General features: G+C 41.7%; 1 protein-coding gene, 2 long non-coding RNA genes and 1 pseudogene across 3 annotated transcripts; 2 read left to right on the forward strand and 2 right to left on the reverse strand.

The window, feature by feature from the left end:
* Positions 1 to 8,631: 8,631 nt before the first annotated feature.
* On the forward strand, positions 8,632 to 866,223 carry TMEM132B (transmembrane protein 132B). The gene is made up of 9 exons (XM_073627958.1): positions 8,632 to 9,110; positions 186,804 to 187,689; positions 337,447 to 337,593; positions 545,201 to 545,387; positions 698,713 to 698,856; positions 816,977 to 817,182; positions 842,686 to 842,959; positions 861,762 to 861,953; positions 864,516 to 866,223. Exons 1-9 carry the CDS (start codon positions 9,044 to 9,046, stop codon positions 865,659 to 865,661), a joined length of 3,249 nt encoding a protein of 1,082 aa, XP_073484059.1. The 5' UTR covers positions 8,632 to 9,043; the 3' UTR covers positions 865,662 to 866,223.
* Positions 142,249 to 144,065, reverse strand: LOC141127656 (uncharacterized). The gene is made up of 3 exons (XR_012241578.1): positions 143,912 to 144,065; positions 143,736 to 143,827; positions 142,249 to 142,495 (listed from the first exon to the last, which is right to left on the reverse strand). It is a non-coding gene; the product is annotated as an uncharacterized lncRNA (long non-coding RNA).
* Positions 866,224 to 882,188: 15,965 nt separating the features above from the next.
* LOC141140593 (uncharacterized) lies at positions 882,189 to 982,255 on the reverse strand. The gene is made up of 3 exons (XR_012243958.1): positions 981,952 to 982,255; positions 948,227 to 948,292; positions 882,189 to 882,364 (listed from the first exon to the last, which is right to left on the reverse strand). It is a non-coding gene; the product is annotated as an uncharacterized lncRNA (long non-coding RNA).
* On the forward strand, positions 943,193 to 943,806 carry LOC141124082 (uncharacterized; annotated as a pseudogene).
* Positions 982,256 to 1,153,433: the final 171,178 nt, after the last annotated feature.

A 1,153,433-nucleotide genomic window follows, 5' to 3' on the forward strand; every position in this document is an offset into this window, starting at 1 on the left:
ATATACCACTTTGGTCGAATAAACTCATGGATGGGAATTCCACTATGTGTTTGATATCTATCTAATAAACACATATCGCTTTGCCAACATTATTATCGACATCAACACAGCTATTATCAGCGATTTGTTAAAGTGTATTATGATAAAAATAAGGGGGGTGTATGTCTGAGAGTGGTGGCCATCTAAGTCTGTAGGCAACGTTGTCTAATTTTAATGAAATTGGTGGAGGTATATTCTATTTTTGATTAGTATTAAATGAATTTTTCAATAAATATTTTAACTACTTCTTGATTAAACTGCCTGCTCCTCACTGAAGAATTGCTTTGGGGAATCCTTTTTTCCCTCCCTTCTTTTGTATGCTCTATCAATTCAGAGGAACACACCCCAGACTTCTTATGAAGATACTTTCTGTGGCGAGGGCATAATTATTAACTGCTAGAGGTTGAGCCACAGTGTCATTTTTATCTTTTTCTTCTTTTGTTGCAGAGCCACATTTTTTGCTGACACTGCAAAAAACGGCCTAAAATGTCAGTTTTCACTGCTAAACAGTGCAACTATTAATATATTAACGATAAACATATAGCTAGTGCTATTAGCAATGTGTTTTGCCCTGTACACACGGTTGGACATTGATTGGACATTCCGACAACAAAATCCTAGGATTTTTTCCGACGGATGTTGGCTCAAACTTGTCTTGCATACACACGGTCACACAAAGTTGTCGGAAAATCCGATCATTCTGAACGTGGTGACGTAAAACACGTACGTCGGGACTATAAACGGGGCAGTAGCCAATAGCTTTCGTCTCTTCATTTATTCTGAGCATGCGTGGCACTTTGTGCGTCGGATTTGTGTACACACGATCGGAAATTCCGACAACGGATTTTGTTGTCGGAAAATTTTATATCCTGCTCTGAAACTTTGTGTGTCGGAAAATCCGATGGAAAATGTGTGATGGAGCCTACACACGCTCGGAATTTCTGACAACAAGGTCCTATCACACATTTTCCATCGGAAAATCCGACCGTGTGTACAGGGCATTTAAGTTAAACAAAAGTAAAAAAAGATATTTCTCCATTTACATGAAGGTCAGGTTAATATAACCCAACCAGCACAGGGTTCCCCCATATATCAAAGTGTGCAGGATTCTCCCTTACAGTGCAAGCGAACGCTGACATAAAGGGGAATGCTGCAGATCATGATCTAAGGGGGAACTCTGATGTAAGGAGGGCTCTGGGGACCAGAGACCACCTTATATCAGAGTCCACTGCATTCCCCTTTACATCAGAGTTCCCACTTACATCAGGGTCTGCAGCATTGCCCTTTACATCAGAGTTCCCCTTTACATCATGGTCCGCAGAGTTCCCCCTTGCACTGTAAGGGGGAATCCTTTACTATCACTAAGTGTTTGTAAACCCCATTTTTTTAAAAAGAAAGTCCACACTTAAACAATGACTGTTTTTCTTTAAAATTGTCACTTTTCTTCTCCGCTGGCCTGTCCCCAAGCTGCTTGCCCCCTTCCCAGCCTGTTTGTGGGTGTCTCCTTAGCTATGGGCTGCTCAAGTAAGCCACACCCCTGCTCTCTCCTCCTCCCTTATCCTAGCAATTTGACTGATGGCAGCAGGAGCCTATCACTCCACTTCCCTCAGTATCCTCCCGTAAGTCCTGCAGATTGTCCTGGATGCAGCAGTGGTGACAAGGGGCTGCAGATAAATGTTTGGGGACAGGGGGCGTAAAAAGGTAAAAAGGGGCGTAAAAAGAGGCATTTTACCTTAAAAACAGGACTTCAGGAATAAGATTAGTCTAAGCACTTATTTTGGACCAGCTTGGCTTAAGCGAATGATCCAGATACCACCTCTGTGTTGCCGATGGTGGAGCTGGAATTCACTGTTAGAGCTTATGCTACATAGAGTAAGCAGCATCCCCTTCCAGTGGGTGCTCTAGTAGCTTTCCCTCTGTCCACCAAACATAAAACTTTGCTCGCTCCCACATCTCCACCACTCAGGAGAAGCCTTGTACTTTTTTCAGTGAATACAATGAGTTCACTGATTGGCCGAGGTGGAGAGATGGGGGAATGACATTACAACCTCCATCTGGGCCGACAGAGAAGATTTTGTATTCATTGAAAAACATACAAGGCTTCTCCTTAGTGGTGAAGGTGCAGGAGAGAGCGATACTCTATATTTAGTGCACAGAGGGTAAATTGCTCAAGCATGTACCAGAAGAGGATGACGATTTCTGTATGCAGCATAGGCTACAACAGTGAATTATGGCTTCACCATTGGCAACATGGAGGTGACATCTGGATAACTCTTTTGAGCCAAGCTGGTCCAAAGTAAGTGTTTAAAGTAATCTTATTCCTGGAGTTTTTCTTCAATGCAGAGAATGTATTAAAGCCCAAAAGCCCCCAGTGCAAGGGTTAATTGCTTGTTTATGTCTAGGGCAAGGGTCTCCAAACTTTGTAAGCAAAGGGCCAGTTTACTATCCTTCAGGCTTTAGGGGGGGGGGGGCGGATTGTGGCCATTGGGAGTAGAAAATGCCCCAACATCAGTGCTCCATCTTTGGATTTACTGGAAGAAATAGTGCCCTATTGTTGGTATCATTGGAAGAATACTGCCCCGTTGATGGTGTCAGTAGGGGGAATAATGCCTGTTCCTTGGTGTCAAGCTGGAGAAATAGTGCCCCAAGGGCCAGATAAAGGCAAGCAAAGGGCCACATCCGGCCCACGGGCCACAGTTTGGAGACCACTGGTCTATGGGATGGAAAAAGTAGTTTTACTTATCTGATATTCCCCTCCCTTGGCAGTTGGTGCTCCCCTATGCTCTGACGGTGGATTATCCCTCAGCATCCCCACATCTAATGCAGTGTTACAGTCTCTGCATTGGTCTTGATCACATCAAAGGACCTTAGACTGTTTAGGTGCAGGAGAGAAGAGGCTGTCCAACAGCATTGAGAAGCCTGTGAGAGGGGAGGATCATGTAAGTAAACCTGTTTTATCTGGTCCCCCTAGACATAAACAAGCAATTTACGTATCATTTTCCCAGAGTCTGGCTTTAAAATGGTTGTTTGGCATGAAATATGAACAAAACATATTGCTCTATAATGTGTACTTGTCTCAATTAAGAGCACTAAGTTTCATTCTTGTCTGCTGCCTGGTTCTTCTGCTATCTGTATAAGTCAGGTCTGACAGGTTTTAGATGACACCAAGAGGTAAAAAGTTGACAGGGGAGGATGCTCCAGCACACAGCCTGTGATTGGCAGCCTCAGCTCTGTTCCTGTATGCTGTGAAGGGAGTGTTTCTCTTTGCTCCAATCAGTATAAAGATTCCAACACACTATTCCCAATGCACATGTTCCTGCAGAGTGGCTCTGTAGATGGGCGCTGCAGCAACCAACGGCTGGAACTGTAGATGATCAAAGAGAAAAAATGTGACCAGCACACCTCAGATCTGCAAAACGAGTCCAAAGCTTTATTTAGTGATCAAATCTTAGTAACAGAAGCAACATTTCGGGGCCTTGCAGGACTTTGTGACATGCAGTGGCGGCTGCTGTTTTTTTAGGGGGGGGAGATGTAAACAACCACCCCCCGGTCGGCCGACGGCACCCCCTGCTCCCACTGGTCAAGTCATCCGCCGCCCCCCCCCGGGGGTCTCGCGGTCGTCCAGCACTTACCCCATCTGGGTTCTGGGTGGGCAGCGCTGCGACGGGCAGCGGGTGGGCGTCTCCTCCTCTGCATCATGGCAACTTTCGCTGTACATTTCATCCCTCCTCCTCCTAGGCGTTCAATAGGATCACCTGTCCTTTCAGTCAATCGGGTGATGGGTCTCCTGGTTGGCCAGGAGGAGGATCAGTGTGAGAATAGCAAATATTCATTCGCTATTCTCACACAACTGGGTGGGAGAGCCTACCCTATTTTTAAGCCTATTAGAGCCTCTGGCTCTAATCACGTGCTTCAAAAAAAAACACCCCCCAATGGAATCCATGCATCCGGCACCCCAAATGTAGATTAGGGGGCCGGACGCCCGTGTGCCCCTAATAGATGGAACATCACTGGTCACATGCCTGATGAAGGGGTCCTGCAAGGCTCTGAAACTTTGCTTCCATTACAAAGATGTGATTGCTGAATAAAGCTTTGGACCCGTTCTGGAAATCCGTGGTGTGCAGGTGACATTCTTTTGCTTCCCTCCAATCAGCTCTCACTGAGCTCTGCAGAGTGTAACTTAAAGTATTTGTTACCCAAACACTTCATATTCCTGATATGTTCCGGCTATACCATGTACTTGTGTGAGAAAGTCTCCTATTCTCTTTGTATTGCTTCCTTTATGTGAAATCTCTGGTGATTCTGCTAGTCCTTCTGTTTTCCTATTAAAAACTGACCACACTAAGCAGGAGAACACACCGTGGTCAGTTCTCTAGCTATGCTAGTGTACTCTCCTCCAATGATCAGACTTGTCCTGACACGCCCCCGCTGCACAGCCACTTACTGGGAAGCTCTATACAAAAATGTTTTGCCTTGTATGTTTATTTTAAACTGAATGGGTTGCTTTACAAGGTGATCATTTACAATCACTGTAAAGCAGTGTTTCTCAATTGCAGTCCTCAAGGCACACAAACAGGTCATGTTTTCAGGATTTCCCTCAGATGAAACAGCTGTGGTAAATACTAAGGCAGTGAAACTGATTAAATCACCTGTGCAAAAATATGGACAGCCTGAAAACATGACCTGTTGGTGTGCCTTGAGGAATGGGATTGAGAAACACTGCTTTAAAGGGTTTGTAAACCCTTGATTTAAAAAACAATAAAAATAACAAACATGCCTATACTTACTGTACCTGCTCTGTGCAATGGTTTTGCACAGAGCAGCCCTGATCCTCTTCTTCTGGGGTCCCCTTGCTAGCACTTCAGGCCCCTTTTCTTCATCGGGTGCCCCCACGGAAACCCGCTTTCCATGGGGGCACCCGTGCAGGCTCGCTCCCGAGTCCCGCTGCTGTGTCTATTGACCCAGACAGTGGTACTTGGCCCCGCCCCCGCTCCCATATCACAGCTTTGATTGAATCTGTTCAATGAGGAGAGTGACAGCGGCTGGGGATACTGCACTCGTGCACATCACTGGATCGGATAGGGCTCAGGTAAGAAAAAGGGGGGAGCTGCAGCACAGGTTTTTCACCTTAATGCATAGAATGCATTAAGGTGAAAAACCTTAAAGGGGTTGTAAGGTCTCTGTGTTTTTCACCTTAATGCATTCTATAGAGATATAGAAAAATACTGCACCAACCCAAGGTATAAAAGCGGCCAACACAGCAATAAGACTGATTATGAATAAATGTGAGGGTAAAAAAAGTGTAGCGCTAAAGAATGTGTCAGGTGAGAAAACCTAGCAAGACAGTAATATATACAAATTATGATGTGAAAAAAAGACCGTCTCATAATAAACCAACACAACTTGTGAGTGTCGCACAGTAACAGACCTGATGCGATGTAAGTCGCAGGAAACCACAAGCACTAATGATTGCGAATAAAAAAATGTCAAGAGATTAAAGTGACTGAACTGGAATCCCAGTGTCATGTGTAAACATTCAAAACAATAAAAATAAAAATTGGACATCAACCATATCATATGCAAGTGTTAAAATAAACAAACAAACAACAACAATGATTATGTGTAACTATTCAACCCAATCAAGCAAATGTGATAATCTAAATAGTCACACAATCCTGTGTAAACATTGTCCCATGTGTAACTAAAAAACATATGGCCACATCAATGTAATGCTAATTCCAATATTAACTGAAACTGCAAACGTAATAGTCCATGCGTTGGGCCGTGATAAATGAGGAAACAACGCTGCTGCTACAAATATTCCACAGTCTCTGAGGTATGTGCAATGAGGAATGGATCAATACACCCAGGAGTGCCTTCACCTTCCAGGAATGGGGGAGAGAAAAAGGTACTCTTACCCAAAGAAATGGACCCAACTCACCATACGGCGGCGGATTAATCAAGCGTAAAGCCGGTGATGTGAGGTCAGGTTCTCAAGATGGACCATTCAATCCCCTCCTCCAGAGACCAGTATGAGCTCCAAGAGACCAGTGGAAGTGGATATGATTCCAGACCATAGATAGTTCCGGGCACGGCACGCCAAGGTATATCCCCTCCAGATGGCAATATTTATACCAGGTTCAAAAAAGAAAAGAGAAGCCTCCACATAGTTTAAATCCGGATGATGAAATTTATTTGAATAAAAATATCCAAGCGAATGAATATAAAGTAAAAACAGTTCAATTGAACAATTCTATGCATTAAGGTGAAAAACCTTCCGTGCTGCAGCTCCCCTCGAGAGACCCCCTTTTACTTACCTGAACCCGATCTTTTCCGCGACGAGAAAGAGCACAGCAGCTCCAGTCGCCGTCTTGTGTCCTCATTGGATAGATTGATATCAGCAGGAGCCATTGGCTCCTGCTGCTGTCAATCAAATCCAGTGACACGGGGAGGGGCCAAGTCCTGCTGTCTGTGTCAATGGGAATGCACTTGCACGAGTGCCCCCTTGGAATGCGGCTCTCCGTGGGGGTACCTGAAAAGAGGAGGAGCCAGGAGCATTGTGGGGGGACCCCAGAAGAGGAGGATCAGGACTGCTCTTTGCAAAACCTTTGCGCAGAGGAGGTATTTTTTTTTTTTGTTTTTTTAAAAAGGAACCTTTAGTATCACTTTAAGACTTTACAACCACTTTAACCTCTTCCTTACTGGGCACTTAAACCCACTTCCTGCCCAGACAAATTTTCAGCTTTCAGCGCTGTCACCCTTTGAATGACATTTGCGCGGTCATACAACACTGTACCCAAATGAAATTTTTATCATTTTTTTCACACAGATAGAGCTTTCTTTTGGTGGTATTTAATTGCTGCTGGGTTTTTTTATTTTTTGCTAAATAAAACAAAAGGACCAACAATTTTGAAAAAAAACACAAAACTGTTTCATAGTTTGTTATAATTTTTGAAAACAGGTAATTTTTCTCCTTCACTGATGTGCGCTGATAAGGCTGCACCGATGGGCACTGATAGGCGGCACCGATGGGCACTGATAGGCGGCACTGATAGGTGGCACTGATAAGCAGTGATGAGGTGGAACTGATAGGTGGCACTGAGTGGTGGCACTGATGGGTGGCACTGATGGGTACTGATGGATGGCACTAAAGGGCACTGATAGGTGGCACTGATAAGCAGCACTGATAGGTGGCACTGATGATTACTGATGCGTGGCACTGATGGGCACTGGTAGGTGACACTGATAGGCAGAACTGATCTATGGCACTGATTATGAGACACTGATGGGCATTGATTGGCAGCACTGGTGGGCATTGATGGGTGGCACTGTGGGCACTGGTAGGTGGCACTGGTGAGTACTGATAGGTGGCACTGGTAGGTGGCACAATGAGCACTGGCAGCTGACATTGATCAGCACAGAAAATGCAGCTGCGGCTTTCTGTGTGAGGGACCGATGTCCCTCTGACAGAAGCCAGTGATCGGCTTTTTTTCCCCCCCAAAAAAATACAGATTACCGAGCTTCTGTTTACATCACGTGATCAGCCACCATTGGCTGACAGCTGATCATGTGCTAAGGGGCTGGGATCGACCCCTTACTCAGATCTGTGATCAGCCGAGTCTCAAAGACCTGGTGAACACAGAGCGCTCCGCACGCTACCCGCAGGGTAGCACTTGCTCGGGAGGACATCCATGGACGCCCTCCCGGCAATTAAGGTCCCTGCTGTAGCTGTCTTTCGGCTATAGCACGGGCAGCAAGTAGTTAAGCTCCATGCCCTCTGCTTTCTGAAAACTCAGACAAGCTGTGTAAATGCTGCATTTTTAATGGCTGTAGAGAAGAGATGGCTGCAGATAAACAGGTACAACGTATGTAGGATTTGTATAACCTGAGGCCAGTCATTTTACAGGATATATGTAAGGGTTGTAAAACCCCTACCAGTTAGCACTACTTTAAATCTCAATTTCTCTGTTTTCCAGCAAAGTCCAGTAGCTTATATCAGCTTGTAGATCAGGTATAGATGAGTTGAAGGGTTCCTCCATGTCACACATTTTCTGGAATCATTCAAACCTCTATAATCTTTATTTTCCTTCTAACCATTGCAGAAAGGATGCAGCCTAGTGAGTGTAATATAGAAGAGACATAAAAGCCACTTGTGGATGGGAGAGAAATGAGAGGGGAATCCAATTGTTCTTCTGTATTGCAGCATTGCACATTGCCATTTCCTCCTCCTAAGGATACAATACATTATGTTTGGCTTCAGTTTTAAATTGCTGCTCATTTCCTATAGATGGTTGTTCTCAGCTAGATGTGTGATATCAGGTATGGTGTCAGCAGAATATGAAAGGGCAGCCTTAGCAGCACCCAGGACATTTAAATGGCACATCACCCTAGGATGCTGATCAGGCAGGTGTGCCATGGATTAACTCTTCCCTCTCCTCCTTGTCTAAGTGGCACAGAGCATCAGCAAGTGTAGTGAGATTTCTCCCTCTCCTTGCCATGCTATGCCCACACCTCCCAGCCCCCATCGCCTCCCTCTAGTGGTACACAGAAGCTGCCAATCTACTCAGCTCCGCCCCCTCTCACATTCAAGGAGTTGCAGGGGAGTTCTCCCGGCCAGAGCTGTCACTGGTGGGTCGGGGAAGATGCTGCACGAGAGAGGTGAAGACTCATCCCTATCACAGTACACAAGGAGGGATCGTAGGGATCGCAGGGATCGGTACATGTGAGATCACAGCTTCTCCTCTACAGGACCAGGGGGGGATCCTCCAAACATGCCTTAAACAAACTCATCGCTCCGGCTCCATGGATCTGGATATTAACAGCTTCTAAAGTTACCCACCCGTGTGTACCTACCTACCCACCCACCTACCTACCCCCCCCCCCCCCCCGGCCATGACGGCAGCCAGCCGCTGGGATTATCAAGGCAGCCCTTCGTGATCACTGGAGGAGGAAGAGGAGGAGGAGGATATGTCATACAAGTGCTGCTGATCTCCGACTGGGAAAGATGACTTGGAGGATAGTCTCCCTCTACCCTGCCCTGCACCTCCTCTCTATAGCCCTGCTGTGCAAAGGTAAGTCAAACTTTCCTTCCTCCCATCATCATCTGCACCCTCTCCCCCCCATCCCTGGCTGCATGCTTCTTTAGCGCTGTCACATCTGGGGAAGTGACAGTTCATTTCAATGGCTCATGTGCCAACAGCCCTTTGTTTAATAAAAGTGCTGAAGGAAAGCATCACCAATTCAAAACATCCTTCAGGAAGCGCCGGAGGTTTCGCTGCCTCCCCCTTCTTTAAAGCTGCCAGAGATGCACACTTCTTTCTTTATTTCCTTCTTTTTCATATATAGCCAACATGTGCTTTCAGGAAAATAGGTTAATTGCTGCACAATACAATACGCTTGATAAGATCAGGCAGCAAGTAGACCTTCTTATGTGTGCACAATCATTTCTATAATCATCTCAGGGTAAGTTCCACAAAAAGAAAATTACACTTCCCTGGGTGCTGCCATATACTTTCTACTCAATCATGATAAGTTTTCTAGTCCAAAAAAGTATCTAGATCTATAGATAGATAGATAGATAGGTATATGTATGTCTATCTATCTATCTATCTATCTATCTATCTATCTATCTATCTATCTATCTATCTATCTATCTATCTATCTATCTATCTATCTATCTATCGATATAGATCTATATCTATATAGATATATTGATATTTATATAGATAGATAGATAGATAGATAGATAGATAGATAGATAGATAGATAGATAGATAGATAGATAGAGTGAGCTATTGCCATGCAGTCTCAAGCCAAAAAATACTGTATATATAAATTTGGGGAACTTTTGGCACTCAGTTACAAAAGATAAGCTTTCAAAACCAAAAATTATATATATATATATATATATATATATATATCTATATAGATATAGATATATCTATATAGATATATCTATATCTATATAGATATATCTATATATATAAACTTCTGGCATTCAGTCATGAAAGATTTTGCAAGGTTTTCAGGAATATATATATATATATATATATATATATATATATATATATATATATATATATATATATATATATATATTCAAGTATATATAACAAGTATATATATATATATATATATATATATAAAATATATGTATATATATATATATATATATATATATATATATATATATATATATATATATATATATATATATATATATATATATATACATATATATATAGCCCCTGAAAAAAAAAGAAAATAAAAATATCAATAAATAAATATATATATATGGGCTATTGGTGCTCAGTCTTGAAAGATACGTTTAAAAGCCCCTGAATTAAAACATATATTTAATAATTGAAATAATATAAATGTATATAATAATTATATATTTATATAAACTTTTGGCACTCGGTCATGAAAAAAATTTGCAAGGTTTTCATATATATATATATATATATATATAGTGAGCTTTTGGCTCCCTCCTGTGTACAGTGACTTATAGATCAGCAAGCAGAGCATTTTCTTTAGGGATCCAGCTGGCCTGGTCGCCTGTAATAAAGAATACTAATCCCCAATTACATCAAATCTACTAGCGCCACAAGAGGAAAGAAAAGTTGTTTTACTTGGCAAGTATTCACATGTGCTTTTCCCTTAACATTTATTATCTTTTATTAGGTTCACAGGGAATAGTTAATGGCGGTCCCCTGCCATACAAATCGGTTCCATTAAGGGCTGTTAAATGTTTGTTTGCATTATAACCCATCGGGGCCTATAACATTAACATTTTTGGTGCCCTTTGGCTGCGGAAGAATTGCATTTTAAAGGGGCAGGGGGCATATTCATAACCACAGCCATCCAATTACATGATTCCACTGTTTTTTATTTATTTTTTGGCTTGTGATAGCTGCATAATGTACCAGTCAAAGCTGCTATTCTTGGAGCTCTTGTCTATAAAGCATCTGTAGAATTTATGAGATCAGATTTACAAATGGGAGGATTTGAAGGTCAAATCTGTGTTTGTTTTGAAATTTTGCATCTTGATTTTTTTTTCGGTTCTCATCTGTTGCACAGCATACAGAATCTGGAAGTCAAATGACAGCCTGTTTAGTTTGGTCAAAGTCTGCCTTGACTGTAAATGTTTTAATTATGTAAGTAGCTTTATCCCAGGAATGCATTCAGCACCCAAGTTTCAGTTCAGAGAAGTAAAAGTTAAGGGTGACGTACTAATACACAACAAAATTTCACCAGACCTGCCGATCTGTGATTTTTGCTCCAGGGAACCAATCAGATTGAGGGAAAGTTAAACAACGTGCAAATTCCTTCCTAAATTGTCTGAATGTTTGAATTTTAAGATTAGCCGCCCATAATATTTACTTCTTCCCATATGCTTCTTTCTTTTGTGTTCTAACAAAAATCACCCAAACACAGATTTAAATGATTATCATTAACCTCTGCCTGAAGGAAACAATGGGCTATGTATTTATATGATGATTATTTTTGAATGAATCGAGGATAATAGAGATTAGACAGCCATTACATTGGGTCGTAGTAATGTGCTTATTATTCTCTGTAAAGATCGGCGCTCAGAGATTATATAAAGTAATCAGTTACAGGCTATGTTGAATGACTTGAGGAGTCTCAAGGCTAGGGATAGGACAAGATAGCAGGATTACTTAATAACAGAGAACAAAGAGCAATCCCTGTAACCCAAAGCACCCATTTGAAGACCGGCTTTGATGAGTCTGACCACCACACTACAGTGCTGAAACTCAAGTTGGGATTGGTTACTGCACATCATTATCATACCACTGTATTAGTAAAGGGAACCTGTACTGAGAGAATATGGAGGATGCCACTGTTGAGCTCTCTTTGAAAATGCATATTGCCTGGCTGTCATACTGATCTAATGGCTTCAATACCTTCTAAGGCACTAACAAGATCAGGAGACTCAGAAAGGAAGCCTGAAGACAGCCAGGCAACTAGAATTCTTAGCAGAAAGTCAGCAATTCCCTTTAAATAGACCTGTAACATGTTTGCCATGTATAGACAGCACTCTCTATTATACCAAAGATGCTTGAAGCACATAAAAGTCCACATTGTGTGCAATATAGGGGAATTCGTCTCTTTGCTTTGTGTCCAAGTTTGCTTAGTACCTTGTTTGATGTAGCGCCAAGCTTTGCCAATTCTTAAAATTCCCTGGGCACGCAACTAAATAAATATACATCCCTTTACTTATGGTCACTTTGAAGTTTTTCTTTCTTTACTATTGATATCTAGACTTTTTCACTAATGAGCAATGAATCCTGCTAGCCTAAACACCCTAATTACTGTGAATGGCAAATACATAAACAGTGATTCACATGTGACACATATAATCAGATATACATAATTCACTGACGTGCATGTAATTTGTATGTGTTATACCCTTCTGTGTGCCTGGCAGCTGGGCACAGTTGGTAGCAGTTACTGTTGTGCAGTGAATGGGCCCTTATTGCTCTGCCAACAGATTCACCATCTTGAGGCTACATTATGACAGCACAATACAGGCATTTGGCTTTGCAAATGACAAGCTCAATACAAACATGCTGTGATTCATTAGTTTGTTGGGAACTGTAATATTATAGCAGAGAAGTAGTCTGAGAGTATTTTACACACCCTGGATCACTTTGCAAACCTTCCTACATCTAAATTGCCTTCTATTACTGACACTATGTTTAAGTCAGCTCATAGATGTCTTAGGTGACTACGGTAACACATTGTGGAGTTTTCTTTGGGGTGACATCTATCCGCTCTAAAAATCCCACATCTTCACTGCATAAATCCTCGAAAGCAGATATCCAGGTTTATTCAGTACAGCTAGTAACAATGGCAGTGTGCCCTAACCCATAGAAACCAGACAAATCAATAGAAGATGAGTTCTGAATTGTTGCTACGGATTACTGTACTTTGCTTGTGGCTTTTTTGCTTTGTTAAGACAGTCTTAGCCTAGTGCAATAGCCAGTGGATACCAATCGGAAACCATCTGCTCTCTTTATATAGTTGGCAGAATAGTGGAATATGGTTTCTAATTTAGTTGCTAGAGCTTACGGCACAGCTCTGATCTTTGCACTCTTATTTAATAAGTCAGTCTGTGCTATTTTTGTAAAGCCGTTGTGTACAGTGAGCTCAGGTGTAGTTATTGTCTCCATAGCACCCTCATTTTTGTGACCTATCGAAAAAAAAGATTTACTGTAGAAATCTCTGTTTTCAGATTGGACACATAACTAGAATGCAGCAGATTCTTGTGTCTTCATTTTGGCTTGCATAGTAGCAAGTATCAGACTTAGTTTTCACCTTGACGTGCTAAGAAATTAGATCTGTGGGCGTTAAAAGTGACATCTGTACGCACCTAACACTTCTCAGTCTCTTTGCCCCCTCCCCTCCTCTCTTTCTAATCCTATCTCTTATTTCTCCATATTTCCTATCTCCCTTGTGTGTCCCTGCCGTCCCTATACATCCCTCCCCCCATTTTTTTGCGTCTGATTCTCTTTCTCCTTCATTTGTTTCCAGCTAAGTTTTTATTTTATTGTTTCACTAACATATGAGAGGAGACGGTGCACCGTTGACTTTTATTGAGGTGTCTATTCATAGGTAATGCTAGTTATAACTCTCTGGGGATCCAGTTGGAAGCTTTATTTCCTTTTGTATTTCTATTGTAGAAATGAGCCCAGTTATCAGACAGGTCTATTGTTATAAGTCTATAAAGAGGCTGCTATATCTGGATTTGCAGTGAAAGTGTCTTCAGTGTTTTATATGAACCTCAGCCCGGGCGAGATGAAATCAATTGTTGTGTTTTATTGGGGACCTCAACGCTGCCTGTACTATGGAAAATCGACCCAGTCTGTTTTTAATTGCATAGGTTTGATACATTAACCAATTAATGAATGTTTCAAATCATTCCCTGCTAGTGCTTTCTCTGCAAATACAATGACATTTCTTGTGGGTTTCCCATTTCGGTCAGCTTATTATATGTTGAGTGGAACATGAATGCCAATAATTCTCACGACAAACGCCGATTATACTATAGTATTTATTTATATGTTCATTATATAGTTAGATTTGATTCCTCTTAGGTATATAGGTTGCACAGCGGGCAGGTGAAAAGGCAGTTAGAGCATTTTATTTTAAAATTGAATAAAGAATTTTATTACTATATGGTATTTTCTCATCAAAGCTTTTGTATATAAAAGTATAGAACATAAAATAGATATCAGTAGTAAGAGCTTAGGATGGAGGTTTGCACCCAAACTGGCCTTTTGGGGTTCCCTGTTTTTCATCATTTAATGACATTTTATTGGGAACCACATATTTTAAGTTTTCAGATCAGTGTCGTAGCTGGAATTTGAGACCCCAGAACATTGGGTTTCCAAGTACTATCGAGATTACAATATTATGAAAAAAACATGATCATCTGTGATGAACACATTAGAAACGGTAGATAAAAATCTGTGCTCTATTTACATGGTTTTGATTATGGGGATGCACAGAGAAGCAATTATGCCACATCTGGGGCCCTACCTTAAACAGGTTGTACAGAGTTCCTTTAACTCATAAATTCTTGGGTAGATTCCCTGTACTGTGCTCTTCTGTCTGGAAAGAAACCCAAAAGAAGCAGAAATCGACACACCATCCATCACTCAGTGATTTCATTAGGGGCTGTGCCTGTCACAAGACAGATGATGCTATGGATTTGTGATGGGTGACTTGGCCTTGGTTATTCAGGGATTTCCTAATATAATTACAATAAATGTCATTTTAATCCTAAAAAAAGTATCATCTTTGCATCTGTCTCTGGTTTCTAGGAAAAAGGTTTATTCAGGCCTCACATCTGTGACAAGGATGTAGATTATAACAAAATTCTTTCATCTCTAATATGTCTTTGTACCAGAGGAGAACATTGATACTCATAATTAAATTGGGAAGCAAATGTAAGTTACTGAATAATTACACCAAGGAAACTCTGTATAGCATTCTGAATGCAACGCTAACGCAAAGAGCCCAGACCGGTGTGGGGCATGAGTTCAATCCAAATAGGCCAGTGCTTTTATTTTACGTGTTTTTCAAGGGATGTTTTCCTGATACTTTTTATTTTTAATAGGCAGATTAAAATGGCACTGGGATGCATTGACAAGATACTGAATCTGTCATCTATGTTCATAACTAGTGATAAATCGATTCCACATCTGCGGAGTTGATTGGGTATCAAACCGAATTTTAATTTCCATAATCAATCAAACAGCAACGGTCTATTTTTGTCATTGGAAAAGCACTAACGATCTGTCCTTCCTTTCTATTAAAACTCCATAGGAAATTGGACTTGGTTGACTAAATCTTTGTATAAACATTGCTGTGATCCCTAAGGATTCTGCTAAATCCCAAACTAAATTCAGCATCCTTACTTGGAAAGGTTAGAAAAATAACTATGTCTTCAGGTAGTAGTAACACCAGAGCTACAGAGGACTTGTTTCTATCTATCTATCTATCTATCTATCTATCTATCTATCTATCTATCTATCTATCTATCTATCTATCTATCTATCTATCTATCTATTATTAGTTTTCCCCTAAAGAGACAAGCATCAATGAATGCGTTAACCTTATCTACCTATCTATCTAGAATTGTATTAATTTTACCATTAACACACAAAGGTCAAGGGCCAAGTGCTAATGCTTGTGTTCACCTCCCAAGACACAAATACTTGATTGTCCTTATTTTCAATTCTCTTCTGCTGATGAAAGCATTCTTCATTTCGCCAAGAACTGTGCAATAATTTGCTGTTTTATCTTCTTACCCACCATAGTTTAATCCTTTCCCTTCCAGAAGTGACAAGCGTTTATGCGATTGTATCATTAACACTCTCAAGCTGGAAGATGTAATGAGAACATGACACTTTGTCACTGGACTGAAGAACAGACAGGGATTGTTAATGCTTCGGTGCATCCGGGACACGTTAAATTAATCTTAAAAGGGGTTTGAACAAGCCTGGATTTATTATGCTGGAAAAGCAACAAAAGTTGTACAGATATAAGGGGACTATCTCACCCGGCAGCTTATTCCATCTCCACCCAAGAAGAGGTCACCTTGGTGAGGTTGTGGGCAATAACAGTAGCACAACCTCGGTGGCACTATGGTTTGTGCCTGGCATGTAGCCTGGTTCTGGTGTGTATGAGTTTGGCAGTGACATCAGGCTGTTGTTTTGTTGGCGTCTTCGCTTGTTCCTTGGCTTCCGTCCTCTCTGGCAGCTGTGTTGCTGTCTCAGTTATGCGAAGGCATGGAAGGGTCAATGTGCTCCTGTCCCAGATGAGCTGTGTTTTCTTCTTCATCTCTGTCTTTTCTTTCTGTCACTTCAAAGGATGGATTTCGGATAGTATAGAATCTTTTACATGGGTCATCTTTTTACATATCCTACTGAGCCTTTGAGGGTATTTTTATGCTCAGACTATCCAAGTGGGATATGTTTACCAATGAGTAGCTGATGCGTTAACCCTTTCGTATCATGAGTTGCAATAAGTGCTTAGCTCCACACGATTGTTTAGGGTACATCGTTTTCTGGAAATGAAAGCATTAACATATTAATCTGAAGGCAACACTATTCCAATAAGCTACATTGAGAGTTTGCTGCATAGTGCCACCTACAGGATGAATTTGCTCTGGTTTGTTTAACCTCTTCATGACTGCAATTCAACTTCATAAGTTAAATGCCTCATGCTGTGAGAATGTTAATTAAAGCCTATCCATGATCAAAATTGAAAATCATATATTCCTTTTCATGTTGTATTTAAATTATTTTTAGCTTATTCTTATTAATCTGAATGAGCTTGAATTCACTTTTTTAAATTCTGTGACAAATATTCACTATGAGTTTTAAGTGAGTAGTCACTGCTGTGTCACACATTTCACAGAGCCTTCTGAACTGCATAGGTGTTGAGAGGAGGAGTTTCAGGAGGCGGAGTCAGTACAGGAATTACAGCTTGCAGGCAGCAAGGTACCATGGGATACGTAGTCCCTAGAAATTGAAAGTAAACAGCAGAGGAGACGCTGCAAAGCATGCAGGGAAATCAGGAAGTTGTGGAAAGAGATGGCCAGCAGACAGGCAGAACACACAACATGAAAGGATATTTTTTCCAGTAAGCTTATATTGGATTGTCAAAAATAAATATTGATTTGTTTTGCTATTACAATGTTATAAAATGAAGCTGTATGATGTGACTATAGATCCCCTTTAAGCTTGCAACAGAGAACTGGACAACTGTATGTGTTCTTAGTTCTCAGAATGAAAGTGGGTATAAACCCACTTTGTAATTTTCAGGCAATCTTCAGTGTTTGATAATGCTAGGTGCCAAGTGTGTGTGCTTTATTAAAAAAATGCTGTCCTAGACCTTATTTCAGAGCAGCGCTCGGCGCTCACGTGACCACCCGCCGTTCCCTCTCCTGATCTGACAACTACAGCGGGAGGGGCTGAAAATCCCCTTGCTGATGTCAGTTGGGAGGAGGGGAGGAGAGGAGGAGAGTGGCGGCGGTCATATGAGCACTAAGCAGCACTCTGAAATATTCTATAATGTATAGAATGGCATTTTTTCTTAATAAAGCACACACAATGGGGCACATAGCATTATCAAACACTGGGGATTGCCTGAAAATTACAAAGTTATTTTAGCAGCCGAAGGGGAGGGGCGGGCACTGACAGGCAGGGAGGCAGGGAGGAGGATAGGAGAGACAGTTGATGACGGAGGCACGTAAACTGACCACGGTGTCAGGGCTCAGCAGCCATGATAAACCATGGTCAGTTTACAGGGGGGAAGGCAGAACCAGGCAGGATCAGCCATTTATTTCAGGTGATACAGGGGGCCAAATTACACAGCACAAGCACTGTGCTGTTATTCATGCTTTAAAGGAACAGGATTATTTTTTTTTTTAGGGTAACAAACGCTTTAACTGATGCATATCAATGCTGTTCAACTTGATGTGAATACTTTTCAAAAAACGCTGGTCACAAAAGGGGTTAATGATGGCCTAACAGTATAGGAAAGATGCAAACGTGACTATCAAATGTGGAAGTGTATAAACTATTCTTTTAGGAATTCTTTTATAATATTCTATAAACAATGTAGAAAAAGCATAGTGTGCTTTCTTCTTAACATTTCCATTGGCTGTATTTAAATGTCATGAAGGCATGTGGACATGTGAAAAGGGTACTTTTATTAGAAACAGTCATTGATATTCTTGTTGAAGGCAACGTTAATCATAATTTGGATGCTTTGGTCATGCGCTGGCTTGTGAACTGACAGAACTGACCACTAATAAGTCCCTTTCACATGGGCATTCCAGCAGTCTGTGATTTCATAGATAAAAACAGAGTGCAATGTACACCTATGGTTGGCCAGATATAAGCATCCATCTATATCCGCACACATTCAGGTCAGTTCAGGTTTGATGGATTGAATGCAAAAAAACAATAGCCTCCAGGTTCCCTTTAAAGGATAAGTTCACCTTTTTTTTAATTAAATTCCTGCTCCCCTATGTACCAACATGGCATTCATGTACTTTTTTTTGCAAAAATATCAAAGCTTTCGATAAAATCTACAGACACTTACCTAACTGTCCTCCATCTATGTTTCCAAACATATCTATTGATTCTGCCTTACTTCCTTACAGACTTTAGTTCATGACACAGGAAGGAGTTGACCAGCTGACCTCATTAGCACACTCCCTACATTATTCACTCACCTATTCCCAGGTGCACGTTTTTTAAATGAAATGCAATCAATCAGTGATCACCCTTCTCACTAAATACACAATACACAATCATCTTTATACAAGTACATAGGAGGGAGTGGACAGAAACACTCAGCTTTCAAGCCCTGTTCATAACTCTGCATAGCGGAAACTCACATTCCCACGTGTGGTTTTTTTTTTAGCGAGGGGGGGAGGTGTTTTGGAGCATTTTCCCTCATCACACATAGGGCAGCCTATCCACCTGAATGGGCCGCCCTACACACAGCAATCGCCACAAAGAAGCTTCAGAACTTTTTTTTAGAGCAGAGCTTGGTGCGTTTTTTACTGCAATTTTTGGTGCAGCGCATTTTTGAAATGCAAGTAATGTGAACAGATGTGAATGAAGCCTCATTGTTCTTGTGTTATCGCACCAATTTCACTTTCAGGCCCCATTCACATCTAGCATAGTGAGAGCAAATGTTTTGTGGCTCGTATTTCCTGTTGCACGCATAGGGCAGCCCATTGATTTAAATGGGCTGTGCTATATGGGGTTAATAGGATATTTTGTCGTTTTGTGGGTTGCGTGTTTTTTACTGTGCGTTTTGCAGCATTTGCCACTCGTTTTTTCACATGGCAAAATATGTTTGCTTCTGTGTTTGGTGTGCCATTAACAATTAATGGTACTGAAAACGCAACTAGTAATTTTAGGTGTTTAAAGGTGGCCATACACTATACAAACTGATTGCACAATCTCCTTTAGATCTGCCATCAATTATGTAGTGAAAGGGCCTGCCTGATTGGATATAGAGTGATTGACTAGATAGGTGTTTCCTCCTATTATATAAATTTGGTAAATCTAAAGGAGATTGTACAATCAGATTGTATAGTGTATGGCCACCTTTTCTTGCATTTCAGAAATGGTACATAGGGGAGCTGGAATTTAAAAAAAAAAAGAAAAAACGTGAACAAAGGTAAACTTATCCTTTAAGATAAACTATTAGCAACTAATCTACTCTTTTCTCTGTCCAAATATTTAACCAGACACACTTATTTCCCAATAATCTTTCAGTTATGAGATTTCCAGTTAATTTAACCCATAGAAGTATACTTGTTTGAGATTAGTCCCATAAAACTCCCATAATAATTATCTAATAATCACTCAATCATCTTTCAGTAACATAAAAGAGTGATTGTGCACTAAGATGTTTCTTAAAAATCATGTATATAACCGTAGTCTTAAGCCTCGTACACATGATCAGATTTTCCAACGGGAAATGTTCAGGCTGTTGGCGGAAAATCCGACTGTGTGTACGCTCCATCGGACAATTGTTGTCGGACTTTCCGCCAACAAATGTTGGCTACCATGCCAACAAATGTGTGTTGTCGGATTTTCCGAACGTCTGTACACAAGTCCGTTGGACAAAAGTCCAAAGTATAAACACGCATGCTTGGAAGCAAGGACAAGCTGGAAGCGGTCGGTCTTGTAAACTAGTGTTGGTAATGGAGAATTAACATTCATGACGTGGAAAATTATGAAGTCTCAAATTCAGCGCACATTCTCTTCTTTAATGGGATAATAATGAAGCTGCTTTGCTGTTGATACTGATGGAGTTATTGCAAACAAATTTTCAAAGGCTTTTTTTTTTTTTAGTGATATCAAGAATAATATTATTATGCTTTTTTTTTATTTTATTTGTGCAAGTTACCACAAGACCATTATCCTGTAGTTTTTAAGATCAAAGATACAATGATGTTGCTGTTCCTTGTTAATTTTACATTGTATTTTTGTAAATGTAACTGCCTACTCCCAAACTGTCATTTGAAGTAAAACACATAGCCAAGTATTATTCTCCACAATTTTTTTATTGTGCATTAAAAAAAGAAAACAAAGCAATAACTCCAAGGCCAATAATAAAAAAACACGTTATCTCCTCCGATTCCGCAACATGGCTGGTTGACAAACGGCCGCTCAGAAACGAACTGAAAAGTGCGAAATGAAAAGCACCAAATAAAAGTGCAAAATGAAAAGCGCAAATCAACACTCACCAAACTTCTACTAACACGAAATTAGCAGAAGGAGCCCAAAGGGTGGCGCTAAAGAGCTGAAAAACAACGTAGTACGTCACTACATTCGTAATTGTTGGCCAACAATTGTGTGGCAAAGACAAGTTTGGGCCAACACCCTTCGGACAAAATTCCAAGGTTTTGTTGGCCAGCAATCCGATCGTGTGTACGAGGCTTTAGGATGACTGACCAGCGTGGTCACCCTATAAAAAACAAGAAATAACACGTTCCTTTAACCACTTAACAACCAGCCCATAGCTGAATGACGGCTACAGGGCGGTTTCTTAACTCTGGGAGGGCGTACAGTGATGTCCTCCCAGAATTCCGCCCCCCCTGGGGCGCGCACCCGAGAACATCCGTGACCCCGGTGATCCCAGTAAATGGCCGCTGATCGCGCCCGTTTACCATGTGATCGTTCCGTCAAATGACGGAGCGATCACATGTAAACAAACCGGCGTCATCTCATGACACCGGTTCCTCTCCTCCCCTCTGTGTACCGATCGGTACAGTGTGGGAGGAGAGGGGGAGAGATCGGATGACAGCAGCGCTGTGGGCTGGATGTGAAGTGCCCACAGCGCTGCTCTGTGACATCCAGCCATCCATGCTCAGCCATCCCTCAATGCTCTGCAATGCCCTGCAATACTCTGCAATACCCCACAATACTGTGCAATACTCTGCAATATCCCACAATACTGTGCAATACCCCACAATACTCTGCAATACCCCGCAATACTCTGCAATACCCCTCAATACTCTGCAATACCCCGCAATACTCTGCAATACCCCACAATACTCTGCAATACCTCGCAATACTCTGCAATACACTGCAATACTCTGCAATACCCTGCAATACTCTGCAATATCCCGCAATACTCTGTAATACCCCGCAATACTCTGCAATACTCTGCAATACCCCGCAATACTCTGCAATACCCCGCAATACTCTGCAATACACTGCAATACTCTGCAATACCCCGCAATACTCTGCAATACCCCACAATACTCTGCAATACTCTGCAATACCCCACAATACTCTGCAATACCCCGCAGTACTCTGAAATACCCCGCAATACTCTGCAATACTCTGAAATACCCCGCAATACTCTGCAATACTCTGTAATACCCCACAATACTCTGCAATACCCCGCAATACTCTGCAATACCCCGCAATACTCTGCAATACTCTGTAATACCCCGCAATACTCTGCAATACCCCTCAATACTCTGCAATACCCCGCAATACTCTGCAATACTCTGCAATACCCCACAATACTCTGCAATACCTCGCAATACTCTGCAATACACTGCAATACTCTGCAATACCCTGCAATACTCTGCAATATCCCGCAATACTCTGTAATACCCCGCAATACTCTGCAATACTCTGCAATACCCCGCAATACTCTGCAATACCCCGCAATACTCTGCAATACACTGCAATACTCTGCAATACCCCGCAATACTCTGCAATACCCCACAATACTCTGCAATACCCCGCAATACTCTGAAATACCCCGCAATACTCTGCAATACCCCGCAATACTCTGCAATACTCTGTAATACCCCACAATACTCTGCAATACCCCGCAATACTCTGCAATACCCCGCAATACTCTGCAATACCCCACAATAATCTGCAATACTCTGCAATACCCTGCAATACTCTGCAATACTCTGTAATACCCCACAATACTCTGCAATACCCAGCAATACTCTGCAATACACTGCAATACCCCGCAATACTCTGCAATACCCCACAATAATCTGCAATACTCTGCAATACCCTGCAATACCCTGCAATACTCTGCAATACCCTGCAATACCCCGCAATACTCTGCAATACCCCGCAATACCCTGCGATACTCTGCCATACTCTTCAATACCCAGCCATACTCTGCAATACCCTGCAATACCCCACAATACTCTGCAATACCCTGCAATACCCCGCAATACTCTGCAATACCCAGCCATACTCTGCAATACCCAGCCATACTCTGCCATACTCGGCGATACCCTGCAACACCCTGCCATACTCAGCCATACCCAGCCATGCTCAGCCATACTCGGCGATACCCCGCAATACCCTGCAATACCCCCCAATACTCTGCCATACCCAGCCATACTCTGCAATACTCGGTGATACCCAGCCATACTCTGCCATACCCAGTCATACTCAGCGATACCCTGCAATACCCTGCCATACCCAGCCATACTCAGCCATACCCAGCCATACCCTGCCATGCTCGACCATACTCTGCCATGCTCGGCCATACTCTGCCATGCTCAGCCATGCTCGGCTGTACTCAGCCTCTGTATGTGGCCAGGCTGTGGAAGTCTCACACATGTGGTATCGCCGTACTCAGGAGGAGTAGGAGAATCTATTTTGGGGTGTCATTTTTGGTATGTACATGTTATGTGTTAGAAATATTGTATAAATGGACAACTTTGTGTTAAAAAAAATGCGTTTTAACCACTTCCTACCCGCCGGCCGTCATACGACGTCCTTGATTTTGTGCGGGGATATCTGAATGATGCCTGCAGCTACAGGCATCATTCAGATATCAGCTTTTTCAGCCAGTGATTCCCTACACCATAAGAAAGATCATAGCGGTTGTTCCACTGCTTGATCATTCTTACGGGAGGCGAGAGGGGACATCCCCCCCTCCCGCCGCCCTCTGGTACTTCTACCGATTCACTGCTACGATCGAAGCCAGGATCTTTTTTTTTTCAGGCTTCCCAGCCTAGAGGTAAGATGTGGGGTCTTATTGACCCCATATCTCACTGTAAAGAGGACCTGCCATGCCATATTCCTATTACAAGGGATGTTTACATTCCTTGTAATAGTAATAAAAGTGATCAAAAATGTTTTTTTTGTGAAAAAAGCATCAAACTAAAATAAATAAAGTAAAATGAACAATAAAAAAAAAAAAAAAAAAAATTTAAAGCCCCGCTGTCCCCGTGTGCTCGCATGCAGAGGCGAACGCATACGTAAGTCCCGCCCGCATATCAAAACGGTGTTCAAACCACACATGTGAGGTACCGCTGCGATTGGTAGAGCGAGAGCAATAATTTTGGCCTTAGACCTCCTCTGTAACTCAAAACATGTAATCAGTAAAAATTTTTAGAGCGTCGCCTATGGGGATTTTTAAGTAGCAAAGTTTGGCGCCATTCCACAAGCATTTGCAATTTTGAAAGGTGACATGTTGGGTATCTATTTACTCGGCGTAACTTCATCTTTCACATTATGCAAAAACATTGGGCGAACTTTACTGTTTTGTTTTTTTTTAAAGCACAAAACTGTTTTTATTCCAAAAAAAAACGCGTTCGAAAAATTGCTGTGCAAATACCGTGCGAGATAAAAAGTTGTATTCTCTAGGTTCTTTGCTAAAAAAATATATATATATATATATATAATGTTTTGGGGTTCTATGTAATTTTCTAGCAAATAAATGATGATTTTTACATGTAGGAGAGAAATGTCAGAAGTGAACTGGGTGCTCCAGAACGCCTGAAGGTGCTCCCTGCATGTTGGGCCTCTGTATGTGGTCACGCTGTGTAAAAGTCTCATACATGTGGTATCGCCATACTTGGGAGTAATAGCAGAATGTGTTTTGGGGTGTAATTTGTGGTATGCATATGCTGTGTGAGAGAAATAACCTGCTAATATGACAATTTTGTGAAAAAAAAAAGAAAAAAAAATCGTGATTTTGCAAAGAATTGTGGGAAAAAAATGACGACTTAAAAAAACTCACCATGCATCTTTCTAAATACCTTGGAATGTCTTCTTTCCAAAAAGGGGTCATTTGGGGGGTATTTGTACTTTTCTGGCATGTTAGGGTCTCAAGAAATTAGATAGGCAGTCAGTACTTCAGGTGTGATCAATTTTCAGATACTGGCACCATAGCTTTTGGACTCTATAACTTTCACAAAGACCAAATAATATCCACCGATTTGGGTTATTTTTTCCAAAGATATGTAGCGGTATAAATTTTGGCCAAAATATATGAAGCAAAATTACTAATTTGCAAAATTTTATAACAGAAATGAAGAAAAATGCATTTTTTTACAGATTTCTCAGTCTTTTTTCTTTTATAGCGCAAAAAATAAAGAACCCAGCGGTGATTAAATACCACCAAAAGAAAGCTCTATTTGTGTGAAAAAAAGGACAAAAATTTCATATAGATACAGTGTTGCATGACTGAGTAATTGTCATTCCAAATGTGAGAGCACCGAAAGCTGAAAATTGGTCTGGTTATTAAGGGGGTTTAAGTGCCCAGTGGTCAAGTGGTTAAAAATGTATCTATACCTAAAACTTTTTATTTTTTTAAATTTTGGATGGAGCAGGGAAGGGTTAAGGGTTCCCATTGGGAAAGGCTTTCTTCATTTCCCGTCCCAAGGGCACAACAGGAAATGAGAGGAAATCTATCTGATGTAAGAGGAAATCCCCTCCTGGTTAATTGTCATAGGCGTCTCTACTAAAAGATTTTGCCTCACCTCCTGTTTTGATGACAGTTGTGAAACTTTCTCCTTTTTTTTTTTTTTTAATACCTTATTTACGTATTTTCAGCAAACATCAAGAGAAGATCACATGTGTCTGACATATGGTGCAAAAGCCTAGAGAGTATGCATACATTTCAAACCCCAACAAAGGCTTACCTATAGAACACAAAAAAATTAGGAAATTGTAATATAAAAACATAACAGGGACAAAGAACATCATATAGTTGTGAATTTTTAAATTTTCAGTCACTTGCTGCTTTGTCTCCAAGAAAAACAGATAGCGATAAAAACCTGTCTCTTCTTTCTTCTGTCCAAAACTAAAGAGAAAGTTTTGGGCTAGATATACATTTTAAAGTGCATCTAAACCCAAAACCAAATTATAAGCAACCCCCTACTTCATCCAAAATGATTTTATACTGTATATATTTTTAAAAAGGACATTAGATTTTAAATGAATTCTAATATTGACATGATGACATGAGTAAATAAGATTTTTATCACTGTTGTTAATCCAGACAGTTCCTTGTCTGTAGAAAAGCCATCCTCTAAGGTTTGTAAGAGCTGCAAACATGAACAGGTCTCCTGCTTGGAGCTACAGATGGTGATAGATATGTGGTAGTCTGGATTATTGCAGTACAGTTTTTATCTGATTCAACTGATGAATGGATACAGCACATAAAAGGAAAGGGATTGTCCCTTTTTCTTTAAAGGGAAAAGATCAATCTAATGATATAGTTTTTTGGACAATAACCATCTAAAATGCTTGTAAGTGTTTGTTATGCCTAACCACCCTAGCAATGTGGAAATCAGTCACCTTGCTTATTATTTTTAGGCCATCTATGTAGACCACAGCCCTCATTTACAGCTGAACGTTTTGTTGCGCAACAACACTTAACATGAATTATCATTATATTCAGTGGTGCCCATTCACACCTAAACATTGTGCTTACATTTGTAGTGCACAATAGAACATGAGCATTCATTTTGGCAAAAGTGCACATTTTTCCCCATAGACTTCCAAGGGAGCGCCTGAAAATGCACGTTTTTCCATCTCCCTCTCCAAGCAACCCAAAGCTGGCCATAGATGGATCTTTTTCTTTTTTTTTTTTTTAATCAATAAGTAAAAGGATTTCCCCATACACACAATCAGGGTGGATGGAGGAATCCTTCGCATTGCTCTATTGTATTCTGACAGTCAGACTCCTCTGCTGTCAGAATATCTTGAGCAGCCGACTGGCTGTAGGCACTGATCAAGCGAAAATTTTCCAATATTCCTGTTTGAGAGAAATGTATCCTTAGATCAACTTTTCCCCAGTGGGAACGACCATAAATGGATCAAATTTCAGCAGATCTCTGCTGAACCAAGGCCAAGTTTCTATCCATCTATGGCCAGCTTTATTTCTGTGAACAAAGTGCAGGATTCAGGAGTGTCCATGCTGGATGTGGAGACTTTTAGCCACCTAATGAGGGCCCACAAGAACCACTGCATTCCCAGTGATGCCTATTGTAAAAACCAATGTCAAGCGGCAGAGAGCCTGGGAAGAAATAGGTATAGTGGACATGGTTCTAGAGCTCCGACAATGCAAGGCCCCACAATATCGCATAGTAAAACCAGGAAGCAGATACAAGGACAGCAACTTATATTGTCACAGATGATACTGACAAAATAAAAGTACCTGAAGCTTAAAAATACATTAAAAAGTATTTAAAAAACGTGTTTTCGTATATGAAAGAGAGCTCAGAAACAGGCAAGCAATGCTTTAAAATTGTCTGAAAATGTGTGAAGAAGGGCTATGGGAGTGAGGTGGACAGGCTAAAACTTACAGCCAGGTCACAAATATCTGTTTCATTACTTGAAACAAGTGAAGTGAAAATGTGAGAACTGTTGTAAATATATGATCATAATTGTGCATTATTAAGTATAAAAGAAGGCAAAATGTTACAAGGAGTGCACCATACTAGGCCTGGCAGTTCAATGAACAGAGAGAGGCACGTGTTTATTTTCAGCTTGGCATTAAACAAGCATTTCAGAAAGGGTAATATTGACGCAAACAGTAAATTGTATATAAGGTACTGTATATTGTATATGTAGCATCAATAATATTACAGTATGGGGTTGATTTACTAAAGACAGATAGACTGTTCACTTTGAAATTAAATTTTTGCCAGAGCTTAGTGAAGGAGGTGAAGCCCTGCTTACTTTCATCATCCAATCGTACTAGCTGTTTTTTTTTCATTTCCTTGTGTGTGATTGGGTATTCTTGAAATTTCACCACATTCACTAAGCCCTGGGGAAAATTCCTTTGTAAAGTGCAGCTTCCCTTGCCTTTAGTAAAGCAGCTCCTATGGGGTTGATTTACTACAGCTGGAGAGTGCAAAATCTGGTGGAGCTCTGTGTAGAAACCAATCAGCTTCCAGGTTTTTTAGCCAAAGCTTAATTGAACGAGTTGAAGTTAGAAGCTGATTGGCTACCATGGGCAGCTGAACCAGCTCTCCAGTTTTAGTAACTAAACTCTTACCGTGTTTCCCCCGAAAATAAGCCCGGGTCTTATATTAATTTTGGCAACAAAAGACACAGTAGGGCTTATTTTCGGGGTAGGTCTTACCATGTAATGTGCTATCTTCTATCCCCCTCTCTCTCCCTGCCTGACAGGAATCCCCAGTGTAAACTGAGTTAAAATGCTTGTAAAATCCTATAATCCACTCTATTACAGTAGTATATAATGTACAATGTGTGTGTTTCTGTAGTATAATTGTGCCAAATACCTTCATTATAGCGCCGTTCTGAGTTTCTGTGACCCCCCCCAGAGCTCTCTTCCCCGCATTTATATTACAGTAGAGCTGCACAATTAATCGTCAAGAATCGCTATCTTGATTAATCGTCAAAAATCGTTATCGCGATCTTGACTAAAGTGTTTCACAATTCTTTCTATGCAAAGAATTCTCTCTGTTCCTCTGAAGCCACAGCCCTCAAAAGAAAGAAAGAGAAAAACCAGGCAGTTTGCCAAGAAACAAAACATTCTTTATCAGTTGAACTTAAGTATAATCATTGTAACAATTTGTCAATGGAATAGACTTCCTGTGTAAGTGAAAAAAGTTTACCACTTAAACACTAAACCTTTTTCTGACATTTGTTGGTTTCAGGTCAAAATATTTTTTTTTTGCTAGAAAATTACTTAGAACCCCCAAACATATATTTTTTTTAGTAGACACCCTAGAGAATAAAATGGTGGTTGTTGCAATATTTTATGTCACACTGTATTTGCGCAGCGGTCTTTCAAATGCAATTTTTTGGGAAAAAAATGAATTAAAAAAAAAAAAAAAAACAGTAAAGTTAGCCCATTTTTTTTGTATAATGTGAAAGATTTTACCTCGCGAGAATCGTGAGAGAATCGTGATCTTTTTATTCTAAGCAAAAAATTTGTGATTCTCATTTTGGCCAGAATCGTGCAGCTCTATATTACAGGAACAGAAACATTGTACATTATATACTACTGTAATAGAGTAGATTATAGGATTTTACAAGCATTTTAAACTACAGCTTATTTTCGGGGTAGGGCTTATATTGCAGCCCTCCTGGAAAATAATGCTAGGCCTTATTTTCGGGGTAGGTCTTATTTTTGGGGAAATACGGTATATATCTGAACAGAATTGCCCAAAATGAACTTTATCAGTGGCGTGATAGGGAATTAGGACCATAAAGTCCTCAAAGAAAACGCTTAACTTTACTTACATGATGCATCAGAAATGTATTTAGTCAATTTAAACAGAACGTTCAGTTCAGCTTTTAAGTAGTGAGTACAAATGTACTTTCACTGACATCAATTCAAAAGATCTCAAGAAGTTGAGTCAACAGGTGTAATTTTATAAGCACTCGGACTCCCTGGTGTATGTAGTTTGTCCAGACTTTTATATACTATATTATATATAGATTACTGTTCCTCTGAAGATAACATTTAAATTATAGGTGCTGTGCATTTCTTGGTCCTAACTTTCTTGCTTTTGTTTTTGCAACTCAGTATGAAGTCATGATCATGAACATGAGCAGTCAGAAAGTTCAAAACTAATCTTAGAAAGTATTATTTTACCAAAAGAGTAGTTGATGCTTGGAATAGACTTCCATCTGAAGTAGTGAATCAGTCAACACTAAGTGGGCTTGAGATTCATAGATCCATAGATCTAGACAAAAAAGTTAACGCCCTGCCTCCAAAAAACACCCAAAAACCTAGAAAAGAAAAAAAAAGTGGGCAGACTCAATAGACCACATTGTATTTTTCTTACTGTCACTCTTCTGTGTTTCTATATTTCTAAATGTATACAGATTATTAATTGTTTATTAAAAATATTATTTTACTGACCAATGCTTTGTGTTGGGCTACAGTAACATGAACAAGGAGTCAATGCCCTCTGTTGCTCTTCTTTTTTACTGCATTGCTAATGTTATGCTGTATTCTTCTATGCAGAGTGCTGTGAGCCATGGGAGTTATAGTTCAAAACTGCAGTCATACAATAGTGCCAGTGGAGTCTGTACACTACAGTTCCCAAGAAGCACTGAGGAGCAGGGGGAATGGCGAGATGGCTATTCTGAACAATCCAGAGACCCCTTCCTGCAGATCACCAACCACAGTGATTGCACCGCAGCATGGCCACAGAGTGTCCTCTCACCTGCTGCTTCCCACCACTGGATTCTGGAGGCATTTCAGATGGAGAAAAGCTCACAGCCGCATCGCAAGGACTAGTGTGAGGGCTTATCGTCCATCATACACACTGTTAGCATGAACTAAGTCATTGGAGGCAAGACATTAAATATATCACATCCACGCCTTATCTGCATTTATATTCCCTTGCACACTGCATCTGTGTAGTGTACGTTACACCATTACCAAGCTATACTGTATGCTGGTTGGTTAGCATACGCTTCTTAAAGGGTCCCAATGATAGCCGGCAGAAAAATAGTTTAAAGACTTGCCTTTGCCATTAAATCATCCTACAAACCGTTTTCACATGGACAATGCATACCAGTCAGGCTAGGCCTAGCATAACTGCCATTAATGCACTCTAGCAGTATAGTTCTTGTGTTTGGTAGCTTAAGTTTAATACTGCTCACTGCTGTACCTAAGGTGGCCCTGCTACTGATAAATGCTGATCTGGACACCAAACATCATGTTATGCTTAGTCCTTGCCACACATCGTTCTGTATACTAGAAGCTGTTACTACCATCATTGATTCGACTTTATGCTGGCTTTGTTAACAACTTTGTTTAGTGGCAATATACCAAGTTTGCTTTTACTAACTTGCTTAGTGTCTGCTTCATTGACAAGGAATTACTGCTGAATGCCAAGTGCTATTTTCAGTGATTTTCTATGCTATTGCACGTTTATACATTCAACCTAGTGTGTCAGAGGGGCTGAGGTTCTTGAGGAGGTCGAGGCAAGGAACAAGGGACCCATTCTATTGGCCCCTATGGGGCTAGTGCTACATTCATTTAGCTGGGCTATATGACATTGCCATACCTTTCTTTTTTTGTCCATTTCCAGTTTAGTGCATCATTGCTACAACCTTTACCTTTGAACACTAACATGGTTTAATGTACATATAATGTATACAGTTGTGATTTTATTTTATCTCTGACCTGTCACATGTGATTATATCGTCGTTGCAGGCGCCGTGTAGTTAGATTACATCAGATAGTGTGCGCCCTAAGGCTTATACATAGACAAATTCCCACACTAAAGGATTCTTCATGATCCATTCAAGTCACTCAGATCTAGAGACAAATAAGGTAGCTGTAAGGATCTGGCATTCTGAGCCTAACTAAAGACAATACTATTTAGAGCTCCCCCCAGGGAATGGCTACCTCAGATAACCCCAAGTATTTAGATAAAACATCAGTTGCTGAGATGTCTTGCTAATTGCTGTAAGTGTTAATATCTATAGAAAAATGGACCAGCTTAGTGATAATTTAAAATCAAGTACTAATATAAGTAGATGGATTAAAGAGAAATTCTAGCTTAGTGACCTAATTTGTAATTTAGCTTGTGGTGCGGGAGAAGTATTACTTTTATTTTATTGAATCATTGACAGTCAATCACAAAGCTAAACGAATAGCCTGCAGATTTCCTGGGGATGATGAGAAAGATCCTGCCAAATGAATGATTTTTAGCTTTTTAACAGCCTTTAATTTTTATAGTGGCTTAGAAAACAAAGCCATGGCATAAAATAAATGAAATATTAAGAAGGAGGAAACTAATCATAGTTATATAGTTACATAGTAGGTAAGGTTGAATAAAGACAATAGTCCATCCAGTTCAACCTGTGTAGGTGTTTGTGTGTCAGTGTCGATAATCATTTGCCATATCCCTGTATATTGTGTTCACTAGGATGCACATCCAAGAGTCTTTTAAAAATATCAATACTCCACGTTGACGCCACCAATTGTGGAAAAGAGTTCCAGGTCCTTATCATCCTGACAGTGAAAAAACCCCTGCGCAGCTTTAGGTTAAAATGTTTCTCTTCCAATCTCATTGTGTGGCCAAATGTCCTCTTACACTCCCTGAGACAGAATAGTTTCTTTCCTATGCTGGGATCACCATTAAGGTCTGAGTACATGTTATCTATCACTACCCTTTGGAGGCGTCCCTGTAACCAGTTTTCTATCCAAGAACAAACCTTATGGTGCATGCCAACATACTTCAGCTTGTAGATTACGTGTTTATGGGGAACTGTATCGAATACTTTTGCAAAATCCAGATACACATTAGTACATGGAGATGTAAGAAGCGAGTAATAAAAATCTGGTGAAAATGGTTTCAGTCTTTTGAAGGCCTGAGATTGATGCACAAGTTTACTTTCAGCATAGGACCTAGTCACAGCCAAAGTTGTACTAGACTTGAGGGAGTGCCCCAGTCCAAAACCCAGACCAACTGACCAACTTTTGGTAACACTGAAAACTGCTGTTCACCAATTAATTCAAGATTCAGATGCACAAAAGCTGCTAGAGACTCAACTGCAAAGACTTGCAGCTATCTATGCTGGCAAAGGTGATTCTACCAAGTATTGATTGCTTTAGTACTAACATTGTTGAATTACTGTATGTTTTTACCACTACAAAATGTGGAAAAATCCAAGGGGTTGTGAAAACTTATGCAAAGTATTGCAGCCCTGTTATGAGTATCTCTGTGGTAAAAAAAAATATCTCATGGTTGTATAGAGAAAAAAGACCTACAGCACTAAGTGCTAACTATATAATGCAGATTGAATAGTGCAGAATAAAAGTTTATCGATGGGATAGGTCATAGGGCACAGTCTGCAAAGGGCTGGGAGACACATTTCACTACAGAATATGCATTCTAGAAGTCATTATTAAAGTACAAGTACAGAATATAGGCAAAATCATTTTTTAAGTTTTGAGGTATGGATTGGTTGAACCTCTGTGAGGAAGAGTGCCTTGAAAAAGTATTCACACCCTTTGAAATTTTCCACATGTTGTCATGTTACAACCAAAAACTTAAATGTATTTTATTGGGATTTTATATGACAGACCAACACAAAGTGGCACATAATTGTGAAATGGAAGGAAAATGAGGAATGGTTTTAAATATTTTTTACAAATGAAAAGTGTGGCATGCATTTGTATTCGGCCCCCCTGAGTCAATACTTCGTAGAATCACCTTTTGCTGAAATTACATCCGCAAGTCTTTTTGGATATGTCTCTACCAGCTTTGCACATCTGGAGAGTGACATTTTTGCCCATTTGCAATTTTCAAGTCTTGCCACAGATTCTCAATTGGATTTAGGTCTGGACTTTGACTCTAAACCATTCCATTGTAGCTCTGGCTGTATGTTTAGGGTCGTTGTCCTGCTGGGGGGTGAACCTCCGCCCCAGTCTCAAGTCTTTTGCAGACTTTAACAGGTTTTCTTCTAAGATTGCCCTTTATTTGTCTCCACCCATCTTCCCATCAACTCTCACCAGCTTCCCTGTCCCTGTTGAAGAAAAGCATTCCCACAACATGATGCTGCCACCACCATATTTCACGGTGGGGATGGTGTGTTCAGGGTGATGTGCAGATTCTCCAACCTGAGCTGTGGATCTCTGCAGCCCCTCCAGAGTTATCATGGGCCTCTTGTCTGCTTCTCTGTTTAATGCTCTCCTTGCCTGCCTGTCAGTTTAGGTGGACGGCCATGTCTTGGTAAGTTTGCAGTTGTGCCATACTCTTTCAATTTTTGGATGATGGATTGAAACAGTGCTCCATGAAATGTTCAAATCTTGGGATATTTTTTATAACCTAACTCTGCTTTAAACCTCTCCACATCTTTATCCCTGTCCTGTGTTCCTTGGCATTCATTATGCTGTTTGTTCGCTAAGGTTCTCTAACAAACCTCTGATGGCTTCACAGAACAGCTGCATTTATACTGAGATTAAATTACATGCAGGTGGACTCTACAAATGCACGCCACACTTTTCACAATTATGTGCCACTTTGTGTTGGTCTATTGTGTTAGCTTTATAGCCAAGGAAACTGCCATCTTGGCCTCTCTTTTATCTTCAGTTGCCATAGTGCTGCACATGTGATCAGTTATGACACCAGCCTTTTAAAAGTTAGACAGTTTGGTTGACAGCTGACATAAGCACACTAAAAACTGTGACTGTTATCAATCATGGCATGCCTTGAATGTAACGGTTTTGGGAAACAGTTAAATTGATGGGTTTAGTTCCGCTTTAAATAACTGTCATCCAAACAGGTGACCCCACGGGAAGATTTCCCCACAACTACTGCTCTAGTGACAAATCTAAAGTTTCACTTTCGCTCCAGCTAAAAATAGGCACCAAAATAAAGAGAGAGGGTACACCTCCCAGGCAAAACGTAAAAAAGAAATTAAAGCCTGACAGATGTTCTAACCCTTCACCACTCCATCCAGTGCTAGAAAAAAGTGAGAGAAGCTGTTACCCATTAAATTAAAACAGGCAGTAACGGTATTCAGTGGCAATGCATTATTCACTTTAATCCCTTCATTTATAACTGTACTATAATATGAAATGATTCATTTAACCACTTCCTGCCCACCATATAGCAGAATGACCTGGCCCCCAGTAATATCACTAACCTAGTCTCAAAATACCAACCAACTCGTTCTCTTCGCTCCTCCCAAGATCTCCTGCTCTCTATCTACTTTGTTACCTCATACCATGCTCACCTCCAGGACTTCTCCAGAGCCTCTCCCATTCTCTGGAATGCTCTACCCCAATCTGTCCGACTTTCTCCTACTTTGCCCACTTTCAGACGATCCCTTAAAACCCATCTCTTCAGAGAAGCCTATCTGGCCCCCATCTAACAACTGTACATGTATTTTCTCCATCAGCACATCCCCCACAGTTATTACCTCTTGTATCTCTTTACCCTCCCTCTTAGATTATAAGCTCTAAGGAGCAGGGCCCTCTGATTCCTACTGTATTAAAGTGTATTGTATTTGTACTGTCTACTCTCAAGTTGTAAAGCGCTGCGTAAACTGTTGGCGCTTTATAAATCCTGTATTATAATAATAATAATAACAATGACGGCCTCAAAGTGGTTAATTTAACCTGACTGGGCGTCAGATGATGTCCAACAGGATAAGCTACTCACGTGTGGCGATCGTGGTGCGATGTGCTGCTCTTTAATCTTGGTACATTGTAACCAGGAAGTGCCCTTTATCGGCTTTTCCTCTATTTGTGCTGACAAGGCGCGGGTAGAGAAAAGCCGATCATCGGCTCTCCGAAAGGGGGGTCTGTGCTGATAATCAGCGCATTGATTATCAGTGCAGACCCACCAGGGATGCAAATCAGTGCCCATCAAGGATGCTAATCAATGCCCATTAGAAATGCCCATTAGTGCCCATCAGTAATGCCTGTCAGTGCCTCCTCTTCAGTGCTGCCTATCAGTGCCGCCCATCAGTGCACATCATTGCCCATCAGTGCCCATCAGTGCCGCCTATAAGTGCCCATCAGTGCCACCTATAAGTGCCCATCAGTACCACCTATCAGTGCCCATCAGTGCCACGGATGAGTACCCATCAGTGCTGCATATCAGTGCCACTTATCAGTGCTCATCAGTGCTGCATATTAGTGCCTCATCTTCAGTGCCCATCAGTGCCACCTCTTAGTGCCCGTCAGTGAGGGAGAAAACTTCGCTATTTACAAAATTTTATGACAGAAACAAAGAAAAAACATTTTTTTCAACATTTTTGGTCTTTTTTTTATTTGTTTAGCAAAAAATAAAAAACCCAGTGGTGATCATAAACCACCAAAGGAAAGCTCTATGTGTGGCAAAAAAATGATAAAAATTTGTTTGGGTACAGTGTTGCATGACCGCGCAATTGAAAGCTGAAAATTGGCCTGGGCAGGAAGGGGGTATAAGTGCCCTGTACAGGCAGTCCCCGAGTTACGAACGGGTTAGGGACTGACGGTTTGTTCTTAAGTCGGATTTGTTTGTAAGTCGGAAGCGCATGCGCAGAACGGCACAGACGTCGTTTTCCGATGTTCTGTCAAGTAGCCACGCATGCGCAGATGTCGTTTTCCGATGTTTTCCGCTTTTTTCCGATGTGCCCGCCGTGGAAAAGTGACCACACATGTGCAGAACGTCACGCTGCCTCCTGTTAGTAAGTAGGAGTCGTTCGCAAGTCAGAGGTTCGTAACTCGGGGACCTCCTGTATTGAAGTGGTTAAAGAAACGAGAATCCAGTAAGGGTTTATTTTTGCAAATATATCTACTGGTGCTCAGTAAGTGAAAGGAATGCAACCAAACACTGGTCAAGGAAGACCTCTTACCCTTTAAAGTGAAAGGGTTAAGTTCTTGTTGTAAGTAGGTTAATTCTTTTTCTCTAATGCCAGAGCAACTTTTTAAATGCACAATCAAATAACGTATCACTGAGTACCTAGTGTAAACAGCAATTTTCAAGCAATAATGTTCAGGGGTTCAGTGTTTTAAATCAAAGCCTCCAAATCACTGCTGTTTATATCGTCATGGTAACTCCCTTGGCAGATGCTTGATGGTCGGTTCTGATTGCATTTCCTTAATAACATGAATTCCACCTTCTGCCTGAAATGACATTTATGCCCAGATAGAAAATGGGATGTGTGCTGTTACAGAATGCATAATTCATCCTAAAACATACGAAAATAAAAACATTTAGCAAACAACTTGGCTTCATGTTATCCTTCCTAATATATGAAATCCAAATTTGTATATACATATTTTGTAAATAGAGACGCCGCTAAAGGATATGTATTCACGTATTGAAAATCTTTCTAAATAGTCAAAAGCAGTAGCATAGGATCAGGGGTAGCAGAGATTATGGTTCTAAAAGAGACTCCTTTGGGACCAAAGGACCCTTTCCAAATGTCTTTTCAATCTTCATCATCTTTAGCAAGTGTTTGGTAATTCCTTCATCCTGTAGAAGAGGGAAATTACTCTTTGCGATGGAGAGGGTTATATGAGCTGTGAAAGGGGTTAGATCAGGAGGGGTTATGAGGGTTGGGAGTTTTACGTGTGGAAGTTAAAACAGTGGGCATGCTGGCTGCAGGGGGTCATAGGGTTAAGGATGTTAAGTTTGGAGCACTGAGTATGGTATCGATGCTTAGGGGCCTGCGCTCATATCTTGCATTATGGCCCAGGTGTCTCAAGCAATTCCATTAGTTAAATGTAAAGTCCAGAAAAATATGGCAATTTAGCATGTAGGCTATTTTTTTCCATGGACACTAAAAGGGCTGCTTGGCCCACATTTGCCATTTTTGTCCATTGCTCCTTAACCACTGGATGAAAAAGCGTGCATTTAGCTGAACAGCATTGTGAACATTTATATAGTCGGTCATTTTCTTGCATTGTACTGAATCAAACACTGCAGCATTTGGCCCATATATCTTATCTAAATTCCTCCCCTTGGTGGTAGTGTTATGGGCAGTGGATGCACACACCTACGTGTATTCAATGGACACAGCCTACCTGTTAAGTGGCTCTGATTTTCATCCTGATATTCATCCTTTGCAACAGTAATAAGGAGAGCCGGCAAAACTGTAATCCTTGAAGTGACATTTATTGGTACATCAGAGTGACAATAAAACAGTAAATCTGATGCGTTTCGGCAATAGCCTTAGTCGTAGCTGATGATTCATCCTTTGCAACTTGCAATGGCAGTCAATATCCTTATTATGGAAATGGCCCAGGAAAAAGACCAGGCTGATGTGTTCATAAGTTTTGTGACCCATACACTGTAGTTTGGTCTACAACATAGAATCAGGTGACAGAAGTCTGCAGTCCTGTCCCACACATAAAAGTTCTAAAAAGTCCTGCAGTAGAATATATATAATTTGTATGTGAATATAAACTGAACAGGATATCTGCCTTTAGCACAGTAGAACTGTTTGAAACATAGCGCTATACTCAGACAAAAAAAAAATAATAAAAAAACAAAGAACACAAAAACTTTAAAAAAATGGGCAGACCCGATGGACCACTTGGTCTTTTTTCATCCGTCACTTTTCTATGTTTCTATGTTTCCTCAACAGGACTGGCAGGTCACTGATTTTATGTGTTGCTACTAAAGTCTACAGGGATTGAACAAAGAGCTAGGAATCATATAAATAAATAATCTGCGCTTAAAGGGTTTTTGACTCATTCCTTTTTTTTCTACCTTTTTACCATTGGAATGTATCTTTAGCCAAAACCTCATGTTTAATTTTGTGTCCCATTGGAGAGATTTCCCTCTACTCCCTAAAGTAAGATAAAGCGAGAGTAAGCTAGGAAATTATGACCTTACCCTGTCCCTTGCTTTCAAATACTAATTCTGTCATTTCCAACAATATACAGGTCACTGCACCCTTATGTTACATGTCTTAACCACAAATGCAGAGATTTTGGAGATTCATTTAGGTAAGCAGAGAGGACTTACAAGATTTTATGGAACACAACTTTGGTGTTTTAGTCACTATTTTCAGTACACAATGATTATATCAGTTCTAAGTTTAAAAATATGTTACAGAGTAATAGAAGATGAATGGATGGATGGATGGATAATTGATCTAGGTAGCAGAATAATGGAAAGTCATTACAATTAGAAATAGCTGCTGTTGCTAAGCACTTGTTATTCAGGTAAGGCAGCCTATAAAAATCACACATCAGTGAAGTTTTCTGAAGGCAACCTAGTGAGCTGACGGGTTAATGAAGTTTACAATATATACTGAAAATACCTCTGTTCTTTTTTTTTTTTTTTAACTTTGTATAATGCTTTTCTTCATTGAGCAGAATTTGTTAACGATGAAAGCTGAAGTGAGATCGAGCAGGAGAGAAAAAAATCCTCAAAATAATTTTCACATTTATTTTCCTTGACACCTCCAAAAGTGTTACTTTCTCTGAGCTTAGGAAAACATTTGCTTTCCAATACAAGGGAGAACAATTACTAGCATTGACTCTCTTTACGATTACAATTATCATAAGATTTGATGGTAATTAAGGATTTGAAGAATAAATACAGAAAAACATTATTAGTATTTTGGTTTATCACATAATATAATTGTATTATGTTTAAAAGAATGACAACCATTGTGGGACAACATTTGCTTTCTTGGTAGCCTCATGCTTTTTTCTGCCATAGTTTTTTGGTTACTGTCTTTAACATTCTTCCTTCTCTGCATCTAGCAGTTCAGTAGTTCTAATGCTGACTAAAAGGTCACATTATAAGTTATGCACAAATTGATTTATAAATCAAGAATGCAGGCCTTTATTTTATTTGCCAGAATATATGCATGACAATGTGCCTAAAGTGCAGAGAATCACATCATTCATGAACGAATGAAAAATGTAGAAATCATTGATTCTCCACATTAAGCTTATACCAACCATGTTGCAATGGGAGTTCTCCACGGTCAGGGTAAGCTGTGTTGTCAGAATGATACAGTGAAGTGGGTGGGCAATTCTTTCTCGCAGTTGTGAATTTGAGCTTCAGACGCTAGATGATGCTGTGCATATAGAAAGTATAAGATCAACATCACCATGACCTAGAAACGTCCTAGAAATGCTAGTTTGCTGGAGCTCACAAAACTCCATTTCTTAATTTCTCAAAAAAAATGCCATGAGTTAGAAGAATATAACTGTTTAAAACGGTCATATAGGCTGGTACCCACATGTCTGTAAGTCTGTGAGTATATTTAATATTGATAACAGCCTCTATGTCTTTCAGCACCAATGGGTTTTTCAAGAGCCTCAAACTGAGACTTCTCTGGACAAACTTACGCTCAGTGTAAAAATTAGGCTTTTGTTTCCTAGCTTTAATTATTGAAATTTAAAAGGAAAAATATAGTGTTTTTTTGGTCAATTGGTAGTCTGAGTTTTCATTTTCAATTTGATTCACCCATGTTTTAAATAATTTATTATTTGCATCTGCATGACAGTTTTCAAAGATTGCTGGATTTTCTAATAAGATGTTGGTAGCCTTTGTTTGACTGACTAATACGAACAGGTTTTTCTTTACTAAGTCTTATATCAGTATGTATAATTTAATTTCTCCTGCTCTTGTAGTCTGTTTCACAGCACAGGTGTAGACAGAGAGGCTTAAATCCCAGGGGAAGCAAATGGGTGTAAAATGTGTGGGTACAATAGTTGTAGAAGAAAAGTTACTATTGCATCAGTCACCTCAGATTCTTTACAGGTGTGGTGTGTGTTTGAGAATGCTCATGTGGTTTATTATATGTGAATTATCCAAGTAGGAAACCTAAGGCCAATAAAGGGGAGCATAGGTACAGTATAAAGGAAGGAATGTACACATACTGTGTTTCAAATCACTTTAGGGTAGTAATTAAAAAAACGCCATAACACTGAATACATAGGGTGATGTTGTTTTATGTTTATGGCAAAAGTAGAGTGGATCTCTAGTTAAAACACTATAGGGTTGATTTACTAAAAGAAATAGGCTGTTCTATTTGAGTGGGAATTTTCATTCTGCAAGGGAATTTTCATTAAAGGGGATGTAAACCCGAATTTTTTTTTTTTTTTTTTTTTTATGTCATTATGTAGAGTATACGATTTCCTATCATTTGAGCCCAGTCTTGCCACAAAGAGTTAATCCAGCTCTGAGCAATCCTCTTTTATTGTTCAGTGAGATAAATCTTGACAAGCAGCAAAAAACTTTGTCAAATCCTCCCCCTTGCTGTGAGTGACAGGTGATTTACATATCTTGTGCACTAGCCTAAGACATGCATTATTTTTTAATTCCCACCCCCACTCCTTTCTTCAGCAGCTCTGCAAGGATTGGCTGTTGCACACCTCAGCATGATTTGGCATGCTGAAGTCATGTGGTTACTTTCCTGTCTTTTCACTGGATGTTAGAGATCATAGCAGAAGTTCAGTGCAGGAGAAAATGCATATTGACAAGGGGAGTGTAGAGGTGGGCGGGGAGTCTACTGACATCATGACTCCACCCACCGAGCTCCAGACAACAGACCCACCCACAGAATCTGCAGTTTTTGGGTTCTCATAACAGACAGAGGGGAGACATTTGACAGGTGAAGGTACATATAGGAGGCATGTATATCCTTATAGATAACCCCTATGGCATTAGTTTAGAAAGGATGACATTGGGTTTACATCCACTTTAAGCTTAGTGAATGAGGTGAAGCTGACTTCCATTTTCCAATTATATGCAAGCAAAAATTTTTTTATTCAGTACATGGCTCCAATGCTTGCACATTTCCCCAGAATAGAACATTTTTTGTTGATCCTGCCAGAAATTCAGTGAACTTGTAGATTCTTGCTGCACTAAAATCGCTAGCAGTGTGCTGTCAACCCTGCCCATTTTGCTTCTGTAGACTACAGACTACAGAACATCGTCCTATGGAGAAGAGGTGAGTACTTGCACACTTCCAGCCCTTGAGTGAAAATTTCTGCTCTTTTATCAGTATGGTATAATGAGTGAGCATTGTTACCCTAGGACAGGCAGGGTTTGACTTACTAAAACTGGAGAGTGCAAAATCTGGTGCAGATCTGCTTAGAAACCAATCAGTTTCCAAGTTTTTAGTTATAGTTTAATTTAACAATCTGAAGTTAGAAGTTGATTGGCTACCATGTACAGCTGCTCCAGATTTTGCAATCTCCAGTTTTAGTAAATCAACCCTGAAGTGTGTTAAGCCCGAAAACAAAATAAGAAAACAAATGCAGTCAACTCTTATGAGGACTGGTAAGCTGTAATATATACAATTGTTGCTCTTCAGTTTACAGTGGGGAAAATAATTATTTGATCCACTGCACATTTTGTAAGTTTGGCCACTTACAAAGAAATTAAGATTCTATAATTTTTTATCAGGTGCATTTTAAATGATAGAGACAGAATATCAACCGAAAATCCAGAAAAAAACACATAAAACAAATGCTGTAAATTAAGTTGCAGTTCAGTGAGTAAAATAAACATTTGATCCCCAAGCAAAATATGACTTAGTACTTGGTGGAGAAACTCTTGGCAACTCAAAGTTTCAGCTCCCTCCATGAATTTTCTATAGGATTAAGGTCTGGAGACTGACTATGACCTTAATGTGCTTCTTCTTGAGCCACTCCTTTGTTGCCTTGGCGGTATGTTTTGGGTCATTGTTATACTGGAAGACCCATTAATGACCCATGTTCATTGTTCTGGCTTTGGGAAGAAGGTTCTCATCCAAGATTTTACAATACATGGCCCCGTCCACTGGGCCCTTAATGCAGCAAAGTCGTCCTGTACCTTTAGCCAAGAAACAGCCCCAAAGCATCATGTTTCCACCTCCGTGCTTGTCTGTAGGGATGGTGTTCTTAGGGTCATAGTCAGCATTTTTCTTCCTCCAAACATGGCGTGTCGAGGAAATGCCAAATAGCTTAATTTTGGTCTCATCTCACCACAGCACTTTCACCCAATCCTTCTCTGAATCATTTAGATGTTCATTGGCATGACTGTACATGTGCTATCTTGAGGAGGGGGACTCGCCATGTTTGGGGCTGTTTCTATGCTAAAGGTACAGATCGAATTTGCCGCATTGAGGGTCAATGGATGCGGCCATGTATTGTAAAATCTTGGCTAAGAACCTTCTTACCTGAGCCAGAACACTGAAGATGAGTCATGGATGGGTCTTTCAGCAGGACAATGATCCAAAACATACCGCCAAGGCAACAAAAAAAGTAGCTCAAGAAGAAGCACATTAAGGTCATGGTTTCCAGACCTTAATCCTATAGAAAATTTATAGTGGGAGCTGAAACTTCAAACTGCCAAGCCACAGCCAAGAAACCTTAAGGATTTAGAGAGGATCTGTAAAAAAGTGGACCAAAATCCCTCTTGAGATGTGTGCAAACCTGGTCACTAACTACAAGAAATGTCTTACCTCTGTGCTTGCCAACAAGGGTTTCTCTACCAAGTACTAAGCCATGTTTTGCTTGGGGATTAAATACTTATTATTGGTAATCTCTATCATTTAAAATACACCAATGATAAAAATGATAGACCCTTCATTTCTTTGTAAGTGGGCAAACTTACAAAAATTGCAGGGGATCATATAATTATTTTCCCCACTGTAGATACACTTTAACCTCCCTAGCAGTTTTCCCGAGTGTGGCTAGGGGTTAATTTTCATTACCAAAAGTGGTAACCCAGAGCTACACTTGGGACTGCATCGCAGTATTCTGGTGCAGATTACTTACCTTGTCCCCAGGATCCTGCGATGTCCTCCAGCTGTGTCCTCTGGCCGGATCCTCTGCCCGGTGTATTACTGTTTCGGGCTCCGTTCCCTGCAATGCATGAGGGCGGAGCCCGGGAGCAAATTAAAAAAAGTACAAAACACATAACAAACATATTACACTGTAATTTGTTGATGACATTACTGTGTCAAATAATTTCACATCAGTTTTATCCAGGGCCGGTACTACCACTGGCAAACTAGGCAGCGGCCTAAGGCGCACTGCTGCCTAGGGCGCCCAGCCACTGGTGTTCCTACTCTCTTCTCTCTGCAGCAAGCAACTAAGTCTCAGAATCAGCAGACAGCTGGCGCTCTGTTTGCCCATAGTGTCAGAAGTGCAGCAGCGACGAAGGACTGTGTCCCGACTCCCGAATGAATGGAAGCAAGCGAACATTCATTGATGGGTGCTGGTGAGGCTGTATTTGATGGGCGCTGGTGAGGCTGCATTTGATGGGCGCTGGTGAGGCTGCATTTAATGGGCGCTGTTAGGATTACTCTCCTCTTGTGATCAGTCGAACTCCAGATGTATTGAAAAGCAGACAATTTATTTCAGATGTGTCACACAAATGGATGATGCTTACAAGTCAAAAGATGCAGTAAGAATCATACAAAGAGATGAACAGCCCCCCTCCTAATACCTACAATAATATAGGGATAACGCTTCTATTGGCTGAGGAAACACACATAGCGTGCCTGGTAGAAAATGGTACTTTATTTGCTAATTAGTGTTTCCTGTACATTCTTGTTCTACCATATGTGGTTAAGCCTAATCATCCTACAACTTACTATGGAGTTAGTTAAAGCAAACGATACAGCAAGTTAATACAACAATGTGCTCAGAAGTCATCTTAAAAATAATCTCAAGGTTATTGTTTTTCTAATAGTCACACAATAAACATTTAAAACTTTTCTAACATTCCCTCCTCTTGTGTGACTATTTTATCTCAACACATTTCGATGATAGTCCCAGTGTTATACACTTTCGGTCTGTATGTCATTAGGTTGAGCTTCAATGTCCACAAAGGTCTCCTCAGACGTAGGAAGGGCTTGATACATCGTTCTTTAGACTGCGGTTTCAGTCAGTTTTTGTGAAAGTCCTCGAATACAGGGAATGCAGCAGCATCCGCAAGTGACCAAAACGGCCAAAGCCACAGCAATTGAGATCAAACATGATGTGATAAGTCCAGTCCACTTACTGAACCATCCTTCAAGCCAGTTTGTTAATGGATCATTAATACCTGAGTTTTCCGCTAATTCATTCGATAGAGCAGTCAGTCCTTCCAAGGCTCTGGTCACGGTCCCTCCAGGAGCTGTATTAGGGATAAAGGTGCAACACATGCTACCAAACATTTTGCATACCCCTCCTCTTTCAACTAGGACCATATCTAAGGCCATTCGGTTCTGCCATGCCATTAGAGATGTGGTGGCCAACTGTTCTGTTAGGCCCTTCACAGCGTCCCTAGTATAGTTTACAAATCGTTGTTGGTTATAGTGTACGTGTGTGTGTGTGTGTATATATATATATACATACATATAATCCAGTCAACATTTTTATCTATAGTCACCCACCAGAGAAGAGACTCAAACCCAGCCGTCACCTGATTCCTGGCCCTAAACTCATCCAGCACTCCGCGAGGAACCCCAATCTCATCTATGTAGATCCGAGAGTCAAATGACCCTATGGGGGAGGTGTCCCTTCAATACCGTTGGTGACTCTTAGTCCAGGGGTGTTCTGACAGGATCCTCAGGGGCATAGCCAGCTGGACCATAGCGCAATCCCCTCGGGCATTGGCCAGTGTCCTAGCTTACAGTTTCTTATCCCCACACATCCACCAGACATCAGCTCTCTGAATGTCATGTTCAACCCAGTCACCATTGCCCATGTTAATCCTCTCCTTACAATAGTCATCGGGTAGCGACCCAAGATCCACCCCGCTACGGTTCCCTGGGAGTGCAAAACAAGTAAGGTTGCCCGGATAAGCAGCAACCGCTGGAGGTATCTGAGGTCTCTGTACTAGGGGAAACAACAAACTCAATGTGTGACAGGTAGAATTTGTTTCAGGTTCATAGCTCTTATTATACAATCACAACATACATTTTAAACCTTCTGGATCTGTATTGTGATCTAGAGGAAAAGGAATAGTTGCTAAATGTAGTCTTGCTCTGGCACAAACTAAACAGTTTTCCTTTTTTTTTAAGTTTTAACCGTGTACCTCAACCATTCTAACCACTAATTTTTTCCCCTGGTATCCTGTCTCCAAAGCTATGGCATCTTCTACTGTTAGGTTAGTAAATCTTATAGTTTTACTCAGAACTTCTATTTTAGTTTGGCGTCACTTCCGATCTGAGCGGCGATTGTTGTTTACACAGCGCCGGCACTTGTTTTATCATGTGAGTATATCTCCTAAACTTTTTAATAAATAAAGCCTTTTTAAACAATATCACACTATGGGAATTACTCTTTCCCCTATGTGACATCTCGGTGATAAAGCCAGCAAAACGTTTCTCAGATTGCCCAGCAAAACCCAGTAGCTCACACTGTGAAGGCATAACACCCCTGGGGGGGTAATGTCATCTGGTGAGTGCAATCACATTATCAACACGGATAATATCACCTGGCACCACTGTCACTTGAAAGGATAATCAGCGCCAAATTTTGATGAAGCACTGTTTTTTTTTTTTTTAAGCACGTCACTTTATTTATTGTATGGACTTATCTACTAATAATTTAGTGTTTGCAACAATTTCATCATTTGTTTTGGTTTTGAATGTGGTCCTACTGTGGTGTAACAAAGAGACGTATATTGAATTGTGCATTCACATTTTTGTTGTTTGTTTCTTTTTTTAAAATTTATTTTTCACTTCTGCTTAAAGTTTATCTATTGGCATAATTGGATTTTTATTCACATACCAGATTTTTGATACAGCAGACATCCATATTTATCACTTTGCCTACTAGGGATTAGATCACTGCATTTCTACAGTTCCAGATATTGTAGATCATGGATTTTAGTTTGCGGACTCCAGAGGGTGTAGCACATCAGTTGGACACCCTATCTGAAGTTCAGCACCTTCAACACACACACTCTGATATCCATCAACAGGGGGTGTAACACTATCACTTGTATAGGTTATTTTTAATTCTTGCCCCCAGGGGGTGCAACACAAAAGTGGTTTACTGCATCAGAGGTTTAATACATAAAGTAGTTGCATTTGTTTAGATGTTTGGTACTTATATATATTTTTATTTGTTTTTTTTTTCAAACACATTTTGAGACCAACAGACAGAGGATGTATCACACTTCATTTTATTTGAGGCATACCTCCCCTAATATTTTACATATATATATTTTTTAATTTGAAGGGAAATAGTGCCACGTCTACACTTCCATAATCTACCTTTTCCTGTTGTCAGATTTTATTAGGTGGTAATACCTGGAGGAAAAATTTGCCTGAGGGGTCAGTTCCTGACACCCATTCTCCCATAGAGTACAACCACTGAACTTCCTTCCTCGACTCCTTTAATGTCATCAATAATTGGTTACAGTTCTTACTATGTGTGCAGGGGGAGTTGGCCGCTTTTGTAATTATGAGTCTTTCCTTTATTCCACTCTTTTTAGGCCCTGGTAGATTATACCCCCAATCTTGATGTGCTGTGGTCCACAGGGCTTGATCCCATGCTTGACATCCTGCCCCATCCCAGAGCCAGCAAATGTATTTATCTGCCCATAGAAGTCCTCTAGCCCCAGTTGTATCCCCACAATCTGCACTCTGACAGAAGTCTACCAGTATAGTGCTAGTTATTCCCTCTATAAAGGTTAGATTCAATGCTTTTCCTGTTCTTTCCCAATCCAAAGGTTCCTCTACTCTTCCATAACATCTCCCCCCTCTTATAGACGCCTCTCCTAGAGTCACCAGTAACCCAAGGATAATTACTGTCCCTTTCATCTAAACCAGCTACAGAGTTCCAGCAGATAGGGTAGGGGAGACTTCACCGGTTTGAGACAAGTCCCACCTTGTGCAGGACCTCCCTTTGTAGCCGGACTTTCTGAACCTCTTGTAGCCAACTGGCCCTATTCTACCTGTAAAACCTTTTTGCAATGGGACTGGTGAATCCAGGTAGACCTCTCTGCAATCCTTATCGCAGTAGGGGTAGTTAGGAGGACTTTGAAAGGGCCATCCCACCTTGGGGAGTACCACTGCTTTTCCTTATTACTTTTTGTTAAGACCCAATCTCCCACATGCACCTTTTCATCTTCTCGAATTAGACCTTCTAGGACAGAACAAAAATCATTAGTACGTCTTTGTCTTAACAGCCTAGACATGTATTCTGCTAGTGTGTGCTTAGACTCCTCAGTAGGTGTTTCATTTGGTTGTAAGGGTATCTTATATGGCCTTCCATGTATCATTTCAAATGGGCTTAAACCTTCTTTTGTGGGTGTGATATGCATACTGGTCACAGCTACTAGTAGGCAGTACATCCAATTTTTACCTGTTTCTTCCATAGCTTTCCTCAGTTTGCTTTTTAGAATGCCATTATGTCTTTCCACCAATCCAGCTGATTGGGAATGATAGGCACAATGGTATTTCACTTAAATTCCCATCACTTCTCTCAAATGTTGTATAGTTTTATTTACAAAATAGGGTCCATTATCACTGTCTGTGCATCTGCACTTCCTGTCTGGAATTCTCCACCCATTTGGTCAGGGTGTCTATGATTAGCAAACAATATTTTTTCCTTTCACATTCGTCCAATTCAATAAAATCCATGCAAATGTGTTGGAATGGATATTGCGGTGTGGGGAACTTCCCTTTCCATGGTCTTATGCCTCCCTAAGCATTGTATCTTGCACATATAATCCATTGAGAGGAAAAAGTTTTTTAGTAGTTAGTGAAGCCATAGGCTGTACATACCTTATTTAACATCTCAGTCACCCCCCTGTTTGACACATGTGTTACTCCATGTGTCAATACTGCTGCATATCTAAATAAGGATTTTGGCAATACCGGTTTTCAATCAGGTGACATGTAAATGTTATCTATACTTGTGCAACCTTTTGTTTTCCAATATTGTTTCTTTGTCTCTAAGGACTGTGTAGTCTACATTATTTCATACCTTAATTTAATGTTCTAAACTCTAAAATACCTCTAAAGGTTCAATTTTGTACCCATTCATATAATCACTAGACACCCACCCCATAAAAAGGAACTCGCCTCATTCTTCAGTTGTGTAGAAGGAGGAGGGGGGGGGGGATGTCATATCTGCACTTGAATTGGGGCTGGGGAAAATAGATACTCTTTATCTAACATGAATGAGCACAGGATCACAGATCAAACTACCAAAGAAAGCCTTCCTTACTTTGGAGTTGTTAAAAACAATATTCTTTCATTTATTCAAATATAAGTCCACCAAGTATGCAGACATAAAATGTTTCCTAGTGGCATTTACATTATTTGACATATATATTCAATATATATCAAAATATTTTTCTCAGACCCCGATATTTTAGCAGAATCGAATAAAACATGAATAACCTTTTATATTGTTCTCCTTATTCTCTGGTCCCAAAACATTTTTATTTTATTTAACCCAAACACATATTCTAATTCAGAACTTAGCCTTTTAATTTTACAAATGTACCTAAATATAAACAGCATTGCATCATTAACACTTTACAGTTGAAAATCTGGGAGTTCTAAAAGTAACATATCCAAGAAATATTTACTTTAAGACTATTATTTGGACTTTCTTTCCCACCGAAAATCCTAATATTTTTACAGATGCACAAATTAACCTCTGTGTGCTCAAAGGGTTAATGCTGCCCTACTAGTCATCCATCATCATCTCCCTCTCTCTTCTGCTATGTCTGTCAGGCAATCTGCATTTTCTTGTTTCTGAGAAAAAGCATCAAGTCTGTATATTCCCTTCTCTCCTCTCTCTGGACTTCAAAACTACTGCACGCTTCTCTTAGCAAAGCCCATTCAAATCCCTATTTCCTTATGGCAGTAAAATTAGCACTCGGTCACATACTGTCTCTGGACTGGACACATTTAAAGTAATCACAACATTCTCAGCCTTTTCTTTTCTCACATTCATCAAACCACTTGACAACTCCACAACATTCTGTTCACTCCACAATGTAATCCACCTCCATGTCTCCCATCTACCTCCTCAAAACCATCAACAATTTCTGCCATGTGCTTCCTTTAAAACCATGGCATGCTAAAATAATAAAGCAGCCTGGTGTTATCAGTGTACCACATCAGGAACACAGCAGCCTCATAAGCAGGCACAAAACATTCTTTTACAGAGACTATTCCCCATTGTCAACGCCAGACGGGTCTCTCATTTACCTATAAAACACTGGTATAGTGACCCTCCGCCCACGGTAACAATAGGAATACAAGAAGTGTAAAAATATCATCACTCCCCACACTATAGGGAGAATCAAAAAATAATTAACTTGCCTCTGCAGTACTGTTGTTTTTTTGTTTTTTCTTTTCAATAAGGTTACAGCATAAACAGAAAGGTTAACCATGAGAAAGGAGAAACTAAACACACAAAAGAAAGTTAGTTTTGTGATCTTCCTAGATCACTTAAGCGCTTACATCGTCGGGCAATCCACCTCCGACGATGACGTCAGGCATTCACCCTCTGACGTTCGGTATACTTCAAATCTTTTTTTTATCTGTCCTGGACAGCGGGTAACGCTATTTTTTACCTTAGACAACGCTCCCAAGTGTCTCTGTCTTCGCACACTGTATTATTAAGATATTATACAATCAATACCAGTGTCGGCAATTACAACACATTAATCAAACAGAAAGAGAAGAAAATACTCTTAGAGAGTATTAAGAATAAGTTAAATTATCTTACCTCTCAAACACCAGGAGGACTGGATCACGAAGTTCGAAACCAGACAGTGGATCTGGGTCTCAGGCCCCCGCCCCTATTTCACCACTAACGTTGAGTGGGGGGACTTTTAATTCTCAGTGAGCTTTGAGGTCCAATACTCACCAAAGTTTTTGTCGGGACCATCTGACCCGAAATGCACTTGTTGGTTCGGGCTCGGAGGACCAAAAACTCTTGCGATCAGTCAAATTCCAGATGTATTGAAAAGCAGACAATTTATTTCAGATGTGTCACACAAATGGATGATGCTTACAAGTCAAAAGATGCAGTAAGAATCATGCAAAGAGATGAACAGCCCCCCTCCTAATACCTACAATAATATAGGGATAACGCTTCTATTGGCTGAGGAAACACACATAGCGTGCCTGGTACAAAATGGTACTTTATTTGCTAATTAGTGTTTCCTGTACATTCTTGTTCTACCATATATGGTTAAGCCTAATCATCCTACAACTTACTATGGAGTTAGTTAAAGCAAACGATACAGCAAGTTAATACAACAATGTGCTCAGAAGTCATCTTAAAAATAATCTCAAGGGTATTTTTTTTCTAATAGTCACACAATAAACATTTAAAACTTTTCTAACAGCGCTTCATTAAAAAGGTGGGGTATACATGGGCAGGGAAAAGGGGGTGGAGTAAGGGGTGGAGCCAAGGGGGGGCGGCAAAATTAGGTTTCGCCTAGGGTGTCAAAAATCCTTGCACCAGCCCTGGTTTTGTCCCTAGTGCTTTGTCCAGTGTCCTGCCTGCACTTTTATATTATGTATACTGTTCTTTCTGTCTGGAAACTTGAGAACGTCCATGGCATTCAAAAAGCGTCCCTCTATGTCAAAAGTGGTTTTAGACCAGCTAGAAAACAGTGATAGTGAATTAGAATCACTTGCAGAATTGAGCGATAGTGATTTGTGGGGAAATTCGTCATCAGACACTGAAAGTGATGACAGCAACGATTTTGCGACTGAGCAAATTTCAGATTATTGAATAAAATATATTATTATTATATTATTATATTTTATAATTATAGCTATTTATTATATTATAATTTATGATTTTGTGTTTCAAACTTTATCATAACCGGGTTGTCTACTAGACTTTTGTTTGCACAGATTTAAGTGTGTTATTCCTAAGAATTACAGGCCCACAATATAAAATGCCACATTTCCATGCAAAACAATGTGCCGCTTTGAGATTCAAAAATCTGACATAATCATACTGCCAGGGAGGTTAATACTTAAATTGATTTGAATTGAATTGATTTGGGATAACAGATATCTTACAGAGTTGATTGATCTCTAAAGCTCAGAATGATGGAAAAGTGCTGGCATTACACGCCTCTCAGTTATATCAAGCTAGTACAGTTAAATCCTTCCAACAATTACAGATAGAGTTCTCTCTTACAAGAAATGTTTTTTTAGATATCTTCAACTCCTCAACACTCACAACAGAAATGTTCTGATCTTGCACTACATAAAACTGAATTGATTTTGCTCATAGCTCACTCTCAATGTAGAAGAGGCCTCATATCTAAAATATATCATATCCTGACTACTAGTTCTTATATCCAACTGGCACTAACATATAAAGAAAAATGGGTTCAAGATATCTTTCGACTTACAGACAAACAGTGGTTCAAAACACTGCACTGAATACCAATAGTGTCTATAGCTTTCACCTTGAGATTTACAGAAATATTCCTCTTGCACAGATTATATTGGACACTCGTAGGAATATATTACTATTCCTGTAGAGACTCCCTGCTGTGTCTGATATGTACTTTGGGACGAGGACACCTTATTCACATGTTTTGGAGATGCCAAAAACTGGTCGGGTGCTGCCATAATACATTTGATATTATTAATCCCAATCCTTTTGTACTGAATTCTATTTTTACTGTACTGTTTCCCTTTAATTTGTAATAAACTGTTGGCACTATATAAATATTCCAAGGAATATCTAATTGCTTTCAGGGGGATCAGGAAGTATATTTTTTCCTGCTGGAGCAAATTGGACAATGCTTCATGGTTTTTTGCCTTCCTCTGGATCAACTGTTGGTATTGGACTGTGTACAGTATATGGAGGTTTTCTATTTATTTAATTTTTTTCTATTGGTTGAACAAGATGGTCTTTTTTTCAACCTGACTAACTATGTATATATGTAATTAATAATATTTAAATAAATATTAATACTGCCAACTCCACTATTCACCTGAGCCAAAGATTGGCCTTCTTTAAAATCCTGGAGCTCCCCTCTGATAACCTTTAAATAGTGGTGTCAATGTCTAGCTAGGAAAGCTATCGTACAACACTGGCTATATCCTCCACCCCTTACTGTACATCTATGGTAGAAAAGTTGAGCTTTGTGAACATGAAAAACATGATGGATACCCATAGTGTTATCTCTCAAAAGATTCAGATCTGCCACATAACCCTAATTTTGCCCTCCCAATTTTGCCATATTCATGAATAGGCTCTTCAAAGATCCTGGTCATTATCATAGATAGACAATACTAATCTCCTATCACATGCCAAGCACTCCAACTCCTTCATATGCTCGGCACAATAAAGGTTGCACGGAATATGGTTAATCCTAATGGAAAATGCAATAATTTAATACATGTTTATCCTATATACAGTCATTTGGAAATGTATTCTTTTTGATGTTAAAATATTGTATAGTACAATGCTGTATTCAAGGCTGCATTGGAGTTTACTTCAGCTACATTTGTAACTAATGGATTGAATGCTGTTTTCTCTTATCTACTCGTACTCCAGGCAACATTGTTTTGTTTTATGTTTGCTGTTTTCTTGTCTTTATGTTGTATGAAACCCAAAAAGCCTGAAGAACTTTGCTATGCCTTGCTAAACCTCGAAGAAAAATACATTGATTTGAAATGCTTTCTTAGTGATGAGTAAAGCTTTTGTGGTTTTATTTGGTAATTTTAGCATGTTGGAGATTAGATTTTTATCTATATGTATTTTAGATCATTGATAAATGATAACCAGTTTCTGCATTTATACAGAGCCTAGACGAAGCCCGCAGCTGAAGATGGGATTGGGAATCCTAGTATAATATGCCTCATTTCAAAGCAATATTCCGGGATCATTTTTTTTATTGTGACTGTGTATCTTGAATTTCACAAACAAACAATTCTTTCATTTAGATTTTTAGGATTGCTTGGGTATGGATTGACACATTCACTTTTGTTGAAATTGTTTTAGTATTTATTTACCCCTATATTTTTTGCTACCCATATTAATAAATGCATAGTTATACTTTGTTACTTTGAGCTTGTTCATATTAGAAATATTGGACCTGCTGTTTGCTATTACTCACTCTCTGTTTTTTATATAATTAATTTGTTTATTTTTTATAGTTTGTCATTTTATAAACTGTCATTTTAGATTTTTTTTTAAAATTATAATTATGGTGGGCCTATATACGGTATATAATACCTAGGGCGTAACATCTGCTCAAATTTCTAAATAGAAGTCCAAAAGCTAAACCAGAGGGGTCTCATTTGTGCTAGGAAATGAGCAGAGTTGTGCCCATCACTTGAGGGGTATGAAAAAAGGTATGAAGTTTACATCACTTTTTCTGCAGTTTTTACCTCAGTTTTTTACATCCTCCAGCTAGAGTGCTTAAAGTAGTTGTATCCCTAAAAAAAAAAAAAAAAATTCATGTCCCTTTAAGGCATGATCTATGTCATTTTTTCCTTCCTAACATGTAATATACCTGGCTAATCCTGACAGTTGCTGTGTCCCCCTGTCTGAGCTGACTGTGGTAATCATGTCTGCTTAGCTCTGATTACCGTGGTCAGTTTATGTGCCTCCGTCACTTTGCTCTCTGCTCTGAGCCTCTCCTCTCTATGAGAGACGATCTTGTACCCTACCCATCCGACCGCTATTCCGCTGCAATTTGCAGCAAAAAAATAGTTGTATCCCCTCAGACTTAAACAATTATTAACTACAGTGTGTGGTTTTTTTTAAATGATGAGGCTAAATACCGTTTTCCATCCCGCAGCAGTGCGGTCACGTGATCCCCCCACTCCTGGCTGTCTGACGTCCGAGAGAACTATAGCATACACTTAAACCACTTGAGTCATTGAGACATATTTTCATGCAACAAACAGACTGTTTGTTCATTTACATCCATTTTTTTCTCCGATATGTTTTTTTAATGGAAGAAAAATAAGGCTTTGATCCAATCCAAAAAACAATGTTGACCGAAGCGGACGTAAATGGATGACCATCCGTTGACATCTGTCAACGGATGGATGAAAAACAGACAAACGGTCCCTCCTGTGTGTGAAAGGGGCCTTAGGAAAACAATCCATCTCTAGTAACAGTGGCGGCCGGTCCATAGAGGGCGCATGGGCACCGTCTCCCCTATCCATGCGTCCAGCCCCCTGATCTACATATCAGTGGCCCCGGACCATGGATTTCAATGTGGGGTGTGTGTTTTTTGAAGCACCTGATTAGAGCCAGAGGCTCTAATAGGCTTTAAAAAAGGGTGGCCTCGGAACGCAGAGCATTGCGCTCCGAGGCCACCCAGTTGTGTGACCATAGCGAATGAAGTTTTGCTATTTTCATAACAAAAGTTCCTCCACGCCAATCAGGAGGCAGGTCTGTGAGACCTGTTTCCCGATTGGCCAAAGCGTCAGGCGATCCTATTGGATGCCTAGCGCTTTGGCGGAAAAGGAGACACGGCGGAGGAAGCCGCTGGAGGAGCGGACACCAGAGCCACCGTGGCTGGTGCCCACATTTCAGGAGAGGAGGAGAGGACACCACAGCCCCGCGGGCAAGTGCCGGACCGCCCAGCCTGTTGGCTGTAACTTACACCGATCTTGGTGAACTTGTCACATTTGTACACTCGTCTCTAGTGATAACGCACCCTATAGTTACAGTAGATCAGGTAAGAGATGCTTTTTAATGGGCCAATATTACATACTGCACTTTGCATATTATCGTTGCACTTCCTTTCTACATAGGCCTGTTTGTTTTACCGATAGTAATAGTAACCAAACTTCATCTGTGAACTTTTCCCCTTGTGCTGTATTTACATTTATCTTTGTAGCATGATTTTTATCGTACTGACAATGTTCCTAATGAAACAATTCAATGCCAGAAAATGAATCTTTCTTTTATACTTGTAAATGCTCCCCCGAGAGTTGACTGTGCTGTATTCTATCGCAGAGCTGTGGTTTCATGTATAAAATGAACCATCAGCATTTCGAATGCTCAGAATAGTAATTCTGTCTGAATTAGCCCCACAGCACTTATGCTATAGCAGATGCTTTGAGCATCCACAACAATTAGTAATTAAAACAAAACTGGCAATGTTGATTTGATTAAAAAGTTATGTTTATTAACAGTATTTTTCCATCTGTTTTGCATAATGAGGTGTTCTGCGCTGCTCTTCCTATAGCAGCTCATACTAAATATAACACAGTTTCTTTTTTTCACGCATTATACAATGCAATGTATATCTATTTTTTTTAAAGAAGACAACCTAGGCAGGATTAAACATTCCAATAAATTTATATAGTTTCGATGTGCTTTGAATTTATATAATTATCAGGAGCGCAGCAGTACCTGAACTTAATAGTTATTTAGCAGGTGAACTCAAAATAAACAGTTTGGCTGTTCTCATGTCATCTACACCCGTATATTGCCTGATTATACATCAGTTCTGTTTCTCATTTTCACCTTTGAAATGCTGTGATTTTGTGGATAGGAAAATGACACATTGTACCAGATTTACGAAAGGAAATATGCATGGAACATTGATAACACATGAGCTAGCAAATGATATGCTCACAGACTTTACTGTGTGTTTTATGTGCACAGGCTACAGTATACAGTATATAAGCAGAATTTACTAATAAGTGTTGTAATGTTAAGGAGATGATGCTGTTGTATCTAAAATAAAAATATAATTTTCTCTTTTCTTTATTTTTTCTTTATTTTTTTGATCTCTGGTATTAACATTTTTAAATACCATGTAGAGATAATAGTGCAACAAGGGCTGAAGAAAACTAAAAAAAAAGTACATGTGCTGAAGCTCAAGTAATAGTTGGCAGTGAAGAGTCCAGAGATAACTACCCCTACATATATTGCTGTTATTCCTATGACAGCATAGCATATGCTGTTTATTAATATGCAATATAACCTGGCACATACACACTTCATTGCTTAGTGAGCTAGTCAGAATAGTTATTTTTTAGCTTTATTTAAAAAAAAAATATTGACGTGCATGTTTCATAATGTACCTTGCAGGAACAGTGGACACAGAAGCAGCTTTATTTGGATGTTCAATGTCCACAGCAAACTAGGAGTCCACTGTATGCATTGAACATCAGTATATGATCCACTAGCTAGGTTCAGAGATCACGACTGCTATTTGTGCAGACATGTGAGCCTGCAATACAAGTGTTCTGTAACAATTTGTCCCTGTTCTGGTTCACTTGCTTTCACAAAGCTGGCCTATTCTTTGTACAGCACAAGAGAAGTATAGCCAAAGCTTTTTTTGACCATTCTTCTGTTGTGGGTCTCTGGAGTGCACTTACTTTTGCTCTTCTGTGACCCACAATTAGCTGATAGTAGGCTGACATGACAGAGACGTCCCAGGCTCTGGAAGGATCCTGACAATAATGTTGGGATCCACCCAGCTGCCTGGTTGGCAGCTGGCTCCGCCTCTGGGCGCCTGGCTGAGAGCCAAAGCCAGCTTCGCCTGCTCCCTCCCCTGCCCGGTGTTCGGCGCTGGGAACTGAGCGATCAGTTGTGTTGTGATTGCTTAGTTCTCTGTCTTAGAGCCGACATAGGACATCTGCACTATCACACCAATGCTGCAACATATAGATGAGTATGTAGGTTCATTTTTTTATAATCCCAAAACTTCACCTTTAAAGTCCAACTCCAGGAAATTTGGAAATTCTTTCTTACAGTGGGGCTGTGTCTGCTCTGCAGGGGTTAACTGCTTGTATAGGTCCGGGGCGCATTGAAAACTAGATTTACTTACCTGATCCTCTGATCCACAGTGCTGCTAGGCCAGTCCCCCTCAGGTTGCTTCTTCTTTAGCCCTTGGTATTGGATGTGAGGATGCCAAGGGACAGTCTAACGCCAAAGAATTTGCGAGCTCTATCTGTCAAGAGAGTGGAGGATCAGGTAAATAAAGTGCTTTCACTCTCCCCTAAACCTAAATGAGCATTTAACCCGTACAGTGCAGGTGCAGCCCCATTGTAAGGGAAATTTTTCAAATTTCCCAGAGTTGGGCTTTAACCACTTGCTGACCAGGCCTTTTCTGGAACTTTTATTTTACAAGTTTAAATTAGTATTTTTTGCTTGAAAATTACTTAGACCCCCCAAGCATTATATATTATTTTAAGCAGAGACCCTAGAGAATAAAATGGCGATCGTTGCAATATTTTATGTCAAACGCAATTTTTTGGGAAAAAATACACTTTAATGGATTTAAAAAAAAAAAAATGTTATATAACGTGAAAGAAGATGTTACCATAGGAGACGTTTTAAACATTTTTACGGGTTATTTGTTTAGCGCTACAGAGGAGATCTAGTGCTAAAAATATTGATCTCGCTCTAACGATCGTGGCGATACCTCACATGTATGGTTTGAACACCGTTTACATATGTGGGTGCATCTTACGTATGTGTTCGCTGAGGGATGGGGCGCTTTAATTTTTTTTTTCTTATTTATTTTACTTTTTATTTTTTATTTTTACACTGTTCCTTTTTGATCACATTTATTCCTTTTACAATAAATTAAAACATCCCTTGTAATATAAATAAGTATGACAGGTCCTCTTTATCTTTATTAAGAGATCTGGGGTCAAAAAGCCCCCAGATCTCTCATTTACCTTTAAAAGAAAAAGGAAAAAATAAATAAATTGACTTAAAAAAAAAATCTTTAAGCCTGTGAACTGGAGGTGACCTTAGAGGTTGCTCTGGTCCTCCAAGGGCATAGAGCTGAGTGGGGGCCATCTTGCCCTCACTGTACTTCCTGCCTAGCCATCAGCCGGATTGGATCGCTTCTGGGTTTACTGACATCTCCAGTAAACCCAAAAACGTCCAGGAAGCGGTGGAGGGGGCATCTCTCCCACGGCCTCCAAGTGATCCCGTGGCGAATACACAGCCGGGATCACTTTTAGCAGACGCCAAATCGGCAACACAAAAAAAATTATACCAGGGTTATGGCAGCTAGATGCTGCCATAACTCTGGTATTAAACGTCAAAGTAATGATGTATATATACTGTGGGTGGTCAGTGATTTCTGAAAATGCTAGTCATCTGGTTGTTGTACTGACCCACTGGCTTCAATACTCATGTCACGAATGTCTGAGAAGTATGTAGATCAGTAAAATCAGAGATATGTCAGAAATCTATATGTACATGCATATACATAGTCAGTATTGAAGCAATAGGGTAAAGAAATGATATCTACGTAAGCAGCATTTCCAGAACAGGAGGTCAGCAATGGCAGACCCATGCTTCTCTCATTACTTTTTAACAGCGTTTTCTTACAGCAGGTTTCCTTTAATCTTCCATGCAGTATTTGGTTGTACTAAATAAAGGCAAAACATTGAGCATGGGATGTTCAGTGAAGACGTCCAAATGTATTATGCTTTTTGGTTCATAAGAAGAAAACAATCTTTGAACGATAATGCTAAACTCTAGAGTCACTGATGTATTCTGTGCAGGCGTATATTCAAAAACAGCTCTATATTGTTCTCAAAGCATTTAGATTTCCACAAATTCATGCCTTCTATATTTTACATACATCATTTTACCGCTGTGGATTAGATAGATTCAGTCATTTCAAACTCTTACCAGGAAAAAGAAGGATTGCAGTTTCAGGCTTATTGTTTTATATGTAATTCCCCAGCGTATTCTGCTTGATACTATTGTAGCTGACAAATACTCCAGGGATTTATGGATCATACTCATTTTAATTCCCTTGTGTCTCTGGATGAGAAATATTGCAATTGAAACGCGGAGGCTACTTTACTGATAAAATGTTCTATAAATAAAATATCAAAACCATGCTGGAGCAACTAAGCTGTATTTACACTGTGCAGGGTGTGCAATATGGGGGTGATGAGCAGCTTGTGCTGGAGAAACATTGTCCACAGCAACAGATCAGATTCTACATGTCACTTTTCTTAACCACTTCATACCCAGCCAGTGCACATATGCAGCCAAGCGTCGTTCTGCCACTTCTGGCATTTATGCAACATCTGTGACCACTGTGTCTGGTGGACACAGCAGATCACCGATACCTGCTGCCTGTACTAACCCTGGCCTGTTTATTGACCATGTTTCTTCTTGCTGCCTGAACAAATCCTTTGCCTGTCTGTTGACTGTGTGTTTGCCTATGCCTGAACTGACCCAACCCATCCGTAAATCCTGCTGACTTTCCTGCAAGACTCCATCTTAGCCACCCCCCTGCGAACAACTTCACTCCTGGAACCACAGGAACTCATTTGTTCTTCCTTTCTTCAGCTTCCAGTACTTTCTGGCCAGTGAACATGCCACTCCAAGGGGCAGCCACATACCAGTAGGCTAGGCTTGCTTATTGGAACTGGGACTGCTATAAGTGATGCTACACTAAGCTGCATTCCCTGATCACTCCTACGGAGGCGACCAGTATATTGGCCTTGACACAGTTGCTTCATTTGTGTGATATACAAGATACAATTAAATAAATAGATCTGCGGTATGAAAAAAAGTGACATTACAGCTGCCCAAACACCATAATTGTGCACCCAACCTGAGTATAATAAGAGTATAAAAGCTTTGTGTTGTGTGGGGCTATATTGTGTGTACTACAATACTCCTCCCTATTTTTCTTTTATGTAACAACGACTCACCCCCCGGAATTCCTTGACCCCTTATTACTGGTAAGAGGATCAGTATGTGCTTCTAGATTTATCTCCTCCCTAGCTCTGTGCCTCTGGGTCAGTTCTTTAGGACCTTTTGTCTCCACTGCATCAAACTCCTCCAGTTTATCTTGAGTAGATATCCTTTAAAGGGGTTGTAACGGTTCCTGTTTTTTCACCTTAATGCATCCTGTGCATTAAGGTGAAAAAAGATCTGGTGATTACCGGCCCCCCAGCCCCCCGTTTCACTTACCTGAGCCCTGGAAAGTCCCGCTCTTTGCCCGGGGTTCTCGGCTCTCCATTGGAGAACCCCGGGTTCATTGGCTTGTGCTGCTGTCAATCAAATCCAATGACGCGGGGGCGGGGCTGAGTCCTGCACTTGGCGGCTATGGACACCGAATGCAGGACTCGGTAGCGCGCCCGCAAGGTAACCCCCCAGGAGAGCGCTTCTCCCAGGGGGTTATCTGAGACGGGGAGGAGCTAGGAGAGCCGCCAGGGGACCCCAGAAAATGAAATTCGGGGCCACTCTGTGCAAAGCAAGCTGCACAGTGGAGGTAAGTATGACATGTTTGTTATTTTTAAAAAATAAAAATCGAACCTTTAGTGTCATTTTAACTGACCATAGTCTACTGGCCTTGTTTGCTACAGTTTGGCACTGCATGCTATTGCTAAATCTGTGATCTACTAGAGCCCCAGATCCTTTTTCATCTTCGATTCCCCCAGAGGTTCTCCCCCTAGCGAGTAACTTGTTACAGACCAAGCAGCAAATATATTTAAAGAAGGATTTTACATTTTAAATGAGTATGTGATTTTTTTCTATAGAACAACTTAGACCCTGCTTCTCCTCCTCCCCCTCCTGCAGGCATTCAGCGGCTGCAGGAGGAAAAGGAAGGGGATTGGTTCTTCTATATGCCGCCCCACTGCTCCTCCTATCCTGGTCCTGCTGTTCCCAGGCAGCTGTGTGCTCTCCTGCTCCACTGGCTGCTGGGGGGATTTGTCAGGATGGGGAGCAGGGAAGGGGTGGGTAAATATGTCTTGCACGGGCCTCTTCCTCTTCTGAATAGACAGTGATCAGTACCAGTTACTAACTCCGTCCATTCTTAACTGAAACATAGTGAACTGTGTTTACTATGCTTCAATTTTTAAATGAATGGGAAGCTCTGTACAGAGCTATTCCTGTCCATTCATTCTGTGCTTTTGAGACTGCAGAGATGGAGATTAGGTGTCCTCAATCTCCTTTCTCGGTCTCAAAGATGAAACATCAGAGGTCTTTTTAGACCCCTGATATTTCACCAAAGCCCCCCAGTGGGGCTCCTAAAATTTAGGATAAAAAACTAGTGGTGGTGGTGGAGCTACCTGAGTTGCAAAGGTTGCATTTGCAACTGGGCCCTGGCGTTCCTCCTCAGTGGAGGGCAGATGATGTGAAAGTGTCCTGCTGCAGGACTGTAATAAATTATGGTCCCACAATGGGAGTAAAGGGCCCTGGGATCAGTGGGAAGGGCCTCGTGCCTGGAGGGAAGAGGATCAGGGGGGGCCTTCCTGGTTTCTTGTACTGGGGCCCTAAAGGTTCTAAAGTAGCTACGCCTCTGCCCACAAGAGAAGTATGGCCAAAAAAGCTTTGGCAATACTTTCCTTTTAAGTGAACCTTCAAGTTTCCTGCTGACAATGGAGAACATCTATAACATACAGTATGTAAATAACTCAGTTAAATACAGTTGGGCAATCTTTATAATACACAAGAAACTACTTTTTAATACACACACTACTTTTAAACTATGCGCATCATAGATGGGAACCCATTGCTTGGTTATCACTCCAAAGATTCCTTACTCCCCTGTCCAAAAAACCTTATAACATATCAGTATTCGATGAGTAGGACTTGTAGATGGACAATGTCCCCGCAAACTTGTAGATAAATGTCTTAAAACACCTCACACAAGTCTTATATGTCTCTTGGCTGTCATTGTGCAGCTGCCATCCTTGGCAGATTAGACATGACGAGCTGCATTTTCTGAAAGTGCAGCCTGCTAAGCCTGTCTTCTATATGCTAAGCCACCCCCTGTTTACTTAGATGGTAAAAGGGAAAACAGCCTCCCACTGTGAGATACACATGCAAAAATGCCAACATTATCTGTCCTGTGTCTGTAGGAATGACATTTCATGAATCTGTTACAGGCACTATGGGCAAAATAAAAAAAAGACATATGTGATGTGGTCTGTCAGTTGCATAAAAGTAGCAGTTTGTGCTTTTTGAATTCTCCCTGTGAAATAGTTTTATTACCTACTGATCCTTACTGCCTTTAGTCCATTTTTTTCACTTTCTGTGTAGCACACCTCCTAAGGAGCCGCTAGTAGAATGAGATCCCCGCAACCTGCACAGCCAGGCACACCAAATTTTATCAGTCTCCCAGAGTCAGAAAACAGTCCAGTACTTTGTTTTTTTGTTACTTATTGGAGGGATTAGAACTTGGATGGGAATTGGGAATTGTGGGATGTCCATTTGACTTTGGAACAAACTTCAGGGACACTTCTCCTATATACAGTCTATATACAGCTCCAACTTCATTACAGGCAGATTCGCAGCCCCTATACTTGTGGAATGTTGAAGTGAATGTCTCCTCTTTAGCGGGTGCCCCCATGGAAAGCTGCTTTCCATGGGGGCACCCATGCGAGCTTGCTCCCGAGTTCTGCTGTGTCCATTGACACAGACAGCAGGACTCGGCCCTGCCCCCCCCCCCCCCCCACTCCCATGTCACATCATTTGACAGCAGCGGGTAAAAGCTGACTGTTGAAGCACTCCTGCCAATGTAAAATGGTTTATTCTAACCCTGCAACTGCCACATTTGTTGTTGGGGTACATGCATTCAGTCACAGGAGGGCCATGCAGTGTGCATTTGGGCACAATTGTCTGCTTGGGAGTCACAGGTGCAGCATACAGCCAGCTGTCAGGCCAATCGGCTAAGTTTTCCAGCATGCCTCTTCCAGTGTTGCCAACCTCCAGAAGTGAAATTTACTAACAGGATGTCAAAAATGTACTGACAACACCAATTTTTTTCTGTCAAAACTCGTGAAATTTACTGACAGAGCCACGTTTTTTACTGGCACTTCAAAAAAGTACATGCAATGACTGGTTTAATGCAAAACAGTGAAAAGATCAATATTTAAGCTACCAGAGCTTCCTGGCAGTAGTACCTCCTCATTATAGCTTCCTCATCAGTGTCCCCATAATTAGAGTTCCCTTCATCTTTGCCACCTATTATAAGTCCCTCCATCATTGCCCTCCTCCTTAGAGGTCCCCCTCATTAGAGGTCTCTCCATTATGTCCTCCTCACTTGAGATCTCTCCATCACTGTCTCCCTCATTAGAGGTCCCTCCATCAGTGTCCCCCTCCTTAGAGGTCTCTCCATCTGTGTTCCCCCTCATTACAGGTCCCTCCATCAATATGCCCCTTTTTAGAGGTCCCTCTATCAGTGTCCCCCTGATTAAAGGTCCCTCCATCATTGTCCCCATATTTAGAGGTCCCTCCATCATTGTTCCCCTCCTCATAGGTCCCTCCATCACTGACCCCCTCATTAGAGGTCCCTCCATCACTGACCCCCTCATTAGAGGTCCCTCCATCAGTGTCCCCCTCATTAGAGGTCCCTTCGTCAGTGTCCCTCACGTTAGAATCTTTTATCCCACAATTACCGAGGGCTGGAAGGGAGCTGGTCCAGCACTCAGTAGGTGGTACTCAGTGGGCAGGTCTTAGGTGGTGGGACTTGTGGGTTGGACTTAGTTGGGATGACTCAGTAAGCTTGGTATCACAGTGAGTTTTTTTTATATTCGGCACAGTTAGTGCAGTCCTGACTCAGTCTGAGCCCTCAGCTACAGATGAAGCAGGGAGAGAGGTGCACAGTCAGGTCTGGAGGAGGAAGCTACATAGTTACATAGTAGGTGAGGTTGAAAAAAGACACAAGTCCATCAAGTCCAACCTATGTGTGTGATTATATGTCAGTATTACATTGTATATCCCTGTATGTTGTGGTCTTTCAGGTGCTCATCTAATAGTTTTTTAAAACTATCGATGCTCCCCACTGATACCACCACTTGTGGAAGGGAATTCCACATCCTTTCCACTCTTACAGTAAAGAACCCTCTACGTGGTTAAGGGTTAAACCTCTTTTCTTCTAATTTTAATGAGTGGCCACGTGTCTTGTTAAACTCCCTTCTGCATAAAAGTTTTATCCCTATTGTGGGGTCACCAGTACGGTATTTGTAAATTGAAATGATATCCCCTCTCAAGCATCTCTTCTCCAGAGAGAATAAGTTCAGTGCTTGCAACCTTTCCTCATAACTAACATCCTCCAGATCGTTTATTAGCTTTGTTGCCCTTCTTTGTACTCTATCTAATTCCAGTACATCCAGTACAATTCCAGTACATCCTTCCTAAGGACCGGTGCCCAGAAATGGACAGCATACTCTAGGTGCGGCCGGACCAGAGTCTTGTAGAGCAGGAGAATTATTGTTTTATCTCTGGAGTTGATCCCCTTTTTAAAGCATGTCAATATTCTGTTTGTTTTGTTAGTTCTGTTCTCCTCCACTGAATGCTGGGGGTGGACCAAACACGTGGTTGGTTGCTAGACACCAAGTGGCCCTTGCAACAAACCACTAATGCTGGCAGTGGTGGGTGTGAGCCGGAAGGTGGGATTGCAGCAGCAGAGCCACAGGTAGAGCAACAGAAGAATAATTCAAGAATGTTAGAGATGTATAATTATGTCACGTAAGATGGATGGACCCATGTGTTCCCTGGTCCCGCCCCGGCAGCAGGGTTCTCTTAATGAGTGGGCACACCTGGGCACTGCCCAGGGGCCCCAGCTGCATGGGGGGCCCCTACACAGGAGAGGCAGGCTGGAAGCGGTGCGCTGTGCTGTGCAGAACGATACCTATTATTTCACAGCCAGCAGGGAGGGGCAGGGCCAGAGCGCCATGCTCTGACCGCGCCCCAAGCAGCTTGAAAGCTCGGGACTCCATTGCTGCGGGGTAGGAGTGGGAACTGCTGAGTCAGCAGCACTGAGAGCCCACTTGCCAGTGCTGGAGGTGGGCAGACAGCCAAAAGTTCACATACACTGTATCTCCACTGGTAAAGGGGGTACTACATGTATGGAATAATGGTACTGGGGGATATCAAGGTTGTATGGGGGAAAACAATGCTGAGGGGGGATCTGGGGTGTATAGTGGGTAGCAATGCTTGGGGTATCTTGGGTGGCTATAGTGCTAGAGGTATCAGGGATGTAGAGAGGCCACAGTGTAGGGGGTATCAGGGAAGTAGTGGGGTCACAATACAAGGGGTATCTTATAGTATATATGGTAACAGTGCTGGGGGAATATCTAGGGTGTAGAGGGGTCAGAGTGCTGGGGGGATATCTGGGGTGTAGAGGGGTCAGAGTGCTGGGGTGTAGAGGGGTCAGAGTGCTGGGGGATATCTGGGGTGTAGAGGGGTCAGAGTGCTGGCGGGATATCTGGGCTGTAGAGGGGTCAGAGTGCTAGGGGGATATCTGGGCTGTAGAGGGGTCAGAGTGCTGGGGGGATATCTGGGGTGTAGAGGGATCAGAGTGCTGAGGGGATATCTGGGGTGTAGAGGGGTCAGAGTGCTGGGGGGATATATGGAATGTAGAGGGGCCAGAGTGCTGGGGGGATATCTAAGGTGTAGAGGGATCAGAGTGCTAGGGGGATATCTGGGATGTAGAGGGGTCAGAGTGCTGGAGGGATATCTTGGGTGTAGAGGGGTCCTAGTTCTGGGGGGATATCTGGGCTGTAGAGGGGTCTGAGTGCTGGGGGGATATCTGGGCTGTAGAGGGGTCTGAGTGCTGGGGTGATATCTGGGATGTAGAGGGGTCAGAGTGCTGGGGGGATATCTGGACTGTAGAGGGGTCAGAGTGCTGGGGGGATATCTGGACTGTAGAGGGGTCAGAGTGCTGGGGGGTTATCTGGGGTGTAGAGGGGTCTGAGTGCTGGGGGGATATCTGGGCTGTAGAGGGGTCTGAGTGCTGGGGGGATATCTGGGATGTAGAGGGGTCAGAGTGCTGGGGGGATATCTGGACTGTAGAGGGGTCAGAGTGCTGGGGGGTTATATGGGGTGTAGAGGGGTCTGAGTGCTGGGGGGTTATATGGGGTGTAGAGGGGTCTGAGTGCTGGGGGGATATCTGGGATGTAGAGGGGTTAGAGTGCTGAGGGGATATCTAGGGTGCAGAGGGGTCAGAGTGCTGAGGAGACATCAATCTAGCAGATATATTATATGCACAGGACAGCTTTGTTACTTTATGTATGTAGTATTTTCCCACTGTTTCTTTGCCGTACAGAATGATTGTTCGTGTAGTGAAAAAGGGGAATCTCCGCTTGTCTCCATTGTAGGGGCCCCAGAGCATTACTTTGCCCAGGGTTCCATGATGCTATGAAGACAGCCCTGCCTGGCAGGCAGTGTTCTCACACATACTTCATGTCCATAATGGACATTCACGAACAGCTGTAAAAATCACAGGTTTTTACAAACTGTCTGTGAATTTACTGATGGTAAACACTAGTCCCTTCAACGTCAAAAAGGGATGGCCACCACAATAATCAAAATTCTGCTGGTCCATGCTCAGTTGGATGAATTTTGATCAATATATGGACAATTTAATATTTGTTAGCTGCCAGTGAGAATGTTGCTTTTATACAGTCATTTCAAATTAGAATAAAGAAAAGGAAAATCTGATTACTGGCTATTAGTAACACACTATTATTTCAGACACATTAGACAAATGTATTCCTTGGCTCATAGACTGTTTGAAGTCTCCACTGGTTTTCAAGCTAGTGGAGTTTTGGGTTTTCCTTCCTTGTACATCTCTTAATTAGTTGCCTTTATTCTGCATTCCTTCTCTTTTTGAGACAAATGTGAAGAATTTTGCAGTCTTCCCCAAATACCATTCCTCTTTTCATGCCTCCAAGACACAGTAATTAGCTTTTACAAAGCAAAACTTAGACCCATTTGCGAAGCTTGGAAAGGTCACACCAAGTGCTAACGTTTTTAAAGTTCAGCGTAGATGTAATTACCAACTCCTTCCCCAAATGTATATTTCCACTAGCCCGATTGACAGGGAAAAAAAAAAAGGCAAAATGGAATGCTATCTATTATCCAATTAGATAAATGTGTTCTAAAAGCAATGCAAATTTGGCATTGGCTATACTAATGATTACAGAAAAAAAATCATTAGCCATAATGACCTAATTAAAAAGACATCATTAATGCATCTTTTACTGATTTATACCACTTAAGCTATAAGCAGCATTATGGTTTGATTGTAATCTGTATGTTTCTTACTTAATACTAATTGACTTTGCCTGCACATCCCATCAACACAAAATTAATTTACTTCACATTTACACTCTTCTGTATGAGGCGGCTCTTGAAAAAACTCAAGCAAAATGTACTCGGTGATTTAGTTATTTCTTGAACTAGTTCAAACGTAATCATCAACATGCATTCAGAATGGAATTGTTCTGGGCACATCGCCAGCCTTGACAGGAATGGGACAAAAGTACAATGTCTCACACATTTTGTAACAAGACAGACATCGATTTAAGGCAGGACCGGCTGTAGATCTACTTGAAGGAGCCTATAGTGTTTTATACCCACAGGGTCGCAGCTAACAAGGGATCCGGTTAGAGATTGAAAAACTTAAATATGTCACTCATTAAAAAAAAAAAAAAAACTTTCAGCAATTTGACCTAAGAATAACTTTTTCTTATTTTACTTCTAAATAAACAGAAAGACAGCTATTTAAACCAGAGATACTTTTTAATTGCTCACCAAGGACTAAACTTTTTTCACATCATGTCTAATGTTGTTATTGAACAATGGGATCAGGTTAGTGTAGAAGAGTTCTAACTTTTTTTTTTCTTGTAAAAAAGGGCTTGCAGGTCACTTAAATTATTGATGCAAATGTCCACTGGGGCAAAGTACACTTTGCAGTGCCCTTGTCTGCATAAAGCATAAATATATGATTTTCATATATTATTAAGAAAATAAAAAACACACCGCCTAAGCATAGTGTAAAAAGAATAGGTTTGTATATAGAAGTCATTACCACTTCGGGCTGAAAGAGTGACCTTTAGGTCATATTCTTGAAGTCTGGCCCTGTGTGATATGTGCTGCAGCTCCTGTTAGCATTTTATTCCTCTGTGAAGCTCTCAGAGGACTAGTAAATAAGAATGACTATGAAACCCACATAGGAATATTTGATACACTGTATCTGTGTTACAGGCTCGCTATGACACTCCTCTGGAACATTCATTATACTGGAGGAACTCATGCAGGCATTTGCTACAGTATATAATGTCTCAGAGAGCCACACATCCAGGAGATGAGCTCATTTAGGCTATTCATTTGCAAGTTGGCATGTTGTGAAGACTGCAGAAAGATGAGAGGGGTGGGTGGTATAGAGTGTGACACAGTCGTGTCTACATGCGTGTCAAACGTAGTTATTTAATGAAAAGGAATACAGACTTCTCATTTACAAGGGTGTATAGAAAACTGTTTCTCCGCACACATAAGGATTAGTCTCTGGCAGGATTTGCTTGCTTATCTTGATGTCTCTCACTCAGATACTGATACTCATTCTTCTTGATCTCTCTTCAGTTTTTGACACTGTTGGCCATTCAATATACTCCAGATTCTTTCTTATTTGGGAATTTGAGCATATCTTTGCACTATGCTGACACCACACAATAAGTATCCATACACGCACTGATGGGAACAAGCCCTTACAAATAGAACAGTGTTTGGCATGCTCTTGGTTTTGATTGATGCTAAAGAGTAATTTTTTTACATTTACTGAAGGCCAGGATGTGTGCATGAGTGTGGACAATGAGCGAGTGGCTGTCCTCAAGGCAGGCATAGTTTTGAGAATATATACACAAAACGGACAAGGTGGAGAAATACCTCACCCAAAAGAGACTACCAAGGACCATGACTACCAAGGAACCTTAATAAAAATTTACAGATGTTGGTACAAAAAACTAGGCAAAAAATTCCTGACACCAGCACCTCAAAAAAGTTAAAAAAGACAACGTTATCTAATGAAAATGCAGCTGCAATATTCAGAACTGCTCACAAACACGTAATACAACCGTAGCCCATAGAGTAGTACACTGGCTTGTTTGGTGAAATAAAGATCCACAGGGTGTCTGATCCATTGTATAAGTTACTGCCCAGGTTTCAAACTCATATGAGCAAATGTGTAGGTGTGTGACTCCATGAATGTATCAATCAGGAAGAGAATCCTTAGGTAACCGTTTTGTAAACAGCAAGCGCTTAATCACAGTAAACTGGTCTGTCTTCACAGCCCGAGAGTTCCCACTGGATACATGGCTGTGGAGGCATATATTCAGTGAAGTCAAGTATATATAACACAGTCTCAGTATCACTGATAGCGGCCTATAGTGGAGCATAGGGTAAAGAAACTGTGCGTAACCATCAAGAGTTCACTATGTAGAAGTGTGGAACTAATAAAACAGATCGTGGACCGGCAGGTGCCCTCACCCAGCCTTTGGCAATATAGACTTGCAACTGTGATGACAGGAGATGTCCTGCTCATTCATCCAGGCTATGCACTGGGAGTTAGTTGAAGGTAGGGATAGTAGCTCCAGTCTTGCTCTGGAGCGATAGCCACCCGTCCGGTTTGGTCACTATAGCAGCAGCTCAGCACGCCTTTCTCAAGATGGATACAGCGGTACTCAAGGAGTCCATTGAGCATGTGCAGACGTGCAAAGTAGCATCAAGGGTGATGACAGAGCGTCACTCATGTGGTGCCATGACAGCCATAGTTTTGCGAATATGAATTTACTACATCTTTGCACACATCACAGTGGGCGCTGTCTTTTTCTGAATGTACAGTATGCTTTGCAGCTCTCTGAAAAAAGCTAGTGGGTTAATAGAGTAATTAAATAATTAGTTATAATACAGATACCAGATGTTAAGGACTTGTGCATTCAGCAATATATTCTTCAGTAATTCTAGAACAACTCTTTATTTTACAATGGCAATGTATTAAAAATAACATGGCACTGCAGGGTCCCTTCTATATCTCAAGAGCACTTTTAATTATAAATTGGATGGTGAAGCAGCCATCTTGGGCTGCTCAGTAGAATATCATACTAGGGTCAATTTAAGACAGAAGCCATTTAATCTACCAACATGTTTTGGAGTGTGGGAGGAAACCCATGCAAACACAAGAAGAGCATGCAAAATTCAGGAAATGGAAATGGAAAAATAACACCTCTACTGGTAGGATCAGCAAATATTTACTCTAGATTCACACTTCTGCATTTTGTGTGGGCCATGTTTACGCGGACACGGCAGCCCATTAAAATGAATGGACTGCGGGGCCTGCGTTTCCGCAAAACAAAGGCGCATGCCGCAGGGAAATCAAGTTTTTGTTGACCATGTGATTTCCCGCAATCGCACTGCCTACGGGGATACGATTCAGAATGTCCCCAAAACGTCTTTTCTAAGATGCTCAATTTATACAGCCTATGCTATGTACCACTATTAGCTTTTAACTAATATTATTTTTTACAATGTTTACTCAACAATAATTATTAAGGCACGGTTCACACCAGCGCAGCTTCAAAGTCATGACTTTGAAGTCGATATCCCCGCGAGACTGCATCGCAGCTTCTTTAACAGCAGTCAATGCATGTCCTGTTGAAGTCACCCCAAAGTAGTGCAGGAATCTTTTTCTAAGTCAGAGCGACTTGAGTCACACTGGTTAGAACGGTTCCATTGGCGTTAACGGGGGACTCAATATCAACACAATTTTTTTTCTTAAAAACTTTCTTCTTATAACTTTCTGCACTAAATTACTTATATAAATAATGATAATAATTTTTTAACAGAAAAAAAAAAAAAAAAAAAATAATAATAATAATAACAATAAACATTTTCTGAAGATGTTTATTAGAATGTATAAGTGGTGACTGTTTAAGAATGTGATGACTGTTTATGGAAATGTAGAACTATATGAATGTGATCAGGGACTCTCATATTTATTAAATCATTTAATATATACCTCGTATGTTTTCTTTAATAACAGTGTAAAACAGTATAAATGCATAAACCAATTAATCGTGAATGTTCACGATAAACTATATGAAGGAGACTGCTGGTGCACTCAGTGGACTTGGCAGCAGGAGAAAATTCCAATTTGGTTTTATTATTGTTAATGTTCCGGTGGGGTGCAGCCCACTTTTCTCAAGACAAGACATAATATACTATGTATGTCCATAAATACATGATCACTTGAGCTCCAGCAGACCGCTTTTCACACGGAAGGTCATACACATCAGTCACTGCTAATGTTTTGAGATTTTCTGTGTAATGTGTGAGAACATGCACACTCAAGCAATTATTTAGTGCATGTAGACACTTTGGGTGAATTAACGAAGAGTGGTGCAAGCACAACCTTACACCACTCTTCTACAGATAAAACATTGGAGTGCAAACGCCTTTGTTAATTAGGAATGATCAGTTCTCTATTCTGCTGTGTCTGTGAAAGGCAGTACATAGAATAGAAAGCTGGAGCTGCATGCTCTGATCCCTCTGCAATTACTGTTGCAGAAATGGCGCAGGAAGTTAATTCCCCGGTTCCTGTGTACATTCACTTGCTTCAACATTTTCTCTGGACTGGCTTCCTTATAGTGACAGCGGTGGACCATGCCTGCACAATGCGTGTCAACATTGCTGCTAGTAGTCTCTACAGCATAAAAATGCAGAAACATAACTGGGAGCCGTCCTTAACCACCTCAATACAGGGCACTTTCACCCCCTTCCTGCCCAAGCCATTTTTCAGCTTTCAGCGCTGTCGCACTTTGAATGACAATTGCGCGGTCATGCAACACTGCACCCTAATGAAATTTTTATTATTTTTTCCGCACAAATAGAGCTTTCTTTTGGTAGTATTTGATCACCTCTGCGGTTTTTATTTATTGCGCTATAAACAAAAGAAGAGGGACAAGTTTGAAAAAACACAATATTTTTTACTTTTGCTATAATAAATATCCAATTTTTTTTTTTTCTTAAACAAAGTTTTTCCTCAGTTTAGGCCATTATGTATATTTCTACATATTTTTGGTAAAAAAAAATCGCAATAAGCGTATATTGATTGGTTTGCGCAAAAGTTATAGCGTCTACAAAATAGGGGATAGATTTATAGCATTTTTATTTATTTATTTTTTTCTAGTAATGGCGGCGATCTGCGATTTTTATTTTGACTGCAATATTGCGGTGGACATATCGGACACTTTTGACACATTTTTGGGACCATTCACATTTATACAGCGATCCGTGCTATAAAAATGCATTGATTACTGTGTAAATGTGACTGGCAGGGAAGGGGTTAACACTAGGGGGTGATCGAGGGGTTAATGTGTGTCCTAGGGGAGTGATTCTAACTGTGGGGGGAGGGGACTGACTGGGGGAGGTGACCGATCGGTGTCCCTATGTACAAGGGACACACATCGGTCTCCTCTCCTCTCTGACAGGACGTGGATCTGTGTGTTTACACACACAGATCCACGGTCCTGCTCTGTTACCCGGCAATCACGGGTGCCCGGCGGACACCACAGCCGCCGGGCACGCGCATTGGGTCCTGAGCGACCCGGCGGCGCGCGTGCGCCCCCTAGTGGCTCGGGAGGGCAATCACGTCATATGACGTCAGCCCAGAACAACAGCTGCCTCGTCCCGCTGTCATATGACAGTGGGCGGGCAGCTAGTGGTTAAAGAGGAACTGCAGGCTGCTCACATAATTTGTAATAAAAACATCTTTCTGAACATCATTCTAAAGCTTCCCTCCAACCACTTTGCATATTATTTTATATATACTGGGATTCTGTACTTGCCAAATATGTTGCAGAAATCTCCCTCCACTGAGTCTGGCTGCATCCATTTTAACTGTGGGCAGCTAAAGCTGCTACCTGTTCACTTCCTGGATTCACACAGACAGACAGAGGCACAACTCCATCTCTGCAGCTCTCATTGGTCCTCTTATGACTCATCTCGCCTACCTTCCTGGCAAACTCTCACAAGAGTGAGAGAGAGAGAGAGCTGTGCATGATGTCATAAGCCTAGCCTTTTCACCAGACAGGAAGTGGGCTGTATAAGGTATTTACTGGCAGAAAACAAATGTTTTACTATCCAAAGTTAAAACAACAAGGGCAGAAGATTTAATAGATGGAAAGTTGAAAAAATTACGGAAGGTCCACTTTAACCGCTTCCCGATGTCAGCAGAAGGGCACGTAAAGGCAGAATCACGTACCTGTAAGTTGCCCTTTAAGAGGCGGCTTGCGGGCGCACGCGCCAGGAGCTTCGTGAGCGCGATCGCGGGTCCCGTGGACTCGATGTCAGCGGGGATACCCATGATCGTCTCACGGAGCGGAAGAAGGGGGAAATGCTAATGTAAACAAGCTTTTCCCCGTTCTGCCTAGTGACACTGTCACTGATCACGCTCCCTGTAATCGGGAGCGGTGTTCAGTGATGTGTCACACACAACCCCTCCCCCCACAGTTAGAATCACTCCCTAGGACACACTTAACCCCTACAGCGCCACCTAGTGGTTAACCCCTTCACTGCCAGTCACATTTACACAGTAATCAATGCATTTTTAATTGCACTGATCGCTGTATAAATGTGAATGGTCCCAAAATCACGCCAAAAGTGTCCGATCTGTCTGCCATAATGTCGCAGTCCTGATAAAAATCACAGATCGCTGCCATTACTAATAAAAAAAATTATTAATAAAAATGCCATAAAAGTATCCCCTATTTTGTAAACACTATAACTTTTGCGCAAACCAATCAATAAACGCTTATTGCGATTTTTTTTACCAAAAATATGTAGAATACGTCTCGGCCTAAACTGAGGAAAAAAGATGTTTTTTTATATATTTTTGGGGGATATTTATTATAGCAAAAAGTAAAAAATAATTAGTTTTTTTCAAAATTGTCGCTATTTTTTTGTTTATAGCTCAAAAAATAAAAACCACAGAGGTGATCAAATACCACCAAAAGAAAGCTCTATTTGTGGGAAAAAAAAAGGACGTAAATTTTGTTTGGGAGCCATGTCACACGACCGCGCAATTGTCAGTTAAAGCGATGCAGTGCCGAATCGCAAAAAGTGCTCTGGTCTTTGGCCAGCCAAATGGTCCGGGGCTGAAGTGGTTAACAAGGACTTTCATGGCAAAATCACCTGGTAGGAGACTAAAAAAAAAATTGAAAAAATAAAACAACTTAACTGAAATAACATTGGCATGTTAAAGATTATTTATATTTTATTAACTGAGTTTAGATTTGATACAGGATCCTCTGCAGCTTATTTTATTCACCTTAGCTTCCCTCCTTCAATGCTCTGATTGGCTGCTCTTCTCTGAGACTCCTGTATATATAACTTGATAATGGACCTCAATGAAAAACATTGTCCTTTGCTTTTCTCTCATTTTTACAGTAACTGTCTGGAAAGGGAAAGGGATGTTATATATGCAAAAGGTTTTACTTTTATATTCTTGTGGTAATTTAACTGTCCAAAGGAAGGTATAGATACATATTTTATTTTATTTTTTTTTTACCATTTTCTGAACTTATATTTCATTTTTGACACTGAATAAATTTTGATGGCTGATAGATTCAATTTTCATATTTGTGGCCAATACTTCAGGTAGATATATAGAAAAGAGCAAAAAAAAAAAAAGATTTAGTGTCATTTTTTGCCAACTGTCCAGCACTTTTACAGCAATGATGAACAGATGAATGAGTGTAAAAGCAGACATTCCTTCTGGAGTGCATTTATAAGAAATGTGTATTGGGTAGATAAAACAAGTAACAAATGATACATTGATGAATGCTTGACACACTGGCTGGCAGGCTTAACGTTTGTATCTGAAAAAGTTTAAGATACTGGCTATTGATTTGCTGATATTTTGTCAGGATCGGGCAAAAGTCATCTGTACCTGTGAACAAGACAGGCATCCTTGGGTCACCTATTTTTGTAAAGGGCTGAGGAACACATTTGAACTTTTCAGCCAGTGACTTGTTGTGCTTTGTGTCTATGCCCAGAGACTGGTAGTGCATAGCTTCCAACTGTCCCTGATTTGGAGCAATGTCCCTCAGTCCCTCTTTCCTCCTCATTTGTCCCTCATTTTGGTCTGATCTATAGAATTGTATATAAAATGCTCTATATATCTTTCAAAAAGTGTTTCCCAGTGCTAAACCTCTCATCCAATTTCTAAATTGCTGCATTTGTAAATTTCAAAAGCCAATAAAAGGAATAGTAGAGGTAAAAAAAAGCCCTTGTGGGTTTAACAAATCTTTTATTTTTTGTTAATTCTCCTTTAACCACTTCCGGACCACCCACCGTCGTTATACATCAGTACTTTGAAGAGGAATATCATTGTTATTGCAGCAGCTAGCTGCCATAACCCCGGTATCCTCTTCTTCAGTGAGCAGTCCGCTTTCAGATAAAAGTGGTCTTTGCGGCGGATTTGCAGCGAGATCACTTTTATTGGCGCCCCCCACCGCGCTCCGGTGCCCTCCGCCGCTTACCTGAGCCGTCGGCAGCGGCGGAGGCGATCAGGTCTTCACCCTTGCTGGGTATGGAGACGAGTGAGGGGAAGATGGCCCCCACCCATCTCCATATCATTGCAGGGGGGAAGGGACGTCAAAACGTCACTTCTGCCCATAGCTCTTAAAGGGCCATATTTTTTTTAGTATTTTTTTAAATGACAAATTTTTTTTTTTTTTTTATTGCATTTTAGTGTAAATATGAGATCTGAGGTCTTTTTGACCCCAGATCTCATATTTAAGAGGTCCTGTCATGCTTTTTTCTATTACAAGGGATGTTTACATTACTTGTAAAAGGAATAAAAGTGACACATTTTTAAAAAAAAATAAATAATAATTTAAAAAAATGTTTAAACGTGCCCCGTCCCGACAAGCTCACGTGTAGAAGCAAACGCATACATGACTAGCGCCCGCATATGAAAACAGTGTTCAAACCACACATGTGAGGTCTCACCGCGATCGGTAGAGCCAGAGCAATATTCTAGCCCTAGACTTCCTCTATAACTCAAAACATGCAACCTGTAGAATTTTTTAAATGTCGCTTATGTAGATTTTTAAGGGTAAAAGTTTGTCGCCGTTCAATGAGCGGGCGCAATTTTGAAGCGTGACACGTTGGGTATCAATTTACTCGGCGTAACATTACCTTTGACAATATAAAAAAAAAAATTGGGCTAACTTTACTGTTGTCTTATTTTTTAATTCAAAAAAGTGTATTTTTTCAAAAAAAAAGTGCGCTTGTAAGACTGCTGCGCAAGTACGGTGTAACAGAAAGCATTGCAATTCTCTAAGGTGTTTGAAAAAAAAGAAGTATAATGTTTTAATTTTCTAGTAAAAAACCCTGTTTTTAACTTGCAAACAGCAAATCTCAGAAAGAGGCTCGGTCCTTAAGTGGTTAATGGAGCGTGACAGAGGGCGTGTCCTATGCCTCCATACTTTTGCTAGTAGGTGTCCCTCATTCCCATCTCAAAAAGTTGGGAGGTATGGTAGTATACTTCATGCAAAAAGTAAAAGTCAGCCGCTAAATGTACTGTACAAAACAGGTACTTACCAGCACTTGGAGTATAGCACTGTTTCCACACAACCTGGTTCCTTCAGTGCCGTCTTCTGTCCCACAATGCCATTTTGGATTCAAGAGCTGACTGTGACTTCCTGATCAATCACAGTCAGTGCCCCACTGCGCATATGTGAGATCTGTGGATTGGAGGAGATTTTCTCAATGCCTTCTGGGATGTGTGACGTATTCCAGGAGGCTGTAGGTGGGGGTGGGGTGGAGTGGGGGGTGCAGACCCAGCGAATGTCATCCTCACCTAGTACCTCGTGGAAAAGGTATTTGCTACCCCAAAAAAACTTAAAACTTTCCAAATGTGGTAAAGGGAGGAGGAGGGGGAGGGCACAAAATATGCACTCTTTAAACAGAGAGGGGTCCACTTTAAATGAATTTTATAGCCATATTTTGGTACAGGAGGAAATATGCTGCCAGCTTTATATTTACTATTTTTATTTGTTATGCAACCTATTGGTCCAGAGCGGGGGTCACCAAACTGCAGCCGAGGGCCAAATGTGGCCCTTTGCTAGCCTTTATTCGGCCCTTGGGGCACTATTCCCTCCCACTGACACCAACAAGGGGGAACTATTTCTTCTACTGATACCAATGATGGGATACTATTCCTCCAACTGATAGGGGCACTACTCCTCCTACTGACCACCAACCCTGAAGCCATATATATTCTCACTGATGGTGGCCCAGGATAATTTCTGCCCCGCTGACCACCATCCAGCCCTCCTAAAGTCTGAAGGACAATAAACTGGCCCTTTTGTTTGAAAAGTTTGGAGACCCCTGGTCCAGAGCATGCATTGAAAAAGTGTTTCTTTTACTTTGTGATTGAGGAGCAAAATTTGTACAACATGTACTGCTAATTTAAGTGCACGTTTAGTTTTTGTATTGCTTCACTTCTCTTGTAATACTGGAAAACGTTAATAAAATTTCAGTAAAAGAAGAGGTGTGTCTTTACAGCAGCCCAACATAGCAACAACACATATCCAGAGATGGCAGGACATGTCAGTAAGTACACATTGTAGACGGTGGTTTTAGTGATGTACCCTCCTACAGTGCTTTGGTTACTGGTCCTTGTTTGCCTAAGGTAGAAATTGGGTTTGGTTCTCCATTGATATGTGTTGGATAGAGTTGTAGCAGGCCAGATAGAACATCTTTTCATTGTCAAAAAAAAAGGAAAGTTCCTTTTAGGGCAAGAACCAGTGTGAATAATCTGTGTATACCGAATAACACTGTGTGCAATGTAAAGGCAAATGTATCATTTGTGTTCAAAAACTCTGCAACATCAAAAAAGCAGCACTGAAAAAATTATGGTCCAAGTACTTTGGACAATGTGGAAAAGGGCTGTAATATAAAACATTACTTTAGAACCAATTCTAATAAATGCATCAGATGTTTTACATATTTAACTGCACATTTAAAACACATTAGCTTTTATTGTAACCAGGGATACCATACCTCTTTGTAAACTTAATTACTTACCTATGCCTTTACTTGCGTTTTAATAGCTGTCCTTTTAGAAATTGTAAACCTTGCTGTTTATATTGAGCTTGTCTATAGTTTTCACCGTACACTACAGAGAGAAATGCCCACACATTAGAGCAAAGAATGCACCGGGTGTCCAACTAGATGTGCACTTTGCTTTACACAATTGACTGTCTTGATGGTAGATGACAACTTAGCTCCTTGGAACCCAGCCTGGATCTGGAAACCAAAATGATGACCTGATCCTTACAGCATGAGTGGAAGCAACACTTTGTTGAAAACAATGTTCATTTTTATTTGTGAAGAGCAGAGGAGGTGTTCATCACTGTGCCTTGGCCTTATAGGCGTTCTAATTTGCATTGAGTTATAGGCATTGTACTGTTGCCTCTCTGCAAGCTACGTGAAAATCCTAAGTGAAGTCTGGTAAATTTAACATTTTTGTTTTATGACTTGAAATAGATAGGTGCTGCAGAAATGAATACATTGGTTTCCAGTGACTTCACCAAATGGGGAATAAAAGTGCCTATCTTGCAGGCAGGTAAACAGCTGCATGTGATGGGCAGTGCTTTATGTGGATTTTCACATTGAGATTAACTTCTGAGCAGGCCTCTGATCCTTGAGATGATGAGGCACTGTTATGTGCAACCCTTGGTTGATAGGCCATTCACTGACTCGCATGTCATTTGTGCTAGTGTCAGATCAATACATAGTAATTTCTGCAAGACTCTCGCAGTAGCAGAAAAACATCTCAAATAACTTAAAAATGAAACAGAGATACAATTTGCAGGTTTTTAATAGCTTTTTTTTTATGATTGCGAGAGGCTGTCCTATCGAATTGTACAACCTGACTAGAATTTTAAGTGTATGCTGATGTATTTATAGTACACTATATAAAACTATGTAACTGCAGCCAAAGTCAGCATAACAGTCTGCTTCTTATTTTTACAGTTTATCACTGAAATGCATCTTTTAAATACAATAAACTGACATGACGTGTAGCAGCAATTCACTGGAAAACAACACAACACTCCATATATCAAAATTAATAGATATTACTGGGGACATTTTAAAGAAAATATGGTTTTATATAGTTTAGTCAAAACATTCTTTAAAGAAAGCAGAGAATAATTATTATCAACATAAATAGTGTTGTACTTGGCAGTTTCTTAGCTGAGTAAGACCACCAAGACACTCCTTGGCACAAAGGTGCATGCCACAAATTAAGGTATGTGCACATGGCCATCAATTGCTATGATTTTAGTCATTCTTTTCTGTCAAGAAGAGAGGAGAAAACTGAAGAACAATGCAGGTATTATTTTATTGGTTCTAAAGAAAAAAGACAGAGGGAAAAGGAACCCACTGTAATGAGCTACAGGTCGGAGACAATACCACGACGGTGATGCCTTTCACGTCACGGATGATGCATCACGCCACGCCGGCGCATGCGCAGCACACTTTCTGAAGCTAGCAGCAGCCATTTTTTGGATAAGCCATCAGAACGGCTCTCGGTACAACTGATAGCACGATATAGCGTTCAGCAGACCTTCCAGCTAAGCTACCTGGATCCATATGCAACAGAAGAGCACTCTTGCTGAATAGCTCCACGCAGTATGTGACTCTTATGTTATTTATGCACTTCCAAGAAGACATTGGGACACCTGCCTGAGTATCTGAGACTCCTGTTCATTATGGTCGGGTGAGCGGACCAGTGGTGCAAGTGATTCTACTTTAAATCTATCCATAATATGCCTTTTCTGATGTGAGTTTAATTTTCCTGAGCTGCATAATCTCTGGGATTGAACTTTGGTCTAGTTATGCAATATATGGTGTTACCAATGACTGAATACCTGGACTATTAATTAACAGTGGCTATATGCCACTCTCTACACAGGATCTAACATCAGCATTCAACCAAAACCACTAAGCTAACTAGTGGTACACTATCCCAGGGACTCAACTTAAAGTGTACAGCCAATGTTTCATCATTACCCCTGTTTATCTCCCAGCTGGGGGCTCCCTGAGCATAAATGACAAGCTGAGCACTCTGATCAATGGTGATGATCACCGGGATCTGCGAGCCAACTCCTTGTCATCCATGCACTTTATATCTAAACGTTAGGGTGGATAATTGATGTATGCATGCACAGTTCATGACGTTGCTGTTTTTACCAAGACAATGTTGTCTTTTTTAAGCGAGTTTAGGTGGTGGTGATGGGTACCCAGTGTTTGTAAAATGTATCATTAAAAAATCTTTTTGTGCAATAAACATTACCTTTTTTAAGCAGCTTGGTCCACCTGTAGCTCTTTCCAGTGGGTTCCTTTTCCCTCTGTCTTTTTTCTTTAGATCCAGTTTTAGTTATGGAGACCGCACCATAACTGGTGAGTCTGCAAATTAAGGGTCGCTGCAAATGTAAGCACACATATAGAATGGTGTAGAGGACACTCAATAATGAGTTGATGACCTCCATTTTCTCTAATATTTTATTGGTCTATTTTCCATGTGAACAGTTCCATTTCTTCTCTTTGTATATTTATTCCTGTTAAAAGTACATATTAAAGCCAAATGACAGCTAAGATATACATTATACATGTAGCACTTGGTCCCATTCTGATCCAAGCTACAGTTGCTGAACAGCGTCATCAGAAAGCCGTTGGAGGAGGGGCATGCTATCCGACTATGCTGCTCACAAAGAGACAAATACATGATGAGGGCTGATTGACCGTACTGGTCTCTAGGAGTAGGAGATGGGCATCATCGTTCAACACAGCAGAGGGAGAGGTCAGGTAAAACACTCAGTGCTGGCAGGGCACAGCTGGCTTCTAGCAAACATAAGCTGCACTAACTGGCAGAATTGTTTGTACAGCTTCCTCCTCGCTGTCCTTGGCTGCCTGGACGTGCCTTGGGGAAAGTTATACAAACTCTTCTGGCACAGTAAGGGCTGCCTATGTGTACAAGCAGCCAGCTGATCACACAACCCTATCAACACTAACTGAGTCAGAATAGTTTGTATAACTTCTCCAAGGCAAGTCTTTGCAACTGATATTCAGAGGAAGAAAGTATACAGACTATTCTGCCACAGTCAGTGCTGGCAGGGCTGTGTGATTAGCTATCTGTTTGTATACAAAGGCTACGCCGACTGTGGTAGGAGTTCCCCAAGAAGTATCCAGGTAAAATAGAATGGCAAATGTTTACAAGAGGCAACCTTGACAGCACTGACTGCCTATACTGCCTGGCAGTATAGTTTGTATACTTTCCTCCTCAGCATTCTCTGTTGCTTGGACATGTCTTGGGGAAATTATAAATTATTCTACAACAGTCAGCACTGCCAGGGCAAGTTGCAACACTGCAAGAGACAGGGCAGTGTCTTCAGTGGTGTACTTTACCCCTAGGAACACCCACAAATTGGGCTTCAGCCTGGGGTGAGCTACAGCCAGTACAAACAGAAAATAATTGGCTTTCATTACACAATGGGACCCTGGATCAAAATGTGCTACATGCACTTGGTTCCTTGTGCGATTTTTTATTTTCATTTTGGACAGTGTCTAGAACATTAAAAAATGTTTTGGCTTTAGATATACTTTATTATTAGAGTACATCAATGTTCAGGTTATGAATGTTAATCCCTGACCTTTCTAGACCTTCTTTTAACGTAAAGCTATTAATTCGCTAAGTTCCTCAAAGATCACAATAAAGACTCTACAGTAGGTTTCCAGATGGTTCTAACAGCTTAGAAACACCTTCTGGTGGTTTACACTAGAGGTCTGGAAGCCAGCCATGCTCTCCATAGGATTTCAATAGCTGTCTTGTGAACTTTGGAAAATGTAATTGCTCCACAATGCATAAAGAAACAGAGATGCTTGCTTTAAAGTGTTTTTACTTCTTGTTCAGACTATGTAAATGCGTTAGATCTGGGCACAGGTTAATTTTAGCCACTTAAGGACCGAGCCTCTTTTTGAGATGTGTTGTTTACAAGTTAAAAACATTTTTTTTTTGCTAGAAAATTACTTAGAACTCCCAAACATTATACATTTTTTTTTCTAACACCCTAGAGAATAAAATGGCGGTTGTTGCAATACTTTCTGTCACACTATATTTGCGCAGCGGTCTTACAAGCGCACTTTTTTTTTGAAAAAATACACTTTTTTGAATTAAAAAATAAGACAACAGTAAAGTTAGCCCATATTTTTTTATATTGTAAAAGATAATGTTACGCCGAGTAAATTGATACCCAACATGTCACGCTTCAAAATTGCACCCGCTCGTGGAACGGCGACAAACTTTTACCCTTTAAAATCTCCATAGGCAACGTTTAAAAAATTCTACAGGTTGCATGTTTCAAGTTAAAGAGGAGGTCTAGGGTTAGAATTATTGCTCTTGCTCTACCGATCACTGCAATAGCTCACATGGGTGGTTTGAACACCGTTTTCATATTCACTATTCACGCTATTCATGTATGCGTTCGCTTCTGCATGCGAGCTCGGCGGGACGGGGCGCGTTCACATTTTATTTTTTATTTTTACACTGTTTTTTTTTTTTTTTTTTTTAAATTGTGTCACTTTTATTCCTATTACAAGAAATGTAAACATCCCTTGTAATAGAAAAAAAGCATGACAGGACCTCTTAAATATGAGATCTGGGGTCAAAAAGACCTCAGACCTCATATTTACACTAAAATGCAATAAAAACAATGATCATTTAACAAAATAATTGTAAAAAAATGTCCCTTTGAGATCTATGGGCGGAAGTAACGTTTTGACGTCACTTCCGCCCTGCAATGTTATGGAGATGGGTGGGGGCCATCTTCCCCTCACTCGTCTCCATACCCAGCAAGGGTGAAGATCCGATCGCCTCCGCCACTGCTGACGGCTCTGGTAAGCGGCAGAGGGCACTGGTAAGCGGCTGGAGGGGGGCCATCTCCCGCCGCCGATAAAAGTGATCTCGTGGTGAATCCACCGCAGAGACCACTCTTATCGGAAAGCTGACCGCTGGCCTAAGAAGAGGATACCAGGGTTATGGCAGCTAGTTGCTGCCATAACAACGATATTCCTCTGCAAAGTAAGGACGTATATCGGCATGCGGCAGTCCAGAAGTGATTAGAATAAAAATAAGAAACCTAACTCCTCCTGCTATTGTATATCTCCTGACATACAATAGCAATTGGATAGGAAATTCCAACCAGCCAATAGATTGATCTTCAGAAATAGCTCAGATGGTATATGTATGTGAAGATTTGTGTGTGGATGCATAACGTGAGTTTTCAATCCAACTGTTTTGGTTTGAATTTAGTGAAATTCTAAAAAACTAGACAGAATGAACCCCTAATACTAACCCTAAACTTCTGGCAAAATTTATACTGTCACATAGTTACATAGTTAGTTGAAAAAAGACACAAGTCCATCCATCTAGTTTTACCAATAAAAGGGGGGGTGTATAAATAAATAAATACAGTATCCTCCAAAAAAAATCATACAATCCTATATACACAATCCTATACCCACAGTTTATTACTGTCATGGTAATAAATACTACATTATCACAGCAATAGGTTTGGTAGTAACATTATTAGTGTGAGAATGGCATGCACCAAAGAAAATCCACTATGCAGTAGCCTTGGCACCTACAATAGACACAATGCATAGAGCCAAATTATTGGGTTTTAAAACCCTCCATAAAAATACCCTCCACCAAATCAAATAAACCAATCTATTATTTTATTGTACACTTGTGTGTCCTTAGTTTAATAACAATTTTATATATATATATATATATATATATATATATATATATATATATATATATATATATATATATATATATATATATACATATATATATATATATACAATGTATCCTTGTAAAATCAAATAGACAGAAATCTTAACTTAAGTCTTATGTGTTTTGTGTGTTATGGCATCTGTAAAGATATTACTGCAATCATATTTCTAGGGGAAAGTGAATGTAAAAAGTCCATTAGGTTAATTAGTGCATGACTAGCTTTGAGCTAAGGGACATTATCTGTAGATGACAAAACTTAGGTGTACAGCCAAAAATGGTTGGCTGACTGCCTCCTGATGGGTCCCATTGTAGTCTGATTTATTGTGTCAAAGAGCAGCATGTTTTTAGGAGGAAAAAAAAGCATCACTCAGAATATTGATCTTTAGCCATAAGGAAGGTTTCAGAACTAGTCCTTGATGAGTCTACACAGAAACAGTATAGTGTCCTTGGTAGAGCTCCAAGCCATGATCATTTACATTGAGATGTGATCCTAATGTAGAGCATGGGTGACTAAGCTGTGGTTTGTTGCTAGAAGTCAAGAACATTGTCTGCCATCTGTCAACCAGACTGATGAGCACAGACTTCTGCATGCATTTGTCATCACCTTTTATTCTTCAATGAAAGTATAGGAGTAAACAGCAATATTTATTAAAATGAGACTGTAGAGAATTTTGAGTTAGTAAACTTTATGAGTTATTATTATAATGTGTAACTAGAAAAATATATTTTTTAGATAAATGTCCAATTTAAAATGGCTTGCTGTTTCATAATTTCATTATTCTATTTAAAGCAGGGGTCTTGAACTCAAATTACCCAAGGGCCACAAGACAAGTTTTCATATCCCATGGGGGCCGCATACAAACTTTCAAACTTCAAAAACAACAGCACTGGTGTCAGCGGATGCACTATTAAACCCCAGTAATGGTGTCAGCAGACGCACTATTAACCCCCAGCACTGGTGTCAGCAGACACATTATTAACCCCCAGCACTGGTGTCAGCGGACGCACTATTGACCCCCAGCACTGGTGTCAGCAGACACACTATTAACCCCCAGCACTGGTGTCAGCGGCCACACTATTAACCCCCAGCACTGGTGTCAGCGGACGCACTATTGACCCCCAGCACTGGTGTCAGCGGACGCACTATTGACCCCCAGCACTGGTGTCAGCGGACGCACTATTGACCCCCAGCACTGGTGTCAGCGGATGCACTATTAACCCCCAACACTGGTGTCAGCAGACACACTATTAACCGCCAGCACTGGTGTCAAAGTACAAACTATTAACCCCCAGCTCTGGTGTCAACGGCTGCACTATTAACCCCCAGCACTGGTGTCAGCGGCCGTACTATTAACCCCCAGCACTGGTGTCAGCGGACGCACTATTGACCCCCAGCACTGGTGTCAGCGGATGCACTATTAACCCCCAGCACTGGTGTCAAGGGACAAACTATTAACCCCCAGCACTGGTGTCAGGGGACGCACTATTGACCCCCAGAACTGGTGTCAGCGGATGCACTTATAACCCCCAACACTGGTGTCAATGGATGCACTATTAACCCCCTGCACTGGTGTCAACGGCCACACTTTTAAGCCCCCAGCACTGGTGCCAGCGGACGCACTATTAACCCCCAGCACTGGTGCCAGTGGACGCATTATTAACCCCCAGCACTGGTATCAGCGGATGCACTATTAACCCCCAGCACTAGTGTTAGCGGACGCATTATTAACCCCCAGCACTGGTGTCAGCGGCTGCACTATTAACCCCCCAGCACTGGTTCCAGCGGATGCACTATTAACCCCCATCACTGGTGTCAGTGAACCATTATTAACCCCCAACACTGGTGTCAGCAAACCATTATTAAGCCCCAGCACTGGTGTCAGTGGACGCATTATTAACCCCCAGCACTGGTGTCAGCGGACGCACTATTAACCCCCAGCACTGGTGTCAGCGGAAGCACTATTAACCCCCAGCACTGGTGTCAGCGGACGCACTATTAACCCCCAGCACTGGTGTCAGTGGACGCACTATTAACCTCCAGCACTGGTGTCAACGGACGCACTATTAACCCCCAGCACTGGTGTCAGTGGACGCATTATTAACCCCCAGCACTGGTGTCAGTGGACGCACTATTAACCCCCAGCACTGGTGTCAGTGGACGCATTATTAACCCCCAGCACTGGTGTCAGCGGACGCATTATTAACCCCCAGCACTGGTGTCAGCGGACGCATTATTAACCCCCAGCACTGGTGTCAGGGGATGCACTATTAACCCCCAGCACTAGTGTCAGTGGACACATTATTAACCCCCAGAACTGGTGTCAGCGGCCGCACTATTAACCCCCCAGCACTGGTGCCAGCGGATGCACTATTAACCCCCAACACTGGTGTCGGTGGACCATTATAAACCCCCAGCACTGGTGTCAGTGAACGCATTATTAACCCCCAGCACTGGTGTCAGCAGACACATTATTAACCCCCAGCATTACCCCCTACACTCCACAAACAACCCCTACCTACACTCCAAAATTACCCCTCTTCACAAATTTCAACCCCAGTCACCCCACTAAGGACTTTGCTCAGTCTCAATGTGATGGCTCACTTACCTCTTCTCATGGCAGTCATCTGGTGTCCTGATCTTCTGCCTCCTGCCTCTCCTCCTGTCAGGTCCTGGCTTCAACACAGGCCTAGTGGCAGGGCATACCGAGAACGCCACAGTCTCCCGCTCTGAGGTGGCAGCAGGACCCTGGATCCGGGCCCGGGCACAGCCTCCACAGCACAGCTCTGGGCGAGCATTAGTGCCTAGGTGGGCGGGGTGATGGGCTGATCCTCCCGCCGCTCTGTTTTCTCTCTGCTCTCCTGCGCTGTAGGTGTTTCCTTTGCTGTGCGCGCTGGGCTGCAGCAGCATGTGGGGGAGAGGACACAGGAGACGGAGAGAGAAAGCTCCCAGCCACTGTGCGATGCACCCAGCGCACCCACCCAGGATCGGCCCTGCCTGCGGGCCATTTGAAGACCGGTCCATGGGCTGTAAATGGTATAGTAATAAATAACATGTTTATAAATATTTATCTTTTCGTTGGTCAGATAAATATATTTTTGGATGAATTGTATTTTCTACATAGTCAGCAGGTAAAGCTTGTGGTTCCTTTTAAAAACCCTGTCCCAGCCTCCTTGCCTTGTTGAAAAAAAATTCTATTGCTCACGGAGCTTAAAAGCTCAAGTGGAAATGTACACACACAAGTGAATGAGACAGAGTAGTAATTCATTCCCTCTCTCTCTCTCTCTTTCTACAGTGATCGCTCTAAAAATGTTCAGTTAGAGACAGCATGAAAGGAAAAAAAAATCATTTGTACTCTCTGTTTAGAAAACAGGAAATCTTGTTTCAAGGGTGCACCCTGTATTCAAGTGACACTGTCAATTTAAAAAAAAATACTAATGGCAGGACCCTGCAACAGAAGAGCTGTCTGGTAACCTGAGTCTCCTGTCTTTCATCATTTCAGCACTGCAGCCTCTGTCAGGCTTTTCTGCCTTCAACATTTCTGCATATGTCAGATGCCTGTGTCCCCTACTGCATGCCATGGTTCTGTCCTCTAACCCCTACACCACTACAGGATACAGCAGTATGTAAGATGGAACCAGTGTGTGTAGTGGGGTACACAGGAAAGCAACACTCCCAAAAGTGTTTAATGCTGAAGATTTTGCCAGAGGCTGCAGACCACTGAGATGGTGGGAATGTAGAACACAACAACTGCCGACAAAGGGACATGGAATATATGACCTTAAAAAAAAAAAACTGACCCAAAACATTATAGTTTTTATTCATTTTACAGAATTTTAAATACTCTCTTTAGTGGCTCTCTGCATATCAAGGGATGTTTTTTTTTAGATGAGCTCAATTAGGAGTAATCATGAGCCCATTAGAGTGTCGGAGGTGATCATTATCATATGCATACAATGTAGATTTTCAACTTGCGTTTTAGACTTAGATAGAAGGAACAGAAAAAACACAATTGTATAACACTGCAAAGCTGAAAACAAAGGCAGAATTATCTGTATTCACCAGTTTGGTTTGTAGTATAATCAATATATTGCATGACCAACGGCTAAACTGCATAGACAACACAGCAGCAATCAATTTTGCTTTGAACACTGTATTTTTTTTTGGTGTCTCATGGCAGATCCACATACTGTACCAACACCATTCTATTTACAGTATGTACATTTGACTATATACAGTACATTTACAATTTACTGGCAACAGCCCTGCAATTCTGCTCTTTATTCCCTGAGATCATTAAAAATACAACCTACCCCAAATTGTTAGATGGGGTCTGGTGGGTTCAATCAGTTGTTATACTGGGACTCCTGTGGTGAGAACTCCGTGCCGCAGCTCACTATCCTGTTCCTGTTTAAGTGCTCCTACTCAGCTTGTTGCATTCCTAATATAATACACAGTATAGTAAAACTTTAACATATTGGCCACAGTTGATGGCCATGCAGATGTACTAGCCACAAATCTCATTTGTGAAAGAATTTGCCTCCAGAATCCCTCTGTCATCTGCTGGATTAACTCTCTAATGTTTATCAAAATCTAAAACATCATCATAGGGTTGACTGATCATTTAATATTGACCCCCTCACAGGTAGAAAACACAATTTACTCCAGTTACACATTCAATTAAAAATATAATTGACCAGTTCAGCTTTCACACCTATATACTCCTTAAAGAACAAAGCAATTTTTACATTTCTGCTATGGGTCTGTTTATTCTGTAAACCCCACTATATGTTTATTATGTGCTCCCATTCAAACAGCATACCTATTTTTGTTATGCATTTCTCACCTCTTAGATGTTTCAGAGGTTAAGGCCTCATGGTGGATTGCAAGGATTTCTGTACAATCCCACAGTGTCTCTGTCCCTGAGCTATCCCTCATTATCATACAATGCAGGAGGCCAGCATCTAAATTTTAACCCCTTGTTGAAGAGCTGCCAGCACAGCACAGACAGGGTTAATTATGTTAAACATTACTCTACATCCCTCCAAACTTTATAAAGCAGGGCAAGCTTGGTAGGATTTTTAAGCAAGTAAAAAGGTACCTAACAATATATATATATATTTTTAAGTTATGCTGTGCTAATAGGAAAATGTAACAAATATAAAGTAGGTTTATCCCAATTTGGCTGCAAAAATAGACTTTAAAGAGGAGCTCTGGTCTGTAAATACTGTAGCTACTGACTTTTAATAAATAAACACTTACCAGTCCAGGGATCCAATGCTGTCATCACCCAGACTGATTCTTCGCCAGTCTTCGGGTCCCTGGCACCACCATCTTGCTTGTGGGAAGCCAGCTGTGACTTCCTGGTGTTTCACAGCCATTTTCCCACTGCTCATGCATGAGACACGCTGCGCTTTCTCAATGGTCCTGCAGTCTACTGGGACGTGTGACATGTGCCAGGAGGCTGTGGATGGGGGGGATCAAACTTCCGGCTTAGGCGAGCGGAGTGGATATGGGAGCCTGTCAAAAATAGGTACTCACTCCCAGAAAATATAGAAATTCACAATTATTGTAGAGGAGGGGGAGGGAAGAGGAGGAGGATAAACTGAACTTCCCTTTTCAGTTCCTATTTAAGCTAATCTCTTGATTTGCCAGTTAAAAGAGAAGTATGGTCAACAATTTTTTGGACATACTTTTCTTCTGGGTCACAAGAGTGCACTTATCTTTGCACTCTGTGACCCAGATTCTGCCGACAGTGGGCTAAAGCCCATTGTCAGCTGACAGCACAGAGTGGGTCCCAGGCTCCAGGAGGATCCTATGTTTAAGCTGCTGAGAGCCTGAGCCAGCCTATGGTGTCCTGCTACGATGAATGGAGTGGCAACCTCAGTCTGGACTCTAACCAGGTCACGCCCCCAATGAGTTTCACTCCGCCCCCCTGGAGTTAGTCACGGGAAGCGCTGGAGGAGCAGAGCACAGAGCGGTGACTGATAGTCTCTGCTCTCTGCTCAATGAGAACTGCTCAGCAGACATGTGATCATTCAGTTCTCAGTCTTAGAGTTGGTGGGGGACCAATTAGTCATTGGACCAGTGCTGGAGCCATAAGGGTGAGTATGGATGTTTTTTATTTTTTTATTTCCCACACTTCTCCTTTAATGAAAAAGAGTAGATACAAAAGTAACAATGTTTCTTTAAACCTCTATTTTGTGTTTGAACAGTTTTTTATAAACACTGTGTCAGATGGTCTGTTTTTTGACAGCACCCATTTCTATAACTGCTGTATTTACATAGCAACTCTGTCAGCTATAATTTTTACAGTCTGGAATTGGCAGTAAGCATGAGGGGAGTGGCAGCTGGGCAGAAGGACAGGTCATACTACACATGCCCTGTGTACCTCGTTTAAGCTTTTTGAACGTGTGTAGCATGCCCGGTTTCCACAACTGTTTTAATGCATTCCTACAAAGAACTTGCATAAGTACCTGAATATGAGTTGACAGCTTGTATGGCTTACAGGAAACCTGTTTGCACTAGAGGAGAACAAAGTGATGTCAGCATACACTAACAGGTCTTAGAGCACTCCAATGTACATGTTGTAATGGCACCTGTAGAATGTCTTAGCCCCAGCAGAATTGGCAGCATTGGTGCAGCAGAAAATATATTCATACTGAAAAATCCCTTTAACTCTTTTACTTTGCAGCCAGACACAAGATAAAATTAAAAGATGGTAGTGTTGGGTTTAACATTCTCACAGTGTGTCAGTGGTTTTGTCCTTCCTACATAGGTATCAGATCTAACATATCCCCTTTGTTGTATAATGAGTATAATGAGCATCTAAAGCTACCCCTCCCCATCGTTAACAAACACAATTTATTCCAATTACATATTTATTTTGCAAAATCATAAATTATTTTTTTTATCTGGACCTACCATGCAAACAGCTACATCCTATTACTATCAGACACTGCACAGCTGCTACCTGACAGACCTTGCTTTCATTGACAGCTCCCATCCCACTAATGATTAGGGTGTAATTAGCTATGATCTCATGTACTCTGGAGGTTTATTTTGTTAAAATAAGTCTTCAGCCTGCAAAGGGACAGCAAATGTCAAATGCAGCCTGAATATACTGTATTCAATACTGTAATTTTCAGATACATTTACAGTATTAATAATAATAAAATACAAAAAAAAAAAAAAATATATATATATATATATATATATATATATATATATATATATATATATATATTGTGCATTTGTCAGAAAAGTGTTTTTATTAAAACAACATACCAAATAAAACCCTTATGTGTCCAAGAAAAAATAAAAATAAAATTAAGGTATGCAATTGAGTCATTGTGAGTTACGAATAACCTGTACCTAGGCTTCAAATGACCCCTGGTCATGAAGGAGTTCAGGCTGGAGTAGTAAATACACAGGCAAATACACAATTGAGTTACAGAAGTGTAAATGGTCTTTCCTGCCAAAAATGTTGCCTATTCTTAATCCAGACAGCTAGGCTTTCACCTGAATTTTTTTGCCACAGTTAAAGTGGATGTAAATCTCTGACATGAAATATGGACAAAACATATCCATCTATAGTGCTTACTTGTTGCAATTCAGATCACTAAGTGTCATTTCTGTCTGCTGCTTTGTTCCTCTGCTATCTGTATTAATTACTTCTGCCAGGTTTTCCTGACAGCAAGAGAAAAAAGGCGAGGGGGAGGGAACTCTAGCACACAGCATGTAAATTACAGCCTCAGCTCTGTTCCTGTTTGCTTTGGGGGGGGGGGGGGGGGTAATCACTTCCCTCCAATCAGCTCTCAACTCTCTTCACTGAGTGTAACTTCAGTTCCGCCCTCTGCTTTCTGAAAGTTCAAACAAAGTTCAAACAAGCTGTGAAAATTCTGGACTTTGGCTGTAGAGAAGAGAAGACTACAGAACAACAGGTACAACTTATGTAGTAGGATTTGTTTCATCTCAGTGTATTATATGAGACTAGTCACTTCACTGGGAATATGTGAGGGTTTACAAGCACTTTAAGATGACTAATCTTGGTTAACAGCCTGACCAACAAGCAATTGGATAGTGAGGGAGCAGCAACACATGGATGAGGTCAGCCCCTCTGCTCTCTTACATCCTGTCTTCCAGCTCCCTGAGTGTCCAGTGTAGTAAAGTCTCATTGGCTTAAAGTGCTGCATCCTATTCTCTCAGTGTGAATCCTGCTATGGAGTGGGCTAATATAAAGAATTACTGATGTTCTAGTTAAAAAATGATTAGGCGCTGGCTTCACATCTGTGAATTGCAGTAATGCATGTGTTGCAACACAAATTAATTGGCTGCCTAAGTGTGAATGAGCATGCATTAATGCGGCGTGTTAGACCTCACAGGTATGATATGGGCCCTAAGGTGCCCAGATCATTAGAGACAGGATGGGAGTGTGTTTGAATATTGCTTTTGCCAAAGGTGTGGCGCTGCTGCAGTGGGGGGTAAATAATCTGGCTGAACTATGTGCTGGCTGAGCTATGGGGAGCTTAAATCATAAGATAGGTTAAACATATATTTTTTTTAATTACAGCTAAGTTACATTTTAACAGTGTATTTAACTGATTTATTTGTTTTGCCTGGAGTTCAACTTTATTTTCCAGCCAAGCAGTGTGAAAACATAATAATAAAAGAGAAATATATATATTTTTTTGCCATACTTCTCTTTTGGGTTGGAAGTGTGCACTTACTTTTGCTCTCCCGTGACCCAGAGTAAACTGATGAAGCAGAGCTGCTCCAAGCTCTGGAAGGATCCCAACCATATTGTTGGGATCCACCCAGCTACCTGATTGACAGCTGGCTCCAGCTCTCAGCACATGGCTGAGAGCCAAAGCCAGCTGTCCAGCCCAGCGCTCTAGTGAGTGCTGCAGGGGCAGAGCGGAGATTGATGACTGACAGTCACTGCTCTCGTCGCTGAAAAGATTGAGAACTGATCGATTAGTGATCATGTCACTGCTCAGTTCTTGGCCTTAGAGCAGACGAGGGACATCTGCAGCATCACAATGATGCTGCAGCATTGAGTATGTATGTTTGATTTTTTTCCAAGCCCATACTTCACCTTTAAGTAAATAAAGAATACATCTGTATTTTATTGTACAATTTTTTTACAACACTTATAAACATTATTCAGTTAATATTGAAGAGAAATGACAATTATTTTCAGATTATTCCTTAGAAGATATTATTTGTGGTTTTCTTCTTTTGACACTTTGAATATGCATGAACCACAACACTTCAATAGTTAGACATTATGGCATAATAAGTTACAGAGTTTCCAGCATAAATATACAGTTAGGTCCATATATATATTTGGACACAGGCACAATTTTAGATTTTTAAGGTATTTGCCAAAACATATTCAAGCTATTATATAATAACTATAGTCTAAAAGTGCACACTCTCAGATTTAATTTGAGGGTATGTACATCCAAATCGGATGAAGGGTTTAGGAATTACAGCCCTTAAGAATATCCATCCCCCATTTTTCAAGGGACCACAAGTAATTGGACAATTGAATCCAAAGATGTTTCATGGCCAGGTGTGGGCTACTCCTTCGTTATTTCTTCATCAATTAAGCAGATAAAGGGTCTGGAGTTGATTCTAAGTGTGGTATTTGCATTTGGAATCTATTGCTGTGAACCTACATCATGCGTTCAAAGGAGCTGTCCATGCAAGTGAAACGGGTCATTGTAAGGTTTCAAAAACTAAACAAATCCATCAGATAGCAGCAACATCAGGAGTGGACAAATCAACAGTTTGGTACATCCTGAGGAAAGAAGAATGGACTGGTGAGCTCAGCAACATAAAAAGGCCTGGACATCCCAGAAAGACAACAGTGGTGGATGATCACAGGATCCTCTCTATGGTAAAGAAAAACCCATTCACAACATCCAGACAAGTGAAGGACACTCTCCAGCAGGTGGGCGTATCAGTGTCAAAGTCTACAATGAAGAGAAGACTTCATGAGAGCAAATACAGATGGTTCACCACAAGTTGCAAATCATTCATAAGCCTGAAGAATAGAAAAGCCAGATTAGACTTTGCAACATGGTAGAGGCAGTGTGATGGCATGGGCATGCATGGCTTCCAGTGGTACTGGGTCATTGGTGTTTATTGATGATGTGACAGGAGACAGAAGCAGCCGATTAAATTCTGCAGTGTTTAGAGATATACTAAGAAAGAAAGAAATGCAGGCGCCTCTGAGTGCAGACTGTTAAAATTTTATATAGGTAAAACACATAGTAACTCACATTAGAGATAGAGATGACAAGCACATCTGTGGTGATTTTCCCAGTGAGACATCCATGGCACTGGTTCGCATAGGAAACCGTCCTGGCCGCTCTGCTGTTCAGGTATTATTGTGGCTGGGGAGAGCAGGGCTGTACAGAATAAATTTAACACTATAATTGATGAAAGGGGTGAAAAAGATGTCTGGGGTGGTGGGATCTCCCTACAAGAATGGCAGCACTAGTCAGATATAAATAGAGCACATCGAGCCTTTACTGTAATAGCGTGAGAAAGGAGCACACATACCTCCCACCACCAGGGTGCGCTAGCTCAGAAACGTGTCGTGAGCAAGCCACTGACGTCATCCCAAACTAGCGCTGTGGTCCAAGGTGCGTTCCAGCCCTTCGTTTCAGCTCTCCTCCACATAATCACCATCTTGCCGAGAGCACACAGAGTGGCCAGGACGGTTTCCTATGCTGACCAGTGCCATGGATGTCTCACTGGGAGAATCACCACAGATGTGCTTGTCATCTCTATCTCTAATGTGAGTTACTATGTGTTTTACCTATATAAAATTTTAACAATCTGCACTCAGAGGCGCCTGCATTTCTTTCTTTCTTACATATCCTGGAGATCGCTTCTACTTCCCTGCAAAGGCTGGCCATGATACAGTGGACTTTTTTGTTCCCATTCTCACATGTGCTGCATTGCAGCTGTCCTATAAAAGACAGTATAGACTTTTGAGTACGATAGGATCTGTATTAGACTTTGCGCCTACATGTATATTTTGTTTTTTAGAGATATATTGTCAGCCCAGATTCAGCCAAATGCAGCAAAGTTGATTGGGCAGGGCTTCACAGTACAGATGGACAATGATCCAAAACACACTACAAAAGCAACCCAGGAGCTTTTGAAGGGAAAGAAGTGGAATATTCTGCAATGGCAGATTCAATCACTTGTTCTCAACCCAATTGAGCATGCATTTCACTTGCTGAAGGCAAAACTAAAGGTAGAAAGACCCACAAACAAAAAACAACTGAAGACATTTGTAGTTAGAGCCTGGCAAGGCATCAGAAAGGAGGAAAGCCAGTCTTTGGTAATGTCTATGGGTTCCAGACTTCAGGCACTCATTACCAGTAAAGGATTCTCAACAAAATAATAAAAATGAACATTTTATTTATGATTGTTTTACTTTGTCCAATTACATTGAGCCCCTGAAAATGGGGGGGAGGGGGGCTGTGTATAAAAATGGTTGCAGTTCCTAAAATTTGTACTTGATATTTATGTTCAACCCCTTGAATTAAAGCTGAAAGTCTGCTCTTCAAATTCATTTGGATTGTTTTGTTTTAATTTTATTATTTTGGCATACAGAGCCAAAAGTATGAAAATTGTGCCTGTGTCCAAATATATATGGACCTAACTGTAATAAATCGTACAGGTACATCTTCTAAAACCCTAGTGGGTTCTTAAAGAGGAACTTAACCTAAAAGGGAAGTTCTACTTGTCTGCTCCCCCCCTCTTTTTTTTTATCAAATAGGCTTTTATTGACATTTTGACATTTTGTTATTTTTCTTTTTACAAAAACAAAACAAGACAAAAAACTCAAAAAAGGGAAAATGGTGCTTTGAAGAATCCGTAGTATACATTTTTGCTACCAACCTATCATGAGCAGCACACAAAAACAAAACAGTAGCTTATCAATTACGTATATTCACATTAAAGATAAGATTGCATAGATCAGTAATGGCTTGTAGTTCCACAGGGAATAAAAAAAAAAGACAGGGGGGTTGAAGAAAGCCACTAATGTGGCATAAGGTAAAAACGAAAGTATGCCAGACTATCCCTCCATGCACTTCTGCAATACCAGCTTCAATTAATACTTTTAAACCCTATTAATATGGTAAAAAGGAAAGCTGAACCATTTACAATGCAAATTACTTATATAGGATTAACACTGAAATATCCGTAATGACACAAGGGCTAGTCGAGCTAGCCCCGGGGTCTGTATGCATGAATCCCACATCTTATCAAATTTGCGGGGGGTACCTCTTTGTTGTAAAATATGTCATTCTTTGAGGAGGGCTAAATTAACCTGTGTACACCAGTCCTCAAACGTTGGGGGAAGAAGAGATAACCACTTGGAAGCACAAGATTTACATGCTAAGAATAGCAATCTGGCTATAGGAGTTCTAGTTTGAGGTATGTACTCTTCTTCATCTAAAAATACTAGCACACAGGTAAGGGGATCATTGTTCAGTTTTACTTGAAATTACTTTTTGATAGTATTAATAATGCGTCCCCAGTAGCGGACTAGCTTAGGGCAACGCCAAAACATATGTAAGAGATCCGCAGGGGAAGTACAGCATCTAGGGCAATCCGGATTCTCCCTTTGTTTCCACTGATGGAGCTTCATTGGAGTTCTATATGCCCTGTGTATCAAAAATAGTTGAGAATAGACGTTGCGAGGGCGAGAGTGAAACAAATAAGACTTCCTCTAGGACTGCTTGCCAAGTTTCTTCCTTGAGGTTCCCAAAGATCCTTTTCCCCCTCCTCTTTAAGTTTTGGCAGTTTATTTTTATTTTTTTGGGGGGGGGGGCTGGTCTTGACAGGTACCTGCTCCCACTTCCGATTGGATTGCTGTGGCGATCTGAGCAGAAGCTTGCACCACCCCACTTCCCCCCGCAGTGGGAAGCTGGCTGCGAAGCTGAAAGGAATCACAGCCGGATTTCCAAAGTAAACATGCCGGTGCCTGGACCCGAAGATGGCCAAAGACCTGGCTCGGGTGAGGACCATACTGAATCCTTGGACAGGTTAATTGAGTATTTGTAGCTGATGACTTTTAATTTTTTGTTTGTCATTAACATAACATTCTTTGAAATTAAAATTCTAGCCAAAACATTTTTGCAGTACTGGGTAGGATCTAAAAGGGTGAGAAAAGGCTGTCATGTTTTTGTTGCCATGTACAGTATCTCACAAAAGTGAGTACACCCTTCACATTTTTGTAAATATTTTATTATATCTTTTAATGTGACAACACTGAAGAAATTACACTTTGCTGCAATGTAAAGTAGTGAGTGTACAGCTTGTATAACAGTGTAAATTTGCTGTCCCCTCAAAATTACTCAACACACAGCCATTAATGTCTAAACCGCTGGCAACAAAAGTGAGTACACCCCTAAGTGAAAATGTCCAAATTGGGCCCAATTAGCCATTTTCCCTCTCCGGTGTGATGTGACTCATTAGTGTTACAAGGTCTCAGGTGTGAATGGGGAGCAGGTGTGTTAAATTTGGTGTTATCACTCTCACTCTCTCATACTGGTCACTGGAAGTTCAACGTGGCACCTCATGGCAAAGAACTCTCTGAAGATCTGAAAAAAGGAATTGTTGCTCTACATAAATATGGCCTAGGCTATAAGAAGATTGCCAAGACCCTGAAACTGAGCTGCAGCACGGTGGCCAAGACCATACAGCGGTTTAACAGGACAGGTTCAACTCAGAACAGGCCTCGCATGTGCAACTCAAAGAAGTTGAGTGCATATGCTCAGCATCATATCCAGAGGTTTTCTTTGGGAAATAGGCGTATGAGTGCTTCCAGCATTGCTGCAGAGGTTGAAGGGGTGGGGGGTCAGCCTGTCAGTGTTTAGACCATACGCTTCACACTACATCAAATTGGTCTGCATGGCTGTGGTCCCAGAAGGAAGCTTCTTCTAAAGATGATGCACAAAAAAGCCCGCAAACAGTTTGCTGAGGACAAGCAGACTAAGGATATGGATTACTGGAACCATGTCCTGTGGTCTGATGAGACCAAGATAAACTTATTTGGTTCAGATGGTGTCAAGCGTGTGTGGTGGCAACCAGGTTAGGAGTACAAAGACAAGTGTGTCTTGCCTACAGTCAACCATGGTGGCTGGAGTGTCATGGTCTGGGGCTGCATGAGTGCTGCCGACACTGGGGAGCTACAGTTCATTGAGGGACCCATGAATGCCAACATGTACTGTGACATACTGAAGCAGATCATGATCCCCTCCCTTCAGAGACTGGGACGCAGGGCAGTATTCCAACATGATAACGACCCCAAACACACCTCCAAGACGACCACTGCCTTGCTAAAGAAGCTGAGGGTAAAGGTGATGGACTGGCCAAGCATGTCTTGAGACCTAAACCCTATTGAGCATCTGTGGGGCATCCTCAAACAACAGGTGGAGGATCGCAAGGTCTATAACATCCACCAGCTCTGTGATGTCATCATGGAGAAGTGGAAGAGAAATCCAGTGGCAACCTGTGAAGCTCTGGTGAACTCCATGCCCAAGAGGCTTAAGGCAGTGCTGGAAAATAATGGTGGCCACACAAAATATTGACACTTTGGGCCCAATTAGAACATTTTCACTTAGGGGTGTACTCACATTTGTTGCCGGCGGTTTAGACATTAATGGCTGTGTGTTGAGTTATTTTGAGGGGACAGCAAATTTACACTGTTATACAAGCTGTACACTCACTACTTTACATTGTAGCAAAGTGTCATTTCTTCAGTGTTGTCACATGAAAAGATATAATAAAATATTTACAAAAATGTGAGGGGTGTACTCACTTTTGTGAGATACTGTATGTCTCCATTTAGGAGATCTCCCCTCAATTCCTTTGTGGTCACTGAGGCAAGAGGTGAGCAGAAAATCACAGAAATGGGGATGCAGAGAGCAATTAAAGCTTTTTAGTAGCCCAGGGAAGATTTTGAAACCTCTTTAGTATTTCTGGTATTTTCTGGATCCTCTTAGTTCATGTATGGTCACTGGGAAAGGAAGTAAGTGGGAAATATCCGCGATGGAGATACAGACAACACTATCCATCTCCAGTTGATTAAAAATGTAAAAAATAAAAATAAAAAAAATAGGCTACAGTTTTGCTTTATTAAACGTATAACCACGTGCATTTTGGTTTTATACATCAAATAAGATGCCAATCATCTTGCTAGTTAACTCAGCCATCACTAGATGGTGCATTGTAAGCCCGGCTCTCAAGAATAGAATGCTGAATCAAAGCAGGGAATTCCTCACTGCTGCAGAATGTAAAGAGCTCCCTTCTAGTATTCTGATATTATGCAAAGTTCTGATGTTACACAAAAGTGACTCGGTATGTGTATTGCTGTGATTTAAGCAAAAGCAAAAAGATTGTTGCCTTTTCAGCCTAATGCATTTCAGTGCTCCTCTACATCCCTGCCTGCAGCTGAGCTCTTTCTCGGTGTGGGCCTTTGCCCTCTTTTAAATGAAATCTTATTCTGGTCTTTGATAAATGCCTAGTGTATCTGCTGGTTAGATGGGATGCAGCCCGGAGCTTTCTTTTGCAAATGGTTTCAGTAATTAATCCCACGAGCCCTGTCAGTATTCTTGGCTTCTCTATTACTTACAGGCAGCAAAGTAGATAAATGGGCCTGGCTTTTATCCCATTTGTATAAATCATGCTTGTTTTTGGAGCTAACACAGTGGGATGTTACATTGTTACATTACCTTGATTGTTTTACATTTCCATAAACCTGTGACTGGCATTGATTTACTATCTTTTAAAAGCTGCTAATGAAGGTATTAATGAATATGACTATGCATGTTTATACTCTGATATAGGCATATAAGCATTTGGAAATGTCCTTTTTCTACCAAAGATTGATGGCCACATCCTTACTGTTCATGTCACACCTATTTGAACATGCCGCGTCACCTTATACCATTTTATCTTATTTAACACAATGTCACTTTGGCATATATATATTACCAGCTACATTAAAATACCATGACTGGGGGGGGGGAGGGGGGCGTGAAATGCGGCACATGAAGGACGCACTGAAGGCTCTCTCCGCTGAGAATCCTGACTTCCATCCAGTTATTTCCCTCCTCACACTCTGCCTCTACTGCTGCAGCCTTGCTCTGTGTGCCGTGATCCTCGGGCTACCGAACGGTATATTACCCGGCCCTAACAGACATGTTCCGGCGTGGTAAAGACCTGCAAGCGGGCCTGGACCATGCGGCCCAAGATGGCATCTGAGCACCCCAGTCGGCAAAGGAGGCTTCCCAGAAGCTCTTCACTAAATCCCAGTACAAGGATACCCCAGCTAAAGTGACCAGCGGCCCAGCAGGGACCAACCCTGATCCTCCAGCAGAGACTGAAACAGAACCACCATGGGCTGAGGACCCGGCGGAACTTCTCTGGGACACAGTGAGTACTCCTGTGCTCCTGAACTCAGACAGGGATCCCACTGAGCCTGATACTCAGGACCCAAAGCCCACACACAGATCTTTGCTGCGATAGAAACATTGGGGCCACCCTCAACATCTGTCCTATGTGGACTTTCTACTTATGTTTGCTCCCTGTGCCCTATGGGAAAGCTGTGAATTTTTTTTTACTTTGGTTTATTTTGTTTTTTGTTTTTTTTTACTCTGGGCTCTGTTTGCTCATTGTGGGGTTCTGCATTGCAATTTGAAGTGTGTGACTGTCCTCTAGTCCCTCTACTTGTCCACCTCTCTCACAACCGGACTATGCATGATACAGTGATGTATATCCAGACCTGATTCGGCCTTTGCATACAGCAAATGCATACACCTGTTTTCTTAATGCCTACAATGTTAGCACTTCTGTTCTTAGTGTATTTATTTGCCTGCTACCTGACACTGGTCTTCTGTGTACTTTTATAATCCTATATAGCTCTCATGTCAGTTGAATATAATCTGATTTAGTGGAACGTGAGGGGGCTGGGGGATGGAGTGAAATTACAGGCTCTCTTTTCAGCTCTCAAACTGTACTGCTCTGCGGTGGTGTGTCTGCAGGAGACGCACCTCCAACTGGCTACTCTATCTATGCTTAAGACACACAATTACCCTGTGCAGTTTCACTCCACCCATACATCCTACTCTAGAGGAGTCAGCATTTTAATATTTAACACTGTATCTTTTAGCATGGTTTACTCCCGAGTAGACGAGCAGGGCAGATTTTTTTTTTTTTTTGCTATGTAAACTAGATGTTTTGCTATGTATTGTTTCCAATGTATATGTCCCTCCACCCTTTCCCTCCAAGAGCTTGAACTGCCTAGCTCAATTTATCGGACCATATCCCAGTGTACCCATTTGGGTCATGGGAGATTTTATTAACCTTTTAGACAAAAATATGGATTAATGGTCGCCTTATAGTGGACGCCCGACAGACCCTTGTGGTCCTACCTCGTTTGCTAGGCTAATTATGGAGCTCAGATTAGGAGATGCGTGGAGGGACAGGTATCCTGCCCGGAAATATTATTGATCTCTGCCTCCGCAATCCTCTAGCTATGATGCAAAGGATTTCCCTGATAGAATATGTGCCACGTAGTATATTGGATCACTCCCTCCTTAGAGCGTTAATTTCTGTCCAACCCAGGGGAGAGGCTGTGGAGGGTGAACCCATTCTGGCTCCAATTGTTCCTATCCACTGACCCCATACTGAGGGCCTTGGGTGACTTCCTAAAACATAATAAGGGTACAGCAGCTTCGGGAGTTGTCTGGGATGCTCTTAAAGCACACCTCCGTGGTCTTCTTATTTACCAAATTTCTACTATTAAAACAGCCACTAAAGAATGTGAATCCCTGGTATTAAACGAAGCTAGGAAAGCGGAGGAACTCTATATCGCCAATCCCATGCAGGCCTCGGAGCATAGCTGGTTGGAAGCTCAAACTCTTTACCAAAAAGTTGTACTCATTGCTGGACCAAATGACAGATGTATTTAAAGATTTCTTCAAAGATATTTATTATATTTATCTAAAGTTAACCCAATGGAGGAGGAGTTGATGCAATTTCTAAATCAATGCTCCCTCCCCACTTTGTCTCCTACTGCTCGTAAAGCATTGAATGCGCCTATTAAGTTAGAAGAATTAACTGAAGCGGTGATGGCGATTGCTAATAGTAAATCACCAGGTACTGATGGTCTCCCTGTGGAAATATATAAGCTTCAGTGTAACAGCTGAGTTTAAATAGCCCGCCTGGCGCCGGGGATTGCGCATCAGCTTGTGTAGAACTACTGCTCCCAGCAAGCCTTTCCTGACAGGTGTACTGGATAGTACAAATAAAATTACTTCAATAGCGAGAAATTGAAATTGCACTTACATATCCACTATATTACCAAAGTATTGGTACGCCTGCCTTTACATGCACTTGTACTTTAATGGCATTCCAGTCTTAGACCATAAGGTTCAATATTGAGTTGGCCCACCCTTTTCAGCTATAACAGCTTCAACTCTTCTGGGAAGACTGTCCACAAGGTTTAGGAGTGTTTATATGGGAACGTTTGACCATTCTTCCAGAAGCGTATTTATGAGGTCAGGCACCGATGTTGAACGAGAAAGCCTGGCTCACAGTCTCTGTTCTAATTCATCCCAAAGGTATTCTATCGGGTTGGGGTCAGGACTCTGTGCAGGCCAGTCAAGTTCCTCCACCCCAAACTCACTCATCCATGTCTTTTTGGACCTTGCTTTGGGCACTGGTGCTCAGTCATGTTGGAACAGGAATGGGCCATCCCCAAACTGTTCCCACAAAGTTGGGAGCATGAAATTGTCCAAAATGTCTTGGTATGCTGACGCCTTAAGAGTTCCCTTCACTGGAACTAAGGGGCCAAGGCCAACCCCTGAAAAACAACCCCACACCATAATCCCCCCTCCACCAAATGATTTGGACCAGTGAAAATGTATAAAATTAATGGATTACTTATCATGTGTTTTTTTTATTTTTTTAATAAGTTTTGTGCTGTTTTTGTTGCCACATTTTAATTTACAGGGCTAGTATTAGGTAGGCGTGGAATAGCACAGACTACATACATGGTTCTACTTTTGTGTTGAATTTAGCATTTGGCTAACTTTCTCACTTTTATTATTCTTTATTCTTTTTCCAGAAATGTCTTCAAATGTCTCTCTAGTAAACCTCTGTATATCAGTGCCACTTGTACCTAAAAGAAGGTAGACCTCCTGAAAAAATAAACTGTTAATGCAAATAAGTATCAAGGCCAGTACACAAGTATGTTGATTTTAGGATAGGCAGCATTACTAATACTTATTCAATGTTTGTGTAATGAAAACAAAGAGAACCTCCTCCTAATACTTCATGTTCAGAAAGATTTCAGAAAGCAGTATAGTAATGGTAATATTATTTTGAATAACAGCCCTCTATAAAGCATAACTGGACTCCAGTGGTGCATATGAAAACTGCTCCCTGGCAACACATACACGCATTATACTGTATCAACACAAGAGAGGCATGGCCGTTTGTTTAAAATGTTCAGTTCTTATGGTTTTTAAAGTAATTCAGGGAAAAAGTTCATGTACTTCAAGGAAAGGTTATATTGACAAACACTGTACTGTGATTGAGATTCTGTCAGATTACGGTCATAAGGACATCTATTAGCTAAAGCAGCATTGTACTTGATTCTCCTGCTGGTGAGTTATTGGCAGTGGCAAATGAGGCTTGGTGATCACCAGGGCTTTTTTTTCTGAGAAAATAGGTGCATCACAACCCCCTCCCTCCAGGGGTGCGTTACGTGCAGATTTCCGGGGTGCGTTTGGTATATAGTACAAAGTTTAGAGATGCACTACATGCAGAGTTCTGGGGTGCGCTTGGTACATAGTACAGAGTTTAGGGGTTCGCTATGTACAGAGTTCCGGGGTGCAACTGGTACATAGTACAAAGTTTAGAGATGCACTACATGTGCAGAGTTCCGGGGTGTGCTTGGTACATAGTACAGAGTTTAGGGATGCACTACATGCAGAGCTTTGGGGTGTGCTATGTACAGAGTGCAGAGTTTAGGCTTTGCCCACAGTGGCTTACCTCTGCACCCCTCTTCAGCTCTGACCTCTGCATGCAACTCCCCCCTCACTTCACCCATATTCCACCCATATTCCCCCCCCCCCCTTTTAAAGGATCCACCATCTTCCACATAACTTACTTTTGTTGCTGTATTAGGCTGAAGCACTCAGCAGGCACTAGTACCTCCCCGCACACTGTAGGTGATTCCTCCTCTCACACTTGCAGGGAGATCATCTAGTGGGGGTGCCGGCATTCCGCAATGCACCCCAGGCACCTGCATCTCCCTTGTTACCATCCTGCACTCAGTGGGAGCTGCTCAGGAGATCAGATCTGTGGGAGTCCTTGGGAGACAAACCATCACTGGCAAACGCAGAAGCCGTACAGAAGCGATAGTGGTGAGCAGGGAGCAGAGGGCCTGACCCAGAGGTGGTGAAACCAAGTTCAACCAAGTTCAATCTGAAAAAAAGCCCTGGTGATCACTGTCTATGTAAGGGAATTTCTATCTAAAAAATATATTACATACTGCAAGCCACTATTACCAGTTGTTATCTCAGTTATACAAATAAAAAATAATCACTCCGGACTATCAAAAAAGAATTCCAATTACAGGTATTAGGTATCCATAGACATGAGTACCAGCTGTGTGTGCAAGTTTGTGGAGCTGTTGGCGGAGAATTCTGAGCAGTCAAGTTAAAATCCAAAAGTATTATGATAACTAGAAATTTGGTTCTCTAAGATACTCTATTGCAGAGTCGGTGGTTATACAGGCCAGGGTGCCTAATTGTGTCGTACCTTGCATTACTATGCGTTGTAATTATGAATGCAGAGCATTGCCCTATTATAATGATTCACCCTCCAGATCTACTGTACGTTCTCCTTGCAATTTTCTAACATTAGTGCCTCTAAAGATGTTTGTACAGCACTGATTGACTGGCAAGACTATAGTTTCACCTCAAGCCTCTCTAAAAACCCTACTCAAGAGCAGAAAGGAATCATTGGAAAAATAAATCCTGTGGGTTTTCTAAATTATGCAGTTTTAATTTTTGCACTTTAAATATCTTACTTCAGAAAATGTTTTGCTAATAACCTGAAGCTTTAAAAAAATGCCTTCCTTATTAATATATACTGAGTGGTTTCGCATATTTATTGAAGATTTACCAATGGTTGGTAATGACAGAATTTTATGCGGCCCAGGGCCAATCACAGAGCTGTAAATTAACTGTAAATATCATTAGAGCACCCTCCTTGCTGGGGATTAAGAGGAATGGCCTGGTTTTCAGCTCTAGTAACAGATATACACAAGTATAGGATCAGAATAAATAGAAAAAGCATCTGAATAAACAGTGGCATGGATGATGCATACAAAACTGATCAAAGAAAGAGAAAGAGACTGAAATCCAACTAGTTCAAGCTTGAGTATAGCTAAAATAAAAATCAGTACAAGGGACATACCTTAAAGTCAAAGGGATGTGTCCCCTGTGCTGATTCCCCTTCTGTTAGTAGAAATCCTCCTTTGTCCATGACCCCCCCATCCCAACCCCCACCTTGACCTCTGAACCAAGGGGCTGCCACAGGCTCTCACCTAGAGCCTGACTGTGCCCACCCTTTACACCCAGCTGCTCTTTTCATTGAGCCATGCTAAAGTTTCTCTGAATGCAAAGCGACCTATGAATGGAGGATGGGTAAATGACTGATAGGTCTGCCTGTTGGTGGCATGAAGGAAGCTGCATGCTGTCAGAAAAAGTTCTGTGTTTATCAAAAAAAATAATTAGCCAGTAACCCGGTGTGTTCCAAGTACCAAATTCTTTATTCGGCTACATAAAGAGGCAAAAAGTAGCTAATATGTTTCAGCCATGACGGCCTTCTTTAAATCTATATTCTTAGCTATATTGCCGCTTTTAATGTAGCCTAATAAAGAATTTAGAACTTGGAACGCACCGGGTTGACGGCTAATTTATTTTAAGGATTGATGCCTTGGATGCACCGGCCCTCAGCAAACCATGTGGTAACAGACCAGTCAAGTGTGGGTAAAGTTTTTAAAGTTTGTGTTTGGATGATGTGTCTGTTAACACACCCTTATGATCATTAAACAGACCAGCTTACCAGGCCATACACCAGAAGGATCACGTCTTCTCACTGGCCAGTGACACAAGTCATAGAGGGAAGCCACTGCATACTCCATGAGGCCCCGCACACTTATGGTCTAAGCCCAGTCCCTGGAAAGCTCTATTCCCTAAGATAAGGTCCCCACCACTGAGAAGGGTAGATCAAAAAGGAATCTACTCCTCTGAATGAGACAACTTCCTCTCCTCTATATTCCCTGTAATGGGAAGAGACACAACCTCAGGCTGATGCAACACCGTCCACAGTTAACCCAAACACTTCCATAACTTCTGCAGCACACACGGTTTAACTCTCTAGACATTTATCATTGTCTCAGGGGGGGCTGGCAAAATGCAAATTAGCTAGTCCAAACTAGAATAAATTCTAGTTTGGCCGGCATTTGCCTATTTTGAATTATTTTTCAAATAAATATTTTACTATGCATTATCTCACCCATTTCAGCTAGTTATTTTTCACAGGTATGCTGCCATGGAGGCACCAGGAAAACAGAAAATTGTTTCATACATACCGTAATTTTCTTTTCCTGGTGCCTATCCATGGCAGCATACAATCCCTCCCTCAGTGTGCTATATTACATAGAATGCTGAGAGTGCACTAATCCTTTTCTTTTATAATATTCACTGTTCCCGAGGGAGGAGCCAAGGCGGAGCTTGTCACAGGTATGCTGCATGGATAGGCACCAGGAAAAGGAAATTACGGTAAGTATGAAACAATTTTCTGTTGTTCTGACAGCTTTCTCAGGGTTTTGTAATTCCTGGATTGATGTTTGGAGTATGGAGGCTTCAAAAAGTAATGGGAAAGACAAAGCCTCCAAGCCAGGATCCAGGTCTTACTGGAGATTGAAAAACTGTGTGTGTGCAAGTGTGCACAGCGCTTATAATCATAGGCCTGGGCATAGCTCAGGGCTCGATCCAGGAGACCGTGAGGCTGCAAAAAAGCTGCAAAAGGTACAGTTATTGTACAAAAACAAAGAGGTGCCATGAGGTGGTCTGAGGGACCGTACCAAAGGTCTTAGTCTAAGGCCTGCAAGAGAGAGCCAGGAGGCTAATGCTTTTCATGTTTGATTTGATGGGGGAAACTTCTGTGAGGGCAACCATTTATTTTGCTGGACTTTTCTTTTGTTTTAAATAAAAGTTAGCCTTCTAGCCCTGAAACATAGATCCTGACTGGCTTGGATGCACTGGAAAATGCAATACACTTGAGCAGATACCCCAATATATCATACTTGACAGAGTAGCAGACAAATACTATTTGTAAAAAAATACTATTGTTTCTAAACCCACAAATAAAGATGTAATTTATTGCAGGTTATCAGTCCATAGATTTTGCAGCTACATTCTTTTTTTTCAGGCTTTTTTTCCAATATTTTTACTTGGTGACCATGTCAGTTACAAACTTTCTGTCCTAGGGTAACAACACTTAGGCAAGTCATACACAGTGTGACTTTCTTTCCTGCAACCATGGGTTGCAGGAAAGAATGTTGCATGATTCCTCCATCAACACAGGCAGTGCTGACAGGAGTGGGATAAGCTGTCTCCACCCGGAGAAGACAGCGATAATCGCTAGAGAATCCGATTGATCAACTTGGTTCATTAAGCCTGCCCATTAACGATTCAACCCATGTATGGCCAGGTTTAGACTGGTCATACACAGATTGAGTTTTGGCCAATTCCTGCTGAATCATCCAAAATGCGTTTTGTTGGTGACCCCGTCGACTCCACTCTGCTCAACAAGTCAAATGAAAAACCAGGCAGAAAATTCTTGGCCAAGTAACGCCTTCATCCAACCAGACGTAGCCAATGTTCAGGTATTCTGACCACCACGAGAGCTGGCTGTCAGAATACAATAGCTTTTTCTGCGGATTCATCCAACCACACTGTTTGCATGGATGGGGGAATCGGGTCATTACTCTCATTCAGTCCTTTGAGTATTGCCAGCTTTACACATTGCACTGCATCTATGGAGGGGCAGCATTGTCCCCTAGGCTGCTCCCCTAATTTGGACTAAAAACATCTCCCCCCTTTTCTTTTCCCTTCTATAACAGTGTGGAGGCATTTATAGCTCTCAGTGATAACTGGGAACAATGATAACTGACAACAGTCAGCACAGGCAGAGAGCACAGAAAGTTATAAGCACACAATATTTTTGGCAGGATCAAACATTGTTTTTTGCACTTCTAGAACAATTTTAACAAAATGTTTTCAAGTGTATTCTTAACAGACCAAAATGGAGCAAATGCGATAAGTTAATTGTTAATGGGTTTTCAAACGGTAATCTCACTCTACTTCTTATGTATCTGTCAGGCCTTTCCAGTATCCAATGACTCAGTCTTTTAATACCTTTCAGAGTAAGCAGTTCTCTGTAGAAGAGAGCTACTAATTATTTTGCTTAGTTTGTATTTATTGAAATTTCAAAAGGGGTACAGAAAAAAAAAGGGAAAGGGGAAAAAACATTCCACAATCCAATTATACTTGCATATATGAGGAGGTTCAACAAAATAAATGAAGATAAAAAATTCATGAAAATAAAACATACAATACTGCAAAATAGTCTAGAGCTCTTACGTTGGAATTCTTTTGATTAATGAAGGCGAGCTGTAACAGGAGAACTTCTAAGACAACTCAATCCCAATCAGCAGTCAAGTGTCATCAAACCCACAAGCACTCCCAGGCTCCCCGGCCCTTTTGACATGTGCCAAATTTTGCTGTTTAACATATTTAATGTTTACCCAATTGTAAAACCATTGCTATTTCTAATAAATTGAAACCCTATAATTATATCAAATCAACAAAAGCTAACAATCCTCACAATTGCAAACTTTCCTAACTATTCTGGCCCCAAAAATTCCGTTCCTATTGATCCAAGTGGTCCATATTCAGCAGGTTTGATTTATTTTTTTATAAAGAAAATGCAAACAATGCTCTGCTGTTCTGGCCATTCTGCTTTATAACAGTTATTGATCAGCTTATAACTCAAGCCCAGACAGGTTAAACTGCGTCTGAGTCTTTGTGGTATAAAAACAAAGAACAGCTAAACTCTGTAAACATCTAATACTGTTAAAGCAAATTGAGCAAAAATAAATAAAATCTGGATTGATGCATGGAAATAAAAATCAAGATGGGAGCATTCAGCGAGAGGTCTTTACCGTCTTGATGGCACACAAATAAGCAAGTGCCGCAATTTTATATGGAAAAAGAAGACATAACGTTGTTTAAATAATTCCACTGTGTCCGGAAACAAACAAGAAGACGTAAAGAAAAACTCTTTACGTCAACAAAATGTAAAATAATGGCCATCAAAACAACAATTACACGGACCAAATGACCTTAAATAAACTATCTTTTTCTGTTTTAGCTGTATTGTTTTACTGAGCTGTTTCTTTTATACAGAGTTTTATTTTTACTTGACTGAGATACAGTATTTTCACAGCTGGCAAATTGGCCATCCCATGAACAGGTTATTAAGTAAACAGATGGGAGATTAAAGAAGCTGTATTACTTTCTAGTTACCTGCACTGATTGTTTTAACTTAAAGTAACATTGAAAATAAGGTAATGTAAATAGTGCAAGGCAATATAAATACTCAATGCAGTGGCGTACCTATGGCAGGATGGTGAATGCACTTTGGCCGTGGTACAGAAAGCTGCAGGGTGCCCCAAAGGCTTGTTTACACCTGTTCTGTTATGTGAAGAGTGGATCGCTTTTCAAAGAGTGAAGCAGGCTTGGCTGCTGGCATTCAGGAGGCAATACTGCTTCCTTCTGAATGCCTGTAGTTCTTTTTTTCTCACAGCTGAATGGGTTGTCTTAAATGGAAATACCACACCACAACCCTTGCATTTCGCTCATGGTTGCAGCGCTGCCCCATTCAGCTGAATATGTCACTTTTGGCAATGGTATTGCTGATCAAATTGGACAGGAGGATAGTTTTTGCCATGATGCAAAGCATTGTGGCTGCGGCATGTGTACACCCCCATCTGTCTACCTTTGCAGCTTAAAGCAGTAGTAAACCGCACCTATTTTTTGTTTTCTTTTAAACCCTGAAAGGTAATACATACTAGCACTTTATGCAATACTTACCTTAGAATAATCCTTCCAGCTCCATGCTGTCACTGCTGACAGGCGCTTCCATCTTTACCCGCTCTTCTTTCTGAATTCACATCCTCCGGCAGTCCGGTTGGTTGCACCACGATGACGTCACTCCCACGCATGTGCGCGGGAGTCATGGAATGCTACAGGGAGCTCTGAAGGGAAGGATCGGATATACCGTTCCTACAGAGGGCATACGCCAGTTACGTCAACGGCTGCATCCAGTGTGGATATCTCCTAAACTGTGCAACTTTAGGAGATATTCACTGTACCTACAGGTAAGCCTTATTATAGTACAAGTAAAAAAGAGTTTACTTCCACTTTAAGAGAGGGTGGTTAATAAAAACATGGCTCAACTGCCTATTTTTTCCATCCCTCAAGGCACAAATGTAAACTAGGCCTAAGGCCCCTTTCACACGGGGTGGATCCACTCAATGGACTCCGCTAGCTCAGCGGGAGATAGCTCAGTTGATCCCCCCTGAGAAGGCAGATGACAGGTCCATCTGTGCTCACTTTGCAGGGAAGGACCTGTCAGAGCCCCTCTGTTCTCTATGGGAAGATGCCGACGAGAAAGATCCTTAATCTCTGTTGGGAAACAACGGTCTCAATTTCCCTCTACTGAGTCAGACCTATGTACATTATATTACCAAAAGTACTGGGACGCTTGCCTTTACACGCATATGAACTTTAATGGCATCCCAGCAGTAGCGGCTGGTGAAGTTTTAGGATGGGGGGGCGCCAGACCCCGCCCTTCCTTTTTGACCTCTCCCACTTGGCGAAAATGGGCGGAAATAGTGGGCGTGGCTTAAATGGTGTGCCTCTAAGGGGGTGTGGTTAGCGTCTGAGATGAATGAGGGATGGAGGGAGAGGGAGGCAGGCCCAGATCCTACACAACAAAAGAAATATGTGTATTTTAGAAAGTTTAACAATCAGCAGATAAAGATTCTCCAAACACCTGGTGTTAGCACTTCAATCATCCCTGCACCATGGTTGTTATGGTGTCAGGATGATTGAAGCGCATTATTTCTATTATTACATTGTAATATAAAATGAAATCATTCAGCTAACCATAATGCAGAATCAGTGGGAGCCCTGAGTGTGTCGCCTGCCACCAGGTGTTCCCAGCGGAGTCCATCCTTACATCAGGTGCAACCAACGGAGTCCGTCCTTACATCAGGTGCCCCCAGCGGAGTCCGTCCTTACATCAGGTGCCCCCAGCGAAGTCCGTCCTTACATTAGGTGCCCCCAGCGGAGTCCGTCTTTACATCAGGTGCCCCCAGCGAAATCCGTCCTTACATCAGATGCCCCCAGCAGAGTCCCTCCTCACATCAGGTGCCCCCAACAGAGTCCCTCCTTACATCAGGTGCCCCCAACGGAGTCCCTCCTTACATCAGGTGCCCCCAGCGGAGTCCCTCCTTACATCAGGTGCCCCCAGCGGAGTCCCTCCTTACATCAGGTGCCCCCAGCAGATTCCCTCCTTACATCAGTGTCCCCAGCAGAGTCCCTCCTTACATCTGTGTCCCCATCAGTGGAGTCCCTCCTTACATCAGGTGCCCCAAGCGGAGTCCCTCCTTACATCAGTGTCCCCAGCGGAGTTCCTCCTTACATCTGTGTCCCCATCAGTGGAGTCCCTCCTTACATCTGTGTCCCCAGCGGAGTCCCTCCTTACATCAGTGTCCCCAGCGGAGCCCCTCCTTACATCTGTGCCCCTATCAGCGGAGTCCCTCCTTACATCTGTGTCCCCAGCGGAGTCCCTCCTTACATCTGTGTCCCCAGCAGAGTCCCTCCTTACATCAGTGTCCCCAGCGGAGTCCCTCCTTACATCTGTGTCCCATTCAGCAGATTCCCTCCTTACATCAGTGTCCCCATCAGCGGAGTCCCTCCTTACATCTGTGTCCCCAGCAGAGCCCCTCCTTACATCTGTGTCCCCAGCGGAGCCCCTCCTTACATCAGTGTCCCCAGCGGAACCCCTCCTTACATCTGTATCCCCAGCTGAGCCAATCCTTACATCTGTGTCCCCAGCGGAGCCCCTCTTTACATCAGTGTCTCCAGCGGAGTCCCTCCTTACATCTGTGTCCCCATCAGTGGAGTCCCTCCTTACATCAGTGTCCTCATCAGCGGAGTGCCTCCTTACATCAGTTTCCCCATGAGTGAAGTCCCTCCTTACATCTGTGTCCCCAGCGGAGCCCCTCCTCACATCTGTGTCCCCAGAGGAGCCCCTCCTCACATCTGTGTCCCCAGCGGAGCCCGACCTTACATCTGTGTCTCCAGCAGAGCCCCTCAACTGTGTCCCCAGCAGAGCCCCTCCTCACATCTGTGTCCCCAGCGGAGCCCCTCCTCACATCTGTGTCCCCAGAAGAGACTCTCCTTACATCTATGTCCCCAGCGGAGTCCCTCCTACATCTGTGTCCCCAGCGGAGCTCCTCCTTATATCTGTGTCCCCAGCAGCACAGTCCTCCTTCATGTCCTGTCTGTCTCTCCCCTTCAGCTAGTTCCTGTCTTTCCCGTGTGTTTAGTGGAGAGGGGAGGGGCCTCCCCTCTCCACTGAACACAAGGGGATTAGGTAGCGGCCATCTTTTTGTAGCCCGTTGGACGCCGGAAGTGACTTTGTTCTCACACTGAGAACAAAGCACCTGGCCAGGTGATGGGCAGATGCTGCTCTGAGCAATGGATTGCGCCGCAAAGCAGCTCCAAACCCCGCCAATGAAGCGTCTGCAGCCTCGTGATTACATAGACATGGCGCTTCCTATAGTGCACTGTGTCCGGTGCCCGAACACAGTACACTTAAGGACTTTTTTTTTCTTTTTTTTTTTTTAAAGGGCCATGTTTAATCACTTCAGCCCCGGAAGAATTTACCCCCTTCCTGACCAGAGCACTTTTTGCGAATTTAACTGATGTTGTACCCAAACAAAATTGATATCCTTTTTTCCCACAAATAGCGCTTTCTTTTGGTGGTATTTGATCGCCTCTGCGGTTTTTATTTTTTTGCACTATAAACAAAAAAAGAGCGACAATTTAAAAAAAAAAGGCATTATTTTGTACTTTTTGCTATAATAAATATCCCCATTTTTTTTAAAAAAAGCTAATTTTTTCTCAGTTTAGGCCTATATGTATTCTTCTACATATTTTTGGTAAAAAAAAATCGCAATAAGTGTATATTGATTGGTTTGGGCAAAAGTTATAGCGTCTACAAAATAGGGGATAGATTTATAGCATTTTTATTATTATTATTATTTTTTACTAGTAATGGCGGCAATCTGCAATTTTTATCGTGACTGTGACATTATGGCAGACACATCGGACAATTTTGACACATTTTTGGGACCATTGGCATTAATACAGCGATCAATGCTATAAAAATGCATTGATTACTGTAAAAATGTCACTGGCAGGGAAGGGGTTAACACTAGGGGGCGATCTAGGGGTTAACTGTGTTCCCTGGGAGGTGATTCTAACTGATGGGGGAGGGGACTGACTAGAGGAAGTGACGAATCGTGGTTCCTAGCTAATAGGAACAGACATTCTGTCACTCCTGTCAGAACAGAACAGGGAAGTGTGTGTTTACACACACTCGTCCCTGTTCTGTTTCTCCTGGTCATGATCGCTCGTGGCCATGGGTCATCGCGACCGTCGGCCACGAGCATCGGCACCCCGCCGTGCAGCAGGCGCGCGCCTGCTATCCCGACCCCGCAAGCTGATGTATAGCTATGACGGCTCGCGCAGGAGAGCCAACCTGCCGCAGTACAACTGCGGTGGTTGGTCGGAAAGCGGTTAAAAAAAAAGATGTTATTTATTTTTTTTAATTTATTTTTTTGTGACGCCGGGGGGGGGGGTGTGTGCCCGGGCGCCCTCTATGGACGGGCCGCCACTGCATCTCTCTTAGTCTGTAGGGTTCAATATTGAGTTGGCCGACCCTTTGCAGCTATACCAGCTTCAACTCTTCTGGGAAGGCTGTCCACAAGGTTTAGGAGTGTGTCTATGGGAATGTTTGACCATTCTTCCAGAAGCACATTTGTGAGGTCAGGCACTGATGTTGGACGAGAAGGCCTGGCTCGCAGTCTCCGCTCTAATTCATCCCAAAGGTGTTCTATTAGGTTGAGGTCAGGACTCTATGCAGGCCAGTCAAGTGCCTCCACCCTAAACTCGCTTATCTATGTCTTTATGACCCTTGCTTTGTGCACTGTCCAAATCATTTGGTGGAGGGGGGATTATGGTGTGGGGTTGTTTTTCAGAGGTTAGGCTTGGCCCCTTAGTTCCAGTGAAGGGAAATCTTAAGGTGTCAGCATACCAAGACGTTTTGGACAATTTCATGCTCCCAGCTTTGTGGGAACAGTTTGGGGATGGCCCCTTCCTGTTCCAACATGACTGCGCTCCAGTGCACAAACAAAGTCCATAAAGACATGGATGAATGAGTTTGGGGTGGAGGAACTTGACTGGCCTACACATAGTACTGACCTCAACCCAATACAACACCTTTCAGATGAATTAGAGCGGAGACTGCGAGACAGGCCTTTGTTAAAAACAGGGGTTGCAGCCATTGTGCTATGTGCTGGGTGTCCAGTGTGTGCCTGTGCCTTTTAAGAAAGGGTGGGTTACCTCCAGCTCACCTGCCCTCCATCTATCCATTAGAAGGCATGTGCTTCCACTGTGGAAGCTCTCATAAATTTACAAGAGTTAGGACTGCAGAAATATTGGGTTGCCTTGGAGCGTATGTATTTGCAAAAAACGTGTGCTAACTAAACCCCTGTTTTTAACGCAAACTGTTAAAAACAAAGACAGGTTAATTTGGTTGGTAACAGACTGGTTGGCGAGTTCAGCTGGGAACTTTCTTTGGTTTTGTTTTGCATGCGTTGCCCTTCCATGTGCTCCTTGCTGTGAAGGCCAGTTATAGGTGGGGGCAGGGGCCATTTGTTTGCAACTCAAATTTGAACCCTAAGTACTAAGACTGGGATGCCATTAAATTCCATGTGCATGTAAAGGCAGGTGTCCCAATACTTTTGGTAATATAGTGAATCTGCGATCAGCAAAGTTCATGCTCTTTGATGATTAAAGAGCTCTGGTCCTGATTCATTTTGCCTGTTGGCTGGTTATCTCAATTGTCTAAATCATAATGTTTTTACTGCAAAGGTGGCAGATTCAATCTCTGGTAATACATTCCCCTATAAAGCCATTTTCCATCAGAATGCAATCATAAAAAAATACTTGAAGGGCAGTCTCTAAAGTCTTGTTTCTGTGTGTAATTTGGAGAGAGTGTTGTCATCCTAGAAGAGGAAGGGCCTTCACAAGGATATTCATGGCAGGATCACCAGGTTTTACTTTAAAAAATGAACCGCAAATGAAACCGCTTGCCGACTGACGCACACAGATGTACGTCGGCAGAACGCACAGGCAAGCAAATGGGCGTACCTGTACGTCCCTTTAAATTTGCCGCCTATCAGGCACGTGCCCGCCGGGAGCATGCTGTGGGTCCCGGGAACTTGATGTTCACCTGCGGCTCGTGATTGCGGTGTGGAGAGGTAGAACAGGGAGATGCCTATGTAAACAAGGCATTTCCCCATTCTGCCTAGTGACATGACAGGGATCTACTGCTCCCTGTCATCGGGAGCAGTGATCGATGTCAGTGGTAGCTCATCCCCCCTACAGTTAGAACACCTCCCTAGGACACACTTAACCCCTTGATCGCCCCCTAGTGTTTAACCTCTTCCAGTGTCATTTACACAGTAATCAGTGCATTTTTATAGCACTGATCGCTGTATAAATGACAATGGTCCCAAAATAGTGTCGAAAGTGTCTGATGTGTCCGCCATGATGTCGAAGTCACGATAAAAATTGCAGATCGCCGCCATTACTGATAAAAAAAAAATTAATAATAAAAATACCATAAATCTATCCCCTATTTTGTAGACGCTGTAACTTTTGTGCAAACCAATCAATATACGCTTATTGCGATTTTTTTTTTTTACCAAAAATATGTAGAAGAATACATATCGGCCTAAACTGAGAAAGAAATTAGTTTTTTTATATATTTTTGGGGGATATTTATTATAGCAAAAAGTAAAAAATATAGCTTTTTTTTCAAAATTGTCGCTCTTTTTTGTTTATAGTGCAAAAAATAAAAACCGCAGAGGCGATCACATACCACCAAAAGAAAGCTCTATTTGTGGGGAAAAAAGGACGTCAATTTTGTTTGGGTACAACATTGCACGACCGCGCAATTGTCAGCTAAAGCGACGCAGTCCCCGAATCGCAAAAAATGCTCTGGTCAGGAAGGGGGTAAAATCTTCCAGCGCTGAAGTGGTTAAAGAACATTGAAAGTGACTTTTGAAATGACAAGTTGAAATGACAAATGTTAAAGCTTGAGATTGTAGTGATTAGGTTTATATATAGTTTTCCTTTAAAACTATATCATTACAAATGATCAAAACGATGAAATATTACACACACACACACTTTATTATTTCCAATATAAAAATGGTTAAATTAGGTCAAATGTTCTTTAGACCTTGCACTACTGAGCCATGTTTCATGCCAATATTTGTTTAACGTTTTCTTCTAATAGAAAATGGAAAGTTAGGTTTTACTTGGGTGTGAGAAGCATAAAATAATACACCTGTTTGATATATTTCATCATAACTACAGCCAGCTATGTTTATTCTTGCTGAATACTCTGCCAGATTTGCCTCCAGTGACGGCCAATTGTTACTGAATAATGATAACGTTTAGCCTTGAATTTTCAATGCTTTTAGCATTGCTATGCATGTGAATGATGGAATGCCTCTCATTCCTTTCGGCTGGCATTCCTGAATGCAAATGTTGTGCTTAGGTGATACAAAGGGGGAACAGGACCGTGTTCCCCTGGTAATGTGTTATTCAATACAAACCACAGTAGTGAGAAATGGGTTAAGTTTACAGCATCTTGCACAAAGCACACCACATGGAAAATGTATTTTTGTCATCCAAGTCAATCAGACTTGACCTATTCAATCACCCTCTTGTTTGTCTGCATCTCACATATGTTGTCAATCAGTCATGTTTCTACAAGGAATATAGATTCGTGTGCTCTTTTTTTTTTTTTCTTTTTTTTTCCATTTTCCAGCAGTCAGCACTTGAATCTGATCAGCAATATTATTAAAGAAAAAAGTTCAAGATCAGAAACATGAAAAACATTTAAAAAGAAAATACATTGCCTGAATGTTAAAATGTGTTCACTCTGCAGAAAGGCAAACACACAAAGTGCAATTTCCACACTTCCCTTAGCTAGATTGGTCTAATTTTTGCTATTAGCAATCTTGGGCCATGATTAGGGATTAGGTTGATTGAAATTATGGAATGTGTCCATGATTATTTTAAAATTCCAGAATTTGATGAAAAGTCCTAAGGTCTACTTATACCCAGTACAACGTTTTCAGAGTGATCTGCAGTAATATGGATCTGTTCCTGTATCCAGCTTTAAGATTAAGTGTCCTGATCAGGGCCAATAAAGATGCTAAAAAAATGTATAATATAATAAATATAATATATTTATATTTACCAAGCAGGGGTATACATATCTTTTTGTTTTAGTATGTCATTTCTGATGAGGAATTTCAGATTGTGACCAACTTGAAGTCGTGAGAAAAACATATGTGACCTATGACCTTCATTTCTAAAGTGCTCTTTCACTTTGTTAACATTGTATGAATATAGAGCAGCTTTAAAGTAAATATAATAAGTAAAACAGTGTCAATAACCAACATAAATGACATGAAACCAGTTGAGGAATGTGAGAAACAGTGGGCAAAGAGGGATCACTTATTGTTTACACAAAACTGCACTTTATGTTGACCCCTCATAAAGCCATAAAGGAGCTGTTTAACATGTAATTCAAGTCGGGTTCGCATAGACTTTTCTGTTTAGTTCTTCGTAAAGTTTTTTTGTATAATTATTTTTTTATTGTTTTTTAAAAAGGTTCACAAATTTAGATGTACATAATGGAAATGGAGAAATGTTAGCAGGCCCCCCACTCACCACTGGTAATAGTTATGTTGGTCCCTCCCATCTTTCTCCATCTTTCTCCTGCAACAGGAACGAGATGGGGGATTGTAGAATGTAGGGATCCCGCCATCTTGGTTACTCTCAGGGCACTTTTACACTGAGTGGCGCTTTACCACTGTTAAGGTGGCGCGCTTTTACCCCCCAAGGGGGTTAAAAGCGTCCGCGAAGTGCCGCTGCCAAAGCGCCTGGGCAATCGGCAGCAGGCAAGGGGGCAAGCGCCTGGGCAATCTGCAGCGCTGCCCTTGATTTCAATGGGCAGGGCATTTTAGGAGTGGTGTATACACCGCTCCTAACCCCCCCCCCCCCCAAAGATGCTGCTTGCAGGACTTTTTTTAGCATCCCACAAGTGCACCGCTCTAGTGTGAAAGCACTCGGGCTTTCACACTGGAATGACAGGAGAGGCGCTTTGCAGGCGCTATTTTTAGCGCTAAAACGCCTGTAAAGTGCCTCAATGTGTAAGTGGCCTCATACTCCCAGTTAAAGGCCCTCCTCCAGGATTAAAAGGATGTCTACACCATCAGCCTTTTTAACTCTTTACTGTAACATGAACAGAGTGCACAGTTCTTCTCAATACACAAGTAGACCTCTTCCTCCTTTTACCCAATATTAGTATTAGGGTACAGTTCAAACTAATTTTTAACATGGAGATGCCGACCAGCACTTCCACTTTCCTCAGCTGTAGGTTCCCTTAGATGGGATCTCCGATATGACCTATACTGTGCCTACCCTGAAGGGCGTATTCCACACTTGGACTATAACCTACATAGTGATTTTCTGTTTTCCCATCAACCTCTCCTATATAGTTCTTCTGGCCCCAGATTATAAAGGAATAGCCCCATCCACGGTACCCACCCAGGGGCAGAGTATCCCTAAAATGGGTGCTATCCCCTGCTTACAAATTGAACGTAAATATGCATAAAATACACATCAGAGGCAACATGCAACCTTGACCAGATATATAATGTTAGCTAATATGGACAGAACACAAAATAAAAATGAAATGTAAATGTATTCAGTAATTTATAGTTTTCCTTAAAAGAAGATAGATATTATCCTTGAGAGAGCAATAGGGCGCAAGGATCACACTACATCAGGGTTACTCAAACCTAGTTCCATAGAACCCTAGGGTTCCTCCAGAGGTTGCTAGGGGTTCCTTGAGCAATGAGCAATTTCTGCCTCTCAGATAAGTTCTCATCTGTATTGGGGTCATTCTTCCCAATGACCACAAGTGTAAGGGACATTATTTCCGCTGACCATCACACTAATGTATCATGAGTTGTAGTAGTTTTTAGCAGGGGTTCTTTGAGACCAGAAAATTATTTTAACAAGTTGGGCTCCAGAGCATTTTTTTTCTTTGTCACTCACATGTAAAAATCCCAATTTTTTGGCAATAAAATTACAAAAAACCCCAGAACATTTTATATTTTCTGAAAGCAGAGACCCTGTAGAATAAAAAAGTGTTGCAAATTTTTGTTTCATGTGATATTTGTACGACTTTTTATTAAACACAAATCTTCCTGAAAAAATGAAATAAAATGAATTTTAGTGCAAAACCACACCATATAACAACCATTTCTGGTTGAAATATAAAAGACGAGGTTGCATCAAATAAATAGATACCTAACACTCCATGTTTTAAAATTCCGTGTGCCCGTGATATTGCTAAAAAATACGGTGCTCAAAAATCACCATAGGTGACGCTTTAAAGCCGTTACAGCTCATCAATTTAGAGTTAACTAGGAGCTCTTGTGCTAGAATATTGTTCTCACTTTGACGTTCGTGGCTATATGTCACATGTCTGAGCGACCGCGGTTTACATACACTTACGCACCCTGGGCTTGTGTTTGCATTGCACAGGTGTGCGGGGCAACATCGGTATTTGCTATTTTTTTAATTTGAATATATTTTATTGTCATTTTTATTTATTTTTTACTTTTTTATTTTATTATTTTATTTACTTTTACGTGATTGCTATCACAAGAGGTTAATGAACCCCTATGTGTTAGCACTGGGCAGGTGACAGGTAATGCCCTTCACACCATCTAACCAAGCACAGATTGGCTTGGTTAGATGTGTCTCCTGGCTGTACTGGCCAGGAAATGGTGCATATGAAACCGGAAGTGACACCACTTCCGTTTTTATTGTTTGCATGTGAGATTGAGGCATGGATTGGACTCGGTCTCACTGCAGTCTCTCTCCCTCTGCCGGCGGATGTGTTCCTGGGCATCGGTAAGCACGGGTCAGCCTGGGAACCGTGGGAGGAGGCTGCCAGTGTGGGGGTCCCACGCGGCTGGCTGTGTGAAATTCGTCATCAGCCATTGGCTTGTGATCAAGGGTTCACTCTTTGGACATACATAGTACAAGAGCTGAACTGGTTAAGGGTTCCTCTGAGTTGAAAAGGTTGAGAAAGGCTGCACTACATTTTCCAGGTATGGTCAAGCCAAGGTTTTATTTTGGAGTAGCTCTTTCTTCTTAATATGAGTATTATAATGTTTTTCCAATTTCAATGTAACTAAAAAATGTTTAAGAAGACATAAGGTGGAAATGTTGCACACCAAAGCCCAGCCGCTATACAGACAGGTAAAAATATCAGCTCCTCCTGACTGCAGTCTTTTGCCATATTTCACCTAACCCATGGGCAGGGGCGGACTGGCCCATCAGGCACTTAGGCACTGCCCGAGGGCCTGGGGCCCCATGAGAGGCTCCTGGGGATGAAGCCAATGCCAGAAGAAGTTCCGGCAGTGCGCTTCACTCAGTGGAGTATCCTCAACCCAGTGAGGATTCCTGTCTGCTGCGCTTGCCTCTGCTCTGTGCCTTAATTGCTCCGGCTCTGCACATCTCTCCCCCAGTCTCAATGATCTCCTTACCGATCATTTTGTCCCCGTACAAACCCTGCATAGTGAGGGAAAATAGTTGTAGAGCTGCGCCACCTCCCTTATCCACCCCTCCGGCTCTCACACTTCCTTGCTCCTGAATCCCGGTAAGGCAATCCACATGGAGGTCTTAAAGAAGGTCTCCAAGGAAAGGGGGGGCAGTGGGCACTGATATAAAGGGGACTGTAAGCTATAGGGGGCCTCTAGGGAGGGGGACTGACTGCTGATCTAATAATGGTGACCAACCATTAGATCAGCAGTCAGCAGCACCCCACTTCCATACAGACACCCCAATAGATCAGAGTTTCCTCATATAAGCTCCAGTGGTGGACTGACCATTCATGAGGTGGAGCTGGGAGAGCATTGGCAGTTGCTAGGCAACTGGCTCAGTTACTAATGACAACCCAGACTTCACTGATTCCAGCCTCCAGGGAGAACAGAACATTGGGATCACCTGTAACCCTAATGATTAGTCATGAGCAAGCTAAGCCAAGACTCAGTGATCAGCTTCATGATCAGAAAGGGGAGCAGGGTATCAAACCATCAGCTGGCAGAGCATGTTGGGCTCTTGCTGACCTAGCTCCTGCCTGGTGAGGCCCCCAATGCCCCCTGTCAGCTCTGGGGAGAGGATCAGACCAAAGCCTGGCACTGGAGAGGAGATCAGAGGATCAGTGCAGGGGTTCTGATGGGGGGCGTAGGTGTCTGGGGTTACCTAGGAGTGGGGGGTATAGTGGTTTTTGTGTTATCAAGCAGTGGGGGAGTATAGGAGGGTCTGGTGTTACCTGGGGGGGGGGGGCTATAGGAGGGCCTGGTGTTACCTAGAAGTGGGGGGTATAGGAGGGTCTTGTGTTATTTAGGAGTGGGGGTTATAGTGATTTTGGTGTTACCTAGGAATGGGGGGTAGAGGATGGTCTGGTGTTACCTAGAAGTGGGGAGTATAGGAGGGTCTTGTATTATTTAGGAGTGGGGGTTATAGTGGTTTTGGTGTTACCTAGGAGTGGGGGGTTATAGGTAGGTCTGGTGTTTCCTAGAAGTGGGGGGTATAGGATTGTCTTGTGTTATTTAGGATTGGGGGCTATAGTGGTTTTGGTGTTACCTAGGAGTGGGTGGTATAGGGGGGTCTGGTGTTTTTTAGGAGTGGGGGGGTTATAGTGATTTTGATGTTATCTAGGAGTGGGGGTATAGGGGGGTCTGGTGTTACCTAGGAGGTTTAGAGGGGCTGGTGTTATCTGGGATTTTGGGGTCTAGGGATCTGGTGTTATCTAAGAATAGGAGCTACAAGGGTTCTGGTATTTTCCAGTGGGAGGGTACAGGAAGTCTGGTGTTATCTGGAACTTTGGATACAAGAATCCAAGGCGGTCTAGTTGTATTTGTGAAGGGGTATACATGAGGGTCTGGTATCTATGAGTAGGATCTGGTGCTGTTTGGATGGGGTATTATTTGGAAGGTGAGATGTCTACACATGTATGTCAATCATTTTCTACAGGCAGTCCCCAAGTTACGAACATCTGAGTTATGAACGGAGGTGGTGTGACTTCACTGCCGGCCGCTTGAGCTCCACACTGGTGCCGGATACAGCTGAGCAACCATCTTGCAGTGGCGGACACATCCCACACTGCGGTACTGGCCACAAGAGCCCCAAACAACATGGCTGCATGCACAGAAGCACACGGAACATCCCACATCACTGCACAGGCTGGAGTTACACTTAGAAATGTACTGTTCCGACTTACAAATAAATTTGACGTAAGAACAAACCTACAGTCCCTAACTTGTTTGCAACCCGGGAACTGCCTGTATATGACATCTTGCATTGTACACCTGCATGATGATTCAGCACACCCTGTATATTTGCACACATGTCGAATAGAATAAAATTTAAATTTCTGTGCTTATCAGGCAAAAAGTGCAAGTGAATAAGTGAATGGATGAAACATAAATACGTTTGTTTTTTAGAAAGCAAAGCTGCAACTTCCTGTGAGATACGCACAAAATAAACAACTTTCTATAATAAGTTGCACTATGCTCTCATGTGAGGGAATACTAGCAATAAACTTTAATAATGCTAAATTATATACATAAAGTGACTCCGTACGTACATAAAAATTGATTGATTAATTGATTAGATCATGTTTTAAAGTCCACTGTTTTAAGGTGATTTTGCAACGTGAAATTAACACACGATACACCCAAGAGTCATGGTTAAAAGAGATAAAGACTTCCACCTCTGCACACACAGGCTTGCTTGTGGCTTAATACCCAGCCCGGGCCTTTTGAGAGATGGAACGGTGATCCCAGCGTCTTCACAGAATGTAATCTTTCAGGGGCACGTGTTGCCCATTGATCCCCAAAAAGCCACAAAAGCTTCCATAGTGTAAAATCCTAGGTTAATTTATTTAAATAAGAAAGTATTGCACTTACAGTTAAAACAATAAGAGATTGCGGTATAAATGAGCCGGCCGGCTCTTGATAGCAGACCGTCACTCCGGAACCTGCGTGAACGTGGTGACGTCAGCACATTGCTCCTCCCTATGTGTTTCGTCACACCTGACGTCGTTCTGGGGCTTTTTTCCCACAAGAAAGGAAGCATGCTTCCACTGTTCCATCTCTCAAAAGGACCCAGGCTGAGTATTACGCCACAAGCGAGTGTGATCTCCTGTAATAGGAGATCATTTGGAGTCGGTAAGCGGCAGTGTGTGCAGAGGTGGAGATCTTTATCTCTTTATACCACAACTCTTGGGTGTATCGTGTGTTAATTTCACGTTTGAAAATCACCTTAAAACAGTGGACTATTTAAAACATGATCTAGTCAATTAATCAATCAATTTTTTATTTATGTATGGAGTCACTTTATATATATAAATTTGCATTATTAAGGTTTATTGCTAGTATTCACTCACATGAGAGCATAGCGCAACTTAATATAGAAAGTTGTTTATATTTGCACACATACCTGAGTGACAGTCTGATGGTCTTTCTTTAATGTAAGAAAAAAAAAAGTTTTGTTCCATTCTCTCCTGGTATTTTTTATCCGATCTCCAGTATTTGGGTAGCTGTTAATAAGTTACAGTAAATGCGTTGAAAGAAATAGGCCCATATTTCTATCTGAAAGTTTGGGGGCCCATATTGTTATAAATATCTTAATACTATGTGAGTAATGCAGCTCTTCAACACTATAATTTCCAACCTAAATATGGCAATAGAAAGATAGCTCAGAGCAAAATGAAGTGCTTGAGGAGTGAAGCATTTAGATTCAATCAGTTTTTATTGTTGGGTACACAGAAGCAAACAGCTGGCGCACTCCCTTGTCCCTCGGCTTGCGTCTGTGATTTCCAGTGATGCCATAGGCCGCTTTCCAATGCTTTCTCATTGCCTGCTTATCGAGGGAAAGTGAGGATTTTTGGATGCAAGTGACTACAGCTTATTGCTTATAATCCTAGTGTGTATTGGACACGGACCTTTTCTGCTTGCTTTTCATGTTAATCCTACATCTCGCCAATGATTTGTTGAACTTGTTAATCAATTTATTGATGAAAATCACCCTACTTAGCCTTTGCGTCCTGTTAAGCTGAAATTAATGGTAAATTACAGCTAGTTACGTTTGCCAGAGCAAGTACATCAGCGTATGTACTGTATGCAGTGTGTGCTTCTTAATATATCTGCACCTCCATCAGAAGTTATAGATAGACAATGATGTTCTCATAATGGATTTAGTTGTAATCTAGGTGGGTGCAGCTTAACCACTTAAGGACTGAGCCTTACCGAACCGAGCATTAAAAACAGTTTTTTTTTTGCTAGAAAATTACTTAGAACCCCAAACATTATACATTTTTTTCTAACACCCTAGATAATAAAATGGCGGTCGTTGCAATACTTTCTGTCACACTGTATTTGCGCAGCGGTCTTACAAGTGCACTTTTTTTGGAAAAAATACACTTTTTTGAATTAAAAAATAAGACAACAGTAAAGTTAGCCCAATTTTTTTTTCTATTGTGAAAGATAATGTTACGCCGAGTAAATTGATACCCAACATGTCACGCTTCAAAAGTGGGGCCACTCATGGAATGGCGACAAACTTTTACCCTTAAAAATCTCCATAGGCGATGTTTAAAAAATTCTACAGGTTGCATGTTTTAAGTTACAGAAAAGGTCTTGGGCTAGAATTATAGCTCTCGCTCTACCGATCACGGCGATACCTTACATGTGTGATTTGAACACCGTTTTCATATGCAGGAGCTACTCGCGTATGCGTTCACTTCTGCACGCTAGCTCGGCGGGACGGGCTTGTTTAAAAAAAAATAAAAAATTTTCTTATTTATTTTACCTTTTATTTTTTATTTTTACACTGTTTAAAAAAAAAAAAAAAGTGTCACTTTTATTCCTATTACAAGGAATGTAAACATCCCTTGTAACAGAAAAAAAGCATGACAGGGCCTCTTAAATATGAGATCTGGGGTCAAAAAGACCTCAGATCTCATATTTACAGTTAAATGCAATAAAAAAAAAAATAGTCATTTAAAATTTTTTTTTTTAAAAATGGCCCTTTAAGAGCTGTGGGCGGAAGTGACGTTATGATGTTGTTTCCGCCTTGCATTGTTATGGGGAAAGGTAGGGGCCATCTTCTCCTCACTCATCTCCATGCCCAGCAAAGGTGAAGATCCGATCGCCTCCGCCGCTGCTGACGGCTCCGGTAAGCGGCTGTGGGAACCAGAGAGGGTGGCCCTCTCCCGCCGCCGATAAAAGTGATCTTGCGGCAAATCCGCCGCAGAGACCACTATTATCGGAAACCGGACCGCCGGCCGCACAAGAGGTTACAGGGGTTATGGAAGCTAGCTGCTGCCATAACAACGATATCCCCCTTCAAAGTAAGGATGTATAATGGCGTGCGGCGGTCCGGAAGTGGTTAATATTCTATCTATGAACCTTTGTATTATGCATAACCGGTATTGTATATGTTTATTCTTTACATGACTTAACTCCAGCTTTTCTACATTTTTGACACATTAAAAAATATATATTTTTGGGCCTCATTCACATTAGCAGTATATATTTCATATGTCTCGTATATTTGTTTTCAGCAGCATGTTGAAGAATGGTGTTTTTTGACATATTCTAAATGTTATATATTTGGTCAGTGTTGATGGGGGAATCCCTCCCGTGGAGCTATTGTCTTCTTCAGGCGGGGGGAGCCATCCCCGCCTGGAGAACACAGTGATTATTGCTAGTGGCTATAACATCCGCTAGCTAGAATCACATGTAAGATCCGACAGGCTGGTTGTACCCAAGTTGATTGATTGATCAACTTGGGTATCAACTTGGATACATTCAGCCTGCCCATACATGGTTTGAACTATCTATGGCCAGCTTTACTTCATCAGTTAGCATGCATTTATATCAAATGTTTCCAGTTAACATTAGTTTATAGCTGTAAACATGCATTTGCTACAAAATATTCTGAAATAATAGATTTTGCATGCAAGCATTTAAATGGTGATATTCATTAACATTTCTTATTTTAGTGCTCTGCAGAGTTATGTTGCGATGGTTTAAATGAGACCTCAACAGACCAGTAATAGAATAAAATTTGTAAATTGTACACATATTAGCAATGCGGTGGGATTCAGCAATCCCTGTGACTGGATGACGTGGCTGTGCAAGTGAATGGCTTTGTGTTCTTAGACACGGTGTATGATACCATGCTTTATTATACACCCTAAATATAGGTCTAACATAAAACATGGTTCAAAAGGTGAACTATGCCTATAAGCCGTGTTGTGGACTGACAACACACAGAATTTTTGTGGATTGAGTGTTGTCAGCCCTAGTGTCTTTTGCCAAACTACTCAATGACTCCCTCTCTCAGATCTCTAAAACACCAAGGCTAATCATTCTGTAGTTCAAGATAATAACTAGGAGGGCACTTTCAGATAACACAGTAAATGTGCAGAGGACACAATACGGTGCTAATTTCTGACAAGATCAGTAGCTTTTTTTTTTTTTTTTTATTAAAGAGATGTAACAATAGTATATTAAACAGATGAAAGGAGACCAAATTAGACATGTGCAAAATGAAAAAATATATTTAGTTTTATGTTGGATAAGTTCATTATGTTACTAATTTCATTTAGTTGATTTGTTTAGGAATACGTTTAATTTCGTTTTTGTTTATTCATTTTTGGAACAATTTGAATTCAGATCCATCGAAACATGATCGACCGATTTGAATTCTGTGTGAAGAATAGCTGGTTGTTAAGAAGCAGGCTGGGAAGCCGGCTTCTGTGTCCTTAACAACTGATGACTAATCAGCTGCCAGCGGGCTTCCCCACTGACAGCTGAATAAAAACAGAATTGGCAGCAAAAAAAAAAAATTCTGAAAAAGTACAGCATGGGGTCCCCGCCCTAATCCTCATCTTTTATATTTTACCAGAAATTATGTAATTTATTGTGTTCGTATGCCCTAAAATGAACTTGTATAAGTGTATTTTTTAGTTCAATTGTATGTTTCATAAACTGTTGCACTAGTATCTTCTGACATAAAAGAAAAAAAAAATATTTTGCTCTTTAGGGTGTCTGCTCTGAGAAAATATATAATATTTTGGGGGTTTATGTAATCTTCAGGCCTAAAATGATATTTTAAACACAAAAAAAATACAAAAAGAGATCTGGCAGCATTAAATTGAAACTGTCAAGAGAGAAATATGGAGACTAAGACTGCTGACTTGTTTAAGCTCCGGAACTATCACCATTATTCTTGCAGTACTAGATAGTTTATCACTGACCTCTAACTAGCTTGCAATTCGGTGATATTCATGTGCTTGTTTCAGGTCAGTGACTTACACAGTAGTGAGGAGTAAAGGCTAAGGATGACATCCATGGACCGTGCTCACTCAAAGTAAAAAATGCTAGCGCCACTATTTCTGTCCTATCAGTTTTTTTTTTTTTTTTTTAACAAAGAAGCCTGTTTACCTTCTCCAGGGACTTCAAAATAGAAATTTAATCCAGTGCAAAGAGCACTGATAGTGTTATGTGTGCAGTAAACCAGTGGAGCTTTAGCAAGTGCTACTCATATGAGGAAAGAGAGAAAATATGGTTGCCGTGGATTACTGTACTTGCCACCACATAGTAATTGTTTTCATGCGTACATATGAGGGTAGATAGGGAAGAAGTCCAGCCATGTTCCTTGTTTTCCAGATAAGTCAACAACATCTATGCTTGTAAAATGAAAACCATAAAAAGAAAAGAAAACTTGCCCCTTCCTCCCCATAATGATGGCTCAGGCACTTCCCCTCAGGTAAATGCCACTCTAGCTCTAATATGAAAATACTGCCACATACATCTTTGAGCATGAAAAAGAACACTATTAATAGAGAAATAAGTTCCTACTGATTTCTCTCTTTGGCAGATAATATGGCATTAGATTTGATGCTATGTATTTGAAGCCGTGCGTATAAAATCACTGAGTACTTGTGGGCAGATACTGTATTTTATCAAATTAACGCCATGATGTCATCAACCCATTAATGCAAATTGCAAATCATATTCGGGTTGATAATGGCATTATATTACTCAGACAGAGTGTAAAATAACATGTGTCCTTATACAAAAGGAAACATCAGCTTGTAAGAGATCTCCTGTGAAGCTCTTCCTTCTCACATCTCTTTCGGTCTGAACACCTGTCTCTCGCTTTCACAGTAATGATATGTTTGAGAAGCCAATGTCTTCTTTTTGCTACTCTATAACTACAGATCTCTCTTTATCAGTATCTGTTTATGTAATTTTGTCATTTTTCCTCTCACATCTTGAATTACTGTGTTTTTATACTAGGTTTCATACCTTTAAAACATTTATTCTACTATTCTATTGCATAAACACTTGTTAAAAACCACACATGTAGAACACGAGCTGCATTTCTGTATTTAGCATATCCATGGTTATGTTATGGAATTATTTCTGATTGGGACTCTAAAAACAGAAGTTAAAACTGCAGCTGCAGGAACAGATTCACAGGACGCAATCACTGTGTTTAAAATGTCCGTTCAGTGCCAAAATGTATTATTACATGTTATTTTATACATAGATAAGGAAGGTGTGGTGTGAGATGTTATTAAAAACCAACAAATAGAAATATATTATTAAAAGTTAGTGAATAGAACAATTGCAAAAGTAAAACCGGGAGGGGGGAGTAGAGACAGAGAAAGCTTCTAGCAGAAGATGTGTCTGTGTGTTAGGTGAAGGTTACAGAACACATTTCAACAGTGAGAACAAAATGGAGTCTCTTGTGCTTAAATGAACAATACAGTGAATACAGTGAATGTCCATGTCATTTATGTTCTATGCATATTGAATAACTATAATGACCTTTTCATTCATTCACTAATGGAATTTAGGTTTGGTTGAATGTTTTTTTCTCAGTTTTGCGTCCACTGACTTCCTTTAAAACAGTTCTTCACTCACAATGGAATGTCCAAACAGTGCTCATCCAGGTTGTGTATGGGCTTTCCTTTGAAATTAAAGTCATAGTGGAGGAACAGGGTCTAACATGGTGGATCTTGATAAAGAGGTTGTGCAGTGCTAAGAAGGCCATGCAGCAAAGATCTTGGTAGAGCAGAGCCAATCAAGATTGCTTTTCTAGAACTGCTGGGGATAGGACACAGACCATAGCCTAGTTGTGCTAACTGTACTTCTATAAAACAGAGAGTGCAAGTTTTGGACACCAAATTTATATAGTGTATTTCCTCCTAAACCAAAACAAGCTGAAATCATGAACTGGTTTTGTACTCTACTCAAGAAGCAATAGAAACAACTTTAGACAGCAACACTTTCAATCTATGTAGAGGGTAGTGTAGTGCTGTCAATAGACGGTTCGAATCTCGGCCGGTTCCTGCTGAACCATGTGTGGACAAGCTGAATGTACCAAGTTGACTGATCAATCTGGGTACAAACAGCCTGCCGGCGATTATCGCTAGCGACTGCTATAGCCACTAGCAATATTCACTGTCTTCTTCCAGCAGAGACGATTTCCCCCCCCTCACCCACCCCTCCCCTGGAGCAGACAATTGCTCGGCAGGAGGGATTCCCCTGTCAGCACTGCCTGTGGGGGAATCATGCAAAATTCTTTCCAGCAACTGATGGTTGGAGGAAAGAAATTCGTGTATGGCCTGCCTTAGAAGGGCTTAAAGTGGTTGTAAAGTCAGAAGGTTTTTTATCTTAATGCATTCTATGCATTAAGTTAAAAAAACCTTCTATGTGCAGCCCCCCCTAAAACTTACCTGAGCCCATTTCGATCCAGTGATGTTGCAGGAGAGTCTCGGCTGCCCGGGACTCTCTCTTCTGATTGGCTGAGATAGCAGCACGCTTTGGCTCCCGCTGCTGTCAATCAAAGTTAGTTAGCCAAGAAAGAGATGGAGCTGAACCATGGATCCGTGTCTGAATGGACACACAGAGCATAGGCTTGGGTGCCCCCATAGCAAGCTGCTTGCTGTGGGGGAACTCAGCAGGAAGGAGGGACCAGGAGCACCAGCTAGGGACCCGATAAGTGGAGGATCTGGACTGCTCTGTGCAAAACCATTACACAAAAAATGAGAATACTAGCAAGCTTAACTAGCAAAGTGAAGCTGAACTCCGGCTTCCACATTTTGAGCAGTTACAGTAACAGTATTTTTTCTTTTTGGGAAAACGTATTATATACAGTACATAAATAAATGTTGACCATTGAAAGCACCCTGCTACTAGTAAATGGTTTGTCTCAACTGTGTAAATGCCACTTTTGCTAGACAGCTTGATCTGTTCAAGGAAAAAGAAAATACTTACTGGAAAAAAAATGTAAAAAAGAAAACTATTGTAGCCACCATATCTAACCATCGATAAGCTGAAAAATGTAACATTTTTGTTAGTGGGTTTAATACTGCTGGCAAGTTGAGATACGTTTTGCCTCCCTATAGCTCTGAGTCCCCTGTTTTAAAATATCTTCTCAAAGATTCCTACTATTGTTCAAATTCTATGATTATAACAAAATGAACTAATGCTGCCAAGCTCCCCCAATGAACTAAAGGGAGTGCCTCCCCCAAAGCAGCCGCTGGATGTTTGGGTTATGATTCAAATGCTGACAACCTCTTAAACCCTTAACCTTAAGTCTGTAACGGAGTTATTTCATTTGGACAACAATGTCCAGCAAAGTAACAGCAACAATAATTTGGAGTAGCGTATAATAATACTGGAGAATGGTAAACAGGGTCACAGCAGATTATAAATACATAATACCCATTAACCTGAAATGTGGAGGCAAAGTTCAGCTTAATGTCTTTGGGCATGGGAAGTACGCAGAAGCCCAATAAAGGTACAATCCCTCCCTACCCCACTAACCAGTGGTCCATTAGCTAATCTGGAGCTGGCATCAGGGCCCAAAGTCGTGTGGAGGAGCGGTCATCCCTTCCCTTTGGGAATTTTTTATCCCACAATGTTGGGTAAAACACCAACCACAGATGGCACAAGGCCTATCACCAGTGCAGCAGGTCCCTAGTTCTCTCAGTGGTCCAGCATAGGCCTGTGAAAGGGCCACCCTCTCGGGTTTCTCACCTCACACCTCTTAACAGCACCTGAGAACTGGCAGATGTGTCGCCTTGGAACTGGAACAGCAGTCCTGCACACCCCAATTTTAGGTGGGCACACTGAGCTTTGTAGCCTCACAGCAGCACAGTTCAAATCACAGCAGCTTCAGCACAGTGTCCAACAAAGCCAGGAATGCCAAAGGAAGAGTTCCTCACAGGATCACTTCAGCAACAACCACAGCTCTGGTAACTCAATTCTCACACAACCAGAAGTTTAAGGGAACATTCTCTGAGCATCATTTTACACAGGCTTCTGGCAGGAAGTACTCCCAGGCAATAATGGAAGCTCTTTAGCTCTCACACCAGATAGCACACAGCGTCAGGGAAGGGCAACAATGGTCTCAATATTCATTATTCTCTTTCTCTGTGTTCTGTGGCAGAACAATAGCAGACAGGTCAGGCAGTTGGTCAACCTACAGCAGATCTGTCCACATAAGCATGGGTGCAGCCTGGAGCCTAATGCATGCAACCTTCTCTCCACCAGCAACCAGCAGGAGGTTCTCTCCTGCTTCTCTCCTGAGAGATAACCTACCACACAGCCATGCTGTGAAAACCATTCAAAGCATTCCTTTATGCCCCTTTGACAGGAACTGCAGGTTTATAGTACAGAGTACAGATACAGCCTAATAGTAAAGAACTATTTGTTCCAAACTGTATATTATTCATATTTAAAATGCATGAATGATTGCTAAATTACTAAAGCTTTGTCAGTCCAGGAAACACATGATTGCTTCAAGCACTCAATCATGTCAAGGGAAAGATTAATACAAATACTTTAACACACTATTTTCAACTGAACACAGGTTTGCTGGTCTGCTAAACCTTTAGTGAATTACTAACAGCATTTTGTACAATGGCAGACCAGTGTGTATGTATGGAAAAATAGATAAGATGTGAAGAGCTCACATTGATGTTTTAATGATACAATAATACCCACTGATGCATACTATTATCCTGCCAAGCAACTTACTGTTTTCGCTTTCATTCCTGAAATTATACCTATATACACATCATACACTTGGCTTATTAGGAATGCAAAAAAAAAAAAAACCTTAAAATGATAACACAAGCTTGGCTGGTTTCTTAAAGGTCAAGTAGTTTTTATGTAGATTGGAAATGGACATCACAAATTAATGAGTGTTTCTAATTGGTTTGTTACAACAGATTTTTTTTCCGTAATGAATTCAATTTTGGAGCAAAAAGAAGTAGTTTCACGGCTCTTTTGGCTTTTATTGATGGAGTGTGTGCAGTGATCAATGACCTGACCGCAGTGGGATCTTTTGAGCTTCTTCTATACTGTTTTAGCTCTTTTGGATTTTTTTTTAATTATCCATGTTTGTTTTACTGCATAATTTGCAATGCTAAATATCTGTGAATTTATTCCGACCCCTTTTGAAATATTTCTTTTGACCTTTCCCTGTAAAATCCCCTTGAACCTTTCCCTGTAAAAACTGCCTGATGCAACATTGTTAATTGCATGTAATCTTATATGTGTTAGCAACTGTTTAAAAAAATAATTCTGGCACGGCTAGAGATGTAACATTTCTGGAAATTTTGAAGCCATGTGAAAAAAACATTTTTTCCCTATTTTTTCGAGAATAAATTGAAATTTTGGAATAATTACAATTACATTGGGTTTAAATAATTTTACAAATTGAAAGTAATTTTATTACACTGAGAATGCAAAATACAGTGTATATAAAAGTATTATGCTTGAAATAAAAGTACAACCTGTTCAGTAATTAAGGTCACTTTTAGGATTTACCCACTTATTGACCAGACCATTTTTTGTGATACAGCACTGCGTTATTTTTAACTGACAATTGCGCGGTCATGCGATGCTGTACCCAAGTAAAATTGATGTACTTTTTTTCCCACAAATAGAGCTTTCTTTTGGTGGTATTTGATTACCTCTGCAGATTACATTTTTTGTGCTATAAACATAAAAAGACCGCCAATTTTGAATAAAAAACAATATTTTTGACTTCTTGCTATAAAACATTCCCAATAAAAATGTTTTAAAAATCTGATTTCTTCATCAATTTAGGCCAATATGTAATCTGCTACATATTTTTGATTAAAAAAATCCCAATAAGCGTATATTTACTGGTTTGCTCAAAAGTTATAGCGTGTACAAAATAGGGGATAGATTTATGACATTTTTCATATTATTATTTTTTTACTAGTAATGGCGGTGATCAGCGATTTCTAGCTGGACTGCGACATTGCGGCGGACAGATCAGGCACTTTTGACACTTTTTTGGGACCAGTGACATTATTACAGTGATCAGTGCTAAAAATATGCACAGATCACTGTATAAATGACACTGGCAGGGAAGGGGTTAATGTCAGGGATGCTCAAGGGGTTAATTGTGTTCTCTGGGTGTGTTTACTAACTGTATGGCGGATTGTCTGACTGTGACAACACAGAGATCCTCTTTCCTGCATAGCAGGAAGACAAGATCCTGTGTCATTCCCTGTCAGAACGAAGATCTGGATCAGCAGATCCCTGTTCTGTCTCTGTGGGGAACGACCGTGGGCAGCCAACGGACATTGCGTCTGCTGGACCCGCTGATTGGCTCCTCCGCTGGTCAATTGGTGCGCGTGTGCCCACACAGGCTAGCTACCTTGCCACAGTATAACTGCAGCGGGTGGTCGGCAAGTGGTTAAAATAAACTTGCTTTTTAAAATTGTATTTTTTGTTACAAATGGAATAACAAGAACTGTATATGTTAAGAACATTTCACCTATACATGAGAACAGGTAACCACCCCCTTTTCCTTGTAATAATTTAAAAGCTTCCTGTCAATATGCATTTTTAGTTACTGACAATGCTGATCCAGAAGCATATATTGCTCTATGAAGCGCTTGATCAATGTACTCCTAATTTTCAGGTGTCATTATCTATAAATGAAGGTATTATGCATTTTTGGAAGGCTGTGGTTTGTAGCACTTCCTTGCTGACAATGCTAATTCAGAAGCATATATTGCTCTATGAAGAGCTTGATCAATGTTCTCCTGATTTCAGGTGTCATTATCTATAAATAAAGGGATTGTGTATTTTTGGAAGCCGTGATTTGTAACACTTCCCTACTTGAAGATGCTGCTGGTGAGGAAACACTGTGATGATCCAGAAGCAGCAGAGTGTTTCTGGAATGAGAACTCTGGAGGGAAAATCTTCTTGCACTTTCATTATGGTCCTCATCATTTAACATCATGAAGTATTTTTAATGTCTTTATGGCACCTCTGGCATGCAAAGATGTGTTCTGTCAACCTTGTAGAATTTGGAAAAGAACATTTCTCTCATTTGAGAACTACATTGAAAAGTATAACTTGAACTGTATTTGGCTTGTCTTCATCTGATAGAATTTGCAATTTAAGACTTTATATAAAGTCTCAGAAATCTTTCAATAAGGTCTTTGTGTTGTATATCTGAATGCCATGTCATAGATATATTATGTATCATTGTAAAAGAACATATTCTACGCTTCTTTTTTTTTTTTTTTTCAGAAAAAAAAGAAAGAACACTTTGAAAAAAAAGTGAAATATACAGTTTTTTCCCCCCCATATTTAAATTTTTTTCTGGGCTTTCCCATGTCTAGGCACAGCATATAAACATATGTCATCTGGTTTAATAAGCACTTATAGAAATCTTTGCCTATACATAGTTCCCTGTTTATTTTCTTTAAAATGCAACTATATTGAAAATAGTATATTATGTTACAAAGGTGGAATTGGCTACTATTTATGACTGCATTGAAATGCATTCTTTCCTTCCTAATATCACCCCTACTTATGTTGTGATCGTTTCCGCTGATGGACTGGTCTACATATTTTTCCAGCCTCTGCCATTGAAGTTGTTTACCTATGAATTCTTGCTAACTCGTTATACCAAATATGTCACCTTACTACTATATAGAGACTGAAGGGTTAAATAATTGTTTAATATAATGATGAATAATATTTCAGGCTGTGGAGTGCCTTTTTAACAATTCAGTTTAAAGGAGTGTTATAGAACATTTTTCCAGTAAGCTGATTTATTCATTGTGAAACATAAGTGAACGTATGTATCAGACAAATATCTAGGTTGTTAGACATAGGAAACCGCTGGAGTTTTTTATAACCTCTTCTAAGTAACAGTATAATTTGCCTAGATACTAATATGTAAAGAATTCTACATATGTGTATCTCTATGATTGGTTAAATGAATAAGGAGGTATTTTCCTTATAATTAGGGATGAGCCGAACACAAAACAATTTGTGCGAACACCATTAAAGTCTATGGGACACGAACATGAAAAATCAAAAGTGTTAATCTTAAAGGCTTTTATGCACGTTATTGTCATAAAAAGTGTTTGGGGACCCGAGTACTGCCCCAGGGGACATGTATCAATGCAAAAAAAAGTTTTTAAAACTGTATTTTTTTTAGGAGCAGTGATTTTAATAATGCTTAAAGTGAAACAATAAAAATGATGGTATCGTGCCTGGGGGGGTCTGTCTGTAAAGTAACGCATCTTTCCCATGTTTATAACAGTACCGCAGCAAAATTGCATTTCTAAAGGAAAATATACAAAAAAATCATTGAAAAAAACAATGTGGGTTCCCCCCCAGTCCATTACCAGGCCCTTCAGGTCTGGTATGGATTTTAAGGGGCGCCAAAATGTAAAAAAAAAATGGTGTGGGGGTCCACCCCAAAATCAACACCAGACCCTTATCCGAGCATGCAACCTGGCAGGCCGCAGGAAAAGGGGGGGCGAGAGAGCACCCCTCCCCTCTTGAACCATACCAGGCCACATGCCCTCAACATGGGGAGGGTGCTTTGGGGTCCCCCCAAAGCACCTTGTCCCCATGTTGATGGGGACAAGGGCCTCATCCCCACAACCCTTGCTCGGTGGTTGTGGGGGTCTGTGGGCGGGGGGCTTATCAGAATCTGGAAGCCTCAGATCCTGCCCCCCTATGTGAAAGGGTATAGGGTACATTGTACCCCTACCCATTCGCCGAAAAAGTAAAAATGACAGGAGACAATTTTTTTACAATTCTTTTATCAAAGAAAAAGTGTCCCATGATGTAAATCCATCGTCAATCATGGGGCGACGGTTCTGAGAAAAAAAATGGAACAACTCCACCTCCATGGGAGGCATTCCGCTGACTGACGTCTTTTCACTTTGACAGCTGTTATATTGGGGCCACCCGGTGACGTAAACGGGTGACCTGCCCCCTCTGACGGCACATGATGTCAGAAGGGGGTGGGGTCACCCAGTTACGTCACCGGGTGGCCCCGCCCTTGGATATATAACAGCTATCACCGTGAAAAGACTGCAGCCAGCGTGACGCCTCCCATGGAGGCAGAGTTTTTTCGTTTTTTTTTTTTATTGGGACCGTCGGTGCAGTGATTGAAGATGGATGGACATTGGAGGGCACTTTTTTTTTTAAATAAAGGAATTGTCAAAAATGGTCTCCTGTTGTTTTTATTATTTTGACACTTTTTTGGTGAATGGGTAGGGGTACATACCCATTCACATGGGGGGGGGGGCTGGGATCATGGGGCCCCCTTGTTAAAGGGAGCTTCCAGATTCTGATTAGCCCCCCGCCCATAGACCCCCACAACCATCGGGCAAGAGCTGTGGGGATGAGGCCCTTGTCCCCATCAACATGGAGACAATGTGCTTTGGAGGGGGCCCCAAAGCACCCTCCCCATGTTGAGGGCATGTGGCCTGGTACGGTTCAGGAGGGGAGGGGCGCTCTCTTGTCCCCCTTTTTCCTGTGGCCTGCCAGGTTGCATGCTCAGATAAGGGCCTGGCACTGATTTTGGGGGGGCCCCCACGCCATTTTTAAAAAATTTTGGCACAGGGTTCCCCTTAACCACTTCAATACACTGTATTATATAAACTACACTGCCTGCATTGACTTAAAATAGAGTATACACTGAATATATAGGCTAAATAGAAAAAACAAAAAACACAGCGCTTTCAAACAAGACCCCTAAAAAAGCTGCAGTTCAACTGTTCAATATTCACAACAATACAAAAAAACAAAGAAAAAACTGCGCTATGCCATGAATGATAAATGCATAAAAATAAATTGATGCAAATAGGAAGAATGTGAGAAAACATCAAATATGAATATATACATTGAGATTATATAGCAAAATATATAAGAAAGAAATTCAAAGAATAATCTGAATAATATTAAGTGCATATAAATCAATTAGTGCCAAAATCAAAAATAGTGAAAAAAACATAGATTGTGATTAATATTATGTAACAGAGTCCATGGATCAGAAAATCGGAGGGTCTTCAAGGGGAATGGGAAGAGTCCCCTGATAGCTCTTCATAGGGATCAGTGTGGAAAGGTAGGAAATTGAAAACACCCCTCGCAGTGATCCTCCACCACCTAAATTACACGCTTACCAGATTGCAAGCTCAACAGGCTCATAGACAGACCAAAGACCAGGTAGGTAGTAGGCAATAAAGCATCCCTCTATACAGCGTGGCGGATAGTGGGGAAACCAGGCACATATATGACCTCAAATCCGGATATCCAGCCAGCAATAGACATCCCTCTAGCAGCGTAGCTGGACTGGTAGATGTCCTCAGCACTGGCTGCCTCTGACCACCCAGCCAGTACTGCCTACCCGGTCTTTGGTCTGTCTACGAGCCTGTTGAGCTTGCAATCTGGTAAGCATGTAATTTAGGTGGTGGAGGATCACTGCGAGGGGTGTTTTCAATTTCCTACCTTTCCACACTGATCCCTATGAAGAGCTATCAGGGGACTCTTCCCATTCCCCTTGAAGATTCTCCAATTTTCTGATCCATGGACTCTGTTACATAATATTAATCACAATCTATGGTTTTTTCACTATTTTTGATTTTGGCACTAATTGATTTATATGCACTTAATATTATTCAGAATATTCTTTGAATGTCTGTGTTATGTATTTTGCTATATAATCTCAATGTATATATTCATATTTGATGTTTTCTCACATTCTTCCTATTTGCATCAATTTATTTTTATGCATTTATCATTCATGGCATAGCGCAGTTTTTTCTTTGTTTTTTTGAATATATAGGCTACACTGAATGCAGAGTGTATATATATATATATATATATATATATATATATATATATATATATATATATATATAAAATCAAATACACTGCCACTAACTAACCTGTGTAACCTGCCTTATATAGGGTGGGACGTGGACTTTGTACCCCTGAGCCATGATTGGCCAAAGGCACCCTGCCTTTAGCCAATTATGGCTCTCTCAGCAGAGCATGCTGTGATTGGCCAAAGCATGCAGGTCAGGTGCATGCTTTGGCCGATTATCATAAGTCAATGCACTGCGATCTCACAGTGCATTATGGGGCGTTCCGCGGTGCTCGAATTTCCCGCGAACGCCCCATATGTTCGGTTCATTTTAGAACAAGGGAACACCTGATGTTTGAGTCGAACTTACATTCGACTCGAACCGCGGGCTCATTCCTACTTATAATAAAGGAAATCTGTCATCTAACGCACCTATCATAATATGCATTATATTTGTATCTGATTGGTGGGCAGAAATGTTCCAACGCACCTGTTTTTGTACTTGACATGATGGACCACACCCAATAAACAAGTCTCTGCTCTTCATTCCAGTGTCTCTGTGTGTGATTAAGCAAGACATCCAGGGCCCTGAGTCAAGGGTAAAGTTAATAGGGAGACCAATAGCAGAATTTAACCACTACAGCAACCTGTGCCTAAACTGGACGTACATAATAGGAGATTACTGTCTGATATAATTTTTCTGTTTGACTGCCTCACCTTAATATATAGCCAACTTTAATTTATGTCCAACTGGGAAACCTTGGAGTATTCTAACTATATACTAAGACAATGTTTATTGGGAGAAACTTGATAAAACAGAAACTATACTTGGAAAATATAAAAATGTTAAACCTATGGAATAAACACTCTCCTGACTGGTATACACCATATCACCAACTTGCTTACATTTAGGCAAACAAACCCTTCCTTTCTCCAACTTTAATTTATTGCCAACTGGAAAACTTTGGAGTATTCCAACAATATACTAAGACAATTTTTACTGGGAGAAACTTTAAAAAAAAAGAAACTATACTTGGAAAATATAAAAATGTTAAACCTATGGAATGAACACTCTCCTGATTGGTATACACCATGTCGCCAACTTGCTTACATTTAGGCAATCAAACCCTTCCTTTCCCCAACACCCCCAACTGTATGGGTTTGTAAAATACAACCAACGTAGATATTGTTTTCATTGCTCTTTTTCCCAATGAACAATGGCAGATAATCAGTCTGCATTGAAGATTAGTGGCCTCAGATGCAGCTTGGCATATTGCATTTGGCAGACAAGCTAGACATTTTGATGCTCTTGCCTTAGAGAATGGTTTGGAACCTTTCAGAGCTGCCTAATGGGCTAATGTGAGCTCTAGCAGAACTGTGAAGTTTAAAACCTAATAGCTTGGGATTAGTTACACCCCATGAGCTGGTCTGTCAAATTAGAAGTAGAGATAGGCAGATCAGCGCTGAGCTACAAGAAGAAAAAAGCAATTTACCAGTTTAACTCTTTTCATTGTCTGGAATTGATGTGGTCTGAAAATACTTAACAAAATCAGGCTCAAAATGAAATGCAGACACAGTATCATTATTTAAAACTTAGAAACAAGATCATTTGTATGGGTAACCATGTGGTTGTGTTTTCATGTCTGGCTTACTAATCCTTTATAAATAGGGCCCTAGAATAAAGAGTCAAGGGCCCTATTTATAAAGGATTAAAGTCAGACAGTTTCAACTGGCTTTGCTGAAATTTTACTCCTCTTCGAAGTGAACTCACTATGTGGAAAAGCTAATGTTGTGTATTAAAGTAAACACCTCGTGAAAAAAATACAGGAGGTCTATTTGCTGACCCTGTCTTCTAACAATGCTGATTTCCTGACTGTTTCACTGACAAACTAGCTGGACTACATTCCAATCAAAACAAGTATACAGATCATGAAAAGCAACAACAACAAAAAAAAAAAAAAACGCCAGAACTTCTGCATATTTGTTCCATGCCAGGGACTCAAAGTATTGAAGAAGGAGGAAATGCATGATGACCATGCAACTAACAATTTTAGAAAAATGGCAGCCTCCACTGGTATCACAATGGCAAGGGGAACAGCAAGCATGGGGATCTCTGCCATGATAATGCCAGCCTGTATGCCCTCAGCATTGTAAGGATTTGCTAAGAGGTGAGATGCAGTGGGCTTTGAAAGTTAACTGAAAGTTAATTTTATATCAATTTGCATAGAAGGTATTATACCTGACAACAGTGTGCCTATTTGGCACAGGAGACTTGAAGACTTGGAGAGTAGGGTGTAACTGTTCATCACACATATTTTAAAGTCTACTTTGAAGGAAATGTTAGCATTTAAAGTTGAACATGGGGTAGAAAAACCATATTTCCTTGGATAGCCACAAAGGATATAAATCCACTTTGTGTGCACCAAATGCCTTTGCAAACCAGTAGCAGTGACATAATCATTGTGCTGTAGCCTGCAGAAAACTAAAGGAGGGGGGCGGTTACCAGACCAGTCACCCTTCACAAGGAGGGAGAGAACAGTAGTGACTGGTCTGTATTACAGTACATAAAGCTCCTGCATAGAGGCAAAGGTTTACACTGGATTACTGCACAGACCGGGAAGAAATACAAAGCACATACCAAGATTCAAGAAGAATATACAAGCCTCTTGTATTTAGACAATATTTGCTTATATCAGAATTCAGCTTTAAATCAAGATGACATAGAATATTAATCTAATTTATGCCAGCAACAGGGCCGGTAAGTTCTTTCTTGGTTAATTGTCACTATTGTCACTAAGTCGCCAATATCCCTACAATTTTAAAATCTGCAGCTTTGCCATCCTTAAAACTCATGCGTGAGATGGTGATTGTGACTGGGTGCCTCCACCATAACAATTAATCAAAAGCTTGGCCTCACACAGATTTGGTAATTTTCTGCGGCTATGGGAACAAGAGACACTGGGCCGCTGGGACTTTAGGGTGTGCTGCTCCATATCAGAGGTATGTTTTGTGGGGGAATTGATAGTATTTGTTTCAAATGGGAGACTCAAGGGAAACGGTGGATCTAAAGTAATTGGGCCTGCCAATTAAAATAATCTAAAATGCAGTGAACAAGGGCTATAGAAAAGCTCAGTGAATTCCTGAAACATATCACAAAAGAAGCTAAATACTCCAGAGTAGTGATTAGAGAAAGTCTGACAAATATCCTTTGTTATGGCAAAATTAAATGTTAATAAAACTACAAAAAGGGTATAAAACACTTAGTAACAACATGATCCCCTATCTCATGAGTATCCCACATAGTTTGTTGGGTTGTGTTTGACTAGTGTACATTTCAATTGCAGCCCTGCAAACATTCAGGATAGACAACAGTAGACTTATCAAGGTCTGTCTTTCCTGTCTTTTTTTTCCAACATAGTAAATTCAAAAACAAAACAAAAATCCAAAAGCAAAAGATTGCTTTTGTTGCCTCTGTAATCAGGAAAGGAACTGAGTTATCTGAAAAGAATGGTACCACTCCTCTTCAGGTAGGTTTTACTAATCATGTAATGGTTACAATAAAGCAATAGGGCCATTATCATTAATGTCATCTAAACACATACTGTACATTTATTCATGAATTATCCTCTTAAAACAAAAGTTGTTCACTCATCTGTGTTGCCTTGTACATTCCAGAGAAAATATACTTTTTTTCTGAGCAGTAGATGACTTGTTGCTAGTGGTTCAGGGACAATCAGTGTGCGGCCTTATTACAGAACTGTGGTTTCTTTAGAACTATTAGGTGTAAAAAAAAAATAACAAAAGAAACTTGTTATGACTGTTCCACACATTTATCTTTTCGCAACATACTGTAATGAGTACCTTGAAATATAATAACAACAGTAATGACCAAGTAAATGTAATTCTAAAAAAACATCCTCTTGCCTTTACATTGCCCACTCCTATATGTAAAAAGTAAGACTGCTTCTTGATGGTGTATTAGTTATTTTAGACTCTGTACTTTTTTGGGTATATTTCAACATCATTGAAACTTACGAATGGTAAATGCCCCAATAAATCAGGAAAGGACTCTGCAAAAATTAACATTTCTTTATCAGAATTTTCTATGAATCGGTAAGCAGCAGTCAAACTTAAACTTAAAGGAGAAGTACAGCCAAAGATTGTTTGGCTGTACTTCTCCTGTGGATCACAGGTGTATAGTTCGTTTTGCACTTCTGTGACCCATTTTCAGCAGACAGTCGGCTGATGTCACAAAGTCAGTCCAGGCTGGAGCAAGATTGCAAAAATATGGTCAGGATCCGCCCACATGCCTGGACCGGCACCCAGCTTAGCCTCTCAGCAAGCCTCTGAGAGCCTGAGCCGGGCAGAGCAGACAGCGGTAACTGACAGTCACCAGCTCTCTGCTTATGGAGCTCTGAGAATCGAGTGATCAGCTGTGTTAGATCTCTCGGTTCTCAGCCTTACAGCCGGCAGGGGACAGATGCAGCATCAGACCGATGCTGCATCCACCTAGGTAAGTATGATTCAAAAATTGAAAAAAAAAATCCTTACTTCTCTTTTAAGGTAATTAAACCACTATTGTATCAGTAAAATTAACCCAATCCTTTTATGTATGGAAGCATAAGACTATTTACAAATTGCCAATGATTACTCTGTAAAAACCACCTTCCCATGTGTTTCTGCAAATTTCTTTTCTGCACTCCTCATTTGCACATCCACTGTCATTTCTCCTTCTCTGGCACCTTTCAGGTGTAAGAGCCTTAACTGACACTGCTGTGGTCATGTGGCTTCGCTCCTTGCATCTGTCATTGAACAGACCTCAAATCACAAATGTAAACATAAGTGAAAAAAAACCCCTTAAATGTAACCGTTATTCTTAAACTTAATCTATAGCCCTGTCTCTTCTATATCAGTGAAAAGCATTATTATAATAGAAATGGTATTAGAATGAAAATAATACAGGTAATAACGCTGGAAAAAAACACTGGCCTGGAGGCCAATGCCCCCTGCTCACCTTGCCAGATCTCATCCACAGGTATAATGTTCCTTGTATGTCCTTGATATAATAGATATATAATAGGTATAAAAGAGAGTAGTTCTTGAATTCTGCCAGGCAGATAGAAAATAGTTAAATATCTATATAAATATTCATCAGTCTCGCAGTCTGATCTGAAATGTAGGGTCACTTACATGATACGCTGTATGGTTGTCAGTGTCTGGTCTCGCTCACATCTGCCTCCAGTGTCTTTGCAGCCTGTATGATTGACAGGTCCGTCCGCCAGAGCCGATTTAAGCATTGTGTGATGTGTCCTTAGACGCTTTTTAAGCGACTGACTGCAAAGAAAGGAACGATAGTGCTGACTTCTCTAGAAATCTAAGAGATACAAAAGCCCAGAAGGATTTCATCATAACTCCATGGGGGACTCCAGGCCAGCAAGTTTCATTTCACAAATTTTAAAAGTCCATTCATTTGTTACAAGATGTCTTTTCAAACAAGCACAGTTTTTTTCTGTATCGGTACACTGCCAGGTCAGTCTTATTTATTTGGTTCTCAGGAACTTTATTTAGATGCAGATAAAGAGAAAATCTATCCATAGCTCACACATTCATTAACCTCTTCACTTATGTCCTATTTGTGTCTAGATTTATTACACATCATAAGGTTTGTTTTCCCTATATATGCAGGAATGCAGTCAACTCCACTGTATCAAATTATATTTTCTAAAATGTCTCGTCAGTCACAGGTATGCGCTCACTTGTGACCAGGCTCTGGAAGGATCTCGACAATAATGTTAAGATTCACCCAGATACCTGATCAGCAGCTGGCTCAGCATCGCTGAGAGCCTGAAACAGCCACTTCCACCCCCTCCTGAACCTGCCACTCCAGTGAGGACTGGAGAGGTGAAGCAGAGAATGGTACTGAAGACTGAGAACTGACTGATCAGCTGTCATGTGATTGCTCAAGTTCTTGGGTTTAGAGCCTTTGGGGGACAGCTGCAGCATCAGACTGATACTGCAGCAGGGAGGTGAGTATAGGTGTTTGTTTTTTATATTCCCACACTTCTCCTTTTATATAGACTGCAGGATTTGCCCTCCTGTGGTAACAAATCCAGACCGCACCATGGGCGTGTCCTGATCTGATTTGGTTATGGTTTGCAACAGGGGCATAACTACAGATCTTGGGGCCCCATGGCAAAAATGTGATGCCTCCCCCAGGCAGCATCTCTCTGTAGCACCACTGTGCTGCTACTGATTTTAATGTTCAACTAAAGGCTTCTGTATGACAGTCTAAACAAGTCCCACATCCAGTTAGCCCTGGTTTACACTAGGAAATGGTGCGGGATACCTGATCTGTGCGCGTTTCCCGCACCGTGTTCAAAGCGCACTGCTCTTGTGATCTGCAGCGGGTGTCAGTGCAATGTTAATGACACCTCAGATGCAGGTTGCAAATGTAGGTCACAAATGCAGCACGTTGGCCTGCACCAGATCGCATGATACAAAACTACAATGCGATCAGGATGCAGTACATTTCCAAAACTAGTGCACTCACTACTTTTGGCACGATTTGAGCTAATTTAAAATGAATGGGCTCAAATCGCATCACACTGAATCGTATATGAGTTGCACAGGAATGTGGTGCACAGTGTGAATGTGAAAGTGTGAACCTAGCCTTACTGTGAGATGCAGAAGTCTCATAAAATAAACAGAAAACTTCCTTTTACCTTCTCTGACTGAGTCAAATCCTCCTTCAATGGTGTCTTTTTTACACTTCCTTCCAGACACTGCAGCTTATAGTGGGAGGGTTTCAGCAACAGAGCCAGTGCTGTCAATCTGGAAAACCACCTACTTTTTGCATCAGGAAATACTGCATATTGGCAGCTAGGGCAGGCAAGGTAGACTAGTCACCCCTCCTATGGAGAGGACTGGAAATGTTTAGCCCAAGAGGGAAATACAACCAACCTGCCCTTTCACAGAAAGTTCAGCATACATGTGGGTGTTACCAATATGCAAACACAGCAGATCATGTAACAAGCCAGGATTCTGTCACTTCAAAAGTCAATATAAATAGAGGGTGAACAGTAGAAAGTGGTCTGAGTGGCTCTAGAATATCATGCACCTCATCTCGTTTAGCAAAGACTAAGAGTATAGAGGAATGGTATTATTGCAGTGCTAGTAATAAATGGTACATAGAAAGTTAGATAGTAAAAAATAAAATTTCTTTATTAATACAAAAAGAGAGAAAGCAAAAAATATTTTTTTTGCAATTTAAAATTAATATAGAGCATATACATGTATTGGGTTGCTGGTGTCCCAAGAAAGAAAGGTGGTCACAAATAGATGTTGAGTCCCAACATGTTTCGCCAGTAATGGCTTCCTCAGGGGATAATGTGGGACCACTACAAAATAATCCAGCTGGCAGTAGTGCCACCACTGGTGTGCATTTTTAATTCCATGAACACACCAACTGTTCAGCTGACCGAGCAACATTAATACTCTACATCTTTGTCAAGGTATGTCCATTTTACATATGGTATATATTTATGCTTATAAAATCTGCCTCATTTAGTACTATAAAAGAAGAAACCTATCAATCAGAATTCATCTTTCAATAAGTTGACAACAATAGTTTGAAATTTGATTGTTTTAAATGGGTGATGTGCTTAGCATATCCCTTTTGCTTCTTGGAATGACACATTAGATAAGTCAGCTTATTTAGTGGCCCTTAATGTATTATCTGTCTGTATGCATATGTGTAGTCTCTACTGTTTTTTTCTTTTAAAAAGGTAAAACTACGACTCAATTAAAAGGTCTCATGCACACAGGCATCTAAGTGCATCGCAGAGATAAAGCTTAATGTTGTGTACATTATTTTATGCACTGATGCACATTAGCTGATGCAAGGCGGCCGCAATTAATGTGTATGATGAATGGAGGTTGTCATGCAGACACTACACAGGTTAGGATTACAATGCATTTTGGCATACCAAAACTACACAGAGGTGTGGTGCTGTATGTCAGCCAAAGAAGGCTGCGCTTCTTCCCTGTTTTGTGTGTGCGCACTTCATCTTCTATTTTAGATGTGTGTTACAGCCATTCTGCAAATTAGGTTGTGTCAAGGCATTATCCAAACTCCTACTAAGTGTCTTAATGACATGCTTACCTGCCCATAGACTTGAGCACGTGTCTTTCTATCAGAACTCATTTGCTACAGGAGATCTGCAGTCATATCTAAAAATTAACAGTTTTTGGTTTGTCATTTGAGCCCCGAAATTTCATCAACAGCCAAATATGGGACTGACAACTGCAGAATGTATTGTAGATAGTCACTAAATAATAACTATTGATTAGACAGAGCGTCGTAACACGCTAGGCATGGAAACAGTCTGCAGATACTTTATCTCCAAATTTAAATCTTTTTATTGTATGTGAATCCTCATAAACAGGAATTTATCATATAGTCACCTTTCTGGGAGGAGAAAATAAACTCATAAACAAGCAAAATATAACCAAAAACAGCATATGATTCTAAAATAAGTGTTCAACTTAGTAGTGGCCAAAATTCTTCTATGGTGAGCCCCAAGTTTGGTCCTTGACATGACCAAACTACCACACATTAAATTCAGTGAATATTCAGTGTCAAAGACAACAGGTATAACAGGATATAGTCATAGACTATGGGAATGATACAAGAGATGGTCAGAAACTACTGGTGCAGGAGATGGTCAGAGACTGCAGACATGATACAAGAGATGGTTTGAAAATGCATACTTGATACAGGAGATGGTCAGAGATTGCAGAAATAGTACAGGAGATGGTCAGAGACTGCAAACATGATACAAGAGATGGTCAGAGACTGCAGTAATAATACAAGAGATGGTCAGAAACTGCAAACATGATATGGGAGATGGACAGAGACTGCAGTAATAATACAAGAGATGGTCAGAAACTGCAAACATGATACAGGAGATGGTCAGAGATTGCAGAAATAATACAGGAGATGGTCAGAGACTGCAGACATGATACAAGAGATGGTCAGAAACTGCAAACATGATACTAGAGATGGTCAGAGACTGCAGTAATAATACAAGAGATGGTCAGAAACTGCAAACATGATAAGGGGGATGGTCAGAAACTGCAGACATTATACAGGAGATCATCAGAGACTGCAAGTATATGCTGCAGAAGACTGTCAGAGACTGTGAACCTACTGCAGGAGTTATTGAAGACTGGGGAAATGCTTCAGGAGATAGTCATAGACTGGAGACATATTACATGAGACTACTAGAAATCACAGTTATAACAGGGCAATAGGGAAACAAAGATCACTGTCTGCAGGGGCCAAAGGACTGCATGTGACCCCCAGGCTGATAGTTGGGCACCTGGGATTTATCATTTTTACCTATGTTCATGTGATGAGAGGACTGCTAACACAGGTCTGCAGTAACTGCACAACTTACAGTCCATTCTAGTTAATCAAAAATTGGATATTTTAGCCACACTTTGTTGCTTAGAGAATTTTAGCAGTTGAGTAGTAATCTAAAATTACCTACAGAGTAGTTATTGCATTCAGAAATCACTGTAAGAAGCAGAAAAGATTGAGCTAGTGTACTCGCCAACAGTTAGTGAGGTCAGTCATACAAAATTCACTAATCACAAAATCAAGAGATTAGGACCTTTCAAAATGTTAATGAATCCATTGCTTTGTATCTATCCTAACAAAGCTCACAGAGAAAGCTCTCATTGTTTTGCCAAAATTGTTCCTTTTATCCTGGTTCAGGCACATAGCTAGCTATGGCATACTGATATTTTTAACCCATGTACTTAACAAAGGCATTGGGGTGCTTTCCTTTTTTTATCACAGAGTGTATTATTGCCCCCGGCATTATACCCAGTTTATCACAGCTTATGACAAAAAGGTGAATTAAAACTGGACTCTGGACAGATATAAGACACACATTAATCCAACTGGGTATTCGTGACCTTTTTCCTGTTGGTGCAACAGGCATATACGACAGCACAGCAAGTAAACCTTAAAACCAACTGTATGCATATACTGCATGCTTCAGCCACTTCCATTGATCTCTGCTGGGAGTGTACACCCAGGATAGTCACTGAGCTGTCACCGTTTATGGATTAAAGTCGGTGGTTAAATAAACATTAAATGCATTTTTAAAGTGCCACTAAATTAGTATAAACATTTGGCTTGGTTGCAAGCCTGCTTTATTACAACAGCACATGGATTGGGAGAGGGATGGGCCTGGGGGCCAATTAGCTGAGTTGCATGACAATATCTTGACAAGAAACGTGCTAATGGAGGAGAGAGAAGACAGGTGACCTCATCGGTCTACAGAGAAAGTAAATGGTTCTCTTTTATATATTAGCTTTAAAGGAGAAGTAAGACCAAAGCTCTTATGCCCCTACCTCTCATATGGATAACAGGAGTGCACTTCATTCTGCACTCCTGTGACCCATTTTCAGCTGACAGCGGTCTAAAGCCTTCTGTTAGCTGACGTAACTGAGCCGGTCCAGGCTCTGGATCGAGCCTGACTTTAATGTCGGGATACACACAGATTCCTAAGCAGCAGTTGGCTCAGTCTTTCAGAAAGCAACTGCAAGCCGGAGCCAGATGCTCCTGCCCCCTCCACAGCCCAGCACTCCAGTGAGTGCTAGAGGGCAGAGCAGAAAGCTCTCTGGTCACTGAAGACTGAGAACTGAGTGATCAGCGGTCTTTGATCGATCGGTTCTCGGTATTAATATGGGAGGGGGACAGATGCAGCATCGGACCAATGCTGCATCCACCTAGGGGAGTATGTGTTCACTTTTTTTTTTTATTTCCACACTTCACTTTTAAAGAAACTGTATGCATAGTTGTATAAGCAGCTGCAGCAACAGGTCGGTGATGGTAGGAGAGGAATGGGAAATTCCTCCATCCACCACGTTTGTGTGTAGCCCTCCAAATGAAAAAAAACTAAGTAAAAAGTTAACTAAACAAACATTATACAATTTTCTTGTTCAATTTCCTTTAGATGTACCTTCAGCTATGTAGTGCAAAGACCTGGCTGATTGCATTCAAATTGTAAGCGTTTAGGTTTGACCTCATAATATATGGTTTTGGTAAATCTAAAGGAAAATTGTACAAGTACATTGTATAATGTTTGGCCAACATAAAGTGTATGGTCAGCTTAAGTGTCCTTTAATTCACCTTCTCTAACAACCCTACACTACACTAAAAGCTCTTTGCCCCATTGTTTTAGTAGGACAGATGCAACCGGAAATCATATGTTGGTTTTTAACTTCTGTAAGCCAGAACTGTCTGCACCACTGAACAGTGAGCCCTCATATAATTATATAGGGTTATCTCCTACGTGCCTCCTTTCTCAGGAGATGGTTCTATACAAGGGTATTTTGCAGGCACTGCCAGTAAGGAAGGGAATTAGAGCCAGAGGGGATGAAAACAAAGACGTGACATGATTGTCCTACAGAGGTAAGTAAGCGACTGAGGTGGGGAAGTCTAGTATGGCAATGCTCAGGAGGGATAGGTAGGGTGGATTAGAAAGTTTTTTATTTTAAAGTATGCTTGTGCTTTAAAGATTAGGAATGATGGGGAACAGTGGCGGTTGGTGCTGAAAATTTTTGGGGGGCGCAAACAAACTGAAAGATTCTGAAAAAAACCCCATCAATTGCAGCCTCACTGTACCATCAATCACAGCCACTGTGCCCATCTTATGCAGCCACTGTGCAGCATCAAATGCAGCCACTGTGCAGCATTGAATGCAGCCACTGTGCCCATCAAATGCAGCCACTGTGCCCATCAAATGCTGCCTCACTGTGCCCCATCAAATGCAGCCTCACTGTGCCCATCAAATGCAGCCTCACTGTGCCCATCAAATGCAGCCTCACTGTACCCCATCAAATGCTCCCACTGTGCCCCATCAAATGCAGCCACTGTGCCATATCAATGCTGCCAGTGTGCCCCCCATCTGTACTTACCCTGTCTCTGTGGCGGAGGGACAGCTCCTCAATGTCTTCTCCCATCCTCTCTTCCCATCCTCTGCTATGATTGGATGCCTGATAAGCGTCCAATCACAGCGCCTGTCATTTCAGCCAATCAGGTGACAGGTAACAGATCTGAGCACCTGATTGGTGGAGAGGTGGTTTAGTGTTAGGAAAGCGAATTTTCATTCACTATTCAAACACAGCTGAGTGACCTGCGAGCGCTCAGCATGGCGCTCGAGGGTCACCATTTTTGACGCCTGATAGAGCCTATGGTTCTAATTAGGTGCTTCAAAACACCCCCCCCCCCTGCTGTAATTCAGGCGCCTGAATAGGGGTGGCAGTGGCGGCCATAGATAGATTCATGCAATGCATGAATCTTTCTATTGGTGCTAGAGGGGTGGGTGGAGAGAGGGGGCGGCGCCCGTGCGCCCTTATGGACGCACCGCACTGGGGAATATATGAAGAATACCAGATATACAGTACATGCATAGTTAGAAAAAGAGAACAAGTTAACATTTTACTTGTGATGGGCCATGTGGGCAAAGCTTAGAACATCTGTCAGGTTTTTAATGTGTCCCTTGTTAAGAAGATCTCCTTCAACTTCCTGTCTTGAAGACTGCACAATAAGTGAGCAAAACCTCACCAATGGGAGCACATATAACAATGAAACTTACTAGAGGCTTTAACCCTTCCTCTGAGTAGTAAAAAAAAAAGTTGTTGTCTGTGTCCTCATTGGAGAGTTTCTGCTCCCACAGGAATTAAAATGTCTGCAAGGGGAACACAGACACCAGTAAAGACCCAACAGAGGTTAACTACAGTAGCTAAAAACCTAAAATAAGTTTTGGCAGAAGTTAATCTTCTAATTACTTAATTAACACTAATGATCCTGCAGATTTGCCTATGCATAGTCTGTTTGTCCCATGACAAGTGAACCAGTCTATATTACAAATTAATGGAGGAGGCAGTTCTAACATACAGTGCAGCCTTGAATATTCTATGACTTCATGGACTGTTAAATCTTTATTAGGTTTTCCTTAGACTGCGATAAAAGGCATTTTATCTTTTTTAAGGTTTGCATTAACATGTCATTGAGATTTATAGAAACATTGATCTTCATTTGGCTAATCTGAATAAAGGAATAGAAATGACTGTTTTTCACAATGGCGTTTTCAACTTTATCACACCTTTTTGCTTTGGTTATTTTTTATAAACAGGTATTAAGAATGCAAAGTTTTGGGTAACAAAGGACTTGAGTAATTCTTCAGCGAAGTATAATACAGCAGGTCAATATGCTTACATAGTACAAAACATTGTACTATACCTGAATTGCAACGATGGCTCATTATTCCTCCCAGGATGTCTAGGTAATGCTGAATAGCACCACTTCTCCAGCACATTATAAATACAGTACAAGTACGGCATGCTGCTGGCAATCAGATGTAGAGATCACATTTTGAATTGAGGGAATGGAAACAGAATCTCTTGCTGATATGTCAGGCGTGGGGCTGTTCTGTAGCATTAAGAACAGATAAGTAATTGGGCAGGCTTGATGGACCGGTTGATCTTTATCTGCTGACATGCATCTGTTTCTGTGTCTAAAGAACAACCCCTGCTGCTAACAACATGTATAGCAAACCATCCTGCATTTGCAAGTTTATTCTTATAAGGTTCCACCGGTATGTCTAGTAAAACATATTGCTCTTTCTTCTATTCAGAACCGCAGACTTGAAGATAGAGTAGTCTGCATTTGTATCACATTTCACTTTATCTACAAGTCACCATGTTTGTTCGTTCTGACACTAAAAATGGAATGGATATGCCCTGTGACATTCCCACTGGGCCGCATACAAAAAAGACTTGTATGAAGGAAAAGGTCTGTCTACAGCAACCATCTGTTCCTTTGTTGTGCATTAACTGAGAATGAAATGGAGAACATAGGTGTTGTGGGCAACAAGTGCTATTCTTCCTTCAGGGGTCGTTCACATCAGCTCCATTGGGCAGCATTACCCAACGCAATCCCAACACAAAGACAAGGCAACAGGTCTTGCTTTGTATTGGGCCTGTTCCCACCAACGCTCTAAGCTTTGGTCTATGTTGCAATTAAATGTTCCATGCAGGCAAACATTTTATAACAATGCTGAGTGTTACAATTCACGGCAACACATCACAGCATGCTGCCACACAAAGACATTCAATTATAGCTAAAGCTTTTATTGCGGGCTGTGCCCCCATTAGGTAGAATCACCCTCTCTATTTTACCCTATTATTACCAAAAGTGAAAGAAGACCCCAGATTTTAGGTTGACACCAGAACACGAATAGAGGGGAAATCCTCTAAATGTGACACTAGGTTATGGTGACCCTGGTGGCGTGTTCATTCAGCGATTCTCACACTTCCTGTTTTGGTTATGGGACAGGAAGTGAAGAGAAATCTCCTAATGGGACACAGATGGTTTAAAAAAAAAAACTGACAGGGGTTATAACCCTCTCTTACTTTAGCTAAAATGAAAAATGCTTTATATTTAGTTTTACTCTAAATAAATAAATAAATAAACAAAAACGGACTGTGATGCATAAATACAAAGCAGCCTGATTTTACTCAGCTCTTATGTGGGTGAACACGTCTGTTCCATTGTGCTGATTTAACTTCCTTTCTGCTAGCTTGATGTAAAGTTCATAGTACATTTTCATGGGATTGGTGGCTTTAGAAGAAACTTTTTTAGTAGAGTTACTTTGATGAGTGGTTAAACATCTTCACAGCTAATGAGCAAGTCCAAGTATGTTTGACTTATAGATGCACAGCAGTAATGATCACATTCATTTATCAATATCCTTTTGAAAAAAAAAAGGGTATAAGAATGAATAAAAAATTGCCTGTGTCGTTAGAGTGTCATAAAAATATATGACATAAGACCTAAGTGTCCACAGGATAGAGAACTGACTCAACAAATGAATGTAAGAATGATGGTGTGATGGAATGCAGTAGATGGTATGGTGCTGTAGGCTCCTAATTCTCTGAGGTAACATCTGTTTGCCATAAGGAAACATACATTGGTGAACTATACCAATAATGACCTTATTAGTGTGCCATAAAATGGAAGACTTTTAACCTCACACCATAAGGATGCTAAAGGGTTCATGGTAAACACTGGACTGCATTACAAATTTCATGATTTGTATCTAGCTAAAGAGTTCTTGGTATGATGTATTCCACCAGAACATCTTCGCTGCAAGTCTGGTACAAATTTTTATAGGCGATTTAGACCCCTTTTTCACATTATTGCACATGTGGATACATGTTGTAATGTGCATTGCTACCCATTATTTAGATGTTTTGTGCATGCATTTTGGGAATTTGCCCATTCATTTTTAAACAGCCTTAAAAAACACTTATGATCCTAACACATGGCAATTGATTAACCAATAGATACTTGTGCTACATTGCTGTGTGATGGGAAAAACAGGTTCACGTGCATTTTTTGATACAGAAATGTGCATTTAGGGCCCACAGGAAATGGACAGGCACTGTAACATGTGTATCAGTGTGAATGCATTCTTAAAGTGTATATACCGTATATAACCAACACTTTTACTTTTGGATAGGGCATTGGTAATGTGCATTTACTGCAGTCATACATGTGAAATATTAAAATATATCTAAAACCAGCATTTTAGTTTGGGATAGAATAATTGTAATGTGCGCATATAATGCCGCGTACACACAAGCGGAATGTCCGACAGAAAAAGTCAGACGGAAGCTTTTCATCCTATATGCCTCATCGGACTTTTTTTTTAGAAAATTCTGACGGACCTAGAAATAGAACATGTTCTAAATATTTCCGACGGAACCAATTCCTATCGGGAAAACCGCTCGTCTGTATGCTGTTCAAAAATGATGCATGCTCTGAAGCAAGTACGAGACGACAGCTATTGGGTACTGGCTATTGAACTTACTTTCTCTAGTCCCGTCGTACATATTGTACGTCACCGCATTCTTGACGGTCAGACTTTGGTCGGACTTTGGTTTGACCGTGTGTAGGCAAGACTGCTTGAATGGAGTTCCATCGGAGAAACCTTCGGAGTTTATTCCGACGGCAAAACCGGTCGTGTGTACAGGGCATTAGTCTTTCATGTGAAATATTAGAGATGCACAGATACCAGTTTTTTAAGCCTGAGTATGAGTACTGATACTTTTTCTCAAGTACTCGCCGATACCGATACCTATTTTTAGTGCCATGTGACAGTTTTTTTAGGGCTTGTTTACACCATAGGTGGATGAAAGCTGATGGGCAAATCTGCACAGATTCCATTTGCAGAGACATCAGTTTCAGATCAGTTTTCATATGCGTTTTAGTGTGTTTTTACAGCCTGTTTGCAGTGCGATTTAAAAAGGAGCCTTGTGCTATTTCAGTCTGGTTCAGGTGCGATTTGTAATCTCATACACTACAATTCGCATTGGAATCGCACCTGGACCACACATGAAATCGCACTGCAAACTGGCCCTGAAGGTATCGGTTTTAGTATCAGCACCGATACCGATACCATGCAACCCTAATATAAAGACAAGATTTTCGTTTTGGATAAAGTAGAGAAAATGTAAATTCTCTGCCAGATTTTTACTGTTGCGTGTGACAATGCTGGGGAAAATGTATTTTATTGTTTTTCCGGGTGAGCACAGCCTTCGGGAGAGAAAGTGATGGGAAATCCAAAACTTTACATTTTACAGTGTTGTAAAATCTTCTTTTTAGAGAAACAGTTTCCATTGACAACTGTCTAAGAGTGGTTTTCCCCTAACTTTACAGAGATTTCTTTCTACTTCCTGTTGGGTTGCTGGAAAATAAAGCAAGGGCAAGTCTCTCCAAAGGGGCACTGACAGAAAAAAAAGCCTGGCAGCAGTTTTAACTATTTCCTGCTATATCCAAGAATTGGTTTTAGATATATGTAGGCAGGTGCAGCGTATTTTCTCTACAGCAGGTGGCGTTTACTGCCTGAGTCATTGGGGAAGCTATCCTATTGGATGCTGCAACCCCTTGTGACTCAGGCAGCCATATTGGGTCAGACAGAGCCTATTTAAGGCTCTGGCTCCCAGGTTTGGTGTGCATTTTGCAAATGGACCAGGTAGGGGCAGGTACCCCACCTGTTAGAGACAGTACTAGCGTAAGGGAAAGGTTCCTGATGAGGAAGGAAAGAGTAGGGACTCTGTTTCTCTGGACATCTTCCCGATTGGGTTCTGAACGGCCAGGCCACATTCTGCTCCTCTCAACAGATGCTGTCATTCCCGCTGGAATCTGCTTCCGTCACGTTACTGGATCTGTGAGTGTACCTGGCTGGGTGGCCTTCCCACCAAGTTTGTTGTGTTACTGCATTACTTCAATACAGGTTTTCCGTGCATCTGTTTGTGTGAGTTATTGTCTCCACACCACTCTGCGCTCCACCTACATATACTGTAATAGTGATGGGTTAGTGCTCTTGCAGGCCTACTGCAAAATATACACAATATTTTTCTGGGCATCTTTTTACTTTTCTCATTTAAAGTCCTTGACCGACTGTTTGCAAGTGTTTTCTTTGAGAAGTGCAGCAGAATATCTAATAAAGTGAGTCATGTAGATGGGTCATGTAGGTTGCTCTTTGGATTATTGAATAAGCGAGATACCCCAGTCTGTCTGGCTATCTCCTACTCTATCCACCTTTAGGTGATCTCTGAAAACCTCTTTAGAGAAACCTTTCCCATATCTAACAAATAAATTGAACCAATTGAACCATCAGATCATCCCCCATAGCTATTACTTTTTGCATCACTTGTCCCTCACTCTTAGATTGTAAGCTCTAACGAGCAGGGCCCTCTGATTGCTCTCATATTGAATTGCATTGTAACTGTACTGTCTGCCTTCATTTTGTAAAGCCCTGCACAAACTGTTGGCACTATATAAATCATGTAACATTAGTGTCATTGTATCAAACAAAATTTAATTTCCCCTGAAGCTACGGTACAGCCAAAATGTAAAATGTAGGTTTCCTGCCTTCACAAGTATTTGCAGATAGGGAAACCCCACAGATTCCTCAATATGGACCCTATATCATTTACCCTGAAAAACTTATTCTGCTTATACTTCAATAATAATAATGGAAAATAATAATTAGCTTGATTGCAGCCACAATTTCCATCAAAAGTGTATACTACATCCAGTTTATTTAAACATACTTTATTTCATTTCCCAACGGGTTCCCACAGCTGTGTGATATATTTTCCATTTTCTTGACCCATCTTCTGAGCACCTTAAATACATGTCTAACACGAACTGCTACTTTCATTTGCATGCCTGCAGCAAAGTCAAGTTCCATTCCAAAACGTTAAACACATTTCCATGCATATTCATTTTTCACATCAGGTAGATGCGGCAGACACCCTCCCAGCATACTGAGAAGTACAGATATGGTTTATTCTTATAATGAGCTTTTGTAGCGCACAAGATAATTGAATGTACTGGATTTCCAGAGGGGTGTTCGTTTGATTTCATGCAATCTCTTTTTCTTCTGTTCCTTGAGGTACATACACATGAAGTCAGCGAGAAGGCTGATCACATACACGTTTTCAGTTAGACTCTGGAGTGGAGATGGCATCTGAATAAATGGACCATTTGGTCCTCTGCCAAATTGTTTTTGGTTAGATGACACTGGAAAGCAAGTCTCTATTTGTTATTCCTATTTACAGTTTTGCTATTTGAGTGAAGAAATACTAATTTGCAAAAAGAAGAAATGACACTTTGCTACAATGTAAAGTAGTGAGTGTACAGCTTGTATAACAGTGTAAATTTGCTATATAAACTAAAATATTCCGCGCTTAGGACGGTATGTAAAAGAGAACTGCAGCCTCCCCAAAAAATGGAAAACCACCGAAGTGTAATCCAAAAAAATTTTTTGAAAAACTCTAGTGGGGAATGTGGCGCTGTTCATAAAGTGTGTGTTAATGGGGAGTGTGTAGTGATAATATTGTGAGAAAGACTATGAACGGATGTTAAACAAAACCTATCATGTGCATACCATAAATATCAAACATCACATAGTGTAAAAAGCAGAGGTGCAAATGCGTTGTAAATAATCATGTAAGAAATACGTGCACTCAAAAAAGTAAATTATACCAACATGTGAGTGTGCGTGTTGGTGACGTGAGTAAGCAGAAATGCAAAGAAAAAAACGCACAAAAATGTCTAAAAGATGCACAGATAACAACAACGGTGTAGTAAATGATAAGTATAATAGTGCACCAAAATAGTCATAAATCAAGTCCAAATTGTGTAAGTGTCCAAAAATAAGAAAAACGGTGAAAAAGTGTCTTGGCAATCCAAAAAAATCCCATAAAAAATATTCCATAAAAAATATATATATATTGTGATCGTGGTTTAAGACTCTTCTTCTGGAACCCCCACTTGTGTCCCCACTCACCGGAAGACCCAACCCCTGCAGGGGTAATGGGCAAGTGCAAATAAATCCACTGATGGAATCCGATCGGTGTCCCCTTCTACGGATCCGCGATCCCCTTCCTGTTTTGGGTTGTCTCTGCTCCTCTGTGTTTAAGAGTTGAGATGTAAGTTTTAACAGGATAATATGAGAGTTCAGGTTCTCCAGGATGTAGATCAGATCATCTTTATAATACTCATATATCCTCCTCAGTGATGGATCATCATATGCAGACAGCTGGCGGTGGAACTTTTCGTTATCCTATTTGCCTGAGCATGTTCAGATCACCATCCTGGAAAAGCTCTAGCCAGGAAACACAGAGGCTGCATCACAATATATATATATTTTTTATGGGATTTTTTTGGATTGCCAAGACACTTTTTCACCGTTTTTCTTGATTTTGGACACTTACACAATTTGGACTTGATTTATGACTATTTTGGTGCACTATTATACTTATCATTTACTACACCATTGTTGTTATCTGTGCATCTTTTAGACATTTTTGTGCGTTTTTTCTTTGCATTTCTGCTTACTCACGTCACCAACACGCACACTCACATGTTGGTATAATTTACTTTTTTGAGTGCACGTATTTCTTACATGATTATTTACAACGCATTTGCACCTCTGCTTTTTACACTATGTGATGTTTCAGTGTAAATTTGCTGTTACCTCAAAATAACTCAACACACAGCCATTAATGTCTAAACCGCTGGCAACAAAAGTGAGTACACCCCTAAGTGAAAATGTCCAAATTGGGCCCAAAGTGTCAATATATTTTGTGTGGCCACCAGTATTTTCCAGCACTGCCTTAAAGGTTAGTAAACCCAGGAGCCTGTATTTACTATATTCCACAGTACACAGAACATGGAAATGCAATTATTTTAGTAAATATAAACAGCTAAATACCTTTTCTCATCATCAGTATATAGCAGCCTTGTGATTTCTATCAGTTCCTGGTGAAGCTTATAGAAGGAGTTTTCATATTGCACTGAGCTGTCCTATGAGGCTGCAGGGCCCCTGATCCTCTGTCTGGACAGTGCTGATTGGCCCTGTGCTGATCACATGCACTCTCCCAAGAAAAAACAACCTCGCTAGCAATACAAACCAAACTGAGCACGTGCAGCCTGACTCCAAAGGCTCTGTCTTATCTGGACTTGTCCAGGGGGACGGCGCAGGGAGGTGAGAAACTGTGCATACAAGATCAAGCAGCCTTTTTACACAGTGCAAAGGATTAACCCCTCAGGTTCCACAGTGAGTATAACAAGCATGCTTTACTGCATATACAGACTGATTTTACTGTTGTGGGTTTAGTAACACTTTATCCCTCTTGGGCATGGAGTTCACCAGAGCTTCACAGGTTGCCACTGGAGTCCTCTTCCACTCCTCCATGATGACATCACAGAGCTGGTGGATGTTAGAGACCTTGCGCTCACTTTGAGGATGCCCCACAGATGCTCATTAGAGTTTAGGTCTGGAGACATGCTTGATCAGTTCATCACCTTTACCCTCAGCTTCTTTAGCAAGGCAGTGGTCGTCTTGTAGGTGTGTTTGGGGTCGTTATCATGTTGGAATACTGCCATGCGGCCCAGTCTCCAGATGGAGGGGATCATGCTCTGTTTCAGTACATGACATTCATGGGTCCCTCAATGAACTGTAGCTCCCCAGTTCCAGCAGCACTCATGCAGCCCCAGACCATGACACTCCCACCACCATGCTTGACTGTAGGCAAGACAAACTTGTTTCTGTACTCCTCACCTGGTCCTCACCTGGTCCTCACCTGGTTGCCGCCACACACGCTTGACAACATCTGAACCAAATAAGTTTGTCTTGGCCTCGTCAGACAACAGGACATGGTTCCAGTAATCTATGTCCTTAATATGCTTGCCTTCAGCAAACTGTTTGCAGGCTTTCTTGTGCATCATCTTTGGAAGAGGCTTCCTTCTGGAACGACAGTGATACAGACCAATTTGATGCAGTGTGCAGCGTATGGTCTGAGCACTGACAGGCTGACCCCCCACCCCTTCAACCTCTGCAGAAATGCTGGCAGCACTCATACATCTATTTCCCAAAGACAACCTCTGGATATGACGCCGAGCACATGCACTCAACTTCTTTGGTCGACCATGGCGAGGCCTGTTCTGAGTGGAACCTGTCCTGTTAAACCGCTGCATGGTCTTGGCCACCGTGCTGCAGCTCAGTTTCAGGGTCTTGGCAATCTTCTTATAGCCTAGTTCATCTTTATGTAGAGCAACAATTCTTTTTTTTCAGAACCTCAGTGTTCTTTGCCATGAGGTGCCATGTTGAACTTCTAGTGACCAGTATGAGAGCCCCATTCACATTCACACCTGTGACCTTGTAACACCAATGAGACACAAAACACTGAGGAGGGAAAATGGCTAATTTGGCCCAATTTGGACCTTTTCACTTAGGGGTGTACTTACTTTTTTGCCAGCGGTTTAGTCATTAATGGCTGTGGGTTGAGTTATTTTGAGGGGACAGCAAATTTAAACTGTTATACAAGCTGTACACTCCTTTACACTACTTTACATTGTAGCAAAGTACTCACTTTTGTGAGATACTGTAACTGGGTATAGTAAACGTAAAGGCCAACTGAACCCATAGTCGCAAACTATGATTTATTACTGCAATACAGCTAGGCTGCATATACAGTACTTTACTAAATGTGATCTTATTTAAATTTTTTTTTAAAACTGGTAAGTGCGGCAGCAAACATTAAAATATCTTGTGCTGCTGCACTTGAGAGAGTCAGACCATGGCTTTTTCAGAAAAAGCAGCAGTGCAGCTTTCCTGTGGTCCAACATTGCTCCCCCCGTACAGTGTTCCAATCAAGGACATTGCACTAACTGTTGATGTGCACTGTTTGAGGGTGTGGGGGTGTTGTGGGACTGCAGGAGAACCAGACCACTATCTTGTGTGCCAAGTTCAGAATAGTGTAACCCTTGCTGAAGCATTTACCAGTTAATATATTTCAAAGCAAAGAAATTAAGACTTAACACTTAGGTTGCATTCAGTAATAAATCATGGGGGTTAAATAAGGCTTTAAAAGAAAACTTATTCACAAAAATCTCATAAAAGTTTTAAGCTGAAATAAAACGTGAATACAACCTGAATACAAAAAAGATGGAAAGTATTAGTATTTGTTAAAAACTCTGTTTAACCGCTTCATCTCTCACACCTGCACCCTTCTTTCCATGGACAAAAACAACTTTTCCATTACTACTATAGGCCTGTTTATTTGTCATTAACTTTTTCATTACTTAAGATAGCAAAGTATTTAAAAAAATGACTTGCTAAGCTATTGATAGACTTGTCAGGGTTCACAATTTTGTTACACAATTGCATTACATGACTCCAAATCAACTTTCTTTGCAAAGATTCTGCAAGTCTGTTGCAAGTTCTGGTTCAGTTATGTTGTGCAATAGTCATCCCACCACAGGGGTCACTGTGGCTGAATTTTTATGCTGTAGACTTGCAGAGCTCTCGCTGTAGACTCACCACTGCAACTTTGCTCTTGCTAGAGACTTTCCACGTGAATTTGCTACAAATTGGAAAAGTGTCAACTAGAACTTGTGCTTCAAGTGCTCTGCAAGTGTACAACTTGCCAGTGAAAATGTGCAGCAAGTTTACAGACTAATGGCAGGAATACACAATAAGAAATTCGGGCAAAAAATTCAGTTCTGCGAATGATCGGCCAATTTTCTACTCAATGATGCCCAGCAAGTAATAATCGATATCGTGAACGAAAAAGACCGATTGAAAAAATAGAAAAATTGTGTTGTATTGTTTGCGAATGAACGATATTCAATTTGTTGGTGTAAATGTCGTCTGTAAAACATCTCTTGAACATTCTCACGCATGAGCGGAACTAGTAGACGACCCCACTTGTACATAAGACGTCAGCACTATGTATGAAATCGATTGCTCCTATAAAGATTTTTTTTGATTGGTTAATGTCGGCAATGACTTCGACCAACGAACGCTGTTTTGTTGGTCGGCAGTCGAACGATTGGCCGATTTTCTAACCTATTACAATTCAACACTGTGGCAAGTTTGTGGCAAGTTATCCTTGCTATCTGGGATGGTCTGAGGATGGGGGGGGGGGGGCATCTCTGTGTTACAGTATATCTCACAACCATGTCACACAAAGGGATACTTAACATCATGATTATAGAAGCAAACTTCAAGGTCTTATCTTTCTGGTATCTACTGCCATCAGGAATCACTAGGCTTTTCCCTGATGCATCTCCTCTCTGCTTTAGGAGGAGGCATACCCCACTTTTAAGTACACAATGGGACCAGAGCATGTATGTAAAATGAAAATTTACTTAATGTGAAGTAATACCTTTTTTCACTTTTAGGCTATAGTGGGGGCGTCAGGGGCTGTAGTGTGGGTGTCAGGGACTCTAGTGTGGGCATCAAGGGCTGTAGTGGGGGAGTCAGGGGCTGTAGTGTGGGCGTTAGGGGAACACTCACAAGTAAATAGGCTCATCTGATGCATGGGGTGGCCGCTCCAATCCATCCCCCGGACATTGCGCGGTGCACAGAGGACACTGGTGCTGTGGAGGCTGGATGGCATTCTGTGGCTACATGCTCAGAGCTTCATTCCTTATACTGCGGCTGCATGGCACTGGGATGTTTGTACTTGTGAGGCACTTTCCGTACACTCGCGGGCATGTCCGTACTCGCAGGTATGTAAAGTGAGTGTCCGTAAAGCGGGGTATGCCTGTACCATGTCTGGTGGACTTTTAATTCACTGGGTAACCAACAAAGATGGCTCCAAAAATGCCAAAACACTTTTAAATGATCTGACAGAGGATATCCCTAGGACATTGATGGCGAACCTTGGCACCCCAGATGTTTTGGAACTACATTTCCCATGATGCTCAACTACAATGCAGAGTGCATGAGCATCATGGGAAATGTAGTTCCAAAACATCTGGGGTGCCAAGGTTTGCCATCACTGACCTAGGAGGACCAATGGAACAATGCATATACCATATATACCATAACAGTGGGATCTCTCTAGAAGCTGGAAATCGCTGTAGTCGCCACCACTACTACAGTTATCTCCCCTTGCTTATGGGTCACTTGCTGAGTGGGTGGCCATTCAGAGAATGCTTTGCATTTTCTCCAAGACAGCAAAGCATTGTCTGATTTAATCAATCCCTATTATATCCAAAATGTAGAAAGTTATGGTTATAGGTATACTGCTAAGTGAACCTGTGCTCCATTTTAGACTTTTTAAAGTAAAAATCTTGTTAAAGAGCAGACATTCCAAGATGCCTTCAGTTACCTTTATTAACCAGGGAATTTTTTTTTTGTGCCTCTGCACATCACTGGATTGTGCACTGTAATATTAAAATGTTAAGGTTTTCAGATCACACACAAGTTCTATTTTTGTTTTAGTTGGTTTTGATTATGTTTATAAGGTGACTAATGTAATCGGGTTCTTTAATGATAATAACCAATGTCAAAATGTCCAATTAAAGAGAGATGAAGGCTTGGGCAAGATCGGCCAGCTGCACTATAGAAGCGATTTTCAGTGACAAGATTAAATATCATGAGATTAATCACAGTGCTATTAAATGTTATTAAATAAGCTGCAGACAGCACTCTGTAAATATACTGTCAGATGCTCCTCCTGATTTACACATCTATTGCAGAACCTATGCATAAATATATCTAAAGAAGGAACAGCTCCACAGCAACCATTCTCTCTTTTATCATAAGAGGATGAGAAGAGTAATCGAAAGCATTGTTAAAATAAATGTTTCATTTAAAAAAAGTAGAAATAATAAACATGTTATACTTATCTGCTCTATGTAATGGTTTGGCAAACCTCCTCTTTCTGGGGTCCTGTGCCATGACTCCTGGCTCCTCCTCCCTTCCGAGTGCCCCTATAGGAAGCCACTTGCTATGGGGGAACTCCTGCAGCTTTGTCCCATCTATTGACACACACAGAGGAGCTCGGCTCCACCCCCCCAGCTTCCTGCTACTACCTCCATGTCCAATGAGGAGAGAGAGAGAAAGAGAGATCAGTGCTGCTGCTCTTGGCACAGGTCTGGATCGAGATTGGGCTCAGGTAAGTATTTGGGGGGCTGATGGGTTTTTATTACTTTAATACTTTACTTTAATGCATTAGGGTAAAAAATGTAAGCCTTTATAACCACTTTAATAAAAGTGAAAACTGAAGTTGTTGCCCATATCAACCAATTAATCATCATCTATCTTTAATTTTTCCACACAGCTTAGAAAATTTAAATGTAAAAGCTGATTTGCTGAGCTCCAGTTTCTATTATCTCCCCCATGAAATCATAGAATATTTATGTAAAGTAAAACTCCACTTTCTTGGGAAAAAATGCATATAAAAAATAATACAGCATATATAATTGCTATATAAGCCATATTATTATTGAATATTATTAAAAATGTTCCTTCCTTTTCAGTCTGCAGCACTGTAATTTTCTGTAAAGTGCAATACAATATGGCAACCCCGAGGCCTTCTGTATACAGTTGGGGAACAGGATGGCCTCCGGAAATATTTTCTGCTTGTGTGATTGGCTTACTGATTTTCCCAGATGTCTGCACTGAGACACAAGCCAGATTTTAGGCATCCTCTGCAACAAAAAAATCTTTTTGGTGAGATACACTCAAAAAGGTTAATCACTTCAGGAAGAATGTGAACCCTGCAACTTTCCTCACTAGAACACTGCAAGTTCATCAGCTGATTAATTATGAAAAAGTCACTCCCATTCAGAATTAATATCCATGACATAAAGTGGAAAAAAATGTTTTTTTTTTCAGAGCAGAAACAGGTAAGAATCTGCAACAAATGTGTTAAAATCACTGCAGTGTACATTGATCACCCACAGGAGATTGTTTTATTTCTCAACAAAAGTGAAGTAACTCCTTAAAAAAAAAAGCTAAAGTTACACTGCACACTATACTAATCAGGTCTTACATTCACGACTCTCCTCTAGTGACCTACCTGTGGACCATAATCATGACAACAGAAGCCTGCTGGAAAAACTGTCACTGCTTTACATGGCTCCATCCTGTCTTCTTACAGCCATTAGGACAGAGCCCCCTAGCGCTACAGGAGGGAGCCCCGTTCTTCTTCCAAAGGATACACATTCATAGTTCTCTCACTCTCCTGTCACAGCCGGTAGGCTCATCCAAGCCGTCAGGCATGCACAGCACTCAAGAAAAGTATGGCGCTCCCCTATTGGAAGACATGACAGAGACATGTAAAGCTGTGTAAATGTTCCTGGCAGGCTTCTCTTATCACAAATATGGTCCAAAGGTACAGTATGTTAAAAGAGGAGTTCACCTTCATAAAAAGTCCACTATGCAGTCGTACTACACCCTATACTAATCAGAACTTACAACCATGCCTTTCCTCTGGTAATATACCTGTGGTTAACCACTTAAGGACCGGGCCTCTTTTTTAGATGTGTTGTTTACAAGTTAAAAACTGTTTTTTTTGCTAGAAAATTACTTAGAACCCCCAAACATTATACATTTTTTTTGTAACACCCTAGAGAATAAAATGGCGGTCATTGCAACACTTTCTGTCACACCCTATTTGGGGTTACAAGTGCATTTAAAAAAAAAAAGACACTTTTTTAAATTAAAAAATAAGACAACAATAAAGTTAGCCCAATTCTTTTTTATATTGTGAAAGATAATGTTAAATTGATACCCAACATGTAATGCTTCGAAATTGCGCCCGCTCATGGAATGGCGACAAACTTTTACCCTTAAAAATCTCCATAGGGGACATTTAAAAAATTCTACAAGTTGCATGTTTTGAGTTACAGAGGAGATCTAGGGTTAGAATTATTGCTCTAGCTCTACTGATCGCGGTGAGACCTCACATGTCTGGCTTGAACACCGTTTTCATATGCGGACTCTACTCACGTATGCGTTCACTTCTGCACACAAGCTTGGTGGGACGGGGCGCGTTTAAAACATTTTTTATTATTATTTATTTTACCTTTTATTTTTTATTTTTACACTGTTTAAAAAAATTGTGTCACTTTTATTCCTATTACAAGGAATATAAACATCCCTTGTAATAGAAAAAAAGCAAGACAGGACCTCTTAAATATGAGATCTGGGGTCAAAAAGACCTCAGATCTCATATTTACACTAAAATGCAATAAAAAAATAAATAAATAAAAAATAAAAAATGATCATTTAAAAAGATGAAAAAACAAATGGCCCTTTAAGAGCTTTTGGCGGAAGTGACGTTTTGACGTCGCTTCCGCCCTGCAGTGTCATGGAGACGGGTAGGGGGCATCTACCCCTCACTCGTTTTCATGCACAGCCACGGGAAGGATCCAATTGCCTCCGTCGCTGGCAATTGCTTCGGTAAGCGGCGGAGGGCACCGGATCGCGGCGGGAGGGGGAGCCCTCTCCCGCCGCCGATAAAAGTGATCTTGTGGTGAATCCGCTGCAGAGACCACTTTTATCTTGTACCGGACCGCTGGCCGAACACGGCTAGCTGCTGCCATAACAACGATATCTGTCCTCAAAGTGAGGACATACATCGGCGTGCGGCGGTCCGGAAGTGGTTAAGAAATAAGAGAAGTCTGCCAGAAAAAGTGCCACTGTTTTAAATGGCCCGTGTCTTCTCGTAGGGACAGGATAACCATCAGGATAAACACCCCCTAGGGCTACAGGAGGGGGCTCTGTGCTGTTCTTGAGGGCCACGCATATGTAGTGTACTCTTTCGCCTGTCAACTCGGATGAGCTCAGTGGCTCTGACAGGAGAGTGGGAGCAAGTGAGAGCACTGTGAATGAGGAGCCCTCAGGAAATGGACATTGTTCCCTCCTGTATCACTTGGGGCTATGTCCTAATGGCTGTAGGAGGACAAGACAGAGCCATATAAAGCAGTGGCAGTTTTTTTTCTTCTGCAGGCTTCCGTTATCATGAATATGGTCCACAGGTATGTTACAAAAGGAAAGCCAATGGTTGATCTGATTAGCATAGGGTGCTGCTACGCTTTATTGTGACTGCATAGTGTTTTTTTTTATTAAGGTGAACTAACCTTTTACTGTCCAGGGCATCAGGATTATAGCTGTATGACTAGAAATTGTATATGGATGTCAGCAATGGCAGCCTTTGTACTGTATTTCTTACATTATAGAATTAATTGGAAGGAGAGTTTCACTTTAAATGGGAATCCCACCCCATCTCTATTCCAGATTTTACTTGTGTGATCATTCAGATTCAATGAGACTCTGAAAGCCCTATGTGAATGCTTGCATTCACCAGTATTGTATGCATCAACAGCAGTGGCGGCTGGTGCTGCATTTTTTGGGGGGGTGGCAAACAAACCACCCTCCCCCTGTTCGGTCGATCAAACCCCCCGTCGCTCACCCGTCCGCCCGCCTGCCCACCAGCCCTGCACTTCCAGGTCACGGGCAGCTTCCCCCTGCATCTCCTCCTCTGTGGCTTCCCCCTGCTTCTGCTCCCGGCCAATACGGTCACTTCTCCTCTTGGCCAATCGGGTCTTAAGACCCGATTTCTAAATGGCCAGGAGGAGAAGCAGGAAGACAATAGCGATTATCAATTTGCTATTGTCACACAACTGGGTGGGATCAGGGTGCAGTGCTCTGCGCCCCAAGCCCACCCGTTTTGTAGCCAATTAGAGCCTCGGGTTCTAGTCATTTGCTTAAAAAAAAACAAAAAACCATTGAAATCCATGCATCCGGCACCCTGCATGTAGATTAGGGGCTGGGTATGTGGGCGCCCCTGTGCCCCTAATGGAGCAGCCACCACTGATCAACAGAAACTATTATTGTTACTTATAAAAGGTCTGTAGTGATGAGGGTTACTTTTCTTTCACTGCACTGAGGGATCAGAAGCATGCTCATGCTTGCAATAGAATTGCACTAAAATAAACATAAGAACTGTGAAAGATATATCAGTAAATACACGTTCTTCCTTTAGCATACACTGAAGTGTGATAAATATGGATATTTAACAAGATTTGGTTGTACGGAGATAAATCAAGGCATGTATACAGTACATTAACAGGCATACTCCATCATCACAGAAATAACTGAACGTAATTTCATATGGTATATATCGCAAAATAAATCTAGTTGTCAGCATTGGCATTACTGCTTGTGCATATGTAACACTTTATATTTATTGGCTGCATATATATAAAGTCACAAATGATAATGAATAGTTCTGCACACAGCTTGTCTGGGAGATTCACATTGACTCACACCTTTGTTACTTTAGATTGCGTAGCACTATATCACCTCCCTAGATAATTCCCAGTACTTGTGGGTATTAGATTACTTTTGTGCATAGCTTGTCAGACTTTCAAATTAATTACTGTAACAATGGCAGGACTTGCACATGATGTTAATCCAGTCACATCTTCACACTGAGCCTTAGCAAAAAGGTATTACTATACAAATTGCTACTGAATGTTAAATGTAGATTTATTCAGGCAGAGTTAATTATAATCTCTATTTAGTCTTCAGTGATACATTCTTGCCATACTTATTCTAGCGGAGAACATTAATTTTTATTCTAGCATAAAGGTGAATGTAATAATCTTGGATTAGACGATGGATTATTGTAATACGATTTGCTGCCAGAATTGCAGTTTGTGGGGATCTTACTTTTTCTAAATGGATTTTGGGCTGTATAATGTGTGAATATAGGAAGGAAAATGATGCACGGGGGGTAATTTACTATGAGAGAGTGCAGTGTACCAGAGACGTTTTTGCATATTTATAATGTTATTTGTTGTGTGATTTTTCAGTGAACCTGTCAGAGCTTCCAAATATAAAATAACTGCTTAAAGCTCATTTCCAGTCTAATTTATAAGGTAAGAATGGTTAGAACCGCCATCAAGTTTATTCATATTGCTGTCTGAGATGCCGTATTGGAGATTTACCCTCACTTCCTGTTCCCAAGACAGGTTATTAAAAGAGAAGTTCAGGATTTAGAAAAAAAAAAACAAACATTTATACTCACCTAGGTAGATGCAGCATTGATCCAATGCTGCACCTGTCCCCCTCCAGCACTGCAGTGAGAACTGAGTGATCAAACATGACTGATTGCACAGTTCTTCCCCTCTGCTCTGGAGCGCTGGGCTGTGGAGGGGGTGGGAGTGACTGGCTCAGGCTCTCAGCAGATCGTTGGGTGCCGGTCCAGGCATTTGGGGGGATCCCGACATACGGTCGGGATCTTTCCTGAGCCTGGTCCTGCTGTGTCACATCAGCCGACAGCGAGCTTTATCCCACTTTACTTAAAACAGGTCTCAGGAGTGCAGAACGAATTGCACTCCTGTGATCCATAGAAAAAGTATGTCCAAAAAAGCTTTGGCCATGCTTATCCTTTAACGCCTTCCCACTTGCCTTTGCGTTCCTTCAAAAAGTTCTGAACAGGGTGGTAAGGTCTGCGCAAGCATGAGACCACCGTTATTGTCTGTCACGGTGGTTACATGATCAGGAGTCAGTCTTCCCAGATAACAATCAGTGGGCACCAAAAGCTGCAGTGAGCGCACTCTTATCACAGAAACATTGGCCGCCCAGTGACACATTTGCCAGCGTGTGTATGTTAAAGTGCAACCTTTTGTTCAGTGGCGGAAGTATAGGGGTCGCTGAGGTCGCCATGGCGATGGGGCCCCATGCTGCAGGGGGCCCTTCACATTTATTACATCTAAAGTGAAAGCAGTGTGTGCTCTGCTCTTTGTCCCCCCTACAGTGCAGTACCCACCCGGCAGGAAGAGGTAAGGTAACACTGGCGATTTTGAAAAGGCTGTGTGTATGTGTGTTTTATATGTGTGTGTGTATGTGTGTGCATGTATGTGTGTGTGTATGCATGTATATATATATATGTATGTATATGCGTGTGTGTGTGTGTATGTGTGTGCATGTATGTATGTATATGTGTGTGCATGTACATATAGGTGTGTATGTATGTATGTGTGTGTGTGTGTTTGCATGTGCATGCAGGTGTGTATGTATGTGTGTGCTTGTGTGTATGTGCATGTATGTATGTATGTGTGTGCTTGTGTGTATGTGCATGTATGTGTGTGTGCATGTAGGTGTGTATGTATGTATGTATGTGTGTGTGCATGTAGATATGTTTGTTTAAATATGTGTGTGTGCATATATACAGTATATGTGTGTGTATTATTTGTGTGTTTATATATGTGTATGTGTGTGTGTGTGTTTACATGTATGCTTGTTAATAGTACCAGCAAAAAAAATGCTGTTCCTCTGATCGCTTTTCAGAGGCATTTGACAGCCGGTAAAGAGGTAATATGTTGCCTCCTGACCGCCTTTTTTAACCCCTTAAATGCATCATCACTATGCTGCAACTGCATGCCATGCACACAGTTGCAGGGTGGTTGCAGTGCCGTCCTATTCACCTAGGGATATACTTCAAAGGTGCCCTGACTGCAAAAAGATTGAGAAACACTGATATAGAGGAACGGATCTCTCAATTTTCCTCCTGCAGCCGCTGAATGCCTGCGGGCGGGAGAGCAGGAGAAGCGGGGAGAAATGGAGAAAGCGGTTCATGGTTTCTTGCACCGGGGCCCTGAAGGTTCTAGTTACACCACTGCTTTTGTTGCTGAGCATATGTATTATGCATGGAGCTATAGGTTAATTATCTCTCTGATGGGGTCAGGAACAACAATAAAAGCACATTTTTTGTTTTAGTAGAGTGGGGAAAAGTTAGGATAGCTGTCGTGTTTTTATTTTTCACTGTGTCTTCCTATTCCGGTGACACCCAAACGCTCTGATTGTCTTGGTGCCACCAGAGCAGAAAATCTCCCCAGGGAGGACACAAACAGCAATAAAAACTTGATTCTTTCCTAATTGAAAACGAACAATATTTTGGCTGGAGTTGTTCTTTAAGCGTGGGTGTCCCAATAACAGTGATCTCATTGATTTATGGACAGAGTTCCAGGGTGGGAAAGTGTGAAAATCAAAGTCATTAGTTGACTTGCTCTACAAATGCATAAGGGGAAACAAGACATTTCCAGGTAATCTGGAATTTTTTTATTTTATGCTTTATATATTTTTTTATACTTTTTGATATTTTTGCACTTAACAAACCCTAAAACATTTGCTATAAGATACTGTGAGTAATGGGTCAATTGTCTGGTTATTTTAGAATGTTGCTTTTTGTCACATATGTAGACCATCTTTAGCACTTTAGAAGGAGGCAGATATTGAATGATTCATCATTGTTAGCCAGCAGAGGAAACTTAATTAAAACCTTTTTGTAACATTTTATCCGAGGTCTCAGCTGCATACATATGAATATGTATGCTTCTATTCTCCCCGGCACAAGGGAGAATAGAAGCATGTTTGTTATGGCTGGCAAATGTCTATAGCCGTAAAATTTGATGGCTGCTTCTGTTACAGATTGTACTGTTCAACGATACTTGCCCTCAGCTGCCCACATAATGCCAGCTTTAGTTTACACTCAGCATTCAGTGAATCAAACAGGTTGTAAACCTGGGTTTACCACACATGGCAGGAGTTGACTTTTCATTTGCGAATAATTATATCCTCAAGAGATCCCTTTTCACTGAGCATCGCTATCCATTATACAGTGTATGATAATACCCTGCAGACAGACAGTGAAAGGTGGTTTATTATGCTGAATCATCAGAAGTAGAGGCAATGCGCTTTCATCTTCCAAACAGACCAGTAGGAGTGATGAAAATCTGAATATCTTTTTCTACACATATTTTTGCTGCTTACTTTGTTAGACTGTGTTGAAATTATTTGTAATATGACACAGTTGACTTCTGTGTCTGCCTAGATTAAAAAATAAACTAGAAAAGCTACAATTTCTGGGGAAATTGTGAAAAGTGTTCTTGCCTCTACAACTGGAGTGGGCGGAGTAACTGGGTGGAGTGGCTTGAGTAATTGTTGTGTGGTTGGAGTGGCTGGAGTAACTGAAAAGTGTTAAAAAGCTTAATATTTTAAAAAGTATAAATAGTAGTAAAAAAAGTTGAAGAAGTCCCATCATTAGCTGAAAGAGCTGAACATTTTTTTCAAAAGGGATTTTTTTTTTTTCAAAAAAATTTTTTTTTTTTAAATGATTTTTTTTTTCAAAATCGATTTTTTTTTCCAAAAATGATTTTTTTTTCAAAAATGATTTTTAATGTTTTTTTCAAAAATGATATTTTTAATTTTTATTTTTTTCAAAAAAGATTTTTTTTCAAAAACGATTTTTTATTATTTTTTTTTTCAAAAATTATTTTTTTTTTTTTTTCAAAAATTATTTTTTTTTTTTTCAAAAATTATTTTTTTTTTCAAATTTTTTTTTTTTAAATGATTTTTTTTTCATAATCGATTTTTTTCTTCAAAAATATTTTTTTTTTCAAAAAATTATTTTTTATGTTTTTTTTCAAAAAGGATTTTTTATTATTATTTTTTTTAAATTTTTTTTTTTCAAAAATTTTTTTTTTTTCAAAAATTTTTTTTTTTTCAAAAATTTTTTTTTTTTCAAAAATTTTTTTTTTCATGGGGTGGTCATAATGTTTTGGCTGATCATGGGGTGGACATAATGTTTTGGCTGATGATGGGGAGGTCATAATGTTTTGGCTGATCATGGGGTTGTCAGCTTTTGTCACCTTCCACTCTAGTTTTGAACATTTCGCCATTCATTCCTATGGGACCAATTTAGCCGCAAAAATGACGATATTTCGTGAATCATTCGGTGAAACGTTCCACAAAGTAATAGCACACCAATCGGGAACAATCCGCACGTTTTGGTATATTACTGTCTATGTAGTGTAAAAGCTGTGGGAGGAGTTAGGGTGGTAAATTTGGCTATAATAATAATAATAATATATATGTGAGATAACAGTAAGTGGTCTTGCTATGCAAGAAGACTTAATAAATAAAATAAAGTGAACCTGTGCCCCAGTAAGACTACTTCTAGGCCATATTTACTTGTGTAGCTTTAGGCACTGTGGAGAAATTAATCTTTAAAGTTAAAGCGGTATTAAACCCAAAAGCAAATATTTCTTATATTGCAGTTTACCAGTTCTTAGATTAGTTTTCTTTTTTATGCTTTCTTTCTTTTATTTTTTACCTGATGATCTGACCAATAAGTGTGTTGTTTTTCACAAGAACAAGCAGTTAGAGCAGTTAGAGAGTTGATGCAAACCATTTACCACTGACAGGGGTGCTTACAATTGTCAACTTTTATTTATTTATGTAAAACCTTTACCCCAAAAGGGGCAAAACTGTTACTGTAACTGCTTATAAAGTGTTAGCTAAAAGTGATACTAAAGTCTCGCTTTTTTTGGTTTTAAAATAACAAACATGTTATACTTACTGGCTCTGTGCAGTTGGTTTTGCACAGAACAGCCCAGATCCTCCTCTTCTCAGGTCCCTTTTTGCTGCTCCTGGCCCCTCCCTCCTCCCTCCTGCCGAGTGCCCCCACAGCAACCAGCTAGCTATGGGGGCACCTGAGCCGAGCCGCTGCTCTGTGTGTCCATTCAGATACTGAGCCACAGGTCGGCCCCACCCCTTCCCTCTCCTCATTGGCTCACTGACTGCGATTGACAGCAGCGGGAACCAATGGTGCCCCTCTGCTATCTCAGTCAATGAGGAGATGAGTCCCAGATAGCTGAGTCTCTGGTGCAACATTGCTGTATTGAGAGGCTCAGGTAAGTATTGGGGGGGCTGAGGGATGCTGCTGTATACAGAAAGTTTTTTATCTTAATGTACGGAATGTATTAGGATAAAAAACATTCTGACTTTAGAACCACTTCAAGTTTGACTTCAGTTTGTTTATCAATTCAATATCTGCTAGTACATCTGACACCCCCCCCAGACTGACAATGCCACTGTCCAAAGGTGTCTCTGTTACAGGAGGTGTGTTACTGGCCAGATCACCAGGTGAAAAAGAAAACGAATGCAACCACCACATCTAAGGATTGGTAAGCTGCAATGAATTACATTTTAGGTTTAGGGCTCCAGAACTTCTTTTTGGGTGACAGGCGTCCCGCGATTCTGTTTGCCCGATTTTGCCACGATTTGTCGCATGACAATCGCGGCAAAATTACGCCATTGGAAGTAACAGGATTGCAAGTGCGTCCTGCAATTTGCGGCAAATGGGGAATCTGCTTTACCAACACAAGCACTAAAATCACAAATTCTTTCCTCTTTTATTTTTTTGGGAGAGAATAATTTTGGCAGCCTGCCGGAATTCCAATGTAAACACACAGCTGGTGTTTCTAAGCTGTAAACAAACCAACTGAAACCTGATTTTAAAGTAATTGTTTTTATCTTTGAGGATTTTGAGCATGAATTGCTTCACAGTACATGCAGCTAGAGAGGTCAGAGATGATTTTTTTTTAAAGCTCTTTAACTACTTGGTAAGAATATATACTTAAAATGTTACTAAACCCAGGACCCTGAATTCACTATATCTGGTCTTCCACAGTACACAGAACATGGGAATGCAATTATGATAGTAAATATAAACTGCTAAAAAACCTTTTCTCATCAGCAGTATATAGCAGTCTTGTAATTTCTATGTGTCAAAGGTTAAAGCTTGTAGGAGTTTTCATTATCCTCCGACTGTCCTGTGAGGCTGCATGACCCCTGACCCTCTGTCTGGACAGTGCTGGTCACATGCACCCTCCCAAGAAAAAAAAGTGAGCATGTGCAGAGTGCCTCCTAGGGCTTTGTTCTATCAGCAGATGGATTAGGGACAGTAAAAGAAGAGGAGGATCAGAGAGGACAGGATCAAACAGCCTTTTTACACAATGTGAAGGATTAACCCCTTAGGTTCCACAGTGATTATAACAGGCATGCGTTACTGTATATACAGACTGATTTTAATGTTGTCAGTTTAGTAACACTTTAATGTATATAGTCTGAGCATGGGTGCAATTTAAGTATTCAAACACCCAGTCACATTGTACATGATAGTTCTAACATAAGCATGCAACAATTTGACTAAGATTGGATAGGCAATTATCTCAAAAGACAAAGAAAGACTTCTAAGACATTGACAGAATGTTTGGGAAAACCCTCACGTGATATTGGTTGTTCTTTCTTGGTAAAACAGGGTGAACTGGTTTCATGGCTCAGGGGTGTTGGAGGGGGGGGGGGGGTGTATATTGTGCCCAATTGAAATAAACACATCTTTATTTTGTTTCTATGTGTGATATAGATATTAGTTAGATAACTGCAGACTAAAGCGACCCTTACACACATACAATGTATATCAAAAGTCTACACACCCCTGTTAAAATGTCTGGTTTCTGTGATGTAAAAAAATGACACAAAGATAAATCATTTCAGAACTTTTTCCACCTTTAATGGGACCCATAAACTGTACAACTCAATTGAAAAACAAACTGAAATCTTTTAGGTGAAGGGAAATAAAAATAAAAAAACTAAAATAATATGGTTGCATAAGTGTGCACACCCTTAAACTAATACTTTGTTGAAGCACATTTTGATTTTTATTACATCACTCAGTCTTTTTGGTTATGAGTCTATCACCATGACACATCTTGACTTATCAATATTTGCCCACTTTTCTTTGCAAAAACACTCCAAATCTGTCAGATTGCAAGGACATCTCCTGTGCTCTTCAGATCACCCCACAGATTTTAAATCAGATTCAGGTCTGGGCTCTGGCTGGGCTATTACAAAACTTTAATCTTCTGGTGAAGCCATTCCTTTGTCAGTTTGGATGTATGCTTTGGGTCGTTGTCATGCTGAATCCTGAAGGTTTTTTGCCAATATTGACTGGTATTTGGAACTGGTCATAATTCCCTCTACCTTGACTAAGGCCCCTGATCAAGCTGAAGAAAAACAGCCCCAAAGCATAATGCTGCCACCACCATGCTTCACTGTGGGTATGGTGTTCTTTTGGTAATGTGCAGTGTTGCTTTTGTGCCAAACATATCTTTTGGTATTATGTCCAAAAAATGCAACCTTGGTTTCATCAGACCAGAACACATTTTCCCACATTTGGGAGAATTCAGATGTGTTTTTGCAAAATGTAGCTGGGCTTGGATGTTTTTCTTCATAAGAAAAGGCTTCCGTCTTGCCACTCTACCCCATAGCCCAGACATATGAAGAATATAGGAGATTGTTGTCACATGTACCACACAGCCAGTACTTGTCAGATATTCCTGCAGCTTCTTTAATGTTGCAGTAGGCCTCTTGGCAGCCTCCCTGACCAGTTTTCTTCTCGTCTTTTCATCAATTTTGGAGGGACGTCCAGTTCTTGGTAATGCCTTCACTGTGTTCCATGGTATATCTAATGCCTTGGAAATTCTTTTATACCCTTCTCCTGACTGATACCTTTTAACAATGAGATCCCTCTGATGCTTTGGAAGCTCTCTGTGGACCATGGCTTTTGCTGTAGGATGCGACTAAGAAAATGTCAGTAAAGACCTACTAGAACAGCTGAACTTTATTTGGGGTTAATCAGAGGCACTCCAAATGATGGCAGGTGTGTACTGACTCCTATTTAACATGAGTTTGAATGCGATTGCTTAATTCTGAACACAGCTACATCCCCAGTTATATGTGCACACTTATGCAACCACATTATTTTAGTTTTTTTATTTTTACTTGCCCCCGTAAAAGATTTCAGTTTGTTTTTCAATTGTGTTATACAGTTTATAGGTCACATTAAAGGTGGAAAAAGTTCTGAAATGATTTATATTTGTCTAATTTTTTTACATCACAGAAACCTGACATTTTAACAGGGGTGTGTAGACTTTTTATATCCACTGTAGATCACTGGCAGATTCCTCCTGCCTGATATTGTATTCAGACAGGTGGCACATGCGGCTGTCTGAATATCCAAACAGTGACTGCAACTGCAATTTTTAATGCTCCTTCGATCTTTCAACCAAAGTTTGTCAAGCCAGGTGGTGCTGACAGGGCCACCCACAGGTTGAATTTTGGCCAGTTTAGCAGGAATCTGCTGATATTCAAGCTGTGTAGCTATACTTGGACCGCAGTCACTAAATTCTGTAAACGTGAAGTTATGCTGAATTTGGTGTAAAGAATTCTATTTCCAGTGTACTGTTTTCACTGCCCCATAACATCAAATTTGACTGAAAGGTTGAGTTATATTCTACACTTATGTTTTTTTTATGAGTTTGTGGAAATGAGCTACACATAGGCACGTTATTATGGTTTAATGGGTCTTTATCATGCAGGATTTAGTGATGATGTGCGTTCTACATCTCATTAAAATACCTGATTGTGAACCCTGGCACAGCAGTCCAAATAACATATCATCCAAGTATATTCTTTCTAAATGAGCTAAATGTACAATCCAAACCACAAACATGAGAAATAGTTAAGGCAGGGCCATCCACTGACACTTCATAACTGCGGCTCTCAGAGTACAACCTGATTATAACATGTTGCTGTGACATTTGGATATGTGCTAGTAACAGTCATTATGAATATATAACTTGCTATAAAAAGTATAATTTATCTAGATATGGGGATTGGAGAGAAAAGACTTAATATTTGATATTTTTTTTTTGTATTTTTTATAATTCAGCGTATGGATTTTTACATATTGGGTGAGATAACTGGCCATTCTGCAAAGAACAAACTTCTGTATTTCATGTCTATATGTTGGCCATCAAGGATGAACGCACTAGGTTTTCAGGCTGACTTTCAGTGCCATGAGCAGTCTGTGATACACTAGCATTACAAAGGGCTCCTATGACTCTTCATTAATACTAGAGTTTCAACTGCATAGTAATCATGCTCTTCTATGGCACTCAGGAATGATCAGTGAGTGTCAACTTTACCATCTTAGTCAGAAATGTTACCTGAACCAGAGACGGTCTTATGTTTATCAAGGTCTCCAGGCAGTCATGAAGTCTTACCTAGTTTTCGAATTTCACTGTATCATGCAAGACAAAGCTAGGAATTCACTCCTCTGCTGAAAAAGATGGAAACAAATGCCTCAATATTTCCTATGATTGGTTGCAATTACTTGACTTTCTGTGTTATAGACTTTATTTTTTGCATTTTTAATCATGGAGTATTTTTAGCCACTTTACCCCCAGAGGATTATACTCCCTTCATGACCAGGGAATTTTTTGCTCTTCGGCACTGTGCTACAATTTGGTGCAAAAGTTATAGCATCTACAAACTACGGTTTAACTGCTTGCTGACCGCATCATGAGGATGTATGTCGGCACAGTGGCTCTCCTAGGTACGTGATCTGAAACTTCTGGGTAGGGGGCGTGTACGCGCTGCGCCAGTGTGCGGCTTCTGCTGTGATTTGTCACAACAGAAGCCGATCAGCAGGTGCCGGACAATCGTTGGGAAAACAGCTTTACCAGTGTCCATGAAATGCTGCCTTACCAGTGCCTATGAAATGCAGCCTTATCAGTGCCCATGAAATGCAGCGTTATTAGTGCTCATGAAATGCAGCCTTACCAGTTCCCATGAAATGTAGCCTTACCAGTGCCCATGAAATGCAGCCTTACTAGTTCCCATAAAATGTCCTCTTACCAGTTTCCACGAATAGCAGCCTTACCAGTTCCCATGAAATGCACAATGAACAGAGCGGTGATCTCCTGCTCTGTTATGGAGCTTGGATTCTAATATCCTGGTGACCACTGTAACAAAGTCCCACCTCCTAGAGTGGCTCCTATGATACACGTCACACTGATTCAATGTCCCAACATTGGATCAGTGTTCTGTCTATCACAGGAGTCGGTCTAGGACAGTGATGGTGAACCTTGGCACCCCAGATGTTTTGGAACTACATTTCCCATGATGCTCATACACTCTGCAGTGTAGTGGAGCATCATGAGAAATGTAGTTCCAAAACATCTGGGGTGCCAAGGTTCTCCATCACTGGTCTAGGAAGTAGGACTTTGTTACAGTGGCCGCTGTTCTGTATGACAAAACACCGCTGAAAACTCCGTGACACAGTGGGAGATTGCCGCTGTGTGTGACAGTGACATACATGAGGAGGAGGGAGGGGTGGACTCTGGCACTTAAGCTTCAGCGCCCTCCCTCTGCCTCAGCCTGCGGCACCAGAATCGGCCCTGGGTGCTGCTGCAGCCGCCCACAACTCAAATTTGCCCCAGGGCAGGCAGCATACCAGGAAGTTTCCCGGTATCCTGGTAGGCCAGTCTGGCCCAGCTTCTTGCCACTCTTCCATAAAGGCTAGATTTGTGGAGTGCATGACTAATAGTTGTCCTGTGGACAGATTCTCCCGTCTGAGTTGTGAATCTCTGCATTTTCAACAGAGTTACTATGGGCCTCTTGGCTGCTTCCCTGATTATTGCTCTCCTTGCCCGGCCTGTCAGTTTAGGTGGACGGCATTTCTTGGTAGGTTTGCAGTTATGCCATACTCTTTCCATTTTCGGGTGATGGATTGAACAGTGCTCCACGAGATGGTCAACCTTGGGATATTTTTTATAATCTAACCCTGCTTTAAACTTCTCCACAACTTTATCCCTAACCTGTCTGGTGTGTTCCTTGGCCTTCATGATACTGTTTGTTCACTAAGGTTCTCTAACAAACCTCTGAGGGCTTCACAGAACAGCTGTATTTATACTGAGATTAAATTACACACAGATAGACTCTGTTTATTAATTAGGTGACTTTGGAAGGCAATTGGTTCCTCTAGATTTTCGGGGTATCAGAGTAAAGGGGGCTGAATACAAATGCACACCACACTTTTCAGATATTTATTTGTAAAAAAATTTGAAAACCATTTATCCTTTCCCTTCCACTTCACAATTATGTGCCACTTTGAGTTGGTCTATCACAGTGATGGCGAACCTTGGCACCCCAGATGTTTTGGAACTACATTTCCCATGATGCTCATGCACTCTGCAGTGTAGTGGAGCATCATGGGAAATGTAGTTCCAAAACATCTGGGGTGCCAAGGTTCACCATCACTGGTCTAAAATCCCAATAAAATACATTTAGGTTTTTGTTTGCAACATGACATAATATGGAAAATTTCAAGGGGTATGAATACTTTTTTAAGGCACCGTGTGTGTATACATACAGTGGGGACGGAAAGTATTTAGACCCCCTTAAATTTTTCACTCTTTGTTATATTGCAGCCGTTTGCTAAAATCATTTAAGTTCATTTTTTTCCTCATTAATGTACAAACAGCACCCCATATTGACAGAAAAACACAGAATTGTTGACATTTTTGCAGATTTATTAAAAAAGAAAAACTGAAATATCACATGGTCCTAAGTATTCAGACCCTTTGCTCAGTATTTAGTAGAAGCACCCTTTTGATCTAATACAGCCATGAGTATTTTTGGGAAAGATGCAACAAGTTTTTCACACCTGGATTTTGGGATCCTCTGCCATTCCACATTGCAGATCCTCTCCAGTTCTGTCAGGTTGGATAGTAAACGTTGGTGGACAGCCATTTCTAGGTGTCTCCAGAGATGCTCAATTGGGTTTAAGTCAGGGCTCTGGCTGGGCCATTCAAGAACAGTCACAGAGTTGTTGTGAAGCCACTCCTTCGTTATTATAGCTGTGTGCTTAGGGTCATTGTCTTGTTGGAAGGTAAACTTTCAGCTCAGTCTGAGGTCCTGAGCACTTTGGAGAAGGTTTTCGTCCAGGATATCCCTGTACTTGGCCGCATTCATCTTTCCCTCGATTGCAACCAGTCGTCCTGTCCCTGCAGCTGAAAAACACCCCCACAGCATGATGTTGCCACCACCATGCTTCACTGTTGGGACTGTATTGGACAGGTGATGAGCAGTGCCTGGTTTTCTCCACACATACCGCTTAGAATTATGGCCAAAAAGTTCTATCTTGGTCTCATCAGACCAGAGAATCTTATTTCTCACCATCTTGGAGTCCTTCAGATGTTTTTTTAGAAAACTCCATGCAGGCTTCCATGTGTCTTGCACTGAGGAGAGGCTTCCGTCAGGCCACTCTGCCATAAAGCCCCAACTGGAGGAGGGCTGAAGTAATGGTTGAATTTCTACAACTTTCTCATATCTCCCGAATGCATCTCTGGAGCTCAGCCACAGTGATCTTTTGGATCTTCTTTACCTCTCTCACCAAGGCTCTTCTCCCCCGATAGCTCAGTTTGGCCGGACGGCCAGCTCTAGGAAGGGTTCTGGTCGTCCCAAACATCTTCCATTTAAGGATTATGGAGGCCACTGTGCTCTTAGGAACCTTAAGTACAGCAGAATTTATTTTTTGTAACCTTGGCCAGATCTGTGCCTTGCCACAATTCTGTCTCTGAGCTCTTCAGGCAGTTCCTTTGACCTCATGATTCTCAATTGTTCTGACATGCACTGTGAGCTGTATGGTCTTATATAGACAGGTGTGTGGCTTTCCTAATCAAGTCCAATCAGTATAATCAAACATAGCTGAACTCAAATGAAGGTGTAGAACCATCTCAAGAATGATCAGAAGAAATGGACAGCACCTGAGTTAAATATATGAGTGTCACAGCAAAGGGTCTGAATACTTAGGACCATGTGATATTTCAGTTTTTTAATAAATCTGCAAAGTGTCAACAATTCTGTGTTTTTCCGTCAATATGGGGTGCTGTGTACATTAATGAGGAAAAAAATGAACTTAACCGATTGGCATCCGCGCTATAGCTGAATGACGGCTACAGCGCGGACCTGAATTCCCGGGAGGCCGTCATATGACGGCCTCCCCTGTGCACGTGCCCTGCGCGCACCCTGCAGGGCGCGCGTGGAGCGCGCTGTGATCACCGAGTCACTGAGACTCGGGTGATCACCGATCTGTGTAAGGGGCCGGTCCCGGCCCCTTACCATGTGATCAGCTGTCAGCCAATGACAGCTGATCACATGATCAAAACAAAAGCTCTGTGATCGCTTTTTTTTTCTCCTCGCACTTACAGTGCGAGGAGAAAAAAAAGCCGATCACCGGCTCAGCAGCAAGGGACATCGGTCCCGAAGAGGAGGAGGCAATAATGCCTCATATGTGCCTCAATTGTGCCAACAGTACCCACTGACAGTGCAACCTGACATTGCCACATCACAGTGCCCACAGTGCCCACCAGTGCCACGTATCAATGCCCATAAGTGCCAACTATCAATGCCTACAAGTGCCACCTATCAATGCCCACCATTGCCACCTAACAATGCCCACCAGTGGTGCCAATCAGTGCCACCTAGCAGTGTACAAGATCAGTGCCCATTATTGCCCCCAATCAGTGCCCATCACTGCCACCCATCAGTGCCCATCACTGCCACCTATCAGTGCCCATTGGTGCCGCCTCATCAGCGTACATCAATGAAGGAGAAAAATTACCATTTAAAAAATTTTATAACAAAATATAAAAAAAAATTTTTTTTTTTTTTTTAAAATTCGGTCTTTTTAAATTTTTTTAACAAAAAATAAAAACCGCAGAGGTGATCAAATGCCACCAAAAGAAAGCTCTATTTGTGGGGAAAAAAATGATAAAAATTTCATTTGGGTACAGTGTTGCATGACCGCGCAATTGTCATTCAAAGTGTGACAGCGCTAAAAGCTGAAAATTGGTCTGGATAGGAGGGGGGTTTAAGTGCCTGGTAAGCAAGTGGTTAAATGATTTTAGCAAATGGCTGCAATATAACAAAGAGTGAAAAATTTAAGGGGGTCTGAATACTTTCCGTCCCCACTGTGTATATATATATATATATATATATATATATATATATATATATATATATATATATATATATATACTGTATATATTTACTTTTGGATGGAGTGGAGTGGGATTAGAACACCTGTCAGGTTTTTATTGCTGTCCGTGCCCCCATTAGGGAAATTCACCTTCTTCTTTTGTCCTTTTTACCATTCACATAGAAAGTGAAAGAGGATCACAAATTTTGAATTGTCCTCCCCACAATAGGAAAAGAAGGGAAATCTTCCAATGGGGACACTAGTTCTGGTGATAATTGGGGATTCCCGCACTTTGGAGGCTTTTCCTCTCCTCTCCTGATTTCCTGTTTTAGCTATGGGGCCTCCCACAATGGCAAAAAGAAAGAAAGGGGGTTATAACTTCACTAAAGAAAAAAGTTTTGCCTTTAGTTAACTTCAGTAGCCCTTGTCTAAATAAAAACATGCCCTGTGAATACAACCTAATATTCAGTAACTTTTTAAATGATTCTTTTGTCTTGACTAAAATCCTTTAATAAACAAGCTGTGATGTTTCAAAGAGAATTATCTGAAATGTTGTTTTGTGTTTCTCTGATCAAAATTGCGCAGATTTGCTTCCTTACATTAAAGCCTGAAAGTAAAAGTGTCACTGATTGTTCTTTGCTGCAAAATTAAAGTTTAATCTTTGAAATCATTGCAAGATGGAGCAAATAACAACGATTAGGCAAACACTTTGTTATTGTCGCCTCTAGTACGGCAGTCGCACAATAGCTAATAAAAGTGATTTAATCGTGCTGTACAGGCTTGTAGCGTAATATCCAATGATATTGCTTTTCTGTATCATGGATCATATAAATTATGTTCATTGGAAAGGAAAGACTACACAGCAATCGCCACACAATATAGATCACAGTGAAATTTGTCAATAAAACAGCATTTAATTTAATGTGCAAGATATATGGATGATAGCATAGGGCAAATATACTTTGCTGAGATCCATGGCATGTGAAAAGCCTTGTGACAGCCATGTCTTAGAAGCATGCTGTGTGCAGTAATCCTTCTGAGCTTGAAGGAACAGGAGCAGTTGCAGAGACCTACGTTTGTCAGCATTGCTTTACTCTTATATCTTTATAGCAACACAGCCTTTTCCTTCTGGCATGGGGTTATTTACAAAGGGCTGCGGAAAAAGCATTAATGATTTGCAAAGCAAAGTAACCCAAAGCACCCATCATATTTCATCTGGGACCTAGAAGGAACAATTAAAAATCATTGCTTATTGGTTGCTATCTATGGTTGTATTCCTTCTGATTTGTCTTTATTAGAGGAAACCTATACTAATAGAAGATATGGATTATCATTTCTGACCTTTTCTCTAAAATACCACTTACCTGGCTGTTATTATGACAGTTTGGGTTCAATACTAGGAGTCTCTGACCTGGAACAATGCACCTCATGAATGCTGACGTCACCTACTGCTTTTGTTTTCTGGGTTAGTGATTTAGAAAGTACTGAAGCCAGAGACAACTGACATTTTCAGAAGGAGGTCATCAATGGCAGCCTACATATGTCTCGACAGGATTCTTTAAATTAGCCTTATAGTGAGCAAGAAAGTTCAGACTATAAGAGTCAAAGCTCTACACACTGAAGTTTTGGGTGATACAAGCAGGTCATTTATTGCAGATTTCTTGCGTTTTCTCATAATCAGTAATTGTAATCATAATTGGTTGCTACATGAACATGATAATTTAAAGGCAGCATTTTTTATTAACCCACTCTGTACAAGGAGGGGAACATCCCACAGTACATTTTTGAATTATTATTTTTGTCCAATGCTTACTTTTCAAAGTAATAACCGCTGCCAGCTTCAGAGCGCTCTGTACCGCCTTCCTGAACCTCTAGGGAATTGCGCACACCAAGCAGGTCACAGGGTACTAGGCTCTCAAGCTGCTGGAGGAGGGAAGAAGAAGGAAGGAGAAGCAGGGGAATTTCTTGCTGCAGTGACTGTAATCTGACGGTGTAGATTAACACAGCGTAAGGACACTAAGCTGCAGCCCTATCCAGTAGCACACATACAAATGTGGCTATATGTGACCCTGCAAGGAAATTAAGCCACCCTAAAGAAAGTACTGGGGGTGAGTCCTTTTTCAAAGATAAAAAGTTAAGCAACCACAGTGGCTAAGTGGCTAGGGCTTCCGCCTGGCAGCTCTAGGGTCATCAGTTTGAATCCCAAACATGGCACTACCTGTCTGATGTTTGCATGTTCTCCCTGTGCATGCGTGGGTTTCCTCCGAGTACTCTGGTTTCCGTCCACACTTCAAAGGCTTGCTGGTAGGTTGATTGGCTCCTGTCTAAATTGGCCCTAGTATATGAATGTGAGGTAAGGACCTTAGATTGTTAGTTCCTTGAGGGCAAGGACTGATATGAATCTATAATAAATATGTAAAGTGCTGCCCTTTAAAATGAATGGGCTGCTGTGACTAATTAATCAAACACAAATGTACTATATGGTCTGTGTTTGCTGTACATGTTGAACATCCAAATAATGATGCCTTTAAGCCTCCTGACATTACAAGATGCACTAAAGAATGAACAAAAAGTGAGACCAATTCTCTAAGCAAGGAAATGTACTTTAAGATAACAGCCGTATACAGTATGTATATATATATATATATATATATATATATATATATATATATATATATATATATATATATATATATATATATATATATATATACATATATATAAACAGGTGCTCTATCCTGTTGTGTGAAAGTCAGCATATGTATAAGTATTTATTATTTAAATCTGTATTTCAAGCATCAGTATGTTGAATGGTTCTTCTGAGCTCACTGTGCTCAAAAAGTTCTGCGCATGTTCAGTACAATACCCACCCTCTCTGTATGGTTCACTGAGGCTTCTTTTATATTAGGCTTTATTTTGCCGTATCCTTTAATGATAGCTATAGCCACTTTATGCCATTTTAGTCTTACATGGTATGAATATCTACAAATGCTAACAGCACTTACTTAGGTAAATAGAGAAAGCCACAAGGAATGTCATGGCTTAGCTGGCACATATTTCCATACAGGAGTGTACATTCTACATAAAGCCACCCTTCTTAATATATTATAATATATGTATGTATATATAATATATAATATATTATTCGCCATAGTCTGTATCCCCCACTCTTTTTTAGTACACTTAGAACTGAAGACTAGAAGACTAGGGCAGGCTGTTGCATTTTTATGCTAGTAATTACAGTAGGTTTTAGGTATCAGGAAACAATCACAACCTTTTTTTCATACACGAGGAAGTGTTACTGATAGTCAGCATAATGAGTGTGGCCATGTGCTTCCCCTGGCTGCCCTACCATCCTGGGTCATTATAGCCTATGTTGGCTGGGCAGAGGTGGGCCCTGATCATAAGCTCATGGACCTCACAGTTATTGCCACCACTGCTCTCCCCGATTCTACCCCTCTGTTTATATATATACATTTTTACTGTTCATATAACTTATAGAGTAATATTGTTTATAGTCTTTGCAAAACATCTCCTTTTGACTATGGAATTTAGTCCTATATGCGACACCTTCAGCACGGTTGTATATCCTGTAAGCATTTTTGTGTGGTTGATTAAGGTACTTGAACAGTATTTATGTCTATCTATAAAAAGGATAAACATAGAGCTGGGTAGTTGTTTAAAGAAAATTGTTCTGTATTTGAGACTTCCATGGTTTTCAGCTTTTATAATAGGTGTTGATTGTAACCTTTTTTTTACTTGGTTGGATAATATGTAATTACTTGAAGTTATCTGTAGCATTTTATGTACTTTTTTCTCACTAAAGTGAAAATTGTCCAAGCACTTGCCTTAGAAACTGTTTGAAAGGAAGGCATTCCTGTAAAAAAAAAACCTCTTTGCTTTCCATGATCAAAACATTGATTTTTTTTATATCTTACTTTCTCTCTTGCAGTAATAGAGAGCCGGGCAACGATGGATAGTATACAGAGGTTTTCATCAGTCCCTGTCTATCTACCTGTGAACTATCACGTATGTAGTTCTGAAGTCTCCTTTTTTCTTAAAGAAGCCAATCAAGACCTTATGAAAAACTCAAGTCTGCAGTCCCGGACAGAACCCCTTTTCATATATAAAGCCAAGAAGCCACCAGCCATAAATGCCACCTATGGACCCTATTCAGCAGAGCAAACTGTGCCAAAAAATTTGATGATTACCTCAAGTACTTTCAGTTTCTCCAACAAATTCACATTTAATTGGCAATTAAAAGCCCACATCATTGAGAGTTCAATATACTCTGACAAACCCAAAGTGCAGGCATTATTTTATATCACAGGAAGAGACTGGGAGGACTATAATCCAGCAGAGATTTTACCATGCGTTCGAATGGTCGCCACCTTAGAAAATCGGGAAATTTCATCAAGCTGTAGATTGAAAGGTAATCTGGGATTGTGTGTTGCGGAACTGGAGCTGCTGCCCAGCTGGTTAAGTACGTCTCCTCCTACAGAGGACCATATTTACCCCCCTCCACCACAAGGAATCCCAGTGGAACTGCATCATATTGTCTATACGACTGGAGAAGATGAGGAATGTTATACAGAGGAGACTAAATGGTCAAACAGGATTCAGTTCAATAAAGATACTGCCCACAAAGCCTCCAGTGCACTGGAAAGGTTTGGCAGTGTAATTGTTTATCCCACCCGGCACACTTTGAGGATGTCTCTGCTCAGACTGGATAGCAATATTCAGATTCGATACCCACCTGGCCCAGTAAAAGTAGGAGATGTTGTCACTTTCTTTGTGTCGATAGTTGGAGGATCAATGACACATCAGTTCATGTTAAGGTATGCTTCCATATCATGTTATGTAGTGTTTATAATGGAATATATTTTGAATTTGCCAATGCTAAACTTATTAACATATGCATACCGTACTGGTGACCCCACAATAGGAATAAAACTTTTTTGCAGAAGAGAGTTTAACAAGACTCATGGCCACTCATTAAAATTAGAAGAAAAGAGGTTTAACCTTAAACTACGTAGAGGGTTATTTACTGTAAGAGTGGCAAGGATGTGGAATTCCCTTCCACAGGCGGTGGTCTCAGCGGGGAGCATCGATAGTTTCAAGAAACTATTAGATAAGCACCTGAATGACCACAGCATACAGGGATATACAATGTAATGCCCTGTACACACAGTCGGATTTTCCGACGGAAAATGCGTGATAGGACCTTGTTGTCGGAAATTCTGACCGTGTGTTGGCTCCATCACACATTTTCCATCGGAATTTCCGACACACAAAGTTTAAGAGCTTGCTATAAAATTTTCCGACAACAAAATCCGTTGTCGGAAATTCCGATCGTGTGTACACAAATCCGACGGACAAAGTGCCACGCATGCTCAGAATAAATAAAGAGATGAAAGCTATTGGCTACTGCCCCATTTATAGTCCCGACGTACGTGTTTTACGTCACCGCGTTTAGAACGATCGGATTTTCCGACAACTTTGTGTGACTGTGTGTATGCAAGACAAGTTTGAGCCAACATCCGTCGGAAAAAATCCTAGGATTTTGTTGTCGGAATGTCCGATCAATGTCTGACCGTGTGTACAGGGCATAATACTGACATATAATCACACACATAGGTCGGACTTGATGGACTTGATGTCTTTTTTCAACCTCCTCTACTATGTAACATCTAACTATGCATATAAAGGTAAATGATTTTCAGAGGAAAAAATGTATTTACACATGGTGCCACATTGAAATAGAAATACATGGTGCATTTTTAGATTTTGGGTATCTGCTGGCTTTGATCTCTAACACACTTCCAGCTTAACCCTAAGTACTCTTAAAACCGTCCTAATGCCTATGCTAAGTCACCTGTGTAAGAAAGATGTATGTACTTACCTTTTTTACGGCTTTTCCGATTCGGACACGTTTTTTGACACCCCTGTGCAAACCAGTGTGGCTTCAGGAGAAAGGAGAGAATGCTAACAACTGATGGGCCATTGAAATCAATGGGTGACATCACCACTCCAGTCATTACTAGCCATTGCTAGTGTGCTCTCTCCTCTTCCCTGCAACAGCCGTTGGCTGGCATAGGGGATCACCTGACTGGACCAGAGAGAAAATAGGTAAGTGTATACATCTTTCTTACACAGGTTTGTAAGCATAACTGTTAAGAGGAGGGTGGGACAGTTTTAAGACTGGTTAGTGCTAAGCCGGAATTCAACTTTAAGTAAAAATTCCGCAAGCCATAGTTTTAATTGTGCAGACTTAAAAGAGAAGTATGGGTTTGGGGTTTTTTCCTCCATCATACTTACCTAGGTGGATGCAGCATCGGTCTGATGCAGCAACTGTACCCCGGCGCCTCTGCACTGAGAACCGAGCCATCAAACATTGCCGATGGCTTGGTTCTCACAGCTCCCCAAGCCGAGAGCTGCTGACTGTCAATCTGCAGCTCTCTGCTCCTCCATGCTCACTGGAGCGCTGAGCTGTGGAGGGACAGGGAGCGGCTGTCTCAGGCTCTCAGCGGCTCACTGAGAGGTTGAGACGGGTGTCAGTCCAGGCACCTGGCGATCCAGACTTTATTGTCACAATGACGCGGTGCCTGAACTGATATCCGTGATGTCAGCAGAGAGCAGACTTCAGGAGTGCACAACGAATTGCACTCCTGTGACCCATAATTGCCTTGGTTTGTGCCAGGTTTGCTTTAATTCTGGTACATTTAAAGCAACAGTACAGTATCCCCTTTGTGCACACAATAATTGGAACACTATTCTGATAAAAAAAAGCAGGATTTAGGGCCTGCATTCCTGTATACATATCACAATTCCAAGTGTTTATTCTGATACATATATAAACAAAAAGTGTAGCGCTATGATGTGTCAATCGGCAACACTAGAATGTGTTGAGTAACAAACAGTGTAAATCAAAACGTTGGGTCATGCTAGACCTCATATAAAGGACAATGAACCAGTGAGAAATCCACTATTCAAAGGAAACCACTATTATCATGTCCTCTGTGATAAGACAATGTGGATTGAATGTGCATCACACAACTTAAACCCAAACCCTCAGAACACAACTCCAGCATATAGGGGTAGGGATAAGTAACAAGTCTCTGAGGTGAGGACAGTTCGTTTAATCAAACGGAGACATCTTGGAGTATAAACATATGGCTCATAATATCATTTATTCTTATTATTGATGGACTCTTCCAATGATCAGCCAGGTATGAAAATAATATAAAATGCCCTTACCGGACGCGGTGGACTCACAGGCCGTACGGCGGTGAGTCATACGAGCTTAAACCGTAAGACACGGTAGGGTTATAGCTGTTCCTGGTCCACAATCGGAGGATCCTGAGAAGAACTCCAGTCACAAACAGTCTCCCAATTCGTCCTCCAACACTCACTTGGATCTCAGACAGTTTGAAGCAGGGGGGAATAGGAGAAAGAAGGCTCCACATAGTGTAAATTCCAATTTATCAGGGGATTTATTGTATAAAAAATTCCAATGAAAACTTCCAGATAAAAACAAAATTCATAAAAACATAAAAAGTTGTATTTAGCGCAGTAGACAGATGGTTTAAGGTAGCGTCCTACACCCGACGCGTTTCGTCTGAAAAGACATCAACTGGGGTACAGCTAACCTCTCATCTGCTGCGCTATTTATTTAAAAGTGCTCAAATTTGCATTGGGGACACCTGTGCGGCATGACTTCCGGGTTTGTATCATGTGAGGATGTTCCTAGTCAGCTGACTATCTCACCGGCCTATCATAAGGTGAATTCCAGATCCAAACCAAGCCTCGGCTTGGATCTCATGTCCAACCTATCGTGACTGGACGGTAGAAACATGTGATTACCACGTCTGAGCGTCACATCATGGCGACGCAGAGCGTAATCTATTCTTCCTGGTTAGCTGAATGTATGCGTCATCGCGTATCTACGCGATGACGTCATGCGTCTAGCATACCCTCTCATTTTTCAGAGTAGTGTAAACAACAAGGAACGCCGCTCCTCGCGCATGCGCAACAGCGCGAAAGCTGAGGGTCCTTCCCACTTGGGAGTATCCAGGCATGATGTTGTAAACAAGCACCAATCGGAAACACTCTCCTCGCTCCGTTAGCCACTCATATTATTCCCTGCATTTACCAGGATCACCGGACATGAATCCGACGGATTGTTTAACGTCCAGAGAGAATAGAATCATTGGGGCTTAAGGAAAGCGTAGGTGCACAGATTAATAAATCATTGAGGGGAACTTTAAATGTAGAACTATAATAGTCACGACACACATGTTCCTCCATGTTTACAAACATTACTCACAGGCAAAGCAATGTACTCATCTTAAAACACTGCATATTGTAATAAAAACATATATAAACTGTATGTATACAAATATATCAAAAAAGTACATAAAGTGAAAATCAACCTTATGTAATAGCCATAAAACAAAAACCATCTAGCAGAAACATATGTCTAAGAGAAAGGACATACATACTTCTTTGATAGCACCCTAAATAGATCTCAAATACTTCATGATTTGATATAAACAAAGAGGAAAGGGAAAAAAAGAAGGGACGAAAAAATATACGTAACAGTAACAAATCTAGTGGACATTACCAAAAGGGCCTGCCATTATGTATAATTTTGAAATCAATGTATTAGGGGTAGTAAAATCCACTTTCCAGGTTATTGATCGGTTTATTCCACATTGGAGAGGAGAATCTAGCATAAGGGGAGTCTCTAGACTCGAAACTTGGTGGATACACCAAATTAAATGCTATGTACCCCATGGTTTAAACATTGAGTGGGACATTAATGCGTTTATTAACCAGTCCTGAGACTCCTGTAAATGCCCCTCTCCTCATCTTTTTAATGTATAATTTCCATACATATACATTTTTTTTGGTTGACTGCAATGACTCCAATTTCTATTGGATTTTACTACCCCTAATACATTGATTTCAAAATTATACATAATGGCAGGCCCTTTTGGTAATGTCCACTAGATTTGTTACTGTTATGTGTATTTTTTCGTCCCTTCTTTTTTTCCCTTTCCTCTTTGTTTATATCAAATTATGAAGTATTTGAGATCTATTTAGGGTGCTATCAAAGAAGTATGTATGTCCTTTCTCTTAGACATATGTTTCTGCTAGATGGTTTTTGTTTTATGGCTATTACATGAGGTTGATTTTCACTTTATGTACTTTTTTGATATATTTGTATACATACAGTTTATATATGTTTTTATTACAATATGCAGTGTTTTAAGATGATTACATTGCTTTGCCTGTGAGTAATGTTTGTAAACATGGAGGAACATGTGTGTCGTGACTATTATAGTTCTACATTTAAAGTTCCCCTCAATGATTTATTAATCTGTGCACCTACGCTTTCCTTAAGCCCCAATGATTCTATTCTCTCTGGACGTTAAACAATCCGTCGGATTCATGTCCGGTGATCCTGGTAAATGCAGGGAATAATATGAGTGGCTAACAGAGCGAGGAGAGTGTTTCCGATTGGTGCTTGTTTACAACATCATGCCTGGATACTCCCAAGTGGGAAGGACCCTCAGCTTTCACGCTGTTGCGCATGCGCGAGGAGCGGCGTTCCTTGTTGTTTACACTACTCTGAAAAATGAGAGGGTATGCTAGACACATGACGTCATCGCGTAGATACGCGATGACGCATACATTCAGTTAACCAGGAAGAATAGATTACGCTCTGCGTCACCATGATGTGACGCTCAGACGTGGTAATCACGTTTCTACCGTCCAGTCACGATAGGTTGGACATGAGATCCAAGCCGAGGCTTGGTTTGGATCTGGAATTCACCTTATGATAGGCCGGTGAGATAGTCAGCTGACTAGGAACATCCTCACATGATACAAACCCGGAAGTCACGCCGCACAGGTGTCCCCAATGCAAATTTGAGCACTTTTAAATAAATAGCGCAGCAGATGAGAGGTTAGCTGTACCCCAGTTGATGTCTTTTCAGACGAAACGCGTCGGGTGTAGGACGCTACCTTAAACCATCTGTCTACTGCGCTAAATACAACTTTTTACGTTTTTATGAATTTTGTTTTTATCTGGAAGTTTTCGTTGGAATTTTTTATACAATAAATCCCCTGATAAATTGGAATTTACACTATGTGGAGCCTTCTTTCTCCTATTCCCCCTGCTTCAAACTGTCTGAGATCCAAGTGAGTGTTGGAGGACGAATTGGGAGACTGTTTGTGACTGGAGTTCTTCTCAGGATCCTCCGATTGCGGACCAGGAACAGCTATAACCCTACCGTGTCTTACGGTTTAAGCTCGTATGACTCACCGCCGTACGGCCTGTGAGTCCACCGCGTCTGGTAAGGGCATTTTATATTATTTTCATACCTGGCTGATCATTGGAAGAGTCCATCAATAATAAGAATAAATGATATTATGAGCCATATGTTTATACTCCAAGATGTCTCCGTTTGATTAAACGAACTGTCCTCACCTCAGAGACTTGTTACTTATCCCTACCCCTATATGCTGGAGTTGTGTTCTGAGGGTTTGGGTTTAAGTTGTGTGATGCACATTCAATCCACATTGTCTTATCACAGAGGACATGATAATAGTGGTTTCCTTTGAATAGTGGATTTCTCACTGGTTCATTGTCCTTTATATGAGGTCTAGCATGACCCAACGTTTTGATTTACACTGTTTGTTACTCAACACATTCTAGTGTTGCCGATTGACACATCATAGCGCTACACTTTTTGTTTATATATTCATTGTCACAATTAGTCTAATTGGTGGTGTTGGCTGCTTATTGTTTCATCATTTTTATTTTTATTTTTTATTTGTTTGATTGGCGCAGCATTTTTCCTTTTTATTTTTACTTTTTGCTATATTCTGATACATAGAAACAATAAAGATCACATATTATGACGTGCATGGCATGACACTAACTCTTTATTCAATACACACTATATATAGCAATATATAGAACATATTAAAACAACTCCTTTACTGAGACCGTGTAATGCCAAAATAAATATTAACATGTACTCTCCAAATTTAGCAGTTTATTATAAAAACACAAATGTTCAAATGAAATATTCCCAGAAGTAATTTAACAACAGCTTTTAGTAAATTTATAAAGCTAATTAGCAGTGATGGGAGTAAGTCACACATGTGCAAGTCACAAGCACGTCTCAAGTCTTAACCTTCAAGTCACAAGGAAGTCCCAAGTTACTGTGGCGAAAAGCAAGCAAGTCAAGTCGAGTCCCTGCTAGAAGTCAAGCAAGTCAAGTCAAGTCATTTATTTTGGTCAAGTCACAAATTAAGTCAAAATGCTGATCTACCCTGAAGCTGGGACTTGGGGGGGGAGCTTTCTTTTGTGTGTGTGGGTGGGGGGGGCGGCTTTTGCCTAGGCCAAGACACAGCACTGGTGGTGCCAAGTCATTGCAAGTCATTGCAAGTCAAATAGCCCAAGTCAAAGTCAAGTCGCAAGTCATTAGTGACAAGTCAAAGTCAAGTCGAGTCATTTATTTAATTTTGTCAAGCAAGTCGCAAGTCCTCAAACAGGTGACTCGAGTCTGACTCAAGTCAAGTCATGTGACTCGAGTCCCCCACCTCTGCTAATTAGCATGCATGTCTGAAAAAACAATAACCAGCTGAGGTATTACACCCTAGAATCAAGCAATGCGTATCTGTTACAACGCCCAAAGTATACGCTTGGCATCCCCAGGGCACAGGTAACGAGGCAACAATCTACACAATGCATAGTCAGTTCCCCCACATTTTTCTTGGCTAACAGCACAGCCAGTTTCCCCAGTATTTTCTCATTCTGTCTCTTCTGTGAATTAACAGAAATTCATGGAAGTGGATGAAGCGCAGACCAATCAAAGGAAGGTACAAAGGATGTGCAGACTCAAAATTACTGTTGAAATCTGACTATCTACTCAAGCCTTTTATATATAGCCCCAAAATCTGAGATTATTCTGCCAATGAGAAATACACATTACTCAATCTTATTTTTCTCAACATAAACATTTTTTGACTTCCAAATAAGTTAAAATAATAAAAAAACGGTATAAGACGTGTCTAAACACTATATTCTCATGTATTTAATAAATGGAATTAAAGTGGAACTATACTGCATCTGAGCACCTGAAATTAAAATCTCTATTTAATTCATTTATAATATTTTTAGCAAACTCCCCCATCTATCCATGTCTTCATGGTTTATTTTGCTGAGAAATCACCCTCCTAGCATTTCCTGGCTGTGGCCATCTTAAGTAAGGGCAAATGATTCATGTAGCATTTACTTCCTGGAATCCATCTGCCCTCAGCTTAGTTATGCAGGCAGGAGGGTGCGCTTAGCTGAGAAAACCCCTCCTCCCCTCCTGAGGATTGGGATGTTTGAAAACATTTGCTTAGTCCTGGAAACCAGGAAGTAACTGAAGAAATGTAAAAAATAAAGTTTAAAAAAAGCAAATATGATATACTTCCCTATCTATTTACTAAAGCTAGCAGCATAAGGATTCAAAAGAGTCAATGTTGATTGAGAAAGTGAAGTTCCACTTTAAGTTCATAAATCACACACAGCTCTTTGAACATCATATGTACATGGGCCACTATACATTGTATTATGTAAAGCAGAGACCACTACACTTGATTTGATTATGTAAATACCGTATTTATCGGCGTATAACATGCACCCCAAGTTTAGGAGGGAATTATAAGGTAAAAAATGTTTTAAGGAAAAAAACTTACATTTAAATGCCCATCAATGCAGCCTTGCACAGCATCCATCTGCATGCTTGTCCAGTGTCATTTGCAGCCTTGCAGTCATTTGCAGCCTTGCAGTCAGCTGCCTTGGTGTCATTTGCAGCCTTGCAGCTTTTTTAGTGCTGATCTGCAGCTTTCTTTGTCCATTTGCAGCCTTGCTCAGGCTGCAGTTAAACTGCAGTGACTTTTCATTGTCACTGCAGTTTGAAAATGGCTCCCCTGCGATCCCCTGCGATCCTGAGCTTCAAAATCGCCGACCGCGATTTGAAAATGGCGCTGCCGGCGCCGAAATACACAGAGCCGGTCCTCGGCTCTTCTCGGCGGCTCTCGTTCACTTTCGGCTCCACTCGTAGTCCCGCCCGGGATGGGCGTGACTGTGAGCGGAGCTATCCGAACCTAGCCGAGTACACTCGGCTAGGTTCGGGCGGCGCTCGAGTGAAGCCGAAAGTGGCCGAGAAGAACCGAGGACCGGCTCTGTATTTCGGCGCCGGCGGCGCCATTTTCAAATCGCGGCCGGCGGTTCTGAAGCTCAGGATCGCAGGGGATCAGCGTATAACACGCACCCGCGATTTTCCCCTGATTTTAAGGGGAAAAAAGTGCGTGTTATACGCCGATAAATACGGTAAGTGCTAGGAATCTATATTTTTCACTTTGTTTCCACAGCTGCCGTATTTAGCACACGACTATTCTGCTATTTTGAACAGCGTGACTTGGTTTACTTTGTTTCCACAGCTGTCAGTAATAGCACATGGGTGCTCTTCTGGGTTTAACCGCATGACTTCGCCACTTCACTTATTCATCGTGCGACCAAAACAAACTTTTCCACATTGTTGCCTTTGTATATCTGAAGTGTCTAAAGTATATTGTTAGCCTATGCCACGTTGACCCAACAAAGTTCAATATCCTCTCACTGTATCCTTCTATGTAATAAATACTACTCAGACAGGAGAGCTGTAAAATCACAATTTATGATCCAGCTGTTTCATGCAGACAAATCGTGGCGATACCTCACGTGTGGTTTGAACACCGTTTTCATATGCGGCGCTACTCACGTATGCGTTCGCTTCTGCACGTGAGGTCGTCGGGATGGGGCGCGTTTAAAAAAAGAAAAAACATTTTTCTTATTTATTTTACCATTTATTTTTTATTTTTACACTATTTTTTTTATTTTTTTTATAATCAATTTTTCTTTATTAAGACAAATTCCAACATACAACATAGAAAAACACATTGCACAATATATCTATATAAATCTTTTCATTAAAATACACCACACTAACCCCACGCAGAGAAAACACACTGGATCCTTGATCATGTCATCTTCAAAAGAGAGAAAAAAAATGGAAAAAGCCCACCCACTTGCCTACCCATAACCAAAACTCAATTTGTGCAATTCAATTCAAAGTATAATTAAAAAGGGGGCTTTCCATCGCCCTATTACGTGCGTAATATATATTATATATATATATATATATATATATATATATATATATATATATATATATATATATATATATATATACAGTGGGGACGGAAAGTATTCAGACCCCCTTAAATTTTTCACTCTTTGTTATATTGCAGCCATTTGCTAAAATCATTTAAGTTCATTTTTTTCTCATTTATGTACACACAGCACTCCATATTGACAGAAAAACACAGAATTGTTGACATTTTTGCAGATTTATTAAAAAAGAAAAACTGAAATATCACATGATCCTAAGTATTTAGACCCTTTGCTGGGACACTCATATATTTAACTCAGGTGCTGTCCATTTCTTCTAATCATCCTTGAGATGGTTCTACACCTTCATTTGAGTCCAGCTGTGTTTGATTATACTGATTGGACTTGATTAGGAAGCCACACACCTGTCTATATAAGACCTTACAGCTCACAGTGCATGTCAGAGCAAATGAGAATCATGAGGTCAAAGAAACTGCCTGAAGAGCTCAGAGACAGAATTGTGGCAAGGCACAGATCTGGCCAAGGTTACAAAAAAAATTCTGCTGCACTTAAGGTTCCTAAGAGCATAGTGGCCTCCATCATCCTTAAATGGAAGACATTTGGGATGACCAGAACCCTTCTAGAGCTGGCCGTCCGGCCAAACTGAGCTATCGGGGGAGAAGAGCCTTGGTGAGAGAGGTAAAGAAGAACCCAAAGATCACTGTCGCTGAGCTCCAGAGATACAGTTGGGAGATGGGAGAAAGTTGTAGAAAGTCAACCATCACTGCAGCCCTACACCAGTCGGGGGTTTATGGCAGAGTGGCCCGACGTAAGCCTCTCCTCAGTGCAAGACACATGAAAGACATGAAAGATGAAGTTTGCTAAAAAACACCTGAAGGACTCCAAGATGCTGAGAAATAAGATTATCTGGTTTGATGAGACTAAGATAGAACTTTTTGGCCTTAATTCTAAGCGGTTTGTGTGGAGAAAACCAGGCACGGCTCATCACCTGTCCAATACAGTCCCAACAGTGAAGCATGTTGGTGGCAGCATCATGCTGTAGGGGTGTTTTTCAGCTGCAGGGACAGGAGGACTGGTTACAAACGAGGGAAAGATGAATGCGGCCAAGTACATGGATATCCTGGACAAAAACCTCAGACTGGGCGGAAGGTTTACCTTCCAACAAGACAATGACCCTAAGCACACAGCTAAAATAATGAAGGAGTGGCTTCACAACAACTCCGTGACTGTTCTTGAATGGCCCAGCCAGAGCCCTGACTTAAACCCAATTGAGCATCTCTGGAGAGACCTAAAAATGGCTGTCTACCAACGTTTACCATCCAACCTGACAGAACTGGAGAGGATCTGCAAGGAGGAATGGCAGAGGATCCCCAAATCCAGGTGTGAACAACTTGTTGCATCTTTCCCAAACAGACTCATGGCTGTATTAGATCAAAAGGGTGTTTCTACTAAATACTGAGCAAAGGGCCTGAATACTTAGGACCATGTGATATTTCAGTTTTTCTTTTTTAATAAATCTGCAAAAATGTCAATAATTCTGTGTTTTTCTGTCAATATGGGGTGCTGTGTGTACATTAATGAGGAAAAAAAAAAATTAACTTAAATGATTTTAGCAAATGGCTGCAATATAACAAAGAGTGAAAAATTTAAGGGGGTCTGAATACTTTCCGTCCCCACTGTATATATATATATATATATATATATATATATATATATATATATATATATACATATATAATGAATACAAAATTAAAATAAATAAATAAATCACTATTTATTCTATATACTCTTACTCTACTATTTCATTTTTATACCTCTTCTCATCTCAGTCTACCCTTCTTTATGTGATTCCATTACGTGTTGCCCATCCCATGCCTAATTTACTATTATAACTTCCTTTAATGACATCAATCATCTCTCCACTCTGCATTTAGCAAATGGGGAGTAACGCTTCTCTTATAAAACCTACAGATGATGGCATCCTATGAAAAAGAAAATTTAATGGAGAGAATTCTATAGGTCTAAGTGTCATCTTCTTAATCCAAGGGGCTATCTCCTCACAGAAAACTAATCTTTGGGCAATGCCACCATAAATGCAGAAATTAACCCCTTTGGTTACATCCCCTCCAGCAGTTAACAGCCGCCGATGGATATATCTGAGCCAATCTAACTGGTGTACGATACCATCTTGTCAGGAACTTGTAAGACATCTCCTGTATATGGGAACTTATTGAAGTATGGTGTGTCGCTCCCATCACCCTTTTAATTTGCTCTGATGTAAAATTATAGCCCAGTCTCTTTCCCATTCTCGAATGAGTTGTCATATTTTGGGCACTGAGAACCAGCCTATACATTCGAGACAACATATAACCTGGCTCTGATAAGTTAACACACCATAATCTGGTGCTTCGGCCTTATATCTAATTTTAAAATAAATTTTGAGAAATCAGTGTTGATGCTGAGCCATATGCCTTTGAGGATGAAGACCACCTTGCAATAATCTTTTCCTTTTGTTTGGAGCCTTGATTCTATATTCTATTTAGGGATCTACATCTCTTAAGATATAAAGCGCCTATATGATTTAAACTCTGGACCCTTGATGGTATCCATAATACAAGACTTACATAGAAGGTTTAAATACATATTCCCTGGAAAATTCATCTCCATGAACTGAACATGGGACACACATAATAAATTACGTAAAACTCATTGCTAAACAAACAGGTTACTAAAATAATAATAAATGTGGCATTGGAATTAAGCAAAACCAGGGACACATGCTAAAAAAAACGCAATCTGGACACCCTAACTTAAACAAGATAAGACTAAATAATCATGAATGATAAACAAACCCCCTGGTTAACGGCGGGTAAATGATATGAAAGTGGATAAAAATAGCTAAAAATTACTAAAAATAACATGAAAATAACAAAAAAAGCAGAATATTGGTGGGACATCAAGCCTTATTAATAAATGCGTTGATGTCCCACTCTGCATTCAAACCATATGGAAAGTAAGATTTGAGTTCATATATCCAATACGTTTCGAGTTTGGATACACTCTGTTTAACTGAACCTCCCCGCCAATAGAGATAAACCGATCTATTGCTTAAAATTGAGTGCTAGTTGGGTCCACACTGTGTTTCTTTTTTCCCAACCTTATGTGGGAAATATGTTCCCCAACTCTAGTTGAGAAATTACGTGTGGTCCTCCCCACATAGTGTTTACCACATGGGCAGGTAATTAGATAGACAACGTGAGTTGTGGCAAATGTAATAAACGGTTTAATGGAATAGGATCTATGTGTGACATTTGATGTGAAAGAAATTGATTTCTTTCTCCCAAGTGTGTTGTGGAGACAGACATTATATTTTTTACATGGGAACATTTTCAAGATAACTTCCAAGTTAACTTCCATTTCCAAGATAACGATGGCACCACCCTTATCTGCAGGATATCTACGTCCAGCAGATAAGGGTGTTACCATCGTTATCTTGGACAAATGAGATGTTAAACATCTTAAGCAATTGTGAAACCATATAGTCCATCAAACTGTGATCCCACTAATCGTTTCAAAAAAGATTTGGGTATTATTGCCAAGCGAGGCCTCTCTGACTCTATACTAAATAAAAAAGAGTATGCTTTTTTAGTTCTGTTAGCTCCCCATATACCTACCATTTCTTATCTCCCAAAGATATATAAGCACGCCACTAAATCCCCTGGACGTCCCATCGTCAGTGAGATAGATTCAGTCACTTCAAGAATAGGCTGCAAGCTTTGGAGTTAGTTCATCTGAAGTACGATCTTCCATCATCTACCCTTGAGGTCTACCTTCCACCTACTGCTTCACTCACAGATCACTACATTGAGGCCGAGTCCTCACTATGCCTGTTTGACCCATGTGCTATAAGGTACACGTCGTGTCCACCCCATCTGGTAAGCGTGTGCCAACCTTACTTTTTTGACTGCACTTCATGATCAAGCACTTCTTCAAGATTTATCACCTTAGATTTCACACTTGTGTTGATGTTTACTTACACCATGATGGTATATTGAATCAAGATGGACTGATGTACTATGTCAAATTTTTCATATACCAATTGTCTTAGTGGTTTATTTAATTTTTTTCATTTTCACTCGTTTTTGAGCGCTATACTATTATTTTTATATCTATTGTATCACTTTGTGTCCAGTGGAGTGTTGGTCGCTCACCCATTTTTCTGTGCGCAATTTTTTCTTCTGTTTATCTATTAATTTATTCTGGCCATTGAAATAAATACTAAACGTGCCTAGCACCTAGGCATGTTTAGATGCGTTTACACACATTATGGCATGTTCAATATTTTCTTCAGCCAAAACGCTCATCTCCGGAATGCGCAAGTAATGCTTTTTTTTCTGCTACTAAACACTCCTGCCTCTAAACGCATGTAAATGCCTATTGTGCATGGTCACTTGGCTAACATAGAGGGGCGTTTAGAGGCAGAAAAAAGTCAAACTCCCTTAAAGTGGTTGTATACCCCTTTAGCACATTTTTACCTACAGGAAAGCCTATAATTGGGCTTACCTGTAGGTAAAATGAATATCTCCTAAACCTGTACAGTTTAGGAGATATGCACCTTGCATGCAGCCGCTGACGTCAGTGGCGCAAGCACAGTGAAGGTCTGGTAAAGGTCCAGCGTATCATGCCGGAACTTGCAGGAACGGATGGCTCCCATGCACATGCACGGAAGTGACATCATCGCGGCTCTGGCCATTCACAGCGCCGGAGCCGCGAACCCGGAAGAATCACCAAGGCAAAATGTCAGCTCCCTTGGCGGTGACCGGGAGACAGTGTTTCCCGGTCTAAGGTAAGTATTTCATAATGAGCTAGTATGCGGTGCATACTAGCTCATTATGCCTTTGCCTTATAGTTTTTTTTTTCTTCTGGGTATACAACCGTTGGTATTTTTTGACCCAGACCCAGTGTGCATGAGACGCAACAGAAACAAAATGCATAGGCAAAGGTGAATTGGTGGACCACAGTGTTGGACTAACCATCAGTGGGTTAAATGAATATACATTTTCCAATCAGAGAAAGCCTTGTATTCATTCATAAAAAACACTTGATTTGATTTTGTTCCAGGATGGAGATGGCAAGTTCCTGTACCATTGCTGGAACACAGTGCTGTATGCTAGCTCAGCCATATACAGTTTATACAGCGGGCGCATGTGTTAATGAAGGAAGTACCGTATTTATTGGTGTATAACACGCACTTTCCCCCCTGAAAAACACGTGCAAATAATGTGTGCATGTTATACACCAATACATTCATTGGGCTGCTTGGGAGAGGAAGGGGGGACGAGCGCTGCCTCCTGGACCGGATCCTATGATAGACGTCACGTGTCCTGGCATTGGACCAGTGTTCTGTCTATCATAGGAGCTGGTCCAGGAGGCAGGACTTTGTATTACAGAGGCCGCCGAGTAAATCGGAGATCCTCACTGTGTGTAATCTGACGTCTCTAAGCTCCATGCAATGGTGAGGATGCAGATGGGCACTGATCAGGCTGCAATGGAGAGGCTGCAGATAGGCACAGATCAGGCTGCATTGATGGGCAATAGTGAGGATGCAGATGGACACTGATCAGGTTGCATTGATGGGCAATGGTGAGGCTGCAGATGGGCACTGGTGAGGCTGCAAAGGTGAGGCTGCAGATGGGCACTGATCATGCTGCAATAGTGAGGATGCAGATGGACACTGATCAGGTTGCATTGATGGGCACCGTTCAGGCTGCATTGATGGGCACTGGTGAGGCTGCAGATGGTCACTGATGTGCACTAACCCTTATTTTGCTTCAAAGTTCTTCATTTAATTTTAATTTTTATTTTTCCTGAAACTTCCCTCTTAAAATTAAGGTGCGTGTTATATGCCCCTAAATACGGTAGTTCATTTTGGGCCAGCTTGGTCCAAACAAACTTAATTTAAAGTCATAGTAAGTTAGGCTTTAAAGCAGAACTAAAGAGTTTTTTTATTGCTTGCAGGTAGGCTTTGTTTTGCAAAAGTCTCTGTATGTCTCTGCTGTCATAAAAGCATCCGTCTTACCTGCTAGCTATCTTCTCTGCATATGTACATATTATGGCAGGAACCCATCTACCACAATGCATACTTTAGTCCAGCTTTAAGGGCTTGATTGTTAAAATAGAACTATGTTCACACTATAAAATATGTGATATTGGCTGTCTATACCAGAAAAATTGGGCCCTTTGTTTTTCACCCTAGAAATACCCCTTGGCACATTATTAATAATGAAAAGCCATGACTACCTCCATCCATACAATTTTGATTTATCTGGGGGAGCTTAAGGAGAGGTAAAAGCCCTGCTCAGTCCCTTCCACCCCGTGGGCACTGCCTACCAGGATGCTGGAGAAATCCTGGCTGCTTCCTAGATGCATTTACTATTAAAAAAGGAGGAAAATTAAAGGGGTTGTAAAGTCTCATGGTTTTTCACCTTAATGCATTTTATGCATTAAGGTGAAAAACCTTCTTTGCTTCAGCTGCCCCTCAGACCCCCCCTTTTTCTTACCTGAACCCGATCGTTCCAGCAATGAGCACAAGCCCAGCGGCTCCAGCTGCTGTCTTGGGTCCTCATTGGATAGTTTGATAGCAGCAGGAGCCATTGACTCCAGCTGCTGTCAATCAAATCCAGTGACATGGGGGGCAGGGCCGAGTCCTGCTGTCTGTGTCAATGGACGCAGCAGAGGGGACTCGTAAGCGCGCCTGCACGGGTGCCCCCATGGAAAGTGGCTCTCCATGGAGGCACTCAATGAAGAGGAGGAGCCAGGTGCGCCACTTGGGCACCCCAGAAAAGGAGGATTGGGGCTGCTCTGTGCAAAACCCTTGCACAGTGAAGGTAAGTATAACATGTTTGTTATTTAAAAAAAAACAAAAAACTAACCTTTACAATGACTTTAAATAAATTTTAAAACATTTACCATGCCAACTTGCCTAAAATATAATTAAGAACAAAATCTTCTTTTACATTTAGATAGAACGATAAGGAGTAAGAACCCCTGTCAGTTTTTTGCTGCTGTCTGTTACCTTGTTAGGGAGATCCACTCTCTCTAAATGTCCTGATCACCAGAGTACTGAAAATAAAAGTAAAGATAAATACATGATTTGGGGAAATCTTCTAATGGGGATGCTTATTCCCATTAAAACTGTCTAATGCCCCGTACACACGATAGGATTTTCCGGCAGAAAATGTTCTATAGGAGCTTGTTGTCGGAAATTCCGACCGTGTGTAGGCTCCATCGGACATTTTCCATCGGAATTTCCGTCACACAAAATTTGAGAGCTGGTTCTCAAACTTTCCAACAACAAAATCCGTTGTTCTAAATCCCGATCGTGTGTACACAATTCCGACGCACAAAGTTCCACACATGCTGGGAATCAAGCAGAAGAGCCGCACTGGCTATTGAACTTCATTTTTTTCGGCTCATTGTACGTGTTGTACGTCACCGCGTTCTTGACGTCTGAAATTTCCGACAAGATTTGTGTGACCGTGTGTATGCAAGACAAGTTTGAGCCAACATCCATTGGAAAAAAAAACGGATTTTGTTGACGGAAAATCCTATTGTGTGTACAGGGCATAAGAGTGAATATCTCTTACTCCTATATCTCTCACTTCCTGTTGAATCTACATGACAAGAAGTGAAGGGAAAATGACAGAGGGCAAAAAAAACATAAGGGCTGGATTAAATGTATGTGAATGCATGGAGGGCCACATTCACCTGCTAATAAATGAAGATAATAATAATCCTAACAGTAATAATTACAGTACAGGTTTACCCCACTTTAAGGTGCTTCACTAATGCAAAGCCAGTTCACCCTCAGGGAGCGTGCAGGTTCACTCCCTTGAGGCTCTGGCATCGCTGCAAGGTCCCCCCCCCTTCCCTGCAGCGATTAATTTGTTCAACTTATACTCACCCTCTCCATTGCTCTCATTCAGCCCCGCACCTCTCAAGCCCTTTACATTGTACAGCCCCTGTACCTCTGGACCCCTTTACATTACACAGCCCCCCCTGCATATTACACAGCTCCCCTTGCATATTACACAGCCCCCTCTGCACATCACACAGCCCCCCCCCCCTTGCATATTACACATTCCCCCCCCCACACACCCCCTGCATATTAAACAGCCCCCACTCCCCCCCGCAGGTATGCCCTTTCCTACCTTGCCCCATGCAGAGAGAGAGACAGAGCAGAGCGGAGCATGGAGCAGGAAGCTGAATGAGATTACAGGAGAGACACACACCATCGCTGATGAGACAACGGGAGCTTCCGGAGTTAATTTTTCATATTAACAAGCTGGTGATTGGTCAGTAGGATCACCTAGGCCATCGTAGAGCAACAATTCTTTTTTTCAGATCCTCAGAGAGTTCTTTGCCATGAGGTGCCATGTTGAACTTCGAGTGACCAGTATGAGAGAGTGAGAGCGATAACACCAAATTTAACACACCTGCTCCCCATTCACACCTGAGACCTTGTAACACTAACGAGTCACATCACTGCGGGGAGGGAAAATGACTAATTGAGCCCAATTTGGACATTTTCACTTAGGGGTGTACTCACTTTTGTTGCCAGCGGTTTAGACATTAATGGCTGTGTGCTGAGTTATTTTGAGGGGACAGCAAATTTATACTGTTATACAAGCTGTACACTCACTACTTTACATTGTAGTAAAGTGTCATTTCTTCAGTGTTGTCACATGAAAAGATATAATAAAATATCTACAAAAATGTGAGGGAGATACTGTGTGTATATATATATATAAATTATTAATACCTTTTTGTATTCTTCTTTTATAAGTGATTGCATAGGGGCTTGGACAGGTATACACTAATCTGGCTGTACAGGGAGGGCTTTGCTCCTAGCATAGTACATGGTACAATAGGATCATATCAGGGATATGAAATGTTGGGGTAACATATTGTTTAAGTGTTCAGGCAGGGGAGAGATAGGGGTTAGGGGTTGTTTAATGTATGAAATCCACTGTTACACTGTCCTGCTACACCATACATACTGGGTTATAGCTGTATGAACGTTGTGCAAAAAACTAGCAGCCCCAGGTGCCCTAGTGCTGAAAACAAACATATTGGCCATTGGCTGTTTTTCACCCTTGACTGCTGCAACCGGGTTCAAACATTTTGCAATATTGAATTTTGTAGTTTGATTATTATACTGGTGAGATATCCTCGAGGACTGGCTTGAGAACTGTAAGGTAATAAACAACAATTTTGTCATAGTCGGAAAGTGGAGGTAAATACTAATCGAAAAAGAAGAAGCATTTTCATTATAAACAGAAGTGCTTATCATCACCCAGCTGAGCAGTCTCCTGCTTTCCTCTTTTCTTTAAACCTTAATTGAAGCGGTTGTGTTTCAGCAGCCTGAAGTTTTGTGACATCTCTTCAGGTTATTTAACCACTTCAAAGTCAAATGTAATGTGAGCAAACTGTTAAAATGCAGCCTGGTTAAGCCAGAATCTGTGAGTCTTATATATATGTATTTTTTTTTCTACTTGGTCACAGTCTTGCTGACAGTAATGGGATTGGATTAGCCAGTTTTAATTAGTTTCATTTTCAAAAGACTCACTCAAATTTTTCTCTTCCTAAATTTTTTCGATGTGGCAGATCTAGCCAATTATCTTCAAACACGTTTTCCTTCCATTAATGTGTTTTGTTTCATTTCAAATGTCACAAGGACAGCTGCAAGGAGAAATAGACAATGCTGGGTGGTAAGGATGCTATACCCTTATTGGCTCACTGTTCTTTCCTGTTTTTTCATCAGAATAGTTGTAACTTACACAGCCTTTCAGTACCTATTTAACTACCATGAATTAAAATCGAATTTGTTGTGTGTTACCTTACTTTATACACCACCATTGCTCTGTGTACTATTGTTAAATTCCAGTGGTGTACCATGAATGCTTTCAATATAAGAGCTATGCAAAGCAAACCTGTGCTTTACCCATTCAGGGAGGGTTAGGAGCTGCTCTTTACCATACATGCAGTTACATTGCATTATGAGCTAGTGATTTTTACATTGGGTAAGGGGCCCAGTGGACCTTGCATTGCTCTTCAAGGCACACTTTACTGCCTAAATTATTAATATAATGCAGGCACTCATACATGCAGCACAGTACCTGCCAAACTTATGTTTGAGTTTGTGCGAAAAACATTTTAATAAGCAAGATCTTTTTATTAACCATGGCCGCCCATGAGAGTTTACAGCCAAGCCTTCTGTACAGTGCCTGGACCCTATCAGTTTTAGAAGGGGGACCCAGGCAGCGGACACACAGAGGGAATCAGATGGTAGACATGGAGGGTGATTGGTGCAGCTGGGGGACAATTACTGGAACCAATCCTCCTGTGTGGCTCTCCCTGCAGCAGCTGAAAGCCAGCTTCTCCTACTCTCCCTCTCGCCATCTTTCAACTGCTGCAGGGCTAGCCACACATGGGGATCGGTTCCAGTAAATGCACCCCATGCCATACAGGGTTCCCTTCCCTCTGCTGTCTGGGCCCCCCCCCCGCCCCCCGCAGTGCTGCTGGCTCCCCTTCTCTCACCCCCACTGGCACACTGCTGCCGGCACAGTGGGGTTGATTTCAAGATAGAGATGGGGGGCTCCTTCCTTTTCTGAATGAACACAATGACTCATTTATAATACTATGCTTTATTTTATGAATCCTTCGGAGTGTGCAGTGTGTAAGGACAGGCAACAACTGTCAGACTTTAAAGTGTAACTCCACTTTTGTTGAGAAAAAAACATTCCCCTCTGGTTGATGTACATTGCAAGGATTATAACAACCTTTGTTGCAGATTCGTACCTTTTGTTATTCTGAAGAAATCCCTCTGTTCCTCTTTGCCCATGTAGGGAAATGAATCTAATGGGAGTGGTTTCCTAATTATCAACCATATGTGCACCTGCAGGGCTCTAATGAGGAAAGCTGCTGGGAACTCCATCGCTTCAGACGTGTTCCTATTGGGAGTATCTTACTAAAAATGAAATTTTTCTTGCAGGGGATAGCTGAAATCTGACTTGTATCTTAGTGCAGACTTCTGGGAAAATTGGTGAGCCAAACACATGGTCAGTTTGCGTGATTCCGTCATCCGCAGCCTGCTATCTGCAGCTCTCCCGTGTGTCTCCTCTGTGCTCCTTTCTCCTCCTCCCCCTTCCCCTCCCTGCTCGTACCAGCATTCACCACCCCACCCCCCCGCTCCTGCTGCTCTCATACCTTCTAATAAATTGTCTTATCCCCTCTGTACAATTATAACGTGTCCCTGTGTAATGTAAGAAATCTGCACCTATATAAACAAGGCTCCAGGCGCTCAGCTGATTGTCAGCGCTCTTTCTCCTCTCTCGATCTCCTGACGTCAGTGGGAAAGCTAGGCCCTGCCCACTGCGGCTGTGAGCCGGAGAGAGAAGAGAGTAGAGGAATCAGCTGAGCACCCGAAGCAAAGCTTATATAGGTACAGATCGGCAGATATTTTACATTACACAGGCACAGGGGCACATGTTATAATGGTACAGAGGGGATAAGACAATTTATTAGAAGTGGGTTAACAACCACTTTAAGTGTAACACTGAGATGGCATGATGGACTTTGCTCCATCATGCTCCCCCTCCCCCTACAGTGATGTCATGTGCCCACCTACCACTTTTAGTGTGCCAACCAAAGTTGATTGCAGACTCTAATGGAAAATGCTGCCAAACACATACTCGTCAGAAATCAATAAATTGATTGTGTGGGTAAGTTAATTTTATTGATCTGAATTTAGTTGACAATTCTTGTTTGATTTGGTGAATGTGGTAACTAATATGCTAATATGATTGGTATGATCTTATCAGTGTGAACAAACTGATTTGATAGGTTTGCCTTCATGACATCATCAGGAAGACAAACCTTTGTAAAGATAATTCAATCCTAAATACACTGGTGACATTATTCTTTAGCACAGTGTTTCTAAACTCCAGTCCTCAAGGCGCCCCAACAGGTCATGTTTTCAGGCTCTCCATTATATTACTTATGTGATTTGATCAGTTTCACTCCCTTAGTAATTACCACAGCTGTTTCATCTGGGGGAAATCGTGAAAACATGACCTTGAGGACTGGAGTTGAGAAACACTGCTTTAGCATAACTCGTATCTTTTGCTTGATGGGATGTCTTTTAGCAGAAAGTATGTAGGCCTAAGACAAATAAACCAAAACTGTTTTACTACTACTTCTCCTTTATACTGTCTTTTAAAAGTAATAAATACAAAAATATAGAGGTTAAATGAAGGGTTTAGTGCTGTATAACACTTTTGGTAATACATTTTTGTAAAGGTCTGTACATTAGATAAAAAAGAGGAACAACTGAGGAGTTAAGAGGGACCAAGGGAGTTGATTCCAAAACAGGGACAGTCCCTACTAATGAGGCACAGTTGGGAGCTACGCTATAATTAAACATTTACAAAATAGGAGCAAACTGTATGAATTTTAATTAAATGCATTTTTCTTCTCTCCATGCAGGTTTTTTGGGCCTGTAAATGTTTACATTTACATCCAGTGTGACTTCTTAGTGACTTTACCTGGTCACCCCCTCGATACTAAATATCTTTGAGTATATCCCAAAGTAATTTATAGTCACTCTGAACAAGACTGCTGTTAAATAAATTCTTAGTATAAACTGTGCGTTTTAGTCAAATACATAAAAAATCCAACATCTGCTCTATGATGATATCTGTTTTTCTGTGAGTGGTTACAGACCAAATCTCTTTGCAGTCTGTGGCTTTAGGCATCCCTGGAGTATGGCTGCCAACTGCCAATACCTGCCTTCTGACAGGTGTACTTCCTCAGGGAACAGTTCAGTAGAATACTTTGTACATTTCAATCCATACATTTATTATGTTTGTATGAAATCTTAGTCCCACTTTCTCATGGAATTCTACTCCTTGCTGTGTGTCCAGGTTAATGATGCCTGCTTATCTGCACTGAGTTTCCTCCCGAGGTATATTTAAAATGAACTTATCAGTAATTTTTAAAGTCTGCATGAATACATTGCTGATATATCTGAAATGCACAACAGTATAATAAAAAATGACCATACCTTTCACAGTTGAAAAGCAGTATTATTAATCTTGCATACATTGGCCCATGATTAGCGAAAAGCTAAAGGTATGTCTCCAAAACTCCCCTCTCTCTAGGCTCATGTTCCTGTCATCCTCAACCTCAGAACCAACATCTGAATCCAGTAATGGCTGGGCATCATCAAGGAGCAAGTGGCTGATGCTGTGGTCAAATAACTCAGCTGACTCCTCCATGGCTGATGTTGAGGCTATGGCAGGAATAGATGTGGACAAGGAGGCAGGTTTATCCACTCTGGCAACTACAGGAGACAGCACCCTTTTCTCTGCTTGCATGACAGAGGATGGGGGGGATAAGGAAGGTTTAGTAACCCAGTCCACCACCTCCTCTGCATGCTGTGGCTGGATAGCACAGGCAAACTCACTAAACAGAGGAAATGATGCCCTGCCTGAGGGACTGATCACCACGTCCACCTTTGCCTGTGGACACATTTGTTGCTGGCCCCCTTACAGTGGCAAGGGAACATCTGCCTCTCCTTTTTGTCCTCCCAAACATTATTGGGAGGGAGGGGGCAGTGCTTATAAGCCAAAGTAAAGAAGAAGTTGAAATCTGTACATAGATGCACTTTAATCAATGTAAAGTGGTGTTTGGTGCACTTTAATTTGAGTACTCACACTACACAGACACACTCCACAGATACACTATAATATACTGAAGTATAATGCCCCAAATGTACAGTGACACACAGAACTATATAGAATTAAACTTGCAGTAACGCACACAGAAGTAAATGGCTTTAAACGTGCAGTAACGCACACAGAAGTAAATGGCATTAAACTTGCAGTAATGCACATAACTATATAGCGTTAAATTGGCAGTAACGCACACAGAACTACATGGCGTTAAATTGACAGTAACGCACACAGAACTATAAGGCATTAAACTGGCAGTAACGCACACAGACGTAAATGGCGTTAAACTGGCAGTAACGCAATCAAATAGACGGTGTTCAACCGTCACTGCACTGACACTATCTGAACTGTCCCTACTCTAGCTATCTCACTACACTACACTGAAACTATCTGAGCTGTCCCTACTCTACACTAATGTATGTATGAATGACACGGTCTCACTACACTACAATGAAACTCTCTGAGCTTTCCCTACTCTAGCTGCACACTATGCAAAGCTGAATGATGGTCCTCCTCACTACACTCACACTATCCCTAGACTGACACTAAACATTATTCTGACACTGACAATTGAAGCAAAATAGCTCAGTATAGCACACTAACTAACTGATAGCACTGAACAGAGCCCTGTCCTATCTCTCTCTAAGCTGAAATCTCACTGCCTTTGAAAGAATACTTTTATACTGTGGGGCGGGAATGAGCCATGATTGATTAAATGAGCCATGATTGGTTGGTTCTGGGGGCGAAAAAACGGTCGAATGACCTGTTTGTTCGGCTACTCGCCGAATGTCCAAACAACAAAAGTTTGGCCCAAACTTATGCTCGGGCCGAACCGTTCGCCCATCCCTACTATAGTACAGAGGCTAAAAGAACCAGACACAGTTCCAAACCCACTGACAATGTAGACATAGTCTAGGGGAAGTCTTTTTTGGATTTATTGCAGAAAACTTGAACAGGAGAGGGGTGAGGGTGCAGGATACTCTAAAACGTGGAGCTACGCGCTGATGCCACTTCCGGTTTCGGAGTTAGCGACCATCTTTGTAAGTGCATCTTGATCATGATCTTTTGTTTGCTACTATTTGGATGTTCTTATTAATTTTAATTGAGAATTTTATTAAACTACTACACCAGGGGTAGGCAATCTTGGCACTCCAGCTTTGGTGAAACTACAAACCCCCCATCCTAGCACAGCCCCCACCAAATAAGTCTTCCAAGCAAAAATCCTTCCCTCCCACTCAAATCCCCTATCCTAGCACAAATCATCCCCCCTTCTAGCATTAACCCCTAATTCCCCCTCCTAGCACAAATCCTCTCCCCCTATACCCCCGGGCACAAATCCCCCCCAACTCCCTCAGTCCAAATACTCCAAGCCCAGCCTAGCACAAACCTTCTCCCCACAAATCCCCCCTCTTAGCACAAATCCCCCTCGCTCCCCCCCTCCTAACACATACCCCCCCATTTCTCCTATGAGCACAAATCCCCCCCCTCCGCCCCCTTACCCTTCCCAGCACAAATACACCTTCATTCCTTCTTCTTAATCTCAAACACAAAGGATTGTTGCCCCCCCCACCATTGTGTTCCCGGTACCATTCCACCACCCCATAACTTACAGCTGGGAACTACGGGAGTAGTGACAGCGGTAGAAGGTGCAGGCTGTGCTGTGCTCTCACCCCTCCTGTTAGAGCAGCACTCCTCCAATACAGCAGATGACACATTATCACTCTTAGACTGGGCTGTACATGCTTTGATTATCCGCCCCCTACCCATATTTCCTACTATACTGTGTCATCTGCTGTGTGGAGGAGCGCTGTTGAGACAGAAGGAGGGAGATCACAGCACAGCCTGTACCTCTTCCTATCTCTCTCCTCTCTGCCACTTCTCCTATCCAGACTTCAATGTTCACTTTAGTTCACTGCGTCAGGCTGCCTTCCCCCCTCTTGTCACATCCCTGAGTGCAGGGATGGGGAGGAATTCAGCAGGCCAGGCACAAAGTCCACGGAGAAAGGGTGGCCTGGGGGCACAACTGAAATCTGGCGGGGCACAGCCCACTGCAGCTCCCCTAGATCTGGCCATGTTGCTGCTATTTCATTACAGGGAGCAAGGGCCCATGGAAGGAACCACAGAGCACAACTGAGGGAAAGATGTTTGCCACAAGTGTGCAAGATGCTGAAGATCTTTCAACAAGCTAAGAACCGCAATGAAGCAGGCAGCAGGTCAAGTACACTCTTATATTGTGAGTGAAAGGCCCTCACAATGTCTATGGCAGGTGGGAAAAACTGGGCACACGTGTAGAAATCTGACTGCCAGATGGCTACAAAAATACATATAAATCATATTTTCAAAATAATTATAAGTCTAACATTCCTGAGCCTTACCTTGATAATAAAAAAGTAACTAGATTAAACCTGTCCCACTGAATGCGATATCAGTATTGTAGTAGTGAAAGGATGAAAACAGTTTTCATGAAGTTTGTTTGTGTGCTAAATGTCCATTTTTGCAGTGTTGAATAACAACTGGAGTAAATCAGCGTATGCCATTAAGTTCAAAAGGAAACATACCCCTAAGTTATATCTTTGAAGACTTTATTTTAGACCTCCTGCAATGCTGGTCCCACGATTTATCGCTCAATGCCATACTAGCCCCTTGGGATTTCCAGAAATGATCATGCTGGTGTTTGATTTTTTCTGGTTATAGTTTTGCTGTGCATCCAATTAAGTTTATTTATTTCAGCATCCATTTCTCATATGATGTATCATAACTCATTTTCAATTTAAAAAGGACGTTGAGGATTAGAGGAAAGGTTTAAAAATACCCTGGGGGTGTATTTTCAGTTTTTCAGTTTTGTTCATTTAAAACAAGTATGAATTTGCCTAGATGGTCAGGGATACTTGCTAATAAAATGTTATGCCTGTCCAAGCCATTAGGCAGTAGAGATAGGCTTGTGGGTAATGTTGCATTGGGATCAAATCCAATTGGGATTTATTCACACGGTATTTTCATTTCACTTAACTTCAATAATACAAGCTATTGGGTATAGGGAGATTGTGACATTTATGTGCCCCTTGTCCAATCACACATCTTTTAATGCGTTCCAACCCCAAATGTCAGTTTCAGTGGTGGAAGTTCAGCTCTTACATCACTTTCAGGAGGTGCATGCATCTAACAGCTTTCAGGAACAAAGCAGAAGCGATGAGTGGGGAGCACATCATTAGACATATGTTATTGGTACTATAGGTGTGCGCAGCCTACTGCATTAGGGTGTGCACCCCAAAGCTCAAACACACATGCCTTTCTCTGGACAGTGAATGAATGGGAAGTGCTCTGTGCTGAACGGCTTCCTGTTCATTCACAAACTAACGCATAGTACTTAGTAAGAAAAACACTTTACTATGCTTTAGCTATGAATGAACACAATCAGTGAGTGTGTTTACTATGTTCATGTTAGAAAAAGAAGGGACCGGTAAATTACATACTGACTGGCCCCTTCCCCTTCTCTCCAGCCTGAAACATCCTCGCAGCAGCCGGGGGGAGAGGAAGGAAGCCAGTAGCAGTGGGGAAGCCCAGGGGGAAGCCCAGGCAGTAAGGGATATTGACATCGCCTAGAGTGATTAGGGTGTGCCCAGGCACACCTGGCACACCCCCTGCGCATGCCTATGATTGGAACCCAGCTATTACCCCAATATTGTTTTTGCCCAGAGTTCAGCTTTAGTGCCGGTTCATACCAGCGCGATGCGGGAACCAGCACAATTCCAGTGATAGTTCCCGCATCGCATAGAACTCACAGGCAGTTCACACTGCCCTATGTGAACCTCTGTGGGTGTCAATAGAAAGGTAATGACACCCCCCCAGATAGGTTTGCATATCGCAGTGTGAACTGTGAATTCGGACAGGAATTGGATAGCATGGGTGTTCAATGCAATCTTTTTCTGGTGTGGACAAGAAAAAGGGTACTGCTTGATCTTGGTCCGCATGCAATGAGAATTCAGCCATACAATCTATACAGCAGTGCAGTGCGAATCACATGTAATGTCTGACATCGCACAAGTTTGATCTGGCACTGAAACCTGATTCCTACATAAAAGTTTACCCTGTCTTTACCATTACAGAATAAGATCAGTTCAATGACTAACTACTACTTGCTACTTGGTTTACTATCTTCTACTGTTCACATTTAGGTAAATCTGTATGTATTAGTTCCCCCCGTGTTGTGCCGCTGCACTGCTACTGGCTTCCTTTCTCTCCACCCGGCTGCTGCAAGGATGTTTCAGGATGGAGAGCAGGGGAAGGGGCCAGTCAGTATGTAATTTACCAGTCCCTTCTTTTTCTAACATGAACATAGTGAACACACTCACTCACTGTGTTCATTCATAGCTAAAGCATAGAAAAGTGTTTTACTTACTAAGTACCATGCGTTAGTCTGTTCACTTATCAGAAACTGGAAGCTCCCTTTAACAAGGGGGCCCCTAGATCCCGCCCCCCCTATGTGAATGGGTATTGGGTACATTGTACCCTTACCCGTTCACCAAAAAAAAGTGTCAAAAAGTAAAAAAACACAAAAGACAGTTTTTGACAATTCCTTCATTAAAAAAGAAAAAAAAAAGTGTCCCGCGATGTCCAAAGCAGAGCTTTTTTTTATGTATATATTTTCAGGTCTGTCAGCACCGTGATTGAAGATGGGTGGACATTGCGGGACACTTTTTTTTCTGTTTTAATTAAGGAATTGTCAAAAACTGTCTTTTGTGGTTTTTACTTTTTGACACTTTTTCTGGTGAATGGGTAGGGCTACAATGTACTCCATACCCATGGGGTCAGCGGGATCTGTAGGCCCCCTTGTTAAAGGGGGCTTCCAGATTCTGATAAGCCCCCCACCCGCAGACCCCCACAACCAGTGGGCAAGGGTTGTGAGGATGAGGCCCTTGTCTCCATTAACATGGGGACAAGGTGCTTTGGGGGGGACCCCAAAGCACCTTCCCCATGTTGAGGGCAAGTGGCCTGGTATGGTTCAGGAAGGGGGGGCACTCGCTCGTCCCCCTATCCTGACCTGCCAGGTTGCTTGCTTAAATAAGGGTCTGGTATGGATTTGGGGGGGGGGGCACATCATTTTTTTTTTAATTTTTGGCGCAGGGTTCCCCTTAAAATCCATACCAGACTTGAAGGGCCCAGTATGGATTTTGGGGGGACCCCCAAGCCATTTTTTTATTTTGGCACAGGGTTTTCCTTAAAATCCATACCAGACCTGAAGGCTGCTCAAATTTCCTGTGAACGCCCCACTTATGTTCAACTCGAACAGTGGGCTCATTCCAAGTCACATGGGCTGCTCAGATGTGATAGGTAGGAAATGTTCAACTTAGAAACGCACTGAAAACTGAGCATGTGCAGAGTTGCCGACACCTAGCCTAGCTGCATTGGGGGACATGAACAGAAGGGGGAGATAGAGAGCAGCAGGATACATTTATTGATAGTTTTTATGATGTGGGTTTTAATGACACTTTAATTAGAAAGCTATATCAGACTACACTAATGATGAACCAGAAAAGGCAGGACTTTATATGGTGTGTCTTAGAAATTGAGGCATGCCTGCAGGCTTTAGGAGAAGTAGTAAAAGACTTTATTATAGCAGCACTGCTACTCAGTGGTCTCCCAGATCACAACGAGGCACTTGTTACAGCACATGATGCTCAACCAGATGATGATCTTACACTAGAATGTGTTAAAGGCAAGCCTGTGAATGAAAATAGGCAATGAACAGAAAGTGCAAACAGTGAAAATGCTCCTATGGCAGAGTCTGCACCAAAGACCACAAAAATAGTAATGTACTGTGTAAAATGTTAATGTTTTTAAAATCTAGAATGAATCAGCAAAGAGATAAGTTAAAAAAATACAGAAGCTGTTGGGGAAGAAATAGAAGATTCTTCAGATATTAAATGTACCTTTCACTTCAAAGAAGGCGCCTCATCATTTTTCACACGGTGCAATGATAAAAATGTATTCACTCAGCATTATCAAAGCGAGACAGGAAAAAATACAGCTAGTGGAAAGTATATGGTCTCAGAGGGAATGAGGGAAAGCTATCTACACTGCCCTCTATCTCAGTCACTAGAAACATACTATATGTTCCTACTCTTGAAAGAAAGCTCTTTGCAGTGAAGTACAGTGCCTTGAAAAAGTATTCATACCCCTTGAAATTTTCTACATTTTTCATGTTACAACTGAAAATGTAAAAGTATTTTATTGGGATTTTATGTGATAGACCAACACAAAGTGGTACATAATTGTGAAGCAGAAGGAAAATGATAAATGGTTTTCAAATTTTTTTACAAATAAATATCTGAAAGGTGTGGTGTGCATTTGTATTCAGACCCCTTTACTCTGATATCCCTAACTAAAATCAAGTGGAACCAACTGCCTTCAGATGTCACCTTATTAGTAAATAGAGTACAGCTGTGTGTAGTTTAATCTCAGTATAAATGCAGCTGTTCTGTGAAGCCCTCAGAGGTTTGTTAGAGAACCTTAGTGAACAAACAGCATCATGGAGGCCAAGAAAACACCAGACAGGTCAGGGATAACATTGTGGAGAAGTTTAAAGCAGGGCTAGGTTATAAAAAAATATCCCAAGATTTTAACATCTCACTGAGCACTGTTCAATCCTTCATCCAAAAATGGAAAGAGTATGGCACAACTGCAAACCTACCAAGACATGGCCATCCACCTAAACTGACAGGTCGGGCAAGAGAATCAGAGAAGCAGCCAAGAGGCCCATGGTAACTCTGGAGGAGCTGCAGAGATCCACAGCTCAGGTGGGAGAATCTGTCCACACGACAACTATTAGTCATGCACTCCACAAATTTGGCCTTTATGGAAGAGTGGCGAGAAAGCCATTGTTGAAAGAAAGCCATAAGAAGTCCCATTTGCAGTTTGTGAGAAGCCATGTGGGTGGAACAGCAAACATGTGGAAGAAGGTGCTCTGGTCAGATGAGACCAAAATTGAACTTTTTGGCCTAAAAGACAAAAACACTATGTGTGGTGGAAAACTAACACTGCACACCACCTTGAACACACCATCCCCACTGCGAAACATGGTGGTGGCAGCATCATATGGTGGGGATGCTTTGATTCAGCAGGGAAGCTGGTCAGAGTTGATGGGAAGATGGATGGAGCCAAATACAGTGCAATTTTAGATGAAAACCTGTTAGAGTCTGCAAAAGACTCTACTTGGACTGGGGCAGAGTTTCACCTTCCTGCAGGACAACGGCCCTAAACATACAGCCAGAGCTACAGTGGAATGGTTTAGATCAAAGCATATTCAGGTGTTAGAATAGCCCAGTCAATGTCCAGACCTAAATCCAATTGAGAGTCTCTGGCAAGACTTAAAAATTGCTGTTCACAGATGCTCTCCATCCAATCTGACAGAGCTTGAGCTATTTTGCAATGAAGAATGGGCAAAATGTCACTCTCTAGATATGCAAAGCTGGTAGAGACATCCCCAAAAAGACTTGCAGCTGTAATTGCAGTGAAAGGTGGTTCTACAAAATATTGACTCAGAGGGGCTGAATACAAATGCGCGCCATACTTTTCAGATATTTCTCTGTAAAAAATCTTGAAAACCATTTATAATTTTCCTTCCATTTTACAATTATTGAGTCTGTCTATCGTATACAATCCCAAACAAATACATTTACGTTTTTGGTTGTAACATGACAAAATGTGAAAAATTTCAAGGGGTATGAAAACCTTTTCAAGTCACTGTAGCTCACCAAGCAAGGCTATGTAGTGACATTTGGAGGTAACAGCTGTATTATCACAAAAGGAAGTCACATGCTAACTAAAAGAAAAATTACAGTTGAACTGTCTCAGCTGAAATGCTATGAAGTAGTTAATACTGTCAATAAGGAAAACGTTGGAAATGTTTTCACAGATGACATTCCCAAAACATAAAAAAAAAACTAGCTGATGAATCGGCATGCCTTTGGCATTAAAAATGATCTTTGCAGTCAAATAATAAAATGTTCCAGCTGAATAAAGTGAAAAATGACCAGGAAATAGTTTCTCAAAACTGGTACCGGAGAGCCCAACAGCTCCTGCAGTTAATTCATTTATCTCTATGTGATCCTATGAAGCTTAGACTCCAGGAAAGAAAATGTATTTTCTCACATTCATTGATGACTATTCAAGGTCTACTGTGCTCTACCTGTTACACTGCAAAGATAAAGCAACAGATAAACTTGAACAATATCTTGCCCAAGTAAACAATATATTTGAAAAAATTACTCTGTATGAACAGAGTACACAAGTAGTAAAACACAAATTATTCTGAGGAAGCATGGGTTTATGTTCCAGACTGCCCTACAGTACAATCCAGAACACAATGGTGTCAAATAGAAATGAGCTTCTGGTTGGGTTCCAATACAGAATCAGACCAAACTTTCAACCCATTCTGCAGGAGCCAAACATCACATATACAGTAGTAGCAGGTTTTTCTCTCGCTACTATACAGTATATGTCAGCTCTCTTCTCCTGCTGACAGGGTTGTTAAGGGGACACCCAGATACCCCAAGCCCTATGTGAATGAGTAAGAAGAAATGTAAATAGCAACTCAAACATGGTATTGTGAGTCCTTTAGTAAAAAAAAAAAGTGACACCGTCCAGTGATGAAGATCCATGTTAACTACAATGAACGATGCCCATCAACCTGCCAAAAGAAAAACCAACAGCTGACACATCTGATTCCGACAACTGCTCATCCACAAATGACAGCTTTGGATGACCATGCCTTGCCCCTGGTGGATGACAGCTGAATATAAACAAAACAGTGAGGTCTTCTCTGTGATAGCATTAGCTAAAAATGGACAAGACCATATTAGGTCAATGATGTCAGGGAATTTTTTTTGATGGGGGGGGGGGGTTATCTGGGTACCTCCTTATTGTTAAAGGGGTTCCAGATTCCAATAAGTCTCCTACCTGCAGAACCCCACAACCATCCAGGCCAAAGTTGTGGGAAAAGTCCCTTGTCCTCATCAGCATAGTATCCCCTATATTGGGGGTATGTTTATGGCTCAGGAGGGGGAGGGTGTACACTGCCCCCCCTTTCCTTTTCTGGCCAGGTAGGCTGCTCTGCTTAAGGTCTGCTATGGAATTTGGTGGGAACCCCACACAGATATTTTTTTTGCTGCCAATTTAAATTTTTTTCTTTGCAAATGTCAGTTTTGCTCTAGTAGGTTGTGTACATCTTATGAATACAAAACTTCACAGCCAGGTTAAGCGCATCCCCCAGGCACATTATTTAAAGGAATTTTGCATGTTTAATTTTTCAGTTTAGACATTAATAAAATCCTGCGATTAAAAAGAAGAAAACACTCATAAGAGGAAAGACAAAAAATAGCTGCACACCCCAAATAAAATTGTCAAAAGAGAGGATTGTCCCCCATGAGGGTTTTTTTAGCAGCCAACAATAATTGAAAAATATACTAAAAAAGTAACGTAGGAAATAATTTTTATTTTAACAAAGTATCAAAGATGTTGCTCTGGACATAAATAGTTAAAACATGATCTGTAGTACAAAAATAATGAATAATAAAAACAACGCCAATGGCATAACAGTATACAATGATGATACACAGTGATATTACACCATAAAAAACAGTAGTACATGAGTCTTGTATGTGAGATCCTGATGCATTTTGACCCCAGCCAGTCTTCTTCAGAGGATATATATAAACTGTAAAGGTGTTGACATATATTAAGATTCTTAATTAGGAGGTGGGAAGAAAAAAACATTAAACAAGTATTTTTATATATATTTACTGATCACATTGTATTAAGCCATGTTTGGTAGCCTCTGTATAGAAAAAACTCCCCTTTGCTTGATCCCAGTGTCTCCCAACGGTTGGCACAGTCAGCAAGGGAGTCAGTCGCCTATGCGTGCCTTACGAGGAGTCACACACCAGGTAATCCCCAAAGTTCAGGGGGGGCAACAGAGGGGGAGGGTATGAGCGGCACCTGTAGTAAAGTATTGAATGTAATGAGTGGACAACTCAGGAAAATGATTGAGGAGTTTCCATATGTGTGTATGCATTGTTGTATTTATGCATATGTACTATATAGTTTGATATCAAATGTTGCATCTGGATGGTCTATGTGATAGAACCAGAAAGGAAAGAAAAAAGAAGAGAGAAAACCAAGTGAGGAAAATGATAGTGAGGAAGGGGAGGGGGGAGAAAAAAAAAGGGAAGGGGGGAGGAAGGAGGAGGGGCCGAAGATGTGATGGTGAAGGAAAAGGGGGGAAAGGGACAGAAAGGGAAAGGAAAACATAGACCAAATCCAGTTACAAAAACTTGAATGAAAGGATGTGACAAAATGTGAAAAGGGTATGTGTGGATGATCTTTCTGAAACAGACCATTTGGGACATATGCAAATTACCTCGAACTAAACTTAATCCACATAATCTAACCTTTGAAGAAAACTTAGCCCTCGCCTTAGCCTTAGCATTAGCAAAAACACTACAATTGTAATCAAACCCTCTGACAAGGGTGGCAATGTGGTCATCATGAACAATGAAGATTACACTATGATGTGCTTTAATATCTTACAAAATAAAGAATGGTACAAACAAATTTCTATTCTTAATACTAATCAGTACAACTCCACGTTTTACAACATGGTAGATCGCGCCTTCCATACTGGCGCCATCACCAAGGATCTCCTGGTGTGTGACTCCTCATAAGGCACGCATACAGTAGGCAACTGACTCCCTTGCTGACTGTGCCAACCGTTGGGACACGCTGGGATCAAGCAAAGGGGAGTTTTTCCCATACAGAGGCTACCCAACATGGCTTAATACAATGTGACCGGTAAATATATATAAAAATACTTGTTTAATGTTTTTTCTTCCCACCTCCTAATTAAGAATCTTAATATATGTCAACACCTTTACAGTTTATATATATCCTCTGAAGAAGACCCACTGGGGTCGAAACGCGTCAGATTCTCACATACAAGACTCATGTACTACTGTTTTTTATGGTGTAATATCACCGTGTATCATCATTGTATACTGTTATGCCATTGGCGTTGTTTTTATTATTCATTATTTTTGTACTACAGCTCATGTTTTGACGATTTATGTCCAGAGCAACATCTTTGATACTTTGTTAAAATAAAAATTATTTCCTACGTTACTTTTTTAGTATATTTTTCAATTATTGTTGGCTGCTAAAAAAACCCTCAATGGGGGCAATCCTCTCTTTTAATAAAATCCTGCTTTCTGCTAAAATGATTTTTTTTCTTTGGTACATGTTCCCCAGGACAGTGCCCAACCTCTCTTGTGTTTTGTGTGACAATACTATTACTACAGTATAGTCACACAATACTATTATTACATATTATATACTACAATATACTATTGTATAATATTAGCCTAGAAAATGGACAGAGCTGATCTTTAACATTTTGCTTCCATTGGTTTCAATAGGGTTTGAATTTAGCATCCAAACTTCTGTAATGTATGCTGAACCTGCCTCGAATCAAACCCAAGTACATTAGGATCACCCTATATACACGGGGCGCAGGTCAGCCGGTTCAAAAGAAACTGGCCGACATTCAGCTTGTGTGTATGGCAGCCGGTCCGACTGGTATTGAAAGCTCATGACTGAAAAAGGTCCTCCGACCGGCTCCCAATCAGCATTCTCAGCCAATGGCTCGTGGAGTAGTTCTTATAGGCTAGCATCAATACTGTGTTTGGGTATTCAATCTAATGATGATATTTCCACAGACTGGTTATAGTAAGCCTTGCAGCTATTAGTATATGAGCTATAATTGGTCTATACAGTAAGGGGTATATATCAAGATTTGTTCCTAAGAATGCTATAGCAGGAGTAAGCTCAATTAGGTTACCCATAAGAGTGGCTATGAAGGAGAATATAACTTTACAGAAGCTGTGTAGGTTTTAGCAGCTCCATAATATATGATAAAGGTTACCTACTTGTTTGTTGCACCTCCAACATATTGGGGATGTGGATGGAGACATTTTTGATAATTTGTACGGAGTCAGGTACCATCTATTTAATATTTTTTGTGTGTTATCCCAATGTTTGGAGGGGGGCGTGGCCTGACCTGGCATGAAGATGGCTGCTTAATCCTGTAGCTCCTGCTATCCATCGACCTGCTACCTGCTTACCGGAGGTTTAGACACCCTGCACACGGCAAAGCACATGGGGACGGCATCTCGGAACACCTCGACCTCCCGGTCCCGATCACCCAGGGAACAACTGGGCAACACAGGTCACAATATCCCTGAAATGTTCCGAGCGGGCCGAGGCAACATGGCGCCTTCCCGCCACAGAAACTCTGAGGCCGCAGCTCCCTCACATCTGGGAACATCATCATCCCCTCCTCTCCCGCCCAGCCAGACGAATGGCACAGTAATGGAAGACCATCCCCTACCTCAGCTTAACATCCAGGACCTACGGATGATAGCCACGGACATCAAGGACGCTCTCGCGGCGGCCATTTCTGAACTACGCATTGAGTTCAGAACCCTCTCTGACAGAGTTCAGGCGGCAGAACAAATGGCGGACCGCCAAGACCTACAGATACGGAAAACTACCAGACATGTCGACACCCACACGCTTCAAATGAGGGAAATGCAAAGACATCTTAAAGATCTCGACAACCGAGGCAGACGCCATAACCTGAAGGTCAGAGGATTGCCTGAGATAATAGAGGGAGCCCATGTTGCACAATCGGTAACTGCCCTGTTCAACGGCCTTCTCCATAGACCACTGCAGATGCCTATTGAGCTTGAAAGGATTCACCGCGCATTACGACCAAAAGGCAAAGACACAGACCCACCGAGGGATGTCATCTGCTGCTTGACGGACTTCAGGCTGAAGGAAGAGATACTCAGGCAGGCCAGAGGAGTCCCAAAAATAGTTCATGAAGGGAAACACATCCAAATATACCAGGACCTGTCAGGCATCACCCTGCAACATCGCAGGGATCTGAAACCCCTGCTGGACACACTCCGCGCAAAAAGCATCACTTACAAATGGAAATTCCCTTTCTGTTTAGCCGCCACCTCGCAGGGCCGCACGGCCTACCTAAAAGTACCGGAGGATCTCCCCTTCTTCTGTGATACCCTTAACATCCCGAGGGTGGAGGTCCCCAATTGGTACGCGGACTTCCGCCGTTCTGCAGTGCGCAGAGATCACCCGCCTGAAGAACCCATGGAGGCTTCAAACACAAGACAGCGGAGAAGGCGATCCTCGTCTATCACGCTTAACGGCGCTCGCCGCTCCAACCACAACGACCCCAGCCCTCACTCTCCCAGCTCCAGGAGGGCCAGAAGGGATCGCTGACAACCTCCAACGGTATCTACTACCTGCGGACCATTGCACCCTTTCAATTGCCTAATTCGGCCCCCACACCTTCGGGCGTAGGTATCAGTTTTCTCTTTTGGAGTTTTTATTTTTTGATTTTTTTATCGTTTGCTACTTTTCCGGTTTATAAGACCGTGCGGTGCAGAATTCACAATACCGGGCATATGTAGAAGAAGCTTTTTGACGGCTACCACACCCCTGACTATGGCGTCTGCCTTGGGCCCTTGAACACTACAATCCCCAAGATGCACAGCAACGGCGACACGGTTTGACGCAACGGGTCTCGGATGACACACAGCCAACCCTCGGACCTCCCCCTTCAGAGTCACCGAAGCTGCGCCAACTGCGGAAGTAAACTGCAGGCCCATCCACCAGTGCCACAGATTTCCGCACCCTGCCGCTTCCAACACACCGTCTTGATGCACCGGGAACTACGGCACCTCTGAGATGACCCACTGTATGCCTCTGCTGCCCAACACCGCTGCCTCCGCACCCGGACACTCACCCACGTTACTGGAATTTTCCTAGACACAACGATTCTTGCTGAGACGGGCACCGTCCGGATTCCCCCTTACGACGCGACTCCTGATCTCTCTTCTAAGGCCTTTGATCCTAAGTTACTGTACTATACCATTCTGGGATCGGAGACCCGCACACGAGCCAAGCAACAGGATCATCCATCGGCATAGAGGACGGACTACCGAGGTCAAGGAGACCTGGAACTTTAGTGGCAACGGAACAAGCACTCCTCAGACCCATCCACGCAAGACACTGGTGACTCCGTACACATCCGCAGCGCCATACACATCCTTGCGATATACTGTATTGGACTGTTCTCCATGCCCCGGTGAGTCATCAACACTGCCTGCAGCCGCACTTCATAGCTTACAGATGCAGACTCGGGGGAAAGATCTCGAAAGAACTCTAATGAATAGCGATCTTGCTTCACTTAACTTTAACCTTACAATGGTTCTTATTCCGCAGGTACTTAGTTTAGATGTGTTGTTATTTACCTAGCAGAGCCTCACCGTACGGTTGTACGGCTCTCATGGCTTTGTCATGGGGCGGTACAACCTGTCATGCATACCAACTGTGCATTGGACAGGGACAGGTAGAGGGACCTCCCTCTCACTCAGAGTGTCGCACGAAGTTCAAAATTGCTTCGCTGTCTGGACCCACGGCTGTGACCTCACGGGGTTGCAGCGGTGACTTCGGATGACCCAGCATGGTCCTGTGTAGGCCTGGCCTGATACCTACACCTCGGGTCACGCACACACAGGCAGGTTTTATATTATTTTATATTATATTGTTCTGTTACCAAGTTACATACCAGTTACACCCTAGAGATTCTAACCTTTTGCTAGTGACCAGTTTCGGGGTCACTGCCCACCCCTAATCATCTTAAACAACATAGACCTCCATGCCGACAGCCTCTACCACCACTCCCCAATCTCCACACACCCCGCTTCATAGTCACAGGATAGTAGGTGACTGACACATTTCCACCCTCTCACACCTCAACCTTTCTTGTGACAGGTCTTGCCCAACCCCCACACAGCGGCGGTGAAGTACACCAGACTGGACTCCACGGGCTGGAAGCTCTCACTGCGCTGTACACTACCGATTTTTATTCTATACCGAGACAGCTGGACTGATCAGTCCCACAGCTGCCTCATCGGTTAATTTTTTTTTTTTTTTTGCGCCATCTACACCACACTCCTGCACTCCAACAAAAACCACTGAGGCGCACCTCCCCTGTGCCCGAACCCCTGGTACATCACCCCACCCCGACCCCGACGGAGGTCATGGATCACACTAAGTCACCCATTGCCCAGAACCCAACATTCTTAGCACTTAATCTACGCTCCTTGAATATACGCGGCCTAAACACTCCCGAAAAACGCTCCCTTCTACTCGCTTCCCTGCACAAATCTAAAACCCACATTGCGCTCATCCAAGAAACTCACTTTAGAACAGACGCGATCCCCAAACTACAGAACAAAAACTTCCCAAAAGTATACCATGCCACCAACAAAGAAGCTAAATCGAAAGGGGTAAGCATCCTTATTTCGAAACACTGCCCTCTCGTCGTGACGGATGTACAACAGGACCCTCTGGGTAGATTTCTTTTCATTAAGGGTACTCTACACAATACCACATTTACCATTGCAAACCTATACGCTCCAAATACACAACAGGTCTCATTTTTTCGCACCACACTACAATTGCTCTTGACTTTCACCACGGGCACATTAATAGTCGGTGGAGACTTTAACGTCCCTCTCAATCCCTCCCTCGATACCTCCAATGGTACCTCATCCTCTACCTTTAGGGCCCTACGTGCGATCAAAACACAATTCCGCCACCTACTCCTACACGACACATGGCGTACGCTCCATCCAAATGGTAAAGACTTCACCTTCTTCTCCCCAATGCACTCCAAGTACTCAAGAATAGACTACTTTTTTCTCTCCCAAAATGACCTGACTTTACTTCAAAACTCCACGATTGAACCGATGATTCTCTCGGACCACAACCCCATTACTATGACCCTACATGTTCCCACTGTGAGATCACGTTCTCGCATCTGGCGTCTAGACAACTCCCTCCTCACTGACGCAGAAGTCGCACATACCGTTTCCCATCACCTCAACACTTACTTTGCAGAAAACGGACAGGGCGAATCCCCCCCCGAAGTAGTCTGGGCCGCACATAAATGCGTCATAAGAGGAACTTTTCTGTCCCAAGCCGCGATCAGAAACAGACTACAAAGAGCAGAATTGGAGGGACTGACTGACCGCATCTCCGAACTGGAACGGAAACATAAAGCTTCTCTAGCCTCTGACACCCTGGCGGAACTGACACAACTAAGAAACGAACTCTTAGAGGTTTTGCACAAAAACGTTAAGCGTAAATATATGCTCACACAAAAATGTTTCTATGAGTTTGGTAATAAGTCAGGGAAACTGTTGGCCAGAGCGCTACAGGCTAAAAAAGTGGCTCACACTATACACTCAATCATTGACCCTTCAGGCAAAACACTAGCCGCGTCAGAGGACATAGCGAAACAATTTGTTCGCTATTTTACAGACCTGTACAACCTCCGCACCCCCCAGACGACGCAAGACCCAGAGGTCAGGAAAGCAGCAATACATGCCTTTCTCGCTAGATACTCACCTCCACCTCTCACAACTGACGAGGCCGCATCTCTAGACGCCCCTTTGACGAAGGAAGAGATATTATTAGCATTACAGCACATGAAACCGGGCAAAAGCCCTGGTCCTGACGGACTGACGGTCGGCTACTACAAGACCTTCCCTGAAATACTTACGCCGCACTTAGTCGAGGCATTTAACAGTTTCTCGTCCACCAACACGGCTTCCAAAGATATTTTAGAGGCCCACATTACCCTCATTCCAAAAACAGGGAAAGATGACAAGATAATTTCTAACTACTGTCCTATTTCCCTACTAAACGTAGACGTCAAATTATACGCCAAAGCCATAGCCAACCGTTTACTGCCCTTGATTCCCAATCTAATTTCCACAGACCAGGTAGGTTTTGTTCCCGAACGAGAGGCAAGGGACAACACAACCAAAGCTTTAAATGTACACCACTGGCTAACCTCCACTCCCACTCGGGGCTTCTTTCTGTCCCTGGACGCGGAGAAGGCCTTCGACAGGGTGGCTTGGGACTTCATGGAAGCTACCCTACGCTTTATAGGTCTTCCCCCACAGATGATCAAATTGATTATAGCCCTCTACTCTTCCCCCTGTGCCAGGGTAAGGGTGAATGGCGGCCTGTCGGAGGCCTTCTCCGTGTCCAACGGTACTAGACAAGGTTGCCCCTTGTCCCCCCTGATTTTTATATAAACAATGGAACCCCTACTTCGCAGACTTAAAGAGAATCCAGACATTAAAGGCATTGACATCAATCAGAAACAGTAGAAAGTTGCGGCGTACGCAGACGACGTTCTCCTCTTCCTTTCCGAACCCATCACCACCATCCCGAATTTGCTTAAAGACTTTGCACTCTTCAAATCTCTATCAAATTTACAAATTAACTTTTCCAAATCCAAAGCCCTCAACATATCACTGCCCAATGACACCGTAGCACAGTGCAAACAAAACTTTCCCTTTTCCTGGGAAGCTCAAGCAATAACCTACCTTGGCATTAAAATCCCCACCAAACTAACAGACTTATTTAGGCTAAACTTCCTTCCAATCCTCCAAACCATCCAGACCGACCTACAGAAGTGGCAAGTGGGACCGTTCTCTTGGTTCGGAAGGATTGCTATTCTAAAAATGAATATACTACCCAGGTTACTACATCTGCTCCAATCCATTCCCATACTTCTTCCACCCTCCTTCTTCTCTTCCTACACAAAGATATGCAGGAAATGTATCTGGTTCGCCAAACAGCCCAGACTGAACTGGCACAGACTGACGTCCCCTAAACTACGGGGAGGCTTACAGGTACCGGACTTACAGACCTACTACCGGGTGTGCCATTTAGCCCGAATTGTGGACTGGCACTTACACGACAAAAACAAGGAGTGGGTACATATTGAAAACGCATTCACCTCGATTCCGCTACGACTTTTGCCCTGGATAAACCCAAAACGAGTGCCGAAAACAATCACGGCAAACCCCATAATTAACTCCACTCTACTGAATTTCAGAGCGGCGTGCAAAGTGCTCCAGATACGACCTACACCAGGCCCAATGACCCCTGTGGAAGACAATCCGGATTTTACGCCGGGTGTGTCTTTACGCCAACCACAGAATGACCTTCATAGACCCCGTCTCAGAGTGCAACAACTGTTCCATCAAGGGAACCTTATGTCACACCAAGCCATGTCTGACAACTTCCCAGATCTACACATTCCTTTCTACAAATACCTCCAGATCCGTCACTTCCTTCATAGTTTCCATCACGAAACAGACATACGTAGGGATCCCACTCCTTTCGAACTCCTATGCATCAGTCCTGAACCTCAAAGACACCTCATCTCAACCATTCATGCTCTCTTCTACCCACCTAACGACATCAAGGAAGACAATTTAATCAGACAATGGGAAACTGATTTGAATCTTTCCCTTACCCCTGATGATTGGAAAAACATACACAACCACATTCACAAAGGCTCAATCAATGTAGCGACACAAGAATGCAGATACAAAATATTTACAAAATGGTACAGGACCCCCGACAAAATCAATAAATTTATGCCGACCATATCTCCTAAACGTTTTGAAGGCAGCTTCTCGTTCCTCTCTCCAGTCATGTGATAACAAGTGATAGGGGAGACTCCCCCCTATCACTTGTTATCACATGACTGGAGAGAGGAACGAGAAGCTGCCTTCAAAACGGAAAGTTAAAACGCTCTACACTACTGGAGTTTCTTTCTTTTCCCTTGGATATCTGGGAGTGATTTTTTCCTGATTGGGTTGCTGTCTGGAGGCTTATGGAGACCGTTTGCTGACACACATTTACCATCTTGGAAGAGATCCATTCGCTGTGAAGACAACACCACGAGTTGATGCTATTATGCCTCTGATCAGGGGCTGTCTGGTAAGCCTTTAATCTATACAAGGTGACGGGTGTACATCACGGTGACAGTCACAAATTTATTTCCACAACAAAGTCACTTCAATCTTCAATTTTTTATGGACACTTTTGTTTCTGTATTTTGAACTTTACTAAGATATGTGGATATGGTGGTATTAACCACACACGTATCCCTACGGTGAAGCACCTTTTTTTTTATATATTGTCATATATTTGTGCATGATTTATTTTCAATGTTTATGGTTCACATATAAGAATTATTTATTTATTCATTAGCACCATTTTTTGGGTTTTGCATATATCCAGCGCTGCACTTTTTTCTGTATTTATCTAGTAGTGCCCTTTATCAAGGTTATAGTGCTTAGCTGCAGGATATTCCTTCACAGGTTGTTTTATTCACTTAGAAAATTGTTTACACACCTAGCGCGAATTTTTTCTTTTATAAACATAATGATTTTTAACAGTCAGCATCCCATTGAATTCAGTGGGGTTCAGTTGGCAACCAAACTTTACTAATTTTTGCCTAACTCTGCTTAAACCAAGCCCAGGTGTTTGATCCATCACAAGTTATGGTATACTTTTTGATGCCCTTGTGTTTTCTTAGAATAAACAAGAATGGCTCTGTGTCCAACACCATCTGAGTAGTAAGAGTCATATCTGCAGCAGCTATCCAACATTCAGCTATTGTTTTCTCTGGATTATCCAAAAGCCGAGATTGTCTGTCTCTCCCTGCTTTTTCCTTACCTTGTCCAAAATCAATACCCCAAAGCTCTGCTGCTTTTTGTGTTATCTAATTTCCTCAGCCAGCTCATTGGATCATACATAACATCATAAATATGATCACACCAGCAAAGTCTACCTTGAGATATCTCTTTTTCTGTAAATGAGAGGAAAAAAATATCTACAATGTGCCAAGCCCTTTAGCTACTTCATCTACGCAATGGTGATGTCACTGTGGTTGCTTGTGGTGTTTTAGCTGCAATGTAGGGCGATGTATATATGGGGGCAACTCCGAAAACTGATACACATTGGGGGTTAATTACTAAAGGAAAATACGCTTTGCACTACAAGTGCACTTGGAAGTGCAGTCGCTGTAGATCTGAGGGGGGACGTGCAAGAAAAATAAGAAACAGCATTTTAGCTTGCACATGATTGCATGATAAAATCAGCAGAGCTTCCCCTCATGTCAGATCTAACCCTCAGATTTACAGTGACTGCACTTCCAAGTGTACTTGTAGCGCAAAGTGGATTTTCCTTTCGGAAATAACCCCCATTATGACCTTGTTTTTTGTTGGAAGGTGAAATACTGGAACAGTTCATTTTAGGGTTTACTGATGCAGCTCTTAATGTAATGTATTTACTGCAGACATTTGTACACTAGAGAGGAGAACAGGCTTTGTTTACTCATATATATATATAGATATATATATATATCTATATATATCTATATATATATGGATATATATATATCTATCTATATCTTTACATATGGATATATATATATATCTATATATATCTAGTTTTCCTGTGTAGATTTAGAGATTAAAAATTACTACATTGTGCTTTCACATGTCCTTGTTCATTATTCAAGCATTTTCAGATTGTCAGAGTTTTCCTATTGTCCACTTTTCGACTATGTGACATGCTGTTAGCTCACAGACCTAGCTGACTTGTAACCATAGTGTTCATTTGTATGGAAAAAGATGAAATAGAACATGCATCTGTTCTTTGTATTTCAGGACCAGGGACAGCAGATGTAACCTTGCTTCCTATGCAGCTGTAGCTGTAGCCTAACACAAAAGACATTCCATTTAAATATTTGTATGCTAAATGCTTAATGATGGCATCACTAATGAATGGTACCTGAGTGCACCACTCTCCATTACAATTAAAAAGAAAAGTACAGTGACAGGGGATTATATTAGAGGTCACCTTGAAATTCTGTACCTGAAGTAAAGGCTTCTGTGTACTGTGGTGAACAACCAGTGAACAAAAGCTATAGTACATGATATAACTTTTATATCTTTAATTTATTTCAGGTATATCAGATTGCATTGAAATAAACCATCAAATATACTTACTTTTTTGGAGTGTTTTTTTCCCCCAAGTTTTCTGCCAGCGGAATATTAACTTTCATACATTAGAGTTTGTGGAGTTGATTAACTAAAGGCAAATAGGATTTTCACTTTGAAAAGTAAGTTGTCTTTTCCAAGGGAATTCTCCCCAGAGTTTAGTGGACGTTCAAAATATACCCAATCAAGTGCAAGAAAAATAAAGAACACCATGTTTGCTTGCATATGATTGGATGATGGAAAGCATCAGAGCAATGTTTTAGTAAAGGTTTAACCACTTTCGAACCAACATGCTGTATATATATATATATATATATATATATATATATATATATATATATATATATATATATATATATATATACTGTACATCTTCAGAAGTGGTGGTGATATGATAATAAAGTCAGCCAGGGATTCCCTTTCAAGTAAAAGTGATATGAGTGGCTAAACAGCTGCTAGATCACTTTTACAGGTGGTGGGAGAGTCAGCCTCCTCCTTTCCCGGGCTCTCTGTCCCACTGCAGAGCCCAAGACCAATGCGACACATTGTACATGTATGTGAGAAATGTCAGAATTGGCCTGATTTTGAAGTGGCTCTCCACATGTCATACTTCACTGGATACTTTTCCTGCTAGCCTTTCCAATGGAAATAACACAGTGGGAAAGTTGGTCATACACGTTACAATCTCATTATACAATCCCCTTTACATTAAACAACTATGTAGTACAAGAGCCTGCTTGATTGGGAAGAACTTGAATGGTGTTTAGGTAGTCTTCTGCATTTCATAGTTGTATACAAAATTATGTAGAGGTTGATTAATATGTTTGTAATGTGTATGTTGCTAAAAGGAGGAGGCCAGATTTCAGATTATGTACGTAAAAAAAAGAAAATAGTCAATACAGTAGGGCAAAAAGTATGAGGGAAGCTCAGGTTTAACCACTTCAGCCCCGGAAGAATTTACCCCCTTCCTGACCAGAGCACTTTTTGCGATACGGCACTGCGTCGCTTTAACTGACAATTGCATGGTCGTGCGACGTTGCACCCAAACAAAATTGGCGTCCTTTTTTTCCCACAAATAGAGCTTTCTTTTGGTGGTATTTGATCACCTCTGCGGTTTTAACTTTGCACTACAAACAAAAAAATAGCGACAATTTTGAAAAAAAGCAATATTTTTTACTTCTTGCTATAATAAATATCCCCAGAAAATATATGAAAAAACGAATTTATTTCTCAGTTTAGGTCGATATGTACAGTATTTTTCTACATATTTTTGGTAAAAAAATTGCAATAAGCGTATACTGATTGGTTTGCACAAAGGCTATAGCATCTACAAAATAGGGGATAGATTTATGGCATTTTAATGAATATTTTTTTACTAGTAATGATGGTGATCGGCGATTTTTATCATGACTATGGCATTACGGCAGACACATCGGACACTTTTGACACTGTTTTGGGACCACTGTCATTTATACAGCGATCAGTGCTATAAAAATGCACTGATCACTGTATGAATGATGGGGGAAGGGGTTAAACACTAGGGGGCGATCAAGGGGTTAAGTGTGTCCTAGGGAGTGATTCTAACTGTGGGTGGGATGGGCTACCACTGACATGACGACGATCACTGCTCCCGATGACAGGGAGTAGTAGATCTCTGTCATGTCACTAGGCAGAACAGGGAAATGCCTTGTTTTCATAGTTATCTCCCCGTTCTGCCAATCCCTGACACGATCGCGGGACACCAGTGGGCATCGAGTCCACGGGATACACGAGCACGGTCATGGAGTATGTGGTGGGCGCACGCGTGCCCCGCCGGCGGCACGCTCCCACAATGCCGCGTCTTAAAGGCGACGTACCCGTATGCCCATTTGCGCAGCTGTACCATTGTGCCAACGTATTTCCACTTTTGCAGTCACATTTAAAAAAAAAACACTGTGGGGTTGATTTACTGAAAGTGACTGCAGAATCTGCTGAAGCTCTACATAGAAACCAATCAGCTTCCAGGTTTTATTGTCAAACTTTAATTGAACAAGCTTAAGTTAGAAGTTGATTGGCTACCACCCCAAGCTGCACCAGATTTCACACCCTCCAATTTTAGTAAATTAACTCCTATATGTTTGTTATGTGTGTGAACAGCATAGACATTTATAGTTCAATCTTTTTATTGAGTTTAAGAGAACAAAGACGGGTCCCCTAGAGGGAAGTAACAGGCAAGTCAGGCTCTTTGGTATAGTCAGAAACAGTTACAACAAAGCATTCTATTGGAACAGGTCAGTGAAATTGCGAGTACAAAAAGAAGTGTGTTTTAACATGTGCTTAGATGATAGAAAAACAAACAGAATCCAATAAAGTTGTATCTCACAGTCGATATTCTCGTCTGTAGACTTCTTCTTTCCTACACTGAGTGTCAACATGAATTGACCCATAATTTAAAAGTAAAATGTATTGTCGTCACCAGAAGAAGAAAGCAAGTGAGTATACAAAGAGAGTAGGAAAGAGAGAGTCCCCAGAACGCACTACACCCTCTTGAGATAACGGCACCATGGCTGCCAGTTTCTGTTGAATTTCATCTGGGTATTATGAAAGGGTACATGAGCGTTTGTCATTAATCAGTATCCGGTTCACTTTTTGCGAATGAAGTCACCAACTGGTTCCAGCATCTAATATATCAATAATAATATATCAATTTTTTCCACTATTTAGTAGTCTCAGTGTTTCGTTTTTGGAATAGGGCTATTTCAGCGGTCCTATGGACATTTACTTGGGTTACCGTGTGTAGTAGGGTGAATGTTCTAATCTAGTGTCTGGTGATTTTGAAGTATAGCCACCAAATGTGGAACATAGTTCCCACTTGACCACAACATCTAAAACAAGATGGGGAGGCTTGTAGACACATTTTAGTGACTTGGGTAGGAACCATAAATAACCTTAATAAAGTTTTTTATAATTGGATTTCTCCAAAGATGTATTAAGGGACACTTTAGCCAAGTCGTTAGCTACTGTCTGCCATTCTTCAAGCTTGAAAGTAGATCCCAAGTCTCGTTCCTGTCGCAATTGTTAAAAGATCAATAAAGGTAGCTACGTAGCTTTTCATGGGTGTAGCAGCTCTGCAGGAAAACTCAAAAGACATAAGAGAAAGCAGGCATGTAGCCATTTTCAACTTAGCCATAAAGAAAGGCATAACTTGACAATAATGAAACATTTCAGGTGGGGGGGGGGGTATTTTCAAGTTAGTATGAAAATGTTTAAGGGAGTATGGTTCATTTTCATGCAGGAGATCTCCTATTTGCAGCATCTCCTTGTTATCCAACATGGCCGAAGTCCTGGGGGAAACCCTGGGTTGTTCAGTAGAGGAGCGAAAGGTGTATGAGGTGAGTGTAACCTTCTAGCATATCTGAATCTGTCCCAAATCACAAGAGTGTGGGAAAGAGATGGGACATCAAAGACATTTATGTGTACTTATACTGTATTTACCTCAAAGACAGACGAGGGGAGAAGGGTTGTACGCATGCAGCAGCACTACACATAGTAAAAAAAAATAACCCAATATATGCCGAAACCTATGTTGGTCCATTTATGGCTCCTTAGACCATCTGGTTTACCAGCTGATATTTAAAGTTATGGTTAATCACAGGGGCATTATATTATACATGACAGGTTATGGGCTTGAAGTTTATTTCGGCCCTTATTTTTTTAAGCTTGCTAGGAGATTCAATTTAAATAAACTGCATGTCATGAGAATGAAAACATTTAAGTAAAGAGCAGAAGACCTCCTTAAAATTTTATTAATTTGTTATTGAGCTTAATCTTGTCTCCTGTAAAGTTCATGAGAAATGCTTTTCAAAGCATTCACACACAAATACACTAAACAAAATTTGACTAAAGACTAATGCACATTAAACTTTCTTAAGCTGTTTTTAATTACCTCTGAGAGAGCAACTCAAAACTTAGTTCATTTTCATCCAGCTCTACAGAAGAACTTCTTCCTGTTAAAAGTGTTCTTTTAGTTTTTTTAAGGTAACAAATACATTAAATCATAACCTAAATGATGCAGTTTGGCATATTAACCTCTTGCTGACCAGCCGCCATCAATATACTGCGCCAGGTTGGCACGGCTGCGCAAACTGCCGTAGGTGTACGTCGGCCACTTTAAGAGCTAAAGTGGGTGCGCGCACATGCGCAACGCCAGAGCTGATGCGTGTGGCCGGCAGCCACGATGTCTGCTGGCCACCCGCGATCTTTCCTCAGCCAGAATGGGGATCTGTCAATGTAAACAAACAGATCCCCGTTCTGTCAGGGAAGTAGAGAGAGATCTGCTGTTCCTAGTGATCAGGAACAGCGATCTCTCTCCTCCTCCAGTCTGTCCCCTCCCCCCACAGTTAGAAACACCTAGAAAATGTAGAAAAATGTTAGAAAATGTAACCCCTTGATCACCCCCTAGTGTTAACCCCTTCCCTGCCAGTGACATCTATACAGTAATCAGTGGCTATTTTTAGCTCTGATCGCTGTATAAATGTCACAGGTCCCAAAAAAGTATCAAAAGTGTCTGAACCGTCTGCCACAATGTCGCAGTCCTGCTAAAAATCCCTGATCACCGCCATTACTAGTAGAGAAAAAAATAATAAAAATGCCATAAATCTATCCCTGTCAGGGCTGGGCTCAGCCCTTCCTTCTCTGAGCTGGCTGCTCAGCTGTTGGCTAATTGCCAGCTCCTATATCTCCACAGTGACTCACCTGTTGATGATATCCCACTCATCAGTCCTGCTTACTTAAGCCGTCCAGTCCAGAAGATCTCGGCCTTCGCCTTGGTCACATCTCTAGAGACGCTCTCCTGTGTTCCTGTTAAAGACTTGCTTAGCTGACATTCCTTCTGGCTCCAGATCCTGCTTGCTGTTCTAATATGCTGTTCTCTGGCTACCTGACGTTTTGGCTTGTCTGACTATCTGTTCCGGTTCTGGCTATGTTTTGACTAAGTTTACTCTGTTTACCTTTTTTTATTATTATTAAACAAATGTGATTTAACTGTACTTCTGTCTCAGTCTGATTCATGGTTTCTGACAGTAGGCAAAGGCCATGAATTCAGAAGATGCAGTTATATTTTTTTACCAGATTGGATGAGCAGGATCACCGCATGGATCAGTTTGCCATGGCGTTACAAACGCTGCTGAGTCGCATGGCTCACCTGGAATCTCCCACTGTGGCTGCTCCAGTACAACCTGTGTTGCAGGTCATCCCTGCTGCTGCATCAGTCTCTGTGCAGGCACCCGCCTCGAGTATTACCTCTATAGGAGGTATGTCTGGTTTAGCTCCGCTTCCCCAGCGATTTGGAGGCGATCCAGTCCAATGCAGAGGGTTTCTCAACCAGGCTGAGATATACTTTGAGATGCTGCCCCAGATGTTTCCCAAGGATAGAAGTAAAGTATGTTTCATGATATCTTTGATTTCTGAGAGAGCCTTGGCCTGGGCAAACCCTCTATGGGAGACACAAAAACCTGTTGTTTTGAGTTACCCTGAGTTTGCAGCTTCTTTTAAAAGGGTATTTGACGTTCCTGTATGCTCCATTTCTGCTGCAAAGTGCCTCATGTCCATCAAACAGAGTATGAGAACTGTTGCCGATTACGCCATTGAATTCCGCAGCAGAGGTTGCGTGGAACAATGAGGCCCTCGTGCCTGCTTTTTCTCATGGTCTCTCGGATACCATCAAGGATGAGATAGTAGCCCGAGATATACCAACTGAGCTGAAGAAGTTAATCACGTTTGCTATCCTCATTGACTCCAGACTCCCTTTTAAGGAGCGCTTGCGAAAGACTCCTGTACATTTGTCTCCGATCTTTGCAGTTCCACCCTTGCCTCCCTCACTTCCCATGCCTCCTGGTACTGAGTTGGTCAGTGAAGATGAACCCATGCCCTTGGGTCTTCACACGTCTCTCTGCGGATGAGAGAACCCTTAGGATGAGGGAGAGATTGTGCCTTTATTGTGGCCAGGCAAGTCACTTTTTGAAGTCTTGTCCTACCCGTCCAGAGAACGCCCGAACCTTGAGGTCCTGTCACGGACAGACCTTAGGTGGCGTTGTTTCGTTCCCAGTTATCCTGAAGGATAAGCCCCTGGTTTTGGTTACCCTTTCTTGGGCTGAATCGTCCGTTGAGATACAGGCTCTAATTGACTCTTGGGCTGCAGGCCTGTTCATTGATGTTGCCTTTGTATTGAAGCACTCGATTCTGCTGCAGCTGTGTGACACTCCACTTGCCACTGAGGCTCTTGATGGAAGAGCTCTACAGCCTGCCCACGTGAATCATGGGACTGTTTCTTTGTCCATGGCCGTAGGGGCTCTTCACCATGAGATAATCCAATTCCAAGTTATTTCCTCACCTAAGTTTCCGCTGGTTATTGGTTATCCTTGGTTACAGAGGCACAACCCCTCTTTGATTGGCTCCATGCTGAGGTTCTCTCCTGGTCGCTACAATGCAGTAAGACATGCTTCCAGAAGGTAGCCAAGGTCCTGTGCACCTCTTTACTCTCCTCCCTGCCGGAGGTGTACCGCAATTTTAGCAATGTCTTTAACAAAGGTCAAGCCGGTGGTTTGCCTCCACACCGGTCGTATGATTGCGCAATTAACCTTCAACATGGTGCCATACCCCCTCGTGGCCGGGTTTACACTTTGTCGGTCTTAAAGGATAAGGCCATGGAGGAGTATGTTGCAGACGCACTTTCTCGAGGTTTCATCCGCAAATCCTCGTCTCCTCGATTATAGGGGTCTCAATCGTTTCACGATTAAGAACGCCTATCCGATTCCATTGATTACAGAGTTATTTGACCACCTCAAGGGGGCAACGGTTTTCACGAAGCTTGATTTGAGAGGGGCATATAATCTTGTGAGGATTAAGGAGGGCGACGAGTGGAAAACTGCATTTAATACCAGCATACCTGGCAATTTTCCAGGAATTTATTAATGATGTCCTCCGAGACTTGTTGCAGTTATGTGTGGTGGTTTATATCGACTATATCCTCATATTTTCCAAGTCCCTGGAGAGCCACTACACAGATATCTGTCGTGTGCTTCAGAAACCAAGAGAGAACAATCTCTATTGTAAATTGGAGAAGTGTGAATTCCATCGTGAACAGGTTAAATTCCTGGGTTATGTCATTTCCACTGCTGGTTTTTCGATGGACCCAGAGAATCTTTCGGCAGTCCTACAGTGGCCCCGACCCATGGGTTTACGTCCTCTGCAGTGTTTTCTTGGCTTTGCCAACTATTATCGGAAGTTTAGTCATAACTTTTCGTCTCTGGTCAAGCCCCTGAGTGATATGACCAGAAAGGACGGTAACCCACAGAGTTGGTCTCCAGAGTCCATTAAGGCCTTTGAGAGTCTCAAGGCTGCCTTTATTTCTACTCCTGTGTTGGCACATCCTGATCCTATGTTACCTTTTATCCTTAAGATTGATTCTAGACTTGTGCATAATGGAAAATTTCGTTTAGTTTCGGTTCGTTGTCATTTGTAAAATACATAAATTCGTTCTGTTATATTCGTTATGTTTTGTTAATACGTTTTTGGATAATTCGTTATTATTCGTAGAATGTTGATATTCATTATACTGAATCTCGGATCATGTCGAATTAATTTGTTATATGCACTATAATTTAATTTGTATTTGTTGAAATTCGATATTTATGTATGTATATATATTCATGATAATGATTCGTAGTTTGGAAAGTCGTTTGTTTATTGAATCTTTTAACACACACAATGGCAATATCTCTTCTCCTCTGCTCAAATACAATACCCTTCTCACTCAGTTCTCAGGAATGCACTTTGCCAATAATCCAACCTCCAGCACAAAATTAATCAGCTGATTAGACTGTAAGATTTACTTTGTGTTGACCTTTTGTTTCATTAGACCTTTAACGAATTACCGAATCATGTCGAATTAATTCGTTATATCCGCTATAATTTCTTTTGTTGAAATTCGTTATTTTTTTATTCGGACATTCGGATGCATCCGAAAGTCCGAAAGATGCTAAATTCGGCCGAATTTCGATTTATTACGAAACGCATTGCACAAGCCTAGTTGATTCTTCTGAGACTGGAGTTGGCGCCCTTCTGTCTCAACGTCCTACCTCTGAGAGCGCTAGGCATCCTTATGGCTACTTTTCCAAGAAATTGTCACTTGCAGATTGCAATTACGAGATTGGTGACAGAGAGCTGTTACCGACCATTTTATCCCTGAAAGAATGGAGACATCTCCTCGAAGGTACCACTGTGCCGGTTCTCATTCTTACTGACCATAAGAATCTCACATTATTGTCTGAGGCTAAACGTCTCTCTCCCAGAAGGGTGCGATGGGCTCTTTTCTTGTCTAGTTTCAGTTACATTGTCTCATTCTTACCCGGAACTAAGAATGTAAGGGCTGACACATTGTCACAACAAGTTTCCTCCACTTCCAATCGATTCTGGTTCCTGTGATTCCTCCTGATCGTATTCTGGCTACAGTTTGCACCAGTCTCACTTCTCATTTGGGTGACAAAATTCTTGCTGCTCAGGTCCATGCTCCTCCTGAGAAACCTTGTGACTGCTGCTTTGTCCCAGAGAGTCTCCGTACTGCCGTGCTCCAGACTTACCATTCTCCCAAGGCTGCTGGCCACCCTGGGAAGAATCAACCCCTTTTGGGCCATTTCCCAACAATTCTGGTGGCCTAGTCTACGTGCTTATGTAACTGCCTTCGTAGCTGCCTGTTCCATGTGTGCTCAGAGTAAGACTCCACGACACCTTCCAGTGGGCCTTCTACAACCCATACCCAATGGAGAGAGGCCCTGGACCCATCTGTCTATGGATTTCATTGTGGAGTTACTCAACTCCCAGGGCAACACAGTTATCCTTATGCCTCCCCAAAGGAGTAGGGCAATTGGACTATCTCGGTACAATAAAAAAGTGGGTGAGTTCAAGTATGTAAGCATATGTATAAAATAATACAAACTTTTTTACATTTCTCCCCCCTCCCCCCTTCCTGTCCAGTAGCCCCCCTCACCACACAAATATACAACTTTTAATTTTAATTTGAACTTCAATTTTTTATATATCTTCACTTTTTATATTTTTATACTTATTTTTTTCTGTGTTCTTTTCAATTTTCCACATTTAATTTTCCACATTTAATTAGATCCAGTTCTAAGGAACTGGCTTCCATTTTTGCTCAGGAGATCTTTCGCTTACATGGGCTACCCAAAGTGATTGTCTCGGACAGGGGTAGTCAGTTTGTGTCCTGGTTCTGGCGAGCTTTTTGTGCACAGTTGGAAATTCAGCTTGCTTTCTCCTCTGCGTATCACTCTAGTCTAATGGGGCCGCAGAACGAGCCAATCAATCCTTTGAGCAATAACTACGTTGCTATATTTCTGACCATCATAACAACTGGTCAGACCTCTTACCGTTGGCGGAGCTTGGTCAAAATAGTGCCTTGAATTCTGCTTCCCAATTGTCCCTGTTTATGGCGAACTATGGTTTCCAACCTTCCATGTCGCCTTACTCATTTGTCCTGTAGATTATTCCTGCATTAGAGGAGCATCTCCGTGGTCTTCGTTCCACTTGGGCACAAGTCCAGGAAGCTTTGCGACATGCTAATGATAGGTACAGACTCCATGCTGACCACAGACACCTGCCTGCGCCTTCCTATTAGGTTGGGGACAGGGTCTGACTGTCATCTCAGCACACTTCATGTTCCCTCTCTGAAGTTCGCACCTTGGTTTATTGGGCCTTTCCGTATTCTTCGCAGGATTAACTCAGTGGCTTATGCATTAGACCTTCCTTCTAATATGCGTATCTCAAATGCATTTCATGTCTCCTTATTAAAACCTTTGGTCTGCAACCGCTTTTCCACCTCGGTGCCTCACCCTCATCCTGTACAGGTTGAGAACCATGAGGAGTATGAAGTACAGTCCATTGTTGACTCTCGTAGGTTCCGTGGGCGCATACAGTACGTGGTGCATTGGAAAGGGTACAGTCCGGAGGAATGCTCTTGGGTCTCATCCTCGGACGTACATGCCCCTGTCCTCCTCCGTGATTTCCATAGACATTTTCCCCTCAAGCCTGGTGCTCTGAGGGGGAGGGGTCATTGAGGAGAGGGTACTGTCAGGGCAGGGCTCAGCCCTTTCTTCTCTGAGCTGGCCGCTCAGTTGTTGGCTAATTGCCAGATCCTATCTCTCTACAGTGACTCACCTGTTTATGATATTCTGCTCATCAGTCCTGCCTACTTAAGCGTCCAGTCCAGATGATCTCTGCCTTCGCCTTGGTCACATCTCTAGAGACGCTCTCCTGTGTTCCTGTTAAAGACTTGCTTGGCTGAAATTCCTTCTGGCTCCAGATCCTGCTTGCTGTTCTACTACGCTGTTCTCTGGCTCCCTGACATTTTGGCTTGTCTGACTATCTGTTCCGGTTCCTGAATTCTGATTATGTTTTGACTACGCTTACTTTGTTTACATTTTTTATTATTATTAAACAAGTGTGATTTTACTGTACTTCTGTCTCAGTCTGATTCATGGTTTCTGACAATCCCCTATTTTGTAGATGCTATAACTTTTGCGCAAACCAATCAATATACGCTTATTACCAAAGAAGAAATTCATTTTTTTACATTTTTTGGTAGATCTATTATAGCAAAAAGTAAAAAATATTGTTTTTTTTCCAGAATTGTCGCTATTTTTTTGTTTATAGCGCAGAAAATAAAAAAATGCAGAGGTAATCAAATACCACCAAAAGAAAGCTCTATTTGTGGGGAAAAAAGGACATACATTTTGTTTGGGTAAATTGTCGCACGACCATGCAATTGTCAGTTAAAGAGACGCAGTGCTGTATCGCAAAAAATGGCCTGGTCAGGAAGTGGGTAAATCCTTCTGGGGCTGAATTTGTTAAACATACAAAGAAAAGTAGTAAAGTAGATTGTGCCAATAGCATGGTCGCTTTAATGTGAAAGAGGCCCTGGGACCAAAGAACCTCTTAGTCTATAGGGGGTTCAGCGTCTGGCTGTGTATTGATTCATTTCAACAGAACTTGGACTTGGCAGTCACAGTACTTAGGATAAAAGGGATATATATAGTTCAGACTACTGTGTCAAATTGCACTAGATGTAATTAGCATGTCTTAGCTTGGCTTTTAAACTGTTACTGTTATTTTCTGTTGAATCCTACAGTAATACTTTGATTAAATACCATTTGATGTTTTTAAGGATAAATCACATGTTGATAATAGGAGACAACTGTCAAATCTATATTTGCAGTAAAATACAAGAAAAACTGTATTCCTTGGCATAGAAAAGGGTTAATGGAAATGTTATTTCACTGCTTGAAATAAGATTTTCCCCTCTAAGCTGTTTTTTAAAGCTCTTGCTATGTACAGTAATATGCCGCAGTATAAATCATTCATTCTGCAGATGCTATTCCTTATTCATATTATTATAATTAAAACCTCCAGTGCATGGCTGCATATCCATGACCTGGACCTGTGCTGTTTCTGTTTGTTCTACTTCAGCCCCCCTTGCTTGTCTATATGAAAAGTGGAAAACTTGGACATTTATTGGCTAAACTTTTTTTTGTTAGATGGGCTGATCAGTGTGTTTTAAATGAGCATAATGTTCACAAGTAACTTTTTTTACTCAGCCATGATGCACATTAAGGGGGAGATTTACTAAAGCTGGTGGACACAGAATCTGGTGCTGCTGTGCACAGTGACCAATCAGCCTCTAACTTCAGCTTGTTCAATTAGGCTTTGACAATATAATCTAAAGACTGATTGGTTACTATGCATAGCTGCACCAGATTCTGTGTGCACCAGTTTGAGTAAATCTCCCCCTAAGAGTCTGATAATATGGGCTGTTCAAAATGTGTTGTCCATTGCCATGTTCATTTTTTATTTGTTTGTATGCATCCCTAATTGTGCCCATAAAAAATAACCTATCATCCAATACAGATTACAGCTGGCTCCCTAACCTAAGATGACACCTCCTAGCCATCTTATCTCAGGTCAAGAAGTGATTGTGTATCTTCTACTGTTATTCCCAGACAGGAGGCCAACTGCCCATTCTTTAATCATGCATGCTCAGTCAATGTGTTCATGCATGCTTTTGCACCAATCAGTAATGTGAATGGCTGTTTGGTGATTGGAGCTATAGATTACCATGTGCAGGAAAAGTGGTGTTTTTGGAATAATTGGACAAAGCTGGAAACCAGGAACATTTCTAAGAAGAAAAATGTTTTAGGTAAAAACAATCTTCAAAAGAAGATCAGAGATTATTGTTAATAATGTAACTATGAAAGAAACAAATAACAAATCCCTAACCACTAATATAATTTAGCATTTGCACAGATTAAAACATGGGAATAGATAGATACATGAAGGTATGGGAACACACACACACACCATTTATAATAATGAATCTTTCTATCTTTATTGGATGTAACGGCTTCCCTGAGTTTGCATTATACTGTGGTGAGCATACAAGGTGTTCTGTGAATGTAAAAGGGAAGATCCAGTCATTTACCCTCTTCTCCTCTCCCTTTGACCCAGTGGAGGCTGGTGGTAAATTTTTTTAGGGGGGCAGCAAACAATCCACCTGCTGCCAACCCCCATGGGTCGGTCGGTCGGGTCAGGGGCACCCCCTGTTTGGTTGGTCAGTCAATAGCCCAGCACTTACCCCATCTAGGTCGCAGGCAGTGCTTCCCCTGGGCGGCGGGTGGTGGGCAGTGTCTCATCCTCCTGGTGCTTCACGACGGCTTCCCCTGCGTCTTCTCCCTCCTTGGCGGCCAATAGGATCCCTTCTCTTCTCGGCCAATTGGGTGACCGGTCTCAGGACCCACTTCCTGATTGGCCGGGAGGAGAATCAGGAAGACAATAGTAAATATTAATTCGCTATTATCACACAACTGGAACTGGGTGGGCTCCGGGCTCAGTGCTCTGCGTCCAGAGCCCACCGTTTTTTTAAGCCAATTAAAGCCTCTGGTTTGCTAAATGCAGATAGGCTGTTTACTTTGCAAGGGAATTCTCACTTTGCAAGGGAATTATCTCTTAGCTTAGTGAATGTGGGGAAAATTCACTAAAAAAAACCCCAATAACGTGCAAGGCAAAAAAAATGATTTTCTTGCATTTAATTTCATGCTAAAAGTCAACAGATTTTTACTTTATTCACTAAGCTAAGAGTAAATTTCCTTGCAAAATGCAAATTCCCTTGCAAAGGCAATATGCCTAAGGTAAACCAATTACCCACGATTAACAGCATTAGAGGTAACTTGTTCATACAGAGCACAATCATAAAATTCTTCATTTTTCAAATGATTTTTTCTTAGTCCTACAATATGGGGTATAGGATCTTCAGTTTTGGGTTATATGCAGCTACCTTCAGGTGATTAGACACTGGCAAAAAAGAGAAGGCTGCAAGGACATAAATACTCTCACTCCCATCCAGCCTCAGGTATTTGCTACTGTCCTTGGTGATGGGCCTCTTTCTACTAAGAGAAGTTTGCCTTTTTCATAAGGATGATTTTTCTCTTTGATGATTCTTCTGTCAAGCTCCCCAGCTGAACTTTAGCCACTACAGCTCTATTTAAAGCTTCTAGGTCAGTTGACTCCTCAGCAGAGGCTTGGGGAACTATACCTGGATTCTGCCATAATGAGAGAAGTGGGGCTGGCCTGTAATGTTGCTGGGATGCACTGGATTCTACTATAGGTGGTCCCCATGGCACACGTGGCAACATGTGAAATAAGCTTCAGGCTACTTTGCAGGTCCAGGGCCATGATCTGCCTAGCGCAGAGCCATGTATCTTAAAATCCCTGAGGAAATATGCCCATCATTGAGGGTGAAATCAGGATGGGGCTGAACTTTTATTTTTTCCCTGCAGTGCTTCTGCTGTGGGTACAGGGTGGAAGCCCATTAAACGTTTATTGCTAGGGTGACAAGAAAATCATAGACATTTTGAGGTGCATGGTTGCATACAACCACCCTCCAATAGTTGCAGATTAGAGATGGGAGTGCTGATTTTTAAATTTGAATCTGGCACTATTACATGCACTGGCGTGTACTTGGCACTGTGGCTTAGTTTTACACAGAACAGGGAAGGGTTAAAACCCCTAGGAGCCTTCTCTTTTTTGCCATACCCCAGTTCACTAAAGGGAGATGCATTTAACACATGGTGGAGACTAAAGATTCTGTGCCCTGTACTGTTCTCCAAGAAGTAGGTTTCATTGGTAACTCAAAAATTCAATGTTTTTGTTGTCTAGTTCAGCTTTGGCACTTCCTGATGTTTTATTTTTTTAATTGATCCAAAACACATATTTGCATTTGAAAACAGCATGAAAGGTGAGCTGAATCTGGTCATATGCAATTTTGTCCTTTCTATACAGTAAAGTACAACTATATTTTTGTAAGCCAGACGTGTGTGCCGACTGGCAGCGTTACACTGGTTATAATTTAATTGGCTACTAAGTACATCTAATCTTGTCAAGTGATTTCCCATGTTAGTCTAAAGTACCTGGTGAGTACAGCATTATCACTACTACATTATAAGAAGTGTTTGCAATTGCCAGTTTGAGGACGTGTGTAATTGATTTCAATCTCAGTCTTTGGAGACTTAGAACACATCCGATACATCATTATGTACACGCTTTAATTGCTAGGAGAGGACTTTACTGGGGGTATGGGATATTGGAAGTGACAAAAAGATGCTTTGCATATGAATGAACATATTTGTGATAGGTGGCTATGTAGATTCTTGGATGGAAAATGGAACAATATAATAGGTCACACTGCTTGGATGTATATTATTCTAACAATAAATCATTTTTGGTAATTGGCTTTTAAACGTTAAAGAAGCTGACAATGCTCAAATAAAGCAGAATTCCGGGCATGAGATGAATCCAGCTTGGACCAATGTAAGTATACATATATCATACTCGAGGTACCGCTGTTTAAGCTGACAATCACTGTGCTGACTACAATGAAAGCTGTGATTTGCACACTGACCACAGGGGTGGCTTGCTCAGCACTGCCACCATTCATAGAGAGCCTTGTATTTACAAGGTACTCTCTAATTGGATGAGGGGGGAAAAAAAAGGTGGTAACCCAACTCCATGACAAACATCTAAATTCAATAGATCACTATGCATTACTTACCTTATTTTTTGATGTTCCTGACAAACACATCTTTGTAGACCATATAATGGTGCCCTCACTGAAAGTCTTGGTTTCTTTCATGGGGTATAGTCATTTCTTGCTCTAGGGGTTTGGCCACTGTACGCCACTAGATTATCCCTTCAGGGACCGGTCCTCTCACCACCCCTGTGTACATCGTCTGAAGCTGATTGATGTAAGAGGTCCCCAATGCTGAAAGCTTTGCTGCTGCCATTAGGAAGTGTCCATGTCAAGCAGACAATAATGTGGACACCTGGAAGAAGGACCCGCTGGATGTAAATAGAAGAGGAGGAAAACTTGGTGTGGGGGAAACACATGATTGTGGCTTAAATTGTTACTAAACTCAGGACCTTGCATTCATTATATCTGGTCTCCCACAGTACATAGAGCATGGAAATGCAACTATTTTAGTAAATATAAACTACTAAGTACCTTTTCTTATCAGCAGTATATAGCAGTCTTTTGACTTCTATCTGTCTAGTTAAAGCTTTTAGGAGGAGTTTTCATTCTCCTCTGACTGTCCTATGAGGCTGCATGACCCTGACACTCTGTCTGGACAGAGCTGATTGGCCCTGTGCTGATCACATGCACCCTCACAAAGAAAAAAAAAACTCTCTAGCAATACACATCAAACTGAGCATGTGCAAAGTACCTCCAAGGCTCTGTTCTACCAGCAGATAGATTTGGGACAATAAAAGAAGGATAGGATCAGAGAAGACAGGATCAAACAGTCTTTTTACAGAATGTACATGATTAACCCCTTAGGTTCCGCAGTGAGTATAACAAGTATGCTTTACTGCATTTACAGACTGATTTTACTGTTGTGAGTTTAGTAACACTTTAAAGAGGAGTTCCCACTAAAATAAATAAATAAATAAGTCGGCTGCTACAAATACTGCATCTGCTGACTTTTAATAACCGGACACTTACTTGTCTCAGGGTCCAGCGATGCGGGGGATCGGAAGCCCCGCTCGTCTCCCCCTCCGTTTGGCGCCGGCTGTGGCTTCACAGCCGAGCACCCCCTGGACATGCGCCTGCGGCGCCGCGCGCCATGATTGGCCGCGCAGTCATATGGGACCTGTCACGTGTCCCATATGATTGACAAGAGGGAGGGGGCAGAGCTGAGCCCTTCTTGTGCCGAGGGGAAGTGATGTCACCAGTCCAGGCACTGAAGGAGGCAGACTACGAGGGACCACCTATCAACAGGCATTTAGAGTTGAGTAAAAAAAAAAAAATTTTTCCAAATCTTTTATTTTATTTATTTTTTTTAAGGCACATTTATGCATTTTTTTTTGGATGGAACACCACTTTAAGGTAAGTGAAATGGCCATTTAGACAGGAATCTTTACATTTTATTCCAGATATCAGTGAGAGTAGGGTGGGAGGGAGGGATGGGGGGTAACGTAATTATGTAATGTGGGGTTTAGTTAAAAAAAAAAACAATCTGTGAATGACGGCAGTACCAAGCAAGTGACTTCCTGTGGTCAGTGTGCAGTGAGCCAGCTGCTCGGGAGAAGACACGGAAGATCACAGCAATCACTGACGTACCACTAACTGTCAGCTTACTCAGCGTTCCCTCAGGTATGAGATGTGCTTACCTATATTGGTCCAAGTTGGATCAATGTAAGCATGCAATTAAGATCATACCTAGAGTTTAGCTTTAAGCCGAAAGAAGTTTTCGCTAAAAATGTGTAAATAGTCTATCGGCTGTCTACACGCTGTAATTAGCCTCCTGTCTGTATGACTGTTGACATAAAATCTATGATAAGGTAAGCTTCCTAGACATTGTAATATTGCAGTCAGTCTATGCAGACTGATAGACCTGTATACAGACAAAACAATATAGAAACAACAAAGAATAATGACCATGCAGGACTACTATCCTAAAACTAAAACTTCCTTTGTTCTTTTAAATCCTTGCAGTTCCTTTGCCCTTCTTTGTGACTATTTTATAATGTAAATGTGTCAGAGCTGGGCTCAGCCCTTCCTTCTCTGAGCTGGCCGCTCAGCTGTCGGCTAATTGCCAGCTCCCATCTCTCTCCACAGTCACTCAGCTGTTGTGGATATCCTGCTCGTCAGTCCTGCCTACTTAAGCCGTCCAGTCCAGAGGAGCTCTGCCTTCGCCTTGGTCAACATTACAAGAAACATCTCCTGCATTCCTGTTTAAAGACTGGCTTTCCTGACATCTCTTCTGGCTCCAGATCCTGCTTGCTGTTCCACTTCTTTGATCCCTGACTTCTGGCTTGGCTGACTATCCATTCCGGTTACTGAACTTTGTCTGTTTTGACTACGTTTGTTCTTTTTACTTTTATTATTAAACAAGTGTGATTTAACTTTACTTCTGTCTCGGTCTGATTTCATGGTTTCTGACAAAATGCACTGCCCAATTATGGTTGAAGGAAAACCAGTATCATCCAACCTCTTCCTGTGAGCCCAGGCAGTCACAGGTACACTCCCTGGTCCTTAGCGTGTTCACGCTGCCTGGACTCACTATGGAAATTCCTGGTAGATAGCTTGGATTAAACTGATTACATGCACATACAAACAAAAAGATATTCATCTCCACAAGGGAAAAGGAATGCAATTATAAGATTTTTTTGTCCAGGTAATATGTAAGATGGATCCTTCCATCCTAGAGACATGTTGGAAAGGCCTCATAGCACCTACAATGACTCCCTTCTGGGAATTATTCTGCAAATATACAGCACAATTTGTGTAGCGGATGCCCGCAATTCCCGCGACCCCGCCAAGCTGGCCGGAGCAATACAAACAGGCTTTCCAGCTTGAGTTAGGGAGAAAGCATCTGTCAGTGTCTGCGTGGGCTTTTTCACCCCCCTCTTCTCCCTGTTTCACTGACTGTTTCACTGACTGAATCTAATGTAATATGAGCTGACACACACAGAGCTGTTCATTCTGTAGCCTCTCTTGTGCCCAGGAAGAAGAAAGCCAATTAAAGGCACAGTTACAGCAGCCAATCAGGGAGACTGTACTGAACTGCAGGAAGAGCTGCAATGGATTCTGGGACATGCAGTTCCCTCACAAAATGGCCCCATAGACTGGTATACAGGGAGAAACTACAAAGCCCTGGATGCTCTGCACAAAAGGAGCAGAGGACTCCATTTTGTGTCCTGAGGGAAAAAGTCAGTTACGATGAGGCAGTGAGGGGGATCAGACCTGTAGGAGAGATGCTGTCTCTCAGATGAGCTCCCCGTGTAATTCAGGTCTTCGCCACTAGTCTGAGAGAGGGGGATTCCAGGTGCATATGGAAGCACACCTGCACCGACATTGAAGCGTTCCAGTGTGAGGTGACTAATCGGGTCAACAAGAAAGCCTACTGTTCCAGGACGTTCTTTTGGGCCTTGATCACAGGATTTGGTGAGAGGGCATTTTGCCCATCTGTAGGGAACAGAGACACTGCAGCATAGAAGGAGTATTAACAGACATCGTTGCTGGTAGTCATCTTGCTGACACTTGTAGTACCACAGGGATAAGGGATAAGGTTATCCATTTCTGGGACACTGTATACAGACATCATTGTCCTCTTACCTTGCTGAGCAACCTGCCTATTTCAGTTGATGAGCTGGCCCAGTTATGTTTTTTGGGCCCGCTGTGCAGGAGTTAAAGTGCACCAATGAAAATGGCTAGCTGAAGACACCAAATTTTATCTTTTCTTCAAAAGGACTAAAGCTACTAGTGCCATATGGATCCACACACACCTATTCAGGGATCTGCATTTGTTTTGGGTGTGTGGGACAGTTTATCTAAAAAATTAAGCCTTTACCTGTTGACTTGTATAGAGCGTTTAACCACGTGGCTCCATAACTCTGTGAGGGCATACATTGATGTCCTCCCAGAACCCTGCTCCAGCGTGATCCCTGGGGCGCACACCCGGGAATATCTGTGACCATCACTGATCCACAGATCATGGTAAATGGCCACTGACAGCGGCCATTTACCACATGATCGCTCTGTCAGATGACGGAGCGATCACTTGTAAACAAACTGGCCTCACGTCCGGTTCCTTTCTCCCCTCTCTGTACAGATCGGTACAGTGAGAGGGGAGAGATCGAGTGCTACAGCGTTGTGGGCTGGATCTAGTGCCCACAGAGCTGATATGTGCCCATTCCTGCACTCAGCCATCCATACCCAGCCATCCATGCTCAGCCATCCATGCTCAGCCATCCGTACCCAGCCATCCATGCTCAGCCATCTATGCCCAACCATCCATGCTCAGCCATCCATACCCAGCCATTCATACCCAGCCATCCATACCCAGCCATCCATACCCAGCCATCCATGCTCATCCATCCATACTCAGCAATACTTATCCATCCATCCATGCTCAGCCATCCCACCCCCCCCATCCATACTCAGAAATACCCAGCCATACTCAGCAATACCCAGCCATCCCAGCCATACTCAGCCATACTGAGTCATACCCAGCAAATACTCAGCCATACTCAGCCATACCCAGTCGTACCCAGCCGTACCCAGCCATACCCAGCAATACCCAGCAGTACTCAGCCATACCTAGCCATACCCCCAGTCATACCCAGCAATACCCAGCCATACTCGGCCATACCCAGCCATACCCAGCCGTAGTCAGCAATACCCAGCCATACTCAGCCATACCCAGTCATACCAAGCAATACCCAGCTATACTCAGCCGTACCCGGCCATCCCATCCATACTCAGCCATACTCAGCCATACCCAGCAGTACCCAGCCGTACTCAGTCATACCCGGCCATACTCAGCCATATTCATTCATGCTCAGTCATCCCATCCATACTCAGCCATCCCCATCCACAGATCATCCATCCCCATTCATGCTCATCCAAGCCACTAGAGTGCTTCACAAAAGTGTAATAGGTAGTCAAATTAGATTTGAAACTTATGCCCCTAGAACACCTGATGGTGCTCCCTGCATGTTGGGCCTCTCTATGTGGCCAGGCTGTGTAAAAGTTTACAACATGTGGTATCGCCGTACTCAGGAGGAGTAGGAGAATCTATTTTGGGGTGTAATTTTTGGTATGTACATGCTATGTGTTAGAAATATTTTATAAATGGACCACTTTGTGTAAAAAAAAATGCATTTTCATTTTCTTTACACATTTTCCAAAAACTTTTAGAAAAAAATGACATGTTCAAAAGACTCATTATGCCTCATAGATTATATGTTTGGTTGTTTTCTTTCCAAAATGGGGTTATTTTTTGGGGCGTTTCAATTGTCCTGGTGCTCCAGGGCCTTCAAAAGTGCAAGAGGTAGTCAAGAAATGATATGTGTAATTTATGTTCCTAGGACGCCTGATGGCGCTCCCTGCATGTTGGGCCTCTGTATGTGGCCACGATGTGTAAAAGTCTCACACATCTGGTATCGCCATACTCAGGAGGAGTAGTAGAATGTGTTTTGGGGTGTAATTTGTGATATGCATATGTTGTGTGTGAGAAATAACCTGCTAATATAACAATTTTGTGAAAAAAAAAAATCTTGATTTTGCAAAGAATTATGGGAAAAAATTACAACTTCAAAAAACTCACTATACCTCTTACTAACACCTTGGAATGTCTACTTTCCAAAAAGGGGTCATTTGTGGGGTATTTGTACTTTCCTGGCTTGTTAGGCTCTCAAGAAATGAGATAGGCCATCAGTATATCAGGTGAGATCAGTTTTCAGAGATTGGCATCATAGCTTGTGGACTCTCTAACTTTCGCAAAGACCAAATAGTTTAAACCAATTTGGGTTATTTTTAGCAAAGATATGTAGCAGAATAAATTTTGCCCAAAATTTATGAAAAAAAATAACTAATTTGCAAAATTTTATAATAGAAACGAAGTGAAATGCATTTTTTTTACAGAATCTTCAGTGTTTTTTTTTATAGCGCAAAAAATAAAAAACCCAGAGGTTATTAAATACCACCAAAAGAAAGCTCTATTTGTGTGAAAAAAGGTGAGAGCACCGAAAGCTGAAAATTGGTCTGGTTAGGAAGGGGGTTTAAGTGCCCAGTGGGTAAGTGGTTAAAGTTGGGCCTGTGGTGTCAGGGGACAGGAGAGAGAGGCCTGACACAAAGGGAGTCATTCCTCTGCTCTCCTCCTGCCTGGACTCATAGAGATAACCTGAGTAAAGGTAACCAATCCAATTTAAAGTGTCACATTGTGCTTTATTTGCCATTTGAGTGTACCTCTGCTTTTGGGGACATTCTCAGGTTTGGAATCCCCTGAGAGCAGCTTGAATATAGGATTGAGAGCTATATTGCTCTTAAATCTCAGTTATTGCTCTCTAGTTGATTACTTGAATATATACTGTTAATGTCTGTCGTCTTTCCACAGAAATTTTACAGTAAAGAAAATTTCTGTGTTTTATCATAATGTGTGTGTTTCTCATTGGTCACTGCACTTACACTATTGCCAGGTGTGCCAGAGGGGGCTGAGACTGTTATTAGGGTTAAGAGGCAGAGTAACAGACTGAACATATAAAAGCAGCTCCTTCAGAGGTATCGCTACATAAGCTAACAGGGAACATGGTTCCCAGCATACTCAAATTATTATGATTCCTGGTCTTTAGAAGCAAAGTAAGAGAGAGCCGTTTTCGAGTTTCTGCTTGCGTCATTATATCTAGACATTGTCATAGTACAGACCCCCCCTAACCTCTACTCCCCCCCACTAATGTATGTGTGAGATGGATTCCATATACCAAAAAGAGCAGATGCTCTCCAGGGACAATGAACACTACAGAAACTTTTATGAGCACATGGTCTTTATGGGTTCATTTTAGACATTCTAAAGAATCCACCTCATACTCAGGCTTTGTGTGCAACACTTTGCTATTTATTCCCTTTCCTCCCTCTTATTTTTGTTCCCTTTCACCCCCTTTCTGGAGACCCTTTCCCTCTACTTTACCTCTGATTCTATATCTCTTTCTTTCTCTCTTTTCCCACTTGACCCAACTAGCCACAATGTTTCCAGTTACTCCCTACCCACTCCTCCTTCTATGCCCTTTTTCCCCAGCTTGGACTTTGGCTATTGATTTCACACCCTAGTGGGAACATTTTGTTTTATGTTCACACCTATGGATGAGATGCTACCATGTAAGAAACTTGGTTCCAAACTCGCTTCTATAAAATTTAACTCTGAACTTACATGTGGCCCAATACAAAAACCCAAATAGCCTGTCAGATGTCTATATTTTAAACCTGAAATCAAAGGATGAGGACTGTACTCCTTTCAGTGTTCAATCTTGGTAATAGATGGGTGCGTGTAGTGACTGTAGTGGATGAGGCTGCGTACATCACAATAAAACAATGAGACGTCACCAGTACTCCGCTGCAAACATATGCACTCATTTATTAGTGCAATCTCACATTAGTCAAATAAGCCAGCGTTTTGGGGTCGTGTAGGGTCCCTTCCTCAAGGCAACGTAGTGACCATGTCGTCTTGAGGAAGGGACTCGCTGTGGCCCCAAAATATTGGCTTATTTGACTAATGTAACATTGCACTAGTAAATGAGTGTGTATGTTTGCAAAGGAGTGCTGATGACTTTGTATTGCTATATTTTAAACCTTTCCTTGTTAAAAAATAAAAAACCCGGATGAACATAAAAAAGCCTACAGTTTCACTTTAAGATGTGTATATATATATATATATATATATATATATATATATATATATATATATATATTTTTTTTTTTTTTTTTTTTAACTTGAGAGAGGCAGGCAGTCTTTCATACTCATGCTGACATCCATCCTCGTATATTGTTTATAGAGTGAAACACTCTTGCAAGTAATACTTGAATATTGCTAATTTTTCTTTTTTTGGACAGCATTGTTGCTTAACTGTATGGCAGGAATGGCCATGGTTCTATTCTGACCTTTACAGAAAGTTTCACATATATCCTTTATAATTACACATGAACAGGCAAGCCATTTACAGTACCCAGATGTATTAAACAAGATGCTAAATCGGTTTACATAGAATAAATTAGAAGACAGAAAATTCAGCTTTTAATAAAAAACTTCTACAAAGCAATAAAGGAAAGTAATTGATTGTGTTAAATGATTGGTTTGTTCCATTTCTTAGCTGCACTAGACCTGATTTAACAAAAGTAAAATAGCATTATTGCCAGTGGTATCCAGATTGGCTCACACTTCAGAGCTTTTCTTTTCCATCTGAGCGCTGCTCTGCAGGAAATTACCAAGACAAAATCAAATTCTTCCATTAGTATCATTTTCAACCAAATTTAATATTGTGCAATGTAGACATAAGTACTATGTCTAGTACTTGTTACTTTTCCAAATTGGGTTTCCTTGTAATTTTTTTAAGTTTATTAGTGTGTTCCATTTCTAATATTTTATACAAAATCTACTTGTAAAAAACAGATATTATTTGATATCTTTTTTTTTTTTTTAACAATTAATAGATTTAGTTTCAAGCAAAAAGAAAATAATTGCAAGTATAATTTGGTCTTAGACCATGGTGATCAATAATTAGCAGTAATTATTTTGTACTGCGAAGGAGAAAAAATAAGGCCATTTAAAGCCTCAGACGTGGCGTGTGAAATGGCAGGTGCCTGGACTGTTCATAACCAGAAATGAACTTATTGGATTTGTATTACAGACATAAAAGGCAGAACAAGCTATCCTTGAAGCTACTGCCTCTTTACAGCTTAGATCAATAACTACAGGAGCATAGCTTTCATGAATTAGACAGATGGGTACTAATTGGATTTCTTACTTGTTTAATTTATATTAGCAAGCCTTTTTTACACATATTTAGTATACACATATTTATTATTTTGTGCGCCCATTAAACTACTGGCAGAGTAAAAACACTTATTCTCTGCATGCCAATTGACAGCTATAGAAGCAAGCAGTAGTCAAGCCTGTGTGATAGTGGGAGGTGGTCCCAGTGTTTATCTGATCCTGTTTAATCCTAGTGGGAAGTTGTACTCCTGAAAACTGAAAAGTGATATGTCAGACTGGAGATAGCACACATAACAGCCTTTGGGGGAGATTTACCAAATCTGGTGCACACACAGTCTGGTGCAGCTGCGCATAGTAACTAATTAGCTTCCGGGTTTGATTGGCCAAGCTTAACTGAACAAGCTAAAGTTAGAAGCGGATTGGTTACTATGCACAGCTGCCCCATATTCTGTGTACACAAGTTTTAGTAAATCTCCCCTAGTCTGACAAGTTCCCTTGCTTTTTTTTCTCTCATAGTTTTCCTATTTAATGTTTTGACTGAAGTTTTCCTTAGTTCAGTTAGCAAATTGCTTTCTTTTCTAATATTTCTCTGCTACAGTTCTTGCATGATGAAAATGAGATTGTGAATATTTTTCATATCCTTATAACATCTGGTCAATGTAACATTGAGCAGTAAAATCTAGCAGTATTCACATTTTTTAAATTAAATACAAAACAACAATTTGTACAAGACAAAAACCATGTGAGATGTTTTTTCTAACAATATATTTTTTCCTGAGTATGGCTTAAGAATAAAAGTAAAATCATAAATACATATACTCAAGCTTGTAGCTCTACTTCAGGTTTCTTGTATTCTAAATAAGTCATCACAGCTCAACCGGACTTGAAACAATGGGTCATAGACTCCCTATGATGACTGCTTACTAAAGCTGTGTTTAACATAACCGCAGGCACCATGCAGGATAAATGTTTGACCAAGCATAAACAGCTTGTACTATTTTTACCGCCCATCAAGTATCACCTAGAATGGATTCATGAATGTCCTTTCTGGCCATCTTAAAGGCCAATGGCTGCTTGCTTCAAGTACAGATGAATTGCACTAAACTACTGTAGCATGAACCGCAGCTCAGCCGATGGAACTGTACTGTACTAAATGTGCTTGTGCCTTAAGTAATTCTTACAAAACCGGGTTTATAAGGCAGGCAGAGTACACAATGCAGTAATATATATGCAGCAATACAGAATCTTTACCTGTCTGTTCTTCTGTGAAGAATATATTCTGCATTGTAAAGTTAATTTCTTTTAGCATTGAGTAAATGTCTGTCAGCTTTTTTTGTAATATAAAGCAAGCTAGTCAGTATACAGCCTAAAGTCTAACTGGAAATCTGCAAACCAGCAAATGCATTTTGGAGCACTAACTATATTAAACAGTATATGTATATACTGTGTATATATATATATATATATATATATATATATATATATATATATATATATACACACACACAATATCTCACAAAAGTGAGTACACCCCTCACATTTTTGTAAATATTTTATTATATCTTTTCATGTGACAACACTGAAGAAATGACACTTTGCTACAATGAAAAGTAGTGAGTGTACAGCTTGTATAACAGTGTAAATTTGCTGTCCCCTCAAAAAACAACACACAGCCATTAATGTCTAAACCGCTGGCAACAAAAGTGAGTACACCCCTAAGTGAAAATGTCCAAATTGGGCCCAAAGTGTCAATATTTTGTGTGGCCACCATTATTTTCCAGCACTGCCTTAACCCTCTTGGGCATGGAGTTCACCAGAGCTTCACAGGTTGCCACTGGAGTCCTCTTCCACTCCTCCATGACGACATCATTTTGCTGATGGATGTTAGAGACCTTGCGCTCCTCCACCTTCCGTTTGAGGATGCCTTAAAGCTGCTTAATAGGGTTTAGGTCTGGAGACATGCTTGGCCAGTCCATCACCTTTACCCTCAGCTTCTTTAGCAAGGCAGTGGTTGTCTTGGAGGTGTGTTTGGGGTCGTTATCATGTTGGAATACTGCCATGCGGCCCAGTCTCTGAAGGGAAGGGATCATGCACTGCTTCAGTTTGCCACTGTACATGTTGGCATTCATGGTTCACTCAATGAACTGTAGCTCCCCAGTTCAGGCAGCACTCATGCAGCCCCAGACCATGACACTCCCACCACCATGCTTGACTGTAGGCAAGACACACTTGTCTATGTACGCCTCACCTGGTTGGCGCCACACACGCTTGACACCATCTGGTTCCAGTAATCTGGGGGGCAGCAACCTGTAGATCGCGATCTACCAGTAGATCTCGGGCAGGTGATTGGTAGACCGTGGATTGGGATAGCTAAACCTCCATCCCAGAGCATCAGAGTACAATGCAAAGGAACTACTTGTAAAGTTGGAGCTGTAGTAGGGAGAAGGAGCTGCATAAGCCTGCTTTGTAGCACCAGCTCCTGTCCCATGCGGAGTGATGCCAACTGCACTCCACCTATTATCCCAGCTAGCTGTCTCCAGAGTGGTGCCAGCAGCAGGAAAGAAGAGATGTTCAGGTCAGTGTGAAGCAATACACTGGGCATAAAAGCACCACCTGCTTTAACCCCTTGGACCCCGCAGAAGCATGCAGTTGTGGGGTGCTTGCAGAGTGGCCCCATTTACTTGAATGGGCCACAATTGGCAGGCCGTAGCACCCACCAGAAGCAACAGAGGGCTTAATTCCTGCTGCGGCATGTGTACACCTTTGACTGGCACCTCAGCAGCTAAAGGGGGTGGGGATTAGGGGTGGTAAACTACGACTCAACCACCGGGTTTTAACACCCCTCAACTTTACGTATGAATGAGCCATAATGGTGCCGCTGCCGAATTTAACTAAGGGCACATTTACAAGTGCAGCAGGCACTTCTGCTCCTGTGAAAAGCAATCTGAGTGTGTTTGACAGGTGGTGAAATGGTAAAATGTTGCCTCCTCACCACCTGATTTAAACACATGATTGACTTGCAATGCATGCGATTGCGGCACGGTTGTACAGCAATTAGAGGCTTAAATCAGGTGTGAGGAGACAACACTGAGCCTGGTGATCTTTGACGTCTACCTTAGTGTTTAGGTAGATTTCCACCTCTTTAAGGTTGCCTACCCCTGCAGTAATCCATGTCCTTAATCTGCTTGCAGGCTTTTTTGTGCATCATCTTTAGAAGAGGCTTCATTCTTGGACAACAGCCATGCATACCAATTTAATGCAGTGTGCGGGGTATGGTCTAAGCACTGACAGGCTGACCCCCCACCCCCTCAACCTCAGCAGCAATGCTGGCAGCACTCATACATCTATTTCCCAAAGACAACCTCTGGATATTATGCTTAGCACGTGCACTCAACTTCTTTGGTCGACCATGGCGAGGCCTGTTCTGACTGGAACCTGTCCTGTTAAACCGCTGTATGGTCTTGGCCACCGTTCTGCAGCTCAGTTTCAGGGTCTTGGCAATTTTCTAATAGCCTAGGCCAGTGATGGTGAACCTTGGCACCCCAGAAGTTTTGGAACTACATTTCCCATGATGCTCAACTACACTGCAGAGTGTATGAGCATCATGGGAAATGTAGTTCCAAAACATCTGGGGTGCCAAGGTTCGCCATCACTGGCCTAGGTCATCTTTATGTAGACAAATAATTCTTTTTTTCAGATCCTCAGAGAGTTTTTTGCCATGGGTTGCCATGTTGAACTTCCAGTGACCAGTATGAGAAAGTGAGAGCGATAACACCAAATTTAACACACCTGTTCCCCATTCACACCTGAGACCTTGTAACACTAACGAGTCACATGACACCGGGGAGGGTAAATGGCTAATTGGGCCCAATTTGTACATTTTCACTTAGGGGTGTACTCACTTTTGTTGCCAGCAGTTTTGAAATTAATGGCTGTGTGTTGAGTTATTTTGAGAGGGAAGCAAATTTACACTGTTATACAAGCTGTACACTCACTACTTTGTATTGTAGCAAAGTGTCATTTCTTTAGTGTTGTCACACGAAAAGATATAATAAAATATTTACAAAAATGTGAAGGGTGTACTCACTTTTGTGAGATACTGTATATATCTATATATGGAAATGGGTGCGAACTAAGTGGGTGCCTTCAAGGGATAGGGCTTATCCAATTTTGCTTGGAGACTAGCTTAAACTTAACTGTAAGTTCACTTTAATGTAAACCTGAAACTTCAGCTCACTCTGGCTTAAAGCAGTAGTAAACTTTGCTGTAACAATAAAGAAAAATGTCCCTTCCAGGGTAATGTCATATTGTGCTAGCACTGGCACCTTGTGACAGACTGACCTGTAAAATGGATCCCTCCGATGGTACGCCATTTGAATGATGATCTCACTCCCACACATGCGTGCAAGATTCAGGTTTGCAGTGCACCGTTCTGATTTGATGGCTCGCTCAAGTCTTACTATAGGCTTATCTGTAGGTACAAATGAAAAAGAGGACTTTATTACAGCTTTAACAAAAAAATTAAGAAAAAAAAATTCCCCAGGAAAAGTTAACGTGATTGTAAAGGCTTGTGTTTTTTTCTAATATAATGAACATGTTATATTTACCTGCTCTGGTGGTGTATTGGTATTGTACAGAGAAGCCTCCTCTTCTGGGGTCCCCCGCCGGCGCTCTAATCCCCTCCTCTTCTGTGTGCGCCACCAGAGCAAGCTGCTTGGTATGGGTGGCGCACATGCGGGCTTGCTACTGAGATGGGTTATGTTCGGTCATAGACACACACAGCGTGGCTCGGCCCAGCCCCTCACTCCCTCATCACAGGATTTGATTGACTGCAGCAGGAGCCTATGGCTCTCTCTGCTGCCTCTTTGTCCTGTGAACAAACAGAGAAAGCAGCGTCACTGCAGACGGGCACAGCTCTGGGTTGAGAGAGAGTTCAGGTAAGTATACAGGGGAATGAGGGGGGCATAGAACTACTCACATTTTTTTACCTTAATGCAGGGAATGCATTAAGGTAAAAATGTTCTTTACTTTAAAATAAAAAAGCATTTCTTGTTGCAATACTCACCTTGGCGCTGCCCCTGGAATCATTTTTGCCACTAGATGCAGCTTCTTTTCTGGGTTTACCACTCCCTGCAAGCTGAGGGCATCAATGACCTGCCATACTGCTTAATGAAGAAGAGGGGCAAGAAGACCTGTGATGCCACACAACTACAGGGGTGTGGGGAGCTAGAAGGGGGACAGCTGGAAAGAGGAGACTAAGTTTTTAGTAAAGCAAATTTTTAGAGTTTAGGAAGGGTGGGGGAAAGGTTTTTTTTTTTGCTTTCTGTGGACCAATTTTCCCTCACTTCCTGACCTGATGACACCATGTCTCAGGTCACAGACACCAGTTAAAGCTGACAGAGATTCCAGCAACACCTAACTGCACTAAAAAAGAATTTTTTTCTTGCTGTTATGTCACTATTGTAGATAGTTAATCTCACGTTCTGGTCTAAAAGGCATAATGACAGCAATATATTACTGACAGATTACTCAGCCCTTTCACACTGAAAAAAGGTATTGCTTTGAGTTCTACTCTAATGCCCCATACACACGGTCGGACTTTGTTCGGACATTCCGACAACAAAATCCTAGGATTTTTTCCGACGGATGTTGGCTCAAACTTGTCTTGCATACACACGGTCACACAAAGTTGTCGGAAAATCCGATTGTTCTGAACGCGGTGACGTAAAACACGTACGTCTGGACTATAAACGGGGCAGTAGCCAATAGCTTTCATTTCTTTATTTATTCTGAGCATGCATGGCACTTTGTCCGTCGGATTTGTGTACACACGATCGGAATTTCCGACAACGGATTTTGTTGTCGGAAAATTGTATATCCTGCTCTGAAACTTTGTGTGTCGGAAAATCCGATGGAAAATGTGTGATGGAGCCTACACACGGTCGGAATTTCCGACAACAAGGTCCTATCACACATTTTCCGTTGGAAAAATCCGACCGTGTGTATGGGGCATAAGCCTTAATATTGACATTTGAACCTCTGTTTAACGCCTTAAACAAAAGTGTCCTGTGCTGAGTCCTCACAGTGGCTGTGATCTCTGAAGACTGAGGCGAGCAGAGCAGAAGTTCGGTTCCCCACACTCTCTGCCCGCAAACCTCTTGGGATATGTCACATGTCCCAAGTGACTGCGGGACCATTTAGAAATGCGCATTTGCTGTGGGAAGCCGGCCGAGAAGCATCTCACAGTCAAGATGGCAACACCGGGGAACCAAAGACCGGCGAAGAATTGGCCCAGATGAAAACAGTGCTGGATCAAATAGCTCATTTGACATTAAGCAGCTAAAATAAGGTTGTGCACAGTACCAAAACAGACTCATAACCCTGGGAATATATTCAGTATGCCCATGTGGCAAGTCACATCTTGGTAAATCTGGATATAGGAAAGAGTACCTAAGAGTGACTGATAAATAAAGAAATGGCAGGGTTTTTATAACACACATATTCCTCTATTCATAGATCACTGTCAGGTGTATTCTAAGATTAGTATTCTCTCAATATTCACTCCCTACAAGCTGCTCAGCCTTGTCTGTCCCTGTTGTACCTGTGAATACATTTCCATACATTCAGTCTAGTGTCTAAAAAACAACTACCTTATATGTTTTAGACAAAAACCCTGACATGACCAGAATACGCTGATAGAAAACAGGTTTTAATCTGCTTCAGTCCAAGAGATTCCCCTATTTACTGTCAGATCTATTTTTGTCATTTCTAAGATCCTCACCTTATAACTTAACTTTTATGGCCTTTCCTACAATAACAGACTTTTAGATAAACAGATAATGCTTTAATTGGGTTGCAGGTTTGGATACTTGTACTTTTTTGACTAGGTTTTAATAAGAGAGAAAACTGAAAAATTACATAAGCATTTTCTTGTAAATATTACAGTACATCATTTTCACAGCCACAGCTCTTTACCCCAAAATGTAATTGATAAAGTCATTCTGAAATTATATAATACACAAGGGATTTTTCTAGAACATAGCTCACAGCTATGCATGACTGTTTGTACAGCCAGCGATTACCTGCGCTGATTGTGGCTTGATGCACTTCATGTCTATCCAGCCACAATCACCGCTGGTAGTGTGCATCGCAGCTGGACACACGTTGTGTGCATCCAGCCACAATCACCGCTGGTAATCTCTGGCTGTGCGAACAGTCACGAATAGCTGAGGCTGCCGACAGACTGTCATTGCACTGTATGGGCTCAGCAGCCACAGCTATAGGCACACAGCTGTTAATCCCAGACATAGGAATCAGTGGATCCTTGCCGCTGGAATTCTCAGCGTGGCTAAATGCCTGCACGAATGCGGTCTTATACTATGTGATAATATGTAATAACTTTTATGTGTGCATTTTCTTTTCTGAAAAGCCAGTATAAGTATAGCTTTGAAAAAAAGCACTTGTGGGTTTAACCAATCATTTTTTGCATATTACTTCTTCTTTGTCCATGTAATTGGGGGAGAAGGGTGACACGTGTGTGTCCTTTGCTTACATACTTTGTTCTACTTTGTCCCTCTTTCTAGTTATGAAAGTTGGGAGGTATGAATGTATAAGCCATATTAGTATTTGGTTTTATCTCCTACCGCCTCCACAGTTGTAATGTTCTGCATAGTACTTTTTGATAACTTTGGTGTTAAGGGGTTGCATAGAGGCTTCTTAATGTTAAAGGCTATGTAGTCAGGGGCTGTACATTTAATATTATGCACTAAGGCTATGTAGTCAGGTGCTGCACATTTAATAGTATGCACTAATGTAAAAAGTCTGATTTCTCTGACAGATTTATTATAAGAACATGCCATTCTGACCTACCAGAGACCAGGGACAAATAATCTTTTCTTACTATAATGATCTGGGTCCTGTTATACCACAGAAAGCTGTTATCCTCTGTCACAGCAGATTCGTAGCGCACGCTGGAAATGTTGTGACAGATGTAATTTATTTTTTCTTAACAAGTGCTTGAGGAACACGTCTTTCTCATTTCCACTTGCTATTAGGGCTTGTAAATAATTGCAAACAAAGAAGTATTTGACGGCCAAGCACGATTTACATTTCTTTCAGATAATAGGCTGTCATTTGGATACTCTTAATGCTGCCATGTATGAACAGGCGAAGGGTTAAATCCTGTTGTCTGCAGTGGAAGACTTGAATATTTTGCAGAGAACAAATTGATTCTTGGGGAATTGTTGGTGGATGCTTTTGCTTGCAGATTTTCTCATATTGATAATAAAAGGACAGGTCTCTTCACTTGTACAGTAGATACTGATTACATTACATTATTTACACCTAAATGTGTTTTCCTGATTTGAATGAAAATGTCTAGGCTTTCTATGACCACTTTGATGTTTATTGAGATAAATATGATCAGCCTTTGTCACTTGAGATTTTATATGCCTTTTGTGTTGGTCTATATTGCATATTATGTTCTGTATTTTAAAATGTATCTAAAGCCAAAACATGTTTTCTGTCTTGGATAGAGTGGGGAGGGGTTAGAACCCCTGCTCGGTTTTTAGGTTTTTACCATTGTCTATGTCCCCGATAGGGATATTTACTCTTTCTTGTGCTGTTATTGTACTCGGATAGATGAAAAATGCATAAAGTGCTGCTGTCCTATGCACTTTTAATGTGTGCTCTCCCTGTCAATGCCTGTCATTACTTTGTATTCTGCTTGTTAAAATTATTTTCTCCCTGTTCCTGTTCCTTATTTGACGGTGGCTTTGTTCCTCTGCAGAGACCCATGGAGCCCTCCTTGCATGCATGCTTCTGGCTGGGACTACAGCTATACGTCCATACACTGATTGCGCACACTTATGTAAGCAGCCCTGAAGCTTAGCAATGCAATTCCTAAAAACCCAACCTGTGAACTTTATCCAATGTAATAAGTTGCTCCGGAAGCCAGGTCTATGATTATGGGGAATAGTGATAGAGATGATGGGACATGTAGTCCCGACAAGGGTAATTAAGTGACTTGCTCAGTGTGCGCTTCCCGACTGAACATTCAGGGAAGCACTGTTGAGATATCCAGAGTCAGTGGCTGTGATAACTTTTATGTGTGTAGTGACCTTTCCCTATGCTGTTGTGTCTCCAGTAAATTTAAAAAGTGTTACTGCTTGGCTGTAACCAGCCTGAGCTGATGTTTACTATTTCTGGGTTTTGCTAGTTTTACCTAAGCTCTGGAGATTGATCACTTTTTTCTGTTTTTGGGGGAGGCTCCAGCATTTAGTTTGGGAGGATCAATCTCTGGGTTGTTAATATTTATCTGATACAGCCAATTCCTGAGCAGCTACATTGAAAAGTATAGCTTGGGGAGATGACAGATTTTTGGGAGCGGCTTTTCAGAACTTTTTCTTCTCTGGGGCTTCTGCCTGGGAGGAGGCCTATGTGTAGAATAACTGCTTGGGCTTGGCCTCAGTATGAGCTAAGGTGTGGGTATGAGAAACTAAGCTGAAGGTGGCATACATACCTGAAGGGAACTGGGATGAAAAGGGGATCTTCTTGCTGAAGTGTGTGGAAGAGTGTGGAACTTGCTCCATTTTCCTCATTTTTGGAGAGATTTGTTCTCACTTCCAGTTGTGTTTACAGGGCAGGAAGTGAATAAAAATCTCACTAATAGCACACAGATGGCACAAAAACCTGACAGGGTTTTAACCATTTCCTACTATATACAAAACTGAAAAAAATGTGTTGTCTATATGCACACTATGTGTGTATACTAAACTTATAATCTCTGCTCTAAACTTCTAAGACGTATGAAGGTATTATATAGTAGCAATGATAATAATAATATGTAAAGGCACAGAAGATTCCCATCGTCTACTAAAAGGCAGCAGTATGATTGTAGTTCCACTGTTATTTAAGCTAATGTCATATTGAAGGTCATCAGCTAATTTATAATTGCGACCCTAAAGTGCTATAACATTCAAATATATAAATTGCAGTATTAAACCCCAATTGCAGGTGTGCTAAAAATGAAATATGAATTAATGGGCTGCATTTACTAAAGCTCACTGTGCATGTGCAAAGCAAATTAGCAGGTGATAGGGAAATTGCATAGTACATATTTCCGTAGTTAAAGTTGTCTAGTGGTCTCGCAAATATCTAATAATGAATTCTAAACCTAGTATAGGGGCAATGCAAGGACAAAGTCTGCTTACTCATACCAAAGGAATGTGTGATTGTAAACTGACCAAGTCCTTTAAAATTGTGGCTTACAAAGGGAGTTGGCTTTGGGGTTTTCCGTTCTCACACACAAGTCTATATACTACAGTTATCACTTAGAACAGTTAGTTCTGTCTTCAGAGCTTGCAATCATGCATGTGCCTGTGATCACCTGTGCCATGGTGCATGCGCAGATGGGACTCCATGGCACAGCATCTTTAGTATTATTGTTATATTTTCTAATATTATCTAATATTATTCTAATATTTTCTAATATTATCTGTATCTGTCATTACTTTTAATAAATGTTATACCTATAAGTATTTGTGTGATCTCTCTCTGCACGTATCTGGGTATATGCTAATATCTATCATTAGAATCTTAATTCCACACAGCTGTGTATAACAATCCAGAATGTGTGTTTTTCATGGCCACAGCTGGCATATCTACATATCTTCAGGGCCACTGTGATGCCCTCAGCATAATGTACTATAGCTGTGGTAAATTTATTAGTAGTAAAGTCTCTCATTTTTTAGTAGCATTACATTTGATTGGAGGAATCAAGCAGGAGACAATGAAGCAGAAGACAACAAACACTTGCCTAAAAAGTTCAGACACACTTACAATTTATTATCTTCAACACTGCACCACATTTCTGAACTTCTAGTCGGGAAGCGTGCACTGATCACTCCATAGCAGTGCCCCTGATTCACCCCACTTGCAACAACATGTCCCATAATGCCAAGAACCATTGTGGCCAGTATGTATGCATGCTCCATCAGTCCTCTGTGGCTGTTTGTGCATGTTAGCACAGCCAGCCTCATAGCTTTGGCTTTGATCCTGTCTCTCTCCCATTGACGCACATGTAAGGGAGGCTTCAAAGGACCCTGGAAGGCAACAGAGCTACCTGGGGTCTTGGGGCAGCTTGTGTTTTTTTCAGGTAAAAAATGTTGATAGGCATATTTCTCAGTGCACTTTATAGGGACAGATGGCAGAAAAGCAGTATTTTATTAATGTGGAAATTATACAGCAAATAAGGACTGCACCATACACATTGAACATCTGTGTACAATTTGTTAGATAGGCAAAAGGATTGTGGTTGCCATGCAAACATACATTATGTGATCCTGTAATGCAACATAGCAATTTATGCCTGTACTTCATTTCTCTCAGGCTCAATTACTCCATATAAACTAGGAAACCATTTGGGGAAACTCTGTGTTACTACATGGAGCAGCCAGAAAGGAAATTTATTTCTTAAACAATTTTACACCAGGAAGTATACATTTACAAATATGTTTGCCAAACAATTACACATTAACACCTAGATTCAATCAAATTGTGCAGAATATATTTTCCCAAAATACTCACTATGTTTCTAAATTGTGAACAATTCTAAAACAGGTAATTCCAGCTAAGAGTTACCAAATTAAATTGAACTGCTGGGCAATTGTATTCAAATAGTGTTCAGTAGCCTGTGTCTGTCATTCTGACACTTTCATTTGTTCAGTGAGTTACAGACCAAATGTTTTGTTCAGGCTGGTCTTTTATTCTTGAGTTCCCTAGTTTAGCTTTTGGCAAGAAAATATTAGGTGGCATTCATATGTTAATGTCTATAGTAATGTAATCAGGAATTTTCTGCAAACTTTGTTGAGTTTTCCAGCACTGAAACATTATTTGGTACTGTTAGGGCCAGTTCACATCTCTCTATTTCCCTTAAGAATTTTTTTATACCATTAATAAACATTTAATGCAACCAATAAAAAATGCATAAAAAAATTGAAAATTAAAATAATAAAAAATTATTACCCAAAGCCAAAATGTTTTTTTTTTCCAAAGTGGGGAAGGATTTCTCTTTTTTTACCATGTTCCATTGGGGAGATCTAGCAGTCAAAACAGACAAAATAGTAAATGATGGGAAATCACTCCAAAAGAAAGTGGGAATCCTCTGCTAGATAGATTTAGTGGGAATAGGTGACTTCACTGGAAAATTTCCCCAGTATTTCTGTTCTAATTTTTGATTTTTAACTGCTTTCTGTACTGTTAAAATAGGCCACAAGGACAAAGAGGAGGAATCTCGCCAATGGCAAAACAACAATAGAAACATGATAGTGGATCTAACCACGTGCCACTTTATTCAAAAAGAACATAAATGAGTTTAGATTCCCTTTGTGCCAGTTTTCTGAGAACTGCTTTGTCTTCCTGTTGGAGGAAAGCCATTCCTAACACGCCCACAGTAGGGTCTTTACTGTGTCTTTTATGCAGGAAATATGATGTGGTAAAGTGTCAGTACTAAGAGGTTTCTCATACCATCCAATCACACTCAAACCTGGCTTGGAAGTTTGAATGTAACAAGTACCACAGGAATTTACATACCGCAGGCTTTAGGAAATACATGCCCAGTGACCCTATGATATGCTGTTGGGATTCCAGTACACTTCTTAAGATTATCTAGATGAACTTGTTGACCTTAATATATTAGCTTTATACAAAAACATGAAATATGAAATACTTTTAAGTATACAATGAGTTTTTGGAACTGTAGTATGAATTGTATAACTTAGTGTTAAACTATCAATACACAAAAAGATTGAGTAACCTGACCAAACTTGCATAGGTGACTTAGTCTTTCACACAATTCACATATGTCCAAAGTGAGCTGTCCTGGATATTCGGCACTTAATCTAAACGTGTTGCTTGTCATAAGTATGGCTCAAACTCATCTCACATGGTTCCATAAAACTTTCCATGTGTTCTTTAGAGAGTAACGATTTCTAAAAAAAAATTTGATAGCCTACAATGTTGTATGTGGTTCTCAGTACACTTTAGGCATGCCTTTATGCCAGAACAAATGAAATCCTGCATGCATATACGGTAGTAATGTCATCCTGGGCCGGTCAAGCAAGAAGGCCAAAGTTGCTGAATCTAGAAGACTGGGGGAAGATGTTGGCACTGATAAGTAAGGTTGCAGATGTTGCATAGCTAGAGCAGAGGTGAGTAAGCAAAATTTAGATCTGCTTTAAGTTTGGGTTGGCAAATAAAAGTATTTTGAGACTATGGATATGGAAATGGATGTGGATATGAGTGACTTGCAGGAGCTTGTGTTACATTCACCTCTTTCCCTTGTTTAAAGTGATGGCAGAAATTTAAAGACTGCTGTTGTTGCCCTTTTTCAGAAAACACTAGTTGCTTGGCTGTCTGACCTTATTTTTCAGGGCAGACTAGGAGCATTTGCAATAACAAAGGTCAGCAAGGGCAGTTTACATAGGTCTGTAATGACAGGTGTCGTTTCCTGATAGAAGTGTATTCCTGGTCAATGACTACCAAAATAAAGTACTGTTCAGATAAATTTTACCCAAATACAAAAAATACAAACCAGTGGGACATGTATTTGAGTATGTTTCATTCATTTGCCAGGAGTATATTTCATTATTATCATTCACTTCTTTAACAAATTGGGCCCTGAGGGACAGTTTATGTCTATATAGCCTAAAATCATATTTCACAAGACTGGTTGTAAGCCGATTGCTGGTGAATGCAGTTATTGTACTAAAATAAACTAAACATTTAGCTTTTGCAGATATTTCAAAGTTTTTCTATGTGTTTACACTCCCCATCTGCTCAGCAGACTCAAGCACTCCTCTCTCGGGAATCCTCCTGACGTTGTAAATTGATCTAAATGAATAATTTATATTTGTCAGGCTGACCAAACTCCTGTTGACACTGAACACAGACTACCGAAATACCTGCATATTATTACTCACTTACATTTAACTGGCAAACAAACACCCAGGAGAACTGAACATTAATGTCTTAATCTGCAGCATTGAAGAATTTGTTAGCAGGGTCAATTGGGCTGAAAATAATTAAATAAAAGGCTTAACAAGCATATCAAGTTCAGAGATGGGCATCAGTAGCTTTAATATGCAGGCAGTGAATAGGATAATGTTATCCCTGATATAATAAACTAAAGGGAAGTGCATAATACAGTGCTGGGAGGTGTGCATGCTTTCTGTATTAAACAATTGGTTCTCAATAGGTTCCTTTTTAACCATTTATTTCACTTAATTTCAGCTATCTTGTTCACTTTGTTTCTACTTATGGCTAGAAAAAGTTTTCTCATTCCAGAATGGGATAATTTGCAGAAAATGTGCACTCAATAGGCCACCTTATAAGGTACACCTTGCTTACACTGTGTTGGACCTCCTTTTGCCTTCAGAACTACCTTAAATCTTCATGGCATAGATTCAACAAGGTGTTGGAAACATTCCTCAGAGATTTTGGTCCATATTGGCCAAATAACAGTTGCTGCAGATTTGTCGGCTGCACATCCATGAAGCACATCTTCCTGTCCACCACATCCCAAAGATGCTCTATTGGATTGAGATCTGGTGACTGTGGAGGCCATTGGAGTACAGTGACCTCATTGTCATATTCAAGAAATCAGTTTGAAATGATTTGAGCTTTGTGACATTATCCTTCTGGAAATAACCCTCAGAAGATGGGTACACTGTAGTCATAAAGGGATGGACATGGTCAGCAACAATACTCAGGTAAGCCTTGGCATTTAAACAATGCTCAATTGGTACTAAGGGGCCCAAAGTGTGCCAAGAATATATCCCCCACACCATTACACCACCAGCCTGAACCGTTGCTACAAGGCAGGATGGAGCCATGCTTTCATGTTGTTTATGCCTCAGTTTCCTGTTCTTAGTTGACAGGAGTGGCACCCGGTGTGGTCTTCATCTGCTTCATGGTTCGATGTGTTGGGCTTTCAGGGATGGTATTCTACATACCTTGGTTGTAACGAGTGGTTATTTGAATTTGTCTTTAAATTATCTCGAACCAGTCTGCCCATTCTCCTCTGACATCAACAAGGCATTTTCATCCACACAACTGCCACTCACTGGATATTTTCTCTTTTTCGAACCATTCTCTGTAAACCCTAGAGATGGTTGTGTGTGAAAAACCCAGTAGATCAGCAGTTTATGGCACCAAAAACCATGTCACATTTAAAGTCACTTAAATCCCCTTTCTTTCCCACTCTAATGCTCAGTTTGAACTTCAGCAAGTCATTTCCACCACGTCTAGATGCCTAAATGCATTGAGTTGCGGCCATGTGATTGGTTGATTAGCAATTAGTGTTACCGAGCTATTGAACAGGTGTACTTAATAAAGTAGCTGGCGAGTGTACATGACAGTTCAGAATCTGCATTTGACCTGCTTTGCAGTGCATGCATTTCTTTAGATGCAGCATGTCTCATTGAAAGGCATTTGAAATGCAGGCAATGCCATGTTTTCCATTTGAACTCAGCTGTATGTGTTTAAATGGAAGACAATGCATTATTTGACTAGAAATGCTTGTCTGCAATAATCCTAAAGCAGTTCTGGACAGAAGTGTATAATAACATAATTCACGCCAGCAGCATGAGTTATACCATGGCTACTGGTGTGCTCTGTGAAGGAGCAGTGCAATGCATTGTAATGATGCATCACGCTTCCCTTTTTTTCGTAACTTTATTAAAATGTGACAAAATTCATTTTTGTGGAAACATTCATTGCAACACACTGTTAAAAAAATTAGCATTTCCTAATTTTTTTCAGCACACACCACCATAGTGCAGCGGTGTCCAATGAATTAATAAGATATAAGGCAACTTGCCTTGTCTATGCTTTTTTTTTATAAAATGAAAGATCTGTTCACAAGTTTCAGTCAGACCCACTTAGTTTGAAATTATACAGTCTTTCCTCTGATCTTTTCATTAAGGAGGCTGGCATAAGATACCTTCTTTAGGGAAAAAAATAGCAGACTGTTCTTTGTCCGATGTTAAATTGTTTTCTTCTTACCTTTTTTTTTTAGATCTTGGAGATATGTTGTCATTTTTTTTTTTAGTTTAGAAACTTGTGTTTATCCCCTATTAGTTCTGAAAGGAGACTTCAGAACCTCCTAGGCTGTCTTGTTTCTGCAAACTCAATCCTCCTGATAAAAAAAACACCAAGAGCAGTCCAGGCTCTCTTATTTTGTGCCTGGGTTTACACAAGAAAACAGGCAGAAGCAGCACAGGGAGCAATGGAGGAGTGAGCTGGGAGAGTACATGGTGTCCCATAAGTATGTGCAATTGCTTACTCAGTTATGCTTTCTTTTCCCTCTGTAGCAAGAGTCTGATGTATAATATTTTGCATGCACCCCCTGCCAATGTTTCTATTGTAAGATTGTAGTATTTTTACTGAATTTATTTTTGCGTTTTTGTGTATTCTGTATCAGTGGGCTGTATTCAGTGTAACTGTGCCTCAAGGAGCCTTTCTTTAAGCACAGTGGGGGGAAATGAACAAAGGTTCCTGTGCTATTACAATATAAAATTTCAGCCAGTAGGAAATGTATTTTGTTCTAACTCCTCTTCTGTTAATGATAATCATACTCTTGTCTATTACCCAGAAGATCAGGGGAGTGGGGATAGAACTAAGGGGCTATATGTAGATATTTTTCAGCACACGAAGGATCATCAATTTTGTCCATACGTTTTTTATTAAAGAAAGATCACATCACAAGACAGTGTAGTGCAACATTTCCTATGAGAGATCTTGAGATAATAATGAAAATGCACATCTGACTTTTATTATTTAACCACTTGCCGAACATATACTGTACATATATGGCGGCATGATCCTGCATGATCCTGCATTTCTTGCATTTCCGAGTCTGGGGCGCGCACACACGCCGCCGGCGACCTGCTTCCATTGTGATTGGACACAGCGGGAGCCAATCAGCTGGTCCAGCGGACTCAGTGTCTGCTGGGACCCGCCGATTGTTCGGGACACAAGCAGAATGGTGGTCTGCCTATGTAAGCAAGGCAGACTGCCGTTATGTCAGTGAGGAAGGTATTGATCCTGTGTTTCTGCAAAGCAGGAACATGGATCTCTGCCTTCCCATATTACAAACACCTGCCACACAGTAACCAAGCACATTTTAGGCACACATTAAAGCTTTTGATCACCCCTGGTGTTAACCCCTTCCCTGCCAGTGTCATTAGTACAATTACAGTGCATATTTTTAGCACTGATCACTGTATTAGTGTCACTGGTTCCCCAAAAAAGAGTCAAAAGTGTCACTTAGTGTACGATTTGTCCGCCGCAATGTCGGAGTCCCATTATAAGTCACTAATCGCCGCCATAAAAAATAAAAATAAATAAAAATTCCATAAATATATCCCATAGTTTGTAGACACTAAACCAATCAATATATGCTTATTGGGATTTTTTTGTTTCCAAAAATATGTATCAGAATACATATTGGCCTAAATTGATGAAGAAATTCGATTTTTTACATTTTATATTAGATGTGTTTTATAGCAGAAAGTTAAAATGATTGTTTTCAAAATTGTTGGTCTTTTTTCGCTTATAGAGCAAACAATAAAAACCAAAGAGATGATAAAATACCACCAAAAGTAAGCTCTAATTGTGGGAAAAAACTCACATAAATTTTATTTGGGTACAGTATCGCATGACCACGCAATTGTCAGTTAAAGTAATGCAGTGCCGTATCGCAACAAATGGACTGGTCATGAAGGGGGGTAAACTTTCCAGAGCTGAAGTGGTTAATGGCCATCTAATGAATGAGGCTTTCTAAAGATGTTGGTGGATAACACATATGGTGCTGTGCATACTTTCAGCTGGGTAAAGGTGTTGGATCCGTTTCCAAGGACATTCTTTGTGTGGTGAATGAAACAGTTAGGCCCCTTTCAGATGGTCGTCCTGGTCAGGTCTGCTCATCAGTTTTTCAGGCAGACCTGATTGTAAAGTCAATTCCTATGAACAGGTGGGCATAAACGGACTTGTATCTGTTTACATCCACCTACCTCTAGGTCCAATTGGGTCTGCTAAAAAAAAAAAAAAAAAACAAGAGAACTCTGTTCTCTTCCATTTATGCGGAATGGTTCGGAGGTGGCCAGGTGTAAATGGAGAGCGGAGTCCACATGCTCTGTTCCAATTAGCTGACAGATCCCCTGCTGATTGGAATGGAATCCACCTATATGAAAGGGGCCTAAATAGTGTGGACATTGCAACATTGTATATTATTTGTAGCATATATATTTGAACTTTAGTGTTGGTTGTGTATGTGAATACATTATTACATTTATTTATTCACAGCTGCTTTTCACATTATCACTTTTTATAAAAATGTTGATTTGTTGGATAGCACAGGTTTAGGGGATATATTATTTTAAGTTACAGTTCTTGAACTGGACAGACGTATCCATTTTTTTCAAAAAGGCTTTTTTAAAACAAATAAAGACTATGTTGGCTGTCGGGTACTACATTTTTATCAGAAAAGATAAAACACCAAACAAATGTATTTCAGTTGTGCATTCAGCTTTTATGCCCAGAGCTACACTTTAAATAAGGCAAAGGGCAATGTGAAATGTTATTGTCCTAAAGCAATCAGTCAGTAATCATTTTTGGTTATCCTGATAAAGGAATGTCAAATCTATTACTGCACTTTGCATATGATCATTGCTGTTTGCACTGCCTCAGTAAATAAGCCAGCAGCTGTCTTCACACGTCTTTCTAGAGAGGCACATTTTGATCATTATTTTCTTCTTTTCTTTCATTTAGTGTTTTTACTGGGAAATGCTTATACAGGTAAAACAACAAGCAATAGTTCTTCACACAAAGCTTTTCAGTATTCTTTTTCTCTTGAACAACAGGCACTATCCCACGTGCTTTTTTTTATCTTCTCAGGCAGTTTTATAGTTCTTACTTTTTCACTTTTCACATGCATACCATGAATATTGCACAAAATACAATTGTACTGGCAGAACAAAACATTAACCCATCTATAGCTAGTATAAGCCCGTGTCTTGCTCTGAATTTTGGTAGCTTTTTTCTTATAGTCTTTCTTTAGTCCATATTTTAAAATGACAATTACTTTACCTACAGCGATTCTTTGTAATTAGAAGCCAGCTAGGAATTACAATGTAAGGGGCAGCAAAAGTGCAAGGTAGCAAATTGGAAAAATATATATATATAAATCCATATTTAAAGTTTAACTTTAAATATTCAGGAATCAGTCTATTGATTTAGGCTATTTATACAATTTCCATTTGTATTAAAACGGATGAGAAGAATGAGTATATGCTTTTACATCTGGGCTCTCTGTCTTTGGTTTACTGCTGTTTGACTAATTATTGATTTTTGGGAGAATCATGGCAGTGAATCCTATTAGCAATCATCCATAAGTAATTATCTGCAGGTGTGCTGACATCTTTATATGTCTCTTATTCACTGAAACTTTTATACACACAAGCAATAATTTTTAAAGCTTTATAATGAATGATAAACAACTTTCTGTGTGCCATTGCACCTATTTACTGGATTCACGGTATTTGTAGAAACTTCAGTTTTGTGAAAAAAAGTCTCCTCTGGGTCAACTATGTATACTGCAAGGATTTTAGGAAAGGATGAGGTATACCCTCATCTAGTTCTGCTCTGCGGATATTATTGCAGACATTGAGTTGCTTAGTGGTGAAGTCTTCTTTTCATCCAAGTATAAGATCAGTCCCGGTGTTATAAAAGAATACAGTAATTGCAATATGCCCGCACAGCTCATCAGTAGTACAGTACCATTTGCAAGTATCTGATTTAAAATTGAACTGCCATACCTGTAGGTCATATACAAAAGTCTGCCTGTAATTAGACTTCAAGTTCTGTAAAGACTTCCGGGAAACTTACTGAGCCAATTACAATAGGGGGAGGGCGGATTCTGGGAAATATTCTCTACAACAAGAATACTGTTGCCATGGCTCCAAAAGAAACTTGAAATATTTTGGAAATTATAGCAATTATAACTAGCTGAGGGCCAAAATGAAAAGGACATTTTTCATAGCATGAAATTCCAAGGTGGCTTGTGCCACAATTATATGTTATGTCAGTTTTTTTGTTTAGTTGAAGTTCTCCACTGTATTACATTCATTATGTAAAATGTCATTAAGCCTAATTTTGTTTCCTCTTGTCAACCTGATACTTTTAGATATAGGAGGATATGGGTGTTGAAACACGTTTTTCCTCTTGTCAACCTAAAACTTGTAGGTATGGGAGGATGCCACCAGATGGATTGGAGCTGTATTTTTAAAATAAATAAATAATGTATCAGCATAATTATTACTGACTATAATTTGTTGGCCACATGTCAGAAAACAGCCGGATATGCAATTTACTCAGAGGCAACAGAAATAGTTGTATGCCAAAGGATCCATAAGGATCTTGCATTCTCTGGTTGTTGTCTATCTTTTTGTCTACCCAATCGCTGGCTTAGCTCTGGCTTAGTCAAGTGAATGATCTGCGTCTTCACCCTTTAGTGTCTCAATCTCAACTGTGTGTGTCTCTGCTCTGATCAAATTTGTGCTCCTCTTTCCGGTCTGAGTCTTTACCCAGTTTCACCCCACTGTCACTTGGCTCTTGTTCTGGAAGTCACCTAAGGCTTTTCATGTATGTACGTTGTTCACTGGCAATGTTAGTTCCATGACTGTCAATTTGGATCCCGGTAATTTCCTTATATTTAGGCCAGCCCCTATCCATTAAATTTCAACTTCTTTGATCCTGACATGGTGTAAACTTCTGTCCCAGCTTTTGTGGTATGGTTGCCTCCGACTCACAAAGGAAAGGAACTGACTCACAAATTCATACAGTCATACAGTCATACAGTTGTGCTCATAAGTTTACATATCCTGGCAAAATGTATGATTTCTTGGCCATTTTTCAGAGAATATGAATGATAACACAGAAACTTTTCTTTCACTCATGGTTAGTGTTTGGCTGAAGTGATTGTGTTTGCTATTGTGTTTACTCTTTTTAAATCATAATGGCAACAGAAACTACCCAGATGACCCTAATCAAAAGTTTACATACCCCAGTTCTTAATACCATGTATTGCCCCTTTTAACATCAATGACAGCTTGAAAACTTTTGTGGTATTTGTGGATGAGGCTCTTTATCTTCTCAGACGGTAAAGCTGCCCATTCCCCTTGGCAAAAAGCCTCCAGTTCCTGTAAATTCTTGGGCTGTCTTGCATGAACTGCACATTTAAGGTCTCCCCAGAGTGGCTCAATGATATTGAGGTCAGGAGACTGAGATGGCCACTCCGAAACCTTCAATTTATTCTGCTGTAGCCAATGACAGGTCGACTTGGCCTTGTGATTCGGATCATTGTTATGTTGGAATGTCTATGTACATCCCATGCGCAGCTTCCTGGCTGATAAATGCAAATGTTCCTCCAGTATTTTATGATAACATACTGCATTCATGTTGCCATCAATTTTGACCAAATTTCCTGTGCCTTTGTAGCTCACACATCCCTAAAACATCAGCGATCCACCTCTGTGTTTCACAGTAGGAATGGTGTACCTTTCATCATAGACCTCGTTTATGGTTGTGGCCAAAAAGCTACATTTTGGTCTCATCACTTCAAATGACTTTGTGCCAGAAGGTTTGAGGCTTGTTTCTGTGCTGTTTGGCGTATTGTAAGTGGGATACTTGGTGGCATTTACATAGTAATGGGTTTCTTCTGGCGACTCGACCATGCAGCCCATCTTTCTTCAAGTTGTGGCTGAAATTTTTAGTTGGTCTACCTGATCGTGGTTTGTTTCAACAGAACCCTTCATTTTCCACTTCTTGATTAGAGTTTAAACACTGCTGATTAGCATCCTCAATTCCTTGGATATCTTTTTATATTCCTTTCCTGTTTTATACAGTTCAACTACCTCTTCCCGCATATCCTTTGACAATTCTTTTGCTTTTCCTATGACTCCAGAAACATCAGTGCAGCACTGGATGAAAGATGCAAGAGTCTGTCAGGAGTCCAGAAACTCATTGACCTTTTATACACACACTAATTATAAGCAAACAGATCACAGGTATGGATGGTTACCTTTAATAGTCATTCAAACCCATTTGTGTCAACTTGTGTGCATGTTATCAGACCAAAATCACCAGGGGATGTAAACTTTTGATCAGGGTCATTTGGGTAGTTTATGTTATGATTATGATTTAAAAAGAGTAAACACAGTTGATTGATAATAAATGGCTTCAGCCAAACACTAACCATGAGTGAAAGAAATGTTTTTGTGTTATCATTCACATTTTCTGAAAAATAGCCAAGAAATCATAAATTCTGCTAGGGTATGTAAACTTATGAGCACAACTGTATATGGGCCAGTAACATATCAAAACATTGTATGTTGTATGTGCCAAAAAATCAGGTTGAATTTAAATCAATACAGTGCAACACCATAACTTAACATGTTTGCATAAAAACATACAATATGAAAAATCCAAAGTAAAAAATTCCAGTGCAGTAGAAGTGACTAAATATGGCATTGGTGACAGTTCATACCATCCTCATATGTGAATATTCACCACTGAAACCGAATACTGCATTTTAGGGCTGCAACTAACGATTATTTCCATAATCGATTAGTTGGCCGATTATGGTTTCGATTAATCGATTATTCGGTTAATAACCTTAAAAAAAAGTGTGGTGTATAATTTAGTTTAATATGTAAAGTTTAAAACAAAAAAGGAAATTTTTTCCTAAATATCTCAATGCAGTGGTAAATATAAATTACCAACTTTATGGTTAGGGAGCAAAAGCTCTAATCCACTCTGAGAATAAGACAGAGGAGATATACTGTATATACAATTAGAAGAGATATACTGTATATACTATTAGAGGATATATACTATTAAAGGGTGAATCTGGTAAATTTCATCAGGCTCAAAGATCAATTTTTTTTATTCTTTCATTCAGCGAATTTACAAAGATTTTTCGTCTGAATATTCTTGTCTGAAAATTGACCGTGTGGCCAGCATAAGGCTCAGTACACACCTATGCAGTTTGCTTTTGATCCGTTTCTGCAGTGCTTTTTGCTGTGCGTTTTGATTTTTGCACACGTGATTTTGCTGCGATTTGCGTTTTTGCATTTTTTTGGACAATTTGTTGTTGGGAAAATTTAAAAACACAAATTGCTGCAAAAAAGCATTACGTGATTTTTAGCAGCTTCTCCATTTAAGTATATTGAACCAAAAAAGCACCGGTTTGCGTTAAGAAAAAAAAAAAAGTCCCTGACCCTTTCCAAATATGCAGCGGCTGAAAAAAGCATAGATGTGAACGTGTCCCATAGGAAACCATGTAAATGAACTGTAGTGTGTTTCTGCAAAAAGCACCAAAAAACACAAAGATGTGAAGCAGGTTTAAGATGTTTAGTAACATAATGGGGTTAAAAAAAATTAAATTAGCCTTTTGGATAATCACTACTGTAAGGGGTTCATTTTTTTACTGTAGAACTGTGAAAGTTATATTTACAGTAGCGATTATTTGCTCTTTTTGTGCCATAAACGGCTCATTTTAGTTTTTTTTAACCCCATTATGTTACTGTCCGATTAATCAATTATGAAAATAGTAATCGATTAATTTCATAATCGATTAGTTGTCGATTAATCGATTAGTTGTTTCAGCCCTACTGCATTTACCAGAGTGCTATGTCAGCAAAGCATGTATACTCCAAATATTAAGTATAGAAGCAGTTGAGAAGATCTCGCATCACCGCCTCCTGATTGAACAGGATTGCCACTCACTCAGTTGTTTTCAGGTTCCAATGGGTCATAAAAGCAAAAAAGAGCCTCCACATAGTGTAAAACTGTATTTGGTATATTTAAAAAAGGTAGAAAACGTATATCACAACCATGGAAAATGAGCTTGTCCTAAAATCCAACAAAACAGCAGCATGTAGGACACAATGGCCTGGATAGAATAAGGACCTGACGCATTTCGTCTGCTAAGACATCATTCAGGGTTTCCATCTATAGGGGTCTTTGCGTATATATATAGACTTCTAAGTGATTATGCTTAATTGATTAGCAGTATCACCAACATTACATACCATTACAATGCAGTAGTATGGTGGCGCGGCATGTGTCCCATGCCTCATTCTCATCATCCCATATGCGCTTCACACCTCCTTACAATTGGAGATGTAGCGCATGCGTGAGTCAGATTATAGGTGTGCGCCAATACAAATATGGCACCTGTGTTATCAGAATAAATGTGAATGTATTACATCTCAACCTGGAGATGGTCCTTCAATGCGTGTCAAGCCTCACCATGACTAGAGTCTCTGCAGTAACCCACCGTGAGCCCAGCCATGACAGGCCCGTCTACCCACGAAATGATGCACCTCCCCATAGCTACATCTTAATGCCAAATTAAAGGGCCATACCACTGGAAGCATTGTTATTGTCCAGGGCAATAAATATAACCTGTAACTAAGGCAATGCAGTACATAAAGATATTATAATTGTATCCACATCCACAGTAAAAAAAAATGCAAATATTGGTAAATGTCCTCTACAAACAAGAAACAGTGTATGTAAACAGATATTTATAAAAAGTCACTTTCAGCCGAGAAGGGGGGCCCTGTCAGGTAGGCTATATGGGACCCCGTGTTTTCTAACAGCAGACCTGTCTATAGCTCTCCATCCTCAGCTACCCTTGTCTGTTATATGTTGCTGTTCATAATACTCTATGGGGGTTATTTACTAAAGGAAAATCCACTTTGCACTGCAAGTGCACTTGAAAGTGAATTTTCTGTAGATCCAAGGAGGACATGCAAGGAAGATAAAAAACAGCATTTTAGCTTGCACATGATTGGATGATAAAATCAGTAGAGCTTCCACTCATTTCAGATCTACCCCTTAGATTTAGAGCGACTGCATTTCCAAGTGCACTTTCAGTGCACTTTCAAGTGCACTTGCAGTGCAAAGTGGATTTACCTTTCGTAAATAACCCCCTATATATCCCAGAATTAGGAAAACATAACGCTACAATCCTGGTTAGCAGTCTGCTGCTGGTTCCATCAATATATAAGAAAATCAAGGTGATATAACTGAATAACTGAGGATTAGCATCATAGTTCACAAAGTAAGTAGAATGAAGGTTGCAAGTATTGCTGAACCCATTGTTGGCTATAATGATTTTTGCGTTTCATGGGACAATTTACCTATATATAACAATGAAAAGAAAAAATGGCTACATAGACCCTGAGTTATAAATTGTAATGGATTTCACTTTGCAGCATTTCCATTTGAGCCACTTTGAACATATTTCCTGTGTCGTTCTAATCAAAGACCACAGTGGCTACATGTCATAATGTATGAAACAACTTCCAAATGCAGTACATTAGCAAAGATATTGTATATACCACATGCTGATTAGCATATGTTCCATCATGACTTGTTCCCACCCTAGTCTTTATCTCACTTCCCTCTCTAATCGTCTACATCAGAGGTCAACTAACTGGACATATGTAGCTTGGAATTCAGAGAGCAGCAGAGGATACAAGGCAACCCCTTTGGTTATATATCCACCAACTGATATGTTTTTAATTTATCAAATTGAATATTTTGGTGGAATTCCAATTCAGACAGTGTTATACTGTATACTCATTGGCAGTCAAGGGATTGCCTCTCGAAAATAATAAACTACAAACAGCCACAAATTGCATATGTTCTTGCTGGGCTGACAAATAATTAGCAGAGCAAATACCAAGGAAACTATTTCGTGGGTTGTTTGTGGCAGAGGTCCAAAATTTTTGCTTGGAGGAGGAAAATAGTTGTCACACTTGTCAAGCTGTGAGTATGTTAGCTGTAAAACTAACAGACAGATCCTTCGGGTCTGAGGTGCCTAGTAGAGGACGGGAGCAACGCCCACACCTGCAGGTGCAGAAGAAGACATATGTCGGTGTGAATAATTATATGTTGTTAAATCAGCAAATGCCGAAGATGTAGCCACCACCTGGATGGAAATCTGAAGCAGTGTTTTTAGATACTAATTGGGATTAAATACTATCAGATCTACACTGTACATTAGATTTTTCCATCGGCATATCTTTTTATTGAATGTTGTGCAGGTTTCAGTCTATATAATATTTAGAGCATAGACGCTTCTTCCATTTCTAAATGTGCACAAAGATGTTCAAATTACTGCCCTTGATCTGATGTTCGTGGTGATACCTCACATGCATGGTGCAATTGCTGTTTACATATTACACAAGACCGACGCTTGCATTCACCTTTGCGCGCGAGCATGGGGGGACAGGGGTGCTTTTTTCTTTTTTTTTAAAATTTTAAATTTTGCTTATTTTATTTTATTTTTACACTGTTCCTTTCATTTATTTTAATGTTTTTATTGTTTTTATTGTTATCACAGGGAATGTAAATATCTCCCATGATAGCAATAGGTAGTGACAGGTACTCTTTTTAAAAAAAAATAAATTGGGGTCTATTAGACTCTAGATATCTCCTCTACCCGCAAAGCATCTGAAAACACCAAGATCGGTGTGATAAGATGCTTTCCCAATTTCCCAACAGTGCTGTTTATATCCGGCAAAACCTAAGTCATGAAATGCTTGTAGCTTCCAGTTTCTTAGACCATAGAGATGATTGGAGCCATTCTGGTCTTCAATCAGCTCTATGGTCAGATGGCGGAACCACCGGCTGCATTCTCAGGTTCCCCTGTGGGACAGGAGAGCCCAAGAAAACCATGGAAGATGGCGGGGGGAACATTCCCTCCCACTGCTTGTAAAAGCAATCCACTAGGCTGAAAAGAACGATACCAAGATGATACCTAAACCTGCAGGTATCATTCTGGTATAACCACTCAAAGTCCAGCAACATACCAGTACATTGCTGGTCCTTGTTGGGCATATATTGTAGTGTTCTTTTTTTTCATGCAGCCTGTGGGCTGAATGAAAAATGAGATTAATCAGTGGGTGAGCCCATCATTAGACTACCGCCCTGCATCCACCCACTTATAATGAGCATACATGCACCATTTTTTTTTAACTGTGGTTAAAATCACCTCCTACAGCGCTGGAGTCACTGATTTAAGTATCGTGAGAGCTAATGCTGTAAAAATAAATAAATCGGTGCTGCAGCTGAATAGTGTACCTGAAAAGCAAACAATGGTAACAATAAAATAGTAACTCAATAAAACAACAACAATCTGTGCCAAAACAAGAGTAAAAAATATATGCCAAAGCATGGGGGCAATCCACCCCTAATGTTAGGGGCAAATCGCCCCTCCACCCCTCCCCCATGCTTCAGCATATATGCTCTTTTTCTTTTACCTGCGGTGTTTAAATCACCTCCTACAGCGCTGGAGTCACTGATTTAAGTATCGTGAGAGCAAATGCTGTTGCTGTCAAGATAAATAAATAAGTGCTGCAGCTGAATGGCATACCTGAAAAGAAAATAATGGTTAACAATAAAACACAAATGGCCATCAGATTTGCCTTTTTTATGGGATTTGTGTTTATAATAACGTGGATCTTGTCTGCAGCTGTGGCTATTGCTCTGTTTACATCCTTGGAGTTATATTTGCGTGCTACTAATGTGTAGATTTTCCAGCCGTTGGGCTAAAACTTTGGGAGGAATGTTATCACCCAGCTTGTTTTTGTCCAAAGGTGTGGAGAGGACATGGTTAAGTGAAATTGGACAATATGTTTGTGGCACTAACACACGTCGTTTCTGCCACAAACATACCAAAAATTTGAAGACAGTACAATCTTGTGCTACAGGGAAGGAGTTTTTTCTGCGGGACTACACAAACTGTGGTTCCTCCAACGTAGTTTATACAATAGAGTGTACTTTGTGCTGTCTGCAGTATGTGGGCTGCACAATTAGAGCTCTCAGGACACGGGTGAGCGAACACTTTCATGGAGCTTCATAGTAATATGTCCTCCTTCACTTTTTATGGCCTGGAGAGAGTAGAAAATTCACCTGTGGAGGGGACCCCCACCGCAAGCTATTAGAGAGAGAGGTTTTGTGGATTTTTAACTTAAACACGAGAATGCCGACAGGAATGAATTTTAGATATGATGTTCATGTATTTTTACGTTAATAACCACATCTAATAGGTTGGATGAGTAATTTTATCATCTATTTTCATATGCCCTAATTTTCCCTGAATATCTGTTACTATGAATCAGTTCCTTTCCTGAAATCTTAGTTTTGACCCACAAGTAGTTTAATGGTTTTTATTTAGATTTAGATTTATTTATTTCGATTTTTAAATCACAGAATTCATGTACACAATAATCTATGATGATTATTATCATTGTTTTTTCATGTTTATTGTGTCAATGTATAAATGCATTTTAAATCTATGCAAAAAAAAAAGTTTTTTACCTTCAGAGGGTCTCTACACAATGGTGATTCTCATCTATAGCTAATTGCATTGACTAATGAATGGGGGAGGTTCTAGTCTCTTTTTGTATATATATGTGGGTAACTATGCTGTTAACAAGGCTCTTCGCCGAAACATGTTAGCAGTTTGTCAGAAACCATGAAATCAGACCGAGACAGAAGTACAGTTAAATTGCACTTGTTTAATAATAAAAGTAAATAGAAAAAACGTAGCCAAACATAGCCAGAGTTCAGGGACCGGAATGGATAGTAAGACAAGCCAAACATCAGGGAGCCGGAGATGAGCGTAGTAAAACAGCAAGCAGGATCTGGAGCCAGAAGGGATGTCAGCCAAGCAAGTCTTTTAACAGGAATGCAGGAGAGCGTCTCTGTGATGTTGACTAAGGCGAAGGCAGAGATCCTCTGGGCTGAATGGCTTAAGTAGGCAGGACTGACGAGCAGGATATCATCAACAGCTGGTGTCAGACTTCCACGTACCTGAATGATGAGCCCGATATAGCAACGGAAGGCCTCCCTTACATGTCTGGTTGGCGGCCCCTGGTAGTATGAACAGGAGGCACGGGAGCACAGAGTGGTATGAGAGCCTGGTGGATGACTTGTGGAAGTAAGGGCCCAGGATCCTGATGCAAGTGGGTTGGTGATCCTTAGACAGCTGGAACACAGGCAGCAGATGCAGAGCAGGAGCAGAGCAGGCAGGTCCGGTCACAGGCAGAGTTGGCAACAGATGGGCAGCTGCTTAAAACATGCTTAAAACGTGTTATCTGGAGTTCAGATTTATTTTGTTAGTCATGTTCATCTAAATTTGCTGGTGTGTCTTAAGCCTCGTACACATGGTACGATTGTTGGCCAACCGAGCTTCTGTTTTTTGTCAAAAGGGCGTGTGCCAGAATCTTGTCTTGCATACTAACGTTACACAATTGTCGTGCCACAAACACGAATGTAGTGACGTACTAAATACGAGGAATTTCAGCTCTTGAGCGCCACCCTTTGGGCCCCTTCTAGCAATTTTGTGTTTGGTGAGCATTGATTCCGAGCATGCGTGTTTGTACTTTCGACTTTTGTGTGATGGATTTGTGTACTGACCATACGAAAATCTGATGTCAAACAGTTGTCTGCCGAAAATTTACTAGCCTGTCATCCAATATTTTTTGGCAGAAAGTTGGACAACAGTTGTCAAAAGGAGCGTACTAACGGTAAGATTTTAGGACAACAGTTTGTCAACAGACAATCCCCTGCCAACAATCTTACCATGTGTATAGGGCTTAACACTACCATGCCCCCAGGTAGACAATGCTGCTGTCCAAACGTGTCTCCAATGCTCCTCCATGCAGAGTCAGGTCACCCTAGGACAGGAAATGTGTTGCTGGCTGGATCACCAGTTGAGAATAAATAAAAAATAAGCCTAAAAAAGAAAAGTAACGCAACCACCACATTTAAGGATTGGTAAGCTGCACTATGATCATTTTTGTTTTTGGGTTTGGGTTTGGGTTTTAAGTGTGTGTAAACCCTACATCTATTTTTAAGTATGTTTGGGTATCATGTTACTGTAAACAGTTTTCTTTTTTTGGTAATCTGTTGCAAGTTGTAACAGCACAACCTGTTTTCAGCTTGCCCTGTATTTACCATTGGACTGTCTATCTGGTAGACCTGTTTCTATCTCTCTAGGTTCTCTTCAGGTAGGTACCCTAAATTCTTATCTCTGTGACTACACAGAAAAAAAAGGGAAAAGCAATAACAAAAACAGTCAGGCTCTTCCCAATGCTACACAAAACTAAAAGAAATGTTGTCAGCAGGGGTACTTAAATTGGCACGTATTTAGCATTTGATACAGCTTCTGCTATCTATGCTATTATGCATGTCCTATCTAAGCCAGTAATTGGAAACATTTTTTTGTAGCCCTCAAACATTTTTCTCCATCAGACCTCAGTCTTGTAGAACATAAAATATCTTAATTGAAAGATGAAGAGTTAGATACTGATTACTTAGTTTTGGGTTATTAGGAAAATGAATGTTTAAGAGATTTAAACTGAAAGTCCTAGTAAAAGCTGTCCATGTAATAAAAAAAGGGGAAAAAAAAACTTACCTGTCTTGCACTCAGTTTACTCAGTTACATTAGTGAAAAAAACATCTTCCTCAGTTTCTTTAGAAACCAACAATTTCAGGAGATGTTGAGCTCCTAAGTACCTTTTTACACTCTGTGGTTCCTTAAATCTGCTTTTACATCACTACAGGACTCATTCATGACGTAGGTCGAAATAAGCCTAGTACACACAGGCCGAATGTTTTGGGTGGCATCGGCTGGTTCAATTGAAACTGGTTGACCATGAGTACAGCAGCCGGTCTGACAGAAGCTGCCTTCTGTGGAAGGGTCATGACTGATAAAGGTCTGCTGACCGGTTCTTGATCAGCATTCTCAGCGAATGGATGAAAGTGCTGACTAGAGTTTTCTAGCGGGGGAGGGGCCTCCCCCTGTCAGAACACAATAGCACAGCAGGGGAGATTGCTGTACCTTGGGGTGTACCCCAAGGTTCAGTGTTGGGACACTTACTTTTTAATATCTTTATAAATGATAAAGGATCTGGGATGACACTAATCTATGCAGTGGAAAAACATCCTTACAGGACATCTCCAACTTACAAGCCGACCTCAGTGCACTGTTTACTTGGGCAACTAAGTGCCAAATGAGGTTTAATGTTGATTAATGTAAAGTTATGCACTTGGCGGCTAAGAATATGCATGCATTATACATACTAGGGGGAGTACAACTGGGGGAGTCAATGGTGGAGAACGATCTGGGGGTTTTGGTAGATCATAAGCTTAATAGCATGCAATGCTGCGGTTTCCCAAAGCAAGGAAAATGCTTTCTTGTATTAAGAGAGGTTTGGACTCCAGAGAGAGAGAGATATCATTTTGCCCCCTGTACAAATCATTAGTAAGACCTCATCTGGAATATGCAGTTCATATGCAGTTTTGGGCACCAGTTCACAAAAAGGATATCAGGGAACTAGAGAAAGTGTAGAGAAGGGCAACAAAACTTATAAGAGGCATGAAGGAGCTCAGCTATGAGGATAGATTAGAGGAACTGAATTTATTCTCTCTTGAGAAGAGGAGATTAAGGGGGGATATGATTAACTTGTTTAAATACATAAGGGGTCCATATAGTGAACTTGGTGTTGGGTTATTCACTTTAAGGTCATCACAGAGGACAAGGGGGCACTCTTTACGTCTAGAGGAAAACAGATTTCATCTCCAAATACGTAAAAGTTTCTTTACAGTAAGAGCTGTGAAAATATAGAATAGACTCCCTCCAGAAGTGGTTCTGGCCAGCTCAGTAGATTGCTTTAAAAAAAGGACTGGATTCTTTCCTAAATGTACATAATGTAAGAGGGTACTAACAGTTTATTTTTGGGTACATTGTAGCAAGCTGAAACATCCACCAATTTTGTATATTTTTTGGGGACTCCCAAGCTTGAGTTCCCTGGTCTGTTACAACCATTTTTCTCTATTTTGAATTCATTTTAAATTACAAGAATGTACAAGAATGAAACTCCCTGGCAGCATTTTGTAAAAGATAATTATGAAAAATGAACATATGATAAGGGCCATACGAATCTGCCCAAAGCTGAAATATTAGTTTTAGGTGGCTTGATCCTTATGTACAATCAGCATATGTGTTTTTTTTTATCTGTAAAATTACAGAGCTTATCTACATTTCCCCAAGTTCCATAATTACAGTCCTTTTTATATATTTTTTTACGTTCCTGTTGTACTGTGTCATATTTTTAAACTCATGTTCATAACCTTGCCATTTTAGCGAATGACAAAAACATTTTGAAAGGGTTATTCAAACATATATGTAGAGTTGATGATAAAGGATGTAGCACTAAAAACAATAAACATGTATACCAATATACAAATAATTACTGGGTGATGAAAATCAATCTCAAATAAAACAATCAAAAATAAATGAAAGTGTAAGTGAAAAAAGTCCAATGAGTGGAATGGTCCTAAAGTATACTGGTATAAGTCCACCACCAGATGGTGATTGCTCAGGGATAGAGTACACTGGCACTAGCTGGCATGTAGAGCATCAAGGATGGTACATCTTCAACCAAAGGGAGAAGTATATATACTGATACCGGAAATGGTGGACTTGAGTGTCAGTGACAACGAGTCAGTCAAGCAAAGGTGCCAGGATCAGCAGATTCACAGATCTCCAAAGGAACCAAAGACCTCCAAACACGACTCCAAGGGGTGTACAGGTAGCCGCAGAGCTGGAACTCAGACGTAAGAAACACCAAGGCTGCAACCCAGGTGTTGAAAGCCAGGCTGGACGGCCAAAGAAGTATCATCCGGGGGGTATAGAAAGAAAAAAATGCCTCCATATGTTGTAGGTTAAAAGTGTTTTTTTTATTATACAAACCAGCATACTATCGGTAAGAATAAAAACTGTGATCACAGAGTAAAAAAACAATGTGAGAAGCAGAAAGCCAAGGCTGACGCGTTTTGTCCCAATGGACTTCAATTGGGGAATATTGGTATTAACTGGGTTATTGGTAATAACTGGGTTATTGGTCATAAGTTAACAAAATCAGCACCCAGCAGTCATGTTATGCAACACACTGTGACAGATCCAGCCAGAGCCATGATAGAGCACCTGCTGCCTGTGTGTTATCATAATGCTGATGATCTTAACCAGTTGCTGACTGCCTCATAGCAGATTTACTGCTACAGGGTGGTCCCACTGCGCAGGATCCTGTATATATATATATATATATATATATATATATATATATATATATAATCCTGCATTTCTGGGTATTGGGGCCAATCAGCAGGTCCAGAAGACTTGATGTCTGCCGGTACCCACCGATCATTCTGTACACAGGCAATACGGCAGTCTGCCTATGTAAACAAGGCAGATCACTCTGTCAGTATGGAAGACATTGATCCTGTGTTCCTGCAAAGCAGGGACAGGGACCTATGCCTTCCCTTAGTAAAAGCACCACCCCACAGTGAGAAAACACTTATTAGGCACACATTTAACCCTTTGATTACCCTAGATGTTAACCTCTTCCCAGCCAGTGTCATTAGTACAGGGGCAGTGTATATTTTTAGCACTGTTCACTGTATTAGTGTCACTGGTTCACACAAAGTGTCACTTAGTGTCCGATTTGTCTGCTGCAATATCACAGTCCCACTATAGGTCGCTGATTGACGCCATTACTAGTAAAAAAAAATATGTCCCCGAATTTCATTTTAAAAATCTGGTAACCTTATTTTAAGTAACCAGCTTATTCTAAAGTGCTTGCATTCAAATTGCTGTTTCCCTTTTTCCCTTAAAGTGGGCAGCGTTTAGAAAGTCCACTTTCAATGGCAGCGAGTCAGTTTTTTACAGTCTGTGTCCAATGCAAAAATAAAAAAAAAACATATCCATTGCAATAAATGTTTACAGATACTAGCATTTTTTCCTTAGCAGTATGCAACCTTATAAAGGCAGTATACAGTGGTGAATCCCCATATCCTAAAGTTATCCTAGTTATGATAGGGAGAGACACATCATCCCATAGCTTGTTTAATGATCATTTTTTTTTTTATCTGCTCAGAATATTATTTCCTCATACTCTGTCTATTCTTGGGGGGCTTTCTATGTATAAAATGTATAATTGTAAATAACTGTAATCTCTGTATTAGTCCCTTTAATATTACTAGATGTCTCTAGAGGGAATTGAACAATGCTGTATCATTCAAGATAAAAGTCTTCCAACATTCGCAGCAGATCTGATTGGTAAACAGTGGAGCCTCTCAAGTCACCTTGAAGAAAGTACTTTTTCAATAAAACATAGCAAAGTGTTCTTAGTACATTTTGTTTTTGAGTAAGACAGATGATCTGGCTGACTCCAGTGTTAATCTGTGTGATTCATGTTGGAAACAAGCATTTTGGGTGAAAATAGTTCAAAACAATTTTGAAGCAAGTTTGCTATTTGCAGAATATATGATCTGTCTGGATTTAGTGCCAGTTAAATTTGTACAAATATATATGGAGTAATGTACCTCCTGCTGTAATTGACAAGGATATTAACCACTTCAGCCCCAGAAGATTTTACCCCCTTTCTTGGCACTGCGTCGCTTTAACTGACAATTGCGCGGTCATGCGACCCTGTACCCAAACAAAATTTGCATCTTTTTTTGTCCCACAAATAGAGCTTTCTTTTGGTGGTATTTGATCACCTCTGCGGTTTTTATTTTTTTGCGCTATAAACAAAAAAAAAGTGCCAATTTTGAAAAAAAAACCCCAATTTTTTACTTTTTTCTATATAAATATCCCCCAGTTTTTTTAAAAAAACGATTTTTTTCATCAGTTTAGACTGATATGTATTCTTCTACATTATTTTGGTAAAAAAAAATCGCAATAAGTGTGTATTGTTTGGTTGGGAAAGATGTATGGCATATTTATAGCATTTTTATTATTTTTTTTTACTAGTAATGGCAGTGATCTGCGATTTTTAGCGGTACTGCGACATTGCGACAGACAGATCGGACACTTTTGACACATTTTTGGGACCATTGACATTTATACAGCGATCAGTGCTATAAATAGGCACTGATTACTGTATACATTTCACTGGGAAGGCGTAAACACTAGGGGGCGATCAAGGGGTTAAATGTGTGTTCCCTCAGTGTGTTCTAACTATATGGGACTGACTAGCGGAGGAGACATATTGCTGTTCTTACTTAGTTGGAACAAACGACATGTCTTCTCTCCCCTGACAGAACAGGGATTTGTGTGTTTACATACACAAATCCCCATGCTGGCTCTTGTGCACGCGATCGCACGTGGCCGGCGGCGATTGCAACCGCCGGCCACACGCATTGGGTCCCCCCGATGTGCTGCGGACACGAGCGTTTGCCCTTTGGTGGCTCTTAAATGGAACCCCGTACCCAAATGGGGTTTCACGCAGGGGTGCCATTCTGCCCCCGTAAAAAGACGTGAGCCGGTCGGGAACCGGTTAAAGTGTTACTAAACCCACAAGAGTAAAATCAGTCTGTATATGCAGTAAAGCATGCTTGTTTTACTCACGGTGAAATCTAAGGGGTTAATCCTGAGCATTGTGTATAAAGGCTGCTTGATCGTGTCTCTCTGATCCTTTTCTTCTTTCACTGTCTCCAAAAAATAACCTGATGTTTACAGAGCCAGGGGAGGGGCTGCACATGCTCAGTTTGGTGTGTATTGCTAGAGTGTTTTTTTTTTTTTTTTTGGGAGAGTGCATGTGATTAGCACAGGGCCAATCCACACTGCCCACACATGTCCAGACAGAGGATCAGGGGAGAATGAAAACTCCTCCTACAAGCTTTACTAGGAACTGATAAAAGTCACAAGGCTGCTATATGCTACTGAGGAGAAAAGGTATTTATCCATTTATATTTACTAAAATAATTGCATTTCCATGTTCTGTGTACTGTGGGAGACCAGATATAGTGAATGCAGGTTCTGGGTTTAGTAAAAATATGTGAGCCTTGGCCCATTAGGCATGTATACTGGTATCACTGAACTCATCATTTAATCTGAATATCAATACAGGCATACCCTGCTTTTAAGTACACAATGGGGTTTATTTACTAAAGCTGGAAAATGCAAAATCAGGCTCACTTCTGCATAGAAACCAATGAGCTTCTAACCCCAGCTTGTTCAATTAAGCTTTGGTTAAAAAACCTGGAAGCTCATTGGTTCCTATGCAGAAGTGAGCCTGATTTTGCACTTTCCAGCTTTAGTAAATAAACCCCATTGTGTACTTAAAAGTGGGGTATGCCTGTAATATTTAATTTTAAGGAGTATTTTATTCCTTGTAATACACCAAACCTGACACAGAGGGAATGATTTAATAAATAAGTAAATGCTATTCACTTTATAATGCAAATATTCACAGCTTAGTGAATCAAGTTAGTTCATTTGAATATCAAGTCATGTACCAGGACAATTGAAAAAAGTTTTTCTTTGCTTCCACATGATTGGATGGTTGAAGTAACACTACTTTACCTTAATTTATTAAGGAAGTAAATACTGTTCACTTCGCAAAGCAAATAATCACTTAGTTTAGTGCATCAAATTGAGCTAATTTTGAAATTCCAATCATGTGTCAGGAAAATTGAAAAAAATGTTTTTTTGCTTCCACATGATTGGATGGCTGAAGTGAACACAGCCTTTATTTTATTTACTAAGCAGTAAGAACTCTCTAGTTCTAGAACTACCATTGTCCCAATGAACAGTGATAGTATATGAGCAAATGTGTCAACATGTAAGGAACAATTGTGTCAATATATTGGCAACAGACTGGCACATTGGTAATTGTGGCAACATGTGAGCAACTTACTGTCAGCAAATGTTGGCAGTACACTGACAATCGTGACTATAGGTGCATAGTAAATGTAGGTAAAACACTGGCAATCATGATGATACGTGAGCAGCAAATTGACCTTTCTGACAATACATGGACAACAAGGGGCAGTCATGATATTTGACCAAGAATTGGAAAGTTATGGTACTACATGGGCAAAAAAAAAGAAAAAAACAGACAGCCCTGAGAATATTTGGGCAGCAAATGGGCAGTTGTTGTAATATGTAGACAACAAATAGGTAGTCATGGAAATACCTGGGCAACAAACAGACAATCATTACAGTATGTGGGCAACAAACAGGCAATAGTGATAGTATATTGGCAACAAATGGCACTCCAGGCAAAATCTGAGTAACAAATGGGCTATCATGGCAATATGTGAGCAAAATGGGCAATGGTACCTTAACACAGGCCATGTGTGGAGATAATTTTAAAAACTCACTGTAAAAGAGTGCTGGATAGCAGTTAAAACAGATGCCAGGGTTCTAATGCTTCCCCACTCATTTAAGCAAAAACATGTTTTGGCTGGACTTACAGCTTATTATTCTACTGTCCTCCTGTCTCAGAGTTTCCTGGACTGATCTGAGTTGCACTCTTTACAGAAATCCTTTTACAGAATACTTGCATGGAATGGGATAAGTGACTTCATAGGGATATGTGCATTGAGTGTCATTTGTTAATGCTGGGGTGTAGTGGATCTCCCTACTGGGATCACCTTGAACAGCCTGAAAGAGGATCAAAATCTGCAGGCATAAAATCATTTTGAGTGAACCTGTCTTCTAAGAATCAAACAACCCTGTTTTCATTATTTTTCCATTGCAAATAGATTATTATTCCTCCATTTTCTTCAGCACCGGCATTCTGTTCTCCTTGCCATTCTCAGTTCTGGATGAGTAATTAAAAGCTACTTCAATAACACTTTGTGAAATGTGTAATCTTTGTCTGACATGGAAAGGACAGTGTAAATGTGTAATTAGTAGCTACCGAGAGCTTAGTGGCAGTTATCAAGGCGTTGTATGGGCAAATAATTAGCATTTAGAAAGCAAAGAGGTGGGTGGCTGTAGTATTAACCGGCAACATTAATTTACTCTACTTAATTCTTGGCAGTGTTTTGGTTGATTAATCTTAACTTCTTCATGACTGAATCAGTCACCAAGATACTGAAGAAGAATACGTGGCCTCAAGGATTCCCGGGATTGTGCGTGTTAAGCCTGCAGGTCATTTAATTTCCGACAGTTATTTCCTCAAAGGCACATTAAGAACAGAGGACATTATGAATAGCACCGTGGGTGTTTTTTTTTCCTCCTTTCTTGGCTTCAGAAATGCGTTTCTGTTATTTGCAACCTTTGTTTGTCCCAGGCAATGTTACAGCTTTGTGTCACAAACTGGGAGAAGCCAAAAAAGTAGCGTTACATAGCAAATATCAACCCCATCATTAATTAAAATGTTTAAAGCTTAGAAGGAGCCTGGGGTGAGAGTTTTGTTAACAGAGATCCTGGCCCCTGAGCCAAAGTGCACACATATAGTCATTTACTGAAAACATGCTTAATATCATAAGCTAAAACTGCACAAATAGTTTACTGTTGTGACACATTAATACATTTACCTTTTTTAGACACACAGGGTCAGAACTGCAAGTTGCCTGTTTACTTTAGTGAGTGTTTAACATACTAAACCTTACTCATTAAATGAGCTCATGGGTTTAAAGAAGACCTGTGCTGATAGAGATGCTAGTTGCATGGCTATCAATGACTTCAGTACTTTCTGAGTCAGCATGCACAGTAGATTGTTTGAGTGAGATCAAACATCCTCATCTGCATATTTGTTCCAATTAAAATGTATTTAGAGTGGAAGTATAGTCAAATACTAACTAAGCCTAAACCTTCTCCCACCTAAATTCTAAACCTATTCTAACATAGTAGGTGAGGTTGAAAAAAGACACAAGTCCATCAAGTCCAACCTATGTGTGTGATTATATGTCAGTATTACATTGTATATCCCTGTATGTTGTGGTCGTTAAGGTGCTTATATAATAGTTTTTTTGAAACTATCGATGCTCCCCGCTGAGACCACCGCCTGTGGAAAGGAATTCCACATCCTTGTCGCTCTTACAGTAAAGAACCCTCTATGTATGTATTCTGGTTTTGGTTCCGAATATGGGAAAAACACCCTAAATGATAGGCACCACATCCCTGAACAAAATTATAAATACAGAAAAGACTAAAGGGATTTTGACGGTGCAAGCAAACTGTACATAGAGAAAAAAAGTTTTTTTCTAAAAACACAATTTATTATTTCAACCATTAAAAAGGAACATACAAATTGTACATAGTATCAGAAATTACAATTCTAAAAACATGGTGGTCGGATGGGATAGGAGTGTGTATTATGATTTAGCAGATGATACTTATTGCATACTAGCCCGACATGTTTCGCATTGTCGCTTTTTCAAGGGATATGCAAACTGGTGGTGATATCATCCGACACTCTTATTGATTCCCCATATTGACCCAACAAAAAACCTTGTCAGACCCAGCGCGCAAAAACCCAAACCGGGGCAGCAATGAGGCCAGAGATTGCAACCACAGGGAACAGAAGGATGGAGTCTGTTGATTGATCAGAGCAATACCCAGAAAGTGGAAGTAGTCATCAATATCGATTGAATTGTAGTTATAGGAAATACTTCAGTATTGCTGGTAAATGAAACAGTCACTCGCACTGCTGGAGAAAAAGTACCATCCTCCGGCGCTGACAGCGCCGGAGGATGGTACTTTTTCTCCAGCAGTGTGAGTGACTGTTTCATTTATATAGTTTAATTGTATAATTGATGACTACTTCCACTTTCTGGGTATTGCTCTGATCAATCAACAGACTCCATCCTTCTGTTCCCTGTGGTTGCAATCTCTGGCCTCATTGCTGCCCCGGTTTGGGTTTTTGCGCGCTGGGTCTGACGAGGTTTTTTGTTGGGTCAATATGGGGAATCAATAAGAGTGTTGGATGATATCGAGAAACCCCACCGGAGCAGAGATTCTTGCAGCTCTGCAGGGACAGGCCCAGAGGTGGTTCACACCACACTAGCTGAAGCCAGGAAGGGTGGTGTATGATAATGGCACAAACCTCCTGTCCGTCCGACAGGGAAAGTTGACACGTGCCATGCCTGGCACATGTCCTGAATTTGGTGGTGCAGCGTTTCCTAAATAGGTACCCAGGGTTGGAACATCTACTAAAACAGACCAGAACAGTCTGTAGCCATTTTAGGCGATCATACACAGCCAGTGCTCGGTTGACTGAAATTCAGCAGGAATTTCACCTGCCCATAAATCGCCTGATTTGTGACATGCCCACCAGGTGGAACTTGACTTTGGCAATGCGGCCCTCAACGAGTACCTGTGGGAGTATGGCACATTGACAGGCTCAGGCCAGCTCAGCTTTTTTTTCCCACGCCCACAAAGGATGCATGCATGGTACTGTCACCATTTGAGGAGGCCACAAGGATGGTGAGCCGTGACAATGCATGCACCAGTGACACAATCCCTGTTGTGTTCCTGCTGAAGCAGACTCTGCTTGGCATTATGGACTGGGCACTCAAGGCAGAGCAGCGGGATGAAGAGGAGGACTTCCTTTCCTCTCAAGGCCCACTTTATCCAGACACCATTGTTCCTATGCCACAGAACACACAAAAGGAGAGAGAGGAGGAGGAGGTGGATTCTGGCAGTTTCTGGCAGTTTCTGAGGCATTGAAGCAAAGGAAGACATACGTCAAACAATAAGATAGGGTTTTCCATCCCCAGAACCCTTGGGAGTAGTACGTGGCTGGGAGGAGGCAGTTCCGGATACTGTAATCCTCAGTGACCCAGAGGAGTCTGCTTCTCAGGCCCCGCAAATTTGTAGTGCATGGGCTCCCTCATGTTTCAAAGCCTGCGAAAGGACCCAAGAATACGTGGCATAAAGGGAAAGGATCACTATTGGTTGGCAACCCTCCTTGACCACCATTATAAGGGGAAAGTCTCAGAACTCCCCCCTTTCCCACAGAGGGTGCAGAAGATGAAATTTTTTGAGGACACCTTCCATCAAGAGCAGTTTATCAAACGCTTTTCCCGATTCTGGTAGGTTACCGTGTCATGGAAAACATAGTTTTGAAGCTTCTGTTCGTCAAGAGAGGAGCACTTGATGCGCTTGAGACAAAGTTTGCAAATAGCAACTGTGCAATCGGCTGCACATGTACTAAAAAAAAGGCCCAGACAGCTGAGCTCTGGGAAGTGGGCCGGGAGATAACAGCACCACAATGTGATTGGAATAGGGTGGATGCTCTCTACTCTTCCACGATGGATGCCTTGTTGGGGTTGTGCCTCAACTTCTCTTTCCTCCTCTGCTCTATCCGGCACCCAAGTTCGAGTCAGTGACCTCATCATCTCCTCCATCCTCATTACCACTGAAGACAACTTGGAAATACGCTGGGGCTGGGGGAACATGACTGCCAATTTGTGTACCAGTGTTCTCCCCTCTCTGTATGCTCATGTTCCTGCCTTTCTCAACCTCAGAGTCAGAACCAACATCTGAATTGAGTAATGGCTGTGCATCATCAAGGAGCAAGTGGCTGACGCTGTGTTCAAATAACTTCGCTGACTACTCCATGCCTGATGCTGGGGCTATGGCAGGAATAACTGTGGACAAGGAGGCAGGTTTTCTGGCAGCTGCAGGGGACTGCACACTAGTCTCTGCTTGGGTGACGGAGGATGAGAACGGTTTAGTAAGCCAGTCCAACACCTCCTCTACATGCTGTGGCTGGATAGCACGGGCAACATCACTAAACAGAAGAAATGATGCCCTGCCTGGAGACTGACCACGTCCACCTTTGCCTGTGGAAACATATGCTCCTGGCCCCCTTACAGTGCCATGGGAATATCTGCCTCTCCTTGCTATCCTCCCAGACATAATGGGGGGAGTAGGGGGTGTTTGTTAACAAAATGTAATAAAAGATGTGTAAATGTGTACGTGGATGCACTTTAATCAATAGAAAGTGGTGTTTGGTGCACTTTAATTTGAGTATTCACGACACAGACACACTTCACGGATACCCTATAATATACTGCAATATAATGCATCAAACATGCAGTAACGCACAGAACTATATGACGTTAAACTTGCAGTTACTCAATGAAATATACGGAGTTAAACTTACAGTAATGCACACAACTACAACTATATGGTGTTAAACTTGCAGTAACGCAATGAAATATACAGCTTTAAACTTGCAGTGACGCACAGAACTATATGGCGTTAAACTTGCAGTAATGCAATGAAATATACGGCGTTAAACTTGCAGTAACGCACACAACTATATGGCGTTAAACTTGCAGTAACGCAATTAAATATACAGCGTTAAACTTGCAGTAATGCACAGAACTATATGGCGTTAAACTGTCAGTAACACAATGAAATATATGGCATTAAACTTGCAATAATGCAATGATATATACAGCATTAAACTTGCAGTAATGCACAGAACTATATGGCGTTAAACTTGCAGTAACCCAATGAAATATTTGGCGTTAAATTTGCAGTAACGCAATGAAATATGCGGCTTTAAACTTGCAGTAACGCACAGAACTATACAGCGTTAAACTTGCAGTAACGTACAGAACTATATGGCGTTAAACTTGCAGTAGCGTAATAAAATATATGGTGTTAAACTTTCAGTAATGCACAGAACTATATGGCATTAAACCTGCAGTAACGCAATGAAATATATTACGTTAACCACTAAGCCACCGCCCACCATCATATGACGGCGGGACGAGGCTTCTGTTGTTCTTGGCGGACGTCATATGATGTGATCGCCCTCTCGAGCCACTAGGGGCGCGTGGATGCCGCCGGCGGCACGCGCGTGTGCCCGCTGCATCGCTCGGGACCCGGTGCGCTTGCCCGGCGGCCGCGATGTCCGCCGGGCACCCGCAATTGCCGGGTAACAGAGCAGGACCGTGGATCTATGTATGTAAACACAGATCCACGTCCTGTCAGAGAGGAGAGGAGACCGATGGTGTGTCCCTTGTACATAGGGACACCGATCGGTCTCCTCCCCTAGTGAGTCCCCTCCTACCACAGTTAGAATCACCTCCCTAGGTTATACATTAACCCCTCGATCGCCCCCTAGTGTTAACCCCTTCCCTGCCAGTCACATTTACACAGTAATCAATGCATTTTTATAGCACGGATCGCTGTATAAATGTGATTGGTCCCAAAAATGTGTCAAAAGTGTCCGATATGTCCGCTGCAATATCGCAGTCACAATAAAAATCGCAGATCGCCGCCATTACTAGTAAAAAATAAATAAATAAATAAAAATGCTATAAACCTGTCCCCTATTTTGTAGACGCTATAACTTTTGCGCAAACCAATCAATATACACTTATCGCGATTTTTTTTACCATCGGCCTAAACTGAGGAAAAAATTTCTTAAACAAAGAAAAAAAAAATTGGATATTTATTATAGCAAAAAGTAAAAAATATTGTGTTTTTTCAAAATTGTCCCTCTTCTTTTGTTTATAGCGCAAAAAATAAAAACCACAGAGGTGATCAAATACCACCAAAAGAAAGCTCTATTTGTGGGGAAAAAAATGATAAAAATTTCATTAGGGTGCAGTGTAACATGACCGCGCAATTGTCATTCAAAGTGCGACAGTGCTGAAAACTGAAAAATGGCTTGGGCAGGAAGGGGGTGAAAGTGCCCTGTATTGAGGTGGTTAAACTTGCAGTAATGCACAGAACTATAGGGCAGTAAACCTGCAGTAACACAATGAAATATATGGCGTTAAACTTGCAGTAACACAATTAAATACATGGCGTTAAATTTGCAGTAACGCAATAAAATATACGGCGCTAAACTTGCAGTAACGCACAGTACTATATAACGTTAAACTTCCAGTAACGCACAGAACTATATGGCATTAAACTTTCAGTAACGCAATGAAATATACAGGATTAAACTTGCAGTAATGCACAGAACTATATGGCATTAAACTTGCAGTAACACAACAATATATATTGTGTTAAATGGTCACTACACTCACACTGACTGAACTATTCCTACGTTCACACTAATGTAAGCATAAATGGTCACACTACACTCACATTGACTGAACTATCCCTACATTCACACTAATGTAAAGATGAATGGTGATCACACTACACTCACACTGAACTATCCCTAGATGTACACTAAAATGATACTCTACACTGACAATAGAATCAGAATAGAACACTATAGCACACTAACTGTCTAATAGCACTTAACAGAGCCCTGTTCTATCTCCTTGATGCCGCTATCACAATACAAATGTCCGCTATAGAAAGAATACTTTTATAGTGTGGGGCAGGTTCAAGAGCAATGAGCCATGGTTGCGGCAGCGCAGTGCATTGTGGTCATTCAGTGGGTCGAACAAATGGTTGAATGACCCTATAATTCGCTTGTTCGGAGAATTTCCGAACAGCCAATATACAGCCCGAACTCATGCTTCAGGCCGAACCGGTCGCCCGTCTTTATTAGTTAGTATTTGACTGGAATTACACTTTAAGCCATTGGAACAGCCAGGGAACCACTTTTTTTTTGGGAGGAAAGATCTGTTGATTATACTGTTGAAGCAGAATTCTAGATAAAAATGAATAGCCTATTAAAATATAAATAAAAAATAAAAAACAGCTTTTGCTACAATATTCCCCTTAAATCCAGAGATTTCTCCAGTAGTTTTTCCACCACTAGATGTCCTCAGTCTAATGTCTAGCATCTTTCATCCTACTACCATGCCATCCACCTTAGCCTGTGATTGGACATTGAAAAGAAGAAGCAGCACAGTGATGAGCTCATCTCTCTGTCAATCTGCATTCTCTTTCTATCAGCATGCTTCTTGTCAGCACATGAACCAACTGACTTGTTGTTATACTAGTTTTCCTCACAGTCCATCTCTACAGAGACTGCAAGAAGCTTTAAATAAAACATTTAATGATTTTTTATTGATCACAGAGCTGCATTAATGTGTGTCTTTTATATCTGCCTAAAGTTCAAATGGTTATAAAGCTTAAACATTTTTCACCTTAACCACTTGACCTCCTAAAGATTTACCCCTCTTCATGACCAGGCCATTTTTTGCGATACTGCACTGCGTTAACTTAACTGACAATTGCACGGATATGCAACGATGTACCCAAATCAAATTTATGTGATTTGTTCTCCACAAATAGAGCTTTCTTTTGGTAACTGATCACCACTGAGCTATAAACAAAAAAAGACTGTCCATTTTGAAAAAAAAACAAAACAATATTTTTTACTTTCTGCTATAAAACATATCCAATAAAAAAAAAAAAAAAAAAAAATCTAATTTCTTCATAAATTTAGTCCTATATGTATTCTGCTGCATATTTTCCATAAAAAACTCCCAAGAAGTGTATATTAATTGTTTTGAGCAAAAATTATAGCGTCTACAAACTATGGTATATATATATATATATATATATATATATATATATATATATATATATATATATATATAGTGGAATTTTTTTTTTTTTTTTTATACTAGTAATGGTGGCAATCAGCAACTTATAGCGGGACTGCGATATTGCGGCAGACAGACACTAACTGACACTTTTGACACTTTGTGGGAACTAGTGACACTAATACGGTGATCAGTGCTAAAGATATGCACTGTCACTGTACTAATGACACTGGCTTGGAAAGGGTTAAACATCTAGGGCATCAAAGGGTTAAATGTGTGCCTAGCCAGTGTTTTACTGTACTATGTGTGCTGCTTTTACTCAGGGAAGTGATGGATTTTATTTCCTTCTTTGCTGCGACACAAAACCCATCCCTTAGCTGCTGTCAGAATGGAGATTTGCCTTGTTTACATAGGCAGAGCTCTGTTCTGTGTCTCTGCCTGATGATCGGTGGGTGCCGGTGGACATCTAGTGCCCAGCACCCGATGATCGGCTTCTGCTGTGAGTAATCACAGTAGAAGAGGTCCGCTGGCCATGCGCCCACCCCCTAGGTGGAAGTGCAGAATCACGTAATTCTGCACAGAAGGGCCGCCCTGTAACAGTAAATTTGGTATAGGGTAGTCCTTAACTGGTTAATGCATTCCTTGCAATAAGATAAAAAATGTTTAGGCATCAGTATCGCCCTCTCACCCGATCCCCCCTTTCTACTTACCTGAGCCCTCATTTGATCCAGTGCTGTGCCATCTGCAGATCTTCACACCCCTCACTTCTGGGTCTCACTGGCTTTGCTGAGACTTTCTATGGGGGTACTCGCCAGAGAGGAGGAGGACAATTCCATTGCACAGAGCAGGTAAGTATAAACCAGTTTGTTACTTAAAAAATGCATTTACAGTCACTTTCAGTTTTAAAGAACCCGGAATAGTATATCTGGCTTGTGTGTTGTATGGCAAATACTTGTACCATTCAATAGAAAACTATAAATTAAAAAAAAAAAAAGAATCCTAGGCTGTGTACTCTTTCCTACAGCCTCTAACAAGCTCACTAGCACTGAAGCTGTAATGTACAATGAAGAGAGTGATCTATTACATGTGGGAGGCTCCAAGTGAAGATTTTGTTCTATAGAAAAGACAAAAAAGTGCAAATCTAACTGCTAGCAGTAATATACTGGTAAATATTCAATCAACACTTATTGGCAGCAGGTACGTGGTGGATATAGCTATGCAAATGCAGTCGATTCAAGACCAAAAAATAATGAAACTAGGCATCACTATTTATTTTATTAACTCCTCTCAGAGCTGGTTAGGAAGGTTTAAATAAATTGATTAAAATGAGTGTATACTGTATGTGATTATTATATATTTTGTATGACAGACTTCAGGATATTAACTACTTTTTTTATTTTAGTAAACAGCGCTTGTTTTCAGTGGCTGTTGTCACTTGAACCACTGATTAAATGCTCGACAGCAACCCAGTGCAACACAGCCCTTTTATGTTATGTTTAAAAAGGAAGGGCTGTGGTATCATCTGTGATGCCCATGGCACTTTCTTTGGGCATCTGTGTTTAAGTACTCGAGCCTAGACGTGACTGCACATATTTGTATCAGCTTTCCAAACCTTTATTCACAGGCTTTCTTGATAGTGCTTACCGTGTTACTAAACCCAGGTCTCCCACAGTACACAGAACATGGAAATGCAATTATTTTAGTGAATATTACTTGCTAAATACCTTTTCTCATCAGCAGTATATACAGTAGTAGTCTTATGACTTCTATCGGTGTCTGGTTAAAGCTTGTAGGAGGCGTTTTCATTCTCCTTGGATTGTCCTGTGAGGCTGCAGGACCCCTGACCTTCTGTCTGGACAGTGCCGATTAGCCTTGTGCTGATCACATGCACCTCCCAAGAATAAGAAACAACTCTCTAGCAATACACACCAAACTGAGCATGTGCAGTTTGCTTGCAAGGCTCTGTTCTATCAGCAGTGGTTTAGGGACAGTGGAAAAAGGGGAGAGTCAGAGAAGACAGGATCAAATCGGCTTTTTGTACACAATGCAGAGGATTAACCCCTTATGCCCCGTACACATGAGCGGTTTTTCCAACTGAATTCCGCTCAAGCTTGCCTTGCATACACACGGTTACACAAAAGTTCTCTGAACTTTCGACCGCCAAGAACGCGGTGACGTACAACACTACGACGAGCTGAGAAAATGAAGTTCAATGCTTCCGAGCATGTGCAAGAATTTTGCGTGTCAGAATTTTTACAGACGATTGCATTTTCGGATAGGAACTTTTCCCGACCGAAAAATAGAGAACCTGCTCTCAGTCTTTTGCTGGCTGGAATTCCGCCAGCAAAAGACTGATGGAGCATACACGGCCGCATTTTCTGACCAAAAGCTCTCATCGGAGTTTTACTGGTGGAATTTCTGATTGTGTGTATGTGGCATTAGGTTCCACAGTGAGTATAACAAGCATGCTTTACTGCATATACAGACTGATTTTACTGTTGTGGGTTTAGTAAGTAACACTCTAAGCATGCTCATCTTTTCCTACCTGTTGCACATTCCTGTTGGCCAGCATATCACAGGGATGGACCAATAGGAATGTGTGAGGTAGGGCTTAGTGGCAAGCTCCAATATTTTCTGGAAGTGTGGAATTGTCTAGGGGTGATGAATAAGGTGACCTATATACCTTATTCCTTGCATCCCTGACATTTGGCATGGGCTAGCACAAAGGAGACAATGCTACAATAAAAACCAACACACCGTATATTCTTTATAACAACTCATTTATTTTGGAAATTAAATTTTGGCCACGATGTTGTTCAAGGGGTAACCTTATAATGCAATGAACTTCAAATAATTATAAAGCCATCTTGGCTATAATACATCACTCAAATTTACACTGTGTCCATCCAGACAATGCTGGACGACTATTCCCCACCGACCGAAGCCAATAGGGAAACCTTTGGCTGAGGTCCCCCCAACATCGTGGCCCTTTCAATTAAAGTTTGCAGTCCCATGTTGAAAATGTCCAGACCTATGTCTGACAAGTGGACTAAATCCTTCCTAAATAACCCCGGAATGAAACCTTCCAGCTCCAAGTGGCGGAAGGACACACCTCCCAAGGACACTAAGAAATTATGTATGGTCCTATTTAACCATCTCCGAATCTTATCCAAATAAAATAGATTCCCAGAAGGGGACCAAAGGAGTCTAGGAACCATTTCGGAGAAGGCTAAATTGGTATTTGGAAACAAAAGTTTAATGTAATAAATATCCCTCTTCATTTCACAAAGGAGTTCCCATGTTCTAACTTTACCAACATCGTTTGCTCCAACATGAAGCACTAGTACTTGGGGGGAAGGCCAAATTGCGGATAATTGAAGTAAGTGGTCTTTAAGATTACGCCATCTGAGGCCCTTAACTCCAGACCATAATACCTTAAAAACATTGCTATCCAAACCTAAATTGTTCGTATATATCCTGGATGCAGCCTGATTTTCAGCCCAGAAAATGTAGGAGTGGCCTACTATCCAGATTGTGCATATAGAAGAATCTGAAAATAGAAAATCATACAATTAACAATTCAGGGCGAACATAAATTTTATATCTACTACTGACCCACCTACCAACCCGTTTTTGACCTTCAGGAGAGAAACCCAACAAATTGGCTGTGGTGGCGGCCCCGATTCTAAACGAATGCGAAGAGAATCCGAGACCCCCAAGGTTGAGGCGCTTAAGACATGCGTATAGAACCGCCGAGAATTGGTAACGAGTCAAAGGGGACAAATCCTGGTGGATAAAAAATGAACTGTTAGCGAAAGGCCTAACTGACATATAACTAGCCGTATGTGACACCGGGCAAATCAAGTTATTGGGGGATTTACCTAGATATATCCATTGACCATTGCCCAAACCAAAAGTTTTGGACCGGCAGATAAACAAACTTAAGCAATCGGATTCCAACAACACATGAGAAAATAGCAGAAAAGATGAAGATGACCTGTTTTGGGCAGTAAGTTCTCCAACTCTGAAGGCACCAAAAAAGGTAACCGAAAAGGCTGCCCTGAAAAGCAGAAGTTCAAATTCGGTAAAACAAATCTCTTCTAATATAGCTAGTAATTGGATTAATAAATTAACTGAAATTGGACGTCTGGCATCCTGGGTAGGGTGTGAATTCTTGAAACCTTTGAGGACCTGGCTGACCTGAAAAAAGGAAGATAGGGCTGGCAAACCTGCAAATTTTAGAAAAAAGGAAACACCAGCCAACACCTTGCTAATAGAGGCAGGCCTAAGACCAGACTGAATCATAAAGGACACAAAAGCTAAAGAAACATACGCATTCACTTCCAATTCATCTATACTCCTGCTAGAGCAAAAAGAACACCATTTGGACCAGGCCAGACTATATTCCAGCCATGTCTTACGTGCTACAGAGTTCCTAAGATGCGCGGAGATCAGTCCCAGATCAAGCCCCAGAGGAAATCCGGGCACGGGGTTCCACACTGATCCGCCGATGGGGCCAACTCCCGGAATCTCCGCAACTGTAAACGAGATAAGGCGTCAGCTATGTTATTATCAATCCCAGGAATATACTTGGCTTTTAACCAGATATTAAATCTCATGCAGTGCAACACCAAAAAACTTAAAAGTTTGATAACTAGCTCTGATTTGGAAGAAAGCATATTGATAGCAAATAGAACACCTTTATTATCCGTATTAACAATAATCCTACGATTAACAAAGTGTTCTTTCCAAATCACAATAGAAACTATAACCGGGAATAACTCGAGGAGGACTATATTGCGCAAAATGTCTTGCTGCAACCAACTGGAGTGCCATCTAGAGGCACACCAGTGGCCATCAAGAAAAGCGCCAAAACCAGATGAACCGGCGGCGTCTGTAACAAAGTTTAACTGAAAATCATTAGTAAAAGATTCCTGCCATACTGTGGACCCATTGAAATTGCAGAGAAAAGAATCCCAAATTTTAAGATCTTCCTTAATACTCTTAGAAATGCGGATATGAGAACCAGGGTTCTTAAAACCTCTAATAGCTAGAGCAAAACGTCTGGAAAAAATTCTAGCTATGGGAATAACCCTAGCCGCAAAAGCAAATAGACCCAAAAGGGATTGGGCCTCTTTTAATAAAACTTTGCGTTTTGACAAAAATGAGGAGATCATTATTCTCATACGGTGTAATTTATCCTCGGGCAATCTGAACTCCATTGACGATGAGTCAATAGTGATGCCCAGAAATTCTAAAGAGGATACCGGGAGTACCGTCTTCTCATGGGCAATGGGAATACCGAAGGAATTACAAATATGAAAAAATGTTTCCAGCAATACCGAACATACTGGTGAGTCTGCTGGACCTAAAAATAAAAAATCATCTAAATAATGCAGAATACCCCCAACAGGGGAACATTCAGACAGAACCCAATGCAAAAATTTTGAAAAGGACTCAAAATAAAAACATGATAACGAGAACCCCATGGGCATACATTTATCAAAATAAAATTGGTCCTGAAAATGAAAACCCAGGGAATTGAAACCTTGTGGATGCACTGGTAGCAGGCGAAAGGCAGATTTGATGTCTGCCTTAGCCAACAGCGCACCGTGCCCAAAGTGACGTAAAAGTTCTAGTGCTTCATCAAAGGAAGAGTATGACACCGGGGCAATAACCTCTGCAACCTCATCATTGAGTGAAGCATCCACAGGATATGATAAATGGTGAATAAGCCTGAAACTACCCCGCTCTCTTTTAGGAACAATGCCCAATGGGGATATGCGAAAATCTTTAAAAGGTGGGCAGGAAAAGGGGCCAGCTACTCTTCCTTCTGACACCTCTTTAAATATTTTCTCTTGTACAATTTCAGGATGACACCTAGCAGAGCGCAAATTTTTAACTAAAGTGCATCCAGACCCTGAAAAGGAGGGAACCAAGAAACCGTTCTTGAAACCATCAGATAGCAGCCGCGCCATCGTGCGGTCTGGATAGAGATCTAGCCACGGTTGCATGCTTAGCAGGCTCACTGGGGTCCTGGCCTTTTCCACCAGCATCGCGTGGAAAGGATGGGAGGGAAGCAACTGATGATTTTTTGAAACATCTATTCGCCGAATGGTTCCCATTGCAGAAGGAGCACTCATGCCTATATCTGCAGTTAGATAAGAATCTGCACTGTCCTTCATTAAAGGCAAAACAGAAACCTTTACGAAAGGCAGTTTGTGGGCTAGGCCCAGTTCTAGGTGTGAACTGCGGTTTTTGTGGAAGCATGAGATTCAACCATAAACCCACATCCTTACATCCCCATTGCAAGGAAGGGTGAACTGCTAATTTTTGCCTGAAATTCTCATCATAGGTGAACCAGGCTGAACCGCCAAAATTACAAAATGCTTCAGAAACTATATCCACGTGTTGAAAAAGGCCTGAACATTTCTCAGGGAATTGTTCACCCAACACGGATGCAAAAATGCAAAAGGCCTGCAGCCAGTTCTGAAAGGTTTTAGGTACCGCCCTGCGCCTATCCTCTTCTGTGCGCTCATCTGATTTCTTGTCAGATTTAACTAGAAAATCCTTGGAAGCTGGCAATAAAGACAACAAATCAACAAATTCACCTCCCCAAATTTTTTCTTTGACAGAAGTGGATAAGTGGAAGCCCAACGGTGATATTTCACATGGCATAGGAGCCTTAAAGGAGGACTCTGCAACCATAGAATGCGCAGAGCGTGCAGAAGGCATAACAGCTTTACGAGCCTGAACCGGCTTGCGGGCCGTACCACCTGTATTATGTTTAAAATTCTCGCCCAGGGGGTTCTCTATCACATTATGCCAAACTGTACTTATGTCATCACTTTCATACTGTTGTAAAACATTCTCAGCTTGCTGTGAAAAAGCACCATGTAACTGTGCCCCTTTAAAATCATTAATAGTATCAGCATCATACAAAGCACCAGAAAACTGTGCACCCTCAGCCTCCTCAGCAAAAGCACCAACTGTGTGTGCCCCTTTAAGCTTTTGCAACATACCAGATAACGATTTAACAAGAGCATTAAATTCAGTGACATTAACATTTGAGAATGTCTCACCAGCAGGCAGACTCCTATTTTGCTCACTTCTGGTCGCAGCAGGTGCAGACTGAGTAGCAGTACTTTCTCTCCTTGGAGGTGCATTCCTGTGAGGAACGCTGCCAGCTCCCTCCTTTCCTTTAGGTTGAGAAGAAGCCTCCGTTCTCTGTCTCTTCTTTTTTCTCCCTGGCTGCTGGCGCGGACTGCGCATGACCGCTTCTGGCTCCACCATCTTTTCTTGGGCTGTGATATTCGACGGGCCGGGCGGAGTCTCAGCACGTCCATCCTCCAGGCACTGCATAAGCCACTCCTCACCTCCGGAGCCCTCGGCTTTTTCTATGAGGCGGCGGAGCAAGCTCTCTCTTCTCTCAGGTGAGCGGCGCTTCATGCTCCTGAGTCCCGGTCCGGTTCCACAGAGTCTGCTTGTAAACGGGCGGACTGTCCCTTTTATCTCCTTCAGAAAGCGGGCTATGCAAAACCGCCAATTTCCTCCAATCAGCTGGTTGTTGCTGTGCAGCAGATGCTGCTGCTGTAACCAATAGCAAACCTGTAAGAAACATAAGGAAACCTGCATCCCCTTTGAGCTCTCCCATGTTGGTCCTGCATATTGCATGGACCTGTCATTCTCCTGCACCCTCTGATGCCCCTTGTATATGGGCAGGCCCTTTGTGTCCTCAGGCAGCGAAGAGAAGCAGCTTTGGGGGACTGATCTTAGAAAGAAGATGATAACTACAGAAGCGAAGAATAAGATAAGTATTTCACCTTATTCATCACCCTGTAGACACATTGAGGATTTAACCCTTGCATTGGTGAGTTAAGCTTTATGGGTAGAAGGGGGGCTTTGACAATGTAGTAGTTAATTTCTCAGTTTTTTTTACTTCTAGTCTTGGATCTTGTGTAATATTTTATCATGTGTCCACCACATGGTTACAAATCAGCTTCAGTATATCTTCCTAGGAATCTAGCTTTTATAGTGTTTGTAGTTTTTTGAAATACAGAAACATGGATGGCAGGAATTTTATTTATGTTATTTGATTTATGTTTATTTCAGTTTGGAAAGCTTCTACAAATCCAGTAATATTACTGGTAAAAGGAAATCTGTAGTTCTTTAGTACTTAAATGTTGCTCAGTCTTTCCCTAGACACAGATATGTCTTATACTAATAAATAACTGTAAGCAGTCAATCACTGATTGTGGATGAAGAGCTAACCTTTTGGTATGATCAAACCATTTTGATTCAATTTAATTTAATACATTTTTATGGAAATGGAATCTATAATGGATTGGGTCAATTTCTCCCCTCCCGATTAAACAAAAAGTTCTAAAGCTTTATTTACCTTCTTCACACTGCAAGATGTCCCTAGCTTCGTCCTCGGTCTAGCACCTCTAGTCCCTTTAGCCTGTCATTGATGCCACCATGTCATTATAATACAGGACACATCATTATATTTATAACTTAATATATAAGATTTTATTTGGGACACTTCTGGCTTTCATTTGGTAGCAGATTTGGATGCATATAAAATGCATAGATTTTTATTTCCTTGGTTTTTATAAAAAAAAAAAAAAATACATAAATAAATAAAATACAAAAGGCATTTTCCTGTAATTTTCCCCAGGGCAACATTTACATAATTTGCCCACCCACATATACAGTATCTACAAAATGTCCACAAGATCTGCTGATTAAAATTATATCACATTAGTGTAACTTTTATGTGATGTAGCAGAACGGTAAGGCTGTTTAAGTTTAAAGGTTAAATTACAACTGCTCACACTGAGTGTGACTGTGTGGAGTGAAATAAGGGACTTTGAAAGTGCCATAGATTATACACCAAAAAAAGATGTAAAAATAAAACACATATTCTTTATTCTGTAAAATCAGTGTAAGAGCGCTAGCCAAACTTAACCATAACATAACTAGTATTGTGTAACCAAATTCCAGCTCATAAATCAAATGCAATTCAAAGTTACAATGAATGAATTAAATATAGTCCATATAGATCCTCTGATAGCATCTCCTGGGAGGGACGAAGCGCGTCAGTTACCGTGGGTGGTGATGTCATTTCCGGCTGGTGAGACGCAAGTTGATGTACACTTCCGGTCTCCGTTTTTTTAATCATTACAGTGTGTTTTAACACAGGAGTAGATATTATTTGTTTTTTTGGAAAAATAAAATGGAATTATGCTATATTTCTTTTCTATGCCATTCATTAATACCCTTATGAATGCATGCTGAGGATAATTCGAACCATAGCCTGAGATACAACCTGGAGAACAACAAAGTCCAGACATCCATATAAGCACTAGAGACTTCTGTTATGGGAGTCCATATCATCTGGCGAGTGAGAGGGCACACAGGAGGGGAGCACGGATTGCATGGAACAAACTGTTTCATCAATTGGCACTTTAATTTTGAACAATGAGAATCTGATTTCACATTTAAAGGCACAGCCACCTTTAAGAGCAGCAACCTATTAATTTTAGTTTTTTTTCACACAATTTGAATTATTCTTTGCACATATTTATCAAATTATTTATTCTATTGCTAAGGAGTATATATTGGTGTATCAGTATGCACATTTATATACTTATTAATATATTCTTTATTCTGTTACATAGTAAAATCTAGGAGTTAAAAATCTTTACATAGAATCTAGTATATATAAGACTCGAAACATTTAACAACATAGTTGTTGTATGTCGTAGTATATAATGCACGATCAGCTATTATTTGCAAGTCATACGCATGCAGGATTAATGCGTTTCATTTTTTCAGTGCTTCGCCAGAATCCATGCCAGCGTTAAGGCTGTTTACATTTTATTTTAGCAGAATTTTGCTCCCTTTTTGATGCTATATTACGAATCAAGCAGGGTAAAAAACTGCTTGTGTAAATTGTTAACATAACAATAAAATATGATTATATTGGATTGATAAAATAACAAAGTATGACATTTCCTAACTGGTGTGCAATCGCTACAAAATTCAAATGATATTGCATTTGACACTTGCACAATAAACAAACATTATCCAGATCATTCGTATTCATTATTGCAACCTGGGAAATAATCAGTGCGAAGGGAGTCATTTTTGATTTGCTTTGTATATGTCTTATGTATTTTTATGTAATATATATATATATATATATATATATATATATATATATATATATATATACACATATATATCACATATATATTCTTTTTTTTTCCACATCTTGTCATGTCACAACCCAAAAAGTAAATGTGTTTTATTTGGATTTTATATTATAGACCAACACAAAGTGGCACATAATTGTGAAGTGGAAAGAAAATAATAAATGGTTTTTATAGTTTTTTACAAATAAATATCTGAAAAGTGTGGCGTGCATTTGTATTCAGCCCCCACCCCCCAGTCAATACTTTATAGAATTACCTTTCACTGCAATTACAGCTGCAAGTCTTTTTGGGGATGTCTCTACCAGCTTTGCACATCTAGAGAATAACATTTTTGCCCATTCTACCTTGCAAAATAGCTCACGTCTGGACTGAGCCATTCCAACACATGAATATGCTTTGATCTAAACCATTCTATTGTAGCTCTGGCTGTATGTTTAGGACCGTTGTCCTGCTGGAAGATAACCTCCACCCCAGTCTCAGGTCTTTTACAGACTCTAACAGGTTTTCTTCTAAGATTGCCCTGTATTTGGCTCCATCCATCTTCCCATCAACTCTGACCAGCTTCCCTGTCCCTGCTGAAGAAATGCATCACCACACATGATGCTGCCGCCACCATGTTTCACTGTGGGGATGGTGTGTTCAGGGTGATGTGCAGTGTTAGTTTTCCACCTCACATATTGTATATCTTTTTTTATTATACATTTTTACTTTTTTTTAAAATGTATTTTCTACATAGGACTCTCAGGGACAACATCCTGATCTTCCTTGTAGCTCTGCAACAGCAAATCACTTTTAATATTGATCTATTACTGGCTGTAATGGAGAACCAATAGACCAATTATAGTGAGGATCTACTGCTGCAGTGAGAGGCTGAACAAAATTGCTGCAGCTTTGACTCTCTACACTTAAGCCTAGGTTCACATTGCTGCTGGTTAGAATTTGTGTGAGTTCAGCTGAACTCGCGCAATTTCAACCCGGCAATGCAGTTCAACTTCGGGGGCGTTTTGACAGACATCTGTGCGGGTTAATGCACAGATGTCTATACAAATCGCCTCCCGAAGTCACCAAAAGTAGTACAGAAACTACTTCTGGGAATCGGTGCGGTGCAGAGGTAAATCTAAATCAGAGTTAAATCTCTAAAAAATGGGCCCCACAAGCTTTATGCTGTAATCTGCTAGTATACACAGCATATTAACACAACATGGTAGACTTACCTGGTGAGTGACCCCTTCCAGTGCTAACACAAATGCTTCCATCTTCTCTGGGTCTCCCCTCTGGGTACAGACTTCAGCTGCTTGATTGGCTGGGTCATGATGACATCATAGGGTGATGTGATATCATCACAACCCAGAACTGTGCCATAAATGTATGCTGAGCTGCGTGTACATTGCACAGTGTATACAAATGCTGACAGGCAGGGAGAAAGCCCCCAAAAGATTCTCTTCTTTCAGCAATTTTTTACTTTGTAGGTTTAAATCCACCTTAAATTAAACTGCTGTACATGCTCTGTAAATGTAATTAGAGATGAGAGCGTGCCAATGGCTACTTTGTTATATCTCGCGCTTCAGTATTTGAACTGCTGTCCTTATATCAAAACAGTGCCTGTTCTCCTCAGCTGTAATAGTGCCCAGCACTGGGATCACTAAACCAAGGGCCGGTTCACACCCGAATCACACAGGAATGTGGTCTGCAGTGCCATGCGATTTTCAGCTATTCATTGGAATGGGCTGAAATTGCACTGGATCACACCAAAAGTAGTGCTAGCAATACTTTTCAAAAATGAACTGCACCGGTTCGCATTGTACTACGGTACTATGCAATCCTGCACAGGCAAATACACTGCATTTGTGATCGGCTGTTGGGGCGCCGTTAGAATTATATTGACAGCCACAGCAAATTGAACACCCAGTTTGAACACGTGTTCTGGTGTGAACGAGCCCTTAAATGTTTGTGAACACAGTGATATCATATACATACTGCCCTGCATAGCCTCTTAATAAGAGAAACTTCAGCTGGTTTCCAATATAAATCCTTGGAATTGACAGATAATAAATACATTTCACAACATGATTGGGAATGAGAATTATTGCTTTTTTGTATGGGTGGCTGTATATCAGCCTTAAAGAACTAGACAGACATGAATGGAGATAGGAACAAGATTTGCATAGAACCTCAGCTGCTTATATCTTTGGATCTTCTTATGCAATTTTCGAAAGTTGTTTCATAAAAGGTTATTTTGCCTCTTTATCCTTTCTTAATCTGTCACCTTTCTTTCCTGCTGGCATTTGCAGTTTAATTCCAGTAGTTGCAGTATGCATATAAGAGCAAGTCATCAAATTCTAAGTATTCAAAGAGCGTACCGCACAAGGTGGTAACTGCAAACTGCATCTTTCGCCAAGCTGTGTTTTTTTTATAGAGTGAACTGGATAGATAAAGTTTCATATGTTAGGGAATAAAATTGCACACCATATCTCACTATCACCAACTGTAATGGGAACCAATGAAACCCAGAAGCATATTACTACAGCATTGTGCAGCCATGTGTAATCATATGCAGGTATGTGTGGCTGAGCAGCTGAAAAGTGCCTTTTTAGCTATACCCTAGAAGACACACTAGAACATCCTTTCAAGCAAGACATAGTTAAGAAACTCGACCATAACTATCCACCATCATTCTTCATTATTTTATTTTTTTATTTGTTAGGCCATATGGATATGTGACTGTCATTTAAATGCAATCAGTAGATTAAGGTGACCTCATCTCATCTAATAACATTCAGCAACAAATGTACCATACAATTATTTATTCAAAAAAAATCAGTGTGTATGCATTTTCCTTGGTTTCCCTAAAATGTTCACCTCTATTTTATTGTCTATAGCTTGAATTAAATAAAACAAGATGAGCACAAATTACTGCAGATTGGTAGGGAGCACTGCCCATCAGGCATTCTGTATAAGAGTAAAGTCTACACTATAATAGCAGAAAATGCCAAAAGATTCATGTTTGGCTGATTCGGAGATAGAGGGCATCCTTACTCTGCTTAGGGTTCATCTGCCCAGAAGGTCTACCTTCTGCAACACTATCAAGAGATGTTAACCATATTTTTTTTTTTTTTGTCTGTTTCAATATTTTTTATTGAATATTTCAGAAATAAACAAAGTACAAAGAAAAGAAGGTATTTCGATATACACAATATACATCCGTAGAAGCACATTTGCGTGGTTACTAATAACAATAGATCGAGACTTAACGACTTGACAACTGGGCACTTAAACCCCCCTCGTAACCTGACCAATTTTCAGCTTTCGGTGCTCTCACACTTTGAATGACAATTACTCAGCCATGTAATACTGTACCCAAATGAATTTTTTGTCCTTTTTTTCATACAAATAGAGCTTTCTTTTGGTGGTATTTGATCACCTCTGGGTTTATTTTTTGCACTATAAATGAAAAAAGACCGAAAATTTTGAAAAAAAAAAACCCAATTTTTTTTAGTTTCTGTGATAAAATTTTGCAAATTATTAATTTTTCTTTATATTTCTTTAATTTTGGCCACAATTTATACTGCTACAGATCTTTGGTAAAAATAACCCAAATTAGTGGATATTATTCGGTCTTTGTGAAAGTTAGAGAGTATACAAGCTGTGGTGCAAATCATAAAAAATTGATTATACCTGATGTACTGGCGGCCTATCTCATTTCTTGTGACCCTAACAAGCCAGGAAAGTACAAATACCCCCCTAATGACCAAGGAACTTAGTAAGATGCATGGTGAGGTTTTTGATGTTGTCATTTTTTTTCCACAATTCTTTGCAAAATGAAGATTTTTTTTTCCACAAAATTGTCATTGTAATAGGTTATTTCTCTCACATGGCATGTGTATACCACAAATGACGCCCCAAAATACATTCTGCTACTCCTCCTGAGTATAGCGATACCACATGTGTGGGACTTTTTCACAGCCTAGCCACATAGAGAGGCCCAACATGCAGGGGGCACCATCACGTGTTCTAGGAGCATAAATTACACTTCTAACTTGTTGACTACCTATTACACTTTTGAAGGCCCTGGAGCACCAGGACAATGACACGTGACACTGATGTGGCACTGATGAGAGATGGCACTGATACGTGGCACTGATGGTACGTGACACTGATGTGGCACTGATCACAGATGGCACTAATACGTGGCACTGATGACACGTGACACTGATGACAGATGGCACTAATATGTGGCACTGATGACATGTGGCACTGATGACAGATGGCATTAATACGTGGCACTGATGACAGATGGCACTAATACGTGACACTGATGACAGATGGCACTAATACGTGGCACTGATGACAGATGGCACTAATACGTGGCATTGATGACATGTGACACTGATGACAGATGGCACTGATACGTGGCACTGACGACACGTGACACTAATAACAGATGGCACATGACACTGACAGGTGGCACTGATACGTGGCACTGATGACACGTGACACTGATGACTGATGGCACTAATATGTGGCACTGACGGCACGTGACACTGATGTGGCACTGATGACAGATGGCACTAATGCGTGGCACTGATGACAGATGGCACTAATACGTGGCACTGATGACAGATGGCACTAATACGTGGCACTGATAACATGTGACACTGATGTGGCACTGATGACAGATGGCACTGGGGACAGATGGCACTGACAGGTGGCACTGGGGACAGATGGCACTGACAGGTGGCACTGGGGACAGATGGCACTGACAGGTACTGTGGGCACTGTATTTTCTATTCTTTTTTTTCATCACCGCTGCAGCCGTTCGCTCTTCCTCCTCACACGCTGTCTCTGTGTGAGGAGAGAGAGCCGGCAATGAGAGATGATCTCATATGTTTACATATGAGATCATCTCTCATTGGACACTCAGATCGAGTGCTAAATGGCCGCTGTGATTGGCCACTTAGCACGATCTATGACTGGCTGTGTCCAAGGGACGCGGCCAACACAGAATTTCCCCAATGCGCCCATAGGGACGCTCTCCCGGCAATTGGAGTCTGCGCTGTAGCCCTTTTTTGGCTATAGCGCGGACACCTAATGGTTAAGTATTGAAAAATCAATGAGTCAAGGAAACCTTGCTTATTGTTATTGTTTTTTGGGCCATATAGACCAACGTTTGTCAAAGAGATTGCTCTGGGAAGTAGCTTGCTATTCTATATGGGGTGTAATGCCATCTGTTTGCCATTTTGATTGTCAATTCCCAGTGTTTAACACAATGTGAAGCTTTGTGTGTTTCTCTGCAGGTGTGTTGCCATTGTTCGTCTAAGAAAGTGATGCCCATGTATGCCTCCCATTTACCCATTGCTATGGTTTTCTTAAATGTTAGTTTGTTGCGAATGATGTTGTAAAAGAAAGATATTCCTTTTGTGTCTTGTTTGGATGTTGAATAAAATTGCCATACTTTGAGCGGATGTTTTATCTTTGGGCTTGGCTGCGATTTGAGGAAATGTGTGATTCGTAAACATGTGAACATCTTGTCATTCGGCAGTTGGTATTGTGTCATAATTTGTCCCGCAGACTTATGCTGTGTCCCAATATAAAGGTCTGATTTGTTTGTGATGCCTCGGCTAACCAGGTCCCTCACTAATAGCATTGGAATTTTTGTTTCTAGGAGGTTCAATGGTAACTTGTAGTTTATTTCTTGTGTGTCAGTGTGATTTTGTTTTAGAAGGAATATCCATGCTATTAATGAGATCTGCATGGGGGGGGGGGGTATTGTGTCCCATGGTGCCCACCTGTCGCCCAGAAGCAGTAAAGTTAGGTCTTTCATTGGTGATATTGCCTTTTCTATGTCTACCCATAGTGGTGTATTGTTCTTGTGTGACCAGTATTTGATATGGTCCAATCATACTGCCCATAGGTAGTCGTATAGGTCCACTAGTCCTGCCCCTCCTGCTTTCTTGTGGGATGTGAGGTTATTGCGGGAACATCTAGCTTTTTTTCCCGTCCCATATGTATCCCCAGCTTAGATTTGATAGGACTTTGAGATAATGGTGCGGTATATGAGTCGGCAGGGTGCTGAATACATATAGAATTTGTGGCAAGAGCAGCATTTTGCTGTTATTCTACCTAGCCAGGATATTTCTTTTTTTGACATATCCTTGAGTTGGGTTTCCAGCCTGGCTGTTAGCGGGATCATATTAGCTTTAACAAGTGCGCATATTGTGTTCGTATAATTTCTAGGTAGGTAGGTGCTCCATGTATAAGGTAGTTATTTTTGTAGTATATCTCGTATGGGGGGTGGTACTCCTATGTCTAAGATCACGGATTTACTGAAGTTAACTTTATAATACGAGATATCGCCGAAGATTTTGTGGGCCTGTTTTAGGGATGTAAGCGGGTTAGTCAGGAGCAGGATGACATTGTCCGCAAATAAGTTTATGGTGTGCATGCTAGAGCCAAACTGGAAACCCATAACCAAGGGGTGTGTTCTGTTCTTGGAGTAGTCGAACATTACAGCGCCAGATGGGAGGTGAAGAGGAGACCCCCTGTTCTATAACAGACATAGTTATAGCAGCGTGATCTGACCACGTAATGTCATGTATTTTAGTGGTTTCCACTTGTTGCAAGAGCCATTTATCTGTCAGGAACATGTCAATGTGGGAATAAGAGCAATGTCTATGTGAGAAAAAGGTGTAATCCTTTTCATTGGCGTGGAAAAATCTCCATGCGTCAAACAATTCCTCATTGTGGAGTAATGCCTAAAGGGATATAGTACCTATAGGTTTACATGTGGTGGTGTCCAGTAATGGATTCGAGGTCAGGTTAAAGTCTCCGCATATCAGGAGGTTTCCGTATTTCATAGAGTTTGCTTTTTTGAGCACCTTCTTTATGAATCGGAGTTGGTGTGAATTCGGGGAATATAGCGTAACTAACATGTATGGTTTGGAGTTGATGTCGCCAGTAGCAATTATGTATCTTCTCCCTTCATCCAGGAACGTCTCTTTGGGTTGGAAGGAGAGGAAGTTTTTTATGGCTAGTAGGACACCTACCTTTTTGTGGTTGGGTGTACAGGCCATGAGTATATATACGGGTAGTCCTTGTGGGAGCAGTTCAGGATTTTATTTAGTTGGAAGTGGGTTTCCTGTACACAGAGGATGTCTGCCTTTTGTTTGCATGCTTCCTTCCACAGGGAGAATCGTTTTGCGGGTTGATTTAGACCCCGGGCATTAATTGAGAGGCAGGTAATTGTCATTGTAGAGGAGGTGCATCTTTCTGTATGGTAGTGTGGTGTAGGTACTCACTGCATCTGCAGGGATTGCTCTGGACTGCTGCGGTGCAATGTGAAGAGGGCATCTGATGCTCGTTTTCTTCCGTAAATGAGTAGAGGTTGCGTCTGATGTGGCTGTGTACATTGAATAAACAACAAAAGGAACAAAAAAAACCCATGAAGAGTCAACATGGGTAACATAAGAAATGGATCTAGTAACTGAGCCATGTGCAGATGTAGCTGCTACTGGTGCTTTGGGGGAAAGAGGAGAAATAAACTATTATCTCCTGTCCCTGGAGATATTTGTGTATAGTCGTGGGTCATCTTCATGAGCTTCCACCAGCATTTTTCTTTTGGGAGCGCTTGTGAGATACTACTTGCCATTCATTTTGTAGTGAATGTGGACCTGCTGGAGGTGAATATTGTGCGGCCTGGTCTGGGAGTATATCCCATTTCTGTAGGGCTGTGATCCCTTCCTCCAAGTTATCGATATGGTAACCCCATTGTGGGTGATAGAGAGTGTTGCTGGATATTTCCATTTATGGAGGATTTTATGATTCCGCAGTGCTTTAGTGATTGTCATCAGGTTGCGGTGTTGTTGTAGAGTGTGTCTGGAGAGGTCAGGGAGTAACCTTATATTGGCGTATTGCTGAGGGATTTTTTCTGGTTTGCGTGACGCTTGTAGTATTTGTTCTTTTATGTGGTAGTAGTGTACTCTCAACAGTACATCTCTGGGGGTTTCATCGGGAGGAAGGATGGTTTGAGGACCCTATGGATCCTGTCCACAATGAGGTCTTGTGCTGTCACTTCTGGCACTAGTGTGGAGAACAAGGTATGGGCATATTGCAGAAGTTGGTTAGGGGGAACAGACTCTGGGATGCCCCGCAATTTGAGGTGGTTCCTTCTGGATCTTTCCTCGAGGCCTGCTATTTTGTCTTTCATCCATGATATATCTTCCCCCTGTGCTGTGTGGGCCTCCACCATCATGCTGTATGAAGATGTGTATTCCTCCATCTTGCTTTCAACATGATCCACCCTGTGGCCTATGGCTTGGACCTCCCTCTGGCATATATTTATCCCCCTGACCATGTCAGCCTGCAGTGAGGACTGTAGGGACAGCAGCATTTCCTTCAGCATCGTGTCAGATATGGGTCTGTCTGCTGTGGGAAAGTCAGCTATAGGGTCACCTCCATGTGTGTCCTGGGCTGTGGTGGTATGTTGGGGCCTGCTTACCTCCTTGCCTGGATCGGCCTGCAGCCTGGTTGGGGAGTCCCTCTGCGGCTTAGACTTGGCTGGACTGTTCGTGGAGGGGCTGGATGTCCCAGAGGAGGACTCACTGTGTGGTTTGATCATGTGGGATGATGTGGATGTCATCCCGTGGCTGCCGTTGTGCGCTCTGGGTCTGTGATCAGGCCGTTCCGAGCTCCGTCACCATTTTGTTGTAGCTCACGCAGGGCTGTGGAGAAATAGCTGAACAGTTTGTGCGGCTGCTGTGGATTTTTTCTTCCCCTTGTCATCCTCGGTCTGTTCAGCTGGACAATGTCGAGGTTGTGGCAGTGTGTAGGGCCGTGGATAGTGCCGGTGGGCTCGGATGGGGGCGGATTGTCTCCGGTGGATGAGCGGAGCTCCTTTGCTAAGCATCCATCTTGGAGCTCGGTCGCCATGTCCCCTCCAACCATAAATAGTTTTAAAGTGATTGTAAAGGCTCCATATTTTTAAAGCAGAACTCCAGCCCAAATTCTTTTTCCATGTCCTTGTTGCTGATCTCCTACCTTCACCAACTTTGCCATCCATGTTCTTCTGAGCTCTGTAGTTCCTCTGCAATAGGCTGCTGAACTTGCTAAAAAAACGTTATTTAAGAGCTGTGGGCGGAAGTGACGTTTTGACGTTGCTTCTGCCCAGCAATTATATGGAGATGGGTGGGGGCCATCTTAGCCTCACTCGTCTCCATACCCAGCTAACGACAGGACGCGATCGCCTCCATCACTGCCGACGGCTCCGGTAAGCGGTGGAGGGCACCGCATCGCGGTGGGAGGGGGGGCCCTCTTCTGCCACCGATAAAAGTGATCTTGCGGTGAATCCGCCGCAGAGACCACTTTTATCTTGTAGCAGACCACCCACTGAAGACAATAATACTGGGGTTATGGCAGCTAGCTGCTGCCATAACAACGATATCCTCCTTCGAACAGCCGCCGTATAATGACGGCGGGTGGTCCATAAGTGGTTCATATGCATTTATATTAAAATGCTTTGTATTTCTAAGGCTGTAACTATCATACTTTGTGTTATGTATGGCTTGCTGGCTGCAGAATGAGGGGTGTGATTTATGTTGAAGTGGCGAGTTCACATTTACATGTACAAGCCTAGTGTACCTCCTACATTCATTCCCATCCCAAGGATTCATGGGAAATGTAGTCTGATTACAGTTATAGAGAGAGAAGGAGATATGATGCAATCACTCTTCTAATAGATCCTCCCTGCCAGAAAAGATGATGCATTTTCTGAATCACAGAGCTGACTTCCTGAAAATTCAATCAGTCATTTCTCTTAAACGGTAAGACATTTCACAAATGAAATAAATGTTTATTGTTTGGTGTGTGTGTGTGTGTGTCTGTGTGTGTGTGTGGGGGGGGGTGTACTAATGGGGGATTTTTTGAAAATCCCGGAGTTCTGCTTTAAATAACAAACATGTTATACTTACCTCCTCTGTGCAGTTGGTTTTGCACAGAGCAGCCTGGATCCTCCTCTTCTCGGGTCCCTCTTTGCTGCTCCTAGACCCTCCCTTTTTTGAGTGACCCTCAGCCAGCAGCTTGCTACAGGGGGTACCCAAGCCAAGTCAGAGCTCCGTGTATCCATTCAGACACGGAGCTCCGACCTGGCCACGCTCCCTCTCTCCCCTGATTGGCTGACTGACTTTGACAGCCATGGGAGCTATTGGTGTTGCTGCTCTGTCTCAGCCAATCAGGAGGAGTGTACTGGATGGCTGAGGGGATCGTGGACATCGTTGGAGAGAGAAGGAGCTCAGGTAGGTAATTTGGGGGGTACTGGGGGGCTGCTACACACAGAAGGTTAAGTTAAAAGAAACCTTCTGCCTTTACAACTCCTTAAGCAATGGCATTGGAAAACCAGCATCAGTGTTGTTAGGGCTCAGGAGGATTGGATTTTTTTTTTAACATTCTGTGTGCTCCATGAAGATGAATAGCGATATTTGGACATGATACTTCAGTGTGTATCTGCATTCCATGAAGAATCCTTGAAAATTTTTAATGCAGAATGATCAGATTCTTGGGTGTAGAGTGCACTTTAGTTTTTCACTAGTTTTCCTTCATTAATCATTGGACATGCTATGATACTGGGAAGGCAGCTTAAAGTAGAGTTCCAGCGTTTTTTTTTTTTTTTAAACACCCCTATGTTGTTTGCACTTAATCCTGCATCAGTCGGCATTATTAGAAAATGTTGGTTTTGTAAATGTAATTTATTTTTAAAAACTTACATTGCAGTCTTCCCCGAGTGCGCTCCCATCTTCAGTGTGGGCAGCTGAAGCCCACTGCTATCTAGTTCCGGGATATGGAGATGCTGGCTACCCAGCATGCACCTCCCAATCTTGTGCATGCACATAAACAACAAAGCGCGGTGCGATGTTACAAGCGGCGGTGGAGGCGGATTGATGACATTCATATCCCAGGAGCCAATGCGTGGATGAACATGACGTACCTCGCCGTGGCGAGGTACTGTGGACGTAAAGGAATCCAACATAAAAAAGGTATTTGTACTGCTGAGACAAAAAAAAAAAAAAAAAAAAGCAATGAAAATACAGGAAGCAAATATGAATGGAGGGGTTGATAAAAATCTCTTTCAATCAGCAATGGCTATTTTTAACTGCTTCCTGACCACTACACGACGATATACGTCGGCAGAATGGCACGGGTGGGCAAAAGGGCGTACAGCTATGTCCCCTTTAAGATGCGCCCGCCGCGTTCTCCGTGACCGCCCGGTGCCTGCGATCGTGTCATGGTAGAATGGGGAAGTGCCTTCGTAAACAAAGCATTTCTGGGTTCTGCCTTGTGACATGACAGAGATCACTGCTCCCTGTCATCGAAAGCAGTGATCGCTGTCATGTGTGTTGAAGCCCCTCCCTCCCCCACAGTTAGAATCACTCCCTAGGACACACTTAACCCCTTATCGCCCCCTAGTGTTTAACCCCTTCCCTGCCAGTGTCATTTACACAGTAATCAGTGCATTTTTATAGCACTGATCGCTGTATAAATGACAATGGTCCCAAAATAGTGTCAAAAGTGTCTGATGTGTCCGCCATAATGTTGAAGTCACGATAAAAATCGCAAATCGCCGCCATTACTAATAAAAAAAAAAAAATTAATAATAAAAATGCCATAAACCTATCCCCTATTTTGTAGGCTATAAATTTTGCACAAACCAATCAATATACGTTTATTGCGATTTTTTTTCTTACCAAAAATATGTAGAAGAATACATATCGGCCTAAACTGAGGAAAAAAATTATTTTTTTAATTTATTTTTGGGGGGATATTTTTTATAGCAAAAAGTTAAAAAATATTGCTTTTTTTTCAAAATTGATGCTCTTTTTTTGTTTATAGTGCAAAAAATATGATCAAATACCACCCAAAAAGAAAGCTCTATTTGTGGGGAAAAAAAGGACATCAATTTTGTTTGGGTACAACGTCGCAACAACCGCGCAATTGTCAGTTAAAGCGACGCAGTGCCGAATCACAAAAAGTGCTCTGGTCAGAAAGGGTGCAAATCCTTCCAGGGCTGAAGTGGTTAATCCGTATGCTGTTAATATTAGTGAATAGATAGGAAAGTTAATCATATTTACTTGTTTTAAAATTTTTTTTTACAATTATTCAGCTACTTAGGCAAATGGTGTCAAACACCCCAGGAGTCTTTAGGAGAGAGGGGAAGGGTTCTCTGCTAAGAAATTCCTGCTGCCTGCATACCTGAGCTAAGGGCAGATGGATTCCAGGAAATACATGTCTACATGAATCATCTGCCCTTACTCAAGTTGGCCAAGGCCAGAAATGCTAGGGGGTGTTTTTCAAGTGATTTTTCAACAAATTAGAGCATGGAGACATGGATGGATGGGGAAGTTTGCTTTAAATATTGAAAATAAACTAAACTATTTAAACGGGAACGCAAAAATCTAGCAAAAAAACTAGAACTCAATTTTAATGCAGCCTACATATCATTTCAAGATAATCCATCTCAGAGTACAAAATCTCATCTGGAAAAATCTAGATTGGAATACGATCTATTTCTCACTGAGTCAGTTGATAAATCCCTCAAATGCTCCAAACACAATTTCTACATGAATACAAACAAACCAGGTACATATTTGGCTCGGGCATTAAATTCAACCAACAAATCTTTCAAACCAATACGTTTGAAATTATCAAAAAATGTTTACACTTGTAATCCAGTTAAAATAGTCCATAAATTTCACTCACATCTCGCAACTTTATACAAGACAAACAATGAATTTAATCCTACAGAGGCTGAATCCTTCTTCTCAAAAATAACCTTACCTGAGTTATCTCAGAATCAAAAAAGCAGTTTGGATGAGCCTATAACTATAGATGAAGTTGCTAACGCCATAAAAGACCTAAAACTTAACAAAAGACCAGGCCCAGACGGCTACTCGGCTTTATACTATAAAACATTCTCAGAAATACTCTCTCCCATTCTCACTGAAACTTTTAACAAACTTCTAGATGGACATTCTTTTCAGCAAGAAACACTAATGGCAATTGTTTGTATGATCCCAAAACCCCTTTCTGATGATACTTCCTGTGTGAATTATCGGCCTATCTCTCTGTTAAACCTCGATATTAAATTATTAGCAAAAATAATAGCAAAACGCCTCAATAGCATTATAGGAAAATTAATACATAGAGATTAAGTAGGCTTCATGCCAAATAGACAGGCAGGCGATAATATACGCAGGGCAGTGTTATTGGCACATATTGCTAAAAAACGGAAAATTCCTTTATGTTTTCTATCTCTCGATATTAAGAGGGCATTTGACACAGTATCCTGGCAATATATGCAATATTCATTACAAAAATGGGGTTTTGGACCCCACTTTTTAACATGGATCAAAGCATTATATAATAAACCCAAAGCCTATATAAAATATGCTGGATACAAATCTGAAGCCTTTAATATCGAAAGAGGTACCCGACAGGGTTGCCCATTATCTCCCTTATTATTTGCCCTTATACTCGAACCCATGGCCCAATACATCAGAACAAACCAAACTATAACTGGCATTGAAGTAGGAGGTATTACACACAAATTATGTATATTTGCAGACGATGTATTACTTTTTCTATCATCACCACAGGTCTCTGGTCCTAACTTAATACCAGCTCTTGATGGATTTGCAGCCCTATCCGGCCTTATGATTAATCCTAAGAAATGCCTAGTGCTTAATATTTCACTCACAAACATGGAATTGATCCCGGCTAGGGCTGCACTCCCATTCACATGGGCAGAAAAATCAATCCCATATCTTGGAATTCATTTAACAGCATCTCATTCTGACTTATTCTCAACCAATTATCCTCCTGTATTAAGACAGATCACAAATCTAATAAAACAATGGTCGCAACTTCCTTTATCCTGGATAGGGAAGATTAATGCAATCAAAATGACTATTCTAACCAAATTGCTTTATCTATTCAGAGTCCTCCCTATTCCAATTCCTTCCTATTTTTTGAGAATAGTACAAAAAAGAGCAACTTCGTTTATATGGGGCTCTTCTAAACCACGTATACCTATACACACACTACATCTTCCCAAAAATAAAGGAGGCCTGGGATACCCTAATTTTACGAACTACTACAGAGCAGCACATTTGGCCAGTCTGTCCAAATACCATGCAAAACAGGAAATCCCATTATGGGTATTTATAGAGGCTTCAGAAAATGACCCTCTATTAATATCAAATTTATTATGGCTTGATCCTAAAGACCGCTTTAAAATTCATAATCCCATAACTAAACACTTTTTATCTCTCTGGGATAAACTAAAAACCAAATATCAGTTACAATCTCCACACAATCCTCTCCTTTCTTTTATCAGAAATCCGGCCTTTTATCCGGCATGGATCTACCCAAATTCTTTTAAAGCTTGGACAACATCAGGCATTCAGACACTAAATGACTTCATAGCATCTAAATCATTCCTTTCATTCCCATCGCTTAGAGAAAAATATGATCTACCAAACTCTGAGATATTTAGATATCTCCAAATCAAAAATTTCTATACACCATTCCTAAAGGGGGATACACCATTATCCCAATTATCCATTTTTGAATCAATCTGTACAAAAGATCCATTTGCTAAAGGTACAATTTCATCACTTTATAATCAATTATATGGAGTAGCAAATCTTAATAGACCCTCTTACGTTCAGAGGTGGGAGGAGGACCTGGGACGAACTTTAGAAGACACGGACTGGTCTAACATATGGCTCACATCTAAGTCATCTTCACCCAACATCTTAGCACTGGAGACAAATTATAAAGTCCTAACTCGCTGGTACCTTGTACCCGCTAGAGTGGCAAAATATTCACCTAATACCTCAGCTCTTTGTTTTCTAGGATGCCCAGAAATAGGCACATATTTACACATATGGTGGACGTGCCCAGTAATCCAAACCTTCTGGAAGGAAGTCTTCGTGATTGCATCTAAAATATTTTAAAAAATAATACAACCAGATCCATATTTAACTTTACTTAATCTAAAACCGGAATGGTTAACACTCTCTCAATTCAAACTTATGATCCAACTAATAACGGCTGCAAAACAAACAGTGGCCAAGGCATGGAAATCTCCTACATTGGTACTAGCAGAAACAATTCACAGAATGAATAATACAATGTCCCATGCTAAGATGGTAGCCATCGATCAAAATCAAATTCCAAAGTTTGAAAAACTTTGGCATCCTTGGATAAAACAACAGTTCCTGTCAAACTTCAATGACTCTGTCCTGTTGCCATGGTAACAGATTAAATGACTTACAGAGACACCCATTCTAAGGCTTCAAAGAGAACTAAAAAGAATAATAAACTGACGAGCGGGACAACCTTGTGGACCATACCTCTACCTTTCAACCCTTTTTCTTCTTTCTCTTTCCTTTTCTCCACCTTACGATTAAAGCTCATTATCAGAATTTATTTGACCTATATACACTCTACTTGTAAACAATATGTATAGTAGGTATAAATCATTTAAATACCTACAAAAGTAACTAAGGGAATGATATATATCTTTAATTTAGGTTTACGTGAACCCAATGTTTAATATTTGAAATTTCATGATATTTACCTATATAAACCCTACTGTAAAACAATGAGCTTACTTTATAGATCCTTGTAAACTTACTTTATGTATCTTTATAACATTGTATACTCAATAAACTTCTTTTGACAAGGAAAATAAACTAAACAGGATTTTTGGTTTGTGGTGCTCAGATGCAGTGTAGTTCTGCTTTAAAGAAAACCTGTCACTTTTAAAGGGTTAATGTAGTAGCTCACTGGCTTATTTGTAGATGCTTATGACCGAACTTCAGGCACATAAACGTTCATTTAAATGTATCTGTGAATATTCCTTGACTTTCCTTAAAGCATAACTAAAGGCAATACTTTAAATTTTGATAGAGTGGTTAGGTTATTTTTCTGTCTGTTTCCTATTAGGGAGAATCACTCTCTCTAATTGTGGTGATCGCTAATGTCACTGGGAATATTAGTGAGAGCAAATTCAAAATTTGAGCTGCCACCAGAACAGAAGTAGAGGGGAAATCTTCCCGTAAGGACACCTGTTCCCATGACTGTCTAAGAGGGGATATCCGTCAGATTAAAAAGATATCTTCTCACTTCCTGTTGAGTTTAGAGAACAGGATGTGAAGGGAGATCTCCCTAATGAGACACAGAAATTGACTTACTGTAACTGACCTAATGAGCTTAAACAACTGTTTTAACTGCTTCCTATTCTTTTAAAAGAACATTTAAAAATGGCTTTAGATATACTTTAGGGTCAGTTCACACCAGATGCAGTTCTGTGCGATTTTTTTCTGCACTAAAAATGCATGCACAGTGTTTTCCATATATTCCATTGGCTCTAGTTCACACCAGTGCAGTCAGTTCCGGTCAGTTTCTGGTACAGAAACTGACCAGAAACTGACTGGAACTGACTGCATTGGTGTAAACTGGCCCTAATGTTTATAGCACCCTCTAGTAGATGCTCAGCGACTGTCTATTTATATACTTTCTATGTTTTAAACTTCTTGTCACAAAGCAATGCCTAGAAACAACAAAAGCCTCAGATAAAAGACGTATTCTCTGACTTCTGAGCTTAGTGGTGCCAAGACATATATTGCACTCACAGGGAGGATTTGTAGTTTAAATTCACTGCTTTAGAATTGGTATGCAGCCCGGAAGTCAGATCATCTGAAGCCTCTCATATCAGTTTTTTCCTTGTCAGAGACAACTCTTTAAGCCCAAATCAACCAAAGCTATTTTTTATTTTGTTTAGGATAGGGCAGGATGGCATTAAATTTAACCTATTGCTAGTAAAGTTGCCACCTCATTCCTTTAAACCCGAACACATATGAATTGCACAGGTTCTGAGGCTAGTTTAATGCAGATCAGGCACCAAGTGAGTTTAATTACCACCTTAATCAGCCACAGAACCTGTGTAATTAATATGTTACATAGTAGGTGAGGTCAAAAAAAGACACAAGTCCATCAAGTCCAACCTATGGACTTGATGGACTTGATGTGTTTGAGTTTAAAGGGATAAGGTGACAACTCTAATTGCTAGGGATGTGTTTTTGGTGGCATTCCCCTTATTGCAGCCTTTGAAGGCTGTGAAGGTTAAAGAAGGGGAACATCCTCGAAATGCGTCCCTAGCAACCAGGTTACCTACCACATGGATAGTCGAGAAGGAGCTAATGGATACCAAGAAGGAAAGAGATCATGGGCGATGGTTATAAGACTGATGTGTACTGCAAGTCCTCCACCACCTCGTTTGGAGTTTATGTCGGTGACCATGTACTGCATGATCAAGTTATATTTCGATTCACTACATGTCTTACTTCTCATTCATCATTGTGAGTGCATTTCTACTTCTACAAGTTTTTATTAAAGGAAGATCTACATTATGCTGGTGCGCTTTTGTCCCTCATTTTGGGGAAGGGTTAGAATTTCTCTCTGATGGGGTCACAGACAGACAGAAGTAGAAGCTTTAAAGCAGATCTTCAGTCATTCTGTACTGCTGATTCTAAAGGATGTGTATCTCCGTCCTTGAATGTCAATGAATTAAAAAATTGCATTATCCTACCTGTAAAAACAGTAATTCCACTGAGACTGGTCCTCATCTAGGTCATTCACTTAGACAAATGACGTAGTCAGCGCTAGTCCTGCTGACCCCTGGGATGTTATTGTCACTAATCCCAGGAGTCAGCAGGCTTTTTTTTGTATTATGAAATTTCTACAGAGGGGAGGTGAGCTAGAGGAGGGCGGAGACAGGCTGAGAGGGGGGCGGAGACAGGAGGAGATGGCGGGGAAAGATGTGTGCTGGAAGAACGTCATCTTTATTGTGCAGGCATTTCCGCGCTGTTCCCTTACCGGGCAGGCGTTTCCAGCTCTTTGTGTACATGTTACCATAGCAGCGACAGCAGAAGTTCGCTGCCACTGCTATAGGAACATGTACGTGAATGGCTAGCCCACAGACATGAGATGGAATCCCCAAAATAGAGCGGCCATGGCTTCACCTGCCCAGAGTTAAAATGACAGCATACATGAAACCGGTGAGTAGGAAAACAACTACATTTTTACATGGAAATAATCAAAATTATTAGCAATACACTTCCTAATTAGGATTATCGCCCCTTTGAACGACTGAAGGCATGTTTTTATAAATGTATCTGCTTTGCCTGGAGTTCCTCTTTAAGGATCAGCTATCACTATATTCAAAATGTTTGTAGAAAAATTAGTCTACTACCTGCTACTATATCTGTAATGTTTATTTTTCTGGTTCAAACTTACTCAGCCTTGGCATGCTTAGAAGGAGAAATGACCACACAAAAACAAAGTTTTAAAATTCTCCATGGAAAGGGTTCCTTTTTTTATTTCATTTGACCATTTCATAAAAATAATATAAATTAAACAGTGGTAATAGAATTCTGGAATAAGCTTATTCACCAAGTCAGAGAGGAATGTGCAAAGTGCATAAACCCAAAGCAACCAATCATAATCAACCCTGAACCAGTACTGACTTCAGAAACCCTTAAGGTGCTGCACTTTGCACTTAATCATTGCTTTTTACATTGCTGGATTGAGTTATTGAGTTGTCCAGTGACAGGATCACTATACAAGACAAATAATTACTCATCCCTTTCAAAACATTCCTTCCTCACTGCCTGGAATGAGCCTGCAGTCGCTGTTGCTGGTGAGTAGCATTCTGTTCCACATGCAAAGGAATGACACCTCCCTAATTTAGCCAGTATACACGAAAGCAGGAGAGTACTCTCTCTGCACATTTTAGCAGTCATGTCATTGGCAAGTTGTCACCAGCATCAGAACGACAAGTGTGCCATGGGTTTTACTAGATTCTAGGTTATATTTTTACGTTGGTTTTACCTTTAACGTAATACATTGTACATATTCATTATTTTCAAATGCAAATATTTCTTTAGTGACTTCATTTCTGCACACTCACTGAAACCCACATTATAAGTATGAAGACAACAATGCTTTTGCTTGCCATTTTTGTCTTCAGTGTGAACACTGCACCGTATTCCCTTACTTCCAACCAGTGTTTGAAGATGATGCCCTTGGATGAGAAGTTGTGACAGTGTGGCTCAACATTCAGAATCAAGAGCACAGCATGTCTACCCTTGTCAGATTGTCTGTTTTTTGCCCTATTAAAGATGCTGTGATGGAGCACAGTGTCAGTGTTCCTGTGCTTTATCTTACCAGACAAGTGATAGAATGGAGATACAGTTAGAAATGTTGGGAAATGGAGCATTCTGCTCTTACCTATGTGCTTATGTGATCATGCAATGATGTGTTTGTACAAGACTCAATGATAGACAGAAAATCTCTGAATGCTGAACTGAAAAAAACATATAGATAACTTGCTAACAAAATATACACATGCATGAAACCAGTACAAACTATGGATGTGTTTTCCCTTTTTAAAATAAGGTAGAAGAAAATCATATAAGTTAGTGTTTCTATGTAAGCCAGTGTGTTCAGATAGAGGTCAAAAGAACCATCTTTTTAGGTTAACTGTATAACAAACTATTGATACCATTAGTACATGCCCCTCATTTAAAAGAAATTTCCACTGCAATTAAAAGGCTTTTAAAGATGATCATTGCTGCTGTACCTTCCTACTAAATGATTTACAAAGTTAAAAGCTGAAAACCTTGCCCTCTTTGCCTTAGGGCAAATATTCTTATATTAATTCAAACACATTTCCGGTTAATATTGAAAGATTTTTTTTTGTGCAGTTATGACTTGTGGAAGGTTTATATGTTTTAGTAGAAGTCGGATACATTGTTGTATACATTGTAGACTGTGTTTTTAGAATGTGGGTTTCTGGGTATCAATAGGAGGACTCAAAATGAACTTGTAGTCACCTTCTTGTACCTGCTATTGAACCTTATTGTTGTTATACATACTAATATACATCTGACACTTTCACTATAAGGTTCATTTTGATTTTTGAGGCTGCTATATATGCTGCCTTCGTTTGAAAAGATCACATTAAGCCTGTTAGAGGGGAAACAGATGGAAAAGGGGACATGAAGGAAAGAAGTGTGTTGCTATGTTTTATGTAGGATAAATTACAAATACACAGCTGGTAATGTGGGAGGTATGCTTGGATTCCATGATTTCAAAGAGTCTGTCCCATCTACATCCTCTGCTGTTCCTGCAATTATCCATTACAAGTTGTAAGAAAACACCGGCTCCTAACATCACAACTTCATTATACATTCAATATTGATATGTTTACATTTACCTTGAGATATACCAAACTGCCATAAAAGTTTACTACAACTGTGGAAAACCTTCAGCTCTTAAAGGTATCCATTTATATCTGCCTGTAAATTGTATTTGTTAAAGCTTTTGGCTAAGTACATGCAATATATTCAATTTATGCAGGCATGGTTTCTGCTGATTATGTCTCTTAATCTACTTCAAATTTTCTACCAGCCATTTGGTAAAAATAATATTTGCTAACTTCTTCTTTTACGGTAAATTAAAGTGGTTCTATAACCAAAACACTTTGGGAGGGTACACTCCTTTTTGTTTGTCCTGGTTACCATTGTCACCTGTACAGGAAACCTAAAATTATAAAGATGTAATCAAAAGAGAAATAGAAATGAAATCTTACAGCTAGAACACCTATTCTGGTGACAACTGTGTAAAAGGGGAAATCCAGCTATAGTGTTCTTCTGAAGCATCTCCAGGACAGAAATTGAAAGGAGATCTTCGTGAGACACAGGCAGCAAAAAAGTAACTGACAAGGGTTGTATTCCTTCCCTTCCCCACCTGAAATTGGTAGTATGAACACCCATTGATAAAAGTATTTTAAAATTGAACACTACCTCTTTGTTGGCCCAATTCCCTAAGCCACACATGTGCTATTTGCTATAGTGAGCAGTAATTTCAGCCATCAGATGGGTAGTTTCAGCTCTCATTGGCTCTCCTTACTGAAAATAACAGTTCATACAGCTTAGTGAATAAAGTTTTATGTCAGTTAAGACTATTGCAAAGGTTTTATTAATCTTTTTTTGCTGTGTGGTAGAAACATACATTATGCATCCCATTCAGTTCTTCCTTCGTGAGTGCTCAGTAGGACCTGCCTTCTGCAATCACATAATACGTCCCCAGTATTAAAATAAGATATGTAACTGGAGGTGAGAAATCGTATGGCCAGGACTTCGGGATGTTCTTTATAAACATCATTGTGTTTAAGTCAGAAGGCTAATTGAAAAAGAAATATATTTATATATATATATATTTTTATATATTTATTTATATATATGCTTCTTATGGCAAATGTAACAAAAGCAGGATTATACTTTAATACTTTAAAGCAGTATAGTAAGTTTTTTTATTGCTCATTTTTTCACTTTCAGTAACTTTTTGAAATATTCTGTAAAAAATATACATTTCAAATGTTATAGTTCCTAAAGTTATGATTGCTAATATCACCTGTGTCTGCACACCACTAACCTTGCATGCCATTGTAGTAGAGAAGTATTTGTTCTATGATGAGAACCATTACATAGGACATAAATGCAAATTGAAGACTGAGTACATCTACAAATAGAAGTGCTTGTGTGTTGGGTTTGTTTAAAAATATGTTTTCCTAGATTCGTGACAGCATCTAGAAACACTGCCTCTTCAGATTTCTGTCAGAAACAAGCAGTGCTTTTCATTTCATGGCAGCTTAATTTTTTGCATGGGAACAGGCGAAAGAATCTCTGATTCAGGAGCTGCATTCTAAGTATATTTAGTAAGGTGAATTTTTTCAGCCATTTGCCTTTCAGTCTTATAAGAGAAACAAGAAATACCTTTTAAACAAAACGTGTCAACATGGAACTAACATTTAAGCGTCCTTTGTAGGTATTGCCTTGCCATAAAACGGATACGTATGCCACCACATGAGATAAAAATATCCAACTGTGTTAAATTATAGAAAAGATATCATTTTACTATAGTGCTTTAGGACAACGCTGCTGGAGTCAAATGGTTGGACCACCGAAACAAGTAATTATCTAAAGGCAATTTTGAAGGATGCTCCCCTTCTGGTCTCTCCCCGTGAAAGCTTCACCAACGCTACACTTTATATGCTTTACCTATCCTAGGGTATAATGCCATGGGTAAAGGTTATTGCAGTAAAAAGTCTCAGCTTGGTGAGAAAGTGGCACGACTTTGTTAAGAGAAATCTTGGGTGACTGTAGAAAGATAAGAGAAGCTAAAGTCTGCTCATTTAAATGCATTATGGAAATGTGAGCTGTCAACACAAGCATGCCTATAAATATGCTAAACAGTCTCAGCGGTCTCCTGCCAAGGCATAAAGGTGGCAAGGGAAAAAGGTGGAAGTACACGGAAAACAGACAGGAACAGAGCTAGCAAAAGTAGTATAGACTGTGTCTTGCTTTTAAAAAAAAATAATTCATATTAATGGTGAAAAATAGATTCAGTATAAGAATCTAATAATCTTGTTTTTTCTAAGCTGAGCTTATTTTACGGTAGGCACTTCACCTGTAACATCTTAAACCCAGATAGGATAGATTTATCAACAGGGTATGCTGGAGCTTTTTCTACTAAACAATAATTTGAAAATCCTATGAGTCTGAACTATAGTTTTGCTCCAAAACATATAGAATATTATTTCTTATTTAATAGAAAACTAAAGTCTATTTCCAATAAATACACATTTTATGTTATTATTGTAAAGTTTACTTGAAAGTAAATTGTGTGACTTTCACATTTATATACACTGGCTTTTCCCATTGTTTTATGAGGGCATTTCACATATAAATTTGTAGTTTGGACATTATGACACATTTTTAAATAAAGACATTGTTTTGACCTTCTATAGACTAGAAATTCATGATGTTAATTAAAGGAGTTGTAAAGTCTTATGGTTTTTCATCTTATTGCATACATGCATTAAGGTGAAAAACCTTCTGTGCTGCAGCAGCCCCCCAGAGCCCCCCTTTTTCTTACCCGAACACGATCATTCCAGTGACGAGCACGAGCCCAGCAGCTCCAGATGCTGTCTCGGATCCTCATTGGATAGATTGATAGCAGTGTGAGCCATTGGCACAGTGACACAGGAGCTTGGGGGCGGGGCTGAATCCTGCTGTCTGTGTCAATGGGCGCAGCAGCGGGACTCAGGAGCCCGTTTGCATGGGTGCCATCATGGAAAGCGATTCTGTGTGGGGGCACCCAACATTAAGGAGGGGCCAGGAGCTCCGCCGGGGGACCCCAGAAAAGAAGGATCGGGGCTGCTCTGTGTAAAACCCTTTGCTCAGAGCAGGTAAGTATAACATATATAACATGTATAACAAATAAAAGAACCTTTACAATAACTTTACGATATATTAGAGGTTATACGTATTTATGATATTAATGTACATTTGAATGAGGTCACGTGATTGCTACACTATTAACCTCCCTAACGGTAATCCTGAGTGTGGCTCGGGGTGAATTTTAATTACCAAAAGCGGTAACACCGAGCCACACTCGGGATCACATTGCAGGATCCAGGCAAAGTTACTTACCTTGTCCCCAGAATCCTCCAATGTCTCCCCGCTGCGTGTGCAAGCTGTGTCCCCCACTCAATCTACCACTGTGCCGGGTTCCATTCCCTGCGTGCGTCACGACACATGGGGAGGGAGCCGGGCTCCAAATTCAAAAAGTACAAAAAAAACAAAATACGTACAGTACACTGTAATCTTACAGATTACATAACTGTATCAAATAATTTCACATCACTTTTGTTCCTAGTGGTTTGTCCAGTGCCCTGCATGCAGTTTTATATTATAAATACTGTTCTTTCTGCCTGGAAACTTGAGAGTGTCCATGGCAACCAAAAAGTGTCCCTTTACATCAAAAGCGGTTTTAGACCAGCTAGAAAACAGCGATAGTAAATACACTAAACACTTGCAGAATTGAGCGATAGTGATTTGTGGGGAAAGTCATCATCAAACACTGAAAGTAACAAAACCTTTCATTAATAAAACCTTTGCAATAGTCTTAACTGACATAAAACTTTATTCACTAAGCTGTATGAACTGTTATTTTCAGTAAGGAAAAAGCAGTATGGAAACTGTTAGTATATTTCTTGAGTGTGCCCAGCAGACTCTATGCAGTCCTGGTTGTGACTGGAAAAAGACATAGTCCATGAGATTGACTGATTAGAATTGTAGGGGTGGACCAGCTGAGTAAATGTATTTTATGGACAAGAAGATAACTAAAGTCAGGAAAAATAGTGACAGACTGAATAACTGATAAAATGTAATGTTGAAGCTGTTGGTACTTAGATGTTGTTTAAAACTGATAAAATATTACTGTGAAAACAAAACTGAATTGTTATATAGGAGACATGACAAGTCAATATTGAACATATTTTTGGTTTTAATACTTTTGAAGACCACAAATACGTTTCTTGCATGCATTGCCAAGAGGCCACGTTCCTGTTACAGAAAAAGTCAGTTTCTATTCTACAGAGTTAAAACACAGGTTTAGAGTAGCATTACAGTAATTAAATCATTAGACAGAGTAGGAGAAACAGCTTTTGTATCTTTTATTAATCTATTATATGTCTGTGTTTCTCCAAAGATGAACAGAAAGTGGGAAAAACCTTTTGACTTGATGGATTCCTTACAGGACCAGTACTGTTATTCTGAGACTCTCAAAGATATATTCCTTCCCATACACCATGAAAATATTGCACAATAATGCCAGAAAAAAAAGAACTTTTTTTCTAAAACGTAGCTCTCTTTGAACCAAGCAAAATATTCAAGCCCTCAAAAAAATCTCACTCCAGTGGAGAATTAAATATTAGCAGACTAATAACCTTGATTGCTCTTTAAGCCCAGTTGAATTATGTTGTTTTTAACCTCCAACAGTAGCATGAAATCTTCATGCCTGGGCACCTGAATCAATAATGGACCACTGCTATCTGGGTGCGAGCAAGGGGTCTCTCTGCAGACTGCTCTAGCTGGGAATCAACACAGGGCGGTGTTTTGCGATTTGTGTCTCAGTTGGGGAGCATGCCCAACCAGAAAGCAGTGGCCCTCTATGCAGTCTGTCATCTGTGTCTAATGTTGGAGGTGTTGCTGTTGTTGGAGGTGAAAACATTAAAACCTTCTAGTTATCTTTGGAATTTAATATCAAATAAAAATTGGGCTTTAAGCACAACAATACATACATGGTTGTACCCATATGATCTGCGAATGAAGAAAAGATAAACAAATGTCTTACATTTTAAATGCTTAAATGTCAGTTTTGGATATGATTTTAAGGTTTCCTGTCAGGGGTAGCATGTGTCATTCATTGTATTTTGGTTTGATTGGCACCCCTAAACGTTCTGTCGGTCTGACCCCTCTATCATTTCACACTTGGTCATGCTGCTTCCCTTGCAGGTACCAAACCTTCTCTGGACCTTGCCTCTTTTTCCATGTGCAAACCAGCAAATGGGACCACTACCATAGCCCTAGAGGACCAGACAATGTATCTTGTGAACTGGCTCCCCTATTCTGAAAGTAGAACAGAAATCACATGCCTGGTTATGATAGTATATAATGAACGCATTTCTCAAGCAGTTTAGTCCACTTACATTCTGCCTCAAAACAATGCAGAACAAAGACACGTCAACACTTATAGGATTTAAGGAATATTATGTCTTTTATTCAGCAGGTGCTGAGATGACACAAATATCTCATTAAAGAAAAACTATGAGCTCCGTGGGATACCATAGTTAGTTGTACAAGCAAATTGGATAATCTCTTTTAACTTTTTATTCTAAGCTATTCATTTTCACTGCATATAATCCTACAGATATGTATGCTTGTCAGTCTTTTTCAATTACTCTTTCAGCAGATTTCTTTTGCATGGTTACTAAGCACATCTTGTGGAGAATCAGTCATTAACAATGATCTAGAGAAGGTGTCATACCGCTGAAGTCTTTTTGCATTGTTAGGTTCTTGATGCATTGCTAGCTGTCATCAGAGATGCAACGCTAAATAATTTTCCCTATATTCTTGCTTCTGCAGGGTCAAAGCTGCTCTTGGTGCCAAAGTGATTGCTATAAGAGTGGATGACTCTGAACAGTGGAGAGTTCAAAGACAGATGGAGAATGGAGAAAAACACACAACTGTTACACTAGACTGTGTGCGGCAAACACCTTTCATACAAGGCAGGTAGGTTTTCCAAGGAAAGAAAAGCAAAAAAAGCTTACTTAGGTGCTTTGTCATATACGCATGGATGATATCTATCATCTTTTTGAATTTTTGACCAGCTTGATAAGTAGTTCACAGAAGTCTGCACATTTCATCAAGTTCATTAGGCCATTGTTTCTCAATCTTAATTATTTTAGGGTCCTATTGTTGCTTTCTTGAAAAAGTAAGGTCATCTCAAGGCTTCAACTAATTGAAGCTTGCCGAAAACTATACAAATGCTTTGCAAAAGCTTTTTGTACTCACTGTTCTTATACAAGCTGAAGCCCTTGTGAGGTCTTTTGATTTAGTCTATGAAAAACCAATAACACAAAAAGTAGCATGTTTAATTGTTTGGTGTATTGGTACAAATGGGAGCAAGGCACATATAATGAGCACAGTGTCATGTGGCATGCAATCAGAATGCTTGATTATTATTTTTTAAGTGGAAGGTTAAATCAGATTTTTTTGTTACTGGGAAAACTCTTTCTGTGCCTATTTTATTATCACCAGTCATAAATAAGCAACTTTTTTTTCAAGCCCAAAAAGGCCCTTTTCACACGGGCATTCCATTTGTCCGTTTTTCATCCGTCCATTGATGGATGAAAAACAGACAACAATGTATATGTATGGAATAACTGGTGTAAACAGATCATGATCTATTTACATCCATTTACATCCATTTCCATCAACATCCCTTTTCTGGAATGGATCAAAGCCTTATTTTTCTTCCATTAAAAAAATGGAACATACAAAAAACAAATGTAAATGGACAAATGGTCCATTTTGCATCCGTTTTTGTATTGGCAGTGGATGTAAAAAAAACTGATGTACAACTGATGTAAAACTGATAAGAACCTGATGAGAAACTGATAAGAAACTTATGAGAAACTAATGTAAACGGATCCGTTTTTTCTTTGAAAAAAACATGACTGAACTGATGAAACAAACGGAATGCTCGTGTGAAAGGACCCTTAGGCCCCTTTCACACGGGTTGTCTAATCAGGTCCGCCTTTCATTTTTTCAGGCAGCCCTAATTGGACACTGCATTGTCCTCTATGGAGCTGCGGATGTCAGCGGACGCATATCCGCTGACACCCGCCACCATCCAATCCGGTCCTGTCCGCCAAAAACAGATCGAATGGAAATGGACAGGTGGTCCGTTTTTATCCAATTCTCCCATAGAAGAGAGCTGGAAAAGATAATCAGTACTATTATATATTACTATTCTATACCTTTGGGCAAGCAAGCTATAGATTGCCAATAAAACACAGACTATAGTTTAGGTTCAACTTTTCCACTTACCCTGATTGTACACTCAAAAATCTATTTACAGACCAATATCTACATATCTATCTATCTATCTTTAACAACTGATTAGAGCTAGATCTTCAATTATCAACACCTTAGCTACTTTTATTTCTAATAATTGGGCCTTTTTTTTTATTTGTAACTTTTATCTTGGGGTTATTGGAGCTGACAGTCTATTCAAGAGCATCATTTTTTCACAGCACCTCAGTGCATCCTTTAAAAATTATAGGTAAAAACACTGTGCACCCAATACACCGAACAACCTGACCCTAAGGCTAGGTTCACACTAGCCCGCTCTGTGCATTCTGGTTGCGGGAATCGCATTGATTCCCATACCCACAACCACCCGCAGCAGTTCATTTTTCACATAGGGTCAGGCAGGTTTGAACAACTTTTTCCCCTTAATAAATTAAATCATTATTTAAAAATTGCATTTTGTATTTACTCGGGTTATCTTTTGTAATATAAAAATTTGTTTGATGATCTGAATAATTTAAGTGTGAAAAATATCTCCAATAAAAAAAAAATTCTGAAAGGGGCAAATATTTTATCAAAGCACTACATATGAATGTAACACCATTACAATAGGAGTTTTGGATGATGGATAGCATTGAAAGCTTAGGATGTACTAAAGTTTAGTCTCAGTTCAAATAAAACCAGACTTATAGATGTGTATTACTTCTAGGCCAGCCTTTTTCAACCAGGGTGCCCAGGTACCTTCAGGTGTCTTGAGGTTTCTTTAGGGGTGCCTTGGCAAAATGCCTAAAAATGTATCAAAAATTCTATAGAAGACAGTGGGTGGATTAAGCCTAACTTTTGCAAATATAGAAAATAATCAGCTAGCTAAAGGGTACCTCATCCATACATATTCCCATCTACCAAAACATTTTATGGTAGATGGGAAACTTTAAGCCTAACTTTTATGTACACAAAGCCACGGGTTTTCATTATTCATCATTATAACTTTCTAGACACTTGCGTCCAACAACCAATGGTGTCATCAATTAATAAGGAGGATGCCTGTTGCTGCCACAGTATCCTAGTTTGACCCTCCTCTGCCCATCTTCCTCAGCACTGGGGTCACATTAGCTGATTGATGGAGAGAAATTGAGAGGGAAGAGAAACATTGGAATACTAGCCAGTACCAGTGTGCAAAAGTGTACTTGCTTTGGAAGAATAAATTACCTCTAACTTTGAGTGTCCTACATGTGGATGTTGCTGCATTATATAAAGCTATTAGAATAGTTACATTTTAGAATGGGGTGCCTCGTGACAGTCCAGTCATTTTAAAGGGTGCTTTGAGATTGTCTATAATTTAAAGGGTACCTTGACTGAAAAAAATGTTTAGAAACACTGCTCTAGACTGTTTTACCACCAGGCTTTGACAACCATTTACATCACAAATCTCTTTCAGATCTTGAACTAAGTAGGGTCTAATGTTTCTGTATTACTTTTTAGCAGATCTGCCTTGAGCAAATGAGGTTGATTTACTAAAGGCAAACAGACTGTTCACTTTACAAGGGAATTTGCTTTCTGCAAGGGAACTGTCCCCAGAGCTTAGTGAATGAGGTGAAGCTATGTTGGCTTCCATCATCCATTCATGTGGAAGCAAAAATGCTTGCATGTTATTAGGTATTCTTTGAAATTGCACCACATTCACTAAACTCTGGGAAAAATTCTCTTACAAAGTGAACAGCCTATTTGCCTTCAGTAAATCAACCCCATTGCATCTTACCTGGACTGTTATCTTTTTGACAAGGAGTTACCTACCATAAATGCGTAGCACAATTATGAGATTTAAATCTGACCAATTTCGTTGTCAACTTGCAAATTTTGAAAAAACGAGGGTAGCATTATGTTCATTACAACTTCCCCATTTTTTCACACAGTTTGGGAATGGACTTCAGACTACCCATTTGTGTGTGTGTGTGTGTGTGGGGGGGTGTTATTAATTATACCAATAACATCTGCAATAGGTTAGTGTAAATCTATAGATCATTTATACATAAACAATGGTGGTGACTGGTGGGAATAAAGTCAATATGGGACTGCCCAGGTCATGAACTAGAGAAAGAAGGCTGTTTTCACCAACTGGTATGAAAGCAGTTGAAATCTTTAGGCCTAAAAAGATTTTTTAGGCCTAAATGGCTCTGGCAGTAAAAAGGTTAAAGGTATTTACCAAGCATGTAATTTAAAGGACTGGTGTTTTTTCCATGTCACCTTCAAAGTTGCAATTAAAGCCACTGTATTTTTTTTTTATTGTTTTGCTTTGATAAATGTTTTTAATGGCAGTGCCCAGCTCTCAACTTTTTTTTGACAATAGCTTGCCTATTAGGCTTGAGAATAGGCAGAATTTAATATCAAGTTTTGTATAATATTACTTATGCACCACTATGTGAAGATATTGTGAACTACAAAGGAAGACTCAAAATAAAATAAAAATAAAAAGCTGATGAACAGCTGCAACCACTGAATTAGTGATCTCACACCTACATGAATATAAAGTAAAAGAATGGTGCGCTAATTCAACCTGTGAACCATATAACTGTGCAAAAAATATTTTGATAACACACTGCTAATTACCATCAATAACTAGAATGCATACTGTGAATAAATGAAATGAGTGACATATAAAACACTCCTCTACACCATGTACTTCTATGTAGATCTGGATAATGCAATATCTTGTGCAGCGCTACATAGAAACCAATCAGCTTTCAGGTTTTTTTTTCGAAGCTTAAAGGGTTACTAAACCCTTGTGTTTTAAAAAAAAAATAACAAACATGTCATACTTACCTCCACTGTGCAGTTCGTTTTGCAGAGTGGCCCCAAACCTCCTCTTCTGGGGTCCCCCGGTGGTGCTAGTAGCTCCTCCCGGCACCAGGAAACCACATAGGAGAAGCGGTCTCCTTGGGGGTAGCTGTGGGCATGCTCCTGAGTCCAGCTTTTGCATCCATAGACACAGAAAGCTGGACTCTGCCCTGCCCCCCGGCACCCATGTCATTGGATTTGATTGACAGCAGTGGGAGCCAATGGCTGCGCTGCTATCAATCTATCCAATCAAGAGCGGAGACACCGGCCAGAGAAGGTGATCACATCTCCGGCGTGGGAACGAAAGGGCTCAGGTGAGTAAAACGGGGGGGGGGGGGGGCTGCTCAGTGACAGAAGTTTATTTCACCTTAATGCATAGGTGAAAAAACACGAGGGTTTACAACCCCTTTAATTGAACAAGGTGGAAGTTAGAAGCTGATTGGCTATCATGCACAGCTGCACCAAATTTTTCACTCCCCTTTTTAGTACATCGACCCCATAGTCCTAAAGATACAAGAGGCCCTTTGAGGGAAGCCATAATACTGATGCGACACGTGATAAAATGTGAGTTTAACACCCCTGGCTTAGATGATCTCTCATTTTAGCTATACATGAGATTCAAAGCAGAGGAAGCTATTTTCAGCAGGGATTCAAGACAAGACAGGAATACAAAAGGTAAACCTTTCAGAGCCCCACATAGGCACAATTATAGTCTCTAGATGTTCCCTACAAGATAGCAAATCTTAATTTTTTGAGGTCAGGTAAATGATCACCTTGTAAAACAAACCATTCTGTTTAACCACTAGAGATCCGCGCTCTAGCCGAATGTCGGCTACAGCGCGGACCTGCTTTGCCGGGACTACGTCTATTGACGTAGTCCCGTGCACGAGCGGCCTACGCGCCCCCTGCAGGGCGTGCGCGGCGCGCTCTGTGGTCAGCGAGTCTATGAGACTCGCCTGATCACAGATCGGAGTAAGGGGTCAATCTTGACCCCTTACCACGTGATCATCTGTCAGCCAATGACAGCTGATCATGTGATGTCAACAGAGCCTGTAATCGGCTATTTTTTCTCCTCGCGCTGACAGCATGAGGAGGAAAAAAAATCCGATCACCGGTGGCCGTGAGAGGGACATCAGTTCCGGTCACGGGGATCATCAGTGCCCACCTGTGCCCCCTGCCAGTGACACCTAGCAATAGGCAGCAGTGCTGCCTACCAGTGCCCACCAGCGCCACCCATCAGTGCCCACAGTGCCACCCATCAGTGCCCACAGTGCCACCCATCAGTGCCCACAATCAGTGCCACAACAACAGTGCTGCAAATCAGTGCCACCTATCAGTGCCCATCAATGTCACCTACCAGTGCCCATAAGTGCCCATCAGTGCCACCCATCACTGCCCATCAGTGCCCCCCCATCAGTGGTACCTATCAGTGCCCCCCATCAGTGGTACCTATCAATGCCCATCAGTGCCACCAATCCATGCCACCTATACGTGCCACCCATCCGTGGCCATCAGTGCCGCCTTATCTGTGCCCATCAGTACCGCCTTATCTGTCCCCATCAGTGCCACCTTATCTGTGCCTATCAGTGCCGCCTTAACTGTGCCTATCAGTGCCGCCTTAACTGTGCCTATCAGTGCCGCCCTAACTGTGCCTATCCGTGCCCATCAGTGCAGCCTATCAGTGCCCACCAGTGCCGCCTCATCAGCGCATATCAATGAAGGAGAAAAATTACCTGTTTGCAAAACAAACTATGAAACATGATTTTTTTTTTTTTTAATTTTCCATCTTTTTTTGTTTGTTTAGTAAAAAATAAAAACCCCAGCTGTGATTAAATACCACCAAAAGAAAGCTCTATTTGTGGGAAAAAAATGATAAAAATTTTATTTGGGTACAGCTTTGTATGACCGTGTAATTGTCATTCAAAGTGGGTCAGCGCTGAAAGTTGAAAATTGGTCTGGGCAGAAGGGGGGTTTAAGTGCCCAGTAAGAAAGTGGTTAACATTTGTATAAAGATAAAAAAACATAAATACCCTTTTTTAAACTTTTTTTATAAGTGATCACATTCACTCTGTTCCCTCTGTTCTCAGCTGCATAAGAGCTGGGGGGAGGAGAAGCAACAGCACACTGATCTTTCCAGTGAAAGGCTGTGCAGCGAGGGGTAGGGGGTGTGTGTGTCAGGACAAGTCTGATCATTGGAGGAGAGCAGGCCGAGTTCCCAACATAGCTAGAGAACTGACCATGCTGTGCTCTCCTCGGGTCAGTATTTAATAGGAAAGCAGAGGGACTGGCAGGAACACCAGGGATTTCACACAAGGGAAGCAATACAAAGAACAGCATACTATCTTATACAAGTACATGATACTGCAGGCACATATGAGGAATATGAAATGTTGGGATAACAAACACATTAAAGCGAAACTTCAGTCATTTTTTCATCTTTCCATTTATTAAATCTTCTGCCATTTTTTTTTTAACTTTGGATAGCAAAACATTTTTTTTCTGCCAGTAAATACCTTATACAGCCCACTTCCTGTTTAATGTCTGGTAAAATGCCTAGGCGTATGACATCCTGCACAGCTCTTTCTCTCTCACTCTCTCTTGTGAGAGTTTGCCAGGAAGGGAGGGGGGTGACTAATAAGAGGGCCAATGAAAGCTGCAGAGCTGGAGGTGTGCCTTTGTGTGTCTGTGTAAATCCAGGAAGTGAACAGGCAGCAGCTTCAGCTGCCCATAGTTAAAATAGCTGCAGCCATACTTAGTAGAGGGAGATTTCTGCAGCATATTTGGCAAGTATAGATTCACAGTACCTATAAAATAATATGCAAAGTGGTTGGAGGGAAGCTTCAGAATGACAAAGATGTTTTTATTACAAATGATGTGAGCAGACTGCAGTTCCTTTTTAAGTTTGCATGTCATACTTGCAACAATGTTACATTGGTTCTGGCTATTATGATTTTCACCCACTGTATAAACATATACACATGCCTCGAGTGACACTCAACTGGCTCTGATGTGTATTTGTGTGTGATTGTGATGTTACATAGTAAGGAGTAAGGAATGATGGGAAAGGTTCTATATGCCATATAAAGCACTGTAGATTATATCATGGCAATATATATGAACAGAGTTAATAGTATACGCTAATAACCCCAATCTACTGTAGATCCAGTTGCAGTAAAGATAACATGCTCCTAACTTCATTAGATTGTTTCATATTATGGGAATATATTTATTCCTAAAATGTACTCTTTAGGCCTTTATTTTCTTGTCTCAATGAGATTTCTCAGCTTTTGCAATTTGCATAATTTAATTAATCTGGAAATATTAAAAAATGTATCGCACAAAGGGAAGAGCTGAAGTGCTAATTAACTATAGTTGTGCTTTCTCAATATAATTTAACAGATATGTACAAAACTGTGAAATGTCTGCTAATGGAAGTTCTGTTGCTGGTAACGGGTTTAAAACGGTAATTTAGTAAAACATACATATGGGCAGATCGTTGATAATAAGGGGCTTTCAATCATTTTTAACTTTCATTTAAATTTTCTTTTAATCCTTAAGTTTCTTTCATGAGCAAAGAATGTGAGCAAGAGTAAATGGTATTATAGCTGAATAGTCCTGTTCATGTAACAATCTGAAGGGAAGATTAAAGGGACACTCCTATCAACACTGAAAACATTTAAACAAATAAAAGGAACACAGTCTACCAACACTAAAGCCTCGTACATACGATCGGATTTTGGGAATTGTGTGATAACAGGCTGTTGGTGGAAAATCCGACCGTTTGTACGCTACATAGGACAATTGTTGTCGGATTTTCCACCAACAAATGTAAGTAAGCAGGTTTTCAAATTTTCCGCCAACAAATGTCTGTAGTCGGATTTTCCGAGCGCGTGTACACAAGTCCGTCGGACAAAATTTCACAGTACAAACATGCATGCTTGGAAGTAAGGACGAGCCAGAAGTGGTCGGTCTTGTAAACTAGCATTATGAAATCTTGAAATGCAGCGCACATTCTCTTCTTCTTTAATGGGATAATAATGAAGCTGCTTTGCTGGTGATACTGATGGAGTTATTGCAAACAAATTTTCAAAGGCTTTTTTTTTCTAGTGATATCAAGAATAATATTATTATGCTTTTTTTTACCACAACACCATTATCCTGTAGTTTTTAAGATCAAAGATACAACTATGTTGGTGTCCCTTGTCAATTTTACATTGTATTTTTTAAAATGTAACTGCCTACTCCCAAACTGTCATTTGAAGTAAAACACATAGCCAAGTATTATTCTACACAATTTTTTTTATTGTGCATTAAAAAAAGAAAACAAATAAAATTAGACATGCTATCTGCCAATAGAACTTAACCAAAAAGTGCATTCTATGCATCCAAAAATATAGAAAATATACCAAATCAAATCATTATTCAACAAAAAAAATTATGTCAAAGCAATAACTCCAAGGCCAATAACAAATAACACGTTATCTCCTCTGATTCCGCAACATGTCTGGTTGAACGGCTGTTTAGAAACGAACTGAAAAGCGTGAAATTAAAAGTGCGAAATGAAAAGTGCGAAATGAAAAGCGCTAAATGAAAAGCGCGAATCAACACTCACCAAACTTCGTACGTCACTACATTCGTAATTGTTGGCCAACAATTGTGTGGCTGTGTGTATGCAGTACAAATTTGGGCTAATGCCCTTCGGACAAAATTCCACGGCTTTAGCCGTTGCTTGCACAATTTTTTGGCCAACAGTAGATAGGAGTGAAATGGTCGGCATATGTCAGAGCTTCTCTGCGGATTGCTGCAGTTCACAAAAAACAGTAAACAGTATTAGTAAAGCTCTTAAAAAGTTAATTCACCTTTTAAAAAAAAGAAAACTGCCTATGCAGATAAGGGGTGTCTGTAAAAAAACAAAATCAAAAGAAAACAAACTGTGCAGTTTTGACATAAATTGAATAATGCCCCTGCCATAGTAGGCCATATACATAGTAGGCCATATACATACCTCATGAACATATGCCTATGCTTAGGAGTGCATTGATTTTAATCATTTCTTCTCATTTAATAAAAAAAAGGTTTTGCACCAGAGTCTGTGCGCTCTCCTCTTTTGCTTATCTTATACATATCTCATGAAGCCTGACTGGAAAACTCCCAGGATGTTGCTAAGAGGGGCCCAGCTGTTACTGTTCACCTTCACCATCACAGGAGTGAGCTCTCAAATGCTGGGCTCAGAGCTACTGTATCAGGGGAGAGAAAGTGCATGTGGGAAAAAGGGAAAGAGCTCACCCCTGTGATGGTCGAGGCGAACAGTAACAGCTGGCCCCTCCTGGAAACATTCTTAGCCATCTCCTGGGAGTTTTACAGTCAGGTTTCATGAGGTACATAAATGGCCTAAACCTATAGCAAGGGCATTATTAGATTTGGTCAAAGCTGCATGACTTGTTTTTATCAAGTTTAGGCAGTTTTTTGGTAAAGGTGAACTATGCCGTTGGCTTTTAATAAGTAAGCCTTATTCATTTTAGGCAAATAATATCACAGGGCTGGTAAATTATTCTCCCATAACTTCCTTAAAGTTTTACTAAACCCACAACAGTAAAATCAGTGTGTATATGCAGTAAAACATGCTTGTTATACTCACTTGGAACCTAAGTGGTTAATCCTCTGCATTGTGTAAAAAGGCTGTTTGATCCTGTCTTCTCTGATCCTCCTCTTCTTCCGCAACCCCCAATCCAACTCCCGATAAGACAGAGCCTTTGGAGTTACTCAGCACATGCCCAGTTTGGTGTGTATTGCTACAGAGTTTTTTTCTTGGGAGGGTGCATTTGATCATCACATGGTCGATCAGCACGTTCCAGACAGAGGGTCAGGGATCATGCCTCATAGGACAGTCAGAGTAGAATGAAAACTTTTCCTACAGACTTTTAACCAGGCACTGATATAAGTCACAAGACTGCTATATACTCATAGCAGTTTATGTTTACTTAAATAATTGCATTTCAATGTTCTGTGTACTGTGGGAGACCAGATCTAGTGAATGCAGGTTCTGGGTTTAGTAACACTTTAACTGAAGCATAAAAATATAGATAAACATTGAATCCGGCTGGACTCTCGTCTTGTCTCTACTGGTTTGGGCTTCTGAGAATCTCTGTTCCTAGCCTGTGATTATGCAGGCCAGGTAGTCTAATGCCGCGTACACACGACCGGACTCTACAGCATACTTGGTCCGGCGGACCGGAGTCCTTCGGACAATTCGATCGTGTATGGGCTCAAGCGGACTTTTTTTCCCAAAAGTTTGACGGACCTAGAAATGAAACATGTTTCAAATCTTTTCGACGGACTCGAGTCCGGTCAAAAAGTCCGCTCGTCTGTATGCTAGTCCAACGGACAAAAACCGACGCTAGGGCAGCTATTGGCTACTGGCTATGAACTTCCTTGTTTTAGTCCGTCATACGTCATCATGTACAAATCCGTCGGACTTTGGTTGATCATGTGTAGGCAAGTCCGTTCATTCGGAAAGTCCGTCGTAAAGTCCACCGGGCAAAGTCTGCCGTAAAGTCTGCTCATGTGTACGCGGCATTAGACACACCTATCAGAGCTAAACAGAAAACTCGGGGGAAGAATATACACTCCCAATTTCGCATAAAAAAAACATGTATTCTAATTGTACTTGTGCCCTATTTATTCAGTAATAATTTACTCTCCCCTGACCATTTCACTGGCAGGGGCGGAAGGGGCGGATGCCCTTGGCGGTACAGTTTACTGCAGGGAGGGGGGGCTCAGGTGAAGTGGGCTTCTAAAAACTGGCTGGAAATTGTGTGTGTGACTGTACGCAGCAGCCGCTAGTAGCTGCATTTGCAACGATGTGCCGAGTGTGCTCCTGCACCTGGTACAAGCTAACATGCCAGCCCTTCACTTGCCTTCCCTGTCAGTGGAGATACTCAGACCCCCCCCCCCCCCCCCGACAGGCACTTCGTAGTTCCGGCTGGCCCGGCACGTCATCACTCACTGAGAGGCCGGCGATGATGGATAGTGCGATAGAGCACTTCTGCAGGAGCTGTGACCAAGAGGAGCGGAGGAGGAGGAACTAAGTACTGCATGACTGCAGTGTGTATCACACAAGTAAGCAGATGATTGCAGCTTAATTAACTCTGTAGATTTTGGGGGGGGGGGGTTGGTTGGGAGGTGGCTGAGGGGAGGTTAATTATCAATGGTATTTAATTTCTGTAATATACAGCATTAGTGTTAATTAACACTGACACTGATGCCACTAATGCAGCACAAAGGGGTTAATTAACTGCCACTGGCCACTAATGCATCAGTGACCAATGGCAATACATTAACCCCCCTCCATGCTGTAAATTACAAATTGGGTCAAACACCAGTGATAAAAAAACAAAGTTCCAATGTGATAAAAAAGGTTCTTTCTTATCATCCGCACCATCAGCTACCTTCAATCGAGTGATCCTTTAACAGTCACCTCCACCATAGATAAAGTGTTTCCTTACCAGATTGCATGGACCTCCTAACACATGTAATCGCATTGGGATCAAAACAAGCCGGCTGGCTAATCGCAGCTACCTGTCCTTCCGGGATTCAAGAAAGCGCAGTGACGTCAGGTGATGAAACGACATGCTGACATCACTGTGCTTATCAAATCCCGGAGGGACAGGTAGCTGCGATTAGTCAGCCGACATGTTTTGATCCTAATGCGATTACATGTTTTTACTGTAAGTGCAATATTTTATACCTTAAATAAAGTTTTTAAAGATTTTTACAGTATGGCTGGCAAGCCTTTTGTATTTTGGGGACCATCTGTGATATAGTTTCCTGGATGGTGGGTCCACTTGCCATAAGAGGTTCCTGGGACGGTTAAAGACCCTGGCTGGGTTTAGAGCCACAAGTGTCACTGACCTTCCCTAATAGGAGGTCCTTGCAATCTGCTAAGCACTTTGTCTATGGTGGAGGTGACTGTCACAGGATCACTCAATTGAAGCTGGCGGTTGGTGCGGATGTTACCAAAGAACTTTTTTTTTCACATTGGGACTTTGTTTTTATCACTGGTGCTTGACTCAATATTAATTAGCACAACTCTGATTATGAATTAATTATGATTTGGGGCTGTGTTATATCTCACAGTAGAGTTTGCGGCTGCTTTTGATGTTCCTGTTAATTTTAGAATAATTAGCACAATTTTTTGCTTTATTTGATGCATATTACAAATACCATTGGTAATTAACCACTTGCCGACCCATCCCAGTACATATACTGCTATGGGGTGGCAGCTACAGGCGTATGACACTGCCTGTTTTAGGGTGTCGGGTGCATGCTCCCACCCACCTACTCACCTGTGATTTGACACAGCAGGAGACTGTCAGCAGATCCCAGCCAATGATTCATGGCTGGGACATGCTGATCAGCTGTGTCAAATCACAGCCCAGAGCAGCTTGCCATCTTCACCCTGGGCACCAAATGACTTTGTCCCGGCACTGACTGTGGTGTCCAGAAAGCATGAAGCGCAGGAATGTGGCGTTATAAACATGGAAGGTTATGCAAAACCAGGGCTTTTTTCATCAGGAACTAGGAGGAACTCAGTTCCACCACCTCTGGCTCAGGTCTTCTGCTCCCTGCTCACCACTATCACTTGGTAACACAGAAGTCCAGCTTCTGCGTTTACAAGTGGTAGCTTATCTCAGGTGCCCAGGGTTCACTGCAGTCATGGGCAGGACAGGGTGCGTGGTAGGCTGTACCCTCTGTGGTCTCCATTTTTTCCCTGGTGACCAGTTGTTGATGCTCCTACTGCATGATCTCCCTTGCAAGTGACTGTAGTATAGTATAGTATGCTGGGAGGTACTACAGCCGGATAGGTGTTTCAGCTTAATATTGCAAACAAATATTGCATAACAAAAGTAAGACATATGACAGATGGTGGAGCTTTTAAGGAGGGGGGAGAAAATGAGGGCAGTGGAGAGAGGGGGTTGTATGCAGAGGGAAGAGCTACTATTTGATGCCATTTGGCAGGTATGTGTGTGTGGCAGGTATGGTTGAGTTCCTGCACCTATTCTCTGAGAAAAAAGCCCTGTAATAAATCCCTGCCAGTTACCTAAAACTGAGTCATTCTCTGAGCTGATTAAATAACTGTTGGTAGCTGGAGAAAAGTATCACAAAATTTTAAATGATAGTCCTGTAAAAAACTGTTTGTTTTTTTGTGAACAAAGAACTTTATCATGTGTGTGCTTCTGTTTGTGATCTAAACCGGAAAAAAAAGAAATTCCCTCACAATTCCTGTTTTGTAAACATGACAGAAATCAAGGAGAATCTCAAGAATGAGGTCACAGTCACAACAAGGGACCATTCACCCCAGCCCCATCCACTACAGTACTTTACATCTACATCCATTAATGTCAATTCTGTTAGGCCACCCCATTTATTTGAATGGACTGCCCAATGCACCACAATGGCTCAAAAATCATGCATTTAGTATTTTTGGCAGCAGGGAGAGAAGCCAGTGAGATTCCGTGTGAGCACAAGCAACACATACACCTGCATACACTTGTTAGGCACATTTAACCCCTTGATAGCCCTGTTACCAATCCAGTGTCATTAGTACAGTGACAGTGTACAGTATTATCACTGATCACTGTATTAGTATCATTATTGACATCAGTGTCAGTATCAGTTAGTGCTAGATTGCCCGCCACACTATCACAGTCACACTATAGTTTGCTGATCACCACTATTACTAGTATAGTGTCTGTACGGATCAGTATCTGGATCACGATCAGTACTATACTAGTGTCCCCAATAGTATATTGTCCCCAAAAACTCAGTGTTAGATGTGGAGTTTCTCTTGCAAATACATGTAGCCAGTGGCATCAGCAGGGGGGTGGGGGGGTCACCGTACCTGAAGCCCCGAGTGGGTCCCCAAAAAGCCCCGAGTCTCGAGTGGGCACCGTTTTATTTATAGCCCCGAGCGCCAAGTCGGGACCGATCTTATCCCAAGAGCCGCTGAGTCATATAGCAGGTCCCGCCTTCTGGGGCTGCAGCGCTGATGGACGTCCCACTGGTCCAATGGTGGGACCGCGGGATGCGTGATGTCCATCATAGGTGCTGCAGGCTCTAAAAGGCGGGAATTACAATGCAGCCGCCGCGTGAGATCCCCGATCGGCGCTCGGCTCTCCTCCTCTCCTCTCCTCCGGCTGCCTGCTGTGAAGATGGGCGTGCACCGCACACCACGGCTGAGCTGCTGCTGCAGGACATATGAAGTCTCCTGGTCAGGTAGGTCAATGTATGTCACTGCCGTCAGTGTATGTAGGTCAGTGTATATGAGGTAGGTAGGTCAGTGTATGTTAGGTACGTCAGTGTATGTATGTCAGGTAGGTAGGTCAGTGTATGACAGTGTATGTCAGGTAGGTAGGTCAGTGTATGTATGTCAGGTAGGTCAGTGCGTGTCAGGTAGGTAGGTCAGTGTATGTATGTCAGGTAGGTCAGTGTGAGTCAGGTAGGTAGGTCAGTGTATGTATGTCAGTGTATGTCAGGTAGGTCAGTGCGTGTTAGGTAGGTAGCTCAGTGTATGTATGTCAGGTACAGAGGCATAGATTGAAGCTTGTGGGCCCTGATGCAAAAGTTGACCTGGGCCCCTCCCCACTACCACCCACTACTTCCACTGTGCATGCAGATATACCCACCGCATGCCAAGATACTCAAAGTGTCTTAAGGGTTTGAGTTTCCACACAATATGTGTTGCAATACACTGACTGATAGCATACCATTGGAAATCCCCATTGGTACCTCTAGTCCGTTTGAAAATTAGAATTAACAATATTAATCTCATGGAAAAAATATTTCACACCTTACATAATACAAATCATTTATATGATAAAAAAATGGGGCCCCTGGTTCAATCATTCCAAAACTTCTTAAACCCTGAATAATAATACTTTGCATCAGAGATCACTGACAAATATAAGTTGTTTATGGTATGTAAGGATATTACTGTTAATGTTAGTCAACTGTAACAAAGTACATCTATCTACTACTGTATGCTTAACATAATGTTCCTTACTTGTAAATCCCAGGTAATGCATTTCTCTTGATATCACTTTTTTGTACCAATTTTTTTGTACCCAATAAAAATAGTTTGTAAACAAAAAAAGAGTTTGAGTTTCCAGAGTTCCTCCTTACATGAAAGGACAGGTACCCCTGGCAGGTCACTTGACAGAACTCCTTTCCCATCCCAGCACTATACAGCTCGAAAAAACTATTTATTTATTTCCAAAAAATTATGGTTAATCACATTTCCATTATGATTCAGCATGGGAGGGGGCAATTACTTTTTCACATAGGGCCAGGCAGGTTTGAACGTTTTTTTCCCTTAATAAATTAAATAATAATTTAAAAACTGCATCTTGGATTTACTTTGTGTAATATTAAAATTTGTTTGATGATTTGAATAATTTAAGTGTGAGAAATATGCAGAAAAAAAAATCAGGAAGGGGCAAATACTTTTTCACAGCACTGTATACATGTGTATGTATATATATATATATATATATATATATATATATATATATGAGAGAGAGGGAAAAGGTCACATTAAAGATTAAAGTTCTGAAATTTATCTTTGTCTCATTTTTTTACATCACAGAAACCTGACATTTTAACGAGTGTGTAGACTTTTTTATATCCACTGTATGTGTATATGTATATGTGTCTATGTACAGTGGGAACAGAAAGTATTCAGACCCCCTTAAATTTTTCACTCTGTTATATTGCAGCCATTTGCTAAAATCATTTAAGTTCATTTTTTTCCTCATTAATGTACACACAGCACCCCATATTGACAGAAAAACACAGAATTGTTGACATTTTTGCAGATTTATTAAAAAAGAAAAACTGAAATATCACATGGTCCTAAGTATTCAGACCCTTTGCTGTGACACTCATATATTTAACTCAGGTGCTGTCCCTTTCTTCTCATCATCCTTGAGATGGTTCTACACCTTTATTTGAGTCCAGCTGTGTTTGATTATACTGATTGGACTTGATTAGGAAAGCCACACACCTGTTTATATAAGACCATACAGCTCACAGTGCATGTCAGAGCAAATGAGAATCATGAGGTCAAAGGAACTGCCTGAAGAGCTCAGAGACAGAATTGTGGCAAGGCACAGATCTGGCCAAGGTTACAAAAAAATTCTGCTACACTTAAGGTTCCTAAGAGCACAGTGGCCTCCATAATCCTTAAATGTAAGACGTTTGGGACAACCAGAACCCTTCCTAGAGCTGGCCGTCTGGCCAAACTGAGCTATTGGGGGAGAAGAGCCTTGGTGAGAGAGGTAAAGAAGAACTCAAAGATCACTGTGGCTGAGCTCCAGAGATGCAGTTGGGAGATGGGAGAAAGTCAACCATCAATGCAGCCCTCCAGCAGTCGGGGCTTTATGGCAGAGTGGCCTGACGGAAGCCTCTCCTCAGTGCAAGACACATGAAAGCCCTCATGGAGTTTGCTAAAAAAACACCTGAAGGACTCCAAGATGGTGAGAAATAAGATTCTCTGGTCTGATGAGACCAAGATAGAACTTTTTGGCCTTAATTCTAAGTGGTATGTGTGGAGAAAACCAGGCACTGCTCATCACCTGTCCAATACAGTCCCAACAGTGAAGCATGGTGGTGGCAGCATCATGCTGTGGGGGTGTTTTTCAGCTGCAGGGACAGGACGACTGGTTGCAATTGAGGGAAAGATGAATGCAGCCCAGTACAGGGAGATCCTGGATCAAAACCTTCTCCAGAGTGCTCAGGACCTCAGACTGGGCCGAAGGTTTACCTTCCAACAAGACAATGACCCTAAGCACACAGCTAAATTAATGAAGGAGTGGCTTCACAACAACTCCGTGACTGTTCTTGAATGGCCCAGCCAGAGCCCTGACTTAAACCCAATTGAGCATCTCTGGGGAGACCTAAAAATGGCTGTCCACCAACGTTTACCATCCAACCTGACAGAACTGGAGAGGATCTGCAAGGAGGAATAGCAGAGGATCCCCAAATCCAGGTGTGATAAACTTGTTGCATCTTTCCCAAAAAGACTCATGGCTGTATTAGATCAAAAGGGTGCTTGTACTAAATACTGAGCAAAGGGTCTGAATAATTAGGACCATGTGATATTTCAGTTTTTCTTTTTTTAATAAATCTGCAAAAATGTCAACAATTCTGTGTTTTTCTGTCAATATGGGATGCTGTGTGTACATTAATAAGGAAAAAAAAGGAACCTAAATGGTTTTAGCAAATGGCTGCAATATAACAAAGAGTGAAAAATGTAAGGGGGTCTGAATACTTTCCGTCCCCACTGTATATGTATATGTGTGTGTGCGTGTGTGTGTGTATATATATATATATATATATATATATATATATATATACATATATATACACACACACAAACATACACACACACTCTTATAGCAGAGTCGGTCAGTGGGAGATCTTTCCCATCTTCCTACCGGCAAACAGAGTGATAATGCTAATGCGCACGGAGTGACTAGAGTGTGCCCAGGCATATCTGGCATACCCCCTGCGCATGCCAATGAGCGGAATGCATTTTTACCTACATTTATGAAGAAATTTGATTTTATTGAATATGTTTTATAACAGAAAGTAGCAAATATATATATATTTTTTTGGTCTTTTTACGTATATATAATAAAAAAAAAAAGACCCAGTGGTGATCAGATGCCACCAAATGAAGTGGTATTTGTGTGAAAAAAGAGATATAAATTTAATGTGGGTACGGTGTTGCATGCTAGTTAAAGTAGCACAGTGCTGATTAGCAAAAAATGCTCTGGTCATGAACGGGCTAAAACCTTCAGGAGATTAAGTGGTTAACCTCCCTGGCGGTTTTCCCGAGTGTGGCTCGGGGTTAAAATTCAGGACCATTAGCGGTAACCCCGAGCCACACTCGGGATTACATAGCAGGATCCTGGTGTGGCTTTACTTACCTTGTCACCGGGATCCTGTGATGTCCCCGCTGTGTCTGCGGGCTCCGTCCTGCTCCGAAGCCTCTCCGTGCCAGGCTCCGTTCCCTGCGAGCGGCGCGACGCACGGCAAATTAAAAAATTTGCCGTGCGGCAAATTAAAAAAATTGTAAAATCATAACACATACAGTACTGTAATCTTACAGATTACAGTACTGTATGAAATTATTTCACATCCCTTTTGTCCCCAGTGCTTTGTCCTATGCCCTGCATGCAGTTTTATGTTATATATACTGTTCTTTCTGCCTGGAAACTGAAGATTGTCCATAGCAACCAAAAAGTGTCCCTTTACATCAAAAGTGGCTTTAGACCAGCTAGAAAACAGCGATAGTAAATTAGAACACTTGCAGAATTGAGCGATAGTGAATCGTGGGGAAATTTATTTTATTATTGTTATTATTATTTTTTTTAATTATTTATTTTTATTTATTATATTATAATTTATGTTTTTGTGTTTCAAACTTTATCATACCCGGGATATCTACTAGACTCTTGTTTGGACAGATTTAAGTGTGTTATTGTTAAGAATTACAGACCTACAATATAAAACGCCAAATTTCCATGCAAAATAATTGTACCACTTTCAGCACCTAAAATCCGAAATAATCATACCGCCAGGGAGGTTAAAGCACTTTTTAGTCAATGGGGGGACTGTGTCCCTGCCGGTCAACAGGGCAGGAAATGAAGGGAGATCTCTAGAATAGAAAAAAATTTGCATATAGTTTTATCGCTATCCAATGCTTGAAGGTAAATGTAGTTGGATTTTCTGATTTTCTACAGTGCCAATGTTTCCTGGATAGCATTAGCAGATGCATTTTTTCTTTGCCTATAATTAATTTTAAAAGAAATGTAACAGAATTTGTATTAAAATATATATACAGTACATCAGCACAGACAACAAATCATAAAACTGTCCTGAATATAATGTAACAAGACAAGTTTACCATACAGCTGTATAGTTCACTCCAGGTTCACATTTTCAGATTCAGAGCAACTTTTATAATCCCTGTAGATATCCATATTCATGTGTATTCCTAACATGCACACTCAGTGCTTGTACAATCCTTGTTCACACATAAATGTCCCTGCATACACCATAGACTCCCAACTGGATAAGAGCAATACAAAAAGAAAGTGATGCAGAGAATCACAGCTGGCAATTCTAATGAAGGGTATATGTAACAATAATAACATACTGAAATTCAGCATTTACTCAGTTTGTAGACCTATTGATAAATTATTAAACTCTAGCCAGAGAGAAAAAACACCAGTAATCTCAGTTATGTATTCACTAAAACAAAAGGAAGTGTATTATTTCCTGTAACTAGTGTAAGGGCCAGTGTCAATGAATTTCTTTTCTACTTTTTTCTCCATACAAGTCCCCATACGAGTGCAAATCAACTGCACCAGCAATGAATTCTGAATGATCTCAGAAGCATCTCATACTGATATCAGATGTTTGCTGCATTTGCTCATTGAAGCTCGTAGACACAGGCCCTAAGTATGTCCATTTGTTTTGGTATTGGCCTCCAGCAGACCCCTCCATAGAAAGGACTAAGAGGTAATAAGACTCTTCTACAGTCTTCGTGTACTGGTAAAGCACATGCTGATAGCAGGAGAGAGATCGGAGTGATGAAATATGGTGCTGCTTCTCCTTCACTGTCCAAACAGCAGCAGACTGGCATATCCCAAGATCAGAAGTTGGGAAAGTGGGACAATCTAAAAAGGAGAAATAAAAATTGTGCGGAAAAAGGTAGGCATGGCTAAATTGTGCAGGATTTTGGGTGTAAACTAAGTGAAACATGGTCTAGATTAGATAATAAACCCTTTGGTCAGGAGTATGTAATGTACACCACAATGTACAGAGTGTAGTGGTCAGCAGTATGTATCATGGTGTCCCTTATGCTGCTGGTCTTTACAAGGAAGAAATAGCCAGCGTCTGTGGTCAGTGGGAGGAAAAAAAAAAGCCAGCATTGGTGGTCATTGAGAGGAGAAAATGCCTGGCATTGGTGGTAACTGGATAAAAAAAAATGTTTGATGTCAGTGGCCAACAGGAGAAAAATTGCTCTGTGGGGGGAAATAGAGGGCACTGGTGCTCAGGGGAGGGAAAGGGGGAGTCTGATACTGCATGGGGGGGAGTGGGGGCTCTGATATTCTGTAGAAGAAGAGGGGGAGTGGAACATGTCAGAAAGAAAGTCAATTTGCCCAATAATGAAGCAAAGAAGCCAATGCTGGGTTCAGGAATGATTATTCCAGCACCCAACTGGCAGTGAGACACATTCAGAATCTGTGGAATGCTGGAATTTTGTTAAAATTCCAGGACAATCCCATATAATCTGGGCCTGCTGTGAGGTATGAAGATGTGCTGCACTCTGGCATCAAGTAACTGGACAGAAGAAATACATGAAATACATAACAAGTAGTTCTATTTTTATACAATCAGACAGCTAGGTGGATCCTCAAAAAATTGTTGGGATTTTTCCAGATCCTGGAGAGGCTCTGCCACATCAGTTGTTAGTGGGCTATAGCTCACTGTTAGCTGATTCTGGATCACAGGAATTGAAAAGTAGGGGCAATCATATGACCCACAAGAGAAGTATGGCCAAAAAAGCTTTGACCATACTTCTTTTTTAGGCTGACCATACATGAATCAAATTTTGTCTGATTCCTTTTGAATCAGACAAAATTTGTTACGTGGGCCATCCTGTTGGCACCACTCGGCTTGACAAAACTGTATTATTATTATTACAGGTATTTTTTTAGTGCCGACAAATAATGCAGTGCCATTACATATTGTACATTTACATTAGTCCCTGCCCTCAAGGAGCTTACAATCTAAGGTCCCTATCTTCCCTATCTCACATTCATACATGTACATACTAGGGAAACTGGATAGGGGCCAAAGTAACCAGCATGTGTTTGAATTGTGGGAGGAAAATGGAGTAACCGGAGGAAACAGCGCAAGCACAACATGAAAACTCCTTAAAAATAATGGCTTATTAGCAGACCAATGTCTGTACTCTGTAATTTACCTGGACTTCATGAGCCACATGAGCCAATGAAGCCACACAGGTAAAATATATAGTGCACACTGTTTTGCTGATATACTACAGTTTGAACTGATTTTTTATCCCTTTGTTGCATTCATAATCATTTTCTTTGATTAAGATGGGCCTCTATAAATATCTTCTGTGAAATTTTGTAAACCTTTGTGATTGAACAACATCTATCCTTATTAGCATGCTTATGCAAGCCCTCCCAATCACAGCTCTGCATTTTACTCACATATGCTGTGCCAATAAGCACAGATTTATAATTAAGTATCTATAGGCCTAGTAATAAGACACATTGTTCTATTTATAGAGGGTATCCAATCACAGCGCATTGAATGATGGCACTTCTAGTGTGATCTTGTTCAGCATCTGGTGGGAATTTATCTTCAGCTGCTTCATAAGTGAAACATAAATATGTAGTTATTCTGAATAATTACTCAGCCACCATTATTGATTCACGGCTTGTAGCAGAGCCAGTTGGAAATTTGGTAAAGTGCCCAACAGTATAGGCCTCGTGATGTGCTTGTTTAAAAATCAGTCAAATCAAAATGCGTTGAAACAAAAGGTAACATTATACTACTGAAGGGGATAATACGTAAGTACATTCAATCAGAAAATGTTAATTAGACCAATCTCAATTAATCAATTCTTTTTTTTTTTTGGAGATGAGGGAAAGCTTTTATCTACTGTATTCAAGGGCTTTAAAATAATCCTGTGACAGAATTTGTGGTGTGCACACATGATGATGAAAAAGGAAACATGATTTTTTTGTTCCTTTTCTTTTTTTCTACATTTTTATCTAATTACATTTCTTCTTGTTTCTCCAAGCTAGCTCTTTGGGCTGTGCTAGTTCCCCTTCATATATCCGTACCTGTACTTCACTGCAATTAGTTGAAAGCACAGTCCTGGACATGTTCTCATCTTTTTAGTAAATTGTCTTTGGCATTCACCTTCTTACATACCGCTCTACAATGACCCCAAATTCATAGTTGTCATTAAATTTCATGAACAAACACAATCTAAAAACTTTCAACTCTTGTGTGCATTACCATTATATAGATTCTACTTTTCTTAACCATATTGTAAAAGTTGATCTTTTAATGTGGAAGTAAACTTCCAACATTACATTTTGCCTATTGGTAAGCCTATAATAAGCTTACCTATAGGTAGTGTAAATATTACTAAAATTGAATGTTGGAAGTTTACTAGCATACTAGTGATAGAGCTCGACCTCTGACCCCACCCTCAGAACCAGTGACTAGCGTAAACAAGAAAAACAAGTATGTTCCCACCTCTGCCTCAATGCAGCATCCACCTGGGTTCAGCCTTATCCAGGTGCAGTCCCAGTTCTTGGGCTGCTAAAGGTGCTAAAAAGGCTAGGAGCCCCTTCTGAGGGTCATTTGGGGCATGCAAGGTCTGCTAACTAGGAATGGTATCTGCCTGGCTAAAGTCTTTGTTTTGACTGGGCACAGGATGAGCAATGGTTTGTGGTAGACATTCACTTCAGCATTTGCCTTCCAGTTTCAATAACCTTCTTTCATGGGGGAGTTTGTTCACCTGCGTATACACAAGCTGGTTCTTTGAGCTTGGCTGTTTAGAGGAGGAGATTGGAGACCTTGGATGCTCCTTGGAGGTGATTTCAGTGGTCTTGAAAGCAATGAAATATTCCACAAATAACATTAGGCATGGATCTGGGACAAATGTTTGTCTTTTGCTACAGGTAAAAGACTTTTATACTACAGGTAAATGACGTATCCCACCTTCTGTGTCACACTTTCTAGGTTTCCTTCAGGCTGGTTTGATCTGGGGCTTAGCCTCATCTTTCCTAAATTTCAAGTGGCAGCGATCTCTGTAGTGAAAGACAAAATGGGCTGATGAACTACAATTCTGCATTACTGGGGTACTGCAATTTCTCAAAGCACTACTCCAAGAAAATGCTTTTTTTCTCAGTGGGTCTTAATCTTAGCAATTCTCACTAAGCAACCCTTTGCTCCAGCATGGAGTAGTGAGCATGGAAGCTCCTTTACCATTGAAAGCATATTTCACAAGGACAGTTGCAGCATCCTGGGTGGCACATTTTAGTGTATCTATTGAAACAATCTGCAGGGTGGCTACCTACATGTTACATCTCATCAATTGCCACATGGAATAAGTAAAATTATACTGCATCAACTGCTCGAGTTGATTTATTAAAACTGTAGCCAAAGAAAAATGTGGCTGCCACATGCATTATAAGCATTCTGGATTCTTTCTGAAACATAGTGCATGTGGGCCTTGGCTTTCTTGACACTGCTTATAGTAACCTGTCCTTAAGGGCAAGGCAACCATGTTTTGAACACCCACCAGTTTTTTTGCCATATCTGCTGCTGGTGACATGTTGCAGTGGCAGAATCTCCCAGGCAAAGGATCCACTTCTCCTAATGAAACCACTTCCTTGTTGGCCTGGAACTTTGCAGACTTTTTCTTGCTTGCGAGGGAGCAGCTATAGAGAGACATCTCATTGCTCCAGCTAGGAAGGGAGCACAAGGTCAGATGTTAATGATCCTGATGCTAGTTAGTTGACCTGGCTTTAAGGCATTACCTATGTTATAGTTTGAAGAAACAGCTGAACTACATTATTGTGGCCCAAGATACTCTTGTGGGATTTGCCGTACTTTCAGATTACAGCACATTAATGTGTTAATAAGTGTGGTGGAACTAGAAAATGGAAATTTTGCTGAAAAACACTTTTAGAAAGAGCCATGCAGGAACTGCTATACACAACTCTGTGTGAAAGTTAAAGGAAATCTATCATTTAAAATTATTTCCAAAGGGGCAAGAAATTGACACTGTGGAAGCCTGTTGCTGTAGAAAATTCAGATTGTGTTATCACTTGCAAGAGTCCTGGAGTAAAAGTAAAATTAAATTCATTGGTACATTAAACCAAAATGTTAATGTCAAGGTTGCAGGCAGCTAGCATAGAGAATTAAGCAAATATTGTGCCTTAAAGGACACAAATGTTGAATCCATTGCTGTTCAATATTTTATGTGCTTTATAATAAGGGGAATCAGAAGGAATGCAGGATAACAGGATGGAATATGAACATCCTAAAGCAGACACTAGGATTATTCAGTAAGGTAAAATAGATGTAGCAATTGGGACATTTATTAATATATTTTATTGTTTGCTGTAGCTGCAAAAGTGGAAGCTTGTAGTATAGTATTGCTTAATATGAGTAACTAAATTTTGAAATGCAGACCTGTTTCTACCTACATTTGCTAGTGTTCATTTGACTTGCTTAGGAAAAGTATATTGAATACATAGCGATTGATTTACTAAAGGGCAATAGGCTGTTAACTTTGCAGGGGAATTTGTAATTTGCAAGGGATTTTGCACCACAGTTTAGTGAATGTGGTGAAGATTAACTTTGCAAAGAATACCCAACCACATGCATTCAAATAAAAAACAGCATTTTTGCCTGCAATTATTAGATGATGGAAGTCATAGGTAATTCACCTCATTCACCAAGCTCTAGGGCAAATTCCCTTTCAAAGTGCAACTTCACTTGCAAGTGACAGTCTATTTGCTTTTAATAAATCGACCCTCGGCTCATGGCTATTGGTCTGACTCACAAAATGTTTGAAATAGTGGAAATGAAGCTAAACATTCCCAGCTTACAGTAGAACTTGTAAAGAATGGAGAAGGGTTAAAGTCTTGGCTACAATTTTATTGTAGTAGTATGCATTCCCTGAAGATATTGAAGATATTTATGTTTACTTTCTGTTGTGCAGCTAGACAGGAAATAGTAGTAGTCTCCCCATGCAGTAACACAGACAGCTATAAAAAAAAAAAAAAAAAAAAGCCAGACAGGTTCTAACTTTTTTATATTCTATCCACAACCTAAAACTTTGGACGGAGCTCCAATTTAATTCGCCCTTACATAGTAAAAATCAGATCTTAGATCTCAGATCTGTACAAAATACAGCAGAAAATACATATAACATGTATGTAAAATCGGGCAAGCTTCCATGGTAGGGACCAGCTGCTCTGTGATTATGCAACGCATGAAATCCTGGATGAGGAATGCAATGCTGTGCCCTCTTCTTCATAGGATGGATTCAGGGGACCTCCTAAAACATGCGTTGCATAAATTTTTCTCTCTTTGCTCTCTGCATTATTAATCTCATTTAAAGGCCAAAGCAGATTTTAGTCCGATTAGAGACTGGAAATCTGGTAATGGTTATGATCTGCAAAAAAGTGGGCATGTTTGAGAATAGTATTTAACCTTAAAGTTAACCCTGTAGAAAGGAGAGCCACATCCAAAACAAAGGAAGGGAAACTATAAAAACCAAGAGAAAGGGACTTTAGATGTACCAACTAAATGAGGAAGTGACAAAAACCAGATATATAAAAGCAAGAATTTATTTTATCACATTAAAACAAAGTGCCATCTAATTAAAACAAAACAAAACAAAATAACAAAAGTAAGAAACAGTTGATTTGTTTAGGCAGACGATAATCGATGATACAAGTATGTAAAATCAACGTGTTTCGCTGTATTAGCTTCCTCAGGATTTGCGCTTGAAGATGGCAACTGAAAAAAAAAAAAAACTTGACACCAAATAAGAAGACATTATAAACAAAAAAACGAATACATATCAGTACATACTAGTTCATCATATTAACCAAGGAAGACCAAAAAAAAGAGGGGGGATGGGGAGGAGTCAGAAGGCATTCATGGGGGGACGGTGAGAGGCACAAGGGGTCCCAACTAATCAAATATAAGAAAAACAATGGGGGTAAATAATGAATGTTAGAAGTCAATCCAATGTCTCTACCACCATTAGGTTTTCAGTCCTCTAACCAAAATGCAAAAAATGCATATATGAAAAAGAAGGAATTTGCACCCGGAGGGTGTAAAGATCTCAACCAGGGCAAAGAAGCGGTTAATTGGACAGAAATGAGACTTGTTGGAAAGTACAAAATTTGTGTTTATTAAATATCAATAAAAGGAATAATTCTTGTTAGGCACACGGTGTTACTGGGAAAATACATAAACAAGACTGTTACACTTAAAATAAAAAAAAAAAAACAACTAGTCACCCCATGATATATAGCCACAGTAAAAACGTACCCATAAAGTTCATGCTGATCTACACAGTCTAATGTCAGGTCAGGTTAAAAGCAAAAAGTGGGGCCGACAAGACTCCCTTAGAGCTCACACCAAATCAGATGATGGAGTTTAAAGGTCTCACAGGTGTGGATCTGCAAAGCAAACAGCAATGCTATGCTTCATAAAATGCTGCTTAAACACTCAGCGTGAATACTGCTATAACCCATCCACATCCACAGGTTATAAAATATGTACCAAAAAACACACACCTTACCAACCTTATTCAAGATGACACATACTTCCAATGAGAGGGGGTTCCCTATGTTTAATGCAGCAGAAAATACAAATGGCATAGTTCACACCAGTACAGTATGTTCCAGTGCAGTCAAACAAATTAGAACATAGTGCATTTTTCTGCACTGAACTGTAATGCAACGAGGCAAAACACAACTCATTTAAACACATACAAAAATGCAGCGGCCCTAAAACTTCATATAGGTGTTTCAAAACTAATTCTCAGTCTTAAAATATGCAGCTTTTATTAAAACATACTTGGTAAACCATCCATGAAGGTTCTTGTGCAATCACTTTCTTTTATCAGTGACAACTGCCTCCCAGTTGTGCTTAATTGTTTGATGTTGTTGTGTCTTGTGTACCCTTTAAATACAAGTATCTGTTCCAACATACATTATGCAGGCATGTTCCACCCTTTGTCACTATGATGAAGTTGTTCCAGCCCAATGGTGTGCAGCCAATACTGAACCAAGTGCATGCAGACAGAAAGTGGTTGAAAAGGATGGAGAAAATTAGCAAAGCTTAGTGTAGTGCATACCCCCATGGGTACTGCTCATATGCACACCATGCACCCTGCAAACCTAGATTCATGGGAAATATTTATTGCAGATGAATATGCAGAAGAGATACAAAACAACAGCAATGATTTAGCAAACAGATAAACTATAACAAGGAATATATTGCAAATAGGTGAACAGTAAAAAAATATATTTAAAACAAGCAATGAGTGTAAAGAGCAACTTCTCCTAAAACTAATGCTGCTACAATCCTAGCTAAGGAGAATAACACCACTCTTAACAGTTCAGCAGCCTTTAATATACTCTCTTCTGCTGACCAGCTTGTTGGGGCCCAACTGTTATGTCAGAGTGCTCAGGATAATGTTTCTTTAAGCACCAATGATGTTACTACCTCTGGTCCCTTTAGTCACTAATAATGTAATAGGTAACACTGTCCCTTTTTTTCAAAGTGTAATGTGGATTTGGCCTGCAGCCTCTCACCAGCTTATTGTATTAACAGCCGGTCTATATCTGCAATGTCCTTCTCCCTTGATCAGGGCACCACATACATTCGTGGCTCTCCACAATGTCCTCAGATTCATGCTGCTGTGCTTCTCTCCTTCTCAAGTGCAGAAGTGAGTAGTCTGCTGGCAGCCAACCAGGCACACAGTGGGGGGGATTTACTAAAATTGGACAGTGCAAAAGCTAGTGCAGTTCTGCATAGAACCAACCAGCTTCCAGATGTTATTGTAAACGCCTGAAGTTAGAAGCTGATTGGCTACCATGCACAGATGCACCAGATTCTGAGTGCTCCAGTTCTAGTAAATCTTCTTCAGTCATCTCAGATACAGCCTCCATACTTCCCGCAGCCAGGGAAAACAGCAGGGAACCACCTCTCCACCTTGCCCCAGTGCCTTGTGGGATTTGCAGTCTCCTCATTCTAGCTTACCAAGCTAGCTCTGTCTGTCAGATCTACACCTCTCACAATCCTTGCAGTCTTTCTGTGTGCATCCCTGATCAGTAGAGGGCAAGCTTGATTCTGATTGCACAGTTCTACAATAACAGTAGTCTCCTCCCTAATCTGTGTCTGTGTAAAAGTCTCCTTTGCAGTACAGAACTGCAGACTGGGCTACAATGGAAAGCACAAAAAAAAGGATTAAACAAAAAAAAAGTCAAAGCAGTACTTAAGTACTTACAGTATAAAAAAGAAAAAAACTGTAAATAATACACAGTGCATTAGTAAACTAAATGTCATTCTGTTAGGGTTTAAATGTATTTAAAAATTCAACTGGTAAATCAATATAGTCAAGGTTAAACAATAACATTGAAACTTGTGAATTGCTTTTATACCACACAATCTCAGCTTGAGATAGCAAATGAACATATGATAAAGAGCTGTGACTGTACTCTCTTGGATTATTCTGGAAAACTTTTAACAGCAAATAAGCAAGACAGCCAAGATATTTTGCTTACAAAGCAGTCTGTTGCTTGGACACATAACCTTTTAAGTAACTTAAGTGCTGACACCTAAATACTGTCTTATTATCAGCAGTCCTAATAGAATTATACTGTGCTCCTCACGCACTGGGATACAAGATGCCATTTATCTGGACAAGTTCTCATACAGTGTGGTAATATCAGAAGAGTAAAAGGAAAAATCAAATATGATGAAAAAATATAAAATATATGATGAAAAATAATTTTACCAGATACAAGTAAATGACAGTTAACAGGCCAACATGTGTAGTGTATTTATGCTTTATATTTAAATATCATATACATACTGTATCATTAACTGAGCATTTATAACTTTGTGCAACTATCCAGCATTTGTCTTGTATAGTTAGCCTATGAAATATGTTCACATGTCAAATATCATGGCCTACAGATCTCCTGATGTAATGTAAACATGGTCTACTGCAGGGTAGGCAATCTTTTGAGCATAAAAGAGGCAATAAAATATTGAGAGTGCCAGACAGAGCCACCATAAGACATCATCACCTCGTAACTATCTCATAACCTCCCGCCACCGATAAAAGTGATCTCGCGGCGAATCCGCCGCAGGGACCACTTTTATCTGAAAGCTGACCGCCGCACGAAAACGGGGATACTGGGGTTATGGCAGCTAGCTGCTGCCATAACAACGATATCCACTGCCAAAGTTTGGACGTACATCGGCAAGTGGTTAACAGGACAGGTTCCACTCAGAACAGGACTCCCATGATTGACCAAAGAAGTTGAGTGCACGTGCTCAGCGTCATATCCAAAGGTTGTCTTTGGGAAATAGAAGTATAAATGCATCCAGCATTGCTGCAGAGGTTGAAGGGGTTAGCCTGCCATTGCTCAGACCATACGTCACACACTGCATCAAATTGGTCTGCATGGCTGTCATCCAAGAAGGAAGCCTCTTCAAAAGATGATGCACAAGAAAGCCCGCAAACTGTTTGCTGAAGACTAAGGACATGGATTACTGGAACCATGTTCTGTGGTCTGATGAGACCAAGATAAACTTATTTGGTTCAGATGGTGTTACATAGTTACATAGTAGGTGAGGTTGAAAAAAGACACAATCCATGAAGCCCAACCTTTGTGTGTGATTATATGTCAGTATTACATTGTATATCCCTGTATGTTGTGGTCGTACACGTGCTTATCTAATAGTTTTTTGAAACTATCGATGCTCCCCGCTGAAACCACCGCCTGTGGAAGGGAATTCCTCATCCTTGCCACTCTTACAGTAAAGAACCCTCTACACAGTTTAAGGTTAAACCTCTTTTCTTCTAATTTTAATGAGTAGCACATGTCTTATTAAACTCCCTTCCGCGAAAAAGTTTTATCCCTATTGTGGGGTCACCAGTATGGTATTTGTAAATTGAAATCATATCCTCTCTCAAGCGTCTCTTCTCCAGAGAGAATAAGTTCATTGCTAGTAACCTTTCTTCATAACTAATATCCTCCAGTCCCTTAATTGCCCTTCTCTGTGCTTGCTCCATTTCAAGTACAACCTTCCAGAGGACTGGTGCCCAGAACTGGCCGGACCAGAGTATTGTAGAGTGGGAGAATTATCGCTTTATCTCTTGAGTTAATCTCCTTTTTGATGCATGCCAATATTCTGTTTGCTTTGTTAGCAGCAGCTTGGCATTGCATGCCATTGCTGAGCCTATCATCTACTAGGACCCCCAGGTCCTTTCCCATCCTTGATTCTCCAGAGGTGCTCCCCCCAGTGAGTAGATTGCATTCATATTTTTGCCACTCAATGCATTATTTTACATTTTTGAACTGTTTACCCAATCCTTCAGGTCGTTTATGAACAAATTAAATAGGATTGGTCCCAGAACAGAACCTTGGGGCACCCCACTTTCCACCCCTGACCATTCCGAGTGCTCCCCATTTATCACCACCCTCTGAACTTGCCCTTGTAGCCAATTTTCAATCCACGTTCTCACCCTATGGTCCATGCCAATGGACCTTACTTTGTACAGTAAACGTTTATGGGGAACTATGTCAAATGCATACACCACATCTACGAGCCTTCCTTTATTTAAATGGAAGCTCACCTCCTCATAGAAGGTTAATAGATTGGTTTGGCAAGAATGATTCTTCATGAATCCATGCTGATTACTGCTAATGATAATGTTTTCAATACTAAAATCTTATATATATGCCCTTATCATCCCCTCCAAGAGCTTGCATACTATTGATGTTAGGATAACTAGTCTGTAATTCCCAGGGATGTATTTTGGTCATTTTTTAAAATATTGGTGCTACATTGGCTTTTCTCCAATCAGCTGGTACTATTCCAGTCAGTAGACTGTCAGTAAAAATTAGGAACAATGGTCTGGCAATTACTTGACTGAGTTCCCCTAAGGACCCTCGGGTGCAAGCCATCTGGTCCCGGTGACTTATTAATGTTAAGTTTTCCAAGTCTATTTCTAATTTTGTCCTCTGTTAACCATGAGGGTGCTTCCTGAGATGTGTCATGAGGATAAACACTGCAGTTTTGGTTACTGGAACCCCCGATTCCCTTGTGAAGACTGAGGAGAAGAATAAATTCAATACCTTCGCCATCCTTAGTAACCAAATTCCCTTCATCATTCTTTAAGGGGCCAATATGGTCTGTCCTCCCTCTTTTACTGTTTATATACTTAAATAATTTATTGGGATTTTTTTTGCGCTCCTCCGCTATGTATCTTTCGTGTTCTATCTTAGCTGCCCTAATTGCACCCTTACATTTCTTGTTGCATTCTTTGTGAAGTCTGAATGCTGATGATGATCCCTCAGCCTTGTATTTCTTGAAGACCTTCTCCTTTGCTTTTGTATGCATTTTTAGATTGGAGTAAGCCATCCAGGACTTTTGTTTGCTCTTTTAAATGTATTTCCCAATGGGATGCACTGACTAATGCCCTTATTTAATATGCTCTTAAAGCAAACCCATCTCTCCTCTGTGTTCTTTGTTACTAAGATTTTATCCCAATTTATATCTTCTAGCAATGTTCGTAGTTTAGGGAAGTTGGCTCTTTTAAAATTCAGTGTCTTTATATTCCCCTTATGTTTCCTATTTGTGTTATTTATACTGAAGCTAATTGACCTGTGATCACTGTTTCCTAAATTGCCACTTATTTCCACATCCGTGATCAGATCTGTATTATTGGTAATCAGTAGGTCTGGTAACGCTTTGTTTCTAGTTGGTGCGTCTACCATCTGACCTATTAAATTGTCCTGCAAGACGTTTAGGAATTGGCGAGCCTTAGACGAATGTGCGGTTCTATCCACCAAGTCTGTCTGGATAATTAAAATCTCCCACCAATATGATGACACTTCCCATCCTTGCTGCTAATCCAAATTGTGATAGGAGGTCCATCTCCCCCTCCTCCCTCAGGTTAGGGGGCCTATAGTATACTCCCAGTATTATTTCCCCCTTAGTTTCATCCCTTTGGAGCTCTACCCATAAGGATTCCACCATTTCCCTGGCTCCCTTAGTGATGTCATCTCTCACATTAACTTGTACATTATTGTTGATATACAGGCATACCCCTCCCCCATTTTTACCCTCTCTATCCCTGCGATTAAGGGAATACACTTTATCGGTTCCCAGCCAATCATGAGAGCTGTTGAACCAAGTTTCTGAAATTCCCACAAAATCTAAATCCTCCTCGTACAACAGTATCTCTAGTTCCCCCATCTTGTCCACCAGGCTCCTGGCATTGGTGAACATGCCACGTAGTGTAGACCGGTCGCATACTGTCCTCTTATTGGGTGTTCCAAGATTGCAAATAGGACTTGTTACTATACTTACCTGCATGTGTGACGGCAACCAGGTGAGGAGTACAAAGACAAGTGTGTCTTGCCTACAGTCAGGCATGGTGGTGGGAGTGTCATGGTCTGGGGTTACATGAGTGCTGCTGGCACTGGGGAGCTACAGTTCATTGAGGAAACCATGAATGCCAACATGTACTGTGACCTACTGAAGCAGAGCATGATGCCCTCCCTTTGGAAACTGGGCCGCTGGGCAGTATTCCAACATGATAACGACCCCAAACACACCTCCAACACGACCACTGCCTTGCTAAAATAGCTGAGGATAAAGGTGATGGACTGGCCAAGCATGTCTCCAGACCTAAACCCTATTGAGCATCTGTGAGGCATCCTCAAACAGAAGGTGGAGGAGTGCAAGGTCTCTAACATACAGTCAGGTCCATAAATATTGGGACATCAACACAATTCTAATCTTTTTGGCTCTATACACCACCACAATGGATTTGAAATTAAACAAACAAGATATGATTTAACTGCAGACTTTCAGCTTTAATTTGAGGGTACTTACATCCAAATCAGGTGAACGGTGTAGGAATTACAACAGTTTGTATATGTGCCTCTCACTTTTTAAGGGACCAAAGGTAATGGGACAATTGGCTGCTCAGCTGTTCCATGGCCAGTTGTGTGTTATTCTCTCATTATCCCATTTGCAAGGAGCAGATAAAAGGTCCAGAGTTAATTTCAAGTGTGCTATTTGCATTTGGAATCTGTTGCTGTCAACTCTCAATATGAGATCCAAAGAGCTGTCACTATCAGTGAAGCAAGCCATTATTAGGCTGAAAAAACAAAACAAACCCATCAGAGAGATAGCAAAAACATTAGGTGTGGTCAAATCAACTGTTTGCAACATCCTTAAAAAGAAAGAACGCACCGGTGAGCACAGCAACACCAAAAGACCCGGAAGACTACGGAAAACAACTGTGGTGGATGACTGAAGAATTCTTTCCCTGGTGAGGAAAACACCCTTTACAACAGTTGGCCAGATCAAGAGCACTCTCCAGGAGGTAAGTGTATGTGTGTCAAAGTCAACAATCAAGAGAAGACTTCACCAGAGTGAATACAGAGGGTTCACCACAAAATGTAAACCATTGGTGAGCCTCAAAAACAGAAAGGGCAGATTGGAGTTTGCCAAACAACACCTAAGAAAGCCTTCACAGTTCTGGAACAACATCCTATGGACAGATGAGACCAAGATCAACTTGTACCAGAGTGATGGGAAGAGAAGAGTATGGAGAAGGAAAGGAACTGCTTGTGATCCAAAGCATACCACCTCATCAGTGAAGCATGGTGGTGGTAGTGTCATGGCGTGGGCATGTATGGCTGACAATGGAACTGGTTCTCTTGTATTTATTGATGATGTGACTGCTGACAAATGCAGCAGGATGAATTCTGAAGTGTTTCGGGCAATATTATCTGCTCAGTTTCAGCAATTTGCTTCAGAACTGCATTGGACGGCGCTTCACAGAGCAGATGGACAATGACCATGCCCAAGAGGGTTAAGACAGTGCTGGAAAATAATGGTGGCCACACAAAATATTGACACTTTGGGTCCAATTTGGACATTTTCACTTAGGGCTGTACTCACTTTTGTTGCCAGTGTTTTAGACATTAATGGCTGTAAGTTGAGTTATTTTGAAGGGACAGCAAATTTACACTGTTATACAAGCTGTACACTCACTACTTTACATTGTAGCAAAGTATCATTTCTCCAGTGTTGTCACATGAAAAGATATAATAAATATTTACAAAAATGTGAGGGGTGTACTCACTTTTGTAAGATACTGTATATTGTCACTGAGAAATGAGTGCTAGCAAAGTTAAAGGTTTTGCTCAGTGCACAGTGTATCATATGTATGCAAAAATAGTGCAACAGCATCAGGATGGATACCGCTGTAGACAGATATGAGCAGGTTGCCCTTCTGGAAGCTCATATTTGCCCTTCTGGAAGCTCACATTTGCCCTTCTGGAAACACACTCTAATAGGCTGCACACACCTATGACTGGTGTGGTGCCTTCGGAAAGTTTATTATTCCAAGTCTGTTTAATTCTACCATTGCTACTCAAAAATATAGCAGTCTAGAATTCCAATAAAGCTATCGAGTAAAAAAGAGAAAGTGACCAGTCGCATAACTAAATATTATTGGCATGCTTCCATCCCGGATCAATATATAAAAGGAAAAAAGAGGGGCAAGTGGGACTTTAAATGAAGCATGTCAATTGAAAGTATAATAATGAATACATGTGAGTAGGTAAAATGATTGGATTTAATTTATAGTCAATAGCCCCTAGGGGTAGTCCATGATTTTTATGCATACAGTACCAATAAAGTAGTAAAGATACAGACATAATCGCATGAGTTGATATATAAGCATATTTAGCAGTAACAATCATTGAAGACTCAGTGGTGCAAACAAATCAATGGACATACATATATGCAATTCATAACAGAAATACATGAATTAAAATTGCCAATCAAAATCACAAAATCGCATGACATGAGAAAAAACTCGATAAAAAATGATAAATGTCAGGAATATGATTAGGCTTGGTGGGGCATCCTTAGTTTGAGAACCCGATGCGTTTCTTGGCTTCTTGCCAGTCATCAGGGGTGGGATGCATAATTTAACTGAGAAAAACAAAGGAATATCATAAATATTGATACATGTGGAACCTCCGGCTAATAGAGAAAATGATATAAAAAATATCCAAATTGTCTACTTTGAATAGAGAAGCTACTTAACAAAATAGCCCAAAAATCAAGGAGAGTTACCAGCAATGGGGTCTGTTAGGGTGTGAGATATAACCGTCTCAACCGGGGTTGAGGCAGGGTACCGACCATCCTCCCAAAATGATTGGAGGGTGGGCCAGGAGAGACCACAGCTGACTGATTCCTGAGCCCTCAATATACTGGTCAATGGGTTGTAAATGTGAAAATCTGCGAAAAATTGAAGAAAAATGGGATGTGTCAAAGAAAGTGAATCTGGAGTTAAACATGTTGAATGGATAAAACATAATGACTGAAAGAAGTGTACTTTGTGCATCTGGGAAAGTAAATGTGTGAAAAATGAGATAAGGGGGAATGGAGATAAATTGAAGGCATAAAAATGCACGTGAGAAAAGATAGGAAAAGAAATCCATAGGGAATGTGTGAAGATAGTGGGTGTGGTGCGCTAGGTTAAATAGGTGAGAGGATGGGAATGTGTGTACCATAAACAGGAAAAAGAATATAAAAAATAAATACCCATGTGTTAAATAGTGGCTGCTTAACAGAGCGGTCCCTTCCTAGCGAAGCACAGTGAGGGAGTGAACCGCCAGTCTGTCGGTCCCAGCTGATATACTCTGGCCCTGGGCGGGTCCCTGCCAGCGTCATGCATGACGTCATTGGCAGCTGAGAGATGAGAGAGCAATCACAACTGAGAGTACCTCAGTGGATGCCTGCTCATCACAGCTGTGGGCGTCAGATGGAGAAAAAAAAAAAACAGGCTCCCACCTTGCGGCGTCAATGGACGCCGTTCGAGGGGCCAATTTATGCATGGCGCCGATGCGTTGAGATCAGGCCCCAGCCGCCTCGAAATGAATGAGAGGAGGTGGGGAGGGAGCTGAGCGCATCGCAACCCCGGACAAAGAGACTGCAAAATATCAAAACACCCCAGCCTATATGCTGGATTTGTATCAGTAAGTGGATTCCAGGGAATAATAACCCTGGAATAAATGCAAAATAGTTCTCAATAAACTCAAGGGAACACATGTAAAAATATGTTATATAGTCACGGACTGTTGAAACCGAAACTGTACTGGAAAATTTGTAACTGGGTTAGGATAAGGATACAAAAAGATATTTGAACTAAGAATCCACTTTACCGTCAGATTAGCGGCGCATTTCGGCCGCTAGCGGGGCGCTTTTACCCCCTGCTAGCGGCCGAGAAAGGGTTAAAACCGACCGCAATGCGCCGCAATAGCGGCGTTTTGCCGGCGGTATCCCAGCGCTGCCCCATTGATTTCAATGGGGAGCAGAGGTGGAGGAGCGGTAAACACATCACTCCTTCACCGCTCGAAAGAAGCTGCTGGCAGGACTTTTTTTCCCGTCCTGCCAGCGCAGCGCTCCGGTGTGAAAGCCTTCGGGCTTTCACACTGGAGACAATGCTGCAGCTGTTTGAGGGCGGATTGCAGGCGCTATTTTTAACGCTATGGCGCCTGCAAAACGCCCTCGGTGTGAAAGGGGTCTAAAAGACATGCCAAATATGTGTACAAGCAGATTTATAAGCTACACTGTGCTCAGTAATGTACTATTTCCTGATCTTGCAGACCTGTAGAGCTTTTTCTTTGACTGCTTGCACAGACACACAAAGTGGGATCATATGATCACATTTTTCATCATTTCAATCCAACGCTTTAGCCAGTTTTTTACCCAAACGCAGGCCAGTTGTTTGTAGGTTTACTCTAAAATTATTTGTTTTTAGAAGTAGACTTCATTTTATCTCTTGTACTAAATAATGTACTGGAAGCCCTTTCTTTTAAAGCCCCCACTGTGATATCCTCCTCCAGCACAGCCATATTGCAGGGCTACGCATCAAGATTTACAAGCCAAACCTTACCATATCATACTACAAGGAAATCTTTTTTTCAGGTCAAGAAAATGAATTGGAAACACTTAACCTAAAATCTTAATTGGAACCCCTGCAGTTTGGCTCGAAGACTTGGTTCCAGCCTCAGGTCTGATTGAGTAGCCAGCCTCCTAGGGTCTTTTATTTGTAGTAGCTTTGCCTTCTGCTTTATATATATATTTTTCTAGATTGTATTTATTGGACACAGGAAAGGCTGCTGGACGTGCCCTTTTCTTTTTCTGAATTCCAACAGAGAACCACTGATGTGAACTGTAATTCGCCTGTAGTTGTGAGTGATTATGTGTCTGCAGCACTCTGCAAGCAGCACTTTTTGGGAGGGTTCCCACAGCGCCAAGCTGATTAAATTCTGCCTGCTCTCAATGCCTTCGTGTGAGTTTTATGTTGTAAGGTTAGGCCTGGTCACTTTTTTTTTTCTGCGATTGCCTTTTTGGTAGCAAGCAGTGTTTGATGTGGAGAGCTTGTTTGTTTGTCTATGTTTCCTCAGGGTGGTCTTCAGTTTTTCACTGTTTAACTTAATAGTTTTTCCCATAAAAAAGTTACTTACTGTAAATGTATTTTGCAGCGTGATAATGAGAATGAATTAGATCACATTCACCTCTTTACACCATCAGCGTCAAATTATCTGCTTTCCATATTGTGCATGACCTAATTTTACTTTTTTTTGCTTTATTAGCAAGAGCACAAATAATAAAGAGCAGTTACAAAGAATTATTTAACTTTTTTTAAACTATGTTTGGCAGTTTTTTTTGTGTAATGTTGAAAAGGAAAAAAACTCTTCCTCCTAAATTGTAAGGTAAATCTTGATTTTGAGCTTTATTATTCCTGTGTTTTGTAAAACCACACATACTGTATATGGTATTGTTGGCTTTCTCTGTTATATATTGAGCTGAATATCTGGGGCTGCAATATTTATGAAACTTCTCTTTAAGAGTCAGTGTTTCCTATTCTATGGTGTGTTTGAAAGGTGAAAAATCACCTGGCACAAAAACTACACTTCTCCAAAATCTGAAAATGTTACGGAGCTTAAAATATATCTTTTGACCATAAAAATGAAAGTAATAATTCACTTCATAGGCAGCATGATCTGTACCCCCTTCTTATCAAATTCCCATAACCCTGTTCCTCCTTAAAACTCTGAAGATTAAACCTGCGCAAGTCTAGAATTGGTTCATTTCTTCGGCCATGTTAGCGTGCTGAGGCTTGGCAAGTAGTCACCAGTGGGCATCCAGTCCTGTCAATACTTAAACACATATTTGTACTTAGATTAGTTGCTGTTTTATTTATTTTTTAGATGCAGTGATCCTTTGGTTGAGGTTTATATATGATAAACTTCCCATCCAATAAATGCACAAAAGTATTTTTACCTAGCTCAATCCAGTGTACAAGCTACTGTATTAACTTGACATTTCTATGACATCCTTCAAGATGTTGACATCCTGATGAAGGTGTTTCTGTCACTGAAACTTTGATTTAATAATAAAAAAAAAATCTTGCAGGAAATGTCATGGTACATACTTATAGTGTTTTCATACTGAATTTTGTTTGTCGTGATTTTAGCAGCAGCAGTTTTATAGATTAACCCCAATGCTGCTGATAGCTGTGAACCAGCAAGCCTAGCAGGAGAGATGTGGCAAGATAAACTTCATAAGACACCTGAGTTGTCAAACCATCTGTTTTTATTACTCCCCTTTGTGTACCCTGGCGCTGTTAATTAGAATATTTCAGTAGTTAAACCCTAATCACCTGAACTGGGAAGTGGGCCAGAATTCACCAGATGACAGATTGTGGTGTGGGCAGACTACTATAGTCTGACAGAATAGGAACTGGATTGAAATGACTGAAATTTAGATTGTGGCTTTTTCTTTTTATAACTGGCATCTAATTGACATTTAATATTTACAGTCTTGCAGTGATTATATTCACTGAGCTATGGTTTTCATATTGGATTACATTATGTCAATGCTTTTGTGAATTTTAGGGATAAGCTGCATTATGAGTTTCTAAAGTTTATAAGGTTTTGGGCAGAGATGAGAGGTGATATGGCACCCAAAGCAAGATTTCTGAATGCTCTCCATCTACTAATGAAGACAGTAACATATACACCTAATTATTTGAAATCTCATCTGCATTTTTATTTTAGAAAAAGAAAAAAAAGAATAAATGTTAAAAAATGTATTCCGGGTATCTAACTTCTTTATATATCATACCTGGCTAATGCCACTGGAAGCTGGAGCCACTTGCTTCCTGGTCCCTCACTAAGCCGTTGGCTTGATGCATTCTGAACACAGGAGTTGGCCGCTCAGCACGGACACCTTTGCATTGCATTTTCTAAATGAATGAAAAGCATTCTCTGATTGGACTATGTGAAAAGTGTGACATTACCACCCTGCCAGTCCACCTCATCCGATGCAAAGGATTCTCTGAATGGATTTCATACTTAGTGGCCGACCTCCTTAGTTCAGAATGTACTGTATCAAGTCAGCTGCTCAGCGTGGGATGCGGAAGCAAGTAGAGATCACCAGAGTAATGGTGTCTGCTTCAGAGATTTTAAGCTTCCAGGGGCATCAGCCAGGTCTGCTAAATACATAGAAACATTGGTCTAGTCCTGGCTGACAGAAAAAAAACTAATAGTTTATGGCCAGCTTTAATATGGCTCTGCTAGAAGGAAGTGGATTGACTGGTTATTAGCTGTTCTGACAAGTGTAACCATAAGTTCCACATTTACTTTTCTCACATTCCTAAAAAAATCACCCACGGTCTTACTGTTGGTTAAGATAAAATATTGGCTAGTTTTAGGAATAACCTTCATATTTGCCATAATGGTAGGTATTATTGTGTCAATGCTTTTTATTTTACCATAAGTAACCTACATATTGGGGTGTTTATCCAGTTGCATTGATATAGTGCATGTATAGCCAAAAATATTTTTAGTTTGTTTTGCACAGAGAAGAGAAGGGTTGAAACCCATCCCAAATTTGTATTGCCCTGGTGACCATTATCACTGGAACACCTACTTCCTGTTTTGTCTTTGAGGCATGAAATCAAGGGAAGTTTCCAAAACGGGACACAGACAACAACAACAACAACAAAAAATAATCTAAAAAACCCACTCTTTTCAAAACTAAAAGAGAGTTCTGGCTATACATACACTTTTTGCTTAATTAGATTCACAGAAGCCAGTCTTTTTTTGCATTCCATTGAGCTCTAACATTCCCTTCTCCTTTGCACTATTCTCACTGTTCCACCTACCATAAGGCTCCCTACCCTATTATCCTTGTAGCACAGTCTCCTGACAGGTCCCAATGATTTGCCCCAGGTTCTCTTCCCAGGCACACAACCACTTGGGCAGTCTCACTATTCAGGGACTCCCAGCAGGGTAAGTCCCACCTCAGCAACACTGACACAGTCACACAGCATATAGTCACTATCATCCTACTTCCAGGCCTCTACTTATGGTGTCCCTGGATACTTTGGTACCTCTTGTCCAATATCGGCCAGACACTTCTCCCATGAATCTCCAGACCAGATAATCAGTGAAAACATAGGCCCCCAGCTTCCACTGAGCTTGGACCTCATTGATTTCAGACAATAGGCCCCCTAGATCCCACTGAGCTGCAGCTGCACTGAACTACAGCTATTCTGCCTAGAAGGACAGCAACCCTTCAGACTGGGATGTTCTCCTTCTGGCCAAGAAGTAGCTGAGCCTGCAGCCAGTGAACCTCAGAGCAGCCAAAAATAATCACACATTGCTCCAATGTTTACAGGGCAATCTATTCTACGAGGGTGCTCTACATCCTCCTTACCCCCAAGGAATTTACAGAGCAAAAGCCTAGCATAGGATGCTAGACAGGAGCATAAATTTGAAGGGTACCTTAGTGCACTATTTATTTTGGATAAAGGAGCATTGTTTATAGAGACCTAATGGTTTCCCATAAGCCGAACATTAAGCTGTTGAAACACAAACTCCACACTTCTCTTTGTTTCCTGTTATAGTGCGACTCCATTGCCTAGCAAAGTCCCATGGAGCCAACCTTGTGTGCATGTTTCCACATGGGATAAAGCTATACACCAATACATTTCCTGTGCACGCACAGGCAGCCTTGAAGCTGAAGCCTAGCAATGTAAGCCCCTCTGCTACTCCTCCATATAATGGAGTGACTGTGGGTCCGGAAGCCAGGTCTAGGAGGATGGTGCATGGCAAAAGTGATAATGGGACATGTAGTCCCAAATAGGTTGATTTTGTGACCGTACTCAGTTTTGGGGAAGTGCTGCTGAGTGAGCTGGAGTGAGTGGCTGAGATAACAGCCCTGTTCCAATGATGCACACGTAACACAGTATGTCATTAGGGGGCTTTGCTTCAAGAACTAGGAAGAGACAGCGGACCCTCTGATGAAGCTCAGCAGAACCTGCATTGTAGAGTACCCTAAGGCCTTCTGGGATGGGCAATGGGACATCACTCATAGTGTAAACAAGAATCCCAGAAGTGCTGGGAGGAAACAAGAAAAAAGGTATTAAAAGTAAAATAAACCTAAAAAATGTTCACTTGTCAGAAAGGTAAGAGTGCAATGATGGAACGTGGGTGGGGAGGGTGAAGGTCTGCTTTAATTGCTCTGTACAAACTACAGTGCCAGTTGTCAGTGGATTCATAAACTAATCATAGTTACTAGCATTTTGAAGTAAGTTCCACTGGCATTGCCACTGTTGCTTGATATTGTTCTAGAAGACCACAGAGTGCTCTGTACAGACATCCATATGTGAACTATGCTGGGATATACAGTATCTCACAAAAGTGAGTGCATGCCTCACATTTTTGTAAATATTGTGACAACACTGAAGAATTTACACTTTTCTACAATGTAATGTAGTGAATGTACAGCTTGTATAACAGTGTAAATTTGCGGCCCCTCAAAATAACTCAACACACAGCCATTAATGTCTAATGTCCAAATTGGGCCCAATTAGCCATTTTCCCTCCCCAGTATCATGTGACTTGTTAGTGTTACAATGTCTCAGGTGTGAATGGGGAGCAGGTGTGTTAAATGTGGTGTTATCACTCTCACTCTCTTATACTGGTCACTGAATGTTCAACATGGCACGTCATAGCAAAGAACTACATAGTTACATAGTTACATAGTAGGTGAGGTTGAAAAAAGACACAAGTCCATCAAGTCCAACCTATGTGTGTGATTATGTGTCAGTATTACGTTGTATATCTCTGTATGTTGCGTTCATTTAGGTGCTTATCTAATAGTTGCTTGAAACTATCGATGCTCCCCGCTGAGACCACCGCCTGTGGAAGGGAATTCCACATCCTTACCGCTCTTACAGTAAAGAACCCTCTACGTAGTTTAAGGTTAAACCTCTTTTCTTCTAATTTTAATGAGTGGCCACAAGTCTTGTTAAACTCTCTTCTGTGAAAAAGTTTTATTTGTATTGTAAGGTATTTGTATATTGAAATCATATCCCGTCTCAAGCGTCTCTTCTCCAGAGAGAATAAGTTCAGTGCTCGCATAGGCGTACGCAGGGGGTGTGCCAGGTGTGCCTGGGCACACTCTAATCACTCTGTGCGGTGCCGATTCCCCTTACTGTCCAAGCTTCCCCTTGTGTTGCGCCTCCCCACTGCAGTGCTGCTGGCTTTCCTCCTTTCCTCTCCTCTGCTGTGTGGGATGTTTCAGGACGGAGTGTGGGTGAAGACGCTAATCAATATGTCATGTACCGGCCCCTTCCTTTTCTAAATGAATACAGCGAACACACTCACTAACTGTGTTCAATCATAACTGAAGCATAGTGAACTCTCATTGGGACAAACATAAAGCTATAGTCAGAAGCATAGTGAACTGTGTTTACTATGCTTTAGTTTGTGAATAAATAGGAAGCCGCTCAGCACAGAGCACTTCCCATTCATTCACTGTTCGGTGCAGCTGAGGCTGCAGAGAAAGGCGTGTGTTTGAGCTTTGGGGTGCACACCCTAATGCAAGAGTCTGCGCACACCTATGAGTGCTCGCAACCTTTCCTCATAACTAAGATCCTCCAGACCCTTTATTAGCTTAGTTGCCCTTCTTTGTACTCGCTCCATTTCCAGTACATCCTTCCTGAGGACTGGTGCCCAGAACTGGACAGCATACTCTAGGTGCGGCCGGACCTGAGTCTTGTAGAGTGGGAGAATTATCGTTTTATCTCTGGAGTTGATCCTCTTTTTAATGCATGCCAATATTCTGTTTGCTTTGTTAGCAGCAGATTGGCATTGCATGCCATTGCTGAGCCTATCATCTACTAGGACCCCCAGGTCCTTTTCTGTCCTAGATTCACCCAGAGGTTCTCCCCCCAGTGTATAGATTGCATTCATATTTTTGCTCCCCAAATGCATTATTTTACATTTTTCTACATTGAACCTCATTTGCTATGTAGTTGCCCACCCCATTAATTTGTTCAGATCTTTTTTCAAGGTTTCCACATCCTGCAGTTATTGCCCTGCTTAGCTTAGTATCTTCTGCAAATACAGAGATTGAACTGTTTATCCCATCCTCCAGGTCATTTATGAACAAATTAAATAGGATTGGTCCCAGCACAGAACCCTGGGGAACCCCACTACCCACCCCTGACCATTCCGAGTACTCCCCATTTATCACCACCCTCTGAACTCACCCTTGTAGCCAGTTTTCAATCCATGTACTCACCCTATGGTCCATGCCAACGGACCTTATTTTGTACAGTAAACGTTTATGGGGAACTGTGTCAAATGCTTTTGCAAAATCCAGATACACCACATCTACGGGCCTAGATGGTAACTCACCTCCTTATAGAAGGTTAGTAGATTGGTTTGGCAACCTCTCTGAGGATCTGAAAAAAAGAATTGTTGCTCTACATAAAGATGACCTAGGCTATAAGAAGATTGCCAAGACCCTGAAACTGAGCTGTAGCATGGTGGCCAAGATCATACAGTGGTTTAACAGGACAGGTTCCACTCAGAACAGGTCTCTCCATGGTCGACCAAAGAAGTTGAGTGCACGTGCTTAGCATCATATCCAGAGGTTGTCTTTGGAAAATAGACGTTTGAGTGCTGCCAGCATTGCTGCAGAGGGTGAAGGGGTGGGGAGTCAGCCTGTCAGTGCTCAGACCATACGCCGCACACTGCATCAAATTGGTCTGCATGGCTATCGTCTCAGAAGGAATCCTTTTCTAAAGATGATGCACAAGAAAGCCCGCAAACAGTTTGCTGAAGACAAGCAGACTATGGACATGGATTACTGGAATCATGTCCTGTGGTCTGATGAGACCAAGATAAACTTATTTGGTTCAGATGGTGTCAAGGGTGTGTGGTGGCAACCAGGTGAGGAGTACAAAGACAAGTGTGTCTTGCCTACAGTCAAGCATAGTGGTGGGAGTGTCATGGTCTGGGGCTGCATGAGTGCTGCTGGCACTGGGGAGCTACAGTTCATTGAGGGAACCATGAATGCCAACAAGTACTGTGACATACTGAAGCAGAGTATGATCCCCTGCATTTTGGAGACTGGGCCGCAGGGCAATATTCCAACATGAAGACGACCCCAAAAACACCTCCAAGACAACCACTGCCTTGCAAAGAAGCTGAGGGTAAAGGTGATCGACTGACCAAACATGTCTCCAGACCTAAACCCTATTGAGCATCTGTGGGGCATCCTCAAACGGAAGGTTGAGAAGCGCAAGGTCTCTAACATCCACCAGCTCCGTGATGTCGTCATGGTGGACGGATGGAAGAGGATTCCAGTGGCAACCTGTGAAGCTCTGTGAACTCCATGCCCAAGAAGGTTAAGGCAGTGCTGGAAAATAATGGTGGCCACACAAAATATTGACATTTTGGACCCAATTTGCAATTTCTCACTTAGGGGTGTACTCACTTTTGTTGCCAGCTGTTTACAGCGGTTTAGACATTCATGGCTGTGTGTTGAGTTATTTTGAGGGGACAGCAAATTTACACTGTTATACAAGCTGTACACTCACTATTTTACATTGTAGCAAAGTGACATTTCTTCAGTTATACAAAAGAATACATGGAAATGGGAGTTTTAAGGTACAGAAATTAACTCCCATTTCCATATATTATTTTGTATACCTTATTATTGGGAGGTGGTGCGTTTCAATAAGAGTCCCTATCCTTGGATGAAAATTTACTGTTTTCAACATTTCTTCAGTGTTTTCACATGAAAAGATTTCATAAAATATTTACAAAAATGCATTATTGTACTCGGAGTCAATCTGTGGATAGTGTAGGAAAGGAACAAAGAGCAACAGAGAACATAGACCTGAGGTGTGCCTGGGTCACGTGGTCAGTATGCCTAAAAGGGGGCAAAAATAAGCCAGTAGGATGATTATTATGCCAGATTATTACCCACTGAAATTAGGTACAATCTACCAAATTGATAAACGCTTGTGGCATCTCAAAAGTGGCTCTGGGACATGCCCAGAGAAACAAGACGACCTCCACCTACCCAAATACCAAATAAGGGCTGGGGCCCCTGGCACAAATTCGCAGAAGCTGCTCCTATCTCTCATGAATGCCAGAGTATACCTTAGGGTCCAGACCCCGATTGGCCAAAAACAGGGCCGGCAATGAAGTATGCATTGAGCTACGGAGAGGGGAGCGCTAGGAAAAGGCAACCGAGGACCATCCCTGGGTTTATCAGATGTAGCACTGCTGAGCTAGTTTAACCCAACACCGGGTACCATGCCTTGCCAGGCTCCAAAAACCTGATGACAGTGCCGCCACCCGACTATTGCGTCTTGCGAGCATGCAGATGTAAACAGAACAGGCCGGGGTGCAAAACCCGTTGAATCGGCCAAAAGCAATACCCCTGTCCTCAGGACCCCCAAAAGGCCGGGTATAGCGCTGCCTTGAGCACCGAGCTGGTACCCAACACAAAGGAGACCATGAGAGCGTGACAGATACGACACGGAAAAATGACCCATGATGAAAAGTCTGCTGAGCACAGCAGGAAGGCTACTCTTCAGGATCCCTGAGGATGGCTTAAATAGAGTGCACCCTGTCGGGGTCTACTAACAACATGAAATGCTGAGTCCCAACCAGATACGCCCCGACAGTGCTGTGCCGATATAAGTTAAAAGAGGCAAAAAACAAAACCAAGTAGGAACTGTATGTTAACCGTCAGGACTGGGAAAATGTTTTTTTTTTTTTGACTGGAAAACATCCCAAGCAGTGTCATGAACCTTCCTGGTGTCCAAAATAAAGACTTGACGGTCAAGGCTGCTGCGTCAGCCAAACAGAAACCCAATCCATCACAAATACTGGAAACCAAAGAGAAGGCGTGATGCCAGCATCTGCGGCCGAGACCTGAGCCTACTGATACTGGCCTAGGGACTGAGAAGGTTCGGAATCCACTAAAGCCCCTGAGCCCGTAAAGGCTGCTGGAGCTGCCATGGCTGACTTACCAATAATTCTATGCTTATGCCAATCCTGGCCAGACGTAGCTAGGAAATAAAAGGTCGTGTGCATATGGACAGGGAAGAAACCGCAGTCCGCTGGGTAACCTACTCCGCACTTGCGCTCAACGAGCAAGGGAACAGTAACTTAAAAACTGGGCTTACCGTGCCGAAGCCAGGAAAGCAATCCACTGCGTAGGGATACTGCCCTCGGGTCAAGAATTGAAGCTAGCCGGGTGTGAAAAAATTAAGCCTTGGGACGGACCATGTTCTGAGAGAGGGTGAGCTACTGTGCTCCGATCCAACCAGCTGGAGAAGGAAGGAAAGAAGCGAAGACCCCAAAATCTGCTGCTTGAGACATGTCCTGCAAAAACCGGATATTTGCAACCTGAAAACGTATCCAGGTGCTGAAGTGAGTGGAAATGACACACCACTGGGACAGCAACATGAACTACGAGAGAAACGTGAGCAGACTGAGAAACCTGCCAGGAACGTAAGCTGCGTGAAGGAACAAAACACATGTACAGCGCGAGCTGACGAAAACGTGAGCAGCATGAGAACTGAGGCTGCAAGAAACCGCAAACTACATGAGAAACACTGGTAGCACGAGAACGTGAATTGATGAATACTGTGAGAAATATGAGAACGAGAATAACCTTGGGAAAACATGAGAAACCTGGGAAAACGAGAGAAACATAAAAATGTGAGTTTATCATAGAAACAACCAATTGCATGAGAAACGTAACTAGTATGAGAGACGAAAATTGCATAAGAAACGTAAATTGCATGAGAAACGTAAATTGCATGAGAAAACGTAAGTTGCATGAGAAACGTGAGTTTGTACGAAATACATGAGCAGCGTAAGAACAGATGAGGAGACTTGCTACTGAACAAGCCAATTAAAAACGATCACCTCAATCTGTTAAACCCATAGATGTGACGGGTAATCTGCAGTGGCAGAACATGAACAACCCAGCTGTTTAAAAGCAACCAGATAACATTACAGACAACCAGCCCAAGACATAACAACCCTGGTACCTGACAAGTATGATGATGTGGGTGCAGAAATGACAAGACCAAGAGTGCAAGAATGTGAACCTAATGACTACACCCCCCTAATGTATGCAGTGAGCGAGCCCGAGCAACCTGCAGCACCAGGGCAGGAAATTAAAACGAACACTCAGAGCTAAGGTACCCACAGACCGTGGTGGGTAGTAGTAAAGGTGTAATGGTGAACATGCACGTATGACGTATGGAAAACAGGCGAGAAGATTGTGGGACAACAATCAATTAAAACAAAACCTCTGCCCGTACAGATCTGTAAACGTGACAGACCCTGAATGTGAGCACTAGCTAACGGAAATGCAGCGAACGAAAGGCCGTGACATAAAAAAGCATATGACATGAAACGAGAGAAGCATGGGAAAATGAGAGAAACATGGGAAAACGAGAGAAGCATGGGAAAACAAGAGAAGCATGGGAAAATGTGGGAAGCGTAAGTAACATGGAAAACATGAGAACCAAGGGGAAACGTGAGAACCAAGGGAAAACGTGAGAACCAAGGGAAAACGTGAGAACTAGGGAAAACGTGAGAACTAGGGAAAACGTGAGAACCAAGGGAAAACGTGAGAACCAAGGGAAAAACGTGAGAACCAAGGGAAAAACGTGAGAAACATGAGAAATGTAAGAAAAACATGAATAGGCATAAGAAATGACAAATTGCATGAGAAACCGTAATTGCATGAGAAATCGTACATTTCATGAGAAACCCGTAAAATTGCATGAGAAACCCGTAAAATTGCATGAGAAAACTGTCAAATTGCATGAGAAATGTAAATTGCATGAGAAACCGTAAATTGCATGAGAAATCGTAACAAAGCATGAGAGATCGTAAAATGCATGAGAAACCGTAAAATTTATGAAAAACCGTAAATTGTATGAGAACCGTAAAATGCATGAGAACCGTAAAATACATGAGAAACCGTAAAATGCATGAGAAACCGTAAGATCGCATTAGAAACCGTAAAATGCACGGGAAACCGTAAAATGCACAATAAACCGTAAAATGCATGAGAAACCGTAAATTGCATGCGAAACTGTAACATGCATGAGCAACCGTAAATTGCATGAAAACCGTAAAATGAATAAGAAATCGTAAATTGCATGAAAACCGTAAAATGCATGCGAAACCGTAAATTGCATGAAAACCGTAAAATACATGAGAAACCATAATTTCATGAGAAATCGTAAATCGCATGCAAACCGCAAAATACATGAGAAACCATAATTTCATGAGAAACCGTAAATTGCATGAAAACCGTAAAATGAATGAGAAACCGTAAAATACATGAGAAACCGTAAATTGCATAAAACCTTAACATGCATGAGAAACCATAAATTACATGAGAAATCGTAAATAGCATGCCCCCAAAGGACCCCCACAGAATATCATGAGATGACAGACGATGAGCAAGAGTCATGACAACCCCACAGCCTGAATTAACCCCTGAACCCTGTGCTTATGCATGCGTGGCATGAGGTAACCGGGTGCTAGTAGCGTGGCCCCATGCAGGTGAAAAGGCAGCACCCGCAGGCTGCCCTGTCTGCAAACTGTAACATGGACACCCCCATCCGCATTAAAACATTAAATACCTTTGCAATACCACAGCTGATCCCCTTCCCCCACAGCGTGAGTACCAGGATGGTGGCTCCCACGTGGAGGTGGATCTGCACAGGGAGAGAAGCAGACAGGTGGCCGATCACCCCCCACGTCAGCACCGGGAGGAGCGGACAGGCGGCCCCCTTAAAAAACCGGAGCAGCACAAGGAGAGGAGCAAAGGGTGGCTGAACACCCCCATCACCACCCTTTACATACACAAAAGCTTACCCCAGAGCCGACATGCCCCCTGCAACAGGCTGCCCCCCCCTACGCCGGCACCTAAGCGGGACGGGTGGCATCCGATGTGGATCCTCCGTTGATGCCACCCGCCCACACCTACCGGAACCGCAACCACCAGGAGAGAGAAACCAATGAGAACCTTGCAGCCGACCGTGCTGCCGCCCTGCAAGCCGAAACAGGAAGTGATATGCCGTGACCTGCCCTGACCCGGAAATGATATGTCGGCTCACACGAGATCCTACGACCACAGGGAAGGAGGAAAAGGAGGGCAGGCTTTATGCAGCCTGACTCCTCCTACAATTACAGGCTGACCTGCGGTCAGCCTTACACTTGTGAGATACTGTAAATACATTTTCTCATTTTTTTTTTAACAAATAATGGCATAGAACACCCAGAAAATGTTAATTGACAAAATGAATTGCTTCTTTAGGAGGAATTAGGTGCTTAAAGTGGAGTTCCACCCAAAAGTGGAACGTCTGCTTAAGTCCGGGTTCACACTTGTACAAAAAACGCTCCTACATTAGGAGCTCATGTTGCATGACGTGGAAAATTAATGTTTGCCTATGGAAGCCATCTTAACTGGTCAGACGCAAGTCATTCTGAAAATGCTCACAACTAGCATATTAAAAATATAGTGTAGCCAAACAATTATCACAAACAGAATTAACATTTTTATAATATTTATTTGTAACAAAGGGAGCAATAATCTCCTGAACTGCTTACTAGTTTATGTGGAACAGCCAAAAAGCCTCCACAAAACAATTTTCAAAACCAAAAGTAACAATTTTTCATATTTCCTCTCCACAGTATTAAATAAAAATAAAAACCCCATTCTCATAAAAAGAATTGAAGATGGGGGAAGTGTTAAGAAGAGAGTGGGACTAAGTTTCAATGGACATTTAATCAGAATCATTTTCTGAGCTGAAATTGTCAGCTACTCTTTTTTGTCCGTCATCACAATTAGGAACTTCTAAAAACTTAAGATTTGCCGGACCGGTTCTTGTTACAGTAGCAGCACAGCACCTCCTAAAGGAAGAAATGCATACTGTTCTTGCATTGGTGGGTTCAGTTTGTTACCTAGGACTTGCTTGTCCTCACTCAGTGCACAGAAATTAGAATAATCTGATATCATACATTTTTTTTAGAAATGATTTGGAAAATATTTGAACACCCTTTCTTAAAATATTTTATTCATCATGTTAAAATAAAATACTCCACAATTTTTTTTTTTCTTTTTTCAATTTTTCCAATTTTTTGGAAAAAAACAAAAATGCCTTCAGGAAAAAAACGGAAAAAAAGTTTTTTTTCCGAATTTTTCCTTTTTATTTCTGGGCCTTCACATCTCTACTTGTGCTCTAATAATCTTGAAGGGGAACTCCATGCCAAATTTTAAATAAAAACCGGCATGGGCTCCCCCTCCAAGAGCATACCATGCCGTTCGGTTTGGTATGGATTTTAAGGGGAACCCCCACGCTGAAAAAACGGTGTGGGGTCCCCCCAAAATCTATACCAGACCCTTATCCAAGCACACAGCCCGGCAGGTCAGGAAAGGGGTGGGGATGAGCAAGCGCCCCCCCTGAACCGTACCAGACCATATGCCCTCAACATGGGGGGGTGCTTTGGAGCAGGGGGCCCCACCCCAAAGCAGCATGCCCCCCCTTCCCCAAAGCACTCACCCCCCCCATGTTGAGGACATGTGGCCTGGTACGGTTCAGGAGGGGGGCCCACCCCCTTTCCTCACCTGCCGGACTGTGTGCTCGGATAAAGGTCTGGTATGAATTTTGGGGGCGTGTGGGGTTCCCTTTGAATTCCATACCAGACCGAAGGGCCTGGTATGCTCTTAGAGGGGGAACCCATGCTGTTTTTATATTTTTACATTTTGCATGGAGTTCCCTCTAAAGATTCATACCAGACACAGTACCTGGTATTATCGCATCCCTGTTCATTGAAGTCGGATGCATGTCGGACTTCAAGTTGCAGGGAAAAGTCAGATCCAAAATGGTACTACTGTCTTGTCGTACCAGTGTGAACCCGGCCTTAAGGACTCCTGAACCCCTGACATGCCACATTTGGTATGACATTTTTTTGGGGGGGGTGAGCTGGTACCTAATTTTGACAGGTACCCGCTCCCACTTTCGCTTGGGCCACCTAGGCAACTTGAGTGGAAGTTCTCTCCCCCTCCCTCCCTGCAATCTTCTGGGACACGTTACAGGTCCCAGAAGATTGCCCAAGCATTGAGAAGGCACAGTGTGACTCGCACATGCGCATTTTGCACCCGGCTGTGAAGCCACAAGATGTCACAGCCAGGTGCCCACACTTGTAATGCTGGCGCCGGAGAGAACTGAGGAAGAGAACTGAGGGTTCAGGGGGCCACATCTCTGGATCGTGGGACAGGTGAGTGTGTGTTTATTAAAAGTCAGCAGCTACACTTTTAATAAACACAAAACTGAGTGGAACTCCGCTTTAAAGTGTTACTAAACCCACAACAGTAAAATCAGTCTGTAAATGCAGTAAAGCATGCTTGTTATACTCAATGTGGAACCTAAGGGGTTAATCCTGCGCATTGTATAAACCGGCTGTTTGATCCTGTCTTCTCTGATTCTCCCCTTCTTCCACTGTCCCCAATCCCCCTGATAAGACAGAGCCTTTGGAGTCACTCTGCAGATGCTCAGTTTGGGAGGGTGCATGTGATCAGCACATGGCCAATCAGCACTGTCCAAACAGAGGGTCAGGGGTCCTGCAGGTTCATAGGACAGTCAGAGTAGAATGAAAACTCCTCCTACAGACTTTAACCAGACACTGATAGAAGTCAGAAGACTGCTATATACGGCTGATGAGAAAAGGTATTTCACAGTTTAGATTTATAAAAATATTTGTGTTTCCATGTTCTGTGTACTGTTGAAGACCAGATTTAGTGAATGCAGGGTCCTGGGTTCAGTAACACTTTAAATTATGAATACTGAAAAGCAGAAACACTTCCAGAGACAAGCTTTCATGTCCCTAGCAGTCAGGGAAACTTGCCATCTGTGACCATCAGTGCCATCAATAAGTAGTGCACCGTTCTTGGAATACGAAACATAAGCTGCCTTATTCTAGTTATATTTATTAGAAAATTTTGCCACAGACTATTCTGTGAAAGAGTAGAGAAAGTAGAATTTGCATATTTCCCAATGACAGACAGGCCAGTGACAGCCTCAGTATGTAGGGCATTTTGTGCATCCATCAACGGATCCTGACAATAGCTAATCACAATAGCCCACAATTCCTATTCCTCTGCTTTATTAGCATACTTCCAAGACTGGATTTTCATCTGCTATCGATATCTCTCTGTCACAAACTTTATTTGTATTTTTTGCTGTAAACCTGGAGCTTTTTAAATATTCCTTTTCTATTGCACTCCATGCAAGGCTGCACCCTAAAATCATACCGTATGTCTGTCAGAAAAAAAAAATGGATAAAATAGGCTACAAAAAAAAAAAAAAAAATGAAACTAAACTGAGAGAGCATGTACTATGAATTCTTCCAAGACGTATGATGTTCATTAGCGGAAAGATTTGGAGACATCATTTAAGCAAAACTTGAAGGGGACTGTCTCTTGTCGACAAGAATCACTAATGAAGTCCCTGAAATCAAATGGAATATTTTGCCTCTGGAGACATACTAGAAATAAGTGTACTTTTCATTATCTATAATCCAGGCAAGCTTGTAATACCTACTTATTTTAAAATTACAGCTGCATTTTAGAGTGACATTAGAGGGTTCACACTGGCGATCATGTTACCATACTGTGCAAGATGTAGACTCATACACTATGCAAGACATTTCAGCTTTAAAAATGCAGAGTAGAAGAATAATATATGGACAGTGAAACACTGGCAGACAGTGTTCCCTTTGAGACATTATAACTGCATAATAGATTATCATTAAAATCAAGTTAACTCGTTCCTTCTGTATTTTAAGTGTTTAGGAGTTTCAGAATTTACTTAAATAAATAAATATATTCATAGGCTGCAGAGAAAAAAAAATGGATTTCTTTTTAGAAGAAAGGTTACTATGTTAAAAACAATGGCCATGCAAGCTACTTTTTCCCTAAACATATTTAGTTAACAAAACACATTTGATAGTAGAGCTAAGCAGGAGAATATAAGGCGAGGGTCTCAAACTGGTGCCCCTCCAGCTGTTCTGAAACTACAAGTCCCACCATGCCTCTGCTTGTGGGAGTCATGCTTGTAACTGTCAGCCTTGCAATGCCTCATGGGACTTGTAGTTTCGCAACAGCTGGAGGGCCGCCAGTTTGAGACTCCTGATATAAGGGGTTGCTGGTATGTAATTGTTAGACGCACATGGAACTGAGGAAAATCATATGTTTCTCTTATTTTTAAAGAGGACCTGAACTGTGGAAGCTGTGCACAACAGTAGGGGGGCAAAGAAAAAGTCACCAGTATTGCCTGTGGTCCATTTTTATCTAATTTTTATGATACCTTGGTCTTTATGTCAATGCAACCATCTGCATAGAGGAGCAGGGCTTTTATGTCCCTAAACACTTACCTGCCTCCTCTTGACTGCAGCACTGCTCCCCTCTCTTCCTGGTATCACAGGAGACACTGAGGGCAGCAGGGGCCATAGACTCCTTCTGTAGTCAGTTAAAACTCCTGTGCAAACTGTGTGCTATGGAGACACCATAGGCATGCGCACAGGGTGTGCCGGATGTGCCTGGGCACACCCTAATCACCCTGTACTGTCCTGATTCCCCCTGCTTCCTGGTGCCCCTGTCTCCCACTGCAGTGCTGCCAGCATACCTCCTGTCTCGCCCGCTGCTGCGGGGGATGATTCAGGATGGATAAATGAATGAACACAGTGAGTGATCAGTGAGCAAGGATGTGGCTTTGAGTTTGGCTCAGGAGCACACCCACCTTGGTGCCTCCCATTGGTGTGCGCAGCCTATTGCATCAGAACACAAACACACATGCATGAATATCAGCAGAGCAGTGGACGGTGTCAGTAGAGCAGAGATTGGAGTCAGTAGGGCAGTGGACGATGTCAGTAGTTTTTATTTTTCTTATTTGTTAAATAATTTTTTTACAATTTTATTTTTTTTATTATTTTTTACAATAATATTTTGTATTTATTTTTATTTTTTTGTTAAATTTTTAGGAGTCCCATTGAGGGACATTGGTGAAATATCAGGAGTCTAACCAGAGAGAAAGGGACTGAGGACAGAGCTTCCCCAGCTTTCTATGCAGCCTCAGCTGCGCTGGACAATGAACGAATGGGACGTGCTCTGTGCTGAGCGGCTTTCTGCTCATTCACAAATGGAAGCATAGTAGGCATAGTTTACCATGCTTCATTTATGAATGAACACAGGTGTGAATGGTACAGATTACTTACTGTGTTCATTCATCCATCCTGAATCATCTCCCGCAGCAGCGGGCAAGAGAGGAGGGAAGCTGGCAGCACTGTAGGGGGAGAAAGGGGGCCCAGGCACACCCAGCACACCCTGTGCGCACACCTATGGTGCCTCCATAGCATACTGTTTGCTAAGGGGGCACTCTGAGGAAGAAGGAGCAGACAGCACCAGTGGGGGACTACCAAAGGCGAGGTAAGGGACCGCTCTGTGCAATATTAATGCACAAAGCAGGTAACTATAACCTCTTTTTTATTTTCATTTAAAAAAAATTGCCTTTAATATCACTTTAAGCAACAGAAGTTCAAAAAGCTGTAATCCACAGAGTGGATGAAGAAAGAATATCCTTCCACTGCAGGTACTTGGGTGCAACTTTCTCTCCGGCAAGGAGAACAGTTAACAGCAGTTGCTGCATCAAAAAAATCTCACTTGAAATCTTTTGAGAATAGCAATCAGAGGTTCAGGAAGTGCACTGCTATTTTTAAGGAGGAATGTAAGACAAGAGGTAAATCTTTTAATGTACTGCTTAGGCACAATTAACATTTTAAATGCTCCCTAAAGGATAGCAAAACCTTCACTTTGAGCTGCAGTCCATATTAGGTTTGCTGGTCATACTTGTAACAGTGCTACATGTGTGGTTACAGTGTTTGCTTGGTTTTCCTTTGGCTGCTATGATTTTCCCATTGTGCAAGTGACACCCGACTGACCCTTGTTCTCATTTCTGTATGACTGTAACTGAGACAGATGTATAGATCATATGCAACGTAAACGTTGAAAATGGTCATAAAATTGTAGAACCATTAACAGTTTAAGATTGATATTGTAGAGCTGTCTGTTGTTCTCAGAAGTGGCTCTAACATTGGTATTTAAATGTACATTCATATTACAAAGTAATATAAGCATAGAGGAAGTTATCCAGCTAGTAGTTTATAAGTGCAGGATGGCTTTTTTGGAGTTTCTTTTTATAGTACAATATGCAATAAAAGTGAGCCAAATGATTTTATTGCTCTAACAAGCCTCTGGGTGCATAGTCTGTATTCACTGGTATTATATTGTCGCTTGTCAAGTAAAATGCTGAAAAAAAAAGTCACGTAGTTAAAATAATTATATTAAAGATGTTCGTAAAGTGTCTTTTTTACCTTACGGGTATATTGCACCATACACAAAAAAGCTGTATGCTCACTGAATTACAGCTGTGAAATGACAGATGCATTCACACTGTACACGACACTACTGCTTTTTGTCTCTTTTGCATCTCATAACATTTGCAATGTATGATATTTGCTGACCTTTGGATTTGTTCTGATCAGTAAGCAAACATCTTGTGTCCAGGGGCGATCATCTGTACTGAACTGCAGGTAATCACTCCATGTGCAATTACTTGTGAACACCCACGAACAGCTGCAGCTTTCAGGTCTGTCATTGCTCTGAACAGGCTGAACACCCGTTACTCTCTGCAGCCACCTGTAAACCCATCCACAGGAATATGCTGGATTCTGCCACAGTTTACATTGAAATCCTGTGTAAATAAGGTCTTACAGTGATAATAAACTTTTACTTAAGTCCAATGAAGTCTCAGGTGATAAACAGTGATGAAGCAAATGCTCCAACATAAGCTGTACCTGTTTATCTGCAACCATGTCTTCACTACAGTTATTCAAAGTACACAAATCAAAGGGTATTTCTAAGCTTTCAGGAGGCAGGGGGTAGGGATCTGATATCACACACTGCATAGCACAGAGATGGATGTAATGTGGGACCTAGAGATTTGATGCATCCCCCTCTACACACTCTCATAGGGAGACATGCACAACTGAGGCTGTCAATCACATACTGTGTGCTTTTTTTTTGTGTGTGTGTGTGTGTGTGGGGGGGGGGGGGGGGGGGCAGCAAACGCTATAATGTATTTTTGCTATAAAGGAGGAAGATAAAGAATTGCCATACTTAGGTGAATACCTAGGCTTCCATAGTTGACCTTCCCTTCTGTAAATGCTCAGTGTCCAGCTAACCTGCTGATGCATTGATCTTGGTATCTTTGGAGTCACTAACCTGTAATAATTCTGCAGATCAAGTGTTTTTACTTCACTATATGCATGCTTAATTTGGATCAGTGATACAGAGAATATTCAGGACAGAGATTTCCAAGCACCCTACATTTTTAGGACGTTAAAGAGGAGCTGCAGTATGCTCAGATAATTTGTAATAAAACATCTTTGCCATTCTGAAGCTTCCCTCCAACCACTTTGCATATTATTTTATTTATACAGCTCTGCAGCTCTCATTGGCCCTCTTATTACTCACCCCCACCTCCTTTTCTGGCAAACTCTCACAAGAGTGAGAGAGAGAGCTGTGCATGATATAATAAGGCTAGGCTAATGACCAGACAAGAAACAGGAATGGGGCTGTATTTACTGACATAAAAAAGAATATTTTACTATCCAAAGTTAAAACAACAAGGGCAGAAGATTTATTAGATGGAAAGATGAAAAAAATGACTGAAGTTACGCTTTAACATTGGCATATTTTCACTTCCTTGGTGCTATGCACTGTTAAGCCTAGAACACAAGGGCCGAATGTTGGGTGACATCGGCTGGTTCAATAGAAGCCAGCCGACATTCGGCGCGTGTGTACTGGAGTCAGCCCAACAGAAGACGGCCAGCTTCTGTGAAAGGGGCATGGCCGAAAAAGGTCTGCCGACTGGCTCCCAATCAGTGCTCTCAGCCAATGGCTGAGAGCGCTGACCTGAGTGTTCTGGCGGTCTGGCCGTCCCCTTGTCAGAACACAATAGACCAGCAGGGGAGATCGCTGTACTAACATTGCATAGTACAGTGGCTCCTCCTGAGCGTTCAGTTTTTTTCTGTTTAGCCCTGCTGGGTTGAATGAAAAAAAACTACTAGTGTGTAGTAGGCTTTACACAGATTCACCCTGTGATCCAAAAGATCAAAATTCCCTGCTCCTTTGTATTCCAAATGTCATCCTTACACTTTCTGATGAATCTTTTGATTTAAAAAAAGGTAATCTTGAAAGTCAAACCTTTTTTTTAGCTTTAAAGCGGGGTTCCACCCAAATTTTGAACATTATCTCTATGCATTCTCTTCCTTGCCTAGATGCTGACATGCTGTGTAAAAAAATTTAAATCGCCGTAATTACCTTTTTTTTTCTAATCTTAGCACTTCCTGGTTTTCCTCCCATGGGAGTAGGCGTGTTTTTAGCCTCTCCCAGACCTCCCACAGTCCCCTGGGAGCTAGTCTCAGGCTTCCCAGCATGCATTGTGCAACAGCGTCATCACAACATCTCGGTGAATGCTGGGAGCACAGCATTCACTGCATCCAGGAAATACATGCTTGTGGGCTTCAAATGCCCACAATGAAGATGGAAACTGCCTTCAGTGAATTTTATAAGTTATTCTTTACAACAAAATCGGACACAGGCGGACTTATTACACAGAACATGTGAGTAGATAATCATGAGAAGAAAAGTTTGTGAATGAACTCCAAAAAAAAAAAAAACAATAGATAGGTTGACCCCCGCTTTAACAGATACTATTGTTGATTACAAAATTAATCAAATCCGAGATTTAAAATGGTTTTGCAGCAGGTTTTTATCTTGTAGGCTGATAAAGCCATGGGTCAGAACAGAGATCTCAGGTACCTTTGGAGGATTCACTACTCTATAAACAAGCAATTTATGTAAATATTTTTCTCATAAGCTGGGGCAAGAAAACTTGGGTGGGAGCACTGGTTCTATGCTTCAGAAGTCACCAGTGACTTTTCCTTCCTTCCTTACAGCCATGTGCAATATCCTGGCCAAAATAGAGGGTGAAGTCAAAAGGTTTCCTTTTCGATCCTTGTCAATGTTGGTTCATTATCTTTGATTCTGGTTCTCATCTCATTGGATTGGACTAGATTTTTTTTTTAAAGTTTGATGTCTTTTCTGTACATCATCCCTCTGACCATTTCTGACTAAGTTTTTCCAGGCCTGATCTTGATTGTACTGTGACATCCTCACCACCGATTGCTTTGTGGCTTGTGCTTTTGTCTAACCACTTGAAAGGTCATATTTAGCCTGTCTGGGGGCGCAGGAAAAAAATGTTTTGGTGGGCATACTGTCAACATTCCTTCATTTTATTCTATCCAGCTAACTCTCCCTGGATTTTGCCCCTCCATTATATCAGAGTCCTTCTCACCAGAGCCCCCCCCCCCACACACACACACATTAGACCCCCCCCATCATATCAGAGCCTCTCTTCACATCAGCATTTCCCCCTTCACATTAAAGTCCCCCATCACATCAGTGTTTCCCATCCCCATCACTTAAGAGTCCCTCAATCCCATGTAGAATCCCCCTCTTCATATCAGATTTCACCTATTACATCAGAGTTCCTCCATTACATACCCACTTCATATTAGAGTTCCCACCGTCACATCAGAGAGGATGACTTCAGATCAAAGTTACCCAAGTACATTGGAGTCATCTACTCACAGTGGAGTCTTCTCTTACATCAGATCCCCCATCACATTAGAGTCCCCCTTCACATTAGAGTTCCTTCTTCTTTTCTTAGACACCCACATCACATCAGAGTCCTCCCATCACATCAGACTCAGCTCCTTTGACCACAGAGTCCTCAGTCTTCCCTTTACAAAGAGAGTCCAACCTTCACCAACCTTCGTCCAATATTCACCACAGCTGCAGCATAATGGCAGGGGGGAGGAGGCAGAGCAGATCTAGATGAAAGTAGGATTTCCATCCTCTTCTGAATCCTCTCCCTGGATCAACACCATACGTTTCAATGGTGTGGCCAGGCCAGCCACCATCACCAAATCAACTAATGACATAGAGAATCATGGTTCACCTTCCCCCCTCTCCACCATAGAAATGAATGATGTGGTGTAGTGATAGGGGACGGCCACTGTGTAGCCTAACTCTAACTCTGCATCTCTGAGGCTGTACGCTGCCACCTGGCCCCTCTAGTTCTTGAGACCAATGCCACTAGTCCTGGGGGGAAGCACAATTGACATCTGAGGGGGTGCAGACCACCTCAGCACCCCTTAAATCTGGCCATGACCACAAGTCAGGCAGCTGTTACCAATAGAGAAACTCTGAGTAGCACAACCTAGCAGTGTCCCAAAGCAAAACCTTTGCTTCTTAGTAGGTGTTTCTATTGAAAAGGATGCCCATTGGACTTCATACATCATTGGTGACACAGAGGGGCCAGGCTAACCCATGACACCAGTCTAATAATGACTAAAATGTGGTGCAAAGTGTAGGCAATTTTACATTGGGAACCCCATAACAACCATTAGGTAAGAATGATTTCTAATCCTCACCTTTTGGATATTGTTACTCAACTGCTCATACATTAAAATGAACATAGATAAGAAATATGTTTTCATTTTTCTTATCTGTAATTACAACCATACTTTCCATTTTTTTCTTATTTTATTATCTTCCTTTTTTTTTTTATTCCTATGACTTAATTTTTTGTATGAAAACGTGGAGCCTTTGACGTATTCTTGTATGTTTACATATATGGGGCAGTGCCAGATTAATAAAAATTGGAATCAAATAAAGTCTCTACACATTTAGTAATGTAAATCTGCAGAAATAATACTCATCAGTAGCAGTGAATGTGGCAGCGCTCATATTTACATTTTAATGCATATTTATGGGGATATTTTTATGAGAAACATAATTGAGGCATTCAGATTGGTGTGTTATGAATTTGGTGACAGGGATACGAAGTCAGCAGTGCTTTTCCAGAGAGCATATTTGTTTTTCCCTTAGCTTTACTTGTCACTGTTTCCATTTATAAGATGGGCTATTTCCATATTCTTATACACTGATGAAGATGAGCTGGTTGATTTTGCAGATGCGTGAGCTGTACAGTTATTTTTTATTGTGCATACTGAACACTGTGGGTCTTTTCATCCAATCACCTGGCAGTATACTTTATCTTCAGCACCGCTCTGATGCAAAGGCAAACTCGTGCTGTGATTGTATTTTATTTATCATACAAAGACAAAAACAAGATGGAATGTTGCAAAACTCCAAGCCTGACAACCGCAATCTGAACTAGTAATGATATTCTATGTCCTTTCTGGATTTCTAGCTGGTATTTTACTTACTGCTTTCTTTAGTACTTGCTGCTTTTTTTTCATAGGATGGTAAAATAAACACAATAAATGTATATACAATTTAAATTGTATAGGAAACTGCTTACTTTTATGAAGAATATCAGAATTTTAAGCAAATCAGTAGGTTGACAATTCAACTGGATAATTGTTGGAAGTGGCTGAAATCAGTCTTTAGTTGTATAGAATTCTCTCTAATGAATGGGGAGGAACAGGATCAAAGATGCACTGCCTTGAAGCTAACATCTTTGGCCAGGCTATGGACATTCAACCATTAGTATATTCTTAGCAGTAAATATGCTTTAAAATAAGCCCTCATTGATCTCTGTAGTTACAGCCACTGGTGGACATTTATCAATTCTGCAGCACACCATGTTAATGCTAAAAAGGAGCAATAAAACAGATTGTGAGACAGATTTATGACAATTTTGTACCTTGATCCGTATATTTCTAGCTTTCCTAATAACACTATGACAAAATAAAACCTGACCCTGCCCACTTCTTATTTTTCTGCTTGTTTTCCATCAGTCTCTTCTTACCTCCAGCAGTAATTATGTTGCAGACTTGCACAAAACTGTCTCAGGATTGAAAATGCAAGGGTCATACATGACACATTGGGGTGGATTTACTAAAGGCAAATAGACTGTGTACTTTGTAAAGTGCATTGGCACTCTGCAAAAGCAGTTGCTCCAGAGGTTAGTAAATGAGGGGAAGCTCTGTTGACTTCCATCATCCAATCATGTGCAAGCAAAAATGCTGTGTTTTTTTTTTTTTTTCCTTGCACGTGATTGGCTATTCTTTGCAAAGTGAAGCTTTACCTCATTTACTAAACTCTGGTGCATCTGTACTTGCAGACGGCAACTGCACTTTGCACAATCTATTCGCTTTTAGTAAGTCAACCCCATTGACTTTGCTAACTGACCAACAGCCTAATTTGCATCTCATTTTGTCACTAATTTATTTGATCATTTCCCTCCATGTCCAACATTACATTCCCAAATTTCAAAGCAGTGGCATAGTTCAAATTTTGTCTCAGCACTTTGCTCTATCCCCTCTTCCTTGTTCTGTTTACCTTTGAGTTTAAAAGGCAGGCAGGCTGCCAACTCGCTGCTGGCAGGGGGCAGCTGCCCTACAGAGAGACAGGTAAGGTAAAACTGCAAATTCTGCACATTTTGAGGACTAATTAATCCAAAATAGCTTCAGCTTGGTTAGGCCTTATGAGTTTTGTTGGGGGGCCTTTATGTGCGCATTTGTACAGGCATTTTTGCACACAGCTCAGTCTTTAATACATATATACCTTTTTAACAACGTATATTTAAGCCAATGGAAAGCTAGTTACTAGGCAAGAAAATGCCTGAAAAATGCACATTAGGGGTATTTTTCAGAGACTTCCATTGATGTTTACTGGGGTCAAAATGCACAACTCTGCCTGAAAAGAAACTCATGTACTTTCTGAGCAACAGGCTTCAAGCTTCACGTGACATTATGCTCAGATATGAATTAGCACTATTGATTATATTGAAAAACCTAATGTCGGGGGCTGAAGGGCTTCTGATGAAGCTCCAAATCACGCTTCAGATCGCTCTTGGGTAAACGGGGCCACAGTGGCTCTGTCAGTGAGGGCTTGTTTTAAAGTATATGTACTGTTTGTTGCCTACTGATAAGAATATGCAGCCTGGCTTCAATTTTCCTTTAGGCTGCGTTCACATTATTGCGAATTGGATCCAATTTGCAATAGCAGGAGATTTTGACTGGATGTCTATGGAGCCAGTTCACCTATCTCCACTGCGGCTTTGCTGTAAATTTGCACAGGAGCCCTGTGCGTCTTTTGGTCCATTTCAGGTCCGAATTAAGCCAAAAATTCAGGCTGAAGTCGGACCTGAAACGGTTTAAAGGTAACCACGCCGGACCACTGCTGTGAGACGCATACGAAGATAGTGTGAACCCAGCCTTAACGTGAACGTGTCATTCATTTTCATGCTTCAAATAAAGCAGCATGGCACTTGCTATTGGTATTAAACAATATCATTATTTTTAGTAACAGTACTTTTTTCTTGAGCTCATCTAGGATAAATATCACAAGGTCTCTGGCTACTGAGAGCTTTATGGGAGTTTAATGTCTTTAGAGACTACAGAAAGTCTAATGTTTTCAGTCAGAAAGCCTCTGTCTGGTAGATTTGCAGTACGTTAAGAGGGTCAGCATGTTATAGAGCTATCTAATAGAATTATGATTTTAAAGGCTTTTCTATAAAAAATGTATAGTCAATTTCTTACCTGGATTTACATACCTTGTCTCAGTCTAAGGACTCCATAATGTGTCAATGTAAGAGTTAGGGGTGAGAGGTTACCTGAAGTCTGACCACAGTCCATTTTAAACCCCTTTCACACTGGGGCCGCGGCCGCCTTAGCACTAAAGAGCTGCTCGTTTTAGCGGCGCTTTACCGCCGCTAGCGGGGAGCTTTTAACCCGAAAAAAGGGGTAAAAACTCCAATCCTACGATGCTTTCAAATCGCTTTTTAAGGCACCTTGAAAGAGCTGCCCATTCATTCCAATGGACAGAAGCATTTTGGAGCACTGTATACAACACTCCCAACATGCCCCAAAGATGCTGCTTGCAGGACTTTTTTTGCCGTCCCACAAGCATACCGCCCCAGTGTGAATGGGCACACTGGAATGAATGAAAGGGGGTTTTCAGGCGCTTAGCAGAGGCTATTTCTAGTGCTAAAGCGCCTGAAAACCGCCCAAGTGTGAAAGGGGTCTTAGTGTTTGAGACAAAGTATTTGACAGGGCAGTAACTGTCAGATTTCAGGTGGTCTCAGATGCCTACCTCTTAAAGCGGAGATCCGCCCGCTGCTGCAGCTGGTGTTTCCATCAGCTGTCGGGTGCTGCCGCCGCCATTGCAGGTAAGGGAACCCGGCAGTGTAGCCTTACGGCTTCACGCCGGGAACCCTACTGTGCATGCGCAGTCTGTCCTACTGGCCCGGCGGCAGGGGAAGGAAGAGGAAGCCTTGCGGTGACGTCAGTTGCCGCGGCTGTGGCTCCTGTCACAGACAGGTATCCTGCCCCCCCCCCCCCCCCGAAAGGTGCCAAATGTGGCACCAGAGGGGGGGAGGAGACAAATGAGTGGAAGTTCATAGGTAAGCATCCACAATTGTAATAATTTAAAGAGGATATTCAAGTATATTGGCACTGATTTTCTTCAATAGTTAGTCGCTGTGCCTATAAAAAATGGACTAAATGCCAATATTCCTTTATCAATCAGCCTAGTGTTTTGTCTTGTTTTGTTTACATCCCAGCCTCCAGTTTCATCCATTATCACTTGACAGCAATATCCTTATTTCTCATGCTATCCTGAGAATAACATTAATGCTTTCAGATCATGGACTGACAGCCGTATTCTTGTTGCTAATAATATCCATGGTTGTTAACATTTATTTCTACAAGAAAATGTATTCATGAGAAAAAGTAAACAGCATAGAATGAACTATAATTGCTAACAGCTTAAAATGGTTTCCAGGGACAATTCTGCTTATGTGTGTACACACGGGTGGACTTTTCGACCGGACTGATCCGACGGACCGAATGTGGTGGACAATCCAACCGTGTGTGGGCTCCATTGGACCTGCAGCGGACTTTTTCGGTTAAAAATCTGACGGACTTTAGATTTGGAACATGTTTCAAATTTGTCCGACGGACTCGAGTCTAATCGAAAAATCAGCTCGTCTGTATGCTAGTCTGACCGAGGATAACTCACGCTAGGGCAGCTATTGGCTACTGGCTATCAACTTCCTTATTTTAGTCCGGTCGTACGCCATCACATATGAATCCGTCGGACTTTGGTGTGATCGTGTGTACGCAAGTCCGTTCGTTCGAAAGTCCTTCGGAAGTCTGTCAAAAGTCTGTCGAAAGTCCGTTGGAAAGTCTGTCGGACCAGTCCAGTCGAAAAGTCTGCCCGTGTGTACGTGGCATAAGCGTCACTAAATGTATTTCCTCAATATTTCCCAAACCTGTCCACAAGTACCAATAAAAGTGCATTGTTTGCTTTAGGCCTATGAGTGTACATTTTAACTTGTTACTATTGTGTGCATTAGTGTGTTATCATGCGTATTTTGGTGCATTCCCATTTATTTTCCATGACATTGCAACACCTATAGAAAGCCAAAACAAACACACAACAACAAACTCTCACTTTTTAGACTGCACAGTATACATGCTGCCAAACCTTGTCATTTTGAAGGAGAATGTCAAACTCAAATATTCTTCCAGTAGCTGACAAACTATTGGACTTAGTGATTCTCTGCATCTAGTAATATTTTGGATCTCCTAAACACTGTAATTTCAGAAAATGGCTTTGAACACTGTGTTCCTACTTTTTACATCCTGGATAGTGCTGTGTGATAAGTAATATGCTGCTTGGGGACTCATTTTATACTTAAAGTAACATTTAAGTACGGAAAGAAATAAAAACCTCTCCAGGCTTTAAATTGATGGTTATTAAGTTATCTTGAGGTAAAAGGAGCTTTTTTTCCCTTGTGAGTACATTTTCAGTCGGCTGGCCAAAATATGTGGAGAGGTCACTCCCATCGCAAAACATGGCAAGAATCTTGACTGCAACTGTTGATCCAATCTTCATGACAACAAAAAAAAGTTTTGGCCTTGAATTTCATTCAAGCTTGACTTCAGTAGTCAGTACTTGTGTCTTGTGTGCTTCACACATAAAAAAGTAAATCCCATTCTGATATAGTGATGAAGCTGCTTGCATTGTTCTTCTAAGCTCTTTCCCACTGTACACTTTTTATTGACATTTAAAAGTCTTGGTTATGTGGCCATACTAGCATTGTGACTTTCGCTACACACTGAGATAATCAGAAAAAGGCATTTCTTCTGTTTAAAAGCCATTTTGAGGTTAAATCTACACACTAGACATAATTGAAAGTTAAAGTGACCTTTTCATTAAAGTGTTGCTAAACCCACAACAGTAAAATCAGGCTGTATATGCAGAAAAGCATGTTTGTTATACTCACTGTGGAACCTAAGGAGGTAATCCTCTGCATTGTGTAAAAAGACAGTTTGATCCTGTCTTCTCTGATCCTCCCCTTCTTCCACAGTCCCCAATCTATCTGCTGATGGAACAGAGCCTTGGGAGCAAGCCGCACATGCTCAGTTTGGTGTGTATTGCTAGAGAGTTTTTTTTTTCTTGGGGGGTGCATGCGATCAGCACAGGGCCAATCAGCAATGTCCAGACAGAGAGTCAGGGGTCCTGCACCCTCATAGGACAATCAGGAGAGAATGAAAACTCCTCTTACAAGCTTTAACCAGACACTGATAGAAGTCATAAGACTGCTATATACTGCTGATGAGAAAAGGTATTTAGCAGTTTATATTTACTAAAATAATTGCATTTGCACGTTCTGTGTACTGTGGGAGACCAGATATAGTGCAGGGTCCTGGGTTTAGTAACACTTTAAGATTGCAAACTTGATCTAAAGCTATCCTGTAAAAGAAGAGCATGTATACTCAACTTCCTGGTGTTCTGTATGTTGCTGATGGATTGCTAATCCCTAGCTACTGCAAGTATCCAACACTTCTGTGCGTGGTATGTCTGTTACCCCTGATCTCTGCTGGTCATAGTGACATTGGTGCTGGTGGGAAGATTCTCAGTGTGCAGAGGGGGGACAGGTATTCAACATACACAGAAGTATCAAATACCTGTACATAGGGAAGGCTAAACCTGTCACTGCTGACCCCACCTTCCAAAATTACTGGTTGCCTAGCTTCTATCCTGGAAATAAGTCTTCACTAGCATAACATTTAAAACATATGCAATTCCAAAACCATAAATTGAATGTATTGCAGGATCCAGATCTTTGGTGAGGCGGCTGCATTACTTTTCTTTTTTGAAGGCTTTTTAACCTGGTGATACTGCCAGTAAGGGTGACCATACACATTACATTGTATGATACCTGTACAATCTTTTTTTTTTAACTTACCAAAACGATGTAATATGAGGGCAACATAAACAATTCATTCAGTTTGAATTCAGTGTGCAGGTACTTATATTACATAGTCAATGGTGAATCTAAAGGAGATTGTACAATCAAGTTGTATAGTGTATGCTCAGCTTAACACTCACTCAGGTGGCAACACTCATTCCACTGTATTTATGAAGGAGCAGTGTTGTCACTGTAGAGTCCAGTGTTTCTCAACGTCAGTCCTCAAGGCTCCCCAACAGGTCATGTTTTCAGGCTTTCCATTATTTTGCACAGGTGATTTAATCAGTTTCACTGCCTTAGTAATTACAACAGCCATTTCATCTGAGGGAAATCCTGAAAACAAGACCTGTTTGGGTGCCTTGAGGACTGGAGTTGAAAAACTTCTGTAGACTTCTCTCCTGCTTTGGAGTACAAACACGTCCTCATTGACAAGGTTACTGCAGTTCTGGAAAGATCCACATATATTTTCTGTGCCTGCAGAAAATGTACAAAGCCCTAGGCCCTCGTTCACACCATAGTGCAGAGACATCAGTTTTTCTGCACGTGATCTGCAAGGGCACAAGAAAAACAACCCAATTGTTCTCTATGCGCCCTGTTCACACCACAATGTGAGGATTTTTTCTACGCAAGGATCTGCAACCTGTATGTAGTTTTCTGCACACCAAAAGAACTGACATGACATCAACATGTGTGAATATAGGACACATAACTGATGAGCATGAAAACTGATGTCAACGTGCAATTAAACTGATGTAAACTGATGTCTCTGCAAGTGAAATCTGCGCAATTTTCCCATCAGTTTTAATGTGCGTATGGTTTGAACGAGCCCTTAAAAAAATGTACACATTTTATCACATTTTTGGGAGGTAAACATAAACTAATTGCTGACTGGCAGCCAACAATGTACTGCGTACGCCGTTGTCTACTTCTGGGTTTAGGGCGCTTATATGTGCGCCCCCTGCCTGGCTTTGCGCTGTGATTGTGTACAGCAGGAACCTGCCAGCAAGTCCCGGACAATGATTTATGGCCAGGACCTGCTGATTGGCTGTGTGCAATCACAGCCCAGAGTTCTGCAGGAAGGAAACTATCTGTCAGTTTCTCATCCCTGCAAAGCAGGGATGAGAAACAGAGCAGTGGCGTATCTAGGGGTATGGCAGATATGGCAAGTGCCATGGGCGCTACCTGAAGGGGGCGCTGGTGAGTGGCTGTCAGCAAGGCACTTTCCAGGGCATACCTGCCAATAGTCAAGGTTTTGCTAGGACATTCCTGGGTTTTGGCCTTCCTGGGTAGTTTCTCAAAAAATAGTTTTTGTCCCAGGCAAGGATGGACTGGGCCAAGTTGTCTGATTCCTCCCCATCCTAAAAAAGATGAACCGCTCTGGCTTGTCATCACCCTGCACCGCCCACACAGTATGCTCGGAGGGATGTAACAGCCAGCTACTAGCTAAAAAGATGGCAGGGGCTGCACAGTGTCCTAGCCAGTCAGTGCCCGGGATACAGAAGGCACCACCCTCACAGGTGTCAGCTGACTGCTATCACATGACAAGAGAGATGGCCGCCACCTGATGCATGCTGCTGGTTCCCTCAGCCCTGATGTGTCTATCATCCGGTATACGCTCTCCGGGAGCCTCAGCACTGTGCCCAGGAGGAGGGTGGATGCTGTAGCCTGGGCTGCACTGAAGGACACCATCATGCAGAAGAAAGGGTGAGCAATACAGGCTGAATGGAGGCGGGAGGAAGATCATAGAGGTGAGGACAGGGATGGAGCTCTGCTAGATAACGTATTAGCAGGAGAAGGTGGGAGATCATTACAGAGCTGATACCAGGAGGGGCTCCCACTGTTTATGTGACACTTAAAGAGGATGGAGGAGAGCTGAATCTCTCTCTCTCTCACACTGTGTCACAGACACATAATGCCAGCTGCAGATGTCTAAGCAGCAGTTCGCCCGTCCTATATGCAGATCAGCCAGTGCTCACACTGGTTAGGAAATGATTCCCCTTGCTCTCCTCTTTATTTACACTGCACACAGGACGGATAAGCACACTGATCATGATTAGACTTCTGGAAAGCGAAAGAGTGTGACAGTGTTCATGATGATTTGCAGCTTCTTCTTTGCTTCTTCTTTTGTTTCAAAAGAGCTCTTGGTGTCAAAGTCCAGTGTGCTCTGCATGATTTGTTTGTTTTTATATGGCCTTTCAGAATTTAGGCTGGTCAGGCTTGGATCTTCACAGACTTATTAACCATTTATGGTCTTACTAACTGTGCTTGGCAAATGGATTGTTAGTAAGACAGAAACTGCAGTCTCTGATCTCTTGCATCATGTCCGCAGTCTTGGACTGTCTCCTGCACCATGTCTGCAGATTCTCTAACCATCTCTTGTATCTGTTTGATGGGATCTGCCTAGGGGGATGGTGTTTGGAGTATCTTTATCTGCTGATTATTAAACTTTCTGGAATACACATACTGTATTGCTATTGTGTCTAGGATCTGGGCCTGCTGTCCTTCCATCCTTCTTTCATCTCAGACTCTAATGACACCCCCTTTAGGTTATCTAAAAGATGTGTTTCAAATGTTTTGACAGGGGCGCAGTTTCAGTGCTTGCCATAGGCGCCATTTTCACTAGATACGCCTCTGACTGGCATTTCAATTAGTAAAAGCAGAACATTGTACACACATTACACATAATTAGGCACATATTTAACCCCTTAATTATCCTAGATGTTAATCCCTTCCCAGCCAGTGTCATTAGTATAGTGACAGCGTATAGTATTATCACTGATCACTTTATTAATGTCACTGGTGATGTCAGTGGCAGTTAGTAAGTTCCCCCCCAGTGTCAGTTAGACCCTTTTCACACTAGGGTGCTTTTCAGGTGTTTTAGCTTTAAAACTAGCACCTGTAAAGCACCTGAAAAGTGCCTCTCATGCCTCCCCAGTGTGAAAGCCCGAGTGCTTTCACACTGGGGCAGTGCACTTGCAGGACGGGCAAAAAAAGTCCTGCCAGCAGCATCTTTGGGGCGGTGCAGGAGCGGTGTATAACCTGCTCCCAAAATGCCCTGCCCATTTAAATGAATGGGCAGCGCTGCCGAAGCGCTTGCAAAGCGTTTCGGCAGCGCCGCATCACGGGCACTTTTAATCCTTTCTTTGGTCGCTAGCGAGGGTTAAAAGCGCCCCGCTAACGGTCAAAAAGCGCTGCTATAACAGCAGTAAAGCGCCGTTAAAGCTAGCGGCGCTTTACTGCTAATGCCGGCACCGCCCCAGTATGAAAGTACCCTTAATGTCAGATTGACCGCTGAAGTATCACAGTCCTGTTATAAGTCGCTGATCGCGGCCATTAGTAGTATAAAAAAAAAGCCAGCATATATACCATAGTTTGTAGGTGCTATAACTTTCACGCAAACCAATCAATAAACAATTATTGGGATTTTTTTTATCAAAAACATGTAGCAGAATACATTGTGACCAAAATGTATGAAGACATTTCATATTTTTATTGGATATGTTTTATAGCAGAAAGTAAAAAATATAGTTTAATTTTTATTTTTTCAATTTTTGGTCTCTTATCGTTTATATAGCAAAACAAACAAAAACAAACAAAAAAACCCAGAGGTGATCAAATACCACCAAAAGAAAGCTATATTTGTGTTAAAAATTATACAAATTTCATTTAGGTATAGTGTTGCATGACTGCGCAATCGGCAGGTAAAGTAGCGCAGTGCCGAATAGCAAAAAATGGCCTGTTCATGAAGGGGGTAAAAGCTTCCAGAGCTGAAGTGGCTAAAAAAGGCATGATTTATGGTCAGGACCCGCTGATTGGCTGTGTGCAATCACAGCCCAGCGCTTTTATGTTGGTAAACAACACAGAGCTCTGTAGGAAGGGAATGATCTGTCAGTTTTTCATCCCTGCAAAGCAGGGATGAGAAACTGAGAGATCAATTAGTAAAAGCAGAACATTGTATGCACATCATTTTGTCCTATGGTGGTCATGGCAGTTAAGCAAGACAAGGAATTTCAGTGGTATGTCAGCACTGCAGTCTGTAAAAGATTTAAGTAGCTTTCATGCAGCTGAACTTGCTAGTAGCTCCTTAAGTGCACCTGTCAATTAGAACTCATCAGCCAGTATCTTTCTAAAATGCTCTTATTTTCTTTCTTTAGTTGAGTCTTCTGCTTTAAACTGGCACGTATGTGTCTCCTGAGATCTACGCATACCTTGATTTGTTTTCTGTCATAATTTGTGTTCTTATTGGGACAAGCACAGAGATGAATCATGAAATATATACTGAAACACCAAGTGGGAATCGTAATGAAAGTTATATTTTTTTATAATGTAGCAAGATGTAAATGATTGTTGCATGTTATTTTGAAAGCAGCTAGGTTCAGACCTTGTTCCTGGAAAGCCTTCAGTTCTCTTGATAATAATTAGAGTATGTATATCATTGTTCAGTCCCCCAGGGATTTAATAGGCTTTACGCATCCTGCAATCAGACACCAGATGCTCTTATATATTTCATTTAGTAGACAAAAATTAGACAGTCCCAAGGGGCACATTCTTCTTTGTAATGGAACCATCAATAATTTTATGTGCTTCAATAGTGAAGAAAAGTACACTAGTTTGTAATTCTTTGCAACACTGATATTCATTCTTGCAAACACTAACAGAGTGACAGGGTCGTTTTTATCATCAGGTAAGCTCGTGAAATGCTGGATTTTGAAAAGAAGTGATGAATGTTTAATGCTGAGTTCCAGGAAAAAGCTAAATACACAGCTGAAATACACATCTGAAAACTGCCTTACCTGCTAAAGGCTTTGGAATTCTGTTCCGCCACTTTTGTGCTTCAGCCACCTCTGCCAGACTACATAGCAGGAAGGGCAACCTTACCACATCTATAGTGTACAGCTTGGTTAATGATCTACATCCAGCATACTAATTGGACAAAAAAAGGAGCCTCAGTATAGTCATGACATCAATCTGATCACTTTGCTCTTTTCTTTCAGCAAGCCCCTTATGTAAAATGTGACCATGTTCATTGCAGAGGAGTCTGATCGGCTCTCTGTTCTGCTACTGCTTCTAAAGCTTCGTACACACGATCGGATTTTCCGACAGGAATTGTGTGATGACAGGCTGTTGGTGGAAAATCCAACTGTACGCTCCTTCGGACAGTTGTCGGATTTTCCGCGGACAAATGTTGGATAGCATGTTTTAAAATTTTCCATGGACAAATGTCTTGTCGGGTTTTCCGAGCGCATGTACACAAGTCCGTCGGACAAAAGTCCAAATTACAAACAAGCATGCTCATAAGCAAGGACGAGCCAGAAGCAGTCGGTCTTGTAAACTAGCGTTCATAATGGAGAATTAACATTCGTGACGTGGCAAATTATGAAATCTGGAAATGCAGCTGATATGACTGATTTCTGATTGGGACTCTAAAACAAAGTTAATACTGCAGCTGCAGGAACAGTATCACAGGACTCAATCACTGTGTTTAAAATGTCCGTTCAGTGAAAAATGTATTATTACATGTTATTTTATACATAGATAAGAAAGGGGTGGTGTGAGATGTTATTAAAAACTAACAAATAGAAATATGTTATTAAAAGCTAACAAATAGAAATATATTATTAAAAACTAGCGATGAGAACAATTGCAAAAGTAAAACCTTGAAAAGGGAGGGGGGAGTAGAGAGCGTTTAGTAGGAGAAGTGTCTGTGTGTTAGGTGAAGGTTACAGAACACATTTCAACAGTGAGAACAAAATGGAGTCTCTTGTGCTTAAATGAACAGTACAATGAATGTCCATGTCATTTCCCCCCTTTTGTTTATTTGACACCATTCTTCTCCGCGTTACATTCAGCCGATTGCTGGTAACTCCTGTTACATTGGCGCAGAGAGACGGCGTCCTGTTCAGCTCTCTCCTAGCTTTCTCACAATAATGGGTTCATCAGGGCTGGTGGTACATTTGTTGGTACAGCGGGTAGTCACACAGAGGCATAGCCTGATGAGGAAGTAAATAACAAACATGAGAAATAGGAACATCACAATGTAAGCGCCTAGTTTCTGTAACCATGTTGCTATGCCATATAAAAAATCACCAAAACCTCCTAAACCCTGAAAGGGGTTCCATCCATCTTTAGCAATATCTCTGGCCTTATTCTGTAGTTCTCTTATCTTAGAAAGATGCCCTTTAATAATGTCCTCATTATCAGAAATGTATATACAACAGTCAGTGTGAAATACCTTACACATCCCACCTTGAGCTGCAGTGAGATAATTTAGCGTTAATCTGTGCTCTAATACTACTTTTTTAAGCTGAGCCATTTCTTCATTTAATAAACCTATATCAGTGGTAGTAAGGTTAATAATCTCATCTACAATTCTAGTGTAATTATTTAGTCTTTTCATTGCTTCAATTCCCCATCCTGTCCAGGAAGGGAACCATGACCATGCCATGTCACCTTCAGTGAACAGCTCTCTTTTGAACACTAAAGGGTATTCTAGACTTTGATCTGGTCGCACTGTATCTTTGCGAACAGCCAAAGCAGGTACTAACTTCCCAATATAACATGTACCTGTAACATTAGTAGGAAGCCAGGCGTAAGCTTTATTTCCACATATATAATATAACCCTCTACGTATGGACGGTATGCCTGCTCCTAAAAAACTGGAAGCAATAACATGGAATCTCAGGAAACCGATATTTTCACATATTGGAAACTGTGAGCAATTTGTACTATAAAGGGTTCTATTTAGTTCTGGATCTGGGATATAATAATATTGACCTTAGTTTCCTCCATAAACTGTAATTTTTGCTCGGGTGCAATCTGAATTGCCCAACCGTCTACATTTAGTGTTAAACGGGCATGTAATGTTTAAACAAATCTGTGGAGCGTTTATCTGTTTCGAAACCATCAAATTTACTGATCTGTGCTCATTAGCTGTGGAGACTATGTATGAGCCATTTATTCTGGTCCTGTTTAGATCAGTGAAATTGAGAGGCATTGCTATCATGGGTATTGTTCCTGTTTGGGGATGTAAGTGAGAACACACCCAGCAGTTACTAGCGTTGCTATGGGTTGCATAGAATTTTAACATTTGGATGAAAGGGTTATTTTTCCATGTCTCAGTTCTCACAAACAACAAAAAGAAAAGAAACATTATCATCATTTTTTCAAAGGATATCATCACTTCAGGATTTTCTTGCAGTGACTGGCGTGAATCCAGGTGGGCTTTCCTTCCAACTTGACAGCAGAACCGGTTGTCAAAAGCACCAAATGTGGTCCATCAAATTTTGGTTCTAGTGGCTTTCTGACGTGTCGCTTGACCACCACCCAGTCACCTGGTTGGATTCTGTGAATACCTGAAACAGAATCTGGGTCGGGGATAGATTTATAAACACCTTCATGTATTTTATTCAATGTTCTTTGCAAAATCTGAACATATTCTAACAGACTCGAGTGAGAAGCTTGCAACTGTTGGGGAAAATATAGCCCTGTTTTGGGTGGCCCTCCAAATAAAATCTCATAGGGGGACAGCCCATGTGGTTGTTTAGGGGTAGTTCGTACAGAATATAGGGCTAATGGCAAAGCTTCCACCCATCCTTTTCCTGTATCTGCTTTAATTTTTGCACATCTGTTTTTCAAAATTCCATTAAGTCTCTCAACTTTACCACTACTTTGTGGATGATAAGGTGTATGGAAAGCTTGCTGTATGTGAAGTGCTTGCATTACCTCTTTCATTACTTCACCAGTAAAATGGGTTCCTCTGTCACTCTCAATAGTTTCAGGAACTCCATATCTACAAACTATTTCATTCAAAATTTTCTTTGCTGTTGTTTTTGCATTTGCTTTGGCTACTGGCCAGCTCTCCGGCCAACCTGAAAACATGTCAACACACACTAAAGTAAACTCATAGGTGCCTATTCTGGGCATCTGAATGTAGTCTATTTGAATTCTTTGGAAAGGGAAATCTGGCTTTGGAGAATGCCTTTGGGGAACATGAACAGGCCTCCCTGCATTGTACAGAGCACAAGTGAGACATGAAGCACAAAACCTGGCTGCAAATGCACTAAATCCAGGTGCTATCCAATAGCAGTCAGTAAGTGCCACCATCGCGCCCTTAGCAAGATGACTGACGCCATGTGCCAGTTGTGCTAAAACTGGGTACAAACTCCTGGGTAGACACCACCTGTTGTCAGCGCTCCACAGGCCCTGCTGATTTTGGGTAGCATTACATTTGATCCATTTATCCTTCTCTTCATCAGGGGCCTGGTTCTGCTACTGAATTAGAGTTTCTACATCCCACTGCTCTTGATGAGGGGAATCTGTCCCCGCTACCTGGGCGACCCCTACAGTGGATGTGACTCCAAATGCCATAAGGGCAGCATCCTTTGCCGCTTGGTCCGCTAAAGCATTTCCTCTGGCTGTCATGTCATTTCCCCTTGCATGCCCTTTTACCTTCAAGATGGCAACTTCTGCTGGTTTCTGAAAGGCCTCAAATAGCCGCTCTATGAGTTTTGCATGTCTCACTGGCTTCCCTGCACTAGTCAGAAAGTTCCGTGCTTTCCAGATAGGCCCAAAATCGTGGGCTATTCCAAATGCATATCTGCTGTCAGTGTAGATGTTTCCCCTTTGATTCTCTAGGAGATGACATGCTTTGACTACAGCATACAACTCCGCTTCCTGTGCTGACATCTGGGGTTTCAATGCTTCCTGATGTAAAATGGTGTCTGTAGTGGTTACAGCAAACCCTGTGTGTGGCTGACCATCATCAGTGTAAAATCTGGAACCATCGACGTGTGTGTCACAATCTGATAAAGGCTCATCTTTTGCTGGTGTGACAGAGGCCCTTTCTACCTCCATAAGAGCCATACAATCATGAGAAAAACTCTCAGGTTCTACATCAGTACCATTTGTTGCATCTTCCTCATCAATTATAGGAAGAAGAGTAGCCAGATTTAAAGTAACACATCGTTTGATTGTTAAATTCGATGGAGCAAAAAGAGCAGACTGGTACTTGTCAAATCTACTGGCAGACACATGTCTAGTATTTACTTGATTCATGATTTCCTGTACTGCATGTGGCACATACAGGATCAGAGCAGAATCTAGTACAAGCTCCGTTACTTTGTCTAGCAGCAAAATGCAGGCTGCTATGGCTCGCATACAACTGGGGGAGCCTTTGATGACAGGGTCTAATGAGGCTGATACATACATCACAGCCCTCTGTTTGTCTCCATGTAGCTGGGTGAGTACACCTGCAGCAAATCCATTGACTTCATGACAGAACAACGAGAAAGTCTTAGTATAGTCAGGAAGTCCAATGGCGGGAGCTTAAGACAAAATTTTAATAAGCTCCTTCATCTGCAATTCATTGTCCCATGTGAGTTTGAAAGGGTTTCTAGTGGTAGCCTCATATAGAGGAGCCATAAGTTCTGATGCATTTGGAATCCAGTCCCTACAATATCCCACTAACCCCAGGAAGGCACGTAGTTGCCGGACATTTCTTGGCTTTTCAAAGTTTTGTAGAGTTTTAACTCGATCTGGGGTTAGGTGACGGATTCCATGTGAAATGCAGTGACCCAGGAAGATCACTTTCTCTTGGCAGTATTATAGCTTATCTTTGCTAACTTAGTTGTTACTGTTATAGAGAAACATGAGAAGGCTTACTGTTTCTCTGCTACAAATGTCCTTTGTATCAGAACAAATAAGCAAATCGTCTATGTACTGAAGCAAAACTGTGTTTGGGTGTAAGGGGGACCATTGGTCCAATACTTGCTTTAACGCAGTATTATATTCAGAGGGGCTACTCACACAGCCTTGGGGCAATCTTATCCATGCTAACTTTTGGGCATCATGGGTAAATGAAAAAAGGTGCCAGCAATCTGGGTGCAGGGGCACCGAAAAGAAAGCATTTGCAAGATCAATCACTGTAAAGCAGGTGCTGGAGGCAGGTATTCCACTTAGTAAAGTGCGGGGGTTGGGCACGATCGGGGTATCTGCCTCTATTATATTGTTAATGGCTCTCAAATCATGCACCATGCGATATGTCACCTGCCCACCCTTCTTGTCTGGCTTCTTTGCAATTGGGAACAGGGGTGTATTGACCTGGGACTTAATTGGTACAACAACCCCTGCTGCTTTCAGTTGAGTGATTTGATCCTTTATCCCCTCAGTCTGAGCAATACTCAGTGGGTACTGTTTAATCTGTGGGAGATGGGCTCCTGGTTTAATTTTTATCATGACTGGGGTGCAATCCAGCAGACCTACATCATATTTGCTGGTGGCCCATAATTCAGCGGGAATCGCTTTCAATTCTGGTGGAAATGGCGGAGTGGAGTCCTGGATTAAAAATACTCCACAGGCAGAATTTAAAACTTCTCCTGACAGACTACTGACCACTTGGACTCCTGTAGGAGTGTAGTCTATGTTTGCTAAAATTTGGTTCAAAATGTCAGCTCCCAAAAGATTGGTAGGAAATGTGTCTGAAACTAACACTTTAGTGACAATTTCTGTTTGCTGTCCTAGCCTGAGTTTAAGTGGCTTGGACTCAACCAAATCAGTAGAGGTCCCGGTTAGGCCAACACCAGAGATAACATTTGTAGATAATAATCCTGGAGGTAAGTCCTCTATATTAAAAACACTTCGGCTTGCACCAGTATCAATTAAACAGGTTAATTCTGTTTCTCCTCCAGGATAGGGGAGTTCTTGTAAAAATACTTTTATTCTGGCCTCGGGACCATTATCTCCCCTATTTAACATGATTGATACTGGCATGCCATTTTCCTATGCCTGATCCACTGCTTTTGGCAGAGAACTGGGATCAGCATGAGGGGCCTCTAAGCTCTTTCCTAGTCTACGGTCAGGAAGATGGCAAAATTTGGCTATGTGTCCCTCCCCATCACAATTGTAGCATATAATTGGTCCCTGATTGCCATGATTTCTGAAATTGCCTTTGCCTCTTCCTCTTCCTTTTCCTCTCTGCTTCCCCATGTACATTACCTTGGGTTTGCTGTCTTTTTGGTTAATCCTGTTTTCTATGGATAACAGGATAGGCAGGACGTCTCGAATAGACATATTGCCTGCCTCAGGCCTTGCTGTGAACAACTTTTCTTTCAACTGGGGTATTAAACCATCAAGAAACCTTTGTTTCACCAGTTGTGTAGATGGACTTGCAGTTTCTCCCGCCTTCTCTTCCTCTATTTTAATGCCTGCTTCCTCAGCCATATCACTTAACCGCCTCCAATAAGCCCCTGCTGCTTCCTCTTTCCCTTGCTTAGCATTCATAAATTCAGCATGTCTGGTTTGTCCATATATTTGGGGCAATTTTTCCTTCAATTTCTCACAAACCTCCCGTCCACTAACCATCTTACCTAGATTTTTGAAGTCTACACCACATTCTTTAAGTATATAGCCAGACATGTTGCTTCCCACTGCTTTAATAAGAAGCTGATGAATGTCAGTAGCAGAAGCCTCATATGCTTCCTGTGCAGCGCTAAGTTTGTTTGCAAACCCAACTGGATTCTTTCTAGGATCTCCCAATCCCTCTAATATGGCTCTCATATCTTGGGGACTAAAAGGTACATGCCATTTAATTTGAGACTTACTGTCAACAGCATCACCTTCAAAAACTAATTGGGTTCTGACAGGATAAACTGCAACAGATTTCTCTATGCCAGGGGCAGAAGGGCTGGCATCTTCCTTCCTTCTCTCTTCATCTTGCTGCCACAATTTGGAAATTATGGTTTGCTCTGGAAGTTCAGACTCTATCTCTCTTTCTCTGGCCAAAGCCTTAAGTTCAGAGAGATCTAGGTTTGCATGTGTGCCTTTTGATTTATGCCAATCATCTGTTTGTAGGATACGAGCCGAATCCCTCTTTGTAGGTTGATATGGGGCTGTTAAACCCCTGCTCTCCACTATATTGCATAGCTCATCTTTTGTGTGTTCCATGTAATCTAATTCTTTTGCTTTTGTGCGTGGACCCCTTAAAGCCAAACTGGCAGCCACATAAGGTGGGGGGTCCTCCTCTACAGAGTCTTCTGGCCAAACGTAGTAAATTTGGGCAGTACTTTTATTAAATATCTCCGTCAAGCCAGTTTGATTTGCTACTTTAGCTTCTGTCTCCCATTTGCAAGCTATTCTCCACGTTCCTTCACTGCACGGTAGTGGGCCATAATCGTGCAGAAAAGTTTGCCATAATTTTAAATCAAAAGTCCCTTCAGATTTTAAAGGTTTAGCTGTTCCCTTTGTCCATTCTACCCATTTATCTAGGGGCTCAGTATAGGCAGAACCGTACCTTCGGTTCATATATTCTCTAGCGCTCATCTTGCGCTGGGCATTTTCTGAAGGCCTCTCTCCCTTCATTCCCTTAATTAATTTAATGCCCATAATGACTGACCAGTCTTCTCTCTTTTCTACTTGTGCCTATACCCTCTTGCCTCTAAAACAAATAGTACAGCAAATCTGCAGATTTATAAGAATAGTCTCCACTTATCTACGTGGATAGAAGGGGTTTATGACAATAGACAAAACACTCATTAAGAGACCCTCCTCGTCTCTTCTCTTCTCTGTGAGTTTTATCTGACCCTACCATGCGCCTCTGACCCAGGTCGCCCACAAGGAGTCAACGCAGGGAACTGCAGAGGATTTTCCCTATCCACACACAGTCCAACCCGTGAAGGGGGACACAAACACATTCACACACACACGTTACCCAACCAGAAAGGTCCGAGAGTGGTCTGGTTTCCTTGAAAACCGACAGATAGGATACATAGGAAAAGGCAGAAATATAGCAAGCTTAAGGGCAGCTTACCTAGCCGGCATTTGAGGTCTGCGTTTCCCGATGATCCTGATCGAAGCGCAGTTCCTTCTGGAAACTCTGCCAAACTCCTGTTATAACTCGCCAAGACTGATATGACTGATTTCTGATTGGGACTCTAAAACAAAGTTAATACTGCAGCTGCAGGAACAGTATCACAGGACTCAATCACTGTGTTTAAAATGTCCGTTCAGTGAAAAATTCATTATTACATGTTATTTTATACATAGATAAGAAAGGGGTGGTGTGAGATGTTATTAAAAACTAACAAATAGAAATATGTTATTAAAAGCTAACAAATAGAAATATATTTATAAAAACTAGCGAACAGAACAATTGCAAAAGTAAAACCTTGAAAAGGGAGGGGGGAGTAGAGAGCGTTTAGTAGGAGAAGTGTCTGTGTGTTAGGTGAAGGTTACAGAACACATTTCAACAGTGAGAACAAAATGGAGTCTCTTGTGCTTAAATGAACAGTACAATGAATGTCCATGTCACAGCGCACATTCTCTTCTTCTTTAATGGGATAATAATGAAGCTACTTTGCTGGTGATACTGATGGAGTTATTGCAAACTATTTTTCAAAGGCTTTTTTTTTCTAGTGATATCAAGAATAATTTTATTATGCTTTTTTTTGGGCAAGTTACCACAACACCATTATCCTGTAGTTTTTAAGATCAAAGATACAACTATGTTGGTGTCCCTTGTCAATTTTACATTGTATTTTTTTAAATGTAACTGCCTACTCCCAAACTGTCATTTGAAGTAAAACACATAGCCAAGTATTATTCCCCACACTTTTTTTTATTGTGCATTAAAAAAAGAAAACAAATAAAATTAGACATCTGCATGTCTATCTTAACCAAAAAGCGCATTCTATGCATCCAAAAATATCGAAAATATAACAAATCAAATCATTATTATTCAAAGAAAAAATAAAATAAAAGCCTCATGCATGTGTCCTGCTTCTTAATATAGGGGGTCAACAATGGCAAGAGTTGGTGAAAGCAGAGGTCCATCATCCGGATAATAATTCCGAAAATCATCTGGATTATTCTCCTGGAGCTCCCGCAGACATAATTGGTCATGATTAATAAAGCAACCAATTTTTGGTTTAAGAACTCCTCCTCCTCCTGTTCCTGGACTGGACTTGGGTCAAAGCAATAACTCCAAAGCCAATAATAAATAACACGTTATCTCTTCCGATTCAGCAACATGTCTGGTTGACGAACGGCCGTTCAGAAACAAACTAAAAAGCATGAAATAAAAAGCGTGAACTGAAAAGTGCTAAATGAAAAGCGAGAAATGAAAAGCGCAAATCCACACTCACCAAACTTCTACTAACACAAAATTAGCAGAAGGAGCCCAAAGGATAACGTGCTAAAGAGCTGAAAAACCACATAGTACGTCACTACGTTCATGTTTGTTGGCCGACAATTCCTTGCCATTTGTATGCAAGACAAAATCCAGGCACACGCCTTCGGACAAAAGTCTGAGGTTTTGTCTGCGGAAAATCCGATCGTGTGTACGAGGCTTTACCGTCAGAGTTCAGCTAAGCGGGAATATTTCAGTAAGTTATTGAAGATTGATAAAGACAAATGCTCTCTTCATTCTAAAACAAGTGGAACATTACCAGGCCAACAAATCTCAATGATCTGATCAATGTGCACTCATGCACCAGGAGTAAGACTCCACCAAAATGCAAACTTTACCACCATCAACAAATATTAATGGCAACTCACCAGTTGGCAGGACCCCAGATAATAGAGGTCAATATAGGATTGTAAATAATATAGTAATTATCCAGAGTGATGGATGAAAAAGAACCTTCAGATGTCTCCAAAAGCAAAAAAGGAAAAAAATCCAATGATACAGATAGTACCGTACTTAAATCTCCAATTTATTAAAACATTAAAATACTGGTTAACATGAAAAGAAAAATGCCACTGCTCACTTGAACATAGACAACATGATGATGTCAATGCCCAACGCTCCACCCTATGCATTTCATCTGAAAATACATTTTCAGCATTATATTTCACTACTCATGTGAGTAGGGGGGGTTTGACAGATGACAACTACTTAATTTTATTATATATCTGGTGGATAATCTGAGGCTGGATATATTAAATACATGCTTATACTGACCTCTAATCATCTGGGATCCTACCATCTGTTTAGTGGCTATTCATATTTTGTTGGTGGTTTCTAAGTTCACATTTCCTTTCATGGCATTACAGCTACCTGGTTGTACTTCACATAAGTGCATATTAACCTCCAATCCTTTTTAGGTCTGTTGGTCTGCTATGTTGTCACTTGTTTTAAGATGAAGGGGGCACTCACACATTCCTAAACAGTAATTCTCACTTCTAGTGCTGTACTACTGTGAACATTCTAAGATAAAGGACTTCAGTCTTCTTGCTAATTACTGGCACTAATATTTATTGTATTTTATTGTATTTTATATTTTCTTTATTTAGTGCATACTTTTCACACATACGTTTCAATTATTAATAGACAGATGGATGTATTAAAATACATTGAATTATTTTAGTGGTTAAATAGGTTAATACATTTCACCTGCCTTCAGCCTTATTTCTCTGTTTGAAGAGGAACTGGAGCTCATTAAAAAGATCCTAAAAAAGTATATGATTTTGCTATAAACCTCTAAACTAACCTTAAACCGTAGACGGGCAGTATGCCGCATACCCGTTATTGAACTTATACTGTTTAGCTCCAATTTCTAAGCGGCCACCAACATCTTTCTTTCTATCCCTTTCTGCTATGACAGTGGTCTCCAAAATGTGCCCTGGGTGCCAGATGCAGCCCTTTGATTGCCTTTATCTTGTCCTTGGAGCACCATCCCTCCCACTGATACAAAGCACTATTCTTCTCACTGACATCAAAGGTGGGGCAAAATTTCTGTCAATGACACCAACAATGGGGCAATATTCCTCCCACTGGCACCAACAACAAGGCACCATTTATCCCACTGAAACCAACAACATGGCACTATTTCTCTTACTAACACCAATGTTGGGGAACTATTCCTTCCGCTAATACCAACAATGGGGCACTTTTCAAGCCCCTGATACAAGTGATGGGGCATTGTTTACTTCCATTGACACCAGCCATTTTCTACTCACACTGGTCACAATCCAGCCATCCAGCTATCTCAAAATGTGAAGGAAGGTAAACTGGCCCTCTGTTTAGAATGTTCCCTGCCCAGTGATAATGCAAGCTTTTAAATACTTTATGTAGTAGACTGAAGTTGGAATAACTGCACTCCAAAAAATCCACCTTTATTAAGTCATAAAAACAACAAAACACTGCAGCAAGACATTGTGGGGCATGAGAAAAAAGTCAAAGCATTTCATGCTATATTAGTGCTTAATCATGACTTGGGAGTCATGATTATGCGTTGATGTAGCTTTAACCATGTTGACTCTTTATCATGCACCACAGTGTCTTGCTGAGGTGTTTTGTTATTTTTATGCTTTAATAAAGGTAGATTTTTCAGAGTGCAGCCATCCAAACTTTTGACTACTTCATATACCTCAGCCTGATGAACTGAGCTGGCAGTCATGTGGAGTATTGTGTGGAAGACAGACCTATTTGGAGCAGCATTATCTGGTTGGAATCATTGGCTTTGAAATCCTTTACATGGGCAGGGTGAAAAAAGAAGCTTGGCCTCCCATGATATCTGTAAAAGCAGGCAAGAAGTAGTTCTTGCAATATAATCCCTGAGAGGTGATGGTCTACATCACAGAGCAGCACAGAGAGACCTCAGAATAATAAAAAACAATACTTATGTAAGTAACAAATTAACACAGATCATATACCTAAATTTAGCTAGGTTGCTACAGTTCTATTTTAACATAGGGATCCAGCAATTTTCTGACACGAACCACAAAAAGGCTATTTAATAGTAAGATGGACGAGTAGAAGAGTGCTTGGTAATTGCAAGGTGCTTAATAATCCTACCAGCATTTACCACCAATTTAGGTCAGTGTTCAGTTATTCCCAATAAAATTCTGCTAATTTTTGCCTAATTGAGTAACAAAAGTACGGATGCATGAAGGCTGTCTTTACTAGAGGTACATGTCAGTTTTGAATATAACATTCAGTCTCTGCTTATTAAAGGATGAAGCGTATATGATATTGAAATTGAGAAATCAGGTTTTGAAGCATTTCCTGGCCTCTGGATTGTGCTGTCACAATCTTTTACTATATTATTTTAGTAGCTTGTTCAAGAAAATGATAATAAGGTACAATAGGAGGATAATAATAAAGATGTAAATCTGATGATAAAATTATGGAACATCACAGATGACTGAATAATAATGACAATAATATATTCGATGGAATTAAATATTTGATATAGAGTAACTGGAGAGGGGAAACTTTTTGTAATTTTTTTTAATGTCTACTAAAATCTTACCATTTTTTATCTACATGCTGTATACTAAGTTATAATGTGCTTAGGGAAAAAACTTGTTAAAGGGACATTAAACTTTCCTTTTTTAAAATTAAAATAACAAGCATGTCATACTTACCTGCTCTGTGCAATGGTTTTGCACTCCAGGCCCCTCCTCTTCGGCAAGTTCCCCAATGGACAGTGGGTTCTGCAGCACAGAAGGTGAAAAGCCTTAAGGCTTTAGAACCACTTTAATGCTGCTAGTTTGTAATTTGTTCAGATTCTGTATTTCCTACCTAAGAGGTTAACTCCATTAACTAAATAACTCAGTTAGTAAAAGGTCGGAGTTTGATAACCTATGGGTCAGGATGTGGACATGTTTGGAATGGGTCCATACTTGACTTTGTGTTCAAGCACAATATCAGCAGATCATCGGTGAGGTATATCATTAATATGATTGAAAGCACAGGCTCATATGGGGAGCTAGAGTGCTTGCAATGTGGGAAGAAATCGCCCAGACAAGACTGGTGTTAGGAAAGGGGAGAAAGCGACCTACCACTGGTTGGACATGTCTGCAACTACAAAAATTGGCTTTCTGCGGCAGCAGCCAGGGAAAAGATGGATGCAGCATACCATGATACCTTTGCCTAAAACATCTATCAAAGGCATCCATGCAATAGACTCACATCCACGAATCCACGCACCTCAAAGCACCTTGTCCCCATGTTAATGGGGACAAGGGCTTCTTCCCAACAACCCTGGGCAATGGTTGTGGGGATCTGCGGCCAGGGGGCTTATCGGAACCTGGAAGCCCCCTCTTATCATTAAAAAGCTGTCATTGAGCTACTGTGAAGTGATTGCTGCTAAACACAGTCTTCCAAATTCTTCCTGAGATTCTCTCACACCTTCCTGAGATTCCCTCAGACTGAGCTTGTTCCAGGTGGCTTACTAAACAAGGAAGCAAGAATAAAGATTAGTCCTAAAGCTGGCACTTCCCAAGCAAGTCAACAGTAGCAGATCTCAGGTTAATGTCCTGAAAAAACTTTAACGTATATGTCGGGGAAAAATAAAATGTGATACATCTCTCAAATACATACACATTTCCCCACGTTTTTATGTTTTTAACCCCCCTGGTGGTATTCCCCAGTGTGGCTCGGGGTGAGATTTCAGTACCATTAGCGGTAACCCCGAGTCACACTCGGGATTGCATCGCCGGATCCTGGAAGAGGTTACTTACCTTGTCCCCGGGATCCCGCGATGTACTCCCGCTGTGTACGGCGGCCGCATCTTCCACCCAATGCCCTGTGTGCCCTGGCTTCCGTTCCCTGTGAGCGTCACGACGCAGGTGGGTGGAACTGGCGGCAAATTCAAAGTATAAAGTATAAAGCACAACACACACTGATACATTGTAATCCTATTGGATTACATTACTAAATAAAATAAAATTGACCTTAGTTTGCCCCCCCAGTGCTTTATCCAGTGCCCTTGCCTGCAGCTTTACTGTACTTTCTGTCTGGAAAATGCAGAGCGACCATGGCATCAAAAAAGCGCGCCTCTACCTCAAAAGTGGCATATGACCTGCTGGAAAACAGCGACAGCGATACAGAATCGCTTGCAGAATTGAGTGATAGCGATTTGTGGGGAAGTTCCTCATCAGGCACGGAAAGCGATTTCAGCAATGATCCTGTGACTGTGTTCAGTGATGTGCAGACCTGGTGCTCGATTGACTGCGGTATGGAGCACGCAGCGCCCCCAAGATTCCCATTTACTGGAGCACCTGGTATCAAAGTGGATGTGGAAGATGACAACCCATTGGCATACCTCTTTTTGACCGCTGAGGTTATAGAAAAAATTGTTACAGAGACAAATCGGTACCAGGAGCAACAAGCTGCTATGCATCAGAGATTTGCAAGGAGCAGAAAGTGGGAACCAGTGACCAAAGAGGACATCTGGAAGTTTCTGGGCCTCATAATTCTTCAGGGAGTGGTGGGGAAACCCCTGCAGAAGTGGTATTGGACAACCAACAAATTACTAGCCACTCCTTTTTTTGGCACGGTCATGTCAGAGTACAAATTTTCTCTGATAATGAAATATTTGCAATTTCAAAATAATGAAGAATTTGATGAGACTTCTCATCCAGCACCAAAACTGAAAAAGATTTGGGAGGTATATCAAATTATTCAGAAAAATTTCCAGTAGACCTGTGTACTAGATAGAGACATCAGCCTTCATTCTTCTAAAAAAAAAAAGAGTGACAAGCTTGTGGTTCATGTGGACTTTGTTTGGAAAGTTGCCGAACTTATATTTCTCAAGCACCAAAAACCAACGACTGTAAAAAGATCTGGACGTCGTGCTGCTGGCGTTGTGAACCCGGAAAGTCTGACTGTTCGTCACTTTATGGACCACATTCCACCAACGGAAAAGAAGTCAGCACCCACAAGGATGTATGTGGTTTGCTGCTCTAAGCGTGACGACACTGGAAGGAAAATCAGAAAAGAAACCAGGTTCTACTGTCCTGACTGTAACGTCGGACTTTGTGCTGTACCAACATGTATGGTAATTATTCTGTAGTTCAAGAGAAGATCTTGAAGGGCTAAATATACTCCTTAAAATAAGATAGGAAGTGTGTGTGTTTTTTTATAGGTTGAACTGGATGGATTAGTGTCTTTTGTCAAACTATGTGAGCACAAGACACAGGACAGCTTGAAATGACTGACACAATCAACAGGTATTTTTTATAGCATGGCCGTAATCTCACACTGCAGATATACAGTCATAATGCTGTATGCACAGGAGTGCCAAAGCCCACTCACATACCAGGAAGTTCCCTGTTATTTTTCAGTAGAAATACTAAGTAAAAAGTAAATATTCAGGGGACTGCTTAGATACAATTAACATTTTGAGATGTTCTCTATAGCATACAATCTTCACCTTTTGAGTGGAGTTCCACTTTAAGAAGCAGTGGTCTAAAACAGCCTTTTTTTTTTTTAACAAATATAATTTTTATTCAACTTCAGGAGAGGATAAAGTTCCAAAAGAACAGCATAAACATACAAATGTGGAAATAAATGAGGACGCAGCCTCTATCAATGTAATATTCTTAAAAGACAGTATAATATTATTCCAACATTTTAATTATTTGTGACGGTGATATATATAAACAAGATGTTTTATACTGTAATGATATATTATCGGGTAGGGCCTACCTCCTCCATTTCCAATTTTCAAGTAGAATGAATGAAAGGGAAAGGAGGAGGATGAATATAAATGAAGGAGAGGGAGATTGTGAGCACAGAAGAGGGCAGAGAAGCAGGAGGGGGGGTAGAGGAGGCACATGGAGGCAGCGAGCGCGTCTGTCCGAGCCGCAGGTCTCCACCCACACCCTCAGATCGTACTAACCGATTTTTCCCATCACCACTCTCTCAAAAAAAGGGGGGGGGACTATGCTAAACAGATGTACTATTTCCCAGGAGGGTCTGACCCTCGTCTGAGAATATGAACATATTCCACTTGGTCCAAGTCTTGATGAACCGTTCGTTTTGGTGTCGGGCTATGAGAATGAGATCTTACATTTTTTTTAAATCCACTTTTCTAACCTACATACCAACAGTAGGAGCTTGTGTGGACTTCCACAATAAGGGAATGCACGCTTTGGCAGCGTCAAACAGGTGACGAATCAAAGATTTTTTGTAAGCCCCACTGGGTATGTGGGAGGCATGGAGTGGGAAGAAGGCTGGATCCGCCAAAATGGGGCGTTCAGTGAACTTCTGTGTCGTATGTTAGATGGTCTTCCAGAATTGCTCCAAAATGGGGTAGGTCCAAAAGATATGGAGGAGTGTTCCCCGATCACTTTGGCATCTCCAGCAACGATCTGAGGAAGATGGGAATATGATATATAATTTTGCAGGAGTATTGTACCACCTGGTAACTAGTTTATAGGTAGTTTCCTGCATTTTTGTGCATATCGAGGATCTATATGCGAAATGTATGATATTTTGCGTTTGATGTGTCATGAAGGTACATTGCAAGTCTCGTTCCCATGCCTCGAGGCATTGTAGTCGGAGGCCATCCGATGATGTAATCAGCAATTGATATGTAGCAGACAGGGCATGGGGCATTGCACCCTCTTCCGAACAGTATGTTTCATAAGTGGTCAGGGTTTGAGCAAAATTTCTGGGAGGAGGTAATGATTTGAGAAAATATTTGAGTTGAAAAGCTCTCCAGTAATCCAAACGGAACGGACCGTCTGAGCTCACAAGCTCAGATGTGGTAGGCCACCGGCTGTCCATGAGAAAGTGGGAGGCTTGGAAATAGTTTAAGTTTTTCAGAGAGTAAAAGATGGGGTCTGTGTAACCCGGCGTGAATTCTGGTGTACCCAGTATCGGATGTAGCGGGGAGTCAAGTGATGAAAGTCGGTTGCGTGTAAAGAGAAATGCACACGTACGCGCTGTCATGCCTATCAGGGGATGATTTTTTACTTCCCTGGGCAGCACCTGATGGCACCATGGTGTTCTGTTCAGAGGTATGTCACACTGAGTCTGTTCCAGCCTGGTCCAAAGTTTAGTGGACTGGTGCCGATTCCAGTCAATGAGTCTGGTCAGGTGAGTCGCATAATAATATATGCGGAGATCTGGGACTGCCAGTCCTCTATACGTTTTGGGGAGTGTAAGCTGACGTCTTTTGAGTCTGGGCCTTTTATGGGTCCAAATGAAGTCAAAGAATAGGGCACTGGTTTGGTCAAAATAGGAGGAGGGGATTAGAATCGGTAATGCCTGTAGAAGGTACAAGAATTTGGGAAGAATACACATCTTGAGAATATAGCATCTACCAAACCATGAATATAACCCTGTAGTCCACTTGGCGAGCAGAGCACGAACAGCTATCAGTAGTGGAGGGAAATTTAATGCAAATATCTATGATATTTTAGGGGGAATATGTGTACCTAAATATTTCAGGGCCGTTTAACATTGTGCCGCCCAGTCCTATGTGTTTCAAGACGGAAGTCATAAATTGCCAATTCACCCTGTCAAAGGCCTTCTCTGCGTCCGTGCTTAGGAAAACACAGAGGATCTTATTCTGATTGACTACATGTAATAGGTTAAGAACTTTGATCGTGTTGTCCCTTGCCTCTCTAGTTGGGACAAACCCCACTTGGTCCTGGTGAATCAGGGATGGGAGAAATAGTTGGATCCTAGTGGCCAGTATTTTGGTAAAAATGTTCAGGTCTACATTGAGGAGTGAGATTGGCCTATAGCTCCCACAGGCGGTAACATCCTTCTCATCTTTGGGTATCACCACAATATGTGCTGAAAGAGTGTCACGTGGGATGTTCCCGCCAGAACCCAGTGAGTTGTAGAATTTGTGTATGTGTTCCCCAAGGTATGGTAACAATTTTGTAATATTGGGCAGTGAACCCGTCCGGGCCTGGGGCCTTTCCCAACTTAATAGTTCCCACCACCGATTTTATTTCATATGGGTTCCTCCAACAACTCACTGGCTTTAACGGGTAGTTTGGGCAAGCCTGACTTGAGCAAATATTCCTCAATTTGAATTTGCAAGGAAGCTGGCTTCTGTAGGTTGTAAAGGGATGCATAAAAATCTTTACATTCTCGTGCAATGTTTTGAGGGAGTGTAATTTTCTGGCCCGAAGGTGCCATAATATATGGATGTAGTTCGCAAGTACCTGTTCTTTCAAGGAGTTGGCCAAAAGCCTACCACATTTGTTACCTGATTCATACGACACGCGTCAGCAAACCTGTATCGCAGCTTTAGCGCGATATTACATTAGATCTTTGATTTTGGCACGCAGAAGCAGAATTTCCGCTTCCCCTGCAGGAGTTTGAGGATGTTTGTGTCTAGCTTCGGCTCTATGTAAGTCATCAAGAAGTGACGTCAACTGTGCTGAGCGTTGTTTCTTAATGCGTGCCCCGTGTTTAATTAGTACTCCGCAGATCACTGCCTTATGGGCTTCCCACACAATCCCAGGGTCACTATCAGGGGTATTGTTGCTCTTAAAGTAGCAGTCCACCTCCCTTACCACATCTTTATGGATCTCTTCATCCTGTAAGAGACTTTCATTCAGTCTCCAGGTCCGCGTTCTATAGGTGAGACTATCTGTCAGGGCATATGACAGTAGGACAGGTGCGTGATCAGACCATGTAATAGATCCAATCGAGGAGCTGCGTATGGCGTGCAAATGGGCATGAGGGATTAGGAAGTAATCAATCCTTGAATATTGCTTATGTGGAGTGGAATAAAAGGTGTAATCCTGTTCAGTCGGGGAAAGAAGTCTCCACACGTCAATCAGTTGTGCTCTATGTAGAGAACGTGCTATGCGTTTCCTAGCTGTTGGTGTAACGAGGAGTGTCCGGAGGAAATGTCCTCGGTGGGAATCAGTGGGACATTAAAATCTCCCCCGAGGATCAACTGGCCTCTAGTGAATTCCTCCAGAATGTCTAATGTCTTAGTAACAAAGTGATCTTGTTGGCTGTTGGGTGCATATATGTTCGCTAGGGTCACTTCGACACCACCAATATCTCCCCTGAGGAACAAATATCGTCCTTCCAGGTCAGTTTTCACATCTACCCATTTCCAAGGAACAGAACGGGAAATAAGTATGGACACACCCCGAGCTTTGACGGTTCCGAATGTGGAGTGGTACACCATCGGGAAGAGTTTGTTTTTCAGTATTGGTAGACTACCTCCTTTAAAGTGAGTCTCTTGTATGAATGCTAATTTAACCTTATGACAGTGGAGGTCATTTAGCAACATACGCCTTTTTTCCGGCACATTTAGGCCCTTCACGTTTAATGAAAACACCGTCACTGTCTCCATGGCCCCCAGATGTGGATGGTGGTCTAGGGAGGAGGGTAAGATGTGGGAGAAGAGAAAAGCTTGAGGTGAGGGGAAAGAGGGAAGAAAAAGAGATATTAGAGGATAGTAAAGTGGAAGAGAAGAAGAATTAGCATTAAGCTTGCACCAAGTGGATGCAAGATAAGTAATCTAAATAAGTAGCACAGTAGTGCTAGGACGCTCACTAGTATAAACTAGTAGTCGAGCGCAGGCCTAAGTGGGAACGTGGAAAGAAACAGCCAGTGGTGAGCCCACTGACCCCCCCACTCCCAACCCGCATTATAGTGATATATGGCTAAACTGGGATGATAACGGTTTGAACTCACAGGAGAAAAGGATATATTTAGTGAGGAAACGTATGAACTTCCTTCAATGGACTAATATATAAACATATAACATATATAGAACATTCAGTCCCTGAGCCCGATCATAATAACAGCAGAACTCATTGTATCCCCCTGCAAACTCCGCCCATCCACAGAATAGTAACTAGATCTCAAACCCAGCGGGAAAGGAGAGAGCCCCCGACTTTGAAGGATCCATGCATCCATTCAATTACAAATTTGTACAAGTCCCAGTAGATAACTCTCTCCCCTCCCGCTGTACACGACCCATCAAGCCTCTACGTCTCCGGGCCATCCCCCCCCACAAAATTAACCGGAGTCCCAGTACAGGAGCACATATTGCCATCTGGAATGTCATCATGTTGTGGACCTTCCCCTCCATATTCTCTTGACCAAGGCTCCTCCCCTTGAAGTACATAACCTGAGGAGCTTCAATGCAAAAGTATGCCTTAAGGACTCCTCTGTAATTAACGAATCTGCAGAGGCAGACATGGTCTTGGGGAAATTTGTACCTAAGTCCTCCCCCCAAGATTCTCAATCAATTAGAACCCTCGGGGTGCCCTGGGGGGCCAGGGAAGGAGGGGGGAAGGTCCGACATCTCATTGTAATATGCATAACAGTATTTAAGAGGAACATAAACGTAATACATTTTTACATAACTGAAGCTGTTGATTTCTCAATAAACTGAAAGCGCCTATTGCCGCAGCTCATTAAACATGTTCCCTTCTAGGGAAGCATTATTACTTGGACATGCCTGCATACTGGACCAGTTTTGGTATCAGGTAGTATAGGCTAACAAAGGCATAGGCACCTTCACCTCCCATGTGCAGATGTAGTATATGTAATCCTGGGCTTGGTAACAGTCTCCAGGGGATTCCCCAACTTGCTCCGGTTAAGCTCCATATATTCGTGTGCGGATTCACACAGCTGCGAGTGTTCACATAAGGTCCCTCCGAACAATATTCCAAAGGCTCAACAAGTTCTGGCCATCTTAACCGGGCATCTGATGGAGACAAAGTACGGCAAAGGGGGCGACTAATCCTGGTCATAGGGTAAAACAGCTTCATCTAACAGGGAGGTAAAGGTAGCACACATTCTGCCATCAGACTGGCATGATGGCACAGACAATCAGCGGCAGTCCCAGGGGCAAAGTGAACTGAACGTGTTCAGGCTATAACATGGACTGGAAAGAAACATGAAAGTCAGGACTCACGTGTTCCCTCGGCGGAGGGCGCCCGGGGTCTCCTCCTGGAACGTTGTTGACGGGGAGGTTGGTTGTTCCATTGAGTAGAGGCACCCGTATGTCCCGGTGGACAAGGAATGAGAGCAAGCCAGTTTGGGACTGAAATTGGTTCCACTCCAAGGAACGTGAAAAAGGCTGGTAACTCTGTCGGGGCGTGTAGGGTAAAAGAGGCAGTGCCATTCCAAAAGGTCACTGCCAGGGGATATCCCCAGCGATATGTGCATCCCTGTCTCCTGGCCAGATCCAGAATTGGTCTCAGCATCGCCCTCCTCTGTAGTGTGGCTCTGGATAAATCCGGTAAGATCCTGACAGCTGTGCCATAGAGGTTAGCATACCTCACATACACGTGAAAAAAACGTTAAAGTTGCGGGTGAGAGAAAGGGAGGCCCGGAGCTCACAGAAAGCACCTCTTCACTCGGCCATTGCTAAGCCACACCCCAAAAACAGCCTTTTTCAATCATGGTGCAGTGGTACCCTAGGGTGCCTTCTGGGCTCTTTAGGGGTGCCTTGGCAAAATGCCTCAAAGTTAACCAAAAATTGTCAACAAACTAGAGGGTGTATCAAGCCTGCCTTTTTTGTTACACAAAGCCACAGGGTTTTAACGTGCTGAGTCTGAGGACATCTTTGTTTGCCTCTTACTTGCCCCTCTCTCTGTCAACACTGGGGGTATGTTAGCTGATTGAGGGAGAGAAACTGGGGCAGAAGAGAAAATCTGGAATGCTAGTCTGTACCACTGTGCAAAGACACATCGCATTTTTAAGAATAAATCATCTCTAATATTGGGTGTGCTACTTGTGCAGATGCACACTGTTTTATGTAAAACTATTAGTTTTTGTTTTTTTTTTAATTTTAGAATGAGGTGCCTTGGGATTGTGCAAAATTTTAAAGGATGCCGCGACACAAAAAAAGTTGAGAAATACTGGTCTAGAAATAACTTTTCATTGTAAATGGAACTGTCCAGAGTGCTGAAAGACTCTAAAACTGAATGTTATTTCCTTTATCCTTTCATTACTTCCATTTCTGCTTTGTGTGCGCTATGATCAAGTGATGTTATGAAGTATACAGGTTATTTTGGTTTCAAACCTTTGTGATTTCCATCAAAAGTATTGATAGTGACAATATGACAGGCATTAAAGTACAAATTTCACTGCAACCTAAAAAACTTTGTTTATGTGACTTGATTTTCGAGCACAAATAAGGAATACAGTGGGCTTAATTCACAAAGCTAGCACATTGGTATAGGAATCAGTATTTTAAAAACATGACAGTTGCACTACAGTAATGCCAGTAAGGTTTGAAAAATGAGTCACATAGTTCAAAAAAAGCTTCTTATCCTTTTGTTAAAGAGTTAGCTCACCTATGCAGGTAAGGGGTATCTGTAGATAAAAACAAACCGTGCAGTTTTGACAAAAGTTGCCCTTGCTATAGGTGTAGGCCATTTACATACCTCATTAAAGCGGGATTCCGGCTTTCAAAAAAAAAATGTAAAGTCAGCAGCTACAAACACTGTAGCCGCTAACTTTAAATAAGCACACTTACCTGTCCTGGGTGCCCGCGATGTCGGCCGCCCGAGGCCGACCCCTCCCTCGGCTCTCGGGTCCCTCACCACCATCCTAACTAAGGGAAACAGGCAGTGGAGCCTTACGGCTTCACTGCTCGTTTCCTATTGCACATGCGCGAATCGCGCAGCGCTTTGTGAATGGGACGCGATGTGTTGTGGGACACACACAGTTCCCATAACACACCGCGCCTCATTCCCCAGAAGACAACGCAGGGAGGAGAAGACTGAAGATCACCGCGGCGTAGGAAGAGGCGGATTAGGAAGACTGCCTAGCAACAGCCATTTCACGTAAGTTAAATTTTTTTTTCCCCCTCCATTTTTTTAGGTATTTTTTTCTGCAATTTTTTTTTTTAAGGGTGGACCTCCACTTTAAACCTGACGGCAAAACTCACAGTGGTGGCATTATCCTGTTCTGCCTTGTTGCTAGATACAGTACATGCAGCAATGTGTTCATTAAAATTCATTTAGTGCATGTAAGTAACTAAATTTGCTTAATTTAAAACTTATATAATACTCTAGTAGCATTTAGATGGGACCAGCATTGGGCATCAGGCTGTGGAACAGATTTACTAAAACTGTAGCACTCAGAATCTGGTGCATCTGTGCATGGTAGCCAATCAGCTTCTAAATTCATCTTGTTCAATTTAGCCTTGGCAATATAACCTAGAAGCTGATTGGTTTCTGTGCAGTTTTTTCACTCTTTGCAGTGTATATGCTGACAGGAGAAGAGAGCAGAATTCAGTCTATGTAGATGTAGATGGGATTTGGGCTTGTGACAGTGACATCAGATTGGTATGATTCTGAGATCATTCAGAATTTATAGGTGCATTTGAAATGAAAAATGTAAATGTGTTGCGCTAAAACTAAAATAATATATGATGTAATTAAATTGTGCATAGTGCTCAATCAAATAGTGGATCCAAAATAAATGGCAAGAAGTGGGAAATCTTGTAATCAGGGATCAGAGATGAGGCGAATCAAACTCCCTCAACCGCAAAAGTCCACCGCCACCAAAAGGGATAAGATATGCTCTTACTAGATAGTGGAGACCTCCTGTTAGTAAGGTCAGACACGCTATGAGATATTCCCCTAATATGCAAGCTCCAGCAGGGATTGCAGAAGAGGCAGTGATGTCCCCTATTGTGCAAGCTCCAGCAGGGATCACGGAAGAGGCAGTCGTCTCTCAATATTATTCACAGCAGCAACCTAAGACTCCCAATGGATGATGTGGATAAATAAACACTATTTAGTGTAAAACCTTAAAACTATATTTTATTTCATAAAAGAAATACACTCACATTGTTGAACTGAAACATGCACATAAAAACACGATACATCCAGGCAGCTAAAAATGGCGTCCGCCTCTACTTCCTTGGAACGTGATGAGGTAGACAAGTAACTCCACCCTATGCATTTCATCACTACAGGACTTCTTCTGGGGGAACCTGTAGTGACGGAATGCGTAGGACAGAGTTACTTGTCTACGTCATTGCGTTACCCGGAAGTATTTAGTTTTAGCGCAACACATTTTAATTTTTCATTTTTGTTTTGTGATAAATATCTCACAGTTGTGGTTGCAGCTTTAGTTTTCCAGATATTAACACAAGCACAGTAATATTTTTTTTTCTCTTTGTATTTTAAATTAAGTTGACCTTCTTCTAAACTGCATTTGAACGTTAAGAGGATTTTGCCTTCCTGTAGACTTGTATGGAAATAAAAAACCTGTCCGATGCAAACAAAAGGCACAGGCCCTTTAAATTTATTTGGCTCCTTGTCAGAAGTTCAGCAGAACTAAAATGATTGATTTAATGCAGTAGTAAACTCTCCATTCTTAAAAGGTCCCCCTGTAGGTTATGCACCACATACTAGAACATTATAATAAGCATACCATTAAAATGGGGGCCTCGAGCAGCACGCTGTTGGTTCTTCTTTCTTCTCCTGGTCTTCCATCCAGGGTTTCAATCTCCGGCCGTTCGAATTGCCAGGCCATGATAACATTGTCACAGTACCTACAGATTGCCTTAGTATAAGCTTACCTGTAGGTACAAGTTATTAAGCCAACTTTACTGCTACTTTCATTGTTTTCCAAAAAAGTTACATTCAAGGCATACTGTGAATGATAATTGTCACAATTACTTGTGTTCACAACCAAAATTTCAAACCATCAAATGGCTGGTGTCATAACTTATCACATGTGCAGCACCATGGCAACTGCATATCAGACAGAGACTAAGATGGCTCTGTCCTTTGCTTTAAAGGATAGGAGGGTTCAGTTCTGTTTTAAAGCATAGTCCTGCTTTCCATTAAAGTAGAACTATAAGCAAAAGGTTTTTTTAAGTTTTTTTTTTGTATCTGTGTCCCATTTGGTAGATTTACCTTCACTTCCTGCCCCATAGCCAAAACAGGAAGTGAGAGAAAATACATGCAAATTAACCACTTCAAGTTTGGACTGTTTCACCCTCTCCCAGTCCAAACCTTTTTCAGTTTTCAGCGCTGTCACACTTTGAATAACAATAATAACACCCACAATAAAAATGTTAATATAACAATGTGATAACATCTATAAATGATTGGATTAAAACTGATAGGACAAATATAAGAAATTACATAAGTACAAAATAAATCAATGTACAATTTTTATATCTATAATGTGCATCGCCATATAAGCTAAACATTAAAGTCCATCATGCAACATATCTATTCCAAAAAAAGTCTGTATAAGTTGCAAAATGACAAAGTGCTCAGTGCTTATGCAAAATTCCACTCCAACAATGATAAGGCACTATCAATGGTGGATTGGACAAAAACACCCCTTGAATTCAAAGAGCTGCTCTCCACACAGGCATATATGGGGTAGGAATAGGGAGAAGCCACATAGCGCAACACAGTTTTAATAAGCTTTTAAAAAAAGTAAGGTACACTTACAAAGAGGCAATGAATCAGTATGTATGAAAGAAGCAAGCCAGCCACGGTGTCACCCAATGCACTGGCACGTGATGACATCATACGCAAACTCCACCCCCCACGTTTCCCCAAAAAATGGCGTCCTATGGGATTGGAGATATCACAGAGGATGTCATTTTTGGGGAAATGCATTGAGCATAGTGTTGATGGGAGAATCAAGTAATTTTATTTTCTTCCACCATGGGTGGAAAAAAATCGAATCATCTATGAGCTGGTTAACTAGAGTATAAGTGACCCTGACTCCTCCCCCCTCCTTCTCTTACAGTTTACATTAATGTTTTTTTTAACTGGTGCCATTTTTTAGTGCTGCAAAGCAGCACTCTCTCAATTCTCATCTAGGAAAGAATGATATTTTTTCCTCTTGCCCCCTCCAAGTGCACAGATATGCTGCATGGCTTCGGGTCCCAAGTGAGCCTTTCTGCACATCTGCACAGGCACAGGGTTTTCCATGTGAGTGCAAAGATAGCTATTAGGGAAAATTCCCCAAAATCCCAAAATGTTGCAGTCTTTGAGCATGCACGGGAAATCACATGCCCGTGCACAGATGTGTGAGGAGCTCTGCCAGGTATCAAAGGCCACGCAGAGCCCTTCAGTATATTTGTTTGTGCACTATAATGGCAGTGCTGGAGGGGTGCAGAGCTAGTACTTTGAGGGACTGCATTTCCACTTTAAAATGATCATTAAGAGTTTTAGGCTAGGCTGGTCTAACTCTATTTAATAACAATAGCCATTTTCTGACTGCAGACAGCACTGCCAAGTATGATTCTGGGGAATTTCACTTAATTCCTTTCAGGATAAGGGCTTGGGTTCACTGGTATCTTTTAGCTTTTCTTTCCTCTATTATATTTTTCTAAATGACCGAGCAGAAACAGGTGAAATACCACAAACAATGCAACAACTTACAATTTAAAGATAGATTACCAATAAACACTGATCTCTGGAAAAACGGAAAGAAGAAAACTTTTATCAAAAGCATAGCATAATGTATTTATATATAAAATGTTTTCCACTCTAAACCAAACCTGTTTAACCATGTATTTTAAAGTGGTACTGCAGTTATACAACCCCTGGCAAAAATTATGGAATCACCAGTCCCTGAGGATGTTCCTTCAGTTGTTTATTGTTGTAGAAAAAAAGCAGATCACAGAAATGGCCAAAAACTAAAGGCATTTCAAATAGCAACTTTCTGGCTTTAAGAAACACTAAAAGAAATCAAGAAAAATAATTGTGGTGGCCAGTAACAGTTAGATTTATAGAACAAGCACAGGGAATAAATTATGGAATCAGCCAATTCTGAGGAAAAAATTATGGAATCACCCTGTAAATTTTCATTACAAACACTAACACCTGCATCAGATTAAATCTGTTTGTTAGTATGTAGGTAAAGAGGGTAAATCATCACGCAGTGTTGCACAAGATGTTGGTTGTTCACAGTCGGCTGTGTCTAAAACATGGACCAAATACAAACAACATGGGAAGGTGGTTAAAAGCAAGCATACTGGTAGACAAACAAAATAACACTCCAACACATCACTAGTACTTTGTTGCACCACCTCTGGCTTTTATAACTGCTTGCAGTCTCTGAGGCATTGACTTAATGAGTGATAAACAGTACTCTTCATCAATCTGGCTCCAGCCTTCTCTGATTGCTGTTGGCTAATCATCTTTGCAGGTTGGAGCCTTGTCATGGACCATTTTCTTTAACTTCCACCACAAATTTTCAATTGGATTGAGATCCGGACTGTTTGCAGGCCATGACATTGACCTTATGTGTCTTTCTTTAAGGAATTTTTTCACAGTTTTTGCTCTATGGCAAGATGCATTATCATCTTGATAAATTATTTCATCGTCCCCAAACATCCTTTCAATAGATGGGATAAGAAAAGTGTCCAAAATTTCAATGTAAACCTGTGCATTTATTGAAGATTTAATGACAGCGAACTCCCCAGTGCCTTTACCTGACATGCAGCCCCATATCATAATTGACTGTGGAAATTTGCATGTTTTCTTCAGACAGTCGTCTGCATAAATCTCATTGGAATGGCACCAAACAAAAGTTCCAGCATCATCACCTTGCCCAATGCAGATTCGAGATTCATCACTGAATATGACTTTCATCCAATCATCCACAGTCCACGATTGCCTTTCCTTAGCCCATTGTAACCTTGTATTTTTGTGTTTAGGTGTTAGAGATGACTTTCTTTTAGCTTTTCTGTATGTAAATCCCATTTCCTTTAGGCGGTTTCTTACAGTTCGGTCACAGATGTTGACTCCAGTTTCCTCCCATTTGTTCCTCATTTGTTTTGTTGTACATTTTCTGTTTTCAAGGCATATTGCTTTAAGTTTTCTGTCTTGACGCTTTGATGTCTTCCTTGGTCTACCAGTATGCTTGTCTTTAACCACCTTCCCATGTTGTTTGTATTTGGTCCATGTTTTAGACACAGCCGACTGTGAACAACCAACATCTTGTGCAACACTGCGTGATGATTTACCCTCTTTACCTACATACTAACAAGCAGATTTAATCTGATGCAGGTGTTAGTGTTTGTAATGAAAATTTACAGGGTGATTCCATAATTTTTTTCTCAGAATTGAGTGATTCCATAATTTATTCCCTGTGCTTGTTCTATAAATCTAACTGTTACTGGCCACCACAATTATTTTTCTTGATTTCTTTTAGTGTTTCTTAAAGCCAGAAAGTTGCCATTTGAAATGCCTTTAGTTTTTGGCCATGTCTGTGATCTGCTTTTTTTCTACAACAATAAACAACTGAAGGAACATCCTCAGGGACTGGTGATTCCATAATTTTTGCCAGGGGTTGTACTGTATGTTTACTATAAGTTGTACATTATGTTAGTGTCTAAAATTGTGTTATCTCGCATTGTTTTTTACTGACGTTGGTAAGTGGTTAGTGTTTAGAAAATGACACAGAAGCACCCCAATTGCTGGCAATGAAAAACTACTCACAAAGCAATAAGTGAGGAATCAATGATGAGCAGGTTGCCTAATGATTGTGAATTGCCTAATAATGGCTAGCTAATTTTATTTTGAATGAAGTTGGTTGAAATCGGTACAAGTGGTCATCAACAGCTAACATCCATGAATTCTTGCAAGCGGCATCTCAGTGAAGCATATTATCACGTTTAAACTTACAGTTATACAGTGGACATTGAGTGGTTGGCAGGTAGCTAAGCTGTGTATTTACCACATAGCCAGGCTATTTATAAGTACCTGATCTAGATATTGGTTGTTTCAGTTAAATACTCACAATTTGGTTGAATTTGTATCCATTATCTTACTTACAAAAAACATAAAAAATTCTGTTTTTAAGTTAATCCTAATTGAGATGTATTTGTGCCTTGGCACATTTGTAAATAAATGACCTCGTATTATTAAATGAAGTAGCTGTCTAAAGTAATATTCTCATGAGAGAATATATGGCTTGAAAGATGCATTGGAGTTGATTTACTAAATAGGCTGTTTAATTTGCAAGGGAATTTGCACATTGCAAGATAATTCCCCTTACACCCTTCAAAGCCAATCAAAGACAATATATTTCTGATCTACTTGATTGCTTTTTTGTTACTTTGAACCAAGGCAACTGGTCATAAGTGACTGGAAGACATGGATTGAATTTTCATAAATGTGGCTGGAAACTTGAACAATTGGATGGATTGCCCTTTAACTGCTAAGTTACGGGTACTGTTGGTTTATCATTGATGCTGGGTGATAGCCTCATCTTTTTAAACACGGAGGTGTCTAAGCCATTATATATAGACTGAAAACCTATTAACTTGATGTAGCTTTTAAAAGGAAAGTCCACTGAAACTCAAATGCTATTAAGTGACAGATTAGGTGACCAAACAACATAATGCCTTTGTGATGGAGGGAGGGCATTCTCATTATGGTTCCCCTGTAAGTCAGAAAGAAAGAAACAAGCAATCTGTAGATGAGGATTGGAACAGATGATTTGTTTTAGGCCACTCAAATGTCTTATGCATGTACATAATGCTATAGACCAACCAGAATTGCATGAGCGCAGTAAATCAATACCTTATCAGGGTCATCAAGCAGAAGTATCCTTCACAATCAGACTTTTACAGGTATCGAACAGGTTGAGTGTCCCTGAGGTGCAAAAATAAGAGTACTCTTCTTGTGAATCCGGATGTGTGTATCCTTACCTGCAAATTCCTGCCTGCCATTTTGGATGTGAAACGTTTTTCATTGTAAACCCCATCTAATTTTTTTTATTAAATGTATTCTCTCTGTATTAGTTTTCCCTAAATTTAAACATACAAATGTGATATAAGCACAACTAATTCCTTTTTCATTTGCATATATATCTTCCATCTTTGATATATCAGTATAATTACAATTCCTCTCCGACACCACCGAGATAATTGATTGATAAGGTCATTAACGTGTGCCTCCCATTTTAGGCAATATTTATCCTCCTTTAGCCCAGTTGTCTTATGCCACGTACACACGAGCGGACTTTACGGCAGATATGGTCCGGAGGACCGGAGTTCGTCGGATAATTCAATCATGTGTGGGCTCCAGCGGACTTTTTTCCCCAAAAGTTCAACGGACCTAGAAATGAAACATGTTTCAAATCTTTCCGACGGACTCGAGTCCGGTCGAAAAGTCCACTTGTCTGTATGCTAGTCCGATGGGCAAAAAACGACGCAAGGGCAGCTACTGGCTACTGGCTATCAACTTCCTTGTTTTAGTCCGGTCGTACATCATCACGTACGAATCCGTCGGACTTTGGTTGAACGTGTGTAGACAAGTCCGTTCATTCGGAAAGTCCGTCGGAAAGTCCGCCAGACCTAGTCTGTCGAAAAGTCCGCCCATGTGTACGCGGAATTAGGTGATGATGTAAATATCCTGCCCACTTCTCCCCTACTGAATACTTTTAAGGTTCCCCCCATTATAGACGGCATGGGTCCCCCCCTCACCCCATTACCAGGCCCTTTGGGTCTGGTATGGATATTAAGGGGAACCCCGCACCCAAACTACAAAAGAAAAGGCGTGGGGGCCCCAGGCCCTATATACAGTACTCTGAACAGCAGTATACAGACGGTCCCCGAGTTACAAACAAGATAGGGACTGTAGGTTTGTTCTTAAGTTGAATCTGTTTGTAATTTGGAACAGGTACATTTTTAAAGTGTAGCTCCAGCCAAAAAATCTATTTTTAAGTTTTTTGGATAACATAGGGAAGGGTTATCACCCCTGTAACATTTGTTTTGCTGTCTGTGCCCCTGTTCAGAAGATTTCACCTCACTTTCTGTCCCAATGACAATTGGATTTTGAAAATTTTGGGTTATTAGGGAAACTAAGATTGGTGATAAAGCATCAGTGGAGACACCTTTTTCCCATATTAACTCTTACAGGAGAAAATTTTCCCTTCCTAGGGGTAGATTTCCTCTCACTTCCTGTTGTCTCCCTCCGTTTGTAAGTAGGAGTCGTTTGTAAGTCGGATTGAAAATAGGGGACCGCCTGTATATACTATACGGCCTGCCCTATACACTCTGCGGAAAATTGAGCCTTAGGTGTTGGTGGTACCAGAACACTGTAAGCCCTCACAGTTACTCTTGGTGGGCGCTGGAATGGGCCCTGCTGTGAAATATTATATCAAGAATTGTAATTACATGCCCCTGTTAAACAGGGGCAGAAAAATTGGGCCTTAGGCAGTAGTGGTGGTGGTGGCACAACACTGTAAAGCCTCACAGATACTCTTGTTGAGTGCAGGAATGGGCCCTGCTGTGAAATATTAGAGCAAAAATAGTAATTACATGCCCCTGTTAGACAGGGGCAGAAAAATTGGGCCTTAGGCAGTGGTGGTGCCATAACACTGTAACCCCTCACATATTCTCTTGTTAAGCGTAGGAACGGGCCCTGCTGTGAAATGTTAGAGCAAAAATTGTATCTACATGCCCCTGTTAAACAGGGGTAGAAAAATTGGGCCTTAGGCGGTGGTGGTGGTGGTGGTGGCACAACACTGTAAAGCCTCACAGATACTCTTGTTGAGCGCAGGAACGAGCCCTGCTGTTAAATATTTGATCAAAAATTGTAATTACACTCCCCTGTTAAACAGGGGCAGAAAAATTGTACCTTAAGCAGTGGTGGTGGTGCCACAACATTGCAACCTCTCACAGATACTCTTGTTGAGCGCAGGAACGAGCCCTGCTGTTAAATATTTGATCAGAAACTGTAATTACACGCCCCTGTTAAACAGGGGCAGAAAAATTGGGCCTTAGGCAGTGGTGGTGGTGCCCTGAACCAAAAATATTCTTAGAAGCTATCATCATGAAGATTGAGGAGGAATAGGATAGTCACTCAGCATACTAGGATAGTCACTCAGCATATGCAGCCTTCAAGGGATCCCACATCCATAGAAAAATCAATCAGTTACATCAGCATCAGGTACTTGGTAGCTGGTGATCCAAGACTGATTCATTTTTATGAATGTGAGCCAATCAACAGAGTCTGTTTACAGGCGCACTCTGTGATTGGTTACAAAGCCTCCAGCAGCACTGAATGTGCATTCAGAAAGAAGGCTGGATGCAGGACAGGCCAGTAGCTCAATTGCATATTGAGCAAGCTCTGGCCAGTGGTCAATCCTCAAGACCCAGTAAACCAGTGGATGTTCTTTTGGAAAGGTCTCCAAGTCTGATCTTGCCCCTAGATATTCCTGCACTATGTAATTCAGACGCTGGCGATGGTTGCTGGAACCGATCAGACCTTGGCTCTGAGGACTGAAGAATTGTCTGAAGGCATCGGTCAGCCGGCCACCTTCTCCACCGCTCTTTCTGTGACTGAACGAAGCCTCAGCAACACGTTGTCCAGCACCAGGAAACTGTAACCTCCCAGGCTCTGGAAGCGCATTGCACAAACCTTTCTGCAAGGCCTCCCGAAGATGTTTCATCCTCTGCGAAGGCTTGATAAGTTCTGCAACCTTAGCCTTGTAACATTGATCAAGAAGGGTTGCTAGCCAGTAATGATCCCTCTCCTTGATACCACGAATCCTAGGGTCCTTTCGCAGGCTTTGCAGTATCAGGGAGGCCATGCAGCATAAGTTTGCAGAGGCATTCGATCCTGAGTCCTCTGGGTCACTGAGGATCACATGATCCTCAACCACCTCTTCCCAGCCACAAACAACTCCATGGGTTTCTGGGGACTGAAAACGATCCCTTGAAGACTGCTGGTGATGCTGAGTGTTATCCTCTACCTCCATGCTGACACAATCCTCCTCCTCTGCTTCTTCCTGTGTGATCGGCGGGCCCGCAGGAATACTATCTGGATAAAGGGGGCCTTGAGAGGTAAGGAAGTCCTCCTCTTCCTCCCGCTGTTCTGCCTCAAGTGCCCTGTCCATTATTCCACGAATTCCAGGAAGATAAGAGGGACAGTATCACTGATGCATGCACTGTCACTGCTCACCATCCTTGTGGCCTCCTCAAATGGTGACAGGACAGTGCATGCATCCTTGATCAGTAGTCACTGGTGTGGCGAAAAAAAGCCAAGCTCCCCTGACCCTGTCCTGGTGCCATACTCACACAGGTACTCATTGATGGCCCTCTGCTGCATGTGCAGCTACTGCAGCATTGCCAACGTTGAGTTCCACCTGGTGGGCATGTCACAAATGAGGCTGTTCTTGGGCAGGTTGCATTCTCTTTGAATGTCAGCCAGCCCAGCACTGGCATTATATGACCGGCTGAAATTACCACAGACTTTCCTGGCCTGCCTCAGGAGATCCTGTAAGATCAGATACCTGCTCAAGAACTGCTGCACCACCAAATTCAGGACGTGAACCAAACAGGGAACATGGGTCAAGTGTCCCTGTCGAAGGGCAGAGAGGAGGTTGGTGCCATTGTCGCATACCATCATTCCTTTCTTAAGCTGGCGTGGCATCAATCACCTCTGAGCCTGCCCCTGCAGAGCTGCCAGAATCTCTGCCCCAGTGTGGCTCCTGTCCCCTAAGCAGACCAACTCAAGCACTGCATGGCATCTTTTTGCCTGAGTGCTTGCATAGCCCCTTGAACACCTATGGAGCACCGCTGGTTCAGAGGACAAATCTGCAGAGGAAGAGGCCATAGCGGAAGAAGAAGAGGAGGGGGTGGAGGAGAGAGCTATGGCAGAATCACCACTACTAGCATTTTGGAGGCGTGGTGGTGGAACAAGCTCCAACAATACTGAACCCTATCCTGCATCCTTCCCAGCTGCCAGCAGAGTTACCCAGTGCGCTGTGAAAGAAAGGTAATGTCCCTGTCCATGCCTGCTGGACCATGAGTCAGCGGTAATATGCAACTTACTGCTGACCGCCCTGTCCAACAAGGCCAAGTCATTGCCTTCCACATGCTGGTAGAGAGCCGGAATGGCCTTCCATGAAAAGAAATGGCGTTTGGGAACCTGCCACGGAGGTACCGCACATTCCACAAATTCACGAAAGGGGGCAGAGACTACCAGCTGAAAAGGCAGCAGTTGTAGTGCTAACAATTTGGCCAAGGTAGCATTCAGACGCTGAGCATGTGGATGGCTGGGACCGAATTTCTTTTTCTGGTTTAGCAACTGGGGTAGGGAGATTTGCCTGCTAAAATCGGATGTTGGTGTACCGCTAGCAGATTGGCCGCAAGTACTTGGGACACCTATTTCTATACCTTCATTCCTCTCAGTGCAGGTTTCTGAGAGGACTGGAGGTATAGTGGGGTTGGAGATCCCAGCTGATGAGGAGCAAGGAGAGGTCCGCCTTGTTCTTTGATGTGGGTCTTTTAAGTGCTTTTGCCAACGAACTGCATGGAAGGTCGTCAAAAGTCTGGACAAGCATGTGGTGCCCAAGCAGCTGCTGTTTTGGCCATGCTTGGTACACTTCAGACATATGTGGCAAACAGCAACGGTGTGATCTGCAACGGTGTGATCAAAAAAGGGCCACACCAAAAAACTTTTCAAAATATGCAGGGAGTCAGCAGCGCCCTGCACCTGCTTAGCTCTGCGGTGTGATGCAATAGGGCGGCTGCCCTTAAGCTGCTCCCTGGAGTGCATCCTGCCTCATTGGAGATGTGCCTCCTCCTCCTCCTCTCTTCTATCAGGCACCCAAGTAAAGTCAGTGACCTCATCATCCCCTCCCTCCTCATCACTGGAGCAAACTTGGCAGTATGCTGCAGCTGGGGGAACATGACTGCCAGTTTCTTGACCTTCTTGGGCACCCCCTCTCTCCAGGCTCACATTACTCTCTTCCTCAACCTGGGTACCATCATCAGAGCCTTCAAATCGCTGCGCATCCTCCTTCAGCATGTACCCGACACTGTGGTCGAATAGTTTGGGGGACTCCTCCATGTATGATGGTGGGGCTAGGGAAGGAGTGACTATTGACATGGAGCCGATGGAATAGGCCGCTTTGGCAGCTGCATTGACAGGCAAACTACTCTGAGCCTGGGTGACAGAGGATGAGGAGGATGAGGACTGCTTTGTTATCCATTCCACCAACTCTTCTGCATGTTGTGGCTCAATAACACAGCCAGCTACAGAAAAAAAGGACAAGCATGCCCCATGGCCACGTGCTGAGGATGCACCGTATCCACGACCAGCACTGTCGACTGTAGACACAGAGCCTACTTTCCCTCTTTTAGTGGCCTGTGAGCGTCTGCCTCTCCTTGGTGGCCTTCAGGACATGCTGTAAATTTTGTTTAGCAAAACCACATTACACTGTATTGTGTACTGTGTACACAATACAGAAAAGAAGTAGCAACTGCACTAGGGGTGCACGGTACTGTGTACACCAACAGAAGTGTAATAACAACTATGGGTGTACTGTATGTATTGTGTACTGTGTACACCACCAGAAAAGTAGTAGCAACTGCACTAGGGGTGCACGGTACTGTGTACACCAACAGAAGTGTAATAACAACTATGGGTGCACTGTATGTATTGTGTACTGTGTACACCACCAGAAAAGTAGTAGCAACTGCACTATGGGTGCACAGTACTGTGTACACCAACAGAAGTGTAATAACAACTATGGGTGCACTGTATGTATTCTGTACTGTCTACACCACCAGAAAAGTAGTAGCAAATGCACTATGGGTGCACGGTACTGTGTACACCAACAGAAGTGTAATAACAACTATGGGTGCACTGTATGTATTGTGTACACCACCAGAGAAGTAGTAGCAACTGCACTTGGGGTCCACGGTACTGTGTACACCAACAGAAGTGTAATAACAACTATGGGTGTACTGTATTGTGTACACCACCAGAAAAGTAGTAGCAACTGCATTATGGGTGCACGGTACTGTGTACACCGCCTGAAGTATATTAGAAAAAGTACTCCAGGAATGGCCTGCAGTGAGATATAGCTAAACTGGATGCAGTGGATATAGATATATAGATCTATATATCTATATATCTAGATATCTAGATATATAGATATATAGATCTATATATCTATGTATCTACTATCTATCTATCTATCTATCTATCTATCTATCTATCTATCTATCTATATATATATATATATATATATATATATGTATATATATATACGAGACTGTCTGTGTATAAATATATATATATATATATATTAAATACACTGCAGCTAACTGAATAACCTGCCTGCCTGCTCAGTCTAAATGACACTCTCTCTCCGTCCACGCCAACAACACACTACACAGGGCCGACGTGCAGGCAGCTTTATATAGTGTGGGGCGTGGACTTAGTCCCCCTGAGCCATGATATATATATATATTAAATACACTGCAGCTAACTGAATAACCTGCCTGCCTGAAGTATATTAGAAAAAGTACACCAGGAATGGCCTGCAGTCAGCTATAGCTAAACTTAATGTAGTGGATATATATATATATATATATATATATATAAATATATATATATATATAACTGTATAATATATATATATTAAATACACCGCAGCTAACTGAATAACCTGCCTGCCTGCTCAATCTAAATGACAATCTCTCTCTCCGTCCACGCCAACAACACACTACATGGGGCCGACGTGCAGGCAGCTTTATATAGTGTGGGGCGTGGACTTAGTCCCCCTGAGCCATGATTGGCTAAAGGCACCCTTAGCTGAGGGCGCTGGGATTGGCCAAAGCATGCAGGTCATGGTACATGCTTTGGCCAATCATCATACAGCAATGCACTGCGCTCCCGCAGTGCATTATGGGGCGTTACGCGGCACTTGAATTTGGCGCGAATGTCCCATAATGTTCGGTTTTCGACGAACGGGTGAACAGCCAATGTTCCAGTCGAACTCATGTTCGACCTGAACATAAAGCTCATCCCTATATATCACCTAGCTAGAAGTTTAAAGTTTGTTTCAGATATTTTAAGATCTATTAATGAGCTATTTGACAAATTCAATAATGTTACCTTTAATTCTTGCTTCCATATACTCAAATATGGTGGAACTTTAGGTTCTGCCTGTGTTGTCAGTATTCCATAAATTCAAGAAATACAATGCTTTAAAGCTGCTTGTGAATCAAATTGTCCCTCCAAGGGGGGTACATTTCCCCCTGCATGTAATGGTTGGAGCAGAGAGGATAAAAAAAATGACATATTTAACCATATCTCCACTCATCTAATAATATATGTCCCCATTTTTTCCATAAATCTTGCAATGTGCATACCCTAGGTCTGCTCATTATATCTTTTAATCTCAATGTGTCCCCTTTCATCCAGTGTAATAATGCCAACTCTTCTTTCCCCAGAGCAAAATAATGATTAGCCAATTAGTAGTAATAATAGTGAGTTATACAGCCAGTGAAAAATCCCCACTTGATTGTTACTTGAGTTGATCACTACTAATTATTGAATACTGCAAATGTTTGATTATTTGGATCCTCAAGTTAGTCTGTTTGTCAGCTGTCACCAGAAGTGAGAGCTGAGACCTGAGAGTGTCTTGGATTAATTCCACACTTTCCTCTGGTAACATGAAGGATCCATTTCCATCTATGACAATTATTCTGTGTCACCTAGGAACATATCACGTCTCACTAGGCTACCAGGAGGTCTACAGCATAGACAAGGCCCAAGACAAAATGTAGTTGCTGATAAAAAGAGACTTTTTCAAGCTTTTTCTTAAAATATCTACAAATTATTTTCATTTTAGAATTTAATAAAGAGAGACTGTCTTAGATGGTAATAACATGTTCCTACAGCAAGGGATGAATTACGTTAAGTGTTTTGGATGAGAATATAGCAATCTTGACATTTGTGGTCTGTATTTATTTCTTTGATGAAAACTGCAAACATCAACTTTCTATGGAACCCAATCTATTGTCTTTTTGATATGCCTCTTTATCATGCTTGACAATTAAAAGCCCCTGGCTATGTCTGTACATGAACTCTTGTTGGCTGCAGAAGGCAGTAATAATCATTTCAGGTAAAAATTTCCAGCAATCATCTTTGATACATGACTACAAGAGTACACAATAAAGGAGATTAATATCACATTTCTCAAAACCTTAATCTAAAAAAGAAGGAATGAAAAACAGAACACGTTCGACAGTATTCCACTCTTTTTTTTTTTTTTTTTTTTTACCTTCAAGTTTTGCTGCCTGGAATGTCAGAACTGTTTGTTGTTCTGGAGCTTCAAAAATGTACCTGCTTGAAATGGCCCATGTGGTCTAATTCTCTCAATAAAGATGGTTACAGCTGATACAATAAAGGATTTTAAAATGGTTTGATTTGATGTATATAAATGCACACAAAAGATAAATTGACACCTGAATTTTCAATGTATAGGAAAATAGGTGTCCCGTGTTTCCCTAGTATTTTTACCTACTGTCGGATTCTGTGGTTCATTATGCCAGGCTAAAAATTGCCTAGACTTTAGACTTTTCTAAAACTGGTTACTGTAGCTCAATAAAAAAAGAACCTCTTTCAAACTCCCCCGTATCTAGTTCAGCTTCTGAAGAATTGTGCATCACTGAGACACAAGTACCTATCACAGAAAGAATTGTTTTGTATTCCCCATTGTGTTTGAAGTTTCTTTCAACACGAGACCTAAATGTGAGTAGCTGTCATGGAGTTTTAAATGGAGAGGCATAATCTAAATGTTATTAAAATGCAATGTATTCCTTAAAGTAAAGTCAAGGCAGAAATACTAGCTCTGCTTTCTGACAGTCTCAAATGCATACTTAAAAGTTTTGATGCTCCAAGCATTTTGGAAGCTTCACAGAAAGTCAGGTGTTTAAGTGAAAAATTGCTTTCCCATGGTGTGAAAATGTTTGAGTTATAATATTTTCTAACAAGATATTGAAGAATTTTGAGTTATACAAGACACTAATGTAATCCCAATCCTTTGTTCTTTTTGTAGGAGAAGTCCTTTTGACCCTATTTCTCCAGTGAGTCACCGGAGTGCACTTCTTTCTGCACTCCTTCGACCTGAATTTACCTGACAGCATGTTAAATTTCGCTGTCGGGGTGTTCACTCCGCGGGGTTCTCGATTTTAATGTCGAGATCCACTTAGATGCTTGATCAGCCTAAGCCAACCTCTCCCATGTCCTCCACAGCCCAGTGCTACAGTGAGCACTGGAGGGGCAGAGCAGAGAGCCAGTCAGTGACAGTCAGTGGCTCTCTGCTCACTGAAGAGGGAGAACTGAGCGACCAGCAGTAATTGACCGCTCAGTTATCGGTTTTAGAGACGGCAGGGAACAGATGCAGCACTGGACCGCTGAATCCAGTATGATGAGTGTGATTGTTTTTGTTTTTTTTTTTAAATCCCACTCTTTTCTTTTAATAGTCACTTCACCCAAAGTAATTATTTCATTTAAAAATAGAGCTGAACTTAACAAATTAAGATTTGCTAAGTTATAGGGAACATATAGAAGTGTGTCCAAGCAGTACCCTGAAAAAGGCCATTGCGGCTGAAACACGTCTACCTCTGCTGTACTTTTATCTTTATGGAGATATAATAAATTTGGACTGATTTAAAGAGCATGTATGGAATTGCGGATTGTCCTTTATCCACCCTGAAAAATGTACCTTTGTCTGGAACTCCTCCTGAAAAATAGCATTGTACTTCCCGGTATGTGAATGTGCCTAGGCATGCCTGTGTGTACAGTTTAATAGCTATATATCTGCAGTGTGAATCTAAGGCACTGCTTTCTTCCGGCTGCTAGCCTTGGTAGATTTTCAGTGTTGTGTTATAATGTCACCACCATGCTACTCTCTGCTCTTCTTGCTGTAAACTCATGACATGAGGAATCAAACCCCTACCTCTCCCAAGATGGCTTCCCCCACAAAAAGATACAGTGCAAAACAAGGCATTTTCAGTTAGTAATAGGCAAGGACCAGCTACAGGCAGACCGCAGTAGGTGGCTAGTCATTTACCCTCTTTTTGGCCTATTTCCAAAGTTCATTTTATTTTAAGTAGATGTAAAAAAGTTGAATTATGCCATGTCTTTTTATGTGTCTCTGGGGCTCAGCCCCTCCTATTTGGCACAGATTTTTTAAGGAGGCTTCACATTAGCTGCTGAGTTAATCATTTATTTTACATCATAGATAATGCAGCTAGAAAAGATTAGGACTAGTGTAAATAGCTTTTCAGTGGATGTGAGAGAGGGATAAGCAAGACAGAGGCCTCAACAGATGAAAGAAGTTATTCAGTCCTTGGAATTCACTAAAAAAAAAGACATATGAGCATTGGATTGAATAAGCCTTTAAAACTACTTTATAGCATAATGGTTTTAATTCTTAGTTGTGTGTTGCAATTTTTGACTGGAGGTTATTTTGCAGTAGTTTGTTCTCCCCTGCTGTCAGCCTTCATTGTGCAGTGAGGCGACAAGCTAATGTGCTGACGTGAAGGGAGGCCATGGACAGAGCACTGTCACATTAAGTTGCATAATCGTGGGACAGGTAACTCATATATATGCTCCATAAGCAGAAAATATTTCTAGCCAATAAATGTGAAAGAACAGGGCTCAAGATCATTGTAACATATAGATACATTTATTCATGAAAGTACTTTAAAGAGACCCACTCACCAACTTGAAACAACTAAAGGTACAATCATAGAACAATCAAGTATTGAAAATGCTTATTTGAAATGTTTTTCCTTTTTGTACATATTTTATTTAATTCCAATGTGCCTTTGCACTTGCTTGAAAGTTTGCTTACCCTAGGAAGCAGGGGCGGTCTGTCCATTAAGGGGGCACGGGTGCCACCCTCCCTGTCCATCACTACCTCCCCTATCCATGCGTCCGGCCCCTTTCAGGACATCGGTGTATAAATTCCAATGGGGAGGGGCTGTTTTTTTGAAGCACCGATTACAGCCAGAGGCTCTAATAGGCTTCAATATAGGGTGGGCTCGGGTCACAGAGTGCACTCTCAACCCACCCAGGTGTGTTACAACAGCCGAGCCGTTGCACCACGCTGCCTTCCACCCACCATGATGGGGTAAGTGCCGGACCCCACCAGCAAACAGCGGGGGGTGCCGCTGGCAGAGGGGGGTTGTTTGCTTGCCCCCCCAAAAAAACCCTGCTAGGAAGTGTTTGTTCTCTAGCACATCCTCCTCCCTCCTTGCATGTCATCATCTTCTATTTGGAAGTGTCTAATTACATTCCATACTGTTCGAGTTCGCCAGCCCCTCTTTTTATGTAACTGTCAAGAGTGAAGGGGGATACTATAAGTGACAGCTCTAAGGGCCCTTTCACATTGAATGCAGTTGGCTGCATTTGGATGCATTTTGAACTGCACTTCAACTGCATAGACAGCCCAAAATCAAGTTAATCCTATGTGCATAGTTCACATCATTGCAGTGCAGTTCACCGCAGTTAAAGGGCCCATTCAAAGCAGAAACTCTTTACATGCATTTGAAGTGCATTTGAAGCACGTTCATGTGCATGTGCGCTTGATGTGCACGGAAATGTGTTTTGCATGTGTTTTGTGCTGCATTTAGCACTGTGTTTGCAGTGCATTTTTCTATATGTTTTTTGGCTTGGCTTTCTTGGCTTAAAGGGGCATGGTGCGGTGCATTTAAAGCATGTTTGTAGCGCCTTACCTGCATTTGCGGTGCAGAAAAACACAGCATGCTCTGCTTTTTTTAATTGCACTGAACTGCACTGCAATGATGTGAACTATGCACATGAGATTACTTGTTTTTTGACTGTCTATGCAATTGGAATGCAATTCAAAATGCATCCAACTGCAGCCAACTGCATCCAACTGCGGGTGGGTGTGATAGGACCCAAAAAAAAATAGAGCATGCTGCATTTTTCTGCACCACAAATGCAGGTAGTGCTCTACAAATGCGTTACAAATGCTCTTTCAATGCACTGCACTGCCAAGAAAGGCAAGCCCAAAAATTTATAGAAAATGCACTGCAAACGTGGTACTAACTGCAGCACTAAACTCAATTAAAATGTGCTTCACGCGCACTTCAAGCGCACTTTAAATACATGTAAACATGCATTCAAAAACGAGAAGTTATGTGCAGTTTCTGGTATTAATGGGCCCTTAATCTGCTGATGTAGACTCTTTCAAGAACTAGCTCTGGTCAGCTCAGTAGAGTTTTAAAAAATATAACTGGATGTTAACATTTTGAGGTAATAACCCCAGGGTGAGTTTATCCAGGAAACACCTGATTGCCTCCTGGAGAATCAGGAAGGATTTTTTTTCCTCCCTGCTGGAGCAAATTTGATAATGCTATATTGGGTATATGGAGATTTTTTATTTTTTTTCTATTGGCTGAACTAGATGGTCTTTTTTTTTTTAACTGACTAACTATGTAACATCACATCTAAAAGATGGTGATGCTCAGCAGCAGTTCCAGGTCTTTTGGATATGTTCACAATGGAGGTTTCTACAGGTGAATAACATCTGAGCTAAACTACAGCTTCAGACAACTTAAATTTACATAAATAGCACCTGCCCATCAGGAGCAGGGCGCTACATAAAGAATAACCAATCATGTGCAATGAAAACAATAAAAAAAAACAGCATTTTTGCTTGCACATGATTGGATGATGGAAATCAACAGAGCTTCAATACATTCACTAAGCTCTGGGTAAAATGAGTGCAACTGCCCTTGTAAAGTGCACAGTCTATGGGGTATTTTTACTAAAACTGGTGCATACAGAATCTGGTGCAGCTGTGCATATTATTAACCAATCAGCTTCCAAGTTTTTTTTGTCAAAGCTTAATTGAACAAGCTGTAATTAGAAGCTGATTGGTTACTATGCACAACAGTAATAGATTCTGTGTGCACCAGTTTTAGTAAATCTCCCCTTATGTGGCTTTAGTAAATCAACCCCACTGGCTTGTAGCACAGTTGCAGCATATTCTCCATAGCATTAACAAATGATTAAAAGCTTTCACTTGTTGCCAGTAATTGCTTTTTAACTAAAAAGTGTTACCTGGTTAGATTTAGTAGTGGTTTTATCAATGCAATGCGTCCTAATTAATCTGGACTTTTATGCAGCCTACCTTATGTAAAGTAGTCTATTTAGTCATTCTATACTTTTCACATTATCATAAAGCAACTAACACATGCTATGAGCTCTACTGTAATAATGTTTTCAACAAACAATGAAAAAAAAAACTTTGCCTTTTCCCCATTCTAAGTTATAGGTTCTAATACAGCAGTTCAATTTCCTTTCCTTTAGCTTGTGGCTACCTCCTTTCCTCCATGGTCAGACTCCCACTAATGTGAATTATGAGTGTGTGACAAGAAGCTGAACAAAGCATAAACAGGTTTCCTCTCACGCCTTTCCCAAGTGGCATTATGTTTTTGTGGCTATGTCCATAAACACAAACTTCTTTTCAATTTATTGGGGCTCTCAATCACTATTTTCAAAACACATATCCAGGTCAGGAATCCTATCTTCTTGTTAATGTGCAGAGACAGGAGTAAGGCTAGGCAGAATGCATCAGAGATTACATTAACTAGAATCTAGGCTCCTACCTTTCTTTTGTCACAAAGAACTATTTGCAGGCATAAGATATCGTGCAGATCAACTTTATGAGATTCTCTATATCTTGCCAGCATCTTTACATCTATTGCAGATCAGGGAGCTGGGGATACCATACATCAGAAATAGGTTTGTGTCGCTTTGTAAATGAATACCTCAGTGTTCATTGTTTATGGTGCCTACCAGGAAAGTACACTGCTGTGGGTAGACTTTGTTCAAAAACAACTTTTGTGATCAGCCTGATATAATTTATCCCATGAGGTGTTAAATAATGCAGAGGACAATCATTGCCACAGGTAAATGCCAACATATTGTAGAGATATCATTAAATAGGAGCTTTTGAAATCTAATGTTCGGCTAATATATTGTACTGCTTTCTCTGCCACTGGGGCTAAAGAAGATAAATGTGAAGCTCCTGGGCCTGAAAAGCTAAATATGGTCTGAGATTTCAGCCATGTGGTCTGTGTATATAGCATTAATGGCATGCCTGATAGGGCAATGTTATTTCATTTGAAACCCCTTTATGGCAAAATTAACTAAGCAAAGGTATCTACACAAACAGAAAAAAAGTATTCCCTGTCTCTCTTGAACATCAAGTTCTTATGATTGTTTTAATCTATGGCATAACATAATTGTTCATTCAGTGAGCCAAAGACAAACATATTTTGTAAGCACTTGTTTTCTACATTATCAGGGTGATAGTATTTCTCTCTCTCTACTCAAAGCGCTGATTTACTAAAGACAGAATGGCTGTTCACTTTGTAAGGGAAGTTGCACTTTGCAAAGGGAAATTGCTTCAGAGCTTAATGAATGTGGTGAAGTTTCACTTTTCAAAGTATACCCAATCAATAATAAACTTGTTGATTTAGTAGGCCAAAGACCAACATGCTTTTTAACCAGTAACTAAGCAAGTTGACTTATAGGAAGGAACCTATAGGAACCCACAAATTCAATGCCCAGGTAATGTAACACAGTCCTGTAGGGCTGCTGTTCATAAATAGGTAAAATCAGACACATTGTCAATGCACATACATAGCCTGAAGGCTGGTGAAATGTTGACAAGTGTATAGATTTTTTTTCCTCGCTTTGTATGTTTATTAATTTGTTATCTGTTACTACTCTTAGTCAGGCATGGACTGGCCATTGGGACTACCGGAAGTTTCCCAGTGGGCTGATGGCTCAGTGGGCCGGTTTCATCAGCCACCTAATTTGCCTGTTGTATTGGAGGTCCACGGCGATCTACTCGCCAATCGCCGACAGCTGGTGCCTGACGGGTAGATCGAGATGCATGCAGAGTAGCGCAGGAAGTGTGTGTAATAAGTTCTCTCTCCGCTGCTCCCCGGCGGCCCTCCTCTCTTCTCGTCTATCCCCATTTGCTTATGACATCATCTGGGATGGACGAGAAGAGAGGAGGGGCCGCCAGGGAGCAGCGTGACATGAGAGACAACATATTACAGATGCTTCCTGCGCTACTCTGCATGCTGGCTGGTAAACGCTGTGCCCTGATGTGCCCCAATGTGCTCCAATATGCCCTGATGTGCTCCAATGTGCCCTGATGTGCCCCAATGTGCTTTAATGTGCCCTGATGTGCCCCAATATGCCCTGATGTGCCATGTGCCCTGATGTTCCCTGATGTGCCCCAATATGCCCTGATGTGCTATGTGCCCTGATGTGCCCCAATGTGCCCTGATGTGCCCCAAAATGCCCTGATGTGCTATGTGCCCTGATGTGCCCCAATGTGCCCTGATGTGCCCCAATATGCCCTGATGTGCTATGTGCCCCAATGTGCCCTGATGTGCCTCAATATGCCCTGATGTGCTATGTGCCCTGATGTGCCCCAATGTGCCCTGATGTGCTTTAATGTGCCTCAAAATGCCCTGATGTGCCCCAATATGCCCTGATGTGCTATGTGCCCGATCTGCTATGTGCCCTGATGTGCCCCGTGCCCTGATGTGCCCCAATATGCCCTGATGTGCTATGTACATATTACAGATGCTTCCTGCGCTACTCTGCATGCTGGCTGGTAAATGCTGTGCCCTGATGTTCCCCAATATGCTCTGATGTTCCCTAATGTGCCCTGATGTGCCCCAATGTGCTCCAATATGCCCTGATGTGCTCCAATGTGCCCTGATGTGCCCCAATGTGCTTTAATGTGCCCTGATGTGCCCCAATATGCCCTGATGTGCCATGTGCCCTGATGTTCCCTGATGTGCCCAATGTGCCCTGATGTGCCCCAATATGCCCTGATGTGCTATGTGCCCTGATGTGCCACAATGTGCCCTGATGTGCCCCAAAATGCCCTGATGTGCTATGTGCCCTGATGTGCCCCAATGTGCCCTGATGTGCCCCAATGTGCCCTGATGTGCCCCAATATGCCCTGATGTGCCCCAATGTGCCCTGATGTGCCCCAATATGCCCTGATATGCTATGTGCCCTGATGTGCCCCAATGTGCCCTGATGTGCTTTAATGTGCCTCAAAATGCCCTGATGTGCCCCATTATGCCCTGATGTGCTATATGCCCGATTTGCTATGTGCCCTGATGTGCCCTGTGCCCTGATGTGCCCCATGCCCTGACGTGCCCTGATGTGCCCCGTGCCCTGATGTGCTATGTCCCCATGCCCTGATGTGCCCCATGCCCTGATGTGCCCTGATGTGCCCCATGCCCTGATGTGCTATGTGCCCCGTGTCCTGATGTGTCATGTTCCCCGATGTGCTATGTGCCCCGATGTGCCCTGATGTGCCCCATGCCCTGATGTGCTATGTGCCCTGATGTGCCCTGATGTGCCTTGTGCCCTGATGTCCTGTGCCCTGATGTCCTGTGCCCCGGTGTGCTGTGCCTGAATATCATGTGCCCTGTACCCTGATGTGCTGTGCCCTGATGTGCCTTGTACGCTAATGTGCTGGGCTCTGTACCCTGATGTGCTGTGCCCTGATGTGCACAGTACCCTGATGTGCAGTGACCTGTACCCTGATGTGCTGTGCCCTGATGTGCTGTGCCCTGTGCCCTGATGTGCCGTGCCCTGATGTGCTGTGCCCTGATGTGCCCTGCGCCCTGCTGTACGTAAGGGTCGTGAATGGCATTTCACATGAAAGCAGGTAGTGGGGTGACTATAATCAAGCAGACCTGTGTGTGGCGTGGGTAGACTTGTTTTTAGCTAGGCCTGTTTCAAGATTTCACAGTGAAATGTTGACAAGTGTATAGAATTTTTTTTCCTCTCTTTGTATGTTTATTAATTTGTTATCTGTTACTACTCTTAGTCAGGCATAGACTGGCTATTGGGACTACCGGGAGTTTCCCAGGGGGCCGATGGCTCAGTGGGCCGGTTTCAGCAGCCACCTAATTTGCCTGTTGTATTGGAGGTCCATGGCGATCTACCCGTCAATCGCCGACAGCTGGTGCCGGACGGGTAGATCGAGATGCATGCAGAGTAGCGCAGGAAGTGTGTGTAATAAGTTCTCTCTCCGCTGCTCCCCGGCGGCCCTCCTCTCTTCTCGTCTATCCCCATTTGCTTATGACATCATCTGGGATGGACGAGAAGAGAGGAGGTGCTGCCGGGGAGCAGCGTGACATGAGAGACAACATATTACAGATGCTTCCTGTGTTACTCTGCATGCTGGCTGGTAAACACTGTGCCCTGATGTTCCCCAATATGCTCTGATGTTCCCCAATATGCTCTGATGTTCCCCAATGTGCCCTGATGTGCCCCAATGTGCTCCAATATGCCCTGATGTGCCCCAATGTGCTCCAATGTGCCCTGATGTGCTCCAGTGTGCCCTGATGTGCCCCAATGTGCTTTAATGTGCCCTGATGTGCCCCAATATGCCCTGATGTGCTATGTGCCCTGATGTTCCCTGATGTGCCCCAATGTGCCCTGATGTGCCGCAATATGCCCTGATGTGCTATGTGCCCTGATGTGCCCCAAAATGCCCTGATGTGCTATGTGCCCTGATGTGCCCCAATGTGCCCTGATGTGCCCCAATATGCCCTGATGTGCTATGTGCCCTGATGTGCCCCAATGTGCCCTGATGTGCCCCAATATGCCCTGATGTGCTATGTGCCCTGATGTGCCCCAATGTGCCCTGATGTGCTTTAATGTGCCTCAAAATGCCCTGATGTGCCCCAATATGCCCTGATGTGCTATGTGCCCCAATCTGCTATGTGCTCTGATGTGCCCCGTGCCCTGATGTGCCCTGTGCCCTGATGTGCCCTGATGTGTCCCGTGCCCTGATGTGCTATGTCCCCATGCCCTGATATGCCCTGTGCCCTGATGTGCCCTGATGTGCCCCATGCCCTGATGTGCTATGTGCCCCGTGTCCTGATGTGTCATGTGCCCCGATGTGCTATGTGCCCCGATGTGCCCTGATGTGCCCCATGCCCTGATGTGCTATGTGCCCTGATGTGCCCTGATATGCCTTGTGCCCTGATGTCCTGTGCCCTGATGTCCTGTGCCCCGGTGTGCTGTGCCTGAATGTCATGTGCCCTGCTGTGCCCTGTACCCTGATGTGCTGTGCCCTGTACCCTGATGTGCTGTGCCCTGATGTGCCCTGCACGCTGATGTGCTGGGCTCTGTACCCTGATGTGCTGTACCCTGATGTGCGGTGACTTGTACCCTGATGTGCTGTGCCCTGTGCCCTGATGTGCCGTGCCCTGATGTGCTGTGCCCTGATGTGCCCTGATGTACTGTGCCCTGATGTGCTGTTCCCTGTGCCCTGATGTGCCGTGCCCTGATGTGCTGTGCCCTGATGTGCCCTGTGCCCTGATGTACCATGCCCTGATGTGCCATGCTCTGTGCCCTGATGTGCTGGGCTCTGTACCGTGCCCTGATGTGCTGTGCCCTGATGTGCTGTGCCCTGATGTGCCATGCCCTGTGCCCTGATGTTCCGGGCTCTGTGCCCTGATGTGCTGGGCTCTGTACCGTGCCCTGATGTTCTGGGCTCTGTACCGTGCCCTGATGTACACTGTACCCTGATGTGTTGTGCCCTGGGCCGGTCTGGATGAAGTAAAAGAGAGAGAAGGAAGGCGCCCTCTGAGTGCAACATGTATGATAAAAGTATTTATTACAATAGATAAAATCACTCACATTTGAGTTGCTAAAAACCAGCATATAAAGTAGTTTAATCCGCGTGCTGGTTTTTAGCAACTTATATGCTGGTCTTTATATGCTGGTTTTTAGCAACTCAAATGTGAGTGTTTTTATCTATTGTAATAAATACTTTTATCATACATGCTGCACTTAGAGGGTGCCATCTTTCTCTCTCTGTTTTACTGTACCAGAGCTCCTTCTAGCTTTTATAGACTGGCTGCCTTCCATATACTCAGCATCTTTTTATCCTTACATGGACTAATACCTGAACTTGTTGTGAAACATTAACCATTACCACCAAGTTCCCCCTCTCAGGAACCCTCAACCCACCCCTCTCCCCCCCAACCTTTTTTGGTTATGTGCACCCAGCTACATCCATTGTGTGCCATATTAACCCCTTGATCACCGGTCTGGATGAAGTCCAGGGCCACATTTTTGTCCCAGTCCAGCCCTACTCTTAGTGCTAGCTATGCAAGTACTAAGCTATATTTCCAGTAGCGTTTGTAGCATAAGTATTATCAGTGTACTGTTTAGGAAGCAAATTACCATAGGGAGATGTGTTTGATGAACATGCCTACAGCTTAATATTACAGATCAAATTTCATATGTGTTCTTCAAACCCTTATCACATACAACAAACAAATAATCAAAATGATATTTTATTTGAACACTATAACATTCACTGGGTAAAAGGAGATTATTATCACTAGTATCCTGATTTCCAAAAACATGTGTGCTGCTTAACACCATATTGAATAACGTTAGTACTCAATATGGTGCTAACTAACAGAGACATTTTTGTTTTTCTGTTTTTACAAGTAAAGACTTTTTTAGCCTTGTCGCACATATAAATAAACATATGGAAAAATTCAATATGTTCATATAAAAATAGACAGAGGTTCAACTATATTGTATTTATATTAAGATATTTATTCTGAAATATGTGCTTAAAGGGGTCAGGCCATGCAAAAAGCATTTTTTTTTGGGCTCTGTTCACACCAATGCAGGTGCATGTGCGGTTTTGTGAGATTTTGTGCGATTTCAGTTCATTTCAATGGGCTACCCTACATGCAAGAATTGCACAAAGAAGCACGTGATCCTTTTTTTTTTTTCAAATTGAGCCACATCAAAATGCATGGTACCTTGTTAGCATGCTTTTTTATGCACACAAAAGTACATGCATTAAGAAGATGTGTTGGGGTACCATTAGAAATCAATGACATGTCAGCGAGTCTGCAAAAGGGATGCATGTATTTTGTGCATTGTGGGAATGTGCACAATTTGTGAGCACTCCTGTGACACACAAATGTGAACAAAAACCCTTTAACAATTTCTTATGTGCCCTGAAACTTCTGTTGATGAGATATCTGCCCTTGATTTCCTGCATCTGTACACCACTTGTGGCTATTATGAGGTGTTCCTACACTCGCTACTGGATTTGTTTTTATTTTAGATTGTCCAAAAAGGAACAGGAAGTGATGGAACAAAATTCACTAACTGCACAGACTTGTTTCTGTGCTTGTTTGGGCTCTACTAACACTCCAAGGTCCAAACACATCCTAGAATGTTTTTTGTACAGATATTGTAAATGACTACTTCAGTATCCACACACTTTGTACTGCTTTGTTACAGTGACAAATAAAACGATTAGTGCAGAAGGTTAGATTAGTGGCTATTGTTTTTGACACCTGGGATAACTGTGTAAGAGTGGAGGAGATTGTCAGCTGTACAGTAAGTCAGTAGTTGAATCACATGTCTAGTAGAGACCTTGTAGATAAGGGGTAGGTAACCTCTGCACTCCAGCGGTGGTGAAACTACAAATCCCATCATGCCTCTGCGTCTAGGAATCATGCCTGTGGTTGTCAGGGTCTTGCAATGTCTCATGGGACTTGTAGTTTCTCCTTAGATCTCCTTACTTGTTTTAGCTATATTATAGATACTTTCACAAAGCAAAATAAAACAACAGTAACCTTTTCAGGTAAGTAATCTTTCCCTGACTATACCTCCAACACTTCATTTACATTTGAATCAATTTCATTTGATGACATCTCTTTCTTCTAATGCACACCTGTGGTTTTATCACACTCAGAGTTCATTTTATTTTGTTAAAGAATAAAGTCACAGCTTGTCACAGTAGGAATATTAGCTCTTTTAGCTTTTGTCATGTGTTCACCAATCTTTATTGAGCATTATGCTAAGTTAAATATTGTGCCATTGTTGATATTATACTTCATATGTTCCAGAACATTGCATTTTGGATGTGAAAAGCAGAGGAAGAGATAAGTATGTTGTTCATAGCAACCATTCATAGTTCAGCTGTCAGGTTTCCAGTGAAGGCTAGAGAAGAACATTAACATCTGGTTCCTACCAGCATATATAAAGGAAAATTGGTATTAGGATATATACTGGAAATTTTAAAAGAGGATACCTAAAACATAGTATGTGGAGCACTTTAGGGATTGTCATAACAGGGATCCGAGAGGGTTGATTTTTTGTATGGCTTTGATAGAGTTAAAAGACATTAGAGAGGCTCCAATGTAAAAAGAAAGATATCAAAAAATGAAACATAGTGGATATATGAATTGAGAACTTTAAATCTGTCAGGATTTAGTATTGATATAGGTTGTATCAGATGAATAGATAGGAGCAAAGATTAAGCAATGCATTTAGTGCAAGTTTTAATAGGGTTATAGAGTGTAAACAAATAGCACAGGCAAAAGAAATTTAAAAAGGAGTAGTAAAGGGTTAAAGAAAGTAGAAGGCCTATGACAAAACGCGCTGGGGGCACAAGGCATTGTGACACTGTATTGCACCATTGGACCATATGCATGCACTGAAAGAACAAGCGATGCACAGATCCAGACAAGAAATATATCTGAGTGCTGGAGAGGGTTATACACACCATTTGGAGAGGGTGTGTTGTTTATGAAAAAACCATGGAGAGTGGAAAGAGAAAACTGAAGCACTAGCTCTTATGTAATTTTAAGCACAAAAGAGCCACAATTTATGGACTTTTTGCTGTGAAGAGTGTCATTATTTTTTAACATTGTGCTTTTATCTTTTTTTGCATAAACCATTTTTTGGACTATTAAGGTTTTAATGTGGACACATTTATGCACTGCGTTACTAATATTTTTAGATTTTTAAAATATTTATTAGCATGTAGAGCACTTTATATATTTTTAAGAGGTAGAAGCTTAATTCATGTATTAGGTTAATTGGTCATTAATATGTATAGAGAGTGCTGTATAATTGTGGGATTTTTTTTGCATATATCTTTAGATATAAATACAGGAGCTGAGGGACATAGAGAAGGATCACTAATTTGAAAACATATTTTAATTAATGATAATGAGCACTAAGATGCAATCAATCTTCTCTGTTGGAGTACACACTCTCCATAGGACTGAATGGAGAGTATGCATGGCCCAAGAAGAGGATTTAGACAGGATGCCGTGCAGTAAAAAGAAGGCTGCACAGCTGAGAACTCACCTTATCGGGGACAAGTGAGTATAAGATTGGTGGGGGATAGGTGGCTAGGCTGAGAGTCTTATCAAAATAAGTAGTGAAAATGCAGTTACATTGTAATGATCCTTTCCATTTAATTTCCCTTGTAGAGCAGGCATTTTTGATACTATTATATTCATATAATATATATAGAGGAGAAATGGAAATAGCCCTCTCAGAAGTTTTCTTTTTTTTTAAAGTAAATACAGTAATGCATTAATAATTCTCAATTTACAGTAAAACAACACTTTACAAACCTTCTGCTTTAAATAGGAGTCATGTTGAATTGTGAGTGTTTAGTTTTTTAAATTATATCATGTTATAAACAAACACATTACAAAAATTATAATATTAAATGCAAGCGTGATAATATCACTAATGTATCATATATAATTCAAATCATTGTAATTTTTCTTGAACCTGTTGCCGCCCCTATAACACATATGTGTGGTGGCAAAAGGGTGGGCTTTAATGCCCACAAATAGCACATATGTTTCATTGGACAGCTGAGGTTTCTGTGCTTAACATGCTCCCAGCACAGAGACTGAGCTGTCAAAAACAGTAGCTGGGTGCCCAGCTCCCAAACATTGTAAACACTGTGACAGCCGATCATAGTGGTCACATGATCACTAATTTTTCCTGTCCACCTGGGCGTACAGACTCTATTAGACGGACATGGTCTGGGTGGGAAGGGGCTAACTTGTATAGCATTTTACAGAGTTTTACCTTTCACACAAATTTCTTTCCTAACTGCAGTGAAAAAGGGCAATGTATTTGGTGGATTTTGTACTTTAACCAATGAAGGATTTCACAAATCATGGTGACGTTAGCACAAATAATCACACCTGCCATAACTGTGTTATCAAACTTGTGATGTTATAACATTTTTCCACTGTTTTTGGAATTCTTTGCTTAAGCAGAGTATATATGGACAGTTTTTTTTTTCGTTCAACCAGCAGGTTAAAACTGACAGATCCCCGCATCCAGTAATGTGGATGCAGGAATCTCCCCCACTACGCTATTGTATTCTGACAGCTGCTTTCCTCCATCAGAATACACTGATCAGTGCTGCAACCATTGGGTGCAACCATTCCCAGACACATTTCAATATGTGTATACCGAGCTTTATTCTGGAGTAAAGAGGTTTATCAGAAGCCTAAAAAAATAAAGTAGACACGACTGAAGGCTTCTAAACTTTCTGTGCTTGGAGAAATGGGCTTGGACAGCATGGGCCATGTTCAGCTTTAAGGTTCAAACATGGATACGGCTTCTGCTTCCTTCTGCTTCTTGAATAGTTGCATTCTTCCACTTGTGTTTTGGATCTACCATGAATGGTTGACTAACTTTCACTGCAAGAAAAAAGCAAAACGTTTGTCCTGTGCATTATATCATCTGATTACAACATTCTGCTAACTAGTGCTAAAAACCTATAGGTTAAATAGTTTTTGGATTTATACCTCTATGCAGAAAATCTATTACTGGTGTCTGCTACATACAGTGCCTTGAAAAAGTATTCATACTACTTAAAATTTTCCACATTTTGTCATGTTACAACCAAAAACATAAATGTATTTTATTGGGATTTTATGTGATAGACTAATGCCCTGTACACACGGTCGGACATTGATCGGACATTCCGACAACAAAATCCATGGATTTTTTCCGACGGATGTTGGCTCAAATTTGTCTTGCATACACACGGTCACACAAAGTTGTCAGAAAATCCGATCGTTCTAAACGCAGTGACGTAAAACACATACGTCAGGCAGTAGCCAATAGCTTTCGTCTCTTAATTTATTCTGAGCATGCGTGGCACTTTGTGCATTAAATTTGGGTGACCGGAATTTCCAACAACGGATTTTGTTGTCGGAAAATTTTATAGCAAGCTCTCAAACTTTGTGTCGGAAATTCCGATGGAAAATGTGTGATGGAGCCCACACACGGTCGGATTTTCTGACAACAAGGTCCTATCACACATTTTCCTTCCGAAAATCTGACCGTGTGTACAGGGCATTACACAAAGTGGCACATAATTGTGAAGTGGAAGGAAAATTTTAAATGGTTTACAAAATCTTTTACAAATAAATATGTGAAAAGTGTGGTGCGCATTTGTATTCAGCCCCCTTTACTCTGATACCCCTAACTAAACTCTAGTCTAACCAATTGTCTTCCAAAGTCACCTAATTAGTAAATAAAGTCCACCTGTGTGTAATGTAATCTCAGTATAAATACAGCTGTTCTGTGAAGTCCTCCTTATACCAAACCTGTCAGCTATTTCCTATTATGGCTATTATGGATCAGGTCGCAATGTAGGTGCCACGAATATTGCATTTTTGCATGATTTCACACATCACATTTATGCCAGCCCATTCATTTTAATGGACTGCCCCATAAAAAAAGTGCATGGCCCTTTTTAAAAATGCATTCTGGTGTGTGCATTAGCAAAGTGTGCGGGGTGCTATTAGGAATCAATGTCACCAACATGTGTATACAAAAGGGCTGCACATCCTGGCAATGAAAAGATGTGAATTAAGCCTAAAAGTAAATACCCAGAGATATACTGTATACTATTACCTTTATTACCAGAAAACAATTCCAGAATAATACCAGAATAACATGGAGGGAGTTATTCTCCCTCCATGTTAAACTCACTTTGTGGTTAGGATCCTTACTCTTTTGCTATTATTGGCTATCAAAATATTTTCATATAATAGGGACATGACATTTATTTTCTTAGCCCTGAAATCAGATGTAGCACCATGATGTTAGACAGGGTTGATAACAAATGTAGTTTGCCAGTTAATAGTTGTCTTGGCTGATTGATAGAAGATCCACTGATTCTTCCCTAAATTCTGGAATTGCTGCACCTTTTCTCTTCTGTCACTAGGTGGCACTGTGGCTAGAGACATTAGATTGACAGGGGCTTAGCAAGGTCAGATCATGAATGGATGTGGTGCCTCAGCCAATTGGCGGGGGTTTATTTTAGTCCCTTGGCCTGCTGGGAGAGCCTATTTATTTGAGTGGAGTCAGGTGATCGAGGTTCTGTGCCACCTGGACGGCTGTCAGGGTGGACGTGTGTTATGGCGCCCCGGGTTGCTAGGCCAGAAGCCTGAGGCCTATCCCAGGGACACCTGGCTGCTAGGCTGCCAGGAGCAGGAGAAGCAGCGTAGGGTTGGGACTGCAGGATTGGAGTTCAGCCGAGTTGTGAAGGTTCAGCCAGACAGGGAACCAGTTGTGGTCAGAGGTAGAGGGGAAGCTGTTATTCACCTTGTTACTGGAAACTACTGTGAGTAAGCTGAAGCAAGTACCTGAGCAGTCTTCTTACCAGCCAGGACGGTGAAGAAGTGGGAAAGCATCAGCAAGTGCCAAGCTAGGGACCCAGCAGGATAGCGGGGTGATGCTTGAGTAGTATACAGTGGGATAGCTGTGGAAGAGCTCAGGGGATCCAGTGATGACTGGGATCTGGAGGTCTAGTGAGAGACTGGGAGCTCAGTGAGTGAAGATCTACAGTGGGATACTGTGAGATAAGTAAAGGACTGTGCTGCATTACCAAGAGTTATGTACAACTACCTTTAGTGACTGTTGCAAGATTAGTTGCCATAGGAGACAGCGGTCCTACCTATACAGAAGTGTCATCCGGCTGGGGGCCTTCCAGTATACAGCTGTCTACCTATAGAAGTCTCGGAGTCTGCCAATTATCATTGCATCTACCTAAGGGTGTCCTGACCCTAACCCTCTCTCCCACAGTTCTGTTAAGAGACAATAAATCTCTTGTTTGCATTCAAAAGTGACTGGCGCCCATCATTTCTTCTTGCATCACACCCACCATGCCTGGTAACCCACTCTACAAGGAAGGATGTCAGCTCTCCCTAATCCTTGAGGTCACCAATAGGCCTCTGGGGCCCCGGGACCTTGTAACACAAGTAAGTCAGGAATCTTATAACCAAGAGCAATTTGGGATTCATACATACTCACATGTATTACTCACTGTATTATAAAGTTAATAGCAGACGTCTTATAGAATCTGCTCTTAACCACTACCAAGGAAGATAGGTAAGTGTGGCCTATTCATTAAATCTCCAGATCCTAAATCATTCTTGCCTTAGGGGTCATATGGCTGCTTTACAAAAAAAAGCACATTTTTTTAGCTTAACCTTGCACTTCACTCTGAAGCACGTGAAGCCCCATTCATTTTCATAAATAGAGAAAAGTGCCACAAGGGAGAAAACTAAGCCACGCGATCAAAATCATGTGACCAGTGTTTCCTCATTTCATGGAGTGTTCTTTGCTGTAAGAAAACTCTGTAGGACACTACACGCTCCGCACCATGACCTGCATTTTATGAGTTATCCATAAGTTTTGGAATAACTGGTGCCCAGTTAAGAGCAGAAAGCCATAACTTCCCTGTTTTAAATAGGCCTCGTCATGTTGTGTTCACAGGAGTCTGAGGATATATTAAAAAAACCAAAGAGATCAGACCACATGACCTGGAAATGGTTTCTACTGACCCTTTGAAGTGACAAATTAGAATGTTGAAGACTAAAATTGTACGCACCTGGTTGACCTTCCTCCAATCACTGTTTGATAGTTTAGTCTGGAGTTGCCCTTAAAGAACTTTTTTCACACTAATGATACATGATTGATGACCTGTATTTGCAGAATACAGGGTTATTGAGCAGTTGGATGATACTTTTTTTTAACCAGAAACCCGTTACTGCTAATCCTTCATAATACTGAAAGATACTTATTGCATCCTAATAGAGAACCATCTCTAGAAATGTTAGTAATCTGTGATTACAAGATGTATAAGGTTGCTCTGTGGGAAGTGAATAACTGGATAAACTTTACAAACTTCCTGCCATGCCGTGAAGTGTGGTTATAGATTAGAGTCTGCTGTCATAAATAAAATTATGTGCACTACAAAAAGATTATCTTCAATAAACTATAACTCACTTCTCAGGCATAAGCTTTCTTTTTTCAGTCTCAACATCATAATCTGTTTTACCCTTAGAGTCTTCAGTACAATACTATCCCTGGCCCTTTACATGACATTATATTATTCTCTAAATGCAGATTACTGACAGTAGCTGGGATTACATTATCATAAAGTGCTTGGATTTTTGTACTCTTGTCATTTAATGCAATGCAGTTTTAATACTTAATATTTAACAACAAAACAAATATTTTATTTTTTTTCATTTCTCTACTGCATTCATTTTGGGAATCCTAGCGGAGGGGAAGGAAGGACAGTTCAAGCTCCTATATGAGCCATGATACAGCAGGAAAAGGACCAGAGCCTACTGGAGAGGGGTAGGGCTTTGAGGCATCATTGTCTGGAAAATTAATGAAATATTGGCCATCCTAAGTAGGCTCCACTTGGACATCCAGGACCTATTGTAGAGTAACTGTGCAAAGATGCTGAAATGTTGTCCGGCACTTCATTTACATGTCTACAAAAGCAGCCTGAAGATGGGGCACTTTTACATATTAACATAACACATACAGTGCCTTGCAAAAGTATTCACCCCCTTGGCATTTTTCATGTTTTGTTACCTCACAACCTGAAATTAACAACCATGGATTGTTTGAGGATTTGCATGATTTAATTTACAGAACATGCCTACAACTTTGAAGATGTTTTTTTTTTTTTTTTTTATTGTGAAGCAAACAACAAATAGAACAAAATAACAGAAAAATAACAGAAAAAGTCAATGTGCATAACTATTCACCCCCCTAAAGTCAATACTTTTTTTACTTTTTTAATATGACATTAGGCAGTTCATCACCTGCGACGCTAGATATGTCACTTACCTGCTCATGTGTCCATACAATTTCCAATTGTTGGCAGGACCACTAGAACCATGGCCAAAAGAGTGGGAGAACATATAGATAATATAAAAAATGGGTTCAAACACCACAGTGTAGCTAACCACTTCAGGTTGATGCACAATAAGGACCCCTCCTCACTCAGGTTCTGGGGCATTGATAGGGTTCCCCAGCATTGGAGAGGAACTGACATGGCCAAAAAAGTGTCGCAGATGGAAACGCAGTGGATATGTAGACTTCAATCTCTCCAGCCTTTGGGATTAAACATTGATATGATTCAAAATGTTTTTTAACTGATTATTGATTGCAATAATATATCTGTTTTTAGCGAGATTGGGTTTTTTAGATTAGAGCCCTGGTTCCTCAGGGTTTCTATCTTAATACCTATTTTTTAGTTTAATGTACTTTCAGAAGTTTTTTATTGTTATTATATAGACTGTTTTTGTGTATTGTATTAATTATTTTAAAAAACTTTTTTTGATCTGTTAGTATAGGCACGGTTGTATTGACAAATTCGGCCATATGGATTTTTACCACTAGATGGTGCTGTTCTAATTGTTTACTTCAAGCCATAATACACCCATCTGATCTTACTGAGCTCTATATTGCATCCATGCACCCAAATAATTCATTTATCACTGTTTAGGTGATGGTTGACAACAAATACATTTATGTATTAGTTTATTCATTTATCCCTTTGAAAGGTTGGCTATTTATGTGCAGTGTGGGCAGCATTTGTGCATCAACGCTCCCTAGAGGCAGATTCTGTATTACCTTTTTGTCTTCTCCTCCATTTTGAAGGAGCTCCACCAAGAGCAGCCTTTCTATTCACATAAAATCAAGCAGGAAGTGGCATGACATCACTTCCTGAAGAACCATTCACAGCGAAACATATGTCGGAGCAGAGGAGCCATCATTTCCGGGTCCATATTTGATACCCCACACCAGGCTTTGCACCTTCGGAGTGAGACGTGGAACGTACGCTACCCCCCAGGGATCAGCTGACTCACACACGCTGTTTACACCTACTGCCAGGCACTATCACATGTGAGTGCAACTGTTATCATTGCTGCTGTTCTTACTTTATTCAAAATTACTACACTATGAGACTTTCATCCGTGTCTCCTGTGGAGTCATTTTTTACATTCTAGCTCCTTCCTGAGTGGCCAGAAGAAGAGGAGGTAGGGGCCACTCTGTGTACTCTCTGTGCATAGAGCAGGTAAACATAAAACCTCTTTTTTATTTTAGGGAAAAAAAAGAGTGTTTAGTATTACTTTAAGGTGCAGTGGTGTAGAAGATATTTAAGGGACACTGATTTTGCCACAAATCTCCCAAGTGGAGGGTGCCACAGGTTACAGTATTCAGGGAACTTTGCTTTGGGCAGTTTGGCCATGAGCATTTGTGTCACGGCAAATCTCCCAAGTGGAGGGTGCCACAGGTTACAGTATTCAGGGAACTTTGCTCTGGGCAGTTTGGCCATGAGCATTTGTGTCAAGGGTAGAAAACTTTTTATCCCAGCCAAGGCCATGCAATAAATGCCTGCCTCCTCCTCTGTTATCTCAAAGAATTCTGAGGAGGAGTAAGGATTGACTTGACTGACTTACCAGTATCTTTTAGGACAAAATGGGTTCTGTTAATGTTTTTCCTTACCACTCATCTTTTGACAATTTTATCTATAAAAAATGGACTGACTTGGGTGTTTGTTTTTACTTCCCCTTTGAGGAGAAGTTTGTTAAAAGTAGGAGTCTTGGTCTGTTGTGGAGCCTCCAGTTTCTTGATTAAACAAGGCCATAATTATTTCAGTGGAAGGTACTCCTTTCTTTAAAGATCCTACAGATATCAAGGCAGAATCAGTTTTTAAAATTGCTTACACAATCCTTGCTGCACCTGATTTTAGCATCAGCGCTTACATCTCAAACATTAACAGGGTGGGCAAAACTCCTACACAAGGGTCTAGCGAAGGAGCAAGTTTCACATTTCATGTGGTTTTGGAAGAGCAGCTGATAGAGGGCTTAAAGTTCATATACAATGTGACATTAGACTCCAGGTCAATATAGAGAATTACCAAGGAGTGGTATAGGCATAAAACATGTCTAACTCTTCTAAACCCAGAAATAGGGGCAGATGCTGTTTCTACTTAACAAAAGAGACACAAGTGATCTGCTCCCATTTTACATACAATGTATAGGGTTAGGGCAGGAGAGCTGTTTTATCTGCTTCCCTCTGTGTGGCAGGCTGGCCAGCTGCGAACACACCACCCTGAACTGCTCTCCCCTGGCCTGTATTGTCTGGGCTATACACTGTCTGTTCCTCATATTTGCTGCTTCCTTCTAGACCATCAATATACAGGCAGCCAATCTGAGCAATGCTCTCTGAGTTGAGCAGCACAGTGCTGGCACAGTAACTGTGAACATTATATTTACAAGCTGCTTCATCCATCTCTCTTTGCTCACGCCCCCAATTTGGAAAATAGAAAGCAGCAGGGAATGGAACTTTTCCTGCCTATTTGCAGGTTCTACCCATGTAGTGGGTACAGACAGTTCACGTCCTGTATGTTAGGTGCGATCTGTTGGGGACCCCTTTATTAATAACGTGCATATCCTGTACCAATGTCTGTTTTGCTCTAAAAAAAGATGGCATGGATGGTTCAGAGAAACCTGAAACATGTCTATCTGCTCTGCCACTAATGCCACTTTCCTGTGCCATTATAATGGCACAGGAACCTTTGGTAAACCCCCTGTCCTGTATTTACAGGCATTTACAAATAAGACAATAAATATTAATAGTTAGGGTTATATTATATAAGCATATTTAAAGCCCAACTCTGGGCAGCAGAAAAATATGCCCTTGCATCGAGCCCCCCTCCACCATGCACTGAAAGGCTTAAAGTTGAGCTATAGGCAAAACTTTATTTTTTCATTTTGGATAGATTAAGAGAGGGTTATAACCCCTGTCAGTTTTCTTGCCATCTGTGCCCCATTGGGGAGATTTCCGTCCACTTCCTGTTCCAAAGCCAAAACAGAAAGTGAGAGGAAATCCCTGTAAATGAAGGAAATATCTTGGGGCCCCCTCAGGTTACCAGAACTAGTGTCCCCATTGGAAGATTTCTGCTATATTACTCTTCCTGGAATAATCCAAAATGTGGGAATTTCTTTTACTTTCATGTTCAATGATAATGGAAAACAGAACAAATAAAGAGAGAGGATCTCCCCAATGGGGTCACAGACAGCAATAAAAAACAATCCCACTTCACTCCAGTCCAATACTAAAAATAAAATTGCCTTTAGCTATACTAATTTATATAGCTTTACTAATTTATACTAATAAATTTTCATTTACTCTAAGGAGATAGGAATAAGCAGCGATATCTTCCCCCATTGCATGGGAAATGTCTACAGCTGACTGAAGTTCAGCTTTAAATCTCATTCAAACTAGTGCATGAAAAATAATCTTATTTATCTATGTAAAGTCTATAATTCACAGTTAACCCCTTGTCACCCAGCATACATATGTAAATGTCATGGGTAACAGGTGGTTATACCAAAATCATAGCTCCTAGTATTCTTTTTTCACAGCTGGCGATCAGCTTTCATGTAAAAGTGATCCAGGCTGCTTTACAGAGCCCTTATGTCCCCTGGTACCCCAAATCTGTCAAAGGGGAGCTTGTTCACCCCTTTATGATAACAATAAAGTTAACTGAAAAAAAAAAATGACAAAATGCAAATGTGCATATAATTCCAGCACTCCACACCACACATGTGAGGTATCACTGCGAACATCGGAGTGAAAGTAATAATTCTAGGGCCACTAATCATGATTAACTCATAAACTAATAACCTGCAAAGGCTTTAAACGCATCATCTATGTACAATTTTAGGTACCATAATTTGTTGCCATTTCACAGGTGCTCACAGTTTTAAATCTTCACATGTTTGGTACCTAATTACTCGACACAACGTCATCTTTTATGATTTACAAAAAAAAATAGGTATTATATAGGTGTTATATTGTATTTGTGTGCACTAAAACTCAATTAAGTGTAGTTTTTTTTCCTGAAAATTTGGATCCGATAAACAGCTGCACAAATACTGCATAACATAAAAAGTTGTTACAGCCACGATTTTATTCTCTAGGGCATCATTTAATGTTTGGTGGCTGTAAGTAATTTTCTACCATGTATGTGAAAAAAGTCAAAACTGGCCCAGTAGGCAAGCAGTTAACAAGGCCCATACACATTGTTGATTTACAGAAATTGTAGTGTGCCCAGAAGAAAGATAGAAGGACTCTCGCGTGGATGCAAATGTCAGTACTTCTCGGCATGTCCCAGAATAAAGCAGCACCTTCTTATAAAGCCTTTTTAGAGAATGACATCTGTCTTATGTATTTTAAGAAGCAGAAAAATGTGACAGAATGTTAAAAGAATATGCTATTTGATTCCTGATGCATTATTCCAAAGAAAAGCTTGGATGGGTTAACATGAAATGTAGAACAAAGACTGGAACTGAACAGGCATACTGTTATATCCTATAATATTTTATTTAGACCAGAAAAGTCAACCTCAAAAAAGCACTGGACCAAATTCAGTGGAAATACATTTTCCAAGAGCCACATTATGTCTACTGAGGGCTCCACCATTATTACTTTGAAAATAGAGTAGATTGCAGAACAATTTACAAAATAGTAATAATTGTAATGTGCATCAGTTTAGCCCATAAAACATTTCCTGAGGTATTCTGCTGCAGACTTGTGCAAGGAAGTGCAAAGATGAGACTACATTCAATTTTAATTGTAACCCCGGCTGAGGACCACAAAACAGGAATGAGAAGGCATCATGTAGTCCGAAAAACACCATACTGTTCCCAACAGAAATGTACTGTTACTGTCAAACATCAATCTTGGCTTGTAATCATGAGGGATAAGCAAATAGGCACTCAAGTGCCTACTGGATTTGCCAAAAAAAAACATAAGTACAGGCGTATCTTATAATAAGTGTGCATCATTCCTGGACAAGCAAAAGAGTAACCACTAGTTCAATCCTTGCCAGATCTGGAGAGGTTAAGCTGTTTTTATTTTTATAGTTCCATACTGTAGCTATAGCAACTGCAGTACTAGTTGGGAGAAGGAAAACATATTTGCATAAAAAATGTAATACACGCTGAACCCCTGACAATAATATTTTTGGCTGGTTAGGTTATCTTTAAGTCGAATTACCTACTACAAATTTGGCAGCATTTTGTGTTTTACCAGTAGTATACCCAATTCAAAAATGAAGCTCAGGTCAAAATCAACTCTAGAGTTCCACCCTTTGTCTTCTGTATGGGACAGCAATCAGGAAACCCCTTAAAAACCTAACCTAAAATCAAACATGCAGACAGATGTTGGAATTAAAGCAAAGAATAAATTCATCACCAATATAACCCAAATAGATAAACTTTAGCACAGCCTAGCCACCACGACTCAGGCTGCATAAAAACATATTCTGGAATCAATAATTTCCCAAACGGGACAATAGCATTACACTGAAAACATTTATTATAATAAACAAATCACTTTATTAACTTGTTTTGAAACAAATCTTAGTCCCCCTTTGCCTTTTTTTGACAAAGGTGACACCACCACATAACAATGGCCACGAAATAGGGGAAAGGGGGGGAGGGGAGCACCACAGCTTTGTCTTCTGAGGCGACTGAGCCTGACACGACGGAACCCCTTTTTATACCCCTATTGGGATCCAGATTCAGCCGCTTCTTTCTAAAAAGGCGCGCAGCCCGGCAGGGGGTCACGTGTATTCCCTTATCAAGCTTTGTGAGCCTCTTGAAAGACTCCCCTGAGAGCCACGAGCTCCCAGGGAGGACTTAAAACTGCCCGTTCTTGCCGCTGTTCCCATGAGGAAAAGGGGGAATTAAAACCGCCTCCCTCCTTTTCCTGTCATTCTTTATTACCAAGTACCTTGGTTCACAAAGACTTTTGCCCTGAAACAAATGGTACTTTTCATTAGAAATTTCAGGCTTTGTTTCTAGTCACAGGTAATTTAACAAATTTTAAAACATATTTTGTACAGCAAAATCTAATTTTCTGGAGAGCCTATTTATAAAACTTTGTGAATCCAACCACATTTTCCTGCCTGGATTTGCCTGGTTCTGCATTTCATTCACCTGCTTTTGGTGGCAACTCACCTGCTATTTTTTAACCAGTGAATGCAAAGCCTGTAAAAGTTGCAAACATAACTGAACGGAGGGATAAGTATGAAAATCAGTCATGACTTCACTCTTTCTAATTGGAATTCTTATTCTGAAGTTATAGGTTCTGTAAGTATTAAAACCAGAGGCATCCAAGCAACTGTTATTTTTAATCAAGGGTCAACACTAGCAGCCCACCTATATCTCTTAGTACAGGTTTTCTCCCATTTTCCTTGTGGTGATTGCAGCCATATTGATGCACTTGCACCAAAAACAATTGAGTACTGTGTATGATACTTTTCTTTATTTGCAGTAACAATAGCTTTCGGGGTTTCTCTTTTCCTCAAATGCTGTCATATTAGAGCTGCAGCAGATCTATTACATAGTGTTCATATTCAAGAAAACAAGTTAGTAGCCTTACTAAAGTAGAATCACGTGAAGAGTATTACCATCTGCTAGAGACTGTACATAGAGCCCTTTTCACTAGGACCACAGCGGTATTGAGGTAGGAGACAGTAAGTACTCCACCCCCTTCTACCCTTGTACCTACTCCCTTTATTGAAGTACAATGTTTCAAAGTAATAATCTATCTGTTACTAAATGCACAGGGGCTAGACCAGGAGTTGCCAACCATCCACCCCATACCTTCTCAAATTTAGAGTCACTGCCTCTATGCTGATATATCAGCTTTTCTAATTGTAACATTATACCCATTTGGTCGAGCCACATCTGCGGTGTAGGAGGAGCCTGAGAAATTCAGTGCAGCAATATGAGCCTGCAAGCCCGAAACAAGGCCCTTGCTGCCTGAAATTACAGCGTCAAGCACTCCCAAAACGCAATTCCTTAGGTTCCAAGGGAATGGAGATCTGAAATGCAGTATTTAATGTAGTAACAACAGTGTTCCAATATTGGTGAAGCTTTAGGCATCTCCAAAGCAAATGTATTAAGTTCCCTGTATAAATGTTACATTTAGCAGATAGGGGGTCTGGGCATAGGCCCATAGAATGCAGCTTAAGTGGGGTACAGTGAACCTTTTTTAATATGTATAACTGAAATAATCTCTGTGAGACATTCAGAGAGCATAAGTTTACAGCTTCTAGGGCTTCTTCCCATTGATCTCCCGATATTTCACCCACATCTCCCTCCCACCTCTCATAGGCTGAGCTTTGAGAACTCTCCAAATACACCCCCAAGAGCATAGCATAACAGTTGGATATAAAGCCCTTTGTAGAACGGGACTGTTGCATGAGACCAAAGATGAGGGTTGGTGATAATCATTATCAAAGATGTGTTTGAGATGCGTTATCCCATAGTCCTGCTACCTAGCAGTTTGTGATATCTTCACTAATCCGTGTATGTGTGATTGTTCCAAATAGGGCTGTAGCAGGTATAACCCATGACCTTTTGCAGGTGTTTTGCTTTCTCCTGTATCTTTTGTAGGAGCCTATATATTGGGTATTGTTTATTGGGCTTAGTAAAAAGCTGAGCCTCTAACCCTTCTGCCAGAGCATGGGCACCACTAAAATGCAACATGACAGACAAAGTGGAATTTTGGATCTCCTCCCCAGAGGCTGACGGCACCACTAAACCTCCCACCATGTGTTGGAGCTGAGATGCTAGGTAATATAACCAGGGGTGCAGCAGATCTTTAGAAAAATAACAAACTAACAATAAATATATGTTTAAAAAGGGGCAAATTATAAGAATTACTCTTCTAGATTTCTTTTTCTCACAGAATGTCTCAATAAGCTACAATTCGTGGGAATGGACAGGAAGTGTGGGAGGTAAATTCTAGAAGCATCCCCTCAAAGACATTTTTAGGCAAACATGAATAAAAGACAAAGAGTACTTGTAGGAGTTATGGATCTTTGTATAATTACTTTGCAGGTTTACCCTATCTAGTCAATTTCAGACTACTAAAGACAATGGAAATTCTTAAAGAGCTGCTATAAATAACCAACATTCAGTAGACAAAGCAATTAAATAGTGTATGTGACTTCCCTGCAGATTATTAAACCATTAACAGCTTTCTACATTATGGAATGATCAATCTTTAGCTTCAAGAATCTTCTGCTGCTTTCATTCTGCTGTCTGGAGATACCAAACTTTTGTAACAATGCTGACATTTTAAAATCTAGAGTTGGTGCTCCTATTAACCAATAAGATAACTCTGGGAAAATAGACAATAATATACAATACATTTTATTGGTTACATCTGTAAAGAGCTAGGAAATTCAAATTCAAAGGAAACAGATCTTGTTCTTTTAAGGAAATACAAAAGCCATGACTACAATAAAAAAAATGGTTTATTTATCCATAGTTTAATATAGCAAATTCCAAGTAAAACATTGTAAAAACTTGGGATGTCATTACTGTATTACAACCAAAAGGCACCACCATGTATTACCAATCACTGCCCAGCTACACATTTATATGCCAATGAAAGTAATGGCAGAAATACATACACAGGCTTGGCTTGATGCTGGTTCCCCAGTGAGACAGGGGTGGCTTGACTCAACATGTTTTCCAGCCCTTAATGCTGCTTCATTAAGAGCAACTTCGGAGGTAAAATCTACAATGAATCAAATGCTGGCATTTGCAAGCATATACAACCCATATATCCAATACATAACATAATCACTACAATGTTATAAAACTCTGCGTATATAAACCATTGTTTTAAAATTGCAATAATGACTTATGCGGTGCCTTAAAAAATCGGAAATCTCTTTTTTTTCTTTAAATTTCCTATTCTTAAAGCTCTTTTTTTTTTTTTTAGTAGTACAGAAAGCTATATCCTCTATTTTTCTTTTGCTAATGCAGGAATGTTTGTTTGCATCTCATAAAATAACACTCTTATGGGGCGTACACACGGTCGGACTTTTCGGCTACAAAAGTCCAATGGACGCCGAAGGACCAAATCCGGCGGACAATCTGATCGTGTGTGGGCTTCCCCGAACTTTCAGCGGACTTTTCCAGTCACAAATCTGACGGACTTTAGATTTGGAACTTGCTTCATATCTTTACGTCGTAACTCCGCTGGACCCAGAAATCCGCTCGTCTGTATGCTAGTCCGACGGACAAACACCCACGCTAGGGCAGCTATTGGTTACTGGCTATCAACTTCCTTATTTTAGTCCGGTGTACTTCATCATGTACAAAATCTGTCGGACTTTTGTGTGATCGTATGTAGGCAAGTCCGTTCATTAGAAAGTCTGCTGCAAGTCCGCCAAAAGTCCGTCGAAAGTTTGTCGGACGGGCTGTCAGACTTTTGTAGCCGAAAAGTCCGACCGTGTGTACGCCCCATTAGGGGACTATTTATAAAGTAGTGAGCGTGACCTGCATCAGGACGATTCATCTGCAGCAAATATTTGGTTAATGTCAGATTAACTGCTTTATAAATTTGAACCTTAATGTTGGGGATGCTGGAATTAGACTTTAAATATGTGCAGCTTTCTGAGAAAAGCTGTGAGCTGATTATACAAGCAAGAAATTATGTGTCTGGGGGAAGAACTCCCCCAGGTTGTTATTTTGCATGGAAGGGACAGTTTAATTTTTTGCCAGCACTAGAGAATCATAGTTGACCACGGATGGAAACGGAAAGCTAACAGCATGGTTTGTGTATCTGCTGCATTATGATATGATTTCTATTAGTAAATCTGTAGTGTATATATAGTTAATTGTTTAAAGTTTTGGATAGAGTATGGAAGGATTAGAACACCTATCAAGGTTTTACTGATTTTTGTGTCCCTGCTAAAAAATATATTCCTCGTCTTTTGCCTTGGTGACAATAGTCACTTATTTAAAAATTTATGAGAAATCCAAACTTTTGCAGCTGTTACCAGAAGAGGTGAGGGTACATTTTTAATGGGGACATCTCTGAGAAATTAGAATAGAAGTATGTTTTTTTTTTTTTTTTTCAGAATCATACTTGCCTAGTTGGATGCAGCATCGGTCCGACACTGCATCTGTCCCCCGCCAGCTCTAAGACTGAGAACTGAGTGATCAAACACCACTGATTGCACAGTTCTCAGGGCACTGGAGAAGTACAGCCAAATGAGCTTTGTCTGTACTTTTACCTTAAGTGAAGTAATAGCTTCACAGTTAGACACAGACAGCATACATAAAATGATGGGGGTTTAAACCATTCCCTACTCTAATTAAAACAAATATACATTTTGGATATAATGTACATACACTTTATACCAGTGTTACAGATATGCCTAAATCACAATTCAGCCTACCATAAGGTCCACTTATCAGATTCCTCCCCCCCTCCGATGGCCCAGTGTAAAAATTTTAGGGGGAGAGATGTTTTGGACAGGTAACGGTCTCCACTTCATTGAGAGCTGAATGCATAAAGAATGTATGTTACTTTGGCCAGCCCCTCTTTACTTACACTATTGGCAGCCCACTGGACAGGTAATAAGAAGTGTCATAATCCAAAAATATGACTACACACTGTCCTAATTGAAGCACATTTTTACATTCTGCAATTACCTATCAAGATAATAGGAGAACAAAACTTTAAACAGTACCATTTGAAAGTATTCAGGCAGTCCCTTGCACCATATGCTTTGGTGAATTCATCCATAAATATGAACACAAAAGAGGTAGGTATAGTGTGTATGGGTTTGGCAAAGTCAGCAGATATAGAGTATTGGTATCGGTTGACTTAGTGGTTGGGGAGGAGGGAGGGTTCCAAATGAGTGTTGCCCCCCACCACCCAAAAAAAAGCCTCTTGTACTATGCATGAATTTAAGGATAAAAATAACATTTGGACACATTTTAGGGGGTATTTAGGGTAAGCACTACAATGGAGCTGACAAAATACATTGTTAAGTGACTAGGCTAGGTGTGTATGGGCCCAAGATAGCATGCTGGGGAGTTTAGTAAAGGCAAATATGGATGAAGGACAACAAAGGAGCATTAAAAGCTTCCAACATGCATGAGGACAAAGAAGACATTCACAGCATATTACAATCATGGTAATTAGGGAATGATGAAATAAATACAATACATTAGCAAACATTAAATACATAGAATGTGATGTTAAAGGAGAAAACTTACCTTAATATAGTCCTTCTGCAGGACCTGTATGATGGCAGAACAGGTCTCTGGAATAATGATTCCCAGAGTGCGGGGAGATGCCAGTCGAGAACTGGATGTCCTGCAGACTTCCTTCCATCACCAAGTACCGCAAGGTGTCGACGAGCCTCTGCTCGGGAGTGATGGCTTGCCGCATGCAGGTTCCTGCTTCATAATATAAGGGGACAGCAAAGCCAACAGATGGTGAAAAACGGGGTCCGTCATCCGGAGAAATCATCAAGATTTTTCTCCCGGATCTCCTGCAACAAAGGCATGTGCAAGAATTGGTCACGTTGAAGAAACCAATTCTTCGTACATGAACTCCTCCTCACCCTGTTCATGGACTGGACTTGGGTCAAAGCAAGAACTTCAACACCAAGCCCTTGCATAGCACAAACTCTACGATGAGTATGTACCCGCAACATGGCTAGAAAACAGTCGGCTGGTCAAAACGAACTAACAGAATGCACTGAAAATCAGAAAGAACCTGAGAAGAACAATCTGAAAATCAGAAACGAGCAGACAAGAACGCACTGCGAAACAGATACAAACTATTAAATAGAACGCTCTGAAAGACAGGAACAAACTGACAACACGCACTGAAGAACAGATACGATCCCACAAGCACAAACTGACAAGCAGTAACGAACTGAAAAGCAGGAGGCTGACAAGCGCGAATCGTCTATCGCCAAACTTCTACTAACATGAGATAAACAGGAGATTAGCAGAAGGAGCCCAAAGGGTGGCGCACTGGCTATTGAACTTCCTTTTTATACTCCCGTCGTATGTGTTGCAGGTCATCGCGTTCTTGATGTTCGGAATTTCCAACAACATTCGTGTGATCATGTGTATGCAAAACAAGTTTAAGCCAACATCCTTCGGAAAAAAATCCATGGTTTTGTTGTCGGAATGTCCGATCGTGTGTAAGGGGCATTAGAGCGGCAAGGCTGTGGAACTCCCTTCCACAGGCGGTGGTATCAGTGGGGAGCATCAATAGTTTCAAAAAACTTTTAGATAAGCACCTGAACGACCACAACATTCAGAGATATACAATGTAATACTGACATATAATCACACACATAGGTTGGACTTGATGGACTTGTGTCTTTTTTCAACCTCATCTATTATGTAAATATGTAACATGTGCGACAGCCCTTGCTACCCCTCAGAAAAGTGATCCGTGGGGGAAGACTTTTCAGAGCCTTTTGACAGGTAAGGCCATCCACCTCCCCAATGACTGATTTAACCCTGTAAATGCTGCACTTCTACAGCGCAATTGTGTGCATTGTGTGAGCTTTTGAGCCGCCCCCCGTAGCCGTAGGTCAAAAATTACATTCTGTTTAATTTTTTCCGAGGCTATGAAGCACAGCATTGCGCCCATGGCATGTTCACACCCCTCAAAGACTGCATGCCCTCATTCAGGTGGGCGATTGGGGGTGGTATAACTGTGGTTCAACCCCCTGGTTTTAGCATCCCCAAGCCAAGCATGCAAATAAAATCCTAAAGTGGAAATATAGGCAAAACTTTTTCATTTTGGATGGAGTAAAGGAGGGTCATAACCATAGTCAGTTTATTTTTTTGCCATCTGTGTCCCATTGGGGGGATTTTCCTTCACTTCCTGTTCCATAGCCAATCAGGAAATAAGAGGAAGTTCCTGAAAATTAAGCGAATCCCTTGGGGGCCCCTAGGTCACCAGAACTAGTGGAAGATTTCCCCTCCAATACTTTTCGGGGGGAAACCCCCACATTTTGTATTTTCTTTTTACTTTCATTTTTAATGATAATGGTAAACAGGACATATAGGGTGAATCTCCCTAATGGGGAAGCAGACAACTGTAAAAATTGACAGGTGTTCTAATCCCTCTTCACTCTGTCCAAAGCTAAAAAAATGTTTTGCCTTTATTTTTACTTTAAGCCTTAGGTCTTATAGGTGACTTTGTTCCAACAGCCAAAGTAATAGAGATAACCTAGTGCCACCTTACACTGTGCCACGTGTCATAATTAGAGCTCCCTGGCATCCTACTAGAGCACGTAGTGTAATTCAGCACATTTAACATTCTACCTTCTGAATAGATGATTAAAGTTTTGGAGCAGGTGACACAGACACCATCAGTATGCTAATAATATTATATCTGTGTGTTTAAATCACACCTTTTCAAAAGATTTCATTTCACACAAACATTTTTATTCTAAGTAAACTGATTAAACATGACGAAGTTAATTGCTTAAATAACTGTCACTTCTTTCACAAAGAATGGAACTCATAACTGACACTTTATCCTCCAGTATGGCACATTGATTACAACATGTTTTTATAAGTCACTATATATTTATGTATACATACATGCAGGTGTAAATGGTGTGACTGTAAACTATCATAAATTATTAATGTTATTACAGGGAATATGGAGGGTAGAGATGAAAGAGAAAATCTGGAGCACAAAAGTTACATGTGATATTACAGCCGTAAAATGTCTGTTGTGTGAGAAAACGTTGTACTCGAAAACATGATAGGAAATCTCTCCAATTGGGACCAAGACAGCGCAAAAAAAATATTTTGGATGGCAATGAGATTTAAAGACCAATTGTCATTTTAGTTCATATACATTCCAAGGGCATCAAAGCAAAAGGTGAAAAGGTGTGCAAACTAGTACACTTTATTTTCTTCAGAAAACGTGGAAAAGATTGTCCCCTACCAATATTATTTAGAGAAGACCCCTATTCTCTTTAACTACTTGCCGACCGCTGCATGCCTATATACATCGGGCAAATGGGCGTACCTGTACGTCCCCTTTAAGAGGCAGGGATAGCAGGCGCACGCGCATGCCCGCCGCGTACAGCGTGACCGTGCGACCGGCAGACTCGATGTCTCCCGGCGATCTTGTCACGGAGCCGCAGAACAGGCAAGTGCCTATGTAGAAATAAAGCAGAGGACAATCAGCGCAAAGTAAACGTAATAATGAATGCAAGCTGGACACTTAAAGGATTCGCCAACCTCAATAGCAAATAACTAAACAAATGAAAGTGCAACGCAAACTGTTAAAAGCATTAAATAAAAGCATTAAATAAAAAGTCCATCTAGTAAGACATATATTAAATTCTTCTTGGCACAAACAGACTGGTCCCGTTTTCCTGCGTCTCAGATGTCATATACAAAATCGTATGGGTACGCTTACCGGAAAGGATGGACCCCTTAATTACAGGGGGTCAGACACGCCTGTATTAATATCTGATGGGCAGCTGCCTTAGATCTCATCTGCGGTGGTCGGTCAAACAGTATATCTGAAGTGAAGCCGTAACCTGGGAACTCAGCACAGGGACGGTGGGGACCCCCCACAATGGGCACAGCAGTTGTACAGACCCCGGAACCCGGCACAGGGTTCCCCGTTCTGCCTTGTGTCATGACAGACATCACTGTGCCCTGTCATCAGGAGCAGTGATCGCTGTCATGTGAGTTGAAGCCCATCCCCCCACAGTTACAATCACTCCCTAGGACACACTTAACCCCTTCATCGCCCCCTAGTGGTTAACCCCTTCCCTGCCAGTGTCATTTACACAGTAATCACAGTGCATTATTATAGCATTGATCGCTGTATAAATGACAATGGTCCCAAAATAGTGTCAAAAGTGTCCGATGTGTCCACCACAATGTCGCAGTCCCGATAAAAATGTCAGATCGCTGCCATTACTAATAAAAAAAAAATTTAATAAAAATGCCATAAAACTATCCCCTATTTTGTAGACGCTATAAGTTTTGAGCAAACCAATCAATATATGCTTATTGCAATTTTTTTTTTTTTTTTACCAAAAATATGTAGAAGATTACATATCGGCCTAAACTGAGGAAAAAAATTGTTTTATTATATATTTTTTGGGGGTATTTATTATAGCAAAAAATAAAAAATGTTGCTTTTTTTTCAAAATTGTCGCTCTTTTTTTGTTTATAGCGTAAAAAATAAAAACGGCAGAGGTGATCAAATACCACCAAAAGAAAGCTCTATTTGCAGGAAAAAAAGGACGTCAATTTTGTTTGGGTGCAACGTTACACGACTGCGCAATTGTCAGTTAAAACAACGCAGTGCCGAATCACAAAAAGTGCTCTGGTCAGGATGGGGGTAAAATCTTCCGGGGCTGAAGCGGTTAATGAAGTCTGGCCCTCTGCAAAGGTCTGACAAGCCCCATGGCAATCAGCATAGCTCACACTTCTCACTGTTTGGAGAGCACTGACTGTGACTCACGATGGGGCATGTCAGACCTTTGCAGAGAGACCACTGCTTCCACACAGAGAGCAATGATCCTTCTTTTTAGGATACTGGCACAGGGCATATGGACACTGCACATGTGCTATTGGGAAACATTCTGACAGGAGGAGAGGAAAATTCAATCATCTGTTGCTCATTCATTGCCCAATTAATGGGCTGGGACTGTGCTGTTGGTGTTGCAGTATTTGAAGTTTGTTTTTTCCTGTCACTATCTGTGATTTCTGGTGTTGGATATTGAATATACCTTTGCATTGTGGCTTTTTTTTGCATTTTTATGTGCTTCATTGTGGTTCTTTATATTACATTTCATGTCCATGATACAGTTTTAAAAGCAAATATCTGCTTGATTATCACTACAAAGTAATATACAAATTGGCATAGAAGTTCAATGGTATGTGTGCGTGTATATATGTGAGATAGGAAACTTAAACTGTTATGCCGCGTACACACGATCGGAAATTCGGCCAGCAAAAGACTGATGAGAGCTTTTAGTCGGAAAATGCGACCGTGTGTATGCTCCATCGGACTTTTGCTGGCCGAATTCCAGCCAGCAAAAGATTGAGGGCATGTTTTCAATTTTTCGGTCGGAAAAAGTTTCTATCCGAAAATGCGATCGTCTGTAGCAATTCCGCTGAGCAAAATTCCTATGCATGCTCGGAAACAATTCAACGCATGCTCAGAAGCATTGAACTTCATTTTCTCAGTTTGTCGTAGTGTTGTACGTCACCGCATTCTTGATGGTTGTAAGTTCAGCAACTTTTGTGTGACTGTGTGTATGCAAGGCAAGCTTGAGCGGAATCCCACCAGAAAAGCCATCATATCTTTTTACGTCCAAAATTCCGATCGTGTGTACGCGGCATACAGTATCTGACCGCGAGAATGTGTTTCCAGCGCGATCCCATCGCGCTGGTTGTTGTCGACAGGGTACTGCGTTTTTTTCTTTTGCGATGAGCGGCAAGCATTGCTGACAGCTGTCTGGTATGAATCATGAGGGGGAACGCCATGACAAATTTTAAATAAAAAAACTGGCATGGGTTCCCCTCCAGGGGCATACCAGGCCCTTAGGTCTGGTATGGATATTAAGGGAAACCCCCTACGCCGAAAAAACAGCGTGGGTCCCCCCCCAAAATCCATACCAGACCCTTATCCGAGCACACAGCCCAGCCGGTCAGGAAAGGGGGTGGGGACGAGCGAGCGCCCCCCCCCCTCCTGAACCACACCAGGCCGCATGCCCTCAACATGGGGGCACCCCAAAGGACCTTGTCCCCATGTTGATGAGGACAAGGGCCTCTTCCCGACAATAAGGGGGCCCCCAGATCCCGGCCCCTCACCCTATGTGAATGAGTATGGGGTACATCATATCCCCTACCCATTCACCTGGGGGGTGATACCAGTACCTGTATACCAGTCCTTTTCATGTACAGTAAGTGAACGCCAGCCCTGTATACCAGTCCTTTTCATGTACAGTAAGTGAACGCCAGCCCTGTATACCAGTCCTTTTCATGTACAGTAAGTGAACGCCAGCCCTGTATACCAGTCCTTTTCATGTACAGTAAGTGAACTCCAGCCCTGTATACCAGTCCTTTTCTTGTACAGTAAGTGAAGTGAACTCCAGCCCTGTATACCAGTCCTTTTCATGTACAGTAAGTGAAGTGAACTCCAGCCCTGTATACCAGTCCTTTTCATGTACAGTAAGTGAACTCCAGCCCTGTATACCAGTCCTTTTCATGTACAGTGAGTTTTTCAGTAGCCCTGTATACCAGTCCTTTTCATGTACAGTGAGTTTTTCAGTAGCCCTGTTTAAAGGACTCCCACCCTATTGTATAGCTCTGCGTTTCCTTAGTGCACACCCAACACACACTCACACTACTGTGGTACTCAGTATTCTGATTTTTAACAGCAGCAAATGATAAAAAAAAAACCTCTTAAAACAGTATGAGAACCAAAGATAATAAATTGCTCTGCTAACCACACCTCTCATGCTTAATTAGCAGCTCAGACTTGTGATTGATTAGCATAGTGCCTGCATTTCTTTATTTACAACAGAGGTGTTACTGCAGTTCCTTGAACGTGTGTCACTTTGTAGTAATACTTTCTTTTCCTGCACCTACAATATGCTCCTTGGTACTATCACAACCTCTCAGGTGCTAATGAATGACACTGGAAAACTGCTTTGTATTGTGGTGCAATGAAACTTTATTCTTCCTTTATTTTATCTTGTATTCCTGCTTTGGGCGCTTTCACTTTTTACTTATCGAGCAGCTTTAAATTCAGCCTCATTCATCCTCAGTGTTACAAATATTTCTATTCTCCAAAGGTCAGCTCATTTCAAAATGTCACACTTAGAGGTGAAGGAATTTTGACATTTCAAGCTCAGATTTTACCCTCACCGAGGTTGTTATTAGTATATCAAAAGGGATGTAAAATACAAAACACGTTGTGATGTATGTTCTAAATAAATGGATTTTATGTCCTTCCTGCAAATAACCAACAAAGCCCATGTTTTCAGAATGTTTTATTGGCTGTTTGAATTTCTTGCTAGAGAACCCTAGCAGTTAAAAGGTTTAGGTATAAATCTTGCTCTTAGCTGCCAATCAATACAGTGCCACAGCATTTCAAATAAACCAGTACAGAGAAAAATATGTAGGTGACCATTGCTAACACCTTCAATATGTGTGTTTGTGTGTCGAGGTGATATGATGCTACAAGTATTAAGGACAATGCTACCTGGACATACCTACAGCAGTCTACCAAACCATCACAGCCACATCCTTGGCAGTCCTGAAAGGTAAGACACTACTGGGTAGTTTTGGAGCTGGCTCTTAGGCCTGGTTCACACATATGCAGTTTGCTTTTGATCCTTTTCTGTAATGCTTTTGTGGTGCGTTTTGCGTTTTTTCACACGCGTTTTTTGCTGCATCTTAAGTTTTGCATTTTTTATGCTTTTGGGTTTTTTTGGGGCCAATTTGTTGTTGGGCAGATTAAAAAAAATTGCGGCAAAATCACGGCAAAAAAGCACACTACATGCTTTTCTGCAGCTTTCCATTGAAGTCAATTAAACCGAAAATACACCGTTTTGCCTTTTAAAAAGTCCCTGACCCTTTCCAAAAATGCAACAGCTGAAAAAAGAATAGATGTGTCCCATAGGAAACTATGTTAAATGGACTGTAGTGCATTTCTGCAAAAAGCACTAAAAAACGCATCGGTGTGAACCACGCCTTAAAGAGGAACTGCAGTCTGCTCACATAATTTGTGATAAAAACATCTTTGCCATTCTGAAGCTTTGAATATTATTTTATATATACTGTGATTCTGTACTTGCCAAAAATGCTTCAGAAATTTCCCTCCACTAAATCTGGATGCAACCATTTTAACTGTGGGCAGCTGAAGCTGCTGCCTGTTCACTTCCTGGATTTACACAGAGGCACACCTCCAGCTCTGCAGCCCTGCAGCTCACATTGGCCCTCTTATGGCTCATCCCCCCTCCCTTCCTGGCAAACCCTGACAAGAGTGAGAGAGAGAGAGTTGTGCATGATGTCATAAGCCTAGACTTTTTACCAGAAAAGAAACAGGAAATGGGCTGTATAAGATATTTGCTGGCAGAAAAAAAAATGTTTTACTGTCCAAAGTCAAAACAACAAGGGAAGAAGATTTATTAGATGGAAAGTTGAAAAAATGACCGAAGGTCCACTTTAAGGTTTGTGCCTGACCCCCTAATGGTCTGTCACAATCATGGGCAAACTCACTGGTTAAAAAGGAACATGCAGGAAGTAGGGGGTACAAGTATCGGCACTGATGGAAGTTAGACCATGACAGGAGGATTCTGGAGGTTGCTGCGGGTATGTTCAGGCACCTGTAGGTCTCTGCACTTTATTTCTGCAGTTTTTTTTTTTTACATTTTCTCTCCCCTGCTGGAGTCGTTTACATTTTGTACTTATATTGTTTGTGCTTGTGATCCTCTCTGTGGAATTGCTTCTGTGAGTTCTGGGTGAGGGGTGGAGCCTTGACATCTTGGGTTGGAGGACAATGGGAGCCATTTATTCCCGAAGAACAGTGGTGTCTGGGAGCAAGAGCAGTGAGTCCGCCGGCGCTCCATTTTATTTTTAGCAAGTGCTGTGAGATCTCTCTTACTCCTAAACAACCAAACTGGATTTGGGTTTTAACTATACTAATCAGGAATATTTGACAAATCTATTAGACTAAAGCAGTAGACACCCACTTTTTTTTGGTTTTGCAACTTATTTTGAGAGCGATGGTACAAAGAACTTGCAGATACCAATTTTATATATGTATATATTTATTTCTAATACATCTGATTAGCACACTCATAGTCCATTGAGAAGTACAAATCCATCAGCCAGATGGGACTTGTAGTTTTATGTGACTGAAACTGCAGGGGAGAGGGTGAAAGGGGAGACAGTTGCAAAATGTTGCATGTTACACCCTAAACGCAGGTGTAACTTGTAACATGGTGCCAAAGGTGAACATAGCTTTTAAGCATCCACAGATGTTTTTGTGAATGCAAGTCCTATAGATTTATAAGAATGTTAAATGTTTAGACCAGAAACTTCACTAAAACCCTTTAAAAGAAATAATGAAGGGACCTCAAAAATAAATCCCGGGACCTGTTGTGGAGCTCTTCCCTGCAGGTTGCATTCTATTTGTATAATGGATGACATTCTATCCTAGAGATCCAAAATTTGGAGTGTTTGTTTCATGATCTCATTTTGTATCACTAATTGCTTTCATTTACAGTTAAGCATTGCAAATAATCATTGCACCAATATTTAACTAAAATTACAATGGATGCAAGATAATATCCATCTTAATTTCATTGAGCAGTTTTCGGTCACACTAGCTGCACATCATTAGTTTTATTTTCTATTATTTAAATGTGCTGTTCCCACTTGTACTTTTTGTCTGTACCTACGATGTTATAATTCGAGCAGTCCTATTTTTACAGTGCTCTCAACACTCCTATTGAAGTCTGATATTCTTTCTACACATGATTGCAATTATCCAGTTTATGTTGCTGCTCATGAAGATGAAAGGAATTATCTTCATTTATCTCTGCTCGTGTGAGCACCTCTCATTGCTTCCAGCATCTCTTTATTCACCTGTGAATACTTAATGCTTTCTCAGTCTTAAAGTCGAACTTTGAAGCCCTTTGATGATTTTGCAATCTTAATTGATTTTCATATTTGTGTTTGGTGCTTGGCATTGCAGTTTACTTGAGAAATACTAACAAAGATGCATTTCCAGCTACTCGAATATGTACTTCTTGCACAAAGGCTGCAGTTGGGTTATCTATCTTACACCTGTTTAATAGTGTCTGACCTTCATGCAAGAAAATGGCAAAACACTCAAACTCAAACTTGAATGCTAAAAAAGGTAATTTAGTCTGCATATAGCAATAGTTTATGTTTAATGAAAGGTAGACAGCTGAATATTTTGCATATGCCAAGAGGTATTAATATTGTTAATACAACTATAGATTTTGTTAATAATCCCAATGATCAGCTACTACAGTCTATAGCAGCCTTTCTAAACCTTTTCAACTCAGAGGAACCCTTAAAATAACTTTCTGGTCTCAGGGAACCCCTGATAAAAATGACTATATCTACAATTCATGATACCATAATGTGATGGACAGTTGGAAGAATGCTCCTTATGTTGTGATAATTGGGAAGAATTACCCCCTTACAGATAGCTAAAAAGATCAATGGTGCCAATTGGATCTTGCTTATTGCTCAAGGAACCCCTAGCAACCCCTGGAGGAACCCTGGTTGAGAAACCCTGGTCTATAGTCTTACATAATGCAGGAATTTAAAGGTTGAAGGGTATGTCAAGCCAAAAACATTTTTCCAGAGTTAAATAAAGTAGGGAAGGCTTAGAAACCCTGTTGTGTTTTTATTGCCATCTGGGGTTCCATTAGAGATAATAAATTCCTGTCTTGCTGACAGGGGTTTCACCAGGCAGGAAGTGATAAAATATCTGTAACAGGGACACAAACAGAAATAAAAACCTCGCAATGATTCTAGCCTTCCCTCACTCTTCTAAAGACAATACTTTTGACTTGGCTTGACACTGATTTAAAAGAATTAACATTTTCAGAAATTGTTTCGTTTTATTTTTTTAAAATAAAACAAAAAAATTAAATCTGGTGCATGCAGCGGCTTCCAAAAACCCTTTCTTTGTGGCCAAATCTCATCCAGTTTTGACAGGAAAAGCACTTGCTCATGTGCCAAATCTTTACCTGTCAGAACAGCGTAAGATTCAGCCACAGCAAGAGGTTTTGGTAGGCTGCTACAGGTATGTGTAGACACTTCTAGGTGCCTGTACTTCATAAATGCAGCCGCTTTGTTTTTTTATTATTATTATTAAAATAGATTATTTTTAAAGAAACATGGAGGCTGCAATTGCTGATTGCTCATTCTGCAAATACCATCTGCCTAACCACTATACAGGATATTTGACATTCAATAGTTTAAGTCTTGATTGAGAAAAGGAAGCACATAAGACTTTATCACATAACATTTTTATTTTGTGGCTCATAGTATTGTAAATATGATAGGAATGCTCCATTAAAGGTTAATTTGTTGTTAGGGATTAGTTTAGGGGTAGGTTACTGTTAGGGTCAAGGGTTAGGGGATTACAATCAGATGTAGGGTTGAGGGGATAAGATGAAAGGTTGAGTATTAAGGATTAGATTTAATGGGAAGGCTAAGTGTAAAAATGAGGGTTAAAGCGGAGGTCCACCCACCAATGCAAAGATTAAAAGCCAGCAGCTACACATACTGCAGCTGTTGACTTTTATTAATCCGACACTTACCTGTCCTGGAGTCCAGCGATGTCGGCACCGCAGCTAATGTTTCCATCAGCTGTCGGGTGCATGCTGCCTCCATTGCGAGTAAGGGAACCCAGCAGTGCAGCCTTTCAGCGGCACGACGGGAACCCTACTGCGCATGCGCGAGGCTCCACTCCTCTCTCCTACTGGCCCAGCAACAGGGGGAGGAGGAGGGAGCCCCAGCCGTGATGTCAATACCCATGGCAGAGGCTCCCGGAAGTGGGAAAAGCATACCTGTGAAAGACAGGTATGTTGTCCCCCCCTCCCCCTCAAAAGGTGCCAAATATGGCACCGGAGGGGGGAGGAGTACAATGAGCGGAAGTTCCACTTTTGGGTGGAACTCCACTTTAAACGTTAGGGTCAAGTTGAGGATTCAGTTTAAGGTTAATGCTGAACCCCAGGAGTTATCTGTGTTTCATGCTCACATTGGTCCATCTTGATACAATGTAAGTATGCATATCTTATACCTGATGGTCCACTGGCACTACCACAGTGATAACCACGATCTTCCAGGTGGGCACTGTTGCCATTCATAGAATACCTTATATTTTTTGCAATGAATACAAGACATTCTCTGATTGGAAGAGGTGGAGATTGTAAAATCACTGCTCCTCCTCTCCACTTCCTGAAACCAAAGAACACCTTTGAAAAATATACAAGATGTTCTATGAATGACAGTGACAATAAAGTGACCCCCCGTTGCAGTGTGCAAAGGGGAAGTCACTCACACAGAACTCAAGCAGGACTCGTAAAATTGTGGCTATCACTGTAGTAGTCCACAGTCCATATTCCCATTGCGCATGTTCCTGGAATAAGCTCTTTAAGGTACTGGGTGCTGTAGCGACCGCCAGCTGGATACTGGAACCTGTGCGATAAGTAGATATTCACCAGAGCACCAAGGATCATCAGTTTCGTCCAAATGGTTTTTATTCAAGGAAGATCACATCACAAAGTAGTATAGTGCTTAAACTATTTTTTTGATATGACCTTCCTTGAATAAAAACCGTTTGGACGAAATTGATGATCCTTGGTGTGCTGGTGAATATCTAATTATCACTGTAGTAGGGCTGACTACTGTAGCTTCCCCAGTGGCCAAACAGGTAAAAAATATACATACTTACACTGTGCAAAGCTCCACCAATGTGTGCATGCAATACAGATAGTTCCTGGAGTTTAGCTTTACAGTGTTGGGGTTCAGAATAACAATTACCGGTAATGGTTATTTTATAGGTAAAGTTAGGCTATGAGTTATGCTAAGATAGGTACGTCACGCTTGAACATTTGACTATGATCAAAAATCTCTTATAACCATACATTACTCAAAGATCATCATCATACCTAAGCAGGTTCCTTATCCTAAAATGGCTGCAGACACTGCAATGTCAGTAGCAGTTATGACATTTCTTTTAATGTTCTGTTAATGAGGCCTGTAGTAAAAATTCATTGATTAAGTTTAATATTTTATCACTTATTAGGCTGTGTCCTGGTACTGAATTGATAATTTGCCCACATCAATAACAACTGTGTGAGAAAAGACAAATGATTATCATGGCAGTGTGTTTTTTCTATAAAGTATAAAATGCTTAGATAAGTTCCACACTACACCCACATGGATTTAAATGATTGCTGACTCTTAAATAATCTTTTTAAATAGAAGATGTATTATCTGAATCAATCTTCTTTTTAGGTATGTTTGTAGAAATGGCAGTATGTACTGAATGTGGCAAAGTTATGCCACGTACACACGGTCGGATTTTCCGACGGAAAATGTTCGATGGGAGCTGGTTGTTGGAAATTCCGACCGTGTGTAGGCTTCAACTGACATTTTCCATCAGAATTTCCGACACACAAAATTTGAGATCTGGATCTCAAATTTTCCGACAGCAAAATCCATTGTCGTAAATTCCGATTGTGTGTACACAGTTCTGACGCACAAAGTTCCATGCATGCTCGGAATCAAGCAGAAGAGCCGCACTGGCTATTGAACTTCATTTTACTTGGCTCGTCGTACGTGTTGTACGTCACTGCGTTCTTGACGTTCGGAATTTCCGACAAGATTTGTGTGACCATGTGTATGCAAGACTAGTTTGAGCCAACATCCGTCGGAAAAAATCCATGGATTTTGTTGTCGGAATGTACGATCGTGTGTACGGGGCATAAGTCTCTGTGGTACACCTAATATCTGTATATTGTAATATATATATGTATGTAATTTATGGAGTAAAAGTTTTAAAAGTAACTAAACTTTGGGTATTGCTAGGAATCGTGGCATAGTGAGGCATGAAAACTTGTAGCTACTAATGCACAGGCAAGCAAATTGAAATCGTGGCCATAGCGGGTGTGATACAAGGGAAGATAATTAAAAGTAGAATTCAGCTAAAAGTGATTTCAAGTCGATTCTTGTTGTGTAACTGAGACAAGAAGTAAATAACAGTAAAAAGATGTCTCCCTAGTGGGAACATAGCGCTAAAAGTTTAGCAAAGGTAGTAACCCTTCTCTGCTCTATTCAAAGTGAAAATTTTTGAGTAAAGATAGAAATTAAGTTAACTGAGCAAATTTGATTGATTCAGAATATAATCACTCTTTATGCACATTGAATCCTTAGTGAATAATGGTTAAAAAAGCTATACATCATTGTGTTATAATTTACTCTTTGATGTCATTGTTGATATTTACTTTTTTGCTGAGTAAGCTTAGGTAGAAACCAACTCTATGGGATGGGACCATGATGGCCTGGGGTTTGAAGGAAGTGGGTTGGATGAACGCTAGCATTATTCAATCCAGGAGAGAAGTGGCATTAGTAGATGAGTGAACTTTCTGTGGGGGGCAGCATCAGACTAAAGGTAAATATTGCAGTTAAGTGTGCATTTTTGGGGCTATATATCATTTTATTAAAGAAACATGAGAGATGGACTATGATGTTTGTCTCAACTATTTTTGCATTAATGATACATTTTGTTTGTAAGTCCACAGCACTGAAAAACAAATTGTTTATCAAATGCTGACAAAAAATGTTTTGAGATAATCATGACATTTTATGAGCATTTAATATAAAGACTATTTCTAGCCCAATTTTTGTAAATCAAACATGCTATGTTTCGGACTGATACATTCAAGCTTATCATTAGCATGATATAAAAACACGTTTTGCTTCTTGTTTTTCTTCATTAAATTTTTGCTATTTTTCTGTATGTGTTATGAGAAATAAGACCACACCGACAATTTTATAGAAAGGATTATACTGTATTTAAAAAAAATGAAAAGTGCTTCCTCTAAAACTGAGGATACTGTATACATGTCTGTATGATTCTAATAGGCAACTTTCTAAGTTCCTTAAATTAATCTAAAGGGAAAACTTTTTTTAATTCAAGATAGAGCAGGGAATCAATAATACCATTTTTTTGGCCATTTGTGTACCATTGGGGAGCTTTTCCTTCACTTCCTCTCCTGTAGACAAAACAGGAAGTGAGTGGAAATCTCTCCAAAGTGAGGGAATGCCCATACAGCTTTACCCCAGATTCCTCCTCAATTCTTATATTCTCCTCTATTCTGGTGACAAAATGATGTTGGAATGTTTCCCCACTTTCAGTCCTGATGACAGTTGTCATCAAGATAAATAGAGAGAATAAATCTCTATACTGACACACATAGCCTTAAACACCTAACTCTTTACTAACTTGTTAAAATCATTTTAACAAACATCATTGCACATCCCTATCTGCCATCTTTTGTATTGAAGTTCACACATACATACAGTCTATCTAATTTCTTATCTTCTAATTCCTGAGTGTAGAGTGAAAGAGCCTTCATGTTAGAGGCACATGATGAGACCCACTGTGGTAATAAGAGAAACGTATGGGGAACAGCAGTGAACCATTCACATGGCCAACAAATTATACTATGGTGTTCTGAATGACAGCAGTCTACAGAATGCCTCCACACAAGGGAGCAATGTTTGAATTATTTTGCTAGGAGGCCACGATAAAGGCAAGATGTTGCTTAGCCTCCAGCAAGAACAGTGAGCAGGACAGCAGCGACCTCAACAAATCTGACTCTCACTCACAATCTTCTTAGACTTGCAGTCAGAAAAACAATGCCACAGATTCACAATGCAGATCTTTTACCGTGAGACTGTAGGCATAGAAGTGCATTGAAACCCTCACATACAAAGAAGTCCAAAAGTCCTGCTATTTTTCAGGGGGCATTCAAGACAAAAGTTCAACTTTTCAGGCTACTGCTTAGGCATATTTAGCTTTTGTAAATGTTCTTTATAACAAAGCATATTTTCACTTTTTTGAGATCTGGTCCACTTTAGGCACAACATGCAATCTGGCATCAGCATCTCCATCCTGAGATGGCCAGGTTCTTGAATACTTCATCAGCTCCCTTAATTTTTACCCATGCAAAAAAGGACGTTTCACTTCCTTCACCCAGATCAAAGCCTCCTTTTTTTTTTTTTTTTTTTTTTTTTACGAAAGTATAATTCCCTTTGCCAGAAAACAATGAAGAATAAAAAAAAAATAAAAAACAAAAAGCATACATGGAAAACATATGAGAAATGTATGAGTGTGAACATTGGTGGATAAGCGATACATATTATTATTGTTTCTTGTATCAAGCTTTTACTAAAAAATGTGTAAATAATTTCCAACAAAATGTTAATATGAGTTCTTTCCTGACATATTAATGCTCTTTAAATATAGTGATGTCAATTACTGGAATTAACAGGCCAGCACAAACTAATTAGGGCAATATCGCTACAGCTACTTGATCACATTTTAACTTCATATTAATAAGAAAAACAGGGTGCACACTTACACAGCTTATTAAAGACTTGTTGACAAACATTATTGCAAATAATATGGCAGGGCATATTCAGATGCGTTTTGAGTTTGACACTGTTAAGAGGAGCAATTTGATTATGATTTGGTTTATACCAAGGCACCTACATATAGAGCCAAATAGTAATGAGCAGTGGCGGCTAGTGGTACATTTTTTTCAGGGGGGGTGACAAACAGTGCACCCACAGCCTCCCCGGGTCCGGTCTGTCGGTAGGTTGAGTCCCCCCGGGGAGGTCGGTTACAAGCCTGGCACTTGCCGCAACTATGGCATGGGCAACGCTTCCCTCAAGGGTGGCGGCTTCCACCATGCGTCTCCTCCCTCCTCCTCAGCCAATTGGAACGCTTCTACTTTCGGCCAATTGGGACCCGCTTCCTGATTAGCCGGGAGGAGAATCAATGTGACGATAGCGAATATTCATTCGCTATTGTCACACAACTGGGTGGGCTTGGGGTGCAGTGCTCTGCGCCCCAAGCTCACCCTTTTTTGAAGCCTATTAGAGCCTCTGGCTCTAATCACGTGCTCAAAAAATAATAAAACCCAGATTGGAACCCTAATGGACGGGCCGACACTGGTAATAAGACTGTCCTAAGAGCACAGACAATGTCTGCAAGACAATTTCCTTAGAATGTAAACGAGCCAAACAAAGAGAAGGAAGGACAATATCTTTGTTAACCCCTTCCCGCCGACCGAACGCATATATGCGTCCTCGGCTTTCCGGGGTTATACCGGGATGATGCCCGCAGCTGCAGGCATCATCCCGGTACCGTTGTTTTCAGCGGGCGATCGGCTACCCGAATATAACAACCGATGCGGCTAAAAGCCGCTCGGTTGTTATACCGGAGGAGCGGGAGGGGACATCCCCCCCCTCCCGCCGCCTCCCGCTGCTGTTACCGGGCCTCCCGTGCGATCGGGAGGCCCGGTGTCCGGTCCGCTGCCTTCGGCGGCTGGGGGCGGACTGGAACGAAGCTGCGAGCGGCTTCGTTCCAGCCTTCTTCTTGTAAATGCGGAAGCGACGTCATGACGTCACTTCCCGTTTACTCGGCTGCCAATGGCGCCGAATTTAAAAAAGTACACAGTATTCAGAATCGCCGTTTTCGGCGATCTGAATACTTTGAAGTGTAAAGGAGGGATGGGGGGTCTTTTAGACCCCCGATCCCTCCATAAAGAGTACCTGTCACCACCTATTACTGTCACAAGGGATGTTTACATTGCTTGTGACAGCAATAAAAGTAAAAAAAAAAAAAAAAAAATTTAAACACAATTTATAAAGTACAAAAATAAATAAATTAAATAAAAAAAAAAAAAAAAATTTTTTAAAGTGCCCCTGTCCCCGCGAGCTCGCGCAGCGAAGAAAACGCATACGGAAGTCGCGCCCGCATATGTAAACGGTGTTCAAACCACACATGTGAGGTATCGCCGCGATCGTCAGAGCGAGAGCAATAATTCTAGCCCTAGACCTCCTCTGTAGCTCAAACCTGGTAACCGTAAAATTTTTTTAAAGCGTCGCCTATGGAAATTCAAAGGTACCGTAGTTCGTCGCCATTCCACGAGTGCGTGCAATTATAAAGGGTGACATGTTTGGTATCTATTTACTCGGCGTAACATCATCTTTCACATTATACAAAAAAATTGGGGTAACTTTACTGTTTGGATTTTTTAAAATTCATGAAAGTGTCACTTTTCCAAAAATTTGCGTTTAAAACACCGCTGCACAAATACCGTGTGATAAAAAATATTGCAACAATCGTCATTTTATTCTCTAGATTCTTTGCTAAAAAAATATATATAATGTTTGGGGGTTCTAAGTAATTTTCTAGCAAAAAATATGGATTTTAACTTGTAAACACCAAATTTCAAAAATAGGCTTAGTCATGAAAGGGTTAAGGTGCTGGCTATTTCTGGGGTTTGACCTAGATGGTACCATTCCGCTGGTTGCTTATTTATTACACTTAGCTTTCTGCTCCTGTGGATGGTGCTGCAACCCACTGGTTCTGACTGAACTTCAGTCAAAAGTCTGTGTCTCTCAGTGAAAAAAAATCTTAGTTACCTAATGTGAACCAGTGAATTCACTACACCATGCTCGAAATTGCATAATCTGGAGTTTGCTTCATAAATACTTAAGTACACTGCAATCTGTGCATTATGCTGTACATCGCATACTATAGACATGTTACACTTGTACATCATATACAGAAGCCCAATGCACTCTGTTCTACAAACCCCATACTGCTGGACTCTATGTGCTATGTTGTTTGTTTAAAGGAGAAGTCCAGCCTGAGTTTGTTTGGCTGGGCTTCTTCTATGGGTCACAGGAGTGCAGTTTGTTTTGCACTCCTGTGACCCATTTTCAGCAGAGAGCGGTCTGAAGTCCACTCTCTGCTGACGTCACACAGATCAGTCCAGGCAGCGCGTCATCCTGACTCTGGGAGTCTGAATTCGCCAGGTGCCTGAACTGATATCCATCTCAGCCTCTCAGCGAGCCGCTGAGACTGCTACTCCCCGCCCCTCCACAGCTCAGCGTTTCAGTGAGTGTGGAGGAGCAGAGCAGGAGAGCTGCTGATTGACAGGCAGCAGCTCTCTCCTCGGGGAGCCGAGAGAACAGAGTCATCGGCGATGTTTGATGGCTTCGTTCTCAGTGCAGAGGTGCTGGGGGACAGATGCAGCATCGGTCCGATGCTCCATCCACCTAGGTAAGTATAAATGGGCAAAAAAAGTCAAACCCATACTTATCTTTTAATGCTTATCTCGCATGTTTTTTTTCTTTTTTTCTTACCTTGTGAAAAAAGATATACTCACCTAGGTTAACTTAGGGGGTTATAGACCTCTAATCCAACACTGCAGATGTGTCTGTGTCAGTCAGTTCTTCTGCACTGCAGGCTCCTGCTCTGGATCCTGAGAGAACCTTGCCAAATGACAGCCAATAGGAAGTGTCTACATAATGCAGACAGTGATGTGAACACCAGAAATACCCCACCTCCTGTTAGCAGAAAGAGAGAAAATAATTTGGACTGGGGTGTCACATGGCTGCCACTTTAAAGCAGAACTAAACCCCCCTATCTTTTGCAATCATGGAAGCTTCCATCTTAGCCTCTGTTTGATCTGTAATTGCCATAGTGCTGCCCATTTGATCAGCTTGTAGGAGGAGTTTTCATTCTGCATTGACTGTCCTATCAGGATGCAGGACCCCCCGACCCTCTATCAGGACAGTGCTGATTGGCCCTGTGCTGATCACATGCACCCTCCCAAGAAAAAAAAAAATCTCTAGCATTACACACCAAACATGAGCATGAGCAGCCTGTCCCCTGGCTCTGAATTATCAGGAAATATATTGGGGACAGTAAAAGGAGGAGAGGATCAGAGAAGACAGGATCAAACAGCCTTTTTACACAATGCAGAGGACTAACTCCTCAGATTCCACAGTGAGTAAAAAAAAGCATGCTTTACGGCATATACAGACTGATTTTACTGTTGTGTATTTAGTAACACTTTAACAGTTCAGTTGAGAGCACATGCAACTGTGACAGTTATCATTCACTGCATGCCTTGAATGTAACTGTTCTGGGAAATTGTTAAGTCGACGTGTTTAGTTCAGTTTTAAGTTAGTAAAAATGACTTTTTTTGTTTTTTTAATGACAGTGATCAATTAGGAGCGGGGACAGTTGTGCCCAGAAAGAGAGAAAGATCGGAATTCAGTTTGACACTTGATACAAGCTCATCCGTGAACACAGTGGGATATACTTATATAAATATCTCTCCCAACTCATTTGCCTTTTTTGCTGTATTGATCCCCCAAGGTTGTCTGTTATGATGGTTAGGACCCTGCATACCTCCCCGAATCTTGTTGATGCCCATGGCCTTTTATTCTCTGTGGGGATTTTTAGTAGTAATTGTTTGAACAGCGGTTTATAAACTGAAAACACATTTCAGGTCTGTGGTCTGGCAAGAAAACTAAAGCTGTTCCTAAAATAACTGCGCCGATACAAGCGTTCTGTGTATCTAGAAGCTGATTTTGTTTCATGTCATCTTTGTTCTTTGCTCTGTTTTGCCTGACTGAAATGTGTATTTCTGAAGAAAACCAACGGAAGAACACAAGTCTTTGTATTATCTGTCAAGACTTTCAAAGTTATACGACTTTCTCAATAGGGCGCTGAAAAGAGAAATATGTAAAATGCAGTTACTGTAGCATTAGGTCATATTTATATTTACTGTGTTAAGAGTAATTAAAATGATTTCTGATTGGCTGCAACAGGTTGCTGTATATTGTTATTATCCCTGGTGAGTTAATGAGTAAGCCTGTATGTGATACAGTATATGCCATTTACTGAAATATTTAGTGGACAGCTTGTTATAAATAAATGGTAAACATATTTTTTTCATAGAGCTGGCTTACCAAACATTTTGATTACCATGTCCTTAAATCACATCTATCCCTGCATAAGCCCCAGGAAACAAGCTGCACCGTGCATGGCCCGATGCCATATGAGGTTATGTGGATACCATGTTGTGGCTGTGGTGTGCACCTGCTGCCTTCCAGCAGCTCATTGACTGACTGATAACAACTATGACTTGGACTCTCTGTAACTGTCAAATGCCATATAGCATTCAGCTGGCTCAATTTAAGACGCACCTGACAATTCCTTTAGACATAATTGGCTTCCGAGCTGTTGTACAGTAAGGGGTGATTAAAATACTTATTACAGTTTGCCATTATTTTAATTTCCTTAATCAAAGCAATCTGTACATATTTTAACCATCTGATCAGTCTGTTGCACTATACTTTACGTTTTGATATTCAGACAAATGTACCAATGACCTCAGCAGATAATAGTAGTATAGGGCAGTGGTGTCCAACTTAAAATGGCCCAATGACCAGAGGTCGTTAGACAGGCTTTGATGAGGCATTATGTCACTTCCACATTACCAGTTTTAACCCTTTACAACCAGCACCACCACACTGCAACTGCACATGGTTGCAGCGTTGTCCCATTCACTTGAAAGGGTTACATTTGGTGGGTGGTACTGCCTGCTGAACATGACAGAGGGAATCATTTTGGCCATGCTGTAATGCAAAGCATGTGTGTAGCACCCTCCTAGGTAGGTGCTAGGGAGTGTATATAGTTTTGGGTTCTCTGCTAAACAGGGAGACAACTAGGAAAATGTATGTACTGTCTGCTTAACCACTTGCCGACTGCCCTCCATCGTTTGACGGCGGCAGTATGGCACTCCTCGCCTGCCGTGTGACGTAGGAGCCAATGTGCGATTGCTCCTGAGAAGGACAGAACGGAGATATGTCAATGTAAACAGACAGATCTCCGTTCTGTCATGGAAATAGAGACAGATCGTCTGTTCCTTGTAATTAGGAACAGCGATCGGTCTCCTCCACCAGTCAGTCTCCAATCCCCCCACATGAGGGAACACATTTAACCCCTTGATCGCCCCCTAGTGTTAACCCCTTCCCTGCCAATGACATTCATACAGTAATCAGTGGCTATTTTTAGCTTTGATCGCTGTATAAGTGTCAATGGTCCCAAAATAGTGTCAAAAATGTCCGATTTGTCCGCCTGCAATGTCGCTGTCCTGATAAAAATGTATTGCCACCATTACTAGTAAAAAAAAAATTAGTAATAAAAATGCCATAAATCTATCCCCTATTTTGTAAACCAACCAACATACACTTATTGTGATTTTTTTTACCAAGAATATATAGAAGAATACCACCAAAAGAAAGCTCTATTTGTGGGGAAAAAATTACGTCAATTTTGTTTGGGTACAGCGTCGCATGACCGTGTAATTGTCAGTTAAAGCGACGCAGTGGCGTATCGCAAAAATGGCCTGGTCAGGAAATGGGTAAATCCCTCCTGGGCTGAAGTGGTTAACAGAGAGCTGTGATTGTTTGATAGAGTCTGCTCAGTGTGCCTGGTGCTGCTCATGCTGTCTTGAAAGTTTCACACTGGTTCAATACTAATGAGGCATATTGGACAGTGGGTGTAAATCTGGCAGATGAGAGCATCGTTGTTCATGCAGCCCTGGCCAATTAGAAGCAGATGCACCCAAGGGAATGCTGGGTACCTGTATTTAAATCTGAAGAGCACATGGGCTCCTGGTCCAGTCTTCCTCTGAGAGAGGTCCAGGTGGGGAAGGGGCTGCTGCCTCTCCCCAGTATAGGCAGCCTTGCAGCCTCATGCGGTTGACCTGAGGGCCTGAGAAACTGAAGCTACAACCCATGGTTCTTTTGAAAGCTGACTGAGGTAGATTGTCCATGGATCCTGTATGTCTCTGTGGAGGAAGGTGACCTGCGGCTAGGGCCTTGTGATTACAGACCCCCTAAAGGGATCCCTGAGACTGTGTGTTGCTGAAATCCCCCTCTTGGTCCTAGAAGTCAGCATACTGGGTGGGTGAGCTAAAGGGGACACTGGCTAGTGTCTTGAAGAAGCAAAGTCTAGTAAATGACTTCTTCAAAGGGACTTGCTTCATCCTATACAGCCTGCTGCATAGTGCTACTGACAGTCTGCTACACAGTTCAAGTTGTCCTCGCTTGTGAATAGTTATTTTTGGAGTATCCTACTAATTCCCTTCTCCTATCCAAGTTCTCCAAATAAAACATAAAAACACATCCCCTAGACTGGTTATTGGAGACAACGAGCGGAAGAATGTGTGCACCTGGCTGTGTGAAAATACCATGTAACTGGCTGTGGATTAATCAGTGGGAGACCCGGGCACAATAATCAATTGGCTTATTCGGGGGCAAGCGCTACATGTGCATACGACCATACAGCTACCTTTGCAGCTTAGAGGGGTGGTAAAAAAGCAGCTGAACCACCTCATTTTACCAAATTCCTCCAACCGCAAGTGTAAGCTAGACATAAATCCGCTATTTCTTTTACAATTACCAATTAAAAATGATCAGGTGGTGGCTATATGTAGACATGCATTCAGGGACCCAAATGCTCAGAGTCACCTCTACTCTTTTGCGTACTGCCACTGTAATTGCCCCGCCCTATTTGCCCATATGAAAGTGACATGCAAAGGTTTTTTGAAAAGCGGTTCAAAGCTCAGAGCAAAGGCCCCTTTAATGAACTCAACCTTCATTGGTGTCAGTTACAATGACAGCAAAAATAAACCCTCGCTTTACTGGTGTTCATTGGCAGTGTTAGCAGTACCTTCATTGGTGTCAGTGGTAGCAATAAATAATCCCCCTATTTGGGTGTCAGTAATAGATGGAAAAAAATAAACCCTCTTTCATTGGTGTTTAATGGTTACTTAACGAAACACACAGCCCATGCTGATTTCTCTAACCTTGTTCAGCCTGATCTTCACTATTCCTGTGGGGTGGGTGTGATCTCCTTGTAAGGAGTAATCCATAGATTGCTCTGCTTTACAGACAGCACCACGTGCTGGAATGCAGAGAGCACCCCGCTGTGACTCTACGTTGGGTACTAGCTGAGGCTTTTGCAGGCCTAGTACAGGACAAAACTAACCCAGTACACACTACCAAATGCCAAGGTTCTGGCCTCATTAACAGAATTTATACATGTTTTACAATACATTTCTTTGGTGGAAATCCGCCCACTTGATATTCATAAAATTAGTATGTATGCGTTGCAGCACTTATTATTAATATTAAAATAATTATTACATTTAGTGTAACATCACAGGTTGACATTTGCATTCATACCATATTGTAGTGATAACGATGTCTGAAGGTCAGTGGTATATATTTGGGATGTTTGTATCTATGTGTTTAAAGTTACATTTCATGTGGTTAAATACTTTTAAATGCATATATGACTGCAGAAATAAGAAGACTATTTAAACTGTTTCACCTGCCAAAAAAAACTTTCATTCTGTTGATCTACTTTTCTGATTGACACGTTATTGTATAGCTGGAGGATGACCATGCTTTTTGAGGTCTGCAAATCTGAAGCTTACTGGGCCACCTGTGTACTTCCAGCAGGTTTTTTGGACCATGATCAAATAATGTAGAACTTGTAAAGTCCACCTTATGCTCTCCTACATCTGTAAGTTTGCCTATATTCCTCCTACACAGCACCAGCACCTGACAAATGTTAGAACAGCATTAATAAATGCAGGGGAACCTAACTTGGCCCACAGTACAGATAATCCTATTCTCAGATGTTTTCCTGCCCTGAGAAGGATTATAGGACATTGCTATAGAAATAGATTTTAAGCAATTATACGTGCAATACCTTGATTGTTTTTAAATACAGTACCTAGCAGGACTAAAATGTGGGTTGTGTCTTTTGGTTAAAAGTACTAAATAAACTAGCAGTATCAGTTCAAAGAGCAGCCAAGTAAGAAGGCAGGACCAAAACTCAGCTTACATGTACATGTACATACTAGTGATGTACTAACAGAATAATCTTTACTCTGGCCTATTTGTCCTTAAATACGTAACTGGGACTAGAAACGTTTTATTTTTTAAATCCCCCAAAACTGTTTTTTTTTTTTTTAACAGAAATTGTCTATTTTTAAAAGTATACCTTTAATAAGTCAGCTCTTTAATTGTGAATGTTTAATCATCATTAGGGCTTTTATCTAAATTAAGTGATACAAGTAATATTATCGAAGAGTAAAATAATTCAGGCAGAAGTACATTTTAATGAACAATGCCTACCAATATTCTTGGGAAATGGATTGTTTTACATTCACTAAAATTACTCATTAATGTGTTGCTCACGTTTCAGCTTCTTTAGATTTCGAAGTCACTCAAGACAATCATGGTTGGTAAACAAGAACCTAAAGACATTTTACATTGCATTGTATTGCATTAATATTATAAAGGCAAAACTGGCTTTATAGTAGGTATATAAACATACAGGGAAATGAAGAAACAAATGAGCTAACCTGTAGCTGGCCTGATTCATTAGGTGTAGAGAAAATTGGTTCACACGTAGATTAGGTCAGTGGTTTCCAATCCGTGGCCCAAGGGCAACTGCTAAGTCAAGGAATAATTATAAGTCACAAATAAAATAATCTTTAAATCAGAGGCAAATCATAATGATTTCATGGTGTTCACAACACAGCTTTAAATGCACTCTCTCTTTGTATGGTGTTTTGCGGGTGATGCATTGATCAACATTGATTACATTATATTTTTTTGTATGCACCTTGCATGAAAAACCCCAAATCTCCATGCTACCTGTATTTTCTTCATTGATAATGGAGCTTATAAGTTAGAGCAGGTGTAGGCAACCTGGGGCCCTCCAGCTGTTGTGGAACTACATTTCCCATGAGGCATTGCAAGGCTGACAGTTACAATTACTCCCAGAGGCATGATGGGACTTGTAGTTCTGGAGCTGGAGGGCCCCAGGTTGCCTACCCTTGAGTTAGAGCATATCTGTAAAATCATTGTGTTGTTTCCTGATGTGGAGAAAAGGTTTTAGGTTGATCCTCAATTGTTATTGCCTGAATGTGGAGTTGGTTTGCTGTTACAAATGCAGTAGTGTGGGCAATGTTTGAAAAGCATGTATTACAGTAATCACACTGATGTAGAAGTGCGTGCATGCCATATGATAATATCTGTATTCTCCTAATATAGTAAAAATGCAGAATGTATTTGGCTTTTGAATCTTATGTTTTATCCCGCTTCCAATGTTATTGGTGTAACATTATTGTTTCCCAAGGAATAGACTCTTGTATTATATACTGAAGAAATGAACACACTGTAACATATCATATGAATGACATATACTGTCTAATATTGTTCAGTATTGTGACATATGATATGGTTCACATTTACTGTCCAATATGGTTCCGTCATTTGGAAATCTTTATATTGTTGCAGACTTTTGATATGCCTCCTTGAATGATTTTCTGTCATAATTTTTGAGTCTACAGCAAGTATCTTTGTGTTCTGGTGTTACATTCATTCATTCTGAAAAACACCTTCTCCCAGCACCTAATTGATACCCCTGCGGTATAGAGGGAACTTCAGTCATCTTCCTGTCAGCTTGTTCATGTTGAAAGCCATTGATCAGCCTATCTTTAATGAGCAATAGCTAGTGGATTATCAGATTTCAGGACCAGTTGATTGCCTGTGTGCTGTCACTGAAATACAAGTGCAACACAGTTGAAGGACGTGGAAACAAGTTCTCTAATACAATTAGTATGTGTGGAAGTTTAAGGATGATTTTAAATAGTGACCCTCACAGTTTAACGAATTGGTCCAATCTAAATAAGAATATAAATGTCAAATTTGCCAGATTGGCAGCCCAGATTGGTTTCTCGTGCAGATACAGTAGAATCTTCCGCTGTCATTGGTGAGTCAAGGTCTTGGCGGTGAAAGCTGTCCAATCCATGAAAGGAGTGGATTGTCTATATAGAAAAAATGTGATAAATAATACTAATGCCGCGTACATATGATTGGACGATTGTCTTGCATACACACGGTCGCACAAATGTTGTCAGAAATTCTGAACATCAAGAACGAGGTGACATACAACACGTACAACAAGCCGAGAAAAATGAAGTTCAATAGCCAGTGCGGCTCTTCTGCTTGATTCCGAGCATGCGTGGAATGTTATGCGTTGGAATTGTGTATACACAATCGAAATTTCCGACAACGGATTTTGTTGTCGGAAAATTTGAGAACCAGCTCTCAAATTTTTGTTGTCGGAAATTCCGAAAACAAATGTCCGATGGAGGCTACACACGGTCGGAATTTACGACAACAAGCTCACATCGAACATTTGTTGTTGGAAATGCCGACCGTGTGTACGCGGCATTAGACTGACTAAAATGTATTATCACTATGCACCTGTGATTGTAAACAATGTGAATGATAAAATCAGGAGTGTCACAAGACTCTGACACATGCCCTGGGTTTGCTGCTGAGCACGTTGAGTCTAGGAAATCTGAGGCAGCCTAGAGTGGATTGATCTCCTAATGGTGACTGCATATTTCTGGCACAGGCAACCTGACATAGGGCTTACTTTTCTGCTCTAGAGGAGGATGCAAGTAAATAGTAGCATCGCTGCTATCTCTGAAATTAATGGCTTCATGATCATAATAATTAAAGAGTGGATACTTAGATTCTTACATATACCCTTTCCTGATTGTTTATTTTTTAAAGTGAACTGGAGGCAGATATAAAAGACACAAAAGATTGCATCCTAAACACAAAGCATATCATTGTAATCATTAACACATTCTTAAATGTGTTGTTTATATACAAGCCTGAATTTGACTTGTTATCAGTCTCCTGCAGTCTCTGTACAGCAGAGCTCAAAGTGAGAGAGCAAAGTGAAAAAGTTGAAGTCATCAGTCAGATGCTTCTCTTTTCACTGTCCAGTCACATCCTATAGTTGGGGAGGAGACTTGTAGGTGTTACTGACTAGACATGTGCATTCGTTTTCGTCCGAATGCATTTTCGTCCGAATTTCGGGTATTTTCGTTATCGTTTTAACAAACGATAACGAACGTGCAGAATCCGAAAAACCTAAATATCCGACGTAAACAAATGCTTCATTTTCGCTTTTGTTGCGACAGCAGTTCGATATAGATAGGAGATTCGACATGACGCTGACAATAGCGATCTCTGTCCATCGAACCTGTGGCCGAATGTGCCTAACCTTAGCTCTATTAGTCCAAGATTATTCTACATAGAGAGAAAAGATTCAACATTATAGAGACAATAGCAAAAAAGGTCGAATGTGCCTAACCTAACTCTATTTCCATGTGACAACACTGAAGAAATTATACTTTGCTACAATGTAAAGCAGTGAATGTACAGCTTGTATAACAGTGTAAATTTGCTGTCCCCTCAAAATAACTCAACACACAGCCAATTAATGTCTAAAACGTTGGCAACAAAAGTGAGTACACCCCTAAGTGAAAATGTCCAAATTGGGCCCAGTTAGCAATTTTACCTCCCCGGTGTCATTTGACTTGTTAGTGTTACAAGGTCTTAGGTGTGAATGGGGAGCAAGTGTGTTAAATTTGATGTTATTGCTCTCACTCTCTCATACTGGTCACTGGAAGTTCAATATGACACCTAATAGCAAAGAACTCTCTGAGGATCTGAAAAAAAGAATTGTTGCTCTACATAAAGATGGCCTAGGCTATAAGAAGATTGCCAAGACCCTGAAACTGAGCTGCAGCACAGTGGCCAAGACCATGCAGTGGTTTTACAGGACAGGTTCCACTCAGAACAGGCCTCGCCATGGTCAACCAAAGAAGTTGAGTGCACGTGCTGAGTGTCATATCCAGAGGTTGTCTTTGGGAAATAGACATATGAGTGCTGCCAGCATTGCTGCAGAGGTTGAAAGGGTGGGGGGTCAGCCTGTCAGTGCTCAGACCATATGCCACACACTGCATCAAATTGGTCTGCATGGTTGTCATCCCAGAAGGAAGCCTCTTCTATAGATGATGCATAAGAAGGCCCGCAAACAGTTTGCTGAAGACAAGCAGACCAAGGACATGGATTATTGGAACCATGTCCTGTGGTCTGATGAACTTATTTGATTTCGATGATGTCAAGCGTGTGTGGTGGCAACCAGGTGAGGAGTACAAAGAAAAGTGTGTCTTGTCTATAGTCAAGCATGGTGGTGGGAGTGTCATGGTCTGGGTCTGCATGAGTGCTGCCGGCACTGGGGAGCTACAGTTCATTGAGGGAACCATGAATGCCAACATGTACTGTGACATACTGAAGCTGTGCATGACCCCTTCTCTTTGGAGACTGGTCTGCAGGGCAGTATTCCAACATGATAAGAACCCCAAACACACCTCCAAGATGAACCTGCCTTGCTAAAGAAGCTGATGGTAAAGGTGATGGGCTGGCTAAGCATTTCTCCAGATCTAAACCCTATTGAGCATCTGTAGGGCATCCTCAAACGGAAGGTGGAAGAGCGCAAGGTCTTTAACATCCACCAGCTCTGTTATGTCATCATGGAGGAGTGGAAGAGGACTCCAGTGGCATCCTGTAAAGCTCTGGTGAACTCCATGTCCAAGAGGGTTAAGGCAATGCTCTAAAATAATGATGGGCACACAAAATATTGACACATTGGGCACAATTTGGACATTTTCACTTAGGGGTGTATTCACTTTTGTTGCCAGCGGTTTAGACAATAATGGCTGTGTGTTGAGTTATTTTGAGGGGACAGCAAATTTACCCTGTTATACAAGCTGTACACTCACTACTTTACATTGTAGCAAAGTGTCATTTCTTCAGTGTTGTCACATGAAAAGATATAATAACATATTTACAAAAATGGGAGGGGTGTACTCAAATACAAAAAAGACTAATAAAAACCATACAAAGCATTGAAGCATACACCATGCACTTTTACAAAAAGGACAGTGGGGGTTATTTACTAAAGGCAAATCCACTTTGCACTACAAGTGCAAACTACAAGTGCAAAGTGCACTTGAAATTGCACTGAAAGTGCACTTGGAAGTGCAGTCGCTGTAGATCTGAGGGGGACATGCAAGGAAAATAAAAAACAGCATTTTAGCTTGCACATGATTGGATAATAAAATCAGCAGAGCTTCCCCTCATTTCAGATCTACCCCTCAGATTTACAGCGACTGCACTTCCAAATGCACTTTCAGTGCAATTTCAAGTGCACTTTGCACTTGTAGTTTGCACTTGTAGTGCAAAGTGTATTTGCCTTTCGTAAATAACCCCCAGTGTGTCCCGGCTCAGTTACAGACCATACATTTATTATTTCTAGTGCCAGGTGTTTTTTTTCTATATAATTACGTACTTATGAACCAAACCATTCCAGTGTTGTTCACCTAAGGCTGCTGGTTTCATCTAATTTTTTTTTACTATACTAAACCAGCTCTTTTCTGCCAGGGTTCCACGGCACCCTGGGTTGCCTTGGCAAAATGCCTAAAAGTTACCCACAAATTGACAACAAACTAGAGGGTGTATCAAGCTTGCCTTTTTTATTACACAAAGTCACAGGGTTTGGGCATTGTGTTGGCCATTTGCAGGTGCCCCAACAACTGATGATGGCATAGGTTGATAAGAAGGACATCATGCATCTGAGGACATCCTTGTTTGCCCCTTACTTGCCCCTTTCTATCAACACTGTGGTCACATTAGCTGATTGAGAGAGAGAAACTGGGACAGAAGAGAAAATCTGGAATGCTAGTCAGTACCAGTGTGCAAATGTACATTGTACTTGTAAGAATAAATCTCTAATGTTGGGTGTCCTACTTGTGCAGATGTTACTGCACACTTTTTAATGTAAAACTATTAGTTTATTTATTTTTTTCATTTTAGAATGGGGTGCCTCGAGATGCAAAATTTTAAAGGGTGCCTTAACAGAAAAAAGGTTGAGAAACACTTCACTAAACTTTGGTTCAGCCCTCCACAACAGTCCCAGTTTCTCATGTGGTCCCTTGGAAAAGTTGATTGCCCACCCCTATTCTATTTCCATTCATTCCTGCAAACAGCAACAGATTATACTGTATTTAACAAATAAAGTTTTGAACAATTCCTTGAAGTGTGCTTACACAAAAAATAAACAGTGAAACTTTCCAGTTAAAATGTGCTTTTAATGTATCACTTCACACAGGAAAGTTTCTGATGGTATACCGCACATCAGAGACTTGCAGAATTGTAATGTGGCTTTTCATATTTCATTTCTAATGCATTTTACCTGTGTAGTGGGGTGTAACAGAAATGTATGCAAATCATTTGAGAATAACTTTGAGACATTTTCATGTGCTTTTGTGCAACTAACTGTCATTAGTATGATAGAGGAATTTAAATGAAAACAAGTAGATAGCAAGCCTGAATGAAAACAGTAATGTGCACAGTACGCCTAACAATTTTGCTAAATATATGTTCTACTTTCCCTTAACCAGAAGCTCCCAGGTCCAGCATACAGGGAAGACTAATCATCATATCACATCCATCTGCTCGCTAACCAATGGAGTAGTAACTGGAGTTGCAATGGTAGAAACAGTAAGCATGCCTAGAGTAGGGTATTGGACTGCTTGTGACCTCCTGTACTTACACAATGGACAAACCAGACCCTCTTTTCACTAATGCTGTCAATTGCTAATTAAAAGACTGTCCATAGTAGCAGGATGACAGTACAGCAGTGAGTCTTGCTGGTGCATATAAGGGGCCTTCAGGAAGTCATGAATAACTTTGATTTTTTTTTAAAGTGGTTGTGAACTCTGAAATTAAAAATTATCCCTCTATACTGTGTACTAGCCGCAATCCAAAGCACAGAATGTGATTTCTGTCTGCTCTGGCTTCCCTTTTTGACAGGTTATGCTGATACCACAGAATCCCAGGAGACAGCCCCTCCCACCTCCTGCACACAGCAGGTGATTGACAACCTCAGCTGTGCGTGTTTGCCTATGAGAATGTGTGTGGGGGGGGGGGGTCCATTCCCTCCACTTATGTCTTTGATTACACTCAACTCCCTACTCTATGCTCTGCAGTGTGTGATGTCAGATCCTCTCCCCCCCATTGTATTCTAGAGATGAGAAAATAACCTTTGATCGTTGTACAGGAGAGAGGGCTGCAGATAAACAGGCAGTCCTTAATATAGGCTATGGCCTAGGGCCAGGAGACTGCCAGGACTGGAGCACAGCCACCCATACACCATGCTTCTGATTGGTAGAATATTCCTTTTTAATGTATAATGAAATGTTCCAGACTGCTGCCCCTACCTGCCATTGCAATCTAGCCGGGTCCTCACTGTTGCTGTTGTCTCACAATTTGTGCATTTCTCTACTTGGTATAGTGTGGTAGAGCTGCACGATTCTGGCCAAAATGGGAATCACGATTTTTTTGCTTAGAATAAAAAGATCACGATTCTCACGATTCTCACGATTCTCGTAATGTAAAATCTTTCACATTATACCAAAAAAAAAAAAAGGGCTAACTTTACTGGTTAGATTTTTTTTTTTTTTAAATTCAAGTAATTTTTTCCAAAAAAAATGCATTTGAAAGACCGCTGCGCAAATACAGTGTGACATAAAATATTGCGACAACCACCATTTTATTCTCTAGGGTGTCTACTAAAAAATATATATGTTTGGGGGTTCTAAGTAATTTTCTAGCAAAAAAAAATGATTTTAACTTGAAACCAACAAATGTCAGAAAAAGGTTTAGTGTTTAAGTGGTTAAACTTTTTTCACTTACACACAAAGTCTATTCCTTTGACAAATTGTTACAATGTTTATACTTAAGTTCAACTGATAAAGAATGTTTTGTTTCTTGGCAGACTGCCCGGTTTTTCTCTTTTCTTTTGAGCGCTGTGGCTTCAGAAGAGCAGAGAGAATTCTTTGCATAGAAAGAATTGTGAAACACTTTAGTCAAGATCGTGATAACGATTCTTGACGACTAATCACGATAACGATTCTTGACGATTAAATGTGCAGCTCTATAGTGTGGGCAGATCTAGTAGTAGTTAGTTACATTTAATTGGGCCTGTTCTGTAAAGTTGAAGATGTTTCATAGCCTGCCAAGTGACGTTCCAATGCCCTGTACACACGATAGGATTTTCCGACAACAAAATCCATTTTTTTTTTCCGATGGATGTTGGCTCAAACTTGTCTTGCATACACACGGTCACACAAAGTTGGTCGGAAATTCCGAACGTCAAGAACGCGGTGACATACAAAACGTACGATGAACCGAGAAAAATGAAGTTCAGTAGCCAGTGCTGCTCTTCTGCTTGATTCAGAGCATGCGTGGAACTTTGTGCGTCGGAATTGTGTGCACACAATCGGAAAATTTGAGAACCAGCTTTCAAATTTTGTGTGACGGAAATTCCGATGGAAAATGTCCGATGGAGCCTACACACGGTTGGAATTTCCGACAACAAGCTCCTATCAAACATTTTCTGTTGGAAAATCCTATCGTGTATACGGAGCATTGGAGTGTCAGAAAGATACCTCAGCATTTATACTCACACCTTAGGACACCTTAAAACTCCCTATCTAATGTCCTATTTAAATACATTTTTTGGGGGGGCCAAGCTAGCCCCAAATTAATTATTTAAAGGGTCAAGAGAGCATATACACTGCCCATGTGGTTGTGGACTTGTTGTGGACTGTGTTGTTTAAAGAGAAATGGAGCCTTGGGTGGTAGGTAGGTTTAGCGCACTATGCTGCTATACCCATATGGGACAGCATAGTGTGCTTTCTATGTAAAACTGAACCTTCACTTTAAGTATAGTGCCAGTTGCTTCCCTCACAGTTAAAAAAACTAAATTTTCTTACTCTTCCAGTAACCAGGATTTTGCTGAAAATTTCATTAAGGAAAGCTGTTTTGTGGAGGGGAAGTCTCTTTGAATGGCTCCATGAACAAATTTGCCATAAGACAGGTGCAATGATGCCTTTGTGATGGAGTGGTATCAACACCATTACAACTATGTTGGTGCCTCACACAAAATCAGTATGCAGTGTAACATTGTTGGCATTTGATCTGCAATTGCTGTCCATCAGATAACAGGCAGCAGCCTAAGAAAAGTTAGAATTATACTTTGCTTATTCTACTTCATCCTGAACTATCAGAGAAAGTTTTGCAAGAAATTGTGACTTGGCTGCTCTGCCACATTTTTATTATACTTTTGTATAATAAGACCCCAAAGCACCTTCCCCATGTTAAGGGCATGTGGCCTTACGCCATTTTTTTTTTAAATTTGGCGCAGGGTTCCCCTTAATTTCCATATCAGACCTGAAGGGCCTGGTATGGATTTTAGGGGGACCCCCACGCAATTTTGTTTTTAAATTTTGGTTTGGGGTTCCCCTTAATATTCATACCAGACCCAAAGGGCCTGGTAATGGACTGAGGGGGGATCCCATGCTCTTTTTTTCAACGAGTTTTATCTATATTGCCGAGACCCGACAATTCATTACAGTTTGCATTGATACATGTCCCCTGGGGTGGGACCCGGGTCCCCAAACACTTTTTATGACAATAACTTGCCTATAAGCCGTTAAAATAAGAACTTTTGATTTTTCATGTTAGTGTCCCATAGACTTTAACGGTGTTCCGGCGGCTTTCGAATTTGCCGCGAACACCACATATTGTTCGCTGTTCGGCAAACAGGTGAACACCCAGTGTTCGAGCTGAACTTACGTTCGACTCGCACATTGGGCTCATCCCTAGTGCTTAGCCATTTTTTTGTTGGGGATCTCTTGATGATCCTAAAAACAATGTAGTTCCCAGTTGAATGCTATTGTCATTATGATCTGCATTATGGATCAGAGACTATAGCTGAAGCAATAATCAAATAACCTGTAGAAATTAGACTATTGACTCAAAATACATCTGATTTTAGCTAATGTTATGTTTTGGGCCAGTATGTACTAGTCTCTTTTTTTTAGATGAAGCCAACACTAGGGGTGCTAGTGCAGCTTGTAAACATACATAGTGATTCAGGCTAAAGAAAGGGTTTCACCATGTCAGATCCAAAAAGTGCAGTTGCCGCATCCCTGATATGTAATTTGGAAAAAGAGAAATCCCCCTTCATTGGGACTTTTAAGGCAACATACACTTGGGTATTGCAAAAGAATCAAATGTATTGAATATACACAAAAATATTTGATCATAGAGATGATTGATGATAAAAAACATCAAAGTTTGTACAAAAAAATACATACATACAGAAAAAACACAAAAACAACAATTTGAACAGTATGACACCAAAATAATAGTCTCCGGTATATAGTAATCCCCAGTACCCGACACGTTTCTGCTTAATCACCTTCGTCAGGGGTATAGGATAGGAGTAAGTATAGTCACAATTTGTTTTTTACTATAAAAGATAAACAGGGCATGTCAGAGTGGTACAGAGTAGACAACAATATCCGTATTAGCCACCAGAAAACAGATAAGCAATCATGCCAACCAATAAGATATACATACCATGCAAAATGATTCCAAAAAGAGAAAAAACATATGAGGCAACTGTGCAAGCGGGTGCGTGGGTGGGCGCCAACCAGGGAGGGGTCATAGGACACAATAGGTTTCAGGTTAGGTATCTGCCTATTGGGTGATAAAAAATAGATTCGGCTTGGCAAAGCTAACAATGAAGAAAGAAAAAACAAAAAACTAAAAATAAGTCCAAAAGTCCAAATAATAGCACAGACTAAAAAACATAAAATGGTGCCTGTAACGTATCATATAAGGCCCTAAAGAGTGTTTGCCAGAACGTAAAGGAATGTACAAAAAAAACCCCTGTGAGTATAATTATAGAGTGTATAGATATAAATATGTATATTTACTAATGTACAATATCCAATGGAGATAGCTGATCAGAGCTTTGAATAAAGCTCCTAGTCAATCAGAAAAAAAAAAGAAAGTGCATGTGCAATATATTTGATCGGTGTCCACTTCCTCCAATCACTAAAAACATCAGAAGTGCGCCACTCATTTCCCCCAGCCTCCCACCTCTAATAGAGACCCATAGGGGTCAAATCCAGCCTTAGTATGAAATAAAACCAGATCCCAGCAATTAATCGGCTTCCAGCGATTGTCACGACACACTGAACACATTCACGTGTTCAGTGATGCAATGCGTCAGAGGAGCCAGGTGTTGTCACTTCAGGTCACGGCCGAGACCGGAAGTACTCTGCTGTAGCTGGAAATAGGAATTATAAACTGTAAGTTACTGCGTTTTCTTTTTAATAAATTTGTTGGAAATACTGCACGATGGAGCCCCCCTTTTTATTTCATGTCCTCACCGCATTGGATAAACCTGAAGCCATCTTCCAAAACCCCGCTATTGTCGTGATAATCGCTAGAAGCCGATTGATTGCTGGGATCTGGTTTTATTTCTTGTCAAAAGAAGTTTATTGAGTATACAATGTTATAAAGATACATAAAGTAAGTTTACAAGGATCTATAAAGTAAGCTCATTGTTTTACAGTAGGGTTTATATAGGTAAATATCATGAAATTTCAAATATTAAACATTGGGTTCACGTAAACCTAAATTAAAGATATATATCATTTCCTTAGTTACTTTTGTAGGTATTTAAATGATTTATACCTACTATACATATTGTTTACAAGTAGAGTGTATATAGGTCAAATTAATTCTGATAATGAGCTTTAATCGTAAGGTGGAGAAAAGGAAAGAGAAAGAAGAAAAAGGGTTGAAAGGTAGAGGTATGGTCCACAAGGTTGTCCCGCTCGCCAGTTTATTATTCTTTTTAGTTCTCTTTGAAGCCTTAGAATGGGTGTCTCTGTAAGTCATTTAATCTGTTACCATGGCAACAGGACAGAGTCATTGAAGTTTGACAGGAACTGTTGTTTTATCCAAGGATGCCAAAGTTTTTCAAATTTTGAAATTTGATTTTGATCGATGGCTACCATCTTAGCATGGGACATTGTATTATTCATTCTGTGAATTGTTTCTGCTAGTACCAATGTAGGAGATTTCCATGCCTTGGCCACTGTTTGTTTTGCAGCCGTTATTAGTTGGATCATAAGTTTGAATTGAGAGAGTGTTAACCATTCCGGTTTTAGATTAAGTAAGGTTAAATATGGATCTGGTTGTATTATTTTTTTAAATATTTTAGATGCAATCACAAAGACTTCCTTCCAGAAGGTTTGGATTACTGGGCACGTCCACCATATGTGTAAATATGTGCCTATTTCTGGGCATCCTCGAAAACAAAGAGTTGAGGTATTAGGTAAATATTTTGCCACTCTAGCGGGTACAAGGTACCAGCGAGTTAGGACTTTATAATTTGTCTCCAGTGCTAAGATGTTGGGTGAAGATGACTTAGATGTGAGCCATATGTTAGACCAGTCTGTGTCTTCTAAAGTTCGTCCCAGGTCCTCCTCCCACCTCTGAACGTAAGAGGGTCTATTAAGATTTGCTACTCCATATAATTGATTATAAAGTGATGAAATTGTACCTTTAGCAAATGGATCATTTGTACAGATTGATTCAAAAATGGATAATTGGGATAATGGTGTATCCCCCTTTAGGAATGGTGTATAGAAATTTTTGATTTGGAGATATCTAAATATCTCAGAGTTTGGTAGATCATATTTTTCTCTAAGCGATGGGAATGAAAGGAATGATTTAGATGCTATGAAGCCATTTAGTGTCTGAATGCCTGATGTTGTCCAAGCTTTAAAAGAATTTGGGTAGATCCATGCCGGATAAAAGGCCGGATTTCTGATAAAAGAAAGGAGAGGATTGTGTGGAGATTGTAACTGATATTTGGTTTTTAGTTTATCCCAGAGAGATAAGAAGTGTTTAGTTATGGGATTATGAATTTTAAAGCGGTCTTTAGGATCAAGCCATAATAAATTTGATATTAATAGAGGGTCATTTTCTGAAGCCTCTATAAATACCCATAATGGGATTTCCTGTTTTGCATGGTATTTGGACAGACTGGCCAAATGTGCTGCTCTGTAGTAGTTAGTAAAATTAGGGTATCCCAGGCCTCCTTTATTTTTGGGAAGATGTAGTGTGTGTATAGGTATACGTGGTTTAGAAGAGCCCCATATAAACGAAGTTGCTCTTTTTTGTACTATTCTCAAAAAATAGGAAGGAATTGGAATAGGGAGGACTCTGAATAGATAAAGCAATTTGGGTAGAATAGTCATTTTGATTGCATTAATCTTCCGTATCCAGGATAAAGGAAGTTGCGACCATTGTTTTATTAGATTTGTGATCTGTCTTAATACAGGAGGATAATTGGTTGAGAATAAGTCAGAATGAGATGCTGTTAAATGAATTCCAAGATATGGGATTGATTTTTCTTCCCATGTGAATGGGAGTGCAGCCCTAGCCGGGATCAATTCCATGTTTGTGAGTGAAATATTAAGCACTAGGCATTTCTTAGGATTAATCATAAGGCCGGATAGGGCTGCAAATCCATCAAGAGCTGGTATTAAGTTAGGACCAGAGACCTGTGGTGATGATAGAAAAAGTAATATATCGTCTGCAAATATACATAATTTGTGTGTAATACCTCCTACTTCAATGCCAGTTATAGTTTGGTTTGTTCTGATGTATTGGGCCATGGGTTCGAGTATAAGGGCAAATAATAAGGGAGATAATGGGCAACCCTGTCGGGTACCTCTTTCGATATTAAAGGCTTCAGATTTGTATCCAGCATATTTTATATAGGCTTTGGGTTTATTATATAATGCTTTGATCCATGTTAAAAAGTGGGGTCCAAAACCCCATTTTTGTAATGAATATTGCATATATTGCCAGGATACTGTGTCAAATGCCCTCTTAATATCGAGAGATAGAAAACATAAAGGGATTTTCCGTTTTTTAGCAATATGTGCCAATAACACTGCCCTGCGTATATTATCGCCTGCCTGTCTATTTGGCATGAAGCCTACTTGATCTCTATGTATTAATTTTCCTATAATGCTATTGAGGCGTTTTGCTATTATTTTTGCTAATAATTTAATATCGAGGTTTAACAGAGAGATAGGCCGATAATTCACACAGGAAGTATCATCAGAAAGGGGTTTTGGGATCATACAAACAATTGCCATTAGTGTTTCTTGCCGAAAAGAATGTCCATCTAGAAGTTTGTTAAAAGTTTCAGTGAGAATGGGAGAGAGTATTTCTGAGAATGTTTTATAGTATAAAGCCGAGTAGCCGTCTGGGCCTGGTCTTTTGTTAAGTTTTAGGTCTTTTATGGCGTTAGCAACTTCATCTATAGTTATAGGCTCATCCAAACTGCTTTTTTGATTCTGAGATAACTCAGGTAAGGTTATTTTTGAGAAGAAGGATTCAGCTTCTGTAGGATTAAATTCATTGTTTGTCTTGTATAAAGTTGCGAGATGTGAGTGAAATTTATGGACTATTTTAACTGGATTACAAGTGTAAACATTTTTTGATAATTTCAAACGTATTGGTTTGAAAGATTTGTTAGTTGAATTTAATGCCCGAGCCAAATATGTACCTGGTTTGTTTGTATTCATGTAGAAATTGTGTTTGGAGCGTTTGAGGGATTTATCAACTGACTCAGTGAGAAATAGATCGTATTCCAATCTAGATTTTTCCAGATGAGATTTTGTACTCTGAGATGGATTATCTTGAAATGATATGTAGGCTGCATTAAAATTGAGTTCTAGTTTTTTTGCTAGATTTTTGCGTTCCCGTTTAAATAGTGCCATTTGTCTTTGTATTGTACCAGGCAAGACAGGCTTATGAGCTTCCCACAGTGTTATTGGGGAGATGTCTGTTGTATTATTAATTGATATGTATTCCTTTAAAGCTTGTTCAATGGCCATCTGATGTAGTGGGTGTTTGAGCATTATGTCCGGTAAGTACCACGTTGGGTCATGCGCTTTTGGTATGGCTGAGGCTATAGTAGTGTATACTGCATTATGGTCAGACCACGGAATCGGAATTATATCTGATGCAATAATTTCTGGTATCATTCCTATTGTTAGAAAAATATGATCTATTCTGGTGAAGGTTTGATGAGGGTGCGAGAAATAAGTGAATTTCTTTTTCATTGGGTTACTTTCTCTCCATGAATCTACCAGATTGTATTTGGAAAGAAGTTGAGAAAAAGGTAATCTAGAGGTTATTTTGGATGGTGTAAAAGGTGATTTATCTAGAAATGGGAGGAGGACCTGGTTCGAATCCCCACACATTATCACTGTTCCTATTTTGTGTGTATTAATCACTTGTAATATATGTGAGAGGAATGGTGCAGGTTGTTTGTTAGGAGCGTAGTAGGAAATCACCGTGATTGCTGTATCCATTATATAACCCATGAGTATCAGGTATCTACCTTCTGGGTCTTTAATTTCTGATGATAAGGTGAATGGTGTGGATCGGTGAAATGCAATTAGAGTTCCCCTTTGCTTGGTACAGGCAGAAGCCGTGTAAATTTGTTGATAAAAAGGAGAAATATATTTTGGAGTAGAATCTTTGGTGAAGTGTGTTTCTTGGAGGCATACTATGTGAGCCTTCTTGTTATGGAAAGTACGGAAGGCTTTGGACCTTTTTTGAGGGACATTTATTCCCTGAACATTCAGGGAAAGTATATTCAGTGGTGCCATGGCAATAGATCAAATAGTTTTGACTTACTTTTTGTTATGCAGAGCTGACTGCGCAGATCAACCTGTGTGGACTGAAGAGATGAATAGATAGAAAAGAAACCAGTGAATTCTGGAGTAAAGAGTAAACAAAAAACATATGAGATTAGATGATACATTGTATAAATTATTTTTTGCAAGTAATCACAATTTACCCGTGAAAGAGAATAAATATCTCTCTCAGGGGAATAAGTGCCTTCGTCACACTCCCACATAATATGGTTGGGAGAATGAGGAGGGCTAATGGGGGTACAGGGATCTTCCGCTTACAGGAGAGAAGTGCTATGTCAAAAGACATCAAAATGATGTTTCATTAATTGGAGTGCAGAATATAGTTTTTGTTGAAATTATTTATTCCAGGGTGGTTGTATATGGTTAGTCTTGCCCTAGGCTAAATAATTCAGTTAGAAAGGTACTGTTAATAACTTTGGTATTGATGAAGATAGTTTGAATTATTTTGGGATTTTAACCCTTTTAGAGTAAACAATTACATATTTTATTCATATGCAACTGTTTAGATATGTTAACTCATAAAATTGAGGTTGTATTGCTTCAGATTAGAATAAACAAAAACATAATTCTAGGAACTAGTTAGGTAATAATATATTTGTTTTAAGAAAAGAAAGAAAAAGCTTCCATTACTTCTGGATTATTGAACATATTTGTCCTAAAAAGTAATAAATCTATTGTTATTACCTGATAATATATAACTGAACAAGAATTTCCTTATTTCACTTATATATTCTAAGGCTATATGAATCAGAAGTAATAAGAAATATAACTGGAATGTAACATGATCCCACACAGTGTGTGACTATCAGAATGCAGTTACATTCAGTTATAAATATAGGTTTTTTATAGAGAACCATCTCTTAGTATAATAAATGAAGAGATATCAGGAATTAGGATGTCAGTCCATTGAATCTTCTTGGTCCATGGATGATGTGGCATAACGGCCTCTTTTGTGAGAATGATGATTCCCATTTTGTTCTGAAATTTTCTGAGTGCTGCCTGAAGGTGAAGATGATGCCATTCTTCTGCATGTGGGAGTGTTGCTGCTTGTGGGTTCTGTCAGATTTAATTTTAAAAGGGTTTGTTGTAGTTCATCTGCTGATCTGCTTCTGTAAATTGTACCTTGGTAGTTAAATCTGACTGAAAAGGGGAAGCCCCATTGATACATAATGTTGTGGCGTTGCAGTTCCATTAGTTGGGGTTTCATGGATCGTCTTTTAGTAATAGTAAGTTGGGATAGGTCAGCAAAAATTTGATAATTGTGTCCTTGAAAATTAAGTTCCTTTTTTTCTCTTGCAGCAATTAGTATTTGTTCTTTCGTTCTGTAATAATGAAATTTTGTGATTATATCACGTGGGGGTCCATCTTTCTTTTTGGCTGTGAGGGCTCTGTGTACTCTGTCCAGTTCTAAACGTTCAATAGGGATATCTGGCTTTAGTTCTTGTAATAGAGCAGTAATAGTAGATTGCAGGTCTGTCACAGTTTCAGGTATTCCCCTTATGCGCAAGTTTGAACGTCTGGCTCTATTTTCGTAATCTTCGAGCTTAGTTTGAAGTATTAAATTCTCTTTTTTTAATTGTTCCAATTCTGTTATATTTTCTTGGGTTGTAATTTCAATTTCATCCATTTTTATTTCTAAGGCTGCGGTGCGGTTTCCCAGCTCTCTTATTTCTTTGGTTAGGCTTTTTGTTATTTGGTCTGAGGTTTGTTTTAAAGCCTTATGAAGCATCTTTTCAAATTGTAATAATATTACTGGGGATACTGAGGAGGCTTGTGGAGAAGTTTGTGAGAGGATTTGTTCTGTATCTGACTCAAATGGAGAGTCTTGCTGTGACATTTTCTGTCTGTGAGAGCGCCCTGGTGCTGTATCTTGTGAGGTGACTGGAGCTGCTTCAGCTGCAGTGAGTGCCTGTGAGCTCTTTGTGAGGTGATTTTTATTTCTGCCACGGTTTCCTCCCAGTACCATATTTCCTGCCCAAACTTTCACAGTTTGTTCCCTGGGGCAAAAAGGTTCAAATGGATACCTTTTGAGCCTGCAGGCTCCGCTTTGTCCTTCTCTTCTCTCCTCAGCGGTGTGGAGCTCTAACAATGCATGTCTGCTCTGCTAGGCTCCGCCTCCTGCCGGGATCTGGTTTTATTTCATACTAAGGCTCGATTTGACCCGTATGGGTCTCTATTAGAGGTGGGAGGCTGGGGGAAATGAGTGGCGCACTGCGGATGGTGTTAGTGATTGGAGGAAATGGACACCGATAAAATATATTGCACATGCACTTTCTTTTTTCTTTTTGCATGAACTATTATATGGAGATCTGCTCCCTTCTCATTGGAGCTTGACTGCACTTTTTGGATATTGCACTTTATTATGTTGTATGCACTTTATGGGATTATTGGACATTAACAGATCTATTGCACTATTGTTTGCATTTTTGATATTTACTTGCACTTTTTATGAATCATTCTAAGCTCTAGTGAAGATTTGTTACGGTTATGTGCTTACACACTGGCCGCACCACATTCTTGGCAGTGGCTTGCAGTCAGTGGGGGTTATTTACTAAAGGCAAATCCACTTTGCACTCCAAGTGCACTAAAAGTGCACTTGGAAGTGCAGTCGCTGTAGATCTGAGGGGAAGATCTGAAATGAGGGGAAGCTCTGCTGATTTTATCGTCCAATCATGTGCAATCTAAAATGCTGTTTTTTTTTTTTGTTTTGTTTTTTTGCATGTCCCCCCTCAGATCTACAGAGACTGCACTTCCAAGTGCACTTTCAGGTGCACTTGCAGTGCACTTGTAGTCAGTGTTAATTTAGTCGACTAAAACGACTAAAACATTTTAGTCAACTAAAATGACTAAAACATTTTAGTCGACGAAATGAATACTATTTTAGTCGACTAAAATACAACTTAAACTAAAACAATTGAGATGACTAAAATACTACTAAAACTAAAAGCCATTTTAGTCAAAAGACTAAAATGAGACTAAAGCTAAAATGCTGTTTTAGTCCTAAGACTAAAATGGGACTAAAACTAAAATGCCATTTTAGTCAAAAGACTATGACTAAAACTAAATTGCAATTACTGAAATGTACTGGAGATTTTAGTTGACTAAAACGTAGGACGTTTAGTCGACTAAAATGTACTGGAGATTTCGTTGACTAAATATGAGTAAAACTAAAACAATTGCAGAAGACTAAAATGGGACTAAAACTAAAATGCTATTTTAGTCATAAGACTAAAATGAACACTGCTTGTAGTGCAAAGTGGATTTGCCTTTAGTAAATAACCCCCAGTGTGTTTATATATATATATATATATATATATATATATATATATATTTATTTATATTTATTTCTGTCACTTTATTTTGTATTTTACAAAATACCTCTTATATAATACCTCTTTACACATACCTCTTATATACACTAGCTTAAATATAGCAACCTTACCAGCAACAGGATAGCAATGCAAGGACATTTATATTGATACAGCAACAACAAGCTAGTAGATTAGCAAGAATAATCATCTGTAAAACAGAAAGACCAGTAAAGTCGGAAGGTTTTGGGGCCATTATCTTGGAGTAGCATCAAGTACAGCTGAGGATGGCAAAGGCATAACAAAATGGAGCTGTCCTGTGAGAAGAGCTCCTGCCTTAAACAGCTTTAGATGGGTTTCTTGATATACCTGACAAATACTGGATCCAGATTAGTTGTGTCTAGATCACAGTTTGAGCACTACTAATGTTTTTCTTTTATATAATGGCCAAAATGGCATGTGGAGAAACGTCTTATAATATTTTTTTTTTACATACATTACTACAAGAAAACATATAGTTTGTTTTATACTGCCTGCTGTATTTTGTTTCTGCTACTGCTTTCAGAAATCTAGATTCCATGCTGTATGATTGAACACTTTCATATTAGTGGAACTCCAATATAACTTGCTGTCTCTATATAATTGAGACTATAGATTTTCTCTTGCAGTTAATATGTCAGGGTAATCACAAGTTTTGCTTTGAGGATAAACAGTAGGGTGTCACTAGGATAACAACTTGTGTAGCAATGCCTGCTGCTTGCCTCTACTCTTTCTGTTCATCTTAAGTATCCACGTGAGCTCAACTGGATTTCTCCTTAATGCACAACCATTAACCTTTTAAAGAGGAATTGGCTATCTCAACTGTACGCTGCCACAGCACATCAAGGCATGACTTGTGATATGTGATTCATAGCACTCCAGCCAAATCGATCCTCGTATTGACAGAATTTCACTGAAGAACAGCAAAGGTTTCCTAACATTCAGTGTAAAATCTTTATGCAGTGTTAACTGTTTGCACAGACTGCCAGATTGTACAAACTTCAAATGTTGGAAGTCTAAGTAGTCTAAGAAGTTCAAGTAGACAACCAGTATCTGCCTGCAAGACTTTTACAAAGGAATTGTAGTTATAATGAAAACAATTCAGAATTACTAGGAGGGAGTATTTTTCATAAAAGTGGAGAACTAGAGGTCAGGCCAGGAGGAAGCCTTGCTTGTTCTTGAGAATATGAGAAAATACCTGGTTCAGAGTTTTTACAGAGCATTTGCTGTATAAATTATTATTTCTTATTTGGCTTGTAGAGAAAAAACAGTGAAACGAGCCGTAATTGCTGCATTTGAAAATATATTGGGAGCTATTTTATAGTAAAAAACTGCAGTTTGCCACCCAAATTACCAGTACAGATCTGTCTGTAACAAGCTCACATTTGCATGACCTTTTTACCTCCCCTTCCTTTAACATATTTGTCATTACTGAAACCTGGCTTCAAGATTCTGACACTTTTGAGACCCACTATATTCAATTGTGTCCTCCAATTTGTCTGAGGTTTGCAGTGGCCTACTGGACCAGTATCACATATTTTTGATGACTTCTCTGCCTGGGCATCCTACTTTCTGTCCTCTGAAATACCCGCTATCATTCTTGGTGACTTTAACTTCCCTGTTAATGTTAACAGCCCGGCTACATCTCAATTTCTCAACTCAACCTCATATTTTAACCCAATACAATGGGCACACTTCTATTCACTCTGATGGTAACACCATTGACCTTGTATTCTCCCATTTCTACACTCCTGGTATCCTCATTAGGACCCCCTTTCCTCTATCTGATCACAACCTCATCAGTTTCACAGTGTCATTGTCTTCAATCACCTATTCCTCCAAGCACCAAATGATTACTTGTAGAAACCTTTGCCACTTTAACCCTTCACCTCTCTTTTTTGCTACTTGCCACCTCTATGACAAAATCTCACCCCTGTTCTGTCCTAACCTGGCCACCTCTGTCTACAATAGTTCACTCTCACCCCTTTACTGGATGCACTTGCTTCTCTAACTACATGCAGAATCAGACCCCAACCATTACAACCTTGGCAAACCAAAGACACCAGAAAACTCAAGGGACATAGCCATGCTCTAACTAAAGCGTGAAACAAAATCTCTGCAGGACTTCATTCTATACAAATCTGCCCTGCTAAAATACAAGTCATGGCTCCAAGCTGCCAAACAAACCTAGTTTGTCACGCTTATTCATACCTTGTCATCCAATCCTTGTTGGCTCTTCTCTACTTTTAACTCTCTACTTTGTCCCCCCAACACCTCCATGCACTAACTCACTGCCCAAAAGATTGCCAATCACTTCCAAAACAAGATTGATGCAATTTGTGAAGACATCTCCACTGTAAAGATATTTTTCCCACTTAACATAAACTGTCTAATAGCACATTCAATGCTATCCTCTTTTGACCCAGCTACTATTGAAGAGGTTACCAAAGTTTTCTCAGTTGCCCACAAAATTATTTGACCAAAATGAATTCATTGCCATTAGGTCCTGTTCCCTCACAACTACTATGGTCAGCCTTCTCTTTTATCCTAAACTCTCTCACTCAGAGGTAAAAGGAATGGGATATATTCATGTTTGGACTGCCAACATTCTAAACATACAAAAGGTTTGTACACCTACACCGTAGTGCAGGATTGGAGCAGCCCCCTTGGACTTTTTAGGCAGAAATGGTCATAAAGATAATTTTATAGTAAAAGGCAATATAATGCCACTTTTATTAATACACAACATAAAAACTTGTTTATATATAGACATAGCCAACAAGGCAAATAATGTGAAATACACAGTACAAAATTAGAAAAAATGGTGGTACATCAAAACATATTTGTCAAACCCAACAAAAGACAAGTATGCCCTGTGCTGCCAGAGATGAGCTGTGGGCAGTCAATAGGGATTTATTTCGTATAGCCCAACATGTTTCGGAATGAACAATATGTATTCCTTCATCAGGGAAGATTATGTCTGGGTGACTTTAATTCTCATTGTCTGAAATGTAAACATAGTCGCATGATAATCACACTGTAAAGCACAATGTGAACATAGCAAGCAAAGAGTATAAATTTGGTATATAATATAATATTTGTGACCATCCTAATACTCACATGATGATCCACAGTACAATAAACAAAAAAAGGAAACACAAGGAATACAATCAATGGGGACTCCCAAAGTGACTGAAGCAGTCCGCAAAGCAGCAGATGGGTGGGTGTGCATCCCAGGATGAGCAAGCTGCAAACATCCACAAGAAATGCCTTGTAGGCTATACCAGCCAAAAAGGTATCAATATCTAAAGCAAATAAACAATTGGAAGAGCTTATTAACACATACTTCCTAAACTTGAATATCAGCAGACAGGGTGAATAATGCATAGAAATAAGATAGGGGAATCAGGTATCTCATCATCCCACCATAGAGTACATTACCTTTCAACACACCAATGCAGATAATCACACCATGACAGCAATGCTCAATCAGAGCCATTAGACTGTAATAGGGTTTGCCATTCGGGGGGGGGGGGGGGGTGTTTGGCCCATCTCTACTGGGGGCTATTATGTCCCTGTGGCTCCTATAATTCCATCACTGGTTGCCAGGTAATGCACTGTCAAGAATATTGGTTTGGTTTACAAAACACCATGACAGTTAAAGAAAAAGACTATAGGTTAGAGTAAGTGTAAAAATAAATAAATAAAAAAAACCCCACACTTTTGTACTATTAGTCCCACTGTGTATGTAGCTTAACCACTTGCCGACCGCCCGCCGTCATTATACTTTGAAGAGGAATATCGTTGTTATGGCAGCAGCTAGCTGCCATAATCCCAGTATCTTCTTCTTCAGCGGGCGGTCGGCTTTCAGATAAAAGTGGTCTCTGCGGCGGATTCGCCACAAGATTAATTTTATTGGTGGCGGGAGAGGGCCCCCCTCCCGCCGCTCTCCGGTGCCCGCTGCCGCTTACTGGAGCCATTGGTAGCGGCGGAGGCGATTGGATCCTACTCCCTGTGTGGTATGGAGCTGAGTGAGGGGAAGATGGCCCCCACCCAACTCCATACCATTGCAGGGCAGAAGCCACGTCAAAACGTCACTTCCGCCAATAGCTCTTAAAAGGGACTTTTAAAAAAAAAAAATTCAAAATACTTTTTTTTTTAATTGCATTTTAGTGTAAATATGAGATCTTTTTGACCCCAGATCTCATATTTAAGAGGTCCTGTCATGCTTTTTTTCTATTACAAGGGATGTTTACATTCCTTGTAATAGGAATAAAAGTGACACATTTTTTTTTAAAACAGTGTAAAAGTAAAATAAATAAGAAAAAAGGAAAAAAAAATTTTAATGCGCCCCGTCCCGCCGAGCTAGCGTGCAGAAGCAAACGCTTACTTGAGTAGCGCCCGCATATGTAAACGGTGTTCAAACCACACATGTGAGGTATCACCACAATCATTAGAGCGAGAGCAAGAATTCTAGCCCTAGACCTCCTCTGTAACTCAAAACATGCAGCCTGTAGAATTTTTTAAACATCGCCTATGGAGATTTTTAAAAGTTTGTCGCCATTCGTATCAATTTACTCGGCGTAACATCATCTTTTACAATACAAAATAAATTGGGCTAACTTTACTGTTGTCTTATTTTTTAATTAAAAAAACATGTATTTTTTCCAAAAAAAGTGCGCTTGTAAGACCGCTGTGCAAATACGATGTGACAGAAAGTAACGACCGCCATTTTATTCTCTAGGGTGTTACAAAAATATTTAATTTTTGGGGTTCTAAGTAATTAGGTAAAGTAGCTAAAAAAATGTTTTAAACCAGAAAACTCCAAATCTCAAAACAAGGCTCTGTCCTTAAGTGGTTAAAGACTTAAACTTATCAACCCAAACTCCTACATATGTAAGACCTTACACAAGACTTGTGATGCAGATTTAATAGACTCAGTACGAAAATGAATAGTTTAGTGAAGCGGGCAGCTGAAACAAGCTTTAACTTTTTTGCCAATAGAAATCAACCAATATAAGAAACAAAATAGCAGATTTTAGAAGCGTTGTTACCAGAATACATCAGAGAAGAGGGACCCGAGGGTTATTATCACAGACACCAAGGACATAAAAGTGAGCAAGAAAAGCAGCATAAGCTTGCAGGATCCCTTGTTGTGTCGGTATTTGAAGTGGAAGCAGGAAGTAATGCTCTAGCTAGACCACTGGAGATCATATCTTTCTAGAATATTAATATGCTGCAGGCACAGAGATACTGAGCTATTAAAGTGGTCAATAGAATGTATATTTTCCTCCACTGGAGGGAATATGATTGACTGAGATATGCATGACTGTCCTTAGTGGAGGAGGGTTGTCGCAATTAAGCTCGGTAGTACAGTATTTAATGGTACTTTTTTAAAATTTGGCACCTTCATCAATTTCTTTTAGGGCAAGATTACTCTTCATAAAAATGTGCATTCTACCTAATGTGCTTGAAGAAATATGTCTGCATCTACAAGCATAGACTGACCATTCCTTAAAGCAGAGTTCCACCCAAAAGGGGTAGTTCCTCTTTAAGGCCCCTCCCCCTTCTTCCCCAAAGGGCACTTTTTTTTGGGGGGGGGTACCCACTCACACTTCTGCTTGATCTGCAGTGGGCAAGCTGTCACAGCCAGGTGCTCACAGTTGAGATGCCGACACTGGGGACAGAAGGGATGGCTTGGGTGACCACATAGCTGGATCCTGGGACAGGTGAGTGTCTATTTATTAAAAGTCAGCAGCTACAGTTTTTGTAGCTGCTGCCTTTTAATAAACACAGAAATGACTGGAACTCCTCTTTAACTTTCCCACTGTTCTGTTCAGCTGCTGGGTTTCAAGGAAATAACCACAATAAAAGTACTTCTGGGTATGAAGGAACATGTCACACATTTCATATGACAGCACTGGCCAATTAACAATGCTGTCACATGGGGACAGTCATTGCCCTGTGTAAGCTATAACTCAAAGGGTGGCTCCTTGAAGCAGAAAACAATTGGGGAGTGAAGGAAAGGTAGGTATATCCTGCTAAGAAGAGAAGCATAGGGGTAGTTTACGTTCACGTTAAAAAAGTTATTCCAAGCAACCAGTGAAATCAATCAAGAAACTACTTGATTGTGCTAAACCTGTGCTGTGCTAAAATCAGAAAGTACTCTTAATATTCCTAAAGCTGGCCATACATTGTATAATGTTCTTATTCAATTCCTTTAATATTTACCTTCAACTGTGTAGTGCAAGGGCCTGCCTGGTTGCATACAAATTGAAAATAAAGTTTAGGTTTGAACTCATATTATATAGTTTTGGTAATTCTAAAGGAAAATTGTACAAGAAAATTGTATAATGTATGGCCAGGCTTAGTCAGAATCTAGTTCACTGCATCTACAGCGCCCACAGACCATTTCATATGCTCTGTAACAGGACTGTAGTACTTCCTAAGCCTTTGCTATTCAAAGTAGTATTAAATCCTCAGTGATTTTCAGCCTAACATATTGAGCACAGTAAGATACACATTCCCCAGTAAACTATTGTTAAAATTCTTACCCCTACTTTTCAGTGCTGTTGGCTCCTTCCCTCTCAGTTCTGCTCCTCTGAATTTTTAGTCTTCACAGGAAGGAGTTAACAGTGGGCAATACAATTTGCACAGTGCAGTCTGAAGCCTATTGGCTTGGAGATGGGGAGGAGTATAGAGAAGCAGGGGAGTGCCTTGCCATCTTATGCTATTGGGTTGTGTATTACTATTGATGCACAGGGCGTAGAGAGACACAGCTCTAGTTCTTGCACGCAAGGGTTCCAGCATAGAATGCAGCATGATAACGGAACCAAGCTGAAAGAGGAAAACTGGGGCACTAATCATGGCACCAGCTTTAACCCAAACATAGGCATGGATTTAGGTTAAAGAAGCTGTATACTTTGTACATGCTTAAAAACTGAGGGTTTAGCATCTCATGGGGTTCCTCTCTGCATTTGCAGGCACATTCAATTTTCAAAGGCTGTTTCAACCTTTTCAGTGGCTGAGAGCAGGTATTGACATTTCATTTCCATCAGGCTTGCTGTGTGTGAGAGGGTTGTGCCAGGATCACAAACAGGTGTGTTCCAGGATCACTAGATTACTGATAAAAGGGGGATGGATGTACTACATCAATACCAGGATAACAATCTACAGTATTGAGCAGGTAGGCTATGTTTCCTGTATGTATCTCAAGTTTTAGCTTGAGTGTACCTTCAGGTTCTTTAGGAAAAAGTATTCTGAACATTAATGTAGAATCTGGAGAGTGTTTCTACTGCGCCAGATTTGCCACAGTGAAGGTATTGTACCTGGAACTCCTCTTATCACTACCACTGCAGCAAATTTTGTACTCATATTAAGTCATATTCCAACGTTCAGGTAGATTTCTCCAGAAAACTATACAGAACTTTGCTAATCATATCATTTTTAATGTCTTGAAATGAGCAAAGAAGTTGCCTATCTATGATTAGCTTTAATCCTGTTCAAAGACCAAAAGTATATCTGGATAATTCCTTTTGTTTGTTTTAGAACATGTATCTGAAATCTTTAAATATCTGCCTAGTAAGTTCTACAACAAGACATAATAGCTACAGTAAACGTATACTGATTGCAGTAATCGTAGTAATTGCATTCAGTTCTGCGTATGAAAGTCATGTATTGTATTCTTAATATGCACTGATAAGAGCATTCATAACATAATTAACTGCCTCAAGAAAAGAATGGCTATTATGTTTAACATTCTGATTAGTAAGTGCCAGGACTGCACCGACCGCACATCTTGTATATATTGGCTGCTTTTGCATTACAACAGTTTTAATTTTATTTCAGAGCACAATCGTTTGTTACGCTCTTGTAATTTCAAGCTGATGAAAGAATTTCAAGCTCTTCACTTCAAGATGAAAAAAAAAAAAAAAAAGAAAATGCAAACAGATTTTTCTTTTAATCATTATGTTACATGCTACAAGGCATTAAAACAAAAAGGTCTTCAAGGGCCAAAAATATAAACTGCTGTTTCTTGGAGTAATACTAATAAACAAAACCACTGAAGTACTGCAGATGGTTGGTTGAGGTGGTATTAAGGATTTTGGCTGATCTTAAGGCTTAACCACTTGCCGCCCCGTTACTGCAGATATATATTGCGGCGTGGCTACACGGGCAGGCTTAGTCACGTATATATATATATGTGACTGAGCCTCTTCCAAGTTAGGAGCGCACCTCCTCTACCTGAGAAGCCAACCCAAGACCTTGCTACACGCAATATCCTTCCTCACCATTGGTTAACAGATGTAAGTAAGTTAGGTGGGGGGGGGGGTGGCCATTTTTACTGGCAGCTGCAAAGAGGATCAGCAGTGTGAATGTAAAAATGAGGTTGAGGTTAAGAGGTCAATTTTGAAGGTGTGGCTCAGGTTAATGCTTAGACTTTGGTTTTATGTTTATGTTGATGTTAACGGTTAAATGCTAAGTTCACCTTTCGCAAAAAAATAATGATTGCATGTGTATATATATTTGCAAAAAAAATGTGCAAATTAGCCTGCAAAACATTGCATCCACAATCAGGGGATTGAGGGATGCAATTCACAGGCTCCTGTGAGTTCTTCCTTTAGCTCTATGTCCAAACCGGGGTAGGACTTTTAAATTGAGAGCTCAATGGACTACCAGTGTGGCCATTACACGCATCAGCATGGCCACAGTGGCAGAGATGACTTGTAGCTTATTTATTCACATACCTCTGTGAATAAATTATGTGATTGTGCAGGTGGAACCCTGAACAGCCACTGATTTAAAACCTAAACCCCCCCCCCCAAAAAAAAAAACAGGAAATTGGCCAACAATTAACAGAGTAAATGCAGTCTCATTTTTTTTTAATTGTCATGCAAACATCATGGTATAACATGTAAATTGCAAAGTACACAGGCATGAAAAGTATCCCAACGCATTTCGCAAGACCATGCTCCCTTAATCAGGGGTAGATACGTGTGTAGTACATCTGTAGGGGGTATAATGAACCAAATAAGTATCAAAACAAAGATGGTATTGTGACAGTTAGTCAAGAGGGTCCAAAACGTATGGCCCTATACTCACCAGGGGCTGGATCAGACTACCAAATGCTGAATACCAAGAGGCCACAGTAATGAGCATCCGACTCGGGAGCTGAGAAGGCAGAGGAAAAACCAAGCTAACAGAGCACAAACTGGGGGCAGACATGGCCAGGTTGGGGGTGTGTCTCACCAAAGATCTCCCAGTATCCATTAATAATGTCAACTAAAAAAAATGCATATGTATCAATAGATGCTGTTATAACAGCATAGAAGTAAAGTAGTATATGATATAAGTATGTATATGCATGAACCAATCTGGTTCAATAATGGTATGGACTTAGAATCTAGGGGACAATAGAGAAAACATACATACACAAATAAATAAATAAATAAATAAATAAATAAATAAAATGTGTAAATAAAAAAAAAAAGACAAAAACAGTGTGTGTGCCGCATAGCATGTATCCAAGTCCATTGTATATGTCAGCTAAAATAAGAATATATGTATATCAGTTGGTACTATACCAACAGAGTAACCATAAAGTATACAATGTAATGAAAAATATGTATATACACATATGAACCAATGTTGTTCAAAGCTAGATGGACTTGGAAACTCAGATAGTGAAATAAACGAGATGAATGTGTAATGGTGTGTGCATGAATGAACCATGAGAGTGAACATAATAATGTGTAAGACAATATATATGACAGACCATGCTAAAGTTAAGTGCTCAAATGTGAAGGGAGTGAATGGATGATTAGCATCCATCAAGGAGTGTGCACTCACCTGATTTAAAACCTGACAGCTGCTGCAGAGTAGAATAACGCATGCTCCATTTTTTTGGGGGTCCTCTTGGCACTATGTCACATGTTACACCCTAAATATGTTAATAGATATACACCCTAAATATGGTTGCAACATGGTCTTAAAGGTGGTGTTAGCCTTTAAGGTTAAAGTTGATGTTTAAAGTTAAGCTGATTGTAAGGGTAAGTAACTTTACTTAAAGTGGACCTTCAGTCATTTTTTCAACTTTCCATCTATTAAATTTTCTGCCCTTGTTGTTTTAACTTTGGATATTAGAAAAAAAAAATTCTGCCAGTAAATACCTTATACAGCCTGGTCATTAGCCTAGGCTTATGACTTCATGCACAGCTCTCTCACTCTCGTGAGAGTTTGCCAGGAAGAGAGGGGGGGTGAGTCATAAGGGCCAATGAGAGCTGCAGGGCTGCAGAGCTGGAGGTGTGCTTCTGTGTTTCTGTGTACATCCAGCAAGTGAACAGGCAGCAGCTTCAGCTGCCCACAGTTAAAATGGATGTAGCCAGACTGAGAGCCCTTTCACACTGGGGCGGTTTGCAGGCGCTATTGCGCTAATAGCGCCTGCAAACCGACCCGAAAGTGCCGCTGCTTGCATTCCAGTGTGAAAGCCCCGAGGGCTTTCACACTGGAGTGATGCGCTGGCAGGACGGTAAAAAAAGTCCTGCCAGCAGCATCTTCAGAGCGGTGAAGGAGCGGTGTGTACACCGCTCCTTCACCGCTCCTGCCCATTGAAATCAATGGGACGGCACGACAATGCAGAGGCGCTTTGCGGTGGTATTTAACCCTTTCTCGGCCACTAGCGGGGGGCATAACCGCCCCGCTAGCGGCCGCATACCGCCGCATACCGCATACCGACGGTAAAACGCCGCCCCCCGCCCCAGTGTGAAAGGGCTCTTAGTGGAGGGAGAGTTCTGCAGCATATTTGGCAAGTACAGAATCACATTATATATAAACTAATATGCAAGTGGTTGAAGGGAAGGTTCAGAATGGCAAAGATGTTTTTATTACAAATTATGTGAGCAGACTGAAGTTCCTCTTTAATCCATACTCTACTCCAAAACCAGCCACACCTATTAACTTAGAAATCTATGTGATAGTTACTGCTTGAAAGTGGCTCATTGTATGAGTACTAGTTATTTCACAAAATGCCTTGATTGTTGCAGAAAATAGATGCAGATTGAAGATGTGCTGCATTTGTGATAGAAATTGTAGGGCAGAATTGCTATGGATCAGATATGTTTGCCACATATAGAAGAGGCTAGGATGAATTTGTTCCAAAAACTGTTTGTGATAGGCAAACATAGAAAATGAGAGAATAATGTACTGATTCCTGCAATCGTTGGTCAATTTTCTTTTTCTTCATGCTCTCCTGTTGTGTAAAGCCAAACTATCCAATATGACTGCACAGAGCTTTGTTGTCAGCATTGGCAAAGTTCATTTTACATTTGTAGCTTCAAATACCTACTTCCCACAAAATACTGAATAACCATTAATGAGAGCAGAAGGGGATGTTTATGTCTGAAGGAGTTGACACACACACAATGTAGAACAAGCAAACACATCTTTAAGTGTCTAAGTTGAAAAATCTTAGTCCTAAATCGTAGCTGCTACATTTATTAAAACTACATTTCATTGCAAGTCCCCGGAATGCAGGAAGTTCCAACCTGCAATTTTTGTTATATATAACAGTGACATACCCATTTCCAAATATTACCGATCGTGCTATGGATTTGTAGGTTAAAGGCAATAATTAGGAAAACCATGAGCTATACAATTCTTCTCTTGGGTGCAGTAGAGAGGATGTAGATCATCGGGTAGTCATTGAGCACAGACAGTTACACCATCAAAGAGCCAAATTGTTTGTGAACTACTCCAGTCTTCTCTGCCATAGTGCCTGATAATATCCTGTAAACGTATCTTTATTACTGCAGGTGCTTGTACTTGGTCTCTTGAAAAAATGATTTGGCTAGTAACCCATCTCAAATTGCCATATGTTAAATTATCTTATGAAGCTTTGTGTGTGTAGAATCCTCTATCATACTTCAGATTAGTAAATGCAGATACTGATACGAATGAGCAAAGCTTTCTGCTAATTTTCTCTGCTCATTAGCCTCTCATTAGCTTATGGGCAGCTTCCTTGAAGAGGCTAGTTTGAAAACAAGGGCATTAATATACCACCTCTCTTTTCTACAGCCCTGAGCATGGAATTGTGGGCTTGACCACAATCTATTCTAGAATAAGAAAAACTTTTTTGGTCTTTTATAAGCAAAACAACACATTTTGCCTTAGACCCCCTTTCTCAAACACCATATACATTTTTTACATACACATTTTCTTCAATATATCACCACTCCGTTCAGTGCAGGGAGCTGAAGAAAATACTTGCTACTTCCAGGTATAGAGAAGCTTGTAACTCACTCTATGCGGCAGTACTGGCATGTATCACACAGTTTGTCCAAAGCCCTGTTTGAGCTATACCCACAGTGACCTGTAGCTTACACAGCTCGATCACCCCTCAGTGGTGCACCAGAAAATTATGCACCAACTGCATGCATGGGATCTTCCAACAAATCATCAAGGGGTCAGCAAAGAACACCAGGAAACATCTGCCCTTACTGCAAGTAGCCACTGGGTTATGATCAGGGAATATAAAAGTTTAAACGTATATTATCTACCTTGGGGTTGCCTAAAGACTTCTGGGATACATGATGTTCAAAATGGGAAAAAAGCTGTGAAGACTTTTTTTTTTTACTCAATTTATTTTTATTACATTTTTATTGACAGAGAAAAAAGTTAAAAAAAAAACAGAAAAAAAAAAAAAGATAAAAGGGGAGAATACAAAAATCCTTCAGTATCCATATTTCCTCTTCCCTAAACATATCCATGGATAAAGTCTAGTCATATATTTTTCTATACATGCCTATTATATATCGTTCCTCCCCATCTTATATGAATACTAATATCATCATTATTTTTCCTAAAACTCTATTGAACACCCTTAAAATGAAACAAAACAAGAGAAAAAAAAACAAACAAACAACAAACAGACAATAATGCCCCGTACACACGATCAGATTTTCCGGCGGAAAATTTCAGAACCTGCTAGCAAACATTTGTGGGCGGAAAGTCCGACAGCAAATGTTCAATGGAGCATACACACGGTCAGACTTTCCGACATCAAGCTCACATCCAAAGTTTCCCACCATCAGATCATGTGCACGGGGCATTAGAGAGGCATATCAAAATAGAGTGTTTATTTCACTTTACCACCTTAATCAATTTCACAGATACAACCTTTACATTGAGGTCCTAAAATCATCTATTTCCATATATTTTATCCAGGGGGTACACCTTTAATGAAAGACCTCATGTCTGTCATGTTGTTGTACAACTTTTTTCTCCATCCTCATTAAAAAGCACATCTCTATTGCCCATTCTCCAATTGTTGGGGATTTGGCAGACTGCCAGAGTCTTGGTATCAGAGCTCTGGCTGCATCAAGAAAGAATTAGAGTAATGACTTCTTAATTGAGGAAATTGTACCTGGGATTACTGAAAGCAACACCATTTTGGGTGTCCGCTCATAATCTATTGAAACTACCGTATTATATACCTGTTCTATTTTGTCCCAATACTGTTTGCCAAGATCCGAGAGGCATTGCAAAAGCTGTGAAGACTTGATGTGAATAAAACAATGCTGGGCTTCATGGGCTGGTAAGTATGTGTTTTTAAAACTCAGCAGGGCAACATAGTTCAGCTTCATGGGTTGGTAAGTATGTTTTTTTTTTTTTTAGGTCAGCAGCTACAGTACCTGCGGGATCTTCTTCAGTGCAAAATATGCTGGAGGCAGAACAGGGTTGTAAGGAGAGTAGACACCACATGTGACTCAGTGATTGACTGATGACTCAAACTTTTAGTGAGCACAGGTATAGGTGAGGTCCATAATTAATCATCATGGGTAACACCCCCTAAAAATATATCCTCACCTATACCTGTGCTCACTAAAAGTTTGAGTCATCAGTTAATCACTGAGTCACATGTGGTGAACACTAGAGAAGGTATTTATTCGATTCCTTGTTGTGTGATTGTTAGCTATGAGTAAGCACTAACGCTAGTGCGAAACGTCAGCTCTCTCCTGTCTGCTGTTATCTCTGACTTTGATGTGAATTTTTATAATAAAACAAAGCCATTTTTTCAAGAGTGCAGCTGTCCAGAATCTATTCTTGTCCATTGCTATCAAGCAATTGCCAGCACCCACGGCTTCCGAACCGAGGGGTACCTTACTTTTTCTAAACACTCCTGGAGCGATGACATCTCTTCCCCTACATTCAAAAAGGTAAATCCTCAATAGGACATATCACACAGATTTCTGTAATTCATTAAACTGATGTCCTACAAAATGCACCTTTTTTCAGCCTATTTTTTCTCCTGCCTACCACAATGCAGAACTCAGTAGCTGATAAGCCAATCACCAGGCTAAAGTATTGTCACAAACAGATTGTGTCCTGTTTTCAGAAAATGAGAAGGCACTAATGAGAAGGCACTAATATGCAGCACTGGTGGGCACTGATAGGTGGCACTGATGGGCACTTATGAGGCGGCACTGAAGGGCACTGATGGGGTGGCACTGATGAGGAGGCACTAATATGAAGCACTGATGAGGCGTGGACTGTGTCAGTAGTTTTAATTAATTTATTTGTTCCTACAATTTTATTTTTTATAATTTATTTTGTTTATTATTTTTTACAATGCTATCTTCTTTTTTTGGGGTGGGGGGGGGGGGGAGTGGACGGCGTCAGTGTTTTTTTTTATTTAATTTTTTATTATTTTTACAATTTAACCTTTAAATATGTATTTATTACAATTCTTTCTTTTTTTATCAGCCCTGTTGGGGGGTGGCTTTGGTGAGATATCGGGAATCTAAACAAACCCCTGACATTTCCCTTTTGAGACAGAGAAAGGGACTGAGGACATAGATTCCCCAGTCCCTTTCTCTGCAGCCTCAGCTGCACTGAAGATGAATGGTCAGTGTGTGGGAAGGTCAAAACACTCTTTTTGGCTTTTATTGCAATCTGTGCCCTCACAACAGAGTGTTACCTTCATTTCCTTAACACAGCAAAAAGGAAAGAAAAATTACACCTTTGACAGCTGTCACCAGAACAGTTGTACCCCCTGGATGATTTCTCTTCTACTGTTAAACCAGTGACAATTGTAAAATTTTGGATTTTCCCTTACTTGCTGTACTAGTGGAACTTCACAAAGGAAACACGAACATCAGTAAAAAAAATATACAGTACTGTTAGAGGTTGTAACCCTTATCCATTCTATCCAAAACTAGAAAAAAAAAAAAAAAAGTACTTTTAATTTTAAACAGACTAATTATATTTTCAAATGAGGGAAGAGTCAGTGTGAGACACAAAATTGCCTATTTGTAAGTTTTGATTTTGTAATACATTCTTTGGTCAAAGTTGGCATATTCAAAATAACTCTACAGATTTTCTCATTAAAAAATGTAAACTTTGACAAACTCAGGAATAAAAGGGAAAAGATTCTTTATTCCTTAGAAAACAACTAAACTGTGGAAAAGTAATGAAAGTGGAATTTGAATTGTCTGTGCAGTTATTCATTATTTTTGAAGTGCAACGCCACTTTTTAATAACAATCTTGCCTTCTTCACTTAAAAACAAAAAACCCAGAAGTGACATTATTATTCGTTGTTCAACCTTGGGGAATCTGCTTATCTCTAATATGAACTTTCATGCACTTACGTGAACATCATGTCCTTGTCAGTGGAGGACATCCTGTGAAGCACAGTAAGCAGACAGATTTTTAGATATCAAAAATGACAGAGTACCATGCTGCTTCCGAACGTTTCCTTTTTCAAAAACAAAATGATAATGACATCTAATTATAACATTTGATCACACCTGTGCTCTGAACAAACCAGCTCTGAGTGTCTATAAGAGGACTATCAAAAGTATGTATTTGACTAATACATACACAAGAGCTCATTTATCTAAGGAGATTAGGTCCCTGACCTAACTGCAAAGAATGGCTTTCTTTTAAGAACGGAATTGGTGTCATTGCTCATCTCGCACTGTTTTTATATATGCTTGTGAAATGATATCACTTGGAGATCATAATTGGCATATGTCTGTGGATTAAGGGACCTTGTTATTCTAAAACACTGCTCATACAATTCTGCATTTTATGGTTTATATTGATGAGCTAAGACAGCTTAAGTGGTCTGTTCTACTCAAATCAGCACTTCCTGGTCCATCTGGTACTATTTATAGAAGTAGGTTATGCAGCTAAGAGTTGCACTGTACCATGTTAGCCACTGATAAGAGCAGGAAAACGTGGAATTAGTCTAAAACTCTTTGTCAGATAACAGATTAGCTGTAAATATTCAATGCCTCTTAATCAGGCAAGGTATGTTTGTACTCCTGTAAGTACATAGCAGATCGAACAAGCATTATCTAGACTACACATCCAAAAATATAAGCTACGCCATGGTATAGATCTAAGATATTTATAGTTAATATTCTTGTACTGTTTGTAGTATAGCTTTCACATCCTAAAAAAGAAGGCATGTTCATATTGTTCCTTATATCGCATATCAAAAAACAAGGAATTTATTCAGATCATCCCTTAATCATTCAATCTGCATTCAGAACTGCACTGTTGCAGCCTAAAATGTAAAGCAATGTGTTCAATTTGTATGCAGCTGTTTTAGGCATGTTAGGCTTCATCATTGCAAGATGAAGACTTCTTGGCTTCTATGCAGTAGGAGGAGTAACAAGGCAGGTTTGGTTACTGCTAAAAACCCACTCATTATGATCTTAGTACAGGAAAAACTTGGTTTGAGAGTAACTTGGTTTGGGAGCGTTTTGCAAGACAAGCAAAATATTTTAATAAATTTTGCCTTGATATACAAACAATGTCTTGATATAAGAGTAGCGTCATGGCACAACTGGAGTATAAAAAAGAAGAAAGGAGCCTCTAAGTGTAGCAATATGGTTACATTTAATGATGGTACAGCATTTAGCAACTTATTGCTACACTTAAAGGTGCCTCTCTTCTCTTTTATACCCTGTAAAAAAATGCTTTGATATGCAAGTGCTTTGGATTACAAGCATGTTTCTGGAACGAATTATGCTCGCAAACCAAGGTTTTACTGTACTGGTTATATATGACTAATTGGTATACATAGCACACATAATTGAAGGAACTCAAACCCATAATTCAAAGAATGAGGGAGTAAAGTAAACCATACCAACAAATTTGAGTCATGTATCCATCAGATACAAAAACACGGTTTTGAATAGTTGTCATGTGATATTGCATGCACATGTATATGTGTTTTTTGAAGGGAAAGAAAGTAACAAAGCCTATGCCTTTGCCAATATGTGTTTAGGGTAACTGTCATGCATATGTTTGCTTTATTCTGTAACTGATCAGCACATGCAACCAGTGAAGTTTCGGGGTTCTTGATTACATAGTTACATAACTGGTAAGGCTGAAAAAGACACCAGTCCATCTATGTCACTACCATTATCCATATCTTTGTACATTGTATTCACTTAGAAACACATTTAAATCTTTTCAGCCCATACCTCAGATATTGGCTAACTGTTTACGAGCTGCAGAGCTTGTGAATGAACTACAAGAGCACTCATCAGCGCCCTCACAGTCCATCGAGAACTATAAGCCGTCGGCTGCAATGGCTGACGGTATTTGTATTTCTCTCAATCACAGATTACTGTGAATGAAGGACGTGGCTGTGTGGAGGGAGCCCCACACGGCTGCGCTATTTTCAAACTGTGACAGAGGGTGCGGGGAGAATAAACCCCACCCGCTGTCACAGGGAGAGGGGATCGAGGGTGCGGGGGGGGGGGGCAGGCCTGGAGCATGTTACACCTGAATTATGGGTGTAACATGCTATAAAAAGATTAACCTATCCTTTAAATAGTTTCCTCCTAATACCACAGTCACTATTTAAATATTTGGATAATTGTGATTTTTAAGCTGGTTCAAGTTAGCGATGCATGATTTAGTAAAGAAAGGATTTAGATGGCAACCATGAAGTTTGCACCATAATGCACAATTCTGCAATGGTAACTCCCATAATTTTATCCCGACAGGTCTCCTTTAATAATTAAACTGAAAAGTAAGCATATTAAGATATCTGTGCAATATCACAGCAGAGCACTACAGCAATAGTTCAGTCTTAGACTCTCCATACACAGTGAATAAACAGGATTCTCCTAGTTTATTTTACATGTGTTTTATGGAAAAAGCTCTTTTTAACGTCCTTTAGGGGAACATGGTTAGAGATTTCAGGGACTTCATTAACAGCTTCACTTCAGTTTGCTCACAGACCATGTGATATTCCCAAAGCTCTATTTCCACAGCACTGTGAATGTAATAAGCTATTTGCAGAGACTTATGGGCAGCCAGCAATGGGCCACAAAGGAATACATATTAGCTTTCTTATGGTGTAAAGAAATAGGATGTTTTACAGTTTCCAGGTCTATGATGATTAAAGTGTACCTGTCATAGAGCTCTGAAAACATAAAACTGATAGCACAATCTCAAGTGAAGTTTAACTACATCCCACAAATATGTTAGACATTTTGTAACCCAAATAACCTAAAAAAATCTTGCCCCTTTGCAGAGCAAGAATGCCCTTTGCAATATTTAAATTATCTGTTAATATAGGCAAACATGAAGCTTAATTGTAATGTGATCATTCTAAACTAGTTGCAGCTGTAAAAGTTTTTGTACTGCACAGTAAGCATGGAAGCAAAGATAGAGAACTGTGTTGTAGACCAGACTTTTGCTACGCACATGCCTAAACAGCATTGGAGACCGTTGAACTTGTTTTAAAAAGCAGTATGAGCTACAGTGATAATGTGCAAAGTACTATAACTTATTGTATACTGATTAAAAGTAGGATTTATTTTATGATGAACAGTAAATCAGCTGATAATTGTTACTTTATTTTGATTCAACTTTTGTTCTCTGCAACAAATCCAACTGTGGCATTGAAGGTCCTCTCAGAAGCACACTGACAGCAGGGCAAGCCAGAAGCCCCAGCACCTGGTCCAGTCTGGACACCAATTATTCCATGGGGTCCTCATCTGCCCTGGACCCCAAGTAGTCTGCAATTATACATTTGAGGTGCTGCCTGTGAGTGCTGCCTGCAGTCCGTTCTGTCCCCTGTAGTTCAAAAAAAGTCTTAAAAGCATTGCTGAGACATCTTAATAACACGTTATGGGTTTCAGCCTAAACAGCCTTAGTCACTCCATTGCTACATAATAAACAGCACCTAAATATCCTTGCACCTTATGGTGGACAGGGTAACACTCATCCTATAATACAAGACACATGGTAACATTTTAAACCATTAAGCCATAGGATCTTGTAGCAAACAAGTCACTATAAGAAAAACAGAAAATAGAAAAAAACTGAAAATTGCATAAATAAATTACAAAATTGCACAGCAACATAATAACATAACATAAGGGATGTGAAAAAAATTATTTTAAACACAGACTAACATCCTATTACTAATTTAACCCTGTTGGATCCTAGTTTTCTATTTAAATATCTACAAAGCTTCCCTCTCCAAAAATCCCTATGTACATCACTCACTTGAGGGATCTAAGGATCAGCGGCACATTTGGCATAAGAGCTGATCTTGCTATTATTAAGAAATGTCAAAAGGTTTTTCCACAGCACCGCCTCCAAGTGGCATCATAAACACTCCATTTGGGATTGGCATTAGATCTACCATTTTCCCTTTTTATCAGAGGTCCAAAAGGGTGGTCACCCAAAAAATTATTCACCAACTTCATGGCCCTGAATCCTCGGGATGTTGAGCAAAGCATGAAAAAGATCATTCACCACAATTTGCCTGCAGGAGAGGACGAAGGAGTCCAGCAACCTAACCTTACTCCTCGTATTGCTTTGCTGCCTACTGCCTCTCCTTTAGGGATGGAGGCAGTAGGCAAAGGATCCTGTTGGGTCTGAGACAGCAAGAAGTTCTCTTTTTCCTCCTATTGCTTTGCCCTCATTGCATGGTCTATCATACTATGCTGTGTGTGATTCAGGAGGAACACCAAAGGAATCATGTTGCTAGTCCCCTGCTTGTCATGGCTCACTATTATGGTTGGCTCAAAGTTGCTGCTCACTGCCAAATGAAATCTTTACTTTGGAACATGTTCCTCAGGGCAGTGCCTAACTCTCCATGTAATTTGTTTGACAATCTCTTTCATATTAGCCTAGAAAATGGTCATTACTGTTTTTAACATTCGGTTCCCATTGACTTCAGTGAGGTTCAGATTTGACACCTAAACTTCAGTAATGTTTGTCAATCCCACCTTGAACCTAACCCAGGTACATTCAGTTTATCCCTACTTACTATCGACTCCAAGACACACTGAAAAATAGCTGCTTGGAATGTAGCCCTTTCATTTGAGGGGGCTGGCACCTATGTAAGCGTCCATTATTGGCCCATCTAAGCTAGCAAGTCAAAGGTTAGGAAGTACATTATCGGTACCTGGCTGCTTTGTCTGCGAGTGGCCTCCTCCGTTTTTATGAACTGCAAATGCTTTGGATTTGCTTTGAACCCAGTCTCAAACTGAACCCTAATCTCATCAACCCCTTCAAATTTTAGGCTTTTGTGACTCTGCTGGCCAGGAGCAAAGGCCCTGCACTACAGTATCGGTTGCTGTTTATGTCTGGTGTCATACCTGCAAATTTTTTCAAAAATTTTGTGATTCATGAACCCAATACAGTGCCTTGAAAAAGTATTCATACCACTTGAAATTTTCCTCATTTTGTCATATTACAACCAAAAACGTAAATTTATTTTATTAGGATTTTCTGTGATAGACCAACAAAAAGTGGCACATACTTGGGAAGTGGAAGGAAAATGAGAAATGGTTTTAACATTTTTTCAAAATAAATATGTGAAAAGTGTGGCGTGCATTTGTATTCAGCCCCCTTTACTCTGATACCCCTAACTAAAATCCAGTGGAACCAATTTCCCCCAGAAGTCACCTAATTATTAAATAGAGTCCACCTGTGTGTAATTTAATCTCAGTATAAATACAGCTTTTCTGTGAAACCCTCAGAGGTGCGTTAGAGAACCTTAGTGAACAAATAGCATCATGAAGGAACACACCAGATAGGTCAGGGATAAACTTGTGGAAAAGTTTCAAGCAGGGTTAGGTTATAAAAAATATCCCAAGCTTTGAACATCTCACGGAGCACTCCTTCAATTCATCATCTGAAAATAGAAAGAGAATGGCACAACTACAAACCTACCAAGACATGGCTGCCCACCTAAACTGACGGGCTGGGCAAAGAGAGCATTAATCAGAGAAGCAGCACAGAGGCCCATGGTAACTCTGGAGGAGCTGCAGAGATCCACAGCTCAGGTGGTAGAATCTGTCCACAGGCAATTATTAGTTGCGCACTCCACAAATCTGGCCTTTATGGAAGAGTGGCAAGAAGAAAGGCATTGTTTAAAGAAAGCCATAAGAAATCCCGATTGCAGTTTGTGAGATGCCATGTGGGGGACATACTCTAGCAAACATGTGGAAGAAGGTGCTCTGGTCAGATGAGACCAAAATTGAACTTTTTGGCCTAAAAGCAAAATGCTATGTGTTGCAGAAAACTAACACTATACATCACCCTGAACACACCATCCCCACCTGGAAACATGGTGATGGCAGCATCATGTTGTGGGATGCTTCCCTGCAGGGACAGGGAAGCTGGTCAGAGTTGATGGGAAGATGGATGGAGCCAAATACAGAGCAATCTTAAAAGAAAAAAATGTCTGCAAAAGACTTGAGACAGCGGAGGTTCACCTTCCAGCAGGACAACGGCCCTAAACATACAGCCAGAGCTACAATGGAATGGTTTAGATCAAAGCATAATTATGTGTTAGAATGGCCCAGTCAAAGTCCAGACCTAAATCCAATTGAGAATCTGTGGCAAGGCTTGAGAATTGCTGTTTACAGATGCTCTCCATCCAATCTGACAGAGCTTGAGCTATTTTTCAAAATAGAATGGGCAAAAAAGTCACTCTCTAGATGTGCAAAGCTGGTAGAGACATCCCCAAAAAGACTTGCAGCTGTAATTGCAGCGATAGGTGGTTCTATTATGTATTGACTAAGGGGGGGGGGGGGGGGGGGCTGAATACAAATGCACGCCAAACTTTTCACATATTTTTTTTTTTTTTAATTTTGAAAACCATTTATCATTTTCCTTCCACTTCACAATTATGTGCCACTTTGTGTTGGTCTATCACATACAATCCCAATAAAATACATTTATGTTTGTGGTTGTAACATGGCAAAATGTGTAAAATTTCAAGGGGTATGAATAGTTTTTCAAGGCACTGTAAATGCCAAGAATTTGCCATGAACCTTAAACATATCCCTATGGAGAAATGCTGTATGTCTCACAGTTGTGTGCAAAAAGCAGCCAATCATGTTCCATAATTAAAAAAAAAAAAAAAAAAATCCTAGTTGGCTACTGTGGGTTACCACAATTTCCATCCTTTTTTTAAGTTAAAGGTCACTATGGTATCCCCTAGTACCATTGATTTGCCATAATGATTCTTCTTACAAGCATACGGTGAAAAGAAAAAATGTGTGCTTGTGTGCTTAAGGCATTTTTACTCTTGACACTAAAGCAGAAGTGACAAATGACTACTTTTGTGCAGTCCCAGAATCTATGTTTCAGCCACTGATGAAGGTTGACTTCTGTATGTGTATTTACAGTATGCCTTAACAGTTTGTCAGGAATGGATGCTTTTATTAGAGGTTACAGTCCTCTTGTATAGTTGTGTGCACAAGAGCTTACAGTTCATTACTAGATAGGTTTCATAAAGAAAAGCTTGTATTCTATCTATTAAAAGACCATCCATGAATGTAGAGAAAACATCACATCATCCGTATAAGAGTGGAGGTAATTATACAAAATTAGTTTAGTGTTTAGAGAACTATTTCCAAAGAGAATCATGAATAGGGAGGGAATCCTATGAACCCTGCAAAAAGTGATGTTCCCTTGGAAGGTTGCTTATGCACAGAATCCATGTGTTAAATCCTCTTATACGCACTTGTGATGATATAATTGCAGTTAATGCTGTGATCCCACGTCACCGTGGCTTCCGTGAACATCAGGGCCCATGGAAGTTACAGAGAACTCTAAGAAACTTGTGGAACTGCTGTAGTTGTACATTATAAATGCTCCTACCCATTTAATAACTGATGTAGCAGCACTGTATGCTGTCCAACTTTTGGAGTGATAAATGACAGATCCAAACTGTACTTGAAGGACAATAAAAGAATACTTCCCAAACAAATCCGACAAGACTTTCTAGTAACAATTACACTGGAAAAGGTGCTGATGTCTCAAGGCCTTCTGAGAATGTGTAGCTTGACTCCTAATAGGAAAGTGTGGCAAGCACACTAATTAGAAAGATTGCTTCTTTCAGACAGGTATAGAAAAAAGGACCGTGAGTCACCTGTGATAAATTAGAGCTATTGCAGAATTGATTAGATGATTTATGCTTTGATCACTGCAGTAAAGATAGAACATCCATGCTAATTCATTACCATGAGGTTAGGCTGTTATTTATGCTTGTGAGAGCTTTGTTCAAGCAGTGACATTTTCTCAATTTCTTTCAGAGCCAACGACTCGCTTTATGAAATTCTGCAGATGGACTTTGAAATGGACATCGGCAGTGGCTTGGCTGGAGCCCAGCAGATTACATGGCAGGTGGAATACCCAGAGGAAGACTCTGTCAGTGAACTTGTGATTTCCGAAATCTTTGTCAGCCAGGCAGCATTTACAGGGATTGTTCCTATAGCAATGGTATAGTATATGTTATGTTAATTTTCTGTCTCTGGCTTGTGCTCGGTTTTAATCTTTTTTTATGGATTTTGTCAAATTATTGTACATTGTAGTGACAAAACAAACTATGTGGAATTCTTGATAGATGTATACATGTTAATTTAAAGGTAAGGTGATCGATTGTTATTCTATATTTGATAGCAGCTCTTTCTCAGTTAAAACATATTCTCTTAATTGTTTCAATAAGTCTCTAAAACATTTACCCAATAGGAATGATCTTTGGGTTGAGGTCAGGGTTGAAATGAACCCAACCCATTTGCAATTCATGGACGTGGCAAACTAATGTGGTCATTCACCACCATAGCAAAAAATTACCAATAATGTACTGCCTGGCCTCAGAACCTAGGTCAGATGGGTTAGAATAGCCAATAATGGGGATTTTGTTATGTGCCAGTCTCTCAATAGAAAAAGGCAGATTTCCAAGCAGCAATATTGCCAGTGTGTTTAATTGTGCTCGTAAAAGGATAGGGTGTACTGCTAATAATAAAGCTTAGTGTAGGGCATTGTTTTTCATAAAGCAGATATAAACCATTCACTGAATGTTCTTTAGATAGCAAAAAGCTTTGTATCTTAGGGAATTTAGGGTTGAGGGAGGTAAGGCATTTTACATTTTTATGTGGCTGGTGTGTGTCCGGGAGCTCATATACAGCCTCCCCACATGCACAAACATAAGATGAATACAGTACAGTAGTGCCTTGGATTATGAGCATAAGCCGTTCCAGAAGAATGCTTGTAATCCAAAGCACTCGTATATCAAAGTGAGTTTCCCCATAGGCATCAAAGGAAACTCAGATAATTTGTTCCACAGCCACTGCTTGTCTATGTAGTACCCCATGTGGACAGAGGTGGGGGTGGGGCGCCGGAGACACTCAGAAACACTCAGAGAAGCTCGGAGACCACTCGGAGATGCACGGAGACACTCAGAGACCCTCGAGAACGTAGTGTTTCCAAGTGTTTCCGAGTGTCTCCGAGCGGCTCTGAGTGTCTCCAAGCGTCACCGGCCCCCTTGCACCTCTGGCCAAATGCGGTACTGCACACTCTAGAGGCTTGAATTCTACTCGTCTTGCAAGACAATGCTTGCAAACCGAGTCAGGATTTTAAGAAAAAAAAAAACAGCTCGTATTGCGAAACGCTCGTAAACCTCGTTACTCGCAATCCAAGGTTTTACTGTATGTCTTTTTCAAAGGGCATATCTCATATTTTTTCTGACTGCAATGTATTTTTTTACAACCTGTCTCTGCATTCTCATATACTTTAATGACAACCATCTGCAGGTGTGTTTTCACAGGGCATATTTTCTTGTTTTTTTTCTGGCTGCAATTTTTTGATAGCCTGTCCTTGAGTCTACATGAAATTCACTGAAACCTGGCTGCATGTGTATTTCCACAGAGCATTTTTGACTTTGTGAAGGTATGTCTCAGGGTGATTTGCAGGCAGGGGATTGTTGGAGACAGGAGTGGAGCATTGTCACTCCATAACACAAAGTGCCCAAACAGGCACCTTTATATCACTATTGCCAGCTGTTAAAGCTTATATGACATCTAAGTGGTTAGGTTTACATCTACTTTAACAAAGTTAGCTTTAGTTCTTTACATTGCAGTACTTGGGTACATTTTCTTAGGTGCCCTGCCTGTGTGTACAGATTTGCATGCCCATGTTTCCTTTTAAGACATAATATCTGGCCACCACAATGGATTGATTGCTAGCTCTTCAGTTGTCAATACCTTAGCTGCTATTTTCTATTAAATTGAGTCTTTTGGCTGTGCACATATATGTGGCAGCACGGCATAAATCTAATAAAGCTTGTTTGCAGAGGTGGCTCTCTTAGGCAAATTAGGCGGTCACCTAAGGCCTCACATTCACAGGGGCCTCGCGGCCATCTAATCTGGCTGTGATCAAACATCAGTTATGGCTCCGGCGGCTCACCCTACCCCCGCTGGGACTCTGTGGCCCGGGGGCTGACTGACAGTGATGACCAATCGGGTACTGGCCAATAGTGGCCTCGTCATGGAGTGTCCATTCCGGTGGCAGCAGGTGCGGGACAGCAAAGGCCTCTAGGTGGCGACAGTGTCCGGATGACGTCACCTGGCTCCAGGTGCCATCTCCACAAGACGTGTGGGCAGCATGTCCATGTGGGGCCCTAAGGCAGCTGGGACTGTTCCTTCAGCCCGCGCCGCTCACCCGGCCGCTCCACACCTGCCCAGCGGCCTATTTGAGTCAGCAGTGCCCATGGCTGTGAAGAGGAAGGCCAGAGCTCCAATCTCTTTGAGGCTGCCTGGCTGACCCCCCTGCAACCGATGAGAAAGTGCCTGGATAGGAGGAGTGACGGGGCGGCTGCATATAGAGGAATTGAGATTTCCATATTCCTCCATGCAGCCACTGAATGCTTACAGGAGGGAGAGGAGAAGTGCGCATTCAGTGGCTGCATGGAGGAATATGGAAATCTCAATTCCTCTGTATGTAGCCACCCCGCCGCTCCTCCTATCCAACCTCTTTTGCTATCCCCTCTGTGCTTTCCAGCCTCTCCTTGTGCTCTCTGGCTCCTCCCCCAGTACTCTCTGCCCCCATGCCCCTTCAGTGCCCTCCAGCCCCCCCTGCTTTCTACCCCTGTTCTTTCTGCCCCCCCAGTGCTCTCCAGCTCTCCCCACCACTCCCTAGCCTCCCTCCCTGTGCTCTCCAGCCTCCACCCCCCCAGTGCTTTCCACTCACCCCCCAGTGCTCTCTGCTCCCCACAGTGCTCTCCAGCCCCCCTAGTGCTCTCCAGCCCCCCGTGCTCTCCACCCCCCATGGTGCTCTCCAGCCCCCCAGTGCTCTTCAGCACACCCAAGCTCTCCACCCCCCATAGTGCTCTCCAGCCCCCCTGTGATCTCTACCCCTGTTCTTTCTGCCCCCCCCAGTGCTCTCCAGCTCTCCCCATCACTCCCCAGCCTCCCTCCTTGTACTCTCAAGCCTCCCCCCCCAGTGTTCTCAACTCCTCCCAGTGCTCTCTGCCCCCCACAGTGCTCTCCAGCCCCCCATGCTCTCCACACCTGTTCTTTCTGCCCCCCCAGTGCTCTCCAGCTTTCCCCATCGCTCTCCAGCCCCCATGCTCTCCACCCCTGTTCTTTCTGCCCCCCAGTGCTCTCCAGCCCCCCAGTGCTCTCCAGCTCTCCCCATCACTCTCCAGCCCCCACCCCTGTGCTCTCCACCCCCCAGTGCTCTTCACTCCCCCTGCTCTTTGTCCCCCCCAGAGCTCTCTCGAGCCTCCCTGTGCTCAACACCCTTGTTCTTTCTGGCCCCCAAGTGCTCTTTAGCTCTCCCCATCACTCTCCAGCCCCCACCCCTGTTTCCCTCCCAGTGCTCTCCACTTGCCCCTACTCTTTGTCCCCCCCAGTGCTCTCCAAGCCCCCATGCTCTCCACCCCTGGTCTTTCTGGCCCCCCAGTGCTTTCCAGCTCTCCACATCACACTCCAGCCCCCACCCCTGTGTTCTTCACCCCCCCAGTGCTCTCCGCCCCCCCCGGTGCTCTCTGCTCCCCCCTGCTCCTTGTCCCCCCAGTGCTCTCCAGCCCCCCGTGCTCTCCACCCCTGTTCTTTCTGGCTCCCATGCCCTGTGCTGTCCAGCTCTCCCCATTATTCCCCAGCATCCCCCCGGCGCTCCAGCCCCCAGTCCTGTGCTCTCCACCCCCCTCAGTGCTCTCCACTCCCCCCAGTGCTTTCCGCCCCCACAGTGCTCTCCAGCCCTCGTGCTCTTCACCCGTTCTTTCCGGCATCCCCCGGTGCTCTCAAGCTCCCCCCATTGCTCTCCAGCCCCCACCCCTCTGTTCTCCACCCCCCCAGTGCTCTCTACTCCCCCAGAGTGCTCTCCAGCCACCCTGTGCTCTCCACCCCTGTTCTTTCTGCCCCCCAGTGCTCTCAAGCTCCCGCCAGTGCTCTTCGCTTCCCCACACTCTTATTCCCCCCAGGGCTCGCCAGCCCCTCCAGTGCTCTCTGCGCCCCCGTGCTCTCCACCCCTGGCTCCCCCCAGTACTCAAGTTCTCCACCCCTGTGCTCTCCAATGCCCCATTGCTCTCCACTCCCCCTGCTCTCCATCTCCCGCCCAGTGCTCTCCACGCCCCCCAGTTCTCTCCACTTCCCTCAGTTCTCTCCACCACCCCTGTGCTCTTTTCTGGCCCCCCTCACTCCCTGCAGCTCTGCTAGGTTCCCCCTCCTTTCTCCCGCCGGCTGCTGCAGGGGATCTGTGAGGATGGAGAGCGGGAAAGGGAGCGTATCATGGGCTGCTCAGTCTAAAATGCTGGGCCTAATTTTTTGTCCCAGTGCGGGCCTGGCAAGGAAGAAGAGCAGCGAGGGCAGCAAGCACCAATAGCCTTGAAGGGAGAAGAGCTCTGAAGACCTCCCAGGACAGGCTGACTGGGGCCAGAAAATGAGAATGGGCAGAAGATGCAGGTGGTCATGGACGACTCCATCTCACACCAAACAGATCCTCTGGAAGGAGCAGAACACTGTCCCCATCTAGAACAAGAACAGACCCTGCACGCTGCTGGCGCTGGCATGGAAGGTCCCGAGCATCACACACTTCCCACAGACAGGGACTGCAGACTGGGACATGGGGCATAGGAGGGGCTGCAGACAGGGACAGAGCTGGGGATCTCTCTTTCCCTCACCCCCTCTCTCTCTCGCCCCCTTCTCTCTCTCCCCCCTTCTCTCACTCCCCCGTCTCTCTCTCTCTCCCCCTCTCTCTCCCCTCTTCTCTCTCTCTCTCCCCCTCTCTCTCCCCCCTCCCCCCTCTCTCTCTCCGCTGTCCTGGGATCCCCCCACTCTCCTTCCCCTGTGGATGTAGAAGTGACACCCCTCCTCATTCTCCCAAGGCACAGGGAAAATTCCTAGAAGGGTTGTCACCTTGCTGGTTCCCAGACGTTTTATTGGCTGCATATGTCTGATGGGTGAGGAGGGTGCCCTGGAAGTGGTGCTGATGAACTGTGTGCTAGATCTGTCCATCTTTCTGCAGCCATTTTTATTGCTTGAATTTTTTTCCCATTATGGGCGTGAGTGGGGCCTCATGTCTAAGTTTTGCCTAAGGCCTAACAAAGCCTAGAGCCGCCTCTGCTTGTTTGGCTGTAATTCTCCTGTGGAAGCCTAGAGCCGCCTCTGCTTGTTTGGATGTAATTCTCCTGTGGATCATAGAAGTCCAGTTTGTTCTGCACTCTTGTGACCCATTTTCAGCAGACAGCGGGCTGAAGTCGCTGAGAGCCTGAGCCGACCGCTACCCGCCCCCTCCACAGCTCAGCGCTCCAGTGAGTGTGCGGGGGGGGGGGGGCACAGAGCTGGTGACTGACAGTCACCAGCTCTCTGCTCAGGGAGCTCTGAGGACCAAGTGATCGGCAGTGTTTGATTGGTCGGTTCTCACTGTTAGAGCCAGCGGGAGGACAGATGCAGCCAGATACAGCATCAGATGTATGCTGCATCCAGCTAGGTAAGTATGAATGTGCAAAGTTCCCGACTCCCATACTTCTCTTTTAAGAAGGCTTTATTGTGTAATACACTGATTCTGTTGCAGGGCTTATTTATTCCTTTGGTCCCTTCCCACTATATCCTGTATGGTTATACTGTATTGTTGGGCCACAAGCCCTACTTTGTGGAAGCCATAGTTTCAATACAATGCACTGATGATGACCAAAAAGCCTGAACTAGCTAAATAAGGGTATATTTGTACTATATACCAGCAGTTCTAGATGTGTATCTGGCTTCTCTGGTGGTTATGCTCACTGTCCTAAAATGAGAAATAGTTCTCTTGTTTTTGGGATGTGATAAAATGAGATATGTGAATATCTTCTGTTCTAAGAAGGCTTTATTGTGCTATGCACTCATTTAATTTGAAACTTTTTTGTAATTTCGTTTAATCCCTTCACACTATAGCCTGTATGTGTATACTGTTTCAAGGGAAGATGTGTTGTTGAACAGTTTTATAGACATACAGTATAAAACAGGCACGCATAATCCAGCAATATAGGGGACTGGAGTATTTTGTTAGCTGCAGCATGATCCGCCAAGGATATAAACCAGCACTTCAGTGGATCTATGTACAGCAATGGATAGCCAGTGAGAGCCAATCACAATCAATGATTGCCAGATCCTGCACTTTACCTTAACTTTTATACTTCTTGGTTGTTGGTGAGAGAAGCCTTTTAGCCACATGTTAATTGTGTATTTCTACACAAAACTTAAAAGTGATTTCAGCACTGGGGGATGTAGCATCTGGCAGTGTTTGAGTGAGTGGGCATGCCGCTAAAAAGTACATGCGGCATCCCTTCTTTTGAACTCTTTAGTGCACTAGACAATCCTCATTTGTGCCAGGTTGCTACTAATGTTCTTAGAGAGTTATTCATATTTAAAGTGACTTCACTAATGAATCCCTGCAACATCTAAGAGCAAAATATTCATGATACAAAATTGAAGATCAGATGACAAATTTAGGAAATCACAAAGGTGGAAACGACTCTGGGACCTTACTTCTCCAGATGAGTGTTTCATGTTGGCAAGTCTAACGTAGCTTTGATCCCTCTTCAGGTACTATTAGAAGAGACTCATTAGTCTTCAGACGCGAATATATATATGAGCCCCTACGTTGTGTCTGTTACAACATATTATCTACACAGATGACTGGAGACAAGTTGTTTTGTGCTCCTATGTCACGTTGTCTAAAATGTACTTGCAAGAAATAATTAAAATGCATCAAAGGTTTCACACCTTGTGGTCAGAATGACTTGGTTACCGCAGGTCATCTTCAACCACATAGTTATTATAGGCTGTGAAAGATCTGTAGTACTTTTCTTCTGACTTTTCATTCCTGGAGTAAACAATAATAATAATAGTCCGCTGCAGACGATTTTCTGCTAATGTCCTTTAATGATGCGGTACAGGACTGTCTGTGCTTTTAAGATTTCAGACCTTGTATATCTCTATACCACCCAGAACCACTGTTTCTTTTGTTTTTCATCCTTGTGCTAATAATTACTGAGCATACATTGAATACTTTTAAAAAAAGGCTTAGAGCAGAACTAAGCATTCCTTCTTTCTAGTTAAAGGGATACCATGTGGACTTAGAATGGCAAGTTCAGTGGTCAGTACCCTATCTAGAAAATGTAGTTCTGTATGGAGATTGCATTTTCCTTTCATTAACACTCTTAGGCTTTTTTTGTTTTATTTATATATTCCTGTAATGTATTAAAACACATGGGAAAATGTATAGCAATAAACCCCCAAAATACGAAAATGCAAACCTGATTCCATTTACAGATTTTATATACAGTATCTAGACCATAAGGTTGATTGTAATAATTTGAACTAACAATGGTATAGAAACAGCATCTTGGGTACCATTCCAAATGTCCTCCCCGTGCTGCCTGGTATAACCACCTACAGTTACAGAGTGCAGTCCATCCTCCTCTATTCTTCAATATGTGAGCAGTTAAGTCACATTACCAAGGGAAGGGGATACACAAAAAAAGCATCATGGAACCCTCTGGTGCTCTCTGTTTTTCCTGTGTAGAGCTTGCAGTGAAGAAGTTTCTCAGTAAGTTTAAAGGGTAATTCCACTTTTGTGGGAAAAAAGAGCAAATTAAAAAAAATAATAATATGGCATATACAATTGCAACAGTCATATTGTGTTTGAATGTCATTAAAAATCACCTTTCCTTTTCAATCTTCAGTGATGTCATTTTCTGTAAAATGCAATGCAATATGACTACCTGGGGGCTCTCTGTACACAGATGGTGTACTGAACACCTCCCAGAAATAATTTCCTGCTTATGTGATTGGCTTGATGATTTTCCCAGAAGTCTGCACTAAAGCCGCGTACACTAGAGCGGAATGATCAACAGAAAAAGTCCGACGGAAGCTTTTCATCATCTATTCGGATTGTGTGGGCCCCTCATCGGAATTTTTTTTTCGAAAATTCTGACGGACCTAGAAATAGAACATGTTCTAAATATTTTCTACGGAACCAATTCCTATCGGGAAAACCGCTCGTCTGTATGCTGTTCCTACGGACCAAAAACGACGCTTGCTCTGAAGCAAGTACGAGATGGAAGCTATTGGCTACTGGTTCTAGAACTTCCTTTTTCTAGTCCCGTCGTACGTGCCTTACGTCACCGCGTTCTGGACGGTCAGACTTTGGTCGGACTTTGGGTTGACCATGTGTAGGCAAGACCGCTTGAATGGAATTCTGTTGGAGTTCCGTCAGAGAAACCTTCGGAGTTTATTCTGATGGCAAAACCGTGTGTATGCGGAATTAGATACAAATCAGAAATTGATCATCCCCTTCAACAAAAATTGTATTTTTGGTGAGATTTTGGTGAGGGATGCAAACTCTGCAAGTTTCCGCATTAGAGCCCCACGTGTGCAGCAGCTGATTCACTCTGAACATGGACACAGACAAACAAACAGGGATTTCATTAGAATAACAAAAGGTAGGAATCTGCATCAAAGTTTGTTAAAATCCTTGCAGTGTACACAGATCACCCAGAGGTGAATGTTTTTTTTTCTCAAAAAAAAAGTGGAGTTACTCTATAACAGTGGGGATGGAGAAGGTTGGGGGTGCTAAATGGCACTGTCTTCCCTGGAGTATGGGACTAGTAACAGCTGAATATACTCTGGCTTCTGATCGTGCAAGCACTTTCACCCTAAAAGTCCTGGCAGGAGAGCCGTTTGGATGCTCTATAACAATTTTTTTGAAATGTTGAAATTATTTTATATGTTTTGTATAGTGTATAGGATATGAAGATTTATTTTCTGCACAACATGAAAACTGTTAAAATCTGCTTTCAAGGAAAGATGAAAATCGTACCTCTACACTTTATTTTACTGGCATAGATTGTGCTCTTAGAACACTATGATATACAAATGCAGAAATATGATATATTTTCAGAGGCACTGCAGTTGCACCCACTCCTGGTGAAATGGAGGAATAGATTCTGTGTTACTATGCTAAGTCAAAAGATGCTACAGTCCAACTCTTGCTTATCATAGAAAATGTCTTTAATAGTCTTCCGCTTAGTGCACCTGCATACAACTTTTGAGATGGGAACGCGGGACACCTATTAGCAAAAGCACAGGCCATACACCCTGCCACGCCCCCTAAAGAATTATACAAAAAGAACGATTAGTTAAACCAACAGGTTTTTTTTTGTTTTTTTTTTACAACTATTATTCTATTCTACTGGCTTTTGACATTTACAAATGCAGCAATTTAGAGATTGGATAAAAGGTTTAGCACTGTGAAACACTTTTTAAAAGATAAATAGTGCATTTTATATAATCAACTATATAGATCAGACCAAAATGTGAGACAAATGAGGAGGAATGAGGGACAGGGGGGCATTGTTCCAAATCAGGGACAGTCCCTCGAAATCAGGGATTTTTTGAGGGCTATGCACCTGGTGATGGATTATACCTCACATACAGGTCTCCGGTAAAAAGTAGTCCACTATCACCACGTATTCTTGTGAGTCTTCTGATGTTCTCCCACTTTGCATTGAAGCTGTAGCTCTCACTCCTATCTGCAAAGTGACACTGCAAATGTGTTTTGCTGCAAAGAAAAATCTTTTTAGACAAGTTAAATTCCTTGTGCATGGTGTGTATAGAAGGGCATGGTATGTAAGTTGGATAAAAGCAGCCAGTACTTCCTGTAGGCATTCATGTAGTGAGGGCTGCTACAGGGTGTTAAAGGGTGAGGGTACTTTCAACAGACATCTTAGATCCCACACCTTCATCAGCATCCTCATCTATTTTTAAAATGTTAGTAAAAATTCTTACTGCTGTACCCTGCACAGGACCAGTTAGAATTTCTGTACCTGTACCTTCACCATCCTTTCAAATGCTATACTCCCATCTAGAGGATAATTCCCATCTCCATCTTAGGATATTATCTATAGCCAGCACATGCACAACATTTCACAGAACATGAAAGTGCTGCAGGACATAATTACTACCTGGCCTTGGAAAGTAAGGTCCAATTAATCTCCATCTGTGTTTGTCCAATTTAAAAAAACGCCCAAGAGCAGAGCTTAAACTGTGATGTCAACACGTCCATTTGGACGAGTGTCCATTTGGAAGAGAGGTGGTATAACGATCTGTCTAAATCTTGCCGATGTTTGTCAGTACCTGCTTTTATATTTTAATAAACATTATCCTGAATTACTACGCTATGAGGTTTCTCTTATGATTCCTCTATATGTGTCATTGATCCATACCTCAAGCTCTCATTGATGTGGGAGATATGGGAGAAATCCATCCATCAGGGATCTGAATGTCTTTTCTCATAAAGTGCTGTTATACCTCTTATGCAGCGAGGTCTAGGCTTCTGGTAAGTGGCCTTATGTGGAGTTTTTGAAGCACTTTAGTTTGTTTTGGCACTGTTGGAGCACAGAAGCACTGGAGTTATGGTGACACCAATGCTGTATCTTGGCCTAGGCTGACAAGGCCCAGGCCTAGGGCGGCACTTTGCAGGGGGGCAGCACGAAAAGAGTCCCCGCCGGCTTGTGCTACACTTTTAGTTCAGGGTGTGCTCAAGGACAGCTGGGGTAGGCATAGTGACGTCATGGTGTTTGGCACCTTTTCTGAAATGCAAGTTTGAATGCAAGGAGCACTGCCCTGGGACTTGGAGTTGGAAGAGGCAAAGGCAAAGCTTACTCTCAGTGCCCTGTACTCGGCAAGCAATTACAGAGGTCAGTGTGACACAAGGTCACACAGTCTATGGGGGGGGAGGGGTGGTCAGATCGCTTATGTAAGGGGGGAGTGAATACACAAAGGTAAGGGGGGCACTGATATCAAGCCTTATATCAGTGACCCCCCCACGTTAGTGTATTCACTCCGTGGAAGGTGGTCTGTGGTCACCAGAGTCCCCCCCCACATCAGAAAATCCAGCTTCCCCCTTAAAGCGGTAGTAGACTTTTTTTTTTTTTGGAAAATGAATATCTCCTAAACTTGCACAGGTTGAGCAGCAGCGGATGATATCACTGTGAGCTGTGTGCCACTGCAGAGACTCCCATGCATGTCATCGCGGATCATCCAGTCAGACAGCCGGAGTCCCCAAACCGGGAAGGAAGACCGAGTGAAGATGGAACCATCTGCAGCGGTGACAGCATGCTGCTGGAGGGCTTTATTCTAAGGTAAGTCTTTCATAATGTGCTAGTATGCAGTACATACTAGCACATTATGGCTTTACCTTGCAGGGCTTGTTTTTGTTTTTTGTTTGAAATTCCTTTACTACCGCTTTAAATCAGAGTCCTCAGAGTTCCCCATTACAACATCAGAGTTTGCAGAATTCCCCTTTACAGTGCAAGGGAGAACTCTTGTGGATCCTGATATAAATAGGGAACACTGTAGACTGTGATGTAAGGGGAAATTATGCAGACCTTATTGTAAGGAGGGACTGGGATTGTTGTGTAAGAGGGGGGAGGCTCTGGTGTTCAGAGACCCCCTACATCAGATTTTCTTTTTATTCCAGATCCCCTAACATCAGAGTCCACAGAGTTCTCCTTTACATCAGAGTCCACAGAGTTCTCCCTTTACATCAGAGTCCACAGAGTTCTTCCTTTACATCAGAGTCCACAGAGTTCTCCTTTTACATCAGAGTCAACAGAGTTCTCCTTTTACATCAGAGTCCACAGAGGTCTCCTTTATATCAGGCTCCACAGAGTTCTCCTTTACATCAGGCTCCACAGAGTTCTCCTTTACATCAGGCTCCACAGAGTTCTCCTTTACATCAGGCTCCTCAGAGTTCTCCTTTACATCAGGCTCCTCAGAGTTCTCCTTTACATCAGGCTCCTCAGAGTTCTCCTTTACATCAGGCTCCTCAGAGTTCTCCTTTACTTCAGGCTCCTCAGAGTTCTCCTTTACTTCAGGCTCCTCAGAGTTCTCCTTTACATCAGGGTCCACAGAGTTCTCCTTAACATCAGGGTCCACAGAGTTCTCCTTTACATCAGGTTCCACAGAGATCCCCCTTACACTGTAAAGGGTAACCTTGCAGACTCTGATGTAAAGGGGAACTCTGATGTAAGCAAAACTCTGTTGTAAGGGGAAACTCCTAATGCAAGGGGAAACTCTGATGTAAGGGGAAACTCTGAGGACTCTGATGTAAGGGGGAACTCTGATGTAAGGGGGAATGCTATGGACTCTGCTGTAAGGAGGGACTCTTGGAACCCTGATGTATAGGGAAATGCTTGGGACTTTGATATAAGGGGGGACTCCAATGTGAACACAGATTTCATTCTAACTGCTGCACTCTACATGTTGTTTTGTATGTTACCTACTCCTGACCCCTGCACTCTATACATTATGTTGTGCATTACATAGTCCTGACCCAGGTGTTCATTGTCCCAATAGTTGCTGGTTTTATTGAAGTTCTTCTTTAAAGCCTAACTACATGGCATCTGAGCTCCACAAACTAAAAACACTATTTAATTTACTTTTAATATTTAAAGCAAACACATCAATCCATCCATGTCTCCATGATTTATTTTGCTGATAAATCATTTTGAAAAAGATTTCCCTAGCATTTCTGTCCGTGGCCATTATAATCCTAGTCAGGCTCACATTTTAAGCAAGAAACTGCCACTCGCCTTAGCCAGTCCTAGTATGGATGTATTCATGTAAAAGCCTCAATCAAAGCTTCGGGTGACGCTCCCTGACATGTTTCGCCCCATCCAACAGGGCTTAATCATGACCCCTTTAAAATCTTTTGAATTACCCTCTCAATATGTAAATAAAGCTCTGAAATAACTCTTTAGCCACTTTGAGTATCATGGCGCATAACGAAAATATATTGGCGTGCAGTGGAAGTGGCGGTTGGTAGTGGGGGGGGTCCCAGGTCAACTTCTGCATCAGGGCCCACGAGCTTTAAGCTACGCCTCTGACTCCCAGCTAATTGCAAATTGTCTTTGGATAGTTGTAGCCATCATGATCTATATGCCCAGCAATACCAAGCAAAGAGTGTAAGACAACATTAGTACAAATGTATACTTCCGCTGCTGGCAAAGGCACAGGCTACCTTTCACAATGTCCAATTTGTCCTTATATTTCTCTTGTCCAGAGGCACACTGTGTATTTCCATCATCTTTGTTTGAAATTCATCCAACTGCTTAAGTATTCAAAGTGAGCCAGTGATTAACAGAAATATCTTTAACTTGTCTCTTTTGGACCAACTGTGACCCTGATGATGACCTTTCCAAGCCATTCTGCATTACTTATTTTGCAAGAATTAGCTTTTGTCTCATCTGAGGTTAGCCTACATTAAAAGTGCATTTCCTGGCTGTATAATTAAGTGCTAATTTATCAAAAACTTGTAACACCATCATATTCTGCCTAATAAAGGCCATGTCATACACTGGAAAGTTATTATGGCACCTTTCTATTTTCACATTACATCTCATTGCATCATTATCAGTAAAAGTTTGAAGTGGTTAAAATAATTACTAATAGACAGTGTAAATAATTACTGCTCCACCTATGAATAGTCTAAGGACAGGCAATGTAATCAGTGAGGGATAGTATTGGCATGCTGCCTTCTCCTGCGATTCACTTAAAAAGAAATCACAATGAGAAGCCATCATGTTAGAGTTTAAACTCAGTGGCAACCAGAAGCCAAAGATCTGAAGTAATTTAGCTGCATCTGGCTAAAGAAAGCAGAGTAATTGTATAGACTTAGGGAGTCCCAAGCTATTGCAACACACTAGAAGTGAAGCAAACACAAATCAAACTACACATGGATAGCCTGGAAATGTGAACAGTCCAGGTCACTTGACTGGCTTTCTTGCATGGCCCTGCAGAGTATAAAAGATTATAAAGCAGTGGCATACTAAGGGGGGTGCGGTCTGCTCGGATTGCACACTCACTGGGAGGACTACAGCCTGTGAGTAAGTACCAGTCAGCCAACCCCGGAGGAACTTTTCTAGTAACAATCAGCACTGTGTGTGTCCATAGACCACCATGTACAGCACATACTGTTTATACACTGTGCACAGGGACACCAGTCACCACAGGAGAAAGTGCAGGGACAGTTGGGCAGAATACGACCACATAGAGAAGCATGGTGCACATGAAACCTGCTGGGCTACATTGAAACCATGTGCTGTACACTAATCAGGGTGAGAAGAAGTTAGGTGTTCTGCTGCTGTGGGGTCTGTACTGGAGAGAGTTATAATACTTAGGGGTCTCTACTGGCGGGGTAAGTGTTCTGCTACTGAGGAGGGGGGAGTTCTAATAGTTCTAATACTGAGCTGTATTAGGGGTGTTTTACTACAGAGGGGTCTGTACTGGGGAGGGAGTTGTCTGTGCTGAGAGGTCTGTATTGAGGGGAAAGGGGTAGTTCTACTAATAAGGGAGTCTGTACTTGGGGGTAGGGGAATGGGGTGTCTCTGTACGGAGAGGGCTCTACTGGGGAGGAGAGGGGTGCTGTCTGTATTGACGGTTCTGTACTGGGGGGGTCTGTACTGAAGGGTTTGTAGTAGGGAGTGGGGTCTTGTGCTGGGGGGAAGGGTGTCCATACTGAGGAGCTGGGCTGGCACGGGGTATTTCTAGAAGTGTCGGTGCTGGCAGTGGGTGTCAGTCTGGGCGGGAAGGGAGTCTGTACTGAGGGGTTTCTGCTGAGGGGTATCTTTACTGAGGAAGTCGTGCTGCTGGGGAGTCAGTGGTTAGTATGTGTTGGGGGCAGAGGGCCCATCTGCACTGGGAGGTCTGTGTGTGTGTGTGGAGGGGGGGGTCCATTGAGGTTAGAAGGGTTTTGTGTAACTTTACCCCTCCCCCTGTTAGCACAATATAACTACACCCACAATCTGGTGTGGTGCTCTGCGCTGGCAGCTTTCATTTTTGCAGACCATTTATTTAATTTTGGGGGGGTGCAAAAGAATTGGCCAGCCCCAGGTGCCCAATGTGTTAGGTGCACTTCTTGTTATAAAGGACTAAAAAGGAGAGCAAGAAGCAATAACTGCTCTCCTTTGTAAACAAGGCCAGGTGCTTATATAAATTATTAATTTATAATTAATTTATATATTAATTGATTATATTTAAAGAAATACACATAAACATTTTATTAAAAAACAATCATACACCGCAACTCTAGAAAACAGCAGTGTTCAACATTACTGACCAATAAGAAGAGGTTATGCCCCAAAGAGATTCATGGAAAACAGTTGTGAGCTGGTTTGCTGGGTTTGAAAAATAAAACGAATGCCCCGTACACACGGTCGGAATTTCCGACGGAAAATGTTCGATGTGAGCTTGTTGTCGAAAATTCCGACCGTGTGTAGGCTCCATCGGACATTTGCCATCGGAATTTCCGCCACACCAAATTTGGGATCTGGATCTCAAATTTTCCGACAACAAAATCCGTTGTCGTAAATTCCGATCGTGTGTACACAATTTCGACGCACAAAGTTCCATGCATGCTCAGAATCAAGCAGAAGAACCGCACTGGCTATTGAACTTCATTTTTCTCGGCTTGTCGTACGTGTTGTACGTCACCGCGTTCTTGATGTTTGGAATTTCCAACAAGATTTGTGTGACTGTGTGTATGCAAGACAAGTTTGAGCCAACATCCATCGGAAAAAAAGCATGGATTTTGTTGTGTGTACAGGGCATTACAATAATTAATAAAATACAAACTGTGAAACTTAATCTCCCTTCTGTACTTATAGGCAAATACAACACAGCTAAGCATTTATTTCATTTTGTATGTATGTGAATGTATCACTATCTCTGCTGTTGGGTTCCCCTGTTCTGGTGCCAAAGACCTTCTCTGACAAACCAAGGTTGAAATAAAGGTGGTTTATTCAGGCAACACACCCAGCAGAGCAAATAGCAACAACAATAATAGCAAAGGCAAACAGGCATGACTGCTAATCACTCAGAATAAAAAACTGCCATAGCTTGTCCAAAAGAAATACTGTATAAACCTTTGCACTCCTTTAAATATGATTGCTGTGGGCATGTTTGGTGCCAAGTGGTTGGTGCAAAAAAGCCTGTTACGAGACAAAATTATGTTAATCTGCGATAAATGCTGTTGAGCCAGCCTAACACATGAGCATTTTAGAGGATAAATGATTGTGTTTTTTCCACCCTGAATTTCTTTACTATAATCTTTTTATAAGTAATATGATATATGAACTACTGCACTGTAGACTTAGGGATATGTTTCTATCAAGAGTGTTTATTGTTTCCCACTGCAAAGTGGGCAGGTTGTTTTCATCCATATGCTGCTACTCATAATAGTCTTGTCCACAAAAAGAAAGAAAAAAATAAATCCTAACCCTTATTAAACATACGGTACTTAAAGCGGAGTTCCACACAAAAATGGAACTTCCACTTTTCGGAACCCTCCCCCCCTCCGGTGTCACATTTGGCACCTTTCAGGGGGGAGGGGGGTGCAGATACCTGTCTAAGACAGGTATTTGCACCCACTTCCGGCATAGACTCCCATGGGAGTCTACGCCTCTTCCCGTCCCCACCGCGCTGTCTCCTGGGAAACACACAGCTCCCAGGAGAGAGCGGGGACCACTTGGGACGCGCAGCGCGACTCGCGCATGCGCAGTAGGGAACCGGGAAGTGAAGCCGCAACGCTTCACTTCCTGATTCCCTCACCTAGGATGGCGGCGGCAGCTGCCGAGAACCAAGCGGGTTCTCGGCGTCGCCTGCCGACATCGCTGGACCCTGGGACAGGTAAGTGGCCATGTATTAAAAGTCAGCAGCTGCAGTATTTGTAGGTGCTGGCTTTTAATATTTTTTTTTTTTGGCGGTGTGGGTGGACCCCTGCTTTAATTTTAGATCCAGTGACTTCATCCCTGGTTCTTTATGCTTCTCTATTCAACACAGGCAGATTATGGCTGATGTGAAGGTTCAGCAAGATGCTGTACTTAGCTTTAAGAAAAATATCACAACGCCTTGCCTATAAATAATATTTGTTTCCTGAAAAGTAAGGCATCTGGTAATAATTTGGGGTATTATTATTATAGGATATACATTAGCACCAACAGTTTATGCAGCACTTTACAATATAAAGAGAAACAGTACAGTTACAGTACAATTCAACACAGGAGGGTTAGGAAGACCCCGACTGTGAGGGCTTACAGTCTAATTGGGTACAAGGAAATGTTTAACTTACTCAAGATTGAAGGGGCTGATACACAGTATGTGTGGGATATCACGATGTGCAATATGTTTTGAAAAAAAAGAAACCTAATGAAAAGTGCTCAACTGTACTATGGCAGCCTAGATTGACCTACGTGACCCTTGAGAGAAGATGGGTGATAGAAGATGAAGCATGGATACTGCCATTGCTTGTCTCCTTCAGCATAATTCAGTCCGAGATCTAGAAAAAGGAATGCTGCAAATGAGAATAGGAAAAGTGTCAGAATTGGTTAATTCTATATTTGTTCTAGGTCACTAAGTTAGAGGCATTGCTGTTAAAGCATCAGAAAAACAGACAAAAACTGTTACACAAGGAATGCAGTAACGGCAACCTCTAATAATTCCTCAGGGCAGTTCTGGGAAATGTATAGCACCTCAAGCAAATGGCTGAGCACTACAGCAGCACTCTTCTACACTGGTGGGTAAATGCACATTTAACAAAAAATTAAGCTACCACCACATGGGTGAACAGGAGGGATGATGTTATATCATTGCCTCACTACCATGTATGTGCTTGGCCATTTGTCCATCTTGGCCTCTATCATAACTCTGCTGGATTTAGGTATGTTGGTTATGATTTCTGTCTGTCTTCTGTTTGGGAAGTAACTAGTCCTCTTACAAACTCAGTTTCCAGAAGTCAACCACAACTGCCTAGATGGGGCTTAGCCTTAGCTGCAGGTACATTCTAAACCAGCATCCTGAATGGCACGCATTTCGTGTGTGGGTAGCTTAGGGACAGGTCAACTATCTGTTAGGGACAGTGCTAAGCGGCAGCGAGAGGTTCCAGTCAAGTAGGGAAAGTGCAGGGACACAACATCCTTCCTGAAAGCCTCCCCACTTGGGTTTGGTCAGGCCGCATTCTACCCCTTGACACAGACGCTGTTGGCACACCTGGGATCTAGTGTTAAACTCATCACTTTACACTTCATGAGTGCGCCCAGTCCGGTTATTTTCCTGCCGGGCTAGTTGTGATTTGTTTAACTTTAATTTCAGTACAATTCTGTTTCTGCAATTGGACTCATTTAGATGTTCTCAAGGTAATGGAGTCCTGACGCATTTGCAACAGCAGTAGTAACTCAGGGCCATTGTAGCTATCAAACATTTTGTAAAACAGAACAAAAGGGGTACCAGAAGTTTAGCCAAGCGAGCCAGCCAAAACTAAAAATAAACAAATTGGTTTAACGCTGAAATACAGGTTTCATTTAACTTTAAATAGTGTAAATCAAGCTGGTCCAAACAATTTCCATCACTTATAAATGCTCCTCCTATTTCTCCTTCCGTTCCCAGAATAAAATCAAGCAAAGCCTTGAATACAAGGCTTCCTCTAAATGGCTGAGGTGAAGAGATGGGCAGATTAACTCATGATCTCTATCTCAGCCAGTCAGTGGAAGCCTTGTATTCATTGATAAAATACAAATCCTCCTGTGAATGGCTGAGTGGTACTTGGCCCAACTCGATTTTGTTCTGGAAAACAGAAAGGAAGTCACTATACTGCTGCTGCTGGAACACAGTGCAGTGATTGGTCCAAACAAACAATTTAAAGTTAAATTAAGCCCGGAGTTCATCTTTAACTACTCAGTTTACAAATAGTGTTTTTTGTTGCATATATTTGCAAATAACATGTGGAAGCCACACTGAAGCATAAAGGCACCTCTGATAAATGTGGTCCATAACTCTAAAATATGTGAATTCCCCAGCTGTGGGAGGATGGAGTTGTCACCAGGTGAGCCTGCTCTCTGTGCATTGCTATAAATGCCCCAAACCAGGAGCCCAGAGCAGGACTTATCAGAGATGCCTTGACACGGTAGTGTGGGCTTCTACAAGTTTTTGCAAATGTAGCTGGTTATAAAGAAAGAAAGCTGTATTTTCACAGGCTGAATATCGAGAGATTTCCTCTTGGTTGCGAGGACACAGAGGAGTGTACGATGCTGATCCTGTGTGCATATCAACATGCTACAAGCCTGCAGTAATGTGCTGAGGTCCAGAGTTGCTGCAAGCAGATCCAGAAGTTAGCTTATCTGTACATCTGAAAAGCAGGTATCCTGTTGACATATCACTGGGACTAATGAGAGGGCACTGCTGCCATTAACCTGTCAGATAGGCACTTGACATCTAAATAGCTGCTTTATTTACTGCATGCAGACTTTACTGGGGCTGTACATATGTGCACCACTGTAAAGCCTTGGCCCCAACCCCAGCCAGCTAGGGCTAAAGACTGCTCACTCTGATAGTTGTGTCACAAGAACTTTGCAACCCGGGGGGCGTGGCCAACCGGAGCTGAAGATGGACGCTTAACTGCATAGCTCAGCAGCCAGGGGACACAATCCAGCGTAATCGGCCCACACCACGACTCCATCCGCACCCATCCTCGCTCCAGGCACCCAGGAGACAAAGATGCAGCCATCCAGGAAAAGATTTACGGAGCACAAGCCCCAAAAACTAACAGAATTCGCCTACAAGCCGGCGGGCTGGGACTCCCAAGATGGCGCCGACCAGGCCGCGCCGTCCGAATCATACACGGACCTCCCGGATGATCTCCAGGACGCACAGCACTCCACAGGTACGATTCCTGACAAGTACCAAGCCCCAGAGAGTGACCCTCTCCCCAGCAGCCCAGCAAAAGCTCGGATGAGGCTAGATACACTGACGCTGCACACACAGCGCCAGCTAATTGAGGCCCAGGCTCCCATCCCCTTCTCCATAGACCAGGCCCTGCATTCCTCCATGGCCTCCTTCCCCACATCAGGGCAGCCAGTCATGGACACAACTCTGAAGGACATGCTTCTGTCCCTTCAATCCTCCCTCATGAATGATCTTTCATCCATGTTCCACAGAGTCACCGCTGACATTCACAAGCTAGATGACAGAATGACTAACGCTGAGAGGGGTATACAGGCCTGTACTTCCACAGTAAATGAAGTGATTGATTCTTATGACAATATCAAGGAGGAACAGGCATGGATGCGCGCCAAAATGGCGGATTTAGAAGACAGGTCACGCAGGAACAACATTAAACTGAGGGGAGTCCCGGAGTCCATACTCCCGGTGGACTTACCACGCTACGCGAAAGAATTAATACATCTAGTGATACCTGAAGCTTCCCCCAGAGACGCCATTATTGACAGAATACACAGAATTGCCAAACCGTCCCACCTGGCAGCCTCGGTCCCTAGAGATGTACTAATGAGGGTCCACTTCTACCAAACCAAAGAAAAGCTCCTTATGGGCCTTAGAGCAAAATCTCCACTACCCAGCCCCTATACTGGGATACAACTTTTCCCTGACCTGTCCAAGTACACCCTCCAACTGCGTCGGCAACTGAACCCGATAACCAAAGGTCTGCAGAACCACAAAGTACCATACAAATGGCGCCACCCAGCTACCATCCTTGTTATCCGCAATGGTCAGACGCATGCAATAGGAGACCTAGATAAAGGCCTAAAGCTCCTCCACTCCTGGAGCATAATCCCTGATATGGCTGCCCCTACCGCACTAACCAACGGTGCCTTACCTCCTCGTAGACAACAAAACCATCTTCTCACCTGAGGATGTTCGCATCTACACAACAATGGCCGACAACTCATCCCACAGATCCCCTGAGCTCTGACAGTCCGACACCTTAACTCCTTCCCTCCGGTGATACTGACTCTGTTTACCCCCACGTAGAGGATTTAACGGTGTCAAACACCCCCTCTAATATTCGCGCTAGCTGAATAATACAGCAATATCATATCCAACAACTGCGAACCAAAAACCCAAGTTCCTTTTCCACTAGTTTCCACTCTTTATACCAGTACTCTGTCAATGCATTTCTCTACTGGTTACTGACGTATTGCTCTATCCGCAGCACTCTAGTCCACCTCTATTTCAGACCCTTGGATTGCCACTGGAACACCACTGCGCTCTAGCTCCTAGACTCACCTGCAAACAGAAGCATCAACATCCCTATACCAGTGCCTCAACACATCTGCACTCGGACTTCCGCCTCAGGATCAAAGCAACCGACCCCACCTGCCATCGGACTCATCCTCCAGCAACGAACCGTAAGTGTTGCACTCAACACCCAACACCCCCACGGACACAAAATGTCATTCACTATACTGTCATTAAATACCAACGGCCTCAATCATCCTGCCAAGAGACACTCACTGTGGAGATCCGCTACAGATCTTCACGGCGACATCCTTTGTGCCCAGGAAACACATCTGCTCACCAATGATACACCCCTATGCAAGAACAACCGCTTTCCCCAGATGTTCCACGCCACCCATTCAACTAAAACCAGAGGGGTCATGATTGCAATCAGAGACTCACTGGACTTCCTACTTTTAGATATCGAAAAAGACCCCGAAGGCCGTTATATCATAATTGCTTGCAAAGTCAACAAAGTGACCTATACCATAATTAACCTTTATGCCCCGAACTCTGGCCAAACTAAATTCCTCCACAAGGTCCTGCGTAAAGCCAAGCACATCCAAAAAGGTCACCTGATATTATGTGGAGACTTTAATCTCGTCCCTGAAATATCCATCGACTCAACATCATCGGCAACCAGAAGAGTCTCACCTCTGAAAAGATTCATCTCCTCTCAAGACCTCTACGACGTTTGGCGCTGTCACCACGGCTCCGAACGGGACTATACTTTTTTTTCTTCCAGGCATCGCTCCTATTCAAGAATAGACCTGTTCTTAACCGATAAGTTTATTCTACAAAATGTATCTGCCTCCACAATCCACACCACGACATGGTCGGACCATGCCCCAATCTCTATCACGATCCAAGACTCTAACTTACAAAAAACTACATTTCTATGGCGAGTAAACAACCACATCATTCAACACAATCAATATGCGCCATCTATTGCAGAACAAATAACTGATTTCTTTTCACTAAACAAAGGCTCGGTGCCCGACCCTGCCGTGGTGTGGAGTGCACACAAAGCATACATGAGAGGCATGTTAATTAAATTAAGTTCCCACCATAAGAAAAAGAGGACGCAACGTATAAACGACCTGACAACCCAAATAGCAACCCTAGAATCGAGACACAAATCTGACACCCGAGACCACCTGACAAATCACCTATTGACCCTTAGACAGGAACTTAGAACACTACTCCTTCACTCTTACGAATTCCTCCAGAAAAAATTTAAGGCTACATCGTATTCTACCTCTAACAAAGCAGGAAAGAAACTAGCACAAAGACTAAAAGGCAGACGAACCAAAGCCAAAATATCTCAACTTATCCACCCTCATACCAAAGCCCCGCTGAGCAACCCCCAAGACATAGCTAATGCCTTCAGCGCCTACTATGAAGACTTATATAATCTAAAACAAGACCCGCTCACACCCCAGCCCACCCCAGACGACATTGACCACTTTCTCAGGAAAGTCAAGCTACCCACACTGACGATAGACCAACTGAATACCTTAAATGCCCCCTTCACAGAAATAGAAATAAAGAAGACTATTACCTCACTACCTAGCGGCAAAGCCCCAGGCCCTGACGGCTTAACTGGGGAATACTATAAGCAATTCTCACCCCACTTGACCCCGTACTTAACGGAATTATATAACCACGTTGCCTCCTCTTCTGCTTTCTCTAAAGAATACTTGAACGCGTTGGTAATAACATTGCCAAAGCCAGGGAAACAGTCGAATATACCTCAAAATTTCCGCCCAATCTCTCTACTTAATCTCGACCTTAAAATTTACGCAAAAACCATAGCAACAAGATTGATCAAAATTATGCCCACCCTTATACACCATGACCAGACGGGGTTCACAAAAGGTAGACAATCATCTGACGCCACCAGACGGATGATAAACCTGATCCACCATGCTGAATCCACCGGAACGCCTTCTCTGCTCCTATCCTTGGATGCAGAGAAGGCGTTCGATAGGGTGCACTGGACCTATCTAGAAAAGGTACTCCAAAAGTTTGGATTCCAGGGTCTGATTCTTAGAGCCATCATGGCGCTATACTCCAACCCTGAAGCTCAGGTTTACACAGAGGGCATGCTCTCCTGCCCATTCCCCATAACCAATGGCACCCGTCAAGGCTGCCCTCTATCTCCCCTCATATTTAATATGCTCATGGAGCCCCTGGCAGAAAGTATCCGTTCTCATCCCAACATCTCGGGCTTACACATTGGAACTACGCACCATAAGATCAGCTTATTTGCGGATGACATCATCCTTATCCTATCCGACCCGACTGTTTCCCTGGCTGAGGTACACCATATGCTCCAATGGTTTAGTTCGATCTCCTACTACAAGGTGAACACATCCAAATCCTGCATCCTAGACATAAATATAAACGCCACCATAAAAAATCTTCTACAACTACAATATCCTTTTGTATGGGCAGACACTGATATTGCCTACCTGGGCATCAAACTCCCAAGGAACACTAAAAACCTCTATTCAAGTAATTTTCCCTCATTACTTCAGACTATACAGCAAACGACACAACAAATAGCAAAACAAGAGCTGTCTTGGACAGGAAGGCTTGCGGCCTTTAAAATGGTCTGCCTACCCCAAATACTTTATTATTTCAGAACCCTACCAATTCCACTACCTGCTACATTTTTTAGATCCCTACGCACAATGTACAACAAACTCCTGTGGAACGGTAAACGTCCCAGGTGTGCACATCAACAACTGACTAAACATAAGCAAGTGGGGGGCACGAGCTCTATAGATTTTGAAGACTACCATATAGCAGCCATTCTGGCCCAACTACCCTGCTGGTTCCATCCAACTCCAACTACCCTATGGGGGCAAATTGAATGCTCCTCAATTACAAGAACAGACCTGAAAACCTGGCTACTGAGCACCCCACTGGGCTCATTGATCCCAAAGTCCCTATCTCCAACTATTAAAGCATCAGCGCAAGCCTGGAAAAAATTATCCATCTCAATGAACCAGACCCCCCATGAACCACAAACACACATCCCTCTGGCCTCCTTGAAACATATAGCACCTGAACTACCAGTAACCTCATGGACACACATGGGCGTAGGGCCCCTACAACATCTACTGCAAGACAACTCCCTCAAACCATTCTCCCAATTGCAATCTGAATATACAATACCCACATCTGAATATTTCACCTACCTCCGTATACAACATTGCCTCAAAACGGTCCCCCTTCCTCTGTACAACATCCACCCCAAGACTTGGGATTATCTCACCAACCCTAACACAAATCTCAGAGGAATCTCATACTTCTACAACTCCCTACACCAAAAACATACCTTCACCAAACTAAAGCCTCACAAGAAATGGGAAATAGATCTGAATCACGAATTCACAGACAATCAATGGCATCAAGCATTCAAATCCACGTACAAGGCCACGAAATGCGCGGCCCTTTGGGAACTGGCGCAAAAAATCTCTCTGCGTTGGTACATGACACCAGCCAGAATCACGTCTATTAATCCTCAAGTCCCCAATATCTGCTGGAGATGCAACTCATCCCCAGGAGATCTTCTCCATATCTTCTGGTCATGCCACCTTCTTAAAACGTACTGGGATAGTATTTTCCAGCTAATCTCAAACATTACACACATCAAAACTCCCCCCTCCCCAGCACTTGCGATCCTGAATCTTACTATTGAGGACCTTCCTCACCCCTTTAGAATAGTGACCACCCACATCCTGATGGCAGCTAAACTTAACATAGCTAGACACTGGAAGTCAGACACATCCTTAACCCTAACCCAAGTCGTAGATTTGGTATCATTACACTACAGTTATGAGCACACATCTGCTTCTGACACAAACCATTATAAAAAAATACAATCCAGCTGGCAACCATGGACCACCTGGACTAGAGGCTGCGCAATTCACGTCTAAGTTACTGCATTAAAACCCCTTCCTCTTGACCGAGCAATACTATGAATAGAGTATGTTTACATGTATATTTTCAACTAACAACCTTCCAGAACATTTTCTTTCTTCTTTCTTTGGAATGCACTAACACAGATGGTCCACTTCACTCCTGTGACTCTAGTGATCCCACTTGGGGTGTCACACTAGTGAAGTGGATCAGCAACGACTACTGTATACCGTTACTAGAGATACTGGTTATTATGTACTCAATGCATTAATTCATTGTGTATGGACAAAGTTTTACTCTACCCAATGTGGAGCTGTTTTCAATGCATTGTCCACTTTTACGTCATGCACGACGTACAATGTTCAATTGTACAATGTATACTATGTAAAATTAATAAAAATTATTGATTAAAAAAGAACTTTGCAACCCGTCAAAATATATTGGGTTCATGTACCACTAACCAGTTTGATTTTTGATACTGAACCTTAGTTGTGTGCAGGGTATCTATATGTGTGCTCCCAGTAGTAGTGCAGAATCCATTTGCCTAACCTGGTGTGTCAGTGGGGCTGAGGTTGTTCTCAGAGTCAGGGCAGAACAGAGAACCCAATCTCCAAGCTGTTCCTGCGGGGGTAGCGCTACAGTATTTTTCTTTTTTCTTTTTTTTTGTGCTGGCTAGCTTGAAAGTGTGCTGGGGACCCTGTTCGTACAGCTTTGTATGTTATATTATATATATATATATATATGCACCTTTCCCTTTTTTGATAGTTTTAAATAGATCAGAGTGGGTGCCATATTTGCTTAATCAAGCTTTTTGTACCTTGATTCTGTCTTCAATAACTCGCTTAGCAAACCTACATTTGATTTATATGTAAAGTGTCTCCTACTATTCATTGTGCTTCTGAATATCTGTCTTCATAACTATCAGAGATAAAGCAATATTCAAAAGCAAGTTTAATGACTCCACTTCAGTCTTAGCTCTCATGCATTTTACCTGTATAACTGCACAGTATTTTCTGTCTCACTCTGCAGTCTTTAATTGAGGCTGATTATTTATGATCAGGTAGCAATAAATGCCCAGGACAGCTAATTATTGCTTGGTTGGCAGAGCAGAGCTTGTAGCATAACATACAGGCATGCTGCGTTTGCAGTGGAGTTGAATGAGTAATGTTTTAGTGGGCGCTCTTGGCTTATTCAATTGATTTTACTTATAATGTATAACATTCATTAAGGTTTGTTAGGTTAATTGCTGACACGAATGGGCACTGGGGTGTGAGTAAAACTGGTATTAAAATAAACGGTATCAGGCAAACACTGGTGTATGTCCTATCTCCTTTTATGAACATGTTGTGCTCTAATGTCTAGGTTTAGAAGACTTTTTATCTTTTTTACATTTCCTAATCATCTAATCAGTTGACTCAGCTTTGTTCATTTAAAGACTATTACCAAACTGGATACAATATATTCAGAGCTCCAGTCAACCAGTGCTGCACACCTATGCATTTTTTATGGTCTGATTAAAGGTGGCCAGCTGTTCATAAATCCACAATGTTCTCCCTGTAGTTATTTTCCCCTGTTGACAAGTCTATTATCAGTTTCGTGTTGTCAACTGTGCTGTTGTAGATATATTATTTAGTAGGTATGTTAGGAAAACTATTGTTCTGTACAGTACATGTCCCCAAATGTGCTTTGCTAATGATAACTTAGAATCTTGAATCTTTGATTGGCAATAGTGGGCAGAAAATAATATAGACACTGGATCAGTGCCTTCCTGTAGTCTGTACAGATTTTATTATGACAGATGTATCAATCAGATGGTATTTTTAAAATAATCATCTTCTAACTAAATCAGTGGAGTCTTCGGAGCAGACTTATAAGCATATAGTGCCTTGAAAAAGTATTCATACCCCTTGACATTTTCCACATTTTGTCATGTTGCAACCAAAAACCTAAATGTATTTTATTGGGATTTTATGTGATACACCAACACTAAGTGGCACATAATTGTGAAGTGGAAAGGAAAAGATAAACGGTTTCCAAAATTTTTTACAAATAAATATCTGAAAAGCGTGGCGTGCATTTGTATTTAGCCCCCTTTACTCTTATAACCCTAACTAAAATCTAGTGGAACCAATTGCCCTCAGAAGTCACCTAATTAGTAAATAGAGTCCAACTATGTGTAATTTTATCTCAGTATAGCTGTTCTGTGAAGCCCTCAGAGGTTTGTTAGACAAACAGCATCATGAAGGCCAAGGAACACACCAGACAGGTCAGGGATAAAGTTGTGGAGAAATTAAAAGCAGGGTTAGTTTATGAAGAAATATCCCAAGCTTTGAACATCTCACAGAGCAATGTTTAATCCATCATCTGAAAAGAGTATAGCACAACTGCAAACCTACCAAGATATGGTCGTCCACCTAAACTGACCGGCAGGGCAAGGAGAGCATTGATAAGAGAAGCACGCAAGAGGCCCATGGTAACTCTTGAGGAGCTGCAGAGATCCACAGCTCAGGTGGGAGAATCTGTCCACAGGACAACTATTAGTCATACACTCCACAAATCTGGCCTTTATGGAAGAGTGGCAAGAAGAAAGCCATTGTTTAAAGAAGGCCATAAGAAATTCTGTTTGCAGTTTGCGAGATGCCATGTGGGGGACACAGCAAACATGTGGAAGAAGGTGCTTTGGTCAGATGAGAGCAAAATTCTACTTTTTGGCCTAAAGGCAAAATGCTATGTGTGGCAGAAAACTAATACTGCACATCACCCTGAACACACCATGCCCACTGTGAAACATGGTGGTGGCAGCATCTTATGGTGGGAATGCTTTTCTTCAGCAGGGACAGGGAAGCTGGTCAGAGTTGATGGGAAGATGGATGGAGCCAAATACAGGGCAATCTTAGAAGGAAACCTGTTAGAGTCTGCAAAAGACTTGAGACCGGGGCGGAGGTTCACCTTCCAGCAGGATAACAACCCTAAACATACAGCCAAAGCTACAATGGAATGATTTAGATCAAATCATATTCATGTGTTAGAATGGCCCAGTCAAAGTCCAGACCTAAATCCAAATGAGAATCTTTGGCAATGTCAGGTCACCTGAGTCCAGGTGACAGATGCACCCCAGTGGGGTCAGGAGTGCACAGCAAGGTAGTGGACCCTATGGCTGACTGCTGCGGATGGAGCTCTAGGTGATTCAGCAGAGCAGGTATTCTGGAGCACCAACACGGATCACACTGGGAGCTAGAGCATGAGATCTCCCAGGGCGCGGAATCTAAGAGTCAGTGGGTGTTCACCAGAGGCCCCTAGTGGTGGGGATGGATTTAGCTACAGTCTGGCTCCAGCTCGCGACCCCCAGGGACTCCAAGCTCATGCTCACGGTACAGGAAGGTAGAGAGGAAGCAGTAGACTGCTACAACAAAGGATAGTCAGGAGATAGCCAAGGGTCGGGGCAACAAGCAGGTAAGGATAGTCAAAGAACATGCCAAGGTTGGGATATGAAGCAGACAAGGACAGTGAAGAACAAGCCAAGATCAGTAACTAAAATCAGACATAGAACACACAGCAAGAAGCACATGGAAGCCAAACAGACAATATTAATCAGCAGGGCTGGCTTGCAGTGCACAGGTAAATATAGTGTTTCCTGATAGGGCCTTGGGTGGAGCCATGCTTTGAGGAGAGATTACTTAAGCAACCAGGTGAAGGGCTGCTGGTCTCTCAAGCTGAACACATGGAAAGGTAAGGTGACAGACATTACTGTGGGTTCATGACAGGCAAGACTTGAAAATTGCTGTTCACAGACGCTCCCCACGCAATCTGACAGAGCTTGAGCTATTTTGCAAAGAAGAATGGGCAAACATGTCACTCTCTACATGTGCAAAGCTGGTAGATACATACCCAAAAAGACTTGCAGCTGTAATTGCAGCGAAAGGTGGTTCTACAAAGTATTGACTTAGTTGGGCTAAATACAAATGCACGCCTCACTTTTCACATATTTATTTGTAAAAAGTTTTGAAAACCATTTATCATTTTCCTTCCACTTCACAATTATGTGCCACTTTGTGTTAGTCTATCACATAAAATCCCAATAAAATACATTTACGTTTTTGGTTGTAACATGACAAATGTGGAAAATTTCAAGGGGTATAAATACTTTTTCAAGGCACTGTATGTGTAAGTGGGTGCTTTACACAATCCCATTATGAGTGGCTGTATGCAGCATTTGCTGGTCTCAGGAAAGTGTACATGCAGGCTCTGGATAGCGTATGTCTATGTGCATGAGCCCTAAAAAAGCTTCAAACCAATCCCTTAGGCAAATACCTTGATTCATATTATTACTTAGTATTATTTTTTTAAAGAACCTTTTCAACATACCTTGAAAAAGGAAGAGCTAGGTGAATCAGGAAAAGTGAATATATACTGATAAAAGGACTCACCTACAGCACATGGATTTGATTTTCTAGCTAAAACCCTTAAGCCTGGTACAGACAATGAGATTATCTGTTTTTTTAATGCTATTCTCCGTATCAAAAATGAGAAGTTTATTAACCACTTCCCTACCTGCCCATTGTCATATGACGTCAGCAGGAACACTCTGTTCCTCCAAGAGGGCGTCATGTGACGTCCTTGGCTTCCCAGCGGTATAGGGGGCCGGCCGCCGGGTCACTCAGGGGGCGATTCGCATGCCCATCAGCCACGATGTCCACCAGGCATCCGCGATTGCTGGTGACAGAACAAGAATGTGGACCTGTGTGTGTAAACACACAGATCCACATCCTGTCAGGGGAGAGGAGACAGATCCTGTGTTCCTAGTATATAGGAACACTGATCGGTCTCCTCCCCTAGTCAGTCCCCTCCCCCCACAGTTAGAATCACTCCCTAGATAACACAGTTAACCCCTTGATCGCCCCCTAGTGTTAACGCCTTTCCTGCCAGTGACATTTATACAGTAATCCGTGCATATTAATAGCACTGATCGCTGTTTAAGTGTCACTGGTCCTAAAATAGCATCAAAAGTGTCCGATCTGTCTGCCTGTCACAATGTCGCAGTTACAATAAAAACCGCAGCTTGCCGCCATTACTAGTAAAGAAATAAATAATAATAAAATTTACCATAACTCTATCCCCTATTTTGTAGGTGCTATAACTTTTGCGCAAACCAATCAATATACGCTTATTGCGATTTTTTTTTTTTTTTTTTAACCAAAAATATGTAGAAGAATACATATCGGCCTAAACTGAGGAAACATTTTTTTTTTTTTTTAATTTGGGATATGGGATAAAGTAAAAAATATTGTGGTTTTTTTTTCAAAATTGTCTAAAATGTACAAAAATGTGAGGGGTGTACTCACTTTTGTGAGATACTGTATACACCAGCTTGCCGTCATGTAACTAGGAATGGTCGCGAGATGATGTTGGGTGTCAAGCTCCTATCTCCATACATGTTGCGTCCTGGGTATGGACTTCATCAGTAGGTTTTTAACATCCTGCCCTGTAGACAAAATAGAAAGTAAGATTATCTCTCTCTAAATGATGGCTATCCCCTCATCTGCAGTTGTCACTGGAGCAAGTTGGAAGATTTCACCTCTATTCCTGTTTTAGTTACAATTCAAAATGTTAGATGTTCCCTATTTTCCATTTTGATTGACAATGCTCACCAAGACACATAGGTAGGGTAGATCTCCCCAGCAGGGACACAAACAGCAATAAAAAACAGAGGTTTCAACTCTTTCCAATCTTTCCAAAACTCCAAAAATAAAATGCAGAGATAGAAACACTTTAAATGGACATTATTGCTCCCAGCATGACTCTGAAATTCTTAAGTTGCTATTTAAAGAGGCAGTGAGAAGAATGTCTACGCCATTCTTTAACATTCTGTCAAGTCACAGTGCCAAAAGTGTTGGTTCTTAATCTGCTTTTGGCATATAGTTAGTCTGGTTGAAAAAAGACATAACTCCATCTAGTTCTACCAATAAAAAGGGGAAAACAAAACCAAAAAAAAACCCAAGAACATACTGTTCTTAGTGGTGATCCACCCTGTAACTGGATTTGACAATACACACAAACACAATAATATTTGGGCTTTATTAAAACCAAAAAGCCCTGAGGAAAATAGTTAGATAATCAATTTTGACAATAATATATGTAACAGTTTAGTAACAGCAGTATAATCCAATAAGCCAATGAAGTGAATAGAACTGGTGTTTGTTTTCTTTCCCACCTTCCCTTTTCTTTCCTTTGCCTGAATGCATTAGACACGTGGAAAATGACATTGCAAACTATAATAACTAGCAATCAATGCAAAAAGTTACTCCAATCTGGAGTAAGAGGGATGCATCTAATTACTGTAATCAACTAGACCCTGGCTAATCAATGGCCAGTGGGTACATTTGCCACACAATCTGCCTGGGGGGGTTCTTTAAACTTAACAGTGGAGCCTGCAACCCCTAAACCTATAAACCTTGTTTGGGCACTGGTGCACAGTCATGTTGGAACAGGAAGGGGCCATCCCCAAACTGTTCCCACAAAGTTGGGAGCATGAAATTGTCCAAAATGTCTTGGTATGCTAATGCCTTAAGAGTTCCCATCACTGGAACTAAGGGGCCAAGCCCAACACCTGAAAATCATCCCCACATCATAATCCCCCCTTCACCAACTGATTTGGACCAGTGCACAAAGCAAGGTCCATAAAGACATGAATGAGCGAGTTTGGTGTGGAGGAACTTGACTGGCCTGCACAGACTCCTGACCTCAACCCGATAGAAAAACCTTTGGGATGAATTAGAGTGGAGACTGTGAGCCAGGCCTTCTAGTCCACATCACTGCCTGACCTCACAAATGCGCTTCTGGAAGAATGGTCAAACATTCCCATAGACACACTTCTAAACCTTGTGGACCGCCTTCCCAGAAGAGTTGAAGCTGTTATCGCTGCAAAGGATGGGCCAACTCAATATTAAACCCTACGGACTAAGACTGGGATGCCAATAAAGTTGATGTGTGTGTAAAGGCAGGCATCCCAATACTTTTGGTAATACAGTATAGTGCTTATACAGTATGTATTGTGGCACTGGCTGTCAAAGTGTAGATGTGGTTATTGGAGCAGCATAACACAATTTTGTCAAAGAAAGGATGCCTGCAAGTCCAGAACAGGTATGCAAATAAAGTCAGGTGGTTTTACACCACAATGAGAAGAGCCTTGAGTCAGGAAGGGTTCTATATGTGATACAGTGCTGCTGGGATAGCTGTTGAAGTAAGCACCAAGTGGATCAGTATTCAGGCCAGGGTGTCAGTGCCAGCCACTGATTGAAACGTAGCATGTCAATAGAACATCTGATGGTTGTGTGCTAGCATATAACCCTTTAAAGATTATATATATGATCTGTAAGATGCTGCTGACCTGAACCTTCCTTTGACTGGAGAGCCTTTGTCTCGATTGAAAAGAAGTGCAGATTACATTGCAATTTTTTTCCTAACGTAAAAGCCCCTTTTATGTTGAAGATTTGTTTAGGCTGACCATTAAATGGGACTTTGTTAAAAATCTGTGACAACCTACATTCTAGTTGTGATCCTGAATCCTCCTAGAATATCACAGTACGCACAGACATTATTTATTTCAACTAACCACCAGCTCAATGCAGTAGTAAAGGTGTGTTCTAGACTCTACTACATAAAGATGTGCAGATTGTTTGTTTCCTGAAAAGGCCACACAATATAAATAATACATACAACAAGGGATGCTGGCTCAGAGGAGAAGGACTGTGGCATCTGGAGGCTTCTCATGGAAGCATATGTGACATGACAATTTTTAAATAGTCTATCGATACTATTAATATTTATAATACACCACATACAACATCTATTGTCAGACAGATCCATCAAAGAATATTTTGTCAGGTCTGCCTGTGATTCTTGCACTTTGTTGGAAGATGAGATGCTAGATGACAGTTGGAGCAGTTTATAAAAAAGACTTTCATGTGCTGGCTTCTCCCTGAGAAATATCAGCAGAAGTCACATTGTTTCATTGCCGAAAAGAAGTCATTGCAAGGCAAAAACAAATGGGCTTTGTCAGTTGGCAGGAAGCACATTTGATTGCCTGAATAGCAGGCCTTGATTAAAGTCCATCGCAGAGAGCAAAATGTCATTATTTCAACATTATGTGTTATTGTTTACAGTGGGAAAATGTTATCGCTTTGTGAATGTGCCTAGTAGACTGTAGTTTACATTTTGAATAAAGGAAACATTTCCAAGCTGTTTTAAAGAAACTAAAAAAAATAAAAATAATAATAATGATCTTGCGCATCATAACTACAGTATATGATATGGACATTAAAGCAAACTGTCACAAACCTGAGAAATTATTCGATTATAAAAAAAGAAAAGGTATAGCAGAAGTGACATTCAGTGAAAACTGTATGTTAGTATTTCCAGTAGATCTAGAGATATAGTGAGCTGAAAATACATACAAATGTAAACTTTTCCCACAAAAGTATAGTTTGATCAAACCTATTCTCACCTCCTTGATAGGAAAGCAGGGCCATCTATCATGTTAACGACCAATAGGAAGGCTTATGAGATTGGAAAGGTGCAGGTCCAAACATGACAGTTACAGTATTTGCATACAAGACTCAAAATTTGCATACTGCTTTAGCTGCTTATGTTTACTGGAGCATGGTATTTCATCATATATTACCAAAGGTACTGGGACGCCTGCCTTTACACGCACATGAACTTTAATGGCTTCCCAGTCTTAGTCTGTAGGGTTCAATATTGAGTTGGTCCACCCTTTGCAGCTATAACAACTTCAACTCTTCTGGGAAGGCTGTCCAGAAGATATAGAAGTGTGTCTCTGGAAATGTTTGACTATTTATCCAGAAACGCATTTGTGAGGTCAGTCACAAGAAGACCTGGCTCACAGTCTCCGCTCTAATTCATCCCAAAGGTGTTTTATCGGGTTGGGGTCAGGACTGTGCAGGCCAGTCAGGTTCCTCCACCACAAACTTGCTCATCCATGTCTTTATTGACCTTTTTGTGTACTGGTCCAAATCATTTGGTGGAGGGGGGATTATGGTGTGGGGTTGTTTTTCAGGGGTTGAGCTTGGCCCCTTAGTTCCAGTGAAGAGAAATCTTAAGGCGTCAGCATACCAAGACACTCTGGACAATTTCATGTTCCCAACTTTGTGGGAACAGTTTGGGGATGACCCCTTCCTGTTCCAACATGACTGCGCACCAGTGTACAAAGCAAGGTCTTTAATGACATGCATAAACGAGTTTGGGGTGGATGAACTTGACTGGTCTGCACAGAGTCCTGAACTCAACTTGATAGAACACCTTTGGGATGAATTAAGGTGGAGACTGCGAGCCAGGTCTTCTCGTCCAACATCAGTGCCTGACCTTGTGGACAGCCTTGAAAAGTTGAAGTGTGTGTAAAGGCAGGCATCCCAATACTTTTGACAATATAGTGTATATATACTGTACTGTGTATGTGTGTGTGTGTGTATATATATATATATATATATATATATATATATATATATATATATATATATATATATATATATATATATATATAAAATTATTACTTATTTTTTTTTTTTATGTAAAACACAGTCACAGGTCCAAATTGCAAATGAAATGATACAGTAAGTAGACCAAAGAATGTTGCATTCTGAAAAAGCTTAATGGGTGGTGTCTCCTTACATGACATTGAGTCTTTTATTTTATCATTTTATTAGTAAGAATGTGCACTGCTGGTACTGTTTTATATGTTCTGTTGCCATGTGACAGTTTGTTGGCAATTTTGAAGAATATCCCAAGTTTGAAGAATAGCCATATCCCTGGCAGGAATATTAGGGCCGATTTACCAAAGTTTTTGAAAATTGTCAGATTAGGGAAAACCTCAATATATGTTTGCTATGTGTTCCCACTCACACAGCATACCTAAAAATAATTAAAGATGTTTCTTATCTTTCTAGATGTTTGTTTGGAGCAGGCCTCAGCAGATTGCAAGTTACTATGAACAATTTGAAAAGAGAAGAAACTCAATTTGTCCCCACTGACAAAGAAGGACACATTGACACAGAAGTGTAAAACTGGCCTGCACCAGGACACTTTTATCAAGCAGAGCTAGGTCAAAATTGGCTACAGACAAAGAGCATAGGAAGGAGTTCTACTGCAAGATTTAAGTTACTTCAGATGATACTGCAGTATAAAATTAGTCAGCAGTAGGACAGTTTTAATTAGATATAATAGGCCTAATATGTGTATACCCAACTTTCATTTTATCTATGTGGATAGGGGGGTATATGAAATGTGATATAATGTGAGATAGTTTGAGGGCACACTGTTCTAGCACTTTTTTTTCTTTCAATTAAATGGCAGCATGCTGTGAACATAAGGCAACAAGTAAATGTTAGGTGCCTCAAACGTAAAAAAGGTCATATAAACATAAAATAAAAATACATTGATTGGATATCGATGGGGCAGCAGCTAATAGCGAACACTGGCCTCAAATAAACCACAAAATAAAATGAAAGATAGAAGAACCACCAAAGATAAAAGCACAAAAAGGAAAAAGGGCTCATTGCTCAAAGAGCTAGAAAAGTTTCCTAACTGACCCTTATATCTCCCTATGCAGTTCGTCAGATTTCTTCAAGCTTTCTCTACAACAGCTTTCAGTTCACTGATACTATGACTTCTGTGTACCCCCTTTTTATGAGGGGACTGTCTTATCCAAAAGCCCCCTATATTGGCTATTCAATGCCTACTGCTCATAGTTCAAACGCAATATAGTGCATTATGGTTTAAAACATTTTTGGGCAAATCTGCAGAAAAATTAGCAGGTGTAGGTCTCTCAGTTCTGCCACCGCTAGGACCCCTAGTGGATATTAAGGCAGAAAAGCAGTTTGATGGAACCGCTTGGCACCCTGATTAGGTGCTTCCTTCTGCCAAAGAGTGCCTCCTGCCTTCCAAACCGCTCAGAGCAGATCGAGAGCTAATACCAGCCCTTTTTACCCCAATCTTAATACACAAACAAGATGTGAGGTAAAAACCAAAGGAATGACTGGTTATTGAAACTCACACCATAATTTATACCTCTCAGGAGGATATTCCCCTCCTGATCATATTACCTAACAGTACAAATTGTACACAGGAACACAATCAACATAGCCAAACAAAAGCCAACATTATATAAACATTAAGTTAATTAAACTACTAGCCACCTGAGTGACTCAGTGCCCAACCAGACTATTCAGCAACAAGCCCTTCCACCCTGGATACAAAGTACATTACACATTAGTATAAACATCCCACAATGTTTGAATAACACGGTACAGTGGAATATCAATCACCTCTGCAAGAGATGATCAGACAGACAGAAACAATAGGTGACTTAATTAGCACAATTAACAATGGGTGAAAGACACTTAGGACTCATTATAGCAGGAGACCCCAGACAGGGGGCTTGAGCTGATGATATTAACACCTGCTATGAGCCTCACAGTGTGAAGCAATCATTGTTGGTAATGGGACATCTAGGCCCTAAACCTGGATCCCGGGCCTAGCTTCCCAGAGTCTGTGTGTTTTGGGAGGGCATGGACTTGAATCCAAAGTAACATTACTCCAAGGGTCCCCCACCTCCTAAACACCTCCCAAAGAGCAGTGCCCAAATGCTAGGGCCCATAGTCAGTAGACAAGAGGCTAGCCTGCAGTCCCCTCCAAAATCCTCTGTCCTGGGTGAGTCTGCCACAAGCAGCAATGCCTTCAGGAACTAAAGCTCCTCAGGCTGGTGAAGATCCTAAGCTGGTGGGTAAAGCTGTGCCTACAACCCATGCTGGGCCCCAATCAGACTGTAGGGCCCAATAACATAGACAGTTAAGCAGCAGCTACTCAGGCCTCAGCCTGAGGCAAGGGAGCCAGCACGTGGCTTCCCCCAAATATTTATACCATCCCTCATCATGCCCTAGTGGCTTGAACCTCCTACCAAACATTACTGAAAACATTACTGGGATTTTTAATAGTCTATGAGCAGTCATAAGTCACCAGGGTATTCTTTGAGAAACTGTATCTAATTACTAAAATTACTAATTACTAAAAAATCTGAGTTCTGAGGTTTAACTGTTTTCCTTGTCCACTGTGATAAGGAATAGACAGACCCCAAGAGATACAAAATGCCAGTGGTTGATTCAAAACTTTAAAAACCCATTTATAAATACAGTATATATGTTATTGCGTTGCTCAGGAGCTAATATCCAAGAAGAAAATATCCTAGAATATCTTTTTGACATATAATTTGTTAAACTCCGACCAACAAAATTTGAGAGCTGGTTCTCAAATTTTCTGACAACAAAATCCATTGTCGTAAATTCCGATCGTGTGTACACAATTCCGACGCACAAAATTCCACGCATGCTCAGAATCAAGCAGAAGAGCCGCACTACCTATTGAACTTCCTTTTTCTAGTCCCATTATATGTGTTATACGTCACCACGTTCTTGACGTTCGGAATTTCCGACAAATTTTGTGCGACCGTGTGTATGCAAGACAAGTTTCAGCCAACATCCGTCGGAAATAAATCCACAGTTTGGTTGTCAGAAATTCCAATCGTCTGTACGCGGCATTACAGTAATAACAAAAATAATTATATTTCAAGGAACCGTAATAAAGATTTAATGGGACTGAAAATTTTCACTTTTCAAAATTAAAGTGATCATAGCTTCAACTTATTACCTAAGTTACGTAAATCTTTGCTACTCCTTTAGTAAGTTATTCCTAGTGAGTGGGGAGGCACTTGTTATATTCTGCTGTGTCCTCTACCAGCACCCTGAAGAACAGAATAAAATAATTGCTCAGAGTGGAAAAAAATCTGATAGATGCAATATATTAGATAATGGAGTGAAAATGCCTCATAAATTTGTGACGAATGTCTGTCATGGCAAGAATTACATATGGTTCATTAGGTGACAAATGACATTTAACAAAAGAAAAGATATACAACAGGCCAAAAGGGTAAGAAATCAATCATAGGTAGACCAAAAAAGGCTCTTGCACATTGATCGCTCTAAGGTAAATTATTAGCCAGTAGGTTGAAATGTAACACATTCTGTTCCTATTAGAATAAAGTTTAACTTTGCTGTGTATCTGCCAGGCATTTCATCTCTTCTCTGTAGTGCATAGAGCTTGAATGAGGTCAAGTGATCTTGATGTGATAATAGGTTAGTTTTCTGTTAAAAGAAGAAGAGATTTAATCTAAATATCAGATTTGCTTGTTGTAATTCCTTAAAGTGTGCCAACAATCTTTACTATCTTAAAAACCCAACTCTAACCCAAACTTTTTACCTTTGGTTAGATTGTGAAAAAGGTTGTCTCTTTGAGCGTTTTATTGCTGCCATACATTTTGCAAGATTTCCCTTTACTTACTTTTTTGTTTAACAGAATACAGAAAATCTCTCCACTGCCTATCATTATATTAACTATGCTCAATGTGAAGGCCTGAGAGGGACCTGTATGTAGTCATGCTTATGCGTCAGGAAAGGAAAATTTCTGTCAGGTAAGTATACAATTTCCCATTTTCATGACAGCATACATGCATGGGATGTAGAATTACAAACACATAGGGTAAAGCTGAAATATTTTAATCAACATATCATTAGATTTGGTTAGAACTGAAACCAAATTCCCTCATTGTCAGTGTTGCTTGATCAACTTTATGATAGGCTAGAAATGGTTTGTAATAGGTTGGAAATGCACTATACATGGACACATTTCTAACATGTGTTTTTTGCTTACAGCTTACATTAAATGAAATCATGTGGAGACTCAAACATTTCAGTTTAGACATGTTGGAAAGACAAGATGTTGGAAAGACACTGTCCTGACCCAGATGGAAAGATTTAAAGACGTTTGTATGGTGCTGAAGAAGAGATTTAGAGCTACCTAGTTTAGAAACTGGTAGCAATAAGATTAGTAAGATAAGTTTACCAACCTGACACTTGGATATCTGAGATCCTTCTCCCAGACAGGATAGCCATAAGAAATATTGCTTTCAATGTTACTGGCAACATTGAGGAAGTCTTCTCTAGAAGAATGGAGGCTGAGACAAAAGGTCCAGCACTATTTTAGGTCCCAAGGGGAAAGAACAATCTTCCTGAAGGGTGGATTGCACAGACCTTTTGAAATTGGTTTACCAAGATATAAAATTGCCACTGGATCCCAGTGAGTGAGGACAGTGCTGTGTTTTGGCCTAGGCCAACAAGGCCCAGGCCTAGGGCGGCACTTTGTGGGGGGCGGCAAAAAAGTCGCCCTCCACCAAAACGGCATCCGCTCTCCTCCCGCACAGGAGCCGTCAAGCCGCCCCGTAAAGCCGTGATTCTCGCTTTCTCTGAATGGCCCTCTGCTGTGGCCAATTATGGGGTGGGAAACAGCGGGGAGGAAGCTGGGCGGCGGCACGGCGAAACCAATTAGAGCCGCTCTCTCTCTCTTCTCCATTCAGCTGACAGAAAGGGGAGGGGGGGCGAGCGGGGGAGTTCTCTGGTAAATGGAGCAGCAGCGCTGTGGCAGGGAGAGGAGAGATGCGGGCTGTCTGTGTATCTCCCCCTCTCGCCCCCCCTTTCTGTCAGCTGAACGGAGAAGAGACAGAGAGCGGCTCTAATTGGTTTCGCCGTGCCGCCGCCCAGCTTCCTCCCCGCTGTTTCCCACCCCATAATTGGCCACAGCAGAGGGCCAATCAGAAGACTCTGGGGGCATCATAGGAAAACGAATCCCTAAAGAATGGCGGCCCCTGTGTGTGTCCACAGACATCATGCTACAGCCCCGAGCATGCATGCACTCTGCTGAGGGGGGTTACAGGAGGAGAAAAAGAGAATACTGTGCTGTGGGAAGCCAGATAGGGAGCCACACGGTACCACTGTACCCCTACCACCAGAGAGCCATGCTGTACCCGCACCACCAGAGCTACGCTGTACCTGCACCACCAGAGCCACGCTGTACCCGCACCACCAGAGAGCCACGCTGTACCCGCACCACCAGAGCTACGCTGTACCCGCACCACCAGAGAGCCACGCTGTACCCGCACCACCAGAGAGCCACACTGTACCCGCTCCACCAGAGAGCCACGCTGTACCCGCACCACCAAAGAACCACGCTGTACCCGCACCACCAGAGCCACGCTGTACCCGCACCACCAGAGCCACGCTGTACCCGCACCACCAGAGCCATGCTGTACCCGCACCACCAGAGCCATGCTGTACCCGCACCACCAGAGGGCCACGCTGTACCCGCACCACCAGAGCCACGCTGTACCCACACCACCAGAGCCACGCTGTACCCGCACCACCAGAGCCAAGCTGTACCTGCACCACCAGAGGGCCACATTGTACCCGCACTACCAGAGCCACGCTGTACCCGCACCACCAGAGAGCCACGTTGTACCAGCACTACCAGAGCCACGCTGTACCCGCACCATCAGAGAGCCATGTTGTACCCACACCACCAGAGCCACGCTGTACCCGCACCATCAGAGAGCCACGTTGTACCCGCAGCACCAGAGCCACGCTGTACCCGCAGCACCAGAGAGCCATGCTGTACACGCACCACCAGAGAGCCACGCTGTACACGCACCACCAGAGAGCCACGCTGTACACGCACCACCAGAGAGCCACGCTGTACATGCACCACCAGAGAGCCACGCTGTACATGCACCACCAGAGAGCCACGCTGTACATGCACCACCAGAGAGCCACGCTGTACACGCACCACCAGAGAGCCACGCTGTACATGCACCACCAGAGAGCCACGCTGTACACGCACCACCAGAGAGCCACGCTGTACACGCACCACCAGAGAGCCACGCTGTACACGCACCACCAGAGAGCCACACTGTACACGCACCACCAGAGAGCCACGCTGTACCCGCACCACCAGAGGGGGAGAAAGATGAAGCCACTGCCAGGGTAGAGACATGCTACACTACTGACTAGAGTTGGCCTGGGCAACCCAGAGTGAGCGAACGTCCAGCCGGAGGAATCACTGTTGCAGTTTCACTGGGTCTGGTAAGAGAGCCTGTTGGCCATTATCCATTACTGTTCCCAGGAACTGAGCCATTAGGAAGTACCTAACCTGATATCCTCTAGGCCAACCCTAGTGACGCCACTGTCCCAGAGCCCACAACAAGTTAGGGCACTGAGTTTCGGTAACTGGCCAGACAGGGATGCGTCAGCGTGGGCACCCAGGACATCTGCCGCCTGGAGTCCCAGAAGCGGCGATGGGCTTTCCGTAGCAGCCGACACCTCTCTCCCCACTGTCAGCCACACACACTCAGTACACAGCCAGGAGGAGGAGGAGCCACAGAGGAGGGACACGACTTCAGTGCAAGAGCCTCCCAAAGCACTCAGCACATATCCCCTTACCCCCAAATGAAAAGATGCTGTATCGCTCACTGTCCTCCTCCCGCGGTGTCCCTCTGTCCTCCCATGAAGATGACAGGGCGGATCTTAAAAAGGAAGGGGTGTGGCCTTGACAGGAAGGGGTGGGTCATAGTTAAATTAGGGGGTGCGCGAGCTTAGTCAGGCCTAGGGCAGCACAAAACCTAAATACACCACTGAGTGAGGACATGACTGAAATTCAACTATCACTTAAATCTATATTAGGCTTACTTGCAGACAATTCATAATCTTTACAGCCGGGCATGGAGGATTCAATCCTTTAAAATTCTGCAAATTTCTTCATGTTAGTATGCATGAAATTTGTAGTCGGTGCCCTAGCTTTAACAGGTTGAGACTCCGAGGTGAGTCTTCACCTCTCAGTCTCTCAGCACCTAGATGTAACTGGCTGTATTCGGATGAAGTACTTGGCCCTGCTGTAGAAGATCTGGAATCTAGGAAGGAAGGACAATAGGAGGTTCCAGGACCAGAGACTGCATTTGAGGATACCACAGCCTGCAAGGCCACCAGAAATTATTGCCGTCACCACAATTGGGTTACTGCAGATCTTGTTGAGGAGCCTGAAGATCACTCGGTCTGCTGATTATATATAGTCTAAGCCCAGTTGGATGTCAGTACATTCACTGCTTCCACCTCTGGGAAGCTCACACTTGCAGGAATCAATTGCCATTCATGATCATAGAGGTTACAGGTTGAGATCCTGATAACCTTGTTTGTTGTAGAGACACCCGAATGCTTCATAGCCAGCAGGATGTCCAATGGATGTCCAAACATGGAATCATGATGAAGGAAGCACTTGTGCAATCCCTAGAGACCAGCATCCTATGATCCCAGCACCCTGGACATGGGGTAGGCTTCCTTACTGTAGGAGATTTACAGCCTGTATGGAAAGAGCTTCACCACAGGAGAAGCTGAACCTGTCCGGTTAGGCTAGATGAATCTGTCAAGGTTAAGGTAAGTATTTAGCGTATACCTGGTCCTGTGATTGGGCAGGAGGTGGAACCTGTACCCATACATTTATGCTGTCATGCTTGTGTCAGGAAAAACACATTTCTAATAAAGTAGAGGAAGGCTTAGAAGCAACCTCTGTTAGGCTTTTGCTTTTGTCTGTGTCCCTAGTAGGGATATTAACTCTTACTTCCTGCCCAAGACGTGGGCATCCGATTGAACACAAAAAAAAGAGATATCTCCCAATGTAGAAAAGGAAAATGATTTTAATAACTCTATGCAATTTATATAATGGTGGAAAGTGTCACATCCATACATCCATAGAACTCATAAAACAAAGAGAGTTTGGATGTTCAAAGTGCTTGTAAAGGTTCCCTCTCTCTCTCCCTTTTTTACAGTAAACATGTTATACTTACCTGTTCTGTGCAATGGTTTTGCACAGAGTGGTCCCTATCCTCCTCTTCTGGGGTCTCCTCCCCATTCTTCTTCTGTACACTTCCTATGGTGGCACATGTAAAGGCTTGTTCCCGAGCTGTGTTGTGTGCATCTATTAAGTGCAGTGCTGTTCTCGGGCACAGCGCTGGATCGAGATCAGGCTCAGGTAAGTGTTTGGGGATATCTTTGTGTTTGGCTTACATATTACAGCACTAAAAAAACTCCATATATCGAGACTCCCCTTAAAATTGTCCAACTATCTTAAAATATACATATTATAGCTAATGGTACATCAAACACTTGTCCTGATGGTGGTTCCACAGTGAAACAGGGACAGTGTGACAAGACTTGTTTCACAGTTTGTAATTTCCTTCATCAGGAGAATCACTAGAGGCAGCAAGCCTAACACCAGTGGTACCTTAAGGGGGCTGCGGTGCAAGGATTACTCTGCTCCTGCATCATGCATTCTGTGTGCAACTAAAAGCAAAAGGTTTTTGTTTTTGTTTTTTGGACAAAGTGGAGATTTCCTCACTTTGAAGGGGTTTCCTGTCACTTCCTGTGTGGGCTATGGGACAGGAAGTGAAGAGTAATATCCCCAATGGGACAAAGATGGCATAAAAAAAATTGCCAGGGGTTATAACCATACCATACTCTATACAAAATGAGAAAAAAAAAAGCTTTGCCTTTAGTTCTACTTTTATTATCCCCCACAAATAATCAGATCATGAGGGGGGAAGTGCAGACCTGAAGAAGCAAGGCCCTGCCTCTATCAAGATGGCTGCCTCCACAGACACCTATCGAAGAACAAGGCATGGTAAGTCAATAATGAAGAGGTCAGCTGCAGGAAGTCTTTGGCCAATGCTGGTGACTATTCATTTGTCATTTGGTAGCCATTTTTGGGCTCAGCTTCCACAGTCCAGGTCCACCTTAGGATGCATCTACCAGAAAAAGGCTATATTTAGCAGGTGACTGTTTACTTGCATCTAACTGGCATGACCATTTTGATATATTAATTGGCCCATAAATAAGATTTTTTTTAGGCTCCTATGTTCAATGAACATTTACAGTTTGTATATTTCATGATAATGCAGTTACATTTACCACTTTACAAATTTTTCGATTAACACTTACTATTTGTCATGCTTACAATTTAATGTTAACCTTATTATACAGTTCAATAAAGAATGCTTTGTACCTAAAACAAGCCATCATTGTTTTCCTGGCATTCATGGGTGCTGAGAAACTGTTTTTAAGACCTGTGTTATCCAGGCTTTATTGTGAGGTCTAATTTTGGGCCCTAGGGAAATGAAAAATTGGCGGAACTTTTTCCTGAATAAAAAGAATAAAAAGCAATCAAAACCAGTTCTAGTATTCCAGTCAGTGTTATAGTAAGCCTTTAATGTTCTTTGGTTGTAAGAGTTGATGGTATATCTAACTTGAATGAGGGCATTTTAACATGTATTATTGGAAACACCATATAATGTAAACACTTTTATTCTAAATTGCTTTATATTTTACTGCTGGATATCTTTTATTTGAATATTTTCCTGTGTAAATATTAAAGCGGTATTAAACTCAAAAACAAAAGTGTGCTATATTGAAGCTTACCGATCCTTAACCACTTGCCGACCAGCCGCTGTCATTATACTGCGGCAAGGCGGCACGATACTGTGAATCGCTGTAACTGTACAATGGCTCAGGAACTCGCTATTGTGGCCACATGCGCACGCTCTTATTGGGCAGCGGGGGAGCCAATCAGTGGGTCCTGCGGACTCAATGTCCGCCAGCCACCCCCAATCGTTCCCCGCAGTGACAGAACAGGGATCTGCCTGTGTAAACAAGGCAAATCTCTGTTCTGACAGGGGAGATCACACAGATCCTGTTTTTCTGCTAAGCGGGAAGATGGATCTGTGTGTTTCCCCAGTCACACAGTCCCCCATACAGTTAGAAAACACTTGCAAGGAATACATTTAACCCCTTGATCGCCCCTGATGTTAACCCCTTCCCTGCCAGTGTCATTAGTACAATAACAGTGCATATTTTTAGCACTGATTACTGTAATAATGTCACTGGCTCCCAAAAAAGTGTCAAAAATGTCAGTTAGGTGTCCGATCTGTCCGCCGCAATATCGCAGTCCCGCTAAAAATTGCTGATCTCTGCCATTACTAGTAAAAAAAAAAAAAAAGCCATAAATCTATTCCCTATTTAGTAGATTCGATAACTTTTGCGCAAACCAATATACGCTTTACTGCGATTTTTTTTTTTTACCAAAAATATGTAGCAGAATACATATATTGGCCTAAACTGAGGAAGAACTTAGTTTTTTTACATTTTTTTAGGAAATATTTTAAAGCAGAAAGTAAAACTTTTTTTTTTTTTTTTTTTTTCAAAATTGTCACTCTTTTTTTGTTTATAGCGCAAAAAATGCAGAAGTGATCAAATACCACCAAAATTAAACACTATTTGTGGGAAAAGAAGGACAACAGTTTTGTTTGGATACAGCGTAACACGACCGTGCAATTGTCAGTTAAAACGACGCAGTACCGTATCGCAAAAAATGGCCTGGTCAGGAAGTGGGTAAAACCTTCCGGTGCTGAAGTGGTTAAATATAGTGGTTGCCTTAGTGTTCTATTTTAGGCTTTTTGGCTTAATGCACACAGAGCTTAAAAAATGCCACTTCTTACTAGGGATGAGCCCAATGTTCGAGTCGAACGTAAGTTCAACTCGAACATCGGGTGTTCGCCTGTACGCCGAACAGCGAACAATATGCTGTGTTTGCCGCAAATTCGAAAGCTACCGGAACACCGTTAAAGTCTATGGGACACTAACATGAAAAATCAAAAGTGATAATTTTAAAGGCTTATATGCAAGTTATTGTCATAAAAGTGTTTGGGGTCCCGGGTCCTGTCCCAGGGGACATGTATCAATGCAATTTTTTTTTTTTAAATGCCCGTTTTTTCGGGAGCAGTGATTTTTTAATGCTTAAAGTGAAACAATAAAAATGAAATATTCCTTTAAATATAGTGCCTGGGGGGTGTCTATAGTATGCTTGCAAAGTGCCGCATTTTCCCATGTTTAGAACAGTACCACAGCAAAATGATATTTCTAAAGGAAAAATTGTCATTCAAAACTGATCACGGCTGTAATGTATTGTCGGGTCTCGGCAATATAGATACAGATAACTGAAAAAAAGAGCCTGGGATCTCTCCCTCCATTACCAGGCCCTTTGGGTCTGGTATGAATAATAAGGGGAACCCCAAATCAAACTTTAAAAAAAAAATTGCGTGGGGGTCTCCCTAAAATCCATACCAGGCCCTTCAGGTCTGATATGGAAATTAAGGGGAACCCTGCGCCAATTTTTTTTTTAAAATGGCGTAGGGGTCAACCCAAAATCCATACCAGACCCCTCAGGTCTGGTATGGATTTTAAGGGAAACCCTGTGCCAAATTTTTTTTTTAAATGGCGTAGGGGTCCCCCCAAAATCCATACCAGATGGTTCAGGATGGGGGGGCGCTCTCTCGTCCCCCCTCTTTTCCTGCGGCCTGCCAGGTTGCGTGCTCGGATAAGGGTCTGGTATGGATTTTGGGGGGCCCATATGCCATTTTTTTGGTGCACATGTTGATGGGGACAAGGGCCTCATCCCCACAACCCTTGCCTGGTGGTTGTAGGGGTCTACGGGTGGGGGCTTATCAGAGTCTGGAAGCCCCTTTAACAAGGGGACCCCCAGATCCTAGCCCCCCCATGTGTATTGGTAATGGGGTACATTGTACCCCTACCATTTCACAAAAAAAGTGTCAAAAATGGTAAAAAAGACAAGAGACAGCTTGGGACAATTCCTTTATTAAAAAATAAAAAAATAAAAATGTCCAGCGATGTAAATCCACGCCACCCAACGGACCAGAAATAAAAAAGAAAAAAAAGCCGTAACAGTTCCGCCTCCCCGGGAGGCTCCCGCCAAGTGACACTTTTTCTTGATAACAGCTGTTATATAGCTGAGGGCGGGGCCACCCAGTGATGTAAATCGGTGACCCCGCCCCCTTCTGACACCATGGGGGCTTCCTTTATTTTTTAATAAAGGACTTGTCACAAGCTGTCTCTTGTCTTTTTTTACTATTTTTGACACTTTTTTTGTGAAATGGTAGGGGCACAATGTACCCCATTACCAATTCACATGGGGGGGCCGGGATCTGTGGGTTCCCCTGTTAAAGGGGGCTTCCAGATTACGAAAAGCCCCTTACCTGCAGACCCCCACAACCACTGGGCAAGGGTTGTGGGTATGAGGCCCTTGTCCCCATCAACATGTGGCCTGGTATAATTCAAGGGGGAACTCTTGTCCCCCCTCTTTTCCTGCGGCCTGCCAGGTTGTGCGCTCGGATAAGGGTCTGGTATGGGGGGACCCCTACACCATTTTTTTTTTACATTTTTACATTTTGGTACAGGGTTCCCCTTAAAATCCATACCAGACCCTCCAGAGGATTTTGGGGGGGGGACCCCTACGCCATTTAAAAAAAAAAATTGGCGCAGGATTCCTCTTAATTTCCATAACAGACCTGAAGGATCTGGCATGGATTTTGGGGGGACGCCCACGCAATTTTTTAACCCATAACAACCGGCCCATAGCCGAATGACAGCTACAGGGCGGTTGCTTAATTCTGGGAGGGTGTACAGTGATGTCCTCCCAGAATCCCGCTGTCGCGTGCCTCCTGGGGCGCGCACCTGAGAACATCCGTGCATGACGGATCGTGCCTGTTTACCATGTGATCGCTCCGTCAAATGACGGAGCGATCACATGTAAACAAACCCACAGCGCTGCTGCCATCCAATCCCTCCCCCTCTGTACCGATTGGTACACAGAGGGGAGGGAGGAACCGAAAAGAGGGCTGGATGTGCGGGCTGGATGTGCGGTGCCCACAGCGCTGCTCTGTGACAAATGCAGTCACATCCAAAGCCAGCCATTGATCCATCCATGCTCAGCCATCCCTCCATGCTCAGCAATGCCCTGCAATACTCTGCAATACTCTGCAATGCCGTGCAATACTCTGCAATACCCTGCAATACTCTGCCATACCCTCCAATACCCTGTAATACTCTGCAATACCCCTCAATACTCTGCAATACCCCGCAATACTCTGCAATACCCTGCAATACTCTGCAATACACTGCAATACTCTGCCATACCCTGCAATACTCTGCCATACTCTGCAATACTCTGCAATACCCTGCCATACTCTGCAATATCCTACCATACTCTGCAATACCCTGCCATACTCTGCAATACCCTGCCATACTCTGCAATACCGTGCCATACTCTGCAATACCCTGCCATACCCTGCCATACCCTGCAATTCCCTGCCATACTCTGCAATACCCAGCCATACTCTGCAATACCCTGCCATACTCTGCAATACCCAGCCATAATCTGCAATACTGTGCCATACTCTGCAATACCCAGCCATGCTCTGTGATACCCTGCCATGCGCTGCCATACCCAACCATACTCTGCAATACCCAGCCATACTCTGCAATACCGTGCCATACTCTGCAATACCCAGCCATACTCTGCAATACTGCCATACTCTGCAATACCCTGCAATATCCTGCCATATTCTGCAATACTGTGCCATACTCTGCAATACCCAGCCATGCTCTGCAATACCCAGCCATACTCTTCAATACCCTGCCATACCCTGCCATACCCTGCAATACCCAGCCATACTCTGCAATACCGTGCCATACTCTGCAATACCCTGCCATACTCTGCCATACCCAGCCATACTCTGCAATACCCTGCGATACCCTGCCATACTCTGCAATACCCAGCCATACTCTGAAATACCCAGCCATACTCTGCAATACCCTGCCATATTTTGCAATACCGTTCCATACTCTGCAATACCCAGCCATACCCCGCAATACCCTGCAATACCCAGCAATACTCTGCAATACCCAGCCATACTCTGCAATACTCAATGATACCCAGCCATACTCTGCAATACCCAGCCATACTCTGCAATACTTGGTAATACCCAGACATACTCGGCTGTACTTGGCCTCTGTATGTGGCCAGGCTGTGGAAGTCTCACACGTGATATCGCCGTACTCAGGAGGAGTAGGGAATCTATTTTGGGGTGTCATTTTTGGTATGTACATGCTATGTGTTAGAAATATTGTATAAATTGACAACTTTGTGTTAAAAAGAAATGTGTTTTAACCACTTCCCGCCCGCCGGCCGTCATACGACGTCCTTGACTTTGTGCGGGGATATCTGAATGATGCCTGCAGCTACAGGCATCGCTCAGATATCAGCTTTTTCAGCCGGTGATTCCCTACACCATAAGAATGATCATAGCGGCTGTTCCACTGCTTGATTGTTCTTACAGGAGGCGAGAGGGGACATCCCCCCTCCTGCCGCCCTCAGGTGCTTCTACCAACTCACCGCTACGATCGAAGCCAGGATTATTTTTTTTCTTTTTGATTTCAGGCTTCCCAGCCTAGAGGTGAGATGTGGGGTCTTATTGACCCCACATCTCACTGTAAAGAGGACCTGTCATGCCATATTCCTATTACAAGGGATGTTTACATTCCTTGTAATAGGAATAAAAATGACCAAAACATTTATTTTTTGGAAAAAAGCATCAAACTAAAATAAAGTAAAATGAACAATAAAAAAACATTTTTAAACACCCCTGTCCCTGTGTGCTCGCATGCAGAAGCGAACGCATATGTAAGTCCCGCCCACATATGAAAACGGTGTTCAAACCACATATGTGAGGTATCGCTGCGATCGGTAGAGCGAGAGCAATAATTTTGGCCCTAGACATCCTCTGTAACTCAAAACATGTAAAGTAAAAAATTTTAAAGCATCACCTATGGGGATTTTTAAGTAGCGAAGTTTGGCGCCATTCCACGAGTGTGTGCAGTTTTGAAGGGTGACATGTAAGGTATCTATTTACTCGGCATAACTTCATCTTTCACATTATGCAAAAACATTGGGCTAACTTTACTGTTTTTTTTTTTAAAGCACAAAACTGTTTTTTTTTCCAAAAGAAATGCTTTTGAAAAATTGCTGCACAAATACCGTGCGAGATAAAAAGTTGCAACGACCGCCATTGCTAAAAAAAACAAATATAATGTTTTGGGGTTCTATGTAATTTTCTAGTAAATAAATGATGATTTTTACATGTAGGACAGAAATGTCAGAATTGGCCTGGGTGCTCCAGAACGCCTGAAGGTGCTTCCTGCATGTTGGGCCTCTGTATGTGGCCACGCTGTGTAAAAGTCTCACACATGTGGTATCGCCATATTCGGGAATAATAGCAGAATGTGTTTTGGGGTGTAATTTGTGGAATGCATATGCTGTGTGTGAGAAATAACCTGCTAATATGACAATTTTGTGAAAAAAAAGAAAAAAAAATCTTGATTTTGCAAAGAATTGTGGGAAAAATGACAACTTCAAAAAACTCATCATGCATCTTTCTAAATACCTTGGGATGTCTTCTTTCCAAAAAGGGGTCATTTGGGGGTATTTGTACTTTTCTAGCACGTTAGGGTCTCAAGAAATTAGATAGGCCGTCAGTACTTCAGGTGTGATCAATTTTTAGATATTGGCACCATAGCTTTTGGACTTTATAACTTTCACAAAGACTAAATAATATTCACCGATTTGGGTTATTTTTACCAAAGATATGTAGCGGTATTAATTTCGGCAAAAATATATGAAGAAAAATTACTAATTTGCAAAATTTTATAACAGAAACCAAGTAAAATTCATTTTTTTACAGAATTTTCTGTCTTTTTTTCTTTTATAGCGCAAAAAATAAAGAACCCAGCGGTGATTAAATACCACCAAAAGAAAGCTCTATTTGTGTGAAAAAAAGGACAAAAATTTCATATAGATACAGTGTTGAATGACTGAGTAATTGTCATTCAAAATGTGAGAGCACTGAAAGCTGAAAATTGGTCTGGTTATTAAGGGGGTTTAAGTGGTCAAGTGGTTAAAACATTTTTGGTTCAGGGTTCCCCTTAATATTCATACCGGACCCAAAAGGCCTGGTAATGGACTGGGGGGGAACCCATGACATTTTTTTCAATGAGTTTTATCTATATTGCTGAGACCCGACAATTCAATACAGCCGCGATCAGTTTTAAATGACTTTTTTCCTTTAGAAATGTAATTTTGCTGTGGTACTGTTCTAAACACGGGGAAGCTGTGCCACTTTACAGGCATACTATAGACACCCCCCAGGCACAACATTTAAAAGAATATTTAATTTTTATTGTTTCACTTTAAGCATTATTAAAATCACTGCTCCCGAAAAAATTGCTGTTTTGCATTGATACATGTCCACCCGGGTCCCCAAACACTTTTTATGACAATAACTTCCATATAAGCCTTTAAAATGAGCACTTTTGGTTTTTCATGTTAGTGTCCATTGACGTTAATGGTGTTTCGCAGCTTTCGAATTTGCCCCGAACACCGCATATTGTTCAGTGTTTGCCAAACGGCCGAACAACCAAAGTTCGCCCATCCCTACTTCTTACAGACATTTGGTGCTTTTTTCTGCCTGTAAAAGCACCTCTATGTTAGTCCATCCTTTATACAAAGGCAAGCCTGGACTGGCATAGGGCGCAAAGCTCCGTAGACATGTCATAAATACACACATGAAGCATCACCCCGGGATACTACTCTACTACTATTTAGATGGTGCCATAAGGAATTTCCAAAAAAAAAATGACCTCTCTGACTGTTGAAGTGTAACTAAAGAGAATTGTTTTTTTCTAGTTTTGGATAGAGTGGAGAGGGATTAGAACCCCTGTCGGGTTTTTATATATCGCATATATCATGCACCTGGCTCCCATCCGCGGGTTTCTGTCTGCTGCAACTTGCCACAACAGTGACAGAAGCAGGCTAAATGTAACTAAAAGACATTGAGTTGTCATTATTTGTAGTTTGGTTTAAAAAAACAAAAAAGGGCTGTTTAGTCTAAACTGCTCGGGCCTATATTTGTCCCAGTCCAGGCCTGCACATAGCAGTTTACGGGGGTATTTGAAAAGGAGCATTTACAGGCCAAAAAAAATGCGTGTTCTGAAAAGAACAGAAAACAGAAAAAAATGTGCATGTGCTCCCAAACACATCTATGTACATCTAAACATGCATATGCATGTATATGTGCATAAATGCATTCCAATGGCCAGAATAAATGATTTGTCTGGCCAGTAGAATACATTTACACTCAAATGCTATATGCCCTTAAATGCATGTGCAATACGTGGCTTTAGCGCATTTTTAATGCCGCAATTTGCTGTGAGCAGCTCTGGCGTTCAGAGGGGTTTTTCAGACACTCTAGGGCTGATTTACAAAAGCCGTGCGCCATCAGTAGAGGCGCATGGCGTGGCGCAATGCACATTTTCATATTTACGAGACGGTGCTCCGGAAACAGAGCGCGACTCTCCCATTTACTATAGTGATCTCAGCGCACGGGAGAATGAAATCTGTGCCCCACTATGGACATGACGCACTGCATCTCCAAATCAATATAGACAGAAGATGGAGGTGCCAATATTATGGGGTGATGTGAGGAAGTTTAGTAACAACTGCCCAAGTAACAAATATGTATATATATAAACTAGAATGAGAAAGTAACTTTTTCAGAGAAAGCCTGCTGTGCCTGCAAGTACATTTAGAACTGCGTGAGATCAATGTAAGCAGTGCGCATGTGCAAAAGGCTCTTGCGCTCGTTCAAATGCGTTTGTTCACTGCGCAGCCAAAATCTTAGTAAATGTCAGGCAACGTAAATGCAATTGCGTGGGTTGAACAGGTGCACCTCTAAACTTCACGTTTTTTTTTTTTTTTACGCTGGTTCACAATTATGTATTTTTTTTAAGGAGATTTGCACACAGGTCATGTTGGCATGTTACGTTGCCAACATGTGACATGCACCTTGTTAAAATTATGTAAAAAGACTAGCTACTCTAGCTCCTCCTAAAAGAGCATTTAACCTTCCCCCTCTAATGCATATGATTTCCTTGGGCTAGCTTTTGCTTTTAAAGGGGAACTCCACACTCCATTCTCCATGTGTGTTTGGCTAGGGGTTTGTTAGTGTGTGGGAGGGGCACCATCTTTTTTTAGTTTTGGGTGTGGTTTTTCACATGGGGGTTCTCATTTTAAGCCTCAACATACCCAAATGGCCTTGTATGTATTGGGGGGGCAGGCTATTTTTTGTTTTGGGTTAAAATCTTGCAACTACAAAGTAGATTTGTAAGTTTTCTCTAAAGCCGTACATCTTTGAGGCAGCAGTTTGGATACATGCTACAGATGCAGCACATTACAGGCACAGTACGCCCCCCCCCCCCCCCCCCTGTTACTAGCTTTTAAGCAGTTTTGCATTTTTAAAAACACTTATCCTTGTTTTGTTTTTGGGGTTGTCCAAATTGGTGACATTGATGTATGTCCCTTAGGGTGGGACCTGGGCCCCCATACCCATTTTAAGGCCAAAAACTAGAAGATAAGCCAGCCAAGTGGGGACTAGCAAAATGAACAAGTCAGTTCCCATAGACTGCAATGGTATTTGTTGTATAACTTTTGCCCATGTTAGGCTCTTTGTTTGCCTCCCTGGACCGGGGGGTGTTTGTCCCATCTGTAATTTTGTAGCATGCTGGATGGTGCTTAATTTCGGACAGGGGGTGGCTTATTTTGTGCTAGCTGCATTTGGGTTGGTCTGGGCATGCTCAGGGACTTTTATTTTTTTTTCAGCTTTTTGTGCATGAACAGCACTTGGATGTTTCTGGGCATGCTCAGAGTGTGTTTTTTGGGTTAGTAATTTAAGGACATCCTTAACAGGTGTACCCACTTTGAAGTTCTGTCTCTACACTGGGTGAACTTGCATTTTGTGTGTTTCATGGACTGTGCATGTGTTTTCAATTGCCTCATTAGCCCGCAAACCTATGTTATATAAAGCTTGCAGATAACATTCTTTACCTTGCTCTGAAACGAGGCAAGATTGTGTGTGTGGGGGGCCGGCAAGAGAGTACATTTGGGTGTCCTTATAGAGTTTGTAACACATGTATTTTCTATTTGTATTTTGTTTGTTATGTCTTTGCAAAACAGATGTGTTTTAGAGCAAGTTTTTTTTACTTTGGTTTATTGTATTTTTTTGGGTGGTGGTGGGGGGTAGTTTCCCCTGAAATATTTTTAATGTTGTCAGTGTGTGTCTGTGATGCATTATTTAGCAAAATCTTCTTCAAGATGTTGTGACTAATTAATTTTTAAATCCTTAATAGATGTCCGTTTGTGGGGGCAGTCCTTTTAACTCCTGTTAATTTCCTCTGCAAAATGGTCAGACCTCAAAACCATATTCTGTTAGTGTCTCAAATTAACATACATGTGTTTTTTGCTTTCCTTGCTCTTTTCCAAGTCCTGTTTTGTTGACCAATAAAATTTGTAGCAAAATTTTATGTTTTATGTGTTTTGTTAATTTTCATGCAACAGATTTCCTGAGCTGCAGCTTAGGGTGAATGGCATGGAAAAACAAAAAAAGGTGTGATTTGTCTTAAAGCTAATTTAGTGGTGCCCTCATGGTAGCATATGCATGATGGATTGTGCGTATGCTGCCATGGATAGTCACCAGGAAAGGAAAATTACAGAGAGGTAAGTATTCAATTTTCCATTTTGGCGCAGTGGTTCTCCGCCCCAGTCCTCAAGTACCCCCGACAGGACATGTTTTGGGAATTTATCTTAGCTAAAATAGCTGTGCAAAATACCAAGCCATTGACTGTGATTTAAAACACCTGTGCAAGATGAAGGAAAGCCTGCAAACATGGCCTGTTGGGGGTACTTGAGGACAGGGTTGAGAAGCACTGATTTAGAGCACTGAGCTAAAATCTAGCTCAAGACAATCCTATTCTAATTGTGGGCATCTGAGGGAAACCAAGTGAGTGTTAGAACCCCTGCTTGTCTTTTTTAGGTTGGACTTTATGTCCCTTTTCTGAAAATTGGCTTTACTTCCTGTCACAGCCAAACAGGAAGTGATTGTAAAACCCTACCAATGTCTTCTCTTGGGGACACACAGGTCAATCTAACTAGTGTCCCCATTAGGCGAAGTGCACTCTAGCACTTTGTTGTGTACACCCCAAATTATTAGGTAGTTTGGGATTTATTAAAGGCAAATCCACTCTGCAATACAAGTGTACTCACTGTAAATCTGAGGGAAAGCACTGGTGATTTTTTCATTCAATCATGTAGAGGCAAAAATGCTGTTTTTTTATTTTCCTTACATGTCCCTCTCGGATCTCCAGCAACTACACTTCAAAGTGCACTTGTAGTGCAAAGTGGATTTGCCTTTAGTAAATAAAACCCAAAGTCTAAGATACCTAATAATTTGGGGTGTACAGAGCAAAATGATGGAATGCAATTTACCTAACCAAAGCTATTTAGATTGACCCGTGTGTCCCCGAGGAAAGACATTGGTAGGGTTTTACCCTCACTTCTGGTTTGGGTATGTGACTGGAAGTGAATACATTTGAAGGAGAAAGTGGCAAGATTTGGGAGGTGTCTTCACCCTATCAGGGGTGTAGACATCCCCAAAAACTGACAAGACTTCTAATCCCTCTGCACTTTATCCCCAAGCAAAAAAAGAAAGGATTTCATTTAGTTTAACTTTGCAAAGACACATTCTAAGTTCAACTGTGATGCATGCAGTGGACCATTTAGACCTTGTTTAATAGAAAACACCAGTTGCCTTTCACTATAAACATTTGTTAGTCCAGTCCTTGAAATCTGCATCTGCTTTACTATTAATTTCCTAACTATTAATAAAGGTTGGGTTCCTGCAGCTAGATGCGCAACTGCTGTGTGTGCGGAGGTACTGTATGTACCCGTGGCACTTATCTGGTACCCGGAAGCGGTGGCCAGCACACAAGAATGACATCACGCTCCTCCAGGAAGTTGCTTGTACAGCTGCTAATTTCTTCCCACCACCATGCCCTGCTCACTGTTCTCTGAGGAAGTGGTGATCCTTATTTGCAAATTAGGAATTTTTTTATTTTATTTTAAACATGGGGGAGTGCTTGCGTGGGTCCCTAACATACATTCATACATATTAGGGCCAATTTAGACAGGATCTGATTTACCTACCAGCATGTTTTTAGAGTGTGGGAGGAAACCGAAGTGCCTGGAGGAAACCCATGCAGGAACAGGGAGAACATGCAAACTCCAGGCAGATGGTGTCCCAGGCAGGTGGGATTTGAATCAGTGACCCTTTTTTCTGCTAGGTGAAAGTGCTAACCACTACACCACGGTGCTGCCCAAATATATATCTATAGATGTAGGTTCTTGTGTCCAGTCCACCAGCAGAGAGAAGTTGGGTAGATGTCACACTCCCAATTCTGGAGGCATAATAATGGTCTAGCACAGGGGTCTTCAAACTACAACCCTACAGTCGTTTAGGAACTACAATTCTCATCATGCCTAGTCATGTCTGTGAATGTCTGTGAGTTTTACAATGTCTCATTAGATGTGTAGTTCCGCAACAGCTGGAGAGCCATAGTTTGAAGATTCCTGATCACTCTAGCATCTAGTCTTGAAAAAAGGTGGTTTCTCATGTGTCCTGTATAATGCCCAAGAAATATCGTTTGGAAAATACAAGTGGGTCATGGCACATCTACATTCCAAATTTGTCAGTTAAGATGGTCATGCACTATGCAATCTGATTGGCCAATCTCTGTACAACTCGATATTTAGGCAAAATAGGTAATAAGAAGACGCACTTGAACAATTAATTCAAAATATAGGAAATCAAACAGGCTCTTGCACTAAATCTAATTTATTTAAGATCTAACTGATTGCAGTGTATGGTCACCTTTAAAGATCAAGATCTGAAAATATTAATTTATTAGGTTTAGAAACACTTCTCTGTTCTTTATATTGTATTGAAAGATTTGGGTAAAAATGGAAAAAAAAAAACATGTCAAGGATATTTTAGACGTAATAGGAATAAGATTGGCATCAAAAGGGTTAATTACCTGAGAACACCTACTAATTGCCTAACAAGACACATCCAATGAGATGTTTTGGGCGTGCACTATTATCAATGAGAAAACCGCAGTTACCCTAGCACCAGTTGCAGTTTACATATTTATTATAGTTTTGGGCTTCAAAGTGTGCCTTTTCGCACGTTTGGTTAATGACTTTTCCAGGGCACCAATTAAGGTATGAACTGGCACAACGCATTCTTCTTAGTAAATCAGCCCCTCTATGTGCATGAGGCCTTTTTTCTTTACTTTACCTGGTGATCTTGCCAGTAACACTCTTCCTGTCTTAGGGCGGTTCCTCTATCTATGGAGGAGCAATAGGGTAACGCTTGGAGATCTGGAGAGGTTTAGTATTAGATTGACTAGTAGATTTACATAGATGGACTAACACATTAAAGCTCACACATTATGGGCAGTTACACAAACATTTTTTTTCTTTTGAAATAAAGGTTTTAAGCAAACAAATACAATTTGAACATTATAAGCACCCCTGTCAGTGTTAAATGGTTTGTTTTGACCATCCAACTTACACATTTGTTGCACAGCTTGGTCTGCTAAAGGAAGTTGAAAAATAAAAGCAGGATCAACAGGTACAAAACTAAGTTATAGGGGGGCTCAGAAAAGAACACTGCTTTGGAAATGCTAGTGACAGACTGCATTAATCTTTAAGTAAGACCATAATACATTAGCTATTAACCTCCAGCATAGTACCAGTGTTTGAGGACTGTTTGTACAGTAATAAAAATACTAAATAAAAATAAAGTAGACATTGTAGAATATATTTTTACTTGGGGGAGTTTTAGCCTTGGGAACCCAAAGGAGAACAATTAGACGGTGTAAGCAGCATGCCACAAAAGGTTGTTGGTGTGGCAAATTTGTGCTAACAGCAGGAAGTCTTAAAGGCTAACTCCAGGTGTTGTGTTACTTGAAATAGTTTGTTTTGGCCAAGATGACACAAACTAACTATTTCTATTACTAAGAAATGTAGCTGCTGTCAGTGCTGTAGAGATTGTATGTAGCATCAGCTACATACAGTATACAGTGCTGTGTTCTGGCAGTGGCACGGACACCTCCCTCCCTGATTCTGGAACAAAATCAAGTTGGGCTTAACTCTGCTGAGCCATTCACAGGAAGCTTTGTATTTTTAAGAATGAATGTAAGGCATCATCTGATTGATTGACTTAGGTGAAGAGTGTGATGTAATCCACCCACATCTTCACCTCAGCGAGAGAAAGCCTTGTATTCATCCATAAAGATACAAGACTTTATGTGAATGGCTGAGCAGTGCTCATCTCTACTCAATTATGTTCTGGCAGCAAAAGGAAAGTCCTCATACATACTGCTGCAACACAATGCTGTATACTGTATGTAGCTGATGTTATATACAAGTTAAAGCACTGACAGTAGCTGCATCTATTAGTAATGGAAATAGTTTGAACCAACTTTGCCAAAGCTAACTATTTAAAGTAACACAAAACCTGGACTTAGGCTTTAAAAGTTGGACCTACTCACTGTACACATGGTAACATAGGCCACAGTCCTTGTACCCAAAAAATATATGCTTTAATTACTTTGCCAAAAGTGCGCATCTGACAGACACATACCAACACTAGCACAATGATTTGCAAAAAAATGAACCTTTCTCATTACATATGCTTTTCTGAGTACAGCCTACCTTGAAGAAGAACTTCATTGACATAGTTAGTGACAACTTAGCAATCGACTACTGCTGTACAATATAAAGTGTGCAGTGATCAGGAATATGCCATACACAACCCAGTGTACAACGTGCAGTGGTCAGGAGTACATCACATACAGCTCAGCATACAAAGCACAGTGGTTAGGAGTATGAAATACACCGAGTAGTGTGTATAGTGTGGGGCTTATGAGTGTGTAATGTACAGAACAGAGGTATCAGGATGGCATAATGCACAAAATGCAGGGATCAGCAGTGCATAACATGCAGAGTACAGGAGTACGGAATATGTACTACAGATCTTCCCAAATACAAATCTCACCCAAGTACATCTCCCCCTCCATGATACCCACTCATCAGACCAGGTATTTCAGAGTGAGAGAAAGACCTTCTTTGGGTGGGTCATGGGATTGGAGCTGAGGAGGCATGAAAGAGAGCCTCCCTCACTCTGAACTGCCACTGCCTATATCTGAGATCTGACAAGTAGACAAAGTAGCAGCTGTCTGTAATTAATCAGCAAAGGCCATGTGGACTGTGCACTGTCTGTCTGTTCTGTAGGGCTATATACAGAATTCCTAACAGTTTCAGGTGCCCGGCTACTGTTAGTGTTAGCTGCTGTGCCATGTACGCAGACTGCTTTAAATTTATCAGTACAGGTCTCCTTTAACCTGCATGTACTTGATTACTGTAGAAAATTGATCTAGTGGTGCTATTTGTGTGCTAAAATGTCTTTTTTCTAAGCAGTGTTTGGCCATCGTGGAGATTGGAAGTGTCCTATGTTTTGGTTTTTCATTTAAAATGATGCACTTATGAAGCAGCCACTTTAAGCAAAAGAGATGTACTTCTTAATCAAGTATACAACATTCCACTCAAGTCATTAGGTATAAATAGAATCTCTGCTTTAAGCACTTATGTGATACCGTCTTCATTATGATGATTTCACTGCAGATAAAGGATAGATACTGCCTTTCTGACAAGATCTCAGCACATTTTGCTGCTTCTTATTGTCAAATAATGCATAAAACATTAAAATATACTTTAGGATTTTGGAACTTTTCTTGCATATGTAATGAGCTTTAACTACTTGCAGTGATGCAGTTAGCATTTTGCATATTTTAATGCTTTGTTAAAGCTACTACCTGTTGTTAAATTAATTGATGACAAGTTGTGATCAATGATTTTCTCAGTAAAACATTCAAGGCTATAAAAATCAAAACTGCAATTTTTAAATATGAAATATTCTCTCAACTGCTGCTCTGTGTCTTAACTAGTTTACATCTAGTTGAATAGAAATATGCAAATTTTCCTATAGATAACCCACCACTGAGCTAATGATAAAGCTAACACAGGTTGTGATTTGTACATTCTGCTAAAATATAGTTTTCTCACATCAGTGGCTAAATTGTTTTTTTGACCTGTGAACATTAAAACAAGCCTGATAATGTGATTCCAGGATCTTTGAGTAGAAACCTCCAGATGCCTCCAGCTATTCCCAGATTACCAGCGCACCCTAGGATTCCCAAAACTTGGAGCACTTTAATATGCAAATAGAGACCAGAGCTGGCATGATTACCTCTTGATCTTCCTCTGCTCCTCTCTATTTTGCACCACATGTGATGGGCTGCTTTACTGAAAAGATTGCATGGAGGACTGGAAGTGGACAGCCATAGCTTGAGACACTGTCCCTTACTAAGCCAGCAACAATAAAATACAAGGGAAAACATATAAACATTAAAGTATCAAGACAGAAATGTGGAAGCTGCCAGACTGCCACTGGGACTGTCTTGTTTTTCAAAGTACATACTCCAGGGCTATCATTCTGATACTTCTTTAACTGCTTGGTGAGTTGCTGACCTTTGACAAGGTTGTCCATATTACGTTTAAAGTGGTAGTAAACCACCGTAAACCTTCCGGTTTGGCGGGCAGCAGTCCTTTGATTGGATAAGCCACAGTGACGTCAGTCCCACGAATGCATGTGGGAGCCGCTGTTCATGGCACAGGACTCTGAAGTAATGGCACATATGCTGTTCCTTCAGAGCGCATACTCCGTTGATGTCACCAGCGGCTTCACAGGTAAATATCTCCTAAATGGTGCACGTTTCGGAGATGTTTACTGTACCTATAGGTAAGCTTGATTATAGACTTACCTAGGGTAAAAATTGTCCATGGGAGTTTACTCCCACTTTAATTCTGTGTACTGCAGAGTAGTATCTACTTTGTGCTTAAGTCTATCTCAACAGAGAAAGCAGAACCAGGCTAGGTCAGTAAAAACAACTAATGTTGGCCTGGCAGGATGTCCAGGCCTGTCGTAAAACTGTCACCCTCTCAATTCAGTGAACCAGCAGACACCGGTCATAAATACTTTAGTGCACATGAAGCTTAAATAGTGGAATAAGTATGAAATTTCAGCATGTTTCATGACTCCCAAAGTAATAATTGCATAGCCATAATGTGGACATATTTAGTTTCCTCAGATAATTTGTAACATTTCAAGTCCAGACACCCCTATTTCAGGTTATATGGGAAACCACTGGTACCCTTAATTCCTCTGAGGTAAACTAGGCCTTGAAGATCTGGCATGTGTGTATTCGTTTTGAAGCAAATGTCACGCTGAACAATAATATGGATATTTGCAGTCTGTAAACAGTAGAGATGCAGATATATGACAAAGTGTACCTGGGACATGGTCATGAGTGTAGACACCTCCCAGCAACCAACCCCTAAACAAGATGACCAGACGATTGGTCACTGGTCGCTGTCAACACCCCTTTGATATGAGAGAAAAGGGAGCTGCCAAGACAATGGTCAGTTCTCCTTTTACCATCCAAGCAGGAACATCTGTCAAGTTTGAGAACCAATTACCCAGCTCATCGATCGAACTCTGATCAACCCTCGAACATTAATGGCAAGTATTCTTCCTTCCCAATTCTACCTTATTTCTTTGTTGCTGTATATTGTCATCTCTTTGAAACATCTTTTTTCTGTAAATGTTTATTTGCATCAACTTTGACCTTTTCATAATAAACCCTTTTATATTGTAAAGCACTGCGTAAACTGTTGGCGCTATATAAATCCTGAATAATAATAAAATAATAATAATGTTGAAAAGTGTTAACCTTATCTCTAAAGCTCTTAATGTAAGTTATAAACGAACCTGCTTCTTAAAGAGCGCTACTGTTGTAGAGTAAGGCCTCTGAGCAGACCTGTCTGTGGTGGCAGTGTGTGTTGCAGACGCTTATTCTAAAATTATAATTGGTTTTGCTAAAATTACGAGTCTCCCCCGGCTCGGTCTTTTAAAATGGGGGTGGTGGCAATTAAAGGGTTAATTGCATAATTAGCCCAGTGACAATCGCTCTCAGGCTGCTCGCACCTAGATTGTGGAAAAGCTGGAAAATCTTTGTGTTGGGCACAGCTGAGAGTGGCATTGTTACATAAGTGACAGCATGGTTGGGAGGTTGGCCGGTGCTTCATCGCAAGTTAGCGAGGAGGGCAGGGATCTGACACCCGCGTTTGACACATTGGTGGCAGCGCAATCTCAATCAATTGTTATTATTATACAGGATTTATATACAGTATACAGTGCATCCGCAAGGTATTCACAGCATTTTGTTATGTGGAAAAGCCTTATTCCAAAAATAAGCCTTATTCCAAAATGGATTAAATTCAATATTTTCCTCAAAATTCTACAAACAATATACCTCATAGTGACAATGTGAAAGAAGTTTGTTTGAAATCTTTGCAAATTTATTGAAAATAAAAAACGAAAGAATCACATATACATAAGTATTCACAGCCTTTGCCATGACACTCAAAATTGAGCTCCTGTTTGCACTGATCATCCTTGAGATGTTTCTTACCACCTGTGTTAAATTTAGTTGATTGGACATGATTTGGAAAGGCACACACCTGTCTATAAATGGTCCCAAAATTAACAGTGCATGTCCAAGCACAAACCAAGCCATGAAGTCCAAGGAATTGTCCGTAGACCTCCGAGACAGGATTGTATCAAGGCACAGATCTGGGAAAGGGTACAGAAAATTTTCTGCAGTATTAAAGGTCCCAATAAGTACAGTGGCCTCCATCATATGTAAATGGAAAAAGTTTGGAACCACCAGGACTCTTCCTAGAGCGGGCCAGCTGTCCAAACTGAGCAATCGGGGGAGTAGAGCCTTAGTCAGGGAGGTGACCAAGAACCTGATGGTCACCCTGACAGAGCTCCAGCGTTTCTCTGTGGAAAGAGGAGAGCCTTCTAGAAGAACAACCACCTCGGCAGCACTCCACCAAACAGAACAGTAAGGTAGAGTGGCCAGATGAAAGACACTTCTCAGTAAAAGGCACATGGCAGCCCACCTGGAGTTTGCCAAGAGACACCTGAAGGACTCTCAGACCATGAGAAACAAAATTCTCTGGTCTGATGAAACAGGATTGAACTCTTTGGCCTGAATGGGAAACGTCATGTATGGAGGAAACCAGCGGTTTAACAGGTCAGGTTCCACTCAGAACAGGCCTCGCCATGGTTGACCAAAGAAGTTGAGTGCAAGCGCTCAGCATCATATCCGGAGATTGTCTTTGAGAAATAGACGTAGGAGTGCTGCCAGCATTGCTGCAGAGGTTGCGGGGGGGGGGGGGGGTCAGCCTGTCAGTGCTCAGACCATATGCCACACAGTGCCTCAAATTGGTCTGCATGGTTGTCGTTCCAGAAGGAAGCCTCTTCTAAAGATGATGCACAAGAAAGCCCGCAAACAGTTTGCTGAAGACAAGCAGACTAAGGACATGGATTACTGGAACCATGTCCTGTGGTCTGATGAGACCAAGATAAACTTATTTGCTTCAGGTGGCGTCAAGAGTGTGTGGTGGCAACCGGGTGAGGAGTACAAAGACACGTGTGTCAAGCATGGTGATGGGAGTGTCATGGTCTGGGGCTGCATGAGTGCTGCCGGCACTAGGGAGCTACAGTTCATTGAGGGAACCATGAATGTCAACATGTACTGTGAAATACTGAAGCAGAGCATGATCCCCTCCTTTCGGAGACTGGGCCGCAGGTATGATAACGACCCAAAACACACCTCCAAGATGACCACTGCCTTTCTAAAGAAGCTGAGGGTGAAGGTGATGGACTGGCCAAGCATGCCTCCAGACCTAAACCCTATTGAGCATCTGTGGGGCATCCTCAAAAGGAAGGTGGAGGAGCTCAAGGTCTCTAACATCCACCAGCTCCGTGATGTCATCATGGAGGAGTGGAAGAGGACTCCAGTGGCAACCTGTGAAGCTCTGGTAAACTCTATGCCCAAGAGGGTTAAGGCAGTGCTGGAAAATAATGATGGCCACACAAAATATTGACATGTTGGACCCAGTTTGGACATTTTCACTTAGGGGTGTACTCACTTTTGTTGCTAGCGGTTTAAAGCTGTGTGTTGAGTTATTTTGAGGGGACAGCACATTTACACTGTTATACAAGCTGTACATTAACTACTTTACATTGTAGCAAAGTGTAATTTCTTCAGTGTTGTCACATGAAAAGATATAATAAAATATTTACAAAAATGTGAGAGGTATATTCACTTTTGTGAGATACTGTATATATTGTACATTCACATCAATTCCTGCCCTCAAGGAGTTTACAATCTAAGGTCCCCAACTCGCATTCTAACACAAACTAGGGCCAATTTAGACAGGAGCCAATTAACATACCAGCAGCATGTTTTTGGAGTGTGGGAGAAAAGTGGAATACCCGGGGAGAAACCCACGCAGGTACAGGGAGAACATGCAAACTCTGGGCAGGTGGGTGCTGTGGTTGGGATTTGAACTGATGACTCTAGTACTGCTGGGCAGAAGTGCTAACCACTTAGCCACTATGCTGCCCAGTACAAGGTGCATATTTATCACTGAAAATTTACAAGAACATAGGGTGTGTAGGAGGAGAATGTGGAATCACCCAAGAATTTGGGAAGGTTTTTTTAGTATGTGGATGGGTTTCAGGCCCAAACTGCACAGTACCAACCTTTTGGCATTTTAGCAATGTATACTCATATGGTAAAACATAGGACGTATTAAACATGGGCTTTGAAAAGAGATGTTTTGAATGTGTGCAATAAATCTTCCAGAGCACAAACAGCTATAATTCTTAGTAGGTCTTGATTTTTGATTTTTTTTTTTTTTCAATAAAAACATGGTTTGTCTCTACCAAGAATATATCCCTAAGGTTTAAATCTTTTTTTTTTTAACTGAGGACAAGATATCCAAACACACTGCATATGAATCCAGCTTTGACCCAGTTTACGTTTGTAACATATCCCTAGGTGAGCAATACCTTGGCACTCATTTGCTATGTAGAATCAGTATTATACAGACATAAGGAACAAATGTATTCCTCACTGGAGTCATGATTACTGAAAGCAAACAAAGGGCTGAATTTAGTCTATCACAAAAAGCTGTGCAGATTTAGCTTTATTTTGTAAGACAGACATATGAACTTGAAAATAAAAATGTTAAGCAGGTTTCTTGGCAGTCTAAGCATCGATACACATATCCACTGCCTTCCAGGACAGGAATTAAAACCAAATACAAGTGCTTAAAGATGAGCTCCAGCCTTAATATCAGTCTTGAACAGCTGTACAAGTTTCTCTCCTTTACTGAAATTGCTTATTCCGACTTCACTGTACACTGTGAGCTTCTCGCAGCATGCATTAGAAGCTGCACAAAATCAATTAGAGCCCGCTTTGTTTCCTGGCTACAGGACATCCAGGATTATTGAGCTATTTCTTCCCCAGTCTTACTGTGCCTTTTATTCATTGGAATTCAGGTCTTCCACCCATGTAGGCTCACTATTACATGACCATTCCCTAGGAGAGGGTGCACATGCAACATTGTGCCCCCAAGACTGACTCCACCCTAACCACCTCCTAAGAGCCAGGCCACTGCTTGCATTACGAATAAAGTAAAAAAGTGTAGCGCTATGTGTAACAAAACAGTAACATAAATTAATAGTGACATTAGCATATAAACACAATAAAGTGCAATGTGCAATAATAGGACTCTCATATATGAAAATTAAGAGACTCAAATGGTTCAACCACCATGTAATCAGGTAGTCAAAATAGTGAGTGGAAAACGAAAATTCATTTCAGTGATGATTATGAAGAAAAATCCCCAAAAATTACTTAACAGCTTCAGCCCCGGACCATTTGGCTGGCCAAAGACCAGAGCACTTTTTGCGATTCGGCATTGCGTCGCTTTAACTGACAATTGCGCGGTCGTGCAACCTGGCTCCCAAACAAAATCAACGTCCTTTTTTCCCCCACAAATAGAGCTTTCTTTTGGTGCTATTTGACCACCTCTGTGGTTTTTATTTTTTGCGCTATAAACAAAAAAAGAGCGACAATTTTGAAAAAAACGCAATATTTTTTACTTTTTACTATAATAAATATCCCCCAAAAAATATAAAAAAAACTTTTTTTTTCCTCAGTTTAGGCCGATACGTACTCTTCTACATATTTTTGGTAAAAAAAAATCACATTAAGAGTATATTGATTTGTTGGCATTTTTACTAATAATTTTTTCTTTTACTAGTAATGGCGGCAATCAGTGATTTTTATGGTGACTGCGACATTATGGCGGACACGTCGGACAATTTTGACACATTTTTGTGACCATTGGCATTAATACAGAGATCAGTGCGATTAAAAATGCATTAATTACTGTAAAAATGTCACTGGCAGTGAAGGGGTTAACACTAGGGGGCAGTGAAGGGGCTAATGCGTGTCCTAGGCGTGGGCGAGCAGGGGGCACGCGCGCTCCCTAGTGGCCGTCTATGGTACCGACGTACCATGACGCCTGATTCACCTGCCTGTGCCATTCTGCCTCAATATAACTGCAGCGGATGGTCTGCAAGCGGTTAAGGAGTCACCACGGCAAGTGCATCCACCACCCACCAGAGAAGACTGAATACGCTTACCAGAGGACAGCATCAACCAAGCATTTAGTAACAATGGTCAGGATGGTAGTCACAGGAACAGTATCTAAGGATAAGACATTAAAGATCTTTACAGAGACAGACCCACTTGTCAGATCATATGCCCTGTACACACGATAGGATTTTCCGATGGAAAATGTCTTATAGGACCTTGTTGTCAGAAATTCCAACCGTGTGTAGGCTCCAGCACACATTTTCCATCGGAATTTCTGACACACAAAGTTTGAGAGCGTGCTATAAAATTTTCCGACAACAAAATCCGTTGTCGGAAATTCCGATCATGTGTACACAAATCCGTGCCATGCATGCTCAGAATAAATTAAGAGACGAAAGCTATTGGCTACTGCCCCGTTTATAGTCCCGTCGTACGTGTTTTACGTCATCGCGTTCAGAATGATTGGGTTTTCCGACAACTTTGTGTGACCGTGTGTATGCAAGACAAGTTTGAGCCAACATCCGTCGGAAAAAATCAATGGATTTTGTTGTCGGAATGTCCGATCAATGTCCAACCGTGTGTACAGGGCAATAGACTTTAACATCTCATAAAAAGAAATCAGAAAAATGCCAATCCAGTGGTACTATGGAGGTGGAGGCATGTGATGGAAATATGATCTCCAGACTTCATAGGAGGAAAACTCTCCTCTGCTGCCACTTCCAGCAAACTGCTTGCATTGGGGATGAGAGCTTTTGAGAGGAATACTGAGGCATCATGCTATGATGTTTTCAGGAAGCTATGGAATTCACCCTGCTTGCCCCTCCCACTAGCCATGATCTACCTGTATTGTATATAGATGTACTGAGAGACCCAGTTATGACATTGCTGCGTTTTGAATAAGGTATGAAATGAAGGTTTTTTTTTTAACGCTTATTAGCATGTTGATGAAAGGGGCAGGAGGAGGAAAGGCAAAATATTAGTAGTTTTAAGGTTGTTGCATGGTATAAAGCATAGCTCCCAACTGTCCCTGATTTGGAGGAACTGTCCCTCATTTGGAGCAATGTCCCTCTGTCCCTCTTTTCTCCTCATTTGTCCCTCATTTTGGTCTGATCTATATACAGTGGGGCAAAAAAGTATTTAGTCAGCCACCAATTGTGCAAGTTCTCCCTCTTAAAAAGATGAGAGAGGCCTGTAATTGTGATCATAGGTATACCTCAACTATGAGAGACAAAATGTGGAAACAAATTTTTAAATTTATTTGCAAATTATGGTGGAAAATAAGTATTTGGTCACCTACAAACAAGCAAGATTTCTAGCTCTCACAGACCTGTATCTTCTTCTTTAAGAGGCTCCTCTGTCCTCCACTCATTACCTGTACTAATGGCATCTGTTTGAACTTGTTATCAGTATAAAAGACATCTGTCCAAAACCTCAAACAGTCACACTCCAAACTCCACTATGGGGAAGACCAAAGAGCTGTTGAAGGACACCAGAAACAAAATTGTAGACCTGCATCAGGCTGGGAAGACTGAATCTGCAATAGGCAAGCAGCTTGGTGTGAAGAAATCAACTGTGGGAGCAATAATTAGAACATGGAAGACATACAAGACCACTGATAATCTCCCTTGATCTGGGGCTCCACGCAAGATATCACCCCATGGTGTCAAAATGATCACAAGAACGGTGAACAAAAATCCCAGAACCACACGGGGGGACCTAGTGAATGACCTGCAGAGAGCTGGGACCAATGTAACAAAGGCTACCATCAGTAACACACTACGCCGCCAGGGACTCAGATCCTGCAGTGCCAGACGTGCCTCCCTGCTTAAGCCAGTACATGTCCGGGCCCGTCTGAGGTTTGCTAGAGAGCATTTGGATGATCCAGAAGAGGATTGGGAGAATGCCATATGGTCAGATGAAACCAAAGAACTGTTTGGTAGAAACACAACTCGTCGTGTTTGGAGGAGAGAGAATGCTGAGTTGCAACCAAAGAACACCATACCTACTGTGAAGCATGGGGGTGGCAACATCATGCTTTGGGGCTGTTTCTCTGCAAAGGGAACAGGACGACTGATCCGTGTACATGAAATAATGAATGGGGCCATGTATCGTGAGATTTTGAGTGCAAACCTCCTCCCATAAGCAAGGGAATTAAAGATGAAACATGGCTGGGTCTTTCAGCAATGACAATGATCCCAAACACACCACCCGGGCAACAAAGGAGTGGCTTCGTAAGAAACATTTCAAGGTCCTGGAGTGACTTAGCCAGTCTCCAGATCTCAACCCCATAGAAAACCTTTGGAGGGAGTTGAAAGTCCGTGTTGCCAAGCGACAGCCCCAAAACATCACTGCTCTAGAGGAGATCTGCATGGAGGAATGGGCCAACATACCAGCAACAGTGTGTGACAACCTTGTGACGACTTACAGAAAACGTTTGACCTCTGTCATTGCCAACAAAGGATATATAACAAAGTATTGAGATGAACTTTTTATATTGATCAAATACTTATTTTCCACCATAGTTTGCAAATAAATTCTTTCAAAAATCAGGCAATGTGATTGTCTGGATTTGTTTCCACATTTTGTCTCTCATAGTTGAGGTATACCTATGATGACAATTACAGGCCTCTCTCATCTTTTTAAGTTGGAGAACTTGCACAATTGGTGGCTGATTAAATATTTTTTTGTCCCACTGTAGTATATAAAATGCACTTTTTAGCTTTCAAAGTGTTTCCTAGTGCTAAACTTTTCATCTAATTTCTAAATGCATTTGTACATTTTAAAAGCCAATATAAAGGAATAGTAGTGGTAGAAAAGCCCTTCTGGATTTAATTAACCATTTTTTTGGTTAATTCTCCTTTGAGGGGGTGTGACAGAGGACGTGTCCTATGCCCATATACATTTGTTAGTAGTTGTCCCTCATACCCATCTCAAAATGTTGGGAGGTATGTATAAAGCTTGAGCCTTTGTGTAATAAATATGGTGGACAAGCCTCCGCTTGCAGCAAAGTCCCCCTAGTCTTGAAAAAAAAAGCACAGACCATACTTAGCAATTGTATGTGACAGTGCAGTACTCAATAACAATATAACTGGGTGTCATGTGTAATAGCAATTATATTTCCTTGTCAAAAGAAGTTTATTGAGTATACAATGTTATAAAGATACATAAAGTAAGTTTACAAGGATCTATAAAGTAAGCTCATTGTTTTACAGTAGGGTTTATATAGGTAAATATCATGAAATTTCAAATATTAAACATTGGGTTCACGTAAACCTAAATTAGCAATTATATTTCAATCAATGGAACAACACTGCTGTTAAATAAACGCTTGCACAACCTTCACTGTGTATGTAGTAGGCTCAGCACTTTGCAAGATTGTACTTAATGATGTGCTGTGGGCTCTTTAAAGAGTTGATTTTTAAAGACAGCAAAAAAGTGACAGAATGGGAAGTGACCAGCTGGGAATTTTTTATGTAATATTGGAAGGGCAAGAAAATGTAATAACCAGCTATGACAGTTTTTAAGGGGTTGGCAGTAAGAGCATAAAAGAATGCTGCAGTTAATTACAAAAGCCAAGCTTTTCCACTTTACCAAATAACTGGCTTAGTGTTTAGCTTGCAGAGGATTCAACCTGAATTAACATTTGCATGGTGCACATTTTGTCTCCACTTGAAGATTCCAAAGAGATGTTAGCCCTGACTACTGCTCTCAGCCAAGCAAAGAAGCATAACCTGAGCTCACCTTGCTACCATCTGCTCTGCCCCTGCCACTCTAATGCTGCGTACACATGGTCAGAATTTCCGACAACAAATGTTCGATGTGAGCTTGTTGTCAGAAATTCCGACCGTGTGTAGGCTCCATCGGACATTTTCCATCAGAATTTCCGACAAACAAAATTTTAGATCTGGATCTCAAATTTTCCAACAACAAAATCTTTTGTTGGAAATTCCGATCGTGTGCACACAATTCCGACACACAAAATTCCACGCATGCTCGGAATGAAGCAGAAGAGCCACACTGGCTATTGAACTTCCTTTTTCTAGTCCCGTCGTACGTGTTGTATGTCACCACGTTCTTGATGCTCGGAATTTCCGACAAGATTTGTGTGACCCGTGTGTATGCAAGACAAGTTTGAGCCACATTTGTCGGAAAAAAAAACATTTTGTTGTCGGAATGTGCGATCGTGTGTACGTGGCATAAGCCTGGGAACCTATGGCAACTTCCATATGCATTTTCCCTACTTATCCTTTTTCATGCACTTCTGGTACTCCTTTTTCATAAAAGTAATTTCCTCTATCAAATCCAGGGATGGACTCCCAGGCACCCCATTTTTATCAGTGCAAACATTCATCAAAAAGTTAATCTCGACCACAAGCAATGATTGATTTTATAACTTGGAGAATTTGGCTAGCTTGATAAATCAACCCTTTTAATATTAATTTATTTTCCGAACATTAGTGTAATTTTTAATAAGTAGTAACTTACCCCAGTACGGTTAATTGCATATCTTGCTATATTCTGCAGGTGTATATTATACATTTTGTACAGGCAATTGTACGTTACTTAGCAACATAAATAGGTTTAAATGTGAAAAACACAATTTGAATTGTATTTTCTGTATGATTTTACTTTTTTGGATTCATTTTCATCATGTGTTGCTCCCCCAGATCCTTTTCACTTCTTCTGTACCTCTGATAGTACAGGCAAGAATCTGTTTATCATAAAGGCACACATGGATCAGAGTGAGGAGGCAGCACAAAAAAGAAAATTTACAAGCTGGGATATTTTTTTTCTTATCTTGTTTGCCTTCCTCTAACCACCTTTATATAGTGAACTATAGGGACAGGGAAGCACAGAGGAAGTTAAGAGGGGTTAGCGGCTATAGTTCAGGAAATGTAAATTCCAACCTATATTCTTTAGTGCTGTACAATTAAAAACTAGCAGTAAATAATAGGCAGCCTAGATACTTCCTCCAATAGTGCATTCTAGCCTTCATTTTTACAAATTGTTGTCCATCATTGAGATGTACCTAGGACAGCATGATGTCTAAATATAGCCCAAAGTACAGGAATTTGTTGGATGACATCAGAGAGGCCTTATGCATACAGTGAGGTTGGGTGGCACAGTGTTAAGCATACTTTCTTAAGTAAGACTTTTGTTAAGTTTGTTTGTAAGGGGTGGTAGGTCCATGAGTAGTATATAATTAGAATACCATATCCCCCAACTTCAGACTTTCCAAAAGAGGCACAGTCAGGAGAAGGGATAATGCGGCATTCTGCATACACCATGGGAAAAAGTGGGTGTAGTTTAACACATTTGCTTCCATAGACCTAAGGCTTACATCAGAACAGGACCACTTCCAGCTGGCCAGCATAATAAACCTTACAACCTCTGTGAACAGCAATCTTCAAGTCTTGCCACAGATTCTCAATTAGATTTAGGTCTGGACTTTGAGCCATTCTAACACATGAATATGCTTTTATCTAAACCATTCCGTTGTAGCTCTAGCTGTATGTTTAGGGTCATTGTTCTGTACATTCTACTGTATTTGGCTACATCCATCTTCCCATCAACTCTGATCAGCTTCCCTGTCCCTGCTGAAGAAAAGCATCCCCACAACATGATGCTGCTACCATCATGATTCACAGTCGGAATGATGTGTTCAGGGTGATGTGCAGTGTTAGTATTCCCCCACAAATAGCTTTTTGCTTTTAGGCTAAAAAGTAAAATTTTGGTCTCATCTGACCAGAGCACCTTCTTCCATATGTTTGCTGTGTCACCCACATGGCTTCTCACAAACTGCAAATGGGACTTCTTATGGCTTTCTTTCAACTATGACTTTCTTTTTGCCACTCTTTAATAAAGGCCAGTTGAGCTGTGGATCTCTGCAGCTCCTCCAGAGTTACCATGGGCCTCTTGGCTGCTTCTCTGATTAATGCTCTCCTTGCCCGGCCTGTCAGTTTAGGTGGACGGCCATGTCTTGGTAGGTTTGCAGTTGTGGTAAAAAAGCAGGAGTAGTATGGCGCTGCCCTTATGGAGACAAAATTTTTTAAATTTTTTTCTTTCTTTGTAGTGAATGTATTGCCTAGTTTTTAATTACCATTTTTTAATACTTTCCACTTAGGTGGTATTGTATGTGTAGAGGCAGCAGCCATATCCATAACTAAAACATTCAATTCATTGCGCGGATTTACCCCATACACCTACTATTCAGGTTTGCAGTTGTGCCATACTCTTTCCATTCTCAGATGATGGATTAAACAGTGCTCTGTGAGATGTTCAAAGCTTGGGATATTTTGTTAAAACCTAACTCTGCTTTAAACTTCCCCACAACTTTTTTTTTTTTTACTCTATTTACTAATTAGGTGAAGGCAATTGGTTCCACTAGATTTTAGTTTTAGGGGTATTAGAGTAAAAGGGGCTGAATACAAATGCACACCACACTTTTCAGATGTTTATTTGTAAAAGGAATTGAATTCCTTCCACTTCACAATTATGTGCCACTTTGTGTTGGTCTATCACATAAAATCCCAATAAAATACATTTTTTTTTTATTGCATTTTAGTGTAAATATGAGATCTGAGGTCTTTTTGATCCCAGATCTCATATTTAAGAGGTCCTGTCGTTCTTTTTTTATATTCCTTGTAATAGGAATAAAAGTGACACAATTGTTTTTTTTTAAACGAACAATGTAAAAAAAAATAAATAAAAGGTAAAATAAATGAGAAAAAAATAAAAATGAAATTTTTTAAATGCGCCCCGTCCCGCCGAGCTTGCGTGCAAAAGCGAACGCATACGTGAGTAGCGGCCGCATATGAAAACGGTGTTCAAGCCACACATGTGCGATATCGTCACAATCGGTAGAGCGAGAGCAATAATTCTAGCCCTAGACCTCCTCTGTTACTCAAAACATGCAACCTGTAGAATTTTTTAAATGTTGCATATGGAGATTTTTAGGGGTAAAAGTTTGTCACCATTCCACGAGCAGGCGCAATTTTGAAACGTGACATGTTGGGTATCAAATTACTTGGCATAACATCATCTTTCACAATATACAAAAAATTGGGCTAACTTTACTGTTGTCTTATTTTTTTAATTAAAAAAAGTGTATTTTTTGCAAAAAAAGTGCGCTTGTGAGACCGCTGCGCAAATACGGTGTGACAAAAAGTTTAGCAACGACCGGTATTTTATTCTCTAGGATGTTAGAACCCCGAAATATTATATATTTTTTTTCTAAGTAATTTTCTAGCAAAAATAAAATGATTTAAAAAAATAGGCTCAGGCCTGAAGTGGTTAAAGACATTGATTGATGGCATGCAAGCGCAAACAGTTAAATTCAGTCGTAATTTTGCAGTATGCTTTGTTTTTTTACTTGCAATCCCTTTTTGGACACAATGGAAGTAACGGTCCACAAAACTCTGGATCTGTAGTAAGAAATTGAACCTCAGACAGTATCCTGATTCTGTTCACTACCAAACTAGCCGCTGCAAACAATGTCTTTTATTATAACCACGGGATGGACCTGCAGACCCAATGGGAAGCATTTTGCATCTATTGCAACACAGGCTGGATGTTCAAGTTTACTATTTAAAAAAAAAACCTCAATAAAAATCCTAAATTGATATTATTAGACATTTATAGACAGATTTCACCTTTGTGTAAATATTTTACATTTGATGTATTGTCTGATTCCATTTTATAGATATATATGCCACACTGCTCTGTGCTTCCATGCAGTTGTTCATATTTATGCAGCATGGTGCTCCTTCTGCACTCCCATAAGACTGGTAGATTTAATTAGTGAAACAAAACATTCTAGAGTAAAATGCTGAAGCTGCATTAAACAAAGGTGTGCATGTGACATATGGTGCACATGATGGGTGATCCTTTTATGTAAGCAATTCCATCTTCACTTATCCTCACTTAAGAATGGACAAGGGGCCTTTTTCACTGTCACTTATTATTCCTACGAACTCAGCAAGAATAAATAATCTTTATGATGTTTTGCTCCGCATACACTTACCTGTTACTCAATATACTCAGCTTTGAGAACGCAACTTAATAGTTTTCTTTAGGACGATTAATAAAAATGAAAATGACAGCACATTTGCTCATTTAAGTAATGCAGTTCTGCAAAACCAAAAGCACTTAATTCATGAGTTTTAGCTGCAAATTTCATAAGCACAGTGACAATTTTCCATACCTTTTAATTTTCCTGTATCTTGTTAGTAAGGAAAGCACAGTGGGGTTTGGAGTGATGTTATTTTTTCTGTAGTTAAAGACTTTACTTGGAATTACAACTCTTTGTCTCCGTGGAGGGCTTATGTGAAAAACTGTGCATAATTGCCAGTGACAAGCAATGTCGCATGTGATAGATCACACTTACTGACCAATCTATTGTCACTGCCCTTTGGAAAGCTGGTGACACATGTCATAATGGCTACTCCCACGGGAATGGGTGGCTCAAGTGAGGTTGTCAGGGCTACAGGGGAAATATTTCTACTCTCATAAATAGTGTGCACTTTGTGTGCATCTGACCTTTCCTTAATTCATTTGCATATATGTGAATAAGCAATGAAATGACCTTGACACTACCACCTAACTATATTATAAATAATATACAGCCAATATATTATACAGTTTTCCAAAATAAAAGGTTTCAGCCAAGTAATGTGTAAGAGTAACACGGTGTTCTCCTTAAGGCCCGGTTCACACTGGTGCAACATACAGTACTCTCCGACTTTGTGAGCACATTCCGCACGACGTGTATAAAGCAATGGTTCCCTATGAGAGCCGTCTTAACTGGTCTGACGTGTCGGTCCGACTTTAAAAAAGGTTCCTGCACTATTTTGGTCCGACTTGGGCACGATTTCAGCCCATCCATTTGAATGTAAATCACATCCAAGTCAGATCATCATCTTAACTAATTCCACTTGTGGCATGCAACATGCGCACTGGGGATCTTAAAGAGAAACCTCACACGAAAATAAAAAAAATTAAAAAAAACGCTATGGGGCCGCCAAAATCCTTACCAGACCCTCAGCTGAGCACGCAGCTATACAGGTCAGGAAAGGGTAAGGGATGAGGCATCCCCCACCCTCTTGGACCATACCAGGCCACATGCCCTCAACATGGGGGGTGGGAGCTTTGGCTCTGCACCCCCCCACCCCATAGCACCTTGTCTCCATGTTGATGGAAATAAAGGGCCTCTTCCCGACAACCCTGGGCGGTTTTTGTGGGGGTCTGTGGGCAGGGGGCTTATCGGAATCTGGATCCAGATCCCGCCCCCCATGTGAATGAGTAGGGGTACATTGTACCCCTACTCATTCACCCAAAAAAGTAACAAAAACAAATAAAAACAGTACACAGGTTTTTGACTAAGTTCTTTTTTAAAAATGAAGGATGTCCCAATTGTAGCTCCAACATGTCTATTTTCTCTGGTGATGTCCTCTCCCTCCAGTTTTTCTCCCTGATGTATTCTTCCTCTGGATCTTCCTCTGGTTTTTCTGCTGGTTCTTCTCTCTCTGCTGATGTCTTCTCCCAATGTTGTTGTGTCGGCTCCCAATGTCTACCATTTCTTATATAACCATGGGGTGTGGTCATCCAATGAGGTAAATCGGAGACCCCACCCCCTTGTGACATCACCACCTGGGGCATGAGGGGGGCTTCCAGATTATGATAAGCCCCCTACCAGCAGACCCCCACAGCCACCGCGCAGGGTTGTCAGGCAGAGACCCTTGTCTCTATTAACATGGGGACAAGGTGCTTTGGGCTGGGGGTGCAGAGCCCCCCTGCCCCAAAGCACCTACCCCCCCATGTTAAGGGCATGTGACTTTTTATGGTCTGCTCCTCCCCCCCTTTCCTGACCTGCCGGGCTGCACACTCGAATAAGGTTCTGGTATGGATTTTTTTGGGGGCCCTCCCTCACCATTTTATTTTTATTTTGGCATAGGGGTTCCCCTGAAAATCCATACCAGACTTGAGTCTGGTATTGTCTAGGGGGGGGCCTTATTTTTTGTAACTCTTGGCGTGGGGTTCCCCCACAAAGGGCCTGGAATGGTCGGATCCCATTCATTGAAGTTGCATGGAAGTCAGAAGTCGTAGGGCAAAGTTGAATCGGAAGTCATCCGATTTTTATGTCGGAGCAGCGTGAACCTGGCCTAATTCCTCATTGCCAGGCAGTGCATTTAGATGTTTTTGATGACCACAACTCTGCAAGCCTGATTCCCTCTCGTAAACTCTGGGCCCACCACAGCTTTCCTTGACACATACAAACTGGATGTATGGACATTTATAAACCCCTATCATGTAACATATAATTAAGTATCTGCATATATGTCAAGCTTAAAGGAACAATATTTTGGCTTTGTGGCTATTATACCATAGCAAATATAGAGCCCATTTCCAATAATTATAAAATGTCTACTCTTGCAGTTCCCCTTTCTCCTGAACCCTCTACACCTATGCCTGTGCTTGTAATGTTTATGGGGTGCTGGAATAAGGAGAAATACTTACCTAATGCCCTTATGTTACATTTCAGTAGAGTTCCTCCAGCAGTGCGACCTGTCACATGTTGCACTTGTCCCCATCCACGTAAAATTCAGGGTTAATAGCCCTGCATTGTATGGAATGACATAGAGCTACTGCCCACAGACTGGGGCTTTGGGAAGAAGAGGGCACTGTCAGAGCCAGCCGCAGTTGGGAATAGGGTAAGTAATAATGCCTGTTCTTGTAACCCCTAGACATAATGAGCAATTAAAGAGGTTGTAAAGTCACAAGTATTAATTACTTTGATTCTCTCTGTTTTAGGTCCCTGTTCAGTACAGTGTGTGTGTGTTTTCCTAAAATTATCACTCTAAATACCTTCTTTGCAGAGCCCTGATGTGCTTTCACGTGACATCCCTTTGCTTTCCTTCCTGATCTAAGAGAGCACAGTGGGAGGGGCAGAGATTGCCCTATGATGAATGCAAGCTGGCAGAGGGAGGCCACACGTCTGCACAGTAGGGCTCTGCAAAAAAGGTATTTATCATTATAAATTTAGGAAAACACACACTGCACTGAACAGGGACCTAAAACAGAGAGGATCAAAGTAATTAATACATGTTTCTATAATTTACAAGCACTGGAGCAGCTGCAGGGAATAGAATTAAACAGGCATGAGAGATCTCACACAGGCTATGGAAGTGACAGGGAGAGAGGGGGAGATGCAAAGACGCTGTGGCGATAGCTGGATGATGGCGGCACGTAAACTGACCACGCTATCAGAGATCAGCGGCCATGATAAACGCGGTCAGTTTACAGAGGGGAAGACAGGAACAGGCAGAATCAGCCAGGTATTGTACAACATAGAAAGAGACAACTGACATGGCAGAAGCACTATGCTACGCCTCATGCCTTAAAGGGACAGGGGCATATTTTTTTTTCTTTAGGGTTACAACCACTTTAACCCTTGCAGTGCAAAATCTACAGAGTGGAAATGAACTCTCATTCCAAATGCTGTGATGCTAATAGTCAGAGGCACAGTGCCTCAGGGTTATTCACAATATGTGCAGTGACCACAAGGGCACATAGAGAACAGTTGTACTCCTTTCACACCACAAAACTGGTGTGATGTGTGGTGCGGCATGTTGCGTAAAATTGCAAACATGCTGTATTTTTCCAAAGCACATGGGATAGCACTGCATGTCACTGCACTCCAGCGCAACACACCATACTGTTATTTGGAGACTTACGTGAAGTATCACTATGTTACAATTCAAATAAAGATGACAAAAGAAAGAAAAAAAGTAAACGGTGCGATACGCTTAACAGCACACTGTCCCTTGCAGGACCTCACACTGTCAGCTGCTTGCACAGTAAAACACTGTGTTATACCATGCAGGCTAGTGTAAAGAAGCAGTTAGACAAACTCACACTGCATAGAGTATATAAAGCAAAAGGCTCATGGCACAGGTGTGCTTAGGCACAGGATGTGCACTGCTATTTTTCAGGAGGGAATCAAGTCAAATTTTAATTTTATGTGGTCGCTTTTAAGGAACAATTAACTTTTCTAAATATTCCCTATAAGGTAGAAAATCTTTACTGTTTCAATTCAGGCCCACTTTAACTTTAGTACATTATTATAATTATTACATATACAGTATTTATATAGTGGCAACAATTTACACAACACTTTGTGTACATCCACATCAGTCTCTGGTCACAAGGAGCTATAATCTAAGGTCTCTACCTCACATACATACAAATATTAGGGCCAATTTAGACATGAACCATTCAAACATTAGAATATCTGTGGAGTGTGGAAGGAACCCATAGTACCCGGAGGAAAGGGAGAAAGATGCCGCTCTAGACAGAAGTTCCGTGAAACACGCGCCCTGTTAGGGCAAACAGGTGCAGGCTCTGCAATGGATCAAAGAGCAAGAAAAATCCTGGACGGCCGCACACCGATACAACACCTTTATTGTGAAATATAAAATCCAAAACAGTCCGTGCTATGATGGTAGAAGGCAATAGCAAACGCGTTTCACACCATAGGTCAGTGCTTAATCATAGCTCATAACTTTAGAACATCTGTGGAGTATGGAAGGAACCCAGAGTACCTGGAGGAAACCCACAAAAGCAAAGGGAGAACATGCAAGCTCCATAAAGATGCCCTGGTTGGGATTAGAACTGAACATTACATTTCAGGGAGAGATTCTGTTATTTTCATGCAAATGCCTACCATCTACTGTCCCTGTCTTTAAAAGGAAAAACCACCCAAAAGTCATCACGTTTGGTATACATAGCAGTGGTGTAGTAAGCCTAAAAGGGACCGAATGGCATACAGACCAAGACTGGATAATGACAACTCACACACCCCGATGTTTGGGGGTCTAGGCTGACGTTTATCAAAGCTGTCCATTGCTATGTATACCAAATGCAATAACTATTGTACAATATAGGTATAAATTGTTTCTGTGACTATGGGGTGTTTATTCACCTATGTAACTTCTAAACATTTTTGTTGCCACTTTTTATTCATTGACATGTACATTCTGGTCAAGTAGGATATTGATTATGTACAGTGACTTGTGTGCAAATAAAAGCCTTTCAAATTAACATTATGTATGGGTGCTAATCACTATTCATGCTGGTGGAAACACAAAAAAAAACACATTTTTAGTAGAGTGAGCATGCGTTAAAATTTCTGGCGATATTTTCACTGCTATCTTTGTCTTCTTGTGCTGAAGACATCTATTCCTCCTATTTCTTGTCCTGTGTCACAGTGAACGGAAATGAAGTTAAATGTCACCAACTGAAACAAAGGTAGAAATAAAAACCTGACGTATATGGTAACTCTTCCCCATTCCTTTCAAAACTGGCTAGAGTTAGGCTTTACTGTATATTTAGCATGCAAAATTTAGTTGAGAGGGCAACGGTGACTAAAGTACAGATGTATAACAACCAACAAGGAACACCTAGATTCACAGCTGGCAGAAAAGCTGAGTCATGCAGTTATCTGTTGTCAAATTACAGATTACAACCTCAATGCCAAAGCTGGAAGACTTGGAAACACAATATGTTCCCTAGGCTGCTCTTCATGCAATTTTCTAGTGAACTATCGTAATCTATTACAGGAAATATGACTGAGTAGAACATCATTACAAGCCTTGTCTTTAACTTAGAATAACTGTTTCAATATAAATTCAGACCAGCTCTGGGATACCTGGAAGGTGTTCCACAATGTTTGATATTGAAAACAGCAAAAGAAGAATCCATCTTCTTCTGTTAATATTACAAGTTTCTCTTTGTTAGCAAAAAAAAGGGCAAGCACAAGCTAAATAGAAGAATACTTATTGAAGTTTTCACAAGAAATTGGATTTTTTCTATAATGCAGGTGAGGGACATACAGCTTTCCCATTGAGCATGTCAACCACAGCTAAAGGATTTTACTTTGTTCTCTAGCAAGATTAGCCCATGAGAGCTATCCTGTCCAGACATAATGATGGCTTACAGGACAAAGCAGGCTGCACTTTTAACTGATTATCTTTTTTTTTTCAAAACAATATAAAGAATTTTTTAAACTTATCATAATAGGCAACTCAGTATTCCTTTCCATTATTCTGCCACAGAACAAGATAGAAGAGAATGCATGGAGATCTGTAAAGTAGTGGATTCTGCCGCTACATCAATGGACTTTTCTGCTTTGAAATCATCTTCCTGAATGCTGTAAGGGCTGCATTGCTTGTTAGATGCCAAAAATGCACTTAACAATCTGCCTATTCTGTTCTGTTTAAGCACTATGCATTTCTGAAGTATTTGTTTCATAATTATTATAGCTTATGCCCTCCTTAACCTTTTTGAGTACATTGTGCTAGCAACAGTTGTTTGCTGAATAAGTAATAATTATTATACTGTATGTTCCCCACTAGTTAAAAATTGTAAAGCCTGGATGAACTTTCAGTTTAAATTGGCTAATTAACTTCCAGGTGCATAAAAACAAAAAAAGCAAAAAGTCTTCAACCCCTTTCACACTGAGGCGCTTTACAGGTGCTATAGCGCTAAAAATAGTGCCTGTAAAGCGCCTCTCCTCTCACTCCAATGTGAAAGCCTGGGGCCTTTCACACTAGAGCGGTGCATTTGCGGGGTGTCAAAAAAAGTCCTGCAAGCAGCATCTTTGAGGCACTTTAGGAGCGGTGTATATACCATGCATAAACCAGCAAAGGGGAAAGTGATCGTGTCTCATTTGACAAAGGATCTGAGTCTTAAACAAAAAATTACATGAGAACCAAATAAGGGAGTCACCTAAAACCTTGTTATAAGAGCAGTGGTGTATGTGGACTTTTGGGCCACAAGATTACAGTCATGCGTAAGATTGTGGCAAATGCACAGTTAAGGGTTTTGGTGTAGCAGAAGAAAGGTTGGGGGGAGAAAAAAATGGGGGGGTCTTAGAGGATAGGGGAGGGGTGCCATTTCTTACTCACCTTCCATGGGCTGTAGTGATTAAGTGCGACCCTGTCAGGGGTGTGGTAAACAATGGAGGGGGGTGGCTAGTATAAGGTGAAGGTCTGAAGGCTGGGAACATAATATTAGCTTATGTTAAAACTGAGTAGGAAGAGAAAGGATACAGGGTTTGATCGTCCTGTAGTTAAGTGGGGGGGGCTAGTAAGTTGGGAGAATCCTGGAGTCGACAGGAAGTGTGTCCAGCAGGCCCATTTGGTCCAGTATTTTGTAGGTGTGTTATGAGCTATGTAAATCAGTTCCTCCATTTCAGCTATTTTTTGGAGTTTATTAAGCTATTCCTTGATTGAGGGGGAGCGAGAGGAGCTCCAATGTATCTGTATATACTGTTTCGTGGCATTAATCATATGCATGGCTAATGATTTGTAATAGGTTTTATGTGGTAAGGGTGAATGGTGTAGGAGGAATTGAGCTGGGGAATGATCTAAGTCATAGGAAGTCATGAGTGAAATGATGTGGCGCACTTCACTCCAGAAGGTTTGGATACATGGGCATGACCACCAGATGTACAGCAGTGTACTTCGGTCGTTATGAGTTCTCCAGCAGGTCTCTGTGATTTCTGATTGGAATTTGTGTAGTAGAACAGGGGGTGCAATACCAGTGTGCCTGGATTTTGTATCCATTTTCTTGAGTAGAGACAATTATGAAACCTTTGTGAATGTTTAGATATAAATTATCTGTACCTAGTCTTCCTGTGAAAGAGATAGGGCTAGGTCTTTTTCCCAGGCCGTGCTGCCGTTGGAAGGGTGGTCAGCAAAGAGCAGTGAGTGCATGGTGGAGATAAGGTAACGCTGTGGGGTCTTCCGTGAGCACAACATCTTAAAAGGAGTAAGTGGTCTGGAGCAGGAGGACCCTCTATCAAGGGAGCGTAGAAAGTGTTGTTGAATTTTTATGTGTGAATGTAACAACCACCTATTGTCTCATTGAAGTCAAACTCTCATTTTGCCATGCTGACCACATGAGCAAATGTCAGCATTCCTATACAGTATGTGATCTCAGCCTAACTGGCTGGTGGGCATGGGCAAACAGTTCGGCCAGAGCATCAGTTTGGGCCGAACATTTGCCCATTTGGCCGTTCGCTGAACACCCAAATTTGCAAGGTGTTCACCCTGACAAATACCCTGCAATGCACTGAGCGCTGCATTCTGCATCTTGACTGGACAAACCTTTGCCCAATCAGGGCACAGTGTATGAAGGTTGTTATAGAGCGGGGCCAGGATGCCGGCCGCAGCGTCCTTAACAACAGAGTTATCAGCCATCAATGGGTTTTTCCACTGACAGCTGAACAATAAAAAAAAAGTTCCGGTTAAAAAATAAAGATAATAACGGCATGGGGTGATTACCCAGTCCATACCGGGCCCTTTGGTTTCAGTATGGATTTGGAGGGGAACCGCACACCAAAATGTAAAAAAAAAAATGGTGTAAGATCCCCCCCAAAATCTATACCAGTCCCTTATCTGGGCATGCAGCCTGGCATGTCAGGAAAGGGGGACGATGAGCTAGCTACTTCACCCATGTGACATCACATGCCCAGCATGTATCAATATGTGATGTCAGAAGGGGCGGTGCCACTGGGTGATATACCTAGGTGGCCCCGCCCCTTACCTATATAAGAAATGTCAAAGCGGAAAGCAGACATTTGGCGGGAGGCCTCCCAGGAGGCAGAACGTTTTTGATCTTTTTGATTTTTCGGGTCAGCAGGCCGCGTGATTGACGATGGATTTACATCAAGGGGCACCATTTTTTACATTTTTAATAAAGGATTTGTCAAAAACTGTCTCTTGTGTTTATTACTTTTTGCCACTTTTTTGGTGAATGGGTAATAGTACTATGTACCCGATACTCATTCACATGGGGGGGGCGGGATCTAGGGGGATTCCAGATTCTGATAAGCCCCCCAACCGCAGACCCTGACAACCACAGCCCAGGGTTGTCGGGAAGAGGACCTTGTCCCCAGTGCCTCTCCTGCCCCAAAGCACCCACCCACCTATGTTGAGGGCATGTGGCCTGGTATGGTTCAGGAGGGGGGGCACTCGTTCACCCCCCCCCATTTTCTGACCTGCCAGGCTGCATGCCTGGATTAGGGTCTGGTACGGATTTTCGGGGGGCCCCACGCCATTTAAAAAGAAAAAATAGCATGGTGTTCCCTTCCAAATCTGTACCAGACCTGAAAGTTTTGGTGATTTATTTTTTCAATACCCAGGTGCCGGCAATTGCAACCAGTCATTTTAAATGGGATTTGATTTAATTTTTTTTTTTTTTTTAGAAATGTCATTTTTGCTGCAGCATGTTTTATGTATGCTACAGTACAGATGCACCACTTTACAGGCACATTAAGGTGACCCCCAGGTACTATACTTAAAGGCATTTTTCACTTTTATTGTTGCACTTTAAGCATAATTAAAATCACTGCTTGTGCAAAAACAATTGTTTAAGAAAAAATGTCCCCATGGGTGGTACTCAGACCCCCATACCCTTTTATGGCAAATTACTTGCATGTATTACTTTTGATTTTTCCTGTTTGGCTCCCATAGACTTCACTGTGGTTTTCTGTTTGGGTTAGAACATTGTTCTACCAAAACTTGAAGTGGTTCTAAAGGTAAAAGTTTTTTCACCTTAATGCATCCATGAAATAGTAGCTACCTTGCAGCCCCCACCTCCCCAAGTACTTTACAAAAAACAGAACATTTCCCAGCCCACTTACCAGATAGCCTGCAAAAAACAAAAAGGGGGAAAGGAGTCAGGAGCACAGGCGGTGGACCCCAGAAGAGGATTGGAGCTGCTTTGTGCAAAACCCTTGCACAGAGCAGGTAAGTGTGACATATTTGTTATTTTAATAATAATAATAAAACAAATGTAAAGATTTAAAAACACTATAATCCTTTCCTTTGGCTTAGAAAAAAATCCAGTAGTAGGTTACATCACTAGCTGCAGCAATAATGAAGGCCCCTTGAACTTCCTTTAGGGAAAGGGAGCCTTGACTGTTGGAAGCATGTCATCAATGTGGGTGTGAACCTAAAAGGGAACTAAAGTAGCTCCCTTAGGATTGGCTACAAGACCTGAGGTGACTGGGTGGAGCCTGAACTCTAGGAAAAGGCTATGGTGAGGCACATCCAACTGTTCCAGGAGATCCAGTTTATGGTAACTCAGAGGATGTGCTGATCACAGAATCCTTTGTTTTTATCTCTCGCTTATTCTTCCAACCTCAACAAATTCAAATTTTTGTCGGGTCTTGCGCCTTTTCCTTTTCCCAGCTGGTTTTGCCTCCTCATGATTTTCCCCTCTTACTCTTTTCCCATTGGCACAGCCATTGCTGCCCATGAGATGGGTTTTAGGTAAATGGGAAACATTTGAATTTTTGCTATATGTTCGTCCTCACCTTTTGTTCTGATTTCATGTCTCTCCCCAGAATTACTTTGGATCATCGTTGACTCCTTCATTTATTAGGCCTCTTGCCGTGCCGAATTTTGATATTGTGGGGAGAATTTCCCTTTTCAGTTGGCAGAATTCGTTGTTGCAGTTTTCATTGCCTACACTGGCTGCTGGTATTACCTGAGACAATTTGTTTAAGGCCCCTTCATTCATATATGGGTGTAACAATGTAGGGCATTACCAGCCTGTAGATTCAACCTCCTCTATTAGGCATGGTATTGCTCCGTGTTGCGCCAGTTTTACCAATCTATTGTTTGGTCCAACATTGTTCCCCTTTTCTGGTTTTGGCCCGTCACATACTTTGTTATTGTTTCTAGTTCTTGTTTGGAGCTGTTTTGCCGCAAGGTGAATGCCTAGGTTTTCAAATTTGTCCACAGGATTGGTGGCATTATTGTCTGCCAATGGGGTCTTGAGAGAGATAACAGTATTTATTAAGACCTGATGGGGTTAATTTAAATGATTGGCCTAAATATGTTCACCTGGGCCTACAATTTGGTGTCGAGCAGGTGCTGGCTGCAGTGGGGCGCTCGTCAGTGTACCACTGGCTTGCGTGTGGCGGTTTTGACCTTGCCAGCAATTGATGTTGCTTTATGAGCTATGCCATCAAGTTAAATTCTGGGGTCAGTCTAATGCCTGTCTGACACTGATGGTAAGGACAGGCCTCTTAGACTATGTGAGTTTATATTTATGGGTGGTCATGTTATACTGTGACTGGCATTGTTTGGTACATTTGGAAAGTTGTACTTTTGAAAAGTTCAATAAAGCTGTGGCCTTGCCCTATTTCCAACTTAATCAGCTTCCGTGTCTTTTTGGGGGGGCAAGGTATTGGTTTATTAGTTGGTCATAAATGAGCCTATGCTTCTCAGCAGTCAAAGGAATTAAATAATTTCAAGGGAAAGTTGTCTGTAACCTTTTAAGGCTCATGCACACATATGGCTGTATAGTATAAAATACGCTTGTCCCTGCTACTGTGTCATTTTGGAAAGAATAACATAATATGCTATAAACGGGTATACACCTTATGTTGATCTGCTGCAGAGCCCCTCCCTTCCCCTATAGTGCCCCCACTGTTCCCCTCAGCTACATACAGAGTACTCAGCTGAGACCTTATTAATATATTCTCTTGCTGACAGCAATGTTGGGGTATTTTGTCCTCCCACATTGGCACTGATGGCAGGGGATTTTTTCCTCTAATTAACCAATGAAATGTAGGTATTTCTGTCATCCTATTGACCACTAACAAGGCATTTTTCCTGCTACTGACAACTAGCAAAAGGTAATTTTTTCTTACCATTCATCACTGATACCAGGGCATCTTTGCCCCTTACTGATGGCTAACAAAGCATTTAATGCCTCTCCAGACCAGGCCAGTGAAAAAGCTTTTTTTCCTCCTGACCATTGACACCAGGTGATTTTTTCCCCCTACTGACCCCAGACAAGGCATTTTTTTTCCCCTTAAACTGACCACTGACAAGACATTTTTCCAATAACCACTGGTGCTATGGCATTATATCCCCCTACTGATCCCTGACAAGGCCTATTTTCCCTCTTCTGATCACCAAAAATGCATTTACCCCTACTGAATACCAATGGGGCTTTTTCCCCCTTTTACTGACCAATGAGGTCGATGCAACTTTTACTTCTACTGACCTCTGGCAATGCATTTTTCCTTCTACTGACACCAGGGCAGTTCCCCTTCCACTGACCACTAATGTGGGGGCAGATTCTCTTTTGCTCCCTCTGGTTGGCAGGCTTTTTCCCCTCTTATTGACCTGACATGAGGCGTTTGTTCCAACTACTGACCACTGACACTGGAGCATTTTTTAACCTACTGACCCACTTCCTTTTTACCTGACCTCCTAGTTTAAGATTATAAGGTTTAAGATTATAAACTATAAATGCTAGGTTCTGCAACATGAACACATGCTGTTAGGGCCATTAGGTCTCCTAACAGTGTAGATTTACATTGAATTAGCTTTTATGATATCTGCCATCATCTCACTTATCAGTGCAGAACAACCAAGTAGGCACAATTTCTGCAAACACCCTTTCGTATGTTGTTATTGCGAATGATTACATCACAAACACGATTGCCAAAACAATGTCTAATACATTTTATTACTGATTCACTGGTCTGTCCATACACTACAGGTTTCTTCTATCACAGCAGTTTTGTAAGGATTTAAGGAGTACTTTTGTTCAGTGTACAAAAAAATCAATGCCGTTTCTTTTCATGAACAAAGCTCCTAACCTTCAAAGATAAATAAAACTAAAAAAAAGCAACAAAACAATATAACGTTTTTATACAATACACAACTGTAACGTGTATATACAAGCTTATTTTAAAGCGGAACTAATCTCACCAATTTAAGTTAGTCCAATATGATAGATCAGCTCCCAAAAGTTTCATAGATCACGATCAAGGCAGATGAAAACATTGCTTGTACTTGATTGTATACTGCCAGGAGCTCAAGATGTCTGCCCCTACCCATTGTTAGAAACAGGTGGTTCAATTTTAAATTGGATTCAGAAGTTTGGATTGTGTAAAGTGGGCATGTGTGAGATTTATTAGTGATGCTGGCAGTGGGTGGGTGCTTTTTTCAAGGAGTGCTGGATACTGGCACTTTGGTGGGTGGGAGCCTGAAGGGAATACCATAGTGAGCTATCCTAATACTCTCTCTTTTAAGAATTTTGTCTACGTTTTCAGAGTTGAAAAATGTTGTGTTGTGGAAATCATAATATCTGACTCAGAAATCAGTGTAGGTTCACTTTTAATATTGCACTGTGGGTTAACACTGCAAAGCTGCATTGAATGTGTATATTCATAAAGTCAGGGCCCTTCCACAGCCCTCCTTATTAGCGGGTGGCCTGGTAAAATGTGAGAGGAAGCCTTCCTTGGCTTAGCCTGTGGTTCTTCATTGTATATTATTGATGTAAATTGTATAGCTACAGAGAGACTTAGGAATATATACCCTCACTAGTTGACCTGGAGGTCTCAGGAAGAGTTCTACTGTCATATAACATTACAGCTATTTGTGAGTATAGCAGATAACAGGTAGAGGAATAACTTATCCCAGCTACAGTATAATGTTGCCAATGATGGCTCAAGCTTGTCTAGCACTATTGCTGAGGTCTTCTTGTAAGCTGAGACGGGGGAAAATTTTAAGTAAGGAGAAATAGGAAATTGCATGATATCCATGCATTGCCTCTCCTACCATCCCTCACTTCCATTATTTTAAAATATGCTTACAGTGAAAGAAGTATTAAACCCAAAACCAAAAATGTTATATTAGATGTGGTGGCTGCATTCATTTTCTTTTTTTTAGGATTTTTTACCTCTGTTTTAATCTGGTGATCTGGCCAGTAACATATCTCCTGTATTAGAGTGCCCCCACCCTGGATGAATGAGCATAGGGGGCACCTTTGGACAGAAGCATTGGCAGTCTGGGGGAGGGGAGAGTTAGATGTACTGGTAGATTTAAATGCACTAATAAATTGAAGCCATAATCCAGCTAATAATTTAGAAGCAGTTACAGCAAATAGTTTTCCCTTTTGGGATAATATATTTTCATAAATAAATAAAGGCTTATCATTGTAAGCATCCCATCAGTGTTAAATTTTGTTTGTTTCATCTCTGTAACTGCTACATTCTGCTGGAGAGCTTGTTCTCGGACCATAGATGATTTGAATCTCAGCTGGTTCGACAGGGACAGGACAAGATTCAAACCAAGGTCTGAGGAAGGAGGTTAGTCCCCCGAAACACGTCAACCATCTAATCGTGTGGTCTAAGGATGGGTTACTCTGCCGGCTGAAGTACACCAGTTTTATCGTTGCTGTTCTTATCCACTTGTGAGCATCCATTTGTCTGATTGAATTCAATAAATTTTTCTATGGTAATGCATGAGGTGTTTGCTCCCTCCTGTGTGTGTTTTTTGAAAGTCAAACCATGTATGGGCAGGCTGATTGTACCTAAGTGGATCCATCAATTGACTTGGGTACAACCAGCATGTTGGATTTTTAGGAATTCGATTTGTTGCTAGCTCCACATCCCTTTGGAAGAACACATTAGCTCTGTGGGAGGATTTGCTCAGCAAGACTGACTGTGTTGATGGGAAATCGAGCAATTTTCTAACTGCAACCTGTGGATGCAAGAAAGAAAATCCTATCATCTATGGCCTGCTTTACTGGCTGGTATTGACATATAGTTTGCTTAGTAATGGAGTACAGTGCAAACACTTCTCTTAACTAATATTGTTAATGGTAGTTATTATTTGTTGAATTGCTAGATGTGCTAATTTTTCTATATTATCAGAAATTAAACAGTGCTGTAGCTAATTGCTTATTGATATCATGCTACCCAGAATAACCCAATATACTGTGTATAATATGGTCTTTTAAAAAAGAGCAGAGAAATACCTTGCTTAATGTTAGAATCCCCTTCTTCAAATGGCAGAATAATTTTGGGCACCTCTATAGCATGTGTTTAAGTCACCTTTTGTTTCTTAGACATCTGTTGCATAGGTGTCATGATAGGGGTCAGGCTTGAAAACCAGTTGCTATAGCAGTAGCGCGACTACCACCAACTAGAAGGATAGGTACACAGGCAGTCACCCTGGAGAATGACATGTGCTCTCCTGGGGTGCGTAGTCTAAGTACTAACTGGTGTTCACCAGAGGTCCTGATGTTGCAGATGAATAGATGGATTTTGTGGCATGTTAGTACCAGGTCATGGTTTTCAGGATAGCCTCACGAGGAGGTGAGCAAGCCGGGGTTCAGGAGTAGATAAACAGGTAAGGATCAAACAGAAGCGTAGTCAGTAAAACAAGCCAAAGGTCAGAAACGCATAGTTGCAGGTTGGGGTCAGGCAGAAGCATATTCGCGGAACAAGCCAAGGGTCGATAACCAGTGGGAGCAAAATATGGACGGCAGCAGGGAAGACAAGAGCGTGATACTGGCTGGGTGAGAGAGCACAATAATCTGGCAAACAGGACGTGCAGAGACATGGCTTAAATCAGGAAGTTCATGGGGAGAGCAAAGAGTTCAAGATTCAGCAGAAGTCAAGGCACAAGGCAGGATTGTCCTATGGATCAGACAGGGTGCTGTCCAGCATCTCAAGTAGCTCAGCGAGAAGAGTCATCGCCAGATACAGCAGAGGTCCCAATCTCTGTCCATCGTTCCTGGAGCTGATGACCACCGGCCATTTATGTGTATCGTGCATGGAATACCTAGGGAGTTATGAGAGTAATAAAGAAGCTTACATCTGAGAAATAACACCTTTAGCTGTTTGCATATTAATAAGTCAACCATGGAAAGATCTATATGCTGCCATTGTTTGACCTTGGATTTACATGTATGGCATTTCTTATTTACACAGAATGGAAAGAATATATAAATGGGGTTTGAAAAGCCAAGTTTCCATGATTTAGGCTTTTCCACCATTCCACCCCTTTGACTCTGATTAACTAGCATTTTGCTAGGTAAGTATTGATGAAGCCTTTTACAAAACCTTTTACATAAAAAAAACATTCATATCTTCCACCATACATTATTAATGAGAATGCCTTTGGAACTTTTAACATATATATTTTACTTGATTCCAGTGCAACAAGATGATTTTAAGTTTCTATATAGCATTGAATTAATGGTGAATTAGTCAAAAGTTAAGGGCTAACAAGAGCTAATCTACTGAAATTCTTTAGATGTTGTAACAGTTTTAATTTGACCCAAGGCTGCCTCATATTCTAGATAAAATCTTTCAAAAATACCATTTACTAAGTTTCCAGATGAGGGTCTTATGTAAGACATAAAACAACTGTGGAATTATAATGCATTTAACTGGGATGACCCTACCTGCTAAAAAAATGGTAGCTTGCCCCATGAGTCTATTTGAGATTTAATTTTACCTATAAGTGAGGCAAAGCTATTGTATTCATATTCACCTATGAACACTGTGGTATTTATACCCAGATATACAGTATAAAGCTGCTCACACATTTGGACAGATCCGTTATGTCTTCTAGAAGTTTCTAAAAGGTTCTTCTAGAAGGGTAAGTAGATAGCAATGCAGACTTGTCCTGGTTAATAGTAAAGCCACTAATTGTCATTGTTGGATTCATTGAGGGTTCAGTATCTCTCAAATAGATACATTTTTATTGTACTTTTCTATATTTACAGTAAAACCCAAAATGACAGAAGAGTTTCTAATCTGAATTGCTAGTAAGGAACAGCAACAAAGGGCACCCATATGAGCAAAGAGGGCTATCCTACCAGGGCCGGTGCTACCACTAGGCAAACTAGGCAGCCGCCTAGGGCGCACTGCCGCCTAGGGCGCCCGGCCGCTGGTGATCCTACTCCCTCTCTCCCTCAGCAACTAACTTAACAAGCAGCCGCTCTGCTGCTGAGTCCCTCCATACAGTGTCAGAGGCGGTGGTGCAGCAGCGGCGGAGGACTGTATCCATTATGAAGGACACTTCCCCTGTGCCGCTGCGCGCCCCTGATCATCACAGTGCCAATGCCAGTGAGTGTGACCTATCTCTGTACCATCACACACAGTCACGTTGTCACAGTCTGTGATGTTCCCAGCCTGCAGTGGCGCCCTAGCAGCGGCAGTGAGAAGACAAGGAGCAGTGCCGGCCGGCCCTAAAGTGCCTGCAGGATACATGGAACCGGCCAGGGCGGATGATACAGAAGCCCGGCTGCATGTAAGTTCGGAATTGGCGCGATTTCCCCGTCCTCCTCTTCCTGGACCTCGGATCATTTGTGAGGACAGGCAGCAGCTCCGCTCTGCTCGGAGTGAGGTCACCACGGCGTTCGCACAGGTAGTGGAAAAACAGCACACTCAGTGCTGCACCCAGTAACCTGAATTCAAAAAAACTTTTTCTGCTGTCAAGTTCATATTGCATTATGTACAGAGGGGGACAGAAATGTGGGAGGTAGGCGCAGAGAGGAACTGATGTATGTATGTGTGTGTGTGTGTGGGGGGGGCAGAAGAGAACAGATATGTAGGGGAGGGGGTTACAGAGGTGGGGGGTACAGAGGAGAACAGATGTGTGTGTAGGGGGGGGTTACAGAGGGAAACAGAGGTGGGAGAGGGGGTTACAGGGGAAAAAGAGGTGGGGGTACAGAGGGGAACAGAGGTGCAGGGGTACAAAGATAAACAGAAGTGCGGGGAGGGTACAGAGGTGTGTGGGGGGGGGGTACAGAGATAAACAGAAGTGCGGGGAGGGTACAGAGGTGTGTGAGAGGGTACAGAGATAAACAGAAGTGCAGGGAGGGTACAGAGGTGTGTGTGGGTGGGGGGGTACAGAGATAAACAGAAGTGCAGGGAGGGTACAGAGGTGTGTGAGGGTGGGGGGGTACGGAGATAAACAGAAGTGCGGGGAGGGTACAGAGGTGTGTGAGGGTGGGGGGGTACGGAGATAAACAGAAGTGCGGGGAGGGTACAGAGGTGTGTGAGGGTGGGGGGGTACGGAGATAAACAGAAGTGCGGGGAGGGTACAGAGGTGTGTGAGGATGGGGGGGTACAGAGATAAACAGAAGTGCGGGGAGGGTACAGAGGTGTGTGAGGGGGTACTGAGATAAACAGAAGTGCAGGGAGGGTACAGAGGTGTGTGTGTGGGGGGAGGGTACAAAGATAAACAGAGGTGCGGGAAGTGTAGAGAGGTGAGGGAGGGTACAGAGATAAACAGAGTTGCAAGGGGGGGTGCAGCGGGGAACAGGTGTTCAGGGGAGTGATGAAGCAATTGGGGTGATCTGAGGTGCTGAAAATACAGGAATTGGGGTGATTTGAGGTGTGGAGGTTCAAGTTCACCTTTGTAAAAAAATAATAAATGCAGATCTTTTTGCAAAAAGGTAAAAAAAATGTGCATTTATTATTATTATTTTAGGCATTGTCAGTGTATCTGTCTGCTCGTACGGACAGGCAGTTACAGTTATCCTGTCCGTATACTACCCTAGCCTGTCCGTATACCTGCGTACCACGGCTGGTGCAAGGAAGTGAGCTGGTGCCGCCACTATTTGTCTTCAGGCCGGGTCCAGAGGCGCAGGTGTTGGCCTGTGCTTCACAGCTGAAGAAAAGGTAGAGAGGTGCTGCAAAAATCTCCCCCCACCACCTCCAGCATATACATGGGCAGGGAAAAGGGGTGGAGTCAGGGGCAGAACTAATGGGGGGGGGGGGCACCAAAATGAGGTTTCGCCTAGGGTGTCAAAAATCCTTGCACCTGCCCTGTATCCTACCTTCCTGAATGTTATACACGCTGTGAGATAAATATAGAGAAGCTTTACCCAATTTATGAATTTATTCTTACACTTTACTAAAGTATCTTCCAAGGGCATTCTAAACTATTGAAAGCCATGGCTTCATCTAAGGCCAATAGTACTCAATTTCCCAGGTTATCTTTTTGGGTCTGTAGGTTGATAACCAGGCTTTTAATATTTACTGCAAAGGATTTCTTAGGCTGAAAGCTTGATTCCTCTTTACACATTATACTGGTGACAACTGTAAGTCTTATTAAGGATTTTAGCCAGTAATTTCACTTATGCTGTCAGCAGAGAGATGAGCTGATATGACTCTTTTATTATAGTATCCTTCACTTGCTTAAGCATTAATACTATTATAATATTTGACACTGAATGTGTTTTTTTTTTTTTTGTTTGTAAGCTGAATTTAACACTTTAACTCTGGCAATAATATATCCACATTCAGTTTTTAAATCTTTGACGGTAGTCCATGTAGCACTGGGGCCTTATCATTTAGGCACTAATTTGTCTTCGTAGCTGTTTTGGAATGCAGTAACTTTTTACACTTTTCCACCTATGTAACGCCAGGTTCACATATGTGCGGCCGCGGTTTCATGCCTGGGGTCTGGTGCATTTCTGTTCACCGGTTCAGGTGCGATTCAGGTCCGAATTTTTCCTGAATTCACACCTGACCTGGACCCAAAAATGCACAGGACCCCTATGTTAACCAGCTCTATTGAGAGTCGGTCACACTCGCCTGTTGTGCGAATTGGATGCAGTGGAAACCGCATCCAATTTGCACATATGTGAACCCAGCCTTAATGAAGTCTATCTTTGATAAGAAGGTATCTCACTCTTTATGATGATATGTTAATTTGTATAGGAATATGTTTTGAGTAAAGGTCATAAGCAGCTCGAGGATACCAGGGGTGGTTGGAACCATGTCCCCATCAGAATTGTTTAGACCTTTATGAATGGAGAATGTTACTGGTCCTTTACTATCATGGCTAGCAATTGTCTCATGTGCTCACTGTCTGCAAATAGTTGCAGTTGTTATCTTTGTTTTTAAGCTAATACTAAATCTGGGTATACACTAGCAGAATTTCATCCAACATTTTTCATTGTAGTATCGTAAAAATGTTGTAAGAACGTACCTTTGTTTCTCTAATCATTGGCTGAGTGTCAGATCGATGTTCACAATGAGAAAATTCAAAAAGCTAGATAGAAATTCGTACATTTGAGAAAAAATTTCTAACAGTGTATGTGGTTTTCATTTAGTAAAGTCAATTTATTCCAAAATCAAATGTTAAAAGCATATAAAATCTTCAACTACCTTTAAATGAGATGCTATGTTCTCAGAATTTTTGTAACACTTTTCCCAAGAATTTTTGTATGAATTTCGATTAGAATATACTCAGCTTTAGTTATTTTACTAAGTTCAGTTTATACCCTAATCTTGAGCCTTTTATTTTGTAAGGATAGAAATAAATTGGACTTACTTCACTTTAACTATGTCTTTTCTATCCACTTCCTTCTGTTTCCTTACCCCTGTTTTACATTATGCTGCGTACACACGACCGTACTTTCCGGCAGACTAGGTCTGACGGTCTATCCGACGGACTTTCGGCGGACTTTCCTAAGGAACGGACATGCCTATACACGATCACACCAAAGTGTGATTCGTACGGATTCGTACGTGATGACGTACGACTGGACTAAAACAAGGAAGTTGATAGCCAGTAGCCAATAGCTGCCCTAGCGTCGGTTTTAGTCCGTCGGACTAGCATACTGACAAGCGGATTTTTCGACCGGACTCCAGTTCCTCGGAAAGATTTGAAACATGTTTTATTTCTAGGTCCGTCAGACTTTTGGGGAAAAAAAGTCCGCTGGAGCCCACACACGATCAAATTGTCCGACGGAGTCCGGTCCGCCAGACCAAGTCTGCTGGAAAGTCCGCTCGTGTGTACGCGGCATAAGTCCCCTGAGTCTCCGCATCTTCTAAAGTGAAAAACATAGCAAAAATGGGTGAAGATTCCAGATAGACATGAGTTGGGTCTGCAGGCTGCCAAAGTGTAGCCTTATAATTATGGGAGAGTCATTGTATATACCTCTCATACCATATTGTGCTTTGGGTAGTTATTACATTAATATGGTTGCCAGAAGATAAATCAAAGTACTAAATATCTTTCAGAAACATCTTCAGCCTTTCCATTTCATTTGAAGTCCAGTTGAACCGATTGAGATTCAAACTGTGTAAGGACAGGCTGAATGTACCAAGTTGATCGATCGATCAACTTAGGTACAACCAACATGCCGAGTTTTACCTTTGATTACCTGCCAATACCTGCGATTATCGCTAGTGCCTGCTCTAGCCACAAACAATAATCGCCATCTTCTCCCAGCTGGGACAGCTTCCCCCACCCCCTGGTGGGAGAAGGCAATGGTCTGTGTTGATGGGATAATCAAGCGAATTTAAAGTGGCCCTTCACCCAAAAATAAAATGAAACATCATTCCTCCCACTAATCTGTTACATTCTTATTTTTTTTGCAAAGCAGGTACTTGTTCCCACATCCTCAATCCTGCCCTAGGTGAGAATGACATAGCCCTGGGCCCACCCTCATTGTGTACAGCCTCCTGTTATATCACACATTCCAGAAGGCTTCAGAACATTCTCTCAGCAGTCATCGATCCATATGTGCACCAGGGGGGCCAGCTGAGTGATTAGGAAGCAACAGCCGGCTCCTGAATCCAAGATGATCGCACAGGATAAAAAAAATACTTTGGGTTTCATGAAGACAGCACTTGATTTCATGGGCTGTTAAACATATACTACACTGCTTGTAGCTGCTGTTTTTCTTTTTTTTTTTTTTTTTTTTTATTCCTAGGTGAAGTTCCTGTTTAAATCAGCCAAAATGTGTTTCTGATGCTTTAAAACAAAAGGTTTCTCAATGCCTTATAGATCTTTTTTCCCAAAAGCAATCCAAGCCAAGAGTAGAAAAGCCTGTCCCTGTCAGCATCTACAGAAAAGGATTCTTGCTCGCCGTTCAATAAAAAAACAGCAGAAAAAAACTGCTATCATTTTACATTTGTAAATTTAGTTCACTTAGTTTACTTTAAGCAATACGATGGTTTCTTTTCATCACCCAGCCTTTTGAATGGACAGTCAAAGAGCAGCAGCAGGTTGAGGAGATCAACCCTCTGCTGCCTGTCTGAAACAAAGAGTGTTGGAAAGAGAAGAGTAGTGCTGGCTGGCAGTAAAGCAAGAGATTAGGATAAATAGAACTTCTCTTTCTGTGCCCCCTTGACAATAGTAAACATTTAACCCTTGCAATGCAGGGGGAGTCCCACTACAAAGATAACTTTTATTTTACTTAGAGTTCAGTTTTCTATAGGCGGGTCCATATAATATATATATATATATATATATATATATATATATATATATATATATATGTACAGTATCTCACAAAAGTGAGTACACCCCTCACAATTTTGTAAATATTTTAAATCCTTTCATGTGACAACACTGAAGAAATTACACTTTTCTACAATGTAAAGTAGTGAATGTACAGCTTGGATAACAGTGTAAATTTACTGTCCCCTCAAAAATAACTCAATACACAGCCATAAAATGTATAAACCACTGGCAACAAAAGTGAGTACACCCCTAAGTGAAAATGTCCAAATTGGGCCCACAGTGTCAATATTTTGTGTGGCCACCACTATTTTCCAGCACTGCCTTAACTCTGTTGGGTATGGATTTCACCAGAGCTTCACAGGTTGCCACTGGAGTCCTCTTCCACTCCTCCATGACGACATCACTGAGCTGGTGGATGTTAGAGACCTTGCGCTCCTCCACCTTCCGTTTGAGGATGCCCCACAGATGCACAATAAGGTTTAGGTCTGGAGACATGCTTGGCCAGTCCATCACCTTTACCCTTAGCTTCTTTAGCAAGGCAGGGGTCGTCTTGGAGGTGTGTTCGGGGTCGTTATCATGTTGGAATGCGGCCCAGTCTCTGAAGGTAGGGGATTACGCTCTGCTTCAGTATGTCAGAGTACATGTTGGCCTTCATTGTTCCCTCAATGGATTGTAGCTCAGTGCCGGCAGCACTTATGCAGCCCCAGACCATGACACTCCCACCACCATGCTTGACTGTAGGTAAGACACACTTGTCTTTGTACTCCTCACTTGGTTGCTGCCACACATGCTTAACACCATCTGGAACAAATACATTTATCTTGGTCTCATCAGACTAAAGACATGGTTCTAGTAATCCATGTCCTTAGTCTGCTTGTCTTCAGCAAACTGTTTGCAGGCTTTCTTGTGCATCATCTTTAAAAGAAGCTTCCTTCTGGGATGACAGCCATGCAGACCAAGTTGATGCAGCGTGCGGCGTATGGTCTAAGCACTGACAGGCTGACCCCCACCCCTTAAACCTCTGCAGCAATGCTGGCAGCACTCATACGTCTATTCCCCAAAGACAACCTCTGGATATGACGCTGAGCACATGCACTCAGCTTCTTAGGTCAACCATGGCGAGGCCTATTCTGAGTGGAACCTGTCCTGTTAAATTGCTGTATGGTCTTGGCCACCGTGCTATAGCTCAGTTTTAGGGTCTTGGCAATCTTCTTATAGCCTAGGCCATCTTTATGTAGAGCAACTTTTTTTTCAGATCCTCAGAGAGTTCTATGCCATGAGGTGGCATGTTGAACTTCCACTGACCAGTATGAGAGAGTGAGAGCAATAACACCAAATTTAATTTAACACACCTGCTTCACACATGAGACCTTGTAACACTAACTAGAAAAGCTACAATTTCTGGGGAAATTGTGTGAAGTGTTCTTGCCTCCAGCAGTAGTCTACAAGTGGAGTGGGCAGAGTAACTGGGAGGAGTGGCTTGAGTAACTGTTGTGTGGTTGGAGTGGCTGGAGTAACTGTGGAAAGGCTGGACTGAGCACAGTAACTTTTTTGTACTGGGCAGAGTAACTGTGTGGAGTGGTTTGGAGTGAGTAAAGATAGTAAACATTACACTAACCAATTAATTGATCAAATTTAAAAAGTGCACATGACAAGCTTGATAGAGTGGGAAATGCATTTCAACTCTTATTTATTTATATAGCACATTTAATTGCAACAGGAACAATCCGCATGTTTTGGTATATTACTATCTATGTAGTGTAAAAGCTGCGATAGGAGTTAGGGTGATAAATTTGGCTATCATAAGAATAATAATATATATGTGAGATAACAAGATGCAAGAGATATGCAAGAACACCTAATGAGTCACATGACACCGGGGAGGGAAAAGGACATTTTCACTTAGGGGTTAACTCACTTTTGTTGCCAGCGGTTTAGACATTAAAGCGGGGTTCCACCCAAATTTTGAACAATATCTGTATGTATTCTCTTCCTTGCCTAGATGCTGACATGCCGTTTAAAAAAATTTAAATCGCCGTAATTACCTTTTATTTTTCTATTCTTCTTTGCACTTCCTGGTTCTCCTCCCGTGGGAGTAGGCGTGTTTCTAGACTCTCCCAGACTCCTGGGAGCTAGTCTCAGGCTTCCCAGGATGCCACTGAGCATGTGCGGGAACGAGCAGTGAATGCTGGGAGCACAGCATTCACCACATCCAGGAAATAAATGCTTGTGGGCTTCAAATGCCCACAATGAAGATGGAAACCGCCTGCAGTGAATAATATAAGTTATTCTTTCCGACGAAATCTGACACAGGCGGACATATTACACACAATATGTGAGTATGTAATGCTGAGAAGAAAAGTTTGTGAATGAACTCAAAAAAAAAAAAAACGATAGATAGGTGGACCCCCGCTTTAATGGCTGTGTACTGAGTTATTTTGAGGGGACAGCAAATTTACACTGTTATACAAGCTGTACACTCACTACTTTACATTGTAACAAAGTGTAATTTCTTCAGTGTTGTCACATGAAAATATATAATAAAATATTTACAAAAATGTGAGGGGTGTACTCACTTTTGTGAGATACTGTGTGTGTGTGTGTGTATATATATATATATATATATATATATAGATAGATAGATAGATAGATAGATAGATAGATAGATAGATAGATAGATAGATAGATAGATAGATATTAGCAACACTTAAAAGGACCATTTAAACTGAGAACATATCAAATACAACAGTTGCATAATAACTACTCAAGCATGCCATATATAGGATTAGCATGCTTACTTGGGATAGTTTGACACTGGTTGTGCCTACTGGTTGACACAGTAGGCAATATGATTGAGAGGTAAATTATTATTATTATTATTATTATACAGGATTTATATAACGCCAACAGTTTGCGCAGCGCTTTTTACAACATGAGGGCAGACATTACACTTACAATACAAATCAATACATGAGGGATCAGAGGGCCCTGCTCATTAGAGCTTACAATCTAGAAGGGAGGGTCAAGTGGAAACAAAAAGGTAATAACTGTGGGGGGTGAGCTGATGGAGAAAATGAAAATACAGTTGTTAGGTGTGGGTAGGATAGGCTTCTCTGAAGAGGAGGGTTTTCAGGGATCGTCTAAAAGATAATAAAGTAGGAAATAAGCAGACAGATTGGGGTTGGGCATTCCATAGGATTGGAGAGGCTTTGGAAAAGTCCTGGAGGCGAGCAAGGGAGGAGGTGACGAGGGAGCTATAGAGCAGGAGGTCTTGAGAGGAATGAAGAGAATGAGTAGGTTGGTATTTAGAGACTAACCTAGTGATGTAGCTGGGGGCGAAATTGTGGATGGCTTTGTACGTAGTTGTTAGTATTTTGAATTTAATTCTTTGGCCGAGCGGAAGCCAGTGGAGAGATTGACAGAGAGGAGTGGCAGACACAGAGCGATTGGTAAGGTGGATGAGTCTGGCAGCAGCATTCATGATGGATCGAAGAGGTGATAGACTATGTAGAGGTAAGCCAATGAGAATGGAGTTGCAGTAGTCAAGGCGAGAGATGACCAGCAAGTGAATTAAGAGCTTTTTTGTTTCATTGGTTAGAAAGGGGCGTATTTTGGAGATGTTGCGGAGGATGAGGCGGCAGGATTTGGACAGTGATTGGATGTGTTGCTTGAAGGAGAGTTCAGAGTCCAGGACTATACCTAAAACCTTGGCATGTGGGGATGGGCTTATAGTTGTGCCATCTATTTTGACAGAGAGATCAGGGGAAGGGGCATATGGGGGAGGAAAGATTGTGCATCGTAAATCACTTAGTGCTGGTGGGCTCAGGTTGGATCCTGATGCCAGACTAGAACAAGATGTCCACTCACACTTCAGACCACCACTCTGCCATATAGACATTTAATAGATCATCAGCTGTTAATATTACACAGTATAAAGATAGAAAGATTTTGCTGCTTCTTTTGGAAATGTTTCTATTTGTTTTCCCTATAAAGAATGTTATGTTGGAGAATTAATATGATAAAGTCTGACCTTTTACGTTCAGCAAGATTTAGAAAGCATTGTTTGAGGTCTAATTTGTCATAATTTTACCTTCATCAGAATATTTAGATCAAATAAATGTTGAAGTATGAAATGTGAAAGGTCATCCGGAATGCTGATATTAATGGAGGTCACTATTTTAACTACTTTGGAGTAAAAACTCTTTGTGACCTTCCAGCTGGATAATAGCTTTAATGGAAGCATGCTTGATATAGTGATATCTTGATATATCCCATTACTTTGGTTAAAGGTCTTTTCAGTAAAAGGTTTCAGTGGCTGTTTGGGTTCATTTAGCTAAATGCTGTTACAATCACTTGTGTGAGTGTAGGAGTGAATCATAGTTCTAGACACAAGTGAAGAATATAATGCAACTGCTGGAAAGAGAAGAAGGGCTGCTCACCACAGCACCCCATAAGACTCGACTGCCATTTTCCTATTTGGCTAATATGCCTTGCCTGTTAGGTAAACTGTAATGATGCTTTTTTGATGTACAAAGAGAAAAAAAATACCCAAAGCACCCCTATCTCTGAGTCAAGAGTCCCATAGTAGCTGTTACCACTGCTACTCCTGTTGCTATGGTACTGGTCTCTAATAGTGATTCTTTACTGAGGAGTCAAAATGGCATTTGCATCTTGCTGGCCAGAACAGAACACTCAAACCGACCCCACCATGTGTCTAGCAACTAAATTAAATTGAAGATTTTAAAAAAGATTTCAAACTAGACATTTTAAAGGATCCAAAATGTCAGCCATTTTGTGTTCTAAACGGCTAACCTATGTTTTTTTAAATAGACAGTTCTTGTCTTTTATTTAGGGTTATTATGATCTTTAATAATGATGAATGTAAAACACAGGACCAATAACCCATGCTCAGCTATGAAGAACTATAGTGCTTTACGACTTTGTGTTACCTCAGTTTTGACCAGAACAAATTGTACAAAAAATCAGTGAGCCAGATGTCTTATGTTTTAGACCATACCAGTCCTCCCAGCCCCATTCCAGTTGCTGGGCACATGAAAAAAGCAAGCCTCATTTGCTTAGTTATTTAACCACTTCCCGCCCACGCTATAGCCGAAAGACTTTGCCTTTTTTTTTTTCAAAATTTTCTGTCTTTTTTTTTTTTAGGAAAAAATAAAAAACCCAGAAGTGATTGAATACCACCAAGAGAAAGCTCTATTTGTGTGAAGAAAATGATAAAAATGTCACATGGTTACAGTGTGGCATGACTGCGCAATTGTCATTCAAAGTGTGACAGCGCTGAAAGCTGAAAAATGACCTGGGTAGGAAGAGGGTGTAAGTGCCCTGTATTGAAGTGGTTAAAAAAAAATTTCATTTTTATTGTTTCACTTTAAGCATTATTAAAATCACTGCTTCTGAAAAAACACCTGTTTTTAAAACTTTTTTTTGCATTGATGCTTGTCCCCTGGGGCAGGACCCGGGGCCCAAACACTTTTTATGACAATAACTTGCATTTAAGCCTTTAAAATGAGCACTTTTGTTTTTTCATGTTAGTGTCCCATAGACTTCAACGGGGTTCCGCGGCCTTCGAATTTGCTGCAAATACCGCATAATGTTCACTGTTTGGTGAACAGACGAACACCCGAACATCGGGGTCATCCCTAGTATGGAGGACCATTAAATCATGAGTCACTGTAGATTTTGAAGATGAGTAGGGATGAGCCGAACACCCCCCTGTTCGGTTCGCACCAGAACATGCGAACAGGAAAAAAGTTCGTTCGAACACGCGAACACCGTTAAAGTCTATGGGACACGAACATGAATAATCAAAAGTGCTAATTTTAAAGGCTAATATGCAAGTTATTGTCATAAAAAGTGTTTGGGGACCCGGGTCCTGCCCCAGGGGACATGGATCAATGCAAAAAAAAGTTTTAAAAACGGCCGTTTTTTCAGGAGCAGTGATTTTAATAATGCTTAAAGTCAAACAATAAAAGTGTAATATCCCTTTAAATTTCGTACCTGGGGGGTGTCTATAGTATGCCTGTAAAGGGGCGCATGTTTCCTGTGTTTAGAACAGTCTGACAGCAAAATGACATTTTGAAGGAAAAAACTCATTTAAAACTACCCGCGGCTATTGCATTGCCGACAATACACATAGAAGTTCATTGATAAAAACGGCATGGGAATTCCCCAAAGGGGAACCCCGAACCAAAATTAAAAAAAAAAAATGACGTGGGAGTCCCCCTAAATGCCATACCAGGCCCTTCAGGTCTGGTATGGATATTAAGGGGAACCCCGGCCAAAATAAAAAAAAAAAAATGACGTGGGGTTCCCCCTAAATCCCCCTTTGCGGGGATTGCGGAGCGGCCCGGAGAAGAAAATGAAGAAGAGAAGAAGGAAGAAGAGAAGAAGATGAAGAAGATGAAGAGAAGAGCGGGAGCCTCCCCCCATGCCATGGGTGCGGAGCGGCCCGAGGAGAAGAAGATAGAAGACGCCGCGGAGGAGATGCTGGACGAGAACGCCGGAGGAAGAACCAGAAGAACCAGAAGATGAAGGAAGATAGAAGAAAGAAGAAGTATTTAAATAAAGGAATTGTCAAAAACTGTCTCTTGTAATTTTTAACATTTTTGACAGATTTTAGTGAAATGGTAGGGGTACTTTTGTACCCCCTTACCATTTCACACAGGGGGGGGCCGGGATCTGGGGGTCCCCTTGTTAAAGGGGGCTTCCAGATTCCGATAAGCCCCCCGCCCGCAGACCCCCACAACCACCGGCCAGGGTTGTGGGGATGAGGCCCTTGTCCTCATCAACATGGGGACAAGGTGTTTTGGGGGGCTACCCCAAAGCACCCTCCCAATGTTGAGGGCATGTGGCCTGGTACGGTTCAGGAGGGGGGGGGGCCGCACTCTCGTCCCCCCCTCTTTTCCTGCGGCCTGCCAGGTTGCGTGCTCGGATAAGGGTCTGGTATGGATTTTTGGGGGGACCCCACGCCGTTTTTTTTTTTTTTTTTTGGCGCGGGGTTCCCCTTAAAATCCATACCAGACCTGAAGGGTCTGGTATGGAATTTAGGGGGAACCCCACGTCATTTTTTTTTTTTAAATTTTGGCTGGGGTTCCCCTTAATATCCATACCAGACCTGAAGGGCCTGGTATGGAATTTAGGGGGACTCCCACGTCATTTTTTTTTTTTAATTTTGGTTCGGGGTTCCCCTTTGGGGAATTCCCATGCCGTTTTTATCAATGAACTTTTATGTGTATTGTCGGCAATGCATTAATAGCCGCGGGTAGTTTTAAATGAGTTTTTTCCTTCAAAATGTCATTTTGCTGTCAGACTGTTCTAAACACAGGAAACATGCGCCCCTTTACAGGCATACTATAGACACCCCCCAGGTACGAAATTTAAAGGGATATTACACTTTTATTGTTTGACTTTAAGCATTATTAAAATCACTGCTCCTAAAAAAACGGCCGTTTTTAAAACTTTTTTTTGCATTGATCCATGTCCCCTGGGGCAGGACCTGGGTCCCCAAACACTTTTTATGACAATAACTTGCATATTAGCCTTTAAAATTAGCACTTTTGATTTCTCCCATAGACTTTTAAAGGGTGTTCCGCAGCATTCGAATTTGCCGCAAACACCCCAAATTGTTCGCTGTTCGACGAACTTGCGAACAGCCAATGTTCGAGTCGAACATGAGTTCGACTCGAACTCGAAGCTCATCCCTAAAGATGAGTATGGGAGGAGTGGCTAGGTTGATTTTTACATATATTTAGGGTTATACTGAGCTCAGAAAATGAAAGTAATCTAGGTCAAAATTAAATTAACGTTAGTGATATGAATTGCAATATTTAATTACAAAATCTAATTTTTTTTATATATTTTTTTTTTTTAGCATATACTGTACATTTTTATTATGTAAAGCAATCATACAAAACATCACATGTACTTACATTTATGCAGTACAAATGGTGTACAAAAAACAAAATCTTGACAATGTCCATGGATATAGTGACCTAAAGAAATCATGACTCTATGGGGGAGGTTTAATAAAACTGGTGCACACAAAATCTGGGGCAGATGTGCCTAGTAACCAATCAGCTTCTAACTTCAGCTTGTTTAGTTAACCACTTCAGCCCCGGAAAAGTTTTACCCCTTCCTGGCCAGAGCACTTTTTACAATTCTGCACTGCGTCGATTTAACTGGTAATTGCGCGGTCATGCAATGCTGTACCCAAACGATATTTGCGTCCTTTTTTCCCACAAATAGAGCTTTCTTTTGGTGCTATTTGTTTATCTCTACAAAAAACAAAAGCAGCGACAATTTTGAAAAAAAACAATATTTTTTACTTTTTGCTATAATAAATATCCCCAAAAATGTTTTTAAAAAACAAATTTCTTCATCAGTTTAGGACAATATATATTCTTCTACATATTTTTGGTAAAAAAAAAAAAAAAATCCCAATAAGTGTGTAATGATTGGTTTGCGCAAAAGTTATAGCGTTTACAAACTATGGGAAAGATTTATGGCATTTTTATTTTAATTTTTTTTACTAGTAATGGTGGTGATCTGCAAATTTTAGTGGTATTGCGATGGACAGATTGGACACTTTTGACACATTTTTGGGACCATTGACATTTATATAGCGATCAGTGCTATAAAAAATGCACTGATTATTGTGTAAATGTCACTGGTAAGGAAGGGGTTTACACTAGGGGGCGATCAAGGGGTTAAATGTGTTTCCTCAGTGTGTTCTAACTGTATGGGGATTGGACTGAGTAGGAGAGGAGACATATAGCTGCTCCTACTTACTAGGAACAAACAACATGTCTCCTCTCCTCTGACAGCACAGGGATTTGTGTGTTTACACACACAAATCCCCGTGTTGGCGCTTGTGCACGCGACTGCTGGCCACACACATCGGGACCCCCGCCGTGCAGTGTGCGCGCCCTCTGGCGGCTCTTAAAGGAAACCCCGAGTACGGGGTTTCGGGCAGGGAAGTCATTCTTCCCCCGTAAATAGACGTAAGCCGGTCGGGAACCAGTTAAGCTTTGACAATAAAAAGCTGATTGGTTACTGTGCACAGCTGCACCAGATTCTGTGTGCACCATTTCTTGTAAATCTTCCCTTATAAATAACAAGGATCTGCACATCACCTTAGGGATTTGCTACATTATGCCATAGTGAATGGAAAAAAGAAAGAAACTCAGGTCAACACATATTGATCACAACACTATTACCTCAAAATATAGCCTAACTTAGTGTGATCAAAATAAGATTTAGTTTGCCCAGAGTGCCTTGGAGTTTGGCCATATTATACCAGGATGTGTATTGGAATATGGCCTCTACCTCCTTCAGCTGTGCTGTAGTCAGTTTATTGGTTTGTCAACACCAAATCACTAGTCCATCACCTACTCAGCTAAGTACATATACAATACGGTTATAGTAAGGCATTATTGCTTGACATACTGTATAGATTTACACTGCTAGTGGTTTGCAATACTGTAGCTAATGGGTGTTGGATAGTCAAATTTGTGTATAAGATGCTAAAGTAACTGTATCTCAATGTTTTTTCCCCCCACTTTAATTCTATTTTACCTTGGTGATATTTGTACTTTTAATAATGTTAAAAAAAAAAATATATATATGCACATGTAATTGTATTCATTGGGGTACCTAAAAAGTCAACTACTGGCAAGTATGATTGTGTCTATGGGGTAGATTTATTAAAACTGGTGCACTCAGAATCTGTTGCAGTTGTGAACGGTAGTCAATCAGCTTTTAACTTCAGCTTCTTCAACTAAGCTTTAACAATAAAACTTGGAAGCTGATTGCTTTCTATGCAGAGCTGCACCAGATTTTGAACTCTCCAGTTTTAGTAACTCTCCACCTATATCTTGTATTACATTAACCCATAGTCTTCTTCTGTGACTCCTGTACAATGTAGTAGTTTGGTAACCAAGTGATGACAAACGTTTTTGTGCATGCCAAATTATATTTCATGTCCAGCTTATCCAACAGGATAAGCTGAGACAGTGGGGTTGATTTACTAAAACTTAAGAGTGCAAAATCTGGTGCAGCTCTGTACATCAGCTTTCAGGGTTTTTTTTTTTCCAAAGGTTATTTGAACAAGCTACTGTAACAAGCTAAGGGCCGGTTCACACTGCTGCGATATGGGAACCCTGTGAATCCACTGCGGGTTCCCGCATCGCATGTCTCCCGGTGGAAGTTCACACTGCCCTATGAGAACTGCTGGGAGTGTCAGTTAAAATGAAACTACTTAAGGACCAGCCGCTGTCGTTATACGTCACTAATTTGATGTTAAATACCGTTGTTATGGCAGCAGCTAGATGCCAAAACCCCGGTATTTTTAAAAACAACGGACTGTCCTTTTTCAGATAAGAGTGGTCTCAGTGGCAGATGCCCCCCCCCCCCGCTGCTCTCCAGTCATCTCCGCCACTTACCAGAGCCGTCGGTAACGGCGGAGCCGATTTTTTTCCTCTCGTCTCACTGCCTGGATGCCGAATGAGGGAAAGATGTCCCCCGCTTGGCTCCATAGCATTGGAGGGTGGAATCGACCTCAAACGTCACTTCCACCCAATGCTCTTAAAGGGGAATTTTTTATATTTACTTTTTCACATGACATTTAATTTTTTTTTTATTATTGCATTTTAGTGTAAAAATGAAATCTGAGGTCCTTTTGACCCCAGACCTCATGTTTAAGAGGTCCTGCCATGCTTTTTTTCTATTACAAGGGATATTTCTAGGGATGAGCTTGATGTTCAAGTCGAACATACGTTCGACTTGAACATCAGGTGTTTGTTCGCCGAAGAGCGAACATTATGGGGCGTTCGCGGCAAATTCAAGTGCCACAGAATGCCCCATAATGCACTGCAAGACTACACTTATGGTGGTGTACACAGTAAAAAATACAGTGCAGCCGTAGTACAGTTGCTAATACAGTGCAGGTGGTGTACACAGTATCTAATACAATGTGTACAGTTTCTACTACACTTCTGGTGGTGTACACAGTACATAATACAGTGCAGCCATAGTACAGTTGTTAATATAGTGCAGGCGGTGTACACAGTATTTAATACAGCGTGTACAGTGTCTATTACACTTCTGGTGGTGTACACAGTATAAAATACAGTGCATCCGTAGTACAGTTGCTAATGCAGTGCAGGCGGTGTACACAGTATCTAATACAGTGTGTACAGTTTCTACTACACTTCTGGTGGTGTGCACAGTACATAATACAGTGCAGCCATAGTACAGTTGCTAATACAGTGCAGGCGGTGTACACAGTATCTAATACAGCGTGTACAGTTTCTACTACACTTCTGGTAGTGTACACAGTACACAATACAGTGCAGCCGTAGTACACTTTCTACTACTTTTCTGGTGGTGTACACAGTATCTAATACAGTGTGTACATTTTCTACTACACTTCTAGTGGTGTACACAATACAGTGTAGAGGTAGTACAGTTGTTAATACAGTGCAGGCGGTGTACACAGTATCTAATACAGTGTGTACAGTTTCTACTACACTTCTGGTGGTGTACACAGTATAAAATACAGTGCAGCCATAGTACAGTTGCTAATACAGTGCAGGCGGTGTACACAGTATCTACTACGGTGTGTACAGTTTCTACTACATTTCTGGTGGTGTACACAGTACGCAATACAGTGCAGCCATAGTACAGTTGCTAATACAGTGCAGGAGGTGTACACAGTATCTAATACAGTGTGTACAGTGTCTACTACACTTCTGGTGGTGTACACAGTATAAAATACAGTGCAGCCGTAGTACAGTTGCTAATACAGTGCAGGTGGTGTACACAGTATCTAATAAAGTGTGTAAAATTTTTACTACACTTCTGTTAGTGTACACAGTATCTAATACAGTGTAGTGTTGTGTTGCAAAACAAAATATACATCATGTCCGGAAGGCCACCAAGGAGAGGCAGACACTGACAGGCTCCTTTGTTTCTGCTGCTGGCCATGTTATTGAGCCACAACATGCAGAAGAGTTGGTGGAGTGGATAACAAAGCCGTCCTCATCCTCCTTATCTGTCACCCAGGCTCAGAGTAGTTTGCCTTCCAATACAGCTGCCAAAGCGGCCTATTCCACCGGCTCCTTGTCCACAGTCACTCCTTCCATAGACCCACTATCATGCATGGAGGAGTCCCCAGAACTATTAGATCACAGTGTTGGGTACATGCTGCTGGAGGATGCGCAGCAATTTGAAGGCTCCGATGTTGCATCTGTTGCGTCTCCAAAGGGCGTCTGCCTGGATTTTGTCTTGTACACAATTGTCGGCCAACAAACACGCACGTAGTGACATACTAGACGTACTACGAGCCGATAAAGAGGAAGTTCAATTGTCAGGCGCCACCCTTTGGGCTCCTTCTGTTAATTTCATGTTAGTAGTTTGGTGAGTGTTGATTCGCGCTTTTCATTTTGCGCTTTTCATTTCGTGCTTTTCATTTTGCGCTTTTCATTTGCGCTCTTCATTTTGCGCTTTTCAGTTAGTTTCTGAACGGTCGTTCATCAACCAGCCATGTTGTGGAATTGGAGAAGATAACGTGTTATTTATTATTGTCCTTAGAGTTATTGCTTTGACCCAAGTCCAGTCCAGGAACAGGAGGAGGAGGATTTATTGGACCAAAAATGTGTTGCTTTTTTAATCGTGACCAATTATGTCATATGCCTTTGCTGCGGGAGCTCCAGGAGAATAATCTGGATGATTTTTGGAATTATCCCCAGATGACAGACCCCTGCTTTCACCAACTCTTAGCATTGACGACCCTTTATATTAAGAAGGACACATGCATGAGGCTTTTGTTTTATTTTTTGGTTGAATAATGATTTGATTTGGTATATTTTCTATATTTTTGGATGCATAGAATGCACTTTTTGGTTAAGTTCTATTGGCAGATAGCATGTCTAATTGTATTAATGCATAATAAAAAAAACTGTGGAGAATAATACTTGGCTATGTGTTTTACTTCAAAAGACAGTTCGGGAGTAGGCAGTTACATTTTAAAATATACAATGTAAAATTAACAAGGGACACCAACATAGTTGTATCTTTGATCTTAAAAACTACGGGATAATGGTGTTGTGGTAACTTGCACCAAAAATAAATAACAAGCATGATAATATTATTCTTGATATCACTAGAAAAAAAGAGCCTTTGAAAATGTGTTTGCCATAACTCCATCAGTATCACCAGCAAAACAGCTTCATTATTATCCCATTAAAGAAGAAGAGAATGTGCGTTGCATTTCGAGATTTCATAATTTGCCGCGTTACGAATGTTAATTCTCCATTACGAATGCTAGTTTACAAGACCGACCGCTTCCGGCTCGTTCTTGCTTCTGAGCATGCGTGCTTGTACTTTGGACTTTTGTATGACGGACTTGTGTGCACACGATAGGAAAATCCGACAACAGACCGTTGTCCGCGGAAAATTTATAATCCTGGCATCCAAAATTTTGTCCGCGGAAAATCCGACAACAATTGTCCAATGGAGCATACAAACGGTCGGATTTTAGGCCAACAGTCTGTCAACACACAATTCCCGTTTGAAAATCCGATCGTGTGTACGAGGCTTAAGTCTCCTCTGGGGATTGGCGTGTCAGCTGTGCCCATTTAATTATATTGCTGGGTATGGTTGTTGTACAATGTGTATTTTATTGGAAGAGTAAATATTATTTTTTCTTGGGTGTGGAACTCTGCTAAAACATTTTTTTTAGCTGAATACAGAAGCATATGTGTACTTTGTGTAATAAAGGTACCTTACTGAGATTCTCGGGTAAATCATAAGTTACATTTACATGCTCACATCTCCATGACCATAATCACACAATCGTCTAAGAGGAAACAATTTAAGTATAGTATCATTTATAGATAAAGAAGACATAGGATTGTGTAAATATAATATGACCATATTCTCAATGGATACTTATGTATGAATGTATAATATGTTTGTGCATATTTCTGGAAGCAAACCTTGATTTAAACTGACCCTTTAGATCAAAGAGACAAATAGCAAAAGGAAGTTTTTTTTTTTTTTCGTTTCAAAAGGTCTATTAATGCATATAGAGGCAGTAAAATATTACCGGGAAATGGCTTCTAGTAATTTGGAAGTTCCATCAATTAAAGTAATTAGGTAAAATAATGCATTTATATATCCTATAAAATCACTGCCTGTGGGATATTCAGCAAATGAGCATCAACATAAGACAGAAAGATGTTATTACAGTGTTAAAGACTTCTGCAATGATTATGTTTGATTTATGGTAATCACAGTACTTACGCAAAATATAATTTTGGCTTTGCAGATAGATGTTGCCTGATCAGAGTTCATTTTAGTATAATTCATTGCTTTTTTTTTTTTGTGACGTGTACAATTAATTACCATTTGGTAAAAAATGCATTAGCCATGTTTTGTGTTACCATTGGATACACTTACCGATATTTGATGTGAGTGCTCATACCTATGGCTGTAAGCCAGATTTCTGGAAAGACCACATAGGCCTCAAGTAAGGTAAGCAAAATTTCGGAGAGACAACAACCTGTCCTGTGTTGCATTTCCTTCTATGCCTGAAAGTATAAAACCATAAGGATTTGGAATAACTAAGCTAATGTCATTTGTACCTTAAGTCTACATACATGTGGGTGATTATGGGAATAAAGTGAATTTCTGCAGCAAGAATCAGCGTATTCTTGTAAATCTTATGCCGCGTACACACGGTCGGACTTTCCGGCGGACCAGAGTGTGCCGGACAATCCGCCCGTGTGTAGGCGCCAGCGGACTTTTCCGGCGGACTTTTTCCCCAAAGTCCGCCGGACCTAGATTTGAAACAAGTTTTAAATCTTTACGTCGGACCCAGTTTTGGGCGGAAAGTCCGCTCGTCTGTGTGCTGGTCCGACGGAAAGCCCGCTCGTGTGTATGCTGGTCCGACGGACCAGATACAACACGAGGGCAGGGTATTGCATCTCGCGCTCGCTGCAATAGGAAAAACAAATTTTCCTATTGCGGCGAGCGCGGGGCATACCAGGCCCTTAGGTCTGGTAAGGATTTTAAAGGGAAGCCCCTACGCCGAAAAGCCGGCGTGGGGTCCCCCCTAAAATCCATACCAGGCCCCGATCCGAGCACGCAGCCTGGCCGGTCAGGAAAGGGGGTGGGGACGAGCGAGCGCCCCCCCCCTCCTGAACCGTACCAGGCCGCATGCCCTCAACATGGGGGGTGAGTGCTTTGGGGGAGGGGGGCGCCCTGTGGGGCCCCCCACCCCAAAGCACCTTATCCCCATGTTGATGAGGACAAGGGCCTCTTCCCGACAACCCTGGCCGTTGGTTGTCGGGGTCTGCGGGCGGGGGCTTATCGGAATCCGGGAGCCCCCTTTAATAAGAGGGCCCCCAGATCCCGCACCCCCGCCCTATGTGAATGAGTATGGGGTACATGGTACCCCTACCCATTCACCTAGGGAAAAAGTGTCAATAATAAAACACACTACACAGGTTTTTAAAATAATTTATTAAACAGCTCCGGGGGTCTTCCTCCGGCTTCGGGGGTTCCTCCGGTTCCTCTTCTCCCGGCGTCCAGTTGGTTCTTCTCCGCTCTCTTCTCCCGGTGTTCCAGTTCTTCGGCCGGCTCCTCTGCTGTCTTCAGGTAGCTCTCTTGCCAGCAGAGGTCCGGGCTTCTGGGCTTCTGGGCTTCTTCCCTCTTCTCTTCTCCAGATGTTGACACGACGCTCTCTCCGGCTGGACTGCTCCCTGAGGGCTCCGTTGTGACTTATATAGGCGGAGACCCCGCCCCCTAATGATGTCACAGTCCCTGGGCATGCTGGGACTGTGACGTTTTAGGGGGCGTGGTCACCGAGCGATGTTGACCACGCCCCCTAAAACGTCACAGTCCCAGCATGCCCAGGGACTGTGACATCATTAGGGGGCGGGGTCTCCGCCTATATAAGTCACAACGGAGCCCTCAGGGAGCAGTCCAGCCGGAGAGAGCGTCGTGTCAACATCTGGAGAAGAGAAGAGGGAAGAAGCCCAGCAGCCCAGAAGCCCAGAAGCCCGGACCTTTGCTGGCAAGAGAGCTACCTGAAGACAGCAGAGGAGCCGGCCGAAGAACTGGAACACCGGGAGAAGAGAGCGGAGAAGAACCAACCGGACGCCGGGAGAAGAGCAACCGGAGGAACCCCCGAAGCCGGAGGAAGACCCCCGGAGCTGTTTAATAAATTATTTTAAAAACCTGTGTAGTGTGTTTTATTATTGACACTTTTTCCCTAGGTGAATGGGTAGGGGTACCATATACCCCATACTCATTCACATAGGGTGGGGGCGCGGGATCTGGGGGCCCTCTTATTAAAGGGGGCTCCCGGATTCCGATAAGCCCCCGCCCGCAGACCCCGACAACCAACGGCCAGGGTTGTCGGGAAGAGGCCCTTGTCCTCATCAACATGGGGACAAGGTGCTTTGGGGTGGGGGGCCCAGCAGGGCGCCCCCCTCCCCCAAAGCACCCACCCCCCATGTTGAGGGCATGCGGCCTGGTACGGTTCAGGAGGGGGGGGCGCTTGCTCGTCCCCACCCCCTTTCCTGACCGGCCAGGCTGCGTGCTCGGATCGGGGTCTGGTATGGATTTTGGGGGGGACCCCCACGCCGGTTTTTCGGCGTAGGGGGTTCCCCTTAAAGTTCCATACCAGACCTAAGGGCCTGCGACGGGGCTCGCAAGGTTTCAATCTCGCCAAAAAAAGCGGCGAGATTGAATTCCTTTTCTAGTCCCGTCGTACCCGAGTCACGTTCAAAATGAACGGACTTGTCCGTGTGTGGGCAAGTCCGTTCATTCTGAGAGTCCGCCGTAACTCCGGCGAAAGTCCGTCGGAAAGACGGGCGGACAGAGCCCGCCGGAAAAGTCCGGTCGTGTGTGGGCAAGTCCGTCCGTTTTAAAGTCCGGCGCACCTGGCGGACAAAGTCCGTCAGAAAGTGTGCCGGACCAAGTCCGCCGGAAAGTCCGACCGTGTGTACGCGGCATTATACAAACCATCATTGGGTGATGCCTTAAACCTGCATATGTTGTTATGGAACAGTACAATTTTCATTGCCAGTCTCAGCAGCAGGGTTATACTGGCTCAGAACAAGCATGTAATCAGAAAACCTGATATCTATATTTGTTACAGGTTAGCATCTTAGACATGATTAGGCAAGTAGCATTTTCAAAATATAGAATTAAGTAAAGGTAGCCTATATATTCTCGCTGTAAAGGTTTGGTTTAAAGCAAAACTCAAGTAAAAGAAAAACAGTATAAGAAGAAATAGCTAATTAACTAGTTGCGGACTGCCCACTGCATATATGACCTACCTGACATACACTGACCCACACTGACCTACCTGACATACACTGACCTACCTGACACACACTGACCTACCTGACATACACTGACCTACCTGACAACGACACACACTAACCTACCTGACATAAACTGACCCACATTGACCTACCTGACATACACTGACCTACCTGACGCACACTGACCTACCTGGCACACACTGACCTACCTGACATACACTGACCTACCTGACGACACACACTGACCTACCTGACATAAACTGACCTACCTGACGCACACTGACCTACCTGACATACACTGACCTACCTGACTTACAATGACCTACATGAAATACACTGACCTACCTGACACACACTGACCTACCTGGCACACACTGACCTACCTGACACACACTGACCTACCTGACATACACTGACCTACCTGACTTACACTGACCTACCAGACATACACTGACCTACCTGACACCGACACACAGGTGACGTGACCTCTTCCTGCAGTTCAGCCATAGTGTGCCGTGTGCCCATCACACACAGCAGGCACTCCAGGCAGCCAGAGCCATGATGACAGGAGAGGAAAGCCGCCCACCTGAGCGCCGAGTGGGGATCTTCTGACAGTGGCGTGGTGGCCGCATTGCAATTCCCGCCTTCTGGAACTTGCAGCGCCTATGATGGACGTCACACGTCCCCCGGTCCCCGCATTGGACCAGTGGGATGTCCATCATAGGCGCTGCAGGCTCCAGAAGGCGGGGCCTGCTATGTTACTCGGCCGTGCTTGGGGTCAGATCGGTCCCCGCTCAGTGGAAATGCACTGGGCTAATATTAGAACCGTGCATGCCCGAGACCCGGGGCTTTTTGGGGACCCACTGGGAGCTCCAGCCACCGTCAGCCCCCCTGCTGACGCCACTGTAAACAAGGCAGACCGATGATTTGTCAGGGAGCAAAAGAGAAATCTTGTGTTTCAGCTAAGCTGAAATACAGATCTCTTTTCCTCCAGTGTATCCATTCCCCACACAGTTAGTAAGCACCCCCCCAGGGACACACTTAACCCTTTGATCGCTGCTGGTGTTAACCTCTTCCCTGCCAGTGTCATTTATACTGTGGCAGTGCATTTTTTTTAGCACTGATCACTGCATTGGTGTCACTGGTCCCCAAAAAGTGTCACTTAGGGGTTGATTTACTAAAGGCAAATAGACTGTGCACTTTGCAAAGTGCAGTTGCTCCATAGTAAATAAGCAAAAGCTTTGCTGACTTCCATCATCCAATCACGCGCAAGCAAAAAATTTTTTTTTTATTTTCCTTGCATGTGATTGGGTATCCTTTGCAAAGTGAAGCTTTACCTCGTTCACTAAGCTCTGGAGCAACTGTACTTGCAGAGGACAACTGCACAGCCTATTTACCTTTAGTAAATCAAGCCATTAATGTCCAATTTGTTCACCACAATGTCGCAGTTACACTAAGAATCGCTGATCGCTGCCATTACTTAGTAAAAATATAAAAAAATAATAAAAAGTCCCTAAATATATCCCATAGTTTATAGTCCCTATAACTTTTTTACCAAACATATGTAGCAGAATACATATTAGCCTAAACTGAAAATCTAAAATTAGATTTTTTTACATTTTTTTTATTGGGAATGTTCGATAACAGAAAATAAAAAATATTGCTTTTCATTCAAAATTGTCAGACTTTTTTGTTTATAGCGCAAAAAATAAAAACTGCAGAGGTGATCAAATACAACCAAAAGAAAGCTCTATTTGTGGGGAAAAAAGAACATCAATATTATTTGGGTACAGCGTCGAACGACTGTGCAATTGTCAGTTAAAGCGACGCAGTGCTGTATCGCAAAAAATAGCCTGGTCAGGAAGTGGGTAAAACCTTCCAGAGCTGAAGTGGTTAAAAGATTCAGTCCAACGATTTCTCAGCAGTACTTCTTTTTCTGACACTAGATGTCCTTAGGCAATATCTTTCAATCCCCTACCTCTGAGCACAGGTTGTCCTGGACCCATCCGAGCCTGTGACTAGACAGTTAAAAAAGAAGCAGCACAGTGTTAAGCTCATCCTTTTGTCACTCTGCTTTCTCTTCCTATCAGCATGCTTCTTGTCAGCATATGAATTGATTAGCTCCTTGTACTGCTGCACCCTCTCACACTTCTTCCCTGCTATGCTATACAGAGACTGATATCAGATAAAATTCCACACTGCTTCCATTTAAAAAATAAATTTAATGATCTAATCCAGTAGGGGTCTAGTCTCTCTTCCCGTTCCCCTTCAATATTTCCTGGATGATGGTACCTCCAATGTAGCTAATCCTATTAGAGGCCAATCTTTTGAGTCATTTAATAATGATAACAGAGCTGCAATATTTGTGTATTTTATATATGCCTAGTGTTTAACCTTAAAGCGGTCCTAAAGGCTAAAGGTCTTAAAATGCATGAAGGTAAAAAACCTTCTCTGTGCAGAAGCCCCCCCTAATACTTACCCGAACCCTATCGTGATCGAGCAATGTGCATGTGTGCCTCGGCTCTCCAGGGACTCCCCCGCCTCATTGGCTGAGACAGCAGTGGGAGCCAATGAGGAGAGAGAGGGGGCAGGGCCAAGTCGCGGCTCTGTGTGTGAATGAACACGCAGAGCAGTGGCTCGGGAGCGCTCCTCCCTGTGTGCCCCCACTGAAAGCTGCTTGCTGTGGGAGCACTTGGCAGGGAGGAAGGGCCAGGAGCGTTGGCAGGGACCCGATAATAGAAGGATCGGGGCTGCTCTGTGAAAAACCACTGCACACAGCAGGTAAGTATGACTTGTTTGTTATTTTAAAAAAAAATGATAGCCTTTAATATCGCTTTAATAATTTTCTATGAGTTATTGTTTGAGCAATTTTATTTTATTTTTAAGTATTATTTTCCTGTATAAAAATTCCAGCACCGGTTGAGAGTTCAGGTATTTTCATCTAATTATAATAAACCCTAATTTACTTGTCATTGCTATTAGTCCAGTCTTTTAATTCTGTGTATCTATACAGAAACGGCTGCAAATCATAAAAAAAGGAAATTTATCAGAACGTGATAATTGTATTAAAAACTGATTAGAATTAGCAATGAAGGAGGGTCAGTGCATTGAACAGATGTGAATGTGTTTAGAGAGGGATTGCTCCTTTCAGCCCCTTCTATTGTTTTCCAACTAAGCAGGAATAATACAAAACTTCCAACATTTCATTGACCTTCTTTTAGAAAGCCAGATCCATTAATAAGAGATACATTTTATCCAAATAATGATTCTTGTTTATAGAGGCACAGATGAAGTTTAAGCGGACAGCAGGTATTCAATTCCTTATCAGCTCTCCTGCCAAGTTGCTCATTCGTATTTTTGAGTTTGTCCAAACCAATGAGGTGGCAAACATTTACACCGGCCCTGCAAAGAGCTTATTCATATTTAAATAAAGCTATTATCTCTGCCTTGAGTTTCAATAGTTTTATACTCATCCTCAGGAGTATTTCTCTCGGCACTGCCATCTAATCAGCTTTAGCTTTTAATTAAACAGCTGTCATTTGCTTCCTAATTCTACTTCGACCTGATGTTCTATTAAATTTTAATTTACGCTAGGCTGGATAAGGAATATATTCCTTCAGACAACAAAGGAATACTATTAACTAGGTTACAGTAATTAAAATAAAAATAACAAACTGACTACCTCTGCAGTTAAGCATAGGTATAAATGTCACAATTTAATTTTCAATACTGTAACCTATGAATTAGTGTTTTGCATTTCATCACCAGATTCATCGTTGCACATTACACTGCCTTTTTAAACTTCTTATGTTGTTTTTAAACTTCTTATGTTGCTGATCATCACATTGAAATAGTAAAATCAATGAATACCAAATCAACAAGTTTTTCTACTTTGATGTAACAAATGATCAGCAGGGCCTAACTCCAGCTCAAAATTTATGTTTTGGTTTTGGATGGGGGAAAGTTAACATTTTTTTTAGGTTTTCATTTCAGTCTGCTGACCCATTGTAGGGATAAGATTCAGGTTTTCAGCACAGTGGTTTTGCAGCAAATCCAGGGGTTTGAGGTTTGCAGTTCCACCAATTTTATGGTTACATTTGCTGGACCAAATTTTAAAGGTCCATAATGCCCTATCTGACCAATCAACTGTGCTCAACAGGTTTAGAAGGGCCAATAATGGGGGCTTTGTAATGTAGCAGCCCTCAACCCATAAAAGTATGGGTTCCCTGCAACCGTTTGTGAGTGTGGTTTGGAAATGTTTAGGGAGCTGACAGTTTGTGTAGAAGGAGGTAGGTGCTATACTGTGCAATATTGCGTTAAATTCATGCAAATTTCTGTGTGGTTGGCTAAATATTGTGTACCCCTTATTTTCACAGTTTAGGGACCCCACGGTTCATTTTAGGACCACCTTTTGTGTGTGTCAGCAACAATGTGGCTCTGAACTATCTTTGAAGTAGAACACAGTGGTGCAGTAGTGTCCATATGTGTTCCATGTGTGTTGGAGTTCCATGATTGTGAATTGTTTGCACTTGTATTGCTATCTTTTTGTATGTATTACGTATGCTGCATATGTACCCCTATGTACCACAGATCCCTTTAAATATCTATACTATCAATAAACACTTTATCATACAATTTCTATATCCTCCATACTCTTTATGACCCATGAGTAGGTGTTCCCTTTAAAAGTCCCGCTAGAGGATCAATTTCCATGTAGCCAGTAGAGTCCTTAAAAGGGCAGCGGCACTGAAAAAGCAGAGCGGCCAAGTGGAGTGTCAAAATCTGGGGTCTACCTCTGAACTCCCAATGGTAGGGAAGGCGCACTGAGACCTATATTTGAATTATTGGTCAATATATGAAGATGAAGGCATACCTAAATTCAATTATAGGTGGAACATAGAATGTAGAAGAATGTTTTGCAGCACTGGGCACCTGGAATCACTATCCTTCTTATGCATGCTTGGAATTGCACTGAAAGTGGATGAAGTTTTTTGGACTTTTTTCTGGAATTTATGGATGCATGTACATAAAAAATGGTATTGTTATTTTGTGATATTGAGCATTTTATGTGGATTTATGTGTATATGTAATTACCAAGGAACACAAGACATTTTGGGAAGGATTAAGATAATTTCAAAGTTTTTTTTTTTTTTTTAGTTTATTTATTTTTTTTTAGCTGCAACACATCTGATTATGTAAAATTGCTATCGGTGGTAATCTTACACTAGGTTGTTTGTAGCACCTGAAGTTATCTGACACAGTTGCACATATCTCTGTGGCAACTCATACGCGTTTTTGATTCAATTATTAAGAGGGTGTACTTAGCTGGGAAAGTCCCTGATCCCCTCCTCTAGATGAAAGCAAAAAATGCCCATGAAGACTCCTGGCATGTATGACATCATTTGGGCCTAGGCCTGAAACCAGGAGGCAACTGAAGAAATAAAAAAAAATAAAAAAAAAATAAAAAAAGACGTTTAAAACAAATGAGACCGGGTTCACGCTGCCCTGACATGAAAGTCCCACGACTTCTGACCCAACTTTGCCCTGCAACATCGGTTAGACATCAGTCAGACTTTAATGAATGGGATCCAACTTGGGGTGAGTGCAAATTGGGTCTGGATTTGTTTTTGTTGTTTTCAATACACTTTGCATTGCTAACATTGTGACAAGTCGCATGTCACAAGTCAGATCAGTTAAGATGCTGATCAGAATTGGATACGACTTTAATGAAATTTAAAGGGCTCAAATCAGACAGACCAAAGTAGTGCAGGAACCTTTTCCAAAGTCAGACCGACACAGGTCGGACCAGTTAAGATGGCTCTCGTAGGAAACCACATTATACACATCACACGACATGTGCTTTCAAAGTCCGAACTTATGTCGCACCAGTGTGAACCGGGCCTAAATCTAGTATATGTTCCTTTCTATTTACTAATGTGAAGCATACAGATTTAAAATAGTTAATGTTGATTAAGAGAGAGCTTAGTTCTGCTTTAGGTAATAAAATGCTTGCAATTAACCCACAGCTGAAATGTAAAAAAATTGTTTTGGTCCATAAAGGGTATACAGATGAAGTGGTTAAACAATAGGTTTGAAGCTACTCGCCCCAGTTTTTCTACTCATTCCCTTTGTGTCTGAGGTTGCAGAAGGTTCCCAATGGGGCTCCCCGGACCAGGGTACATAATTCCTACGAATCAACTGTCACACATGCATGGGTTTCATATAAAGTTATATTTTAAGTGATCATTGCTCGATCACGTGATTGCACTATTCTGACTTTTGTATTTTTATATTTTGATATACCAGGAGACCTGATGTCAGGTTACTGGCATTGTTTATACTTTTCCTTTGGTACTTTGTCTTATATATTTGTTGAAAAATTAATAAAATCTAATTGACCTTTAGGCTCATTTCACATGTGAGCACGCAGTGGCTCACAGCAGGAGTCTGGTGCGACCTCATTCACCGTTTCAGGTCCGATTTCAGCCTGAATTTTTAGCTGAATTTGGACCTGAAACAGACCAAAAGACGCACAGGGCTCCTGTGCAAATTGCACCGGTGCCGCTGCAGAGATGTGTGAACCGGCTCCATAGAGAGCCGGTCACAATCTCCCGCTGTGCGAATTGGATGCGGTGAAACCCACATCCAATTCGCACTAGTGTGTGTCTTCACAACAAAACATATTTCAATTTTTTTATTGTTCCAATATCTATTGACTTAGGCCTAAATAATAAAGCGGCCACCTTTAAAAATCTCGTCAGCGGGTTTATGTCTTGCTGACTAATATGGCTGTCCCTTTTACTCACGTAAGTAGGACAGAATCCATATTACAGCCCCTACAGATGCTTTTACTGTACTATTTCTCAAAGTGCTTTGTTTTTGCTTTGTCTTACATTGCTTCCAGGCATAATCACTGTGGTGGGTATCCCTGCCAGCATTTTTTTTTTTTGACTCTAAGTGTTCTGCATGACCTTCAGTGGCTACTGTGAATTATAAAGCTATCCTGTCTCCTTTTGGCTAAAATGCACAGCTCTACAAATTTAACCTGGTTTTAAACTTCTTGCATGAACAATCTCAATATGTGACGGCAGGGTGATCATAATTCTCCTTTTATTACTTGTAATTGTGTCACTTATTATGACCATGAGAGCTAATCTTCCAAAATGGCAAATAAAGTGATCTAGGTTATATTGCCTAGCCTGTTAATGTGTAACATCAGAACCACAAAGTTGTATTTAATGTCTCTCACAGTAGCACTCACACATTTAGAGATGTAGCCATTAGTCTTTCATATCTTATATACCAGTAAATGTTTCTATAACAAAAGAAAAAGCTAAACCTGGATTTACTATATAACCTTATAGATGAGGCCATATTGAGTATAAGTACAACTTTCATAAATTGACATGGTGTAAATTACCCAGTGTGTAGTAAAAGAATCTCTATAACCAGAACAATGTTATGTCTTACAGGCCGTAGCAGTGTGTCCTAGGGCAGTCACCAGGGATTGCCTAGTCTGCATGAGAACCATATTTACAATGAAAAAAAAACCCACCAGTATATCTCACTGTTTGATGTTTGCCAGTAAATGGACACAAAGAGGTGGTCATTACCTAATCAGCAATGGGGACCACAAACATCAGAGAATTTATCAATTAATGGTATATTTCACCTAAATTTTCTAGTTCTAGTCTTTCTGGCCTCTGGTATTCGGTCAGAATCAACCATCTAGCTACACTTTTGATTACGTTTATTAGTTGCCAATTTCCTGTCTGGCTGTAGCTTCAGTAGCTTCCCAGTCACTGCCTTGGAACAAGTATGCAGATCAGGAAAGACAAATCACATCATAAAGCTGTGGTGATGTAGAAGAGCCAAGTGACTGCTAGTACAGGGGTCTATAGATCTTGTTCTGACTTGTGGCAACCTTTGCTGCTTGATCTATTAATCCACTATCAGAGGGCAGTTGACAGGCAGCTGGGAAGCAATGTGTTTCCTCCACACTGTCTATTTTTACCCTTAAAAGGCAGAACCACTGTGCGGCAACCATGTGCATTGCACGTGATTGCAGGTTGATTGCACCATGGCCCAATTAAAGGAGAAGTATGACCAAACTTTTTTGGCATACTCCTCTTGTGGGTCACAGGAGTGCACTTACTTTTGTACTCCTGTAAGAATTGTAGCAGCAGGAATCTTCTGATTCCTGCTGTGGATGTGAGTGGCTAGGTGGGGCCGCTGGCCCTGTTCACTATAATGACAAGTCATCGGTGGCCACACGTATTCATGACTCTGTGCAGCCAGCGATTACCAGTGGTGATAGCTGCTGGATATACTTTGTTTGCTGTGAGGACAGCCACGAATACCTGTGGCCACCAGTGACCAGCCTCACCTAGCCCCTCATAGGTGCAGCAGGAATCAGAAGATCCCTGCTTCTACAATTCAAACCAGCCTAAATTGCCGGTGTGAATGTAGTCTAATGCCCCGTACACGCGATTGTATTTTCCGGCAACAAAACCGTAGATTTTTTTCCAAAGGATGTTGGCTCAAACTTGTCTTGCATACACACAGTCACACAAATGTTGGCCAAAAATTCTGAACGTGAGAACACTGTGACGTACAACACGTACGACGAGCCAAGAAAAAGGAAGTTTAATAGCCAGTGTGGCTCCTTCTGCTTGATTCAGAGCATGCGTGAACTTTTGTGTGACGGACTTGTGTACACACGATCGGACTTTCCGACAGCAAGTTTTGTTGTTGGAAAATTTGAGAACCTGCTCTCAAACATTTGTGTACGGAAATTCCGACAGCAAATGTTTGATGGAGCATACATACGGTCGGACTTTCCGACAACAAGCTCACATCGAACATTTCCCGTCGGAAAGTCTGATCATGTGTACGCGGCATAAGAGTTTTTAACCCGAAGACCAAAAAAAAAAGAAAATTGTTTCTATACTGGGTCACAAGTAGAGATTTTTTTCTAAAATGTAAGAAAAGCAATAAAAAAAAAAAAAATAACAATGGTTATATGATAAAAAAAAAAAAAGGCTGCATGGACAGTAGTTGATGCTTCTCTGTATTTGTAATAGAGAATGTTGCTTAAACTTCATGCTAGCGAGCTGCCCACAGCTCTTGCCTTACAAGCTGATTCTGCCTCAAATAACCTACCCTTCCACAAATGAAACGTTGCATTTAGAGCATTCTGCCACTGATGAAATTTTTGGGTCTGCTGTCATGGTGTGGATGTTTTGTTATAAAATTCCTTTTTAGCTTGTTAAATTTAGGTATTTTGCTACTAGGAATTTTCCCATATAGAACACTTTGCAGGCATTCTTCTCTCTCACTGTAAAATTTGGTAAAGCCACAGAGAATAACATCTTATAGTAGTAAACATTACCAACTAGTTCCGGGTCTGTCCACTTCTTCACCTCACAATCTTGTGTGAGTAGTTGCCTCTGCCTTGTACCGGTTTTAGCTTCTCATATGTGTGTGTGCTAGATCATTAATCACAATTAATCTGCTGATTATTTGTTTCTTAGCGATAATGTTAAGTGGCGATCCCTCCAAAACCTGTCTGTGGCTCATTTTGTTAAGACTCAGCATATAAAAGAATTTCTGAGTTGGAAAGTTCAAATCACTCTTCTTTCTCTGCTACACCTAATAATTATGTGCAGCTCTAATAAAACACCAAAAAATGAAATACCGTACAAACGCTCACAATCAGTGATTGTTTATTAGAGGCACACATAATCATTAATCAAAAAAATAAATTAATAATACTATACAAATGTCCTCAAACAATAATCCAGTCTACCATGAACCATCCAGATCCTCTGTGAATAAGAATAAAATAGCAGCGACCTTGGCTACAATATTCATCTATAAATATTAGTCACACCTCCCAACCGTCCCGGATTGCCCGGGAAAGTCCTGCCTTTGGCAGGTCTGTCCTGGGTCCCAGGCACTTTCATTCCGGGACAATACAGTGTCCCGGAATGAAGATGCAGCCCATTCACATGTAGCACTGCCACCTAGAGGACTGCTTAGTATTATCTGCTCATCTGCACGGCCGTGATCTAGTGAACGTTCCAACCCACCTGACACTCTGGGTTCGGACATCCTTGTATGCTGTAGCGTAATAAATCAGACACTTTGTGTATTTAGGTTCTAAGAATATTTTACCGGAACCAATAAAGAAGAAGGCTGTTACAAAAGGGGCTGGGAAGGTAATAGATCTGCTGAGTTTTGGCAACAGCGCCAGCTCAGCAAATGAATTCCTCCAAAAAAGGCACAAGACAATATTAATAAAGACAATACTGTATAAACACTTCCTTGAGAAATAGGGTTACCTCCCAAAAGGATGTTACAGCTAACTGACTGTACTGACACTCTGAGAGAGATGGAATCTGGCAAGCCTATGCTGCTATCACAAGGAGAGAGAGCAGTTTTAAGAATGATAATATAAGGAGGGGCCGTTTTATCAGTAACGGCAATAAAGTCCACGTTGATGATCTGATGTTCTTCACCGGTACGTAGGAGCTTGTTAACTGTAATCTGATTAGGTGTAGTGGTAAACAGTGGATTTCTTGTAGGGTGGAAAGCTAGAGTTGTCTTAAGCACAATATTCAAATAAATTCAGTTAAGTATTCCTGGCGTGGAGGTGTTCCAGTGTAACTGTGACAAAGGATGGATAAAGGTTGGGCGATTTGCCCTCACCAACAACCAGACTGCTCTGATGTCTTCCGGACAGGAACTTGTGTAGCGACACTCGTGCAGCGGATCCGCTGTCTCGATCTCCCGACCTGAAGCTTGGCACACACCAAAAGGCAGGCAACCAGAGTGGTGCTGGAAGGATGTCCGACAGCAACGACCAAACTGGACTCCTCAGGTTACGGGTTGGAGGGTGGAGCTCCGCATGGAGGCCACGACCTCCCCTTCTGTGTTTCACGGAGAGGTCCATCTTGCGTCAGGACTGGAAGGTAGAGAGCGCCGCGTGGGCTTTTCACTTCTTTTATAGCTACTCCCAGCAATCTTCCTAACAGCAGCAAAGATCCGTGGGATATGTAGTCCGGACACATAATCAGGTATAGCAATTATCTGGCGGGAAAACTACTCATCCCACAGTTCTTTCTGCTGGGCACACAAATATGACGTCACCTGATACACTGAGCACTAGAGGGACAGGTGAGGCTTTGAAAGACCCAGGATACGGTGCTTTACTATTGTAGTCCATTTTGCTACAGGCGATTTTGCATCGACTGACGAATGCTGATATCTTCTGGTCAGGCCAGCCGGCTGGTGTAGTGTGGGAGGGGGCAGCCGATGCTCTCTCCTCTGTGTGCAACCTCATTCCTGTGCTGCTGTGCTGTCCCAAGAGTGACTTCCTCCAGTCCAGCCCCTACACTGTACACCTCTGATAAGGCAGACTCTGCAGCACCTTCCCCCCCGTCCAGGAACTCCAGTGGTCCAGCCTGCCCTGTCCCCATGATTCCTCAGGTGCATCAGGTAGGTCATTTTAAGGGTCAGGTGGGTCAGTATAGTGGACAGGTAGGTCAGTGCAGGGTTCAGGTAGGTCAGTATAGTGGTCAGATAGGTCAGTTTAGTGAGCAGGTAGGGTAGGGGTCAGGTAGGTCAGTGTAAGGGTCAGGTAGGTCAGTACAGTGGGCAGGGAGGTCAGTGTAGTGGGCAGGTAGGTCAGTATAGTGGGCAGGTAGGTCATTTTGGGGGTCAGGTAGGTCAGTGTGTGCCTTTCACACAGTGCAGAGTAGCTGCCGCCTCCTCCCCCCTGGTTGTGATGCTTTCCTGTACATAAACAGGAGGAGGAGGGACCAGGGCTCTGCATATGCTGCGTTGATCTGAGGTCTGTGATAAACATTCGGCTTGCACCAATGATGAGGCACTGATGAGGCTGCGCTGATATGGAACACTGATAGGCAACACTGAAGGGCACCGATAGGTGGCACTGATGAAGAGGCACTGAGGAGGCTGCACTGATACACAGCACTAATAGGCAGTACTGCTACACACTGGTTGGCACTGATAGGCATTACTAATGCAGTACTGGTTGGCACTGATAGGCAGTACTGATACACACTGGTTGGCACTGATAGGCAGTACTGATACACACTGGTTGGCACTGATAGGTAGTACTGATATGCACTGGTTGGCACTGATTGGCAGCACTGATGAGCAATGTTGGGGCTGCACTGATGATCGGTGCATTGATTATCAGTGTAGATGTCCCCTTTCACACTAGCTGGTTACCGTCTCTCTCCTCATGCTGTGACAGAGTGAGGAATGGAATGCCGATAACCGTCAAGTGTGTTTATGTGATCAGCTGAGATTGGACATAGCCAATCATGTGGTAAAGTGCTGCTGTCATTGGCTCTTTACACCGATCAGTGACATCCTGTGGACACAGTTTACCATTGATCGCCACGCCCATGCACGGCAAGAATGGGAGGACGTCATATGACATCCCTCCCAGAACTAGAGCGGTCCCGCCCAGCATTCATTTGACTATACGGCGGGTGGGAACCTGGTTGAGGTAGTCTCAGACAAAGCAATCAAAGCTAATTTAAAAGGTACAAGGAAATCCAGGTTTTGTGCAACCACGTCTCTTAAGCCCCTCCCACTGTTAAGAGTTTGGCCACACTCACACTCCTCAAAACAATAAAGCCATATCTAATCATGTTCAATCACATATACTCACATAAATCATGTTATCAACCAGCATATATTACAAATAAAAAAGAGCACATCCACTTCCCTGGGGGGGGGGGGGGCAAATACAACAAAATTGCCAAAGTGCTACTCATTTTAGCTGGCCTGCTTTTTTTGGTGAGTTTTTGGTTGCATGGTCACAATTTTTCTATTATTTTTCTTTTTTCTCTGCTGCCTGGTGTGTGTCATAAGAGTGCTCGCCTTGGAATTGATCTCCAAATTATAAGTCAGAAAATGCTCCATGAAATATTAGAAGAAAATTTCTTCACACTTCTGCTCCTAATGGTAACTGGGAATGTTGCTCCAACTCTCATCCACTCACATTTGCAAGGTTTGCTCACATGTTCCTCAAAACAAAGCCATATCTAATCATGTTCAAGCACATATACTCACATAAATTATGTTATCAGCCAGCATATATTACAAATAAAAAAGAGTGCATCCACTTCCCCGGGGATCGGGGCAAGTAAAACACAAATGCCAAAGTTCTACTTGTTTTAGCTACATGCACACACACTGCTATATGCGATCACTGTCTGGATTTTAAGGTCGTTTTAAGGAAGTGTTTGGATTGAGACAGGCTTTCAGCTTGAACTGTTGCAATTCCTATGTATATGCACTGCTGCTAATAAACTGCAAAAAGGAGAAAAAATTAAGCCTTCATTTTATTTGTGGTGATGGGTATCACGCTGCCAAGCATTTGATCATCATTTTCAATACACCCCCTCTTCATGGGATTCCTTCTGATGAAAATCAGCTGCATATGAACTTATCTTTTTCTTTTTTTTGCACATTGTTTGCATTTGTGATTATTACACATATAGTGGGGACAGAAATTATTCAGACCCCCTTAATTTTTTTACTCTTTGTTATATTGCAGCCATTTGCTAAAATCATTTAAGTTCATTTTTTTTTCCTCATTAATGTACACACAGCACCCCATATTGACAGAAAAACACAGAATTGTTGACATTTTGCAGATTTAAAAAAAAAAGAAAAACTGAAATATCACATGGTCCTAAGTATTCAGACCCTTTGCTGTGACACTCATATATTTAACTCAGGTGCTGTCCATTTCTTCTGATCATCCTTGAGATGGTTCTAAGTATTCATTTGAGTCCAGCTGTATTTGATTATACTGATTGGACTTGATTAGGAAAGCCACACACCTGTCTATATAAGACCTTACAGCTCACAGTGCATGTCAGAGCAAATGAGAATCATGAGGTCAAAGGAACTGCCTGAAGAGCTCAGAGACAGAATTGTGGCAAGGCACAGATCTGGCCAAGGTTACAAAAAAATTTTCGCTGCACGTAACCACTTCAGCCCCGGAAGGATTTACCCCCTTCCTGACCAGTGCGTTTTTTTGCGATTCGGCACTGCGTCGCTTTAACTGACAAGTGCGCGGTCGTGCAACATGGCTCCCAAACAAAATTGACATCCTTTATTCCCCACAAATCTTTTGGTGGTATTTGATCACCTCTGCGATTTTTATTTTTTGCGCTATAAACAAAATAAGAGCAACAATTTTGAAAAAAACGCAGTATTTTTTACATTTTGCTATAATAATTACCCCCAAAAATATATAAAAAAACATTTTTTTTTCCTCAGTTTAGGCTGATGTGTTTTCTTCTACATATTTTTGGTAAAAAAAAAATCGCAATAAGCATTTATTGATTGGTTTGCGCAAAAATTATAGCGTTTACAAAATAGGGGATAGTTTTATGGCATTTTTATTAATAATTTTTTTTTACTAGTAATGGCGGCGATCAGCGATTTTTATTGTGACTGCGACATTATGGCGGACATTTTTGACACATTTTTGGGACCATTGTCATTTATACAGCAATCAGTGCTATAAAAATGCACTGATTCCTGTGTAAATGACACTGGCAGTGAAGGGGTTAACCCCAAGGGGCGGGGAGTCAGTACTAGGGATGTGTTCTAACTGTAGGGGGATGGGCTGTGTGTGACACGTCACTGATCTCTGCTCCCGATGACAGGGAGCAGAGATCAGTGACACTGTCACTAGGCAGAACGGGGAGATGCTGTTTACATCAGCATCTCCTCGTTCGTCCTCTCTGTGAGGCGATCGCCGGCGGCAAATTCAAAGTAGCGTACAGGTAAACCCAATGTCATCCTTTCTAAACTAATGCCATAGGGGTTATCTATAAGGATATACACGCCTCCTGCATGCATCTTCACCTGTCAAATGTCTCCCCTCTGTCTGTTATGAGAGCTGAAAAACTGCAGATTCTGTGGGTGGGTCTGTTGTCTGGAGCTCGGTGGGTGGAGTCGTGATGTCAGTAGACTCCCCGCCCACCTCTACACTCCCCTTATCAATATGCATTTTCTCCTGTGTATTTCTTACACTGAACTTCTGCTATGATCTCTAACATACAGAGAAAAGACAGGAAAGTAACCACAAGACTTCAGCATGCCAAATCATGCTGAGGTGTGGAACAGCCAATCCTTGCAGAGCTGCTGAAGAAAGGAGTGGGGGTGGGAATTAAAAAATAATGCATGTCTTAGGCTAGTGCACGAGATATGTAAATCACCTGTCACTCACAGCAAGGGGGAGGATTTGACAAAGTTTTTCTCTGTTTGTCAAGATTTATCTCACTGAACAATAAAAGAGGATTGCTCAGAGCTGGATTAACTCTTTGTGGCAAGACTGGGATCAAATGATAGGAAATCTTATACTCTACATAAAAAAATAAAAAAAATCGGGTTTACATCCACTTTAAGGTTCCTAAGAGCACAGTGGCCTCCATAATCCTTAAATGGAAGACATTTGGGACGACCAGGACCCTTCCTAGAGCTGGCCGTCCGGCCAAACTGAGCTATCAGGGGAGAAGAGCCTTGGTGAGAGAGGTAAAGAAGAACACAAAGATCACTGTGGCTGAGCTCCAGAGATGCAGTCGGGAGATGGGAGAAAGTTGTAGAAAGTCAACCATCACTGCAACCCTCCACCAATCGGGGCTTTATGGCAGAGTGGCCGACGGAAGCCTCTCCTCAGTGCAAGACACATGAAGCCCGCATGGAGTTTGCTAAAAAACACCTAAAGGACTCCAAGATGGTGAGAAATAAGATTCTTTGGTCTGTTTAGACCAAGATAGAACTTTTTGGCCTTAATTCTAAGCGATATGTGTGGAGAAAATCAGGCACTGCTCATCACCTGTCCAATACAGTCCCAACAGTGAAGCATGGTGGTGGCAGCATCACTTCTCCAGAGTGCTCAGGAACTCAGACTGGGCCGAAGGTTTACCTTCCAACAAGACAATGACCCTAAGCACACAGCTAAAATAACGAAGTAGTGGCTTCACAACAACTCTGTGACTGTTTTTGAATGGCCCAGCCAGAGCCCTGACTTAAACCCAACTGAGCATCTCTGGAGAGACCTAAAAATGGCTGTCCACCAACGTTTACCATCCAACCTGACAGAACTGGAGAGGATCTGCAAGGAGGAATGGCAGAGGATCCCCAAATCCATGTGTGAAAAACTTGTTGCATCTTTCCCAAAAAGACTCATGGCTGTATTAGATCAAAAGGGTGCTTCTACTAAATACTGAGCAAAGGGTCTGAATACTTAGGACCATGTGATAATTCAGTTTTTCTTTTTTTAAAAAAGCTGCAAAAATGCCAAACATCCTATGTTTTTCTGTCAATATGGGGTACTGTGTGTATATTAATGAGGAAAAAAAAATGAACTTAAATGATTTTAGCAAATGGCTGCAATATAACAAAGAGTGAAAAATGTAAGGGGGTCTGAATACTGAATACTGAATCCCCACTGTATGTTATGATTTATTTCATTTCAAAGTGCACCAATTATTGCACAATTGCACTTTATTATATACCATTTTTGGATGTATGCACATCACATGTGCTGTGTGATTCACGTGAATTTCACTTTTTACCTTAGTGGTGCACTTTTATTTAAACAATAAAGCCATATCTAGTGCTCGCCATTTAAAATTTTATCCACCAACATAATCAATCCCATATACTAACATAAATATTGGTATCAGCTGACAAATAATACAAATAAAAAAGAGCGCATCCACTTCCCTAGGGATCATACACAAAAGCCGAATCAGAAAAGTGCCACTCGATTTAGCTGGCCTGCTATTTTTGTGAGGTTTTTGTTGCATGGTCACAATTTTTCTATTTTTCGCTGCCAAGAATGAAAATACAAAAGTGAGAATAATCTGTACCTGCGAGATTATGCTTACTCTTGGGACAGGTACAAGAGGGACCATGGTGATTCAATTAGGGGACTGTAACTGTTTGCTACTGTGGACTCTGGTGGCCATGTTGACGAGAACAGTGTCATAGTTCATTGCTGGCTCTCTTGTGTGAGTGCATACAAAGAAGGAGCCTGGGGGACAGAATGCACAGATCAGTAACAAGATACAAACAAGATGATGTATGCAGCAAGTAAGGATGAGCTCCGGTGTGTTCGCACAGCCCACGTGCAGAGCCCGCCAGGAAGTCAGCACTGCACTGCGCTAATCACAGGCAGTAAGACATTTCCTGATCTCTGCAGCCACGCATCGGGTAAATGTCTCACTGCCTGTGATCAGCGCAGTGCCGACTTCCTGGCAGGCTCTGCACGTGGGCTGTGCGAACACGCCGGAGCTCATCCTTAGTAGCAAGCAAAGTTTTGTTTTCAGCTTGTTAATGGTGGGAATGCAGGTGGTATTAAGAGAGGACATACAGTATCTCACAAAAGTAAGTACACCCCTCACATTTTCATGTGACAAGACTGAAGAAATTACACTTTGCTACAATGTAAAGTAGTGAGTGTACAGCTTGTATAACAGTGTAAATTTGCTGTCCTCGCAAAATAACTCAACACACAGCCATTCATGTCTAAACCGCTGGCAACAAAAGTGAGTACACGCCTAAGTGAAAATGTCCAAATTGGGCCCAAAGTGTCAATATTTTGTGTGGCCACCATTATTTTCCAGCCCTGCCTTAACCCTCTTGGGCATGGAGTTCACCAGAGCTTCACAGGTTACCACTGGAGTCCTCTTCCACTCCTTCATGATGACATCACAAAGCTGGTGGATCTTAGAGACCTTGCGCTCCTCCACCTTTTGTTTGAGGATTCCCCACAGATGCTCAATAGGGTTTAGGTCTGGAGACATGCTTGGCCAGTCCATCATCCTTACCCTCAGCTTCTTTAGCAAGGCAATGGTTGTCTTGGAGGTGTGTTTGGGATCATTATGTTGGAATACTGCCCTGCGGCCCAGTCTCCGAAGGGAGGGGAACTTGTTCTGCTTCAGTATGTCACAGTACATGTTGGCATTCTTAGTTCCCGCAATGAACTGTAGCTCCCTAGCACTCATGCAGCGCCAGACCATGATACTCCCACCACCATACTTGACTGTAGGCAAAGCACACTTGTCTTTGTACTCCTCACCTGGTTGCTGCCACATATGCTTGACACCATCTGAACCAAATAAGTTTATCTTGGTCTTATCAGACCACAGGACATGGTTCCAGTAATCCATGTCCTTAGTCTGCTTGTCTTCAGCAAACTGCGGGCTTTCTTATACATCATATTTAGAAGAGGCTTCCTTCTGGGCTGACAGCCATGCAGAGCAATTTAATGCAGTGTACGGCATATGGTCTGAGCACTGACAGGCTGACCCCCCACCACCACTTCAAACTCTTCAGCAATGATGGCAGCACTCATACGTTTATTTCCCAAAGACAACCTCTGGCTATGACGCTGAGCACATGCATTCAACTTCTTTGGCCGATCATGGTGAGGCCTGTTCTGAGTGGAACCTGTCCTGTTAAACCGCTGTATGGTTTTGGCACCATGCTACAGCTCAGTTTCAGGATTCTGGCAATCTTCTATTAGCCTAGGCCATCTTTATGTAGAGAAACAATTCTTTTTTTCAGCTCCTCAGAGAGTTCTTTGCCATTAGGTGCCATGTTGAACTTCCAGTGACCAGTATGAGAGAGTGAGAGCAATAACACCAAATTTAACACACCTGCTCCCCATTCACACCTGAAACCTTGTACCACTAACAAGTCACATGACACTGGGGAGGAAAAATGGCTAATTGGGCCCAATTTGAACATTTTCACTTAGGGGTGTACTCACTTTTGCTGCCAGCGGTTTAGACATTAATGGATGTGTGCTGAGTTATTTTTAGGGGACAGCAAATTTACACTGTTATACAAGCTGTACACTCACTACTTTACATTGTAGAAAAGTGTCATTTCTTCAGTGTTGTCACATGAAAAGATATAATATTTACAAAAATGTGAGGGATGACTTGTGAGATACTGAACAGTATATAGCGAAAGTTTGGAAGTTCTAAACAAATACATTTGTGCAACTTTAGGATGGTGTTACAATTACTGTAAATTTGTTTGCTACTGAGAAAGATATTTTTTTTTTTATCTCAGTGGGATTCTGCCAATAAGTAGTTAAAACTCTCTGTAGCAAAGTGAAATCATTTCCAGTGTTTCCACAGCCTTAGATTAAAATTAATGCAGATGAATAATTATATGTTTCAAAGTAAGAGATTATGTACAGATCATTAACAACACATGCAAAATGTAGTTGATGGAAATATTATCTTAGTATACAGCTCTGAAAAGTGTGAGATCTGACGTTATATATTTCTCATACTGCAGAAGCTTTATAAAGCGAGCCATTAAAGGCATTGTACACTTTCAAATGTTTTTGCTGTTTTAACTAGGTTTTAATGTAGTTATATTCCCATTGTTGTTTATTTGCCTTAACTTGTAATGATGGACCCATATTTTGTGGCTGCAGTTAGTTGTGTAATGGTAATCAATTCCCCCTATGTCTTTGTATTCATTCACCTAACTTGTCCCTATTCACTTGTTGCGGGTCACAGAGCATCCAATTGCCATTTCCTCTGTGTTGCATCACAAATGTGGGAGTGCTAATGGGATGAAACACATTTCTTCCTTTTATTGCTCTGCCGGCTTATTGGCCCATACACAAGATCCAAAAATCAGAAAAATACAGTTTTCAAAGTGATCGTACGAAAATCGGATCATTAGTACAAAGCTTTCGGGAGCCGATCACGACAGTTCATCCAATATTATCCGATCAGACGAGTGTGAAAAATGTTCTCGTACGTTACCAAATCGTACGATCTTCGTTTAATCAGTACAGTTTTCATTAGAAAATACAATACACTACAACCCATTACATTACTTCCCATTTTTTATTCTGTCATACAAGAATTTTTATAACTTAAATAAACTCTTCATTTTCGATATGCAACTAGCATGCAAAGAAAAATGGACGATCTGTCGTCCGGTTTTTGGATCGTGTGTACGGGCCATTAGTCTGTGTCAGATCTAATTACTATTTAGCTTTCACCTGCGAACCACTAGACTAAGAGACTCAGAGATTGTAGGCTTTGTAGTCCCTTCACAGGAAGTGTCAGTTCTTATACTGCAGACAGAGGTCGTGAATTAAACTGTGCAGTGCCATGTGGCATGCCCCAAGTTTGAACACAAACAGAAACTGCTGACAAAGGAATGTGAAGTTTTACTCCACTATAGGCTGTGTGCATACAGAGCAACAAACTACACCATGAAACTACATAATCAATGTACATCTTATACAGGTAAAAAACACAAAGTGCATCACAATGGACCACGCAGGTCTGTATGCAGCCTAAAGGGTTTTTTTGTTCAATGTTAAGGAGGTAATCAAATGTTAGGGGTTCATTTTATTTCGTTTTAACATTTGGGGGAGGAAGAATAAAGGGGTCTATTTCTAAAAGTTTGCTGGATGAACCTCACAAGCATTTACCCAACCATTATGATTTTTAAATGTATTTTGTTTAAATTAAGATTTGATCTATGATCTTCAGCTCCACCTAGTCACCTTAATGTGATATTGTCCTGATTTAGGTATCCCAGGGAAAAAAATGCATTTCCTGGTTGCATGTCCTGGTACACAGGCCCTTATGACTACTCGTCATATTAAATTAACACTGTACATCGGGATTGATATCCCCATAGCACCCTTATTATAACACATTCAAGGGCAAGATGGTTGAGTACTGGCCACCTGTCCAACACCACCCCTCCCTCCCTTTATTTATTTTATATATATTTTTTTTCCTTTATCCCTCTTCCCCATCACCTCTTCCCTCCAACTTGGAGGGACCTTTTCGTGCCTTGACCGACCCAAGAATGTTGCTTCACCCATAGGACTAGGATCAGTCCCTCCCCAAGAAGGATCATTTGATGTTATACAATTCTGAATATATTTGAGCCACTTTCTAAAACACCGTTACCAGTTTCAACCACTACAGATAACATTCTGTGTTATGTTTGATGTATTCTATGTTTTGCTGTCTAACTACTGTTCATACTCTTTAACGATAAATATGATTTTATCATCTTTATGGTTGTACTTCAAAAAACTTTAATAAAATTCTTTGAAACAAAAAAAAAATGCATTATGGGAACTAGATGGAGCTGACAATCATAGAAATTCAGCATTAAAGGGTAACTCCGCTTTTGTATAAAAAAAATAAAAAATATAGCAAATAAAAAGCACATAGCATATACAATCTCTAGCGTAGCCATGTTGTAACTTAATGTTATTAAATTTACCTTTTTTTTCAACACTGTAATTTTCTGTAAAATTCAATGCAAGGTAGCAACCTGCAGGTGTTCCTTGTAGGTGTAGGAATGTAATTTCCTGCTTGTGCAATTGGCTCATTGATTTTCCCAGAAGTCTTCACTAAGCTATAATTCAAATTTTAGGAAATTTCAGTTTTGGTGAAATACTCCACAAGGGTTAAATAAATCTGAAAGGATGCAGACCCAGCAACTTTGCTGATTAGAACACTGAGAATGCGCCAGGTGATTATAAGCCTGAAATGGACATGGCAAAACAAACAGCTATTTATTCAGAGCAACAAAATGTAGCAATCTGCTACAAAGTTTGTTAAGATCCTTGCAATGCACAATGATCGCCCAGAGGGATTGTTTTTTTCTCAACAAAAGTTGAGTTACTCAAAATACAGGCAGAATTTGTGGCTGGGTAAATGCTTTTAACATTCATCCAAATTTTTTCTCTCATAAATAGAATAGTGTTGCGGAGATGATAATTATTACCCCATAGTGAGGGTGGTGAAGACATGGATGAATTTTAGAGCAAATTTAGGTTGTGTACTATGCATGTAAAATAATTAAAGTGCATTCAAACCTAAGAAAATAAAAAGCTTTTAATACATTCCTGGCGTTGTCAGTAAATGTCCTGTGTTGTGCTGACAGCACTAACCAGGGGCTGCTAATCCCTTGATTGCATTTTCATCATGCATGTACTCCCGGACTCGGAATAATAGCAGTACTTCTGGATGCAGGTTACAGTTCTGATGTCAGTCTGTGGCATCACATGTTGACATACCTCCTGTTAAAGTGGTTGTAAACTCATACAAACACCCAGTGAGGTGACTGGCCTCAGGTGATACACAGGGATGAAACAAAACCTCCTACATATGTTTTACATGTTTATCTGCAGCCCTCTCTCCTTTACAGCTGTGCAAAGTTCACACATCAAAGGCTATTTCATAGTTTCAGAAGACAGGGGGGCAGAGATCAGAGAGGATAGCTGAGTGTAATCTGAGACCCGAGTAGAGGCAATGGACACACCTCCTCTACACAATCACATAAGGAAACATGCACAGCTGCTGAGGCTGTCAGTCAAAGGCTGTGCTGGAGCTTCCCTCCCGGTCCCCTCCATCCCTTGAAATCAGCACAGCCTGTCAAAAACGACTCATGTAGATAGCAGAGGAATGAGACTGCAGACAGAAATCACACTCAGTGTTTGGATGGAGGCAAGCATATTCTATAGAAGGAGATGTTTTATCATTTTTTTGTTGATTTACAACCACTTTAAGTTCTGCATAGAACAAATGGCAGAAACTCCTGTTCGTGTCACCCTGTCAAAAGGTACTTGTGAAAGAAAACAAGTGACCTTGCAAAGAGCACCAAGCACAGAGCTATTGTGGTCATGTTACCAATCTAAAAAAAATTTTTTTTTTTACTTTATTAAAATAAAAAAATTATATATTTTTTCCCATTTGTTATGTTTTTTTTGTTTTTTTTTTTGTATAAGCATCATTACATAATTACCAGATGAATATATCTGCAAAAAACAAAACAAAACACATAGGGTAAGGTTAGTCAAACCTTTAAAGTTATGAATATAATAATGTACATCATCACTAGTAATAGATTACTTTTTCAGAATGAATATATCATTAAGATATAATACTGAATGTAAAGCACAAATAGTTTGATTGTTGCCCTGAGTTGCTTTGCAATGTATTCCCAGCTTGCTCCAACTATAAGTAGTAGGACTGAGCACCGCATGAACCCATTGCTTGACATGACTTTGTATCTGCATGAACACTGGATTAACATGCATTATTCAGTAGTGTATTACTAGCTGCCTAGAACATCACTTGTTCTTCAATTTGTGTGTCAGGTTTAGAAGTTCCAGTCCCTTTTTATCAGGAAAAGGTGTATTCAGCTGGAAGAAGCTTTTAGATTGAGGTCCTTGTGGGTTTTTTTCTAAGTCTCACAGTATGAAATTTGCTCACTGGAAATATGTGTTGATTAAAACATAAATTTAAAGAGCAGTAAGCTGTTCAGCAGTAAAGGCTAAATGGGGTTATTAACCCTCATGGTTTTTCACCTTAACACATTAAGGTGAAAAACCATCTCTCATGCTGCAGCCCCCCACCCCCGTTTTACTTACCTGAACGCTGTCATTCTTCGGCCGGGAACGAGGATACCAGCTATAGCTGGTGTCGTGTGTCCTGATTGGATAGATTGATAGCAGCGCAGCCATTGGCTCCTGCTGCTGTAAATCAAGTCCAATGATGCGGCACCAAGGGGGCGGGGCTGAGTCCTGCATTCTGTAAATGGACACAGATGTATGACTAGGGAGTGTTCCCACATGGGTGTCCATCAAGGAGAGCGCTTCTCTGACAAGTTGAACTCTTGATGTGGGGAGGAGCCACCAGTGCCGCTGAGGGACCCCAAAAGAGGAGGACTGGGGTCACGCTGTGCAAAACTAACTGCACAGTGGAGGTAAGTGTGACATGTTATTTAAAACAAAAAACAAAGAAAAAACAAAGCTTTACCATCCCATAACATCACTCAAAACAGATATTTTAGTTTTGTGTACATGGTGGCAAGCTGAATCAGTTGTTTCTTTTATATATTTGGGGGCACTAGAGGTGTCCCCCACCAAAAAACCCTGTTTGCAAATGCTGCAGTCATTACGAAGCCAAATTATTGTATTTCTCTCCCCTCTGTGAAATCTTCAGACTCTAGAGTAAAAAGTACCCATGGAATCTATCTTTGAAAGACTGACGCCTGAATTATAGATGTGTGGCAGGTAGGAGCAGGGATGTGCAGAGAATCCTTAAGGGGCAGATGTTCAAATAAAAGAGGGAAGTATGTGTCCAATAATGTCTGGAAAAGTGTCTGTGTTATACCTCTGCATGAGGAAATTACAAAATACAATGCAAAAAGTAGTTTCAGCACAGGAATCAGAATACTTTATTAATCCCAAAGGGACATGTTATAATTTCCCTTTGGGATTAATAAAGTGTTCTGATTCTGATTCAGAATATATTAGCCTGTTAGCAGCAAGCAATACACTATCCACACATTACAATATATACTGTTAGAGGTCACCAGCACATTGCAATGGATTAAAGAAACCACTAATATGTTACAAGAGTCTACAGATGACCACCAACATGTTATAAAAGACAACGAGACATTACCAGCACTTTGCAAGATTACTAGAGTCCACCAGCATGTGTCATAGAACTATTACAGTCAACCAGAATTTGCACTGAACACCTAGAAGACGACGCACAATATAGAAGTCTACTAGAGACCACTGATATGTTATAAGAGATTACTACAGGCCTCTGACACATTACAAGAGACTACTAGAATCCAAGAAGACATCAGAAGAGAAGAATAATAATAATGCATTACAAGACAGTACTAGAATGCAATTAGATGATAATAGCGACTACTAGCTACCATAGGTATTAAAAGACTCTACTAGATACATCTAAATGATATAATAATATGAATACTGGATGGATGTTTACAACAGGCATGGATGCTTGTTTTCACATGTGCACACACACACGTTTATGAAATCATTTTGTACCTATTAAAGCCTTTGTTTAGTATTTTTTTTTTAATCAGCACAAGGAATGTTACTTAATTGTAATGTGAAGTGTACCTTGCACTGGTACCGACTCTCATAGTTTAAATCATCAATTCCCATATCCCACAGTTAATATACCAGTGCTGCAGGGGTTAATACCAGAGCTGGATCTGTGACAGGCACTCATCAAGAGTGCCAATTATGCTTGCCCTTTCCACAATGTTCTGTTTCAAGCCTTCACATACCTCCTTTAAATCTGGGTTGGTCCAGCCAGTATAGTCACCTGCTGAATAAGCACCCTCCACAGAGTGCTTAACTCCCTCATAAGGCACAGAAGTTTAATCCAACTTAGATTTACTTTTTAAAATGCAGTACATGAGATGCTCAAGGGTCATTTGAAGTGTAAAAAAACGATTATCGTCTCAGCTTAATACCTACTATGAAGGCTGGTAGCTTACTGAGGGAACATGAAGAAGAAGGGAGAGGTCTATCTAAAGACTAAATTAACCAACCCCAGCATACAAGGAAACTGCATAGTACCATTCACAAATATGGAGATCTTTTTTAATTAAACTGAATTGCCACTAAATGCCAGGACCAAGAGATTAAAGCCCCGTACACACGATCAGATTTTCCGTCGGGAAATGTATGATGACAGGATGTTTGCAGAAAATCCGACCGTTTGTACGCTCCATAGGACAATTGTTGTCGGATTTTCTGCGCACAAATGTTGGATAGCAGGTTTTAAGAATTTTCCGCGGATAAATGTCTGTTGTCGGATTTTCCAAGCGTGTGTACACAAGTTCCTTCAGACAAAAGTCCAAAGTACAAACACGCATGCTCGGAAGCAAGGACGAGCCAGAATCGGTCGGTCTTGTAAACTAGCATTTGTAATGGAGAATTAACATCCATGACATGGCAAATTATGAAATGTCAAAATGCAGCGCACATTCTCTTCTTCTTTAATGGGATAATAATGAAGCTGCTTTGCTGGTGATACTGATGGAGTTATTGTAAACACATTTTCAAAGGCTTTTTTTTTCTAGTGATGTCAAGAATAATATTATTATGCTTGTTATTTTTCTTTTTTTCGGCAAGTTACCACAACACCATTATCCCATAGTTTTTAAGATCAAAGATACAACTATGTTGGTGTCCCTTGTTAATTTTACATTGTATTTTTTAAAATGTAACTGCCTACTCCCGAACTGTCATTTGAAGTAAAACACATAGCCAAGTATTATTCTCCACAATTTTTTTATTGTGCATTAAAAAAAGAAAACAAATAAAATTAGACATGCTATCTGCCAATAGAACTTAACCAAAAAGTACATTCTATGCATCCAAAAATATAGAAAATATACCAAATCAAATCATTATTCAACCAAAAAATAAAATAGCCTCCTGCATCTTAATATAGGGGGTCAACAATGCCAAGAGTTGGTGAAAGCAGGGGTCCGTCATCCGGAGATAATTCCGAAAATCATCCGGATTGTTCTCCTGGAGCTTCCGCAGCAATTGCATTTGACATAATTGGTCACGATTAATAAAGCAACCAATTTTTGGTCCAAGAAATCCTCCTACTGTTCCTGGACTGGACTTGGGTCAAAACAATAACTCCAAGGCCAATAATAAATAACACGTTATCTCCTCCGATTCCGCAACATGTCTGGTTGATGAACGGCCGTTCAGAAACGAACTGGAAAGCGCGAAAATAAAAAACACGAAGCAACACTCACCAAACTTCTACTAACACGAAATTAGCAGAAGGAGTCCAAAGGGTGGTGCTAAAGAGCTGAAAAAACAGGTAGTACGTCACTACATTCGTGTTGTGGGCCGACATTTGTATGCAAGACAAAATCCAGGCACACGCCTTCGGACAAAAATCCGATCGTGTGTACGAGGCTTTAGATAGGCATAGCGTGGAGGGTTCCACTTCCAGAATAGCTAGAATCACTTTACAACTACCCCTTTAACAAGGTGGTTTAGCACTACCCTGCTATCAGAAATATTATTGGGCAGCTGTGCTAGTGGTTCTCGCAAATGAGATCAAACCAACAGTAAATCTGAAGACAGCTATGTTAAGTCCAGTCCACATATGATGATTTTATTGCGCACCACAGTCTAGGTGTGGGGACAGGTGACAGTGGCCATTGAAGAAGTGGGAGAAGAAGCGGATACAATTTCCCTGTATATACTCCTCTATGGGGCAACCCCATGCTGCCCCACCTGAACTCTATTCCTGGCCCGCATGTGTGGCTAGATTTGGGATAAAAACATTTAAACTTATTATGTCAACTGGACAGCTTCTCCTCTTTAATAGTTTAAAAAAAAAATGTTTCAGCTTACCTCATAGATGCTCTTTAGGTACCTACAGCTGTGCCATGCAGTTCAGACACAATTCCCCTCTGCAGTGACGTTGGCGTTTCATACGGTGAATAGATTTCTTTTTACTCGTAATGCGGATAAGGTCCTTTCCTCTCTGTATCTTAGAATATGGGTAAAGTGTCTCAACTATATCATTCCTAGCAGAGAGACATCCTAACCCAGACTGATGCTGACTTGGTTGAGGGGATCCAACAGTATATCCCCCGGTAATATTAGCCAAAGACAGATTTATCCAGCTAAAATTTTTGCATAGGGCGTATCATACCTCTCATCTGTCATATACCCTACGTATTCTGCATGCTACCTGTGTACACAAGAAATGGGCATATTCTTGCATATTGTATGGTTCTGTTCCTCTATTCAAGGCTTCTGGAGAGAATTGGTGGCAGATATTACTCTGGTGGGAGGTCTGACCATGACAGTAGACCAGCTGATGCCTCTACTGGGCATATGCGACATGGTGGCTCACAATACCATGTTTCCCCAGAAATAAGACCGGGTCTTATATTCCTACAAAAATCATACTAGGGCTTATTTTTAGGGGATGTCTTATTTACGGTATATACAATAATCTACATTTATTCAAATACAGTCACGTCATCTTCTTCTGGAAAAAAATAATTCCTGATCCTTTAAACTTTAAAGCATTATAGACAGCACAGTGCTTGTGCTGTCATTTACCCCTCTCTATGTTCTAAAAAACCTGGAAAAAATCAATAATTAAAAAAAAAAAAAATTCCTGTGTCCCCTGTCTTCTCTCCCCCTCTCCTTCTATCAGCTCAGGGGTCAGCATTATGAAATTCTGTAATCTCAAAACTCTAGTTAAAGCCATTGTAAAATCATGTAATCTGTTCTGTAAAAATATTATATGGTACTTTTGCAGAGTGCATAGGATAGGTGAAGCTAGTATCAACCCCCAGAGCACCGGAAGACCACCATTGTAGGGGTAACTGGTGGACAGAGGATGGAAGATTTCAGAAGAACAGACCCTAGCACATGGGACACTCTTGATTCATAAAAGTACTGGCAATGTTGCTAATTTAAGAACAAAAACCCCTAAACTTCAGCTTTCAGCAGAGACTCATTTTAAGAAGCAGAGGAAAATAAAAGGAGTTCAACACCTACACTAACCTCCCTCCCCCCCTCCTCTCCCATTCCACTTTTAGAATATCTATCATGCATCTCGAAAATGCAACTCTAGCGTCAATAAATATAAAACCACAGTTACAGGTAGTAAGATCATGTTTGAATATTTAAGTAAAATTTTCCACTCAAGCTTTTAAAGTTGAATAACTAATTCTGGAATACTACATCAGTATCCCTGATGAATATGGATTTGCATTAAACTATACAGATCCCTGGATAGATAAACAGTTAAGATGCAGTTGTGGTGAATATTTTAGCATTTTTCTGATTCTAGTAGCAGAAAGAAAACAAAGTTTGGCATCAGACACTGTTGGAAGAATAATATCGCAATTACAGTGAAAGCAGCGGTAAAGACTTCATGTGCAAACACATGCTGAGAGAAATGTATAGGCTGCCATTGCTGACCTCGCCTGAAAATGAAGGTTGCATAACTGTCAGCTTGATACTCTGCTTTAAAGCGGAGTTCCACCCAAAAGTGGAGCTTCAGCTTTAAGGTATCCTGACCCCCTAACATGCCACATTTGATATGTAATTTTTTTTTTGGGGGGGGGAGCGGGCACATAGTTTTGACAGTTACCCAGCTCCCACTTCTGCCCGCGCTGCCTAGGCGACTCCTCCTCTCCCCCTCCCTCCCTGCAAACTTCTGGGACACGTCACAGGTCCCAGAAGATTGCCCGGCCATTCAGGACACACAGCGCGACTTGCACATGTGCAGTGCGCACCTGGCTGTGAAGTCGCAAACTATCACAGCCAGGTGCCCACACTTGCAACACCGACGTCGCGGACAGACGGGGGATTGAACGGAGGCTTCCGGCGGCCGCATCGCTTGATCGTGGGACAGGTGAGTGTGTGTTTATTAAAAGTCAGCAGCAAGACTTTTTGTAGCTGCTGACTTTTAATAAACATGGGTCCAGCTGGAACTCCGCTTTAAGTACTTTGAGTCACTAACACAGAGCAAGAATGCAGTGCATGAATTCTGAATTGTCCCTGATTCTGGATCAGTGACTCAAAAAGTATAGAAGCCCGGCAGATTGCGTTTTCAAAAAGAAGTCAGTAAGGGCAGCCTATATTTTTGCTTAGTGGGAGGAAAGTAGAGGGAATTTTGGCATGGGGCAGGAGAAATGTTTCCCTTGAGAAGTGACTCAGTGGTTGGTGGGTAAGAACTCACAAACTCTGCAATCTGTGCAAAAGGCTATGTATTACATACAATGTGCCTAAATGCTGCACTTTGTGATTTATTACAGGTACCTATATAGCGCCATCAACTTACGCAGCGTTTTGTATATATTGTACATTCAATCATTCCCTGCCCCCAAGGATCTTACAATATAGCTCACATTCACACATACACATACTAGGGCCAATTTAGACAGGAGCCAATTAACTTACCAGCATGTCTTTGGAATGTGGGAGGAAACCGGAGTGAAACCACTCATGCACTGGGACAAATGCAATGTGGAGCACAGAATACAGTTACAGTGGTCAGACGTATGATGTAAGTTACACACCTCTAATCTCCATACTCTGTATGCTGTGCTGTATGTTATATACTTCTGACCATCGTAGTCCGTACGTTGTGCGGTTTGTCACATACCCATCATCTCTGTACAATGCACACTGTTCTGCATGTGACATACTTAAAGTGATTGTAAAGGCAGAAGGTTTTTTTATCTTAATGCATTCTATGCATTAAGATAAAAAGCCTTCTGTGTGCAGCAGCCCCCCTAATACTTACCTGAGCCCATCTAGATCCAGAAATGTTGTAGGAATGTCTTGGCTGCCTCGGACTCCCCTCCTCATTGGCTGAGACACAGCAGCAGCGCCATTGGCTCTGATCGTGTGTACACAAATCCGACGCACAAAGTGCCACGCATGCTCAGAATAAATTGAGAGACGAAAGCTATTAGCTACTGCCCCGTTTATAGACCCGGCGTACGTGTTTTACGTCACCACGTTTGGATCGATCGGACTTTCCGACAACTTTGTGTGACCGTGTGTATGCAAGACAAGTTTGAGCCAACATCCGTCGGAAAAAATTCATGGATTTTGTTGTCGGAATGTCCGATCAATGTCCGATCGTGTGTACAGGGCATATGAGTCATAAGTAGTGAAATGGCCAATTTTTGTCTTTGGGTATTGTGGTATCTTATTTTGGCTTTTTATGTCACCAACTATTGACCTACCTCTGTCTTTACATGTGACAATGGCCTCTCAAACTTACCCATGCTGACTTTTTTTGTTAGCCATTTGTTGTGTGCCATTCAGTGTAAACTTTGTATGGGACCCTCTATTGTCTGTGCGACTTTTTGTCAGTTCTGCACCCACTCATTCTATAGGCCTGGTTGTACTTCTTATATTTCAATAACAATGTTTATAGAGCTGCATTAATGTGTTTCTGTTATATCTGCCTACAGTTCAGTAGTACTGCCCAACCCTGGAATTCGGAAAATTCCTTCTTACAGTGGGGCTGCGCCCACATTGCAAGCGTTAACTGCTTCTTTAGGCCAAGGGGACGGTAAAAGCACTTTTACTTACCTGACCCATCTCACCCCCAGCGGACGACGCTCCTCTTTGGTGGACTGTTTCTTGACGTCCTCACATCCAGTGCAGGGACACGGACCCTGCATTTGTCTGGATGATGTCAGGACTTTAGACCAGAGATCTCCAAACTATGGCCCTCCAGCTGTTGCGGAACTACATGTCCCCTGAGAAATTGTAAAACTCTCACATATACAGACATGACTAGGCATGATGGGAATTGTAGTTCCTGAACAACTGGAGGGCCATAGTTTGGAGACTCCTGCTTTAGACCACTGGAGTATGGAGGAGAAGATGCTGCTGGGACCAGTCTAATAGTGTGTAGGGGCAAAGGATTGGGTAAGTAAATCTACTTTTCCATGCCTCCTTGACTTAAGCCTTGTACACACGATCGGATTTTCGGCAGGGAATTGTGTGATGACAGACTGTTCGCCTAAAATCCAACCGTTAGTACGCTCCATCAGACAATTGTTGGCCAACTTTCTGCCAACAAATGTTGGATGGCAGGCTAGTAAATTTTTGGCGGACACGGTTGTCAGATTTTCCTATCGTATGTACACAAGTCCGTCACACAAAAGTCCAAAGTACAAACATGCATGCTCTGAATCAATGCTCACCAAACACGACATTAGCAGAAGGTGCCCAAAGGGTGGCGCTCAAGAGCTGAAATTCCACGTCACTACGTTCGTGTTTGTGGCATGACAATTGTGTACCGTTTGTATGCAAGACAAGTTCCTGGCACACGCCCTTCGGACAAAGGTCTGATGCTTTGTCTGCGGAAAATCCGATCGTGTGTGCGAGGCTTTAAACGAGCCGTCAACCCCTGCAGTGTGGGCGCAGCCCTATTGCAAAAGAACATTTTCAGGTTTCCTGATGTTCAGCTTTAAGGCAGAGGCTAAAAATCAACTTGTGAAAGTTATGTTTGCTCTTATAAAGCATGTTTATCTTTACTCTCTAGCATTTTCAGGCTATGTGAGAATGTATTTTTCAGCCCAGGAAACAGATAACAGTGAATTAAGTAATGGAGAAAACTCTCCAGACATTCATCAATGATATTATCTTATAGGCGCTACAAGGGTATGAGGCATCCATAACAGGAGTTGCTTTCCGAACTTGTATACGGTGTCATTAAGAGGCCATAATCTATAGCTACCTATGCTGAATGGGGCACTAAGAGCAACTCATTTAAAGCAATTAATCAAACCACAGCTTTGCCGAGGTCTAAATGGAGGCTGCGCTAATGGATTCATTAGTGTAAAGCTACTGTAAATTCATCAAGGGAGCAGATACATATAATCTGATGGTCAGTACAATGTCTGTAGCTTGGACGTGGCTGAAGCAGTTCATAATCATTCTATGGCAATCAGCGGCTGCCTTTTTGCACATTTAGCCCCTGGGGACAAGCTGCTTTGTATAATGTTCATAAATATCTCTGCAATCTGCCAAGATGTTTCTCCTTGAAAAAGAAGCAATTTTCTTTACCAGATTCAGCAGTTAGATGCTTGTCAGCATTGCCGTGTTTTTATTTTTTTTTTTTATTTATTCACCAATAATTCCAATGAGCTCAAGTTAGGCAAGGGCACACATGCATTATATGAATTAAAAGCAAATACATTTGGTAAAAAACAATAACATTTAGTAATTACAGCACACAATTCCCAAAGCCTTTTCCAGCTGCAGCCTTTTTGACCTGATTTAATCATAATGAGTGTAATCCCTCTGTATTTCCAGTTAGATGGTTTGGATGTGAAGTAATCAATTGCATTTGTATAATAGATCTATGTAACAATTATTATTATCAATTAACCCTCTGCACAATGCCATATGGTTAAACATATAACATGAGTCTTTATTATAGATGATGGGGACAATTCATAAAGGGTATGGGCGGGGCCTACTCACCCTGTAGATGGGGAACACCCCATTAATGTGCTCACTAGTGCCCAGGACCAGGCGGGGCCACTATACTGCGAAGATCAGTATTAAGGCACACCCATGTTTAGAAGTGAACCATAACCTTGCACAGTTACGCAATAAACTTGAGCCTTATTTTCCGAATGCAGCATTTTGAGGGAGACACCACAGAGCCTGCTACCTGGGCCTGGGCACCAAATTATTTGGTGTGGGGTTGTTTTTCAGGGGTTGGGCTTGGCCCCTTAGTTCCAGTGAAGGGAACACTTAAGGCGTCAGAATACTAAGACATTTTGAACATTTCCATGCTCCTAACATTGTGAGAAAAGTTTGGGGGATGGCCCCTTCCTGTTCCAACATGATTACGCACCAGTACACAAAGCAAGATATAAAGACATGGATGAGCGAGTTTGGGATGGAGGAACATGACTGGCCTGCACAGAGTCCTGACCTCAACCCGATAGAACACCTTTGGGATGATTAGAGTGGAGACTGCTAGCCAGGCCTTCTTGTCCAATATCAGTGCCTGACCTCACAAATGCATTTCTGAAAGAATGGTCAAACATTCCCATAGACACACTGCTAAACCTGGTGGACAGCCTTCCCAGAAGAGTTGAATCTGTTATAGATGCAAAGGGTGGGCCAACTCAATATTGAACCCTACGGACCAAGACTGGGATGCCATTAAAGTTCATGTGTGTAAAAGCAGGTGTCCCAATACTTTTGACAATATAGTATAGATCCATGGGGTCTCCATGCCGTGGGTTCATCCCAAATGTTCTGGGGGCACCAACCACTAGGGAGGGAGTCAGAGCACCATGCACCTCATTTCCAGAAGACCCATCACCCATGCAGGGTATTACTCTCCCGCTGACTGGCTGCTATAGCATTCCCTTCAATCCTGGTTATCCATAGCAACCGCATTTTAGACATGACTTCCCGCTAACTCCTCTGCATGGTTAACCCTTCCTTGATGGCCCTCTAGTTTCCTCTTCATTCCCAGGTGTATGTTACAGGCCCTGTTGTTTTGATACGCCATATACTTTTCATGCACCCCTTTAGATGGACCAGACATTAAACAGTTAAAGCGGAGTTTTTTTTTTTACAGGCATCCCCTCCCACTGCATTAATAATACCCCTAAACTATATGTGTATATGCTAGTGGTAGTAATCCTATTTTTTTTTTTTTAACTTACGATTTATCTGATCCTCTTCTGGCCATTGCCATGATTAGTGTGGGCATATGAAGCCCACTCGCAACCTCTTCCTAGATAACATATTGAGAGGTAAGCAGCATGCACCTCTCGATCTCGCGCATGCGCGATGCTCCTGTGGCCGTAGCACCGATTGTTTATCAAGTTGCCATAACAACGGTCTTGTTCCGTTGTTATGGAAACCTAGATAGGTGGATAGATCCGCCTTAAATCGCTTAATTTCCTGTAGGGAAATAACGAGATTTTTTTGACACACTCCTGCCCACTGACTCCTGGGAAATGATGACTCACATTTCCCAGGAGCACAGGCTAGGGAGGAAGTTATGCGGAGCGCCATGGAGCCGGAAGTGGCAGATTAGGAGCCACCACCTAGCAACAGGGCACTTTGTGTAAGTAAAGAATTTTTTTTCACTCCAAATGTTTTTCATTATTGATCAAGGACTGGGAAAATGTAAAAAAAAATTCAGGGTGGAACTCCGCTTTAATAAAACTTTACTAAACATCTAGTAATGCAGTTCAATGGCACAACATGCACAGGACAAGTTCAACCCTATCTATGCAGGCTGCCCAGGTTCAAACCTTTTACAAGGTAACAAGTAATTTTAGCTCAAGTCCAATAGTGGTAGGTTGCTGGTTCCAGGGAGAATCCCAGCAGGGCGACTCAGAAGGGGGGCCACATGCTCCAGCAGGACTACATGGTGCAGCAGTCCTTCTTCTGTAATCTCATGTGGAAGAAGAGCCCTTGCTCTAAGCCCTCCCTTGTATATAAATATCCACTCTAGGGGACGGACCCAAGAACACCTGGGAAAGATCTGAGACAGTTAACTTCTTCCCGTTCCTGGCTACCTGAACTGTCTGCATAGTTACACAGTGTAATTTATTACAGCAGCAGCAATACATTCAAGGTTATCCTGTAAGCACCCACTTACAAGGGTGCTGTAGACACCCATTATAATTCTGTTGAGGTGTAGCACCGAAAGTGTTGGTGCTTGCCCAATATTCATGTATGCTTATGGATGTATTGTCTTTTAGGAGACATCTCCTTAGCATATGATGTGTTTGTGTATATAAGGACCCTCTTTTTGGCCTTCTTCTATCTCTATGAGTAAGCTCTGTCAGGTGAAATGTGTTGGGGGCACGTGGGTGGGGGCGTTCTTTTGATTTGTGTGCCTGACATCACCTGTATTCCCGTTTCCATTTAGCTTTAGGCCAGGAACTCTCCCAGCTGACAACGGAATGGGGACAGGGATACACCACTGTGCAGGAAGCCAGTTTCCTAATCTGAGAACATGGTTGTAATTCTTTAGGAATTTGTTGCTGCCATAGCAACATATTCTTAAAGCGGTGGTAGTAAGAACTATCTGAATTTGCTAGACGCGTGTTGGTAATCTTACTGACACTGGCACACATGCTTGCCCGAATTAGGCACAGGTAGTTCTTAAGGGCACTATCACTAGAAATATGTCATTAGGGCTGTTTTCAATCTCCCTGAATATGTGTACACTACTACAGTCTTTAAGAGAAATTTGTTAGAAAGTCTGCCAATGCAGACTTGTTTTTGAATGTGCAAGTTCCAAGGTTGTTATCTTTTTTTTTGATTATTAAGTGTGTCACTAAGCTATTAAAAAATAAAAACCTATCAGGTGTGCTACACATGCTTATTCTAGGTCAGTAACTTACCAGAGTGGAGGAAGGATCAACCTAACATCCAGAAGAGCAACAGACACACTGCTAGACAGCAGTATTGCCAGTCAGGGGAGAGGGTAATGTTAGATATACTAGCAGATTTAGATGGACTTGACTAACCAATTGAAACTTGACTCCAGCTAGCACTTTATAAGCAAGTACAGCAAACTTTTTTTTTTTCCTTTTGGAATAATGCAGCCACCAGATCTAAGAAATGGTAAGCTGCAATGTATTACATTTTGATTCTGGGTTTAATACTTCTTCAAGTTATAAAAGGTAGCAACCTTAGTCCCCATGCACACAGGGCATTTTTACAGCTGCTTTTAGCAGCGACAGACATTTTTTTTTCAGCTTAAAAACACCTCTCCGTTATATTCTATTGCCTCTTACACACATAGGATTTTAGGAACTGTAAGTGGCATAGGGTTTTTCAAGCTGCAAAAAAACCCCCCAGGACCAGTGCGTTTTGAAGACCAGCGCTACAGCTGTAAAAACGTCTGAGACTGAGACTGGTATGGATCTTGAAAGGGAACCCCATGCCAAAATAGAAAAAAAAGGAGTGGGGTCCCCCTTAAATCTATACCAGACCCTTATCCGTGCATGCAGCCCGGAAGGTCAGGAAAGGGGGGGGCATTGAGGGTGTGTGGCCTGGAATGGTCCGGGGGTGCGCCCACTCGTCCTCCCCCTTTCCTGATGTGCCGGTCTGCATGCTTGGATAAGGGTCTGGTATGGATTTTGGGGGGCCCCATGCTTTCTTTTTTCATTTTGGCATGGGATTCTCTTTCAAGAGCCATACCAGACTCAAAGCGCCTGGTAGGGATCTTGGAGGGGACCACACGCTTTTTTTTTTTTAAATTTTGGTGTGGGGTTTCCCCTTCAAGATCCTCAGATCACAAGTGGCACCACAAGTAGGTTCATCATGATCCGACTTGGATTCGACTTCTATTCATATCAATGGGCTGGAAGTTGGATCAGTTAGGACAGCTCTCAAAGGGAACCATTGATTTTGAATAGGGGCAGAGAAACGGCTAAATGTGCATTAATGCCAATGCAAAAAGCTACTAAAAGTCGTTTTTACAGGCGCTTTTTCCTGGTGTTGGTAGTGGTTTTGCAGCTTATTTTTTCTAACGCCCTGTGTGCATGGGGACTTAAACTCTCTTGGCTCTCTTGGCTATAGAAATTGCAGTTCAGGGATCCTGCAGTAGCCAGTTTTCTGGCCATGCTATCTCTGCTAAAGGGAAAAGCCTTAACTCAGATCCATTCTTCAACAGAGAGTGGTTGATAAAATGGTTAGGCATATAAATACATCTCTGGCCACAGTGGAATCACAAGCAGTGATTTTTAATACCATTGTAAGTATTTCAGGGCAACATTTTTGACTTTAAAGGAACAGGGTGTTCAGGTTATTTTGAATTTCCATCCAAAACCTTATTCCAGCCCCTTGACCACTTGCCAACTGCGCTATAGTTGAAAGACTGCTACAGCATGTTCATCCAGTTCTGGGAGGCTGTCTATTGACGTCCTCCCAGAACCCCACCCCCTTGCTCGCCCTCGAGGTGAGCATCGGGTACACACTTTGATCGATGTGTCCTTTGGACACAGCTGATCACAGATCGACGTAAGGGGCCAAGCACAGCAGCTGTTTACCATGTGATCAGCTGTGTCCAATCACAGTTCATCACATGTAAACAAATGCCGGTTATCTGCATTTCCCTTCCTCAGCACTGTGTGAGGAAAGGAAATCCGATAACCAGCTATCCTGTTACAGGGGACATTTATATTGATAATCAGGGCACTGATCATCATTGCCTTGATTATCAGTGCAGCACCATCAGTGTCCATCAGTGCAGCATATCAGTGCCCATCAATATAGCATATCAGTGCCCATCAGTGCCTCCTATCAGTGCCCATCAGTGAAGAAGAAAAATTACTTTGCAAAATGTTTTAACAGAAATGAAGAAAACGTTTTTTTTGCAAAATTTTCCATCGTTTGTTTAGTAAAAAATAAAAAGAAAGCCCTATCTGTCTCAAAAAATTATAAAAATGTGATTTGGGTACAGTGTTGCATGATCTTCCAATTGTCATTCAAAGTGCGACAGCACCGAAAGCTGAAAGTTGACCTGGGCAGGAAGGGGGTGAAAGTGCCCTGCATTGAAATGGTTAAAGCAGTCCAAGCAAAGGAGGGAACAGCAGCAAAATAGATTAGTTCAAGTGAGTTTATAGGGCAATGTTTCTTTATTAGTTGATGGTGTGATGGACAAACTAGGTCTAGTTCGTGCCATAAAAATAAAATAAAGGTTTATTCATATATGGACTGGTAGTGAGAAATTTAAAGACAGCAAAACTTAAATTGCGGTCTGATATTTCCTAACAGGAACTTCAAAGATGTGACTATTAGCAGTACAGACCATACACCTGGTCAGGATGTTACCCTAAGTCAGGGGTCAGCAACCTTTTTCCCCAAGTGAGAAGGGGTCCCTGTCCCCAAGTGAGAAGGGGTCCCTGTCCCCAGGGGTGATGGGATCCCTAATAGGGTCCCCCCCATTGCAGTGTCTCCTGTCCCCTTCACATAAATCCATAGTGTTCCCCCCCCTCCCCCTATAGAAATTTTCCTGTGCCCCCCAAAGCAATGTCCTCTGTCCCCTGCACCCCCACTGTAGTGTCCTCTGCCCCCATAGTGTCCTCTGTCCCCTGCACCCCACCCCACTGTAGTGTCCTCTGCCCCTCTAGTGTCCTCTGTCCCCTACACCCCACCCCACCCCACCCCACTGTAGTGTGTTCTGCCCCCAAAGTGTCCTCTGTTCTCTGCCCCCATGGTGCCCTCTGCCCCCATAGTGCCCTCTGCCCCCTGCCCCCATAGTGTCCTCTGCCCCCATAGTATCTTCTGTCCTCTTCCCTCATAGTGCCATCTGCCCTCATAGTGCCCTCTGCCCCCATACTGTCCTCTGCCCCCATAGTGTCCTCTGTCCTCTCCCTTCATAGTGCCCTCTACCCTCATAGTGCCCTCTGACCCATAGTGCTCAGCATTCTCTGCCCCCATAGTGGCCTCCATAGTGCCCTCTGCCCCCATAATGGCCTCCATAGTGTCCTCTGCTCCCATAGTGGCCCCCATAGTGCCCTCTGCCCCCCATAGTGCCCACTGCCCCCATAGTGCCCTCTGCACCCATAGTGCCCTCTGCCCCCATAAGTCTGTTTTGTAAGAAGATAATCATTGCTTTTCCTTGCAAAAGGGTATATTACCAAAAGATCTGTAAATCATAATCCATTGAAAATGTTGTTTGTATTAGTTCACACAACAGAATTGTTCAAATAGCATCACAACTGCACATTAAGACTGTTACAGATATTTTGATGCTATCATTTAATAAACCCAAAAAATTGTAACAACAACCAATGTTTACTGTTGTTTGCAGACTTAAACTATATTACCATAACATTTGTGTGATTAGTGTATGCTGTCAATTTGAAGGGGTGTTGACTAGGCCAACATACAAAAAATGTTTTCCTTTTATTATCATCGAAAGAGCGTGCAGCAATCCTAACCTAATGTTTTATCTATCCCAATTTTTAACATGCAGGACACTGAACTTCTGAACACAGCTATCCTGACAGGAAGAACAGTGTCTATCCCTGTGAAGGTGATGGCCATTCAGGAGGAAGGCTCTGTGATTGATGTGTCTGACTCCACTGAGTGCAGGTCAGCAGATGAAGATGTCATCAAGGTGAGATCTCTGATCAAAGCCTTTAATCTAAGGTCAAGAATATCATAGCCTGGCTTTACTTTCCTCACAACTGTCAAGCATATAAATTCTGTTATACACTGTTTTTGCTTTATATATTGGTATGGTTGACTGGTATAGAATTCCACCTTGCATTCCTCTTGTGGCTACAGGTTAAGGTTCTGAAAGTCCAACTGAGCACCTGGTGCCCATGGGACATAGTTGAGGTGACCACCACCAACTCTTGACCAGGTTTACACTTGTATTCAGGATTCTGTTCACCTGCACCAGAGTAGCATATTAGGACACAGAACCTGTTAGTGGTGTGAATCAAAGAAAAATCTAACTCCTGTGATGGTGGAGGTGAGTAGTAATGTCTAGACCTTCGCTTAGCAACGTCCTAGCAATGTCCTGGGAGCATTCCAGTCAGGCTTTGAGAGGTATGTAAAAGGCCTACATCAATAGCAAGGGCATTATTCAACTTTAGTCAAAGCTGCACAGTTTGTTTTTATCTACAAACACCCCTTACCTGCACAGGCAGTTTTTTTGAAAAGATGAGCTAACCCTTTATACTAATTTGTTCCAAGTCAGTGACATGATATGATATTGAAGCCAGAGGGTAAGACCAGCAACTGATATTTTTAGAAGAAGGTCAGCAATGGCAGCCAGTATATTTCAGGAAATGTTTACCTTGAAGCAGACCTTGTTCCTAAATTGCAATTTACACTTATGTAAAGGGATTCTAACGGCTATCTTTAAAAAATAAAAAAAAAAAGTCATACTCACCTGCTCTCGGGTCCTCTGCCAACACTCTTGGCCGCTGCCTCCTGCCGAGTGCCCCCAGAGCAAGCAGCTTGCAATGGGAGGCACCCAAGCAGGCTAGTTCCTGAGCGGCCGATCTGTGTGTTCATTCACAAACACAGAGCCGTGGCTCGTCCCCATCCCCTCTCTCTCCTCATTGGCACACTGGCTGTGATTGACAATGGCTCCTACTGCTGTCTCAGCCAATGAGGACAGAGAGTCCCTGGAGAGCCGAGTCTCTCATATACATTGCTGCATCGAGATGGGCTCAGGTGAGTATTGGGTGGGCTGGGGTGGCTGCTGCACAGAGGAGGTTTTTGTTACCTTTATGCATAGAATGCATGAAGGTAAAACCCGTTGAGCCTTTAGGACCACTTTAATGAGGGTACCTCCCCATCTTAATTTGCCAAGAAATTTCTGTGGGGGGGATTTGTTAATGTACTTACCTCACCCCTAATTCTGCTCTCAGCACCTAGACATGGGGGGGGGGGGGGGGCATCACCATCCTTTCAGCAAGTTCTGGGGGACTGTTGAGTAGCTAAAATCTCACATGAAGGCACTACTTCACTGTGCTGAAGCATTATTTAATGGCATTTTGAGTACTTGGCATTCCCTGGTATTTTGTCTGAAGGATGAGGACCCCACCCTCTGCAAGTCAGGACTTCCCCCTGGAAGTCAAGAGAAATATATTAAATATATTAAAGGTATATTAACTAAAGTTTTTTTTAAATTTACCTGTGTTTTTTGACAATTTAGATAGGGAGGGAAACCTCACTTAATAAACAGACCTTGCATAAAGGGCCGTACAGTAAAGTCACATCACTGTATTCACCTGCAGCCTCTGTTTATATCATTATTCCTTTAGTGGGAGTCTTCTAAGACATCACCTAGCTAATTCCCTCCCTAGAATACATTTATAAAATAGAGTTGGGTGAAGGGTTCAGGTCGAAAAAGTTCGTCCCAAACATCGCCTGTTTGGTGAACACCCGAATTTGCAGGGCGTTTGGCAGGCCTGGTATGGACTGGGGGGGACCCCAATGCCAGTTTTTTCTTCCTTTTATTTTAAATAACTGGGTGCTGGCAATTGCAACTGTGAGTTAGTTTAAATGTGATTTGTTTTTTTTTCTTTAGAAATGTCATTTTTGCTGCAGGAGGTTCTATACATGGTACATATGTGCCAATTTACAAGCAGGGAAAGGGGACCCCCAGGCACTATATGTAAAGACATTTTTCATTTTTATTGTTTCACTTTAAGCATCATTAAAATCACTGCTCCTTTAAAAAACAATTGTTTTAAAAAAATAAAATTACATTGGTGTTGCAGTACCAGGTCCCCCATACCCTTTTTTATAGCCAATTACTTGCATATAAGCCTTCAAAATGGTGACGTTTGATTTCTCATGTTCAGCTCCCATAGACTTCAATGGAGTTTGCGGTTGGGGCAGAACTTTTCCCCTGTCCGGGAGTTCTGCTGTGAACCGAACAGGGGGGTGTTCGGCCCATCTCTATTGAAGAACTTACAATTTTCTGTATTTTTATAGCATCAACATATTACACAACACTTAGATGTACATCTAAGTGTTCACATTAAGAAGGGTTATATGTACATATAACCCTTCACATTAATCCCTGGGCTGAGTGGAGCTCAAAATCAAATAATCGCACCACATTCGTTAGAGAGGCGGGCAATTAACCTTTCAATATGTTAGTGGAAGAAATCCACAAAAACATGGTTCGAACATACAATCTGTGAATGTCCGATGCAAGTTGTGTGGTGTATTCTGATACCTGTGCTTCAGTACTTTCTAATAGGGATGAGCCCGATGTTCGAGTTGAACGTAAGTTCGACTCAAACATCGGGTGTTCGCCTGTTAACCGAATAGCGAACAATTTGGGGTGTTCGCGGCAAATTCGAAAGCCATGGAACACCCTTTAAAAGTCTATGGGAGAAATCAAAAGTTCTAATTTTAAAGGCTTATATGCTTGGTATTGTCATAAAAAGTGTTTGGGAACTTGGGTCCTGCCCCAGGGGACATGTATCAATGCAAAAAAAAAGTTTTAAAAACGGCCGTTTTTTCGGGAGCAGTGCTCTGGATTGAGACAAGTACACAATATAGAGGGATATGCTTTGTTCATATTTTATGTCTGAGGTTTACAACCACTTTAATTCTAACACGATCCTGCAAGCTTGTCAGATAGTAGTTTGTATACTGTCACAGGAAAATATCTTTTGTTGGTTGGATTGTCAGTGAACATCTAACTGACATTTATCTGATGTTAAAAAATAGTGTGTGAGTGGCAGTATACGGCAGCAATCTGAATGACGTTAATTAAACTTAAAGCAAAAAAATAGGGTAAGGAGTTTGAGCATTTATAATCATTTAAATTTAACCTATCAAGTCAAGTTGTTACCATTTTAATGTGAGGAAGTAATAGCCCTAATTTGTACATTGATAGGGCTTTTCATCCAGACTGCATCCAAGCATTGTGTAAGATAGCCGCAGGCTTTTCTATTCTGTGTCCTTACAAATTCTTGGTGGCTTTTTAAAGTTCCGCTACAGTGAACCTGTTTGAGTGATCTGCTTTTATATATTGTTAGACTAATACTCTGTCCTCCCACACGCCTTTCTGGATAATCCTCCTCAAACCTAAAAGAATGCATCCACAACTGAGGGCAATTAAAGGAGATTTTCTGTGCGCATTAAAATATTTCTGCCCAGAAACCTTCAGAGCCTCTGCACAAATTGGCTTTCCCTTCATTTCAGAGTTCTGTTTTGTGACATTGTCGTGTGTAGAAAAGAATGGAAAAAAAATACAAACACTCTTTCTTCGGATTTTAGATGCCATCTCTCAAAGATTGTGGCTGCAGATTGCTTTGTCTTGGAAATCCGGTACAATAGAATAAAAATGCTTCTAACTTTTTAAGACAGGTACTGTGGTTCTGCAACAAGGTTAAATAAAAACTCAATCTTCATAAAAAAATGTATATATACCGGTAATTGCTACAAAAGCTATTTGGTAATGTGACATTAATACAAAATTACATTTAAGGCCCCTTTCACACGATCGGACCGTTCAGGTCAGCCTGTCAGTTTTGACGGCGGACCTGAACGGGCACTCCATGTTATCCTATGGAGCGACAGAACTCAGCGGAGACATCCGACCCCGTCCGATCCGCTAAAAGCAGACGGATGGCCCTACGTCCAGGTCCGTCGCTGGCGGATCGGATCGGGTGAGATCTGATGAAAGCGGACATGCTGTCCGTTTTCATCCGATCCCTCCATAGGCGGCAGCGGCACCTGACAAGCCCCTCCCCGCTCAGTGAGCAGAGAGGGACCTGTCATCCCCGGCTCAGCGGAGATCAACGGACTGATCTACCGCTGAGCCGGCAGACAGAGGCGGACTCCGTGGAAGCGGAGTCTGCCTCGTGTGAAAGGGGCCTAAATCTTAGTGTGTATCCTGCTATGATTTTTATTGCTTATAAACTGCTCAAGTTTCACTTCTTGGCAAGCATAGTAACTGTTTGACTGCTGAGAAGCATAGGCTCATTTATGACCAACTAATAAACCAATACCTTGCCCCCCAAAAAGACACGGAAGCTGATTAAGTTGGAAATAGGGCAAGGCCACAGCTTTATTGAACTTTTCAAAAGTACAACTTTCCAAATGTACTAAACAATGCCAGTCACAGTATACCATGAGCACCCATAAAACATAAACTCACATAGTCTAAGAGACCTGTTCTTACCATCAGTGCCAGACAGGCATTAGACTGACCCCAGAATAGCCCATAAAGCAACATCAATTGCTGGCAAGGTCAAAACCGCCAATAAAGCTGTGACAAAACATCACAACGGGCGGGAGGGTGGGCAACTCTTCTGACAGCTGAATCTCCTCAGAGCAGTTGGATGTGCCTCACCATAGCCTTTTCCTAGAGTTCAGGCTCCACCGAGTCACCTCAGGTCTTGTAGCCAATCCTAAGGGAGCTACTTAACTTCTCTTTTAGGATCACACCCACAGTGATTCCATGCTTCCAGCAGTCAAGGCTCCCTTTGCCTGAGGCTGGTTTCACACCTATGCAAATTGGATGTGGGCTTCCCCGCACCCAATTCGCATAGCAGGAGAATATGACCGGCTCTCTATGGAGCCGGTTCACATGTGTCCTAGGCTGCTACGGAGCAAACTGCAAAGAAACGCTGCGCGTCTTTGTCTCCGTTTCAGGGCCGAATTCAGGCAAAGATTCTGCCCTGATTCGTCCCTGAAATGGAGAACAGGGACGGACAGCGTTGCTGTGCGATCCACAGCCGGTTTAGGTGTGAACCGAGCCTAAAGGCGGTTCAAGGGGCCTACTTTTTGTGAGCGTTCTTTAAATTGTTCAATTGCCATTTCCCTGAAGTCACTGAAGTCTGGACAAAGGCTGGATTAAAATGTTCAGTCATCTCCAAAATGTTCTTAGGTTCACTATGGCCATACATGTGCAAGGGTTATGGGTGGCAGTGCTCTTATTACCATTTTAATACCGGACAAATGATTATAACAGACAGACACACCCACTCAGGGAGTTTGATTATGTTACTGAAGTGGTCTGTCTGGGTATCCACAGAAAAAGATGTTTGTTAAGTAGTAAAATCTTTTTTGCATACATATGTTGGGCCAGCATTGCTTGATGTAAGTATACATACAGTCAGGTCCATAAATATTGGGACATCGACACAATTCTAATATTTTTGGCTCTATACACTGCCACCATGGATTTGAAATGAAACGAACAAGATGTGCTTTAACTGCAGACTTTCAGTTTTAATTTGAGGGTATTTACATCCAAATCAGGTCAACGGTGTAAGAATTACAACAGTTTGTATATGTGCCTCCCACTTTTTAAGGGACCAAAAGTAATGGGACAGATTAGCAATCATCCATCAAACTTTCACTTTTTTAATACTTGGTTGCAAATCCTTTGCAGTCAATTACAGCCTGAAGTCTGGAACGCATAGACATCACCAGATGCTGGGTTTCATCCCTGGTGATGCTCTGCCAGGCCTCTACTGCAACTGTCTTCAGTTCCTGCTTGTTCTTGGGGCATTTTCCCTTCAGTTTTGTCTTCAGCAAGTGAAATGCATGCTTAATCAGATTCAGTCAGGTGATTGACTTGGCCATTGTATAACATTCCATTTCTTTCCCTTAAAAAACTCTTTGGTTGCTTTCGCAGTATGCTTGGGTCATTGCCCATCTGCACTGTGAAGCATTGTCCAATGAGTTCTGAAGCATTTTGCTGAATATGAGCAGATAATATTGACAAAAACACATCTGAATTCATCCTGCTGCTTTTGTCAGCAGTCACATCATCAACAAATACAAGAGAACCAGTTCCATTGGTAGCCATACATGCCCACGCCATGACGCTACCACCACCATGCTTCACTGATGAGGTGGTATGCTTTGGATCATGAGCAGTTCCTTTCCTTCTCCATACTCTTCTCTTCCCATCACTCTGGTACAAGTTGATCTTGGTCTCATCTGTCCATAGGATGTTGTTCCAGAACTGTGAAGGCTTTTTTAGATGTTGTTTGGCAAACTCTAATCTGGCCTTCCTGTTTTTGAGACTCACCAATGGTTTACATCTTGTGGTGAACCCTATGTATTCCCTCTGGTGAAGTCTTCTCTTGATTGTTGACTTTGACACACATACACCTACCTCCTGGAGAGTGTTCTTGATCTGGCCGACTGTTTTGAAAGGTGTTTTCTTCACCAGGTAAAGAATTCTTCGGTCATCCACCACAGTTGTTTTCCGTGGTCTTCCGGGTCTTTTGCTGTTGCTGAGCTCACCGGTGCGTTCTTTCTTTTTAAGGATGTTCCAAACAGTTGATTTGGCCGCACCTAATGTTTTTGCTATCTCTCTGATGGGTTTGTTTTGTTTTTTCAGCCTAATGATGGCTTGCTTCACTGATAGTGACAGCTCCTTGGATCACATATTGAGAGTTGATAGCAACAGATTCCAAATGCAAATAGCACACTTGAAATGAACTCTGGACCTTTTATCTGCGCCTTGTAAATGGAATAATGAGGGAATAACACACACCTGGCCATGGAACAGCTGAGCAGCCAATTGTCCCATTACTTTTGGTCCCTTAAAAAGTGGGAGGCACATATACAAACTGTTGTAATTCCTACACCGTTCACCTGATTTGGATCTAAATACCCTCAAATTAAAGCTGAAAGTCTGCAGTTAAACAACATCTTGTTCGTGGTGTTGTATAGAGCCAAAAAGATTAGAATTGTGTTGATGTCCCAATATTTATGGACCTGACTGTACATGATATCCAGAGGGCTGCTGGGGATGTTCGAAATTACTTTAGTTGTCTGGTCTGTGCTACATACATATACATATACACATACACAGTATTTCACAAAAGTGAGTACACCCCTCACATTTTTGTGAATATTTTTTATTATATCTTTTCATATGAGAACACTGAAGAAATGACGACTTTGATACAATGTAAAGTAATGAGTGTACAGCTTGTATAACTGTGTACATTTGCTGTCCCCTTAAAATAACTCAACACACAGCCATTAATGTCTAAACCGCTAGCAACAAAAGTGAGTACATCCCCTAAGTGAAAATTTCCAAATTGGGCCCAAAGTGTCAATATTTCCTTCAATAAATTTTTATTAGAAGTTTAGAAAATACAAATGTAGCAAACATTCCAGAAACAGAGAAAAAGGGGAACATTAGGTACATGAATTTCGAGTATAAAGCATAGTAAAAAGGTCCACATGGGCCAACATACTAGGAATCCAAGGGAGACATGTCTTAGATTACATCAAGAGATATCTAATCATAATAGAGAGGTAAAGTTTAATCAATAAACCATGTACATTCTTTCAAGTTTATAGGACAGAGTGATAAGCTTGCCGAAGCAACTGGGTGCATCTGAGAAAGATGACAGTAAGCACTTGGGTCAGCGGGGCGAAGAGGGAGAGAAGAAGCACCCATAGCCACCCCAAAAGGGATCATGCTGTGGCCATGGGGCCTCTCCCCCCCCCCGGATCCCCAGACTCCAGACAAAGTCTCCAACAAGGAGTGCACCATGGACGTCAAAATTGAACGGATAACCTGAGAACTCAAGTCTGGAAATGTACATAATCATGAGTCAACTAGAAACACTGAGGAGAACTGGGCAGTGTGAGGGGAGGTACAGGTAGCTCAAGGAACAGGGACTCCGAAGAGACCTAGCTGCAGTGTGGTTACTCCCTACACCGCCAACTTACAAAATAAAAAGAAAAAGGACTCAGGATAGGGTAAAACTTAGAAGACCAGCTATGGATCATTGAGAAGAGAAGAAGGGAAAATAGGGAATCAAAGAGGGGGAGAGAAAAAGGGGGAGAAGGAAATAATCAGGAGATGAGGAGTTTCAATAGGGTCACTCAGAGCACAAGTTGATCAGGGTAATTAACGCCAGGGTATAAGGGTATGTGACAATATTTGGACCAGGGCTCCCAGGTAAGTTCGAAAAGCCGAGCTTTGTCTTGTATAATGCTGACTATCTTTTCCTGAGCCATAATCCAGGATATTTTATGCTTCACAGCTGTGAAAGGAACCTTAGTTTTTTTCCAACAGGACGCTATTGTAATTCTGGTGCCCAGTAAAATAAAGAAAATCAGTTTTTGGGAATATTTGTCAACCTTACCCACTTTAAGATTCAGCAGGGCTATCTCTGGATTTTGGGGAATCTGAAAGGTTGTTATTTTGCGAATCACAGAGAAAACTTTGTTCCATAGGCGCCTTATTCGTGGGCAAGAAAACCAGATATGATACATTGTACCTATATGATTGCAATTTCGGAAACACAGCGGGGAAGCATCCAGGAATATCTTTGCAAGAAGGGAGGGGACCCTGTACCAACGGGTGAATATCTTAAGACTGGCTTCAATCAGAGAGATATTTAAAATACCTTTGAAGGAGCGTTGAAAGCAGGAGAACCATTTGTCCTGATCCCAAGAAATATCAAGGTCCTTTTCCCAGGCTAGGGCATAGGGAGGTTTAGACATGACTGAGGCTAGGGAGGCATAAATGATGGATATCCCCCCTCTCTGATCCGTGACACCCGAACACCATGATTCATAATTCGTGACCCGAGGAGGATCTGGTTTATTTGGCCAGATGGACTGAAGGAAGTGTTGTATTTGTATATATCTGAAACGTTCAGCGGGAGGCATCATGTCAATATTTTGTGTGGCAAAATATTTTCCAGCACTGCCTTAACCCTCTTGGGCATGGAGTTCACCAGAACATCACAGGTTGTCACTGGAGTCCTCTTCCACTACTCCATGACAACATTACGGAGCTGGTGGATGTTAGAGACCTTGTGCTCTTCAACCTTCCGTTTGAGTATGCCCCACAGATGCTCAATAGGGTTTTGGTCTGGAGACATGCTTGGCAAGTCCATCACCTTTACCCTCAGCTTCTTTAGCAAGGCAGTAGTTGTCTTGGAGGTGTGTTTGGGGTCATTATCATGTTAAAATACTGCCCAGCGGCCCAGTCACCAAAAGGGAATGGATCATGCTCTGCTTTAATATGTCACAGTACATGTTGGCATTCATGGTTCCCTCAACGAACTGTAGCTACCCAGTCCCAGCAGCACTCATGCAGCTCCAGACCATGACACTCCCACCACCATGCTTGACTATAGGCAAGACAAACTTGTCTTTGTACTCACCTGGTTTCCACCACACACACACGCTTGACACCATCTGAACCAAATACGTTTATCTTGGTCTCATCAGACCACAGGAAATGGTTCCAGTCATCCATGTCCTTAGTCTGCTTGTCTTCAGCAAACTGTTTGCGGGCTTTCATGTGCATCATCTTTAGAAGAGGCTTCCTTCTGGGACGACAGCTATGCAGACCAATTTGATGCAGTGTACAACGTATGGTCTGATCACTGACAGGCTGACCCCTTACCCCTTCAACCTCTGCAGCAATGCTGGCAACACTCATACATCTATTTACCAAAGACAGCCTTTGGATATGACGCTGAGTACGTGCACGCAACTTCTTTGGTCGACCATGGCGAGGCCTGTTCTGAGTGGAACCTGTCCTGTTAAACCGCTGTATGGTCTTGGCCACTGTGCTGCAGCTCAGTTTCAGGGTCTTGGCAATCTTATTATAGCCTACGCCATCTTTATGTAGCGCAACAATTCTTTTTTTTCAGATCCTCAGAGAGTTCTTTGCCATGAGGTGCCATGTTGAACTTCCAGTGACCAGTATGAGAGAGTAAGAGCGATTACACCAAATTTAGCACACCTGCTCCCCATTCACACCTGAGACCTTGTAACACTAATGAGTCACATGACACAGGGGAGGGAAAATAGCTAATTGGGCCCAATTTGGACATTTTTACTTAGGGGTGTACTCACTTTTGTTGCCAGCGGTATAGACTTTAATGGTTGTGTGTTGAGTTATTTTGAGGGGACAGCAAATTTACACTGTTATACAAGCTGTACACTCACTACTTTACATTGTAGCAAAGTGTCATTTCTTCAGTGTTGTCACATGAAAAGATCTAATAAAATATTTTCAAAAATGTGAGGGGTGTGATTACTTTGTGAGTATATATATATATATATATATATATATATATATATTTACTGTATATATATATATATATATATATATATATATATATATATATATATAGTATATATACAGTATATCTGTAATGCTCTGGGTTCTGTGCAAGGCTTTTTCTCTGCACACTGACTACATGAGGTTGCTTGCCTGGCACTGCCACCATTCATAGACTAGAGTTAGGCAAAGAGATCGAGCCAAGCAAAAGTTTGTCCCGAACATCACCTGTTCGTCTTTTGGGTGAACGCCCCAAATTTGCTGGGTACTCGACGGGATATTCGCCCACCGAGCGCTCCACAATGCACTGCTCGCTGCCCAGTGCATTCTAAGCCCTGATTGGGAAAAGCTTTGCACAGTGAATAGCTGGTTATTAAGAAGTGGGCTGGGAAGCTGGCCACGGCATCCTTAACAATGGATGAGTCATGAAAAAACAAACATTTCAATAGAAAAAATAGAAAAATGTTAAAAAAATGGTGTAGGGGGCCCTTTGGCCTGGTATGGATTTTGAGGGAAACCCCCACACCAAAATAAAAAAAAAAATGACATAGAGTTCCCCCAAAATCCCTGGTATGGATTGGAGGGGGACCTCAGCACCATTGTTTGGATATTTTTCTATTGCCGGCAATGGTATTGTATTTCCGGTAATGTAAATGTCATTTTTTTTAATAAATGTCAGTTTTTCTGCAGCAGGTTCTATACATGGTACAGGTGTGCCACTTACAGCGAGCGCCCCCCTGCTGAACCATATCAAGCCACATGCCCTCAACATGGGTGGGTGATTTAGGGCAGAGGGTAGGGCTGTGCTTCCTGTGCCCCCCACCCCAAAGCACCTTGTCTGAATGTTGATGGGGACAAGGGCCTCTTCCCCACAACCCTGGGCTGTGGTTGTCGGGGTCTGCAGGAAGGGGGCCCCCCCAGATCCTACCCCCCTCCATTTGAATGAGTATGGGGTACATTGTACCCCTACCTATTCACCAAAAAAAGTGTCAAACAAAATAAATACACAGAGACAGTTTTTGACAATTTCATTATTAAAAATAAAAAACAATGTCCCCCGATGTAGATCCATAGTCAATCACAACGCCCGTTGTCATTGTCGGAAAAAAAAGAAAAGAAAAGAAAAAAGTTCTGTCCCCGACAAAGGCTAATCGCCAATTGCAGGCTCCACCTTTTGACAGTTCTTATATAGGTAAGGGGTGGTGCCACCTGGCGATGTTTCTGACCCAGCAGAGCCCCCCTGTCCCAAAGCACCCCCCCATTTTGAGGACATGTGGCCTGGTATGGTTCAGGAGGGGGGGTACTCGCTCATCCCCCCTTTCCTCGTCTGCCAGGCTGCATACTCGGATAAGGGTCTGGTATGGATTTTGGGGGAACCCCCACGTCATTTTTTAAATATTTTTCTATTGCCGGCAATAGTATTGTATTGCCGGCAATATAAATGTCATTTTTTAATATATATATATATATATATATATATATATATATGAATGTCAGTTTTGCTGCAGCAGGTTCTGTGCATGGTACAGATGCGCCACTTTACAGGCAGTCTAAGGGGACCCCCCAGGCACTATATTTAAAGGAATTTTTCATTTTTATTGTTTCACTGTAAGCATAATTAAAAATCACTGCTCCTGTAAAAACAATCTTTTTTAAAAAAAAAATTAAAATTTTGCATTGATGCACGTTTCCCAGGGCAGTACCTGGGCCCCCATACCCTTTTTTAAGGCCAATAACTTGCATATAAGCCTTCAAAGTGGGCACTTTTGATTTTTCAGGTTTGGGTCCTATAGACTTTAATAGGGTTCAGAGTTTGGGTCTGAACTTTTGCGATGTTTGAGAGTTTTGGCGCGAACCACAGTGAGGGGTGTTTGGCCCAACTCCAGCATAGAATGCCTTTTATTTTTTCAAGGTATACAAGGTGTTCTCTAATTGAATGAGGTGGAGATTGTAATATCACCACCCCTTCTCCCCACCTAATCCAATCAGAGGATGCCTTGTATTTATTGAAAAATACAAGGTGCTCTATGCATGGCGTTGGTGACCTCCTGTGGTCAGTGTGCACCGTTGAAGCTGATTCACAGAACCCAGAAGATCACAGCTCTCACTATATGAAATGTGGACTACTACAGTGATTTACAGCAGCGGCTCCAGCCCTTTTTTGCCACCGGGGACCGGTTTCATGTGGAAAAATTTGCCAAGAACTGGGCTCTGTGTGTTTGGTGTTGGAGAGGAGGAGCGTCAGGGTTGTCAAGGGAATCGCTGGTGTTTGCACTTCAATTATCCCGACACCATGGTTGATATGATGTCAGTATGATTGAAGCTCATTATTTCTATTATTACATTGTAATATATAATGAAACATTTCAACTCACCCTAATAAAGAATTAGTGGGAGCCCTGAGTTTGTCGCTGTAGCCTGCCACCAGATACAGCATGTCACTTGCCACCGTCACCTGCCACCAGGTACAGCATGTCACTTGCCACCCATAGCCTGCCACCAGATGCAGCATGTCACTTGCTACTGTTGTCTACCACCAGAAGTAGTGAAGCACTTATCTCACAGAAGGCGATCCGACTCACAGGATCTAATATAGCGGTGAGAACCGCTATGTAAACAAGCAGCCTCTCTCCTCCCAGTGGCAGAGTGGCCCAGCGCCTGACAGGCCAGGGACTGGTACCGGTCTACGGCCCGGGGACCCCTGATTTACAGCATCCCCAGCAGCTCTCTTGATAACAGATATGGATTCCCAACTCGATCCAAACTGGACCAATGTAAGTATGCAAAAATATAATTTTTGGAGTTCAGCTTTAAACCTGGGGGGTGAGGGAACCAGTGCCCAAGAAGAACGGGCAGGGAAAAATGCTTGGTTGCCAAAGTAGGAAATTAGCTTGGATAATAGAGGAAACTGTGACTTTGATCCATTACACTGTGGGATGGCTAAAGGGGATGTTTAGAATCAAGACTAAGTAAGATAATTGATGCACAATGAACCATTTCAATGTATTTTTTTCCTGGACTTGGGTTTAAAAAAAAATACCAGTAAAAATAAGAAATTGTAAATATTAATAGTGGCTTTGTGCTTTGTTAAATTGTGTTTCCATGGGCTTTATAAAATAGCAATACTTTTTTAGGCATAAACATATTTTCCAGCATAAAAGTGTTCCTCTAACATTAAACACATCTTTTATTCTCTAGTAATTTCTTTGTTGACCTTATCACACCTGGTCACCGATAAAAACACTGGAGAGGGGAACACCTTTCAAAATACAAATAAACAAGGATATAAATGGTTTTCGATATGCTCCCTATTTGCACACATTATTACTACTCTATAATGAGGTGTTGATACAGGCGGGTGCTATTTCCTTGAGTATAGACTCTTGATGTTATGTGTAGGGTGATTGCTGCATGCTTCATCTGCTTCCTACATGACCTGCTTTAACACACAACATTTCTATTGCAAGATCTAAATGAAATGAGCCCAGTTCCATGGGTTAGTGATCAGCCCTGTAGTGTTATTAGTTCAGTCTTTCCATGCTGTGGCTTTTAAAGTGCACCTGTCACTATGAATTAACTTTTCTGCTTCCAATAATACAGTGCTGTTCAGCTTATGTGATGTGGGGAGCTGTATAATTTTGGAGCCAAAGGCATCAAGATACACTCTTACTGGCCAGATGTGGCTTGTAAGTTGTAGAACGGTCACTGCTGTCCTCATATTTTTTAAAGCTGTTTACAAAGTATGTTAGAGCTGCAGTATATTCCACAAAACAGAACTCTTTCTGTAGTTTTTTTTAACCAGTGGTGCAAAGTAAAATAAGACCTATAACTATACTTCAAAAGACAATGACGTTGAAAGCATTTAACAGAAATAAATAATATTAATTTGTATGAGCAAATTACAAAAATGTATTCTTAATAGTGGCACAGTGACAAATACATTGTAAATCGGTCACAAAGACCTTCATAATGTTTGTGTCACTGGAAAGTAATACACGCATACAACTGCAGATCTATCCAATTGAAAGAAGTGTACAACTTTACTAATACAATACCCAATCCCTCCAGTAATTAATCATTTGCCATAACACTCAGCTTTAGAATAGCTAAGGCTGACTATGGTAATTAAAGTTGAACTCCAAGCATGACAAAACCTGTTAGCCTATTGACCACTTAATGCAGATTTTTATTTTAGTATGAGCCAGCGCCTTTTTTTCCCTGATTGAAAATCACTCACATGCTTTCATAATTGATGCTGCTCTGTGGGCATGTGGTTATAATGATTGTGACATAGTATTCCCAAATTATTAATTGCTTTTCCAAAGTAGACCTAGAGCTAGTGTCCCAGCAGTCCTTGGTTGCTCAAACAAGATTCCGTCACCCAGCAAAATAGGTCATGATAGGGGGCTTAAAATAAGCAGTGAGGCCCCTGGTCAATCTCATTGCTGATACTGGAGATGCAAAGATAGCCTTTTTCTTGTATGTAAGTGTAAAGCTTATATAGGCCCAGCCAGTTAGAATTTGGCAGGTGTTCATGTGTTCTACTGAGTAATTTCTTACTTGATTGGAGACAGGTGAATATAAGCCTGGGAAGGAAAGATGGGGCAGGGGAGGTCAACCATTTAAGGGTAACTGCAGCAAAGGTGCTGTTACACTTGAAAGCGGAACTCTGATCAGCTTATAAAAATATCTGGGTGTCCCTCCACTTTGTATAGTAATGGCCCATACACATGATCCGAATATCGTACAACCTTTTTTGCTTAATAGTCGCAAGTAGAAATTGAATAGGTAAATAAAGTCACGAAAATTCTTGTACGACAGAAAATAAAATCGGATGTGATGTCATGTGTTGTAATGTATTTGTATTGTATTTTCCGACAACAACTATACTGACTAAACGAAAATTGTACGATCTGGTATCGTACGAGAAAAATTTTCGTGCTTGTCCAGTCTAATAATATCGGATGAACTGTCATGATCGGCTCTCGAAAGTAGTGTACACACGATCTGAAAATCGTACGATACTTCCTTGGACGAGTTTTCGTAAGATATTTGGATCGTGTGTACGGGCCTAGGAGTCTAATGCCGCGTACACACGGTCGGACTTTTCGTCTACAAAAGTCCAACGGACGCTGACGGACTAAAGCTGGCTGGTAATCCGATCGTGTGTGGGCTTCTCCGGACTTTCAACGGACTTTTTTAGCCTAAAATCCGACGGACTTTAGATTTGAAGCATGCTTCAAATCTTTACGTCGTAAGTACGACGGACCCCGAAGTCCGCTCGTCTGTATGCTAGTCCGACGGACAAAAAAACGACGCATGCTCATAAGCAAAAACTAAACGGAAGCACTCGGTCTAGTAAAACTAGTGTTCGTATTGTAGGTAGCACATTCATCACGCTGCAAAATCTGTGATCGTTCAATGCAGCGCATTTTATTTCTTCTTTACGAAGGCTCTAAAGAACGAAGGTGTTTTGCTGTTCATAATCAGAGTTCTCCCAAACTGATTTCTGGATTCTTTTTCTCTTTGATCTCATGAATGATATAGTATGCCTTTTTAAAACAATGTTTCCATACTAATAATACTTTTTCCCCCTTTTTTTTTTTTTTTTTTTTTTTTTTTAGGTTTGTAAAGTTAACACAAAGAACCCATTATTATTTTTTTTTTTTATAGTGTTTATTTTTTAGTTTTTAGATAAAGTTAACCCAAAGCACCGTTTTTGGTTACGTAATTTTTTTGATTTTCAAGACTTACCACTTGAACATTATTAACATTAGTAATGTATTTTTGGTGTGTTTTTTTTCAAACTCAATGAGATTGTTGTCCCTTGTTAATTTAACATTGTGTGTAAAATCAATGATTTCAAAGAAAACACATAAAGTCTTTTGCTAAACTCAAAAAATATCCATTTATTCATGGTCAAAATAAAATAAAGAGGAAGTCAACGCTGGAAAAAGTCGGTGTACCAGAAAATTGGGATCTTGAGGAGTCCATATAAGAGGGAGCACAATCTGGTCCAAGAATCCCAGAGATCAACAGCACCAGCAGATGATCTAGATGTCCCCAGACTGTGGTCCTACAACAGCCTGCGTCTTCTGTCAGACCAGACTGAACCCAGGTCATCATTTTCTTCTCTTCCCTGCAGCCTTTCCTCCACGCTGCCCTGCAGCCTTCCCTGTAGCCTTCTTTTGAGGCTGTGGCTCTGGTGTTTCAGTTGTGGCAGGAGGAGGAGGAGGAGGAGGAGGAGGAGGAGGGGGGGCTGCCTCATGTAGTTGGGTGTTTTGTGTTAGCGTGCCCTGCAGCCCCTTATGGATTGTTTCCCCAAATAGGCGCTCACAAATGAGGCGCTGCTCCCTATTCATCTGAAGAAGCCTGCTGGCTAAGTAGCAGCCATAGGATTCTTCCGCTTCGGGGGGGCTCCTTAAAAAACGGGTGGCCTCTTGCATGAGGCGCAGGGATGCGTCCTGTGTGACCATCCCCTTCCTGGCCCTTTTTTTGGGAAGGTGGAGGGGAGGCACTTGGGATTCGGTCAGGCTCCTACTGGGCCCAGCCACCTCACTTGGCCCAGCCACCTCACTTGGCCCAGCCACCTCACTGGGAGCAGCCACCTCACTGGGAGCAGCCACCTCCTGCCTGACACTGGGCCCAGCCTCCTCCAGGATGATGGTGAATCCGGCCTCCTCCAGGCTGTCCATGGGCCCGGTCTCCTCCTGCCTGCCACTTTCCCCACATTCCTCCTGGATGGACTCATCCTGTGTATAAAAAAAGGACAATAGTTTGAGTATATTTTTTGGGGTTCATCAATGACACACAGTTTGCTTCTCATGAATAGCAAATTCAATGTGAATACTTCTCTTTAATAAAAGAGTCTAATCAGACACCCTAATTATTTCAAGCAGGTGCCAAACATATTTAGCCACTACTGTCAATTGATATGTATACCCAATTTTGAGTGCCAAATTATTTTAGACAATTATAACATCCAGTTAACATCATTAATATTAGTACAGTAAATATTTGTTAAAATAATTTACCTGACTCCAGATGGTCATATCTGGTTCATCCAGGATGGAAGACCCAGCTTGCTCCTCATCAGCCTCTGCTGGGGTGGAGGGAAGGGTGGAGGGAAGGGTGGACGGAAGGGTTGAAAGTGATGGCCTGGCTTCATTCTGGTCATCCAGAAAACGGAGTTGATTGTAGTACCACAGCCTGGGTACATAAACATCATCTGCTGATGCTCCTGATCTCCTTGATTCCTGGATCTTCTTATGCTCCCTCTTATACATGTTCCTCAAGACCCCAATTTTCTTGAGCAATGTCTCCATTGTTGCTTCCGGGATGGTCGCCTGGACAAAGGCCAGAAGTCTCTCCAGCGTTGACTTCCTCACATGCTTAGCATAATACTGAGGGTGTTTCACCTCCCACAAATTCCTCATCTCTCGATATTTGGAAATAAAAGATGTAAGGAACTCTGGATCCTTAAATAGGGGATTCATTATATCTGGAAAAGATGAAGTCACAAGACAAAAAACACTTTTATTATAGGTTTCGGCTAACCCCTCATCATCTTCTCCCTATGTAGGCCTCATCAATCTATCAAGCCATATAGGCCGCTTGCTACAAAGTCATGACCATAAAAACCAAAAAAAAAAAAATATCTAAAATTACCTTCGTTTTGTAACGTCCAGGTCCACTATCACCTACCACAGAACGTACGTACGACACGTGCGCAAGGCTCTTTATACACTACGCATGTGTGAAACTCCGCCTGCGTCGCCCGCCCCTGACGTTCGAAATTAACTCATGTTCTCCGCCCCCTAATTCGACGCACAGAACGTACGTACGACACGTGCGCAAGGCTCTTTATACACTACGCATGTGTGAAACTCCGCCTGCGTCGCCCGCCCCTGACGTTCGAAATTAACTCATGTTCTCCGCCCCCTAATTCGACGCACAGAACGTACGTACGACACGTGCGCAAGGCACCTCTTTATACACTACGCATGTGTGAAACTCCGCCTGCGTCGCCCGCCCCTGACGTTCGATTTTAACTCATGTTCTCCGCCCATTTTTTGTTACGGCGCGTAGTGGAGTTAAAGAATGGCGGAGACACCTGAAATGTTGACGACCTCAGGTAGTGGAGACAGCCCGGAGGCAGGAACGTCAGCGAAATCTATGAGGCCTAGATTTAAGGCCTCTAATATGAGTTTTAAAGAGATGGTGGAGATGGTGGCCATTCTTCACAAAGACGACTATGATGGCAATTATGGGCCGTACGCACGGCCAAATTTGCGCAAGGCCAAAATAATGGCGAAGGTCGTGGAGACTTTGCAGGCATCTTTTGGGGTCCAGCGCTCCAAAGATCAACTGCGAAAAAGATGGTCTGACCTGAAACTCAGGGAGCCGGATCAATACCGACGTATCCGGAAAGTTCTTAAAAAAAGTAAGTACTTGTCGTGTTTTTCTCTTGTGTTTATTACCTTGTATATTGCTCCATGTGCTTTTCCTTCCTATCCGATTTTTGTTTTCATCGTTTTAAACGATCTTTTAAGAAACCTCGTTACATATCTATAGATATATATCTATATATACATATACACATATATATATATATATATATATATATATATATACATACATATATATATATATATATATATATATATATATACATATATATATACATATACATATATACATATATACATATACATATATATATACATATATATATATATATATATATATATATATATATATATATATATATACATATATACATATACATATATATATACATATACATATATATACATATATATATACATATACATATATATATACATATACATATATATATATATATATATATATATATATATATATATATATATATATATATATATATATATATATATATACACACATACATATATATACATATACATATATATATATATATACACATACATATATATATATACACATACATATATATACATATATATATATATACATATATATATATATACATATATATAACTATATATATAACTATATATATATATATATATATAAATATATAACTATATATATATATATATATATATATATATAACTATATATATATATAACTAGAGAGAGAGAGAGAGAGAGAGAGAGAGAGAGAGAGAGAGATAGATATATATATATATATATATATATATATATATATATCTATCTATCTATTGAGATATAGATATAGAGATATATATATAGAGAGAGAGAGAGAGAGAGAGAGAAATATATATAGAGAGAGAGAGAGAAATATAGAGATAGGTAGATAGATAGATATAGAAATGTAAAACATTCTTTTGGAAGATTTGAAGTTATCTTAATTTTTTGGCTTTACATTTAGTTAGATAGTTTGAGATTTTGTTCCAGATATAGAGAGAGATCAAAAGATTATTAACTATATTTTGAGATATTGATATCTATCTATCCGATATGTCTTTCTAATTTTAAATATTGAGGTAAAATAGGAACTCTACACAAACCACTTCATTACAAATGTTGGAAAATTACTATGTACTAAAATATCTGTGTGCTAATTAGATTAATAATTTTTTGTTTCACATAGGGGAAAAATCACTCAGCCAACAACCAGAAGACAGTCCACCCCAAGCAAAAAATGATTGGGAAATAAGCCCAAGTCCCATTGAGGATGTGGAGGAAGGAGAGGTGGGCGACATGGGCACCCCACCAGGTGAGTGTCTGACACACCAGCTTACGGTAATCTATGCATGGCTGCCTTTTATTTTATGTAATTTTTCTACTCTATTTTAGGTGATCTGGTTGTGCTTGAGTCAAGCAACAGCGCCACCCCCGAGGATGTTCATGAAGTTTGCGACATGGGCACCCCACCAGGTCAGTGTTTGAGACACCAGCTTTATGGTAAGGTAAACTTATGTGTGCATATTTCTAAACATATTTTTTTTTTCATTCCACTTTAGGTCCAACTGACTATTTCACCACAGACAGTGCCCAACGGCTAATTGCTCAAATCATGGCCTGGAATGGGGAGATCGATCAAATGCGGAATCGGCTGGATCGTATGCAGCAGGAAATGAAGGACATGATTGATGTTTTGGGTCGAATCTAAATGCCCTTTTTTAAACCCCAAAACATCAATCATGTCCTTCATTTCCTGTTTTGCTGACCCCATTCTGGGCCTTCTCTTTTTTTTTTTTGCCAGAACATAAATGGCTGTTTAACCTAATGTAAAAAAGGAGGGCTGTTTCTCGGAAATACCTCAAAAATCCACAAAAAAATAAAAATTGATTTTCAAAAAAACACAAAAAAAAAAAAAAAAATAAAAAACTTGATTTTAAAAAAGCAAAAAAAATAAAAAACTTGATTTTAAAAAAGCAAAAAAAATAAAAAACTTGATTTTAAAAAACCATAAAAAATAAAAAACTTGATTTTAAAAAACCATAAAAAATAAAAAACTTGATTTTAAAAAACCATAAAAAATAAAAAACTTGATTTTAAAAAACCATAAAAAATAAAAAACTTGATTTTAAAAAAGCAAAAAAAATAAAAAACTCGATTTTAAAAAAGCAAAAAAAATAAAAAACTTGATTTTAAAAAACCATAAAAAATAAAAAACTTGATTTTAAAAAAACCATAAAAAAAAATATACAAACTTTCTTAAAAAAAATAATAAAAACAAAAATAACTTGCTAAAAAAAAAAAAAAACATAAACAAAAAAATTGCTTTAAAAAAAAAAAAAAAAAACACAAAACAAAACTTGATTTTCCCAAAACAAAAAAAAAAGCCTGTTTGTGAAAATCAAAAAGCCAAAAATATTTTTTTGTGGATTAGGTATAAATATTTAGATATAATTATATTTTGCTACATTATTAAGATATCATTCTATTTTTGTCTATGAACATTTTCTACTAAATGCAGAACTGAATGCATAACAACCATTAATAAAAACATCTCCTTATAGGAATTAAATAAATGTGTGGTTTGTTATTTCAAGGCTCAGTATCATTTTAGTTATAATTGTAAAAAAGTTGTTTACAGTGGCAATGGAGCTTATTTAGACATTTAAAATTACAATACAGTTGGCACTACAACTGCTCGACCATAACCTAGGAGACAGCCCAAAAGAAAGGCAAGCAATAAATATAATGCAAGATTTCATCAATAATTTTTTTATTGTCAAAAATTATATATCCTGGCCCATTGCAATGGCCCCCCTACCCATAAAATAATTAACATATTGCTGTCTAACTTGACGGGCACTTTGGGGGGCCAAGCCAGTACGGACAGTATCCAGGCCTGTAAGGTTGGCTTCTATTTGTCCGGCCTCAGGCCCAACTGTGCCTATATAATTTGGAGCATGCTTATTTAAAAAGTTGTGCAGAATGCAGCACGATAAAATGATAAAATTAAGTTTGTATTCCGCCAAATTAATGGCTGTTTGAAACAGGCGGAACCGGCTGGCCAGAATTCCAAACGCATTCTCAACCACTCTTCTAGCTCTGGCCAGCCGGTAATTAAAAACCCTCCTCTCCGGGGTGAGTGTTCTTTGGGGGAATGGCCTCATGAGGTGCTTGCTGAGAGCGAAGGCTTCATCGGCAATGAAGACAAAGGGGAGTCCTTCCACGTTATCCTCATCAGGTGGCAATCCCAGGCCACCACTCTGGAGACGCTGGCAGAACTCCGTCTGGGCAAATACTCCTCCATCCGACATCCGGCCATTCTTCCCCACGTCCACATATAAAAAATCATAGTGTGCCGACACCACCGCCATTAAAACAATACTGTGGAACCCCTTATAATTAAAATAATATGACCCCGAATGGGGTGGTGGCACAATGTGGACATGTTTCCCATCTATAGCCCCTCCACAATTGGGAAAGTCCCAACGGCTGGCAAAATGGGATGCCACAGTCTGCCATTCCTGTGGCGTTGAAGGAAACTGGGAAATCAAACAAGAAAACCAAAATCAATTAATTTGGAAGCTAACATTGCAAGAAAATTAGACAATTAAAAACATTATTCCCCAGCATCAGTATAACATTCAATAATTTAATTGTTCTGGAATAACTAATATGGAAAGGCACACTTATCAGATTGCTCACCCCCTCTGATGGAACATTGATTACATTTTAGGGGGTTGTGAAATCCCTAAAAAAAATTACTTTTAGGACACGCAGGAATTTAGGGACTAAAAAGGCTACAAGACTGCAGTTGTCGCACTCTGCAGGTGCAGTTGCTAACCAGCTTACAGTAAATGAGGTAATGTAAAAAGGCATTCATGTTGCAAGGAGTACACAATCACATGCAAGGGCAATTAATGAAAACACTTTGAGGCTTGCATATGATTTGATGATGGAAATCAGCAGAGCTTCTGCTCATTTACTAAAGCACTGGAACAAATGCACTTGTAGAGTGCACATGCATTTTGCAAAGTGCAACATATATTTGCTTTAGACAAATCAACACCACAGAACATTCCAGCAAATTTTAACGAGGGTGGGGGTGGGGGGGTTGTGAAATCTAGATAATTGCTCATTAGCAGCAAACTATTTGGAGTGAGTTTAGGTGGGGGGGGGTGGGGTTGTGAAATCTAGATAATTGCTCATTAGCAGCACACTATTTGGAGTGAGTTTAGGTGGGGGGGGGGGGTTGTGAAATCTAGATAATTGCTCATTAGCAGCACACTATTTGGAGTGAGTTTAGGTGGGGGGGGGGGGGGGGGGTTGTGAAATCTAGATAATTGCTCATTAGCAGCACACTAAATACACTCAAACAAAATACATTCCAAATGAGTAGACTAGGTGGATATGTTCCCATCACTTCATGCTGGGAAGGTTATTGAAGGAAAATATACATGCATGACAAAAAATAACAGGAAAAAAATCCAGCATGTGTGAGGATAAAAAGGGGACATTCACACTATATTGCAATGATGGTAAGTAGTGTTTGAAGCAAGAAATACATTATATTATCAAAGATTACATAAAAGAACATGTGATGCTAATAAAAGAAAAATATCTTACCTTAATATAGTCCTTCTGCAGGACCTGTATGATGGCAGAACAGGTCTCTGGGATAATGATCCCCAGAGCCTGGGGGGAGATGCCTGTCGAGAACTTAAGGTCCTGCAGGCTTCTCCCTGTGGCCAAATACCGCAAGGTAGCGACCAGCCTCTGCTCCGGAGTGATGGCTTGCCTCATGCAGGTATCCTGCCTGCTGATATAGGGGGTCAGCAAAGCCAACAAACGGTCAAAAACGGGGTCCGTCATCCGGAGAAAGTTCCTGAAATCCTCAGGATTATTCTCACGGATCTCACGGAGCAAAGGCATGTGACAGAACTGGTCACGCTGAAGCAACCAATTCTTGGTCCATGAACTCCTCCTCGCCCTGTTCATGGACTGGTCTTGGGCTGAAGAATAAACTACAGCACCAAGCACATACAATGCACGAGCTCGACGACGAGTACGTACAGGTAACATGGCTTCAAAACGGTCGGCTGGTCAGAACGCACTAAACAGAACGCACTGAAGAACAGCAAGGCCTGTGAAGAACGACCTGAAAATCAGGAACGAGCGGCCAATAAAACAAAGATTTCTCAATGCCAACTGACCAAACGCACTGAAAAGCAGATACAAACCTCACAAGCACAGACTGAACAACAGTTAAAACGAACTGAAAAATACGAGTCTCACAAGCGCGAATCGTCTCTCACCAAACTTCTACTAACACGAGATAAACACGAGATTAGCAGAAGGAGCCCAAAGGGTGTCGTACGGGCTATTGAACTTCCGTTTTATAGTCTCGTCGGACTTGGTGTACGTCACCACGTACTAGGCTGTCGTACTTTTGTGTGGTCGTGTGTGTGTAAGTCCGTTCGTAAGAAAGTCTGCCGCAAGTCCGCCGAAGGTACGTCGGAAGTCTGTCGGACAGGCTGTCGGACTTTTGTAGACGAAAAGTCCGACCGTGTGTACGCGGCATAATACTTGTTTAGTCTAGGAGGTTTATAGAGAGTATTACTTACCTTATTCCTTAGTCTACAGGTTGATTCTCCGCTGGCTCTTGGAAGCAGGACTAGTCCCATGAAAATGCTTCTTTCTCTGGTTGCCAACATCATCATGTACAAGGCAGGACCAGCCTGCCTTGTACATGAGGAAGGAGAGGGCCCACCACAATTTAGGGGCTACATTTTGGTGAGCGAGCAAGGAAAAATATAGGCATTCATCTCTATTTTATCCCCCTAGACTAAACAAGCATTAGACTCTTAAAATATAGAAGGTAGGGGGAGGCACCAAAAAGAGATTTTTATAAGTTAATGTATAGGTAAACCCTTACCTTGTAAAACAACCCATTCAGTTTAAAATACAAACAGCAAAATGTTGGGAGATATACAGTGGGGATGGAAAGTATTCAGACCCCCTTAAATTGTTCACTTTTTGTTATATTGCAGCCATTTGCTAAAATCATCAAGTTCATTATTTTTCCTCATTAATGTACACACAGCACCCCATATTGACAGAAAAACACAAAATTGTTGACATTTTTGCAGATTTATTAAAAAAGAAAAACTGAAATATCACATGGTCCTAAGTATTCAGACCCTTTGCTCAGTATTTAGTAGAAGCACCCTTTTGATCTAATACAGCCATGAGTCTTTTTGGGAAAGATGCAACAAGTTTTTCACACCTGGATTTGGGGATCCTCTGCCATTCCTCCTTGCAGATCCTCTCCAGTTCTGTCAGGTTGGATGGTAAACGTTGGTGGACAGCCATTTTTAGGTCTCTCCAGAGATGCTCAATTGGGTTTAAGTCAGGACTCTGGCTGGGCCATTCAAGAACAGTCACGGAGTTGTTGTGAAGCCACTCCTTCATTTTTTTAGCTGTGTGCTTATGGTCATTGTCTTGTTGGAAGGTAAACACCCCCACAGCATGATGCTGCCCCCACCATGCTTCACTGTTGGGACTGTATTGGTCAGGTGATGAGCAGTGCCTGGTTTTCTCCACACATACCGCTTAGAATCAAGGCCAAAAAGTTCTATCTTGGTCTCATCAGACCAAAGAATCTTATTTCTCACCGTCTTGGAGTCCTTTGGGTGTTTTTTTAGCAAACTCATTGTGGGCTTTCACGTGTCTTGCACTGAGGAGAGGCTTCCGTCGGGCTACTCTGCCATAAAAGCCCCGACTGGTGGAGGGCTGCAGTAATGGTTGACTTTCTACAAGTTTCTCACATCTCCCGACTGCATCTCCGGAGCTCAGCCACAGTGATCTTTGGGTTCTTCTTTACCTCTCTCACCAAGGCTCTTCTCCCCCGATAGCTCAGTTTGGCCGGACGGCCAGCTCTACAAAGGGTTCTGGTCATCCCAAACGTCTTCCATTTAAGGATTATGGAGGCCACTGTGCTCTTAGGAACCTTAAGTGCAGCAGAAATTGGCCTTGGCCAGATCTGTGCCTTGCCACAATTCTGTCTCTGAGCTCTTCAGGCAGTTCCTTTGACCTCATGATTCTCATTTGCTCTGACATGCACTGTGAGCTGTAAGGTCTTATATAGACAGGTGTGTGGCTTTCCTAGAAAAGTCCAATCAGTATATTCAAACACAGCTGGACTCAAATGAAGGTGTAGAACCATCTCAAAGATGATCAGAAGAAATGGACAGCGCCTGAGTTAAGTATATGAGTGTCACAGCAAAGGGTCTGAATACTTAGGACCATGTGATATTTCAGTTTTTCTTTTTTAATAAATCTGCAAAAATGTCAACAATTATGTGTTTTTCTGTCAAAATGGGGTTCTGTGTGTACATTAATGAGGAAAAAAATGAACTTAAATGATTTTAGCAAATGGCTGCAATATAAAAAAAGAGTGAAAAATGTAAGGGGGCCTGAATACTTTCCGTTCCAACTGAATATATATATATATATATATATATATATATATATATATATATATATATATATATATATATATATATGTATATATGTGTATTTTTTGTTTTTTTTCTCTTTTTTGTTTTTAAGTGATCACATAACAGCTGTACACAAATCTTCCCAGTGAAGAGTGTCCTGTGTCAGCAGGAAAATAATAGTTGAAGAGAGACAGAGACTGAAGAGTTAATTATGGCTGATTAAAGTAAGCTAAGAGTTAATAAGGGGTTAAGCAGAAGAATGTTTTATTTAAAAAACAACACCTTTTTTCTACTTGCTTTAACTTGCGTCATTTGCAGATCTAAGTTCATCCCTTTGATCTGCAGATGAATGAACATAAAGATACAAATGTAACAATAAACTAGATTATATCTTTGTATTTTAGGTGGTCTGAGCAGTGTTGGTTATAAACACTGATTCAGACTGATTTTTTGACAGCTAGAGCTGCCCACTTCTTCTCCAAGAATATTGTAATGCCCGTGTTCTGCCGAGAAAGTTCCCCTCGGCGGATAAGGACCCCCCTCTACTGCGCAGGCGTAGCGCTTGCGTAGTAGGAGCTGGCGGAAATAGCCGAAGCCGACTACGATAGAAATCAGCTGTACACGGCGCCTGTAAGAGGGCCCCTCGCCATGCTTCCGGCATGGCCTCGCTTCGCTCGCCACTTTTTTATTCTCCCTCTAGGTCCACTTGGATGGTGGGGCTTCAACCTGGACCTAGGGCGCAGGCGCCGTGTACAGCTGATTGACGTTTTCATCTTCGGCTATTTTCGGAGGCTCCTAGTCATTCGTACTGCGCAAGCGCTGTGCCTGAGCAGTACAGGGGGGTCCTTATCCACTGGGGGAACTTTCTCGGCAAGACACCGGCATTACAAAATATTCAGGAAAAAAGTGGCTATACTGGGAAAGCGGGTCTCAGAAGTAGGGCAGAGCGACTGGACATGTTACACCAGTCAATGTACAATGATTATTTTTTTTGGGCGTCTGTAGCACGTCCAAAGTCTACAACTAGTTACGCAGAATGCATCTTTAATTAATTAAACCTGATATGGAACTTTATTAAGTTCTGCACGTTTTATCTGGCAATATACACACACTATATTACCAAAAGTATTGGGACACCTGCCTTTACACGCACATGAACTTTAATGATATCCCAATCTTAGTCCGTAGGGTTCAATATTGAGTTGGCCCACCCTTTCCAGCTACAACAGGTTTAACTCTTCTGGAAAGGCTGTCCACAAGTTTAGGAGTATATTTATGGGGATGTTTGACCATTCTTCCAGAAGCGCATTTGTGAGGTCAGGCACTGATGTGGATGAGAAGGCCTGGCTCATAGCCTCAGCTCTAATTCATCCCAAAAGTGTTCTAGTTGAGGTCAGGACCCTGTGCAGGCCAGTGAAGTTCCTCCACACCAAACTCACTCATCCATGTTGTTATGGATCTTGCTTTGTGCACTGGTCCAAATCTTTTGGCGGAGGGGGGGATTATGGTGTGGGGTTGTTTTGCAGGCGCTATAGCGTTAAAAATAGCGCCTTCAATCCGCCCTCAAACAGCTGCAGCACTATCTCCAGTGTGAAAGCCCGAGGGCTTTCACACCGGAGCGGTGTGCTGGCAGGACGTCAGGAAAAGTCCTGCCAGCAGCTTCTTTGGAGCGTTGAAGGAGTGATGTGTTTACCGCTCCTCCACCTCTGCTCCCCACTGAAATCAATGGGGCAGTGCTGGGCTATTGCGGTGCATTGCGGGCGGTTTTAACCCTTTCTCGGCCGCTAGCGGGGGGTAAAAGCGCCCCACTAGCGGCCAAAATGCGCCGCTAATCTGACAGTAAAACGACGCTAAAAATAGCGGCGTTTTACCGCCGACTCTATGGGCGGCTCGGTGTGAAAGGGGTCTTAAGGTGTCAGCATACTAAGACATTTTGGACAATTTCATGCTCCCAAACACGTTTGAGTTGGCCCCTTCCTGTTCCAACATGACTGTACACCAGTGCACAAACAAGATCCATAAAAACATGGATGAGCAAGTTTGGGGTGGAGAAACTTGACTGACCTGCACAGAGTCCTGACCTGAACCCGATAGAAAACCTTTGGGATGAATTAGAACTGAGACTGTGAGCCAGGCCTTCTCGTCCACATCAGTGCCGGATCTCGCAAATGCACTTCTGGACGAATGGTCAAACATTCCCATAGACACACTCCTAAACCTTGTGGACGGCCTTCCCAGAACAGTTGAAGCTGTTATAGCTGCAAAGGGTGAGCCAACTCAATATTGAACCCAATGGACTAAGACTGGGATGCCATTAAAGTTCATGTGCGTGTTAAGGCAGGCGTCCCAAACCTTTTGGTAATATAGTGTATATACTGTAGCAACACAATAAAGAAAACCTTCACAGTAATTCTGACAAATAGTTCTCTGTGGCTGATTCATATTCAATCCTATGTGTGGTCTTCATTATTACCTCATAATGATGTACTGCAAACATTCCCAAAGGATAGCTCACTGTGTTTGTGCTGAAACTAAATAGGATGAGAGCTATTTCCATACTGATTTAGCTGTATATTGACGCAGAGCTCCTTAGTCACTAGTAGGTGCTTTTCCTGTGTTGTATATTTACAGATTGAGTATGAGACCTTCCCTTGAGATTGCATGGTGATTCTAATCTCTTGGGGCCACTTATTTCTGGGGACGAGGACTGCTGTCTGAGTTGATCTACTTCTGACTTCAAGGCCAAAACTATAGCATGGGAAAAACAGATATTTCAGGAACCCAACGGTCCCTGGATGCACAGTTATGAAGTTCACAGTAATGTAAAATCTCCAGTCATACACTTTTTTAATACAAACATATCTCATTCTATCAGTAACCATTATTTCAATGTCACCTAAATTTATAGTAAGTGTGGCTGTTTTATAAAGTTAATAGAAGCAACCTTTTTTTTAGCTTACTTTTTTATTTAAGTGTTCACCAAGGCAATTATTTTTTGCCAGAACCAGTAATCAACCAGTGAGGTCACAAAGAGCTAGTGAGATATAAATTATGTTGTTTATTATTATTTTGTTCAATTTTTTGTCGTTACTGTAAACAGAGCAGTCCTATTTGTATTTGTCAAGGCCTCAATGAGTAAGCATGGCCAGATCTGAAGAAGATTTAGGTAAATACTGAGCTAAATCGGCAGTTGGGTTTATAGGTTGGTATAGGTAAAATGGTTACATAATGCAAGGATATTCCCCCATCAAGTGTGACTTTAATGGTTAAAAAAAATAGTGTACTGAAAGTGGAGTTCCGGCGAAAAAAATAAATAAAAGTCAGCAGCTACAAAAAGTGTAGCTGCTGACTTTTAATAATCAGACACCTGTCCCACGGTCCATCGATGCGGGCATACGAAGCGCCACTCCTCTCCATGGCGCTGGCATTCTTACTGTGGGCGCCCGGCTGTGGCTTCACAGCCGGGCACGAACTGCGCATGCTGCACGATGTGAATGGGTGTGCTATCTTCTGGGACCTATGACGTGTCCCAGAAAATTGCAGGGAGGGAGAGGGGAGAGGTGAACTTCCTTCCCCCGAGGTGGGTGCATCTAAAAACAGGGTATCTGCTCTTCCCCCAAAAAAAGGACATGCCAAATGTGGCATGTCAGGGGGTCACCATCACTTAAAGTGGAAGTTCCAATTTTGGGTGGAACTCCGCTTTAACTTAAAAACATGACAGCTTTTATTTTACTTCACATAAAATGTACTTATTTGAGGACACATGAATTTATCCAATGCTTTTCAGAGACAAATAGCTCCTTCTTCAGGGTGACTCTGCAAGCGGTATAGCATGATAGGACAGTACCCAAGGAAGAGGAGAATATCTCTCATAAAACCAAACAGAGAAAACAAATACCACCACTCCTGTTGGAAATTTCACCTCATCAAGAAGAAGGGGGGAGAAAAATAGGGATCTCCCAACCCGCAGACACAGTGAGAAAAGAACTGAGACCACCTCCACTGAATATTTAAGATCTGACACAAATGATCCAGATGGACTGTACTGTCCTGTTACAATAGAGTTGGGGGATCTGATTCGCAAGGGATCCCCCCAAAAAACAAGGTGTCCAACAATACACATGCAGGGTGGTAAATACTGGTTATCATGCTGAGCTAAATAAGCAATTGGGTTTATAGGTTGGTATAGGTTAAATGGTTAGGGAGTGTGGACAAATTTGGCTTTTACTAAAAGTGATCTTGTCCTTGATCTTGCCGACCGCGCTATAGCCGAATTTCGGCTAGTTCTGGGAGGCCGCCATATGATCGTGGGCGGGGCAGCGCGCTCTGTGATCACAGTGTCTGGAGAAAACTGCTGATCACAGATTGAGGTAAAGAGCCAATCAGCGTGATCAGCTGTGTTCAATACGGTTATCAATACTCCTTTCCTTATGCTGACAGCATGAGGAGAGAAGAAGAGAGCCGATAACTGGCTTCTCTAAAAGGGACATGTGCATTGATAATTAGGGCACAGTGCCCATCAGTGCAGCCTATCAGTGCCCATCAGTACAGCCTCATCTGCGCACATCAGTGAAGAAGAAAAATTACCTGTTTCCAAAATTTAATAACAAACTTAAAAAGTTTTTTTTTTCCAAATTTTCGAGTTTTTTTCATTTATTTAGCAAAAAATAAAAAACCCAGTGGTGATTAAATACCACTAAAAGAAAGCTCTATTTGTGTGAACAAAATAATAAATATTTTGTTTGGGTACAGTGTTGTATGACCGTGCAATTGTCATTCAAAGTGCGACAGCACTGAAAGCTGAAAATTGGCCTGGTCAGGAAGGGGGTAAAAGTGCCCAGTAGGCAAGTGGTTAAGTAACTCCAAAAACCTAATCCTAAATTCATTCTAAGGTACTTTCTAAACTAAGCCATTTCCACAGGTAACAACTCTGTCTACTTATGCACTTCAGCCTGCACCTCGAACCGCTGCATCAAATCTATGTAGATCCCGTTTCAAAAAAGTCCCAGAAACAAATGGCCCACTTCCTGGATATGATGGGCACAAGTGGCTGCATATGATGGGCACAAGTGGCTGCATATGATGGGCACAAGTGGCTGCATATGATGGGCACGAGTGGCTGCATTTGATGGGCACAAGTGGCTGCATATGATGGGCACAAGTGGCTGCATATGATGGGCACAAGTGGCTGCATATGATGGGCACAAGTGGCTGCATTTGACGGGCACAAGTGGCTGCATATGATGGGCACAAGGGGCTGCATATGATGGGCACAAGTGGCTGCATATGATGGGCACAAGTGGCTGCATATGATGGGCACAGGTGGCTGTATATGATGAGCACACGTGGCTGCATATGATGGGCACAGTGGCTGCATTTGATGGGCACAGTGAGGCTGCAATTGATAGGGGGGGGGAGGGTTCAGTGTCTTTCAGTTTGTTTGCGCCCCCCAAAAAATTTTGAGCACCAGCTGCCACTGTATGGGAACAAGGGTTAGCCTAGTCTATAGCTTATGAAGTCTCCTAAAAAAAAAAAAAAGCTGAACCTACAAATCAGGTTGAGACCTACCCCAAATGCCATGTTTGCAGGACATACACTGTACAATACATACACTTTTGTCATTGTTAATTGGGAAAGATATGGAAAGGTGTAGGAAAAGTGCACAGTTTTATGTTATCTATTTACTTGACCCAACTGCATCTTGTATATTTTAGCAAAAATTGTGTTAAAATTAACTGTAGTGTGTTTTGTCCTGAAAATATGCATTCAACAGCTGTGCAGATATCGAGAGCCATACAAATTGCAACAGCCACCATTTTATTTTGCAGGTCCTCTGCTTTCAGAAAATATACAATGTCTGTGAATTCTAAGAAATTTACTAGTAAAAAATGTTGATTTTATCATGTGTGTGAAAAATTAAAAAATTGCCCTGGATATGAAGTGGTTAAAGCAGTTCAGCAAGGGTATTGTATTGCGGCCCAAAGGGCAACATTAAAAATACTTTAGATAAAACCTTGTGAGCTGCTATATAGTACCAAAAAGTTGCCGGAACTTCCCACACTTCCAAAATATGTGAAAATACAAAATTATACAAAATAAGTGCAGCACCATACCAAAAATAAAAAATCAATTGTGCATATTCAGAATTATATCCAATGTGCATATACAAAAATGCTAATTGGATATCAGACCCCAAAGCACCCTCCCCATGTTGAGGGCATGTGGGGGGGGGGGGGGGCGCCCTCTCGTCCCTCCCTCTTTTCCTGCGGCCTGCCAGGTTGTGTGCTCAGATAAGGGTCCGGTATGGATTTTGGGGGGAACCCCTACACCATTTTTTTTTTTATTTTGGCGCAGGGTTCCCCACCTAATTTAAAGGAATATTTCATTTTTATTGTTTCACCTTAAGCATTTTAAAAATCACTGCTCCTGAAAAAAACGTAAGTTTTTAACCACTTCAATACAGGGCACTTATACACCTTACTGCCCAAGCCAATTTTCAGCTTTCAGCACTGTCGCACTTTGAATGACAATTGTGCGATCATGCAACACTGTACCCAAACAAAATTTTTATCAGTTTGTTCCCACAAATAGAGATTTCTTTTGGTGGTATTTGATCACCTCTGGGATTTTTATTTTCTGCTAAACAAATAAAAAAAAAACTGAAAATTTAGAAAAAAATGTTTTTTTTTTGTTTCTGTTACAAAACTTTGTAAATAAGTAAGTTTTCTCCTTCGCTGATGGGCCTGCACTGACGTGCACTGATAAGGCGGCACTGATGGGCACCGATGAGGTGGCACTGATGATGGGCACTAATATGCGGCACTGATGGGACACTAATAGTCAGCACTGATAGGTGGCACTGATGGGTACACATAGGCGGCACTGATGGGCACTGAAAGGCGGCACTGATGTGCACTGATAGGTGGCACGGATGGGCATTGATAGGCGGCATGGATGGACACTGATAAGCGGCATGGATGGGCACTGATAGGTGGCACGGATGTACACTAATGGATGGTACTGATGAGCATCACTGATTGGCAGGCATTGTGGGCACTGATTGTCAGAGGAGCAGCCGACCGGCTCTCCTCTACTCGCGTCTGACACAACACCGATCTAGGTAAAGAGTCTCCTTTAGAGACTCTTTACCTAGATCGGTGTTGTGGTGTGTCAGACTGACACAGCGCAACAACGATCGTCGTGATGCGCGCAGCAGCTTGATATCCTGGCGACGTCATATGACGTCTGGTCAGGATATTGCAAGCACTTTGCCATCGTCATTTTGCTATATGGTGAGCGGCAAGTGGTTATGTAGCTGTCACAGATCTGTGTCTCACCTTTACTGCTGTAGGCCGGCTGGCACCTGTTGTTCCACTAACTTGTGTTCAGCTCTGCTGCACTCTGCAGCTATGGGTGTCGCTGGTCTCACCTGTTGCTTAATATATGATTCCTTCCTGCTGCTTCCTGATCAGCCCCTCATGTGCTTCTCTATTTAAATCCCTCTCAGGCTAGTTCTGGTTGCTTGAGCAACATTTGTTTCTGAGCTCCCGTCATGTAACCTGCCTTAACCTGACCTCTCGTGAACCGATCTCTTGTGTACCGACTCGGCTTGTTCTGATTACGTTGTCTGCAGCCTGCCCTGACCTTGGCTCACTATCTGGCTCTCCTTTGCTTCATCCACCCATCCTTGTCTGACAGTGTCTTCTGGTACCTCCCTAGCGAGAGGGGTGAACCCGGGGGTTGTGACCTGGGGTCAGCACGCAGCTAAGCCCCAACCCTCGTAAAGGGGGTCCCTGGCAGAATACCGGCTGGCCCTTAGACTCCACGCCCTGGGGGACCCTGTGTCACCTGCTCGCCTGTGGGCTCACTGTAAGTAGTACTGTGACAGTAGCAGTGTAGTTACCACTAGTAGCAAACATCCACCAATTCATCCCGCTGCCAGACTCCCATATATCACTTGCAGAGACAATGAACAGTCTTTGGCTTTTTTTGTTTATTGTGGGATACAACTTGGTTGGGGGAAAGGGGTATATGGGATGCTCATAGAATGGTTGATTTTGCCATCATACTTAAGGTTATTAAAAGTTAGCACATATTTGAGCCTGAAGAAGTGATATGCATATTTGGTAGCTATGATCTTCCTCCTGCATCACCATGCAAACTATTGCTCCTCCTCTGCTTAACTCCCGCAGACTATTGCTTCCAAGAATTCCTCATTATTACTGTGTAAAGAATGAGGACATTACTCTTGACCGTGTAAGGGTGATGTTCCCAGAACTCCTCTCCTCCTGCACAAACTTATCATGAAATATTAAAGTAGTAGTATATCACATCTTCTTCTGTATGCTAGAAGGACCCACTCTGAATAGTTCCTTGTAACTGGCTCTGGTTTTTTGCTGCTACTAGGCCAGAGGCCTGTAGTACCTCTCCCCGGAGGCCTAGTAGTTTAAAAGCACATGTTGGATGGCGGACTACTATTCCCAGCCAGCCCAACTTGCAAATCCTGTGCCCTCAGGCCACATCGATTTGACACATATCCCCACAGTCTCTCTTCTGATCCAGGACTCCCCATCATTGACCGTGTAATGATGAAGACTTTGCTAATGACCGTGTAAAAGCAAAGTTCCCTCACAGACTTCCTGGCACATCCAGCCCCTCACTGTGGTACACTCACCGACCTTTCTCTGCCCTGAGTCCTTGATGGAGAACTTGACTGGACCATACTTTCCAACAGCTGATGATAAAGACATTGCCAATGACCGTGTAGAGGCAAAGTTCCTTCACAGCTCTCCCTGGGCCTCCTCCTGCACCCCCCCAGATGGCAGTGCCCCCCTGCTACTGTCTAGTATTCCATCCTCCATTTCACTCAGCCGACAACTCTCCCCAGGGGCATGTTACCTCAGCTTATATAGGAGGCCCACCCCTGCCAATACCAGTTGGGGATTGGTTAGGGCTCCCACATGAGCTGCCTGCCACTCCAGTTCTAGGCCCAGCCCCTCTTCCAGAACATTCTCCCTGAAAGCAGGGGAGGCGCCTCAGAACTGGAGCACAGGTGGTAACACCCACTGCTGCTCTGACCACTCCCAGCCCACAGATCAAAACAGACAGGCCTAGCTTGCATCATAGGCCTGCCTAAATTTGCCTGTTCTGACAGTCTCCTAGTAAAAAAACCCTATTACTAGCACCTACCTATTGGTAGAGGGTGCTACATTTAAATTTTTTTTTGCATTGATACATGTCCCCTGGGGCAGGACCCAGGTCCCCAAACACTTTTTATGACAATAACTTGCATATAAGCCTTTAAAATTACCACTTTTTATTATTCATGTCCGTGTACCAAAGACTTTAACAGTGTTTGTGTGTTCTGCCAAATTTTTTTGCCTGTTCGCATGTTCTGCTGCGAACTAAACCGGAGGGTGTTCGGCTCATCCCTATTCACAAGTATGCAGACTAAGGGAGGCGACTAGCCATTGAATACAGATTAAAACATATAGCAAAACTAAGGGAAAATGGCCACTATTCAAAACGAGGCAGGCTACAACAAAATGGAGGGGATCGTTTTTATTTAAAGAGAGGGCAACACGTCAGCCAATCATATCTCCCAGGGGAAGTCACAAGGAGTGACAAAACTAGTAGGAGGGGCTTGAGAGGCTGACGTGTGAGGAACCAGGAAGCAACAAAGGAAAAAAGAGGCAGTGTAAAGGATGAGGGGAGCGCTCATAGCCGGGGCTACAGAGCCGGCTATGAGGTGAAAACTTTGTCCTAGCACTTGTGGCTACACATATCAAGGCTTATTTTAATCTGAAGAAATGTGAGTGAAATCTGTCTTATATTTTATATACCGGTAAATAAATCTTTTAAAACGGTAAGGCACTATTGTAAGCTTTATTACCTTGCATGTGGGCGATGTGAGTGAAGACCAATGGTAAATTAATAAGGATGTAGTATACCCTGTGATATGAGATGCCTGAATAAGTGGATACGCCATGAGAAGGAGGAAAATCTAAAGAGGCCAAGCAGAGGATTAATTGTAATCTAAAGGCATAGCTATTAAGTCTGTAAGGTGAGGGCACAACTGGTGATGGTGACACAAGGAGATATATATATATATATATATATATATATATATATATATATATATATATATATATATGCACAGAGGTGGATTAGAGTGAAGATATTTACCTTCATTCATCTATCACAGATCACCAAATGGACTGTTTGATTTTTGCATGATCGTTCTCCTTTGTTGTTTTTTACATGATCGTTCTCTTTTGCATGAATGATTGGAATTTATAAGGACACTGTGTGCAATAAGGAATACATTGCACTTTATTGCTAGTTTTAAGGCATATAATTATTTATTTTGTATAGTTTCAGGAAATTTACATCATATTGCACTTTTATATATATATATATATATATATATATATATATATATATATATATATATATATATAATTCTTGTATTCTTGTATATGCACTTTGGATATAATGCTGTATATGCACATTTGATTTTTGATTTCTGGTATAGCGCTGCACTTATTTTGTATCATTTAACATTAAAAATACACCACTCCTTTTAAATAACATGTTTGAGGGATGCCTTAGAGGGGTTGTAAAATCTCCAGGTTTTTCACCTTTATGCATTCTATGCATAAAGGTGAAAAACCTTCCGTGCTGCAGCTTCCCCCAGAGCCCGCTCCTTTTTCTTACCTGAACCCGTCTGTTCCAGCGATGTACACAAGCCCAGCGGCTCCAGCCGCTGTCTCTGTCCTCTTTGGATAGATTGATAGCAGCAGAAGCCATTGGCTTCTGCTGTTATCAATCAAATCCAGTGACACAAGAGTGGGGTCAATGAATGCAGCAGCGGGACTTGTAAACGCGCCCACCCGGTTGCCTCCATATAAAGCGGGTCTTTTGTGAATTTTAACCACTTCACTCACTCCCGGCCCATAGTCAAATGATGTCCGCAGATGGGATCTCCCATCCTGGTCAGGCATCATATGATGTCCTCGGCTTCTTGCCACTCCTGTGGGCCCCGGGGCAATCGGGGAGGAGGCACGTCCCTCGAACATAGCCCATCCCAGATCCGTGTAAAGAAGCCAATAAAGAATGGCTCTTTACCACATGACCGCCTGTGTCCGATCACAGCTGGTCACATGCACTGTCCACGGGCTTGTCACCCTGACACAGCCCAACCCCGATCGCGCTAAAGAGCCAATGAAATTGGCTGTTTACCACATGACTGGCTGTGTCCAATCACAGCCAGTCACAGAATCTCAACAAACTGCGGTAACGAGATGTTACAGGGTTGCCCTCCACACACACCAATCATGTGTGCGAAGGAGATTGTGGTAACATCTCGTTACCACTTACAGTGTACACCAATTACACCGATTGTATCCCCTAATAAAGAGGACCTGTCACCAGCCATCAAAATACCTGTCACCAGCCATCAAAGTACCCGAGTACCTGTCACAGTCCATATGAGTACATGAGTACCTGTCACAGTCCATATGAGTACCCGAGTACTTGTCACAGCCCATCTGAGTACCTGTCACAATCCATCTGATTACCTGAGTACCTGAGTACCTGTCACAGCCCATCTGAGTACCCAAGTACCTGAGTACCTGTCACAGCTCATCTGAGTACCTGTCACGGTCCATCTGAGTACCCGAGTACCTGTCACAGCCCATCTGAGTACCTGTCACAGTCCATCTGAGTACCTGAGTACCTGTCACAGTCCATCTGAGTACCTGACTACCTGACTACCTGTCACAGTTCATCTGAGTACCCGAGTACCTGTCACAGCCCATCTGAGTACCTGAGTACCTGTCACAGCCCATCTGAGTACCTGTCACCACCCTTCAAAGTAACTGTCACCACCCATCAGAGTACCCGAGTACACATCACAAGCCCATCAGAGTTCCCGAGTACCTGTCACCAGCCCATCAGGGTACCCGAGTACCTGTCACCAGCCCATCAGAGTACCCGAGTACCTGTCACCAGCCCATCAGAGTACCCGAGTACCTGTCACCAGCCCATCAGAGTAACTGAGTACCTGTCACCAGCCCATCAAAGTACCTGAGTACCTATCTGCAGCTCATCAGGTTACCTGAGTACCTGTCACCAGCCCATCAGAGTACCCGAGTACCTATCTGCAGCCCATGCCTCATAGAATATACGTTGGGGTGTTTGTTTTCCAAAATGGGGTCATTTTGTGGGTAATTCAATTGTCCTGGTGCTCCAGGGCCTTCAAAAAATAGGTCGCTAGGAAATTAGAGGTGTAAATTATATTCCTAGAACGCCTGACGGTGCTCCCTGCATGTTGGACCTCTCTATGTGGCCAGGCTGTGTAAAAGTCACACACATGTGGCATCGCCATACCCAGGAGGAGTAGCAGAATGTATTTTGGTATGTAATTTTTGCTATATACATGCTATGAGTTAGAAATATCTTATAAATTGACCACTTTGTGTTAAAAAAAAATACGTTTTCATTTTCTTTCCACGTTTTCCGAAGACTTGTGTAAAAAAATGAACCATTCAAAAGACTCATAATGCCTCATAGAATAGACGTTGGGGTGGTTGCTTTCTAAAATGGGGTCATTCTGTGGGAAATTCCATTGTCCTGGTGCTCCAGGGCCTTCAAAAATGTAATAGGTCATGTGAGAGTGCTGAAAGCTGAAAATTGGTCTGGGCAGGAAGGGGGTATAAGTGCCCTGTATTGAAATGATTAAGGAGGACCGCCTAATTTTTTTGTTTTTTTGGAGGGAGGTTTCTTAGCCATGAAAAAAATCCTTTAATAAAATAAAACATGAAAATGTCCCACAATGTAAATCCTCTGTTGGTCATGATGTCCAGCAATGCAGATCCATGTCAATCATGGTGATCTGATGTTGGCCCACTGCAATGACCACACGCCCCTCAATGATGCTGCCCCACTGCTCTCCCTACTGACCAACCCCCCAGTGCAGCAGTAATGTAAAAATAGCACAAGGGATCATGTGATCTGCCATGTCATTTGACAGACTTCTGGCTTCTTGGATGTGGGTCCTACTTAGTTTTGACTTGAAGCTCATCCCTAATCCTGTGTAAAAAAAAAAAAAAAAAATCTTGTTAGAACAAATTAAACCATTCAGCAACATTATATTATATCTCAGGAGTATGTCTCTTACACGTGGAATTGATGGGGCCAATTGTTTGGCTTTTATTAAAAAGGAGTCACCTTTAGCTTGCTGGAAATGTATCTGGAATTTTACTAGCGGTCAAAGTATGACTTCTTAGCTAGATGCCCAGAGCACGTAGCTTCTCTTTTATCCATGCAGGTGTTGCATTATCAAAAAACGTAGTTAAAAGAAACTTTTGCTCTGCCTCCTTTGTGGAGTACATCAGTACTAAAGCAACATAAAAGCATTCTAACCAGGACATGGCACTCAGAACTTAAAATGATCTCACGCTGAAGGTGTTCTTATTAGCATTTAATAGGAATAATCCAAATCTCGGACTGTTCCCACTCCTGAGACTTTTCTACCTAGCTGTCATTAGACAGAAACAGAATTTTAAGTGTGAAGTGAATGCCATCTTGCTTTAAAGCAGCTGTCATGTGTCTGGAGGAGCACTGAATACAAGTGCATGAAGGAGACTTAGAATACCAGACCATATAATGAAGCTTGGAACCACTTTGTAGATACATAAGCAAACTGACTATGTTAAATTACAGAATCGCTTCATGTGATCAGCTGAATCTCAGTTATTTTATGGTAGGGTCTGAATATGTACATAACAAAATGGTCACACAGAGGCATACGATAAATTACTCTGTGGCTCCTCCCACCACTCCTTGAATAACTACCGGGTATAGGGGTCAGGGGAGGAACCACTGAGTGCAGAGGGATTGCGATGGCACTCAAAACTTGCAGAGCTTTCACTCTTGTGGAGATTTGTGCCAATATCACAATACACACTGTGAGGCTCATTACAGATTGTTAAAGACTCCCCAGGCAGCAAGCAGACAGCAAACCAGGTAACTCCAGGGTCTGAGGAGGGGATAGGGGGATTGGTAGGTTGGCAGGAAAGCTGCCAAAGCTGCAAAACCTCCAACACTCTAATTATTGGAGGTTAAAGAAAACTGCATTACTGCTTATTGAAAAAGATGGATTGGATTACCACTACAAAGAGCATCAGAAAGTGGTGACCAGGTCGCTTTATAAATCCTTTATTTATGAACATGGCACAAACATTGGGTACAAACCAATCACTAATATAATAACAATTACAATGTTACATGGTTGTAAAAGAATACCATGGTAACTTCTACTTACACACATTAATTGGCACAAGGCACTAAGATATGAGCAAACAACCTAATGATGTACGAGGGCCTCCAAAAGGCCTCCTTTTCTAGTAGCAGAGGCAGCATTGTGACATGTTTCTTAGGATACCACAGAGCTCTAATCATTGTAGACAAACGCATAGATTAAAGGAATGTTTAAAGGCTAAGTTTACCTTTTTAAAAAATAATAATAAATGAACATATTTTTGCAGGAAAAAAATTGTCCATTTATTATTTTGTTTAGAGGAGCTTGCAGAACATTGCACCCATGATCAGCAATGTCAGGCTCCTGTAGACACCTCCTGCCTCCACCTTTTCTGCCCATACTTCCATATGGAGACAGTTACAGACCTGGAGGAAGTGTCAATGAACTACAAGGGGGCTCATCAGCATCCTTGCAGTTCATTGAGAACTACAAGCCATCTGCACAGTGGCAGACGGGACTTGCATACTCTTCATTCACAGATTGCTGTGGATGTATGATGCTGCTGTGTAGGAGGAGCCTGGTACAGGTGTAAAAAATGACATCACTTGGGAATGCTTCAAGCCTTACTGCCCTCTAGGACTAGGTATATCCTGATGCCACTACAAAAAACAAAAAACAAAAGAGGGCACACCAGCCTAGTGCACTATCCCACAGTATTTATTTAGGATCAACAAGAATAATACCCACAAACATGTAAATTAATATTGCTCATCAAGCTACTCATCTATAGCCCAGTAGTCCTAGACTTGGCACACTCCAGAGTGCAGGGGGACCTCACCGTGATTCTTTAAAGCTAAAGTGTTTCATCGGAGTTGGGGGTTGGGGATATGGGGGGGCAGACCTGGAGCATGTTACACGTTTCACCTTAAAGTGTAAGTCCAGGCAAAAACTAACTAACTCTAACCCTGCTCTCTGCCACATTCTAAACCTAATCTATATAACCTTGTAAAGCAAAAATTGCTGTACTTGCCTATTCTACAGCCAATCCAGTCCAGTTTCTAGCAACCTAAGCTGTGTAATGACAGGAAAGTGACGTCACCCATAGACTTACTATGGGGCTTCTGTTGTCAGCTGCCTCTCCTGCACCCATCTCCACACTGAAGCTGTCATTGACCGCTAATGCTGGGACTAGAATGGACCGAATCAGCTGCAGAATAGGTAAGCATAGCGATTTTTGCTTTACAGGGTTAGATAGATTAGGTTTAGAATGTATCAGAGAGCAGGTTTAGCGTTAAATATGGGTGTAAGGTGTAATATGCTCCAAAAGGTGAACTTATCCTTTAACCCTTGTTTTGTGTCCAGTTTTACCCAACTAGTTTAGCACTAGATGGATTTTTATTGAAACCTACAGGCTACATGTGCTGTAGTGTCCATTTTTTCTTTTCATCAGACCTTATTGTAGAATGAACTACAGTTCTTGGTAAGAACAAAAAGGATATGAACTGCTCTTTGTTTTTTGCTCCTTGCACAGTTTTATTGAATAGGTCCAAAATATGTTTGAACTACTCTGATTACTGTAAAGAGGTTATAAACAGCTAGTAGTCTACCAAATTTATCCAGATGCAAGGGAAATCATTTGCAATATCCGAATGGAAGATTGTGCCTGCTTAAAAATTAAATACAATATAATCTATTCCTTTTCATGTGTTGGAAACATAACAGGGAATGGGAACTTCTAAGGAATACCTGTGTAAATTATGTCATTAACTAGAGTCAGGTGCAATTTAGCAATGTGAAGCACATCAGATTAACTTTACAGAAGAATTTGGTTTTCTAGATGACATTTCCTTGCTCTGTACTGATGTGTCCTTTTTAGATGTCAAGTTATACAGTAATAGTCAGATGTGTCTATTGCAAAATGCATACGACTGCTGTTCACTGCTCATTTATATGCCACACACAGTGTACAAACAATTGTAGCAGAAGAAGCAGATGGCAGAGGGGGTTACACAGAAGCAGAAGACTTTCAGATGAATGATCTTTATAACAGTTGGAAAGTGGGATATAGATGTCGTGTGGGAAGAAATGGATTAAAAATATTAGCAATCCAATGAAGAAAGAACTGGAGATTTTAACGTTCTGTAATTTTCTAAATAATGTCATCTTTGTCCCAGTAAAGTGGTGTTTATTTTAAATCAGATTCTTTTGGATCCAAGATCTTAGCACTGTTAGATCTTAGTGTAGAACTGTGTGCTTTTGATGGCAATGCTCTCAGTGTCTGTTGAGCTAAGTTTAGACTTCTAAACTTTTAATTTATACACTGGGGGGAGAACCTCTGGGGGAATCTAGGATGGAAAAGGACCTGGGGGTCCTAGTAGATGATAGGCTCAGCAATGACATGCAATGCCAAGCTGCTGCTAACAAAGCAAACAGAATATTGGCATGCATTAAAAAGGGGATCAACTCCAGAGATAAAAGATAATTCTCCCACTCTACAAGACTCTGGTCCGGCCGCACCTGAAGTATGCTGTCCAGTTCTGGGCACCAGTCCTCAGGAAGGATGTACTGGAAATGGAGCGAGTACAAAGAAGGGCAACAAAGCTAATAAAGGGTCTGGAGGATCTTAGTTATGAGGAAAGGTTGCGAGCACTGAACTTATTCTCTCTGGAGAAGAGACGCTTGAGAGGGGATATGATTTTGATATACAAATACCGTACTGGTGACCCTACAATAGAAATTTTTCGCAGAAGAGAGTGTAACAAGACTCGCGGCCACTCATTAAAATTAGAAGAAAAGAGGTTTAACCTTAAACTACGTAGAGGGTTCTTTACTGTAAGAGCGGCAAGGATGTGGAATTCCCTTCCACAGGTGGTGGTCTAAGCGGGGAGCATCGATAGCTTCAAGAAACTATTAGATAAGCACCTGAATGACCGCAACATACAGGGATATATAATGTAATACTGACACGTAATCACACACATAGGTTGGACTTGATGGACTTGTGTCTTTTTTCAACCTCACCTACTATGTAACTATGTAACTATGTAAACAGCCAAAATGCCTTCTGAACCTGAATCGCTTTTCAGAGGCATTTGCCAGGCAGAGAGGAGGCATTATATCTATTGTAGTTACTAACAATACATTGTACACAGTGCCAGGACAAGGTCATTCGCCACCCAGGGAGAAGTTGCCAAACTGCACCCCCCCTAGTTAGAGTAGGGGTGGGGTTATTAACGATGTATGCAGCATGGTGCTCCAAAACATACAGTGCCTTGCAAAAGTATTCACCCCCCTTGGCATTTTTCGTGTTTTGTTACCTCACAACCTGGAATTAACATGGATTGTTTGAGGATTTGCATCATTTAATTTACAGAGCATGCCCACAATGTTGAAGATTTTTTAAATTCTTTATTATTGTGAAGCAAACAACAAATAGGACAAAATAACAGAAAAAGTCAATGTGCATTACTCTTCACCCCCCTAAAGTCAATACTTTGTAGAGCCACCTTTTGCAGCTATCACAGCTCCAATTCGCTTAGTCTCTATGAGATGAGCCACATCTTACCACTAGGATTTTTGCCCATTTCTCCTTGCAAATCTGCTTCAGCTCCTTCAAGTTGGATGGTTTGCGCTTGAGAACAGCAAATTTTAAGTCTGACCACAGATTTTCTATTGGATTGAGGTCTGGGCTTTGACTAGGGCATTCCAACACATTTACATGTTTCCCTTTAAACCCCTCAAGTGTTGCTTAGGCAGTGTGTTTGGGGTCATTGTCCTTCTGGAAGGTAAACCTCCGTCCTAGCCTCAAATCACACACAGAGTGGTACAGGTTTTACTCAAGAATATCCCTGTATTTAGCACCATCCATCTTTCCCTCAACCCTGACCAGTTTCCCAGTCCCAACTGCTGAAAGACATCCCCACAGCATGATGCTGCCACCACCATGTTTCACTGTGGGGATGGTATTATTTGGGTGATGTGATGTGTTGGGTTTGCGCCAGACATAGCGTTTTCTTTGATGGCCAAAAAGTTCAATTTTAGTCTCATCAGACCAAAGCACCTTCCTCCATACATTTTGGGAGTGTCCCACATGCCTTTTCGCAAACTCAAAACGTGCCATTTTGTTTTCTGCTGAAAGTAATGGCTTTCTTCTGGCCACTCTGCCATAAAGCCCAACTCTATGGAGCGTACGGCTTATTGTCATCCTATGTACAGATACTCTAGTCTCTGCTGTGGAACTCTGCAGCTCCTCCAGGGTTACCTTAGGTCTCTGTGCTGCCTCTCTGATTAATGCCCTCCTTGCCCGTTCCGTGAGTTTTGGTGTGCAGCTGTCTCTTGGCAGCTTTGTGTGCCATCTTCTTTCCATTTGGTTATAATAGATTTGATGGTGCTCCTAGGGATCATCAAAGATTTGGATATTTTTTTATAACCTAACCCTGACTTTTACTTCTCAACAACATTGTCCCTTATTTGTTTGGAGAGTTCCTTGGTCTTCATGGCAATGTTTGGTTAGTGGTGCCTCTTGCTTAGGTGTTGCAGCCTCTGGGGATCATGTGACACTTAGATTGCACACAGGTGGACATCATTTCACTAAGTATGTGACTTCTGAAGGTAGTTGGTTGCACCAGAGCTTTTTATGGGCTTCATAACAAAGGGGGTGAATACATACGCACATGCCAATTATCAGTTTTTTATTTCTGAAAAATTGTTTTATGTATATATTTTTTCAAATTTTACTTCACCAACTTAAACTATTGTGTTCTAATCCATCACATATAATTCAGATTAAAAAAACATTAAACTAAAGGCTGTAATGTAACAAAATAGGTAAAAAGCGACGGAGGGTGTATACTTTTGCAAGGCACTGTATGTAACATATGAGTATAATAACGGTACACATTTTATCTCACATGAAAACATGGGACTAAAAGTGATGTAGAGGGAAAGTGCCCCAGAATCAGTGTGAGGAAAAAATGCTCATGCCATCGGTGTCACTGGAAGAAAAAAGTGCCCCAGCAACAGTGGAGTCACTGAAAAGAAAAATGACCCTGTGTCAGTGGTATACACTAGAAGGAAAAATGCCCCTGCATCTGCAGAGTCACTGAAAGGAAAAATGCCCCTGTGTTTGTGGAGTCACTGAAAGGAAAAAATAATCCCTTTCTTGTGGTGTCACTGGCAGGAGCGTCGCTAGGGGGTGGCTATTGGGGCTATAGCCCAGAATCTGGGACCCATAGCCCAGAGTCTCTTGCCGCAGGGTCCCTGCCTAACCAGCGGGTCGCGGCTGCAGCTGCTGCGGCGGGCAGGCTGGCTGCATGAGACAGGCAAAAGAGAGGAGAGAACTCTGCCACACATCAGCGCTCTTCTGCCCTCACAGCACGGTGGAATGGAGGTCACGTGCTTCCTGTCATCGGTGGAGCTCCACTTTGTAGCCAGACCCCCTTGCTTCAATGTCGGAGGTGCGGCGGGGATCAGCAAGATGACATCATCGCTCACTGCCCGCCCCGCATCACCACACTCCTGCCCTCACTAAATAGACCAGTGCTGCCAGCCTGCCACCAATGCAGCGTTAATGCACATTTGGTGGCATTGGCTGGCATGGCAAATGACAGTCCACATCAGTTGGCAAGTGACAACCCATATCTGGTGGCCGGTGACGTGGCAAGTGACAATCTGCAAATGGTGGCAGGAGACTTGACAAGTGACAGTCTGCAAATGGTGGCAGGAGATGTGGCAAGTGACAATCTGCAAATGGTAGCAGATGACGTGGCAATCTGCAAATGGTGGCAGGTGACGTAGCAATCTGCAAATGGTGGCAGGTGACGTGGCAATCTGCAAATGGTGGCAGGTGACGTGGCAATCTGCAAATGGTGGCAGGTGACGTGGCAATCTGCAAATGGTGGCAGGTGACGTGGCAAGTGACAATCCACATCTGCAGACAGGTGAAAGTGGCAAGCGACAATCCACATCTAGGGGCAGGTGATGGTGGCAAGTAACACGCTGCATCTGGTGACAGGCGACGGTGGCAAGTGACATGCTGCATCTGGTGGCAGGAGATAGGGCAAGTGGGACGCGCCCAGGGCTCCCACTGATTCTGCATTATGGTGAGTTGAACCACTCATTATATATTAGAATGTAACACTAGAAACAATGCGCTTCAATCACCCTGACACCATATCAACCATGGTGCCATGGTGATTGAAGCGCCAACACCAGCCATTGCCCACGAAATATGGCTTACCACCACCCCCCCCCACTCCGCGGGCCTGCAAAAAGGTTGGTGACCGCTGCTATGGGCTCTAGCCCCAGATCTTTTGCAGACCTTGCAACGCCCCTAGTCACTGGAAGGAAAAATGCTCCTGCATTTGTGTTGTCACTAAAGGAAAAATGCCTCTGTGTCAGTGGTGTCACTAAAAGAAGAAATGCCATTGTGTCTGCGGAGTCACTGAAAGGAAAAATGCCCCTGCGTCTGTGGAGTTGCTAAAAGGAAAAATAACCCTGCGTCTATGGTGTCACTGGAAGGAAAAATGCTTCTGCATCTGTGGTGTCACTAAAGGAAAAATGTCCCCGTATATGTGGTGTCACTGGAAGGAAAAATGTCCCTGTGTCTGTAGTGTCGCTGAAAGGTAAAATTACCCTGCATCATTGATGTCAATGGAAGGAAAAATGTGTTAGTGTTCCTGTTTTACCTTTAGAATCACTTTAAGTTTAGGTTCAAGACCCATCACATGCTTAACAGTCAACAGTTTATGAACTTGGTGGCACCCAAACAAGTATATGATTTTTTTTCCCTTAAAAATAAACCCATAAAGTGCCCTGTTTGTGGAAATTATGCCTAATATGAACTATTATATTTAAAAGCAACTCACTGGTGCATAGTCAGTGAACAAAAACGCTGTTCCAGCCCATGCTTTAGAAAGCCTGGTATTCTTTTATGAGGTGTAGGCATTTTGCCCCTTGCACTACATAAAGTAATGCGGTCAACTACATTCCACTCTTCAAAGACACCTCTGTCCTTCCTGTGACAGTCATGTGTCACGTTTAACATTCTTTTACCAAATCTATATTATAGATGGAAAAAAATCAGCATGGTGCTGTCTCCTGGGGTATTGATTTTGTATATAAAGACATACATTAGTCTTCATTGTTCTGCTAGTAAGCCATTCACATGTTTTGCATTTGGTAAAAAGAAATGCACTATTTCCTTGAACCTCTGTGCCATTAATGGATCTAAACTCACTTTTAAATTCTTTTATTTTTACCTACTGCAAATACTGTATAAACGAAGAGCTAAAGATTATATAAATGTATCAATGTAGGTGTATAGTATTGTAGATCAGTATGCATAAAATTTTCAATAGCCTTGATAAGGACATGCAAAAAGAATCTGTGCACAGTCATTGTGCATGCTACCTACTAAAATATAGTATATGAATTGAAAGTCATATTTTGGGCCTAAATGCCAGGAAGCTATTTCCACGAGATGTGATGAGCACCTCACCTTACACAGAATGATCATGGAGCTGCAGGCAGCATCCTGTTATTACTTCCCATACACATTTTAAAGGGTGATAAGGAAATGACATGCACTACTGCAAAAATTGAGTGTGACTAGATTGTATACAAGGCAAAGACAGCATATATACAGGAGTGTCACATGCAAATATAAAAACCCAGATAATTATATCTAGTTTCTATAACAAAAGTTGCAGCACTTTGCATTTTAGAAACTGTAAATATTTTCTGTATTTTACACATATAAATAAAGTTGGGCGAATGGTTCAACCCGAGCATCAGTTCGAGCCGAAGATTGTCTGTTTGCCTCGTTTGGGGTAACACCTAAATTTGCAGGGTGTTCAGCGGGCGTTCGCCCTGCTGAACACCCTGCAATGCACTGCGTGCTGCACAATGCATTTTGCGCCCTGATTGGGCAAAGCTTTGCCCAGTCGGGGCGCCGTATAAGCTGGTTGTTAAGGAGCGGGGCCAGGGAAGCCGGCCGCCCACGTCCTTAACAACCATGAGTCATCATCTGTCAGTGACAGATGAATATAAAGATAAAGAATGCTGGCAGTTGCCCAGCAATAGAATTAAAAAAAAAAAAAAATGGCCAGTCCATACCAGGCTCCTCGGGTCTGGTATGGATTTTAAGGGGAACCCCATGCCAAAATGTTTTACAAAAACAGTGTGGGGCACCCCAAAATCCATACTAAACCCTTATCTGAGCATGCAGCCTGGTAGGTCAGAAAAGGGGGGCGAGCGAGTGCCCCCCTCATGAATCATACCAGGCCACATGCCGTCAACATTTGGGGGGCTGGGTGGTTTGGAGCAGGGGGCCTACTGCAGGCTAAGCCGTTTGACATTTCTTATATAGGTAAGGGGTGGGGCCATCTGGCTAATTCACCTGGTGGCACCGCCCCTTCTGACGTTTACTGACCCAGCATGCACCAGTACGTGATATCTAAAGGGGAGTTGCCACCAGGTGATGTAGCCAGGTGGCCGTGCCCCTTACCTATGTAAGAATTGTCAAAAAGCTTAGCCTGCAGTAGACGGCCAGTCTTCATGAATAGCAGTTTTTTGTTTTTGTTTTTTTTTATCTTTCGGGTGCGGCGGTGGCGTGATTGATGATTGATTTACATCGGGGGACACTGTTTTTTTATTTTTTAATAAAGGACATGTCAAAAACTGTCTCTGTGTTTTTATTACTTTTTGACACTTTTTTGGTGAATGGTACCCCATACTCATTCACATGGGGGGGTGGCATCTGGGGGTCCCCTTGTTAAAGGGGCTTCCAGATTCCGATAAGCCCCCTGCCAGCAGACCCCCACAACCACTGGCCACAGTTGTGGGGATGAGGCCCTTGTCCCCATCAACATAGGGACAAAGTGCTTTGGGGTGGGGGGCAGAACCTCCCTTGCTCCAAAGCACCCACATCCCATGATGAGGGCATGTGGCCTGGTATGGTTCAGGGGGGTTGGTCACTCGTCCTGGGGTTAAGAGTCTAATATGGATTTGGGGGGGTGACCCCACTCTGTTTTTTTTGTAATTTTGGCTTAAGGTTCCCCTTAAAATCCATACCAGACCCTAAGGGCCTGGTATGGACTGGGGGTGCCATTTTATTTATTTGTTTGCTTTTGGTGTTCGGCCCATCTCTACATAAAAACATTAAAATAAAAGACACTTGCCAACTTTGCAAGAAGGCTTTGTTAGTAATGGTGAATGACAGTAATTATGGGAGATTTGTACATCATGCAGGATAAGAAGGGTAAAAAAAGGGTGACTCCCTGGATTTTAGGATAAGTTGACAAGGCTGACTTCCCATTTCTTTCACAGCTCTTCACTTACAGACATACATGGGGATTGCCAGAGTGTAACAAATGCACACTTGGGGAAAAAAATATTTGATCCCCTGCAGATTTTATAAGTTTGCCCACTTACAAAGAAATGAAGGGTGTATAGTTTTTATCATAGGTGTATTTTAAATGATAGAGACAGACTATCAACCAAAAATCCAGAAAAAACACATGATACAAATGTTATAAATTGAGTTGCAGTTCAGTGAGTAAAATAAGCATTTGATCCCCAAGCAAAACATGATTTAGTACTTGGTGGAGAAACCCATGTTGACAAGCACAGAGGTTAGACGTTTCTTGTAGATTGGTACCAGGTTTGCACACATCTCAGGAGGGATTTGGGTCCATTCTTCTCTAAATTCTTAAGGGTTTCTTGGCTGTTGCTTGGCAACTCAAAGTTTCAGCTCCCTCCATTAATTTTCTATAGGATTAAGGTCTAGAGACTGGCTAGGCCACCTTAATGTGCTTCTTCTTGAGCCACACCTTTGTTGCTTTGGCAGTATGTTTTGGGTCATTGTCATGCTGGAAGACCCATCCACGACCCATCTTCAGTGTTCAGGCTGAGGGAAGAAGGTTCTCATCCAAGATTTTACAACACATGGTTGTGGAGGACTGGGAGTGTGAGGATTATCAGAACGTGGAAGCCCCTTTTAACAATATATAGTACCCGCTATCGATCACGGAAAAAAAAAAAAAAAAACAATCATCACAAAAATAGAAAAAGTTTTTTAGGTCTCCTCAAGTATTATGAAATGGTCAGAGATAGGAAAACTGTTGGAGTTTGGAAAAAAAACATTAGTAACAAAGGCATTGCCACAGATCTCAGAGTTCCATGACAACCTTGGAGGTTTTAATTGTTGTCTGTCAATGACTGACCAAATTTGCTGAGGAAAATCATCCTAACAAGAACAACAGTAAAGTCCAAGCAAAGGTTCTAATCATTACCGTTTGAACTAAAAAGTGATTTTGTTTAAGGTTTGTGCCTTTGTTACTGGGAATTGTTCTTCTCACATCCTGTCAAAGTGGAAATTAGGGTAACTTTACTGTACCAAACAGGGTATAAAAACCGGACAAAGCAAGCAATTTAGTAAGATTATATGAATCTCCTTTCAGCTTCAGTTTTGAGTCTTGAATATCCAAAACAAATAACAGGGGCACTCACATGAGTGTAGACAGGTAGGCCGCACACCCCAAAAATACAAAAAACTATACAAAGAACCCCCTAAAGGGGCTTTAAAGCAGCCAAAAAAATACAATCAGAAAAATACAATATTGATGGTTGGAAATTTTTTTTTAAATTTTATTAATAGAAAAAATATAAATAGCATATTATAAAAAATCATTGAAGGTAGGTACTGACTAATCGAGTCATGACATGATCTGAGTATGGTATACCATTATAATAGGCAAAGCATACAATTAAACCAGGCACTAGATACAATGCATTGAATGGCGACTGAAGATGTCTTAAAAATAATTTCTTAAGAGCAGTAGCAACAAATGTTGCCTGTGATACCATATATGTGTGTGGGGCAACAGAAGTTGTATACGTTAATCCTGACGCGTTTTGACCCTTCCCGGGTCCTCTTCAGAGGATAGTTGCCCCCTATAGAAAAGGTCAACATGTATCAGACATAGTATCAGAATCAACAGTATCAGACTTATGTACATGTACCATCATATTAAGGTTGTCTAAATCATATAGTTACCTATTGTAGAAATTATGACGTTTCCACGTGCAGTTTAAGTATTGTAAGTCGTTATATATTTGTTTTTTATTTTTTGGTGGTACAGTTCCTCTTAGGCTACCCCGTCTCCCCGTGTCAGAGCAGCCCCCAAAGGAGCGGGCGGTGGACCAAGTGTGTCTTGCGAGGGATCACATCTGACAACCCCCGTATGGGACGGGGAAGTCAAGGGAAAGAGGGGCAGCGAACAACCCGAAAGGCACCTAAGAGGGATATAGGTTAATTCCAGAAAAACAAATAGAGGGGTATAGAGTGTTAAAGATTGAAGAGCAAAAAATCACTAGATTACTCTACACAGATTGGAAAATTTCCCAACTATGAAAATTTATAAAGATCTTGAATGGTAGGTACATGGGTGTGCAGAGGGCATAGCTAAGGAAAGGGGAAAACAGAAGAGAAAAAAAAAAAAAAAAAAAAAAGAGAAAAAAGAAAGAAAAAATAGCCCAAACCAGTGTACGTGAAATAAGATGAATGAAAAATGGCAATGCCCTACTGCCAGACAGTTCCCATGTACCATAAAAAATATAAGCCAAGGACAAAGGTGAAAGCACCAGCGAAACCTCCAGTGAATAGGCAAGGAGGAATGGGGGGGGGGAGGGGGGAGAAGGGGGAGGGGAGGGGGAGGGGAGATGGGGGAAGGGGGAGAAGAGAAGAAGGGGGAGAGGAAGGGAAAGAAGGGGGGAGAAAAATGGAAAGTCAACCAAAAGGGGAGTGATGAAAAAGGGTGAGTGGGATGGACTGTGGGGAAACGAAAGGAGACAGGGGAAAAGAAAGGGGAAAGGGAAGAAAGGGATTAAAAGGTGAAGTGAAAACAGAGTGAAAGACAGTGGGGGACTGAGGGAGGGAAGGAATGGGGAGGGGGGGTATGGTGGAGGTGCAAGGAGAGTGAAAAATTAAGTGTAGGGCGTGAATAGATGGGAAAAAGAGGGAAAGGAATCCGAGGGGGGGAGGGGGGAGGGAAAGATGATAGGAAAGAGAAATTGTTGGGACGGTGGTGAATAAACCAAGTGAAGCAAATGTGCTAAAAACTATTGTCAAAAATGAACAAGCAGTGAAAGTGGCAAACGGTGTGGGAAAATACAGAGGAGGGGTCGGGACTAATTACCTAGTTGGTTGAGCTGAATGGAATATTCTGAATGCTGAAAAAGTTTAATTAATTGAAGATATAGATAAATCTGACAAGGTCAATAATAATTAGAGGAACCAAGTCATTAAGAAAGTATCATATTCGTTCCATTTGTGCTTACCAGTGTTTGCTGTCAATCTGTGTGGCCTGTCTTCAGTTGGAAAAACATCCAATAAAAGTTCCCTGGTGATTGCCCATATTTATAGGGAGTGCCAATTGGCTAACTCCCTTCAGGTGCTCATGTGCCCAGTATCCCTCCCCCTCCCCCCCATCGGGGGAAACGGGCGACACAGCGGTACGCCGCAGTGTGGTCCCCCCGGCGTCCCGGAAAGGAATGCACCTCCGGGCGTCCCCGTCGCTTCCGCCGCAACTGCGCAGGCGCCGCTACGTCACGAGCGCGCGCCCTAGGGCGCGCGCTCGTGAGTGCGGCGTCCGGAAGGGATCCGGGACGCCGCTGGCAGGGAGAGAAGCATCCCACTCAGGTGGCGCCACCTAGTGGGCATGTTAGGAGACGCGGGCCACAGCGTCTCCTGTTCTCACCCTGCCAGGAAGACACTACAAAGAAGGGGTCCACCCCCGCCCTCAAAGGGGGGGCACACAAACATCAAGGGAGGCGAGGGGAACATGGAACCATCCTGCCACTAATACACTGTTGGGCAGAAAAAATAATAATAATAGTAAAGATGGGGCATAGCATTCTTCAATTGTATGCCCCATCAGATGGTGCTAAATACATAGTTCGTGTACCGTGAGCTAACTGTTAGCTGGCCGCCTCAAATGCATCCTGTCATGCATGGCATTGCATACCTTGTCATGATTGCACAGTTACAAAAACAGTGACAATAATTTATTACAACCTGCGCAAACAGAATGGTATATGAACAAAAACAGAGAGAGAAAAACAACACAAAATTACATCGTCTTAAATATTGAAACAGTAAAGAAACTCCGAACTATTTAAGGCTAGATCTTACAGGGGGTAGAACGATACAAAGCATATGAGCCATTTTATTGATCAGTAGTATGCACATGAATGTGCATCTCATACATCTAGGCATAATGGAAAACACAAGTGATCATGACTTTAATAGTTACATGTGGGGAAAACCAGGCAGCGATTTACAAATCCGGGAACACCATGTTGGAAAGAAAAAAAAAAAAAAAAAAGAGGAAGGGAAGGGGGAAGACAGGGAAAGGTCATTGTGTCTTCCCCGATGAAAATCCCTGCAAAAAGGGGGCAAATGAAATTGATTCATTTAAACCCGGTGGAGAGGTGGCTTGTAACTGGAATATCCATCTCTGCTCTTTTTGCAGCAGAGACTTGTTCCAGTCGCCACCTCTGTTGGGGATATTTATTCTATAGAGGGCCACAAAGGTAACTTTGGGAACTTTGTAATTGTGTGTAAAGATTATATGCCTCCCAATAGGGAGGTATGGGTTCCCCACCTCCATACTGTAAACGTGTTGGGAGATGCGCTTCCAGAATTCCTGCCTGGTCTTCCCCACATAATATGCACCACACTCGCATTCCATCAAATAAACAATTCTGCGAGTGCGGCAATTTACAAACTGTTTGGGTACAAAAGTATTGCCATTCGGCAGAACGAAGGTTTTGTCCTGTTTGATAAGTGAGCAATATGAACAGTGTCCACAGGGGAAAGAACCCACTGTAGAACAATGTTTGGATCTCTTATTATCGTTGGTATATTCATTGCGGACAAGCTGGTCCCGCAGTGACATGGCTCTTTTGTACGTTATAATGGGTCTATCCTGAACAAATTCACGTAGCTTGGGATCATCGGTGAGGATGCTCCAATGGCGTTCTATAATCTTTCTGATAGCCTGATGTTGACGAGAATAGCGCATGGTAATCCGGGTGGGGTTGCATTCAGAGCTTGAGGGGGGTTTGGATTTGAAAAGTAGCTGAGATCTTGAGTGTCCAATAGCCTGATTGTAAGCTTTTTTAAGACAAGATCTGCTGTAGCCCCTTGCTAACAGTCGATTTTGAAGCCCCTCAGCTTCCTTTCCGGGACGCCGGGGGGACCACACTGCGGCGTACCGCTGTGTCGCCCGTTTCCCCCGATGGGGGGGAGGGGGAGGGATACTGGGCACATGAGCACCTGAAGGGAGTTAGCCAATTGGCACTCCCTATAAATATGGGCAATCACCAGGGAACTTTTATTGGATGTTTTTCCAACTGAAGACAGGCCACACAGATTGACAGCAAACACTGGTAAGCACAAATGGAACGAATATGATACTTTCTTGATGACTTGGTTCCTCTAATTATTATTGACCTTGTCAGATTTATCTATATCTTCAATTAATTAAACTTTTTCAGCATTCAGAATATTCCATTCAGCTCAACCAACTAGGTAATTAGTCCCGACACCTCCTCTGTATTTTCCCACACCGTTTGCCACTTTCACTGCTTGTTCATTTTTGACAATAGTTTTTAGCACATTTGCTTCACTTGGTTTATTCACCACCGTCCCAACAATTTCTCTTTCCTATCATCTTTCCCTCCCTCCTCCCCCCCTCGGATTCCTTTCCCTCTTTTTCCCATCTATTCACGCCCTACACTTAATTTTTCACTCTCCTTGCACCTCCACCATACCCCCCCTCCCCATTCCTTCCCTCCCTCAGTCCCCCACTGTCTTTCACTCTGTTTTCACTTCACCTTTTAATCCCTTTCTTCCCTTTCCCCTTTTTTTTCCCCTGTCTCCTTTCGTTTCCCCACAGTCCATCCCACTCACCCTTTTTCATCACTCCCCTTTTGGTTGACTTTCCATTTTTCTCCCCCCTTCTTTCCCTTCCTCTCCCCCTTCTTCTCTTCTCCCCCTTCCCCCATCTCCCCTCCCCCTCCCCCCCCCCTCCCCTCCCCCTTCTCCCCCCTCCCTCCCCCATTCCTCCTTGCCTATTCACTGGAGGTTTCGCTGGTGCTTTCACCTTTGTCCTTGGCTTATATTTTTTATGGTACATGGGAACTGTCTGGCAGTAGGGCATTGCCATTTTTCATTCATCTTATTTCACGTACACTGGTTTGGGCTATTTTTTCTTTCTTTTTTCTCTTTTTTTTTTTTTTTCTCTTCTGTTTTCCCCTTTCCTTAGCTATGCCCTCTGCACACCCATGTACCTACCATTCAAGATCTTTATAAATTTTCATAGTTGGGAAATTTTCCAATCTGTGTAGAGTAATCTAGTGATTTTTTGCTCTTCAATCTTTACCACTCTATACCCCTCTATTTGTTTTTCTGGAATTAACCTATATCCCTCTTAGGTGCCTTTCGGGTTGTTCGCTGCCCCTCTTTCCCTTGACTTCCCCGTCCCATACGGGGGTTGTCAGATGTGATCCCTCGCAAGACACACTTGGTCCACCGCCCGCTCCTTTGGGGGCTGCTCTGACACGGGGAGACGGGGTAGCCTAAGAGGAACTGTACCACCAAAAAATAAAAAACAAATATATAACGACTTACAATACTTAAACTGCACGTGGAAACGTCATAATTTCTACAATAGGTAACTATATGATTTAGACAACCTTAATATGATGGTGCATGTACATAAGTCTGATACTGTTGATTCTGATACTATGTCTGATACATGTTGACCTTTTCTATAGGGGGCAACTATCCTCTGAAGAGGACCCGGGAAGGGTCGAAACGCGTCAGGATTAACGTATACAACTTCTGTTGCCCCACACACATATATGGTATCACAGGCAACATTTGTTGCTACTGCTCTTAAGAAATTATTTTTAAGACATCTTCAGTCGCCATTCAATGCATTGTATCTAGTGCCTGGTTTAATTGTATGCTTTGCCTATTATAATGGTATACCATACTCAGATCATGTCATGACTCGATTAGTCAGTACCTACCTTCAATGATTTTTTATAATATGCTATTTATATTTTTTCTATTAATAAAATTGAAAAAAAATTTTCCAACCATCAATATTGTATTTTTCTGATTGTATTTTTTTGGCTGCTTTAAAGCCCCTTTAGGGGGTTCTTTGTATAGTTTAGAGTCTTGAATATCCTTCTTCTTTTAAAGTGTGACTCAGAACCATGCATATTTTCCTTATTGATATCTCCAAAGATCTGCTTAGACTCTTTTTTTTTTTTTTGTACAACTTTGTACAAAACATGCACAAAAGAAAAAGAAAAAGTACAACAGAATATCAAGTGGATAAAGAAAAACACCAGCCATTTGTCTTATTAATCACCCAAACATATGAGAGAAAAATCTGTGAGACCAGGGACATTTCAAAGCATCAGCAGCAGGTTGTCAGTGCAATAGGTCCTACACATCTCTAATACAGATACCAATATACTTTAGTTCTAACAATATACAACATAAAAAGTAAAAAAATTAACCTATCCATGTTGCATATCATTTACAGAAACCGATGACTAATGTAATTATTGCATTAATCAACAGTCACATATTAAGATCCTCACTCCATGGTACTCAAAGAAAAATAGATGATATATTCAGATTTTATCTGAATCCCCAGGAAAACTGTCTTTAATACAGGTCACACTAACATTGCAGTAACCTTAAGGAAACCAGGGAAAAAGGGGATAATTCCTGTACCGGGATCCATGAGTCCCAAAAATTAGAAAACTTGTTGGATTACCTCTCTGCTTATATACTTGCTTTTCTCTTAACAAGGTAATGTTAACTTATTGTTTCCAGTCTTCAAGACTAGGGAAACAAGGAGACAGTCATCTCATAGCAATGGTTACAAGCTGTAAATAGTAACTGGAACTGGAACTCTAACCTCAGGTGAAAATTGTTCCTTGTCTATGTCGCCCAGCAAACAGATTGCAGATGAAAGTTCCAGTTGTGTGTAATAATATGCCCTATTAATTGTGCCTACAATCTCCTGCCAATATCAAACAAGCTTGGGGCACTTCCAGAGCCTATGGAAAAAATCAGCTGGATTACTCTGATATTTTGGAAAGTCCGGGGTAGGTCTACAGCCCCATTTAAATAAATTAAGGGGAGTGTGATACAACCTATGAATAAAAACTAATTATAGTATAGTAAGCTAAGTGTCATCTGATATCTCTCCCAGGTCCTGCTCCTACCCATTACGACCTGAAAAAAGTACCGGCTAGCCCGGTACTTTTCCAGCATTTGTTAATATAGGGATGAAGTAAGACCCCGTTTTCCAGAGGTAGCTTCCAAAAAGGTAAGTAATGGCATACTTTAAAGGGTAAGGTTAGTTTTCCAAGCTTGGGTTGTAAAAGCACGCCTGAGCTGGAGATACTGAAAAAATCTAGAAGCAGGTAGATGATATGTCTCCTGCAAATATTGATAGGCTCTTATATTGAGTTGGGTATGCATTTGAGTGACATCCTGAGATCCTGAGTGTACCAACAATTAAATCCCTCTAGCTTCTGCACTTCCTCTAAGCTAGAATTCACCATAAAGACGTGTACACAGATATTCCATCATAATGCATAATAACCTTCATTTCATGCCATACCTTATGCATAAGCTTGAATGTAGGACCCAATGGAATATCAGCAAAGGCATCAGACTCCAGTTGCGTCAAAAGACTGTGCATGGAGGAACGTGCTAATAAAAGGGATTTAATACTGTCAGTTAAGTTTACAGTGTCCCACCCTGCAAAAAAGAGTCTATAAAATAAATCTTAGAATAGGGAACTGCCAGCCTGCCTTCCGTTTTGGGGAGATAATTTAATTCTGGGGCTCCTGCTTTTCCAGATTGGGGTATGGTAAATACAGTCTATTATACAGAACCACACATAAAGGATCCAAAATGAAAAGGACCCAAACTGATGAATCAGGGACATAGGTGGGATTGATCAGTATCACCCAAAAAGAGCAATGCATTGTCAGCATACAGCAATATTTTGTCAACTCTAGCCTCCCTGTGGAATCCCGCTATGGAGTCTGATTGCCAAATTGCTGTCACCAAGAGCTCTGTGAAAACGCAAAGGGGAGTGGCGACAGGGGGCACCCCTGCCGGGTTCCTCTATGCAATCTAAAAAAATCAAACACCAAGCCATTGATCTGCATACATGCCCTAGGTACTGAGTAAAGCAGTTGGATCTACCAGAGGAAGCGACTTCATAGATCACTTCTTAGATACTTCCTAGATTCTCTTACATTTTATACATTGCTAAGTATTTTTAGCATCCTATCTTTAGGAAAACAGAGTGCACTAATGTCAGTACAACACCTTGTGGGAAAAGCATGCATAAAACGGGGAGAGTTTGGAAAGCCAAACAACTTTACCCACCTACAATAAGAATCCTGCAGAGATGTCAATAAACCATTTCAAAATGACTTAATGAAGCCATCTAAATGAATAAACTGTCATCACCTGTGTTGTCTTTTCATTTAATGGATGCGCAGGGCTTTACTGAAACACCATCACTGTCTCTAATTGTACCTAATTGTTCTACCATTGCTAAAAGTTCAATTAGCTCTAAAAGATTTCAAAGCAGCGACTCATCAAATGGATGAATACAAGAGAATACAAATTGTGTCTGTTTAAAAACATTATTAAAGTGTATTGTTTGGGTTTTTGTTTGTAGAATTAGACTCCCTAAAAAGTTAGAACCATGTTGAGTATAAAGCTTAACTTCAGGCAACCCACTAAATACACAAATAAAATATTGGAGCTGTTTTACCTGCCAAAGGATTTGTATAATCTGTACCAGTTCATAGATTTACACAGCTCTGGCACACAGTACAGTCTTGTCTGGCAGTGTAGGAGACCTGAGCTTCCTTTTCTGCAGTTTCACTTTCACTTACGGGTCTCTTCCCCTAATCCTGGATCTGAAAGGAGAAGCAGAACACCAATAAGCTCTTTTTTTGCTCATTCTGTTCTGTCCTCCTATCAGCATCCTGCTTGCTATGCAACACACATGAGTGGCTTCTTGTGCTACTTCAACCTGCCACTCTCTGAGCTATGCTATGCAGCAGACTGAGAGTGACTGATACCAGTTAAACTTCAGGGAATTACACTGCGTAACCCTTTCACTGCCAGAGCCTTTTTTGCATTTTTTTTGCACATGTTCTAAAATTAGCTTTGGTTCTGAAGATTAAATAAAACTCCCACAATACTATCTTAATAGCTGGCACAGGCAGATTTTGTGAAGGTATTTCTCATGCATTCTAAAAGTGGTGCAGTTAATGTACTGTACCTGTCTAGAATTTGAATTGAATTTGGCTCATGCTGTGCCACTTTAAGGCCTGGTTCACACCTATGCATTTTTTAGTGCGTTTTCAGTTTTGCAGAAACACACTCCATTTAACATGGTTTCCTATGGATGTAGTTCACATCTGTTATGGAAAGGGACAGGGATTTTTTTCTGGTTTTTGGTTCCATAGACTTCAATGGCTCAAAAACGTGTATTGAAAAACACAAAATACACCTGGGGTATGCAAACTGCAACATGCATAAGTGTAAATCAGGCCTAATGCCCCGTACACACGAGAGGATTCTGTCTGAAAAAACGTAGATGGTTTTTCCGACGGAATTCCGCTCAAGCTTGCCTTGCATACACACGGTCACACAAAAGTTCTCTGAACTTTCGACCGTCAAGAACGCGATGACGTTACAACACTACGACGAGCCGAGAAAATGAAGTTCAGTGCTTCCGAGCATGCGTCGAATTATTTCCGAGCATGCGTAGGAATTTTGCACGTCTGAATTTGTACAAACGATCGCATTTTCGGATAGGAACTTTTCCCGACTGAAAAATAGAGAGCATGCTCTCAATCTTTTGCTGACTGGAATTCCGCCAGCAAAAGTCCGATGGAGCATACACACGGTCGCATTTTCTGACAAAAAGCTCTCACCAGAGTTTTGCTTGAGGAATTTCCGATCGTGTGTACGCGGCATTAGAATGCATGCAAGACACTTTCCCAAAAAAATCTGGCTGAACCAGTTTTTCTCTCTGTACGCCAAAAGAGAGTTGGTCTTAATTAGCTCCACATTTACATTTGGAGCATTCAAAGCAGAACAATGTAAAAGGTGCATGTTTTAGAACTACCTGAATTTGGTGCACAAGTCGCTGTCAGAACCAAAAGTGTCACTTCATGAATTTGGCGTAATACATTGACACAAGGGATTAATGCTAGAAAACTGACACAGCCACTTTATTGAATTCTCCTCTATATATTTTATGAAAGCAGAGACCCTAGAAAATAAAATAGCTGCAGTTCCAATTTTCCTATGTCATACAATGTTAGTGCAACGTTTTAGGAAATACTGTACAAAATGTCAGTATAAATACACTAAAGTTCATTTTAGGACACACAAACATAATTCATTTTTGGGTAAAATATAAAAGGTTAGGTTGCGCTGAGTAAATAAATACCCAACATGTCAAACCTTAAAATTGTGTTTGCCTATGAAACAGTGACACGTTTCATTAGATAGGGCTTTAAAAGCCCCTACAGATCATCGGTTTAGGTTATAATTTTGCTTGCAATTGTGTTAATTTTTTTTGGGGGGGGGGGGGTGGATTTTAAGTGTTTGAGAATACCACATAATGACATGTTTCTTTTTTACAAAACCATTTTTCCAAGCAAAAAAAAAACACCAAAAAAACATTTTTTAAAATTCCATTTCACGGAGATTAAAAATTGTATTAATGCTTAAAGTGAAACATTAAAAATGCTAAATTCCTTTACATATGACTGGGGGATGCCCTGACCCTGCCTGTAAAGTGGCACATCTACAACCTACTATAGCAAACGTGACATTAACAAAGGCAACACAATTACATTTTCTGGTAAATGACAGTTCTCAGTTGCTTCATTCTGTTTGTAAACAAACAAACAAACAAACAATCAGCCAGGGATCCTCTTCATCAATAACAGACCCTTATCTCAAAAAGGGGCTAATATAGATGTTAATGCGAAACCCCATGCAAAAAAAAAAAAAAAAGTGTGGCTTCCTCCTTCCAAAATCAACATGAGGCACTTTAGGACAGGTTGTTTTTTAAGGGGGAATCCCACATAAAAAAAATAGAAAAAAACAATGGGTCTTAACCAAAATCCATACCAGACTGTAATGCAAGCATGCAGCCTTGCAGGCCAGGGGAGGGGGGGGGGGGGGGTCCTGAACCATACCAGACCCCCTGGAAAAGCAACAACAACCTGGGCTGGTGGTTATTATTGTAATCTGGAGGCCCCCATAAAATAATAGCCTCTCCCAATGGAAATGAGTTCTAAATTTAAAAAAAAAGCAATGTAAACAAAAACACAGACTCATTTTGACGAGTCCTGCATAAAAAAATCCAATGTCGGTCATGTCTAGTGGATCCATGACAGTCATGATTAATGACACCCACTGACTTACCCACAGTTTTTGCTGTGAGTAGCTGTCAAAAAACAACGGGCCAGAGTGTTTTCTCTTCTGATGTGTCAGTGGTCATTGTTTCTTATGTGTGATGAGGATTCGCATCACTGGACAAAGTGACTGACAAGGGATTTACATTGTGTGGCTTTTTTTTTTTTTTTTGCTAGTTACTCTCTGGAGCAAATGTATCATTTTTTGCACATGTTAAAAGTGATTGTAAATCTTCACCTTGTAAAATAACATCCAGTTTAAAACATTTGTGTATAGATATATAAACATTATAAATACCTTTTTTCGCCTTTTTAATAAGTAATCACATTCCCTCTGTTCTCGGCTGCATAAGATCTGGGGAGGAGAAACAGCAGTATACTGAGTTTCCTAGTGAAAGGCTGTGAAGGAGGGGGGGAGGGATGTCGGACAAGATTAAGCATTGGAGGAGAGCAGGCTGAGTTCCCAGCATAGCTAGAGAACTGACCATGATGATCCTGCCTAGTGTGGTCAGTTTTTAATAGGAAAACAGAGGGACTGGCAGGAACACCAGGGATTTCACACAAAGGAAGCAATACAAAGAGAACAGGATACTTTTCCATACAAGTACATGGTAAAGCAGGCACCTATAACGACAATATGAATTTTTGGGTTTACATATTCTTTAAAGCTGCATTTTTAGTTATAAAACCACCTAGGAAGAGTATATATTTTCGTAAAGTAGGTGCCTCGTAGAAGGAAAATATAAAAGTTGAACTTTCTAATGTCACACGTTATTTGTGAAACTGTTTAGCAAATCTATATTTTCAGGAAAAATACATTAAAACAGATTTTATTGCACACAAACACAATTTAATCCTTATTTTTTGTGCAGAATAAAAGATGCATTAGTGTAGTGTAAACAGACACCAAATGTTTCAAGATTCAAAATTGCCTGCGTCCACAAAAAAATGATAGCATCCAAAATGATCACTGTTGCAACCTTTTAATGCCTTTACAATGTATCAGTTTAGAGTAAACTTTGAACAACAGTCCCAGAATTATCATGTGAAAAGCAACAGGGTTAATTTTTTTTAAATCGGATTTTATAATAATTTTATTTATTACAGCTCTGAAATCGGAAAAGCTCAGAGTGTTTCCAGCCTTATAGACAGCAGAGAAAATCAGGAAGCAGATGTTCCTGGATCTCCTCCTGCTCACTATCCTGAAATCATTTTATGTGGTCTCTGGCTTGTGCAAGGAGCAGAAGAGCCTGGGAACCACTGAGGGGAGGGGAGTACAGAAGGTGGGGCCCCACACCGCCCCACACCACCAGCACTCTAATGCCCTGTACACACGATAGGATTTTCCAATGAAAAATGTGTGATAGGACCTTGTTGTCGGAAATTCCGACCGTGTGTAGGCTCCATCACACATTTTCCATAGGAATTTCTGACACACAAAGTTTGAGAGCTTGCTATAAAATTTTCCGACAACAAAATCCGTTGTCGGAAATTCCGATCGTGTGTACACAAATCCGACACACAAAGTGCCACGCATGCTCTGAATAAATTAAGAGACGAAAGCTATTGGCTACTGCCCCGTTTATAGTCCCAACGTACGTATTTTACGTCACCACGTTCAGAACGATCGGATTTTCCATCTTTGTGCGACCGTGTGTATGCAAGACAAGTTTGAGCCAACATCCGTCGGAAAAAAATCCATGGATTTTGTTGTCGGAATGTCCGATCAATGTCCGATCGTGTGTACAGGCCATTAAAGTGATCGGGAGGCTCCACAGCCACAGGTGATCGAGAACCACAGAACAGACTCCTACTGGGGTTCTCTGTCACCCTGTGCCCCTAAGACACAGGTTAACTTGCACATAAAAGAGGCTGAGGAAGCTGGAAAATGGGTTTCCAGATCTCTAAGCTGGGTTCAATGAGCCCCCTGCCCTAAGTTAGTCCCTTCATACATGGAGGTGGAAACATTATGCTTCGGGACGTATTTTGGCTATGGGGACAGGAGAACTTCCCTTAGCCAGGGCATTTAAACTGGTGTGGATGGGTATTCCAGCATGACAATGACTCAAACCACATGGCCAAGGCAACAAAGGAGTGGCTCAAGAAGAAGCACATTAAGGTCCTGGAGTGGCCTAGCCAGTCTCCAGACCTTAATCCCTCAGAAAATATGTGGAGGGAGCTTAAGGTTTGAGTTACAAAATGTCAGCCTCGAAACCTCAATCACTTGGAGAGGATCTGCAAAGAGGAGTGGGACAAAATCACTCCTGATATGTGTGCAAACCTGGTGACCAACTACGAGAACAGGGAAACTTAAACCTTTAATGAATGGGGATACTATAAAGATCCTGATAATAAGGAGTGTTGGAATTGGAATAGGGATTTGATGATTGGGAGGAACTACCATATGAAGTAGCCTGGGAACTGGTGGACTCGTAGGAAATGGAGGTAGGCTGGCTAAGAGGTGCCACTTGAGGTGGGGGTGATACATTTTGGACAATGGTGGCTGGTTTACGTTGGTGATGGGGGATAATTCTTGGATGGTAATGATGCTGAAACGTGCTGTGAGGATGGGTTTAGGGGAGCAGACTCACTATGGTAGGGACATTGTTGCTGAGTAATGAGTAGCGGCATGGGATCACCAGACATTGCAGCCTTTATGCGCACACCAGCGTAATTGAATATAGCCATTTGCACATCCATTTTTCGTGGAGTGGGTACTTGTGCAAGATGGTGGTATAGATTTTTTAGAAAGATTGCATCCTGATTGGTGGGGTCAGCAAATGGATCATTGACATCAACCCTTCTCATTGCCTTCATCTCCTTTATGAATGACAACATCGCTCCATCCTTGTCAGGTTTGGGTTGGGACTGGCATCATCGACGACTGCTTATTGACGTGGTGGCTCAAACAGAACGAATCTGTGGAGTGGGAAGTTTATTAGAACATTTGTCTTTGTCAACATTTTAAAATGGGGCATTTTGTTTAGGATTCTTACAGGCACACGTTGTCTTTCATGCTTGCTTCTTGTTGCTGCTGATTTTTGATTTGGAGACACTTGGGAAGACACGAGTTGTTCAGCACCCTGCTCAGTTTGTCGAACTCCCATCTCTTCCTCTGGCGCTTGCTCTGTATCCTCTGAGCCTGCATCCCCCTTCTCTTCTGTCTCGGAAATGTTGGTGCTAGTACTTTAAAAGATATGTTGATAGATCAGTACAGTAGATTTATTACAATACATAGATCCATATGTGTCATTACTGTTGCAAAAGAGTATATGATTTGGTCTACTTGGCCAACTAACGTAATATAGGGGAGAAAAAAGGTATTTACTTACCGTCTTAAGTCCATCACATTTCTCAAGAAGTCTAACATTTCTTCTTTTTTTAGACGCCCCTGCACCACTTCTATTGTCATCAGCCTCATCTTTAAGTTCCCGCCTATAATGGTCTCTTTGTGATTTTCACCACGTCACAATGTTTTAGCCTGCATAGGAACAGTAGACACAGTTAACAGAACTCCAACATGACGGTATTCTATTTGAAACACATATGTGGAATACATGTCTTGGCATGTTAAAGTGGTTTTAAACCACTCTTTTTGTCATTTGTACCTATAGGTAAGCCTAGAACAAGGTTTACCTATAGGAACTACAAATACAGTTAGGTCCATATATATTTGGACACAGGCTCAATTTTCATACTTGGTCCTGTATGCCACCAGAATAAAAATAAAACAAAACAATCTAAATGAATGTGAAGTGCAGACTTTCAGCTTTAATTCAAGGGGTTGAACATAAATATCAAGCACAAATTTTAGCAACTGCAACCATTTTTATACACAGTCCCCCCATTTTCAGGGGCTCAAATGTAATTGGACAAATGAATATTATTATAATAAATAAAATGTTCATTTTTAATATTTTGTTAAGAAACCTTTACTGGCAATGACTACCTGAAGTCTGGAACCCATGGACATTACCAAAGACTGGGTTTCCTTCTTTCTGATGCTTTGCCAGGCTCTAACTGCAGTTCTCTTCAGTTTTTCTTTATTTGTGGGTCTTTCTGTCTTTAGTTTTGCCATCAGCAAGTGAAATGCATGCTCAATTGGCTTGAGATCAGGTGATTGACTCGGCCATTGCAGAACATTCCACTTCTTTTCCTTCAAAAGCTCCTGGGTTGCTTTTGCAGCGTGTTTTGAAATATTGTCCATCTGTACTGTGAAGCGCCGTCCAATCAACTTTGCTGCATTTGGTTGAATCTGGGCTGACAGGAAATCTCTAAACACTGCAGAATTCATCCGGCTGCTTCTGTCTTCTGTTACATCATCAATAAACACCAATGACTGAGTGCCACTGGAAGCCATGCATGCCCATTCCATCACATTGCCTCCACCATGTGACCACAGATGACGTTGTATGCTTTGGATCATGAGCTGTTCCAAGCCAACTCCATACTTTTTTCTTCCAGTCATTCTGGTACAGATTATTTTTAGTGCTATCCGTCCAAAGAATGCTTTTCCAGAACTGGTCTGGCTTTTTTAGATTTTTTTTTGGCAAAGTCTAATCTGGCTTTTCTATTCTTCAGGCTTATAAATGGTTTGCACCTTGTGGTGAACCCTCTGTATTTGCTCTCGTGAAATCTTCTCTTGATTGTAGACTTTGACAATGATACGCCCACCTCCTGGAGTGTCCTTCACTTGTCTGGATGTTGTGCATGGGTTTTTCTTTACGATAGAGAGGATCCTAAAATCATCCACCACTGTTGTCTTCCATTGACATACCAGGCCTTTTTATGTTGCTGAGCTCACCAGTGTGTTCTTCTTTCCTCAGAATATACCAAACTGTTGATTTGGCCACTCCTAATGTTGTTGCTATCTATCTGATGGATTTGTTTAATTTTTGAAGCCTTACAATCGCCTGTTTAACTTGCATGAACAGCTTCTTTTAAAGCATGATGTAGGTTCACAGCAATAGATTCCAAATGCAAATACTACACTTAGAATCAACTTCAGACCTTTTACCTGCTTAATCCTGAGAGTGTGGACTTTCAGACCATATCTATATATAAGTATAGCTAGAATATGTTTTGGTAAATACATGAAAAAATCTAAAATTGTGCCTGTGCCCAAATATATATGGACTTTACTGTAGCTCCTAAACCTACGCTGTTTATGAGATATTTCCTGTAGACTGCGCCGATGATGTCATCAGCGCATGCACTGTGAAGAAACGGCCCTCCATGCCATTTCTTCACTAGCAGGTATCGTGACTGATGGCTCCCACTGACTTCACATGACTCCGGTCAGTCACAGAGCCAAAAAACAGAAAACCTCCCCATCCTCGCATGCTCGCACACAGCAGCGAACACATATGTAGGTCGCGTCTGCATATATAAACGTCGTTCAAACCACGCATATGAGGTATCATTGCGAACATTAAAGCGAGAGCAATAATTCTAGCACTAGACCTCCCCTGTAACTCTAATCATGTAACCTGTAAAAAAATTTAAAGCGTCACCTATGGAGATTTTTAAGTACTGACATTTGGCGCCATACCACATATGTGCACAATTTTAAAGCGTGACATGTGAGGTATCTATTTACTGGACATATCATCATCTGTCACATTATACCAAAAAATTGGGCTAACTGTTTTTCCTTCTTTTTCATGAAAATGTTTTTTTTTTCCCAAAAAATCACTTTGGAAAAATTGCTGCGCAGATAAATTTGTAATGTAACAAGCCCCTTGCTCGCTCGGTTCCACTCTCCCGACACTCCTCTGCAGCTATAGCATCAGATTGCAGATCTCAACATCTGATTGCTCGGTCATCCAATGCTCCAGGATTAGAACTACAGCTCTGTGCCGTTCTAACCCAGTTGTGATAGCTCAGAACAAACACCAGGCAGGCTGTATGTAAGTTCAAACAGGAAACTATATTTATTGACCGGAATACAGTCTTATTTATACAATAAAAGAGGAGGTGCAGACCTCCTGCTCATATTACTCTAACAATACAGCTGTAACCTAATTAACCTAATTAACATGAGCTAATTAACTAATCCCTTTAGACAGCCTAGATGACTCAGACATGACCTTTAGGCCAGACTGGCCGTCTTGTAGTTCAGAAAACACAATCAACATAGACTCTTCTTCACACAATAGCAGAGTTAATTAACACAAACAACAATGGGGATCTAATGACTCTTAGATCCTATAGTAGACTTATTTACAATACACATTTTAGCAGACAACAGACAGGTAGCTGGAATTGATGACATTAGCATTTAACAGTAGGAGCCCCAACGGTATGAATCAGTCACTATTCCAATATGGCAAATCCAGGGTCCCCAGAGTCTGTGTGTCCTGGGGGACCAGGACCCGAATCCACAGTAATACCACCTCAAGGGTTCCCAGGCATACAGCTCACAAAGAGCACTGTTCCCCCAAATGCAAGGGCCCATGATCGATCGGCAAGAGGCTTTCATACAGTCCCCTCCAAAAGTCTCTCTCCTGGCTAGGTCTGTCACATGTAATGACCGCCATTTTATTCCCTATGGTCTCAATTAAAAAATGTATATAATGTTTGAGGGTTCTAAGTAATTTTCTAGCAAAAAAATTATGACTTTTACATGCTTGAGAGGAGTGCTGGGATTTGCACAGTGATTTAGGTGGACTACAAGTATCGGGATACTAATAGGGACATAAGTTAACCATGCCTACCCACCCCTATACCACAAACTGCTTACCACGTATCCAACGCTGTTTCTCATTGAGTGATGCCCAGTTTGGTGTGTCCTCCACAAATATCTCTTCCCACATAATACTTTTTGTGATTTGATCACTATATTCAAGACATTTCTTGTCCCATAAAGTTGGCCTGGCATAAACCAGTTTGATGAGGCGTTCATGTGACACATCTTTTGCCATGTCTTCTCTATCTTGTCAAATCTTCTTGTCTTCTCTCTGTCTCTCTCTCTCATAGCACCAGGCTGCATGTGACTACCTAAAGACCACTACCTGGGTCATAGGTTGACCCTTTAATGTATTCATATTATAAGATTAAATATTTTGGTTAAAAACGGATGTCAGCAGATTGGATGTTAGCTGATCGTCCGCTAACATCCGATTTTCGTTCATTACGTAAGAAAAAATAGGGTTTTCTTCCATCTTGAAAAACGGAGCTTAGCGGAGATGGATGTCAGAGGATGTTAGCGGATGAATATCCGCTAACATTCGCTGTCCCATAGAGATGCATTGATGTCCGTTTTCATCCGTCTACAGATGGATGAAAGAACGGACGAACGGTCCGCACGTGTGAAAGGGCCCTTACAGCCAACCTGAGTGGGAAGCTGTCATATTTAGCATAGGTATGATTACCACTGATAAATATTTCACTTGCTGTGGCAGCCAGAGGTCTGGCTCGGCTGAACACCCATTTAGTTTGCCCATTTGCCAAACTCTGAGCATTTAAAATTCAGACAGAACATGGCTTTGGTTCAAACCTAAAACTCACCCATTGTCTCCTCCACTAAGAGGCTAATAATTATTATTATTATATTATTATTATACAGGATTTATATAATGCCAACAGTTTGCGCAGCGCTTAACAATATGAAGGCAGACATTACAGTTACATTACAATTTGGTACAAGAGGAATCAGAGAGCCCTGCTCATTAGAGCTTACAATCTAAAAATAATGGTACTTACACACTTACAATCTGTAAATATTATATGCTTATTTCTTCAATATGTGTGTAAAATATTTCACAATCTCCCCAGAAATCCTGTAACATAGTAAGAGCGAAGGATGCCAGTAGTTTAGAGTGGGTGAGAGTGGGCAGAGAGATGGTTCTCACCCTGTTGTGACTGTTTAAATCTCCAACTTATTAATAAATTATTCTACTTATTAATTCTGGTAGCAAAAGTCATTATCATACAACCAAAGCAAAAGAGGTCTTTTTTTATAATGACCGAGCAACATAATGTATTCATAATTCTGCATTGCATGCTTTAATCTACAGATTACTGCATAATTTAAATGAACGCGTACGACTGATTATAGACTAATCATGACTAGTTCTGTTTTGCTGGCATATTAAGCAAAATGACAGCTGATTGTTTTCTTGTACAGAATTGCCGGACAGGTGTGTGTTGGAAAATACAGTGTGATTCAGGAAAAAAGGTGCAAAAGTAAAGCTGATTTATTCATAATGGAATGAACCTAACACATCTGTACTAACATCAAAAGACACAGTTATGCCCCGTACACACGATCGGACATTCCGTCAAAAAAATCCATGGATTTTTTCCGACAGATGTTGGCTCAAACTTGTCCTACATACACACAGTCACACAAATCTTGTCAGAAATTCCGAACGTCAAGAACGCGGTGACATACAACACATACAGCAAGCCGAGTAAAAGGAAGTTCAATAGCCAGTGTGGCTCTTCAGCTTGATTCTGAGCATGCGTGGAACTTTGTGCGTCGGAATTGTGTACTCGCGATCGGAATTTATGATAACGGATTTTGTTGTCGGAAAATTTGAGATCCAGATCTCAAATTTTGTGTGACAGACATTCCGATGGAAAATGTCCGATGGAGCCTGCATGCGGTCGGAATTTCCGACAACAAGCTCCCAGCGAACATTTTCCGATGGAAAATCCGACCGTGTGTACAGGACATAACTGTTCAGGTTTTACCTGTGGACTAAAATATTTGATCTGAGCCTTGTTGGTGACATGATAGATGTGGAGATGGTACTCCAGTTCTGTCCAGACTCATGCCAGCATGACTTTAGATATTGGCCCTGCCTCTGTGATGCATTGTCTCAGGTAATTCAGGTCTTGTGGCATGGGGGGGGGGACAAGTCTTTGGTGAACCCCCACAGAAAGAAGTCACAGGGTGTTAGGTCTGGTGATCACAGATTTTTTTCCTGCACAGCAACAGCCCCCAATTGTGCAAATTCCAACACACAAAAAGCCTTCTCTTGCTTCAATGTCACTATGTTGTGTGCATAGCAGTACATTACGCCTCTGTTTGATGATGACATGAACAAGCAAATAAACACACAATAACTCGAGATCTGTCCCCTTCATACTTTTTAACAATTGTCTGTTCATCATTGTTGTCATGGTGCAAACGTAAAAACTTGTAACGAGAGTGACAACAGTATATGGCAATCATCTGTCGTGTCACCAACAGGGCTCACATCGAATAATTGTAGTGCAGAGGGAAAATGTGGATAGTTAAAGTGGAAGTCCAGTCAAAAATGAACATTTTTCTATTAATTATATGTAAAATCTCTTTATCTTTGACATTATTCATTTTCTGTATAGCTGATTGCCAAGCTTAGAAAGTATAATTAAAGTCAGACATTCAGCTTCTTCCTGTTCTTCAGGGACAACCTTACTTCCTTATTTCTGAATTCTTCATGGGGGCTCTCACTTCCTGAAAACATTGTCCTTCTCTTCTACACACCCCATCCCTCCTCTCCTTTTTAGACAGACATGCCTAGACTTGCCCAGCCCCACCCCCATCCCTCCTCTCCTTTTTAGACAGACATGCCTAGACCTGCCCATCCCCACCCCCATCCCTCCTCTCCTTTTTAGACAGACATGTCTAGACCTGCCCAGCCCCACCCCATCTCTCCTCTCCTTTTTAGACAGACATGCCTAGACCTGCCCAGCCCCACCCCATCCCTCCTCTCCTTTTTAGACAGACATGCCTAGAACTGCCCAGCCCCACCCCCATCCCTCCTCTCCTTATTAGACAGACATGCCTAGAACTGCCCAGCCCGCCCCCATCCCTCTCCTCCTTTTTAGACAGACATGCCTAGACCTGCTCAGCTCTGCCCCCATCCCTCCTTCTCCTTTTTAGACAGACATGCCTAGACCTGCCCAGCCCCGCCCCCATCCTCCCTCTCCTTTTTAGACAGACATGCCTAGACCTGCTCAGCCCTGCCCCCATCCTTCCTCTCCTTTTTAGACAGACATGCCTAGACCTGTCCAGCCCGCCCCCATCTCTCCTCTCCTTTTTAAACAGACATGCCTAGACCTGCCCAACCCTGCCCCATCCCTCCTCTCCATTTTAGACAGACATGCCTAGACCCGCTCAGCCCCACCTCCATCCCTCCTCTCCTTTTTAGACAGACATGCCTAGACCTGCCCAGCCCCACCCCCATCCCTCCTCTCCTTTTTAGACAGACATGCCTAGACCTGCTCAGCCCTGCCCCCATCCCTCCTCTCCTTTTTAGACAGACATGCCTAGACCTGCTCAGCCTTGCCCCCATCCCTCCTCTCCTTTTTAGACAGACATGCCTAGACCTGCCAGCCCCGCCCCCATCCCTCCTCTCCTTCTCAGATCTCCTCCTGTCTTCATAGCCTCATTTTGGATAGCAGTTTCTCCTGAGAGAGAGAGGGGGAGGGCAGGCTTTGGAATTATGTTCTGTTTGTTAGAAACTAAAAGTTAGATTACAAAGCAACATGCTGCAGATTTTCTACAGTGTACAACCACCTGGTTGTTTCTGCATGGCACTGTGATGGGCACTATGATGGCACTGTGATGGCATGGTGTGCACACACCCAGCTGAGGGGGCTACATGTGAGTAAGTTAGCTACAAATGAGTTTAAGGCTCCGTTTCCACTAGTGTGACTTGTCATGCAACTTTGGACACATAAAGTCACATGACAAGTCACAGCCCATTGATTTGAATGACAAACGTTCCCATCTCTGTGACTTTGAAAAGGTGCCTGCACTACTTTGATGCGACTTTGATCCAGAGTGTCAAGTTGGAACAAAGCTGCACTCAAAATCGCACTTTAAATCGCACAACTTTGGAGTCGCATTAGTGGAAATGTAGCCTAAGGCTAGAGTGCGACTTTGGAGTGTGACTTTGTTTCAACTTTACACTCTCTGGATCAAAGTGGCATCAAGACATTGCAGATACCTTTTCAAAGTCGCTGATTTTCAAAGTCACATAGATGGGAACAGGTGCCATTGAAATCATGGGCTGTGATGTGTCATGCGACTTTGTGTCCAAAGTTGCATGACAATTTATACTAGTGGAGCCTTAGTCTACATTTCCACTATTAAAACCACAAAGTTGCATGATTTAGAGTACGACTTTGATCCAACTTTACACTCTCTGGATCAAAGTGGCATCAAAGCATTGCAGGTACCTTTTCAAAGTCACATAGATGGGAACAGGTGCCATTGAAATCAATGGGCTGTGACTTGTCATGCGACTATGTGTCCAAAGTTGCATGACAATTCATACTAGTGGAGCCTTAGTCTACGTTTCCACTATTAAAACCACAAAGTTGCATGATTTAGAGTGCGACTTTGATCCAACTTTACGCTCTCTGGATCAAAGTGGCATCAAAGCATTGCAGGTACCTTTTCAAAGTCACATAGATGGGAACAGGTGCCATTGAAATCAATGGGCTGTGACATGTCATGCGACTTTGTGTCCAAAGTCGCATGACAATTCCTACTAGTGGAGCCTTAGTCTACCTTTCCACTATTGCAACCACAAAGTTACACAATTTAGAGTGCAACTTTGATGCGACTGAGTGCAGCTTTGATCCAACTTTACACTCTCTGGCTCAAAGTGGCATCAACGCATTGTAGGTACCTTTCGAAGTTGCATAGATGGAAACAGGTGCCCCCCCTGTGTCCACCTCCCTTCTCCTGTGCACAGCAATATTGTATATGTGCCCTGCACCTCCCATCCCCCGTGTCCTGTGTGGATGCGGCTTTTTATTTTTTCATTTTCTCATGAATTAGGATGTACAATGAGAGAACACTGGGCAGGAACCTATGTTCAGCTCCTCCCATCCTGTATATATCCACTGGCTACACAGGAACAGTGTATATATACACAATAATTCTGTGCTACCAAAAAGGGGAATAAAACAGCAGCTAACACAACCAGCAAGTGTAAACAATGTCAAAAAGCAAAATAAGTGTAGCGCTAAGAAGAGGGGTCAAAAAATGGAGTCTATGGACTGACAGTTCAAAGTTCGTGTGTTAAAAGAAACATCCTTGGAGAAAAGAAGAAAAGTCCTCTGGAACAGATCTCAACAAGAGTGTAAACCATCTGTGGAGGGAGCCCACACACCACCAATAAAAGTGAAAAGGCTTACCGGACTCGGTGGACCCAACAAGGCATACGCCAGGTGGAGTCAATCAGGCTTAGGTGGTGCTAGACTGCAGTTGGCCCGGAAGGGCAAAGTTGGTAGAGTGGCTTCCACGTGACTGTATTCCTCAAACGTAATCGGGCCCAAACGTATAGAGTACGGCACACGTAGAACGTATCCCTCAGATCAACGTTGGAACCAGCAATAACAGCAGCAAATGGAGGAAGAAAAGGAATGGCCAAATAGTATAAATCCGTTTAAATGAAAATTTATTAAAAGTAGTATACACTCACATGAAAAGGTATCTAAAAACAGCGCTGTAAGGAAGTGGCGACAGTGGGGTCCTACCCGACGCGTTTCGTCTGCATAGACGTCATCTGGGGGGATGACGTCTATGCAGACGAAATGCGTCGGGTAGGACCCCACTGTCGCCACTTCCTTACAGTGCTGTTTTTAGATACCTTTTCATGTGAGTGTATACTACTTTTAATAAATTTTCATTTAAACGGATTTACACTATTTGGCCATTCCTTTTCTTCCTCCATTTGCTGCTGTTATTGCTGGTTCCAACGTTGATCTGAGGGATACGTTCTACGTGTGCCGTACTCTATACCTTTGGGCCCGATTACGTTTGAGGAATACAGTCACGTGGAAGCCACTCCACCAACTTTGCCCTTTCGGGCCAACTGCAGTCCAGCACCACCTAAGCCTGATTGACTCCACCTGGCGTATGCCTTGTAGGGGCCACCGAGTCCGGTAAGCCTTTTCACTTTTATTGGTGGTGTGTGGGCTCCCTCCACAGATGGTTTACGCTCTTGTTGAGATCTGTTCCAGAGGACTTTTCTTCTTTTCTCCAAGAATGTTCCTTTTAACATGCGAACTTTGAACTGTCAGTCCATAGACTCCATTTTTTGACCCCTCTTCTTAGCGCTACACTTATTTTACACAGGAACAGTGCCCCTCCCAGGAAGTGATGCCACTAGCTTAGCAACCACACCCACTGGCTGATTTTACTCTCAGAAGGAAGTAGAATTGAAGTCACGTGACGGCACTGGATTCTGCAAAATAAAGGTAGAAAAACTGGGATTTTTTCATTTTTTCATTTTGAGACATAAGGCTAAACTTAGCTCACATTGATGATTGCAGGGGAGAATTTAAGTGTTAGGATGGACTTCTACTTTAATGTGTCTTTTCATGTTAATGGAATTGTGCTAGGTTAATTCCGTTATGAATAAATCAGCTTTTACTTACTTTTGCATCATCCTATTTGAATCACATTGTATTTCTTTCAAAAGGCTACCATTCTTAAACTATTACATACTGTATGATCTTGCCATTTTAAAATGTCCTTTTGTAAAATTTTAAAAAATACTCCCCTCCCAGTCGGTGGGACAGCTTCATCCCTCTACTTTTATGAAATAGACAGACTGGGGGTGATTTACTAAAACTATAGCACCCAGAATCTGGTGCAGCTGTGCATAGTAGCCAATAAACTTCTAACTTCAGCTTGTTCACTAAAGCCTGGTGCACATGATTGGATTTTCCGCCAACAAAACTGTGAACTTTTGTCTGAAGGGTGTTGGCCCAAACTTGTCTTACATACACACGGCACACAATTGTTGGCCAAAAATCACGACATAGTGACGTATTACATGATTTTTCAGCTCTTTAGCGCCACCCTTTGGGCTCCTTCTGCTAATTTCGTGTTAGTAGAAGTTTGGTGAGTGTTGATTTGCGCTTTTCTTTTCAAGCTTTTCATTTAGCACTTTTCAGTTTGCGCTTTTCAGTTAGTTTCTGAACGGCCGTTCATCAACCAGACATGTTGCGGAATGTTATTTATTATTGGCCTTGGAGTTATTGCTTTGACATTATTTTTTTGGTTGAATAATGATTTGATTTGGTATATTTTTGGATGCATAGAATGCACTTTTTTGGTTAAGTTCTATTGGCAGATAGCATGTCTAATTGTATTTGTTTTCTTTTTTAATGCACAATAAAAAAAAATTGTGGAGAATAATACTTGGCTATGTGTTTTACTTCAAATGACATTTTGGGAGTAGGCAGTTACATTTTAAAAAATACAATGCAAAATTAACAAGGGACACCAACATAGTTGTATCTTTGATCTTAAAAACTACGGAATAATGGTGTTGTGGTAACTTGCCCAAATAAAAAAAAATAATGATATTATTCTTGATATCACTAGAAAAAACAGCCTTTGAAAATTTGTTTGCAATAACTCCATCAGTATCACCAGCAAAGCAGCTTCATTATTATCCCATTAAAGAAGAAGAATATGCGCTGAATTTGGAGATTTCATAATTTGCCACGTCATGAATGTTAATTCTCCATTACAAACGCTAGTTTACCGACCGCTTCTGGCTCCTCCTTGCTTCCGAGAATGCGTTTGTACTTTGGACTTTTGTCCAACGGACTTGTGTACACACAATAGGAAAATCCGACAACAGACATTTGTCCGTGGAAAATTTTAAAACCTGCTATCCAACATTTGTCCATGGAAAATCCGACAACAGTTGTTCGATGGAGCATACACACGGTCGGATTTTCCACCAACAGCCTGACATCACACATTTCCCATCGGAAAATCTGATCATGTGTACGAGGCTTTAGGCTATGCCAATAAAACCTAGAAGCTGATTGGTTGCTATGCACAACTGCACCAGATTCTGTGTGCACCAGTTTAAGTAAATCTCCCCTACTGTTTCATACTCACACTCCCAGCATTCCATCAAACCATTCCATACTCCTACATTCACCAGGTTCTTTTATGGTGCAGTTAGAAATAATGATGTCCAGACAGTGGCGTTTGTAAAATCAAATCAACTTTCTTTACTGCTGAGTTTGCTTGAAAACATTTTAAAATGTTTAACTTCAATTCTGTTTGTTCTGTCTCTTTCCATTCCTTTATATAAATGATAAGACATAGTCCCTGTATATCAGGGATCCTCAAACTATGGCCCTCCAACTGTTGCAGAACTAAACATCCCATGAAGCATTGTAAAAATGTTGACATTTACAGACATGACTAGGCATAAAGGGATTTGTAGTTGTTCCTGAACAACTGGAGGGTCGTAGTTTAAAGACCCCTGCTGTATATGGTGCTCAAAACGCTAATGGCTCAGCTAGGATACCTCCTTAAAGTGACATTAAAATATATCCTTCTGTAAAAATAATTCATACACATCCACTCCTTAACGACCCTGTCATCTAATCATTGATCAGATGAGGATCATCCCATAAAGACATTCCTAGAGGCTAATAATGAGTCCTTTGGAGGACCGGAAGCCTTTTTTTTGCAAAGAAAAAAAAAATGAGAATCAATGGTATTACCGTTGCTGTGGGGAAAGAGAAAGATTAATTCACCAATTAGGAAGAAGGTCATGGCAGGTTAAAGAAGTAGTGGAGGTGTTTATTCACTAATAAATTTCAATAAAATTCAAAATACTAACAATGGCATGCAAAGTTGTTCACAACTCTGCCCTTGCTACATTACTAACTTTGTCTTAAAATATCACCCAAACAATCCTCTTTGCTCCACCCAAGCTCTCCTTCCCTCCTCCCATTCTTCCCTCCAGGACTTCTCCAGAACCTCTCTCATCCTTTGGAACTCCCTACCCCAATCTGTCCGGCTATCTCCTACACTATCCACTTTTAAGGGATCCCTGAAAACTCAACTCTTATCTTGCCTTTACCTAACAACTGAACTTGCCCCTCCCTTTTAGATTGTAAGCTCCCATAAACAGGGACGTCCTAATCCTCTTGTTTTGAATTCTGGTTTCTCCCTTTTTATTTTAAAGCACTGCTAAAGCTGTCGGTGCTATTCAAAGTGATATTAATGTCAATTTTTTTTAAATAAAAAGAAGTCATACTTACCTGCTCTGTATAATGATATTCTTCTGGTTGTCATCTTGCTGGCAATGTCACCTTCTCATAGCCGGGTGCTATGGAGGTACCAGTGCGTCCACGCTATTGAGCTGAACTGTGTGCGTCCATAGGCACACACAGTTCCAGTAAGCCATGCTTCCTCTCCTACCTCACAGGAGTTTGACTGACAGCAGCAGCAGCTTATGGCTCATGCTGCCCTCAGTGCCCACAGTGTCTCCTGTGAGACTAGGAAGTGAAGGGGAGCGGTGCTGCAGCTGAGACAGTGCCGGAGTGGTGGGAGGAATCAGTTAAGTGTTTAGGGAGGGGGAACTAGGAAAAATAGCTGGATGTTTTTGTATCTTAATGTAGAGAATGCATTACAGTAAATACTTTTAAACTTCAGAGCCACTTTAAGTCTTGTATGATGATGATGATGGTGATGATGATAATAATAATAATAATAATAATAATATGATGGTGGGCAAAGTCTGGCTACCTAAGCTGGTAGAGATGCAGTGGCACTTTGGTGAAATGTGTCCTTGTGCAGTTCCAGTGCAGCAATTTAAAAACATTATCATGTCAAAACTAGATATGTCAATGTTTATGCTTTCATATAAATGGAATTTCTTTTTTTTTTAACATTTGCAGCTTGATTTACCCCTTTTCTCACCCTGGTTCCTCTCTGAAAGCAGCCCCACTGCTGTTCCTTCTGTTGGTGTTCAGCAGAAATGTCGTAGTTGATCTTTTTATTCCTGCCTGGCCTACAGGGAGGAACTCAATTAGTGCCCTTGCTGGGCTTGCATGATGAGGCCACTCTCCAGCAGCAAAACAGCCGGATCAATGTTTCTCTTCTCCTCCTCCTTTTTAACTTGTTGGCTCTCTTCTTCTCTTCTATCTTTCGCTGCTCCTCAAGCTGTTCTGCTCACTGTTTCTCTTCTTCCCTTTTCCTCTGTTCTACTCTTTTCCAATAAAGTACATCTTTTCCCCAGATAGGTCTCTGCCTTTGTATCCGCTTGCTATGATAGATGATGGTGGGGCAACCAATTCTTGGATTGTAAGGTTTCGTAATCTCCAGCTCACTGTTCTCGTCAATGGTTTGCAGCAATAGTAGCAATCGTGGCATGCCTTTGTGGTAGATGGTCATTCTCTTTGCTGTGTCCATCTGAGCCTTATGAGCATAATGTTTGCTGAGAGCCCACAGATTCTCCTCTGCTGTCATGCTTTTGTCATTTCTCAGCTTTTCCTGCAGTTTCCTGCCCTCTGTGATTCTCTCCTCCTCCTCTCTCATCAGTTTACAACTCTCCAATACCTCCACCTTCACCTCCTCTATTGCATCCATCGCCATCTCTCAAATAATTTCCACCATCTCTCTGCAATGGAGGTCCTGTAGATGTTTTGTCATCACCATGATGTCATCAGTTGGGGGTGGGAGGAGCCACCAACTCAATATAAATGGAATTTCTTTCCACAGCTTGTGGCAAGTAGTTGTAGTGATGACAGAATAAATAATGACCTATTTCCAACACATAAATTCTAATGGTCCTGTAAGCATAAATTAAACTTTGGTAACAGTAAAATGTAACAGGGACGTGGTCAGTATTCAATTAACATTGCCTCTTACATAGATGAAAGCCTACATATCACCACTTTAAATAACCTGGTTGAAAATCTATGCCATATTGGATACATTGATGGATTCCTTTATACCAGAACACATTTGTTTTCATAGTTCGTTTAATTTTATTTTTTTATTTTTTTTTAAAGACTTCATTTGAATTGATTTCAATGGCAAACTGCAGGTCAACCTACTGTACTAAATCTGCAGTATGCAGGACTTTCTCCCAACACTGTAGCACAACACATTGGTGGGAATTTTGTGGTGTGCATGCATTTCTTCTATGCTGGAAAATAGAGCAAAATGCATGAAAAACCATCTAATAGGAATGAGCCCGAACATTTACAGGTCCTTTAATCAGAACTAACTGTGAACACTAGTTTATTTTGAGGTCTTTGATTACTGACTCATTGTTCTAAATTCAGTAGTAATAGAGGAGTAGAACAATTTAGTCCATGTAATGTGCTGACTACCCAGAGCAATCCTAACTGAGCTATTTTAGCTATTTTTTAACTGTACAATGCATCTAAATTCTAAATACAGTAGGTGGTTTCAGAGAAGAAAACTGCTGATTTCTACCTTGAGTGGGTTTATACAATGTAGTGTTCTTAAAGCTGTTGTAGTATAGCCTGTTGTAGTGATTTTAAGAAACTGTATCCTTTGTAAATACAAGCAGGGAAACAAGTAGCAACAGGGGAATTTCCATTTAACCATTTGCTTCCTTAGAATGGTTATATGTTAAAACATTCATGCCTAATATTTTCAATTCAAGTCACTTCAGCAAGCTAGCAAATGAAAAAGATAAGCAACCGTAATATTTAAATTGTAATCACTTTCATGTTCTCCGCCAGGAAGAGGAATATAATCTTTTTTTCCCATTTGCAGAATACAGAGCAACAAATGTGTTATCTTTGGGGGAAGTGATTGAAAATTGTTTTAATCAGTTCTTGGGGACAAGCTCCTCTTGCTTTTCCCTGATTATTTTGGAAGCCAGGACTTGATTCAAGAGGATCCTTTGAATTCTAAGTAAGATTTTACATCAATGGATGGCTGGTGACATTAAGAATTAATGAAGCACATTATGTTCCCTTAAACATGTAATTGAAAAGCAGTGACCAGAACGTACAGGCAGTGATATGCTTGTGATAAAATAACAACAACTACAGAGAAACCGGTTAGTTACCATAAAGGTAACCATTTATGACCTGTACCAGTGAATAATGGCAGTACAAAGAAGTTTTAGTGCGTTCATGATCCCCATAAGACATTTATTGCATTTCCTTTGTGGATTATGAAGATGCTACTATGAATAAGCTTACTTACAACTATTCATAGTAGACTAATAGCTGAAATTAAGACATTTTCTCTGTAGTGTGAAGTGGGGTTGATTTTGATATCTGAATGATATGTAGAATTCAATATGGAGTTTTCTGAAGATGTAACATCAGTTTGCATTTCACAAAATCTAATTTGTTCATATTAATTTATATAAATAAAGTTGGCATAGAGGTTGCTTAACTTTATCGGAGTTATAATTTTGTAAGATTTTTGAAAGAGTAGTTTGCATAAGGTAAATAGAGAATACAAAACTTGAGCATGCCAAACATTGTCTACAGCAGTGCAGTACTGCTGTTGTTTTTATCTTATTGTTTTATTGTGGCATTTTATGAATGAGTTTATTTATAGCATAGCAAAGAGGATTCTGCCCAATAAAGTCAAGAAAGTACGCGGGGGTGAGTGTGGTCACAAGATTTATTGACCGCAGAACAAAACAGCGGGTGGACAGCCATTTATGCAGTTAAACTGCATAGCTTGTATCACCTGACAGAAATAGTTTTAGCATATAATAATGTCATGAAAATAATGTATTAATGTAAAGTTGTACAGGAAAATCAATTGATATTATTGTGCATTTTTTCTTTCATAATTCATTTGTGCTGAAATATATACAGTGTACAGTCAAAACTGACAATAAAGCTGTACTATGTATAAAGTGAGTGTGCCTTACAGCTTTAATTTTTTTATCCCAGCATTGCTGTAGTGCATTTGTCCTTCCCAGCCTTTTTTTGCCTGGTGATCTTTTAATGTGGCTGTTGACAATACTGGACAATACTACAACACTCTCCTTGTAGCCTTTTACACACACACCAAATAGAAAATGCCAAAAATGAAAATCGAATCCTAAAACGAAAAAAAAAAAAAAAAACATTAGAAGTGTAACTTTGGCTGTAGCTGATACCTATTTCTTCCATTGTTGCTGTTGTATTATCCTTCTGCATGGTGGACAGGGTTAAACTGAATATTCATTATTGCAGACACAATCTTTAAAGAGACCATTTAGCAGTGCTTGTCTATGGATTGTCTCCAATGCACGGGGCAGCCATCTTGGGTCTGCATTGTTCCTGGAGGATGATGATTGGCTGATGCAACAAAGCAAGGGGAGTGTGTGTCTGCAGGCTGCTGAGAGAAAAGAGGGGACAGTCTTAAAGCTAGGAGTGGTGAAAATAAAGAGCCTGGGCTGCTGGCTGAATAGAACCGTGCCATAGCTGACCGCAATTGGATGAGCCCTGTGAAAAGTAAAGGACCTTCTTCCTGGAAGGGTGTAAGGTGTTATTTTGAAGCTTTGTGTGATCAGACTGCACTTGAGAGCACCCACACCACTTATAAGTTAGGAAAAAAGGAACTATCTCAGCAAGATTGAAAGTAAGACATCACAGTAACTCCTACCCTGTCTGACTTGAATTTGACTTTTACTGAATCAGAGCACCTGTCTGGAGACCCAGTGGCCAATTATTTTTATCATCAATTACTGGCTCATGGGATAAAACTGAGACTGTTATAACAAGTTAGAACTGTATTTACAGTATTTACTGTTACTAGGCAAATGCAATTCAGTTCTGTTCGTTACTGTTAGTCAGAACACTGCAGGTGTTAATTATATCTCTCAAAGTAATGTTTATGTCTTATTGATTGTACACTATCTAATTCTCTCTTCTTTTAGGCTAATCTTGGCCTAATAAATTCTTTGAAATACCTCAAGGTGTGTTGGTAAGTGCTGGGTGAGTGAGGTGTGTCTTCTGTCGGGTGTGCAGAGAAATCAAAAAATACATTGTTACTTGGGACTCACTACTGCTTTCAAATGCTAAGAAAGCTGAGCACCCAAAATCTCAGGGTGATGCACACATGCATTGGGTGAATTCTCATGGGATTTTGAGCACACTGCTCTTCCAGGAGACAGTGGTGAGGTACAGTGATATGGGTGCCTTCAGGCAGTGGTTGGAAGCTAGGGGACCGAGGTACATTTAGTTATTTTTTCTTCTAATTATTCTAATTCTTCTATTTTTTTTTTTTTTTTTTTTTTTTTTAGTTTTAAGTGGCTGTTTTCTTTTTGGGGAATAGGGGGGATCTCAGATAAGTGAACCTTGCATTTACAGTCAGCAGAGCATTAAAAGAGAAGTATGTGTTTTCTTTTTTTTTAGATTCATACTTACCTAGGTGGATGCAGCATCGATCCGATACTGCATCTGTCCCCCGACGCCTCTAACACTAAGAACAGAGCGATCGAACACTGCAGATCACTCGGTTCTCACAGCTCAGTGAGCAGAGAGCCGCTGACTGTTAGTCAACGTCTCTCTGCTCTGCCCCCTCCTTGCTCACTGGAGTGCTGGGCTGTGGAGGGGGTGGGATCGGCCAGCTCAGGCTCTCAGAGGCTCACTGAGAGGCTGAGCCAGGTGCCGGTCCAGAGATCTGGGCAGATCTTGACTCTATGGTCGTGATGATGCCCAAGCCTGGACCAACTCTCTGACTTCAGCCTGCTCTCTGCTGAAAATGGGTCACAGGAGTGCAAAACGAACCGCACTCTTGCGATCCAAAGGAGAAGTACAGCCAAATGAGCTTTGGCTGTACTTCTCCTTTAAGCACTTCACTGTTCTTTATGGATTTAATGTAGCTTTTTTTTTTTTTTTTTTTTAAGCAGCGATAGGGCCATACTTTTGTTTTATAAATGGACCCCTAAGGAAAGTGTCCTTTTTTAGCATAACTGTAGAGTGCTGAATGCATTTGTAGTTTATTGATTGCTTTTACTTTGCTCTTTAAGAATTGCCTGGACATAATCCTTTTTATTTGTTTATTTATTTATTTTTTAAGCTGAACATTTTATATTGGGATCATTTTTGTATACTTAGAATGACATCCTGTTTTCAAAACCAATTTTAAACTGAAAGAATAATTTCTAAAAACAAAAATAAAATATAGGGTATAGGGAGGTACAAAATCCTTTAGGCTAAATCTCTATGATAATGCATATTGCCTGCATCTCCCTTGTCATCAGCAAGAAACGGCTGCAAATTGTCTGACACTTCCTAACCTGATCATAAAGGTGCTGATACTCAGACGTGATTTCTCTTGCAGGTCTTTTCAAAGGTAAGCAAAAGTGGAATTTTGGGATCTTAAAAACCCCCCTTTAACGAGAACAATTTTAAAAATGAGAAGAAAGCCTCTTAGGCTGCCTTTTCCTAAAAGCGCTCAAAATGATAACATTTTGTTGGTCAAAGTGCATTTCTCTTTGCTAAAAACCTTTACTTCCCTTGCTGTTCACTCTATACAGATCTAAACAGTCTCACAGGACACATTTATATACTGTAGCATTTTAAAATGGAATTCTACACAGATATAAAATACACAAATGAATGCAGCTCTGTATTCATTACCCCCCTGCTGTCTGCCACCTGTGTATAAACATTCCCCAGCACAATACCCTTTGTTGGGAACACATTTATAAACATTCTCCCCCTTTAAGAGACAATAACTGGCACATAGTGCAGCTTGTGGCTCTCAATTCCAGCTGTCTTTGGCAGCTCGGGTCCCCACTGATGAATAAGAACCAGTAGGCATAGTTCCTGATCATATAATCATGTCAACTTACAAGCTGCAGCTTTTTAAAAATCTTTTTATTGAGTATAAAACGTATACAGACAAACAAATCAAACCATTACCTGCCACAGCAGTAGATCAAGACCCACGCAGGGGTCTGTTTCAGAAGGCACAATTTAATGCAACACCCATAAATGCCGAACTACTGTTACACGGCAAACCTTATTGCTATGTTGACTCTTGCTCCGGGATTTTTACTGAGAGACTATTTAGTCAGATGTTGCGGTGGAGGGTTCAGCCAGCCATTTGGCCCACACTCTATCATATTTTTTTGGGCAGCCTCTATTTTGATAGATTTCCTTATAAAGAGATAAGTTATTGACATGTCTTTTCCACAGAAGGAGGGAAGGCAGGACCCATTTCTTCCAACAGAGAGTGATCATTTTTCTGGCATAGAAGAGTAGACGTCCTATCAGGGTTCTCTCCGCTACCCTGGGGGCTAATTTTTCTACCAATCTGAGTAAACACATCTGCAGGGTTGGAGCTATATCTATACCCACTATGTCTTGTACTACAGAGACTACTTGCGACCAGTAGACACTAAATGCAGGATATGACCAGAAGACATGTATAAAATCACCCGGTTCCTGGGTACATCTCCAGCACTCCGAGGTCAGGTCAGGGAGGTTTTCATTTTATGCAATCTGAAAGGGGTGATGTATCCCCGATGGACTATTTTGTATTGTATGAGATGGTCTCGCAGTGAGACCAGGATTTTGAATGGAAAGTCCCATACGTCCTCCCAGTCCTCAGAGTCCAGCCCCTGAATATAATGCGTCCAACGCTGACAAAGCAATAACAGTTCCGGTGATAAAACCCAGAGGAGATACGCGTATAGGACAGGGGTCGGTTTCTTCGTGCACTCATAGCGTACGACTCTCTTTAAGTCGGGTTGTACAACCTGTGTGTCATTGGAGAGTATTTGGCTCCTGAAAGCATGGGACAACTGCAAATAACAGAATAGGTAAGAGGGCGGACATTATTGTGAGACACTAGATGGTTAAATGGGTATATGGTGTTATCAGTGGTAAGATCAGAAATTAATTTGATACTGCATTTGGCCCATATTTTTGGGTCAGGCAGTGCATAGAAGTGAGGTAGGGTGGGGTTGTTCCACAGGGGAGCATTTGAAGAGACTGCAGTCCATGGGTATTTAGGGTCGGTTATGGAGGGGGTTAAATCGTATGGCGCTTTGGGTCCCCGAAGGGATAGATGCAACAGGGTCTCCACAGAGCAGACTACCGCAACCTCCAGGAGCGCGGTTTGGTTGGATGCATTTGGGTACCAGCCACCAAACCGCTGTGACCAGCTGAGCTGCCAGAAAATATTTCTGACAGTCCAGAAACACCAATCCCCCCTGCGACACCGGACGCATCAGGGTGGCTAGTTTAATTTGAGGCAGATTTGGCTCCCATGGAAAGAAGAGAATATTCTATTTAGGATAAAAAAAATAAGAATATTCTTCTTTTTCCTTGTGAAAAAGGAGCAAGGAATCCATTGTGGTGAATTACGAAACAAGTACGTAAATTTGGGAATTATTTTCATTTTAATAAGATTTATACGACCTAAAAGGGATAGAAGAAGCTTCTCCCATGCTTTCAAATTGACCTTAACTCTGTGAACCACTGGGTCCAAATTTAATGGGATAAATCTGGCTGCGTCTCTCGAAGCTCGTACCCCCAAGTACACAAATTTGTCCACCCATTTGAGTTGCAGATCTGGCAGGGCCAGCCACTTGGCATCTGGATCAATAGAAAGCAACTGAGACTTGGACCAGTTCACTCGTAGTCCCGTTACGCTTGAGAACTCAGTCAGAATTTGCAATGGTCCAGGAAGGGAGGAGTTTGCATCGTTCAGAAAGAGTAAGAGGTCGTCCGCATACAGGGCCACCCTCTCCTCCAGCCATGCCAGTTTAAGTCCTTTAATAAGTGGCGAGACATAAAGTGCCTCCACTACTGGCTCCATGGCTATAGCAAAAAGTGCTGGGGAGAGGTGGCAACCCGGCCTGGTACCCCTAGATAGTGGAAAAGAGGAGGAAACACCCCCACATTATCCCCTAATCGTATGGCAGCCCGTGGTGACCTATATAGGGTTCACAGCCACTGGATAAAAACCATAGGAAATCCCATCCTCTGGAGAATTTCCCAAAGGAATGGCCATTCAATCGAGTCGGTATATTTTTTTGAGGAACAAAGCTTTCCCAGATAGCTTGCAGGATTCAGTCAGGAGCGGAGCTCAGGCAGCGTGCGTCCTCTCTGTTTCACATCCCGGGCCACGCCCCCACAAGCTGCAGCTTTAATGTAATTATCAGATTATAGTATTAAAAAAAAAAAACATAAATTTATTAAAACTTCTACCATCGTAGACATTCCAAGTTATTTAGTAAGAGGCATTGCTTATGTAGAGAGCGATCCCAGGAGTGAGGTTTCCCGTCAGTGGTTCCTTTGCAGTAGGTGGACATCTCCCTGTCGTGAGAATATCACAAGCTGATTTGCCGGCAGGCTAATGCACAGGCGTCTTTGATCTCTATCACTTGAGATTCAACATATCTGGTAAGCAGTTTGTATTATCACACCTTACATCTCATCTCAGACTGTTGGATTGAAGAGTAGATGCTCAGTTTCTTAGAGAACTATACAAGGACTTCTCTCTGCTCACTTTGTCTTTCTCAGATATTACATTTCTTGGGTTTAAACATATGACTTTTCTTGGGTTTAAACATATTTTTTACTTTTGAATCATGCGTTTGACATATACATATTTTTTAGATGATTCATTTTTGATGTATTTCACACATGCAATGCTGAGGTTTTTTATATTTTGCTTGCACATTTTTTGTATATTCACATACAGTTGTTTTTTGATTGGATTTGCGCACTCTTTTTTCTTTTTACTTTTTGTTTTAAGTTTTCAGTATTTAAACTTATAGAGTTGCAGCATTCAGTCACACTACGCAAGCACTTATATTAATTCATTTGGTTGTTGTGCATTTTTTGGTGGTTAGCGCAAATATTCCTCTGTCCTTTATATATTGAAAGTATTAATTTGGCAAGAGCATATTTTTCAGCTAACGTTAAAGAAAAACAAAAGAAAGAAAACTAAAGCTTTAAAAATAAACTATACCTGCAATGGTTGTCTATGGCAACAGTGTTCAGTCTGAAAGGGCAAATTATTGTTGGTGGCCTACCTAAAATTACCTTGTCAGTTCTGCTACAAAATCCAAAATGAAGTTCCCAGTGATAAAAGAGCTATTATACTCATCTCTCCGATGACCAGTGTTATCTACCATGCTTCTGTTTTAGTGCTGCAGCCTCCATCAGGCTTTTCAGCATATGATGCTTCAAGGATTGTCAGATGCCAGTCTTCCCTGTCAGAGGCCCTGGTTCCATCCCCTTACACCACTGATGAATTGTGTAGGGACTTAAGGCCTCACGCACACGAGGCACTGTTAAACGCGCGTTCAGAGGCAGTTGGACACTTTTTTCAACTGCCCCTGAACTCATTCAATGTTATCCTATGTGTCCATGTCCCCAGTCTCGTTTTTTGGCTTTTTTAGGCAGTTGTGTTTAACCTCGTTTTTCCAGAAGCAAAAAAATGGGTTCAGACGCAAAAGTTTTCCACGTTTCAGACGCCAAACACGGCTAAACGCAGCTAAATGCCGGTACCGCGTTTACGTTTATAAGTGTTTTTAAAGGAACCCTATTTTTTGGACCAGAAAACACAGAAATATGATGGAAAACTGCAGCAGAGAATGACATTTTGCAACTAGCACTACAACATATCCAAATTTGGGGTTCCTAGCACCAAGTGGCCCCGACAGACGGGGCTCCAAAGTCGGGCCACAAAACGTCAAGCACTTTTCTGCAGCAGAGAATAACATTTTGCGACCCGACTTTGGGGCCCCCGTATCTTGTGGCCACTTGGTGCTAGGAACCCCAAATTTAGATATGTTGTAGTGCTAGTTCCACACCAAATCCTAGCACCAAGTGGCCCCGAGATATGGGGCCCCATATTTGGGTCGCAAAATGTCATTCTCTGCTCTGCAGACGCTTCTAGACGCAAATGCGGTAAAACGCGGCAAAACGGCCATTTCTAAACGCCGATTACAGCTTTTAAAATGTGTTCAGCAGAGTTTGCACCGCTGTCTCATGTACATGAAGCCTAAGTGTTTGAGGAAGGAACCACAAAATGTGACCTAGTAAAAATATTTTTATTCTTTTTGACTTATGTATAGTACATTGATGTAAAGTGTATGGTTCAGACCGCTGTATGCTGATAATTATAGTTAAGGAAAAATCTTTACACCAGTTTTTTTCAAGCTCCAGGTGTATTTTTCATGTGATGTCAGCAATACCCCTACTCCCTAAATCCAGACTGAATTGCTCTACGTGTTTGAACTCTCAGCTGTGGAAGAACAGGAGTCAAGAAGTAATCTTTTTTTTTTTTTTTTGTAAAAGGTCTGACCCAAAACTCACTACTACACACCAAATTGTAGGGATTACAGGCATACCCCACTTTTAAGTACATATTTGGGTTTATTTACTAAAGCTGGAAAGTGCAAAATCGAGTCACTTCTGCATAGAAACCAATGAGCTTCCAGGTTAAATTACCAAAGCATAATTGAACAAGCTGGGGTTAGGATCTCATTGGTTTCTATGCAGAAGTGACCCTGATTTTGCACTTTCCAGCTTTAGTAAATAAACCCCATTGTGTACTTAAAAGTGGGATATGCCTGTATATGGACCGGATTGTGGAACTACCAAGCTCATTCTGTCTCATCATTAGGGTGAAATATGATATAATTTACATTTTTAAACCATTTTTTTGGGTCAAACATGCAGCATGTCAAGTCTCATCTGCATGGCTGTTCTGGGTCACTTACTCAACAAGCATTAAGGCCTTTGGATTATCATGACATCAAGGCAGCAAGTATTTTCACAAAGAAGATAGCTATGTTTGCCAACATATTTCTAACAAGACAGGATTCCTTTAAGTAGACATCACAATACTTTGTTGTGTTATTTTATATTAGTAGTTTTTATCAGTGATCCTGGGCCATTTGGCCCTATAGTCATACAAAATGCCATTTTGTTATATAAAACATGGTGATTCGCCCAAGACATTTGTTGGCAATATAAATGCTTCCTTATCAGTTGGAAATTATAATAACAGAGCCACTGAAAGCTCAGTGCAGTCTTTTATCATAACAGTATATCTATAATATAGGATTGTGATTCTTTGCTGTTTATATTCAAAGCACTCTGATTCATTGAGTGCCTTAGTCAACAGATACATTTTTGTTCAAATCAGTATCAGAATTTTCTGGAGCAAGGAAAAGCGTTCGTTGCCAGTCCTCGAAGGTGTTGTGTGTTTAGTCATGAAACTCAGACGTGTGGGTGAGCAGTTAATAGAAGACAATCTGTTTGCAGCAGGGTCTATAGAATGAAGAATTTGGCTATGAGGGATGTAAACACGTTATGTCGCCAGTTCTTTGCTACATTTTAATGATTTTGTTTTAGTTTTGGATGCGAATAGTAATGCTGGCAGTGAGAGACAAATTAAATTAAGTTCAGACACCATGGTAAGATAAGATAAGTGTGCATATTTCATTCTCGGTGTTCTTTTTTTTTTTTGTGGTTTCATGGTTTCATTTAAAACCAAATGGCAATCATAATTTCTGGAGGAAGAGGGGATAAAAGTGCCAAGTGCACCCTTGGTGTACTACAATTTTAATAATAAAGGTATAAAGCACATAAAATGTTCCACTCATGAAGGTAACAATAGAACAAGCGCGAGAGTGGTGAAAGCTCTGTGCAATGATGTCCTGCCCCCGGTGGAGCTGTCAGTCCATGCCGATGCGCCGCAGCTCCGGTGTCCGGTGAAGGATGTCAGAGGATGCTGGGGGAATGAGCTGTCAAAAGCCGGAAACTCAAGCTGTCAACCTCGGAGAGGAAAAGCCAATCGGGACACGTTTAGGAGGCAAGCCACACCTCCTTCCTCAGCCAATCATATTTTTTTATTGTTACCTTTGTGAGTGGAACATTTTATGTACTTTATTCCTTTATTATTGAAACTGTATTACACCAAGGGTGCGCTTGGTGCTTTTCTCCCCTTTCCCTCCTCTCTTGCAGCATGAGTCTCCCAGCCCTCTTTTGGACACAGCAGCCTTACATCATTCTTGGAATACAGTTACCTGTTTCATACATTTCCAGGCAGTGTTTTTTAACCCTACATCCTGGGAATTTATATTGACAGTACACCATAATATTTTATGGACAATACTCCTTCTTTGAATTAGCGCTGAGAACATTGTTTATCTTTTGTTTCAGTCATAATTTCTGTTCTAATAAATAATAATATCAATATGTACTGTATATACTGCGATATATATGTATATGTATATATATATATATATATATATATATATATATATATATATTAACAGTTTGCAATGATATACATATGCAATGGTGTCCCTAGTGAGGGGCCAGAGGGGGCCCTGACCTCCCCAACATTATGCTGTGCCCCACCATGTGCCCCCCAATTAAAAAAAACACATTTTTTTTTTTTTTACAAAAAGGCAATGTCTAAGATGGAGAGCGTCCCCAGTCAGCTCCTGCGGGTGATTCCTCCCCCCTCCCTCTGCTCGCTGACACTGCATAATGCGAGCGCTCACACAACCACGGCCATCCGATCTGCTCCTTCCCCTGCATCCTCATTGGCAGGGAGAAGAGCGAGTTGCAGGAAGGACTCCACCAGGACTCTCAGTTACTGAAAAAACAGACTGATTTCTCCCGTCATTAGGACAGGAGAACCAGCCTGTAAATTCAGAGAGAGAGACAACCTTTGCAACCCTGATAGTTCTTCCACTGCTTTGGACCCTTATTATTTCTTGGTATGCTGGTGACATATATCTCTTGTTTTCTGCCACCCTGGGGGGGCCCCCAATACAGTAGGAAGGGAGCTCACTGCAGAACATGTGAAAGAGCCATTGTGGGATCGTAGTAAAGGGCCCCAGGATATATATATATATATATATATATATATATATATATATATATATATATATATACAGTATCTCACAAAAGTGAGTACACCCCTCACATTTTTGTAAATAATTTATTATATCTTTCCATATGACAACACTGAAGAAATGACACTTTGCTACAATGTAAAGTAGCGAGTGTACAGCTTGTATAACAGTGTAAATTTGCAGTCCCCTTGAAATAACTCAACACACAGCCATTAATGTCTAAATCGCTGGCAACAAAAGTGAGTACACCCCTAAGTGAAAATGTCCAAATTGGACCCAAAGTGTCAATATTTTGTGTGGCCACCATTATTTTCCAGCACTGCCTTAACCCTCTTGGGCATGGAGTTCACCAGAGCTTCACAGGTTGCCACTGGAGTCCTCTTCCACTCCTCCATGACAACATCACAGAGCTGGTGGAGACATTGCGCTCATCCACCTTCCATTTGGAGATACCCCACAGATGCTCAATAGGGTTTAGGTCTGGAGACATGCTTGGCCAGTCCATCACCTTTACCCTCAGCTTCTTTAGCAAGGCAGTGGTCATCTTGGAGGTGTGTTTTGGGTCATTATCATTTTGGAATACTGCCCTGCGGCCCATTCTCCGAAGGAAGGGGATCATGCTCTGCCTCTGTATGTCACAGTACATGTTGGCATTCATGGTTCCCTCAATGAACTGTAGCTCCCCAGTGCCGGCAGCACTCATGCAGCCCCAGACCATGACACTCCCACCACCATGCTTGATTGTAGGCAAGACACACTTGTCTTTGTACTCCTGACCTGGTTGATGCCCCACACCCTTGACACCATCTGAACCAAATAAGTTTATCTTGGTCTCATCAGACCACAGGACATGGTTCCAGTACTCCATGTCCTTAGTCTGCTTTGTCTTCAGCAAACTGTGGGCTTTCTTGTGCATCATCTTTAGAAGAGGCTTTCTTCTGGGACGACAGCCATGCAGACCAGTTTGATGCAGTGTGCTGCATATCGTCTGAGCACTGAAAGGCTGACTCCCCACACCTTCAACCTCTGCAGCAATGCTGGCAGCACTCATACATCTATTTTCCAAAGACAACATCTGGACATGACGCTGAGCACATGCACTCAACTCCTTTGGTCAACCATGGCGAGGCCTATTCTGAGTGGAATCTGTCCTGTTAAACCACTGTATGGTCTTGGCCACCGTGCTGCAGCTTAGTTTCAGGGCCCTGGGATCTTCTTATAGCCTAGGCCATCTTTATGTAGAGCAACAGTTCTTTTTTTCAGATCCTCAGAGACTTCTTTGCCATGAGGTACCATGTTGAACTTTGAGTGACCAGTATGAGAGAGTGAGAGATTGATAACACTAAATTTAACACACCTGCTCCCCAGGTAACACTAACAAGTCACATGACACCGGGGAGGGAAAATGGCTAATTGGGCCCAAATTGGACGTTTTCACTTAGGGGTGTACTCACTTTTGTTGCCAGTGGTTTGGACATTAATGGCTGTGTGTTGAGTTTTTTTGAGGGGACAGCAAATTTACACTGTTATACAAGCTGTACACTCACTACTTTACATTGTAGCAAAGTGTTGTCACATGGAAAGATATAATAAATTATTTACAAAAATGTAAGGGGTGAACTCACTTTTGTGAGATACTGTGTATATATATATATATATATATATATATATATATATATATATTTGCATTTTATAGTTGCCCCCCTACTTTTGTCCCTGTCCCCCCATATGCCCTCCCTAAATATGAAAGCTAGAGACGCCACTGTACATATGTAGGGCATCCAAATTAAAGCTGGATACACACTATACAATTTTCTGTAGATTTTTTCCTTCAGAGTTACCAAAACCATATAATATGAGGTCAAGCCTTAAGAGTTTCAATTTGTATGCAATCAGGTAGGCCCTTGCACTACATGGTTTTGGTAAATCTAAAGGAAATCTGACAACAAAAGTTGTATAGTGTGTATCGGGTCTTACATTACCCATACCTACTTTGCTACTCAGTGGTTGTTATCATAGAAACACTGGCGGGAATTCAATAAAGCTGCTGCACCACTTTTCTGGCATTAATCCATCTTGTTAATGTATTGCACCAAATTCATAAAGCGTGTGCAACACTTTTGGCTCTAACAGCAGACTTGTGCACCAAATTCAGGTAGTTTTGAAGTGCATCACATCTTATATTGTGTTGCATTTAAGGTGCCAAATGAAAAAGTGGATCTAATTAAGACCAACTCTCTTTTGGTGTACAGAGTGCAATACTGGCTCAGACAGATTTTGCGAAAAATGTCTCATGTGCATTCTAAAAGTGGCACAGCATGTTTCAAATCCAAGTACAGCATCTAGACAGGTACTGTATATGAATTTGGCATATATTAGTTATGAAGAAAGGTCACGAGCACTGAACTTATTCTCTCTGGAGAAGAGACGCTTGAGAGGGGATATGATTTTAATTTACAAATACCATACCGGTGACCACACAATAGGGATAAAACTTTTCCGTGGAAGGGAGTTTAATAAGACACGTGGCCACTCATTAAGATTAGAAGAAAAGAGGTTTAACCTTAGACTGCATAGAGGGTTCTTTACTGTAGGAGCGATAAGGATGTAGAATTCACTTCCACAGGTGGTGGTTTCAGCTGGGATCATCGATAGTTTCAAAAAACTATTAGATAAGCACCCGAATGACTGCAACATACAGGGATATTCAATGTAATACTGACATATAATCACACACATAGGTTGGACTTGATGGACTTGTGTCTTTTTTCAACCTCACCTACTATGTAAAAACCTACTATATGTAACTTGCGCAAAAGCTGTCTGTGCCAGTCTTTATGAATTCCAGGGACTATCACTTTACACATTCAGCTTCTCTTGCTAACCCACCACCTGGCCCATTTCACTGTGACCCTTCACTGCTCCTTCCTCTGTCATAAAAAAAACACAAACAAAATACCCTAGATGAACTTTTTAGGCAGCCAAAGAAAGTCACAATATACAAAGAAGTTAAACTATGGGGGAATACACACCCCTCATACAATTTTCTTTGTACAAATTTAAAAATATACATAGCCATAAAAAAACATATAAAACATCCTAAATATATTTATCTGCACAGATTATGCCTCTCTGTTAAGATGAGATAACATAGTTTTGTCATTCCAAAAAACTTGACCCAAAAAGAATGGGAAGGACAAACTCAGCCTAACACATGTAATATTTCTCCATCAACCAATTCCTCAACACATTTTGCATGATCTGTAATAGGCTTCCTCAGGAGGACATATAAAGAGGCCAACATTTATGCAGAGTTACCTAATATATAAAAAAGAAAGGAAAAATAAGAACACCAAACCAAACATTAATGTTAAACTTATCCAGTAAAGAACAAGGTACATACATCCCACATATATGTGCAGAGCACTCGTACATACAATGTTTAAAAGCCCATTAGGCTGGACATGTCCCGGAACAAAAAGACAGATCATATTGACCAGCCACCCAGAATATCAGGGCATAGGCTGAAAGGAACCCCTCAGGTGCGAACGTGGTGAAAAACACACACATAAGACCCAACAGGAAAAAAGGCCCAGAAAGATATTAAGGCAAAAAAAAACACTGTGAATGGTGAATCCAACATCTGTCAAATGTAATATACTGTTTAGTTTTTGCTGCAAAGCACTGCATTGTAGCTATAGCATGTGTACAGCCTCAAGCAGCTGCATGTCTGTGTTCAGGTGGGAAGTGAGTGTGTGTGTGAGTGTGTGTGTGTGTGTGTGTGGGGGGGGGGGGTGCGGTGAAACTGAGGCTTAACCTTCTGGTTTTACCTTCAATTGGCTGCACATGTTAACAAACCCCAATAGGGATTTTTATTCCACTGACTACCAGTGGGTCATTCTTCCTACTGATTCCAGAAGAATTCATTTTATTAGGGGTTCCCCAAAACCTTGAAATATATTCAAATAATTTCTGTACAGTAGGAAGGTGGAAAAAGTCTAGATTAGAGGTTGTTATCTTATGAAAGGGAATAAGGGGAATTCTGTTCACTTTGAATACCCAATCATGTGTGTGGAAACGTGGTTTCAAATAAACACAGCTTTGATAAGTGTATAGCCTCAATACTCCTATAGTATATTAACCCCATTGTCTGTATAACAATGCAGTTAATTCCGCAGTTAGAATCTATGTCAGCACAAATGGCTGTTCTGTTTAATCCCCGGGAAGTAGGCACAGTATAAAACAAACACACATTCCTAACCACCATTACCATTCTTGTCATTTCATCTCCTAATGTGTCATAAATGTCTCTTGACATTTTTAAGCACATTAATCATAGCCATTGAGAGACACAGTGGCTGAAATTTTAAATCAAGTAGGTGATGTCTTGGGATCTTTGTCAAAATTAATATCAGACATGTATAATTAAGTGAGGAATGCGATGATATAAATCATTGGTGGGTCTGACAGAAATGGATAAAACATGGTTACATTTTAGAACTTCCTCCTTAATAAATGTTTGTAATAAAAAGAGCTAAGTGTCGCTGATGAAACTGAAAAGGAAAATAAAAATAAATTACACTTGGCAGAATTAGTAGTCATTAGTGTATCTGAAGACTGCTCTTGGTGAAATTATTCATTCTTGCATTTTTTTTTTCTTTTGTGCCATTATTACAAAGTACTTTGAGGAAATATGTCACTTAGAGGAAAGCTGTGTTTTAACTTAAAAAAATGATGCTTCAAATACAATTACTACATCAGTTATATTGTAATTTAAAGCACACTTGTGCATTGCCAGTACTAGTCAAAGGAAAGTAAGGGGTTCTCACTCTTTAGGAGGTACTGTGGGCAAACTATACCCTGCCCATGCTACTCACTTTCCCAATCTGCCATCAGTACTTTTGTGTATATGGAATAACTTGGCACTTTGTCTGTCCTCACATAATGCAATGCTGATGCTCTTACTGTCCAATCCTAAGGCCTAAGCACTGTCACATGCGGTAGGGAGGAGCTTGCTGGGCTACTAGTAAATTTCAGCTTTAAAGTGCTTGTAAACAATCACCTTGTAAAGCCCATTTTGTTTCAAATAGAAATGAGAGGCATTTGTGTATACAGTTGTGCTCCTAAGTTTACATACCCTGGCAGCATTTATGATTTCTTTCCCATTTTTCAGAGAATATGAATGATAACACAAAAACTTTTCTTTCACTAATGGTTAGTGTTTGGCTGAAGACATTTATTATCAATCAACTGTGTTTACTCTTTTAAAATCATAATGGCAACAGAAACTACCCAAATGACCCTGATCAAAAATTCACATACCCCAGTTCTGAATACCATGTATTGCCCCATTTAACATCGAAGACAGCTTGAAGTCTTTTGTGGTATTTGTGGATACGGCTTTTTATCTTCTCAGATGGTAAAGCTGCCCATTTCTCTTGGCAAAAAGCCTCCAGTTCCTGTAAATTATTTGGCTGTCTTGCATGAACTGCACGTTTGAGATCTCCCCAGTAGGGATGAGCCGAACACCCCCCGGTTCGGTTCGCACCAGAACCTGCGAACGGACCGAAAGTTCGCACGAACGTTAGAACCCCATTGACGTCTATGGGACTCGAACGTTCGAAATCAAAAGTGCTCATTTTAAAGGCTAATTTGCATGGTATTGTCCTAAAAAGGGTTTGGGGACCCGGGTCCTACCCCAGGGGACATGTATCAATGCAAAAAAAACTTTTAAAAAGGGCCGTTTTTTCGGGAGCAGTGATTTTAATGATGCTTAAAGTAAAAAAAAAAAAAGTGAAATATTCCTTTACATATCGTACCTGAGGGGTGTCTATAGTATGCCTGTAAAGTGACGCGTGTTTCCCGTGTTTAGAACAGTCCCTGCACCAAATGTCATTTTTAAAGGAAAAAATCTCATTTAAAACTGCTTGCGGGTTTAATGTAATGTCGGGTCCTGGCAATATGGATGAAAATCAGTGAGACAAACGGCATGGGTACCCCCCAGTCCATTACCAGGCCCTTTGGGTCTTGTATGGATATTAAGGGGAACCCCGCACCCAAATTAAAATAAGGAAAGGTGTGGGGCCACCAGGCCCTATATACTCTGAACAGCAGTATACAGGCTGTAGGTTTGTTGTTAAGTAGAATCTCTTTGTAATTTTGAACGGGTACATTTTTAACGTGTTTAGCTCCAGCCAAAAAATCTTTTTTAAGCTTTTTGGAAAACATAGGAAAGGGTTATCACCCCTGTGACATTTGTTTTGCTGTCTTTCCTCCTCTTCAGAAGATTTCACCTCACTTTTTGTCCCAATGGATTGGAAAGCATCAGTGGAAAGGAGAAATGTTTTTCCCATATTAACTCTTACAGGAGAGAATTTCCCTTCCTAGGGGTAGATTTCACTTCCTGTTGTCTCCTTCCGTTTGCAAGTAGGAGTTGTTTGTAAGTTAGTTGTTTGAAAGTAGGGTCCTGCCCTATATACTCAGCAGAAATTTGGGCCTTAGGTGTTGCTGTGGCCACAACACTGTAAGCCCTCACAGGGCTCTGCTGTGAAATATTAGATCAAGAATTGTAATTACATGCCCCTGTTGAACAGGAGCTGAAAAATTAGGCCTTAGGCACTGGTGCTGGTGCCACAACACTGCAACCCCTCACAGACACTCTAGTTGGAATGCAGGAACGAGCCCTGCTGCAAAGTATTGCATCAAAAATTGTAATTACACGCCCCTGTTAAACAAGGGCTGAAAAATTGGGCCTTAGGCACTGGTGCTGGTGCCACAACACTGCAACCCCTCACAGACACTCTAGTTGGAATGCAGGAACGAGCCCTGCTGCAAAGTATTACATCAAAAATCGTAATTACACGCCCCTGTTAAACAGGGGCTGAAAAATTGTGCCTTAGGCACTGGTGGTGGCACCCAGAACCAAAAATGTTCTTACAAGCTATCAGCGTGATGATTGAGGAGGAAGAGGATAATTACTCAGGGATAGTCACTCAGCATCAGCATAGGCAGTCTTTGAAGGGATCTGAGATTTCAAAAAAAATTATTCGGTTACATCAGCATCAGGTGCTTGGTAGCTGGTGGTGATCCAAAACTCATTCATTTTTATGAAGGTCAGTCGATCGACCGAGTCAGTGGACAGACGCACCCTGTGATCGGTTACCACGCCTCCAGCAGCACTGAATGTGCGTTCCGAAAGAACGCTGGATGCAGGACAGGCCAGTAGCTCAATTGCATACTGTGCAAGCTCTGGCCAGTGATCCATCCTCAAGACCCAGTAACCCAGAGGATTTTCGGTGGGAAAGGTGTCCAAGTCTGATCTTGCCCCTAGGTATTCCTGCACCATGTAAAACAGACGCTGGCGATGGTTGCTGGAACCGATCATACCTTGGGGCTGCGGACCAAAAAATTGTCTGAACGCATCGGTCAGACGGCCACCTTCTCCACCGCTCCTTCTTTGACTGACCGAAGCCTCAGCAACACGTTGTCCAGAAACAGGAGTTTGTAACCTCCCAGTCTCTGGGAACGCGTTGCACAGACCTTTCTGCAAGGCCTCCCGAAGATGTTTCATCCTCTGCTCCCTCTGCGATGGCAAGATAAGGTCCGCAACCTTACCCTTGTAACGTGGATCAAGGAGGGTTGCCAGCCAGTATTGGTCCTTCTCCTTGATACCACGAATACGAGGATCCTTACGCAGGCTTTGCAGGATCAGGGAGGCCATGCAGCGTAGGTTTGCTGAGGCATTCGGTCCGGAGTCCTCTGGGTCACTAAGGACGACATGGTCCGCAGCCACCTCCTCCCAGCCACGTACAAGTCCATGTGTTTCTTGGGACTGATCCCATAAAGACTGCTGCTGATGCTGAGTGCCAGGCTCCACCTCCATACTGACACAATCTTCCTCCTCCTCCTCCTCCTCTTCCTCCTCGTCCTCTTCCTGTGTGATCGGCGGGCACGCAGGAACACTGTCTGGATAAAGGGGGCCTTGAGAGCTAAGGAAGTCCTCCTCTTCCTGCCTCTGTTCTGCCTCAAGTGCCCTGTCCATTATTCCACGCAGCATGTGCTCCAACAGGTGGACAAGGGGGACAGTGTCACTGATGCATGCACTGTCACTGCTCACCATCCTCGTGGCCTCCTCAAATGGTGACAGGACAGTGCATGCATCCCTGATCATGGCCCACTGGCGTGGGGAAAAAAAACCAAGCTCCCCTGACCCTGTCCTGGTGCCATAGTCGCACAGGTACTCATTGATGGCCCTCTGCTGCGTGTGCAGCCGCTGCAGCATGGCCAACGTTGAGTTCCACCTGGTGGGCATGTCACAGATTAGGCGGTTCTTGGGCAGGTTAAACTCCTTTTGGAGGTCCGTCAGCCGAGCACTGGCATTATATGACCGGCGGAAATGCACACAGACTTTCCTGGCCTGCCTCAGGACATCCTGTAAGCCCGGGTACCTGCCCAAGAACCGCTGCACCACCAAGTTAAGGACGTGAGCCAAACAGGGCACATGGGTCATTTGTCCCTGTCGGAGGGCAGAGAGGAGGTTGGTGCCATTGTCGCAAACCACCATTCCTGCCTTAAGTTGGCGTGGCGTCAACCACCTCTGAACCTGTCCCTGCAGAGCTGACAGAACCTCTGCCCCAGTGTGGCTCCTGTCCCCCAAGCACACCAGCTCAAGCACCGCATGGCATCTTTTGGCCTGCGTACTTGCGTAGCCCCTTGAACGACTACGGAGCACCGCTGGTTCCGAGGAAGAGGCCATGGAGGAAGAAGAAGAGGAGGGGGTGGAGGAGAGAGGTGTGTCACAATCATTAGCATTTTGGAGGCGTGGTGGCGGAACAACCTCCAACACTACTGCACCTTGTCCTGCATCCTTCCCAGCTGCCAGCAGAGTCACCCAATGCGCCGTGAAACTTAGGTAACGTCCCTGTCCATGCCTGCTGGACCATGAGTCAGCGGTAATATGCACCTTACCGCTGACCGCCCTGTCCAGCGAGGCATGGACATTGCCTTCCACATGCTGGTAGAGAGCCGGAATCGCCTTCCGTGAGAAAAAGTGGCGTTTGGGTACCTGCCACTGAGGAACCGCACATTCCACAAACTCACAGAAGGGGGCAGAGTCTACCAACTGAAAAGGCAGCAGTTGAAGTGCTAGCAATTTTGCCAAGCTAGCATTCAACCGTTGGGCATGTGGATGGCTGGGAGCAAACTTCTTTCGGCGGTGCAGCAGCCGGGGCAGGGAAATTTGCCTGGTACAATCTGACGTCGGTGTACCAAAATCAGATTGCCCACAAGTACGTGGCTGTGACACACCTAATTCTACACCTTCATTCCTCTCAGTGCAGGTCTCAGAGAGGACTGAAGGTCTAGTGGGGTTGGAAATCTCAGCTGATGAGGAGCAAGCAGAGGTCCTCTTTGTTCTTTGGTGTGGGTCTTTTAGATACGCTTGCCAACGAACTGCATGGCAGGTCAACATATGTCTGGTCAAGCATGTGGTACCCAAGCGGGAGATGTTTTGGCCACGCGAGATACGCTTGAGACATATGTTGCAAATAGCAGCGGTGCGATCTGATGCACTCGTCTCAAAAAAGGCCCACACCAAAGAACTTTTTGAATAACGCGCAGAGACTGCAGCGCCCTGCACATGTGGAGCTTTGGGGTGTGATGCAGTCAATGTGCTGCCCTTAGGCTGGCCCCTGGAGGGCATCCTGCCTCGTTGGTGATGTGCCGCCTCCTCCTCCTCCTCCTCCTCCTCTCTCCTATCAGGCACCCACGTTGAGTCAGTGACCTCATCATCCCCTCCCTCCTCATCACTGGAGCAAACCTGGCAGTATGCTGCAGCAGGGGGAGCATGACTGCCAGATTGCTGTCCTTCTTGGGCACCCCCTCTGTCCGTGCTCCTGTTACTGCCTTCATCGAGCTCAGTATCATCATCAGAGCCTTCCAAACGCTGGGCATCCTCCTGGAGCATGTACCCAACACTGTGGTCAAACAGTTCGAGGGACTCCTCAGGAGGACATGGTGGGGCTAGGGAAGGAGTCACTGATGACATTGAGCCAAGGGAAGAGGCCGCTGCTTTGCCAGACAAAGTACCCTGGGCATGGGTGAGAGAGGATGAGGAGGATGAGGACGGCTTGGTCATCCACTCGACCAAGTCTTCCGCATGTTGCGGCTCAACATGGCCAGCTGCCGAAAAAAAGACCAAGCGTGTCCCATGGCCACGTGCTGATGAGGATGCACCGTCTCCACGACCAGCACTAGACACAGAGCCTGCTTGCCCTCTCTTATTGGCTTGTGACTGTCTGCCTCTCCTTCTTGGCCTTCCAGACATACTAATGGCCTGTAGCTGCACTAAGCTGGGATATATGTATATATATATATATATATATATATATATATATGTACTGATACTGCAGCTAGCAAAATCAACTGCCTGCCTGTAGTATGAGAACACCACCAACCTTCTACAGGTAGCTTTAGCTGAACACTGTGAGGTGGACGCACCCCACTAACTTGTAGGTTTAGCTGAACACTGTGAGCAGGGCGCACCCCACTAACTTGTAGGTTTAGCAGAACACTGTGAGCAGGACGCACTGCACTAACTGTAAATAGTCTAGCTGCCTGACTGTGGTACTAATAGGATCAAAAGAACACCAGCAATTTTCTTTAAAATACTGTAACAAGACAAGCCTGCCTGTCAGTAAGAAGATAACAGGAACGGATCTAGCTGAACACTGTGAGCAGGACGCACCCCACTAGCTTGTAGGTTTAGCTGAACACTGTGAGCAGGACGCACCCCACTAGCTTGTAGGTTTAGCTGAACACTGTGAGGTGGACGCACCCCACTAACTTGTAGGTTTAGCTGAACACTGTGAGCAGGACGCACCCCACTAACTTGTAGGTTTAGCAGAACACTGTGAGCAGGACGCACTGCACTAACTGTAAATAGTCTAGCTGCCTGACTGTGGTACTAATAGGATCAAAAGAACACCAGCAATTTTCTTCAGGTAGCTGTATTTACTGTAACAAGACAAGCCTGCCTGTCAGTAAGAAGATAACAGGAACGGATCTAGCTGAACACTGTGAGCAGGACGCACCCCACTAGCTTGTAGGTTTAGCTGAACACTGTGAGGTGGACGCACCCCACTAACTTGTAGGTTTAGCTGAACACTGTGAGCAGGACGCACCCCACTAACTTGTAGGTTTAGCAGAACACTGTGAGCAGGACGCACTGCACTAACTGTAAATAGTCTAGCTGCCTGACTGTGGTACTAATAGGATCAAAAGAACACCAGCAATTTTCTTCAGGTAGCTGTATTTACTGTAACAAGACAAGCCTGCCTGTCAGTAAGAAGATAACAGGAACGGATCTAGCTGAACACTGTGAGCAGGACGCACCCCACTAGCTTGTAGGTTTAGCTGAACACTGTGAGGTGGACGCACCCCACTAACTTGTAGGTTTAGCTGAACACTGTGAGCAGGACGCACCCCACTAACTTGTAGGTTTAGCAGAACACTGTGAGCAGGACGCACTGCACTAACTGTAAATAGTCTAGCTGCCTGACTGTGGTACTAATAGGATCAAAAGAACACCAGCAATTTTCTTCAGGTAGCTGTATTTACTGTAACAAGACAAGCCTGCCTGTCAGTAAGAAGATAACAGGAACGGATCTAGCTGAACACTGTGAGCAGGACGCACCCCACTAGCTTGTAGGTTTAGCTGAACACTGTGAGGTGGACGCACCCCACTAACTTGTAGGTTTAGCTGAACACTGTGAGCAGGACGCACCCCACTAACTTGTAGGTTTAGCAGAACACTGTGAGCAGGACGCACTGCACTAACTGTAAATAGTCTAGCTGCCTGACTGTGGTACTAATAGGATCAAAAGAACACCAGCAATTTTCTTCAGGTAGCTGTATTTACTGTAACAAGACAAGCCTGCCTGTCAGTAAGAAGATAACAGAAACGGATCTAGCTGAACACTGTGAGCAGGACGCACCCCACTAGCTTGTAGGTTTAGCTGAACACTGTGAGGTGGACGCACCCCACTAACTTGTAGGTTTAGCTGAACACTGTGAGCAGGACGCACCCCACTTACTTGTAGGTTTAGCAGAACACTGTGGGCAGGACGCACTGCACTAACTGTAAATAGTCTAGCTGCCTGACTGTGGTACTAATAGGATCAAAAGAACACCAGTAATTTTCTTTAAAATACTGTAACAAGACAAGCCTGCCTGCCAGTAAGAAGATAACAGGAACGGATCTAGCTGAACACTGTGAGCAGGACGCACTGCACTAAATGTAAATAGTCTAGCTGCCTGACTGTGGTACTAATAGGATCAAAAGAACACCAGCAATTTTCTTCAGGTAGCTGTATTTACTGTAACAAGACAAGCCTGCCTGTCAGTAAGAAGATAACAGAAACGGATCTAGCTGAACACTGTGAGCAGGACACACCCCACTAGCTTGTAGGTTTAGCTGAACACTGTGAGGTGGACGCACCCCACTAACTTGTAGGTTTAGCTGAACACTGTGAGCAGGACGCACCCCACTAACTTGTAGGTTTAGCAGAACACTGTGAGCAGGACGCACTGCACTAACTGTAAATAGTCTAGCTGCCTGACTGTGGTACTAATAGGATCAAAAGAACACCAGCAATTTTCTTCAGGTAGCTGTATTTACTGTAACAAGACAAGCCTGCCTGTCAGTAAGAAGATAACAGGAACGGATCTAGCTGAACACTGTGAGCAGGACGCACCCCACTAGCTTGTAGGTTTAGCTGAACACTGTGAGGTGGACGCACCCCACTAACTTGTAGGTTTAGCTGAACACTGTGAGCAGGACGCACCCCACTAACTTGTAGGTTTAGCAGAACACTGTGAGCAGGACGCACTGCACTAACTGTAAATAGTCTAGCTGCCTGACTGTGGTACTAATAGGATCAAAAGAACACCAGCAATTTTCTTCAGGTAGCTGTATTTACTGTAACAAGACAAGCCTGCCTGTTAGTAAGAAGATAACAGAAACGGATCTAGCTGAACACTGTGAGCAGGACGCACCCCACTAGCTTGTAGGTTTAGCTGAACACTGTGAGGTGGACGCACCCCACTAACTTGTAGGTTTAGCTGAACACTGTGAGCAGGACGCACCCCACTTACTTGTAGGTTTAGCAGAACACTGTGGGCAGGACGCACTGCACTAACTGTAAATAGTCTAGCTGCCTGACTGTGGTACTAATAGGATCAAAAGAACACCAGTAATTTTCTTTAAAATACTGTAACAAGACAAGCCTGCCTGTCAGTAAGAAGATAACAGGAACGGATCTAGCTGAACACTGTGAGCAGGACGCACTGCACTAAATGTAAATAGTCTAGCTGCCTGACTGTGGTACTAATAGGATCAAAAGAACACCAGTAATTTTCTTCAAAATACTGTAACAAGACAAGCCTGCCTGTCAGTAGGAATATAACAGGAACGGATCTAGCTGAACACTGTGAGCAGGACGCACTGCACTAAATGTAAATAGTCTAGAAGATAACAGGAACGGATCTAGCTAAACTGAATACAGTGTGTATATATATATATATATATATATATATATATATATATGCAACACCTGGGATGCATATATATACACAATACACTTTAAGTGCAGCTAACTGACTGACTGTCCTGCCTAATCTAGCTAACTCAAATGAAATGACACTGTCTCTCTCTCTCTCTAAGCACACCGGAACACACTGCACAGGGCCGCCGTGCAGGCGGCCTTATATAGTGTGGGGCGTGTACTAAATCCCCTGAGCCATAATTGGCCAAAGCCTCCTTGGCTTTGGCCAATTATGGCTCTCTGTTAAGGCGGCGCTGTGATTGGCCAAGCATGCGGGTCATAGTGCATGCTTGGCCAATCATCAGCAAGCAATGCACTGCAATGCCGCAGTGAATTATGGGCCGTGACGCGCCACACGAATTTGGCGCGAACGGCCCATATCGTTCGCAATTCGGCGAACGATCGAACAGCCGATGTTCGAGTCGAACATGGGTTCGACTCGAACACGAAGCTCATCCCTACTCCCCAGGGTGGCTCAATGATATTGAGGTCAGTAGATTAAGATGGCCACTCCAGACCCTTCACTGCTGCTTCACTATTCTGTTGTAGCCAATGACAGGTCGACTTGGCCTTGTGTTTTGGATCATTGTCATGTTGGAATGTCCAAGTACGTCCCATGCGCAGCTTCCTAGCTGATGAATGCAAATGTTCCTCCAGTATTTTTTGATAACATACTGCATTCATCTTGCCAACAATTTTGACCAAATGTCCTGTGCCTTTGTAGCTCACACATCCCCAAAACATCAGCAATCCACCTCAGTACCTTTCATCATAGGCCTTGTTGACTCCTCTCCAAATGTAGTGTTTATGGTTGTGGCCAAAAAGCTAAATTTTGGTCTCATCACTCCTAATGAGTTTGTGCCAGAAGGTTTGAGGCTTGTCTCTGTGCTGTTTGGCATATTGTAAGTGGGATACTTTGTGGCATTTGCGTAGTAATGGCTTTCTTCTGGCGACTCGACCATGCAGCCCATCTTTCTTCAGGTGCCTCCTTATTGTGCATCTTGAAACAGCCGCACCACATGTTTTCAGAGTCCTGTATTTTACCTGAAGTTATTTGTGGGTTTTTCTTTGCACCCCAAACAATTTTCCTGGCAGCTATGGCTGAAATTTTAGTTGGTCTACCTGACCGTTGTTTGGTTTCAACAGAACCCTTCACTTTCCACTTCTTGATTAGAGTTTGAACACTGCTGATTGGCATTCTCAATTCCTTGGATATCTTTTGATATCCCTTTCCTGTTTTACACAGTTCAACTACCTTTTCCCGCAGATCCTTTGACAATTCTTTTGCTTTCCCCGTGACTCAGAATCCAGAAACTTCAGTGCATCACTGGATGAAAGATGCAATGGTCTGTCAGGAGTCCAGAAATGCATTGACCTTTTATACACACACACGCTAATTACAAGCAAACAGATCACAGGTGAGGATGGTTATTTTTAATAGCCATTCAAACCCCTTTGTGTCAACTTGTGTTGTCAGGCCAAAATTACCAGGGTATATAAACTTTGATCAGGGTCATTTGGGTAGTTTTTGTTGCCATTATGATTTAAAAAGAGTAAACACAGTTGATTGGTGATAAATGGCTTCAGCCAAACACTAACCATGAGTGAAAGAAATGTTTTTATGTTATCATTCATATTCTCTGAAAAATGGCCAATAAATCATAAAATCTGCCAGGGTATGTAAACTTATGAGCCCAACTGCAAACATAAATAATTTTTTCCTCTTTTTTTATAAGTGATTACATTTCCTCTGTTCTCAGCTGCATAAGAGCTAGGGGAGGAAAAGCAACATCACACTGAACTTCCCAGTGAATAGATGTGCATGGGAGGGGGGAGTTGCATGTCAGCAGAAGTCTGATCATTGGGGGAGAGCAGGCTGTGTTCTCCTGCTTAGTGTGGTCAATTTTTAATAGGAAAGCAGAGGGACTGACAGGAACAACAGGAATTTCACACAAAGGAAGCAATACAAAGAGAATTAGATACTTTTTCATACAAGTACATGGTACAACTTACATACTCTTTACAAACGTTTACATTTGCTCGACTTGGAGATTGAACAAGGCAGTGGGGGAGCTTGGAAAAGGTAGGTACATCCTGCCTATGGTGCCCCTATAACAGCAAAAAAACAAAAAAAAAAAACAACTGATGCCTGATATAACTTGCAGCAGCTTGTATTGCTCCTGCTTTTCACTGTTGGCCTTTTGAAATGGGGTAAGGCTCTGACATTTTATGGTATGTGTGGGTGATGCTAAGAAAGTTTTGACGCAACTCGCTCATTGTTCAGACACAGCAGCAAGGTATATGCAGGTGCCTACATTTTATAATTTTCCACAGCTGTTTTTCTTCTGTTAAGGAGAATTCAGAGCAAAGTACAGTAGCACGCTCACTTTGATGCTAACTCCCCGGCAGTACTTTTCATTATTCCAGTTTGACAGAAGCAAGGAGGAGAAAATGCCTGGTAACTCTAATACAGGAGATGTGTTACTGCCCAGATTACCAGATGAAAACAGAGGGGGAAAAAAAAACAAATTCAGCCACCATATTTGTTTTTGAATTTAGCACTGCTTTAAAGCAAACTTGATGTTTTGCCCTGCATTGAAAAAAACACATTCCCTTTTAGGCTGGATTCACATCATTTTTAGTGCTTTTTGCAGATTTGCACTACAGTCTATTTAACATGGTTTCCTATGGAACATGTTCTGCAGTGCAAATCTGAAAAATGCAAAAAAGCACTAAAAATGCATAGGTGTGAATCCAGCCTTAAGCTGAACTCCAGGCAAACAGTTGAAGTGGTTGTAAAGGCAGAAAGTTTTTTTATCCTACTGCATTCTGTGCAGTAAGGTCATACACCTTCTGCATGCAGCTCCCTTCCTAGTCCCCATAAATATATACCTGAGGCCCTCTTGGCTAACTTGCTCATCATTGGCTCAGATACAGCAGCAAGAGCTATTGGCTCCACTGCTGACAATCAGAGCAAGTGAGGAGGTTGTGGGGGCAAGGCTGAGCCCCCTTTGCGTGTCTTATGGACACACAGAGCAGGGTTTGGGAGCGAGCACGCACTAGTGCCCCCATAGCAAGCAGCTTGCTATGGGGCACTCAGTAAGGGGGGGGGGGGTGGAGCCAGTGCTAGTGGGGGACACAAAAAGAAGAGGATATATATATATATATATATATATATATATATATATTTTACAATATACAGCATATTGTTGTGTTTTTTTTATCCTAGAATTTCGCTTTAGCTGAAATATATGAAAGATTCACCTAGTTGATTACACTTCAGGTAACAGCCAATTGTAGAAGAAACTATAGGTTTGACTAGGAACATTTAGAGTTCATATTGCAAAATATACATATATTATTATGTCTCTGTTTTGCAAACTCCATCCCTACTAAGTTCTTTCATGCCGCAGGACCATTACATAAAACGATAAAACAATCTTTCCTATCTATTTAGTTTCAGAAGCAGCAACCTGATGGTCAGATCAGGTACAAACCAATTCTAAACCGAGTTTCAGACGAAGCACAAACTAACATTAACAGAAGTAGCAGGTTAATGATCAGGCTATACACAGACAATTTGAGTACAAACACAGTCCAAACAATTAGAGAAGTAAACCAGGGCATGAGCAGGCAGACAGATGTCACAGTGGGCTTAATTTACTAAAACTGGTGCACACAAAATTTGGTGCAGCTGTGCAAAGTAAACGATCAGCTTCTAACTGCAGCTTGTTCAATTAAGCTTTGACAGTAAAACATGGCAGCTGATTGGTTATTATGCACGGCTACACCAGATTCTGTGTGTACAGGTTTGCTGGTGCACCAGTTTGATCAGTCTGCTTAGGAAAGGTGTGAACTTCAGACACATGACCTGGAGTGCTGAGTAATGACCAGCACATAGGAAGTCTTAAATTGGAGGCACTTAAAAGACATTTAAAGCTAATAGATACTTTTTTTGTTTATTTTTTTATTTACCGTATTTAATTTTAATTTTGTTTTTGTTACAATGCCCCCTATGTCAGTGCCAGGCTTCCCATGTCTTTTGTTCAACAATAAACTGCTTATTAATGCTACATATGAGGAGGAATACATAACAGGATATGTCCCAACCCCATACATTTAATGGGGTTTGCCACAAAGTTTTGAAAATCTTAAGCAGTATTCGCAAAAATGTTTGTAAATAGAAGCCAGGCAAATTTGTTTATCCCTAATGACTACCATTAGTACAGACTATTTGGAACTGAGAGATAACTACTAACAACTAACTTATCCCACTACAGAGGTCATCTCTTCCCACCAGTTTCCTCTGGTGGTCAGTAGGGACATCTACAGTTCCCAGGAGAACAGATTGCTGACAGGCTACAGATTAGTTGCCTGAAAGTGTGAGTTGCTGGCAAATCAGCTACCCCTTTCAGTTGTGTTATTTGTGGAAGCTGCAGGGAGTAAGAATAAAGAATAGTGGCAGAGATACACTTAATTTTAAAATACATATTTATGGTCAATAGTCTGTTGCATACAACTGTCCAAAATTTGTATTCCATACCATATTGTACTGGGTCACCCAATGATGATGAGCATGAACCAAATATGGTAACGTAAGGATGTTAGCCTGCCAACCAAATGCAGATTCGTTTGTGCTGTTGTGTTCCCTAAAGCTATTTATGATTGTGAACATTGAAAAATTAAAAAAAAAAAAAAAAATAGGGGGAAAAATTACACATTAGACCTATGGTGCTGGAGCTGACTGCTGTGCCTTTTGTGGACAGCAAATATTAAAAAAACAAGCAAATACTGGAGCATGTAAAATCACAAGTTTCACTGAATGGTAAAATTACAAAACTCAGGCTCACCTATTTTGGACATATAAACTCATTGAAGAAGGAAATTATGCTTCAATTGCTTAGCAGCAAATAGATGCCAGGCTGCTAATGATCATTTTACCCTTACATGGAAAACCTCCCTATGAGGATTATGGTAGTTCAAGAAAGTAGTGTCAATTGAGATTTTTTTTATAGAGAAAACATTTTTGGTTGCATTTAACTTTGCCTTAATACAGAAATATTATGTGCTCAAATGTAGGATGGTCATTTTGGAGGTTAATGAACGTCAGGCTGGACCACCAAATCTTTTCCTTTCCACTAGTGCTTTTGGTTTTTTTTTATCTTGGAACCAGTTGATGATTAAAATAATAACATGACACTTTCTGCTAGCAACAAGCGACCCCGCTAAGCTTCTAAGATGACTTTGTAAAATGGGTTTTCCCTCAGCCCCCAAGATCACTTTGTACCGTGCATGCAATCTTTTGTAATAAAAGAATACAAGTGCCATTCAGAATATTGTATCTATTTTTGCTCTTCTCGCTCTGTTCTTACCAGAGGTCCATAAAGAGCATCGTTTTATTTTGGGAGAAAGAATAGAATATATGGAGGGTCTATTGTACCAGATCTAACTATGAAAATAATTGAATCATTATTTATATCATCAAATGGCAAATATGATTCTGAAAAAAAGTATTATATGTACATTTGATGTTTTTTCTCTAGGGCAGCTTAACTCTTTATGTGAATCAGTGCCATGGTCTTGGACATGCTTTATTTTTTTATTTAAATAAAACTATTTTGCTGGCTGAGTGTTTTTCAAAATGCTGCAGTTATTGTTACAGTTAAAAGGTTACAATTATTGTCTTTAGAAAACAATTAGTTCTGCCTACTTATTCAAGAAGGCACAACTTTCAATATTTCTGTTTACCGCTTTGACCAATCATCATAGTTCCAGCTTGATCATGGGATTCTTTCTGTTCAGAGGATTATGGCTTGGGATGAGCCGAACACCCCCCGGTTCGGTTCACAGTAGAACATGAGAACATGTAAAAAAAGTTTGTGTGAACACGTGAACACCGTTAAAGTCTATGGAACACGAACGTGAAAAATCAAAAGTGCTAATTTTAAAGCTTATATGCAAGTTATTGCCATAAAAAGTGTTTGGGGATCTGGGCCCTGCCCCAGGGGACATGTATCAATGCAAAAAAAAGTTTTAAAAACGGCCGTTTTTTCGAAAGCAGTGATTTTAAGAATGCTTAAAGTGAAACAATAAAAATGAAATATTCCTTTAAATACTGTGCCGGGGGGGGGGGTGTAGGGGGGGCTATAGTATGCATGTAAAGTGGCGCAGTTTTCCAGTGTTTAAAACAATACCACAGCAAAATGACATTCAAAACTGCTTGCGGCTGTAATGTATTGTCGGGTCCCGGCAATATAGTTGAAAATCCTTGAGAAAAACGGCATGGGTCCCCCCCATCCCATTACCAGGCTCTTCGGGTCTGGTATGGTTATTAAGGGGGACCCCGCACCCAACCCCCAGGCACTATATACTCTGAACAGAAGTATATATACTATACAGCCTGCCCTATATACTCTGCAGAAAGTTGGGCCTTAGGTGTTGGTGGTACCAGGACACTGTAAGCCCTTACAGTTACTCTTGGTAATCGCAGCAATGGGCCCTGCTGTGAAATACTATATCAAAAACTGTAATTACATGCCCCTGTTAAACAGGGGCAGAAAAATTGGGCCTTGGGTGGTGGTGGTGCCACAACACTGTAAGCCCTCACAGTTACTCTTGGTGGGCGCAGTAACAAACCCTGCTGTGAGATATTAGATTAAAAATTGTAATTACATGCCCCTGTTAAACAGGGGCAGAAAAATTGGGCCTTAGGCAGTGGTGGTGGTGCCCTAAACCAAAATTATTGTTGGAAGCTAGCATCATCAAGATTGAGGAGGAATAGGATAGTCACTCAGCATAGGCAGTCTTCAAGGGATCCCACATCCATAGAAAAAACAATCAGTTACATCAGCATCAGGTGCTTGATAGCTGGTGCTAATCCAAGACTCATTTTTATGAAGGTGAGCCTATCAACGGAGTCTGTGGATAGGCACGCTCTATGATCCGTTACAAACCCTCCAGCAGCACTGAATGTGCTTTCAGAAGGAACGCTGGATGCAGGACAGGCCAGTAGCTCAATTGCATATTGAGCAAGTTTTGGCGAGTGGTCCATCCTCAAGACCCAGTAACCCAGTGGATGGTCTGTTGGAAAGGTCTCCAAGTCTGCTCTTGCCCCTAGATATTCCTGCACCATGTAATGCAGATGCTGGCGATGGTTGCTTGGACTGATCAGACCTTGGCGCTGAGGACTGAAAAATTGTCTAACGGCATTGGTCAGCCGGCCACCTTCTCTACCGCTCTTCCTCTGACTGAACGGAGCCTCAGCAACACGCTGTTCAGCACCAGGAAATTGTAACCTCCCAGGCTCTGGAAATGCATTGCACAAACCTTTCTTAAGGGCCTCTTGAAGATGTTTCATCCTCTGCTCCCTCTGCGAAGGCAGGATGAGTTCTGCAACCTTACCCTTGTAACGTGGATCAAGAAGGGTTGCCAGCCAGTAATGATCCCTCTCCTTAATACCACAAATCCTAGGGTCCTTTCGCAGGCTTTGCAGAATCAAGGAGGCCATGCAGAATACGTTTGCAGAGGCATTCAATTCTGAGTCCTTTGGGTCACTAAGGATCACATGATCCATAACAACCTCCTCCCAGCCATGTACAACTCCTTGGGTTTCTGGGGACTTAAAACCATCCCTTGAAGACTACTGCTGTGTGTTATCCTCCACGTCCATGTTGTCACAATCCTCCTCCTCCTTTTCTTCTTCCTGTGTGTTTGGTGGGCCCGCAGAATACTATCTGGATAAAGGGGGCCTTGAGAGGTAAGGAAGTCCTCCACTTCCTCCCACTGTTCTGCCTCAAGTGCCCTGTCCATTATTCCACGAAGCATGTGCTCCAACAGGAAGACAAGAGGGACAGTATCACTGATACATGCATTGTGGCTGCTCATCATACTCGTGGCCTCCTCAAATGGTGACAGGACAGTGCATGCATCCTTGATCAGTAGCCACTGGTGTGGCGAAAAGAAGCCAAGCTCCCCTGACCCTGTGCTGGTGCCATACTCACACAGGTGATGGTCATTGATGGTCCTCTGCTGCATGTGCAGCCACTGCAGCATTGCCAACGTTGAGTTACACCTGGTGGGCATGTCACAAATGAGGCGGTTGGTGGGCAGGTTGCATTCCCTTTGAATGTCAGCCAATCGAGCACTGGCATTGTATGACTGGCGGAAATGACCACAGAATTTTCTGGCCTGCCTCAGGTGATCCTGTAAGCCTGGGTACCTGCTCAAGAACCGCTGCACCACCAAATTCAGGACGTGTGCTAAACATGGGACATGGGTCAAGTGTCCCTGTCAGAGGGCGGAGAGAAGGTTGGTGCCATTGTCACATACAACCATTCCTGGCTGTAGCTGGTGTGGCGTCAACCACCACTGAGCCTGCCCCTGCAGAGCTGACAGAATCCCTGACCCAGTGTGGCTCCTGTCCCCTAAGCAGACCAACTCAAGCACCGCATGGCATCTTTTTGCCTGAGTGCTTGCGTAGGCCCTTGAACGGTTATGGAGCACCGCTAGTTCAGAGGAGAAATCTGCAGAAGAGGCCCTAGAGGAAGAAGAAGAGGAGGGGGCAGAGGAGAGAGCTGTGGCAGAATCACCACTAGCATTTTGGAGACATGGTGGTGGAACAAGCTCCAACAATACTGAACACTGTCCTGCATCCTTCCCAGTTTCCAGCAGAGTTACCCAGTGCGCCGTGAAGGAAAGGTAACGTCCCTGCCCATGCCTGCTAGACCACGAGTCAGCGGTAATATGCACCTTACTGCTGACTGCCCTGTCCAAACGAGGCCAAAACATTGCCTTCCACATGCCGGTAGAGAGCTGGAATGGCCTTCCATGAAAAGAAATGGTGTTTTGGAACCTGGCACTGAGGTACAGCACATTCCACAAATTCACGAAAGGGGGGCAGAGTCTACCAGCTGAAAAGGCAGCAGTTGTAGTGCTAGAAATTGCCCAAGCTAGCATTTAGATGCTGAGCATGTGGATGGCTGGAACTGAATTTCTTTTTACGGTTTAGCAACTGGGGAAGGGAAATTTGCCAGCTAAAATCAGATGGAGGTGTACTGATAACAAATTGGCTGCAAGTACTTGGGACTCCTATTGCTATACCTTCATTCCTCTCAGGTTTTTGAGAGGACTGGAGTTATAGTAGGGTTGGAGATCCCAGATGAGGAGCAAGGAGAAGTCCGCCTTTTTCATTTAATGTGGGTCTTTCAAGTGCTGTTGCCAACGGACTGCATGGGAGGTCGTCATATGTCTGGTCAAGCATGTGGTGCCCAAGCGGCTGCTGTTCTGGCCACGCTTGATCCGCTTCAGACATAGGTTGCAAACAGCAACGGTGCGATCTGCTGCACATGTGTCAAAGAAGGCCCACACCAAGGAACTCTTTCTCCTCCTCCTCCTCCTCCTCCTCCTCCTCCTCCTCTATCAGGCACTCAAGTAGAGTCAGTGACCTCATCATCCCCTCCCTCCTCATCACTGGAGCAAACTTGGCAGTATGCTGCAGCTGGGGGAACATGACTGCCAGTTTCTTGTCCTTCTTGGGCACCCCCTCTCTCTAGGCTCATGTTACTCCCTTCCTCAACCTGGCAACTAACATCAGAGCCTTCCAATCGCTGCACATCCTCCAGCAGCATGTACCCAACACTGTGGTCGAATAGTTCAGGGGACTCCTCCGTGCATGATGGTGGGGCTACGGATGGTGGGGCTACGGAAGAAGTGACTATGGACAAGGAGCCGGTGGAATAGGCCGCTTTGGCAGCTGCATTGGAAGGCAAACTACTCTGAGCCTGGGTGACAGAGGATGAGGAGGATGAGGACGGCTTTGTTATCCACCCCACCAACTCTTCTGCATGTTCTGGCTCAATAACACGGCCAGCAGCAGAAAAAAAGGACAAGCATGCCCCACAGCCACCTGCAGAGGATGCACCATGTCCACAACCAGCACTGTTGACTGTAGACACAGAGGCTGCTCGCCCTCTTTTATTGGCTTGTGAGCGTCTGCCTCTCCTTGGTGGCCTTCCAGACATGATGTATATTTTGTTTTTCCACACCACACTACACTGTATTGTGTACTGTGTACAGCACCAGAACAGTAGTAGCAACTGTATTATGGCTGCACTATATTGTGTACTGTGTACACCACCAAAAAGGTAGTAGCAACTGCACTACGGCTGCACCTGTATTGTGTACTGTGTACACCACCAGAACAGTAGTAGCAACTGTACTATGGCTGCACTATATTGTGTACTGTGTACACCACCAAAAAGGTAGTAGCAACTGCAATGTGGCTGCACTGTATTGTGTACTGTGTACACCACCCAAAAAGTAGTAGCAACTGCACTACGGCTGCACGCTATTGTGTACTGTGTACACCACCAGAAAAGTAGTAAAAACTGCACTAAGGCTGCACTGTATTGTGTACTGTGTACTGCACCAGAAAAGTAGTAGCAACTGCACTACGACTGCACTATATTGTGTTCTGTGTACGCCACCAGAACAGTAGTAGCAACTGTAGTACGTCTGCACTATATTGTGTACTGTGTACACCACCAGAAACGTAGTAGGAACTGCACTACGGTTGCACTGTATTGTGTACTGTGTACACCACCAGAACAGTAGTAGCAACTGCACTAAGGCTGCACTGTATTGTGTCCTATGTACTGCACTAGAAAAGTAGTAGCAATTGCACTATGGCTGCACTGTATTGTGTACTGTGTACTGCACTCGAAAAGTATTAGCAACTGCACTATGGTTGCACTGTATTGTGTACTGTGTACACCACCAGAACAGTAGTAGCAACTGCGCTACGGCTGCACTCTATTGTGTACTGTGTAACCCACCAGAAAAGTAGTAACAACTGCACTAAGGCTGCACTGTATTGTGTACTGTGTACTGCACCAGAAAAGTAGTAGCAACTGCACTACGGCTGCACTATATTGTGTTCTGTGTACACCACCAGAACAGTAGTAGCAACTGTAGTACGGCTGCACTATATTTTGTACTGTGTACACCACCAGAAAGGTAGTAGCAACTGCACTATGGTTGCACTGTATTGTCTACTGTGTACACCACCAGAACAGTAGTAGCAACTGCACTAAGGCTGTGCTGTATCGTGTCCTGTGTACTGCACCAGAAAAGTAGTAGCAACTGCACTACGGCTGCACTGTATTGTGTACTGTGTACTGCACCAGAAAAGTAGTAGAAACCTCACTATGGCTGCACTGTATTGTGTACTGTGTACACCACCAGAAAAGTAGTAGCAACTGTACTACGGCTGCACTGTATTGTGTACTGTGTACACCACCAGAAAAGTAGTAGCAACTGCACTATGGCTGCACTGTATTGTGTACTGTGTGCACCACCAGAAAGGTAATAGCAACTGCACTACGGCTACACTGTATTGTGTGTGTGTGTATATATATATATATATATATATATATATATATATTAATACACCGCCTGAAGTATATTAGAAATAGTACACCATGGATTGCACTGTAGATATAGGCTACACTGGATGCAGAGTATATATATATATATATATATATATATATATATATATATATATATATATATATATATATATATATATATATATATATATATATATATATATATATATATATATATATATATATATATATATATTAGACTGACTGTATATATATATATATATATATATATATATATATATATATATATATATATATATATATATATATATATATATCAAATACACTGCCACTAACTGAATAACCTACCTGCTTAATCTAAATCAAGCTATTTCCACGCCAACAACAGTACACAGGGCCGCCGTGTAGGCAGCCTTATATAGTGTGGGGCTTGGACTTAGTCCCCCTGAGCCATGATTGGCCAAAGGCACCCTGCCTTTGGCCAATTATGGCTCTCTTAGCAGAGGGCGTTGGAATTGGCAAAAGCATGCAGGTCAGGTGCATGCTTTGGCCAATCATCATACAACAATGCACTGCAATCTCACAGTGCATTATGGGGTGTTCTGCGGGCACTCGAATTTCCCGTGAATGCCCCATAATGTTCACTCTTTGGTGAACGGGCGAAAACCTGATGTTCGAGTCGAACATCTCTAATTATGACTGTTATACTTTATTTAGCTGCTATAAAATGCTGTATGATCAATCTGTCTTGTTGTGCTCCTTGACAGTATGGGGCAGGGAAATACATATATTTATAACAAGGTAATTCTCTAACAATACTAATTAGTCAAGTGACCATGTTTATTGACAGTAATTACTGTCTCGTGCTTAGCTTCCATGACCATGATTGTGAATGGCAGTCAGGCTGTTTTTAAATGTGGATGGTAATATGCAAAAGAATTCAAAAGAGTGGATATTCTACTAAAAACAATATTTACCATAATGAAGGATTTTGCCCTTAATTGAACAATAGATACAAACATAGTGTGTCCCCCTATTTTAAATCGGTATGTATACAGCTAAATAATTTATTTATTCATATTTGCTAAACATACTTGTTAATATTACTTATGAATTTACCGCTGTATGTTGCTGTAACCTTTTTTGATAAATCATATAATGGCAAAGAGTCACCCATTGGTAGTCAGGGATACAGACTTAATTCTAGTCATCTATGTAAATTATCTAGTTTTCTTTTTATTGCCCTATATTTCATATTTCCTCCAAGGTCGAAGTATTCTTTTAAAAAATAACTTTCATGCAGTGGCATCTGAGTAACTGAATGCTTTTCTTCTTTCAGGTTTCTGGCAATTGTGATTCAGTGTTTGTCAATGGCAAAGAAATGAAAAGTAAAGTGGATACTATTGTAAACTTTACATACCAGCACATCACCACTCAGCTGGAGGTTACAGTGTGGGCACCACGCCTTCCATTGCAAATAGAAATATCGGACACTGAGCTGAGCCAAATTAAAGGCTGGAGGATTCCAGTCTCTGTTAATAAAAGGTAAGAGTGCACCCCAATAAAATGATCAAAATACATAAAAAATACATAATCCGTTTACATTATAGGGTGCACACGTGTGAATGCACCTACTCGGCAGTCAGATATGAGAACCCAAGAGGGGGATTCCCGTGATCAGTTGTAGGTGGCCAGCCCTATTGAAAGCAACTAAGGACACCCACTTTCATGCAATTGCTTCTGCTGAGATTACATGTGAGTGATCAACCCAGTGTGTAGACTGTCTGTGTCCAGTGCCGATCACTTGCATGTAATCGCTGCATGAGCGATTGCATGCAAGGGGGCGCAATTAGCTGGAAGAGCCTCCTATTACTTTCAATGGGGCTGCCTAGTGGCAGCTAATTGCAGGAAATGTTAATAAACGGGGTGATTTTTCTAAAACTGCAGAGTGCAAAATCTGGTGCAGCTCTGCATAGAAACCAATCACCTTCCAGGTGTTTTGTCAAAACTTAAATGAAAAAGCTGAACTTAGAAGCTGGTTGGGTACACTGCACAGCTGCACCAAATTTTGCACTCTCCAGTTTTAGTAAATCAACCCAACTGTAGTCTAAGTTTGTTTTCAGTTTTTACACTCATAGCTGTACAAGTTAAACTAATGAATTATTATATAATAATTAATGAGCTTAAAGTGCAACTCCAGAATTTTAGAAAAAAATCTCCCCTTGCAGTGCAAAGCTAGTTATGTCTAGGGTGTAAAGGGAGAGACATTCAGGCTGTCTCTGACACTGCCCTTTTCTCCTCAAAGCTCTGGTCTGTGGGCTGTTGCCTCCCTCTTTCCCAATAAAATATAACCAACTGCTCATATCTCTGAAGGTAATAATTATTACAACATTTGGCTTAACCTTTGCTTATGCATTTATATCATATGCTCAGTTTAAAGTGATTGTAAAGTCTCTTTTTTTCTGTAAAAATAACAAACATGTTATAATTACCTGCTCTGTGCAGTTGATTTGCACAGAGCACCCCAAATCCTCTTCTTCTCGGTTCCCTCTTCTGTGCTCCTGGTCCCTCCCTCCTTTTGAGTGCCTCACAGCAAGCAGTTTGCTATGGGGACACCCAAGCTGAGCTGCAGCTCCATGTGTCCATTCAGATGCTGAGCTGTGGTTCGGCCCCACCTCTCTCTCTTCTGATTGGCTAACTGACTTTGATTGATTTGCTTGAGCTGCTGTGTCTCAGCCAAAGAGGAGGGAGAGTCCTGGACGGCCGAGACACTCGTGGACATCGCTGGACATCGCTGGACAGTGATGGGGCTCAGGTAAGTATTGGGGTGTTGAGGGGGACTTCTGCACACAGAAGGCTTTTTATCTTAATGCATAGAATGCATTACGATAAAAACCTTCCGACTTTACAACCCCCCTGTGTAAATTCAAACATATACAGTATTACAGTATGTGTGCATGCATTTAGTTTTGACGTAACATTAAATTGTGACCACCACAGAGTCTGTTGTGCATACAATTCTATCTTTCATCACATTTCTACTACCAAAGATTTTGTAGACACCAAAATGTGTGGCAAATAATAAAGTCAGATTTTTACACAGAACTACAATTAAGACAAGCATCAGCTCATTAACATTTCATTTCTTATTACAAAATGCAGTGAATATAACATCCATTTTAATCCTATTAAACCTAACAATGATAACACACATAAATCCAGAAAGTGAAAGAAACACACAAAGTGATGAATCGCAGAAGGTAAGCTTGTAGAACTGATGTGGTGTTACAAAGACTAATCAGAAACTTGAATGAGTATCTGCAGTGCTGCAACCTGGGGAGGTAACAGTCAGATATATGCGATGAATGCTTTGGAGAAAAATATTATAGTACCCAGTGGCAGTAGCTAAACTTAGTGTTTTGATTAAATAAAGCAATGGCTTAAAGTGTGTGTAGGCAAACAATTAATTACACAAATCAAATACATATGTTTGAACTGCTTTATCAAATACATTGTTTGTAATTCTGCTCAGTCAGTTTTCAAATTCTGATACATTACCAGACACCATAGCCATGCCTTGACTATTTACTTTTCTCTACTGCAGTTAAAGTAATACAGTTTGGTCAAGACTATGATAATATAGTGAAGACATATCTGTTTACTGCTGTGATCTTCTCTGTATTCTCCTTGAATCAGTCATTTTTTAAATTCACATAAATGAGCAATGCAGTGGGGTCTGATTTGCTTACCGTGCTGTGTCCTTTAATCCATTAGTTCATGAATACGGGATTATAGGAGGCTAGTATTGGTATGCCCTGCCTGTTGCATTAGGGTTTGTATATCAGCAGAGCAGTGGACGATGTCAGTAGAACAGAGATTGGTGTCAATAAGGTCTAAACAGTCTCCTGATGTCTCACTTTTGACACAGAGAAAGGGACAGAAGACCAAGATTCCCCAGGAATGATCAGTACAAATCACTCACTGTGTTCATTTAGAACAGGAAGGGGCCAGGAAATTAAATATTTACCGGCCCCTTCCCCCATATTCCAATCCTCTGCAGCAGCCGGTGGGAAAGGAGAGGAGGGATGCTGGCAGCACTGCAGGGGAAAACGGGGGGGGGGGGGGGGTGTAGGAAGCAGGGGCAATCTGCACCGTACGGGTGATTAGGGTGTGCCCAGGCACCTTCAGCACAACCTGTGCGCACGCCTATGGAGGCTAATACAAGACAAAATGTGGTACTGTTTTAAGGTGTATTTTGATCATATTGGGTTCTTGACTGTTATTCACTTTAGATTTACATAAAGTTATCTGGTGAACTTTAGCTGTATTGTCAGTATTAAACCAAATTTATGATAATTGTCCCAAAATCCTCCAGTGAAAACAACATTCTCTGACATCCAGCAACATCTGTTCTTGAATAGGAAAAGATCTTACTATGCCAGTCACTGTATGAAAGAAAAGGATGGATGTAATCTTCCCCTCCACATTTACTTGACATTCCCTCAAACTACTGTATTTTTTGCTAAAGTTTACCTAGTTTGAGCCGTCAGACTATTAAATTATAGCAAATTATTGGACTAGTGCACTAAAATGCAATGATTGTAATATTCTTTCAAGCAAGAAACCCCATTCTGCTCAGCTGGAAGATCTCCAGTCCCCCTACTCCAAAGCAACTCTTTCATTTAATTAATGCTGACCTACCTAAATGGAAAATAATATAGGATGGTGGAGCATGTCCCAAGAAATTCCACAAAATTTAGAGTCTATGATAGAAGTCCCCTATGACATTTTATTCAGACATGCCCACTTTGAATGTTATCTCCTAATGTCCTATACTTACTGTTTCTTAACTTACAATGTGGGTATGGCGGGATGTATGTGTGATTGGATGTGTGCTTGTTTTTCTCTAATCATGTTTAGGTCATAATTTGTCATACAATAATGGGTACTGTGTGCCCCTTTCTAAGTTATGTTTATCCATTTGTATGTTAATGTTTTTGGGTCTTTTTTTGGGCTGTGATTATCTGTCTTTTGTGCTTTCTATGCCACAAATAAACACATATTAAAAAATGAAATGGTTATCCATAGAAAGTGCTTCGCCTGTGTTATTAATATAAGTTTGGCATTTTGGCTGACTCTGTACCACTGTAAAAGACACACAAAAAACAAATTTAGCTCTGAAATTACCAATAAATATTAAAATTTATGTTTTAATTGCAAGCTATGTAAGTTACATTTTAATTGGTATCAGCTACTTGCTCAGAGAGGGGGAAGGAGAAGCAGCACATGGAGCATCTCATTTGTGATGCAGTGCAAGGAGCTGCTAATGGGAGGAGAGAGCAGAATGACACAGAGTTGGGCTCAGTTTGCTGCTTCCCCTTTCTACCCAGACAAATGTTGGATGGCGGGCTTTAAAATTTTTCGTGGACAACGGTCTGTTGTTGGATTTTCCGAACGTGTGTACACAAGTCCGTTGGACAAAAGTCCAAAGTACAAACATGCATGCTCGGAAGCAAGGACGAGCCAGAAGCGGTCAGTCTTGTAAACTAGCGTTCGTAATGGAGAATTAAGATTCGTGTTAAGTTTTTGGCCAACGCCCTTTGGACAAAAGTACAAGGCTTTGTCTGCAGAAAATCTGATCGTGTGTACGAGGCTTTACTCTTTATACTAACAGTATATTATTTGTGTATTTTTCATGCATGTAGTGCCAATAATCCCTATAGAAGATGCAGCACTCAAAATGCAGCAAAAATAATTGTTTAATAAAATATACCACACTAAAAGTATTTTATTTGCAATAGTGTTAGGAATGTTATACATAGTGTAAAGGTCAATATTCAAGTTCTCACACCCCTTAGCCATGCCACTCAAACTCATATCTGCTCAAGATCCTGGCAGGCAGTACTGAGTCCCTGTTTGTAAAAGTACACACAAATGAGACTTGTAAAGACTGTAGGCTCTGTACATGCTTCAAATATACATACACACAAAACACCCAGGTAATTGTCTAGTTATGCTTAGTTATATGGTTGACATGTGGTGCAAACAGCTAGCCTGTCCAAACATTAAAGACGGCTTATCCTGTGCAATAAAGTAACAGGCTCATATAACTAAAAACACTGTAAGCAGTCATGGCTTATTTTGCCTTATATGAGAAAAGTATAGCTTCTATGTTAAAAATGGAAATAGGGATTATCACTCTAAAATTTAAATACCATTTTCTAGAGCTTCGTATGCACACGCAAGCGTGTCAGGAAAACATCAACTGTAAACAGCGATCACAGGTCAATTAGTTTCAGTATAAATCACCCAAATAGGAAACATAAAGGGAATATAAAGACACTGAATTTCAAAAGAGCCAACTTCCCTAAACTATAAACCTTGCTAAAAGACATAAATTGGGATAAAATATTAGGAACAAAAAACACGGATGAGAGATGGGTTTGCTTCAAGAGCATATTAAATAAGGGCATTAGCCAATGCATCCCATTGGGTAATACATTTAAAAGAGCGACCAAAAGTCCTGGATGGCTTAACTCCAATGTAAAAATGCATATAAAAGCAAAGGAGAAGGCCTTCAAAAAATGCAAGGTTGAGGGATCATCATCAGTATTCAGACTTTATAAAGAATGCAACAAGAAATGTAAGGGTGCAATTAGGACGGCTAAGATAAAACATGAAAGACACATAGAGGAGGAGAGCAAAAAAAAATCCCAAGAAATCCTTTAAGTATGTAAACAGTAAAAAAGGGAGGACAGACCATATTGGCCCCATAAAGAATGAGGAAGGAAATCTGGTTACAAAGGATGGGGAGATGGCGAAGGTATTGAATTTATTCTTCTCCTCAGTCTTCACAAGTGAATCGGGGGGCTTCAGTAATCAAAACTGCAGTGTTTATCCTCATGACACAACACAGGAAGCACCTCCATGGTTAACAGAGGACAGAATTAAAATTAGACTTGAGAAACTTAACATTAATAAATCACTGGGACCAGATGGCTTGGGTACTTAGGGAACTTAGTCAAGTGATTGCCAGACCGTTGTTCCTAATTTTTACAGACAGTCTACTGACTGGAATGGTACCAGCTGACTGGAGAAAAGCCAATGTAGCACCAATATTTAAAAAGGGCCCAAAATACATCCCTGGGAATTACAGACCAGTTAGCCTAACATCAATAGTATGTAAACTCTTGGAGGGGATGATAAGGAACTATATACAAGCTTTTAGTAATGGGAACAGTATCATTAGCAGTAATCAGCATGGATTCATGAAGAATCGTTCTTGCCAAACCAATCTACTAACCTTCTATGAGGAGGTGAGTTGCCATCTAGATAAAGGAAGGCCCGTAGACGTGGTGTATCTGGATTTTGCAAAAGCATTTGACACAGTTCCCCATAAACGTTTACTGTACAAAATAAGGTCCGTTGGCATGGACCATAGGGTGAGTACATGGATTGAAAACTGGCTACAAGGGCGAGTTCAGAGAAACTATTAGAAACTATTAGATAAGCACCTGAATGACCGCAACATACAGGGATATACAATGTAATACTGACACATAATCACACATAGGTTGGACTTGATGGACTTGTGTCTTTTTTCAACCTCACCTACTATGTAACTGTAAACGGTTTATCACCGATAGTAAAACACTTCACACTACATGCATTGTAAATAGGTTTTAAAGTACTGGATAACATTTCTGTGGGACAAGAACATGAATAACTAAGTAGACTTTAACAGCAATATTAAAATGTCAGGCAGCCATATGCTACAAAACCAATGGATAAAAACGATCCCCTAAACAAAAAATTCTTATTGTACAGGACGGCTTGCTTTGCAAACATAGCTTCATGGAATTTGTGGCTGTGTACAGTAAGCCAACATAGAAATGTAATCCCAATAGTATTACTACCTTTACAGAGAACAAAGGGGCCAATGCTGCTGCTGTCCCCTGTTAGCACTAAGACTGAGAGTGAACACATGACTGCTGATTGCTGGGTTCTTGGTGTTCACTGAGCAGAGAGTGATGACTGTCAGTCCCCGCTCTCTGCTCTGTACCTCCAGCACTCTCTGGAGCACCTGGCTGTGAATTGGGTGGGAGCAGCTGGCTCAGCCTCTCAGCAGCACGCTGAGAGGCTGAGCCAGCTGCTGGTCATTATTGTTGGGATCCTTGCAGAGCCTGGCCTGGCTCTGTGACATCAGCAGTTAAGTGCCTTTGCTGCAGTAGCGGCCCATCCATAGGGGGAGCACGGGCACCACCCCTCCATCCATGCATCCAGCCCCTCTGCATGCGGGGCGCCGGACGCATGTATTTCAATGGTTTTTTTTTAAGCACATGATTAGAGCCTGAGGCTCTAATTGCCTTCAAAAAAGGGTGGGCAGGGCACTGCCCCCCGAGCCCACCCACTTGTGTGACACTAACAAATTAATATTCGCTATTGTCTTCCTGATTCTCCTCCCAGCCAATCAGGAAGCAGTTTCTGAGACCCAATTGGCCAGGGAGTCTTAGGACTCCCAGCCGATCGGTTCTCAGTCAGGACCCACTTCCTGTTCAGCCTGGAGGAGAAGCAATGGCCTCAGAGCGAGGAGCTGCAACCCGGATCCATGTCTGCCTGATCTGCCTCCCTCCTAAGGTAAGGAGGCCCCTGATCGCCGCCACATTCCCATCCATCTCCCATTGGGGGGATCGCCGCATTCCCATCTGTCTCCTGCAGGGGGGGATCGCCACATTCCCGTCCCTCTCCCACCAGCCGCCACTGCTTTGCTGTATGCTGCCTAATTGTTTACAAATCTGTCCATCCATATCACAGACTATCCAACTTGTGTGGAATGCAAATTTAGGAGAACATTCACAAAAGTAGTTAAAGTGGTTCATGCATCATCTTGAGCTCCTAATACAGGTACATGACACTCCATCCCTTTGTTCACATTTAGTGGTGGGGCTTGGGAGCTGTCATTCACAGATAGTGAGTGATGGGATCAGACGTATTGGGTTTTTCTTTTGCTAAGTTAGTGGGGAGAAATCCAAATCAAATCAATATTTGATGTGTTCACCCTTTTGCCTTCAAAACAGCATCAATACATCCAAGTATACTTGCACACAGTTTTTGAAGAAACTCCGCCAGTAGGTTGTTCCAAACATCTTGAACAACTAATCACCGACACAGATCTTCTGTGGATGTAGTCTGCCTCAAATCCTTTTGTCTCTTCATGTAATCCCAGACAGACTCGATGTGCTCGCAGCACTCCATGGAAACTGCTTTACTAAAACTCACTAACGATTTACTAACTGCTAAAACCAACAGCCAGTACACAATACTCCTACTTCTTGACCTCTCTGAGGCCTTTGATACTGTTGACCACCCTCTCCTTCTCAATAAACTACATTCCCTTGGCCTCCGAGATTCTGCTCTATCCTGGTTCTCTGCCTATTTATCACAGCGCTCCTTTAGTGTCACCTACAACTCTGTCTCCTCCTCTCCATTGCCCCTTTCTGTGGGGGTCCCCCAAGGCTCTGTTCTTGGACCCCTTCTCTTCTCTATCTACACCTCCTCCCTTGGTCACTTGATAACCGCCCACAGCTTCCAATACCACTTATACGCTGATGACACCCAAATCTATCTGTCTACTCCTCGCCTCACTCCTTCAGTCTCCTCTCGCATTACTAACTTACTAACTGACATATCAGCATGGATGTCGCACCACTTCCTTAAACTAAATCTCTCTAAAACTGAGCTATTAATATTCCCCCCCGCCCGTGCCCCCCTCCATGACTTTTCCATCAAAATCAACAATGTAACCATCAGTTTCTCCCCTCATGCCAGGGTACTAGGTGTAATCCTAGACTCTGACTTGTCATTTCAGCCTCAAATCCAATCGTTGTCAAAGGTTTTTAGAATTCACCTCTGTAACATCTCTAAAATTTGCCCCTTTTTAACAAATGAAACCACCAAGCTCCTCATTTACTCCCTTGTTATCTCTCGCCTTGACTATTGCAACTCCCTTCTCATTGGCCTGCCTCTCCATAGGCTAGCCCCTCTTCAGTCTATCATTAATGCTGCTGCCAGACTTATACACCTTACCAACCGCTCAGTGTCTGATAACCCTCTCCTCCAGTCCCTACACTGGCTCCCAATCACCCAGCAAATTAAAATCAAAATACTAACCACAACATACAAAGCCATTCACAACTCTGCCCCGAGCTACATCACCAATCTTGTCTCCAAATATCACCCAAATCATCCTCTCCGCTCTTCTCAAGACCTCCTGCTCTCAAGCTCTCTTGTCTCCTCCTCCCATGCTCGTCTCCAGGATTTCTCCAGAGCCTCTCCCATCTCCTGGAAAGCGCTACCTCAACATGTCCAGCTATCCCCTACTCTTGCTACCTTCAGGTGATCCCTGAAAACTCATCTCTTCAGGAAAGCCTATCACGTCTCCAACTAATCTCCTACCACTTCTATCAGCTCATTCCCCACAGTTACAACCTTTTGTACCACCTGTCCCACCCTATTAGATTGTAAGCTCTTCTGAGCAGGGCCCTCTTAATCCTCTTATATTTTATTGTATTATAACTGTATTGTCTCCCTTTTATATTGGAAAGCGCTGCGTAAACTGTTGGCGCTATATAAATCCTGTATAATATTAATAATAATAATAATAATAATACTGTTAAGATCATCAACCATCATCAACCATTACTTCCAAGACTCCTTGTTTTTCTTTATGCTGAAGATAGTTGTTAATGACTTTGGTTTGTGTTTGGGGTCATTGTCAAGCTACAGAATACATTTGGGGCCAATCACACATCTCCCTGATGGTATGGCAGGTTGGACAATTAATCTGCCTGTATTTCTTAGCATTGATCCTGACTAACCCTTTGGTGAACAACTGCCTCCTGCTACAGCCAAATATTTAAAATTTTGACTCCTCAATCCAGAGCAGCTGCTTTCATTTTTCTGCACCCCAGCTTCTATTTTTTCATGCATAGTCACTTAGCCTTGTTTCTAAGGTCGGAGATATGACTTTTTGGCTACAATTCTTCCATGAAGACCACTTCTGGCCAGACTTTTCTGAATAGTAAATGGATGCACCATGGCCTCACTGGTTTCTGCCAGTTCTGTGCTGATGGCACTCCTGGACATCTAAGCATGATGTGTCATGCTGTATTGTTTCCTTGGCTGACCACTGCATCTTCAGTGTTCCGCATTGCCTGGTTTAAGCCTCCTATACAGCTGTTTCTGATTCAGTTAAGGACTGTGTTTCAACTAGGGATGAGCCGAACACCCCCCGGTTCGGTTCGCGGCAGAACATGCGAACAGTCAAAAAATTTGTGCGAACACCGTTAAAGTCTATGGTACTCGAAAGTGAAAAATCTAAAGTGCTAATTTTAAAGGGAATATGCAAGTTATTGTCATAAAAAGTGTTTGGGATCCCGGGTCCTGCCCAGTCATCACTGACAATCACGCTAGGTCTTATTTTCGGAAAACAGGGTACTCTGAACAGCAGCAGTATACAGGCGGTCCCCGGTGGATGGGGACTGTAGGCTTGTTCTTAAGTTGAATCTGTTTGTAATTTGGAACAGGTACATTTTGTAAGTGTAGCTCCAGCCAAAAAATCTATTTTTTTAAGCTTTTTGGATAACTTAGGGAAGGGTTATCATCACCCCTGTAACATTTGTTTTGCTGTCTGTGCCCCTGTTCAGAAGATTTCACCTCACTTTCTGTCCCAATGACAATTGGATTTAGAAAATTTTGGGTTATTATGGAAACAAGGATTGGTGATAAAGCATCAGTTGAGACACCTTTTTCCCATATTAAATTTTACAGGAGAGAATTTCCCTTCCTAGGGGTAGATTTCCTCTCACTTCCTGCTGTCTCCCTCCATTTCTAAGTAGGAGTCGTTTGTAAGTCGGATGTTTGAAAATAGGGGACCGCCTGTATATACTATATGGCCTGCCCTATACACTCTGCAGAAAATTGGGCCTTAGGTGTTGGTGATAACAGAACACTGTAAGCCCTCACAGTTACTCTTGGTGGGCACTGAAACGGGCCCTGCTGTGAAATATTATATCAAGAATTGTAATTACGTGCCCCTGTTAAACAGGGGCATAAAAATTGGGCCTTAGGCGGTGGTGGCACAACACTGTAAAGCCTCACAGATACTTTTGTTGAGCGCAGGAACATTCCCTGCTGTGGAATATTAGATCAAAAATTGTAATTACGCGCCCCCCGGTTAAACAGGGGCAGAAAAATTGGGCCTAATGCCCCGTACACACAAGCGGATTTTCCGTTGGAAAAAACTTGGATGGTTTTTCCAACGGAATTCCGCTCAAGCTTGCCTACATACACACGGTCACACAAAAGTTCTCTTAACTTTCGACCGTCAAGAAGGCGGTGATGTACAACACTACGACGAGCCAAGAAAATGAAGTTCAATGCTTCCGAGCATGCGTCAAATTGTTTTCGAGCACGCGTAGGAATTTTGAACGTTGGAATTTGTACAGACGATCGCATTTTTGGATAGGAACTTTTCCCAAACGAAAAATAGAGAATATGCTCTCAATCTTTTGCTGGCTGGAATTCCGCCAGCAAAAGACCGATGGAGCATACACACGGTCGCATTTTCCGACAAAAAGCTCTCACCAGAGTTTTGCTGGCGGAATTTCCGATCGTGAAACACTGTAAAGCCTCACAGATACTTTTGTTGAGAGCAGGAACAGGCCCTGCTGTGAAATATTAGATCAAAAATTGTAATTACACGCCCCTGTTAAATAGGGGCAGAAAAATTGGGCCTTAGGAAGTGGTGGTGGTGCCCTGAACCAAAAATATTCCTAGAAGCTATCATCATGAAGATTAGGGATGAGCCGAACACCCCCTGGTTCGGTAAGCACCAGAACCTGCGAACGGACCGAAAGTTTGCGCAAACTTTAGAACCCCATTAAAGTCTATGGGACTCGAACGTTCAAAATCAAAAGTGCTAATTTTAAAGGCTAATATGCAAGTTATTGCCCTAAAAAGGGTTTGGGGACCCGGGTCCTGCCCCAGGGGACATGTATCAATGCAAAAAATAGTTTTAAAAACTGCCGTTTTTTCAGGAGCAGTGATTTTAATGATGCTTAAAGTAAAAAAAAAGTGAAATATTCCTTTAAATATCATACCTGGGGGGTGTCTATAGTATGCCTGTAAAGTGGCGCGTGTTTCCCGTGCTTAGAGCAGTCCCTGCACAAAATGACATTTTTAAAGAAATAAAAGTCATTTATAACTGCTTGCGGCTTTAATGTAATGTTGGCTCCCGGCAATATGGATGAAAATCAGTGAGAAAAACAGCATGGGTACCCCCCCAGTCCATTACCAGGCCCTTTGGGTCTTGTATGGATATTAAGGCGTGGGGCCCCCAGGCCCTATATACTCTAATATAGGAGGTGCAAACAAGACAGGGACTGTAGGTTTGTTGTTAAGAAGAATCTGTTTATAATTTTGAACTGGTACATTTTTAACCATCTCAATACAGTGCATTTTCACCCCCTTCCTGCCCAAGCCATTTTTCAGCTTTCAGCGCTGTCACAATTTGAATGACAATTGCGCGGTCATACAACACTGTACCCAAATGAAATTTTTATTCGTTTTTCCCCACAAATAGAGCATTATTTTGGTGGTATTTGATCACATCTGCGGTTTTCATTTTTTGCGCTATAAACAAAAGAAGAGGGACAAGTTTGAAAAAAACACAATACTGGTATATACCGGACATAATGCTCAAACACCCACTACATCAGATGGCCATTGAACAAGCTTTAAAGGAATACATATCAATTAATAATACAACAGACATCTCCCCAATAACACTGTGGGAAGCTCATAAGCCTGTCTTGGGTGGTACAATACAAAGACAAATGGCACTATTTAAACGGGAATGCAAAAATCTAGCAAAAAAACTAGAACTCAATTTTAATGCAGCCTACATATCATTTCAAGATAATCCATCTCAGAGTACAAAATCTCATCTGGAAAAATCTAGATTGGAATACGATCTATTTCTCACTGAGTCAGTTGATAAATCCCTCAAACGCTCCAAACACAATTTCTACATGAATACAAACAAACCAGGTACATATTTGGCTCGGGCATTAAATTCAACTAACAAATCTTTCAAACCAATACGTTTGAAATTATCAAAAAATGTTTACACTTGTAATCCAGTTAAAATAGTCCATAAATTTCACTCACATCTCGCAACTTTATACAAGACAAACAATTAATTTAATCCTACAGAGGCTGAATCCTTCTTCTCAAAAATAACCTTACCTGAGTTATCTCAGAATCAAAAAAGCAGTTTGGATGAGCCTATAACTATAGATGAAGTTGCTAACGCCATAAAAGACCTAAAACTTAACAAAAGACCAGGCCCAGACGGCTACTCGGCTTTATACTGTAAAACATTCTCAGAAATACTCTCTCCCATTCTCACTGAAACTTTTAACAAACTTCTAGATGGACATTCTTTTCGGCAAGAAACACTAATGGCAATTGTTTGTATGATCCCAAAACCCCTTTCTGATGATACTTCCTGTGTGAATTATCGGCCTATCTCTCTGTTAAACCTTGATATTAAATTATTAGCAAAAATAATAGCAAAACGCCTCAATAGCATTATAGGAAAATTAATACATAGAGATCAAGTAGGCTTCATGCCAAATAGACAGGCAGGCGATAATATACGCAGGGCAGTGTTATTGGCACATATTGCTAAAAAACGGAAAATCCCTTTATGTTTTCTATCTCTCGATATTAAGAGGGCATTTGACACAGTATCCTGGCAATATATGCAATATTCATTACAAAAATGGGGTTTTGGACCCCACTTTTTAACATGGATCAAAGCATTATATAATAAACCCAAAGCCTATATAAAATATGCTGGATACAAATCTGAAGCCTTTAATATCGAAAGAGGTACCCGACAGGGTTGCCCATTATCTCCCTTATTATTTGCCCTTATACTCGAACCCATGACCCAATACATCAGAACAAACCAAACTATAACTGGCATTGAAGTAGGAGGTATTACACACAAATTATGTATATTTGCAGACGATATATTACTTTTTCTATCATCACCACAGGTCTCTGGTCCTAACTTAATACCAGCTCTTGATGGATTTGCAGCCCTATCCGGCCTTATGATTAATCCTAAGAAATGCCTAGTGCTTAATATTTCACTCACAAACATGGAAATGAACCCGGCTAGGGCTGCACTCCCATTCACATGGGCAGAAAAATCAATCCCATATCTTGGAATTCATTTAACAGCATCTCATTCTGACTTATTCTCAACCAATTATCCTCCTGTATTAAGACAGATCACAAATCTAATAAAACAATGGTCGCAACTTCCTTTATCCTGGATAGGGAAGATTAATGCAATCAAAATGACTATTCTACCCAAATTGCTTTATCTATTCAGAGTCCTCCCTATTCCAATTCCTTCCTATTTTTTGAGAATAGTACAAAAAAGAGCAACTTCGTTTATATGGGGCTCTTCTAAACCACGTATACCTATACACACACTACATCTTCCCAAAAATAAAGGAGGCCTGGGATACCCTAATTTTACTAACTACTACAGAGCAGCACATTTGGCCAGTCTGTCCAAATACCATGCAAAACAGGAAATCCCATTATGGGTATTTATAGAAGCTTCAGAAAATGACCCTCTATTAATATCAAATTTATTATGGCTTGATCCTAAAGACCGCTTTAAAATTCATAATCCCATAACTAAACACTTCTTATCTCTCTGGGATAAACTAAAAACCAAATATCAGTTACAATCTCCACACAATCCTCTCCTTTCTTTTATCAGAAATCCGGCCTTTTATCCGGCATGGATCTACCCAAATTTTTTTAAAGCTTGGACAACATCAGGCATTCAGACACTAAATGACTTCATAGCATCTAAATCATTCCTTTAATTCCCATCGCTTAGAGAAAAATATGATCTACCAAACTCTGAGATATTTAGATATCTCCAAATCAAAAATTTCTATACACCATTCCTAAAGGGGGATACACCATTATCCCAATTATCCATTTTTGAATCAATCTGTACAAAAGATCCATTTGCTAAAGGTACAATTTCATCACTTTATAATCAATTATATGGAGTAGCAAATCTTAATAGACCCTCTTACGTTCAGAGGTGGGAGGAGGACCTGGGACGAACTTTAGAAGACACGGACTGGTCTAACATATGGCTCACATCTAAGTCATCTTCACCCAACATCTTAGCACTGGAGACAAATTATAAAGTCCTAACTCGCTGGTACCTTGTACCCGCTAGAGTGGCAAAATATTCACCTAATACCTCAGCTCTTTGTTTTCGAGGATGCCCAGAAATAGGCACATATTTACACATATGGTGGACGTGCCCAGTAATCCAAACCTTCTGGAAGGAAGTCTTCGTGATTGCATCTAAAATATTTAAAAAAATAATATAACCAGATCCATATTTAACTTTACTTAATCTAAAACCGGAATGGTTAACACTCTCTCAATTCAAACTTATGATCCAACTTCTGCAAAACAAACAGTGGCCAAGGCATGGAAATCTCCTACATTGGTACTAGCAGAAACAATTCACAGAATGAATAATACAATGTCCCATGCTAAGATGGTAGCCATCGATCAAAATCAAATTCCAAAATTTGAAAAACTTTGGCATCCTTGGATAAAACAACAGTTCCTGTCAAACTTCAATGACTCTGCCCTGTTGCCATGGTAACAGATTAAATGACTTACAGAGACACCCATTCTAAGGCTTCAAAGAGAACTAAAAAGAATAATAAACTGACGAGCGGGACAACCTTGTGGACCATACCTCTACCTTTCAACCCTTTTTCTTCTTTCTCTTTCCTTTTCTCCACCTTACGATTAAAGCTCATTATCAGAATTTATTTGACCTATATACACTCTACTTGTAAACAATATGTATAGTAGGTATAAATCATTTAAATACCTACAAAAGTAACTAAGGAAATGATATATATCTTTAATTTAGGTTTACGTGAACCCAATGTTTAATATTTGAAATTTCATGATATTTACCTATATAAACCCTACTGTAAAACAATAAGCTTACTTTATAGATCCTTGTAAACTTACTTTATGTATCTTTATAACATTGTATACTCAATAAACTTCTTTTGACAAGGAAAAAAACACAATACTTTTTACTTTTTGCTATAATAAATATCCAATTTTTTTTTTAAACTAATTTTTTCCTCAGTTTAGGCCGATATGTATTCTTCTACATATTTTTGGTAAAAAAAAATCGCAGTAAGTGAATATTGATTGGTTTGAGCAAAAGTTATAGCGTCTACAAAATAAGGGATAGATTTATAGCATTTTTTTAATTTATTTTTTTTTACTAGTAATAGCGGCGATCTGCGATTTTTATTGTGACTGCAATATTGCGGCGGACACATTGGACACTTTTAAGACATTTTTGGGACCATTCACATTTATACAGCGATCCGTGCTATAAAAATGCACTGATTACTGTATACATGTGACTGGCAGGGAAGGGGTTAACACTAGGGGGTGATCGAGGGGTTAACTGTGTTCCTAGGGAATGTTTCTAACTGAAGGGGGAGGGGACTCACAAGGAGAGGAGACCGATCGGTGTTGCTCTATACTGAGAACACACATCGGTCTCCTCTCCTCTCTGACAGGATGTGGATCTGTGTGTTTACGCATCGGGTGCCCAGTGACACGGCGGGTGTGCGCGATTGCCGCCGGTGCGCCCCCTGGTGGGTAGGGAAGGTGAGGGCGTCATATGACGCCCTCCCAGAATGAGAGCCGCACCGCCTGGCCGTTATATGACAGCCAGTGGGCGGCAAGCGGATAAAATGTAGCTCCAGCCAAAAATCTATTTTTAAGCTTTTTGTAAAACATAGGTAAGAGTTATCACCCCTGTAACATTTGTTTTGCTGTCTGTGCACCTCTTCAGAAGATTTCACCTCACTTTCTGTCCCAATGACAAATGTTTTTTGAAAATTTGGGGTTTTTAGTGAAACAAGGATTGGTGATAAAGCATCAGTGAAGAGGAGACACATTTTTCCCATATTAACTCTTACAGGAGAGAATTTCCATTCCTAGGGGTAGATTTCATCTCACTTCCTGTTGTCTCCTTCTGTTTGCAAGTAGGAGTCGTTTGTAAGTTGGATGTTTGAAAGTAGGGGCCTGCCCTAAATACTCTGCAGAAATTGGGGCCTTAGGTGTTGGTGTTGCCACAACACTGTAAGCCCTCACAGTTACTCTTGGTGGGCGCAGGAATGGGCCATGCTGTGAAATATTAGATCAAGAATTGTAATTATATGCCATTGTTGAACAGAGGTAGAAAAATTGGGCCTTTGGTGGTGGTGGTGCTGGTGCCACAACACTGTAAGTCCTCACAGTTACTCTTGCTGGGTGCTGGAACGGGCCCTGCTGTGAAATTTTATATCAAGAATTTTATTTACATGCACCTGTTTAACAGGGGCAGAAAAATTGGGCCTTTGATGGTGGTGGTGTTGCCACAACACTGTAAGTCCTCACAGTTACTCTTGGTGGGAGCTGGAACGGGCCCTGCTGTGAAATATTATATCAAGAATTGTAATTACATGTCCCTGTTGAACAGGGGCAGAAAAATTGGGCCTTAGGCACTGGTGCCACAACACTGCAACCCCTCACAGATGCTATAGTTAGAGCGCAGGAATGAGCCCTGCTGCAAAGTATTGCATCAAAAATTGTAATTATACGTCCTTGTTAAACAGGGGCTGAAAATTTGGGCACTGGTGCTGGTGCCACAACACTGCAACTCCTCACAGATACTCTAGTTCAGTGGTTCTCAACTCCGGTCCTCAGGACCCACTAACAGGCCAGAATTTAAGTATTACCTTGGGGAGATGCAGACTAAAATACTGCAATCACTGAGCAGCAAATGATATCACCTGTGATGTATTTCAGTTATCTTGCAAACCTGGCCTGTTAGTGGGTCCCAAGGACAGGAGTTGAGAACCACTGCTCTAGTTGGAGCACAGGAATGAGCCCTGCTGCAAAGTATTGCATCAAAAATTGTAATAATATGCCCCAGTTAAACAGGGGCTGAAAAATTGGGCCTTGGGCACTGGTGCTGGTGCCACAACATTGCAACTCCTCACAGATACTATAGTTGGAGCGCAGGAATGAGCCTTGCTGCAAAGTATTGCATCAAAAATTGTAATAATACCCTCCTGTTAAACAAAAAAATTGGGCCTTGGGCACTGGTGGCAGTGCCCAGAACCAAAAATGTTCTTACAAGCTATCAGCATGAAAATTGAGGAGGAAGAGGATTGTGACTCAGCATAACAGGATAGTCACTCAGCATCAGCATAGGCAGTCTTGAAGGGATCTCACATTAAACACTGGATGCAGGACAGGTCAGTAGCTCAATTGCATACTGTGCAAGCTCTGGCCAGTGATCCATCCTCAAGACCCAGTAACCCAGAGGATTGGGAAAGGGTGGGAAAGGTGTCCAAGTCTGATCTTGCCCCTAGGTAATCCTGCACGATGTGAATCAGACGCTGGCGATGGTTGCTGGAACCGATCAGACCTTGGGGCTGCGGACTTCTCCACTGCTCCTTCTGTGACTGACCGAAGCCTCAGCAACACGTTGTGCAGGAGGACCAGGAAATTGTAACCACCCAGGCTCTGGAAACGTGTTGCACAAACCTTTCTGCAAGGCCTCCGGAAGATGTTTTATCCTCTGCTCCCTCTGCGTCGGCAAGATAAGGTCCGCAACTTTACCCTTGTAACATGGATCAAGGAGGGTTGCCAGCCAGTAATCATCCCTCCCCTTGATACCACGAATATGAGGATCCTTCCGCAGGCTTTGCAGGATCAGGGAGGCCATGCAGCGTAGGTTTGCTGAGGCATTCTGTCCAGAGTCCTCTGGGTCACTAAGGACGACATGATCCGCAAGCCACCTCCTCCCAGCCACGTACAAGTCCATGGGTTTCTTTGGACTGTAAATGATCCCTTGAAGACTGCTGCTGATGCTCCATGTCCATGCTGACACAATCCTCCTCTTCCTCCTCCTCCTCGTCCTCTTCCTGTGTAATCGGCACACTGTGCAGAGGACACACTACACTAACTGTAAATACTGTAGCTAATAGGACTAATAGGATCAGAAGAACACCAGCAATTTTCTTCTGCCTGCCTGTCAGTAGGAAGAGAATAACAGGAACGGATCTAGCTAAACTGAATACAGTATATATATATATATATATATATATATATATATATATATATATATACAACTCCTAGGATGCATATATATATATACACAATACACTGTATTGTGTATCTATCTAACTTAAATCAAATGACACTGTCTCTCTCTCTCTCTCTCTCTCTCGAACACACTACACAGGGCTGATGTGTAGGCGGCCTTATATAGTGTGGGGCATGTACTAAACCCCCTGAGCCATAATTGGCCAAAGCCACCCTGGCTTTGGCCAATTACGGCTCTCTGTACAGACGGCGCTGTGATTGGCCAAGCATGCGGGTCATAGTGCATGCTTGGCCAATCATCAGCCAGCAATGCACTGCGATGCTGCAGTGAATTATGGGCCGTGACGCGCCATTAGAATTTGGCGAGAACGGCCAATATCGTTCGCAATTCGACGAACGGTCGAACGTGGGATGTTCGAGTCAAACATGGGTTCGACTTGAACTCGAAGCTCATCCCTAATGAAGATTGAGGAGGAATAGGATAGTCACTCATCATAATAGGATAGTCACTCAGCATATGCAGTCTTTAAGGGATCCCACATCCATAGAAAAATCAATCAGTTACATCAGCATCAGGTGCTTGGTAGCTGGTGATCCAAGACTGATTCATTTTTAAGAATGTGAGCCGATCAACAGAGTCTGTGGACAGGCGCACTCTGTGATCAGTTACAAAGCCTCCAGCAGCACTGAATGTGTGTTCAGAAACAACGCTGGATGCAGGACAGGCCAGTAGCTCAATTGCATATTGAGCAAGCTCTGGCCAGTGGTCCATCCTCAAGACCCAGTAACCCAGTGGATGTTCTGTTGGAAAGCTCTCCAAGTCTGATACAGATGCTGGTGATGGTTGCTGGAACCGTTCAGACCTGGGCGATGAGAACTGAAGAATTGTCTGAAGGCATCGGTCAGCCGGCCACCTTCTCCACCGCTCTTTCTGTGATTGAACGAAGCCTTAGCAACATGTTGTCCAGCACCAAGAAACTGTAACCTCCCAGGCTCTGGAAACGCATTGCACAAACCTTTCTGCAAGGCCTCCCGAAGATGTTTCATCCTCTGCTCCCTCTGCAAAGGCTGGATAAGTTCTGCAACCTTACCCTTGTAATGTGGATCAAGAAGGGTTGCCAGCCAGTAATGATCCCTCTCCTTGATACCATGAACCCTAGGGTCCTTTAGCAAGCTGTGCAGGATCAGGGAGGTCATGCAGCGTAAGTTTGCAGAGGCATTCGATCCTGAGTCCTCTGGGTCACTAAGGATCATATGATCCTCAACCACCTCCTCCCAGCCACGTACAACTGCATGGGTTTCTGGAGACTGCGAACGATCCCTTGAAGACTGCTGCTGATGCTGAGTGTTATCCTCCACCTCCATGCTGACACAATCCTCCTCCTCCTCCTCTTTTTCTTCTTCTGTGATTGTCGGGCCTGCAGGAATACTAGTATCTGGATAAAGGGGGCCTTGAGAGGTAAGGAAGTCCTCCTCTTCCTCCCGCTGTTCTGCCTCAAGTGCCCTGTCCATTATTCCACGAAGCATGTGCTCCAACAGGAAGACAAGGAGGACAATATCACCGATGCATGCACTGTCACTGCTCACCATCCTCGTGGCCTCCTCAAATGGTGACAGGACAGTGCATGCATCCTTGATCAGTAGCCACTAGCGTGGCAAAAAAAAGCCAAGCCCCCCTGACCCTGTCCTGGTGCCATACTCACACAGGTACTCATTGATGGCCCTCTGCTGCGTGTGCAGCCGCTGCAGCATTGCCAACATTGAGTTCCACCTGGTGAGCATGTCACAAATGAGGCGGTTCTTGGGCAGGTTGCATTCTCTTTGAATGTCAGCCAGCCCAGCACCGGCATTATATGACCGGCGGAAATGACCACAGACTTTCCTGGCCTGCCTCAGGAGATCCTGTAAGCCAGGGTATCTGCTCAAGAACCACTGCACCACCAAATTCAGGAAGTGAGCCAAACAGGGAACATGCGTCAAGTGTCCCTGTCGGAGGGCGGAGAGGAGGTTGGTGCCATTGTCACATACAAGCATTCCTGGCTGAAGCTGGCGTGACATCAACCACCTCTGAGCCTGCCCCTGCAGAGCTGCCAGAATCTCTGCCCCAGTGTCCCCTAAGCAGACCAACTCAAGCACCGCATGGCATCTTTTCGCCTGAGTGCTTGCGTAGCCCCTTGAACGCCTATGGAGCACCGCTGGTTCAGAGGAGAAATCTGCAGAGGAAGAGGCCATAGAGGAAGAAGAAGAGGAGGGTGTGGAGAAGAGAGCTGTGGCAGAATTACCACTAGCATTTTGGCGGCGTGGTGGAGGAACAAGCTCCAACAATACTGAACCCTGTCCTGCATTCTTCCCAGCTGCCAGTAGAGTTACCCGGTGTGCCGTGAAAGAAAGGTAATGTGTCTGTCCATGCCTGCTGGACCATGAATCAGCAGTAATATGCACCCTACTGCTGACCTCCCTGTCCAACGAGGCCAAGAGATTGCCTTCCACTTGCTGGTAGAGAGCCAAAATGGCCTTGCATGAAATTAAATGGCATTTGGGAACCTGCCACTGAGGTACCGCACATTCCACAAATTAACGAAAGGGGGCAGAGTCTACCAGCTGAAAAGGCAGAAGTTGCAGTGCTAGCAATTTGGCCAAGCTAACATTCAGATGCTGAGCATGCGGATGGCTGGGACCGAATTTCTTTAGATGGTTTAGCAACTGGGGTAGGGAAATTTTCCTGCTGAAATCGGATTTTGGTGTACCGCTAGCAGATTGGCTGCAAGTACTTGGGACACCTATTTCTATACCTTCATTCCTTTCAGTGCAGGTTTCTGAGAGGACTGGAGGTATAGTGGGGTTGGATATCCCAGCTGATGAGGAGCAAGATAAGGTCCGCCTTGTTCTTTGATGTCGGTCTTTTAAGTGCTGCTGCCAATGGACTGCATGGGAGGTCATCATATGTCTGGTCAAGCATGTGGTGCCCAAGCGGCTGTTGTTATGGCCACGCTTGATACGCTTCAGACATATGTTGCAAACAGCAACGGTGCGATCTGCTGCACATGTGTCAAAAAAGGCCCACCCCACAAAAGAAAATATGTGGGGAATCAGCAGCGCCCTGCACCTGCTTAGCTCTGCGTTGTGATGCAATATGGTGGCTGCCTCTAAGCTGCCCCTGGAGGGTATCCTGCCTCGTTGGAGATGTGCCTCCTCCCCTCTTCTATCAGGCACCCAAGTAGAGACAGTGACCTCATCATCCCCTCCCTCCTCGTCACTGGAGCAAACTTGGCAGTATGCTGCAGCTCTGGGAACATGACTGCCAGTTTCTTGGCCTTCTTGGTCACCCCCTCTCTCTAGGCTCACGCTACTCCCTTCCTAAACCTGGGTACCATCATCGGAGCCTTCAAATCACTGCGCATCCTCCTGCAGCATGTACCCAATATTGTGGTCGAATAGTTCGGGGGACTCCTCCGTGCATGATGGTGGGGCTAGGGAAGGAGTGACTGTTGACATGGAACCGATGGAATAGGCTGTTTTGGCAGCTGCATTGGCAGGCAAACTACTCTGAGCCTGGGTGACAGAGGATCAGGAGGATGAGGAGGGCTTTGCTATCCATTCCACCAACATTTCTGCATGTTGTGGCTCAATAACACGGCAAGCTGCAGAAAAAAAGGACAAGCGTGCCCCACAGCCACATGCTGAGGATGCACCGTGTCCATGACCAGCACTGTCGACTGTTGACACAGAGCCTGCTTGCCCTCTTTTAGTGGCCTGTGAGCGTAGTAGCAAGTGTACTAGGGGTGCACGGTACTGTGTACACCAAAAAAAGTGTAATAACAACTATGGGTGTACTGTATGTATTGTGTACTGTGTACACCACCAGAAAAGTAATAGCAACTGCACTTGGGGTGCACGGTACTGTGTACACCAACAGAAGTGTAATAACAACTATGGGTGCACCGTATGTATTGTTGTATTGTGTACACCACCAGGAAAGTAGTAACAACTGCACTAGGAGTGCACGGTACTGCGTACAAAAACAGAAGTTTAATAACAATGATGGGTGCACTGTATGTATTGTGTACTGTGTACACCACCAGAAAAGTAGTAGCAACTGCATTATGGGTACACAGTACTGTGAACACCAACAGAAGTGTAATAACAACTATGGGTGCACTGTATGTATTATGTACACTGCCAAAAAAGTAGTAGCAACTGCACTAGGGGTGCACGGTACTGTGTGCACCAACAGAAGTTTAATAACAACTATGGGTACACTGTATGTATTGTGTACTGTGTACACCACCTGAAAAGTAGTTGCACTAGCAACTGCACTACGGGTGCACGGTACTGTGTACACCAAAAGAAGTGTAATAACAACTATGGGTGTACTGTATGTATTGTGTACTGTGTACACCACCAGAAAAGTAGTAGCAACTGCACTAGGGGTGCACGGTACAGTGTACACTAACAGAAGTGTAATAACAACTATAGGTGTACTGTATTGTGTACACCACCAGAAAAGTAGTAGCAACTGCACTACTGCGAATGAACTCTACGCATTTCGCGAAGTAATTCTCGCTTCCTCAGGAGAGGCACAGGTAGGTATGGGTAGTGCCAAATGCTGGTCAGCTCTCGCCGGAATGGTACAGCATGCTTCCAGCAGTACAGAACTTGGCTGTCCTGTTTTGGTCTTTCTTCCCCTAAGAGTGTGTGGCGATTTTTCTTTCCCTTGGTTGCATTTACATCGACCACCAGGATGTCAGATCTGTGAACACACCAGGTTGTTACCATCTCCCCGCGCCTTCACAGCTCCCATGGGGAAAAAGAGTTGACTTCTGGACACGCCTGGGGGAGACCCTCTGTATGTTACCATATATATTGCTACACACAAGCGTGCCTTCTTTATACAACCGGATTACCTTTCCGCCGAGAGTTGTCCAGCATTTGGCACTACCTATACCTACCCGTGACTCTCCTGAGGAAGCGAGAATTACTTCACAAAATGCCTAGAGTTCATTTGTGCAGCAGTTCTAGATCGATTGGGGTATCTGTATGGTGCTTTCAGGTCCCGCATATCTAATTTTTTCATATGAACTGCAGCACCATTCATGTTCATTGTTTATGTCTTCTTTATTATTATGGTACATATGTTTTTAAATGTATGATAATAAAAAAAAAAAAATTCATATTTTTACATTTACTGTCTGAGATGTGACTGTTTAAAAGTCCCTTGGGCAAAAGGTTTTTTTCTGTGTTGTACATATAAATATAAAAAACAGTACAATCGACCTGAATGGATAGCCTTGTAGGAAAAGGCCTGTACCCCTCTTCCGTTGATCTTCTGATGTGAATTTCTCCTAAGCATCGGAAGGCAATCCTCTGCCCCACTTTGTCTCACTCCCTGCATTTGTTAGACACTTCTTGCAAGCTTGCTATACTCTGCTCTTCCCACTCCCCGGTGGCACCAGTCTTTAAAGCAGTAGTAAACCGCAGTTTTGTTTTATACCCTGAGGTAATGTCATAATGTGCTTGAATGCATCGCATACTAGCACATTACGTTAAACTTACCTGAAAACGAAGCCTTCCAGTGCCGCGCTGTCACCGATACAAGCGCTCCCATCTTCCCCAGGTCTTCCTTCCGGGTTCGCGGACTCCGGCTGTGTGACTGGCCGGAGCCACCATTTATGGCATAGGACTCTAAAGGAACGGCCCGGGTGAACAGTTATTTGCCTTTAGTAACTCAACCTCTTTGTCCAAAGCAGTCATTATGTAAATATAAAAATGATAGGTCCCTATTTTTTTACATGTGGAACCATGTGCTAACATTTTTGAGTCAGTGGTTGTAACATCATCAGCCCGCCTTTCTGACTCAGCCAGAGGAAGTTTTGTATTCATTGCTAGAATACATCGCTTTCTCTGAATGATCAGATAGACTCTACTGTGTTCCAGGTATGAGACAGGAAGTCTCGGCTCGAACCTGGAACACAGTGCGGTATATTGTATGTAACTTCAGCTACATTTAGCACATTCAGAAGCCTCAAATGTTTGTGAGGGTCATAGTTAATTTGTATCAAAAGCTTGATTTCAGCTTTAACCTGACTCACATGCAATAAAAAAATACAAAAGTTTAAAGCGGACGCTCACTTAAAATTTAAAGTATTGCTCATCCTCCCCAACAAATTTATTTTTCTTTTCTTCAGGGAGTGGGTACCTTTTTGTAATGGTAACTCTTCCCACTTCTACAATACTTACCTAGGGAAGATAGATGAGAATTAGCGGATAAAGGATATTACTTATGTAAAGTGTATCAAAAGCTGGAGTTCAGCTTTAAGCATTGTGCTATTTTGATTGCACTATATGTTACACCTTAGTAAAGTAAACCATTCGGAAATTTGGTAACTTCATACTAAGCATACTTTATACTTTGATACTTTACCAGAAGGAAAAGCCATATTTGAAAACAATTATTCAATCTGGAGATATAGACAGCTCAAGTAATATGCACATCTTACTTTTTCTTGAAAAACTAGAGACTGTCTCTGCCCTCCCAACTTTTAAGTCACCCCCTTGATCTTTTAATATGATGTTCAGCCACAATGACTAGAGAAACCATACTAATCTATAGAGGCTCCTGAGGTCGGAAAGGCAGAGCCAACATTTACAAGAATTGTGAGATTTTTGACATAACTTTAGCTGATTTTATTAATGCAATTAATGGATATTTTTATCATATCTCAAATTTCTTTTCAGACCAACCAGAGATAGTGAAGATGAAGAAGATGATGAAAAGAAAGGCAGAGGGTGTTCCTTGCAATACCAGCATGCAATGGTTCGAGTCTTCACTCAGTTTGTTGCAGAATCTGCAGATGTTGGTGGTCAACTAATACACATGCTTGGTCCTGACTGGCAGTTTGATATCACTGACCTAGTGAGTGATTTCATGAAAGTTGAAGAACCAAAAATAGCTACACTGGAAGCAGGGAAAGTTCTAGTTGGACGGGATCAAGGAATCACTACAGTCCAGGTATAATCATATATCATGATTTTTTTTATTAGCTGAATGACATATTATCATATTTTATGTTTTACTTACAATTTATCACGAACGCGGTTTATCATGAAGCGGTTTTCTTTTATAGGTGCATCTATAAGCTGACTCCCCATTCAGTACATGGGTACACTTGCTGTGTCTACAGCTTATCTGCACCGACTCCCCACTCAGTGGAGGCAGGGTGTAAATTGATTTTTTACAGTCATAGTAATAGCTGTCAGCCTGTGTTGTAATTTTGTTGTTGTGAACTGCCATTGTGTGCTGTCATTCACAACATAAGCTGTTAGAGGCCCTTGACTGTAAAAGATTAACCATTTTGCCAGGTACCCCCTGCAAAAGAGGCTTGCCCATGTAGATAAGAACAAGGGCCTCTTCGGCATTACATGAATGAGTTAAAGCTAACAACAATCATTCACACAAATGTAAAGCAATTATACCCACAGACACATTTTACATTTTATAAAAACAAAAGCAAAAAAATGTCCCTATGATATAAATTCATTGTCAATCTCATTTTCAAGAGATGTAGATCCAGGTCAACCATGAGGAATGACATCCACCAAAAGAAAAAACATGCCAACATGATCCATGAATGACAGTTCCCTAGATGACAGTTGAACATAAACAAAGGGGTGGAGTATACTTGGTGATGTTTTTAATCAATTTGGTCAGTGATGTTCCCTGGCATACCCCGCCTTTTTCCTAAGTGCTGTCACCAGAAACAGACCTTTAGTCATGTTTCTTCTTTTGGAAGTTTACGGACATTGTTCATCATGACTGCATTGCTGGATGATGTGAGTGATTATGGATTTACATTGAGGGACATTTTCTGTGTGTTTCTTTTTAAATAGAATATTTGTCATAGTGTGTCTGTATCTTTATTTAGTATTTGCATTTTGTAGAGGTAATTTGCACCCCTTACTTATTCACTTGGTGGTGGGGCACCTTATTTTGGGGGCTTCCAGATTTCAATAATTTCATTTACCATAGACCTCCACAACCATTGGGCCAGGGCTGTGGGAAAGAGGCTATTGTCCTCATCAACTTTACCTCTGGTAAGGTACCTTGCTCATGTTGAAGGCACGTAGCCTGGTACGCCAGCCCCAATTTTAAGGGGAAAATTATTAACTTACCGTTATCAATCGTAGCAAACTCAGGGTTTTAGTAATTATCTATAGTAGGCACTAGCCCTTCTATCCTGGACTGCTGGCTCTGTGAATAGTGGATAGAAATCTGCTGCAATGGTAGATTGTGGCAGGACCCCCGGGGACTTGTCAGGGAACCCTGGTTAAGAAACCTTCGTTTAAGGTCAACATGTTCAGAAAAACATTGCTTTCAACAGCACAATCCTCTCCTATGTACTGCTGGTAAAGAGAGAGTTAAATACATGAAAACATTCTAACTTGTTTGTTAACTCTTGTGGGAAAATATAGTGTTTAAGTGCTTTGCCTTAAAAAGTCTTTTGTTTTCATAGCTAGCCTTATAATTTTATGCAAATTGCCATATACAGTGCAAGAAGTACAAAATTACACCATACCACTTTAGACAGTATTTTAAAGCAAATATGATTATGCTGAGTTTTCATGCTAAATTCCATCTAATCAAGGCATCGGGAAACACGATTTTGCAGACTGATTACACATAAACTGTTTTACCTTAAATGCACATATATTTTTTTCTTCTATCTTAAGTGTATAGACTTTTTTTAAGCTCTAAAATTCTGCACTGTGTTGTCAATGCTTTCTGGAGACATTGAAATGATTAGGTTGCATCTGCCAGATATGCTGTCCAGCATCCCTCAAATGTCATCGGTTGTTTGGCCCAGCAGATCATTCAAACTTTAGGTTAAATATTTTCAGAAAAAAAATAGATGTTCTGGATTGGAAAAGCAATATTTCTAGCTAGCTAAGCGAGACTAAGAGAGAATAATTGGTGCAGAATATTTTTCAAAATGATAGGATTCAGCAAGATAATCACATTCACTAGAGAAGGAGACAAAATGCCACCCACACGTTGAAGGCATACCTTTAAATCACATTAATTCTTTCAATAAGTTTTAACTTGGGTAATATATAAAGCAAATTAAGAAATTGCTATTTAGCAGACCATAACATTCATGTAAAATTAGTTAAAACACAAGATTAACAAGCTAAAAGCTTGTTTAAAGTTCAGGCCCAAGATGTGTCATTAAAAAGGATATATCCTTTGCATCTGCTAAAAGTTCTCTAACATGAAATGTTTTATGAAAATTATTGACATCACTTTTACAAAGTTGCCTTATAACAGACACTATATACAGTATATACAATTTCACAAAAAATGTATACACAAGAATTAAATCAGATCAGATGCTTGGTTATTGCAAATAGCCCTTCAAAATTATCTGACGATACTTTATCTCTGCAAAACCTATTTCCGCTGAAGAGATCCTGACTTCTGTAAAACAATTTTACTTGATGGCCTTACATTATATTTCAAGAGATGCCTTGGGAAATGAGTCCCGTGTTTATCTTATCTACCTGTATATAATTAGATTATGAGGGGTACTTCTCTTCTCTTTGAGTGTCTTTAATCCTACATCAATATGACACTGAATAAACATAGAGATCCTATTGTCTACAAAAGTTTCCAGTGAGTTTCCTTCACAAAAGGTTTAGCAAATAGACTTTTTATTACTACTACTACTACAACTACTACTGTATAGGGATGGGCCGAATGGACCCTTGTTCGGTTTGCACCAGAACTTTCGAACACCGCGAAAGTTCGGACCCGAATAATGAACCCCATTAAAGTCAATGGGACCCGAACGTCAAAAATCGAAAGTGCCCATTTTGAAGGCTTATATGCAAGTAGTTGGGCATACAATGGTTATATGGGTCCGGATCCTGCGCTGGGGGACATTTATCATAAAAAAAAATGTTTGTGATAAACGTAATTTTTAAACGAGCAGTGATTTTTAAAGTGAAAGCCTAAAAATATAGTGCCTGGGGGATCCCCTTAGTCTACCTGTAAAGTGGCAGATCTGTACCATGTCTAGAATATGCTGCAGCAATAATTGCATTTATAAAGCCAAAAAAATGACATTTTCCCAGCAAGCTGCCTTTATTTTGCTCAGCAACAGCCGGGGAGCTAGTGTGTATGATGAGGCCACACTGAGTGCACTGAGAACAGGATTAGAGACTTTTTGGATACATTCTGGTGTCACTTTGACTTTGTATAGAAGTAACAGGTGCATAAAAATTGGTCTTTGGGTGTTGGTGGCGCCTTCCCACCGTAACCCTTTAGAGGTAATCACGATGAAAGCAAGAATTGGCCTTGCTGTAAAAAATTGCAATTATATGCACCTGTCAAACAGGTGCAGAAAAATTACTCTTTGAGTGTTGGGGGCAACTTCCCACCATAACCCTATAGAGGTGCTCTTGATGAAGGCAAAAAAATTGCAATGATATGCATATAGTTGGTGTTTTGCCACGTTTGATGTGCCTGAGACACAGTTTGCATAGATAGCAACAGTGCTGATGTGCTGAAAAAGGCCCAGACAGCTGAGCTTTGGGGAGTGGGCCGGGAGATAACAGCTGCAAAATGTGATGGAATATGTTGGCTGCTCTCTACTCTTTCTTGATGTCGGCCTCCTTGGGGTTGTGGCGCCTCACCTTTAGTTTTCTCCTCTGCTCTGTCTGGCACCCAAGTCGCATCAGTGACCTCATCATCATCATCTCCATCTCCTCCATTTTTATCATTAACACTGGAGACAACTTGGCAATACGCTGCTGCTTGGGGAACATGAATGCCAATTTGTCTACCAGTGTTCCTCCCTCTCTCTAGGCTCATGTTCCTGTCATCTTCAACCTCAGAAGCAACATCTGAATGCAGTAATGGCTGGACATCATCAAGGAGCAAATGGCTGATGCTGTGGTCAAATAACTCAGCTGACTCCTCAATGGCTGATTTTGGGGCTTTGGCAGGAATAGATGTGGACAAGAAGGCAGGTTTATCCACTCTGGCAACTGCAGGGGACTGCACACTTGTCTCTGCTTGCATGACACAGGATGAGGAGGATGAGGAAGGTTTAGTAAGCCAGTCCACCACCTCCTCCGCATGCTGTGGCTGGATAGCACAGGCAAACTCACTAAACAGAGAAAATGATGCTCTGCCTGAGGACTGACCAACACATCCACTATTTGCCTGTGGACACATTTGTTGCTGGCCCCCTTACAGTGCCAAGGGAATGTCTGCCTCTCCTTGTTGTCCTCCCAGACATTATTGGGAGGGTGGGGGCGGTGCTTATAAGCAAATGTAAAGAAGAAGTTGAAATATGTACATAGATGCACTTTAATCAATGTAAAGAGGTGTTTGGTGCACTTTAATTTGAGTACTCACACTACACAGACACACTCCACAGATAAACTGTAATATACTGCAATATAATGCACCAAATGTACAGTGACGCACAGAACTATATGGCGTTAAACTGGCAGTAACGCACACAGAACCATACGGCGTTAAACTGGCAGTAATGCACACAGAAGTAAATGGCATTAAACTGGCAGTAACGCACAAAACTATATGGCGTTAAACTGGCAGTAATGCACACAGAACTATCTGGCGTTAAACTGGCAGTAACGCACAAAACTATATGGCGTTAAACTAGCAGTAACGCACACAAAACTATATGGCGTTAAACTGGCAGTAACACAATCAAATAGACAGTGTTCAACTGTCACTACACTGACACTATCTGAACTGTCCCTACTCTAGCTATACACTAATGTAAAGATTACTGACACACTACACTACACTGAAACTATCTGAGCTGTCCCTACTCTATACTAATGTGTGTATGAATGACACAGTCTCACTACACTACAGTGAACTTATCTGACCTGCACACTATGCAAAGCTGAATGATGGTCCTCCTCACTATACTCACACTATCCCTAGACTGACACTAAACTAATATTCTACACTGACAATTGAAGCAAAATAGCACAGTATAGCACACTAACTAACTAATCGCACTGAACAGAGCCCTGACATGACAGTGTCCAATCATGACTCTGACAGTGCTCTGTGCCCTGATTGCCTGAAGCTTTCACTGCTTCAGCCAATCAGGGCTTGCAATGCACTGTTCAGCGCTGCAATGCATTGTGGTCGGTTCGGGGGGCCAAACAAATGGTCGAACAAAGTAACAAAGAAAGTTTGGCCCGAACTTATGCTTGGGCCGAACTGTTCGTCCATCCCTACTACTGTATTATTATTTACTATCTCCTGAACAAACAAATTAATAACGTTAGACTAGTGTTCAAATTCATAATTTATTCTAACTAGTATTAATAAGAGGTCAATTTGTTAAGTGTAGACCTAGAACATGCTTTTGATATGAAGGGATATAATTATCTTGCATTCGTTTTGAAGGTGTTTAGCTTTTTTCAGGTCAATTTACCTATTTATTTACTTATGTACTTTTTACTGTTCTATAATCTGCTCTAGGATTCCATTTTTATGTTAGTTATGCCACAGGGGTTCCACTGTAGAGGTGCCCTATGCTGCCCATCTTGTTTTCCTTGGCTATGGAACCATTACCTATATATAGCAAAATTCAAATACTGTGACATAAAAGACTATCACAAATTCAAATGCAACCTATACAATGGTGACTTATTGGGCAGCTTTGTTTCCTGTCAGTGTTTTTCTCTCCTGTAATTGTCAAATACAATCCTTGCAACAAAACTAGACGTATGCCCTGTACACACGGTCGGATTTTCCAATGGAAAATGTGCGATCAGAGCTTGTTGTTGTAAATTCCGACCGTGTGTAGGCTCTATCGGACTTTTTCCATCGGAATTTCCGACACATAAAGTTTGAGAGCAGGCTATAAAATTTTCCAACAACAAAATCCATTTCCGTAAATTCCGACCGTGTGTGGAAAATTCCGACACACAAATTGCCACGCATGCTCAGAATAAATTCCGAGACGGAACTGCTCGGTCTGGTAAAATTAGGGTTTGTAATGGATCTAGCACTTTCGTCACGCTACAATGTTTTAAATTGTTTAATGCAGCGCACTCTCTTCTTCTTTATAATGCTAGAAGAATTAAGTTGTTTTGCTGCTCATATTCACACAGAGTTCTCACACACTTCTTTCTTTATTATTTTTTGTGATTTCATGAATATAATATTTTGATTAGTCACATCTCCTGAAAATAATTTTTTTTTATGTTTTAAGATTTTGTATTTTTTTTTTAGTTTTTTAAATCCTGATCTTCTGTTATATTTTTAACGCTTTATATACACTGCGCATGCGTGAAACTCTGCCTGCCCCTGAAGTTCTTTCTAGTCTATTCCCCACCCCATCTCTTTCGGCGCAGAGGGGGAGAGCACATGGCGGAGACAGAGCAGGTGCGTGATAATTACAGCAATGAGGAGGAGGAGGAAAGCCCGGAGCCAGAAGCGTCACAATCCCGGAGGAGAAGATTTAAGGCATCAAATATGGCCTTTGTTGAGATGGTGGAGATAGTGGACATAATGAAGAGGGCCAACTATGATGGGAAGCATGGACCTTACCCCAACCCAAATGTCAGAAAGGCCAAGATCATGGTGAAAGTTGTGAAGAGTCTACAGGAATTTTGGGGTACGACGATCCAAAGATCAACTGAGAAAGCGGTGGTTGGACCTCAAATTAAGGGAGCACGATCAGTATAGGATCAGGAGAGTGCTGCAAAAACGTAAGTAGTTGTCCTGTGTTCCTATTCTTTATTTTTATTACGTTTGTGCTGCTCCATGTGCTTTTCTTTACTGTTGTACATTTTCAAATGGCAACTTTTATGCTCATGGACACATTATTCGTTCGTAGGAAACATTGTTCGTTCGGCCACTAAAACACCATGTTTTGTCCAGATGCAGTTCAATACATTTTTTATGCCCTACTTCTCTTAAAATAAGTTTGTTGTCTAGATGGGTTTGTAACTAGCATGAAATGCAAACTAGATTCTGTGTAAGGAGAGGACACTCAGCAGCTGTTTACACATCTGGATGCTGGAGCACTGGTGTGGGACACAAGAACACCCTTTTTATTAGTGGGCCCACACAGGTGCTCCAGTATATACTATAGGGGTGAAGCATCTGTGAAGATTGCACAAAACAGGTAAGTATTCAAGCTTAACAAAGGACAAAAATATTTCTTCATCTTGGAACTCTGCCAAAACAGACAATTGTACCCCACTTCCAAGCAATGTTTCATATTCCTATTTATGCCATCAAATATCTGTGTGCTAAGTATACCTATTTTTTTTCACATAGGAGCAAAAAGACTCAGAGGACACCACTTATCAGAGGAGACCACGGACCCCCCACCTCAGGATGAAGTTGAAATCCCCCAAACACAACCAGAGGAGGAGGAGGAAACGTTATAGAAATTGTCACCACAACAGGTGAGTGTCTGCGACCACAGCTTCAGGTAAGAGATGGATGCCTGCATATTTATAATACATGGTGTGTTTTTAATTATCTTATTTTAGGTGATCGTGATGTTGTGGAAGAGGAATGTCATTTCACAAGTGAAAGTGCCCAGATCCTCATCGGGGAGATAATGGGGTGTAATAGGGATTTAGAAAACATTAAGCAAAACATCAGTGATGTTCAAAACAAAATGAAGAACATCATTGATGTTTTAGGAAGAATATAAAACACCCAGAAATCCCTAACTTATTCCATGTTTATTGTTGTTTTTATGAATAATTTTTGACATATTATCGAAAAGCCAAATTTTGAAGATGCACATAGTGTGTCAACATGTGCTATTTGCCATCACGGGAGATTAATGTATGCGTTTTGTGGGTGCAACCCTTTCTCAATAATAAAATAGCTGAGAGGAAGGGGTTGCACCCACAAAACACGTCCATTGATCCCCCATGATGGCAGCTAGCACATGTTGACATTAGGCAATTTGTGCGCATCTTCAAAATTTGGCTTTTCCAGGGGTGACATCACCCCATCTGCTGAACGCAATATCAAACACAGTTTATAAATACTCTTGTCTGATATCGCCTTCACTTTCTATAAAAGTTGAACTTTGTAAGTTCCAGAGTTGTGTATTTTTTTATTGTTTAAAACATGCCTGTTTTACCTTAAAAGGCAATTTCTACTTATTATAATGTGACCTAAAAAATTGTTATATAACAAACATGTTGGTTTGTTAAAAAACCCTTTTATAAACGCACATGTGATTGTGGTTGGATTAAAAAGATTGATGATCAGCAATGTGTGGCTTCTTCTTTCAATGCTCAAAAGCATTTTTTGGAGTATGAAGTTGTTGTTTTCAGTGACAATGTGGGTTATTTACTAAAGGCAAATCCACTTTGCACTACAAGTGCAGTTTCAGTGCAGTTTCAAGTGCACTTGTAGTGCAAAGTGGATTTTCCTTTAGTAAATAACACCCAACAGTGCTTTCAAATTTTACACAATCATGCCATTTTCAGGACTCCAGTAAAGCAGTAAATCAAAGAAAATATTTGTTCAGATTAAAATATATTTTTATTTAAAAAATGTCTCAGATATTGTCTTGCATGTCGATGGCCCCCCTACCCTCAAAGTATTCCATGTATCTTAGATGGACCTCACGGGCACTCTGGGGGGGCAAGCCAGGACGGCCAGTTTTAAGCGCCGTCAGGGTTGATTCATTCTGAATTCCAGCCTCAGGCCCAACTTAGGCAGCATAGTTCATAGAATTTCTCCTTAAAAAATTGTGGAGAACACAGCAAGCCAGGATGATGTGATTGAGTTTATATTCCACCATGTGTATTGGTGTAAGAAATAGGCGGAATCGGCTGCCCATTATTCCAAACGTGTTCTCCACCACTCTTCTGGCTCTGGCCAGCCGGTAATTAAAAACCCTCTGGTCCGGGGTGAGGGTCCTCATAGGGAATGGCTGCATAAAGTGGTCCCCCAGCGCAAACGCTTCATCCGCAATGAACACGAATGGGAGTCCTTCCGCATTGTCTTCTGGAGGTGGCAAGTCCAAGCTGCCATTCTGGAGACGCCTGTAGAGCTCCGTGTGGGCGATGACTCCACCATCTGACATCCGGCCATTCTTCCCCACATCCACATACAGGAACTCTTAAGTAGCTGACACCACCGCCAACATCACAATACTATTGAACACCTTGTAATTATAATGGTATGACCCCGAGGTGGGGGGTGGGATTATGTGGACGTGTTTCCCATCAATTGCCCTGACGGAGTTGGGAAAGTCCCACCGCTGGGCAAAGTGGGAGGCCACAGTCTGCCATTCCTGTGGGTTGGAAGGAAACTGTAGAGTCAAACAAGAAAAAAAAAACATTTTGCACAAAAACATGGAAAGCAGATTAGACACAAACATTCTTGGCCAACATCAGTATAACATTTATTTTAGGGAGTATTTAAAGACAAAGATATAAGGTCCACTTATCAGATTCCTCCCCCCTCTCATGGGCCATTTGCAAAATTTTAGGGGGGGGATGTTTTGGACAGGTAACCCTCCACTTCATTGAGAGATGAATGCCTAAATAATGTGTATTACTTTGGCCAGCCCCTCCTTATTTACACTATTGGCAGCCCACTGGACAGGTAAGAAGTGTCATAATACAAAGATATAAATATACACTGAACACATTTTAGCACATTTTTACATTCTGCTATTACCTATCAAGATAATAATAGGATACAAAAACGTTAAACAGTACCATTTGAAAGTTTTCAGGCAGGCCCTTACACTACATGTTTTGGAGAATTTATCCATAAATCTGACCACAAAAGAGGTAGGTATAGTGTGTATGGGTTTGGCAAAGTCAGCAGATAGAGGATTGGTATCAGCTGAGTTAGCAGTTGGGGGGGAGGGAGGGTTCCAAATGATTTTGGGACTCAAAAAAAAAAAACCTCTGGCACTCTGCCTGAATTTAAAGCACAAATCACATTTTTACACATTTTAGGGGGTATTTAGGGTAAAGCACTACTATGGAGCTGACAAAATACATTGTTAAGTGACTAGGCGAGGTGGATATGGGCCCAGGAGAGCATGCTGGGGAGGGAAGTGAAGGCAAATATGTATGAAGGACAAAATTTTTTTTGTAAAAAATCCAGCATGCATGAGGACAAAGGGGACATTCACAGCATATTACAATCATGGTAATTAGGGAATGAGGAAAGAAATACAATATATTCCCAAACATTAAATACAATAAAATGTGATGTTAAAGGATACATATCTTACCGTAATATAGTCCTTCTACAGGACCTGGATGATGGCAGAACAGGTCTTTGGGATAATGATCCCCAGAGCCTGGGGGGAGATGCAGGTATCCTGCCTGCTGATATAAGGGGTCAGCAAAGCCAACAAACGGTGAAATATGGGGTCCTTCATCTGGAGAAAGTTCCTAAAATCGTCAGGATTATTCTCATGGATCTCACGGAGCAAAGGCATGTGACAGAATTGGTCACGCTGGAGCAACCAATTCTTGGTCCATGAACTCCTCCTCACCCTGTTCATGGACTGGGCTTGTGTCAAAGTAAGAACTCCAACACCAAGCCCCCCCGCACAGCATGAACTCTACAATGAGTACGTACACGCAACATGGCTAGAAAATGGTCGGATGGTCAGGACGAAGTAACAGAACGCACTGAAGAACAGCAAGGCCTGTGAAGAGCGACCTGAAAATCAGTAATGAACGGACAAGAACACAATGAAAAATCAATGGGAACTCGCTGCACGCACTGAAGAACAGATACAAACCCACAAGCACAAACTGAACACCAGAAATACGATCTGTAAACCACGAGTCTGAAAAAGTGCGAATCGTCTCTCACCAAACTTTTAGTAACACGAGATTAGCAAAAGGAGCCCAAAGGGTGGCGCGCTTGGTATTGAACTGCCCTTTTATAGTCTCGTTCTGTGTGGTGTACGTCAGCGCGTTCTTGACGTTCGGAAATTCCGACAACTTTGTGCGACCGTGTGTATGCAAGACAAGTTTGAGCCAACATCCGTCAGAAAAAAATGGTGGATTTTGTTGTCGGAATGTCCGATCAATGTCCGACCGTGTGTACAGGGCATTAGGGGTTTATTTACTAAAGACAAATTCACTGTGCATTACAAGTGCACTACAAGTGCACTTGGAAGGGCAGTCACTGTAGATCTGAGATGGACATGCAAGGAAAATAAAGAACAGCATTTTTTCTTGCACATGATTGGTTGATAGAAATCAGCAGAGCTTCCCCTTATTTCAGATCTTCCCCTCAGATCTACAGCGACTGCACTACCAAGTACATTTGCAGTGCACAGTGAATTTGCCATTAGTAAATCAACCCCACTCTCACCATAGCTGACTCGTCTATTCTTTAACTGTTTAACTGTTGCTGTTTAGATGATCAGCTTTTACCAGCAAGGGTAGGTGCATAGTCTATCTGTGTTTGACTTTACTGAGTTGACTTCCCAACCCCTGTCTTTTTCTGCATTTGTATTTCATATACTCCTGATCCTGTCTGTAGTGTCACATCATTATTATTATTATACAGGATTTATATAGCGCCAACAGCTTGTGCAGCGCTTAACAAAATGAAGGCAGACATTACAGTTACATTACAATTTGGTACAAGAGGAACCAGAGGGCCCTGCTCGCTAGAGCTTACAATCTAGGAGGGAGGGTCAATTGATACAAAAGGTAATAGCTGTGGGGGGTGAGCTAATGGAAAAAGTAAAGCAGTGTATTAGTTAGAAGCAGGATAAGCTTCTTTAAAGAGAAGGGTTTTCAGGGATTGTCTAAAGATCGATAGATTAGGGGACAGTCGAACAGATTGGGGTAGGGAGTTCCAAAGGATGGGAGAAGCTCTGGAGAAATCCTGTAGGCGAGCACCGGAGGAGGTGATAAGGGAGCTAGAGAGCAGGAGATCTTGGGAGGACCGAAGAGAGCGGCTTGGTTGATATTTTGAGACTAGGTTAGTGATGTAGCTGAGGGCAGAGTTGTGGACGGCTTTGTAAATTATTGTTAGTACTTAGAATTTTATTCGTTCGGTGAGTGGAAGCCAGTGGAGGGATTGGCAGAGAGGAGTGGAGGACACTGAATGGTTCGTAAGGTGGATGAGTCTTTCAGCAGCATTCATTATGGACTGAGGGGGGGGATAGTCTATGTAAAGGTAATCCAATGAGGAGTGAGTTGCAATAGTCTAGGCGAGAGATGACCAGAGAATGAATTAGAAGCTTGGTGGTGTCATTGGTTAAAAAGAGGCGTATTCTAGAGATGTTGCGGAGGCTAAGGCGGCATGATTTGGACAGGGATTGGATGTGGGCCTGAAAAGACAGTTCAGAGTCTAGGGTTACCCCTAGCACCCTGGCATGTGGGGACGGACTGATAGTTGTGCCATTGATCTTGACAGAGAAGTCAGGGGAAGGGGCACGTGAGGGAGGAAATATTATGAGTTTGGTTTTAACTTGTCAACAGGTAATCCTTGATCCACATTTACAGTAGGTTATTCTGTAGCAAATCTTTTAGCAAATTCTTATTATCTCTGCAATAAGCTGCTCTTGTAATCAGACCTTTCTGGGTTCTGTGCCTTGCTCATAACCTTCCTGTACTTGCTAGCAGCACAGAGTATCTGTGTTTGTCTGCCCTTACTCTAGACTTGCATTTCAGCCTATGTTTTTAGGATCCCAAATATCTAGTATACTCCTGTCACCAGAAGCCTCATCACAACCTTTCTTGTCCACAGAACAAACTACAGTAACTACTGTTACTACAGTATACTGTACATCTTATGGGGCGTACACACGGTCGGACTTTTCGACCGGACTGGTCTGACGGACGCCGACGGACCAAATCCGCCGAACAATCTGATCGTGTGTGGGCTTCACCGGACCTTCAGCGGACTTTTCCAGTCGCAAATCTGACGGACTTTAGATTTGGAACATGCTTCAAATCTTTACGTCGTAACTCCGCCGGACCCAGAAATCCGCTCGTCTGTATGCTAGTCCGACGGACAAAAACCGACGCTAGGGCAGCTATTGGATACTGGCTATCAACCTCCTTATTTTAGTCCGTTGTACGTCATCACGTACGAATCCGTCGGACTTTGGTGTGATCGTGTGTAGGCAAGTTCGGTCGTTAGAAAGTCAGTTGAAAGTCCGCCAAAAGTCCGTTGAAAGTCTGTCGGACAGGCTGTCAGACTTTTGTAGTTGAAAAGTCCGACCGTGTGTACACGGCATAAGATATAAACAGGACCTATTACAAAGAAAGAAATAACCTTATAAATTAAACAATTAGAAGCATTGTAAACCTAACCACCTAGTCAACCTTACTGATCTATTTCAGAAAAGGTTTCTCTAAACCAATCCAGAAACTTTTCCCTCATACTATTAGCAGTGCATTGGCCAAATTATGGACATTACCAGAATTAATATTAAGAAAGAGCATATAACAATAATAAATCAGCACCTGTTTTGTGGCTTTGAGTGAAACATATTGAGGAAGTATAACTAGAAGGATATCGTAAAATGACATTCCATCACACATTCAAAGGGATTATTCTTCATTTTAGGACATTGGGAGGAGCCCGCTATTCTGAAATGAGTAATAATTATGTTATTTTTCAGATCTGTGATGGAATAGCACATGCAAATACCTTTTCTACCAAGAAAACTCTACTATTCTTTAGGGGTCCATAGCAGAGGTATAGATAAGGGGGTTTGATGTCCAACCCCCCCCATCCTAGTGTATCCATCTACACCAGAATGCCACAGCTAGCAGGTGCCACAGATTTGCATTCTTTGTAAAGCAGCAGCAGTGGCAGCCACTCTGTGATAACTGCCCCAAACTAACCTGGGCCAGCTTGGGTGAAAGTGAGTAAAGCTCTTTCTTCACAAACCTCCAATGTGTGTGTGTGTGTGGGGGGGGGTGGAATTTAACAGCTCTGGCACTGACCAATTGACCACCAATGCAGGGGGAGTAAATAACTAACACTGCCGCTGTTCATAAATATGTGTGTATGTGTTGGGGGGGGGGGGGGGTTATATAATACGGCAGTCCATTTTTTACCTATGATGCAGGATGTAAGTGGATGTGCATTCGTCTATAGTTGCCCACATCCAAGGCTATTCAAGTCCACCAGTTTGTGTCCAGGTCCTCTTATTGACCTGACCACATGTCGGTATATGTGGATGCATGGTCTTTTACATCTGGCCATGCATAAGAATTACATGGGAGAAAAAATCTGAAACAGACTTATCTGATGTCCATTTCTGTTTTGACTCAGCAGAAGGATCATTCTAGGATCCCCTACCAAGGTGAAATGGAGGGCATCCTTGTGAAAGGGACCTAAAAACCTGCATAACAACCACAAGATTTCTCAGAGCCTCATTCTGTCACCGACAGACAAGTAAAATTTCCAGCCACCTTGTCATTGGGGTGTTGGGTGATTTCCTGAAAATGGAATTCATAAACAAGCAGATAAATATTAACTGTGACATGTTTATATTCTTCAGTTTTTCATGGTATGCTACAGTTTTAACATATAAGTGTTGATGCTGTTGAAAAGGGAAGGCAAATGCAAAATTGAGAGAATATGAAATGTGTACTGTATAGCTTGGTGCTGACATCATTTTGCATCAAGGAATACAGATGATATTGTGGGTTTGGATCTCCTCAGAATGTCTATAAGATACAAACTTAAAATGACTGAAGATCATTGGTATTGGTGTAGATCATTACTTTTAAGAAGCATTTCTTTAGTTATAACTACAAGGTGATAAGCAAAACACAAGTTAGACTATATATTCACCTTTAGATGAATACATGGGCCAAGACCAGCCCTTTTAGGAACACTTTCCTTTTTGTCATAATCAGGCTTTTTTTGTGCTGGACCATTTAGGTACTGCATACCTGCACCTCCCAGCACTGGGGCTTAGCATTTGCCTGAGAAGTAGGAGGTGGGGGGTTGGCCAGAGTGACCATCTCTCACTTACACAGCTCTGAACTTCAAAAGTCGAGACCTGTTCCCCAACACATAACCCACTGCACCCTGGGCTGGGTCTGCCCCTGTTGGGCACCTTACAGAGTGGGAAACTCTCTGAATTCCTGCTCCTGGCATTGAATAAAACCTCTACTACTTTTAGGTGGAGTAATCTCCACTCAGCAGTAGAAGTATAGTTCCAGGATGACATCAGCATCATAAGATCAGGAGAGAGAGCAGTGCAGAAGTACAGGTGAGCAAGTAAATAAACACTGCTGAGAGGAAATGCAAGTAAAGTGCACTATATTACCAAAAGTATTGGGACACCTGCCTTTACACGCAGAACTTTAATGGCATCCCAGTTTAATGGCATCCCAGTCTTAGTCTGTAGGGTTCAATATTGAGTTGGCCCTCTCTTTGCAGCTATAACAACTTCAACTCTTCTGGAATGGCTGTCCACAAGGTTTAGGAGTGTGTCTATGGGAATGTTTGACCATTCTTCCAGAAGCGCATTTGTGGGGTCAGGCGCTGATGTGGACGAGAAGGCCTGGCTCGCAGTCTCCACTCTAATTCATCCCAAAGGTGTTCTATTGGGTTGAGGTCAGGACTCTGTGCAGGCCAGTCAAGTTCCTCTACCCCAAACTTGCTCTTCAATGTCTTTATGACTTTGCTTTGTGCACTGGTCCAAATCATTTGGTAAAGGGGGGATTATAGTGTGGGGTTGTTTCTCAGGGGTTTTAGCTTGGCCCCTTAGTTCCAGTGAAGGGAACTCTTAAGGCATCAGCATACCAAGACATTTTGCACAATTTCATGTTCCCAACTTTGTGGGAACAATTTGGGGATGGCCCCTTCCTATTCCAACATGACTGCCCACCAGTGCACAAAGCAAGATCCATAAAGACATGGATGAGGGCCAGGCCTTCTCATCCACATCAGTGCTTGACCTCACAAATGCGATTCTGGAAGAATGATCAAACATTCCCATAGACACACTTCTAAACCTTGTGGACGGCCTTCCCAGAAGAGTTGAAGCTGTTATAGCTGCAAAGTGTGAGCCAACTTAATATGGAACCCTACGGACTAAGACTGGGATTCTATTAGAGTTCATGTGCGTGCAAAGGAAAGTGTCCCAAAACTTTTGGTAATATAGTGTATATCAGTAGCTGAGAGGAGTGTTTTGTCTCTCATTCATTTTAATGCACGTCATACATTTCTCCCTACAATTGTGACACAAAAAGCAATAAAAAGCACCTATTTAGTGTAGTGGAAAGGGGTTAAAGTTTATATCACTCTGACCCATTGGGGACAATTTCTTACTGATGATATCATATTCCAGGGATTGGCCATATGGTAAGATTCTGAAAGATGTTTAAAATATTTCTGAGCCCTGGTTCACATTGATGCGGGACTGAAATCATGCGAGTTCAGCTGAACTCACGCGATTTCATTCCCGCATGTCAGTCCGACAATTTCAGAGACATCTGTGTGGTTTCCTGTGCAGATGTCTATTGAAATCGCACCTGAAATCATCAAAAGTAGTACAGAAACTTTTGGGAATCGGTGTGGCACCGCAAAGTCGGCGTTGCACCGATTTGGACGTTCCATTGCGGCAATAGCAGCGATTTGGCATGTCAAATCGCATGCCATATCGCATCAATGTGAACCAGGGCTCACTCTTTCAAAGAAAAAAAAAAAAACATTGGCCAAATTTGGTCTTTAATTGTCCTAATTGTATTCAGAAAGACCCCCTCAATGCTCCATTGCTGCAAGGTATTTGGTAATAATTACTGTAACGACTCAAAGTGGACCTGACATTAACATATAAAATGAAGAGGCTGCCTAACAGCTTGCACCTAAAGGTGTCTGCACATACTGTACCTTTTAGTAGAAAGCTTTTTCTGGTCCCAGCATTCCATACTCTATACTACAGTGATCAGCAATAGAGAGGTGCCTGCACTGCATTTTGGGGTGGTTGCAATGAAATAATGTACATAATACATAAAATGTATAATAATACTGTAAATAATACTGAACTTTAAATACAAGTAGTATTCTTTCACACTGTCATCAAATGTATCATTCATTTTAAGTAAGTATGAAACTTAAAATAAAATATAAGCATTATAAGAACGATAAGGCTAAATCTGTGCAGCAAAAAGTTTGGTGCCACAAACCTGCCTCTACATTTTTAGTGCAAGTTAAAAAAAATGGCCTGTGGAAGATGGTCTTCATAACATATTTTTTTAAGTCTTAAACACGTTGTGTATTATTTTTATGTAGCACACCCCCGTAGGGACTGCTGATGAACTTGAATCCCCCTCTCCTGCACAGCCAGGCACATTGAATCTTCACAAGCACCCAGAGTCAGAGAACAGTCCATGACATTGTTTTTTTTGTTATTAGAGGGTTAATAACATGGATAGGGATGGGAGATTATGGGATGCCCACTTGACTTTAGCAAAACTTTTAGCAAAACTTCAGAGACATCTTCCTATATACACATATATACTGTCTCCTTCACTTTCCCCCTGCATACACTTGTTTGCTCCAGCTGAATCACTTGAGTGATCTGACAGGCTTTCAGTAAGATTAGCAATAGCCCATTACAGGCAAGAACTCAAAGCCCCTCTTTGTGTAGCACTGTTGCAGTGAAACAGCCTGTAACTTCTCCTCTGTGGCCACTGATCCCAGCACCACCTCTTCAGGCACGGCCAACCCACCTGGCTGCAGCTGCCCCTTTCACTAGCCTTCCAGGCTAACTCTCCACACCAGTCCACCAGACTGACTCTTCACCAGGCCACCTGGCTGACTCTCAAGAGATCTCTAGGGAAAGGCTGAAGAATTAAGCACACCGCTGTCTTTAAGGGAGACTGGCTACATGTCTCCCCCCCTTTGTTACTCCCCACAGTGTTGACTACTCACTCTGTGCTCTCTCTTGCTCCTGTGCTTCCAGAAAAGACTTTCTCCTGTGTGTTATGACAGAATCCTTCTAGCACCCGAGCCCCGGCCTAAGGCAGGACACCCCCCCCAGACTAGGGGGCACCCCCCGAGGGCCACCGACAGCCTCCTCAACACTGCATCCCTATCTTCCACCCAACTGCCCCTGCTATCATGTCTCATGTCTATTTAGAGAGTGGTCTCAGCTCCCTGCCAGCCTACCTCTGAGGATTGGCTGAGGCTCCATAAATATTCAAGGCAGCTCCTCCTAATCTTCACCCTCTAATTGTTGAAGATTCTCCAAACTTCTAGACCAGGGGGAGGCACCAAAGAGCTGCCAGGATGAGTCACCCAGCCCTGAACCTTAGTAAACTACAATTGGTCTACTCTCACTTTTAGCACACACTAGAGGGTGCTACATTTAAATCAGTGTTAGAGTATTTATTTATGTCACGGGATAAGTTGTCTCAATGGTCTTTTTAATATTTTACAAGGATGAGGGGCTGCAGAGGGTAGGTAAATTGTACATATAAATACACTACATTACCATACAACCTTCTAAAGATTTTGGGGACCCAAATGCTCACAAGTTTTGTAGCTATATGGATACCAGCCCTCGTGCCTGCTGTGCCAGGCCACTATCCCTTTACATTGGGCACAATAATCTAGTTATAATAATTTGCGACTGTAACATCACAGGAGCAGCGTGAGAATGGACCAGCAAGATCCCTGGCTGTACCATTAATTCTATTTATTTATTTATGTTGTGCATGCTATCTATTCTAAATTATCCTCCTTATATAAAACCTGAATATACTACAAATTAAAGTAATGCATACAATGATACTTGTGGTGTTTTCTTTCCTAGGTTCTTTCTCCTTTGTCTGATTCAATCTTGGCTGAGAAAACCGTGACAGTGCTGGATGATCGGGTGGGAATTGTAGAACTGGGAGTCCAACTTATTACTGGCCTCTCCTTGGCTGTACAAGCTAGCAAGGGAAACAAGCGAGTCATCACCACAGCTACCACAGCCAGTGATATTCTGCATGACTATAAACAGGTACACCACCAAATTCTCTGAAAACCTCAGCGTGTTAATGTTGCCTGTATGCTTTGAAATGTCAGCTGCTTATTTCACTGATTTATAACATGTAGAGGCTAAAGAATCAGTTCGATTGAAATGTGTGTTCATTTCAGGTAAACAATTCCATATAAATTAAAAGGAAATACTTTTTTTCCCTGACCTGACAGGGTATTTAAATAACATATAGGGATTGATTTACTAAAGGAGTAGAGTATGTTACATAGTTACATAGTTACATAGTAGGTGAGGTTGAAAAAAAGACACACGTCCATCAAGTCCAACCTATGTGTGTGATTATGTGTCAGTATTTCATTACATATCCCTGTATGTTGCGGTCATTCAGGTGATTATCTAATAGTTTCTTGAAGCTATCAATGCTCCCCGCTGAGACCACCGCCTGTGGAAGGGAATTCCACATCCTTACCGCTCTTACAGTAAAGAACCCTCTACGTCGTTTAAGGTTAAACCTCTTTTCTTCTAATTGTAATGAGTGGCCCCGAGTCTTATTAAACTCTCTTCTGCGAAAAAGTTTTATCCCTATTGTGGGGTCACCAGTACAGTATTTGTAAATTGAAATCATATCCCCTCTCAAGCGTCTCTTCTCCAGAGAGAATAAGTTCAACGCTCGCAACCTTTCCTCATAACTAAGATCCTCCAGACCCTTTATTAGCTTTGTTGCCCTTCTTTGTACTCGCTCCATTTCCATTACATCCTTCCTGAGGACTGGTGCCCAGAACTGGACAGCATACTCCAGGTGCGGCCGGACCAGAGTCTTGTAGAGCAGGAGAATTATCGTTTTATCTCTGGAGTTGATCCCCCTTTTAATACATGCCAATATTCTGTTTACCTTATTAGCAGCAGCTTGGCATTGCATGCCATTGCTGAGCCTATCATCTACTAGGACCCCCAGGTCCTTTTCCATCCTAGATTCCCCCAGAGGTTCTCCCCCCAGTGTATAGATTGCATTCATATTTTTGCCACCCAAATGCATTATTTTACATTTTTCTACATTGAACCACATTTGCCATGTAGTCGCCCACCCCATTAATTTGTTCAGGTCTTTTTGCAAGGTTTCCACATCCTGCGGAGAAGTTATTGCCCTACTTAGCTTAGTATCGTCTGCAAATACAGAGATTGAACTGTTTATCCCATCCTCCAGATCGTTTATAAACAAATTAAATAGGATTGGTCCCAGCACAGAACCCTGGGGAACCCCACTACCCACCCCTGACCATTCCGAGTACTCCCCATTTATCACCACCCTCTGAACACGCCCTTGTAGCCAGTTTTCAATCCAGGTACTCACCCTATGGTCCATGCCAAAGGACCCTATTTTGTACAGTAAACGTTGAATGTTGATTTTGCAAAGTGTATTTTCACCTAACTTGATGAATGAAATGAAGCTAAGTCAAAATTCACTTTGTAGAGATTACTTATTATCACTATGATAATGGATACTGATCCCTTCCTTCAGTCAATTTTTTTACAGAAAAAAATATAGCAAAAAACTCTATGCTGAACAAAGAACTGTGGTTTAAGAGAACATGTTTATTCCATTACATTTTCTCTTTATATGTTTTATTTTATTTAGCTATAATTTTGTGATTTGGATGCTGATTTACCAAGGCAGTGGGAACTACTCCCTTTGTAAAATGTTCACATGGGTTAGTGAATAAGATGAAACCATGTTCACGTTAGTCATCCAGTCATGTAAAGTCCTGTAATTTACATATGACTGGGTGTTTGAAACAAACACAGCTTTACCTTATTTACTAAGCTATCTGAACTTTTATTTTACTATGTGAGCAGCCTATTTTCTTTTAGTGGATAACCCAAGTCTTATGTCAATATTTGTTAAGAGAGACTGAGTAATTGCATCAAGCCCCTGAGAGTTCAGTTTAGTGGCAACACTACAAATCTCTGCTTTCAATGCAAAAACAAAAATTAAAGATTACTCTGCAAAAATTATTTATAATTTGAGTTACTGAAAATTAACTAAACTTTACTTTTAAATTTAGTGCAACGTTATATCAAATTTCTAGTAAATTGCAGTTAATTATTTCTTCAATGTAATTTCAAGTAAACAGTTGTCATACTTTCAGTGCCACAAGCTTCTTTGCTAGTTTAAAAATTTAAGCACTGAATCGTGTACCGCTCAGGCTCTGTGGTTATTTAAAAGTGCTTAAGTACCTCTGTTTATTCATGTAGCGTCTCAGTTTATTCATGTGGATTAAATCTTGTCATCCCCCAATAGTGGCTTCTGCATTCTGCAGAAAATCCTTTAAGCAAGTCATTTAATTTGTTCATAGACCAAAAATGTAATACAGCATCATACATGTCTTCCTGGGTAATGCTTTCAGACTGATGATTGCAAGAACATTGAATCTTAGTGTCATTCCGCTGCAAAACAGAACATCAGGGGTCAATCAACACATTATCACACAACTTATTGCAATATGCTGTGTGAAGTAAATGTATTAACTTGCTGAAAATTGTTGAGCTTTAATAAGTGACGCCTTTACTTTTTGTTTAATGCAGGAAGCAGTTATGAGTGTTTGGATCCTATTCAGTGATGGCTCAGTAACTCCACTGGACATATATGAAAGCAAAGACTTCTCAACCGTGGTGTCTTCCCTGGATGAGATGGTGGTGTCCACATATCAGAACCCTTTGTCTAACTGGCCAGTGGTGGTTGCAGAAGGAGAAGGACAAGGGCCTTTAATAAAATTGGAACTGGGGATTAGTGAGATCTGCCAGAAGTCCAAGAGAAAAAGTAGTCTTGCTTTTGGCACCGGAACTATCAAGGTTAAATTTGGCCAAAAGGACTCTGATCAAAAAGGAAATATGAATGAAATTCAAAACATTGATGATGATTTAAAGAAAATCACAAGTAAAACTACAGAAAAAGCTGCAGAGCAGGAAAGGACAGCAAACGAGTGGCCAAAACCTGGATCTGCTGTTGGTTCTGAAGATATAGTTAACAGAAACTCAACATCTGATTCTCCATTAGATTATCAGAAGAACTATAATGATGCCCATATTGTTCCTGTACCATACACCAGTTTTCCTACACGAATAGCCTCAGTCCATAACCAGGAAAGCGAACTTGCACAGACTTCACGAGGTCTAACAGATTTGGAAATTGGCATGTATGCCCTTCTTTGTGTGTTTTGCCTTGCAATATTAGTTTTCTTAATTAATTGTGTTGCTTTTGCATGGAAATACAGACATAAAAGATTTCCTGTGGCTGATCAAACCAACATCCCTCATTCTCATGACTGGGTATGGCTTGGGAATGAGGTAGAACTACTGGAAAACCAAGTAGATATGCCTCTTCCTGCAGAAGAATGCACTACAATGATTGACCGAAGGTCACAATTTGAGGAAAGCAACTTTCTTCTTAATGGAGGTTCTCAAAAGAATCCATACAGTCAAATTATGCGGTCATCTGATTACAATTATGAAAAAGAGGAACAAAATGAGCCATTAAACCCAGGGGGGTCAAAGAGAAAACGGGTAAAGTTCACATCCTTTACAACTATTTTGCCTGAAGAGGGTGGTCCATATACCAATGCAGTCATTTTTGGAAATGAAGAAAATATTAAATGGGTTTGTCAGGATATGAACATTGGGGATTCACGTGAACTTAGAGACTACATGGATAGTCTTCAGGACAACCTGTAAAATGCTATGATTATATTCACCTTTATGCCTTCGTTTTGTTTGTTTCTTTTTTTTTTTTTTTTTTTAGGGTGGGACTATCCATTCAGCAATAGAGAAGCAGAACAACTCTTACATGGTTACAGTGATTACACTGCTGATACATTTTTGGCACTAAATTACTGAGTGCACATGAGAGGTTTGTCAGTAGGTTATGTTAATTTTGGGTGCCATGGGGTACAGAGAAGTCTCCAGGTGATCACTGCTAAACACAATTCCTTAAAGTGACAATAGAACTAAGTTGGTTACAGAACATGACCTGACACATACAGCCCTGAGTTCTGCAGAACTTTGATCCATTGACTGTATGTCTGCTTGTAAGTGAACACTGTTAGGTTTACAAATAAAAGCACAGTGGACTTTTCTTGTAATATTTTAGATACATGTTAACTATAAATTTGAATGTATTACAAATGTGTACAAATGAAATATAAAAATAAAACACCAGTTTTTGATAGAGTAATTCTATTTTGAGACAACTGGTGGAGGAAGACAACTATAGTAAAATAAATATATAACAACTCAATTTGTTATTCCCAATTTGTTATTTATATCAGAGATGTATACATGTATTTTATGAATATCTGTTTATCATTTGTTTTTCATTTACTCTAAATTGTTAAAGTACTCACATTTGAGATACACTTACTAAGGGGTGTAGGTGAGAATATCCTCACCAGGCCTCCTGGCTGATACACTGCTTCTTCCAACTCTATGTGTACTGGAGCTTAAAGCCCTTGTGATCTTCTTTTGCCAGGGTATCTAGTAGAGACTCCCCTGTATATTAAGGCCAGCAAGGACAACAGCTAAAATGGCTAATATTTGTCAGCCTTGTATGTCTGTAAACACAACGGTGGCCATAGACTTAATGGGACTATTGCCACCTGCTCCTAGAGGGAACAGTACATTGGGTAAGTCGGAAAATTCATGTAAATCTCTGTGCCTATAGCTTCTCACACCTTCTCTGCTCTCTATAGGTGCAAACACAAAGACTGAACAAAGCTGAGCATTTGTTAATATGGAACTATCCATAGTGTGCTGTGCTTCTCAGGTCAATGGGTTTTTAGGAATGCCCCTACCTAATGGCTAAAAATGGATATATGCTTAAAATATAAAACCTGGCTGTCTGAGAGGGTCACATGACAAAGAAATCATTAAATAAATGTACTATCAGCATAGAATTTCTAATAAGAAACAGCAAAGCACCTCGCTCATGACATTGCACTCTTCATTCTTTTGGCCTCGCAGGAGTTTTCTATCATCAGAGGCATATCCCTGCAAACTCCTGATTCTGATCACTTGATTGCACAGAAACTGATATGCTGCCTGACTCTCAGCCACACAGAACTATTGAATTGTTTTATACACAACTGTTTGAAAGATAAGGATGCCAGTGTCTAGTTTTGATTTGAACGCCCATTGATCTGATCCAGTCATTTTATATTATTCGAACAAGGGATAAAATATTTATTTGGACAACCCATGTGCTACACATCAAAAAAGTCTATGGATCCATAGCAACCCATTATAAGTAGCAACATTTACAGTCACATATGAAAGAGCCATTACATGGGGAGGAGGTTTGGTGGCTTTTTAATAAAATGTTGAAATGAAAAAGAAAAATTAAATAAAGTGGGAAGCTCACCATGGGCCGCTTTGATGTAATTTTTCTCATAAATTCCCCCTTCCCCCTGTATAGCCTATGGACTGTATCTACTTAAATTTTTAAACCTGCAAGTAAAAAATAACACGTGTAATCTCATTGTTTTCTGCAGGTAATCGCCCACTTGTTTTTTTATAAATAAGTCAAAACATATGGATGCCAACAAATCCAAATGGTACTTAGCAAATAGATATTTTAATTTTGGTACCCATCATAATAGCATGAATGACTTAATTTCTTTGGGTTGAGTTCCCTCAATATTTGGAGCATAAGACCAATAGTTCAACTTTTCATATAATGTTTTTCTAGACATAGTTTAACAAGATTTTATGGGTTATTGAATAGTCCTCCACTCTCAGCTGTCTGTTTGCATGTTGAGTCTGATCAATTCCAAGCCATTCAGAAATGTTTCACTCACTTATTTTTAATAACTATTTCATTTTGGCTTTGATGGTCTTTATTCTTAAATAATGGCATCAACTTCTCTTGGTTATCTGACCTTTTTCCAGCAAATGCAATTAAATATAAATGTAATCACGTCGACAAAATAAATATTCACATTTAATTTGGTTCCTAATATCACAGTATATCAGGGGAGTCCACACTGTAAATAAAGCTTGAATCAAATTTTCTCTAAATGAAAATGTAATTACATTGCCCCAAAGAGAGCTGTTTCAGCTTTTTTTCCCTAAATATGTACAGTCTGTTGAAGCTGTTATTGCTGTTTCCTACTAAAACCAATCCTATCAGCTGAAAAGAAAACAGGCTACTTAACAATGTTAGACAATAACTGGTGGTGCCATATTGCATAGATTTTCACAGCCTACCATATAGGCCTACATTAGAAAAAAAATCATATCTGTCATGACCATTGCAAGCGTAATGAATACATCTAATGATTAAATCTGCATATACTCTGAAGGGAGGGCTTCTTTGTATTTTGATGTTGACGGGGGGGGGGGCAGAGGCTCACCTGGATAGCATAACATTTTCTTAATAGGAAGACTATAGCAACCCTAAAAAACCTCTTCCCACTAATACACATATGTCATGATCAGAGATAAAGACAAAATAAGTCACAGAATGGTAAACCACATACATTGTAAAAATAAAAAGTTAAAGCCAAATTCCAGCCAAGATGCCATCCAAAGCATTTTCCTTTTGCCAAAACCAGATACGTTTTTATTTACTATGGTAAAACATCCTAAGCATGCAGACCTGGGGATCTCTGCCAAGGTGCCTCTGCATGGTGGATTTATTCCATGAAAATATCAACATTTGTCATTTATTGGTTGCTTGTTTTCTAGTGGTAACTGTCAGTAACCTGTGCATAAGGTATGATTGGTTTGGCAGGATCGCAGTAGGCTGTAAAACAGTAGGGGGTGAGCAGGTTGCATGCTGATTTAACTGCTATATGAGAAATTGGTACTGACCACAAAAACGTAAAACTTTCTGTAATGGGAAAGCGGGACAAGAATATTTTTTTGGCATGCAGATATACATAACTTTAAATTCCTTTTTTTTTTTTTTTTTAATTTATTTTTATTAAGATTTTTGAGACAAACAAAACAAAAACACTTGGTTGCTACAGTACATCAACACCACATCAGGTTAGATAGAGCATTTGACATCGTGAGTTGCTAGGTTAAATAGCAGTACTATAGGTATACAGATGGTCCTCCTCTGAGGGAATCAATCAATGAGATACAGTAACAAACAAGCCTGAAATTGCAGACAGTTGAGCCTAGAGACACAATATTCTAATCAGTATATTACCCTGAAGACTACTGTAAATCTGTGTTTATTGTGAAATATTCAATATTTCCATCCATTTACGCCAGACTTTGTCAAATTTCAAAGGACAACCTCTGTTAGCATATGTGTCTTTGTATAGCGGGAGGTTCTCATTGACTAAACGTTTCCATTGTGTAATTGATGGGGGGTTAGGTTTTTTCCACTGCATTGCGATATTTTTCCTGGCATAAAAGAGTAGTAAACTGGTCAAAGTGCGTTTGGCTATGGTTGGAACAACATTTTCTAGTAAACCCAGTATGCATATTTCCATCAGCGGTGATAAATTAGTTGAGGCCACCTTGTTAGTTAAATCAAGTACCTCTCTCCAATATTGTTGTATTTTTGGGCAGTGCCAGAAGATGTGTGCAAAGTCCCCTGGAGATGAGCCACATCTCCAGCATTCCGAAGAATGCTGAGGGTTCATCAAGTGTAATCTATGTGGGGTAAAATAGGCCCTATGGACAATTTTAAATTGTATTACTCTGTCTCTTATGGAAACAAGTGACCTGAAGGGAAAATCCCAGACGTCGTCCCAGTCATCGTTATCCAACGCAGGGATATCACGTTGCCAACGGGACCAGAGCCCATCCAGAGGTGGTAAAGACACATATACCAGATGCGCGTACAAACGCGATGTAGGTTTCTCAGCGCAACCAGATCTGAGCGTCTTCTCCAGCTCGGATTGAGTCAGGGTGCAAGAGGAGTGAGGAAATTGGGCAGCAAATGCATGTGCTAGTTGAAAATAACGGAACTGGTAGTGTTTCGGTAGGTTGTACATTGAGGATAGCTGGTCAAAAGAAAGCAACGAGGTCTGTGACACAACTTGTGATATTAATTTAATACCGTATTTAGTCCATAATTGGGGGTCTGTGAGCTTAAGGAAATGTGGTAAATTGGGGTTTGACCATAACGGAGCGTTGGGGGAAAGTTCAGAGTGCTTGTGTTTTCCAATATTAAGACCTATTCGCCATGCTCGCAAAGTAGTGTGCATGGAGGGGGTTAGTGGGTGCAGGGCTCGTGGTCCTCTATGGATTAAAAGCTGAAGGGTCTCCCAGGAACCCACCACCGTAGCTTCTAAGGCTGAGGCCGCATTGGTTTTGTCAGGGACTAACCACCAGACCACCGTCACTAACTGAGAGGCCAGGAAATATTTATAGCAGTCCGGGAAGGCCATGCCACCCTGTGATGTTGGCCTCATCAAGGTAGACAGTTTATATCTGGGTGGGGTGGGGCCCCACAAGAAGTCTGAAAATTTCTGGTTAAGTTTGGTGAACAATGATTTGGGGATCCACTGCGGGGAGTGGCAAAAAAGGTAGGTAAATTTGGGAATAATTTTCATTTTGAGGAGATTTACTCTACCCCAAACCGATAAGGGTAGATTGCTCCATGATTTGAGTTTAGGTTTCATATCCTCCAACACTGGGTCGAGGTTTAGTTTAATGAAGTCTTGGGCATGGGTAGAGATCTGGACCCCAAGATATTTGAAGGTGTCTACCCATCTCAACAGGCTGTCAGGGGAGAGGTGTTTTTTGCTTCCTGATCTATTGGGAATAGGGTGGATTTTGACCAATTAACCCGAAGACCCGTCGCCTCAGAGAATGTGTCTAGGACCGATAGTGCACCCTTGAGCGACGGGCCAGCATCTGCGAGAAAAAGGACCATATCGTCTGCGTACAGGGTTACCCTCTCCTCCAGCAAGCCAATACGCAGCCCCTTAATGTGGGGCGATGTACGCAGGGCTTCAGCAACTGGCTCAATGGCTATGGCAAACAAGGCCGGAGAGAGAGGGCAACCCTGTCTAGTTCCCCTAAACAATTTGAAGGGGGATGACAATCTGGAGCCAAGTCGTATCGAAGAGGTGGGGCACTTGTATATCGTTTGTAACCACGAAATGAACTTTAATGGGAAGCCCATTCTTCGGAGAGTCTCCCACAGAAAGGGCCATTCCACTGTGTCAAAAGCCTTTTCTATGTCTAATAGAGCTATGGCCCTTGTCCCCGAATTGTGATGCTGGGTATGGATATTAGTGAAGAGTCTTCTAAGATTTACATCAGTGGACCTCTTGGGCATAAAACCTGTTTGGTCGGGATCAATTACTAATGGCAACAATGGATAAAGACGGGAGGCTAGAAGTTTGGTTAAGATTTTAAGATCGTTATTTAATAGTGCGATCGGTCTGTAGGATGCACATAGCTCCGGATCCTTGGGGGGCTTATGTATTAGGGTCAGGTATGCCTGGTGCATTGATGGAGGTATATCACCCTTGGACAGGCAAGTAGTATACAGCTGGGCCAGAATGGGTGCCAACAGATCGCAGTGAGTTCGATAGAAATCTATGGGAAGTCCATCTGGCCCTGGTGCCTTACCGGTGGGGAAGGAGCGGATAACGTTTAAAACTTCTAATGCCGTAAAAGGCTGGACCAGTGACTGTCTTTCCGCGTCCGAGAGCCAACCAAGTGCCAGCGGATCTAAGAGATCCTGTAATGACTCCGGTCGGAAATCGGAGGGAAGAGAGGAGGCATAGAGCTCTCCATAGAAAGCACCGAACACCTCCAATATTTCAGATTGGGACGTCACTACATCTCCATCTGAGGAACGCAGGCTGGAGACAACTGTGAGTGGATGGTCATGTTGAGCCAACATAGCCAAAGACCGACCGTTTTTGTCTCCCTGCTCAAAAAACCGTTGTCTACCTTTATATATGTCTAGCCTAGTGACCTCTGACATATGTATGTTTAATGCACTCTGAGCTGCATTTAGCGAGTCAAAATAAGAAAGGCGAGGGGTCTGCACTGAACACCGCAGCCTGATCATCAACTGACTGTTGGAGTAGTTGAGTTTGTTGGGCTTGTTGTTTCTTAACACTAGCTATGGTGGAAATATATAGGCCTCTGGCATAGGCCTTAAATGTGTCCCATACTATTTGCGGAGATGAAGAGTCCTTATTATGATCCCAAAAATCTACAAACCCGGGTGGAATAATATCTGCCACCTCGGGGTGGGAAATCCACTGTGCCCCCAGCCTAAACTTTAAATTCCTTGCTTGTAGGAATCTCCTTATGTGTGTTACAACTTGGTGTCTCCTCCTCTTGAAGCAGGTTTCCGCTGAAAACACTATGGAGTACGTACTCCAAATTGTGACATATCTACTGAGCCTTGCACTATTTGGAGGCTATATAGTCTCTATAGGTTTCTGTGTTTATAGTTAGTTTCTATTCATACATAAATGGTAAAATTGTCTCTTTTTTTTCCAATAATATCTCCAAAGAAATATGCCACCCTTGCATTCATCATAATTCGGTAAGGTTATAGTTACTAGACCAAGTAAAACTCTGTTGTTATTGCCTCTAAGGAATAACTTCCACAGCCTAGGCTCAGTGCTGTAAAACTTTTGATTCCATACATTGATTGCAACAAGACCTCTGCCTAATAACATTGCTCGGAATGATGGGTTTATCTAGCCGAGGCGATTCAGGAAGGTTAACAGGAAGGTGAAGTGTCAGGAAAAAAGCTCTATCTTTAAATATAAATGCAATCAGTACAGAAAGAGAAATCCTGAGCCAGATTGCCAGTCCTATACATCTTAAGGAGAACAGAAAATTCTGTTTATGCTCCCTGCATACAGTTGGGGTTAGCTTCGTATATATGAAAGAGTTCCCTCTGCTATATAAAGACATGCCCTCCATTACTACTGAGCTTCTAGAAACATTATAAATTGATTGAAAAAATTCAAAATGGTCAGGACACTGATCATGTTTTTGTTTCAAAATGACATGGCATTCAAGGAAATTTGCAGCAGCTGTAGAATGCTGTCATTTTGCTAACCTGAGGCCATGTCCAGCCCTCCTGTATAGCTCATACTTGGCCAAAAGCTCTGATATGACATAGAGGCCAGAGCCTTTCTTTCTTTCACCTTGGGATTTTTATGCTATACTTGGGCTTCCCATTACAATATTTCCTTCTTTAACCACTTCAGCCCCGGAAGGATTTACCCCCTTAATGACCAGGCCATTTTTTTGCGACACGGCACTGCGTTATTTTAACTGATAATTGCGCGGTCGTGCGACGTTGTACCCAAACATAATTGACATCCTTTTTTTTCACACAAATAGAGCTTTCTTTTGGTGATATTTGATCACCTCTGCGGTTTTTATCTTTTGCGCTATAAACAAAAGAAGACAGCCAATTTTGCTCTAATACAAAATATAAAAAAACACATGTATTCATTAGTTTAGGCCAATATGTATTCTTCTACATATTTTTGGTAAAAAAAATCCCAATAAGCGTATATTGATTGGTTTGTGCAAAAGTTATAGCGTGTACAATATAGGGAATAGATTTATGGCATTTTTATTTTCATATTTTTAATAGTAATGGCGGCGATCTGCGATTTTTAGCGGGACTGCGACATTACGGCAGACAGATTGGACACCAAGCTAACATTTTTGACTCTTTTTTGGGAACCAGTGATGTTATTACAGTGATCAGTGCTAAAAATATGCACTGACATTGTACTAAAGACACTGGCAGGGAAGTGTTAAATGTGTTTTCTAACTGTATGGGGGACTGTGTGACTGAGGAAACACACAGATCCATCTTCCTGCTTAGCAGGAAGACAGAACTCAGTGTGATCCCCTGACAGGACGGAGATCTGCCTTGTTCTGACTCTGCTGGGAATGATCGCTGACGGCTGGCGGACATCGAGTCCGCCGTAGCCGCTGACTGGCTCCCCCGCTGGCCAATCGGAGTGCCCGCGAAAGCTAGTGCTTGAATCACCGTACCGGTATGGTAATTTGCACAGCCGAGCCACCTTGTCGCAGTACATCTGTGGTTGGTGGTCGGCAAGTGGTTAAAGTTGAAGTGAATTTACCTCAAATTCCCAACATCTTTTCCTGGTCTTTTTCCAGGCTCAAAGTTATTGTCCATCTTGATTGGAATGTTTGAAATGTACTCCTGTACTAATAGGCAATATTTCCATTTATTAACAATGAGATATTTTTCTTTCTATTTAGGTCATCTTGAAATTCCTTTGTATATGGTTTTCATTTTGCCATTTGTTTTGTCTGGTATAAGCAAATATATAGGTAAAATGCAAAATACCCTTGAATTTCCTAATCGTAAACACAAAGTATATCTTAAACCAAGAACAAAAACATAATATATTGCAGACCGCCAGTCCTAAGATGTGGTGGCTGCAATAGTTTTCTTACAAGTACATTTTCTGCACAGAAAGTAAAGAAAATGCCCGATTATCCTGCCAGAAATCCATTTTTCAGAAATCCAAATCAATGTTACCTCCTTTCGCGATTATCTTCTATGCACTACAAAATGCCCCCACCCTATGTTGTGGAGATGAGGAGAGGTGTTTATAGTCCAAATGAGTAGAGCAGCAGTGGATAACAATGCTATTCTTCTATAGCAGGTGTCTTCAAACTATGGCCCTTGTCAGGTCACCTAAGACCAGGTGACAGATGCACTCCATAGTAGTCAGAAGTGCACCGCTAAGATAGTGGACCCTAGGACTGACTGCTGTGGATAGTACCCAGGGAGGTTCAGGAAGCAGGTCTACTGGATCACTAACACAGATCCCAGTGGGAGCTAGAGCATAGATTTCACAGGGCACGGAGTCTAAGAGCCAGCAGGTGTTCACCAGAACCTCTAGTGATGAGGATGGACTGAGCTGCAGTCTGGCTCCAGGTCACGGCCCCCAGGGTTTCACAGCTCACGCTCACGGTAGACTACAGGAGAAGGAAGCAGCAGGCTGGAACAACAAGGATAGTAAAGGGATAAGGCAGAGGTTAGGGCAACTAGCAGACAGGAACAACAGAGTACACGCCAAAGATTCAGGGTCACAGGCAAACAGGGATAGTCAGGGACACACAAAAGGTCAGAGTCATGAGCAGACAGGAATAGTCGAGAACACGCCAAGGTCGGTAACAGAGACAAACAAAGAGCACACGGCAAGCAGGAAACAGGAAGCCAAACACACAATGAATACACAATGGTTGATCAGCACTGCTGGCTTGCAGTGCACAGGTTAATATAGGGTTCCCTGATAGGGCCTGGGGTGGAGCCATGCTTAGAGGAGAGGTTATAAAAACAGCCAGGTGAGAGTGGCTGGCCTCTTAGTCTGAACACGTGAGGAGAGGTAAGCAGACAGAGAAAGATTACTGCATAACCATGACAGCCCTCCAGTTGTTGAGGAACTACAATTCTCATCATGCCTAGTCATGTCTGTGAATGTCAGAGTTTTACAATGCCTCATGGGATGTGTAGTTCCGCAACAGCTGGAGGGCCATAGTTTGGAGATCCCTGTTCTATAGCTACAGTATGGTGAGTGAGCATTGCCACCCTAGGATAGATATTTACAAGCAGGATCATCAGATGAAAATAAAGGAAGATAAAACCTGGAAAAAAACCTATTTCAGGCACCATTACTAAGAACTAGTAAGTTATATCACATTAAATGACTATTCTTTGGTTTAGATATGCATTAAAGAAGTCCTCTCACCCTCATAGTCATAATTTAACAAAAAAAAAATAAAAGCAAACCAGGAGCACTTTTGTGCCTTCTCATCCATACTAACCCTTCTGGGAACCTACAGGTATTTTTTTTAATCAGTTCAGTGGGTAGAAGGGAGTTTGCTTTTAGAACTATTATTGTGTGAAATTCCATTGCTTCTTAGATTATAGGGAAGGAAATCCTCTACGTTTAATAACCTGATATATGGCTTAGGAGCAGGTTATAGGCATAAAATCACTGGTGATAGGCTATGATGTTATTGTATAAAGGGCAAAAAAGACAGTAATATATACTGTTCAGAAAAACAATATTAACTTCCTTCTGGTGAACACATACTCCTACACTAAATATATATTAGACGATGTTTGGCTAATGTGCTTTTAATACAAGTGTTCTTTCATAATAGGGCTTATAATTTAATAAGCAATCAGTTCTATGACCTCACAATCAGTAATATAATTTGGACACTTGATTAATGATTTTAAAGGAGCTGGTTTAGAAATAGTTATTATTGTTTTAAAACATTGCTGTAATATTTTATGTAATTACTCATTGTGCTGAATTATTGGGTTCTAATTGACCCTAATTTGTTGGTATTAATTCCTGGTGCACTCGGCTGAAATAACGTAAGCGAGAAAGACCTGGCTTATGGCTTAAAAGCCTTCATACAAATAAATAGATGCAATCAGAATTCTACACATTGTATGATTATGAACACATCTTCCAGAGATATAAAATATTTATATCTAATATATTTTCTTTATATTTGTATTTATGAGACGCTAGAAATGCCTGCATTAAAGAGTTGTATAATATACATCTTCAATGAAAATTTGCCTTGCCACTCAACGTTATTCAGAATAGAGTAGTTTTGTGATGCTCCCATGCAGGGTACTAAACACAATGCAATTTCATTCTCTCAGTTGGAAGCTGCGGAGAAAGGCAGGTTGTTAAAAAAATAAGCTAAATATATGTCACTTTCTGCTAATCAAGATAGCAACGGAAGCTCCCACATTAAAGACTACGCAATACTGATCTAGGTTATATTCCAGAAATAAATGTAAGCATAGGAGGTGCTTCAACATCGTGTTTAATTCAGGGTCAGCGGAGAATGTAGAACAGTTCCATACTGTATGGATTATTGTAATCATACCTCATTTAAAACTAAGTATAGTATATAGTAATTAGATAAATTGCATTATGTGACACCTGCTATTCTAAAGAATCACTATTGTGAAAAATATTGTTTTCTGTAAGCTGCAAGTGGTTAATACATGTAATGACAGTATTTAGTATATAAATGCCTTATATATTCATAGTTTTTTCCTCTTTTATTCACGGACTAAATTGGCAAATAAAAGTGACGGGGACTGGGACAAATTATAACACTATAGGGAGGTGCTGATATTGGCTGCCTTTTTATTATGGATAGCAGCAATATAAGCATTATAGATTGCCCCAACCCATGTTGCTAAACATTTCCTGCACAGCTTTTTGTTATGATGAAATGTGATAAAAATTTAAGGTATGTGAAGTAACAAAAGGGATTCATATACTGAATGCTATCATCATAGGTATTACCAGTATAGAGTAATCAAAATTAAAGTGGTTGTAAAGGCTGAAGGTATTTTACCTTCATGCATTCTATGCATAAAGGTAAAAAACCTTCAGTGTGCAGCCCCCCCTCAGCCCCCTCCCCCAATATTTACCTAAGTCTGATTTTGATCCAGCGATGTGCTCAAGAGCCGAGGCTCTCCCAGGTCTCTCCCTCCTCATTGGCAGAGATGCAGCAGCAGGAGCCATTGGCACAGCAGTGAGGGGTCAGGTTAAGCGTGCCCTCTGTGTCTCAGGGAGTGAGCACGCTCAAGTGCCCCCATAGCAAACCGGTTGCTATGGGGGCACTCAGCAAGGGGGAGTTAGATTGCCAGCGGGGGGGGGGGGGGGGGGGGACCCGAGAAGAGAAGGATCGGGGCTGCTCTGTACAAAATCATTTAACAAAGCAGGTATGTATGACATGTTTGTAATGTTTTTCTTTCCTTTACTAATGCTTTAAACGCTTTCTTTCATAATGGTTCAAACAGTGCCGGTTGAGTAGTTATTGTGTTTAAATACATACCATAATTTGATACAGCACATACGTATAAAATAAATACATATGTAACAAATTCATAAATAAATAAAATGCATATATTTATGGATTTGCTACATACTTATTTACTTAGAGTGCACTGTATCCAATTTTTGTGTATATTTTTCAGTGTTATAGCTTCTCCAGTGCTGGGTACACCTAGTGTATGGAAGCGCAAACTACATTACTTATTCTAATGTTTAACTTTAAATGACGACCAATCCAAGTCCCGATAGGGTTGTTTGCTGAAACTGCTGGTTGTCTAAAAGTATACACTTCTGGGCTTCCAGTTTTGCTACAGAGCGCTCAGTAAGAACACTCCATAGCAGCGTAGTGTAACACAAAGCTTTTACATTATATTTAAAGGGGAAGTGCTGTGATATAATTATTGATATATAGTAATCAGCACTTCCTGTGAGTGCAGCAGCCATTTGTTAACAAAGAAAGGGCTGCCTGGCAGCAGTAGATTACTAGTTTATGCATTGGTTTTGTTTGGTCTATTAGAATGGCATTCCAATACACAATTGCTGCAGTGCACCACAATGCAAATGCCATGCATTTTGATATTCTGCCTTACAATAAAGGGTAAGGTCTGTTTACTTCTCCAATGAGCTGTATTGGCTGCCCATTCCAATGCACCACATCAGACTGCAAAGAAGGGGGGCTAATTTTTTTTTTCTTTGTCAGGTTAAGTGAAAAAATATATGATCTTTACAATAATGCAGTGTTTCTCAACTCCAGTCCTCAAGGCGCCCCAAAAGGTCATGTTTTCAGGCTCTCCATTATATTACTTATGTGATTTGATCAGTTTCACTCCCTTAGTAATTACCACAGCTGTTTCATCTGGGGGAAATCGTGAAAACATGACCTGTTGGGGCGCCTTGAGGACTGGAGTTGAGAAACACTGCAATAATGTATGAAGAATTTGTATGCTGCCTTATATTAAAAGTCAGTGTGTTGTTAATATACAAAGTTTTTGTTTTTATTGGCAGTATGGATCTCTTCTTGAGTTAACAATTCTGTGAATTAACAAGACTAATGTTACAGTAATGAATCAACTTACTTATATTCATGCAGATTGGTGGTTTACATGTGCAATGTTAGAGTCACCAGCTAATGTGGAAGTGGTGTATTGCAAACTAAACCACACATTCTAAATTATTACATTGATTTCTTAATTTGAGGACCCTTCCACACTTTTATGTCAGAAAACCATGGGGGCCTAGACCCGAGATTTTCCAGGTTAATGCCACCGTGATGAAACGTGTCACAATGTCCTACAGTTAAGATACAAAATTAAGCATGTGAGATGCATGTCAGTGCAAGGTTGAGATGGGAGCAATTCAATTTCACAAAGAGTGTTTTAAACATAGGTGACAAGGGGTCCAGTAGACTGATGCAGCTGTAGCTAGTGCAGCATACAATAAAGTAGCTACTGGTGTTCTGAGGCTAATTAATGATATTTAAAGCAAAACTATTACACAATGGGGGTTATTTACTAAAGGAAAATCCACTTTGCACTGCAAGTGCACTTGAAATTGCACTAATAAGTGCACTTGGAAGTAAAGTTGCTGTAGATCCGAGGGGGACATGCAAGGAAAATAAAAAACAGCATTTTAGCTTGGACATGATTGGATGATAAACTCAGCAGAGCAAAGTAGATTTGCCTTTCGTAAATAACCCCCAATGCCATTTTTAGGAAATGTACCTGTATGTATAAAACCCACAAGTTAAAACCATTTCTGTTGGTTTATTACAACTGATGTGCCTCGTCAGTCCTAATTTATATTTTGTCAGAGTGACCCTATCAAGCAGTTGAATGAGAAGAGAATAATACTGTTTAGAGCTCTCCAAAATGAAAGTAAAAACAGAATTTGTTTTAGCTTCTTTACAAGACCTGGGTTGGCCATCAGACTTTATAACTGGTCCCTTGAGTAGCGATAGGTGACTCCATGGCATGCAGACATATGTAAGTGGTTTTCCATTTTAGCGCACTTTTCTAGGTTGTTACAGGTATACTTATTATATTATAAACATATAGGCTGCCATTTCTGTCATGCTCATCCAATGGCTTCACTACTTGTATCACTGCCAGTAACAAGAATGAAGTCTAATGAAGTCAACCATAGCAACTTTTGGTTCCAGGTCAATTTCTCACTAAGTACTGAGGCCAAAGATAAGCATAACAGTCAGACAATTAGAAACTTCAAAAAGAAAGTTATTTGTTATATATTTAACCATTTGCCGACCAGCCGCCGGCGATATACGGCGGCCGGTTGGCTCTGATGCACAAATCGCTGTACCGGTACGGTGGTTTGTTTAGGAGATATAGCGTGCGCGTGCAGCGCCAGAACCAATGCGCATGGCCAGCAGCCCGATATTCGCCGGTTACCCACGATCCCTCCTTTAGAGAGGCAGAACGGGGATCTGTCAATGTAAACAAACAGACCCCCGTTCTGTCAGGGGAGTAGAGAGAGATTGTCTGTTCCTAGGACAAACTTAACCCCTTCATGAACCCCTAGTGTTAACCCCTTTCCTGCCAGTGTCATTTATACAGTAATCAGTGCATTTTTATAGCACTGATCGCTGTATAAATGTCACTGGTCCCAAAAAAGTGTCAAAAGTTGTTTGATCTGTCTGCTGCACTTTTGCAGTCCCACTAAAAATCGCTGATCACCGCCATTACTAGTAAAAAAAAAAATAATAAAAATGCCATAAATCTGGCCCCTATTTTGTAGACGCTATAACCAATCAATATACACTTATTGCGATTTCTTTACCAAAAATATGTAGTAGAATACATATTGGCCTAAACTGATGAAGAAATGTGTTTTTTACATTTTTGGGGGGGATATTTTTTATAGCAAAAAGTAAAAAAAAATTAAATTGTCGGTCATTTTTTTTTGTTTATAGCGCAAAAAATAAAAACCGCAGAGGGTTATCAAATACCACCAAAAGAAAGCTCTATTTGTGGAAAAAAAAAAGACATCAATTTTGTTTGGGTACAACGTCGCATTACTGCACAATTGACAGTTAAAATGACGCAGTGCCGTAACGCAAAAAATGACCTGGTCATTAAGGGGGTAAATCCTTCCTTTCCTTAAGTGGTTAAAGCTTGTACAATTTGATAAATCAATTTATGGTGACCACATCTTCGCCTCATAGATTTACCCATACATGTGTATGATCTAGTCTTTTGCCCCCCATGCAGGAATTCTAGATGTGACTGGGGACTAATGCCCTGTACACACGAGCTGACTTTTTGACCAGACTGGTCCGTCGGACTGAATCCGGCGGACAATCCGAACGTGTGTGGGCTTCATTGGACCTTCAGCGGACTGTTTCTGTCGAAAATCTGATTAACTTTAGATTTGGAACATGTTTCAAATCTTTAAGTCGGAACTCCGCCGGACCCAGTTCCTATAGAAAAATCCGCTCGTCTGTATGCTAGTCCGATGGATGAAAACCGACGCTAGGGCAGCTATTGGCTACTGGCTATGAACTTCCTTATTTTAGTCCGGTTGTACGTCATCACGTACAAATCTGTCGGACTTTGGTTTGATCGTGTGTAGGCAAGTCCGTTCGTTCTAAAGTCCGTCGGAAGTCCGTTAAAAGTCCGTCGAAAGTCAGTCGGAAAGACTGTCGGACCTTTGTTGCCGAAAAGTCCGCCCGTGTGTACAGGGCATAAAAAAACGTTGCAAAATGACTGCATATATCAGATTTTTGGTCACATTTATCTATGTAAAGCCCCATCCCTTCCACACAAAGAATGATTTGCAAATGAGGTCTCAAGGTCAATAGTTGGCCTGTGTTGAACAAAAACAAAGATCAAAAGCACATCCAGTTATCGTCATAAAACTGACTTTTTTTAAAATGGATGTGGCTTAGTAATGCTTAGTAATGCTTACATGTACCAAGTCTTAGCACCCTGTCTATAATTCCCATACTAGATTAGAACCTTTCCACTTCTGCCCCATCTGACTTGTACCTGGTACTGCATGCAGCCTCTACAGAGTCAACTTATGAAATCTGGAGCTTAGAAGAACCATAGCACTTTCAGGATAATTAATTGTATAAGATGGAGAAAGAAAGTGGCTAGTCTGAAAAGCTTTTTACCAAGCTGATTGCATCTTAGTACCTTCTTTGATTGTTATATTTGTAATAAGTCCTTTTCATACAGAAATAAAATAGTGTGTAGTGTTTTTCAGTGGCAGCTGGTGCTCCATAGGTGGGGGGGCATCAGACAGACCTGACCACAGACACCCCCCCGTTGGTCCAGCCCACCAGCCCACCACCCCACCCTAACCCTTCCCCCGTCCCTCGAGCACACCATACACACACACCCCCCACCCACGTTCACCGGCACGCTTGCCTTCTGGCCTGCCAGGTCCCCGGTCAGTCCTGCACTTACCCCATGCAGGTCATGGCTGCAGTGGCGGCTTCCCCCCTCTGTCTCCTCCGTGTCCCGGCCGTTGCTTCTCTTCCTGGCCAATCGGGTTTTCAGACTCCAGACCAATGGGGTCCTAGGACTCAGCCTCAGGGACGCGCTTCCTGATTGGCTGGGAGGAGAAACAGGAAGACATTAGTGAATATTAATTTATTAAAGTCACACAACAACGTCTAATCACTAATCAATGCTTTAAAAAAAAATTGAAATCCATGCATCCGGTGCCCTGCATGTAAATTAAGGGCTGGGGGCATGAATTAGGGGGGGCCCCTAATGAACAACCACCACTGGTGTGTTTACTTCTGACTAAAACACGGTGGGGTTTATTTACTAAAACTACATAGTGTGAAATCTGATGCAGCTGTGTGTGGTAGCCAGTTGGCTTCTAACTTCAGCTTATTCAATTAAGATTTGGCCAAAAAGCCTGTAAGCGGATTGGTTTCTATGCACTCTCCAGTTTTAGTAAATCAACCTCAGTGACATTGCTTGGGCAGTAGTTGACAAGCAGCACCAAGCTTAGGTTCTCCCAATGGTAGCTCTGTCAGAAACCTGGAAAATTCAAACGTATATTGTGAGAGAATTAATAAGCAAGATTATGTAATGCATTTCAAAATCAAAAGGAGAATGACAGCTGTAGGTAGTTGAAGCAAAATGTAACTGCTTAATTTTTAGGAGGAAGTCAAATTTGCCTCAACCCTGTCTCAATTCTTCATCTACATGTAGGTCCATTTGGTAGCATGAAGGGCAAGGTTAAGTTTGGCTTTTACTAGAAAATGCAAGATCTGCATACACAGTAGCTTCTGCTGTTTATCCCTGGATCTTATGTCCGTTTCAAAATGAGGTTGTCATTGAAGGTAATCTCCATTTACGCCCACATTTTGGACTCGTTTACTTCAAATGGAAGCCTAGGAATTACTAGCTGCTTCCAACAAGACTGCTGAAAGTTCTAAAAGTTCAAAATAAAGACATTTTTGTTAGTAATATTGAATGACCCATAATTCATTTTCTATTACTCAGAATAAAAACAACAAACAATTGCTGTGAACAAGAGCCAAGCAATTCTATAGTAATCTAAAGGTCCTCCCTATGACTCAGGTGATTTTTCTGTATTGTGTGTTGGATAAGGGACATATTTATTTGTAAATATCATACATATTATAAGTGGCAAAGTGACAAGCAACCAGGGATTATGTTTCATGGAGACATATTCTATTTTAACATATTTTTTTTCTGCCCTTTTCTCAAGAGATACACAAATTGCTTTGTAAGGAAACCAGTCAACAGCCAGCAAAGGCATGTGTGCTCTACCATTAGTAAAGGGAACTGATTTTGAATATTACATAAAAAAAAAAAAAAAAAAAAGTTTCTTAAAGTATTTCTAAACCCATGAATAAAAATTAAATATTCTGGTGCTTTCCAGTCCATAGATATGTTGGCTGCATTGATTGTCTTTATTCAGGCTAGTACAGAAAAAAAAACACAATCACCCTAGGGAAAAAAAGTACATTACTGGCAGGATCACCAGGTGAAAATAAATGAAGAGAAAACTTACAAAGTTGTAAAAAGAAAACGAATGCAGCCACCACATCCAAGGCCTGGCAAACTGCAATATATTACTTTTTTTTGCTTAAATTGTAAATGTTCTAAAGTGAGTTCATGCTTTCATTTGTTAAATATTCAGATTGTGTTTATAAAGTGTAAAATTGTTTTAAAAAAAACTAGATACCAGCTGGGTTTCTGGTATGGAAGTTAAAAAAATGCTATATTTTTTGCTTGGAGAATGTTGAAAAATAAGTTTCATTTTAAATATATTGAATTGAAAGGACCAATCAATCTAAAATACACATGTATATCAAAGAGCTTGTAATGCTAATTGCCACTATGTGTATAGACATACCCCACTTTTAAGTATGCATTGGGGTTTATTTACTAAAGCTAGAAAGTGCAAAATCAGGCTCACTTCTGCATAGAAACCAATGAGCTTCTAACCCCAGCTTGTTCCATTAAGCTTTTGTAATAAAACCTGGAAGCTCTTTGGTTTCTATGCAGAAGTAAGCCTGATTTTGCACTTTCCAGCTTTAGTAAATAAACCCCATTGTGTACTTAAAAGTGAGGTATGCCTGTATAAAGGTTCCCATAGATGTATAAAATCAGCCTTTTCAACCTATAAGAGAATTACGTTAGGTCACTAGTTTTTATTGGTATTTGAAACAGGAAGTCATTTGAGAGAAGGAACACATCCCTCCCTAATGTAAGAATGTTAGCACCATTATTTTCTGATATAATTATGACAATTTTACATGAATTTACTCCTCTTTCATATAAACATGTGTGAATTTTGGGTTTATTGATCCTTTAAGTTAGTGGCTTGGTATAAGTGAAAAGGTGAGTCCTTCATTTGTGATGAGCAGAAGACAAAACCACCTTAATAATCCATTTGTGAACCTACATATGAGTTTTCTGCTTCTGCTATCAAACTCTGTACAAATGATTTTTATTGACAGTTAACATGAAACGACTGTTGTAAGAATTAACACAATGAACTTCTGCCTTGCCAAGGCCTGTCCTATTAATTGGAACCACATCATCAACACTGACCTGTCTACTGTCATATAATAAAATGGGCACTTCCTGGTATTAGGAAGTCATTGTATATGTACAGTACCTTCACGTGTATATTATGTATTTTATTGAACAATAAAGTAAAAATGTATTACTTAAAGCGCTTTTCAGTGTGCTTCTGTATTTTTAAAATTATTTATTACATGTGTCATTGGGTAAGATATCAATTTAATTATAATGTAATGAGACTTGTCATTGTCAACACTTGAAACAAGCATTCACAGAGAGATGAAGCTTCTTGAAATGGTGTTATAATAAGCCTAGAATGTTTTTTAGATGTTCATGTTATTTTATGTGAATAGGTTTTCATGTATTTGAATAGAAAAATTAAACAATGTGATTTATCATATTCTCATACTTTCATTTATTGCCACATTTTTATAGTGTATAATATTTCTAACTACTACTTAAAGCAAACATAAAGTATACAGCTCCCCTTTTTAAAGAAAAAATGTCATTGTTGCCAAAATAAAGGTTTACCCATTCATTTTTATGTTATTAAATAATTTCATTACTATATTAAAAGCAATATGACATGACCCTTTATAATCACTCTGAAATCACGTGAAAATGTTAACAATCAATTTGTCTTCTTCAGTCAATGAATTATTAAATGCAATTAATACACAATATGCAACAATATATCACTACCAGTCCAAACATTTAAATCTCAGAATTCTGACTTTTCCATTCATAAATTTATTTAAGTAGGTTGATTTAGACAATCTTTATCCAGTTTTAAATATACACATCATAATGACTAAAAGTAAAGCATTTGGATACATATAGTTATCATATCCAGGGCAATTTAACAATCAGTTTAAATAAGATACATGCATTCCAGGAGCATCAAACAATGTTTTACAGTTTGTTTTATTTTTGAAGGAGCTACAGTCTGAGTAGAAAAGTCTGTCCCCTGCCAGCAGCTTCAGAGTGGGACTCCTGCACTCTGTGAGGAAGCAGTGGTCTCTGTGCAGAGGCCAGACACACCCCGTACCAAATCAGATCTATAGCTCTGCAATTAGCAAAGGTCATGTTCCCTGTTGATTGGAGAGCTCTGACTTGGCAAGGCGTGTGTTGGACCACTACAAAGATCATTGCTTCCCTCCTATGCAGCGTACTGGCAGCAAGCTTTACTATTCGGGATGTGGCTGCTTTCCAGGGGCGGACTGACCATTGAGCCACTCGGGCACTGCCCGAGGGCCCTGGGCCACTAGGAGGCCCCATCAGGGTTGCCAGCCTCAGTAAAACCAGGGACAGTATGTATAAATCTGTGTTTTTTTTACATCTGTCCGTGTATACTGTGTGTACATGTTTGTGTATACTGTGTGATTGTATACTGTGTGTGTGTGTATACCGTGTGGCCCCATAATCTCTGATTGCCTGGGGGCCCCATAATCTCCTATTTCCCGGGGGCCCCATGAGTTATCAGTCCGCCCCTGCTGCTTTCTAAAGAGAAAACTGTACAATTTAACATACTAAAAAGGTCATTTGGGCTTTAACTACATAAAAGTCTTGGATAGGTATAAAATGCAGGCATCTAGAGGCACAGAAGCTTTTGTGCCCCTGCTTTGGCTGAATGCTGGGAAACAGAAAGTATTTGCAGATAAGTGTGGACACCCCTAGTTGTCTGCTTTTTATACCTGCTAGCTGCCTTTTCTTTTTGTAATATACAGGGCTAGTTTTAGACAATATAGAACCCTGGGCAAATACTAAAGTGGGGGCCCATATGCTAAAACTTTCACTTAACATGCTTGTCTTTACAGAACAAGGGGCCTATCTATAAGTAGAAGATGAAAACATTAGTAGTAACTAAGATGGTCATTTAATAGTGCTAAACCTTTCAGCCCTTACACACCGAGCACCTAACAAATTCCCAATGCATTAGTATAACACATAGCATAAAGACACCAGTCCATCCTGAGTGAGTGTGGGCACGTGTCTACCATTATCCCTATTTTTATTTAAGGTACCCATATAGTGCCATCAATCACACACTCACATCGGTCCCTACCCTCAAGGAGCCCACAATCCACGGTCCCCAACTCACATTCATATACTAGGGCCAATTTTGAACAGAAGCCAATTAACCTACCAGCATGTCTTTGGAGTGTGGGAGGAAACCTGAGAACCTGGAGGAAACCCACGCAGGTACAGGGAGAACATGCAAACTCCAGGCAGGTAGTGTTGTGGTTGGGATTTGAACCAGCAACCCTTCTTACTGCTAGGCGAGAGTGCTACCCACTACACCACTGTGCTGCCCACACCACTGTGCTGCCCAACACCACTGTGCTTCCCTTTAACCAGCAGCATAACATAAATACATTGACCATAAACAGTATACTGTTGGATGAACCGGAGGTAGGTGGTTTACAGAAAGTGGGCTTCAACAATCAGCAGCATAGTACCCCCTATTTTAAAAATTATAACACCTCCTCTGTGTGTAATATTATTTATTACAATAATACTTAATTAGTAGAAGGTGGCTAAGTCCTTAAGGATAGCTGTGGGAGGAGAACAGAGGAGCAGACCTGGGGGCACATTTGGGTACAGAGTAAACAAGAGTTGTGGTGTGTGTATTGCACCACAGTGAAACAAATACTTTGTCATATTAAACTGAAGAGTAGACACTTGGTTTGGTCAATGATGACATCCAACTGTCAATTTACATTACATTACAGGCAGGAAATCTGTCATTTAGTGATAGGAGTATGTAAATATCAGCACTCAATGCTTCATCGTGATTTACATGGATTATATTGCTGGACAGCATGATTGATGTGAATTTACTTTGGACATTAATAAAATTAAATTTTTGTGTTTGTGTTTTATTTCAATTAAAGAACATTATATATATATATATATATTTATTTAAACTATTAATATACATTACTAAAGGAGTCCAGAGGGTATCTATCAAATTCTAATTAAGAATTGGAAAAGGAAATTTGCCAAAAAGTACAGGCAGGGGTTTTACTGCAAGAGTTACAAGACCACAGATGAAACAGCAGCATAAAATTGGCCAGCTGAAGGAAAATTTCAAATAGCATTTTTTGGCTAAAATTTGCTAGATAAACAGCACAACAGCACTTATTAGGATACTGCAGAGGATACAGCAGTGAAAAAGTGGCCAGCAGGAGGATAGCTTTAATCAGGGATAATAGGCATAATTAGTGTATGCCTAACTTTTATCCATGAGGATAGGGTGATGCATTGAGTGTGAGATGGTTTACGCACATACAATATTCCTGCAGCTGGACCTCAGCTGCCAAATGTTTAAGGTTGCCCGCAAGCAATCCTACTTTGATTCTCAGGGTCTGTGGCCTATTTCAGTGACCAGGACCTCAGCTACCAAATGTTTAAGGTTTGCTGTGGGAATAATGCTGAATAGCGCCTCAGAGTTTCCAGCCTATTCCAAAAGCTCTGCCATACAGTGTTTTCACAGCTGGTCCTCGGCTGTCAAATTTCTAACAAGTGCTGCAGAGGAAATACTGCTTTGAGCCTACTTTGGTGCTCCGGCACTCAAAAATATTTGTTGCTCTTGTCTTGCAGATAATACACTTTATTGTCTAAAAGGTGCTTGGGGAATGAGGGTTGTGGTTTTGTGCACTCTGTTCTACCATTTTATTTAACTTTAGGACAATGCAATGGACTGCTGCAAAAAAGAAGCTTACAAATGACACTAATAAACTGCTGTGCCACTGGCCAATTTGTATGAAGTTTAGAACTTTAAGAGTAAAATATTCTATTACCTTTAGATCTATGGCTGCTAATTCCGTGGTCAATGTGGGCCTGTTTTGTAATACAAAAAACAGGTGTTGCAGCCAAAACTACTTAAAAAGCCTGTTAAAATGAATGAATCATATTGTGAAGTTGCTGCTGTCTTTAAGCCAATCTAAATACAAAGGTTAAAAAATTAGTTACATATCTAAAATATGGTGTTACTGATGCTGTCTGTGAAAATCATACTGTTCTGCAACACCACAAACAGCTTAAAGGCTGTAGACATGTTAATTAAAGGATTAAAAATGTGTCCCTTGAAGTAGCTCCCCATATCACCATATGTAATACAGAGTGCAGTCCTATGGAATACAGTGGTCACTGGTAAGTAATGCATAACATATTGTATAGGCTACAGCAATACAGACTCTGTAGTGTACATTATAGCATATATTATGCAGGGGTCAGAATGTACAACATTGAATATGAAGTGCTGTGGTCAAGAGTATGTAAAGTGCAGCATAATGTATGTAATGTAATGATCAGGAGTATGTAAAGTAAGACACAGTGTATAGAGTGCAGCAGTCAGTACTAGGCAGTGTACATCACAGCACTGCAAGTGCAGGAACAATGACTGTGTAACATGCAACATAGTGTATAGAGTGGAGGGGTCAGAATTTTGTAATGTACAACTTAGAAAATAAAATGCAGTGATCAAGGATATATAACATAATACATAATCTTTAGAGTGCAGAGGTCAGGGGTATGTAGCATTCAATGTAGTATAAAGAGTTCAGCAACTCAGTGTACCATATGTCATACAGCATAACATCTAATGCACAGCATAGCATTTAGAATCCAGTAGTCAGAACTTTGTAAAGCACAACATAATGTGCCCCTTACATTGCTGTTCAGTTGAACAAAAATTCTCACTGATAAATGTAGGGAAAAATTCTAAGGTTTCTGTAGCCATTGTGGCAAAAATCATCACCATCAGTGTTCAGTGGAAAATAAAAAGATATCTAGTATTGGTGGCTAGTGGGAGGAAATATAGACAGTGTTGGTGAGAGGGGAAAAAAAATTCCTGGTGTTGGTGGTCAGTGGGATGGATAAAAAGTAACAATGGTTATTGGGAGGCAAAAGTTGTCAATGAAAAAAAAATATATATGTTGGTGTCAGTAATAAATAGAAGGAATAATGTCCTAGCATTGAAAGACAGTGTAAAGAAAAAAGAGCCACAGAGTCAATGATTATTCAGATTAAAATTAGCAAGAAAAGTCATAAGCGAGAGTGGTTCGTAGGTGAAAAAGATATCAGTGGAAGGAAACAACACAATAATGTCAGTGGTCATTGAAAGGAAAAAATCATTACCATTGGTTAGAGAAACATGTTTTGGTGGTAATGGTCAGTGGAAGGAAAAATACATAAACAGTGGTCATTATTGCTGAAATTTAGTACTTTTTTGGGGATTTAGCAACAAAAACATTACCGGGAATTATGTGTAATGATGTGTATCCCATTACCTGCAGACAGCTGTTTTTGGCAAAGTCATCCCTGCAGTGTCTTTATTACAGTTTCTGGATACTGTCCTGAATGGCTGTCTTCTGGCACTTTAAAGGTGAACAGCAGCTGCTGCTGCTACTGAGAAAAGTTGCGCCACCCCCTCCTGTCTTCACCATTTACAAAACTAGAATTACTACTCTCACCAAATGCATTGTGTTCTGTAAATAGAGGAGGAGCAGTTTAATGAAAGGCTCTCCTATACTCATTCAAAGAATGCAATGCATTATGGGGGTGTAGTAATATGAGCAATATGAATGGTTAAGAGGGCAGAAGGGGGGCGTGGCTTGGAGCCGGAGCTGAATGGCCGCCTAGATCCCGAGCTCCCGTCCGCCGAGGCTAAACTTATCAGCACTTCGGAGCCATCCTAGCCCAACCATGGGGAAAACATCCAGGGAGCCATCCCCAGCCAGGTCCCGCTCCCCCAGGGGGTCTGGCACGCAAATCGGCCGCAATATACCGGATATCTTCCGGACCCAGGCACGCGAGGCCCCGGCTTCAAATCGGGCCTACCCGAATGCTGCGTGCTCATCCAGCCTCAGCCCCTCAGGGAGAAGCCACACACAAACTCAGCCTCCAGCTGAAGCAGCATCTACCCCACAGCCCCTCTCCATGCAAGACCTGCGATCTGTGGCAGAAGATATTAAAGCCACACTCTCTGCAGCCATCACGGATCTCAGGAGAGATGTCCAGGTAATGACAATACGCCTGGATGATCTGGAGGAAGCAACCAACCGCCATGACACCTCCATTCAACACTTACAGACCTCTTCTCAGGCACAATCTTCACAGCTCAGAGACATTCAGAGGCATATGGAAGATTTAGACAACCGCGGCCGCCGCCACAACATACGGGTAAGAGGTATCCCTGAATCAGTTGAAAATGCGCAAATTACGAAAGCTACTATCGCCATATTTAACGATCTCCTGGGCAGACCTCCTGAAACACCCATTGAGTTTGAACGATTGCATAGAGCCCTGAGGCCCAGAGGCAGAGAATCTGATCCTCCCAGAGACGTGATATGTTGTCTCATTAACTTTCAACTGAAGGAGGAAATTCTTCATAGGGCCAGGGATCGTCACTCCTTACTTTACCAAGGAGCCGATATAAAGCTGTTCCAAGACCTCTCGCCCATTACCCTTCAAAATAGGAGAGACTTGCGCCCCCTTCTTGACCTACTGCGCACCAAAGGCATTCAATACCGGTGGAAATTTCCCTTCTGCCTCTCTGCCTCATTCCAAGGTCGCACTGCAAACCTACGCCTACCAGAAGACTTGCCAGGTTTTTGTGAAGCACTAAATCTTCCACGCATCGACATCCCAGATTGGTACACCACTCTTCGCCCACCGCGCATGAGAAGGTCAGCTTCTACTGACGCCATTCCAGTCCGTGATGACTTCCACATAAGACTCCGCAGACACACCCCATCGAGGGAGCCTACCATGCCAGATACCCGGAACGCTCCACCCAACAGCCCTACGGCCTCCCCGGCCCACAGAAGGGCCCGCCATGACAGATCCAACTGAACAACCTCAACCCTTCCATCCTGTATCTCTCAAGACTGAATATGTCTCCTCAAGATAGGAACCTGCCCGCAACACCCATCAACAACACCCAGGACAGCAAGCGCTTCCCAAAAACGGTTTCCTCACAGATAACCTTTCTTTTTCCCTTTCAGTAACAATTATCCTACATTGCTTCTGAGAACCCACCGTGAAAACTGGTCCCCGAGCAGGTGGAACCACCCCCAGCAAAAATGTGAGTCGGACCTTCCCCTTGGGAAACCCTTGCACAATGTATGACCCCTCTAGAAGCGCTGACGGTATCTATGCTTTACAAATGAGACTTTCACTTAAAATACCATCCAGCTCCTCTCCCTATGCCCTTCCCTCACCCTCCTATACCCCTTTCCCTACCCAATTCCCCCCCCTTCCTCGCCACCCTCCCCCAATCTCATTTGCCCTAGAAGGTATGCTACAGGTGAGCCTCATAGTCCGCTCGGCTTGCAATAATTTCTGATGCCAAAGCTCAATAATTTTTATGAATGTAGTTTCTTACACTCTGGTCGGGTGACTTGTGGGGGGTGACGCCACACAGATGCCAACCTCCCTTCCAGGTCCAGCAACGGACCTATTCCGCTTTGCTATCTCTCACCCCTCCTATAATGAGGCAAATCTAAATTTTCAATCGCCCCTAGAGTACTCGACAGCATTAGTCACTCTAATGAACCTCCGAAATGCGGCATCTGTGGAGGCCTCACCCTTCCTCCTGGCGCCTTACGTGGGTAAAAAGTTAAGGTTATATGTTTGTTCATGTTTAAAAATTACAGTATGTTAGTAAGTCCATGCTCCTCACTCAGGCAATATCCTCAAATCCTAGATATCTAACCAAAGGGAATATCTCCAATACGATTCAAACATGTTCTGATTACTTATCTATCACCATCTCAGAGGGAGCAGGTGGCTCACCTGTTTCCTCTGAGATATTTAATTCATATTTGGGTTGGAGAGGTCAACTTCCCAGCTCAACTTAGAGTGTACTCTGTTAAAATACCGACCATAACCTGTAGACTGCCCGAACACACACACAAATGAGAAGGGTTATTTTCAGATAGTGAGTCAGTGGTAACCCGATGGTGTAGAATACTTCGGAAGAATATTATTATCAGGGCTGATATGTTTAACTGCTAGAGTCCCTCCTCATCCCCATTCCCTTGATGACACAATGGGGCTTACTGTTACGTTTAAGTTTAGAGGACCCCCGTTAAGGTCCTGGTTTTAGCACCACCCTACGTGGTATACAATGTAGTGCAAATTCTGTATATACAATGTTGATTCAATATATCTGTTAAATGACCTGTCTAGTTTGTCGCATGTTTGACCCCCATGAGTTTAGACCCAAGGGTATCTTATTTAGCTCTTAAAACTCCATTGGCTCCCGCCTATACTCACAGACACGAGCCTCGGTGGACGGGTGATACTAAATCTCGACAGTCTCGATCCGACACTTTCCACCCCCTCACAAGACAGGAAAGTAGGTATTCCTGTCAAAACAAACCGGACACTTTTCGATCTGTAGGGTAGGTTTTACATAACCTCCCTCACTCCGGAATACCATTCATCTTACTTTTTTCTAAATCCCAGTTAACTTCTCCCTCTCTCTCCCCATCTCTCTCTCGCGCTCCCTCTCTCTTTCTTTCCCTCTCTCGCTTCCTCCCCTTCCTTCCCCTCTTCCTCTACTCGTCTTCCCCCCCCCTCCCCCCCCCTTTTTTGTTTTTTTCTCTTTCTCCTTTCTCCCTCCTTTTCCTTCCTTGCAGTCTCCGCCACCTCCACATCCCGGCTAAGGCAAAACTTGCAAACAGACCTTTCCTCCGAACCCTTCTAAATTCCCACGGGAAGGTTGAGCTATTACCTGTTTCTCGCTCACTCGCTAGCATTCTAACTGAACAACTACCCGCTATGGCACACATACGCTCCACAACAAAACCCTCTTTACTCAAAATAGTCTCGCTAAATGTAAAGGGATTAAACATCCCGGAGAAGCGTAGTCAAGTTCTTGATATGATGTCTAAACTTAAGGCTAATATAGTGTTCCTACAAGAGACACACTTTCACACAAACAAAATACCCAAACTCTTGAACCGCATGTTCCCAACAGTATACCATGCCACCAATTCTCTTGCAAAGTCCAAAGGGGTCTCAATTCTCTTATCCAAAAACCTAGACTGGCAACTCGAGGACTCACTCATAGATACCGAAGGCAGATACCTCTTTTTGAAAGGACGACTCCAGGGACGACCAGTGACCCTGGCCAACATATATAGCCCCAATTCTGCACAAGTAAGTTTCTTTAGATCAATCTCGCGGCTACTCTCAGATTTCCATGCCGGACTGACCATTCTAGGGGGAGACTTCAATATCGCTCTTTCCCCAATCTTAGACACCTCCACAGGCACGACATCTCTACCATACAAAGCTATCCGACAAATTAAACTACAAATCCAAGACCTTCTTTTACATGATACGTGGCGTGCCCTTCACCCCGATGAGAAGGACTTTACTTTTTTCTCGGCCCCACACAACAAATATTCGAGGATCGACTATCTGTTCCTGTCCCAGAAAGATATTCCCTTTCTCTCGACTGCCACCATTGAACCAATGGTGCTGTCAGACCACCATCCAATCACAATGACCCTGACGTTCCCTGACAATCACGTCCCCAAACAAAAAATTTAGCGCCTAGATGCGTCTCTGCTTACTTCGGAAGAAGTAACCAATGATATCAATAACTGCATACACACCTTCTTCTTAGAAAACGACACGCCAGACACTGCCCCTCTCTCACAATGGGAAGCCCACAAGTGCGTAGTCAGAGGCAAACTCATTGCTCTTAAAGCTTCGCGTCAAAAGGCCCAACAACAGAAAATCACAGAGCTCCTTGACAAGATTAAAAGGCTTGAACTTGCCCACAAACAATCACAAGTACAGCAAACTTATCACGAACTCACCCAAATTAGGAAGATGCTACGAGATAAACTAAACCGTAAGACGCAACGTAAATTTCTGTTACATCAAAAGATTTTCTATGAATATGGCAATAAAGGTGGTAAATACCTTGCTAAAGCCCTCCAGACCAGGAAAGCACAGGCAACCATTCATACTATTAAAGATCACCAGGGTAAATCGCACATCACCTCGACAGACATAGCAGCCCAATTTGAGACCTATTACTCTAAATTATACAATCTCCCGAAACAAGATACAAGCCAGTATGGATCTGAGAACAGACGTAAGATAATCAAGTCGTTTCTCAGCAAATTTGCCCCCAAACCCATAGATAAAGAAGATGCAGCACACCTTGAAAATCCTATATCAGAAGAAGAGCTAAAAGCGGCTATTAAACAACTTAAAAATGGGAAAAGTCCAGGCCCAGACGGGTTTACAGCCACTTACTTCAAAACCTTCACAGATACACTGGCCTCACATTTAATTAGGACCTTCAACTCCTTAACATCATCCACTCTCCCCTTCCATAGATTCCTTGAAGCACACATCACAGTGATCCCGAAAGATGAAAAAGACCCCACCTCAGTAAGTAACTATAGGCCGATATCCTTATTAAACGTTGACGTAAAACTTTATGCCAAGATTCTGGCCTCCCGTCTCTTGCCTCTCCTGCCTTCCCTGATAGGGAGGGACCAGGTGGGGTTCATCCCTGGAAGAGAGGCTAGAGACAACACAATCAAAGCGCTGAATATACATCACTGGATCACGAACCAAAAACACAAGGGATTCTTCCTGTCCCTGGATGCAGAGAAGGCGTTCGACAGGTTGGCATGGGACTACCTTGGAGCAGTTCTGAGACGCATTGGTCTCCAAGATCGGATGTTTAATGCTATCATGTCCCTCTATACCACTCCAACCGCTAGGGTGCGTGTCAACGGCCACCTGTCGAACACCTTCTCTATTAATAATGGAACAAGACAGGGATGTCCACTTTCCCCAATATTATTTGTCTTAACCCTAGAACCCTTTCTCCAATGTCTCAGATCCAACGACAACATCAAAGGTTTCTGCATTGCCGATCGCACCTACAAGATCGCTGCATTCGCTGACGACATATTACTATTCCTGAGAGAACCACACATATCGATCCCAAGCCTCTTAAAAGAAGCAAATACCTTTCACACCATTTCCAATTTTAAGATCAACTTCACAAAATCCCAGGCCCTAAATATCTCCCTCCCACAGGAACAGGTAATACAATGCAAAAGCAATTTTCCCTTCCATTGGAGGCATGACCAGATTAAATACCTTGGGATACAACTAACGTCAAAGCTTTCAGACCTATACTCCAAAAACTACCAACCCATCGTCCTGGTTTGGTAGGGCAGCAATCCTAAAGATGAATATCCTTCCCCGCATCCTCTATATCTTACAAACTATACCTATTAAACTCCCCCCAACTTTCTTCCAACTGTACAAACGACTATGCACTAAATTTCTATGGAGACAGAAAAGACCTAGAATAGCCTACGACCAACTAACGCACCCTAAGACAAAAGGGGGCATCGGCCTCCCGGATCTCAAGAAATATTATTGGGCGTGTCACCTCTCTAGAATTATAGATTGGTCAGTACACGACAAATGTAAAGACTGGGTCACCCTTGAACATACATTCTCCCCATTACCACTACGATCCTTGCCTTGGACTTTATCCAAACACACCCCGAAAATACTAAATAGTCATCCTCTCATTGCCCCGACACTCCAATGCTTTAAGGAAGCCTGTCGGAAGCTACACATTTCCTCCAATCCGGGACCCCTCACTCCGGTAAAACACAACCCAGCATTCCCTCCCGGCATGTTCACTAACTTCCTGACGGGTACATGGCAACACTCAACGGTTCTAGCCCATCACTTCTTTCGCTCGGGCACTCTTCTAGAGCGCTCCTCCCTACCGATTAATGCAAATAGTACTCCCCTCCCACTCTGGACATACTTCCAGATCAGACATTTTTTAAAAGAAATGGACAGTGGCTCCTCGGTCTCCCGTCCACTCACGACTTTTGAGCAACTATGTGCTCACTCTACACCCCAGCAACATATGATCTCAAACGTTTACAACCTGCTCTCCGCAGGAGGCTCAATGAAAACTATCAAAGCGTGCGTAAACTGGGAAAGAGACCTACAAACAGAATTAACTGAGGCACAATGGGAACACATTTCTATGATAGCACATAAAGGCTCCCTTAATGTCTCGATTCAAGAGAATAATTATAAAATTTTAATGCGTTGGTACAGAACCCCCGCAACTATTCACAAATACTATCCTACCCTATCTAACAAATGCTGGAGATGCGCCAATGAAGTGGGTACACTAGAACATATATGGTGGTCCTGTCCCTTAATCCAGCCCTTTTGGACCCAAGTCAGGGAACTGACCTCACAAATATCCACATATACTCTAGAACACACCTCAGCACAATGCCTCCTTCATCACTCGGACATTCCGGTACATCAATATCGCAAAACGCTAATACCACCCTTACTAGATGCAGCCAAGTTGTGTATCCCTCTCCACTGGGGAACAACAAATGCGCCCACTATCCCGGAATGGCTCAAACGAGTAGAAAAAATTGCGGAAATGGAGGAATTGATCGCCATAGCCAAAGACTGCCCAACCAAATTCTCATTCACATGGGCATGCTGGTCCCACTTTTGTACCACTGATCAATATAAACAGTTGACCAACCAAACTCACACAAATCGCGATCCCTAAAAAGCTGGCAACCATTATTAACTTCTTTATATCATTCAGAAGCTAAATCTATGAAGGTTTGTGGTGGCCGACCTCCCCCACCTAAACAAGGGTTGAATGGGGGAGGTCACCTGACACATTTTACACGTACCCACCTAAAGACCCGTCAGTTGGGCAATCCTCCCTGCGAGAATACAAACCCTTAAATATGGTGGCGGAGACTGCAAGATACTACTGACCCTATCCTCTCCCCCCCACTCCCTCCGCCCTCCCCCCCCTCCACTCTCTGTCTTCTCTTCCTCCCTCGCTCCCTACCCCTCTTTATCTTTCTTTTCCTATAAATCTAGGTCTACACCATAAGCTAGATCCCCTGCAGACAGAATCTTTTCTTTGTATACACTGATGTTCAATCATCCTTAGCTGATCAAATATTGAACGGAAATAGACACTTAACATTAACCACTGTATGAAAGCACAGTTTCGATTTTATTGAAGAAATACACCCAAACATCCGTAAACACCAGACAGAATTAATAGCAGTGGAACATATGCATTTATATAAGTGACCTTTCACAACTATATTTCATTGTTTTTTATAAGGGTACACCTTACCAAAGTCAGCGGAAGAAAGGTCCCCTTTTCGTTTGTTTCTATCTTTATTACAAGAGTTATTGTCTGTTAACTTTGAATGTCAGTGTTGCCGAATACTCTGTTATGACTCAATTTCTGTAACCAAAGGCAATGTAAACCCTATTTTTATTCTACCAATAAAATATTATGGAATAAAAAAAAAGAGGGCAGAAGGTGGCAGACAGACAGCACAACTTTTCTCAGTAGTAGAAGTTGCTGTTAACTCTCACAGTGCAGGAAGAAAGTTACTCAGGACACTACCTGGCAACTTTGAAGGAAACATTGCAGGGATGGGATACACACCATTACACATAACTAATGTGTTTGGTGCTGGGAGTGAGAATACCCACCTATGTTCAGTAGTTACTTACCTGATTTGCTATTCCACATCCCATGCCACTGCTTTAATAGACCAAATGACATTGTTGCGCATGAGATCACTCTGCCCAACAATGCATGGCTAGAAGCTGCACTGAGGGCTGAACTGTATAGTGTTCCACCTCTTGGGATCTGATGTCACTATGGCAACTGATGCCCAAAAAAGGAGCATGCTCTGGTTTTTCCCCCACCCAACAGATTCACGCTAGGTTTTTCATCCAGCTGCTGCTGTAGCGCATCAGCCCACAAAAAAAACATTGAAAACACTGGTTGTAATGTTTTAACACTTAATGCAGGCACTTTGCTGTCTTTAACATCCAAAAAAAACCTGCTGTAACAAATGTCATTCCATCTTGCTTTGGAATATTGATTTGTCTGCCTATTGAATATTGAAAGTCATGTTCCCTTTTTGTATCACGAATACAGGATGGTACACTACACAGGTAGTGCTAATTCTTTCATACTGCTCCTATGAGCTGCTATGAGTGTACTATATTGTGGATCAAGTGAATTACAGGGAATTCAATTCAGAAAAGGCAAAACTGAAAAAAACAAACTCTTTGACCAGTTTCACTTGTTGCCTGGAATATTTTGTTTATTCACAAAGTTACTCATATACAGTATATTTTATATATAAATCATATAAAATTCAGTGTTCAGGCATATAATTATAAATCTAACATCTCCCAGCTGCTGTAACTCTTTATCCCCCTGGATAAATGCAAAAATATACTGAAAAATGCCAGTGCTACAGAAATTAATTAATTGTACAAATCCCTTAATTACTATTCAACAAATTCCTTGTGTCTATATACAACCCCAGTTCCAAAAAAAATTAGGATGCTGTCTAAAATCTATATAAAAACTGAATACGATTTGCAAATTTCATATTCTATTCACAATTGAAAATAGAAAACTTATCAAATATTTAAACTGAGAAAATGTCCCATGCTAAGAAAAAGATATGGTTATTTTGAAATCGATTGCAGCAACACATCTCGTAGAAGTTGGGACAGGGCAACAAAAAGCTGGCAAAGCAAGTGGTACTAACAAGGAAGAGACGGAGGAACATTTTGCAACTAATTAGGTTAATGTGCAACATGTCAGAAACATGACTGGGTATAAATAGAGCATCTTAAAGAGGAGGTCCAGCCCCCCCTTGAAAAATGAAAAGTCAGCAAAGTCTACAAATACTGCAGCTGCTAACTTTTAATATATGGACACTTACCTGTCCAGGGAGCCCACAATGTCGGCACTGCAGCCGATCTTCAGATTGGCTGTCGGGTGCAGCCGCTGCCATTCCTGGTAAGGGAACCCGTTAGTGAAGCATTTCAGCTTCACAGCCGGTTCCCTACTGCGCATGTGCGAAGCACGCTGCACTTTCTAATTGATCCGGTAGCGGGAAGGTAGCAGAGGAAGGAGGATGGGGGCCACGGCCTCGTCTCCCAGAAGTGGGGAATGGTACCTGTCAAAAAACAGGTACCTGTTCCCCCCTCCCTCCTGAAAGGTGCCAAATGTGGCACCAGAGGGGGGGAGGAGATGGATAAGTGGAAATTTCACTTTAAAGAGTCAGAGTGTCTCATCGTGTCTCAGAAGTAAAGATGGGAAGAGCTTCACCAATCTGCATCTAAAAATTGACAAACAATTTCAGAACAATGTTCCTCAATGTAAAATTGCAAATACTTTAAATACATCATCATCTACAGTATATAACATTATCAAAAGATTTTTAGAATCTGGAGAAATCTCTGTGTGCAAAGGACAAAGCCAAAACACAACATTGGATGTCAATGATCTTCAGGCCATCAGGCGGCACTGCATTAAAAACAGGCATTAAACTCTGATGGACATCACGGCATGGGCACAGGAATAATTCCAAAAACTCACTGTCTGTTAACACATTTCAATGTGCTATCAAAAATGCAAGTTAAAGCTCTATCATGCAAAAAAGAACTCATATCTGAACATGATCCAGAAATGTTGTTGTCTTCTCTGGGCCAAAGCTCATTTAAAATTGCCTGTTGCAAAGTGTGAACTGTTCTGTGGTCAGACAAATCAAATTTAACATTCTTTTTGGCAACCATGGGTGTCAAATCGCCTGGACTAAAGAGGAAAGGGACCTTCCAGATTGTTATCAACGCTCAGCTCAAAAGACTGTTTCTCTGATGGTATGCATTGGTTTCTGGGGCAAGTACTATAGCCTCCAACTGTACTGCTGTACCTGGTATAGTACCAGTTTTTAAACATGTATACCAGGTCCTACACCATTTACCGGTCTGTACCAGGTCAGCAGTATTTTGACAGATGTTCTCAAAAGAGAGGATATTTATTGCAAGGGAAGATGAAGTATGTGCTGGGGGGGGGAGGGGGATTTGATAAGGGGAGGTTTTGTGCTGGGGAGGGTACATTTGCATGGGGGGAGGAGGTATTTGTGCTAGGGGAAGTTCTGTTCCTTGTGGGGATTTTTCAGCTTGGAGGCATGTTTGTGCTACATGGTTACTTTTGTGTGGGGTGGAGGAGATCTTTGTGCATGAAAGGTTTGTAGGTTTGTGCTGGGGGGGATTTAAGATTGGGAGTAGGGATTGTTTTGCTGGGGAGATGCATGGGAATAGGAAATTTTTACATTACATACACCCAATCAAATTTATTGTCTCAATAGTTGCTGGTGGCTAAGTAGTCTATGGCTATTATGATGAACTTCTTCATTAAAAACTTGCACACCACAATATAGCAGATATACAACTACCGTGCAACTCTCCAGTTTTGAGAGGGTGTCCATGGAAGTCCTCCCGAGAATGCACTTCCCACACACCCCCTGGGCTGTGCATTGGGAAGTGTCTGTGATCGTTGTGTCCCTTGGACAAAGCAAATCGCAGTTCGGGGAAGAGGGCCAATCACAGTGGTTAACATGTATACAGTCTTGCTGGTTATCTGCTCTCTAGAAAACAAATAGGATCTTGTGAACTACCATGTGAAACTTCAGATGATAATTAGAGTAAATTAAAGGACAGCTGCTAACACTGATCACGTTCCATGTGCTCATGCCAACCAAAAAGTAAAACAAAAAAATGCTGTGCTATCCAAATATAATCTTGTGGTTATTGTACTAAATACTAGTACTATTAACTACACCTAAATAACAATTACCCTCTTATGCGATTAATAAGTATACATAATATTGCAATCCTATGCGATTAAAATGTGCAATTCTATGCGATACTCCCGGTTATAGCCTGCCTACCATACACAACTCAATGTACATATGTTACAATCATATGCGATGGAAAATATGCAACCCTATGCGATAGTTGCAGTAATAACCTGTAAACAATTCTATATAATAAATAAAGTGCATCAACATAAAATAATCAATATAGAATAAAGTGAACCGTGTTTAAAGTGCTCTTGTGCCAAAATATATCATGCATTAATGTGTCTACACAGGAATGCAACATAAAGTCCATTCATAACTAAACCATTCTTCTGGTTCTCATTACTGATGATAAAACAGTAAGTGCACATGACCAGTCTTGTGCTCCCCTTTGGTGTATGCAATCACCTTAGAGTGTGTGACCTTGCACCTAAGCTCGGTCAAATCACACTTTTAAACCACCTCTGGGTTTATGGTCAGCAATCAGATCCTTGGATGGTTGTTCGCACAAATATCCACATAGAAAACACAGGAAACTGGATAGTGTGATACCATTTTAAAATTGATTAAAAAATACAATCTTCCCTATAATAGGGTACTCACATTTTATAGGTGCTAGAGTGCACCACTCTATACAAGCCAAACAATCGTTAAAGCGCTGTATTAGTGTGTCCTTTCCGGCACTGAGAACACTGCACTGAGAACACTGCCACTGTCTCGCACACCATCCTGTCCCCTCCCCAACGCGTGTCGATACCGGGAAATGACGTATCTTCCTCAGGGTGAATTCTCATCTGGTTATCTGCTCTCATTTCCTCACACAGAGACAGCATGTGAGGAAAGGAGAGCCAATCTGACAGAACACAGTGAGTACAGCATTTACAGTGATTATCAGTGCTGCCTATCAGTGCCCATCAGTGCCACCTATCTATCAGTGCCCATCAGTGCCGCCTATCAGTGCCTATCAGTGTAGCCTCATCAGTGCCCATCTGTGCCACCTCATTAGTCCTTATCAGTGCCCATCAGTGCAGCCTCATCAGCGCCCATCAGTGACCATCAATGTAGCCTCATCAGTGCACATCAGTGAAGAAGAAAATTTGATAAAAGAAACTAAGAAAAAATGTTTGTTTTTGTTTCAAAAATTTTCAGTATTTTTTCCTTTATTTAGAAAAAAAAACAAAACCCAAGTGGTGATTACAAAAGAAAGCTCTATCTGTCTAAAAGAAACGAAAAAAATTTCATATAGGTACAGTTTTGCATGACCAAGCAATCGTCCTTCAAAGTGTGACAGCTCTGAAAATTGGCTTGGGCAGGAAGGGGGTGAAAGTGCCCAGTATTGACATGGTTAAGGCAGTCATGTATGGCATAAAGTATATTTTGTGTGTAAAGATTGTGGCATATGTGTGCCCGGCATACAGGGGTAGGCTTAAATTCTATTTATCCAAACACCTCCCATTATTAGCATAATGTGACACACCCACAGTTTTCAGCAGCACACTACATCCCTATCAGTTTATGAACGTACTACTCTCGCCAATGCAAGCGCCATTATTTATCAAAGTAAGGGTATTCTGGAGCAGGCTGGTCCTGTGGTCCTATGGTAAGGATCAGAGATGTTATGAAGGAGAAGAAGCTGTGATGTCACCAGACCAATTTGAGGAATGCGAGAAAAAGAATTTGTTAAAAAAAAAGTGATCTGTGGGGTTTCTGGAGGAGGGGTGAGGGTTTGCACTGTTAGGTAGGAGACCTGGAGTTTTGCTTTAACATAAAATGTTACCCTATATCCACCTATAGAAGTCATAACTATACCTAAAGCAAAGACACAGTTTTGTTTCATATTCATTTTCTTTACTGTGCTGGATGTATGTCAGGTTTTCCTACTCACTTTAAATTGTAAATGTATTTCTTCTAACCCAAATTATTAGCATTTTATAATAGAAAAACAATTATTATTTGCAAAGTTCATATAAGTCAGTCAGAGGCCACATAAAAAACTTTGCCTCTGTAGTTTCCAAGGTAATCACACCTGTACAAACAACAACCTATCTTTTTTATTGTTTTTGACTTGCAGTAGGTCACATCGTTGTTACCTATTCAGAGCACAAGGTCTTGACAGTGATGAATTGGTACCCTCTGACCACTAATCACAGTGCCCTGGGTAATTTTAGTCCAATCAAATTCTGTCCTCATTGTGACCAAGGTTCTACAGGTGGACATCTAGAAGGAGAACATTTGTCATTCAAGTTTCCTCTTGCATTCACTGCGGTCCCTGAGGTGAATAGTGTTTTAATATAATGCTGTAAACACTTTCACGAAAGAAAAAAAAATCTCAGTAGCATTATAAGAGCAATTCATCAATGAATTAAAGAGAGTTTTTTTTTTATTTAAACATCCACATTTCATTGTAGAGCATTACAACACTAAAAATGATGGAAAATCTTAATATTTAATAAATTATTACTTTAATTACTTAACAATCTACTCAGGACACAAATAATTCTGTACCTTAGAAAGATTGTTCATCTTAATTTCATTTCAGGCAATTATTCTGCTAAAAAGATTAGATATTTTATACATGTTTTAATGGAGAAGTTCTTAGTCAGTAATACATGTATAAGGAGTAGATCTAATAGTAGTTTGCAGAATACTTCAGCCTTTTTAGTCTGAACTCCAGGCAAAAAGATAAATGCAAAGATGAATTATTGAATGTACTGAGGGGGTCTGTACTCAGAAGGGTCTGTAATAGGTTAGGCTGGGAAGGGGGGTTTATACTGGGGGGTCTGTACTGAGGGGTTAGGCTGGGAGCAGAAGTCTATACTGAGGATTTTGGATATGAGTGGGGTCTGTAATGAGGGGTTAGACTGTGAGGTGGGAAATCTGTACTGAGGGGTTAGGTTGGGTGGGGGCTGCATTAGGGGGGCTGTGCTGAGGGATTAGGCTAGGAAGGGGGACTATACTTGTACCTAGGGGCTTTGTACTGGGGAGGGGGGTCTGTAATGTAGGGTTAAGGGAGGAGGTTTTTCTATTTGCTGCTGGTGCTGTCTACACTCTTGTGCATCACTGGATTTTGGTCTACAACTAATTTCATCTCTAGCTGTCTGTGTTTGCCCCATATTGACACTATTTGTCCATGCTCTTAATAGTATGTTATTTTAGCCAATAGGAGGTTGAACATGTATTAAGATATAACCAAGAGTTTGAAATGGTTAACACATTGTGATCTCTTTAGTATTGTATCTCATGTATATATGGAAGCTATTAAAGATCTGAACACCCATATCTACATTTCCATTGCATAGTGCAGGTCAGTAATTTAAAAGAGCAGGGATGCCTGAAGTTGCTATATTATTTTTTGATGATATATTTTGGTGGTTTCCTTGGGGATATGGTTATGTTTTATATACTATAATAAACTTAGTGTAGGTTTATATGCTTTATCCTTAAAATTATATTGTACCGAATTTGACCAACGTAGATTAAATACACCAGTGAGAGATTCTTGTTTAACCGGTGCCTTGTAATTGACTACCACTGTTTCCCAAGACACAAATTATATGGACAGATGGCAGGTTTAATGTTGACAGTGCAACAATACAAATTAAATTACAATATAATTTAGGGAATCGTTCCCCTATTGACTTTTCATAGGGTTGTAGAAAAACTGTAAATATAAAAAAAAAATTAACTGTCACCATGCATTGACCTTTACATACTCCATGGTTCTTAAGTAAAAACACCTTGGTACAAGCCATGAATTACAAGCAGAATTACAAGTAGCATTATGGCATTATGGTCTGTTTCCTTTTATTTTAAATTGGAGCTTACTGGCAAAGCAAAAACAAAAATAATTATGGTGGACAATTCTCATTTATTCTTATTCAAAAGGTGCCAATACATTCCAGGTTCCCTTAAATGGGCAAGTAGTCAAGTATTACTATTGACTTAAATTGTAAAGCAGCCATAGCCTTAGTAACAACTCCTGTTCCCCATCAGCATACTGCAAAGAAGGACCTGTTACCCTCTGTGTAAGTCAGAATTAGAGCCCTTAAGTCAACAAAAGTCATTCAGAGCTCTTGTCCTTGCTCTTTGGGGACATGTTAGACTACTGCAGAGAGACTGTTGCTCAAAAGATAGCTGCAGTTTGTGACAAGATCACCATTATCCAGTCATCTCCACCAATTAACATACCATCTCGACGGCCACATTCAACGGTTTACTCTTTTGGCACTGTCACTAGAGAAAAAGCTACTAAACCTTACTCTGATGCCAACCATACCATCTCCCAGGACCCTGTTGCCATCAGCTTCTCACCATCTTGCTCTATTCTATGCTTGCATACTAACATCTTCAACCTCTCTGTTTCTACTGGCATCTTTCACTCTGCTCTAAAGCCCTTACTGGACCCCACCAGTCTGAACAACCTAAGACCCATCTGCTTACTCCTGTTTACCTCCAAAATACTAGAATGCTTGATCTACAATTGTCTGAGTTGCTACTTCACTGATAATAACCTTTTCGGTCCATTTTAGTCTTACTTTTGCCCACAACACTCCACGGAAGCTGCCCTTCTAAAGCTAAATGACAACAAAAAAAACCCCAAAACACTTAATCCAATGGTTACTACCCACAATTAGACTTTTCTGTCAACATTGATGCAGTTGACCACCACCCACACCTCCGCTCCTACCTTTTGGTCGGTTGATAACCTTGCATGGATTCCAATACTAATGACACACACATTTCTCTCTCTACTCCTCAGCTCTCCCCTCTAGTTTTTCTTCACAAATTTACTATGGACAATGAACATATCAGTATGGAGCTCACAGAATTTCCTAACACTAAATAAAAGACATTATAAACATTCCACCCTACACTTACTTTCCTACTTTTCACCTACATAAGATGTGCACTGATCATGTAGTTTCATGGTGTTATGTGTTGCCTTGTACGCACAGGCTATAGTAAAGTAAATCTTAAAATTTGTGTCAGAAATTTCTGTGTAAATTCAAACATGAGGCATACCACATGGAACTGCACTGGTTAATACATCACCTTTTTCTGTAGTCTTAACAACTGACACTTCCTGTGAAGAAACTACATATCCCACACTTCCCGAGTCTCTCAGTCTAGCACTGGTGCAGGTGAGAGATAAATATTAACATCTGACATAAACACAAACAAACTGAGCAATTAGAGTTTACAATGCTGGAAGAGATGGATTTCTTTCATTACATTAGCATGACCACATTTGTAATGCAATAGAGAGGAAATGGTAAATAATGGACTGGAAACTGTGCGACCTGGAACAAGAAGTTGCCTGTCCCTAGGGACAAGCTAATTGGATTACCACATAGACATAGGGAAATCAATCAGCCATGATACTAAAAACTGCAGGCACAACATGTGAGCCCATCATTACAAGGTAAGGGAAGCAAGCAACTCAGGGAATATAACTCAAACTAACACCTAGCTAAAACAACAAAAAACATTTAACCACCTCCCGCCCGACATATGACAGAATGACGTGTGCAAAGTGGTTAAGTTATGCTGACTGGATGTCATATGACGTCCAGCAGGATAAGCCATGATCGCGCGCAGTGCGGCGATCGCTGGTGTTGAGTGTCAGTCTGACACACTGCATCACCAATTTTGGTAAAGTGTCTCTGATGTAGGCTCTTTACTATGTGAACAGCTGTGTCCAATCAGAGCTGGTAACAGCGTAAACAGGAAGGGCTGTGTATCGGCTTTTCCTCCAGTCGTGCTGACAGACGCGAGTAGTGGAGAGCCGATCGGCTGCTTTCCTGACAGGGGGGGTCTGCACTGCCCTGAGGATACCCACTCATGCCCACCAGGGATGCCCACCCAGGACCACCAGATATGCCCACCCATGACCACCAGGGTTGCCAATCGGTTCCCATTAGATAAGCCAATCAGTGCCCATTAGGGATGCCAATCAGTGCCCATCAGTAATGCCTGCCATTTCCTCCTAATCAGTGCTGTCTATCAGAGACATCTATCAGTGCCCATCAGTGCAACCCGTCAGTGCCCATTAGTGCCACCTATCAGTGCCCATCAGTACTGCCTATCAGTGCCCATCAGTGCCACCTATAAGTGCCCATCAGTGCCACCTATAAGTGTCCAGCAGTGCGGCCTTTCAGTGCCCATAAGTGTTGTCTATCAGTGCCCATCAGTGCTGCATATTAGTGCCTCATCATCAGTGCACATCAGTGCCACCTCATCAGTGCCCATCAGTGCAGCCTCATCAGTGCCCATCAGTGTAGCCTCATCAGTGCCCATAAGTGAAGGAGAAAACATACTTATTTACAAAATTTTATAAAAGAAACAAACAAAAACATTTTTTTTTCAAAATGTTCGGTCTTTTTTTTTGTTTAGCAAAAAATAAAAACCCCAGTGGTGATCAAATACCACCAAAATAAAGCTCTATTTGATAAAAAAAATTTTTGTCTACAGTGTTGAAAGCTGAAAATTGGCCTGGGCAGGAAGGGGAGGGGAAAGTGTTCTGTTTTGAAGTGGCTAAGACCAGGCCTTTTTCTGACATTCGTTGTTTACAAGTAAAAATCTGTATTTTTTGATAGAAAATTACTAAGAACCCCTAAACATTATATATTTTTTTATTTTAGCAGAGATCCCAGAGAATAAAATGAAGGTCATTGCAATATTTTATGTCACACTGTATTTGCGCAGTGGTATTTCAAACGCAATTTGTTTGAAAAAAATACACTTTAACAAAAAAAAAAAAAAAAAAAAGTATAGTTAGCCCAATGTATAATGTGAAAGATGATGTTACACTAAGTAGATACCTAATGGTTTGTAGAGATATACAAATAAACCGCCCCTGAATCCCTCTTACTCCACTGCGCCAAAGAAAAGTGCAAAGCTATATAAAAGATGTGTAAATTAATACAAAATGTGTGTACATACACAGTGTACAGTGAAAAAAGCTGCCACTTAAATAAATACGTAAATTGATCAGAATCCCAAAACTATACCTCTCACATGTGTACAGATAGAGATAGTGGCGCTAATATAAATTGTGTGAAATAATGAGTCAGAACAGCATGATGCCTATGACCCTCTAATTATACATAAAAATAATAATAATAGTATCATGACAAAAATTATTTTGTGAAAAAGTGTCACTATAGGTAATAAATTACAAGAAATGAATGATCAAGCTCAGCAATTGTTTTTCAATCTTTCAATCTTGTTTTTCAATCTTCTTGTGTGATAAATCATCAACTCTTCCACCACACCACCGTGATAGTGACACCACTTCCTCTGAAGAGCGCAATCACCAGATTGTATAGCCTCCCACTCTCGTGTTCGGCAAAACAGCAATTGAACCACACCTGGGTTGCATGTGATGAACCGTGAATCCAAATAAGCATGACAGGTCCTCTTTATTGAGAGATCTGGGGTTTAAAAAGACCCCAGATCTTTAAAAGCATAGAAAAAATAAAAAAATGTAATTTTGCTTTTAACAAAAAAATGAAAAAAATCCCTTTAAGCCCGAGAGACAGAAATTACGCCAGACGTCGATCCGGTCCTCCAAGGGCATAGAGCCTGGAGGGGGCTATCTTACCCTCACTCGGCTTCCTGCCTAGGCATCCTCTGCACTGGATCGGTTCCATACTTGCTGATGGCTCCGGTAAGCTTGGGAACCACCGGGAAATGGTGGCAGGGGGGGTGGCGCACCTCTCCCACTGCCTATAAAAGTTATCTCGCAGCGAATCTGCCCTGGGATCACTTTTATTAAAAAGCCAGCCGCCTGCAGAAAAAAAAGATATGGGGTAATGGCGGCTAGCTGCTGCCATAACCCTGGTATTTAACTGTAAAGTACTGATGTACATTTATAGTTAGGTTATCAGCAAGTGGTAGTGTACAATACCTTTAGGTATTTGTAGTACAGCAATAGTCCAAATTTGGATGTCACAGAACACGGAGTTAGTGCTTAACCATCAGTTTTTGTAGCATTTAACCAGTTCACACCTTGCCTGGTCAGGGAGCTCCAAGACCAATAAAATTCAGTAGCCTGTAGTAGTGTGTAGGTTTGACGTTCTTGCCCAGATAGGTGGAGTTTGAGACTGAGACCCATTTCTGTAACTTGTCATCTGTCATTTTTCATATATTTTTTTTTTAAATCGTGTGCTTTTTCACTGTTCTTTCCATGTACCTAAATACCACATATGATCAATTTCAACAGGGTCATCGCAAATTTACTTAAAGGTGAGCTCCACCCAAAAGGGGAAGCTCCACTTGTTTGCTTCTTCCCCCCCTCTGGTGCCTTTTGTGGGAGAGAAGGAAGCGGGTACCTGTTTTTGACAGGTAGCTGTCCTCACTTCCGGAGACCTCACCGTGGCGAGATTCCTCGAAAGTTCAGCTTCTTCCTCCACTGCCAGGCCAGTTAGAATAGACTTTTAATTTTTGGTGTGTGTGTGTGTGTGTGTGTGTGTGTGGGGGGGGAGAACTCCTCTTTAAGATGAACAATTCTAGGCAATTGAAGATCTCTTTAAGATCTGATCTTTTAAATTAGAGTCTAAGCACCAAGCACTACACACTGGCACTTTTGGTGGCATTAATAAATCAACACAGGCTGAAGGCTGCCATGGAAAGGTCGTAAGTCAAAAAATGGCATGTGAAGCAGGTATATATGTCATGTCATTGTTTAATGAAAGCAGGGAGGTGTTATTTCCCATATCCGCTACCTGATAGCTGGACTGAGTAATCAACTATTTTAATACAGCAACTGTAGCCTCCCTGACGGTAATCCCAGTGTGGCTCGGGGTTAAATTTCAGTCCCATTAGCGGTAACCCCGAGCCACACTCAGAATTACATTGCAGGATCCTGGTGCGGCGTTACTTACCTTGTCCCCAGGATCCTGCGATGTCCCCCGCAGTGTCCGTGGGCTCTGTCTCCTCCGAAGCCTCTCTGTGCCGGGCTCCGTTCCCTGCGAGCGGCGCTACGCACGGGGGCGGAGCCTGGCGGCAAATTCAAAAAATGTAAAAATCATAACACATACAGTACTGTAATCTTATAGATTACAGTACTGTATGAAATTATTTCACATCTCATTGTCCCCAGTGCTTTGGCCCATGCCCTGCATGCAGTTTTATGTGACATATACTGTTCTTTCTGCCTGGAAACTGGAGATTGTCCATAGCAACCAAAAAGTGTCCCTTTATGTCAAAAGTGGCTTTAGATCAGCTAGAAAACAGCGATAGTAAATTAGAACACTTGCAGAATTGAGCGATAGTGAATCGTGGGGAAATTTATTTTATTATTATCATATTATTATTTTTTTAAATTATTTATATTTATTTATTATATTATAATTTATGTTTTTGTGTTTCAAACTTCATCATACCCGGGATATCTACTAGACTCTTGTTTGGACAGATTTAAGCGTGTTATTGTTTACAGGCCTACAATATAAAATGCCAAATTTCCATGCAAAATAATTGTACTGCTTTCAGCACCTAAAATCTGAAATAATCATACCGCCAGGGAGGTTAACACACATATACAGTATGTCAATAAAACATTTTAGTCCAGTTTTTAGAATGAGTTGCCATGTGTCATGTAAAAGTTGAAACCAAGCTTAAGGTCATAGTGTCTGCTCTGCAGGGATGTGGCCATAGTCCTAAAACAACTAGGGCACCCTGTGCATTAGTTTAAAGCAAGATAAATAGGGCACTTGAAGTCAAATAAAATCATTAGAGTTGTTCAATTTAATACATTAATATAAACATTCTCCAGTAAACTATTTATTAAAATTTTTACCCCAACAATTGCAATTTACACCTTTCAATGCTGTTGGCTTCTGCGCTTTCAGTGTTGCTTCCCTGAACTTCCAGTCTTCACAGGAAAGCATTAACTGTGGACAGTGCAGTCTGGAGTCAGTCTGTTAGCTTGGAGCAGTGATGGAGGAGGAGGAAGGTGGAGCAGGGCAGTACAGCAAAGTGCAGATAAACACATAAATCCAGTGATTTATATAAAATGTCATATTCTGTAATGTACTAGATGAGCTACCCAATATACACCTTAACAACTGTGAGGGAAAAATCAGTTACTAGTAGAGATTAGCATAGATATACAATATAACATAAAATTCAGAATCAAAGTTAATCAAAGAGAAAGACATATGTGTAGCACCCTGGAGTTTAGGCAGGGTTGCTCCTCACAAATTTACTTGCCAGGAATAATTATCCAGGTTGATTGTTAGAAAACAGAGATCTATAGATTTCTCCCTAAGTTAGGCTTTGTTGCACTTTTCTCTTCCTACCACTAGGTGGCTGGGTACTTGGTGGTACTAGAGACGAGAAGGGCAATGCAAGGTCAGTTTATGGCTATATGGGGTATCTCAGCCAATGGGCAGGGGTTTTCTTGAATCCCTAGGCCTGCTGGGAAAGCCTATATATTCAGTTGAGGTCAGATAATCTGTGTTCTGTGCCACCTGGACGCCTGTTTGGGTGGAAGTGTGTTGTATTGCTCGGGCTGCTAGCCCGCAGATTGGACACATCTGGCTGCTTGGCTGTTTGAGGGTCTATCCAGAAGCAGGAGAGCAGCGAGGGGTTGGGACTGCAGCTTGCAGTCCAACCAGAAGCGACGGATCTGCCGGCCAGATAACCCGTCGTGGTCAGGGGTGGAGGGGAAGCTGTTGCCAGTAAGGGACTATCCACTTGATTACCAGAGACCACAGTGAGTAACTAAAGCAAATACCGGAGAAGTATTCTCACCAACTGGGGACAGTGAAGAATCTGGAAACTTCAGTGGGAATCAAGCCAGGGACCCAGTCAGTGGAGGTGACACTTGCAGAGCAGCCTTGTGTGTCAAGCCAGGGACCGAGCGGGCCAGCGGGGGGGGTGAAGCTTGAGAGGTATATTGGGTGCCAAGCTAGGGACCCAGCAGAAAAGGGGGGTGATGCTTGAGGAAGATACCAGCTTGAAGATTGAAGGAGCTCAAGGGATTCAGTGGCAGTGAATCAGTGGGTCTAGTGAGAGACCGGGAGCTCAGTGTGCTGAAGAACTACAAGGAGTGACTGTAGTGGAATAGAAAGGAACTGTTCAGCTTTGTGTTCGGAACTGTTAAAGACTGTTGCCATAGGAGACAGCATTCCTGCACATGCAGATGTGGTGTAGTGCCGGATGCCTTTCCCTGCATGGCTGTCCTCCTATTGAAGTCTCGGAGTCTGCCAATTAATCTTGCAACTACCTAAGGGTGTCCTGGCACTAACCCTCTCTCCTCAAAAAAAAAAGTTTATTAAGAGAAATAACTTTCTTTTGCATTCTAGAAGTGTCTGGCGCCCAATAACTTTAAATACTCTGCACCCACCATGCCTCACAAATCACTACATACAGAAGATCAAAGGACTGGGACCTAGCTACATATGTTTATAAAAACAGCAAGAATTATTGCAAAGAAGACCTGTGACCCCAGGGCCGATCCCAGACGGGGTGCACGGGGTGCAGTGCACCCGGGCGCCAGAGAGGTGGGGGCGCTGAAGCGCCAGAGTGCTCCCTTCCCTCCTCCTCCTCCTCTTGTTTGTGTCCGGTGGCGGCTCTCCGCCGGTGTTCTAAGAAGAAAGGTGCAGCTGTGTTTCCTGCTCAAGCCCCTCCCTCCTCCTGTCAGAGAAGGAGAGCAGCCAGCTGGAGATGAGATTGGAGGCAGAGCGGCTGGTCTCTGTGTTGAGAGAGACCAGCCGCGTAGTGATGTCACGCGGGGGGGGCGGTCCGGTCCGTGCCTGACACGTTCTTCTCTCTGTGTCTCTCACTCCTGCCTACTGTGAACTGCTCTGCTCTCCACCCGGGCGGCGCGGCTGCACACTGTCCTCTCCTTTCCAGCTGCCGCCCGGGTGTTTTTGTGTACCTTAACCTAATGGAGGGCGTCTGTACTAATGGAGGAGAGGGGTCTGTCCTGGGGGGTCTGTACTAATGGAGGGAGGGTCTGTACTAATGGAGGGGGGGTCTGTCCTGGGGGGTCTGTACTAATGGAGGGGGGTCTGTACTAATGGAGGGGGGTCTGTCCTGGGGGGTCTGTACTAATGGGGGGGTCTGTCCTGGGGGGTCTGTACTAATGGAGGGGGGGTCTGTCCTGGGGGATCTGTACTAATGGGGGGGTCTGTCCTGGGGGTCTGTACTAATGGAGGGGGGTCTGTCCTGGGGGGTCTGTACTAATGGAGGGGGGTCTGTCTTGGGGGTCTGTACTAATGGAGGGGGGGTCTGTACTAATGGAGGGGGGTCTGTCCTAGGGGTTCTGTACTAATGGGGGGTCTGTCCTGGGGGGTCTGTACTAATGGAGGGGGGGTCTGTCCTGGGGGGTCTGTACTAATGGAGGGGGTCTGTCTTGGGGGTCTGTACTAATGGAGGGGGGGTCTGTCCTGGGGGGTCATTACTAATGGAGGGGGGTCTGTCCTGGGGGGTCTATACTAATGGAGGGGGGTCTGTCCTGGGGGAGTCTGTACTAATGTACTAATGAAGGGGGTCTATACTAATGGAGGGGGGGCGTTTTGTCCTGGGGTCTGTACTAATGGAGGGGGGGTCTGTCTGGGGGTCTGTACTAATGGAGGAGAGGGGTCTGTCCTGGGGGGTCTGTACTAATAGAGGGGGGTCTGTACTAATGGAGGGGGGGTCTGTCCTGGGGGTCTGTACTATTGGAGGGGGGTCTGTCTTGGGGGGTCTGTACTAATGGAGGGGGGTCTTTCCTGGGGGGGTCTGTACTAATGGAGGGGGGTCTGTACTAATGGAGGGGGTCTGTACTAATGGAGGGGGGTCTGTCCTGGGGGGTCTGTACTAATGGAGGGGGGTCTGTACTAATGGAGGGGGGTCTGTACTAATGGAGGGGGTCTGTCCTAGGGGGTCTGTACTAATGGGGGGTCTGTGTCTGTCTTGGGGGGTCTGTACTAATGGAAGGGGGTCTGTCCTGGGGGGTCTGTACTAATGGAGGGGGTCTGTCTTGGGGGTCTGTACTAATGGAGGGGGGTCTGTCCTGGGGGGTCTATACTAATGGAGGGGGGTCTGTCCTGGGGGGTCTGTACTAATGTACTAATGGAGGGGGGTCTGTACTAATGGAGGGGGGGCGTTTTGTCCTGGGGTCTGTACTAATGGAGGGGGGGTCTGTCTGGGGGTCTGTACTAATGGAGGGGGTCTGTCCTGGGGGGTCTGTACTAATGGAGGGGGAGTCTGTACTAATGGAGGGGGGTCTGTACTAATGGAGGGGGGGTCTGTAATAATGGAGGGGGGGTCTGTCCTAGGGGGTCTGTACTAATGGGGGGTCTGTGTCTGTCTTGGGGGGTCTGTACTAATGGAGGGGGGGTCTGTCCTGGGGGTCTGTACTAATGGAGGGGGTCTGTCTTGGGGGTCTGTAATAATGGAAGGGGGTCTGTCCTGGGGGGTCTGTACTAATGGGGGGGTCTGTACTAATGGAGGGGGGTCTGTCCTGAGGGGGCCTGTACTAATGGGGGTCTGTACTAATGGAGGGGGGGTCTGTCCTGGGGGGTCTGTACTAATGGAGGGGGTCTGTCTTGGGGGTCTGTACTAATGGAGGGGGGTCTGTCCTGGGGGGTCTGTACTAATGGAGGGGGGTCTGTACTAATGGGGGGGTCTGTACTAATGGGGGGTCTGTCCTAATGTAGGGGGGTCTGTCCTAGGGGGTCTGTACTAATGGGGGGTCTGTACTAATGAAGGGGGGTCTGTACTAATGGAGGGGGTTCTGTACTAATGGGGGGGTCTGTACTAATGGGGGGTCTGTCCTAATGGAGGGGGGTCTGTCCTGGGGGGTCTATACTAATGGGAGGTCTGTACTAATGGAGGGGTGGTTTGTCATGTGGGGGTCTGTACTAATGGAGGGGGAGATCTGTCCTGGGGGGGTCTGTACTAATGGGGGGGGTCTGTCCTAATGGAGGGGGGGTCTGTCCTGAGGGATCTGTACTAATGGGGGGGTCTGTACTAATGGAAGGGTGGTTTGTCCTGTGGGGGTCTGTACTAATGGAGGGGGAGATCTGTCCTGGGGGTTCTGTACTAATGGAGGGGAGTTTTCCTGGGGGGGTCTGTACTGAGTAAGGTCTGTAGGTTTATACTTAGTGCGGGTTCTGCACTGACGGAGGGGGGTCTATACTTAGTGGAGGGGGTCTGTACTGAGGGGCGACTATAGTTGGTGGAAGGGGGGTGACCCCAACCCTAGTGAGGCCAATGCAGCTGCGGGCTCTTTTTTCCCCCTCCCTCTCACCCCTCCCTCTCACGCGTGCTGCTGTACTAGTGAGCGGTGCTTGCCAGAACAGCTGCCCACTATGTATCTTCCCCCGCCTTCATATGCCCAGGGAAGAAACAGAATAAAAAAAGGAGCAGAGAAGAGGATTGTGGGACATATATTCCCGAGGACTGGCAGCCTCACTGTAACAAGGAAACTGCAGCCCACACAGCATACTCAACTGAATTGTAGAGAGAGAGAGCCAGGAGCCAGGGAAAGCTTTCAGGGAAGTACAACCAGGACTCCAGAGGGAGAGGACAGTGCTGAGAAAACACCATCAGAGAGAGAACCCTGCTGCCCTGCGCCACCAGAGGGAAAGCCACACAGCCTAGCGCCATCCCTGGCGGAGAAAGGAATGGAGTCATTGCAGGAATGCAGATCTGGGTGCTACCCAGCGAAGTCACCACGGGAAATTCAGAATAAGCAGATTCCTGAGTATCTGACTATCTGTTGTATCATGTCTGCAGTCTCTGACCATCTCCTGTACTATGTCTGCAGTCTCTGACCCTCTCCTGTACTGTGTCTGCAGTCTTTGACCATCTCCTGTATTATGTCTGCAGTCTCTGATCATCTCCTGTACTATGTCTGCAGTCTCTGACTGTCTCCTGTAGTATGTCTGCAGTCTCTGACTGTCTCCTGTAGTATGTCTGCAGTCTCTGACCGTCTCCTGTAGTACGTCTGCAGTCTCTGACCGTCTCCTGTAGTATGTCTGCAGTCTCTGACCATCTCCTGTAGTATGTCTGCAGTCTCTGACCATCTACTGTACCATGTCTGCAGTCTCTGACTATCTGTTGTATCATGTCTGCAGTCTCTGACCATCTCCTGTACTATGTCTGCAGTCTCTGTCCCTCTCCTGTACTATGTCTGCAGTCTCTGACCATCTCCTATACTATGTCTGCAGTCTCTGACCATCTCCTGTACTATGTCTGCAGTCTCTGACCATCTCCTGTACAATGTCTGCAGTCTCTGACCATCTCCTGTACTATGTCTGCAGTCTCTGACCATCTCCTGTACTATGTCTGCAGTCTCTGACCCTCTGCTGTACTATGTCTGCAGTCTTTGACCATCTCCTGTATTATGTCTGCAGTCTCTGATCATCTCCTGTACTATGTCTACAGTCTCTGACTGTCTCCTGTAGTATGTCTGCAGTTTCTGACTGTCTCCTGTAGTATGTCTGCAGTCTCTGACCGTCTCCTGTAGTATGTCTGCAGTCTCTGACCGTCTCCTGTAGTATGTCTGCAGTCTCTGACCATCTCTTGTATCATAACTACAGTCTCTGACTGTAGTCTCTGACCATCTCCTGTCGTATGTCTGCAGTCTCTGACTGTGTCCTGTACAATGTCTGCAGTCTCTGACCGTCTCCTGTACAATGTCTACAGTCTCTGACGTCTCCTGTACTATGATTGCAGTCTCTGACTGTCTCCTGTACTATGATTGCAGTCTCTGACTGTCTCCTGTACGATGATTGCAGTTTCTGACCGTCTCCTGTACTATGATTGCAGTCTCTGACCGTCTCCTGTACTATAATTGCAGTCTCTGACCATCTCCTGTACTATGTCTGCAGTCTCTGGGCATCTCCTGTACTATGTCTGCAGTCTCTGGCCATCTCCTGTACTATGCCTACCGTCTCTGACCATCTCCTGTACTATGCCTGCAGCCTCTGACCATCTCCTGTACTATGATTGCAGTCTCTGACCGTCTCTTGTATCATAACTACAGTCTCTGACCATCTCTTGTATTATGTCTGCAGTCTCTGACCATCTCCTGTACTATGTCTGCAGTCTCTGACCATCTCCTGTACTATGTCTGCAGTCTCTGGGCATCTCCTGTACTATGTCTGCAGTCTCTGGCCATCTCCTGTACTATGTCTGCAGTCTCTGGTTATCTCCTGTACTATGTCTGCAGTCTCTGATCATCTCCTGTACTATGTCTGCAGTCTCTGATCATCTCCTGTACTATGTCTGCAGTCTCTGACCATCTCCTGTACTATGTCTGCAGTCTCTGACCATCTCCTGTACTATGTCTGCAGTCTCTGACCATCTCCTGTACTATGTCTGCAGTCTCTGACCATCTCCTGTATTATGTCTGCAGTCTCTGACCATCTCCTGTATTATGTCTGCAGTCTCTGATCATCTCCTGTACTATGTCTGCAGTCTCTGACTGTCTCCTGTAGTATGTCTGCACTCTCTGACTGTCTCCTGTAGTATGTCTGCAGTCTCTGACTGTCTCCTGTAGTATGTCTGCAGTCTCTGACCGTCTCCTGTAGTATGTCTGCAGTCTCTGACCGTCTCCTGTAGTATGTCTGCAGTCTCTGACCATCTCCTGTAGTATGTCTGCAGTCTCTGACCATCTCCTGTAGTATGTCTGCAGTCTCTGACCATCTCCTGTAGTATGTCTGCAGTCTCTGACCGTCTCCTGTAGTATATCTGCAGTCTCTGACCATCTCCTGTAGTATGTCTGCAGTCTCTGACCATCTCCTGTAGTATGTCTGGAGTCTCTGACCGTGTCCTGTACAATGTCTGCAGTCTCTGACCGTCTCCTGTACAATATCTGCAGTCTCTGATGTCTCCTGTACTATGATTGCAGTCTCTGACTGTCTCCTGTACTATGATTGCAGTCTCTGACCGTCTCCTTTACTATGATTGCAGTCTCTGACCATCTCCTGTACTATAATTGCAGTCTCTGACCATCTCCTGTACTATGTCTGCAGTCTCTGGGCATCGCCTGTACTATGTGTGCAGTCTCTGGCCATCTCCTGTACTATGCCTACCGTCCCTGACCATATCCTGTACTATGCCTGCAGTCTCTGACTATCTCCTGTACTATGATTGCAGTCTCTGACCATCTCTTGTATCATAACTACAGTCTCTGACCATCTCTTGTATTATGTCTGCAGTCTCTGACCATCTCCTGTACTATGTCTGCAGTCTCTGACCATCTCCTGTACTATGTCTGCAGTCTCTGGGCATCTCCTGTACTATGTCTGCAGTCTCTGGCCATCTCCTGTACTATGTCTGCAGTCTCTGATCATCTCCTGTACTATTTCTGCAGTCTCTGATCATCTCCTGTACTATGTCTGCAGTCTCTGACCATCTCCTGTACTATGTCTGCAGTCTCTGACCATCTCCTATACTATGTCTGCAGTCTCTGACCATCTCCTGTACTATGTCTGCAGTCTCTGACCATCTCCTGTACTATGTTTGCAGTCTCTGTCCATCTCCTGTAATATGTCTGGGGGCTCTTTCTAACAGACTCTCTAACAGAAGCCATCTCTGTGTGCATCAGAGAGACCCCCTCCAGGTCTCATTAGTGTACGCTCTTCCTGTATTTTTTTTATTGTTAAAAGATCATGGGAGGATCCCAGGGTAACAACGACTTCTTAGGGAAGCATCTCTGTGTTTGAGTTGTTGCCATAGAATCATTTGTAAAGAGGAGGAGTTGGTAAGATGACCACGCCCATGTAGGGGCGCCAGAAATATTTCTGCACCCAGGATCCTAGGATCGGTCCTGGTGACCCACAATAGAAAACACTGGATGGAGGGCTGAGGAATAAATGTGAAGACAAGTTCAAAGTGGGGGTTATCAAAGTAATGATCCCTTTCAAATTCTAATTATAAACATATCCATGCTCAAGAAACAAATTACTAACTCTATTGTTTTATAAAAAAAAAATTAAAAATGCAATAGCTGCGGCTCAAAACCACGTACAAAAAAAGTACACCATTATAACTTAATCATAAATACCAATAGAGCAGCGCTTTGTCTAACCAACGAACTCCCCCATTGGGGCTTGCACTCACCAACAGGTATATTACATAAGTAGTTAAATATGCATTCATATAGTCAATTTCTTCCTACTCTCAGTCTTCTCTTTCTTTCCGAATGTTAAAGTGTTTATTAACCCACATGTCTTACGTAATATAATCCGCTCGGTTTCTTAATGAAATGTGTGTGTGTTGTATATAAAAAAAGCCATATATACCTTATCTGTGAGCACTGGTCAGCAGTCACATGACGCGCCACATCTCTCCTCTCCCCGTCTGACAGATGCAGGGGGTGGGACCGAGATTCACCTGGTGATGTCAGACTGGAGGAGGGGAGGAGGAGAGAGCCGGAGAGAACAGGCACATCACGTGACAGCTGATCAGGACTCACAGATAAGTTATATGCAGCTTTTTTTTAACACAACACACACAGGGGGACATATCATTAGGATACAGAGTAGATTATATAAAGTAAGATATGTTATTAAAGCAGCAGCAGGGGGGGCGGTGGCAGACCCTGACACAGGAGCCGACAGGCAGGGACAGGGGAGGAGGACACAAGAGCAGAGAGGAGAGGCAGCAGGGCTGCAGATGATGGAGGCACGCAAGTTGACCACAGTGTCAGGGTTTTAGCAGCCATAATTACTGTGGTCAGTTTACATAGGGGAGGGGAGAAACTGGCAAGGTCAACCAGGTTTTTTAGGTGTTACAGGGATCCAAATGACACAGCACAAGCACTGTGTCATATAACATGCTTTAAAAAAAGCAGGATCTATTTTTTTTTTTGGGTTAACATATACTTTAAGCCTCCAGGGACATCCATGGAACAGCGCACGCCATATTATCATATGATATAAAAAAAACACAGACCAGGGAAGCCATTCATAATGCAACACGTATTTTATACCACCACCAAAAAAAAAGAAAAAGAAAGATAAAACCAATGCACTCACATTCCTGGCAACCGGAATGACCTGTCAATATTTTAGTATGGAAGCACCAAGCACCACTGTTTAGCCAGTTTGCTCTCCAAATTAGTGTCACAACCAGAAGCCTCACCTTTACACACTTTGCGCATATTGACCTACTAATGTAATATAAGTGGTCAACACCTGTTGGTGAGTGAATATATAAAAAGTTAATAAAGCGCTACCATCAACCTTAATATAGCACAGTGATCCAATAAATATGATCCAATAAAAGATGTGATCCTATAAAAAATAAATAAACTAATCATATACATGTGTCCAGTAAACCGCACTAAATATGAATTAATTTCTGTTCTTCCAAAATGCTTGTAGATTTTTGGAGATACTGGGAAAAAGTCAAATACCACTCATTTGTAAGGTAAAACACAAAAGGACAACGATACCCAAATGATCAGGTGTCACAGTGACACCAATAGCAGTTTTTTTTTTCTGATTATTGCATTGGTGTCATTTTGTGACAGTTATAAGTGGTAGGGCAGTTAGTGTTAGGCCCCTTTAGGTCTAGGGTACCCCCCTAACCCCCCCTAATACATTTTTAACCCCTTGACCACCCCCCGTCGCCAGTGTCACTAAGCGATCGTTTTTCTGATGGCTTTATTAGTGTCACAGGTGACGCTAGTTAGGGAGGTAAGTATTTAGGTTCGCTGTCAGCGTTTTATAGCATCAGGGACCCCCATATACTACCTAGTAATGGTTTTAACCCCCTGATTGCCCCCTAGTTAACCCTTTCACCAGTGATCACCGTATAACTGTTATGGGTGATGCTGGTTAGTTTGTTTTTTATAGTTTCAGGGCACCCGCCGTTTATTACCTAATAAAGTTTTAACCCCCTGACCCCCTGAACCCCCTGCAGTATCACGTGGTGACGTGGTGAGTCCCATAAGTTCAGTTCAAGCTGGTGAGGTGGCAAGCACAAGTAGTGCCCATAGTGCCCTTCCTGCTGCATTCGCCAATCCTAATTGGGAACCCACCACTTCTGCAGCACCCGTACTCCCCCCATTCACTGGCCAACCCGGCATTCAGGTGGAAACAGTTGATTTTATGTCACTTGATTTTTATTCGTTGTTTTTCATTGAAGATCTCTATAGATCTATTGTGGACCAAAGCAATTTGTATGCTGGTCAACACATCGCCACTATTCCTCAGTCCTCCCTTGCCAGAGATTGGAGACCAATTACGGTTTCTGCATTTAAGCTCTTTCTGGGGCTTTCCCTCAACATGGGCATAACTAAAAATAGTGAGTTGCGGTCATATTGGTCCACTGACCCAATTCACCATATGCCCTTGTTCTCTTCCTCCATGACCAGGGCACGATATCAGCAGATCTTGCGGTTCATGCACTTCAATGACAATAACTCTGTCATACTCGTGGAGACCCTGGATACTATCGGCTCTACAAAATTCGGCCCCTCGTAAACCACATCAACCAATGTTTTGCAGACTTGTTTACTCCCCATCAAGTTGTCTGCGTTGATGAGTCCCTGATTAAGTTTTCTGGCTGCTTGTCATTCAAACAGTAGCTTCCCAGCAAGCCTGCCAGATATGGGGTCAAGATGTATAAGCTCTGTGACAGGGCCACAGGCTATACATGTAGTTTTATGGTTTACGAGGGAAAAGATAGCCACATAGAGCCGACAAACTGCCCTGACTACATAGGAAGTGCTGGCAATATTGTGTGGGACTTGGTGTTACCCTTATTCGGAAAGGGGTACCACTTATATGTGGACAATTATTACACGAGCGTGCCACTTTTTAGTCACTTGTTTGATCAGTAGATTAAAGCATGTGGCACCGTGCGACCTAATCGCCGGGGTTTTCCCCAGCGGCTTGTAGATTCCCATCTTAGGCTGGGGGAGAGAGCCTTCTTGAAGTGTAATAACTTGCTCGCTATGAAGTGGATGGATAATAAGAATGTTTTCGTTCTTACCTCCCTTCATGCAGACATAACAGTCCAAATTACTACGGCGACTGTTGTTGTGGAGAAACCCCTCTGTGTCCGCGAATATAACCAAAATATTGGAGGGGTGGACCTCAACGACCAGTTGTTGGCGCCGTACCTAATTGCCCGTAAGGCCAGACGCTGGTACAAGCTAGTGTCTGTTTATTTATTTCAATTGGCTTTGCTGAATGCTTATGTGCTATACAGAGCTTCAGGATGGACTGGATCCTTCCTTAAATTCCAGGAAGAGATCGTCAGAGCACTTCTGTTTCCAGACGGTGCTCCACCTCACCTTCCCCAACCAAATGCAGTAAGCCGGTTGCATGAGAGGCATTTTCTTTATGTCCTCCCGAGTACCCCTACCCAACGAGCCCCCCAAAAAAGATGTTGTGTCTGCAGCAAGCGCGGATATAGGCGTGACACCCGCTATTATTGTCCCTCCTGTCCTGACAATCTTGGTCTTTGCATTGGTGAATGTTTTGAACACTACCATACACTAGTTGAGTATTAGCGTAGGGTACTAGGCTAATACTAGGCTAGGCACACTTTCCCAGGGTCTCCCAAGATGCCATCGCATTTTGAGAGACCCGAACCTGGAACCGATTACAGTTACAAAAGTTACAGTTACAAAAAAAGTGTAAAAAAAAAAACAAAAAAACACAAAAAATATATAAAATAAAAAAAACAAAAATAGTTGTCGTTTTATTGTTCTCTCTCTCTCTATTCTCTCTCTATTGTTCTGCTCTTTTTTACTGTATTCTATTCTGCAATGTTTTATTGTTATTATGTTTGATCATGTTTGCTTTATAGGTATGCAATTTTTTTATACTTTACTGTTTACTGTGTTTTATTGTTAACCATTTTTTTGTTTTCAGGTACGCCATTCAGCTGCAGAGCAGATTTATTTATCTTGACAGCAACAGCGTTTGCTCCCACGATACATAAAGCCATGACTCCAGCGCTGTCGGAGGTGATTTCACCACCACAGTTAAAAAAAAGAGCATATATGCCGAGGCATGGGGGCAGCAGGGTGGAGGAGCGATTTGCTCCTACCTTTTGCGGGTGGATGCCCCCATGCTTCGGCATATATATATTTTAGGCACAGGTTGCATTAAAAAATGTTTTATTTTTTACAATTTTTTTTTGTATTTGCTTTGCAGGTATGGTAAGTCTTATGCCCCGTACACACGGTCGGACTTTGTTCGGACATTCCGACAACAAAATCCTAGGATTTTTTCCGACGGATGTTGGCTCAAACTTGTTTTGCCTACACACGGTCGCACAAAGTTGTCGGAATTTCCGATCGCCAACAACGCGGTGACGTACACCACGTACGACGAGACTAGAAAAGGCCGGTTCAGAACCAAGTGCAGCACCCTTTGGGCTCCTTTTGCTAATCTCGTGTTAGTAAAAGTTTGGTGAGAGACGATTCGCGCTTTTTCAGGATCGTGGCTTTCAGATCGTTTTCTGCCGTTCAGTTTGTGCTTGTGGGTTTGTATCTGCTCTTCAGTGCGTGCAAGCAAGTTCCGCGTGACTTTAAGTAGTCATTGTATTCTTGTTCGTTCGTTACTGGTTTTCAGGTCGCTCTTCACAGGCCTTGCTGTTCTTCAGTGCGTTCTGTTACTTCGTTCTGAGCAGCCGACCGTTTTCTAGCCATGTTTCGTATGCGTACTCCTCGTAGAGTTCGTGCTGTGCGGGGGCTTGGTGTTGGGGTCCTGACCTTGACACAAGTCCAGTCCATGAACAGGGTGGGGAGGAGTTCATGGACCAAGAATTGGTTGCTTCAGCGTGACCAGTTCTCTCATATGCCTTTGCTCCGTGAGATCCGTGAGAATAATCCTGATGATTTCAGGAACTTTCTCAGGATGACGGACCCCGTGTTTCACAGTTTGTTGGCTTCGCTGACCCCCTATATCAGCAGGCAGGATACCTGCATGAGGCAAGCCATCACTCCGGAGCAGAGGTTGGTCGCTACCTTGCGGTATTTGGCCACAGGGAGAAGCCTGCAGGACTTAAAGTTCTCGACAGGCATCTCCCCCCAGGCTCTGGGGATCATTATCCCAGAGACCTGTTCTGCCATCATACAGGTCCTGCAGAAGGAGTATATGAAGGTAAGATTTTTATCCTTTTATATCATATTTTATTGTCTTTAATGTTTGATAATATATTGTATTTCTTCCCTCATTCCCTAATTATCATGATTGGAATATGCTGTGAATGTCCCCTTTGTCCTCATGCATGCTGGATTGTTATGTAATTATTATGTTAGGTCCTTCATACATATTTGCCCTTCAATAACCTCTCCAGCATGGTGTCTCCTGCCCTATATTCACCTCATGTAGTCACTTAACAATGTATTTTATCAGCTCTATAGTAGTGCTTTACCCCAAACACCCCCTAAAATGTTTGGAAATGTGATTTTTGATTTCAATTCAGGCAGAGTGCCAGAGGCTTTTTTTTGTGGTGTCCCCCAATTTTTTTTAACCCTCCCTCCCCCAACTGCTAAGTCAGCTGATCCCAATTCTCTATCCTCAATCATCTATCTGCTGACTTTGCCAAACCCATACACACTATACCCATCTCTTTACTGGTCAGATGTATGGATGAATTCCCCAAAGCATGTAGTGCAAGGGCCTGCCTGTATACTTTCCAATGGTACTGTTTAAAGTTTTGTTATTCTATTATTATCTTGATAGGTAATAGCAGAATGTCCAAATGTCCTCAAATGTGTACAGTGTGTATTTATATCTTTGTATTCTGACACTTCTTACCTGTCCAGTGGGCTGCCAATAGTGTAACTAAGGAGGGTCTGTTACAAGTAATACCCTGTATTTAGGCATTCATCTCTCAATAAAAAAAGAGAAGAGAAACTGCTGCGCCAACCCAACGAACCAATAAAAGTGAAAATGAAATGTAGTGAAACAATAAGCAGCCAACACCAACAATTAGACAAATTGTGACAATGAATAAAGAAACAAAAAAGTGTAGCGCTATACTGTATCAGTTAGCAACATCAAAATGTGCTAGGGTGACGAACAGTGTATATCAGGAGTTATATTAGACCATATGCGAAAGTACAGTGAACCATTAAGAAATCTAATATTCCAAAGGGAACATCTGTTCACATATCTGCTATACTTTATCGGTTAACACCATCACAATGTGTCAGGATGACAAACAGTGTGTATCAACAATTGAATTAATATTTGACCTCATACAAGAGGATAATACATCCGTGAAGAATCTAATATTCAAAAGAGAACCTCTGTTAGCATATCCTCTATAATAAAACAATGTGAATCAAATGTGCATCACACAAATTAAAAATCATACATAAGCATGTGTGGATAAGAGTAAATAATAAGTCTCTGAGGTGGGGACAGTTCATATAATCAAATGGAGACTTCTTGGAGCATAGGTATCTATCTCAAAATGACATTTGTTGCTGGATTCCTCCAGTGATCAGCCTGGTGTAATAATATAAAATGCCCTTACCGGACGCGGTGGACTCACAGGCCGTACAGCGGTGAGTCATACGAGCTTGAACCGTGTACCACGGTAGAGTTATAGTTGTTCCTGGTCCACCATCAGATGATCTTGATAGAAAACTCCAATCATAAACGGTCTCCCGGTTCGTCCTCCAACACTCACTTTGGTCTCCGACAATTCAGGACAGGGACAATAGGAGAAGAAAGGCTCCACATAATTCTGACATTTCTCTCATTTGCATTTAACTGTGAAAAATCGCTTTCCCAGTGCTGGCAGGGGTCCTAACACGTGATTGTCAATGCTGCTCAAATATCCTCTACAGGATGCTCACATTCCACAACTGGCTTTGTTACAGAGAGGTACTCCAGGACCAGAGCTCCCTGCCACTTGGAACAATACACCTGACACAATCAATTTAAGTTGTTTAATTATCACGACTGCCAAATACTGGTTTCTTCACAATATACCAGGCCATCCCGTAGAGGATATTTGAGCAGCATTGACAATCACGTGTTATACCTGCACAATCACATGTGCATTTCCCAAAGGTTTTTAAAACAAACCAACATGTTTGTTGTATAACAATGTTTGCAGTAGCATTCTCAAAAATCGAAATATCCATTTTAGATAAAACAGGCCTGTGTAAAACCAACAAGAAAGCCAAAAAACTTGAACTTACAAAGTTCACATATGGTAAAACCTGAAGGCTATATCAGACATGAGTATTTAGGAACTGTGTTTGATATAGCGTTCAGATGGGGGGAAATCACCCCTGGAAAAGCCAAATTTGGAAGATGCACACCAATTTACGAATGTCAACATGTGCTATCTGCCATCAGGGGGGATCAAGGGACGTGTTTTGGGGGAGCAAGCCCTTCCTCAATAAGACTTTATAATTGAGGAAGGGGTTGCACCCCCAAAACGCGTCCATTGATCTCCCGTGATGGCAGATAGCACATGTTGGCACACTGTGTGCATCCTCCAAATTTGGCTTTTCTAAACATTGTAAAAATTTTCGTAAGATAAAACAGGTGATTTTGTGGGGTTTAAATTCGCCCCAAAACATCAATGATGTTATTATTTTTTAATAACATCAGGGATTTGTTGCTGGATGTTTTGCAATTGGAGATTACACCCCATGATCTCCCCGATGAGTATCTGGGCACTTTCAGATGTAAAGCGTTCTGGATCACGATCACCTAAAAAGAGATAAAGAACAAAAAAAGGTCTCAAAAATCTGCCACCATCCATCTCTTTTACCTGAGCCTGTGGTCGCAGACACTCACCTGTTGTGGTGCCAATCTCCACCACATCTTCTTCTTCCTCCTGCTCTTCTTCTTGGGTTGGTATTTCCCCTTCTTCCAGGGGGGGGGGGCTCTGGTCTCCTCGGATGAGGGGTGTCCGAGTCTTTTCTCCCCTATGTAAAACAAAAATGGTATAATTAGCACACAGATATTTGATGGCAGAACTAGAAATAGGAAACATTGCTTGGAAGTGGGGTACAATTGTCTATTTTAGCAGAGTTCCAAGATGTATCTTTTTTAGTGTCCTTTGTCAAGCTGCAATACTTTACCTGTTTGGTACAAGCTTCACAGATGGAGACCCCCCTATAGTATACACTGGAGCACCTGTGTGCCCCCCCCCCCTAATAAAAAGGGTGTTCTTGTGTCCCACACTAGTGCTCCAGTGTCCAGATGTGAAAACAGCTGCTCAGTGTCCTCTCCTTACACACAATCTAGTTTGCATTTCATTCTAGTAACAAATCCATCTACACAAACAAATATTTGGCATCCAAGTAGGCCCAAAAAAATGTGTGAAAATGCATATGGCCTAAACAATGGTGTTCTAGAGGCCGAAAGAAAAATGTTTGATACGAACGAATAATGGGCCCATGAACATTAAAGTTGACCTTTTTAAACGTTACAATTAATAAAAGCATATGGAGCAGAACGAACGGAATAAAGACAGAAAGAATAGGAACACAGCACAACTACTTACTTTTTTGCAGCACTCTCCGGATCTTTCGGTACTGCTCTGGCTCTCTCAACTTCAGGTCCGACCACCGCTTCCTGAGCTGATCTTTTGATCTTGGTACCCCGAAATTCCGCTCAAGACTCCTGACCACTTTCACCACGATCTTGGCCTTTCGGATGTTCGGGTTAGGGTAAGGCCCATATTTTCCGTCATAGTCAGACTTCTTCATGATGTCGACCATCTCCAACATCTCCCCAAATGACATATTTGTGGCCTTAAAACGTCTCCTTCTGGATCGGGACGTGCCTGGATCCGGGCTTTCCTCCTCCTCCTCCTCGTTGTTAGAATTAGCACGCACCTGCTGTAACTCCGCCATGTGCTCTTCACCCACTGCGCCGAACGAAAAGGGGCGGGGAATACACTAGAAAAGAACGTCAGGGGCGGGCGGCGTTACACGCATGCGCAGTGTGTATAAAGCGTAACACGCGTGTTTATACTGCTTCTAGATTGAGGCCTATATTGTAACAAGATTAGGAGAGTTTTGTCTGACATTAGGCTTTGTCTTGTGTTGTGTCTTGCAGTGAACATGGATATCTTAATGAAAGATAATGACTTCATGTCAGTATTCATAGATATGCTAAGTGAGCTGCCCTGTCTGTGGGAGATTACCCACTCCCATTTCAAGAACCAAGCAAAGAGGAAGGCAGCACTGGAGCAATTGTGTGAAATTGTGAAGCAGGTGATCCCCACGGCAGACATCACTTATTTAAAGATATTAATTGGTAGCCTGAGGAGCACATATCTGAGGGAGCGCAAGAAAGTCCTGGATTCGCAGAGATCAGGAGCAGCAGATGACATCTATGTTCCCAGGATGTTGTACTGCGACAGGCTGCACTTTCTGGCAGGCCAGACTGAACCCAGGCCATCCCTCTCCAGTCTTCCTTCCACGCTCCCCCCCCCCCCCCCCCCAGCTGAGGCTTCTGATGCCCAACCTGGGCCTTCCAGGCCACATGTGGAGGAGCCCAGATTGAGCCAGGTATAGCATTCCTCTAAATATTTCTGCTTGTCCAATCAATGATGTTAACTAGATGTTAGTTGGGAGTACTAATTTAGGATTGTGATTGATGATGCAAAAACCAAAACTATGTCCCTTTTTCATACACAGGGAAGTCTCAGCCAGGAGGTGGCCGGGCCGAGTCGGCTGGCTGATATCAAGGTCCCTCCACCCCCCCTGAAAAGAGAAAGTGGCAGTAGGACGAGTACCCTAGAGGAGGCGGCTATAGCATTCTTTTGGAGGGCTACAGGGGTCCTGGGAGCACCACACACCATGCAGGAGAACATTGCTGCCTTCATAGCATATAAAATGCAGAGGATAGAGGAGGGCCAAAAAGTCTTGTGTGAGGCCCTCATATCGGAGGCTCTGGAGAAAGGTATGAGGGGCCAAATTACACCTCACACACATCTTTGGGATGGTCCTCCTCCTCCTCCTGCAGGTCCTCCTCCTCCTCCTTCTCCTCCAGGTCCTCCCAGTCCTCCTCCAGGTCCTCCCAGTCCTCCTCCTCCTGCAGGTCCTCCTCCTCCTCCAGGTCCTACTCCTCCTCCTGCCACATCTCCAACTGCACAGCCACAGCCCGGAAGGAAGCGTGGAAGGAAGACCAGACAGTGATTGCCCTGGGTTCAGTCTGGTCGGCCAAAAGATGCAGCCTCTTGTGGTACCACAGCCTGGGGACACAGATGTCATCTGCTGCTTTCCAGATCTCTGCGAATTCTGGACCAGACTGCCCTCCCTTACATATGGACTCCTCAGGCCACCAATTTTGATGTTGAAGAATTGATGTCTGCCGTGGGGGTCCCAGGCTTCGCTAATTTCTCTTGTTGATCCAGTGTTGCCTTCCTCTTTGTTTGGTTCTGATCCCTTAATAAAGGATTTTTGTTTTGAATAATACTCTCCTATGTGTTTTACTTCAAAAATGACCGTTGGTTTGTGAGGATTCAGGTATATTTCAAATATACAATGTGAAATGAACAAGGGACACCAACACCAAACAATCTCCTGGAGATTAAATAATAAAAGATATCAATGGTGTTGGGGTAACTTGACACACAAAACACACCCAAAAATATTCTGGAGTAAAAATAAAAATAACATTGAACAAAGATCAGCCTTGGAAAAAATCCAAACATTAAAGAAAAAAAAAGGCTTAAAATCCAAAATAAAAAAAAATAAAAAAATTTAAAACTGTCAGATGTGACAACTAATAACAATATATTCAGGGAATCCCACTAAAAAAACACAAATAAAAGTTTGTGAGAAGTGTGTGTGAATATGAGCAGCAAAACGACTTAATTCTTGTCACATTATAAAGAAGAAGAGAGTGCGCTGTATTAAACCATTTTTAACATTGCAGCGTGACGAAAATGCTGTATCCATTGCGAATGCTAAGTTTACCAGAACGAGCTGTCCCGTGTCGGAATTTCTTCTGAGCATGCGTGGCACTTTGTGCATCGGAACAGGCCACACACGGTCGGAATTGACGCGATCGGATTTTGTTGTTGGAAAATTTTATCTCCTGCTCTCCAACTTTGTATGTCGGAAAATCTGATGGAAAATGTCCGATGGAGTCCACACACGGTCGGAATTTCCGACAACACGCTCCGATCGGACAATGTCCATCGGAAAATCCGACCGTGTGTACGGGGCATTACTGTTATACTGTAATGTTACTTTGTTTTATTGTTAACCATAATTTTCTTAGCAGGTACGCCATTCAGTTGCAGCGCGGATTTATTTATCTTGAGAGCAACAGCGTTTGCTCCCACGATACATAAAGCCGTGACTCCAGCGCTGTAGGAGGTAATTTCACCATCACAGTTAAAAAAAGAGCATATATGCCGAAGCATGGGGGCAGCAGGGGCGGAGGAGCGATTTGTTCCTACCTTTTGGGGTGGATGCCCCCATGCTTTGGCATATATAAACGGTGCATGTATGCCCATCATTAGAAGTGGGTGGATGAAGGGAGGTATTCTAATGGAAGGCATACCCACCGATCAATCTCTTTTTTTCGTTTAGCCCACAGGCTGCATGAAAAAAAGTTTACAATATGTGCTCAACAAGGACCAGCAACGTACTGGTATGTTGCTGGATAGGGATGAGCTTCGAGTTTGAGTCAAACTCATGTATGACTCGAACATCGGCTGTTCGCAAGTTCGCCGAACAGCGAACAATTTGGGGTGTTCGCGGCAAATTCGAATGCCGCAGAACACCCTTTAAAAGTCTATGGGAGAAATCAAAAGTGCTAATTTTAAAGGCTTATATGCATGGTATTGTCATAAAAAGTGTTTGGGGACCTGGGTCCTGCCCCAGGGGACATGTATCAATGCAAAAAAAAAAGTTTTAAAAACTGACGTTTTTTTGGGAGCAGTGATTTTAATAATGCTTAAAGTGAAACAATAAAAGTGTAATATCCCTTTAAATTTCGTAGCTGGGGGGTGTCTATAGTATGCCTGTAAAGGGGCGCATGTTTCCCGTGTTTAGAACAGTCTGACAGCAAAATGACATTTCAAAGGAAAAAAAGTCATTTAAAACTACTCGCGGCTATTAATGCATTGCCGGTCTGACAATACACATAGAAGTTCATTGATAAAAACGGCATGGAAATTCCCCACAGGGGAACCCCGAACCAAAATTAAAAAAAAAAAATGATGTGGGGGGTCCCCCTAAATTCCATACCAGGCCCTTCAAGTCTGGTATGGATATTAAGGGGAACCCCATGCCAAAATTTAAAAAAAACGGCGTGGGGTCCCCCCAAAGATCCATACCAGACCCTTATCCGAACACGAAACCTGGCAGGCCGCAGGAAAAGAGGGGGGGGACGAGAGAGCGCCCCCCCTCCTGAACCGTACCAGGCCACATGCCCTCAACATTGGGAGGGTGCTTTGGGGTAGCCCCCCAAAACACCTTGTCCCCATGTTGATGAGGACAAGGGCCTCATCCCCACAACCCTGGCCGGTGGTTGTGGGGGTCTGCGGGCGGGGGGCTTATCGGAATCTGGAAGCCCCCTTTAACAAGGGGACCCCCCGATCCCGGCCCTCCCCCCTGTGTGAAATGGTAAGGGATTTCACCAAAAAACTGTTAAAAATGACAAGAGACAGTTTTTGACAATTCCTTTATTTAAATGCTTCTTCTTTCTTCTATCTTCCTTCATCTTCTTCTTCTGGTTCTTCCTCCGGTGTTCTCGTCCAGCATCTCCTCCGTGGCGTCTTCTTCCCTTCTTCTCCTCGGGCCGCTCCGCATCCATGGCATGGAGGGAGGCTCCCACTCTTCATCTTCTTCTCTTCATCTTCTTCTCTTCATCTTCTTGTCTTCATCTTCTTTTCGGGCCGCTCCGCATCCATGCTGGCATGGAGGGAGGCTCCCACTGTGTGACGCTTCTCCTCTTCTGACGGTTCTTAAATAATGGGGGGCGGGGCCACCCGGTGACCCCGCCCCCCCTCTGATGCACGGGGACATGACGGGCTTCCCTGTGGCATTCCTTGTGATGCCACAGGGAAGTCCCGTCAAGTCACCGTGCGTCCGAGGGGGCGGGGTCACCGGGTGGCCCCGCTCCCCGTTATTTAAGAACCGTCAGAAGAGGAGAAGCGTCACACAGCGGGAGCCTCCCTCCATGCCACCATGGATGTGGAGCGGCCTGGAGAAGAAGATGAAGAAGAGAAGAAGATGAAGAAGAGAAGAAGATGAAGAAGAGAAAAAGATGAAGAGAAGAGCGGGAGCCTCCCTCAATGCCATGGATGCGGAGCGGCCCGAGGAGAAGAAGGGAAGAAGACGCCGCAGAGGAGATGCTGGACGAGAACACCAGAGGAAGAACCAGAAGACCCAGAAGAACCAGAAGAGGATGGAGCAAGAAACTGAAGGACGATAGAAGATAGAAGAAAGAAGAAAGAAGAAAGAAGAAGCATTTAAATAAAGGAATTGTCAAAAAGTGCCTCTTGTCATTTTTAACATTTTTGACAGTTTTTTAGTGAACTGGTAGGCCCTTACCATTTCACACAGGGGGGAGGGCCGGGATCTGGGGGTCCCCTTGTTAAAGAGGGCTTCCAGATTCCGATAAGCCCCCCGCCCGCAGACCCCCACAACCACCGGGCAAGGGTTGTGGGGATGAGGCCCTTGTCCTCATCAACATGGGAACAAGGTGTTTTGGGGGGTTACCCCAAAGCACCCTCTCAATGTTGAGGGCATGTGGCCTGGTACGGTTCTGGAGGGGGGGCGCTCTCTCATCCCCCCCTCTTTTCCTGCGGCTTGCCAGGTTGCATGCTCGGATAAGGGTCTGATATGGATTTTTGGGGGGACCCCCACACTGTTTTTTTTTTTTTAATTTTGGCCCTGGGTTCCCCTTAAAATCCATACCAGACCTGAAGGGCCTGGTATGGAATTTAGGGGGACACCCACATCATTTTTTCTTTTGTAATTTTGGTTCGGGGTTCCCCTGTGGGGAATTTCCATGCCGTTTTTATCAATGAACTTCTATGTGTATTGTCGGACCGGCAATGCATTAATAGCCGTGAGTAGTTTTAAATGACTTTTTTTCCTTTGAATGAATGAATTAATGATTTGTAAAGCGCTGCAAATGCGAACTGAATCGCCTCAAGGTGCTGATGCGTTGTGCTGTCAGCTTCATTAGAAGAAGATAAGTCTTGAGTTTTTTCCTGAAGGCCAGATGTTTTTCTTCCATGCAGATGTGAGTCGGAAGAGAGTTCCATAGCCAAGGTCCCTGGACTGCGAATCTTCGTTCTCCCCTTGCTTTGTAGCGGTATTTGGGAACGAGGAGGAGGTTTTGGCTAGATGATCGCAGATTGCGATTCGGTGTGTAATGTTTTATTTTCTCTCGGAGGTATTGAGGGGCGTTACCTTGTATGCATTTGTGGGTGAGGCAGAGGGTCTTGAATGTGATCCGATTCTTTACTGTTAGCCAATGTAGGCTCCTCAGGGGTGGGGAGATGGACTCCCAGGGTTTTTTTCCTGTTATTAGTCTTGCTGCCGCTTTTTGAATGGCCTGTAGGCGCGTAAGCTGATATTGGGGTAATCCTATGTAGAGTGAGTTTGCGTAGTCGAGACGGGAATTGATGATTGTTCCAACTACTACTGCTTTGTCATCTTCTGGGATGAAGGGGATGAGTCTGCGTAACATGCGGAGGAGATGGTGAGATCCACTAACTACTGATCCTATTTGTGCATCCATTGTCATTTCTGAGTCAAAGATAACTCCAAGACTTTTGGCTTTGGTGCTTGGAAAGATGGTCTGTCCAAAGATTGTGGGCGGTATCCAAGGAGTCTTGGTTTTGGGATTTTGGTTAGCGTGTAGGTAGAGAAGTTCTGTTTTTGACCCGTTGAGTTTGAGGGAACTAGTGGTCATCCAGTCATCTATTAAAGTGAGGCATTTCTCTAGTTGCTGATGGTGGTCTTTTTGTCCGGTAATCCGAAAGTAGATTTGGGTATCGCCTGCGTATGAGTGGAAGCAGAGGTCTGATTTTTTGATGATTTTGAGGAGAGGGCGGATGTATATGTTGAATAGCACTGGCGACAAGGGGGAGCCCTGGGGGACTCCACAGGAGATTGCTCGGGTTTCCGAGGTGAATGCTCCTAGTTTCACTGTCTACGAACGATTCTCTAAGAAGGATGCGAACCATTTTAGACTAGAATCTGTGGCTCCTGCTACTTCTGAGCGCTGGACAAATAGAGTATTGGGGTCCACTGTGTCAAATGCTGCACTGAGGTCTAATAGTACCAGGAGACATGATTCTCCGTCATCTGCTGCTTCGAGTGCATCGTCCCATATTTTTAGAAGTGCAGTTTCCGTACCATGGCCTGGGCGGAAACCTGATTGTAGAGTGTCCAGAAGTTGATGCGTGTTAAGGTGGCGTTGTAGCTGTTGTACTACCGCTTTCTCCATAATCTTGGAGACGGTGTTGAGGCTTGTTATCGGTCTGCGGTGGTTAGGGTCTTTAGGGTCGAGATTGGGTTTCTTTAGCAGGGGTTTGACGATGCCTTGCTTGAGGGTGGTTGGCACAATGCCTTCTTTGAATGACTGATTTATGAGGTGTGTTATAGTGGGAGCCAGGATGTCGGAGCATTCTTTCAGGAGTTTCGTGGGAATGATGTTGTTTGGTGATGTGCTGTCTCGAAGGTTTCTCATAATGTTTTTGGTCGTGTCAGTGGTGATTGGGGTCAAGAAGAAGTCTAGCGGTTGTGTGCTGTTCGTGTCAATGTCCTCTTTTTGCTTTGGTTGGGTAAGGTTGGTTGCTTTTTTCTGTTGAATTGATTTCCGAATGCTGTTGATTTTGTCGATGAAAAAATTAGATAGCTCATTGCAGAATTCTTGAGTATCGTTTGCTGGGGGCTCTAAGCAGGTTGGGTTCATTGATTGGGCAACTATTTTGAAAAGTTCCCGCGCCCGGTTTAAGGCAGTTGAGATGGTGTTCGAGAAATGTTCTTTTTTCGCAGTGAAAATCGCTTTGTGGTATTTCCTTTGAAATGTCATTTTGCTGTCAGACTGTTCTAAACACGGGAAACATATGCCCCTTTACAGGCATACTATAGACACCCCCCAGGTACAAAATTTAAAGGGATATTACACTTTTATTGTTTCACTTTAAGCATTATTAAAATCACTGCTACCGAAAAAACGGCCGTTTTTAAAACTTTTTTTTTGCATTGATCCATGTCCCCTGGGGTAGGACCCAGGTCCCCAAACACTTTTTATGACAATAACTTGCATATAAGCCTTTAAAATTAGCACTTTTGATTATTCATGTTCGTGTCCCATAGATTTTAACGGCGTTCGCGTGTTCGAACAAATTTTTTTCCTGTTCGCATGTTCTGGTGCGAACCGAACAGGGGAGTGTTTGGCTCATCCCTATTGCTGGACTTTGAGTGGTTATACCAGAATGATGCCTGCAGGTTTAGGTATCATCTTGATATCATTCTTTTCAGCCAATTAGCCTCTAGACTGCTTTTACAAGCAGTGGGAGGAAATGCCCCCCCACCACCGTCTTCCACCATCTTCCATGTTTTTCTCTGGCTCTCCTGTCCCAACAGGGAACCTGAGAATGCAGCTGGTGATTCGGCCAGCTGACCATAGAGCTGATCAGAGACCAGAATGGCTCTAAACATCTCTATGGCCTAAGAAACCAGAAGGAGTCTGGTGACTGTGTTCTGAAGGGTGAGTAAGACCAATGAGTGGTCATACCATGCTGTGTCAATGATGTAAGCTTTTTGTGCTGATGGGATTATCACGGGTGAGACCATAATATGGTCTATTCTAGTATAGAGTTGGTGTGGGTAAGAATAGTGGGTGTAATCCCTTTTTGAGGGGTTCAGTTCCCTCCATATGTCAACCAGGCCTTGTGAGTTAAAAAGTCTTGCTACACTTAGGCTTGTCTTGGTAGTACGTGTTAATTGGGTTGCTGGGGGTTTTGATTAATCTAACCTCTGATCAAAGGCAAGGTTCGTATCCCCTCCACAAATTAACGAACTCTCCAGGAGTGGGTTCAAGGTCTTGAATAGGTTTTGAAAAAATTTAGATAGGCCCTTATTTGGTGTTTAATAGGATACTAGAGAATACAGCCTGCCTTCAATCATGCCCTTAACCAAAATATATCGGCATTCTGGGTCTTTATATTCTGAGATCGCGACCCCCTTGGTCTTGTTAGCTGCATTGGCTAAGGTAAAGTAGAAGGTCGGATAATGCGCGTGGAGGAATTCTCCTCCTGAGAACATGAAAGACACATAGCGAAGGAGAGCAAAAAAAAATCACAAAAAATTATTTAATAATGTAAACATTAAAAAAGGGAGGACTGACCATATTGGCCCTATAAAGAATGAGGAAGGACATCTGGTTACAAAGGATGGGGAGATAGCCAAGGTATTGAATTTATTCTTCTCCTCAGTCTTCATGAGGGAATCAGGGGGCTTCAGTAACCAAAACTGCAGTGTTTATCCTCATGACACATCACAGGAAGCACCTCCATGTTTAACAGAGGACAGAACTAAAATTAGACTTTGGAAACTTAACATTAATAAATCACCAGGACCAGATGGCTTGCACCCGAAGGTACTTAGGGAACTCAGTCAAGTAATTGCCAGATCATTGTTCCTAATTTTTACTGACAGTCTAATGACTGGAATGGTACCAGCTGATTGGAGAAAAGCCAATGTAGCACCAATATTTAAAAAGGGCCCAAAATACATCCCTGGGAAATACAGACCAGTTAGCCTAACATCAATAGTATGTAAACTCTTAGAGGGAATGATAAGGGACTATATACAAGATTTTAGTAATGAGAACGGTATCATTAGCAGTAATCAGCATGGATTCATGTAGAATCGTTCTTGCCAAACCAATCTATTAACCTTCTATGAGGAGGTGAGTTGCCATCTAGATAAAGGAAGGCCCGGAGATGTAGTATATCTGGATTTTGCAAAAACATTTGACACAGTTCCCCATAAATGTTTACTGTACAAAATAAGGTCCATTGGCATGGACCATAGGGTGAGTACATGGATTAAAAACTGGCTACAAGGGCGAGTTCAGAGGGTAGTGATAAATGGGGAGTACTCGAATGATCAGGGGTGGGTAGTGGGGTCCCCCAGGGTTCTGTGCTGGGACCAATCCTGTTTAATTTGTTCATAAATGACCTGGAGGATGGGGTAAACAGTTCAGTCTCTGTATTTGCGGACAATACTAAGCTAAGCAGGGCAATAACTTCTCCGCAGGATGTGGAAACCATGCAAAAATATCTGAATGAATTAATGGGGTGGGCAACTACATGGCAAATGAGGTTTAATGTAGAAAAATATAAAAAAATGCATTTGGGTGGCAAAAATATGAATGCAATCTATACACTAGGGGGAGAACCTCTGGGGGAATCTAGGATGGAAAAGGACCTGGGGGTCCTAGTAGATGATAGGCTCAGCAATGGCATGGAATGCCAAGCTGCTGCTATCAAAGCAAACAGAATATTGGCATGCATTAAAAAGGGGATTAATTCCAGAGATAAAATGATAATTCTCCCGCTCTACAAGACTCTGGTCCGGCCGCACTTAGAGTATGCTGTCCAGTTCTGGGCACCAGTCCTCAGAATAGATGTACTCGAAATGGAGCAAAACTTTTTTGCAGAAGGGAGTTTAACAAGCCACTCATTAAATTTAAAAGAAAAGAGGTTTAACCTTGAACTACGTAGAGGGTTCTTTACTGTAAGAGTGGCAAGGATGTGGAATTCCCTTCCACAGGTGGTGGTCTCAGTGGGGTGGGGGGCATTGATAGTTTCAAGAAACTATTAGATAAGCACCTGAACGACCGCAACATGCAGGGACATATAATGTAATACTGACATATAATCACACACATAGGTTGGACTTGATGGACTTGTGTCTTTTTTAACCTCACCTACTATGTAAGGTCTTTCACAATTCTAGCAATGCCCCCGTGTTTACCTAACTGTGAAAGGATCTGTTGGACTGAAATGTTTTTAAAATAGTTTTTGCTTCTTGTTTTGGAGTCACAATAAGGAGTATAAGGTAACCTACCAAAAGGTTCCCACCTTGGTTGTCACCTTGGTTGTCATCAGTGTTGGAGATACAACAGCTTTCAGCTTAGCCTATTAACTGCAGTTCTCAAACAGGACACTAGATGTCGCTAATGCTATCCCCACTTCAGTCCATCATGAACGCTGCTGCCAGGCTCATCCACCTCACAAACCGCTCAGCGTCTGCTACACCCCTCTGCCAATCCCTCCATTGGCTGCCAATCAGTCACCGAATTAAATTCAAGATACTAACTATAACTTACAAAGCCATCCACAACCTGGCCCCCAGCTACATCTCTAACCTAGTCACAAAATACCAACCTAATCATTCTCTTCGCTCCTCCCAAGACCTCCTGCTCTCAAACTCCCTTGTCACCTCATCCCATGCTCGCCTTCAGGACTTCTCCAGAGCCTCCCCCATCCTCTGTAATGCTCTACCCCAATCTGTCTGATTTTCTCCTACTTTATCCACTTTCAGACGATCCCTGAAAACTCATCTCTTCAGAGAAGCCTATCTGGCCCCCCTCATAACAACTGTACATTTATCTTCTCAATCAGCACATCACCCACAGTTATTACCTCTTGTATCTCTTGACCTTCCCTCTTAGATTGTAAGCTCTAAGGAGCAGGGCCCTCTGATTCCTACTGTATTAAAGTGTATTGTATTTGTACTGTCTACCCTCAAGTTGTAAAGCGCTACGTAAACTGTTGGCGCTATATAAATCCTGTATAATAATAATAATAATAATGCTCAGTGGTATGCTGTGCTGTGCAGTTTTCTATGATATGTTGTATTTCCTGTGTATAGTGTTGTACTTGTTTTCTTTTTCCTGTCTGTGTACTTCTTGCGAGTGTGAGCTGTGAGACCCTGGGAGCCGTGACCTGGAGCCAGACTGCAGCGCAGTCCATCCTCAACACTAGAGGCTCTGGTGAACACCTGCTGGTTCTTAGATGCCGCGCCCTAGGGAAACTATGCTCTAGCTCCCAGTGGGATCTGTGTCAGTGTTCCAGTAGACCTGCTTCCTGAACTTCCCAGGGTTCAATCCGCAGCAGTCAGTCCTAGGGTCTACTACCTTAGCGGTGCACTCCTGACTTCCAGGAGTGCATCTGTCACCTGGTCTCAGGTGACCTGACAACAATTATCAGTTATGGAAGTTCAAAAAGGAAATGCTATTATCCAGAGATGACTTGTGGGAGGTTACCACCACAGAGAGGCCACAGGATAATAATCAGGACTGGGACAAGAAAAACAGACAGGCACGGGCCACCATAAGTTTACTAGTGGAGGATGATCAGCTCATTCATATATGTCATGAGGACACAGCGAAAGGCATGTGGGACATACTGAAAAGACGGCATGAAAGATCCAGTTTAAACAGCAAGCTGTTTTTGCTGCGGAAACTTTACAAAATGAGACTTGGCAGAGAACAAGACATGCAGGAGCATATAAATGCAATGCTGGAAGTGATTGCGCAACTCAGATCAATCGGGGAGAATATCACAGACAGTCACACTGCAGCCATGTTGTTATGCAGTTTGCCTGATACATATACTGCCCTAATCAATGCACTGGTGACACGACCTGTGACAGATATGACGCTAGCATTTGTAAAAACCAGGCTCATAGATGAGTATCAGAGAAGAAAGAAATTAGTGCATGACTCCACAGAAACCGACACCAGAACCGCTTTTAAAGTTACAGATGCAAAGTTACACAGGAAAGAGACCAGAGTGTGTTTCAGATGCCACAAACAGTGACACATAAAGAAAGACTGTACTATATGGAAAGCAGAGCAAATGAGACAGTCTCCCTCTTATGCTAAACAAAGGGTCAAAACCATAATCAATGGTCCATGGGAAGGAAACTGGAATGCCACATTTAAAACGACAGGCAACAACAAATGTCAAGGCTGGTGCATCGATTCCGGGGCAACCAGTCACATGACGAGTGATAGAAGTTTCTTCACAGAACTTAATCTGAACAACAAAGAAACTATTTACCTTGCAGATGGAAGCAAAATACATGCAGAAGGATATGGGCATGGAACCCTTGTATGCCCGGATGATGCGGGACACAATTTAGCCATACCAGTGAAAAATGTGCTCTATGTTCCTAATCTAGAAGGAGGACTCTTATCTGTGAAGCGTCTAACAGCCACAGGACTCACTGTAAAATTCCAAGGTGAGAAGTGTTCTATTCTAAACAGCAAACAGTCAATAGCAAGTGCCAAGCTGGATGATCATCTATATCACCTCGACACAGTGAAGGAAAAGGTGAGACTATGCACACACAAGCACAATGACTGTATACATATATGGCACAGACGTCTAGTTCACAGACACCAAGAATGCATACAGGAACTACAAAGGAGGAATCTGACAAGGGATCTAACAGTATCCCCTTGTCCAGTTACTGTTAAGTGTGAATGTTGCATTAAATCCAAAGCAACAAGAGCAACACTTCCCAAAGTCAGTCAGAAGAGAGCTTCAAGGCCACTTGACTTAGTTCACAGTGACGTGTGTGGTCCCCTAAACCCACCCACACCTGGAGGCAACAGGTACATAGTGACTTTCATAGACGACTATTCAAGATACACAGTCACCTACCTAATGCAACACAAGAGTGAAGTTATCGACAAATTAAAACACTATATAACAAAGACCAGTAACAAGTTTCAGAGGAAGCCTCTCATACATCGGAGCGATAATGGAGGTGAATTCACAGGAAGTACAAGAGTACTTAAAACAGAATGGAATAGAACATCAAAAGACAGTCCCTTATACACCAGAACAAAATGGAGTAGCTGAAAGAAAGAATAGAACTCTGACTGAAATGACCAGATGTATGCTGACAGACTCTGGACTACCACAAAAATACTGGGGTGAGGCAGCCATGACAGCTACATATTTGCAGAACAGACTTCTTTCCAGAACAGTGAAGAAAACCCCATATGAACTATGGCACAACAAGAAGCCAAGTGTAAAACACCTAAGGCCCCTTTCACACGGGACGGATCCGTGTTGATCCGCCCCGTGAACATCCGCTGCTCAGCGGGGATTGCTCCGTTTTCCCCAGCTGAGCCGGCGGATGACAGGGCGGGACCCGCACACTGTGCAGGGACCACCCCGTCAGATCTCCGCTCTCCCCTATGGGGGATCGGAGGAACACGAACTGTCTGTCCGTGTTCCTCCGATCCGCTCTGCAGACGGATAGAAAAATAGGATTTTCTTCCGTCCGCAGAATCGGACGAGAGCGGAGCCGGATGACATCGGGTGTTTGCGGATGTACATCCGCTGACACCCGCTATCCCATAGGGATGGCTGTATGTCCGTATTTCATCCGAAAACGGATGGATGAAATACGGACATACGGTCCGCATGTGTGAAAGGGGCCTAAGAGTTTTTGGATGCAAAGCATTCATCTACATACCTGAAGAAAAACGCACCAAACTCCAGAACAGAGCTTTTGAAGGTATCTTCATTGGATACAGTGACAATGTTAAGGGTTACAGAATCCTAAATCCCCCAAACAACAAGGTTACCATTAGCAACAGCATAACTTTTTTTTAAGATTTAAGAGACAATGTAATGACACAAGTAGAAGCGAGAATAAAAGAGAAAACTGACATTGACCAGCCCATCTCTGTAACTTCCGAACAAACAGTTGAAGCAAGTGCAGACTCAGCCAGCACTGAAGAGCAGAAACAAGAAGACTCAGACACAAAAATGAGACGTTCAACAAGAGAAAACAAAGGTAAACCACCTATACGTCTCTCATACAAAGCAAGTACTGCCAATATCAATGAATTTGTGAGCTGGGAAGACATATCTCAACTTTCAGAACAAGAAGCAAGTAAACGGATAAAGGCTGCTGAGGAAGAGATGAAATCCATGCATGACACCAAAACATAGACACTTACAGAACTACCACCCGGAAGGAAAGCCATAGGCCGTAAATGGACTTTTAAAGTGAAATACAATGCAAATGGCACAATTGAACGGTACAAAGCAAGACTAGTAGCCAAGGACTATTCTCAAAAATACGGAGAGGACTATGATGAGATGTTTGTACCAGTAGTCAAGCATGCTACAATACGGACTTTACTGACAATAGCCTTCATAAGGAAAATGCAAGTGAAACATTTTGATGTGAAAACCGCGTTTTAACAGAAGAAATTTTCATGGAACAGCCGCCAGGATTCAAAGACGAACAAAGGTCAGACCTAGTATGCCATCTTCGCAGGAGTATATATGGTCTAAAGCAAGTAGCCAGGGCTTGGAATATAAAAATAAATGAAGTGCTTACACATCCCAACTTTCTAAGGAGTAAAGCAGACCCCTGCTTATACACAAAGAAATTGGCAAATCGATGGGTCTATATGCTCATTTATGTGGATGATATCCTGATTTGTTTTGAGCAAGAAAGGGATGAAGCAGTAATACTGGAAAAACTAAATCAGCACTTTGACACCAAAGATCTTGGCAACATAAAGAATTACCTCGGTATCCAGATCGAGAGAGAGGAAGATGGCAGCTTTCTTCTGAACCAAAGGCACAAAATACAAGAAATAATTGAAACATTTGGAATGGAAGACGCCAAACCGGTAAAGTCTCCCATGGAACACAACTACCTAAAGGAGATGAATTGTCAAGATAGCCCATTACCTACTAATACTCAATACAGAAAAGCAATAGGGAAATTGCTGTACCTTACTACTGCTACAAGGCCGGACATTGCAGCAACTGTTGGCATCCTATGTAGAAAGATTTTGATGCCAAGTAAAAAGGACTGGAATGCTGTAAAGCGAATCATTCGCTATTTTAAAGGGACTTCACACTACAAGTTAACGTTACCAGCATGAAAGCACCCTAACAGGATATGTGGATGCTGACTGGGCCGGAGACACCAGTGACAGAATATCTACCAGTGGCTATTTATTCTTTCTGTCAGGTGGTACCATCAGTTGGACTAGTAGAAAGCAACTCTCTGTTACACTGTCATCTACTGAAGCAGAATATGTTGCTGTAGTGCAGGCAAGCCAAGAAGGTATATGGCTGAGACAGTTATTAACAGACTTGGGTCAACCACAGTTGGGACCAACAGAAATCTATGAGGACAATCAAGGATGCCTTGTACTTGTGCACATGGAAGGAGTTAATTCAAGAACCAAGCACATGGATGTGAAGTTTCACTTTCTTAGGGATCTTCAAGAGCAAGGTCTTCTTGAGTTACTTTATTGCCCAACCGAGGATATGACAGCAGATATCCTTACAAAGCCCCTGACCGCTGAAAGACATTCATGGCTTACAAAGAAGATGGGTTTAACAGACTAAGCCTTAGCTGTTGAGAAAGGGTGTTGGAGATACAACAGCTTTCAGCTTAGCCTATTAACTGCAGTTCCCAAACAGGACACTAGATGTCGCTAATGCTCAGTGCTATGCTGTGCTGTGCAGTTTTCTATGATATGTTGTATTTCCTGTGTATAGTGTTGTACTTGTTTTCTTTTTCCTGTCTGTGTACTTCTTGCCAGTTATGTTCCAATAAAGAAGTCAGTTCCAGTTACTCCACAACCTCTGATCTGAATTGACTCCACTGCACCTAGCAATTGCATCAATATATTCAAAGATATCCAAAGATATCCGTTCCCCAGACGACGCCATTTGTGGTGAAACGTACGTAAGCGTTCCCCAGACGACGCCATTTGTGGTGAAACGTACGTTGGGAGGTTGACGCTCTGACGTCATCGCCATTTTAGTGTGGACGGGTGCTCGCTATGCCGGCCGGCTGTTTGCTGTATTTTAATCTACTTATGTAAGTTTCCTACCTTTTGTATTAAACCATTTTGCCAGTATTACACTATGGCCAGTTTCTTTTTATCTACATGCCTGTGAGACGAGAGTTTGGGGTCTTCGCCATATCCTCCTAGCCATGCTGTATGCAGTCTAAGTACACCAGCTGGATTTCTCACACCAGGACGTAATACAGGCTGTTTTTGCTTGCCTTGCGGTAAGCGCAATATTTGTGTGGTGGCGGATCACTGAGTGTGGTGTCTCTCTCATCTTCACCGCTGAGTTTGGTTGTGTCTACTCAAGGGTTTCTCTCTTGCTGTATTTTAATTTACCTATGTGAGTTTTCTACCTTTTTTTATTAAATCATCTTGCCAGTATTACACTATGGCCAGTTTCTTTTTATTTACATGCCTGTGAGACGGAAGTCTGGGATCCTTGCTATATCCTCCTAGCCATGCTGTACATGCTGTACACAGTTTAAGTACACCAGCTGGATTTCCCATACCAGGACGAAATATAGGCTGTTTTCTGCTTGCCTTGTGGTAAGCGCAATATTTGTGTGGTGGCGGATCACTGAGTGTGGTGTCTCTCTCATCTTCACCACCGAGTTGGTTGTGTCTACTCAAGGGTTTCTCTCTTGGACTGATTTTGATTAATCAATTTATATAAGGATTTCCATCTATTATACATGGACACCATTTTTTGATTTATAGATATATGTATAGACTTATGTATATTTCTTTGATTATTGCAATGTTCTACACATACACATGTATTTTTCAACAGAAGTTTTCAAGATTACTTCACATGTCTCACTAATATTTAGCGTGGTTATTTCTTTTTTCCACCTAGCAATTTCACTCTGCAACAATCAGAACATTTGTCCCACCTGGAAAATTTCACCTCGCCTTAAGTTTTCGTTTTACTTTTGTCTCAGTGACAACAGTCACCAAAACAAATATAGGGATGAATTTCCCCAGAGGAGACACAGACCACAATTAAAACGTGGAACATGGTTCAACCCTTCCCTAATCTAAAGCAATGAAAGGATATTCAACTTTTTCATTTGCAGTTATTGAAAATCATAGACTGCTACAAACTGAAAGAGAATGGTCATTTTTAAGAACCTTATATTTATTAATGGCTTTTATTTAATTATTTTTATCAGACCAGTTTTTACAAAATTAAAGTTACAATTTAAATGAACAAAGTTCCAGCTGTTATAATGGTTATCTATAGATGCACATGCCCTTATATTTTTGTGCATCCTCCCCTTATCTTTCCCTCCCTTACAGTATTTTTCTCTAACTTATGACCTCAGTTACAAACAAATTTTCAGGTAATGACAGTCAGGAAGGAAACTGGTGCATTATAAAGCTCGAGTTAGACTAAAAGCCAAAAAAGACCTTGAAAAAGGAAACAAATGACTGCTTGGTCAGTATTTTATGTACCAGCTACATGGTAACCAGCTCTTAATCTTTTAGATAACATAGTATTGATTAGTAAACCTATCAGAAAGACCATCAGAGCAGGACACCAGAGTGTTATCTACCTAATAACCTGCCTTGGGTGACAAAGTGCACAATGAAAATTGAAAAACAATATTTCCTAGCTGTCCTACAGCATATCTCAGTGTGTGCCTACTCTGTGCCCTCTGCCTCAGTACAGCAACTGGGATGTGAGTATTTGGGTAAAATCCCCACAGATACAGGGAAGTATACCTATACTTGCGTTAGAGCTTTAAACTATTTACCACAAATATCAAATAAACTTTTTATAGCACATCCAATGGTATAAAACTGTTTAACATGAACCGCATAACACCATATTCTGAGCTTGGCATAATATTTGTAACAGAATTGGTAATCAGCCAATTAAAATTGTACTTTGCAGTTTACTATAAAAGTGCAATATTAGAACCAATAATGCAAAACAAAGTCAGAATGGCATGCATACATTTCAGAATAATATATAAAAGATTATGAAAGCTGCACAAACATGGACTCTTTAAAGACTCTGTGGCTCAATAGAGGTAATATGTGTCTGCAAGGTTTAGTTTAGTGGAACACTTATGGTAGTTAAGTATTGCATTTATTATAGAGGCCTACACACCTGTCCATAATGAGGGACAACAGAGGCTGAACGAATGACAGAGGGATTTGGTTCCAAATGAGGGACAGTTGGGAGGTATGCAGCCTGGCTAAAACTCTATAACAACAGAAAGTTGAGTTGAAAACCACCACTTTAGTAAACAAATTTAGAAAACAGTCTACTTCACACTTATCCTCATAAACAGCATCTATCTCAGGGAAGTCACAGAAGGGTCACCCCACTGGAACCTGAGTATTCTGGTAGCAATTAAAGGTGGAGGGTGGGTCCCAACAGTAGATGCATTTTCCGGAGAAGTTGCATGCTAATAGGCTTCTGCCTAGCTGCCTTTATGATGGTACAGTGGAGGCCTCCCACCTGGCTGCAGAACATTTGTGCAGCTACCTCTGTCTCATCTGCTGTGGCCTCCTGGACCCCGAGCTGCTGAGTGATGGAAACAAAAGAACATGTTAATACATACAAAAATCACCCCAGCACCCCTCATTAGACCCCTCTAATATCACCCTGGCAGGTCTTTACTTGTCTCCTATGATGATTGCAGCCTCACACATTGTCTACCACATGGCCCTCACATAAACTTAAATGGAACATTGTCTTGCAGTATGGGTACTTCCCAGTCAAGTCAATGAGGCATTAATACATATGCAGGGCAGTAGACAGCTGCAGCTAATGAAGGAGATAAGTAAGGACCTGGAGGGGAAGGGGGTTAGTATATTGCGGATCTAGTGAGGAGAGCTAGAGGGATTTTTTTTACAGTTCCTAATCTATTCCTTTAAATACAGCACAAACAAATTTCAAATAGAAAAAATGACAGAAAATTATTGCAGTGGATATATTGCCATATTGTATTTCTTCTAATGATACAAATCTTACTCCGTTATAGTCCACAATGTACATCATACAAAAAAAATATATGCAGATCGGAAGGAATGGCAATGCACCATCTGGTGGTTGTACATTATATTTTTTTCTTTTATCTTTTATGCAGTTTCTGACCTGGGGAGGTCTGTAGTAGGTGGCTGTTATGCCCTCTAGAGACACTTACTAAAAAATCATTATACATTACAACATAACAGTGTTGAATTTAACATTCATAATTCACTTCTTCATGATGTTTGATTCAGAAATTCATAAGGAATGAATGCTTATTTCTTGGCACATCCCACTAAATTTATGGACTTTTTGTTTCTTAAATGATGATTTAATTATACGTTTGGCATGTATACACATTTATGTTTAATTAAACCTTTGGACAGAATAAATGTGCTTGCTGTTGCATTGTGACAGTTGATGGCTGACCCATTCTTTTAGCGAAACCCAGCTCCCATATTGCATTAAAACTTATGAATACAACTTCATACAAGACATAATTATTCAAAGATGAATAATAGAAAGATGTAAAGCACCGCATTTCTTTGCCCACTGTAATGGCTTGTGCTCCATATATCAAGACATTTTCAAATTATCCTTGACCTCTTGTAAGCCTATTATACAGCACATCACAGATAAAACATTACTGCAGCTGAAGTTCTCTCCACAAATCTCCAATAAACTACGCAGAACACTTTGGTTTGCTTTCCAAGTTACATTCAAGGACCCTCTGTGACATATACATTGTAAGACGCAATACGGAAAGGCGATAAGGGGAAATAGCCTATAAAACCACATAGACAGATTAGAAATACAGAGGTTGACATAAAAACTTCTGCAGATGGAGGATGTGATAGACATAAGTAACTTTGTATACTCACCAAATTTAGGACTGTTTTGTATTCTGACACTGACATATCTGGCTGTACAAATAAGTATTCTATTACCTTGGAAAGAAAGAAAATATGTTTATATATACCAATTCAAATTGAAAAATAGAAATGTATTGTGCTAGCCTGATAGAACCAGTTAGCAAATTGACTGTAAATGTTTTAAGTGTGTTAAAGCACAACTGAACCTTTCATTTAAGTTCACATAAAACATTCCAGATGCATTAAAATAAAAGATGTGCAAAGTCTTACAGCTTCTTTTCTTTTTAAAGTAGCCACAGCATGAGTGGAAATGCCAATACCATGCCATTAGCTGCAAGGAAGGACTCATTGGGATGCAGGGATCTCGTGGGAGTGGTCAAACATGCCCCCTACTGAGTTCAATCTATAGCCCTTCAATCTGGCCCTGACTTAGCAAAGAGACCATTGCTTTCACACAGATTACAAGGTTCCTTCTCTGCAGCATGTTGGCAGAGCACAGGCTTTTCTATCTCGGCTGTGGCTTATTTTTAAAGAAAACAAACTGTAAGACGAAGCACACTTTTTATTGTGACGCACCTGGAATGTATTCACAGATTTAAACTGGAAGTTCAGTTGGACGTTAAAATTACTAATTTGAGTTGACTGTAAAATTACAGATCTTGCAACAATTCTCTGAAACAGACACTCTCAGTTTTGCTCATTGAGCAAATCAGCAGAAATCTGCCTGTAAAAAAAGCAAATATACTATTTTTATTTATAGGATGTTCATTTCACTTAGTGTTTTTTTTTTTTATTTGTCGTATTTCCTTTTCTTGTTGTGTATTTAAGTGTTTTTGTTCTGGCACTTTACATTTTTTATTTCATGAAATGTTTTCCTTTCTGTGAAAAAAATTATGTTAATGAATGAGGCTAATGAGAGAGCTTTTCCAGCACAATAACAACTCCAGGGCAGTTAAAAGGAGTTTCTCTAACCCTTAGGAGCCATTTTAACCCACTGCACCCTTAACAACCAACACAAAAACAACTTATTTTAGCCTTCCCTTTTGACTGCAAGGCATTTTGCCAAAATCTCCTGGTTTTTGACCATATTTCTGGGGGAATCAAACTTACAAATTTTGCTCATCCCAACCTATTTTTTCTGAACACATGGGTATTTGGATGTTGCCTCCCACTTCTGAGTTTAGTAGCTCCTCCCGATATGTGTTTTTTTAATATAAAAAAATACAGCAGAAAGTGCAGGTTAACAGACCTTAAAGGGGTTGTAAAGTCTCAAGTTTTTTAACTTTAATGCATTCTATGCATTAAGGTGAAAAACCTTCTGTGCTGCAGCTGCCCCCAGAGCCCCCCCCCCCCTTTTTCTTACCTGAATCCGTTGGTTCCAGGGAAGAGCAGGTGCCCAGCAGCTCCAGCCTCTGTTTCCATCTTCATTGGATAGATTGATAGAAGCAGGAGCCATTGGTTCCTGCTGCTTTCAATCAAATCCAGTGACACGAGAGCGGGGGCAGGGCCGAGTCCCACTGTTTGTGTCAATGGACACAGCAGTGGGACTCGTAAGCACACCCGCTCAGGTGCCCCCAGGGAAAGCGGCTCTCTGGGGGGGCACCAAATGAAGAGAAGGAGCCAGGAGCGCAGCCAGGGCACCCCAGAAGAAGAGGATCAGGGCTGCTCTGTGCAAAACACTTGTACAGAGCAGGTAAGTATAACATGTTTGTTATTTAAAAAAAAACAAAAACTTTACAATCACATTAAACTTGCATATGCAAAGCTACTGCTGAAAGAAAACATAAAATATTTATATAAAACAGTTTTAATCATAGCCTTTTTTAACTGAAAGTTTGCATATTTGTTATGTGGTACATTATATTGCATGAAAACAGTACAAAATGTTTTTAAGGTTTTCTAAAGAGTAATGTTGGGTAATATACAGTTGTGTGAAAAAAGTATTTGCCCCTTTCTGATTTTTTTTTTTTTGCATATTTGGCACACTTAAATGACTCAGATCATCAGACAAACTTTATTATTACACAAAGATAACCAGAGTAAATACAAAATGCAGTTTTTAAATGATGGTTTCATTAATTAAGGCAAAAATGCTGTCCAAACCTGCATGGCTTAATGTGGAAAAGCAATTGCTCCTTAAACCTAATAACTGATTGTGCCACCCTTGGTGGCAACAACTGCAATCAAGTGTTTGTTATAACTGGCAAGTCTTTCACATAGCTGTGGAGCAATTTTGGCCCACTCTTCTTTGCAGAATTGTTTTAATTCAGCCACATTGGAGGGTTTTCCAGCATAAACGGCCTGTGTAAGGTGATAATACAGCATCTCAATTGGATTTAAGTCCGGGCTTCGACTAGGCCACTCCAAAACCTAAATTTTGCTTTGTTTGAACCATTTGGATGTGGACATGCTGGTCTGCTGACAAGGTGTGCTGGGGTGCCACCTCCAGAATGAATAGCACCAACACATGTAATATGCTTTGCCATGTGTACAACAAAATAATAGTGTGAATGGGCTATTAGGGGTGCATTGTTACTATACATGGGAAATAACACTTTTAAACTCTACTCTACTAAATATATTTTAACAGCCTAACAATAGACAAGAAAAACCATGAAATCAACTAATGTGTCTGGTAATCCTTATAGCGAACTTAATGAACTACTTGCTGTCTTTTGATGTTAAATACACCATTAATAAGTGCAAAACTAATTGTTGATTCTGCCTGGCATCCGTGAGCTCACAACCTCCTAGACAAGCAGCCCAAGCTGCAGTGAAATCTCAAGCAATGTTATTAGCCCTCACCAGTTCACCATGTGAAGTACAGAACAAACTCCTTCCCTTATGCTATGGAGACATGGAGAAATTTTAAAATGGTGGTCAATCAAATCAACTGTGAGGTAGCTTCCAGTGCTCCAGCCTGGCCAACCCTATACACTGCATGAGTCCTCAGAGACTGGGTCACACCAGAAACTGTGCCATGACTCTGGACCTGGGGAGAGCTCACACGGTACACAGAGGTCTGGAAAGCACCACAAGTAGAGCCTTGTGCCTGAAGGTTACATTTGAGGTTAGCCTCATGTAAGGAAGGTCAAAATCCCATCAGAAAAAGGAGACCAGTGCAGGCATATGCACATACTCATAAGGCTACCCATACCTCTCTGCATAGGGTACATGCCAGATGTGCATTAGCAAGCAGCAAAAATTTGCTGCTTGCTAATTTGTTATTGGTGCCAAGTGGTCTATATAGACCAAAGCACTGCAGAAGAAAGTTGTTGAGTGGTCTTCAACTCATCCCTGTTTAGTTGAGACCTGACCTACTGATTCTGCCTCACTGTGTATAACTCGACTTGCCTCCAGACTTGTCCCTGGACCTATGCCTCTTTGTTGTTACCTCAGCCTGCCTTCTGGACTTTGCTTACTGCCTTCTGCCTCGTACTTTGTTTGCCCAGCTGTTACTGACCTCAGCTTGTTTCCTGGACTCTGTCCTTGCATCCTGATTCATTACCAAGCTGCCCGATTGTTCCTGACCTCAGTTTGTGCCTAGACTCTGCCTCTGTTTCTGTATCCAGTACCATGTTGTTCCTGTGCCTCATTCCTGCTTCATGACTCTCAGCTCACTGCTTTATACATCTGGCTGCAACACAGATCTGGTATGACCTGCAACTCTGGCACTCTTGCCACTCTGCACACTCTCACTTTCTGTCACTACCTTCAGGAATGTTGGGCAGGAGGAGAAAGAGAAGCCCCTCATCTACTCAGTTTACTGAATATCTACAGAGTATTTTGATTTAAGAAACAACAAAATGAGAACAAAAAAGGCTGACAAAAACAGTTATGCCGCGTACACACGGTCGGACTTTTCGTCTACAAAAGTCCAACGGACGCCGACGGACTAAAGCTGGCTGGTAATCTGTTCGTGTGTGGGCTTCTCCGGACTTTCAGCAGACTTTTTCAGCCTCAAATCCGACGGACTTTAGATTTGAAACATGCTTCAAATCTTTACGTCGTAACTACGACGGACCCGAAATCCGCTTGTCTGTGTGCTAGTCCGACGGACAAAAACCCATGCTAGGGCAGCTATTGGCTACTGGCTATGAACTTCCTTATTTTAGTCCGGTGTACGTCATCACGTACGAATCCGTCGGACTTTTGTGTGGTCGTGTGTAGGCAAGTCCGTTCGTTAGAAAGTCTGCTGCAAGTCCGCCGAAAGTCCGCCGGAAGTCTGTCGGACAGGCTGTCGGACTTTTGTAGACGAAAAGTCCGACCGTGTGTACGCGGCATTAGAGTTTTCCTTAGGAAAAGATGTCCAACCTCATAAGACACTAGCAAAAAATTACACATAACAATTGGAGGCAGTGTTTTACAGGGGATTGTGGGCAGTTGCAGACTACTTTCTCCACTGCAGGTGGCACTCTTCCGCACTGGCACTTCAGTTGGAGAGGAAGTCAGGAGGAAAACAGTTCCTCTATGGTTTTCTAGGTCACTGGGGAAGCATCTAATTGGATGCTGCCACCCCATGTGACTCTGGCAGCTATCTTGGGGCTGCAAGAGCCTATTTAAGGCCCTGGCTCTCAGGTTTAGCACGCATTTTGGGAGTTGGAGCTGTGAGTGTTCCCAGTTAGATTGTCTTCCCCCTGGGTTTATTGTGAATTGTCTTTACATTGTTTCAATACAAGTTCTGAGACTGATTGTGTTATTCCATGGCTCTGTGCTGTACCCAACCTACAGGCAGGCTAAATATGTTGTGTTTGCCAGTGTCCAAACCTATGGAAGGAGGCAGTATAACCCAAATGTCAAAGAATCACCTTCTTGCGTTCTTCAAAAAAGCATTTAAAAAAGGGCTTTCGTATCTACAAATGTTATTATGAGAGCACCAACAACCCTATTTACACCGAATACTCAGTTACATTTGTGAGTATTGAGTGTTTATTTTATTAAATTGCTGTTTAAAAAGTAGATTAAAAGGGAGTGGTTGTTCATACATACATATGTAGGTATTTAGCAATTATACTCTATTAAGAACATATTATTATTATGTGTATTCATTGATTATTTTTTATTATTCTCTAGAAAAGTGTGCCTTTTTCTTTGTTTCCTTCAAATTCATGGAACACTTAAACATATAGAGGAAGCAAACAGATGGCACTCAATAGGATTAGGCTGTTCTAATTTACACCCATCTTTAGTTTATTCCCATTACAAAATGGAAAGTAAACAATCAGCAAAACAGAACAGGAATAAACAAGTTCAAACCTTGAAAAGAACAAATAGGTCACAGTTCCTAAAATTCTCTGCATTAAGTTTAATAGACTGCACACTCCCTGTTCTGAAAGGCAGAATATTTTTTACTTGGCATCTCTGCTTACATCTGTTGTTCACATTACTCCTTATGTCCTTATTAGTGCTTGTTAACATCCAATAAAGCTATAGCTATAGGGACATTATTATCACGTGGACCTTTAAGTAATTTTACAAGTTTTCATGCATATATTTTCTCAGTTTCTCCCCCACCCCACTGAATCAGACTGTAATAGTCAGTGAGCAGCTGCAGCAGGGGGCTGGGGGCTGATCTGCATTAAACATTTGCAAATGCAACAAAGAACTGTCCAGGTACCAGGATTTACTTAGCCAATCATGTCATAGTAAATACATTTCTACCCTCTATTCTACTCTTACACTCATTAAGACTAAAAGGCTTATGCTGGCTAAAAGTCAATGTCAGGACGACACACCAGATCTTGCAGACGATGCTTGACAGGACATGGTATGGCAAAGTCCCATAATGAGTTCCTTCTGGTCAGATTTTACCACCTCTCTTTTAACTATATCAAATGTAACTCAGCTAGATACCTCTTTGGATATCTGGAAGATTCAGATATGCCTACCTGCTCCAAACTACTCCTCCATCTATTATTTTGCCAAAAAAGTTTGATGGAAATCCTCTGATCCCCCTTCTTTAAGTTGCTTCTTGTTAACAAAAACCTATGGATGTATAAAATAACTCCTAACTCATGAGGCTCGGGGTTGCCCATAAAAATCTGAAAAGTGAAAAGTGCCCCCCCCCCAACACACCTTTAACAGACAGATGTACATCATACAGAAAAGTAAGTGAAGTTTGGAGTTATTTTTATTGATATACCGTATGTATAACAAGCGAACCCAATGTAAACATGGTATAAATATTGTTACTATTATATGGATATACAGTATATATATATATATCTAGATATATCTAGATATATATGGGTAGATAGATAGATAGATAGATAGATAGATAGATAGATAGATAGATAGATAGATAGATAGATAGATAGATAGATAGATAGATAGATAACTGAGAGGAAGCTAAATCCCATATGAGATCTGTAGAATCATACTCTTTAGGACAGAATTGCACATTTAAGTGACCTCTGCTAATGACTAAACATGTACCATGTGTAATGTTCTGCTGTTTTAATGTAAACACTAATATATTTTCTCCTAAAAAAAAATGCATATGCAAATTTTGTATTTTGTCTTAAATATGCTTGAAATGTTTGAAATAAAAACTGCTGTTTACATTATTCAATAGCTCAGGCTCCAATTTAGTCAAAACTAAATGAGCCAGAGTAGTGACTCTAACACACCTCTCAATATATAGTTTTAATTAGAGGGAATGAGCCTGAAGACTGCTTCCAATTTGTTCTCTCAGAAACCCATAGCAGTTGATTTACTAAAACTGGAGAGTGCAAAATCTGGTGCAGCTCTGCATAGAAACCAATCAGCTTCCAGAGTTTTTTTGTCAAAGCTTAATTGAACAAATTGATTGGCTACCAGAAAAAAGGGAATTGTCCCCCAGGAAAAGGGGTTTTCTGGGCAGCAGGCAATATGGAAAAGGTGACACTGAATTAAAAGAATAATCTTTATTAGGACATGATTTCAAAATGACAATAAAGTTAAAACATGAGCTGTGGTACAGGAGATATTAAAAGAGCAATAGCGCATAAAAATTACACACAAATGTACAAATAATCAAGCGCTTGGATGAATTCTGACGCGTTTTGACCCCATCGAGTCTTCTTCAGAGGATATGTATGCGCAATCACGTGTGTATAGCCGTTTCTTCTGAATCTGAAGTTCTCAAAAGACTTCCACCACCTGGTTCCGGCCAGGGTCCCTCCGGCCAGCCAACACCCCAAGGGGGAAGGCCAAGCACAACTGTGTAACTTACGATGAATTACAATTGTGGAATTGCCCTATAGTCGGCAAGGGGCGTGTGGGCAAGCAGCACCTGCAATCTTAACATCGAGCAACAGCACTATTAGTGCTTATAGGGAGATACAACTAAGATTTTAATTATAAATATGTATACTTAATTGGGTAAAAAGTAAAAGGGTTAATGATTATAATCTTGATATCCTCTGAAGAAGACTCGATGGGGTCGAAATGCGTCAGAATTCATCCAAGCGCTTGATTATTTGTACATTTGTGTGTAGTTTTTATGCGCTATTGCGCTTTTAATATCTCCTGTACCACAGCTCATGTTTTAACTTTATTGTCATTTTGAAATCATGTCCTAATAAAGATTATTCTTTTAATTCAGTGTCACCTTTTCTATATTGCCTGCTGCCCAGAAAAACCCTTTTCCTGGGGGACAATTCCCTTTTTTCTGACATACTTGGGGTGTGCAGCAATTTTATTTTCGCTTGTCCTTACTGATTGGCTACCATGCACAGCTGCCCCAGATTTTGCACTCTCCAGTTTTAGTAATGCTACCCCATAATATCTTCTAAATCCTCTGTCATTGGTGCACTCTGCATTAACCACTTCAGCCCCGGAAGAATTGACCCCCTTCCTGACCAGAGCACTTTTTGCGATTCGGCACTGCGTCACTTTAACTGACTATTGCGCGGTCGTGCGACGTAGCTCCCAAACAAAATTGGTGTCCTTTTTTTCCCACAAATAGAGCTTTCTTTTGGTGGTATTTGATCATCTCTGTGGTTTTTATTTTTTGCGCTATAAACAAAAAAAGAGCGACAATTTTGAAAAAAACGCATTATTGTTTTCTTTTTGCAATAATAAATATCCCCCAAAAATATATAAAAAAAAATGTTTTCCTCCATTAAGGCCGATACATATTCTTCTATATATTTTTGGTAAAAAAAATCGCAATAAGCGTTTATTGATTGGTTTGCGCAAAAGTTATAGCGTTTACAAAATAGGGGATAGTTTTATGGTTTTATGGCATTGATTACTGTGTAAATGTGACTGGCAGTGAAGGGGTTAACCACTAGGGGGTGGGGAGGGGTTAAATGTATCCTAGGGATGTGTTCTAACTGTAGGGGGGATGGGCTAGCAGTGTCACTACACTGATCGCTGCTCCTGATGACAGGGAGCAGAAATCAGTGACACTGTCACTAGGCAGAACGGGGAGATGCTTGCTTACCTTAGCATCTCCCTGTTCTTCCTCTCCGTGAGGCGATCGCGGGTATCCCCGCGGCGATCGAGTCCGCAGGACCCGTGACCCGACTCACTGAGCTCCCGGCCGGCGCGCGCGCTGCCGGCTGCGCGCACACAATGGCACGGCGGCAATTTCAAAAGGACTTACAGGTACGTCCTTTTGCCTAGCCGTGCCATTGTGCCGATGTACATCGGCAAGCGCCGGTCGGCAAGCAGTTAAAAGATTTAATATATCTGTGTTTTTCATTCAATATATTGAAGTATAGAAGGAATATACACATTTGAACATTATGTTCTCTTCTACAGTATGCACATTATCTCATCAAATCCCCCACAGTGTATTTTGGTCATACAGTATAAAACACAAAATGTTCTTATGCAACATGCAAAACCACTGAAAACAGTAACAGAAAAATATAAATTAATATCTAAAAATGCCTATCCACCACTTTTTCACCTTCATCACCTATCCATTACTTATTCACCTTCACCACCAATTCACCACATATCCAGCTTCACCACCTATGCAGCATTTATTCCCATTTACCACCTATCCAACATAAATTCACCCTCATCACCTATGTATTCACTGCATATTCACCACTTAGCCTTCATTTTATTTTCTCTTTTTTAATGTACCCTTTAGTTTGTATTTTCCTGCTCAGTTTTCACAGCATTATAAATGGTAAAAATTGCCACCAAATAAGAACAAAACTATTAAGAACCAGCCTGGAATAAGAACAAAACTATTAAGAACCAGCCTGGATTTTTGTGAAATCCTGTACAGTAGCCAACATATTTTCCACGATTCTTTAAGCAAGATATTTCCCTTATAATGAGTTAAATCGTGAGGGTGCTATGACCCAATTGAATTTAGAGAGCACATAATTCTGCAAGTGTATTCCTTTTTCAGTTCTTAATCAACCAGAAAAAGCTGCCTCTAGTCCCAGTAATTTAGACTAGTAAAATAAAATGACAAAAAAGATTAAAGAGAATGAGCAAGAAAATAATATGATTAATAGGTGAGCACAGTAGTTAGATGGATCTACAGTGAAATTTAACATGCATAAAATAGGATTACTATGGAACATCAACAGCACAAGTCAATCTAGAGGAGTTATGTAATGACTTAGAAGGAGTTTATCTGCCTTCATGTGTTGGTGAAGTTCTGAAACCAACCATTGTTCTTTGCTCTGCACATGGTAGGGGGGTAAAATAGTAAATAGTCAGAACATTTTCACATGTTTACAGAAGTCATATAATTGTATCAAAAGTCAACAGGCACTGTGCTTATTTATTTTGCACCAGTTTATACAGTGCATTTGTGTTTTAAAAATAGAGTGATTGGGAGGGATTTACTAAATCTGGTGCACATGGAATCTGGTGCAGCTCTGCATAGTAACCGATGAGCTTCCTGGTTTTATTGTCGAAGTTTAACTGAACAAGAAGATGACATTTTTACCTCTCTTTCAATATATATTTTGTAACTCACCTGTTTGGATACCGAAATAAATATTTAAGAATATAGAACAGTTGGTTACAACTCTCAGTTGGTTACAACTTTCCGAAACAGGGGGGGGGGGGCTGGCGGTTCCTGATTTCTATCGTTATTTTCTGGCGGGCCAGTTGGTTTTCACTCATAGGTAGCATAGTGTCCGAGATGATGATGCTGCCATGAGGCTATAGTCAGCTCCTATGAGGCACTGTGACATCTATTGTTACGGGGAAGCAGAGTTCCGTACACTGTTTCCATATCCATGCGTGCAACTGGTAGAGCATGGGCTGTGACTAATAAAGTTAGTGAAGATGCAGTGATTTCCCCTCATACATCAGTATGGAGAAATCCTAACCTGGCATACTTCTTTAATTACTCTGATCCAGTCACTGAATTTGGTATTAAGAAACTTGGGGATATTGTGGGTAATGGAAAGCTCCTTCAGTTTGATACACTGAAAGCCAAATTCCACCTTCCCAAACCCACCTGTTTCGCTATTTGCAGCTTAGACATGCGTATAATGCGCAATTTGGTAACACCATTCTTAGGATTCAAATGAGTGATCTGGAGTCTCTACTTAGGGATGACGATTTAGTTAAGGCCCTGTCTACTATCTACAAACAATTGTTTACAGATGTTGGTGAGCTTCTTGCACGCTGTACAGCGGCCTGGGAGGCAATTTTCCCTCATTTAGACGGGGATGACTGGGATGATCTTTGGGAAATTAACTTTTTAAGACTAGTATCGACCAGGGATCATCTTATTCAATACAAATTTTTACATCGTATTTTCCTCACTCCGGCCAGATTGGCTGAAATATTCCCTACCCAGTCGCCCTGTTCCTGGTGGTGTACTTCATCCAATGCAGATTTTTTTACACATATTCTGGAATTGTGCATCCACCCAAACTTTTTGGCGGGGGGGATCACTGAGTGTGTGGAGGTTACTACCATTAGTGTACAGCCAATGGCTGAGGTGTGTCTCCTAGGACTTGTTGATCCCCTAGCTCCAAGAAGAATGACATGTACTTTGTTGACATTATTATTCTATTATGCAAGGAAGTTAATAGTGCTTTCCTGGAAAAAGTCTGCCCCTCCATCTGTTCCAGCATGGAAGGCACTTATCAACAAAGCCATCCCCTTATACAAGGCTACATATGCTAGCAGAGGCATACCACATAAGATCGATAAAGTGTGGAGTAGTTGGATAAACAGTACATCCATTAAATGGCTCTTTACAGTGACTATGTGATGCAATGTAATACCGTATTTTTCGGACCATAAGACACACTTTTTTCCCCCAAAAATATGGGAGAAAATGTCTCTACGTGTTATGGAGCGAATATACACCAGGCACCTCCCTCCGATGCCACCACCATGTTAGTACCAGAAGAGAGGCAGGAGAGTGGAGGCAAGACATCTCAAGCCCCTGCGATCTCCCGGCTGGGCCTGACAATTGCTGAGACAGAAGACAGAGCAGCCCGAGCGTTGGCAATGGTAAGGCTACATTAATGGCACAGGTCAGGTTGCATTAATGGCAATGGTCAGGCTGCATTAATGACAATGGTCAGGCTTCATTAATGGCAATGGTCAGGCTTCATCAATGGCAATGGTCAGGCTGCATTTATGGCAATGGTCAGGCTGCATTAATGGCAGTGGTCAGAATGCATTCATGGCAATGGTCAGGCTGCATTTATGGCAATGGTCAGGCTGCATTTTATTGGCACTGGTCAGGCTGCATTTCTTTGGCACAGGTCACGCTGCATTTCATGGGCACTGGTAAATATTTACTTCATTTGTTTCAGAATATTTTTTTTCTTGTTTTCCTCCTCTAAAACCTAGGTGCATCTTATGGTCAGGTGCGTCTTATGGAATGAAAAATACAGTATATGTGTGGGATCTGATCTGGAAATATGGGAAAACTACCTTTCTCTTTCCCTTTGGGGTGGGAGTGGGCATGTACATTATTCCATGGGTCTGTCGATTTATTTGAGCATAGATGGTTTATACTATGTGGATGAAGCCAGTATTTGCTTTTTAGTGAAGTTTTATGTACCATGTATATGGGTCATTGATCTTGTTTGTACTATTCACATGTTCAGTCTCAGGGTTATACGGTGAGTCCAGTGCTGAAGAATTTTGTGTTATGTTGTAGTATGTGGCCTGTTTCTGGGCTATTATTTCCTGTTTTCTTTGTAATAGTTTGTAATTCTTTGTAATAAACAGAAGTTTAAGGCCCCATGCACACGAGACGCTGGTGCAAACTTTGCTGAAAGCATGTTTTTAAAAGCTGAAACCGGCGTTTAGAAACGCCCGTTTTGCCATGTTTGCATGCCGCGTTTAGCTGCGTTTTACCATGTCTGTGTCTAGAAACGTTTAGTTAAGATAACCTCAAGACCCTCCCCAAGCTCAAAAAACAGTATTATTTAACCCCTTTAGCCATTTTGTGAGACCAGAGTGAGTAGCAGCAGCTGAGAGAGCAGCAGTGTACTTGTATTTAGCATGTCACTTGCCACGTCACTTGCCACAAGTTGGGGATTGTCATTTGCCATGTCACCTGCCACAAGTTGCGGATTGTCATTTGCCACGTCACCTGCCACAAGTTGTGGATTGTCCACTTGCCACATCATCTGCCACAAGTTGTGGATTGTCCACTTGCCACGTCACTTGCCACGTCACCTGCCACGTCACTTGCCATGTCATTTGCCACAAGTTGTTGATTGTCCACTTGCCACGTCACTTGCCACGTCACCTGACATGTCACTTGCCACGTCACCTGCCACAAGTTGTGGATTGTCCACTTGCCAAGTCACCTGCCACATCACTTTCCACAAGTTGTGGATTGTCCACTTGCCACGTCACTTGCCACATCACCCGCCACAAGTTGTGGATTATCCACTTGCCACATCACCTGCCACATCACTTGCCACGTCACCTGCCACCAGTTGGATTGTCATTTGCCATGTCATCTGCCACAAGTTGTGTGTTGTCCACTTGCCACATCACCTGACACAAGTTGTGTATTGTCCACTTGCCACGTCACCTGCCACAAGTTGTGGATTGTCAACTTGCCACGTCATCTGCCACAAGTTGTGGATTGTCCATTTGCCATGTCACCTGCCACGTCATCTGCCACAAGTTGTGGATTGTCCACTTGTCACGTCACTTGCCACGTCACCTGCCACATCACTTGCCATGTCACCTGCCACAAGTTGTGGATTGTCCACATGCAATATCACCTGCCACAAGTTGGATTGTCATTTACCACGTCACCTGCCACAAGTTGTGTGTTGTCCACTTGCCACATCACTTGCCACAAGTTGTGGATTTTCCACTTGCCACGTCCCCTGCCACAAGTTGCTTGTTGAAATCTAACAACATATGGGTCAAATTCCAATTATACTTCGGATAACAGCAATGCTAGCGGTGTATTGGATTGGATCAAGGGCTCATTAAGGTATGTAAATGGTCTATGAATCATTGCAAGCAATTACAATTGTTTAAAATATTTTTTTAATGGTTTTTCATCATTTGCCATAATTTTTGAGATTTTTAATGTAAAAAAAATAGGGCACCTTTAAAAACGCTTATAAACGCAAACGCGACTAAATGCGGTACCTGCGTTTAGCCACGTTTGGCGTCTGAAACGTGGAAAACTTTTGCGTCTGAACCCAGTTTTTTGCTTCTGGAAAAACAAGGTTAAACGCAACTGCCTAAAAACGCCAAAAAACGAGACTGTATACATGGACACGTAGGATAACATTGAATGAGTTCAGGGGCAGTTGAAAAAAGTGTCCAACTGCCTCTAAACGTGCGTTTAACAGCGTCTCGTGTGCATGGGGACTAACTGAACAAGCTGAATTTAGAAGCTGATTGGTTACTATGCACAGCTGCACCAGATTCTGTGTGCTCCAGTTTTAGTAAATCAACGCCATTGCATGTTTGCTCTGAGCTCCATTTCTGAAGCTCTGTGACCTCCACGTGTGAAGCCTAGAACGCTTGTGTTTTTGCTCCATTTTTTTTTTTTAATTGTTTATTTATAGATTTTTGCAGAGTTTACAAAAGAATGTAGAAAATGAAACATTTCAGACATTTCAAATATACACTGTCATATAAACGTGAAAACGTGAGAAGAATGAGTATCAAAAGTATGGTATGAACCAACATTGAATTATATCTCGGTTTGGATTCAATTATGTGAATATGTCACATCATACAATCATGTAGAAAAAATGAAAAGGGTTTGCACCAAAGAATGTAATATATTCAACTGTCATCATCACTGAAGCCATAAAAAAAAAGAAGGATTGCCTGCAGTCTATGAACCTACTGTATAGAGCTGTTTGCCTCAGATCAATATTCAGAATTGTCCCACATCTGCCATATTTTAGAAAATTTTTGTAGTGAGCCATCTATTAATGCAGTCAGATGTTCCATACTGCATATATCTACAAAAGTAGCTAAAAATTGTGGAAACGTAGGGGGTGAGGTGGATAACCAATGTCTGGGGATAACCCGTTTAGCTGGCAGTAATATAAAGGACCCCCCTTTAGGCCTAGAGATGCTCGGGAAAGGAAGATCCAGCAAATAATGTATAGGGTTCTACAAAAGTAGCTAAAAATTGTGGAAACGTAGGGGGTGAGGTGGATAACCAATGTCTGGGGATAACCCGTTTAGCTGGCAGTAATATAAAGGACCCCCCTTTAGGCCTAGAGATGCTCGGGAAAGGAAGATCCAGCAAATAATGTATAGGGTTCAAAGGAATGGAAGTCTCAAACAGTGTTTGCAAAAGGATTTTAATCTGGGCCCAAAATTGGCTAATAGAGGGGCACTCCCAGAAAATGTGGGAATGGGTAACCACAGCATCATTACATCTCCAGCATTGCCCAGGGGCTGCTGGGTTACGGGTGTGTAAGACATCTGGAGTCCTGTACCAAATTAGAAGGATCTTGGACGCGGTTTCTTTATGGGTCACACATTGGGAGATTTTGGATGAGGACTCCCAAATTTTCCCCCAGTCTGCCAAAGTAATAGGTTGCTGTAGGACCTGAGACCATTTCTTTGTATAATTGTGACTGCTCTCAGTTAGGGGATCGGCTTTATGTAGAGTTTTATATATAGAAGAAATGAATTGGGGTTCATATGGGCCCCTGGCACATAACATTTCAAAATCAGTTGGTCTCTCTTGCGAAATTGATGGAGATCTAGTAGAAAAATGTAAATTGCAAGTAGGAATAGAAAAGCGTTTTAGGAATCTCGTGTTTCTTTGGTAGATCAATAGAGGTCATAAAATTATGTGTCACTGAGTTTACAAGTTGGAGTAACTGGAAAATTCCTGCTTGAGTCCAGGGTAACATTTGATCATAGGACAGACTATCTGGGATATGCGGATTGAAAAGCACATTTAGAAGAGGGGGCATGAAGAAGAGAGAGATTATCGCTCGGAGTATCGTCTCCAGATCGATAAAGTAAATAACATCGGAGCTAAACATGTATTCCTTAATTGAGGCATATGTTTGCTGGAGGAAGGCCAAAGCATATAGCAAGGGTGAACCGGTGAAGTGACACTCATCTCAATCTCAGACCACCTATTCTGGGCTTTCCTGGACGTCCAGGAGGTCAATACCCGTAAATGTGAGGCAAAATAATATTTTATAAAGTCTGGGACATATAGACCACCTCTATTTCTCCAAACCAGGACCACCGATCCCGAAATCCAATGGGAAGTATTGTTTCAATCAAAACGAAGACATCTCCTCTGAAGAGTTTTCAGTTGCGACAGTGGAATCGACACTGGGAGTGTCTCAAATAAATAAAGTAGTTTGTGGAGTATTGACATTTTAAGAACATTGATTCTTCCAAGGAGGGAGAGAAGGGGGATGGTCCAATGGGTCAATAAAAGATTAATTTCTGTGAACAGAAGGGGAAGTTAGCCTGATATAGAGTGGAATAACAAGGTGTAAGCTCCAGTGATACTCAAAGTTTTGTTGAAGAGATGTAAGATGGGTTGGAGAAATATTAATAGGTAATGTAAGTAGATAGATCCGCGCTTAGGACAGAATGAGAGCTGCTGCCAATCTCTAATTAGTACCCATAGGGGTCTAATTACATAGTGGTTAGTAAAATGAGAATGAAAACGGCGCTGCCCTCTATAATATTATTAACAGGAAAAAAATGTCATAAGATTCAGACCTAAATCCAAATGACTCCGATGCATAAAAGCTCCACCAATATCAAAACTTAATACAGTCTAAACCAGAGTAGATCATATATTTAGAGATGACCAAAGTTTCAAAAAACACCATTACTTTAAAGACTACTGAATAAAGGTGCATCCCCTCAGCGGGGTAAAAATGTTATCCACATTGGAGTATAATAAATGAGTGAAGAAAATTATTATGGTGAGCTGTGCGAAAAAAGAGGTGCAAAAAAAATTATTTTAATGAAATTAACCCCAGAGTTCAAAAATTTTGGGACAAAATGGCGCCCAAAAAAATTTTTTGAATAGAAAAGAGTAAGTGTGAGATTTATTATCAGTGTAATGTACGTGTTGCCACTTCCATATATATATGTGCAAGAAATAAGTGGGGTAGTGTTGGACTCCAATATTCAAAAATATTGGAACAGTATGGCGCTTGTGAAACATAAAGTGTCCTAATATGTGACAAACTAAATTATAATACAATTAAATCACTCCCTGTGCATAAATTACAATAAAAAAATAAAAATAAAGATAAATATTCAGTTAATTCCAATTTCCTTTGTTTGTAACAGGTGATATAGTTGATTTCTAAAAAGTTTTTATATATAATCCATGCAGAAAAGAGTGTTGTAAACCAGGTGGGGAGAACAGAGTTCAGCTGTAAGTGCTGTTTATTTCACCCTGGAGGATACACCGCAGTGACTTCTGTGCGATTTTTCATAAGGTGACTTGAAGTGCTCGCCCCCCAGTGCTACCCCACTCACCAGAAATAATCACCCCTGCAGGGGTACCAAGCGACAGAGTGGGTGCTTTAGGGCGGATGATGTTCACTCCAAAGCTGCTTCCATTCCTCTGCTCTGTGCGGTCCTCACGGCTGTTCCAGGGAAATTAAGTGTTCTGATATGACCATACTACTCCAGCAGTGTACCACCTTTAAGCTGTTAGACTCTCCAGATAACCAAAGAAAAGAGAAACACAAGGGGCTGACTCAGGTGTAAAGTAATCCCCCCATCAGAAAAAAGGGGGGCCCCTTCCAACCCTCATTTCACATCCCCCTATAGTTTATTTTTATCTTTAACAGTAAATAGAGTTGACAAACGGACTCTGTCCCAAATTTTGAATTTTGGGGTCAATCTGATACTAGGCATTAGGCTATGGCACTCAAGTGGCTGACTTACACTTATGCAGTGGGGTTGGGTTACTTACATCATATGTGCCCTTAATATCCTCTGTATAAGTATATATGGTACCAATGATATTTTTGTACTACTAACCCTATCTACCCCTCACTTAACACCTTTATACCTTTATACCTGCAATTATATGGATTTTACCTACCTTAAATATAATCTAACACTTTTTTAACCCTCCATCCTCCACCTGACAACATATGTATTTTACTGACCTAAAAAAATTTTGTAATTTAACAACTATATGTATTTTTAATCAATCCATTACACACCTGTTATATTAGGTCGTTTTAACATAATGTTTATAACTGATTTTTAGCTACACATACATTTTTGAATATACAGATATTTTTGAATATTTTTGAATATTAAATTTAATAATGTTGTTTTTTTTTTATATATGTATGTGCTATATATATTTTTATATATATTTGTATATATATTTTTGTACGTGTTCTCATATATTTCTTATATTTTTGCCTTTTTATTATTTGGTTGAATTAAAGCAGTTAGTATTTATTTCTAATCGTAATTAACGATGCACTGATGTCCAATCACTGCTATCTGTCTCCATTTATACATATTATACCAGGAGATTTTACCCCCAATTTGACCAACTCACATACACCCGTTCTAAGTGCACTGCATTTAGTCTAGGGGCCATTATATTAGTGAGTAGTTGGAGTATAAATAGCGGTGAACTGTTTGTAGGACAAGTGGAAAGCGCTTAGTTCTGCTTTATGTATGCATTACATCTCTGTAGTCTAGCGGCCACAACACATCCTCCCCCCGAGCGACATTACCATATTAAGGGGAGTGGCGTTGTGGACCGCAGGAATATATTATAGTGTGAAGCGTAGGCGTCGACACCGTCTTTGAAAACGTCCTATGACGAAACGCGTAAGGCGGAGTCACGCTCACACGTCATACCCGGAAGTGGACGCTGGAACGCAAGCTGGGACGCATGCTCGCAGATTGCTGCTGGTCCCTTCCTTGCACACAGCGCTGTCTGTTTCAATCTTAAGTACTTTGTGGCTTTTATCTTTTGGACTTTCTTTGCTTATTTGGAATAAACAACTTGACATACTTCACGAAGGCAGCCCCTTGTGTTTCTCTTTTCTTTGGTTATCTGGAGAGTCTAACAGCTTAAAGGTGGTACACTGCTGGAGTAGTATGGTCATATCAGAACACTTAATTTCCCTGGAACAGCCGTGAGGACCGCACAGAGCAGAGGAATGGAAGCAGCTTTGGAGTGAACATCATCCGCCCTAAAGCACCCACTCTGTCGCTTGGTACCCCTGCAGGGGTGATTATTTCTGGTGAGTGGGGTAGCACTGGGGGGCGAGCACTTCAAGTCACCTTATGAAAAATCGCACAGAAGTCACTGCGGTGTATCCTCCAGGGTGAAATAAACAGCACTTACAGCTGAACTCTGTTCTCCCCACCTGGTTTACAACACTCTTTTCTGCATGGATTATATATAAAAACTTTTTAGAAATCAACTATATCACCTGTTACAAACAAAGGAAATTGGAATGAACTGAATATTTATCTTTATTTTTATTTTTTTATTGTAATTTATGCACAGGGAGTGATTTAATTGTATTATAATTTAGTTTGTCACATATTAGGACACTTTATGTTTCACAAGCGCCATACTGTTCCAATATTTTTGAATATTGGAGTCCAACACTACCCCACTTATTTCTTTGCACATATATATATGGAAGTGGCAACACATACATTACACTGATAATAAATCTCACACTTACTCTTTTCTATTCAAAAAATTTTTTTGGGCGCCATTTTGTCCCAAAATTTTTGAACTCTGGGGTTAATTTCATTAAAATAATTTTTTTTGCACCTCTTTTTTCGCACAGCTCACCATAATAATTTTCTTCACTCATTTATTATACTCCAATGTGGATAACATTTTTACCCCGCTGAGGGGATGCACCTTTATTCAGTAGTCTTTAAAGTAATGGTGTTTTTTGAAACTTTGGTCATCTCTAAATATATGATCTTCTCTGGTTTAGACTGTATTAAGTTTTGATATTGGTGGAGCTTTTATGCATCGGAGTCATTTGGATTTAGGTCTGAATCTTATGACATTTTTTTCCTGTTACTTAATAATATTATAGAGGGCAGCGCCGTTTTCATTCTCATTTTACTTACCTATTAATAGGTAATGCTTCTGTTTTGGAGGAGTTGATCTTGAACCCCGAAATAGAACTAAAAGAGATTAGGATGTTGTGTAAAGAGGGAAGAGATGTGTGTGGATGTGTGAGCGTCAATAGAATGTCATCAGATAAAAGAGACAATTAATACTGCCACTGTCACAAGTGCACCCCACGAATGTCAGGATGGCATCTAATAGACGCAGCAAGGGGCTCCAAACTGAGTAAAGGTGACCCTATCTAGTACCGTTAATAAGGGGAAACACCTGCAACAGATGGAAGGACAACTGTACCTGAGAGGTAGGCTTTGAGTATAATGCCTGTAGGGCCTGGATAAAAGGCCCATAGATCCCGTATTGGGACAGGATTGCAAACATAAATGGCCAACTCAGTCGGTCGAAGGCTTTTTGAGCATCTAAGCTGAGCACCAAGGCAGGATGTTTGGTTTTAGTCAGGAGGTCTATAAGATCTATTGTACGTCTGTTTTATCACCTGTATGTCTCATGGGTACAAAACCTACCTGATCCCTGTGTATCAGTGAAGGCAATAACAATGAGAGTCTATTGGCCAGTATCTTAGTAAAAATGTTATTATCCAAGTTTTAACAGGGCAATAGAACAGTAATTATCGGGTAGGAACGGGTTAGGGCTTAGGGATGACAGTAATAAGTGCATGTAAAAAGTGAGAGTGTTGGAGGGTGCCCTTTAGCAGAGAGGCAAATAAAATCAGCATGTGTGGGGCTAGGAGTGGGAGAAAGGTTTTGTAGTATGAGTAGGGGAGCCCATCGGGGCCCGGAGATTTATGCGATTTATGTGAAGGTAAGAGTCTAATCACTTCCGCAAATTCTTCAGCAGAAATAGGCATGTTGAAATTAGAGCGTTGTTCAGAGGATATTTTTGGTAATTGTAAGGAGGATAAAAAGTTATCAAACTTCTCTTGTGTAGATTGTGGATCTGAACTCAAACAATTATAACATTTTTTTATAGAATTCTCCAAATACTTTAGACATAGTCGGGGGGCAATAGGCAGGAGTACCATCTAGCTGCATTACGTGTAGATAAGAATGCGCACGGTTTAGGCTTATTGACCAACATCCTATGTGGTTTGTTAGCATATTCATAAAACTTTTGTTTAGGCCATAACATTGTTTTGGAGATTCTGCTCATATCTAATGATTTAATATGATTCCGAACATATAGCACAGCGTGTAAACAATCCACCGTGAGGGCGTGAAGTAAATGCGTCTCCGCCTTGCGCAACTGAGCAAGAAGCTCAGTCCTCAGCTTATTAGTCTCACGTTTTATACGGGAACTGGCAGAGATGTATTCACCCCCTCAAAAAGGCCTTATGGGCTTCCCACAGGGTGGAGGTTTCTGAGACGTACCCTCGTTCAATTAAAAAAATTCTGATAATTTTTGTTGTAATCGATCTGTGGTGTCAGTGTTTCGTAGAAGGGACTTGTTAAGCCGTCAAAAGCATGTTTTAGGCATTAAGGTAGATAAGGCAATATCAAGAGTGATAGGGGCATGGTCAGACCATGTGATAGGGTTTATCTCTGAAGAAACAACAGTAGGTAATAAGGGGGCGGTCACTAAGAAGTGATCTAGTCTAGAATATAATTTATGTGGGGGGGGGAGTAAAATGTATATTGTCTGTGAGTAGGGTGTTTCACCCTTCATGTGTCAAAAAGATTGTTGGATCAAATCAGTTTGCGAAAGGATACAGATAGTTTTTGAGCCTGGAGTGGTGGGGTACACTAAAAGAGAGCATACCTATCTCTATTTGGAGACATACACTTGTTGAAATCATTTCCTATAATCATGAAGGGCTGTAGGAGAGAACGCAATCTCTCAAAGACCTTTGTGAGGAAACCATCTGTCCCGAGTTAGGCGCATATATATTAGCCAAAGTAAAGGATGTATTCGGGTGAGCACAGCTCAGGAGAACAAATCGACCATGGGGATCAAGAACTGAAGAATGAATTTGTATAGGGTTAGGGCATATAATAAAAATTGTTAATCTAGCCTTCCCAGGGGGGGTCTGAGGCAACAAAAGCAGTAGGAAATAGCTTGGAGGCAAACTTAAAAGAACCCCCGGTCGGAAGTGAGTCTCCTGTACCATGATCACATCTGCTCCAGAAGATTTGAATTCCTTCAAAGCTAACCATCGCTTATGTATGGAATTCAAGCCTTTCACATTACAAGAAAATACTTTTATAGCCATATTTTTTCATTGAAAGAGACATCATACAGTATCTGAGCAATATAGGTGCAAAAAAGGTCCCATGGTGCATAGAACAGTAAATTCAACAGGTAATAAAGTTCTTAGAAAAATTGTAAGACAGTGAGGAGATGGTTACAATCATATATCAAAAATAGATTTAAAAAAAGACCTGAAAAAAAAGAGAGAAAAAAAAGTTATAAAAACAAAGAAAACATTTTGTAGAAGGCCTGAAGGGGAAAAAACCTTCAGGAATCCAAGGCAACTGCCCAAAGATATGGTGAGGTACATGACGGTCTGCAAGATCCGACGAAACAGGTCCCGCTCCTTCTGAAAAAAGATAACGTATAAACATAGCCTAACATCAATAGTATGTAAACTCTTGGAGGGGATGATAAGGGACTATATACAAGATTTTAGTATATAGAATGAGAACAATATCATTAGCAGTAATCAGCATGGATTCATGAAGAATCGTTCTTGCCAAACCAACCTACTAACCTTCTATGAGGAGGTGAGTTGCCAGCTAGATAAAGGAAGGCCCATAGACGTGTTATATCTGGATTTTGCAAAAGCATTTGACACAGTTCCCCATAAATGTTTAAAGGGGTTGTAAAGGTAAAAATTTTTTCACCTTAATGCATTCTATGCATTAAGGTGAAAAAACTTTTGACAGTACCGCCGCCCCCAGCCCCCCCGTTTTACTTACCTGACGCCTCGAATCTTCGCTCCTCGTCCTCGTCAGCTTCATTGCAGCTCAGCCTGGTTGCTGATTGGCTGCAGTGGATGGATTGAAAGCAGCGCAGCCATTGGCTCGCGCTGCTGTCAATCACATCCGATGACGCAGCGCGCCGGGGGGCGGGGCCGAGTGATACAGCGAGCGGCTATAGCCGCCGGCTGTATCACGGGAGCGCGCCCGCAAGCACTCACCACCGTGCGAGGGAGCTCGCATGAAGGTGGTAAATGCTTGCGGGGAGGAGCTGAAACAGCCGCCGAGGGACCCCAGAAGACCAGGTTCGGGGCCACTCTGTGCAGAACGAGCTGCACAGTGAAGGTAAGTATAACATGTTTGTTATTTTAAAAAAAAAAAAAAAACATCTTTACAACCCCTTTAAAGTACAAAATAAGGTCCGTTGGCATGGACCATAGGGTGAGTACATGGATTGAAAACTGGCTACAGGGGCGAGTTTAGAGGGTGGTGATAAATGGGGAGTACTCGGAATGGTCAGGGGTGGGTAGTGGGATCCCCCAGGGTTCTGTGCTGGGACCAATCCTATTTAATTTGTTCATAAACGACCTGGAGGATGGAGTAAACAGTTCAATCTCTGTATTTGCAGACGATACTAAGCTAAGTAGGGCAATAACTTCTCAGCAGGATATGGAAACCTTGCAAAAAGATCTGAACAAATTAATGGGGTGGGCAACTACATGGCAAATGAGGTTCAATGTAGAAAAATGTAAAATAATGCATTTGGGTGGCAAAAATATGAATGCAATTTATACATTGGGGGGAGAACCTCTGGGGGAATCTAGGATGAAAAGGACCTGGGGGTCCTAGTAGATGATAGGCTCAGCCATAGCATGCGTTGCCAAGCTGCTGTTAACAAAGCAAACAGAATATTGGCATGCATTAAAAAGGGGATTAACTCCAGAGATAAAACGATAATTCTCTCACTCTACAAGACTCTGGTCCTGCCGCACTTAGAGTATGCTGTCCAGTTCTGGGCACCAGTCCTCAGGGAGGATGTACTGGAAATGGAACAAGTACACAGAAGGGCAACAAAGCTAATAAAGGGTCCGGAGGATATTAGTTATGAGGAAAGGTTGCGAGCACTGAACTTATTCTCTCTGGAGAAGAGACGCTTGAGAGGGGATATGATTTCAATACACAAATACCATACTGGTGACCCCACAATAGGAATAAAACTTTTTCGCAGAAGGGAGTTTAACAAGACTTGTGGCCACTCATTAAAATTAGAAGAAAAGAGGTTTAACCTTAAACTACGTAGAGGGTTCTTTACTGTAAGAGCGGCAAGGATGTGGAATTCCTTTCCACAGGTGGTGGTCTCAGCGGGGGGCATTGATAGTTTCAAGAAACTATTAGATAAGCACCTGAACGACCACAACATACAGGGATATACAATGTAATACTGACATATAATCACACACATAGGTTGGACTTGATGGACTCATGTCTTTTTTCAACCTCACCTACTATGTAACTATGTAACTATATAACAAAACAGACCAGAATCAGACGGGCAGCAGAGGAACCCAGCAACCTGGAGGTAAGGCCAGGGGACTTGCCGAAGTGGAGAAAATGATTCCCCTTTCAGAGGCCAATGGACAACAGATGAAATCCCATTCCTCTGTAGGAAAAAACAGAACTTCAGGAGAGCAGTAGGGCTTCAGGTTGGAAATCTGGATGGAGGGCCAGGCTGAGGAGTGGAAGAAGCTTTCTGTGATCTCCAACAAACCAGGGTCCAAATCTTCGCAGGCGTCAGAAGGGGTTTTGGAGCCAGGGCAGGAAGCTGAAGGTCCTCCTCAGGAATGGGTGGAAGACCTAGGTTGCATACAAAGGCCTCGCACTCATGGAGATGTCTTATAGAGTATTGTGTTCCATCTCTTGAGGCAGAAAGTCACAAAGGGAATCCCCACCGATATTCAACTTGGTGGTGTTGGAGATGGGCCGTTATAGGACGGAGATTGCGTCTCTTTGCCAAGGTGATGGCGAAAGATCATTAAATATTTGAATCTTGGATCCTTTAAAGTCCATGCGAGTTTTGTTATGTGTAGCCACTGAGAGCCTCTTTACTATCATAGTAGTGAAAACGTACAATGATATCTCTCAGGTTAGATCCAGGTAATGGCTTAGGGGCCAAGGATCTTTGAGCTCTGTCAAGGCGCCAATCCATATCTAGGATGTGTGGGGTTAAAGTAACAAACAAACCTAGGAGGAATGGAAGTATTTCTTTGTCACTGACAGTTTCAGGGACCCCACAAATCCTTAAATTTTGACGGCATTCCCTGTTTTCCAAATCTTCTTACTGCAATTGGATCTGGGAGACATTGTGCTTAAGATCAGCATTATCCTCCTCAAGGACATGTACAAATTGAATAAGTTTGTCAAACTTGTTTTCTAGAGTATCAGTTCGTTCACTGATCGATTTCTCCTCTAAGTTCCTGAGCAATTTTCCCGACTTCTTTGGTAATATTGTGGGTTAGGTCTTGTAATAGGGCTTGTAATTTCAAGTCCAGCACTGCCACTGTAACAATTTCGGTAGATATTAGCAGCTGAGGTGGGCGATCGTTTTTTAACATACTTGCGGCAGATGCAAGCAGGTCCGTGGGATCCAGCGGATCCGCCGGGTTACTTGAGGCTGGGGATTGAGGCCTAAGCAGGAAGCGATCCATGCTTTTGAAAGCCGATTTTGCCCATTGAGTGCCTGGAGGATTCTGGGAGCAGGCAGTGTGGGTCCTGTGGCTTTGGAAGTGGAAGCGGTGCAGGAGCCCTGAAGGCAGGAACTGGGACCAGAGCTAGTCTCTCACGCGCCCACCATCGTGCAGGCCGCACATGCACCTCCGTTTGCTCCATATTTATTGTACAGTATTTATGCATCAATAGCTGCAGGCCCGTTTCAGGTGTCAGTACCAGAATACAGCTGCAGGTGCAGGACAAATAGATACTCTTAAAGTGAATCTGTCTCTTCTCCTGAAAAATATAAATGATGGATCCCTTCAATAGAAATATTTGAACACACACCTTGCTGGTGGGTGGCGTGGCAAGTCAGAAATCTTTCCAGTGCTGTGGTCTCTGGGATAGTCTTCAACATTCTATACTTCTGCAAATCTTTGATACTTGCATACCCTCCACATGCTATGGATCCTCCTGCTAGTCCCTACCAGTATGTAGTCCTTTTAGTACAGGGGTCAGAGGAAGGAACCACATCTAACAGCGAGAGACATAGGTATTCTATACTTTCAAAAGTGTCGAATGTTAAAGAATTTGCTGGAAGCTGCAGTGCTAGAAGGCAGAGGAGTTTGGAAATGCCACCCACTGGAGAGATTCTTCTATTGCAGGGTCCATTGTTGATATTTTTAAGGAGAAGCATGTAGAGACAGGGCTTTATTTCCTTAAAGCTGCCTCCCTAATGACTGGGGTTTGATATATTATGGGGTATTATTCAAAAAAGCTGCAGAAACGGATCAAAAAGCACAGATTTATGGAATAAATACAACAAACCAGGGAGATCTGGCACTATCCAGGGAAAAAAAAAAATTATATATATATATATATATATATATATATATACACTGAGCAAAATTATAAACACAACATTTTTGTGTTTGCAAAGTATTTTTAAAGTGCAAATTCTCTAATTGCATAGACCAACATCAGCAAACATGATCAAGCTTATGATGTGAAAAAATTATGTGAATTGTGTGTGACAACCACAAAAATTACGGACAAAATGAGTAGTCGAATTATGTGATCAAAAGTATAAATATTCAAAAAATTAATTCAATTCATGTGAATCTTCCAAATCTTGGTGTAAAACAAGGAATAGATCTTTCCACCACCATCACCTGCCACACATCCTACTCACCAGAATCCCATGACACCCATTACAGGTAGTCATATGCGCCTGTGGGCAATACCAATGGAAATTCCTCACGGCCACAGCTCTGGTCCAATCGGAAGATCAATTAAGAATCGATCAGCAGGTGATCATGAACGCCTGAGGGAAATCTCAAGATGAAAGATTTTTCCAACGGTTAGTGGAAAATTAAGAGAAAAAGGGCTTCCATGGTGAATTATATCACAATTTATTCCAAAAAATTGAATTAAAAATAGGTTTAAAATCAAATGTCCATAGCAGCTAACACATCCACATGTTGGAGACGCTGTTAGCGTTCCAGGTTGCGTCACAAACGACGGAAGTGACGTACCACGTTTAAGCCACCCTACGCATTTTGTCAGCACGCTCTGACGTCATCAGGGATCATGTGATTGGATATGTCACTTTCATATTTATACAAGTCCACCAATTAAGGATATCCAATCTAGATGAATCCTTACTCAAAATATGTTAAAAACTTTGTAAAACATACTATAATGACAAAAGACTAAATAAACAAATGATATTGAGGTAAATTGATTGGATTTTAAATTAACTTATTGACAATATTGTATCTGAAGATACTGCCATCTTGTGGACAAAAAACAAATGGTAGATACGTGTAAAGAAATAAAGAAATAGAGCCATCTTGTGGCAAAAAAGAAAAGAGGATTAAAATAGAATGGATTTACCTTTTACAAAGAAAACACTACAAACATGATTTCTTAATAATTGGTTAAATAACAACTTAAATCAATATCTACATTGATTCCCGCAGGCGTGAGTGTGTTTAATGTATAGATCCATTCTGTTTACATTTTTTGAAATTTTCTGAATCATGTTGCCTCCCCTCCAATCAATGTCTTTTTTGTCAATCCCAAAAAAATTTGGCCACACAAGGATCCTTGTTATGATGTATTCTAAGTGGTTTGAAAAGCTATGTTTTGGGAACCCATTTTTAATATTATTTAAATGCTCAGTAATACTGGTGCATAAATTCCTTTTAGTGTGTCCCACGTATTGAAGCCCACAAGGGCAAAAAATAAGGTAGGTTACATAGGTGGATTTACATGTAATACATTTCTCAATTTTGTATTCACTACCTGTGCTAAATGATATGAAATTCAATACCTTTCTATCATTTTTCCTCGTTGTTCTGCATGCTTTGCACTTTTTGCATAATAAAAACAACAAGGAAAAATGATACAAAGGTATTAAATTTCACATCATTTAGCACAGAGAGTGAATACAACATTGAGAAAATTATTACATGTAAATCCACCTATGTAACCATTTAAATATTATGAAAAAAAATTTCTTTTTTTCCACAAGATGGCTCTATTTCTTTATTTCTTTACACGTATCTACCATTTGTTTTTTGTCCACAAGATGGCAGTATCTTCAGATACAATATTTTTAATAAGTTAATTTAAAATCCAATCAATTTACCTCAATATAATTTGTTTATATAGTCTTTTATAATTATATTATGTTTTCCAAGGTTTTTAACATATTTTGAGTAAGGATTGATCTAGATAGAATATCCCTAATTGGCGGACTTGTATAAATTTGGAAGCGATTTATCCGATCACATGACCCCTGATGACGTCAGAGCGTGCTGATGGCTTAGGGTGGCTTGAACGTGTTATGCCACTTCCGCCGTTTGCAATGCAGCCTGGAACGCTAACAGCGTCTCCAACATGTGGATGTGTTAGCTGCTATGGACACTTGATTTTAAACCTATTTTTAACTCAAATTTTTGGAATAAATTGTGATATACTTCACCATGGAAGCCTTTTTTCTTTTAATTTTCCACTAACCCTTGGATACCTGCTGTGGTTATGAAAAATCTTTCATCTTGAGATTTCCCAGAAGCATTCGTGATCACCTGCTGATCGATTCTTAATTGATCTTCCGCTTGGAACAGAGCTGTGGCCGTGAGGAATTTCCATTGGTTTTACCCATAGGCACTAATGACTACCTGTAATGGGTGTCATGGGATTCTGGTGAGTAGGATGTGTGGCAGGTGATGGTGGTGGAAAGATCTATTCCTTGTTTTACACCAAGATTTGGAAGATTCACATGAATTGAATGAACTTTTTGAATAATTACATTTTTGATCACATAATTTGACTGCTCATTTTGTCCGTAATTTTTGAGTTTGTCACACACAATTCACATAATTTTTTCACATCATAAGCTTGATCATGTTTGCTGATGTTTGTCTATGCAATTAGAGCATTTGCACTTTAAAACACTTTGAAATATTATATCTTGGAGAGAGAGCGGTTTTAATTAATTAATTTCAATTATTTCCTTTCATTTGCATACAATGAGCTGCTCTCATTATCACTGTTTATTATCACTATTTTATTACTATTGTTATTTTGCCATTTGCGCAGGTTTAGTGGTATTTTCACTTATGCTCAATTTTACTTTTGTGTTTGCCCCTATTTATCATGAGCTGAATTCAAAGATCTACGACTTTTTCTATGTGCACAAAAGTCCTATTTCTCTCAAATATTATTCACAAAGTTTAAATCTATGTTAGTGAGCACTTCTTATTTGCCGAGATAATCCATCCACCTTACAGGTGTGGTATATCAAGATGCTGATTAGACAGCATGATTATTGCACAGGTGTACCTTAGGCTGGCCACAATAAAAGACCACTCTAAAATGTGCAGTTTTATCACACAGCACAATGCCACAGATGTCACAAGTTTTGAGGGAGAGTGCAATTGACATGCTGGCTGCAGGAATGTCCACCAGAGCTGTTGCCCTTGAATTGAATGTTAATTTCTCTACCATAAGCCGTCTCCAAGGCGTTTTAGAGAATTTGGTAGTACATCAAACTGGCTTCACAACCGCAGACCACGTGCAACCACACCAGCCCAGGACCTCACATCCAGCATCGTCACTTACAAGATTGTCTGAGACCAGCCACCCAGGCAGCTGCTGCAACAATCGGTTTGCATAACCAAAGAATTTCTGCACAAACTGTCAAAAACCATCTCAGGGAAGCTCATCTGCATGCTCGTAGTCCTCATCAGGGTCTCGACCTGACTGCAGTTCATCGTCGTAACTGACTTAAGTGGGCAAATACTCACATTCGATGGCATCTGGCACTTTGGAGAGTTGTTCGCTTCAAGGATGAATCACGGTTTTCACTGTACAGGGCAGTTTGCTGATGTCAACGTTGTGGAACGAGTGGCCCATGGTGGTGGTGGGGTTATGGTATGGACAGGCGTATGCTATGGACAATGAACACAGGTGCATTTTATTGATGCCATTTTGAATGCACAGAGATACCGTGATGAGATCCTGAAGCTCATTGTCGTACCATTCATCCACGACCATCACCTCATGTTGCAGCATGATAATGCACAGCCTCATGTTGCAAGGATCTGTACACAATTCCTGGAAGCTGAAAACATTCCAGTTCTTGCATGGCCAGCATACTCACCGCATATGTCACCCATTGAGCATGTTTGGGATCGGTGTATACGACAGCGTGTTCCAGTTCCTGCCAATATCCAGCAACTTCGCACAACTATTGAAGAGGAATGGACCAACATTCCACAGGCCACAATCAACAACCTGATGAACTCTATGCGAAAGAGATGTGTTGCACTGCGTGAGGCAAAGGGTGGTCACACCACATACTGACTGGTTTTCGGACCCCCCCGACCCCCCAATATAGTAAAACTGCACATTTTAAAGTAGCCTTTTAATGTGGCCAGCCTAAGGCACACCTGTGCAATAATCATGCTGTCTAATCAGCATCTTGATATGCCACACCTGTGAGGTGGATGGATTATCTCGGCAAAGGAGTAGTGCTCACTAACAGATTTAGACAGATTTGTGAACAATACTTGAGAGAAATAGGCCTTTTGTGTACATAGAAAAAGTCGTAGATCTTTGAGTTCAGCTCATGATAAATAGGGGCAAACACAAAAGTGTTGCATTTAGAATTTTGCACAGTGTATATATAGCTATAGATATATATTTTATATATATCTATATCTATAGATAGATATCTATAGATATAGATAGCTATATATATATAGATGTATCAATATATCTATATATCTATATCTATATCTATATCTATATATATATATATATATATATATATATATATATATACAGTGCCTTGAAAATGTATTCATACGCCTCAAAATTTTCCACATTTTTTCATGTTACAACCAAAAATATGAATGTATTTTATTGGGATTTTATGTGATAGACCAATACAAACTGGCACATAATTGTGAAGTGGAAGGGAAATGGTAAATGGTTTTCAAAATGTTTTACAAATAAATATGTGAAAAGTGCAGCATGGATTTGTATTCAGCTCCCTTGAGTCAATACTTTGTAGAACCACCTCTCTCTGCAATTACAGCAGCAAGTCTTTTTGGGTATGTCTCTACCAGCTTTGCACATCTAGAGTGAAATCTTTTTTTTCTTTGCAAAATACCGTAGTTCAAGCTCTGTCCGATTGAATGGAGAACATCTGTGAACAGCAATTTTCAAGTCTTGCCACAAATTCTCAATTGGATTTAGGTCTGGATTTTGACTGGGCCATTTTGACTGGGCCATTCTAATACATGAATATGCTTTCTTCTAAACCATTTCATTGTAGCTCTGGCTGTATGTTTAGGGTTGTTGTTCTGCTGGAAGGTGAACCTCTGCACCAGTCTCAAGTCTTTTGCAGACTCTAATGCCGCGTACACACGGCTTGACTTCCCTACAGAAAAAGCCCGATGGGATCTTTCGGTCGGACATTCCGACCGTGTGTATGCCCCATCGGACTTTTTCTGTCGGCATTTCCGACGGACTCAGATATAGAACATGTTCAAAATCTCTCCATTGGAAATGCCGACGGAGTTTAGCCTGTTGGCAAGTCCGGCCGTGTGTACGCGGCATAACAGGTTCTCTTCTAAGATTGCCCTGTATTTGGCTCCATCCATCTTCCCATCAACTCTGACCAGCTTCCCTGTCCCTGCTGAAGAAAAGCATCCCCACAACATGAAGCTGCCACCTCCATGTTTCATGGGCTAAAAAGTGAAATTTTGGTCTTCTCTGACCAGAGCACCTTCTTCCACATGTTTGTTGTGTCCCCCACATGGCTTCTGACGAACTGCAAACTGGACTTCTTATGGCTTTCTTTGAGCAATGGCTTTCTTCTTGTCACTCTTCCATAAAGGCCAGATTTGTGGAGTGCACAACTAATAGTTGTCCTGTGGACAGATTCTCCCACCTGAGCTGTGGGCCTCTTGGCTGCTTCTCTAAATAAATGCTCTCCTTGCCCGACCTGTCAGTTTAGGTGGGCAGCCATGTCTTGGTAGGTTTGCAGTTGTGCCATACTCTTTCCATTTTCAGATGATCGATTGAACAGTGCTCCGTGAGATGTTCAAAGCTTGGGATTTTTTTTTTAAAACCTAACCCTTATTTAAACTTCTCCACAACTTTATCCCTGACATGTCTGGTGTGTTTCTTGGTCTTCATAATGCTGTTTGTTCACTAAGGTTCTCTAACAAATCTCTAAGGGCTTCACAGAACAGCTGCATTTATACTGAGATTAAATTACACACAGGTGGACTCTATTTACTAATTAGGTGACTTCTGAAGGCAGTTGGTTCCACTAGATTTTATTTAGGAGTATCAGAGTAAAGGGGGCTGAATACAAATGAACGCCACACTTTGCACATATATATTTGTAAAAATTGTTGAAAACCATTTATCATTTCCCTTCCATGTCACAATTATGTGCCACTTTGTGTTGGTCTATCACAAAAAATCCCAATAAAAAACATTTACGTTTTTGGTTGTAACATGACAAAATGTGGAAAATTTCAAGAGGTGTAAATACTTTTTCAAGGCACTGTATATATATATATATATATATATATATATATATATATATATATATATATATATATATATATATATATATATATATATCCATGGAAATATTATTTTGGTAGAAATAATTTGAGATAGGTGTATTAGAAAGCTGAGATGTTGTATTGTAGAGTTGTTCCTGAAACTTGCATGACCAAGTTTCATAAATTCAGATGTCCAGAGCAAAATTCAAAATTGTTCTGGGAGAAAGGTTTCTCTTAAGGCTGTTTTTGCTTTAAACCTGCTTCTGCTGTTTTGTGACCACTCTTAACACTTGACAGCCAGTGCCACCAAGTCCCATCCATCTATGTTATTATCCCTGGTAAGAGTGGCTCAGGCTCATCTTGTTGGGCAAAGCTGTCAGGAGCTTCCAAAACTATTCTGCACACCTTTGCATCATGTTTTGCTTTAAATTACCTTCTTTTTATAGCTGGGTTTTGACTCTCATTGACCCAATTTTTGAATTGCAAAGTTTTGCAAATTTTCTAAAATTTTCCTTAAACCACAACTGATTGAACTTTTCAGAGGTTTGCTCATTTGTACTGTGTTAGTATCATAATATAGGTAGGGTCAAAAGAGGAAATACGAGAACAATATTGTTGCACCATACTGCTAATTATGTACCTGTTACACAGAATGAATATAGTGGGGAAACCAGAGTCTGCAATGCAAAATAGTAAACAAATTGGGACGTTTGTAATCTTCTAATCATCTCTGCACAATTTACACATTTTTTGCACACTGCACAGCCAAACAGGTGACTTAGCCATTTCTAGGTTCAGAAATTCAGCTTCCTGTTTTAGTATTATGGATTTCTATGTCAACAGGCAACTTATCCTGGAAGCATTATAATAACCCAGAAGAATCAGTAACACATACACCCGGAAGTCTTAAAAATATCGATTCCACTCCAATGGATTGTGAAGCATATTATGAACTGATCCCTGGTAAGGGATCTGAGATATACACAATGCATGTAAGTAAAGAAGAGATCTCTAAGGATCATACTGTATTTCAGCATCTCCCAAGTTAGATCTTCTTACGGTTTGCCATTGCTTGCCCCCTCACATGCAAGATAATACACTGACCATAATAAAAGAAGGCAGGGTGAGACAATGAATGGAGGATGAATGTTCAGGTTTTTTTAGGCTGCAGCACCTTCACTGAAACCATATCATTACAGGTTCTAAATGTATTTAGTTTTTCATCATATTTGTTTGCACATTGTTCTTTGGGGGTAACGCGGATTGTCCACGTTACACAGGATGAGACGATGAACAAAACTAAAATAAATCATCTTTGTCTTTCACTATAAAACTGCTTAGTAAAGTGAGGAGATTTGGATTGGATATATAATTCTGCATACTATGTATGAGACTGAAAATAATTTATTAAAAAAATAGGTCTGACAACATTGGCAGTTGTATGGAGAGCAAAAACAAAGAAAACTATTATAGAGAAACAATATCATTTATATAGATTACCTGCAAAGACGAGGTGAAGGTTAAGGTATATCTGTGCTTCTGAAACAAGAAAAACAAGTCTGCAAACACCAAGCTGAGCCATATGGTTTATGGGACACCATCAGAGTAACTGCATAGCGAACATGGCAATTTGTGTGTAAAATGCTTCTAATTCCAGGAGGCTTATTGTGCCATTCTCCTGCAGTAACAGATCGTTAATGACATCATTGTATTACCTTATGATAACAGGGAGCCGTACACTGCTATTACAAGGCACAAAAAAAACCTAGCACGTAATCCAAGAGTGCAAGGAAGTCAGCATGCATCATCTTGCACTAACAAAATAACTTTTATTCTAAATGAAACTCCAAGCCTGTTTTGCCATAAACAAAATAAATAAATAAAATAAAGAAAGATGTCCTTTGTTTCTGTTGCAGAGAATCACAGTGCTTGCTTAATCAAAATCCAGAAGGACAGATCAAACTTACAGTCTTACACATTTACAAAAACATTGCTGTTTAACAGTCTGCACTGATTATAAAGACACTTTGATACTATTGCTAAACACGTACACATTTCCCTTCAGAGTAGATTATAACTGTGATGCCCTAGCCCAATACTTAGACAGTATTGATTTCTCTACCTTATCTCCCTCACAGTGTGAGCAATTAGAGTCTCCAATCTCTATTGAGGAAATCCAGACCACCATACTGCTCTACAATCTGGGAAAAAACCAGGACCGGGAATTATTTAAAACTTTCTCTGAGGAGCTTGCCCCCATACTCCGAAGCACTCATTCCGCAGCCTTAAAAGAGGGTCTACCAGAGTCAATGTTGGAAGCCACCATAATAGTACTTCTTAAGACAGGAAAAGATCTCATGTGCTTCGTACCGTCCCATTCCTCTTATGAACATTCATATGAAAATCTTCCCTAAACTTCTAGGAAATCGATGAATGAGGGTCATCTGCACAAAGATACACACAAACCAAACTGGATTTATAAAAAAGTGAAAAATACCACGTTAAATAACATATGTAAATACAAATCAAGCAGCTGCTAAAACCATGAGATACACACAGATACAGATACACAATACAAAGTAGCAGCGCTATAAAAAACGTGGATTAAGAATAAATAGTCCAAAAACAGTGCCCCCCGCCCCCTCTGACGCACGGGGACTTGATGGGGACTTCCCTGTGGCATTTCCCGTGACATCAGAGGGGCGGGGTCACCTGTTACGTAACCCCGCCCCCTTCTGACATCACGGAGAATGCCACAGGGAAGTCCCGTCAAGTCCCCTGCATCAGAGTGGGGCGGGGTCACTGGGTGGCTCCGCCCCCCATTATTTAAGAACCGTCAGAAGAGAAGAAGAATCACACAGTGGGAGCCTCCCTCCATGCCATCATGGATGCGGAGTGGCCTGAGGAGAAGAAGGGAAGAAGACGCCACAGATGAAGATGCAGGACGAGAACACCGGAGGAAGAACCAGAAGAACCAGAAGAAGATGGAGGAAGAAACTGAAGGAAGATAGAAGATAGAAGAAAGAAGATAGAAGAAAGAAGAAGCATTTAAATAAAGGAATTGTCAAAAACTGTCTCTTGTCATTTTTAACATTTTTGACAGTTTTTTTGTGAAATGGTAGGGGTACTTTTGTACCCCCTTACCATTTCACACAGGGGGAGGGCTGGGATCTGGGGGTCCCCTTGTTAAAGGGGACCCCCAGATTCCAATAAGATTCCGATAAGCCCCCCGCCCGCAGACCCCCACAACCACTAGGCGAGGGTTGTGGGGATGAGGCCCTTGTCCCCATCAACATGGGGACAAGGTGTTTTGGGGGAGCTACCCCAAAGCACCCTTCCAATGTTGAGGGCATGTGGCCTGGTACGGTTCAGGAGGGGGGGCGCTCTCTTGTCCCCCCTCTTTTCCTGCGGCCTGCCAGGTTGCGTGCTCGGATAAGGGTCTGGTATGGATTTTTGGGGGGACCCCACACCATTTTTAAAAAAATGTTGTCGCGGGGTTCCCCTTAAAATCCATACCAGACCTGAAGGTTCTGGTATAGATTTTGAGGGGGACCCCACACCATTTTTTTTTATTTTGGCCGGGGTTCCCCTTAATATCCATACCAGACCTGAAGGGCCCGGTATAAAATTTAGGGGGACCCCCACGTAATTTTTTTTAAAAATTTTGGTTCGGGGTTCCCCTGTGGGGAATTCCCATGCCATTTTTATCAATGAAGTTTTATGTGTATTGTTGGACCGGCAATTCATTAACCAGTTGCCGACCGCCGCACGAACATATACGTCCTCAGAGCGGCACGGGCAGGCAAAAGGACTTACAGGTACGTCCTTGCCTGCCCGCGGGTGGGGGGTCCAATCGGACCCCCCCGGTGCCTGCGGCGGTCGGCAAATCTCTCTCGGCGATCGGTGGTGAGGGGGAGGCCATCCATTCGTGGCCCCCCCTCGCGATCGCTCCCAGCCAATGGGATCATTTCCCTGCCTCTGTATTGTACACAGAGGCAGAGGAAATGATGTCATCTCTCCTCGGCTCGGTATTTTCCTTTCCGGCGCCGAGGAGAGAAGACTGTAATGTGAGTGCACAACACACACACACACACAGTAGAACATGCCAGGCACACAAACAACCCCGATCCCCCCCCCGATCGCCCCCCGATCCCCCCCCAATCACCCCCCCCGTCACAAACTGACACCAAGCAAGTTTTTTTTTTTTTTCTGATTACTGTATTGGTGTCAGTTTGTGACAGTTACAGTGTTAGGTCAGTTAGGGTTAGCCCCCTTTAGGTCTAGGGTACCCCCCTAACCCCCCCTAATAAAGTTTTAACCCCTTGATCACCCCCCGTCACCAGTGTCGCTAAGCGATAATTTTTCTGATCGCTGTATTAGTGCCGCTGGTGACGATAGTTAGGGAAGTAAATATTTAGGTTCGCCGTTAGCGTTTTATAGCGTCAGGGACCCCCATATACTACCTAATAAATGTTTTAACCCCTTGATTGCCCCCTAGTTAACCCTTTCACCGCTGATCACCGTATAACAGTTGCGGGTGATGCTGGTTAGTTCGTTTATTTTTTATAGTGTCAGGGCACCCATCGTTTATTACCGAATAAAGGTTTAGCCCCCTGATCGCCCGGCGGTGATATGCGTCGCCCCAGGCAGCGTCAGATTAGCTCCAGTACCGCTAACACCCACGCACGCAGCATACGCCTCCCTTAGTGGTATAGTATCTGATCAGATCTATACTAGCGTCCCCAGCAGTTTAGGGTTCCCAAAAACGCAGTGTTAGCGGGATCAGCCTAGATACCTGCTAGCACCTGCGTTTTGCCCCTCCGCCCGGCCCAGCCCAGCCCACCCAAGTGCAATATCGATCGATCACTGTCACTTACAAAACACTAAACACATAACTGCAGCGTTCGCAGAGTCAGGCCTGATCCCTGCGATCGCTAACAGTTTTTTTGGTAGCGTTTTGGTGAACTGGCCATCACCAGCCCCAGGCAGCGCCAGGTTAGCGCCAGTACCGCTAACACCCACGCACGCTCCGTACACCTCCCTTAGTGGTATAGTATCTGATCAATATCTGATCCGATCAGATCTATACTAGCGTCCCCAGCAGTTTAGGGTTCCCAAAAACGCAGTGTTAGCGGAATCAGCCCAGATACCTGCTAGCACCTGCGTTTTGCCCCTCCGCCCGGCCCAGCCCAACCCACCCAAGTGCAGTATCGATCGATCACTGTCACTTACAAAACACTAAACGCATAAATGCAGCGTTCGCAGAGTCAGGCCTGATCCCTGTGATCGCTAACAGTTTTTTTGGTAGCGTTTTGGTGAACTGGCAAGCACCTGTGGCCTAGTACACTCCGGTCGTAGTCAAACCAGCACTGCAGTAACACTTGGTGACGTGGCGAGTCCCATAAGTGCAGTTCAAGCTGGTGAGGTGGCAAGCACAAGCAGTGTCCCGCTGCCACCAAAAAGACAAACACAGGCCCGTCGTGCCCATAGTGCCCTTCCTGCTGCATTCGCCAATCCTAATTGGGAACCCACCACTTCTGCAGCGCCCGTAATTTCCCCATTCACATCCCCAACTAAATGCAGTCGGCTGCATGAGAGGCATTTTCTTTATGTCCTCCCGAGTACCCCTACCCAACGAACCCCCCCAAAAAAGATGTCGTGTCTGCAGCAAGCGCGGATATAGGCGTGACACCCGCTATTATTGTCCCTCCTGTGCTGACAATCCTGGTTTTTGCATTGGTGAACGCATAACTGCAGCGTTCGCAGAGTCAGGCCTGATCCCTGCGATCGCTAACAGTTTTTTTGGTAGCATTTTGGTGAACTGGCAAGCACCAGCCCCAGGCAGCGTCAGGTTAGCGCCAGTAGCGCTAACACCCACGCACGCACCGTACAGCTCCCTTAGTGGTATAGTATCTGATCGGATCAATATCTGATCCGATCAGATCTATACTGGCGTCCCCAGCAGTTTAGGGTTCCCAAAAACGCAGTGTTAGCGGGATCAGCCCAGATATCTGCTAGCACCTGCGTTTTGCCCCTCCGCCCGGCCCAGCCCAGCCCAGCCCACCCAAGTGCAGTATCGATCGATCACTGACACTTACAAAACACTAAATGCATAACTGCAGCGTTCGCAGAGTCAGGCCTGATCCCTGCGATCGCTAACAGTTTTTTTGGTAGTATTTTGGTGAACTGGCAAGCACCAGCCCCAAGCAGCGTCAGATTAGCGCCAGTACCGCTAACACCCACGCACGCACCGTACACCTCCCTTAGTGGTATAGTATCTGAACGGATCAATATCTGATCCGATCAGATCTATACTGGCGTCCCCAGCAGTTTAGGGTTCCCAAAAACGCAGTGTTAGCGGGATCAGCCCAGATACCTGCTAGCACCTGCGTTTTGCCCCTCCGCCCGGCCCAGCCCAGCCCAGCCCACCCAAGTGCAGTATCGATCGATCACTGTCACTTACAAAACACTTAACGCATAACTGCAGCGTTCGCAGAGTCAGGCCTGATCCCTGCGATCGCTAACAGTTTTTTTGGTAGCTTTTTATTGAACTGGCAATCGCCAGCGGCCTAGTACACCCCGGTCGTAGTCAAACCAGCACTGCAGTAACACTTGGTGACGTGGCGAGTCCCATAAGTGCAGTTCAAGCTGGTGAGGTGGCAAGCACAAGTAGTGTCCCGCTGCCACCAAGAAGACAAACACAGGCCCGTCGTGCCCATAGTGCCCTTCCTGCTGCATTCGGCAATCCTAATTGGGAACCCACCGCTTCTGCAGCGCCCGTACTTCCCCCATTCACATCCCCAACCAAATGCAGTCGGCTGCATGAGAGGCATTTTCTTTATGTCCTCCCGAGTACCCCTACCCAGCGAATCCCCCAAAAAAGATGTTGTGTCTGCAGCAAGCGCGGATATAGGCGTGACACCCGCTATTATTGTCCCTCCTGTCCTGACAATCCTGGTCTTTGCATTGGTGAATGTTTTGAACGCTACCATACACTAGTTGAGTATTAGCGTAGGGTACAGCATTGCACAGACTAGGCACACTTTCACAGGGTCTCCCAAGATGCCATCACATTTTGAGAGACCCGAACCTGGAACCGGTTACAGTTATAAAAGTTACAGTTACAAAAAAAGTGTAAAAAAGAAAAAAAAAAAAACACAAACAAAAATATAAAATAAAAAATAATAATTGTTGTTTTATTGTTCTCTCTCTCTCTCTCTATTCTCTCTATTGTTCTGCTCTTTTTTACTGTATTCTATTCTGCAATGTTTTGCTGTTATTATGTTTTATCATGTTTGCTTTTCAGGTATGCAATTTTTTATACTTTACCGTTTACTGTGCTTTATTGTTAACCATTTTTTTGTCTTCAGGTACGCCATTCACGACTTTAAGTGGTTATACCAGAATGATGCTTGCAGGTTTAGGTATCATCTTGGTATCATTCTTTTCAGCCAGCGGTTGGCTTTCATGTAAAAGCAATCCTAGCGGCTAATTAGCCTCTAGACTGCTTTTACAAGCAGTGGGAGAGAATGCCCCCCCCCACCGTCTTCCGTGTTTTTCTCTGGCTCTCCTGTCTCAACAGGGAACCTAAGAATGCAGCCGGTGATTCAGCCAGCTGACCATAGAGCTGATCAGAGACCAGAGTGGCTCCAAACATCTCTATGGCCTAAGAAACCGGAAGCTACGAGCATTTTATGACTTAGATTTCGCCGGATGTAAACAGCACCATTGGGAAATTGGGAAAGCATTTTATCACACCGATCTTGGTGTGGTCAGATGCTTTGAGGGCAGAGGAGAAATCTAGGGTCTAATAGACCCCAATTTTTTCAAAAAAGAGTACCTGTCACTACCTATTGCTATCATAGGGGATATTTACATTCCCTGAGATAACAATAAAAATGATTAAAAAAAAAAAAAATGAAAGGAACAGTTTAAAAATAAGATAAAAAAGCAAAAAAATAATAAAGAAAAAAAAAAAAAAAAAAGCACCCCTGTCCCCCCTGCTCTCGTGCTAAGGCGAACGCAAGCGTCGGTCTGGCGTCAAATGTAAACAGCAATTGCACAATGCATGTGAGGTATCACTGCGACGGTCAGATCGAGGGCAGTCATTTTAGCAGTAGACCTCCTCTATAAATCTAAAGTGGTAACCTGTAAAGGCTTTTAAAGGCTTTTAAAAATGTATTTATTTTGTTGCCACTGCACGTTTGTGCGCAATTTTAAAGCATGTCATGTTTGGTATCCATGTACTCGGCCTAAGATCATCTTTTTTATTTCATCAAACATTTGGGCAATATAGTGTGTTTTAGTGCATTAAAATTTTAAAAAGTGTGTTTTTTCCCCAAAAAATGCGTTTGAAAAATCGCTGCGCAAATACTGTGTGAAAAAAAAAAAATGAAACACCCACCATTTTAATCTGTAGGGCATTTGCTTTAAAAAAACATATAATGTTTGGGGGTTCAAAGTAATTTTCTTGCAAAAAAAAAAATTTTTTCATGTAATCAAAAAGTGTCAGAAAGGGCTTTGTCTTCAAGTGGTTAGAAGAGTGGGTGATGTGTGACATAAGCTTCTAAATGTTGTGCATAAAATGCCAGGACAGTTCAAACCCCCCCCAAATGACCCCATTTTGGAAAGTAGACACCCCAAGCTATTTGCTGAGAGGCATGTCGAGTCCATGGAATATTTTATATTGTGACACAAGTTGCGGGAAAGAGACAAATTTTTTTTTTTTTTTGCACAAAGTTGTCACTAAATGATATATTGCTCAAACATGCCATGGGGATATGTGAAATTACACCCCAAAAACATTCTGTTGCTTCTCCTGAGTATGGGGATACCACATGTGTGGGACTTTTTGGGAGCCTTGCCGCGCACGGGACCCCGAAAACCAAGCACCGCCTTCAGGCTTTCTAAGGGTGTAAATTTTTGATTTCACTCTTCACTGCCTATCACAGTTTCGGAGGCCATGGAATGCCCAGGTGGCACAAACCCCCCCAAATGACCCCATTTTGGAAAGTAGACACCCCAAGCTATTTGCTGAGCGGTATAGTGAGTATTTTGCAGATCTCACTTTTTGTCACAAAGTTTTGAAAATTAAAAAAAGAAAAAAAACATTTTTTTTCTTGTTTTTCTTCATTTTCAAAAACAAATGAGAGCTGCAAAATACTCACCATGCCTCTCAGCAAATAGCTTGCGGTGTCTACTTTCCAAAATGGGGTCATTTGGGGGGGGGGTTTGTGCCACCTGGGCATTCCATGGCCTCCGAAACTGTGATAGGCAGTGAAGAGTGAAATCAAAAATTTACACCCTTAGAAATCCTGAAGGTGGTGATTGGTTTTCGGGGCCCCGTACGCGGCTAGGCTCCTAAAAAGTCCCACACATGTGGTATCCCCATACTCAGGAGAAGCAGCTAAATGTATTTTGGGGTGCAATTCCACATATGCCCATGGCCTGTGTGAGCAATATATCATTTAGTGACAACTTTGTGCAAAAAAAAAAAAAAAAAATTGTCACTTTCCCGCAACTTGTGTCAAAATATAAAATATTCCATGGACTCAACATGCCTCTCAGCAAATAGCTTGGGGTGTCTACTTTCCAAAATGGGGTCATTTGGGGGGGTTTTGTGCCATCTGGGCATTTTATGGCCTTCAAAACTGTGATAGGTAGTGAGGAGTAAAATCAAAAATGTACGCCCTTAGAAATCCTGAAGGCAGTGATTGGTTTTCGGGGCCCCGTACGCGGCTAGGCTCCCAAAAAGTCCCACACATGTGGTATCCCCATACTCAGGAGAAGCAGCTAAATGTATTTTGGGGTGCAATTCCACATATGCCCATGGCCTGTGTGAGCAATATATCATTTAGTGACAACTTTTTGTAATTTTTTTTTTTTTTTTTATTTAATCACTTGGGACAAAAAAATGAATATTCAATGGGCTCAACATGCCTCTCAGCAATTTCCTTGGGGTGTCTACTTTCCAAAATGGGGTAATTTGTGGGGGTTTTGTACTGCCCTGCCATTTTAGCACCTCAAGAAACGACATAGGCAGTCATAAATTAAAGGCTGTGTAAATTCCAGAAAATGTACCCTAGTTTGTAGGCGCTATAACTTTTGCGCAAACCAATAAATATATACTTATTGACATTTTTTTTACCAAAGACATGTGGCCGAATACATTGTGGCCTAAATGTATGACTAAAATTGAGTTTATTGGATTTTTTTTAGAACAAAAAGTAGAAAATATCATTTTTTTTTAAATTTTCGGTCTTTTTCCGTGTATAGCGCAAAAAATAAAAACGGCAGAGGTGATCAAATACCATCAAAAGAAAGCTCTATTTGTGGGAAGAAAAGGACGCAAATTTTGTTTGGGTACAGTATTGCATGACCGCGCAATTAGCAGTTAAAGCGACGCAGTGCCAAATTGTAAAAAGTGCTCTGGTCAGGAAGGTCAGGAAGGGGGTAAATCCTTCCGGGGCTGAAGTGGTTAATAGCCGCGAGTAGTTTTATATGACTTTTTTCCTTTGAAATGTCATTTTGCTGTCAGACTGTTCTAAACATGGGAAACATGTACATACTATAGACACCCCCCAGGAACGAAATTTAAAGGAATATTACACTTTTATTGTTTCACTTTAAGCATTATTAAAATCACTGCTCCCGAAAAAAATGGCCGTTTTTAAAGCATTGATCCTTGTCCCCTGGGGCAGGACCCAGGTCCCCAAACACTTTTTATGACAATAACTTGCATATAAGCCTTTAAAATTAGCACTTTTGATTTCTCCCATAGACTTTTAAAGGGTGTTCCGCAGCTTTCGAATTTGCCGCCAACACCCCAAATTGTTCGCGGTGTCGGCGAACGGGCGAACAGCCAATGTTCGAGTCGAACATGAGTTCGACTCTAACTCAAAGCTCATCCCTATTGTCTGTATTGTAGATTGTTGACTCCTTCAGCTCCTACTCGAGCATTAAAATCATTTGGAACAAATCTCTGCTATTCCTACTTGACTCACTGGTTAAAGGCCCCAACCCTCTCAGGTAAATGTAAATGTTAATTGTTTGCTTTGCAGGAAACATCTGTTTTCAGGCTTTAAAAATAGCAACAACGTCACTTTAAACTAAAGCATACCCATGACTGTGCATTCCATGGGAAAAGTACAGTTTTTCATTAAATACACATTTGGGCTTCTACATTAACCACTTCAGCCCCGGAATATTTGCCCCCTTAAAGAGGAAGTAAACTCTGACGGGTTTTACTTCCTCTTTTGCTTGCTGCAAACATGGCACAGCAGCAAACCTTCCAAGAGACGGCCGCACACCAAAACTCACGGACCGGGCAAGGAGGACATTAATCAGAGAGGCAGCACAGAGACCTAAGGAAACCCTGGAGGAGCTGCATAGTTCCACAGCAAAGACTGGAGTATCTGTACATAGGACGACAATAAGCCGTACACTCCATAGAGTTGGGCTTTATGGCAGAGTGGCCCAAAGAAAGCCATTACTTTCAGCAAAAAAAAAAATGGCACGTTTTGAGTTTGCGAAAAGGCATGTGGGAGACTCCCAAAATGTATGGAGGAAGGTGCTCTGGTCTGATGAGACTAAAATTGAACTTTTTGGCCATCAAAGAAAACGCTATGTCTGGCGCAAACCCAACACATCACATCACCCAAAGAACACCATCCCCAGAGTGAAACATGGTGGTGGCAGCATCATGCTGTGGGGATGTTTTTCAGCAGTCGTGACTGGGAAACTGGTCAGAGTTGAGGGGAAGATGGATGGTGCTAAATACAGGGATATTCTTGAGCAAAACCTGTACCACTCTTTGTGATTTGAGGCTAGGACGGAGGTTCACCTTCCAGCAGGACAATGACCCCAAACTTACTGCTAAAGCAACACTTGAGTGGTTTAAGGGGAAACATGTAAATGTGTTGGAATGGCCTAGTTAAAGCCCAGACCTCAATCCAATAGAAAATCTGTGGTCAGACTTAAAGATTGCTGTTCACAAGCGCAAACGATGCAACTTGAAGGAGCTGGAGCAGTTTTGCAAAGAGGAATGGGCAAAAATCCCAGTGGTAAGATGTGGCAAGTTCATAGAGACTTATCCAAAGCAACTTGGAGCTGTGATAGCCGCAAAAGGTGGCTCTACAAAGTATTGACTTTAGGGGGTTGAATAGTTATGCACATTGACTTTTTCATTGACTTCCTATTTGTTGTTTGCTTCACAATAATAATAAAAAAAAATCTTCAAAGTTGTGGGCATGTTCTTTAAGTTAAAGGATGCAAATCCTCAAACAATCCATGTTAATTCCAGGTTGTGAGGCAATAGCACACAAAATATGCCAAGGGGGTGAATACTTTTGCAAGGCACTGTACATATCTCATGCACATAGCTGGTATGAGATCAGGCGCAGGTAGGAATAAGTGAAGGTGGGGGGGGGATGAGGGGCTGTGGGAATCTGGCACATAAGGTTTTTTTACTTTAATGCATAGAATTCATTAAAGCGTAACTCCACGTTTGTTGAGGAAAAAACATTCCCCCCTGGGTGATCTATGTACACTGTAAAGATTATAACAATTTTGTTGCAGATTCCTACCTTTTGTTATTCTGAAGAAATCGTGTGTGTTTGTCTGTGCCTCTGTACTGAGTGGATCTAATGGGAGTGGTTTCATAATTATCAGTCAGCTGTGGCAGCTACAGGGCACTAATGAGGAAATCTGCTGGGCCTGCATCCCTTTAGATGTGTTCCTATTGGAAATATTTCATCAAAAATGAAATTTTTGTTGCAGAGGATGCCTGATATCTGACTTGTATCTTAGGCAGACTTCTGGGAAAATTGGTGAGCCAATCACACAAGCAGGAAATTATGTTCCTGGGAAGTGGTCAGTACACATTCTGTGTACAGAACAACTCCATGTAGCCATATTGCAATGCATTTATAGAAAATTACAGTGGCTGCAGACTTAAAAGGAAAGGAAATTTTTAATAACATTCAATTACAATATGACTTGTATCGCAATTGTAGACGCTAAGGCAGGGCACACACTTTTGCGAATTGGATGTGGGTTTTCCTGCATCTAATTTGCATAGTAGGAGATTGTGATCGGCTTTCTATGGAGCCAGTTCACACATCTCCGGAGTGGATCTGGTGCAAATTGCTCAGGAGCCCTGTGGGTCTTTTGGTCTGTTTCAGGTCCGAATTCAGCCAAAAATTCTGGCTGAAATCAGACCTGAAACAGTAAATGGAGACGCACCGGACTCCTGCTGTGAGCTGCTGCGATCTCTAGTGTGAACCCAGCCTTAAAGTCTATTGCTCCAGCAGCAAATATTCTTGGATTCTGCACTCCCTCACTACTCTCCTCATCCCTTAGGTAAAGAAAATAACCGCTTTTCGCATATGGAGGCCTACGAAACCTATTCAATGTGACAATGTGACAGTGCTAGTGCTTGATGTCTGTCATATGGGAGAGAAGAGCCAGTCAACCCTGTGTAAGCTCCAACTGGGAAAACAAGCTTGAGCTTGCACAGGGTGTTTTTTCCTCTTTCCCTGTGGCTAAATGAAGCAGTTATCAACAAGGAAGGTGAGAACATGCTGCTGGTGATGAGGGCATTAAAAATAATCTGTTGTTTTGCCCTGCATGGACTTTGTTATAACTAAACAATTTACAGGTGAATGTGTAATCATTTAGGTAATAATATGATTATATGAATAAGTGCCATGGGTTCTTGAGGAACTGTTGTGCCCCTGCTGTTGTCACTGACACATTAAAACCATTTAGTGTAAACTTCTTTCTGTAACAGTTAGATTGATGAATAATTTCTTTGCCAGCATAATAGCACCGATTCATTTATTTTGCAGTAAAACTGTGATCATGAAACAATTTAACACAAACTCTCCACTAGCGTCTGAATGTATAAGTTTTAATTAAATGTCATAATAACTGTAAATATGTGTTCACATTTTCCTTGTAAATCTCATTAATCTAAAAATATCCAGCTGAAATTGTATAACTTTCAGTATAGTATTTATGTTTTATTTGCAAACCCAGCTGAAAATAAATGGTATTGTAAGAATTCATAATAATTTTTCTTATCATAAAACATACGATCAAAATAAAAATACAGTTATACTAGTTTAGTTTTCTACTTCTTGAAAGCCACCTAAGGCATATTTAAAGAACTTTGGGAAAAACGTATATTTTCATTTTGGATAGAGCAAGGGACGGTTATAACTCTTGTAAGATTTTTTTTTTCACAATCTCTTTGAGGACAGGGGATCTAATCCATCTCTACTCTTTCCAAAACTAGAACAAAAGTTTTACCTATAGTTATACTTTAACAAGAATGTGTTACATGCAATGACTACTGTATATGCAATGTTCTTCAACCAGTGAGAACCAATCAGATTAAATCTTTTTCATCAGTTAACTCCAGTAAACTGAGATTGGTTAACTGAGTGATTGATTTACTACATGTTGTATGTAAGTTATTTATAGAACTTAATTCTTCAGAACGGTATTGTAGTATGATCATAGGTGTGCGCAGCCTATTGCATTAGGGCGTGCACCCAAAAGGTAAAACACACATGCGTGTGTGTGTATTATATATACAGTATATCAAATTGATATTGACTTTGGCACCTTTAAAATCTCCATTATTTCTCTATTTTGTATATATCTCTTTGGGATGTGGTGCCCTTGATCCCCTGACACCTGGCATGTTCAATACAATTTATTTTGGTGGTATTTCATGACAACTTAAATTTTAGCTTTTTCTTTAATATATAAAAGTCCTGACCTCAACCTGATAGAACACCTTTGGGATGAACTAGAGCGGAGACTGCGAACCAGTGCCTGACTTCACAAATGCGCTTCTGGAAAAATGGTCAAACATTCCCGTAGACACACTCCTAAACCTTGTGGACAGCCTTCCCAGAAGAGTTGAAGCTGTTATAGCTGCAAAGGGTGGGCCAACTCAATATTGAACCCTATGGAATAAGACTGGGATGCCATTAAAGTTCATGTGCGTATAAAGGCAGGTGTCACAATACTTTTGACAATACAGTGTGTGTATACACAGACGGTTAGAAATAAATGTAAACAAACATATAAAAAAAAAGAAATCATGGACGGTGTCGATAGGGCAGTGGCCAGTATCAGTAGAACAGGGGAATCTGCGCCGCACGGGGTGATTAGCATGTGGCCAGGAACACCCAGCACACCCTATGCGCACAGTTATGAGTATGATGCACTGTCTTTCAGACTGATTTTCGGAATGGACTGTACATTGATTGATGCAGTGGTTGTGATTGGAGCAAAAGACAATACCGGTTGTAGAAATTTCAGCATCAGCTTTATTAAAATGAGTAAAAAAACTGGTCGCTCTAAGATCCCTTTGCATGAAATATCCATCTCCCTTAGGGTCATATTTAAGTACCTAGCATCAGATATGTTTTTTTTTATATATCAAAGGATGTGTAAATCCTAACAATGAACTTCCTATATTTGCTACCTTTTGGTCTGTGAAATATTTCTGGAAAGTGTTTTGTAATATCAGTTCAATAGGTGCAAAAATACCTACTGATCATTCAAGATCAGTGACCCAAAAATCAAATAAAGTGTACCTAGCGGGGGTCTGTCATTTCCACGTGTCATGTCATGCCAGACTCTCTGGGCCAAGCAACCCCCAGGGCCCCCTCAGCTATGTATTTCCCGTCAATACAGAACAATTAAAAACAACTCAGCAAGTGACCTGATTAATGGCTGCCGCCTGGCTGTGGCCTGCCCTCCCTTTTGAGTTATGCATGTGTCCTGCATTGCTAGTGTAACAATACCCCCAAAGGAACTGCTTAAGTTTGTTCAGTCCATTACTCTGCCTCTGAACCCCAAAGAACTGTCTCAGCCCCTCTGGCACACCTAGCAAACATTGTACTTGCAAACACAGTAAAACAGACACAAATGTAGTGAACAGGAAGTTTGTTTACTGGGAGACTTTCCACAATCAAACAAACAGTGATCTGGTAACTCAATAGTCAAGAATGGCAAACTGTGGTATTTAATAGTATTAATCAAACCCAAAATGCAGACTTCAAAATAACACAGCCAAACAACTTAAATAGATCTAGAGTGGCCTATGCACTCAAGCATAAAGAAGAACTGGTCTGCCTTAACAACCGTCAGTTTGTTTCCCTCAAATCCTGAAATCACAGACCCAGGCAATTAAATGTGAGGCAAGAGGCCACAAATGCAATTTATCACTTTAACATTTAACGTGAGAGTTCCCCTTTAAAGGTAGTCACTGGGATCACTAAATTACTGATACTGATGGAGTAATAGAAAGGGTCCTCAAAATGGAGCTATCCAGGATCTTCAGCTAGCCTGGCGTTGGTGCACTTGATGTCCTGTTGAGCAGGATAAACAAAGGGGTACTTGAAAGTATCCTGGTAGGCAAAATGAGATCTAGGATGCTAGCAGTATCCTAGTAGGCAAAGTGGAATGTAGTGACTGTTCAGCAGGGTGCAAGTATTCCTACAAATGTGGGCACTGGTGAGGCAATGTTGCCTGGCTACCGTGTAAAGATGGGCAAACGCCCACTCAACCATCCTGAGATCAAAGGATCAAGTGATCAGTCCTGACTGGCCACCTTGTAACCGGATTGGCCCACACCCTCAGGAACACCTGGAGATATAGCTGGGATCTCTCTCAGGCTGGATGTCCATTACCGTCTGACTCCTGGAACCGCACAGCGACCTCTGAAGCAGTGGCAGGATCAACACACCGACCTCTGGAACTGTGGCTGGATGAATCCCCTTCATGGGTAACAGCAGCCCCTTAGATCACGTCTGTGTCTCTCTCACTCCCTCATTGACTGACCTTTATCTCAGGACACAAAATGGAGTATTTTACTTTCCTGTCAGCAAAGCCTGCTGGGATTTGAATTTCTCCCTGTATACCAGTCTATGGGACCGTTTTGTGTGGGAACTGCATGTCCCAGAATCCATTGCAGTTCTCCCTGTAGTTCAGTACAGTCTCTCCGATTGGCTGTTGTAACTGTGCCTTTAATTGGCTTTCTTCTTCCGGCTAATAGGGGCACAAGAGAGGCTGCTGAATGCATAGCTCTGTATGTGTCAGCTCACATTACATTACGCAGTCACTGAAAACAGGAATAGGGGGGGTGAAAAAGCCCATGCAGACATGACAGCCAGCTCTCTCCCCTCTTTCAGGCTGGAAAGCCTGTGTACAAGCAGTCATCTGTGTTAATGTACATGCAGCCCATCTGTGATAATGTAGGTCTTTGGCTGCAATACCTGCTACACTAGACAGCATCATAGCTGCTACAGGCCAATGTCACCAAGTCAGACCCACAGACCTCCTCTTACCATTAACATCCTCCACAACCTGAATGAAAACCAGCTTATGCAGGCACATCCTGGGAGCTACAGGAACCCACGCTGCTAAGTTGGCTGGCTGTGTGGTTCAGGAAGGAGGGAAAACAAAGTAGTCAGTCATTTTCTCTAGTAAGTGAACCAGAAAAGGCCTAAATTAACCATAATATCTGACAGACCAAAAGTAAAGATACTTGGCTTGCTGGGATGTGTCATTTCTGGGCTTTTTTGTGGCTATCTTCTTTAGTAACTGAACCATAAAAGCCTAAATTAATGTTAATAACTGACTGACTAAAAATGAAAAATGAAAAATTAAACTATATCCTGTGGCAAAGTAAGAATGGTATCATCTATTTTGAGTTCACCAACTGCTGTGAACTGGATTTGAAAGGTGGAATTGGGGTGTCCAGGAAAAGACGAGTGGCACTAATAGTGCCAATTTTTTGTGTATTTTTGAAAAGCAATACCTAAGCCTTATCTAACAAATATACTAACAATAATAGTTATATCTGGACTATCTGATAATTGGATCATTAATTTGGGGATCACTCACTATAGGGGCCTTCTTACTATTTTGGTCCAAGCTGGACCAATGTATCTATGCAAAAATGCCCATACCCACACTTCAACTTTAATCAATTAATTCTGCATACATTTTAGAAATGTAAACATTTTAAAACCATACAATCATCTAAATCCCATCACACTCTCTGCTTGGGGGCATAGAATAGTCCTGTGAGATGTCCTGTGGGATGTAACTAAGCCAATAATAACGACATCTAAACGATGTTAAAAAATGTAAAAATGTAAAGATGTAGAAAAATGAAAAAAGATGAAAAATATGTAGCTGTAGAAAATGTAGAAAAGAGGTTAAAAATGGCTGTTTTAGCTAAAATATGTTTTGGGTATAGTTAAAGAGATCTCTGACACTTCAAACATTGCTGAAGCATGCATAACCAAAGTCTATGTCCTTAAAGAGGAGTTCCGCTGCTCTGTAGATGCTGACTTTTACTATTAGGGTACTTACCTTCCAGCGGTGTCCTCACCAGAGCCGACTTTCTTGGCCAGTTTCCTACTGCACATTCAGGAATCACGCTGCATTTTCTCAATGGGCTGGCTGCGTGGGGGGGGGGGGGGGGGCAGGGGGTGGGAGCCATGGCGAAAAACCAGGTACCCCCTCAAAAGGTGCCAAATGTAGCAGCAGAGGGGGGATTCAGACAAGCAGAGCTTTTGGGTGGAGCTGTCCTTTACACTGGGTAATGCAAAGATGTCAGTTCTGTACCATTGATCATCATCCTAATTATACTTAGCAACAATAGCTTGACCAATAACTGTATATTTCATTTTCATACCATTTGTTTTTTGCTGTTAGATACATCTTGCATCTTGTTCATAGAGCACATAAAAAAATTTGACAGGTTGACCAGGAGGACTTGGATACGAGAGGAGATATGGAGAAGAGATGAGGTATTCTGTAGTCCTGTTCTAGAGTGACAATGCTGCTCCTTCATAGATACAGTATAGTGAGTACTGTCTCCATAGAACAGGAAGCATGTTACTGGAAGGATCACTAGGTAAAAATAAAGGAAAAATGCATGAAAGAAAATGAATGCGGCCATCTTAGGACTGGTAAGCTGCAACGCAATGACACTGACAATGCCTCCATCTTTTCTTCTCCATAAGGATGGAGCTATCTTTCGTTAGTGTCATCATATTTTTTCTGGACTGAAATGCTGACTTAGAGACAACACAATTATGTACTGTAAATGTTGTTGCCTGTTTACGTTTTTGGCTGTGTTCACAAATGTCTGACATACCCTGTTTCCCCGAAAATAAGACCTAGCGAGATTGTCGGTGATGGCTGCAATATAAGCCTTACCCCCCAAATAAGCCCTAAAGTCCTTGTAGGTCTTATTTTCAGGGTAGGGCTTATTTTCGGGAAACAGGGTAGGGCTTATTTGGGGGGTAGGGCTTAAATTGCAGCCATCACTGACAATCACGCTAGATCTTATTTTCGGGGAAACAGGGTACATCAGCCCCACCCTGCACATTTTCACTTTGTGACTCTCTACAAAAAATGCTTCAGTCTGTTCACTGCAGAAGAAAGAGGAAATGCTTTCTTCTCAAACAAAAACAAAGAAGAATTCCCGGCTCAACTTACCAGCCAGTCTGCAACAAACCAAATTGTCCAGTGTAATGCCCCGTACACACGGTCGGACATTGATCGGACATTCCGACAACAAAATCCTAGGATGTTGGCTCAAACTTGTTTTGCATACACATGGTCGCACAAACTTGTCGGAATTTCCGATCGCCATGTTTCTAGCCATGTTGCGTATACGTACTCCTCGTAGAGTTTGTGCTGTGCGGGGGCTTGGTGTTGGGGTCCTGACCTTGACACAAGTCCAGTCCATGAACAGGGTGGGGAGGAGTTCATGGACCAAGAATTGGTTGCTTTAGCGTGACCAGTTCTCTCATATGCCTTTGCTCCGTGAGATCCGTGAGAATAATCCTGATGATTTCAGGAACTTTCTCAGGATGATGGACCCCGTATTTCACCGTTTGTTGGCTTTGCTGACCCCCTATATCAGCAGGCAGGATACCTGCATGAGGCAAGCCATCACTGCGGAGCAGAGGCTCATCGCTACCCTGCGGTACTTGTCGACAGGGAGAAGCCTGCAGGACTTGAAGTTCTCGACAGGCATCTCCCCCCAGGCTCTGGGGATCATTATCCCGGAGACCTGTTCTGCCATCATCCAGGTCCTGCAGAAGGAGTATATTAAGGTAAGATTTTTATCCTTTAATATCACATTTTATTGTATTTAATGTTTGCTAATATATTGTATTTCTTTCCTCATTCCCTAATTACCATGATTGTAATAGGCTGTGAATGTCCCCTTTGTCCTCATGCATGCTGGATTTTTATGTAATTATTTTTTTTGTCCTTCATACATATTTGCCTTCACTAACCTCCCCAGCATGCTCTCCTGCCCTATATTCACCTCATGTAGTCACTTAACAATGTATTTTGTCAGTTCCATAATAGTGCTCTACCCCAAACACCCCCTAAAATGTTTTGAAATGTGATTTGTGCTTTAAATTCAGGCAGAGTGCCCAAGGCTTTTTTGTTGGGATGTCCCCAAATCATTTTTATTAACCCTCCCTCCCCCAACTGCTAAGTCAGCTGATCCCAATTCTCTATCTATCCTCAATCATCTATCTGTTGACTTTGCCAAACCCATACACACTAAACCCATCTCTTTTGTGGTCAGATGTATGGATGAATTACCCAAAGCATGTAGTGCAAGGGCCTGCCTGTATACTTTCAAATGGTACTGTTTAAAGTTTTTGTATTCTATTATTATCTTGATAGGTAATAGCAGAATGTCCAAATGTGCTCAAATGTGTACAGTGTGTATTTATATCTTTGTATTAGGACACTTCTTACCTGTCCAGTGGGCTGCCAATAGTGTAACTAAGGAGAACTTGTTCCAAGTAATACACATTGTTTAGGCATTCATCTCTCAATGAAGTGGAGGGTTACCTGTCCAAGATTCCCCCCCTTTATAATGTTAGAAATGGCCCATGAGAGGGGGGGGGGGATATGATAGGTGTACCTTATACATTGGTGTTGTAAAATTCCCCTTAATAAATGTTATCTGGAGGTTGGCCAAGAATATTTGTGTCTAATCTGCTTGCCATGTTTATGTGCAAAAATACTAATTTTTTTTTGTTTTCCTCAACAGTTTCCTTCCACGCCACAGGAATGGCAGACTGTGGCCTCCCACTTTGCCCAGCAGTGGGACTTTCCTAACTGTGGAGGGGCAATTGATGGGAAACGTGTCCACATCATCCCACCACCCAACTCGGGGTTGTACTATTATAATTACAAGGGGTTCAATAGTATTGTGATGTTGGCGGTGGTGTCGGCTAATTACGACTTCCTGTATGTGGACGTTCGGAAGAATGACTGGATGTCCGATGGTGGAGTCATCGCCCAGATGGAGTTTTACAGGCGTCTCCAGAATGGCAGCTTGGACTTGCCACCTCCAGAAGACAATGTGGAAGGACTCCCATTCGTCTTTGTTGCGGATGAAGCATTTGCGCTGGGGGACCATCTTATGCGGCCATTCCCAATGAAGACCCTCACCCCAGACGGTTTTTAATTACCGGCTGGCCAGAGCCAGAAGAGTGGTGGAGAACACATTTGGAATCATGGCCAGCCGGTTCCGCCTATTTCTGACACCCATCCATATGGCGGAGTATAAACTTAATCATATAATCCTGGCGTGCTGTGTTCTACATAACTTTTTACGCCAACATTCTGCCAACTATGTTGGCTCAGTTGGGCCTTAGGCCAGAATTCTACATAAAACAACCCTGACGGTGCTTGAAAGTGGCTGTCCTGGCTTGCCCTCCCTGAGTGCCCGTGATGTCCGGTTAAGATACCTTGAGTTCTTTGCGGGTAGGGGGGCCATCAATATGCCAGACAATTTGTGAAGCCTTTATCAAATAAAAAAAAAAAGCTAATCTTTGGTGACATTTACTGCTTGTGTTTGTTTTAGCTGACCCTGACAGCAATGTGGGGAGTCCTGAAAATGGCGTGATTGTGTAACCTTATACAAAGCACTGTTGGGTGTTATTTACTAAAGGCATAGACACTTTGCACTACAAGTGCACTTGAAACTGCACTGAAACTGCACTTGTAGTGCAAAGAGGATTTGCCCTTAGGAAATAACCCCCATTTTCACAGAAAACAGCAATTACATCACCACAAAAGTGTTGTAGCGTTGAGACAATAATCCCCACATTCTTGATAACAATCTTTTTAATACCTGCACAATCACATGTGCATTTAGAAAAGGTTTTTAAAACAAACCAACATGTTTGTTGTATAACAATTTTTGTGGTGGCATTATCAAAAATAGAAATGTCCATTTAAGATAAAACAGGCCTGTGTAAAACCAACAAGAAAGACAAAAATCTTGAACTTACAAAGTTCACATATGGTAAAACTTGAAGGCAATATCAGACATGAGTATTTAGGAACTGTGTTTGATATTGCGTTCAGATGGGGTGAAGTCACCCCTTGAAAAGCCAAATTTGGAAGATGCACACCAATTTACGAATGTCAACATGTGCTAGCTGCCATCACGGGGAATCAAGGGACGTGTTTTGGGGGAGAAACCCCTTCCTCTCAACTACTTTATTATTGAGGAAGGGGTTTCACCCCCAAAACGCGTCCATTGATCTCCCGTGATGGCAGATAGCACATGTTGGCACACTGTGTGCATCCTCCAAATTTGGCTTTTCTAAACATCGCTAAAACATTTTTAAGATTGTAGCACACAAAAAAACAAAGTGATTTTGCGGGGTTTTAAATTCGCCCCAAAACATCAATGATGTTATTATTTTTTTGAATAACATCATTGATTTTTTTCTTGAGGTTTTCCAATTCTAAATTACACCCCATGATCTCCCCGATCAGGATCTGAGCACTTTCTGATGTGAAAGGATCTCGATCCACAACATCACGATCACCTAAAAAGAGAGAAACCAAACAAAAACAGGTATCAAAAATCTGCCGGCATCCATCTCTTACCCGAGCCTGTGGTCGCAGACACTCACCTGTTGTGGTGCCAATTTCCACCACATCTTCTTCCTCCTCCTGCTCAGCTTGGGTTGGGGGTATTTCCCCTTCTTCCCGAGGTGGGGGGGTTTGTGGTCTCCTCGGATGAGGGGTGTCCTCCGAGTCTTTTCTCCCCTATGTAAAACAAAAATGGTATAATTAGCACACAGATATTTGATGGCCGAAATCTAAAGATGAAACATTGCTTGGAAGTGGGGTACAATTGTCTATTTGGGCAGAGTTCCAAGATGTAACATTTTTATTGTCCTTTGTCAAGCTTCAATACTTTACCTGTCTTGTACAAGCTTCACAGATGGAGACACCCCTATAGTATGTTCTTGTGTCCCCCACTAGTGCTCCAGCGTCCAGATGTCTAAACAGCTGCTGAGTGTCCACTCCTTACACAGAATCTAGTTTGCATTTCATTCTAGTAACAAACCCATCTACACAACCAAATTTTTTTCATACAAGTAGGCCCTAAAAAATGTTGGCAAATGCATATGGCCTAAACTATGGTGTTTTATAGGCCGAAAGAAAAATGTTTGATACGAACGAATAATGGGCCCATGAACATTAAAGTTGCCATTTTAAACTGTACAACACTTAAGAAAAGCATATGGAGCAGCATGAACGTAATAAAGACAAAAAGAATAGGAACACAGCACAACTACTTACTTTTTTGCAGCACTCTCCGGATCTTTCTGTACTGCTCGGGCTCTCTTAATTTCAGGTCCGACCACCGCTTCCTGAGCTGATCTTTCGATCGTCGTACCCCAAAATTCCGGTGCAGACTTTTGACCACTTTCGCCATGATCTTGGCCTTTCTGATATTGGGGTTGGGGTAAGGTCCATACTTCCCGTCATAGTCGGCCTTCTTCAGGATGTCCACCATCTCCAACATCTCACCAAAGGACATATTTGTGGCCTTAAATTGTCTCCTTCTGGATCGGGACGTTTCCGGATCCGGGCTTTCCTCCTCCTCGTTGCTATAATTAGCACGCACCTGCTCTGACTCCGCCATGTGCTCTTCACCCACTGTGCTGAATGAAAAGGGGCGGGGAATAGACTAGAAAGAACATCAGGGGCGGGCGGAGTTACACGCATGCGCAGTGTGTATAAAGCGTAACACGCGTGTGTATTACGTACGATCTGTGAGCGGAGGAAGGAGCATTGGAGGCGCCGATCGTAATAACGAAGGTAAGAGACAAAATTGGGCCTATACTGCTTCTAGATTGAGGCCTATATTGTAACAAGATTAGGAGAGTTTTGGCTGACATTAGGGTTTGTCTTGTGTTGTGTCTTGCAGTTAAAATGGATATCTTGAATTATACAGACTTCATGGCAATATTCACTGACATGTTCAGGGAGCTGCCTTGTCTGTGGAAGATCAACCAGCCACATTATAGGAACCAAACAAAGAGGAAGGCAGCGCTGGATCAATTGTTGGAAATTGTGAAGCAGGTGATCCCCACGGCAGACATCACATATTTGAAGATCCTAATTGGTGGCCTGAGGAGCACATATGTAAGGGAGCGCCAGAAAGTTCAGGATTCACAGAGATCCGGAGCAGCAGATGACATCTATGTCCCCAGGCTGTGGTACTATGACAGGCTGCATTTTCTGGCAGGTCAGACTGAACCCAGGTCATCACTCTCCAGTCTTCCTTCCACGCTTCCTTCCCCCCCAGCTGAGGCTTCTGACGCCCAACCTGAGCCTTCCAGGCAGCAACATGTGGAGGAGCCCAGCTTGAGCCAGGTATAGCATTCCTCTAAATATTTCAGGTTGTCCAATCAATGATGTTAACTAGATGTTAGTTTGGAGTACTAAATTATGATTGTGATTGATGATGCAAAACATTACAACCATGTCCTTTTTTCATACACAGGGAAGTCTCAACCAGGAGGTGGCCGGGCCGAGCAGGCTGCCTGATATGCAGGTCCCTACCCTACACCTGCAAAGAGAAAGTGGCAGGAGGAGGAGTACCCCAGAGGAGGCTGCCATAGGCCTCTTTTGGAAGGCTACAGAGGCCCTGGGAGCACCACACACTGTGGAGGAGGACTTTGCTGGCATAATTGCCTGTAAAATGCAGCGGATGGAGGAGGGCCAACAACTCATGTGTGAGTCATTAATTTTGGAGGCTCTCAATAAGGGGTTGAGGGCCCAAATAACATCTGATACCCACCTTTGTGACCTCACACATGGTCCTCCTCCTCCTCCAGGTCCTCCTCCTCCTTCTCCTCCAGGTCCTACTAGTCCTCCTGCTCCTCCAGGTCCTACTCCTCCTCCTGCCACATCTCCAACAGCAGAGCCACAGCCAGGAAGGAAGCGTGGAAGGAAGACCAGAAAGTGATGGCCCTGGGTTCAGTCTGGTCGGCCAAAAGATGCAGCCTCTTGTGGTACCACAGCCTGGGGACACATATGTCATCTGCTGCTTTCCGGATCTCTGGGACTTCTGGACCAGACTGCACTCCCTTACATATGGACTCTTCAGGCCACCAATTTTGATGTTCAAGAATTGATGTCTGCCCTGGGGGTCCAAGGCTTCGCTAATTTCTCCTGTTTATCCAGCGTTGCCTCCCTCTTTGTTTGATTCTGAGCCCTTAATAAAGGATTTTTGGTTTCAATTATACTTGCCTATGTGTGTTTTCCTTCTAAAAGGACAGTTTGTTTGTGAGGATTCAGGTACATTTCAAAAATACAATGTGAAATTAACAAGGGACACCAACACCAAACAATCTCCTTGAGATTAAATAATACAAGATAATAATGGTGTTGTGGTAACTTGACACACAAAACACACACAAAAATATTCTGGAGTAAAACTAAAAATAAAATAAAACAAAGATCAGCCTTTGAAAAAATACAAACCTAAAATTAAAAATAAATCTGCCTTTAAAAAAAAACAAAAAAAAAAAAAAACACAAACATATTTTTGTCAGATGTGACAAATCAAAATATATTAAGGGAATCCCGATAAATAATAAAGAAATAAGTTTGTTAGAAGTCTGTGTGAATATGAGCAGCAAAACTACTTAATTCTTCTCACATTATAAAGAAGAAGAGAGTGCGCTGTATTAAACCATTTTTTACATTGCACCGTGACGAAAGTGCTGTATCCATTGCGAACGCTAAGTTTACCAGACCGAGCTGTTCCATCTGGGAATTTCTTCTTAGCATGCGTGGCACTTTGTGTGTCAGAACAGGCCACACACGGTCGGAATTGACGCGATCGGATTTTGTTGTCGGAAAATTAAATAGCCTGCTCTCAAACTTTGTGTGTCGGAAAATCTGATGGAAAATGTCTGATGGAGCCCACACACAGTCGGAATTTCCGACAACACGCTCCGATTGGACATTTTCCATTGGAAAATCCGACCGTGTGTACGGGGCATAACAGTCCATGTTATAAACAGGGGTTTCGTTTGCACACATTTTGCACAAATACAGAGGCCACGACAAGGCACCCCAGTATTTGCAGTCCTAACTCTATACATTTTAAGAGCCTCCATAGTAGGAGCACATATATATATATAATAATGGATAGACATGTGCATTCATTTTCGTCCGAATGCATTTTCGTCCGAATGCATTTTCGTCCGAATGCATTTTCGTCCGAATTTTGGGTATTTTCATTATCGTTTTGAGAAACGATAACGAACATGCAGAATCCGAAAACCGAAAGATCCGACATAAACAAATGCTTTATTTTTGTTTTCATTGTGACAACAGTTCGATATAGATAGGAGATTCGAGATGACGCTGACAATAGTGATCTGTGTCCATCGAACCTGTGGTCGAATGTGCCTAACCTTAGCTCTATTAGTCCAAAATTATTCTACACAGAGAGAAAAGGTTCGACATGGAAAGAAAAGATTCAAGATTATAGAGACAATAGCAAAAAAAGGTCGAATGTGCCTAACCTAACTCTATTAGTCCAAGATTATTCGACATAGAGAGAAAAGATTCGACATGAAGATTCAACGAAGCAGTCGCTGCGAGCGGACATTTATGGTCAAATGCTCCGCCCGTAGGCTATAGAGGAATTCTAATGTTGGTTGACTAGTAATAATAATTAAAAAATATAATTATTACTAGTGTCATACAACATTAGAATTATACTATAGCTTGTAGGCGAAACATTTGACCGAAAATGTACGATTGCAGCATCAAACAGTTTAGCTGCTCCGTTGAATCTTCTTACAACATTCGACAGACACCATAAGCCTTCAATGACAGATTCGACCCTCATTTTCGGATGAATGCATTTTTTAACGAAACAAAATAAATAAAAACGAATTTCGGGAGTAACTAAATAAATTTATTTTTCGGACAAAAACGAAGTTCCGAAACGAAATATTTAAGTGTGCACATGTCTAATAATGGATAGATTGAGGGCAGGTATGCCTGGAGGGAGCCCACTCCTCCTTAAAGGCACTGGACACCCCGCAAATAGCACAATGGCAGCAAAGTGCGCCCCCTCACCAAATAACCAACGGCAAAAAAACAAACAGCAACTGCCCCAACCTATAACTGGCTTTAACAGCAAGGAGCACATGGAAGGGTGACACATGTCAAACAAAAACAAAAAAAAAATTCCCAGCTCAACTTACTGGCCCTGGCTTTTGAGGGGGCTCTCTTCTTTGGTAGGTGTGTGCCTGGGGGACCTTTGGAGGGGTTTTGCTTCTGTTGTGGGTACAGGTCTCTCAGACACAGTCACTGGGAACCTAGGACCTGGATACAGATTTGGGGCCTCTGTGTCCAAACCAGCAATGACTGCTTCAATCCCCTCCTAGACTCAGAGACTTTAGGCAGTAGAATATAATCAGCTTAAAACAACCTTATGCTGAGGTCTCCTGCTGCTATGTGTAATCTGTTTATTAAAGAGGAGGTCCAGCCCCCCACAAAAAATAAAAAATATTGCAGCTTCTGACTTTTAATATTAGGAGACTTACCTGTCCTGGAATTCAGCGATGTTGGCACCCCAGCCGTTGTTTCCATCGGCTCTCAGGTGCTGCCACAGCCATTTTGAAAAAATGATCAGCACTCCGGTTGGTGCTCTTAAAATTTCTTAATTTTATTGAATAGCCACAGTGAACAAATACAGATTAAATCAGTTGACACGTTTCAGCCTATAAGGCCTTAGTCTGTCGCTGCTGAAGCCATTGCCTGTAAGGAAAACCAGCAATGAATCCTTGTGGCTTCACAGCCGGTTTCCATCTGTGCATGTGAGAAGCATGTTGTGCTTTCTGAATGGCCCGGTGGCAGGGAAAGGAGGAGAGAGGGCGAACTTCCAAGAGATCTCGCCGCGGCAAGGTCTCCCGGAAGTTGGGACGGGTACCTGTCAATACCAGGTACCCGTTCCCCCCTCCCCCCGAAAGGTGCTAAATGTGGCACCGGAGGTGGGGAGGAGGCAGATAAGCAGAGCTTCCCATTTTGGGTGAAGCTCCGCTTTAAGCTGTCTTTCTCTCATACAATTCCCCATTGTGTTCCTCCTAGGTGTGAATTCCCATTGTTAATTGAGTCACCCATTGTTTCTGTCTGTCCATTTTACCTCATTACAAAACTATTGTGGGATGTTTATGGTAATTAATTTATTGTTAATTAGATCACTGTTAGCTGTTAATTGGATTGCTGTTTGAAGTTTGCCTTGTCATGCTATTATCACCAAGAGGGGAATGTCCTCCTGTTGGGTATAAAGTATGTGTCTGAGTTTTAATAAAGAGTCATTCCTTTGGTTTTTACCTAAACATCTTGTCTGTGTATGATGCTTGGGGTAAAGGGCTGGTATTAGTACTCAGTCTGCTGGAAGGGTTTGCAGGGCAGGAGGCATTGTTTTGCAGGATCACCCGGCGGATCATCACAGAAAGCCTCAAAAGGAAACTAATACAGCCATCACATTTAAGAATTGATAAGCTATAATACAATAAATGTCTGCTTTTGGGTTTAATACTTCTTTAAACAAGATTACCCTGTCAGAAAGTAGAAATTTTATATAACGATTATCCGCTGTTTATTTGCAGTCTGCAGAACTAGATGAGATAGCTATATATTGCTGATTTGCAAATTTGGAGAGTCCTTAAAACAACCACCCTTTCCCCTAATCCACAATTAATGGAAAATAAAATAAAATATCAAACCAATAAAACCTGTAAATGGATTTATGTTCTACCCTCTTCCCCTGCGCAAGGTCACAAGCACTTTATAGTTAGCATGATCCTGCTTCTCCTTACAGATCATGGCTTTGCACAAATGGGCCTCTAGTTTAACTGTCATGTATATGAACAGTGACTGTCTAAACTGATGTTGAAGTGTCACTGGTTATGGAATGTGTTCTGTTTAATGCATGTTAAAATGTATCTGATCCTTTCATTTTACAAAAAAAAGCAATGTGTGGGTGTAAAGCTCAGGAAATGTAAGAGCTCTTGTTTCCTGCCCTATTCTTCTTGTCTGGCATCGTGAAATCAAATTAAAGCTGGCTTCATCCTTATGCAACCATTATCTCATATATATAATTGACCTCATCCAAAGCTGTAGTATTGTTTAAATAGCATAGCAACGCATTACCATGAAATTTAACTTACACGAGGAGCAGAGATAAAACCATAATGCTGCTGAAAAAAAAAAAAAAAAACAATGAAGCCAAAGAAGTTATTAAATACTACATTTTGCTAAGTGGTTTTCTGTTGAGCATAAGCTGTGGCAGCTGAACATTTATTTCTCCAGCCATTTAGCAGAGAGATGCTTAACATGGAGATCTTGCCTGGGCTGAATCACTCCATATTTCACTTGATAAAGCTATAATCAGTGTGGCTTTATGCAAAGCAAATGAAACATCTTTCAGTAATTATTATTAACCAGGGTGTTATTATAGCTTCAAATTTAAAAGCTTTATTGTTCCACATTTGAAAATAATATCTTCCAGTCTGGCTGCCAAATAATAAGATGGGGTAAATTTTTTGCAGAAAAGCCAAGGAAGCCTCCTTTGACCAATAAGAGATTAAGATATACAGGGGTCAACTAGCAAATATCATCACACATAATACCATGCCTTAATATTACCAGCCTTCACCTGATAACAATTGTGAAGTTCTATAAAGTGTAAGAAAAATATCCGAGGTGGAGATAAAATAGCAACTTATAAATATGAATGAGCTTGTGCTGCTTATTTTGCCATTTTGGTTATTTATTTTTATTTTTTACATAGTAATTTTGCTAACATTTTAGCACTGCTCTACTTTTAAAAGCTAAGTTTTTTCTAAATTTCGCAAGCCCATACATTACTTTATTATAAATACCTAGAAAAAACGGGCTAATTCAGCTAGAATACAGATCAACGTTCCTGGGTTTAGTTCATGGAAGGTTTGACGAACTGTGCTAATGTTCTGAACATTAATTTGAACTCCATTGAAGTCAAATTAGTCCTGTTCATTTTCAAGACTAATAGGAAAGGTAATGTAAAAAAAATGGCACGGGGGACTGGGCACTGTCCTGAAATGGCATATCCCAATGCAATACATTTTTTTTAAAGTCTCTTTGGTGGGGAGCAGAGCTTATAATGATGCTTAAATTGAAAATGCAAAACCCTTTAAATAACATGCTTGAGGGATGGCCTGAACCTGCCTGCAAAATGGTGCATATAATACAATGCATAAAACCTACTGCAGCAAAACTGACATTTCCAAACAAAAAGCCAAGTAAATTACAACTCCCAAACATTTTGTTCTGTTCTTAATCTAGATCAGAGTCTGATATAAATGTCAATGGAGGGACCCCATGCAAAAAATAAATAAAAATTACATGGGGTTCCATCTGAAAATACATAGCGGGCCCTTAACCTTGATGAGGGTCTGATATGGATGTCAAGAGAGACCCCATACATAAAAAAAGGTGTTGAGTTCCCAAAAATCGATACCAGACCCTTGTCTGAGCATGCAGCCTGACACCTGAACCATACCAGACCACATGCCCTGAACATAGGGAAGGTACCTTGCCAGGGTGCACAAGGGCTTCTTCCCCATTAATCCTGGTAAGGTGGTTATGAAGGTCTATGGGCAGGGGGGCTTATTGAAAGCTGTAAACACACTTTGACACTTTGTTAAAAAAAAATATAAATCCATTGTCAATCACTTTGCCCAGTGATGTATATCCATGCCATTCTTGATAAACCACTCTCACCGACCCACCAAAAAAAATGAAAAAACACCCTGACCGCTGACACATCTCTGACCACTGATAACAGCTCCACCATAAACATTGAACGCCAAACATCAAAGCCCCATCAGTATGCCCTCAAGACAGCTCCACTTTAAAGACTATATCCCCATCAAAGATTCAGCATTGTACCCACATCACTTCACATCAACATGAACAACGTGGCCTTATTATAGTTCAATCATGCATTCACTTGATCACAGCTTCACAGTACTTTACTTTTTAGTGTCTTAAAAACAAGAAAATATCTCCCCCCTGCAAGTTAAGAGCATGATGTGCTAGTATGCATCCCATACCAGCACATTATGAAAGACTTACCTTAAAACTAAGCTCTCCAGCGATGCTCTGTAACTGCAGACAGGGCTTCCATCTTCACCTGGTCTTCATTCAGGGTACGCGGACATTTGGCCATTTCCATGATCGAATGGCAATGACATCACTCCCACGCATGCACGTGGGAGTCACAGCTGTGGCATGGCTCTCTCAATGGAAAGCATGCTGTCCATTAGGAGCATATTGTGCATGTGCCGGTGACATCACCAGCTGCTACTAGCTGGTGCACATTTAGGAAATATTTACTGTACCTACAGGTAAGCCTTAATATAGGCTTACCTGTAGGTATAAATAAACAAGCATACTTTACTACTACTTTAAAAAGTCAAAACCTGTGCTGATGGACTTTTGTTTGCCTCGGGTGGGTTTTGCATTCCCATACATGTCTATGGGAATGCAAAACCCCCTTGAAGTAGGTCAGAAAGAGGACAACTGCAGATCAAGCGCACCTGGCATTGAATTCTGAATGTTCTCAGAATTATCTTAAACTAATGTCAAACTAATGCCATTGACAAAAGCCCAAAGCCTGTTGACACAGGTCTTTAAGCAGGGCCGGTACAAGGGGTGGGCGGAAGGGGCGGATGCCCTGGGCGTAGCTATTTAATGTAGGAAAGGGGCGCAGTGCTGGCAACAGTGTGCTGTTAAACTTTCTTAGCAACTGCCACCAGCCGCCCCTACAACACTGCGCCTGCTTGCAAAGAATGTGCCGAGTGCAGAGGCGTACTAAGTGGGGGGCAGGCCACCCCGGGTACCACACACGGGGGGGTGTCAGGCCGCCCCCCCTTTGGGATTGAAACGGTGGCAGCACCGCAGTGACAGGCACAGGCATTAAGAGGTGATCTATATTGTGATGCAAGGAGGAGGGGGTGTGCGGGGGGTGCAGGGTGACACCGCTTCACCTACCATCCCCTCCTCTCGTGGCCGCGGGCTGTCTGTCTGTGCGATCACACAGGCACAGCCGAGCAGAGTGAAGCCGCCTCCCCCTCCTCTCTGTTTATGTGTAAACAGGGGGAGGGGATCTGCTGAGCATGTGCCACCGTGCTGATCTGAGGTACTGAATGGGGGGTCTGCACACTGCACTGAACGGGGGCTACACTAAAGGGGGGGTCTGCACTGAAGGGGGGTGCTACACTGAAGGGGGGTCTGCACTGAGTGGGGGTCTGCACTGAGTGGGGGGCTACATTGAAGGGGGTCTGCACTGAGTGGGGGGCTACACTAAGTGGGGGGCTACACTGAAGGGGGGTCTTCACTGAGCGAGGGGCTACACTGAAGGAGGCATCTGCACTGAAGGGGGGTCTGCACTGAACAGGGGGCTACACTTAAGGGGGGGTCTGCACTGAATGGGGGCGTCTGCACTGAAGGGGGGTCTGCACTGAACAGGGGGCTACACTGAAGGGGGTCTGCACTGAGCGAGGGGCTACACTGAAGGAGGCGAGGAGGCATCTGCACTAAAGGGGGTCTGCACTGAACAGGGGGGCTACACTGAACGGGGGCATCTGCACTGAATGGGGGGCTACACTGAAGGGGGTCTGTACTGAAGAGGGGGTCTGTGTAACATGCAGGGGATCCAGAGCTGCAGGGTGCTGTGTAATATAAAGGGGTCCAGAGATGCAGGGTGTTGTGTATTTAAAGGGATCCAGAGGCGCAGGGGGATGTGTAATGTTAAGGGGCCCAGAGGCGCAGGGGGCTGTGTAATGTAAAGGGGTCCAGAGATGCAGGGTGCTGTGTAATGTAAAGTGGAGCAGGGGGCTGTGTAATATAAAGGGGTCCAGAGATGCAGGGTGTTGTGTAATGTAAAGGGATCCAGAGATGCAGGGGGCTGTGTAATGTAAAGGGGTCCAGAGATGCAAGCTGATGTGTAATGTAAAGTGGTGCAGGGGGCTGTGTAATGTAAAGGGGTCCAGAGATGCAGGGGGCTGTGTAATGTAAAGGGGTCCAGAGATGCAGGCTGATGTGTAATGTAAAGTGGTGCAGGGGGCTGTGTAATGTAAAGGGGTCCAGAGATGCAGGGGGCTGTGTAATGTAAAGGGGTCCAGAGATGCAGGGGGCTGTGTAATGTAAAGGGGTCCAGAGGCACAGGGGGCTGTGTAATGTAAAGGGGCCCAGAGGCACAGGGGGCTGTGTAATGTAAAGGGGCCCAGAGGCGCAGGGGGCTGTGTAATGTAAAGAGGCCCAGAGGTGCAGGGTGTTGTGCAATGTAAAGGGATCCAGAGGCGCAGGGGGCTGTGTAATGTAAAGGGGCCCAGAGGCGCAGGGGGCTGTGTAATGTAAAGGGGCCCAGAGGCGCAGGGTGCTGTGTAATATAAAGGGGCCCAGAGGTGCAGGGGGCTGTGTAATGTAAAGGGGTCCAGAGATGCAGGGTGCTGTGTAATGTAAAGTGGTGCAGGGGGCTGTGTAATGTAAAGGGGTCAAGAGGTGCAGGGGGCTGCGTGATGTAAAGGGGTCAAGAGGTGCAGGGGGCTGTGTAATGTAAAGGGGTCAGTGCCGGGGATTACTGCACTCCAGGTTAACAGGACTAGGGGGGATGGGGAGGGGGTCCAATGTAAGTTCACCTTACAGATTTTCTGTAAAGTGAACTTACAATTTAACCATTTGCCGATTCGCCGCAGTACATATACTGCAACGGGGCTGCAGCTACAGTATTGTATTGTTCAATTGTTTTAAGTATTTTCTGGTTTTGAAAGGACACTGACTCTTTATACCTGGGGGGGGCGCAGTTTGCCATCTTCGCCCTGGGCACCAGATGGCCTTGCCCCAGCACTGTCTTTAAGTACATTAGGCATATGCTTTTAGACAGCTGAGATAAAGAGTTGGCCTGTAACTGGCACACTTCCCATGATCTGTAGAAGCACAGTAAAAAAAAAAAAAATCTTATTTACAGACTGTCGCAATATAGCAAGCCAGCTTAAGACAAGTAAAACAAGAAAACAAAGGGTTGTTGCCTTGGGCATCAAAGGCCGTGTATGTATGGGCTCCAGCGATAGAGATTTGTCTCTGTTCACTCACTGAACAGACTCGCCATCCCTTCATCAAGTATTGCCAGAACGAAGTAGAACGTTTTCTATCAAACAGTGCTTTCACAAACAAATACTGACACATAATTACCCAGGTGGCACATTTGTTACTAAATTGTGTGTTCTATCTGGATTTTTCTCCTTTATATTACAGCAATATAAAAGATACATAAATATAGCAATTCTTAACTGAGCCTTAAAACACTGAACTGCTACAATTTGCTCCATAAAAATGTATTATAAACTGAGAGCCCAAAATACTGTTTGGCACTTACTGTGCCTAAATAATGGACTGTTTTCATTATTTGTATTTATATCTCTGGCCTTTTATTGATATTTGTATTTATATCTCAAGCCTTTATTGATTCTTACGGCAATTGCTTTTGTTTCTGAAAAAATGCTAATGTATTCAAGTGCATAATTTACAAAGCATTGATCGTTTGTCTGAGGATGTAGGATTAACATGATGAAGCACTGCCTGGGGACCCAGTGATGATTTTATGTATTGCACTAGAGTCTAGACATGGGGGCTTAGGGAGTTTTTCTCTTTTATGGTATAGGCAATGGGACAATTGCCTTTTTATTTACTAGCTGAGCCTATAAATTGCTCTTTGGACATGGCAGTGTATAAATAATATCACATAACTTAAATGACAGTCTTGTTTTTATTGGTATTGATGCTATATTCCAGGTAGGATGTCTCCATTTCAAGAGATGTATTGACTTCTTTTCTATTTCTTTGATGCAGTGCTAATGTTTGTCACTTTTCCCAGTAAACATGGCAGCAAAGCTGTCTAGTGTATCAACCACAGGAAGATGGAATGTTGTTATAACTAATAAACAAGGTAATGGACATTCCATATTGCATGCCATTACATGTCGAAGTAATCTTTATTTTTTATGATTGTTAGGTAGCACATCGTTCTTCAATCTTGCTTTAATAACCATACACCAGCAGGATGCATAGAGCAAAGTTCCTATATAATATATGACTGACAATATATAAAATATGCAAGAAGATATGCCTAGTAAAAGTCCATAGATAAGGTTTGCTCAGGCACAAAAAAATATAAAGCTACAGATTGCTAAAGATCAATGCTGTAGGTCACTCTCTGTTTCTACTAGCTGTGACTATTAGCACATTTTATTTATGGACCCAGATTATTATTTTATTTTATTAGTGTAAAAACAGGTGATTCTAAAGGTGTTTTTGGCATTTTTTTTGTATATTTTTGTTCACACGTTGACTTGTGAGAGCGATATGCTATAAAGTAGCTTCTTTGGGGCAGGATCTTGTGTTTTTGATACTGTAAACTATTATAGGACACCTGAAAAACACTTTTAAGGTGCCCTCTCTAAAGTCTATGGGGCAAACAACACCAACATCTGCCTCAAAATAAGTTCCTTTACTTTAAGTTCCTTTTTTAAAGTGACAGGCTTCTAATGACAGATGCATGAGTGCTCAATTGCGAACAGGCACCATATAAAATAAATAGGATTTTTAATGCTGAGCATTTAAAAGCCTCAATATTGGAGCTACAAACCGCTCAGGTGTAAATGGGGCCCAATAGATGCACAGTCTCTAGAACCGTGCATAAAAGGTCAATTATCTATTACCTATAGGGCTTTTCTGTCTCAGTAGAAGTGTTAGTACTCTCCTGCCCCTGAACAACACTAGCCCATCTCCTTAGCACCACTCCTCAACTCTCATTCCTAAAGAACAGGGATGAAATGATTACAAGGCATTACCTATGCAATGGGCAGGGCTGGCGCCAGCATAGGGCAACTTAGGCTGGTTGATTTACGGCACCAGGAGAGAGGGGGCGTCAAACTCAGGCATCCCTCAACAAGTACTTATGCTGGCCCCCTTCCTCCCCTGCTTGGAGAAGAGAAAGAAGGATGTGTCTGCTCCGCCTCCTCCCGCCCCTCCCCCTCTGTATCTGCCCCGCAGCTGCCAGATGCAGCTGAAGTGACAGCAGCTTCAGCTGCATCTGGCTGCATGATGGTTGTCCCTGTGTGAGCCATCAGATGGCACATCAGCCTTGGGAGAGAGGGAGCTGAACTGACTCCATCTCCCCCATCTGTATCTCTCCCCAGCTCTGTTCTTCCAGGAGCTTCCCATTCTTGGCAGGGTGATTTCTTGTCCAGGTAGCCCAGGCTCACACTGGTTAGGACTAGGAATTTACAGGCTGCATGCTTTCAACTCCACCTTAGATCAGGCCAGGAGGTGGAGAGTTCTGGTGTAATTGTATGAGATTTGTTGTTCAGATGGGGGGTGATCATTATGAAATGTAGGTGACAGATGACAGCTCTGTAGATGTGATGTGACAATGACACCAGCAAAGGATAGGTGTACACACACATCACATGCAGTCCCGGTAGTTGTCTATGTACTTTTCTTTATACTTCTACAGGCTTGTATGCTGTGGATTGTGTTGAGCCCCCTTTGTGTTGTGTTTTGTTGTGTGGCACATACAGTGTATGAGATGGTCACGATTCATTCTGGCACTCATCATACATTATTTTGTGGACTTCCATGATTGATGGAAACCTGTTGGACTTTCCATGCACATTTAGAACCACAAGCTGTAGCCCACTACGCTGATATGTGTATTCTGATGGCAGGAAAATCTCCCTGCTGTCAGAATACAATAGCATAGTGGGCAGGATTCCCCCATCCACCTTGACGATATGGATGGAGAAATCAAGTCAGTTTTTTTTGTTTTGTTTTTCTTGTTTAACCTGCTGGTGGACTGTCTTAGTCTGCTGTTTTTCAACAGAACAGGCTGTCTTGCAGATGTAGCAGTTAGAGGGATTAAACAAACCATTTACCACTGACAGGGGTGCTTATAATGATCAGGTTTAATTTATGTAAACCCTTTACCCCTAAAGGAAAGAAAACTGTTGCTGTAACTGATTATGTGCATGTGATTATGTGCATAAACACCTTTTCATTTTCATCATTTCAAGAAATCTCCTACATGCTGATGAAGACCATCAGATCTGCAATGGAAACATTGCTGTCATTATTGTTACAAGGGTCCTTATACCATTGCCATTAAGTCTGACCTCTCATTAGGGTTAAAGGTTTATAGGCTGGCCAAGGGTTCCCCTTTAGAAGTTTGTGAGTATACCCATTTAACTTTGTTTATCCTTTCAGGTGCAAGCAGTACTCCACTGTACATGTGTATATACTAGACTGTTTACATGTATATATCTTGACTTGTGTTATTGGGAGGAATTCCTTTGCTGAGTTGGCGCTGTTGCCTAGAACTCAGCAGATATTACCTCCTCTTTGTGACAATATCTTCTTTTAATTGTCCTAGTAAACATTATCAGAATAAACGCACAGAGTTGTCTGACGTATTGCTTTAAGGTGGTGCAAAGATGTCTGAACCTAGAGTGTCAGGTGGGTTGGAATGTTCATTAGGTCATGGCAGTGCAGATGACCAGGTAAATCCAAGCAGCCCCTTAGGGGGTCGTGCTACACAAAAAAAAAAACACACACACACACACACACACACACACACACACACACACACATAGCACTTACGCACTCACAACTGCACACTCTTTCTGTTCCAGTACAGCAACAGCTCTGTCCACCAAGCCACTGCTCCCCTGCCATTGGCTGTCTTGGCCGCTTGCCTCCCATTGGCTGGCCTGGTTCGCCCCCTGCCCTTAGCTGAGCCTACTGCTCTCCCTCCCCCATTAGCTGGCCTAGCACTGTTCAGGCAGAGGGAGGGTGTCAGGAGGTGCTGGTACTGACTACTGAGTACTGGCATGTCCAGCACAAATAGCCCTGCCTATTATTAAAATAAAATGTATTTTTTATTTTTTGCGCTATAAACAAAAGAAGAGCGACAATTTTTAAAACACACAATATGTTTTACTTTTTGCTATAATAAATATCCCACATTTTTTATAAAAAAAAAATAATTTTTTTTCTCAGTTTAGGCCGATATGTATTCTTCTTCATATTTTTAGTAAAAAAAATCGCTATAAGCATATATTGATTGGTTTGCGCAAAAGCAAAATAGGGGATTGATTTATGGCATTTTTATTATTATTTTTTTTTACTAGTAATAGCGGCGATCTGCGATTTTTATCAGGACTGCGATATTGTGGCGAACAGATCGGACATTTTTGACACATTTTTGGGACCATTGACAATTATACAGCGATCAATGCTATAAAAATGCACTGATTACTGTATAAATGTCACTGGCAGGGAAGGAGGTTAACACTAGAGGGCGATCAAGGGGTTAAATGTTTTCCCTCAGTGTATGTTCTAACTGTAGGGGGATGGGACTGACTAGGGGAGGAGACCGATCATTTTTCCTATAAACTAGGAACAACAGATCAGTCTCCTCACCCCTGACAAAACGTGGATTTGTGTGTTTACACATACAAGTCCCCGTTCTCGCTCTGTCAGGGGACATCGCGGCCACCGGGCACGCGCATCGACTCCCCGGTGGCACGTGCATTTCCCCTATACTCCTTAAAGCGTTCACCGTACAGCTACTAATGCTATTCTGCCGCCGTCAAACGATGGCGGGCTGTCGCTAAGTGGTTAAGGTGTCTCCACTCTATGGCAGAACAACAAAGACACTCTTGCAGAACAGCATTGTCAATCGGGAAGGAGGTAGTGTAAGAAGTAGTAGAAGCTTTAGATGAATTTGACTAACAAATTAAAGTTGAACTCCAACTAATACTCTTTAAGCAGTTACAGCAAAAGTTTTATTTCCTTTTGGTATAAAAGTTTTACATAGAAATTAAAAAAATATTATCATTGTAAACACCCCTGTCAGTGTTAAATGTATTGCCTAAATACTCTTAACCACGAGAGCCGCCCACCCACCGTCAAATGATGGTTGGGTGGTGCGGCTCTTGTTCTGGGTGGACGTCACATGACAGCCTCCCAGAATCAACGTTCTCACACGCCCCCGGGGATGCTAACCAGTGCCCACAACTGCCACCAATTTGTGCCCACAAGTGCCAGCAATCAGTGCCCACAAGTGCCAGCAATAAGTGCCCATTAGTGATGCCAGTCAGTGCTGGCTATCAGTGCTGCTCGTCAATGCCCATCACTGATGCCCATCAATGCTCATCACTGCTGCCCATCAATGCCACCCATCAATGCCCATCAGTGCCACCCATCAGTGTCACCCATCAGTGCCACCTATCTGTGCCGTCTATCTGTGCCCACCAGTGCTGCCTATCTGTGCCCACCAGTGCCACCTATCTGTGCCCACCAGTGCCACCTATCTGTGCCCACCAGTGCTGCTTATCTGTGCCCAGTGCCACCCATCAGTGCCGCCTCTTAGTGCTCATCAGTGTCACATATCAGTGCCACCTATCAGTGCCCATAAGTGTGGGAAATTCGTGCCTCCTCTTCAGTGCCACCTAATCTGTGCCCATAAGTGCAGCCTCATCAGTGCCCATAAGAGCCGCCTCATCAGTGGCCATCAGTGCAGCCTATCAACGCCATCTCATCAGTGAAGGAGAAAAATTACTTATTACAAAATTTATTGACAGAAAAAAAAAAATGTTTTTCAAAATTTCTGGTCTTTTTTTTTTCAGGAAAAAAGTGACTAAATACCACCAAAAGAAAGCTCTAATTGTGCGAAGAAAATGATAACAATTTCACATGGTTACAGTGTAGCATGACCGCGCAATTGTCATTCAAAGTGTGACAGTACTGAAAGCTTAAAAATCGCCTGGTTAAAGTGAAACTTTAGTCAGAAAATTAAGTCCTGCTAGATCACTTCATGCTGGCCCATTTTGCAGGTATAGCTATGAAAATCTTCACAAATACAGTAGGTGCCTGTACGGTTTAAAATCCAGTAATACACTGTCCCACCCTGCTCTGCACATGTTCAGTTGCTCTCTATTTTTTAAAACTGTGCCCAAATTGTAAAGGCCAATCTACTGACAGCATAAAGATTTACTGCCGCTCAGAGGCTCTGGTCTTCAGTAAAATGGCAGCCTCCAGCAAGAAGAAGCAACAATGATGCAGGAGGCAATTTACAGCACACATTAATCTAGGTAGAATAATTATTAATGTGGAATGTATGTTCCTTGCTAAAGAACATTATTTTTTATATCAAGTTGTTATGGCTAAAGGTCTGCTTTAGTTGCCACTTTTGCTGAAAAATAACAGACTTACTGGTCAGATCACCAGATGGAAATAAAGGGAAACTTTCCTAAAAAAAAGGAACACTATTGCAGCAACCACATCTTAGAATTGGTAAGCTGCATATTACAATTTTTGGGAGGGGGGGTTGTACAGCTATAGGTTGTGAAAATCTACTGGGTAGGTTCAGGATAAAATAAATTTTGCAGAAACTAGAAGCAAAGGCTGACAAAATTTGCAAAGCAAGCTTGTTAAACAACTGATAAAACTAAAGCAGATAATTGCTCTAAGATTAAAACATCACTGATTAAACTTGCAAAATAGCAGATGTAAAATGAATCATGGTATGCACCAGGACTGAATTGGATGTATAATGTGAGAAATTGACATGAAGTGCAATTTAGATGATTGTGAAGCGTTATATACAAACTGTGAGCTCAAAAGAAAAGTTAATTTTAAACCAAGATACGCTAAAATGTCTATAGACTAAAACAGATACATCCTCTTTCCAGTATATAAAGCTACAAATGAATTGTAATTTGCTCTAAAGAAAAGAAGCAGAATAGCAACAAACCCCTGTTGAACTTAAAGCGGAGTTCCACCCAAAAGTGGAACTTCAGCTTTAAGCACTCCTCATCCCCTTACATGCCACATTTGGCATGTAATTTTTTTGGGGGGGGAGTAGGTGCCTAGTTTTGAGTGGGACTTCCTGTCCCACTTTCTGCTTCTGACTATGGCCCACCTAGGCAACTCCTCTTCTCCCCCTAGGCGGCCCCTCCTTCTCGGCAATCTTCTGAGACACGTCACGGGTCCCAGAAGATTGCCTGTCCACTTGGAGAGCGCAGCAAGACTCGCACATGCATATTGTGTGCCTGGCCGTGAAGCCACAAGCTGTCATGGCCGGATGCCCACAGTTTCAATGGAGGTGCCGTGGAGAGAAGGGAGAGGAGCGAGGCTCCATGGGACAGGTGAGTGTCTGTTTATTAAAAGTAAGCAGCTACACTTTTTGTAGCTGTTGACTTTTAATAAATGAAAAAAAAGGCCTGCAACTCCGCTTTAAAGTCGAGATCCAGGATAAACCTAACTTGTGTTAAAAATACTCCCTCCTCCCTCCCAACACCTATGCTGACAAACCTGTGTAAGAAAGATGTATATTCTTACCTATTGCAGGCCTTTCCAGTCCAGTCACTTGATCTCCCCTGTGTCAGTCTTCCACAGCTGCAGGGGAGAGGAGGGAGTGACAAAAATGGATGGGTCATAGTAGTCTATTGGTGGCATCACTGCTGCAGGCTTTACAAGCTGTTGTTGTAGAGCTCTCTTCTCTCCCCTGCTACCAGACACAGGGGAGATCAAGTGACTGGACTGAAGCAGCCTGATAGGTAAGTATATACATCTTTATTACATAGGTTTGTTAGCATAGGTGTTAGGAGGGGGCAAGAAACATTTTTTAGACTAGATAGGTTTATCCCGGAATTCTATTTTAATGATGCTCCATGAAACTTAGTGAGTTCTGGATAATTTTCTAGCTTTTAGGGGGAATTTGCATTTTTTTTTTTCATTTTGAAACATTTTCACAACTGTGTTAATGGATTCTGATACACTGAGGTTGATTTGCTAAAGGCAAATAGGTCATTCACTTTGCAAGAGAATTTGTCTCCGAGCTTAGTGAATGGAATGAACCTTTGTTGACGTCAATCATGCAGTCATGTGCAAGCAAAAATACAGTTTTTTCTTTTGCATTACATGTGTAGCACTACCCCTGTAGGAGCCACTGGTATTATGCCCAGGTTTTTCCCCAGTGGATAGCCCCACAGACAGGCACATGATCGCAGCCACACTTTCCTCCAATGACCAGTCTAGGGATGTTGTTTTTTGTTTTTGGATAGGGATTAGGAAATTGAGAGGGATACGCCAAAATCAGAACTATATACAATTTGAGGACAGTGAATCCCTTTTCTGAAAAAGCTGTAGTAGAAGTTCTTCCTTGTATCAAACAGCAAACTCAGCTTTGAGCTAAATGCAAACTCCTTTCTTTAGAGACACAAGAGCAGAGTCCCTTTACAGAGAACTAGACTACAACTAGGCTCTTCAGAACACCAGATGGTGTCCCCTTTAACTGACCCACAGCTGACTCTCTCTAGCACCAGAGGGGTGGTAGCAGCCCAAAAGTTTGTAGGATCTCTCAGAACCATCTGTAGTTACACAAGGCCCAAGGACAGCTGGTTGCCTCCTCCCAACTTCCAAGTGACACCAGTGATACCAAACTAGATGTTCAGCAGACAGCCCCTCAGTCAGCTTTCTGGGGTCTTGGCATCCAGGTCGCCCACCTGAGGCCTTACAGACAACAAGCACGTGGTAGCATTGCCTTGGAGCACAGCAGGTCCTCCAGGCTGGACTGATCCTCTCCAGGAAAGACCCCAAGCCCAGTGTGTTCAGAGAATATAGCATGCCTTCAGGCTCTCTGGGATTGGCCAGGGCTGTATAAATATTCATGCTACCATCTGCATAGCTGCACACCTATGATCCAGAAAGTTCTCACATCTTTTATGGAAAGCAGAGGAAGTAAACAGACCAACAGCAGCCGAGAACACTGACCAGACCTAACTAGTCAAAGGCAGATGAACTGAGTACAGTGAACAACTAAATTTACCTAACACAGTAATTGCAGCCACACCAAATACAGTGTGACAAGCTAAATTTAATCAAAAACACAGCTCCACAAAACACAGGGACCCAAAACTAAATCTATATATCTAATCCTAACAGCTATCTAGGAGGGTGCTTCACATGTGATTTGATATTCTTTGCAAAGTGAACTGAAACTTCATAACATTTACTAAGCCTGGGGCCAATTACCTTGCAATGTGCAACTTCCCTTGCAATTTGATCAGCTTATTTACCTAATATAAAGCTGGCCTCACATGGCTCACTTTTTCTTCATTTAGCCAGTGGGCTGCATGTAAAGAACTGAACCAGTTCCCCCATTCACATAACTGAGATGGATAGGGGAATCCTCCCCCCGTGCTATGGTATTCTGACAGCAAGGGGTCTCCTCCATGGTCAGAATACACAGATGAGTGCTGCAGCCGCTGATCGAGCACCTTTTTTCCAGCAGGTGTGTTCAATTGATAGATTGACGTCTGTTGAGTAGCAGTGGTCCACATGGATAAAAATTTAAATCCATCTATGGCCACCTCAAAGTGGTTGTAAACTCCCCTGCCCAACTTTACCACATGTAAAGTGTTTTGCAATCACTCACTTGTAGGTGGCTTTAAAAGTTTTACAAACTGGGCTGTTTAGGAGATACCGCCGATATCTGTGTTAGTGACGACACTCGTGCACACACGCCTCACTTACGGCACACTCAGCAAGACGTCAGTCTATGGATCTATGTGCTGTGCCTCTGATAGCAGAGCTCCATAGCATCACAATCCCATGAGATCCCGGTGTTCTTGAAACACCCCATGTGATCAGTTACGTCACAGGGTGTGTGAACAAGGACATTCTTGGTTAACACAGGGAGGATATTTGCATGTGTGCTCTTATTGGTTTGCTGGGCCATTGCCATGGTAATGGTATACTAAAATGAGGCTTGGTTAATCTTTTCTGAGCATGCACAAGATTCTGACTTTGATAGAGAGGAAAGGGTGGAAGTACAGATGAGGCTGGAATCGGAAGGAAACCGCAAACATGGCGCCATCTTAGGCAGGAAGAGTTAAAAAAGAAACCAAGCTGCAGAAACAGTAAGAAAGATCCTAGAATGCTAATTCTTATCTAGGTGAGTTTATAAATGCTATACATAGTGGCCATATGATTATTGGAAATATTTCTTCTGAGTTTACCTCCTCTTTAAATCAACCCTAGTAATTACCTCTTTTCTTAACCAGTATGGCTAAAACCAGATATCTTTTGTTCTGCTTATAGCATGTCATTGATCACTGACAAAAGTTATTTTTTAAAGCTTTCAGGTTGCCAAGATCTGCTCTCATGAAAAAAAAAATTAGGCTTCTATGTCTCTGGTATGAACTTTGAGGACATATTTTACTACAATACTTTTAAATATAGAGGTGAATGAAGGCTTGTTGTAAGGCTCAATGGACCACTTGGTCTTTTATTGTGATATTCTTCTATGTTTCTATTAAGGAAGTGTGACTGATGTTAAGCTGAGATATTTTAGTAATGCCTATAAAATGCAAACTATCACTTGGTATACGTGCATCAGATCTTATGCCTTGAAAAAATCTCTATGGATTTCAAAACATTATATAACGGAACTGTATTCAGGCAGGAATAAGGACAGTCAATTAGACTTATTCTGAGCTACATTTCTAATTTCTTTATATACTGTCTATGCTATCACAAATCTTTTTTTTCTACTGGGAACTTGATAAGCAGCACATTTTTTCACCAAATGCTTCTGATATTTTAAATCATGAATTATTCTATGTGTATTCAAAACTGAACTTAAAGCTATCAAAGTGCCTTTTGTATAAATATGCATAGAATGTGCATTAGGCACTATGAGTTCCTCCTGGAGGAATTTAAAGTAAATGCGGGGCAGGGGGAGTTCAAATACATTTTTATTTTTATTTTTCTTTACTCTTTTTCTCAATAAATATACAAATAAATATATAAACAACACCCTTTTGTTATTATGCTATATTGATGCCACTTTGTTAAAAGGTTCCCTTTGGCATGTTTTCAAATGGAAGGATTTAAGTATGTTACCAAGCTCAGAGATGAAAGAATCTGGCTTGATGTATTTTGTTTTATTATTGACATTTTTGCCCCAGTCTTTACAGGGGACAGAACGTTTCAATCTGATGTGATATTTAATTATTACCAAGGGTTTTTATCTATACAGGGAGAACACTGCTAAATGCTACTGGTTGTCTATAAACCAGGCTCTCTGCCAATCATTTAAACTGCAGAAATTTAGTAGACTGTACAAGGTCAGAGACCTTTCAATAAAGATGATTGCATATTCAGATTGTTCAATCTCTGTACAATCTCCTTTAGCTTGACCAACAAGTATTCAGTATTGTTTGGGAAAACTACTTAATGTGGACCTTTAGGTCTGCATATAAAATGTCCTGACATGTCACAGTATACAGCAACAGTTTTATTTTTCCAGTTTTACCTTTTTTCATACAAAATCAGTCATGGAGCGCCAATCAATAACTTTGCTTAGGCTAAAACTGGGCATAGGCAGGAGGAAGCACTGCCTCAGCCTCCTCTTCCCCAGGGTGCAGCAAGATGCTGCAGCGGGCTAATTTGTGTCAGCCATGTATGAACAGAGTGTAGAAACCCATAGGGAGTTAGACTGTCCTTTTAAACTTTGCTGGATGCATTTTTGCATTAACATAAGCATGGCTCCCCTTTTAGAAGTGTAAGTACTGCTACAGATAATTTTCTGTAAAGGAGCCTGGGGCATGCCTAACTTACTCTCAAGAGCACTGTAAGACTTTATGTACACATAGCCTATTATGACTGCTAACAACGGGAAAATGCAAATTGCTGCAAAATCGCACCATGATTCAAAACGTTCCTATCCTGAATGTGATTCTTCCGCGTTCAGGAGAGGGAGGTTGAGGGAGTTCGGACCCCCTCTAACTGCAGGAGCTCCTAATGGTCCTAAAAACCTATGTGTACATGGACACATAGGCTTTTATGGATTTGAGTTTAGGAGCTTTGGCAAAAAAATGCCAAAAGCTCTTAAACTCAAGTTTAGGAGCTGTGAAATATATGAAGCCTTAGCCTACGAGAGAGACAAAGTAGGAAGAGGAAAGGAGAAGGGAAGGACAAAAGCAATTTTGTGGAAAAACAGGTGCAGATGACCTAGAGAGAGCCAATTTTGTCTCTCTCATGCTGAGGAAGTTCTGGTATCTCTTTTATATGGACTCCTGCTAGTCAGACCTGTAAGAGTAATATCATTTGAGCCTGGGGCAGCTCAAGGTAAGACAGTAGTGTGACTGCTGGAATCATAACGCTACAGAGAGATGAGCACTGTTTCATGGAGTTGTAGTGAAGAAAGACAATGTTGGGAAGAAAATCCACCACCTATAAATTTGCCGGCAGAGGATAGTGCTACATTTGAAACTGCTTCTACAGGGACATTTGTTCTCACGCCCTGCCCACACATAAGAAGAAAGCAAATTGATATATTGCTTAATAGAGACTAGTGATGAGCCAAGCATACCTTGGTTCAGTGCAAGGCTGGCTCATTAAACAAAAGTTTATGTACCAAATGTGAACACCATTTAATTCAACAGGAGTCCAATGTTAAAAAAACAGTCACAGTCATTTTCTAGGCTAATTGTCAAAAAAATGGCATGGACACTGCCCAGGGAGACTATACCAAAGCAAAACATTAAAAAAAATATATATTTGGTGGGGACTAATGATTTTAGTAATGCTTAAAGTGAAACATTAAAAATGCCAAACTCTATTGAATAACATGTCTGAGGGATGCCTTGGCCCTGCCTGTGAAGTGAACTAAAAGTTACAAATAAAAGAGTGTTTAAATTTCCATCAAAATGAGAGCTCCTGGCTTATCCTGGATGAGGGTCTGATATTGATGTTAATGGGGGACTCCATACAAAAAAAACTTCAGGTCTGACATGTATTTTAAGGGGGAATCCATGAAAAAAATCAAGAAAAAAGGCATTAGGTCCCCCCCAAATTCCTACTAGAGCTAGATCTGTCTAGCTGCCCCCCCCCCCCCCCGAATGATACCAGGCCACATGGGGGAATACCTTTTCATTAAACTATCCCCAGCTCATTTGTTTATGTGGCTGGGGAGGGACCCCACACAAAAACTAAGAACAAAATCATGGAATCCCCCCCCAAAAAATGCATTCCAGACCTGGTCACCTGGCCAGGAAGTCCTTACCTAACCATATTAGGCCAGATTCCCTCAGCATAGGGAATGGAACCTTGTCATTAGGACCAGGGCCTCTGTCCCACAGCCTTAGGCCAGTGGTTGTAGGGGTCTGTGGGTGGAGAGCTTATTGAAATCTGGAGGTCTCCTTTAAAAATATGGGGACACTCAAACACCAATTCCCCCATGTGAATAAGAAAGGGGTACATAGTAAAAGAAAATTTAATAGAAAACAAAATAAAACACACACACAGTTTGAGACAAGGTCTTTAATATAAAAAAAGGCCCACAATATAAATCCATTGCCAGTCACATTGTCCAGCAATGTAGACCCTCCTCAACCACGATGAACAACACCCACCAAAAGTAAAAACCCAATGACCCCAGCGTGAAGACGGCCAAGTGCCAGATGACAGTTCCCCAAGCCACCTGCTGAATGACAGTTCCTTGAGCTGTCATCAGCAATATAAACAAAAGGTTAGTGATGACACCATTGCCCAAATAATACCATGACCATGTTTGTTCAATGTTATTACCCAAATATGCCTATGTGGTCATATTTAGACAATGATGTTATCCTCTCTCCCCGTCCATTTACTTACATGGATGGGGATTCCCAGGCAAGTAAGTGGATGGACCAGGTGACATCAGTGGTTGTTAAGGATGTGGTGGGTGCAGGCATCCCTGTGTTAAAACTTAGTATAGAGAGCACAGTGAAACACCATTGCATACATTAAAACACAAAAACACATTGGGGTTGATGGGGTTGGGGGTTACTAAAACTGGAGAGTGCAAAATCTGGTGCAGTTGTGCATGGTAACTAATTAGCCTCTAACTTCAGCTTGTTCAATTAAAGTGTTAGTAAACCTAAAAACATTTTTTACCTTAATGCATTGTTTGTATTAAGGTAAAAACACGTTTTCAGTGTCCCTGTGCCACCCCTTCGCTGTGTAAAGGGGAAGAGAGGGGAGAAGAGACCAGCGCTGTGCATGGCTGCATCTTTTCTCCCCTTACTTCCTCTTCACAGAGCATTCAAAAAGCAGCAGAAGCCATTGGCTCTTGCTGCTGTCAATCAGATGCAGTGAGGAGGAAGTAGGGGGTAGGCCTAAGTCCCGCTGTGTATGTCTATGGAGCATGGCTCCATAGACACACATTTTGGGAGTGCTAGGACTATGTTCACCCCATAGCCAGTGGCTGGCTATGGTAATCCCTCAAAAGAAGAGGAGGAGCCAAGTTCGCCGCTGGGATCCCCGGAAGAGGAGGATCGTAGCCACTCAGTGCAATACCACTGCACAGAGACGGTAAGTATAACATGGTTGTTATTTTAATTAAACATTTTTTTTGGCTTGTAACACTTTTTTGAATGGTAACACTTTAAGCTTTGACAAAACAACCTGGAAACTGATTGGTTTCTATGCAGAGCTGCACCAGATTTTGCACCAGTTTCAGTAAATCAACCCCAGTCTGTCATCCTCTTAAAATGACACACACAAAAAAAAAAAATTCAAGTATGTATTCTTAACCCAAGAAAGTACATTCTGTTGCTCTCAGCCTCCTCCAAATCTCCATTTTTATTTTTATTTTTTGCTGCTGTGATCTGGCTTCTTCTTTTGCTGGCTCCTAAAAAACGATTAGGGACTTGTAGTGTGCATAGAGCACTGCATATGGCTGCAACTAACGTGCTTATTCCAATCAAAAATAAGAGAGAAAAGGAGAGATCTGGAAGCTCATGGAGGATGTCACAAGGAGGTAGAAAAACACAGTAATGCCCCGTACACACGGTCGGATTTTCCGATGGAAAATGTCCGATCGGAGCGTGTTGTCGGAAATTCCGACCATGTGTGGGCTCCATCGGACATTTTCCATCGGATTTTCCGACACACAAAGTTTGAGAGTAGGATATAAAATTTTCCGACAACAAAATCCGATCGCATCAATTCCGACCGTGTGTGGCCTGTTCCGACGCACAAAGTGCCACGCATGCTCAGAAGAAATTCCGACACGGAACAGCTCGGTCTGGCAAACTTAGCGTTCCTAATGGATACAGCACTTTCGTCATGTTGCAATGTAAAAAATGGTTTAATACAGCGCACTCTCTTCTTCTTTATAATGTGAGAAGAATTAAGTAGTTTTGCTGCTCATATTCACACAGACTTCTCAAAAACTTCTTTCTTTATTATTTATGGGGATTCCCTTAATATATTTTGATTTGTCACATCTGCTAAAAAATTTTTTGGGGTGTTTTTTTTTTTAAAGCCATTTTTTTGGAGGATTTTATGTTTGTATTTTTTCAAAGGCTGATCTATGTTTAATTTTATTTTTAGTTTGACTCCAGAATATTTTTGTGTGTGTTTTGTGTGTCAAGTTACCACAATACCATTGATATCCTATATTATTTAATCTCAAGGAGATTGTTTGGTGTTGGTGTCCCTTGTTAATTTCACATTGTATTTTTGAAAAGTACCTGAATCCTCACAAACTGTCCTTTTTGAAGTAAAACACACATAGGCAAGTATAATTCAAACCAAAATTCCTTTATTAAGGGCTCAGAACCAAACAAAGAGGGAGGCAACACTGGATAAACAGGAGAAATTAGCGAAGCCTGGGACCCCAGGGCAGACATCAATTCTTGAACATCAAAATTGGTGGCCTGAGGAGTCCATATGTAAGGAAGTGCAGTCTGGTCCAGAAGTCCCAGAGATCCGGAAAGCAGCAGATGACATCTGTGTCCCCAGGCTGTGGTACCACAAGAGGCTGCATCTTTTTCCAGACCAGACTGGATCCAGGGTCCTCACTTTCTGGTCTTCCTTCCACACTTCCTTCCACGCTGTCGCTCTGCTGTTGGAGATGTGGCAGGAGGAGGAGTAGGACCTGGAGGAGGAGGAGGACTAGTAGGACCTGGAGGAGAAGGAGGAGGAGGAGGACCTGGAGGAGAAGGAGGAGGAGGAGGACCTGGAGGAGGAGGACCATGTGTGAGGTCACAAAGGTGGGTATCAGATGTTATTTGGGCCCTCAACCCCTTATTGAGAGCCTCCAACATTAATGACTCACACATGAGTTGTTGGTCCTCCTCCATCCGCTGCATTTTACAGGCAATGATGGCAGCAAAGTCCACCTCAACGGTGTGTGGTGCTCCCAGGGCCTCTGTAGCCTTCCAAAAGAGGCCTATGGCAGCCTCCTCTAGGGTACTCCTCCTCCTGCCACTTTCTTTTTGCGGGTGTAGGGGAGGGACCGGCATATCAGCCAGCCTGCCCGGCCCGACCACCTCTTGGCTGAGACTTCCCTGTGTATGAAAAAGGGACATGGTTGTAATGTTTTGCATCATCAATCACAATCATAAATTAGTACTCCAAACTAACATCTAGTTAACATCATTGATTGGACAACCTGAACTATTTAGAGGAATGCTATACCTGGCTCAATCTGGGCTCCTCCACATGTTGCTGCCTGGAAGGCCCAGGTTGGGCGTCAGAAGCCTCAGCAGGAGGGGAAGGAAGCGTGGAAGGAAGACTGGAGAGTGATGACCCGGGTTTAGTCTGGCCTGCCAGAAAATGCAGCCTGTCATAGTACCACATCCTGGGGACATAGATCTCATCTGCTTCTCCGGATCTCTGCGAATCCTGGACTTTCTGGCGCTCCCTTACATATGTGCTCCTCAGGCCACCAATTAGGATCTTCAAATATGTGATGTCTGCCGTGGGGATCACCTGCTTCACAATTTCCAACAATTGATCCAGCGCTGCCTTCCTCTTTGTTTGGTTCTTATAATGTGGGTGGTTGATCTCCCACAGACAAGGCAGCTCCCTGAACATGTCAATGAATATTGCCATGAAGTCTGAATCATTCAAGATATCCATTTTCACTGCAAGACACAACACAAGACAAACCCTAATGTCATCCAAAACTCTCCTAATCTTGTTACAATATGGGCCTCAATCTAGAAGCAGTATAGGCCCAAGTTTGTCTCTTACCTTCGTTATTACGATCGGCGCCTCCAATGCTCCTTCCTCCGCTCACAGATCGTACGTAATACGCACGTGTGTTATGCTTTATACACACTGCACATGCGTGTAACTCCGCCCGCCCCTGACGTTCATTCTAGTCTATTCCCCGCCCCTTTTCGTTCGGCGCAGTGGGTGAAGAGCACATGGCAGAGTCACAGCAGGTACGTGCTAATTATAGCAATGAGGAGGAGGAAAACCTGGATCCGGAAACGTCCAGATCCAGAAGGAGACGATTTAAGGCCACAAATATGTCTTTTGGGGAGATGTTGGAGATGGTCGACATCCTGAAGAAGGCCGACCATGACGGAAAGTATGGGCCTTACCCCAACCCCAATATCAGAAAGGCCAAGATCATGGCGAAAGTGGTCAAAAGTCTGCACCGGAATTTTGGGGTACGTCGATCGAAAGATCAGCTCAGGAAGCGGTGGTCGGACCTGAAATTAAGAGAGCCCGAGCAGTACCGAAAGATCCGGAGAGTGCTGCAAAAAAGTAAGTAGTTGTGCTGTGTTCCTATTCTTTTTGTCTTTATTACGTTCGTGCTGCTCCATATGCTTTTCTTAATTGTTGTACAGTTTAAAATGGCAAGTGGAAACATTTTTCTTTCGGCCTCTAAAACACCATTGTTTAGGCCATATGCATTTTCCAACATTTTTTTGGGCCTACTTGTATGAAAACTATTTGGTTGTGTAGATGGGTTTGTTTATAGAATGAAATGCAAACTAGATTCTGTGTAAGGAGAGGACACTCAGCAGCTGTTTTCACATCTGGACACTGGAGCACTAGTGTGGGACACAAGAACACCCTTTTTATTAGGGGGCCCACACAGGTGCTCCAGTGGATACTATAGGGGGGTCTCCATCTGTGAAGCTTGTACAAGACAGGTAAAGTATTGAAGCTTGACAAAGGACAATAAAAATGCTACATCTTGGAACTCTGCCCAAATAGACAATTGTACCCCACTTCCAAGCAATGTTTCATCTTTATATTTCGGCCATCAAATATCTGTGTGCTAATTATACCATTTTTGTTTTACATAGGGGAGAAAAGACTCGGAGGACACCCCTCATCCGAGGAGACCACAGACCCCCCACCTCTGGAAGAAGGGGAAATACCCCCAACCCAAGCTGAGCGGGAGGAGGAAGAAGATGTGGTGGAAATTGACACCACAACAGGTGAGTGTCTGCGACCACAGACTCAGGTAAGAGATGGATGCCGACAGATTTTTGATACCTGTTTTTGTTTGGTTTCTCTCTTTTTAGGTGATCGTGATGTTGTGGATTGAGATCCTTTCACATCAGAAAGTGCCCAGATCCTGATCGGGGAGATCATGGGGTGTAATTTAGAATTGGAAAACCTCAAGAAAAAAATTAATGATGTTATTCAAAAAAATAATAACATCATTGATGTTTTGGGGCGAATTTAAAACCCCGCAAAATCACTTTTTTTTGTGTGCTACAATCTTAAAAATGTTTTAGCGATATTTAGAAAAGCCAAATTTGGAGGATGCACACAGTGTGCCAACATGTGCTATCTGCCATCACGGGAGATCAATGGACGCGTTTTGGGGGTGCAACCCCTTCCTCAATAATAAAGTAGCGGTGAGGTAGGGGTTGCTTCCCCAAAACACGTCCCTTGATCCCCCGTGATGGCAGCTAGCACATGTTGACATTCGTAAATTGGTGTGTATCTTCCAAATTTGGCTTTTCAAGGGGTGACGTCACTCCATCTGAACGCAAAATCAAACACAGTTCCTAAATACTCATGTCTGATATTGCCTTCAGGTTTTACCATATGTGAACTTTGTAAGTTCAAGATTTTTGTCTGTCTTGTTGGTTTTACACAGGCCTGTTTTATATTAAATGGACATTTCTATTTTTGATAATGCCACCCCAAAAATTGTTATACAACAAACATGTTGGTTTGTTTTAAAAACCTTTTCTAAATGCACATGTGATTGTGCAGGTATTAAAAAGTTTGTTAATCAAGAATGTGTGGATTATTGTCTCAACGCTACAACACTTTTGTGGTGATGTAATTGCTGTTTTCTGTGAAAATGGGGGTTATTTCCTAAGGGCAAATCCTCTTTGCACTACAAGTGCAGTTTCAGTGCAGTTTCAAGTGCACTTGTAAATAACACCCAACAGTGCTTTGTATAAAAGGTTACACAATCACGCCATTTTCAGGACTCCCCACATTGCTGTCAGGGTCAGCTAAAACAAACACAAGCAGTAAATGTCACCAAAGATTAGCTTTTTTTTTATTATTTGATAAATGCTTCACAAATTGTCTGGCATATTGATGGCCCCCCTACCAGCAAAGAACTCAAGGTATCTTAACCGGACATCACGGGCACTCAGGGAGGGCAAGCCAAGACGGCCACTTTCAAGCGCCGTCAGGGTTTTATCATGTAGAATTCCGGCCTCAGGCCCAACTGAGCCAGCATAGTTGGCAGAATATTGGCGTAAAAAGTTATGTAGAACACAGCACGCCATGATTATATGATTAAGTTTATACTCCGCCATATGGATGGGTGTCAGAAATAGGCGGAACCGGCTGGCCATGATTCCAAATGTGTTCTCCACCACTCTTCTGGCTCTGGCCAGCCGGTAATTAAAAACCCTCTGTTCCGGGGTGAGGGTCCTCATCGGGAATGGCCGCATAAGATGGTCCCCCAGCGCAAATGCTTCATCTGCATTCCGCATCCGAAGACGAATGGGAGTCCTTCCACATTGTCCTCTGGAGGTGGCAAGTCCAAGCTGCCATTCTGGAGACGCCTGTAGAACTTCGTCTGGGCAATGACTCCACCATCGGACATCCGGCCATTCTTCCCTACGTCCACATACAAGAAGTCGTAATTAGCCGACACCATCGCCAACATCACAATACTATTGAACCCCTTATAGTTGAAATAGTATGACCCCGAGTTGGGTGGTGGGACGATATGGACGTGTTTCCCATCAATTGCCCCTCCGCAGTTAGGAAAGTCCCACCGCTGGGCAAAGTAGGCCACAGTCTGCCATTCCTGTGGCGTGGAAGGAAACTGTTGAGGAAAACAACAAAAAAAATTAGTATTTTTGCACATAAACACGGCAAGCAGATTAGACACAAACATTCTTGGCCAACCTCCAGATAGCATTTATTAAGGGAAATTTAACAACACCAAAGTATAAGGTACACCTATCATATTCCCCCTCCCCCCCTCTCATGGGCCATTTCTAACATTATAGGGGGGGGGAATCTTGGACAGGTAACCCTCTCCACTTCATTGAGAAATTAATGCCTAAATACAGGGTATTACTTGGAACCCCTCCTTAGTTACACTATTGGCAGCCCACTGGACAGGTAAGAAGTGTCATAATACAAAGATATAAATACACACTGTACACATTTGAGCACATTTGGACATTCTGCTATTACCTGGCAAGATAATAATAGGATCCAAAAACTTTAAACAGTACCATTTGAAAGTATACAGGCAGGCCCTTGCACTACTTGCTTTGGGGAATTCATCCATACATCTGACCACAAAAGAGGTGGGTATAGTGTGTATGGGTTTGGCAAAGTCAGCAGATAGATGATTGAGGATAGATAGAGAATTGGGATCAGCTGACTTAGCAGTTGGGGGGAGGGAGGGTTACTAAAAATGATTTGGGGACACCACAAAAAAAAAATGCCTCTGCCACTCTGCCTGAATGTAAAGCACAAATCACATTTAAAAACATTTTAGGGGGTGTTTGGGGTAAAGCACTACTATGGAGCTTATAAAATACATTGTTAAATGACTACATGAGGTGAATAAAGGGCAGGAGAGCATGCTGGGGAGGTTATTGAAGGCAAATATGTATGAAGGACAAAAAAAATAATTACAGAAAAATCCAGCATGCATGAGAACAAAGGGGACATTCACAGCATATTACAATCATGGTAATTCGGGAATGAGGAAAGAAATACAATATATTATCAAACATTCAATACAATAAAATGTGATATTAAAGGATAAAAATCTTACCTTCATATACTCCTTCTGTAGGACCTGGATGATGGCAGAACAGGTCTCTGGGATAATGATACCCAGAGCCTGGGGGGAGATGCCTGTCGAGAACTTCAAGTCCTGCAGGCTTCTCCCTGTCGCCAAGTACCGCAGGGTAGCGACCAACCTCTGCTCCGCAGTGATGGCTTGCCTCATGCAGGTATCCTGCCTGCTGATATAGGGGGTCAGCAAAGCCAACAAAGGGTGAAATACGGGGTCCGTCATCCTGAGAAAGTTCCTGAAATCATCAGGATTATTCTCACGGATCTCACGGAGCAAAGGCATATGAGAGAACTGGTCATGCTGAAGCAACCAATTCTTGGTCCATGAACTCCTCCCCACCCTGTTCATGGACTGGACTTGTGTCAAGGTCAGGACCCCAACACCAAGCCCCCGCACAGCACGAACTCTACGAGGAGTACGTATACGCAACATGGCTAGAAAACGGTCGGCTGCTCAGAACGAAGTAACAGAACGCACTGAAGAACAGCAAGGCCTGTGAAGAGCGACCTGAAAAACAGTAACGAACAAACAAGAACACAATGACTAATTAAAGTCACGCGGAACTTGCTTGCACGCACTGAAGAGCAGATACAAACCCACAAGCACAAACTGAACCACAGAAAACGATCTGAAAGGCACGAGTCTGAAATAGCGTGAATCGTCTCTCACCAAACTTTTACTAACACGAGATTAGCAAAAGGAGCCCAAAGGGTGCCGCGCTTGGTTCTGAACTGGCCTTTTCTAGTCTCGTCGTACGTGCTTGACGTCACCGCATTGTTGGCGATCAGAAATTCCGCCAACTTTGTGCGACAGTGTGTACGCAAAACAAGTTTGAGCCAACATCCATTGGAAAAAATCCTAGGATTTTGTTGTCGGAATGTCCGAACAAAGTCCGACCGTGTGTACGGGGCATAAGAATTTTATTTTATGAAAATAGATTACAGGGCCATTGAGGCTGCATTCACACCTGGGCAGATTTGCCCCGATTCTGCCTGTGATTTCAAAACGCCCAGGTATGACTGAGAAATCGCACAGTCATTTGAATGGAACCTAAAAATGCGGTTTGGTTCTCGCGAAGCATGTCACCTGAAAAAAGATCCTGAACTTTTTTTGGCCGACAAGCTTCACGCGATGTGGTTTGCCGTGATTGCAGTGTAATTTATCACATGACAATCGCACCAGAACCACACCGCATTTTTAGGTGTCATTCACATTAATGCCATCTGAAATGTGCATTGTGTGATTTGTCATTCACACCTGGGCGTTTTGAATCGTGGGCAGATTTGGCGCGTTTCTGCCCATGATTTCAAGATGTGAATGCAGCCTAAGTAGTGGATGTGTATCGAATATTTTGGATATATTGTATTGAATTGTGAATTTTATTATAGAGAATAAGGATATTGTTTGGTGTCACTTAACTGTCTGCTAATGTACTCTTTGCTCATCTTCTCTTTCAACAAATTCAGGCCTTTTGATTATGTTTTAGAAGTTAAATGGCTATACTTAACCAGGAATAATTTTACAAGTAAGCTTAAATGGGTTCTCTAAGAATTAACTAATCAGCTTTTTCTAAGGTTTATAAATTTCATGCTGGAATTAAAACAAAATTACTTTTGTCTTAGTGTAAATACCTTCTTGTGAACATTCTCAATCTCTTTTTTTGTACTGCATAATGTAATAGAATGAACAGAGTTGGTTCACAGCATAAAACTGTAAGATCTGGTTTAATAAGATATGGTCACTTATTTACTGTATATGTTAATGTAAGTAAAAATATACTTACTTATATTAGTTGTCAGGTACCAAGCTTGAAGACCCGTGTGTCTTCAGCAGATGGGTTTTCCTCGTAAAGTAAGTCTGGTCTTCACATGGGTCTTGTGCAGCAGACACGTTAAGAGAGCAAACTCCAGGCTCTCCCCACTGGAGAAAGCTGACAGCAAGCATGGACCAAAGAAACCAATCAAGTTATTAGTTAAATGCAAAACTGGGACAGACTGGTGGTCAGGGCTGGCAGCAAGCAGGCATAGTCAGAGATTACAAACAAGCTGGGTTGAAACCCAGAAATCAGAATGGGATAAATCTGAGACAAGGATATCAGAAGCAAGATAAAGAATATATGTTGCAGAAACAAAATACTGGAAGCAGGCACAGGGTACAGGATACAAAGTAAACTCCAGGGCATGGATGTGCACTTTTGATTAAAATTTTGAGATCAAGAGAGAAGTACCAACTCAAACCAATAGTTGGTGCAAGCACACATCTGTGAAACACACATGGTTGAAGGCTGTGAGGTGGAACAACACAGGATGAGGAAATTCTAGGAAAGGCTGCTGAAGCTGGGTGGGAGACAATAGGAGTCATGATATTATTGGTAATGTAAAAGAGAAAGAAAAAGTAAAAAGGCAGAACAATAAAAAAAGAAGGTCCGATTATCCAGACATATGTGCATGCTAATTTGTTTAGCATGCAGAATTTGTCTATAAACTGAATCCAGGAATTTTTCAAAATGTTTGCAAAAGTGAGTGAGTTTGAATCTTTCCAATGGGCTGATATAAGGCTTCTGGTCATAATGTCTACAGACACTAAAAAAATTGACTCAATAACTTTTTGTAGAAAATGCCCTTTTATTTATCTTCTTTTTGAATTGGTTCCTGCCTTGCAAACCTAAACGGTTCTATTATTTGAAAGTATAATTTTTTTATCTTTTGAAATTAAATGACATAAAGGATTTTCCCTAATGAAGCTCTTGTTCCCCACTGACCTCTATAACTATTATAACTATTATAATAGTTGGGTGGAAAAAAATCAAATCTTCAGCCTAGAAAAAGAAAAGCAATGGAATTAAAAAAACCCTTCAATCAACAGATTTAAGTGATTAACATACCTGATAAATGTGGAAGGAAGAGATTGCCCCTTTGAATCTGCCAGAACATTAATATAGGGGAATTTGTGTGTAATGGAATAGTTACCACAGTATATTATGTTGGTATGAAAAAAATAACTAGTAGGATATATGAATGTTTAGAGATATGTTTTTCCTCTTAAAGTAGAAATGTGGCCAGCCATACAACATATTGCAGTAAAACGGTTCCCCACTGACCTCTCTATCTGCAGGCACCTTGAAATAATTCCTCGTCAGACTTTTCTTAAAAATGTAAAACATACTTTTACTTTTGTCTTTTAATACTAGATCATTTGGTTTCCATCTGCCAGTAGTGAATTGGCAGCCCTCCCAATGTTTAATCTATAAAAACAAAGCAGCTGAATAGAAAGTGGGTAGAGCATAATGCAAAACTCAAACGACTTCAGTGGATCTTTTGTGAACATTAAGGATAGTTTTTTCAGTGGTGTCTGTAGCTACAGAGTTCTGAGAGGCTTGTTTTAAAGCTTATTTACTGATTGTTAAGAAATAATATAATAAAAAAAGTATAATAATAATGATAATAATAATAATAAATAATAAGAATAAAAATAATAAGAAAGAATAAATAGTTCGAATCTCGGCCGGTACAGCAGGAACCAGCCGGTATTCAAACCATGCATGGGCAGGCTGAATATACATAAGTTGATCGCTCACTAAAGTTGGGTACAACCAGCCTATCGAATTTTCATGCAATTAGTGCCAGCAGCCAGCTGTCCGTGGGAGGGAATCCCCCACCAACACTGACTGGGTTGATGGGGGAATCAAGCGATTTTCTACATGGGTTGCAGGAAAGAAAATCACATAAGCTATGGCTGGCCTAAATCTTCTAGACCAGTGTTTTTCAACCTTCTTTCAGTCAAGGCACCCTTTAGAACTGTGCACAATACTGGGGCACATGGGTCTGAGGGCTCATTTACCCCAGGAGGTGCATCCAAGTGTGCAGATTATTTGCATGTTCCTGCACTTTTTTTAATGGGCATGAACATACATGCATTTGCTAGATGCATGAGGGTGTCATTAAGAATTAGTTAAGAATGGCACCCACGCGCAACTGCAAAGGCAGTATATTTTTCTGTGGTATATGCCCCTGCTGAAGACCCATTGGTTGAAACGCGTAGGGATTGGCTTATCGCTCTCCACATTGCCTTGTTTTACTTTCTGGATCACATTTTTAGCTTTGTACGTGGGTTTTTAGAAATAAATTACCTTTTTTGCATGTGGAAGCATTTTCTTATTATTTCAATGTGAGTGGCTCCGGTATCCTATGGATTTCATCATCCTGATCCAGCTTGACGTTCCCAAGATTGGAGGTCCATTTGGAGATTTTCCATCCCTTCCTTGGATTCCATCTCGGAGGTACTGGTCCCTTTGGAGTTCCATACATTAGCCATCTGTGGCACCATGCCTGTGTGATTAGAGCCGGAGGCTCAACATTCGCTATTGTCTTCCTGCTTCTCCTCCCGGTCAATCAAGACAGGAAGCAGGTCCTAAAACCGAATTGGCCAGGAGGAGAAGCGACTTGATTGGCCGGGAGGAGAAGCCGGGGAAGCCTCCAAAGCCGCCCGGGATCTGGATGAGGCAAGTGTGGGGGCTTGTGGGCTTGCGAGTGGGGCGGGCGAGTGGGGCTGGCGAACAGGCTTGCCCCCCCCAAAAATGGAGCACCAACCGCCACTACCCCTGATGAATTCAAGTGATTGGTGATGTAGCGCATAGGGCAGGGCCGGGGGGACTTCAGAGGTATCAGTAAATAAAGTGCTGCGCAATTCATAAGAGTCCATAAATTGATAAAAACACAAGTGGTGTTGGTGTAGATAAACAAGCAAATTGAAGTGCAAGTGACACGCAGGAAACAAATCTCAAAGACGGGTGTCAGTGATCCCTCCACCGCACACAGATGGCCTCTCACCTCCCAAATTCGACCTGAAACAGGTCACACAGCGAGAGTCAGTGTAGCTGACGCAGAAATCCAGGCAAACACTCCGGACATAGCCGCTCCAGGATGCGTCTCAGTCAACATAATATGGCATGTGGAAAGAGATAACAAAGCGATCTAATGCTCTCTGTATGTTCAATCTTTTATTAAGGTAAAAAAGATAAGTTGCACTTACATATAACGGCACTCAGGTCCGAGTGCCGGCAGACAAACGAAACTGATAGTGAACGAGATGGCCGCGGGTGACGTCATGCGAACACCTGACCCCTGTACGCGTTACGTCCGTAGGCGGGACTATCACCTCGAGAAACAACACTGCACAACAACCCAGAGGAGGTAAGAAATATTGATCTTCACATGCTTCCCCTCCTCAGCCACTTTGTCAAGCAACACCATGCCCCTAACATCCTTTAGGCTAACATCACACAATCCCCAAGGTCTGAATTCGGCGGTAAAGAGACGTAAATTATTCCAGTCTTTATCATTTATCAACAAGGCTTAGCCGACATTTGGAGAGAACATAACCCAACAAAGAGGGATTTTACCCATTACTCAAACCCACATAGAACATACTCCAGGATTGACCACATCCTCCTTTCAGCGATCCATATCCCTTGTGTGGTCAAGGCATATATCAAGGACACAGCCCTATCAGACCACTCCATGGTGGTCATCTCTTTACAGGGCAGATTCCACAGACCACCCACTACCCAATGGAGACTCAATGAATAAATAGTTAAATAGTTAAATAGTAGGCGAGGTTGAAAAAAGACACAAGTCCATCAAGTCCAACCTATGTGTGATTATGTGTCAGTATTACATTGTATATCCCTGTATGTTGCGTTCATTTAGGTGCTTATCTAATAGTTTCTTGAAACTATCGATACCCCCCACTGAGACCACCGCCTGTGGAAGGGAATTCCACATCCTTGCCGCTCTTACAGTAAAGAACCCTCTACGTAGTTTAAGGTTAAACCTCTTTTCTTCTAATTTTAATGAGTGGCCACGAGTCTTGTTAAACTCTCTTTTGCGAAAAAGTTTTATTTCTTTTGTAGGGTCACCAGTACGGTATTTGTATATTGAAATCATATCCCCTCTCAAGCGTCTCTTCTCCATAGAGAATAAGTTCAGTGCTCGCAACCTTTCCTCATAACTAAGATCCTCCAGACCCTTTATTAGCTTTGTTGCCCTTCTTTGTACTCGCTCCATTTCCAGTACATCCTTCCTGAGGACTGGTGTCCAGAACTGGACAGCATACTCTAGGTGCGGCCGGACCAGAGTCTTGTAGAGTGGGAGAATTATCATTTTATCTCTGGAGTTGATCCCCTTTTTAATGCATGCCAATATTCTGTTTGCTTTGTTAGCAGCAGCTTGGCATTGCATGCCATTGCTGAGCCTATCATCTACTAGGACCACCAGGTCCTTTTCCATCCTAGATTCCCCCAGAGGTTCTTCCCCCAGTGTATAGATTGCATTCATATTTTTGCCACCCAAATGCATAATTTTACATTTTTCTACATTGAACCTTATCTGCCATGTAGTTGCCCACCCCATTAATTTGTTCAGATCTAAACCTCTCACCTAACTCTTCCCTTTCAGCACCAAGTGATCAGGCATAGATCTCCGTAACGCTAGTCCACTCCTGGTGACCATCATAAATGGACAGCTAGGGAGGGAGTCGACGCACCGACCCCCTCGCTACCAGAGAACCTGTCAGGTACCACACCAGCGACTGGTTGCGTTCCTCCCCCCCTCCAGTTACTCGTGAACCTTTGCCATAGTGATGTTACAGATACCCCATATTGTGGTTACAGGCCCAGGTTCCTTAATAACATGCCAGGACCTCACATGAACCACTTTGATTAACTTCAGACCAGACTCAGTGCAGATGAAACAACATTTACTGTAAATTTGGCTCCATGTATAACATGCAATAACACTACGTTCCTAACTGAACCTAACTGTGGCTGTCCCAGGTTACCTGCACAGGTGAAGTCTCTTAGAGTAAAGTCCAAATTTGGCGGTGCTCTAACAGAGAAGTCCGTGTTCCAGGTTTCTTCCAGCTTAGGATCCCCATGCATTCCTCCACCAAATTTTCCCCCGGAGCCCCCCCTAGGATCTGGACCTCTTTCCTTTTATAGAACATGGAAGGGAGGCTTTACCCTAGTGAAAGCCCATGCACACTGGGGAAAAGGTGGCAAAAACATTACTCCCTTTCCCCCTGACTTGGGCAGCTGGGTGCTAACTACAAATACAGATGGCTACCTATTAGCACATGCACATTTAGCCATTTTTAGAGTCACCAATGGATTCTGAATGTACAGAATTCTTTTCTAAATTGGCCACACCTATATGCAGGTAAACACACATTGTAAATGGCACTTGTAATTGAAATATCATTACATGGATTTATATGCAATTTAAAATGTCCTCCAAACACATATAAATGCAGGTTTGACAGTACCAGTGTAAACGAGGCCTTAGACCCCTAGTTCCTAACCTGCTGTCCAAGGGCCACATGTGCCCCTCAGGGTCCCTGCAAACACTATTGACCTGTTATAACAGTGACTTCTAGTAATCTCATGCAGGGCTTTTATTCTGCCGGAAGGCAGTTCCGCCACCTCAGGTGGCCCTCTCCTCTGCAGCATGTCACATAAAACAGAAGCCGGTAGAGGAAGTTTTCTATACCATTCACTTCCACCACCATCTTCTGTATTTTAGGCATCCAGGGAATGTGCTCCACAGCTGACTGATGGGATTTCAGAGGCAGCTATCCCCGTCTGCTGTCTGTCAGATCCGTGCAGCATGGAGCCGAGTGAAGCTCTCTGAAACTCCTCCTCGGCTCTGTGCTACACGGATCCGACAGGCGGAGCTGCACGGAGGAGACTGCACATTGTGCACAATAAGCTGAGGGGGGAAAAAAAGCCTTGTTTGACAGAACGGAAGTCCGCTGCACGCCTCTAATGAAGGTGAGAAAGCTGTGGAGGGAAAGGGGGGGGGGGGGCTGGTTGTGCAGAGAGAGTAGAGACTGAAGTTGTGGATGTTCTTCAGAGGTCAGAGTTAAGGGGGGGTTAGATTGTGCAAAGTGAGAGTTGTGAGCAGGGGAAATGCATACAGGGTCAAGAGTGCTGGGGGGGCTTGGGGTACAGAGGTGGAAGATGGGGGGTTGTAGAGGGTTAGGGCTGGTGATGGGGGAGCAGAAGTGAAACGTGGAGGAGGAGGGGGGGAGATAGGCAGTGGATGGGAATGCAGAGGTGATTGTGGACTGGGAGTGTAAGCTGTGCTTGGGGGGGTGCAGATGTGACATGTTGACAGAGGTTACAAGGGGTAGTTGTGGATGGGGGAAGGGAACTGCGCATGGTAATGTGAATTGTAAAATGTGGGGGAGGAGGGGGTGAGCTGGCTGTGGATGGAGGGGGGGTGAACTGTGGAGAGGGGAGAAAGGGTGAGCTGTGTGGGGGGGGTGAACTGTGGAGAGGGGGGAAAGGGTGAGCTGTGGGGGGTGGTGAACTGTGGAGAGGAAGGGGGGAGAGAGTGAGCTGTGGGGGGATGTGAACTGTGGAGAGAGTGAGCTGTAGGGGGGAGGTGAACTGTGGAGAGGGTGAGCTGTGGGGGGGTGAACTATGGAGAGGGTGAGCTGTGGGGGGAGGTGAACTGTGGAGAGCGTGAGCTGTGGGGGGGGGGTGAACTGTGGAGAGGGTGAGCTGTGGGGGGGGGAGGTAAACTGTGGAGAGGGTGAGCTGTAGGGGGGGTGAACTGTGGAGAGGGTGAGCTGTAGGGGGGAGGTGAACTGTGGAGAGGGTGAGCTGTGGGGGGGAGGTGAACTGTGGAGAGGGTGAGCTGTGGGGGGGCTGAACTATGGAGAGGGTGAGCTGTGGGGGGAGGTGAACTGTGGAGAGGGTGAGCTGTGGGGGTGGGTGAACTATGGAGAGGGTGAGCTGTGGGGAGGGAGGTGAACTGTGGAGAGGGTGAGCTGTAGGGGGGGAGGTGAACTGTGAAGAGGGTGAGCTGTAGGAGGGAGGTAAACTGTGGAGAGGGTAAGCTGTGTGGGGGGGAGGTGAGCTGTGGAGAGGGTGAGATGTTACATAGTTACATAGTAGGTGAGGTTGAAAAAAGACACACGTCCATCAAGTCCAACCTATGTGTGTGATTATGTGTCAGTATTACCTTACATATCCCTGTATGTTGCGGTCATTCAGGTGATTATCTAATAGTTTCTTGAAGCTATCAATGCTCCCCGCTGAGACCACCGCCTGTGGAAGGGAATTCCACATCCTTACCGCTCTTACAGTAAAGAACCCTCTACGTAGTTTAAGGTTAAACCTCTTTTCTTCTAATTGTAATGAGTGGCCCAGAGTCTTATTAAACTCTCTTCTGCGAAAAAGTTTTATCCCTATTGTGGGGTCACCAGTACAGTATTTGTAAATTGAAATCATATCCCCTCTCAAGCGTCTCTTCTCCAGAGAGAATAAGTTCAACGCTCGCAACCTTTCCTCATAACTAAGATCCTCCAGACCCTTTATTAGCTTTGTTGCCCTTCTTTGTACTTGCTCCATTTCCAGTACATCCTTCCTGAGGACTGGTGCCCAGAACTGGACAGCATACTCCAGGTGCGGCCGGACCAGAGTCTTGTAGAGCGGGAGAATTATCGTTTTATCTCTGGAGTTGATCCCCCTTCCCCTTAATTCTCCTTAATGATCCCATTTCAGTGACAGAGATTAGGAGGGAGTTGAAAGAATATTTTTTGTGGAATAATGTGGAGGGAATCTCGGCGGAAACTCTCTGGGCAGCTCATAAAGCTACCATCCGGGGAAAACTCATTCAAATGTCATCTCAACGGAAGAAAGAAAAAGTAGCGGAGATAGCGAAACTTGAAAGGGACTTCACGGCCCTATGTAAACAACACAAAAAGGACCCTTCTAAGGTCCAAATAGCACAATTAGACGCAGCTAGAATAGCTTTAAACTTAGCTCACACAGTAAGGGCCGAGAGATCTTTAAACTGGAATAATGCGAAATTCTACTTTAGATGAGTACGCTATTAGCGAGAAAGCTCTCCCCCAAATTCAGTAACTATACACTTCCAAAAATCAAAATGCAGGATGGCTCCACAACACTTAATCCTCCAAAAATCCTACAAGCATTTCAGTCTTTTTATTCTAAACTATATCAGAAAAATGACTCTATGGAAGAATCTTCCATAAAATCCTTCCTAGATGAGCTTAATATACCCACTCTAAGTAAAGACCATGCAGAATTCATGGAAACACCCTTCTCCACAGAAGAAACATTAGATGTGATTAAAAATTAAAAGGGGGTTCAGCTCCCGGCCCCGATGGCTTCTCTAATCAATATTACAAAACCTTCGCAGACACCTTAGCTCCCCATATTACTAAATTTTTCAACTCCAAAAGGGAAGGGGTACCAGTAGAATCCCAGCTAAATATGGCTTTCATCTCAGTTATTCCCAAACCCGACAAGGACCCATCTATAGTTGAAAACTACAGACCGATATACCTTATTAACAACGACTTGAAAATATTTACTAAAATCCTAGCTAACAGAATAAATTCATTCATCAACCAATATATACACAAAGACCAAATGGGTTTTATCCCAGGAAGACAGGGCCCAGATCAAGTTAGAAGGGCGGTCGACATTGTCTCATTACTACAATCGGGTTGGGATGGAGGCTCACGACATAAAGGCTTCTTATTGTCGTTGGACCTTCAAAAGGCCTTCGACTCCCTTTCATGGTCTTACCTATTTACAGTCCTGACACGCTGGGGATTTGGGGAAAAGTTCATAGGAACTCTAAAAGCTCTATACTCCACCCCTAGTGCCAAGGTCAAACTACAAGGGTACTATTCGGACCCCATTCAAATAGCCAGGGGTACCAGACAGGGGTGCCCCCTTTCCCCTCTGATATTTGCATTGGCTATAGAGGTTCTTGCCATTGCAATCAGGTCTAACCAAAACATCAAAGGTGTACAATGTGGTCCGCACACCCACAAGTGCGCTCTTTTTGCTGATGACATCCTTTTATTTGTCACAGCCCCATCTACCTCCCTCCCTAATTTATGCAAACTCCTAGAAATCTTTGAGTCCTTGTCGGGTCTACGGGTCAACATGGACAAATCCCAAGCATTAAACATTTCACTTCAACCGGCAGAAGTAGACAGGCTCAAACCTTCATTCAAATTTAAATGGAGCGACTCATCGATCCGATATCTTGGGATAAACCTTACCCCCAAGTTTGAGCAGCTTTATCAGGCCAATTTCCCTCCCATGTTCCGCAAATTAGAATCTGATCTCCTATCCTGGTCCTGATACAATATATCATGGCTAGGTAGAGTACATTCTACTAAAATGACCCTGTTGCCCAAGCTCCTCTATTTATTTAGGTCACTCCCGATAGACATTAAAAAACACCATCTCAAGATGTTCCAAGGGAAGATTATAAAATTCATATGGGGAAAAAAAGGATACAGGCTAGCCCGCAATATTCTTTATAGTCCCAAAACCAGGGGGGGACTAGGTCTGCCAGACCTGTATAGCTATTTCCAAGCAGCCAGACTGGCCCAACTCTCAATGGTATATTTCAGAGTTGAGAAACCCGATTGGATAAATATTGAGAGACAAGCTGTTCCGACACACACCATAGACTACCTCCTCTGGTGCCCCACGAAATCAAGGCCCTCTATATTATCCCCGGCATTATCCCAATCATTTAAATTATGGTACACCATGAAACATTTACCAGCACTGACCTCAATCATCCACCCACTAGACCACATTTTCCATAATCCCCGATTTGGACCGGGCATGGACATCAAGTCCTTCCAATGGTGGCTGGACAAGGGGTTGTACCGTATTGGCCATTTCTTTACTCCCTCTGGTCCGATCATGTTGAAACACTGTATTGATAGACTTGAACTCCCAGGCTCAGAGAGATTCAGATTCATCCAGATCTCTCACTTCCTCTCCTCACTAACGAAGGGACAGGCGCACCCTCTGGAATTTACACAATATGAGCGCTGGTGCGGCCAAGCCTTAGACATAAAGGGGGGTATATCTCTCATATATGCATCTCTTATGGAACCCACCACCAAATTCTCTTACATGGAGGCGTGGGAGAGGGACCTGCAGGAGACCTGGAACCTGAAGGAGTGGCACCGGAGGGGTACTAGAGCCTTTCAAGGTATTGTAAATATTTCTTTAATAGAAGCTAATCTAAACGTGTTAATGAGATGGTATCTTGTTCCCTCCAGACTGGCAACTGTGTTTTCTTCTGCCTCCCTGTTATGCTTCAGAGATTGTCAAGCTCTGGGCTCCATGCTACATATCTGGTGGGAATGCCCGAGATTAAGAGGATTCTGGAACAAAGTGTTCGCCTTGATTCGAAAAGTCTCGGGCCTTCCTGTTACGAAATCCCCCCAGGTAGCATTACTCAATGCCCCAATTCCTAGAACAGCAAAACATACACAAAAGTTGATAACCTTTATGTTGCTAGGAGCTAAAACTACAATAGCTAAGGCCTGGAAGCAACCCACGGTATCTTTTCAGGCAGCCAAAAGAAAGATTTTGTGGATCATGTCCCAAGAAAAACTAGTCGGTACCATGATGGACACCACTAAATCCTTCGAGGCAACATGGGACCCCTGGGCTAGACATTTAGGCATTTCCCTTATTCCTGGAATACAAGGACGAGCTAATGAAAGACCGGACCTGGCACAATTCTACTCAACCCTTCTCTCTCTCTCTTCTTTCCTTCTTCTCTATCCTTTATTCCTTCCACTATAATGTTTTGATATCACAACCGCAGTGTATCAGTACTATTTCTCTAACTACCCCTCAATGGAGTAGAATAACTTAAGTCAACATAAGGTTTTGAAACTTGCGTAGGAGTCATAGACTCAAAGCGGATCATCTCCAGTTAGAAAGGAGCTGTTGGAGAGGATCGTTTACCTACCTAGCAGCCCCTTCAATCCCCTCAGGGATTATTATGGGCCATTGGACGCGGGGCCAGTAAGGGACCCTGGGGAGCCAAAACTCTTTCCCTGGAGATGGGGGGACACCTGACACAGTGTGAGCCCATTAGGGGTGTTAGGAATGCCAACCCACTCAGGGGTCATGAGATACCGCTTTCCCTACATCTCCAGTTGCATTTATAAGTTATTGTGATTAATATTATTGTACATTTCGATTGCTATTCCCTTACTGGTACGGGATATGTCAGTATGTATTTTGATTTATTTACAATGTACTGCACTGCTCTTTAATAAAGTTTTTTTAAAATGGAAAAAAAAAAAAAAAAAGAATCTCACATTCTTGTCTGAGGCTAAACGTCTCTCTCCCAGAAGGGCGCGATGGACTCTTTTCTTGTCAAGTTTCAATTACGTTGTCTCATTCTTACCCTGTACTAAAAATGTAAGGGCTGACGCTTTGTCGCAACAATTTTCTTCCACTTCCAAGATGGAGTCAGTTCCGGTTCCTGTGATTCCTCCTGATCGTATTCTGGCTACGGTTTGCACCAGTCTCACTTCTCCTTTGGGTGACAAAATTCTTGCCGCCCAAGTCCATGCTCCTCCTGAGAACCTTGTGACCGCTGCTTTGTCCCAGAGAGTCTACATACTGCCATGCTCCAGACTTATCATTCTCCCAAGGTTGCTGGGGACCCTGGGAAGAATCAACTCTTTTGGGCCATTTCCCAACAATTCTGGTGGCCTAGTCTACGTGCTAATGTAACCACCTTCGTAGCTGCCTGTTCCGTGTGTGCTCAGAGTAAGACTCCACGACACCTTCCATTGGGCCTCCTACAACCCATACCCAATGAAGAGAGGCCCTGGACCCACCTATCTATGGATTTCATTGTGGAGTAGGGATGGGCTTTATGTTCGGGTCAAACATAAGTTCGACTCGAACATTGGCTGTTCACCCGTTCGCCAAACAGCGAACAATTGGCGGTGTTCGCGGCAAATTCGAAAGCCGCGGAACACCCTTTAAAAGTCTATGGGAGAAATCAAAAGTGCTAAGTGTTGGGGGACCTGGGTCCCGCCCCAGGGGACATGTATCAATGCAAAAAGAAGTTTTAAAAACTGATTTTTTTGGGGAGCAGTGATTTTATTAATGCTTAAAGTGAAACAATAAGAGTGTAATATTCCTTTAAATTTTGTACCAGTCTGACAGCAAAATGACATTTCTAAAGGAAAAAAAGTCATGTAAAACTATTATCGCTAGCACCGGCTATAGTGAATTGTTGGTCCGGCAATACACATAAAAGTTCATTGATAAAAACGGCATGGAATTTCCCCACAGGGGAACCCCGAACCAAAATGTAAAAAAAAAAAAAATGCGTGGGGGTCCCCCTAAATTCCATACCAGGCCCTTCAGGTATGGATATTAAGGGGAACCAAAATTTAAGGGGAGCCAAAATACAAAAAAAATGGCATGGGGTCCCCCCAAAAATCCATATCAGACCCTTATCTGAGCACGCAACCTAGCAGGCCACAGGAAAAGAGGGGGGATGAGAGAGCGCCCCCCCTAAACTGTACCAGGCCACATGCCCTCAACATTGGGAGGGTGCTTTGGGGTAGCCCCCCAAAGCACCTTGTCCCCATGTTGATGGGGAAAAGGGCCTCATCCCCAATCCTTGCCCGGTGGTTGTGGGGGTCTGCGGGTGGTTGGGCTTTTCGGAATCTGGAAGCCCCCTTTAATAAGGGGACCCCAAGATCCCACCCCCCCGGGTGAATTGGTAATAGGGTACAAATGTACCCCTACCATTTCACAAAAAAAGTGTCAAAAAGGTTAAAAAACACAAGAGACGGTTTTTGACAAGTCCTTTATTAATTTCTTCTTCTTCCATCTGCTTTCTTCTGGTCTTTATCCATCTTCTTCTTCTCCATCTTCTTCTTCCTCCGCTCTTCTTGTCCCGCATCTTCCTCCGGCTTCTTCTCCGCTCCGTCCGCACGATCCGCCTCAGTGGGAGTCTTGTGACGATTCCGTTCTTCTAACACTTCTTATATAACGGAGGGCGGGGCCACCCGATGACCCCACCCCCGTTGGCCCCGCCATCCTCTGATGCATGGGGACTTCACAGGGACTTCCCTGTGGCTTTCCCCGTGTTGTCGGAGCCCCCCTCTGACAACAAGGGGAAAGCCACAGGGACGTCCCCATGAAGTCAAATAAAAGAAAAAAAGGCACCTCTAAGTGCAGAATTAAAACTTTTAATATTCCCAAACAAAATTAAAAACACATATAGATTCAAGGATAAGAAGAGGCATAACATGGATGTATGAATCCGGCATCAGGAGGTCCCAGTGTATCACAGCTTTCCAGGGATAATGATATGCAGCAGCAGAAGGTCCCAGGATAACCAGCAGGTGAACACCCCAGGCTCTGGGAACACTGGTGAAGCAATCACGTCGCCAGCGGAGCATGAATCCCGGAAATGACATCAGCGGGAGGGGACAACAACCAGCATGGACCGCAAACAGGAAATATGTCATCAAAATGGGAAGCGTTTCGGAACTACTGATTGGTTCCTTCTTCAAGCCAATGAAAACAGGTTTGTAGAAGCTAAGCTTCTTATAGTCTATGGGCGGAGCTGTGGGTGGGGCTATGGGCGGTGATAAGGGAAGAAAAACAATGCTGCAGCATCCCAGGAAGTAGTGTGATCCATGGGCATGGAACTGCACAGTAAACATAAAGACAGAGCGGGATGCAGCCCGCACATGAAAAACAGCAAGACAAATACAGCAAGACATTACAAAAGTACATATAAGGAAAGGAACTTGAAATGAATGAAAAAAAAAAAAAAAAATATATATATATATATATATATATATATATATATATATATAAAATGGAACAAAATGGTCAAACCGTACATTGCTCCTCAATAGCAGATGTCACTTAAAATGAATCATTTAAAAGACGATCACTGGATAAATATATGGAGATAACAAACAGAATAAAGTACATAGGTATACATGCGTGTGCATGCATGCGTGCACAAGAAACAACCACAGATGCAAAAAAAACAAAACAAAAAAAACAAAAATAGATAGATGCAAAAAAATGCATAGATGCAAAAAAATGCATAGATGAAGGAAAAAAAATGCATAGATGCAAAACCAAAAAAAACGCATAGATGCAAGAAAAAAAAAAAAACGCACACAAACGCCCATTGGATGAATCATTATGCGCACACGCATACACACACACATGCACACATCCTATAGGAAAAACAGAATACAATTGGCCAATGGAGGACATACCTAAGGGGAATATGGGCACTGTATAATGAGCTAGTTCTAAAGTATAGCACTAATTTCAAAATCCTCATTTAACTCTCCAGGGGCCAAAACATTCAAAGAGAAAATCCAATACATCTCTCTGTGGTAAAGCTTTTGGAAACGCTCAGCTGGGGGGAGGTCTCTAGGCATCGCCTCAATAACCCAAACCATTAGACAATCAGTGGATTTGTTATGGTATTCGAGATAGTGCCTAGGGACACTATGAGTGTCTAATCCATCAGCAATGAAACGGCGATGTTGGCCAAATCGCTTATGTAATGGTCTGATCATAAAAAAGGCCGCATGGGCATGTCAAACAATAGACTACATGGTCAGAAGAGCATGTGTGAAAGCCCTTGATAGGGTATGTTTTACCTTTCACACAAAAATCTATCTGGCCATCTATAACCAACCGACAGGTCTTACATAGCGGCTTGCGGCATTGATACATGCCCGAGATGGCTAGAAAAGTTGTAAAGGCAAAACCTGGGGGTAATGGCTTACCCTTAAGTTTACTAGGTGCCACCATGTGTGTGTATGCGTGTGCGCATAATGATTCATCCAATGGACGTTTGTGTGCGTTTTTTTTTTCTTGCATCTATGCGTTTTTTGTTTTGTTTTTGCATCTATGCATTTTTTTCTTCATCTATGCGGTTTTTGGCATCTATGCGTTTTTTGTTTTGTTTTTGCATCTATGCATTTTTTTTCCTTCATCTATGCATTTTTTTGCATCTATACGTTTCTTTGCATCTATGCGGTTTTGTGTGTTTGTTTTGTGTGTTTTTTTTGGGTCTGTGGTTGTTTCTTGTGCACGCATGCATGCACACGCATGTACACCTATGTACTTTATTCTGTTTGTTATCCCCATATATTGATCCAGTGATCATCTTTTAAACGATTAATTTTTAGTGACATCTGCTATTGAGGAACAATGTACGGTTTGACTGTTTTGTTCAATTTAATATATATATATATATATATATATATATATATATATATATATATATATTTTTTTTTTTTTTTTTTCATTGGTTTCAAGCTCCTTTCCTTATATGTACTTTTGTAATGTCTTGCTGTATTTGTCTTGCTGTTTTTCATGTGCGGGCTGCATCCCGCTCTGTCTTTATGTTTACTGTGAAGTTCCATGCCCATGGATCACACTACTTCCTGGGATGCTGCAGCATTGTTTTTCTTCCCTTATCACCGCCCATAGCCCCACCCACAGCTCCGCCCATAGACTATAAGAAGCTTAGCTTCTACAAACGTGTTGTTATTGGCTTGAAGAAGGAACCAATCAGTAGTTCCGAAACGCGTGCCATTTTGATGACATATTTCCTGTTTGCGGTCCATGCTGGTTGTTGTCCCCTCCCGCTGACGTCATTTCCGGGATTCATGCTCCACGTTGACTCAGACGACGTGATTGCTTCACCAGTGTTCCCAGAGCCTGGGGTGTTCACCTGCTGGTTATCCTGGGACCTTCTGCTGCTGCATATCGTTATCCCTGGAAAGCTGTGATACACTGGGACCTCCTGATGCCGGATCACCTGCTTCATACATCCATGTTATGCCTCTTCTTATCCTTGATTCTGTAAGTGTTTTTAATCTTGTTTGGGGATATTAAAAGTTTTAATTCTGCACTTAGAGGCGCCTTTTTTTCTTTTATTTGCTTTCTATTAGAGATTGCTTCCCTCTTTGAGTGCAGCACTAAGTGTTTGAAGACCACTTCATCCATCCAATAAAGACACTAACTGCCTGGTCCTGACATTCTGAGCGCCCTTGACATACGTTTTATCAAGTCCCCATGAAGTCCCAATGCGTCAGAGGAGGGCAGGGTCACCGGGTGGCCCCACCATCCGTTATATAAGAAGTGTCAGAAGAACCAAAGCATCACACAGCAGAAGACTCCCACTGAGAAGCGGATTGTGCGGACGGAGCAGAGAAGAAGCCGGAGGAAGATGCGGAATGAGAAGAGCGGAGGAAGAAGAAGATGGAGAAGAAGAAGGTGGAGGAAGAAGAACACCGAAGGAAGACCGGAAGAAAGAAGATGGAAGAAGAAGAAATCATTAAAGGACTTGTCAAAAATTGTCTCTTGTGTTTTTTAACCTTTTTGACACATTTTTTGTGAAATGGTAGGGGTACATTTGTACCCCATTACCATTCACACAGGGGGGGCCCCCACCCGCAGACCCCCACAACCACCGGGCAAGGGTTGAGGATGAGGCCCTTTTCCACATCAACATGGGGACAAGGTGCTTTGGGGGGCTACCCCAAAGCACCCTTCTAATGTTGAGGGCATGTGGCCTGGTACGGTTCAGGAGGGGGGGCGCTCTCTCGTCCCCCCCTCTTTTCCTGCGGGCTGCCAGGTTGCGTGCTTGGATAAGGGTCTGGTATGGATTTTTGGAGGGACCCCACGCCATTTTTTAAAAAGGTTCCCCTTAAAATCCATACCCCAAAGCACCCTTCTAATGTTGAGGGCATGTGGCCTGGTACGGTTCAGGAGGGGGGGCGCTCTCTCGTCCCCCCCTCTTTTCCTGCGGGCTGCCAGGTTGCGTGCTTGGATAAGGGTCTGGTATGGATTTTTGGAGGGACCCCACGCCATTTTTTAAAAAGGTTCCCCTTAAAATCATGCTGTGAGACTGTTCTAAACACAGGAAACATGCACCCCTTTACAGGCATACTATTTATTATATTTTAAAACTTCTTTTTGCATTGATACATGTCCCCGAGGGCAGGACTCAGGTCCCCAAACACTTTTTATGACAATAACTTGCAAATAAGCCTTTAAAATGAGCACTTTTGATTATGCATGTTCGTGTCCCATAGACTTTAACGGTGTTCGCGTGTTCGAACAAATTTTTTGCCTGCTCGCATGTTCTGGATGCCAAACGAACCGGGGGGGAGTGTTCGGCTCATCCCTATTGTGGAGTTACCCAACTCCCAGGGCAACACAGTTATCCTTATGGTGGTTGGCCGGTTCCCGGAGATGTCTCATTGTATTCCACTTAAGAAGTTGCACACTTCTATGGAACTGGGTTCCATTTTGCTCGGGAGATTTTCAACTTAAATAGACTACCCAAGGTGATCGTCTTGGACAGGGGTAGTCAGTTTGTGTCCTGGTTCTGGCGAGCCTTTTGCGCACAGTTGGAAATTCAGCTTGCTTTCTCCTCTGCGTATCACCCGCAGTCTAATGAGGCCGCAGAATGAGCCAATCAGTCCTTGGAGCAGTTCCTACGTTGCTATATTTCTGACCATCAAAACAACTGGTCAGACCTCTTACTGTGGGCGGAGTTTGCTCACCATAGTGCCTTGAATTCTGCTTGACGATTGTCCCCATTTATGGCAAACTATGGTTTCCAACCTTCCATGTTGCCTGACTCATTTGTTCCGCAGAGTATTCCTGCATTAGAGGAGCATCTCCGTGGTCTTCTTTCCACTTGGGCACAAGTTCAGGAGGCTTTGCGACATGCTAATGATAGATACAGACTCCATTCTGACTGCAGACGACTGCCTGTGGCTTCCTACCAGCCTGGTGACAGAGTCTGGCTGTCATCTCGCAACCTCTGACTTCATGTTCCCTCTGAAGTTTGCACCTTGGTTTATTGGGCATTTCCATATTCTCCACACTGATTAAGTGGTGTACACGTTAGACCTTACTTCTAATATGCGTATCTCAAATGTATATCATGTCTCCTTATTAAAACCTTTGGCCTGCAACCGCTTTACCACCTCGGTGCCATGTCCTCACCCCATACAGGTTGAGAACCATGAGGAGTATAAAGTACAGTCCATTGTTTACTCCTGTAGGTTCTGTGGGCGCATACAGTACCTGGTGCATTGGAAAGGGTACGGTCTGGAGGAATGTTCTTGGGTCTCCTCGGACGTACATGCCCCTGTCCTCTGTGATTTCCATAGATGTTTTTTCCTCAAGCCGGGTGGTCCTCCGAGGGGAGGGGTCGTTGCGGAGAGGGTACTGTCAGGGCTGGGCTCAGCCCTTCCTTCTCTGAGCTGGCAGCTAATTGTCAGCTCCTATCTCTCCACAGTGACTCACCTGTTGATGATATCCTACTCATCAGTCCTGCTTACTTAAGCCATCCAGCCCAGATGATCTCTGCCTTCACCCTGGTCAAAGCCTTGCTTGGCTGACATTCCTTCTGGCTCCAGATCCTGCTTGCTGTTCCACTACGCTGAATCCTGGCTTCCTGACTTTCTGGCTTGTCTGGCTATCCGTTCTGGTTACCGAACTTTGGCTATGTTTTGACTATGTTTGTTCTATTTACTTTTATTATTAAACAAGTGTGATTTAACTGTACTTCTGTCTCGGTCTGATTCATGGTTTCTGACAATACCAGAATTTTTTTAATTTTGGTGCAGGGTTCCCCTAAATATCCATACCAGACCCGAAAGGCCTGGTATGGATTTTGTGGTGACCCCGTGCATTTGTTTTTTTTTTTTACATTTTGCTGCATTTTTTTTTAGTGATATTTTTATGTATATTGCCGGAACCCAACAATACATTACAGACAATACATTACAGCCGCATGCAGTTTTAAATTAAATTTTTCCTTTAGAAATGTAATTTTGATGTGGTACTGTTCTAAACACGGGAAAGATGCGCTACTTTACAGGCAGACTAAGGACACGCCCTAGGCATGATATTTAAAGGAATATTTCATTCTTATTGTTTCACTTTAACTCATCCCTTTGACACATACAAATGTCCATCATATGAGCAGGCAAAATCTAGCCATTTGTTGGTATAAAATATAGAGGAAATATACTATAAATTAGAAGGCATGAGCATCAGATAAAAGAGTTTAGAGAGAAATGTAGTTTAGTGAGACCTTACAAGTGCAGGGCCTATACTTCACCCTACGGGGGTGAGAGGTGGTCCAAACAAAGTCTTGATGAGTGGAAAAGTTTAGCTTTGCACTCATAATGGAAACACTGTGATTGTAAAGCACATGACTCACCAAGTTGGAGAGGAAATGACAGATAAAAGCCTTTATCGGGGGGTTTAATGAAGTGTTGGCTTACATTCTAGGCTTCCAAAGAGAGAGTAGTAATGGAAGTCTCTAACTGGGGATCTAAAGCAGAAGCTGGCATCATATTGAGTCGGGTTAGTAGCTGTCAAAATTTCTCCATCTCTTGTTCAGAGTCACTATTCATAATCTGTAATGGAGCAGAGGTTTGCATTTATCTAGGCTATTACCTCAGCAAAGGCATACATTTACATGCTGTGCATATAACCCTATAATTATCTTTCTGAATATTAGAGATTTAGACATGTTGTGTAGAGAAATTTGACGTAGGCTCTGCTATCTCATGGGTGGGCTAAGCAGATGAATTGGTGATCATGTTGGATTACAGTTTTCAAAAAAAAAAAGATAATAACTGTAGACAGAAAACCAGAAACATGTATTTTATTTAAAGTGGTTTGGGTGCCCCCATAGCAAGCTGCTTGCTGTGGGGGCACTGAGCAGAAAGGAGGGGCCAGGAGCACTGCCAAGGGACCTGAGAAGAGGAGGATCCAGGCTGCTCTGTGCAAAACCACTACACAGAGCAGGTAAGTATAACATGTTTGTTATTTTTAAACAAACAAAACAAGACTTTAGTATCATTTTTACAAAGGTAACGCTTGATGACTGCTTGGAGAAAGTAAGGCTGCTTCCACTCTGAGGCGACGTCGGCGGTAAAGCGCCGCTATTTTTAGCGGCACTTTACCGTCGTTTTTGCAGAGGTTTTTGGCCACATGCTTTTAGCCCCCGCTAGCGGCCGAAAAAGGGTTAAAATGACCCGCAAGGTGCCGCAACAGTGGCGCTGCCCATTCATTTCAATGGGCAGGAGCGGTTTAGGAGCGGTGTAGATCAAAGATGCTGCTTGCAGGAGTTTTTTGTAACGTCCTGCCAGCGCATCCCCTCAGTATGAAAGCACTTGGGCTTTCACACTGAGACTGCAAGGGAGCCGTTTTTCAGGCGCTTTACAGGCGCTAGTTTTAGCCCAAAAATGCCTAAAAAACGCCTCAGTGTGAAAGGGGTCTAAAAATAGGTATTTACATTGATTTTTATAGACTGTTTGCAGACTATTTGCAGCAAATATAAGAGCAGTGGGGAGGCAACATTTAAAAGGTGGGTTATTGCATAGCCTTTCCTTCCACTTTAATTTACTCATCCCGACTTTGAAGTGTTTGTAGAATCAAAAGTTTTTTTTATTTGTTTTTTTTTAGTTGTGGACACAGTAGGAATTTAATCAAATTTTTTTTGTTGTTAAATGGAAAATAAGCACATAACCTATTGGTAAAAGTACAATGCCTTCTATAATGGCAGTAAGTGACAGAATGTTCCTAAAGTGAACTATAACATACTAATTGTGGACTAGATAGATTAGATAAGATATCATACCCCGCTATGGATAAGCTGCTGGTTTGGACTGAATTTTCCTTCTGCAGAGGTTCAGCAAACAGCCAAACTAAATTGGTCTCTGCTAAGGTGAACTTCAGGTGGCAGTAGGAAGTGAAACATTTAGCAGTAGTATTAGGCTTGGTTCACACAGGGACGACTTGTCAGGCGACCTAGTCGCCTGACAAATCGCCTCCCGTTCTGTGCTATGGAACCGTTCTAAGGGGAGCGACACAAGTCGCTCCGACTTAGAAAAAGGTTCCTGTACGACTTTGGGGGCGACTTGGGGCGACTTGCATAGACCTCTATACAGAAGTCGTTTTGCAAGTCGCCCGGGCAGTCGTGTGCAGGTCGCCTCGGTGAGGCGACCTGCAAGTCGTGCCGCCTCTGGTGTGAACCGAAGCTTACTACTTCCCTTCAGGCTGAACATGACAATATCCAGGGGTGGAATGAAATGCAAAATTTCAGTAACAAAATGCACCAGAGTTCATTTTAAGGTACAAAATGCAATACATTACTAATTTTTTTTTTGTAAAATATAAAAGATGAGGTTACATTGAGTAAATAGATTCCCAACATGTAAAGGCTTTAAGTGGTTCTAAATGTTCAAGGTTTTTTTAACTTTATGCATTCTATGCATGAAGGTAAAAAAACCTTCTCTGTGCAGCAGTCCCCCCAACCCCCCCTAATACTTACCTAAGCCCCACCTCGATACAGCGCAAGAGCCTCAGCTCTCCCTCCTCATTGGCTGAGACAGCAGAGGGAGCCATTGGATTTTTGTGTCTCTTGATATTACCGCAAAGGTCTAGGAAACGCAAAATTTCAGTAAAAAACACACTAAAGTGAGTTTTAGGGCAAACAAACACAATAAACTACTCAAATGTTTGGTAAAATATAAAAGATGAGGTTGCACCGAGTAAATAGATACCCAACATGTCAAACCTTAAATTTGTGTGCGTACGTGAAATGGCGACAAACTTCAGTACCCTATATTTTCTATAGCTGATGTTGCAAAAGTCCCCTGTAGGTCATCAGTTTAGTGCTACGGAGGAGGTCGTGTGCTAGAAATGTTGCTCTCGTGTGTGCAATGATATGTAACATGTGTATCGCAATCAACGTTTTCACGCGTAGGTGGAACCGATGCGTGTGTTTACGTGCGTGCGTATATGTTGGGGTGGGAGGCCTCAACATTTTTTGGGAGGTGGGTATTTTATGTGCTTGAGTGTAACTTTATTTTTTTTCCCCAAAAAAAAATTATAATTTTTTTTGCGTAACATTTTTTATTCATCACATAGGGACAAAAAGTTCCCTATCTCATGATTTTTAGGTGACAGGTTCTCTTCTCTATAATGAGACAAGCAGCCCCTGCATGTCTCCTATGGGCCCTACTGAATGTATTGCAATGCAAATCGCATTGCAATACATCCCTTCCTGGCTATGCTCGATTGAGACACTGAGAGGCTGACTCAGAAGTACAAGTACATATTTGGGGGACACACCCTACAATGCAAATTCAAAAATTCAAGATGGTGCTGCTATAAGACCTACAAACAGTACAAAATATTTTACAGCGCACACATACAAGAATGACACTTCCTGCACGACTAGTTAAAAACACCTGAACATATTCAAAAAATACGGGGGTTTGGTCACACTATATGGTCATATGGTGCTAAGCCCACTTACTGCGACAAAGTACCCCGAATTAGTGGGTCCTATTATAGTAATTGAATGGAAGATCCTTTGTCTCAACCATGGGAGCTAAACTCCTCTATGTGGGAGAACTGAAGGGGATACATCCTATACACTGGTGGCCACTAAATAAGAGGTAATGAGGAGGGGGAGGGGTGCTCCAACCCAAAAAAACCTGGTCAGGGTCTATTCCAATATACAAGTACATATTTGGGGGGCACACCCTACAATGCGTTTAAATTCAAGATGGTGCTGCTATAAGACCTACAAACAGTACAAAATATTTTACAGCGCACACATACAAGAATGACATTTCCTGCAAGGCTCCCACATAGAGGAGTTTAGCTCCCATGGTTGAGACAAAGGATCTTCCATTCTATTACTAGAGTAGGACCCACTAATTTGGGGTACTTTGTCGCAGTAAGTGGGCTTAGCACTATATGACCATATAGTGTGACCAAACCCCCGTATTTTTTGAATATGTTCAGGTGTTTTTAACTAGCCTTGCAGGAAATGTCATTCTTGCATGTGTGCGCTGTAAAATATTTTGTGCTGACTCGGAAGTGACGTCATACACGTCGCTTTCCAGGTCAAGCAAGAAGTGGAGGAGAGTAGATGTGTGTCTGCTCTTCTCCCTCACCTCTACCCACCGGCCCTCGCCATGTCGGTCCAGGGCCCACAGATGGGCAAGCGGAGCCTGGAATACATGGCGGGGGCACCAGTACTGGGGATGTGTGGGGGAAATCAGACGGCACACCAAGATACCATTGGTCACAGTGAATGCATCCACCTGTCAGTTTTTCACACAATCCCAGATTGTGTGTGAAAACCCCCTTTCCCCCCCCGCTGTCAGGTCCATACAGCATACGGACTTGGCAGCAAAAGGTTTAAAAGCCCCTACAGGTCATCAGTTTAGAGTTAACCATGAATGACGGTCCTAAAATTATTGCTCTCACCCTGATGTGCGCAGTGATATTTATATCACAATTGATGTTATTATACTTAGGCACCCTTGACATGTGTATTCACATTCGTTCGTATGTGAGTGTGTGTGGGGGTGGAGGGCTGCTCAAACATTTTGGGGGTTTTAAGTGCTTGGGTGTAGCTTTATTTTCCATCACATAGGGGACAAATTTTTTGGTGATCGGTGCTCTGTAATAGGACATCAAGGATCTAAAAGACCCCTGGTGTCTCACCTGCCCTCCAATAAAGGTAATAGAATGCAGATTGATGTGTGACACCAAGACCCGGAAGTTACATTTTACACTTCGCTTCTTGGTCATTAGCAGAATGGGAAGATCAGAAAATTGATCTCCCTCCCCTCTACTTGGTGGCACCTACCATGCCAGCCCTGGATCTTTTGATGGGTGGCCAGAGCCTAAGAAACATGGGAGTGAATCGGCAGTAGCCAGGTGTTAGGTTACAGCAATATGGAGAAAAAGACATTGCCTTTTTTTCTTCTCTTCCCCTACTGCAGTGTTTCTCAACTCCGGTCCTCAAGGCTCCCCAACAGGTAATGTTTTCAGGATTTCCCTCAGATGAAATGGCTGTGGTAATTACTAAGGCAGTGAAACTGATCAAATCACCTGTGCAAAATAATGGAAAGCCTGAAAACATGTTCTGTTGGGGCGTCTTGAGGACTGGATTTGAGAAACACTGCTCTACTGAGATACTAATGTTATGCTGCTCCATTTTCCTCCGGTCAGCAGGGGGAGAGCTAAAGCCAAGCAAGCCCATTGACTAATCAGAGCGATGAGAATCCTGGGTGTTGTAGTTTGAGACAACAGCCATATAATAGGATGAATGGACTATTTACACTACAGATCCCAATAGACACTGAGCAGTAGGAGAAAAGGACAGATGTATTTTTATTGTATTATTTTATTTTATTATAAAATTCTTCCTGTTGGCATTGAGGTAGTGAGAGAGAGAGCACCTCTGTCTGCCAGCGGGAGACCATACCAGCGGACATCTGAGCCTGGGGGTGAGGACGCTCAGGGCAGCACCACCCACATAAAAGCACCTGCACTGCTGCTGCAAGGAGATTGGAGCATCCACTTACCCTCTGCTTCCCACCACTGATCAGAGGATGCTTTTGGAAAGAGACTGAGGGGGCCCCTCTTTCTACAACGAGAGGTCACTGCAACATCACGGGGACTGGTAAGAGGGCTATTTGCCCATAGCTGATACTGCTAGCAGGGACTGAGTCAGATTGAGTACACCAAGTGTACTTAATCCAAATCACACCCATGCTGCCTCTATACAGCACTTATTTCAAAGCTAGACTGCACCCATAACAACTGTATATCACACTACCCTGTACAGTACCTTTACCGCAACTGAACTGAATCTATCTTGCACCTGTGCCGAGACTATAACATACCTATACTGTACCTATACTACATGCAGGTTAACTGGGTTGTTAAAGTGGTTGTTAAGCCACTGTGATATCTTCATAAAATCATGTCTGTTTCATTATGCTTTGTGCCCCAGTCTCTGTTTTATAAATAAAATGCCATTGTATAACTGATTTCAGAGCGCCGCTCTCCCCTCTCTTGATCTGACAGCTACAGCAGGAGGGGCCGAGAATCCCCCACTGACATCAGTCAGGCTGAGAGGAGGAGAGGAGAGGAGGAGGAGAGAGGTGACCGGTCACGTGAGCACTGAGCGGCACTCTGAAATTAGGTATAGAACTGAATTTTTTTTTATAAAACAGAGGCTGGGGCACACAGCATAATGAAACACACAGGATTTTATGAAACATTAAAAATAATTTCAGCAGCAGGAGGTGAAGGGGTGGGCACTGTCACAAGCTAACAGGCAGGGAGGGAGGGGAGCAGAGAGGACAGGAGAGACAGTGGATGACTCAGACACGTAAACTGACCACAGTGTCAGGGCTTAGCAGCCATGTCAAACTGTGGTCAGTTTACAGGGGGAGGGCAGAATCAGGCAGGATCAGCCAGGTATATCAGGTGATACAAGCACTGTGCTGTATAACATGCTTTAAAGGAACAGGATTCTTTTTTTTTTTTAGGGTAACAAACACTTTAAGTGCACTGACGCTTTTAAAGGGCCCCAATGACAACTGGCAGAAGAACATCCCAAAGGACTACCTTTCCCGTTATAACTATACTGCAAGCTCCCTTTGTTCCCCTTCTCCCTCCACTATTATTCTACTTTCCTTTTGGACAGTGCACACCCAATTGGTCTAGGATTAGCATCGCTGCCAGAAAGATGCTCTGGCAGTATAGTTTCAGCAGGAAGAAAAGAACGGCTGCATACCACAGGAACGTTCCAATGATTTTATTCCAAAAATAGCAAATGAAGGCAGAGTGTCCGAACTCAGGAAGTGACGCATGCGTTTTCACCTCAGTGCTTCTTCAAAAAAGTTCCAGCACTCGTAGATTAAAGGCCATCTCAGGGCAAATTTTTTTGGGGTTGTACCCGCACTGCACGGTTCTGCTCATTTTTTCTAGGGGTGAGGAGAAAGCTCATACTCACCTCATCCGCTAATGCGCTGGAAAAACGCTCTCCCCCACGGTCCAACAGTGGACTGTTCCTGTGCAGGTAGGATCGGTGAATCAGGTAAGTATATCTCTGCTGTCCTCTCCCTTAGAGCAAAATGAGCAATTAACCCGTGCAGTACAGGCACACTACCCCCACTGCACGGGGGTAAAACTTTGAGTTCTGCTTTAAATTTACTACTGCTCACTACTGCAATTGCTACTGTTTGTGCTGATCTGGACGCCAAAATGTCATCTTATGCCTTCACCCTACTGTTAATCACTTTGCAAGCTAAATTGTGTTATTGCCATTGTTCATCCATTTTATGCTTACCTAGTTACCAACAATATTGGGTGACAATATATTAACCACATGCTGACCAGCACACAACGATATACGTCAGCACAATGGCACGGCTGGGCAAATGGGCATACAGGTACCTCCCCTTTAAATCGTGGCATTGTGGGCGCGCGCACACCCACCGCGTACTCCGTGCCCGCGGGTCCCGCGGACTTGATGTCCGCCGGAGGGCCCGCGATCATGTCATGGAGCGGCAGAATGGGGAGCTGCCTTTGTAAACAAGGCATTTCCCTGTTTTGCCTAGCAATATGACAGAGATCTACTGCTCCCTGTCATCGGGAGCAGTGATCTCTGTCATGTTCTAGTGAGGCAATCCCCCCCTACAGTTAGAATCACTCCCTAGGACACACTTAACCCCTTGATTGCCCTCTAGTGTTTAACCCCTTCCCTGCCAGTGTCATTTCCATAGTAATCAGTGCATTTTTATAGCGACAAAAGTGTCCGATGTGTCCGCCATAATGTCGCAGTCACGATAAAAATCGCAGATCGCAGCCATTAATAATAGAAAAAAAATAATAAAAATGCCATAAATCTATCCCCTATTTTGTAGACGCTATAACTTTTGCAAAGCAATCAATATACGCTTATTGCTATTTTTTTTTACCAAAAATATGTAGAAGAATAAAGAATACATATCGGCCTAAACTGAGAAAGAAATTAGTTTTTTAACCACTTGCCGACCGCCTCACGCATATATACGTGAACAGAGCGGCACGGGCAGGCAAAATCACGTACCTGGTACGTGACTGCCTTCCCGCGGGCGGGGGGTCCGATCGGACCCCCCCCCCCGGTGCCAGCGGCGGTCGGCTTTTGTCTGGGAGCGTTCCGTGATGAGGGGGAGGCCATCCGATTGTGGCCCCCCCCTCGCAATCGCTCCCAGCCAATGAGAAACATCCTCTGCCTCTGTATAGTACACACAGGCAGAGGATGTGATGTCATCTCTCCTCGGCTTGGCAGTTTCCGTTCCAGCGCCGAGGAGAGAAGACATGTGAGTGCACAAAACATACACACACACACAGTAGAACATGCCAGGCATACCCCCGATCCCCCCCCGATCCCCCCCAAGCACCCCTCCCCCCCCCTGTCAAACTGACACCAAGCAGTGTTTTTTTTTTTTTCTGATTACTGCATGGTGTCAGTTTGTGACAGTTAGAAGTGTTAGGTCAGTGAGTGTTAGCCCCCTGTAGGTCTAGGATACACCCCTAACCCCCCCTAATAAAGTTTTAATCCCTTGATCAACCCCCGTCACCAGTGTCGCTAAGCGATCATTTTTCTGATCGCTGTATTAGTGTCGCTGGTGACGCTAGTTAGCGACGTAAATATTTAGGTTCGCCGTCAGCGTTTTATAGCGACAGGGACCCCCATATACTATCTAATAAAGCTTTTAACCCCTTGAATGCCCCCTAGTTAACCCTTTCACCGCTGATCACCGTATAACTGTTACGGTTGACGTTGGTTAGTTCGTTTATTTTTTATAGTGTCAGGGCACCCGCCGTTTATTACCGAATAAAGGTTTAGCCCCCTGATCGCCCGGCGGTGATATGCGTCGCCCCAGGCAGCGTCAGATTAGCGCCAGTACTGCTAACACCCACGCACGCAGCATACGCCTCCCTTAGTGGTATAGTATCTGTATGGATCAATATCTGATCCGATCAGATCTATACTAGCTGTCCCCAGCAGTTTAGGGTTCCCAAAAACGCAGTGTTAGCGGGATCAGCCCAGATACCTGCTAGCACCTGCGTTTTGCCCCTCCGCCTGGCCCGGCCCAGCCCACCCAAGTGCAGTATCGATCGATCACTGTCACTTACAAAACACTAAACGCATAACTGCAGCGTTCGCAGAGTCAGGCCTGATCCCTGCGATCGCTAACAGATTTTTTGGTAGCGTTTTGGTGAACTGGCAAGCACCAGCCCCAGGCAGCGTCAGGTTAGCACCAGTACCGCTAACACCCACGCACGCAGCATACGCCTCCCTTAGTGGTATAGTATCTGATCGGATCAATATCTGATCCGATCAGATCTATACTGGCGTCCCCAGCAGTTTAGGGTTCCCAAAAACGCAGCGTTAGCGGGATCAGCCCAGATACCTGCTAGCACCTGCGTTTTGCCCCTCCACCTGGCCCAGCCCACCCAAGTGCAGTATCGATCGATCACTGTCACTTACAAAACACTAAACGCATAACTGCAGCGTTCGCAGAGTCAGGCCTGATCCCTGCGATCGCTAACAGTTTTTTTGGTAGCGTTTTGGTGAACTGGCAAGCACCAGCGGCCTAGTACACCCCGGTCGTGGTCAAACCAGCACTGCAGTAACACTTGGTGACGTGGTGAGTCCCATAAGTGCAGTTCAAGCTGGTGAGGTGGCAAGTACAAGTAGTGTCCCGCTGCCACCAAGAAGAAGACAAACACAGGCCCGTCGTGCCCATAGTGCCCTTCCTGCTGCATTCGCCAATCCTAATAATTGGGAACCCACCACTTCTGCAGCGCCCGTACTTCCCCCATTCACACCCCCAACCAAATGCAGTCAGCTGCATGAGAGGCATTTTCTTTATGTCCTCCCGAGTACCCCTACCCAATGAACCCCCCCAAAAAAGATGTTGTGTCTGCAGCAAGCGTGGATATAGGCGTGACACCCGCTATTATTGTCTCTCCTGTCCTGACAATCCTGGTCTTTGCATTGGTGAATGTTTTGAACTCTACCATACACTAGTTGAGTATTAGCATAGGGTACAGCACTGCACAGACTAGGACACACTTTCACAGGGTTTCCCAAGATGCCATCGCATTTTGAGAGACCCGAACCTGGAACCGGTTACAGTTATAAAAGTTAGTTACAAAAAAAAGTGTAAAAAAAAAAAAAAAACCCACAAACAAAAATATCAAATAAAAAAAAATAGTTGTCGTTTTATTGTCCTCTCTCTCTCTCTATTCTCTCTATTGTTCTGCTCTTTTTTACTGTATTCTATTCTGCAATGTTTTATTGTTATTATGTTTTATCATGTTTGCTTTTCAGATATGCAATTTTTTATACTTTACCGTTTACTGTGCTTTATTGTTAACCATTTTTTGGTCTTCAGGTACACCATTCACAACTTTGAGTGGTTATACCAGAATGATGCCTGCAGGTTTAGGTATCATCTTGGTATCATTCTTTTCAGCCAGCGGTCGGCTTTCATGTAAAAGCAATCCTAGCGGCTAATTAGCCTCTAGACTGCTTTTACAAGCAGTGGGAGGGAATGCCCCCCCCCACCGTCTTCCGTGTTTTTCTCTGGCTCTCCTGTCTCAACAGGGAACCTGAGAATGCAGCCGGTGATTCAGCCAGCTGACCATAGAGCTGATCAGAGACCAGAATGGCTCCAAAATCTCTATGGCCTAAGAAACCAGAAGCTACGAGCATTTTATGACTTAGATTTCGCCGGATGTAAACAGTGCCATTGGGAAATTGGGAAAGCATTTTATCACACCGATCTTGGTGTGGTCAGATGCTTTGAGGACAGAGGAGAAATCTAGGGTCTAATAGACCCCAATTTTTTCAAAAAAGAGTACCTGTCATTACCTATTGCTATCATAGGGGATATTTACATTCCCTGAGATAACAATAAAAATGATTTAAAAAAAAATATGAAAGGAACAGTTTAAAAATAAGATAAAAAAGCAAAAAAATAATAAAGAAAAAAAAAAAAAAAATAAAAGCACACCTGTCCCCCCTGCTCTCGCGCTAAGGTGAACGCAAGCGTCAGTCTGGCGTCAAATGTAAACAGCAATTGCACCATGCATGTGAGGTATCACCACGAAGGTCAGATCGAGGGCAGTAATTTTAGCAGTAGACCTCCTCTGTAAATCTAAAGTGGTAACCTGTAAAGGCTTTTAAAGGCTTTTAAACATGTATTTAGTTTGTCGCTACTGCACGTTTGTGCGCAATTTTAAAGCATGTCATGTTTGATATCCATGTACTCGGCCTAAGATCATCTTTTTTATTTCATCAAACATTTGGGCAATATAGTGTGTTTTAGTGCATTAAAATTTAAAAAAGTGTGTTTTTTCCCCAAAAAATGCGTTTGAAAAATCGCTGCGCAAATACTGTTTGAAAAAAAAAATGAAACACCCACCATTTAAATCTGTAGGGCATTTGCTTTAAAAAAATATATAATGTTTGGGTGTTCAAAGTAATTTTCTTGCAAAAAAAAAAAATTTTTTCATGTAATCAAAAAGTGTCAGAAAGGGCTTTGTCTTCAAGTGGTTAGAAGAGTGGGTGATGTGTGACATAAGCTTCTAAATGTTGTGCATAAAATGCCAGGACAGTTCAAAACCCCCCCAAATGACCCCATTTTGGAAAGTAGACACCCCAAACTATTTGCTGAGAGGCATGTCGAGTCCATGGAATATTTTATATTGTGACACAAGTTGCGGGAAAGAGACAATTTCTTTTTTTTTTTTGCACAAAGTTGTCACTAAATGATATATTGCTCAAACATGCCATGGGAATATGTGAAATTACACCCCAAAATACATTCTGTTGCTTCTCCTGAGTACGGGGATACCACATGTGTGAGACATTTTGGGAGCCTAGCCGCGCACGGGACCCCGAAAACCAAGCACCGCCTTCAGGCTTTCTAAGGGGGTACATTTTTGATTTCACTCTTCACTGCCTATCACAGTTTTGGAGGTCCTGGAATGCCCAGGTGGCAAAAAAACCCCCAAATGACCCCATTTTGGAAAGTAGACACCCCAAGCTATTTGCTGAGAGGTATAGTGAGTATTTTGCAGACCTCACTTTTTGTCACAAAGTTTTGAAAATTGAAAAAAGAAAAAAAAAAATGTTTTTCTTGTCTTTCTTCATTTTCAAAAACAAATGAGAGCTGCAAAATACTCACCATGCCTCTCAGCAAATAGCTTGGGGTTTCTACTTTCCAAAATGGGGTCATTTGGTGGGGGTTTGTGCCGCCTGGGCATTCCATGGCCTCCGAAACTGTGATAGGCAGTGAAGAGTGAAATCAAAAATTTACACCCTTAGAAATCCTGAAGGCGGTGATTGGTTTTCGGGGCCCTGTACGCGGCTAGGCTCCTAAAAAGTCCCACACATGTGGTATCCCCATACTCAGGAGAAGCAGCTAAATGTATTTTGGGTTGCAATTCCACATATGCCCATGGCCTGTGTGAGCAATATATCATTTAGTGACAACTTTGTGCAAAAAAAAAAAATTGTCACTTTCCCGCAACTTGTGTCAAAATATAAAATATTCCGAGGACTCAACATGCCTCAAAGCAAATAGCTTGGGGTGTCTACTTTCCAAAATGGGGTCACTTGGGGGGGTTTTATGCCATCTGGGCATTTTATGGCCTTCAAAACTGTGATAGGTAGTGAGGAGTGAAATCAAAAATTTACGCCCTTAGAAATCCTGAAGGCAGTGATTGGTTTTTGGGGCCCCGTACGCGGCTAGGCTCCCAAAAAGTCCCACACATGTGGTATCCCCATACTCAGGAGAAGCAGCTAAATGTATTTTGGGGTGCAATTCCACATAGGCCCATGGCCTGTGTGAGCAATATATCATTTAGTGACAACTTTTTGTAATTTTTTTTTTTTGTCATTATTCAATCACTTGGGACAAAAAAATGAATATTCAATGGGCTCAACATGCCTCTCAGCAATTTCCTTGGGGTGTCTACTTTCCAAAATGGGGTCACTTGTGGGGGTTTTGTACTGCCCTGCCATTTTAGCACCTCAAGAAACGACATAGGCAGTCATAAATTAAAGGCTGTGTAAATTCCAGAAAATGTACCCTAGTTTGTAGGCGCTATAACTTTTGCGCAAATAAATAAATATACACTTATTGACATTTTTTTTACCAAAGACATGTGGCTGAATACATTTTGGCCTAAATGTATGACTAAAATTGAGTTTATTGGATTTTTTTTAGAACAAAAGGTAGAAATATCATTTTTTTTCAAAATTTTCGGTCTTTTTCCGTGTATAGCGCAAAAAATAAAACCGGCAGAGGTGATCAAATACCATCAAAAGAAAGCTCTATTTGTGGGAAGAAAAGGACGCAAATTTCATTTGGGTACTGCATTGCATGGCCACGCAATTAGCAGTTAAAGCGACGCAGTGCCAAATTGTAAAAAGTGCTCTGGTCAGGAAGGGGATAAATCCTTCCGGGGCTGAAGTGGTTAATATATTTTTGGGGGATATTTATTATAGCAAAAAGTAAAAAATATTGCTTTTCTTTCAAAATTGTCGCTCTCTTTTTTTGTTTATATCGCAAAAAATAAAAACCACAGAGGTGATCAAATACCACCAAAAGAAAGCTCGATTTGTGGGGAAAAAAAGGACATCAATTTTGTTTGGGTGCAACGTCGCATGACCGCGCAATTATCAGTTAAAGCGACGCAGTGCCGTATCGCAAAAAGTGCTCCGGTCAGGAAGGGGGTAAATCCTTCCTGGAGGTGAAGTGGTTTAAGTGGATGTAAACCCTCACGTATACCCAGTGAAGTGAACAGACTCAGATGATACACAGAGATTAAACAAATCTCCCTACTTAAGTATTACATGCATATCTGCTGTCAGCTTTATATACTGTTTAGAAAGTGCATATTGTGTTAGAATTTTCATTCCTCATTCTGCACTGTGAGAGAAGTCTTGGATTACATCGGGAGACAGCTGATTGGAGGAAAGGCACACACCCTCATCCAGATAGGCAGAGACTTTCAGAGCTGTCCTGTGAGTAAAGCAGCTTTCTGCTAATCTATTTATAGCACCCACCCTGACACAAATGTCCATCTGGTTTTATCACGTGTCAGAGAATTTTTCAGATGTTATCATGCAGATAATAGAAGAAGGGAGTGGGAGAAAGCTACGGGACATAGTGCTCAAATTTCATAAATCGGGTATACATCCACTTTAAGTTTGCATTTACTACCTGGTTTGGTGTCTGTTTTCTTTGATATAGCACTACTATTGAGTACTAAGTATTGCTTTCAGTGAATTCCGGTGATATTGTGTGCTTGTACACTCAACCTGGAATGTCAGAGGGGCTGAGGTTCTTGGGAAAGTCAGACAAAGAACAGAGGATTCATTATACATTATACATACATTATTACACTGGTTTCATCTTGTACAATGTACTTTATATGTTTTTGTAGTACCGATGAAGGGGGACCCTTGTAGCCACAAAACATGTTGGATAAACTCATTGAACATTAATAAAATGTATACATTTATTCTGGACTTTTACTAGTGGAATGGCACTTTTATCCTGAACTCTCCTCTCACAATTCCACAGGGATCGCTCAAAAAGTTCCTTGAGCTTCTCCACGCACCTCCCTTCACAGATAAATACACACAATCATAATGAGTAACAGCGCTGCTTATGCACATGTACTAGTGAATTAACATCCCAAAATAAACATAACAATCCTAATGAAAATAAAGATTACATAAAAAGATTATTCTAAATTCTAGATTCTAAAGATAGAAAACAGTTGATGAACAAGTAGCTCCTGAGGATGTTACTTCTTTATGATAAAACGTGTAGGGTGGTACTTCTGGCTGACGTCATATCAGGTGACCTGAGGCTCATGGCAGCCATCTTGGATAAGGCGCTTCTCGGTCTTTTAAGGCTATAGATGACTTTTATGTATTGAAAGTACAATATCTATACGTGTATTCAGGTAAAAACCATACTTTTCACTTTGTGGAGCAAAGTTTCATTCTCTTTCTGCTGTACAGTATCTGGAGAAACAATTTTGAGCCATACTAAGGGAGCATGTTAAAACATTGGGAAACTGGATTAACTGACACAAGTGTGAATGATTATATTTGTTCATGGACTGTTTTTTATCTTTAATTTAATCTACTCTCTATCTTCATTTTTAATAGGATTTTTATGTTTATTTAGGGATGTTCATTCACTGATACATGTGCATAGGCAGACCTGTTACCCATTAAGATAGTGGCGATTAATTGTGTTGCATTTGAGGTGACTGCCAATTTAACCACTTCAACCCCAAAGGATTTCCTCCCTTAATGACCAGGGCATTTTTTGCGATAAGGCACTGCATTAATTTAACTGACAATTGCATGGTCGTGTGATGTTGTACCCAAACAATATTGACGTCCTTTTTTTCCCACAAATAGAGCTTTCTTTTGGTGGTAATATATCACATCTGCAGTTTTTATATTTTGCACGATAAACAAAAAAAGACAGACAATTTTGAAAATTTTTTTTTTTCCTTTCTGCTATAATACATATCCAAAAAATATATATATAAAAAACTAATTTATTCATCAGTTTAGGCCAATGTGTATTCTTCTACATATTTTTGGGAGAAAAACCCCAATGAGCGTATATTGATTGGTTATAGCATCTACAAAATAGGGGATAGATTTATGGCATTATTATTATTATTATTTTTTTTTTACTAGTAATGGCGGTGATCAACAATTTTTAGCGGGACTGCGACATTGCGGCGGACAGCTTGAACACCCAACTGACATTTTTTACACTTTTTTTGTGAACCAGTGACATTAATACAGTGAACAGTGCTAAAAATATGCACTGACATTGTACTAATGACACTGGCAGGGAAGGGGTTAACATCAGGGGCAATCGAGGGGTTAAATGTGTTCCCTGTTTGTGATTACTAACTGTATGGGGGGATTGTGTGACTGGGGAAACACACAGATCTGTCTTCCTGCTTACCAGGAAGACAGATCTCAGTGTCATCCCCTCACAGAACGGAGATCTGCCTTGTTTACTTTTTTCAGATCCCCGTTCTGCCTCTGCGGGGAACGGCCGCCTCCCCCACTGGCCAATTGGAGCGTGCATGCGCCCACGAATTCTAGTGCATGAAACGACGTACCGGTACGGCGATTTGGGCAGCTGAGTCACCTTGCCACAGTACATCTGCGACAGGTGGTCGGCAATTAGTTAAACAGCAGCTACATTTTTGTTCACGTAAATATAGGGTGGGTAAATTTGTGGTATTTTCCTTCACAAATTACCAAGTAGTAGATACCAAGTAGCCCAGTGCTCCTCACCATTATACCACAACAAAAACTTGACATAGGTTCTAACTCTTTCCCTCTCCATCCAGAACCAAGAAAAAAAAAGTTTTGACTGTATATACACTTTAAGCTGTAAATCAGTGACAAATACCTTGCTATATATGGAATGAGCTATTCTATTTGTGATCCAGTGATATAATAAGGGCTATGGAAGAATTGTATATTTTCAGCTTGGCTATGGGCAGAGGTTTCCACCTAAACCATTTTTATTTGGTTTAAAACCTTGCAGTAACAATAATATGTAACATGGCTTGTTTCAGTTTACTTTAAATCACTTTCAAAATAACCAGACTAGAAGGCTATGCTATGCTTCCCTCCTGAAATCAAAGATTACCAGCTCCTCTACAGCTCTCAGCAATCTTTTGTTCTTGGGAAAGACACACGTGAAGCCTATGCTTTCATTTTCTTGCGACATCCCTTGTGGGCAATTAATCCTTTCTGAAGAGGACAATGACTGTTGACAACATCTGATACATAAAAGCCATCCTCTTGAGCAGGCCAGCAGACATATTGAACTGGCTGCAGTACTTAAGACACACAAAAAAAATCCTAAACAAGCAGAAATCACGCTGCCAGTTAACAGACAGCCTTGTAATTGTACACAAAGACTTCTAAAATGTGTCCAGTTCCTCGTCTATTTTAATGTCCGTTGGAGAGTATTAGCTTTCATTTTAGCAGGATGAATAACACAGAGGACCATAAAGCAATCCAATAAATATCCACATCGGTGATTTCTAATACAGTCCCAGTGACCCAGGGAAACCATTGTCTATCTTTGGAAGTTCATACAGTCACTCAGGAGACCTGCCTAAGCGTTTTGTTGGGATTTATGTTCAATGACTGTTTTATAAAGTGTGAATTGTGCAGTGTAACAGAACCAGAGTTTCAAAGCCTACACCATTGGTCTAATTCTAGGCTGCTCAAAGGAAAACGATAAGGGGAAAAACTTAACTGTGCCATAAAGCTTTATCAAGCTACGTAATCATGAGTTATGGGATATTCCATGAGGGCTGTAGTGGTAAAGTACTTTGAGCTTACAGCAATGCATAACACACTTATCACTTGGAACAACTCAATATGAAGGTCATATAACATAAAGTTAAAAAAAGTGTGTGTGAAATGGTGTCAAAATTATACATTTAAGCACCATTTTTCACTCCAGGTTGCATTCCACATTACGTATTCAAACAACTGCATTCAAATCTGCATCTAAATAGGTTCTGTAACACCGAGAATCCGCCAACTGGCCTTTTTTTTAACTTGTAAATTTTATTGGAATCTGTCTGCTTCTCATTACTCCCTTTAAATGAATTCACACTTGGTTTCCAATTTGTTCTAGGAATTTCAGCTGTAGCTTTTATTTGCTGTCTGGTATTGTGCTGGGTAGTATTATCCTAAAAAAAAAAAAAAACGTGTTTTTGCCACAAAACTTGTTAACCACTTGAGCTCCGAAGGATTTGCCCCATTCATGACCAGGCCATATTTTGCAATACGGCACTGCGTTACTTTAACCACTTCAGCTCCGGAAGATTTGGCAGCTCAATGACCAGGCCTTTTTTTGCGATACGGCACTGCAACGCTTTAACTGACAATTGCGCAGTCATGCAACTCTGTACCCAAACAAAATTGATGTCCTTTTTTTCCCATAAATAGAGCTTTCTTTTGGCGGTATTCGATCGCATCTGCGGTTTTTATTTTTTGCGCTATAAACAAAAGAAGAGAGACAATTTTGAAAAAAAACACTATCTTTTACGTTTTGCTATAATAAATATCCCACATTTTTTATCAAAAAAAACATTTTTTTCCTCAGTTTAGGCCGATATGTATTCTTCTACATATTTTTGGTAAAAAAAAACTGCAATAAGCGTATAATGATTGGTTTGCGCAAAAGTTATAGCATCTACAAAATAGGGAATACATTTATGGCATTTTTATTACTATTTTATTTTTTTACTAGTAATGGTGGTGATATGTGATTTTAATCAGGACTGCGATATTGCGGCGGACAAATTGGACACTTCTGACACACCTATTTTAGGGGCATTTGATCACCACTGCCTTTTTTATTTGTTGCTCTATAATCAAAAAAGACCGACAATTAAAAAAAAAAAAAAAAGGATTTTAGTTTTACTTTCTGCTAATTTCTTCAAAAAATTTAGGCCAATATGTATTCTGCTGCATATTTTTGTTAAAAAAATCAAAATAAGTGCATATTGATTGTGATATATACTGGAATTTTTCATAAATGTTCTTTTTTTATACTAGTAATGGCAGCGATTGGTGACTTATAGCGGGACTGCGATATTGCAGTGGATAATCAGACACTAACTGACACTTTTGACATTTTGTGAGAACTAGTGACACTAATACAGTAATCAGTGCTAAAAATATGCACTGTCACTGTACTAATGGCTGGGAAGGGTTTAAACATCTAGGGTGATCAAGGGGTTAAATGTGTGCCTAGCCAGTGTTTTTGTTTACTGTATGTGGTGCTTTTACTAAGGGGAGAGATGGATTTTATTCCCTGACAAATCACAGCAGAAGCGGAGCATTGTGTTACCCCCCTTCCCCCCCCACTAGGAAGTGCAGAACCACGTATATATACATGATTCTGCACAGAAGGTCCTCTCTGTAGCAGTAAATCTGCTATGGGGTCGTCGTTAAGTGGTTGAGGCCCCACCCCAAACAACATTTTTTTCATGACAGACAGAATATAGAAGAAATGCTTGCTGCATCAAGCAGTATATTAAGCATCTAAGAAATTTAAAACTGGCCAGATACATCTTGAATTTTAGCCAGTTCCTACTGAATTGGTTTAAATTTTAGCCCTGTTGGCACCACTCAACTCCACAAACTTTGATCTGATAACAGAGGAGCTGGGCAAGAAATTCTTGGCAGAACATTTACTGCAGCCAATAGGGTGTAGTCACTGTTCAAATTGGGAGCATAGCTGAGGCTATCAGAATACAATAATCAGTAGGAGAGATTCCTCCATCCATGCTGTTTAATGTGGATAAGGGAATCTATTGATTTCTCCTGTATACATGTGTAGCGGTCACCTACTTTCAAGTAGGTGAGCTTTTTGTGTTTAATTGACAGAGTACAGTTTCAGGTAAATTTTGGCAGGCTTGCATTGTGATTCCAGGCCTGTGTTACGGAAATATTTATACCTTACTCAAATGATTAACGATACAAATATAATTGATTAAACCTTTGTCTATATAAAAATAAAAACGAGTGATAACAGGGAAAAAAAAGATAAAAATTACATTTATTTACACAGAAAAAGAAGGTTAGAATGATTAGAATTTATCATATATCTCTATAGTGTTGGCTCTAGGCTGCAAAGTTAATTCAAAGTTAATTCAGGCATAAACTCATAAATGTTTTCAATGGACATATACAAGATATACAAAGTCATAAGATAAATCCTAGGATTAAAAAAAGGTTAGAAAGAAAGATAGACATAGATACTTTACACAGACAGCATGTCCCTCAGATGTTCTCGGGCTGGACTGACTGTAACCATTTAGCCCACTTCCTTTTATATGCATTCTCCACCAATCAGAAGATGCCACAAATGAAAGAGATGTCTCAAAATTCATGCTCGGACATTGCTGTTATAGTGCGACCCCCTCGGTGCCTACCAGTCTATGAATTAATGAACAATCTCCTTTGATCTCCCAGCCCAAACAGTCCCGACAGTAGTATGTTAATGGCCCCTGGTGAGTTGATTACCACCTAGGGGACCTTTCCTGATTCCCATCAGTGTATTGGAAGCATGTTAATGGCCCCCTGAAGAATGAATGCCTTAAAGTCTGCCAATACTCTTTGATCTAATCAACACCTCTAGGGCTTCTCGGGTTCAAATCAAGGTAACTACATTTCTTGAGATGAGCTTTGTCCTATCATGATATTAAGAAACATATTCCCATATATGAAATATATACATACCCACACATAGATACCCATATATACATATATATACATATATACATATATACATACATATATATATATATATATACATATATATCCCATGGGGCAAGGCAGTTTAAATTGGAGTCCTTGCAATGGTCCACTTGAATCTCATTGATATAAATATGATATCCAATATTTCCATCACATTTCCCCCTGAAGTTCATTCTTGAACTTATGTCCTCCTTCAATGATCTTGCACCCACCCACAACAGCCCAGAAGCCCCGACCCTTCTCCACCATCACTGCGGCCTCCTCTTCCTTTCTTGAACACGCCGGAACAAAGTAGGCTTAAGATAGCAAAGAAATCCTGGTCCATTGGAGACTTCACATCCAAACCATGAGTGTCTGTATTGCAATGTTTCATCACTCCTCTGCCTTGGAGGAGCGGAACTCCAACATTGATGGCGGGATCCTAGCATATCTAGTCCTGTATCTTTGTAAGACCATGTAATGGTTGCATTGATTGGATCGGACCGCGAGACAGCACTTTTCAGCATGGTGAAGGAAAGTCCAGGAAAGTCTTATTCGTGACACATTTATCTCAAGAAATAACTTGGTGGTCGCTGCTTCTTCAGGTGGGGTCGGGCGGGCCTCCAGACAGTCGTGCATGAATACAGAAAGAGAGAGGAGAACGTTAGTGTACAGAGAAATGCTGGACAGGAACAGAGTGTTGGCCATTAAGACTAAATACTCATAAAGGGTGTAATGTGGACGAGTAGAGTGGGCTCCCACAGGGTACAGAGTCGGAGCAACAGCCAGTATCATCCATGGCCCTTATGGTAGGGATAGACAATACTGTCTGTTATTGCCAGGTCCCTGGGTTCACCACACCTGCTCACGGGGCTCAGGTTAAAGTAGTAGGTAGACTAGAGGAGGTGAAATTACATTAAGACATAAAACTGGATGTCCAGGGATACTTTAGTTAAAATATGGTACTTGCGGGCAGGCAAAGTCCTTTTTTAAAGAAAAATTATATGACTGATGTCTTAGTTACATTATCTTGAGAAGATAGATGATAGAAATCAAAGGAAAAAACTCAGAGAGCATAATATTAAAGAAGAAAAAGGAATAGAAGAGAGGTGAGTAATGAAAATGAACAGGAAAAATAGTGGGAATAATAATGAAAAAAAAGAACAAAAGATGGAAAAAACTACAGATTGAACGCTGCTCCAACCAAGACTGTTAAAGAGCCTTGAATCTGTATATAAAAAAGAATGAATACATTGGTTACAAAAAACATAATAAAAAAAAATAAATAAAAACAAAACAAATGTTTTTTCTAAAAAAACTCCTCTCCCATGAACAGTATTTTTGCAGGTCAGGTACACAGATATTAACAACAAAAGGGAGAGGAAAAAAAATAAAAAATAAAAAAAAATGATTAAAACTTTTGGAATTTAGGTAAACCTGACTGCACTTTATTACTAAAAATTGAAGAGGCTTATCCCTGGAACAAGAAAAATATAGTTCTAGGGTCCTCTCTTAAATGCGCAACTTCTTTGTACTGGTCTGGATTGGATCTGGCTTCCTCAGAGATTTGTTTCTGAGTTAGTGGCCTTTCTGTTCCTTGTGAGAAGATACCTTGTTGAGGTACACATTCTCATAGCTTTGGCATTCATTCTCCTGATAGTAATGCACATTATTACCTGCATCAGGAAAAGCAATAAGGCTGCACAGGTTAGGACAACAACAGGGTGGAGCAAAATGTTTAGGAAAGCTGTAGCGTTCGGACTATACCCAAATAAACTTTCCCACCAGGAAATCTTAGCGTCTGCGTCTAAAGCGTGGGATACTTGGATTAATCTATTTTGATCATGGGTGAGTCGTATGGTGGCTTGTTTCTCAGCATCTCTTAGTACATTTAATATTTCATCCTGTTGTCCGAAATCCATCAGCCAAGCTTTTAACTCAGCCCCAAATACCAGAGGAAGTTTCTGTAGGTGTAAGGGGATGTCAGGTTTGCTATAAAACCTTTCTTCAGGGGTGATCGGGGTACAACCCGGTGTTCCTGCTATATCCATGCCACGGGCCAGAGGAGGTGTACTATAGACTCCCCGAGGTAGTGTACCCTGCTGAGTACCATTTAATCTGATGCTGAAGACGGTGCATCATTAGACATGTGATACTAGCACCAGTACCCTGGTCTCCAGTCTCAAGTAGTTTTAACTTTGTTTAGGACCAGTTGGGACACTACCCCGGCATCCATTAGACATGACCCCCCCCTGTGCCAGCATTGTTGCCTTTTCCAATAGCACAACCCCTACCTTCCTCTAGCACTCATCAGTACCAGTCATCTGAGGCTGTCCAGACTCAAACCATCAGAACAAGATGGACTCCGGGGTGTAATCCAGTAGAGTCTGATAGGATAGTATCCAGACTGACCGTGATATCTGCACAATGTTCCATCCCTGCCATTAGGGATGAGAACAGTGCAAGTAAGATTTTTGACGATCCTGGAACTGAGTCATCCACCAATCTATTACGACTCATAGGCAACCTGGATACTACCCCCACCTGTCTGTCCCTGCAAAGTGATGCTGGACAGAGCAAGTTGGCTTTCCTAACCCCTTCCCTGATATGTAGCACAAGACCCCCCCAATGTGATCCTGAATAGCTCCAGCTCCATAGTGTGTTAGGGTACCCAGTGCCCCACCTCCAGCTCCAAAGACAGTCTCCATTAAGCCTCTCTTTCCTAAGGATGGGAAATAGTCAGAATACCCGGATTGAAAACCACCTGCCACCAGGTACACAAGTTTCTTTATAGAGGCTGCACACCTTCTGGGGCACTGGTCTTCCTGTCATGCAGGACACAGACCACTAGTTAAGGTACCGAGAAGTCTAGGACAGGAAGGACACCTATGGGTATCCACTGAGGAGAATACAGCGTGCCCACACAACTCCATCCCTGTGCCTGGATTTCAGAGACCATGCCCAGGGTATACAATGCACCACTACCTATGGTTAGGTTCAAAGAACCCTCTAGTTCCCTGACTAACGTTACATCGGTATTCCTTAGGACACAGAAACAAACTCGTCTATGTCCCAAATAATACCCAGGTGCTTCCTTCCCAGCAATGACCTCTCCATCCAGAACACAGAGTGCAATATACACAATCTTCCTGCACAACTCTTCTCCAGGCTCTCCCAAAACTATACACTCTCAACTTGTATGCCATCAGGCAGGCCCTCATACTACACATCTGAAGGTAAATCTGAAGGAAATTGGAAAACAAAAAATTGCATAATGTGTATCCAACTCGAGGAACTTCTGCTACCAAACACAACTGGCCAAAGGGCAAAGAAATATCCCTTGCAGCACTGAGGCGCCGGGATCACTGAACAGTAGTGGGTACATGAGCCGACCGATGTGCCCTTTAAAGCCAGGAAACCCAATTATCAAATCTGAGAAATAAAACACCAATAAAATTTAGTAATAAATATTCCATTTTCCTCCTAGAAACAAAATAATCCAATGGTTATATACCTGTAACAATACATTAGCATATGAAACACAAATATACATTACATTACATAAACAGTGCACTTTCTTTTTAAGATACCAAAAAATTGTTGAGCTCAACTTATCATTAATATGTATTACTTAATACACATTAATACCACGTGGATTTTTTGTTTTATGGTATACCAATAATTCCAACAAAAAAAAAAAAAATGTATTCACCATGGTTGAAAAAAAAATTAGCAATCCGTAAAAAACCTTTTAGCAGTACCATTTGTCAGCAGATCATAATACCTCATCACAAAGAACCTCTCCAGTACTGTTCTCCTGAAAAACAAAGTCATTTTAATACATGTATCTTTCAATTCACTAGTACAGATAATTATCTTGGCTCAGGTCATTTGCATGTCAATACAGTTCACTGTACCTTTTCACAGACCTGGTGAGAAAGAAGGGGGGTCATTTAAGTGGGCTGTCAGCAGCTGAGAACAAACGTCACACAATACGACATATATTGCATACTCCACACACACACACACACACACACAATTGGCTAGGTTATAGATGAACTCTAGACATCACACATATCAGCATGTTTTCTATAATAACCTGTACTTCTTCTTAAACCCATAACATCTGTTTGGTAAGGTTTAAATTCTTTCAGAGATCCATCCCATTTCGTTAGCCCCTTCTCAGCCTGTATGGACGCATTCTCAGGAGTTTGGAATGGGACCCCTGACCCAGGTGGTCCATACTTCCTACACCTAGGCCATGTGGCGAAGCGTGCAGAGTACACTTCAAAATCACGTCTTGTGGTCCTATATGGATTATGCTTACCGACTTTTTGACTGGAACTGGAAAGACAGAATCTCGCGATGTGACCCAGTAATCCGCATAAGTGGCATTTTATCTTATTTAAAGTGGTACAACACCTCTTAACAAAGGGCTTTGTTTTAGATGACTGTGAATATGGGATGGCCTCTTCTGGATTAGTAGTTTTTACCTGCGGCTTACAAAATATAGGGGCAATTTTTAAAGAGCTCTTACCTTCCTGGGATTTATTCTTGTTGATACATACCTTAGGTGTGGAGGATGTCCCCCTGAATTCAGACCTACTCAAATCAGTTACCTGATCCAACGGCTCCTGGCAGCTGACCGATAATGGTTTTACCCCACCTTCTGCATCCTTCAGTCTCTTTCCCAACTGGAGAATGTCCTCCTGTAATCTTTTGTTTTCTAGTACTAATTGCTGGTGGATAGCCTCTGAATTTGACATGGAAGCTTCTAAAGTACTGATGTTACCTTTGGTGATTTCTAGCTCTTCTTTTAGGGATGTGTTTTGCAATTTCAAATGCTCATACTGTTTTGCTAACCACCTGGCCGCAAAGATTAGCGGCGGTTTTCCCGTGCGCTTATTACAGCTTCTTTCAGTGAGATTTAATTTCACATCCTCTACCGTCAGCGGGACAGAAAGTGTCCCTTCTGCCTGGAGACCTTCCTCCCTTAATGCCAGCATGGCCATTTCGTCTCCTTGTCTTGCTACTCTGCCTTCTTCTTCCTGTACCTCCCCATCCCCCTGTAATCCACATTTTACTGAGGTATCAGACTTGTGTTGTGGCTCTACCTTTTTGTCCACCACTGAAAGGTGACAATTCATGTCAGCCCCTGAGCATTCAGCTGACAAGGACTGGGCAACTGCATAAGGCCCAGGTCCTGACAACTGCTCCTTGTCTCCCTGACAATCACTGTCACCCCTTGTTGGGGGTTGTGATGGTTTACGCTTGTCCCTACGTTCAAGCATTGTTTGGAATGATTTCTCCTTAAATCCCATAGTAATAACATTCACTTCCTCTGTTTTATTCGCTGACTCCAGCATCCATATAAATAAAGTATCTTTTTCATATGGTCGTGTCATCTTACTGTGATGAGCACGATACAGATCTTCCCAAGCTTTTAACTCAAAAGTACCTCTTTTAAAATACTTCTTCCCAGTCCAACGATCCCAATCTTGCAAATATTTCACAACCCAAGGTCCATATTTATCTATCATCTCTTCCCTCGGGGTCAAGTGGTAGGGTTCCCCACGGTTAGACGCCCTCTTTGAAGCGATTAGATTACCCATCCTTTACGGACTCCGGACCTTGAACTGATTCCCCAACCTTTTTACAGGTTGCCTTTACTTCAGAGGTAGCTACTCTCTGACCAAGAATTGGGTTGACAGGTACTGCCCCTGTCACCCTTGCCGATTTTTTTTCGCTACTTGCCAGGCCAATTCCCTGTCCTGGCTATAGTCCTTCAAAATATCAGCCTGGAGATTTCCCAAACTAAATAATAGTTTAATCCCCCCGTGGACTTTTCTGAAGTACTCTAAAAGAAATGCTTAACGAAAGGTTATTACTAATGCGTGCTTGTAGTACAGGAGGTAGTTAACTGATGCACACCTAATTGCAATACGATTTGTAGGAGTTACAACATTACAGATCTAATCACAAAACTTACGATTCCCAGTTAGTAGTTTACACAGAAAGATAGATACATACATCGAAGATCATTCAGTGTGTACTAGGCCCACAGGTGCAATTCGATCTTAAAGACCGGGAAGCGTCTTGACCTAGACTCATGCAAGGGTCAACCAGAAGCGCTTGTTGGCAGAAAGGCCCAGATCCTACTTCTTTCCACTGCCTTCAAACGTCCAATCAGAACCCCTTATCATTCACGCAGACACCCTCCTGCAGTGTTGGCCCAACCGAGCAGGATGCCTTCTCATACACTCTCAGTACAATTTTATTTCACTTATACTGTTCATATCAGTCTCATCAAAGTATTAGTACAGACAAAAGGTTATATATATAAACAATGTTCAAAGAAGCTTGCTAGTTTGGGTGTTCATACAGGGGAGACAGACATACAAACAGAGACATAAAAATGCTTACCGTTCCTGGAGTTAGACTTGTCCTCCACCTGCAAAATCACTCAAACGTGAAGCTTCCTCACACGACGGGCACCATTTGTTACGGAAATATTTATACCTTACTTAAATGATTAACGATACAAATATAATTGATTAAACCTTTGTCTATATAAAAATAAAAATGAGTGATAACAGGGAAAAAAAAGATAAAAATTACATTTATTTACACAGAAAAAGAAGGTTAGAATGATTAGAATTTATCATATATCTCTATAGTGTTGGCTCTAGGCTGCAAAGTTAATTCAAAGTTAATTCAGGCATAAACTCATAAATGTTTTCAATGGACATATACAAGATATACAAAGTCATAAGATAAATCCTAGGATTAAAAAAAGGTTAGAAAGAAAGATAGACATAGATACTTTACACAGACAGCATGTCCCTCAGATGTTCTCGGGCTGGACTGACTGTAACCATTTAGCCCACTTCCTTTTATATGCATTCTCCACCAATCAGAAGATGCCACAAATGAAAGAGATGTCTCAAAATTCATGCTCGGACATTGCTGTTATAGTGCGACCCCCTCGGTGCCTACCAGTCTATGAATTAATGAACAATCTCCTTTGATCTCCCAGCCCAAACAGTCCCGACAGTAGTATGTTAATGGCCCCTGGTGAGTTGATTACCACCTAGGGGACCTTTCCTGATTCCCATCAGTGTATTGGAAGCATGTTAATGGCCCCCTGAAGAATGAATGCCTTAAAGTCTGCCAATACTCTTTGATCTAATCAACACCTCTAGGGCTTCTCGGGTTCAAATCAAGGTAACTACATTTCTTGAGATGAGCTTTGTCCTATCATGATATTAAGAAACATATTCCCATATATGAAATATATACATACCCACACATAGATACCCATATATACATATATATACATATATACATATATACATACATATATATATATATATATATACATATATATCCCATGGGGCAAGGCAGTTTAAATTGGAGTCCTTGCAATGGTCCACTTGAATCTCATTGATATAAATATGATATCCAATATTTCCATCACACCTGGTTGTTTATTTTAGGAACTGGGAGTGTCAGTGTAGTGCAGGGTGTGGCCACCTGTGCTTGGACACAGAGATATCTCCTTGTACTTTCAGTGGAAATGGTTCTGGAAGAAAGGATCTGAGTGGCAGGCAGCTCATGTGTGGAGTTCTGGCCAATCATTAATTTGTTTGGCAGGAGGTGGGACTCTGATATAAGCTGGGGTCACATGCTGTTGGAGAGGTCCGGAGAGGGAGAGATCAGAGAGAGAGCCCCCTGCGGGGAGCAAAGGGGAGCCAAAACCCTACCGGGAAGGGGGGGACCAGGCCACGCGGAAAAGAGGAGTTAGTGACACCGCACAGCATGTAGTCACTGGTGTCGCTGGACGCCCCCTGAGGGGAGGGGAGAGTACCAGACCGGATAGGAGGGATGGAGGAACCATCAGGAAGAAGTAGCAACTAAACGGAAGAAGACTGGGTGATCGACTGTTTGTGACTGGCACATGGACTGTTGATCAAGTGAGTGAAAGTCCAGGGGAGCGGTACTACCAGAGGCTGAGGGATGTTGGTACGCAAGTCAGTGAGACAGGTGATGATGGCCTGTGACTTTGGGTTCAACAATGCCCCGGGATTCCAATCAGTCAGGCGGGAGGAATTATTCAGAGTAATCTCTTCTTTAGCTAGACTTGGAAGTACTGTACAGATGGGAAGTAGAGCTCTGAGCACAGATAGAGATACAGATTGTTCTAAAAAGGTCTACGGGTGAAGAAGTTATTCAAAGTGACTCTTTACTGCAACAGCCTATGTATTCTCTAGTAAATCTACCCAAGTCTATATGCAAAGAGTTATTCAGAGAGGCTCTTTGCTATTCGCTTTCATTGTTCTCAAGGACCAGACTACTCCCGTTTTCCCATGAAAAGTTATTCAGAGTGACTTTTCATTATCCGCATTGTTCTAAGTCTTTGCATGAGAAGGCAAAGGAAAGATTATGAAGCAGCAAAAGAGCATCTCAGAAAACCCCTTTTTCCAATCCCAGTTCATGTTATACAAATAAAAGCAAGAGAAAAGTACAATATGGACTGTTTCTATTTCTATGGGTTGCGATGGGCTATGTGGTGAATGTGAATTACAGATAGAACACACAAACTGCAGTTCCTATGGGGGATGTGCATTACATGGAGGTCCCACGGAGATGTCTGTTTCACGTTTGGCTGCTGGCCATCTCCCATAGTAACGGAGTCTGCGTTTCAGTAACTGTTGCCAGGATAGACTGCAGTTTCATAGTGGCTGCCGCCAGGTGTTGCTGGGGAGGACTTTAAAAATGTATGGCTACAGTTCCTCGCGCGCTGAACCAACAAGTGGGGGTGGAGCCACGCCCCAGAGGAAAAGTTTGTCAGCGTTCAGCATGCCAGACCAAAAAGGCGGAGGAAGATGGCAGAAGATGTTCAGAGTACACCCGTCATGCAGCGGTTACCTGAATTGCAGGACCGGGTCCTGATTGATACCGGTGTTCGTTTGGAGCTCACCTCAGGACTGGAGCTAGGAGCGATTAAAGGAGTAGAGAGACTTTGCATGTTGTGTCCCGGATGTCGGAAGCCTACGGTGGGAGTTGTCGCCTGGGCTCGGTGTGGGCATTACAGTGCTCAGCTAACACACCCGGGACCCGTTCAACAAGAAGTCAGATACTATTACGCTAGTCTTACAACCGGACTTTGTCTGCTGCAAATGCAAGTGACTCAGAAGGCCGGAGAGGGTCGTATGTCGCCTGCTGTAGAAGTGGAGGCGCTCCAGTTTCACTCGGCTGAATCGGAACCACCAGAGGACCAGATAGGGTCTGATGGGGGAGCCTGTGGCCTGGCCAGGGACCCAGGGACTGCCAGAGTCAGTGGACAGTCTCTGGAAGAAACCCCTGAGGTGCCGACTGGCTGTAAGTCCTTTGTTGTGCCTGTCCGGAAGGAGCCAAGTTTGCAGGAGGGGGATCCCTCGGGTGAGCCGGACAGGGTGAGCAAGGGCCGGGCTGTAGATTGGGGGTCACCGCAAGTCCTGCAGAAATATGGATCTATGGACAATTTGTTTGAGTCGTCATCCCCTGAAGAGGCTGAATTTAGCGATGAGGAAGAATGGTTCCTAGAGAGTTCTACCTCAGTGGAAGCTTCTACGGGAGTATCAGAGAAGTCACTCAGCACATCTAAAACCCCAGTACCCCCCTTCAATGTTCAGCTACTGTTCTTCCTACCAGGACAGCCACGTATCAACAGTGGGTCAGTAGAGCTTCTGATTCATGTGTTTTGCCTGGCCGAGGAAAGGCTAAAAAATGACCTAGACTTTCGAGATTTCAGCTGGAAGTCCAAAGAAAAGTTGTTTAGGAATGGGGCCTGGTGTCATAAACCAGATGTGACCAGAACTGTGTGACTGCGACAGAGTGAACCAAACATAAATAGGTGAAAGTAAGTTTATTAAGGAAAATGCATATGTGAACACACCACCAATACAGAGTGAACAACCAAACAAACAGTGATATTAAACCAACCAGCATATATAGCAAGAGGGAGTAACAGAATCGTAGTCAAGCCAGGCCCGGGTCATAAACAGGGAATCAGTAGCTGGGAAGGGAGATAAACAGGACAAGAGAGGATGGATGGATCACAGGAGGGACGGGTCAGGTACAAGGCTCAGGGTCCAGGTAACAGACAGGGAACAGGATCAACAGGTTCCAGGAATCAGGAATCAGGGTAACAGGATGCAGGTCAGGGCTCAAGGACAATACCAGGGCAACATAAGTGTGCAATTGCCGGGTATTTATACTGCAGCTCTGCTAATTAACGTCAGGTGACACCTGTTTGCAGAGGGGAATACCTGCTCCATACTGCCAGGATTCCCCCGCTGGTGGACCCAGTACTGCAGCCCAAAGGTGACAGAATACTTGCAGAAAAGTGCTCTTCTGACAGCTCCGAACTGCCAGGAGACACCTCCTGGTGGACCTCAGTACTGCAAGCCAAATGATCGATATTACCAGCAGAGGAGACCTTTCCTGACAGTACCCCCCCTCGAAGGAGCGACCTCCGGACGCTCCAACTAGCCGTTGCTGGGGAAAGTCCATGGTGTCCAGATGGGCAGCGGGCACCTCAAGCTGGACAGCAAGCAGTGGCACATCAGGCTGGGTAGTGGACAGGAACACACCAGGCTGGGCAGCAGGCAGGAACACACCAGGCTGGGCAGCGGACAGGAACACACCAGGCTGGGCAGCGGACAGGAACACACCAGGCTGGGCAGCGGACAGGAACACACCAGGCTGGGCAGCGGACAGGAACACACCAGGCTGGGCAGCGGACAGGAACACTCCAGGCTGGGCAGCGGACAGGAACACTCCAGGCTGGGCAGCGGACAGGAACACTCCAGGCTGGGCAGCGGACAGGAACACTCCAGGCTGGGCAGCGGACAGGAACACTCCAGGCTGGGCAGCGGACAGGAACACTCCAGGCTGGGCAGCGGACAGGAACACTCCAGGCTGTGCAGCGGACAGGAACACTTCAAGCTGGGCAGCAGGCACTTCAAGCTGGGCACACACTTATGGGCACTGATAGGTGGCACTGATGAGCACTGATAGGTGGCACTGGTCGGCACAGGTGGGTGGCACTGATGGGCATTAATGGGTGGCATTGATGGGCAGCAGTGATAGCTATTGATGGGCAGCAGTGGTGGGCAGCAGTGATAGCCAGCATTGACTGGCATCACTAATGTGTACTGATTGCTTACACTTGTGGGCACTGTTTGCTGGCACTGGTGGGCACTCACTACTGGCACTGGTGAGCACTCACTGCTGGCACTGGTGGGCACACTGCTGGCACTGTGGGTGCTTTATTGTAATCAGGGCACTGATTATCAGTGCCTGATTACATGCCTAGGTGTCCTCTGTGAGGAGATGCCACTGATCGGCTCTCCTCTCCTCACACTTTGTCAGTGTGAGGTGAGGAGAGCCGATTACCGGCATCTCTGTGTTTACATGTGACCGGCTGTGATTGGACACAGCCGATCACATGGTTAAAGAGCCGCAGCTCTTTACAGAGATTGCGATGTGTCCCAGCAACATTGCGCGGCCATTCTGGGCGCCGTCATGTGACATCCACCCAAAACGAGAGCCGCAAATGATGGCGGGGCGGGTGGCAAGTGGTTAAGGACATCCTTAACAGTTGTACTCACTTTGAAGTTCTGTCTCTACATTGAGTGAACTTGCATTTTGTGTGTTTCATGGACTGTGCATGTGTTTTCAATTGCCTCATTAGCTCGCGAACCTATGTTATATAAAGCTTGCAGATAGCATTCTTTTCATTGCCCTGTAATGAGGCAAGATTGCTTGATGGTGTGTGTGGCAAGAGAGTACATTTGGATGTCCTTATAGAGTTTGTAACACATGTATTTCTCTTTGTATTTTGTTTGTTATGTCTTTGCAAAACAGATGTGTTTTAGAGCAAGTATTTTTTACTTTTGTTTTTTTGTTTTTGTTTTTTTTGGGGGGGATATTTGACACTGAAATATTTTTGATGTTGTCAATCTGTGCTGTGTGTAGGTTGTTAGTTTCACTTTGATTTAATTGTCTGTGCTGCATTATATTGCAAAATCTTCCTCATGCTGTTGTGACTACTAAATGTTTAAATCCTTAAGAGACTGTCAGTTTGTGGGTGAAGTCCTTTTAACTCCTGTTAATTTCCTCTGCAAAATGGTCAGACCTCAAAACCATAGTCTGTTAGTGTCTCAAATTAACATGCATGTGTTTTTTGCTTTCCTTGCTCTTTTCCAAGTCCTGTTTTGTTGACCAATAAAATGTGTAGCCAATTTTTATGTTGTATGTATTTTGTTAATAATTTGTTTTGCAGATGCATGCTCAATCCAAGTAATGCATTTTACACCCCCCCCCCAAAACAATTTTCATGCAACAGAGTTCCCAGCTTAATTAGGCTGATTAGCATGGCAAAACAAAAAATGTGTGATTTGTCTAAAAGCTACTTTCCTGGTGCCTTCATGGTAGCTTATGCTGCCATGGACATGCACCAGGAAAGGAAAATTACAGAGGTAAGTATTCAATTTTCCATTTTAGCGCAGTGGTTCTCAGCCTCAGTCCTCAAGTACCCCCTACAGGACATGTTTTGGGAATTTATCTTAGCTAAATAGCTGTCCAAAATACCAAGCCATTGACTGTGATTTAAAGCACCTGTGCAAGATGAAGGTAAACCTGCAAACATGGCCTGTTGGAGGTACTTGAGGACAGGGTTGAGAACCACTGATTTAGAGCACTGAGCTAGAATCCAGCTCAAGACAATCCTATTTTAATTGTGGGCATTTGAGGGAAACCAAGTGAGTGTTACTTGTCTTTTTTAGGTTGGGCTTTGTGGCCCTTTTCTGAAAAGAGCTAAGTGAATGGTGACTTCCACCATCTAATCACGTTTAAACAAAAATATTTTTTTTTAAATTTTCTGTGCACGTAATTGGGTATTTTTTGCAAAGTGAAATTTCACCACATTCATTAGCTATGGGGATATAATTTCATGCAAAGTGCAACTTCACTAGAAGCTAGCTATGGGGATAATTTCCATGCAAAGCGCAACTTCACTAGAAATGTGAACAACCTGTTTGCTTTTAGTAAATCAACTTCTATGTGTTTGATACAAGAAATGGTAATTGTGCCTAAGCAGTACCCCATAAAAATCTACCTTTTGTCCTGTATTTTTCCTGAAAATTAGCAGTGCACATCCTCCTGGTATATGAGTGTGCCTAGACATAACCTCATAGATGCATTTCTTTAGCATGAGATCTAAGGCACTGCTGCCTTTGACTGCTAGTCTCAGGAGATTTGGAATGATATCTGGTGATGTCCCCAATGCATGCTGGTGGCTCCGACATCAGGAAGCCAAGCCCGGCCTCCACACAGAGACACAGTGCAGGACAAGGCATAGTAAGCCAATGGTGAAAAGATCAGGTATCCTCACAAACCAGAAGGCACACTGCTAATTTTCAAACAGGAATTCAGTGTACTAGTTTGGCATAATTAAGATTTCTACATTTTAACCAGTAACATGTAGGGATGAGCCAAACACCCCCTGTTTGGTTCGCACCAGAACATGCGAACAGGCAAAAATGTGTTCGAACACGCGAACACTGTTAAAGTCTATGGGACACGAACATGAATAATCAAAAGTGCTAATTTTAAAGGCTTATATGCAAGTTATTGTCATAAAAAGTGTTTGGGGACCTGGGTCCTGCCCCAGGGGACATGGATCAATGCAAAAAAAAGTTTTAAAAATTGCCGTTTTTTTCGGGAGCAGTGATTTTAATAATGCTTAAAGTGAAACAATAAAAGTGTAATATTTCTTTAAATTTTGTACCTGGGGGTGTCTATAGTATGCATGTAAAGGGGCGCATGTTTCCCGTGTTTAGAACAGTCTGACAGCAAAATGACATTTCAAAGGAAAAAAAGTCATTTAAAACTAATCACGGCTATTAATGACTTGCTGGTCTGACAATACACATAAAAGTTCATTGATAAAAACGGCATGGGAATTCCCCACAGGGGAACCCCGAACCAAAATTTAAAAAAAAAATGACGTGGGGGGGTGCCCCTAAATTCCATACCAGGCCCTTCAGATCTGGTATGGATATTAAGGGGAACCCCGGCCAAAATTTAAAAAAAAAAATGGCATGGGGTGTGGGAGCCTCCCATCCTGCTGGATGCAGAGCGGCCCAGAAGACGAAGGGAAGAAGACGCCGCGGAGGAAGATGCTGGACGAGAACACCAGAGGAAGAACCAGAAGGAGAAGAAGATGGAGGAAGAAACCGAAGGAAGATAGAAGATAGAAGAAGCATTTAAATAAAGGAATCGTCAAAAACTGTCTCTTGTCATTTTAAACATTTTTGACACTTTTTTTGTGAAATGGTACCATTTCACATGGGGGGAGGGCTGGGATCTGGGGGTCCCCTTGTTAAAGGGGGCTTCCAGATTCTGATAAGCCCCCCACCTGCAGACCCCCACAACCACCGGGCAAGGGTTGTGGGGATGAGGCCCTTGTCCCCATCAACATGGGGACAAGGTGTTTTGGGGGGCTACCCCAAAGCACCCTCCCAATGTTGAGGGCATGTGGCCTGGTACGGTTCAGGAGGGGGGGCGCTCTCTCGTCCCCCCCTCTTTTCCTGGGGCCTGCCAGGTTGCGTGCTCGGATAAGGGTCTGGTATGGATTTTTGGGGGGACCCAACGCCATTTTTTTTTTAAATTTTGGCACGGAGTTCCCTTTAAAATCTATACCAGACCTGAAGGGTCTGGTATAGACTTTGAGGGGGACCCCATGCCATTTTTTTTTTACATTTTGGCCGGGGTTCCCCTTAATATCCATACCAGACCTGAAGGGCCTGGTATGGAATTTAGGGGGACCCCCCACGTCATTTTTTAAAAATTTTGGTTCGGGGTTCCCCTGTGGGAAATTCCCATTCCGTTTTTATCAATGAACTTTTATGTGTATTGTCGGACCGGCAATTCATTATTAGCCGCGAGTAGTTTTAAATGACTTTTTTTCCTTTGAAATGTCATTTTGCTGTCAGACTGTTCTAAACACGAGAAACATGCGCCCCTTTACAGGCATACTATAGACACCCCCAAGGTACGAAATTTAAAGGAATATTACACTTTTATTGTTTGACTTTAAGCATTATTAAAATCACTGCTCTTGAAAAAACGTCCGTTTTTAAAACTTTTTTTTGCATTGATACATGTCCCCTGGGGCAGGACCCAGGTCCCCAAACACTTTTTATGACAATACCATGCATATAAGCCTTTAAAATTAGCACTTTTGATTTCTCCTATAGACTTTTAAAGGGTGTTCCGCGGCTTTCAAATTTGCCGCGAACACCCCAAATTGTTCGCTGTTCGGAGAACTGGCGAACAGCCGATGTTCGAGTCGAACATGAGATCGAGTCGAACTCGAAGCTCATCCCTAGTAACATGGCAAATCTTCAGTTTTTGAGTTCGGTTCGACTTTAACACCTTTCCGCCCAGCCTATAATCAAATAATCACCAGGCGAGAGCTCTCTTGTTTTGGGTGGATGTCATATGCCATCATCACCAGAATGCACCTAGCGTTGGTGACCATGGGCAGATCACATGACAATTGTCCACAATAAATCTTTTCATGCCACTCCTAATATACTACTGTGTTGATCTCTGTGATTGGTCACAGTGATAACATGGTACAGACAGGGCCAACCAAAGCCCATCTGTACCATGTGATTAGCTATAGCCAATTACAGCTAATCACAATAGTAAAACACTCAATGAATAGTTTTTATTCAGAAAAAAGGTTGCTTATAACAGTGAAATTCACAATTTAAACAATGCTAAAAAATATTAAAATGTTTTACTTTTTTTTTTTCACATACTGTCACCAGTCAGTGCGCCTGCTCGCTGTCACACCAGTTATGTGATGATTCTGTACTGCACTGATGTCAGTATGCAAAAAAAAATAAAAAATTGTAATGAAAACAATTTTTTTTTAATTCCTTTATTTTCCAAAAAAAGTGACAAAAAAGCACAACTTAAAAAAACTCTTACTTAATACCTTGGACTGTCTACTTTGCAAAAAGGTGAAAAAGGCCTGGTATTTTTGGGCCTCAAGAAATGAGGTTCGTCACTGCATCATAATTGATCGTTGTTAAAGATATACAGTATGTACCATAGTTTGTGGACTCTATAACTTTCCTACAGACTAAATAATAAACACTGATTTGGGTTATTTTCAACAAAGAAATGTAGCAGTATACACATTGGCCTAAATTTATGGAGAAAGATTATTTATTTGAAACATTTTATAACAGTAACAAAGAAAAACTTTTTTTTTTTTTTTAATGTTTGGTCTTTCTTTGTTTATTTAGCAAAAAATAAAAAATAAAACAGTGGTGATTAAATACCACCAAAAGAGATTGAAACTAAATACCACCAAAGCTCTATTTGTGTGAAAAAAATGATAAAAACTTTATATGGATACAATGTTGCATGACTGCTCAATTGTCATTCAAAGTGCAACAGCGCTGAAAGCTGAAAATTGGTCTGGGCAGGAAGGGAGTAAAAGTGTCTGGTATTGAAGTGGTTAAGTATTTGCTTTGCTGTGAGCTCAAAGGAAGCGTGACTACTGCATAGGACAGGTTTCAGCAGTGCAGCACATATTTCTATGATTGGCTTCTCCATAAAAGAATGATTATGAAAATATGGGAACTTTTAAAAATTGCTTCCTTTTCAGCACTAAGCTGTAATTTAAAAGCAAACAGGTTTACTTTTCTGTGTTAATAGCTATGTTGCATTGTTTTATTTCCCACAGTTTTTTGTAACTCTTGGTAACGAGGCATCACTATTGTAACTTTTCTGGTAGCATGATTTAACTCCACCTCTAATAATTGTATAGTTCTGATGCCTTAAAATGAAGTACGGTACTTCTGTGGATCTAGTAATTTGGGACTGTCCTGTCTTTGGCAACATTAATAATTTGACAGTAATTCTGCTTATGGTAACATTACATTGTGTTTATTGATAAAATGGTGGCATATTGCTATTGTAAGCTCTAACGAGCAGGGCCCTCTGATTCCTCCTGTATTGAATTGTATTGTACTTGTACTGTCTGCCCTAATGTTGTAAAGCGCTGCGTAAACTGTCGGCGCTATATAAATCCTGTATAATAATAATAATAATAATAATAATAATAGTATTTTAGCATAAGGACCCTGACCTTTGTTATCGCCCAAGGCCCCTTTCTCTCTAAAATCAGCTATGCTGATAGCGTGTCAAAATTATTTTAAGTTAGGTTTTAAGTTTAGAGTTATTGCATTATATAACAGAAACAATACTTGCCTGAGTATACATACAATCGGGCTATACCTTTGAACGGCCTAAAAAAACATATAAAAGAAAAATGTCAAGGAAGCAATATAATGCATAATATAATAATAACATTTATGCTACCTTGACAAACAACCTTGCTTTAACATTTTCTTTTTGTTTTACAATCTTATTAAGAATACATTACAAGAATACATTACAAGTTATAACATATATATAAAGCGATTGATTTGGGTAGTTTAAAAGAGTCTGCCTTCAGTGCTCTGGAATTAAAATGGGATTATTAGAATTTATACTGCACTATTAAAATGCTAAAACCTCTTACAGTGCAATTGTGGCTTCACTAGATTGCATGCAATAAATATTCATTGTCACTTATATAATTTGTTATAATATATAAATGGCAAACTGTCCATTAGAACATAATTTTTCCTATGGTAGCATTTCTATTGACACTGCATTTTATCATATTTTGCTTCTTATTTGAAAGGACACATTGATGTGTGTAGCAGTAGCACCACTGAACTAATAAATGGCCAAAAACCATTAACAAAGAAGAATTCCTAGCGAAAAAGTTCTAAAGGCCACTTCCATGTATCTTGGTTGTGTAGACAGCATAGTGGGCTTTCCTTTTTTTCTGACAATACTGCTTTATTCTTGGCAGACCAGGATTGTAAACCTCTAAACACATAAAGTAGATGTAAATATTAACCAAATGGCATATAGATTGAACAATGAAAGCAAAAAGTCTATTTTCATCTTTTTTTCATCCATAGTTGTATCTCAGTGTTGTTGATCTCCAGCACCCTTTTTGCATCCATTTCATATTCACATCCAGTGATGGCTGTATGGCTATTCTCAGAGCAGTATTCCTGATGGTGATAGTAGACCTGTTGGCGTAGTATGTGCTAAAACAGACATTTGTAGTCTCCAATGAAAGTCCATGTGAGAGGTTGGCAATGCAAAAGCACCATTGAGAGACAAGAAGCAACTGTTCTTACCCCAAAACAGGAAATGCCTAAACAAGAACCTTCATAACAGGATAAGCAAGTATTATTTTATTGAAAGTTTTAAAGTTTAAAATAATCAAAACTGTTCAAATGATAATAACATGTAAAGCTTAAAAGATATTTTATTGATCGGGATTACAAATGTTTTAATATTTTGTATATAGTTGAGCTTGGACAGTTTGGTGTAGTTGGTTTGCTATTTTTGCAGTATATGGAACCAAGAACTGGTTTTAGTACAAATAAAATTAGGCATATACTTAAATTAGAGCTTAAGCTGTTCCTTTAGGTTTTGGCTAGAACAGAAAAATATATTAGCCTCTGTAAAGTTTTTATTGTTGTCTGTGCTTCCATTTGGGAAATGTTCCTTCATTACTACCACAGAGATAAACTATAATACTGACAAGGGTACTTCTATTTCCTTATAACTTGAGCAATTTTTACATTTCTGCTATGGGCCTGTTATTTTGGATATAACTTTATCAAAGTATAGTTTTAACTACTTGCATTTTTTTTTCTTTTGGCTGGGGACTAGACTTTCTTTGGACAATATTGTCTTGCAATAATGATTTAAAAAAAAAAAAAAAAAGATACAAAATATTTTTAAAGTGTTTTTTTTTAATTATTTTGAACAGTGTTAAAGGGGTTGTAAACCCTCATGGTTTTTCACCTTAATGCATTCTATGTATTAAGGTGAAAAACCTTCTGTGGTGCTGCAGCCCCCCCAAGACCCCGTTGTACTTACCTGACCCCGATCTTTCTCCATCTGGGAAAGAGCACACAGCTCTACCTGGTGTCTCATGCCCTGGTTGGATAGATTGATAGCAGCGCATCCATTGACTCCCGCTGCTGTCAATCAAATCCAATGACGTGGTGCCAGGTGGAGGGGCCGAGTCCTGCATTGTGTGTGAATGGACACAGATGCAGGATTTGGGAGTGCGCCCGCACGAGTGTCCACCAAAGAGAGCACTTCTTTAAGGTGGACACTCGTTGTGGGGAGGAGCCACCAGCGCCGCTAAGGGACCCAAGAAGAAGAGGACCACTCTGCAAAATGAACTGCACAGTGGAGGTAAGTATGCCATGTTTGTTTTTTGTTTTTTAAATGAGGGCTTTAAGTTTAAAATAATTAGAGTTAGGCTCCGTTCACATCTAGGCCTTGCTATTTTACAGGCGTTTTTTGAGCTTTTTTTTTCGTTGTTTTTGTAGAGTTTTGCAGTGTTTTTGTAGAGGCGTTTTCAAGATAAAGGTCACCAATGTAAAACCAGTAAAATGCCTGTAATCTGCCAAAAAAAAAAGCTCATGCACCTTTTTTAGCATCTGGCATTTTGCTTTAGGTGACAGAATGCTCAGATGTGAACAGGGGCCATTGAAATGAATGGGATTTGTCTTGTTGCGTGTTTTTAGAGCTGAGGCTTAGAGCAGAAAAATGCCTAAAAATGCTTAGGCGTGAACGGAGCCTTACTATAAATAAAAAGTGCACATTTTACAAATTACACTAAAATTATTTTGAATTGTTTACTGATGTCATATGCAGGTCAAATGTATCACATGTGATCTACATATGAATGAAATAACAAATACAGTAAAATAAAATATTATATTAGATTGGGGGAGATTTACTACAACAGGTGAACACAGAATATGGGACAGCTGTGCATAGTAACCAATCAACTTGTTCAATTACAGTACCTGACCGCGAGATTGCATCGTGATTGTGATAGCATCGCGCTGGTTCTCAGCGACAGGGTACTGTGCATGTCGTGCTGGCTCACTCATCGGGAAAGGAAAACTTTGTTTTCCTTCCGCGATGAGTGACAGGCAGTGCTGACAGCTGTCTGGTATGAATCCTGAGGCGGGAACACCGCGCCAAATTTTAAATGAAAAAACCGGCGTGGGTTCCCCCCCCCAGGGGCATACCAGGCCCTTAGGTCTGGCATGGATTGGGTGGGTGTCTTGGGGGGGGGGCGCCCTGCGGGGCCCCCCCACCCCAAAGCACCTTGCCCCTATGTTGATGAGGACAAGGGCCTCTTCCCGACAACCCTGGCCGTTGGTTGTCGGGGTCTGCGGGCGGGGGGCTTATCGGAATCCGGGAGCCCCCTTTAATAATTCCGGCCCCCCACCCTGTGTGAATGAGTTTGGGGTACATGGTACCCCTACCCATTCACCTAGGAAAAAGTGTCAATATAAAAAAAACACAGTACACAGGTTTTAGGAGTAATTTATTAGTCAGCTCCGGGGTCTTCTTCCAACTTCGGGGGATCTCCTTCCGACTTCTCCCGGTGTTCGGCCTCTTCCCCCGGTGTTCGGCCTCTTCTCCGGGCCCCGCCGCTATCTTCTTCCAGCTCTATTGCCAGAGAGGGGCCCGGTCTGCTGCCGCTGTCTCGCCGCCGCTGTCTTGTAGCCGCTGTCTCTTCTTCTCTTCTTCCCCGATGTTGACACGACGCTCTCTCCGGCTCGAATGCTGTGTGCGAGCTGCAGAGCCATTTATATAGGCGGTGACCCCGCCCCCTTACGACGTCATGGTCTCAGCATGCGCAGGGACTCTGGGGTCACGCCCCCTTATGACGCCAGAGTCCCTGCGCATGCTGGGACCATGACGTCGTAAGGGGGCGGGGTCACCACCTATATAAATGGCTCCGCAGCTCGCACACAGCATTCGAGCCGGAGAGAGCGTCGTGTCAACATCGGGGAAGAAGAGAAGAAGAGACAGTGGCAGCTGACCGGGCCCCTCGCTGGCAATAGAGCTGGAAGAAGATAGCGGCGGGGCCCGGAGAAGAAGCCGAACACCGGGAGAAGAGGCCGAACACCTGGAGAAGTCGGAAGGAGACCCCCCCGAAGTTGGAAGAAGACCCCGGAGCTGACTAATAAATTACTCCTAAAACCTGTGTACTGTGTTTTTTTTATATTGACACTTTTCCCTAGGTGAATGGGTAGGGGTATCATAAACCCCAAACTCATTCACACAGGGTGGGGGGCCGGGATCTGGGGGCCCCCTTATTAAAGGGGGCTCCCGGATTCCGATAAGCCCCCCGCCCGCAGACCCCGACAACCAACGGCCAGGGTTGTCGGGAAGAGGCCCTTGTCCTCATCAACATGGGGACAAGGTGCTTTGGGGTAGGGGGGCCCCGCAGGGTGCCCCCCCCCCAAGGCACCCACCCAATCCATGCCAGACCTAAGGGCCTGGTATGCCCCTGGGGGGGGGAACCCACGCTGGTTTTTTCATTTAAAATTTGGCGCGGTGTTCCCGCCTCAGGATTCATACCAGACAGCTGTCAGCACTGCCTGTCACTCATCGCGGAAGGAAAACAAAGTTTTCCTTTCCCGATGATTGAGCCAGCGCGACATGCACAGTACCCTGTCGCCGAGAACCAGCGCGATGCTATCACAATCACGATGCAATCTCGCGGTCAGGTACTGTAATTGAACAAGTTGATTGGTTACTATGCACAGCTGTCCCATATTCTGTGTTCACCTGTTGTAGTAAATCTCCCCCAATCTAATATAATATTTTATTTTACTGTATTTGTTATTTCATTCATATGTAGATCACATGTGATACATTTGACCTGCATATGACATCAGTAAACAATTCAAAATAATTTTAGTGTAATTTGTAAAATGTGCACTTTTTATTTATAGTAAGGCTCCGTTCACGCCTAAGCATTTTTAGGCATTTTTCTGCTCTAAGCCTCAGCTCTAAAAACACGCAACAAGACAAATCCCATTCATTTCAATGGCCCCTGTTCACATCTGAGCATTCTGTCACCTAAAGCAAAATGCCAGATGCTAAAAAAGGTGCATGAGCTTTTTTTTTTGGCAGATTACAGGCATTTTACTGGTTTTACATTGGTGACCTTTATCTTGAAAACGCCTCTACAAAAACACTGCAAAACTCTACAAAAACAACAAAAAAAAAGCTCAAAAAACGCCTGTAAAATAGCAAGGCCTAGATGTGAACGGAGCCTAACTCTAATTATTTTAAACTTAAAGCCCTCATTTAAAAAAACAAAAAACAAACATGGCATACTTACCTCCACTGTGCACCTACTGTAAGCCTTGACAATAAAACCTGGCAGCTGATAGGTTACTATGCAGAGCTGCACCAGATTCTGTGTACACGTTTTATTAAATCTACCCCATTGTATTTACTCTATGACACTTGCAGACTATCTATCAATGTCATTTTGCACAGTAGCAATTGCAGTTTGACAGCTGCTTCTGCTATGCAATACATAGCAATACCCACCTGTCATTTTGACAGTCAGGAATTGCTGGTGCTTGTTGCTCTATTTTAAGGATCATACACCTTAGGTTGAAAGTGCATATTACATATGTAAACTATCCTCTAGCACCACACACACACACACATCTCATGTCCTGACTCACATATATTCATTTTATAGTGTTCAGTAAACCTCTATTTTTATTTTCTTTCTTTTGCAGAGGGGGGATTTCATTTTACAACAACAAAGCAATCCCAGTAATAGTCCCATTACATTACAGTCCAACATTCAGAAAGCATAAATGTTTTCTCAGGTAGACTTTCATGCTGGGATGTCTTGGTTGACATGTAGATGGAATGTTTTTAAATAAGGTCATTGCCCTCTCTATAAGACCAGTGTATTTTACTAGAAAGCTTTTGCCTGTGTGGTAGGACTGTATTAAGGGCAAGTATAAATGAGCTTTAATCAAAGGTCTGTGTTAAAGGCAGGGTGGTGGGACAATTACTTCACTATAAAATATGAAGTCACAAAAGTACTTGAATCCAGATATTAGTCATGGAACGATTACCATCTAATGTCCCTGCTTTTTCATTTAATGCTGCTGTTGTAGCCCGCAGCTTCTGCTGAACGCTATTATAACACAGTGAGATAGATGGATCACAGTGATACGTTCACTAAATGATTTGGCCGCTTTTACTATTAGAAACCACTTGTTTCTCAATATTACTGAAAAGCGATAACAGACGTAGAGCTTCTATTTCCTTTGCATGTATTAAAGGATTAACAAACAAACATGTTTTTTGCTAAAATTTTTTTGTTAATAACTGTTCAAATTAAGAAACTTTCCCTGCCTTATCCAAACTGAATGTATTAAAATAAATCTATAATGCAAATAATATTACCACGAAGTGTTAAAACTTGTCTTTCTTTATAGCTTTTAGCTTTTCAGTGTATGTAGACAGGCAGCATAATTGTTAATTCAAATATGTTTTTATAACATTTTTAGAAAATGAAAACAGTGTTACAACAGTGTGCTCACTGATATACTACGAGTGTATCATGGAAAAAACCTCATGAAAGAATAGAAAAATAGAACGGTGTAGAAGGGAGGGAAATAAAGGAAAGGATATGGGGAGCAAAGGTTGAAGCTCAAAGAAAAAAACATTTGATATGTACAGTACAGGGAAGCCAAGCCTGCATATCAAATTAACTTTGTCAGTAATCTAGCAGCCCATGGGGCAGATACGGACAATAAAATGTCACCTTAAACAACTGTTTTACAAAAATTTGATTCTCTAAACACACTCCAACGTGACCTGGTCAACATAGCCTGGGGCAGCCTATTCTGATCTGATGTGGCCAAGTCTTCTTGCGCATTATGTCCCTGAGGGTCAATGTCCATTCTCCCAGAGAGGGGAAATAACATATTTCCTATGCCTGGGTAATAGCAACTCTTGCTGCTAGGAGACAGCAATGTGATATACAGTACCTTTTTATACCTATAACAGCATAAAAAGTAGGTCCACGTGAGGCGTGATTCTGTTTTATAGATGTAGCACCCTGTAGCTTAGGCAGGGAGCTCCTCATAAATGTACTTGCCAGGAGTAGTTATCCTGGTTGATTGATAGAGATCCATTGATTTCTCCCTAAGTTTGGCCTTGTTGCACTTTTCTCTTCTACCACTAGGTGGCCAGGTACTTGGTGGTACTAGATATATGAAGGGACGCCCAAGGTCAGGTTATGGGTATATGGGGTATCTCAGCCAATGGGCAAGGGTTTTCTTGAATCTCTTGGCCTGCTGGGAGCACCAGGTGATCTATGTTCTGTGCCACCTGGTTGGCTATCTGGGTGGACGTTTGTCTTATGCCCCGGGCTGCTAGGCCGGAGATTGGGCCTATCCAAGGGCATCTGGCTGCCGGACTGTGTGAAGGCCATCCAGAAGTAAGAGGGCAGCACAGGGTTGGGATTGCAGCTTGCAGTCCAACCAAAGGTGACGGTTCTGCCGGCCGCAGAACCTGGCGTGGTCAGAGGTGGAAGGGGAGCTGTCGCCACTAAGGGACCAACCACCTTTACCAGGGACCACAGTGAGTAACTGAAGCAAGAACTGGAGCAGTATTCTCATCAAACGGGCACGGTGGAGAATCGGGAAACTTCAGGCGGTGATCAAGTCAGGGACCCAACTAGCGGAGGTGACACTTGCAGAGCAGCCTTGTGTGTCAAACCAGGGACCGAGCTAGTCAGCAGGGGTGAAGCTTGAGAAGTATCAGGCGTGCCAAGCTAGGGACCCAGCGGGGAACTGTGGGTGACGCTTGAGGGAGATACCACCGCAAAGATTGGAGGAGCTCAAGGGATTCAGAGTCAATGAATCAGTGGGTCTAGTGAGAGACCGGGAGCTCAGTGTTGAAGAACTACAAGAAGCAGTTGTAGTGAAGCTGAAGGAACTGTTACATTTGAGTTAGGAACTGTTAAGGACTGTTGCCATAGGAGACAGCATTCCTGCATGTGCAGTTGTGACGCCTTGCTGGGGCATTTCCCTGCATGGCTGTCCTCCTATTGAAATTTCAGAGTCTGTCAATTGAATCTACAACTACTTAAGGGTGTCCTGGCTCTAACCCTCTTTCTCACAAAAATACAAGAGGACTGTTAAGAGAAATAAAACCTCTTTTACATCCAAGAAGTATCTGGCTCCCAATGACTTTCACCATCTTTGCACCCACTATGCCTCACAACCCACTACATATTGAAGGATGTCAGCTATCTTTGGCCTTAGCGGTCCTCATTAGACTGGACGAGGATAAAGACTTTGCTACATAGATAAACATAGAATTGTAGGCTGTGAACATTTTGTCCCAGAAGGGTTTGATTAGGGCAAAACTCCATCAAACATGCAAATAGCCACAGCAAATAGCCCCAGCTCCTTTTCTACACCTCCAGCACACAAAAAAAATGTATAGCAATTCTGTGCCATAAAGAGACAATCCTATAGTTTTTTTCTCTTGTAATTAGGAGAACATGCGCGACTCGCGCATGCACAGTCTCCCGCAAGGCTCCACTGCCAGTTTCCCTTAGTTAGAATGGCAGCGCCTGCACCAGATCCGATGGATGGATCGGCCTCGGGGGGGGGGGCAACATCGCAGGCTCCCTTGACAGGTAAGTGTCCCTATTAAAAGTCAGCAGCTACAGTGTTTGTAGCTGCTGACTTTTAAAAAAGAAAATTGTGGCTGGAACTCCACTTTAAAAGTAAACACAAATGTAAAAATAACAAAAAAGTAAAGCTGAAAGCACAACAAAATGTACATCAGCACGCCCAGGGTTAAAACGGTGGAATCCTCATGCAGCTCCCAGATCACATGTGATAGATAGACAAAATGCCACAAAATAGTGCTCTCTGTATTAAAAAAAATAGCCCACAGGGCTTAAAACCACTTTCATAATAAAAAGACATAAAGTTCTTTAAGAGAAAGTTACAACCGTCCATCCTTTCATCTAGCTTCAATGCTCTTCTGCCCAGCCACATACAGCTGACCTGATGTACAGTATTGCAGAGCTTGCCAGCCAGAAGGTGCTGATAATTGAAGAGCTTGTCAGCTGGAAGGTGTAGGTAACATCAGAGACACACACCTAGAAGAGTGCTGGTGAGTGACAGGATCTGTGACAGTTTCATCCCTTACACATTATGCCCGAAAGGCTTCCTCAGAGTAAGCCCTTTGGGCGTAACATGTAAGGGATGGAGCTTTCACACTTTATCTTAAAGAGGTTTCTGTCTTTTATTATGCAAGTGGTTTTAAGCGATGTGGGCTATTTATTAATAAATACAGAGAGCACTATTTTGTGGCAATTTGTCTATATTACATATTTCAGTATTCTGTTCTCTGTGATTTTAGAGCACTGACAGCATCCTAGCAAACTGAGAGTCTACTAACCCCCATGTGTAGAGTATATTACTTACACCACATAGTATGATGGAAACCTAACCAGGAGGCTTCTGTCATATTTTAACTACATGTACTCTGCAATTCATCTGCTTAGCTATTTTATTGAGCCCATGATTTGCCACACAGGTGCATGGATATAATTTGCAAAAAAGGGCTGATATCAATAAAGGATTTCATCTACAGTATGAACTGCCCTATATGACTACCATGCTTTGATATCTGTGCTTGCTTTGCATGGCTGCCTTGCTGGCTTATTCTGCAGTCTGCTTTTATGCTTACACGAACCCGCTACAAATTCTAATATGGTCCACATAAGTGTTTCAAATTTGGTATTGCTCTGCTTTGTTTAGTGCATGCTTAGACAGATTAACTGTGCTGCTTTTCCTCCAGGTGGACTTATCTTCAATTGTCTGTCTGCATACGTTTTGACATTATATCCAACCTGAATAGAACCAATGAGTGGCCACTTTAATTTGGATGGTCAACTTCTTTACAGTATTGGTGGATATAGTTTGGATATGTATCAAGTCCAAAAAAAATATATAAATAAAATAAAAATAACCGGATGGGGGTTTAAACTTTACCCTATTCTATCCTAAACCAAAAGATAAGATTTATCTATGCATATTATTTAAAGCCAAAGTCCAACCTAGGAACAAAACAGAAGAATGATAGCCCAACAGCTGTTAAAAATTTTAAAAAAGCATCTTTAGCTACAATGATCACCAAATCTCCAGCACTTTTTTCCTCAGATTCACCTGCACAGCAATGGATAAAAGAGTTAGCCAGCACTTACCAAAATTAACTTCAAAATTTAATGTGGCCATTTTGAAAAAGGGATGCCTTGTGGACACAAAATGTCACTGTATGTTTCCTTCCACATTTTTTACTGTAATAATTGCAACATGACTTCAACACTCTATCCAAAAACGGAATATTTAATTGTAAAGCCATTTGGCTCAGTAAACACACAAAGCTACATCACTATCTAGGGGACAGAACAGCTTGCCCAATGCCCCCTAACAACTTCAATGTGAAAAACCCTAAAGAAACTCACTTAAGAGCACAAATACATTTATATTATGTATGTTTATTATACATTTTTATCTAATTTGGAGTTCGTCTTCTTTAGATTCCTCCTCTCTGATCAGAATGTTTAAGTAGAGTTATGCTTCAAGTCTATTAATGAGTATTGATGATGTATACTTTAACCCCTTCCTGACCAGCCGCCGCAGTTATACTGGAGCAGGATGGCTCCCCTGTGCGAGCCATCAGAGCTGTACGTCGGCTCTTTAAGACGCTTTTGCAGGCGTGCCCGTGCATCTGCAGTGTGTCCCCGGAGCCGATGCGCGCGCCCAGTGGGTGCGATGACAGAGCGAGACAGAGTGAGAACCGGGATCTGTGTGTGTAAACTCAGGGGAGAGGAGACACATTGTGTGCTCCTACTAAGTAAGAACACCAATCAGTCTCCTCCCCTAGTCATTCCCATCCCCCCCACAGTTAAAACACACCTAGGGATAACAGTTAACTCCTTGATCGCCCCCTAGTGTTAACCCCTTCCCTGCCAATGACATTTATACAGTAATAAATGGTTATTTTTAGCTCTGATAGCTGTATAAATGTCAATGTTCCCCAAAAAAGTGTCAAAAGTGTCCGATCTGTCCACCGCAATGTCGCAGTCATGATAAAAAATGCTGATCACCGCCATTACTAGTAAAAAAATAATAAAAATGCCATAAATCTATCCCTTATTTTGTAGACGCTATAGCTTTTGGGCAAACCAATCCATATCCGCTTATTGCAATTTTTTTTTACCAAAAATATGTAGAACAATACATATCGGCCTAAACTAATGAAGAAATTTTTATTTAAAAAAAATTTTGGGCATATTTATTATAGCAAAAAGTATAAAATATTGTTTTTTTAAATTGTCGCTCTTTTTTTGTTTAAAAGGCAAAAAGTTAAAACAGCAGAGGTGATCAAATACCACCAAAGGAAAGCTCTATTTGTAGGAAAAAAAGGACATAAATTTTGTTTGGGTAAAACGTTGCACGACTGTGCATTTATCAGTTAAAGAGACGCAGTGCAGTATCACAAAAAATGGCCTGGTCAGGAGGGGGGTAAATTCTTCTGGGGCTGAAGTGGTTAAAGTGCATTATTTTAACTTTTTTTATTTTTACACTTTTTTTTTTAATAAAACGTATAGAGAGCGCTGCATATAAATGCTTTTCTTTACTGAATGGAATCTGTTTTGCAAAACACCTACAACTATTCGTTTTATAGCTATGGAAAGCTATTTGGAAATGTGCTAGCAGTAGACAGATGCAATAAAATAAAATTTGCTTCAAGTATTATGTTTGTATTACATGGTTCTTCCTCTTGCTATTTGCAGTCCTAGCGTAAATGTGTTTTATTTTAACGTATACTCCAGTGAAGCCAAATGATAGTATATAAAAATACTTTTTAAAATCACTAATATCAAGAATAGGATCCCTTTTAAAACAATAAAAATATTTATATTGTGTGTTTGGTATAAAAGTACAATATAATCACATTCTCTTTCTTTCAATATACTGTAAATGTTATTTCCAGAACAACAGGTAAACTCCTAGTCACCCTTTCAATTCTGAAAATTGTAGCTGCCAGATTGGTATGTAGGGTGGAGGTCTTGTTTGAAGACAACTTTACTCACATCTGCAATGTTTTAATGAGCCCAACATCCTTACCCACACCCCTATACATAAGAAAACATCAGAATTGGAACTGGGTATGGCCTGTTGTTTTGGGTATGACCTTCGTATTGTGACCACGTGCCATTTCACTACTGCACAAGCTGTCATACTCGTGCCACATTGCTGGCAATCGCCTGTCTTCTGAATACAAGCTTATAAATCTGTGGTACCTTGCCAGTGCACCTCTCCATTGTCCAAGTGGCTTTCTCAAAAGAAAATCTGTGCCATGTCCACTATATAGTGCCATCTTATCCTTGTCAAATTTGTTTATTGTTTTGAATAAAATAAAGGTGAACAATCTGAATTTTGCAAAGATTGTGGTACATATTCAAAGGGTAGCAAACGAATTACTTTAATTGGAAAGAGACAAATAAAAATTCAAATGCAATATTGCACTATGTAAGCATCAAATAGACCGTCAAAGTCGAATGTCAAAAATGTCATATAATTGAAAAGAAAGAGCAAGGTAGATTGTTGACTGTCAGTCTGATTAAAAACAAGGTGATTAACAAATCAGTATAGTACATTTCAATGGGTCTGGAGAACAACCCTGTGAGTACCACATAAGAACTGATAAAAGGGAAAGGGTCATGAAAAAGGAGTAAGAGAACAGAAGAAGTAAAGAAAAGGGAAAAAATACAGTGGTAGAAAAGGGTAAATTTGATAGAGGTAGTGCGGCTTCAACCGAATGAAGGGTGATGAAAGGGTAAATGAAGTATTATTACCATGGCAATAGTAAAGTGTTGGAGGTAAACAATGTTTAACCCAAGGTAACCAAAGTTTTTCAAATTTGCAGATCTGATCACTCTCAATTGCTTCCCTCTTAGCATGAACAAGGGCTCTATTGGTTCTGTGAATGGTTTCGGCTACAATCAGATTTTGAGTTTTCCATGCCTTAGCTATGGTTTGTTTTTGCAGCTGTTAAGAGCTGTACAAGAAGGTGAATTTGATTCTGTGTAATTCCATCTGGTTTTAGATTCAAAAGAGCTATAGTAGGATTAGGTTGTATGGGTGTTTCGTATACTTTAGAAGCTAATTCAAAAACCGCCTTCCAAAATTTTTGGGCAATTGGACAATCCCACCATATATGGAATTGGGTGCCAGGATCTGAACAGCCGCGAAAACAATCTGCAGGGTAATCGGGAGCATATTTCGCTATCCTAGCAGGAACTAAATACCAACAAGAAAGCACCTTATAATTTGTTTCCACAGCAACAACATTGGAGGAAGCAGATTAAGTGGCTAACCATATACTGCACCATTCAGTATCATCGAATGAGCGGTTTAGATCTTGTTCCCGTTTAGAAACATAGGGAGGGGGGCTAGTATCAAAACTAGCTAGAATTTATTGATAAAGAATCAAAGTAAGTCCTCTGATATGTGGGACATAATTACATATGCACTTAAAATGCGACATCTGGGAAAACAGTGTAGTGCCACCTCATCAAAGGGCAGACTTTTTCCCACATCAGTGAAATCCCTCATTCTCAGCCTCATATCGCCGAAACAGTGCAGAGCTCTAATGACCTTCTTACATAAATACTAATCTCAGTAAATACTTAAAAATTGCTCTTAACAAGTGCTGTCTGTAATATCCCACTAAAACCAATTATGCTGAAAGCTGCACTTCAGTGTAATAGCTGGAGAATGAAAGTTTTAGTCTAAATTGGTTTCTTTGGGGCTACACATTTAGTTCTTATTGAAACGCTTTGATGAATGGGTGATGACAGTCTGAAGCACTGATTCGAGAGGACATGCAGAAATAAACATCACTTTATTTGGTTTAAGACCAGGGACATAGATAAGGGGGGTTTTTGGGGTTGAACCCCCCCAGAGCATCAGTGCAGAAGTAGTAATGTTATGTGTGCTTCAACTACATTGCTGCACTCGGCAGGCACTGACTCACACACACTTTTGTTGTGTGCTGCCTGAGCCTGCTGTTACACTGTCTGACCACCGGGGTGCGCTGGCCCAGGCTGTTGGGCTCGGCTTGGGCTGAGGGAGGCTCTGTCAACAGGGAGTCAGCAGGGAGGGGCGGGGCCAGGAGCTCCATTGGCCAATGTTGCCAACCCCCCCGAAGTGAAATTTACTGGCAGAACGCCAAAATTTATAAACGGCACCAATTTTCTACTGGCAAAAAATCATGAAATTTACTGACAGATCCACATTCTTTACTGACACTGCAAAAAAGTACCAAAAATGACTGTTTTTAGTGCTAAACAGTGCAAATGTCAATATTTGACCTATAAACACATAGCTAGTGCTATTAGCAATGTGTTTAAGTTAAACAAAAGTCAAAAAACATATTTCCTAATTTACATGAAGGTCAGGATACTATAACCCAACCAGCACAGCGTTCTCCCTTACATCAGAGTCTGCAGGATGGTTACCAGAGACCACCTTCCGCAGAGTGAATACACTAAAGTAAGGAGGGATTACTAATATAGGGGGGAACCAGATTGGCGGCTCTGGTTTTATTCTATAATCTCGTCTCCACAGTCAACGCAAGTCTGTCTCTTCCCGTAACCCCCATCCCGGCGGCGCTCCCACTCTTGACTCCTTTCTAGGATCCCCTCAGAGACTGCAGACATGATAAAAGACAAGAGATGGTCAGAGGCTGTGGGCATGATACAGGAGGTGGACAGAGGCTGCGGACCTACTACAGAAGGTGGACAGAGGCTGCGGACACACTACAGGAGGTGGACAAAGGCTGTGGACACATCAAAGGAGGTGGACAGAGGCTGCGGACATACTACAGGAGGTGGACAGAGGCTGCAGACATACTACAGGAGGTGGACAGAGGCTGCGGACAGGTCAGGAGAGGTGAAAGGGGCACAGGAGGAGGACACAGCACATTGATGATATGGACTAGAGAAGTAATATGACTAATATGATGGTGGACAGAGCACATCAGTCTCTGTCCCCCTGCATGGCATGGCATGGCTTCTGTCCCCTTTTTACTACGATATCCTAATCCCCTCACAGCTTCACTCTCCTCCTCACCGTCACCGGCTGCTCGGCTTGGTTCATCCTGTTATGACGAGTGCACTGCAGCACAGGACAGAGTCTCCAGTCACCGTGGTCTCTCTCCATCTATTCAAAAATGGTGCTGGCTGGCGTAATTCTCATACTGCGCATGCGCCTCCTGGCTGAGCGCATACGAGCTTTCCCGAGCCGGGACAACTTTGGAACGGTGCATGCGCAGTTGTGTGGTCGGGTCGCGGCCATCTTTTTTACGGGCACCGGTGCCCGTAACGGACTTTAATGGGCAGCCCAAAAAAAGGGTTTAAATTTACGGGCTGCCCGTAAATCTACGAGCGGTTGGCAACACTTAGAGGATATGCCGCTCACCAAGCCTCCAAACCACATCTGAGTGTCTCCACCCTCTAAGATTGATGTCAGGTGCAGGCTTTGCACAAGCCTATGGAAATAAGAAAATCCTGGACTGCCGCACTCTGAAGACAGACATCTTTATTGCATAATCGATTAAAATCCAACAATTGCCATCTCACAGGAACAGATACTCTGTTCCTGTGAGATGGCTATCATTGGATTTTAATCGATTATGCAATAAAGATGTCTGTCTTCAGAGTGCGGCAGTCCAGGATTTTCTTATTTCAGTTGGCAACACTGCCATTGACACTCTGACCCTGCCCTGCCCCACCCCATGTAGCCTGTATGTGCTTGGAGGCTCGGAGCAGAGAGGGAGCGCTGAGAGTGCTTCCCCTGTACATCTGAGAGCCCCGCCATGGACCACTTAGAGCCCCACGCCGGACGGCTGAAAGCCCAACCCCCTACCGTGGAAAACCCTGCCCCGGGCCTTTGAGAGCAGGAGGTGAGCACGCTGGCCAAGTAGGTCTTTCTGCAAATACATACTGCCTGTCGAAAGTAGACTCACTGTTATGCTAAACCCTCCCTGACAGTGTTGTTTACCCCCTGTGTAGCTGTGCATTGCTGAAAGTTTGAATTTAAAAAATGGCTACTTCATCTCCTCTAGTATGTCGCATCCACAGTCTCTGGTCATTTCTTGTAGTCACATCCGCAGTCTCTGGTCATTTCCTGTAGTCGCAGCCACAGTCTCTGGTCATTTCCTGTAGTTGCAGCTGCAGTCTCTGGTCATTTCCTGTAGTCGCATCCGCAGTCTCTGGTCATTTCCTGTAATTGCATCCGCAGTCTCTGGTCATTACCTGTAGTTGCATCCGCAGTCCATGGTCATTTCCTGTAGTCTCATCCGCAGTCACTGGTCATTTCCTGTACTCGCATCCGGAGTCTCTGGTCATTTCCTGTAGTCACATCCGCAGTCTCTGGTCATTTCCTGTAGTCGCATCCACAGTCTCTGGTCAATTCCTGTAGTTGCAGCCGCAGTCTCTGGTCATTTCCTGTAGTTGCATCCGCAGTCTCTGGTCATTTCCTGTAGTCGCAGCCGCAGTCTCTGGTCATTTCCTGTAGTTGCAGCCGCAGTCTCTGGTCATTTCCTGTAGTCGCAGCCGCAGTCTCTGGTCATTTCCTGTAGTTGCAGCCGCAGTCTCTGGTCATTTCCTGTAGTTGCATCCACAGTCTCTGGTAATTTCCTGTAGTCACATCCGCAGTCTCTAGTCATTTCCTGTAGTTGCATCCACAGTCTCTGGTCATTTCCTGTAGTCGCATTTGCAGTCTCTGGTCATTACCTGTAGTCACATTAGCAGTCTCTAGTTATCTCCTGTAATCCATCTGCAGTCTCTGATTATCTGTGCATTTGGCTTGTGGCTGTGGCTACTGTGACATCAATGGACAAGTTTAATGGCGGCACAGTGGAGCTAAGCATTGATGTCACGGCATTGTGTAGTCAGCGATGCAGCTGCTTTGTTCATTTAGAGGTAGGTGGTCAAGGGGAGATCTGTTTAATCATCCCCTTTAAATCCCCATTCACATTGACCGCGGCTTGTGCAACTTCATCTGAAATCAAACGATTTCAAAGCCGCGTGTGAGTGCAACTTCAGGTGTGACTTGGAAGACATCTGTGCAGCTTCATACACAAATGTCTATGCAAGTCACACCTGAAATCACTATAAGTAGTGCAGAAACTACTTTTTCAAATCAGTGCGTCATTTGAACATGGCCATTGCCAGCAATAGGGTGTGACTTGTCATACGATTTGACAGGTCAAATCGCACAAGTTCCTCCAATGTGAACTTAGGACATTCTTATACCCAATCTGGTCATGCCCACTACTCTCTGTGGCATGCTCAACAGAATTTGTTTTTCAACTGTATCCCAGTCGGGCTGGTATTTTGTCACACTGCTGTAATCTCTAGCAACCAATCAGTGAGCAGTAATGATAAGTAGTAATCTTTCACATTGTTTCTCAACTCCAGTCCTCAAGGCACACCAACAGGTCTTGTTTTCAGGATTTCCCTCAGATGAAATGGCTGCGGCAATTACTAAGGCAGTGATGCTGATTAAAACACCTGAGCATAATAATGGTAAGCCTGAAAACATGACATGTTGAGGCGCCTTGAGGACTGGAGTTGAGAAACACTGATCTATCGCTACCAATCAGTGAGCAGTAATGTGACGTAACCTCTAGCAGCCAATCAGTGAGCAGTAATGATGTGCAGTAACCTCTAGCAACCAATCAGCAAGCAGAAATTATGTGCAGCCCCCCAGTTAAGGGTACTTAGTGGTAGGCCCAGATAGGTCTAGGGACCCCCCCTAAACCCCCTAATAAAGGTTTAACCCCTTGACCACCCCCGTCACCAGTGATCACTGTATAAGTGTCACGGGTGACGCTAGTTAGCTAGTTATTTTGTTTATAGCGTCAGGGCACCTGCCGTATATTACATAAATAAAGGTTTAAACTCCTGATCACCCGATGGGTGATATCAGTTAGGTATTAGCATCCGTCAGGGTCTGCGTTACCCCAGGCAGCGTCAGATCAGTGCCAGTAGCGCTAACACCCACACACGCACCATACACCTCCCTTAGTAGTATAGTGTCTGAACGGATCAATATCTGATCAGATCTATACTAGTGTCCCCAGTAGTTAGCTCCTCCATCCAGCCCAGCCCACCCAAGTGCAGTATGAATCGATCATTGTCACTTACAAAACACAAAACACATAACTGCAGCATTCTCAGAGTCAGGCCTGATCCCTACAAACGCTAACAGTTTTTTTGGTAGCGTTTGAACCGTCGCTGACAGTCAGGTGCTCTTTTTTCCTTTGAGTCTCACTATTGTACCAGTAAATTTAGAGGCCAAAATGTCCAATCGAAGGTACCCTAGTGAAGAGGCCTACGTGTTTCTTAGCCTGACAGATGAGAGTGAAGAGGAAGTCACCCATCTGTCTTAGAGGGGGAGAGAGCCTGCTTGAAATGTAATAATTTGTTAGCAGTGAAGTGGAGGGATTCACTGAACCTTTTTGTTCCGTCCTCCCTTCATGCAGATACGACAGTCCAAATTCCTACGGCGACTGGTGTTGTGGAGAAACCCCTCTGTGTCCACGAATACAACCTTAACATGGGAGGGGTGGACCACAATGACCAGTTGTTGGCACCGTATCTAATTGCCCGTAAGGTCAGATGCTGGTATAAAAAAGTGTCTGTATATTTATTCCAATGGGCTCTGCTGAATGCTTATGTGCCATACAAAGCTTCAGGACAAATTGGATCCTTCCTAAAATTCCAGGAAGGTGCTATGGCCCACTTTCCCAACGCAAATGCAGTGAGCCAGTTGCATGAGAGGCATTTTCTGTATGTCCTCCCTGGTACCCCTGCCCACAGAATACCCCAAAGAAGATGTCGGGTCTGCAGAAAACGTAGATTTAGGCGTGACACCCGCATTTATTGTCCCTCCTGTCCTGACCAACCTGGTCTCTGCATCGGTGACTGTTTCAAACACTACCACACACTAGTGGAGTATTAGCGTAGGGTACAGCACTACACAGTCCTATGGCACACTTACACAGGATCTCAAAAGATGAGATGGCCATCACATTTTGAGAGACCCTACTCTGGAACATTTACAGTTTACAGTTTATCTAAAAGTAAAAAAAAAAACACAAAAACAAAAAAAAAATAAAAAACACAAAAATAGTTGTGGTTTTATTTTTCTTCTCTCTCTATTGTTCTCTCTCTTATGTTTGCTATCTTTTGTCCGCTATATTGTTCGATCTCTATTGTTCTATATTTATTGTTCTCTCTCTATTGTTCCTGTATTTTAGAACTGTAATGTTTTATTCTTACTATGTTTTATTGAATTTGCTTTGCAGGTATGGTATGTCTTACTTTTATGTTACTTTGTTTTATTGTTAACCATCATTTGCTTAGCAGGTATGCCATTCAGCTTCAGCACGGGTTTATTTATTCTCAACAGCGTTTGCTCCCAAGATACGTAAATAAGCGACTCCAGTGCTGTAGGAGGTGTTTTAAAAAAAATGGTGCAAGTATGCCCATCAATAGAAGTGGGTGGATGAAGGGCGGTATTCTAATGGTGGGCATACCCACCGTTCAAACTCTTTTTTTCGTTCAGCCCAAAGGCTGCATGAAAAAAAGAACATTACAATATATGCCCAACAAGGATCAGCAATGTTCTGGTATGCTGGACTTTGAGTGGTTATACCAGAATGATGCCTTCAGGTTTAGGTATCATCTTGGTATCATTCTGTTCAGCCAGCAGTCAGCTTTCATGTAAAAGCAATCCTAGTGGCTAATTAACCTCTATTAGCCTTTTACAAGCAGTGGGAGGGAACATCCCCCCTCCTACCATCTTCTATGGTTTTCTTGGGCTCTCCTGTCCCAACAGGGAACCCAAAAATGCAGCCAGTGGTTCTGCCAGCTGACCATAGAGCTGATTGGAGACCAGAATGGCTCCAATCATCTCTATGGTCTAAGAAACCGGAAGCTCCAAGCATTTCATGACTTAGGTTTCGCCGGATATAAACAGCGCCATTGGGAAATTGGGAAAGCATTTTATCACACAGATCTTGGTGTGGTCAGATGATTTGAGGGCAGAGGAGAGATCTAGGGTCTAATAGACCCCAAGTTTTTCAAAAAAGAGTACCTGTCACTGCCTATTGCTGTCATAGGGGATATTTACATTCCCTGAGATAACAATAAAAATGATTAAAAAAAAATGAAAGAAACAGTTTAAAAATAAAATAAAAAAGCAAAATTAAATAATTAAAAAAAAAAAAAAAAACACTCCTGTCCCCTGTGCTCACATGCAAAGGCGAACGCAAGCATCGGTCTGGTTGCATATGTAAACAGCAATTGCACCAAGCATGTGAGGTATCACCGCGAAGGTCAGATCGAGGGCAGTAATTTTAGCAGTAGACCTCCTCTTTTAATCTTAAATGTTATCCTGTGAAGGATTTTAAAGGCTTTTAAAAATGTATGTAGTTTGTCCCTGCTGCACATTTGTGCGCAATTTTAAAGCATGTGGTGTTTGGTATCCATGTACTCTGCATAAGATTGTCTTTTTTATTTCATCAAACACTTGGGCAATATAGTGTGTTTTAGTGCGTTAAAATTAAAAAAATTTTTTTTTTTTTTTCAAAAAAATCGCATTTGAAAAATCGCTGCGCAAATACTGTGTGAAAAAAAAAAAAACATCCACCATTTTTAATCCGTAGGGCCTTTGCTTTAAAATATATATGTTCTGGGGTTCAAAGTAATTTTCTAGCAAAAAAAAAAAAATGTTTTCATGTAAACAAAAAGCATCAGAAAGGGCTTTGTCAGTGGGTGATGTGTGACATAAGCTTCTAATGTTGTGCTTAAAATGCCAGGACAGTTCACACCCCCCCCCCCAAATGACCCCTTTTTGGAAAGTAGACACCCCAAGCTATTTGCTGATATGCATGTTGCATCCATGGAATATTTTATATTTTGCCACAAGTTTTGGGAAAATTACAAACTTTTTTTTTTGCACAAAGTTATCACTAAATGATATATTGCTCAAATATGCCATTGGCATATGTGGAACAACACCCCAAAATACATTCTGCTGCTTCTCCTGAGTATGGGGATACCACACGTGTGAGACTTTTTTGGAGCCTAGCCATCAAGATAGCATAAAACCCCCACAAATGACCCCATTTTGGAAAGTAGACACCCCAACCTATTTGCTGAGAGGCATGTTGAGTCCATGGAATATTTTATACTTTGCCACAAGTTACGGGAAAATGATAATAACTTATTTTTTTTTTTTTTGCACAAAGACTTTTTGGGAGCCTAGCCCTGTACAGGACGCAGAAAACCAATCACCGCCTTCAGGCTTTCTAAGAGCGTAAAATGGTGATTTCACTTCCTCACTACCTATCACAGTTTTGGAGGCAATGAAATATCCATGGAATATTTTATATTTTGCCACAAGTTTCAGGAAAATTATTTTTTTTTTTTTTGCACAAAGTTGTCACTAACTGATATATTGTTCAAACATGGCATGGTTATATGTGGAATCACACCCCAAAATACATTCTGCTGCTTCTCCTGAGTATGGGGAGTACCACACGTGTGAGACTTTTTGGCAGTGTAACCGCGTACAGGACCCCAAAAACCGCTTTCAGGCTTTCTAAAGGCGTAAATTTTTGATTTCACTCCTCACTGCCTATCACAGTTTAGGAGGCCATGAAATGCACAGATAGCACCTCCCCCCAAATGACCCCATTTTGGAAAGTAGACACCCCAAGCTATTTTCTGAGAGGCATGTTGAGTATTTTGCAGATGTCACTTTCACAAAGTTTTGAAATTGAAAAAAAAAAATTTCTTTTTTTTCTTCATTTTCAAAAACAAATGAGAGCTGCAAAATACTCACCATGCATGCTGAGAGGCATACTCAACATTCCTCTCAGCAAATAGCTTGGGGTGTCTACTTTCCAAAATGGGGTCATTTGGGGGGGGTGCTATCTGGGCATTTCATGGCCTCCTAAACTGTGATAGGCAGTGAGGAATGAAATCAAAAATTTATGCCTTTAGAAAGCCTGAAGGAGGTGATTGGTTTCCGGGGTCCTGTACGCGGTTACACTGCCAAAAAGTCTCACACGTGTGGTATTCCCCATACTCAGGAGAAGCAGCAGAATGTATTTTGGGGTGTAATTCTACATATAACCATGCCATGTTTGAATAATATATCAGTTAGTGACAACTTTGTGTAAAAAAAAATAAATAAATAATTTTCCCGAAACTTGTGGCAAAATATAAAATATTCCATGGATATTTCATTGCCTCCAAAACTGTGATAGGTAGTGAGGAAGTGAAATCACCATTTTACGCTCTTAGAAAGCCTGAAGGAGGTGATTGGTTTTCGGGGTCCTGTACATGGCTAGGCTCCCAAAAAGTCTTTGTGCAAAAAAAAAAAAAAAAAGTTATTGTCATTTTCCCGCAACTTGTGGCAAAATATAAAATATTCCATGGACTCAACATGCCTCTCAGCAAATAGCTTGGGGTGTCTACTTTCCAAAATGGGGTAATTTAGTGGGGTGTTGTGCTATCTTGACATTTTATGGCCTTCGAAACTGTGATAGGTAGCGAGGAGTGAAATAAAAAATGTACGCCCTTAGAAATCCTGAAGGCGGTGATTGGTTTTTGGGGTCCTGTACGTGGCTAGGCTCCCACAAAGTCTCACACATGTGGTATCCCCATACTCAGGAGAATCAGCAGAATGTATTTTGGGGTGTAATTTCCACATATAACCATGGCATGTGTGAGTAATATATCATATAGTGACAAATTTGTGTAATTTTTGTTTTAATTTTTCAATCACTTGTGACAAAAAAATAAAATATTCAATGGGCTCAACATGCCTCTCAGCAATTTCCTTGGAGAGTCTACTTTCCAAAATGGGGTCATTTTGGGGGGATTTGTACTGCAATGCCATTTAAGCACCTCAAACAATAAGATAGGCAGTCATAAACTAAAACCTGCGTAATTCCAGAAAATGTACCCTAGTTTGTAGAAGTTATAACTTTTGCACAATGGATTTTTTTTATAACAAAAAGTTGAAAATATAATTTTTTTTCAAAATCGGCTGTCTTTTTCCATTTATAGCGCAAAAAATAAAAATCGCAGAGGCAATCAAATACCATCAAAAGAAAGCTCTATTTGTGGCAAAAAAATGATGCAAATTTTGTTTGGGTACAACATTGCATGACCGTGCAATTACCAGTTAAAGAAGGGCAGTGCCAAATTGTAAAAAGTGCTCTGGTCATTGAGCAGCCAAATCTTCCGGTGGCTGCAGTGGTTAATACAGTTGCCTTCTCCCTGTCATTTGTAACCAACTTTGGCTGATCATCCTTTATGGGGCCAATATGCTCTCGTTTTCTAACTATTAGGGTCCATGCACACTGGGCATAAAAAATTCTGCTTATACAGGCCTTTGCCATTTTTTTTCTTTAGCCTATATAAGCAGCTCTATGTTAGTCTATTTGTCTGTACATATTTGGGAGCTTACAGGCATACTTACAAAGAAGCGTTTTCAGGCAGGAAAAACCCATCTGAATTGCATTTTTGAGGGTAGCTTTCAGGCAGATGCGCATATATACTCATAAATGTGATGTTTAGGATTACCCAGAGTTTTCAGGTGTACACTGATTATAGTAAAAAATGAGCGCAGGGGAATGTTTTTGAAAAAAAAGCTTATAAAAGCAAATGCTCCAAAACTCACACATCACTCTTATGCAATTTGAACCACTATGAACTTTTTTTATGCTGCTTTTTCAGAGGTTCTGGCATTTTTTCAGCTGCCTAGTGTGCATGGAACCTTAATATACTTAAACATTTTTTGGATATTTTTTCTTTTTTTTTTACTCTCCTCAGCTATGTGTCTCTCATAACCTGCTCTGATCCCATCCTTACATTTGTTATTGATTTTTTGTAGTGCTGGAATGCCGAAACTGACTCTTTGGGCTTATATTTTTTAAAGGACAGTTTTTTCTTGCTAGTATGCTTTTTTCACACTAGTATTTAGTCACCCAGATTTAACATTTTTCTTTTGTATTTGTTGTCTTTTGGAATGCACTGGCTAATGCTTTAATTAATATCTCCTTAAAGCACTCCCATTTTTTCTCACTGTTCTTTCTTTTTTTTTATTATTTTATTAGTTTTCACATATTACAAACATAACACTTGTCAAGTTACAAAACAACAAAGAGAAAAAAAGTACAAAATTGAAAACCAAAAAAGAGTTATACATCAGCACAAGTGGCCAGCACAGCCCTGACAAATAGCAAAATACAATCTCATGATAAGAACCAACTATAATTATTGTTTTCCATTACAGTTTTCATGCAACTGACTACCTCATCTAGATGTAGAAAAACTCTTCACAAATAGATCCCATATGTGCTGCCCATCAACTACCTAACTCCATCAATTTATTACATGGAGAACTTCATACAGTATTATGGTATTGATTAACAGTTGAACCACATTTTCAAGAGATATAGTTCTCACTCTGATGTAATAGATGCATCACTCATCCAGCCTCTCCACACTTTGTCAAATTTTGCCAGTACCCCTCTACTGACATATGTAGCCTTATAAAGAGGCAGGGCTTTCCAGACCGTAATGGTCAGGGCAGTAGATTTCTTCCAAGAGAGAATAATGTTTTCCTGGCATAATAGGCTTAGGAGAGTTTAGATCACCTTTGTAGAGGCCAAGGGGTCAACCAGTCCCAGCAAACAAATCTCCACAGTGGGGAGTATGTTTATTGTTGTGACAGATTTATATTAGATAAGGTGATCTCTTGCAGACACCAGTCTAGTAAATGAGGAGTCCCAAATATCATCCCAGTCATCCCCATCCATGCCAGGAAAGTTAGTCAACCAAGCATTACAAGGGCAGACAGAGCCTAGCAGTGTAAATAAGCAATTAAACAAAATGAATGTACCATTAATGTACCATGCTTTTCCTTACAAATGAATAAATACAATACAATGTAAAAAAAAATCACAAATATTAGACATGTGCACTGACAAAAAATCTGTTTTTGTTTGATTCTTTTTTGCTTTTTTTGGAAATTCTAAAATTTGGAAATTTGAAAATTCGGAATTCGGAAATTTGGGGAATTTCCAAATTTTGAATTTTCGGATTTCCGAATTTCCGAATTTTTTAATTTCCGAATTTTGAATTTTTGGATTTCCAAATTTCCGAATTTTTGAATTCTGAATTTTTGGATTTTCGGAATTAGAAAATTCGGAAATTAAAAAATCCGAAAATCTGAAAAAAAGAAAGAAAATCAGTAAAATTCGAAATAATAACTAACTATTTAATTATAGGTATTGGAATTTCCTTTAAAATTTGTCTGTTAGTGAATGTAACAAGTACAAATTTATCAGAAGCTACGAATTATCTGAAATAATGAATGCCGCATCTAAACAAATGGAATGTAACAAATTAATAATAAATCATTAATAATAATAAAAAGGTTTTATTATTATTATTATTGTTATATATTATTATTAGAGCGTTACGTTCCATTTGTTTAGATGTGGCATTCGTTACTTCAGATAATTTGTAACTTCAAATAAATTCGTACTCATTATATTCACTAACAGCCAAATATGAAAGGAAATTTTAATGCCTATAATTTAATATTTATTATTAGTTATTATTTCAGATTTTTGGGTTTTCGATTTTTCAGATTTTCATTCTTTTGAATTTTCAATTTTCAGTCTTATTCTTGGATTTTCAAATTTTAGAATTTTTAAATTTATGAAATTTCGAATGTTCCAATTCCTGAAAGTTTCCAATTTCTGAAATTTCGAATTTCCGGAATTTCTGAATTTTGAATTTCCGAAATTCCGAATTTTTGGAAATTCGGAAATTTGAAAATTCAGAAATTCGGAATTTCGGAATTTCGGAAATTCGGGAATTCGAAATTCGGAAATTTGGGAATTTGTAATTTCGGAAATTCAGAAATTCAAAATTCGGAAATGGGTGAATTCAAAATTCAGAAATTCGGAAATTTGTAATTTCGGAAATTCGGAAATTTGAAATTCGGAAATTCGGAAATTCGGAAATTTGGAAATTCAGAAATTCGGGAATTCGTAATTTCGGAAATTCAGAAATTTCGGATATTTGGACATTTCGGAAATGTAAAAATTCGGAAATTTCGGAATTAACAAATTTGTAAAAATTTGTTAAAAAACGAATTCGGAACTAAACGAATTTCACATGTCTAACAAATATAAATAATCAAGTGCTATAATAACATGATTCCATATGTAATACTATTTAAGTGGGAAAAAGTATTAAATTAATGAAATAATTAAAACAGTCTATAAAAGTGCAGTCCCAAATGGAATTTCTCAGTGTCCAATGTGATCGAAGTGAGAAAAAGTCTGTACAAAGTGCTGTGACTTCATGCACAAACTCCTTCTTGTGCTTATCCCTTTGTGGACATTTACTGCTAGGTATCCCCTTATTGTGCCTCTATTCCATATCACTTATGCGACCCCACACTTAAGTAATGTCAAACAGCGCTTATAGTCTTTCCAGGACTCAACAAAAGGTGCTAATATCATGAAATAAAGTAACTTTATTCACACTCCATATACTACTCACATTTACAAGGTGCTTGGAGCGCACCACACTCTTGCTGCATAGATCTAAACCTTTACATCCATGACACTGCAACAGCTCTGCCGTGTATACACAAAATTTCTCCTTCGGGATGTGAACGTTGTGATGTCTGATTGCCCCTCCGCTACGCGTTACGCCACAGGGTCACGTGGCTTCCTCAGGGGGGAATAATTGCTCAGGGGAATCTCAGTGTTTCTGAAAATATTGCCTTTAAGATCCTTTTCTTTATTATAGCTTAATTATATACCCATGTCCCTGAAATCATTATTTTAGATCACTCCATATTTTTCTAACTTTGTCATTTGTACCAATATGTACCATGACAGCTGGGTCCTCCGTATCCCCAAACCACAATCTGTCCATCCAATCCACAATGTGTCGAACCTGAGCACCAGTAAACAACATACTGTTTGTCAATCACAGTCTTTGTGACAGATTGCCCTATCTTTCCTTCTAATAGTTGAGTCCCCTACCACCAGTATCTGTCTATCCTTTTCAGTATCCTTGCCTTTAGCCTCAATGAAGGAGTTGTTCCCCTGGCAGCTAGGGGAGGTACTCTGCTCCAGCACTCTCAATACCTCAACACTGCCGGCATTCTCTTTCTGATCACACAGCCCCTGGTGTCCTCTCCTCTTGCTCCCACTCACTGAACACACAGTCCCTGGTCTCCTCTCCTCTTGTTCCCACTCACTGTTTACAAAGCCTCTCCCTCTGCTCCTGCACTGCTCACTCAGCCTTCAGCATCCACTCTTTCTGCCTCTTACTGCTCACAGCCCCTGGTTTCCCCTTCTTTTGGCTCTCGTCCTGTCTGTTCAATGATCACAAAGCCTCTGGTGCCCTCCCACATAATGCTCACACAGACCTCTGCATCCTCTCCCCCTGCACTGCTCACACAGATCTCTCCTTCTGCACCTGCTCTGCCAATTCCCTGTTCATCTCAGTCTCAGCTCTCCTCCTCTCCTCCTCTCTCCAACATCTACATAGAGGAAACAATATATCCTCTCATATGAAGCCTCTGCTTCTTGATTTGCAGTGCTAAACAATGGTTGCACTTTGATGCACATTCTACCTATTCAAGTCTATAAACAAGTTGACTCACTACTGTGCTTCCTGTGTGGCTGATACCTTCTATCAACAATTTTAAAGAAATAGAGTAACTGACTTGTCAATAAATCTCTAAAGCTGGGTACACATGGGCCAACAATAGGCCAAAACCGGTTGGTTTGGCAGGAACCGGCAAACGTTTGCCTCGTGTGTACAGCTGTCTGTTTTACAAAAAGCTGGTTTTATGACTGGCTTCTGTTGACTGGCCAGTATCTGACCAGCACTGACAGCCATTGACCAGGGAGCAGTGTGATCTGGTAGGGGAGCAGTCCCACCTGTCAGAACACAATAGCATCACTCGTGTTAAGCAGGCCATACATGGTCGAATTTCGAACAAATTTTCTTTTCAAAATCAGAAAGTTCTTTTTTTTGTGATCCGATGATGCCACCATTGATTTTTGAAATTCGGCCGACCAAGCCTTCAATTTCACCTCATGTTGCTACAGAAAAGAATTTTCATGGGCGGGAATCTTCTTTTCTCTTCCTAAATTTTCTTTTCTTATTACATTTCTCGCACGATTCTCCCATCATTGATTAGAAAATCGTTCGTTTTTCAAAACATTTCCAACATGTCCGATTCCTCAAATTTGATTGCCGCACGAAAATCAGCCGTTGTTGCAACCCACTAATGGTGCGAAAATTGTATGAAAATTCTTTCATACAATTTTCGAAAGAAAATTCTTTCAAAATGCGAACCGTGTATGGCCGGCATTAGTACCACAATCTCTTTGTTTTTTTTTGTTATTCAACCTTCTTGTACCCAACATTCTCCTTATAACACAACATAAAGGTTTTCTGTACTTCACGCACAATAACTGGGCATAACATCATTTTTTTTTTAGGACTAATAGGTACTGTTGGGCCTGATGCTAAGGAGGACTTGGAGGATGAGGAGAATGAAGAGGAGTAGGTAGAACTTACCAGCAGCCCCAATCAAACAAAGAAGCAGCACCACAATATCAAGTGGTATGACCCAAGCTGCATCTATCCCATTCCCAGCATCATGTGAGTAAACTAGTGAATGATTTATAGCATTCCCAGACACCAAAAGGTTAAACCAGTGAATGATTTATATGATTGCTGCTCATACTTACTGGACCAAGTGACTGCGGTCATGTGTACTCTGATACTGACAGCATGGTTCATTGACAGACACATTTTCTTTTATTTAAAATAAGAACAGAGTCAGTCTTCTGGGAAACCTAAAGTTGGCTATGTTCCTGCCCCCCTGTCAATCCCTAGTAGTAATCAGGTAAGAATAAGAGATAACATCCCCTTAGTGTTTTCCTTTGAACACGTGTTATACAGGCTGATAGACCATGCACTAGAAGCATAGCAACCAGACAGAAGATTTGATGCGATTCCAATGCCAGGATGAAGAGGCAGCAGAGGGTTTAGGAAGACTCAGGGAACAAGGCTTTGAAGGATGTAAAGGGAGAAGGTGATGATTTTGGTTTTTATGTTTTCAAAACTCTGGTCATTATACCTAGCAGGAGTAAGCAGCCAAAATACTTTCACAGAAGTAGCAAGTTCTAATTACGACAGCTGAGTAATTGTCAAAGAAAGGAACAACAGCTTCACCCTCTATAATGACACCTATACTGTTCATCTCTTTAACACATTCAATCTCAGGGATTTATGCTTATGTGCCAACCTCATTAAGAACTGCAAAAATAATGTAATACCTATTTTGCACAGATGAAAGAATTACTGCAGATTGCATGTTTCTCTGAACGGCTTAGCAGATCAATTGGTTCTGCAAGCAGACAGAGCATAAATTAAAAAAGACAACATTTTCCAAAATGAGAATACCAAACACTTATCCAATCTTTGTAGTAAAACTTTGCTGCGGGTAGCAGAGATGAAGAGGTTAGTCACTAGCACACATAACAATAACAAATATTCACATAAGCAAACAGACTTTTTACTTGATTGCTCTGAAGTGAGGTGCTAATAACCTGATTTTAATGGAAACAATTTGCATTTGTTTAACAGAGAAATTTCAAAGAGTCATCACAGATATTCTAGTAAACGCCTTTGGCTACCATTGTTGTGGTCATATTTATCTTTTGTAGCAGATCGAAACATTTCATAAGCTTTCAATTAGCCAGATGGGGAACTTGGAAGATGCATTTCGACTGCCACTGTTTAGAAGGAGCACATTGCATGCTGACATGAATACAGACTAAAGACAATGGCTTATGCAAACTCTGTTTTTACTTCCAGTTATAAGCCGTATAAAATTAGGCGCGTTTTAGGATACAGCAAAGAAAACCGCAGGAGGGATCTATTCAAATAAAACAAAACAACTCCTATGTTCCAAATGAGAACTGTTTCATTATTCCTATAGGTACTTACACATGGCAAAATGTATAAGCAGCAGAGTAAAACCATGAAAAATAAACTTGCTTAAAAGCTGTAAAATGGTTGAAATATTCTAGTTTTAAATTTAAAAAAAGCTAGCTAGGATGTCATTGCTGGTGGCTGTCATTGTTGACTTCCAAAAATTTATAGGTACACAAAAGCTAGCAGTTCAGTGTAACAGCCAGTGGTGGTTGGTGCTAAACATTTTTGGGGGGCGCAAACAATCCCCTCCAGCTCCGCCCTCACCACAGTCACAGCTCCCCTGATATACAGCGGCTTCCGTGTTAACCTGGTCTTCTTTCAGGGTTCCAAATCTTCAGCCTCCTGATTGGCCAGAACAAGGAGCCAGAAAATGGAAGTGATGCGATGGCGAATATTGATTCGCTAAAATCAAAAGTGGGAGGGTTCGAGGCGATGTGCCCTGCTCCCAGAGGACAACATAAAACAAGCCATTTAGAGCCTCAGGCTCTAATCACATGCTTCTCAAAAATTGAGGGACCTAATAGACACTCATTAGTCCGGCGCCCCACAAAGTGCACACACAAAGAACGATTTATTATTAAATAAATAATAATATGACTAACATTTTTTCACTTTAAGATGTTAAAAAATGTTAGTCATATTATCATCTATTTTAAAAAAATTGTTCTATGATTAGCTTTCTTGTTTAGCAAAACTTGGAAGGGGGTGCGGTGCCCCTTATGGACCGGCTGCCACTGGTAACAGTCACATATCTAATTCTTTATTCTAATACATTCTAATACTAATTCATTAGGAGCTTAACAATGGCAGTCTCCATATGCATTATGACAGCTTTACTTTAAAGCAAACCTGTCAGCATTCTTAAAGTGAGCCTGTCAGTAATCAAAAAGTCAAAAAAAAAAAAAAACTACCCTGTAAGGAAGAAAGTAAATACCTCAAGCAACTGGAATCACTGCCTGAAATCTATGCAGTAAACAACATTTTCAGTAGTGTCACTCTCCTGTGTCCCACACAGTGCTCAATGGTTTCACCCAACAATCTTCACGTCACTACTCTTGTCCTGTAGTGATATAGAGGTTGGTGGGAGGAACCACAGAGTGCTGAGGGGAACAGGTGATTAACACTCTTGAAAGTATTGGTTTCTGCATAGAATTTAGCCAGTGGTTTTTTTTTTTTGTGTTTTTTTTTTTGGGGGGGGGGGGGTGGGAGTGTTCAACAGCCTGTATTTGCAGGAGAGGAATTAATTTTACTTCTTCTTTGTAAGTGGAATATTTAATTTGGACTTAAATTAAAAAAAAAAAATTCCAATGTTTAGATTAGGGGCAGTTCTATGATTCAATGCTATGGTGTATTTAGTGATTGAAAGACAGCTTTAAACATTGATTCCCCACAGCGCCACCCTAATTTTCGCTGAAAATTTATTTTTATAGTACAGGTTTCTGTGCACTGACTATGCTCACAAATCTTCTGCTACCTGTCCTCTATTTAGGAATACTTTATGTTCCTATAAATGATAATACCATCCTAGTGGACACATCCAGGTAAATGGGGCTCCATTTACATTTTGCTATGGGGCCATTGGTCTGCAGTTACAAACCTGGCCACACGTACATTTAAATGTATGTGCATGCACCACAAAGTTAGAGACATTGTGACACTTTAAATATGTAAGTTATATCTTACAAAAAGGAATATACTTTACTAAATCTACTAAAACTGCATTGAATTAACGCTATGAGCTTATAGCAGATGCAGACAGTATTCTGTAGAGTTTTCTTTAAGCCTACCTTTATGTGTAAGTTAAATGGGAAAAATTCACAACCTTAAGCAAACCTGCAATAAAATCTATGACAACGTTCAAATTTTTTTTTTTTTTCATTTCTTTTGAGCTGACATGCACAGATCATTAATCATTCTTTCCAGTAAATCCAGGAATCACCTTGCATCATTAATCTATATTAACATCATGTCTGCGTCACCTGTGTCATTTTTACTCTGCCCACTGTCATGATGCAGCATCCTGAGTTTAAAATAGGACAAAAATAATGTTCCTTTTAAGTAGATGTCATTGTCCTGTCAGGAGGCACCAGCTGGAATTTCAAGGTCAAGGACATATTTCACCTCCTAAAAGAATACTTCTGGAAGTTCTAAAAATAGTTGTGACACCACTTAGTAGACAACCTTAAACTAAAATATAAACTTGGTAAAGTGTTACTTTTCTACAGTATTTTTTCAGAACACTTTGCATTTTTTTTTTTGGCAAAATATACTGTAATTTTTATGTGACTTTCACAATACTCTTAACTTTAGTGAGAAGAGAGAAGGATTGATCCCCCTCGAACAAGATTCATCAGTTTGGAAAATCTCATTTTACAAAAACACTAAGACTTTGATGGTCATGAGTACTTTCTCTTATCCCTTGGACAGTCAACATCCAAACATTCACATGAGCTTTGCACCGATCTCATATGAGTTGAAAGCAAATTGGATCATCCCTAGGACAACCTTAAACACCACAGTCCTGACCTGAGCCTAGGCTAACCTCACCTGAGCCTCTCACAGTCAATAGTACTTTGTATCATCTCAAGCCTTAGTAAACCCAGCTAGCTCACACATGAGCTTTTGCATTGGACTTTAATTGGAATAGTTAAGCATGACATACCTAACAAATCTAAGTACCATCATTTGCTACAGCATATGCTAAATCAAAGATTATGAGCCTACAAGCATATAACCCCTTAAATGAACACTAACCTAATAGTACAAAGGTAATGGACAAAAAAAACAGTATAGGCCCCACTTTCAAAAACTACTATGTATATGCATTCACAATTAAAGTGAAAGCAGCTATATGTTGTTACATGGACAAGAAGAAACATGGGTAAAAGCTGTCCAGGTTGTTCTCGGAATGTCACTGACCAGTAGCATGGACTCCAGACTGTGGAACATGTATAATTTGATATATACAATACTCTTGGCCATTAGTACATTTGCAGTAATGCATTAAAGTGGTTCTAAAGTCAAATTTTTTTTTTTTATCCTAATGCATTCTATACATTAAGATAAAAAAACCTTCTGTGTGCAGCAGCCCCCTTCAGCCCCCTAGTGAGCCCCATCTCGATTCAGCGATGTTACACGAGAGTCTCGGCTGTCCGGGACTCTCCCTCCTCATTGGCTGAGACAGCAGTGGGGCGCCATTGGCTCCTACTGCTGTCAAAGACAGTGAGCCAATAAGGAGACAGAGGGAGCGGGGCTGAGCCATAGCTTCATGCCTGAATGGACACACAGAGCAGCGGCTCTGCTAGGGTGCCCCCAAAGCAAGCTGCTTACTGTTGGGGCATTCGGCAGGAGGGAGGGGCCAGAAGCGCTGACGAGAGACCAGAAAAGAGGAGGATCTGGGCTGCTTTGTGCAAAACAACAAGGCTTTAGTATTACTTTAAAGTGTATCTAAAAACATGTTAAAAAATGACACTTACCAGCACTTAAATGTGGTGGCTGAATTAAGTTTCTTTTTCAGGCTTATTTTTCCTTTCTTTTTTTCCCTTGTGATCCTGCCAGCTCCACCCATTCCCTCCTGGGGTGACAATGTTTACTCAATGTATTGTACCTATTCTGGAGCAACATTGTTATCCTAGGACAGGAAGAGTGTTAGGACTACAGAGCCCTGAACTTTATCCCCATAGCTTAGGAGAGATGTTCTGGAGGAAATTGGGAAGTGTTGATAATACTGCAGAGTAAGTTTACAAGCACACTGAATTTCTGGCATCCAAGTATTTTTTAATTATCAAATAAATGTAACTAAACTTTTCCAATGGTATATTTAACAGAGCAGAAAGGAGCAAAAAAAGAAAAGTTGTTAGAGTTTACAGACACATTAATCTGTACCAATTTATTTTATTGTAGGTAATAGCCAGAGCTTTCTGACCTGGTTCCATCACATTATTGAGCATCCTCTGGAAGAGGCATCAGTGAAAATTTTAGAAGCCTGGATTTGGTAACTGTATATATAATTACATTATATCCATCAATGACACTCATTTTAATTATTTTAAAGTAATTTATTTGGTGGTCTGGGATATTTTTGGGTACATATTGATTGTAGCTTTTCTGTTTCTAGAGTAGAAAATAAACAGAAAGATATAGCAGCTATAACCAGCTGTATGTAATAAAAATGTCTGTCCTAATCTTTCCAGAGTACGGAAAATACAGTAAGTGGGTTGTCTGAGAAATTTGAGCGGACTTAGGTGATAAATAGGGCAACAAAATGGGCTATATAACATACAGTATTTATCGCCAATTGGTGGCATAGTGGTTTAAACAATTTCAATCACTGCTATTTCATGATGCCACATTTTAGTAATTAGCTTACTGTGAGTAGTTGCATGACTTTTTATTATGTTCTAATAGCCATATCTTAGTAGCCAGGTTAAATTCATTTTTTATCTCCTTGATTCAATTTGACCTGACAGAAAATCCTTAGGATGGTAAATCTATGAAGCATTACATTCTGCATTGGAAATCATTTGTCATATTATTCTGGTTTTAGACTACTGCAGGTAGTATTTTTAGAAGTATTTGGTATTTGTCCTTTTTTATTATTTAATGACTGTAGGAATCCAAAGTTTTACAGGAAATGTATAGACCTGCATCTCTTGTCAAATACATTTCTTGGTTCTTCCAAGTATTTTGACTTAAAGTATAGCTATAGCCAGAAATGTTGTTTTGGTTTGGAGTATAAAGAATGGCTAAAACCTCTCACATTTTTTTCTGTTTTCACTATCCATTTGGGGCAATTTACTGTCAATTCCTGTCCTGAGACAAATCAAAATGAGAGTCACCACAACAGGTGATTCCATTGGCTCTGTTAGGTAATGATGTCACCACTCTACCTGCCCTTTCCCTTTAATGGCCAATGACAGGGTAATTCAGTGAGTGGCATGTTACATTTGGTCCTCGCCGGGTATTTTCTTTTTAGGGATGTCAGGCATTGTGATTGCCATGGATGTACACATAATTGATGGGGATTTATCATTAATGTTCATATCCATATATGGTCAATGACATCACCCCAGAGCTTGGCCCTTTTTACATATCAGCTGTCATTTGTCAGAACTATCATTAGCGGACGAGCAGTCATCGGGTTCAGTCAGCATGTGCTGGCTGGCCACTTTTTTCCTTTCAGTGCATTGGCATCAGGCAGCTTGAGTGATTGACATGGATATGCATCATTGGATGACAATATTGGTGATAGATGTACATTGCAGGATTTTTTTTCTTCCTTATTTTCAATAAAGGGCTTGTAAAAAACTCAGTTTATGTTTTTTTTTTGCACTTTACATTTTATTTGTGAATGAGTAAGTGTACAATGTACTCCCTAGTCATTCACTTGGAAAGTGGCATCTGGGTGCCCCCTTTTTGTTAAAGGGGTCTTCAGGATTCCGGTAAGCCCCCATCTGCAGACTCACAGAACCACTGGGCTAGGGTTGTTGGGAAAAGGCCCCTCTTCAATATGAGGACAAGATGCTTTGCTATGGGGGATCTCTCCTGGCAAGGTATCCTCCACATTGAGGGCATGTGACCTGGTATGATTTAGGAGGGGGCCGCATGCTTATTGCCTACCATTTCAGGCTACATGCTTGGATAAATGTCTGGTGTAGATTTTTTGGGGGGGGGGGGGCTTATTCTTTTTTCCTAATTTTTGCATGGGATTCTTACTTAAAATCATACAAGATCTGGAGGGTCTAATATGAATTAGGGGACCCCATGCCATATGTTTTTTTTTGTGTGGGCATACCCCCATTAACATGTACTGTATATCAGACCTTTACCTAGGATAAAGGTCTGGTATAGATGAAGGGAAACGCTTTCCGCATTTACAAACAGAACAAAGTGTCTGAAAGCTGTCATTTTGCTGCAATTTAAACACATTTTTTCCTATTGTAAATGTCAGTGTTGCTGTAGTAGGTTGGATACTTTGCACCGATGCACCACTTTATAAGCAGGGTCAGGGTACCCCCCAGGCACCAAATTTAATGGAGCTTTGCATTTCTAATGTTTCACTTTAAGCTTTTCTAAAATCATTGTCCAAATGGCATTTTGCTAATTGCTTTGTTCCCCAGTGCAGTGCCCAGCCTCTCCAATACCCCCCCCCCCCTTTTCCTTCCTGTACTATTTGTTTGACAATCTCCTGCCTATTAGTCCAGAAGGGCCAGAACTGTTTGTTAACGTTAAGTTCCCATTGACTTCAATGAGGTTGAGACACAGCACCAAACTTAGAGTAATGTTTGAACAGACCTTACAGATTACAGTACACTAAAGGAGTTGAAGATCTTTACTCAATAAAGCAGAGGTTGTTCCACTTCAATTTTACAATTATGTGAAAAGCAAATTACTGTGTATTTATTTAATACACATAACTGGGTATTCAAAGCACACACAGAAACAATTTATTGAGTGAAGTTCATCAAACCTAAAATGTCAGTACAATACCAGTCCTGCCCGGACTCATATTGCTGAGTTCATGTAGCTGCAAACAACTGATTTGTCATACTTGGAGGTTACAAGTGCTTTTCCAGCTTTTCCTGAGATAAGGGCAGCCATGGTGATGTCTGCCAACTCTCCTTTGGCTCCTCTTCCTTAGAATAAAATCCCGGCTTGGGTGATAAGCGCATGCTAGAGTTTAACATTTAATATTTTCTGTACTCCTTTTCCCATCTTAAATTTACAATTTCTTTGTTGTCTGTGTGTGGCTATTTATGCAGGATTAAAGACCGATTTAACTATATTTTTTCCTTTAACCACTTCAGCCCCGGAAGAATTGGCTGCTCAATGACCAGGCCATTTTTTGAGATATGGCACTGCGTCGATTTAACTGACAATTGCGCAGTCGTGCGACGCTGTACCCAAACAAAATTGATGTTCTTTTTTTCCCACAAATAGAGCTTTCTTTTGGTGGTATTTGATCATCTCGGAGGTTTTTATTTTTTGCGTTATAAACAAAAAAAGAGCGACAATTTTGAAAAGAAACCACAATATTTTGTACTGTTTGCTGCAATAAATAGCCCCATTTAAAAAAAAAAAACAATTTTTTCCCCCAGTTTAGGCTGATATGTATTCTTCTACATATTTTTGGTAATAAAAAAAAATCGCAAAAAGCGTAAATTGATTGGTTTGCGCAAAAGTTATAGCATCTACAAAATAGGGGATAGATTTATGGCATTTTTTGTTATTATTTTTTTTTTTTACTAGTAATGGCGGCGATCTGCAATTTTTATCGAGACTGCGACATCATGGTAGACACATCGAACACTTTTGACACATTTTTGGGTCGACTGACAATTATACAGCGATCAGTGCTATAAAAATGCACTGATTACTGTATAAATGTCACTGGCAGGGAAAGGGTTAACACTAGGGGGCGATCAAGGGGATAACTGTGTTCCCTATGTGTGTGTTCTAACTGTGGGGGATGGGACTGACTATAGGAAATGGGAGATCGTGGTTCCCAGCTCGTAGGAACTCACAATCCCTCTCTCCTCACAAAACTGGGATGTGTGTGTGTTTACACACACACGTCCCTGTTCTGCCTCTTGTGCCTGCGATTGCTCATGGCCAGTGTTCATCGCGACCGCCGGTCGTGAGCATCGGCACCCCCGCTGTGCAGCAGGCGTGCGCACGAGCCTGCTATCCTGCTTAAAGGGACTGACGTGTAGCTACGACGGTTTGCAGGATTGTGCCAACCTACCGCAGTATAATGATGGCGGCTGATCGGCAAGTGGTTAAACATTTTGTTTATTCTCTTACATTTTATCAAGATGGTCTAACAGAAAAAAGCCACATCTTTGCTGAATTTCCAACGTCACTACATAACCAGTACCAGTTACAGTAATACTGTGAGCACACCTGAACAGTAACCTGACATATTTAAAAATTAGTGCCAGATAGGCTTTAGACTAAAGGAGAAAATGAAACAGTCATTTTATTTATAAAATATTCCATTTTGGTTAAGCAGACATATTGCATAAATACTGTATTTAGAAGCATATTGTGTAACATTATGTATCATTATCTATTTCTGTATTCCTTGTGTTAGAATGCTATTTACACTTCCTTTTCGCTAGAACATTATTCTCCATCCTTGGAAACTGTTTTTAGGAAGACTGTGTCTGATGTAAACAACCTGTGTGAACAACTGTTGTCACCTTAACATTTTCCACTGGAAACAGGATGGAAATTGCAAAAGAAGATGGAGTTAGGCTACCACCCATCCAATGACATATAACATGTATTAGAGGGCCCACCTAATTAGAGCAATCTTTTGAATCCAATACATTTTGAATTGTGTTGCTCTCTCTGCAGACCTGTATAATAAATACATTTTCTTTTTAATTCAGCTTCAGTATTCAAAATGTTACTGAAACCCCATGAGTTTGGGTTTCCCCTTTCAAAATTAACCCAAAAACCCACTTGAGAGCATTGACCACTAAAGGGAGTTTAACCACTGACAAGGTCAAACTGTGACTACTACGTAACTGTGACTAGCATCCTCAAAAAAAAAAATGGGTAAGGGGAGTTGACACCTCCTTTGAAGGCTAAGGTCTTTAGATCAGTGACAGTTGCCTCAGCCTTAATTGAAGGTTATACCCCACCCCTTTGCCCCATGTTACCATACTGTAGTAGTCACAACTGAGCTACTTCAAGCTTAACTGCCTTAGGAACACTCATTCTGGAGGCCATGATTCCTGTAGTTAAGCTTTCCTTTCAGGGGGCCAAGGGTATTCCAGGACTTGGAGTCATGTGGTTCATTGCCAAATCATACATACCAAAGTGTATATATGCTATGTGTCACATACAACACTAATATGCAGCAAAGCTAGTACTCTTCAAGTCATGTCTTTATATCCATACTGCATTCTCAGTGTGAAAGCGGAGCAGAACAATGTTGGTTAGAGCAGTGTTCAGTGGGCCATGTTGAACCACATGAGAGTTTGTATTTTAAAGGTGCAATCCAACTTTACTATGTGCTGGTAGAACAGAGCTTTTAACTTTTGCAACACCCTTTAGAAAAAAAGAGTCACAGTTAGCAATAAAAAACCCCCACAGACAGTGTACCTTCCCTAGTCTACTAAAAATAAGGTTGTCCCTGTTAGCAGTAGTAAACTCAACTGACATCACCGGCGCATGCGCATTGTAGCCATGATTTACGGCATGCTCTGTGGGCCATCAGTCTGTTACATATTATGCCATGCCCACATTTTCCACTCTTAGCGGCATTGAAATTCCAATCCTGCGAGAGTACATCCCCACCCCATGTGGCTTGGCTAGTTCATATTGAGATTACAGCCATCATCATGGAGAGGGTGCTAAAGCTGGATGTAGAAGAGGAAACCCAAGCTGGTACAGGATTTGGTTGAGATATGCAGGAATGAAAGGAAGGCAAAAAATACTTATATTATGAGATTTTTAAGCAAATAATATAGGGATTTCTCTTGTCATCACTTAACCTACTGGTGTTAAGTTTCTTTCAATTGTTGCTGACTGAGTTTACTACTTTAAAGCAACAGAAGGACAAAAACCAAATGCTTTAATCCATTTCCAGCTCTATCCAAAACATGTTTTGGCTAGACTATTGCTTTGCTTAAGCATTACATCATGGGAGCTGAATTTTTTTCCTGGTTCAAAAATAATCAGATAAGACATGCTAAAGAAGAAGGAAAGGTTAAATATATATATGAAGAATGGAGGCCCACAGACAGCTCCCATCTATCAAAGTTAGCAAAGGTAAGGCGGCATGAAGTGGGCCAATGTAAAGGAAAATGTATTATTACATGAGGTAGAAATATGGGACCTGCCATTGCTTACTTGTTTTTAAAATACAGGGCAAAAATTCTTTTCAGGACTCACTGGTTACATACTTGTCCCAGGTTACTGATTACCTACAGTAAGTAAGAAAGTAAGCCAGGATAGAGATAACAGCCCCCAACAGTTTTAGAGGTAAAGAGCCATTATGTCAGCTCCTATATTTCTTTTTAGACCATTTCATATTAAGTTAAACTATAGCAAATGATCTAAAGCACAGTAACAGAGATGCCTTTTTAAATTATCTTCTATAATTACTGCTAGTTATAACATGACAGCACCCTTCAAAACATAAGGTCTACATGCATGTACAGTATATGACCTTTATATGATCCAGGCAGACCATTTATCCAGGGTATCATAATGAATTGATAAGGGTAATCATGCTTACAAGCACCATGGGATATGTCATATTGTAGAGAAACAGAGAACAGACTAATCTACCCTGAAGTTCCTTCAGAGCAGGATTGGTATATAATGTGTTAACTCATAATCCTTAATTAATTTTGTAAGGATGGCATCTTATCCATTACACTGCTACATCTAGAAGGTGGACAATCTTTTGAACAAATGTATTTAATTAAAAGGCATCAGCATTAACCCTTAATTAGAGATGGAATGTGCCAACCTCCCATGAGGCTTTTCTGAATCTCGGACAGATTGAAAATTGAGTCAGCAGGTGGCCTGGATTAGAGGGAATTGAGTTTGGAGCTTGTAGTAATGAAGTATACTTTATACAAATTGATAGTTCACTTAATGTAATTACTGCAATATAAATGACAGGAGACATGCTTTCAGGTTGATGCTTAGTGGCATTTGTGTTCTGTTTAGTACCCGTATGTAGTGTAAACAAGGTGACTGATACACTTTGCACTTGCTGGAGGGAAAGAGGGAGGTCTCTAGGCAATGATACCATATTCCACTAATGGAACTTTATCTTTCCACGGGCAGCAGTAGCTTGCAACCATTAGTCGCAATAATAAATTTGAGATTATTTATGACATTCTATATGAATGGGAAAACTATATAATGCATGGTACAGCTACAGCATATAACTCACTTTCCCTCTTTACACATTTGAGTCCTGGAAAGGTTTTTTGTTTTATTATTTTCCTTTTAGAGATGTTTTGGTTCCGCACATTTGGAAGCTGGCTATAATAATATATATTTTTTTCAGTTCAACCACAGCGTATTCAATGAAAACAATAAATGACTGGACTCCCCCATCCACACAATCGATGTGGATAGGGGAATCATTACCGCTGCGCTAATGTATTCTGAAAGCAGGGAGCCTTCCCAACCATCAGAATACCATGATCAGTACTGCCACCTATAGCCACTGATCATTTCAGAAGAAAAAACCCTGCAGGCTGGTCAATCAGCCCACCCGTACATGGATTGATATTTGCCTGGTCCCTGCTAAACCAATTGAATCTCTACTGAATCTGCCCTAAGTTGTAGTCCCTATTTACACTTTGCATAGTGGAAAAGCATGTGATTGTTTGGGGGGGATCTTCACACATTTCCACGAGTTGCACATACGGGCAGCCCTTTGCATGGGGCCAGGCCAAAAGATCATAACCTTCCCCTGGTAACAACCCTGTGTATGTTGAGAGCACTCCACCGTTTCAATTTCATAAATGGTACCACTGACATACTTCTATGTTCTATCCTGTTGCAAATTCCCAGCCCCATTCTTTTTCAGTTGCGGTCATACTTGCAGCCATATATGATAAGGAAACAATGCTATGTTACAGATTTATCTTTATAACCCATACTAGCAACAACCAATTGGACTGAAGTTGAAGTTTGAACCTTGTGTAATTCTTTAGCTAGGAGCACTGCATGTTACTGGTTTCTTATACTTCACATAAATGATACAAGATACAAAATTACACACGACTGTTCTTAACTTATTTATAGGCATTAAGGTAAGAACTACTCTGTAATCTAAACTGATCTCTGGGGATAAAGTTCATATTTGTCTATGAAAGTGATCATGGTGTATCTATGCCTACAATCCAGCTTTGATACATAGATGCATATCCATCTTTATCCTGGAACCTACGCAGGAGAAATGTATTGATGAAGTAATGTATGTTAAAGGATGCATGAGCACAAAAAATATTGGCTCTAATACAAAAAGATCATATATCCTAAATAAATGGTGGAGACGTTGCAGAAGAAGGCAGCCTTGTGATTTATCCTTTGTGATCAATTGCACTTTGATTGGGACGTGGTACCTATGTTGAGAGCTGCCAACATTTAGGGGTTTGGACTGAACTTTGGCTATTTGGGAGTTTGGAAGAATGCTTGAAATTTAAACTGTTCAGTCCCCTGTTTGGTAGGAGCCATTCATCATATATATCCCCACCCCTTCCTTTATATAATTGATGATAGCTCAGGTATCTGTCATTTGGCTAATGGAACTGTCAGAATCTGTCATTTGCACCAGGTCGCCATTTTTTTTTTGTGAGTGAATGGGGTGCCAGGCATAGTGATTGGTGATGGATTCAGTATCTGGTGGCTCTTTTATAATTGAAGGGGGCTTCCAGATTCCGGGAAGCCCCCTCATGCAGGCCCGCACAACCATTGGTCAAGGTTGTGAGGAAGAGGATTTTGTAGCCTAATATGATTAAGCAGGGGGGCACACACGTGTTCCTTCCCTTTTCTGGCCAGCCAGGCTGCATGCTCATATTACTGGTCTGGTACAGATTTCCTAGGGGACCTCATACTTTTTAAAAAAAATTTTTAGCATGAGATACTTAAAATCCATAGCAGACTTAAAGGGTCTGGTATGTGTTTTGGGTGGATTCTATGCATTTTTGTTTCATTTGTGCTGTGGGATGTGCTACAACAAAAATTACATTTACAAAGAAAAAAAAAAAATCTATACAGTTTAAATTGACACTCATTGACAGCATCTTAAAAAATGGTACCCCACAATACATAGCATAACAGACCCTTAGAGGAGTTTGTGTTCTTTTTTTTCTTTTCTAAAAAGAAGCTACTAAAGACATTTGCCAGGTTTGTTAAAACCTATTTTCGTTTGGTTTGTAAATGTCAGTGGTTCTGTAGCACTTACTGTATATCACAGAGATGCGCCCATCACAGGTGGGATCAGTACATCCTCTTGTCACGTTATTTAAAGGAATCAAACATTTCTAATGTTAAACTTTAAGCATTTTAAAAAAACACCACTCTGGGCCAAATATTGGCATTTTTAATTTAAAAGTTTCAGTTACCATTTCAGTGGGGTTCGGCAGTCAAACTTATCTGCAATTTCCCGAACCCTGCTTGAACCGAACCCAGTGCAGTATGGCTCATCACTATCAACGTTTACCATGAAAACAAAAGTTCAGATATTAGGTACACAGGAATACAAGTTTGTCTGTATAGTCAAATCATATACACCTATGGGCAAATGGTTTAAATCCAATTTTGCTAGGCATCTACCTGAACAAGCTTCTTTAGCAGAAAGTTTTTAACTTTGTAGAGTAAGTTACTATATCATTTGTAAATGGTCTTACACAGGGCCGTAGATAATTTTTTGCTCTGGGGGGGTTCAGCAGCAGGTACTAAGTAAAATTGTTTTTAAACAAAACAAATTGCACCAAATTCAATTTCAAAATTCAAGACTGGAAAAAGGAAAAGCTATGTGTTGCTCATAGTAAGCAATCACATTCTATTTTCTCATATCCTCTTGAAAACCTGATTTTAGTTTTGCATTCTTCCAGTTTTTATGAACATTGCCCAGTGAGGTTAGCAATTGTCCAGTCTAAAACCTGGTACTGGCTGAACAAAAAATGAAAAAAAACCTGACGGATCAATGTACCAAACACAGTCAGTGTTAGTACAGTGATCTCCTCGCTGTTTTATTGTGTTATGACAGGGGACAGTGGTCAGTGCTCTCTGCCATTGGACTACCTATCACAGGGTGGTGCACTGTAATAGCCAATCTTACTGGGCAGGTACAAAGGGCACATCTTGTGGAAGGCAGCACAATCACTGATTTTTTGTTAACCCAGTATACTAGACAAGAGAAGTGGTACTGTGCAGAGTCCATACATACAGAACGTACCTAGAAACTTTTGAGCTTGAGAATGAGGGGCATGACAGGGAAGCAATGTCCTGCGGCGCATGCAGCGCGCCGCTGCAAAAAAGTGGGTGTGGCCAAACATGATAGTGGGAGGGTCTTAAGCGACATGGTTAAACAAAACCTGGGCTTCCTTGTACCTATAAAATATGCTGAGGCTGAGTCTTCCATAATTGCTGTTGTGTTAGCCTATTAGGCCCTGTCTACAATTCCAAATCACACTGCAATGCTGGCAAAATGCAGCACATGTGTTTGTGTTCCATTCATTTTTAGTGGTACCAAAACACATTGTGGTTTTGGATGCTTGTTGTGCGATAAATTGCTCAACAATCACAGCAAAAAGACACCACATTGTGGTGCCAGTAAAAATGAATGGACCACAAACATATGGGATGGGTTTTGCCAGCATTGCAGTGTGATTTGGAATCAGGGCGCGGTGGCGGGCAGAATCACAGCAATATTCTGCCCACGAATCCAGCAGCAGCCAGCAGCACTTCAGAGCATCATCCACATCTACGTCCACGTGGCAGGCTGGCAGCTGGGTCCAGCTCCTCACCCAAGCAGCACTAACAGGTAGGAAGAGGCGCTGCAGGGAGGCAGAGCCAATGGAAATAGAGAGGACCGGTGGTCGGGTAGGTGTCGGTCGCTCCCACTCTGCTTAGTGCTTCCTCCTGTCCTGGTGGCTGCAGCTGGACAAGTCAAGAAGACATGATCTCATATAAAGAAGCCTGGAGGCACTGAGGTATGGAGGAAGAGCAGCGAGAGCCAGGACCCTATTTAAAATTAAATGGACCCTGGGCAAACATTTTCAAAATCAATTTACTGCTGCAGATGAGGCAGCGATTGTGATTGGTTGCCAGAGGTTACAGCACACGTTACAGCTCACTGATTAGTTGCTAGAGGTTACTGCACATCATTACTGCTCACTGATTGTTGCTAGAGATTACAGCAGTGTGACAAAATACCAGCCCTCCTGGGATACAGTTGAAAAACAAATTCTGTTGAGCATGCCACAGAAAGTAGTGGGCATGACCAGATTCGGTATAAGAATGGCCTAAGCTCCCGTTCACATTTGAGGAACTTGTGCGAATTGACCTGTCAAATCACATGACAAGTCGCACCCTATTGCTGGCAATGGCCGTTTTCAAATGTTGCACTGATTTGAAAAAGCAGTTCCTGCATCACTTATGGTGATTGCAGATGCGACTTGCATAGACATCTGTGCATAAAGCCGCACAGATGTCTTCCAAGTCACACCTGAAATCTCACATGAGGCTTTGAAATCGTGTGATTTCAGATGAAGCTGCACGTTTCAAAGCCGCAGTCAATGTGAACAGGGACTCAAAGCTGATGATTAAACAGAACCACCCCTTGACAATCTACCTCTAAATGAACAAAGCAGCTGCATCGTTGACTACACATTGCTGTGACATCAATGCTTAGCTTCACGGTGCTGCCATTAAACTTGCCCATTGATGTCACAGTAGCTGCAGCCACTGTGGATGCGACTACAGGAAATGACCAGAGACTGCATATGCGACCACAGAAAATGACCAGAGACTATGGATGCAACTACAGGGAATGACCAGAGACCTTGGATTCGACTACAGGAAATGACCAGAGACTGCAGGGTGGGGGCTTTAGTGGTGGGGCTGTAAGTGGTCCATGGCGCTCCCTCTCTGCTTTGAGCCTCTGAGCGCATACAGACTACATGGGGCGGGGCAGGGTCAGAGCGTCAATGAGGCTCCTGGCCCTGCTCCTCCCTGCTGACAGAGCCTCCCTCAGCCCAAGCTGATTGCAACAGCCTGGGCCAGAGCACCCTGGTGGTCGGAGGTGTAACAGCAGGCTCAGGCAGCACACAACAGCAGCATGTGTAGTGCAGCGATGTAGTTGAAGCACACATAACTTTACTACTTTTGCACTGATGCTCTGGGGGCGTGTTTCTATCCCCAAACCCTACCTTATCTACGTCCCTGAGGGTGTGACATGTAACATACATCCGTGTCCCCCTGCCAAAATTTCCTTCTCTGTGACAGCGGGAGGGGGATCTTCTGTCACAATTTGAAAACAGCACAGTTATGCAGGGCTCCGCCTGCACGGCCACGTCATTCATTCACAGGAACCTGTGAATTAATAAACTACAAGTGCCATCTTCCACCATGGAAGATGGACTTGTAGTATCAATGAACTGCGAGTGTGCTGATCAGCATGCTTGTAGTTCATTGCCTACAGCTCAGGAACTAGCACTAGTTAGGAGACTGAGCTTGCAATTTTTAAGAAGACATATGGCCACTCAATGAAGTTGGATGAGAAGCGGTTTAACCCTTTCATGCCTAAGCCTATTTCTGACATTTGTTGCTTACAAGTTAAAATCCATTTTTTCACTAGAAAATTACTTAGAACCCCCAAAAATTATAAATATTTTTTTAGCAGAGACCCTAGAGTATAAAATAACGAATGTTGCAATATTTTATGCCACACTATATTTGTTTTTTCAAATGCAATTTATATAATGTGAAAGATGATGTTAGGCCAAGTAAATACTTTGAAATTGTACACACTCATGGAATGGCAACAAACTATGGTACCTAAAAATCTCCATAGACGACATTTCAAAGAAATTAACGGTTACCAGGTTAGAGTTACAGAATAGGTCTTTTGCTAGAATTATTGCTCTCACTCTGGCGATCGCGGCGATACCTCACATATGTGATTTGAACACTGTTTACATTTGCAGGCGCAACTTACATATGCATTTTGCTTTACTGTGCAACGGGGGGGGCACTTTAAAATATTTTTTTCTTTTCTTATTTATTTATTTTTTTTAAATTCCCCTTTTAAAAGACCCTAAATCCCTCCTTTGCACTTAAAAGTATTCAGATTGTCAAAATCGGCGAATCTGAATAGTCATTTTTCTTTAAATTGGCGCCATTGGCAGCTGAGTAAACCGAAAGTGACGTTGTGACGTCGCTTTTGGGATTTTACATCGGAGACCCGATCAAAGCTGAATCCAGCTTTGTTCGGGTCTCAGCCTAGGCGGCAGACACGCTGGCTGGTGGCTAGGGTCTACGGGTGGGACGGGAGGCCCAGGAAGAGCGGCAGAAGGTGGCGGGAGGGGGGAAACGTCCCCTCCAACTCCTTTGGGATAACAGCCGAGCGGCTTTTAGCCGCATCGGTTGTTATCACTAAAAAGCCAACCTCTGGCTCTAAAAATCATCACCCCGGTTTAAACCCTTCAAGCCATGAATGTAAATTTGCGTATAGTCGACGCAAAGGGGTTAACCTTAAACCGTCTAAAGGGATATTAACTGTTAGATGGGTAAAGATGTTGAACTCGCATAGTTGGTGATGTCAGTGGGGAGTTTAGATACATTCAAAAAACATTTAGATGTTTTGAACACAATATACAAGGATATGGGAAATAGTAGTGACATAAAAACACACACACACACATTCTGCACACCAGTTAATTAAATCAGGCTGCAGGCAAAAAAAAAAAAAAAATATATATATATATATATATATATATATATATATATATATACACTCCCAAAGTTAGTGTGTGTGTGAATTACTGTGCTAATCAATTGAAACTGCATTAATATGTGAATAAAAAAAAAGTAATACAGGACGTACATTTAATCCATTTAATCACAGCAGTGTAGCATGAACCATTGTGTGTATATAATAATCATGAATATCAATATACAAGGTACAAAATAATGGGAAATCCTAGATTAAACCAAAACAGGTGCCCCGAATATAAAATGTTTCCTCTGTAACAGCTACAGGAAGAAGACACATTCTGCTGAAGCATCAGGATCTGGATGCAAACATGGACACAGAGGACGTAAGCCCCGTAAACACGGTCGGATCTTCCGACAGAAAATGTTCGATGGGAACTTTTTGTCGGAAATTCTGACCATGTGTAGGCTCCATTGGACATTTTCCATCGGAATTTCCGTCACACAAAATTTGAGATCTGGATCTCAAATTTTCAGACATCAAAATCCTTTCTCGTAAATTCCGATCGTGTGTACACAATTTCAACACACAAAGTGCCACGCATGCTCAGAAAAAATTACGAGATAAAACTAGCATTCGTAACGGAGATAGCACATTTGTCATGCTGCAGTTTTTTAAATAGTTTAATGCGGCGCATTCTCTTCTTCTTTATAATGCTAGAACAATGAAGTTGTTTTGCTGCTTATATTCACACAGAGTTCTCACAAACTGATTTCTTTATTATTTCTTGTGATCTCCTGAATAATATTATCTATTTTTTTAGTCAGATCTCCATAATAATGTTTCAAATTTTTTTTTAAATATATTTTTTTTTTATCAAGATCTCCTATTTTTTTTTTTTATAGTGATCTCCATAATATTTTTTCTTGTTTTGTGTGTCAAGTTACCACAACACCATTATGATCTTGTATTTTTTAATCTCAAGGAGGTTGGTTTGTGTTGGTGTCCCTTGTTAATTTTACATTGTATTTTTGAAATGTACCTGCCTACTCACAAACTGTCCTTTTTGAAGTAAAACACATAGGCAAGTATTTCAGCAAAAAAAATATCCATTTATTCTGGGTCATAACAAAATAAAGCCTTTGTACCCCAGGGTAGACATCAATAATTTTACAGTCAAAATTGGTGGCCTGAGGAGTCCTTATAATAGTGAGCACAATCTGGTCCAGGACTACAGCAGCAGATGACATATATGTCCCCAGGCTGTGGTCATACTACAGCCTGCATCTTTTGTCAGACCAGACTGAATCCAGGCCATCACTTTCTTGTCTACCTTACACACTTCATTCCAGGCTTCCTTTCAGACTGTGGCTCTGTTGTTGTAGTTGTGGCAGGAGATGGTGGAGGAGAAGGAGGACCATGGTTGAACTCACAAAGGTGGCTTTGTTTTGTGAGTTTGCCCCTCAACCCCTTATTTACGGCTTGTAAGATAAGATACTAACATAAGAGTCGTTGGCCCTCCTCCATTTCCTGCATTTTGCAAGCTACCATGTAAGCATATTCATCTTCATTATTGGGGGGGGGGGGTTCTGAGGGCCGCAGTAGCCTTCATAAATAGGCCAATTGCAGCCTCCTCCAGGTTACTTCTCTTCCTGGTACTTTTTGTTGGAATGCGGAGGGGAGGGACCTGGGTTTCGGGCAGGCTACTGGACCCCCCCACCTCCTGGCTGCCACTTTCCACTGCCTGGCTGAGGCTTTCCTGTGTATGAAAAATGTATATAGTTGTAGTCTTTTGTTCAGCAATCACACACAATTTTCAGCTCATGACTGTTGCAAATTGAATGTTAATAAATAAAAACGACTATCATTCTGACCCCAGCATTTTTCATTCTTGTCACAATCATTTTTGTCTACTACTGTCTATTGATATGTAAAACACTTTGTGAAATCATAAATTAGTGATCAAAAATAACATCTATTTAACATCATTAATTTGACAACCATATTTTTAAGAATGCTATACCTGTCTCAAGCTGCGCTCCTCTACATGTTGCTGCCTGGAAGGCCCAGGTTGGTCGTCGGAAGCCCCAGCTGGGGGGGAAGAAAGCTGTGAAGGAAGATTGGAGAGTACTGGCCTGGGTTCACTCTGGTCTGACAGAAAATGCAGGCTGTCATAGTACCACAGCCTGAGTACATAAACATCATCTGCTGCTCCTGATCTCAGGGAATCCTGGACCTTCTTGAGCTCCCTAAGATAAGTACTCCTCATGCCACTAATTTTGGAATTTAAATACTTGATGCCTGCCGTGGGGATCATCGGCTTCACAAATTCAAGCAGTTTCTCCAGCGCTGCCTGCCTCTTTGTTTTGTTAGAAAAAAAACAGGTGTTTCACCTGCCACAGACAGGGCAGCTCCCTGAACATATCAATTATTATTGATAGAAATTCCATATCAATGAAGGGATCCATTTTCTCTGCAAGACACAACACAAGACAAACCCTAATGTCAGGCTAAACTCTCCTAATCTTGTCCTAATATAGGCCTCAATCTATAAGCAGTACAGGCCACTGATGCACCAAGTTAAAATTGTACCTTCATTATAACGATCTGCGCTTCAGATACTCCTTCCTCCTCTCACAGATCGTAAGTACGACGCACGTGTGTTATGCTTTATATACACTGCGCATGCGTGAAACTCCGCCCACCCCTGATGTTTTTTCTAGTCTATTCCCCGCCTCTTGTCTTTCGGCGCAGAGGGAGAGCACATGGTGGAGAAAGAGCAAGTGCATGCAGACAGCAGCAGCAACAATGAAAGCCCAGAGCCACGAACGTCCTGATCCCGGAGGAGATTTAAGACCTCAGATATGTTCTTTATAGAGATGGTGGAGATGGTGGACATCTTGAAGAGGGCCAACTATGATGGGAAGCATGGACCTTACCCAAACCCAAATGTGGGAAAGGCCAACGTTATGGCTAAAGGTATGAAAAGTATGCACAGGAATTTTGGGGTACGACAATCCAAGGATCAATTGAGGAAACGCTGGTCAGACCTGATATTGTGGGAGCACGATCAGTACAGAAAGATCAAGAGAGTTCTTCAAAAAAGTAAGTAGTTGTCGTGTGTTCCTAATATTATTATTATTATTATTATTACTTGCATGATGCCCCATATGCTTTTCTTTACTGTTGTACAGTTTAAAATGGCAACTTTCATGTTCATTGGCACAGTAATCGGTTGTAGGAAACATCGTTCGTTCGCCCACTTATAAGGTGTTTTTGGCAGATACAGGTTAACTACATTTGTTCAGGCCTATTTGTATTAAAAGAAGTTTGTTGTCTAGATGAGTTTGTAACTAGAATGAAATGGAAACTTGATTCAGTGTAAGGAGAGGACACTCAGCAACTGTTTACACATCTGGACGCAGGAGCACTAGTGTGGGATACCTGAACAAACTTTTTAGGGTGTCCCACACAGGTGCTCTAGTGGATACTAGAGGTGTCTCCATGTGTGAAAATTGTACAAAAAAGGGAAGTATTCCAGCTTTAGAAAGTAAATTTCTTCAGCTTGGAACAGCTTCTTCAGCCAAAACAGACAATTATACACAACACTTTCAAGCAATGTTTCATATTCCTATTTCTGGCCTCAAATATATGTGTGCTAAGTACACCTTTTTTTATTCACATAGGGGAGAAAAGACTCGGGACATCAGGGACCCACAACCTCCTAAAAAAGGGGAAATCCCAAAACCACAAGCAGAGGATGAGGAAGGAGAGGTTTCTGAAGTGGTCAAAATAGTCACCACAACAGGTGAGTGTCTGAGACCACAGCTCCAGGAAATAGATGTATGCCTGCATATTTATAATACATGTTGTGTTTTTTTTATTTTAGGTGATGTGGATGTTGTGGAAGAAGAATCTCATTTCACCAGTGAAAGTGCCCAGATCCTCAACGGGGAGATAATGGGGTGCAATCGTGATTTAGAAAAGATAAAGGAAAACATCAATGATGTTCAACAAAAAATGAAGAACATCAGTGATGTTTTAGGCAGAATATAAAACACACCAAAATTGTACCATTTTATCGTGTATTTTTGCTTTTAAAAACAAGTTTTAAAGTATTTTAAAAGCCAAATTTTGAAGATGCACACGGTGTGTCAACATGTGCTATCTGCCATCACGGGATATCAATGTACGTGTTTTGTGGGTGCAACCCCTTCCTCGCAACTGAAGTAGGTGACAGGAAGGGGTTGCACCCCCAAAACACGCCCATTGATCACCCATGATGGGAGCTCGCACATGTTGACATCAGGCATGGGATCAGGAGGGAAATCCCCATTTTGAATCCCAATTTGTTTGCAACTTCAAAATTTGGCTACAGGGGTGACATCACCCTATCTGATGAAGGCAATATCAACACAGTTTGGACATACTAATGTCTGATATTGCCTTCACTTTGTCAAAGTTGTATGTTCCTGAGTTGTGTATGTTCTGTTTGGAAACATGCCTGTTGAACCAAAAAAAGGCTATTTCTAATGTGACCAAAAATGTTGTACAACAAAGATGCTGGTTTGTTCAAAAACCCTTTTCTGTGTCAACAATGTGTGGCTTCTTATTTCAATGCTCAAAAGCAGTTTTTGTAGTAAGTTGGTGTTTACAGTGACAATGGGGGTTATTTACTAAAGGCAAATCCACTTTGCACTACAAGTGCACTTTCATTGCAGTTTCGAGTGCACTTTTGCAGTGCAATTGGAGTGCAAAGTGGATTTTCCCTTAGTAAATAACTCCCACAGTGAAAGAAACACAAGCAGTAAATACAAGGAAATATTATTTCTGTTTATCCAAAAAAATTAATTTTTAAAATGTTTCTTGATTGTGTGGCATATCAATGGCCCCCCTACCCGCAAAGTACTCCAGATATTTTTCTCACTTTGCGGGCGCTTTGGGGGGCAAGCCAGGACGGCCAGCTTCAAGTGCCCTCAGGGTTGAAGAATCAGGAAAGCCGGCCACAGTCCCAACTGAGGCCACATAGTTTGTAGTATTTTTTCGAAGAAAATTGTGCATAATGCAGCAGGCAAGCACAATATGGTTGAGTTTATATTTTGCCATGCGGATTGGTGTCAGAAATAGGTGGAACCGGCTGGCCATTATCCCAAAAACGTTCTCCAGCACCCTTCTGGCTCTGGCCAGCTGATAATTAAAAGCCCTCTGGTCTAGGGTGAGGGTCCTCATATGGAATGGCCACATAAATGGTCCCCCAGTGCAAATGCTTCATCCACGACGAAGACAAACGGGAGTCCTTCCACATTGTCTTCTGGAGGTGGCAAGCCCAAGCTGCCATTCTGGAGCCGTCGGTAAAACTCCATGTGGATGATGACTCCACCATCTGACATCCGCCCATTTTTCCCCACATCCACATACAGGAACTCGTAAGTAGCCAACACCACTGCCAACAACACAATACTATTAAACCCCTTGTAATTATAATAGTATGACCCCGAGTTGGGGAGTGGGACTATGTGGACGTGTTTCCCATCTATTGCCCCTCCGCAGTTAGGAAAATCCCACCGCTGGCCAAAGTGGGAGGCCGCAGTCTGCCATTCCTGTGGTGTTGAAGGAAACTGTGGAGTCAAAGAAGAAAAAAAATAGTACTTTTGCACATAACATTGCAAGCAGATTAGACACAAACATTCTTGGCCAACATCAGTATAACATTTATTTTAAGGAGTACTTAAAGACAAAAATATAAGGTCCACTTTTAAGATTCCTCACCCCCTCTGAATGCCCATTGTAAAAAATTTAGGGGGGGGGGTGTTTTGGACAGGTAACCCTCTTCACTTTATTGAGAGCTGAAAGCATAAATAATGTGTGTTTCTTTGGCCAGTCCCTCCTTACCTTAAACTATTGGAAACCCATTGGACAGGTAAGAAGTGTCATAATACAAAAATATGAATACACACTGTCCTAATTGAATCACATTTTTACATTATGCAATTACCTATCAAGATAATAGGCAAACAAAACTTTAAACAGTACCAGTTGAAAGTACTCAGGCAGGACCTTTCACTACATGCTTTGGTGAATTCATCCATAAATATGACCACAAAAGAGGTAGGTATAGTGTGTATGGGTTGGGCAAAATCAGCAGATAGAGGATTGGTATGGGTTGACTTAGCGTTGGGGGGGAGGGGGGGTTCCAAATGATTTTGGGACCCCAAAAAAAAGCCTCTGGCACTCTGCATGAATTTAAGCACACAAATAACATTTGGACACATTTTAGGGTGTGTTTAGGGTAAAGCACTACAATGAAGCTGACAAAATACATTGTTAAGTGACTAGGCTAGGTGTGTATGGGCCCAGGATAGCAGGCTGGGGAGGTTAGTGAAGGCAAATATTCATGAAGGACAAAAAGGAAGTTTAAAAGCTTCCAGCATGCATGAGGACAAAGGGGACATTCACAGCATATTACAATCATGGTAATTAGGGAATGATGAATGAAATACAATACATTAGCAAACATGAAATACATAGAATGTGATGTTAAAGGAGAAAACTTACCCCAATATAGTCCTTCTGCAGGACCTGAATGATGGCAGAACAGGTCTCTGGAATAATGATCCCCAGAGCCTGGGGGGAGATGCCTGTCGAGAACTTGATGTCCTGGGGACTTCTCCCCTTTGCCAAGTACCGCAACGTGACAACTAGCCTCTGCTTGGGAGTGATGGCTTGCCGCATGCAGGTGTCCTGCCTGCTAATATAAGGGGACAGCAAAGCCAACAAACGGTGAAAAACGGGTTCCATCATCTGGAGATAATTCCTGAAATCATCAGGATTATTCTCATGGATCTCCCGCAACAAAGGCATATGAGAGAATTGGTCACGCTGGAGCAACCAATTCTTCGTCCATGAACTTCTCCCCACCCTGTTCATGGACTGGGCTTGGGTCAAAGCAAGAACCCCAACACCAAGCCCCCGCATAGCACGAACTCTAAGACGAGTATGTAACCGCAACATGGCTTCAAAGCGGTCGGCTGGTCAGAATGAACTAACAGAAAGCACCGAAAAACATAAAGACCTAAAAAGAGAGAGCTGAAATTCAGAAAGGAGCAGGCAAGAATGCACTGAAAATCAAATACGTACTATAATAATAATAATACGCACTGACAAACAAATTCAAACTAACTACATACACTGAAGAACAGATACGAACCCACAAGCACAAACTGAAGAGCAGTAATAACAATCTGAAAAGCACGAGTTTGAAAAGCGTGAATCGTCTCTCACCAAACTTCTACTAACACGAGATTAGCAGAAGGAGCCCAAAGGGTGGCGCACTTGGTATTGAACTTCCCTTTTCTAGTACGTCACCGCGTTTTTAAAGTTTGGAATTTCCATCTAACTTTGTGTGACCGTGTGTATGCAAGACAAGTTTGAGCCAACATCCGTTGGAAAAAAAACATGGATTTTGTTGTCGGAATGTGCGATCGTGTGTACGCGGCATAATAGTGTATGGGATCAAGGAAGAAAAAACTAAAATAACATGATAATCAAATAAATGATACTGGACCTGATGAACAGTGCAAGACTTACTAAAAAAAAAAAAAAAGAAAAAGAAAAAAAGTAAGTAGGTGCTAACAAAATAAATACAGGCCGAGGGTCATAGCCAGCACCAACAGACAGAAGACAGACAATGATACATGGGTGCAGATAGATATAATAGTGTAGAGATGTAGAATTTTTACTAAATTCCTTCTGGTATTTTTTGTGAATTCTGTAGACAGCAGAAGGCTATATTCAGCCTAATTTATCTCAACAGGAGTGTTTCTCTAATCACAGAGTGTATTTTCTCTGTCACATCGCAAGTTGTTTGAGATTGCTCCAGCAGGTTGTGGTAGAGAAATATGATTTGGTGTTATGGATTTCTGATAGCCTGGCCAATCATTTGGCCTGGGGAACATGCTTGGACAAATATTTATTATATATCTGAGACAATTTCTGTTCTGTCATCTCCCTCTAAGGTACCTTTCACACCAGCAGACTGATGGGGCCTGCCTGTCCATTTTTCAGGCAGACCCGATTGGACCGCCCATTGTTCTCTGTGTCTGTTTACACCCACCTGCATCCAATCCGAGATGCCAAAAACAGACGAATGGGGATCTGTTCCCCATCCACCTATCAGATCGGATGACAGATTGAAACAGACATGCAATCCTTTTCCATCCGACCCCCCATAGAAAAAAGTGGGCGCCTTATAGAGAAAAATATTGGTTTCTGTCAGATAATGCATCACTTTGCCCAGAAAATTGCTGCAATTATACATGTTTAGGCATTCTCGTGTTTATTTATTTTGTTTTATTGATATGACACAAAAAAGTGAAGAAACAAAAAGCCAAATCTGAGACACATTCCATACAAAACTTTGAAAATGGACTAGACAAAATTATTGGCACCTTTTCAAAATTGTAAGAAATAAGTGCATTCCAAGTTTGTGATACTCCTGTAATTTGTAATTAAACTCACCTGTATCAATTAACAGATACTGACAATATAGAAATAACACCGGCAACCAGTTAAAATGGTGAAACAATGGTGAGAAATTTACTCAGCCTTTCTGTTGTGAGTCTATGTGTGCCACATGGAGCATGGAGAAAAGAAAGAGCAGCAAAGAATTGTCTGAGGATCTGAGAACAAAAACTGTGGAAAAGCATGGACAATCTCAAAGTTACAAGTCCATCTCCAGAGATCTTAATGTTCCTGTGTCTACTGTGCACAACATTGTCAAGAAGTTTACAGCCCATGGCAGTGGAATATGAATCAAAGATTCTAAATCCCATAGAGCATGTGGAGAGATCTCAAAACAGTGGTTGGGAAAAGGAACCCTTCCAATATGAGAGACCTGGAGCAGCTGGCAAAAGAAGAGTGGTCCAAATTCCAGTAGAGAGGTGTAAGAAACTCATTGGTCACAGGAAGCGATTGATTTCAGTTATTTTTTCAAAGGGGCGTGCTTCAAAATATTAAACTGAGGGTGCCAATAATTTTGTCCAGTCAATTTTTGGAGTTTTGTGTGGAATGTGTCACATTTGGCTTTTTGTTTCTCCACTTTGTTGTCTCATGCCAACACAAACAAAAGAAATAAACATGATAATTCCTAAACATTTGTAATTGCAACAATTTTCTAGGCAAAGTGGCACATTATCTATCTGACAGAAATGCAGGGCTGCCAATATTGTTGGCCATGACTGTAGAGTGACTAGCAAAGATGCAGGTAAGGAATGGGCATAGGCCCAGACTGATTAAATGGACACTAATTAAAGCAGTATTAAACCCAAAAGCAAACATTTATTATATTGCACTTTCCCAATGATTATGCCCCGTACACACGATCCACAATCGTGGATGTCTTTTCCGATGGAATTCCGCTCAAGCTTGGCTTGCATACACACGATCACACAAAAGTTCTCTGAACTTTCAACCATCAAGAACGCGGTGACATACAACACTACGATGAGCTGAGAAAATGAAGTTCAATGTTTCCAAGCATGTGTAGAATTGTTTCCAAGCATGCGTGTTTTTTTGTGTGGCGGAATTGCATACAGACGAACTTAATTTCTGTCAAGAACTTTTTCTGTCGGAAAAATAGAGAACCAGCTCTCAATCTTTTGCTGGCGGAAATTCAGACAGAAAAAGTTGGATGGAGCATACACACAGTCAGAATATCCGACCAAAAGCTCCCATCACACTTTTTTTGATGGAAATTCCGCTCGTGTGTATGGGGCATTAGATGTGATGGCTGCATTCATTTTCTTTTTTAGTCTTTTTTTCCTTTATTTTCATTCGGTAATCTGGCCAATAAGTCTGTTGTTTTTCAAAAGAACAAACTATCTTGTAAATGTAGCAATTACAGGGATAAATCAAACCATTTACCACTAACAGCTTACAATGATCAGCTTTTATTTATTTATGTAAAACCTTTATCTAAAAAAAAAAAAAAATGTTGTAATTACTTATAGTGTGTGGGCTGGAGTTAAACTTACATTTGTTAATGCATCTAAATCTGCTGTACATCTAATACATCCCCCAGTTTGACAATGCAGCTATCCAAAGGTGTCCCCTGTGCTCTTTCACTCAGAGTGATGGCACGCTAATACAGGAATTGTGCTACTGCCCAGATCACCAAGTGAGAACAGAGGAAAAAAAAAACGAATGCAGCCACCAAATCTAATGATTGACAAGCTGCAGTACATTACATTTTTAGTTTTGGGTATAATACTGTTTTAGGCTGGATTCACACTACTGTGAATTGGATGCGGGTTTCCTCGCATCCAATTCGCATGTCAAGAGATTGTGACTGGCTCTCAATGGAGCCAGTTCACACATCTCTGGAGCGGCTCCGGTGCGAATTGCACAGGATTCCCCTGGGTCTTCTGGTCCATTTCAGGTCCGAAATCAGCCAACAATTCTGACTGAAATCAGACCTTAAACAGTGAACAGGGACGCACAGAACAAATAATGTGACTATATAATACAGTTAGCAGGAATGGGAGACAAAAAAACAAAGGTAATTGTAACTTTCTGTAGAATGAAACACAGTTGCAAGGTCTTTAAATAGATATTGTGTTAACCATTTTCCTATCCATGAAAAAAGTGACAAACACACTGGGCATTAAAGTGTATTGCAATGATAAAAGTGCTTTGTATAACGGGTTACCTGTTATTATTACCAATTTTGACACAAAGAGCGAGTTGGGATTTGTTAAAAGATCATATGATTTTAAGAATAATAGGCACACTACAAAACAATATGTAGCAATATTCTTTTATGTTTTAAAATGCTTCTAACAATCCACAGAAAAGTTATAATGTCACATGTCAGCAGAGGCAAATTACAGCATAGCAGCCACGCTGTAAAAGTATCCTCATAACAAAAACACATTACTGACATTATTGTGAAAAAAAATGTGGTATTATTATGGTAAAAAAAAAGTAGAGAGGACCTCTGCGAATGTGTGGAAAGAAGAGCTAGGGATGAGCTGCAGACACTGCAGGGAGTCCTAGAGGCTCATCCAAGGAGAATTTATGCTGCTTTAATAAAGTGGCTGTAAAGTCTGGAGAATACAGGGTGCTGGTATGGCTTAAAGACCCTCTTTTTATTTGTGACTATGAATAGAGATTTGAAGTCTGCATTTTGGCCTTTTTGATTATCCTATGACCTAAAGTGGTACTAAAGTCAAAACATTTTACCTTAATGCATTCCCTACATTAAGGTAAAAAAATGATTTGCAGCTTGCTGTCCTCCTCCACTTCCATAAATACTTACCTGAGTCCTCAATCCATCCAGCACTGTGCATGGCTAGATCTCTTTTCTCCTCTCTTCCTCTTCACACATGCACTCAGGCAACCAGCGGGGCCAAACCACTTTTTATTCATTTTATTTAGACAGATAGAGATTTCTTTTGGTGGTATGTAACCACCACTAGGTATATGATTTTTTCTAATATAAAGGAAAAAAGATCAATTTTAGTGGCCCTGTACCATGTGATCACAGTGTGATCATATATGAAAGCCTTTCTTTACTGCTTTTACTATTACTGCTACATTGGCCCTGTGCCTCAC

Source organism: Aquarana catesbeiana, linkage group LG01 (assembly GCF_042186555.1).
Source record: "Aquarana catesbeiana isolate 2022-GZ linkage group LG01, ASM4218655v1, whole genome shotgun sequence".
NCBI lineage: Eukaryota > Metazoa > Chordata > Amphibia > Anura > Ranidae > Aquarana > Aquarana catesbeiana.

Bases quoted from the DNA above. Each gene is read 5' to 3' on its own strand.
- TMEM132B (XM_073627958.1), top strand. From the start codon at position 9,044: ATGACTTGGAGGATAGTCTCCCTCTACCCTGCCCTGCACCTCCTCTCT. The intron at 9,111-186,803 runs GTAAGTCAAACT...TCTCTCTTGCAG, and splicing joins TATAGCCCTGCTGTGCAAAG to TAATAGAGAGCCGGGCAACG. The intron at 861,954-864,515 runs GTACACCACCAA...TGTTTAATGCAG, and splicing joins TTCTGCATGACTATAAACAG to GAAGCAGTTATGAGTGTTTG.